At 44.0% G+C, this 1,085,687-nt stretch overlaps 9 protein-coding genes, 2 long non-coding RNA genes and 3 pseudogenes across 22 annotated transcripts; 7 read left to right on the top strand and 7 right to left on the bottom strand.

The window, feature by feature from the left end:
- Positions 1–15,980: 15,980 nt before the first annotated feature.
- Positions 15,981–27,331, bottom strand: LOC132655183 (uncharacterized). The gene is made up of 2 exons (XR_009592858.1): positions 27,025–27,331; positions 15,981–17,504 (listed from the first exon to the last, which is right to left on the bottom strand). It is a non-coding gene; the product is annotated as an uncharacterized LOC132655183 (long non-coding RNA).
- A 936-nt stretch (positions 27,332–28,267) lies between these two features.
- Positions 28,268–39,820, top strand: Chct1 (CHD1 helical C-terminal domain containing 1). Its single transcript, XM_060388407.1, has 6 exons — positions 28,268–28,398; positions 29,721–29,822; positions 30,071–30,246; positions 30,921–31,020; positions 35,262–35,457; positions 39,584–39,820. Exons 1-6 carry the CDS (start codon positions 28,348–28,350, stop codon positions 39,667–39,669), a joined length of 711 nt encoding a protein of 236 aa, XP_060244390.1. The 5' UTR covers positions 28,268–28,347; the 3' UTR covers positions 39,670–39,820.
- A 6,777-nt stretch (positions 39,821–46,597) lies between these two features.
- On the bottom strand, positions 46,598–95,168 carry Appbp2 (amyloid beta precursor protein binding protein 2). The gene is made up of 13 exons (XM_021648371.2): positions 94,735–95,168; positions 78,110–78,198; positions 76,420–76,571; positions 75,617–75,740; positions 67,588–67,756; positions 65,987–66,076; positions 61,229–61,296; positions 61,046–61,151; positions 59,783–59,907; positions 57,186–57,271; positions 55,224–55,414; positions 53,766–53,931; positions 46,598–51,040 (listed from the first exon to the last, which is right to left on the bottom strand). The coding sequence occupies exons 1-13, from the start codon at positions 94,870–94,872 to the stop codon at positions 50,787–50,789; spliced, it is 1,758 nt and encodes a 585-aa protein (XP_021504046.1). The 5' UTR covers positions 94,873–95,168; the 3' UTR covers positions 46,598–50,786.
- A 3,757-nt stretch (positions 95,169–98,925) lies between these two features.
- On the top strand, positions 98,926–101,133 carry LOC110555243 (large ribosomal subunit protein eL8-like; annotated as a pseudogene).
- A 63,786-nt stretch (positions 101,134–164,919) lies between these two features.
- On the top strand, positions 164,920–210,764 carry Ppm1d (protein phosphatase, Mg2+/Mn2+ dependent 1D). 2 transcript variants are annotated; one of them, XM_060387088.1, is made up of 6 exons: positions 164,920–165,569; positions 186,203–186,428; positions 193,151–193,275; positions 199,775–199,965; positions 202,177–202,419; positions 209,337–210,764. In XM_060387088.1, the coding sequence occupies exons 1-6, from the start codon at positions 165,119–165,121 to the stop codon at positions 209,877–209,879; spliced, it is 1,779 nt and encodes a 592-aa protein (XP_060243071.1). In that variant the 5' UTR covers positions 164,920–165,118; the 3' UTR covers positions 209,880–210,764. The 2 variants fall into 2 exon arrangements, with proteins under 2 accessions (XP_060243071.1, XP_021504057.2); XM_021648382.2 differs by having other exon boundaries at positions 186,200–186,428.
- Positions 210,765–216,078: 5,314 nt separating this feature from the next.
- Bcas3 (BCAS3 microtubule associated cell migration factor) lies at positions 216,079–687,311 on the top strand. 8 transcript variants are annotated; one of them, XM_060387076.1, is made up of 27 exons: positions 216,079–216,512; positions 217,902–217,989; positions 221,996–222,050; positions 227,350–227,425; positions 232,404–232,510; positions 254,943–255,024; positions 270,816–270,888; positions 302,539–302,646; positions 310,727–310,803; positions 318,472–318,548; positions 323,308–323,391; positions 331,497–331,667; positions 338,221–338,314; positions 354,533–354,666; positions 368,094–368,358; positions 387,128–387,278; positions 402,712–402,756; positions 409,797–409,921; positions 412,788–412,953; positions 414,474–414,574; positions 435,031–435,131; positions 437,831–438,027; positions 440,569–440,666; positions 662,358–662,525; positions 675,271–675,336; positions 683,362–683,452; positions 686,473–687,311. In XM_060387076.1, the coding sequence occupies exons 2-27, from the start codon at positions 217,907–217,909 to the stop codon at positions 686,507–686,509; spliced, it is 2,832 nt and encodes a 943-aa protein (XP_060243059.1). In that variant the 5' UTR covers positions 216,079–216,512; positions 217,902–217,906; the 3' UTR covers positions 686,510–687,311. The 8 variants fall into 8 exon arrangements, with proteins under 8 accessions (XP_060243059.1, XP_060243066.1, XP_060243061.1 ...); XM_060387078.1 differs by lacking the exon at positions 402,712–402,756 and having other exon boundaries at positions 216,080–216,512; XM_060387080.1 differs by lacking the exon at positions 675,271–675,336 and having other exon boundaries at positions 216,080–216,512.
- LOC110561863 (NHP2-like protein 1) lies at positions 555,380–606,835 on the bottom strand (annotated as a pseudogene).
- Positions 668,279–693,641, bottom strand: LOC132655182 (basic proline-rich protein-like). Of its 2 annotated transcripts, none has more exons than XR_009592857.1 (4): positions 693,024–693,203; positions 674,760–674,947; positions 674,201–674,251; positions 668,279–668,667 (listed from the first exon to the last, which is right to left on the bottom strand). XR_009592857.1 is itself a non-coding variant. In XM_060387086.1 (4 exons), the coding sequence occupies exons 1-4, from the start codon at positions 693,611–693,613 to the stop codon at positions 668,662–668,664; spliced, it is 648 nt and encodes a 215-aa protein (XP_060243069.1). In that variant the 5' UTR covers positions 693,614–693,641; the 3' UTR covers positions 668,279–668,661. The 2 variants fall into 2 exon arrangements, 1 of the variants encoding a protein (XP_060243069.1); XM_060387086.1 differs by lacking the exon at positions 693,024–693,203 and adding an exon at positions 693,211–693,641.
- A 366-nt stretch (positions 693,642–694,007) lies between these two features.
- On the top strand, positions 694,008–702,372 carry Tbx2 (T-box transcription factor 2). The gene is made up of 7 exons (XM_021658420.2): positions 694,008–694,476; positions 695,592–695,859; positions 696,801–696,947; positions 698,072–698,148; positions 698,239–698,402; positions 698,715–699,307; positions 701,272–702,372. Exons 1-7 carry the CDS (start codon positions 694,079–694,081, stop codon positions 701,707–701,709), a joined length of 2,085 nt encoding a protein of 694 aa, XP_021514095.2. The 5' UTR covers positions 694,008–694,078; the 3' UTR covers positions 701,710–702,372.
- A 35,806-nt stretch (positions 702,373–738,178) lies between these two features.
- Positions 738,179–768,089, top strand: Tbx4 (T-box transcription factor 4). 2 transcript variants are annotated; one of them, XM_060387074.1, is made up of 9 exons: positions 738,179–738,359; positions 741,691–741,891; positions 742,466–742,560; positions 750,150–750,269; positions 751,212–751,359; positions 762,884–763,036; positions 763,718–763,806; positions 763,887–764,122; positions 766,043–768,089. In XM_060387074.1, exons 2-9 carry the CDS (start codon positions 741,694–741,696, stop codon positions 766,660–766,662), a joined length of 1,659 nt encoding a protein of 552 aa, XP_060243057.1. In that variant the 5' UTR covers positions 738,179–738,359; positions 741,691–741,693; the 3' UTR covers positions 766,663–768,089. The 2 variants fall into 2 exon arrangements, with proteins under 2 accessions (XP_060243057.1, XP_060243058.1); XM_060387075.1 differs by having other exon boundaries at positions 766,046–768,088.
- A 9,265-nt stretch (positions 768,090–777,354) lies between these two features.
- On the bottom strand, positions 777,355–778,918 carry LOC132655403 (uncharacterized). The gene is made up of 2 exons (XR_009593218.1): positions 778,752–778,918; positions 777,355–777,793 (listed from the first exon to the last, which is right to left on the bottom strand). It is a non-coding gene; the product is annotated as an uncharacterized LOC132655403 (long non-coding RNA).
- Positions 778,919–852,291: 73,373 nt separating this feature from the next.
- LOC110553741 (large ribosomal subunit protein uL18-like) lies at positions 852,292–856,123 on the top strand (annotated as a pseudogene).
- Positions 856,124–906,842: 50,719 nt separating this feature from the next.
- Positions 906,843–1,032,427, bottom strand: Brip1 (BRCA1 interacting helicase 1). The gene is given in 22 exon segments (XM_021645850.2): positions 906,843–910,432; positions 910,435–910,968; positions 912,650–912,976; positions 922,891–922,973; positions 925,983–926,095; positions 946,553–946,674; positions 948,430–948,589; positions 969,818–969,979; positions 976,152–976,292; positions 976,401–976,566; positions 979,310–979,464; positions 982,934–983,066; positions 985,132–985,331; positions 988,222–988,443; positions 993,433–993,723; positions 1,018,331–1,018,447; positions 1,020,299–1,020,426; positions 1,024,476–1,024,643; positions 1,029,251–1,029,362; positions 1,030,217–1,030,339; positions 1,031,263–1,031,762; positions 1,032,350–1,032,427. Coding segments are annotated over 20 exon segments (3,519 nt in total). The 5' UTR covers positions 1,030,310–1,030,339; positions 1,031,263–1,031,762; positions 1,032,350–1,032,427; the 3' UTR covers positions 906,843–910,340.
- Positions 1,032,428–1,034,261: 1,834 nt separating this feature from the next.
- Positions 1,034,262–1,082,379, bottom strand: Ints2 (integrator complex subunit 2). 2 transcript variants are annotated; one of them, XM_021645846.2, is made up of 25 exons: positions 1,082,008–1,082,379; positions 1,080,578–1,080,884; positions 1,079,903–1,080,041; positions 1,076,809–1,076,911; positions 1,075,529–1,075,642; positions 1,073,446–1,073,576; positions 1,073,031–1,073,204; positions 1,068,435–1,068,661; positions 1,067,094–1,067,219; positions 1,063,723–1,063,794; positions 1,063,515–1,063,629; positions 1,061,470–1,061,538; positions 1,059,856–1,059,990; positions 1,058,149–1,058,325; positions 1,056,677–1,056,785; positions 1,054,518–1,054,622; positions 1,052,119–1,052,283; positions 1,050,167–1,050,368; positions 1,047,058–1,047,183; positions 1,040,352–1,040,550; positions 1,038,675–1,038,926; positions 1,038,262–1,038,369; positions 1,038,047–1,038,152; positions 1,036,514–1,036,690; positions 1,034,262–1,036,410 (listed from the first exon to the last, which is right to left on the bottom strand). In XM_021645846.2, the coding sequence occupies exons 2-25, from the start codon at positions 1,080,868–1,080,870 to the stop codon at positions 1,036,241–1,036,243; spliced, it is 3,594 nt and encodes a 1,197-aa protein (XP_021501521.1). In that variant the 5' UTR covers positions 1,080,871–1,080,884; positions 1,082,008–1,082,379; the 3' UTR covers positions 1,034,262–1,036,240. The 2 variants fall into 2 exon arrangements, with proteins under 2 accessions (XP_021501521.1, XP_021501522.1); XM_021645847.2 differs by lacking the exon at positions 1,082,008–1,082,379 and adding an exon at positions 1,081,786–1,081,977.
- Positions 1,082,380–1,085,687: the final 3,308 nt, after the last annotated feature.

Here is a 1,085,687-nt window from a genome sequence, read left to right as displayed (position 1 = left end):
GAAGCCTGACTGTCCAGTAAGTGGATTGATTTTCAGTATTATGGACTTATATAGTTTACACAACTTGAAAATGAAGACATTTGTATTATAATTGTATTTGCAGCACATCACTTTAAGCTATTTTTCACAAATAATACATATCTAAAAAATATTTTCTGCCCAGTATGGTAGCACACACCTTTAACCCCAACACTCAAGAGGCAAAGGCATGAAGAACTCCAAGTTCCAGGCTGGCCTACTGGTGAGACCTTGTCTCCAAAAATTTTTTTTAATTGGTATTCAAGTGTCAACAATGTAAAACTCACTGCTTCAAGTCTTACTCCCTAAAGGTAGGTGTTTTCCATGATTACACACATACCATGTTTTTCATGTATATAATATTGTACTCTTTTACATACATGTTTCATGTTCTATTACCTGCAGGTTTTCATTTCATACATTCCTGTATATCAGACTTTTTCTACAAAATGATCCTAATTACTTTTAGATTGTAATTCTTTTGAACATGCAGAAAGTGCCAATGCATGTATTTTGTTTTTATAATTACCTTTCCTTCCTAGACTCTTTCCTTGCTCAGTAGCTATTTATGCTGTGCAGTATGTGGCCTACACCTGTAAAATCCCAGCATATGGTGGGTCAAGGCAGAAGGAACGGAATTCAAGGTCATCTCTGCTACGTAGACCAGCCTGTGGTGTGTGAGAACCTGTCTCAAAAACAAGAAAAAAAAAAAAAAAAAGCAATTAACTGGATACTTAAGGACATCCTAATAAACAAATTCTGGGACCAGAAAAGACGGCTCTGTGGTTAAAAGTACTTCCTGCTCTTTCAGAGGACTTGAGTTCAGTTTCCACTACTCATATGTTAGCAGCTCACAACTGCCTGTAACTCCAGCTCCAGGGAATTTAATGCCTTTCAGCCTCCGCTAGCACCTACACACACGTGGGAAATGCACAAATATGAGACAAATATGTTCCTACCAACAAAAAGCCAGTAGTTGTACTGTAATTTCCAAACTGCCAGGTAATTCTAGTGGAAGTAGAGACAGGGAAAATTAAGCCTGGTGCAATGGTGCATGCCTTTAATCCCAGCACTTGAGGAGGCAAAAGAAGGTGGATCTCTGTAAATTCAAAGCCAGCCTGGTATACTAATCTAGTCCAGGACAGCCAAAGCTACACAAAGAAACCCTGTCTCAAAAAAAAAAAAAATAAAAATTACTGGAATCTTTAAAGGACTTAGAATTGTTATAGAATAGGTAAAAACTTTGTATTGACAGTATTGATCGATACAATAATTAACATCCTAAAACCAATCAATCCCAATATTTTCTTCTAAACAGATTCTAAAAAGCTAGAATATAAGCCATAAACCAGGTGGTGGTGGTGGTGGTGGTGGTGGTGGTGGTGGTGGTGGTGGGAGTGGCAGCAGAACACGCCTTTAATCTCAGCACTCAGGAGGCAGAGGCAGGAGGATCTCTGTGAGTTCCAGCACAGCCAGGGCTTCACAGAGAAACCCTGTCTTAAAAAAACCAAAAACAAAAAAGTCATTTATGGGATGTTATTGGAAAATGAGAGCGAGCAAATAAAATCTAATTTAACCTGTCCAAAAGATAATAAAGTTTGAAATTTCTCACTATGCATAAACTTTAACCTAGATGTCACTAGAAGACGTTTTTAAAGCCCAAGCTTTTGCATACATTTTAATGGATAACATTAACAACCGAATTCATTCAAAAGAAAACTTAAGGAGGTAGCCTGTAGCTATTATTCCCCCAAAGTCCACAAGGAAACGGTTCAGCTACCCCACCAAAACAAACTGAATCCCGACTAGGAGCTCTGACCATATTCTCCCCTAATGAGTATTCTTTCTGGCTTAAGGGTGCTAAATTATTCCAAATCATCTAGTTTCTGTACATACAGAACATAAAAACATGGACAGGGTTAAATTGTAGTTAACAGGTTGTGTACACTTAGTAACTATATCTAATCTCGTATATAAACACTGATATAAAGACATTCCATTCTAGCATTTGACTCTCAAAAAGGGCATATGCCTTGATAGATGAACAGAATTTTTTCATCCTCAATATTGCAGCATTCGTTTTTATTCCTTTAGATTGTTTGTCTCTATAATACTAACTGGACTCAAACTCATGGCAATCTTTCTGCCTCAGCCTCCCAAATGTTAGGACCACTAACAATGTGAACTAAAACACCAGCTTACTCTTGCCCCCGAAATCAAAATTGGATTCTAATAGAAAAATCTGTGCTTATTTAAACGAGCGTGTCTGTGCTTCTCTGTGGGATTCTGAATTATCATTGCTGCACACACACACATGCAAATGACCTTTAAAACAATGACATTTGCTGTGGCACCCACCTGTGATCCTAGCACTCTGGGAAACCAAGGCAGGCGGATTTCTGTGAGTTCGAGGCCAGCCTTGACTGCAAAGTGAGTCAAGGACAGCCAAGACTACACAGAGAAATCCTATCTTGAAAAACCAAAGGCAAAAAAAAAAACAAACAAAAAAACAATGACATTTATTTTGCTTGTAAATCTGTAGTTAAGCAAGGCTCTGTGGGAATAGCTAACCACTGTTCATGTACTGTTAGCTTCGATGGTTCAAGAACTAGGAACTAGAATCCAGTGAATCAGTCATATACTGATTGATGCTAGTTGTCAGCTGAGATCATAATTTGAGCTATCAGCTAGAATAACTTCCTCACGCCTCACCACTTTGAGGCTGTATTATTAAGGTAAGAGAGAGGGGAATAGGTTTCTTTTAAGACTTAGCTTCAGGTGCTGGAGAGATGGCTCAGAGGTTATGAGCACTGGCTGTTCTTCCAGAGGTCCTGTGTTCAATTCTCAGCAACCATATGGTGGCTCACAACCATCTATAATGAATTCTGGTATACATGCAGGCAGAACACTGTATACATACTGAATAAATAAATATTTTTAAAAAAAACAACTTGGTTTCAGATGTTAACCCAACATCACTTCTGCTGCATTCTAGTCATTAAAGCAGTCAAAAAAAAGTTCTTCTGAGGTTCAAGGGGAGGAGAAATCATCTTCAAAAATAGTTTGTTATTTACAATAACAAACAAAGCAGTTTCAAATCCTCCCCCAAGCAAAATACATTTACCCCTTCTTCCAAAACTCATTAGTGTCATCAGGCTTGGGTTCTCGGAGCTATAAACATTTAGTTTAGATTTAGGTGCCGTGGTGGTGGTCATGGTGGTTTTTGTTTGTTTCTTTGTTTTGGGGTTTTGAGACAGTTTCTCTGTGTTTCTCTGTGTAGCCTTGGCTGTCCTGGACTCGATTTGTAGACCAGGCTAGCTTAGAACTAAGAGCAATCCACCTGCCTCTACATCCCTGAGTGTTAGGATTACAGGCATGTACCACAGTGCCTTCCTGAATGTGTTTGACCAAACACCTGTTATTAGTAAATATATACCGAGTTTACTTAGGGGGAAAAAGATACTATGCAACATACTATAGTTCAGAAAAAGTGTTTTTGAACAGATTTATACATTTCTGTGAAGACAGATTTATAGAGATTATATGTCCATCCCTGGCACATAGATAGAGTTTTGTGACTGCTTTAATCAACAGAAATACTGTGTTAGGGCTTTGATTGGTCATATATGTATTTACATATATTTTTATAGACCTATATATGAACATTTAAATCTGTACCAAGAGAGAACTCATATGGTAAAACAAATTGAGGAAAATGTTAATGGGTATTGAATCTGGACATGTATTCTTTTGATTGTTCTCTTGCATCTTTTCTGTAAGCCAAAGTTCTTTCCAAATAAAAAGTTCTTTTAATGTGATGAACATGGAATAAGTACTGAACATCAATATTTTCATATTTTAAATCAGTATCCAATTCTGAGTTGACTTTCATATTAACATTAGGGATTAAGGGAAGGCACTTTACCCAGATGTATGTAAGCCATGTACAGGAAGACATATCCCATTTTGAAGACAGTCATTTAAGAGGAGAAATTTGGCCAGACTGAAACAGTTGTTCAGTACTTTTTAAATTACTTGAAATAGTAAAGACAACTTGAATCTTTCTTTAGCTTGTAGTGAAATTGTAGAGTTGTAGGAAAAGGAACCTTGTCATCCTTCTTGTAAAGAAAGAGATTGGGATTAGCCCCTCAGGAGAGCCAGCATGGTGCAAGTTCCGAAGACAAGTTCCAAAAATAGCAGCTGCTCAGATACAACCTCATGTTTCAAATTTGAGGAGTCTTAAATAAGTCTCTCTCTCTTTATCTTTATCTTTCTCTCTCTCTCATGGGTGGGGCTCAAAATGGGGTTTCTCTGTGTAACAGCCCTGGCTGTCCTGGGGCTCACTTTGTAAAGAGACTGCCTCAAACTCACAGAGATCCACCTGCCTTTGCCTCTGCCTCTCAAATGCTGGGTTTGAAGGTGTGCACCACCACCACCACTCGGCTTAAATAAATCTTTTAAACTAGTGCCACAATCCCCAAACAGAATAAAAAACTCATTTTATGGACGTTTAGTATCTTTAAAGGGCAACTTCCAAAGATGATTATTTTAAAGTTGGACATGGTAGCCCATTCCTGTAATCCTAGCACTCATGAGGCAAAGACAAGAGTGCCAACAGCTTGAGGCTAACCTGAGCTATCAATTGAACCGAAGACCAATCTAGACTATATAGTGAGACTCACACATAAAAGGGGGAAGGGCTGATTATTCTGACATCTTTATTCTTACTTCAAAACTATTATCCAAAAAAATAAAAAAAGTAGTAAATTTCAGGTAAGATGGAAAATTAGAAGATAGGACAGCTGAAAAGTACTAGGGAGAAAAAAACAGGGGCTACTCAGCAAAAAAGCAAGCAGATAAGGCTCTAGAGTCATAGCTCCCTGTCTAGGAAGAAAGAAAGGCAAGCCCAGCCTCCAGGTGAATAAATGGCAGTCCTACCCACAGGGCAAGGCCACTGCTCTCTCTAGCCACCAATCCAGCCAGAGTTCTTGTGATTGCTATTTTGTCACTCACCATGTCTCAGAAGACTGTGGCTTAGTGCTATTTTGGGAGAGAACCTATGAAACATTAAGCTAACCTTGGGGTATAAAAATAAGTAGTAAACTGGGTGTGGTGGTGCATGCTCCTGTAATCCCAGCACTCCAGGAGGCAGAGGCAGGTGGATCTCTGGGTTCGAAGTTAGCCTGGTCTAAAAAATGAGTCCAGGACAGCCAAGGCTACACAGAAAAACCCTGTCTCAAAAAACTAAAATAAATAAATAAGAATAAGGAGCAAGCATAAGTCAAACAGCCTGAAGTCAACCTGCCACAGCTCAAGGGTAAGAGACAGCCTTGGGAGGCAGTTGTGGGTAGTGAGAGAAATGGGTATTGAACATGCTGAAAAGTTCACAAGGCCAAAGGATTCACTCAAAAAGTGAAGTATACGGGGAGAGGAAGCCTTACCCTGGGGAATAACTGGATAGCCTGAGTTTGAAGCCTCTTGGAGTCACCTATCTTCTACAAAGTTCATTGCTTTAGAGACTGGGAACTCTAAAGCTCCACTGGACTCCTTTATATCCACAGCCTTATTCATCTGGTGGAGTTTTTAAAGCTTAATGGATTTTCAAACTGCAGGGCAGATCTTCCTATACAGAACTCAGTGCTCTATTAGTTTCCTGGTATGTACTCCCAATGTACTCAGTTGTCAGAACCTGGCTAGAATCTAAAGCCATGCAAGGGTGTACAAACTGGCCAGTCTTGGGTGAGTTGGAAAATCCATCCAACCAGCAGACTACAAAGCCTAAGGATGGGCAGGTTTGTCCCTAGTAAATAGAAGTGACAAAAGTGAAGACAACCCCAGCAGAATCTGACACTTGCCATTAGAAGCTCAGCATAAACCTTGACAACAAAAGTCTACAAGTTCAAATCACACACATGAAACCTCCGCCACTTTTCAAGGACCAAGAAAGAAGACACTTTAAAATTTTTGTTGTCCCTTGTGTCCTCCTACCCTTTCTGTTCTGTACTAGTTACGTTTTGACCTTTTTAAAATTTATTTTTATGTATATGTGTTTAAGTTACAGGTGTGCACATGACACAACACACTTGTAGAGGTCACAAAGTAACTTGTAGTACTAGGTTCTCACCTTCCTCCCTGTTGAGTCAAGATCTCTTTTGTTTGTGGTGCTGTGCTATGTATTCCGGGCAATTCTCCTGTCTCTGCCTCACATCTCAATATAGAATTGCTAAAACTACAGGCTCATGATGTTGAATCTGGCTTTTTACTTGGGCTTTAGAAAACAAATTCAAAATGTTTTTCATGTTCTCCATTTTTGTTGTTGTTTTGTTTTATTTTATTTTATTTTTGTGTAATGGGTATTTGCCTACATGTATGTCTGTGTACCAAGCACACATAGTGCCTGAGCTGGCCAGAAGAGAGAGACTAGAATAACAGACTGTTGTGAGCCACCAGGAAGGTTGTGGGAAATAAACCCTCTGGAACAGCAGCCAGTGCTTTTAACCAGAGCCCCTCCCCTCTTTTAAAAAAAATAGTTCATTGAATCCAGTTAGTGCTACTGGAATGCACATGGGTGTGATATCATTGACTGGAGTATGAGCAACATAACAGCCACACTCCTGAAAAAAAGTGAATATTCCTCCCCCAGCAGCCATCAACTATGACTAGCTCCCAGTTAGGGATAGGGCCTTGTGAGCAACCTACCAAATTTTAGTTGTGTCTGGCAGGTTGTTCAGTTTCAGAACTGCTGTTAGAGAAATGTGTTGTCTCCTCTAAATGGTACTTGGGATTGAGTCCTCAAGATCAGGCTCCTCATTGGGATCTTCCAAATAAATCTAGAAGAGAGATCTAAACCAATAAATGGGCAAATCAACACTGAAACATGACAATGTAAGACAAAAGACCGTTCTCCCTCAATTACTAAATTCAAAGATACTGAGCTGGGGAAAATGTTGTATAAAGAATTCAGAATATACTTGGAAAAAGAATTAATTCAAAGAAAATATAAACATGCTCATTAATGAAATAAGTTCAGTTCAGAGCCTGGAAAAGAAAGTCAACAGCATAGATGAGAAAGTTAGTAAGAACTGCGAGTCAGAAATGTTGATACGAAATTCAGTAAGGAACCTGGTCTACAAAAGTGAGTTCCAAGATAGCCAGGGCTACACCCAGAGAAACCCTGTCTCGAACCACCCCCCCTCCCATAAAAAGAAAGAAATTCAGCAAAGAGATGGAGATTTGAAACTAAAAAGTGTTGGAAAGCAAAAACTCAACAAATGAGCTAGGCATTGTGGTAAGTACCTGTAACCCTAACATCCAGGAGGTATAGGTAAAAGAATCAGAAGTTCACGATGATTCTCAGCTACATAGCAAGTTAGAGTGCATAGGCTACATGAGTCCCTTTCACACACACACACACACACACACACACACACACACACAAGGAAAAAAAGAAAAGACTGAAAGCACAAACAATAGACTAGACCAAGCAGGACAAAGAATATCAAGGATGGAAACAAGATCAAGAAAATACCACACGCAGACCTCAATGAACACAATAAAAACAACAACAAAAAGAGCATAACTTCTGGAACTCTGGGCTATGATCAAGAAACCAAACCTAAAGTCAGGCATGATAGTGCACTGTGGAGGCTAAGGAAGGTAGTTTGCCATTTAGGGGTGGGGGGCAGCCTGGGCTACATGGTAACTTCAAGGCCAACCTGGGATACATGTCAAGATCCTGTTTCAAAAACAACAAAACAATAAAATAACATTTAAATAAAAGATAGGAGACAAAAACATCAGAAAACACGGGATAGGAGGAGCTGAGATAAAATCTAAAGGCACAAAAAAATCTATTCTGTGAAATTACATCAGAAAAAAATTCTCAAAAGTAGAGACATAAATGAACATCTAAGCACAAGAGATACTTAGAATTCAAAAGAGACATCAGAAAAAGACCTTTCCACAGCACATTGTAGTATACCAGGGACACCAAGATCACAAATTTTAAAGCTGTGAGGAAAGTGCCAACACACTAAGATAAATACATCAACATAACCTTAAACCCCTCAACAAAAACCCTAAAAGCCAGGAAATCACAGAATGATATAGTTCAAGTAAATAGCTGCTATAGGTTGGTATAGAATACCCTAGAACTAATTGCTATACCAAGCAGTTAGAATTGCATGCCCACACACAGACTCGCATGCGTGCACTTGCATGCCTGCACACACACACTTTTTCTTTAAAATTTGCTGTGTGTAGTGCTTCCATTGGAGCACTCACAAGGCAAAGGCAGACAAATCTCTCTGAGTTATAGGCCAACCTGATCTACATACTGAGTTCCAGTCCAGTCAGGGCTACATAGTATGTCCTCAAAAATAATTTAAAAATTGATAGAGAAATAAAGAAATTTTAAGAAGATCATAAATTAAAGCCACTCCTTAAAACCAAACCAGCAATGCAGAAAATACAAAAGGAATCATAAACAGGAGAAAGAAAGGTAGTCTTAATCATAGAACACACAAAAGTATACACTTCATAAAAAGAATATTTGAACTTATCATATCCGGCACAGTAAACCACCTAACTCCTAATGCCAAAAGGGGAGAAATATAATAATAATCCGACCAACCCGAACTACAACTAAACATTGCAAGAATTAAGAAATTTCTATGTTTTGGTTTGGATGAGAAATTTCCTTCCTAAGGGTCATGTATTTGAACAACTGGTTACTAGCTGGTGACACTATTTTGAGAATGTTATGGAACCTTTTAGAGATGGAGCCATGCTGTAGGAAGTATGTCCTAGAGGGTGGGCTTTGAAGTTTAATAACCTCACCTCACTTCCTGTTCTCTTTCTTTGCTTCCCGTGTGCTGATGAAATGTGATCACTTGCTTCATTACTGCCAGGCAAGCCTCATGCTTCTATTGCTATATCTACTCCACCTTGGTTGACTCTAACCTCTAAAAATATAAACCAGAACAAATTCTTTCTTTCCTCAGTTGCTGTTTGTCAGGGTGGTCTATCACAGCAATGTAAATAACAACCCTAAATGGTCTTAAGTCTTCAATCAAAAGATGCACAGAAGCCAGGTGTGGTGGCGCACACCTATGATCCCAGCAGAGACAGGTGGATCACTGAGTTCAAGGCCAGCCTGATCTACAAAGCAAGTTCAGGACAGCCAAGGCTACAAAGAGAAGCCCTGTCTCAAAAAGATGCATTGACATGGTGGCTCATGCCTTTAACCCAGTACTAAGGGAGGGAGAAGATAGTGGATTTCTTTGAATTTGAAGCCAGCCTAGTCTACATAACAAGTTCCATGACAGCCAGGCCTATCTGGTGAGACACTACCAAAAAACAAACAACAACAACAAAACGACACAGACTAGCTGACTGGATGTTAAAAGTCCATTTATCTGTTGTTCCTAATAAACTCAATTCACTAGCAAAGACAGACTGAGATCAAATTTACTAAGCAAATGGATCTGAAAGCAAGCTGGTATAGTTATTCTAGTATCTAATAACCAAAGTCAAAGCCAAAATTAGAAGACATAAAAAAAGGCCAGTATACTAAAAAAAGGAACCATTCATAAAGAAGATGTTATAGAGCTGGAGAGATGGCTCAGTAGTTAAAGAGTATGTACTCTCTTCCAGAGGACCCCAGGTTCCATTCCCAGCATCCACTTCAGGAAGCCTACAATTGCCGGTAGCTACAGAACCAATGACTCTGGCCTTCATGTACACTTGGATTCATGTGTGCATTCATACGGACACACATACACATCATTTAAAATAAATATTTGGGGGAAATGAAGATATTACAAAGCTGAAATAATAACTCAAGCCATTATCCCAGCAGCTGGAAAAATGAGGACAAGAAGATTGATTGCCACGAGTTCAAGACCAGCCTAAAATACATAGCAAGTTCCAAGTCATCTGGACCTTCTGGGGAAAAGAGAAACAGAGAATATAAATAAAATTTAAAAGATATTGTAAATATATGTGGACTAAACACTGAAGCTTTATCTTCATGAAAATTTAACACCAATGGACATAAAAGAATATATTGGTCCTGTGGGAATAATAAGATAGTAGACAATTTCATCAATTGATAAGCATTGACTAAAACTCAACAAAGGGACTTCAGAGTGAAACTGTTCCATCCATCTACTGGGCTCAATACATATGTACAAAAAAATTCTATTCAACATCTAGAGACTACATGACAGCCCCAGCACATATACTTTTCTCTAAAATAGATCATATTTTAGGTCTAACAAATACACAACTGAAATAAGTTATTATCTCTTATCAGATCACAGTGGAATGAAACTTGGATAATAAACAGTAGACTCTTGAATGAACAATGGGTAATGGAAAAAAACAAGGAGGAAGTTTTAAGATTTCCCGGAATCACTGCTAAAAAGAGATGGCTTAGCTGATAAAAGCACACACCATTCTTGCAAAGGACCCAGATCCCAGCCTCCACATTTGGCCACTTAACAACTGCCTGCAAACCCAGCCCCTAAGGAATCTGATGCCTCTGGTCTCTCTTAAATACACACAGACACAATTAAAATATATTTAAAGAGAAGAATTCCAATAATCAAATGAAAATGGCTGGGCAGTGGTGATACACACCTTTGATCCCAGCATGTGGGAGGTAGAGACAGGAGGATCTCTATGAGTTTGAGGCCAGCCTAGTCTACAGAGTGAGTCAAGTACAGCCAAGGATACACAGAAAAAAAAAAAAAAAAGACACAGTTTATCAGAACCTTTCAGGCACAGCAAAGTTAGTTTAATCTATACATGTTTATATTAAAAAGTTAAGAGCATCATAGTGCATGCCTGTAATCTTAGCACTTTGGAGGTAGAGTCCTGAGGATCAGGAGTTCCAGGCCAACATTGACTAAAGAAGTTGGAGATCAGCCTAGGTTACATGCGAGCCTGTCTCAAGAAAACAAACAAACAAAAAACAAAACAAAACAAAAAATTTAAGAGCTCAAATAAACTAGGCACAGTGGTACATGCCTGTAATCCCAGAACTCAGGGAGACAGAATCAGGCAGATCTCTGTGAGACAAGCCTAGTCTACAAAGCAAGTTCAGGACAGCCAAGGCTACAGAAGAGAAACTCTCTCTCTTTATATGTGGGGTGTGTGTGTGTGTGTGTGTGTAAAACAAAATATTAAAAAAAAAATTTAAAAAGCTCAAATAAATAACTTGGTGATGCATCTCAAGGTCTTAAAAAGTATAGACAAAACCAACCCAAAACAGTAAACAGAAATAATAAAGTTCTGAGCACAGTGTTTCATGCCTCTAATCTCAACATTCAGGAGGCTGAGGCAGGTGGGTTATCATGACTTTGAGGCCAGCCTAGCCTACATAGTTCCAGGTCAACCAGAATTACAGAAACCCTGTCTCAATCAAACAGAAAACAACAACGAAACAGCACCTATACTCTTTAAGACAAAACTATAAAGTACAGACATTCAACAGTGTCACACTCTAGCAGATACTAAAACAAAAACAAAACTATACATTGCAAGAAGCAAGATAACAAAAACTAAACGAAAAGTCAGTCAACAGAAGCAGACACAAATTTGATGGACAATACTGATAAAACTATTATAATTATATTCAAGTATTTAAAATAAGAAAAGGAAGACAGTAAAAAAAAAAAAACAAAACTTTTTTTTAGTTGAAAAAAATACAACAGAAGACTTGCAAAATGACTCAATGGATAAAGGTGCTTGCTTCCAAGCCTGACAGCCTGAGTTTAAGTTCTCACATGGTGGAAGGAGAGAACCTATTCCTTCAAGTTGTCTTCTGACCTACACACACACACACACACACACACACACACACACACACAGAGTAAATAAACATAACAATCTTTAAAAAATAAAAATATAACATATGAAATGAAAATTTTAGTATGACAGTTACCTTCACCCAAATCAAGTGCCCACAGAGAAAAAGAAGATGATAAAATACCTTTTGTGACATTAGGCTATTATATTTTATTATTTGCTTCAGTGTTGAGGATGAAACCCAGAGCCTTGGGCATGCTATTCAAACACTCTACCACTGAGCTACATTCCTATCCAGTGCCTTAGCTGTGTGTTGCATGATAAATTACTACAAATTCAGTGGCTTACCTCCAACAAATTTATTATCTGTAGAAGTCTGGCATGACTATAATGTTAGAAGGAACTTGAATAAATTATATGGACAGATCAAGATAGTGAAGAGCTAAAGCTCCCACCCACCAGCCAGTACTTAATTGCCAGGCATGTGTATAAGTCACATTGGAAATGGATGCCTAGACCCTATCCAGTCTTCAGTGACTACTGGCCCACCCTGGCTATCGTCTTGATTGCAATGTCTAAGCAACACTGAATTCAGTCACAAAGCTAAGCCACTGCTATGAGAAAATCAGTTACTGTTTTAACCTATAGAATTTAAAATGATTTGTCTCCTAGCAGTAGACAGCAAATACAAGATTATCTTCAACAAATAGGTGTAGAACAGCTAGATAACTGTTGTTTTAAAAAAATGAAAATCCCAACCGTTCAATTTTACCAATAAAGATTCAGGAGCCAGATGCTGGGGTGAAAACCTGCTAGCTCAGACAGGCAGAGAAAGCACCCAGCTGACCTTCCTTCTTAGCTCAGGTCCAGATGGAAAAAAACCCAAAAGGCTCACCAGCTCAACTAATAGTCCAGAAGCAAAAGGCCAAAAAAACCAAGGCCAAAGGCTTCTTAGGTCAAAGCCCAAAAGGCCTGGGAGCTGAGGGACTAAAGCCTAAGCTAAAGCCAGAGCTTAAGCTAAAAGCTCTTTCTTCTTCTTCAAGCTGTCCTAAATACCTCTCAACTAAAAGTCCCTCCTACTCTTAAATCCCTGTCAGCTGGTTTCTTGCTCTGCCTCTTGACCTAGGGTTAACTTTATTAAATTCTGTGTACAGAAAGTTCTTGAATTAAAGATGTGTGCTTGGGCTGGGTGAACCACACCGTAATCACCTGTTTACAATAAAACGTTCTTAGATTAAAGGTGTGTGATAGGGATCAACCACACCAAACAAGAAACAGGGTTTTACAGTTCACAATTTTGGGGTTCACAATGGAATCAAATATCCCACAACAGATAACTATATATATGTATGTGCATATGATATAAATATGTATATACATATATGTTTATAAATTAAGCCAAATGTGGTGACTCTTACCAGCCCTCAAGAAGCTAAGGCCAGACTGAGTTGGGCAAAGTGAGCTCCAGGCCAGTGTGGAATACAGATCAAGACTTGTTTCAAAATAGTGATAATGTTAACAATGAAAGAGAGGGGTTTGGGATGTAGCTCAGTTGGTAGAATGCTTGCCTACTATGCATGAGGCCTTGGGTTTCATACCATGCACTGCATAAAACTGGATATTGTGGCATATATTCCTATAGGAAGGTAGAGACAGGAGTATCAGGAGTTTAAGGTCATCCTTGACGACAAAGTTAGAGGCCACTGTGGGCTACAAGAGATCCTAAATTGAAATATAGCAGAGTACAGCTTAAGTGAACATGCAACAGCATGGATGAATCTCAAAAATGTTATTCTTGAGCCAGGCTTAGTGAGTCTTTCTTGTAATCCAAACACATAAAAGGAGGAGACAAGAGGATCAGGAGGTCAAAGTCAGCCTCAGCTATATGGTGAGGTTGAGGCCTGTCTGGGCTATATGAGACCCTGTGTCAAAAAAAACAAAAAAAAAAATTAACAAAAACAAAACAAACATAAAACAAAGCAAAATGAGTCATATAGGGAAAAGTACACTGTATGGTTTATCCAGCTGAAATTTTAGAAAAGATTGATACAGAATAATGAAAAACAAAGTGAAGTTTACACTGTGAGCAGAAAAACAGAGAGAGAAAGAGAATAAGATATGACAAAAGGCTGGACAGTGCAGATCCCAACACTTGTGAGACAGAGGCAGGCAGATCTCTGAGTTTGGGGCCAACCTGGTTTACAGAGTGAGTTCTAGGACAGCCAGAGCTACACAGAAAAACCCTGTCTTGAAAGCCAAAAAAAAAAAAAAAAAAAAAAAAAAGATAAAACTTTTGGGAATAATGAAAATGACGAATAGCCACTTTGACTGTGGCTATTCAAATTATAAATATGTATTTGTTAAAGCTCACTAAGCTCTGTTCTTAAAATACTGGGCCAGGTGTGCCTGTAGCATTAGTAGTCTCAGTTGCTCTAGAAACAGCCTACACAACATTTGAAACCCTATTTTCAAAATATAAATAAATAGGTTCTAGGGATGTAGCTTGAACAATAAAATCCTTGGCTCAGGGTCTTCCAGAGGACTTGGTTTTGGTTCCTCAGTACCCACATAGCAGCTGACAGCAGTCTCTAACTCAGCAAGACCCATTACCCTCTTCTGACCTCCAAGGGCAGTAAACACAGGTGGTACACAGAACATACAGGCAAAATACCCATACACATAAAAATAAATGAATATTTAAAAAAAGAAGAACACTTTGCCTAGCAATCGCGAAGACCTGGGTTTGGTCTACTGGACTCCATAAACTAGGTATAGTGTGATACCTATAATTCCAGCACTGACAAGTTGAGGCAGGAGGGTCAGAATTTCAAGGTCATCCTCGCTTACATGGGTATCTGAGTTCAAGATCAGCCTGGAATATAAAAGACATTTTCCAAAACTCTGTCTCTCTCTCTCTTTCTCTCTGTCTCTGTGTCTCTCTCTCTCTGTCCATGTCCCACTGATCTCTACACTTAATATATTTAAAATATTTTTCAATTTTTATTTTATTTTAAACATAAGATCTTTCTGTTGTGACCAGTCTAGTTCTGAACTCCTGAAGGGACTCAAGTTATCATCCTGCCTCAACCTTCTGAAAAGATTTTCTAAAATATTAAAAGAAACAAACAAATAGCTAATCTTACATGCCAACACTTGACAGGCTGTGGCAGGAAGATTATCTATTCGAGGTTATCCCAGCCTATATAATGAGACCTTATTTTCAAAAATAAAAAATATTGAAAAATATCCTGTCAAATAAATGTAACTATCTAGTATTTGACTTTTACTTTTTAGACATGGCCTTGGACTCTCTATATAGCTGAGGAGGACAACAGATGATCTTAAACCTCTGATCCTCCTGCCTGTGACTGCTGAGTCTTGTTGTTAGGGAGCTGCCATTACAGGAGTACCCACGTCACCTGGTTTAGGTGATATTGGGAACCAAACCCAGAGCTTTGTGCTTGCTAAGCAAATGCTCTACAAACTAAGCTACATCCCTTCTCATAACCACAAATTCCTGAGACTGTCTGTCCACCTGTTTGATGGTTCTCTAAGGATGAAGACTGGGCCTGTGTTGCTAACGGCTACTGAGGTGTGAACAAGTGCCCGTTCATTCTGATGAGATAACCTGTTTCAGGCCAAAGGCATGATTCTACCCGAGCCAATGACTTTATTAGGGTTACTTACAGGCACATGGGCAACTCAGTGGGTCCATCGAGAGAAATCCCCACCAAGGTATATGTCACAATTCACAAAGACTGCAGCCCTGGTCCTTTCTGTCCATCCTGAAGGCAGCTTCTTTCTGTCCATCCTGAAGGGAGCTTCTTGCTGCCCATCCTGAAGGCAGCTTTTCCTAGAGTCTTCTCTCTCCCAGAAGTTGCTTATGTAACAAGGTCTCTTTGTGTAGCCCTTGCTGTCCTGGAACTCACGAGGCTGGCCTTGAACTCAAAGATCTGCCTGTCTCTGCCTTCTGAGTGCTGGGATTAAAGTGATGTACCACCACGCCTGGCTACCTTGTGAGTCTTAAAAGTTTCTTGAGCCTGTAAAGTTTCCTTAGCTTCCTCAATCTTAAGAGCCTTCCTCCTTCCTTCCTTTCTTCCCTTATTTTCTTTCTTCCCTTCCCTTTCTTTCTTTCCTTCCTTCCTTCTTTCTCTTTCTTTCTTTTTCTTTCTTTCTTCTTTTTCTTTCTTTCTTTCTTTCTTTCTTTCTTTCTTTCTTTCTTTCTTTCTTTCTTTCTTTCTTTTTCTTCCCTTATCTTTCACTTCTCTTCCCTTTCATATATCCACCCCTGAGACAAGATCTCATAGAACACAGACTGGTCTCAAGCTCACTATGTAGTTGGCGATGACCTTGAATTCCTGACCTTCTGCTTCTTCCTTTCAGGTGCCAGGGTTGTAGTACTGTGCCCCACACCTGGTTCAGAAGGGAATGTTTCACCTTGCAGGAAATGGCTATACAACAGTCTACCTTTTCTACCAGATCTTTCATTCTTTTTACCACCTCTTCTACTATGCTCTCTGTGCCTGGAGGGGGTGATATAGATGTCTGAGTATTTTCCTTCATTTATGCTCTTGCATGGAGCCCCTAGGTCATAACAACAGTCAATTGTTCACAATAGCTTGCCCGCTTATAAAGTCTCTGTAGCAACCATCAACTACTGGGAAATGTTTCCCTCTACGAACAAACCTGATGGCAGCAGTAATCTATGTGCATAAACATACATATTTAGAAGATAATTTGACAGGCATACTATATCTGTTAAGCAAAACAATAGTAATTTCCCTACCAGAACCTATGACCTTCCCAGTTACAAGTTTTTTGTCCTGGCTTACACAGTACCTGGCTAGTTTAATGTCAACTTGACACAAGCCAGAGTCATTAAAGAAGAGGGAACTTCAATTGAGAAAATTACATCCACCAAATTGGCCTGTGGGCCAGCCGGTAGTGCTTTTTCTTGACTGATGATTGATGAGGTAGGGCCCACAACCCCAGGTCTGGTGGTCCTGGGAGCTATAAGAAAGCATGGAGAGCAAGCCAGGAAGCAGCTCCCCTCCGTGGCCTCTGCATCAGCTCCTGCCTCCAGGTTCCTGCCTTGAGTTCTGTCCCTGACTTCCCTTCATGATGTACTGTGTTTCAGACTTAGAGGTTGAAGTAAACCCTTTCCTACTCGTTGCTTTTGGTCATGGTGTTTTATCACAGCGATAGAAAACCTGTCTAAGACAGTACCAAATAGAATTTTCCTTCTGTGGCATGAATGAACCTTAGCTCCAATCAGAAAACTAGATGGTCACACCCAGAGTAGTTGTGTCACTGAGGAGGTCTGTGGACAGTTATTCCCCAGCAAGTTGCAGAGCACCTTCCAGCCCACAAAAGGCAGCCAACATGGGAGAGAGTGTCCAGCTCAGTCCCAGTTTCTCTTCTTGGTTTCCGATAAACAAATTGAGTCTAACATTCCAGGTCTATTATCCAACATCCAACAGCAGTGGCAAAAGAGTATATTGTTTTGGGCACCTGAAGATTCGTCGACGAACAGCTCACAGGGAGTTCTTCCTTTTTGGATTCTCCTCAGTAATCTATGGCTCCTGGGAGTCTTTTTCCACCCGAAGCACGGTATCTTCTTTAAAAGTCTTTAACTGATATTTAAATGACCAGTTCTTTCAGATGTTTTTCCAAATCTGCAAGACATTCAAGGGTTAGCCTTTAAACCCTTTTACAGAGAGAAATGGCCTACCTTTAAGCTCCAAGTAAAGGGCTCATAAAATGACTCAGCGTATAAAGGTCTGGCCTCCAAGCCTTAAGTCTGATGACTGGAATTCAATTCCCAGAACTCACATGGTGGAGGAAGAGTCAGCTACCACAAGCTGTTTTCTGGCCATAGGGGCACCCTGTGGCACACAAATGCCCACACATATAATGAATGTACACACAATTCATAAATAAGTGGGTTATTTTTAAAGCTCCAAGTAACTGCCAGTTGATCTTGGAATTCATGAGTTTGGGATAGGGGGTTGTTTTAAGTTCACAAGGCCATCCATAAGTCACCATCACTTTACATCAGTCACTCAGTTTCCTCACCCTGGAGCACTGCTATGCAGCTGCAACACAGTTCCCCAGAACAAATGACGTCACCATGGCCTGCTACACTGCTTGACCTGGCCCAGAGCCAAAAGGGGGCAGGGATATGTTTGTGACTACTATGCTTGTTGCTAGAGCCTGCTCCTGGGGTCTAATGGACTCTCTCCTGGGCCTGGATTGCCACCTCTCTACCAGCTACACCTGGCTGCACAAAGGGCACTCAGCTGGGTGAACAATATCTAGTTCTACTATACTTTCTTGCAGGAGAGAAATGTATATAGCATACTCTGAATGCATAACTTTAGGAATAGAATAATGTTTTGTTTGTTTGTTTGTTTGTTTGTTTTTGAGACAGGGTTTCTCTGTGTAGCCTTGGCTGTCCTGGACTTGCTTTGTAGACCAGGCTGGCCCCGAACTCACAGAGATCTGCCTGCCTCTGCCTCCCAGAGTGCTGGGATTAAGGTGTGTGCCACTGCACCCCGCTAAATAGAGTTATTTTAAACATAAATATCCTATGGAAAATATTTATGAAAAAAGTAACTGCTTACTGAAACAGGTATGTGCCACCATGCCTGGCTATAACAGAATAATCTTAAATCTTTTTCTGCACACCTCTGCAATTTACTCCTTTCAGTCATTTGGTGAACTGTTGTTTAGGCTTTAAAGCTTTTCAAAGACCCATAAACACACATTTGGCTTTCCATCAGTTTTTTTACTCTAGAAACTCTAGCTCAGCACAAACTTCACAACATTTGCCTTTGAGTGACCCAGGCATCTTTTTGTCTGTTCAGCCTTTCCACCTGTACCCTCTTGAATGCTTTAGCACCCTATGAACTCTTTTGATTTGTCCATCAAAATCACTGAGATCTGCTAGAGTCTCTGATACCTCATAAAGATCATGTGTCACCATAGGACTCAGCAAAGCCACTGCAGCCTTCCACCAGCCCCAGGGTTCACATTGAGCTAAGTTTTCTTAATTATCCCATGAACACAGTCCTATCACTTTTGGTGAAGAAGGCATCAAACATTTCCACTCATGTGTCCAGTTCTCTCGTTACTGCCTGTCCTTTATCTTCTTCCTGTCACACCTACAGCCATGAAGATTTTAGCTGCTGAAAACACACTGTCCCTAATGACTCATCTGAGCCAGCTCATCAGGTCCTGATTATCCTAATACTACCTCAGATTATGTAACCTTTGTCTCAAGGAGATGCTCAAAATCTCTAGCCTGTGTCCCACAGCCTCACAAATCAGGCAGTGGGGGTTCTTTGACCCCTTTTCACCCAATTTCTCAGCTGTAGAGCACTGCGTGATTACCACAGCTTCCTGTACTGGGTCTTTATTACAGCCCCCAGCTGTGTGCTAAGTCATGCTTTTCCCTTCCCCTGTATTAAAGGTAGACCTGAGGGTTATCTTCTATCTATTTCTGTTTATCTCTTCCTCCTGTCTGATTCTTCCCATGGCTTCTAAGTCTTGGATCTCAGCAAGGACTTTGTAGATCTAATTTGTATTTTCTTTCCCTTACTTTTGCCAGCTATGAGAAATGTCAAGCCAACACCTCCCTTTCAACCTCTCCTTTTCCCACTTTTTCTGCCAAATCAGAAACTAATGCAGACTTTAGCTTCTGTCTTTTTTTCTTTGTGACTCCTCCCTCATACAGAAAAGTGCTTTCTGGAATGACAGCTGGGCCTCAGTTTCATGCCTTATCACCCACAGCAAAGACTGCACAGCTACTGCTACAGCCTGCTAATGTCCTATCCATGCTGCTTTCAGGGACTGCAGTATATCCACTATGCTGTCAGCCATTATGGGGTATTCCCATACTCTCATGGCAGTATAGAGGAAAATGGACACCCTGAGACTCCCCCATGGATGCTCCATTCTCATGTGACTGAGCCTTGACTATCTTAGGCCCAGAATGAGCCTAATTTTCAGAAAGGATGAAGAGAACTCAGGAGACCATATCTCATAGATGTAAAATCGCAAGAGGTTTATTTTAACCATTGCTCAACGGGGTCACTCCTGCTGGTCAGCAAGAAGTGGCACTGGGAGACAAAGGCCTTGGGTTTTTAAAAGACAAGGCGTAGGAATTTTGAAGTTGCAGTCTTGGCAATTCAGGATTGGATGAGGAAGCTATAAAGTAAGATAATTGGTTAGTCTTAGGTGCTCAAGCTTGGCCAGTCCTGCCAAGTGTGGATGCAGCTGCAATTAAAGGTGGGGGTGGTTAGCTCATCCTTGAAGATTGGGGCTGTGGGCTTTTGGCTGGTGGTCAAGGTCTACCCAAAAGAAGGATTGAGGCCATCTGGGTTGGTTGCTAAGAAACACTATCTCGAAGACAAGGGTCTGGTCATTCTTTTTGCTGAGTGAAGGTCATTGTTTGCTTGCTTTTTTATATCTGTCCTCACAGATAGGGTCACATTCCTCTGTTCTATGGAAAGGTACTAAGAGGCTTTAGCTTAACTTGGACCTAAAACTCAAAACTATAGGCTTTAGAAGACATATAGGTTACAAAGTTAGTCTGATCCTTTCAACTACATGTCCCATTTCAGAGAATGTGCAAGTGCCACTCCAAGGATATATAGCACCCCGTACAGGAAGAAAGATGGTTGAGCTGAAACTACCCCCACCAATCGTCTGCCTCAGGCAGATCAGCCTCATCACCATCTCACCATCATAGGAACCATACACACGTTCCCCAACAACCCATTTTCTGTCATTCTCTGTCAGGTGCCAGTTGTGTGTTGCTTCCAAAGATCTGAAAGTCTTTTCACTCAGGGTGAATAGCAATGTCACACTAAAGAAGCAGTTCCTCCAAATGTGTTGATGAGTCAACGCATTTACTAAGGTGACTTATGTGAACGTCAGCAAGTGGTTGTTTTAGCATGTGGGACCCAAAAAATATCTGTCACCAAAAAATATCACCCAAAGTGGATGATAATCTGCATACCTTCATCCTGGAGCTCCCTGTTCAACTTGGCAACTCTTTTCCAGAAGCTTCTATGCTTTGAGACTGCTAGATAAAGTTTCATTACTGACCCATTGAAGGTAGCTTGCTAGACACTTTTGTTTGTTTTGCTTTTTGTTTTTTTTGAGACAGGATTTCTTTATGTGACTGCGGCTGTCTTCATGCTCAACTGTAGACCAGGCTGGCTTTGAATTCACAGAGATCCACCTGCCTATGCCTCCCAAGTGTGCTGGGATTAAAGATATGTACTATCACACCCAGCTTTTTGTTAGACTGTTGTTACTGTTCATAGACTTTACAGCTTGGTCTGACTATTGATTATATATATGTATATATATGTATGGTATATATAAATATATGTATGGTATATATAAATATAGTATATGCAAGTATATTTATATATACCATACATATAACACTTCAAATAAGTTTATTAAGTAATATGCTCCTTTATGGCTTTTCCAAACGTCCCTAGTGTTATCTATTGCTCCTTCCTCTTCTTCTGTATTACCCTCATTTCCTAGTTAAAGCCCCCTTCTGTTTTTCCATTTATCCCTTTATAGCATCTGTGCCCTGCTGTCCCCCTCTTTGGAGCTCCCCCAAACTCCCTCTATGATTACCCCTTTATCTCTTGGATGGAAGTTGATTCAGCCCATTCCAAACCAAACATATATTCAAGGCTTCCCAGCAGAATGGGAATTAACTGAAGATCTGTATGTTGTGAATGCTGTATCTTATACTACACAGCAAACACATACAGCCAGATTAATAACGTGTTCAGCTACCTTGCCCCCAGGAGTGTTTTGTCCAAACTGTAGTCTCTGTCCTAGACCTGTTCCCAGCTTCCTCACAGTTTCTCATCCTATCTGCTTTGAAAGTTCTATCTCTGCACAGTCTATTTAGAGTCCCTTTCTCTTGGCAACCTTCCAGATCAAAATAAAAAGCCCAGCCCCCATTTCCCATTCTCTGCTTGAGATTAGCTCAACTGCCTCTCATTGGCCATAAACTCAAATGTGCCTCAGTAGCTTTTGAAGCTGTTTCTTTTCCTACAAGGAGTTCTGCTATCAGCAGTTAACATTTTCTTCTTTAGTGCAGGAACATTTATCTGTTCAATCATTTAGTCAAATCAACCAATATTTGCTGAGCCCTTAGCTAGAAACTGGGGTTATGGATTGCTGACTTAAACAGGATTCTACCCTCTGTGGTCTCTGTGGAAAGACACAAATGCTAATCAGACACTTGCCATGTGGCAAACATGTAGTGGGTCCTTTTACCCACCTGAGCTGTATTTAATCCCCAGAGAAACTCTGTGAGACAGGTTTTATTATTCTGTTTTTGCAGTTGAGGAACCTGGGGTTCAGAGTCAGTGTCATCCTGGGTAAATGCTTAAGTGTGGTGGAGAGGAGCGGTCACTGCTATGAAGCAGTGTTTGGGGATTCTGTTGTGTAAATACTGCTACCATATCTAGTATCTCGCTGGGGACGGGGCTTAGTTGATAGAGTGCTTACCTATCGTGCACAGAGCCCTAGGTTAATTCTCAGCACTGCAGAAAGCAGAGTGTTTGTGTATGTCTGTAATGCCAGCACTCTGAAGGTAGAGGCAGAAGAATCAGAAGTTTCAGATTAAAGGCCAGCCTGGAATACCTGTTTGCTTGTTGAGACAAGGTCTCATTATGTAGCCCTGGCTGGCCTCGAACTTGCTATGTAGACCAGGCTGGCTTCGAGCTCACAATACTCTGCCTGCCTCTGCCTCCCTGAGTGCTGGGATTGGGATTACAGGCTTGCACCACCAAGCCTGGCTTGGGTATGATTTTAGAAAGAGAAAATTTCATCTATAATTTTTACAACCATTTCTCCCAGGAATTTACTTTTGTCTCCTCTCTTCCAGGGTTCTGGGTTTTGTCTACCTTTCACCAAGCCCAGATTGGTGGTTCTGGGAATGGTGCTAATATCAAAGTCTTCTTCTAGACTGTGAAAAAAAAAATCACCTTGTTTCAGATCTTTAGACTCAGGATCCTTCAAGATAGCATGATAATTTAATAGATGCTTCTTATCATTAGGCAAATTTGGAGAAGGCTTAGTATAGTGGGTTCAAGTCCTCAGTTATTCTTTGTATAGATCCAATTAAGTGAACTTCAGACTCTAGTATGTTTCTAGAATTGGATCACTAGAGCTGATTATTAACTTTTCAGATTATGTGTATAGAAATATACACATATTTCTCTGTGGTAGAAATATTTAATGATGTTTTTCCAGGCATATCTTCCTAACTCTACTTTCATTCATGCCACCTTTGATAGCTGGATGTTGATTTAACATCTTTTTGTATTACATTGGTGTGTGTGTGTGTGTGTATGTGTGTGTGTGTGTGTGAAGTTGGTGGCATGCACCTTTGCTCAATGAGCCATCTTGACAAAAAGGGGTGGGGGCAATTATGGCAGTTCATGCCTTTAATTCTAGCACTCTGAAAGCTAAGGCTACACAGATAAACCCTCTCTGGAAAAACCAGGAAAAAAAAATCATTCTCAGGGTTTGCTTATTGCATTCATTCTGATTCATCTTAACTCAAGAAAGAAAATCTTCCTGTAAAAAGAGAGTAGAAATCCTTAGGCCCAGCATTTGACAGCATCATAGACACTTGCATATTATTAGACTATTTAGAAGCATGCTCCAGAGTTCTGAGGTTGCCATTCTGCAGTGTTATTTTGATACCCTGACAAGATATTTTTAGAGCAATAAACCCAAAATTAAAACATTGTGACAAAAAAGTGAAATTAAGTCAAAGCTTCACTAAATGGAAAACTACAGCAGATAGTCAGTGAAGAGCAGGAAAATAACCACAAATACATTTTGAGAACCATAAGGGGAGTTGCAATAGCAGAGATAAAGAGTTGCTTACTGCCTGTGTGCTCGGAAGCATCTACAGCCAGGGAACCGAGGCCTTAGCCTTGTAGCCTGTGTGGACAGGCCCGCATGCCTTGGATTGGCCCAGGAAGAGCTGATCCCTGTCTACAGCTCAGGGGAAGAAAGCCTGTAGCACTTGAACTTCACTGTGGTCATGAGAGCTCTGGATTTACTTTAATCCCCGGGTACTTGATTTGGGTCTGAAATACAGCTATCCAGACTGCTTATCTTTCTGCCTTCTCCTGCACCTGTCTTTTCAACACTAGCCCTGTGTGGGGCGTTTCTTGGTGCCTCTGTTTGAGGCCTTCCATGATTTAGACTTGAAGACCTTCCTAACCCCCAAAACCACTGTTGAAAAGTGCACACGCCTAGATTATGCCTGTTAGAGCCTGGTCCCTAAAGTCTTTAATGAGTTCTTACATACAGTTTGTTGCAGTTTCAGAGCTTTCTTGATTCCCTCAAGCCCAATCTTAAGTAATGATTCAGACTCTGATGACCTTGGCCCTCATCTGGGAGCCGTAAGCACTGTTTGCTGACACAGTAATAGAACTGTGTTAAGAATTTGAATGTCCTTACTCTTCTAGGGGTCTTAGTATAATTTTAGTTACACAACTGAATAATTTGCCTTAAGATCCAAATACCTTCTTTAGCAATTCTAAGGATGCCCTTGAGTTTCTCATCAAGGAAAGGGATAGAGGCAAGTTCTTCAGGGGAATAAAAAGTTTTTGTGCCACTTGGAGAGAGAGAGGAGAGAAACAGATCCTTAGATATGTGAGGCAATGTTCAAGGAGATACTGAGACCCGTTTTCCATGCTTACTTAATTCAGCATATATAACAAGGAAATTGGAAGCTCCAATCTTGTGAACCTATGGTAGGGAGTAACCCATGATTACTATGAGACCAGTCTGTGCAGGAGAGAATGCCAACCCGCATAAAATAGAGTGTGGACGCACTCACAGGCCTCACCTTTCACACCTGTCTCACAGGTATTTTATAAACAAGGTGAGCAGTGAGCAGCTTTTTAAAAAAACGTGTGTATTTGGGGGGAAGGTGTGTGTGTAAGTGTGTGTGTGTGTGTGTGTGTGTGTGTTTATATGTGCGTGCGTTTGTATATGCACTCATGCCTGCATGCATGCACGATCAGGTATGTGTAGGTCAGAGAACAGTATTTGTTTTGTTTTTCGAGACAGGGTTTTTCTGTGTAGCCCTGGATGTTCTGGAACTTGATTTGTAGACCATGCTAACCTCAAACTCAAATTACCTGCCTCTGCCTCCCAGGTGCTGGAACTAAGTTCATGCGCCACCATTATCCAGCCAGAAGACAATTTTGAGTGTTGATTCTTTCCTTGTACCATGTGGGTCCTAGTGATCCAACTTGGGCTATCAGACTCAGAGGCCAAGCCCTTATCCGCTAAGCCACCTCACCATCTCATGATATATAGCTTTTATAAATATGTGCTGCAAGGAATAACACTATTGAGTGACTTGACTTGCCCTACAGAGTAATTTTATTCTGACCAATTGAATTTTGAAGAATGTTTCCCAAAAGCAATGGAGTTGCATTTGGTTTTAGTTAATGTTGTATTTGAGCCATTTCAATTGTCTTTTCAGGCGACTCCCCATGTTTGATAATAAAGCCATTATGTGAACAGGGCAGCCATCCAGAGCTTAGGACTTGCTGGAGGCGTTTGGAGGGAGGGGGAAGTGTAGAAGAGACCAGAATGGCTAAACCTTTCTAAGCCTTTTGGTTCTAAAACTTTTTGTTTCTCTCTTTTGAAACATAGACTGCGTGTGTGTGTGTGTGTGTGTGTGTGTGTGTGTGTGTAAGAGAGATATAATATTTACATGTACATGCTTATTAAAAAAAATTTTTTTTTTACTGTTTGGTTCATATCCCATATCAGTTCTGGATTGTAATGTATGTGCCTACTTGTGGGTTTTGTTTTGTTTTTGAGACAGAGTATCAGTATAGCCTGGGTGTCTAGCACTCAGACTCTACAGACAAGAGGCCAGGCTGGACTTGAACTAGTAACAGTCCTCCTCCAGAGTGCTGAGATTACAGGCATGTGAGGCTGGTTTCTGTGGTGCTGGGCATGAAACCCAGGACTTTGTGCATGGCAAGCATGCACTCTACCAACTGGGCGACCTCCTGAGTCCTGTGTTTTGTTTTAAATCCTTTAATAATGCTATTTAGCTGTCATGGAGAGCTTTTCTGTTTTTCAGATGTCTAGTTAGGGCACTGTCTCCCACTCTTTGATGACTTCATTTGTATTCCTTCCATAGATGTATACCGCTTTACAGTCGCAGGTTTCCATATGGCCCTCCTGCTAACTGTCCCTTCTCACAGTCCCTCCCTTAACCCTCTCCTCCATCCCCCTTCCCATTTAATCTTCTCCTTCCAGTCCCCACCCCCATCTCTTCATAACAATGTATTTTTAAATTTTGGGTTGTGTTGAGACAGAATTTTGCTATGTAGCCCAGATCGACCTTGAACTTACAACAGCCCGACTGCTTCAGCCTTTCTAAACTATTACAAGATCCCCACCCTGCCTAGCTTTATGAGTACAAAACAAATAAGAGAACGAATTTGAATACTTTGAAGGTTCACCCCAACACCCTTTTCAGTGTATATCTACAAATGGGATTGTGTCACACATGCAGATAGAATAGCACTTGAACACGTATGACAATATGTGACATGACGTATGTGACAATATGTGACATACTGATGACATTTCCAGGATGGTTTCTAGAATGTCACTCTTGTCAAATCTTTTTCTCCTTAGGGCTGTCCCTAAGATGGACAGAGGTAATGCATATTCTGCATTTTCAAACATACTGTTTACCGATTACTACTCTATTTAAAGTGTCTGGGAGGCCTTTTGTTTTAACAATTTATTTAATTTTATTTTATGTGCATTGGTGTGAGGCTGTCAGATACCCTAGAACTGGAGTTACAGACTGTTATGAGCTACCATGTGGGTGCTGGGAATTGAACCTGGGTTTTCTTGAAGAGCAGCTAATGCTCTTAACCACTGAGCCATCTCTCCAACTCCTAGGAGGCCTTTTTTTCCCCCCTTCCGATTACCAATGTAATTGTCCTTAGCTGCAAAATAATCCTCAGAGAACAGGTCTTTCAAAGTGAAAGCAGAGAAGTAGGGACCTTGATTGTCCCCGTCCCTCCCCACAATTTGCTAAACATAATAGTACAGAGAACAGTTTAAGAATTTCTGGACAGAAAAAGAACTCACCAAAACCCCAGGCCTCCGGCGTCCAGCCTTGAAGCTGTCCAGAGCTCCCATGTCCTGTCCTGTGCGGCCAGCTGGACAGAGGGAAGGCCCTATCGGCCGACAGCAGTCCAACCCAGTGACCACTAAAGAAGAGAAAGAACATGATCAAACTGGGGCGCGGGGAGGGGAATTTACCGTCAGTCCCTGAAGACATTCAAGAGGTCTTGGCGATGGAATCTAGCGTTCCAGGGAGGATAGGACTTGAGTAAACTGCAGCTACAACGGTCTCTGCACCGGGCAGCTCAAAGACACGAGGGGGCGCTGGTGCCCTGGTAGGGACCAAGTGGTCCTGCCTAAGCCCGGAACTTCTGCGCGCCCACCCCCTAGGCCCACCCTTGCGGTCCAGACGCTGCTGACAGTGTTTGCTCTAGCCGTCCCGGACCCCCCCGCCCCGAGCACACAGGAGGAGGGAGAAGCCAGAGCTCTCGTCTTGTCTCGTAATCTCGTAAGCCTTGCACCTGTTTCAGTGGCCACTGACCTAAGGCAAGTGATAGGACCTCGGCTACCCAGACTCATTATGAAACAGGGCCGCTCCTCGGCCCCTACCCCCAGGAAGGTTTTGGTGAGGATTATTGGAATACACGCTGGCTGGTACTTCTGTAAATACCCTCAAAGCAAGCCAACCATCCCTCAGCATAATCAGTTTATTAACTTAGTGGCTACGGGGACTAGCAGGAGAGATTTATTATACTCCATTCTCTCTTTCAGCAACCTCTTGGTCCTTTATTCTGGAAAAGTCTATTACAACTCCACTGCCCACCAACACACACACACACACACACACACGCACACGCACGCACACGCACACACACACACACACACACACACACACACTCAAAAGCTTCCGGTGTGACCGCGGAGGCACGAGTGGTATCCATCCACTTCAAATGTACTTCAAACATTTTACCAGGGTTTAAAACCAACAGCGTCTGGTCGGAGGTGTCCAGTTCCGATCGGCTGTGAGCGCTGACGGAAGGGGCGGGGGCTGGAGGGGAGGGGGAAATGTGTGGAGCGGGGCTGGGTACCCAGCACACCTGGCTTACTTACTCAATTACCCAGTCCAGTTCCCAGCTGAAGGAGGTGGACGGCAGCCACCCTGAAGCATGAGCGGACAGGAGAGTGGGGGGCCTGAGCTCTGTGTTGGCAGTTGCCATGGTTTTGCTCCGAGTTCTGGAGCCAACCTGCCCACTACCTGGAGGCACCCAGGTCACAGAAGCAGTAGGTTAGAAGCCTGTGGAGGACCTGAGGAGTGCTATCCTGGAGTCTGCCAGCCCAGCTGTTGAGATGGAAGCCAGAGATGGGCAAGGGGGTGAAGGAGACAAGCCACTAGAGAAGGTGAAGTGAGGCTTGGAAGTGAGGGAGCCAGGGAGGGGCTGGATTTAGAGAGCCGTGAAGGTGAAATTCAAGGAAGGAGACCAGAAGAGAAAGTGGTGGGATGTATGAGCTGGCAGGAGCCCAAAGAACAGGAGGACATAATTCCTCCATCAGTTGGGCTCAGTAGCAGAGAGCTTGCCCTAGTCCTGGGTTCGATCCCCAAGAACCAAAAAGTTGGGGATAAGTAGTAAACATGTTTATCAAAGATGAGTTTCTGGCAAGATGGTGAGAAGTTCCGTTTCATTGCTTACCCATGCCTATGTGAGCGTACATATGTGTTACGGTCTGTGGACAGTTATGTGGCTGTGTTTGCCAGAGTCCCCAGTGTCTGTAGTTGGGAGGAACCGGTCTTGTCCCTTCTTTACCTTTCCCCTAGCTTGCCCTCAGAGTGATCTGAGTGCAGATCTTCCTCTCCTGAACACAAACGGCAAGTAATCCAGTTGTCCACAGGGGCTTTGACGAGGGGAGGTGCCAACCCGACACTGCTGGCACCTTCAATCCCAGCACTCAGGAGGCAGGGTCCACCGGGTCTCTGCGAGTTTGGGGCCAGCGTGGTCTACAGAGCAAGTTCTAGGTCAGCCAGGGCTGCACTGAGAAAGTCTATTTCAAAAAACCAAAAACAATAAAAATTTTAAAAATTCAAAAAGCAAAGACAAGAAGATGTGAGGTTCAAACCCAGTGACAGTGTCATCCTGTGCTCTCTAAGTTTTAGTGATATTTTACAGCCGCTTTGTCATCACTGATTTCCAGTTTTCTTTGTTCCACTTCTGTGTCACAAGAGTCCTGCTATCATCACCACCCTTCTTTACTGGGTACCCTTCAGTTAGTTGCATGACATAATGCTAAAATTTAGATATGCGTAGACATGGGCCTGGGATCTCAGTAAGCACCAGGCCCATGAATAAATGAAAGAAAAAGTGATTGCTGCCCGACAAAGAGTCACAGAATTCTTTCAGTGCCCCAGTGTTCTTGACTATAGGCAGAGGTAATGAGAGGTACCCTCACAGAATTCGTGGAAAAAGAAAATGAGTTAATATTTATTAGGAGCTCTGCAAAGTTTCCCAGGACAGCCAAGAATTATTATGAAAGAAATGGGTAAAATGTTGTAGGTTTTCTAAGCAGGGGTTTTTAGAGATGGGCTTCTTCGCCCAGCCTCACTGACCTAGTGATGTTTTAAGAAAGATGGCAGGGAGAACGGGAGGAGCTTGGCTGTCATTTGCCAACATCTGCCCAGCGCTGATCCTCAGACCTGAGCCCCTGCTGACTGTGCCACCTCCTTCCAGGTGGGGAGCGTTCCCTGCTTAGAGAGGAGCTCCAGCACCGTACCTGCCGGAGACGCTCTGGTCCGTCATGCCAAGGGCCTGAGTCAGGACACCTTCAAAATTGTAAGAGGCCATCCTGAAACCCTGTCCCTCTAGCCTGGGAGGCCTCGGGGGCTTCTCACCCCGAGCCCACCACCTCATCTGTCATGCTCAGGGTGGAAGTGGGGTGGGAAACCCTCCGGAGCCTGTCACCACACAGCCCTCTGTAAGCCACTAAGGACCTCACTCAGGCCAATTTGCCAGACACTTGGGGTGTCCACCTGCCTTTCCTCCCCACCCCTCAGCTCCCACCTTGCCTGTGACCTCCTCAGTGTAAAGAATACCTGAGGCCCCTGAAGAAGTTCCTGCGCAAGTTGAACCTGCCCAAGGACCTTCCGCAGAAGAAGCGGGTAAAGCGCATGAAGCAGAGCCTGGAGGCCCTCGGGGACCACATCAACACCTTTCTGCAGCACTACTGCCGAGCCTGGGAGATGAAGCACTGGAAGAAGTAGGCAGCCTCCTGTCCTAGCCCACCTCCATTCAAGATTACGCTCCAGCCAGGGCCCTCCAGCCCCGCAGAGGGCCAAGACCCTGGGAGACAGCGGGTGTGTAAGGAACAGGGCCCTCTCGTCATCAGGGCCACACTGACCGCACCTTGGCTGTGCACCTAGCAGACAAAAGTCTTTCCCAAGGGCCTCCAGAGGCCTCTGCAGGTAATGCATGTTACCAAGCCCAGCCACCTGAGTTCTGTCCCTCCCACCCATATGGTGGAAGGAGAAATCCAATGTGTTAGTTGTCCTCTGACCTCCTCACGTGCACTGTGGCAAACACACACACGGACAGTTACACACAGACATACACATAGACACAGACACACAGAAACACAGACACACAGAGACAAACAGACAGACACATGTGCACACACAGGCACGTGCACACACACACGTGCACACTCATGTCTTTAAGCCTCTCCTGAGAAGAACTCTCTGGCCTCTAGGTGAACAGCTGCTGTGTACTGGTGCTTGATACCAGCACGTGGCATTTCTGTCCTGGTCCCCACCTCCATCTCCTCACCCTGACACTGAGGAAGCACGGTGTACCTTCTGCTGGGTAGCTCCTGGTCACAGGATGGAGGGGGTAGAAAAGGCTGAGTCAGCCTCTCTGTCTGGTTTCTCTCTGCAGGATGCTCTGGCGATTTGTGTCCCTCTTCTCAGAACTGGAAGCCAAGCAGCTTCGCCGGCTCTACAAGTATACCAAAACCAACCAGACGGCCAAGTTCCTGGTGAGGCTTCTCGGAGAGCTCCTCTGAGGTCCAGCAGGAGTTCTTAGATCATGAGGGGAAGGCTGGGACTGGGACCGGCCTCTGACACCTCCCCACCCAACCTCACCCTTCCAGGGCTCACTGCTGAGGAAGTACCACCTCTCATTATCTTCCCCTACCCTGGGCCCCAAGGGAGCTGACTAAGGCCACCAAGTTCATGACATTTATTCCTCTTCCATATCCACACCATGGTTTTAACATCCCGAGCCATGGGTGAGAACAGCTGAGGCCAGCTTGGGGACATCTCCAGGGCCTGAAAGCAGAACTTGGCCTAGCTCTGTCCTCACACAGTGGTTCAGATACCCTGATCTCTGGACATGTTTACTTCTTGAAAAAGTGAGAACTCCAAAAGACATGCTTATAGCTATTAATATTTACTCTACTAGAGATTATACATAAGGAAATTTTAACTGTATCTTTACTAAAGAATTTAAAAATAGTACTTTTTGTTTTTGTTTTTTGAGACAAGGTTTCTCTGTGTAACCTTGGCTGTCCTGGACTTGCTTTGTAGACCAGGCTGGCCTCAAACTCAGAGATTCACCTGCCTCTGCCTCCCCGAGTGCTGGGATTACAGGTGTGGGCCACTGCATCCCACTACATAGGAGCTATTTTAAACATAAATATTCTATGAAAAAGTAACTGCTTTCTGGAACGACAACAAATTCGGAAGGGCAGCAGTGTTTTCTGTCTTGCAGCTCGCTTTAGCACCCGACTCAAGGGAAGCGGCTGCCGTCTCAGGTCTGCTTCTGTGGTCGGCATGTCATGATACATTTATTGTCTTGGTTGAAACACACGCAAGTCCCAGCCTCATACAAATATGTCTTTAGAAAATAGCAGATATTTTCCTTTGCTGTCACACCAAAAAAAGCAACTAGTAGTTTTTAAAAATTGTGCGGTGTATCTTGAACCATATTAATAAACTTTAAAAAATTGATGGGCTTGCCAGCCTGGCCTACAGAGCAAGTTCCAGAACAGACAAGGCTACCCAGAGAAACCCAGAGAAAACAAAATTAGTGGCTTTATTTACTTGTTTGTAGGACAAAGTCTCACTCGAACTTACTCTATCATAGGCTGGTATCAGGTCCACAGGCTGCCTAACTCCTGAATGCTAGGGTTCAGGGACCGTGCTGCTATGATCAGCTACAAAATAAAATTAGGGGCCGGAGATATGGCTCAGAGGTTAAGAGCTCTGGCTGTTCTTCCAAAGGTCCTCAGTGCAATCCCCAGCAACCACATGGTGGCTCATCACCATCTATAATGTGACTTAGTGCCCTCGTCTGGTGTGCAGGCACACATGCAGGCAGAATACTGTGTAAATAATAAATAAACATTTTTTACAATTAAAAAATAAAATAAAATTAATAGACTTAGCCCATGTTTTTAATCCCAGCTCTGAGAAGCAGAAACCAGCATATCTCTGTGATCTGTGAGATTGAGGATACCCTGGGCTACATAGTGAGGTCCAGGCTAGCCAACACTACATAGACCCTATCTCAAAAAGCAATAAAATAATAATAATGATAACAATGATAAAAATAGCAATAATGGACTTAAAACTGCTTTAAAGGACAGTGAGTGGGAAGCTCAGGTGTGGCTCTCCCCACCCACACTTCCATGCTTTCCAAGCCATAGAGACTTTCTTTAGGCACATTTGTCAAGACTGGTAAAACAACATCAGCAGAGTCTGACCAGAGAAGGCCCATCGTTTGTATTGTATACATCTGATAGTTTCTATTTGATTTCTAAAACCTTTAAAATCAACATCACTTACACAAAGGGGTTTTGTTGTTTTGATCGTATTCACTCTCCACACCTGCCTTTTACACACACACACACACACACACACACACACACACACTTACTGAACTTTTCCCAACTAACTCCTTTCTACTCTCATCTTTGTGTGTATAACCCAACAAATTTAGTCAGGATTGCTTATAGCAACATGGGTAAGGGTGATCTGCAAAACATAGGCAACTTCTCGTTTTGTTTTGTTATGGTTTGGTTTTGAAAGACAGGGTTTCTCTGTGTAGCCCTGGCTGTCCTGGACTCACTTTGTAGACCAGGCTGGCCTTGAACTCACAGAAATCCACCTGCCTCTGCCTCCTGAGTGCTGGGATTACAGACATTTGCCACTACACCCAGCCGAACATGGGCAACTCAGCAGTGACACACCACTGGAGAAAAATGTCCCTCCCTTTCTGGACAACCATTGACAGGCTATAGATCCTCATGGGTATAAGGGCCTTGTGAGCTCCTCCCCTCTTTTTTCTTTTAAACAGGGTCTTGCTGTTAAGTCCTGGTTGCCCTTAAACTTACAATCCCTTGCCTCAACCTCCCAAGTGGTAGGGTTATAGGCATGCGCTACCACATCCGCTAGTGTTAGGGGTTTTGATAAATGTGTGGTAAATGTCCCTACCGCTACTGTGTCCTTCAGCATAGGTACACTACCCCAGTCATCCGTGATCCGCTTATCCTCTCTCTCCTTCCTTCCTGAGAGCCCTCGGCAAGCTGTTCCTTTCTCGCAGCTTTACCTTCCCATATCATCCTGTGTCTGCAGCCATACAATACGCACTTTTTCAGAGATCTGTTGATGAGCTGGTCGTACTCTGCTTCCTTAGAATCCATTGGCCTATTCTTTTTTTTTTTTTATGTTGATCAGATCTTACCTTTCTGAGAATTCAGAGGATATTTTGAGAGTCTCTGGTTCAAAACAAGGATCCTTCCGGGCATGGTGGTGCACACCTTTAATCCCAGCACTCGGGGAGACAGAGGCAGGTGGATCTCTGTGAGTTTGAGGCCAGCCTGGTCTACAAAGTGAGTTTCAGGACAGCCAGAGCCACAGGAAGAATCCCTCAAAAACAAACAAACAAACAAACAACAAAACCCACCCACACAAATAATAATAATCCTAAGTAATAGCAGTGACAGTTGCCTTTGTGTCAAGGACTTTCTGTTCCTTCCTGTGAGCTTCACAAGTAACTGTAACTAGCAATTAGAGTTATAACCCTCCCCCCCCCAAAAAAAAAAAGAGTTATAACCCATGATTTATAACAAAACATCCAAATACAGGGAGATGAGATGGCCGTGCCAGGGACACACAAGTGGGAAGACTGCCAGGCGCAGTCTGCCTGTATGAGCGCCTGCTCTAACCTGCTTTGCCAGCCCCGCCCCCTGCATCTCTGCTGCTGCTCTTGAACACGAATGCTTGGATCATTTTGTTAATCCATTTTTGTTTTTGTTTTTGTTTTTTTCTTTCCTCTTATTTATTTTTATCTTTACCGTGCTGGAATTGAACTCAGGGCCTCACATACAGATTTACCTGCATAGCACCGTCTTTTCTTTAAGGGAAGGGGCAGGGTCCTGCCGTATTACCCAGGTTGACTCTCATTCCTGGGCTTGAGCGATCCTCCTGTCTCAGGCAGCTGCAACTATAGGCGTTTGACTCAGTGTCTGGCTCAAGTAGTTCCTTTTCTAAGTATAAGAAGTTGCCATTTGCCGGGCGGTGGTGGCACAGGCCTTTGATCCCAGCACTTGGGAGGCAGAGACAGGTGAGTCTTTAAGTTCGAGACCAGCCTGGTCTACAGAGTGAGTTCGGGGGTGGCCAGGGCTACACAGAGAAACCCTGTCTCAAAACCCACTACCACCACCACCACACATACACACACAAGTTACCATTATAGTGACTCCTGGATTTCTTGGATTTACTGACCAGAAAATACTTCAAAATATGCCTTCAGGTTATCAATTTATTTTTTTAAGTTAGTATAAAAAAAAAAAAAAAAGGCAAGCACCACTGTCCCATTACAATCAAGCAAATAAGACACCATCACTCTCAAAAGAAATGGAAGGTATAACCTTAAAATAAAAGGAGACCTGGCTGGAGCGTGAGGGCAGCAGGACACTTGCTTGCATGAAGCCCTGGTTCCCATCTGCAGCAGTGCACACCTACAGGTCAGCATCCTGAGGGCTGACACTTGAACTAATTCTTAGCGTGGAGAAACTTACCTAGAACACACAGGTGGCAGCCTGACTCACTCACACCCTCAGTTTTTCTGTGACTTTCACCCCATCCTTTTGGCTAGGCCAATGGGAGATGCCATAGCTTCTTAGCAGCTGGGGGTAGGGCTGGGTGAGGCTGCTACCTAGAATTTAGGCCCATCTCTCCTCCTGTATCTCCTCAACCATGGACCCAATTTCAGGTCACACTCTGCCCGTTGGATGCGCCAGAGAGATCGTTGCTCGCCAGCCAGGAGGACAGTCTTCCCCGGCTCTGCAGTGCCTGGGGGTTGCATGGAAATATCAGCGGCATGAAGGAGAGGCTGTCGAAGATGCAGGCCCCCGGCGAAGCCGTCATCCTGCTGGAGGAACCCCGCTCCTCGCACCACTCCAGAGGAGGTGAGGCCCACTCCCTGGGTGAGGGGCTGTGGACAAGTCTGCGGGTTTCTCTGGGGCAGGTACAGCCTCCTGCCTCCCTCCCTTTCTACCATCTCTTCCTTCTGGCCTTTCCTTCCCTTTCCTTGGTCTCTTTTCTATTTTCAGCTTCTCCCAGATATATTCATTTATAGAATCTTTTAACTCTGTAGCTAAGTGTGGGGACAAACAAACAAACAAAATACCAGTACCCAGAGGCCAGCACTGTTGGCATTTAGTGCGGTTCCTTCAGCGTTCTGTCATCCCCCAGCATGCTGAGGTCTCATCGTGTGTACGTTTTGAATCTTGTATTTTTTTTTAAGTTAACTTTTTTGTAAAGGCCCTTTCTGATATGGCTAGAAACAGGGGGAAGACAGTTTCTGAGTGCTGAGAGTATGGACCCCCACGAGGTGTCTGGGTATCGGTGGCAGGATGACCACTCTGATGGGGTGGGACAAAGAGAAAATGGAGGGGCTCATCCTTCCAGGGAGATCGATGGCATGGGATGACCTTCCCAGCCTCTTTGGCCCCTGTGCTGACCAAAACATTCAATTCTCTGTAGAAGGGCTGTGGAGTTAGGTGGGGGAGCCTTTTCAACCAGAGGAGGCTAAAGGTAGGGACCCGGGAGGGCTCCTGCTGGACACAAGGCACAGAGAGACGCGGCCTGCCTCTACCTCCACACTTCCAGACTTGGCTCTGTGCCACAGTTAGCTGTCCTTTCTCCGCTACTGTCGGGGAAGGCAAAGGCAAGCGTGGTGGCCCGGAGAACACAGAGTGCCGTCCTAACGTGGACTCAGAGGCTCTCTTCTGAAGGTGTGAATGACTGTTGGCACTCATGCAAGTTGGCCTCGGGCATCTCTTTCCCAATCACACTGGACACAGGAGCAGCTGTGAAAACAGATCAGAGGCCGTAGCCTGGGTCAGATAGCTAGTAAGGCATAGACACTGTCTCCGAGGGGCCCGTGTCTGGCCTTGGTGCCTGCAGCTTAAACTGAGGAAACGAAGCAGGCAATGGGGCTTCAAAGAGTATAGGCCAGGCCATTGCTAAGGAGCTCATAGCCAAGCCCTGGAGGAGAGCGTGAGTTCTGTGCTCTGGAAGCCTGTATCTGGGCCAGGTGCTTTGTGTTTTGCTGTTGACATCTGCAGCATCCTGATGAGAGAGCTGGGTGTAATTGTCTCCCTTTAGAGAGGAGCTCTTCAAAGGCAGCAAAGGCCATGTCGATCAGATAAGCTGTGTGCAGGAGGTAGGGCTGGGTCAGGCTTTAAAGAAAGAAATGAGGCAGCTGAAGAAGGCAAAGGAGCGTGGGAAGTATGTGGAGAATGAGCTAGGCCTGGCAGTGAGTGAAGCAAGTGCAGAGTGGAGTGAGGTGTAAGGCAGGGATACCGGGGGAACAGCCTTGGCTGGTGGGCTGAGAAGCTGGAGAGCGAAGCGAGGGTGTCAGGTGTGCTAAATAAGTTCCACATCCTTGAGCCACATCCCCGGCATCTTCAAGCAAGTGTTAAAATAAGTAATGTCACTCGTGGTGGCTTGTGCCTGTAACCCCAGCACTTTGGAGACTGAGTCAGGAGAACTGCTGTGATTTTGAACCATATAGTTTCCGGACCAGCCTGGGCTACAGTGTATGAGACCTCGTCAGAAAACAAATGGGGACTGACACCATGGCTCAGCGGGGGAAGGTGTTGTAAGTAAGCCTGATGGACTGAATCTGGTTCCTGGGGTCCACAGAAGGAGAGAGCTGATTCCCACAAAATCCTATGACATCCACACACCTGTACCATGGGCCATGGGCCCTGCCTATAAATAAGTGTAATTTTAAGAATTTAAAATGATTTTTAAAACTTTATTTTTATTTTATTTATTTGTTTGTTTGTTTGTTTTTGAGGCAGGGTTTCGTGTAGCCCAGGCTGGCCTCAAACTCACTATATAGTTAAGGATGACCTTGAACTCTGAGCCTACTGTTCCCACCTTCCAAGTGTTAGGATTACAGGCCACCTGATTTATGTGGCACTGAGGATCCAAACCAAGCTTCATGCATTCTTGGCATGGGGTCTGGTACTAGAACAAAGCACTGAGGTCTTTAAGGGTTGCTAAGGCTCAGGGCGGATATTTTTGTTTTTGTTTTGAGACAGGGCTTTTCTGTGTAGTCTTGGCTGTCCTGGAACTCACTCTGTAGACCAGGCTGTCCTCGAGCTCACAGAGATCTGCCTGCCTCTGCCTCCTGAGTGCTGGCATTAAAGGCGTGCACCGCCTTCACCCAGCAAGCATGGATATTCTTACATACAACGCTTGTGCCAAAGTCCAGTATAGACAAGTCAGTCTTCACTGGGAATGACGGTTAGAGAGTTTGTGTGGCAGGATGGCTGGCTGAAATATTAAGTTAGTGCCTTTTCTCTTCATGTCAGCCAGCATCACGCTTTGCAATGCTTTGCATAGAGATTTCAAGCAGGCAAAATATCAGACGCAGCCTTTCTTGGTGGAAGTTTTGCCTTTGGTATCTTGAGGCACCAAACTTGAAAACAGCTCAGGTGGCAACTTTTATATTTGTATACTTTATCAAAACAGAATTTGAGTTAAATGCAAAAAAATTAAAAACAGAAAAATAAGAACAGGGAGATATAAACATCACATTGTCATCGCCCACCATTGCACTATCAACAGTTTGTGCGCATGAAATCACATCTATTTGAACAAAGCTGAGACTGTGCTGTCTATGTGATTTGATTTTAACTTGCCTCGTGTTTGGGAAGGGGTACTGCTGTCACACGGGGGGAGCCATTGGTAGACATAGTTCCTCAGTTACTTTTCCAACCTTATTTTTTGGAGAGAAGGGTCTCTCGCTGACTCTGCAGCTCACTGGCTGGCTACCGTGACTGAGTAAGCTCCAGGGATCCAGTTTTCCACCTCCCCATGGTGGAACCACAGATTCCAGTGTCTCAACCAACTTTATGTGGCTGCCGGGGACCCAAACTAAGGCCTTATTCCTGGCTGGCAAGTGCTTTACCGACTGAGCCATCGCCCATCCCTGAACCTGCTTTTTATTTCTTTGCTATTTGTTCATGCTTTTGTATGGGTACCTGCATGAGTTTGTATGCACCACATATGACCTGTGGAAGTCAGAAGAGGGCATCAGATCCCCTGCATAGTTATGGGCAGTTTCGAGCCACCAAGTGGGTGCTGAGAAACACACCCGGGTCATCTGGAAGAGCAGCCAGCACTGTTAAGCACTGAACTGTACTCCAGCCCTCTAAACTTGCTCTCCCCTCCCCCCCTTATGAATGGCATCAGCCTTTCCAGGGCATCATTTCACTCTGTGGAACTGGGTAGCCCATATTCAAGTTTCAGAGGAGACTGCTGCACTGGCCGCTCACAGCCAGTGTTCTAGCTGGTTCCACCTCAGCCTGACAAACTTGTTGCCTTTTCATCTGATCCATCGGCAGAGACCAAGCTGTCGACAGGATTTCCCATTTTTGGCTTTTTTTTAAAAAATGTTTTTATTTTCTGTGCCTTGGTGTTGATATACATGCACATACAGCGTGTCTGTCTGCGTGAGGGCGTCAGATCTGCTGGAGCTGGAGTCACAGACAGTTGTGAGCTGCCATGTGGGTGCTGGGAATTGAGCGCAGGTCCTCTGGAAGAGCTGCCAGAGGACATGCACATAACCCTGGGGGACCCATTGTTTGTGGTCTCCCAGTACAGTCTACCCCCGCAGTGACTGACACGGTGTTTCTCTGGCACTGTGTTCATAAATTATTTATTGATTAAAACTTGGCAGTGTTGTTTGTCAATGGACTTGTGTTTCAAAGCACTTGGAGTTAGTCGTGAGAATGGAGAGGGTTGTAGGGAATTCAAGCAGACGTGGGCTTGGTCCTGACTGTGACTCTGGCTTGCTCTAAAGCTTCAGACATGTCACATGCCTGCTCTCTGCTTGGCCAAGCATCCTCGCTGTGAACTGGGGGCGATGTTATCTCTCTACCTCACAGGTTTCCGAGAAAAGTAAGAGTGAGGGAGGCATCCAGCAGTGACAGATTTTCTTATTACTCTATTCATGTTACTGAGGTTTCTTACTAGTTGTGGTGTCATTGGGACCCTCTCTGACTTCTGTTCTTTCAGATTCTTTGAAGAAATTTCCTCAAACACCAAAACTGAAGAAAAAGAGGATTAAGGAAAGCCCAGAAACTCCCAAGAGCTACCCATGAGAAGCCCCATAGGGATGGATGCGGTTCTCCCTGGTGCCCTGAGCTCTTGCATGTACGCTCTGGGAAGGAGGGGGTTGAAGTGGGTAAAGAAAGTTTACTTTATGAAAGGGATGCTTAATTTTAAATTATAAATAAATGGGTTGGGAAATAATTCTTCAGACCATTCTTCTTCACTTGGCTGAACTTCATTCATTTTTTATTTACTTAAAAATATTTGAAGCTGGGCTTACTGATTTCACCTTTAATCTCAGCACTTGGGAAGCAGAGGCAGTTGGATCTCTGTGTATTTAAGGCCAGCCTGGTCTACATAGGTCCACATACGGAGTTCCAGACCAGCCAACGCTACACAATAAAACCCTGCCTCAAAAGAAAAAAGAAATGTTTGGAACTACTTCCTAAGTGTCAGGTAGCCCAGCTATGCAAAGTAAATAGTTGTGCTTGCATTTATGGAGGTTCATCAGAGACCAATGGGAAAAGAACAAAGGAATTTATGGATGTTAGCCACAGGGAAGTACAGGATGGACAACTGACTGAATGGGGCCAGTCAGTGAGAAGTCTGGCAGCCTCCGAATCACCTAGACTTCATCTTATGGTAAGCTTGGGGCAGGTGGTGGCAAAGGAGAGATACAATGGAATGAACTGATGCCACCTGGATATTGGGGAGATTTCCCGGTGTCTGTGAGCCAAGTATATGGAAGCAGAAGCATTTGGATCTTTGTGAGTTCAAGGCCAGCCTGGTCTACAGAGTGAGTTTCAGGACAGGTCCCAACACACAGAGAAACCTGCCTCGAAAAACCAAAAACCAACCAACCAACCAAACAAACAAAAACCAAAACTTTGTTTTATTTATTTATTCATTTAATTATTGTTTGTGTGCTCCTGCCACAGCATGCTTGTGGGGGTAGAGGACCTAGGGGAGGGGGGACTCAGTTCTTTTCCTCCACAGGGAGTGGGTCCAGGATGGAGCTCAGGCTGTCAAGCACAATGGAGAGCGTTTTTACCTGCTGAGCCATCTTGCCAGTCCTTTTTTATTTTGTAGTGCTGGACATCAAAACCAGGACCTTGTTCATTCCAGGCAGCCTGAACCAGACCCTCAGCAGCCGGCTGATGGCTTTTGGTGAGGATAGTGAGAGGCAAGAAAGGAAAGGAGGAAGCTACAGAAGTTAAAAAAAAGACCCATCCTACCAGCTACAGAAACCAGTTAGGTGGTGACTCCAATAAGGAAAGTAGGCTCAGTGATTGTGTGTGTGTGTGTGTGTGTGTGTGTGTGTGTGGCATGTGGGATCCTCTAGAGCTGGAGTTACCCATGTCTTCCTCTGGAAGAGCAAGAAGCACACGTAACCCTGATAGCCTTCTCTCCAGCCCACAAGACCCAGTGATTTTGTTTTATGAGACAGGGTTTCTCTGTGTAGCCCTCGATGTCTTGAAACTCTCTCTATAGATCAGGTTAGCCTCGAACTCACAGAGACCCTCCTGCACCGCCAGCGCCAGCACCACTACTAGCTCTCTGTCTTTTTTGCAAACACAAGCGACCTTGGGGAACCAGGGTAAATGTGTGAGCCTTTTGTCCCTCACACCCTTCACTTTTTAGCGCCAGGCTAGAGGAGGCACCGAGGGAAGCAGGAAAGGGGACACCTGGTGCGGGCACCCCCCTCTTTTCCTTTTACCCAGCGCTTCCCGGAAGCCCAAGAAGGGGCTGCATGTGTGTGTGTGTGTGTGTGTGTGTGTGTGTGTGTGTGTGTGTGTGTAGTGGAGGGGATACCTGGCCAGTCCACACCGATTTCCACAAAGCAGGACTTGGGAGCGCATGGCGGCAGGCTGGGAAGGGCGTGAGGTGGAGGGGCTCCCAGCGAGCGTGCTGGTCACCGTCTGTGGGGCGGCACCGCCATCTGCACACATCTACATACATCTACATGCAGGGCCGGTGGGGGCACCGCCGCCCTCCAACCAGGCCGGGCGAGGAGGGAGGGGAGCTCTCCCCGGGGGCAAACCGAGAGGCGCCCTCTTCACGCTTTCCGAAAACTCAGCGCGGCCTTCCGGGTCTGGGACGGCTGGGCCTGGAGGCGCATACCCCGCGATGGGGAGGTGAGGCAGGAGGGCCGAGGGTTCCCGGCAGCCTGCGCGACATCGTTACCCTGTCTCCAGGGAGAGACGCTGAATAGTAAACGCGGGGCCCGCGCCACCGGCGGACCCTGTGAGGCCCCGTCCTAGCCTCCGCGCTCTAGGCCTTGCTCTCCGCGAACCTGTCGCGCACGTGCGGCCGTGAACTCACAAACAGGGAGGTTTCCACATCCTTAAATCATGTTTCCAGCACGCGTTTAAGTGTGCGTGGGAGCCAGCAGGCGGAGGCCGGGCATTTGCTTGCTGGCGTAGCCTGAACAATTACCGTAGTGCGCAGCCGTTTAAACTTCCATTGAGTTAACAAATGGAAGAACACGCCCAAGCGGCTTGTTTTCAGTCACTCTTAGAAGAGAAAGCCCCGAGAAGTTGGTGTCGAGGCCCGACTGGCCCCGCACGTGGCGGCCCACGGTGACACTTGACCTCCTGCTCTGGGCCAGCCTTATTTTCACGGCGTGCAAATAACTGGCAGGCTGACGTTTCCTTTGTTTGTTTGTTTGTTTGTTTGTTTGTTTGTTAAGGGTATGAATGTTAACGTAAGCCCAGGTCATGTGTACCCGGCGCCTTCCGAGGCCAGAAGATGGCGCCAAATCCCCGGGAATGGACAGTCTTAGGCCTTGTGGGGGATGTGGGCTCCGAGGTGGAGGACAGGAACTAAATCCGGGTCTTCTTCTGCAAGAGCAGCAAGTGCTCTTCACTGCCAAGCCACTTCTCCGGGCTCCAGCGCGTTATTCCTGGGGTTGTCAGCTAAAGTGCTTCCACCCAAAGTGTGACCTTGGAGGGGTGAGAGGTGGTGCTGCAGACCCCAGCAAGTAGCCAGGGAGACTGCGTGGAGGAGGAGTTAGCTGTTACCATCCTGCGTTGCCCTGAGCTCTAATGGTAAAGCTAATCCTAGGGAAAAACAAAACACAAACGAACGCACAAACAAAAAAGAAAATAGCCCCACCAGTGGCCAGGCAGCAGGCCTCAAGAAGGGATCTTCCAGAGAGGAGGTCTTCTCTCTGAAGACTTTTGGGTGGCTGAGATTTGGTTTACCCGCTCGGCCCAGCCCTTAACCCTCTGGTTCAAGTTGTCCTGCTGCCTTAGCCTTCCAAGTAGACGGAACCGCAGTCATAGGGCCTTCAACAGCTTAAGTTTGAACCTGAGCTTCTGATCCTCCTGCCCCCACCTCCCAAGTTCCGGGTTTTACAGGTGTTGCCATCACGCCTAGTTTACACTAGCGATGGGAATCGTGGCTTCGGGAATGCTAGGCATGCGCTCTGTCTTCCAGCTGAGCCGCATCTCCAGCCCCTCCCTAAGGCTTTGAATGGAAAAGGCCCCTAACCAGAAATGTCCCCGCTCATCACTGCCCAGCCTGCTCTGACCTTAGCCGCCCCTAGGGTTCCTCCACAATCTCCACAGCAACACTGCAGCCAGGGAAGCAGACTTCGGGGCTGGCTCAGCTAAGTCAAGGCTTCCTGACCCCACACACATCTGCATCGCTCTTTCAGCTTTTAGTATCCTCCTCCTCTCTCGCTGTGGATGTAAAATGTCCCCTTTGTTTTAATAGCTAAATTATAAGTCTTCTGTTTTTGTGGATTTTAATGGGGTTGAAAGCATTTCAGCACTTAAAGGTCTCTCACGTTTTCTCCTGGCATCGCAGGGTCAGTGTTCACGCTAAACCTCTGGCCTGCCTAAGCCTGTTTTGGGTCACGTGCAGTAGAAATCCAGTATGTGTGCTTTTCGGTTGGCCGAACACTTGTTCATGGGGGTGTGTGAGTGTATTCACAGTAGCATTCAGGGAATGTTTCCCCACCATGATAGGGTTTCTCTGTGTAGCCGTAGCTGTCCTGAACTGGCTTTGTAGAACAGGCTGACCTTAAACTGACAGAGATCTGCCTCCCTGTATTTGGGCCACCACACTCCGCTTTAAAGCCGTTTTTTTTTTGTTTTTTGTTTTTTTAAGATTTATTATTTATACAACATTTTGCCTGCATGTATGCCTTCCACCAGCAGAGGGCACCAGATCTCACTATAGAGGGTTGTGAGCCACCATGTGGTTGCTGGGAATTGACCTCCAGACCTCTGGAAGAGCAGCCAGGGCTCTTAACCTCTGAGACATCTTTTTTTTTTTTTTAAATGACCATTTTAGATGTAGCCCTTCTATATCAAATTCCTGATTTACTTGGGTCTATGTCCTGAAATTTCTGTTCTATTTTGTGAATTCATTTTGTATGTCAGGTTGAAATTTATTGAGTGAGCAGAAACCATTACAACAAAATTTGATGTAACAGATTTGAAAAGGAACTGGTTTCTGTTGTTGTAGTTGTTTTACATTTATTCATTTTGTGTGTGTAGCTCTGACCTGGCCTGAGAATTACTATGTAGCCCAAATTGGCATAGCCACCCTGCCTCTGTTCCTCACGTATGTGGATTAGAGTGACCCCCCCTGCTCCTGGTCTTCATGGTTGTTCTTGCAAATATATCATATCTGAGTTAAATGCCAGGCAAGTTTTAAGAGAAACTTTTTTTGAAACTTTACATATGTATGTCAGAGGATGATTTGCGGGGGGGGGGGGGTTGGTTCTCTTTGCGGGGGGATTGTACTCACGTCATCAGGCTTGGTGACAAACGTCTATGCCACTAAACCATCTCTGCCAGCCCTGCCTAGGCAGGTTGAAAGCATTTTTTAAAATTCTAAATGTACGGGGGAGCAGCCTTACCAGGCCATAGTAGAGGACAACGCAGCCATTTTTGATGTGAACTGATAGACTAAGATCAGAAAGGAGAGGAGAACCTCCCCTATCAGTGGACTTGGGGAGTGGCATGCATGCAGAGGGAGGAGGGAGGGTGGGATTGGGAGGGGAGGAGGGAGGGGCTTATGGGGGATGCAGAATGAATAAAGTGTAATTGATGAAAAATTTTAAAAAAAGGGAAAAAAATTCTAAATGTACATAAAGTTATCCCGCCTTTCATGTGCTGCATCTGAACCCTTTTTATTGTAATTGTTCACATATTTTGTGCAACCAATCTTCAGAACTTCTTCATTGTGTGAAATGGAAACCATACCCATTAAGCAACCATTTCCCATTTTCCTTTCCCCACAGCTTCTGACAAATCTTCATCCTTTTAGCTTCTGTGAATATTACACTAAAATCATATAGTAATTTTATTTGGCTTTGTTGTTGTTTTGAGCAAGGTTCCATGTAGTTTAGACTGGCTTCCAGACTCAATATTTAGCCAAGGATGATCATGAGCTGGCCCTCATGCTTCTGACTCTCAAGTGCTGGGAATACAAGTGTATAAAACCATGCTCAGCTCTCTGTCTTAGTACATCAAGGTCCATCCACATTATAGTATTGTCATCATTTCCTTTCATGTGCTGAGGTGCATGTTAGTCAGAGGACAACTTGAGGGAGCCATTTCTCCTTGACCAGATGAACTGAAGTTGGAACTTGAGTTGTCTTGGTCACATTTTCCTTTATAAAGACTGGGTTTCATTTTAAGGATGCCACATTTTTACAGTGGCAGGTGTTTGGGGCCTTTCTACCTTTGACTGTTAATATTGCTATAGACATGGATGTCCAGATGGGTTGAAATCCTTCCGGCAGAATTGCTGGATCACATAGCAAATATAGTTAAAGTTTTTTGAGGATCCTCCATATTGTTTCCCATAGAACCTACCATTTCACGTTTCCACGACAGCACACGAGGACCCAATTCCTCCACATCCTCACCACACTTGTTCTGAAACAGTTATCCTAGCAGGTATTAGAGTTCACTTCCGGGAGCACTGCCGGGTATTCAGTTCAGAACCTCACACATTGTACGTTCTACCACTAAGCTACACCCCAGACCATCTTGAATTTTTCTGTAGTAGTCACTGTCTGAAGTATCTGCAGTTCGGTAGTATCTGCCACAAGGTGAGCTGTGCATTATTCGTTAAATAACGCAGACATCAGGAAGATGACAAGCTGGGAGCAGCTTGAATATTGCCAGCATGAGACTGTATGGGAAGTGCTTCAACGAAGTCTGGAGTAACATGCTCCACGCAGAATTATGATAATTCAAACTTTTTGCAGAAAGACAAACTGCAGAGGAAGCAAGCAGTGAAATGCAGGTCAAAGTAGGTTTTTGTCCAGGGAACTTGGCTTTCCTGTATTTCAGAGTGAGGCCTCTGGCCTGGGGAGATGGCTCGGCAGTCAAGTGGGTAAGAGGCTGCTTGTCCGGTCTGGTTCCAGCATCTTCGCCATGAGGCAGCCTACAACCACCTGCGTGGAAATCCAGCTCCAGGGCACCTGACGTGGTCTCCTGGCCCTTGCAGAGAACCACGGGCAGGCAGCATGCACTTACACATTTCAAAATATACGGCCTCATTTCCCGTCACTCTTTTGACTGGCTGTTTCAGGGTAGAGTTCTTTCTAGAGTATCTATCTCCTTTCCATGAGGAAGAGTTTTTTGTTTTTTGTTTTTTTTTTTTCAGTTGCGGGGCAGTTGGAACTGAAACTCAGATTGGGGTTGCAGGGCGACGGAGACTCCACTCTCATCTTTTCAGCTGAGCTCTAAGCCTTCTCTGGCAGGAAGGCTAGTGAGGAGGTACGGCAGCTCTCTGCCACACTAACACTGTCACTTCCAAGGGCCAAAACGAGTGTGGTTACCAACGCTGTCTCCATAGACCTCTGCAGCACCTCTTCATTTCTTGAACCAAAGCACTTTTGTTCTAGCTTCAAGTTTCTCTCAAACGATTCTCCAGTGAGAACAGTCTACACCTTAAAACCCCTGAATTCCAACCCAAAGCAACCACAACTCAATTGGAAACATACACTATGAATGCAGGAACACTCTATTTATTAGATCAATAACTCATTTAGCAATACAAGTACAGAATATATCACAATGCTGGTTACAAACATACTTAGTGTGGCTTAATAGTTACAAATAACGGTGGGTGCTACAAGTGGGTGAGAATGATAGGAAAGGCCGTTCTGACTCAACCGTCTTCAGAATCTATTACTGACCATCGATATTTCTATAGAAATTACTGCGGCACTAGTAGTGGGGATTTTCATGTAAAGAATGCTAGTGATTCATCTGCAATTATTCCATTAAGGGTTTTGTTTATTTTGAACCTATTAAACTAAAACCCCTGTTGCTTAATAAGGTATAAAAATAGTACTGACCTGGTAATATTTAATAAAATGTAGCATTCATTCACATAATAAAGTAAAACTAAATTGAAAAGTTTTAGTCACCATGGCAACATGTCTTCCCATAAAAGGAATATACAGATATGAGTGATGTTATACAAATGGTACCTGCAATTCAGTGATCCAACATTTTGTGCACCACAACCAAGTTTCCTAGATATCTCTATATAGCATATATATTTAATCATAAATTTTACTTTTGAAAAACATGTGCACTTCAACAAACTCATTAAGGCCACTCATGCTAGATACCTAGAACCGCAATTAACAATAGTGTTAAATTCTAAAGCACACTCCTTCAAATCACCATCAGGGAAAAAGCCAGTTTTCTGCCTAAAACATTCCTGAGATCTGGGGACAGAAGAACTACTACTGTTAAATCTGTACACTAACCCAAATGTTCTATTTAAGATAAATCTTTTTTTCCAGGTAATCTGAAGTCCTCTAAAGCCAAGAGGCAAAGTGTTAATCTTTAAAACAAAAATAAAACTCTTAAAAATCAGTAATTATAAATAATTTTTTTTTTCCCAGTAGTAACTTTGCCATCCAGAAAAAGAAGACTGGAAGCTTCAGGGCTAAAAACCCTAGGGGAAAACATAAAAAATAAAAATAAAAAAAAAAAGTGGCAGTTAGTAACACCTGTTGCTTAGCAAACTGTTCTCTGAATTTGCAAAGTTTTGGCCCAAAGCTTGCATCACAGACTCAGCTGTTTGCTCTATAAAGACAAGTCCAATGGCAGCTCAGAACTTCCAAGCTCGAAGCTGCTGCACTTCATTGTATTCTTGAGACAGGGTCTGAGAGGCTGCCCTGGTGATGTGAAGTGATTCTCCTGCCTCTGCCTCCCAGGTAGCTGGGATTAAACCTTGCGCCATCACAGGCAGCTTCCTGTACCTCACGGTCCTCTAGTGGCCAGCACAAAAGGCTGATCCTCACGGCAGGCAGGGTTCCCAGGCAGGGGACTGAGCTGGTGTTTAAAGGACAGCATACAGCCATGGAGAAAGAGTCCAAATCTAGTTCGAGGACCATAAATATTACGTACTAAAAACCCAGTTGGTGCTATTAAACCGCATGCTAGCAACTCAGCTGTGTCACAGGCACGAGCTCCCTCGTGGCCCCGCTCAAGTAGCACCAAGCTTAGGAATAAGAGAATTTAAGGGAGGACGAGATCATAGGCCTTTATTTAAAATTATATGCAAGCTGTGGTAAGTGTGAGGTAAACTTTAGTTTTTCCTTTGAGATTTTTGTTTGTAGCCCAGGCTGTCTGGAACTTAACATCTTCCTGCCTCACTCAGCCTCCGGAATACTGAGGAGATATATATATATATAATATATTACACCCTGCTTTAGCGAAGTTTTAAAAGTAAAATTATGATGGCATTCATCTCACTACATTCTCAGTATCCTTGCTAAAGGGATATTTCCCACACTTGAAATCATTAGGTATTGCTTTCTCACTAGAATCAGAACACATCAAGTCATTTCATTTAAGAAAACAGACTGCTACAGTGTAGGCATTAGAATAACTTTTATGATACAGAAAATCATATTGAAGGAGTAGTAAGACGGAGAAACTGACAACAGCGATGCCGGAGGTTGGGGCTGGTTGTCATCTGACATTATCTGTGATCACAGACTTCTAAAGAATGTCATCACTGAGTATGAGTTAAGTGTGAACTGAGCTGAGGAAGATGAGCCTTAAGTTACCTGACTATGCAAAATGCTGTATGTGCACAACACCAACAACTCAGATTAAATAAAAATAATTCATGGGGAAACTTAAGTTTCAAAATATTTATTGAAAAACAATTTACCATGACATTCCTATACCACAAACATACCACAGGGCTCTAAATAGCCAATAAAAGTATACAAAGCCTATCCTGAAAATGTCTTTGGAGGTATCAAATATATAGGCCTGTGAGGCTCGAGCTGAGTAACTGGGAAACACTCCTCCTTGGTCACACAGACTCCTTGGGTAATAGAGGTGACACCTGGCAAGACTGTAGTTAAGGGGGAGGGGGGCAGATGGATAAACTGCAAGTGAACCAATTGATTCTTTGAAGAATTTAATCAGAAATTCAGACAGAGCAATAAATTCAAGTCACTGAACCCAAAGTTGTGTCAGGGTGTGGGCTAGCCTCACCTGCTGGGATACGCTCCCATTAAGTTCCCTTCTAAGGACCTAAGCGCACTGGCTTAACACTATGATTGCAAATAGCAGTTTCAAACAAAGTTAAAATTGGGACGTTAAAAAAAGTTTAAGATAAATCCTGAAGCCTCTAAATTAAAGTTTCTGTTCTCTACATGATAACTTTGCTTTCCTTTACTCGACGAGCATGCTAAAAGAACAAAATTTGACACATACCCACTCACCTACATACTACTCCAAGCATTCACTGCCAAGAGCAGTGTATCTAATGGCCAAGTCAGGGACCCCTGAAAATAGGGGAGAAACCCGTATTCTTAACTACAGAAGCACGAGATGGGCCACTGTGCTAAGAATTGAGGTAACAGCAAAAGATCTTTTTTGTTACATGTCACACTTAGGAATTATTAGCTCCACATTAAATAACCTGGCTAGCTTTAAAAAATTAAAAAAAAACCAACAAAGCCCCAATCAGTGAAAAAGACATTATAGGAGGATCTTTCCACTTGCCTCCTGGATTTCAGTTAAAATGACTGGTTGTACTAGTATTTATTTTCCACAAAAATGAAGGACTTCCTAAGACTTTTTTTGTGCATTCAAGCTTCTTAATCCCCACAAACCATACAATAAACCTAAAATTCTCATCTGGACATGAGTTATGTCAGGACTCTTAGTCAGTATGCTTGTTAACTACATGGAGTACTAGGGCGGATTAAAATCGCCGCAGCAGACAGTTACAGAATTGCTTATGACACTGCCACCCACGTACCGTGACTAAAGATTTGCCGCTGACATTGTCCACATCCCATAGTTTTGTATCTGCGATACAAGTAAAACTCTTGCATTAGTACTTTGCACTCTATCTAAATCAAATTGTTCTATTGGAAAAGGCAAGTGCAGTGACTAAAATAATAATCTAAAGCCTCTGGTCCAAATAACACCTTCCACAGTTGCCTGGTCCTTTTAGATCCTTCTGGTCCTGTTAGCAAACACTATTAGAGCATCTCACCACTGTACCAAAAACAAAGAGTTCGAACTGCTGGTCTACCTGGTGTTCTGTGACTGACAGATCAACACTGGTCCAGTCAGATGAATCTGACAGTCCTCACTGAACTGTAGTTCTGGAATGGCTGTGTGCACTGATCTGGGAAAGCTAGCCAAAGCTGTGTGAGGGCGCCCCTGCTCCCCTTTATTAGTACCTGTGTTACTTTTCTATACTGCATATAAAGAGTTTTCCATAAAATTTCCTTACAATACAGTATTGAATACCTCCACATGGAAGAATTACATGTTAAAAGTTGTTAAAATCATCCTTACATAATAAGAATGCAACTCTTTTAAACTCTTAAATAGTTTTATTTAGGGGTTCTTTTTTTCTTTCAGGCTTTCTGAAAAATGAATTATTTTTTAAAAAGGAAAAAAAAAGGTATCCTGTTGTTCTACTAGGGTGAGAACGTGGGACTACTTACACACGCGGCACATGCTGATCTAACTCAATATATGCTTATTCTACAGGAACTGCAATACAGGACTACCCGAAATAGGGTCTTCAATGGACTGGACCAGTGTTTCAATGCAAATGCCAGCCCCAAAACAACATGGTTTTGATTTCACAGTATGAATTCCCCAGACTCTGGGAAAAGGTAATTGTTAGCTGAGGCTGTCCCTCAGCAGCTTGGTCCCTCGACATTCTGAGACATCAGGAAGGACTGCACCACTTCCTCAGTGGACTGGGGGCTGCTGCTGACGTCTTCAAGGGCATCGGTCACTGAATACTGTCGATCTCGCAACCGGTTCCAGTTAGACAGAACGTTGTGATACTCAAACACTTTTTCATAATTTCCAATGGAGTTGTAAAGTTTAATGAGGCCTCGGTAATCATATTCTAGTCCACTGTAGCCTTCACCAAACAGTTTCTTCCCTAAAGGAACATAAAAACTTAAATCAAATAATGTACAATATTTTTTGTTTTGATTTTCATACAAGTTTAACTCTTTTTGTTTGTGTATTTATTTTTCAAGACAGGGTTTCTCTATATAGCCCTGGCTGTCCTCAAACTCAGAGATCTACCTACCTCTGTCTCCCTAGTACTGCAAGGCAAGCACCATTACTGCCAGGCACAAGTTAATTCTTTAAATAGGCTGGCTTGGTTTTAGTCCTATGGAAGGAAAACAAAACAAAACAATCCCTTTATCGATGCCTCTTAAATCACTCTCATCCAAAGGAGTCGGCTTTCCTAGGAGGCTAAAGTAAATTTCATGGGGGGAAAAAAGTTTGTAATTAATTCATTTGTATGCTTGTGTGTTCACACACTTATGCTATAGCATGTGTGGAGGCCATAGGATAACTTTTAGGAATCACTTCTATCATGTGAGTTCTCAAGAAAAAATTAAAGTCATCTAAATTGATAAGCCATTTAACCAACCCAAAATTTCTGGTTTAAGGACTAACATTTTTAAGGATATTTTAATCCTTAAATAATATGGAAGATTTACAGAGTCTTTCTCGGTAGCCCTGGCTGTTCTGGAACTCACTATGTAGACCAGGTTGGCCTCAAACTCAAGATCTGACAACCTCTGCCTTTTGAGTGCTAGAATAGAGGCATGTGCCACGATTTCTGACTAGTTTTGGTTTGTTGTTTGTGTTTGAGACAGGGTTTCTCTGTGTAGCCCTGGCTCTCCTGGAGCTCCCTCTGTAGACCAGGCTGGCCTTGAATTCACACAGATGTGCCTGCCTTTGCCTTCGCAGTGCTCAGATAACAGGTATACCACTGCCTAGGAAGTTTTGTTTTGTTTTTAAAGCAAAGTGTGATGGTTTTGTTGTTGTTATTGTTTCAAGTTGATAGAACCCTAGAGTGCACCTAGGAAGAAGAAAGCTCAACTGATTGGCCTGTGGTCAACAGATTGGCCTGTGGTCACTGTCTGTAAGAGAAGATGTCTTAGCTGGGTGCAGTGGTGGGTGCATGCTTGTGATCCAGCATTCAGGAAGGCAGAGGGAGGCAGATCCGAGTTCAGTGCCAGCCTGGTCTACAAATCAGGTCTGAGAAAGCCAAGGCTACACTGAGAAACCCTGTTTTGAAAAATCAAAAACAAAACAAAAATTAAGAGCCTTTTTGATTGATGATTAATGTGAAAGAGCCTGGCTATTGTGAGTGGCACCATCCTCAGGCAGGTAGTATCCTGGGCTGTGTACGAAAGCTTGCTGGGCATGAACGAGCCAGTGAGCTCGCGAGCAAGCAGCTTCCCTATGGCTGCTGCCTTGAGTTACTGCCGTAACTTTCCTCAATGACCTGGAAGTATAAGATGAAATAAACCATTTCCTCCCCAAGTTGCTTTTGGATCATGGTGTTTTTGTTATAGTAACAGAAAAACAAAAACAAAAACAGAACAACAGTATAAAGAGTATCTAAAATATGCTTATTTTGTGTATGAAAGACAATAAATCATGGTGGGGTGAATGCCTTTAATTCCAGCACTTGGGAGGCAGAGGTAGGCAGATCTCTGTGAGTTTGAGGCTAGCCAAATTCCAGGTCTGCCAGGGCTACACAAAGAGAAACCCTGTCTTGAAATATCCACACCACACCCCCAACAAAACCAAAAAATATAAAGGAATATAAGAAAATACTTATTCATCTGCCTTTGTGTAAAATGATACATAGAAAAATAAGCCAGAAAAAAATGAGACCGGTCAACCGAAGCAGGTGTTCTGAGAACTAACTAGGTTAGAAGCAATTAAGGAAATTATCCGTCATAAGGATCTTAAGAACATTAGTATTTCACATACTCAGGAATTGATCAAGTAAGCAATATACATTAGTTAAGACACATATGGATCACCCTTTGTAACAAAGACAGCAAAGGGAAAGGACACTGTTGAAGAAATGGTCCCGGGTCAACTATGTAGATACATAGAAGAAGTGAAATTTGATTCCTTGTAAGATGAACAATTTTAGAATTGAATTGCAGATCTAACCATGAATGGTTACATAAAGTGTCCAGAAGATGATCTTGTAGAAGAGTACTGGTAGGGGGAAAAAAATCCCTCAAAATAAATTTAAAAGGCGCTAATGATAAAAAAAAAAAAAAAAAATAGCACATCAAGGCATCCCATTAAACTAAGGAGGTTCTTAGGCTGGCTGTGGCAGTACATGCCTGTGATTCCAGCATCAGGACGAAGCAGGCTTCAATACCAGCCTGAGCTACATGAGTCCCTGTATCAACAAACACACAACCAAAATGAAATGAAGTGAAAAGAAACAAGAAAACAAACCACAGGATGAGAGGACATCTTGCAGCCCAGGCAACCAACAGGGCTCACAGCTACGGAACATGAAGAATCTTCTGGTCAACAATGCCAGACGATTCAACATGAAAGCGGGGAAGGACAGTAACAGCAGTTTCATACAATGAGCTAAAACCATCAAATGGAAACAATCCAAATGCTCGGTGTTCATTAAATGTAGACTAAGAATGCAGACATTCAGTGATGGCCCACGCCTTTAATCCCAGCATGGGGGAGGCCAGAGGCAGGCCAGCCCGGTCTACAAAGTATTACAGGACAGCCAAAGCTACAAAGAAGAACCCTATCTCAACAAACAGAATATAGCTCTCTGACACCTGAGTAAGTAAGATTTAAAGGTAACCTACCAATTGCTATAGATCGTAAATACAGTTTCTCAGCATTTTCATATTGATTCATGTCATAATTATATAAGGATGCCAGATGTCCCACCGAAAGGGCTACTTCATAATCTTCTTGACCAAGAAGCTGCTCCTTAATCTGAATTGCTTTTATGTGCATTTCTTCAGCTTCCTGAAAAACAGGCCAAATACAACATTAGACTGTACTTTTTCTTAATACAATTCTACTCAATGTGCGAGTTTGTTCTAAGTATCAACCACAGCTTATAAAAGCCATTAGGTAGTAAGATCAAAGACCAGCCTATGCCTTTTCCAAAAGCTGCTAATGAAAAACATTATGGTTTTAGTAAACTGCACACAAGCTGATGACAGTAATGGTCCAAAAGCCTAAAGTGATACAGGTAAAGGTTAAACATTCTAAGCTAGGTGTGGTGCGACATATCTGTATTTCCAACAACAGGCAGGCAGAGGCAGGAATGACTGATAGTTCAAGCCAGCCAGGGCTACAGAGAGAAGATGCTGTCATAAAAAACCCAAAAGCATCAAAAACTTTAAAAAGAGCAGTAAAGAGCCTCCTAAAATGAACATGAAGACAGGCACGACAGCATACAACTTAATTCTTGCAGTGACAGGTAGAAAAGCCAGAACTACATAGCCAGACCCTATCTCAAAAAAAGAAAAAAAATTTCTTTGAGTTACCACATCCCCAAAAATAATTTCAACTTGTTAGAGATGGTACTGCCTTATGCAGACATGTGCATGAGAGCATGTGCATACGCTTGTGTGTATGTATTACACACACATAAAATTTACAAAGAAAGAGAGACAGCCAGTGAGGTCCCCTAAATAGCTCAGGCTGGCACCAAACTAACAATCCCCCTCCCTCAGCCTTCCAAGCATTTAACTTAAGGAATATATTATTATTACTGACTAGCAACAAGAATCCTAACAGAAGACAGGAGTGCAGGCACACATCCCAGCACCCAGGGAGGCAGAGGCAGGCAGACGACTGTGAGTTTGTGGCCAGGCTGCTCCACAAAGAGTCCAGGAGAGGCAAAGCTGGAAACATAGAGAAAGCCTATCTCAAAAAACAAAACAAACAAACAAAACAAAATTCTAAAAGAAAATTAGTGTTAGGTGTTGTGCTAGATTTTGTAGCTCTTCTCTGAATACTTACTACAGGCTAGACATTGTGCTAAGACCTAAACATACTATGCTAGGACTTAAATATACTATGCTAGGAGATATGACTGAAGTCTGACTAAGATACCACCTTGTTAAATCAAAAACCTTTTTTTGTGGTCTTGATTCTGTCATTTCACTTACAATTTGACTACTCATTATTTTCTCAGTTCCCTTGGTGGTAGGTAAGATACTTATATGCTTTATTATTTAAGATTACTGAAGACTTACTATTTTAACTTAACTAATGTTTAGAAATAAAAGAATGCAAACCCCCTTTACCTTAAATTTCCTCATTGACTGATAAAGTCGTCCAAGGTTACCATAGTGTTTTGCAGTCTGTACATTAAATTCTCCAAAAGCTTTCTTAGCTAGCTGGAGAGAGGACAAGTGCAAGTCATGTGCTTCCTGAAGCAACCTCTGTTCCGTCTCTTTGTTGTGACAGTCAATTGCAATCTCCTCTAAAATGAGTGCTGGACAAACAAAGTGATGAATTAGGAAACTTAAAATCCACTTCCCCAAAAGGCTCAACATTTCATTGGCAATTGAAGACTGTAGTATTAACTGAATATTGACTACTCCACTGTATCAACAGACCACACACTGACTGTGGTCTAGAACTGGCCAATATCAAAGTAGTCTACATTTGTGAGATTTTTGTTGTTGTTGTTTTGCTTTGTTTTTGAGCTGGGCTCTTGATTTGTAGCCCAGGATGGCTTTGAATTCATGGCAATCCTCCTGCTTCAACTGCTTTCTAATGCTGGGATTCCATGTGTGCTATTGTGTTCAGCCAAACTATCCTACTTCAACAGCACAATTTTGGGAAAGTCGCTCTATTTATACAGAATATCTACTCAAGTTAAGGGGAAATGGTGTGCCTTAAATTAAGGGGAAATGGTGTGCCTTAAATTAAGGGGAAATGGTGTGCCTTAAATTACGCTGCAGAATCAGCTCCTACTGCCATACTCAGCCCCATTTTATAGGAGGTAAACAGCCACCTGGGAATGGTAGGGAATGCCTCTGTGAACAACAGGGAAGCTGAGGCAGCTGGATTGGGCGTTTAAGGATAGCCTTGGCTACAGGAGAAGTTCAAGGGCAGCCTGGACTATGAGACCTTGTCTCAAAAAAAAACCAAATCAACAAATCAACAAAAAAGTGAAGAGTAATGATAGAAGTCAAAGTTAAAGTTACGCAATTTCAAGAGGTACTTTAAGCACTTCTGACAATTCTGCAACCATCCTTTAAAACATAACCTCAAACCACACATAACTGAAAAACAAACAAACAGCAACAACAACAAAAAACAAGTTTCCTATTTCCTCCAATCAGGCCAATCAGGCCAGAAGACATTTCAGTTTCGAAGTTCCATTCAAAGTTTTCAAATCCCATATAAGACCTAAAGAATACAGATATTACCAGCTATTTTTATTTTACTGGCATTGTACAAAGGTAGTAAATAGAAAGATACCTTACGGCAGCATTTTTTTAAAAAGAAGGTTTAAAACAGTTTTAATACCAGACATAAGATTAAGAAGCTTAGAAGAAGGTACACACCTATGTATATTAAATAAAATGTACATGATATAATAGGTAAAAAAATAACAGATAATAAAGCTGGAAGAGTTACTAACTTTTCTCCCAACATTTATTTATTGTTTGAGTGGCAGGGACTGAACTTACATTGCAGGGCTTGGTAGCCAGTCTATTTACCCCCTTAGCCACCCCACTGGCCCTTTATCATTTAAAGAAAAAAAGGGCTACTGTAATCAACAAAATGGTGATTCAGTATTAGTGGGGCTTTGTGGAACAATTTATTTTTCTTATTATCTAACTTACTTGCTAGGATTAGAGTAAGACTCACTGACATGCACATGACCACCACAAGGCTGACCTAGTCACAGCAGAATCGATGCATTAAGAGAAAGCAATGGTGAGGATTAGCAGAAAAGTTAAAATCAGAAAGTGGTGTTGGGGAACACTTAAAAGCTGAGGCCGAGGAAAGGTGCACTGTAAGCTGGCTCTGCGGAAGCCGTCCTCAGTCCTCGCTGTTATTGTGGGATCATCTGCACTACTCCTCTGTCTTACTCAAAGGAAAGGGAGGAAGTAAAATGAACAATGTTATGTGAAAGACGTGAATCACAGAGAGGAGAAAACTACTTTAGTCATATATCCATACAATCTAACAGCCGTATTTTATGCCATATATCAATTTACAATCATCTGAGACTAGATTACAAAGGGTACCTTTCACCCTCTTTGAAGAAGCCAAAAGAAGATGATCTTCAGGTAGGATGTGGGTAATGATACCAATGGATCTTTCTGCATGAAATCTGTAACACACATAGATAGAGTCTAGTGTTTCTTTTTAGTTAACAGTGACAACATGGATTATAATATTGGCAGAAAGTACTAGTAAAACTAAAAAATGAATCAAAGAGTTTTGGGGCTGGAGAAGTGGCTCACAAACTCATGTAACTCCAGCTCCAGAGGGTGACACCCGTTTCTGGTCTCCATGGGCATTTGCAAGTATGTGGCATGTGCGCGCGTGCACACACACTTACTTATTCTCACACATACTCATAAATCTTTAAAAAAAAAAAAAAGTTTCAAGAGTCAGAGTTTCGTTTCGTTTTGATGAACCAGGAATGACACCCAGGACCTCTCAGGTGCTAGGCAAGCACTCTAAGCTTCAGGCCCAAATTTTCAATCTGTTGTGAATTAAACTTTCAACACCCACTGCATTCTCATCTCCCTCTAAATAAAAGTCCTCACTACAGTCAAGAAGACTCCATTTCTCTGCCACCTCTCTGACGTCATTTCCTGCCATTCTCACATCACCTCTCTGAGCCTCCAGCCACGCATGCCCAGCAATTTCTGGATGAAATCTGTTCTCACTCTAGCATTTGCTCTTCTTTCTCTGGAGTGCTTTCCCCTCCATAGGCACATGGTTCACTTTCACTGAAGAGAGTACATAAAGTCCCCTAAAAATCACTCAGCCCTCTAATTTCCTGTCCACAGTAACATCTGGTTATCTGTTCGCAGCCAGCCCACAAACAAAAGGTAAACTACTTGCCTATTATACTTGCTACTCCCTTACAACTCAAACTTCTTTTAAAATAAGATTTCTTTATCACTTTAAATTGCGTATCTGAGTGTGGGTATGTGCATTTGAGAAGCCCAGAGTCCAGGTGTTACTCTCCTCTTGGGCTGGAGTTGCAGGTGGTTTAAGTTAGCAGATACAGTTTTTGCGAAAGAACAGTATCTCATTCTTAACCACAGAACCATCTCTCTAGCTCCCCAACCAAACTTCTCATCTCCACCTATCTTCAAATTCACTAATTCTCTTTAGTTGCCAACTAAAGTGCTGTTAAACTTGTCTATAGAGTTTTGACATCAAGGACAATACAGGAGCCTTTTCCTCAGCTGTTGCTTGCTTTCTTTGAGACAAGATTTTATTTACTAGACTAGACTGGTAATTCATGGCAATTCTCCTGTCTCACCTTGAATATTAGTGTTAGCCACCACACTTTTCAGTATATTCAGAGTAGTACATTTACCACTGTAATCAATTTTAGGGCATTTTTATCACTTAAAACAAAAGAACAAACCTATATACACCTAACAATCCCCATATCCTTCCAACACCCAGATCTAAGAAATCATTCACTTTCTGTTTCTAGATTTTCCTATCTGAACACAAATAAACAGAACCACATAGAGCGTGATCCTTCGTGACAAATTTCTGAAAGTTAACATTTTTTCAAGGCTCAACCATAATGGAGGATGTATCTTGTTTCATTTAAAATTCTCAGCTCGGAAGCAGGTGGATCATTTCAGCCCAGAGTATAAGAACAGCTGGATAACAGCTAGAACCCCTGAAAAAACTAAAGCCTGCCTTTGAACAAGTTTCTGTTTTGTGTGTGTGGTTTTTGTTTGTTTGTTTTTTAAAGAGAAAGGAGTCTTGCTGTGTAGTCTAAGCTGGCCTGGAACTCACTATACAGTACAGACTGGCCCTGGATTTTTTTTTCCCCATCCTTTTTCAGGCTGTTAGAAGAAAGCTAGTAGGAGCTTCAGTTTTCTCCTCCATCATACGGCTCTCAGGGCTGGAACTCAGGTTGTCATGCTTGGCAGAAGCGCCTTAAATCCTTGATCTTCCAGACCCAGCATGAGTGTGGATTACAGGTATGCCCTATACCTGGCCTGCTTTTTGTTGTCATTTTCCTCCAAAATATTACTAGGTTCTTCTTCTCTATCAGATCTAGAAAATTTTCTTTGTAAGGGACTATACAGTAAATACTTTGTGATGTTGCCAACATATTTTTGTAACTACTTAACTCTTCAATCATGGCACGAAACAGTCATAGGAAATAGAGAAACAATGAGCATATCTGACCGACAAAAATATTTTGCATGTGGGCCACAGTCCATGGCTGAAGATTTACTGCCCATTTTATGTTACTGGGATTTTTCTCACTCTTGCAAGCTTAGTTACACATGAAAAAGAACAGCTATAATTTACATATCCAGTTTTTCTGTTTTTTTCAGCAGTAAGTTTGTAGGTTGTTCTTAGGTTGTCAATTTGCCATTGAGCCAGAGGCTACTAATTACTCAAAAAACAAAAACCAAAACCAAAAACCTGAAATACAGAAAAGCTCATTCCATATAAAAATAGACAAATCTTAATATAAAACCACAAGCCTAAATGGATGTCTTAGAAATTGGGATGACTTCAAAAACATTCTATACCAACAGGAAGACAAGTTTATTCATATAAAACTTAAGGGACTACTACACTGGGGGGAGGGGGGATCATAATTCTCAGAAAAGAAAGTGAAACTTACAGTGCATTGTCAAATTTTCCGGAACTGTACTGGTGAACATAGGAAGAATAAGCCAGGTCTTCATGAGCTGTTGCTACGTGAATATTTTTACCACCAAACACCGACTGCCGAATGTCAAGTGCTGCCTGAAAGAATCAGAGCGACACTTAACAGTACTGTGTGCTACTGAAGTTAAGTGAACCAGCCACACACTGTATGTACCCAACCCCTTACATTTCAAATGGGAGAGTCTTGCCAGATTCAAACAAGAGCAGAATATGCAAGTCACCCCAAGACCTGATTCTGTGAAGACACCTGTCTGGAAAGCCACGTGAGTTGTTTTTCAGCCACAAGACCAAGTGCATATAAGGCAGCTCCACCAGACTCACACCTCAGCCCTAACAGCTTCTTCTACACCCTTCTTAGAGAACTGCAAAAATCAGTGACATCTTGTCTAGTGCCACGGTACAGGACATCATTTACCTGAAGTAACAATTGCACGGTCTAAATCTAATGCTAGACTGACACTTGATAAATCCTCCACAAAATTAAGCCATCAACCAAGGAAATTACAACAGAAAGTACAGTGGAACAGACCCACCACCTGATGATTCTAGTCCTGGATGATTCTCTTCAATCCTTAAAACATTTGACTCTTAAGCCTTTATACTTAGTAAACAATGGTGAGGCCTACAGAAGAAAGGCAGGGTTCAAAGAGTTATCTATCTGTCCATCCAAACATCTATACTTCCATCTATCCATCCACCCATCTATCTGTTTTAAGTTGGTCTGCTATTGCTTTGTAAAATTATTTTATGTGCATTGGTATCTTGCCTGCATGAACATCTATGTGAGGGTATCAGATCCCCAGTAACTGCAGTTACAGATGGTTGTGAGCTGTCATGTGGGTGCTGAGAATTGGACTTGGGTCCTCTAGAAGAGCAGCCAGTGCTCTTAGCTGTGGAGCCATCCCTCTACCCCTCAAAGAGTTATTTTATACATGGATTAGAAATAACAAACAGGGCTGGAGAGATGGCTCAGAGGTTAAGAGCACTGGCTGTTCTACCAAACTCCTGAGTTCAAATCCCAGCAACCACATGGTGGCTCACAACTATCTACAATGAGATCTGGTCCCTCTTCTGGCATGCAGAGGTACATGAAGGCAGAATAATGTATATATAATAGATAAATAAATAAATAAATCTAAAAAAAAGAAATAACAAACAAATATAGGTCAGCAAGTCAACTTAGATTTAAAGGAAAGGGAAATAACCAATAACACACCTGGTAAATCGCAACAGACTGGCAGATATTGTCTACATTGAGTAAGTAGAATCCATAATCCAGCAGTGTATCAGAGTATTTTGGGTGTTTAGATCCAAAATGATCTCTAGAAAAGATACAGAACTATTAGCATATACAACTGAGAAACACGTTAAAACAACTTCTTTAGTACCAATCACCTACCGTGCCAGATACACTGCATGTTTAATCAACTGCTCTGCCTTCTTAAATTCCCGTTTGACTACACAAGCCTAAAAACAGAGAGGAATTATTAAACAACTCTCAAACAGTTCAATAGTGTGCTACAGTAAGTATGGTTCACACTACAATAGCTAATAAACAATATTTCAGAGAGTCTTTCCATTCGTAATTTCTTTCTAAGTCTCTAGTAATTTTCTAAGAAACAGATCTGTAAACAACTTGGGAAAAATCTGACATTTCTAGCATGAATCTTTTATAAAAGATGGGCTGTGGTGGCACAAGCCTCTAATCCCAGCACTCAGAAGGCAGAGGCAGGCTGATCTCTGAGATCAAGGCCAGTCCAACCTGGTTTACAGAGTAAGCTCCGGGGCAGTCAAAGCTACACAAAAAAACCTTGCCTCAAAACAAAAAACAAACAAACAAACAAAAATCCCTGTTGTAACAAAAGCAATCCACAAGCTGGTAAATGTTTACTGTTTTATAATATTAAAATAAAATACTGGAGGGAGGACTCAGCATGGTATTTTTAAATATATATTTCATTTCTGGAATGGGCCAAAATAAACTTTTCTATTACTGAGACCAGGCTGGCCTCAAGGTCACAGAGATCTGCCTGCCTCTGCCTCCCTACCTCCTGAGTGCTGGGATTAAGGCTGTTGACACCTTGCCCAGCACATGTACATATTTTTAAATGTGTAGTTTTTATGTGTGTGGGTATTTTGCCTACACATATCCCAGAAGATGATGTCAGATCTCCTGAAAGTAGAGTTATAGGTGTTTGTGAGCTGCAGTGTGGGCTGATAATCAAACCTGGGCACCCTGGAGGAGCAGCCAGTGCTTAACTGCTGATCCAGCTCTCCAGTCTCATACTTTTAAATTACTTATACATTATTCATTCTGGGCACATGCACACATACACATGAATAGAATCTGTGGAGGTCAGAGGACAGCTTACAGCACTTGGTTCTTCCCTTTTACCACATGAGCCTCCCAGGAGTTAAATTCAGTTGTCATGCTTGGTGGCAGGGGCCTTTATCCACTGAGCCATCTGATTGGACCCTTTGGTTAAATAGCTCCTGCTACTTAGAGGTGATGCTATTTAGGACTTTTCCCCACTAGTTTATGAAAACAAACAAGATCTGGGACATAAGGTTATCAGGATCACATAATTTTTATATGTACAAAATTCAAGTTTCCAATTTTTTAAAAAAAATTGAACCACGGTGATTGCCAGTTTTTGAAATCTAATACCATGTGCATATACAAAATGTACATGTTGTTATTTCACAAAGGTACATATATTTTTTAAAGATTTATTTATTATTTATACAATACTCTACCTGCATGTAGGCCTGCATGACAGAAGAGGGCACCAGATCTCATTATAGATGGTTGTGAGCCACCATGTGGTTGCTGGGAATTGAACTCAGGACCTTTGGAAGAGGAGCTAGTGCTCTTAACCTCTGAGCCATCTCTCCAGACCCACAAATACATATTTATTGTTTAATTTTTTAATTTGTTAAAATTTAACTTAATTTTATTAATTACTTTATTTACTTTGTATCCCCCCATAAGCCCTTCCCTCCTCCCCTCCCGGTTCCACCTTCCCTCCCCCCTTTTCACGCATGCCCCTCCCCAAGCCCGCTGATGGGGAAGTCCTACTCTCCTTCCTTCTGATCTTAGTCTATCAAATCACATCAGGAGTGGCTGCATTGTCTTCTGTGGCCTGGTAAGGCTGCTCTCCACTCAGGGGGAGGTGATCAAAGAGCAGGCCAATCAGATTATGTCAGAGGCAGTCCCTCTTCATTACTATGGAACCCACTTGGACACTAAACTGCCATGGGCTACATCTGTGCAGGGGTTCTAGGTTATCTCCATGCCTGTTACTTGGTTGGAGTATGAGTGTCTGGAAAGACCCCTGCATTCAAATTTTCTGGTTCTGTTGCTCTCCTTGTGGTGTTCCTGTCCTCTCCAGCTCTTACTATTTCCCACTTCTTACATAAGATTCCATGCACTCTGCCCAACAGTTGGCCATAAGTCTCAGTGTTTGCTTTGATAGTCTGCAGGGCAGAGCCTTTCAGAGGCCCTCTCTGGCAGGTTCCTAGCTTGTTTCCTGTTTTCTTCTTCTTCTGATGTCCTTCTTCTTTGCCTTTCAGGATGGGGATTGAGTATTTTAGTCAGGGTCCTCTCTCTTGATTAGTTTCTTTAGATGTACAGATTTTAGTAGGTAATATATAGTAGGATATATATAAAACATATCCTATGTTATATGTCCATATGAGTGAGTATATACTGTGTGTGTCTTTCTGCTTCTGGGACAGCTCACTCTGGATGATCCTTTCCAGGTCCCACCATTTACCTACAAATTTCATGATTTCCTTATTTTTCATTGCAGAGTAATACTCCATTGTGTAGATGTACCACAATTTCTGCATCCACTCTTCAGCTGAGGGGCATCTGGGCTGTTTCCAGCTTCTGGCCATTACAAATAAAGCTGCTACAAACATGGTTGAGCAAATGTCCTTATTGTGTACTTGAGCTTCTTTTGGATATATGCCTAGGACTGGTATGGCTGGATCTTGAAAGCGCCAGACTGTTTTCCAGAGTGGTTGTACAAGTTTACATTCCTACCAGCAGTGGAGGAGGGTTCCCCTTTCTCCATAACCTCTCCAGCATGTGTTGTCACTTGAGTTTTTCATCTTGGCCATTCTGATGGGTGAAAGGTGAAATCTCAGGGTCGTTTTGATTTGCATTTCCCTAATGGCTAATGACGTTGAGCATTTCTTTAAGTGTTTCTCTGCCATTCAATATTCCTCTACAGAGCGTTCTTTGTTTAGCTCTGTTCCCCATTTTTTAATTGGATTACTTGGTTTGCTGCTTTTCAGCTTCTTTAGTTCTTTATATTGGATATTAGCCCTCTGTCAGATAAAGGGTTGATGAAGATTCTTTCCTAATCTGTAAGCTGTCGTTTTGTTTTGATGAGGGTCCTTTGCTTTACAGAAGCTTTTCAGTTTCATGAGGTCCCATTTATTGATTGTTGTTCTTAGAGCCTGTGCTATTGGTGTTCTCTTCAGGAAGTTGTCTCCTGTACCAATGAGTCTTAGGGTTTTCCCCACTTTTTCTTCTAACCGATTTAATGTGTCTGGTTTTATTTTGAGCTTTTTGATCCACTTGGACTTTAGTTTTGTGCAGGGTGTTAAGTATGGATCTATTTGCATTTTTCTACATGTAGACATCCAGTTAGACCAGCACCATTTGTTGAAGATGCTATCTTTTTTCTATTGTATGGTTTTGGCATCTTTGTCAAAGATCAGGTGTCCAGAAGTGTGTGGGTTTATTTCTGGGTCTTCTATTCGGTTCCATTGATCCACCATTCTGTTTCTATGCCAGTACCATGCAGTTTTTCTAGCTGTTGCTCTATAGTACAGCTTAAGATCAGGGAGGGAGATACCTCTAGAAGATCTTTTATTGTAGAGGATTGTTTCAGCAATTCTGAGTTTAAATTAAGCAAGTTAATATCCTTTCCTCGTGTGGATGTTATCTAAATATTTATATTGCTATTAGAATTGCTCTAGAGATCCAGGCACATTGGTACATGCCTGGAACCCAAGGAAAGTTACAATTTGAGAGCAGCCATGACTACACAGCAAGCTTAAGGCTAGCCAGGTTACAGACCAAGATCACAATTCAACCAAAACTTTTTTAGTATTTCACAAAAACAGTGTTTTCTATTTATTTAGCAGTAGTGTTTTTTAATCCAAAGTTTGAACTGACTCAGAATAACCCAACCAAAATGAAATACTCAAGTGAGTAACTTCTAGACAAAGATTGTATGTGAAAGTTCATCCAAGCTTTAAGGCTCCTGTAAGATGAAACAGTAACTTTAAGGTACTAATAAATGGCTTCAGAGAGTTTATATAATTATTTACAGAAAAAGAAACTAGAGAAGCTGGGCATGGTGGTGCATGCCTTTAATCTCAGCACCTGGGAGGCAGAGGCAGGTAGATCTCTGTTAGTTTGAGGCCAGCTGGTAGACAAAGTGAGTCCAGGACAGCCAGGGCTACACAGAGAAACCCTGTGTGTGGGAAGGGGCTAGCGGAAGGGAGGGGAAGACTAAGAGAAACTAGAGGAAAAAAAAATCAAATAAAGACTGTCTCCCAGGTCAAGTGTGACAAGCTGTGTTGCTGTGAAATGAGATCCTAGGAGGAAGGTAAATATACTAGGAGGCCCAGCCCCCAGCCTAGAGAAATGTTACTAGGTCCCACATGATCTCTGAGCAAGAAACTGAAGTTATTGTACAGCTTTAAGGAAAACAAAAAATAGCACCAAACAGTACAGTACTGTGAACTTCAGTGAGCTGGAACAATTATTTCAAGGTTTCTCTGATCAAAGAAAGTTAGATAAAATGGATCAACAGTTTGTTGTTGTTGTTTGTTATTGTTAAGTTTTTTGAGGAAGAATCTCACTATGTAGCTCTGGATGTCCCATAATTCACTGTGTAGACCAGGTTAACCTCAGAGACCCACCTGTCTCTGCCTCCCAAGTGCTAGGACCAAAGCTGTGGGGCACCACACCCAGCCATGGGACAGTTTTGATTAGAAACTAAATTTCTAAGACTAAGCAAAGAAACTTAAAGAATAGATCAAGTTAGTTGTAGGTCAGCTAAGTTATTAAAGACTTGATTAACAATTTAAAGCCAAATAAGTCCTATAAACATTTAACGTTTTACATTACATTCACCTTAGATGCTTGTCTTAAAACATCCACCACAACTTTGACTGGTAGGCCTGACGTAATTTCCTTCATTGCCTCAACGCACCACTTGTATGCCTTTGAAAACATTGAAAAGAGAAAGAAAAGTAACAAACTCAACAAAGTATTTAATGAAATCATTGTGAATTTACCCTATAAGATTTCAACTACTTAAACACAACACAAATTATTATTTTTTTAAGATTTATTTATTATTTATACAGCATTCTGCCTGCATGTGTGCCTGTACACCAGATCTCACTATAGATGGTTGTGAGCCACCATGTGTGTGGGAGGGGGCTAATGGAACCCATGTGGTTGCTGGGAATTGAACTCAGGACCTTTGGAAGAACAGCCAGTGTTCTCAACCTCTGAGCCATCTCTCCAGCCCTGACATACAAATTATTTAAAACTGAAATTTTCTGAGACTATTTTTTGAAAGTATGAGTCGATCACACTATATTTGCTCTTACATCCATGCTTTTTCTGAAGCCAAGTGTGGCGGTGCATGCCTGTAATTCCAGAATCAGGAAGGAGGATTTTCCTGAGTTCAATGTACTAGAGGTGATTTTAGGAGTGCTATCAAACATTACCCCTCAAAAACATGTTTTTCTAAATTAAAATATTACAGATTGTATTTTCCCAGAAACCTTTGTATATAGCATCTCCCACTGCCTTAGGAAGCATTCCCTTTCTTCTAGCCCACTCGTTTACCAAGCTCATCTTTTGGACTTTGGTCCAAGATTAAATTTCCTGTATTATCTTTCCCCTTCTGTTATATTGTATTGTCTCTGTCTCTCTGTCTCTGTCTCTCCTTCCTTCCCTCTCTCCCCCTTTCTTTCATTCACCCTTTCTTTCTGAGATAGGATTCACTATGTAACCTTGGCTTAGCTGGAGCTTGCTATGTAGATCAGGCTGGCCTCAAACTGCCTGTCTCCCAGGTGCTAGGATTAAAGGTGTGTGCTATTATATCTAGCTATTATTTTCTATGTTGTCTGTTTAGTAGGGCCTACTTTATGCTACATATTGTTCTAATAAGCACTTCATTGATGACTTATACAGGTGGGACCATCCCTGGGCTGGTGGACCTGAAGGCTGTAAGAAAGCAAGCTGAGCAGGTCATGGGAAGCAAGCCAGAAAGCTGCACTCCTTCATGTGCTCTGCAGCAACTCCTGCCTCCAGTTTTTTGCCTTGAGTTCTTATCTTGATGTTAAGATGAAATAAACCCTTCCTCCTCTAAGTTGCTTTTGGTTAGCGTGTTTTATCACAGAGGTAAAACCCTAACTAAGATAGCTACTAAGTAAGCTGATTGTTTCAAAGTAATACAATAACATTTTTGAAACTATGGTACCTATAATGCAGTTTAAAGACATTTCAGTGGTAAGGTGCTTGCCAAATTAAATACTTATGTTCAAACTTGGGTTTAAATAGTTAATCCAAAATGACATATAAACAAATATGTCAATTAACAAAGGATTTCCTTTAAAACAAGCTGGGCAGACAAATAACCTGTACAAAAAGCTTAAGAGCCCTAGATTTCACTTCATATATTCAGATCCATCTCACAAATGCTCCTTTTGCCAACTTACCTCATCATAATGGCTCTTTGCAAACAAGAGCGCACACAATTCTCCATAGAGGGCAGCTCTGTTTGCTTGCTGGCCGTGTTTTGACAGCTTATCCATGTACGTCTGAGCTAATTTAAATGTTTCCTCACCTAGATGATATTTGCAATTTCCATTTCGCACATGAAGCAACCTGAAAAAGACAAAAGAGTCCGTTAGTTTTGACACTTCCAGCGCAGTGACTCTGGCACTCTCTTAAAATGACGATGCAGCACCTAAAGGACAAGACAGTGGATGGAAGAAAGAATCATTGTCTAAAGTGTCAGTGATAATGCTGTAAGTTTTTTGTGACTGATCTCTCCCTAAATATTAAAATATGCTGCTTGTGCATATTTTATATAAAATTGCTCAGCATGTGCTAAACAAAGAAACAAAAAATCCTTTTATTCCAAATTCAAATATAATATAGAAAATGTAAAAAATTAAAAAAAATCAATCTGCCACTACTATCTGCCATTACCTTTCTATTTTTTTTCTTTTAATATCTGTGTACCATTTCATCAGTTGGCACTACTCCCATTCATGCTGCTTTGTAAGTACTCATTTCTGCTTACTGTTACATTAAGGTAAATTCAATGATAAAACTATGGTAACTATTTGTCCTACACTCTCTGTGGCAGAAAATCCTATGCTACAGAAAACAATGCATAACCTGCTACCAATCTAATGAGAATGAAAGAGTATCAACACGCTTCAGATCAGACTAAACTCTAGGCAGTGGACTATATACATCTACAGACAATATGGGACAAGAAGAATAGCTGTTAGGACAGACAAATACTTATCTTTTATAGTGCTTATTTTTTAAATGCTATAACCACCTATAAGGGCAATACATTTTTCTGAAAATGCATAGAACCCAGGGCAATAAAAACATAAAAGATACTTCAAAGAAACCAAGTAGGGCATTAATATCAGCACGCTGGAGGCAGAGCTAACTGTCTAAAAATAAATAAAACCAAATAGACAGACAGATGAAAGCACATGAGCAGAAGACATAAACAGGCGGCTGAGCCTTTCCCACAACGTGTGAGGCGCTCTGCTCATTCCCCAGCACCACACAGAAATGAGACGGAAGGATAATTAATCACACTGATCTGGAATGCTGGGTGCAATGACTATTTTTGAGCAAGGAAATCAAGTATGAAGAAGCTGAGCAGCATAAAAGAATAAAAAAACAGCAGTGAGGCTGGTGGCACAAGCCCTGCACACTCATAACCTGCCTGGGCTACAGAATGAGTTCAAGGCCATCTGTGGTGACTTAGCAAGACCCTGCCCACAATAAATAAATGAGTAAATAAATTAAGTGCGTGAGTGAGCGAGTGAATGAATAAATACTAGGGCTGAAGATGTGGTTCACCCGGCAACATGCTTGTTTGGCATACATCAAACCCCAGTCCACACACACTACACATGGTGGAATGAACCTATCATCCAGCACGTGGACTGTAGATTCAGGAGGAGCAGATGTTAAAGGTAATTCCCAGCTACACAGCTGGTTCAAAGTTAGCCTGGGATGCATGAGACCCTGTCTCAAATACTAGTAATAATAAAAAGGAGATTTGGCTTGTGATAGAGCATTTTACTATATAAAAACACTTGGGCTCAATTGCTAGCATTAAAAAGAAAACCTGGAAAAATATTTTTTTCATGCTATACTGAAAATACATCTCAGCAAACCAAAATGAGAAACATTCTAATAATCTAAAAGTCTATCCTTTCTTTTATAGTCAGGGGACACACACAGGAAGAACTGCAGATAGTATCAGGCATATTCAGGGTGATATGGTTTTAGACTGACTGGATCCCCCCCCGTCAAAAAAAAAAAAAAAAGAAAAGGGCAGAAGGATTGCTGGTTAAGAAAACATTCAGTGCTGTGCATGAGCCTTTAATCCTAGCAGAAGAAATTTAGGAACAGCTTGATCTTTTTATAAAAGGTAGTGCATATAATGTTTTAACACCCTCATTGAGGGTCAGTTTTTGTGCCACTAAATTTTCTAGCAATAGGGTATGGTGAAGAATAAGAGAGAAACAAACTGCTTGGTGATGTAATCCTAGCCAGGGCAGCTGGAGCATGACAAATGTGAAGTCAGCTGAGGGTACATAGCAAGACCCTGTCTGAAAAAGACAAGAAGAAAGGCAGAAAAGGGGAAGAACAAGAAGGTGGCAAGTGCGTCTGGAACACGCTGTGTAGAAGACTGTGTACAGGAAGATGAGGAAAGAAAGAAGTCATGTGGGAAGTTTTAGTTCAACAGCAGGAAAGATGATTTCACTTGGCTGGTAGAGCAATGCTATTAAAACAGAATTCCCTCAGTGCTAGAGATGCTCTAAGCTAAGTGTGAGAGCACACACCTGTAACAGCGGCACTGAAGAGGCTGAGGCAAGGAAGCCTTGATTTTGAGACCCTTTGAGGGGGGCAGCCAACCAACAAACCCCCTCAAAAATCCCATTTGTGACAGCAAGGCCACCAGAATGAAGCCCTTATAACAGACCAAGAACTGAATATTCCAAGAGGGATTTTTATTAGAGATGCAGGTGTGAATGAGAGAGGGGTAAGCACAGATGCTACACTTCACCGGGAAGGAAAGCAAGAGCCGCCAATGCTCTTCACCGTGTGCACTCCAGGACGATGATCATCTCTGACCATTACTGAGCGACTGGCATATGATAGGGCAACAGACTATTGGAGGAGGAGCAGATGTTAAAGGTAATTCTCAGCTACACAGCTAGGTCGGAGTTAGCCTGGGATGCCAGAAAGGCACTGCGTGGTGTTTCTCCAGTCCTTGCTGGTGGTCTATTCAAAAAAAAAGGACAATTAAATATAGAGACCCATTAGGTTCTGTGTGTCCGTGTCCATCCGACCTGAGAGTAAGCAGAGTTAAAGATCCAAGAAACTTTTGGTACAGTTGGCAAGTCTGAGCAAAGAGTACAGTGCCAACGTGTGAAAGTAGTTTATTTTTACAATTAACAACGTGAACTCACACCTCCCTGATCAACAGCTACTGCAAAAATCAACTTTTGTTATTGTTTTTTGGTTTTGTTTTGTTTTTTTTTAGCTTTTTGAGTTAGGGCCTCTACAAAGCCCTGGCCATCCTGGAACTCAAGAGATCTTTATGCCTCTGCCTAAGTGCTAGAATTAAAGGCATGTGCTACAATGCCTGGCTGAAAAGCAACTGCTGTGTACCATGACAAACTCTTCAAGCTTTAAATGGAAAATATATAAACACAGAAGTCATCTAGTCTACTGTAAGATTAAAAGGCTGGACTGGCGAGATGACTGAGAGTAAAGGCAGTGGCACATGTACAAACCCAGATTTCAGTGGAAAAAGAAAACGGGATCCCAAAAGTCCAAAAGCTGTGGTCTGGCATAAGCCATGGAATGTGTGCCTATATGTGCATGCATATACACACCTACACCGAGTAAAAACCAAATGAAAGCTGGCTAGAGAGATTTCAAAGGATAAGGAGCTTGCCATGAAAGCATAAGAACCAGAATTTGGATTCCCAGAACCTACCTAAATAGTACGGGGCAGGCCTAGGGACAACCTACAATTCTTGAGGAGAGAGGGGCAGGGGATTTCTGGAAAAAGCTGGATAGCTAGATTCAAGAGACCTTACCTCAATGAAGTGGAAAGCAGTCAAGGAAGAACCAATGTCAACTACATGACTCTACATGCACTCGCGTAAGTACCCACACATGTGAACACACATATGCATGGTACAAACACAAGCATACAATTTATAAAAGAAAGCAAGTTACTAGATCCCTATCAGACAGACCAAAGCAAAATACACGACACCAGGTGGAAAGAGGCTCAGTAAATAAAAGCAGCCCTAACTGTTCTTTCAGGCAGCCAGATGCTGGGGTGAAAGCTTACTAGCTCAGAGGCAGAGAAAGCACCCAGCTGACCTTTCTACTCATGTTGGAAATGGAAGAAGCCAAAAGCCAATCACTTAGTAAGAATAAGAAAAGGTGAGCTTATTAAGGAGCCTCAGAGGCTGAAAACATTCTAGGCTTCGGTTAGACTGTATGGAGGCTAGAAGCTTTCGGGACTAGGCCTGGGTTAGCTGACAACGGCAGTAAGCCTCTGAGACAACTGAAGCAGGTGAATAAAAGATCCTTTTACATGTGACAATCTGTCAATCCCTGAGACCCAGATGAAGGAGACCATGCTCTCCTGGAAGTTGCCCTCTGGCCTCCGGATGTGCACTGTGTCCCATCCCCTTCCCCTACTCCTCCAAAAATAAAAACAAATGGAATTTTTTTTAAAAATCAAGGGACTAAACTGGGCATGGTGGCACACACCTTTAATCCCAGCAATAGAGGATCTCTGAGTTCCAGGTCAGCCTGGTCTACACAGCAAGTTCCAGGACAGCCAGGGCTACACAGAGAAACCTTGCCTCAAACAATCAAACAACCTGAAAAAAGAAATAAAGAAAAAGAAAAGCCTAGAGACAGATCATGAGGATCGTGAACTAATCAATGGATTCATAATGTGATGTCATCACTGGGACACAGTGAAAAGGCGGCTCTTGGGACACAGCATACAAATTGAGTCTCTGCTTTCTTTTTTTATTATTTATGTGTACGTGTGTATGCCTATGTACGAGGTCAGGGAGGTGTCATATCCTGAAGCTGTGAGCTGCCTGATGTGGGTTCTGGGAATCAAATTCATGCCTTATACAAGAATTTAAAATGTAAACCTGGAGGTGGTGGCAGAGCACACCTTTAGTCCCAGCACTTGGGAGACAAAGTCAGGCGGATCTCTGAGTTCAAGGCCACTCTGGTCTACAGAGCAAGTTTCAGGACAGCTGGAGATACATGGAGAAACCTTGTCTCAAAAAATGAAACAAACAAAAAGAAACAAAACAAACAACCCCCCCTCCAATACATGCTCTCCGTCACTGAGCCATGTCTTCAGCCCTTGAGCCTCTGCTTTAAATGCTCTTGAATATGCACCCTGGAATGCAAGTGCTGGGCCATATGGTAATTCTATGTTTAGATTCTGAGAAGCTGCCAAACTGTATATTGCACAGCTGCATCATTTTACACTCGGCAACAGTATATGCAAAGTCTGCAATTTTTCTTGATCCTCACCACCACTAACTTTCTGCTTGTTTTGGCATGAAACATGCTGGGCAAGAGCTCTTGCCACTGAGCTAACACTTTAGCTCATTAAAACAAAATCCTTAGTATCTCATCTGTGTCTGACTTAGAGTTTCCTAACGACTGATACTCCTACTACTATTTTTTTCATATGCTTGTTCCCAATCTACACAGCTTCTTTGGAAAGTGTCTTCTCAAGTCCCTTGCCTATTTAAAAACTTGGGTCATTTGTACTTACTAATATAGTCTAAATACTAGACCATGGCCCAATACATGATTTGTAAATACGTTTTCCCATTCTACAGGTTGTCCTTATTGGAGCCAGGGTCAGTGGGAATGGTAGTGTAGCCCTGTACTCCCAAAACTCAGGAGGCTCAAGTAGGTGGACAAGACAGTGCAGGTACAAGAGAGAAAAGAGGAAAGAGACTGATGAGATTTTGCTATGTACCCTGAGTGTTGAGATTACAGAAGTAAACCACAAGACCCAGCTTGATACTGTCCTCTAGAGCAAATTTTCTAAAGGATTTAATGTTCTTTTATTTCTAAAGTCAAGTTCTCAGCAATGCCAAATACCTCTGCCTCCTGAGTGTTGGAATTACAAATGTGGACCACGACACCTAGTTAACTACATTCTGAGTCATTGAGTGTGGTCTTTTTCCCCTTTCCAATACAGATACTCTTTACTTCTTTTTCTTGCACATTGTGGTTAAAATTTCCAACATATTATTGACTAACTACAGTAGATGTCCCTTACCCTTTTCTTGATCCAGTGAAAGAAAAGCATCCAGGGTAACACCAAGTTACTGTTGTTTTTCTTTCCCCTTTCCCCAACTCTTCCCAATGGTACCATTCTTCTACTTGGTTTGAGACAGTGTTCTGCTATGTAGCTCAAGACAGTATTACAGGCTTACACCACCATGCCCTGTAGTTTGTTACAGCAAAGAGGTTCTCTCCAACTTCTAGCTTCCTGTTAGGTTTTGTTTGTTCTGATTTCCCCAAAAGACAGGGTTTCTTTGTGTGTAGCACTGGCTGTCCTGGAATTCCCTCTGTAGATCAAACTGGCCTTGAACTCACAGAGATATGCCTCCCTCTGCTTCCCAAGTGCTTTGATTAAAGGCATGTACCACCACACAGCAGCTCTGAGCATTTTTATTAAGAAAGGATAGCAGATTGACGAATACTTTTTAACATCCACTAAAATTATCATATTTTTATTCAATCTATTATCATGGCATATTATATTACTTGATTTTCATATCCAAGTACTCTTGCATCCTCGGTTCAAATCTCACTTTAATATTATAATATAAATTGTTTTAGATTTGATTTGTTAGTACTTTGTTAAGGATTTTTGCATCTATAGTTAAGAAGGTACTGGTTTCTAATTGTGTTTTTTTGTTTTGTTTTTTGGTGATGTCTTTCCTGGGCTTTCCTTAATAGAATCATAGTGGCCTCATAAAATGAGTTGGGAAGGGACTCTTCTTCAATATTCTAGAGTCTGGGATAGACCAGTGCAAACTCTTTAAATGCTTGGCACAATTCACCAGCAAAGTCTTCTAGTTCTGAATTTTCTTTGTTACAAGAAAATTTGCAATTCCTATTTGTCAGAAAATTTCAATCTCCACCTGTTATGGGTCTGTTGAAATGCTCAAGTTCTTCCACAATCTTCTGGATAGTTTGTGCATTTCTAGAAATTTGTTTCTTTAATCTAAAATTTCCAACTGATAATGTACAACTTTTCCTAAGACTCCCTTATGTTTGTTTGTTTGTTTTTAATTTCTAGAAAGTCAGCAGTTACGTGTCAATTCTGTCTTCTGACTATGGTTATCTGAATCTTCCCTTTTTTTTTTCCATTTAATTTGACTTAAGCAAACAAGGAGCTGGAGAGATAGTCCAGCAGTTAAGAGCACTGGCTGTTCTTCCAGAGGACCTGGATTCAATTCTCAGCACCCACATGCAGCTCAGAATTGTCTGACTGAAGCTAACAAAGAAACCAATGTGAGACGTAGCAGATAAGTCAGAAGGAGCCATTCTTGCCCCTCTTGCTTAATGACAGAGCCTGAGTGTGCTGAAGCACTGATGATGTTTGCACAGGACTGAGGTGTAAGCTGTGACTAATTTAAAGCAGTATTAGAGTAGGGATGCCATTCCCCTTGCCAGTAACTGACTCAGAGGTTACCAAAGGTTCTGGCTCTGGCTTGTAGACCCACAGAGGTATCTGCTAGTACACATTAGTACACCCGGGGTCTTGGTAGGTTTGAAAATGCTCTTTGCCCTTAAAAAAAAAAAAAAAAAAATTAGTGAGGTATATATACACTATTTTTTTCTCAAACACTGAGATAACATTATTTTGTTTTAGCTTCTCATTTCTATTTATCTTTGGACATCAGGGAATTAAAATACATGAGATACAGGTCCTCTTTTAATCCATGCTCAAACTGTTTCCTACCCAACTCTTAAGAAAGCTTTCACTTCATAAAAATAAACAAACAAACGAATAAATAAAGAACCAGGCTCTGAGTTCAAGGCCAGCTTGGTCTACAAAGTGAGTCCAGGACAGCCAAGGCTACACGGATAAACCCTGTCTTGAAAAACAAAAACAAAATGCTGGGCATGGTGTTGCACCCTTTAAATCCAACAGCTGGGAGGCAGAGGATGAGGCCAGGCTGGACTACACAGAAAGAACCTGTCCCCACACACAACTATAACAGGTTAATGACATTCTGGTAATGGAAGAAGGTTGGACTAAGCAAACCATGACATAATTATCACCTAAGAGATTTACTCGGCTGTTGGGAACATAACCAGAATTCTGAATCCAAACCACCAGCCGTACGCAGCACTTTAACTACGTACCACTTAATCATAGGACCGGCTCCAGCTTACCTCACACAGCACTCCACTGCATGAAACCAGTGGAGCATCTCATCATGTAGAGTACACAACTGAAGGCAAGAGAGAAAAACCTTCTCCGCCTCGCTGTACCAGCCTGCATCGGAAAGAAAGCCACCTGAAGAACAAAAGTAGTAATGTTAAGGGACCCAGTGAACTGCCGGAAGGCTAGTGACACGTTTACAACTAAATACTTGAACAAAAACTCCCTAGTATTAACATCTTATGTTTAACTTATAAAAACGTTGGTCCCCAGCACAAAAAGAGGGAACAATAATTTGAATAAATAATTGCCTGAAACATACTTTGTAAAGTTGTGAAAAGTATTTGTGTTACAAAATTAGCAAACAGTATTTTCAATATGCATAAGCCTTTCCAGAATATTTTAAGTTAATGTATCTGCTATCCTTATAGTATCTCCAGAAAAATTAAAAATAACTAATTTTGGAAATGAGAAACAAAACAAGGCCCTGAAAAGATTTATGTCTCCTGGGACAGCACACAGTAAGCAGTTAAAGAATTTGGTGACAGCATGACGCAGCAGAAAGACCTGCTTTGGGATCCCAGAGACACAGGATTCTAAACATAGCTCACTCAGGGCTATGAGCTGATCCATTCACTCAACTTCTTTAAGTCTACTTCCTCATACGTGAGTGATACTGCTGCCACTGTGCTGGAATGCCACATCTAGGAGGGACAGTTGCTCACAACCTGCCTGTGGGAACTCTGTACAGTTAGAAGGTTTAACTACAAGACCCCTGCAGAATAGAACACCCCTCTATTTTGCCATGACTTACCTAAGACAAAGCCAACCTGGATGGCCTTCTCCTTTACTGCAGCATCTGATTCTGCTATGTAAGAGCACTGTCTACTGAAAGAGTAGGCCAAGACAGAAGCAACTCTAACACCATGATCCATCAAAGCCTGAAAACAATGATGAAGCAAATGTCTGAAAGAGAAGAGAAATATGATTCTAGAGGGGTAACTGATTTTATCCCTTTAGAGCTGGCTGCTTCTTTATGAAATATGTCACCATTGTTTTCCAAAACAGAATAAGGTGAGTGAGGATAAGTCTGTAAAAACATAAAAATAAAATAAATTCAGGAGGCAGAGACAGGCAGATCTTGATGAATTTGAGGCCAGCGGTGATCTCCAGAAGGAGTTCCAGAGAAACCAGGGGGAAAAAAAAATAAATATGCTCCAAAATAAAGAGACAAGTGAGCCAGGTAAATTCCAGCACTCAGGGAGACAGAGGCAGGCAGATCTCTGCAAGTTCGAGGCCAGCCTGGTCTACAAAGCAAGTCCAAGACAGCCAAGGCTACACAAAGAAACTCTATTTTGAAAAACAAAAGACAAGTGGGCTAGGCTCAGCATTTGCTTCCCAAGCCTAACAACCTGACTCTGGACTGCCAGAATACACATAAACACACATATATCCACAGAGTAGCACAAGTGCAACCCTAGGAGGTGATGGGAGGCGTGAACCAGAGACTTACTGGAAGCTCCCAGGTTAGTGAGCATGTGGAGCAGGGAACATAAAGAGAGATACTGTCTCAAGTAAGGTGTAAGGGCAGGGACGGCATCCAAACATGAGACCCTGCTTCAAAACAAAAAAGCCCCTCAGTAAGGGCTTTACATTTATTTTTAAAGCAAACGCATGTTCTTTGACCTTTCCCGTTATGTATAAAGTATGACTATTATTATCATCTTGTTCTTCAAGGGTTTCCATTGAGCTGTAGTCCCATGCCATGGAATTTGCTATCATAGCATTGGGTGGTGGGCTTTTGTCTACTCATAAACTTTTGTTTTTATGGTGAAAAAGTCTATTACTGGTTGATGAACAAGGGTAAGTACACTTAATATTATTGAATATTATACATTTTCAAATAATTTATGTTCATTGGTGTTTTGCCTGCATGTATGTCTGTGATGGTGTCAGAAGCCTTGGAACTAGAGCTAATGACAGGTGTGAGCTGCCATGTGGTGCTGGAAATTCAATCTAGATTCTCTGGAAGAATAGTCAGGGCTCTTAACTGCTGACTATCTCTCCAGCCCTATATAAATTATTTTTCTATCATGTTATGTATATGAGTGTTTTGCCTGTGTGTATGCCTATGTACCATATGAATGCCTGTTGTCCTTGAAGGCCAGAAGAAGGTATTGGATCACCTAAAAGTAGAGTTACAGATAGTTGCTGGCTGTCGTGTAAGTGACAGGAATTGTGTTTGAGTCCTCTGGGAGAGTAGCCAGTGCTCTTAGCCACCGAGCTTACACATTTAAAAATGGTACTGGTGGCAACTTTTATGGTGTATGTTTTAGTAGGTTTTTTTTGGAGACCTCGTCCCTAATCTGTAATCCAAGCACTTATGTAGAGGCAGAAGGACTAGAAGTTTAGCAAGCTCAATGCCATTTTGGGCCACATGAGACAAGGAAGGAAGGAAATTAGCAAACAAGCTAGCCTATAAACACACACACACACAAATTTACCTTTTATCCAAAGCTCTCAAAACTTTAGCAAAAACTTCCAAATCACAGAATTCACTGCCCAGTTGACATAAGCGTCCCTGTTGGTAAAGCTGTAAAAATAAAAAAGAAAAATAATTATTTCAAACTTTTACATTTAACTTTCTACTTTGTGATGAAAAAAAACTGACGTAGAAGAGGATTTATTTATTCATTCATTCATTCGTTCTTTCCTTCCTTCCTTCCTTCATTCATTCAGGCAGGTAGGCAGGTGGTTTTGTAGACTGTGTAGTTTTGGCAGTCCTAAAACTCAGACTATTGGTCTTGAATTCAGAGATCCACCTGCCTCTGCTGGGATTAAATGTGCACCACCATCACCAGTTCCATAAAGAAAAAGTATAATGAATCCATTTTTACAACTTATAAAAACTTTAACAATTGTGCATAATTGTTCAGGATTTCTACTGTGAAGCAGAAGAGCACATGGTAAAAGTGCCAGGAAGTGGTATAGAACTATATATTTACCATATGTATGCCTACTATGAGAAACGTAAATCTGTTTATTTTTTCCTTTAAACAAAGCTAGATAATTTAAGTTATCAAAATGACAGCAAAGACAGTGTCTAGAAAACAGAGCTTGTCGAGATGCTTTTGGGCCCTCAGTCCGTTTCAAATTCTCAACTTAGTTTGGCATATGTTTCACAAGCACTAACCTTATACAGTACATCTATCTCTAGAGATCGTAAAGTCTGACTTGTAACAACTTTTTAAAAAACCACTTAGGGACTACCAAGATGGCTGAGCACGTACAGGAGCTTTGTAGCTAAGCCTGAGACAGGAGCTCAATCCCAGGGGGCCACAGGGTGGAAGGAGAAAACGGACTCCTTCAACTGTCTTCCAAACTCCACAATGTGCAGAAATGTAAAAACAGTTAATTACTAACGTGTTTTTAAAAAAGCAAATATAAAGAAGGGCTGGAAAGATGGCTCAGTTAAGAGATTGGCTCTGCTCTTCTAGGAATACAGTCCTGATTCTTAGCATCTACACAGTAGCTCACAGCTGTCTGTAACTCTAAAGCCAGAGGATAAAACACGTTCTTCTGGCTTCCTAGGGCACCAGGCAAACACATGGTACACAGATACATAGGCAATCAAAACACTCATACATAAAATAAATGATGACATTTTTTAAAAAGAACAAATTCTGTTTTATCATTTTCCCTGACCTCAATTTCAGTAAATGCTTTTGAACGTATGTATGCTATACAGAACCTTTAAAAAATGTTTTCTTAATTCACTTTGTATTACGGTTCTTCAACACATTAGCTTAAAAAAAAAAAAAGAGGAAGGCAATTTATTCTGTACAGGAAAGCAACTACAACCTATACTCTTGAGCCTAAGGTCACGAGTCACACAAAGGCCAGATCAAGTTAGTACATACAACTCAGTGATAGAAAGCTTATAGAATATGTTTATCAAGCCATGTTCCATGTGCAACATAGGAAAGAAAAGTGAAAACAGGTGCACATAATCCTGCAGACAAGTGCTGGGGAGGAGAGGGACCACAAGCTCAGGAAGGAGACCGGAACCATGACCTTCGAAGAATGACAATATTCAAATAACATTAAAATCTGGTTCACAGCCAGTGGTGGTGGTGTACACCTTTAATCCCAGAGCTGGTTTGAGGTGGTGGTATGCACAGACCTTTCTGAACTCAAGGCCAGCCTGGTCTACAATGAGTTCCAGGACAGCCAGGGCTACATAGAGAAACCCTGGCTTAAAAACAAAAACTGGCTCACACAGAGAAAGCTGCTAATCTTGGAAATTACTTTTCTACTACAGAAAAATAAGAGCTTTTGAGAATGTAAACAGAAAAATTCACTTACTGATCTAGTAAATACACTCACTTGACAATTAGCTATTACAGGAATTAGCCATGCAGGAGAAATAAAGTTGAGAATTTATAACCAAATTCCAATGTTGTGAGCAAAATAATGTAAAGCAGGACCAAAAATGTGCTAATCAAGATACTCAGACATCTTCCCCCCCCAAACCACTATGACAAAAATCTTAGCTTCCGAAGGCTCAGTGGGTAAAGCATTTGCCAGGCAAGGATGAGGATAGGAGTTTGAAGCCACAGGATGTAAGCACAACAATCCTACAGGAAAAATAGGAGGTGGAGACAGGAGACTAGCATACACAGCAGAAAAACAGGAGGGAAGTTGAGGACTGACGCCCAAAGCTAGCCTCAGACCACACATACTCTAACAAGTGCTATGGCACATGTGCATACACACATGTGCAACACAGGAAGGGAAAATGGAACGCGCATAACTTTGCACACATGCGCATCCCACCCAAAATGACCGACTTGTCATCAACCTTAAGACTAAATTTCTTTTATAAAAGATAAAATGAGGGCTGGAGAGATGGCTTAGCGGTTAAGAACACTCGATGTTCTTCCAAACATCCTGGGTTCACTACCCAGCAACCACATGGTGGCTCACAACTATCTACAGTGAGATCTGGTGTGCAGGCAGAATGTTGTATAAATAATAAATAAATCTTTAAAAAGAGATAAAATGAAAACAAGCCATACAACCCCTTTGCCTATACTTGCCAGTCAAATAAAAACAAACTCAACTATGTGTTGTGCAGTTCATAGTGTCCCTTCCCTGAAAATGGTCTAAGCTAACTTGGATTTGAAATGGAATTTAAGGAGCTGCTTCTGTAAGACAGTTTGAGAACTGTCCTGTAACAAATAGCTATTCCATATACGGACACATTTAACTTTTCCAGATAAAATGGATTTAAATTATCAGACAAGGGTAATGATTTAATAATTACATTAAAATTATTTCATCAGGAGCTGAAGAGATGGTTCAGAGGTTAAGAGCACTGTCTGCTCTTCCAAAGGACCTGGGTTCAATTCCTAGCATCCACATGGCAGCACACAACTGTCTGTAACACCAATTCCAAGGGATCCAACACCTTCATACTAATGCACATAAAATAAATAAATTTTAAAAAAGAGTATTTCATCAAGTTTATCCCAAAATAAAAATTAATACAGCTGGCAGGCCAAAGGGGTTTTGGAGATTCCAACTTTTGAAAAAAATAGTATCTAACCCCTAAATAGTTTAAAATTTTTATTTTCTTCATAATGACTGTGAGCATATGACTGCAACTGTATGTGTGGGTGATAACTTTCAGGGGGGAACCATTCTGTCCTTCCACTGCAGGCCCTGGAGACTGAATTCCAGGCTTGCACAGAAGGTTCTTTTATCCACCAAGCTAACTCAGCAAACCCGAATTTTTAAATGTTAAAAAATTAAATTAGGCCTGTGCAATTAGCTAAACAATAGAGCGTTAGCCAATGCAAGCATGAGGACCCAGGCTCTAACTTCAGAACCCCTGTGAAAAAGAAAGGCATGATGGAAAGTGCTTGTTGATCCCAGCACTGGGCAAACAGGGACAAAAGGATCCTTTGGGATTCACAAGCTAGCCAAACTATCTCGCCTGCTTAGTGAGCTCCAGGCCAGTGGAGATCCTGTCACAACAAACAAAAATCCAAAATTAAACCAGGTGTGGTGGGGCACACCTTTAATCCCAGCACTCAAGAGAGGCAGTGGCAGTCGGATCTCTGTGAGTTTGAGGCCAGCCTGGTCTAAGAGCCTACACAGAGAAACACTATCTTGAAAAACAAACAAACAAAAAACCCAAAGTTAGAGAGCTTCTTAGCTTTTGACACTAAAGACAGACCTCTGGCCTCTATACTTTCTTTGTGCATATACAAGGAACCTACACATATGAACATACACGAATCAGCATACTAAAAGCAACCTGATTACATTGGCTTTTTAACCATTATATTCCAAGCAAAAACATCCAGGAGATAAATGAGCACATAAAACTCTAAAATGTAACAGGCATGGTGGCTTATCCCTGCACTCTCATTACTCAAAGGGCTGAGGCAGGTCAACTATCATCATTTCAAGGTTAGTCAAAACTATTCAGCAAGTTCTGGGTCAATCTGGGCTACAGTGCAAGACTCTACCTCAAGAAACAAAAAACTAAACAAACCCAAAATGTTCATGAACATAAAACACCACAATCAATCAATCAATCAATCAATCAATAACCTGTAACACTAATGACATACACAAGAGTTAGTTACAAGGTGGTCTAAGAAAAAGATGAACTGAGGAGCTTGACAAATGTAGCGGTCGAAGAAGCAGGAGCCTAGTGTGTGTGTGTGTGTGTGTGTGTGACATTATTTGGGGGACACGGGTAAAGGCACAGAAACCTTAAACATACTAGTTTCCTGACACTCAAAGTGAGGCTAGCTGTGACAATGGGAAGTTGACTCTAGACTCTAGAGCAAAAGCCAGAGTGTTCCCATGAGGCGGCTCAGCTTGGACATCAAAGTGAGTGACATGGCTCATTTGGAATAATGTACCAGGCACAGCTGGCAAGCACAGGGAACTGGTGCCCATCAATTGGTTCTTTGGAACAAGAGGTTCAAGAACCAGGGGGCTAATAATTATGTTCAAAATAAATGCACCAATGCCACAGTGTGAGGCCATGGCACTTTTCTAGTAGGAAGAGGGTAAGACTGTAGGTACCCAGGGGTGTGTGGGCTGCTCCACTCTAATTCCATCTGTTTTCTTGCTTGCCTTTTTAGAGATCCAGTCCTTCTCTCACTATTCTCTAGACACCTCCACAGCCTCTGCCTTCCTTTTCCTTCACATCTTTCCTTTGCTCTCCAAAAAGAAGAACTGTACTTAAATCTGATGCTAGAACACATGGCTGAGACAGTGTCCCTAGTAGCCCACCACTTCACCAAGGCTGAGCTGACCATCTCTATCATCTAGATTAATGTACACGCTCCAGTTCTAGAGTTTGGATACATCAATTCATATGGTACATGTGACCTGTCAGCTCCAGAACCTACTGGTGGATCCCTACACTACCATCTCCCTGTAAAGCTGTTTCCTGCCTTTGTTTTTGGTAGTACTGTTCTCCGGAGTTCATCTTGGGATCAATGATTAAACCCTGTCTATAGACATGTGGTCAGCAGGCTGCATACTGGTGGAACACTGACCACCCTCCACTTGTACAGCTCATCTTCCCTGGGAACAGATGATGATACGAGGAACCCAACCCAAGAATAAATCTGGACAACAAACCCCAACTCTACAGAATTCACGTTCTCCCATATCAAAACTCATGCCTGCACAAAAGCGTCCAAATCTGAAATGGCACCTAAAGCCACCTGGCTCTTCTGGAGCCCACACCTGACTCAAGGCTCTGCTTACTAGAGGTCTGGATCCACAGCCTCTTGAATGAACTACAGTGTGTCAGTATCCAGCTCCTTAGAAAATGCTTCTCCAACCCCTCTTCAACTTCAGTCCTTACTGGCCCACACTCCTGCAACGCAACTCTTATTCTTCCTCACTGGAGGTGCTGCGGGATATGGATGGGATAACACACAACATGACTGCTGGCCATTACCCCATTTTACAAACTCCATCCAGTCCAGACTGGCAGGTGCCTGATGTCATACCTACCCACACTTTTTCTCAGAGCCCTTGACTACCCTCCATGTCCATCTAGGAGCCAGAATTGAAGCTATAGTCCATCAAGCTTCAGCTCAGCTAGACCCCCAAAATGAACAAAAGGCAGAGGTAAATGAATCCTTACCTCCAATTCTAGGTCCTCCCTCACCGGCTTCAACTCTATAATGGACTTTTATTTTGCTTTTCAAGTCAGGGTTTCTTTGTGTAGCCCTGGGCCTCTAACTAACAGAGACCTGGCCTCCTCCCCTCCTCAAGTGCTTGCATCACAGGCATGAGACACCACACCTGGCTCTACAGTGGGCTTTTAAAAGCATCTAACTAGATGTAGAGAGTAAAGAGAAAGAACGGCAGGAGGATAGAAATATAAGAACCTTCTACGTACTCAGCTCCTCCCTTTCTCCCAAGGCCTCCATCTCCTCCAGCCACCCTAAAGCCCTTATAGATTTTTCTTTCCTTAAAGGAAATACAAGTTTGCACTATCCAATCTGCCCTTCACCAGCTGTACCCTGTTTCTGGCCTTTTCTTCCAAGGCTTCCTCCCTCTTTTCATACTCCAGAGGGCCCAGGAGTAGGCAGCATCTCTGGTACTTTAGTTTCCAAAGTAAGGTTTACCTATGTGCAGATATCTATTGGATAAATTACTACCAGAAAAGAAGGCAGGCAGGAAGGGACAGCCTAATTAAGGGATTTTTGTTTTTGTTGCTTTTTGAAACAAGGTTTCATGTAGCCCAGGTTGGCCCTGAACTCACTGTGTAGCAACCTGTGATCCTCCAGTGTCCAAGCCTGTAGCTGGGATTTGGAGTATAAGGATTACAGGTGTGCACCGTCACCGCCAGTTTAATGATCACGCTGTTTAAGAGCAAAGGTTTCCAGGAACAAAAGTAAACATTCTGTAATAAAACTGAAGACAGCTATTACCTTGACAATGCAAACCTACTCTGACCCCAGAAAACTTGGGGAGTTACAGAAAGGAGCAAAAACCTTCCTTACTCCATGTGATTCTAAACTGGCACATCTCCCAAAGTCAATTCAAAATTAATCACAAACTGAAAGTTAACATCATATTAGCATACAAATCAATGTAGTCTAATTTCTAACAAAATACATGGAAATTTCAGTAAAAATATAAAAGAAGTTGAGAGCAAGACTGGGTGCAGTGACATAAACCTTTAATCCCAGCACTCTGGAGGCAGAAGCAGGTGACTCTCTGTGACTGGTATACATAGTTCCAGGACAGTCAGGGTTCTATAGGGAGACCTTATCTCAAAGAGAAGAAAACAAGCAAATGTACAAACAAACAAAAAAATCAAGTTCAAAACTACTGCATAAAAAAAGAAATTAAAAAATCATAGAAATAACTAATTAAAAAAGCTGCATGAGTATGTGCACACACACAGAAACTTATCTATCCTGTTTATATTTGTAACTCATTAAATAGTAAAAATTAAGCCAAAACAAAAAAAAAACTCAGAAACGAGTGGGACTTATTATCAAGGAAAAACTCCATGATACATAGAAATTGTATCATACATCCAAACTGGGAGTACACCATTTTTGTTTGAATGCTGTGTGTCTATATCTACACTGCATATACATACGTAAAATTTCTGGTATCTCCCTACACCCACCCAAGAAGGGGGCTGCTAAAGAAGAGGGTACCATTTCCTTCAAAGGTGGCACACACACTAAGAGGGCTACAACCTAATGGAAGAAGTAGTTGAGGGGTGATGGAATATGATGAGAGTGAATAACCACAATCCAAGTGTGTATAGGATTCTGTGGATAAATAAGTTACTTAATTAATTAAAAGGTTTACATATTTGCAGTAAACAATCTGTAGTTCAAAGTCTCCACTTCTACCGTCAGCTTCTTTTTCTGGTCTCCCCATTACCCTTCTTGTCGCCCTTCAGTTGTCTATGCACTAAGCAGAGCGGCCCCTGGAACAGCAAATGGGGATGGGGCACAGTGAGTTGGGAGACCAGCAAGAGCTACCTAGTAAGACCCTGTCTCAAACAAAAAAAGCAAAACAACAACAAAACCCCAAACCTGTAAACTGGGCAGATATGGTGGCACATTCCTGTAATCCCAGCACCTAAAAGGGCAGATGCAGGAGGTCTGCCGTGAGTTTGAAGCCAGCCTAGTCTACACAGTAAGGTCTAGTCCAGTTGGAGCTATATAATGAGACCCTAACTCAAAAAACAATGACAACAAAACTACCCTAAACATATCATTACCATTTAAAATCTTCCTTTAAATCGCACTCCCTATGCATTTAGAACATAATCCAAAATCGTAAATGTATCAACTCCTGAAAATCATCTGCCCTTACCTTTTCTTTCTTTTGCCCCAGTCCCCTACATCCCCACATTACTAGCTCTTTCAGGTCTTACTTTTGGCTACATAAGCCACTGCCCCACATTTCTTTGGTTAATTTATAACTTAGGTTGTCTTTACTAAGATGTTACTTCCTCAAGGAGCTCTTTTAGACTTCTCAATTCAAATTCCATTCTTAGATTTTTTTCCATGATACAGTGTGCTTTCTTCCAGAAGCAGCCTCAAGACATTAACCTATGAAGGCATCTGTCAGGATAGAAACATATACGACTAGCAAGAAAAAAAAAAAAAAAAGAAAAAAAAACAATTCAATGAAATGATTCCTAATGATATTCTGCTATAGATTGGTACCTAGCCCAATTGTCTTCAGAGGATTGTCATCCAGCAAACTGATGGCAGCAGGTGCAGAGACCCACCCACAGTCAATCACTAAGAAGAGCTAGGAGGATCCCTCAGAACAGGGGGGAGGAAGGATTGTAGGAGTCAGGACACCATGAGAACACAAGCCACTGAATCAACTAAGCAGGGCTCATGGGAGCTCACAGAAACTAAAGCAACAAACAGGGATCCTATATAGTTGTGTAGGTTGGTGTTCTTGTGGGACTCCTAACAGTCTCCCAAAGTGCTAGGATTACAGGCATGCACCACTGTGGCCCAACCACCCCCCTTTGAAGGGTAACAGGAGGAGTTGACTGGGGGAAGAAAGGAGGTGAGGAGGGACTGGGAGGAGAATAAACAAACAAACAAACAAAAAAAACAAAAAAAAATTCAAAGAATGTATTAAAATCTACAATAAATAATCTATGATAGTAGCTTAAGTCACAACTCTTATCTCCAATCCTTAGATGCCTGGCACTAGATATGCCTTTAAATTTTGAGTAAATAATGCAAAATGGTAGTCACTACCTTTGAATGAACTTGGAACTCAAGAAACAAACAAATTCAAGATAGTCTCTGCGCTGTAGTTTATAATTACACAGTATTCAGTACTGTTATTCTATTATTTATTCAAACAGTCTAAAAGTTAGTGACTTTGATATTAAAAAATATAAATATAAATATAAAAGAGTTCAATTTGTTTTACTTATTTATATTCTTTTGATTGCAGGGCCACCAACTGGTGCGAGTGTGGGTTGGTCTCCAAAGGCCAAAAATAAGTCTTCCTCTCCTAGTGGCTATCAGTGGTCAACGGCCCCTTAGCTAGTGGTGGCACTTCATGTCCACCTCTGCCCACCGAGCTGGCTTGAAGCAGGACTTCTGTGTGCACATAGGCAGGCACCCTGCTGTTTCTACTATCTCTGACTCAGTCTTTTAGTTCTCTACTCCACAATGAACCCTGAGCCTTGGAAGCAGGGGGCATGAGCTGAGCATTCTACAATCTTATTCTCTGTGCCTTGACCAGCTGTGGGTCTCTGTGTTAATTGCCATATGTGATCTAAGTAACTTTTTAGAGCAAAATGCTAGTAGAACAACAGCTGGTAGAACAGCAACCTCACTTTTCTACTTATGAGAATATGACAAAAATGGAAAATCTGAGGACAAGTTCTGAACATGGCTGCTTTAATTTATAGATAAAAGTAGGTGTGTTTCCTAATATATATATTTTTTTTATTTTTTATTTTTTTTTCAAGAAAAGGTCTGTGTAGCCCTTAGCTGCCCTGAAACTCACTCTGTAGACCAGGCTGGTCTCCAACTCAGAGATCTGACTGCCTTCCAAGTGCTGGGATTAACGGCGTGCACCACCTACGCCTGGTACCACCTCCAGGCTGGTTTGAAGCTTTCAAAAGCAGTTGAAAATCTACAGTTGACAAAAAAAAAAAAAAAAAAAAATTAAGAAGATTTAAACAAGCTGGTGGTGGTTGTGATGCCCATGGCTTTAATCCCGGCACTTGGGAGACAGAAGCAGATGGATCTCTGAGTTCGAGGCCAGCCTGGTCTCTACACAGTGAGTTCCAAGACAGCCAGGGCTACAAAACAAAAACCTGGCCTAAAAGTGAGTTGTGGTGGTACATGTCTGTAACTACGGTACTCAGGAGGCTGAGGTGGGAAGATTGTGAACTCCAGGCCACTCTGTGTTAATGAGACTGTCTCAAAAAACAAACAAACAATAAAACAGAAGCTAGAGTGGTGGTTCACTCATTAAAATGCTTGCAGAGCACGCTAGCCCTACTTCCCACTGAGAAACACATCAACTGCCCCTTCTTTTACCTTTTTTGAAATAGGTTTCACTATGTAGCACTAGATGGCCTAAAATACACACACAAAGACAGACCATTCTCAAAAAACAAAAGTGGAGCAGGGCACAGTGGCACACACCTTTAAACACACTCCCAGGAGACGGAAGCGGGCATGTCTCTATGTGAGTTCAGGCCAGCCTGATCTACATACTAAGACCCTGTCTGAAACAAACAACAAGACCAAGGTACACAGCTCCTGAGGAATAATCCCAAAGGCTGACCTCTGGCTTCCATATATACACCTACACCACACACACCTACAATCACATTCTCAAACAAAACCAAACAGGTCTGGGATGAACCACTGAAGTCATGAAGTGTTCACAAAGACAAACGCAAAAGCACCTAGGTGGGGGGATAATAACATTTCCTATAGTGACCATCAAAATTCCAGACTACAGAAAATTCTGTTCTCAGAACAACATAACCCATTTCAGCAGTTAAAAGCAGTTCCAACCACACCTAACTTCCAGGTTCAGGAGATGTCATGCTTTCTTCTGGTCTGCAGAGCAAGTTCCAGGCCAGTCCTGGAGACATAATGAAACCTTGTCTAAAAGTCAACACACACACACACAATTTAAAAAGTAAAATAAAGTGTGGCAGGCAATATGGCTCAGCAGGTAAAACTTGACAATCTTGAGTTTGACCTCTGGGGAAATGACCCCAATAAACTGTCCTTCTGGATTCCACACAAATGCCTCGCCACAAGTGCAAATGCACAAGTGTACAAACACACTCACTCTAAAACAAATAGATGTAAAAAAAAAAAAAAAGGAGGCATGGTAGCATGTGTCTATAATCCTACCATTTAGGAGGAAGGACCTAGAACAGTGGCTCTCAACCATCCTAATGCTAACACAGTTTCTCATGGTATGGCGACCCCAACCATAAAATCATTTTTGTTGCTACTTCATACTGTAATTTTGCTACTGTTATGAATCATAATGTTAAGATCTAATATGCAGAATATCTGATATGACCCCAATGGGGTCACAACCCACAGGTTGAGAACTACTTGGCTAGAGGCTTATGGGTTTTAGAGTAGCCTTGGCTAAGTGAGACATTGTCTCAACAACATTAGAGGGCTGGGAAGAGAAAGGAAAACTTGGGGAGCAGAAAGAGGAAGGAAATGGAGGCGGGGGCGCTTGCTTGCTCTGTAAGCACCAGGACGAGCAACCATGTAAAAGGATGGTACTCTGCCATACCTATGACCCCAGCACTTAAAGGTGGAGACAGCAAAGATCCCTGAGATGTTCTGGTCAGCCAGTCTAGCCAATGAGACACTGTCTCAAAAGAGATGGGTGATCTTGAAGATGATACCCAAGGTTATTCTCTAGCCTCCATATACAGGTACACACACACACATGCAGCACACATTAAAAATGGTATGTAGGGGCTGGAGAGATGGCTCAGTGGTTAAGAGCACTGTCCGCTCTTCCAAAGGACCCGGGTTCAATTCCCAGCACCCACATGGCAGCTCACAACTGTCTGTAACTCCAGTTCCAAGGGATTTTACACCTTCACACTGATGTACATAAAATAAAATAAATTATTTTAAAAAATGATACCTCACCAGCCAGGTGGTGGCAGCATACGCCTTTAATCCCAGCACTCAGGAGGCAGAGGCTGGCGGATCTCTGCCATTTCCAGGACAGCTAGGACTACACAGTAAAATCATGTCTCCATGTCTCTCTCTCTCTCAAAAAAAAAAAAAAAAAAGGTCACTGAGTACTCCCACAAACATTGCAGTAGTTTCTATAGGTTAATATTCCTTTTTTTCTATTAGAGTTTTACTGTGGTTATGTATGTGCAGGTGCACATCGGACACACAGAAAGCAATCTTGAGTGCTGTTCCTCAGGAACACTGATCACCTCATTTTTTTGAGGCAGGGTCTTACACTGGCCTGAAGCTCACCAAATGGGTTAGGCTGGCTGGCCAGTGAGTCCTGGGGAAACTGCCTGTCTGTTCTGACAACTGAATGCAAGTCTTCCTGCTTTTCCTCCAGGGTTCTGGTTTCACACTTAGAAAAGTGCTCTCCGTGCCAAGATAGCACTGCAGTGTTGGCAAGAAGAGCAACCTTCACCTTTCGTGTATTTTCATGCGATATTTCTGTAATTTGTAAGTTACCTTTAAAACTACTTTTTTTAAACAATAAATTTCAGCATGATACTAATCCCATCCATAACTTATTCTGCCGATTCTAATAGGTAATATTTAAAAATAGAATTCATGCAGTTCACTTTAGTGCATGATCTGAGATAGTGGTCTAACTTATTTACCGAACAGCCAGTTATCTAAATAAAGCACCCGTTTGAGGTGAAGTACATCACTGTCTCTTCATTATGTAATGAAACTTTAAATTATTTGAGTTTTTTTCCTGAGCTGTCCATTATACTCAGTCTCTCATGCCACTGTAAATGCACCAGTGTAAATGCACTATTAAATTGTGCAGCTTTCCAATATAGCCAACTATCTTAAAGAGCATCTCTCCAAGCCACTGTGCTTCAAATTTTTCTTGGTTCGTTTTCCCCAGATAATTTAATGCCTCCTATATTAAGTAAAATCTTTTTTATCTTTTTTTTTGGGGGGGGTGGTTTTTCTGTGTAGCTTTGGCTGGTCTAGAACTCACAGAGATCCACCTGCTTCTTCCCCCCCGCCCCCAGAGCTGGGATTAAAGTCATAAACCACCATTGCCCAGTTGTAAAACCTTATTTAATTAATTTTGAGAAAGGGCCTAAGTAGCCCAGGCTGGCCTTGAACTCTGCAATGATCTTCCTGCCTCCACTTCCCTAGATCTGGGACTACAGCATGAACCATCAAGTCCAGCTTCAACTTACTTTCTAAGTTTTTGCTTTTTTGTTGAGACAGTCTCCACATGTAGGCTAGGGTGGCCCTGAATTTGTGATCCTCCTGTCTCAGACTCTCAAAAGCTATCGTTACAAGCATGCATTATGACACCCAGCTTGATTATCAACCTGGTACACTGTTTTACAATCTTTTAGTATACTCTATCCATTTCTATGCCACAATGATTACATCCTTGGAGAAAAAATACTCAGAATCAAAGGCATTATTTTGTAAGGATATCCATTTTCCTATATCCGTCTACCTACTACCATCTATATTTAGGCAGCTTTCATCCATAGACTGCAGTTGCTATTTCCACCTTCTGTTTGCCTTTCCTACCAAAATCCCAGACTGCAGCTACTTATCCTGCCTAATTCATGATAAGCATTCCCTGCAAATTTATGCATGAGTGTTTTGCATGTCTGTGTATCACAGTGTTCCAGATGGTTGTGAACCACCGTGTGGGTGCTGGGAAGTAAATCCTGGTCCTCTGTAAGAATAAGTATTCTTTCTTTCCCCTTTTTTTTTTTTCCTTGAGACAGGGTTTCTCTATGTAGCCTTGGCTGTCCCCAAACTCACACCTGCCTCTGCCTCCTAGACTGCTGGATTACAGGCGTGAGCCACCATGCCCGGCTAAGAACAAGTATTTTATTTATTAAGTATTCTTAAAACACTGAGCCACCGTTCTAGCCCCAATACCTCATCTCTCTAATTCTTTCTTTTTTGATCTTAGAGAAAAATATTCTTTTACCAACTGTAACTGAAGATTAACACCTTGATTTATGCATAGTAAGGTCCGCCTAAAAAGGGGCAAGACTCACTACTTTTCTGTTCAAGGTGTCCATTCCATTATTTTGCTGACCCAACTTGCCTATCTCTCACACCTTGATTTCTGCCACTTGTCCAAAGTATACTTTAATGGATCCCATTCTCTCCCAAATCTTTTTATCTTTTATTTTTCAAGATAGTGCTTCTCTGCGTAGCTCAGGCTTTCCTGGAACTCGCCCGGTAGACTAGGTTAGCTTTGAATTAACAGACATCCATCTGTTTCTGCCTCCGGAGTGATGGGATTAAAAGTATAGGCGGTATACCACCACAGCTGGTGCCTACCAAGGGCTTTAAACACTTTACCTTCTTTACAGTCAGAATGAATTCTCTTTAAAAAAGGAACTTAAACGGAGCTTAGTGGTACATACCTGTAATCCTAGCTCTTGGGGAAGCTGAGGCAGAACATAAATTTCAAGGCCTGGCAGGGCTACTGAGCTAATTCAAGGCCATAGCAGGCAACTTAATGAAACACTGTATCAAAATAAAAAGTAGTCAGGTCGGTAGCTTAGACCTTTATTTTTTAGTGACAAGGTCACTCTCTCTCTCTGTAGATCTGACCAGCTTAGAACTCCTTATAGACCAGGCTGGCCTCAACTCACAGAGGCTGCCTGTCACCAGGCCCTGTGCCTCAGGCTTAAATTCCAGCAAGTGGGGAGGCAGAAGCAGGCATGTATCTCTGTGAGTTGGAGGCTAATCTGGTCTATGCAGAGTTCCAAGACAACCAAGCCTACAGGAGTTGAAACCTTGTCTCAAAAGTAAAGAGAAATGGGGGGTGGGGGGAGTAGAATGTTTGCCTAGCATGAGCTAGACCCTGAACCATCAAAGAACAAGCAAATAAGAAAGAGAAGTAAACAAACTTTTAGGCAGGCTATACTCTACCTCACAGTTAAATTTAGTGATAAGGCTTAAGCAAGATAACACAGATGAATGTATTTAACACAGCTTCAAGCACAGGACCAAGGTTTACACCAAGTATCTGACTATAAGAAAAAGTGCACCCCAAAAAAGCAATATGAAAACTCTGAACTACATAAAGACAGGACACATGATGATAAAAGCATTGACTGTTCACACTCACTAATAACAATCTTCCAAGGAAAAGCTTTAGTTTTAGTGGAAGTTACTAAAAGATACTGAAAGTATTTTGACAGAATTCAAACAGTAAAGGTATTTTTACTGGTTAGATTCCTAGTGATTTGCTCTAAAAGGTGCACACGTCTGCATGCGACTTAATAAAACTGACAGAAATAGCACACACTGCAGCAGTTTTCCAGCTTGAGAAAAGCAAATTAATTTGTCCTTGGAACCAATGTAGCTTAAATGAATAGAATGGACGTTTCACACAAGTAATCAATGTATCAAAACCATTTGAAATAGAAGGAAGTCTTCTTCTAAACCCAAAAATTACAATACATGTTGTCAAAATAAATCTTCAAATATTTAGGAGGGAAATGATTTCAAGTGTTAGGAGTTGGTGCAAAGCAGCAGGGTTTTATAGACTGCAGTATGCCAGTTGATAATTCTAAAAAAAAAAAAAGTTTTCAAGTACAAAAAGCATCTAATAAAGCAAACGCTGTAAATCACCAAACATGTAGGACTGTACACAACTGGTCGTGAAGGCACACAACTTTAATCCCAGCACTCGGTCGGACTGCTGTGAGTTCAAGGCCAGCCTGGTCTACACTGCTAGCCCAGGGCAGACAACGCTACACAAAAAACCGTCTAAAAATCAAAACAAACAAAAACATACACATCTGCTAAATACCAAATCACACCGTCGGAGACAACTTACTAATCAAGTAGTAGTTAAGATCTAAAAATAAAATAAAACCTCTACTGGTCATATCTTGCAAAAGTGGCTGCAGGAAACTGGAGTTCTCGCTGACTCAAAGTAAGGATCACTGAATAAATCCAGTGTTCACACTCAACTGTGGAGGAGAGGAAAAGGGAGGCTCCAAGTCCATAAAGTTCTCCTCCCTCTCAGAACACTGCAAAAATTGTCCACGTCTAAGCTCGCTTACCCTTGAAACTCCTTGGAGAGTAACTCAGGACTTTGTGTTCAGATTTTTGAGGAGAGATTGAAGAATACTGCGAAAATTGCACCTTTTCATATACATAGGCATAATTTAGATTTCTACTTCTTTTCTTTCAGGGAATTTCACTGCTTCCTTCCTAAAGGGCCAGACAACATTCTCCCTATTAATAAAATTCCTAATTCAACACCAAGTAAGCCGAAAAACCAAACAAAACCGGAAACCACACACACCAAAAAAAGCTTTCAAGGATATGCAAATGAAGCCCGCAGACCATTTACAACCATCCCGAACTAAATCACTTCGGACTGGGCAGAGAAAGGGAAAAAAAGGACGAAACTCCGACCATGGGAGGAAGGAGGGGGGGAAAGGGAAGAAAGCGGTTACTCGAGTAAAGGGGGCCCGACGAGATGACAAAGTAGGGAGGACTGGGGAAGGAGCAGAGCAAAAGGAGCCCGGCTTATGCTGACAGGAGGGTGGACAGAGTGGAAAATACCCCAGCGACAGGAGGACCGGGTGGGACCGGGCTGGGCCGGGCATTCCCCGCAGGCCTACCGGGGCCGCCGGGGGGGGGGGGGATGGAGGGTAGCGCTCGCACAAGAACCCCCGCGGAGCAGCGCAGCCAGGGAAGCAGACGCGGGGGAGGCGGGGGGCAAGGCCTCGGAAAGCGGCCACCGCAGCCGGTGTGGGAGGCGACTCTGCCTCGAGGGCGGCGGGCCCGGCCGCGGACGTGGAAGGGGGTGCGGCCCGGGGGCGGCGGCGGCGGGGTCCGAGCCAGCCGGTCGGCCGTACCTTGTAGTAAACGTCGAACTGGATATTCTCCGGCAAGGAGCGGATGTCGGGGCGCGAGCGGATGTAGTTGTCCACGACAGCGGAGATGGCGGTGTTGTAGAGCGTCTCGGGGATCCACTCGAGCTCCAAGGCCGCCATCTTCCCTCGCTCCTCCTCCGCCTCCTCCCGCAGGCCCCCGCCTCCCTCCGTAGCGAACCCGTGTGCGGCTCCGGAGGCTTCCGAGGGGCGGCGACCGCGCGCGCGCGCCTCACGGCCCCGGCCGCCCGGCCTCCGCGTGCGCGCGCGAGCTGAGGGCAGGCGGCGGCGGCGGCGGACGTGGGGCGTCGATCGGGAAGCTCGGGGCGAACGCGGGGCACGGCCGAACCGACAGCCTCACATTCCCGGCAGCAGACTGAAACCTGCCCCGTCCCGGCGCCTAGCTCTGCAGGGGCGGGGCTGCGTGTGCGGCGTCATGACGTCAGCGCGCGCCGACGCGCCCGGGAAGGAATGCGGCAGGCGGAAAACTTGCGGGAAGAGAGCAGAGGCCGCCTGAGGGGCTGCAGGGGCGGGTTCCGAAGCCGCGGGGCACTGGCGGGGCCGGGGAGGGTGCCACTGGGCGGGAGTGGAGACGGGATTTTACCCAGCTCTCCGGTCCAGCCTGGTTTCCGTGAGTGTTTAGACGAGAGCGCCCTTGCACTGTCAGGTAAAAATTTAGGATTGATCTTTTCTTCATAAAAGTGCCACAGTAGGGCCCGGGCTGGTAGCGCAAGAGGAAAGCAGCACTTGGGAGGCAGAGGCAAGCGGATCTCCTAAGTTCAAGAAGTGAGATCCTCTTTCAAATAAATCTGCATTCAGGAACGTGGTGGCCCACCATTCTTAGCCCAGCACTCCAGACGCAGAGGCAGGTGAATCTCTGTGAGCTCCAGGCCAGCCTGGTCTACATAGTGAGTTCCAGGCCTGTCAGCGATAGTGAGACCGGGTCCCAAAAAAAGGAAAAGGAGAGAGAAAGGAAAGGAAAGAAAAGAAAAAGCTTAGTAGTCCTAATGTTGAAAAAATTATGTGTTCTAGCCGGGTCATGGTGGTGCACGCCTTTTATCCCAGCGCTTAGAAGGCAGAGGCCAGCCTAGTCTACAGAGTGAGTTCCAGGACAGCCCAAACTGCACACAGAGAAACCCTGTCTCGAAACAAAACAAAGCCAAAAAATTACATATTTAATCCGTTGTCATGCACCATCCCCGATTAAATTTTATTAAGTACCCTGTCCAGTAACTAAGTGTCACTAAAAGGAAGCGTGGATTTCATCGAAAAACTGCTTACATTGTAGTATTTTTATCCAGAAAAGCTTTATCTTGAAAAACTTATCCAGTTTTTCAAGAGGTAAAAATTATAGTAAATCAGTGTATCAGTGTTTGACATGCATACTCAGACTCCTAGAAGAATTTGGTAGAAAAGCCAGCCTAACTGTAAGCTAACTGATTTATTATTATTATTATTATTATTATTGTTATTATTCTAAACAGGGAATTGAGAGATTGCTCAGTGCTTAAGAGTGATTGCAGCTCACACACAGTGGACCCTAGCTCAGGTCCAGCTCCCACATTAGGAGGTTCCAGTTCTAAGTGACCCGATGCCCTCTTTAGCTCTCTTTAGGCACTTGCTCCCATGATGTATACACATAAGTTGTCCACTTGACACAAACTAAGGCCTTCTGGGAAGAGGGAAGCTCAGCTGGGAAAGTGCCTATATCTGGTAGGTAGGCAAGTTAGGGGGCTGCTTTCTTGATTAACAATTGATGTGTGAGGACCCAGCACACTGTGGGCAGTGCCATTCTAAGCAGGTCCTGGGAGGCAGAGGAAGGAAGACTCTGCCTCCTTCTCTTGCCCAGTTACAAGCTGTCCAGCCTCTTTTATTTAACCAGTCGGGGGATATTGGGGAGCAAAGTTTATTCAGCATCACTCAGTATATTTGAGAATGCACTTGTCTGGACTGTAGCCAGATCTTGGGCTCCAGAATTGAGCATTTATATACATAGCACCGGACCAACCCCCAAAACTTCTGTAAGTAATCACATGCAGTGTTGTGAGTTCAACAGTGCAATGGCCATTGCATGCCTGGAAGACAGCGGTCTAATACTCCACCCACTCTTAGATTCTTTCCATCCTCTTTTGTCATGTTCCCTAAACCTTGGAGGAGGTGATACAGCTCTCCCATTTATGACTAAGCATTCAGCAGTCACTTATTCTTAGCACTGTGACCAGTTACCACTGCATACAACAACAACAAAAAACTTCTCTGACCAAAGCTGACATCACCACTAATCTGTGGGGATAAACACATTTAGAAGACAATTTGGCAGGCACATTCTGTACATTTGACAAAACAACAGTAGTAACTTCTTCACAAAGGCCTATGACTTTCCCAGCTACAGGCTTTTGACCAGGTTTAGAGTACCAAACATGAGTTCCTTCCTGTGGAGTAAGCCTCCATAGGAGGCTAGTCAGGGACTAGTTGGTTCCAGGACAGCCAAAGCACTTCCTTCCTTCCTTCCTTTCTTCCTTCCTTCCTTCCTTCCTTCGTTTGGTTTGGGTTTTTCTTTTTTTTTTTTTTTAACGATTTATTTAATGTATGTGAGTACTCTGTTTTCATGCACACCGGAAGAGGGAATCAGACTCCATTAAAGATGGTTGTGACCCACCATATGGTTGCTGAGAATTGAATTCAGGATCTCTGGAAGAGCAACCAGTACTCTCAACTGCTGAGCCATCTCTCCAGCCCTTAAATATATAGCCCAGGCTGTCCTCGAACTCCTGATTTCTGCCTCTGCCTTCTTCAACAAATCCTACCAGTGTGTGCCACTACAACCAACTGTTTTGTTTTTCAAGACAGGGTTTCTTGGACTTGCTTTGTAGATCAGGCTGGCCTAGAACTCACAGAGATCTGCCTGCCTCTGCCTCCTGTGTGGTGATTTTTTTTTTATTCTATAATCCATGAGCCTAGGAAAGCTATAATCAGCCTCAAAGTAAAGTTGATAGATTTATCAAGTTTTAAAAAAATATATATAGGAACCTCTAAGACACCTTTTGATTGATTGGTTTTGAGACAGGTTCTCACTTATGGGCCTGGCTAGCCTGGAACTCACTATGTAGACCATGTTGGTCTTGTACTTGAACTTGCAGTGTTTCTATCTCTCAAGGCAGGAAGTGGGGGTAGAGGTGGAGCAGGTGGATGGTAGTAGTGAATTCAAGTTTTTGTTGGTTGGTTATTTGGGTTTGTTTTTTTTTTATTTTATTATCTATTTTAGAAATAGAACTGGGGTTTTGCTTCATAGTCCAGGCTGACCTGGAACTAACAATCTTGTCTTAGCCTACTAACAGGATTATAGCCCTGTGCAGCCATGCTCTGTTGAACATTTTTAGAATGTAAATGTGAGTTGTGATGTAGTTTTACCTATGTCTTTAGGATCACTAGAGAACATAGCTCCTTGCCTATGATGGTGGCACACGCCTATAATCCCAACACTCTGGAGGTAGAAGCTAATGGATCTCTATGAGTTCGAGGCCAGTCTGGTCTCCAAAGCAAGTCCAGAATACCCAAGGCTTGTTACACAGAGAAACCCTGTCTTGGGGGGAAAAAAAATTCCTTTAGCAAATCCTGTATCAGTTTTCAAGCTCAAAAAAAAAAATTTTTTTTTTAGATAACTATTCATTATGACCCATTAAAACAGGATTTGTTATAATTCCAATTTAAATGAATACCTATATTTTATCCAGCATCAGTACTTAAGAGATGGATGAAAGAATGTATACTTTTAGGATATTCAGTCAGAATCAGAACTGGGACACAGATTCTGTGAGTAAGTGAAGGCATCTGACAAACATATCAATCGTTGTAAGATCTTAGATGCTGATAGTCAGAATCAGATTTAAAAGTAGAGCTGGGGAGCCAGGCATGGTGTCATGTGCCTATGATCCCAGCACTCGGGAGGCAGAGGCAGGTGGATCTCTGTGAGTTTGAGGCAAGCCTGGTCTACAAAGTGAATCCAGGACAGCCAAGGCTACACAGAGAAACCTGTCTGAGAAAAAAAAAAAGAGAGTAGCTCAGTGAAGAAGCATGGGCTGAGCATGCACAAGGCCCTAGATCTGAACTCTACTTTGAGGGAAAGGTCCTCCTGATTCTTTCACTGCTTTGAAACAAAAGTTATTGAAACTTGTGAAATGCCTTTGGAAGCTATTGCAGGACATTTGATCCCATTTCAAACCCCAAATTTGTGAACTGTAAAACGGTTTCTTGTTTGGTTTGGTTGAGCCCTGTCACATACCTTTAATCAAGGAACCATTTATTGTTAACAGGTAATTATAGTGTGGTTCACCCAGCCCTAGCACACATCTTTAATCCAAGAGCTCTCTCTATACCAGAAGTTAACCCAAGGTCAAGAGGCAAGAAATCAGCTGACAGGGAAATTAAAGAGTAGGAGGAACTTTGAGTTAGGGGATGTTTAAGACCCCCTGTGGAGAAGAAGAAAGGGCTATAAGTTCCTCAGCTCCCTGCTTTTTGGGCTTTGAACTAACAAGCCTTTAGCCTTGGGGTTTTTGGCCTTTTCCTTCTGGGCTGTCAGTGCACTAGTGAACCTTTTGGGTTTTATCCATCCAGACCAGAGCTAGCAGATTTTCACCCCAGCATCTGACTCCTGAGTCCTTATTGGCAAAATAGAACGGTTGGGATTGTCATCATTGTTTAAAACAACAGGAAGCCTTTGTCAAGAAAACACAGACTGGGCCTGGTGCCACCTGTCTTTAAATCTCATCACTTGGGAGGCAGAGGCAAGTGGATCTCTGAGCTTGAGGCCAGCCTGGTCTATACAGAGAAACTCTGTCTCAAAAAAAAACAAAACAAAGAACAACAACAAAAGACACAGACTGGCTCTCTTCTCTATCCCAGCAAGATGCCAAAAGGAAAGAAGGCTTAAGGGGAAGAAGGTGGCCCTGGCCCCTGCTGTCCTGAAGAAACAGGAGGCCAAAAAGGTGGTCAATCCTTTGTTTGAGAAAAGGCCCAAGAACTTCAGCGTTGGGCAGGATATCCAGCCCAAAACAGATTTCACAAGCTTCCTCAAATGGCCCCGCTACATTAGGCTGCTGCAGCAAACGGCCATCCTCTATAAGTGGCTCAAAGTTTCTCCTGCCATTAACCAGCTCACCCAGGCCCTGGACCCAAGAACAGCTACCCCACTGCTTAATTAAGCTTGCCCACAGTACAGGCCAGAGACAAAGCAGGAGAAGAAGAAGAGGCTGCTGGTCCGTGCTGAGGAAAAAGCTGCTGGGAAAGGGGACATCACAACTAAGAGAACACCCGTCCTTCGGGCAGGGGTCAATACAGTCACCACCTTGGCAGAGAACAAGAAGATTCAGCTGGTGGTGATTGCCCATGATGTAGACCCCATCGAGCTGGTGGTTTTCCTACCAGCCCTGTGTCGAAAAATGGAGGTCCCCTACTGCATCATCAAGGGAAAGGCCAGGCTGGGGCAGCTGCTCCATAGGAAGACTTGCACCACTGTCGCCTTCACACAGGTTAACTCCGAAGACAAGGGTGCTCTGGCCAAGCTGCTGGGAGCTATCAGGACCAATTACCACAACAGGTACGATGAGATCCACCGCCACTGGGGAGGTGACATCCTGGGTCCTAAACTGTGGCTCGCATTGCCAAGCTGGGAAAGGCAAAGGCTAAAGAACGCGCCACTAAACTGGGTTAAATGTACACTGCTAAGTTTTCTGTACATAAATATAATTACAAAAAAAAAAAAAAAAAAGGACACAGACTGGAGCTAGAGAGATGCCTTAGTGTGTAAGAGCACTGCCTGTTCTTCCAGAGGATCCAGGTTCAATCCCCAGCATCCTCATGGCTCACAGACCATCTAATAAAGGCTAAAGGACCAATGTGGGCTATTAATTCCATAGTTAGAATTCATTTGCAGGTTTGAGTCCCCAAGAACTGACCAAAGAGAGAACTTAATGGAAATTGGGCAATTTTTAGAATAGACTGTTCTCAATTGAGGAAAAGCTTTGTTTCAAAGGAAATGTATAAGGCCCATCAGAACAGGGCTTTGAACTCAGTACTAATACAATGCCAATTTTGATATTTTGAACTGTAGCATAGAATCTGAACTGCTTGATAGTTGGGGCCAGATCATAAAGGGGCCTATATGTGACGATAAAACCCTTGAAATTTATCTTGGAGATGAAAAGGAAGAAAAAGGATAAGATTTATACATCAGAAAGACCACAGCAATCCTCCCAGAGGAGACAGAAGATCCTAGCCAGAAGATTGTAGAGTTCCAGCTCCAGCACAGGGTCCAGAAGAGGCCTGCTAAGCTACCTTTGTGGTCTGGTAGCCCTATATATTTCAACAAACCTTTATATTACAAATTTAAACATGTGGCTCACCAAACTACCTTTAAACCTTGACATCTGATAGCTTCATATTTACAAGGAAATACCATACAGAGATATCATTCATAAGATCTGAGCTTAGCCCCAAAAGATTCCTGACATGAGATTGGAGAATGGTTCAATGGTTAAGAGCACTTACTGTTTTTATACAGAAGCTGGGTTCAGTTTCTAGCATCCATGTGGCAGCTCATGGCCACCTGTAGCTCCAGTTCCAGGGAATCCAGCACCCTCTTCTGCCCCTGCCAGCCCCTACCTGTACACAGTGTACATACACTCATGCAAGCAAACACACACAGCATAAAAAATAAAAACAAACATATATATAATTTTTGAAAACTTAAAAAAGATTCCTGACAATCCTAAGAAGCTAATCCTGTACATTTATAATAGACGTGGTTTGCTTGGTTTTGTTTTGTTTTTGTATTTTGAGACATTTGAGACAGGTTCTCATTATGCAGTCCAGGCTGGCCTAGAAATCAGCCTGCCTGTGCCTCCTGAAAGCTGGGATTAAAACTGTGCACTTCCACACTTAGCCTGTGAGTTTTAAAATTATAGTTTATTATGAGCTCTCATCATGGAGAACGAGAGAGGACCTGAATACTCTGCCTTTAAACTGGGTATGTTAGGGGCTAGAGAGATGGCTCCATGCTTAAGGGCACTGGCTGCTCTTCCAGAGGACCAAGGTTTGAGTCCCAGCACCCACATCTTAGCTCACAGCCATCTGTAACACCAGTTTCAGGGGAATCCAGTGCCCTCTTCTAGACCTTGGAGACACCAAGCATGCACATATTACACAAACATACATGTAAGCAAAACATATATACATAAAATAATAAAAAGAAAAAAAAATAGATGGGCTGGTTCTATGCTCTTCGGTAAAGCAGCAGAGAAGAAGTGAGGCTGCTTGATTTTAGATTTTTTTTTTAAACTCCATATAGACTCTACCTTGTCCTCTGGGGTATTTGCTCAGATTCCTGACACCAGGCGAAAAAGATCAACTCCTGGGGGCTGGAGAGATGGCTCAGTGGTTAAGAGCACTGACTGCTCTTCCAGAGGACCCAGGTTCAATTTCCAGCACCCACCTGGCAGCTCACAGCTGTCTGTAACTCCTGTCTCACGGGATCCAACACCATCACATAGACATACATGCAGTAGAACACCAATGTACATAAAATAAAAATAAATACATTAAGAAAATAAAACGATCAACTATGGTCACCATACACTGAGAGAGCCCCCAGGCCACACGGAAGGCTATATGTATGTGAACCTACTGGCCAATGGCTCTGGAGCCATGCTCGGCAAGACCAGCTGTTTCTGTTGTACTGAGAAAGGTATCCTGCGGTACCCCAGGCCAGTCTCAACCTCACTATGTAGCAGAGGATGACCTTCAACTTTTTTTTGGCTTTTTCTGTGTAGCCCAGGCTGTCCTGGAACTTGTTCAGTAGCCCAAGCTGCCTCTTCCTCTCCAGTGAGTACTGGGATCAAAGGCAGAGGCAGATGGATCTCTATGAGTTTCAGGTCAGCCTGATCTACAAAGTGAGTCCAGGACAGCCAAGGCTACACAGAGAAACCCTGTCTCAAAAAAGGAAATAAAACAATGGAGATGTTTAAAGTCTATCTGCAATTGTGTCTGCTCTATTCTTTCACGTGTATGCCTCCATTAAGCATCTTGAGGACATAACAATAAATGTTATAATTTGAGAACTAAGTCTGGATTGATCTCTGGTCAGCAGGCTTTACCTGCTGAGCCATCATTCACTATTTTTAAATGGGCAAGTCATTAGCATAGATTATGTGGACGTGCTGTGCATACATTATTATGATGTTTCCAGAATTTTATCATCACCTTTATCAAAAATTGTGAACCTCCTAAGTAGTAACTCCCCTTTCTCTGTTCTACTTCCTGTCTCTGACTTTGCCCATTCTCCATACCTAATGTAGCTTGTCATGGTGAGTCATGCCCTTAGTCTCAACACTGAGGATATAAAGCAGGGGGAAGACCAGTTCGAGGTCATCCTCTGCTACACAGCAGGTTCCAGACCAGTCTGAGCATCATGAGTCTCTGTCTCAAACAAACAGAACAAAACAAACTAGTGCAATTACTTACCATTCTGTTTTTGTGTGTGGCTTATTTTTATTTAAGATGTTTTCAAGTTTCAGCCATGTTCTAGCATTCATCAGATTTGCATTCTTGTATATGTGTGTATGCACATTTGTGTGTGTGTGTGCACACGCACGCGCGCGCGCACACACCTGAATGTGTGCACATGTATGTGAAGGCCAGAAAACAACTTCATGTGTCCTTTTCAGGAACACATAAGTCTTATGTGTTCTCACATGTCTCTCCGGCCTGGAGCTTTCCAAGTAATCGAGGCTTGCTGGCTGGTGAGCCTCAGGTATGCCTCCCCAATGCTGGGATTGAAAGCATCTGCTACCACACCTAGTCATTGCTTTTGTTGTTTTAATATGTGTTCTGGGGACTAAACTCAGGTCCTTATGCTTTCAAGGTAAGCATGTAACTGAGCCATGTCTCCAACTCAGATTTGCATTCCTTTTTAGGGCTTACTGATACACTACTGTGCATACATGCACAGTTGTTGGTAAACATTTGGGTTGCTCTACCCTTTGGCAAGTGTGAATACCAGAGCTGTTGATATAAACAATGATGAAGATCCCAACCGTTCTGTTTAGCCAATAAAGACTCAGAAGCCAGATGCTGGGGTGAAAACCTACTAGCTCAGAGAGGCAGAGAAGGTAAGCAGCTGACCTTCCTTCTCAGCTCAGGTCTGGATGGATAAAAGCCAAAAGGCTCACTAGCTCAACTGACAGCCCAGGAGAAAAAGGCCAAGACGGAAGGCTTGTTAGTTCAAAGCCCAAGAAACCAGGAAGAGCTGAAGCCTATGTTAAAGCCAGAGATTGAACTAAAGCTTTTTCTTTTTTTTCAGGATCTGTTAAATACCCCAACTCAAAGTCTTTCCTACTCCTAATCCCTGTCAGATGGTTTCTAGCTCCACCTCTTGACCTAGGGTCAACTTCATCAAATCCTGTGTACAGAAAGCTCTGTGAGCTAGGGCTGGGTGAACCACACCATAATCATTTGTTTACAACAAACAGAAAATTCTTGGATTAAAGGTGTGTGATAGGGCTCAACTAAGCCAAACAATAAACAGGGTTTTACAGTTCACAAATTTTGGGTTCACAATGAGATCAAATACCCTGCAACACACAGCTATGGCATTAAAGGGCAATGATCTGTTTGCACCCCTACTTTCAGGTGTTTGGGAAATATATTCAGAAGTAGAACTGCTGGACCATATAGTAATTCTATGTTTAACCTTTTTTAGGTACTGCCAGTTGTTTTCCATGGCATCTGCACCACTTTCCATCCCCACAGACAGTCCAGAAGCCTTCCAGTCCCTCAACATTTTGGCCAGTGCTTGTTGTTTTCTATTTTTGAAAAAAAAAAAAAAAAAAAAGTACAGTCATCTTAGTGTGTGTGAATGGCTATGCTATGAAGTTTTTTGTTTGTTTTTTTAAGACAGGGTTTCTCTATGTAGCCCTGGCTGTCCTGAAATTCACTCTGTAGACCAGGCTGGCCTTGAACTCAGAGATCCACCTGCCTCTGCCTCCCAAGTTAGGATTAAAGACACATGACACCACCTCAAGGCCGAAAATATTTTTTAATAATTTGTATATTTCTATTTTTCTATTTTGTGTACTATTAGGCCCAGCATGAGCCTAATTTCGTGAAGGGATGAAGAGATCTCAGGAGACAGGTCTCAGTGCAACCCCCAAGAGGTTTATTTTGACCATTGGGCAATGGGGTCACCCCTGCTGGTCAGCAAGAAGTGGCACTGGGAGAAAAAGGCCTTGGGTTTTTAAAAGACAAGGCGTGGGAATTTTGAAGTTGTAGTCTTGGCAATTCAGGATTGGATGAGGAAGCTACAAAGTAAGATAATTGGTTAGTCTTAGGTGCTCAAGCTTGGCCAGTCCTGCCAAGTGTGGATGCAGCTGCAATTAAAGGTGGGGGTGGTTAGCTCATCCTTGAAGATTGGGGTTGTGGGCTTTTGGCTGGTGGTCAAGGTCTACTCAGAAGAAGGATTGAGGCCATCTGGGTTGGTTGCTAAGAAACACTATCTCAAAGACAAGGGTCTGGTCATTCTTTTTGCTGAGTGAAGGTCATTGTTTGCTTGCTTTTTTATATCTGTCCTCATAGATAGGGTCACATTCCACTGTTCTCTGGAAAGGTACTAAGAGGCTTTAGCTTAACCTGGACCCAAAACTCAAAACTATAGGCTTTAGAAGACATATAGGTTACAAAGTTAGTCTGATCCTTTCAGTACATTGGAGTTTTGACTGTATGTATGTCTGAATGAGGGTGTCAGAGCCCCTGGAACAGGAGTTACACAAACAGTTGTGAACTGCCGTGTGGGTGTTGGGAATTAAAGCCTCTAGGAAGAGCAGCCAGTGCTCTTAACCACTGAGCCATCTCTCCAGCCCCAAAAATATATCACAAAAATTTACCATAGAAAAGCTGGACATGGTGGCACACAACTTTAAGTCCAACACTCAAGAGGCAGAGGCAAGCAGATCTCTGAGTTCAGGTCAGCCTGATCTACATAATAAGTTCCAGGCCAGCCAAGGTTATATCCTAAGACACAAGACACTCTCAAAATTAAATAAACAAACAAACAAACAAAGACATAAGTAAATATAAATAAATTTACCACAGAGTAATAAGCTGGCTTATAAGTACAATATACTAAATATAGGCAGGTTAGAAAACACTGAGCCTCAAAATGTGTAAATTCCAACTTGATTTGTACATTTTTTTACATGTTTGTTGTAAGAGGTTATTAATATTTACTATTGTTTTATCTTCTGGTAACGCTGCTGTTAGTCCTAAACAGCTGTATACCCAAATCACCACACAGAGACTGGGTTTTTAGTTAACCTAGAACACAATGCTGGGCAATATTTACTCCCTCCTAAACCTCCGAGCCCCCAGTTTCCCAACATTTAGATTTCCCAGATTATATTTGCTTTTTGTGAAATCTTAGGTCTGGTTCATGTTCCACGTCCTCCAAGATCTCTCCTCAAGCTCTGCTCTCCTAGCTCTTCTCTCGCCCCTTCTCCCACTCATCTCCTGCTTTCTGGCTCCTCCCAGCTCAACATTGTGTCTAGTTGCTTTATTTTGTCCTGTTTACACAAGAGTTGAAACTGGATGCTTAGAATGAGTATCACAATGCAATATCTGGATTGAAACCAGAGAGTTGGGGGTGAGAGGGGGAGAAATTAGCATTTGAATGAACAAGGGTAAGGTGTATACATTAAAAAAAAAAAAAAAAAAACATTATACCAACAGATGTTCAAGTAAATATGCAGATAAGGCCATTTATCCAGCTTATTTCTATGTTGAGATACCAGTTTTGGCTTCAGCTAGGAACAGTCCTTGTTCAGTAGCCCTGCCACACCTACAGAGACAGCAGCTAGTGGGGGTCTTTTTATTTTGTTTATTCAAAGATTTAGTCTATCATTTTAAATTTTTTTCTTTTACGTGTGTGGACGTTTTGCCTGTATATTTGTCTGTGTATCGTATTCATGCTGTGCCCAAGGAGGTCAGAAGAAGGTGTCAGATCCTTTGGGACTGGAGCTACAGGAGGTTGCGAGCCTCTTGGCCTGAGCACTAGGAAGCAAACTCAGGTCCTCTGCAGGAGCTTCAGAGCTTAACCACCAAGCCAGCACCAGCTCATAGCTAGAGTGGTTCTATGGTTCTTTGCTTTTTTTGGGGTTTTTGTTTGTTTGTTTGTTTGTTTTCAAGACAGGGTTTAGCTGTGTAGCCCTGGCTGTCCTGGAACTTGCTGTGTAGACCAGGCTGGCCTCAGACTCAGAGAGCCATCCTCAGATTCATGTAACTACTGCCCGGCTCTGATCCTGTTTTAAGTGAAAGAAACAAGTAGATGTTTCTTTGTTTTCACAGTTCAAAACTCTCTGTTCTGAGGAAATATCAGTATATCAGTCAACGAGTGAGAACAGACAACACAGTAGACCTAGAATAGGCCATAATAGCATTTTTCCCTTTTTTTTTTTTTTTAGATCAGCCAGTTTCCCTGCAGAGGAGACAGGAAAAGGAGGCAAAGCCCAGCATAGAAGATAGGGAAACCTGAATATAGAGGAAGTATGAGCATTCATCCTGTTCCCTTATCACCACTCCTGTCTCTATTCCCCAGGGGCCCCAGTAAAAATGGGGAAGATGTAAATTTGAGAGATAGTGTGGTATGAAATCAGACCACAGCACAGACGTAGTGAGATGGAAGGGCAAAGGGCCTTAAACTCGTCCCCCAACCCACAGCTTTACATAGACTGTTGGAGACTGGCAAGTGTCCACCTCTGTTGAACTTCTGTGACAACGTTTTCAGAACAGAATGATTCCTAAGTCTAAGGACTTCAGATTGTCACTGTCACAAGGGCTGACAATTTTAGAGTGCCAAAGAGGACCCATGAGAGAGCAGGAGGAAATCTCTGTAAGAAAGCAGGCTGACCAAGCCATGAGGAGCAAGCCAGTGAGCAGCACTCTTCTGTGGCTTCTGCGCCCTGCCCTGCCCAAGTTCCTGTCCTGACTTCCTTTGATGAACAATGCTGTGAAAGCATAAAATGAATAAACCCTTTTCTCTCTAGTTGCTTTGTTCAAGGTGTTTCATCACAACAGTAGTAACCCTAAGATAAGCTGGTGCCAGGATAGTGGGATATTGCTGTGACAGATCTAACCATGTTGTTTTGGGGGAGGATGGTGGAAGGACTTTGGAACTTTGGGCTAGAAATGCCATTGAGTGTTGAGAGCTTAATGAGCTGTTCTATAAGAGCTTGGAAGATAAGAATGTTGAGAGCAGTGTAGACAACAGAAGCTTGTGAAGAAGGAAGATTAAAGACTCTATAGGACCATTCATTATTTTAAATTAAGATTCTGTGGTTTTAGCTGGGGCTGAATAATCACCTGTGATTAACAAAATGCTAGAACTACTGAAGAGAAACGTTTGCTTTGCTGGGATACTTGATGCTGGTCAGCTAGAGCTGAGAAATTAGCAGTGATTAAGAAGAGACAGAAGCTGGTCGTGATGGCTCAAGCCTGTAATCCCAGCACTTGGGAGGCAGAGCTGGGTGAATCTCTGTGAGTTCAGGGCCAGCCTGGTCACTGGTGAGCCAGGGATATACAGAGAAACCCTGTCTTGGAAAAAAAAAAGGAAAGAAAAGAAAAGAAAAAGGAAGAGACTAGCATTGAAGGGGCCAGGTAAAGAAGTTGAGGCACCATGAAGAGAGCCTAGGAGAGGCTGTAGGTGAATGTGCAGCCCGGTTGCAGCAGAAGACCTCAGCAAGTACCACAGGGATGGCCACCAAGAACAGTAGCTGTGGAGTGGAGCCAGCCAGAGCCTAGAAGACAAGTCGTGTGTGCTGCAGACGGCAGAGCTGGGGAAGGGACCCAAACCACTTGGAGGAGCCCAGAAGATTCTGAGTGAGTCACAGATGTTGGACATTGAGAGTTATTTACATTGTTATTTACATTGCTTTATTCAGATTGTGACCTTGCCCTGGTTCTTCCCTCTTGAAATAAGAAAGTGCTTAATCATTTGGGCACGCCTTTAGTCCCAGCCCTCAGGAGGCAAAGGCATGCAGATCTCTGTGAGTTTGAGGCCAGCCTGGTCTACAAAGGGAAGTTCAGAAAACAAAAACAAAGGAAAGAAAAAGAAAGTGCTGAATTTATTTTTAATAGGAGACCACAGTTGAGAGACTTTAAATATTTTCTAAAAAGAGATCTTGGAGTTTTACAGAAAATTTGGATTTTAAAAGAGACTAGGTATTTTAGAGACTAAACTTTTAGGTTGTTTGAATTTGTAAAGACTGTAGGACTTTTAAAATTATGCTTTAAAGTTGTGCTTTTAATGTGAGATCTTGGGGATGAATGAGAACAGAAAGGTTGTGGCTTTATGGTGATGTGCCTGTGTGTCAAATTCACAAGGGGTCAATTGAGCTGGATAGTTTTATGTCAACTTCCCACTAGCTAAAGTCCTCTGAGAGGAAGGAACCTCAATAATTAAGAAAATGCTTCCAGCCTGACCCAGTGGCGCACGCCTGTAAATCGCAGCACTCAGGGAGGCAGAGGCAGGCGGATCTCTGTGAGTTCAAGGCCAGCCTGGTCTACAGAGTGAGTTTCAGGACCGCCAGAGCTACCCAGACTATGCCTCAAAAAAAATAAAAATAAATAAAAATAAAAATAAAAAAATCAGGCTGTAGGCAAGGTTGTAGGACATTTTCCTAATTAGTGATTGATAGAAGAGGGCCCAACACTTTGTGGATGGTGCCATCCCTGGGCTGGTGATCCTGGCTTCTATAAGAAAGTAGGCTATCTGGTCATGGCAGTATACCTCTTTAGTCCCAGCACTAGGGTGACAGAGGTAGGTGGATTTTTGTGAGTTTGAGGCCAGCCTGGTCTACAAAGTGAGGGCTCTATTACCCTGAGAGACCCTGTCTTGAGAAACCTAAAAAAGAAAAAAAAAAGGAAGGAAGGAAGGAATCAGGTTGAGCAAGCCTCGGGGAACATGTATGGCCTTCTCATTCACCCCCACTGACAGGCCCCTGCCCTGTGATGATGACCAGCAGTTATGTGGAAGCATAAGCTGAACAAACCCCTTTCTCCCTAAGTTTCCCTGTCGTGGTGTTTGATCACAGCACTGTAACCCTAGGAAAAGTGAGAAAGGGGAAAGTGAGGGCAATTCCTGAGAGCTGGACAGGGGTTTCTGAGAGAGGGGAAGAAGCCTTTGTGATTTGTGACTCTTTAGAGCAATGGCGGACACTTGGCAAAGGCTGAGGTGATTTCTGTCGAGATGGGTTAATTCTCGAGGCTGCTATGGGAGACTCCATCTTTACTTACAGTTTAGTATGTCACAGTTTCCTGAGTTAGAGTCAATAGGACAAGAAAGGTCAGTCGTGCCTTAGACACACTCCTCCAGGGCCTGCCCAGCCTGGTCCCTGCCCCAGCCATGACCCTCTTCCTGTCTACTTATCTCACACCCAGCTCCAAGCAAGCCCTCTTTCTCAGCTTCCTCAGCGTTTCAAACTCTGTCGTTTTAACCCTTAATCTTCCTTTTAGCCCCAGCCTCTGTTCTCATCATAATGTGAGGGCAGTTTTCACTCTGAGCCCGGTTCCACTTACACCACAGAGGACTAACTGCTGTCTCACCGCCTCCATTCTCTCCCCACCACAGCGCTCAGCTCTTCTGTTCTTTCTCCCTGGCGTGTTTCCTCCAGTTACCCTAGCCGTTAGCCTTCTCTTGTTTCTTCATCTTGCTTAAGCGGGACCTTCCAACAAGGCTTCCTCTGATCATCCTAAATCACATTTTAAATGGCTGCCCTGAACCTTCTTTCTCCTTTTTTTTTTTCCTCGTAGCATGTACCACCTCCGAACATTTCAAATAAGCTAGTCGTTATTACCATTGCCGTGCTGGGAAGAACTGAACTTCAAGCCTGGTAGACATGCTCTCCCATTGAGCTGCAACCTCGGCTCTTATGAAGGTCCCACAACAGTAGGGAGTTTTGTCCTTTTGGATTTACTTCTCAGTATCCAGCGAGTAGAACCATCCTCAGTACAGAGCGGCTCTCAGGAAGTGTGTGCTCAGGTATGTCTGACACTAATAAAGGCCACTGGTGCTATTTAAGTTCCTGGCTTCTCTGTACCTGAAAATGTAGACAGTTATCAGCCTTTTGTTTTTCCCATGTAGATATCAATTGAGGAAAAAGTATCAATGCACTGCTTCCAAATGGGAGTATCTCAAACTAAGAAATTGTTTCTCAAAATAAACTAATAAAATAATAATAAGCTAGACATTGTAGGTTCATTTTTTTTAAAAAAAATCTGCTTTATTTTCTTGGGGTTTCTCATTTCTCTACCTCCCTTCTCCACCCCAAGCCTTACAATACCAGGTAGGAGAGAAAGGTTAGTAGGAAGAGGGGACATAGTTCTCTTTAGACTACTTCCTGCTGGTTAGGGTCATTGGGTTTCTTGGGGCAAGTCCAATCTTCAGGAGATCTCCAACTTCTCCCTAAACTGCATCAACAGCAACCAGGAGCAGCAGGGGAAGCATCAGCCACAGCCTTCTTCCTCAGAGCGCCTGTTTCTCTCCTGGCTCTGGCTTTTTTTTTTCTCTTTCCAGACTTCTCATAATTAAAGTATCTGCAGTTGGATCCTCTTAGAGGCCACACGAGAAAAGTTGTCAGCTGCTGTGGACAGTGGAGCAGCCTCATATCCCACACCTGGGATTAAAACAAAACATAACAAAATTAAGTTTTTAAAGACACCAAACTTCCACTGCAAGACGTGGTGGCACACACTTTTAATACAAACATTTGGGAGACAGAGGCAGGTGGATCTCTGTGACTTTGAGGCTAGCCTGGGTTCAACATAGTAAGCTCCAGGAGAGCTAAGACTAGGTAGAGAGACTCTGTCTCTAAATAAATAAATAAATAAATAAATAAATAAATAGGACAAACAGAAAGGAACGGCTTCTCAGTGGGTTCTCTTCTCTAAGCCTTTCATCTGACCCAGCTTCAGGGAAATTGCTTGGACATGAAGCTGTGATATCCCTCTTTGATTTTTTGCTGCAAGAGAAGACTTTGCGAGTCTGAACCATTTCACGGAGAGCTTAGAGAGACAGGAAGTGGAGCCCTGTGATTCTTTCACCACGTTGGCTACCCACTCTCTTGTGCATTGTTCTTTATTTTGTACAAAATAGTATTTAAAATATTCCTGGCTTCTAGTTAAAAAAAAAAAAAGGTAGTTTTAACAGCTGTGTTTTACTGCCAAAAAATGTCCTTCTTTGCCAAACTACACAATAACAGCAGTCAAGGTTTTTGTTTTTTACATAAACTGACAAGATTAATGAAAAAAAGAATGGAAACAACAGTAACAAAACGTCTCCAGTTGGAATGTGGGTGTGTGGGTATTAACATTTATTTGCCTAAGAAATCTTTAAAATTCACTTTGTGTGTTTAAGTGTTTTATCTGCATGTAAACATGTATGTGCTGCCATGTGGGTGCTGGGAATCAAGTGTAGGTCCTCCATGAGAGCAGTATGTGCTCTCTACCACTGAGCCTACTCTCTAGCCCCATTAACTCTTTAACTTACTTATTTAAACGATGTGCGTATTTGTATGCCTGCCGGTCTATAGGCCATAGAGGATGTCAGATGCCCTGGAGCTAGAGCTTGCAGAGGTGACTGTGAGCTGCCCCATGGGGGCACAGGGAACCGACTCTCAGCAATCTGGAAGAGCAGGAAATGCTCTCCACTGCTGGGCCAGCCGTCTCTCCAGCTCCAGTCTCCACTGTCTTCATAGACCTAGAAAAGCACAGATCTGGGCCTGGGGAGATGGCTCAGTTGGTGTAGTGCTTGAAGACCTTGAGCTCAGTTTCCCCACCCGCTTAAAACATTGGGCACAGAAGCAGACACCTGTGATCCCAGGTGGGGAGGTGGAAAGAGGATCAGAGAGCCTAGCTAGCCAGCCTCCTAGCCAAATCGGTGAGCTCAATGTCCAGTGAGAGAACCTGTGTTCATCAGTTGAAGAAGATGCCCAATGTTGATGTCTGGATTCCATACACACTTGGGAGGTCAGACAGACACACACATTTAAGGCAACAATGGAAAAATAGAGTGGACATGATATGTTTTACTAAACACCTAAAGACCTCACTAAGCTCATTTAAAAAAACAACTCAGGGACTGGTGACATTATGTATCTTTGTCACGAGCGATTAATTATGCCGGAGAACTTTAACCGAGACACCACCAAGGGCAGCAAGGTGTTGATAAAAGCCAACGCCAGAATGATTTTTGAATGCTGCTTTAATCACACAAATCACACAGATATCTAAGAATTGCATAGCACATCATACATCTTATGGGGAGCACAACCTGGCCACGGGTACAGGCTAGGACACTTTGTCACCGGCATCAGTGTCTTCTAGGTCCCAGAACTTCGAAGTTCCAGCCGGACCTCAGATGCGTCTTCTGATGACTTGATGGGCCTCGGAGGTTCTCCGCTCCGGCCAGGCCTCAGATGCGAAGGAAGCCGCCTTCCAGGGCCGGTCTGATAAGGTGGTCCTTCCAGGGCCGGTTTGTTAAGGTGGTCTGGGCTTTTCAAGCAGCCGTTCGGGAATTGGCTGGTTAGTGGCAGTCTCTCGGCGTACGCACCAAAGAGTCCTGGCCTGCGGCGCCTGAGTGGGCTCTGGCTCCAGTTTTTATACATTTTTCAGGGCATAGCTTTAATTTATCATTTTTTCACACGCACACACATGCCTCAGCTGCCTTAAGAGCGTTCTTAGTTACTGTCACTATGAATATCTTCTTATCTATCCTCGACAGCTTTGCTGTCTCACAAGCTCTCAATGTCTTAGGGGCGTTGCCCAGTCACTGTCACCAAAAATGTCTCTCAACTTTGCTCCTGACAGCTCTGCTGTCTTACAGGATTGTTACAATCTTGTAACTGGGGAAAGAAGAAGGATGGACAGAAAAAATAGTAGGCAATCTGATGCCACCCACCACCAGTCTCAGAGATACCAGGTTAAGTGACAAGTGATGAGGGCTCTAGAGCTAAGGCAATTATACTCAGCAATGCAAGCTGAGAGAGTCCATTCCCGAAGCCTTCTCCCTGTGTCGGCTCTAAAATGCTGACAAACAGATCTGCATGCTCCAGGAAGCAGACCATCCCATAAGAACTAAAGAAAGTAACATCAAAGCTTCCTACCTCCATCAGCATGTGGGCCCTAGCAGGACCAGGCATCGCATCACATGAGCTGGAGGCATCCGGTACGTAAGGAGCAAACAAACAGCAAAAGCAACGTCAAGAAGTCTATGTACTGAGAGAGAAATCGGCAAGCAAAAATTACTGGTTAGTTTTACCTCAACTCGACACACACAAGCTAAAGTTATGAGAGAGGAAGAAGACTCAGCTGAGACAGCCTAAGATCCAGTGAAGACAAGCCTGGAGGACTCTTTCTTTCTTTCTCTCTTCCTTCCTTCCTTCCTTCCTTCCTTCCTTCCTTCCTTCCTTCCTTCCTTCCTTCCTTCCTCTCTTTCTTCTTCTTCTTTTTTTTTTTTTTTTTTGAGATAGGGTTTTTTTCTGTGTAGCCCAGGCTGTCCTGAAACTCCCAGAGACTGGCCTGCCTCTGTGCACCACCACAGGCAAATGGGCATGGGCACTTTCTTAATTAGTGATTGACGTGGAAGGGCCCAGCCCAGTGTGGGTGGTAGTTCTGGGTTCTATAAGAAAGCAGGTTGGGCAAGCCATGACGAACAAACCAGGAAGCAGCAACATCCGTGACCTCTGTATCAGCCCCAGCCTTCAGGTTCCTGTCTCATTTGAATACCTGTCCTCACTTCCTTCAGTGACGTAAGCCAAATCAACCCTTCCTTCTCCAACTTGCTTTTGATCATGGTGTTTCATCACATCAATAGTGACACAGACTAAGATACTTTCAGAGATATTTCCTCAACGAAATGAGAAGATGGACTTTCATAAGGAAACACTTAAGCCTTAGTGAGTAAAGGAGCTCTTGGAATTTAAAATATGATGACAGGGAACTGGAGCTGTCACTCAGTTGGTTGAATCAGGGTTTGTCCTTGCTAGGCAAGCAATCTACCGACTAAGCTTCCCCACCCAAACAGAAACATTGGAAATAATGTTTACATCAAAGTTATTTGTGGGCTCTATACATTAACAATTCAACTAACAGATTTCCTTCTAAGAAGTGTGATGTCTTTGTGACTAATCCTTTCTTGTTTCTTAGGTTTGTTTATTTTTTGAACAGGGTCTCGGTCTGTAGACATGGATAATGCAGAACTCCCCATCCTTTGAACCTACAGAGATCCTCCAGCTTCTGCCTCTGATGTGCTGAGATTAAAGACATGCTCTACCATGCTGGGCCTTTTTGGAATCATAGTTGAAAAAATGTCACTCCTCCCAGCCTGGTCCTTTATTTGTTTCCACTTGCCTTCACCTTTTTTAGAAAGTATCTTAAACTTTGAAATCTACAAACACTATTGAGGGACTGGGAGTTGCAGCTCACTGGGTAGAGGATATGACTCTCAGGCATGAAACCAGAGGTTCAGTTCCCGTAAGCCAAGTGTGGCGGCCCTGGTAGAAATTCAAGGTCATCTTTAACAGTGCGGTTGTGGCCTGGACACATGAAAAGAAACTAAACTTCTAAACCAAAATGTATCTGTTTTACTTCCCTGTTTAAAGACGCCAGCTGATTCATTGTTGCCCAAATTGCAATGTTTGCATCTTCCAACAGTGGCTTTTACAGTCTTTCACAGTCAAACCAGAACCTTCTTTTCAGCTCCTCAGTGGGCCCGCTCAACCTCCTACCTAATTTCCTTATTTTTCTGTCCAATTCTTTTAAACACACACACCTAGTCACTGCCTAGGTGTGAACAGCACTGCCCTCTACACTTATCAATACTGACGGGTCCTTTGTACCCTGAATTACTCAGGGTGTGTCCTGACTGGGTTACTAGGCAACCCAAGGTCCTGTTTGTTGTCATTCATTCTTGCCTGCTGACTTTTTATCTTTTTCATTTCTTTGGATGCCATCTCCGTCCCTACGTTTAAGAATTTAACCCGGGCATGGTGACAGACATCTGTACACAGCACTTGGGAGGCAGAGGCAGGAGGATTGACGAAAGTTTGAGGCCATCTGGGTTGCACGACAAGTTCCAGGCCACTAAAGGATATATCATAAGGCCTTGTCTCAAAAATATATTTAAAAAAAAATCTTAAAAAATAATTTTATGCTGGGCATGGTAACTCATGTTTTTAATCCTGGCACTCAGGAGGCAGAGGCAGGTGGATCTCTGTGAGTTCAGGCCAGCCTGGTCTACACAGAAAACCTTGTTTTAAAAAACATAAAATAAATAAATAAATAAATAAATGATTTTTATGAAGCCACTATCACCCAGAGAGTTCTATATAGACTGAAACATTGGATGGCACAGGACTATATAGATGAAGGTATCTATTTTTTTTTTCCAGAACAGGAATTGACACTTTAAATGGAATACACATTGTAAAAGTTGTCAAACATATAACCCTACGAAAAAGCTATATTAAATTGCATTTTCACCAGAATAACACAACTACCTGCTTTCTGTAACCTAGACTTAACTGGGTATTGCTGGTTTTTACATTGGCCTCTCTAATAGCATGTATGATTGTGTTTTTAATGTGTGTGAGTGTTTTGCCTGCATGTATGTATGCCGCACATAGATGCTTTGTGCCCAAGGAGGCCAGAAGAGATCGTCAGATCCTTTGCAGCTGGAGTTTCGAGTCCACAGACGGGTGCTGGGAACTGAACCTGAATTCTCTACAAAAGCAGCAAATGCTTTTAACCTGTGAGCCATCACCTCGGCCTCTTCTTGTTGCTTATTTGTTTTGTTTTTCAAGATAGGGTTTCTTCACAGCCCTGGGTGTCCTGGAACATGCTCTGTCGATCAGGCTGGCCTTGAACTCTCAGAGATCCACTTGCCTCTGCCTCCCAAGAGTAATTTAAAGGTGTGCACCCTATGCCTGGCCCTTTTATGACCTTCTTACTAATGTTCTTTCCCCTACTCCCTAGTCCCCCCACCCAACAAATATTAAGAATACTCATCTTTAACTAGGCATGGGCGTGTACACCCGAAGCAGAGGCAAGTGGATCTCTGTGAGTTCAAAGCCAGCCTGGTCTATAGAGGAAGTTCCAGGCCAGCCAGGGCTACAAAGAGACATCCTGCCTCAAAACAAAACCAAAACAAGGATTCTCATCTTTTGTCAAGTGGTCCCATGTATTTTTCCTTTGGAACTGGTCTTCACTGTGTAGATAGTTAGGATCTTAAAAAACATAGTTTTAACTTTACGTTACAGGCTTGTTTTCGGATATCTTTTTAGGCTTGAAGTCAATAGGCAAATTTTTCGGAATTCCTGTTTCAGCTCTTCCAGGAACAGGGTGTACCCAGCGAAGGTCCATGGAGAAGACCAAGGTCCTGTCAGACAAGTTCTTCCCACACTCCTGGAGCTGGCCTTCCTGGCTCTGGCCTGGGATGCTAAGACGAGCACACTAGCTTCTCAAGCCTGTTGTGAATAGCTTTTGACACCAGCCTCCGAAGCTTTGTAGACGATCAAGGAGAACACTCAAGTTTGTTTGACTCATCAGCCTCGTTCTGTGCAGAACGGGAACTTACAGCTCTGGACCCAGCCCCACGCTCACATTTAATTTGTCAGACGCAGTCAGGATAACACAACACTGGTTTTGTGAAGTCTTAATACGTGAAATTCAACAGTGTGCTTCTCCCTTTAGAGAGAAATCTGTTTTTCCCAAATGAGTCCACTCTTTTTTTTTTTTTTTTTCTATTCTCAAGGAAACGTTATAATCCCCATCAGCGTCCGCATTCCCAGTTCTTCTTTTCTGGGGAGTGTAGCTGGAGATGGTTCATTCCTCCTTTCTAGACAGGAATGGCATTGTCTGTCTCCTTTATAGAGATATCTCCTTTATATATGTTTACATAGATGGCTCCTCCATCTTTCCTTGGAATGTTTCATCCCAGTTCTGCACTCCTCTGAATTCGAAAAGGAGTCAGGACAGTGTGCCAGCAAAACCTCCTTGCCCGCAAAGCTTCATTTCCCAAGCAGTCCTGATTTTCTCTAACAAAGTGGGACAATGGAGCCCACAGGCAGGCTGCCAATCATTGTCCAGCAGCGGCAGCCACCGCATTGGGGGAGAAGAGTGAGACAAAGAGAAAAAGAGCCTTTGTTTTAGATTTGCTGGGAGTGGTGTCTGTTTAGCTACTGAGAGCTTGCCACAGAAGAAGTTAAAATTCAACTGAGCCCTGGCGCCCTCCTGATAGCCCAGCAACTTCAGAGGAGGAGTTGAAAATCAGCGGAGGGTACAGTGCTCTCAGCTGCAGAGCTCCGGCCTGGCCAGGGCAAAGGCCTGGATTCAACCACAGCACCACAGAATTAAGGACAAATAAATAAAAACAAGTCCCAGGGAGAAAGCCCACAATCCCATGTGCAGGGCGGGGTTCCTCGTGGTTGAGATGGGAGGTTACATGACGGTAACCTCTGCTTTTTCCAGACAGCAGCCCTCGCAGTTTTCTTTTTCAGTGCCGCCAGTTGGACAGGGGACCTCCTGAGTGTTAGGCAAGCTGTCTACCACTGAGCTACATCCCGAGATAGATTCAACTTCTGTGTCTTTGCAAAAATAAGTTAAGCCAAGAAACACTTTCTTGGAAAAAAGAAAAAGAAAGAAAGAAAGAAAGAAAGAAAGAAAGAAAGAAAGAAAGAAAGAAAGAAAGAAAAGAAAATCGAAAATAGTTATTCTTAAGACCCTGGCCCATGAGCTGTTGTCTGTTTAAGTGACCCACCGTGAGAGCCTTAGAGAGAGGCTGAGTGGGGGAAGGCTCTCACGTTAAACCTGACAACCGGCTGACTCCAATCCCCAGCACCCACTTGGTCCTGAAAGTTGTTCTCTGATCCCCACGTGTGAGTGTGTGTGCTCACGCACTGTGCCACCCGTGCACACGCACAGAAAAAAAAAAAGATACGATTCCAGTTTTTCTTTCACTGCTTGTCACCCAGTCATTTCCACGGCGAGTGTTTAGCACACACTCAGAAGAGCAACCCCACCTCTGACCCCGCCTCGCCCCTTCCCGGCAGCCAGAACTTAAGGAGACCAAACAAAAGGTCCTCCACCGGAGTGCAGCCAAAGTGCTGAGGAGATGGACTGCAGGTCGGAATCCATTCACAAGGGGCGTGAGGGGTAAACACCTCTTGAGGAAAGACAGCTGTGGAATCTGCAAGGGGGGTTCTGCTCCTCCTCAGCACCAGACCTGGGGGACCAGAGGACACCACGACGGAGTGCAGGGGTCCCAGCGAACGGTCAGAAAAGGACCTGCAACCTCTCCTTCCTCGAGTGCCAGAGCCCCAAGAACACTGAGGCTGCAGAGGGGAACTGCCTCCCTCCCGCCCCCCACTCTCGCCACAGCACCACTTGGAACCGGCTACGGCCAGAAGGATCTGAGAATTTAACCTTTCCTCTCAGGGCAGCGGGTCAATCCCTAAGTGTCTGCTTATCTTGTTTTTCCTAAGCTTTAAATTCCAATTTTGTATATACATTTCTGGCTGTTTCCACCCCTTAACCACTCCCTTTTTTTTAGGGCTATTTCTTTTTTCCATACAGCATTCTTTACAGTTCAGCCACATCTCCTATACTCTTCCTCTTAATCTTTTCTTCTTTCTCTCATCCATATCTGTCCTTATTTTCACTCCCACCCCCCTCTGAGACATGGTTTCTCTGTGTAGACTTGGCTGTCCTGGAACTCACTCTGTATAGACCAGGCTAGCCTCTGTCTCATAGAGATCCACCTGCCTCTGCCTCCCCAGCGCTAGGAAGGTGTGTGCTACCACTGCCCAGCTTTCCTTATTTTTCTTTTATGATCTTTCTTTTTTAAATATGCATTGGCTATTTGTCTGAATGTATGTCTGTGTGAGAGTGTCAGTCAGATCTTGGAATTACAGACAGTTGTGAGCTGCCATGTAGGTGAAGAGAATTGAACCCAGGTCCTCTGGAAGAGCAGTCAGTGCTCTTAACTGATGAGCCATCTCTCCAGCCACCCCTTATTTTACTTCTTAAATTAAACCTTTCATAGAGTTAACGATCTCTAAAATCTGTTGAACCTAACACTATCCCAACTTGCCTTACCAACTGCTTTACCCACCTTGATTTTTTTCCTTTTCAAAGCTGACTAATATTTAATCCTTAGCCTTGTCCACCCCCACTTTTTTCCCACTTGTAATCATATTAACTAAAAGCCACCCACGTCAGCCCAGCCCCGTAGTCTCCTTGGTTATTTATCTGCAACAGTTACTACGTCAAAGGGCTGCTGTTGTTACTAGGTTAGCACATTGCGGAGCTGTGATAGCCAGCAGCTGAGGTTACTCTTCCACTTGGTAGCCTGCTCCAGGAATAACATAGAATGAGCCAGGCTGAAGTAAGGAAAGTGATGCATCATATCAAAGAGGAATTCACGCACACACACACACATACACACACACACACCAAACATGAAACGATTCCCTCCATTCTCTCTGGTCACAGGAGAACAAGACTAGAAATCAATAGCAGGAGAAACCTCAGAGCATGCACAAACTCATGGAGATTAAGCAGTGCACTAGTGAGCAATGGACGGATCCTTGAGATAATAAAAAAGGAAGTAAAAACACTCCTTACAACAAGCAGAAAGAAAAACTACATACCAAGCAGAAATATGGACTACAAATGAAGACCGTCCAAAAGAGGTTTAAAGTTCCAAATGCTCACAGTGAGGGGAGCCAGATAGAAAGATCTCAAATGAATAACTTGATGATTCGCCACAGATCTCAGAGAAGGAAGAACACAGTAAACCCCAAATCACAATGCAAAAGCAAGTCACTCACATTAAGGGAGAAGTAGCCAGGCTCAGTGGCACACACCTGTAATGTAATCCCAGCACTCTGGGAGGCAGAGGCAGGAGGATCTCTGTGAGTTCAAGGCCAGCCTGGTTTACAAAACATGCCCAGGACGGGTAAGGTCTACACAGAAAAACCCTGTTTCAAAAAAACCAAAAACCAAGAGATTAGGGGAGAAATTGATGAAATGAAAATTAAAAAAAAAAAAACATTACTAAGAATCAATGAAGTGCAGAGTTGGTTCTTTGAAAATATAAACAAGATACTTAACCCCTTAGCTAAACTAATCAAAGAGAGAAGGAAGATGAAAGCTGGTCATGGTGTCACACACCTTTAATCCCAGCATTCAGGAAGCAGAGGCAGGTGACTCTTTGTGAGTTCAAGGTCATCCTGGTCTACAGAGTGAGTCCAACACAGCCAGGGCTACACAGAGAAATCCTGGCTCAAAAAACTAAAACAAAAAAACAAAAACAACCACAACAAAAAAACTTGAAGGGTCTTGAAATAGGAGGAACATATCTCAACACAGGAGAGTAAAGCAAAGTGGGAGGTGCTAGAAATGTGTGCATATCTGAAAGGCGTCCAGAGAGAGAAAGACATCTTACTACTCAATAGGAAGAATGTATGCAACCTGATCTAAAACTTATTTTATTTTATCTAAAACTTATTTTAATCATGGTTTAGTTATTATGTGTGCCATGTATGCTCTGTGTGTGCGTGTGTGTGTGTGCTCATGCACGTAGGTCAGAGGACAACTTGCAAAGTTGGTTTTCTTCTACTACATGGATTCCAAGACTAGAGCTCAGTTTGTCAGGCCTGTTAGCAAGCTAGCTCCACGGCCAGATTTGTGTTGTTGTTGTTGAGATTTTATTATTTGTTTTAATTTTATGAGTGTGTACCAAATGCTTGTGCAGTACCTGTGGGGGCCAGAAGAGGGTGTCAGATCCCCTGGATGGTCAGATCCCCAGCAGGTGGTTGTTAGGTGCCATGGGGGTGCAGGGAATTGCATTCAAGCCCTCTTATTGCTGGGCCCTCTCTTCAGCCCTGTATTTTTGAGACAGGGTCTTAGCTCATAACTCAAGGTGCCCTGACCTTACTGTGCATCTTAGATTGGCCTTAAATTCATGGTCAGGTGACTCTTTTGCCTCAAACATCCCAAAGCAGAGGTGCAATTTACTGAATGTATATCTCTGTGAGAGTGTCAGAGTAACAGACAGGTGAGCTGCCATGTGGGTGCTGGGGAATTGAACCCCAGTCCTTTGGTAGTGTTCTTAACTGCTGAGCCATGTCTCCAGTTCCCAGAAAACCAGAACTTAAGAGGATCTGTGTGTTTGTGTCTGACCACTTCTTATCCTTATCAGAAATTTGGAGGGCCATGAGGGAGCTCTGGGCTCCAAAGAGCCAGCCCAGCGTCTTTGTTGGCTTTCTTGAGGAGTAGAGGGTTTACTTAAGATTACGACTCTGTTCATAGTCCACCAGTGAGGGAAGTCAGTACAGGAACTCAAGGTGGAAACCTGGAGGCAAGAGCTGACGCAGAGGCTATAAAACAGGGTGCTTCCTGTCTTGTTCCTCGAGGCTTCCTCAGTCTACCTTTTTGTTCAACTCAGGACCACCTGCCCAGCGTTTGTGTGACTTGGGGTGCTGGGCCCTCCCACATCAGTTATCAGTCAAGAAGATGCCCACATCTGGAGGGGACATTTTCTCAGTTGGCATTCCCTTTTCTCAAATGACTCTATCTTGTTTCACGCTGACCAAAAAACCCCCCAAAAACCAGCCATCACAGCCAGCCGGTCTGATGGCCTGAGGTGGCTCCCTGCAACCTATGGTGGAGAGACAGAACAACACTTACCTCCTTCGGAGCTGGGGCGTGTGTGTCCTGTCCCCATCGATACTAACAGTTAAACATCAGCAAGTTGGAAGGTCTTGGAAGTCACGGTGAGGCTTTGCACAGGGCTCTATTTTGCTGAAATATAACAGCAGCGTAGCTCAGGGTACAAGAATACCAAAGGGCAGCCGGCAGCAAAACTGTGTTTCTTTGGCGGGCAGTCTGGGAGACCATTCTCTCCGTAGTCCCTCACTTATGTTGCAATCCTTTGCACCCTGTTTCAGAACGTGACCTCTCTTAGGAACAGAAGCAACTGAGCCAAGATAAGGTCACACTGGATTTGTGTAGGCCCTCCTCTAGTGACTAGCCATTAGGCACAGAGGAAGCCTGACAAGGAGAACACTATGTTCTGACAGGGACTAGAGTTTTCCATCTAGAGCAAGGCAAGCCAAGGACTTCCGCAAACGCTAGGAACTGGAGCGAAGTTTGTCAGGTCCTGGCAAAGCAGCTGCACACCCAGAAGAAAGGCCCCAGCAGACACTGGCCACGGAAGGCGGAAGGAGGGGCCGTACTCAGTTTTCAATATGAATGTGTATTTGCTCTCCCTCACCTGATGCCTTCCTTTGTCTATTGCAGAACCTTCCCCAACCCCAGAATTCTCAATTTCTCATTGTCCTCTCTTTGTTTGGGGAAACTGAGTGAAGATTGAGGCCGTCACTGAGGACTGTCAGGAGTGAATGAATGAACATGAGAACATTTTGGTCCTTCCCTTCAAAAGCTGTTGATACATCACAACTCTTAACACACCGGACCAAAATGGAAGGTGAAGAGTAAGGATTTGATTCCTTCCTCCACCCCAGTGAAAAAGCAGGAAACTAAACACGGTGCATTTTCTTTTCTCTTCTTCTTTTCCTGCCCCCTCCCCTTTAAAACATTTTTGTTACATTTTATCTGCTGTTGTTGTTTTTTAGTAGCGTGTGGTGTGGGTAAGCTTGTGCCGCTGTGCACAGGTCAAGGAGAGAGGACCTCTTTCAGAGTCAGGCCTTTTGTTCCATCTTGTGAGGCCTGGGGATGGAACAGGTCACTAGACTTGGAAGAAAGCGCCCCCCTTGACACCTAGCCGTCCTGCTAGCCCCATCTCCAGACGTAGCTTTCACTAGGCCTCTCTCCTCTCGCTCTTAATTTGGTGCTTGCACTGTGCACCTTGCAACATTTCCTTTGTCTTTCCCTTGGGGACAGCCAGCTCCCTCACAAGCCATTCCAGCTCCTTGACCTACTTTGTCAATCCCTGCCTCTCTGTTTTCTGAGACTATTTTCATGGCTGTTAGATCCAAGCGGTTTCTTCTTAACGCCCCTTTCATTTGTGGGATCACAGCCTTTCTTCCTGATAAGCCGTTCTCTCCTTCATGTTCCGAGAACTCCTAGTCTGTCTGTCCTCTGTCAGTTCTACAGAGAAGTCCGCCATGAATCCAGGCGAAGTCTTAAAGTCTAGCTCTTTAGACTGGCAACAAAAACTTTTCATCTAGACAACAGTACGTGTGCGTGTGTGTGTGTGTGTGTGTACAGCCTCGGGTGTGGCTTCGGAAACACCATCTACTCCTTGGAAACAAGGCCTCTCATTGGCCTGGATGCCAGGTTAGTACCGCCTGGCCAGTAAGCCCCAGGGGACTCTTGTCTCTCTGTCCCCAGCACTAGATTTAGGAGCAGGTGTGCATGACTGTGCATTAGTTACATGTCTTGTTGGAATTAGCTCCCTGGTGCTCTTGGCCGTCCTTGAGCCTTGGCCATAATACTGTGACAGAACACCTGACAAAAGCAGCTTAAGGAAGGTTTGCGTTGGCTCACGGTTTCAGGGAACACAGCCCACCGTCACGGGGAAAGGTCTGGCAGCAGGAGTGTGAGCTGGCTGCTCACGTTTTTTGCTACCGGGAAGCAAGGAGTGATGGATGCATTTCGTCATCTTGCTTTCTTTTGTACATAGTCCAGACGCCGTGGAGTGGTGCCACCTGCATTAGGCTGGGGCTTCCCACCTCAGTTAACCTGCTCTGGAAACACCTTCCCAGACACAGCCGCAGAGCTGCCTCCGTGGTGATTCCAAATCCCTTTGGTTAACAGTGAGGCTTAATGACCAGACCCAGGGTTTTTACATGGGCTTTGGAGAAGGAAGTAAGCACAGTACTGACTGAGCGCTCTCCACTCATAACAAGTGTTCCCTATGAGACCGCCCCCTGCCTAAAACTAGCCGTCAACCGTGTAACTTTGGATCACTCTCCAGAATACAGCTTTCTATGCGATTTCACTTATTGCGCTTTGGAAATGCCCCCTGGTGGACACCTGCAGTGTTGCTTCTAATGTTAATCACCAGCCTAACGTCGGTGAGAGCTCAGGGTGGGTGATGTTAACAGACCGTCCAGCAGGGTCCACTTTGTTAACCAAACCAGCCATAACGATCCGTCCCCATGCCACCATGTCTTTTCCGCTCGCCTGCCTACAAACTGTAATCACGATGCAGTCCCTAGAGGAAAAGAATGCTAATCCCTCCAGTTCTTATTTTGCGTTCCATGTTGTTAGCTACTCCTGGCATGATGTTTTAGGGATTAGCTGGTAGGTGGTGGCAAAAGCCTGTAATCCCAGCACTTGCAGGTGGGAGCGGGAGCATCAGGAAGTCAAAGGTATCCTCAGCTACATAGTAACTGGCTAGCCTGGGCTACAGGAGACCCAGTCTCAAGCAAGCCTGGGAAAGTATACAGAGCAAAGGTACAGACAGGTGCTAAGCAGCAAGGGAAGTCAATGGCCGCTCTCTGCCAGCACAGAATAATTTATCCCCAATGGGGACATTTCTAAACCCACATCCCATAGGTTACACACCAGCCTGACAGACGTGTCCACATACTTGAATGTACGTGTGTACGTAAATCATGACCTTTATTATCAACCCCAAGGGTAAGACCTGCTGACAGGGTTCCTTTCCTCCTAGCAGTCACCTGGGCCACAGGTACAGCCTGTGGCTTGGAGCAATTGCCCTTAGGGACCTCAGAGACAACCTTTCCAGTGGTAGCCTCTGACTCGGTGCCTTTCCTAGTCGAGGCTCCAAACAGGTATGCGGGATGCCTTTGGGGAGGCCCGGGGCACAGTAGCCATGGTTCGCTTCGGCCGTGACATCTGAGCCATGCGCACCGACATGTAGAACAAGGAGCAGGGGCACAGACCCCGCACAGGCCCAGTATCAGGCTCCCCGGCTGTGTGCACGGCTCAGAGGAGGGAGGCTTCCTTTCTGATGGCTGTGGGGTTAAACACTTGCTAAGCCGAGGGCCCCACACCCCAGAAGGTGTCTTAAATATGCTTCTGCCTCCCTCCTCATTCTCCCCAATGAGTTTTACTTTCTCCACAAAGAAAAAAAAAAAAAAGTAGCAGTTAAACAGCAGGACCTGGAGATGGATCAGCAGTTATGAGCGCTCGATGCTCTTGCTGAACTACGATCTCAGGAGAGCTGGCGCCCCCTTCTGGTCTTTGTAGGTACGAGGCAAGCGGGGGATACACAGAAACAAGTAAATATTTACAAAATACCTGCAATCTTTCCGGGCCCGGGTGGCACACACATGTGATCCCAGCACTCAGGGAGGCAGAGGCAGGCTGATCTCTGTGAGTTCCAGGCCAGCCTGGTCTACAAAGCGGGTCCAGGACAGCCAAGGCCACACAGAGGAAACCTTGTCTCAATAAAACAACAACAACAAAAAGCTAAGACAGAGATGAGCGCTTTCAGATGAAAACTGTTTTTAAAGGTTTATTTTTATTTTGGTTTATACGCATGTTTTTGTACCTGAGTGTATGCGTGCCACCTACGAGCAGTGACCCGCCCGAAGAGGGCATCAGATCCCCTGGCACTAGAGTTGCGGGAGTTGGGAGCTGCCACAGGGTCGGTTCTGGGAAGGGGACCTAGGTGTGGACGATCATCTTGCGCTCCTACTCCTGACCTTTCCTTCCATCCCCACAGAAGACATCTTGAGAAACGTGAGGGATCAACTGGGGACCCCGTTTCTGAGTTCAGACAGAAAAGAGTGATCAGATACCGGAAATTCTGTGTTAACTGTGATTGCACCTCTGCTGAGTGGCGGAAGGCATGCCAGCCTTTGCCACGTCTTCCCTTGCTCTCTCCGTGGTGTGGCGAAATGCTGCACCTCCCTTCCTTTCTAGCCACGAGTTGCACACCTGAATTGCAGATTGTGGAAGGAACAGAAAAAGACAGCTATCGGAATTTATGCGGCAGGGCAGTGGTGGAGAGCACGTGCTTACTATTGGTGAGGTCCTAGGTTCAAATCCCAACTGGAAGATGAAGGAGAAGGAGAAAAGGGAAAGGTTATTTCCTAGATAATGGCTTCCAGTGAGGAGGTTGTTTCCATTGTGTTTGCTGGGGATCAAATCCGGCGCCCCGTGCTTCTCAGACAAGTACTGTGCCACCGGGTTGTACACCTGCCCTCTGTGAGGGGGTGCTTTAGTCAGGGCCACCATTGCTGTGATGAAAACACCATGACCAAAGCAAGCTGGGGTTTATTCAGCTTTCCCTTCCACAGTATATCCTGCCACTGAAGGAAGTCAGGACAGAAACTCAAACAGGGCAGGAACCTGGAGGCAGGAGCTGATTCAGAGGCCATGGAGGGGTGCTGCTTTCTGACTTGCTCCTCACGGCTTGCTCAGCTTGCCTTCTTCTTATAGGATCCGGGACCACCAGCCCAGGGACGGCTGCCCACAATGGGCTCCCCAGCCCCACCAGTCAGTAATTAGGAAAATGCCCTACAGGCTCGCCTGCAGCCCAATCTAATGGAGGCGTTTTCTCCACTGAGGTTCCGTCTTTTCTGACGACTCTAGCTTGTGTCGAGTTGACTTGAGGCCAGCCAGCATGGCGGTGGGGTTTGCAGTGTTGGAGATTGAATATAGGGTCCCAAACATGTTAGGCGAGCACCCCAACCACCGAGCCCTTTCTATATTTCATACTTCTATTTATTTATTTAAAATTCATTTTTTTGTTTTGTTTTGTTTTGATTTTTGTTTGTGACGGTGTTTTGTAGCCGAGGCTCACCTGCAACTTATTACCTCATCAATGATGACACTGAACTAATGCTCCTGTTTCCACTTCCCCTGTGCTCCCTCGCCCTGTGTGCATTTTGTCTATTTTGAGAGAGGGTCTTACCAAGTTGCCCAGGCAGGCCTTGAGCCTGTAATCCCCCTGTCCCAGCGTCCTAAATAACTGAGGTGATAGGTTTGCAACACCAGACCCAGCAAAAATGTTTTAACTGTGTTGAGGAAATTTTAAAAGTCCTAAGAGATGAATTGAGTGCGATTCCATGCCAGCCAGAGCTTGGGAGGTAGAAACAGGAAGATTTGGAGTTCAAGGCCATCCTCATCTACCCGAGGGGTTTGAGGCCAGCCTGGACTACAGGGAAAAAATGTTTCACAAATCAATTCCATTAAAGTCAGGTGTGACAGCTCATGCCCATAATTCCAACCTGAGGAGGCTGAGGCAGGAGGATTGCCATAAACTCAAGAGCAGCCCGGACTACGCAGGAAGGCCCTGTTTTAAAGAAAATGTGGGGGTCTGAAAAACCAAAATGACCCAAGCAGCCGCAAGAGTCCAACAAAGCAAGATCTTTGTAGGAGTTAGGCAGCAAGAACAGGCCAGTCAGGGACAGCAGCAGAGGCTGACTGTGTCCCTGAAGGGAAATTGCACAGCATATTTAAAGAGTGAAACTGTAGAGTGAGGGGTGCGGGGGTGATAAACAGGGCTATTCAGTGGTATTTTGACATTAAGGGTTAAGCAAGGGAATATCCGTTGGAGTCCGGGCCGTATCCAGGGCACCTGGCTTCAAGGTCCTTAACTCATTCCCCTAGACGGGCGGTCGGGAGCTCAGAGTGATAAGGGGACAAAGGAGTTGGTTCCTGGGCCTGGGACCGTGACCTCAGTTTGACCCTGCCAGCTGATGGAGAAGTTGCCCCTGAACTGTCCCCTTACGAAAACAAACAAATGAACAAATGATAAGAGGCGCTCACGCTGACTCACTTCCTGGATTATACTCGCTCTGCCATCTTTGCTTTCCGACTCAGGCGGGGTAGACAGTTCTAAGCATGCGCAGAGGCAACCTTCTGCCCAGGGGCCTCGGCAGCGGTGGAGAGCACCGGCAGACGTGGTTCGGTGCCGACCTCATCAAGGAGGTGGGAGCGAGGGAGAATCCAGCCTCCAGTCCTTCGGAGGGACCGTCGTGGATGCCCCTGTTTCTGTGGTTTCTCAGGAGGCCTCTGCTGCTCACAGCAACGGGCTCAGGAAGCTTACAGGACCTTTCCCCATCCCCTAGCTCACCTCTCTCAGCTCATGCTGCGGTCACCGTCCCGGTAAACCTCTTTCTCTTTCAGAGAGGCAAGGGAGCAAGCAGGCGCTGACTGCGGGTATCTTGGTAATTCAAGAACAGATTTATTTCCTCATTCCCCTTTGTTCCAGTAGGTAGGGTGCTATTCCCGGTCTCTTCTTCGTGTCCAGTGTGTTGTGGACACTCAGACCTCGCTGCTTCCCTGACAAACCGGCCGATCCTACTTCCCCAGGGTGCTGCGGTGGCTGGCCGTGGTGACAGCCGCTGTAGCTCTCTTTTAAGTCACACTTCTTTGTCTGCTTATTGTGTGCGCGATGGCACACGTGGGCTCTGCAGGGCGCACGGGCAGAGGGCAGAGGCCACCTGTACTGGAGTCATTTCTCTCATCCCGCCAGGCTTGTTGGCTAGCGCCTTCACGGGCCTAGCCATCTCACTGGCCAGTAGAGAGATTCTTGTCGTTCAGATTTCAATAAAACTTTCATTTCCTCAAGAGGAAGACCTTGACTGTGAAAAAACAAAACAAAAGAAAAAAATAACAACAGAACAGCACACACATACTTTCCTCACAGCAGGTAGGAATTTATCCATCATGTGGGTGCTGGAACTTGAACCCAGGTACTCTAGAAGAGCAGCCAGTTCTCTTAACCACTGAGCCGTCTCTCTAGCTCCCAGTTCACTTATTTGTTGATGATGGATCGGCTTCTTCAGCCAGGACCTAAGCTCCAAGTATAACTAGGTGCTCAATACACATTTGCTGACTGACACATTTTTGGAGGCTTTGAAAAGGGTTGATAATCTTTGTCTTGAACCCATCCTTGAAATCAATATAGGCTTTAATCCAGCCCGAGAGAGTGGAGAGTATCATTTTATTTATTTATTATTATTATTTTTTTATTTTTTGAAACAAGGTCTCACTATGTAGACCAGGCTGGTTTGGAACTTAGGGATCTGCCCGTATGACCTTTTCTCCAGAGTCTTGGGGTGAATGGTGTATAAATGCTGTCTCAAAACTCAAACCATCCCCAAACTGTGTGTGTGTGTGTGTGTGTGTGCATGTGCGTGTGTGGGAACATACGCCTGTGAGTGTGGGTGCCTGAGGAGCATGGAAGGTGCTGAATCCCCAGGGACTGCTCTTTCAGAGGACCCATGTTGAGCAACTTACAACTCCTTTCCAGAGGGATCCAACGCTCTCTCCTGGCCTCCCCTGGTACCCCTCCCACACCTTCACACACAGTTTAAAACTTCTTTAAAGTAACATAATTTGCATGCATGGATGCCTGGGTAGTTCTTCGGGCTTTCAGGTGACAGAGGCAGGGCTATTCCTGGAACACCCAGAAGGAAGAAGGAATTGCCTGGTGTCATGCAAGCCACTTGGGCTGTCATCTGCTCTGTGGGTAAGGCAGTGGAGGCCTGATCCAGGCAGCTCTACCCCGGAGGCCAGGCGGGCCCAGCCTACAAAGGAATCTTTTCACCGTATCAGCCGTCTTTGCTGTACAGGCCAGGGCCATTCTTAGCATTCTCTCCACTAAAAATATTCCACCCTTGACGTCTCAGCTGTGTATCATAGATGTAGGAGTCGGCACTGGGGTCTACAACTCTGTAGGTTGTGTTTTGGTTTTTGAGACAGGGTTTCTCTGTGTAGCCTTGGCTGCCCTGGAACTCACTCTGTAGACCAGGCTGGCCTTGAGCTCACAGAGATCCTTCTGTCTGCCACCTGGCTTTTGTTTGTTTTTCTGTCCTGGGATTCAGTTTGTAGACAAGGCTGGCCTCTGCTTCCCCGGGCTGGAACTAATGGCGCATGCCACCCTATCTGGCTGGACTTCTCAGTTGTGAATTCCACTTCAGGAGACAACTGTTCCTTTTCCTCATGGTTTTTCTTTTTGTTTGAAGAGCTAGTAGAGTCAAATATCACAGCCAAATATCATATCCACCCGGGCACTCTAGGTGATGGGATGACAGCAGGTAATCTGAGGGACCTGAAGGCCAGGTAATCCCACAGGTGTGTCTATTTTTCAGATGAGCTAGCAGAAGGCCTGGAACAGAGTGGTTTCGTCTTTTTGTGTGACTGCCATGATGTGTGTATATGTGGGAGGGGTATGAATGGAACAACAATCATTTAGGGAAGGGTTAAGATTTGTGCCCTTGGGGGCTCATTACTTAAGAATGCACACTGCTCTTCCAGGGAACCTGAGTTCCATTTCCAGCACGCTTGTTGGTTATCTCAGGGCCACCTGTAAACTCTAGCTCCAGGGGACCTACCTCCCAGGGCGCCAGCGCTTATGTGCACAAACACACACCATGAAAAATGAAATAAGCCTCTAAAAGAACTTTGTCCTTCCCAAGATAGGCATGGCAGCAATGCCTTTAAAGCAGGAGGACCCCAGGCTGGAGATTGAGTGTCACACACACACACACACACACACACACTGGGGAGAGGGGTGAAGGAAAACCAAGTCAGGAGGTCAGGAGGGTCATGGAAAAGGGGACACACGCACTGCCCCTTCCAGGGGAGAGCATCTCGTTGTCAGAGAGGTCACTGCGCGAATCATGCTTAAGGTATTTTTAAGACACTTCTTCTTTGTGGTTAGAGATTTTCCCAGGCAATCAGTGGACAGATTACCCCTGTCCTTCACCTGGTGGATAAGGCCACAGGTGCATTCCATGCATTGCTGACAGTGGAGGACAGAGGCCTTGTGGGAGAACAGGTTTGTGGACTCAGGGCTTGAGGACTTGCCAGCTCTGGTTTCGATTTTTTTTTTTTTTTTTTGCTGCTTAGGTTTTGGGGGGCTGGTTTTTTGTCCTGTCCCAGCAAGGTTTGAGCTGAGCCGGCTCATTCAGTCTGAGATTTTTTTTCCCTCAGGTAACCATGCTTTGTTTAGGGTAATTTTCTCTCTCTCTTTCTTTCTATCTTTCTTTCTCTTCTTTTCTGGTTTTTCGAGACAGGGTTTCTCTGTGTACCCTTGGCTGTCCTGGAACTCAGTCTGTAGACCAGGTTGGCCTCCAACTCAGAGATCTGCCTGCCTCTGTCTCCTGAGTGCTAGAATTAAAGTCATTCGATATCAAACACAGTTTAGGCTAATTCTAATAAGCTTTAGACCCAGTTTCTGGACCCAGGAATGTCTTTGAAAGAAAAGGCCGTGGCTGAGATGAGGCCTTGTGACCAACCATTCCATAGCACAAGCCAACAGTGGTTCTGGGAGCAGGATTAAATGGACAATGGACCATAGCTCCACAGCCTCTGCAACACAGCTTCCTCAAAAAGCCATATCTAAATGCTGATTTATTTGTGTGTGTGTGAGAGAGAGAGACAGAGAGAGAGAAACAGAGAGACACACAGAGAGAACAAAACAGGAACAATACACTGTGCAAGTTAATGGGAGACCAAAACAGGGAAAATATACCTTGCATGTTAAGGGTTCTGTTTGCAGTTAAGACAGTTGAAAATAAATTTCTGTTTGCCCTCATTAAGTCCATGCAAGTTAAGGTTTCTATTTGTAATCCAGTAGTTCCTGTTTGTCCTGTTAAAGAGTGAGTCCTTTTTTGCCTTATGTTAAATCCTTGCAAAATAAGGTTTCTATTTGTAATTAAGGAAAAGTTGCCATTTCTTAGGTCTGCTATAAATTGCTTGCAACTGGTTCACACAATGTAATCTTTGCCTTTGTTCCTTCCTTACCTTTCATTGTATCTTTCTAACAATGTGTAACACCAACTCCTTTGCCCCATGAACACTTTATCTCTCCTGTAAAAAGGACTTCTAGAGGCTGTTGGGGCTGCTATCTGAAATCCCGACTGACTTAGGGTGAGGCAGTCGAGGTCCAGACCTGGGTGTACCCCCAAATACAGCCTGCTTTAGTTGAACAATTGTGTCTTTCTCGTGACTCTCAGGTTTATCAATAGACAGGTTTAACAATAGACAGACAGGTGGGGTCGGGGAGTCTGAAGGCGTGCTACCGTGAACACATGAAAGGCCCCAAACTCCATGGAGCCGCTCTCTCCGTCCACCCTTATGAAGTGTGTTCCAGGAACCAAACTCAGATTATCAGCCTTGCACAACAAAGTGTCTTTCCTGTTGAGGCATCTTTCTGGCCCCATATTGAAGTGGTTTTATTTGTAAGTTCAAATGTCCTGGAAAGGACACACAAAACAATTCATTACTGTGGCCTCTGGGGAGAGGAACTGAATAGTTGAGGTCTGAGGACTCAGGGAAACTTTTCATTGTGTGCCTTTGTGCACGGTCAGAGTTTCAAATCCCCATACAGGGGTATTGTGTTCAAACATATTTCATTCATTCATTCATTCATTCATTCATTCATTCATTCATGTGTGCTCTATCTGCATATACACCTGCACGCCAGAAGAGGGCACCAGATATCACTATAGATGGTTGTGAGCCGCCATGTAGGTGCTGGGAATTGAACCCGGGTCCTCTGGAAGAGCAGCCAGTGCTCTTAATGGCTGAGCCATCTCTCCAGCCCTCAAAACATATTTAAAAGAGTGAAACCAGGAACTGTGGCTCATCCCTGTAATCCCGGCACTCAGTGGATTGGCCAGGAGGTCTGTGGGTTCAGGCCAGCCTGGGCTGCATAGAGAGACTTCTGAAGACAACTTCTTGGAATTTAAGCACTTACCATTACCCCCCCCATATCCCCCCCCCTCGTACCGTCCCCTCCACCTCCACCTTTCCTCTTGGCTGCAGGACAGATTTTTCTCAATGGAAGGTAAGCTGGCCGTTTCTTCTGTCAGTTCAAACCTGTTGACCACCTTTAGTGAGTTTTTCATTGCAGTAATTTATATGAGCTCTGGAAGTTCTGTTGTGAGCTGATTTCTTTTCTTCTTTATTAATAAAAAAAATCTACTTTATATGCTGTGTATACGTGTTTGTGTGTGTGTGTGAGTGCGTACATGCTCATTACTTTCATGCAGGAACCCACAGAGAACAGAAGAGAGCATCAGATCCCTTAGACCTGAGCTACAGATGGTTGTGAGCCACTGGGAATGGACCCGGGTCCTCTGCCGGAGCCGCAAGTGCTCTTTACCACTCAACATCTCTCCAGCCCCGGGAGCTGATTTCTACCCTCCTTGGGTCTCTCATGGGATTCTGTTACCTGCTCCTTTAGCTCTTCCACAATGGTGTCTTTGTGGTCTCTACATGTCTTTGGATCAGTTGATGTATACTTTGTAGGACTCAAATCTGGAGCCCTCTTGACATTTTCCATCCTGCTCTTGGCTCCTTGTGTGTGACATACTTTCCAAGATGTTCTTGTTTCTTTGTATTTTTTTTTTTTTTGTTTGTTTGTTTGATGATTTCCTTGAACTAATTCTGGTGAGACTGAGTTCTCATTAGTTATTATTATATTTTTAAAGCATGGATTCACAGGGGTCATCCTGATCAATATAATCTACTGAGCAGCCAATAACCCCTTAGAGGGATTCCTTAATGTCATGTGCTTACATCATCTATCTTTTTGTGAGAGAGCTTGCCTTCAGACCCCAGACAGTTTACAAGACATTCTCAGCTCAATTTAGCAGGGAGGGAGTGGTTGAGATCTCTGTGACCTGATCTTTCCTGGGCATGTGCATAGCTTTCCACGCTCACAAAACCATTTACGTTCTCTGAAATAGGCCGACACTTTTACTTTTTCTTTTAATTCTCAATTACTTTGTGTGTATACAATGTGTTTTGAACAAAAGTCTATGTATCACAGGTATGCAGTGCCAGTGGGAGCCAGAAGAGGGCGGCATATCTCCTTAGGACTGGAGTTATGGACGGTTGCGAGCTGCTTTGTGTAAGCTAGGACTCAAACCCTGGTCCTCTGGAAGAGCAGCCAGTGTTCTTGAGCAATTGTTCCAGCTTCCATGCCAAAGCTTCTGAAAGGCCCTGGTTGTCAGGTTCTGCAGTATGTATGACTGTCATACATAAGTCTGAAGGACTGGCTCAGCCCAGTGTTAAGCAGATTCAAGCAACACTTAGATTTTTATTTTTATTTTTTTAGATAGGGTCTCACTAGATAGCCCTAACTGGCCTGGAACTCACCGTGTGGACCAGGCTGGTCTCGAACTTAGAAATCTGCCCCCAGCTTCTGCCTTTTAAGTGACGGCATTAAAGGCAGATGACGACGCCCCTCCTCCCACTAGATGCGTTTGAGGTTAGAGCAATATTTCTTCAGTTCAGCTGAGTTCTGGTCAGATCAGATAGTCACAGCTCCCTGAGGAATAGACAATTTCCAGGGACTTGCAAGTTTGAACAAAATATTGCCTGTGCTCACAGTGTTTCTTTTAGCTGAGCTCGGGAGCGGTCTGCGCCCTGCACTGGCCCAGCCCTTCTGGCTTTCTGGCTGCTCCTCTTCTGCTGAGGGTGAGGTGCGGGAACAGCACCCCACCCACACGCTAACACTGCACAGACTTCCCCGTGTTTCCAACTGGTCAGTGATTACCTCACACAGTTTTCAGTTTGTTCTCGGGCTTTGATGATTTCCGAAGTTCTGAAGCAGGTCTTAGAGGCTTCGTTGGTATTTTCACTGTTTTTGTGGGAGCGTGAGCTCCCACCGAGGAGTCCACTGAGGACCCCACTTGGCTCTGTGGGAATTAGTCTTCTGGTTTTCCAAGGTTTCCCAGAGCCCCAGAAGAAAGGTCTTATCTAAAGCTTGTCCTGCTTCCGGCTAACTTGACTAACAACCTTTTAAAGGAAGTTTTAGAAAGACAAGCAAAGTAAGGAGGAGATTCCAAAGGGAAGCCTGTGATGAATCTGTTTGTTTTTTGTTTGTTTTTAAATTATTATAGCTGGGCGGTGGTGGCCCATGCCTTGAATCCCAGCACTCGGGAAGGTAGAGCCAGGCAAATCTCTGTGAGTTTGAGGCCAGCCTGGTCTTCAGAGGGAGTCCAGGACAGCCAGTGCTACATAGAAAACCCTGTCCTCAAAAACAAACAAATACAACTGAGTTGTGCGTCTTGTCAAGTTGTCTTCTCTCTCTCAGTAATACTAATAAATAACAAATTTTAAATAATGTCAGTACCATCAAGTTCTCTGTACCACAAGGTCAACTGGAACAAATCACAGTAGATAAAGTTGTTTGGGGGGTTTTGTTTGTTTTTTTGAAAAAGGGCCTATGTAGCCCAGTCTGGCTTCAAGTTCCTGTGAACCTGAGGATGACCTTGAACTTCTGATTGTCCTGACTCTACCTCCCGAGTGGTAGCATACAGGTAGGCATCCCCATGCCTGGGTTTATCTGAGAATCAAGCCCAGGGCTTGACACAGCTGGCAACCATTTCACCAAGAGATTTCTTACCGCTCAATTAAAAATATATGTATTGCTGGGCATGGTGGCACACGTCTTTAATTGCAGCACTCTGGAGGCAGAGGCTGGTGGATCTCTGTGAGTTTGAGCCTGACCTATAAAACAAGTCCAGGACAGCCAGGGCTACACAGAGAAACCCTGACAGGATATATATGTACACATATATGTTTACATATTATATATATATGTGTACATATTATATACACACCTCACTATTGCTAGGCAAATACTCTACCACTAATCTATATTTTCGGCCAACAACCTGACCCTTTTTAAACTTTGAAGCAGAATCTTGCTAAGTTGCACAGGCTAGCCTCAAACTGACTGTGTACTCCAGGTTGGCAATGAACTCAGCATTCCAAGTAGCTGAGAATCACTCCTCCGGTCTGGGTTTATTTGGGTTTTGCTTGCTCATTTGGTTTCAGTGCTAGGGATTGAGCCAAGGGCTTTGCACAACTTAAGCAACCCTCATCCCACTGAGCTACGTCCCAGCCCCGGGCCATATCAGTTCTTAATTCTTCATAGACGCCAGGAAGAAAAACAGCATTGGGGGTTCCTGGGTGATGTGCTACCATATCCTGTTCTCTCCTCTCGTTCTTACCTGTCCTTCATGGAGCCAATCATCCCTGCTCATTCTCTGGATTTCTCCGTCCTTTCCGAGGCTCAGTCCCCAGTGGTCTGATGATTCTACCACTGACACTTGCTTGCACTGTGTCTATTTTCGGTCCAGATGGTAATCTAGGAGGAAATATGCTCCCTTCCCCTTGCAGAGTTATTTGGACAGGTCTTGTAGGTGCTGAGAACCAAATCTAGGTCCTTTGAAAGAGCAACAAGCGTTCTTAACCACTGATCTATCTCCCCAGCCCCTTTCTATAATTCTCAACAAGGTTTGTTATCCTCTGAGAATTGAGTAGCAATAAGGAAAAAGACCCTTTTTCTATGCAATAGATTGAAATGATCAAGGGAAAATTAATATCAACAAAAATAAGCACCAGAGATGAAGTGAGGGGGACATAGATGTACCCCATTCTGAACTTTTGCTTGATAATTGTCACCCGGTACGAAAGGCTAGAGCAAGACCGATGTCCAGTCATGTTAGACAGTGACAGACCGCCGCCCAATGGTGGCTCTGTAAGATTGTGGCTGAGCTGAAAAGTTCCCATTGCGTAAGAAATACACCTGTCCTCGTGTCAAGCCATTCATTTATAGTATGCATTGCTCATACATGTGAGCGGTGCTGATGTGAATGAGCCTGCTGGACTGCCAGTCATTGACAAGCAAAACTCGCAGAGCAGGCGCCGTACACCATACCTAATAATGACAACAAGTGACTCTTGCTAGCCTACGTAGCTGGTACACTTTAAAATCTTTTCCCAGCTGGAGATTAAACCAGAGCCCGACACAGAACAGGCAAGTGTTTACTTTGGCTATTTTCATCATCATCATCATCATCATCATCATCATCATCATCATTTTAGCGTGTACTCCCACATGTAGAAAAATGTTTATCGTAGACTAGTATGCCACGTGAAACCGACAGCGGCCTCTCCTCTCTTGGGTTGCACCTCATCTGTGGATTGCATTGAGAGGCCCAATCACCCAGTGACTGACAGGTACCTTCTAGGTTTGTACAAACACACTCCACCATGTTCATCTCACAGAGCACCACGTGACTCTATACCTGTCTCTAACACCGGAGTGTGTCGCCTGAGAACTGATTGCAGGAGACCCTGGCAGATCTCCCGCCAATAAGCACCAATCAGAGAAGCAAGCTCTCCCAGAAAGAAGCTATTATTTTGGGGGGATGCAGGGTCATCTTATCTGGAATTTCTCTTAAATTAAAACATCTTTTAGATTTGTTTATCGTGTGTGTGTGTGTGTGTGTGTGTGTGTGTGTGTGCACGTTTTGGTTTTGCCTGCATGTAGTTGTGTGTGCACCTCGTACATGCCAGGTGCCCTCAAAAGTCAGAGGAGGGCATCAGAGCCACTGGCACTGGAAGTAGGGTGATTGTGAGGCACCATGTGGTTGCTGGGAATTGAACCTGGGTCCTCTGCAAGAGCAGCCAGTGCTCTTAATTACTGAGCCATCTCTCCAGCTCCTGCAGTCTCTCTTGATGCTACAAGTCAATAGTTCCTGGACTAACTACAGAGTTGAGGACAGACATGGAGGCCACAAAAGCAGAAGTATCTGTGGTGAGGTCCCTCTCTGACTCAACAGCTCACTGCAACACTTCCAGAAGCCTCCTTCTCTTAGGAACAGTGGGCCTCGACTCAGCTTACAAAACAGCAGGACTGAGGCATGGGTGTTCACCATGCCTTGTACCTGAAGCAGAGACCGGAGCAAACAGAAAATCCCGATGAGAAGATGCATACACCGTATCGTAATGGCAATTTGGTCTGGTTTTTAAACCATGTCTGCGTTTGTAGGCGTGTATGCGTGAGTGTTCATGTGTGATCATGTGGCAATCTTTGGATGCCAGAGGCCCTTAGGTGTTGCTGCTTGCCTCTGAGGCTAGCTGGGCCACATGTGTCCAGGGGTTCTCCAGTCTCAGCCGCCCACCTCATCATAAAAAAAACAAAGAGAACAAACCCTGGACTTACAAATGCACGGGACTGGGCTTGGCTGTTTGTGGGCTCTAGAAATTCCAATGCATCCCCTTTACGCACTGAGAGCTTTGACAAAAGCTTTCCTCATTGAGCCACCTCCTCAGCTCAATTTGGTATTTGTTTATTCATTTATTTATTGGGACTGGGTCTCCTCTGTAGCCCAGCTGGTCCTAGAACTATGTGCTCAGGCTGGCATTGAACTCATGCCACTCTTCCGGTTTCCACCTTCTAAGTGCTGCAATTACAGGCAAGTCCCTCCCTTCCCACAAACATGGCAATGATTTGAACAAACAGTAAGAAGAAGTCCACAGAGGCAAGCTTCAGGAGGAGGTGACCCTTGCCTCTGGTGACCCTTGAACTCTGCGTAGGATGCTAAACTGTCGAACTGGTTATTACAGTCCAGGTAATGAGAGACGCCATCAGCAGCCAGTTAAGAGTGAGAGGCCTGCGGAAAATAAATTCAGAGTATTTTTAGCTATCATACCAATCTAATCAGGAAGTGGAAAAGTTTCTTTTTATAAGGAAAAATAGGTGAATAGGTTTTGTGGGCCAACAGGCACAATCAGGGTTATTGTGTCGCTATCCACATGACTTAAAATATAATAAGTTAAAAATATAAAACCTATTCTTAACTTGTAGGCACAAAAACAAGTAAAGAAAGAAAGAAAGAAAACAAAAACCGCAGGTGCTAGGCCAGATTTGGCTTATGGGATACTGTTTGCTGACTCATGCTTTTAGCTCTGTCCTGTCAGACAGACATAAATAATGAGAATAAACTGGGGTCTGTGATTCTGAGACATAAAGGAAAAATACAGGGCTGGCTCAGAGCTGAATTGCCAAGTGCTTGCCTAGCATGTCTAAGACCCCAGGTTCAATCCCCACTCCCAGGGAAGAAGAAGAGGAAGGAGTGCAGGACAATGATAATATAGACATCCATCGCACACACACATAGCTGGCCCTAGTGGCTCATGTGAGTCATCCCAGCACTGGAAAGAAAAGTACTGATTTCAAGGCTGGCCTTGGCTAGGCAGCGAGTTCAAAGACAGTTTGAGACCAGCCTGGGCTACACGCTTTGAATGAAAACAAAACAAGACTGTGAGCCAGACATTGTGGTGTAGGCCTACAGTCTCAGTACTCAGGAGGCTGAGGCAGGGGAATTGTGAGTTGAAGGCCTAGGCTGCACAGCAAACACCTTTATCAAATAACATAGAAAGAGACAGAACTGTGGCTATGGAGGTGAATGTGGTGGCACATTCCTAAAGGCACAGGCTGGGAGGTGAGTTAAAGAAAGACAATTGTTGGAACCCATGGGTTCGAGACCAGGCTGAGCAACACCTCAAGACTCCATCTCTACCGGGAAACGCGGTAGCTCTTGGGTACTCTTACTCTAGACCTAGTGAGCCCGAATCTATGCTCGGTCGGAATCTTGGATGAACTCAGGATTTCCCCAGTGCTTTATAGGGCTCTTCTTGGGGTCCTAGAGTTTCCTTCTCCATTTTTTGCTGTCCTAAATTCTTTGCATAATTTAAAAGATGGTCTCTGGGCTGGAGAGATGGCTCAGGGAGTAAGAGGCCCAAAGTGGGTTTCCTGTAACCACGTCGGGTAGCTAAGAAATGGCTGTAACTCCAGGGTGATGGAATACCCCCTCTGGGCTCCATGTTCATGTACCCACACACGTCCCCATAGCCACACACAAATACACGTAAGTGAAATCAATCTTTGTTCCGCTCGCCCTTTAGCTGCCTTTCTCCTTTTCGCAGACAAGGGTCCCACACAACCTGCCTGTGTTGGAATCAGAGCCTCTCTGTTGTCACTTTCCACAGCCCTCTCGCCCCCATGTATGGTTGGTTCATGCACACTATGCCGCTGGAGCCTCTGGATACATCCGACCGATGACAGTTTTTCATTCTGCAGTGCTGGCAGTTGAACGCAGAGCCTTGACCGAGCCCTCTACCGCTGAGCCCCAGCCCCACACCGGGGGATTTCAGGTGATAAGTTCACTTGCCCTCTTCATCGCTTGACACTGTCGACCATGTGGGCTTCTGAAAATCTCCCGGCTTTTGAGAAGGACATTTTCCCAATATTCTTTTCTGCCTCTCTAACCACTCATGACCAACTCTTTCTGTTCTCACCCTGTGGGAGGCCACAGGGGAGGAGGCCTCCTGTCAAAAGCCATTCTCGACAATCCTCTCTACTGCGGGAGATCGCCTTCAACCGCGGTTAGCAGTGATGCCAACATCTGCCCACTAGGTGGCAGTAGCCCTCCCGCCCAGTTTTGACAGCCAACACCGTCTCTAGATGTTGCTAATTGTCCCTTGGGGGGGGGGGGGAACACTGCCTGTAGTTGAGAACTGTGGGCTTTAAGAAGTGGGTTGAAGCCAGGAGGTGGTACAGGCCTTTACTACTAGGAAGGCAGAGGTAGGTGGACTTTGAGGCTGGCCTGATCTACAGAGTGAGTTCCAAGATAGCCAGGACTACATACACACACACACACACACACACACACACACACAAAACAACACTATTTTGAGAAACAAAACAACAAAAAGTTGTGGATTGATGGTGTAGCTTAGAGGGAGAGCCCTTGCCTAGCATGTGTGGGGATTCTAACCCCAGCCCTGAAGAAAAATAAAGAAAGAAAAAAATCCAGTGTGACTATCTTGCCAAACACTCAGACATGGTAAAGGTTTCTAAGAAAGTTCTTTGCTTCAGAAAGAGCTCTGGGGACCAGGCGGCAGTGGAGAGGCACACAACTCCCCGGCACTGGGAAGGCTGAGGCAGATGGGTCTCTGCGAGTCTGAGACCAGCCTGGTCTACACAGAGAGAGTTCCAGAATAGCCAGGGCTCCACAGAGAAACCCTGTCTTGAACAACCAAAGGAAGAAAGAAAGGGAAAAGGAAGGAAAGAAGAAAAGCTCGAGTTAGGGGAGGCTGTCTCTCTATAAAGAGCTTGTCTCTATGGCTTGGAGAAGCATGTAGTGTCAGGATGACCCAGCTCTCCAGAGCCACCTAGAATCTTACAAACATCTCTGCACCGCTGAGGGGTCCCTGGAGCACAGAAGTAGAGATGTCAGTCTGCTGGGATAGAGCAACCTTTGCTCAGTGGTGCCTGGGGCTGTTGTGGGTCAGGAGCTGAAACAGGAGCTGGAATGGCCCCCAACCTGAAACTCAGCAGCACCTGGCTCTCTCCTGGTGAGGAGCTAGAACTGAGAAGCAGAAGCAGGACAAGTCTTTGGAACTGGGAGGACTGGTAGACTCAAGGGGCCCAGACATGTAATGTTTGCGCACTTGCCTCACTTCCCCATTGCCGGTGCCTGGGAGTGTCCTAGCCCTTGGGAAGGGCTCAGTAAATACTTGCTGAGTGACTGTGGGCTGATGGACAGGCAGAAGCCCGTCCGCTGAGAACAGCATGGTTGAGACTCCTCATGCTCGGAGAAAGACAAAGAGAGTGACTTCCGTGGACCCTGACCGGTCCCCTCGAGGTTCTCCTTGAGACTGGCTGGCTTTCTGAACACCTGCTACCACGAGAAACTCGGGAATCAGAATAGCAAAGACCATTTTGTTTACACTCTTTGAGAGGTTTGGCAGAAGGAACCAGTCTTTTTTATATCAGTTATATAAATTACATATGTAAATTAGATGTGTCCTTGTGACCAAGATCAGGCCAAGTGAATGTAAGCAGAAGTTTTCTGGGTTGGTTCTTCAAGACGTACTCATGTTGGACATCACTCGAACAGCTATGCAGGGCTTAAAGATCAGCCTGGGTAAGATGGCTAGTGTTCATTACCAACGTGGCTGATCTGGGATCCCCAGGGAGCAAAGCCTCCAAACCTACCTGTGACAGGTGAGGGATGACTTAGCCTCTGCTCAAATGAGCAAGAGAGTGTGCTGATTAGGATAACTGACACTCCCATCCCCCTCGCCCCCCAGCAAAGCCTTCAAGCATACCTGTGAGGAATTACGAGTTTTCTTTAGCCTCAGTCTGTGGGAGCGAGAGAGAATACGCAGGTTAGGATGATGCAGGTGAGAAGACAAAAGCTAAAACCGGGTGGTGCTGGTCCTGGGTTTGGATTCTAGACTATGTACAAAGGAGAAAACTAGCTTCTTGGCTTTGGAAGCGCGTGACCCCCTGCCTCCACCACTGTCTCTTTACCACGGTGACGGACTCTCGCCTTGACCTGTGAGATAGCATAAACTCTGCATTCCTGGATTGCTTTGTCAGGGTATTTTACCATAGCACCGGAAAAGTAACTAGGACACCTGGGTATTCCTGGTTTTTGAGGAAGGAAGGAATTGGGAGCCAACATCTCTAGCATGCTCCAGCTGTCCTCTCAAAGACAGCCCTCTCCCTGGTTTGAAAGCTTCTCCCGCAGTGCACATTGTAACTCCTGACCTGGTTGGTGCCAGGCCTATCACTGTCAAAACACTTTTAGTAGTATTTGCTGCCACGTGTGGTTCAATGCTTTCTAACTATTGCTTCCACTTAAACTCCGTCTAAACTGGAGAGGAAGACAGGCAGAAAGGCCCATGCTTATACTCCCGGCACCTGGGAGGCTGAAGCAGGAGGGTCTGGGATCTGAGACTGGGTCCCGAAAGGAAGGAAGGAAGAAAGAAAAAGAGGAAGGGAGGGAGGGAAGATGCCTGGTGTGATGCAGTGCTTGGGGAGCTGGAGCAGGAGGATTGCGGCGAGTCCAAAGCCAGCCGGTTTCAAGACCCTGTCTCAAAAAGAGATTAACAGTAAAGGCCAGGCCTGGAGATTAGCCTGGGCCGCCTAGTGAGACACTATCTCAATTAAGCAAACATAAATAAACAAATGGAAGAGGCGAAACGAGGAGAGGGAGAGAGACAGGGGTAGGTTGTATCCCGGTGGCAGAGTGAAAGAGGCTTGCTTCTCAGCACCCCAAAAAAAAAATGAAGGTATGGGGCGGGGTGGGCAAGCCCGTTCGCGTCGGGGTGGGGGTGGGGGGCTAAGCGGTCCTCTCTGTCTCTGTGTAACTTAACAGAGCAAGAAGCGGTGAAGGCGTCACCAGCACAAAACATCACCCGGGCGTTTGGCTCCCTTTACCCCCACCCATCCCTCTGACGTCCGTGCCAATCCTCACATCAGAAAGCTGCCTGCTCAGTGTTTCACGCTCCTTCCCTGTGTCCCTGCACAGCACAGGGCAGCCTGGGGACAGATTCTCCCCCTGAAGCACTGTTTATCCACTCCCTGGCCCCTGGCCCAGGCTTGCCTCTGCACGGCATCAGCAGCTTGGTGGGCGGTGAGCATCCTTCTGATACCTCTCCTCTAAACTTTCCCGGTAGGCTTTGCCTGGTGCTTCAGGCCTTTTGCAGTTTCTCAAGCCTGCATGTGCGTGACTCTTGAAGACCCTCAGTCTGTGAAGGTCTTATTAATTTGCAATCTTGCTACTTTTCTATACTCTTGGCATCATCGAAATCCTCTTTAGAAACCTTACTCAGAATCTGGGTAAACTATAGATGCCCATACCCCCCCGCCCCGCCCCGCCCCGCGCGCCGCCCCAAAGACTCTCGAGCACAAGAAAGTACAAGGAGAGGACACCGCCTGTAATCCCAAAATGGGAGAGGCTGAGGCAGGAGGATTGCTGTGAGCTTGAGGCTAGCCTGGGCTGCACAGTGAGACTCTGTCTCACAAATTCTGAAAACCAGAAAAAAGGAAAGGCCGTTTGAATACGAGTGACTGACTGCCCAGCCCCCACCCCTGTGTGCTGTCATCAGCAGGAGGAATGCTGCAGTGGGTTTATTGAAGTGCGGACCATCTTATTGCTTGGCCTTTCTCATATATCTTATATATTATATGTATATATGTAATATGCATATTATATACATCTAAAACACATACACGTGTGTTTTCTTTTTCTTTTGAGACAGTCTCACATAGCACAGGCTGGCCTTGAACTCTGTACGTAGCTGAAGCTCTCAACTTTTTTGTTTGTTTTTCAAGACACTTTTGTTTTGTTTTTCAAGGCAGGGTTTCTCTGTGTAGCCTTGGTTGTCCTGGAACTCACTCTGTAGACCAGGCTGGCCCCAGACTCACAGAGATCCACCTGCCTCCACCTCTCCAGTGCTGGAATTGAAGTCATGCGCCACCATGGCCTGCTTGTCCACGAGCTTTTGATTCCCCTGCCTCTGCTTCCTGAGTGCTGACATTGCAGGCAGGCGGCAATAGACCCAGCTGCCTCTGGTTTTCAGACCGTAATTCAGAAATAGGGTTTTATAAGTTCTTCTCTAAATGCATAAAAAAAAAATAAAGGAAACTATTCTTATTTTTTATTACAGGAGGTTAGGGAGACAGATAAGCAGGGCTTTAGAAATGAGGGAGGAGGCCCAGATCCTTAGGGAACACATGCCCAGGCTCTGGTCAGCATCTGAAAGAATAAGAGATTCAGGAAAGAAACCAGAGACTCTGCTGTGCTGCATGATGGGAGCTCTGTAAGTGGAAAAGTACCTTTAAAAAGAAGTTTAAAAGCCTGGACATAGGGCATGTATGAAATCCCAGTTCTTGGGAGGTGCAGGGAGGAAAATCAGAAGTTCAAGGTCCAGTTACATAGAAAGGACAGCCCTGGCTACCTGAGCTGGGGAATGGAGGAGGGAGAAGAGAGCGTTAGGGAGAGAGAGAAAAAAAAAGGAGAGAGACTGTAATAATGGTACACAGCATATAGATTTATCCAATATTCTATCTATCTATCTATCTATCTATCTATCTATCTATCTATCTATCTATGTTTGGCTTTTGGAGGCAAGGTCTTGTAGCCTGGGCTGTTCTGTAACTCCATATGTAGACCAGGCTGGCCTTGAACTCAGAGACATCTTCATACCTCTGCCTCCCTGAGTACTAAAACTAAACGCATGCACCACCATGCCCAGCATAGATTTGCCCAATCTATTTGAGGAAAACGCCCAGGAGAGAATAAAGTCATTGTAAACTATTTAGTACACAAATTCAGATCTACGAGAATTTAAAGTTTACATGTAATACCTCCGCTTTACCAAATAATGAAAAATTAATCTCAAGAAATGGATTGTTCTTTCAGATTGTTAGGTTAGTTCCACACATGCAGTCCACATGTAGGTGGTGACTGGGCCAGATGTTGCATCATCGCTCTGCTCTGGCATCTGCTCAGATCGCCTTTTTCACGTCTTCTCAGGACACGCTATTTTCTGCAGAACCATGACCCTGTTTGTTTGGGTTCATCGTTCAAAATGCAGAGCACCAAGTCCATGTGATACCTTACGACACTGGGGAAATCAGACCAAAGGCCTGGCTGAGTCCAGTCAACTCCCTGGGCCTGTCTTGTAGTCAGGGCCAGGCACAGAGCAGGCTACCCTTGGAAACACAACTTTCTACCTGCTTCCGTTTGTTTTCTATCATCTGCCACATAGCCTACAAACCATTAGGGTTTTTTTTTTTTTAATTCCATTCAGAAGCCATCTTTAAGTGCAGAAAAATATAGAGACGAATGCGATAATGGGTATAGCGGGAGATGCCTGTAATCCCAGCTCTCGGAAGGCTAAGGCAGGAGGATCAAGGGGAGCCCAGCACTGTCACAGCCAGGCTGTCCCTCGCTTTTCCTGGCCTTTTTGTCCCAGCTGTCCACAGGAAAGTTGGCCATGCCAATTCATCTGCCTTTAGAACCTCCTATAAACTTTCACTTTTGAGCCCGGCATGGAGGTGCACGCCTTTCATCCCAGCGCTCGGGAGGCAGAGGCAGGTGAATCTCTGTGAGGTCTGTAAAGTGAGTCCAGGACAGCCAGGGCTCTGCTACACGGAGACACTTGTTTCCGTCTCACAGATCTGCGGGAGTGATATTTTTCTGCACTGTGTAAAGACTGTGATGCAGAGAGCTGGGTACAGACTTCGGTGGTGTTAAGCTTCCCTTTCACCACCATTCTGTAAACACTGTTCTCCGTCACCTTCTGATTGGTTGAATAAAGTGCTGAACAGCCTATAGCAAAGGCAAAAGAGGAGGCAGGACTTCCGGCAGAGATAGGAACTCGGGGGGGGGGGGGGCAGGAATCTCAGGTGAGAGGATTCACCTGTGGGACAAGGAAGACATCAGACTGTGAAACTGAGGAGAGTTAAAGGATCATGTGGCATAGCATAGATTGAACATAGGTGATAAGAGCCGGTTGGGAACAACAGTAAGCTAAGGCCTAAAGCTATTATTTAAAAAACAACAGTCTGTATGGCTACACAGATCGTTATTTTCCAGTGGCCTGTGTGCAGTGGAGTTTAGGAAAGGGGTGGGTAGGTTGTTCCACTCCAGCAGAGAAGGTAGTGAGTGATGGAGAGGTCTTATAAACCTCCTAAAAGATCACCCCTTCCTGCTGCTGTGAAGAGTTGTGACTGTGTCACACTTTTCCATTGATCTCACTATTTTAGAGGCTTTATTTCTATCGTTTGTATGGCGGGGGGGGGGGGTGTCTCCTGGCGCTCAAATTCTCCAGGTGGATGTGAGCCACCTGATGTCAGTGCTGGGAACTGAACTTGGGACCTCTGCAAGAGCAGTATGTGCTCTTACCCACGGAGCCATCTTTCTTCCTGCATGCTAATTTTTGAAGTTTAACGTGTGTGTTTTCCTGTGCGTGCGCGTGCGTGGGCGGAAGGCAGCAGTTGACGTCAGGTGTTCTCAACAAGTTTTCACCTTATTTTTCGACACAGGGATTCTAACTGCACCTGAAACTTGCAGATTCAGCTAGACTGTCTGGCTGGAGGGTCCACGGATCTTCTCTGCCTCCCCAGTGCTGGGATTACATGCCTGGGTTATTTTATTTTATTTTTTTTACATGCGTTCTGAGGGATTGAACTCAGATCCTCACTCTTGCTTGGCAAGCCCTTTACCATCTGAGCGATCTCATGAACTGCCTTTTTTTTTTTTTTTTTTTTACCTGTTTCTTTGTTTTTCAAGATAGGGTTTCTCTGTGTAGCCCTGTGTAGTGAGAATTTTGATTTCTTTAAAGACACAGAAATGTTATGTGAATGCTTTTGCTTTAATCCCAGGTGTGGGATATGGGGCTTCTTCAGATTGTCCACAGCAGAGAACTATGATTTGTCTCATGCTCTGGCAGGGGCGTGATTCTGCCAGCTGCAGATGGTTTCTACAAGTGTGTGATAAGTGCTAGCTGCCTAGAGGGGCCTGTGCTGGCTGCTGCCCCACCCCCACCCCCCACCCCCACCCCCACCCCCACCCCCACCCCCACCCCCGCTGCTCCCTCTGTTGCCGGTTGTCGCTGTTTTCTGGATTGCTGGTTTCTGGCTGGAGATATCCGGACTATGAAGATCAAATCTCCCCCAAGGAACTCGACCGACACCTCTAATCTGCAGTAAGTAGCCTAACAATATTGACGCCTTCTTTCCTCCTCCAACCCCTTCTTTCTCTCCTACCTAGTGTTGAGGGGATGGAAGGGAAAGGAGTGGTGTAGGGAGGTAGGAAAAAGAACCTAATAAAAGTCTGGCTACAGCCCTGGATACTCTGGAACTCACTTTGTAGACCAGACTGTCCTCAAACTCAGATCTGCCTGCCTCCCAAGCGCTTGGGATTAAGTGTGCACCACCACCCAGCTTCACTTTAAATTTTAAAAATTTTACTTATCTTGTGTGTGTGTGTGTTTGTGTGTTTATGTTTGTGTGAGCTTATGTTCCCCACATGCATGCAGGATCCTGTGGAGTCAAAGAGGTCATCAGGTTCCCTGGAAATGGAGTTACAGGCAGTTGTGAGTTCTGGAATTGAACCTGGGTCCTCTGGAAGAGCAGCCAGTGCTCTTAACCCCTGAGTCATCTCTCCAGCTTCATGAATTGCTATTTTTTTATAATAAGAACACATTTTAAAAATTTTATTTAATTTTTATTTTATGTGAATTAGTGTGAAGGCATCAGATCCCTTGGAATTGGGGTTACAGACAGTTGTGAGCTGCCATGTGGGTGCTAGGAATTAAACCCAGGTCCTTTGGAAGAGCAGACAGTGTTCTTAACCATTGAACCATCTCTTCAGCCCCACATTTTAATTTTTATTTATTTTTTGAGTCAGGGTTTCTCTGTGTAGCCTTGGCTGTCCTGGAACTCACTCTGTAGACCAGGCTGGCCTTGAACTCACAGAGATCCACCTGCCTCTGCCTCTGCCTCCAGAGAGCTGGGATTAAAGGTGTGTGCCACCACTGCCCGTCTTAAATTAACTCTTATTAGGTACATAGAATAATGGGTTTATTTAGCACTAATTTTATACATGTATGAATCATAATTTCCTTCTTATCGTCCTCTCCCCCAATCCCATCCCCTTCCCTTCCTTTAGCTCATCTTCCTTCAGCTCATCGTCATTCCCCCCCTTGATCACACCTGTGAGAGAAAACATGCTCATTGTCTGCTTTCTTTAATATTGTATTATCCTGTAATTATACATAATGTTTCACTGTGACATTTTATAATGTACATAATGTGTTTAGACCATATTCACCCCTTTTACCCTCATCTTGTCTCCGTCCCACTGTTAATCGCTTTCCTCTCCTCAGCTACTGTCTCCCCCTTCTACTTTGATGTACCCACACTTTTTTGTGACCCAGCAATTTCACTAGAGGTGTTTATGGGTGCGTGGGTGGGAGTTTGTTTGTGGGAGCATGCACTCCTGACCAGCGCCGACACCACTGAGGAAAGCGTTCTTCCCTTGACAACCATTATCTCCACATACGTCTTCAGGAAGGATGTCCCACGAGCACCTCTCCCTTCCGTGGCATGATATTGACAGGCAAGACCTTGTGTAGCTTTTATGAGTTCCATGCACTGGCTGGAAGGCAGTGTAACCACCGGTAAGGTTCGTATCTTGCTTTTCGGGTTGGTATTGCTGCTGGCAGGGCCCACGGCTGAGTAAGACAAGTTTCTTCTCTGCAGCCTTTATAGACTCCTGCAGCACTTTGAGAGAGAAGGCAAGGAGAAAGCTTTTAGCCCGGTTTCAGCTTGGCTTTTCTATGTCCTGTTCTTAGTCATTGTTCCATTTCTATGAAGAGACAGCATGACCAAGGAAATATAAAAGAAATTGTTTAACTGGATGCTGGCTTACAGGTTTAGAAGCTCAGTCCGTCTTCATCACAGATAGGAGCATGGTGGCAAGCAGATATGATGGTGGAGAAGTAGTTGAGAGCTACATCCTAATCTGCAGGCTGAGGGAGGGGAGAGAGAGGGAGGGAGGGAGGGAGGGAGAGAGAGAGAGAGAGGCAGGGAAGAGAAATGGAGAGGGAGAGAGACAGACTGGGCCTGACATGGGCTTTTGAAACCTCAAAATGTACTCCCAGTGACAAACTTCCTGTAATCAGGCCATACCTCCTAGTACTTCTAATCATTCCAAAGAATTCCACTCCCTAGTGACTCAGCAGTCAACTGTATGAACCTATTGGAGCCACTCTCATTCAAAGCCACTCTTATTCAAACCCCACATCCTGCAAACAAGCTATATGATCTTACTCACTGGTTCTGGTGGGCAACCCAAAGCAATGGCCATTACCTGTATTGTTTTGGAGGCTTCAGGGCCTCCTTGGTAAATCTGTGGCACTGGTAGTTTTGTTTGATAATCTACAGCTTATTGATTGCTTTAAAAAAATGGTAGTAGGGATTGAAACCATTTTCTTGCACATTTGAAGTAAGCTCTCTGCCATGGATCTGTGTCTGTCTGTCTGTCTCTATCTATCTCTCTAGCCCATCTTTCTATGTTTGGCTTGTTTCACTTAATGGGTGAAACAGTTCATTATTTTCCTGTAAATTACAATTACATCCTTCTTTACGGCTAAATACTCTCCCTTGTGTATATACACCCTACTTTCCTAATCTGTTCATCTGAGTATGGGCACCCACTCTGACTTCATTGCTATAGAGAATATTGTTGCAATGAACATGTACTTTTTTTTTTTTGATACAGGGTTTCTTTGTGTATCTTCGGCTGCTTTGGAACTTGCTCTGTAGAGCAGGCTGTCCTCAGACTCCTAGAGATCCATCTGTCTCTGCCTCCCAAGTGCTGGGATTAAAGGTGTGTGCCACCACTGCCTGGCTGTGCATTTTTTTTTTTAATGCTGATTTTCTTTCTTTTGGGTATGCATGTAGGATTGGTATAGCTGGATCATATTGTTTTTTATTAATTTTTTAAAAATTAATCTATGCTGTTTTACTATATTATATTCCCATCAACAGTGTATAAGGGTTTCCCTCTCCCCCACATCCTCTCTAGCAATTATTTGTTTATAATAGCCGTTACGACAGGTGTGAGATAGAATCTCATTGTAATTTTCATTTGCATTTTCCTGGTGGGATAAAGGTGAGATTAAGAGTTTTGAAACAAAAAGCTGAACATTTAACGTGTTTTCCCTCTCACATCATTTTCCTGAGGCCTAAACACAACCAAGACAGGGAAGGGTCACGGAGGTGGTAGACGTGTCAGAGTGCGCAAAACTGGTAGGCACAAGAAAAGAAAGAAAACAGCCAATAACGCGTCAGAGCTTTAAACTGCTGGTGTGTTTGCTCACGGCTGCAATCCTAGAACTGGGAAGGCTGAGTCAGGAGGAATGCCATCAGTTTGAGGTCAGCCTGGATTCCCTGAGATCCAGACCAGTGTATGAGACAGAATGAAACCTTTCTCAGAAACACAAAAACAGCAGTAAGCAGACAGAGAGAACTTTATGCTGAAGTTGTACATAAGGACATCTGGAACAGCAGCAGGACTGCTGCAAGTGTGAGGCCAGCCTGGGCTACAGGGGAGACGACATGGCTTCCTCTTGACCCCGTTTCACCTGTGATAGCAGAACGGTGGCAGGCTTAACAGTTTTACATCGCTGGAACTCAGGGCCCAGGGAAGACTTTTTTGGTCAGGAGCTCTGCTACTAGGAATGAATCTGCTTTCCCCAGGAGCCCCCCAGAGCGTGTTCTATTGCCCCATTGGCTTCTGGTTCTAAGTTCACTGATGAACCCGTCCTGAAAACCACAGAGATGAATGGATGGGCTGGCCTAACACAGTCTGAGCTCTTTTCCAAAGCTGGATCTTTGGCTTCCGAGCAGGACAGTGAATGCTCACTTAGAAGAAAGCTACTGTGTTCTACTAAGGGAGAGATGAGTGGATGTTGGGCAGGAGAAGAAAAGGGTCCATTGGAGTAGCAGAACACACTTTATGGGATTTTTAATTTATACAAGTAGGCGGAGGAAAAAGCATATCCTCATCGTAAATGCTCTGTTGGTCAGTATCCGCGACCCTTCTTATTCATAGTGGGGTTTGATTTTTTTTTGGAGAGCCTGTTTAGAGAGCAGGACGCACAGACACTGGTCTACCCTTCACTAAAGACAGTCCTCCTCCACTCAGGGAAGGTGACACAGCCACCTGCTAGGACGTGAGAGCAGTGAGGGAAGAAGGGGATACCTGCCTGGCCGGCCAGGACAGCTGAATCAGCCCTGGCAACTAATGGAGGTGGCAGCCAGACTGCCCTTATGCTGCTTTTTGGAAAAGGGTCTTAGGTTTCACAGACTGGTTTGGAACCATGTGTGGCTGACTAAAGATGACCTTCAGATCCACTTGATCCAGCTCCTGACTGCCAGGATTACACGTTTAGGCCAACATCTGGCACTTTTTTTGTTTAAAAGAAAAACTGATAATCATATGGTTATTTGATGCGCGTGTGTGCACACAGGCCAGGTGTGGTCTCCCCTTCCACCACGTGGCTTTCGGGAATTGAACTCGGGTTGTCAGACTTGGCCCCAAGTGCCCCCTCGCTGGACCTCTTTGCTTTTTGTTTTCCATCATGGAAGGGGACTTGAGCGGGGCTCCAAGGTCATGACCTGCAGACGACTCCCTGCTCTGACCCTGTTCTTGGGGCTGAGGTTTCGTGTGCCGGCGCTTCTTGTGCGGTTTGACAGCTCGGGAATGCAGCAGGCGCACGCAACATTTGCAACAGGCGGTTTTTGTCCATCTCTCTGCCGGACCTGGGGGAAAAGGTGGCTGAGTGCCGCCTTTACGCAGGCGCGGCGCAGCTGCAGTGTGGACTCAATGGATGAAAATGTAGGACAGAGTGCGCGTGCCCGGCAGCATCTTGCCTTGACTGTCAGCAGCTGCTGGTTGGATGGGATGTCTGCCTTGTCTTGACCCTCAGCCTTGACCTTCTCCGTGTGTAACCCGGCTCTGCCTGGAGGTGACAGTCTCGCTCAGCAAGGTGAAGACAGGCTTCTCGGTGTCCCTTGGGATGCCTCGTTGAAAAAAATATTGTAAAGACACAATGTCTTATATTGTCTGGAATTCTTTGGGTTTTTTTTTTTTTTTTTTTTGGGGGGGGGGAGAGGGACAGGAGGCTTGTGTGGGTTAAGACAGAGTCTCTCTATGTAGCTCTGGCTGTTCCCAGCTGTGTAGACCAGTTTGGCTTAAAACTTTCAATGATCTGCCTGCCTCTGCCTCCTGAGTACCGGGATTAAATGTCTCTGGGCTGGAGAGATGGCTCAGTGGTTCAGAGTACTTGTTGCTCTCAAAGAGGACCTGGGTTTGGTCCCCACATGCTACCTCACAAGCAGCTGTGACTGCAGTTCCAGTCTTCTACCTTCTGACCTCCTTCTGACCTCCCTGGCACCAGGTACTCAGACAAAACACGCATATACATTAAATCTATCTACACACATACATGTATATATATATATATACTTATATGTGTATGTATATATAGAGATAGATAAATGGACAAATGGCATGCTCACCTACACCAGGCTGGTACGGAATTTTTTAAGGCAGCTCAGGCTATCCCTGAACTCCTGCCTCAATCTCCTGAGTATTTGGATTATAGGTCTGAACCACCACACCCAGCTTGAATCTTTTGATCTCTTCACCTCATTAGAATATGAAGGCCATCTGGAAGCAATCCAGTAGCAACTCCTTTAGCTGGACACTACTTTGATGATATACCTGGTCCGTCACTTCTCTCCACTGCCTGGAAAACAACACTGAAACCCAGAACATGCCAAACTCCTGGGAACAGACTCGAGCCTGAGGTATCTCCACATACTATTGTTTCTGTGTGCTGGGTTAGTGCTTGTGCACAAACCGGTTTGTTCTAGTTATTCTTGTTTTAAGTGCATATTTAATTAAATGTTACATAATGTGTACAATATGAATGTAGGAAAATCGTTTCTCTTTATGAAAAATAAATTGAATACTTTGGAGAGACTCTGAAAAGCTAAAGCAATCTTTTGATTAAAAATGTTTTAGATTTATTACTGTATATGCATGGCTTGCCCTTATGCATGGGCATGGCCTTCAAGATCAGAAGAGGGCGTTTGATCCCCTGGAACTGGAGTTAAGGATGGTTGTGAGCCACCATGTAGATGCTGGGAGCTGAACCAGGGCCCTCTCTAACAGAAACAAGTGGGGCTGGAGAGATGGCTCAGAGGTTAAGAGCACTGGCTGCTCTTCCAAAGATCCTGAGTTCAATTCCCAGCAACATGGTGGCTCACGACAAATCAATAATGAAATCTGGTGCCCTCTTCTGATGTGAAGGTAAGCATGCAGGCAGAATACTTTATAGATAATAGATAAATCTTTAAAATAAAAGTAACAAGTGCTCTTAACGGATAAGTCAATTCTTTAAAAATGAAATTGAGAGCCAGGGCTGGTGGTACAAACCCGTACTCCCAACTGTTCAGGAGGCTTAGGCAGGAGAATTGCAAGTTCAAAGCCTGTGTGGGTTACAGAGTGTGAGCCCAAGGCCAATAGAGCAACTTGACGAAACCCTATTTTTCCTTTGGGTCTAGGTTGACCTTGAACTTGTTATGGAACTGAGAATAACTGAATATCTGACCTCATGCCATTCCTTAAAAAAAAAGGCACTGAGCTGATAGCACTAAAGGGTACACAGAGACCCTGTCTCGAAAACCAAAAAAGAAAACAAAAAAATAGTTCAAATTCTCAGACTTGTAAAAAAGCCATGTGTGCACCTGTACAGGCACCTGTCACCCCAGCACTACAGAAGAGGCAGAGACACAGGATTGATGGAGCTGCTGGCCACCACCCTAGTTCCAGGCTCAGTGAGAGACCTCGCCGCAAGGGAACAAGGTGAAGAGTAATCGAGAAGTTCCCTCAGCCTAGCAAGACACTCAGTGCTGTCCTCTGCACCCCATGCCCCTGTGAGTATACTACACACATCTAACACACACCACACACACACACCCCACCCCCACACCCCACACACACCATACACATACATATACACACATACCACACACCACACACACGGTTAAGTTCCTCATGTAAATAAACAGAGAAATCATAAAACCAGATGATTCTGTTGGAAGGACTATGTATGTGTTTTAAAGTTTTTATTCCTATTGAAAGAGATCAAAGCTGAAAGACGTAGGTAACTCTTTTACTGATGTGGTTTAGGGCAGGAAGGGAGTTGCCGAACACCAAACAGGAGCTGCATCGATAGTGAAGGTGTCGGCCTACAGCGGGAGATCGGCAAATAAATGTGTTGGTGCTATTAAAATGAAACGAGAGCCCTGACACTAGGTATGGTGGGAGTTGTCAAATGAAAAGAGAGGGCAAAGAGTAGGAAAACGGGAGCTCGGTTCGATAGTGAGGAGATAAGATCTGGTTATTTCTGAATGTAGATAATGTGGAGATCTTCTCACAAGAGAATTAAAAATAAAGCTCTTGAGAAAATTTAATTTAAAAAGTTAACAGAAAGAAATTATTACAAATGGTAAGTGCTGGGGCTGGAGAGATGGCTCAGTGGCTGCTCTTCTAAAGGACCCGGGGTTTAGTTCCCGGCACCACATGGTGGCTCACAAGTGTTTGTAACTCCAGTCTCAGTGGCTCTGACACAATCTTCTGACCTCTGTAGGCACCAGGCACACTGACAGCCCACAGACATGCAGGCAGGCAAAACACTTATACATATTAAAAAAAAAAAGAGCTGACTCAGCCTATTGCATCTGGTCACTATAGTAGGCTTTTTTGTTTGTAGACAACATCTCCCTCTGTAGGCCCGTGTGGCCTATCTGGACTGACCAGTCTGGCCTCCGGCTCACAAACTTTTGCTTGCCTCTGCTCTCTGAGCACAGGGGTTAAAACATGCAGCACCAGGCTTGGCTCTGTTGTAGGTAGCCTCGCCTACTCTTGGGTCTAGGAGGCAAATACTTGGGTCAGGATAACGAGTTAGAATGTTCACACGGGCGTGGTGGCACACATCTATAGATCTTAGCACTTGGGAGGTGGAGGCCAGCAGATCAGGAGTTTAAGGCTAGCCTGGTTAAGTAGCAAGACCTTGAAGAGAAAGGGAGAGACAGACAGAGATTGATTCTGAAGTTCCTTTTCTGCTTTTTTTCTTTTCTTTTTTTTTTTAGAGATATTATGCACAACACCCAACTTGAAGTTCCTTCTTAAAAAAATAATGTTATTTGTGTGTGCGTGTGTGCGTGCATGTGTGTATGTGTGTACGTGTGTATGTGTGTCTGTGAGTGAAATGTGCATGAGCACTTGTGCCATGGTATCTGTGTAGAGATCAGAGGAGAGCATTTTGGAATTGGTTCTCTCCTTCAACACTTAGGTGAGTTCTGAGTTTCAAACTCAGGTTAGCAGACATGGGTGCATCCTGCCTTTACCTTATACCATCTTACCATCAGGGAAGACCATTCCTAAGTTCGCTCAAGTCTCACAAATTGGATGGAGGCCGCAGATGCAGGGGAAGCCGGCGAGTATTCTAAAATGACCCGCTTCTATGGCAGTTCAGACTGTGTCCACAGCTTAAAGCAAGCGCAGTGTTTGAGGTTTTCTAAAGCTGGGTGTGGTGTTGTGAGGCTGCAGTCGCCTGCGAGAAGGATGCAAGAGGGCCGCTCAGGCACAAGAGCTGGGAGGGGGTAGAGGGCCTTCTCTCAAGGAAGGGATAGAGGGGGTAACACTTACTGGTTTCTATTTTGAACGTGTTCTTTGCTAATTTTGTGTCAAAGTTTGAAGGGCACCTTACTCAGGGCTTGAAGCTTTCTCCAGCAGAAGTTTAATAAATAATAACAGTGCTGAATTAAAATGCTACATAGTAGAGGCTGGAGAGATGGCTCAACAGTTAGGAGCATTTGCTAGCTCTTAAATCATATAATAATAATAATAATAATAATAATAAAACAAGTTATATAATATAGAACATATAGTTAAAATAATGTAAATATATTTTAAAAAAATAAATGTTTTTAATAAATAAAAACAGCTTTGTTTTGTTTTTCGAGACATGGTTTCTCTGTGTAGCTCTGGTTTTCCTGGAACTCATTCCGTAGACCAGGCTGGCCTTCAACTTGGAGATCCACCAGCTTCTGCCTCCTGAGTGCTGGGATTAATGGCGTGTGCCACCACCACCTGGCTAGGCAATCTTGTTTTTTTTTTTTTTTTATTTTTTAAAGAATATAGTAATTATGTCAAGAAACAAAGTTCTTCCTATTTATTTGTTTCTAGGTTTTTCATTTGTTTGTGTTTTTCAAGACAGAATTTCTTTTTTGTTTTTTCTTTTTGAGACAAGGTCTCACATAACCCAAGCAAGCTCAGTATGTAGTCAAGAATGACTTTGAATTCTAGGTGCTTCTGTCTCCATTTCCCCACTGTTTGGATTATAAGCGTGTACCGCCAAACCTTACCTCCAAATTATTTAAATAAGGCTTTCTTTATTCCAGTGCTGGGGACTGAACCCAGCACATGCTAGTCAAGTCTACTACTAGTTACACTGACAGGGTCGCATGTAGTCAGTGCTGACAGAACTCCCCATCTCCCTGTTCTCACCTGCGAAGTGCTGAGATTACAAGCCTGCACCTATACACCTGGCTCTGAGATGGGGGTCCTCGCTGGGTTGCCCGGGGTTGTTTGCAGACCCCTGGGCTCTGTTGATCCTCGTATCTCAGCTGCCCAATTAGAAAATAAATTGTTTTTGTTTAACTTCTTAGGAAAGAAAAAACTTTTCAAAAGGGATAGATAGATAGGCCTTTAATCCTAGCCTTTTGGAAGATGATGTAGGAGGACTGCTCTGAGTTCAAGACCAGCCTGAGCTACAGTTTAGCCTCTACTACACTGAGTCTCTCTCTCAAAAAGCCAAAAAACAAGTAAGGCATAGGAGGACAAGCCTTTAATCCCAGCCTTTGGGAGACAGAGGCAGGACTATCTTTGTGAGTTTAAAGGCACCCTGGTCTAGTCTACATAGCACCAGCCAGGACTACACAGTGAACCCTATCTAAAACAAAACAAAACAAACACAAATTAAAGCTTAGGTTACATCTTTGTTAAAAAACAAAACAAAACAAAACAAAAAGCTAAATCAAGCTCTCTGAAGAATACTCTTTTCCATATTAACGACTCAGCCCAGCTCTCTGTAGAGAACATGACATTGATTTTTCCCTGGCTGATTAGGAGCACACCCAGGGCTGACACCTCTGGGAGTCTGGCAGTAGCGGCTCTAACTTTGCATCTCCCACTTGTTTCTATTCACATGCAAGGAGTGTGACAGCAGCACTTAGAGTAGACTGATTATTTTGTTAAACAGCGAGTTGCAAACACAGTGGGGTGACAGTAAAGGCAGACTTACAGAATTTAGCCCCTTGAGATATAATTAGCTCATTTATCTTGCCCTTGTTAATATACAGGTAGATCTAACAGACGAACTATAGACTAATAGAAAGAAACAATAGCAAGCAGATTAGATTTTTTTTTTTTTTTTGAGACAGGGTCTCTCTGTTATGTAGTCCTGGTTGTACTGAAACTCTCAGGTAAAATAGGCTCACAGAGACCCACCTCTGCTTTCCAAGTGCTGGGATTAAAGGTATGCACCACCATGCCCAACTCTGATTAGATTCTTATACTAAAATTGATTCTTACAGTAAACGTTTAAGAAAAGAAGTGTATGGGGCTGGAAAGATGGCTTAGAGGTTAAGAGCACTGGCTGCTTTCCCAAAGGTCCTGAGTTCAATTCCCAGTAACCACATGGTGGCTCACAACCATCTATAGTGAGATCTGGTGCTCTTTTCTGGCATGCAGGCAAGACACTGTACACATAGTTTAAAAAAGAAGTGTATGATTGCCAAGTATGGACTCTTAATAGTTCAGAACATACTAAGAGGTCATTAAAAGCAAGATGTGACTTCAAAAATCAACCAATCAATAGATAATGTAGTTATCCCTGAAGTAGATCCCAATAGAAGAAATGTCACTGACCGATGGATAAACATAGGTGATTTTACAAAAAGTGTCAGGAAATGTAGCTCCTTGAAAGAAATTCAGTGGGCTGGAGAGATGGCTCAGCAGTTAAGAGCACTGCGTGTTCTTGCAGAGGACCTGGGTTTGGTTTCCAGCACCACATGATCCAGGGGTCTGATGCCCTCTCCTGGCCCCTGGCCCCGTGTCTACTACACCTGAAGCAGATGCACAGACATATGCAGGCAAAACGCTCATACACATTAACTAAAAATAAACTGATCTTAAGGAAGAAAATTCAAGCTACACATAGTGCCACATGCCTATAACCGCAGCACTCAGGAGGAGGGGGCAGGGGCATGAGTTGAAGACCACATTGGTCTATCTAGCAAGATTCTGGGCTGGGAGCATAGGCCAGCCGCGGCTTCATAGCAAGACCCTGTATAAAATTAAAACGAACAAACAAACAGAAACCAACATGCAAAATGAAGCCGGGCAAGTGTGCATGAGACTAAAGTCTTGGCACTTGGGAGGCAGAAGTGAGGGGGTCAGGAGTTCAAACTCATCCTTAGCCACACCTCTCAAAAGAAAAAAAAAAAAACTGGAATGAAACAAGAAGGAGACAGTGCTACATGGTTGCAATACCAGCATTTCATAGGCAAAAGCAAGAGGATTGCCATTTCCAGGCCATCTTTGGGTTAACAGCGAAACTGGGTCTCAACAAACCAAACCAAAGGCTGAGGCTGGAGGACTGTTGTGCACTTGAGGTCAGCCTTGGCTACATAGTGTTTTCCAGGCCATAGACTAGGCCATATAGGAAGATCATGTCTCAAACAAACAAGGGGCCAGAAAGATGACTCAGGGGATACAAGTTGTTGCTATTGAGTCTGACTACTTGAATTCAATCTTTGGACCCCACACGGTGAAAAGAGACATCAATTCTTGAAAGCTGTCTTCTGTTCTCCACACTTACACATACACAAATACACACTTGGGCACACACAGACACAAACAACTAATTAAAAGAAATAAAACAAGGGGCTAGAGAAAGAGAGCACTTGGTGAATAAACATGAGTTCAAATCTAGCACCCATGTAAAAAGTTAGCATTAGTTATGGAATCAGGTAGATCTGGCTGTCACAAAAGCAGCCTTCATGGTTTGATGGGGTGGATGTTTGATTAGAATTAGTTTAGAATCAACTATGTGGTAGTAATTGGAAATGACAATTAGATTCAAGACTTTTTTTTTTTTCTTTTCCTTTTTTCTTTTTAGCTGTAAAAGGGAACAGGAAAATGAAGTGATGCAAGGAGGTAAACCTGGGGTGGTGGTGTAACCTGTAATCTGAGCAGTCGGGCTTGAGGGAGGGTCATGAGTTTAAGGCCAGCCTGGGCTCTACAGAAAGACACTGTCTAACAGGAAAGAGAAATAAGTCAGTGTGGTGGAACAAACCTTTGATCCCAGCAGTCTGGAGGCAGAAGGTGGGTCTCTGTGAGTACGAAGTCAGTTTGGAATATAGAGAGCTCTAGGCCCGCCAGGGCTACAAAGTGAGAGCCTGTTGCAGAGGGAAATTGTTGACCTTTTTGACTCAGGCCTCACTCTGTTGTCCAGGCTGTCCTATCTCAGTGGATAGTCCAGACTTGACCTGAATTTGTGGCAATTCTCTTGCCTCAGTCTCTTAACTGTTAGGTTTGCAGGCTTGAGTCATCATACTGGGCAGAAATCATGCTTGCATACAAATGGAAATGACTCAGTAAAAAAAGCAAGAAATTGTTGGATAGTAAAATTAAAATATAGAAAAAAAAAGTAGTAGAACAAGCCAGTAAGTAGTACTCGGAGGTCTCTGCTTCTGTTCAGCCCTTGGGGTTCATGCCTTCATTTCCTGCCTGGCCATTTCCCCCACAGGCTAGTTAAAGGCAGTGTTTCAGCACAGCAGCAGAGACGCAAACCGGGACAGAGAGTAAATCAGGAATGGAATAAAGAGTCACAGCTCCAGTGATTTACAGAGGAAGTGGAGCGTCTGGAGGAGATAAGAGGTGCAGGAGAAAGGTAAGAATATTGTCAAGGGGAAAAAAAAAACATCCTCATGTACAAGTGTCGGGAAGAGGAAGCTGATTTAAACATTTCCAGAGGAGGCTGAGATAAAGTGGAAATCATCCTTGGTAGTAGACATTGAAACAAACTGTGTGGTGCACGCCTGTAATTTCAGCCCTTGGGGACACAGAGGCAGGAGGATCTCTGTGAGTTCAAGGCCAGCCTGGTCTACAGAGTAAATCCAGGATGGCCAAGGCTACACAGAGACCTGTCTAGAAAAACAACCCTCCTACTCCCCCCCCTCCAAAAAAAAGTTGAAACACTAAGGATGACTGGGGAAGAAGGGGATGTGTAATGAAAGCCACAGAGGTGGGCGTTAGTATAAAGATGATGGATGACCTAGAGGCTGTGAGCGGAGATTGGGAGGAAGAGGATCGAAAGGTGTGATGGAACTGTCCTCTGGAATTCTTTTGGGGAAAAGGTAGGCAAACCAAAGTGGAAAGTCTAAGGGCGGATAACAGGTTCCCTCTGGCAGGGCCTGTGGGATGGAAGTTTCTGGAGTGTCACAGGTAGTATCTCATTTAGGATTTTAAAATTCAGTTATAAGATATGGACTATGCATTCCCACTTTTGTTTTTGATGTTACGATTACCTATTTTTTTTTTTTTTTAATGATTACCTATTAAGACAAGATGAGATTCTTTCTCAGACCCATGAATTTTGTTTGAAACAAGGTCTCACCACTGAGGGGGGGGGGGGGGCTGGCCTACAAGTACATAGACCACACTGACTAGCTTCCAACCCACAGAGATTCACCTGCCTCTCTTCTGAATGCTGGGATGGAAGGTATGGTGCTGCTGTGCCCAGCAGCCATCCATACAGGCATTTTTGTTACCTTGTTGCCTTCTAAGCTAGTGTATTTTCAGGTGTTATCATTGATTGCATTTTACCCTGGTGTATTTTTTGAAATTACATTTTAGACTCTACTGTGTGTGTATGGATGGTGGGTGCCACAGCATAGAAGTGGAGGTCAGGGGAAAATTTTCAGGAGTCAGTTCTCTCCCACCAGTTTGTGAGTGGGTTCCAGGGGCTGAATTTAGCAAGTTGGTGACAAGGGCCTATGTACTGAACCAGGAGAGAGGAAAAAATATTGTAATTATATTTTAAAAACAGAAACAATAAAAGATGTTGGTATATATATATATATATATATATATATATATATATATATATACTGTCCTTTTTCTGGGGAGGGGGTGGTTTTTTGAGGCAGTTTTTTGTGTAGCCCTACCTCTACCTCCCAAGAGCTACGACTGCTGGGCCTACTGTCCTGTTTTTGGTCTTTGAGATGAGCCAACGGTTTTATGGTACTTATTACAGGTGCCTGTGTATGTGTGTAGGCTTGAGAATGCCATGTCCTGAGAATGTGTGTCAGAGGACAACATATGTTATCTTCCCCTTCTACCATGTGGCTTCTGGGGACCATCTCAGGTTGTCAGGCTTGTCACCAAGCACTTTTACTGGCAGAGCCATATTGCTCTTTATCCCTGATTTAAAAAAAAAATTGTTCAAGTATTAGTTAGGTGTGTCACATTCCTTTATTCCTAGCTCTTGGGAAACAGAGACACTATCAGTGTGGACTTTCAGCCTGCCCTTGCTCTGAATAATGACATGGAGACCTGATAAACTTAGTGTTGGCTTATGGCACTAAGATGGCAGATCCTTAGCTATCCTACCCTGACAATACTGGCCTAGCCTACTTCCCAGCTACTTGGCCCATTTCCTGCCATTTTACTCTTGCCCTGGCTGCTCCTCCTCCATCCCTGTCCCAGGGGTGACTCTCTCCCTCTGGTCCCCACCTGAGACCCTCTCCCTATGCTTCAAAGTCCCACCTTAACTCTTCTGCCCAGCTATAGACTGTTCAGCTCTTTATTTGACCAATCAGAAGGTGACAGAGAACAGTGTTTATAACGTACCAAGACAGGAGATAGTTCATAGTAAGGACATTGCCAAAGTCCAGATTGTATCTGGGCACAGAAATGAGCATTCAAATACAGTACATAAAAACATCCTCCAACAAGAGGATTTTGAAACCCGCCAGGACTACATTGTGAGACCCTGTCTCAAAAAAAAAAAAATTAAAAAATTGTCCCAATAGTTGTTAAACAAATTAAGGGTCGGGCTCAACTGTAATAAACAAATAAAAATATGCTAAGGCGATGGGCATGGTGGAACAGGCACGTAGGAGGCAGAGGCAGGTAGATCTCCGTGAGTTCGAGGCCACTGTGGTCTACAAAGACTGTCCAGGACAGCCAGGGCTACACAGAGAAACTTTGTCTTGACAAAACAAACAAAAAAATGTTAGAGCAAAGTGTTGTGGGTTGGTCTGGTGCTGTGTGCTGAAATCTGGGCCCTGAGATCTGGTTGCAGTCTGGATGAGGGCATTTTCACGAGCACTGATCGATGCTGTACATGCTTTGCTCCCCAATTATCTGTTTGGTTAATAAAGAAGCTGGACAGTCAGTTCTGGGGGAGAAGGAGGAAGAGCTGTTTCAGGGTTGTGGAGAGATGGCTCAGTGGTTCAGAGCTCGTACTGCTGTTTGCAGAGGACTGGAGTTTGGTTCAGAGCACCTGCATAGGTGGCTCACCACCAACTGTACCTTCTCTGGCCTCCACATTCACGTAAAGATACCCATACAATGAAAATGAAATAAATCTTAAGTGAAAACAAATCTTAAAAAAAATAATTGTCTTGGTAGGCACAGGGATTGTACCTTGCAACACCGTGTTGCAAGGAAGGCCAGGGTAAAGATTTTCTTTGTGTTTGCATTTCTTGTGCTGCTGTCTAAATTTCTAGCACTCCTTTGTTGCTATTCCATGTGAAATCTCAACGGCTGTTCGGAAAAGATCATAAAGGAACAAGTGAACTTTAAATTGATTCCTTCAAAAGAGTACAGCAGTGAGAAAGTACTAAGTCGAACACCCGGGGAACCTATTTTAAGTCCGAGGAAATCTGCCTAAATGCAAGGGTTTTGTTGCTCTGTGCACTACTGGACTCGTTCTTGTTTGTCGTAGGCTTTTTTTTTTTTTTTTCCTAAAGGATAACTTAGACACTGCAGTAATAGTTGTCTTCAAGACTAGCCCGGAAAAGTATTAACAAGGCTGAAGAGAGGAAAGGTGACCAAAAAAATACTTTTTAAAAAATGCTGTAAAGAACCGCTAAATTCGCCGCTAGCTCTCCGACGTACCCTTACAGTAGAAACCCGGACCGCGCAACTGGCGGTGGAAAATTCCAAGTTTTCTTAACTCAACCGGATAGCCTCCCCTAACTCCCGGCCAGACAGGTCCCACCCGGCTACACCGGCCAGCGCCTGACCAACGACCAACGACTTTTGAAGGGCATTTTCGCGCCTTTTCGCTGGAAGGAGTGGAAGGTCAAGGCTGCCCTTCCTCTCTGCAGATTTTCACAATCCTGGGAGGCCTGCAAAGCTCGCTCTGCGAGCACCAAAGAGGCAGAAGTCTCTCACCCTAGGGATTTAAGGGGAGGAAAAAAGGTGACAGATTAAGGCGTTAGCCGCTTAGTCACTGTGGAAAACCCCCGGGGGCACAGAAGCCCCAGGCTACGGAGGGGGGGAAAACAAACCAGCATGACGCGGGCTCGCACAGGCGGCGGGCAGAGCCGGAGCAGCGGCCGCAAGGAGGCGGGAGGGGTTGAGCGGGTGGGCGGGGGCGAGCTCGCTCCCCTCGACTCCTGATTGGTCCGCGCCAGGGAACCGAGTGACGTCAGCGGAGGGGGGGCGAGAACGCCTGATTCGTGTGGGCGCGGGCGGTGGGGAGCCAGCGCCGTGCGCAGGCGCAGCGCCTCGGCTCCTCTCGTCCGGGACTCGACCGGCCCAGCTCTCGCGGACAAGTCCCGACATCGCGCGCCCCCCTCCCCTCCCCCCCCGCCTCGGGGACCGCCTCCTCCTCCTCCTCCTTTTCCTCCTCCTCCTCCTCCTCGCTCTCGGCGGCGGCGGCGGCGGCGTCGAAGATAAACAATAGTTGGCCGGGGCGAGCGGGCGAGCGTGTCTCCCGCCTCGGGATTCGGCGGGCTGCGTGGGAACGGCGGCAGGATCCCGGGCAGCCGGCCATGGCGGGGCTGTACTCGCTGGGAGTGAGCGTCTTCTCCGACCAGGGCGGGAGGAAGTACATGGAGGACGTAACTCAGATCGTGGTGGAGCCCGAGCCGGCCGCGGAGGACAAGCCGGCGCCGGGTCCGTGGCGGGCGCCCGGGCAGCCGGCGACAGCAGCCCTCACCGGCGGCGGGCCGTCGGGAAAAGGCCCGGCGTTGGCCCGCGACCCTGCCCCGGACTCGGCGGCCTCGCCACCCGCCGGCCGCTGCTGTCGCCGCCGCTCCTCGGTGGCCTTCTTCGCCGTGTGCGACGGCCACGGCGGGCGGGAGGCGGCACAGTTTGCCCGGGAGCACTTGTGGGGTTTCATCAAGAAGCAGAAGGGCTTCACCTCGTCCGAGCCCGCCAAGGTGTGCGCTGCCATCCGCAAGGGCTTCCTCGCCTGTCACCTCGCCATGTGGAAGAAGCTGGGTAAGTTCCCCCGGCTGGTGTGGCGACCGCTTCTTTTTTCTTTTCCTCCCCCCCTTTCCTTCCCTGGGCTTTTTATAGCGTCAACAGCCGCGTGGGCCCCCCGGGTGCCGCGAGCTCAATCCAGGCGACGCTGTCCACTAAGGGATCCGAGAGAAGACTGTCAGGGTTGGAGTTCTGGGCACACCTCGAAAAGCTAGGGTGGTTTGTCTCCCAGCAACGGCTCCTCGCGTTCATCTGCACCCTCCCAGGGCCAGGGGCGACAGTCCCTTCTCCCTTCGCTCTTTCACTTTGGTGTCAGCAACCTCAGAAGTGTTTGAAAGCCGGCGCCAGATTCTAACCAAAAGATAAATTTAAGAAACGTCTCTCTACGTGGGCCAGTTGAACGAAGCCGGAGGTGGCAAGAACTGGAGAGTTCCCTTAGCATCTGTCATAATTTTGTTCTTGATGCGCTTCTCCCTCTTGGTTGCCTCCTACCGGTGGTGTCACTTCTTCAGCTCAACCCGGTTGGAGCCAACCAGTTTAGAGGGGCTGAAATGTAACTTACTTTTTGGAAGCAATTCTTTTGTAACAGTGTTTTAGGGTCACCCCTTTATATTGGTTTTGAAAAAGGTGTACAATGTGTTAAACATTAATTTGGTCCCATGTTAGGGATATCTGTTAACTCCTTGGTGTGTGTGTGTCTGTGAGATGATAGTATTTACCTTAGCTAATTGCTTTCAAACAGTTTCCGAAAAGTTCACAATGAAAAACACTCATGTAAATTACTCATCAAAGCAGCTTTTGGTAACAGGTACCTTAATTTCTAAAAGTTCGTTGTACTTGTAGTTTCATTTACATTTTGAATGTTTGTAAGGCAGACAGTACGTCTGTGTATAACATAAATGACCCACGGTGGTGGTTGCTTATTTATTGCTGGGGCTTTATGGTGCACGTCTTTGTTACAGAAAGGAATTAATGCTCCTGCCACTAAAAACCCTTTGTTTACAGTGGCCTAAGAGAGTCGCTCTATTTTTATTAAAGAGGCAGAGTCATAGAGAAAGCTGTTACAGATTTGTAAAATACACAGTATTTTTAGAAAGGCATTGTCATAGAGCGTAGACTAGTTGGCTTCAAAGTCTGTTTTCCATCTGTTGGGCTTTTTGCCAAGTATTTGATTGACGCAAAGACCAGCCACTAAGCTTTTTGGAGGCAGTTCCCAGCCAATCCCTGGGGCCCCAATCGTGGATTTATTTTGTTTTTGTGTGGGGAAGAGTAGAGCTGAAAGCGCTGTAATTTATTCTAGAAACACATATTATTGGTTTGAGAGGAATTAAAAGTGGATGGCAAGACAAAGAAGTTGAAGATTAGACACAAAGAACTATTACAGAGTCAGTTTATTTTGCAGTACATTTGGGACATCTGAATTTCCCATATGCTTTAATTTTAAGACACAAAAGCCTTTAATATTTGAACTTTAGCCAGGCATGAAAGTACATGCTTTCAATTCTAGTACTTGAGAGGGAGGGGTAGGTGGGTCTCTCTGGGTTTCAGGCCAGCCTGGTCTACTCTTCATAGCGGTTCAGGACAGCCAGGGCTTGTAGAGAAACCCTCTTTTTAAAAAAAAAAAAAAAAAAAAAAGATCGAAACTTCATATTGCAGTGTGGTGGCTGATGCAGTTGCTCCCAGCACTTGGGTGGCCCGCCAAGGAGGATCAGTTTACGGCAGGACAACGAAGTAGACAATCTGAAAGAAAAGAAAGAGGCTTCAGCTCATTCTTTGGTCTTGTTGTATTTTAATATTTTTGTGCTGGTACGGACTTGAACATAGGGTCTCTCACATAAGCACAAAGGTCTACCTCTGTGGTCCCTGCATGTCCATTAATAAAGCAGAGGCCATGCTGTTCATTGTGAATGTATTTTTATTCATGCACATACTTAAAAACATTTTCTATTTTTAAATTATGTGTGTGCGGGGGTATATGTGTGTAAGTGCAGATGCCTGAAAAAAAATCAAGACATCAGATCTTCTGGGAGCTAAGGTTACAGAAGGTTATAAGCTGCTTGCCGGACATGGCTTCTGGTAACTGAACTCAAGAACTTGGGTCCTCTGGAAGAACAGTAAATGCTCTTAACCGGTGTGCCATTTCTCCAGCCCTACAAACACATACTTTTTGAATCACAATTTTATTTTTACCAAATGAAACTTTAAATGAACTCCATCATCAAAACTTAAATTTTAAAAAGAATATTAAAAAGTATTTTGAGTCAATTAGAATCTTGACATCGGAAATACAAGTTAAAAATAATTTCAGTTTTTAGCCAGGCAGTGTTGTAAGCCTTTAATCCATTACACAGAGAAACCCTGCCTTGAAAACAAACAGATGAATAAATAAATAAATAAATTCAGTTTTTAATATTTGTTCAGCTCTTAATTTTCTACCAATTAAAATTTGCATTTTTTCCAGCCCATCTTTAACCTCCCTCTCCACTTGTACTTACTAGCCATGTTTTTGTCATCTTCAACAATTCACTTTTTGCCAGGGCACATTAAACCATTTCATTTTCAGTTAGCATGGTGGCTTATGTCTTTATTTTATTATTATTATTATTATTATTATTATTATTTTGGCTTATGTCTTTAATCCTAGCAGGTGGGAGACAAAGATTCTTGAATCTCTGAGTTGAAGACCAGCCTGGTCTACACCAAGTTCTAGGCCAGACAGGGCAACACAATGAAACCTTGTCTAAAAACAAAACAAAACAAAACAAATGCACACACACACACACACACACACACACACACAAACGCACATGCGCGCACACATACACCACACCACACCACACCCTTTGGGGAGTGGTTAGGCCAACTACAGAGATACTAGCTCAGTGGTTAAAAGCGCTCGTTACTTTTGCAGAGGACCTGGGTTCAATTCCCAACACCCACATGGCAGCTCCCAGCCGTCTAACTCCATCGCCAGGGGATTCAACACCCTCTTTTTATTTTCCTGGGCACCAGGCACACACGTGATGCCCAAATTACATGCAACCAAAACTTGTACACATTAAATAATTATGAAAATTTTCTCTTTTCCTTTTGGCTTATTGGCCCACAAACAAAAATATATTGATCATATAGATTCTAAGTGTTTTCTTAGGTGACACCACAGTTTCTCTTGAAAACTGTTTCTTGTTTCTGTGTTTGTGCTCACTGGGTTAATAGCAGTTCTTGACTATTCTGCCTTTTAGACAGTTGTTTGTGTGTGTGTGCTGGGGATTGAACTCAAAGCCTCACATATTATGTACTGGCTCTACCACTGACGTGTTTGTCACCCCAGGCTCCTGCACTGTTAAATTATTAATGACCCAAGAGCTGTTGTTTATGTGGACTACATCTGTCAATGTTAATACAAATTCTACTGAAAAAGGGTAATAAAGCATGTCTTTAATTCCAGCACTTAGGAACAGAGACAGGTAGATCTTTGTCAGTTTGAGGCAGCCTAGTCTAGCTGATGAGTGCCAGGCCAGGTCACATAGTGAGAACATGTCTCAATAAAGTTATAATAATCAGGCTTGGAGACATAGCAGAGGATGGGAGTTGGATTCCCGGCACCCACGTTTGGGCAGCTCACAAATCCAGGAGAATCCAATACCTCTGACCTTCACATCTATCAGCACTCACATACACATAACTACACACAATCTACACACATAAATGTAGTTAGAAATAATAAAATAAATCTGTTTAAAATTAATTTTTAATTAAATTTTTATTTTTTATGTTAATTACAGTTTATTCACTTTGTATCCGAGCTGTAGCCCCCTCCTTCTTCCCCTCCCAATCCCACCTTTCTTCGCTCATCTCCTCCTGTGCCCCTCAAAATATTTTTAAAAATAAAAAGAAACTAATTATTCATAAGATATATTATTTTCAAAGTAAGAATAATTAAAGAATGACATTGTTTTATATTTTTGGAAATCTCTTTTAATGCCTCTTTTAATAGAGTCATTTCAGCTCTCATTTGTTTCTGCATTTAAAACAAAAGGACTTTTATATACAGATGTCATAGGAAAAGGATTATGTTATTAGTGTTTTCAGATCATTGAATATTCTATGTCAAGTGGTTACATATTAAGTTTAGTTGAGTTGTGATCTAAAACCTTACTACTTGAAAATTTATAGTCTTACATTAAGATCCTTACCCCATGAATTTGAGGGTGTGTGTGCACATGGGAGGGTTTGGAGGAAGGGAGGGGAAATAGGGGAGATGGTGTAATTATACCATAACCTAAAAAAATAAAAACAATTATTGAAAGAATGACTCCTCTTCCCAGGATCTGTTTTGTTTATAGCTCTCAGTATGGAGTGACTCCTGGAGATCATCTGCTCCCTCTATAAAAAATAAAATAAAATAAAACATTTGTTCCCTTCATCAAACTTGGGGTCTTGCATATGTTATGTAAATTTCTACTGGTTTTCCAGCCCCATCCTTCTCTTCAGTTTTATGCCCATGTGTGGGTTTGGACATGGTGTGTCATTCGTTTGGAAAATAATGGCACAGTGAGTTTCTGTCTTCTGAATATTGATACATTTCAGCAAGGGATAAAAAAAGAAATAAGATGGCTGCTCTCATTGATGCCTCCAGAAAAGGTTTTATTGGAAAACTGTAGGCTACTCTGCTGGATATCCATGTTCCCAAACTTAATCTTCCAAACAGCAATTAAAAATTATTTTGCTCTGTTGCAAGATATTTGATCACACTGTGAACCCAGAGATTGTGTGGTTTACTGGAATACCCTGTTTCTAGTTGTGGTGTGGCTCAACCCTAGCACACACCTTTAATCCAAGAGCTTTATGCTTGAATATTGTAAACAGGATTAAATAAAGTTAACCTTAGGTCAAGAGGTGGAACAAGCAACCAGTTGGTAGGAAGTGAACATAGAAAAAAAAAGCCATAGAGAATAAGAGGAAGTCAGGAGGACAGATAAAGAGACAACACAGGAAGTAGAAGGGAGGAGCATTCAGTTTGAGGGGTTTTTGAGATGGGTTGGGGAAGGAGCATTCCTCCTTTTGGGACTTCAGTTGAGCAGGAAGGTTAGCTGGTTGCTTTTTCTGCCTCTCTGAGTTAGCAGGCTTTACCCTACCAGCTGGCTGAGTCTTTTTAAGTAAAATCGCATGTTTGAGATTTTGTTTAAAACATTTGGCTTTCCAATGGGTGGCCATCAGATTTGGTGAGTCACCGGGGAAGTCCTCAAAGAGAGAGTTAAGGAAATACAATAATACAAGGCACTAGGACCTTGTACAGTGCTACTTTAGATAGCTTGAAAATAGAAGAAAATGAAAAGCTAAATGGCTTAACTGAAATTGGCTCAATACCAATATGATTATTATCACTTTGGTATTTCATATTTTATCTTTAATAGCCCCCATGACTTTCTGTACTCTTTCAAGGAAAAAAAAAAGCTTTAGAGATACAGGAAAAAGAAAAATGTAAAAAGTGGATTGATAAGATATAAGCCTTAGAAGAAAAATTGGAGAGACTTTAAGAAAAATACTCAGACACAAATAGGAATTTAGACAAGAACCTACCGTGCCATGGCATGATGAAACTGAAGAGGATGGATGGCCCAAGGTTGTTAGAAAACCAACCTTAGTTTATCCAGGTACTTTACAAGACCTTCCAGGAGAAAATAGACAACCCCAAGGTTATGAAGAAGTTAACAGAATCCTATAGATGTCTATAGATTTGAAGAGATTTAAGGAATTGATCATTTTGTATGGTACTTATTCACCTTATGTGAAGCAGATACTACTAAACTCATGGGCAACTCAGAACAAAATTATCCTCTAAAGACTGGAAAGATTTGGCAAGAGCAATATTGGAAGCTGCTCGTCAGTTACAGTGGTGGAATGAGGTTCTGCATGAGGAAGCCAGGGCTACAGAACAGCATACTGCTAGAGGTGTTAATACTCTCCAGGATCACAGCTAAGTAAGGGTCAATATGCTGAGTTACAAGGGCGGCTTCAAGTTGATAATCACACTTTTGTGCCATGTTTTATAGTGGTTTTACATGCTTGGGACAAGTTTGAAGAATCGGGAAAGAGGTCTGAATCATTTACTAAAATTATGCAAGGCCCAAAAGAAGCCTTCACTGTTTTTTTTGAAAAGGTTGACTTCAACTGTAAAGAGAATTAATATGAGATTCAGAAGTCAGAAAAATACTAATTGAATTTTTGGCTTTTGAAAATGCTAATTCACAATGCAAAAAAGGGCGATTAGACCTTTAAAGGTAGGGTCAGCACCAAAAGATGAGTGGATTAGAAATATGGCCGATACTGGATCTCACGGTTATGATGCTACTCCAATTGGAGAACTAATTTCTAAAAGTTTTAAGAAAAATCATAATGTCAGATGTTTTAATTGTGATAAACCAGGTCATTTAAAAAGAAATTGCAGGCACTGTGTTCCTAGAAATAATGCGTTTTCTAGAGATAATGCAAAAAGAGGGCCCTAGCCTTCTGGAGTATGCAGAAGGTGTGGCAGAGGCCGTCATTGGAATACTGAATTTAGATCAACAAGGGACAGGAAAAGTAACTCTTTGCCATTGGGTAACGCCTAAGGGGGCCCTCCTGCAGGTCCTGACAACAAATTTGATATATTTTTGTTTCCTGTCAGCTTCAGAGAAACTTATCCACAGAGCAATTAAAAGGTTTGATGGCTGTTGTTAAAAACAGCACTGCTTGGGATGTAATCAAGGACAGAACAGCTTTAAGAGATAAAACCAAACATTCAGGAGAGACCAGAAAACAAGTGGGCAAGCTGCTATAAATGATCAGAGACAGAAGTTAAAAATTCAAATAAATGGCATTGAAATTGTAGGTTTAGTAGACACAGGAGCAGATAACAATAATTTGAGCAAAATCTTGGCATCCTGATTGGCCTCTTCAGAGTGTAAATATTAAGCTTCTAGGAACTGGAACTTTATCTCAGGTAAAACAAAGTGCACAATGGGTTGAGTGTATAGGGCTAGAAGGACAAATAGAAAAATTAAAGCCATATGTGGCTATTATAGCCATGAATTTATGGGGACATGATTTGTTGCAGCAGTGGAAAACACAGAATAACATTCCTCTAATCTGAAAAGCCATAAAGTAAAGAATGCTTCTGAGGGGGAAAAAAAAAAAAAGCTATTATCAAGAACAGTCACAGACTGTCCAGGTTGTCCATAATCAGGACACAATAGCTGTTGGTCTTTCAAAGGTACTGACTGCCCTACCTTTAAAATGGCTAACTGACAAACCTGTGTGGATGGAACAATGGTCTATGACAAAAGAAAAATTACAGGTACTCTGGAGCAGTTAAATGCTCAGTACATTGAATAATCTAGCAGTCTGTGGAATTCTCCTGTTTTTGTTATAAAAAAGAAATCAGGAAAATGGAGGATGTTAAGAGATTTAAGAGCCATAAATTACGTGATTCAGCCAATGGGCTCTTTACAGCCTGGAAGCCCATTACCTACTTTATTACCAAATCTTTGATAATAACTGATTTAAAAGATTGCCTTTTCGCAGTTGCTTTGCATGAGTGTGATAGGGAAAGGTTTCTTTTCTCAGTACCTACTTATAATAATAGTTGTCCAATAAAGAGATATCATTGGAAAGTCTTACCATAAGAAATGTTAAGACAGTCCTACCTTCTGCACTATTTTGTACAACAGCCTTTAGAAATAATTTGTAAACAGTTTCCTCAGTCTATAATTTACCATTATTTGGATGATATCTTACTGGCTAATTCAGATGCAGACACCCTACAAAAAATGTTTGATGAAGTAAAGAAAATTTTGTCTTGGTGAGGATTACAGATTGCTCCTGAAAAGATACAAAGAGGAGATTCTATTAATTAATAGCATATAAAGTAGGTTTACAGAAAATTTGGCCCTAGAAAGTACAGATTGGGAGAGATTAATTACAAACTCTTAATGATTTTCAAAAATTGCTGGGAGATATTAACTGGCTGCAGCCCACAACTGAATTAATTACTGAAGTGCTAAGTAGTTTATTTCAAACCTTGCAAGGTGACAAGGACTTAAATAGTTCAAGAAAATTATCAGCTGAGGCTGAGAGAATTGGCTGTGGTAGAAAAGAAATTAGAGGATGCACTGTGGATTGTTTGGATCCAAAGCCTGACTCTGTTTTAGTTATTTTGCTTTCTACTCATTCTCCCATAGGATTTTTTTTTTTTAATTTAAAATTTTAATTTTTTGAGACCGGATTTCTCTGTATAGCTTTTGCTATCCTGGACTCCCTCTGTAGACCAGGCTGGCCTCAAACTCACAGAGATCTACCTGCCTCTGCCTCCCAGAGTGATAGTGATGGGAATACAGGAGTGTGTGTGTGTGTGTGTGTGTGTGTGTGTGTGTGTGTAGGGGTGCACCCAGCTTCCCACAGGAATTCTTATGCAGAGAGAAGATATAGCTTAGAAAATATTTTTTAGCGCCCAAACAGAATATAAAATTAAAGATCTGTATAGAAAAGTTTTTCTGAATTGGTTCTAAAAGGAAAAATGAGACTTCATCTATCAGCAGGAATAGACCCAGCAGAAATTGTGATACCCTTTACTAATGCTGAAATTGCTTCATTATGGGTAGAAAATGAACATTGGCAAAGAGCTTGTAGTAAATTTTTTGGGGAGAAATCAACAAGAAATATCCCCAAAGCAAGAGACTTCAGTTTATAAAAAGAAATAACTGGATTCTCCCTCATTAGTAAAAAGGACACCAGTTTCTGGAGCCCCTGCATTCTGTACTGATGCAAATAAATCAAGAAGGTTCTAAATCAGGAAAAATTAGTAAAGTGACTCAGAGCCCTTATGATTCAAGTTAAAAAATCAGAGCTGTATACTATTCTTTTTGGTTTTTCAGGACAGCTTCTCTGTTTAGCCTTGGCTGTGTTGGACTTGATTTATAGACGAGGCTGGCCTCTGCCTCACCAAGTGGTGGGATTACAAGGGTGCACCACCGCTCCCAGCTCCTGTATGCCATTCTCATGGTATTACTAGATTTTCCTTCATCTCTTAATATAGTTACTCTCAATATGCAGAAAGAGTTGTTTTACATATTGAAACCACCGAACTTTTTCCAGATGATTCAGAATTAACAAAATGGTCACAACATTTGGCTAAAGCATGGTTTACTGATGGCTTATCAACCACTGATGGAACTAAAACTAATAAAAAGTGGCAGCTTACAGGCCTGGGGATTGAATGGCCAATCCTGAGGAAAAAAACCACAAAATCAGTGGCGCACTATTGGCTATACCTCAAACAACTGGGAAAGCAAAAGGAAGATGTTTTCTCTCATTCATGGCGTGTGCACATTGGTATAGGTATGTGATCGTCAAAATGAAAGCTACTAACTGACAGATGAATGGCAAAGATATCTGGTCATGTGAGGTATGAAGAGAAAGGGCAAAACCTAACAAAACTTAGCAAAGATATCAGGTTTTATATAGCTCATACAGGCAAGACAGACAAAATGTGTGAAAGTAATGAAATAATGTACAAATTGGCATCATGTATAAGACTAGATTATTAAAATTTACCAGGGAACAAATTCAGAGTAAATCAACAAGAATGGTAGAGTACACATTCAAAAAACTTGCAGGTTCACTTCTAACACTAAAAAATAAGGGGAAAGGAAGCACCAGATTGAACCAGGACAATCCTATAAAATAACTGTTATAAGGAACCCATAGCTAGGTGGTGGTTCACACCTTCAATCCCAGCACTTTGGAGGCAGAGGTCAGCACAAAAGAATTACAGTAATTTAAATTTAAAAATCACTTGCAGAAGGTAGACTGAAATTCAAAGCGAATGTCCTTTGTGATCTAAAAAGAAATACACTTAAACCTTGAATTCATAGGGGGCTGGAGAGATGGCTCAGTGGTTAAGAGCACTGGCTGCTCTTCCTGAGGACCCAGGATCAATTCCCAGCACCCACGTGGCAGCTCACAACTGTAACTCCTGTTACAGAGGATCTGACACCCTCACAAGGACAAACATGCAGAGAAAACACCAATGGATATTAAAAAAACAAAAAACCTTGGATTTACATATGAAGAGAAAGGGGAATATAGGTATATCTACACATACTAAGGTATATTTAGTTTCAAAATTTCAAAAAAAATTTTTTTAAATTTCAATTGAAAGATAATACTTTTTCTGTTGCCAAAAACCATTTTGCCCTAGGAAAGATAACCTGCCAAAAATGGACCTCTTCATTGCCCCCCCCCCCTTCCCTTGGAGTTAGGGTTGGGACAGGGTTTTCCCTTTATCTTTCCAGGAGAATAAAAGCATCCAACTAAGGAATTTGGAGACCACTGGACAAGTAAAACATCAGAAGAAAAAGGACAAATCATCAAGAAACAATGTCCCAAGACAAAAAGTGAATTGGCCAAGAGGTATCGCCCACCTCCAGCTTGTCTCTGCTGCCCTCTACAGACATAAGTGGCAAATGATCTTTATGTGCTCTCAGTTCAAATAAAAAATAAAGCTGGCTTTAATTTAATGGTTGCAGCATGACTCTCTTCTGCTCTAAATATACCCATGCTTGTTAAAGGGAAATCCAAAATCTCTGTCTCATATTAGAAGAACCACCTGGTATGGGAGAGAGGAAAACAAAAATAAGGGACTATTCTATTGCCACTATAAATATCTCCAGACTTACAAGATTATTATATATGTACTTTCTGTCCTGATACTAGTAGTCTAACAGAATACTAGTTCTAGAAATAAACTTCATTTAACTTCTTGTACATATTTTCAGGTTTGAGCCTGAAGCAGGTCACTAGAAACAAAATTTGTATGTAATGAATAGATTGTGGTCCTCAAACCTTTCTGAGATCTGCTGAATATGGTTTGAGGACCACAATCTACTTAAGATGTTTTAGTTTTTCTGCCATTCATAACATTGAGGTCTCCAATAAAGAACTGAGGTCTGCAATAAGGAATCCACCTGAATTGTGGTACTGCCAACCACTGGGCAAAAGTGCCCCATGCCTGGTCTGTCGCCGGTTGACTGCTGTGCTCTACCTAGCCAGGATTGCCGTTAAGCTGACAACCATGACCCGAGAACAACCATGACCCAAGATCAGCTATGGACTTCAAATTGCTCTGGACATTCGAATTGCTGAGTTCGTAGGAGACTGACACCAACATTTTACAGAACTTTGAACGCAAAATTACTTAATCCTAAGACTGCCAAATACAACCAAGCTGGATACTCTGGAAAGCTTGGCAGAAATAGTTTCATCATTGTAAATATAAACTAAAACTCTTAATTAAAGTCTTTCCTTTTTATTTAGACAAAAAGGGGGAAATGTTGCAGGATATTTGATCACACTGTGAATACTGAGATTTTGTTGTTTACTGGAAAAAAAAACTGTTTCTAGTTGTGGTCTGGCTCAGCCCTAGCACACACCTTTACTCCAAGAGCTTTATGCTTGAATATTGTAAACAGGATTAAATTAAGTTAACCCTAGGTCAAGAGGTGAAACAAGCAACCAATTGGTAGGAAGTGAACATAGGAATAAAAAACAGAGTAGGAGGAAGTCAGGAGGATGGATAAAGAGACACACAGAAAGTAGAAGGGAGGGACATTTCATTTGATGGGTTTTTGACATGGCTTCAGGAAGGAGCATTCCTTCTTGGTACATCAGCTGAGGAGGAAGGTCAGCTGGGTGCTTTTTCTATGTTTCTGAGCTAGCAGGCTTTTACCCCAACATCTGGCTCTCTAGTCTTTATTGGTTAAATAAAAAATCCTGAGATTTTTGTTAAAAACAACTTTTTTTTTTCCCTTAGAGCTGAGGACCAAACCCAGGGCTTGCTATTGTAGCCTGCTTTTCTTGAAAGAAAACTCACTTTTTTTTTTTCTTTTGAAGAAAATATATCAAATGACCAAGCCTTCTGTTTTCTGATAGAATCTTATCTATCACACGTAGATACGACACACATAGCCCATCATATGGCCCAGGGGCCTAGACTTTACACTTTGTTTTTAGAATTTGGGGTGCTGAGATTCCAGTCAGGTCCCACTACCATTGGGTTCTTTCTTTCTCTCTTTTTCTTTCTTCCTCTCTTTTTCTTTCTCTTTCCTTTCTTTTCTTTCTCTTTTTCCCCCCTTTGCCATGGTTTCAGATAGTTCAGGGAGGTCTATTGAATTTGCTGCATGTGTGAATTTCTGATCCTCCCGTCTTCGTTTTCCAAATGTTGGGATTATAGCCCTGTGCGTAAGGCTTTTTCTTTCTTTCTTTCTTTCTTTCTTTCTTTCTTTCTTTCTTTCTTTCTTTCTTTCTCTCTCTCTCCCTCCCTCCCTCCCTCCCTCCCTCCCTCCCTCCCTCCCTCCCTCCCTCCCTCCCTCCCTCTCTCTCTCTCTCTCTTTCTTTCTTTCTTTCTTTCTTTCTTCGTATTTATACTGTATTCTGCCTGCATGTATGCCTACATGCCAGAAGAGGGCACCAGATAAGATCATAGATGGTCGTGAGCCAACATTTGGTTGCAGGGAATTGAACTCAGGACCTTTGATAGAGTAGCCAGTGCTCTTTCTGAGCTGTCTCTCCAAAACCCTCCCCCCTTTTTAAAAAGGAGAAAACGCTATAATATGTAGGCCAGGGTGCCTTTGGAGTTTATGTGCATGTGTGGGCTAGAGGACAACTTTTTTCTTTTGGTTTCAAGACAGGGTTTCTTTGTGTATCCTTGGTTGTCCTGGACTTGCTTTGTAGACCAGGCTGGCCTCAAACTCACAGTGATCTGCCTGCCTGAGTGCTGGGATTAAAGGTGAGTGTCACCATGCCTGACTGTACCTGGCTTTTTATGTGGGTTCAGTTTACCAACTGAACTGGCTTTCCAGCCCTATGGTTGTGAAATTTTAATTCTGTTGCTTCTGCCTCTTGAGTGCTAGGTTTACAGGTATGTCTTCCTAAGCCTTCCCCGACTGAACAATATAGTGACAACCAGCTCACTCAGGCTTCTCTTGTGATCACTGCCAACGCACTGGAAATTTTACCAAGCACTCTTTTTGCATCACCAGTGCATGAGTCAACACAGCCCAAAGGGCAGATGAGCTCTTAGATTTGTGAGGAACTGCTCTACAGAGCATATCGACCACTGAGAGACCAGCATATGAGACATGCACTTCATGTGAGGTGCAAGGTTCTGGTTCTTTTTTAAAGCTCAGTTGTGTCATGTGAATCTTTTTAATTTTGGTTTCAAGTGTGGAACGTGGGAATGTTTTCCCCCTGTTCAAAACAGCCCCCTCGGAAAACAGCTCCTCTAAGAGGGCTTGCTATGTTGGTCAGCTGAAAGCTACCTCATTCGAGGAGCGTTGTTTTTGTAAGCTGAAAAACATCCTCGTGTGGACTTTGAAAAGGGTTAAATAGATGCCCACAGACCATTTGTCTATGCTTTTGCATTGCTACAGTTTGTATCTTTTGCTGGTCTTTGCTTTGGCAGAGTTTCACCGTCTCAGTGGACTTGTGCCATTTGGCTAGAGTCTAGTGTCTACTGAGTGGTTCCGCTTCGGCTGATGTGTGTTGCTGCTGCTGCTTTGCTAGATTGCTGGTATCCTAACAACTGAGTTTGATAGATCCCAAAGAACCCATTATCTGCAGGAAAAGAGGTCTACAGCTCAAAGAGGGTTGGAAGGGAGGAAAAGGAGTTTAAGAACTTTAAATAAAGTAGCTGTTTGAAAAATCATGCCTGCCTGTTAGCTGAATCTTGAGGTTTTTGGCTCTAAAGGCAGTTGCCTTAGTAAGATCCTTAAGGGTTGCCCATATAGCACATGAAGTAAAGTGGCTGCTCAACAGGTAGTTGAAGTTAGTTGAATTCCTGTCCAGTATAATGATGAAATAAATCAGCTTCTTTATATTTTCTAATAAACACACTGATCAACTTGTTCCTTTATTAATAAGTAACAAGTTGTTAATTTGGGGTGTGGGCATAGGTCAGAGAGGAGCGTTTGTAGGAATCGGTTCTTGTTCCGTTGTGTGAGTCCTGAAATAAAAGTTCAGGTTGTCAGGGTTGGCAGAAAGCATGTTCACCTGCGGAACAGGTGCACCCTGCTGGAGAGGAAAGCAGGGGAGTTGTTAGCAGCAGTCCCCTAGGCTGTTAGGGACCAGTCCTGGCCTCCTACCTGTGTACAAGTGTACATGTGTGCCTGTGCACTGCATGTTAGTACCTATGCCACTTCTAGACATACAAATCTAATTCTGCATTGGGCCACACAGTGGATAGAGACACTTGCTGAAAAACCTGATTATCTGAGTTTGATCCCTAGAATCATACTTGGTGGAATGAGAGAGCTAATTTCCTCAAGTTATCTTCAGGTTTCCTGTAAGCTCTGGCTCTTGTCTCTTCTTGCCCACAAAACAAACACACACACAAACAAATAAATGTAAAAAACACATCAGTGAATGCTGTATCAAATAACTAATAAATGGATTGCTTGAAACAGTAGAAACTTAAGCTTTCACGTCTTTGGATGCCAGAAGTTGGAAATGAAGGAGATAAGAGAGTGGATTTCTTACGGAGATTAATCTACACCTGCCTCTGCTGATGGCCAGCGGTCCTTTGCCTTTTCTTGCCTTGAAGACAGTGCATTTCTGTATTTCAGCCTCTTCCTTTTCTGTTTCCTTCTCTGCATTGTCTTCCCTTCTCTCTTCTAAGGACACTGTTTTTTCAATTAGTGCTCACTCTAATCCAGGATGATCTCTTTTTAAGAATCTTAACCTACTTAACATCTGCAAAGACCCCCTTCTAAATAGTGCCATATTCATAGGTTTCAGAGTGATAATAGCTTATAAAAGCTTATTTTCATCACCTCCTATACCTTCCCCCCAAAATACTTACCTCCAAAGGAAAAACATAACAGTTGAAAACCGGACAAACATCTCAAGTTATCAAACAAAGCAGTAGTTTAAAAATTTTAAATGACTTTATGTTTTAGGTAGCTATTGTATGGCTGGGTGTGGTGGTGCATGCCTGTAATCCTAGCATAGTGGTCACTGCAAGTTTGAGCCAACTTGGGGTAAAGAGTAACATGATCTCAAAATGAAATAGAATAATTAGTTACCCAGTCTTAAGTATTTGTTATAGCAACAGAAGCCAGTTAAAGATTAATGGTGAAGAATGAGAGTCTTCCTGTTGTAGGAATTAGGTGCTGTAATTACTTATTGCTTTTATTGTAACCATGCCCCCAAAGACCTATACACGGCCTATGCTTCCATAATAAACTTACTAACGTGGCAAGAGCCAGGAGGGTATTTTTGGCTTGTTTTGAGTCCAAGCTTTTCTTACTTGTACTGAGACCTAGCATAAGACCATTGTGCCAGAGTGTCCTTATATGTAAGGTGGAGCTGTGATAGTACTGTCCATTTCCTGTGAGTTAAATGAATATATTGCCAGCATGTAAATAATATGTGCCCCAAGTATTTATAAAATTTTCTTTATTAACATTTTTCTCCTCCCTTCCCTCTCTTCCTTTTATCCATTTCATGTAGCCTAGTCTCTCCTTGAACCTCTGAATCTCTTGTCACAGGTATATGCCACCACTCCAAGCTCAAATACTATTATTTTAGAAGACTGAGCAAGGTAGCTCAGGAATGTAATTCCAGTACTCCAGAGGCTGAGACAGTAGGATTCCTGTGAGTTCAGGGCCAGTCTGAGTTGCATAGCTAATCAGTGCTCTTGCAGAAGATCCAGGTTTGGTTCCCAGAACCACATGGTAGCTTGCAGCAGCCTGTGACTGAAGTTCCAAGGGATCCAATGCCCTCTTCTGGCCTGCTCAGTCACTCACACATACATATGAAAAAAAATCTTTAGAAGACAAAAAAGAGACTGGAGGTGCTTGCCACCGAAACAAACATTAAAAAATAGGAAGAGAGCCACAGAGTCTTAACCTGGTACAAGGTAAGACTGAAATTCCAGTTTGTTGTAGTGCAGTTGAGGCAAGAGGATTTGATGGTTGCTCCCAGTTTGGGTACTAAACTAAAACAACAGCATCCCCGCCCCCCCCCCCCCCGCCATGGCCTGTTTCTGTGATATATAAACTTAAGGGCAAGGTTCTGTGCAAGTGCACACACTTGATCAGCACAATGTAACATAGTCTTGACTCCAGTGATCCTCCTGTCTTAGCCATCCAGATAGTTTTGAAGCTAGAAATGTATGTTTATTCTGGGTCTGGTAGAGTGGTGCCTAACCCATGATCCTGTTACATTTAGTAGGATGAGTCAGAATGATGGTGGGTTTCCTCTAGCCTGGGAACACAGTGAGACACCCCACCTTTGAAAACAACTCCCCACAAAACACTAAGAAATAAGATTATAGGTTCATTTGGGAGACATGTAAGAGAATGTCACAGAAGAACAAGTGGAGCATCGCTTTAGCTGAGTTATTAAATTCTATAAATAGATTAGTAGTTTAAATTCAGAACTGTATCTGAGACAACCTGCAGCATGGTAAAGGTGGCGTTTCAAGTGAATTTCATTATTTTCAGTCCATTGCAGAATATCTGTTTGTTCATACAATTTGCTTTTGACCAACATACGTACAACATACCGTGTGTGTCTTTCTGCTTCTGGGACAGCTCACTCAGGATGATCTTTTCCAGATCCCACCATTTACCTGCAAATTTCAGGATTTCCTTGTTTTTCCTTTTGGTTTTTTGAGACAGGGTTTCTCTGTGTCGGCTTGGCTGTCCTAGACTTGCTTTGTAGACCAGGCTGGCCTTGAACTCATGAGACATGGTCTCTTTACATAGCTCTGGCTGTCCTGGTACTCACTATGTAGACCAGAGATCCACCTGCCTTTGCCTTCCAGACTAAAGGTATGCACCGTTACACTGGACTTTAAATTTTCTTTTTTGACTTAGAGGGTCATGTGCCCTGGAATTCTGTTTGTAGCTGAGGATAACCTTGAACTCTTGATCTTCCTCCCTTTACCTCCCAAGTGCTGATATTACAGGTAGGCACTATCAAGACAGGTTCAGAAATGTGATTTAAATAATATTGTGGCTTTGAGTGTTCTCTTATTTGCCATCCCTTCCAATATCATTTTATTTTAGGTGAATTTTGTATATGACTCAATTACTTGTAGCCTTTAGTAAATTTTTGCTCTGAATTTGTCTTTTGTTGTTGTTTGCTTGTTTGTTGTTTTTGTTTTAATACACAGTGTCTTACTGTGTACCTCTGGCTAGCTTAGAACATGATAGATATGTAGACCAGGCTGGTCTTGAACACAACTCTTTTGCCTCTACCTCCCTGGTCCTGGGACTACATGTCTGCCATCACAGTTGACTGAGTGTCAGTGGTGAATAAATATAAATACTATCTACATAGAGAAGAGAACATTGCCCATATTATAGATGTATATCCATGCTGGTCTTATTTGTGTGCTCATATGTGTTGCTGGGTATTGAATATAGAAGTTGGTGTATGTCAGGTAAATTTTTATTTTTATTTTCTTGAGATAGTCTTATGAAGTTGCCCAAGCTTGCCTTGTACTATTGATCCTTCTACTTCAGCCTCCCTAGTAGCTGGAGTTACAGTTTTCTGTTACTGTGGCTTCATGTTTCTGTCTACTTCCAAGGAGTAACCGTTACTTCAACCTTAGTCCTGTGCTGCTTGCTTATTTTTCTTAGCAGTTACTTTAGACCTATTGAACACAGTATACTTTGGTAACTCACTATATATCTTCTTTTATCTCATGTATTTATGAGATTCTTATGTGTTATGTGTAGTCCAAGGGACATGAGGATTGATGTTTAGTTTTAGCTCTCATGAATGGTGTTGCTTTGGCTGTTTGTTTCTGTTGTTTGTATTTCTGCAGTAACGTGTATTAATGGGGTTGTTGAAGGTTATGGCTTCACTTCTTGCACAGGATACCCAAATGTTCCTGCAGTGTGCCAGTTTACACTCTGCTCTTATCAGAAGTGGGAGATTAGAATCTGTATTGCTCCAACTTTCTAACCACATTTGCTATGTCATACTTTAAGCATTTGTACTCATGCAGTGTTATCTTGCGGTTTTTAATTACTATTTACCAGATGACTGAAGAAAAATTGAATGCCTTTGCATGTTTTTCTGTTTGAGTTTTTCTTTGTTTCAAGGCCTATTTAGGTATATTGGTTTTTTTTTTCCTTTTGGTGGCCTGTCTGACTGACTTGAGTTGTAGGAACATTGTATATAGCCTCTTCCATCCTGTGAAGTATGTGTTACTCTGTTCCTGGTAGTTTAGTGTGGAATCTTGTGGGTACACAGGGAGCCAGAAGAAGGTGTTGGATTCCTTAGGGCTGGAATTACAGGTATGGGTGCTGGGATCCTCATGATAGAGCAGCAAGTGCTCTCCACTGCTGAGTCATCACTCCAGCCTCGGTTTAACATGCATTATCTTCAGTGTTCACTATTGTTTCTTGAACTCAATTAAGAAGGGGAACCAAATTATTCCTTCCTATTAACTAATCTTGGGTATCAGATGACTGCCTCCTGCACTTATCCTTAGTTTAACTCTGTTTGCTCAAACTTAAAGGAATTCCTCATATTTGCTTGTGACCTTTTCCTTTGCTTCATGTCTGCTATGGCTATTTTTATATTTTGTCCTTTCAGTACAGTTTTGGTGGGCAGAATATGTGAGTGAGTGTGATTCAATCTGTCATGAATACAGTGATAGTTTAGTATTACAGAATTACTGACTGCCACTGAATTTAATTAGACAGTATATGGTTTGGAATTGATCTATTAGATAATATTTTAATTATCTGAAGCAAGCTTCTTAACCATTCAAAGTATTCATTTCTTCATTTGTAAGATGAAATAATAGGAATAATTTTTTGGTTTGTTTTTAAGACAGGGTTTCTCTAGGTAGCCTTGGCTATCCTGGAACTTACTTTGTAGACCAGGCTGGCCTTGTACTCAGATATTTGCCCGCCCCTGCCTTTTGAGTGCTGGGATTACAGGTGTGTGCCATCTCTGCCAGGCTGTGGAATATTTTTATATCTCAGGTTTACTGATAAGTTTTTTTTTTTTTTTTTTTTTTTTTTTTTGAGACAGCGTTTCTCTGTAGCCTTGGCTGTCTGGGAGTCATTTTGTAGACCTGGCTGGCTTTGAACTCATAGAGGTCTGCCTGCCTCTGTCTCCCTGAGTGCTGGAATTACAGGCGTGCACCACCTCGCCTTCCTTGTAAATATTGTTTGAAGTGATAGGTGCAAGCTTCTTTGTATAGAACCTTGTACATGGTGTCAGTAAATGTTACTTGGGTGGAGAAAAGGGTCAGCTGCTAAGAGCACGTACTGCTCTTTCAGAGGACCTGGCTTCAGTTTCCAGCATCTACGTCAGCAGACTAAGAACGACCTGTAACTCCAGCTCCAGGGAATCTGCTGGCCTTTTCTGACCTGTTAGGGTTGTGCACACACGGTGCACATAACAGTCCAGCACATATACATGCTCACATGCAAGCGCACACACACACATAAAAATATGGGAGGCAAAGGCAGGCAGGTTTCTGAGTTTGAGATTAGGCTAGCATGGTCTACAGAGCAAGTTCCAAGCCAGCCAGGGCTACATAGTGATACCCTGTTTCAAATAACTAAATAAATTAAAATTAAAATTTGAATATTTAAAAGTTGTTTAAAAATAAAACTAAGTGGTTATTTCTGGAAAGATATGAGTGCTAAGTTTTTACAAAGTGGTATTTTGTTGTCCTGCAGAGCTGGGGTTGTTGCTTAGTTGGAGATAGAGTACTTGCATGGCATGTAGGGAGCCTTGGGTTTTGTTCCTAGCAAAGAAAACAAAACATATCCTTAGAAGTAGACACTCTGTTCTCTAATTTTTTCTCAGTATTGGTTTACAGTTTTATTATATTATTTATAAATGTATTTATCCATCAGTAATGTGCGAGTTAGTTTATGTCAGCTTGACACAGAATAAACTCATTTTGGAAGAGGGAACTCAGATGAGAAAATACTTGACCAGATTGCTCTGTGGGCAAGTGTGTGGTGAATTTTCTTGATTGATTGATGTAGGAAGACCCAGTTCACTGTAGGCAGTGCCACCCTTGGACCGGTAGTACTGGGTTCTATAAAAAAGGATGAGAAAGCTGTCAGGAGCAAGCCTGTAAGACTTGCCCATGGTCTCTGCATCAGTTCTTACCTCCGGGTTCCTGACTTGAGTTTCTGCCCTGACTTTGATGATAGAATATGATGTGGAAGTGTAAGATGAAATAAACCCTTTTCTTTCCTCCTCATGTTGGTTTTCTTCATGATGTTTTATTACAGCAATAGAAACCCTATCTCAAGACAGGTAGTTTCTAAAATCCTCCCTCCGCCCACCCTCCTCTCTGTCCCTCCTTCTCTCCCTCCCTCTCTCCCTCCCTCCCTCCCTTTTGTTCATTCTGTATAGGAATTGAATCTAGGACCTTGAGAATATTAGGCAGATGTTCTACTCCTGAGCTACATCTCCAGTTCAAGATGTTTTTCTTAAACTTTTTGCAGTACAAACTCAAGTGTTAACATGCTACTTCAAAATATGTTGCTTTTTATATTCTGATAACCATGCTAATGTGTATGCCTGGAGAAGTGAACTATAAAATATTTTCTTTTTTATTACAGCAGAATGGCCAAAGACTATGACAGGTCTTCCCAGCACGTCCGGGACAACTGCCAGTGTGGTTATCATACGGGGCATGAAGATGTATGTAGCTCATGTAGGTGATTCTGGGGTGGTCCTTGGAATTCAGGATGACCCAAAGGATGATTTTGTTAGAGCTGTGGAGGTGACGCAAGACCACAAGCCAGAACTTCCCAAGGAAAGAGAAAGAATTGAAGGACTTGGTGGGAGGTAACCATTTGCTTTGTCTCTCTTATTTTGGTTCTGTTAGCTAGCCGTGTCCACTCTGTCTTTTGTTATGTAGGCCAGCCTGGCATCCAAGTCACTGTGTAGCCCATGCTGGTCCACAACTTGTGATCCTCTGTGCTGGGCTCCCCAGTGCTGGGATTAAACATGCATCCTCCCCCTGCCTCCCTCTCTCTCCCCAGTGCTGGGATTAAACATGCATCCTCCCCCCTGCCTCCCTCTCTCTCTCTCTCTCTTTTGAGACAGAATCTTACAGAGCTGAGCCTGGAACTCCTGATCTTCCTGCATCTTCCTCTCAATGCTTTGCTGGGATTACAGGCATGGGGCAGCCATGCTTGACTTCCCTTCTCCTTTTTAAAGCACTTAACTTCCTAGTATTATGAGTTTTCATTTGCTTGTTACAGAAACTATATTCATATTTACCTTATTTTTAAAAATTGCTTTATTTCTGAAGATGGCTCTAAAGAGAAGTATCTGAGGTAACAATAGGTAGAATTTTATCATAAGCTTCAAATACTGACATATGATCTTCAGAATCTGGGCAGAGTAGAACAGTCTTTGTCATGTGCCTTGAAGATACTATTCTTACTGTTTATCTTTATTATAATCCTTGATTTTTAAAAAGGTGCTCTTGTTTTTAAGTCTTACTGTGTGTAAGTACAGTGAGATAAAACACTGAGTGACAGGAATGGCACTGTTTTTGTTTTTGCAGGTCTCTATAGTGTTAGTAAGTTACAACTAGTCTCACATCTTCTGTCTTTAATCTGTCATGAAATGTTACCTTATTTGCAGTAGCTACACATCCATGCATTTTAATATATTTCTTTTTGAGACACTATGTGGACAAGGTTGGCCTCAAACTCACAGAGAGAAAGTTCTCCTACCTCTGCCAAGTAGTTGGATTAAAGTATGTGCCACCAAGCCCAGGGAAGGGTAACTTTATTATCTGGAAAGTAGTTTTATTATGCATTACCAGCCATGAGGGTGTGTACCTGTAAGTTTGAAGCCATCTTGGGCAGCATATCAAGTTCCAGGCTAGCCTGAGCCATGTAATGGAGATACTTTTTCAAAACAAAAATAAATATCACCAGTGATCTCTGCCTGTTTTGTCTCCATTCCTCTCCCCTTGGTAACCACTGACCTGCTCACTGTCATAGTTTTGCACTTTCTAGACTATTATACTTGTAGAAGCCCCTATACAAGATTTTATAGTACATGAATTCATCATCTGACCACTTATTTCTGGGGTTCTGTAGCACAGCCAGCCATTCCACCACTTACAAACTACCTATAGACACATGACCCTCTCATAATGCTGGCCCTGCACACCTGCTTAGAAAGCTTTGACATTCCCAGAGGAATCACCAGACTGCATTTTGAGAGAGACTTTTTTAATGTGTATATGGCTTCACCTTTTAGATTTTAATCTTAAACTGGAATTTCAAAAAAAATCTCAGCAATGTAGTAGAGACATAGGTTAAGTTTTTCCATAAGGCAGCAGTAACTGCTTGGACAGTTACACACCTGTTCCTGATTAGGAGGCTACCCAGACTTACGTTCTTTATGTTGTGAAAAGATGGCTTTGAGTTTATCTTCCCCAGTACTTTTTCTGGTGAAGGTAAACACATGTCAGCTCTGTTGTAGGATGGCATTGTTTACTGTAAAGTGACCATGGGATGGAGCTTCATCTGGCTAGAGACTTTGCATAGACTCCACATTTCTATTTGCAAACACAGCGATGGCTTCTGACATGTGTGCAGTTTAACTTGTGTACAGACCAGATAGTTATGGCCTTTATTTTTATGTGTATATATGTATGTGTTTGAACATATGCCAGGTATATGCAAGTGACTATGGAGTCTAGAAGAGGCCATTGGGTCCCCTGGACCTGGAGTTAGAGGTGGTTGTGAGTCACCAGTGAGGCTGCTGTGACCGGAACTTGGGTTCTCTGCAAGAGCAGTAAATGCTGGTCAGTGCTGAGCGGACAGTCTAGCCCTGTAGTTACAGTCTTGTTAGATGTTGAATTCCTGAGGCACAGGAAACTTACTGACTGTTGAGTATTGGGGCTTAGGCCTGCTATTTCAGCATTCTGTAGGGTAAAGCAGGGTTGTCATGAGTTGGTAGCCAGCCTAAGTTACATAGTAAGTGTCAGGCAGGCCTGACTTACAGAGTGTGACCCTTCTCAAACAAACCCCATTTATCTGAAGTAGATTTCATGGCCTTGTTTATTGAAAACTTAGCTGTGAATCCAGGTGTGGTGGCATGTGCCTGTAAGCATTTGGGAGCAGAGGCAAGGAGACTGCTGTAGCTTGGAGGCCAACCTTGTCTACAAGGCAAGTTCTCGGCCAGCCAAGGTCACATAGCAATACTCTGTATCAAAAAAAGTTCCTGAGTTGTCATGTTGGTGGCTACAAAGGCACTCTGGGGAATCCTAAGGATTGCTTTTAAGATTTCCTTAGTCGGACTGGAGAGATGGCTCAGAGGTTAAGAGCACTGGCTGCTCTTCCAGAGGCTCTGAGTTCAATTCACAGCCACCACATGGTGGCTCACAACCATCTATAATAAGATCTGGTGCCCTCCTCTGGCCTGCAGGTGTACATGGAGATAGAACAATGTATATATAATAAATATAATATTACAAAAAAAAGATTTCCTTAGTCCTTGAAATTGCTGTTTTAGATAGTTTTATTATTTTTGTTCTATAACCTACAATTTTAAATGAATCTGCTTTCAGGCTATAGTCTATTTAATGCTATGAGAGATAGTTGCATATATACTTGGGTTTTGGTGTTTGTTTATTTGGCCTTTCATTTGCTAGTACTATTTTCTCTCTTTGAATGTGTGTGTGCTTACTGAGTGCTACTTGGGATTGAATTGAGAGTCCACGCCTTCTAAGCAAGCACTCATCTGCTTTTGTTGTTATCCCCAGTTCCCACAATCTCCTATCTATCTATCTATCTATCTATCTATCTATCTATCTATCTATATTTATTGAGACAGAGTCTCACTATGTAGCTCTGTCTGTAGACAAGATTGGCCTTGATCTCGCAGAGATTGTCTGTCTGTCTGTCTGTCTTTGCTTCCTGATTGCTGGGATTAAAGGCATGTGCTACTATATCTGGCCCGCATAATCTTTTAAATTGGGACATTATTTCATCTCTTGACATTTTTGGAGATCAGACCCAGGTCCTTGTACATGCTAAGCAAATCTGCCGTTTAGTAGCGTCTCTAGTTTTTGTTTGTTTTGAGACAGGGTTTCTCTATGTTGCCTTGGCTGTCCTAGAGCTCACTCTGCAGACAGGCTGGCTTCAAATTCACAGAGTTCCACCTGCCTCTGTCTTGCAAATTCGCCACCACTGCCCAGTTGTGTCACTAGTCCTTTGCTATATATTTTTAATATTGGGCCTGATCTGTTTTCATTCTATTTTTAAAGAAAAATATTTCTTCTCAATTATTTTCTTATTTATTTTAAAACTTGAATATTTAAAGTTATATTGCTTTGATTTATTTTTCCTTTTTTATTTTTAATAGCACTTAAAGAGTTTATGGGTTTTTCCTTTTCATTTAAAAATAGCATCTGGTCAGTTGGACACATGCTCTTTGCCATTTGGGAGCAGGTGTCTTTTTTGCAAAAATTGAGCCATTTTTGACAAGTTATTTCCTGTCTTCCCTCCATCCTGACCAAAACAGTTGGCCAGCGTTCTTGTTTTTGCAGCCTTCTGTTGATGCACAGTCAGCTCTCTGCATGTCAGGCTGTTCCTTCCCATTTGCCTTTTAATACAGAACAACAGCAGGGTGTGTAGGAAAAGCAATGTCTTATAACATTGCTTTGGGTTTAGACTTTTTTTCTTAAACAGTACTGTTATTTGTCTTGTTTCTCAGACACACAAAGACCATAATATCCTTGTCAGTGAAGTATCAAGAGAACTCTGAGCACATTTATATTGGAGACAGCTTCTGGAACTGCTTCTATCCAGAGGCTCGCCTTGTCAGGCACAGTCCTTTAGAAAGAATCCTTGGGCTTTGAGAGGGTTTGAAGAATGAATGTTGGCATCCATTCTCAGTGTATTTCTCCTGTTCCATGAACTTGTGAATGGCCAGGTCTCCCCGATTTGAGCTCCAGCTTTGAAGACACATAAGAAAATGACTGCCTTTGGTCTTCTAACTCTTGTTTTTTAGAACTGAAAGTTGAAGTTATTCTCCAAAAGTATGGTGAATTAGGGACTTTTTGGAATTCTGCTCTAAATTGACATTTACAGCTCTAGACTGACTTTTTTTTTTTTTGAGACAGGGCTTCTCTGTATAGCCTTTTGCTTTGTAGACCAGGTTGGCCTACAAAGCCTGCCTACAGAGCTCTGCCTGCCCCTGCCTCCCAAGTGCTGGGATTACAGGTGTGCGCCCCCGTGCCCAACACTTCTGTCTCTATATCAGTGCTGACCACTGGCCACATGGACTTCTGAAGTTTAATAAGACAGTGTTTATCAGCATTGTGCTTACAAACATTTCCCACTGTTGCTTGATCTCCAGGTTTGGCCTTATTGTTGCTTGTCCTCTTTAGGTGAACTCGTCTTCCACTTAACGTTCTTCCTTGAAATCTTGTGTGGGAGTGTGTGGCATGGGAAGTGTGTGGGGTCAGAGGACAGCTAGGGCATTAGTCCCTGCCTTCCACCTTGTTTGAGAAAGGGTTCTTTCGCTGTTTTTCTGCCGAATAACTTCACCATGCTAGGTGACCAGAAAGCTTCCACGATGCTCCCGTGTTTCTCTTCTATCTCCCTGTAAGAGTGCTGGGATTACAGATGTCCCTGCGTTTATATCTTGCTTTTACACAAGTCCTGGAGATCTGAGTTTAAGTTGACAGGCTTGTACAGTCAAGTGCTTCCATGCATTCACTCATCACTACTACTATAGCCTTTCTTCAGGGTTTTGTTCCTTTTTGCCCCTTCTGTAGTACTGGATGTTGAACCATGTATGCTAGCCAAGTGCTCTAGAACTGAGCCGAATCCCTAAACTAGTTTTCTAGGTTGTGAAGCTAATTGACTCTCAGTGCAGATCGGGTTAGTGCTTATTTGGGGATAAAGTCATGCTACTCAAAGTCAATAGAGTAAACTGATAAAGGGGCACACACCAGTATGTCATATTTCTTATTAATAGTGAAACTAGCTGGCAAATCTGTATGTTGGGCTAGAGGCAAATCAGGTGGGTACCTAGCATGCTCAAGGCTCTGTGTTCACTTTTCTGCTATGGGGTGGGGAAAGTCATATTAAATGGTTTGTATATTTTGTCAACTTTTAATTTGTTATTACATTTATTTGTGTGTGTGTGTGTGTGTGTGTGTGTGTGTGTGTGTGTGGACATGCATAGAGGTTAGAGAACACCTTGTAGGAACCAGCTCTTTTCTTTCTAACATGTGGGCCTTGTGGATTGAACTTAGGTCGTCAGGTTTGACGGCAAGCACTTTTACCCCAGAGCCATCTTGCTGGCCCCTTTCCCTTGATTATATGTGGAGATGGGGTTCTCATTATATTGTCCAGGTAACCTCAAATTTCATGCTCTTCATGCCCATGCTCTGCAGTAGGTGGGACTACAGGCACCCACACCACCATCTCTGGTTTGTTCACCTGGCTTTTGAGATGCTCTCTCGCTGTGGCCTGGCCTTGCTGACTCGTATAAGCTGAATGGCCAGCAGTCTCCAGGGATCCTTCTGTCTGCCTCCCCAGCACTGTATTCATTGTAACTGTGCTGCCAGTGGCAGCATGCCGTGCTTTATTTTGTTCCTGAGGATAGAACTCAGGTTCTCCTGTTTTCATAGCTCTCTAGTCCCTTTATTGACATTAAAAAAAAAAATCAGAGAAACTGTGTGTGTGTGTGTGTGTGTGTGTGTGTGTGTCTCAGTGTGTCTCAGAGGACGACACAGAGAAACCATGATTAATTTGAAATAAGAGTTTTCTTTTAAGTAAATCTCTTCAGTCACACCAAGCACAGAATGAGCAACCAACTCTACACTTAAATTTTTTTCCAAAAAATTAACCATACTTAAAAAATTTTAGGTGCTCTGAGGTAACTAACTCCTTTACATACTGATTAAAGATTTGCATTGCTTCTTTGTTAAAGTTGGAGGAGGGTTTCCCCACCCTGTAACTCCCAGATATGTATCTATAAAGCAGTTGTGTTTCCCAGGTCTTGTGTCATACTTAAATTACAGAAACATCTAAATCTATAGAATCTGTGGTTTGAGCAGTGTTGAGCCTCCTGCTACACCCTGTGAAGGGATTGCAGGTCTGACTCACCATGCCTAACTCTTGTTAATCTTCAGATCAGAAATATTGCAGCTGACATTCGTCTGTTTCCCTCATCCTGCAAAGGAACTGGAAAACCCTTTTACTTATGTAAATGCTGTCCATTTATCTAGCCACTTTTTCACCTTGCATTATTTAAGTCCTGTCATCCTGTGCTTTTCTTTGTTCTGTCTCTTCATTTTCATATTATTTGCAGTTGGTTCTGTTTGGCCTACTGTAGTCAAATTCCTTTCATGTAAATCCTTCCCTGTTTTGTCTGTCTTTTTATAGCAAGAACCTTGGCTTATTATAATTTTGTTCTTGAACATATATCATTATTTTGTGATAACATAATTTCATTAATTCCTAACATATCAGGATTAGTTATATTGTAATCATTTAGACTTCTTATGAACTCTGTTCACTTTTTAGTGTGATGAACAAGTCTGGAGTGAATCGTGTGGTTTGGAAAAGACCTCGGCTCACTCACAGTGGACCTGTTCGAAGGAGCACAGTCATTGACCAGATCCCTTTCCTGGCTGTAGCAAGAGCACTTGGTAAGATGGGCTTGTGTTTGGTAAATTCATATGATATTTTGAGTACTATACAGTGGTTGAATAAAAGGAGAGGTGAGGCTGTGCATGGTGAGATTAGAGATGGGGAAACTGAGGGAAGAGTTAAAGTGTATGTTTCAGCACCATTTGTTCTTTGTTTATGATTTATGTTGCTAATTTTCATCTGTACTTAGGAATACTCAGAGATCTGCATGTTTGTCAACACTCACTCAGATACATATATACCTGCATGCCTGACTAGCTTATTATTGTGATTAACCGATTTTTCATTATTTTTTTTCTTGCTTATGTCAGCCCTTAGTATTTTGAGGCTTCAGAGGTTTTTTTTGTTTTGTTTTTTTTTCTTAGTAAAGTAAGTAGTCCATGCCAAAATAAAAAGTTTCTTCCTAGTCTTCTGGTTTTAGAATAAAGACTAGAATTTTTTGTTTTGTTAAGCTTGGTTTTCATTTCATTTCACTTATTTATTTACTTATTTGTTTGTTTATTTATTTTATGTATACGAGTACTCTATCTGTATGTATACCTGCATGCTAGAAGAGGGCCTTAGATCACATTATAGATGGTTGTGAGTCATCATGTGGTTGCTGGGAATTTGACTCAGGACCTCTGGAAGAGCAGACAGTGCTCTTAACCGCTGAGCTATTTCTCCAGCTCCTACTTATTTATTTTTCGACAGAGTGAACATAGATTTATTAAGGAAAATTGAGGGAGAACTCCTGAGAGTAGGAGGGACTCCATGGGAAAAATATCCTTGTGTGGTTTTATTTTTGAGAAGGTCTCATTATAACCAAGGCTGGCCTAATATCATTGTATGACCCTGTGTGGCCTTGTCCTCACAATGATCTTCCTATCTCAGCCTCCCAACTGGCTGGGATTACAGGTATGAGTCAGCATATATAGAGAATTACAGCTAATGAAATACCTGCTTTGGCTATGCTACATAGGGTTAGGTTTTCTAAAGAAGATTCTTGGGGCTGGAGAGATAGCTCAGCAGTTTAGAGCACTAGCTGCTCTTCCAAAGGACCCCATTTCAATTTCTAGCACCCACATGGCAGCTCACAATTGTTTGTAACTCCAGTTCCAGGGGATCTGACACTCTCACACAGACATACGTGTAGGCAAAACAACAATGCACATAAAAGTAAAATTTTAAAAAAGGAAAAAAAATTCTATGAGAAAATACCCATTTGTTTTCACTAAGTAGGTATCGAGGTGCCCTGATGTCAGGTGTTTTGGTAGGTTTCGAATGTGTAATGCAGGTAGACAGACTGTTGTCATGGAATAAAGCCGTGCAGTTGGAGAGTAGTCGGCAACAAAGAAGTAAATGAAATAACTTTAGAGTAGGAAATCCCTTGAAAGAAACAGTGCTGAAAAAAACCAAAACAAACCTTTATATAGTGTGACAGAAATGCCACTTTTAGGGAGCATTATGTTAGCTGCTAGGATGCCTGCCCAACATACACAAAGCCCAGAGTTCTGTCCCAGTACTGAGTGAAGTAGGCGCCTCGGCACACCTGTGCCTAGGACTTCGGGGGTGGGTGGAGGCAAAAGGATCAGAAGTTCAAGGTCATCTTCAGCTACATAATGACTCCGATTCAAGGTCTTGGCTTACAAGACACTGTCTCAAAAATATTCGAAAAGGCTGGAGTTGGTGAGGTAGGCATGAGAGTTGCACTCAAAACGCGGGTATACTAAAAGTATTGTGGTCTTTAGGCTGGAAAATAAAATTAAACTATACGGCATAGTTGAATGTTAAATGCCTCCCAATGTGCATTGTACTGAGAAGGATATCATATCCTTCATGAACTGTTCTGCCTAAGGGTAGATTAAAGGAGGCTAGAGAAATGTTACAGGCTGGGTGAAGTGGCTCATGCTTTTAATTCCAGGAGACATCGGTAGGTTGGGCAGGTCTCTGTTAGTTCAAGGACAGCCTGGTTTACAGAGTTCCATGTTGGCTGGGACTGCTTAGTGAAACCCTACCTCAATAACAATAAACAAACATGTTACAGGTAAGCCCTAATTTGAGCATAATGTTTTGGCTCATGCCTATAATCCCAGCATTCAGAAAGCAGAGGGAGGAGGAGTCTTCAAGTTTGAGACTAGCTGGGTCAGTGAGTTCTTGATTTGCTAGAACTACATAGTGAGATTCTGTCTCCAGAACCCAAAAATATTGGGCTGAGGAAATAGCTCAGTAAAGCTGAGGTTAAAGAGCACCTGATTGCTTGCATGAGCGTGGGTAAGTGCTATGTACTGACTGGAGTGTGGACAACTTCCCAGCAGCTGTATCACTGAAGAAAACATCTCCCATTCCCAGCAACCTCTAACTGCCAATGGAGCCTCAGAGAGGGTGGGCTGTTGTAGCCGCCGCCTTCTAAATTTTTCCAGACAGGAATTTTCTGTGTAGCACTGGCTGTCATGGGACTCACTCTGTAGACCAGTGTGGTCTCAAACTCAGAGCTCTGCCATATCTGCCTCCTGAGTGCTGGGGTTAAAGGTGTGTGCCATCCCCTAGCATTGTGTCCTAGTTTGATATTTGTAATTGTGTTTGTTTTGAGGCAGGGTCTCACTGTGTAGCTTAATCTAGCCTCTACTTGATGATCCTTTAGCTTCTGTTTCTGAATACTAAGATTAGAAGTGTGTACTTCCAAACCCAAACACATCTGCAACTTTCTGTTCATTTTTGAAACAGGGTCTTGCTGTGTAGCCCTAAAACCTTAGCAATGTCTTTAGATCAATAGTTCTCAACCTTCCTAATTCTAGGACCCTTTAATAGAGTCCTTCATGTTGTAGTGACCCCGGTCATAAAATTATTTTTGTTGCTATTTCATAACTAATTTTGCCACTGTTGTGAATTGTAATGTAAATATCTGATATGCAGGATATCTGACATGTGATCCCTTTGAGAGGGTCATGTGACTCCCAGAGGGAGCTCAGCCCACGGCTGAGAGTGGCTGCTATAGAGGCTACTCTGGCCCTGATTTTACAGCCTAGCCTGAATTTACATTGACTTACTATATAGTCTGATCTTGCCTGAAATCCTCTTGCCTCATTCTTTGGCTGTGTACTAACACACCCAACTAATTTTTCCTTTTTTTAGTTGATAAGTCCTGAGCCATAATATAATAAAACTGTTACGTGTGCCTTGACCATAACAGTTTCACAGTCAGGAGGCAGGTGTGATACATACCTCTAATCTCAGCATTTAAGTAGTGCTTTTGAGGCCATCCCAGTGAGACTTGCCTCAAACAATGAAAACCCCCAAATAAGTAACTCGTTTGGGGCTGGGACTATAGCCTAGTTGTAGATTACTTGCCTAGCACATCCTAAGGACCAAGATTTTATCTCTTACACTTTATCCCACCACATAGGAGGTAGATCTGTCATTCATGAATAGTTTTTCTTTTCAGTGCTAGAACTCAGGGCCATACAGCATACCAGACAGGTGCTCTTAACCACTAGACTATACCCATGGCTCTAAACAGATACTTTTTAGTACTGTGTGTCTGAAGTTTGTAAGTACATGATCTTTGTCCTCATGAGCTAAGGAAGGAGAAAGGCATTCCTCAAGTCATCAGTTAACTACTTATATCTCAGCTGTCCTTTTTACTAGAGAAGTGTAGGTAGGAGGCTGTGAATTAAAGACCAGTCTGGGCTACATAATGAAATTTTGTCTTAAAACAAAATAAAACAACCCTAAGGGAAAAGATACACAGTGGTATAACACTTCTCCGGCATTACCTAGGTCTTGGGTTGATTCTAGAGACAGGGGCTCACTGTGTACATTGATTTACATAGTTGTGTAGGCCCCACCATCCCTCTGGGGTTTTATTTTTTTCATCTTTTAAAACTGTGTGTGTGTTTGTTCCTATGTAGTGGATGAGGGGTAAAGAGTAGGCACACACATGCCACAGTGCTCTTGAGGTTAGAGGACATCTCCCAAGACTTTCTTCCACAACCACGTGGGTGCTAGGGATTTAGTTCAGGATGTCAGGCTTGGTGGCAAGTGCTTTTACCCACCAAATCATCTCATTGACTCATTTTCTGTTCTTTTTTTTTTTTTTTTAATATAAAAATAAGCAGGTTTGTTTTAGATAGGGTCTCCTATGGCACAGCTTGTTGAGCTGTTCTTAAACTCCTGATTCTCCTGCCTCTACTTCACAAGGGCTGCTATTATAGTCATTAACTATTTGCCATGACTGCCTTTAAGATTTATGTCTTACGAGGTTATTTTGATTGTAGTTTGAGACTGGATCACTGAAGCAGGTATTGGGAATGTTTGTGGTAGGGCAGCCACAGGGAGAAGGCTGGCAGCCACAGAGTTGATGGCAGTTTGGGGGAAGTTGGCTGGTTTTCTGACAGTTGGTATGTGGACTTTTAGCTGTCAGGTGCTACAGCAGCAAGCAAAGAAGAGCTCTCTGGAACCAGAGGACCGCTCCTGGTGTTCTTTCAGCACCCTCTACTGATGGAAAGGGGAAATGAGTGCCCAGCAGGCAAGCGTCTGCCAGTACCCAAGGCTTTCTATAGAAGACATTCTGTGATGTTGTTAGGGAGCTGCCTATAAGTATGAGTCATGATGAACTTAAAAGTTCAGACTCGAGGGATTTTTACTAATGAATTCAAAGCAAATTGAAACCCATCTGAAATACTTTTTACATAACTCTATTGAGAAGCCTGTCATCTGTGTCTTGGGTATATACTGCCCTTTTTCTAAGTACCTTTTCTGTAGTCTGCTTTAAAATTTTTCTTTTTAAAAATTTTTATGTGTATGGGTATTTTCTTCGCACGTCTGTGTACCATGTGTGCAATGCCCTGAGTGGCCAGAAGAGGGTTTCAGAGAGTGGTGGGGATCTGATCAAAACTGATGGTTGTGAGCTGCCATGTGGATACTGGGAATTGAACTCTGATCCTCTGAAGAGCAGCCAGTACGTTCTCAACTATTGCGCCATCTCTCCAACCCCTCTTCCTGTCTTATTAATGCCCATTTCTTTAAAGAAGAGTATTTATGTATTTGTAAATGTGCATGAATGCCACCGCACACACTGAACGTCAGAGGACAACTTTGAGAGTTAGTTTCTATCCTCCCAGTATGTGGGTCCCAGGGATCAAACTCAGATTGTCAGGTTTGGCAGCGGTCCCCCTTCCGCACTGAGCCATCTCACCGGTCCAGTGTCTATTAAATCTATATTAGCTGTATTAAACTTTTTTAAATTAAGGAATATAAAGACATCTACAAAGTGAGTCCCGGACAGCCAAGGCTACACACACACACACACACACACACAGACAGAGACAGAGAGAGAGAGGCATTCCCTAGGGAGGACATAGGCTGAGAAAAAGATAGCCATTCAAAAGCAGGTGTCAACTGTGCTTTATTTTAAAAATATTTATTATCGGCATGGTGGCTTAGTGCCTTTAATTGCAGTACTTGGGAGGGAGAGGCATGCTGATCTCTCTGAGTTCAAAGCCAGCCTATTTATAATATATATATTATAATAGTATAGAAATATATTGACTTCTCTCGGTTGAGTTAAACTTGTTTGCAAAACTGTTTGTTTATGGTGCTGGGGTTTGAACCCAGGACCTCATATGCCAGCAAGCACTCTACTGCTGAGCTGCACTGTGAGTCCTTTTTAAGTTCATAGTGGGGTCCTGCTGAGTTGCTGTGGCTCGCTCAAACTTGGAATCAATCCTCCTCTCCTCTACTTAGCTTTATTTTAATAATTTATTTGGTTTTCTTTGTACAATGAAATTACCCATAAGTAATTTCTTTCTATTCAATTCATCTGTATTTTTAATCATCCTACTGGGCTGAGAAGGAACTCTAGCATAGTGTTAGAAGTGGTAGTCAAGGCATAGCATTCTTTTGTTGTTGTTTAAAAGATTTAATAAATATAAACTTAATTATTTACCTGCGGTTCTAGGGATCAAGCCTACATCTTTGCATCTATATTTCTACCCCATGGCATAGTTTTGATTTAGAAATTTTTTATTGGTATATAAATTGTACATGGTGCTGGGTTCCAAAGGTCATTTTTATTTAAGTGTGTCTCTACTTTGAGTGTATTGTCCCCATGCTCTCCTGTCTCATTCTTCACACTCCCTCTTTCAGTAGTCCCTGTTTCCCCTAGACAGTTTCATTTCTATGTCTATTCCATAAATACATGATCTTAGGTATCTTCTTAAAATCTCAGAACCACAAATGAGAAAAAAACATGGGATATTCTGAGACTGCTTAGTTCATTTTGCAGTTTTCTTTAGCATTACTTTGAGGTTAAGGCAGCTGTATGCTGTAAATCCCCATGCCAGTTCTTCAACATGTTGATGGAGCTTTCTTGTTTCTAGTGTGTTTGCATAGGTTTTGAATATTGCAGTGCTGTTCTGCACTATGGCAGTGGACCTAGGGATTCTGTTCTTTAGTCTGCTAGTGGGACCCTTCCTCTTGCAAGTAATACTTATTGCATCTTCTACTACCTTCCCCCAGGTGACTTGTGGAGCTATGATTTCTTCAGTGGTAAGTTCGTGGTGTCACCTGAACCAGACACAAGTGTCCATACTCTTGACCCCCAGAAGCACAAGTATATTATCCTGGGAAGTGATGGCCTTTGGAATATGATTCCACCTCAGGATGCCATCTCCATGTGCCAAGACCAGGAGGAGAAGAAATTCTTGATGGTGAGAAGGCACTCAGTTGTTTGATGTTGTCTGGAGTGCTTCGGTCATGTCCACAGTTGTGAGTCCACCTAAGGATGATCTAGCCCCTCTCCTCCTTTTCCCATACATATCTTGCAACCACTGGACTTTTCTGTTTCTATGTACTTGTCTACTTTGGATATTTCCTATAAATATGATCATTAACACATGGTGTTTGTTTTCTGGCACTGAGCATTAAACTCAGAGTTTAACATGCATTAGCTCTGAGCTATCCCTCCTGCCCATTTCCCTTTATTAAGACAGAGTCTCTCCTGAATTGCTTAGGTTGACCTAAAACTTGGGGTTAATCCTCCTGCCTTACCTTCCTGATAGTTGAGGCATGATTGAGTTCCTATAGGCATGCATCATCATGCCTCACGTTCAGTCCTCAACACCTGATTAGAAAAACAAATGGACTGTATAAAAATCAGTCCCATCAAACTTTGAGTTTGTTAAAGCTAGGAGTAGTTCATTTTTATTACCCAGAGACTTAGTGTTTGCAGTTAGTGATTATCAGATAAGAGCAAAGATAAAATAACTTGCTGGGCAGTGGTGGCACACACTTTTAATCCCCCCACCCAGGAAGCAGAGGCAGGCAGATCTCTGAGTCCAGGACAGCCAGAGTTATATAATGAGAACCTGTCTCGAAGAAGAAAGAAAAGAGTTGGAATTGTTTTTCTCCATGGAGCTTTGCTGGGAAGTAAAGCAGATATGCTGACAGAGTGAAAGGCAAAGGAATGCTTCACAGCGCGTCCTCCTGATGGCTAGTGCTGCAGGTGTGACTCATGTGCCCTGAGGAGTTGGGTGGACTCAGTATTTAGCAGTAAACACTGATACTGTCCTCAGTCAGTTTAGATGCATACTTTCCACCTTTTTGTTTGTTTGTTTGGTTTGGGTTTTGTGAGACAGGCTAACATGAAGCCCATCTGGTTTCAAAGTCAGGCGGTTGAGGGTGGCCTTGAACTCCTGATCTTCCTGCCTTTACCTCACAAGTGGTGGGATTACAGGTGTGCACCATCATGCATGACTATCCTTTTAACATCACTGAAGTTAGAATCCTTTTTTCAAACAATGTACCCTAACTTAATTGGCAGTGCTTTTTCTTTTATGGCACATAGAATGTTGTTTCTCTAACTCAGAGCTCATGGTATCCCACATTAAAAACCACCTGATTGTAGTAGTGAACTCCGTGGTCAGGATGTGCGGCCAGAGGACTGCCAGTTCTGGGCCAGCCTGGGCTACCCAGCGAGCTCTAGGATGTTCTGGGCTCTCTGTGTCTGTTGGCAGTGGGTTTCTGTTCTTGGGCCCCAGTGATCTTCCTGTGGCTTCTGAGTAGCTGCCGCTCCTGGAACATGGCGGAAGCAGCTTGTTTAGGTGGAAAGCCCACTCCGTAGTGTTTTTTCCTACCACACCTAATTGTCTTATTTTTTAAATTATATTTGTAATAATGTGCTTCCTCTTAAAGAATACTTCTCTGTAACGTTCCTTAGAGTTAGAGAAGTCAGCCTTGATTAAAGAGATCCAAACACACTCGCCACATCCCAGGCTGCTAGTGATCCTCCCGCTTCAGCAGACCAGTGCTGAGAGTAGAGGTTTATATCATCACACCTGGCACACCAGTGTCAAATTGAACCACAGACAAGACGACCTCTTATTTAATGACTTTTAAAAATTATTTCAATTTTTTTGAGGCAGGGTCTGTATAGACCTGGTAGTCCTGGAACTTACATAGACCAGGCTGGCCTTGAACTCACAGAAAACCTGTTTCTGTCTTCAAGTATTGGATTAAAGGCATGCAGCACCATGTTACCTCTAAAACCGTGTTTTATTTTTTATATCTACAGATGTGCTATTTTTACACGATCATAGAGATTTTGAATAAGGTTGGAGAATTTGAATTTTATTTACGTATTTGTTCACACTCAGCAATGTTTTTAATGAAAATATTGTTTTACATTTTTGTATTTCTGTTTTATTGTATTTTTGTTTTATTGTGTTTCTGTGTGTGTGTTGGTCAGAGAGCGGCTTGAAGGGGAACTGGTTGCTCCTCCCGTGAGGGCATCAGATGTGGCAGCAGACACCTTTACCCTTTGAGCCATCTCACAGATCCACCAGGTTTTTAATTTTATATGTACATGTTGGTAAGTGAATGAGAGTTAATGTTCTTCCTTCTTCTTGTTCTTTTAAATGTAGGGTGAGCATGGACAGTCCTGTGCCAAAATGCTTGTGAATCGAGCCCTTGGCCGCTGGAGGCAGCGCATGCTTCGAGCAGATAACACCAGTGCCATCGTAATTTGCATCTCTCCAGGAGTAGACAATCAGGGGAACTTCACCAATGAAGAGGAGCTCTTTCTGAACCTGACTGATAGCCCTACTTACAACAGCCAAGAGTCCTGTGTGCTGACTCCTTCCCCGAGTTCTACACCGCCAGTCAAGGTGTGTGCTGCTACGGGGATGGGTGTGTGTGTATGTGTGCATTCACAAATGTGTAGGTTAGAGGTCAAACTTGTGTCTTTCCTCAGATGCCATCTAGTTTTCTGAGATGAGGTCTTATTGGGACCTAAAGCTTAACCAAGTAGGTTAGATTGGCTGGTCAGCAGGTTGCAGGCTTTCTCGGCCTTCCCAGCCGAGGCTTGCAACCATGTACCACCATACCTAGCTTTTCACATGGATTCTGGGATCAAACTCAGGTCCAAATGCTTATACAGGAAACACTTTATTGTATTGCCTCAGATTTCCTCAGCGCAGCATTTCTACAGTTTTAAAGTTATGTTAGTGCCACATAAAAAAATCATGCTTAGAGGTTTGTGTTTGCTGTTTACTTTATTTCTGATAAAAACACCATGACCAAAACTAACTTACAAAAGAAAGTGTTGATTTGACTTATGGTTTCAGAAGGTTGGGGTCTATGATGGCAGAGTGAAAGATCAACTGAGAACTCTTTTTTTTTTTTTTTTTTTTTTAATATTAGTTCATTTTTATGTGTGTGACTGTTTTGCTTGAGTGTATCTCTATTCACCATGTGCTGCCTGGTGCCCGCTGAGGTTAGAAGAGAGTATTGGATCCCCTGAAACTGGAGATAGGAACAGTTGTGAGCTGCCATGTGGTATTGGGAATTGAACCTGGGTCCTATGCAAGCACAAGTACTCTAACTGCTGAGCCATTCCATCAACCCTGAGAGCTCACCTCTCGATCTTTAATCAAGAGAGAGAGCACACGCTAGTCTCTCTTGTCTTTTGGAAGCTCAAAGCCTGCCCTCTGTTACACACCTCCCCCGACATATCCCCACCTCCTAATTCTTCTCCAACCTTTCTTCTAGTGAGGGACCAAGAGTTCAAATATTGTGAGCACAGTAGAGGGTGGGCATTCTCATTCACACCAACACTGTTTGTTTGTTTGTTTGTTTGTTTGTTTGTTTGTTGTTGAGATGAGGCCTCCTGTGTAGTCCATGCTGACCTCAGACTGGCTGTGTAGCTGCGGGTGACCTTGAATGGCTGATCTTTCTGTTTTTATCTCCCAAGTGCTAGCATCTTAGGTATATATAATCTTACCTGGTTACTTAAAACAGAGTTTTGGATTTGGATTATGTTCAAGAAAATGATGGATCTTCGCTATATAATTTGTTGCTGGAAAGAACCCCTTTCCCCTCTGCCCAGATCTTTGTGAATGCTGGACACACTGCCACTATACAATAGTCTCAGTTCTTCAGAGAGCCATCTTCACACAGGTCTGATTTGAAGCCAGCCATATGTAGGGCACTTAAAAAAAATTAACATGTGAATTACTGATGCCTTTTATGAATCTATGAACACTTGTAAAACATTTATCAATTTGTGAACCATTTGTATACATAGTTCATTTAAGACAGTAATGCAGAATTATCTTGATTCAGTCCATATATCAATGACGACACTGAGAGATTATATAGTCTGAGCAAAGTCATGTAGAATCAAGATTGAACTGACCTTTAGGATATTGGACCACCTTTTTTTTTAAAATTACCACGGGTAGGAAACAGCATTATCTTTTAGGTTTTTGACACATGATTTCAGGCCTCCAGCCTGATCCTCCTACTTGAGTGCTGGGATTATAGAAAAATGCCGCCATGCTTGACTATTCCTATTTCAAGGTAGCGCTAGAGAGAGATGGCTCATTGGTTAAAGGTACGTGCTGCTCTTTTCTGAGGTCTTGAGTTTGGTTCTCAGCATCCACATCAGGCAGCACAAAACCACATATGACTCTAGCCCCAGTGGATCTGACATCTTCTTCTGGACACACACCATATACACACATAAACAGAAATAAATTAAATCTTTTAATTAAAAAAATATAAGCTTGAGGAGCATACGTAAATGAGTACATTTCTGTTTCCAGGCTTATTTAGAACTCCGTTAACCTGTCTTAGTGAGAGTTTATTTTTTAGGAGACTGACCGTTAAAGTGGAAATAAAGCAGCATCTATTAAAATATCACCTATTAAGAACATTTTAAAAGAGTCAGGGAACTGTTTAGTTTTTAGATAGGCTTTCAAGTAGCCCAGGCTAGCCTTGAACTCCTACTTCTTCTGCCTCCACCTTCCACATGCTAGGATTACAGGCCTGCCCTGGACAAAGGATTTAGAAGCACTCTTAATTTGGGTATTGTGGTCCCAGAAGTCAGTGTCTGCTGTTTATTGTTGCTATTTCACTGCTTCTTACTTCAAGAATATGACAAAAATATACATGTAGTAAGGTGAAGGGTAATCTTTCATCAGTAATTGACAGTGAGATTTTGTTGCTCTTTTTGTTTTGTTTGATTGTTTGTGCACTAGGATACACCTAAGGGTCTAGTGGATGCTATGTAAGGATTCTACTATTAAGTTATATTTCAGTTCATTACTTTTGGCTGGCCTTGAACTTAATGTATAGTTTAGGCTCACCTTGAACTTGTGGTCCTGCCTTAGCCTCTTGAATAGCTGTGGTCACAGGCTTCCTTCATGGTTTGAGCTGACTGACAACTTAAATCAAAGTGAATTTTTTTTCTTATGTTTATCAAACCCAGGCAAGCATTCTCTCATAGTTATACCCTTGACTCCTACTCTGATATTCTTTTAGGAATTTGGGTACAGGATCTCTCTGGCTGTCTGGGAACTCACTCTGTAGACCAGGCTGACCTTGAATTCATAGAGATTTGCCTACCTCCACCTTCAAATGCTGTGATTAAACGTGTGCACCCCATGCCCAGCTTCTTTTTAAATTTATTGCTATGTCAGTGTGGGTATGTATATGCCACAGTGTGCATGTGGCAGTCAGAAGACAACTTTATGGATCTGTTTTTCTCCTCCTGCTCTTATGTGAGTTCTGGGGATTGAACTCAGTTTGTCAGGCTTATCTTGCCAGTGTGTTTACCATACATACTGAACCATCTTGCCAGTCCATAGTACTGAAAAATAAAATTCTTGTTTATTTGATAATAGTTTTTTGAAATTAGGGTCTTCTGAATCACAGGCTGGCTTTAACTGTTCTATGTACCTGGAGCTGGCTATGAAGTCCTTTTGTCTTACCCTCACTCCCGAAGTGCTGGCATTACAGGTATGCACTTGTACACTTGGCTCTCTTAAAAGAAACTTCCTGTTAGAGTTTTCTTTCTGAGCCAGGTATAGTTGTGTGTGCCTCTCAGACAGCTGGAGGAAAAGGATCATGAATTCAAGGCCACCTTGAGCTAATAGCAAGATTAGGAGGATTGCCATGAATTTGAGGTCAGCCTGGGTTACATAGAACATGTAGAGCTAACAGATTAACATGGGAGCTACGTATTAAAGTAATATCTAAAAAAAAAAAAAGGACTTTTCTTTTCATTGAAAAGTTAAGATAATAGAACAAAATGGCAGCTGTTATAGTTTCCTTTATTTAAAGCTTTGGAGATTTGTACCTATTTTTGATTAGTGACTGTATTCATTACTTTCTTAGTCCTTCATTTCCATATGGAATTGCCATTAGGCAGAATAGAGAAGGGATGCCCTAGGGTTAGGAATCTAGGTACATAGTGACTCCTGCTGTAATCCCAGGATCTGGGAGGTTTAGGCAGGAGTATCAGCGTAAGTCAAGTGGGTTACAGAGAGAGATACTGTTATAAAAACCAAAAATTTCTTCCCACTGGAACTGTTGGAGTGTCTTGGGTAATATTAGCAAGACCTTCTCTAGAAAGGGAAAGGAGAGGCTGGAGAGATGTCTCAGTATGTAAAATGTGTGAAGTGCAAGCAGAATGACTTGTGTCTGAACCCCCAGGATTCTTGTGAAAACGGGACAGATAGCAGGAACATTTGTAGTCCTAACACTCCTATAGGGAGATGGAATGTGTACACAAGGAATTCATGGAAGCTTGTGGACAGCTTAGCAGGGCATACACAACAGAGAACAAAAACAAAGTGACCTTATCTCAAACACAGTGGAAGGCTGGGACCAACAACACCCATGACACATAAGCACCTGCATTCATACATATGAATGTACACACACCTGTGGTATACACGCTTATATACATAAAACCTGGCATTGGTGTCAAGCACCCATAATTCTAGTTCTTGGGAAGGGAACATTCTCAAGTTCAAGGGCTTTATGGAGAGTTTGAGATGACTCTAGGCTGCACAGTGAGACCCTGTGTCAAACAAAAAAAATAATTGTTATTCTTAGTAAGGTCCCTTCATCACCTGTTTTCTCAGTTGATGCCTGGTTCATGGGATGTTCACGGGATGGGCAAATTACTAGCTTTCCATTACGACATAATTGTGTTAATATTGTGCTTCACAGTTCCTACATGGATAATAGTCAAAAATTAGAATTTAGGAGGGAGAAAAATTTAAAAGAAAACTCTGCAATTTTTCACTTATAGTGAGATTCCTTCTTCACCAAGTGTTTTTTTTTTTTTTTTTTAAGACAGGATTTCTCTGTGTAACAGCCCTGCCTGTCTTGGAACCTGCTTTGTAGACAGGCTAGTCTTGAACTCTCAGAAATCCAGCTGCCTCTGCCTTCTGGGATTAAAGGCATGTGCCACCATGCCCAGACTTTCATCATGGAGTCCTAAGCTAACTAGTTTTAACTCATTCTTGTCAAGAGGCTGTTCAGAGGACTAGGGGTGTGGTTCAGGTGGTAGAAAGCTTGCCTAGCACGCATGAAGCCCTGGGCCTGATTCCTTGAACTATATAAGCTGAGTGTTGGTCTTTGTCTGTAATCTAGCATTAGGAATTAGGGGCAGGAGAATCAGAAATTTAAGGTCATCCTAAGTTATATATCAAGTTCAAAGACAGCCTGGGTTACATGACACACTTCCCCAATTTTTTTTTTTTTTTTTTTTTTTCTAAAAAGACCGCTTAAGACCCTGGAGATAGCTTGGTTGATGGCAGTGCTTGCTCCCTGAGTTCAGTCCTGGGATCTGCACAGTGGAAGGAGAGAACACATGTAACTTGGCTCCCGACCGCTGCACATGCATACTGTGCTGTGTGCACTCTCGCATACATACAAGCTGTTGAAAAATGTAGTTAACAGAATTGTTACATTACAGTCATTCTGTGTGTACGTGTGTGTTCATACATACATTCCAGGGCAGGACAATTTGTGGGCATTAGTTCTCTCCTTCCATCATGTGGATCCAGGGGAATCGAACTCAGGTTGTTACCCTTGGTGGCAAGTACCTTAACCTGCTGAGCCATCTCACCAGCCCAATAACATGTAATTTTTAAAAAAAGGCTCAGTTAGACTGTGGAGTTACTTGCACATGTAATGTTAAATATTGTATGTATACATTATTAGACTAATATAAGCCTGTAGGTCTGAATGCATTGAATAGGAATTTACTCTTTCACCCTAAGTATGTCATCATTATGTCACATTTCAGTTAAAATTGAAAATGTGTTTATGTAAGTAGGTACTATTTGATTTACCAGAAAGTTAGGATGGTAACTTTTTATGCTCATATGAAAAAAGAAATAAGGCTTTTGTGTAAGATAATTAGAGCTAGTTCATCAGTATGATATTATTACTGCACAGAGTTAATACAGAGTTTGGACTGGCCAGTGGTAGCACATACCTTTAATTTCAGTACTGGGAAATAGAAGCAGGCAGGTCTTTTGAGTTTGAAGCCAGCCTGGTCTTCATGTCAAGCAGCCAGGGCTACAAAGAGAAACCCCTGTCTTATTGTCTTATTAAACAAACAAATAAAGTAAAATACAGAGTTTGGGTAAAGAAATTAAAATATCAAAGGCAATAATTTTGCTCTTTTTTTGTGTCTAAACACAATGAATGGCTTGGTATAGTGTGTGTGGATGTTTTAAGGGGTCTGTGTTGATGATTATTAATATTTAATGTTGATTTATCTTTTAGTTAAACAGCAGTTATTCCTAAACCAGCTGTATACCCAAATCACCACACAGAGACTAGGATTTATTTAATTAACCTTGAGCACAATGCTGGGCAATAATTACTCTATTCTAAACCTCCAAGCCCACATAGCTTCCTTCCATTCAGATTTCCCACATTATACTTGCTTTTAGTCATATCTTCCATCTTCCGTCTGGTTCATTTCTCCTGATGTTTCCCTGTCCTCTCCTCTCCCATCTGTCCTCCCACTTGCTTCTTTCTCCTGCCCTCCGGTCCAGGATGTCCTACCCTATTCTCCATTGCTCAGCATTGGCTGGTTGTTTTTATTGGCAACACAGAGAACAAATGGTGCTATGTTTACATAAACTTGAGACAGGTGATGCTTATTACAAATGCAATGTCCAAATTGAAACCAGATAGTAGGGTAGAGAAATCAGCATTTGAATGAGCAAGGGTAAATTGTATACATTCCACAAGGACATTAAACCAACAGGTCTGTTTTGAAGCCTTAAAGTGTCTTACTTGGTCCCAGCTGCAGTTGGGCAATATCTCTGAGCACATGAGTCTTTCCACTTGGGTAGATGAGTGATAAGGTGTGCTCCTTCTGTGATACCCTTGTGTTGATTGCCTTCTTTGCTTGCCCCAACCCCTAACATAGTGCAATAAATATATTGTGAAGGAGGTGAGTGAATGCCATGGTTTTGTCATCTTTTGTTTGCTTGTTTTGTTTTGTTTTTGAGACAGGGTTTTTCTGGGTAACAGCTCTGGCTGTCCTGGAACTCCCTTTGTAGACCAGGTTGCCCTGGCATTCACAGAGATCCTACCTGCCTCTGCCTCCTGAGTGCTAGGCTGGGATTAAAGGCTTGCCTTACCACCATCTGGCTGGTTTTGTCATCTTAACAACAACATAAGAACTTACCGTTTGTGTCAGTTTATTGAGCTTTAGGATAAATAGGATAAATACTTATTTTTTTTCTTTCTTTTTTTTTTTTTCCTCTAGTCACTGGAAGAAGATCCATGGCCACGGCTGACCTCTAAGGACCATATCCCTGCCCTTGTTCGTAGTAATGCGTTCTCAGAGAAATTTTTAGAGGTCCCAGCTGAGATAGCTCGAGGGAGTATCCAGACTGTAGTGATGACCTCAAAAGATTCAGAGGCCCTTGAAGAAAATTGCCCCAAAGCTCTGACTTTAAGGATTCATGAGTCTTTGAATAATGCCCTGTCAGTTGGCCTCATGCCAACCAATTCAACAAATACCATCATGGACCAAAAAAATTTAAAGATGTCAACTCCAGGTCAAATGAAAGCTCAAGAAGTTGAAAGAACCCCTCCAGCCAATTTTAAAAGAACATTAGAAGAATCCAACTCTGGCCCCCTTATGAAGAAGCACCGTCGAGGGAGTGGGGCCCAGGCTTCCAGCCTCCCTGCAGCATCCCAGCGCCGGCACTCTGTCAAACTGACCCTCCGGCGCAGACTCAGGGGCCAGAAGAAGATTGCAAATCCTCTCCTACACCAGCACCGGAAAACTGTGTGCGTGTGCTGAGATGGCCTGGGAAATGGGAATCTCCCTACTTTGGACATGACTTGAGGGCTTTTAAAACTTGGTGCCGGAGTTGAACTTTTTTTAAGGGGACAAAAAAATAAAGAGTATACAGTTTGACTTTCTGGAATTTCACAGTTTTATCCTGGCCTTGTACTTGCCTGTATTATAAATGTGAATTTTGTAGATGTAGGGAATAAGTTGCTGTAAAATGTGTGTAAATTTGTATCCTTTACACAAGTTCAGTCTCTGACTCTGACAGTAATTGTGACAGCAGGGCTAATGTTGGAGAAGAGTCAGAAAAGTCTCTAAGATTTTAAACATGTGTTTAAACTTTTTAAAATGCTTATTATACACTTGTATACACCACTTGTGAAGAACACGTGACTTTTTAAAGAAAATTACTAAACAAACTGGAAAGGTGATGTATTTTCATAGTGATCTGTGCTCCACCTAATGTTTCCTAGGGACCATTAGTGTCTTTTAAAAATTACATCTTTTTTCCCATTTCATAATCCAGAACTAAACATTTCATAGGAAAAGCATTGAGCCATGCTGATGTAGCTGATTTAGTCTCCCTGCCCCTCTGACCCTATGCAGTATCTAACTTCAGTAGCATTTCTCTAGAACAGTGCATCTCATGTGCTTACTGACATCTCTGGTGCAGAAGGTGTGTTTGCCTGATACACCGTCATTCGTCCCAGACCATTGGCATCAGGAGGAACACTCTCTTCCATTGTTGGCTTAAAATTCGTGAAGTTCTTCTTGCTATTTCAATAACAGATGGTGCTGCTAATTCCCATCATTTCCTAAATTATTTTATATCATACAGTTTTCATTGACTATGTGAGTATGTCCATCTAATAAATCAGTGAACTGTTGCTCTTATGTTGCTGGCATTTTGTTGGTGATTCTTCATGGTAGGTACTAGCAGTTGTGTGATATAACTTTGCTTTCTTGACTTTTGAAATACATATAATACTAATTTTTGCATTCTGAGTTTTTATTTTAATATAGAACACATAGAAGCAAACTAAAAAAATATCTAACAATGATTCAGTTATAGCTTGTAAGTGTTCTGGCCCCATTCCTTGGTAATACAATAAAACCTAAAGGGAAATACTAAAGCATTAAGATTATGTAAATGTGGTGTGTATGTGTAATTGTGCTCTTAAGAAAAATCTTTTTTTAAAAATTTATATGAATGTTCCATCTTCATGTACGCCTGCATGCCAGAGGAGGGCATACACATCTCAATATAGATGGTTATGAGCCACCATGTGGTTGCTGGGAATTGAACTCAGGACCTCTGGAAGAGCAGTCAAGTCCTCTTAACCACTGAGCCATCTCTCCAGCCCAGTCTTAAGAAAAATCTCACACTATTCATTTGGCACAAGAAGCCTCATTGAGAGCTGGGAATGTGGCTGAGTTGGGAGAGTGTTGCCTCACATATATAAAGCCCCGGGTTTAATCTCAGCACTGCATAAAATAGGTATGTTGGCACATAACCTGTAATCCTTGTACTCAGGAGGTAGAGATGAGAGGATCAGAGGTCATCCTCAGCTACAGAGTTTTAGGCCAACCTGAGATGCATGAGACAGAGTCTCAAAACAATAATGGATAAACAACTAGAGAGATAAATGTGGGTCAGGAATTGTGACCAGGAAAGATGAAAGGATTAGGGTCCTAGTGTGATTTTTTGCTTAACAGTTACAAGGCCTTGCATTAAAAAAAAAAAAAAAAATTAGGGGTTGGGGATTTAGCTCAGTGGTAGAGTGCTTGCCTAGCAAGCACAGGCCCTGGGTTCGTCCTCACCTTGGGGTGGGGGCAACAAAAAATGTATTAGTGTTTTATGTGTATGGTTATTTTGCCTGCATGTAAGTATGTGTGCTGTATATATGCTTAGTGCCCTTGGAGGCCAGGAGAGGGTGTCAGATCTGGAACTGGAGTGACAGACAAGTTGTGAGCTACCGAGTGGGTGTTGGGTTTTCTGGAAGATCAGCTATTGCTCTTAACTGCTGAGCCGTCTCTTCAGCCGTAGGCCCTCAATTCCATCCCTAACTCCAGCAAAGCCAAGACTGGCTTGGATACGCTGTGCTGCCTACTACATTTGGATACTGTCTCTGGGATGGCACTGTTGAAATACTGAAGCTTAGGTGGGACCCACTGGGATGACTTTGGGAATGCTTTAACGAAAGTTGTAGGACCCTCTTGGTAATTATTAATATGCCAGTTGTATAAATTAGTTGGTTTCAAAGACATGTTTATTCATGCATGTACCCTTAACTTTTCTACCTTTCAGCTGTCTTTCCTTCTCATGTCTGTCACTATCCAGACCTGAAGTCCCTGAGTTAATTTCTTTTTATTGTCTGAACTTGGATCTGTAGGGTTGTATTCTTTACCAAATTTTGAAATCTTTTAGCTATTATCGACATTTTCTAGCACCACATTTCCTTTTTTTTTAAATTTTATTTTATTAATTACACTTTATTCACTTTGCAACCCCCCCATAACCCCTCCCTCCTGTCCTCCCAGTCCCACCCTCCCTCCCCCTTCTTAACGCATGCCCCTCCCCAAGTCCACTGATACCCTTATTATAAGGTCCTCCTCTCCTTCCTTCTGATCTTAGTCTATCAGATCTCACCAGGAGTGGCTGCATTGTCATCTTCTGTGGCCTGGTAAGGTTGCTCCCCCTCAGGGGGAGGTGATCAAAGAGCAGGCCAATCAGTGCATGTCAGAGACAGTCCCTGTTCCCATTACTATGTAACCCCCTTGGACACTAAACTGCCATGGGCTATATCTGTGCAGAGGTTCTAGGTTATTTCCATGCCTGGTACTTGGTTGGAGTATGAGTCTCTGGGAAGACCACTGTGTTCAGATTTTCTGGTTCTATTGTTCTCTTTGTCTTTTTTTTTTTTTTTTTAATGCAGGTTTTCTTTGTGTAGCCCTGGCTGGCCTTGAACTCACTGCCTCTATCTCCCCCATGCACATTCTTATGTTTTAATTTGCCCTCACTTTTCTCTGATATATCTTTATGCTCTTTTAGTTTAAAATTTTTCATTCATTTTCTCATTTTGTTCTTTGAGACAGTCTTGGTATGTAGGACTGATCTTGAACTTGCTGCCAACTTGCTTCAGCCTCACAGGCATGCACTACCACAGCAGGTGGGAATTTTAGGGTTTTGGTCTGTAGTCATTTCAAAGGTAATCAATCTAACACGCTAATAAACCTTACATATGATCATCTAGTAATTTGTTAAAATAATACTTGGTAACAATCTGAACAAAGAGCTGTAACTCTTCCACTGAAAATGAACACCACAGTCATGGTTAAGAAGGAAATCTGGGGGCTGGAGAGATGGCTAAGAGGTTAAGAGCACTGGCTGCTCTTCCAGAGGTCTCTGAGTTCAATTCCAGCAACCACATGGTGGCTCGCAACCATCTATAATGAGATCTGATGCCCTCTTCTGGCTTTTAGGCATACATGTATAAATAATAAATAAATAATTAAAAAAGGGGGAAATCTTGATGTGGCATAATGCTTGCCTGTAGTCTCAGCACGGAGGGGGCGGGAGACAGGGTCAGCAGTTCAATGAGGTCACCATTCTCACTGGGTCTAAGCAAAGTCAGGTGCTATGTATCACAGAACAATGCTACTAAGAGTGTACTGCTTATCAATGTTATCAAACTGATGATGAAAGCAAATTCCAAAAGTAAGTGAAGCAGGAGTGTCTATTCTGGGTTTTCCTTTTATTATTTATTTATTTCGGTGGCAGTGTCTCACAGATAGCACAGGCTGGCTTTAAATTCACTGTGTAGCCTAATGGGATTCACTCATGTCGCAGCCTCCTGGGCACAGGTGTGAGCCACCAAGGCTAATCTGGGATGCTTATTTAATGAGAGGAGTCTCATGTGGTTCAGGCTCGCTTCCAACCTGCACAACCCAGGGCTTAACCCCAAGCCTCTGCACGACCAGCCTTCTACCGTGTAACTAACTCCGTTCCCAGCTCTGGCTGTTGACCTTCTTCTCCAGTCCTCCACTCTGCAACCACCCTCTCCCCTACCCACGTCCACACCCATTCTCACATCCCCTTAAGAATTGTGTACAGAAAGACCTGGGAATGACTAAGAAATGGCAGCTTTCATTTGGAAAAGAATCTCTATTGCAGGGTGGCCATTGGGGACCTTGGCAACATCAGGTTCATGTCACATTTCTCATGTCTGCTGGGAGGACATGGTTACCTATTTCATTTGTGTGTGTGTGTGTGTGTTAAAGGCTTCTGTAGCTGAGGCTGCCTCGAATCACCCATGTAAGGAAGAATGATGGCCTTGAACATCTGATTCTCTTGCTTTTGTCTTCCAAGTATAATGAGAAAGAGGAGGTTTAAAAAATTTCTTTTAAATCGCTGTGGGTGTGGTGAGGGTGCGTATGAGTGCTAGCTATCATGCTATGTTACATGTTACATGGTCAGAGGACAACTCTTTCATGTGAGTCCTGGGGATTAAACTGAGGTTATCAGGCTTGGCAGCAAGGACCTTTACCTTCAGAACTATCTCTCAGGCCTTGAGAGGAGGAGGTCTTGAGACCCTGAAAGGTTAAACTAGAAGATTAACTGAACCAGTTCATTACATGGCTACAGCAACTGCCCATTCCCTGCCTATCTCAGGAAACACTAGAACCACATCCAGAAACAACTTGCTTAGTCCAAGAGAACCACAACAGGAAAAAAAAAAAAAATCCTTTTTACTACCGTTGTGGGCAACTAAGCCATTTAATGCAGGAGTGCTCATAGCCACTGGGCTTTATGCCTCTCCTGGGCCCATGTCCAATTTCAAGTTGGAGGCAGACAGAAGCAGTGTTCTTTTTCATAAACATTCTCATTCATTGCCCTTTCGTTTGTTTCTACACTACTGAAGAGCCCAGTAAGGAAAGAAGTTCCTTATTTGGGGTAATGATTCATTTGAGGGGAGGGGACCTCAGTTGGGAAAATGTCTCCACAAGAAAAGAGTGGTTTATTAGGAGAGCCTGTAGAGCATTTTTCTAGTTAGATATTGATTGGGTGGGGTGGGTGGCGCCATTGTGGGCTGGTGGCCCTGGGTTCTATAAAGAGCAGGCTGAGTGGGCCATGAGGAGTAAGCCTGTAAGGAGCACTCCTTCATGGCCCCTGCACCAGGTCCTGTCTCAAGGTTTCTGTATGCTTTGAGTTCCTGCCTTGGTTTCCCTCGGTGGACTTGGGGTATGTAAGTAAAAACAAAAACAAAACCTTTCCTTCCGGTGCTGCTTTCTGTCCTGGTGTTTCATCAAAGCAATAGTAACCCTAAGACATATGGCCATGGAAATGCCTCTTTTGGCCTTGACCATGATTCCCCCCTCCCCACTTCTGACATTGATGACATACCTAACCCGTCTACTTTATGAGTCCTTTAACGTATATGATAGACAAATGTCTTTCTACTCATTCCTTGTTGGGAATACCTAGCTGTCTATTCCACTTCCAGGCAGGGACATGTCCAAATTCCAGGCCCGTTTATAACTTTTTTTAAAAAAAGAATTAGACTTTATTAGAAAGATTTTTTTTTTTGAGGGGGGAACAGGGTTTCAAACTTGCTGGCACTGGACTGGCTTGGAGCTTGTTATGTAGACCAGGCAGGTAGGTATCTGCTTCCTCAAGTGCTGGGATTACAGGCATGTGCTACCCCAATCCCAGAAAAAGGTTTACGCACAGTGTTAAATGGTGCTCAGGGGAAAGGGAAGGCAGATCTAGGAGTATGAGGGTGAGTTTCTCAAGTGGGACTTCCCAGTGAGACTCTTGGGGACCCTTAAAATTTTTCCAACGCCTCTCTTGCAAAACCCCATTATTTCCTCTTAGAATCTCTATGGATCCCTGTATTGCCCAACAAGTTCCTTCCAAAGACTGGGGCCTCTGCATTTCCGCATGTTCACTAACATCCACTCCTATGACGGTAACCGTTAAAGACCTCAACAAAAATTTTCACAGCCCCTTGCTCAGACCAACAAGCAGTCAGTGGCTGGGCTGAGCACGGACTCCCGGAAGGTAAACACAGCGCCGAGGGCGGGGCGGAGGGCGGGCTAGCGCGGCCTGATTGGCAACTAAAAGTGATTGGCAGCTGCCACGTCCACGTGCTTTTCGCTTCGAATCAGCTGTCGCGAGAGTTCGATGTAAACACACCAGCGTCCCTGGCCTCGGGCTCCTCGCCGGACACTCCCGGCTGAGGTCTGCAGGGGCTTGGCGCATTTTGCGTCTTCTCTTGAGAGAGAAACGCCACCACGGTTCCCCTCCCAGGCCCTCAGGCGCGCCTGCCTCGTCTCTCCCGCCTCCTGCATTCGCAACCGAACCTGACTCCCCCGCTCCACCCGAACTCCCATACTGTTGTGTTTTCCCTCCAGCCCCCGCGGATTGGATGGGTTCCGAAGGCGGGTCCGCCTCTCTCCTACTTGTTGGTTGGCGAAGCTGACCTCCAAGGGCGGTGCCGCGCCGGGGCCAGTTTGCTCCTGGGATTGGCTGGCGCGGTGGTTCCGCCGAGGCGGGGTAGGAAGTGGTAGCCGTCAATCACGAGGGGGACTCCAAACAGTGAGCCTGGAGCTGGAGAGCAGCGTTTACCGGCGGAGCGGCCGGTGAGAGGGCTGCTGGGTCCGGGGCTTGGGGGAGGCTCGCAGGGGGAGAGGGACAGGCAGCACGAGGGGACAGGCCTTGGCCAGCCCTGGTTGGCGGGGAAAGGTGTCGGGACTGGAGGAGAGCCGGGCAAGAGGCCAGAGGGCGGTCGGGGGCAGTGGTGGCAGGGATTTGGAGGTGAAGTGGGAGTGCTGTACCTGGGGCTTTGGGGAGAGAGGGGCCTGGGGGGCTTGCGAGGAGCTGCCCTCAGGTGACAGGCCCTGAAAGGACAGAGGTGGGGAGACTCGTTCGTGTGAGCAAGGGTGGAATGGAGATGAGAGTACTGAGGGGGTCGGGTGAAGGGTACTGCCTGAGAAAGGGGCAGCTGAACTAGTTGGGACAAGGGTTGTTTGGGTTGTATAGGAGCACGGGGACCAACAGTTAGGGACTTTTCATATGAGGTGGTACAGTGCACCTTACTTAAAAGTGATGCTTTTAGCCTCTTTGCAGATTACTGCCAGGATGTGTGCTTTCCTGAGCCTTATAAGAAATCTCTTTAGTTCTGTTGCCAGTCCACTTTTCACTTTAATGGGGTAGACTCTATAGACCCTTGAAACCACCTCAGTGATTCAGAAGCTCATTAGATAGTCAAGGACCAGGACTTATTTAGACACTGGGAGAAGCCATCCTTACATCATATGGTTTATATTATGTATTTGTTTACACTCTGGCGATTATGTTATAGTTGGAGGTTAAAAATACTATTTAAGTTTGGGTACACAGTTTTACCCATTGGTGCTCAACAGTTTTATGTGAAGGTACAATGGTATCATGTCACTTGTATTTGTTCTTTGTCTCACATGGCCATCTGGCCTTCAGTTACATCATTGGCTGTGTAGTTAAGGTTGACTTTGAACTCCTTCCTGATTCTCTTGCCTCCACATCTCGGGCAAGCATCACCATCTCTGGCAAGTTTCACTAGGTACCGCAGGCTTTCTTTGCCTTTGAACCCTTGGCAGTTTCTTTTCCTCAGCCTCCTGGATACTGGGATTACTTCTGCATTTTGCCAAATTGGGTGTTTTTCCAAGTGACCCTGTGTCTTAGTTACCCTTTAGTTTTTAGTCTTGTATCTGGGGGGAGGGGGTAACCCAGCAAGAGTGATATCAGATATCAGGCAGGTCAAGGCCAGCCTTATCTAAAACAAGAACCTATCTTTAAAAAAGGAATCTTCTTGGGTGTGGTGGTGCACATTTTAATCCTCTTAGAGTTCTAGGCCAGCTGGAGTTAAATCATGAGTTTCTGGGAAAATTCACAAGTTTGTCACAGTTTGGAAAAGGGATCTGTAGGGAATAATCATAAAAGGTCCCCTCCCAGCACTAATGATGCGCTTTTCCCGTTTATTCTGGAAACAGGTCTTATGAACGAAACGATGGCTACAGATTCCCCTAGAAGGCCCAGTCGGTGTACTGGTGGGGTTGTGGTTCGACCTCAGGCTGTCACGTAAGCATGTTTTAGTGAAGAAAACAGTGTTCTTAAAACAATCAGAATATCTGTTTGATCTGAGTGGTGGTGCACGCCCTTAATCCCAGCATTTGGGAGGCGGAGGCTGATCTTTTGAGTTCAAGGCCAGCCTGCTCTGCATAGGCTGTTTGGATAGTTCCCTACCTCCCTAGACAGGGCAAGCCCTGTTTAGCATTGGCAGTCCTGGACTTACTTTGTAGATCAAGCTGTCCTTGCTGTGTAGAACTGTCTTTGAACTCCTGAGCCAACCTCTGTCTCAGCTCAGATTCCAAGTTTGTGGTGCCAATTCCCCCCCCCCCTTTTTTTTTTGAGACGGGTTTTCTGTGTAGTCCTGGCTGGCCTGATCTCACTGTATTGATCAAGCTGGCCTTAAAGACATGTACCACCATGCCTAGACCTTGTTTTATTTATTTATTTATTTATTTTTTATTTTTTAAAAGGAATTTTTCTATATAGTCCTGGCTGGCTCGGCACTAACTCTGAGCCCAGGCTGTCCTCGAACTAGAAGCATTCCTGTCCCAGCTTCCCAGGTGCTGGGATTACAGGCATCTGTTTTGACACCTGACTTTTTGTTGTTCATTTTGTGTTGTGTTTTTCAAGACAGGGTCTGACTGTGTAGCTCTGACTGTCCTGGAAATCGTTATGTAGACCAAGCTGGCAGAGATCCACCTGCCTCTGCCTCCTGAATGCTGGGGTTAAAAGTGTGTGCCTCTGGCTTTTTACTTTTTACTTGTTTTAGTTTGTAGTCCATATTCTCTTCAAACTCACACTGGTCATCTTTCTTCTATACTTAGTGCTGTGATTACAAATGCAGGCCATATCTTATGTGTCTTAAAATTTTAGCAAGCATGATACCGTGGCTCAGGCCTGTAAATACTAGTACTTGGAAAGCCGAGCAAGTATAGTCTGAGAGCTTGGACCATCTAGAGTGTCCCAGGCCAGTCCAGTCTGAACCTTGTAGCAAGATGCTGCCTTAGTAAAAATTGCCTGGAGGGAATAATATTTTAGATTGTTTCCTTTGGGTAATTTAGTATATTACAAAAGACAGTCTTCTCAGACTAAAAAAGAGTATGTACGCAGTAATATCACAGCACTGCCTTTTCCCCTTCTGTATTCTCTAGAGCCGAATTTCTTGTGATATTTGCTGTGGCATCAAGTTAAACATGTTATTAGCGTTAGGCTGCTATTTTCGTCTTCCTTTATAGGTGAGGAAAACAAAGCAGAGAGGAATTAACTTGTCATTGGGAATAGCCTGGATGGGAAACCGGGGTGGAGCCCAGATAGTGGGCATCTTGTGTTCTCATTTAGTAATCTGTTACCCCACCATGTGGTGTTTACACCATAGTAATGATTTCTGTTATACAGGTGTTTTTAGGGTTAGGAAAAGTAACCTAGGGTACAGCCTCCCGTGTTGTTTTGACAAATAATGCTTGAGCACCCGGCTTCTCGCTTGTGCCGGTTAGCAGGTTCTGGATGTAAAAGGTAAATATGAGAGATGGGTAACATCCTTTAAGGGAGCTTATATTGTAGTTGGGACAACAGATGGGGGATGTTTTCTGAGCCTTGGTAGAGGGTGGAAGAGAGTGTTTTGAGGAAGCCACCAGAAGCTGGGATTGTGGGTGGGAAGAAGGAATATTAGAAGACATTGAGCAGAACAAAGGATTCTTTAAGATCCTGATTCAGGGCTGAGAGTGGTGTGTTCTAGGGATCAAGCCACTTGTGGCCAAAGAGGAGTAAGACAGTGATGATGAAATGAATCTAATATAGTTGGCTCAATGATCTTTTTGATTTTTTTTTTTTTTGGCTTACTTTGTAGGTCACTAGGCATTTTATTTTGTTTTTGACGTTTAGGTAAATTCTTATTCTTCTGAGGTAGGGTTTCATGTCCCGGGCTGGCCTTCCTGACCTTCTGAAGCCACTGCTTCTACCTCAGTGCTGAGGTAGCAAGTGTCACCATCATGCCTGGTGTGTGCAGTTCTGGGGACAGAACCGAGGATGTCGTGCATTCCAGTTGAGCACTAATAACTGAGCTACATACCTGCATGTATGTCACTGTGAGGGTGTTGGATCGCCTAGAGCTGAGTTACAGAGAGCAGTGAACTGCTGTGTGTTGCTGGGAATTGAACCTCGGTCCTCTAGAAGAGGAGCCAGTGCTCTTAACCTCTGAGCTATCTCTCCAGCCCCATTTTTCTTTTTTTTTTAAAACTTGGCTCTTTGAAACAGGACTCAGTGTGTAGTTGTAGTATGGCAAGCCACTTTCAGTGCTGGAATTGCAGGTGTAAGCCATTACAGTCAGCCCTGTTTTCTCCCTCTCTCCGAGTTTTTCCAGACAAGGTTTCTCTCTAGCCTTGGCCGTCCTGGGACTCCCTCTGTAGACCAGGCTGCCCTCAAACTCAGAGCTCCTCCTGCCTCTGCCTCCCGAGTGCTGAGACTAAAGGCGTGCCCCACCACTGCCCGGTTGCCTTGTTTCCTTCAGTGAAAGTTTACATCTTTCAGAAATTTATATTTTGAAGAAATCATCTTTCTCCACCTACTTTACATTTATATACTTACTATTTCCAGTATCTTCAGGACTGGGGCTATCATTCAGTGATAGGCCATTTTCCTAGCTGTGTAATGCCTTGGTTTCATTCCCAGGCCTACAAAAACAGAGACAGAATATTATCGTTTATGCCCTTTGCAGTATTATTATTATTTTTTGTCATTCTGGACATTGAACCTAAGGTCTTAGACATGCTAGGGAAGGGCCCTACCAATGAGCTATTTCCCTAGCCCTTTTTTCTCACTTTTATAACTTACCTTAGGTTTTTTTTTTTTTTTTTGAGACAAGGTCTTTTCTGTGTAGCCCTGAACTCACTGTGTAGGCTAAGCTCATCTTGAACTCACAGAAATCTGAATGCCTCTGCCTCCCCAGTGCTGGGATTAAAGGAGTGTGCTACTATGCCCAACTTTTGTTTTAGTTTTTTGATACAAGGTTCAATTGCATAGGCTAGGCTAGCCTGGAGCTCATGATCCTCTCATGCACCACCTTGTCCAGGTGCGTGCATATAACCCCAGACTATATGGGATTTCTTTTTAATGTGATTTCTGGGGAGTGAACAGGTTGCACAGCAAGCCATCTCCCCCAGCTGCTGTAACATTGCTGGTTCTTCTGCCTAGAGGCTGCCTCCCAGCAGCCTGCAAAGCCTGGAGTGTGCCTGGAATGGCTGGTGAGAACGGGAGACCTACCAGGACCACACACCCCAGAACAGCTGATGGCTAGTTCAACTTTAATTTCAGAGAACAAAGGTTATACACCCCTAGGGGATTGGTTGGGGGCCTCCAAGAGTAGGTGTACATAATTGGTTGAAACTGGAACGTCAAGGACACTTGATTTGCATTATACCGTGTGCTCCTATCATAAGAATAGACTCAACGTAATTAACGTACACTCGGGGAGGGGAGAGCTAGCTGGGAGCTGTGTCAGAGGCCATCTATCAAGTGTAGTTAGGGGAATCTGTATCTAAAGACAGTGTCCAGATGAAGTCAGGCAGAGAGCAGGGGCCCTCCCCTAGGGCAACCTGGGTACCTCCAACGTAATATGAGGACTTGAATACATGTTCTAAGGTCTGCATCGTTAGTAAGATGCATTCACTTTGTCATACCGAGGTAAGGGACGAGGTACATAACCAGTTTAAAGAGATGGTCGGGGAATTCTGAGTCCCAGCAAGTTTACTGTGTAAACTTGGGCATTATCATCCAGCCCTACCTTAGCTGCGTCCGCTCTTACTAGTCCTTCAGGAGAAGGTGCTCTATGCAGAAGAGAGTGACAATTCTATAGACTCATGAAATGAGACTATGGCTAAGTAGATGAGGCTTCGCCTGTTTTCTTTTTCCTTCTCTGTCATTTTACTGTGGTAGTGAGTTTATTAGGTCTTGTAGGTCGTGCTGCTTTCTGTTCTGTCTTAAGCTGTCTAACAGTTTTTATCCATCTGTCCTTTACCAGGGAGCAATCCTACATGGAAAGCGTCGTGACTTTTCTGCAGGATGTCGTGCCACAGGTAAGTGTGTGTGTGCACAGAGATGGTCAGGAGGTACGGGAATCTCTTTTCCTGAGCTTGACCTAGAGGGTAGTTTCGGAACGTCTTGGCATGCTGAGGGTCAGGGCCTAGTGCTGCTTGTGGCTCACTTTTGTAATGGTAGTGGGTTGTTAACTCCCTTCTGACTGTTCTTTCCTGAGAGGAATCCAGGAGGGATTTGGACTCCCCCGCTGGGCTTCTGGCAGTGCTAGGAATCAAAGCCAGAGCTTTGTAAATGCTGGTCAAATGCTTTACCACCCCAACCCTTTCCAGCTGGGTTCCATTTCCTAAATATTTTTCTTGTCTCATGATAGGTCATTTTTCAGTTGCATGAGGTTTGATCCCCATATTCATATGCCCATATAGTGCTCCTGCAGGGATGCCTGAGTGAAATGGTAAAGGTACTACGTACTATGTGTTTAGTTAACTAGATAGCAGTTGAGTATTTATTTGTGTGTATGTTGCTATATAGCACAAGTCATCATTTCTTTCCTTTTGAGAAGTGTTTTTCTTTTGCATAGCAGGTGTGTTCCTTTTGTCCTGCTTTGCTAGAGATGATGGTCTTTACTGCTTCTTTGGATGTGATGCTCTTTTAAAGAGAGCAAGCAGTCTTGCAGGAGTCATCTAGTGTATTTATTTAGTTCAGTGTCATTTGTCTTGCTTGTTAAACATAATAGTAATTTCCAGGCCTGTCTCTCAGAGAGTGGGTCTGTGAGAGTCCTGCACCCCTATCTGTAGGGATGTGGATGGGCGAGTGCCCTTTTGGTGGGCCTGCTCAGGGACAGTCTTGCTCCTTGTCTCCATGTGGATGATAGTCATCCCTACTTGCCATGGTGCCTGTGCCTGAGCTGCCTGGACAGGACTTTTCATGGAGCCATTTGCCAGTTTACCAGGAATATCCCAGAAAGGTTCAAGATCTAGAGTTTTAGTTGTGTTTGCAAAAGGTATTCTTTGAGAAATGTTGGCACTGCTTTATTGTGTCTAGTTAATTTGAATGAAAACAGGCCACAGCATTGAGGTCTGTGGTGCATGTGATGAAAAATGCTTCCCTTCCCCAGGCACTTGCTTAACAAGTCAAATTGCTTGAAACAAGCAGAGATTATTAATAGCAACAAATCAGCACTGTTGCTGTGGCGCGCACACAGAATATTTGGTTGGTGAGGGGATGCAAGGGGAAGGGAGGGACTGTGGAAGCATGTTAGAAGCATTGCTAGTGGAAATGAAGGGCTCAGGGCAGCTGGTCAGGATGGCAGCAAGGCTGTGGTGGCCAGGCTGAGGGGGCAGTGGCCACCTGAGAGCCAATTTGTTCTTCCTTTAAGCTGGAACCCTGGCATGAGGCTGCAGTTTGATGGAAAAGGGATTAAAAAAAATTCCTTTTACATTTTGTTTGCTGCTTCCACAGCATTTGTCAAGTGTTATACAGGCATCTTTTGTGAAGTGGAATCCTGTGTAACAGGGAGGTGGATTTATTAATTTTTGGCTGGAGGAGAAGGGCTGCAGTCAGAAACTTTGAGGACTCTTCCCTTATGTGAGGAGTTGGAGTGGGACAGGAACAGGGAAAATAGGGAGGTAAACTGATGTAGAAAACAACAGAAATTCTAATTTTCCTGAATATAATATGTTAGGAAGGAGATAACAGGTCCTGATCCATGAAACTGTCTGGGAAAATTTGGCTCAGGGAAGTTTTGAGACATTGATCTAAGGATTAGAATATTTAGTGAGGAACTCAATGCTGTTTGTTCTCTGTCCATGTTGAGGGTGAAACTTGACTGTCTTGCATTTACCAGGGTTCCCTGCATGAGTTAGGCCCTGAACTGAGTTGAAGGGATTCTCAGTCTGTGCTTTAGGGCTCTGTGGTCTGCTGTGGAGCATGGCAAACCTTTTCTGTAAAGTTACGTTTTTCTTTCCAGCTACTCAGCAGTCTATGTAAAGGAACCAGGTTGGTTGTTTCATAAACCTTCATTCATCAACATGGATCTCTGTGTAATTAATACGCAGCTAAAATAATGGCCAAATATAAGCACCATAGTAAAAGTATCAAGTACCCTGCTATACAGTTGTAACATAGAAGGAAGAGAAACAGTTTACCTGAGGCTGGAGGCTGGGTGTGGTGTGGTTCACATGCTGTTAGTTCAGGGAGGTTGATGCTGATGATTTCCAGGCTAACCTGGGCTGTATAGTGAGAAACAAGCAGGCAGACAGACAGATGAACAGAAGGTTTAATGAATCAAATGCCATTTGAACTGAGGAACAAGGGAGATAAGATGCAGCCTTGGTGATTTTGGGTAGGAAATAGGGATGGTGGGTTGTATAGCGATGAGAGTGTCTTATTTAAGAGTACAGCCTTGATAGTAGATGTGGCTATTTCAGGTGGACATGTTACTAGCTCTAGGTAAGTTATTACATCATTCTTTAAATGTCAGTGTCCTTCTCTGTAAAAAAGCTCATTGTATTCACTGTGGGTTTATGTCAAGGTATAAAGGAAGCTATGTATATAGAGCATAAAATAAAGCAAAACATATATTAGGTCGTTTCTCTTGGATGGAGCCTCGGGAGACTGAGGATCCAAAGCCAGAGATGTAGATTTATGGTTTTTATTTAAGTGGCTGCAGCAATCAGATGAGCCAAAAGTATTATAGTTTCCCCCTCTTTTCTCTCTCCCAGCTCTTTCCTTTTCTCCTCCCTCTCCCCTTTCTGCTTCATTTCCCACACCCTCTCTTTTCTTCTCTCTTTCCTCACTCCCTTTTCTCTCCCTCATCTCTTTCTGACATAGAGTCTTTGTATTCCAGGCTGGCTTCAAATTTTCAGCCCTTCCCCCTCCTAAAGGCTTGATTACAGGATCTGAACATCACTTTTTTTTAAACATGCATTTACTGTGTGCATATGTTTGCGCGTGTGGGGGTGCTTTTCTTCTTTCACCAGTGTGTCCCATGGATCCTGGTGAACAATTTTACTGTCTCTTGAACACTATTTAATTCTTCTTTAAAAAAATTTAAAATTTATTTATTTTGAGAGAGCATATCACTATGTAGACCAGGCTGGCATCAAATTTAGAGATCTGCCTGCCTCTGCCTCCCAAGTGCTGGGATTAAAGGTAGAGTCTAGAAAGTGTTCTGTGCATCTACAAATGCCCCTGGATAGAGGGAGGATGTTGTTGCCTGCACAGTAGCTCTGTTATTATCACTCACACTGTGTGGAGCTGATAGCCTTGCTTTCTAGGAGGAGCCCTTAGCTGTGCCCTTTGATCTACCCAGTTCAGTTAGGAAAACTTGTTTTAAATGCAATTCAGAGAAGTGCTAAACTTTTATTGCTGTTGTGTAGAAAATTTTTCACCCCCAGATATCTCTTAGTGAGCAATAGCTTTAACTCAAGCTGTCAAGCTTTTGTGCAGGTTCATTTATTTGCTGACCCATATCCTCTTTACTTTTTTAAAAACTTTATTTGGAGGTAGTTGTCCATGCTGGCAGTGAATTCACTCTGTAGCTCAGGGAGGCCTTACGCTTGGAATCTATTTGCCTCAGCCTTGGAAGTAGCTGGGTTTACAGGCCTATACCATTAGGCCTGGATTTCTCCGAGAGTAGCCCCAAACTCTCCTCTTTTCTCTGCCTACAGGGTCTTTAAGCAACAGACAGGAGCCACTACGCCTTAGCTCTAAGTTGTTTTAATGCTTTCGTGCTAGAGGCTAAACTAGGCCTTACACATAGTACTCGGTTTCTGTCTGAGCCACAACCCCCTCTCCAGCTGAAAGCTGGTGCTCTGGTTTGTGCTCTGGTTTGCTCTCTGTTGCTGTGGGAAGACACTGACCAAAAGCAACTTGGGGAGAAAAGGGTTTATCCAACTTACGGTTGAAGTTTATCATTGAAGGAAGCTAAGGCAGGAAACTGGAGTCAGAGACTGACGCAGGAGCTGTTGGGCAAGGCTGCTTACTGGTTTGCCTCCAGACTTAGCTTCAGCTACCCTTTGATATTCAGTCCACCTGCTCACTGTAGGCTGGACCCTCACATCCATCAGCAATCAAGAAAATGCCTTACAGATATGCTCACAGGGCAGTCTAATGGGGCAATTGCCCAACTGAAGCTCCCAATTCCCAGGTGTGTCAAGTTGATAACTGCAGCTGGGTAGCTGGTGCCTGGAATCCCATCACTGGGAGACTGAGGCAGGACATTCTCAAGTTTGAGCTAGCCTGAGCTACATAGGGAGTGCCTGTCTCCAAAACAGATTAAACTCACTGAAGTTAGGGATGTGTAAGGTAACATATGTGACTCTGGGTTATAAGCTAAGGCCTGGGGAGATGGCTCACTTGGTAAAGTGCTTGTCGGGGGGCAAGCATGTGGAGCTGAGTGTGATCCCCAGGGTGGGCATGATGGCAGGTGGCTATAATTCCAGCTTGGGAAAATGAGGACTGGAGGAGCTCGAGGGTTTGAGGGCCCAACCTTCCCCTGTTAGTGAGAGACCCTGTCTCTAAAAACAAGCAAGGTGGCTTCTGAGAAAGACATGGTTTTCCTCTGGATTCCAAGAACGTGTACCCACACAAATTCCCTCTCAGCCTCATTTGTAGTTTTGGATTTAGTAGTTGGACCACCACCACTCTATGACCTTAAAACAATTTTTTTTTTGGTGTGTTTTGAGACAGAGTTTTTATGCAGCCCAGAATGACCTTGAACTTCTCATCCTCCTGTCAAAACTTGCAACTCTTGTTTTATGCAGCACCAGGAATCAAGCCCAGGGCTTCACAGGCACTCCATCAACTATGTCACCAGCCTCCTGAAATTTTAAATGAAAATGTGTTTTCCTTGGAGAGATGAGTTCTCTTGTACACTGATGGGTTCTGACAAATTTCTTTAGCCATGAATGCGTATCTCCCTGATTATCTCCCTGATTCTTGCAGGCTTGAACGAATTAGCTGATACTTTGGGTCTGGAGGCCAGGTATCCAACTAAAAAAGTAACATTCTTCAAGTGTAGTGTTCTGTGGAGCTCTGTTACTTCATAGGCTTTATTGATGAATAAAGGTGGTGATGGAGGGCCTTTGAGGATCACGGTATTTTATGAGCACTGTATTTAGATTTCTATGATTCTGGTTAGGCTGGCTGATATCAGATTCCTTGACAGATGTTCTTTGGGAGTAATGCTGTTCCTGAATGTGCTGGTCATCTGCAGGAAGGGCTGGAGAAGCTGAAGAGGATTGGAATTGGTTGCGTTGGAGTCACCTTTTGCTTTGAAGGTCTGTGGCATTAGAGCTGTACAGTATTTTAATGAAAATGTTTCTGTTTATTATGCAGGCTTACAGCGGGACTCCCCTAACAGAAGAAAAGGAGAAAATAGTCTGGGTCAGATTTGAGAATGCGGATCTGAACGGTATGACTGATTTTTCTGGGATGTGTCTATCAAATGCTTCTTTGGGGGATGACCTCATTTTAGAAAGAGGACCCCAATTTCAGTCAGGCTATTTTTGCTTATATTAAATAAATTTATCTTTGGCTGGAAGTGGTTATAATCCCAGTGCCTATGAGGCTGAGGCAGAAGGATCCCAGGTTGGAGGTGAAACCGAGGCACATAGCAAGACCTGTCTGGACACCAAACACCCTACAGTGCACAACCATTATGATCTTTGATCATCAGTCTATATACCATTTTCACCTTGGAAAATAAGCTGTATTCATTAGAGTATGTTCCATATCCTCATCCCCAGTCCTTCTAACCACCGTCTTATTTTCTTCTTATGTATGGGTGTTTTGCCTCCCTGTATGTCTGTGCACCATGGAGGCTAGAAGAGGGAGTCTGATCCCGTGGAGTAAAGGGACAGTACTGGGTTTTGAACTCAGGGTCTCAGACAAGCTAAGTAAATGCTCTGCCACTGAGCTGCAGCCCTAATCCTGGGCGTTTGAAAGGATATTGTGTTTTTAATTTCTCTCTTATGACTGTCAGCATTCAAGTGGATGTTGGGAATAAAATACTGGTTTTCTGAAAGTGCAGCCACTCCTATTAAACTCTGAGCCATCTCTCCAGCCCCTTTATGGCTCTTGACTGATGTAGACATTTTACAAAAATGAATTCCTGTTCAGGATGCATCTGTGTTGGAGCATTGTCAGAAGGTTGACGAATACCTCAACATATGTATGCGACCATCCATTTTATTTTAGTGTAAACTGGAGTTGCTCAGGATAACCTTGCATTCTGGGCCTCAAACAAACAATTCTTTTTCCCAGTCTCCTTAGCAACCTGAGTTACATACACGAGTAACGCCATTTTTAAAAATGTTGGCCACTGAAGCAAAAGTAGCACACATGCTGTGTAGCGCACTACACCCAGCTTTCTCTTCTCTTATTTTCTTGAGCCAGGATCTCATGTGGTACAGGCTAGCCTTGAACTCCTGATCCTCATGGCCCTACTTCCCAAGTACTGACTTTTGTGGGTGACCTGGAACTCAGTATGTAGACCAGGCTGGCCAGTACCGCAGAGTTTCAACTGCCTCTGCTTTCTAGTACTGGGATTAAATGTGCGTTCCAAGTGGACAGACTATTTTTGAGAGAGGTGTGGTCCAGGCTACCTTAAACTGGATAAAAATAGTTGAAGATGATCTTGAACTTTTGATTCTCCTACCACCATGGTTCTGGGGTGCGAGAGATGGCACATTAGACCGTTTGTGTGCCAGCCAGATATTCTACCAACTGAGCTACATCCTCAGCCCTGGAGTGACTTTTCATTTTGAGGAAGGGACTCACTAAATTGTCCTTTGGCCCTGAAGTCACACTGTCCTCCAGGCTGGTTGTTAACTTGCTGCAGTCATCCTTCCTCACCATCCTGAGTAGCTAGGAGTATGGGCTTGTCTCACAAGGTTCCCTCCTGCTTTTAATTATGTGAACAGCCATTGCTGTGTCCATTGCTGTCTACCTATCTGAAGACTGCTTCTGCTGGATTCCATATGGGATTCCAGTCTTAGTTTCTGATGAACCACTGACTCTTTGCCGCAGTGCCTGTACCATTACAGGTTTTCAATGGCAGTTCCCAAGGGTGTTTTCTTGGTGTGTGATTACACTCCTAGGGCATTAGGCAGTATGCCGGTTATCTACCCCATACCTCCAGCCCCTCAGTTTTCAGTACATTCAGCATGCATTATTTTATGTTGTAGCCATCTTACTGGGTTTAAGTTGTAGTTTTGATTCCTTTCCCTTGTGAAAAAAGCAGTATATTTTCATAGGGATATTGGTCACTTGCATGCAGTGGTCCTTCCTTTATCAACGACAGTGTGCTCTGAGGCTTCACTTACCTTAAGTCTGCCAAGGTCTAAAAATATTTGATAGAATATTCCTGAAACAAAAAGTGTAGTCATTTAAGATTGTGTGCTGTTGTGGGTAGAATCTTGTGCTGCCCTGCCCCAGCCTGCTCTCTTCTCTCTGAAATGTGAGTCATCCCTTTGTCCCCATATCCATGCTGCTCTTCTTGTTAGTCACGCAGTGGCCTGAATGGTGAGCTGACCCCTGTGGAGGACTGCAGTGCTGCAGAGAAGTAACCCTTGGTCTGTCAGAGGAGGAGTGCGGCTGCTGGCTGTTCCTATCTGGCAAGCAGTGGTCCGTGCCCTCTCCTCTCAGTGGAATCCCGACTCACTTAGAAAACAACCTGCTGAGCTTAAGAATGAATCTATGCATGAAATTCCCTTTTTAAAAAAAGATTTTATTTATTTATGTATATGACTGCTCTATCTGCATATATACCTGCAGGCCAGAAGAGGACATCAGATCCCAGTATAGATGGTTGTGAGCCACCATGTGGTGGTTAGGAATTGAACTCATGACCTCGGGAAGAGCAGCCAGTGCTCTAACCACTGAACCATCACTTCAGTCCCTACACATGATATTCTACACAAGGAAATAGTTCTAATTAGGTCAAGCTCAAGTAGTGACAGGGGGACAAGTGCTGTGTTGACATTCAGCCACAGGTTTTGGTACTAAGCTTTTTGGCGTTAAAAGGTTATCTAATGGATCATTTTTAGAGAAATGTCTGTGCATGTTTTTTGCTAGGATTTTGGACTGGCCTCTTTGACTTTTTTTTTGTTTTATGTGCTTGCCTGAATCTCTGTGTGTGCAGCACTAGTGTGCTGTGTCAGGTAGAGGCCAGAAGAGGGCATCGGATCCCCTGGGACAGGAGTTACAGAAGGTTGTGAGCTGTTATGTGGGTGCTGGGAAATCAACCCCGGGTCATCTGGAAGAGCTGTCATTGCTCCTAACCACCGAGTCAGCCTTCTGTCTTCTGCCCGTTTTTTTTTTTTTTTTTTTTTTTAATTAAAAACAATAGTTACCGTGACCGAAACTGACATGAATTTGATCCCGGGGACCCACATGGTAGGAGTGAATTGTCATCAAGTTGTCCACTGATCTCCACATACTGTACCTTTCTCCCCCCAAAATAAGAAAAACAGTCCTGGCTCCAGGCCAGTATCTTATTATAAACATTTCTGCTTTATTTTATTTGCATTTTTTTCAGTACTGGGTTTTGAACTCAGGATCTCAAACAAGCTAGGTAAATGCTCTGCCACTGAGCTGCAGCCCTAATCCTGGGCGTTTGAAAAGATGCTGTGTTTTTAATTTCTCTGCTATGACTGTATACTGGATTCTTTCCTAGTATTTTGTCCTGTTTTCATTTTACTAATATTGATAAGAGATAAAATTGTAGCCTCTTAAAGGTTTTAGATGGTTTTATTTCTCCTGGGAACTGAATACAGAGCCCGAGGTGGCTTTGCATTTCCTTAGCCTCCAGAGTGCTGGGACTGCGGGATTGCCCCACCACTGCTACTTAGCCTGCGTGTCTTTTGTCTAGTAAGGAGTCACTGGGAGGGAAGATTTGGCTAGTGTCTCCTGACTCCTGAGTGACTTCACCTTGGCTTTTAGTTTGATTGCTAACAGTTAGAGCAAAGCATTCACTGTTACCCAGCACAGTGGACATGGTATTAATTGCTAACTTGACAGTGGAGAACCCCTGTAAATGGGCCTCCGGCCATGCCTTTTAGGGATTATCCTGATTAGTTAATTGGGCAGGTCATTCTCTGGGCAGTGGTGCCAGGGCTGTGTTAGATGGACAGGGGAGTTGAGCAGCAGGCATACTTTCTCTCTGCTTCCTGATGGTGGATCAGGAGGAGTGATGCGAGCAGCTGCTTGATCTACCTGAACTGTGAACTAAACCCCTTTCTTCTCTCAGAGTCTGTCACAGCAACAGGAAAGTAGCATGAGACAAAGGATTTCTTTCAGCTACATAGCAAGCTTGAGGGTAGCCTGAGTTGTTCTTGACCCTGTCTTAAAACAATAGGAAAACAACAACAAAAATAAGTGTTTTTTAAAATTACAGTATTGGTGCACGCCTTTAATCCCAGCACTCAGGAGAGGCCGGAGGATCTCTGAGTTTGTGGCTAGCCTGGTCTAAATAGGGAGTTCTAGGACACTCAGGGCTACAAAGAGTGTAGCCATGTCTCAAAAAAAAAAAAAAATTGCTAGTGAATCTGGATTTATGTTCAGAAGTCTTTCATTACTATTGTTTTTTTTTGCCTGGCTTCTTTGCTTAGTGTGTCTGTGAGAGTCCTTTATACTCTGGTGTGTAGTAACTAATTCTTTTCTTTAATGATGGCATTCCATCCTATCAGACCAGTACCATGATCTGACTATTATCCCATCCTTGATTGTTTGTATTGTTTCCATCTTTTGGATGTCAACAAATAATGTTACTATGAAGCATTCTATGACCCGGTACCCATCTTTCTCAACCCATAAAGTAAAAAGCAGGCTGGAGATGTAGCTCAGCTTTAACACACTTGACTAGCATATGTGAGGGTTCAGTCTCCAGTACTACAAAAAAACAAAACAAAACTTTTTTTTTTTCTTTTGGAAACAAGGTGTCGCTGTGTAGCTATTCTGCCTTAGAACTATGTAGCCCAAGTTGGCTTAGAATTTACTGAGTAGTCCAGGTTGGCTTTAGTGATCCTCTTTCCTACCTGCTGGGGTTGCAGGCTAGAGATACCACATTGGCCTCTGACATTTTCTTTAAAAAATAAAAAAAAAAATTGTTTTTATAATTTGTGTATAGGTAGGTCCGTGTATGGGTATGTGCAGATGCCTCCAGACCTCAGAGGCTCTGAACACTCCGGAGGTGGACTCACCGGTGTCAGCCAGGTGATGTGGATGCTGGGAACCCAGCTCTGGCAGAGCAGCACATGCTTTAATTACTGAGCCATCCTTCCAGTGCCCTGCTTTACTGTCCTAACCCAGTCTTCACATTAATGGGGCTAAAGTAGTTTTCTTGGTTCATACTGTCTTTTTATTTTGCTTCTTTGTTAACCCTAATGCAGATACGTCGCGGAATCTAGAATTTCATGAACTGCATAGCACTGGAAATGAGCCCCCTCTGCTGGTTATGATCGGCTACAGTGACGGAATGCAGGTCTGGGGCATCCCTGTAAGTATGCAGAAGGTGTAATCTGACTGCCCTCGTGGCTCTGGGGATCTGTTTACATCATCATCATCATCATCATTATTAGTATTTGGGTTTTTGAGACAAGGTTTCTCGTTGTAGCCCTGGCTGTCCTGGCACTCACTTTGTAGACCAGGCTGACTTCAGACTCACAGAGATCTACCTGCCTCTGCCTCCTGAGTGCTGTGGTTAATACTGTTTGCACATTATTAAGGCCTCATGGAGAATCAGTGGGAATGAGAGGCAAATGGCAAGTAGGTCCTCCAAAGGATGAGTGGAGCAGGAGTTGTCATGAAGTTTGCTATTTTATTTCTATTGTCATCATTTAGGAGCTCTTTTGTGGATTTGAATATTATTATTATTCTGATTTTTAAAAAATGACCTTTGGTGTGTGTGTGTGTGTGTGTGTGTGTGTGTTTTCAAGACAGGGTTTGTCTGTGTATCCTTGGCTATCCTGGACTTGCTTTGAGACTTAGAACTGAAAGAGATCCACCTGCTTCTGCCTCCACAAATGATGGGACTACAGGCATGCACCACCGCACCTGGCAACAAGTGCTTTCTAATAATACAAATACATTAAATGTCTATAATTTTGATAATAAAGTGTTGTAACATGGGGCTAGAGGTTACAGCTTGTAATTCCAGTTATTTATCTGGCGGAGGCAGGAAGGTAGCAAGTTCAGGGCCTGCCTAGGCAACTTAGTGAAATGCTGTCTGTGTCAAAAAAAAAATGTTATAATGAAGTTGAACATAGGTATACATACATACATACATACATCCGTCTATCTGTCTGTCTCCCTGTCTATGGCTTTGGTATTTTGAGATGGCCTTTGCTGTATATGCCTGATCATCTTGGCAATCTCCTTGAGGCTCACTTGGCCTCAGGCTTGTGGGTTCTCCTTTTGTCTTTGCTTTGAGTTCTGGGATCATTAATGTTGGCCACTGAGCCTGGCTCCAAAACTGTGTTTTATTCCTGAGTATTTACGTAGAGACACTCCTCTCTCCCTTCTGAAAAAGTATTTTACCGTGTACCTTAGGTTGGCTTTCAGGTCGCAGCAGTCCTGCTCAGCTGCCTGGGTCTTCTGGTCATAGCTATGCAACCCTTTGACTTGCTTTGCTCCATTAAATTCCATATAGTGGAGCTGCTGCCCCAGAGATGCCGAGTGCATTTATGGTTTTAGACATTGTTTTTTGCTTATGTGTATGGGTGCCTGCCATGTATGGGTCAGTATCGTGGGAAGCCAGAAGAGGGCCTTGGATCCATGGGAGCTAGAGTTCTGGATGGCTGAAAGCTGCCCAGATGGATGCTGGGCCCTGGAGGAGCAGCCAGCAGCAAGTGCTCCTAACCTCTGAGCGGTCCCTCCAGCCCTGTCAGTAGGAGGTTTTTATATTTTGTTGGTAGCCTTTCTCGGTGCTGAGGGTTGCACCTACGACGTGTGGCAGGCAACAACTCTACCACCCAGCTGTCCTCTCCAGCCCCCAACCCTGTTCCTGTCACACACCTGAGACCTTCGGGGGTAGCCACACACCTGAGACCTTCGGGGGGTAGCGATAGCTGCCTCTGGTGTAGGTGGGAAAATGACATATAAAGGAAGAGGAGACATGGCTCAGTTCCTCAGAGCAAGGTCTGGTCTACCTTCAAGGGCTTTGGAGTTTGGAAGAGTGCTGGCATCAAAGGCATGTATGTGCCTTGGGCCCTGGCGATTGTCCATTTCTGTTATTGTTCCCTTAGGTAACATGACCCTTCATGAAACATTCATTAGCAATATCTTACTCCAGATTTCATGGAAGTTGGGATGCTCCAGAGCAGCAGTCCTCAACCTGTAGGTCACAACACTTCCACAGGCATCATGTATCAAATCTCCTGCATATCAGATCTTTACATTATGATTCATAACAGTAGCATAATGATAGTGATGCAGTAGCAATGAAAATAATTTCATGGTTGGGGTCACCACAACATGAGGAACTGTATTAAAGGGTCATAGCAGTATTAGGAAGGTTGAGAACCACTCACTGATCCAGAGAATAGAATTTTTTCTAAATGACATAAACAGACACATTACACTCATATTTCTTTAACATTTTGACCTGAAACATTTGTTTATGGGCCAGCAAGATGGCTCATCAGGGAAAAGTACTTACTGTCATGCCTAACTCCCTGCTTTCAGTGCCCGTGACCCTCATGGTGGAAGGAGGGAACCAACTCCCACAAGTTGCCTTTGATTTCCACACAAATGGCCAACGCAGTAAATCATAAATGTAAAAAAGTTTCACAAATTGTTTCACAAATTGTTTCTGCACTGTGGTGCACCATTCTGGTCATAGGACTATCATACTACACACTTAAGGTTGAAGACTCATTTTGCCAGGGCAGGAGAATGCTGCCGGCTGCTAGGAACAAAAAGTTTTTTCTTTTGCTCTGCCCTCCCTGCCTAACCCCTCCCACTTATTCCCCCTCTCCAGCCCCAGTAATGTGGACAAATCCTAGGGCCGTTGTCACGTGGGGCAGGTATCGTGGGTGTAGCAGGTATCGTGGGTGTAGCAACAGCTCCACTCCTGGCTTTAGTTCATGTTTTCAAGGCTTTGCCTTGTTCTTTAACCTATTAAGAGGAAACACTGGTTGATTAGAGGGAGTGGTTTCATTAGTGGCTGCATTGTGTTCCACACTTTTGTTCACAGGCGGATGGACAGTAAAGGGTTACTTTAACAAGATGGTTGAGTCGTCTTAGGGGTGTTGTCTGGATGGAGCACATTCTTTTGATGGGACTCAGGTGGCTCTGACGCCTACTTGTTTTGGTTGTAATTACAGGTATTGCTTTGAATAGCTTGTATCATCGCTGAATATCTTAAAAGTCTTTAATCCCCTTCTTCCCTGATTGTCTTTGGGGAGGCCGAGTATGTTCTTTTGGTGAACTTGCATGCTGGTGAGAAGCGAGCTCACTTGTTCATTGGTAGTGTTTCCTGAGATGTTGGGGTTGTTCTAGGACATTATCCCACGTAATGTTTTCTGTGAGGTCACAGTTACTCATTCAGGGGAGAAGGTTGCTCTGTGAGTGTGGTGCCATATTTTCAATCTAGTTTATTTAGCCTGATGTCAGATTCACAGGCCATTCCAACAGCTGTACCTTATTACTTCCCAAGTAGGACAGCAGAAAACAGACCCTGACAGTAATTTAGCTCTTGTTTTTATTTGACAGTACTTGAGGTTGATGAGGGCCTCCTGTCTGTTAGGCATGCCTCTACTGCTGAGCTAGTACCATCTCTGAAGGGCTGGGCTAGACTTGCACAGAATCCCCTTAGTTATTATACAGTCTCAGCATGTAGCCAGAACTCATTTGTTCAGCAGGGTCAGCTTTCGCAGTAGGCAGCTTTTGTTGGTCAGCAAGTTGGCTTGCACAGATATTAGTTGATGGCAGGTCACAATGTTTTGCAAACCATATCCAGACTGTGGGCCGATGCTCCTTCTGTGTGCACAGCACCACCATTTGTTGATTTCAGTCAGTTATTTTATGACTCTCAGGGCCTCATGAATGCTAGGCAGGGACCCATCTCCTGCTCTGACTCCCCTGGCCTCTGTTTGCTGATTTTGTTATTATTCTAAATATGAGCCTCCAAAAGAGGATAACTAGGCCGGTGGATATGGATTGGTGATAGGGATTCCACTTGGCAGGCACAGGGTCCAACCTGACCCCACCAAAATCAGGTCAGACATCATATTTTAACATTTGTTTGATGTCTGTTGGTGTTTTGCTTACATGTGTGATTGTGCAACATGCAAGAAGAAATGGCTGAGCATGGTGGCCCACATCTGTAATCTGGCATTAGATTACATTAGATTAGTTAGAGGCAGGAGGATCAGGAAGGAAGTCAAGGCCAACCGTGGCTATATTACTAGTTTGAGTACTGCCTGAGATATTTTTGTAAACAAAAGAAGCATAGAAAAAAAAAAGAACTTTTGTGTGTGTGTGTGTGTGTGTGTGTGTGTATGTTTGTAATGTTAGTGTTTGTGTTCTCTCTTCCTGTTTCCTCCCTGTTCTGGATTGAGATGGCCTACAATTGCGGGCAATGCTTCCTCTGGGATATGCAACTATTCTTTGTTGCACACATGCTTTTATGTTTGTTTTGGTTTTGAGAAAGGGTTGTGTTCCTGTGGCTGTCCTGGAACTCAGTCTAGACCTAGCTGGCCTTGCTCTGTAGACCAGGGTGGCCTAGCACTGAGAGATCCACCTGCCTCTGCCTCCAGAGTGCTGGGATTAGAGGGGAGCACCACAACTGCCAGTTTCTATCTGCTTTTTTGGTATTTTCCTCCTAGTTTTAGACATTGGTTGGTTGTCCCTGTGAGCTGTGAGGATGTAAGTGGTATTACTTCATGCAGCACATGTTTGGGATACATAGCGACGGAGACAATAGACATCAGTAAACACAAAATGACACACAACTTAGAATACAAAGAAAAACCGGAGATTTTGACTAGAAAGTAGCACAAATTCAGAAACAGGATTTCGTTAGTTAAGCTGTATATGATGGTTCAGTCCTGTATTTCCCAATGTTTCAGGAGGCTGGGGCAGGAGGTTCATGACATTAGTATGATCTGGGCAACATGAGGAGACCCATTATCTAAATTAAATGTTATGTAAAGCCTGGGGGCACAGATCCATTGTTAAGCACTTGATTAGCAACCCCTCTGAAAGTGTTTTGTGCCAGTAATCTTAACACTTGGGAGATAGAGATGTAGTATCAGGAGTTTAAAGTCATCCTTGCTTACTTGAGTTCTATGAGACAGCTTATTTAAAAATCCAGACACCCAAAAACTTAGACTTAGTGGGACATGCCTGTGATTGCAACACAGGAGGCAGGATGAAAAGGAGCTCAAGGTCATTCTCAGCTACCTAGCAAGTTTGAGGCCAACCTGGGCTGTAACAGGCCCCATCTCCAGAAAAAGCCTTTTCTTTATAATGAAACATTGATTTAGATTTCTAATTTTGTTATTTTAATTTCAGGAATATTGAGATAAATATCTCTATGGTTATGTAATTTTTGGAGATCAATATAACTAAGGCCCTTGCTAGTTTTGCCAAATTGCATTCTTGTAAAGCCAAACCATTTATATTTCCCTACTCATTCATTAACTCATTTACTTAGCCAAGATTTATTGATTGTCCATTACATGCCAGACTGCCTTGAAGGTGCTGGGAAAACCAGATGGGCAAAACAAAGTCTTTCTGTTTTTGGAATTTCTATTCTTGGTAGTTCATGACTTTGCAGATGAGTGTCCTGTGTTAGAGGCTGAGCAGTGACGCTCAGTCGTCAGCGGTACAGGTGCTGCCAGCCAGGCTCTCAGGACTCAGTCAGGGGAGCAGTGATGCCCTACCTGTGAGTGTCCACATGTGCTAGAGCGTGTGTGTGTAGGTCAGAGGATAGCTTTCAGGAGTCAGTATCTTCCGTTATGTGGGTCCTAGAGATGAAACTCAAGTTGTCAGGATTGGTGGCAAGTATCTTCACCCGCTGAACCATTTGCCAGTCTTTCTAGCTTAGATTATTAATTTTTTTTTGTACGTATGATTGTTTTGTCTGTATGTGTGTCTGTCTGCCAGGTTGTGCTGGTGCTGGAGGAGGCGAGAAGAGAGTATCAGATTCCCTGGGACTGGACTCACAGATGGTTGTGTGCTGCCATGCTGGTGCTGGTAATCTTTGAAAGAGCAGCCAGCTCTTCTTCACCACTGAGTCACTTCTCCAGCTGTAGCTGATACTTATCTTCCTCAGTGTCTTTCACAGTAAATACAAACACCAGCTTGCTTAATACCAACATAATTGGTATTGTATGTATTTATCAGTATTTAGTACGTAGTTTATGTTTCTTAAGGAAAATTTACACACAATTAAATAAATGAATCACTCCCCACTCCCCAGACCTTGTTTCTCTTTGTAGCCTTGACTGTGTTGACCAGACTGGCCCGGAACTCACAGAGATCTGCCTGCATCTGTACCACCAGTTGAATTATTTTTTTTTTTAAGACTGTTTTTTTTTTTTTTAGACTCAAAAGACTAGGTTCAAACTTACTCTCTTGCCTAAACCTCCCACATGTTGGGGTTACAGGTATGTGGACTCATACCTGGTCCTTTCCACAAATCAAGTGCAAGTTTTTTCATTTCTGACAGGTTCTTGCACCTAGGACATTCAAGATGTGGACTAAATGGGGTGATGGTGCTCAACTGTAGTCCAATACTTGGGAGGCAGAAAGATCCCTGTAAGGTTGAGCATAGCCTGGGCTACAGAAGGAAAGGGAAGAAAGAGATGTTGAACATGACATTACCCAATGAAGTTCCCTGTCTCCAGTTTAGGTTCCACTCTACCTAATCATTATTAGTGTTCTCATGGATACCTCACTGTAGATTACTTTTGCACCCTTATGGATTATTTCCTCTGTGGCATTTTTTTTTTTCTGCACAGTGTTTGTGAGCATCAACCTGTTCTTTCATTAAAGTTTCTCATTCTGTGTTGGGGTTGAACCATTTACCCGCTAAGCGTATGCTCCACCACTGAGCCATACTCCAGCCACACCCAGTTTTCAGCTTGTTGTGAATATATGAAGACCCTCTCTCAGTGAACTGCCTGTGTGTGCATTTGCTGATTCATGTGCTTGGAATGTGGTTAATTTAACAAACTCACAAAGCCTTTCTCAAGGTGACTACATGTTACATTTCTTATAACAGTATATGAATTGTTCTGCATCCTTGCCAATGTTTGATGTCATCTGTCTTCAGAATATTAGTATTCTGGTGGATGGTAACTTGAGAATTTAATTAGCTTTACTGTTTCCCTGATGACTGATAATATTGAGCACTTTTTTTGTGTCTTTCCTCATGTATCTTTTAGTAATGTTCTGCACAATTTTTTTTCCTACCAAAGAATGTGTTTTTCAGGGGCTGGAGAGTTGGCTCAGAAGTTAAGAGCACTGGCTGCTCTTCCATAGGACCCAGGTTCAATTTTCAGCACCCTCATGGCCGCTCACATCTGTCTGTAACTCCAGGTCTAGGGCCTCTGACACTTTCACACAGATATACATGCAGGCAAAACACCAATGAACATAAAATAAATTATTACAAAATATGTTCTTCCTCTACCACTGACCTAGGGGGCCCATTCACACTGAGTCTTAGAGGACATTGCAGGATTTTGAATGGAGGTAGACACTGATAATTCTAAAAGCGAGAAAGCTGTGGGCAGAGTAGATTTCAGTGGCTGGACAGTGAGCCTGATTTAAATGTGTGGACCATGGACTGGTGAGTGACCTGTTTGGAACTGGTAGCAACAAGGTCAAGTGAAGAAAATCTGAACTATCTGTCAACCCGTGTCTGTTTGCCACTGCACAGCATCCGGTCATGGTTTTGGTTTTAGAGGTGACTGTGCTAGATAGGAAGGAAAGCACTCTCCTATCTGAGCTGTCCCGAGAGGCGCATGGAAGGCATAGCGAATATGTCGAGGGCGCCTTGCAACATTTACAGTGATATTTGTTCTTGCTGAGCGTATACTTGGCCGTTTTAAGATTCTGTTTCTTTTTTGTAATTAGGAACTTTTGGGTAGACAGGACCTCAGGTAGCTCAGGCTGGTTTTTCTTCTGTGGATGACCTTGAACTCCTGCCCCTGTGTCCCCAGTGCTGAGACTGCAGGCCTGACTACTATGCAGTGTTGGGAATGCCATTCAGGGCTTTGTGCATGTTAGGCCAGCTTTCCGCCAACTGATAGTTCAGTCGCCATTGTGTTTTTGGGTTTGAACCTCGGATCTCACATGCCTCACATACCCTGCACTGAGCAGCATCCCTAACTCCTGTATCATTTTGTCTGACACAAAGAGCTCCCATATGCCTATTGAAACATTTTTGGTTAAATGTTAATTGTGGGCATGGGAATTTTCATGGTGGAAATGTGATTCCTGGAAATACATGCTTATTAATAATCCTTTAGTAACAAATTCTCATAGCTGTTGTGGTTAAAAAGAAAATGGCCTCCATAAGCCTTCATATTTGAATACTTGATCCCAGTTGGTGGAATATTTGGGAAGTGTGCGGAGGGTGGCCTTGTTAGAGGAGGTGTGGCACTGGGGGTGGGCTTTGAGGTCTCAAAAGCTCACTCCATTCCCAATTAGCCCTGATGTTCATGGATCAAGATGTAAGCGCTCAGTATTACTCTAGAAGACTGACTGTCTGCCTGCCTGTTGACATGATCTCTGCCATGACTCAGCGTCTGAACTGTTGTAAGGTGCCTTGGTCATGGTGTCTTGCCACAGAATAGAAAAGTGACTCAGATACTGTTGTTAGTAGAGTCAGATCTTACAGTATCAAGGATAAAACAGTAACAGACAATTTAAATCGTTATGCCAGCAGAGCTACATGGCTCAGGCCTATCTTCCCGGCATTTAGGAGGGAGGAAGGAGGATTGCTGCCAGTTCAAGGCCAGTTTAGATTACAGATGAGACTATGCCTGAACACAGCAGAACACACTAAACAAGACAACACCCACCCCAACTCAGTGCATTGAGTAAGCCCTCAGCAGTCCTCACTGTCCGAGCATTAGATGGAGAGGTTTGATGTGAGAAAATATGTAAATATGTGATAAGAGATTTGGAAGAGGGCCTGGTGGGTTGGCTCACACCTTTAATCCTAGCACTTGGGAGGCAGAGGCAGGTTGATCTCTACAAAGTGAGTCCAGGACAGCCAGGGCTGTTACACAGAGAAACCCTGTCTTGAAAAACAAACAAACAAAAAGTTAGAAGTTCTCTCCAATATATTGGCTAACATTTGTGCTGTGTAATATGAGATGTCACCATCATAATAATGTGTACATGTGTGTACTGTGTGTATGTACTTACTGTGTTATGTGTGTTGAGCGTGCATGTTCATGTGTTGCATGTGTGTGAGCTTGTGTACAGGTGCTCATACTCGTCTGTGCATTCAGAAGGCAGGGCAGGGCTTTGGGTGTCTGTCAGGATCTGCGGTAATTGGAACCTTTCATTTTGGGGTAGGCGTGCTGGCCAGCGAGCTCTCAGATCCTTTTTCTGCACTATAATACAGTCACACAGCATGCCTGGTTTTTTATGTGAGTACTGGGGATTGGAACTCAGGCCCTCCTTCTTGCAGAGTAAGTGCTCCTATCTACTCCAGGTCATCTCCCTAGTCCCTGGCATGTCATTGCATTGGAAGAAATAAAATTTGAGTCTATTTACACTCATATGTTAAAAATTAAGGAGAAATTTTATATGGTATATTTTAACTTGATTCTAAAGGGTTCCCATGTAAAAGTTGACATATATTAACTGGGTATGATAGCATGTGCCTGTCACCCCAGCTACCTAGGAAGCCAGAGCTAAAAGGTTCAGAGTTTGAGAGGCCTCCCAAGTGGGGCTGGGTATGTGGTATATTCCTGTATCCCCAACATGTGCTGTGGAAGAGGATTGTGAGTTAGAGACCAGCCCCAGATGGCTGGTGAGAGCCTCTTTCTTTCCTTTTTTCTTTTCCCCCCTTTTTGGTTTTTTCGAGACAGGGTTTCTCTGTGTAGCCTTGGCTGTCCTGGACTCATTTTGTAGACCAGGCTGGCCTTGAACTGACAGAGATCCTCCTGCCTCTACCTCCCTGAGTTCTGGGAGCGTCACCATGCTTGGATTTCCTTAGGTTTCTTAACATATTTACAAAAATCTGCTATTTTAATGAAATCAGGAGATAGGATTATTTCTAGTACTTGGAAGGTGCTGGTTGTGTGAGAGTTATTTGCAGTGCTCCCTGGAGCTTACTGTGTCCTTCAGATGTTGAACACTAGGTGTCGCTGGCACATCAGTTTATGAACAGCAGAAACTGCCCTAAAGCTTGAAGTGTAGCTTTTACATACCAGAAACTTCAGAGCAAACACGTGAGGGCATATTTGAGGTAAAAACCAATTAGTCCATTATTTATTAGAAGCTGTATGCCAGAAGACCTTGCCACGTTGAGATTGTTAGCCAGGAAACGTTTTTATAGGTTTCATTTGAGAATGATATTAAGTCGGTGACTTGAGCGCATTGGTGAGCAGGGTTGGTGCCCACTCAGGATGCCTGCCGATGCCATCACTGAGCACAGGGCGTATTTTGTTTGCTCTGTTCTTTTCTTACTGGAAGCAGTGGTGGACAGGTCTTCATTGGGTGTCACATGTAATAAAAGCAGAAACGAAGGGGTGTGTTGAGAGAATGTGTTGGATCCACCCACATTACCCAGCTGTTTTTTTAATATTGTCTTCTTCTTTCTTTTTTTGAGCCAGAGTTTCCCGGTAACCCAGACTAGTCTCAAACTTTTGGCAGTCGTCCTGTGTATGCTTCCTAGGAACTTGAGGTTATAGGCGTATGCCACTCTAATATATTTAAATTTTTTATTAGTTTAATTATTTTATTGGCATTGAGGCTAGCATACAAAGTGATGGGTTTCATTTATGGCATCTTTATTCATGTGTCCTTGTTGTCATTCACCCCTTCCCCTGTAGTGTGTTTCTTCAGGCAGTCTTTGAGACGGGTCGATCTGAAATTTAACTTTTCTGTGTGTTCTAATAGCGTTATGTAAACTTGACTAATTTTATGTAGGCTCTTCCACACTCCATAATTGAAGTTCATCCTAAATTGGAATCTTTCTTGAATTGCTTTCTAAAAGTATGTATATATAATTAATTTTTATTTATGTATTTGTATGTGGATACGTGGTGCATGTTCTTGAATGTACAAGTGTGTGTTTGTTTTCCTGGGAGACATGTGGAAGCCTGAGGTGGACATGGGCTGTCTTCCTCAGTTTCTCTTATTGCCTTGAGATGGGGTCTCTCTTTAAAGCCAAAGCTGCTGTTCCAGCCCACTGTCTGGCCAGGGAGGTCTCCAGAGCTGCCTGTGTCTGCCTTTCAGTGTTGGGAGTAACAGGCATGCATAGTCGTGGCTGACTGTATCCTTTTTGAGAAGGTAAATTGAATAGAAGTGTGGAGTTGCTATATGCCCCAAGTATACGTGCCCACCGACACTACAGCGCAGCGATGCGGTTGCTGTCTACCCTGAGTTTGCTTCTGGAGCTGTGCTTTGGCCTTTGATGAATGTGTGGTGACAGGTGTCACTTCTGTATCATTAAGCAGCATAGTATCACTGCTCTAGAACCCACTCATGCTCCCACACCTTGAATAGAGAGGCCATCATTTGACACTGCCTTTGGCAAATTTTCATATACTTGGAGGAGCCATTTCAGATAGGTCTTTGTTCTCTTGTACTATGCCTGTAAGCTTCCTCCATGTCTTTCTTCAGGGATTGATAGTTTATAGATTTTGCTGTTCGGAGCATCATGGCTTGTTTATGACACATGCCATTGTAAATATAGTTTATATAGGATACACACCAGAAGATACACAAAGCCCACATTCATAGTTTGGCTTTTTCTTACGGGTGTGACTGTACACGTGTGCACACACACAAGTAAGCGAAACTTCACTGGAAGAACTTTTAAGGACCATTTTCTTCCTCACAACGGCCCTGGTGAGCACCCTGCCTCCCCGCGCGTAAGACAATCCTGACCACAGATTCTCTTGGCAGTTTTTAAACATCATTCATATTGATGCCGTGTGGAATCTCCCTTGCGTTGTCATCTTCTTCTCAGTGTATGATTTAGATCCATCCAGTTCGAGCTGCAGTAAAAGAGTGAATCAGAGGCAATTGAGTTTGTGCGCCTGAGTGACTGTGAGGTGTTATGACAGCTGCGAGGCCGACACTCTCCGTAATGGTGCTACATTGACTTCTGAGCACCTTCCAGTCTGCCTCCCGGCGCAAGGGTCGGGCTGTCTGAGTGCTTTTGCATTAACATTCACCCCAAGGAAGATCTGTTGACTACAGAAGTGTTAGTTGCAAATGGAAGATAGCATTAGAGCAGCTTCAAAGGACCGAGTGAGCCTTAGATTGGTGGGCGCTGAAGTCACGGCTGGGGTTTTGAAGTGCAGTGTCTGGATCAGCTGTGCACAGCCGCGGGCCTCACTGTGCCACTCTCCTTTCATCTGCCTTTGGAAAATCAGGCCGCAGCGAAGAGGTTAAGCTTGCCTCAGTGCTTCTTCAATGTGTGTGAAAATTTGGAAGTATGAAAATATGATTACAAGTTCCATTCATTATTTATGTTCTGTGGTTTTCATACTGTTCCCAAGACTCACTTCCTTCTTGCTTCAAGTTTGTGTTTTGTATTTAGTGTCAAGACCAAAATACAGACTGGCTTGCTGTCTCCTTCATGTGGTCAGCAAATATCTGTTCTTTAAGTTGTAAGTTCTCACAAATACACATTTTAGGTGGTTTTTGTGGTTTGTGTTTTCTTCCTTGCTGGCACACAGAGCCAGCTATGGAGACACTGACACTCTGGCATCAGCTGAATCATTTGTGGCTGGGCAGCAAAAATAAAACAGAAAACTTATTCCTCCCTTGCTCCTCTTTGTAGGAGCTTGCAGGACTGGTCCTGACTCTCAGGAATGCATTCCTCACACTGTGCTGTCTAAGGTTACGAAACCAACCAGGCAGAGCTGTGACAGAGCAAAAAGCCTCTCAAGTGAAAGACAGTAGCTTGATTTGCAAGGTGGCTTCTCACTTCCGTGCCCGGGCACCTTAAATTCCCCAGCTATGGTGCTCCTCCTGGTTCTTTGCTCAGTATTACAGGTATGTGCCACTGTGCCTGCCTGAGAACTGTAGGAGATGCCCATGGCTTTTGAGGTCAACACTTTTGGGCAATCTTTCTCTTGTTTTTCTTAATTTTTAAAATGAAAATACAATTCTACACTCTATGGAAGGGTTAGTCCCAATACCACGCCCCTCCCGATATATACAAAATGTGTAGATACTTTTATCTCCTTTATAAAACTGTGTAGTTTTTTTTTTTTTTAGACAAGATTTCTCTGTGTAGTTCTGGCTATTCTAGAACTACTCAGACCAGGCTGACCTGCATCTGTCCCAGGACTGCTGGGATTAAAGGCTTGCAAATGCCTAGTATTTGCATATAACACAGCCACTTGTAGGTCCTAATACCTAGTACCTTTTCAATTCTGTATTAATAGTTGTTAGATGTAGTGTTACAGTAATGACAGAAAAGTGAGAAAGCATCTGTGGTCAGTACAGAAGTGCCCACACCTGCTTTAAGATGCTGTTGGAGTGCAGATGGCACTGTGGACACAGGGGACTGACCGTACAGCAGCAAGGTGGCTTCAGGGCATTCTGAGCAGAATCAGTGGGCTCCTGCCATTTGCTTTGTGGTTGCTCTGGCTACTAATAGCTAATTAAAATCTCCTTGCTTCTGTCAGCTCAAATGCCTGGTCATCCTGCCTCAGACTCCCTAGACTTGGCATTATAGGTATGTACCAGCTCCTGCCTGGCCATTTTGGCTTCTTTACTGAGTAATGAAGCTAAGATTATGCCTGACATTGCCTTATCCCATAGTGATATATATATCCGTTTCTCCCTATTGAAAACGATTTTTTTTTTGTAACAGTTCTCCTTTTAAGTAGAAGGTTCACTTAATGTATATTTAATTGCTACCAGTTTATAAATTGATAATGACTCAGTGTATATTTATATGGAGTATATGGGTCTTTTTGTTGCTTTAGGAATTGAATTGAAATATTTTTATATTCATTTTAATTTTTTAAAGATTTATTTATTCATTATGTATACAATGTTGTGTCTGCATCTACACCTGCACACAGGAAGGGGGCACCAGATCTCATTATAGGTGGTTATGAGCCACCATGTGGTTGCTGGGAATTGAACTCAGGGTCTTTGGAAGAGCAGTCAGTGCTCTTAACCCCTGAGCCATTTCTCCAGCCCTATTCATTGTATGTTTATGGATGTTTTTCCTGCATGTTTGTGTGTACACCGTGTGCATGCTTGGTGCCCTTGGAGTTGAGAAGAGGGCATCCTGTCCTTTGGAACCAGAGTGAGTCACCATGCGGTGCCAAGGAGCTGACCCTGTGTCCTCTGGAAGAGCCAATGCTTCTAATCTCTGCAGTCCTAGAATTGAAGTTCTTAGATACAAAATTCTTCTTTCATTCCTTCCTTTCATCTCCATGTTTTTTCCTTTTCATGTCTTCTATTCCCCTCTTTTTCCCTATTAGGCGAGACATTAATTTTGGGGAATATGATGCTTTTCCATGCATTGTGTATCCATTGAAAGTGTGTATTTTTTCAGGTACTTTTAGGTTTGCACAGTAATTAAGCTGAAAGTGGAGTTTCTGTACAACCCACCCCCCTGTCCCCGGGACTGACAGGGGTGGCGCCGTGCCTGCCCGGGTGGGTGAGCCAGCGCTTACCTAGGGTACTCAGTGTATGGCTGCTTTGCCTGTTTGCTCACCTGTGCTCTACTGAGCGCCTGGTGCCCTCCGAGGCCAGACAAGGTTCTAAGGGTTAACAAAATGTATGAGCTGAGGTGTGGTGCTGGGAGTTGAACCTGGTCCTGGAAGAGCAGCCAGTGCTGTAAACACTGAGCCACCTCTGGCAGCCGTCTTCTCTGGTCCTTCAAGACAAGGCCTCATTGTGTAGCCCTGACTGGCTGACCAGGCACTCACAGACCTCAGCCTCTCCTCTGTGCTGATTAGAGGCGTGCACCACCCCACCTGTCTCTAATATATATATATGTGTGTGTGTGTATATATATATATATTGGTCTTTTTTCTTTTTTAAAACCAGGGCTATACAGCAGAGGTAACAACATTCCCATAGGTCCATGAATTACGTTGTTCCGCAGCGTGTTCTTTTATATATTATAGATATTAAATATTCATAACAGGATTTATGAATTGTGGGTTAAAGTTATAACCTGCTAAACACTATGATAGATAGGTGCAGTCATTTACCATTTATTCCCTTAACAACAACAACAAAATCCTTGGTTTAACTCTCATTTAATATTAATTATGTACTACATGGTTTTTTTGAGACAGGTTTCTCTGTGTAGCCTTGGCTGTCCTGGGCTCACTTTGCAGACCAGGCTGCCTCTGTGTTTTTAAACACACAATCTTATAGTAGCCACATTGCTATATCTACCCTGATGTAACAAATGTGTATATCTAGTAAACACAACAGTAAGCTGTCAGGGTGCTGGCCTTGGATATGCATTGTAGATGCTCTGCGCTGTTAGTTGTCACAGGCTGTGATTTGGGCAGTGAGTAAAACTTTAAGGAACACTGATGTTAGCTGTTCTGCTGTCCGACTTCCCTAGGAGGAGTTAGAGCTAGTCACCTTTTGATTTAGAGGCAAAATGTACTTGAGATAAACCTGAGAAATTCTTCTTGTTTTCCAAGTCTCATGGATCACTTTAAAAATTCAGATTGGATGCTGAGTAAATAGCTCAGTGTTTTCCTTGCAAGCACAAGGACCCGAGCTAAATCCCAGACACCTATGTAAAAAACACTGGGTGTACACATGTAGTTCCTATGCAGAGAAAGGCAGATCCTGGTGCTCAGGCTCCATGGCCTGCCTAGCAATGCAACCCCACCTCTGCACCCACCAGAGGGTAGGTCTGGGGAGCTAGCTCAGTTTATCTAAATCCTTGCTTTTTTTTGTTTGTTTCTGAGTTTTGAGACAGAAGCTAGGTCCAGTTCTGTGTACTCCAGTCTAGTTTTAAAGCTGTGTCAGTTTTCGTATCTCAGCTTCCAGAGTGCTGCGATTAAAGCCATACGCCAGCGTACCACAAGACCATGGGTTTTTGACGCTGGTTCACATTCTGTATCCCAAATGGCCCTGAACTGCATCTTCGGTCACATGCCCCTCAAGTGCTAGGATTCTAGGTGTGTGACACGCCTGTCCCTTTCTTAGACCGGCTAGAGCTGTAATGATTTTTATTGATCTTTTTTTCAGAACGAGCATTTGGTTTCATTGATTGCTTTTTCCTCCCATTGATTTTTTTCCAATTTTATTGATTTCACTTCCAATTGATGTTTATTTGTGCCTGCTTGCTTTGATTTGGTTCTTCTCTCATTTCGTAGGTAGTTTTAGATTTCGCAGTTGGAGCCTCTTTTTTCAGCTCTGTGCACTTAGTGGTGTGGATTTCACTCTCTGGCTGCATCCCACAGTTTCAATTGGGTTTTTATTTGCATTTAGCTAAAATTGCTTTAAAAAGTTCAGCTTCGTGACACATGCTTGTAATCCCAGCGCCTGAGAGGGTCAGGAGTTTGAGGACAGTGTGGGCTACATTAGATCAAATAAAAACAGAAAAAACAAATCATGAACAAAATATTTTAAAAAAAATTTGAAACGTTCTTCTTTGAACTTTGTGTTGTTTACAATTGGTTGCTTAATCTCACTAGTGTGTTGTTATTTTCCAGATGTCTTGCTGTTACTAATTTCTGATAGTTCCATTGTGGTGAGGGTAGTCTGTGGTTTCTGTTCTTTCAAGTTTGTTAAGGTGTATTTATCATCTACAAGGTGAATACCTCAAGTTTCACAGTTTTTAATTAGGCATAGCATCCCTAAACCAATTCTTGTCTGGAAGGGTGGGAGAAGGTTGGTTCTTAACTGTATTTGGAATTCAGTTTATCTTCTTCAGAGGTGCTGATATGAGCATTTGCTTATTGTTCGTATTTTGCACTCTGCACGTGAGCACCCAGGATAGCAGTTGAGTATTCCGGCATCACAGAAGCTCACTGTAGTAAATACTTTAGTTCATATGCTTACTTTGCGATTGATGGCATACCCAGAGGCTGACTTTATGCTTTCCATTCATGAACTACATCAGTGTGTGTTTTTGGTACTCTTTTACAATGGCTGACATTAATGGCTGGCTAGACTGTGAAGCAACAAGAACCCTCATATGTTTCTATTAAAAGTGTGGGTTGATATGAGGACAGTTTTGTTAATCTTTGAAATCTGTATCAATGCCTATGTCTAATTACGTTTTAAAAACCCAATTTTTTTGTTTGTATGTTCTGTCTGCATGTATGTGTATGTACCACTTGCACAACTGGAGATCATTGAGGGCATTGGATACCGTAGAACTGAGGTTACAGACAGTTGTGAGAAACCACGTAGGTGTAGGGACTCAAACCTGTGTCCTCTGTAAAAGAGCAGCTGTGATCTTAGCTGGAGACTTGTCTCCTGCCCTGTTCTTTATTTGAATGTTCTGCATTGAGACAGGGCTTCACCCTGTAGTGCTGGCTGGCCTGGAACTCAGAGATCCACCTGCCTCTGTTTCCTGAGTGCTGAGATTGTGCTGAGGTGTGTGCCATTCCACCCAGCACAGTTTTAATTTTTATTTAAGTGCCTCTGTATTTGTATGTGTGCGCTAATGCCCACAAAAGCCCGAAAAAGGCATCAGATGCTCTATTACAAGAGCAATTCTGGATACTCTGGTCCTCTGGAGCAGCAACAGTGTTCCTAAGACCTGAGTGATCTCTCCAGCTCCTTAATTATCTTGAAAACAGAAGCAACTATACTAATAGGCCTCTGCAGAGAGCTACATACTTGCATTCACTGAAGCCACCTGCAGTAATAGTCATGCAATCAGTGGTACTAGACACAACTGTAAATGGACAGGTGGCCTAGCTCTCACTTAATGTTAGTTCAGGGACAGTGTGACGAAGAGCTGGAGGCAGTTAGGGAGCCTGCCACGCACAATGCCAAGCTTATTAATCTTCTCTCCGCAGTCACTGAAAGGCAACACTGCTGCCCACTGCCTGCCCAGCAGGGTTACTGACTCTGCTTTCCTACCTGGGGTCGGCCTCCGGCACCCTTCCTTCCCTTCACAGGCTCAAAGGACACTGAAAATGCTTACTAGGCTTTACTTTTTGTACACGTTCTTCCTGGCTGGTCAAATGGCTTCCAGCCTGTAGGTAAGCAGTTCTGCTTCAGCCTCTCAATTGCTGGGACAATAGGTATAGGCTCTGTGCCTGCCTTGAATCAGCTTTCTACAGAATAAGTTCAGTTGTCAAGAAAACCAAAGTTCATTTGCTTGTCTGTTCAGTAGGAACAGTTGTAGAAGTTCAGACTTGGTTCATGGTAGAGTCCTTCCTGGTGTGTACAAGGCTCTGGGTTCAATTTCTACAAGCCAAAAAAAAAAATCATTACTGTAAGGTTTTGATACTTCAGAGTATTGTAAAATAGCCCAAAAAAGTGGTGCACACTGCTGTGAAATGAGATGGCTGCATGGTGGCCTCTTGAACATCCGGTAGACAGTCTATTGGATAATTAGTGAATTATTATATGATTTTTCATGACTTTATATTTCTGTAATATGTATTGCTTGGAATTAGATGTTGAACCGAGAGCCTCACTCATGTTACGTAAGAATTCCCACACTGAGCTATATCCTAGCACCCACTGTTTATTCTTTGAAAATTGTTTTTTGAGATAGGCTCTCACTAATTTGTCTTGCTGGTGTTGAACTCACTCTATACAGCCCAGCAGGCAGAGCTTGAGCCTGTGATCAAGAAATATAAGATCCGATCCTTGGTCTCCAGAGTCGTATCATAGGAATGCTCACCAGCCTGTCTGTATTTTGGTTGGTTTTTTTTAAATCTATGTATCTATTCATTTGTTTTTTAATTTTTTATTTTTGGAGACAGTATTTTGCTGCACAGCCCAGGCTGGCCTTGAAATTGTCATTTTGAAGGTTTGAACATTTGGAGTGATGGGTTATAGCTGTGTACCACCATGCCCTGTTTTTTCTTGTGTTACCACAGAGGCCATGTAGCTGTAATTCTGATGGGTCCAAACTAGAAACGCATTAGAGGCCTGTCAGTAGTGGGATATGTAAAATTATAGCTTTTCCTCCAATGGGAGTCTTGAAGCACTAGAGAAAGAAAAACTTTGTAATGACATGCATCAACATGAATTAAGTCATAACCATAGTCATGGGGAAGAGATTCCACAAGAGCATACTATATGACTCCAGCTACATTGGCTGGTAATTAAAATCCATGTCCGGTCAAAGAAGCTAAGATTGTGGTTATGATTGGGGAGGAATGTGGCAAGCCTTCTGAATTTTCACAACTTTCTGTTGTTTACTTGTTGATTTTTGTGGAGACAGAGTGTCACATGTTAGCCCGAGCTGTTGTGGATTCTTAGGTGTCGGCCAAGTTGGTCTTCACGTTGTGGAGAAGATCCTCATGCCTCTGCCTTCTGAGCATTTGCTACCAGCCTAACCCTCATTTTCTTGAGATGTGTGTCAGTGGCACAGATGCTTTTTGCAGTATTCATTAATCTGTACATGTAATTAATGATATGTACATTTAAAATATATTGCTGCCTGTCAGGAAAGTTTGCCAAAACAGTCATTTGGCAGCCGCAGTTCCTGTTCCTGCATGGCAAGGCAGCGTAAGTGTGTCCGGCAGCCTCACACACTCATTGTGGAGGCTGGAGGCTATCTTCACTTATCTGTGGTGTTGGACTGAGCTTTTCACACCAGGATTTCAGAGTAGGCTGAATTCTGAGGGCTGGGTGACCTTCGTTTGATTTTAGAATTCTCCAAAAATTTTCTCAGTGCTCTCCCAGATCTTTCTGTATGTCTATTGTTGTCTTGGGCGCTGTAATTTCCTTTTCTGTAGATTGAGTTGTGAGATTCTAAACTTGTATTCCCCTACCCCCTTCCAGTTTGGTATGTAATTTGCATATTTTCACCATGCGAAAGCTATTTTCTATGGTTGGAAAAGATTTTTTTCTCTACAGTGTGAACAAATCATTCTTTGTTCTCCTTATTGTGCCTTCAAACTGGTACGTCCGGTTTATGCCCCAAACAACAAAAGTCTGTCATCAGAAATTAAAATGCCAGCAAGAACAAAGGCAGAGACAGGAGGAGCTCCGGGAGAGGTCTCCTCCTGAGCCTTCTTCTCCCTTTATCATCACCACCATTACAGAAGTGGCTGGAAGCTGGAGTTCTGGCTCCACGCCCTGCTGCTTCTTTGCTTTCTTGGGTTGTCAGTTTAAAAGTGAACTTGCAGATCCTCTTCTGGCTACAGGGTCCTCATCCTTATGACTCTTTGACATCTTTTTTCTAGGAGACACAAATGTAGTTTTAACTGATTTAACATTGTTTTGATATTTCTTTGAAAGCAGAGTTACCCATGAACACACTGGATGAAAGGATTAGAGGCAGCTGGGAACCGTCCCTGTGTTTCTCCATCCCTTCCGTGTGGAAGGCTGTCTCTGGATATGCCTTGGTAGTGCTCTCAGCTCTCAGTGTTGTTCTCATGTAGGAGTCTCGTGGATCATTTGGAGGATTCGTTCCGGGGAGGCTGATATTTGTGACTTACATTCCACGGTTAGAATTACGCCTCTGACTTCAGCAGCGTGCAGTGAGGGCGCTCATAGCTCACCGTGTGGCACAGTGCCTCCTCCCTTCCCTCTTCCAGTGCTAGAGCCAGGACGCACAGTGAATGTGGTGCTGCATTTTCTATTTCTCCTGGGTTTGTTCTCACCTGTTGCTGTACATGTAAAGACACGTTCAGGTTAGAAAGGGAGTTTGATTCATTTTGAAAGTTGTTTTGCTATCAAGCTCCATGTGTTTGGATTTTGAAATGCTTTTCTATGTTTTCTGCTCTAGTGTATTAAATTCAGTGATATCAAACATATTGTAATTATGGCAAGACAGATTTTAAAACAATATTTAGTATAAAGTACAGAGACTCAGGGAAATAAGGTTATACTTTTTAACATTAGAGTTTTGTTTGATAGAGCCAAAAACTAAATGCCAGTTCTGGCACATGGAAATAATGGTACTGAATTGGAGATTTTGTGTTCACATTGTAATTTGTTATGGGTGTAAATTTCACGAGTGGGATTTTTCATTCCTCTGTTTTACATTATTTTAAAATTTAAAAAATTGTATAAAAGAGTAGACTTACTTATCTTTTGTCCAGTGGATATTGCATTTTTTTTTCAAAGTGTAATGGCTTGGTCAGCGTTCTGTGCGTTGTCTTGTTGTCTTTTTCTGTTTGTTCTCAAGAGGTGGGGACTGGGACCTAGCAAAACATCTTTACTAGAAGTCCACACTCACTGCTTCCCCCTGTGAGAGTCTATGTGTTCAGACACTGAAGACGTGGTGCGTTTCAGATTTCAGAAAAATGTCTGCTTGCTGCATTGGGAAGTGTCACGAAGTAATCTTTCAGGTTTTCCCCCTGAACAGCTGTTTTCTTCCTGGGAAATGCAGTGTCTGTTGCAGTGGGTTTCATTATTGAAGTGAAAGCCGCGAAGGCTTGTGGAGCCCAGGAGCCGCCTGCTCCGCTGACTTCTTAGAGCCTGGGGTAGGTGGTGCTGTTGTTGTGCTGTCCGCTGGGGCTCCTCGTGGGGTGTGCTGCTGCGGCCACACAGAGTCTCAGTTACCGCAGGCACAGCGCTTATTTACAGGGAAGAAAGACCCTGTAGCTTGCAGCTCTAAAAGGTACAGAGGAGGGAGGCCGAAGATGTGAGTTGTCATGTACCAGGCACTCAGTGTGCACAGAGTTGACATCTGGAAGATTTGACAACCTTTTATGATGGATATATTCTTGGTACTTTAAACCACTTGTTGGGCAAAGCCTATTAGAAATTTGATAGTATATGTCTTCTATGAGTTTTTATCTTTGTTATGTCCGTTAGGAGTTCTTGAGTCTTTAGGACCAGTTTTACAATGTGTACTGTTTTTTTCTCTGATACTGTATGTTCTAGCAAACACTTGGTAGTTACTGCAGTGTGCTGGGGACCATATTAGTGTCACCCCCCCACAGTCAGTCTAGAAAGCTGCTATTTGCTAATTCTATTTTAATATGCATTTTTTTAAACTTAATGTATACTGGCATATGCCTTTTGCCTTTTGGAGAAAGAGAATACTGAAGTCTTTATGTCCAAGCACTGAATCTGACTTTACTCAAGGGATTAGACATTACCCCAGTGTTTGATCTTCCTTTATATTAAAAGTGATGACTTCCACAGTTGCTCCCTTGCAACTGTGTCATTCACGGAATATTGCAGATAGAGGCGTCTTGGAGGTTTCTTCTAGCATCATTGTTCTGTAAGTGCAGAAGAAAGTGGCTGATAGGTCTGAATGATGTCCTCCAGTTCTGGAAAGATGACTTACTGTAGTGACTGAGCTTGACTAGTGCAGAACAGTCTCCTAGCTGCCTGACCCTAACATGGGACTGCACAGACTTCTCAAGGCTTAACGGACACAAATTACAGACTTCCAGAACAGACTTTTTCTCAAGTTCATACCAAGAATGTTATTCTGAAAGAGCTTATGATAATTTAAGATAGGCATGTATTTGATGTGCATGACCAGCCTAAAATCCTAATGGAATGTGTGGGTGTGTATATATGTATGTGTGTGTGTGTATTTCTGGCAAACCACGACAAAATTAAGATGTTGCTTTCATCTATAGCATTGTGAGCCACGTGTTAACATACTGAGGTGTTTTCTGCCTTCTCTGCAGATCAGCGGGGAGGCCCAGGAGCTCTTCTCTGTACGAAATGGCCCAGTCCGTGCAGCTAGAATCTTGCCTGCTCCACAGTTGGGTGAGTATAGCCCTTAAGAAAAGGCAAATCACACAGACAACAAAAGTGATAACTTAGGTCTGTTTTACTGCAAAGGTCCATTCTGCCTCCCTCCCCTCCCAAGCAAGACAAACCCACAGTGCTCTCAGTTGCAATGGAAATGGGTAATCTTAACCATTTCAATATGGCTATTCACTTTCTGCTGTGGTTTTGATTTATCTCCATCCTCTTTGATCTCGATTTGGCCTCTGCCTTTGCTAGCTCTTTCTCCAAGCTGTCTTCTTTCTTGGCTTCCTGGGCATCCTTCTGGGCCGCTTTTGTTCTGCTGCTGGCGCATTGGGTATTCCTTTGCCTTCTCAGTTAGACGTGCTGGTTTTCAGTATTGTCTCTGCTGTAGGTGACTCTGCTGCCAGGGGCTTTGGCTATGGCAGGAGAGTGTTGTGGGCTTTTAACCTTAACTCTTTATGCCAACTGCTTTTTGTATATTCTTGTATACAGTGTTCTTTGAACCTGTTTGTCCTTCATATTTCATGGAAATACTTCTTAATGTTACATTTAAATTGTGTATGTGTTATATTTATGCATAAAGCTCCAAATATATGATCATTTAAAATTTCTGACTCCTTTATATTATGAGATCAAAAAAAGTATTTTTTCCTTGTTCCTATGCTCATTAAAATACATTTGTATGTCTAGCCATGGTGGCACATGCCTGTAATCCCAGCCTTCATGGAGGCAGAGGGAGGAGGACCTTTCAAGTTTGAGGCCAGCCTGGTCTACAGAGTGAGTTATGGGACATCCAAGGTGACACAAAGAACCCCCCCAAAACAAACAAACAAACCAAAAAAGCCCAAAACAACAAAACATTTTTGCAATTGCTGCAAACAATTTATATTAATCAAATGGACACTTTAAAGTTACTTTAAAATAAGGACATAAAATATTTTAATTCTATTACTATTTGAAAGATTATCCTGAAATGAAACATCACATTAAAACTTAATGTAGCTGTTAATTCTCTAAATTGGTGAGAATGATGCTTACTAAAAACTTAACTTGATTGTGCATAAGTAATTTTAGGGATTAATGTGATTAGATTTTCTCTATGAAATGGGAAGGATAACTGGGCAACAATGCCCTGCAATCACATGGTTTCCCCTTGTAGTTCAGCAGTGTGGCCTTTATAGCCTCTTTCTGTGCTGCCCCTCCCTTGCCCTTCCTCTCCCCCTGCTCACCCCTCTCTCCTTGGCTCCCCCAGGGTTGTGTGTTCCCTTGCTTGATCTGAAGTTTGTTTTTTTTTTTTTTTGTTGCATTTATATTTCATGAATTGTTTTGACAAAGAAGGTTCTAATAGACTGTCCTTCCCTGTTTTGGCACGTTCAGGGTTGTCTACAAGGACTTTAACATTAGCAGACAGAGTCTGTTCTTTCTTTCGTGTTTAGTTAACAGAAGCATATTTTGGCCTTTTTCATTTTCCTTATAAAGTTCTTCTTGTTTATTCAGTTACTAATCGACATTTCTCAACTTCTCCCTGACTTAAGTAGCTTTGTTAGTCAAGAAACTATTTCTTCCACTATTATACTCTTTTAGATTTAAAGTTCAGTTTTACAGGATAAATGTTCTCACTGAAAAATCCTTTATATGTCATCTAAATGTATTTGGTTAAGTTTTAATATTAGTTTTCATTAAATGGAATACATGGGACAGGACTCATAAACTTTGTATTAGGGACTAGCGGTCACCCCTGGGGCTGTCCCCATCACACTCGACTCCTAATGGTGGTGGTGGTCCTTCTCTAGCTTCCCGAGCTGTGTGTGGGAGAGCTCATCTCATCTTGTGGAATGTCTTTATTCTCCGCAAGTCCTGTCTGTCCAGCAACTGCTTGCTTATAATCACATTATTTCAGAGTTTTGTGGGCATTAGTTTTGAGTTAAGTGGAAGAGTCTGAAGCCATTTTGACATTTTTTTCCCTTTATATCTCCTGTTACTCTTGTCAGGACTGTTGGCTTTGTTCCCTGTGTTAGTAAACTCTGCAGTGTTGGGGGCTCATCTACCAGGGCACCTCCAGTGTGGAGATGTGTGGCCTAAGTTGTGGGGACGGCCCTCTGGTGGTCTGCATTTTTTGTTACCTAAGTCTTATTTGTTCTCTGATTTTATATCATATGTCCATAGAGGGGTCAAATCCTGGGCCTTGGGCACTTGGCTGCTAAGCTGTATTTCCAGTTGTCCCATCTCATTTGTAGTTTGAAACAGGAGCCCACCAAATTGCCCATGTTGGACTTTTGCCAAGCCTTGTTTGCTTTCTGTTTCTGTAATTTATATTCTTTTTTAATTTTCTTTTTTGTTATATATATGTATAGATTCATTTTTTTATAACTTATTTACTTTATATCCCAATTGTAGCACTCTCCCTCATCTCCTCTCATAGGTGATTCCAGATTTTGTTAGTTTCACAATCAATATTTACCTTTGTGGAGCCTCTATAGTGGCTGTATGGTGAAAATGAGACATCCTTGGGCTACCTGAGACCCTGTCTCAGAAAACAATAATCAGGAGATCAGTAATTGACAGCATCTATTACTTTTACAGAGGGTCTAAATTCCCAGTACTTCCTCTGGGCAGCTTATAATTGATAGCGGAAGGAAGGAAGGAAGGAAGGAAGGAAGGAAGGAAAGAAAGAAAGAAAGAAAGAAAGAAAGAAAGAAAGAAAGAAAGAAAGAAAGAAAGAAAGTGATAGTGCTGGAGAGATGGTTCAGGGGTTAAGAGCTTGTGCTGTTCTTACAGAGGTTCTAATATTCCAGAGTAAATCACAGATGCCTGTAGTTCCAGCTGTAGGAATCCAGTGCCCTCTTCTGGGCTCCACAGGAACTCTTACGCAAGTACACACACACACACACACACACACACACACACACACACACACACAGAACAAAACAAAAACAAAACAAAATAACCATCTGCATCAATAACAGTGACAATCACTTCTGAGGAACAGAATAAGAGGAGATAGGTGTTCAGAGGAGATCATGTGTAAATTCCTCAGTGTCATGTCATACTAACAACTAAAGGTCATGACAATTTGACTGCTGGAATATAGAAATTGAAGGTTCATGCAATTCTGTGCTTTAGGGAAAATTTTATTCTCCTTTTCCTCTCTTTCCTTCTTGCTTTTCACATTCCTCAGATCCTACACTCATGTACTTAACAGCTTAGGGTCTGGATTGCTGGATTTCCCCCTTAAATATTTATGCATATGTAAAACTAACTTCTGCACTTAATCCATAGACCTGCTTTGAGTTCTTTATATATGGTGGTTGGTGTGTTGTGTGTGTTTGTTGATTTTTCAGAACACTGTTTTGAATTCTGTTCTCTTTAAAAACTTAGTAGTTTTTCATTGTTTCTAAAAACTTTGTTACATTTCATCTTTCATACGTCATTGTTTTTAACTTTTTTCTTACTGTAGCTTTCTGAGCTCACAAACTTCCATATACAGCAGTATTAGTTATGAGTTAAATCTGGTTTTTGTCATGTTCAAAGGAGACTCATTTGATTTGTTCAGCTGTGTGAAGTCAGAATTTATGACTAAATTCTCTAGAAATGTTGGTGTGATATTTCTGATGTAACATTTTGATGGCTGTGGTTAAACAAATGAACTCTTTAACACACGAATGCGCGCGCGTGCACACACACACACACACACACACACACACACACACACCCTCACCCTCCAAAAGTAGGTCAGCTGACATTTGCTCACAGATATCAGCAGTATGTTGCAAGGAAAAGGGAACAGGCTTATTGACATTTTAGATGGCTAAACTCTGAGATTTGGGGTTTCTCTCATGTTTTCTGCTCTGATTGCTTCTCAGCATCCACTATTACTGTGTTCTTTCCTAATGCCTCATCTCTAGCATGGAGGCCATGCTGCCTGGGGTCATTTAGGACGATTTATTTTCCAAGCCTCTGCTTTAGGTGTTTAATCCCTCTCCTGTTCAGAGGACAGCATTCCTGTCAGTTCTGTTCCTGGTGGGTGTGGCATGGGCTTTGACAGGTGTAACCCACCTAAACCATGTGTAAATGCCCTGTCCTAGGAGTGATCTAGAAGAGGATTCTAAGCTAGTAATGCATGTGCGCTCTAATGGTGGCTGCTGCTTCTCTGATGGCATTCAAGGCTGCATGTGCACATTCCCATTTGAACCTTCACCCTTGCTTTGCCTCAGTCCCAGCACCCACAGTGATTACTTCGTTTCTCTTGCTGGGAAATAGCTTTACCAAATCCAGGTGTTTCTCAGTTCTCTGTACTGCATGCTTAACCTGATGATGTGGCTTGACTTTGAGGCTAGATGTGTAGCACCTTTCATCTCAGCACTAGGGAGGCAGAGGCTCCTGCATCTTTGAATTCCAGTCCAAGTTACAGACCAGCTGGGGCTACGTGTAGAACGCTGTCCTTTAAAAGAAGAGCTTAGTCTGTATTTATTTTTTATTATGAGGATGCAAAATACCCTTAGTGCCTCTGTTATATTTGGAGAGGAGTGACCATAGTAAGCATGGGACAGATACCCATGGAAGCCATTGTCCTCCATTATTCATTTAAATTTTAAGTTTTATCATAAATGTCAAAAATACAGCAGTGAAATTTTGTTTACTTAAGAGAAATGCTGACTGCTGTTTTCATGACTTGAAATAAACTCCCAGTAGTACATTGGATAGCTCAGTCCAGGTTTAGGAGAACAGGTGTAATGAGCAGCTGCTAAATTACTGTGGGCTTAATGTTAGTGACCCAAATAAGCAGATGACTGCCACGGGTTAAATGCTTTTACTGGAGATTGGGTCTTGGTGAATGGACAAACCTTAAAATCTGTGTTTGTTTTACTGTGACACAATCCTAGGCATGGAACCCAGAACTCACCATTTGCTAAGTAATAGTGATATAAAGTGAGTGAAATTTACTTTTATTGAAAATATTTATTTACCTTAAAATTAATGAATTTTAGCAGTATTGTTTGGTGCGCAGATTCTGTCACTATTGCTACATTCAGTACACAGGGCCTGTCCATGACTGCATAGAGCCCCGCTGTCAACTCTGAGTGCCCTAGGACAGTTACAATATACAGCAGAATAAAACAAATATGGGAAGGATGTGGGAAAGTTGGAACCTTCAATCATGGTCCTTGGGAATGTATCATTAGTGTAGTTATGTTGAAAACTAGTTTGAAGTTTCTTAAAATATTATATATAGAGTTACCACATGAACCCATCAATTGTGTTCCTAGGTATACAACCAAGAAATGAAATATAATGTCCCTATAAGAACGAAAATATGTGTCTGTTTAAGTATGTGTATTCAAGCTTCATGGCAGTATTATAGGGATATGGGAATAATCCAAATATTTACCAGCTGGTAGCCTGTGGTATATCCATGAAGTGGAGTATTACTTGGCCGTTGCAGGAGTGGGTTTCTGCTTGTTTGTTTTCACGGTGCTGGGTGTTGGTGCAGGATCTACTTCACTCTACCCGAGCCTCGTGAAGGAACAGAGTTCTGATGCACGTTCCTACCTGATGGGTCAGTTCTCCTTTCTTCTTCTTTTCCTTCTGCTCCCTTCTTCCCCAGCTCTGCTTCCTTCATCCTCTCCTGTCTCCTTTCCTTTCTCCTGTTTCTCTTTGTTCTTCCAGCCTCAGTTTTTCAAGTTACAGAATTACAGGCATACATTATGATGCTTGGCTAAATTTCGTATCATGCTTTTTACTTGTGTTGTACCATCTAAAAACTTTAATTTTAATATGTGTGTGTGGGTGCTTGCACTCTGGTATGCTGGTGTGGGCATCTGTGTGTATGCATGTGGCCAGAGAAGGTCACTGGAGTCTTTTTCTGTCATGCTCCAAGTTACTCCTTTAAGACAGGGTTCAGTGAAGAACCCTGTCTTAGAAGCAGATGGGTTTTCAAGCCAACTGGTTAGTGAGTGAGTTCCCAGGATTCACTTGTTTGGTGTTCTTCCCCACCCTGCAAATGCTGGTATTATCTGCAGACATAGCCATGACTTATCTTTTATGTGGGGATTTGAACTCTGGTCCTCCTGCTTGTATAAGCAGGTGCTCTTACTGTCTGAACCATCTCCCTAACTCTGGGTTAGTTTTTAATTCCCTTTTCATTCCTGAGTAGTATTCCACTGTTTGGATATGCTGTTTTTGCAAGGGTATTTTGGTTATTTCCAGTTTTGTGGTTATGTTTAAACTGTTCCTATTGCTGTTAGAGACATGTATTGACTTCTCATGGCTCCTTATTTAGAAGTGGGATTGCTGGGACATATTTAATTTTATTAGGTATTCCAAACTATATTACAAACATTGTCAATTCTATCAGCAATGTTTCTTTTCAATGATGTTGTTTTTGGCGATGTTAATCTAAGTAAATGCTATATCTTTGAGCTTTATGCCTAGACTTGTTCCTTTTTTGGGGGGGGGGCTTTGAAGCAGAGTCTGCAAGAGTTGCTTAGCAAGGAGTTGAGATGGTTCTGTAGTCCAGAAAGCCTTGAACTTGTGAATCTCCTGTCCCAGCCTTGAAAGCAGTTGGGATCACAGGAGATGCACAGAACCCCCATTGTGGAAAATCTTTTCCCACACACACGTAAGGTACATTTGCACCAGTAAACACACACACTTAAATAAATCACTAAAACATTCTAAGTACTTGACTAATATATATATATATTTTACTGTGTTCCTAGTTTCATAGTCTTGCCTTTTTCTGACTGTCACATGGTATAGCTCATTCTGTACACAGGATTTTCACCCTGGTTCCTTTCATTGAGTGATTCAAAGTTAACTTTGCTCGAGGTGTTCATCATTTGACTGGTTGTTCCTGGGAGGTTTCTCCATTTACTACAGCACAACATGCTGGTTCCAGCCATGTTTACCTCAGTCTAGCCATGTAAAGAAAACACCTAAAGGCATTCACTTTGTGGACATGTCTTCATATCATTTAGGTAATGTCCTGTAAGTTGAGGTCATTGTATAGTGACAGCATGTTCAGTTTTTAAGGTCTTCCATAGTGGGGACACCAATTTTTTGTACCATTAAGGAATGAGAGTTCTGTTGCATGTCACCCCCACCTTCTGGTGTCAAGGTGTAGCAGCTGGCCACTGCAGTAGCTGTGCTGAGGCACCTTACTATTCTAATTGGCAATTCCACAATGATCCATGACATGAAACAGCTCTTACTATGTAGCCTCAACTTCACTCTTCCCTCTGTTTCCTAAGTGTTAGGGTCAAAGGTCTGAACTTTCCAGATCTCTTGCCCTTTTAAAAATAGCTTGTTTTTTTGTTGTTGGTTTAAAGTGCTGATTCTCGGGGCTCAGCCCTGTGGTAGAAGGTGTGGTTAGTATGTGTAAGACTCTGTGTACTTCTAAAACCCAGAAAAACAGAACAAAACAAAAACAAACACCAAACCATCCAACAGGAATTAACCCCCAGACCCCAGTTCCTGTCTGTTTTGAACAGTGGTTCTGTATCAAGCTCTGTTTTCTGTACCTACTTTCTCACAGTGTGGTGCTTTTAATAGTGTGCTTTATAGAGCATGCTAGCTTACATGTTTTTTCCTGCCCCTACATGAACTTTGCTCATGTTTTGTGACTTGCTGATGCTCTGTCCACTTCATAATCTGCCTGTGCTTCTGATCCTCTTGCCAGGGCTTCAGGCTTCTTCGACCTTGTTCTGGTACGTCTGCAGTTCCCTGTCTGCTCACCTCTGTGTTAGTACCCCAGTCACCTGCTGTTATGTCCCAGTTTTTAGCCCTGACTACTGATGCTATTTCTTACTTGCTTACTGTAATTCTTAGAACGCAAATGCAAAGCTTTGTGTGTGATATGTTCAAGCTTATTTTAAGGGCGGGAACATGAGCTGTTTCTATTTCAGTGGGCTTCCAAGTGCTAGGACTGTTGTGTGAGCCACTCTGCCTGGCTTTAGTCTGCGTTATGACAGATGTGCACCTTTGTATTCCTTCTCTGGAAGAGTTCCCTCATTCTCCTTTGTGTGCTGTTTCCCGCTCACTCAACAACAGTGTTTTCCTTGTTTTTTTGTTTTCTTTCCCATCAGACAAAACTATTTTCTCTACTTTCGTTGGCCTTAAACCCTAAACATCATTCCTTTTTATTGTCAAGTAGTATTCCATATTACCCTTCCCCCTTGGAATGGGCTTGAGCATGTTTTTTGGGTGTAAATATAGCTATTATGACGACCGTTGACATATAGGTCTTAGTGTCAGGGAGTTAAGGAATGGGTATGCTGAACAGATAAGTAGATCAACAGTGTAATGTGTGCAGTTTGAGGGACAGAGAGGTGCCATGAAGAAATAAATCTGTGTAAGGAGATAGAATGTGAACAGAGAATGATGGATAGAGAGGCCTTTCTGATTTGGGAATGTTTTGGCCAAGATGTAGAAGCCGTAAGTGGAGTATTCAGCAGAGACTAGAAAGTGCTGTGTTGTGAAGCAGGAGAGTGAGGGAAAGTCAGTGTGGGGCAGAGTGAGTGTTGCGGATAGTCGTCAAAGGCATCGTGGCACTGTGGTCAGAGCAGGAGTGAGCAGATGAGAATGCACCCTCTGTCAGTGCACCCTTTGCCATTTGCAGCTGTCCCCTTTCAGCAGTCTTAGCAACCTGCTGTGACATGGGTGCTCACCCCTTTCTGTAATCGTAGTAAAGATTTAACTGATTTGCCTTTGACAGTAACTTTCCTTATAGTTCCCGCAGAGTTGTTGTCTCCTCGTTTTCCTCAGTGAGTCGGGGTTAAGAGTTGTGCTGCTTTCAGAGTCAGATGTGTCACTAGAAACTGCTGAATCTTCTCTCATGGTCAGTTAAGTTCTCTGAAAAACAGTGGAATTTTTTGGTGGCTTTGAACATCTGTGAAAGAAGGCCTGGTTGTCTGTGAAATACCTGCTGGTTGTTTAAGAAGATGATGTTTTGGGGTAGAGCGATGCTCTGGGACTGTGGAGGGCACATGAGCCCTTCACATTAGCCCCCAGAAGAAAGCTGTGTGCTTGAGTACAGTGCTTTACTTCACTGGAAGCCTAAAATGCATGCATGTGTTGTAAAGATGGAGGGCAAATGAATGCCAAGGCGTGCTTTGTGATCATAGTTAGGTGGGATAGTTTAAGGCAGTGTGCTTGGTCCAGATCCATGAAGCCCCTGGGTCCATCTTCCTCCATGTTTATTCCCACTTGTCTGTTTAAAATGAAGTTTCTCATTCACATTTTCCTGTTTAGATAAGAAAAAGACATAAGAGGATTATCCAATTTATAATAGAGATTATTTATGGAAAATCTGGTAAGAAAACAGAAATTGTACATGAAAAATCCTGACAGCCTACAAACTGACACAAAAATGTCTTGACAGTTGAGCCATCTGAGACTGCACATCCTGCTATATGTTAAGTGCTCACATTGAGGGTATCTGTAAGTAAAACACCTCAAGGATAACTTGGTGACGTCTGTTATAAAGAAAATAATTTTAGTTAGAGGAAAAAAAAAAAGTAACCTCAGCACGTGGGCGATGAGCGCAAGAGGCTCCATTTTCCAGCATCATTGTCAGTTAGCTGTGGACTGAGGTTGAAGACAGCCAGGCAACATGAGACCCTGCTCCAAGAAAAGAGGCAGGGGTTTGAGGATAGTCTAACTGGATGGTTTAAATGAATTTAGTTGTTCAAAGAAATCCTTCTGGAAAAGGTTTTCACAGTAAAAATTTATTAGGGAGGACATACTGTTGTGTAAAGTCTTTATATGTAGGGCATCATCTTCAACATCAAAAGGGAGAGGCGTAATATTTCATCACCAGTTGGGGTTTTATTTGCCTCTGGGTCTGCTTTTGGACTAAGGTAGAAGCTGTTTCTAGTTGATGTCTTGAAATCTCAAGGCTGATTTATGAGCTTAAGCTCTTTGGTTTAAATGAGTTTACAATGGTGTTCGTGATGGGGGATATTAGTTAACATTCTCTGACAAGCAAACTGTTCTGAATTTTGTTGAGTGGTGGAGGAGTTGGTGACTTGGTGTGCAGGCCCATTTTCATTACTTTAATTGTGTGATTTATTAGGATTTTAAGCTTTTTGTAAATGTTTTAGTGTTATAGGACAGAATTAAAAGGATTTAGAATAAAAGGAGTTTAACAAAAGGACTTTGCAACAGGATTGCAGTAGTTTTTGTATTTGATGGATTTGGTGAGCTGCATTTCATTTCAATCATTGTGGTGCATTCTGTCAAGTGCTGTGGAGCAGGTGTGTGGAACGTCATTCTCTCCATTGTACATGCAAATACACACACAATTTATATATAAAAAGTTAATCCGCTCCAATTTGGAGGATTACATTACTGGAGGGCGATGACTCCATTAGGCCTCAGGAAGAGTACAGGCTGCTATTTATACCCATTTAAACAGCAAACCAAACCAAGTGAATCCTGTAGGGCTTAGAGCGTGTAGAATTTATTCTTAAACTTGCAGTTTAAGAATTGTATTCCTTTCGACCGTCCAGAAAATAGTTAAACGAGAATTCAAACTCTGGAATTGCAGTTCTTTGCCCAAGTTTTTAAAGGGGTTTGCCTCAGATACAATTAGAGATTTTGGGGATCCTTGCTTCTTGCGGGCCAGTCATTTTATCCCACACTGACTTCTGTAGTGGGCACCTGGCAGGCAGTGTCGTGTCCCACGTTAGGCTTCTGTCTTGTCTTGGAGAGCATGCACCTTAGGCCGAGTGTTGTGGGCAAGCCTGCTACACTGAGAGTCCAGGAGGCCAGTGGGAACCAGAGAGTTCTTCAGCTGCATCTTGGGAAGAGTGGAATGGTCAAGCCAGAATTGCACTTTTACAACTTGATGCTGCAGCCGCTGAAATAAATCTGGTCTGTACAGAGCAGATGCGAACTTGAGAGGCCAGGAAGTAGTTGAAGTGTGTTGAAGGAGTGAAGGGTTGGCTCTGTGTAGAGGGGTTCAATGTAATTAATTTTGTACAGAAATAGTGTAGGCTTTGGATCAGTTAAATTTTAACTCATGCTTGGATTTAAAAGTCAGATTATTAATTGTTAAATCGGATTTGTAGCAGAAGCAGAAATAATCCCTTGTAAATTATTTGAACAGACATGTTTTATTTTATCTAGATTTTTATGTAATAACAAAACGTATTTTGGAATACTGTGTAATGTCTTGATCTTGAACAAACACCCTTTTTCATTTGTTCCTATTTTATTTTGGAGTAAGAGTCAGGCCTTTAATTTGCTCTATTCCTCCTGCCTCAGTCTCCCAGTGCTGAGGTAAAGAGTGTGCTTGGAACGCCTGGCTTAAGGCTTTTCTTTTTGGTGCCTCTTGCTCATTAGTCATTGAAAAAAAACTCAATATTTTATAGTGTTTTGGGATTCTTTTTCATTTTATCTCTGTTGTGTTTTTCAGGTTTTAAAATATTATCTACCATTTGAAATTTCTCAGGTTTCTTTTTCCCCTGCTCTCACTTCCTCCCTTCACTCTTTTTCTGTTTTCATTATAGAGCTGGGGATGACCTTGAACTTCTGATCCTATCTTCTTGCCAACACTTCCTGAGTGCTGGGACTATAGCCGTGAGCACCAAGCCTGGTTGTCACAGTACTAGGAATGGAACCATGGCCTTGATTATTCTTTGGGCAAGCACTCTGCTCCTTGAGCTTCATCCCACGTTCCCAGAGCTCCCCAGAGCGTCAGCATCCATTTCACATTGTGTTCGTCACATTTCCTAGAAATTAGTAACAGAAATACTATAATTCTTGATGTTTTCACCCTGTGAGACACCTTTCTAAACAGCTCCAGCTCCTTGGCTGTCTAGATGCAGCTGTTCGTGTCAAACTCTCAAGCTGACTGCCAGCTTTGAGGGTTTACCTTCACCACTGGGCTTTCCTTGTGCTTGTTTGCCTGATTCTTCTGATGGACAGTGCTTTTCAGTCCTTTCTCCTGGGGCTGTTCTGTTCCCCAGAGGAGACGTGGATGATAAGGATCTGACACTAGTGTTTGGGAAACTCAGAGGGAGAAGTCCTGGGCATGGGAAAGGCGGCTTCAATATTAAGCATTAATGCTGTCATTTAATCCTCACTTCACCTGGAGCGCTGTCTCATGCTCTCTAGAGAGCTGCCTTTCAATGGGTCAGGAGTTGGGAGGGTGAGTTAAGTTGTCTGGAAGTAAAGTTTTGCCATCTGAGAGTTTCTCAAGCAGCCAGTAACAAGCCAGTCCCCTTTGTTTTAGACTGGTTCTTTCACATCCAGTCCCAAGTGTACCTGGTATAATCACTTACTATACCCTTTATAATACTGTGTATAAAGGCCCTTTAATCTCTGGGTGTTTTTCCACCACTGGAGCCTCCAGCCTTCACTTAGGACTGCTTAATTCATCAGTACTCATCTCTTTGTCAAATTCGTTGGGGTTATTACATATTTTAAAACTTTACTTAAGAATTGCTTTCATAGAATTTTTAGGGAGGATAACATTAAACACATGTTTGCATCCTCCTAGCTTGTATTCAAATTTAAAGCAAGCACTAGCTTGTCTCTTGGCACATGGCTTCTTGTTTAAAGTGAACACAGACATTTTGCAGGAAATTTTTGTATCACATGGGTTGAAAACCGGAAGGCAGAAACTGTTGAAAAGCATTGAAAAGTTTCTTTCCACGTCACCTGTCTTGTAATTTCCCTTGCCTCTCCTGTGAACAGTGATTATGCCGACTGCGTACATCAGAGTAGATGCTGTGTGGGTCTCTATCTTCCTGCTGTTGTGGACTCCCCTCCCCCTCACACTGTGGTCTCCTCAGTGTTTACACTCAGCAAGTCCTGTTTGCAGCTGTGGGGAATGGATGTTTCCTTTCACACTTGGCTCTTTCTTCCTCCACTATTTTAAACAGTGCTGGAGGAAGTAATCATGTATGTAAGTTGTCTCTCATCCCTGATAAAATTTCAGCTGTGGTATTTGTGGATTCAGTGGTATTTGAATTTATAATTTTGGTTTTATCAAAACTTGAATCTTGTATTTGATAAATGTCAATTTATATGACTATAATTTAAATTGTAGTGGAAAGTTTTTAAGAGATTTATTTTATAGTGTTTGCTTGAGTGTGTGTTTGAGTGTGTGTGTGAGAATATGTATTTGTGTATGACAGAGAGAGGAAGAAGAGAGCAAGAGAGAGAGTGTGTGTGAGCTAGAGATAGCGCGAGAGCACATAGATGTCTTATATAGGGCAGTCAGAGGACACTTTGCCAGAATTTGTTCTCTTTTTCTGTGGGTCCTGGAGACCTAACTCAGGTTGTCAGGCTTGCCTCTCAAGCAAGCTTTTATCCAGAGTAATAATAATAATATGTAAGGCACTACTCATAATTTGATGATCCATCTGTTTTAATTACTCTGTTCCTCTCCTACGAGACCATTCTAGATGATCTAGGAGACAGAAGCAGGGGGATCTTTTTGATTTCAAGGCCAGCCAGGTTAGTCTGCAAAGCAAATTTTAGGCCAGCCAGGGCTATGCGCTGAGAGACCTTGTGTCAGAAAACAAAAACAACTGTGTAGTGGGGGAGTATAAGTTTCTCCTCTAACCTTATGACTTCCCATTGCTGGTGACTGATCCCGAGGATTAGGGTAGCATCAGAGGAGCTTGAACATGCATGCGTGTTGGCGTCTCCACAGGAAAGCAGAGATGGAAAGAAATGGCTGGAATGACAGTCATGAGTGAGGCTGGCCTGTGTGGACCAACCACAGTGTGTTCACGTAGGTTTTCCCATCTTCCAGTTCATCTCCCGCTTCCAGTGGTTTCCTTCCTTCTGGTACAGGAAGGAAGCCGCTGTGTGTGTGTGTCCTCAGCCCTTTCAGGAAGTATGAAGAGGTCAGACTGTCCTCACAATGTACTGTTTACGTTAAAAGCAGCAGCAGGACACACTCCCCTAGTACCATGAGTACTGTGTACAGGAATTTCTTAGTTGTGGTTGGACATCTTCTCATGTCATTTGGACCTGTAGTGTATTGATATTATTTTAATTACATTTTTAAAAAGTCTGCTTTATTGTGTGTATGTGAATCACACGCATGCCTGGTGCCTGCGAAGGATAGATGGGGAAGTCACCTCCTTTGGAACTGGAGGTGCAGGAGGTGTGAGCTGCCTTGTGGGTGCTAGGAACCAAAGCCAGGTTTTCCGCAAGAACAGCATGAGCTAACCCATGAGCCATCAGTCCAGTCCCATATGCTACTGTTTTTAACGTGTTCTGGGGCTCACAGTTCTGTGTATGTATTCAAGGCAGGCATTTACTTACTGAGAAACTCTGCAATCCTACACTTGTTTTTGTATTAAAGATTATTGATAAGTTCATTATTGTTATTATGTTGACTAGGATTTTGGCATAGATTTGAATGGCGACAGTGATGTTGAGTATTCTTGTGTAATTACTAATTTGAGTGAAAATATTCTGAACTATTAACTGTTATTTTAATCTCAGTTTTCTAAAAATAGTCATTATTGCACTAAGAAACCCATTAATTAATTAATTAATTAATTAATTAATTCATTTAATTTATGAAAGGATTTCTCTGTGTAGCCCTGGCTGTCCTGGACTCACTTTGTAGGCCATGCTGGCCTCAAAATCACAGTGATCTGCCTGCCTCTGTCTCCCTGAGTGATGGGATTACAGGCATGGTCCACTGTACCCAGCTTAATTTTGAACACACAAGGGAGGTAGAGGCAGGAGGATCCAATGTTTAAGGGCAGCCTTAGCTACATGGTAAGTTAAAGGTCAGCCTTGGCTATGTTAAGACTTTTTCAAAGGGAAAAGGAAAAATGAAAGTAAGTTGGGGCTGGAAATTGGATCAGTGATTGAAGAGTATGGGCTGCTTTTTTTAGACGACTGAGGCAAATGTCCCAAAATCCACATGGGGGCTTATAGTTAACCATCTGTAACTCCATTCCAGGGGAGTTGATACCCTGTTTTGTTCTCTGAATATTACAGGCAGATAGTGCACAGACATACAGGCAGGCAACAGACCCATATACATAAAAAAAATTGGAAGCTAGATGTAGTTCATGCTGAAGCTGTAGGATCTTGAGCTCAAGGGCAGCTTAGGTCACAAAGTAAGGTGCTGTCTTCAAGGTAATACAAAACAAAATCTGCCATGATAGGTTAAATGGTTATTTTGAGGATGCTCATTTGGCAGAATTTGTAATGTGAAGCTATAAGGAATTAGTCTGATTTCTTTAGCATTCATACACCACAACAACCACCAAGGGTTGATCTAAATTCTTAGGTCATTTTACATAGAGTTAACTTGGTGGACATAAGTTTTAGTTTTCAGTTTCTTTTTCTTTCTCTTTCTCTCTCTCTCTCTCTCTTTTTCTTCCTCTCTCTCTCTTTTTCTTGAGAGACAGTTTCTTTGGTCATCTTTGTAGCTCTTGGTGTCCTGGAACTTGTTCTGTAGACCAGGCTGGCCTCAAACTCCTAGATCTGCCTGCCTCTGCTGGGACTAAAGGTGTGTGCCATCACATACTAGTCTTAAGTAGCTTGTCAATGTAGGATGTAGTTTTTGATCTCATAGAGAATGTTGTTAAGATTGAAACAACAAAAAGTCTTTAATAAAATGTCTGGCAGTATCTTTAATTTCTGTTGTATACATATACCTACACCTGTATAAACAAACATGTATAGATACACACATGCACATTGTTCTTTCTGTACAGGGCAGACCGGTGACTTGCTGCTCATCCACCCTCATTCTATTGTAAATATTTTGAAATAATGGGAAATATACAAGAGTTTCTCAAAACGTTGTTTTATGTTTTTAACAGGTGCTCAAAAGTGTGATAACTTTGCTGAGAAAAGACCCCTTCTTGGTATTTGTAAGAGCATTGGATCTTCGGGGTAAGGACATTAAAATTGTTGCCTTAAAACATCAGAATTTGTTGTGATGTATTTATCAACTTCGTTACTCTTTCCTCATATGCAGTGATTTGAGTCAAATGAAGGCAGTGATAATAGATCACAGTGCAGTCTGGAAATAAAGGATTGCCAGTACTCAGAAAAGTGTGCTCGTGCATTTGTACATATTAATTATGTACAATTAATACTCTACTGCAAAAGCCACCATCAGGTGGTAATAATAATGATGTAACTCTCATCATATATTAGTTTTTGGTAGTGCATTGAAGCTGTGGTGAGTCGCCTCAGGCCACTCTAAAGCTATTGCTTGGTTTTCTCTCTTAATCCTTAGGATCCTGTGAAAAAGTACCATTCTCCCCACTCTACACATTCAAAGAGCAGATTTGCTGATCTCACACATTTGGAGGGGATTCAGATGCTGTCATGCTCATGATGGCTACTGTGAATGAGGGGGCTCTTTTCCAGTGCTTTTTCTGCACCCTCTGTGTATTGAAGGGTAACCCTACTCTTCTAGGTGACTTTAAATTAATTAGTTATCTACTGTGTTCCCTATAATTTAGCCTTGTGCATAATTCCACTTAGGAATGTTCTGCAAAGTTGCAGTGCTATACCCAGTCATGGCGAAGTCTCTAGATAGACAGCTCAGTGCTAGTTCCATCTTCCCATGAAGCTCTAGTGACCTACGTCCTTTCTAGCTTTGACATTCTTTAAAGTGATCTCAAGTGGCCACTGTGTTCATTTGAACTCTCAGTTGCAAGCAGCTGAGCAGTGATTGTTGGTAGGAAGATGATCTGATGGATAGTAGATAGGTGGCTTGTAGTTGCTCCTGTGTGCTTCCAACTCATGGTGTACACTTTGTGGACCTTTGAAAAAGTTGTATCTTTTAATGATATACCATTTAGATAATGTAATTATGTCCAGATAAAATTAAATAATTATTAATTAAATATTTTGTGTGTGGTGTTTTGCTTACATGTATGTTTGTGTACCACTTTTGTTCCTGGTGTCTGAGGATGCCAGAAGGAGGTGTCAGATCTCTTGGAATTGGAGCTACAGTTCGTTGCGAGCCTCTTGATGGATGCTGGGTACTTGAACCTGTGTCCTTTGGAAGAGCAGCTATCTCTCCAGTCCCACTCCATTTTAAGACATCTTTTACTTTGTACTTTAGGCTGGCTATTAACTGACTCTATAGGCTGTTATAGGCTTCCTGCCCTAACCTCCTGGGTTGGGATTACACACTTGAGCTATCATACTCAGCCAAATCATGTAGCCTTGATTATTACTACTTATAAGTGTAGCTGACTTCATGAAATGTGCATTAGTCAGGGTTACCTAGAGGAAGCATGCTGATAATAATAAGTAAGTGTATATTGAAAGACAGCTGTTAGACTGGCTTGCACAATATGAACTGGGCAGTATAGCTGTCTCATCTGGGAAGACTGGGAACCCGGTAGTTGGGTGCATGAGCAGTCCCAGTCAGGTGCTGAGGGCCTAGAGGATTCCTAGAGAGCATTGGCACTGAGTCCAGGCTGGAAGACTAAAGAAGCCAGGGTCTTGTATGACCTAATGATAGCAGCGACAATAGTAGCAGCAGGACAGATGCACTCGTCAGGGAGAGCAAAGGCAAGCAAGGAAAACAAAGCTTCAGTCCTTCTTTACCATCCTTTTACCTGGGCTTCCTCTGGAAGGTGCTGTGCCCAGTTTTTAGAGTGGGGCTTCTGATTCCAAATAACCTGATTGAGAAAATTCTTGACAGGTGTGCTCTGTGGCCTGCCTCTTAGTTGATTCCAGATCCAGTCAAGTTGAGAACTAAGATCAACCGTTACAAGTCCAACCCTTGTCAGCTTGACACACAATCACCTTTCCTTATGTCATGATTAATTTCCAAGTGACAGCAATAAAAAAAATGATTCTTTCTAACATGCTATAACTATCCTAGGTACAGCTGCAAATGCATTATTTTCTCCAGAATAGACAAGGCACTTTGAAGAATTCGTAGTCTTTTAGTGTCTGAAAGCTAAATATGTTGGTATAGATTTCAAATTCTTTACCTCTGACACCATCTTAATCAATGTTACATTACATGATAAAGAGATAGAGGACATCAAACACATCTGTTTAACATATTCTTAACAAAACAAGACAGAGTCCTTGTTGGAAATTACAGACCTCATTTCTTTATCTGTTCACATGTCCTTAGCTGGTGTTTATAACTGACACCCTCTACTACCCAGTCTGTATTTACCTCCGCATCTGGCAAGCACATCACAGGTCTCGGTTCTTTACCTGGAGGGGTAAGCCGTACCTTCATTCCTGGTATGTGTAGATGCCCACTGACATACACCACAGGCTCCAGTAACACCAAGAAATGTTCTAAAAGATCCCCTAGGCTCTAGATAACTTCTTCCTTATCTTCCCTGGGGAGAAATAGCCCAGTCTACCCCTGGTAGTCTGAATTAGTCACCCTCCAAACATTTCTTTCTTCTTCCGTTGACTGAAGGGCATCAGGGACCCAAAGTGGCTAGAGAAAAAATCTTAGCTTTCTGTTGAGTGGAATGTTCGCTGTCTCCTGGCAGGAATACTCCTCTCTACAACGAAAACTTCTGTTTTATTACCACAGCATAAAGTGGAGGGAACAGGAAGAAAAATTTTTATTAGTGGGCCTCTTGAGGCGATGGTGAGTGATACAATGTCCATTTTTATTCGTTGATTTCTAGATCTGTGAATCCTTGCTAACAGTGCCATGAACTAGAGACATCTGGAGATACCTACATTGGGTCTTCAGACTATTGATCTCTAAATTTTAAAAAAATTTTAAATAATTTATTTTTATTTTATTTGCTTTTGTGTTTTGCCTCTATGTCTGTGTAAAAGTGTAGGGTACCCAGGAACTCCTGTTACAGTCAGCCAGCATGTGGATGCTGGGAATTGAACCCCGGGTCCTCTGAAAGAGTAGCTGTTTTCTTAACGGCTGAGCCATCTCTCCAGCCCTTTTAATTTATTTTATTTTTAAATTTTTATTTATTTATTTTTCAGCCCTTTATTTTTTATATACATTTTAAAAGTACTGAGACTTTTTGTGTAGTTCTCACTGGCCTGGAAGTTTATATGTAGACCAAGCTGAGCTCACCCTGATCTGCCTGCCTCTGCCACTGGAAGGCTGGAATTAAAGGCATGTGCTATCATACCCAGGTCCTAACTGGTCTCTGGTAACTGTGTCTTCAAAAGGCCATTCTATGGTTCAGGCTAGGTATTTTAGGGTTGTAGGGAATATGGCAAAACTGATATATTCAATGATTGAGGGCCCAATCACACTGCTTTGCCCATAAAGTAGTGCTAGGTGGAATTCTGTAAGTCCATAGGAGACAATTTTGGAGAAAGCATTATGTATATAAAAAAGTGTCTTTTTCCTTCGATGATCCTAATCACAAACTGAGGTATAATTCCGCTACAGTTCATCCCTGGGACTTTTCCTTATGAAGCTTTCCTTACAGAGCCAGGTCTTACTGGGCTGTAGCCGTTCCTCCTCCAAAGGGCCACACGTTGAAAGCCTTTGTCTGCAGGGACGAGGGCTTCCTCCGTAGACCCATAGATGAAGCCCCAGTCTTTCAAGCCCTCTATTCCGGCTCCTCCCCCAACAGGGTGCACTGTTGTCAGTTGGTAGGAAGCAGCTGGTTACTCCTGTGAGAATCTCATGTCCTCCTCTTCGCCTCTATTCAGGGGATGTAAACTGTAAACCAGCCCAGCTGGGGTGATCTTTTTGCAAGCAGGAATAGATGAACTCCCCAAGATGGAGGCTGCTTCCCTTGGAGCACAGCACCTCACAACAGCTGGTATAAGGGTCTGTTCCAGTTGGGAGAGTGCTGACTTTTCTGCTCACTCAGGAATGGTGCTGTTTTGGGCTCACCTGCACACCCATAGTGCACTTTGTTCCTAGGCCTGTTAACTGTGGCAAGGATGACTGGGGAGAGAGCCCAACTGCCTGCAGAAGGGCTTGTCCTGTCTACCTGATTGTTGAACTGCCCCTCTGCTAACTTCTTTTCTGACGTACACTTACACGGAACACAAATACCCTTACATCTTTTGCTCAATCATAGATATCTGTCCACACACCTCTTCCACAAACATTGTTATCAGTTTCTGTGGATGGGTCTTCCATGTCCCGATCCTCCAGCCAAACCAAGCAAAATGTTCTACCATGTGTCCTGTGCAGAGTTCTTCCTGTGAAGATGCCCTCTCACCAGCGGGTGCTCTTCAGGGTTGTCCCAGAAAGTGGCTGTAGATGCTTCAGCTGTCCACTTCTGGGTGTTGCCTGAATAGCATTAAGGGTGGTCTTCTTTATCCTCAGTCACCCATTCTTAGGGCATACCCCGTGAGGGCATAGGTGTGTGCAGGAAACAGACTACAGCAGCAGCAGGGTTAGGCCTGGGAGAGCAGTGGCAAGCTGGCAGCAAAAGCTGATCTTCCTTTTATTTGAGCTGCCACTGGAAGGTGCCATCCACATCTTTCTTGGGTGGATCTTCCCACTTCAAATAACCTGATTAAGAGAATCTCTCACAGGTGTGCCCAGCAGCCTGCTGTTTGGTTGACTCCAGATCCAGGCAAGTGGAAAACCATTCCATTTCTTGAAGTGTAAACTTCTTTTTATTGTTGTCATTAAAAAATTACAGGCTTTGGGCATTTACTTGGTATGTCAGGCCTGGAACAAGGATTCGAAAGCACGAAAGGATGTTACATGTAATGTAAAATTCAAAGCACAGTGTGTGCAAATAACTGGGATTTTGACACGGGGAATTAGCTAAGAGAACATGGAGGTGGGTGAAGGTGGGTCAATGGCAGAGGCCTCGGGAAAGGAACATTGAAGCCAGACTTCTTAATGAAGAGTCTGGGCAGAAGGTCATGGCATTGCAGACACAAACTGAAGTAAGTGGACTGAGAGTGAGTAGAGTGTGGGAGAGCACAGCCATCTGCAGAGCATGTGAGAACAACTGTTGCTGTGGAAGTCAACAAAGACCCCAAACAGTCCAAGCTGTGTTTAGGTTTGAGCAGCTGCCAAACTTTGTACAATAACACAGGATTGTGAGGGCCTGCGGCTTCTAGCCCAGGGTCAGGCGTGCCCCCTTGGTTTGTAAAGAAGTTTCTCCAGGTACCTTCTCCTGTGCTCTGAAGACACTCAGTTTGAAGTGTCACGTATTGCCCCAGCCCTGAAACATTACTGAAACATCCAAAGCCCATGGCTTGTTCAGCCGAAGGCTACCATTAGTGGAAGCTTCATGAATGTGTAAAAGAGACGCGAGGGTCTAGGGCTAAGAACAATCTAGGAGAACAGAAAAAGCTGAATGTGCATCTGCTTTGGCGAAGGCACAGACTTGACCAATGCATGAGTTTGAGCAAGCCTTCTGTTGACGCTTGGGCTGATCAACAAATTACTTACAGCAATTCACTGAAAGCCAGGCCTTAATATAAAGCAAGGCTAGCACTGCAGAATGTTTCAAGGTATTAAATATTACAACGATTTCAGAAAAAAATTCTAAAAATTTAAAGGAAAACAGGAATTTAACAAATCTCAAAAAGGAGTTATAAAAACAAACAAACAAACTCATGAGAGTAACTCAGCATCATATTTAAAGTAGCACAGAAAAGCTTACTGGGAGCCGAGGGTGACTGTGAACGCAGTGGGGCAGGGCAGGCGCTGCATGCGCCCAGGTGTATTACTCAGCTCCCAAAAGACTGTCTTCCTTTCCAGTTTAAAAAGTGCTTTCCTTTCCTGGTGAACCCTGCCAATGCTGTGGTCAAAGGATTTGTTTTTACAAAATTCATTAATGCAAGTATCACCTTGTCAGAAGATAGTGCCCTAGGGGAAGAGCAGTGGGTTATGTTCCGTGATGAGATAATTTACTGAGGAATGAATTTGATGATAAAGGGCTTTTTGATAAGGGCCTTTTTTCGTCAGAGAAATAGAATGAGGACTGTAAACTTCTCATTTGAGAAGTCTTGCATATTAAACTTGGGTGCTGTTATCTTTAAAGCCAGGAGGGCGTAAGCCTTCAGGCTGTGTTGCTGAGTGGATCAGTATATGGTGTGATGGTTGTGTACAACTTTATTTTAAAATTAGCATTATTACTATTATTTTAAAATTTATGTGCGTGCTTCTGTCTGTAGGTGCCCTCGAAGGGCAGGAGAGCTGTTGGCGTCCCTGTAATTAGTGTAAGGAGTAGTTGGGAGCTGTCTTGTATCCATGCAGGTCCTCTGGAAGAGCACTAAGTGCTTTAAAGTCTGAGCCATCTCTCCATCCCCAAGTTAGCATTGTTCTGACCCGAGATCTGTAGCTAGGCTGGCCTCGAGTTCACAGTGATCCTCCTGTTTTAGCTTCCTGAGCTCCATTACAGTGTTTTACAAAGGGTATGCTCATTAGAGGTTGGAGAAGATCCTTGGGTAATAGGGATGTGACTTTTCTTTTGCCATGCAATGCCCTTTACAAATAATTTCTGCCACTTTTAACTCTTTTTGGATTGTGTTTGTGAGTCTGATGGAACCACAGATTAGGTAGTATTACTCAGCAGGCAAGAACACAAGACAATTCTGCTACTTTTTGCTGTTGATGGATAAGAGCTGTTCTGCTGGCTTCCACTTGCCTTTTTCTCAGGAATCATTGAGGCCTCTAGTAGGTACTCTAACTTTTCTTCTTTTCTTTGCCCATGGTGTTTTGTCTCTTTATCCATCAAAGAATGAGTTTATGTATTTCTGGTGTAGCATATGCCAATTTCCAGCCTGGAGTTTAGGGATAGGACTAGCCAGCGTATTGACACAGATTCTAGCACAGACAGGGCTGAGGAATTAGAGATTTAGATCAGTGGTAGCTAGTTTTCTCACATGTAAGGCTCTGAGTCCTGCCCTTAATCTTGATAGGGAGGCATGGTAAGAGGTAGGAGAAGAGGTCACAAAATGACAGAACAAGATTATTCTAAAAAATAAACCCCAAGGAAACTAGATTTTAGTGTAAAAGTACCAATATGGTTCTTGGAATTTTGGGATTTTGTTTTGTGCTCATAGTTATGCTGTAGAATTTTTGTCTAGTATGTGCAAAGGCCTAGATTTGATCCCCAGCACTATAAACAACAACAAACAAGGTACTGCTACATTAGAATTTAATGAATAATTAAATTAATATCAGATTTTAGATTAGAGATAATGAAACGGTAAAATCTATGCCAGTATTAAGCAGTTTCATGAATATGGAGTATGAAAAACTTCCAGGGCGGTGTAGACCTTTACCCTCAGGTCATCCGGCCCAGGATGTGATTCCTGTGCATTTATCTATGGGTGTCAGGGGATCTTGAGAAAGTAAGGTGGCATTGCTATTCCTTTTTCTCGTGTGGTTTTGGATTGTCTTTATATATCTTGAAAAGTTTAGTTATATTAAGAAAGAAGAGACATTAAATTGATATAGACAACATTTATTATGCCAGAGTTCCCTTACTCAGTTAAGAAAAGTTTCTAGTTTTTATGCGAGGGTAAGGCCGAGAGCCAGGACATTCTACACTTGAGTTATGCATACTGTAGCTCTAACGTGCCCAGTGGACCCATCTGAGTCTGAGGTCAGAGTGGTATGTCACTGTAAACTGATAATGTACTGTTTCATGACACTGCTGGTATAAGAAATGGTAATGTATTTATTTGTTTAAAATTAAAAATTTAGGGGTTGGAATGATGGCTCAGGGGATAAGAGCACTGAATCCTTTTCCAGAGGATCCGGGTTCAATTCTCAGCACCCACATGGCAGCTCATAACTATCTAACTCCAGGATCCAACACCTCCACACAGACATACATAAACAAAACACCAATGTACGTAAAAGTAAAAAGAAATTAAAATTAAAATCTAAATTACAAGCACACTTTAGTAGTTTGCTTAATTGCCCTAGCAGACTCTTTGCTGATGATCATACAGGAGGAATATTTGCTTTGTTATTTATTTTTTAAAAATTTAAGATTTTTATTTCAGTATGTGAGACTTTGCCTGTGTTTATATGTGCATCCCATATATCTCGGGTAACTGGAGGTCAAAAGAGGCATTGCATGCCCTGGAATTGGAGTTATGGATGAATGTGAGTCTCTGTGTGGTACCCCGATCCTCTAGAACAGCTGCTAGTGTATCTCCCCAGCCTTGGCTTCCTTCCTTCCTTCCTTCCTTCCTTCCTTCCTTCCTTCCTTCCTTCCTTCCTTCCTTCCCTCCCTCCCTCCCTCCCTCCCTCCCTCCCTTCCTTCCTTCCTTCCTTCCTTCCTTTTATTATGTATACACTGTTCTGTTTGCATGTTCACCTGCACAGCCAGAAGAAGGGACAGATCTCATTTTCGGTGGTTGTGAGCTACTGTGTGGTTGCTGGGAATTGAACTCAGGACCTTTGGAAGAGGAGCCGGTGCTCTTAACCTCTGAGATCTCTCTAGCCCTTGGCTTTCTTTTTAAAGGTCTGTTTCACTTGCTATAATATGATCAGACACATTCCTGAGAGTTGGTGCTTTCTGTGATTTGGCTGGATCAGGTAAAACCCTCACAGTGGTCAGTGCTGAAGTCTTGTTTCTTAGTGAAGGAGAATCATAACCAGAATGTGCTGGGAGCAGAGTGCCCTATGGCCTCCGGGACTAAGCATACCTGTAGTTACCCAACGGCAAGGCAGTGTGGGTGTTCCACACCTTCCCTTTCCTCTGCCAGTCGCATGCCCAGCCTGTACTGTGAAGTGGAAATAGCAGCGACGAAGTCAGCATCACTCAGGAGCAAGATGCATAAGTAAATGCAAAGTTGTAAGACCCTGCCCAAAAACAGAATGCAGAACTAGAGGTCTCCAGGGAGAAGGAAAGAAAATTCATTGTAGGGCTTCACACCTCTGCAAAATTTTGTCAGTGAAACTGACATAGGTTTAATGAAAGTGTACATAATACTATTTTTAGAACAATAATTTTGAGAGAGAGAGAGAGAGAGAGAGAGAGAGAGAGAGAGAGTGAGTGCATGAAGCTCAGAGGACACTGTCCTGTCAGTCATTCTGTGTGGTGCACCTTGTTTGAGTCCTGGGGTCTCTTGTTTGCTGTTGTGTATGCTAGCCTAGCTGAGCTGCAGGCTTTCAGGGGTTGTCCTGTCTGTGCCTCCCAGCTTGGCATATTCCAAATACACGTGCCACACCCATGGTTTCTGTGAGTCAGTCTCAGTTTCACATGCTGTGTAGCAGGTACTTATTGATCCACCTCCCCAAACCCATTAATGGCATTTTAATAAATATAGTTTCTCCTTAGAGAGTATCATAGGATGTGCTCTGCTTCATTCACCTGCAGGCAGTCCCTGTCCGCTGCCTTAGAGCTGGCTAGGAAGATCTGCTTGACAAATTTTAGCAAACACACCACAAGTGGGTGATGGATTTATGGTCCCATCTTGTGTGTGTGTGGTGGGTGCGTGTCAGTGTGTGAGTGTGTGAGGGCACAGGGTTCATTCCTGTGGCCTGAATCTGGAGCACATTGATTGGGTCAGCCAGCCTAGAAAATGAGCTCCCAACATCTGCCTGTTTCCACATGCCATTGCCAGGGTTATAGGTCCTCCCCCCAACTTCCAATTTATTTTTAATTTTAAATTGTGTATGCACATGCATCTGTGAGTGCAGGTACTCAGGGAGTCCAGTAGAGGGTATTAGATCCCCTTCAGCTGGAGATCTAGGCAGTTGCGAACTGTAACATGGGTACTGGGAAGCAAACACTGCTCTTCACAGCCAAATCCCTCTTCATGGGCTTATATTTGAACTCAGGTCTTCACAGTTTCATAGCAAGCCCTTTACTTAGTGAGCTTTGACCAATGTTCTTAAACTGGAGCTTGACCACCTCTGTCGTGGTCATCTGACAGTGAGCGGTAACTTAGACCTGGAGTGTGGATGTTTGAATGTGTTCAGAAGGGGTGCTCATAAGAACTTTCCATTCTCTTCATCAAACAGGAGAAGTGAATGGGTGTTGTTCTAAGCCTTTGTGTTCTAAGCCTGGCTTTTCATTCAGTAACTACAAACACGAGCTCTGCTTCTGTCTGGCCAGAAAGGGCTGATGTGGCACCATGACAGCTCTTGCAGTCACTGATCACACGTGTTTCTGAGTACTCTTGATTTTAGCTTTAATTTTGTCCAAGCTGTTATGTAGTTTGCTGGCAAGGGGGTCATGAGTTCCAGCAAGAATGGTGCAGATGAAAAGAGAGGAAGGAAAGAGGGCTTGAGCAAAAGTGACTTTTATGCAGGGATGAAAGTGCACCTAGAACAGGAAGGAAATTAATGGTAGAGTTGACTGACTTTACAGAGCTGTTTATGGGATCTTGAAAATTGTCTTGAGATACTTAATGGCGTTTGAGAAACACAAAATATTACACTAAATGGACAATGAAACCAGTAGCACATTGGCATCATCGACTGAGAGGCTTTTTGTCTTTTATATTGTGCAGCTTTCATGGGGAAATCCTTTGTTCATGGTTATGCTATGTGTGTGCATTTGTGCATTGGTGTGCATGTATATATGTGTGTGTACATGTGTGATAATTTTGGAATCAGAGGACAATCAAAAATTTATGGGCAGTGGTGGCACACACTTTTAACCCCAGCACTTGAGATGCAGAGGCAGGTGGATCTCTAAGGTTGAGGCCAGCCCGGTCTATAGAGTGAGTTCCAGGACAGCCAGGGATACACACAGAAACCCTATCTCTGTGTCACAGACCCTCACACACAGGCCCAGGGCAACCCAGTAGGAGGAAAATGGTCTGAAGAGCAGGTAAGAGTCAGAGACACTCCCACTGTCAGGAGTCCCACAAAAGCTCCGAGCCAATAACCAGAACATCTGCAGAGGGCCTAGCGATTGCCACTTCAGTCTCTGCACGCCCATACAAGGCCCGACTAGTTGATTTTGTGTGGGCTGTGTTCTTCTGATGTCTTCTGCCTCTTACAATTCTAACTCCCCTTCTTCATGAGATTTCATTTAACAGCAAACATGTTGAGCATTATAAGTAGGACTTCCTTGCGTCAGTCTCTTCCTTCCTTCCTTCCTTCCTTCCTTCCTTCCTTCCTTCCTTCCTTCCTTCCTTCCTTCCTTCCTTCCTTCCCTCCATCCCTCCCTCCCTCCCTCCCTCCCTGCCTCCCTTCCTTCCTCCTTTTCTCCCTTCCTCCCCCTTTCTCTTTTTTCTTTTCACAGCGTTCTCAGTGTGAATCCCTGGCTATCATGGATTCTCTCTCTGACCAGGCTGGCCTCAAACTCAGAGACCTCCCTGCCTCTGTCTCCTGAGTACTTAGATTGACTAAATAGAGCCAAGTTTCATTGTCATTTTTGTTTTGAGGCGTGACCCTGACGTGTTGTTCTCGCAAGCCTACAATTTGTTTTGTAGCCCAGGGTGGCTTTAAACTCCTTGACGATTGTCTTAGTTTCCTTAGTTATCTGGGATTACAGGTGTGTGCCACCATGCACACATCTTTTTGATTTATATTTAGCATACAAACTCGTTTTTGGCACGCAGCTAATATATTTTATCTGAGAAAATATGAGTTGGAATACAATTAAGATTTTCATGGAAAGTGATTTGTATTTCTATTTACTGTGTCTTCATGAGAGACACTCAAAGGAGAGGATTCTTACCGCTGTAGATCTACATGATTGTGTTGTTGCTGTTGAGTGTTTTGTGGCATTTAAGGGGAACCTCCCCCTTCTTCTGTTTCTTCTCTTTAAAGACAGGTTCTCACATGTAGTCCTGGCTGGCCTGGATCTTGCTATGTAGATCAGACTGTCCTTTTATTTAGAAAATCTCCTGCCTCTGCCTCCTGAGTGCTGGGGTTAGGGCGTGCGCCTTTAACTAACTGACTCACTGACTGACTGACTGACTGGTAGTGTATGTGTGTGCTTGCACACTTAGTTGCATGCCACAGTGCGCGTGTAGAGATCAAATGACACCTGTGGGGATTTGTTGTCACATAACTCTTTTTTGAGATAGGGTCTTGTTGTTTCTGCCTTGTTGTGTTCTGTGTGGTACTGGCTAGTTCTGTGTCTGCCTTCTACCTTACTTTATTTTATATTTTTTGAAGTTAAGTTCTAGGAACTAGATTTGGATAAAGATGTCTTTCAAGGGAACCTGTACGTAATGACAGAACACAAGTTGATACTCCGTAGGAAATGGAAATCCTGTTTTCATTTCTGCTTGTTTTTGGTTCACAGTTTTCTTCACCTAAGTTTAACCTAAAGTTGTTGCTTTATAGTCCCCATGCTCTGGACATCTGTGGCTGAATGTATAGGAATAATAGAAACAATGGTGGCTTTAGAGAAAAGATGTAGATGAAAAACTGGATTATATCACAGTCCTTGGTCTCAGAATCCTTAATTGTGATCCTGGGCTGTCCTGCAGATTTCCTGTGAGGATTAAGTGAGGCAGTGTGTTCATGTTCTCAGAAAGCCTGGTATGTGTTAGATGAGGCACATGCTAACTTTCTTGAATTGGGAGATAGGAAGCGTAGACAGGAATTCTCTTCCTGTGTGTTGATGTACTTACATCATTTGTGGTTAGGATAAAAGCTTGTGCTTTTTGGAGGGTTGGGGAGTACAGCTTGCTTACCTCTGCTGTTTCTGCTCCAGCCTTGGCGGTCCTAGTGGACTAACCTAGGGCTGCGTTTAGGGGGTCTTTACTTCTTCTGAAAAATTGTAATTTGTTTATATTCCCTACAGAAGCTCATGTGTATAATGTCGTACATATATCTTTATTGAGGCATAATTGAAACATGATTAAGTGCACGTACTTAATGTGTGCAGTTTGATACATTTTGACATCTGTATATACCCATGAAACCATCACTCCAATCAAGATAATGAGCATAGCCATCCCCCACAATAGTTTTCTCATGCTCAGCTGTAATGAATCCTTGTGGCTCCCTCCCCTTGCTAGAAGAAGCTTGCTTCAAGGTAGTAAGGCTCCGAATAGCACTGGAATCTTGATTTAGTAATAAACTTTTTAAAAAAGATACTTTGCTGTTGTCTAGTTTAAGGTAACTTCAATGGGTAGTTAAAAGTATAAAAGTAAGCATCTTGTGTTCCACGTTTCCTTTCCGCTGCATAACCTAAAGGCCTTTTAAAAGCATAGCTTTCCTTTTAGAAGCAGTTCATAAAACTACTAAAGAGCTTGCAGTTCCACTGTGTAATCATTTCAAAACAACAGTTTTTTCAGCCACCAAAAAGGATGCAGTCTTGACATTTAAATAGAAAACAGATTGAGCTTTTGGCTGATATTGCTATGCTGGTTAAAATGTTGGTTCAGTCAACTTCAGGCTTAGATTACAAGATTTGCAAATTAAAGGAAACCAAAAGGGAAGGAACATCTGCATAGATTCTGACTTTGTGGAATTTCACCCAGGCACGCTTACTCTCCTGGCAGGACAGAGCATGTGTGCAGTGAACAACCCTGTAAAGAGAACACTGCTGTGCTGAGAGACTGAATTATCATGAGAGCACCACCGGGGGAGGAGGGGGTTCACTTGGCTTAGTTTTTAAGCCATATTCTAGGAAGATCTGGTGTGTGTGTTTTGTTGTTGAGATGAAGGCTGGTCCTGGCTGGTTTCGAACTCCCAGGCTTCAGTGGTTCTCTTGCCTCAGCCTCTTGAATATCTGGAATGACAGGAGTGCCCACAGCATCACTCATAGCAAGATTTTGTGTTGATATAGTATATGGTATTTAACCAGAATAAAAGCTTTCCAAATGTCACTAATTGTGTTACTTGATGATTTTATTGTATTAGAGAACTGGGGTTTCAAGGAAGGTAATTTGCTTTAACTAAGGTTGAAATCTGTTATAATCAAAGACTATATGGATGTAATTTACTGAGTAAATTATAACACAGACACAGTAAAATGTAAGAGATCTTTGTTTGCTACTGGGCTAATCATACATTGTGTATATGATTTTAAGATGTTTGTTATAGGTCACCTAGCATGCCATTTAGACAGCAGTCTCAAAGAACTGCCTGATTCAAATGCTTTCCCCCTTTTATTCTAAAAAAAGATTTTTAAAAATGTTGTTTCATGGCACACTGGGCACTCTATCATCTACTCTGCCATTAGTAAGGCAAGACATTCTTTCCAAATTGGAAGAAGAAGATTCTGTCTCCACAGGTCTCTTGGCAAGTTCTGGTGACAGTTGTGTGCCAGGGCAGGAGGAAGCATGTGGTGTGTTTGCTTGACTTTATCCATAGATAAACATTCTATAAAGAGCGGTTTTGATAGTAGAGAATTACATGTGCTAGGTTATCAGGGTTAGAGTCGAGACAACCTCATCTTTGTAGGCAACAAGCTGTGAAGACATAGCTAATAACTAATAGGGATTAGAACTAATAAACAATAGTATTGCCATGAGCCTGTCTTCCTGGCTCTCAAGTACTTTCTGTTTCTTCCAGTGGCTCTGGGTACCACATGCTAAGCAAGTGCAAATCCCAGTTCTCTGTTGCATGCATGCATGAACACATATATACCTGCACACACTCACATTTTCTTGGAAATGAGACTAGGAGCGGAATTGTGGTGATGACTCTTTAGATATGTGCAAGTAGTTTTATGTACTCCAGGAACCTGTGTTGATCAGTATGAGATTCTGATAATCAAGGCATGTAGTGACACGCCTGTCCTTTCCTCTGTTCTAGGAAGTTGACCATGAGACTGGGTATTGAAATCATGGAGTGCCATGCTCCCATTTGCAGTCACTTGGACTCAACATACCTTGCTGCCCCTCTCCTGATTCAAGCTACTGAATGCTGTCAATTAGTGTCTCTTTCTGTTTGAGAAATGTCAGTTCAACTGTAATAGCATAAAACATGATTTTATGGCACAAGTCTGGTCTAACAGACCTTAGAGGGTGGCACAAACCCTCAGTGTCATCTAGGTCACGAGTGGGAAAAGGTCAGACAGGAAGCTCTCGGTTGTCACTTTGTGGAAAGGTCGTGTGGTGTGGAGTGGAGGACAGACTGCAGTGCCCCTGGAGCTGTGCTCTTCCTTGAGTGTGCAGGGAGCCGGGCTTTGCTTTTATGACTACACAGCCGTCATCATACCTCAGGGTGCTGTGCACCAAGCAGCTTGGCTTTTTTGGCTTGTTTTCTTGGAAAACAGTAACAACAACATAATCCTTTTCAAAACATTGCTTTGTGTTTATAACAAGTGGGTACTATTTAAAGATATATTTTTGGATTCAGGCTCATCACTGCTTCTCTATCATTTCAGGCAAATTTTAGATTTTTTTTTTTAAGTTCATTGTTTAAAAAGGAATTCAATTGATTCCTGTCACTGATTTTTATATTGTCACAAAATTATGGCGGCGAGGGCGTATGGCTTAGAGTTTATTAGCGTCTTGTTTTCCAAACACCAAGTACAATAAGTGTTAAACGGAGCAATAAGTGTTAAACGGAGCGCTAACTGTCCTGTTAGCTAGCACGTCCTTATGTGGGCGTGGAGGAGGCATTTATAGGGACTGAACTGCTAAAGGGGCTTTGATTGCCCTGTAGTTTTTAAAATTATTGACACTCAGATCTTTAGTATATAACTTCATATATCTCTCTGAAAAATAAGAAACACTGTAAAAAAATTGATGGTTTGAAACACCCTTTCTGATTTGACTGTAAACTCAAGTAATTCATTTTTCATGAGAATTGGATGGATATCTTCTGAATTGGTTTGGCAACTTTGTTTCTTTCTCTAACAAGGATATGGTAAAGCTTTGGTTTGTGAGGACCAGAGAGGGTGAGGAACAGCTGCAGTGCAGGTCTGTGAGTCACTCATCAACCAGCAGTGTTGGAAAAATGATAACACACCCATCCACCATGAAAGAAAACTGCTGCGATTGCAGCCATTTTAAATTATTAAATACTGTAAATGCCATAAAGTTAATTAGAAGAGGAACAAACTCTACAAAGATAAATGTGTTTTCAATATGATCTGTAGGGAGGGGTACAGTGGATGGAGAGGAAATTTATTTCTGGCAGGGCTCTAGCCATGGAACTGTGGCTGAACTTTTTACCCTAATTACCTCCTGCTAATGCCTGCAGCGGTCTGGAATCAAAGTGGCGCTTCAGGCCCTGGAAATTCTCTGATGTGGCAAACGTTTGTTGTGTGAGGAGGGTTTCTTAAGAAAAAGCAGAATATTGTGACAGAATTAAAAAATTTTTTTTCTCAGTTACCACCCACCTCACTTGTTGCCTACAAAAATAGAGTAATTGTTTGCATCTGTGTCTTCCTTTCCCCTAAGAAATAACTGTCATAAATCAATGTGACAGAGAGCCAGTGAGCTGAGGCTTGCTAGAGGTGGGTTTTTATTTTTAATTTTTTTTTTTCTTTTTCAAAGTCTCTACTTTAAGATTTAGGTTCAAAAAATATAAAGAAGCTTTGTGTTTGCATGTTTGTGCGCGCACGCCTGTGCTTTTTAAGAAGTGTTCTGCCCTTTTTAAAAGGCGAATTTGGGCCTTAAAGTGTGCTTTACCAGATGAATTCTGATGACACAAATTTTAGTGTCAGGCTGAAAAGAGTTCACTTGCTTAATCATAGAAGCAGACCCCATTGTTAGTCCTTTGGAGACTGAGAAGGAGCTGAGGGGAAGCTTTCAGGGCCTCTCCGGAGTTCCAGAGCATTCTTTAATCTTGCAGAGGATTTCTGGCCTCCTGCATCCATGTGTGGAATAAATGGATTGGTTTCTTTGTTTTTCATCCTCTGCTGAGAGTCTTTATGTGCCACACGTATAGGCCTCTAATCTTAGGTTTTTTGAGGCATGAAGATTGCATATCGTCTACCCTGGTGCTGGGGTTCTCTGTGGAGTTGGATCCAGTTCCAGCCCTCACCAGTCTTTTTGAAGAACTTTTTAGGTAATTTGTAAGGAAGACCGAAGGCATTGTGGCTTCTTAATGCCAGTAAAATCATCATTTCAGGTAAAACATTACTTTGGCAAACTCTTTTATTTAGCCAGCCCAGAAGGATAGCTATAATTTTTATAGTTAATATGCTGTGATTTTTTTTTTGATACTAGGAAGTCAAATGAATTTTATTTCTTATAACAGAACATTCAAGGCTGGGCTGAGATCCACTTCCTTCTGTGATTAGGTGCAATAATTGCTCCAGTGCAACAGTGCTACTTTGCCTTTGTGTACTCAAACATTTGTTTAGCACCTGATCATGCATCTGCATCACTGAATTTGTGAATGAGGGCTGTTTCTTTGAACTGCCAAGTTCAAATCAGTTTACAAATTACTGTTTTGTTCTGTACCTATGCTAATAAAAACTTCAGTTCCAAGACAGTGTTATGTGTTCACTTCTAACGAATTAGTTCAGATTTAAATTGCTCATGTTAAAGGAAATATGCAAGTACTGATGTGACTTGATGTGCCTGGATGGTTTTGTTGGGGCGAGGCTCCCCTTCTCTGAGGAGTAGGGGAGCTGGGATAGGGGAAACAGGGAGGGTGGTTTGACCTGGAGGAAAGGAGGAGGGGCTACAACCAGCATGTGAAATGAAAATAAATAAAAATGAAAATAAGGGGGAGGAGGAAGGGGCTTATGGTCGGGATACAAAATGAATAAAGCGTAATTAATAAAAAATTTTAAAAAAATGAAAATAAGGTGAATTAGCAGCTCAGGTTTCCCTTTGTTACTTTGTCTTCCCTTGTTTTGCTCAATTCCACCTGTGTTTGCGAGAGATAATGATTCAAATTTTTTATGCCTGTTTGATAAGAAAAGTAACAATACTCTCAAAAACATTACAACTGCTTTTGGTTACTTCTACATTTATTTCTAAATTTAAAAAAATTAGTTATAAAATGTTTCTTTTGACACAAAGTTACTACATAGCCCTGGCTAACCTGGATCTTATTATTTAGACCAGGCTGGCTCCCAGAGACCTGCCAGCCTCAGCCTCAGCGCTGGGATTAGGGGTCTGTAGCACTATGCCAGAATAATTTCACCTTCATAGAGAACTGGAAGATATGAAGAGTTCCTGTTTGTCCTTCAACTGCGTCCCCTAGTTTCAACATTATGTAACTGGGACTTCAACAGCCAACTGCTAACATTTGTTTATCCAGTACTATTTAGTAAGCAATACAGTTTATGTTCCAGAAACATTTAAAAGTATTATTCTGGGATTGTGGCATAGATGCTAAGAGTAGCCTCAGCACTGAGAAAGATTAGGCAGGAGAATTCAGGGATTCAAGCTCAATATGAGACTGGGAAAAAGAAGAGTGAGTTAGCCACCCAGCCTGGTGTATTGTGGCATAGACAGTGAGAGGTTTGGAATCATGTCCAAACAGAAACAAGGCATCAGTGTGAGAGGCACAACCAGGTCCTCCTAACCCATTATTTGTGTAAACAATTAAAATTTATTTTACTTTTTTATTTGTATGGGTATTTTGCCTGTATGTATGTCTGTGCACCGTTTGTATGCCCAGTGTCTGGTGGAGGCCAGAAGAAGGTGTTGGATCCGCTGGCCTGTTGGATCTGGAGTACAGATGCCCACGAGCTGCTGTGTGGGTGCTGGGTATAGAAACTGGGTCCTCTGCAAGTAGCATATGCTAATTTCATTTATATATAAATGTCCTGCACACTAATAGATTCTGGATTTTGTAGTAACAGTGGAGTAAGACCAGTAAGTAGATCATTCCATAGTAGGGCATTTCTGTGGTCGCTAAGCTTGCTCTGCAGAAGTTGGTGTCATTAATTGCTTTTGTTAGTTGAGTCAGACATGAATATTCTCATTTCTGCCTTATCATGTATTTCATTTAACTATGGAAATATAAGATTAATTATGAGCAAAATTATTTCTGATTTTTATTTATAATATTAGAGAAGCAGTTATAAATTATTGCTTTTAGGGAATATGAACAAAACTCTGTGTATATATGTATGAGATTTTTTTTCTTTCACAATGACCAATTTTTCTGATTATATTCTTTTACTTTTCACTTTTTTTTTTAAAATAATACCACAACTCCAAATGAGTATACTAGTATCCGAGCTAGGTATAGTGGTACACACGTATGAAGGAAGCTATGCAGGGAGCTCCTCAAAGTCCCTATACTGTGAGGCAGTCATGTCTCTTGCATGTTAGTCAAGGGCTTTCTAGTGGCTTACGTACTTGGCTCTATAATGTATTTCTTAGTTAAGACTCGTGAAGGTGGGTTCTCACATTCCACCTGTAGATTCTGGGGATCAAACCTAGGCAGTCAGGCTATATAGCAAATACCTTCACAGACTGAGACATCTTACTAGCCCTTACAGGGTCCCAGTAGGGAGCCATGGTTTTTCTACTTCCAGCCTCCCAAGTGTTGGGATTCTATGTCCAGATTGTTTTATTTTACTTTTTCGTGTGTTTGAATATTTTTCCTGCATGTATGTCTGTGACCATATGCATGTCTTATGCCTCACTGAGAAGGCCTGAAGAGAGGATATCAGATCTATGGAACTGGAGTTACAGATGATTGTATGCCTCCTGGTGGGTGCTGGGAACTGAACTCTAGTCCTCTGAAAGAGCAGCCCATGCGTGCTCTTAAAAGCTGAGGCATATCCAGTTTTTTTTTTCTTTTTCCTGTATCTGCTGGTTTTCCACATTTTGTTGTCTATCAGAATTAATGAATAAAATGAAAAATGGAATAGAACTTTTATGTTTTTATACCTTTTTAAACTTTATTTTATTAATTACAGTTTATTTATTTTGTATCCCCGCTGTAGCCCACTCCCCCCTCCATATCCTACCCTCGTTTCCTCTTCTCCTATGCCCCTCGACCAGTCAAATATAGGGGAGGTTCTCCTCCCCTTCCATCTGACCATAGTCTATCAGGTATCATCAGGACTTGGCTTCTTTGTCTTCCTCTGTGGCCTGGCAAGGCTGCTCTCCCCTCAGGTGGAGGCGATCCAAGAGCCAGCCCATGAGTTCATGTCAGAGATGGTCCCTGTTCCTGTTATTGGGGAACTGTTTTGGATACTGAGCTGCATTGGGCTTCTTCTGTGTAGGGTTTCTAAGTTATCTCCATGCATACTCTTTTTTGGAGTATCAGTCTCAGAAAAGGCCCCTGTGCCCCAGATATTTTGGTTCTGTTGCTTTCCTTGTGGAGCTCCTGATCCCTCCAGGTCTTTCTATCTCCCCCTTCTTTCATAAAATTCCCTGCACTCTGCCCACAGTTTGGCTATGCATCTCAGCATATGTTTTGATACCCTGCTGGGTGAAGTCTTTCAGAGGCTGTCTGTGATAGGCCCCTGTCCTGTTCCTTTTGTAGCTTTTTTTTTTATAACCGTGATATTTGATACAGAGTATTATAAATCCTAGTCCTCTATGATGAAGAATGAATCAGATATTTAAAGAGAATCTTTCTTCTATAACATTTTACCACTTGTAGGATGATGGATTAAATGAGATAATACATGTAAATGCTTTACAGTGATAAGTGGGGCCAGTCATGAGCACAGTTTTCATGATTAACTCAAAGGGGTATAGAATATCAGAACAATATGAGCCAAGTTAGGATTGCCAACGGTTGGATTTGATACATCAGGATTTCAGAAATGGAAGTCTGTGGAGTAGCTATCTTGGCTTCATTTGTCCATCATTTCTTTCTAAGGTTGACTTCAGACTAGATCATTAAACAGTGTGTTGTCTTTGGGGTTGTTTTGAGAGGTCATCTTGTTAAGTAGCTCAGGATGGCCTTTCCTTAGGACTGCCCAGCCCTAGCTTAACTGCTGCGATTTCAGGCAGGTACCACAACGCCCAGCAACAGACAATTTCAAATATCAGAAAAAGTGAATTGAAGGTTGTGCTGGCTATTTTTTTTTTTCAACCTGACGTAAACTTGGATCATCTGGGAAGAGGAAATGTGAACTGAGAAAATGACTCCATCAGACTGGTTCGTATGTAGGCAAGTCTGTGGGGGCGTTTTCTTGATTAATGATTGATGTGGTAGGCTCTATCTCCCCAGCCTCCACTGACGTCTTTTTACCCAGGGTAATTCTGTAATTCACACCAGGGCACCCTGCTGCTGGGGTAGTGTACACTCTGTGAGTTAGAATCAGAGTGTAGCGGTGTGGCATGGCCAGAAATGTGTCAGACAGAGTAGCTTAATTCTTCTTCAACTACTTAACATCAATCCTTTTAACTCACATAAAATATTCTTCATTCTTTCAGTGAGCAGTACTGTGTCCAACAAAGAATACTGAACCTCTGCCCTCTGCAAGCCTGCAATTTAGTGTAAGGCCTATAAATCTGAGAAACATACAGTTGCTACTAACTGGATTTGTTTAATCTTTTGGCTTACATTCTGTCTCTAAGAATGTTTTAATAACTTCTGCGTATGATAAAAACATGTCCACTTTGGCATTTGGGGGAACAGCTTGACTTCTCATTGCTCCTCAGAATGTTGGGATTTTCATCATTCGGCATCCTCAGCACTGTTTACAAGTGTCTCCCTTGTCTGCCGAGCTGTGACTTACGTAATGCATGGACCTATGGATTTGGTATTACAATAGCACCATTATAATTACTACTATTTGTGCCTTCCTGATATATAAGTATTTTACTTGTGCTTCGTTGGTCTGAAATTAGTTGAAAGGTTTTTTTTTTTTCTAATGTGTTATATTTTTTATTGATTTATTAATTTTATTACATGTACACCTCATACAGATAATTGAAGTACAGTTTTATACTCTTAATTCTTTTTATTATTCATTCATATATGTATGTATGTGTGTGCATTTGAGTGTAGTACTTCAGGAGGCCTGATGAGAGTGTTAACCCCCCTGCAGTTGGAGTTACAGGTGCTTGTGAGCTATCGTGTGCTTGCTGGTAACTGAATTTAGGTCCTTTGGAAGTGGAACAAGCTCTTTTAACCAATGAGCCTCTAATTTTATACTTTTAAGATAATTATATATTTGATGGTAACTTGTGCTGTGGAATCTTCCATCTATGGTACCAAGCTGATTCCAGAAAACTATCAGTATCCAGGTTTGGTGGCACAGGCCTTTAATCTGAGCACTGGGAGGCAGAGGCTGCCTGCATAACAAAGAATGGATATCTTCATTTCAGCCTCACTTCTAATCCCCTCCCGCCTCCCCTTTGTATGTGGAGATGATGTTGCTCACTCCTTGACCTCCTTGTGCCTGCATCCTTGTTAGCATGTTTTCCAGTCATGAGGCCTTACTCAGAATAAAGAGTTAGTAAGTAGGTTAAGTAAGTGTTAGCTTATAATATGTCTAGGTTTCCATTTTCTTTTTTTAAAGTACTAGTTAATAAAGACTGAGACCAACAGGCTTTTGTTCTTTAAGCTCTGAATAAGAATACAATACTAAAATGCTATCAAAATTTTCCTGTTACATTTAAAGGATTAGATTTAGTAACACATGTTGAAGATTGTGCAGCTTTTTCCTATTTAAAATAAGTGTTTCCATGTTTCCTACAATTCTTGGTAGATTTTAAATGTCTTTGCTAGTTTGTATTTTTTTAAACATTGCACATTCTTGGAAAATGTCACTTTCTCAGATACTTTGTTGCACTTTTCTTAACTTTGTTTCAATCTGTTAAATATCATGAATGGAAATAATAATGGTCTTTGTAAAGGAAATGTTATTAATGTTTAGAAGTTTGAAATCATAAAACCCATATTTCACTTGACATTAACACGAGAGTCGTTGTGTTCCTTTTTTTCTAAAGCTGTGTTTAAAACACATTCCAGGTTACAACATGACTAACTCTTCATGATACCTGAATGCAAAATAAAGTCACGGTGTTCCAATTAAAAAGTAAACTCGATAAATTTTAATGATTTTATTGAGTTTAGTAATTAAATTTAATATCCAATGAATTGACATTCCTATTTCCCATCATGCTGTATTTACTTTTATGTCTGTCTGTTGTATGTGCACATGCGTTGGTGCACATGTAGGGGCATATGTGCCTTAGAACACAAGTTGGGGCAGAAGACAGAAGACAGCTTTTGGGGTTGCTTTTCCCCTTCTATCATTTGGGTCCCAGGATTGACATGAGTGTCTCTGGCTTGGTGGAAAATGTCTTTGCTTACTGAACTGTCTGGCCTGTTTCCTCTCAGGCATTAAATGTCTGTTATATTTGTCTACTGCCCCCTCTTTGGGTGGCATTTAAAATTTGATGATACAGTTTTAGTTACCATGGATCGCCTCATGTATTACAATAAGAAATGCTGAGGTCCTCAGAACTATACATAATGTTTGCAGAGTCATAGTGATCTCTTGTGTTGTGGATTCTTGAAGCTTAGTTTATGACCTAGAGAATCGATTTTCAAGCCTTAGGAAGAAAATTATTACACAAGAATGCTTAAGTATGTAGTGTGCTTAACTAAAACTTTATTTAATTCCTGGCTTTTGATCTTTTCCCGTTTTGGCTTCTTTGACTTAGTTCTCACCACAGTCTTTTTAAACTGGAACACTTAGTACTTAATGGTTTGTATCACTTACTTAAATATTATTTCATATACATTTGATAAAATCATTGAACTGATTAACTTCAAGACATTAATAATAGATTACTGGGAAGACTTTCAAAAAGTTCACTGTGTGTTATAAGTTTGATCAGTGGTAGAGCTCTAGTCTCCAGTTCTAATTCCAGGCACCCCAGGATAAATAACAAATAAGGTGAAAGTGCTTAGCAGCGTACTTCTTTCTTTTGGAAATTGTTCTTCATTGTCACAGTAAATGTGAGCACTGGGAAAGTAGTTAATGCTTCTTAAAACAACATGAAGGATATGAGTCTGCTGAGGTACATTTGAGAATAAATTTTGTTTCTAAATTAATGTTTATAGTTTTTGAGTTATTAAGTAATAGCATGGGGTAAAATTAAATTCTAACCTTAGTTGTCTACTGAGATTGAGTCTCCTCATCAAATATGGTCATGTGAACAAGCATCCCTCTATCCTTGTGAAGTGGCTTAGTAACAAGGATCTAAATGTTGCTGAATATCACTGAAGGCCTCTGTCCTCCCTAGAGATGGAAATGAACCTAAAGAATTGGGAACATTGCATGGTTACCTAGTGTTGGCTAGCATATTACTGCAGATTTAACGTCTCATTACTCTGTATGAGGAGCTCATGGTGGCTTATGGGTTCTTAAGAGCTTCGTATGCTGAGGTCAGCATGTCCAAGGCACATGTGGTGAGGAACTTGTAATTAGGTTATTATGGAGGACTTGGTTGTCCTGTGATCTAGAGGCCAAGTGTAGAGGCTAGGAATGGTGTCTACGTTGCCTTCATATGGAACTTTCCCACGTACTTTTTTTTCCCAAGACAGGGTATCTCTGTGTAACCTTGGCTGTCCCGGACTCTCTTTGTAGACCAGGCTGACCTTGAACTCACAGAGATCCACCTGTCTCAGCCTCCCAGAATGCTGATATTACATGCATGTGCCACCACACCCAGCTCCCATATATATTGTTAGGCATCCCCAAAATGAGTTTCTGGTGAGAGCCTTTTGGGGTATGAGAACTTGTGTTAGGAAGGTGGGGTCATGCCGATGCAGATGTGTTTTCGTCTGTGTGTAGTTCATGTTCACTTCATGAAGATTCTCCCAGGTGTACACCAGTGCCTGTTGGGTTTTCCATTCAGGCATGGATGCTAGGAACTGAACTCAAATCTTCTAAAGAATAGGACATGCTCTTAATCATTGAATATTTTGAGTGTGATATAATTCAACAGTTGATGACCAAGATGTTTCTATAATTGGTATTCTTAATTACAGCCACTGTTATGGCACCCATATTATTTTTATTCAGGAGTACTTTTCTTTCTCCCCCAAACATTTATTAACAGCCTACTGCATTCTAGATACATTTCTGAAGTACACAAAACAAATGATCACTGGTTTAACTGTTACTGCTGTTGGTTTAAACATATGTATTTAGTTTGATGTCATAGCAAAGCAAGACACCTAGCACCTCTAGGGCCATGGAATTTTGACCAGATTTACAGTACCAAGCATTAATTAATTAATCCCAGCTTTCAAATCCAATCAGAAAGTGGTTGGTTACTATCTTAATAGTCATATCACCATTGTGCCAGTGGGCATATCTTTTCTGGTGGGTTTTTTTTTTCCCTCAGCAGGCCATAGTCTGACATAATGAAAGCTAGCCAGCAAGAGGGAAGTTTCCTGGTTGTTTGAAATTGATTTTTTTATGTCCAGCAGACAAAGTATGTGTATCATTGGCAATAGATTGACTTATCGCCTATTTATGATGGGTAACTGAGTAATGGTTTTCCTTTCTGACCAGTAAAGTTTAGTGAGGTTTCTGTGACTGCTCCTGTGATATTCATTATCATGTCTTCTGGAAGCAACAGTGTCCACTCATGATAGGGTTCACTTCTGGATTTCTCTTCTTCTTTTATCCCTCTGGCCCATCTTTTCTTAAATCTGTAACTAGTGTTTTACCCTGCCCCCTTTCATTCCACCTGTACTTGTTTACTTATATTTATATAGGTTTTTAAAAGACAGATTTCACAAGGTAGCTCTTGTCCTTACTCAAACTCATAGAGGTCTGTGTGCCTGTCTCCTGAGTGCTCCTGTGTCCCACCCTCAGATTTAGGTTTTAATTGGGTTGTGAGTCTAGGTTTCCATATGGGCTTTCATGAATTCTGCCTTTTATTTCCTCCATCTGTGCCTGTCTTTTCTGTCCCTTTTTGACTGGCATGCTGAGCGCTAGTATAGTAATACCATTCTTACTCTCTAGCTTTTGCCTCACATGTCTTAGAGCTCTGTTGTTTGGTCCAGGTACATTTAGTCGTCTGTGTCTTCTCTGGGATTGAGCCACTTGCCGTTACGTCTCGGGCCCAGTCCCTGCTGTTTTCATTACTGCTGTGAATTACTTATTTTTGTATTACTTTGTCAGGCATGCATGCTGCCTGTTTTCTCTTGCTAAAATTGAAGTGAATTCATAAAATACAACACAATCCTGCCAAACTGTAGTTCATTGGAAATGTTGCAGAAACAGTTACCTGTTATCTGATTTGCCCATTTTCCTCACACTGAAGGAAACACCCATTCAGCAGTCACTCTCCATTTCTTGATTCCTGCAGCCAGGCACCCACCAGTCTGTTTTTGTCTCTGTGGATTTTCCTGTTCAGGATGTCTGAGACAAATAGATTTCTATATGATGAGACCATTTGAGTCTCTGCTTCTTTCAGTTAGCATAACGTTTTTTGAGGCTCATCCACATGGCAGATCATGTAAGTACTCTTTTCCCATGCTTATCCCATATGTGTTACTGGCATATGTGTGCTCTCACTTTGGTTATTATGAATAATAGTGTTGTGGACATTGATACATTGGCTTTTGCACAGACATATGTTTTCACTTCGATGGGGTGTATATGCCTAGGCATACAGTCATCAGATTCTGGATGATAGATACAGTTTTACTTCTGAGGATCTGCCAACCTGTTTTCCACAGGCAGCACCTCCCTCCCACCTTTGCACTTCTGTTAGAATCCGAGTCCTCTGGCTGGGCGTGCATCTGCCTAGGCATACAGTCATCAGATTCTGGATGATAGATACAGTTTTACTTCTGAGGATCTGCCAACCTGTTTTCCACAGGCAGCACCTCCCTCCCACCTTTGCACTTCTGTTAGAATCCGAGTCCTCTGGCTGGGCGTGCATCGTGCAGGGGCGGGATCTGTGGTGGCATCTGTGGATGTCAGTGATGGGAGCACGTGGATGGTGGCAGCTGACCTCCAGGGAGCCGAGACCTCAGGCCAGACGATAGTGACTGTGTTCCTCACAGTTCTCAAATAGTACCACAGGCTTGTGGGGATTGCTCAGTAGGTAAAGTGCTTGCTATGTAAACACGAAGAGCTGAGTTTGGAGCCAAAGCACCCATTTAAAAGGTGGGTGAAGAGCTGGGGTGGGGGGAGGAGCAGAGGCAGGCCTAGCTGTGGTGCTCACTGCTACACAGGTTAGGCAAATAGGTGAGTAGTCGGCTCACTGAAAGACCTGTCACCCAGAAATAATGGGAGGATGATTGAAGTAGACATCTAACATTGACCTTTGGTTTCCCCACACAAGTGTATACACTTACACACACACCCACACACACACTGATGGTACATATACATGAGCATGTGTCTATTGCCACAAGATAGGAACTGGGCACTCTGAACAGAATCACATGGAGGCCTTTTCTGATTCAAACCACGTCACCACCAGCTTTGGCCAGCCTTCCGCTTCTCTTCCGCCTTCCTTTGTTAGGACTTTTAAAATTATGTCCAGTCAGTCGGGCTTGGTGGCACAGGCCTTTAATCCCAGCATTCAGGAGGCAGAGGCAGTCTACAGAGTGAGTCCAGGACAGCCAAGGTTACACAGAGAACCCTTTATCAAAAGCAAAACAAAACATTTCCAATCTAGTGAGAGTGACATTGTGCCTGTTTTGTTGTTTTGAGACAGGATGTTTGGCTAGTTATTAAATTTATTTATAAATTTTTTTCATTACTTACTTTTGTTGGTGTACTTCTAAGGCGAGATCTCCCTTAAGCCCAAGCTGATGTGGTGCTCACTCTGTTGCCCAGGCTGAGGCTGAGTTCCAGGTCATCCCAAGTGCTGGGAATACAGATGTCCCTCCATGTTGTACAATCCTTTTTGAGGAGATCACCTTTTATAACAAATGCTCTGAGAGTAACAGCGTCTTTGAGCATTTCTGTTGCTGTGCTGAAAACAGCACAATTGACAACATGAGACTTTTTTAAAATTCATTCCCAAGATCTCAGATTAATAAATATCACAAATATCCAACTCAAAAATCCCATGGTTTTTACCAATTCAAACAAACTTGTAAGTTTGGTCTTTGTAAAAAATCCAAAGTCTCTTTTAAAATCCAAAATCTGTTTTAAAAATCCAAAGTTTCTCAGTGGGATCCTTTAAAATAAATATAATTTATTAAGAGGCAGGAACCTGGGCACAGCCACAATATGAACAAGGCAAAACCAAACTCCAGCTCTGGAAATCACTCAGTGTCCATTATAGGAAAGTTACCATCTTCTGGGCTCCTTCAAAGGGCTTCAGTAACTTCTGGCTCTGCTGTCTGCCACACACACAGCTTGTCTTCTAGGCTCAGATAGGTTCCACTCTGTTGCTGTTCTTGGTGGTCATTCATGGTACCGGCATCTCCAAAATGCTGGGTTCTCTTACTGTGACAGCACTGTACTCTAACCAATTACCATTTCTGGGTTTTCTTTAGGAACTCCTAACCCTCCCACAGGGTGCTAAGCCTCAGCTGCTCTCCCCTCAACGTGTGCTAACTCTGAGGATGCTGATTTCTCCTTCCACCCTCCCTCTCTCTCCTCTTCTCTTTCTCCACACCCCTCTCTCTCTCTCTCTCTCTCTGTGTGTGTGTGTGTGTGTGTGTGTGTGTGTGTGAGCATATATGTAATAGAACCCTGGTTTTCCTGGACTGACTTGGTAGAGCAGGCTGGCCTTGAATTCACGGAGGTCTACCTGCCTCTGCCTCCCCAGTGCTGGGATTAAAGGCAAGCGCTACTAGCTCCACCTGATCTGCTTTAATTGTCCCAGTAATCCTAATACTGCAACCTAATGTTGTGACCCCCAACCATAAAATTATTTGGCTTATTTTTCCATACCGTGGTTCCTCATCGAAAAGTCAGGACAGGAACTCAAACAGTACAGGAACTTGGAGGCAGGAGCTGATGCAGAGGACATGGAGGGTGCTGCTTACTGGCTTGCTCCTCATGGCCTGCTCAGCTTGCTTTCTTATAGAACACTGGACCACTAGCCGAAGGATGAATTCCACCTCCCCTCCCCCATTAATCACTAATTAAGAAAATGCCTACAGCCCAATCTTTGGAGTGTTTTTCTCAATTTTTATTCCCCAAATTGACATAAAATTAGTCAGAACATTGAAGTCATATTGGAAATGCCTAATTACTATGGAGGACATGAAAGAAGGTCTATAGGAAAGAGCTGATAGGTTTTGTAATTAGTTCTGGATTTAAGAATTTAGGCCTAGGTTTATTATATGGAATTACTCAGACTTTACAAAATTTAGGTAAGTGCAGTTATTTTTGCTTGACTAGGGTAATTTTAACTATAGATTCATTTGGACGATAATGGTGCTGGTTTCTTATTGATGCTTACCTTCTGTATTAATTATATTTCAATGTTTCCTCATCACAGATCTATGTCATTCTGTGGTTTACAATCACTTTTAAAGAAAGCTTTTTCATTAGAAGGGGGGAAAAGCCTTGATCTTTAAATAGATATAATCAACCCTTCTCACTGAAATGATTATATAAATTCCATTCCTTTGGCTATTGTAATATATGTATGTTAGGACTTTCCTCATAAAATATTAATAACTTCCTTTATGGATGTGAGTCAGATGTACAACAACTAACAGATTGTTTAGATAAGAGTTTTCAACACATTTGCTATATAACTTAATATAAAACACCTCACTTATATTAGGAGTAGGTCAATTGATCCAAATTACATCCACCTCTGTATTTTCACAATAGTTACAAACTACATTCATTGTTATTTGGGTAACATGTGTGTTAAAAAGATAGTTAAAAGCAACTGCTCTGGTCTGATTTAGAGGATTTTATATACCCATTTGCTAATTCAGATGAATCCTATGTTTTTCATATAGCCTTCACTCACAGTGAACCTAGCTACATTCTTGGGCTTCTAAACCTCTTTAGGAAATTTCTGTGTGTTACAGAATCAGTGTCATCTTGATGTGAGGGTTATAGCTGTCTTTCAGTGATAAACACGTGTCCCCAGGCATGCCAGCCAACCGGAGCGTTGTAGAACCCAGACGACTGTGTAACTCTATTATGGCATTATGTTCTGTGATGCACCTGTGGAGGGCACAAGGAGAGCTTGTCTCGTAGCATGGCAAGTTGTGAGACACTTAGACCCAGAGGCTTATGGGAAGCTTTGTCTTCAGCTGCCTTTCAAAAGAGAGAACACTGAACAAAAGCACATGTCAGGCAAGCACACAGTCACATCTTGGACAGGAAGATGTGGGTGCCTCTTGAGCATGAATTAATGTGCGCTCTACTGCTTTTTACTGTTGGTTAAATGTTTCCCCAATATGTACATTGTTTATAGTGCTGTCCTGTTAGTTCAGTCAGCATTGAAGTGCTTTTTCCACCTATATGGGGATTTTGGAAAAGAATCCCTTGCATGGGGCAGCAAAGGGTTTGGAATTAGTATCTAGTGCTGTCACTGTCAGGAGCACCTCACTGGAAATGAAGTGGAGGTGGAGGTCAGAGACAGCTTGGCAGCTTTTTCTCTCCTTCCACTGTCTGCATCCTGGGCATGGATCTCAGGCAGGTTGGGGTGGGGAAGAGGGAGGGTGGGATTGGGAGGAGGGAGGGAGGTACAGGGGGGATACAAAGTGAATAAACTGCAATTAATAAAAATAATTAAAAAAATAAAATACCTGCTCATAAACTCTGGGGGAAAAAACAGGTTTAGCTTTTTATTGGACATGTTAACAAAAGAGGTTAGTCAAAAAGACAAAAGCCCATGCTAAAATGTATTTTCTGAAATGTATTTTCACAGTGCTTCCTACTTCAGAAATGCGGCAGACGCTGGAGACAGCATATAGCTCACTATTAGATTCTTAGACCTGGGCATTTTCCCAGTTAATTTGAAAGTACAGTAAAGACTATTGAAATTTAATGGTGTTATAGTTTTAATAAAAATTAACTCGCCAGAAAAGTGTATTATCTCCTTAACTATTTGTGTATATTAAAGGGAACATGACCTGTTTCTTTAATTTTTGACATGGCTTCCTTAGAACCCCTCGACCTCACGATCCTTCTTCCTCTCTGAGGTCACAAGTGTGAACTGCCACACCTCCCTTCTGCTATGCAGAGGGTTGAATTTAACTGTTCCTCATTATGAATTCTCAAAGACTGATGTGTATATTATTTTAAAATATTACTTTTTAATTTTCCTTTATGAAAGCTCTGGTGATAAATTTATGTATACGTTGTGTCTAGTAACCTTGCTAAATCCATGTCACTCACAGCAGTTGTCTCCAATGTCCAGGTACACTATATGTGTCTTTCTCTTCATACTGCTGAGCTTTATACACACACAAATCAGGTTTTCAGTTTTCTTTTCTTTGAACTGTGCTTTCAGTTATGCATGGAACTGACCTGCTGTGCTGAACTGAAGTTAGGTAATGAGCCTGTTCTCCCAAATTTTAGCATCACAGCCTTTAGCATTGTACATTTATATGTGCTGTCTACTAATTTTATTTATTCATTTTAAAGTCATTCATTTTAATCTTTAATAAGAACAAGGAAACATTTCATAACATGAATTTGTTAACAATCTGTTTACAAAATCATAATGTTCTTCTTTATAGCATTAATTCTACATCCTTCCCTGGCCTGGAACTTGCTCTGTAGACCATGCTGGCTCAGAACTCATAGAGATCCACCTGCCTCTGTCTCCTTAGTTCTGGGATTAAAGGCTAGTGTCACTCTCCTGGGTCTGCCTGGCTGTATTAAGTTTACTTTTTGTGGTCAACTTTGAGTGAATTTCTTCATATTATGTACTAAGAAAACGTTTGCGTTGTTGCCTGTTCTTTGTTTTTAGTACGACACCACCATACTGCTGTGTGGATCTGTATTCACTTCGTACTGGGGAAATGGTCAAGTCCATCCAGTTTAAAACACCCATTTACGATCTTCACTGCAATAAGCGGTAAGCATTTTTCATATATTGATTTTCAAACTGTAATGTGCCTCCTTGACATGCAAGACACCAGTCTTGTGATTTCAAGTCATTGAAAAAAAGTGTTTGAAACTGTTAAGTTTTCATACTGAATACTTTCCAGCCTCCTGAGCTAACTATGAGTATGATTCAGTGTAGTGAAAAATGAGTGGAATTTACACAACAAAATGGAGGAGCATTATAGGAGAGTCAAGGATTGGAATGTTTGTCTCCTCATTTTCACTGCTGAGGTCAAACCTGGCTTGTTGCATACGCTAGGCAAGTACTCAGCTGCTAAACTTCATTCTTAGCCCTGAAGCATTAGTTGGAGAATGATGTTTGAGGACTGGGATTCTCCCATCCCCTGATTTTACATCATTTTGTTACCCCCAGGTTACCCAGACTGGCCTTGATCTGTTATCCTCTTGGCTCAGCCTCCTCAGTGGTGGGATTTTAGGCATGTACCACTGTACTTGGCCTAATGTTTTTGTATTTTTTTTTATTCCTTTGCATTGTACAACAGAAGTTAAAACAAAGATTAGGTCAATCTTTTTTCTTTAAAATTGTGAGAAAATAGTCAAATGTCGATTAAGCTGTGTGAATTCTAGTGATGATCTATTAAACACAGGCTGTTAAAGGAAGAAGGATCTTAGGAATTTAGGCTGTGCAGCATTTTGCTTTCACATGAGAGAAGGCTGACCTGGTAAGATGATCACTACCTTCATCAGAGTCTGAGGTACCAAGAGCAAACACTGAGGCTGGCTAGTAGCTCTGTGAGCAAAAGCTCCTGCCTGCTCTGTAAGCATCAGGAGCCTTGGAAGAACTAGAAGTGTCTGTCAGCCCAGTACCCTTAGGGCAAGGTTCAGGGCAGGACCGGAAGAACGCCTGGCCCCCTAGCTCCTGTAAATGGTAGCTCTAGTGAGTCCAAACACGGGGCAGTACATCTGAGGTTGTCCTCTGACCTCCATATGTTAGGACATGCACATGCCAACTAATAGTTGCACAAATGAATATGAGTGAATATATTATTATATACAAAAAAAAACAAACAAACTAATTTTAAAGGGGAAAGGCTCGAGACATAAGAAAGTATCCTTTTGTGTGTGGTGGCCCTACATTGAGTTCTCAGGACTGTAAAGTAGTGTAAACAAAAGGGCAAAGTATTTGTGGACTTGATACCAGTGGGTGTACTCAAATTCAAGGACTAAACCCTGTGAAATGTGAGAAGCAGAAGAAACACTCAAGGAACCAGCACCAGCAAATATGCTCACCCCTACCTGATATGAACTGTGTGGAACGGTTTGCATCCAGTATATAATATAGTTTACCCTGGAAACTTTCTATGCTTTCCCAAATAGGCTTATTAAAAAGCAACATTAGCACATTCTAAATAGAAGACTTTCAGATTACACTTTTAGCATATTATAAATCCATGAATATGACACAAAGCAGCAAGAGAACTCTGCCTTTTTTGTTGTTGTTGTTGTTGTTTAAAATTGTTTGCTGAGCTTACATTAGGAAATCAAGCGAGATATAGTTGCTGTTTAAAAATACCAAAGTGTGTGTATAGGCACGCTTAAGGGCTTCATAAAAATGCTTCTAATTACCCCAAGTTGTACATGATCACCTTCAGAAAGCACACAGATCTGTAAAAGCAGCACAAAAATCACACAGCTGTATTTTGAAATGATTCAGGACAATTGCTTCGACAGCACCTGGCGAATTTTTTATTAGCTACAAATGTTCAAGAGCCTTTCTAAGAGGTGACCAGCAGGTATATAGCAGGCAGGAATGGACATGGTCTGAGACTTGATTGGCATGGGTAGATTTGAGTAACCCGAGTTTACCCACAGAGGATTCACAGAGTGTAGGCAATGGCATGAAGGAATCCTCAGAGGCCGTGGATATGTGCACAACCTGAGTCTATGCAAACTCCTTTTATTAGCATAGCAGAGGGTTTTCTGGGACATTGGCAAGTGTACAGAGGGTGGGTGAGGGCGAAGTCCCACTGGAACAGGATGGCAGCACTGACTTAGGGGATCCTGCTACTTCCCCGAGGGCACTGTGTCCAAAGTCCTTGGTTTCCTGGCCAGTTCCACCAAGGGCTCTTGACCTCTTGAGGGTAGCTCAGGCTACAAGCTTCCCGTAGGGAGTTCTGAGAATGTCCTGTCATCTCTACCTGATTTTGATGAAAGATCCCAGTCTGGTGCATCCCAGTCTGGTGCATGGGAGAAGATGTGAAGATACTGTTTTTCTAGGAAGGTATTGGATAATTTAAATAAAGTTTATTTAAATTTGAAAAATAAATTTCAGTAATTGGATAATTTAAATAAAGCAACTGTTGTGACTTTAAAACAGTCTTGATGCTTTTATATATTTTCCTTGATTGTAACGCTAATCACATGGATCAGGTGACTAGAATAGTGAGAGAGTAGTAGCAGTTCACAGAGCAGGTCTGTTGTTTGCTGCTGCCTTACTTGGGTTAAGGTTATGTAATGACAGAGGCTGTCAAGATCTGATGCTGGGGGCGTGGCAGACAAAGCCACAGCTGTAGCTTCAGACAGACAGGGTAGGAGATGCAGCAAGCATCAGTGGGAAGCTGGGGAAGAACCACTCTTCTACCTTAAAATGTCCCACATTGTGAAAGGGAGCAGAGACCAGGCATGTCCGTTCTGTTTGTGGATATAAGGAATCCCAAACCACCTACAGTTCAAGGGTTACCCTCGGTGTTGAAAGCTGCTCACAGTGGAACATGCCAAACACATCTAAATGGGTGTGCCATGTTAAGCCTCAGCAGAGGAGCAAGCTTTTAATATGTGCAGTAGAAATTACGCATGGACGAGGTGACATATCCATGTAATTCCAGAACCCCTAAGTAGCCTGCTTGAGGCTAGTCTGTGACACAGTCTCATAAAACCAAAAGAGGGCAAGAAGAAATAATGCAGCCTGAAAAAGTTACTGGAGCCAGTGGACACATGAATGTATATTAGAAAATTTAACAGGAAGCCAGACATATCTGTACGTTTCATGAAGAGCACAAATTTATGTATACAGAGCCCAAGAAAAGGTCAAAACTCAGGTCAGCGAGGAAAACTGATTGAGGGCATGCACTGACAGAGCACGTTCTAGAGCAGCTGGCTGCGCGCTGGAGCCGTGTGCCGCCCTGCACCCCGCTGGCTGCCTAGTCTCACATGTTAGTTATTCTTTCCCTTTAAAGATGTTTTTTTCACTTGCTTTCCCAAAGCTTGAACTCATGCAAGATTTCCAGGCTTTAGCCACCATGGTTGGCTTCCCGTCTCTGAATGAACTGCTTTCCTCTTTGTACCTGCACTTGTGCATGTATGTGTGACAGATTCCTTGTCTTTCATAAAACTTTCATCATCATTATCACCATCATCCCTCTTATGATTCATTTTTAATGCTTGGGATCAAACCTGTGGCCCCAGAGATGCTAGGCATTAGTGTCCTGGCCAGACCTTAATTTCCCCAGTTTGGCCCTGAGCTCAGTGTGTATCATTGAACACCCCGTTCTCTTGTGTCTATCTTCTGAGCACTAGGGATTATAAGTCTGCACCATGGGCCTAGCTGACATCCATTTCTTATCATCCTGTTCAAATATCTTTTTCCAGGTATCACCTCAAATTCTGAAAATAGGAGCTCTCATTTGTCCTCTGTTGAACATTGTTCCCTGTTCTAGGCAGCATTAGTTCTTGTGGGTCAGGTGTTTTTTGTGGTTTTTTTGAGGCAGGGTTTCTCTGTGTAGTCCTGGCTGTCCAGGGACCAGGCTGGCCTCAAACTCACAGAGCTCCACCTGCCTCTTCCTCCCAAGTGCTGGGATTAAAAGGATGTGCACACCCTATTCCTCCCCCTCACCTAGAGTTTCCTCCTTGCCACCTGGGTACTGTCTTTTGTAGATGTAAAACTTTTCTGCCCCCAGATTTAGTTTATGATTACTTGCTTTTCTCAGTTTGCAGGAAGAAAAATGATTTTCACTGATTTGTGATCACCAAGACTCATGTAGAAAACCAGTCATTTGTGGCAGTATAGCCACAGTCCTTCTCCCTCTGACTTTGGTGAGGGTGGAGGGCTTACGCTTCACATTGTTAATTCAGTGGTTTTTAAACTTGAAGTCAGTAGTGTTGACATATGTACATATTAGAAAGTACAATGAAAAAGATTTCACCATATGCTAGCCTCTATCAGAATCTATCAAATGTTAGGAAACATGTGGGATCCATGTCACACGGTGCAGCGCGTGGAGCCTGAGGCTTGGGGCCACAGCTCAAAGCCAGCCTAGGCTACAGGTAGAGGAAGCACTCCTTTCCCATCTTGGGTTTGAGGGTGCATAAAAATAAAGCTTCCTACTAGGGTGTGAAGTTCATGATTTTAGTGTTAATATTTAGTCATGATTTGATAAGAATTGACTGTTTTGGTGCAATATTTTCTAATATTTGATGGGAGAAAAAAGACAAGTAGATCTATGTAACAGCCAGTTCTGGGACCAGATACCCAGGCTGTTTAGGATTCAAATTCTTTCTGGTTGGTACTTTGAAAAAAACAAACAAACAAACAAACCAAAAAACAAAAAAAACAAAACAAAATTATTAGAGGCAGAGGCAGGTGGATCTCTGTGAGTTTGAGGGTAGCCTGATTTACGAAGGCTCCCCAGAGAAGCCCTGTCTTGAAAGACCTCCTTCTCCAAAAAATTCATGCTGTGTTAGTGGATATGGGTGTTGATACCCTGCTTTTGTTGGCACTTGCCATTAGGCTGTTTTATTTGTTGAGGTGCTGTTTGTAGCATCTGCATTTAGTCCTTGGGATGACTGTAGCGTGTCTAGTGAAGGACAAGGTGGGAATTCTTGCTTCTTTTCTGTCATCATTCTATACATTTTTATTTTTAATTATAGATTCCGTTTATTGTAGTTGGTGGAATGCCAGACACAAGTTGTTTGTTTCATTTCTGTTTTTAGACAGGGCCTTATTGTGTAGAGGCTGTATTTCTTTTTTTTTTTTTTTAAATTTATTTATTTATTATGTACACAATGTTCTGCCTGCGTGTACACCTGCATGACAGAAGAGGGCGCCAGATCTCACTATGGATGGTTGTGAACCACCATGTGGTTGCTGGGAATTGAACTCAGGACCTTTGGAAGAGCAGTCAGTGCTCTTAACCTCTGAGCCATCTCTCCAGCCCCGAGGCTGTATTTCAAACTCCACCGATACCCTCCCAACTGTTGGGATTACAGGCCCCACTTTCCCACCTTCTGTTTTTCATATGTGTATGGTATGTGTGTGTTTTCAGGTGTCCTTGAAAATATGTACTAAAGGGAGTAGAGGCCAGGAATCATCAGGAATCATCCCCTGACGTTTTTGTACTTTATTAATTGAGGCAGGGTTAACCTAGCACTCTCAGCTCTGGCTAGTTTCAGTAGCCTCCTTTCTCTGGGCTTATCTCCTTTCTTATGAAGCTGGAATTACAGAAAGGCTTCAATTGCTGTGTGAGTTTTGGGATCCTAGTCCAGGTCCTTATGCTTCTGCAGTGAGTGTTGTAAGTGCCGAGCTTAAAACCTCCTACCCTGCCTCCTGCCCCCCCCCTTTGTATTTTAGTGTTATTTGCTTATTTTGAGTTATGGGTCTCATGTAATTGTATGGTTATGTTTTCTTTACATATGGCTATTTAATGCACGGTCTTAGTGGCATTTACCATAGTGACTAGGGATGCTCTTTGTATTAGCTATCTTTCTTGAACTATTTGTGTTCTACATAGTTTCACTTAAAGTTTTAAGGTATGTGGAATTATTTGTGTTTATATATGTTGATTTACATATAATTTAACTACAAAGTTAGGTTATATGTAAATCACTTTATAGTTTCACAATCTCTTGATTTTAAAAAGTTATGAAAGGCCATGAATTGGTGGGAAAGATCTGCTTTTTTAAAATTTAATTTTATTTATATATTTATTTATTACAGTTTATTCACTTTTTATCCCTGCTGCAGTCCCCCCCCATCTCCTCACAGCCCCACCCACCCTCCTTTTTCTCCCCTATGCCCCTTCCCTAGTCCCCAGATAGGGGAGAACCGCCTCCCCTTCTATTTGACTCTAGCTTCTCAGGTTTCATCAAGGCTGGCTGCATCATCTTCCTCTGTGGCCTGGCAAGGTTGCACCTTCCAGGGGTTGGTGATCAAAGAGTCAGCCACTGAGTTCATGTCAGAGGCAGCCCCTGTACCCCTTACTAGGGAACCCACTTGGAAACTGAGCAGCCAATATGCTTTCTTTGAACAGGTGCTCTAGGTCTTCTTCATGCATGGTCCTTAGTTGGAGTATCGGTCCCACATGGCCCATATATTTTGGCTCAGTTGTTCTCCTTGTGGAGTTCCTGTCTCCTCCAGGTCTTGCTATTTTCCTCTTCTTCCATAAGGATTTCAGCATTCTGCCAAAGGTTTGGCTATGAGTCTCAGTATCTGCTTTGATACCCTGTTGGGTAGAGGTTCCTGTCTTGTTCCTTGTCTTCTCCTATTTCTGATGTCTATCCTATTTGTCCTTCTGAATGAAGATTAAGCATCCTCCTTAGGGTTCTCCTTGTCATTTAGTTTCCTTAGGACTATAGATGTTAGCATGTTTATCCTATATTATATGGCTAATATCAACTTATAAGTGAGTACATATCATGTGTTTCTATCTGCTTCAGGATAATCTTTTCTAGATCCCACCATTTGCCTGCAAATTTTATAAATTCTGTTTTTAATTAGCATAGAAGTTTTAAAAGAAATACAGAGAAGGAAAGAGAGCACCCAAGTCCTGTAGCTCCCCACCCCTACAGGATTCAGAACTGTTTCTGGTAGTCATGTATGTGGTCTGTCTGTCTGTGTTTGTGTGTATGTCGTTGCTCATTTTCTTCAGATAGGATCTTACTATATGTAGTTTGTGATGGTCTCAAACTATTGACCATCCTGCCTCAGCCTTCCGAGTTCCTGGGTGGATTATAGGCTCACTATAACCGGGGAAGAGTCTATTGACTCTCAGCAATGGGCCAGAGTTTCTTTTCATGTGCTCCATTATTTGGTTTTTTAAATGATAGATATTTTTTGTAGGGCTATAAAATGGGTATTGATCTTTCCTCTGTAAGAGTGCTAGGAGTGTGAGGAATTGATGAGGGTTTGAGATGGTTTGCGGTTTGTGGATTCTTTGCTCACAGGACACAAATGAAGTTTTGTATTAAGTCCTTTAAGGCGCTACTTTCTCTGCCGCTCATAGAGCTTTCAACAGATTATTAACTTAGAAACAATAAAATGTCTAGCAAATGGTACAGACTTTGAACAGACAGAGCTGAATAATAATATCAAAAGCATAACAAATAATAGTATTTAGAAAATTTACCTGTTAAGATTTAAAAAGTAGTTAATGTGGATTATCTAGTAACAAGGATGAGTTTTTTTTTGAAATAATTATTAACTGTGGGATTTTGTATTCTACAAGAAACAGTAAACTGTAATTTAATATTTCGAATGCATATTAGGAATATCACATTAGAACTTTAAAAATATAGCTTAATTATACATTCCTTATTTTCCAAATTATCGCCCTCATTATTTGTAAATTTTGTTCTCTGAATTTACTGTTTTTCTGGATTGCTACTAAATTTTAATATATTGATTCTTTTAGAAATGGCTTACTTCTGCTGAGTCACGAGTGTCTCAGATTTTATTGGTGTACTGAGAAATTCTGTAATCTTTTAAAGCGATAGGGTACATAAAGTCATTTTATATTTAATTTCTGACTTAAAAATATCAGTGAACACTTACTTGTAGTAAGTAGCCAACTGGTTAACATTATTTATTCTCGGTGTTGGCTGTTTAATTTGAGAACACGAAAATGAAACTGTTTATAGATCTCTTTTTAGCTATACAATTTCTGTCACTTTCTTTATTTATATTAAAGATTTCATTGTTTTTCTGCCCTATGTATTAGAAATGTTTTATTTTAAAAGTATGATTTAATTATGATTCAATTTATAGAATTCATATTCACTTATATTTCCATTCTGGTTTTTTTCCCCTCTAATTTTAGGATCCTCGTCGTAGTCTTGCAGGAGAAAATCGCTGCCTTTGATAGCTGTACTTTCACAAAAAAATTTTTTGTCACAAGTATGTACCAAATCATTTTACTTCCTGTTGTGTGCATTTGTGTTTCTGTTGCTGACTTGATGCTGTCAGCAGTGGGTTTTGGCCACAGTCTCCTGTGATTCTCATGGGAGCCCTTTCTCAGTAGCTTCTAATTTTAGGATGGAATTTTATCATGCCAAAGCTCTTTCCTTGTATTTCTGTATATAGTGTAAGGTTTTCCTTACACATTCAAACTGAGTGGTTCCTGGAGCCATTTTATGGAGCTGTTGTGAAATCACAATGTGTAATGTGTACTTAAAGCAGTGATGGGGTTTTCTAGGATGAAGGGTTTTAACTTGGTAGGAGTATTTTACCCTCTCCCTCTGCCTTTCCCCATGACTTTCATGGCTGTCAGGAGTTCAGAAAGTAGGATAGAGTCTAGTTCCAAACTGTTTCAAACACAAATTCAGTGCTAGGTTTTATAGAGCAACAGAGGATTGGAATAGGAGGGGAAAGTGAGGGGTGAGTTGAATTTTAAGGAACTGGAGTGTGTAGTCCTGGGGTGCTGAGTCGTGCATGACAGATACAACCTGGAACTGCCAACAGGGGTCAGTTAGGTGTCCAAAATGCCAGTGAGGCTGGGATACAGAAGTTTTTTAATTTTTATTTTTCCTGTAGTTCACTATTTGTTCTCTTTCTTTTTTTTCAAAGAGTCTGTTCTGTCTATCTTACAGAAATAGCCTAACAGGTCTCAATTTTGAAATGAACTTGGACTGACACAGATGTTTACTGAGCAGTTACCATGTATCAAACCTCAGTTAGTAGGATTGTAGGCATTATTCCTTTCCTATATGGATGTTTTCTTTGTTATAACTGCATTATTTAATTATCTATTATAGATAATTAAATACTTTCTTACTACATACCATCATATATAATAATTTGACATAGTGCATGTTTCAGATTTTGTGGATCATGAGGAATTGTAAGAAGGTTCTATCCCTCATGCCTTTAATCGTTTTCTCTGTGTTGCACACCCATTATACTTAATACATCACTTCATTCGTTCCTTTTGTAAGATCAGTAGGACAGTAGAGGCATGTGTAGTTCTGTGGGGTGCCAACGGATTAGTTAGTACAGGGGGATATTGCAGTTACTTCTGGGTAGTCAGCTTTCCCTACACATTTAAGCAGTAGTTTTTGTTTGCTTGTTTGTTTTTGTTTGTTGGTTTTTGCTGTTTGAAATGTGTGTGAAGCCTTCTGAAGTGTTTTTTAAAGTTTATAAATATTTTTAACATTTTGCTATTTTTAAAGGCTTCTTCAGTGTTAAGGATCTCTGTTGTGACCCATTTAACTAGACTTAAGTTTGTATTTCATGGTTGTTACATCTTTATCAATTCAAGGTCTTAGAACATGAAAACAGGTGGTGGAGACATCATTGGGTTTGTAGTTGCACTTTTGTGTAAGGAAAGGACATTGGTGCCTGGAGCTGGAGTGACAGGCGCTTGCCAGCAATGACTAAAAGATTTTTTAGAGCGTTTGTATAATATTTTTATTGATTCTTTAAGATCTTTATATTGTGTACTTTGAGCATATTCACACCTTCCATTTCCTCATAAGTCCACCCTAACTTCTGTATCTTCCTTCTTGTTCTTTTTTATGTTTAGAATTTTTGCTGCCCATATCCTCATATATGTGACAGAGTCAGGCTTGTATTGAACTCACCTATCTCCAGCTGCCCTCCTGCCTTAACTTACTCAGTTACTATATACTTTTTATAGTGGATATTTAGCTAAAATTTCAGTAGTTTATTTAATACGCACTTTAAAATATACCCTCCTTATGGATAAACAATTCAGCCAGGTGGGCTCATGATATGTTTTATTGGTAGAGTTTTACTTTGCAAAATGATGCAGCCATAGGCATGAGCTCTAGCAACACATACAAAAATAAATGAATCAAAATAAATGAATAAAAAAATAAATGAATATATATATCTATATATAAAAGTATATATTGGCCTTAATGTTTGATTTAAAAAACATAGAGGCTTGTAATTATTTTGTGAATTAAAGTAAAAAACTCACAATTTTAATTATTTATTAGAAATATAAATTATAAGTAAACTTAATAATATTTTCATGTACCGATGAAGCTAGATTTGGTGATTTATTCTCTACACTTCAATGAAATTTCTTCATATTAATATTAGTATTGTTAGCATCTCTCCCCCCTCCAACTGTTCCCTTCCTGCCTCTTCCTTTCCTTTCCTCTCCTGTCCTGTCACTCCCCTTTTAGCAGGGTCTTTCTTACTTTGTAGCTCATGAAGATATTATGTTCGCTGTCTATGCATCAGCCTCTGAGTGCTAGGGTAGTAGGCATTCCTTCCTGGAGCTCTCTTTGTTGCTGTCTCCCCTGGCCTGTGTCTGTCTGTCTGTCTGTCTGAGTGGGACATTTTCATATTCCTAAATATTTAACCATGGGTTTCTGGACCCACTGGGTATCTAGAGCAAATTGTACTTAGGTCTTAGTTCTCTTGTACTATGTAAAGTGTTCATGACAAGAAGAGATGAGTAAGTGTCTGCAGTCTTTCTGGTCCTGTGTAACTGGCATACAGCCGATAGTTAAATCATCATTGTCTTGTATTCTGTCACCAGGGGATTCCCACATACTTTCTGGGTATGCCTTAAAGCCTGTCTTAATAGAGATTGTAGAAAACCCCAAATTCGTATTCAATAACTACTCTTAAGGATGAGGCAGGAGGATTGCAAGTTCAAGTCCTTTCTGGGAAACTTAGTGAGAAACTTTTAGGATAAAAAATTTAAAAAAGCTGGCAATATATGTATTTATTAGTTTTTTTCTGTAGGTTGTGTGAGGCTTTGGGCTCAATACTGAGTACTGAAGAAGAAACAAACAACAACAACAACAACAACAAAAACCCAAACCAAAGGAAAACAAACAAAACCCAAAGAAATCATTAAGTGTTTAGAAACCACCAACAACAAATCTTTGCAACTTATCACATTGGTCCTCCTGATGGCATTTATAGTCTTTCTCCACTGTGCTGGGAAACTTTCTAATGAATGATTCTTTGTCCCCGTGACAGGTCTCATTTCATACTTACTATAATTGTCATTCTGAGTATTGCTTATTTAACCTGTAAACTGTAGGGATTGAGTTTATGCAGGCAATTTGAAGTTGTGAATTAACAGCTTTACTCAAGTGATTTAAGGAATGATTTTAGGCATGGTGGTGGCTTACACCTGAAGTTCTAGCACTTTGGAAGCTGAAACAAGATTATTGCTGTGAATTTGAAGCTTGGGCTGCATAGTGTGTTTCAGAACAACCTTAGCTATTGGGAGAATCCCTATCTCAAACAAAGCAAACCATACAAGCCGTAACACACCACTACCACTAATAAAAATCATTTCAAACCAAATTCAGTGATTTAATTTTTATGCAAGTGGCAAATACTGCTAAAACAGAATGCTAATGAAGCTTATTTTTCTCTAATTTCTGCCCCACCAGCAGCCCTTTTTCTGTATTTAAGTTTACAGACCTCACGTGTTTTTCTGTGCTGGGAGATTGATATGGAGGAGTCTGCAGATGCTGCTTTCCATGGCTGTTGAGGCAGCTCTTGCATGTGTCTTTGTCTGTTCACACTTGGTGTGGTTGTTTGTGTGTTAAACAGAGTTTCACGTAGCTCAGGATGACCTTGAATTCCTTACCGACATGCCTCCATCTCTGGAGGCCTGCCATGCCTGGTTTCTGCAGTGCTGAAGATTGGCATGGGGCAGGCAAGCTCTGTACCAACTCAGTTGCATCCCCAGCCTGGTATTGAAAGAAGTAAGATCACGCCCTGTGCAGAATCACAAGATCTCCGCTTAATGAGGATGTCGTTTGATCACACAGACATTTAGTTGCTAAAGCAGGATAGGAAGCTCTTGCATAATGCATTCTTAGCTGAAGGCCTCAGCCATGCCTGAGTACAATGAAAGTATTGTAAAATGAGCAGAGTCTGCTGTGCCCATCAGGGCAGGTATCATGGAGATTTGTGCCAAAGAGTGGATGGAGCAGGTAAAGGGAGCTGATAGAGAACTGGTAACAGAACGTATCCAATAGGACGAGAAAGCAGACACCTTTGTGTTTGGATGTACAGAAAAGTTGGTCTTGAGCAGCTGTCCAATGTGGAAATTCAAAACCCAGGTATGATTAGGAAAACAAAAGACAAAGACTGATAGATGTCATTAGTAGTCATTTTAAGAATCCTTTGAAGTTGAAAGGCAGATACTGAGTCTCCTGAGAGACCAGGGTGTCTGATAAACAGTCTCCTTGCATCTGCCCGTGTTTTCAGTTTGAGAAGGAAAGTTATTTTGTGCAGTCCTAATGTTATTAGTGTTAGAATGTCTGTTCTTTGTTTATGTTAATGATGAGCAACACATGGAACACATGGAAATGAGTTTGAAGTAGCTTTAAAATGCAAAGTTAAAATTTTGGGTAAGAGCAGCTTTGCTCTCTTGCTTTATATATTTTTCATTTGGGGAAGGAGTGCCTTGGTATTTATCCAGGCTGGCTTGGAACTACCATACCCCATATGTTTGTAATATACACCAGAAAGGATTGGTAATCCTGTCATCTAGGTCAGTTTGTATGTTAAATTTACCTCCAACTTTGGTTTTTTCAGAAGGTAAAGAGGACTACTCTGTTTTCTGGTCCTGTGAAGAAAATTCTGTAAATATGAACATGTACCATGAACTAAACTGTGAGATGTTTCTGTTACCTGCACATGAGTCCCACCTATTGAATTTTTGGAAGGCATGCTGCAATTCATGTTTCAAATACATGCAAAATGATCAGAAAACACTGTACAAAGTTTCTCAAAGCTCATAAAATCTTAAAATGCCATTAATCAGCTGCATAATGTTTCAGCAAACCCTCAAGTTGCTATTTAAAGTATGTTTGCCTTTTACTGGGTTGTGTTCAGATTTTCTTAATCTCATCTAATGTGTGATATTTATGACTGGTGTCTAACAGAACTTAGAGATAGCCTTCAGCCCTGTTTGCAGCCCTCATTATCCTTTCCGCCTCCATCCACTGCCTGCCTACTTTCCTTCCTCTTTTTCTTTTCTTTTTTCTTTTTTGGACTGGGTGTTACATAGCCCAGGCTGACGTTGTAGTACTTACCCTCCTGCCTCTTCCAAGAATGGATTATAGACATGCATCACCACACCCGGTATTCAGATATTACTTCTTCCACGGATAATAATCCTAAATTTCCTGGCAGTTACATGTGTCTGTTAACTGATTAACAGAAACTGCTTTGTAATCCTCCTGGAACATTACAGGTTTGTTTGTATGACACTGAGCACACACTCCTGTTTTTATGTGTATGTGTTTTCAGCTCTCGGGTATGAACATTTGGTTCCAAGTTTTTATATTTATATATATTTTCTTGATGGTCAGGGATTACTTTTCATATATTTGATGATGTGTATTTTAGTTCATATTTCAATTGAAAATAATTTCTCAGTATTGAGTTGTCAGATTTATTCTTACTTTCTAAAATAAGTAATTTGTCACTTAATGAATTACAAGTATAGTCCTCCATTCTGCTGGTTGTCTTTTCACTTTATTTTTATTATGGCAATAGTGTTTTGCCTGCATGTATGTCTTTGTATCACATGTGTACCTCCTGCACACAGATGGCAGAGCCGGACATTGATCTTTGGAACTGGAGTTTATAGCTGTTTATGATCCCTGTGGGCACTGGTATTGAACCCTGAGCAGCAAATGCTCTCAACTACAATACGTCTCTCTAGCTCTTCTTTTTCACCTTTATGGTGTCATTTAAAAAAAAAAAAAGCTCTTAGGGAGCATCTTTGACCATTGCCTTGCCTGGGTACGTCTGTTAACGTTCCTTGCCTGAGATGCTGTAGAGGTGTTGCTTGCCTTTAGCTCCTGTCTTGATATACGGAAGGAAGACGCAGATGTCAGAGTTTGAGGCCAGTTTGATCTTCATGGTTAACAGGCTTGAAGTATTGAACTTTTGTGTTTCTAAAAGTGTTCAAGTTTTGCCCCTGTTAGGAACAACTTTCTGGCCTGATATCAGGTAAAACTGCATCACTTGCTTGTACTTTTAAGATTCTTTACTATGGAAGAAGTTTGGCCAGTTTGGTCTTAAACTCTTAGCAGCCATTCTTTCTCAGCCTCCTGGAGGCTCAGGTTAACCATGTGATCCAATTCCTGTGCCGTGGGAGAGGAGCTGAGTGGGGATTCTATCTATCTTCTTTTAAATTTGATAGCCAAGGTTCTGCTAATGGCCAGTTGTCTCTGCTTACTGTGTTAAATGGCATTGTAAACATCTTTGAATTTACTCTTGTAGAGATTCTACCCCCTACCCCCTTCACTTGTGGGATAGGGTAGGATAGTGGTGTGTGGCTGTAGCCAGCTGTAAAATACTGTTTCAGTGAGTAGAAAACAATCTGCTTTCACTCCACCCGCTGGAATTCCAGAACCTGGATCCAGTACATATGTTTCTTCATTAGGTTGCAGTCACACACGTAAAGGAGATATGTGATCACATCTACCATTGGGAGAGTAGTTATGAGAACTGATATAGACAGTAGTCTTGGCTGGTCTCAGCTCACTCTTCAGTATTAGCATGGCCTGGGAGTCCTGAGAAGCCTAAAGCTTGCTCTGGCTTCTAAAGCTGATGCTGGAGATTAGCTTCTTTTAATGTGATGTTAGCATTCCAGTGTGTCATTATAATAGAAACAATGCTAAGTTCAAATCTGTAAGTGCTGCATACTGCCTTGTGGGGAATTTGTGGTGCGGTGTGTCTTTGTACAGGGTGTCTGTGTTTCCTGTTGCCAGCAAAATATGTCAGCACTGACAGCACCACCACCATTTCCTAGACACCTATAGGCAGTAGAGAGTCAATAGTAAAGAGAAGAACAAATTCTTAACCCTGTGTACCCTTAGTCAAGAGTAGAGAAAGTACTAAACAGCAAATTCATCATAGAACCATTTATTAGTATCAGTAACCGTCACTCTAACCAAGAAGAATGTAACAGAGTGCTAGCAGAAATACATAGCATTATCTAGTTTTCCAGATTGTACTACAGAGCCATCTTTTGGAGTTTATTAATGCTCATTGCTCATTCTTTTTTCCACCATCATTTTCCTTCTGATATGTTTGTATGTGATTATAATCTCTTGCACCTATTTTATGCTTTCTATTTTCTTCAGAAGTTCTTTTTAAATCTAAAAGCTTTATACTTAAGAACTTTAAGTTATTTCCTTGTAACTTCTACTCTTTCTTCAGGAATTACAGTATAAATGCTTAATAGAATGTTATTTCCAGGTCTTCCTGCTTCAGTGGCAGGAAGATAAAAAAGTATAGACCATTTAAGTATTAAAATAATGAATACTGGGTTGGGCATGGTGGTGCATGTGTTTGATCCCAGTATTTGGGAGGCAGAAACTGCCAGATCGCTGTAAGTTCAAGGCCATTCTGCTCTACATTGTGAGGTCTAGGATAGCCAGGAGTGCATAGAGAGACCTCATCTCAAAAAAAGCATTTATTTGAATTTTATGAGGTTTTGAAAAAAATAGCTTATGATTTTTATGTTTTTTTTTTTTAATCAAGAAATGATGCATTCATAGAAAAGTTACTGTGACATTTCTTAATACTGTTTTTTTGAACTTGCAGGTTGTTATCCTTGTCCTGGGCCAAATATGAATCCCATTGCCCTTGGGAGCCGCTGGCTTGCTTATGCAGAAAATAAGGTAAGTTGTGGCCCAGGTGTGTGTTAGTTGTAATGGTGTGGCTGTGGAAGGGCTTTCTGTACTCCGAATTGATACTTGCTGGTGAATACTAGCAGCAAATGTTTTATTTTATTTGTGCAGTTGCTAATCTGACCCTTAGGGATTCATTCATAGCTCGGTCTGGTTCCACATACCTGTATATCGAGCACTTGGGGGGGTCACAGACAGGAGAGTTACCTCAAGATCAAGGCTATCCTGGGCTTCCTAGGTCTGCCTTATATGGTGAGCTTTTACCTCAAACAGAAAAATCTCATTTTTCTTTTGTTTTTGTGTCAGGGTCTCTTAGTCTCCGGCTGGACATGCTGTGGACTAGCAGCGTGTGTCACTACATGATAGCTGTCCTTAAATAAAGGCTTTCTAGAGCCTTGATGTTCTAGCCTGGCTTGTGCATAGAACTGTTCTCCCAAAGATTCTTTCTCTTTCCTTCTTTCTTTCTTTCTTTCTTTCTTTCCTTCCTTCCTTCCTTCCTTCCTTCCTTCCTTCCTTCCCTCCCTCCCTCCCTCCCTCTCTCCCTCCCTCCCTTCCTTCCTTTTCCCTTCTCCTCCTTCCCCTTCTTCCCGAATCCCCTTCTTGCTCTTCTTCTTCCCCTTCTCCTTCCCATTCCCTTTCTTCCTCTTTCCCCTTCCCTTTTTCTCTTCCCCTCTGCACCCCTCCCCTACCCTTCCCTCGCCTCTCCTCTTTCTCTTTTCTCTCTCTTTTTTTTTTCTTGTCTTGGCTGTCCTTGACTCACATTGTAGACTCAAATTGTAGAACTCACTGTGATCCATCTGCCTCTGCTTTCCTGAGTGCTGGCATTAAAGGTATGCGTCACCAAGCTCAGCTTCCTAGAGATTATTTAATAATAATTAAAAGTTAAGCATTGAGATTCATTGTCACAGCAATGCTAACTTAATGATAGCAATGTCCAGGACTAAAGGCTAGACTGTGATCACGGGGCTTGGAACAATTGTATTGGCCTTATATGGTCAACAACTAGATCCTACTGTCCAGCTATTTGTTATAATAATTAAAGCACATACAGGCGTTGATATATCAGGATTTTCATAGTATGTAAAGGTTGCTATATATGATAGTATATCTCAAAAGCATAGATTGATTTTTTTTTTATGCAAGACGATATAAATTCTTATGTCACTTAGGACTCATCTGTAAATTATTCTATATTATTTATAAAGTCTAAAAAATACTGTTGGCTTTCAGGATTAGCATTCTTGTTTCATTTTCCTTGGTTACATGGTTATTGTGTCTTGAGAATATTATGAAATAATACGAAATAGTTCTTGACAAAAGCAGGATGTGGTACGTAGCATAAGCACTTGGTAAAGCCACAGAACTCGTAAATCAACTGGCCTCTGGAATGCTCAGAATCAAGAACGGGCTGATGAAAATAAGTTTTCAAGATAAAGTCTTTAATTCTTTTTCCAAAAGCCTGTCTGCAAAAATTAAGATATTTTGCATGTTACTGAGTGCTCTATTTATGTTCCTTGTGTCTGGTCTCTTCATTTTCCCGTAAAATAGCTCTTCACATGATTCTTTTCAAACAGTTCAAGAGCTTTACAGTTAAATAGGGTGACATAATAGTGTCTCCTAATGTTTATATCTGTAATGCATTTCCTTTGAGTGTTGGAGACATCCACAAAGAATGTGCGTAAACCGTCCCTTGGCACTTGTGAGTAGATTCCCACATAGGGAAAGCTGCACATTAAAGTTGGAGGTGCAGTTAGTTATATACTGTTTGAGGTGAAGGAAGTCCCTTGATAGTTGCATGGCCTTTGCAGATACACATGTGAATAATGTTTCCTGTCAAGGTATATGTTCCGTCATGCACAGAAAGAGTGTAAATAACAGTACTAAGACATGAGTAGTGATATTTTCAGTTTTGGATAGTTTTGTTTATGAGGCCTAGTTTGCCATTGCAGAGTTGAACCGAATTTTAGAAGAATGTTTTCAGTTACTGTGATTTCCTGTATGTGTGTTTATTTATGTGTGTGTTTTTATGTACTTGTGCATGTATGTTCATGTGTATGTGTGTTGTGTGTGGGGTGTGGATGATGTCAGCTGTCACCTTCTATTGCTTTTTGTCTCATTTTTTGAGATGAGGTTTCCCTCTGGACGTGGAGCGAGGCTCGTGTCAGCATGCCTCAGTGATCCTCCTGTCTTAACTTCTCACAGCACGTTTTCACAGAGGCATGGGTGGTTTTCTTAATTCAGGTTTTCATAGTTGTATGGCAAATGCTCGTACCCACAGAGCCCTCTTGCCAGTTCTTCTTTCTCCTCCTGTTTATTAAAGACTTTATTTCATTATTTTCATTTGTCTTTGGTGTCTGTGTCCATGTGTGGGTATGTACACATGAGTGCAGGTACTCGAGGGGGAGCTGTTGAATTTTTCTGGCCTGGAATTTCAGGAGGTTGTGGATCATAATGGAGTTTCTGGGAGCAGCTCTTTCGCAAGAGCAGTCTGCACCGTCTCTCCAGTCTCCCTCTGGCTCTTTTGTACTCCAGTGTGTTTCTTTTTGGAAACATCTAGTAGACACATACATGTCACTTCCATACTGAAACCAAGAAAGCATACATATTTGTACATGTACATCCTCCGATGTAAAAATAAGGTGTTTACATTGAGACTAGTACCACGTTCTCCCCTGTCCCCATTTCATGATCATACGTCTCTTCCTTTGCGTGGTAGACTGATATTGCAGCACTGTTTATTTGTTCAGTTCCTACAATTCAAAAGAAGTCACAGAATTCTCACCTGTTCCAGCTCAACAGGCAACCAGAGGCCGGGTACAGTTCATCGGTCTTCATGGAGGGATTTCCTAAGTTCCTTTTTTATTTTGCAATTTTTTAAAAAGATTTATTTATTTATTATGTATACAGTGTTCTGTCTGCATGTACACTTGCACCCAGAAGAGGGCACCAGATCTCATTCTAGATGGCTGTGAGCCACCATGTGGTTGCCGGGAATTGAACTCAGAACCTCTGGAAGAACAGCCAGTGCTCTTAACCTGAGCCATCTCTCCAGCCCTATTTTGCAATTTTTATTGGTGTGCATATGTGTGTCTTTGTATGTATGTGCATTAGCATATATGGGGCAGACCACAATTTAGAGGAGTTATCTGTCTTCCTTTACCATATGGTTTCTGGAAATTGACCTCAGGATTGGTGGCAAATGCCTTCATCTGCTGAACCAGTTCTCCAGCTCATCATATTTATTTTAATTTGTTGTTCCTCTTTCCCCCTTGTTCTTCCTTCATTTTTATTATACTTCTATTTAGTGTTTAATTGTATGTATTTTTATATATTCATTTTTTATGTGCCAATATATAATATATATGTGCAGCTGTTTATGTTTGCCTAATACAGACAGTAACATATTTGCTCTTTAATGATCATTTTCCTTAAGGTTTTTTTTTTCTAGAAATTTATCCATTTTTTTTTCAAAAATGATCAAAATGTTCTTTTTGTATGTTATATTTTTGACTATAATGGTTATTATTCCATTTGTCTTTAAATAATTTTAGTTTAATTTTAACATGGAAACCTTTATATGTCTATATAATTTGCTCTTGTGCTGATGGTGAGATGGCCTTCTGGTTAAGGATGCTGGCTGTCCAGGAGTATTTTGGTTACTTGTCATAGGGAACAGGTTTCAGCCTTTGCACAATACTGCCTTTCCCTGCTTAAGCAGCAGGAGGCAGCAGAGGAATAATTTTCATAATTCTCTGAATGTGGATTTGTGGTTGAATGGACAAGCTATTATTTCTAATTGCTAAAATAGTCACTTTGGTTTGTTCTTTGACAAACACGTTTACTGACCAGGCACCTTGAAATCTCTCCATGACATACCAGATGTAAGGTGCCCCAGCCTGTTATATTCCTACTACTGTGAGGGAGTTACACGCATGTGAGTCAGGAATGAAAGGATTGTATGCTAATCTGTGCCGTAGAATCCGGTGCAGCTCATCCTTTATTAATTTCACAGGCTTTGAAAATGCCCGTTGTTCTAATACTCTGCTTTTGCCGTCCTACTTTAAAAGGTTGCATGTGAAGCTTAATGATAATTATTTTTGGTAAATACAAGTGTGTTATGGCCAATGAGGAGTTTTATCCCGAGGTTCATCTGAACTAGTGAGAATCAAAATTGCGATTCACATGGACAATGGCAGTTTAGTCTGTCCCAAGTGGCAAGTGCAGTGGGCCCTCTGAAGCAGCCGGTTAGTGAATGTACACACTTGCTTTCTGCACACTCTGTCCACCTTCTCACAGACACAATTGGATATGCAAATATCCTAGAATGTTTTGCTTGTTGTTTTAGGTTTTCTTTTATAATCCTTGTAGAGGAATTAGGAGGAGAAAACATCCGATTTGCTAGTATGTCAAATATTTAATGTTGGGAAGTTATGTGTAAGTCCTTTGATTATGTTTTTAAAATTTATTTGTGGAAAGGCTGCCAGACCCCGAATCGCACCATTTCAGAGTTTACGAATTCGTCAAGCCTGTTCCTTGTGCAATTAGAACCATAGTTGAACATGAAACTGCCTGAGTGGCACCAGAAGATTTTTAAAAGGGGTCACATGTCTCAGCAGGGCTTTTCGCTGTTTTGTCTGCAATGTACTCAGGCAAACACTCTCCACCGTCATTATCATGTATGGAAAATAGCCACTGTTTAATCGCTTACTAGAAAATGACTCTGCTCTTCTCTCCCCAACCCCTTCCCTAGTTGATCCGATGTCACCAGTCTCGTGGCGGAGCCTGTGGGGACAACATTCAGTCTTACACGGCCACAGTCATTAGTGCTGCTAAAGTGAGTACCTCAGAAGTTTGTGGAAGTCATAATGAGATGGTCCATTTTATTTTCATTCACAAACGTAGAATAAATGTAAGAAGTCAATGTTTTGCCACTGTGAGAATTTGTGATTTGTAAGTTAATCCTTTGAGGTTAATAGTACTTTTATTGTGAAGAGTGAGTGTATGATTTGTTCTTACTCCATTAAAAACCCAGGTCTATTTCAACTGGAATCAAGTCTGGTAACTAATTAATAGCATATTGCAAGGAACTGTACATGTTTTAAGTGGCAGCTTGCGCCCCCCCCCCCTTTTTTTTTGTGATTAGCATCATCCTGCGTACACTGACAGGCTTGTGTGCACCCCTGTGCAACTTTGAACATTTTTGAGTCTTCTTGACTTCAAAAATTCCTGATGAAAACTGGAGTTGGTCCCCTGGCACATTCAAAGGTTCTTTCATATCTATTGTCTGGCCCCTTGATGTTTGCCAAGTGAGTTCTTCTCTGTTTTTGAGGGTTAATTTTGATGGTGCCTGTTAAACCTTGTGCTGATTATAAGGTACTCTTAGAACCACCATTCTTTTGAATTGTGAAGTCTACAACAGAGACTTCTAATAATAGGGATGACAGAGGGAATCTGAATGACAGCATGTAATAGAAAGCACAACTGTTCAGAGGACAACAGTCTAAAGCCAGCCACTGAAAGGGAATCAAAGGTCACACTGTTTCATGTTAAATACAAAAATACTTCAAGATTGTCACAAATGCTTGCATGATGTGCATAGAATGTGTCCCTGGGCTCAGCCTTACACACTTTCCACTCAGAAGCAGAGGAAGGAAAAGCCTTTACACTTTCAGCACTGTATGTTCATATTTCTCCATTTTCTTGTATAAAAACGACAGTAATTAGGCAAACGCTTGAGTGTTCTTTGTGTTTATCCATAGCAATTTAACAAATAGATGCTGCTTTGAATGTTGGACTCTTGAACTAAGCTGTCTCACACATGTGGATCTGGCCGCCTCTCACGTCGAGTGACCCATTGCAGCTGCAGTTTTGCTTTTGTTTGTTGTTGCAGATTTTTTTTTTTTTTTTTCTGAACCCTCTACATTCCGTCACCTCCCTGTGGGATGAGAGGTTTATATTCAGCTCTTCCACATTTAGGCTCTAAGAAAGTATGTTTAAGAAGCTGTTGTACCTACAACAGCTACAATTGTAATCCTAATGCTTGGGAGGCTGAGTCAGGAGAGTCAGTGAAAGTTCAGACCAGTCGAGGGAGTATATTCCGTGTAGTCTCGGGACCAGCTTCAGCCTGATCCACAGAGCGGGACACTGAGGACACTGCTGGTCGGCTCCCCAGAGAAACTAAGCTGAAAACATTTTTTTCCCATAGGGCATTTATTACTAATTTGGAGATTAGAATTCATGTGTGATAGTTATGTATTCTATTCCTGTATTGTATCCACAGCTCTACAAGTTAAATTTTTAGGTATGCTTTTAAATTGGTTCTATGTTAAATCCTGAATTTGTAAGTTACATTCATAACCAGCTAAGATGTCTGTCATTAAATAGTTTTGAAAACAGAACAGCAGAAAAAAATCCATGTAGCATTCATATGATTATTTTAATTCTTATCTGAAAGCATGAATATTTTAAAGTTCTCTTAAAAATTGTCAAATCATTTAGAAATTCATTTTATGATATTTTTGTTTTTGAGATGAGTTTTCGTGTAGTCTCTGCTATCTTCGAACTCACTATGGCTGAAGATGACCCTGAAATTCTGATTCTCCTGTCTCCATCTCCCAAACGCAGTGTGATGTTTAATTTAGATCCATTTTGTGAATTTTTTTTTTTTTTTTACATAGAAAGTACTGGAATGTTGTGGTAATTTCCACCACTACTGATAATTTTTACCTTATATATTTTTGCCTGGATATTATTTGTTAAATTGACCTTCCAAGGAATGCAATAGTTATAATTTTGCATGGTAAGTAAGAGAATTAGTATAATCCAGAATACTTCCTCTGACCTATTGCTGTTATGTTATTGGTATAGGGACTACACTTTTTTTTGGGGGGGACTGCACTTTTTTTTTTTTTTAAAGTCAGAATTTATTAAGTTTACTTGGGCGGGGGGGAAGGAAGATTTGACCGAGGAGATGGCTCCTGTGTAAGCCCGAGGACCTCTACCCTCCCACCCCCTTAAATATAGAGTTGGCCTTGTATGTAACTCCAATGCTGGGGAAGTTGAAACAGGAGGATCTTGGCATTTAAGCAAGCTGTAGATTCTGTGCGAGATCCCATTTCAATCGAAAACTTAGGTAGAGAGCAGTAGAGGTAGATATCAAAGCAGTTTCTGGCGTTCACATAACCAGAGGCTTCCTAGCAATGCACTCTGCACTGTTCTGTATACACACAGAAAGATGTAACTTCCAAACACAGTTTCAGTGTTCTCTCTATAATTTAAGAATAAACAATTATGAAATATGTGCTGGTCTATACCGTTTGTCTCAGCTTTTTGGTAGGCTGAACTGGGAGGTCCATGTGATTCCACATTTGTCTCTGTCTCTGACTTGCACAGGCACAAATCCAAAAGTAAAGATAGAATAATAGTGCAATATTAAGAAGACTAAGAGCTGCAAGATTATGCCTACTTTTTAAAATGATGGCATGTTATCTTGATAAACAAATATTGACAAGATTATGAGAAAAAAATCAAACCTGAGTTAGATTTGGCAACTAAATCTAAGTAAGTAAGTAAGTAAGGATAGTAGAAAACACAACTAATATATAGAAGCTAGGCCACACCACTCCTGTGGAGCATTTCCAAAGTTTGGCCATGTTGGTCATTCCACAACAGTGAGCTTTGCCATACTTAACAAAGATAAGGCTGAACTGTTTTTGTGAATTAAGGTTGGTAGTCCCGATTCAGGCTCTATGTTGATTACCTCTTCTGGTTCTCACTTATGATGCTTACATCCATATTTATTTAGTTAAGATTTGTCTATTGCATACAAGAGAAGGTTAACTCTTCTATTGTAAACCCACCCCCACCACGAACCAAGAGGCAGGACCATAACCACATAGGCTCACAGTTTGTAGGGTATCCTGAAATCTACCAACCTAACCCTGAACTCACAGGTGTCTCCCAAGTGCTAGGATTACAGGCATGTGCCAGCATACACAGCTATGTTGTACAGCCTTTTATGTTTCAATCCGAAGAATGGAAGGAGTCTAATCGGTCTCTGGCAAGGCTGATTACAATACCTACAACACTTTACTGCCTTGATTAATATTCAAGATTGCAGCAAATTTCACAAAAACATTAGGAGTTTTTATTGATAGGTTTATTAACTAGTTCATTAAGGTGGGAAATAGAGTAAAACGTCTCTTATTTAGTTTGTGGTGGTTATGTGAACCTGGGTACAGGTGCCTGGGGATGCCAGAAGAGGGCAGATCATTTACCAGAGCTGCAGGTATGGGCAATTGTCAGCTGCTTCACACAGGGCCTGGGAACTGAATTATATTCTTGCAAGAACAGTGCCCTTACCTACCTAGTCATCCCTCTCTCCAGCCTGATAGGTTAAGTATAATTTATATATAATAATATTATATATTTATATAAAATATATTATATAATCTAATTATAGTTGTTATATATTATATATAAAATTATATATAACAAGATTGTTATGTGTATATGCAATAAAAATGTGATTATATGTTATATACATGTTATATAACAATCTTGTTTATATGAAGGTTAGTGCCCATGGAGGCCAGAAGAGGGCACCATATCTCCTGAAACTGGAGTTAAATACAGTTGTGAATGTCCATGTGGGTACTGGGAATTGAACTTGGGTCCTGAGGAACAGCAGCTGGTACTCCCAACCACCGAGCCATCTCTACAGCCCATATTTATTGCTTTTAGTATATATGTGTGTCTTTGCATGCCCATGTTTCATGGTATGTGTGAGGAAGTCAGAGGAATATCTTCACAAATTTGTTCTCTGCTTCTACTGGGACTCCTAGGGATCAAATCAGCCAAGTCATCTCACCAGCTCTAAGTTTTAATGACAGTTTGCTTATGAAAACCTAAATATTATCTCGTCAGCAATTTACATGAGAATTAAAAAACAAAAGGGAAAAATCTGGTAATTGGTTAGAGGCAACCCCTGTTCCCCTTACTAAGGAATCTACTTAGAAATTGAGTAGCCTGTGTGCTTCCTCTGAACAGTCTAGGTCCTCTCCATGCATGGTCCTTGTTTGGAGTATCAGTCTTTGCAGGCCCGCCTGACCCTAGGCTTATTTATTTATTTATTTATTTATTTTGCTTTGTTTTGTTTTTTGGCTATGTTGCTCTCCTTGTGGAGTTCCTGTCCTCTCCAGGTGTTTCTGTCCCCCTCTTCTTCCATAAGGAACTCAGTGGCAATTTCTTTGATCACCTCCCTGTGGCGGGGTTGGGGGTGCAGGCTTGCCAGGTCACAGAGGAATATGATGTAGCTAGCCCCGATGAGACCTGATAGGCTAGGGTCAGGCCCTATCAGTGGACTAGGGAAGGACCATAGAGAGAGAAGAGGGAGGATGGGTGAGACTGGGAGGAGACAAGGGCGGGGGCTACATTGGGATACAAAGTGAATAAATTGCAGATGGTAAAAAACAAAAACCAAAACAACAACAATAACAACAACAACAACAACAAAATACTAGCAATTGGGCTGAGGAGATGGGTCAGTGGGTAGGATGCTTGCTGCAGAAATGGGATCAGACCTGAGTCTAGATCCTCAGAAGCTCATAGAAGCCAAGGGACAGTGACAGCATGCTTATGAAAGGCCAGTGTTCCAGGGCCACTGGGTTAGTTCTGCGTTCAGTGAGAGACCCTGCCTGGCAAATATTTGGAGAGCAAATAAAGAAGGCACCTGAGTATATTTCTGTACTCTGAATATACGGGAGTTGTGCATGGTAACATGGCCCAAATCCCATAACATAAATTACGCCCCTGCTTTCTCAGTTTTCCAGAAGAGAAAGCTGAACCTAGGCAATCTAAATACAACACCTGTGTAAACAGTTAACCAATGAGAAAACCAAACGTTAAATTCATCTCTCTTCAGAGCCCAATCTTTAACTACTGTCATATTCTACTTTGCTTGAGATCCGTGCCTATTGCTCCTTCTGATCTTACAGATCACGAATTCAAAACACATATCTCATAAGGTGAGGATATGGCAAAAAATAAGAACCCAGGCGGAGCATATTGCACAGGTCTGTGATCCTGGTACAGGAGGTAGAAAGGAGGCAGAGAGGTAAAAGGACTGTTCCAAGTTGGAGCCAGCGTGGTCTTCACATTCGGATCCAGCTCATCCACAGCTGAAGAGGAGCAAGAGCTTTCTACCTTAAATACTAACACATTCTTAAATAAGATGACCAGCAAAGTTCTGTCTGCTGAATTCAAGCACAAAGATACAAGTTACAAAACCAAGGGGGGCAGAACTCACAAATCAATTGCAACTGTTTTGTTTTGTGCTAAAATCTCAAACTACAGTGCTTATAAAACACATTAGTGTTCTCAATTAGGAGCCAAATGTTTTTTTCAATAATTCACAAGAAATGTCTTACACCGGGTCTGTTAGTGTTGTTGAGTATGCCTCTGAAGGACCAAGGGAAGCGGGCGCCACAGAGTATTCATGAGAGAACTGAGCAGGAAGCCCGATTAACCTCTGAGGTGCCTCAGCTGCTGTGCTCACGCCCTCAGTGCTAATGGAGCTGTTCCCACACAGACACAACCACGTCTTTATCAAGCAAGACCTCTCAGTGTGAAAGTGTCTCTGGATGAATATCCTCTGCCTTTGCCCCTGAGCATATCAGCTCATGCTTTCATGTCAGTGAATAGCAATAGAACTGGGGCGTATTAAAAGTGCAAAGAAAGGCAGGGAAGCGAGCCACAAGGTAGAGGCAAAGCACGAGGAAAACAAAGGGAAAGCAGGATATTTTGGTCATGTTCGCCAAAGAATTGACACATGAAGAACTGATGTGTTGTCTTCGGAAAGAACAAGGAATATTGATAAAACTGTCTTTAAAAAATAGCCCTAAAACTTTGTTACTACCAAATCTGCCTTGAAGCCAGATGCAGATGAATGCTTTCTGCATCAATGAAGACTTTGCTTTAGAATGAATGTAGGTAAAAACTTACCAGTCATTCTTAATGCCTATAGCCTATCAGAATGAAGTACATCTGAAAGCTCTTGTTCCCGTGAGTAGCAGATTGGATCCCGTAGTGCTTCCACACGGGTGATTTGTCTTCCCTCTTTATCTAAGTAGGTACGGGTGCAAATTGGGAATAGAGAAACCATCCATGGATGGGGGTGGCAAACTGGACTGAGTCTTTGCGCAATCTGAGTGTATTTAACAATTTTAGTGTTCCTTCAATCCCTGATTACTCTCACGGAGCAGTACTGTAGCAGTAAGGCAGCTGACCATGTCACTATGACAAAGCGTGAGTAAAATCCATTATAGCCTTTAATCCTGTAGACGTGGTGTGTTTTCTCTTCCACTCCAGGCAAGTCTGCCGCAGGGTCCCCTGTCATTTTGAACCTCTCTCTGCCCTATCAGTTGTCCCCCATCCATTAGTGCTAATGGCGCTGTCCTCTGAAAACAGTTGTCGTTAAGTTCTCAGATAACAAGAAAAAAACACATTAATACAGGACTGTCAGGAGAGAACTAGTAAACATGAATCAAGATTTTATAACCATAATCAAATAATCTTACTTGAACACTTTATTCCTTAGCACCAGCAAAGAAACTTAACTTTGCAGTATAAATAAGGAAATTCAGATGGAATGCTATGAAAAGCAGTGGGAAAAATCTAGAAGTATAAAGATTAATTTCAAGTGCTACTCTGAAATCAAGAAAATGTAAAAAAAAAATGTTTCCTTTCAAAAGCTCCAAGTATTTATGCAAATAATAGGTTTACTTTTATAGTGATGTTGTAAGACAAAACTGAAATCAAAGAAAAATAAATGACATAGAAGTAGACCTAAGAAGTATGTGACTAAGAAGAGTGCATCAAGGGCTGGTTCTCTCCCATGGGACTGGTCTCAGGTAGGGCCAGTCTTTGGCCATTCCCTCAGTCTTTGCTTCATCTTTGTCCTGTACATCTTGCAGGCAGGAGGCATTTCATCAGCATCACAGTTAGAAGAAAGGCTCTAGGCTGCCTGCTCCGGCAGGCAGAATTATCCTCTTCAATGAGAATTATCTGCTTCAAAAGTTGGTTATTTTTATGTTGTTCTATTTTCAGAAGGAAAAAGCTTTAAGAATATTTTTGTTAACAGTTTTTCTTTTTAAGTATAGAGTGAAACTAGGGCCTCAGGAAAGTGTATCACACTTTTATAGTGTGATGCAACTCCTGCCCTATTAAGATTTTTGAATAAGAAAAAAAAAACATGCATTTCGATCTACTTACTTGCTGTGATTGGAATAGTGTAGCTGAAACACAGCATGGGATTGCTTTCTCTCACCAGCCAGGAAGGAAACCAATCAGCGACTTGTTCTTTTGGATGCCATGTGAAAGGAGTTCTCATCTTTGCTCTTAGTGTGTGGTCTTTTGTAACATTAGAGGTATATTTTAGAGTTAACAACCTTTTCTCACTTAGATGTTGTCTTATAATATTGTAAGTCAACACTGTAAAAAATTCAATATTTTTGAATATGTCAGTATTGTAAGAAAACATTGTCACATGGCCAGCCCCCTTTTTACTAAGTCATGTATTCTAGAATACGTACATTAATGGGATGCAGTAAAAGAAAGGTTTTGGTAAATATGTTTGTACTCCTATCGAATGAAACAGTTCTGTACTTGTAATTATTATCACTTAATTATGGCATTATTGCCAGCACAGTTAGGTTGGCGCTTGTATTGATGACATTTGCTTAAACTCATGTTGATTTTTTTTTTCTAAGTAAGTTTTAGGGTCATGTTGAACTGAAGACTGAACATCTGTGCTATTTGTTGCTGTACAAAGTGTTTTAAGAGAATGAAGACTTGAGGCTGGGAAGTAGATTCAAATGCGTATCTCTATTCAGACTTCACATTTTCTTCTAACTCATAGACTTTGTCTCTTTTGTTGTGTAGACATTGAAAAGTGGCCTGACGATGGTTGGAAAAGTGGTGACTCAGCTGACAGGCACGCTTCCCTCAGGGGGGACAGAAGATGATGTTGCCATACACAGCAACTCAAGACGTAGCCCCTTGGTACCAGGCATTATCACAGTCATAGACACTGAAACAGTTGGAGAGGGCCAGGTAAGAGCTCTGGATGAATGGCATTTGTATTACCTGCAGAGCTTAAGCTCAAGGTAGAGGCAATCCAAAGGTACTTGGCCCAAAGATATGAATAACTTATTATTTTGCATATTAGATATGTAATATAGGATAAACATACTAAAATCTGTATACCTAAAGAAGCTAAGCAAGAAAGAAGACCCTGGGTAAGATGAGCAATCCTCATTCAGAAAAGCAAACAGGATAGACATTGGAAGAGGGTAAAAACAAGGAACAAGACTGGAGTCTACCACAGAGGGCCTCTGAAAGACTCCACCCAACAGCATATTAATGTAGATGCTGAGACTCATAGCCAAACTTTGGGCAGAGTGCAGGGAATCTTATGAAAGAAGGGAGAGATAGAAAGACCTGGAGGGACAGGAGCTCCACAAGGAGAGCAACAGAACCAAAAAGTCTGGGCCCAGGGGTCTTTTCTGAAACTGACCCTCCAACCAAGGACCATGCATGGAGATAATCTAGAACCTCTGCACAGCCCATGGCAGCTCAGTCTCTCAGTGGGTTCCCTAGTAATGGGAACAGGGATTGTCTCTGACATGAACTCAGTGGCTGGCTCTGTGATCAACTTTCCCTGAGTGGGGAGCAGTCTTGCCAGGCCACAGGCCACAGAGGAAGACAATGCAGCCAGTCCTGATGAGACCTGATAGGCAAGGGTCAGATGGAAGGGGAGGAGGACCTCCCCTATCAGTGTACTAGGGGAGGGGGCATGGGAGGAGAAGAGGGAAGGAGAGTGGGATTGGGAGGGGATGAGAGAGGGGACCACAGCTGGGATACAAAATGAATAAATTGTAATTTATAAAAAAATTAAGTAATTAAAAAATTATTTCAGATTATATTTTTTTTTACCCATTCTTGGAAAGCAAGGGATATTTTCAATTTGTTGGTTCAGTCATCAGGAATGAGTGAAAGCAGATGGGAAAACTGAAGAATTCTCTGTCTTCTCTCACAGAGCATGGGTTTTATAGATACTTTTATAGTTACTTGTAGTATGTTTACACTGCTTTTTGGTATAATGTCATGTTATAATCTATCCTCATGATTAATACATTTCTAAGGACATGAAAAGGTAGGAAAACAGTGTGAGGAACTTGGATATGTGGGGGGAAACAAGGAAGGAAGCGATGTGGCTGTGTGTACTGTATGAGACTCAACTCTCTCCTTCGGCTTTTGGAGTACAAGGAGTCACTGTCACCCAGGCTGCGGCCCGCGTGTTCTGAGAACTGGGGCTATAGGCAAGAGCCACCACGCCCAGCAAACACATTTGCTTTTAAATAGTAAGAAGCAAACAGGAAAATACGAAATCAAAAGCTATAAAATCTACAGGACAGTATCCTGGTATAAAATACCATATTCAGTCAGTCTAGTTTAGAATCATTTAGAATGGCTGGCTAGAAAAGAGAGGAGAATCTGTCTTTGTGACTTTAGGTTGTTTAGAAGAACGTCTGCCACATCTCCCCTCTTCAGTCAGTTATGTTCTACATTTACCAAATATATTTCTGAAAGGACATAATATCCGAATCCTGTTGCTCATTTTGTTAAAACAAATATAATCGAAAATGTTTCTAGAATGAAAAATAGTAGGTTTATTAAACACACTGATTGATTTTATATTCAGAAAAAGTGCTGAGAAAACATCTGAGTTTTTAAAGTATTGACTTTTAATATTGCCTATTTTGTTAAAGTCTACTTCCACTGTATGTGTGTCAGCATCTTTATGAAAAATTACGTTTGTCAGCTATCTGTGTGATATTTCCTGTGGAAGGATCAAATGGCACTTTGAAAAACAGTAATCTTTGCTGCAATTAAAAAAAAAAATTGAAATTCTGTGTTGTTAAGTTAGTGTATAATAGTAAATTTTTTAATGTGTATAATAGTAAATTTCTGCTTCTTCCTTCTTACCTTTGAGGTTAAGCAAATACATTATAGGATTGTATTGATTTAAAAATTTTTTTTCTTCACAATTTATTCATTATATATTCCAATTGAGAGACAGAGAGAAGCAAACACAGAGATAGAACAAACATGAGCTGACAGGGATGGGCACACACGCACACACAAACACACATATGTGTATTTAAACATAAACATATGAGTACATATTTTTGCGCACACACACACATAGTTGCGTATATTCTCTACCAGTATATTAATCACATCTCTTACTTGGATGTGATTAATTGTAGTCACAACAGCTCAGGATTTGAGCCCTGGGTTTTAGGAGCCAATCTGGGAAACAGTCAAGGAATGTGGGAGTTAGGGAAGAAGGGAGGGAATTTTGGTTTTATAATATGAAAATAACTGCATTATGAATTCTAGAGTTCCAAGAGTTTCCTTCTTATGGTGAACAAATAGATAGCTATTGAATCAAAGATGCTTATCAAGAAATACCACAGAAAAGGTTTTTTTCCACTGAAGTTTGGGAAACCACAAATTTGCCATCTATGTATGTATGTATGTGTGTGTGTGTGTGTGTGTATTTGTGTATGTATGTATGTACTTGTGTATTTATATGTCTATGTATATATCATCTAAATTATAAGATAGGAAAGAGATAGGTTTTAGGAAATTAACTTAGAAATATATTTTTCTTTCTTAAATTTTTTTATTATCATTTATTACCAGAGTCAGACAGTACAGTACTGCCTTTTTCATTTACATGAATCATTTTTCAGGAAGATAGTTCTGTCTCATAGTTTGAGAGCGAGGCTTTTTTATGTCATCCTGCAGAGCATTATAGGGAATGCAGCCCAGGGACTCACCAGTTCTAGCCCGTCCTACTGCTGGCTAGCCATCTCCATCATGTTCTTCCCTCCCATGTACATCTGTGATTTAAATCCACTGAGACTTTAATACAGAGTCTCACTCACTCTGGCAGCATATAAAATCTGCTTCACTATCTTTCTGTTGTTGTATTGATTAATTTGATTTTATAGTGATGGGATCATTGCATGGTAACTGCATTAAGGAGGAATGGATTTAATTGACTTTGTGTCCATTTTCATCATTGTCACTTTCATGTTTTATTTAAAAGTATTTCTTGAGAGGTTAAGTGGTATGATCTGCCTTTTACACATTTATGTAATCGAAGTTAGCAATGTGGCAAAACCAATAAGTGAACTAAAATCCTTGAGAATGACAGTCTAAATCTAGCTTGTTTTTTTACCTCAGACCAGGTATCTTCATTATACCTTGTATTAATTAAAGTGTGCTTTGCTGTTTAATGTAGTTTTTGATACGAATTATGGCTTCGCACTGCTTAGATAAGTGGTCAGCTCCAATCTTAGGGAAATTATCCTGGGCTAATGGTTTTGGTGATGCTTTAGACACAGTGAGGATTCAATGCAGAGAACCTTTCTAAGTGTGTATTGTTTAAGTATGCATTCTGTAAGGAGAGCAGCCATGGTAGTTTATATCACAGCTTTGGCTCTGCTCTACGTCAAAATTACGGTGGCCTTTTGCTGTTAGGCTTCTGCCTGTCGTTTTGTATGTTGAGGACACAGTACTAACTGCCTCACAAGAACATTTTTATGGCCTGGAGTTTAAATGTGTTAGAATACTGGATTTTCTAATCACATTCAACATAGAAATGGATAAATGACAGAAATATTTTACAGAAAAGACTACTTAAATGAAATCTGCCCAACTCACTTCACTAGATACCGAGAAACTCAAAGTTTGTGAATATATTCTATATTTGCGTTTATTAATTCTGAAATAATTCCTATCTCTCAAACCCTAACTACATCTCATTCTCTTTCATTTGTATTTGGAGGGAACGTGGTATTTATTTTATTTCATTTTATTTTTTAGATAGAGTCTAGCTTTGTAGCCTTGGTTGGTCTAGAACTTTCTATATAGAAGTCTGTCCATGAACTCAGAGACTATCTGGCTCTTCCTCCCATGTCCATCTGATTGTCGCCTCCTCTTCACAATCTTGTTGCTGTGATTTTGAAAACGTCATGCAAACGGAGTAAAATATTGTTGGTATTCAGCATTTCTAGAGTCATCATTTAGTCCAGATGCTTCTCAAATATTTCTGTCTTGAGTATAGAATCAGGAAAGTCTCTGCCAGAGAGACTCTTACTTGAGTTGCCCCAATGACACTCACCCCAAATATCCCTGTATATTCTGTGAAGAAGTCAAAATTGGCAGGTAAAGCAGTAGGTAAATATTATCCCGTATGGGCATTCTGAGGTGCAGTTCATCTTCTGACACATGCAGGCATAGAAACCTGTTACAAGTAAGTTCCAAAGCCTCTGGAATGTTGCTAAGGATATTGGTATTTGCATTTGAAGTCTCGAAAACAGGGAAGAGGGCAGACACCCCATAACAGCCAGTTATAGTGCATAGTCCTTAGTGCCAGGAGTGACAGGTGGAGGCAGGATGATTAAGTTCAAGGTTATTTTAGTTCCCAGCAGATAATAATTGGAGGACTTAAAAAAGCAACATAGTGGTCAGTGTTTGAGTGGGTGTTAAACTTGAATTGGTATATCTGGAGGAAATACACCCTTTAACAAGGGCCCACATTTCACTAGAAATATACATATCATAGTCTACTCAGGACAGTTAAGAACTTCCTAGAAATAATAACACCAGAAAAGTGCATTTGTGTGTGTGTGTGTGTGCAGGCGACCTTGGATAGCCTAAACTTGCCTCAAACTTCTTTCCGCGTTAGCCTGCCAAGCCCAGGGATTGTAGTATGTATTAGGATTCTTAGCTAAAGCTACTTTTTAACAACAACAACAACAACAACAAAAGAACATTGGAGTAACTATTAATATTATTATTATTTTGGGTTTTTGAGACAGGGTTTCTCTTTGAAGCCTTAGTTGTTCTGGACTCACTCTGTAGACCAGGCCGGCCTCAAGCTCACAGTGATCCACCTACCTGCCTATGCCTTCCGAGTGCAACACCGCCGCCCAGCAAACAATCAGTATCTTTTTTTAAGGATACATTTTAAAAATGTTTATTAATTTATTTTATGTATATGAGCGCTCTGCTTGGACCCCAAAAGAGGGTATTAGATCTCATTATAGTTGGTTATGAACCAGCATGTGGTTGCTGAGAGGTGAAGGGCAGCCAGTGATTTGAAGCACCGAGTCATCTTTCCAGCCCTGAACAACTAGATTTTATACGTTAGAACACATGGCATATTTAAGTCCAACACCATCAATGATCTCTGTGTTATTACTATAAATAAAATCAAATTCAAAGGTGTCCAGGTTAAGATTGAAAGCCAAAGTACAAACACCATAAGAATAACAATAGTATTATAATATTTAGATACTTGGCCATTATATGGAGAGTGCACTTGCGTGCACAAATATGCATACTTGCCTTTCATACATGTGTGTCAGAAGACAACTTGTCGTGTCAGTTCTTTTCCTCTGTTCTCGTTCCACGGATGGATCTGAAATATTCAGGTTTGTGGAACAGGGATTTGAGAAGACTACTGAGTCTTCTCAATGGCCCTTACATGTTTTCTCCACACAGTCAAACTCTCTGGATTGTTAAATCATAGACCCATCAAAGATGCTATCACTGCTTATTAGGAGAAGGAAGTAATTTCCTCAGAATCCTCAAAGAGGGGAAAAGTGTAATCTTTAAAAATGAAGCAGAAATGTTATGAACATAAATCAGAAAAAAAGAATAAAAATCACAGAAAATAATATATTTGTAGGCTGTGTTAGAGGTCCAGGAAAAACAATATGAGAAGAAATTTAATGGTAACAGTTGAGGATGTTTGATGTAACAGATTATTTATTATTAACAGCTTATCATTAGTTTAGTATTATATAAAATCACTAAAGTTGGAATCAGTGATGTTTACAGCAAGTGACACACTTGCCATGCACTAAATCCTGCCTTCCTAAATAGTTCATTCCTTTTTGTGCCTGTTGGGAAAAGAATTGACTTTGGATCTTTCAGGGCAGGGGTTACTTTTGGCAGAAAGGACATTACCAGCTTTCTCTCAAGGCTCACCAGAAATCGTCTTGCCTCATCTTCCTGTGTTTCTGTAACATGGTAGAGCAGTATTTTCAAAGTGTCTCTTTGTCTATAAACTTAATGATAGATCACACTTCAAAGTCTTAAGATGCCTTAGTTGGTAACGGTCTCTGCTCCCAAGCCTGATGACCTGGGTCTGATCCCTGAGATCTTCTTGATGTGAGAGAGCTTACTCCTGCATGTTGACCTACACATGAATGCACACACAAGTATATAATAAAGATGTAAAAGTTATCAAACATAAAATGAATTGTTATATATTATTACTCCATAATAATTTGGTTTATTGGTTATCTTTTTTCACTCTCTGCCCTCTTTATAATAATAGGGGAAGTAGTGTATTTTTTTTTTTCTAGCAAAGTATCTACAGTCATGTCAAGTGACTGTTTTTGGAATTTATACTCCCTCTGAGGGGCATGATTGGATTGCTGAAGTAGAGTTCACGTGTGTGAGGGATTGAGGAGTGGGTGGTGTGAGTGACTGCAGTTAACCATTGTTACTCTGTCTGCAGGTGCTTCTGAGTGAGGACTCAGACAGTGATGGCGTTGTTGCTCACTTCCCTGCCCATGAGAAGCCAGTGTGCTGTATGGCTTTCAACACTAGCGGTAAGGCTTTTGTAAAACCATTTATCTCATTATCTAGAGTTTTCTCACTCTATTGAAAATATGTAATGGGGTTGGGGGTTGCAGAGATAGCCCAGCAGTTAAAGTCCTTGCTGTGCTTGCAAAGGGCTCACACACACACACACACACACACACACACATATACACACTCACCAACTGCCTGTACCTTGAGCTTCAGGGCATCTAACCCCCTCTTCTGGCTTCTGTGGGCACGTCATGCATACATGTACACAAACCCACGGGAGTAAACCGTGGTGCCTGTGTATGACAGATAATAATGGGAATGGGACCCCTAAGTGGTGTTTGAAAGACTCAGCTTACAATTCATCTCACCGTACCCACCCAAAACTCTAGTTTAATTATTTGAAAAGTGCTGTTTGAAGTGCTGCAGTTGGGAAACGGTGCTCCTGAGGCCTCCTTAATTTTTGCTTCAAAGTCATGCCCCAAATACCAATATCACAAACTCAAATCTTAATGTATTAGAGACACATGTTATTTGTAATAAGGTTTTTTTCCACATGACATTGTTGAAACTTTTAGTTTTCTCTCTCTGGTTTTGCTTAAGGCATGAGATGATGACTAATATTAATAAAAATGTGCAATGCCCTATTATCCTCTTTTGCTCTAGAGTTTTTTTTAATTAAGAAAACAATTGACCTCTGACCTAGAACAGTAATTTTCTAGTCTTTCACTGTTAGAAACAGTTCTATTAATGAAGAATGGGCCAGTTCTTACTGTAATGATGAACAGAATAAATGTCAGCTCAGTAATGCTGACACTGGGGGAAAATGAGTGAAGTCTAACATACTTGGTTTCTAAAGAAAAGATGAAACTGCTGTTTGTTTCATAGCTGATCCTTTTTTTGTAAATTTATAAGCTTCAGGTCCTGCTCATTGGGTGATGTATCTGAGAGTCTTAGCATTTTTATCTTATTTTTCAGAAATGATATGTAACTTTAAATGATGGGAAAGATCTGCTTTTTTAAAAATTTAATTTTATTTATATATTTATTTATTACAGTTTATTCACTTTGTATCCCTGCTGTAGCCCCCTCCCTCATCTTTCCCTATGCCCCTTCTTTAATCACCTGATGTCAGAAGCCGTCTCTGTTCTCCCCTTACTAGGGAACCCACTTAGAGCTGCCATGGGCTACATCTGTGCAGGGGTTCTAGGTTATCTCCATGCCTGGTTCTTTGTTGTAGATGGTTATTGATATTTACTATTGTTTTAACTTCTTGTAATGCTTGCTGCTCTTCCTCAGTAGTTGTATGACCAAATCACCATACACAGAGACTGGGTTTTTAGTTAACCTAGAACACAATGCTGGGCAATATTTACTCCCTCCTAAACCTCCAAGCCCTCAGTTTCCTAACATTTAGATTTCCCACATTATACTTACTTTTTGTGAAATCTTAGTTCTGGTTCATGCTCCACATCCTCCAAGATCTCCCCTCCAGCTCTGCTCTCCTCGTGCTCCTCTCCTCGAGCTCCTCCTCCTTCTCCTGAAACCAGAGAGTTGGGGGTGGGGAAATCAGCATTTGAATTAACAAGGGTAAGGCGTATACATTTTAAAAGAACATTATACCAGCAGTTCTCGGTTGGAGTGTCAGTTTCAGAAAAGACCCCTGGGCCCAGATTTTTTGGTTCTGTTGCTCTCCTTGTGTTGCTCCTGTCCCCTCTAGGTCTTTCTATCTCAACCTTCATTTGTAAGATTCCCTGCACTCTGCCCAAAGGTTGGCATTTCCTTTGATACCCTGGTAGTTAGAGGTCCTCTGTGGAAGGCACCTACTTCTGATGTCTATCCTGTTTGCTCTTCTGAATGAGGGAGGATTAAGCATCTTCGCTAGGGACCTCTTTGTTGTTTAGTTTCTTTAGGAATATAGATTTTAGTATGTACTACACTTTCTGTATCCATTCCTCCGGGGAGGAACATCTGGGTTGTTTCCAGATTCTGGCTATTGCGAATAAAGCTGCTATGAACATAGTTGAGCAAATGCCCTTATTGAATGGTGGGGCATTTTTTGGATATATGCTTAGGAGTGGTATAACTGGGTCTTGAGGTAGCACTCTTCCTAATTGTCTGAGAAAGCACCAGATCGATTTCCAAAGTGGTTGTACAAGTTTACATTCCTACCAGCAGTGGAGGAGGGTTCCCCTTTCTCCACAACCTCTCCAGCATGCATCATCCCTTGAGTTTTTGATCTTAGCCGTTCTGATGGGTGTGAGGTTACGATCTGCTCTGTGCGCGCCCCCCCCCCCCCACTTTTAAATAAAGAATGAACAAGAAAGTCATAGTGGACACTTTCGGTTAATCAGCCTCCCAATATCCTAATGAGTCATTTTTGATGATGGGAGATTTTTATTCTAGTGGTTGATGATTAGTAAGATTCATTTAATTAGCACAGACAGTATCTGTTGTGATTCTCTGAATGTTGGGGGAAGTGTGTTAATATTGGAGACATGCTTTGAAAGTTTGTTTACTTGTGTCAGTCTCCTTTGGGTGACCCGCATGACTCATTTTGAATTCTCTGTTGTTTCTACTTTCCTTTGGATTCTCACATACTTCACATCACCCCCAGTGCTTCTGACCAGGTAGCTGCCGTTTCTTCTGTCTGTAAAGATGCACTGTACACACTCCAAGGCATAAACATAGCCAGTTTCCTTCATCCCCGCCAACAATGAGTTTTCTCTGATTTCATTTTGAAGTCTGCATCTCACCATTCTGCGTGACCTGTCATATGCGATAAAATTAAAATGGCAAGACTTATATTTACTTTTCTATGTTCCCAGAGCATTGTTTGTAAGCATGATATCATTTATTTTGAGATGTTCACTTGTTTAGCTGTTTCTTTCCTTTGTGAGCTTGTAATTTCCTTTCAGCTAGGGATCTGTTGTCATCCATCTTTATTTAGTGCAGGCAAGTATCTTAGTGCATTCGCAATGTTACGGAATACATTACTTTCTTAACAGTCTCAGGTATCGATTAATGACCATTGTTTTTATCCTCTGCTTTGGAAATAAAAGGGATCGGTCTGAACAATACTTAGGTTTCTTTTTGAGGTTCTGGAGGTTGAACAGGTACATGCTTGGCAAATACTGTCACTGAGCTATATACCAAGCCAGTATTTTTTGTTGTTGTTGTTTCTTTCCTCATTTATTTAAATTGATATTTTAACCTAAGCACCTTTGGGCTGTATGGAATTTATTCACTTCAATATGGTTCATGTATCAAGTGCTTCCATATAGTGGTTGCATATAATTTCATAATAGCCATCTCTGAGGCGTCTTAGTGTCAGCAGAAATACTTCACAGAGAAAGCCACTGACTCCAGTCAGTGCTCCACTGAAGTAATTGTTACACGTGTGATCTTGTGCACAGCAATTGATGTGTATTTTCTTATAATTTTGCTTTCATTATACAGTTACCTGAATATGGAATATTGTTGAAAGTTGCTATATGGTATATACACACACACACACACACACATGCACACAGCACATGACATGACACCACACCATGTCGCATGCTCAATACCTATTTGTTAGTTCTCACGTTTGTGCTGCTGGGTACTATAAACAGGACCTCCCAAGTAGCTGTCCACTTAAAAAATTTCACAAGTGGTTATTTTGGCTTCTCAATAAATATTATTCTAATGAATTGGTTCTTGGGCTTTGCCATATTTTGAGAAGGGCTTTCGGTGTTAAACTTTTTAAAGCTGTCTTTCAGATAATTCTGATTATACTGGCTTCATCTGAACATTCTCTTTGGCTAATTCCTCCTTACATTGATTTGGCGATTCAGTTGACGTGGTGGTTTCTTTAAGTCCAATATCCAGTTAAGTGAGGTGGTGAGAAGGACAGGATGCTGGTTGAAAATACGTCAGGCTCATCATTTTGGTAGGGTTTGAGAAGTGTTCTCTATATGTATAATATTTGATTTCGGTGGTGGTGTTATAATGAAGTATTGCTCAGATAAGTTTGCAGCAATGCTGTGTTGTAGCTTGTCGGCAGAGATGCAAGAGGAATGTATTTGTATTTGCCTGCATGTATGTCATGTGCGTGCAACCCACGGTTGCCAGGAGAAGGCACCAGATCCTTTGGAGTTGGAGTTGCAGGTAGTTGTGGGTTGCTGTGTGGGTGCGGGGATCATTTCTGCAGCCCCTGAGAGAGGCCGCGCAGTTGCTTACCTTCCTCCTGAGAGCATTACTGTTCCGCTCCGGATACTTCTCCTCGGGTGAATGCTGAAAAAACATTCAGTTGATGAAGATGTGGAAAGGACTCCATTTTTAATTCTTTGGAAATCTTGAATTAATTTTTTAAATTTTAAATCAAGTAGTAATTAGGAGCTGCTCGGTTTCTTATAAAGTCACCGGGTTAGCCCTGGTTTCCTTTAGTCAGCCCCCCCTCAGGGCCTTTTTGCTCAAGTATGTAGCCCAGGCTGGTCTTCTTTGCAGCCTGCAATGTTGGAACACCATCCCCAGATTTCCTTAGGACTCTGGCTTCTCTTTGTTCTCTGTGCCTTCTTGGATTTACGTGCGCATGTTCCTACATGATGTATTCCTGTCAGTTAAGTTCATACGTGTCTAAATAGATGTGTGAATTCCTCTTTTCTGTTTATTTAAAATGTTCAGGGAAGCTGAAGTATTAGCTTATTACTTTCCATTTGAATTCTTTCTTAGGACACACTACTAAGTTTGGTAATAAATGTGAAATAAAATGAGATTTTTAAAAAATGTGGAATAATCATATTGTTAGATTCTGAGTTGTATAATTTGAGTGGATCTTATTGCAATAGGTACTTTTGTATTTATATTGAGTTATTTGGTGTATTAAATTTCTTTCTAATTGTGGGTTTTTGTTTGAATTGTAACTTCCAGATACTTTACTAAACGGTACAGTCTTCCTTTACACAAGATTTTTTCTAAATTTATTTATATAGAAATTTTAACTGTATCAGCCCTCTAATCATTCCTTGCCATTTATTTATTTCCTTATATTTTAGTTTATTTACTTTACATCTCAAGGGTGCCTTCTTCCTGCCTTGCTATTTAAAAATGACATTTTCATCTAATAGAGTACAAATAACAATAGTGCTTGTTGGAATATTTCTTGCAATTAAAAAAAAAAAGTGGGTAGCATTTTGTTTTTAAAGCTGGGCCTTGGCTCTTCTCATGCCAGCTTACTTGGGTGAATCATATTATATACTCAAGGATGTGCTGTATGTAAATTTGTTTTAGTGTTTCTTTTTTTAAAGAGACATAGTCTTATATGACAGTTCTGAATATGTTCTGGGCAACAGAAGCAAAAGCAAAGCAGACGTTTGGCCATCTCCTGGGCAATGTTAACTATCCTGTAAACTGTGCCTCGTGGATTTGTGAGGAAAGTAGACCCATTGGCGGGTGACTGGTGGCTCTGTGTCCTGTGGGACCTTTCAGAAATGGAATTAAGGGTTGCCAGTAAACAGACTTGTGAAAGTTCTTGTTGAGCAGCTGTGTTCAGTTTGTTTTTTAATTTTGCATTCCCACACTTGTTTATTAGCTGTGACTCTGAGTCCAGAATCAAAACAAATATTTTAATGGTCGTATTTATGATTTGTTTAGAAATGCCTTGCTGAGACCTTTGTAAATTCAGTATGGGTGGTAGATGTCTGTTGCTTTCAATTATTTAGGTACAAAATGGGTAACATTTTCTTGAGAACTTTTGTGTTAAAGCACTACTTTTCAGGGCAGCTTGAGGTTTTTCGCACTCTTGAGCCCGAAGCAGAGTCCTCACAGTGCCATTCTCTCCATAAGTGCACACTTTCCCTGTCATTTTGTATCACGTGAAGCACTCACAGGACAGAGCTTGGTCCTTCTTCACGTCATTACCCGCCCTCCAATTTAGATTTTAGTCCACATATTTTTTTAAATCACATTTTAAGCTTTTAAGTCATTGCTTAAAAAAAAATAAGATGCGTTATCTTTTATTTTATGTATGTGGGTGTTTTGTCTACATGTCTACATGTGTGTGTACGGTGTGTGCCCGCTGCTGCTAGAGGCCAGAACAGGGCGTTTGGTCCCCTAGAACTGCAGTTACAGACAGGTGTAGGCCACAGGGCAGGTGCTGGAAACTTAACTCTGGTCCTCTGAAAGAGCTGTTGTGTTTGCTCTGTCTGAGCCCTGCCTGCCGAGAGTGTGTCCAACCCTGTGCAGTGCTCACAGGTGTCGGTGGGCCGCCTGCTGCTGCTCCTCCCTGAAATGCGTTTTCACTGCCAGTCTTTTCAGTCTTCTGGAGACTTGCTTCATTTCTGTTTTTCTCTTTGTTGAAACAACCTCCGTCCCTCCCTCCCTCCCTCCCTCCCTTCTTCCCTCCCTCCCTCCCTTCTTCCCTCTGTCTCTCTGTCTCTCTTTTTCCTGTAATGTACTCTCTGCCTGGTGAAATGTGTTCTCCTTGTTGGACATATTTTCTTTACATCCAGTCAGCAAGAACTTTTATTTTCTGGCGTCTCAATGGTTTTTATTATAGGGAAAAAATGAAATTTTTATTAAATCCAGTCTCCCCCACACCTCTCTGTAAGTCTTTGCTGGGATGTGCAATCCTCCTGCCTCAATCTAATAACTCCAGGTTAAATGAGAAACCCTGTCTTAAAAAATAAAGTGGAGAGGAACAACCAACTTCCATCTCCATACTTAAAACACACACACAGAGAGAGAGAGAGAGAGAGAGAGAGAGAGAGAGAGTACAATTACATATTTGTTGTCAAATCAGCCCTTTCAAACTCTTAAATATGTGGTACCATTTGTTCTCTGTCTGTGTGCCTCATTTCAGGTGTCATTTTAGAAGAATTCTCTGAACCTCATAAAATATTATTCCTCCATATTACCTCATTTTTCAGCTTACCTGAGAAGTTGCTCTATCTTCTTGTCCCTGCATAAATTCTTCCTCCTTTTAAAGATCAGAATAACAAGGGATAAAATTGTGATCTAAAGTACTATCTTAACACATAGTTGAGTTCTTATCAAACACTCACTGTTCTTCTTTTTACTATTCCTGACCTCCTTCACTCTTGTATTTTAATAGATTATCAATGATCAGGATCTCTCCTTATGTGTTTTTATTAGAAGTAAACATTAATGTTAGCTCAGTTCTAGATGAATTTACATTGAACAGTTAATTTTATTAATTCTATTAGTTTTTTTCATAATTATAAAAACTCTAGCAGTGCCAAGATAGAATATTTTTCTACTCACATGTAGAATAAAGTCTGCTCATTTCTAAATTATTCCTTGAAAAGCAATTATTTCCCATGCTGGCATGTACCTATTATGAAGATAATTAAAGTTTATTATAGTTATGAATTAGAAATATCCTATAGAAACTATATTTTATTTGAGAAATAAAAACCAGCAAGTATGTTCCATGCCATCTTGCCTTAGATATCAAAGGATATGTTTTCTTCCTTACATTGGGAGTTGAAAGAAAGAATTCCTCAACTGGGTGCAGTAGCCCAGACACTTGTGGAATAAATGTCATGTTTGTAAATAATTGATTTTCTCTGTAGAGGTGTCACTCCCGCCAGCAGAGCTGCTGGGTGCTGTGAAGTGCAGCACATCTGCATTTTAAGTAATTACCTTTGCATGGCAGAGAAATTGCTTTTCCAGCCATCAGTAAGAGGAAAATGAATGTTGAGGCTCCAGTAAAGCAGATTAAACGTGTAGCCTTTGGATGCTAGCTGTATCTATAATGGAATGGAATTCTCTTGGTTAATCAAATGGTGCATCCTATGAAGGAGGTGGTTGCTTGGGGTTAATCGTTAAAGAGATTTAAATTGGATATTTTTCCACGGAAGCTATTCCCATTGATCATTGCAAAGTGTCAGGAAACACCCTGCCTTTATTTTTATTTATATTTGTAAACACTCATAGTTTTTTTTTGCTTGTCTCATATTTTTTAAGACAGTTTTGCATTCTGTAGCCCAGACTATTGTGAAGATTATTCTGTTTCTTGGGATGACTTCAAACTCATGTTTCAAAAGATTACCTTTTAAATTATTTATTCTTTGATGGTTTCATAAATGCATATATTATGTCTTCTTGCCTACTCTCTCAAGGGTTACGGTCACAAGCCATCAGGCTGGATGTGTCCAGGTTTTACAGAATAGTGAGGTAAGAGAATTTTCCTCTGACAGTATGAGCACACCACCACTCAGCAGTTTTGTTACGTAGCAAAGACAGCCTGAAGCATCTTTACCGACCCTGCCACTACACCCTATGTGGGGTCTTTACTCTATTGCACACTTGTGTTTACTCTCTGGTCTCACATCTTGTTATGGTTAGGGTTACACACTAAATGTTTTTGTTCCCTTTCTTCTGTCACACTGTAATCATGTGAGAAGTGGCATTAACTGATAAGATAAAACATAGTCGTTTAACATAATTTCAAATATCTGCTAATAAGAGAGGAAGTTTCAAAAAGGAGAGCCATGATGTTGGCTCTATGCAGGGTCTATCCTGGATTTCCAGTAGTCAGTGAAGCATCAGCCCATTCTCACTGGCCTGAGCATGTTCGCGCAGTGAGCACTGGATCAGTACGATACGGTACGCAGTGGACTGTGAGGCACACACTGGTGGCTCAGTTGGTGGAAGGTTGCCACACAAATATGAAGATTTGAGCTCAGAACCCCAACACCCTTGTGGATAAAGTGTGGCTATATGCATCACTAATACACCCATGGGTGAGACAGACTCGAGATGGTCCCTGGGCAGTCATCTGGGTTCAATTGGTGAACTCCAGATTCAGTGAGAGACGCTGCCTCAAAAAATAGAGAAAGGAACTGATTGAGACAACCAGTGTCAACCTCGGTAAGTATACACATAGGAACAATATGTAAATATCTAGTTTTGTTATAACTAGGTGCCAACAGCATATATTATTGAACTTGAAAAGGGGGTGTGATAGGCTCCCAAAGATAACATTTAAAAAAAAAAAACCCAAAAAAACAATGGTTTGCTTGTGAGTACAGTGTTGGTAGTTAAAGTACCGGGGCCCTGAGTATATATCTGGTCCTTAGCCTTCCTTCTGTTCTTCAGCCTGGGCCTTGCCTCATTCAGACTGCTCTATTTTTTTTGTCATACATTAAGTATTTGCTGAGATGTTAATTGAGCTGTAGCTATCTATGGATAATTTCCAGCTCCGCCCACCAATCGCTCTGGAGGACCTGGCTCATGTTCTGTATTAATAGTCTCCTTTGCACCTGTTTCCTAATGTCTGGGTTTCCATGCTTATGCGTGTTGATGGATGTTAGCTTGTTGTTCCTCAGGCTTTTCACACTTTGAGAAATTGTTGCACTCATTTTTTAATAAGTTTTTGATTTATATCCATCTTCTACACTCTGTTACCTCCCCAACTTTCCCTTATCAAAGTAATTAAATATTTTTGCGCTCTCATCATTCTTTCATTTTCCTATGGACATTTTTATAAATTTTATTCCTTCATATGCTACTGGTATTTTTCTGTCATTACTTTATGTTAATAGTTAAATGTTTTGAGAGCAAATATTTATGTTAATGTTATCAAACAAAGCTGACTCTAATTTTAAGGTTCCCTCTTTCAAGGGTCTCAGTTTTTCTTTCCTGTCTCCCTCTGTGTCTCCCAACTTCCCTTTTGTCTCTCCTTCTCTCTTTCCTGTCTCTGACACGGTCTCACCTTGCACATGTGGCTAGCCTGGAACTTATAATTTAGGCTGAGATAGCCTTGTCCCTCTGCCTGTCAGGTCCTGGGATTGCAGGCATGTGGCATAATGTCTGGCTGATACTAAACTTATATAGAGTTTTTAAAAATATAAAGTTAGTCAAATAAATCATATAAAAGATGAATAAAGGTATAAGCTATTTAAATTTACTATAGAGAAGAAAGGACTGTATGGTTAAACACAGACATACTGGGATAGAATTGAATGGAATAGTACTATTGAGTTTTTTGAAAAATAGGAATTAACTTATCCTGGCAAGTATGATGTTCTCAGCGAATGTGTCTGGAAAAACAGGATATTCCTTTAATCAAAAACACACACAATAGACTTTAAAGTCTTAGACTGTGAAACTTTAAAAAAGAAAGTGTGGATTGTGCCCGTTGTCTCTGAGATAGGATAAAATGTCCCTCACTGTTATAAAGTGAGACTTCATCAGAAATCAAAGCTCTGAGACACTGAAAGGAGTCCCTGCCACTGGGAAGAAACTGCTGTGCTCCCAGCGCCCAGGTCCTGCTGTGCAGTGCTTCCAAATGCCACCTGTGGCCCCGTAGGGTCGGGTGTCGCTGATGGGCGCCAGACACCTGCACCAACTGGGGAGGAGGGGCTGTAATTAAAACTAAGATAATTAAATGAAATTAATTAACAAGGAAAGTAATTAAAATTAAAAAAGCAAAGTCTTGTTGAAATTTGTGAAAGTCATGATGTAAATATCCAATAATGATCAACATGCTAATTAAATCCAGGAGACATCGCAGATTAAAATGGCTGGGCTCAGTGGCACTCTCCTGTAATCCCAGTACTCCCAGCTGAGGCACGTGGATCTGTGTGAGACCAAGGCCAGCCTGGTCTACAAAGTGAGTCTAGGACATCCAAGGCTACACAGAAAAGCTTTGTCTCAGAGTTAGGGGAGGGGGGAAAAAGTATACGATTATTGTCATTAAATAAAATCAATTTGGTGTTGTCTCATAGTGTCAAGCATTTAATATCTGATTGCATCGTCTTGCTTTTACATAATCACCTCAGAGAAATGAAGTATGACCACATAGAAAGTAGCAGCAGAGTGTGAGAGTTCATAAAGTGAGAATCTCTGACGAATGGCAACGGAAATGGCAGCATTTTATTGTGCACTATAAGCAAGTGAACAAATTGTTGTTGCTTCCAGTGAGTAGGCCGAGAAAACCCTGTGTTAGTTTTTACAGGTCTTACATACCATGTCAGTTCTTAAGTATGCTGTATGAAGTCGTTGCAGGAATGAAATCTGTAGTCAGAGCTGGGTGATTGGGAGTAGACAGATAGTTGTACACATAGGGATATATTTCTGATGTCTCTATCTTATTTTTAATAATAACTAAGTTAATGTATGATGCATTCATTATAAGTAATTATTTATTATATCTTAATAAAGCTCAAGAAATTACGAATATATTCTGATATGTAATAAGAATACTTAAACATTTGGAAAAACAAGACCATGTATAAACATGTACTGAAATATGATATAGCTATATTGAAGTTCCTAAGTGGTAGCAGAAGTGTATTGAAGATGGTAGCATTATAGGAGTTATTGTTGGCATTTTGAGACAGGCTCTTGCTTTGCAGTCCAGGCTGCTCCGGATCTTGTGATGCTGCTGCCTTAGCCCGAGTGCAGGCATGCACAGGTAAAATACTCAACGTTAAGACCCGAAGGAGGAAGCCAGAGGCACTTCCATAATCCTAAAAATTCAAGATCAGGGAACAAGCAAATGAAGTAAAAACTGTCACAACATGTTATTCTCTAGCTGCTAAACATGCAGGCATCTGGGTGTACGTCAGAGCCGAATCAGACTTTTCCATGTGAACTGTACGTGTGTAGTATCTTCTATTTAGTTTGAACCTATATTGGCACAGAAAAAGACAAGTCGAGGATGGCATCAGATCATCATCTCCATTGTTTTACTTAGCTCTGTTTACTTTATTGTTTCTCTCAGGAAGTTTTGTAGTGTGTTTATAAAGATTTATATTCTGGACTCCTAAATCGGAAGACTACATTGAAGAGTTTGATTATCAGTGTCTTTAAAAAGTAACATGCTTCTGTAACTGTTGACTAGATTGATGCTCTGGGACTTCAGATTCAGGCCAGAGACAGAAAGTGCACATCATATGTGGCTCCATCCACATCATGGCACCCAAATCCAAAAATAAAAATAACAACAATAAAAACAAATCCCAAAGCCTCCAAGCAAAAATAAATACAACTGGGGGTTGGGGGAAGAGAATAGAAGAGTTGAGTGTGCATTGTGTGCTAATGAAGAAATGGATGCTGTGTACATGTGGACTTTGAGCTTTGAGTGCGCTGTTGGGATGTACTAGATTTCAATTAGTTAAGTGAATGTTATTAATTTTTTATTAATAGTTATTTTTAATATTAATATAATATATAATAATGCTGTAGTTTTTTGGAGCCTGAACCTGAAATCTTATTTCTCTGCTTTTGTTCTTTTTTACAAATTTGCCTTTATACCATTGCAACTTACAGTGGTGTGCAGCTATCCAAGTAGAACCAATACCTTGCAAGAATTACTGGTAAAGTACGAACTTGCTTTAGGAGCACTACAGTGTGATTTCCAACAGAGACTTCTTTCCCACCCCACTTCAGTGCTTAGGAATCTTTTTTGGAAGAGAGTGTGACTTAACTGGCACTTTGTGTTTGGATTCTAATGTGTGTACATGATAAAGAAGCACATGATTAGATAGGTGTTATAAATAGGATTTTGGAATCATGTTGCCAAGATTTCATAGCCTGTGCTCATTGCTGTTTGCTAGTCTTTAATTTCACTCTTTGGTCTAACCAGCTGATGCCCAGTTGAAAAGTCTTGAAGCCACAACAGCCTTAACATTCTGTCTGCAGCGAGCTCAGATGCTAGACAACAGCAGCTTCCGTGCCCACCCTCCAGTGCTGAAGCTCATTTATCAAACGGAGTGAGGGAGAGGAAGCTTCCCGAGAAACACACAGCAGCGCCTAAACAGCTAATCACTCTAGGCTTCCGCTTCCAGGCCCTATAATTAGAAGCCCTTCTTTTCCTTGTATTCCCAGATGACGCAAATGCTTTTTGTGGCTTGGCACCTCGTTTGGGGCGTGGGTTTAGTTTCTGGCCTGGCCAGCGTCTGGTTTAGTCTCCTGATGCTGCACAAATAGTTTTCTAGCCACAGTCTGCTCCATATGCCTTTTTCCTTTTATGTGTATGTGCTTTAAAACTGTTTTCTAGAATACTGTTTCCTTTGCAGAATGTATGCAAAAGGGGAAATTGTAAATTAAAAAGCGCTTGATTCTGTAGAACTGCACTAGCTGCCTCTTTCCTTTCTGCCTTTTTAAGTTTCTATTTTCTAAAAGTTTTGTGATTCATATGAACTCACTGTGGGTTCTGTTTGGGTATATGGAAGAGAATAGCATCTGAGGCAGGCTACACACATGATCCAGCGGTTCCCACGTGAAGGGCTGTTGTCCTAAGGGTTTGGAGGGGTTTACATAGGAACAACTAGGCAGATCAATGCTGAGACGTGCGCATGTGTGAATGCCATTCACATGGTTTGGTCAGCCTTCCATTTAAATGCTCATAGAAGCAGAGTGCTGATCGTGAAAGAAGGATATTGCTGTCCATCTGTAGTGTGTGAGTATGTATGGATTATAAGTACATACACACCTTTTTCTCTCATTAAAATGATGTGCCTGTTGTGTGTCAAATGCCCCACACTGATTTTTGTAGAAAGGTAGAATCAGAAGAGAGTAGTTGAGTTGTGGCCACTCAAACTTACTGTAACTGAGCAAAAAGCAAGAGAGGAAAATGCATGCCCTAAATGGTGTGACCAAGGTAGGCGTCAATAATGCCTCACGAAATGGAAGGAATGTGAAGTGGGTATGGGTCTTGGTGGGAGGGAAGCTAATTATTAACAGATTATTGCCTATTATTAAGTTACTTAGAATAATACTTTTCATCATCTAAAATGTATATAGGCAGGGAAAATGTTATGTGATGATTACTGCATTACCTAGACCTACATTTTGCCAGGGAAATTGGACACTCAGATAGACTATAAGTGAAGATCTTACCTCTTGTGATGTTCATTCATGCCCTTTGTTACTACATGACAGTAAAACACTCTACACAAAAATACAATGAGACCATCTCTCTAAGCCAGATGTGTGCAAAGCAAGCTCTGGAACAGTCCTCAAAGCCATAGCTTAAAGCAAAAATATTAAAAAGAAAGATTTCTTACTTCCCTGGTAGGGAGGTACCATGATCGAGAAGGTAGTTTTCATCTCTCTCCCATGGGTCTGCCAGCCCTATGCTTTCCTCAGTTATGGAGAACTCCACTGCATAATTTGTGGTAGCTGCGAACTGTGCTCTTGGTCTTCCCTAGACTCCTTACAAACAATTCCAAAGAGCCAGGCTGTGGTGGTACACATCTTTAATCCCAGCACTCTTATGCCGTTATTTTATAGAAGTATGTGCTTTGTGGAGGCAGAGGCAAGATGGATCTGTGAGTTTGAGGCCAGCCTGGTCTTTAGAGCCAGTTCCAGGATAGCCAGGGCTACACAGAGAAACCCTGCCTCGAAAACATAAAAACAACAATAGCAGCAGTAGCAGTAGCAATCCAAACTAGAAAAATATAAGTCTATATGAGGAATAAACATTGTTCTACATAAAACCATGCAAAGAAAAAGGATACAAGCAGATAAATTAAACAACACAAACTTAAATTCCACCTCACTAATAAATGTACTATGTGAGAATGTAGTAAGTGCAATCATTAAAGTCATACTGGATTATAGAGAGATGCCAGTGGTCTGTAATCTGAAAAAGAAGCATGGGGTAGCTTTCCTGTACTCCCAGGTAGGAGGCTCAAGTTTCCGAATTCAGGTGTCAATTAATAGAGGGGCCCCTGTACCTGATGGAATAATATTCAGAAAAAAATAAACAAAAACAAAAAAGCCAGTGACATCTTAAGGTTTGATGTAGCCTGGCAGAGAAGCACAATCGCCAAGCAGTGTCTCACATACGTGGAATCTACAGTGTTACTGGCTTTGCTGTGGATAGTAGTGTAAGGTGTGCAGGTGTGCAGTGTCGAGGTTACAGAACCACACTACATGTTCAGAAAGCACGTGTGAGTCTTCAATGTGGACGTACGCTCTAAGGCCAAGAGCTGAACCTGAGGTAGTTATATACATGTGTCTAACCACACAATTTCTATGTTTTCAGGTATCACTTAAAATAAGTTTAATTTTAAAAAGGCACTCACCTACCTGGGGACAACAGCTTTGCTTATTAATGCGTTTTTCATGCTGGAGACTTAACCCAGAGCCTTCTATGTACAAAGCAGGGGCTCTGCAGATATAGCTTAAATACCCAAACACATAGACACACGCACACAAATCCTGTTTACTAAACAATAGCCCTTTGTAACTTGTTCCTTTTGCTGTGGAAATTGGATAAATTTTTTTTTTTTAATTCACTGGCTTAAAACCAAAAACGTGAGACCTCAGATTCGCCAAAGACCATGACATCTTTACAAAGTCAAGAATATTCTTTCTTTATTAATTATTTATAGCAGTATTCTGTAGTGCATGCATGCATGCCTGTATGTCAGAAGAGGGCACCAGATCCCATTGTAGATGGTTGTGAGCCACCATGTAGTTGCTGGGAACTGAACTCAGGGCCTTTAGAAGAGCAGACAGTGTTCTTAACCTCCAAGCCATCCCTCCAGCCCCAAGAATATTCTTCATAGAAGGTACAATTGGCAGTTTCAGTAAATACCTTGCTGGGGTATTTTATTAAAATTTAAATTTACATGTTTGCATGTGGTGTGTCTGGGTGTTTTTGCAGGTTTGTGGATGTCAGACAACAACAAGTAAATTACGCGAGCATCTTAGTTTGATCTGTGTGTAGACTGGAACTTCAAAGGATGGGTTTAAGCCCTGTTGGGGCATCATCTTCACAGTCGTCATTTTCTGTTTCTTTTGTATACACTTTCGGAATCAGAGGCTCCTCTCCTCAGGGATTCTATCCACTTTTTTTGAGACAGGGTCTCTCGTTGGCCCAGAGCTCACCACTGCGAATTTAGGGGTCTTCTTCCTTATATGTCTTCAGTGCAGCACCACCAGGCTGGGCATTTTCACAGGAGTCCCTTGAGTGAACTCAGGTCTGCATCCGGGCGGAACCACAGCTCCAGTCCAGCTTGGTTCCCAATCCCTATGCACGTTCTGGCAATTGCTGTAAACTTTGTAATTTCTCCCTGCTACTCACACAAGGATGTCCTATGCCCTTTGTTGATACTGGTGTGATGTTCATAGAAAGAATGTGGTTTATTTTAATTCTTTTATTGCATACCTTGATGCTTTCCCCTGGAATAACATTTAAAAGTATCACTCGTTCTGAAAGTATCTCATCCAAATAATCATTTTTATTTTTATCCTTTGCTTTTTTTATCTTCCAGGAATGCTTTTAGTCACAACAGACACTCTTGGCCATGACTTCCATGTCTTCCAAATTCTGACTCATCCTTGGTCATCATCACAAAGTGCTGTCCATCATCTGTACACTCTTCATAGGGGAGAAACCGAAGCCAAAGTAAGTTGTGTGCTCTTCCCCACCTGCCTTCTCCGTGCAGTATGTCCTTGGAGATAATTGGAGATTAGTATTTATGAGAAAACCATATTATCTGTGGTACAGTGAATTCTAGTACATTTTGACCTAATTAATACATAAAACAAACAGACTCCCTGATTGTTAAAAATGCTGGTGAGGACTGGACAAATGGCTTAGCACTTGAACTGACCCAAGTTCAGATCTTAGAATTCATATCAGGCAACCCACAGGCTCCTGAAGCTACAGGAGAAGATCCATGAGAGCCAGTGTTCTCTTTAACTTTCTGTGGGTATGTGCACACATATACACTCACACACATACACCAATAGCTAAGTAAGTTATCTTTTTTAATATGTTGACAGTTGAATAGATCAGCAGATGTCTTTATTCTTGCATCGTAACTCCTGCCCTGCCTTTTTTTTTTTCTTTCAACAAATGAAAAATGGCTGTCAGTTGCTATGCATTTTTTTTTAATTTATGGATTTGTATGTAAATTATTTGGCCAGTAATGTAATATGTACTTTTTGAGAGCTAGTTTTCTGTTGTCTTTATATATTTTTGGACAGGGTCTCATGTGGCCCAGGTTGGCTTTGAACTCGCGGTGTAGCTAAGGATAGTCTGATCCTTTTGTCTTCACCTCCCCAGTGCTTGAATCACAGCTGTGAGCCACCATAGTAGGCAGGGGTTAGTTTTTAAACATTTATGCATTCAACCATACATTTCCATAATACTTTCGTATAAAGAATTTACTAATTATTTTATTAGGTACTTGACTAGGGACTTTATATTTATGCAGTAATAACAGCACGGTGCAGATAGTCTGTTTTCTTCCTGTAGCCTGAAATCTAAGATGGTGATATGTTCTCACAGAGCTGATGGCTCTGTGCATCCCAGCACACCACCACCTACTGCTGCATTTTAGAATGAGTCACTGATATGCTGGGACTTGTGGCCGTATCTGCCTTCTCACCGCTGGGAGGTTACAGAATGAGTTTAGAGAGCAGCTTGTTTGGTTCTGCTTGTGGGAGGGGCCGTGGGGCTGAGGAGGCACTACTAGGCATTTATTTTGTAATATAGCAAACTATCAAGATTCAATAGCAATATATCAATAAATATCAAGATTTTATTTTCATTGATTTTGTGTATTTTAGGCTCTTCATAAAGCCAGACATATTTATTTTTTATTTTTATCTTTTTGCTGGTGCAGCGCTCAAACTCAGGACCTCTTACATGCTTGGCAAGCGTTCTCGCCCTGAGCTGTAGCCCAGTCCTGCCGTGACTGGTCAGCATGGCCCTGCAGCCCACAGTAACCAGGAATGTACTGCAAATGAGAACACTTTTTTTACACAGCCATAAGAAGCCTGAAGTACTAAGTAAAAATACTTGTGCCCTGTTGACTGTGTATCCAGTTAAATGTCATTAGTAGTTGTTTTAACAACTAGCGTCTGCTCTAGCCCAGGAAAGTGAGGGGTCGGATTTTTAGTTTATTTCCTTCAGAAATAGTTCATCATTTCCTGGCTGTTTATGCACATTAAATATTACAGTCCATTTCTTCTCTAGAGTCTTCCACAGTTGTCAACAGAGGCGTTGATAATTCTAATTTTATTCTGTGATTGAGTGTGCTAGGTTCTTACTATGTTCTCTAGTCTTCCTGGAAGCCCCCTTCCCCGGAAAATTGCAAATTAGTTGCTCAGGATATCAGTATATCATTTTGTGTGTTTTCCTTTTTTTATATTTACTTTTTATAAGGGAATGGTTTTTTATTTTTTTCAAGCATTCAGAGTGGTCCAGATTTTGCATGGCCTCTGCTGTATCTCATACATGTCTTGAGATATCTCTGTCATGTCTTCAGCATTCTTTGATGTGGAACTGACTTCTTTATGTGCACCTTAGTTGTTTTTGAATCTTATTTTGTGCAGTACTATTATTGTAGACGAACCTTTTATGTGTAGATTTCATATCTCTAGACACAGTTCATTTTCTTATTCTCTTTTATAAAACCTGTTTTCCGAATAGGCATCCCTAGGCTTATCACAGCCATTGAGAATGTGAATACTTTAGCATCTGATCTTTCTTTTTGATGCTTAGTTTTTATTAGTATTATTTAACTTAAAACTTAATAGTTCAATAAAGAACAACAGTCATGCTTAAGGTTCCTGATGCCTGCAAGTATTAAAACAGTGCCCACTTTTTAAATTTGGTATTGCCAACCATATGCCCATTTTTTTTTTAGGTTGGCAAATGAAATAGAAATTATTAACAATGATTTTGCTTCAGGGTCTACCTTGTAATTTGGAATTTCTAAAAGCTAAACATAAAGATATAAAGACCTCAGTTGGTAACCATAAAATTAATCGTTATAAGGTCCTACTGAAAATTATTTTGAACTGATAAAATTTAATACTGATCATGAAATCTGTCTGGCACATGATTTATCTGGCCATCTTTGAGTACTTGAAAAATTATATTATTCTGAATTCTTGCAAGAACTCCAAGGGCACTTTAATCAGGCAGGGGAAAAATAAAGTATATGGATCTAATTATGTTGAGTTAAGTTGTTCTGTGGTCTTGACTGGGGATACCCTGTGCATCTGACAGTAATTTTCCTCCTAATGCTCATATGCTGGGAAGAGAAGGCCCTCGTTCCCGCGGCAACATGAATCTCACCGATACCTTGTTTGAGGACTCCAGCGTGTCTTGCTGGAGCCCTCTCTGTACAGATGCCCGTTCATAGCCAGTGTCATGTCTTACACCCACTGCAGTCACTGTTGTAGTTCATTTGATAAATAGCAATTTCATTTTTTAAACATGTGAATGTTAATGATTCCCCATTAAACAGTCTTGCAGAGTAGTGTGATTTTTGGTTCTGATACCGAAATGAAACCAATTATTTATATTACTAGTTGTGCTATCTGTCATTTGAGATAAAAATTAATTTGCAGTGTCTGTATCTTCCAAGCACTGTACTTACAGCCTCAACTGACACAGAAATATCATTTTGTCCCGTGATTTTGGAATACAGGGTAAGTCTGTGCATGGCTGGTTATGTCATTTCTTCCAAAAGTCCCTCACACCTCAATTTAATGAAGATCTAGTTCACAAACTATTGAAATTTGGCGTTCCTAGGCATCTTAGTATATTCTCAGGGGTCTAGACCATTCCCTGTGCTTGCTCTCTCTTCCTTTCTCCTTATAGCCATCTATCTGAATTTCTGCTTTCCTATATGTTTCCTTGAGATAAGCCAATTACTTTCTTTGAACTTGCAGTTAAAGTTCAAAGAAGTTATCTAGAAAAGTGGGAGTCTTTACATGTTTCCTAGGGCTTACTGAGGAGGACTGGGAAGGGAAACTTTTTTTGAGTTTGCTCTCCGCCTGTGTTAATGAGATGGTTTTAGCTCTAGATCAAGGTCGTAGATTCTGAGGACAGAGAACTGGAAAGAAGGAAAATGCCAGCGAACTGCCAGGGAGATCTGAGGTTGTGAAAGAAATGTCTTTCAGCAGGAAATGAAAGAGTAAAGCTATATTCAAAGACATGTCCATTTTTCAGAAAATATAAATTACTCTTCTAAAAAAAAGGACTTAATAAGTTGTTTTAACAACATTAAAAGGTAAACGTTAGTATATAAAAACTTAAGTGTGCTGCATTGACTTAGGTGTGCAGAACTGAAGGATAGTGAGTTCAAGGCCAGCCTTGGGAAATGCAGGGTAGCAGTTACCGTGTTTGCCTGGCATGTCTAGGACCCTGTAGACTTCCCCCTCTTCTGGATTCCCAAATCCTAACAGTTAGTTGATAATTTTAATATATCTTAATGTCCAAAATACTAGTTTATATCCGCACTCTGAGGGCTGGACAGCATTGCTGAGAATAAATAAAGACCTGACTATGGAAAATTTAACTGTTTTTGGAGTACACAACAGCTTTATGTCTGTTTCCTCTGAGTCTGTTTAATTGTTATCAAATCAGAGACCTCCTGAATTTACATGAGTCAAATGCAGATTGAGGCATGCCCGGAATGCCAGGAGTCTGGGGGGAGTAACTGCGAGGTAGAGGCCAGCATAGTCTTCCTTGTGAGTTCTAGGCCCACCAGGGTTACATAGAGAGACCCTGTATTAGGACAAAACCAAACCCGCCCAAGCAAATATGTGGATTAATTAGGAGGCATCTCTGAGCATTGTGACATGTATACACACTTGATTGTCAACTAAGTAAACAAACTCAGAGGAATGATGCACATGTGTGAAGCCAAGAACCATCAAGTTTTTATAAGTCATAATGTCCCTTAGGTTTGGCACAGATTTCTAAAACTGTGACACTAATAGCAAAATCCATTAAAATGTGCAATTTATAAACCATAGCTCATTAAAGTGAAACACTTTCGCTCTTTGAAAGAAGCCATGAAGGTGAAAGAGACACAAGCTGTGTGTGTCCGTGATTCTGTTTAAGAACACCCAGCTAGTTCATTGGCAGAGCGCTTGCTCAATATATTGCTTTCTTGTAGCTGGGACAAGATACCAACAAAAGGAACTTGAGGAAGGGACACTTCATTTTGGTTTATAGATCTGGGGGGTAAACAGTCAATCAGTTGTTGGTCTCCCAGGATGGAGGCAGACGGTACTGTGTCCGCAGACAGAAAGCAGTGAGTCATGAATTCCGGTGCTCAGCACACATTCTCCACTAAAACGTCTCTCTCTGTGTAGGTGTGTATAGGTGCTCATTTTGTCACATCTGCTTTTCTTCGTCAGGGTTGGCGGAAAGTGCCTTGATGTGGAACCACCTCTCCCACCCCAGCTGGCTCCTTTTATTCAGTCCTTGACCTCAGAGTTTGGAACCATGCTTTGTATGTGTGGATGGCTGTATGCTCCTGACCGTCACCTCTGGTGTGCTGGGATCTGAGATACATCATACCTTGATTATACCTTGCAAATTTCCTTTCACAGAAGTCCAAATGTGAGCTGTGACCAAGATGGCATGGTGTACATTTTTGGAGAGCTTCCGGTGCCTGCCAGCACCCCCTGACTTACACGTACATCTGCAATACCATTTATAGGGCTACTGTGGGTCTTAGCTGTTTTGTTTCCCTTCTTAGTTTCGTGCATACATTCATTTTATCAGAAATAGTTTGTTCATCGTTGGTCATATCCCTGCCCTTGGAGTCACACATCCAGTTTGTTAATAAAAAGCATTTGTAGACAATACACGAAGAAACTGGGCATACTTGGCCCAATTTCACTGTTTGTCTATCTGTGATTCAAATAGGTCAGATGAATTTTCATTATTTATTTCTCCAGTGCTGCTTATTTAACTAAGAGATTTAACAGCTGTCCTGCGCTAGGGAACACCATCATGATCATCTTAGCCAAGCCATCAGTGAGCATGAGAAAGGAGCTCTGTGGGGCAAGGGCCAGGACTTCATGTAGCAGAGACGATAATGTAGGAATCCTGGACCTTGAGATCACCACTCCCCTTTGAACCTTTGATCCCTTTCTAAACCCCTTTCACCTACCTGTTTACCCATCCCAAAGTAGAGCTGTACTGCTGTGCAGTGCTTCCGTGTTGGTTAGAACTTTGCAGCTCCTTAAGTAGCTAACCTCATAAAAAGCAAGTGTACTTGCCCTCTCTGTCAGGCAGGTGGCGATGTTGCACCAAGATAATGCTTTTCAGTGGCCTTGCTCTCACCCACAGAGTTCCTTACGGAGCTCTCTTTGGGCTTTGATGGACATCGCAGGAAAGAACTGGCAGCCTAGTAGGTGGTCAGCTGTGAACCTGTCCTCAGTGTGGGTGGCGATTTCTGAAACAAGCACTTAACCAGTTGTCCTGATTGACATGGACCACGTGCTCTCTCCCTCTACACATGCCTGCTTGTATCCCTTATGGAAACATAGTATAGCGTCTCTATTGTGAGCCTTAGCCTTTGTACCAGTGACAGCTGGGATGAGGTGATGAGGTTGAGTGTTTGGCCTCAGATCCACAGCTCCAGGATGCTGTGATGGGGTCCAGGGCTCATCCATTCACAGGGGGATGCGCCTACATTCTGTATGTCAGGTCTCCTCTCCTGGCACAGTCATGCTTCTCCCTCGATCTTTGGCATTTCTGTGTGTACTCCCCTTCCACCTTCACCTCCATCAAAGATGGATAGTTGGCCACAGAAGGGTGGTTTATGGCAACACTTTGTTTTTTAAATCGAAATGATTCTACTTTTACTTGCATTTGTACAGAAAGTACTAGAAGATCCCATAAACACTTTCTCGGTCTGACCTGATAATGTTGCCAGTTTCAGAGAAAAAGGTTATACAATATGGTTCTATATTTGATTGACTCCACCAGTCTCTTTTAGATGAACCAAATTTGTCAATATGTACAGTTCGAATTTTTTTGTGTGGGTTGTGTTTATTCCATCAATTTCAAAAATTCTTAACTGTCCCTTCCCTCTTTATTGCATGTTTATTTCTAGCTGGTGGGAGTGCTCACCCCTTAAAGGTGATTTGGGGTCTTTTGTAGAATTTGTTGTTGTGTTTGAGACAGGGTCTTCAGTAACCCGGGCTAGCTTTGAACTCTCAGTTGTTTTGTGTCAACCCCCCAAATGCTGAGAGTATATGTTTTGTGTCACCTGTTTTAATTTGTTTTAGACAGCATCTCACTGTGTAGTTCTGGCTGGCCTCTTCTGGGAAACCGTGGGCCCAGATACTCAGCTCTTGTTATAACATTTTAAATTCTGGTTATTGTTACATTTAGTGTGGGCATACGTAATTTTGTGTGTATGTGTGTGTATGAGAGAGAGAGAGAGAGAGAGAGAGAGAGAACACATGTGCATGGCTGATTCATCTTCTTAGTCCTTGTGTTTGCTTTTGATGAGAACAGACTCACCAGCTTTTTACCCAGCAGTCTCAGCTGAGATGTTGTGGAAGGCAAATGGCTTATGTTTCCCACCAGTAACCTATCTCTTATCTCTTACTGATGTTAACTCACAGGGCAAAACTTAGGTGGATGTATCATAGGTTGTGAGCGGATCATTCTCACGGTTTAGAGAAGAATGGTTATTTGACCTTAGACCTGAAGAGTTCTCTTGTTCTTTTAAGCCATCAGGGCATAGTTGTGTCAGGGGAAAAAAACAAAACAAAAAAACAAAACAATAAACCACTGGGGTTCGCTCAGCTGGTCTTTGTCTCAAGTAAAAGGTTATAAGTTCTCAGATCAGTTTTTGAAATTTGAAGAACTGCTGTGTTTTTCTAAATTTATAAATTTACTTAAATACAGATGTTTAAGTTATTGCTACTTTTTCTGCACAGTGCCTGCTGGGCCTCTGGTATTGCTCTTGACACTATGACGTCCTTCTCTTGCCCGTTCGGCTGGTAGGAGTTTCCTCAGTTCTTTTGCAGTTTTGAATAGTTACTGTTTAATTTGCCTAACAGTTTTGTGTTGTTTTCCCATATCATTAGTTTTCCCCCTTGTTGTCACTCTGCTGCTGTCGTTTCTTTTTTTTTTTTTTCTCTGATGTCCTTGTGTGTAAGGACTTGTTGGCCTGAGTCTTCCCAGGTGAGTGGCTGTTGCTGTGACTCCGCCATGCCCACTAGGTCATCGTGCCATCTATTCTGATTTGTCTTCATTTGCCTCCACGTGTCTGTCAATCTTTTAGGCTTTTCCTTTGATCTGTGGGTTACTTCATACTGCGTTTTTCAATGACCTTGCTTAGTCCCACAGTTCCTTCATATTTCTGTTAGTTTGCGGTTAGATTATTATCAGAAAACATGGAGGATTTCATGTCCTTAATGAGGGAGATTTTAGTAGTAGTACTGAAGAAAATTTAAAATCACTTGAAGCCTGCCCTATACTGCTTTTTTATAGTGGATGCAAATAACCTAATGTCAAATATTTAACATCCTTGGAGGCTAAGCTCATATTTCCAATATAGAAATGTGAGAGCATTGAGACACTGGTCTTCAATTTGGGAAGACTGTGTTTGTGTTTAGTGTTTTCTTTTTCCCTTTTTTCCTATTGCTCACTTGATATTCCTCCCCTAGTCCTCCCATGATTGCTTTTCATCTTTCTCATGAGATATAGACAGAAAAAATAGCCCAGGAAGTATATTCCTTATTTTAAACTCTGCTAAATGTCTTCAAGGCAAAACAGAATTAACATATCCTTTCATTTATTCCTAGGGAGCGTTTTTTAACTTTGTGGTAGCAAATGTTACCAACATTGCCATCACACTGACATGATACTAGCTAACAGCTATGTCACCCCATTAGCTCCATGACTCTGCCAGCATTGGCATCTTAGAGTTGTGCAGTAATTTTATCAGACATCAATATTCTTGGTTGAAAATCTTGTTCTTCCTCATGGTTGTGAAGGACAGGAGAGAAATGTGAGGTCTAAATGCCCATTACCCTTTCTGCTTCAGGCCCTTTTCTACTTCAATATCAAATTTTTACATGAAAAAAAGAATGTTTAAAACCCACAATGGTCTTTCTGTCCTGTATTGAGCAAATAAAGGAGGGAACAATATTAAAAACTACTGAATGCTGCATATGAATATTAAAAAAAGGTTTGTGTAGATCACCCCTTTCACCAATATTCCAAATACTGTCCCTTCCAACATGTTTATTTTATTCTGGTTATTATTTTTGCAGATATGGCCTTTTTGGAAAAAGGATATTTTTCTTGATAATAAATGATAAAACAAAATGCTTAGGTATGCAATTGGGCCTATGATGAATTTTGATTTCAGTTCTCACACTAATAACTACCACTCTCTACTTCCATATGTTTTCATTAAACAAAAGTTCATGTGATGATTTAGACCCAGCATGGCTCTTGTTTTTTTCAGGTCTTTGTGTGTGTGTGTGTGTGTGTGTGTGTGTGTGTGTGTATGTATGTATGTATGTATAGCCCTGGCTGTTCTGGAACTTGCTCTGGAGACCAGGATGACCACAAACTAAGGTCCACCTGCCTCTCCAGTCCTAGTGCTGGGATTAAAGTCCTTTTCAATGACATCTAATACTTTAATATTGTTGATCTTTACACTTCTTATGCTAGCATTCTCTTCTTTCTGGTTTCCTTCTTCCATTCTTCTGCCTTCTCTCTTCTCCTACATGTTTGCAAACATGGAGTTTTCAGTCCAATCATTAGCTATACTTGACTTTGGGCAGTAGAAAAAGTTAGGGATCAGGGAGCAGACATAACAGATTTTTTTTTTAAAAAGCTGGGTTGCTCTCATTAGAGTGTAAGGAGTCTACTGCTGTACCTTCTCTACATACCTGTTCCTTGGGGGTGGCTTATGAGGGCTGTTCAGGCAGGGCGTTGCTTTGTGGCCCCATCTCCTGACTTGGCCTCTCGTGTACTGACATGATGTGAACGTGCTGTCCATCCAGCCTGTCAGGCGTTATTGTCCCTCACCTCATTGCTTTTTTATCGCTGTTTACTTGGCCATTATTTTAGAGTTCAAAGTGTTAGTATCCTTACTATTATTATTTTTTTTTAATCAGGAAACTTGATACTTTCCCAGAATTCTGCAGCCCAGGCTGATGTTGTCTCATAGGTCATACTAGACACTCGTGTAAGAGGGATGCACAGCAGGCATTTACCAAGTGTCTGCCTTGGTAGGTGAGACGGTAAAGGCTCGAGATGGCACAGACAGGCCACTCACTTGTTCTGTCTGTGAAGTCACTACCACAGTGAAAGCACAGAGAGGTTGTGATGTGATTTTGATGTCATATAACAGAAGTATGTAAGTGTATAGAGGCATCATGGGATAACTACTAACATGCACATTTTTACTTATCAGAAAGTAAATATTCTTAATAGAATGCTTTCTCTAACTCAGGCCCCTTTCTTTTTTTGGTGGGGGGTTGTAAGTTAGTGTTTTTATTTTGTTTTGGTTGTGGTCATTTTGAGGTAGAATATCACTATACAGCTACGGGATGAAATGGAACTAGCTAAGTAGACAAGACTGGATTAGGATTAATGATATGCACCACCATATCCAACATAATTTTATTTATTTAGAAATATTTTTAATATTTTAAAAAATATTTTACTATTTTAAATATTTTTAAATAGTAAAGTTTTGAATAGAATTGGAGGGTGTACTATTTTAAAATAGATGTGCTATTTTAATTTCTGACTGCATTACTGACTGTAGATCAATAGTAAGGTCATTATCTGAGTATTACAAAAATAAAGATATTTTTGTTTTTCTTGTATCTGTCGCCTCCTCCTGCACTACTTGAGTTGTGACTCTTACAAATAACTTAGATTATGCTTAATATACTAAAATTAGAACTGTCTTATTCAGATTTTTTGTTTTAAAATAACTTTAAAATTTGAGATGGAAGTGTTTGAGATTTTATTATTACATTTTTAATTCATTTATTATTTATTATAATTTATTCACTTTGTATTCCAGCTGTAGCCCCCTCCTTCATCTCCTCCCAGTCCCTCCCTTCCTCACTCTTTTCCCCTTGTGCTCCCTCCTAGTATCTGATACTAGCCTTTCAGGTCTCATCAGGACTGGCTGCATGCTCTTCCTCTTGTGTCCTGGCCAGGCTTCCCCACCCCTCCAGGGGGAGGTGATCAGAGAGCTGGCAAATGAGTCCATGTCCTCTTTTCTACATTTTAAATGCCGGGATGTAATAGCAGGGCATCTGTTCTCTTGTTTTATATGTTCTTCTAATTGACATTTTTTTTTGTGTGAGTTAAATGCAATTTTAACGTTTGTATCAAATGTTGGATAGTCCTTTATTAACACTTTGCATATTTTGTGTTCCATACAGATATTTTTGGCTGCATGGAATGTGGATTGGCCAAAGTTAGACTCTTAAATCAGTGTACTATGTAAAATAAATTACTCATTTCCCAGAAGTGTATGCATCAATTAAAATTAACTGTAATAATACTGTTGTTTGATAGTCCACATTCATGTTGTTACAGTGTGAGAAATGGTAGCTCAAAGGAAAACTGAGCACATAGACCCAAAGGCTTTTTCTGCCTAGGTCATAACTGTTTCAATTTTCTTTTCTTTTCCTGTTTTGAGATACGGCCTCACTGTGTAGCTTTGGCTGGCCTGGAACTGTCAGTGTAGACTAGGCTGCTATCTTACCTGCCTGGCCATTCGTGTGTTGGAATATTATGATTGGATGGAATATCCAGTCAAACTTAATTCTAGTTGTGATCTGAGGTGAAAAGGAGCCTGGGTGCACCCAGCATTTACCTTTCTTTAAGCCAAGTCATGTCTAAAAATTAAAGAAAAGTTTATTTTATTATTTTTAGAGTCATATGTTTTTATGTGGTACGTATTTATATGTCATGCAGTAAGAAATGCTCAGATCATAGTCATCCCCGGATATTGGATTTGTAAGTGTCTCTGGGTTGTTTTTCTCATTGTTGTGATGAAATACGACAAGAAGCAACTCAGCAAGTGTTTGTTTTGGTTGACAGTTGCGGGTAGGCAGAGTCCTTGGTGGGAAAGGCAAGTCAGCAGGAGTGTGATGTGGCTGGTCATACTGTGACCTCAGAGGTGGCAGAGACGTCCTGCTTCACTCCTCTTCTGCTGTTCATGCAGTCTGCACCTCAGAACGGTGCTGCCCACACGCCCACACCTCCCTGCCTCTCTCAAACCTCCCTGGGGACGCCATCCCAGCCCCAGTCTGAGATATGTCCCGTCATATTAGAGCGAGGACGTGCCATCACACCCTTGAGTGCAGCACGTCTATTTGCTGTGGACTTTTCAGAGGAACTTTCATGTCCCTGGCCTCTTGATCTGCCTCATTGCAGATCTTCCTGTAAAAGCTTGCAGTGAAGTGTGTGCACACGTGCATGGCACACGTACGCAGTAGAGAATCTTCTAAACCACAGCAACACAAGCTCATGACCGGAGCGACTTACCTCTTCAATGTAGAGTTCTGAGAAGTCTTCTGCTTCCATTTCCTCAGCGATCACTGTGACGGCAGGTTAACCATCCTTTTATCAGCCATATCTTCCTGTTTTCCCTGTGTTATTGTAAGCGCTTACAGATGCCCTCTTATTGTCGTCCTCTATAGAGCCCTGTTACAGTTGGCTAAAGCCAAGCGTGCTGGCTGTGCTCACGGGCATGTCCATTCCCTGTTGCATTTTCATAGCATTTGCTGGGGGGCTTGTTTTGTTGTTTTGAGATGGGGTCTCAGTGTGTAGAGGAGATCCCACATTCTGCAGCTCTTCCCAGTGCTGGAGTCACAGGCATGGACCACCATGCTTAATTCTTAATATCATTTAGAAATGTGGTCCAGAGCACATACCATTTGTCTCCTGTTAGTCTCTGAGTTTCATATAACAGTGCATAGTGACTTTTTTTTTTTTCAGTTATAGAAATGTTGTTTTCTAAATTTCCACTGACTCATGATCTGTTTTCAGAGATGGAACCAGAGTTGTTACTGTAAAAACAGGCATCTCTAAGGAATACTTTACCTTTTAAACTCATGTGTTGGATTTAAAAAGTTTTAAATCTTGATTTATAGCTCTGGGTGGCCTTGGAAGTGCAGCAATCCTTCTGCCTCAATTTCTGAGCACCACCCACACCTAACTGTGTTGATGTATCTTATTTTGAATCATAAGACATCCCAGCCCTGCCCTTTGTTTTGTTTTATTTGATGAGACAAGGACTGATGTCTCCTGAAAGCCATATCCACTATCCACGTTCCTTTCTCTCTTCATTCCTCGTATGCAGTGTGAGTGGCCCTGAGCATTAAGTAAGTGATTGAATTAGTCAATATGAGTGCAATTTCTAACATACAGGGTAGTGAGGTTTTTTTTTTTTACAGTTTTGTACTTAATAGAAGAATGAACCATATGCGTCTGTATATTCTCCCTGTGTCTGTTTGTGTGTGTGTGTGTGTGTGTGTGTGTACGTGCGCGCACGTGCGCGCACATGCACACATGCGTGTTCATTTGTGAGTGTCTGCAGGCCAGAAGTAGATGTCAGCGATGTTCACTTCCCTTGAGACTAAGGGGCTCCCTGGGTTGGAGCAGCTTAGAAACCTGTGGGACCCCACCCTCTTCCCCACTGAACACAGCCATCCACCACCGTGTCTGACTTTTTATTTTAGTATTTCTGGGGTCTAAACTCAGGCTCTCATGTTTTGTGGCAAGTCCTCACTAGTTTTGTTTCCGGCCTCTGGAGCCTTTGTTTCTCGAAGCTTTATAGGTCAGTTGCAGGCGACCGTGGAGAGTCCCCTTCTCTCACAGGAGGGAGTTGAACCCCCACTCCAGGTTTTGTCAGATTCCACATGGAGACCTGTAAAATATTTTATAAATTTCTCATCCACTTTTACACAGCTTTGTTAATGAGGCAACCAGTTGTGTTTGTATTTCCATGTTATTCCTTTCCTTAGGTACACTTTAGTGACTTCAGCTGTGTTTGTCTCTTTCCTCCTTCCTAGGTTCAGGACATCTGCTTCAGCCATGATTGTCGCTGGGTGGTGGTCAGTACCCTCCGGGGTACTTCCCACGTTTTCCCCATCAACCCGTATGGTGGCCAGCCTTGTGTCCGCACACACATGTCACCACGGGTAGTGAATCGCATGAGCCGTTTCCAGAAAAGTGCTGGGCTGGAAGAGATCGAACAGGAGCTGACATCTAAGCAAGGCGGCCGTTGTAGTCCTGTCCCAGGCCTGTCCAGCAGCCCTTCTGGCTCCCCACTGCACGGTAAACACACTTTCCTCCCTCTCTGCTCCCTCCTGCTCTAGGACATGAACTTCATTGACTTAGGATCAGATGCAGACTTTTATATTCTGTTTGTGCTATCGTTAAGTCCTAAGCACATTTAAGAAATGCATGTTTATTAAATCAGTTAATAAGTATGAACCAAAATGAAAATGGTGCTCCTGTTCATGGTATTTTAACTGCTTCATTTTTCCAGAATGTAAAGGTTATTTGCTTTGAGATTGAGTCTGTTCTCATAACATTTGGAGTATGTGTTCCAGAACATTCTTTGTGTACTGGGCTGATGCTGCAATTCAGTAAAAATTGTCATGATCTAGTGTCCTTATACTTTATTTTTAAGTAAATTCTCTGGGACTCATCCCAATACGTTACAGCAGAAGAAATAATCATATCCCAATGCCATCATCCTGATCAATAAATGGAACATCACCAAAAAATCCTTCCCTGTCCTTTTCTGTAATATTAAACCACAGTTTTGGCTTTTATTCTATTCACTCTATTTTAAAAATACTTTTGCTCCAGTGAAGTCCCATTTGACATAAACAGATTTGTGTCTATATAGTTGCTGTGTTTCATTTCTGTAACACCATTTTATAAGATCTGTTCCATGTTGTAGGATGGGTTTTATTCAAACTGTAGCCCAGGCTCCCTTTGAATTTCGGCTTTGAATTTAGACTGTTTGTGCTGAGATTACAGCCTGTGCCCTGCCTCATTCCTGTCCTGAAAGTTATGTTCTGTGGCTGACAGTTTATTCAGTCAGCTTGAAGTGTTTGAGGCTAGCCCTTTTTCAAAGGTTGTGCTTCACCCTTTCATTCATTCCTTTGAGCAGGCATGCAGATATTTGGTTATTGTGCCTAATGATACTGAAGTCTGCTCCTATGGTTTCTGATGTTTTAATTCTCATTGAGGCAGTTAAGTTTTCTTTAATGTTTCTTCTTAAAATGTATATTTATTTTTGAGTAGAAGTTTAAGTCATTCATATGCGAATGCTTTATGTTTTTTTTTAAAATTTTTTTCTTTTTCTGTTGTACCTTTGTTTCAGATGAGATTTCATAAGTAAAGCCCACAGTAGCTTGGACTTCATAATTAATCCTCCTGCTTTAGTCTCTGGAGAGCTGTATTTTAGCTGTAGTCCACCATACCCAGCCGATGGGACTTTCACTTTGTCACAAGCCAGAGTGCTTGAGTCATTTCACTTCTTCAGAACCTTAACTTGCTTAATGTACTTAGTGTACACTCTCCATAATAGTGACCATTTTATATTTTAACACCCTGCTGTTTTATATGGCGAGATTAACTCCTTAATTTTCATTATCTGAAGTTCATGTAAAAGAAAAATACAATTTAAATGTGAACACATACACAGTCCTGTCACACAGTATTGTCTGCCACTAAAACGTTTCCTTCCCTGCAGCAGGGACTCACTTAGGCTCCCTCTTTCTCCTTCCCTACACGCTCAGCCCTGCTGCACTCTTCTTCAGTGTCTCACGCCTGGCCCCAGGTGCCTCCGCATGCAGCCTTTTCTCTGCAGCACTGCACAGTCTCCTTAGCAGCTCACCTGCACTTCCTGGGTGTCTCATTTTGGAGGCATAGACCTCAGAGCAGTGGTTGTTTCTCTTCATGTTCTCTTTGTGTCTTCTATGTCAAAACAAAATGGGCATTGTTGTTGGTTAGTTCTAAAAATGATGTATTTACAGTTTGTGTGGATAAACAGTCTGATGCTGGTTAAAAACAATGTAAACCTTGGAGCAGGGAGGGAGTCATCTTGAAAATGAATCATGTCTTGGCTGCATTACGTTGTTTTTCTGCGCTCCTTTTAGCAAAGTAAAGGAAACTGTTAAATAACAATTGATATAGGGGTATTTCCTTTTAGCTTTTTGGAGCCAATCCAGTTTAGGTTAGGATTACTTTATCTTTTTTTTTTTTAAGTTTTCCAAAGGATGTTTATTTATTTGAAGCATATTCTTTGTAAATATCTTTTTCATTTCCTGTCACAATGCCTGTACGTTAGAGTAGATGAGCCATTCTTATGTTGGGATTCGTAAGGAGGCATAGGAATCTTCATGCTTTAACCAAAAAATGAATATTAGCTTTTAATATAAAGATGGAGTTGCTGATGCCAAGTCCAGATAGCTCCTTTTCATAGTATATCTGAAATAATATCTTGAAGCATCTTCATATATTGTCTGTGATTACTACTGCTTTGAAATTACACTGGACTGCGATTCTGCTTTAATATGATTTCATGTATCACTGTGCTACTGCAGTGTTATTTTCTTCCTTAATAATTATACTTACTATATTCATTTTTAACTGATAAATATTATTCTCACCTTTTTAGATTAGCAAATGGTCGTGTGGAAATTGTGATGAATCTTTGTTGATTCTTTTATCCATCATCCATTTCAATTACCTCTAGCCTTATTTGAAAAAAACATAATGAAACCTTTTTTCTTTCATTAAGCATATTATGATTCCCTAACTTCCTGGTGAAAATAGTGCGTATCACCAGGTTAGGGTGGAGAACACCCCTTCTGACTTCTGTCTCTTCCTGTCAAGATTTCTTCCCTCCCCACTTACATGCACTTTTACGAAACTCCATCTGACTTTGTGTTTCTTTACCGGGAGTTGTCATTGTAGCTTCACTGCTTATTAAGCCAGTGCCTGAAACTTCATTTCTTAAGTGTTGACTTACTGTTGTGTCACGGGTAGGCCTCAGTTTTGCTCTTGAATATAGGAGTTATTGATTGACATGTTGGTATCTCTTACTGACATCGGAGATGGCAGAACCTTTTTTTTTTCATCTTGGCCCCTTGCATACCAGTTGGTAAAAGAAGTTATTCCCAGAGAAACAGTGTATTTTGTTATTTTTCTAAATTAGTGTTTATGTTGACATAAACAGTTGCACTATATATAAAAAGCAATTTATATAAATCATAACATGTCAGAACAAAGATTTTTATTCATAGCAACATTGCTTTTCAATTTCATGCATATAAGATTCATCAGCCACTGTGAATTAATTTTTTTTTAAAGTATGTGTGTTTAGACATTTCTGAGAGCCATTAAAATATTGGGGAGCAAATCAGAATAAGTCTGTTTTTTTTTACAGTCTTGACAAATTAAAAGAAGGGGCTGGAATATGGCTATGGTGTTCACACCTTCAGCCCTAATACTCTGGACTGATGCGGGATTGGAGCTCCTGGTATATTTAGAAAGCCACCAGCAAGAGGCACAAAATGGAAAACCATATGTAAGAAGTGGCCAGGAGGACAATAGTGATAGTGTGAAGTTCCAGTGACTGGGAAGTGAAGGTGGGATTCAGTTTAGTGACGAAGACTGGTAAGAACAGTTTGGGTGGGGTGTGTGGGCATCTTTGTAAGAGAAAATTGGCACTATCAAGTATTAAATTTTTTCCTGTAATATAATATAAAAAGGAGCAGAATAGTGAAGACAGCGGGAGCAAGTTAGGAGCCACAGGAGGCTGCATTTGTTTCTCATAGATGTAGGCGCCAAGGATGGGTGGAGGTCATTGAAGCTGAATGTAAAAGACCAAGGAGGTAGGGTTACCTCCTTCAGGCCTCACGGTCCATCTCCCTGTCCTGTCTGTCTGGTGCACCAGGAGTTGCACCGTCCTGTTACACAATCCTGACCTTCCACCTCAGCTCACCAGGCCATCCTTTGCTTTCTCCTAAGAAAAACTGCTTTTTCTTTCCTGTTTTTCAGCTGCATTGAGTTCTCACCACTTCCTTGAGTTTATTCATTTATTTGTGATGCTGAGATCAAACGCGGGGCCTTGCACCCCACTGCTGGTGGTTTTCACGGTCCTTGGGGTCCAGCTTCCTCATGGTGGACTCTTCCTCATGACACCTTGGGTGTAATCCTAGACCAGTTGCTCCTCTGTCCACTGAGACCCAGTTTTCTGCCAGTAAAACAGGGATAGCGATATGCCCGCCTTGCTGGGTTCTCGTTAAGATCGCAGCACTTTGAAGGGTGCCTTCTCCGTATGAAACACTCAGTAGGCGCCAGCTGCTGCTGGTTGGCAGTGTGCACGATTGACTCATTTCCCTTGCTTTTTCAAAGCAGTGTAAGTGAACATCAATGAATATTATTAAATGAAATAAAAATTTGAACCTACTTTGTTTAGGCTTTTGGTTCTTTTCAATATGGACTTATCAATATGGACTGTTTCTGAAACTGCACAGTTGAAAGTGGTCCTACTCATGGCTCCGCACATGAGTTTACATAATTTGGCAGATGAATACAGCTTCTGATTTTTATATTTTTTAAGGGTTGTGGTGTGTTAGTGTGCAAGTGTTCCTGATAAATTTTGGGAGTTGGCCCTTTCCCTCACCAAGTGGGTCCTAGGGATTAAAATTCAATTGTGGAGTCAGATTTACATGCCAGATCTTTGCCTGTGTATTCCCGACCCTAATTATTCTTGCCATCTCTTTATTTTGCAAAATAGGTTTTCCTTCTACCCTGTCATGTGATGTTTAAGGACCAACCTTGCTTCCTCCGTCTTTTCCTCCCTCTCTCCTCCTTCTCTCTCTTCCACTTCCTCCCTCTTCTCCTCCTCCCCTTTCCTGGGGTCTCATCACATATAACCCAGGTTGGCCTCTCTGTAGCTGTGTTAAACTATGTGACTCACTATGTAGCCTTTATCATTGATCTCCCTTCCTGCCTCCACCTCCCAAGTTCCGAGACGGCGATACGTCCCCCTAACCCAGCTTCTTTCTCTTTAGTTCAGCTGTGGTTAGGCTCCAGCTTTTGGCAGCTGAATTCCAGATTCTGCTCCCTCCCAACCCAAGATTTGAAGGAGGCCTCTCATTTCTTGGACCCAGAGCCGCTGTTTTTCAGCAGAAGGCTTACAAGTCCAGCAGTGTTTCTTTCTTTTTAGCATCTGTGTACGACATTCATGTCTTTCCACTTGGAGACTGTTTATAGCCTTCATTTGATGGTTTATTGTAATTATTTACTTTGGTTGATAGGGAGTTTTCTTGATACAGACCGCATCACATTGTAAATACAAGGCAGCCACACATCTTCGCCCTGCATAGCTTTCCCTCGTTGGGAGAGTCAGCCCCAGTGTGCTGTGTCTTGACTGCTCTTTCCACATCACTGTTTACTTGTAGACTGAAGTTTCCATGAGTGTTTTAATTTTTGCCAAGAAAAATCAATCATGTGCACTGTAGTTCTGCTTTAAATTTCATGCCTCATCTGACACAGAGTATATAAATGGTACAGACAACGTTATATGGGAGAGTCTTTGGGGTCGCTTAGCACCTGGGGTTTTGCTCATTCCATGTAGTCTGTTGCCTGAGGTCGATGCAGCATTGTTTCTAATCTGTTGTTTTAAAAACCTAATGTTTTCCTGGCTCCTGAGTATCCTCTGAAAACGTTGGTATAACATTATGCTCATTTTGACATTTACTGTACACCATCATCATCCACATTTTAAATATTTTCATGTCATTTTCTGTCGTTGTGCAGAGATAGCAGACAGCTTCTTTATGCAAATGTTTGGACAAGGGCAGCCTCACGGCCCTTTCCTGACAACAAGATGTCTAATTTGAACCACATAGGAAGCCAGGATGTGGAGACCCAAGCCTATGATCAAGTACTGTGGAGGCTGAGGCAGGAGGATTGCCATAAATTTGGGACCAGCTATGCTGTACTGTTAGACCTCATCTCAAAAAAATTTTTAAATAATCACCAATTGAAAAAAAAAGATTAAAGAAAAATAGCAGCAGTAGTAGCTCCTATTCTTTATAGCGGTTTGAGGTTCACGGAAGCATTAAGAGGAACATATAGTGCCAGGGAAATGGCTCATTGTATAGTTTTTGCTACATAAATGCAAGGGTGTGAGTTTATACCCAAGCACCCACCTGTAGTTCCAGTCCTTGAGAGGTATAGTCAAGAGGTTCCCTGGAGGAAGCTGCCTGACCAGCCAGTCTTGAGTCTGCAAAGCTGGAGATTCAGTGAGAGACCCTGCATCAAAATAATGAGGGGGAGAGCAGTGGACACATGGCATGCTGCTATGCTTCCAGGTCCTACAGGGGTGAACAGACTGGTGTGCATGCAGAAACACACTCATGCAAACACTCATGCACATGGGCACACTAGAAAAACAGAAGGCATGTGTGAGGAGCCCTCACAAGCTATAGATGGTACACAGCTGTTAATTGTCTAGTGTTGTACCCACTAAAATGTTTTTTCAAATAAAATTAAACTCAATTTAAATACTGTAATCTTTTGTGTTTTTTAGATAAGCTTTTTAAAAATAAATGCCACAAGAAAACATAAAATTATAAATACCGAGTTAATGTAATTAGCACTTGAGGCAAATGTAACTTTTTGTTTTGCTTGTGAATACAATTTTGGATTAGCAATTTACAGTGAGACGCGCCTCTAGAGGGCAGTATTTTCACAGCTTTTCAGTGGCTGTAATCAAGGCTTGAACCTGGGTACTCTGAGAGCAGATGAATCCATCTTCGTTTTATTGCTGTTTTTTCCCCCTTGTGGTTTATTCCCCAAATTCTTCATAGGGATTGGACATAGGAAACTTGTCGCTATCGACTCTCAGCTGCTTCGAGTACTTATGTGGATGTTCATTTCCTATGTGTGAATTCCCAGTTACATAGACAGCTATTTTAGTTGTTATTTTCAGTAGTGGTACCAGTGTGTTCCCAGCCCTGGAGCATGTGCACCCTGCTTTTTGATGGCTTTTTAAACCAACATTGGCATATCCCGTGATTCAGAACCTGTCGAGCTGTTAATTCATCTTTCCCCCTCACACTGATTGGTTCTGCCCTTCCCTCGCTGTACATGGCGGTCCCCAGTGGCCTCCTCTTTCAGCGCCTCATAATTTTTTCTCTTTATGTTATTTTCCTCTATGCCCTTTTCTACAAATCCTGTGAGATGAGTCTTGGATCTCCTACCCTGGACGCTGGAGCTCTTGTCTGTTCTTCATCCTTTTTCTCTTTTGGGATTTGTAAGGGATTCCCGATGCCATCTTCCAGTGTCCTGTTTCCTTCTTGCTCCCACAGTGTGTTTCTAAGAGACTTGTCTTTGAACATTTCTTATATTATCACATCTTTTTCTTATTTTATGTATGTTCTATTTTTTTATCTTGTAGAGATAATTAATATTTTAGGTTTTTTTTTTTAAGTGGTGTTTTCTCCATTATTTCATTTTGAAGTATGGAACATAGATAAACCTCATTACTGTTATTAAACCAAAATTCTAACCTGAGTGTCCTGGAATCCGCGAGCAATCACTGCATGGTAATTATCATTTCAGTCTTTACTTTGATTACTTACTAAATTGCTTTTATTTCGTTATTTAATTTTCTTGTCCAATGAGCCTTCTCTTTAGTCCTCGAACTCAGTGCCTAAGAGCGCTCTCTGATCTTCCAGAGTACCTGGGTTCAATCCCTAATACCTACACGTTGGCTCACAAGTCTCTCACAAGTCTCTAACTCCAGTTCCACGGAATCTGATGCTCAAGTGCCCGCAGGTGGTGCACACAGACACACAGGCAGACACCCACACATATAAAATCCTTTACATACACACACAGGCGGACACCCACACATATAAGACCTGGTACACACACACACAGGCGGATACCCACACATATAAAATCCACTGCATGCACCATTCCCTGGGAATGGTCTTACATTCAGGGTACACTGAAGGAGTGAAGACTACAGACTTCAAAGTTGGCTTTGGAGGAGGTAAAATGTTTCAATCAAGTGGTTTGAATAATAGTTGCAGGAGGTGAAATATTTCAATCAAGTGGTTCGAATAATAAGAAGATCTGGAGAAACTATTTCAGTGTTATTATTTCCTTTTCAGAAGTGGATGGGTAAGTAAAAATTCTGTTCTAGGTCTGTTCTAGGGATATTTCTGGGAATCACAGAGATGAAAGTTTTAGATTTTTGTGTGAAAATAGATGTGAAAATGTTATATCAGTAATTCATCTTAGAGGAAGCTAGAGTGTTTGTTTCTTTCTGTACTTATGAGAAGGAGGCTTGGAAATTTTCTTTTCAGTATTTGGTCTTGATGAAAGTAGAGAGGGCAATCAGAGTCCAGAATGATGGACTTAGTGCAATTCTAAGACCCTGAGTGAACAGATTTCAAAGTCAGACTTGAGTGTGGTGCAGGAATTGTTTTGATTATCTGATCAGGAATAAGAAATCTGTCATTGGTAATTTTAGTTCATAAAACGCTTAAAAAAAGGAAAGACAAGAAAAAAAGAGGAGCAGGGTCACCACTGTGTCAGGGTTATGTATACTGAGAAATGGAAACTAGGCTGGTTCCCTGCATTCTGGGTTGGGTGGCGTGTGAACTGGAAGTGGGCCGAGGGAAGGAAAGGGAGTTGAGGTTCACTGAAAGAGCCACTCACTTTGGCTCAAGTGTTTGTGCAGGTGAGAATGTTCAAGCCACAATGAGGCACCAGAGAGAAGTATTTCAGAGTGGACAGAAGAATTGTGTGGGCATGGCTGTTCTTGGTGACTGCAGAGGAGACGCGCCCTTCATGTTTAGTGCCAAGATCTTTCGTGGCTAGCAAATGATGTACAAATGTTTGCTCGAGCGTAGACATGGCATGGACCTAAAAACCAAGATCAGGTGTCCGTACCCATAAATTAATACGGTGTTCCTGCAGTGACCCAGGACTGGACAGTTGAAGATCCCAGGGAGAGAAGGGATTGCTCCCTTCCAGGTGTTCAAGGCTATTTATGGAATCATCCCTCAAGGATTCTATGTAAAGGGTTTTGATGTACAGAGGTAAATTCATGAATGTACTTTTGTAAAACTGGAGGTAGGTATCCAGATCTTGAAGTACTTTCAGTATTTTCAAAATGTGCTACATTTTAATTATTTTTTTGTTAACATTTTGGCTCCAGGAATTGTTGGTTATTTAGAGAGCATAAATACAGTTTTATTTTTTTATTTTTATTTTCTTAACTGGAGTATGTTAAGCTGGATGTAAAACTGTATGTGAGTATAAACATATAGCTTATAGTGTAAGCGGGTTTATCTTCCTTTTGTCAGAAAGTGCTGATGCGGCCCTTTCACACCACACTCCAGTCTTTGTATGCTGTTGAGATCTGGTGTTCTTTCCCATCTGAAGGAAATGCATCTTTGACACTTCTCATGACCTGAGTCATGATGCTGAAATAGAGCCAGAAAATATTCTTAACAGTCATGGGTAATAAGGAAGGCTTCCGTTAGCAGTGGAGGAGGGTGAAGGGCCAGAGAATAGGGGGTTCTGGGGCCTGTGAGAAGAGAGTCTGCTATTTTAGTTAGTTTGTTTTTAATTAGGAAAGTTGCTTACATCTTGTAGCTATCTTTATTATTCAACATAACATACTCTAAGTTTAGTAATTATTTACTCTTTTTTTTCCCTTTTTTAAGAAAGAGTGATACAAGCCTTTAATCCTAGCACACAGGGAGGCAGAATCCAGGATAGCCAAGGCTACACAGAGAAACCCTGTCTCAACCCCCCTAAACTAACAAACAAACACACACAAGAACAGCAAAACAGTCAGAGGCGACCACTGAATATTTTACTCAAGTTACCACATCACTGTTGTTAGAGTGTAGTAGTAGGGGGCCGGGCATGGGGGCACACGCCTTTAATCCCTCAAACAGACTCCATTCAGTTCAGCTCCAGCAGTCCCCCTGCTCCACATAGTCATGAATTTTCTGCCACATGCTAACAGATCTGTTAAGAAATTGGATATGAGCCAGGCAAAGTGGTGTGTGCCTTTGATCCCAGGCCTCGGCGAGGCTGAGGTAGGCAAATCTCTGTAACTTTGAGGCCAACTGGTCTACAACAGGACTTCCAAGGCTACCCAAAGAAACGGTGGTTTGAAAAATATACAGAAGAAAAAAAGATAGAAAGATAGATAGAAAGAAAGAGTCTTATAGCCCAGGCTGGCCTTGACCTCTCTGTTTACCTAAGGGTGACCTTGATTTCTTGATCTTCTTGCCTTTGCCTCTGGAGTGCTAGGACCATGCTAAACTTTTGATTTTTACTATTTGATTGTTCCTCAAAAGAAATGGTTAAAAAGTTCCACATGTAATTGTCATCTTTTAGTCTTTTTCCATGTATTAGTTAATATCCCGTTTTAAAGGTTATATGATGTCACATCCCTACAATCTCAGAACGTGGGTAATTGAGAAAGGATTTCCATGAGTTCAGGGTCATCCTGGGAAAATGTTCAAACAAATTAGCTAACTACATAAAGAAAAAGAAGGTATACATTATTGATTGCAGTTAATTCCATATTTCCTCCTATTGTGGCATGGCATTTTTGTTTCTGAATGAACTCTTGATACTTTTATATGTGTTCTGGTGTAAATAATGAGATTTTTAATAAATCTGCTTGTGTTGTTGTTATGGCACAAACTAATTGTGCTATAAATATGAGGAGTAGGTGCACAGGATGGTTGGGAAATATTTTACTCAGGTGTTATTTTGAGGGTGCTCATCTTACTCCAAGCTTGGTCTCATGGGTGTTTTGATTCTGCAGTTTTTCAGGGTATCAGATGGGCCCTGAGTACTTTGTTTTAGGACTAATCTGAGCTTGCTTCAGATGCTCCAAGTTGCATAGTGCTTTCAGTAGATGTGGCTTGAATGGATTAGGGTTCTGTAGCCCTAGCTGGCCTGGTGTTGGCTGTGTAGTCATTATTTGCCTCAGTTTCTAGGCAGTCCTGCCTATGTCTCTAAAGTGCCAGGTTATGTTTAGATGTTTGAACTACTACTTGCTTGGGGCAGGGATTTGAATTTTAGGGAAAAAGGTTCATTGTTTTCCATTTATGTGAAGAATTTGCATAGTGTGAAGTCCATCTATTGTCTTTCTCAATTTTTGCATGTATAACCATATAAATATAGGTCATTTTCTGGGTTTTCAACCTCTGTTGGATGAGTGTTATCCTCTAATCTTAATGTTAAAATCAGCTAGAATTAGCAAAACTTCTCCAGAACTAAAAACACCAGATCTTTGCTCTTAAAATATTGAAAATAATAATAAACTGAAGTAATAAACATCCCACAATTATTATTCATATGGCTTGTAAATAGTTTTGATTGTGTGATCATGAATTAATCATTTACCTTTAATGTTTTTCAGTAATGTTAAAATGTTTGTCAGTTTTGTACTGTTTTCCTCCCTTGGACCTGTAACCATTCCAGCTCTTGATCACTTGTCCTTTATAACCTTATTTTTACCTACTTTTTTTTTTTTCACTCCTCATTTTCGTCCACATCTTGCCCTTTTGGAATAATCTTGCAATCTTTATAATAGTGACTATTTCTTTTTTAATCTTACTGTTATATGTTGGGCTTCTAAATCCACCAGATTCATTTAGCTTTAAGGAAGCCCTTGCATTTATACATCAAAGTTGCATACAGTACTTTAAAAAATAAGGAACTGGTGAGAGTATTCAGAGAATAAGGAAGGACTACCTGGAGAATTACTTTTTGAATTATTGACACAAATGCAAATGTGTTATATAAAAATACATGTTAAAAACAATCACAGAATGATATAATTCCAGTTCTCTTAAAGGTATACTTTTAATTTTTCTTTATGTTGGAGAGTTCTGGGCCATTCTGTATGCAGTAGCACAATGTCATTAATAACCTCTGTCTCCACCTGGAATCTGGAGTCATAACTCTGGTACCACAGAGTTTCCTTAGAAAAAGCAATAATTGTTTCTGCTTGATTTTATAAAATTTGGCAATGTTTGTCATCTGTTGCCTTCACAAGAAATAGTAGCAATAACAAACGCTGTTGGGTTGGTCCTTGGATATTCTGTGCCTGCTTAAGTCTACTCAGTTGTTTGGTCCTGTGTGTCCAGTCTCCATGTCCAGCACTCATTTTCTTTCCACCTTCCTCTCACTTCCGTGGCCTGTGCAGCCTGGTATGTGGGTCAGAAGGCACTGTTTCTCACCAGGGCGCTGCTGTTTCCTTTTCCTACTGAGTAGATTGCAGATTATACTGGAACATGCCTGAGAAAAGGTCAGAAAGGAGGGTGAGAGTCCAGGAACTGCAGCTGGGAAGCTTGTCATTCTCATCTAGGAAAGGGTAGGAGTGCGGCTTAGGGGGAGAGGGGGAGGGACAGATTCTCCCGTTCCGACCGAAAGCAACCCGTGTGCTAGAAATCCCTGTGCACTGGATACTTGAAAAAAAATCTATATCTTTAAAGGATTTTATTTGGTTTTGATTAAATAATGGTTGAGAGTTAGCTGAGGAGGCTTTAATCTTAGACGGCAAGCTAGACTGAGCAGGGTTTCTGGCTTTGTGGAGCCAGAACGCCCAGTGATTGTTTTAGAACAAGCTACCATTGACCTCTTGACACCGTCAAGAAGTCCACTTTTCAACTCCAGAATTAACTTAAAACTCCTTGGTAAATTTTGCTGTTTTAAACCCATCAAGTTCGTGGTAGGATATTAAAAGTAGACCGACAGTTTTGATTTTCTGTGGAATGAAAATTACATGTGCACAAAGGTTGCCCAGAACCCCTTACCCTGCGTTCCTTTGGAAATGGGTAGACAGGAGGACATCTCTGTGATGTCTCAGAGTACGGAAAGTGCTGGAAGGAGGATGGAGAACATGGAAATATGTGGGACAGGGCATTTCTATCTTTTGTGGGATGCCAGGAATCCACATTGATGTTTGGCTGGCGAGTGCCCTCCTTATTTTAATTTCCAAATGCAATTGCACATTACTAGCTGACTTGGGATCTTGAGGGGGTGAGAGGCAGAGCCCCTCAATTCCTAGAGTGTGTGGTGAATAGACAGACGGAACTGAGGGTAGTCTGTTCACAGAGACATGGATGGTGTCTGTAGTAATCTTGTTTCAGTGGTGTCCCTGATGCCTGATGTGCGTTCGGGCTGTGTGTCTGCAGAGCACAAGAAAACCCAGATAACTGTCGTCCTCCTAACTGTGCTATCCCACGGGCACACTAATTTGCTACATTTCTGTGCTTGTTTGTCCTCAGATCCCTAGTGACAACCCAAGAATCTCCTCCGGACACCCGATTGTTGGTTGTCTGTTTTCTTTCTCACAGTTTTCATGGATCCCACTCATGACCACCCGTACCTTATGCTTTTGTTAACCTGTAACAAAATGTTTTTTTTTTTTTCTGTTTCCCACTGTGATGTTCCCTTACACGTGATTTCTGAGCTGTAACTGTTGAACATTATTTTTGCGGTTTTGGTTTCTTGTGGTTTTCGTTTCCTCAAGCAGTGTGACAGAGCAGTAAAGAGAATTGGGAGGAGGAATGTTCATTCATTCGTTCATTTCCTCTCCGGCGCACAGACGAAGTTCACGCACACAGTGTGCTGACAGTAGCTCCAGCGTTCGGCAGAATGTGAAGTGCTCAGCAGTTTCGGGGTCTTGCTTCCCTTAGAAAGTCTCGTGCTTGGCAGTTTGCCACGTTCGCATGTTCTCACATCCTTGCATCCAGAAGCCGGGAATCTAGCACTGGCAGCTTCTGCACGGAGGGTAAAGATAAACCAGAAAGGAGTCGGGCTTCCTCCCACGTTACCTGGGAGTGCTGCTGATGGCTTTTCCACAAATGTCCTAGTTTGTCAAAGCCCAGTAAATCTTGGAAAGTTTATTTTCCTTGTAGCATCTGTGTTTTATAATGGGTCTTTTAATTTGTTTTTACTTTGTCTGCAGGGATTTCTTTTGTCCGGAGTTTTCAGACTCTTGGCTTTTTTTTTTTCTTTCCTGTGGAAGTGAGTCGGTTAATGATGACTGGTTGGGGAATATGACTCTCTGCAAACCTGACCTGGCATGCTGCTCCTCCAGAGCAGCCACAAAGCCCACTCTTTCTTTCTCTGTCCATTCTCGTCCTCAACCTAATCCATTTGTCTCTGAGTTTTTGAACTATAAAATGTTTGGGGAAATACTGCTGGGGACAGTGATGAGCAAGCTCACATTTTGGAGAATGGATGGTGCCTAGCCCACCTACCTGTGCCTGTCGGACCCTGTGTTGGCATGAAGAGTAAGCCAGCTCTCAGAAACTCCAGCTCTTTATGCGCAGGTGGTGGAAGCCAAGAAAGACCATGTGAGGCCCTTCCCTTTGATCGCATAGAAAATCAATAGGTCGAATCCTGAAGCCAGCTCTTATAATTCAGTTTACACTGTAACAGTAAGATCAATAACAGAAAACACAACTGAAAACAGATCAATCCAAAGAATCAGAGCTTTTAGCATGAAGAAATTTTTTTATACAATTCAGATTTTTGAGTCTTACTCTGTTCTGACATAGAATTTCTTCTTTAATTTGTTGAAAAATCAGCTTACTGGCATTTGGAATTTTTCCCCCCATGAGATGCCCATCTATCATTGAGACTGGTTTCCCTTTAAGAGATCAAAGCTCTGATGGATTTGGATAAAGACCCAAAAGCCTGAAGGCTTATGCAAGTTTATCTATATAGACTAAGCCTGAAAAACTGTCTTAGAAGAGCTCATTTTCTCATGAGATTTTTGGGACTTCCTCTGTCTGGTTGTGCCAGAAATACTGTGAGAATATCCATTCTCATGGCATCTTTCACTTGCAGGTCAGTGTCACTTGGAATTTGAAAGTATAATCGTGTGTGAAATGTTTTATAGATACTATGGTTGCAGGAAGGCTCTCGCTAAAGCTGCAGTTAGACAGTGTCTGTTCCATCCTATGCTCTTGATAATGAACAGCAAAGTTTAGAAAGGACCCTGGCTGATGTGACACATTCATGCTGTGGCAATCTTCTTGAATTGCTCAAATTTTCCATTTTTCTCAACTATTTCCGACAGTTGGCACACAAAAAAAGGCTAGGGTAGACGGAATCCAAATCCATGGACACTTCACAGAGAACATCTTTGTGCTCAGTCTCACACGCGGCACAGGAAGCTGCCTCAGTTAACTGCAGAGGAGCTTCGAGTTATGTTCCTAAAGGCATGGAGGTGAGGCTGGGCGTCCAGATCAGCGGGAGTCCGAGCAGGGCAGAGATCTGTGGACTCTATCTCTGGCGCCTTTTTCCTCTCCACTTTTGAGTCAAGGTCTCATTACCTACCCCATGTTAGCTTTGAACCTCTGCTTTTCAACTGTTGGGATTTTGCCTTGTTGCTACCGTGTTTGACCTTTTCTGAAGTATTTTGAGATCTCTCCAAAATACTTTTGTTCCCTACTATTTGGGGCTGGGCTCCCCCTACCTGGAAAATAGATTTAATTCATTTGGTAAGTGGTTTTTGAGCTGTTGATTATTGTGTCTGCTACTGAGATTTCATGTCTGTGTTATCCCTCATTTTACTAACCTGATATCATTCATGCTTCTTTTTTATCCTGTATGTGCAAAATTTATGCGATTCTCGCACTTTTTAAGTTGTCCTTTAAAACAATAACTAACTCCTTGTTGTCTCTGAGCTGTTTTTCAGATGTCATTTCTAACATGTTTTTCCCATCATCTCTTCCTTTTCTCCTCCCCTCGTTCTGTCCTTCCCTCCCTCTCGCCATCACTGTGGTATGAACACATGAAAGTCTCTAGGACTTGCTGATGAGGACTACACAGGGCACCAGACTGTGCAGTTATGCAGGGAAACCAAGAGACACAGTGTCTCCCTCTTAGTGCCTTCTCTGCGGCTGCACTCCTTTAATCTCATTTCCACACCACTTACCAGTCTCATTTCCTGTCTGGGGTTCTTCTTACCTAACATTTGGCTTCTCCACCTGTGCAGTGGGACTTTGCTATCAAAGGAGTCAACACCTTACATCATTGTCGATTCATTTTTCTTAGATTAAATTTTATACATTTGTATTTCTATGCACATATAGTAGGGTAAGTGGAAGGAGCCCAATGGTCCATCTGCAGGAACACAGTGTCTCTCATTGTCCTAGAACCTGCCAGTCAGTTTAGAAGGACCACTGTGCTCCAGGACTTTTGACTGTCTCGGCGTCCCTGTGCGTTACAGTCACCGTTTTTTGTTTTGTTTTTCCCATGGTTCCTGGGGATTGAATTGAGGTCTTCATACTTTCAAGGCTAGCACTTTCTGCACAGAGGTACCTCCTAAGTACCAATGGCACTCCACACCCAGCCTTTAGATGTTTTTTAACAACTATTATAAATAGGATTTCTAGTTAATGTACTGATATCTAGTTTAGGCAGCCTACTTGGTTATTATAAAACAGATTACTGAGGTTTCATAGAATACATTTTTTTTTAAGCTATGCTTGGCTGGAATATATCTCTGTGGGAGAGTGCTTGCCTAACTTATATATGTGTCATGCCCAGGACTACCCCCAACCCCCCCAAAAAAAAGACTAGGAAAAAAAAAAAAGACTAAAGGGGCTCTATGCTTATAAATTTCTTGCTGAGTCTAGTTCTGTGTGAGACTGACTGCTGTGCCTGTAATCTCTACAGACTTTGCTTTACACAACCCTGCAAACTATGGTGCAGATGGAGGCCGCATCTTCAACACCGTAGAGAAGGACACTACAGATGTTCTGTTCTTGCTAATGCAGGAGCATGCTGAGGAGTCTCTAGTTAGTACCTTCTGCGCTGTCCTGTAGCCTAGGTAGAAAGCGAAGCTGCTTACTCACTGCTGTGGAACATCTCAGTGAATCACGTTTGTTTTTCACTCACTATTTGTCTCTGTTTTTATTTCCTGTTCTAGAGTTCTGTGCTTGGCAAGTGCTCTACCACTAAGGCTCATGCCAAGCTCAAAATATCTTATCAGTAGTGTTCAGTGCGCTCAGTGTTTGCTTGCTGAAGAATTTGCATTGGTGTGTACTGTTCCCCCTAAGCCAGGCACCATCCAATACATTTGTGACTACAGTGCCAGGAGGCTGGAGCAGGAGAACCTTGAGCTGGCGCCTGCCTAGGATTCAGTGTTAGGAAGGAAAGGATGAAGGGGGAGAGAGAGAAAGGGAGGGAAGGAAGGAAGGATCGAACGAATGAAGGTAATTCCAAGAGGGAAATAAATTTAACCCCTCACTGCTTTGTGTTACATCTCATCAGGGGTGTTTAGAGACTACTCCTGCTCTGGTTATGGCATCCCTGTACACCTCTCTCTCTCTTTTTCTTTTTTTTTTTTTTTGTTATTTCTCAGGCCTTAAATTTCCCTGCTCCTCCACTCTTTATCTAGCCAGGTTACCTCCCACGTGGCCTGTGAGTCCATTTCCAAATAATTGTTCCCACATGTACTTATCTTCACTTCTAGACAGTTAGCACTGAATCATTCTCTGTGCTGTAAGATTTGTGATAACAGGGAGAGGAGCCCCCACAGTGTGTTACCTGAGGCTGAGACACTCATCAGATCCATGCTTAGTAGCTGACAAATGTATATGACATAAATATATCCTGAATTTTATTAGCTTGCTGCATATTGATGCTGAATCTTCATTTCAATGTAAACTTAGTCATCTGATAATGAATTGTCAACTATTGTCTGCATTGACCTTGAGATAAGTTACTCTGGGTCAAGTATTAAAAGTTTTCCTCCTTTATTGTGTTCGAGATATGCATTCATCTTTTCTCTAAGGTTCTCTGATGCATATGTGTGCTATTGTCTGATTGTGTGTATGCTAACTGCTCTCTCTTGTATCTCAGCAATACCTGTGATTCCTTCTACTAGCTTAATGACATTGGAATTTGTATAGGGCGTCAGAGTTTCTTATTAGGACCATCGTAGCTTAACCTGTTAATTTCAGGGCTATGATGTGAACAGGCAGGCCCTTCTCCTTGAGCAGCAGCCTTTTGTTGGCAGCCCAGTGTCCAAGTGGGTTTCGCAGTAAGGGGAATAGGGATTGTTTCTAACATGAACTCAGTGGCTGGCTCACTGATCACCTCCCCCTGAAGGGGGAGCAGCCTTACCAGGCCACAGGGGAAGACAGTGTAGCCAGTCCTGATGAGACCTGATAGGCTAGCGTCAGAAGGAAGGTGAGGAGGACTTCCCCTATCAGTGGACTGGGGAAGGGGCATGGGAGGAGATGAGGGAGAGAGGGTGGGATTTAGGAGGGGATGAGGGAAGGGGCGACAGCTGGGATACAAAGTGAATAAATTGTAAGGATAAAAAAAAATTCCCCAGTCAGGTGAAATAATGAAGTTTTGTTAGAACAGTGGCCCTGCTTATGATGAGCAGAATACCACACTGCTTTTGTAAGAATTGGATGGTTGTTGGGGAGTCTATGGGAACTGGCAGGTAGCTAATATCCAAGTGTAAAAACCTGAGTCTAGATTTCTAGCATTTGTGTAAAAAGCCATGCCAGCAGCACAAATAGATATTCCCAGTGTTGAAGACTGAAACAGATCCCAAGAGCTTGCAGGCCCACGTAAGTAAGACACCTGGCATTGACCTTCACATGTATTTATGCTACATGTACCTGTGTGCACATGTACACATTTGCAATCTCTAAGACTTGTCACTGTGGTCACTTCTGTGATCTGACAATGTTAGTGTCTCCCAATCCCTATGACCTTTAATTATACTTGCATCAATTTCCTGTAAATGTTATCTCAGTTATTTGTCTCCTTGTTCATTTGCATGTGTGTAGAGATCAGGTGACAACTTGTAGGAACTTGGTTTGCTTCAGCATATAGGTTTGCAGACTGCTGAGGCCGTGGGGCTTCAGTGCAAGTGCCTTTTCCCACTGACCCATCCTGCCAACTCTTCATTTCTTCCTTAAATGAATGCCTTTTCCGGGGGAGGGGTGTTCCCATCAGTGATGCTCTGGTTTGTTTCTCTTTGTAGGGAAGCTGAACAGCCAAGACTCTTACAATAACTTTACCAACAACAACCCTGGCAACCCCCGGCTTTCTCCCCTCCCCAATTTGTTGGTAGTGACGCCTCTTGCACAAATCAAACAGCCAATGACATTGGGGACCATCACGAAACGAACCGGGTAAGGCCTCAAGCTTGATGTTGTTTCCAGAGTCGCTGTAGAGGATGAGATGGATGGAAATTGAACATGATTTTTTTTTTCATTGTGTGTTTTTGATTATGTCCTTCATTTTCAGCCCAGTGGCAGCTGAGTTACTACAAAGATCGTAACACTCACAAGCATGCTCACCCATAGCCGTGTACACACATCCACAGTGAGAAATAAAGCAGTGACAAGTTGTGAAAACTAGCACTGGCTAATGAAAAACAGATCCCACCACTCCACCTCACATTCTGCTTCATGCCGGTGTCTGATTGTACAGTTGGCTCTTACCAACATGATTGGCATTCAAACAGCATGCTCACAACACAATGTATTTTGACTGATGCAAATATTAAGAAACATTTCCTAGCTGACAACTGGAATTTAGTAAGTTTATGAAAATCCAGCTAATCATTTACATTACTAATCTATTATTAGTAATGTTCTATTACATATAGCTCAAAAACAGTACAAGATTGGTCCCTAACATTCTTAAAGACTCTCCATAACATTCTTGAATTATTTTCAGTGATCACTTTAGCTGTTAAAAATTCTCTACGTGTTTGAAATATAAAGTAATGGATTTTTGAGACTGTGAAGGAACTACTATTTTTCTTTTATTATTAGATATTCAGTTTTATGATGATACTGTCCATCTTGCACTATTAAATTTGTACTTCTGTAGTCATTTTTCTAGACATACTCTTTATTTTCTTCAAAGTACAACCCCAGTACTTAATTGTATTCTAAGTAGAATACTATATATTAAAATTCTGTATTAAAATAGTCTTTAAAAGCCCTGTCTTAGTCTCAAGTAGTTCTTGGGTTCTCCCCCATGGAAAACTGTGTATTAAAATTCTCTATTAAAATAGTCTGGAAAAAGCCATATGTTGGCCTCAAGTAGTCCTTAGGTTCTCTCCCATGGGGGGAAAAACATTAAATTGTTTGGCCACTCTGTCAATACTGTGCTAATGTGAAAGTGCTTATAGAAGTCACTTTCAGATGCTGAGCTTGGTGGCGCACACCTGTAATCCCACTAAGGGAGGCAGAGGCAGGCGGCTTGCTATGAGTTCGAGGCCATCCTGGTCCACAAAGTACAGGACAGCCAGTGCTACACAGAGAAACCCTCTCGCAAAGCCAAAGAACAAAAACAAAACAGAAGTCACTTTCCTGGGCTGGAGAGATGGCTCAGAGGTTAAGATCCCTGTCAGCTCTTCCAGAGGTCCTGAGTTCACTTACCAGTAACCACATGGTGGCTAATACCCATCTATAATGTGGTCTGATGCCTTTTTCTGGTGTGCAGCTGAGTTTTTAATATATTAAGGGAAACCTGCCTCCCAAATCACAGTTTATAATCCCTTTTCTGACATGTGTATCATGTAATTTATCTATTTGTTTTTAGTGGAAGTTAGATTTTAAGTGGTGTGTTTCTTTTTTATTTTTTGTTAGTGTGTTGACCCTGATGGTTTGAGTGTTGAAATGTGTGTATCTTTGACTTAGTGCTATTTGATTTTTCCCGTCCACTTTGTACCAGTATATTTTCTGCTTGTAATAGCAGGTAAAAATGTTTCTTAGTCTTGAACCCAGATTTGCCTGAATGTAATTGTATGTTATTCACTCCAGCACTGTATAATTCTATAAGTACTTAAAATTGTATTCTTTCCTGAATCTAAGTGAAAGCATATTTAAAATGTTCTTCTAATTTGACTGTATAATCAGAGTGAGGGGAATATCTGGCTTCCTGGGGACATGAGAACATATTCTGGTGTTTGTTTCTGGAGACTTAACTTCTTCTTGTTAGCACAATGCATATTGTGTCCAGGACAAAGACTTTTAAACAGCTCTGATCTGTACAGATGTGTTAGACATACAAGGACAGGATATTAGCATTTAATTAAAAGTATTTATGCATAGTGTTAGAATGTACATTCTTTTTTCTCCACATTTGAAAATTCCTTTATAAGACACTTGCTCTTCCACCCTCTGCCAGCACAATGCTGGGCATAGAACATATCTCCTGTGAACCTAAATTCTCCCTTTCCTCTTCTTTTAAAACCTTGTGTAGCTGGAAAGGTGTCTCAGAGGTTAAGAGCATTGACTGCTTTTCCAGAGGACCTGCGGTCAGGCCTCAGTATCCCCATCCCCAGATCCTCAAATAGATTTGTACTCCTTTGCTTCTGGTCTCGGTGATGGTCTGAGTGCCATCACGTGGTACTCAGACATGCACACAGGCAAAACACCCATACATATAAGATGAAATAAAAAATTAAAGATCTGTCTGTCATAGCACGCTCCTTTAATTACAGCACTGAAAGTTGGAGGCAGAGGATCTCTGTGAGTTCTGAGACATCCAGGGCTCTGTAGATAGACACTGTTGGAAAAACAAAACAAAATAACAACAACAAAAATTAAGTCTTGTATTTTAGTGAGTATGGCTGTATAATGTTTATTATTCGTCCTAAGATTACCAGGGTGATATTATCTAACTCACTATCACAAATAATAAGACACAGACACCTTTCAGATTTTATAATTGCCTCATTTACCTTGGGCCAGACAGATACTCCTACCTTCGCTGTCTGAATCACCTCACCATCCATCTCCCAGCCCCTATCCAATGCCATCCTCCTTAATCTGCCTATCCACGATTTTGTAAATACTTGGTTTTCTTCTTCATCTGGGCCTTTTCACGCCATTATTGGAGTCCTTCCTCCTGTGGCCCACATGTTTTCTTCTTCACCTAACCCATCCTGGTGCCCTCCCACCTCCTTTCTTCTCGTCCATTTGTCTCCCATAATTCTTGTAATTCTTCCATCCTCCAAAACCTGGGAACCTTAGCCTTCCAAACCCATCTGCCTTGCTCATGTATAGGCCATTTAATGAACCAATCAGGTATAATGTTTACGTAAACAAGAACGGGTGTATCCAGATCTTGAGTGCCGATAATTAGCATTAGATCAACCTCCAACAATGAACAAAAAGCTTCTTAAAATTCTCAGATTTATAGGACATACCTGTTAAGTCTCCCATGATTGTTTTTATTATTGCCAGTGCAGTGGCAGACTGGACACAGGGCTTCATGCAAGTGTGCCAAGCACTCTGCAACTCAGCTGCAGCCCAGCCCTGCATGAGAAATACTTATTGATGACTGTGTGGGAATTTGAGTAATTTTATATACCTTGAAACCAACACTAGTAAATGTCTCAGTCAGTGTTCTACTGCTGTGAAGTGAAAACCTTGACTAAGGCAGCTCTTATAAAAGAAAACATTTAATTGGGGCTTGCTTACAGTTTCAGAGGGTTAGTTCCCGATCAGTCATGGCCAGGAGGGAGGTGACAGAACTGAGAGCCTTACATCCTCATCTGCAGGGTGAGAGACACATAGGGTCTGGCTAGGGCTTTTGAAACCTCAAAGCACACCTCCAGCAAAAGACACACTTACTTATTCCAACAAGGACACATATCCTAATCCTTCCAAAGTAATTCAGCAGCTGGGGAGCAAGCATGCAGACATACGCGGCAGGATAAGGGCCATCATAATCATTCAGATCACCACAAGTGTATGATGCTTGGATTTTCCAGTAGGCTCAGAACTTCACTAGTTTCTTTTAAATATGTATGCTATCTTCAGGTGTAAGTAATAATTTACACTTGTCTCACAGAGATCCTTTGGTTCTAATATTTTTGGCATAGTCTGAATTTAAACAAAATGGTGAAGTTTGATAACAAGAATTCTTCTATGCCCAAATCTCCCATTGTTAAAAATGCTAACGTTATTATTGACATTCTTTCATGCATTGGAACATGACACTTTCGTGATCATGTCTGAATAGATTTCAGATTAATGACCCTTTCCCCCCTTGTCTTCCATCCTAAGCCTGGAGGACGCATTCTGCCGCATAGCCACACTCCTCCTTTCTCCCAGGCTTTCCCTCTCACCTTCCCTCCCTGCTTTCTCTTTAGAAAAGGGGATGCCTCCCATGGATTAGCCCACCTTAGCATACCAAGTTTCCGGAGGATTAGGTGCATCTTCTTCTATTGAAAGTAGACAAGACAGCCCAGTTAGCGAAAAGTGATCCAAAGGCAGGCAACATTCAGAGACCATTCCTGAAGAGCACACCACACAACAGTCCCAGAGGGCCTCAATCTGTCCCATGCATGTTCAGTGCCTGGTGGTTCAGTCTCTGTGAGCCTCTGTGTGTCCAGGCTCATTGATTTTTGTAGTGGTGTTTTTTTTGTTTGTTTGTTTGTTTTGTTTTTTGTTTTTCTTGTGGTGTCCTTGACCTCTCTGGCTCCTTTAATTCTTCATTCCGTAAAGTCTTTGGGTATCTTTGTCAGTTTCCATCAGTTTCTGGGAGATGCTCTCAGATGACAGTTATATTAGGCTCCTGTCTTCTCCAAATAAAGCAAAATATCATTAATAGTGTAAGGGGTAGGCTCTCTCTCTCAGGCTGGGCCAGTCATTGGTTGGCCACTCCCTCAATTTCTGCTCCATCGTTACCGGGGCATATCTTGTGGGTAGGACAAGCAGTGATTTGAAGGTTTTGTGGCTGGGTTTGTGTCCCAGTCTCTTCCTTGGAAGTCTTTTTTTGTTACTGGAGATGGTCACTTCCGGTTCTATATCCCCATTACCAGGAGCCTTATCTAGAGTCACCCTCTTAGATTGCTGAGAGTTTCCTGTGTGGTACGTTTCTAGCTTGGTCCTAGAGTTCCTCCCCGCCCCCCTTCCAGTCTCTCTCCCAATATACTCTTTGCACAGTATTCTCTCCACCTTATCTATCCTGTTCTCCTTTCTACCCCCTTCCCCACCCTCCATCAAACCCTTATGCCTGTTTTGTTTTCCCTTCGCAGTGAGATTTCAGCATTCCCTTTTGGTCCTTCCTTGTTACTTAGCTTCTTTGGGTCTGTGGATTGTAAAATGGTTATTCTGTACTTTGTGGCTAATATGCACTTATAAGTAAGTACAAACATACCAAGTTTGTCTTTCTAGGTCTGGGTTACCTCACTCAAGATCTTTTTTCTAGTTCCATTCATTTGCCTGCAAGTTCTATGATGTCATTGTTTTTTAAGAGCTGGGTATTGTGTAAATGTACCTCATTTTCTTTTTTCACTTTTTTTTTTTTTGATACAGGGTTTCTCTGTGTAGCTTTGGCTATTCTGGAACTCACTCTGTAGACCAGGGTAGCATCAAACTCACAGACACCCACCTGCCTCTGCTTCCCTAGAATGCTGAGATTCCAGGCATGCACCACTGTGCCTGGAATACCACATTTTCTTTATCCATTCTTCACACGAGGGATATCTAGGTTGTTTCCAGTTCCTGGTTATTACTTGTAAAGTTACAATTAACATAGTTGAACAAGTGTCCTTGCATTCAGATGGAGCATCTTTTGGGTACATGCCAAGGAGTGCTATAGCTGGGTCTTGATGTAGAATTATTCCAGTTTTTCTGAGAAACTGCCAAATTGATATCCAAAGTGATTGTACAAGTTTGCACTCACACCAGCAATGGAGGAGTGTTCCCCTTGCTCCACATCCTCACCAGCATGAACTGTCACTTGAGGTTGGATCCTAGCCATCCTTATTTATGGGTTTCAGATGGAATCTCAGAGGCATTTTGATTTGCATTTCTCTGATGTCTATGGATTTTAGCTCTGTTCCCCAATTTTAAATTGGGTTATTTGATTTGTTTGTATCTAATATATTTTGGATATTAGCCCTCTGTTGGATGTGTGATTGGTGAAGATCTTTTCCCATTTTGTAGGCTGCCATTTTTTCCTATTGACTGTTCTCTTTGCCTTGCAGACATTTGTCAGTTTCATGAGGTCCAATTTATTAATTGTTGATATTAGGGCCTGAGCTGTTGTTATTCTGATCAGGAAGTTGTCTCCAATGACATTGAGGTCAATACTATTCTCCATTCTTTCTTCTGTCAGATTTAGAAGAAGGATCTCTTCATTGTGTTTAGGGATGGGTCTTGTGTCCCAGATCTCTACAAGAATTTTATCATGAAGGGGTGTTGGAGTTTTGTCAAAGGCCTTTTCACATTTAATCATAAGGTCGTGTGGGTTTTTTCCTTTGGTTTGGGTTGGATTGATGGATTTTTGTATATTTCAGCATCTCTGGGATGAAGCCTACTTGATCATAATGGATGATATTTTTGATGTGTTCTTGGATTTGATTAGCGATTATTTTATTGGGTATTTTGTATCATGGTATTTTGGCCATGGAAAGTTTTTGGTTGAAAGACTTTTAATGACTGCTTCTATTTCCTTAGAGGATATAGGTCTATTCAGTTGTTTATCTGATCTTGATTTAACTTTGTTAAGTGGTATCTATTAAGAAAATTATTCATTTCATTTAAAATTTTCAACTTTGTGGAGTACTTGAGGTATTTGAAGTAAGACCTAATATTTCTTGGATTCTTTGCTAGTATGAGATCTTGGTAATTTCTTTATGAAAGCACTAAGTGGTAAGAACTTTCCTCTTAGCACTGCTTTCATTGTGTTTCAATGAAAATGTTTCTTCATTGTGTGCATTCATTTTCATTGAATTCTAGAAAGTCTGTAATTTCTCCCTTAAGCCAGTCATCATTAAGTAGAGAGTTGTTCAGTTTCCATGGCTTTGTAGGCATTCTGTTGTTTCTGCTGTTGTAGAAATCCTGCTTTAGTCCATGGTGGTCTGATAAGATACCAGGGCTGGGTCGGGGGTGTTTAATTTCCTTGTATCTGTTGAGCATTGCTTTGTGACCAACTGACTCTATGGTCAGTTTTGGAGAAGGTTCCATGAGGTGTTGAGAAGAAGGTATATTCTTTTGTTTGGGTGAAATGTTTTGTGGACATCTGTCCATAACATGTGCTACGTCATTATTTCTCTGTTTACTTTCTGTTTGCATGACTTGTCCTTAGTTATTGGGGTATTGCAGTCTCCCATTATTAATGTATAGGGTCATTGTGTAATATAAGCTTTAGTAATGTTTTGTTTATGAATTTGGGTGCCCTTGCGTTTATGGCATAGATATTCACAATTGAATGTCATCTTGATGGATTTTTCCTTTGATGGATATAAGTTGTCTATCTTCATCTCTTTTAATTAATTTTGGTCGAAAGTCCATTTTATTAGATATTAGAATAGGTACTCCAGCTTGCATCTTGGGTCTATTTGCTTGGGTCTATGTACTCTGAGGTAATGTCTGTCTTTGATGCTGAGGTGTGTTTCTCTCTCTCTCTCTTTTGATTTACTTATTTTTATTTTGTGTGCACTAATGTTTTGCCTGCATGTATGTCTGAAGGTGCCAGAGCTGCCATTTGGGTGCTGGTAATTGAACCCATGTGCTCTAGAAGAGCAGCCAGTGCTTTCAAGTGCTGAGCCCCAAGGTGTGCTTTTTGTATGCAGCAGAATGAAAGATCCTGTTTTGGCATCCATATCGTTAGCTTATGTGTTTTTATTGGGGAATTGAGTTTATCAGTGTTGAGATTAATGACCAATGATTGTTAATTCTCGTTATTTGTTTATGTTGGTGGTGGTTGTGTGTTTGTATTTGTACTTCGCTTTTTTGGATTTGCTGGTGTGGAATTATTTATTTCCTGTCTTGGGTGTGGTGAATATCCTTGGGTTGAACTTTTCTCCTAACTAGTATCTTCTGTGGGTCTTGATTTGTGGATAAATATTGTTCAAATTTGGTTTTGTCATGCAATATCTTATTTTCTCCTTTTATGTGACTGAAAGTTTTGCTGAATATAGTAGTCTGGGCTGACATCTGTGGTCTACAAGTCAGCTGCCCAGATCTTTCTGTCTTTTAAGGTCTCTGTGTAATTCTGATATGTATGCCTTTATATGTTAATCGGCCTTTTCCCCTTCTCATTTTTAATATTCTTTTGTTTCTGTATGTTTAATGTTTTGATTATTTGTGGCAGGATGATTTTCTTTTCTGATTCAGTATTTTTGGTGTTCTGTAAGCTCTTTCTTTAGACTGCTAAACAAGTATTCTATGATTTGTCGATTTCTGTCTTCTACAGCTGAGATTCTGTTACAACTCTTGTACTCTGTTGATGCTAATGTCTGCTCTTGTTCTCTTCCATTGTTTTTCCTTCTCTATAATTTCCTCAGTTTGTGTTTTCTTTATTGTTTCTATTTTCTTTTTCAGTTATTGAATAAAATATTCACGTTTTTATTTTATTTTTCCTGTTTTTCTCCTTAAAGGCCTCTATCATCTATATAAGATTGGAGTAAGGTCATTTTCTTGTGCTTCATCTGTGTTAGGATAGCCGGCTGGGCTCTGGTGGTGCCATATTGCCCTGGTTCTTGTTAATTGTGTTTTTAAGCTGGCCTTTGGCAGTTATGTGTTTTGTGGTTATTATAGGTTCAGGTGCTGATTTCTGAGTTCATCTTTGTTAGGTGGATGTTTTTTGAATTTTTTTTTTTTTTTTTCATTTGGATTCTGTTTTCCTTTTTGTCTTCTGATGAGAGTGGCCTGAGGTTCTAATGACCTCAGGTCCAGTAAGGTATCTTCACTGGGGGTTTTGTGGCCTGCATGACCTGTTGGATTTTTAGGTGCTAAAGTTTTCCCTGGGGTCTGCATTACCATTGTGGCCTGTCATCCCTGGTGCCTGTGTGCCCTCTGTGAAAGCAGGCAGAGTACTAGCGAGGGAAATGGCGCACAGGGCATGCGTGCAGTTTACTCTCTTTGGGTGTGCTTTCTGAGGAGTTCTTATTCATTATTTTTAATAATTACAAATAATTGTAATGAGTTCTCCACTTCTCTGATTGAGGTCTGGGGTAATGCATGTTGTCTTTTATTCTTTCACCTGCTAGGCTTTTCTCAATAGTGACACCTGACATACTGACTGAGAGACATCTTGATTATAGTTTATATCTGACCATTTGTGGACTGCAAGTTAGCTCATTGAAGACACTTTTACTGTTTCTTATTCTTATTATTTCTTTCCTTTCTCCTATGTATCTTCTATCCATCCATCCATCTACTTTTTTAGTTGACAGTTTCTTGTTAGTCGTCCTAGGCTATCCTTGAACTTGGGATACTGCCTCAAAAGTATTGTGTTCTGATATTACGATTAGCCACCATCATCACAACTACTATTTTAAAAAATCATGTGTATCTGCATGTGGATAGGTGGACATGAGTGTGTGTGGTGCCAGTGGAGTCAGATCCCTGGAGTTACAGGTGGTTGTGGGCTCCCAGCATGGGTCCCAAGAACCTAACTTATAGTCACATGCTTTCCTAACTGCTGAGCCATCTCTCCCGCCTACATCACAATTACTTTATATGACAATTTTGAAATGTTTGTTGATTATCCTCAGAAATTGCAATTGTCAGTTTTCTGATCCCCTCACTGCATGTAAGCCACATAAATTGTGCATTTTGTCTTGTCGAAAATAATAGATGATTTGTAAGAATATAGTTTCTGGCCGAGCTTGAGGGTGCAGACTTGTAATCTTAACCCCAGCAGGAGGATCTCAAGTTCAAAGCTAGCCAAGGCAAGTTGGTCAGACTGGGTGTCCAAAGTAAGATCAGATAAGAGGACAGCCTGGATGTATGAGGGCCTCAGTCCAGTCCCAGCTCTACCAACAAATAGAAAAGCTTGAGGATACATTTGCTCAGTTTGTCACAGGCTGTTCTGAAATAAATGCCAGCTATAGTTTCATCCCTTAGATTTTATGCAGTTGGCATTCATGCTCAGGTGACCTTTATTCATTCTACTGAAACATTTTCAAAACTGTGACTAATCCTGCAGCTAGCTATTTACCTTTAATTATTTCTACCCCATTTTGCTTTATTTCCTGGAAATTTGATTTTTCTCATGAAGGTAACTAAGCAGAGTTTTCCTTTTCCTGGCTTCTTCATTCCTAAAATGCTGAGTTACCCAAGATTTTCCAAGTGCTTTTAAAATATAATTAATTGGAGTGATTCCCATGATTATTTAGAAATCAGACATTGAACTCACCCACTGCAGATAGGTAAATGCTGTTTCTGTTCGGATATACCTGGTAATATATCTGTTTGCTCCTTAGAGCAGCTGCCATTTGTCTGAAGTCGGTATTCTGTGTAAAGACATAAAATAGCCACAAAATGTTAGAATTCTGTTGCAGAATTATGAAGATCAGACATCCAAGATGGACATACAAACCTCAGCTTAAGTCTTCGGGGTATAAAATTTGTCTTCACCATGCTTAACATCTGCTCTCTCATTTTTACCAATATATGTCCCTGAAAGCCTGTGCAGTGTGGGGACCATCTGTCTCACTCCCCTGCGCACATGAGGCTAGTACAACTACAAATGGCAGAAGACAGCTGTATTTACACCTTTCTGTTGAATACCTCGAAGCATCTCTTGGAGGAAATACGGCCTCTGATGGCAACAGCTGCTGCTTAGCTCTGATGCTGAGCTCAGAAAAGGCAAAGGAAGACCTAGGAATTATTTGATTTTAGAGTTCAGTCATGTAAACGGGGTCTGGTACTGGAGGACTGGAAAGCCCCTTACCCATCATTGTGTTTGAGCTCTTTTCCTCACAGGTATGAGGCTCTGGGTTCAGGTCTTCGCTTCATGAGGGAGGGAGATAGGGAAAGAAGGAAAGCAATATTAGGGATTGTTTTTAGGAGATTAGGTTTTTGTGCTGGAATTATGAACATTTCAGTTGGTTCAATTGAATCAAATGAGAATACTTTTCATTGCTGAGTTATAACACATTTTTCAGTGTGTTCACTCTTTTTAAATCTGAGATAATATATGTAAATTTTGTGCCGTAAATGCTAGAAAGAGGTTGGACTTGTTCTGTTGTTGTTTTTGTTTGGTGAGAGTTGTGGGCAAAGACTATAAACATTGAGAATAAAGTCACTTCATTGCTTTTACCTGGTTGAACCCTGTTGGAAGTGAAACATGACTTATTCTTTCATGGCAATCTAATCCCCTTTTCCCCACCTTCACATATCTTCATTTCTTTGTGAGTATCTTGAAACTGTGGGCTATCTTCTTTTAAAAAAGAATGTCTATCATATGTAGCCATAGCTTCTCTTGTAGATACTTGCACTAGTTATCATTGTCAACCATACGTTTCCTCCTGTGAAAAGAAACCACCTTTGTGGGGGTATGCAAGGCCAGCAATTCTTTGATCTCATCACCTCATTGAAGTCTGACCCACTTAATCAATAGGTAGACATTTCTCACAGGCCTGGAGGCACTTAATAGCTTTTACTTGAACATCTCCAGCTCATGTTTGTAAAACCAGTTTCTCATCAGCTCTTGTCCGAGTAAATGACATTTTCATATATTTAATGTAAAATCCATTCCTTATTTTAATTCCGTTCAATTCAGTTCACCTTGGCTTTTTTGGACCAGTCTATCTGAGCCCCGAACCTTACAGGCTAAGTTTGGTTCCAGATATAAAATAATAGAGTGTATTTTCATTTGAGTGTGTGTGCTTTTGTCTACATGTGTAATATATTTACCATAGTTTGAGTTTCTAGTTTTTGCGCCAAATAAGTAGAGTACTTAAGCCATACCACAGTTTATTACATTTTGCTGTAAATCTGTTTTTTTTTTTTTATTTGAAAGAAGTCAACTATATACCATATTGAAAGTCAGCAGGCATAGAAGTCGACAGAAGTTTGACATTATTTATGCTATGCTAGTCTCTCTTCTGTTGCATATGGAAGAACTTCAGCATTATCTGTGTTTTTCTAATGTAAATCTTTTACATCTTGAGTTTGTAATTTAAATTGGCATGCCAAATATGTCTCAAATTAGTCAGCTGTCTGTTTCAGCTTCAGTTTGTCCTACAGATCTGCAGATTGAAAACCACCAGTGCCATAAGACCTGTCTGGTAGGGAGCAGTTAAAATTCAATTAATGAACAAATTAAAAGCTGGAAATTACACGAGGGCTAATTTGCAGCAATGGGGGAGGAAATAAAGAGTTCACATCATTTGCTTAAGAGAAAGAGGTGCACACCGCAGCAGGAGAGGCTTCAACCTCATGTAAGTGCTATGCATGTTATGTGCTGTAGCTTTTTCTCCCCTGTACAGTTTCCATCTCCATGAGCTCATTCTGATCCTTCCTTTTTTGGTTGATCACAGAACTTGATCTGCTGAAGAACAGTATGAGAGTTTTATGTGTATATATGTATATCTCCCAAATTCCAGTTCCAGAGAAGGACAAACAGGAGTGAGCAGGCTGGTACAGTGTCCTCCAGCACTGAGGACACTGAGGCAAGATCACAAACTTGAAAGCAGCATAGACAGTTTAGAAAGCCACTCATTCAAGGACTCATCCTGGGTCTACTGATTATTGATGAAATCTTTTACCACTGGAATCAGGTTATAGAAGTTTGAGTATATTCAAATCAGATACCTTGGAACTGAAATACAGGCAGCTGTGAGCCACCTGTGTGTGCTTGTAACCAAACCCAGGTCCCTGGGAAAAACAGTAAGTGCTCTAACCACTGAAAAACCTCTTCAGCCCCCTTTTAAAGTACTATTACCATTTTGTGAGATTCTCTGAGAATTCCTTTGAGAATTAATGGCCAGGTGATTTATATTAGTCTGTAAAGAATTCTCTAATAATCATTGCTGGATTTTTAGTTCATTGAATAGTTGATTTTTCTTTGTTTTTCAATTGGAATCCAGATCAACAAGAACATATGTATGACATGGAGCAGGTTTTATGTGGTGGTGTTGTAACCCTGCTAAAACTAACAGGGTCTTGCATATTCTTCGTACCCATGTCTAGTAATCTGAGTTTAGTCTTCATGTTACCCATTACGCCCACTCACATGCTCTCTCTGTTCTCACTACCTTCACCGCAGTCCAGGAGGAAGCTGCAGCTGTGGGCTTTCAGAGGCGGCTGTATGAGGAGAGTCTTAGGTGAAGACAGCTGGATCACGGGTCCCGACTTTGTGACTTCATGTTTTCTTTCTTTTGCTCCCGAAGAAAGATTAAGCAAAAATATTTCAAAAGAAGAGCAGCTGACACCACCCTCAGTCAATAGTGGTGTGAGTCTCTGCACTTCTTTGGCTCTTTCACATGTATGTGGCAGAGGTCCAATTTGCTCGACTAGGCAAGAAGTGGGCAAATATGAGTTGGATGCATGCCAAGCCTACATACCAAAGTACGTTCTCACTCTGTCTCCAGCCCTCCTCCTCTGGAGGAGCTGTTGGCTGGTAGTTCATTTCTGGATGGCAGTAGATCCTGATATCTATAGAGACGACCACGCCACTGCTCAGAGATTACTCACTCTGTGACTGTGGGTGTGTGTATGTGGGGGAGCCTACGGTAACACCCTGTAGCTTCCTGGGAAGAAATAAAGGTTTTATTTTGTACGTTTTCTTAAAGTATGTTTCTATTCTATAAATTAAGAAACTTGAAACCCAGAAGAAGATTTTTTTTTTTCTGTATTTGTGGTGAATGTCAAGTTCTTACTTTAGTTAGTTGTTGTTGTTTGTTTTTTATACTAGAGACAGATTGTGCTCCATTTTTGTTTGTTTAGGTTTTTTTATGTTAACGGAGAAGTCTTTTTGCAGAATGAGTAGACAGTTTCAAAACAAACTTTCAAGTTCTTTATCCTGCAAATATGTGTGTATCTGTGAATATTCAGGTATTCAGTGTGCCTGTCAATATTCAGCTCTCAGCCGTGTGCTGTATCTTGCCCAGTTCGAGGGCTCTGGGTAGGTGTGTATACACAAGGGCAACATGAGGCTGTTTCAGATGTCAGCATTTCTACAAAATCATTCAGAGTGTTGGAGTGTTTGGGGTGTTCTACTTAAAGTAATTGAAATAGAAGGTGAGTACTGTCTGCCAACAAAAGTCCCTTCATTTCTAAAGTATTTCTGGCATTTAGAAAAGGCTCTGCCCTCTTTTTTTCTGCTCATTGGTGCATAGGGTCCTTATGCTATAGAGACTTAAGACAGTTCATGTAAGCTCTTGTGACATACCTGTGCTGTTTTAATTAGTAAGTCTTGAAACCAAGTAGATATGACCAGAATTTTTCTTCCATGTCATATAATGGAGTAAGTAGTTGGGCTACATTGGCCTGACTCAGTAACATTTTGGAAGTTCAACAACATAGACTCCCTAGCCTCATCTCTGATAGTAAGAAATGCATTTACCCTGCACTGCTATGTTCATGAAATGTTGAGAAAATAGTAAATTGTCTTTTAAAAGGAAATAAATGAAAGCAAACACTGCGTTTATTTCCTTGTTCTTTCAATCTTGTTTTTATGACTTGTTTCCCTGCAACTTAATGATAATGTTTTGTGGGTCTCAGAGAAAAATGATGGAAGTCACTGCAGATTTCCCTGGTTCTGTCCTTACCTGTAACTAAACCTTTAAAGGTTACAAGAGTTCTGGTAGGCCTGAGCCTCCCTGTCTTCCTTTCTCTTTTCTCCCTCCCTCCTCACTTCCCTTCTGTCACATGTGTCATTCCTCTGTCTCTCTTCTCCCCAGTTACTGCCCATGTCTCTCAGTCTGTCTTTGGTATCTATTGCATTTTGAAACCCAGAATCATGCTTACTGTTGTGAGAGCATTTTGCTTAACCTTTAATTTTTCTGGAATGTACTCTGTTTGGAAATTAATGCTAATTAGCAGGATTATCTTTCGCCTTAATGTTCCAGTCTCCAATTTTCAAAAAGGAAATAACCATGGCTTACTAATGTGTGTTCCCTTCAATTTCTTATGTCTTCCAAATGTCAGATGCCATAGTAAAGAAAAATCTTTTTGAATATAATTAAATCACAGAGCCCTATTTGTGCATAAAATACTGGGAACTGAATTTGAAGCATAAAAAAAATTATTCTCGATTTCTGACTCTACATGCCCAGCGGTATTTCGAATGTGCAGCCACCTACAGGTAGGTTGAGGAGGCAATATTCTTGCACTAGTTTTCTGGAATGTGACAAGAAGTAGATAGCATTCCATCGTTTTTCCTGATGACCCACAGAACAGCATGACATTCAGCTTCCTGCAGTTTAGCGGCTTGGAAACTGTGGTTGAGAGACAGCAACTGGGAGCATGTTGTCGCGTTGTGGTCCTGGTGTCCTTAGCTGATACTATTTTGGTCACATGTAGTAATTGTTCTTCTCCATCTGATTATCCTGTTTAATTTGTAGTTTGTGTTTAAGGGCTTCAGCCATGTGTTTTATTTTAAATTGGAGTTGTTGCAGGGGAGTTCCAGAAAAGGGGGAGAAATAGAAAAAAATTAAATCTACATCTCTATGAAAACTAAGGATCTTGTTTCTATACTTCATTTATTTATTGGTTCATCACAGCACATATGACATTATTGAAATGATGATTAATTTGACTTTTATAACACTCTAACAGTACGATATACATGTATTTGCTAATGTTGAATGAGTTTTTTTCTAATTTTTTTGTGCATTTTTCCCCCTTTTCCACCAAGGCCTTATCTCTTTGGAGCGGGGTGTTTTTCCATAAAAGCTCCATGGTGAGTTCCCGTTCAGTCCCGCATGCCTAATTCATTTGCTGTACTCTCAAAAAGTAATTGTTTTATGATTTGTTTTCAGTTGCATGGCCTGATCACAGATAGATACACTGAGTCACTGGACAAGTAGACATGAATGTTGATATTTAAGCTTTTAAAAAGCAGTTTCTTTGGTCTTACTTAATCCTTCAAAATGTTTTTTTCCTACAAATATCAGATTTGTTTTTTGTTTTTATGTTTGCCTTTCTTTTAAAGAAGGTAGAATTCTTTTGCCACACTGGTGAATAATGCGACATGTCTAGCCCCAATTTGAGAGCTTTGAATATAAATTTCCTTATTTATAGTGCGTAATACTAGAGAGTGAAGTTTCTTTTTAAATGTAATATAGTGAAGGAAAGTTGCAGTTATTTTATTTGTTCCCAAAAGGACTGTGTTGAGCTCTGCTTAGAATAGATTAGGTATTTAAGGAGCTGCAAGATAAAGGAATGTGACATTCTGTTGAGCCTTATTAGACAGGTTTGTCAGCTAAAGGCATGGAACCCACAGAGAAGAGTGTACGACGTAGTTTCATTATCAGTTTGAGTATGTTAAGGATCTGACATAAAATGCTTTAGTAGTTAGGAGCAGGGTTTTAGAGTAAAGCTGCCTTGCCCTTACATATTAGCTTGTACATTTACAAGCACTGTGATCTCAAATACCCTGGAACTCTTTGTTGCCTGCTTTTCCTATGTATGCAGTGAAATGAGCAGTAGCCACTGTTCTGTGGGTTTACTGTGAGGATTAAATCCACTGCAGTGCCTGGAGACAGTGGCAGGTAGTAGCAACTCGTTTCAAAGTAACTACTCTGAGGACCGACTCTTCCTGGTTGGACAGCCTGTCTGAAAAGATAATGTGCTTTGCCTCTAGCCAGGGTCCTAGCGTAGAACTCCTATGTAGACCAGGCTTGTCTCCAGCTTGCAGAGTCCACATGCCTCCGCTCCCTAGAGCTGTGACTACAGGCATGTGCCAGAATCTTTTATTTTTAAGGACATATGAGGCAAAAGGAATTTTTGAAAAAAAATGAACGGTATATGAACTTTTCACATCTGCCTGCTCCTCGTGACTGCTAAGACTTGTTCACTGTGCTCTGTTGTGTTTTGAACAGTTTTTTAACTGGACCTGTGCTACATACATGGAATTGTAGCATCCAGGAGGCTGAGGCAGTAGGACAGGCAGTTTAAGTCCAGTTTGGGACATGTCCTGAGAGTCTGTCCCCAAAACCATCCAGTTTTGCAGGTGACTGTCATTTCATGAAACATATTCAGTGCTGCTGCTCCCTGGGAGCAGTACTTTTCATTATCATATAGGGCTAGTTGATAGAAAATGATCTCCATCACATACTCACCTTTATAATTCAGCATCGTAACTGAGACAGCATCAACAATACTGTTCTTAACAAATTTAGAATATACAGAGAGAAACCCTCTGAAAGTTCATCTTTCTTTTTATAAACCAGATTTGTGCTCAAAACTATTAAGATACATGGATTTTGCTGGCTTAGAGTGAATAGGGCATTATAAATGCCACATCCAAAATATGATTAAATGTCTTTGTGTACTAAATGTGGAATTTAATTCCATTCGAGGATGAATTCCTCATTCTGAGTACAAAGCAAAGAGTTTCAGCATGTTAATAAAGATTGAAGTTTTGACTTGCAACTAAAGATGGAGTAACAAATGTATGCTAAATAAGAAAAGTCCATTCCCCCAACAGCTTATGTGTTCCTCACATTTAAGCAAAAGCACTTGTCAACCAGAAATGATTTGAGGTTGAAACAAGATTAAAAGAGCCAGATTAAAGAAAGGGATCTATGAAATACGGTCTACTTTAAATCACTGCCTGTCTTTCAGAGGACTGCTTTGTGGTTTGTTTGATGCCATCGTTAGCTCACAAGAAACTCGTTTTTAGTCACTTACACTAGCCTGAAAGGTCCTCCTTTCAAATATGTTACATTACCAGGGTGCATGTTTTTTCCATTAAGATCTTAATGAAACCTCAAATTAAGGCAGCAAAATGAATATAGATTTGACAACTTCTTCCATGTTGTTTATGAGGGCTGCTTTGTTTCCGCAGCCTTTGCTGCTTTTCCACGATACCTAACGTTCAACTTGAGAATGTTTTTATTTACTGCTCTAAAATAAAACATTATGCTAAATAAGTATGTTTATAGTACATCCAGTTGTAAGGCAATACATCTATGTTGGATGAACATGAAATCTTTACAACTTCTTTTAAAATGTAAATTTCTTACAATTTTCATAAATTAGTTTTGTGTTACAACATTTGTACCTAGTTAGGGTTTTTGCTTTTGATACGTCACAGTTTGCACTAATTTCTTATTCTTCAGTAAAGGATTTTTCTTATGAGTCTCTTTTAACACAGCATTTTTCCCTTTGAAAAATCACAGCAGGCTTGAAATTAAATGATACAGAACACCGTAGGTAGCCAAGGAGTTTCCAATGGTTTCTGTATTTATGTAGACTATTGGCTTTTGAATGACCATTGACATTTTTGTTGTTGAGACCAAATCCCTGTAGCCTATGCTGGTCTAAAAATGACTGTGTAGCCCAGGCTTCCCTCAAAGTTTTTAAAGTTCTCCTGCCTCAGCCTGTTGGGACACTTAGAGTGGAATTTTAATTTCTGTGTTAACAATATTGTGTTAGTGTGCATGTAGTGCTGGGTCTTATTATGTTGTTTCTAAAGTGCTTTCCAGAAGTTGTGTGTGTGCACAGCAGATAGTCATGGTTATGTCGCAGAAAAGCCCTTTGTATTATTTCCATTCGACTTTTAAAGAAGTTTAATTTATAGATGGAGTTGTAGTCATTGTAGTCAGTTTTGTTTTTAAATAAGTGTTCTCCGAGAATTCTTGGCCGAACCATAACCTTGTTCTTTGCCAGTATTGGAAATTTTCACAGCTTTATTCTTTCTTGTGTTTTCGTCTCTCTTAAACCTTTAAGAATAACTTTTGCTGTCTTAGCATAAGCAAATTAAGGTGGATTGTTAATGTTTTTAATTATTCAAAATAAAATAGTTCTGGTTGCCTCTCAAGTCTAATGTTAGAAAAAAAATTCGAGAAAATATCTGAATTTTTTTAGAAAGCTTTATCACATAGAAACTAATAAAGCTCGTAAAGAAAACTAATTTTTTCATCCATTGAAATTCTTAATGTTTGCTTCCACTCAAACTCAAATACTGACAGTTCACTTACATCCTTGAAAATAAAAGAAAGGATGCTCTGTCTGAGCTCTTGCCACTATATTCCTCTCTCAGCCCCTTGGGCTTTAGGTCTGCTGAGTGGGCCTCCTACTGCTGAAGCCTTAGGTCCCTGTATGTGGCGGTGCGTGGCACAGCTATCCGAGTGGAAACACGGTCCTTTGTTTAGAAAGCAGGTGTCTCTAGAGTTAAGGGTTTTGCCGTTGCTGTTTGTTTGTTTCTGTTTTTTCTCATTTGCATTCAGTTGTAAAGCAGGCAAGAGAAATTCAGTTTAATCTAGATAGTGAGGAGAGCTTTATTCCAATATTTGGGAAATGGTGGGATATTGGTGAGCTGGCATTGAGAAAATAGTTTCCATTCTTAAGCCTTTTCTCAGAGGAAGTGACAGAATTAAACTCCCATTTTTTGTTTACCACTGTGTTTATTTTGCTTTGTGCTTGTGTGTTCTGCTTTTCTCTTGGGTCCTTAGCAAGGGCTTAATGCATGTGGTATCTTATAATTGTTATTGTGTTGTGACTGGCAAATGTGTTCATTTCATTTTTCTTTATGTTTTTGCTGAAGAGGTAGTCCAGGTGTTCAATGTAGTGGAGAGGCCAGAGGTATCAATAGGAACTTGTATGAAGGACTGCCTGCGTGCTTCCATATGTCTCGGCATAAACTGTCGGTGTGCATGCTGTGTTCTGCAGTAGTACTTCTCTCTAAGCTCATCAATGAATCTGTATATCACTCCAGTTCAACTTCTGTGCAACAATTAAAATGGAAGTACTATTTGATATCATCTTAAATTGACCAGTGTTCTCTTGACTGGAACTTGTTGAGAACCAGTTTTTGAGAAGAAGGATGTTGAGAGCACGCAGGAAAGAGGTTAATGTTACAAACTTTCCTGTGTAGGTCAGGTCAGGAGTCTGAAAGTCTGCACGATTTATAGGGCTGCCCCTTTTCTGTTCCATTACTTATGTAAGTGCTTTCCTTCTTTCATTTTTCTGTCAACAGAAGGTTATTTTGTGATAGAAATACTCTGGGTCATTGTGGAAAGGGTCATGTGCTGCCTGCTGCAGACACACATGGGCAGACTTTTGCTCTTACTATGCGTTCGTCCACGTAGTTTTTTAAATTAAGATTAGGGGCAAGCAGAGCCGGGGTTACAATTTCTGACTTTGAGTAGATCACATCAAAAATGTTTTCCAAGTAGCAATCTTTTTTTATTATATTATCTTTTTATTTTTCTAGAACATTTCTACATGCATTCACATAGTTTGTGATTCTGTTTTGCTTAAATGACAAAATCATGCCAGATGTTGACTGATGGAAATAACTTGATGCGAACTAGCTCCCTTAAGTATGTTTCCTCCCATGTTCAGCACCACAGCCTGTGATGAGCGTGGAAAAGAATGATCTTTATTCAGCTTGACTTTGAAATCATGAGATCAGTTGATCTCTATCACCAGATAAAGGCTGAATGATGAAATATAGGACCAAAACAATAAATTTTTTCATGAATTCTACATAATTTTACCACACAATACTGTTTCTCATCACACATGTGAGTTTGTATACAAACTCAGCACTGCGTTGGTGCTGGCTTTCAGAATGTAATTATGTGAAGCCTATAGAAGTATAATAAAATTTGGCTGTTGCCAGGCTTGGTAGAGAGTAAGATGATAAATGTATAGAATGTTCTCCAAGCATACATTGATGCCCTATAATTTTTCCACTTCTCCTGGTCTTTTGTCTCACTACTTTTTTTGAGTGTGCTTAAATACTTTAAAGGAACCATAGTATTTTCTCTCAAGAAAAGGCAGAGCCACTTCTTATTATTATAGGGTTAAATAACTCCAACCACTGCAAAAGTCCCATCCAGTAATTTGCAAATTTGAGCTGTAGTATCGGTGGTTCCTGTTGGTCTAGTCCCACAACTTCAAATACTTCCTAGAGAGACTCTTTATTGGAGGCTGAGGAGATAAAATGAATTAAAAATTCTGAGTGGCCTCTTCCCCTTAGCTGTCGAAGCCCCTAAGGGCTAAAACATTTTTGATGTCGAAGCCCCTAAGATTTGTGTTTGGTACAGGGGCCAGGGGGACGTCACCACTGGCATCACAGGAGCTTGTTAGCTCAGTGTTAGGAGCTCAGTGATGGAGTGAGAAGTGTTGGAGGGCAACACACAGTCTAAGGTAGCACATGCGGAGAAGCCAGCCAGAAGTTTGGCAACCCTGATAGCAGGAGAGCAGCGCGTACCTGTGCTAGAATATCAGAGGAAGGACAGTCCATTTCAAAGGACACTGTCTTACTGTGTTGCCTAGGCTAGCAATAGAACTGGGACACAAAAAAAGCATGCCGCCTGCCTCGTGCTCTCAAGTAGCTGGGACCACAGGCTAGTGCCACTAGTCCCAAGTCTGTTAACCAGACTCTTTAACATTGATACTGTTTAAATTTCACCCATGATATTGTCTATCGCTGGTGGGCAAATGTGTCATTGCACATATGCAGAGGAGAAGTGTGGGACCACACCCATGATATCATTCTTCAAAGACTGATTCTGTGAGGCTGACCGCAATTGGTTTTTATGGTGTGTGTATGTGTGTGTGTGTGTGTGTGATTTTGTGGGAATGATGTGTTCAGTGAGTATTAATGAGTGGTTGAAAGCAGTAGCCTTTTTATACACTACCAAGTGCACTATCATGGATTTGGTTCAAAATGGAAGGCAGGCACAGACACACACGCACACACACAGGGCAACAGAAGTGGCAGTCATGCTGGTTCACAGTAGGACCCACTGAAGAGCTGAGCTTCAGCCCTGTCTTCATGTGTCCATCCAGGCCCACCCTCTTGCCAGTGAGGTCATTTTCTGGGCTCTGAATTAAAGGAAAATCTATGAAAAGTGGGTGAAAAATTCCTTGTACACTTTGAGACATTTGATAATTGACAAGAGAACAGAAATTCAAGATTTGAAAGAAGATGAATGCTCAAAGTAGAACATAGTTATGAAAATGTGTCAAGCAGCGTAGGAAAACAAATTCTTAGTACCTGTGGTTAGTGTGAGCTCCCTCAGTCACAGCAAAATGGGAACAGATTTGTGTTTGGTAAACTTTCAGCATTTAGCTCTATCTTGATCTTTTCCCAGATCAAAACAGTTCAATCATGAATCCAGGAAGAAAAGAAAGGAATTTAAATGACAGCTCTGAAGGTGGCTGGCTCTAATTGCAGTGGGTCATTGCATTAGATCTTCTAGAGTGTTGATTCTGCAGAGCAGCAAGGCTTCAAGCACTGCCAAGTCTTTTTTTGAATCATCACCATTTCCGTACATGTCTCTAGATGGGTAGACTCTTCTCTTGATGTCAGAATGAACTGTTAATGTTGGAGATACGGCCACCCCTTCTTTACTCCATTTTATAGTTTCCAATGGAATGTTTACCACCTGAAAGGATTGGCTGTAATTCCAAAACCAACACCCATTTCAAAGGACACTGTCTTACTGTGTTGCCTAGGCTAGCAATAGAACTGGGACACAAAAAAAGCATGCCGCCTGCCTCGTGCTCTCAAGTAGCTGGGACCACAGGCTAGTGCCACTAGTCCCAAGTCTGTTAACCAGACTCTTTAACATTGATACTGTTTAAATTTCACCCATGATATTGTCTAATACCACTGGCCAGTCATTCTTTGAGGGAAAATGCATGACTGTGCTGTAACATCTGAATAATTAGTGGCAGGGCTAAATTTGGGGGAAATATTTCATGATCTGGAATCTTGTGGTTTCGTCATGGTAATTTTTAAATGTTGTTTTGCTTTTTAAGCAAAGTCAAGCCACCTCCACAAATCTCACCGAGCAAGTCGATGGGTGGCGAGTTTTGCGTGGCAGCAACGTTTGGGACCTCTAGGTCGTGGTTTGCAAACAACGCGGGTCTGAAACGGGAAAAAGGTACGTGATTCATTGATGTTCTGGTTTACCTTTCAGCATTTCACCTTTTAGAACACAGAGCCAGCAGCTCCCCTAGAATGGTTTTATAACCAATAGCTTACTACTTTTTATTAAATAAAAATTACTAAAATAAAAAATTCTTTTTATCTAGCATGTCTATCCTAACTAGTCATGTCTCTCAAAGGATTAAAACTAGTTTCTCTCACAAATGGGAAGTGAATTTACCATCCACTGATATTTTTATTTATTTTTGAAACAAAGTCACTCTTTGTACCCCTGGCTGTTTTTAAATCCAATTTGTAGATGAGGCTATCTTCAAACTCACTGAGATCCACCATCCTCTACCTGTCTAGTGCTAGCCTTTAAATTTATACAGCCTCACACCTGGACCCATTGGCGGATTTTTGCCTTCGTTTTCTTCAATGGTGTGCACATTTTGTCTCAGGGCTGTCAGTGCTGTGCCCGCTCTATTACTTTCACATTTGCACATGCTAATTTCACAGTATTGTCTCTGAAGTAGGAAGGGGAAAATCTTTGTTAGCTCTATTTTACTGATGGGAGACTTGGAATCAACCAGTCTTGCTAATGTTAGCTACTGAATAGGTGTGTGTATGAACGCATTTGCCTGCAGGTGATGCCCCGTGGTGGAAGTTACAGGCATTCTTGGGCAGCTTGATGTTATGCCAGGGACTGAATTCACCCTTCTCAAAGTGTAGCAATTGCCCCCAAGCTGCTGCCACCTTAAAACAAACCAAACACAGAGGCCAGTCTGTTAGATGGCAGGTTCTGTGGCTATTGCTTCTTCGAGTTGGCAGTATTACTGTTCTTATATTTTGTTTTTAATTTAAAATTATTTTTAATGAATTTAAGTGCATGAATGTTTTGGCCTCATGTAAGTATAGACACCAAGTACATGATGGTTTGGAGCCCCTGTAACTGGAGTTACCAGCACTAGTGAGCCACTGTGTAGGTGCTGGGAATTGAACTTGGGTCTTCTGCAAGAAGAATGAATGCACTTAACCAGTGAGCCATTTTTTCAGCCCCAACTGCTAAGTTTTTAATCTCTGCCTTGATCACCAGAATCAATAACTGGAATGTTTGTATAAGTATTGTAATTATGTGATTCTTTATCATCTATATATATAGAGAGAGCTTGGATTTAGGGTCTTTCTGTGGTCTTTGTATAGAAGAAAATGTCTACATTCAAACACCAAGTATGTGGTTTTGAATGTTATGATTTCTCCCTGATTATTGTCGTTCAACTAGGTCACACACTGGCTTTTCCCTGGAGTTGGTTTTGTTTTTGGCAAAAATGGCTCTGCTCCCTGCTCACTGTTGGCAGTCAGACATCAGCCATTTCCCTGGCTATCACCTTTCACTGACCACTCCCTTGTAATTGGATCTTAGCACAACGTGTCTCTTCCCAATTGGGAAGGGTTCTGTGGAGTAGGCAAGCCTCCCATTTTCTTATCCCATCTTTATTTTTTTGTTACTGTCTTTGGTTTAATGATGCTATCGGAAGGACTTTTTTGTTATTCATTAAAACCTGCAAAGCTCGATTTCAGATGCTTCTCCCTTCTGTCCTAATTACCCCTTTAGCTTACTACTCTTTTATGTACCACTGGCTGGTCATTGGCTATTTTTTTCAAATCAGCTGTAATTGATTCGTCTGACACAGAGATAAGATGACCCACACAATGTCCATAAGAGATCTTAAGTTCTCCTCAGTTTACTGTAAAACATGAGCCTGAGCACGGAGGCTGCTGGGGCACTGAGCACGTGTGTGAGCCTTACAAAGTCACTGCGTTACAGCTGAACCCACCGCTGATATCTCTAAGGACGACTGGCCCTCCATTACTACAGCAGCCAGTAATATCATTGAGGAATAGATTAAGGACTAGTTTAAGGAGGGATTGTTCCCAGTTTACTGGCAAATTGAGAGAAAGCAACAAAATTTCTTTGCTTCGTTGCCCACTTGTTTTAAACTCTGTCACGAGAGTGCTGTATTTATTTCAACTGAGGACCTGCCACAGACAAGTAATGTGGTTTTGTTTGTTTGTTTTGATCCAAATGTTAATAATTGTTTTTTGTGTGTAAGCACGTGTGTGTGTGTGTGTGTGTGTGTGTGTGTAGGTGTGTGCATGTATATGTCCGTGCCAGAGTGTTCTGCTGTATGATTCTCTGCCTTCTTCCATTGAGGCAGAGCCTTCCTGAGCCTGGAGCTCATTTGACGGCCATTTTGAGCCTGGAGATCCTCCCTCTCTTCCTCTCTTCTGTGCTGGATTACAGGCATGCATTTGACTATGCCTTCTGGAGGGCTTTTTGGAGGGTTTTGTTTGTTGCTGGGATTTGTGGATTCATATTCATGCTCTAGCATTTGTACAGCACACACTCATATCTGGTGAGCCTCCTCTCTCTTGGCTAAACTTAATCTCCCAAGAAAATATAGTTGAACTGTTCAAATTACTTAGTAGCACACATAGCTACATGTGACTTGCAGGTCAGTTGTTCAAGCCAGAGTAATTAAGTTTTATTGGAGAGATCATTTGTTCTCAGGTGGTCCTTCCATGTCCTACTCCATGTCACTTATTTTTCGTAATGGGAAAGTCCATAGTATAACATAGTGCTTATCTATACTACAATTATTAGCATAATGGCATCATTGTTGATCTCTGACAGTGTTGCAGCATTTTCGCCGGCATCTGCTTATGCAAAGCACCTTCAGAGGCTGTGCAGACGCCATGGGACAAAGCTCTTTCCAGTTTCTTTCAGCAGCCCCACTGCACACAGTAGGGTCAATAATGTCCAAAGCCCCCTGTGACCTTTCTGTGCCATCATGTGTCTTGTTCTGATTCTCTTTTTGCAGATCAGTCCAAACAAGTTGTAGTTGAATCTCTTTACATCATCAGTTGCTACGGGACCTTAGTGGAGCACATGATTGAGCCCCGGCCAATCAGTACTGCTCCCAAGATAAGCGACGACACACCACTGGAGATGATGACGTCACCCCGCGCCAGCTGGACACTTGTTAGGTAGTTCTCCCCCCTCCCCCCGGCCTCCTCATAGGAATATGTGTTGTCATATCTCAGCATGCATACCTGGCTGTGGATCATTCACCGGGATACATTTACTTGTATATATGATTTTCTTCCTTGACCTTGTCACTAGAATCTGGAACAGTGAGATTAAACACTGTTGCCTGGCTTCTTTTGCCTGGGCAGACTTAAGTCCATTTCTTTTTCACTGGCCAGGGCCTACATGCAGTGAAATGTAAGCACTGCAAGTCATGTATGTTCCTCTCTGCAGTCACTTTTTCCTAATCAGATAGTGAAATCCTGCACCGGAACTTTCCAGTTCTCGTTCAGCTCTAGATTTCTATTGCCCACCTTTGCAGGCTCTGGTCACTGGATGCTGGAATCATGTAATATATTATCTTTTGTGTGATTTCTTTCAGTTAGCATATTTTATGGGTGCATATTAATGCCATCTCTTATAGGCATAGCACATTTTGCTTACCGTCCATTAGCTGGAGGACACTGCCACTCTGTTCCTGTAAGCATTCCCGCGCAGATTTGTGCGTGGTGATATTTTGCAGTGCTCCAGGGATGTAATCAAAAAGCATCTCTGTTCCAGCTTTGTATATTCCTGACATGAGCCTAGCCTTTAGTGGCTGAGACGTCCCTACAGCTGTTTGAACATGTGTCCTCTGCTTCTTGATCTCTTCTTATAGTCTCACATGCTCCTCAGAAATAATGCCATTAAGGGAACCAGGAACTATTACAAAGAGATCCTACGGTCTCCTTAAAGTGATCATCCAGGATACAATGGCCAGGCACTCTGGAAAGATTTAAAATTATCTCAATGCATCCAATGCATAGAATTTTTATAAGCTAGCACAAAGAGGAAGAAATGATACTTGGAATAAAACCCACTTAATATAGTGAATTGTGCAAGGGAGGAAAGAAAACCAGTCCCCCGGCATGTATGAAAGGAAACAGATGAAAATGGATATGAAGATGACCCTTCTCCTTTTGACATTTTAAAGTAGTGTATTGATTTTCTTGAGGCTCCAGTATTCTTTACTAGTATTCACTGTGGGGGGTTGATCTGGTCAGTATCTGATTTATCAAGCTTATTTAAAATCAGGCAGATCTAATTAAACTTTTGCAGTCTCTCTGTTGAAATAGCTGATTAGATCCAAAGTAAGTTGTCTATTTAGACAGTTCCTTTATTTTCATCACTTTTAATTACTTTGTTTCTTGTTGCACATGTCTAACACTGGTCAAAAATGAGATAGAATGGCATCTCTGTAGTTGCGTTTAAATACTGCCCTTCCTCTCCTCTCTAGTTCTGATAAGGCGACGTTGGCTTCACGTTATCTGTGGCACATTGCACCTTTTTAGTTTTAAAGTTCCTGGCCTTGTGTATCTAGTTAAAGAGCTCTGCTTTTATTGATTACACATTGATTTGTCTGAGTCTCTATCGGCCTCTGCCGGTGATTTACATCCCATCTCTGAAGCTTGAATATTAATATTCTCTGCTGTTTCCTTAGAACGGCTCAGTGGAATGAGCTGCAGCCTCCATTCAACGCGAATCACCCTCTTCTCCTGGCCGCAGAAGCAGTGCAGTATTACCAGCTCCTGCTGGCTGGCTGTGAGTATGCCTCTTAAGTTTACGTTTTGTGTTTTCTTCCAGATCATCTTCTCAGAACTTTCTGGCTTACAAAGCATATTTGTATATTATTAGTCCAGGGCCCATAATTCTTTGTTTTTATTTTTTTGAGACAGGGCTTCTTTCTCTGCTTTTATAACTCCTGGAACTCACTCAGGAACCCAGTCACCAGGCTTGCTTTGAAGTCAGAGATAGCCACCTGCTTCTGCCTCCCAAGGGCTGGGATAAAGGTGTGTGCCACCAATGTCCGGCTAGGGCCATAGTTGTTAAACACCTCTATGAGTATGTATCTTCAGCTGGCATTTTTTTCTTCCCATGAACTATAACTCTGAAGAGGTATGGAAAAGACCCAAACAAACAACAAAACAAAACTACCTACAACGTGTGACATAACAGGATGTGCAACAGGTTCACTGCACCTGGGACTTGTTCCTTAGAATAAAAACAAGCAGGTGTTATCCCAGAACACCATGGCAGCAGCTTCTGCCTGTTGGGCAGCTTTGTTTGGACTCCTTGACGGTCCCAGCTTCATCGATTGGGTTTGATGCTGACTGTGGACCAGCGTCTAGCACGTGCTTCTCGTCTCAGTTGGGTTCTTGTGTTTCTTTTGCTGTAATATTTACAGTCTACTTTGTCTTCATAGATTTTAAAATGCTTTACAATTATGATTCATTTGTGTGGAATATACTGAATCACAATTGAACCTGATGGCTTGAGTACTGCATGCTTTTAAAATTTTCTAAAAATCAACAACAACATGTTTTTAAAGGTGGTTCTTGTGCTCCATGCAGTATCTTGCTAGTAATTACTAAGCTTGAGTTAAAATATTTGTACAGGTGTTTTATTTTGTTTTATAATGTGTTACATATTATACTGTAATCAGGAAAAATTTATAGGCTTTACTCTACATTTATGAAATGCCACAAGTAATAAATAGTTGGCAGTCTTACTCTCATGTATTTGAACTCTGCTTTTTCTAGCTCATATTTGTCAAGTGCCTACTCTGTGTCAGACACACTACAAAGAACAGTCACCTAGTGTGTTAAGCTTTATGCTGTAGTATTCAACTGGAGAGAAAAAGGAAAGTCAGAAACAGTGGGATAAGTGTCTCATGCTGTGAGGAGTGTGCTCTGAAGTACGAGTAATCGCATAACTGGTGAGCTGCAGCATGGTGGGGGTGGATGAGGATTTCAGGTTTGCTCAAGGAGCAGAATACAGGCTGGAGAAATGATGGCTTAGGGGTTAAGAGCACTGCTGTTCTTCCAGAGGACCTGGGTTCAATTCCCAGCACCCACATGGCAGCTAAAACCTCTCTGTAACTCCAGTTCCAAGGGAATCTGACACCCACAGAAAACACATACAAGCAAAACACTAATGTAAATAAATAAATAAACAAATTATATATATTTTTTAAAAAAGTAGAGTATATTAGAAGTGTTTTCTAGTTTTTTTTTTTGTTTTCTAGTTTTTAAATCATATTATCAGGTGATATCAAACAAATGTGGCACATGATTGTAAAGAAAATTTGTTAGTATTTTTGAATTAAGTTTTTGGTTTTTGGAGACAAGGCGTAATCCTGACTCTTGGTACTCACTCTGCAGACTAAGATGCATTCAAACTCAAAGATCTGCCTGCTCCTGCCTCTAGAGTGCTGGGATTAAAGGTGTGCGCCACCAGGGCCCAACTTTATTGCTTTTTTATAAAAAGCAAAATGTCTAATTATTGAATTATGTGTGGTTGACTCAGTTAAACTGGTTTTGCTTTGTTGCTCTGATACCCATTAGTTCTAATTAGCTGGCAGACAGTGATAAGTTGGAAGTGTTTAAGAAGATAAAGGAAACTTAAAAGCTACAACTACATCTCTTTATTTTTCATACCAGAGAGAAAGCTTATCGATACTCTTTGACTGTGGCTGCCCCTAACACTTTCCTCCAGTTTAACAAAGCCCACAGCTACGAGAACTAGCCATCAGGTGCTTTCCTGCTAAGCAGTGACATGTTCAGAAGCCGTGTGTGCATTGGAGGTTGAACCGAAGGCCATGCACATAGTAGGCAAACACTGCCCCACTCAGTCCTTGCACATGGTCGATAAGCTCTGTCACTAGTGCCTTGCACACAGTAGGTAGGCGCTCCACTACCAAGTCTCCTTTCTGAACACTGAGTGCCATTTCAGAAGTCCACTCTGCTGTCTCCAGACCCTTCTACTGCCGTACACCGACTGTGTAAGCCTGTCAGGTGCTGAAGGCAGGCTTGGCAGCAAGCACCTTTACCAGAAGAACCCTCTGTCAGGCTTCCGTCACCTCTGCAGTGATAGAAGATGAGTTTGGATTTTCAAGTTTTACAAGCACACTCAAGGTGTTTGCCTAAGAGTTTTAGACTTGCCCCTGTGCTACATAACTCTGGGAAGATACTCCACCAACCACAACACACTTTTAACATTTCTGGTGGTGTTGGTGTCTTTGGTTTTAGTTACTCAAATTTAAAATCACCTTGGTGATGTGTTGTAGAGCCCTTGTCTTCGGTGTGCTGCGTTCTGTGATTGGTCCCTGGCAATGAAGGTTGTGGGGGTTTACCATTCATACAATTCAGAGATATTTTGAGAACTAATCTTTTAAAACTATTTTTAATTGAACTCTAGCATTCAAATGTAAACTTCATAAATGTTGCAGGGTTATTTTGGGTTTTTTGTTCTTGTTGTGTTTGGTTTTTGTCATTGGATCTATAGAAATGTGTAGCAAACTCCGGAAATGATATACTAATTGGCAAGGGTGATGTAAATAGAAATAGGAAAGAGCCTTTCTCAGGGAGAAGAGAACATGCTGCAGGAAGTTAGCAAGGACTCCCCACGTCATATCAGATACACTCTTCTCATAAACAGTTTGTTCCACACTGAAGCAGAGATGCAGCTGAGGGCAGAGAGTAGAGACCTGCCTCCACAGACTTCTTACCCTCCGTTAAGATGAAGCAAGCAAACCCTCCAACTTCTGTGTGCCTCACCATTGTAGTATTCAGGAGAAGACCAGAGTGGAGGAGTCCTATCGGACTTCGTGGGGGACAGGGTCATGTTCAAATGGCTCACTCAGATGTCGTGGTGAGGCTGAGATAACATTCGAGTTGTTTGTGGAACGATTAAAGATTGTTATTTTCAATAATTTAAGAAAGCATAATAGATCGTGAGTTTGTGTGCAGATCTTGGTGTTTAAGTTAGTAGAAGTAAAAGTGAAGAATATATACATTTTTGGACATAATTCTTGGTGAAATGTTTATTGATACTGTTGCAGAGCTGGAACAGTGACTCTTCGGTTAGAAGCACTTACTGCTCTTCCAGAGGACCTGAGTTCAATTCCCATTACCACATCAGCTAGTTAATAATGGCCTGTAACTCCAGCTCTGGGAGTGTGACATCCTCCTCTGGCTCCCGAAAGTATCACACTCCCAAAAGTATACACAGAAATATATTTATAAAAAATAGAATAAAATTATTGTAGATATTAGGGATTTAGTCTTGATACTATGTTTTTCTTTAAAAATAAGCTGTTTTCATTGCCAAAACTGAAACTAGACCAGCAACCATTAATCAGCTCTGAGTACCACCACAGAGGACTCAGTAACTTTTTCTGTAGTCTGCTTTCTACCTTCAAAATTGTAATTTTAACTTAGGGCCTAAGGATTATATTTTTGAAAGCTTATTTAGAGGTCCAGTAGTATATGAAGAAGTCACTAAGCTGCAGCATTGTTTTCAGTTGCATTAGAGGGTCCAATCCCGCCGGGGAGAAAGTATCAGACTTCGGACACTTCCTAAATAATGTACTGTCATATGATCCCATGTGAACACATACTCCAATGAAAAAAATCACAAAGATTCTACAGTATATTGAACCAAGGGAAATTGAAACCAGAGCACATACCTGTACGTTAGAATTTTGTTTCTCCTTTAAACAAAGCCTTAATTGCTAGTTTATGACACAGTTTGATAACTTTCAAGGAAATTATGCCAAAAAAAAAAGGCAACCTCAAAATTTTGCATGGTTTAGAGTTCCATGGGGCTTTGTGAAGGAAAAGAAGGCTGTATCTCTGGAAGCTTGTGCAAGCTAACTCTTCATTTTGATGGAACAATTTTCTGTCTTTAAAGAAAAGTGTGTGTGTGTGTGTGTGTGTGTGTGCGTGTGCGTGTGTGTGTACGTGTGTGCGCGTGTGGCACATGCATGTGCACAGATATACCTGAAGAGGCCAGAAGATGTTGAGTCACTGATGTTGCAGGTAGTGGGACTCACCAGATGTGGGTATGAGGAACCAAACTCAGTACTGCTAAAAGGAACTGCAAGTGCTCTTAAGCACAGAGCCGTTTTTCCAGTCCCCAAATAGGATACCAAATTGAAAAGACCCTTTGTACAAGTTGAATGTGTGTTTCTGAACCTAAAAGGAACAGTTTTCTATCTTCTCAAAGATGACAGCCCACCCTGGAGGGAAACCAAAGCAGCAAACACTGCTTACTAGCTGCTCGGCTATCCTTTTTTATGCAGCCCAGGCTCGTGTGCTTTAGGATGGTGTTGCCCACAGTGGTTAGGGCCCCTTATCAACTAGCAGGCTTCCGATGTCTATCCTTTTAGGGCAATACAGTTTTAAAAGTTGTTCCAGTGTCCTTAAGAATTTTAATGCTTTATAGGTTGAATTCTCATTAAAATATCTAAATTGTCTTATGGGCTCCTTTAAAATAAAAAAAAAAGTAATATTGCTTCTTATTTAAAAAGTGAAGAATAGGGACACAATTACAGTCAGATCAAAGCAAAACCAAAAGCCAATAGTGTAAAAAGCACATGTCAAATACATGGGTCTCCCTCATGATCTTCCATGCCTCAGAGCTCCTGGGTGCACGCAAACACACACACACAACTTGTCTTGTATGCCCAGGTCAGCTATACTCCATACTTGCCACTATCCTAATTGTGGACATTCCATGGTCTTGACAGTGCCAGTATCCTGGGATCTCTATTGCATCTCTGGTATTACACCACTTTATGGGTGTGTGTGTGTGTGTGTGTGTGTGTGTAAGTATGACGGTTAAGGTAACATACATGGGACAGGCAGCCTGTATTGAGAGGTTGCCTCCAAACGATAGGCCCTGCTGTGCTTGGCTCCTGTTTTTTTTTTCTCCACACTGGTACTAGCACTTACCTTGGGGCTGTATTCCCTGAAACCTCATGTCTTCTCAGCCACTGATTTGCTTGCTTGACAAAAAAAAAGGGGAGGGGGGGGAGTTTACTTTAGATCTAGTATTGGGCTTCATTTTATTTTACATATAGTTCATTGATAAGTTTATAAGTCATTCATCAATTTTCAAAACAAAAGTGGTATTTACCAAGTCAGTGGTATCTTGGTCTTGTGACAGGGGTAGAAGATACAGGATGAAGAATGTACATGTAGGATGTCTGAAATCAGGAATCATTAGTCTAAGCATCTTTATTCCCAAGTACATTGTATTCTGATAGTCTGACACATAGCATCCTCCGAGTATAAAGAGTCACTGTTTTTGCAGTTGAGTAGAGATATCCTTTGACTCATGTCTTTGATTGACATTGTCAGTGCCAGGAAAAAACAGCTATATATGCAGCACTTTTCTTCTGAGCTGCTCTCTCTCAATGTCATATTCTATTAGTCTGACATCCTGGATTGCATTGCTGTTGTGCTATGTACCAAGTATGGTGGAGGCACTCAACAATATTTCCTTGCATTGTCCATTATAAATATTTGCCCAGTACTGGGGAGAGGTGGAAAAGGAAGAGTAAAATGTTTTTCTCTTGTAGAGGAAACTTGTGATGTAGGGCTTATTTAAAGACTATTTATAGTCCATTGTTGGCCGCTGGGTGTGTCATTCGGCCCTGTATAGTTTGACTCTTAATAGTGATTTACATTTGAATGTTTTCAGTTGCCATATGCCATTCCACAGAGAGATTTTTTTTTTCATGAAATGGTGTTTATTTCCTGTAAGATTTTAAAGGTTGGAATCTATAGGGCCTCATGTGGACCATGTACATTCTATAGCTTGGATTAACCTTATGAAATTATTAATTCCTATTGTGAAAATAGTATTATATGGTCACCTGTAACCTATTTAAATATGAAAGTTTGGATTATATCAACCCCTGGACTTGGCATAACAAGATTCCATTTGTTTTCATGTCTTTACATAGATCATCAGAATAAATTTTGTACATGCAAATCACATTCTTGTCATTATAAAAAAAAACTGAATGAAACAAAATGTATTTTCTATCCTATAAGCATCTGCCAGTGTTGCAGCATTCTACGTAAACTCTCACAGGATCTCACTGTCCTGTCAGACTGTTTTCCAACCTGCCGTTTTCCAAGAGTGGTTCAGAGCAGGCCTTCTTCCATTGATTGTACTAATATTTATTACAGAGAATTGGCAGATTTCACTGATATCAGTCATTGATTGTGATAATTAAAAATATTGGCCAGAAATCTGTAGTCCCTTAAGGTCTGTGTTTCTTGTGTCATTTACACTGTTCTAGTGGATAGATCCTGCTGCCATGGATTTTGCTTTGTCACGTTGGACAGGAGGATAGAAGATAGAGGGTATCAGCAATATATGTTTGCCATTTTTCTCAAAACAACATGGTGCTGGAATATGATGGCAGGGCTGGGCTTGCCTGCAGTAACGTACTGGGTTGATATTGGCAGGAGCTCATGGTTTGATGCGCCATCACTTCCATCACTGAGGTTAATTGCTAATAAATGACTAGATGGGAATTTAGGGGGATGCTACAGCTGTCTGCACTGTACCAAGAGCTCTGGCGCCATTTCAGGATTACTATTTGTATGTGTCTGTCAGGGCAAGAAGACAGTCGTTCCTCTCAGTTTCAGCCTTCTCTATAGAATTTCTGTCAATTGTTTGACTCCATTAAGTGTGCAGAGGAAATAAAAGCCTGAACAACCAATCCACCAGGGGCTGTGGATAGACCCTTTCTTTGTCCATCCTCAGAGCACTGCATTAGGTCTCATTATCCATTTATAATAAGTGACCTCTGCCCTCTGGGTCATAGAAAAATATTCAGTGTGCTTTTCTGTCACATGGGGCACCTTTCTCAGCAGACATAAAACAATGGGATGGCTGATGGTCTGGAGGACTAGTTTACATTGCAAGTTTTAAAATAAATACACAGCCCTGTACCAAGTCAGTCTGGCCAGTTGTCCCCTTTGCTCTTCTCTGATTCCGATGGGGCCAGTGAGGGCCTAATATATAGAACATTGGGAATCCACTGAACTGGCATCCACCCTGGACTCAGTGGTGGTAGCCATAATCTGAATACGGTGTATAGAAATGTGTTTCACATAATAAATGCAGGGAGTACAAGTTTTCTCTTTCTGCAAACGCAGATGGTCTCTGGAAAATATTATTCTTAGTTAAAAACTATAATAGGGCACAAAACACAATCTCTCATTTGTATGAAAAGCCCCAATATAACTATGTGGGATAGAAAGTTGATTTCAAAGTAGGGATGAGGGGTGAGGTGGTAAAAAGATAAGGGCTAAAGGATACAGGATTCAGGATTCCTAATGAAATCTCCTAAATGTTGTAAACTTGCCTGTGTTTTTGAACAGTGACATCTGTAAATGTTGCGTTCATACTTTAAACAAGTAAATAATAAATTTTATTTCAACAAAACATATTAAAATGACAGTCTTAAAAAAAAACCATTTCAGTCTTGTGCTCCAGTTGCTATTGAACTACTCTCCCTCTGAATACTGTGGAAAACTTGAGGTTTCTTTTGTGCTGTGAAATTTGGAGCAGATTGCAGGAAGCACTGCATAGTCACAGCTTTGTTTTCAGTTCTCAGTTCATAGACAGATGGGGGTCAAGAAGGAGATAGAAGAGTGAGTTTGGCTTAAGCATGATCATGAGTTCAGGCACAGATTTTTCTCTCCAAACCAGTTACAGAAAACCTAATAGTTGTTAGCATTTTCTCCATGACAAGAATTAATATATTAACTGGATTATAGCAGCATTTGACAAACTGCTTACTAAATACATCAAAATTGATTGTGCATTCTTTTTTTGAATTGACAAATGGCTGCATTAAGAGGGGGAGGGAAATCCATTAATTATAGCTGCTCTCAGCTATGGGAAACATAATCACATAAATATGGATCTTGCTACAGCAAAGATCTACCCTCCCAGTGGTTTTTTTTTTTTTTACACGTATATCCACACCTCCTTGCCGTTAACAGAACCGCTTTTCTTAGCTGCTGTCCTGTAAATGACTTAACACTTTTCTGTTGTGTAAAAACTATCTGATACGCTTCTGACTGACATCATAGTAAGTTTTTTTTCCCCTGTTACTCCAGGAAATGCAAAGAGAACCATGTAGCTCAGCTCTTGGGCTCTATTCTTAGTTGTGCTCACTTTAAATTTGTGTCTATTTTTGCTTACCTTTGCACAGAGGGGAGGGCCTTCAGTTGGGGAATGGGAAGTTTGGAAAGAGGTGCTTCTGTTTTGCTTAAGTAGTTACACTGAGTTGGAGGCTCTCTGTGCCTCATTTTATAATTATGCAATGAAAACTCCTTAACAACAACCCTAAGAATTTGGATGTCCTCTGCCCAAGATTCTTGTAACTTGTTCTGAAACTCAGAAAAATTTGAAACCCGGGAGGCTGGAGTGCAGGCTCAGCAGTTAAGAGCATTTGCTGTTGTTGTCAAGGACCTGGGTTCAGTTCCTGGCAGCTCACGTGGCAGCTCACGACCATCTGCACACACTCACGGCGCATATTCAGGCAGAACGCCATAGTCGTGAAGTAAAGTAAATAAACCTTTGAGCAGTTCAGAAGCAAGCTTAGTAAAAAGAGAAGGACATAGCATCCTAGGCAGTGGGAGAAGCCCCATCAGCCTCCGTTCATGTTCTAACAGAAGTCTGTTATTTTACTAATGATTTCTTATTGTAAAACAGTGGACTCAAAGGTGACTGCTATGAATTTCAAACAATTTTCATACTTTTCTTTATTTCTAGGAATACTAGTGTTAGTCCCTTCTTTTTCAGATGAAAACAGAATATGTATGTCAGTGTATATATGTCAGCAGTAGACAAGCACTTTCTTAACAGAACTGAAAACATGGGTACCATGCCCAAGTAATAATAACAGTAATATTAATAATTAAAAATTGCCGTATTTCTGCCTTCTTTTTAAAACAGAAGTTCATAACCCCTCTGTTTTGGTTTGTCAGTTTAAACGAGACTGCTCATTTAAAACACTTCATCTCATAGCTTGCAAAGGACAAAAGGTGCCGTGGTAGCTATTATAAATGTGTATCCCTGCTTTCTGTTGATGCCCTTGGCTCTGAAGGTTCCCTGGACTTTGTCGCAGCCAACAGTGTTCTGTGGTAAAGCAGCAGCCGTGTAAAAAACACATCTGTGTCTGATCTCATCTTTTCAGATCTGAATAGACCACTTGGCAAGTGTCTATCTGTACAAAGAATTAAACAAAAATAATTTTATTTGTCATATCTAAAATGCAAATTAAGTTTTTCTTTTTGGTCCTTAATAATTTGAAAGGAGTTTTGTTGTTTGAAAGACAAATTTCTAGACTGTTCTATTGATATTTACCTCAAAACATGGAAATTTTCTCCTAAAATGAGTGTCAGAAGAACATTTCTGAGATTATTTGTGGAAATCACTATTTCATTGAATGAAGGAGGGTTGAAGTTAACAATGGAAAAATTCATATTATTGTAATAACTTATTTTTCAGAGAAAATTAAAGTGTGGTGAAGGAAAAAACAAATGGAGGAAAAACAGAAAACATGAAATTAAGAACAGTAAAAGTGGGATAGAGGAGGAAAGAGAATGAAGGTTGTTAGAGGAAAGAAACCAAATGTCAGACAGCAGGCACAGGCAGCAGTGAGGACTGCACAAAAAGAAATGTTTTAGGAAGGCATTGTTCTGATTTACTTCAGCTGTGGCTCCCTGAATAATCTAGCCCTTCTGTAACCAAGAAAATCGTCAAGACAATGGTCAATCTTCACCAGAGAAGTGATTGATCATGTTCTTTTTAAATGTCAGGAATGGGGATACATCTCAGTTTCTGGTTTCCACAAATGCATGTGTTCAGCCCTCAGCATTATATAAATATAGGAAAATTAATTATAGAAATGGTCAGATAGGCACAAAATACAGATTGTTTTGTGAATCTACCCATTACCTGTCCTTGTTTCTGTTTCCTGAAAAGATTTGTGCATTTCTGTTTCCTGAAAAAGAATTATACAGTGTAAGAGGAAAGTGTTTTTCAGTGCCTTTTTCTGTGAATATTTCACTATGCTTCTTCTGTTAATAAACTTTAAAACTACAGATGAGGTCAACACAGGTTTGGAGAGGTGGCTGGCATTATGTGACAGAAGACCAACCTGTGAGAATGTTCTCTTAGTTTTGGAGAGAGTCCTTAGGTGATTGTTAGTTAGCCCAATCCTCTTGCTTTTGTTTTTATATTATATATATACTTTTTTATTAATTACTTTTTATTCTTTTTGTATCCCAGTTGTAGCCCCACTCTCATCCCCTCTCAATCTCATCCTTCCTCCCTACCTCATCTTCTCCCATGCCCCTTCTCCAGTCCACTGATAGTGGAGGACCTCCTCTTCTTCCATCTGACCCTTCCCTATCAGGTCTCATCAGGACTATTTTTCATAATCTTTCTCTATGCTCTGGTCAGCCTGCTCCCTCCTCAGGGGGAGGTGATCAAAGAGCCAGCTACTGAGTTCATGTCTGAGACAGCCCCTGCTCCCCTTATTAGGGAGCCCATTTGGAGACTGAGCTGCTACAGGTACCTCTGTGCAGGGAATCCAGGTTATCTCCGTGAATGGTCGTTGGTTGGAGTATCAGACTCAGGAAAGACCCCTAGGTCTTTTGGTCTGTTGGTCTTCTGTTGGTCTTCTTGTAAAGCTCCAGACCCTTCGGAATCTTTCTATCTCTCCCTTCTTTCATAAGATTCCCTGCACTCTACCCAAAGTTAGGCTGTGGGTCTCAGCATCTGCTTTAATACCCTGCTGGGTAGAGACTTTCAGAGGCCCTCTGTGGTTTGTCTTGTTCCTTATTTTCACCTTGTTCCTATATCTATCCCATTTATTTGCCTTTCTGAATGAAGATTGAGCATCTTACCCAGGGTCTTCCTTCTTGTTTAGCTTCTTAGATTTTAGTGTTTATCCTATATTGTATGTTTAATATCCAGTTATAAGTGAGTACATACCATGTGTGTCTTTATGCTTCTGGGATACTTCACTCAGGATTATCTTTTCTATTTCCCACCTCTTGTGATCTGCTTAGACTTAAAGGAACACATTGTGATCCTTAATGATTAGGAGAATTCTGAAGTACGTTCTACATATGGGTTAAAAATGTTGTTGTCTTCCAGGGTCTAAAAGCTTTTCTCTCTTCATGCCAAGATCACTTTTTCTCTTTTGCTTAGGCAAGAGAAAATGTCTATTTAGTTCTTCCTGTTGTATAATGATCTATACTTTCCTAGAATAGTATTAGGCAATAAACAAGTAAAGCAAGGAAGAAGCTACATTAACTGTGTGCAAAATGATTTTTGCTTTTAGAAATGCTTCCCATACAAATTTGTAAACTAGTTGTCCCCCTGCTCTGGTTTGATTTTGTTTGGTTTTATAGGTATCTTTTGTTGTGCTGGTGATCAGGGTCAGGCTACTGAGTGTCCAGGTAAGGGCTCCATCACCACAGAGTTGTTTGTTTGTTGTAGCAAAATTTTAAATAATAATTTTAAATAATAATTATGATGTCTGATTATTAAAGAGCCAAATGAGTGTGGTTCTTTACTGTTAAATCAATTCAAAGTATACCCCTTTCCTATGATATTCTTTTATAATGTACAGCAAATTTATAGTCTTTGTAGAATGAAGATTTGATTCTTGCTGAAAGAAGTGCATCTAAAATGCAAGTTAAACTAATTGGTTTTGAGTCTATCGTCACTGTTAAAGGATAACTACTCACAGATCAGTCTCTCTCTCTCCCTACCTACCTACCTGCCAACCTATCAACCTACCAACCTCTTCCTCCTCCCTTTGCATCTGTCCACTTCTCTCCTGTTGAATTCAGATCTTTGCAAATGCTAAGCCAAAGCCTTACTGAACATGCAAAGCACCACCGTGGGTAGTGGGGAGGAGATTGAGAGATGAGTAGTGCTGAAAAGGGGCATAGGGATGTGGCTCAGCAGGAAAGCTCCTGGAAGTCAGAGGAGGACTTGATAGTTTTTCTTTCTCTCCACCATGAGTCTCTGGGATGGGACTTACACTGTCAGTGTTGGCAGTAAGCTCCTTCACCCACCATCAACTTGCCTTCCCCACCTTTTTTTTTTTTTTTAACTTTTAATAAAATTGAAAGTTTCATCATTTTACCTATGCCACTCACTCTGTAGATCATAATGACTTTGGACTTACAATTCTCCTGCCTCAGTCTCCCATCTAGTTGAGATTCCATGTCAGTGACACCAGGCCAAGTGTAGCTCTTCATAGAATTTAGACCTGGGTGCTTTTACCTCCAGTAGGTAACCATTCCTCTCAATGGAAACTCTTCACTGCCAGACATTTGCACAGTGAGTTATTTATTAATAAGTACTGAGAAAAACCTATTTCACCTGTTATGATGGGTGAGACACTTGGTTTCCTACCCAGCCTCAGTAATCCCTCACTCTGCATTTGGTTCTTTCCTGGATTTGCTCAACCGACCCTAGTCATTGTAGTTCTTAGTCCATAGCTGTGTATTAAATACTGGTTTTTATATAGATACATGGTCCAGATGAACTCAAATGTATCAAAGTATGTTTAATGTAAAAGTCTTCCCTGCCCCCTAACCATCCTCACCACTCTCCAGGAGGTAAATGATGTATCACTGATTTTATGTTGCTCTGAATGTGAGCATGAGAACTCAGCCTTGCGTTGCTGTGTGGATTGCATAACTGTAGTGGGATACTGTTAGTTCACATGCTCTAGGTAGGATTTACAGTTTCTGTTGTAAGGGTGGACTTACTTTCTAGCTGTCTTGCATGTGTTGAAGTTTGCTGTTGAGTACATGGCAGACATACCCAGTAGGTTGGGATTGTGAACATCCTGTCAGTTTGGAATCTCTACCTTGATCTTAGTTCTGAGTCTCAAAGACATTGCCGTAGTCTGTTTTTTCAGTTCCAGGGGGCACATTGTGATGGTTTGGAAAAGTTGCCCAGCAGAGTTGCTTGTCTGCACAAGAACACCGGTCCATTAGGCTCTATTGTTTTCTTCACTTTATGAGATCCTTGCAGTCATGCTGAGTAGTAAAACGAAATTGTGAGCCCTGCCAGGCTGCCTGTAGATATCACTTGCCAGACACACAATGCAAAATGACCTCTAGAGCAGCAAGAATAACAAATGAAAGGTCCTTTAGTCATGCGGTGGAATGAAGCTTTAGGAATCTGGAAAAGGAAACTGTGGGGAGAGAGGGATAAGATGTACCCGGAGTTGAAGGCTATTCAGGGAAATGTATTCTCTCATAGACAATAAGGATATGTCATTTTTCTAATTATATATTGCTGGTGACTGTTCTTCTGGGAATGTGGGAGAAAAGGAAAGTGAAACCAGAGATGCGCAATGACTGAATGTTAGAAAACTTTAATAATTAATTAGTGAACATCTATGGTACCCCAGGGCCAGGGTGCAGGGAAGATCATTGATCCATTTAATATAAAGGCGGGAGAAGCTTGTTCCTGTATGTATTGTCACACTGCTTTCGCTGGGCTGTTGTAAAGCATGCCTGCTATTGAGCACTGAGCTCCACAGTTAGCTCCTGCAGCCACACTTAAGGTGTCTGTAACAGTGCATTTCCCCACTAACCATTTCCTTTGATACTCATTGAAAACTGACAAATTTTTGTCACCTTCATAGGTACAAAATGTATGGATGCCTGATGAGTGCTTTTGACAGATTGGTGGGTGCGTGTTTTTTTCTCCTTGGATGGTTGGCTCATTGGAAACTGCTTTGTTCATTGGCCATTGTTTTCTTGTTCTGGAGACTGTTTTTAAAGGCAGATTTTCATTTCTACTGTAAGAATATACATTTGTCTACCAGTTCTCTCTAGGGTCTCCGGACTTTCTCCTCAGAAAGATATTCCTTTAGAGAGTTGTTATATTGTATACTCGCTACATAAATGCTGCTTTTAATAAGAACCAAATATTTGTGAAAGTTTGTCCTTGAATGGGAGTTTGTCACCTTTGGCCTTTGGGTGAACCCTAAGCGGGAGCTGTTTCATTCAGGGCAGCATGATGTCATTGAATTCACAAAGTTCTCTGTAACTAGAAAAAGACACATTGTTCCCTGAAATAACCCTAAGGACTAGAATTATTGTCTTCTTCAGTCCTCACTTTAGACTTCAGCATGGGAGGGCTTTTCATCATTTTCTGTGGCATGGGGACTTGATAGGTTATGGAAAATGAGCACCCTGAGCCCTAATCTGGGAGGTCTTCCTTCCGTGGTCAGCTGCCAGCCTGGCCTTGCCAGTGCTGCCGCTACAGATAGAGTGGGCATTTCGAATTTCTCACTGTTTTCCGACTTGGATTTGCACTTCATTTCGTTTTTGAGCATTGCTTTAAAGCCGTGGGAGAGTGAGGCCTGCAGGCCAGCTCTTGGTTGTGCTTGATGAGCACCCCTCCATGACTGGACATGGAAAGGCCTTTCAAAACCTGCGGACATTGGGAAGCTGGACTTTGCCATCTGTCATCAATGTCGTAGGCCAGCTATGTTTTTTGAAGGTTCTGGAACCACAGTTGAGATGTTTTCCTATTGTCACCACCAAAACTACCAGCAAATACCAGTTTCCTTTCACTGGTTTCACAACCAAGAGCTACTCATGGCATTGACTATTATGCTTTGTCTTATTTTCAGACAAGGGGCTGGGAACCCATGTGTTCTTGGTCTTTACTTTTCTATACATTTATTTGTAGTAGTGCCAAATACAACCATCCATTTTTTTTTCATTCTATCTAGTGCCTGTGTCCCCTTGATTTTCTCCTGAATAGTTGCAAAATCATACCTAACACATCAGTCCACCTCTCGCTCTCATATAAAGAACATATGTTACAGTGATGATAAAATTCGCCTGCACCTTACATGGTACCAAATAGGTTTATTGATAAAGAAGTTAAGTTATTGGGATTTAGCTGTTTCGGGGGGGGGGTGTTAAGAAAACATTTGATTCTATGATATGGAAGGATTATTATCTTTTTGGGGTATGTGTGGCAGGAATAGTTTTAATTTAATAGTTTAATAGTAATGAGTCGCTTTTAGAACCTGGTTCAAGCTCACACGTCCTCACTTGGGAAGTAGGTGTAAGCATGTTTTCATCTTCTTTAGATAATTAAACTTCTGTGCTCACTGGTCTTCATAGTCTGCTAGAGAAGATACCTCAAAAGTCAAAACCAAGATACTTCCAAGCATTACAGAATTCAGAACATATTCCTGAAATTTTTATGTGGGTTTTGGAATTAGGGGCCTGGTTATTAAATAATTTTATTTTCCTGTTCTTAATGTCTCTTACTTTATCTTAACAATGTGGAAGTGGTTTGGGCTGAGAATTAAATTAAGGACTATTTTGCAGAGATCAGCATTTGAGCAAAATTTGTTTTAAATTTGCCATGTGAAATATAAATGTATACATACAAACATATATATGTACAGTTATATATCACTGTCTGACAGCAAAATACACGAGGTGCCTTTTTTCTTAATGTTGTTTATTGCTCTATACATGTCTGATTCCCTGAGAACACATGCTGTAAACAGTCTGGTTCACAGTAACCATATAAGGATCTGTTCATCCTGTTCCTGCCTGGTGATCGCTGCTTATCGAGTGTCTGTGTGTGGAGACAATATTTTTAAACTGGTATTATAAAGAAAATTGTCAGCATTTCTTTTGCATTCATCTTGATAAGGTGCACTGTTAATCCCTGTAGAAAAAGTAGGGGTGAAAACGGTGAGCTTGAAGTTCCTTGTTCTTGACTTAGGATTAAGAAGAGCACTTGTACCTCTTGTAGAGATCCCAGCATTTCGTGGTGGCTCATCATTGTGACTGTAATTCTAGGGGATCTGACTCTCTTTTGACCTCTGTGGGCACTAAGCCCACGGGGTACACATACATATGTGCAGGCAAAGCCTTCATACACGTGAAGTAAATAAATCTAAAAAGATGAAAAGGCTGATAAATGTAAAAGAGTTAATGATTCGTCAGGTAGCTGGCCTGTATCTTGATGCTTCCAACTTGGTTTTGCAAGATAGCTGTTCTCATTTTTTGGGCTTTAGAGGTGTCTTGGTGGTTAAGAATGCTTATTGCCCTTGCAGATGCCACATGGCATCTCATATTTTCCATAGCCCTAGTCTCAAGGGATCTATAATCCTCTTCTACTCCTGCATGTATGAGGGTCACATACATACACTCAAGTACATACACATATAAAAAGTAAAAGAAAATACTCATTTAAAATTAAAATAGTTCTTTTTATGCCACATTATTAGAAATGTGAAAAAAAAAAAGAATTATTGAAATCCTTTCTAATGGTGCATCTAAATCTTGTGTTAAAAGTTGTAACATAAGATTTGGGGGACATTTTATCCTCTTTGCTACCACTCACATGGCCCAGTTTTCAGTGGGTTTATTGGTCACTGATGGATACTGGCCACCCAGCAGGCGTTCTCTTCTGTGCTGTGGTCCTTGGCACCTGTTACTGTTGCCCATGTAGGAAACTCTCTGTCCGCCTAAGGGAGCATTTCACATGGTTAGGCCAGATGCTTCCCTTTCTTTCCTGGGCATTTTTTAACAGAGTAGTTGAGATTCTGTCATCTCTGAACCACATTTCTTTTCTGACACTAAGGATGGACTTGGTTTCATTTCTAATCCCAAGGAGTGGTTAGAAAGTTTGTAGACCTATTAAATTCAAAGTTTGCAGTTATTTTCTCTGTGGTATGTCACTCCCTCCAAGGCAGTAAATGTAGAACTCCTTCCCTACTAGGATCAGAGAAAGTTTAAAATGTCAATAAGCAGAGGAAAGAACAAAGGATATTCAATTATTTTTAATAATTTTAATATTTAATAATATTTAATAATTTAATGATTTTTATGCACATTGATGTTTTGCCTGCATGTATGTCTCTCATATCTCATAGGGTGTTAGAGCCCCTGGAAATGGGTTACAGACAGTTGTGAGCTGCCATGTGGGTGCTGGGAATTGAACCCTGGTCCTCTGGAAGACCAGGCAGTGTGCTTAACCTCTGAGCCATTTCTCTAGCCCATATATTCATTTAATATGGAAGATATTTCTTCTGCACTTTATTTCAGTGTTTCTATATTCTGGTACTACCAGAGCATCTGAATTAGAAAACCAGTGAGCAAAAGGCCTTCCTAAAATTTCTGTGTAGGCGTTCATGATTCAAATTTCCTTTTGTTTTCCTTCTAGCAGTTTAAAGGAGACTTGTTTATTGTCAGTATTTCACATATACAGAGAATTAATTTCTGAGTTATATATTTGGAATATTTACTACTTCCTTTGTAAAGCAGATGAGGACAGGGAGGCTCCTGCTCCACCCCACTTCCTCATCCTCCTCGCCTCCACCCCGTGGGAAATTCCAAGCATGCCCACAACCAGATAACAATAGCTTAGTAGACCAATAAACTGCCAACTCAAGACCAGCTTTGTTCCAGCTATAGTCCCACTCCATTCTTGCCCTAGTCATCCTTGCCACCATCATGTCTACCTTTTCATGTAGTCCTAGTAAGTGTCAAACCATCTGTTGCCCTCACTTACTCCAGAACACGAAGCTTCAGCCTTATTTTAAGTCCTACTGCTTTTGGTCCAAGGCATGTAGTATGCCACACAGTTTCTTTAAGAACCCATTTTAGGTTGTATTTAATAATAAAAAGGTGGTTTATCACTCTCCTGCTTAAAGCTTTGTTATCATTCCATCTCTTGACCTACTACCAAAGTCATTGCACTTAATTTACTCCATTTTGCTTTGGTTATTGTTTGCCCTTGGATATCTGCATAACTTCACGATACTTCATTGATAACTTTTCCACTCTCATCTGCTCCACACAGCATGTAGCACCTAGTTATTTATTTATGTCTCCCTTTTGTTATGATTTTTTTTGTTTTTTTAAGACAGGGTTTTTTTGTGTAGCTTTGGCTTTGTAGACCAGGCTCACAGTGATACACCTGCCTCTGCCTTCCTGAGTGCTGAGATTAAAGGTGTATACCATAACACCTGGCTTTGTTTTTATGGCATGTTCTAATTTTTATTGGAATAGTATTTTAGTCCTAGATTGTCATTGAACAAGAAATCCTTTTGCCTCTGCCTTCCATGCACTGAGATTATAGGCATGAGATTGTAGGCATCAGATTTCCATATTCACCTTTTTTGACCAATTTAAGGGAGGACAAGGCATTGAAATTCCTTTTGGTTTTGTTCGGTGGCAAAAATTTAACATTAGACGAAAGTGATGAATGATTTGGGAACAGCTACGTCTTGAAAATATTAGTTACAAAAGGATGTTGGAATAATAATGGAAAATTGTCATGTTGCCCTTTTATTTGTCATCATAAAGATGTAGTTGCATGGCTCTGTGGTCATTTGGGTTTTGTGCTAAACATCAACACACCTGTGCTAGAGAACCATGATTTCAAAGACCTTGTAGTTAATGGTTTGTATTATTGCAACTGTAACATTTTGACGCTATATCTGTCAATGTTTGTCTATACCCATGAAATTAGAGCTCATTTCTTTTCTTGAAACAAGTTCAGATACATTTTTTGGTGAGCATTTGTCTTTTAAAATCATGCCTCAGGTCATTTTTCCTCTCTCTCTTTCTCTCTGTATATTTCTCCGTGATCATTCTTTTCTCCAAACTATATTTTGGCATCATCAAATACAATTGGCATTGCCCTACTGTTCATGGAAGTATATAATAAAAATTTCATAGAATCTGTATTCAGAATATTTAAAGTTCCCAACTTTTCTTTTTTAGCAGTCTAGCCTAAGGAGATTTTTAGTGTCAATGTAGAAACAAATATCTGTGGTAGGGGAAACAAGATTGTTTCCCGTTTTATCTGTGGCCTTTTATCGTTCCTCTCCTGCTCTCCTCTTCACCCATGTGTTTTCTTCTGTTTTGTTCCTGGTTAATGCCATTGCTTGGTGTCTCTAGGCAGTTGTGCGTTCAGTCCAGTTCTATTGTAACCCTAAAACTGCTTTTAAGAAATGAAGTCTTTTCAAAAGTAGGCATGAAGAGAGATGCATACACACCAGGAATGACTGTACCTTTAAAGAAAACACTGAGTTTGTAGAGGATAACGTTTAGTAATTGTAGGAACTCAGTGAACGTTAGAAACCTTTTTTTGTTTTGGTTGATGGGGTGCTTGCCCAGCATCTCGAAACCCTGAGTGGATTCCTAGCATGAGTGCAGATGCTGTCATCCTTGCAGGATGGAGTCAGGATAAGTTTAAAGTCAATTTTGGACATGACAGTGAATACCTTGTAGCCCTCAGGAGGCATTGACAGGAGGATCTCTGTGAGTTCCAAGCTAGCCAAGGGTACATAGTGAGACCCTGTCTCAAAAATGTTCTACGTTAACCTTATCCTCAAAGTGACTTTGAGGCCAGCCTAAGCTGCATAAAACCCTGTTTCCAACAATCACACAACAATAAAAGAAAAAAAAAACTTTTATTGCTTTCACTAACTAAAGGTTCTCTTTGTAGAAGAATACAGACTAATTTTAACTATATCATAGTACTGAAGAATTATGGAAATTACTTGAAATATCTGAGAAAGAAAATATTTGAATAAATGAGTTTTTTCTTTGATTGAAAGTGTTTTCAAATGTCATGCATTTTTATGCCTTCACTGGAGATAAAAATAATGAACTGGGCCTGGGTTCTTGGAATCCATCACAGGTTGCCCTCTGGAAAGTAGGTGTGTCACCTGCTCAGTGACCTGAGGGTGTTCCGAGGGTGTTCCGACAGAGCCAGTTATTCCTTTCTTAGTGAGCTCTCCATTAAATTTCTACTGCTGTTTTTTTATTTTTTGTTTGCTTGGTTAGGTTTTTTGTTCTTTGTTTGTTTGTTTGTTTGTTTTTTAATGAAGCCTCTTCCTGTAGCCCAGGCTGACCTTACAAGGTCCCCTCCAGCTGAGTTGCTGGGAGCTGCATTCACCAACATGCCTGTACAGAGTTTACTGTTACTTGAAGATATTTCCCAACTCATGCTTGATCAGTAGTTCTCTGAATTGCCTGTGTTATTTGCATGTTATAGCATCTATTTGAGCAGAGTATGCTCTTATCTCTTTCTCCAATGCACAGTTTGGAAAGGTTTAATCCTTTTTTTTTTTTTTTTCCCTCTCATTCCTGTAGCACTTCCTCCTGGAAGTCCCGGCCCCATTACTCGACACGGGTCCTATGACAGTTTAGCGTCTGACCACAGTGGACAGGAAGATGAAGAATGGCTTTCCCAGGTAAAACTCTGATAGATCATGATTCCTGCTGTAAGGGAGAGCAGAGCCTATGTTTATTCTTTCCTGGCAGGAAAATGGAGAGAATTGGTAACTTTGTGAGCCGCCAACAATTACAAAGAATGTTTTAGAAATACTGCTGTAGATATCCACACATACATTTTACATACATGTATTTCACTGACATTTTTCTAGCTGATGTAAATGTTTTCTTTGATGCTTAGCATACAAACTGTCCAAACGCTTTCATAAGGGTTGTTCAGCATTGTTTTCTGCATAGTTCCTGCTGGGATTCCTTTCTTATTTTGACCCAGGCCTCACTGCTATTAGTGTCCTCAGAAGCATTCCAGAAACAGCTTCCGCCAGCCACTCCTCACTTCACAGGGTGACTGTGTCTTCAAGTGAAGCACTTTGAAATAAAAGAGACTTGGGCAGATTTCACAGTGGCGCGATTCCAGTGACTTCATTACAGATACTGTTGTGTCTGCCTCCAGTCTGACATCATTTGCGGAGGTTAATGACCTGTCTCACATTACCAGTGTGGCAGCTTTTATCGGACAGGTGCCTCGGAGAAGTGGGACCCTTTGCGGTGCTCTCAGGGAGGATAGCCTGAAAAGCCAACCTGGCTCTAGAAGGTTGAGGAACTAACCATTTGCGTGATGTGTATTTATTCCATCACTGTGCTCGAAGATGCTTTCTAACCAAGTACTGAGGCTCCCCAAATACTGAGGCCCTTCCTCCTGGTCTCTCAAGATCAAACAAACCCATTGTCCAGGAGTGCTGGCAAAGAAACCATTGTCCTTCTCTCCAGCCTTCCCTTTAGAAGAAGGGCTAATGTGTGCTGTCAGTGTGAAAGTGTAAACAGTATGTTTGTCCTACACACAGCAGGAGCGTGAATACTGGAACATCTGGCTATCGCCTCAGTAAAATTGCACAGGCATCTGTTTACCTCTCGGCTCTGTGACACTGATGGTTTTGAGCTTAAAATATACACAGTTTTTTTTTTTTTTTTTATCTGTGCCCTAATTTACATTGCTGAATGCAACTCTCAGAATCAGAAATCACTGTCCTTGATCTTCATGTTTCTCCCTGTCATTAGCGGGTATGTGAATATTGCTCCAAGACCAGGATTTGCCTGTGCCCTCTTGAACTTGCACAAGCAGTCATACTCTGTGAACCTTGTCAGTTGTGGTTTTTTTTTTTAGACTTAATCATCACAATCTGAGAAACATATTTAAATATAAAAAAAAAAATCAGGACAAGGACTCAAGGCCTATGGGAAGCCACTTCATAAAGAGGTGAATACAGCATCTGGGAGACATATAGTTGCATTTGCTGAAGATTTGCATAAGCTATTATGAAAAGGATTGTTTGCAGAGTCATTTTCAGGTTCCCCCTGTCTTCTATTTGCTTTTTTCTCAAACTATTAACCCTGGCAATGCTCCTTTTCCTTCCATACAGCGTGATGCTTATAAAACCTCTGAATTGCTGTTTTACTGTGTGTAAAGCCCTGTGTCAATGTTTATGACAGTTGAGAAAACATTTTGATCAGTGTCAGTTACATGAGAGAAAACACAAGAGCTCCTTTATTTAAAAATAGATGTGAGGGCTGGAGGGACAGCTCAGTGGTTAAGAGTCCTGACTTTCTTCCAGAGGAGTTGAGTCTTCAGCTCCCTCATCAGGTGGCTCACAGCTGCCTGTAACTGGGCTTCCTTTGCCCTTCCTAGGCACCTGCACACATGTGTCCAGATATGTACACAGAAAGAAAAGTAGATATTAAAAAAATTTAAAAATTAGATGTGAGAGAATTTGATTGCAACATAGATATAATACTGTATTAAAGAAGAAAACCAGCTTTTTTTTCGGTGAAGCTATTTGAGAACATCTCTTAGCTTAGGAGAGCCAAGAACACCTCCACATTTTTCAGGAGCTTGAAAGAATTGCTCTTCGTTGCTTTCATTGCATGCCCACATTGTGGTAAATATTGACTTTGTTGACTCTACAAAGCCAGCCAGCCCATAAGGACCTAATGTTCCTTACACAAGGTAGACAGCCCATGTTTTTAACTCTACAACTAGTTCATAACCATCCCTTAGCCTTGGATGCTGAAATATGTCAGAGGTATATTCAGTGAAACTGAGCTCCAACTCTGCATTTAGGTTGCAGTTTTCTCTGATAGTTTCCATCTATTGCAAAGAGAAGTCTCCTTGATGAGGGTTGAGAACTACCTTACCTGTGGATATAATGATGAATGTTGAGAATAGTTAGGAATTAGAAAGAGTGGATAGAAGTTTCCTAGGATCTTAGATTCTAAGAGCCAGGGGCACAGAAGTTTGCTCTGAGATTATGTCTCCTAAAAAGTCAGAGAAGGTACACCCATAAAGCCTCACCAACGTGGCTATTTTAGTATGAGCTAAACAAAGATGACACCAGTAGACATGCTTATATGGAAGGGGGAGTACTCACAAAGCCTCACTCCCAACACCCCCCCAAGAAACACCACAGGGAGCCTAGGAATGCTGACAAGAGAAACAGTCTCCCAAGAATGGGGACACAAAATGGTTATCCAATACCAAACACCCCAGAAAACATATAAGTAATACTGTACAGATGGAAAGTGGGTGTTAAAAGAAGGGATGTGGAGACTGTGAAATTGTCTTCTGGAATAATACACTGAAACTCTGACTCCGTCTCTTCCTCAGGTTGAAATTGTGACACACACTGGACCCCACAGACGCCTGTGGATGGGGCCACAGTTCCAGTTCAAAACCATCCATCCCTCAGGCCAGACCACAGTCATATCATCTAGCTCTTCTGTGTTGCAGTCTCATGGACCGAGCGACACGCCACAGCCACTTTTGGATTTTGACACAGATGATCTAGATCTCAACAGTCTCAGGTAGGAATGGGGAGCCAGGCCAGACAGGATTCAAGCCTTCCTTTGAAACGAGTGCCCTAGGCAATATTCGTATTTCTCCTTTTTAAGACCGTATCCTGTTGTTGACTCCATATGTTACCTGTCATTGCTCTAAGATCTGACCACAGGCAACGAGTGTTTTAGTTCTGAAACAGAGCATTGTAAAAAGCCACCTCAGTTTAGGCTTTTTGTACATGTGTGTGAATGTACCTTTCTGAAGTGGACATTGCTGTCCAGTTCTTCGCCTGTGTCTTTATCATGCATTGTGCAAAATTAGGTGTTAGTACTATAATTCATTTGTAATGTGTACTCTCTGTTCCTTAGTTGTCTCAGTCATATATGTCTTAAAGTATGCTATTCATTTCTATTTATTTTATGATATAATTAACTACTATATCATAATAAAGCTAACTATTTCAAATTTTGGAGGCTAGCATTTGCACACCATTCAATTTGTCTCTTAAAGAGATACCAGTAGATACTAAGGGCTCGTTTTAATGTAATAGAACCTCAGTTTTACTTCCAGGACTGGGATATGCTGTGGGTTCCTCCTGTGGGTCCAATCTGTACCTCCATCAGAAGAGGAGTAGTTAATGCACATGCCGGGCACTCAGTTTGGAGCTGGGGGCTGTTCCTAGAGGGGCCAGGACATCAATGATGCCACTTGCCCTCCTGACTTTTCTTGTGATGATCTCCAAAGTGTTGACCACTTAACTGTCTGAACAGGAAACTTTCTCTTATCCCCAGTCCTGTTTTTTCCCTTTCACAGACTGCTCAGATCTGCTTCTGAAGCCAGCATCCAGGGTTTCTTTTGTTTGTTAATTTTTAAGTTTTTGTTTGTTTCTTGGTTGGTTGGTTGGTTTAGAGACTGGATCTGATTTTGTAGCCTAGGTTGCCCTGGAATTCACTGTATAGTCAGGATGGCTTTGTACTTATGTTCTCCTGCACCAACCAGCCTCCTGCTGTATGTTGGGGGTTCATTCAGTTATGCAGTTTCTATCCCCAAGTATATCTGAGACTTTGAGACTCTCTTCCCTTATGTTCACCATGAAAACCATGTATGCTTTCAGTCCTTTTGGCCTAGCTGGTGGCGGGGCATTGACCTTACTTTTCCTTCAAAATTATGAAGTACTTTTTTTCCGTAATCTCAATTCATCCTTTCTGTTCATTACACTGCCCATAAGCTATTATAAAGATTGGTTTCCCAGTCACCTCTAATTCTAAAAGTCTGCACAGTTGAGCAGATTCAGATTCTGCCTCGCCCCCAAGAGAAGCCCAACTGATGAGCGCCGTAGTGTCTTGCCATATGAGAAATCACCATGTCTGGACTCGGTGTGAACATTCTATCCCAACCTGCACACACTCTGGTAGCCATGTTACTGTGCAGAGCGTTCTTACTGACCACTGCCACACACGCACTCTGTCATTGGCTCTGTCATCTCCCTTTGTCACGTTCTCACTTTTATTACTGATGACATCTCATTTTGAATTTTATTTTTTAAGTAGCAGTTCTTGAGTAATTGTATCTGCAAATACACCTCAGATTTTACATTTAATTTGTTCTCTCTAAAATAACACTATGCATACTGTTAATTTTCAATAAAATCCCACTGTGAATTACCAAGAGTGCCTTTATTGCTCATCTACATTGCCTACGGCTTAGACTTTTCACTTGCAGTTACGAGTATTCGATCTAAAGTACCTGGAAAGTCAGCATTTATACACTGTCCTTCTTGAGCCCCTTGATATTGTATGTAATAAACTAGTTTGCTGAGGTCCATCGTGATTATTATATGTTAATTGATAATCTTACAGAAAATACTTCCTAGCTCCCCTGGGTGGCTCTGCAGCAGGCACAGCCTTGTTATTCTGTCTTATCCTAGTAAATAAAGTAACAGTCAGTACTGATGGCATGAGAGTGTCTTATGTCTTCAAAATTACGGCTGAATGTAGTTTCAGAAATCTTTAATTCCAATACTCGGTGGGCAGAGTCATGAAAATATCAATGAATTTGAGGCTATCCTGTTCTACATAGAGTTCCATGACAGACAGGGCTATATAAAGAGACCACACACACACTACTTACTCATGCACACATTACTGAATTACCGCTGTCTTCTTCTACTGAACTCAGCTCTGATGCTGTTCATGAAATTGGAGAGTGTCAGAGCTGTTCATATGTTTGCTTTGGGAAAACCAACGTTTTCACTCTAAGTGTTTTGCTTCTTTTCCAATTCTCTTCATTTTTTTCACTTCAGTTTTAATTTTTCAACTCCACCCTGAATCCACCAAACAGCACAAGTTAACTAGAAGAGGTTAGAGTGAGTCTGGCAAGGCGAGAATGTCATGCTTTTACAGCTTTAGTTTTGTGGAGGAGTTAGGGACTCCTTTTGTGTCTGGTTTTAGCATATATGGTTCTTTAATGGATTGAGCCATTCCTGCATTCCTGATTTAAGGTCTGTTGTAGGAAGTGACAGTTTCCATGCCAGTAACATATGTGAACTAAATTAAATTGTGTTGCAGGATCCAGCCGGTCCGATCTGACCCAGTCAGCATGCCAGGGTCATCCCGTCCAGTGCCTGATCGAAGGGGAGTTTCCACAGTGATTGATGCTGCCTCAGGTAGGATGCTGGTGGAGCACTTCTCTGCTTTTATATATTAAAGAGGATGATACTCATTTTCCTCTCTCTTCAGTTTTGTTGTTTGTGGTTTTCTGTGTCTTTATACTGCACTGTGCCTCCATTTGCTACTGAAAGCTGCCGGGCATTCGGACATTCTTAGTGTTTGTGAAGGGGAGGTTGAACTGGTCCTTGATTAAATGTAATGAACATGCTATTGAAGGCTAAGGGGTTGATGACTGTTTGCCTTTGATCACTTGAAATGTCAAGCAGCAACCTTGACTGAGAGTGTAAATACAATGTATGGATTCAATTTACTCAACGTGGAGTATCAAAGTGCCTGATCTGTGGCAACAGAGACAGTCCAAATTTTGTATCTTAGATGGTTTCACTGTAGAAAGTATGAAGCCTAGAGATTCATCAGCTTAACCCTGGTATTTCCAGTACAGTTCCTAATTTCCTAACATTCTAATCATCCTTTGAAGGTGCCACATTTCTGGAACATGAATCATTAGTGACTTTTTGGCAGTGGTTGCTTTGTTTGTGTTATAGACGTTCTCAGCGAAGCTTGGGTTTGTGATAATGTGCTTTCTTCTGTGTAACATGCACGAAGAAAGGGAGACTGTTGCTGTGCACAGTGCTGCTGCATGTTGGGGAGGTCTCGGGGTTAGGCTTAGGTCTCACAGGAGGGTGTACTCCGACTCTCGCAAGTGAATTCATGAAGAACTCCACAGCAGTCCAACAGTTGGATTAGAATAGATTTCAAACTATGGCAGTGTCAAAGTCCCCACAAATGGCTGCTTTGATTCAGTCGTAAGCTTTGAAAGAGAACAGAAACCATTAAAACCTCTTGCCTGCCTCCATCTCTTCATGCATAGGCTTGGTCTGTTTTCTGAGGTCAATTGATTGTACTTTCGATCTTATCAAGCTGTCTGTATCCAGATCTACACCTTAACTTTTATGTAGGGTCTTTGGTTAGAAAGCTTTGAAATCTGACTTGCATGGGTCACCTTTAAAGACACTTTCAAAATTACAGTATAATTTATGTGTAGCTACAGTGCACATATGCCAATCATACAAGCCAATGAATCCTACTAACAGTAGAATATTTCCACTAACAAAGGAGTTGCCCATGACCCACTCAGCCAGTCTGGACTCTAATATACAGGTAACCTCCGTCCATACCGACTCAGTCAGCAAAATAAAACAGTCAACATAGTTAGCTTTCACTTTCCAGAGCCTTATGTAATTGGAATCATTTCACACATATACCTCAAGCGTCTTAATTTGGGATTCTTGTAGTTTGGGCTTGAGATATGGCTTAGCGTTTAAGAGGTGCTTGTAAGTGTTCTGTGAACTCACTAAAGGAGTACATGGATAAAATGCAGCCACAGTGCTCTGACTTGGCAAGTGCTTGTTTTGTTTTTTTGTAATGTATACAGTGTTTCTTTCATTTAGAGCTTTCCTCTGAGAATTAGAGCTTTTCATCTGAGATCCCTACCTCATGTTCTCCCCACAGGACCCCAATTCTTAAGGCAATTTCTGATTAGATGGGTGTGATTGTATTAATGAGTAATTTCTCATATCATATAATAAAGGACATTAGTGGTCAGGAAAGAACACTATGCAAATGACCAAATTCATGCTGTTCTAGAGTATTCTGGCTTTTATGTATTTGTTCCTGGTGCAAAATGGGACAAAAAGAGTTTATGCCATAAATTAGGAAAGGTAATTTTAGCTCCTGTGCTGAAGCTGAGGTTGTCAGCATCAGATCAACAGAGAATCTTCCAGCTTTCAGGATGGTGTTGGGGCTCTGTCCTTCCCACCACAGACGTGAGTGCAGCCACTCTTCCTAACGTTCGCTTTAATTCGTAAGGTTTTAGCCAGCTGTGGTGGCATGTGTCTGTAGTCCATAGTTCTAGCTGAGGCTGGAGGGATGGGAGTTCAGTGTCATCCCAGGCTACATAAAATTGAATCAAAGAGTTTTATAAGGATTTTATCAGCCTTAAGATTTGAAATTATGTCATGATTTTAAATGCTGACTGGTGTAAGGGACATAAATGAAGCTTCTCAGGGTTATGGATCACCCCAAAGGGATTCTGACAAAAACTGACAATCACCACTATATACGTGCTCACACATTCAACCGTCAGCTTGAGGCTCAGATGACATTTGATTGATGTTTCACTGGGTCTCTACCTTAAGTTTTAGAGAGCTGCCATCTTCAAGATATTGAATGTAGCCAGGCATGCTATAGTAACAGCAACTTGGAAGGCCGAGACAGGACTCTGGAGCATGACTTCTATGCAGAACTGTACTGACATATCATTGATAAAATTTGTTTATCAAATTTGTTAACGTATTGGCATATTTTATTTTTCAGTCTTCATTAACTTGTATCCAAAGATCTAAATTTCTAAAAATCCCATTAGAATTTCTGTAGTTTTTACTTCCAAAGTTGATGTTATTTCTCCCCATTATTTTTATTTGTCCTTGTCACACTTGCTTAGATGTCCATGACACTGTTGAACAGAAATAGTGATAATGAGCATGTTTGCTTTAGTCCTAGTGTTAAGTATAATCATGGTTAGAGGATATTTGTGTGATATTTATAATAAAATTTTCTGTTTGAAGAAAATGGGCAGATTTTGAACTAAAGTGACATTCTGTGAGTCAAAAGTATATATTGCCAGAGATATTTGAGCCGGGCATGGTGGCACATGCCTATGACTTGGAAGGCTGATGTGGATTGATCAGGAGTTCCATGCCAGTCTTGTCTACACAAGACCCTGTGTGGTGGTTTGACTGAGTCTCCCCCCATAGCCTTATATGTTTGAATACTTGGCCCTAATTGGCAGAACTATTTTAGGAAAAATTAGGAGGTGTGTCCTTGTTGGAAGAGATATGTCACTAGGGGAGGGCTTTGTCTTTCAAAGGCCAGGCCAGGCCCAGTCTTAATGTTCTCTGCCTCCAACTTGTGAATAAGATGTAAGATTTTAGCCACTGCTCCAGTACCATACTTGCCCATCTGCTGCAATGCTTCCCACCACGAAGGCCGTGGACTCAACCCCTGACACTGTAATGAATCCCCCAATTAAGTGCTTTGTTTTATAAGTTGCCTTGGTCACGGTGTCTCCTCACAGAAATAGAACAGTAACTGAGACACACTGTCTCAGAAAGCAAGAAAAACAATTGTTGAAGGCAGCAGACCCAGCACTTTGAAAGAACTAAGCCTTTCAAAAAGAGTGAAACAAACAGAGCAGCCACATCAAGGGGTTGGTGGTTGCCAATAGCTGTCTATGCCATCTACACCTTACAAATTCAGGAGCAAAGAATTTTTACAAGGGAAAAAGAAATATCTAGAGAATTGCAAAAAAGTCATGAACCCACAGTTCCAGGAGCTGTTGCCAGAAAGAAGCAGTCTGAATGCACCAACTATTTTTTTTCCGGTGATGCTCTTCAGTTTTGATAAAATTAGACATTGGAAAGAGAAGGTGGGTTTTCAAGTTTCCCTGTCTGCATGAGAGTCTTGTCTCACAGTAGGTCAGGATCTGTGAGACGTTTATGGGATCTTTGCCAATAGACAGAAGCAATCACTATCAGGAAGCAGTATTCATTTATAAGCAGCAAGATACTAATCACTGTGCTAAGTGTGTTCACGTGTCTTATCTCATTTAATCTTCCTTAATTAGGATCACAGGTCCATTTTCCAAGTATCCCAAGAATAAATTCTAAGACACCTTGCTCCTGATACTTGGAATTACTTAAAGTGCATTATGGTGACACCTCAGATAAGTCCAAATCTCTTTCTGCCCTACCTGATCAAATATTCATTTCAAAACGGTGTGTGCTGAAATGAGCCATGTGGGAGTCAAGAGAATCAGCTATTCAGGTGGTGAAAATGTGTGAACGCAGCTGGCAGATGACATTCCAGAACGATGACTCCCCGTCTTGTCCTTGTTGCTTCGGGCAACAACTGACAGGCTTGACTGGTCATTGGCTTTCTAGTCCTGGCACTTATAGGAATGAAATTCTTAGTGTCACAGATACTTAAAAGCCATTTCTGTTAGGCTGGATACAAACGATGCTGGAGGGTCCTTTCTCCATGGAGATGTAATCAATATGGTCTGGAGTTCTCAACCTGAACCTATAATTATTAGGGCATCATAAATGTGGCTTCTGTTGGGGACAAGCTCAAGTTCATAGTACTGGAGCGTACTTGTGCATGGACACACACACGCATGAACACGTGTACACACACACACACACACACAGTCTCTGTGTTCACCTTATTTAAGAGGCTTTTGGATGGTGTGTAAGATCAGAACATTGTATCTTTGGGACTTTGTGTGCAGAAAGAAGTTTATGTATCAGCTCTGAAACCATCCTAAGTACCTGTAGAAGCGTGACTGTAATGAGCAGCTTGTCCTTGGGAATTTTTAAAATTTCATTGCCCCAAATACCTAGATTTAAATGGAGGTTTTAAGTACAGTCAGGTGTCACACTGAAAAAGTGAATAGAGTATGAAGAATATGAAAAAGTGAATAGAGTATGGTGTGAAATAAGGGCAGCCACAAGGACAAGGATGGGGTTTGTTGTTCTGTGGACCAGTGTCTGTAGGATTAGGGTCACTGAGCCTCATGAAATAGTAAAGTGTAGGCAAGAAGATGGGGAAGAGAAGATGGAGGCGTGGGCTCTGACTGATCATCCTGGGTGTTGTGTCATTGTTTTTCTTATGATCTGGCCTTGGAAAGGAGGAGTAGGAGTAGGTTCAGTGGGTAAAGGCCCGAGTTTGAGACCCAGAACCCACATGATAGATGGAGACAGTCATCTCCCTCCCTGTGAATACCCCCACAACACCTGCATAAATATAGGTAATTTCTTTAAGAAGTAAAAGGGTCTTTGAGAATAAGGATTATCACTTCACACATGTTTTACATGCTCAGAGCAAAGGTGGTTTGAGCTGAATCAATGATTTGCAAGCACACAAAAGGCTTTGTATCATCAAGTTAGTTCATAAACTGGGCCTCCAGCTCTGTTACACCCCTTAAGCCTGGAAAGCTTTCTTGGCCTATATGCCTTTTTGTCTTGTTTTTTTAAGACAGGGTTTCTCTGTGTAGCCTTAGCTGTCCTGGACTTGCTTTGTAGACCAGGCTGAAATTCTCAGAGATCTGCCTGCCTCTGCCTCCTGAGTGCTGGGATCACAGGTGGCCTATATGCCTTTACAGTATAGCTGTTGTTCCTTTGTGAACAACAGAAATATTCTGCACAATGTTTCGAGTCATTCTTTTAAAACTGCTTGTGCTGGGACTGGAAAGATGGCTTGGCTGTTAAATTCTCTTGTTCCTATTGAGCTTCAGTTTACACACAGCACCATGCCGTGGCTCACAGCCATCCATAATTCTAGTTCCACAGGATTTGATACCTTCTTCCCTCTACAAGGTCATGAGGCATACTCACGGTACACCTACCTGCATGCAGGCAAAACACTCGTGAAAATAAAATTTTAAAAATTAGAAAAACTGCATTGTATTTACATAAAATGTTTTAGTATATTGGGTTTTTCTTTGTACCTCGTTGACGCTGACACACTTCTGCTTTCTAGGATCTGTGGTTAGGGCTGGCAAACATCCAGTGAAGTAATACGTGCGTCTTTTCTTCTGGCCATGCTAGCTTGCGTTTCTGCTTTCCTTGAGGGGTTCTGAGAGCTATCACTCAGCTAACCCATCATAGCATAGTACATTGACATTATGGGAGTTTGATCCAAGCTCTGTTCATCCAAAATGTTTTTTTTAGAGAATTTGTCAGAATTAGTAAATTATTACAATATTATACTTATCGGCTTTTGGTTTTGTTCTAGACAACATGAAGCAAGATAGGGCACAGTTGGTTTTTGTCACGTTAAATGGAATCTTGTGTGCTAAACCTTGGTTTATTTGCAAAGTACCCATTACCTCATCTTTGCTCAGTATTAATATTGTCCAAGAAAAACATGAGGGTGCCTCCGTGGCTGCAGGTACTCTGGAGGCTGAGAGAAGAGAGTTTCTGTGATTTCAGATGGACAAAAGGGCACACTGCCTCAAAAAGAAATATACACATGGTCGCATGACCCTCAGTGTTAAGCTCGGAATGGCAGCCGGGCTACCCAGTTTATATACTCTCTAAACCCCATTCAGATGAAGACTGTGCACGCCAAGGAAAAGACTGCTTTTAAGGTCTTCTTGGCCGCCAGGGGTCTCGGGACACATTCTCTCCATCGCCCCTGTGTCAAAATGTCTGCTTTTAAAACAAGAAGGGCGTGCTTCTGAGAGGCCTAGCAGCTTTGTCCGAAGCTATCTGCTTGCTTCAGCCCTGTGCTCAATCTCACCTTTTACCCTATTCCACTCCCTTGGTTGTTACTTCCTCCTCTTCTCTTTAACATCCACTCTCGCATTTATCACCCATTAGTAAAGTGACTTGGGTATCATTTTCTATTTTAGGCCAAGCTCATCTTGGTTACGTTCTGTTGACACGTAAACAGTTCCCACATAAGAGGGTCACAGCAAGGGTTAAGGAATTCAGCATTTGAGGCTGGAACATTTGAACCAAAATTTTACATTAAAATTATATAGTAGTTACTTCTTGAAGTAGAACTTGGAGACCACTCCTCCCCTGGAGTCTTCTAGATGACATACATTATTGCTTGTGTAAAACTAATTTTAAGTGCTTACAGGTTTTTTTTTTTTTATTATTATTATTCATTACAAAAAAGCAGCTCAGGTCAAGATGTATGAAATGACTGTTGCTTGATGTTATGTAGTGATTGGTTATTCACTAGTGTGCAGCTCGGACTTCTTTGCATCTTCTAGGATCAATCAAGACTCCTGAAATAACCAGGGTGTGTGTGAGAGAGAGCCAGAGAGAGACCTAGGAATTATCTGTAACACACATTTAATGTTACTTTTATTCTTATTTCATGTGTATGGATGTTTTCCTTGAATGTATGTCTATGCCTAAGATGCCAGAAGAGGACATCGGAAGCCCTGGAACTGGAGTATTGTCTGCTACCATGTATGTGCTGGGAATGGAACCTGGGTCCTCAGGAAAGGCAGCCAGTCACCATCTTTACAACCCTACACACCTTTTTGTTACCCAGCCCTCCTGACCGTAGCCACCCAGTATATTTATTTCACTGTTATATACTGCACACCAGTTCCCCTCTCAGCCAGCCGTGGGCAAACCTCTGTGCTGGAGTTCGGTGATGTGAGGTTCCTGTCCTAGGGACTCACCCGGTTCACATTGCAGGTCACAGGGAGACCGTCCTACCAAGCTGTCACCAGCTGGGTCCAGGTAGTAAGGCACTACTGCAGGTAAGGGCTCTTTACCTGGAAAAGACTTCACAATAAAAGAGTGGTCACTCAAGGTCATATCTTTTTTTTTTTTTTTTTTGTCACCCAGTGGAAGAATGCAAACTAAAGAAATAGCACTGTTTGAAGCTCACAGTTCCTTCTTCATACCAAGGGCTGAGGGCCAAGTAGGCAGAGTTGTTCTACCTCCGTGAGAAGTATTAATTGCTTTTTTCAAAATAATGTGTTAAAGCTTTTGAAAAAGCCAAACACACGCTGATCCTAAGCGGAGCTGACACCTTGCTCCTCAATTGTGGAAGAACATAGAGTGAGGAGCCCCAGAGGACTGCCATGCCCTACAATATTTATTACCGTAAAGACCTCAGAGCTCTTAGCCACTCGGAAATGTGCGAAGGTTCTTCAGATCCCATCCTCTTGACTTATGTTTTCACATGTTAAAATTATGGTTGCTTTTTGTCCTGTTGTAGTGCCTATTCAGACCTGTTCTTTTACCTCAGCCTCAGAATATGTGATAATACTTGGCTTTTCAGTAAACTTGGGAAAGAATCCGGATATGAAAGTGTACCTGAGTTGTGTGCATGAGTTTAATCTCAACATAAGGAGCAGAGGTAGAACATAACTCTCTGGATTCAATGCCAGCCTGGTCTGTCCAGCACCATAGGCTATACAGCAATACCATCTCAAAGCGAACCACAACAGCAAGCCAAAAATACACCCAAGGCATAAATACATTCATTGTTCATTTCCTGGCCATTGAAGTTTTGCAACTCCTGGCCAGTTTTTACCTCTCAATTTTATTTTATTTTATTTTTTTTTACATTTGCAAAAAGGGAAACTGCCTAGGTGAGATGTTCAAAATACTAATAAGCCAAAGGGCTCTGTTCTAGTATCTTCACTAGCTATTGATACTGCTTGTGGGAAATCACTAATATATATTAACATACAGTTTCAATAATTGTGCTCAAAAATCTCCTGAGGCCTCAGATACAGCTGGGTTTGGAGAGTGGTTTCCTAGTGTGCAAAAAAACCATGGGCTTTATTCTCAGAACCAAAAAAAGTCATGCACATTGAATGTAGAAGGTTCAGAAGTTCACGGTCATTCTTTTTCATTCCAGGCCAGAGTAGGATGCAGTGGAACCTACCTTAAAAACAAAACAAAAACAAAAACCTTATGTGTTCCCTTATTTCTGAAAAATGACTTGTGCTGGCTTATTCAATAAGATATTAGTACCTTGCTTATAAGTCTTGAGTTCTGTGTTACATATTAAATTATGCATGATAATTATGCAAATGGCACATAATAGCAAACACTATTAGCATGATTGCCTGACAGCAGTGTTTGCTGAGCATCTCACCACATTATTTCCCTCATTCTTTGTAAAATCCCATGAGATAATAGCATCGTCATCAATTCTGATTTTCAAGGGAAGCAGTGATTCAGAAACATTCAGTGCATCTTACTACCTCCTTTAAAAGTACAATTCAAAGAAAGTAACACCTTATTTCCCATGAGTATATTTGATACAGCTCTTCCTTGAAAATATTGTTAACAAATGGCCTTTAGAATGAGCAGATCTGTACTGTGAGTATGTGATTTCTGTAATTAGGTGTAGGTTTGACTTGCATCTGCATAGCTGATGAAGTTCAGGGACCTGAGTGTCTCACATCACAAGAAGACTGCAAAACTGCAGCAGTTCACAACTGCTTGCAGCTCCAGTTTCAGAGGATCGGACCTCTTCTTGTGTCTCAGGGCCACCAGCTGTGCACATGGAAAATAAACTCATGCATTCACATGTAAAATAACGAAATTTAAAAAATACTAAGTGTCTCTCTCCTGTGTTGTGAGGATTATTAGAATATATGACATTTAAATGCTTTTGGTCATGAATCAGGCACGAAAGGGGCTTGTTAAATGTTGGTTTTTCTCTTTTTTACATTTCTACAATAGTGATAGACTACTAAAATCTTTAATTTATTTTGCACGCTATCTGCATTGAATGTGTATAATACAGACTACGCTGTGGTCCTGGCTAACCTTGAATAAACAGATATGGCAGCTCTTTTTGGATGGTCCCTGCGCAGGTCCCAGAGCCTTTAGTAATCCCTGTGATTTAAAGGCGTGTTCTAGTAGAATAAGCCTGAATCTCTGTTTTTAAGCATAAACAGTTTTCTCATCCTACAAGTAAATCTGTGACGAGGGCAGTGGCCACTCTCCTGTTGCACAGTGCTTGCATTTCCATGTTGTCTTTGTTCCTGACATGTTTACCCTTTTCTCCAATTCCCAGTGCCTATTCTTCCTATTTTGCTATTCTTGTTTCATGTCTATAAAGAGGAAGTCTCTTGAGAATTATGGGTTTTTATTATGGTCTCTAAATGGACAGATTTTCCCTGGACTGTAAAGCTCGTTCCTGGCATGTATTTGACATATGGTTTTTGCCTGGGTGGGACATTTCAGTGGGATCCCAGTGGTGCTGAGGCGTCAGTGCCCTTTGTTCTTACTTTGTGAGAGTATGGCATTAGTGGTTTCAGTTCTTGTTGACCCTGCTCTAAGCCAAAGCTTTATGGCCTTTAAAGCACAGTGTGGAGTTTTCTTATGATACATTGGAATGAAAGGAAAAAAAAAAAACTTCTCTAAAGTTACAAATGGTTTCATTTACCAAAATATCCATTTCACTTGGAAAGTTTTGTCTTTTCTGTAGAAATTCCAGGAGTTGGGTGGGATTGGTGTCCTCTCTCACACTCCTTCCTCCACCCACACATCCATGTTAGGAGATGCTAAGAACTTTATTCCAGGTTTGGGAGAGGCAAAACCTTAAGCAAGGAATGATCAAGTCATACATTTCTTCTTTTATCTAAAGAAGCATTTTTAAAAACACAAATCTCTAGAACTTTTCCAGTTCTATAAATAAATGAAATTTATTTATTCAATTGCAACGAGAGTGAGAAAGTAGCCTTGGGATTGCTGTAGAGGGGTGGCATCATGAGTGGCCTTTTCAGGAAACCTCGTTGCTGCTGAGGTAGGTGTCTCCCTCATCTGCACTTAATCTCATACCTGAGTTATTGGAATAACTTATGGTCCTGATAACTTAGCGTTTGTGTTACACCATGACCTTCGAGTTAGATATAGCGTTTGTGTTACACCATGACCTTCGAGTTAGATATTGTTGAAGAGTCTTTAAAGTGCTCCAAAATATTCTTCCGATGCATCTAAGCCTCGGTTCATTAAAAAGCAAACAAGAACCCAAAACAAAACCAAACCCTACTTTAAATTTTTATCTAGGTCTAGGGAGATGGTTCCGCAGTTCAGAGGCCTTGCTACTCTTCCATAAGTCCCAAGTTTGATTCTGAGCATCCCTGTTGGGTGGCTCACAACCACCTGTAACTACAGTTCCCTCCTCTGCTGGATGGGCAGCTTCATTCCCACGCACGCAGCCCATACCTGCCTACACATAAATAAAAATAATAATAAACCCCTTGCCCCAAGCTTCTGAAAGGTCCACATTTTTTCCTAGCATAAGTCTTGTTCAGGTGTGTCATAAGAGAGGAGTAGCTGACCTAACGTTTGTCTTACCTACAAGAAATGTAGGAGTAAAGGACGGAGCAGAGACGAGGGCATGACAAACAAATGGCTAGCCCAAATTGAGACCCACTCATGGGAGAGAGACAACCCCTGTCACTATTAATGGTACTCTGCTATGCTTGAAGACAGATACTGTAACTATCTTTTGAGAGGTTTCCTCAAGCTGCTGATGGAAACAGATACAGAGACCCATAGCCAAAGAATTCCCACAGGCTGAGTTCTGTGGAAAAGTGGGAGGAAGGATAGAGGGAGTTGGAGGTTTCAAGGACACCATAAAAAGACCTACAGAGTCAATTAACCTGGGCCCATGGTGTCTCACAGACACTCAAACAACCAGCAAAGAGCATGCAGGTACTGGGTCTACACCCCCTACATATATGTAGCAGATATGCAGTGTGGTCAACAGGTGGATCCCCTCAATGGGAATAGGGGCCATCTCGAACTCTGTTGCCTGACACTGGGTCCCTTTTCCCTTGCTGGGCTGCCAGGCCCCAGTGGGAGAGGATGCACCTGCTGCCACTTTAGGTGCCAGGGTGGGTGTTACCCCTTGGAGGCCTCCCCTTCTCTGAGAAGAGGGGAAGAGGGGAATGTCATGAAGGTGGGACTGGGGAGAGAGGAGAGAGGTCCTCTTACCAGGCTGTAAAGTGATTAAATAAAATTGTAATAATAAAAATTTTAAAAAGATGGGAGTAGCTGAGCAGTGGAAGCTCTGCGAAGATTTTCATCAGCCTGCATTCTGCACACCTAGTGCTGGAGACTCTGTGAGCTCACTCCCTTTGTCGGCTCAGCTGAGAGTGTTACTGGGGCCATTTCCGTCCTCCATCTCATTCTTGCCACCCTTCTGTGTGAGTAAAGCCATGAGTTGGGTGCTGTGTAAGTATTCTCTAGTGATATTTCTTGAAAGCTGCCGTGCTGCAGAGCACAGCTTTCTGGAACACTGCCTTGATTCTGCCCGCTTTTCCAACCAGGTGTTTAACCCAGACCCAAACTTGGCTTTCTTTAGGCCTGTAATTCTTTTAAACTAAAATGATCACAGCAGAACTTGGGAGGAAGCTAGTTTCTTCATGTGTGAGGTTTTCAATAAAACCTAAGTGGGGTGTGGGTAGAAAACCAAAGCCATGAAAAGCGGTGACTGTGCTGACACCAGAGGAAAAATCTAGGCCTATTACAGCTCCTGGGTTCAGAGCTGGGGCAAAATGGAACAGAGGAAGTGCTTTGATACTGGTACCCATGGAGAGAGAAGGCAAGCTAGGCTACTGTGGCCGAGCTCATTTGTTTTATACTTTTAACAGAATGTAGTTTTATTCATTAATGGAATGTGTGTGTGTGTGTGTGTGTGCAGGCAAGCTATGTCGAGCATGTTGACATTGGAGACCAACTTTTGGATATTGGTTCTCTCCTTTCACTGTGGGTTATGCGGATCATGCTCAGGTTTTCAAGCTTGGCAAGTGATTTTACTTACTGAACCATCTTGCCAGCTGTTTTTCATTGTTTGTTTGTTTGTTTTGTTTTGTTTTTCAAGACAGGGGTTTTCTGTGCAGTCTTGGCTGTTATTGACTTGCTTTGTTGAACACTCTGGCCTTGAACTCCCTGCCTTTGCCTATCAAAATGCTAGGATCACAGGCGTGCGCCACTGAACCCTGTATTTTGTATTTTGTTTACAAAAGAAATCATCCTGACTGTGTATCGTGTGTGTGTGTGTGTGTGTGTGTGTGTGTGTGTGTGTGTGCGTGCATTCGTTTTGGGAAATACAGAAGAGGATAAATTATAAAATTTGGAGGTAGGGCTGCAGCCCTGAGTTCAATCCCCAGCACTGCCTATCTGATGGTGCAGGATGTGGAGGTTGGGGTATCAGGAGTTCAAGGCCACCCTTGCATAGATAGTGCTAATATAGCATGGGTTACATGATACCCTATCTTTAAAAAAGAAAAATGTTTAGCATTATATGTTTGTTTGTTTCTACTGTGTTAACATCACAATTTTTAAAAAATGGTTATACTAGTTACCTTGGTGTGTGGTGGACTCATTTTAATTTAGATATGTATTTGATTTCCATTGAAGTTGAATATTGGAATATATTCCATTTCACTGGGTGTGGTTACACACACATTTAATCCTTTAATCCCAGCACTCAGGTTGATCTGTTGAGTTGAGGGCCAGGTGACAGGTGACAGGACAGCCAGGGCTTCATAGAGAAACCCTATCTTGAAATATCAAAATAATAAATAAAGAACAGAAATACATACCAGTTTACTGTTGGCCATCATATCATGTCTTGCTGTTTTCCCTGCTGATTTAAAATGTACACGAGGTGTATTACACAGTACACTTAGATATATTGCTGTTGCGGATGAATCATGGTTGTTCTCATAATGGTATGTGTAATACATAGAAAAGACACAAGGAAGAGGGTATTGGAACTGAATACGTCAAAGGCAGGAAATTCAATCCCTAAAGATGAATCTTCCTTTGTATTATTCCAAATACATCACAAAGCTCCTTTCACTCCATTAATGACTGTGCTGTTGTACATTCTAAAAATGATGTGCCCTGCCTCCATCTTAATTAACCTATCTTATATAAAGTTTCAAGGTAGACATTGGTGCTGTGAAAGTCATTAAGCACATCCCAGGGGAGCGAGGCCCAGCCCAAGTTGACAGGGTAAGGTACGATCCACGTGGGTGCAGGGAGCTGACATTGGGAGATGATCCCAGCTCGCCACCTCTGCAGGGTGTCACATTTAGAGGCAGAGCTGGGATCCAGAGGATGCAGCTTTTCAACACCAGCTGCAGTCTCTTTCTAGGACACTACATAGCCTTCTACACCTAAAACCTGACGTTTGTAGATGTAAAAAAGTAATTGTTCTTTTGTGGAACCCTGGTGTCTGAGTTAGGTGGGCAGGGGTCCTCTAGAACCTAGCAGAATGCAAAGCGCACCCTCCCAGCAGAACCACTGCTGCCCTTGGTTGAGTGAGTGAGCCCAGCACTGGTCTAAAGAGCACACCATGACGACGTCATTTCAACACATGTAGTTCGTGTGATTAATTAAAACGTCACTTGGGATATCTTCCTATGCCCCCTTAATATACCACTATGGTCTCTTCCCCTCACCACTTCTGATCCCCAGCAACCACTTACCTAGTCTCTATCTCCATAATTTTATCAATTTGAGTGTGTTAAATAAAGTAAGTCATACCACTTGTGACTCTCGATACTTCCTCCCCTTGTTTTCTTCCAGCAGAGCATGATGCCCTTGAGGTAAGTCTAAGTTATTCTATATATTAATAACTTCCTTTTTGCTAGGGAGGAGGGAGGCATGTGGTGAGCATGTGTGAGGCCATAGGTTTAATCCTCAGAACATATAGCCCAGCTTTCCTTTTCATTGTTGGCTAGTATTCTGTACCATTGATGTACCCCAGTTGTTTCAGCCGTTGTAGGACATACTTCTTTTCAGTTTATGGCAAGTTAAATTTACACTTCCCTGACCAACCACCTAAAGGTTTTGGTTTGCCTGATATCACATTGTAAGTGTGTTTAATTTGCTTATAGTGATCTTTTTCTGCTCGCACCAGCATTATGAGAGCTCCAGGTGTTGAGCGAGGCTTACTAAAATGATGTCTCTAGAACAACTGTGAGCATGCCTCTTTGTTCTTTTAGCCCTGGGTACATTTATCCTTGATTTTGCAGCTTGGTTATTTAGTGCATACAGTATTTAACTCACCTATAATGTATTTATCCAGTGGGTTTTTTATTTTTGCATTTTAATATAGCTCTCCCATAGTTATGAGGATTATTTTAAGAATACCTATATTTTTCACAGTCTACCATTCATTATTCAATATTTTAAGTAATATATTTCCCTTTATGGCTTTTTCTTCCATTATTTCTACTGTAGTTATCTTTAAAATCACCTTATATAAACTTGGAATGGCATCAGCAAGTGATGTCACATATAATTTAGAAATTGAAGCATAAGAGGAAAGCCTGTTTTTATTAACCTTGGTCTCGCTGCCTTCTTCCCTCCCCAGACTCTCTCTTCCTCTGTTTCCCTCATTCCAGAACTTTGTAGTTTTTCACCTAGAGCAAATCCTCTGGGAGCAAATTCACCTAATTTTTCTTTCTCCGAGAAGCCCCTAATGTGCCACTCTTTCCTGAAGGATGTTCCATCAGGGTGTGAGGTCAAAGTCCACAGTTCTTTCCTTTCAGCACTCAGAAATTTTAGTCATATCAAAACATCACACTGTACCCCATAAATATGTGCAAGTATGTGTGGATAAAAAAGGAAAGCACTGAAATATATATTCTGTCACTTCCTTTTATTCTGCCCTTTCTGATGAGAAATCTGGTAGCATTCAAGGAGTGCCCCATCCCTTATCAGTGTCCTCTGTGCCCTCCATATTCTTTTCTTCTTCCTGCTCTTGGGAAGTTCAGTGCTGGGCTGACCCTGATTCTCAGTGGTGAGCTCTTGCCTAAAGAGTGTGGGTTCAACCCCCAGTACAGCCAGAAACTAAAAGTAGTAAGCCTATGGGATTACAGAGATGCTCAGCAGTTAAGAGCACTGGGTTCAGGTCCCAGCATCTCTCACAGCTCACAGGAGACCAGGCTTCTCTGCAGACACCTGCACTAGCATGCACGGATCCACACTCAGATATGTCTAATTCAAAAGGAAACTAATGAGACTAGTTCCTCAGTATCTGCCAAAGGTCTTCTTGTTGAGGGTCTGTAGATTTGTTCTATTTTGAAGTTTGGGTAATTGTCCATCACTATTTTTCTGTTACCTTTTCACCCTACACTCTTCCTCAACTCATGCCATGCCTGTGTGACTATATTCTCTCTGTTGTTCCTATTGTTTTGTGTTTCTATTTGGCAATTCTTTCCTCAGTCATTCTCTTCTGCTGGCCTGTGATTCCTGTGCTAAACTATTCCCCTCAGCTTTCCAAATAGTTGCTACTAAAGATACATGCGTTAGCTTTTCATTGTAAAGTGTCAATCTGAGGATGTATGTCTCTACCTCAGACTCCCAGGAAAAACAGCTGCAGCTGGCCTGGAATTTCCTATCTCTCTGCTTCAGCTTTGTGAGTGCTGAGATTACAGCATGTGCCATCACACATGGCTAGGTGAATTTCTGTTGATGGCAGCAAAGCCATAGGCAATGTGAGGTCTAGAATGTCATCCATTCTGGAGACCCACTTCTTGGGCCTCTGGTGCCTACTTTGAGATAGATCTTGTTTTACCTGCTCTGTTTTACCTGCTTCAGTGTTAGCCTACTTAAGTTCAGCATGGTTTTGTAATTATCTCCTCGAGTGTTGGCAGTCTGTCAGTTACTTCAGTATTCTCTGCTCTTAAAGGATGCTTGGCTGGGAGTCTCCAGACGCAGCCCTTCATACTAAATAAGACCGACAGTGAAGTGAGGCGGAAGCCATTATCTCACCTTTGTGCACACAGCCTGTGGCCTTTTCCTGTTTCATAATAAACAGCATCAGCACTGAGGAACTTTTCAACACCTATCGACAACAGTGTTTCCCTAATTCACTCTAAGCAAGGCTTTTAAAAACATACTGTATGTGAGCAGTCACAGCATAAAAAAAGAGAACTATGCACCAGTCTCACAGGAGTCTCTATTTAGAAACCTCAAACACAGTACTAACCAAATTTAACATTGTAATAAGTCTTATCTCCCATGATCAAATATGAGTTCTTCATATTTCCTGTTACTGTACCATATCACTGTTAGTTGATACAATAAGAAAAATGTATTCTCAATGCTAAAAGGTCATTTGATAAGATTAGCACTTCTTCCTGTAAGTTTACTCTTAGATAACTAGGAATAGAATCATGCATTCCTAATGAAGACTTTTTGTATGAAACCACAAACCAACATCAAATTCAATGGGGGCGCTGCTTGGAATTCTTCTTAAAATTATAAGAAAGCCAATCGTATGATGAGCATCATTATATAATTTTTGTGGATGTTTCAGAGAGTGCATTAATATATATAACATAGAGGGTGCTGGAGAGGTGGCAAGGTAGTTAGAAGCATTCACTGTGGCAAGGTAGTTAGAAGCACTCACTGTTCCTGGGGAGGACCTGGGTTATGTTCCCAGTGCCCACATGGAATCCACAACGACCTGTAACCCCAGTTCTGGTGATCTTGTGCCCTATGGTCTCTGGAAATCTGAACATACATAACTAAGTGTATAACTAAGTACACAGACCATCAACTTTGAAAACTTACTGTCATGTCCATACTATCACTATTTCCACATAAGACTAAATACTCTAATTGTTATTATCTCTCAGGATAGAGCAAGAAGACCGTCATTCTTAGGAACGATCCTGAGAATGAAAACAGAGAACAGAAAACCTTATATAGGTTATATTATATGCTTGTCTGTTTTAGCACTTGAGAAACTGAAATAGGGACATCATGAATTGATGGTCAGCCTGGACCACAGGGTGACTTAGCATACAACCCGCACAACCTCATCTACGTCTTACAGAGTTACACTAGCTGTGATGAAGCTCTGTGACCCAAAGCAACATGGGCAGGGTACATATCCCAAATCACAGTCCGCTGATGGAAGCCAATTTAGGAATTCAAGCCCCCTGAGAACTTGGAGGTGGAAGGAAGAGGCCATGGTGAAACGCTGCTTACTGGCTTGTTCCTCAAGGCCTGCTCAACCTACTTTCATTGCAGAACCCCGGACCACCTGCCCAGGGGCGGCACCCAGTGGGCTGTGCCCTTCCGCATCACTCACTGATCACTCACAGGCTTGCCACCTTTTGGAGGATTTTTTTTTTTTTCAGTTGAGGCTCCTCCTCTCAGATGACTTTAGCTTGTGTGAAGTTGATATAAAACTATTGAGCATCATACAGAACACCCTCTGTCAACTAAATAAATATAAATAAATACTAACAAATCCCCATCTCCACAATAGATATGTACATAGTATTTTTTTTTAAATATCTAGGCTGCCAATATTTTTAAATGCAGATATTTCTAAATTTAGAACTTTAATGCAGTCCCTATGAAAATACCAGATTTAGAATTCTGATAGTTCTCAGTGCATCTAAAGATATAAATAGACATAAACAGGAAACAATTGATAGCATGACAGCGAGGAGATCATTTACTTCCCAATATTTTATGTCAAATAATTTCATTTACAAAAACAAACAAAAAAACCCAATGTATAGTACAGTCCATAAGCTCATCATTATTGGTGTGACCCCTCAGGACTGTGCACCTCCACTCCCAGCACAGCCCATGTGGAAGGCTGAAAGATCACAGGTGTCTGATTGGCTTGAGTTGTCTAACAAGTAAAACTTCTCACTATGGTTTTGTTTGTTTCTCTATATTTTTCTACATGATATACACTTAATATTATTTGATGTGGATACTCATAGCTTTAAAAAAAAACAAATTAACAGAACAGGGCTGGGGCTGTGGTGAGCAGCTTTATGGATGTGTGTGCTGGAAACCGCTAAGCCATCTCCCCAGCTCCCCTTTGTAGGGTTTCTAGGTGTCCTCCACATTTAATGTGGTCATGATTGTAAATAGCTAAAAATCCTGTATGTGACTCATTGAGAGCAGACACATTTCGGGGCCTTTGAAATGGCTCTGTGAGTGAGGAGAGGGTCAGCGGAGTGTGGGGCGGCTTGAGAGTCGCAGCAGAGTAGACGAACTCCTCTTGGCTTTGAGCCAGGTAACAAAACCTTCCTTTGATTGCTGTGTCCAGACGCTAGCTTATGGGAGTGCAGCGGACTTGGAAGCGTCCTCTGGCTGTTGGCTGGAATATCCTTGTGAGGCGCGTCCTCAGATGTGAGGCCATGAGGGAGTTCTCCCAGTACATGCATTTTCACACATCTGCACCCGGCCAGGCCCCAGTGTGAGCATTAGTACTCAGGAACGCGGTGCGGCCCGGGGTCTTGGCGGGTCAGGACAAACATTATCTTGCTCCCATATGTTTTTTAGGGTCTTAAAAGGGAAAGCATACCGATTTCCTTGAACTGACATGCTGAGTTTTCCCACATACTTCAGGAAACACTCTCGGTGAGAATAGATTTCAGAGTATATATGGAAGACACGCATGCACAGCATCTGTCGTCAGCACTGCAGTGCAGGCTGGGGGCTGTGAGCCATCACAGGCCGTTTGCATTTATGCTTAAATGGCTTGTCTTTGAAAACCCGGCCTGACAGACGAAGACCACGAAAGATGGCACATTAAAGCTGCTCCTCTGCTTCTTCTCCTGTGCTCCTGCTCAAGTGCAGTGTACATGCCGTTTCCCCGCTGATGGTGTCCCGCAGGTGAGCACACCTGAGCGCTTCTATTGTACGGGATATGGATCCTGTGGTGTGAAAACTGCCAGGATGCCCCTCGTGGCTGCAAAGCCCTAGTGTCATACGTGACGATGACGTACCATGCATGCATGAAGAGCATGCCTGCTTTTTGTCACTCTTGAGCAAACCCTATCCTTCTCACAGGGACCTTGACATACAGGAGGCACTAAATGTCCCTTCTCAGGCCTCTCCTTCTCTGGTTCCTGGTCCCTCTAGAGAATGATGCATAACCTGCACAGCGCTTAACAGTTTTTCCTCTGCTTGTTTATTATGAGAGGCTAAATAAAGAAACAACACCTGGTCAGCAACTCAAGGGGCCATGTGTCAGGGGCAGCATCCTCTTGGTTGGTTGTCATGGACATACAGGTCGAGAGAGCTGCTATTACTTCATTCTACTCCAAGCCCTGGCCCTCCTGAAGAACTGAGTCCAGGTTTAATTGAAGATTTTATGGTGGCATCACTTGTGTGTAAACCTGTGCGAGTATTTTTTCAGTCTGTCAGGGTTAGGTTATTGAAAACTTCTATCTGAGAATGTATCCCCTCCCTCCCACATTCACACACTTAATCTGGAACAAGGTCAAATATCTTTGACCTCATTTCTCTCACATTGTTTTGTGTTTGCTTACTTAACACCAGTGGCTTCCTGTTGGATTATTTAGATAGCAAAATCATTTCTCAGGCCTGGAATTTTGTTCCACAAGTTGAAACAAGGTGTGATCTTATCATTAATTTAATAATTCAACTAGCGTTGGTCTTGGGTTCTTTTTCCTGCCATATTTAACTACGAAGGTCATGTTGCTTTCCTTGGTCTGAGTTTATCAGTCTAGAAAAGGACAATTATAATCTTAACAACATACATTCTTGGTTAGTTAATGTCATATATTTACAATGTTACTGTCAAGTACTTGACCATCCATGGAAGTGTTTGCTTCTGCATCTCAGTTCTTTGCACTGTACAGTGTGTTGATGTTGGGACATCGGCCCTTACATGCCCTGGTTTATTGGGGGGGGGGTGGTAGGAATGGAACGCAATGGGAAATTATCTTGATTTTATTCCGTTTTTTTTTTCCTAGTTTTCCTTAGTGTGAACATACATGAAAATTTTCTTCATTTTTCAAACATGGGCGATTTTTAATCCTTTGAACATGTTGATAGTCTGTTTTCTCTATTTAGCTTAGCATCACTGATCTACCTGCCAAGCGACCTTCAGGTGTGGGGTTGCAGCGGGTAATTTCCTCAGCAGTAACGTACAGATGCTTTTCTGTGTTAGGAGATGCTATCGGCTCACCTGGCCTCTGAGTGACAGAGAAATCCTTTGTTTATTCATTTAGTAGGTAGATTAACCCTAATGAATATTGGCTTCCTGGGAATAGATACAGGTGACAATAGCAGATCCAGGGCTGGAAAAAAGGAAGACAAATTCCCTTTTCTTTCTTCACTTATAAATAATGCTGGCTTTCATGGGAGAGTATCTTAAATGAGAAAGAAATGTAAAATATTTGAACAAAAACTTAGATTTGAATAATCGGCCTTCAGGTTTTAGTTTGAAATTCTTCCTATGTAGATGTATATTTTCTCTCAGAGTTGAAGACTTTCTGATTTTGAACAACAATTTGAAAGTTTTTATATTTTCATTACTTTTTATTCCATAAAAACTACTTGATGTTATTTGCTCAGGCTGGCCACAAATGTTTTACGTTTAAATTAAAATACTCACGTCAACACTTCGTGCAGGCTTCACAAAGTTGTTCTGTCTAGGAGGAAAGTGCATCCCTAAGTGTTCTTGTCCTCAGTTTGGAGACTGTAGTGTTGCAGCTGCTCTGCAAAGGAAGGAAAACTGCTGATGCTGTGCTGCTCTGTGTGCATTCCTCTCCCGCCAGCATGCTGCCTGGAGTCCGCTGCTCAGTGTTCCAGAAACCAGGAAGAAGCTAATGTAGACACCAGATCATTCATGGAGGGGCACCAGAAGTCCCCCAATGTTTCCTCAGCTCTTTGAACTCTCTGCTTTGTTGTAGCTCTTGGAGATTTTTGCTGAATTCATTTTTATCATACAGTTTCATGGATATTTGATACAATTCTCAGTAACATTAGATGAAACACCATGTTTGCAAATGCAGCTCTTAAGTTTTGCTGGTGAAGGATGGGGAGTTATAGCATTTTTCCAAGAATGGCTTGGGAGATCCATTATTCCCAAGGTAGGAATGTATGGACACAGATGTAAAACTCTCTTTACGCCCAATGAAACTTTTCCAGATCTTACAGTTATGATTTATTCTGAGCTCTCTAAAGACTTCCAGAATATCTTCTATTGCATAATGTTATCCATTCGAGGAAAAGTTAAAAATCTCGCCCGCCCCATGCTCAATGCTGGGGATGTGCTTTTCCTTGTGCCTTCCGTAGCTGCCTGTAAACTCTCTAGAATTTCAAGGAAGAAGTACAAAAAGAGAGTTCACCTTTAGCAAGAGTTTAAAATTTATGATTTCTCATAGTTACAGGGTTTGAGATTCTGCTTGTCTGGTGCTGTGGAGGATTCTGTATGTCGTGAGGTATGTGGAGAGTGGAGCAGTAATAAATTCTGAATGAATCTTTTGGTTTTTGCTTAAGATTACTTTATCCTTAAAACTAATGTTTCTGTAACCTCTGACCAAGTACAGAAGATCCGACACACTTCCAAGGGCGAAGTCGTCCTTCGCCTGTTGCGAGCCGCCTTAACTCTTTCCAGTTGTGGAGGTGACTGCCTTGCGTGCGGCTTCACAGACTCTGGACTATCACCAGGCCAAAGTACAGTTCGTTAGTGAGTTGTCAGTATTATTTACCTTCTGAGGTGGGGCCGGAGGGAGAAGAAAGTAAAATAACTGTCCCGTGCAAACCACCCTCATATTAAGTGTCTCCCCACCCTCCTCCTCTTAGTGAAAAACCAAAGGACAACAGTCATTATACGATTTTGTATTTTAAGTATTTTCATAATCCAACATAAATTGGCCCACCCAAGGATTATGTCTGTCTTATAAGATGTGTTTACATAGTCATTGGGTGAAAGATTGCAGAAGTTGAACCACTGGTTTTGAAAGTTGAGCCAGACCAGGGAAAATCAGGATACAATTTGGCACTTACGGAGACGAAATGATTTCCTTTTTAGCTGTTGATTTCTACTGGGAAATGTATCCTTGGACTGAAAATTGCATCCGGAAAAATGTTTATGTAGCGTTTTTCAAGTGACTGATTATTCTTCTGACCTTTAACATGAACTGTGTCTAATTTTGGTCTGTCTTAACTCTTTCAGGGCTAGGGCCTTTTCCTTTGTGGGAAGATTTGTGAGTTCATTTTACCACTGTGGACGTAGAAGTATGTTACTTATGTGGCACCAAGATTACCAGATGTGTTAAGATTTCTTTCTGGGCTGATCGGCAGTGCAGACAGGCAAACACCCTGTGCCACACTCCCTTATCACAGGCACTGAAGTTGTACATTATGGCAGACCTTTGGAGAATAGGTCAGTCTGCTTGAACAGCCACATCTCCTCCTATTCGTCCTATCTAACCATCACACATGAAGTAGACGCGCTTTGACATTTTCATGGGTGATATTTGACCCACATTGTCTTCACAAAGTTCAGTACTTGCTACAGTTTCTCTCTTGCACCCTTAGTGACCTCTCTGACTAAGCTTTTGCTAAATATTGTCTATTTGCAGTTGTAGCTCTGTGCAAGGGCTTGGGTTGATAGAAGATTTAGCATTGGATTATCTCCAGAAACCATGACAGGGCAGCCTCAGTGATCATCTCTGTCCAGAGCTCCTGCTCCAGGGGTGCTATACAATGAATGGTTTCACTTTCTACTTGTAGTTACAGCTTTAGTTTCACCTGTTATCCTCTCATGTTGTTATGTGTGCAACACAGCATACGAGAAGCGCTCTGGGATCTAGTGGGACTAGAGCTTCATGGGGATATCGAGACCCAGTTGTCTGACCCAGTTGTTCCTTCCTGGAGATGGAAATGAACAAGTGTTACCACATTGTGGAGTAGGGTGGCCCCTAATCGGAAGTCTACCAGTGCACTGCTCAAAACATGGGGATATTGGAGTAGTGGGGGCTTTGATCAATTAAGCTTACATACACATTCCAGCCTGGAAGGTACTTCTGAGCTCAGTCATTTCAGATGAGCACTGTATAAGCTGCCCTGTCCATCGTGGTTTGAATCTAATGCTTAGTCCTTGCTTAAGTGTCCCTGTCTCCCTTACGTCCTTATTTTGCTTTATTGTTAAAGAAAAGAGACTAAAAATAAATAGTTCGATTGAATATTACACATTCACACACAACCTCTTTCTGTCAGGAAATGATGGGTTAAGAGAACACTCCTGAAAACCTGACTATGTAGGGGAACCTCTTGTCAGGTAGCCCTTTGAAGGGAAAACGTGCACCGCACTTGTGTGGCATCGGAGAAGACCTTCCACAAAGAAACACAACGATTCCCACTTGGCTCAGGAAATGTGATTAAAGAATTTGAATGTGGTAAAAAAAAAAAAAAGAATTCGAATGTAATTACCCTAAGTTTGGCTTTTCTTTTACAGAACTCATTCATCTAGGAGATTCCTTCCTTGATAGTGTAAATCTGACAACCAAATCCGGTTTTCTTTTGGAAGCCCTCCTCCAGCAGAAGTGTGAGCGAGGATGAGTACATAGAAGTGGGTCGTACAGGAGTACAGCCTGAGCGCTGTCTGCCTTGACTTCCCTCAAATTTTATCCATGGCTTAGAAGCAGGAGGTAGGGTAGCAGACATGCAGAGAGTCTGAGGATATCAGAAAACATTCAGGCCAATCCTCCTGTATTCATTGCGCATATAGCTGTGCAGTTGGAAAGGTATCTGTATCTCAGAGATAGAACTTGGTAAGTGATGGACAGACTTCTTCTCTGTCCTGAGTCACTTGACAGCCGTGGAAAGTCCCCAGCGCTTGAAGAAAGAACGTAGAAAAATAGCAAGCCTGCAGAGTCTGCAGCAGACCCTCTGGGCTCCGTTTGGTTGCCTGTGTACTGTCATGTCAACATCTGGAAAGCAGCGTGTCTGCGGCCTCCTCCCAGCATGATTGTGCTTCTACATCATTGTACTAGCTGGGACATTTCTTTTCTTCTCTCTCCCCTCCCCCCCAGGGAGAGTGGGAAAAGCAACTTTTGGTCTGTCACAAGGTCAAGTGATGATTAGTGATTCTGTCTCCCCTAAGCACATGGTTTGCCCAGGAAAGCTAGGTCAGTTTCCAAAAATTTGGTAACCATTAGAGTGCTTCCTAAGTCACTTCCGGATGTCAAGCCCAAGGTAGAGAGGGGGACAGGGCTATATTGAGCACTTGCCAGTTCTCTACCGAAGGGATTCAGTTTGGCAGCTGATTGAACCAAGGAAACACAGGAGTTCAGAACTAGACGGGAAGTACTTTTGAAAATGCTGTTTTGATAGAGGATCATGAGATCACGCAAATAGCTGTGAATTTTCTGTGTTGCCTAGGCCATGTAGCACTATGCCTTGGACCTGAGGGTAGAGAGGAAGAAAGGAAATGAACAGAGCTAGAAGGCCTAGGAAATTTTCTGGGGAGTGTTAAGAATTATGAATTTCTTTGAAGTAGAGGACAGCCCTCTGTGGTCACCGTTCACCTTTGCATTCTTAGCACGGTTGTTAGCCTAGAAAACTAGAGCAAACCTCATCCATCCTCACCACCTTTTTATGCCTCACAGAAGAGCACTCCTCCAAGGAAAACATCGCATGAGTAAAGGTTGTACTTTTGGAAGATGGACGTTTTATAATGATCAATTTTGACAGCTTGGCCTGGCTGCCATGTGTCTCCCAGTCCTGTTGGTGGGTGGGTATTTGTGAAGAATGAGAATATGTCTGAGTCAGGCTGCTTTATAGCAGCCAGATTGGATCTTTAACTTCCCGGGCTTTCGGCATCTCTGAAGGCCTCTGGAAGTGTAGAAGGGCGGTGCTGGTCATGGGGACCCTGCTGGAGAAGAGGTGCCTGCCCACCTTTTATTCACTCACCCATGAACCGCTTTTAAAATGTCTTCCCTTGTTTGTGTTTTAGAAACGAGTATTTGATTTATCTCAATCTCTCGGAGGTCTACAGGAGCCAAACTTACTCAGTTGAATAAGGTTCAATAACACTTGAAACACACAGAAAATCCCCTTCTACACAGCCTTGCTCTAAATGAGCAGTGCCTCTTGCTTTGTTGGTTTTGTTCATAGAGGTGATGCTGTATTCCACAGCCTTCTCACCCAAAGTGTGTTGCTGTCACCCAGACAGCTGACCTTTCCCAGATGGCACATATGAGGTGCTGTCCCATGGCATCTGCCCAGTTGTAGCCACATACTTGGGAGACATCTGAAAGACTGCTTCCACCTCAACCCAGTTTCTGCGACCAGCTTTTAATTGACTGTAACACTTCTATGTAGAGCTCATTCAGCGCTTATCAGTTCTTAATCTTCATCACACAAGTATTTGAATTTGGACTCCCAGGGTTCCTGAAAAAGCCAGGAAACAAATAGCTTCCCAGTTAACTATGAGAAACTATTCCCTACAATTTCCTTGTCATCTTTAACTCTCTTGCATCTAAAAGAATAATCAATACAACCCTTAGACCCCATTCATCAGGATAGCCACACAACTGATTGTTAATTACTTCTTGCCTGGAGCATTGCATAAGTATCCAGACTGCTCCCACAGCCATTAGTCTCTGTAACCCTGCCACTTTCCCCAGTTTATCATGTATTACCAAAAGAAACTTGCAGCCACCGTGTCTCTCCTGCCCTCAAGGACCTTTAGTTGCTCACTCTTTTAAAACCTGTCCTGTTTGGTGCTTGCTTTATGCTTCTCCCTGTCATCTTAAGATTTAAGAATTTTTCATCCCAGAATCGCAACAGACGTGACTTCAAGTTCCAATAATTAAAGCAGAGGCTGGCTGTTGGATATAGATTTGCAGGAGCCGTTGCTTTCATGTTTCTGTGCCCTTAGCTGTATGCTGTGTGTTGAATGGCACACGCACGCGTGCCTCTGAACTACACTTGACTGCGGTGGAATGGTGTATTGGACAAGGTCCAAGCCTTGTGGAAAGTGGCATCACCATGAAACTTTACAGACACAAGGGGGCGAGGTGCAGTGACTCTTGGCTTTTGGGCAGGTATGATGACATATAAACTTGTAGGTGTTTGACTAAGGGCTACCTGCAATGTCTTTCAAAAGCCCAACCCATGTGTACAAGAATGTTTCACATTAGGAAAGTTGGCATCTAGTTTGGAAGTCATGGACTCCATGGACTTCTGGCTTGTTTATTTGCACGATAGCCATCTTGGATGAATCCACAGCAGAACTTGTACCCTGTCTTCCTAGGACTTGCCACAGTACTAGTCTATTTTCCTTTTAGAAATAAAGGAAGTTGGTTTTCTGTAGTTACATAAATATTTTTAGCAGTCCAGTCCATTAAGACACTTAGAAAAAAATGTTCATCATTTTTAAATTCCTTGCATTTATGGGAATCTTAGCAACTCAATAGCATGCATAAGAAATACATGAAGTGTATTTTAAAGATAAAGAAATGAGGCCTCAGAGGATCCTGGCAGGTTTTGGCATGGCCCAGCATGTGGGAGGCAGAGGTAGGAGAATTGTGAGGGTGAGTTCCAGCCTGGGCTACATAGTGAACCAGTCTCAGGAAATCAGGTTAATACCTCATATTCTACTTTCGGTCTGCTCCTGCTCAGTAATTGGTATTCTTTCAACTTTTGACTCATTCATAAGAACCCAGGTTGTATGTGTTGGAGTATAGATTCTAGGTTCTACAGCAGGTTATAATATTTTCATTACAATTCATAACAGTTACAAAATTACAGGTACAAAGTAGCAATGAAAATAAATTATGGTTGGGGGTGGGGGAGATGGCCACAGCATGAGGAACTAGATTAAAGGTTCGCAGCAATAGGACGGTTGGGAACCACTGTTGTAAGGATGTTCTGCAGTAGCCAGCTCAGTTGACTTGACTAAAGAGATAATAGTATTTAACCAGTTACTTAACTTAGGTTTTTTCTGAGATCCTTTTCAATGAGGAAAATACGATGTCTTCATAACTTGACGGTGCTGATTCCACGTGTGTACATACCAGAAGGTTAACCCAGAGCGGTTCGTTTCTCAATGACGTCACTGAATACAGAGTAAGTTTTGATGCTATTAATCTAGTTTATCTGTGGTCCCTCTTTCTTGGGGGTACCAAGTTTTGATTTAGGTGTGAAATTATTGAGGCTACAAATTACAGTTCATTAAATAAATTCATGATCATTTTGTAGTTGAAATGAAATGATATTCCAAACTCCTGTAATTAAGTCTGACCAAATTCTGTTTGCCATTTCAAAATAAATTCTCTGCCTTGACATCCCGTTGCCCTCACACTGCCTTTTTTTCTGCACAGAGTCCTTTTTTTTTCCTTGAGGCCTGTGGGCCTGTGGGCCTGCAGGTCGTCTTAGCCCGTGGTGGTGGGCACTTGTCTGTTTTTCTTTCCCTGCGAGTGCTGAGTAGTGACTTGCGGTGTGGATGCTGATTTATCGCAGGGCAGAGCTGCCCCTCAGGGGCTGAGCAGCAACGCTCATGAAGGAACCCTGATTAAAAAGAGTGGTAATGAAGACAAATGCTTCAGAGTGACTTGAGAGAAAGCCAGTCCTTGGCATTCCCTGCAGCCCCTCCGAGCTTTTGAGAAGGAGCTGGTGGTAGCCAAAGGAAATATTTCTTCTTTGTTGTTTATTTCTCATGGCGTTGGAAACGGTTTTCCTTTCCTCCTGGGTGTTCTAATTCTCACTTGTTAACTGCTTTTCATGCAGGGTTGCAATTAACCCCTGGCAGTGCCTTGCTATGTTCCCCTCGAAGCTACTCCATCCCCAAAGAAGTTTTTAATGCTTTGGCCTATAACCATTTTAAAATTCGTTAGACTTGACACTTTGGCCTACTTTCTCCGATCATTAAATCACACTTCTGCTTTTTTTTTTTTTTCCCCGGCGATTTTTACTAAATCTGATGTTAAATGCCCATAATCACCTTCCCTTCTTAGTGTTTCTACAAGAGAGATTGCTGACAGAAGAAAAGAAAGAAAGAAATTAATCCTGGTTCACTTGGAAAATTTCATCATCATTAGGTCAGAGTTTGACAGGTAACAGCATGTCCATAGCTAATGTCACCGTCGCACGATTACTTAAGAACGCCAGCAAGAACTTTCTTAAACTTAGTCTGGCCGCCTCCTAAGCCAGTACTTTCACATCTATGAAGGGGTGACCCCACCTGTTCGCCAACTGTACCCCGAATAGTCTCTAACACTACAGATGACAAGGCTCACACTAATATAGATCAATTGTGCCGAATTTACACAGCGACTCTGAAGATTTCATGGTCAAAATGTCACTCACAACTACACTTGGGGAGGAATGGGTGTGCCCTGGAGCCTGGCAGTACTCTACGGAGGAAGATGGCAGCACCTGTCTGTGCTGTCACATACTCTGTCAAAAACCCCCGTTAAGGACATAGTGGAAACATAGAAAGGGAAGATAGAAGAAATAGGTTATCGCCGTTCCCCCCCCCTCCACTTCCCATCACCTGTGAAGAGATGCTGTCTACCACATAAACAAAAAAGCCGAGCTCTTGTCTGTGACCCAACATTCTAAAGGATTTTAGTTCCAGAGCATGCAGCGGTTCTGATCTTAGTTCTTTTTCTGATTGTGGGTTCTGTTTCATAGAGAAAGTTTTCCTGAGCTTGGAGAACTCTTGTCAGATGTCCAAAGCTCAGATAAACTCTAATCTAATTCAGTCAGAAGAGCACACAAAGGCCCAACAGTGTGAAAGACGCTTTTAAAGTAGGCCTGTGGCTTTCTAGAATTTCTACCTCTGTCTCAAGCAAAACAAGACACAGAAATGCCCAGAACAACAGTAAATAAGCCTGTCATATCCCCATTCTCAAAACTAGCTGAGATTAGAAGCTACAGAGGACACACTGAGAGAGGGTCAGGAGAGACCTTTCAGGTTCATGTGAGTTCCTACTGTGGTCAGGCCTGTCTTTGGGATTAAAGCCTCCCCAACTGCAAAGGCACGGTCAGCTAGAGTGAGTGTAGCCTAAATGATGTCAATTGTGAGGTTTGGAGGTAAAGTCAAAACTCTGGCTGTCTGTCATCAGCAGATGAAGACTCAGACTGCTGGACAAACGGCCACATTTCCAGAATTAACTCAATGAGTATCCTTCTCAGGGTGGCAGAATTCCATGCAAATGTGAGCTTGCTTTCGTAGTTCCTGCTGTAAGGCAGAAAGACTAAACTGCATTTCCCCTCAAGTACTTCCACTCTGAAATCCTAGTGTACCGTTGTTTGTTTTTCCTGGCATCAGACAGGCATAGTAAGATTTCAGGGACATCCAAATCTGCCTTTGAGTGTCTGGAAACCCATTAGAAACTCAGCTATGAAGGAAGGAAAAGGAAATAGTTTGTTTCCCAGCCTTTTGAGCAAAGGGATTGGAAGAGTGCCATCTGTAATCTCCCTTGCTCAGAAAATAGCTTGGCACCCTCTTCTAGCTTTCAAGGGCAATAGTGCACATATACGTAAATTTAAAAAAAAGAAAATGAATCTTTAAAATGAGAATATCTGACTAGACAAAGCTCTAAATTTTTTGGTTTTAGAATTATAGAGGAATATTACACAGTTGGGAAAACTGCCCTGGGTGGCACATCTTAGGAAGAGGAAGAAACTGAAATAGTGTGATGAGATTACAAGTTGATAGGTAATATTAGTTGGGCATATATTTATTATGTATAATTAACTATAATTCAATTTATAAACAGCTAATCCAATTTTTTATATCTTGTGTCATTAGAAAGGTCATATTGCTAAGATTATGAGACTCATGACAAACCCAAAGACTTTTGTTGTTGTTGTTGTTGTAGCCATTTCAAATGGCTTTTGTGATAGTAGGTTTTGAAAGAGTCATTGTACAGGTGAGCCTTCTGCTTTTCTCTGGAACAGCGTTTCTGATAAAACTTTAAACAGTTAGAGAAATCGGGCCAGGTAGGGTGCCTCACACCTGCTGTCTAAGCACTCATGAGGCTGAAGCAGGAGCACTGTGAGTTCAAGGCTGGCCTGTGCTGCATTGCCCAAGCCTGTCTCAGAAATAAACATTAGTAAAAGAACTACATTTTCTTCGTATTTTGAATTCGCATTGTTAGACTCCTGTCCTGAGCATCTTGACACTTTCTGACTGTGATTGAGGTGCAGCCCGGGCTCTGTGTTGAGAGCAGTGGATTGGCAGATGATGGGCCAGGGGCCCCGCTGTGCTGTGAGTCGCCTATCCACTCTGAGAGGTTGTTAGAGTGCTCGTGAGTATAGCAGGTGACTCTGAATGGTTTCTCATTAGCTGGTGCTTTTTGTCACTTCCCCTAATTCTCTTAATTCAAGGACATACTATGTTAGTTCTAGGGAGCTAGTTTAAGGCTGACTTTGCTCCACTAATCTGATCACATCAATGTCAAGTACCCACTAATTAACACAAAATTTGTGTCTGCATTAGGTAAATGTCATTTCACCACAGTGGCCTGAAAAAAGCTTTTTCATTCCCTTGAGTAGCATGTCGTCTCATTGTAAGTATTACAAAGAAGATAGTGACAGGTCATATGTCATGTTCAGTTGTTCTTCGGCACAAAACGGCTTGGAGATACCTACTGCATCCAGGGTTCTGAGGGTTGATGCACTGCTGTGTTTATTTTCCGACCAGTGAAGTTGTCACCTTGAAATCGCGTGTGTACACTATAGCAGGGCTTGGCAAGCTGCTGCTACCACCGGTTCATATACAGCCCATGGGCTAGGAAAGTTTATTAACTTTATAGGGTAGGAAAAAAAATCAACTGAAGAGTTTCATAAAACCTGACAGTTCAGTGAGGTCAGATGTTAGTGCTCACGAGTGAAGGTGAGGGCACTCACATGGCTGGCATCCATGTGCTGCCTATGGCTGCTGTCACCCTCACCCGCTGAGCTTGTCTTACTATTGGGCTCTTTACATGAAGGGCTTGCCAAGCCTAAAGTCAGCTCCAAACTTGTGTAGAAAGCCTCTTTCTTTCCCTCTCTGCCCATGCCATCCCAATATGCTTGGCATAAGCGTCACTTCCTCTCTGCATCCAAAACTAGGATCCTGGCTATAGCTTGCGGATGAAGAGTGCATTTTGTCTATCTTTTTCTCTTTAGAACAGGGTTTCTAGAACAGGGTTTAGCATCCCTTAGCTTCTGATGTTTGGACTAGAGTACCAGATCTATGTCTTCAAACATTGGTAAATCTCTCCTGATGTGCAAAATTTCTCCCTTTTGAAAACTGGGACAAACTGAACTACAAATCTTCAGTGTGGCACATGTGAGTGTTTAGTAATTAAATTACTTTGATACTCAATTCTTAGGAAATTGTGTACTTCAAATTTGTCAGTCATGAATTATACCTCAATAAGACTGTTTTGAAACACGTGGTTTACTGGCATTGTTTTGGCTGGTTTTGTTTTTCTTGTATGTCTGATTGTGACACCTACTACCCACCTGTCAGCTTTGCAGCATCTTATTTAGTATTTCAGATGCAGGAAATTGACCAAATTATTGCTTCTTATTTTGGGGAAGCGCACAATCCATTAGATTGCCCCAATGGCACATAGCCAGCAAGTACCCCTGGCTCACAGGGCTCCATGCTTGTTTCCAGAGCCTGTGTCTCCTTGACCCCATTACATATTATTGGCCAGATGTTTGCCATGCAGTAAACTTTTTTAGGTAAGAATGCATGTACCTGTCAGAACCCAGCATATGTGCACAGCTGATCTGGTAGCCCCAACTATAGTTCTGTTTATGTTCAAACTGTGAACTACCGTTTTCTTACGAGGATAACCCTCCACGCACTATGTGCACAGCTCTGTCACTCAGAGTACCCAAGGAAATCAACTTCTAAAAAGAAAGGTTTACTGTGGCTTGTTGTTGGAAGACTCAGGTCCTTTTGCTTTACGCCTATGGCAAAGTTGGACTTGTAGGCAGGAGCGTTTTTCCGGACAGAGCCATCCACATCATCTGCTAGGGAGCATAGAGGAAGAGTCCAGAGTTTCAGAGTTTCTTCAAGCACTTGTCTACAGGGATGCCCCATAACCTATGTCTCCATCTTCTGAAGGGGCTACTACTCCCAGGCACCTCCAGGTGCTCCTTTTAGCACATGGTCTGTGGAGATGTCAGCACCCAAAACAAAACAATGGAGATGGGCTCTCTGCAGTGGCATCGTGTCTTTTAGTGGTTTGCTTTGAGACCTCAGGGCTGATTTTCTCTTGCATGTCTTCCTCTGCTTAGCTGGTAGAGAATGAAGAGTCTGTTCTACGTCCAGACGAAGTATTGATCTGCTTAGGGGCCAAATTTGGATCATATGGTAGGTGGGATTGTTTGAGACATTGAAATTTAAAATGTTCCTTGAGCATTTGGGATTTTTGGCAGGTGTGGTGATTGTGTTTATTTTCTCAATGGGGAACTAAGAATTTTTCTTACAGGTACTGTTTTACCCTGAAGAATTTTAGAGGAGCTAATGAATATTAGAATATTTTTTTATGCCCATATTATTTTTCCTACAAAAGTGAATGGAAAGTTACCATAGTTGATATGATTTTGTCAGTACTATTGGCTTAAAAGAGAAAAAGCTTTTATACCAGGCATTGTCCTAATTTCACTATAAACTTTGATAAGATTAATTTTGATTTTTTTTTTTAAGTACGGTCTAATTGTGTGTCGCACACTGGCCTTGAACACGGTGAGTGACTCCCTTGACTCTTCCTGAGTGCTGGGATTCTATGTGAGTATCACTTTACCCAGCTGGCAAATTCATTTCATGTTTTTGTTTTCAAACGTTCATTAAACTCTTACGCCTTAGGAAAAAAAAAATGGAACTAAACAATAATGGAAACATGTTAGATTTTGAGTCTGAGATTCTCACGAATACTCTTTTAATTTGTATTTTCTGCCAGGCTGACTTCATATAAGTTGCTTGTGCTTTGAGTTCTGGATTTTGGATATATATTTAAACCTAAAGAGTTTAGTGGGTTTTTTTCTTAAAGTATAGATTTTTTTTTGCTCCGAATTAAGAAAGATCTATGTATAAGACAGGTGTGGCAGCTCATGGGATTACAGAATTCCAGTACTTCGAAGGCTGGGTCAGGGGGGATTGCTGTGAATTTGAGGTCAGTCAGCACTACGTAACAAGACCCTGTTTCAGAAACAGAGAAGATAGAAAGCATAAAGATGGTTTTCACTTCACCATTTCCTGATTCCTCCCTTCTTTGAGATAATGTTGGAAGGTTAGAAGCATCTGCAGTTTGGCTGAGAGTTTCCAAATACCATCTTCTTGTTTGTGCGTTTTGTGTTTTTGATCACACAAGTGCTGTTCTGCTTCAGTTTCTCCCTTTTCTCAAGAGAGGTTTGGCTGTATTCTAATGAGAGAAGGTAAGGTGTGGCCTTGGGTGAGTGGGTGGCAGCTTAGAGTAGTTGTGTGAGGGGAACTGTAATCAAAATATATTGTGGGAAAAATGGGGGGATTGGCTGCCCCTTTCCATTCTGGACTCTTATCTCCTGAACTGAGTGCAAGCCTTGTCTGTAACCCAAACCATAATGGCCACTTGTTGGTAAAGCTGCTGTTAAAGGAGTCCCTGTGTGGACTCAGCATGAGCAGAGGTGTTAATAGTTCTGCTGATGAGCTTTTCCAGTGTCCATAGGAGTCATGGAGCATTGTTCAGTGAGTCACAGAGCCATGCTCCATACTCTGGGCAGCAACAAAAAGTGAAGACAGGGTGGATGGTGCCCCAGTCCTGGTGAGTACAGAGCCAGCTGACAGAGTTCTCTCAGCAAGGGAGGGAAAAGTTGATTTCAGCACATGATCAGAGAGTTTCCTCAGGAGGAAAAGGAGGTCACTGAGAGCTAGAATGTCAGCGATAGGGCCATGCTGACAGGTGAAAATGAAGATTGAGGAAAAGAACTGGCAAGAGTTGAACATACTGGACTAATTTGGAGGAAGAACAGGGGCCTGCTCTGAAAACATAGAAGAGAACATGGAGCGTGGGGATCCAGCTGTCAATGGAGGTTAGGGCCAGACAGAGTGAAAGAAAAGTGTTAGAAGAAGAGTTAGAACAAGGGACTAGAGGGGCGGGTTTTGAGGTGAAGAGTATTCTAGCAACAGGATGGAATAAATGTGGGAAAGATGAAAGAACTTTCTCATTCTACAGTCAGGTATCCAGGTAGACAATTCTTAGACAGACTTACATCCATTCTGCTCGTGTGAAACATCTGTGTGACATCGGGCACACCACAGGTTGCACCAAAGGGCTTGTTAGGTGTTCATGGTGTTGCGGCAATAAAAACCCAAACTAAGGCAGTAACAACGTCATGTTGTGATGTCAAAAGGTTGGGCATCTTTGAAAAAGAAGTGAGCATTTATTCTCTGTATCTTGAGCACTTCTGTGGTCCTTCTCTTAGGGTACCTTAATATCTTAACGGCTGTGAAGGAATTGGGTCATTCATGTTCCAGACGCTCGCGTCTTTCCTTCAACAGTGATGTAGATGTACTTATTGAACAAGCTTAGTCAGGACTGATTCCTACTAAAGTGAAGTATTTCTACCTTCATTTTCACTCTCATTTGCTTCTTTCTTCCATATGCACATACTTTATTGATACATAAGACTGGCTCGTGTAGTTGAAAAATACATGGATTGCCATGGTTCTTGGCTACATACTTTGTTTACATTATCTCCTTTAATCCTCTTGAGTATTTTTCAGGGTAGAGGATTAGGTCCATTGTAGAAAAAAGGCAAAGACTCTGGAGTGACATACAGTTTGTGTAGGGAAACAGAGATGGTCATTGGTAGGGCCAAATGTAATCTCAGATCTGAATGGCCGAAGCTGATGGCTTGCCTGGTGTCTGTCTTTACTTGGCATTAGATGACAGAGCCCTGGTTTGGGAGGAGCGAAGTGGATATTTGTGCCAGAGAATTTTTGTAGTAGAAGGAACATGGACATTATCAGCCCTTGTATAATACAAGAGTTTGACATATCAGTTAGGTGGCCTCTATTTTACTAGGTTGTGTTCCCAGGAATACAGATCGGTACCAGCCAAAGACTCTTGAGTTGAGGGCTAGGAGGTTGTCATCATGGGAAAGGAAAAGGATTTTGGCGTGCAAGTGAAGGCAGGTGGGGGCAGTTCTTGGACGATCTATGGTTTTTCATGTAGTGTAACAGACAAAAGATGGACTTAATGACATGTGGGATTTGGAGGCTGGAATTCGGGGTGTGGATGGCCCAGTGTGATGGGTCCTGTGATGGAGTGTGAGCCTTGTCTTGTTTCGTTTCTAATGGTGTATTGGTGGGCACTGCTTCGACACTGTCAGGGCATGTGCACTGTGCTGATACTTACAGATTCTTGGGGGTTACCGTCAGAAGCATTCTCTCTAGCATTGGCTCTTTGCTGGCGGGAGCTCAGCTTTGTCAGTGGTGTGTCCAGTCTGCCTTGTTAGGAAGTTCTCTTTGACTTTATTTTTGACTCAAGGCCTTGCTTGCATTGTTCTCCTCAGGGAGAGCATGGCTGAGATGTGCTTAGTAATTGGAGGCAGCTGCACTTAAGAGCGCTCAGCCAGACTGTTATTCCAGCCTGCACTAGTCGGGTTCTTAACACCAGTTTGACCTTACTTTGAAACATTCTCAAAATACCATACTTTAATATCAATTTATATACTTTCATATCAAGACAGTTCAGGGTCCCAGAGGGGGTGGGGAGACTTCCCACTAATGCAGAGTAAAGAGATCCTCAGATTTTTGTTTTTTAAAGGTATTTAGAGGAAAGGATGTTGACTAAAGTTATCTCTGGTCTGGGCATGGTGCTTGCAAATGCATGCTAAAGTATAGGTCACAAAAAAATATAAAATGTCCCCAAATTGCTGGGGTAGAGACAGGTTCCTCATTGTGGAACATCAGGTTGGGGCTCCATGGAGTTTTTCTGTAAGTCCCCTAATTATACCAATTCCATTTTAGGCAATTAACAATCAAATCTTTTTGGATGAAAACATGAAAATTTATTCTACTGTTGGTGTGGGTTTTTTTTGTTTGTTTTTTTTTTTTTTTTAAACATTATTCTGTAGGGGTTTCCGAGCTCCTTCTCTTTGCATTTTTGCATTTCCCTCCCCTGACCGTGTTTTGTTACTTGGCCACTGGCCATTTCAAGTCCATTGGAATGTAAGAGGCAGAGTGAGTTTAGGACTTTGGGTACTCTTGTTTCCGTAGATGAGGGTCCTGACGGTGTTCTCGGGACCTCACTTCTCTCTCTGCAGATGTAACAGCCAGCCAGTCATGTAAGGCAGAGACTCCCACAGTCTGGGAACTTCCATGGCCATTCTGTGAAGACTTGGGGCATTCAGACAGTAACTTTTTTTTTTTTTTTAATTCTGTATATAGAAACAAAGAATTTTAAAACAGGACATCCCTCCAGGAAGTCTAACATTCTTGGGGATTGTGGAATTGTCAATCACCCATTAAACGTGTTTTTAATCTGTTATTTTTCTGAGGTGTTTGGGTTGATTCTTTTATGAAAAATAAAATGAAATGAAATTGGATGATTGTCATCAGTAACTTACAAAGCTCATTTAACAATACAGTATCTTCTGCCAGATTGTTAATCTAGCACTTTTGGCTATTTTTTTCTCGACACTTTCATGCCAGGTTGGAAGTGTTTTTACTGGTGGTTGAGGCAGCCAAAGGTTAAAGATATTTTTCTTAGTAAGTTGATTTACATCAAAGAATTGCTTCGTATGGATTAGCTGAAATCCTGGCATTGGTGAGACGCCCGCCTGGGGCCATTACAGCCTTGACAGTAGCCCCTGGTGACAAAGTGATCTGAACCTGTTTGGCTGAACACTGTACGTTTCAAAACATAAAAATATGAAAGTGTTTAAATTTTTCCTTCTCTGCCCTTATCAGAAATATTCATTTAGACCATAACAACTGTTAGAACAAGATAACAACTCCAGCCAGCTGTCAAGTGTTTACCATTATCAAAACTCTCCCTGGAGGAAGATGCAACTTTGGCTCGCCTCACCGGCAGTAATTTAATTTTTCCTTCATTCTGACTCGGAAATGGCAGCATTTTTCAAAGCTTCCTCCCACTGATGGCTGAAATTTTCCTTGTGAAATGATTTCCACCAGTCTTGCATCTTTCTTGTTTCTGCCGTCCTCACCTTTGCTGATGGTTCTGCAACTCATCACCAGCTATGCAAACTGACAGTTCACATCCTGGGGCAGCAGCAGGGTCTGGCCTGCAGAAGGGAGCAGCCTGAGCAAATTTACGCTCACGAGATCTCTTAATTCACAAAAGCATTTGCTCTAGTTCCTGCTCTCTGCTGCAGGGGCTCTGGAGAGAGGTGGGGGCTGGGGAGGACTGTGGGGAGAGCATTGGGAGGGGAAGAGAGGCTCTCTTCACACTCTGCTGAGTACACAGACTTTGGAGATGAAAAACAGACGGAGAGAGGCATCTCCAGCCATCTCGCTGATCTGTGCAGGAGTTCACTGAACTGTGCAGTGGAGCACCAGGCCCTTGTGTCATTTAGTGTTGCTTTTGAAAATGGTGCTTAAATGTTCAGCACAAGTATCCCTCCCCTTTGACTGATGGTTGACCAAGACTATGAAAATTAAAAGGAAATCATTCTGCTCCATGTTACAAGGAGACTAGCCAGAAATTGTGTTCTCTAGAGAGTTCTGTTGATTTTTGAAAATTTTTTTAACAAGAGTGGACAGAAGAAGTTTTAGGTTTGATTGAAATTCGTGTATATGATGCATTATTTTTTTTTCTCACCTCACTTACTTGAACATAGGCCACTAGTTTGAACAGACCACCAACTCCCCTCTCTTCTCTCAGGCTACTCCTCCAAACCCAGACTGCCTTTTATCGTCTCCTTGGGTTTTAGATGGTGTTTGTTTTGTTTTTGAGACAGGGTTCCTATAGGTAGCCCTGGTTGTCCTAGAATTCCCTATGTAGATCAGAGACTGGCTTCAAACTCATAGAGATCCACCTGCCTCTGCCTCCTAAGTGCCCAGAACCTTTTATCCTCCTAAGGAAGCTGACTTGCCCTGTGTGATCAACACAGCACCCACACAGCATGGCACGAGGCTCGCTTACTTGTACCATTTGGGTTCATGAGAAGTCGATCTCCAGGGTAACAGTTCACTGAATTGTACAGGGTAGCATAAGTGCTCCCAACATTTTCAGATGCCCCCTTAGGAATGTTGCCCTCTGCTCCTGGGGTGTCTGAGGTGTGCTTGTGGGGCTGTGTCTTGACTTCCGTATGGAGCCAAAGTTAATGAAAAAGTGAAAGAAGCCTAGCAACACTGCGCTTACACTGGTGTTTTACTTTCTGCATTCTCAAATAAAAAAAAAAAAATTCAACTGTCAGTAAGGGACAGCTGAACCCCGAATTTGGAACCCTCATATTCAGAATGTGTGAGCTATGACTGAGAAAGAGTGTGTGTTTTCTTTCTTTTGGGGTTTTGTTTGTTTGTTTGTTGAGCGATACAGGGTTTCTTTGTGTAGCCTTGAACTTAATCTGTAAACCTGGAACTTAATCTGTAAACCAGGCTGGCCTTGAACAGAGTGATCCACCTGCCTCTGCCTCCTGGTGCTGGGGTTAAAGGCATGTGCCACCACACCATTGAGAAAGACTGCTTGTGAGGGAAACCCATTAAAGGAAATTAAAAAAGCTTCACAGTTGTACTCCTATGACAGGCATGTGTGTTTGTATGGTGTATGTGTGTGTATGTGTGTATTATGAAGTACTGTCCCAAGAGCAGCTTTGGGCTACTGAATAATGGACCCTGGGAACCAAACTTGAGTTCTCTAGGAGAGCAGCAACTCCTGAGCCATCTGGCCAGCCCTGACAGGTAGAGCTAATGGGCACCTACTTCTCAGTATTTGGTCCTCTGTGTCACTCACCTACTTCCTCGTACTGGACTGATTCCCCATTGTCTGAAAAGGGACATTTTTACATTCCCAGAACACTTGAGGGCTTTGCTTATTGGCTTAGAATGCTTATCCCATTACAAATACAGTTATTACTAAGCACCACAAGAAACATTATAAAAATCTTATTACTGAGGGAGTTTTAGACAGAGACACATTGAGTATAGAATTGGGCATGGTAGCTCCTGTGTTCCCACCCAGACTCTGGAAGCTGAGGCAGGTTGTTTAAGACCAACTTGAGCCACAGAGTGAGCCCCTGGCCTAGTTAGGGGTACTGTTGATGCATAAAATACCATGACCCAAATCAAACTGGGAAGGAAAGGGTTCCTTTTTTGTTTGTTTGTTTCTTGTTTTGTTTTATTTTTTAGCCCACACTTCTGTGTTGTAGTCCATCGTTGAAGGATGTCTGGACAGGAACTCAAGCAAGGCAGGAACCTGGAGGCAGGAGCTGATGCAGAGACCATGGAGGGTGCTGCTTTTAGGTTGGCTTCTTGTGGCTTGCTCAGCCCTATTTCTTATAGAACCCAGGACCACCAACCCAAGGATGGCCCCACCCACATTGGGCTGGCTCTCCCCCATCAGTCAGCAATTAAGAAAATGCCTTACAGGCTTGCCTACAGCCCAGTCTTATGGAGTCATTTTCTCAAGGGAGGCACCCTCCTCTCTGATGTCTCTAGCTTGTGTCAAATTGACATATACAGCATAGATCCTGTTTAAAAAAAAATCATATAAAATAAAATGAAAATTTAATGTGCATCACACACATTCTGCTGTGTCCAGAACTTGGTACATTCTCTGCTTCATACATATCCTAAACATCTCTATGCTTTCCTCAAAAATGGATTTGGGATTGTAGGTCTTGAAGCCCCTATTATTGAGTACTTACTATGTACTGAATGGTATGTGAGACAGTGCCTCAAACATGTGTACCAGTGTTCGTGCAGGCGTAAGTGGCTGGAGCTCCAGCATGCTGCCTGTCCATCCCACAATGCTGTTGTGGATTTGTAGGCCCATTTTTGCCAGACCCACTATTTAGTCAAGGAACACAGGGAATCGTATTTTATAGATATTTCCTGATTTTTAAAACAGTTCGGTGGTTTTTATGCAACTCCATTCTTTTCTCCCAGCCCTGCCACAGGGCTGTTATACTGTTATACTCTCAGAACAGCGAATGAAGGGGTTGGGGTTGGGGGACTACGGCGTTGTCCAGACTACTGTGCCTCCATCTCTCTCCTTTGCAATTTGATCCAAGTGAAGCCCTTAACCAAACTGCCATATCATATGGTATTGGACCATAGAGTGCATCTTTCCAGAAGCAGTTAGGTATAGCTTTGGTGGAACTAACTTATAAGCATTTACATATTAGTGACTGTAAATATATATATATATATGCTCTGTCACCTTTGCTCCAGATTAATTCCTTCAACCCCATGATCCTTGTATAGGTCTTGACACAAATACTCTACTTCATTAGCAGGGTTTTTCAGATTTCATAAGGAGTGGCAACTTTCCAGGGCTTCACATTGCCAGGGAGAGAGGAGGCTTTCGTAGTTCTTGGGATCTCCTAAATATTTAATCGTTTTTATTAAAATTCTAAATGAACTTTGTGGCCTGAAGAAGTTAACACACTTCCTAAGCCTGCCTTCAGGTACTAAGATAGGTCGTGGCTGCTGTTTTCCACAGCTGTACAGGGCTGGTTACACAGCATAAATTGCATAGAGGAACTCATTCTGCAAGATTACTTGAGAAGAATTGTATTGCTTGCCCAGTCATATATTTTGATCTTTATTGCAAGTAGTTTATTCTCATGAGAACTGGGGGATTAGCCCTGCTTTTAAGGTAAAAAGTCTATCTGCAAGGGTAAAAATATAAAATGAAAAAATAGATTTTTAATGGCAACTTTGGATCTTAGCATTCATTTCACATACATTTTTCATCCTGAACTTTTAAACAGTTTTGAAAAACATATGAGAGATTTGTGAACAAGGGCAAGAGAGGGTCAAATGTATCAAATCCTTAGATTCCAGCAAGTGTAGGATTTGTGGAAGAGCAGAGAGAGGTGCACACATGCTTTGGGAATGTAAATTAAAATAAGCCCCATTCTTTGGTGGTGAGGAGAATCGGGTGAATCTCGCTATGGCCCAACATCTTGGCATTTGTCTTCTTAATAAATTAAGCAAATATTAAAATAAACATTAAATTTATCAGTCTGCATTTTTCCTCTGTGGATGAAAGTGTCTCAGAAAAAAAAAAATCATAAAAGAATCTATGGTAGCTCAGCGAGGTCAAACTCAACAGTTGTTTTCTTTGAAGTCTCTGGCCATGAGGTTAATTGCCAGAACTGCTTGTGGAAAAGGTGGTAACAATTTAACAAGACTGTACAACTGCAGGGACTTAGATGAATATCAGGTGTTTGCAGATGTTTTCTCCTAACAGGAAAGGGGGTGGGGAGGAGAGGCGGAACAGAATGAGAAGCAGGGGAAGAGCAGGGCCTGAATAAAGTCTCAACTAAACAGCCAATAATTCTTTGTTTGCTTAGGCAATCATCCTGTAATTGGCCAGGAGGTTAATAGGAGTCTATTGATTGGCCGGGAGGCTTGCTTACTGTGGCTATTTTTACAGTATGCTCCCAGACAGGAGGCTGCAGTTACTGGAGCACTCATTGCCACTCTTTGGGGCCATTGCTGCTCTGATTTATGAAACCTGATCAGGTTACTGTTGGCAGTTTATGTTTTAAGTGTTGCCTTCTGGGTCTTTGCTGCTTATGGGCCAGTGTGCTACTTCGCATCATTTATTGTGGTCATTTGAATAGGTAAGCTTATTTATGACTTACTGCAGTAGGAATACATTAAAAATAATAACCACCACCCAAGTGGACTGGAAAGTGGGCACAGTCGTAGATGTGTGACCGACTCCTACCCGCTCCAGGTCTAGCAAAGCCGCCACCGGTGCCATCTCAGAGATGGAGAAAGTCTGTAGTCTGCCTTGTATCTTCTCCCCCTTCTAGTGGATTATTAGACTGTGATTCCCCTTTATGTAATTAATAATCAATAGGTTTGGTGGCAGGTGTGTTTAGAGTTAAGGATACTGAGGCCAAGTTCAAAAGTGACTGAGGAGGCTGTCTCAGATCCCATGACAGGTCTCTTCTGTCTTAACCCCTCTTGACCTGGTCGTGACCTTAGCATTGCTAATATAGTTCTTTCCTCATTATTTAATTTTTTACTCATTGACCATGAGTGTAAATCCTTTCCATGAGGCCCCCGGTTTTGGTTGAGTTCCCTGGGAGCCTGGTGGAAGGAGAATAATTCTCAGATGTGGCCCTTGAACAAGGGCTTTCTATACTTTCAGCCCTAGACCATCAGCTTTCACTGGTACTTCTAAAATGTCACTGAAAATTATAGGACTGTTGATACTGATTTCTTCTCCTATCTAAATCTTACACATCCACTTTTTTTTTTTTTTTAGTTAAAATCTTGTGCACATCTTCTGCAGACCCACTGTTCAGCACCTGTGGGTACAGCTCATGGGCTAGACCACAGATTTCCATGCTTTTTTCCTTCCTTGCAAGGCAAGGAACTCTTCTTTATACAGTGTTGCAAGTCCCAGCCTCACAAGTGACATAGTACAAGGTGAAGATCCTATGTGACATGAAAGGTGCAGTTATGACAGAAGGTGGAGTATAGAGCAGTGGTTCTCCGCCTGTGGGCCATGACCTCTTTGAGGGGTTGCATATCAGATATCCCACCTATCAGATGTTTAACATAATGATTCCGAACAGTACAGCAATGAAATAATTTCAGGGTTGTGGATCACCACACATGAGGAACTGTATTAAAGGGTCATAGCACTAGGAAGGTTGAGAACCACTGGTATAGAGGGTTCTAAAACCAAAAAAGAGATGGGGCTGCTCTCTGAATGTGAAAGTAGCTCTTATTTACCTGGTTAAATTGTTGTCTCAAAGCCTTCCTTCCTCCTTCTGCTAACCTAGGCCTAGTCCTAGAATGTTCTCATCCTCTGTAGTAAGCTTCCCCTTTCTTATTCTTACTGAACTCTGGGCCGGCTGGTTCAATTCAGCTGTTCCAGTGCAAACTCCTCTCCCAGCGGACTTACTCAATCTGGCTTCTTTCTCGGTCTCTGAATTGCTCTGCTTGGTCCCAAACTACCTCCAGCAATCTGCTCTAGCAATCTCCTGGCTCCTTCTCTGGCTCATTCAGTCTTCATCTCAGTTCTTTCTTTGCAACCCATCTCTCTGTTACCATCCCAGCAAAACTCTATCTCATTGCCCCTTAAGTATCTCTCTTCTCATGAGAGTTGGGTGTATCCAATTCTGTCAAGTCTTTCCTGTCACCTTTTCTGCCACTCAGTTAGACATCACTTTCAAACATGAGTGCTACCTTCTACAAACTAACATTACTTACAAAAAGGGGTGTGCCACCACACCTAAGCTTTTCTTTCCCTGATACTTGCTCTATACCAGGCTGGCCTTGAACTCAGAGATCTGCTTGCCTCTGACTCCTGGATTAAAGGTGTGTTTGTATCCCAGCTGAATGATGCAGACCTAGAAGGCCTTTGGATGTCCTTTCTTGCCAGAGCAGTCATGTTCTGAATTAACATTCCTCTCCATCTGGATGTCTACAGGATGCTGCCTATGACATCATATGAACATTGGATGACAAGGACAAGAGAATGGCAGATGACCCTAAGGATCACACCCTGAGGGGGCATTGTAGTGGCTTGCCACATTCCCAGCATCCCCTGTGTTGTTTTTTTTTAAAATTTGTTTGTTTGTTTTAAACTCTAGAAGGCAATAAAATTATGAAGTGACCTTTCAGAAAGAAGTCAGGAAAACACAGCTTCTGCAGCACAGCAGGTCCTTCCATAGCAGCCTGTCTCACTACAAACTAGTTAGTTGAGTGACAGCCCAACAGAGGCAAAGAAAAACCAGCCTCCTTGCAGAGATGAATAGATACCTTCATTCAAAGGGAACAATTTGTTGCTGAACCGGTTTTGTTGTTTGTTTATTTTTAATACTTCAAGGGCTTCACATCTTTTGTAATTCATTTTTAAGAACACTTTCTGGTCAGATGTGGTGGACACTCCAAAATCCCAGCATTTTGGAGGATGAAGCAGGAGGATTACAAACAAGTCCCATGCTAGTCTAGTCTGCATGGCATAAAACACCTTCACTCCATCTGCAATTAGGCATAGTTTTCTTGAGCTTCTGGTCTTCCAAGCTTGGAAAGAACTGTCCGTATGTTCTCAGTCCTTCAAGTGCATAGCACCCTTTCCTTCCACAAACAAGAGGCCTTTCCATCCTGACACCATTGCCTCCCCCCTCTAGAAGCCCCTTTCTGGTCAAGGGAAGTGTGGCTTCTCTTCTAAGGAAACCCATCTCCAGCCCCACCTCTCTGGGAGACCATCACTGCTACCTTTCATCCTGATTCATAAGCAACGCTGCTTCTTCTCTCTGTTTTCTTAGTTTTTCCTTGCAGGTTGTGGTGGAGCACAACTTTAATCCCAGCACCCAGGAGGCAGACTGAGTTCAAAGCCAGCCTGGTCTACAGGGTGAGTTCCAGGACAGCTACACAGTGAAACCCTGTCTTAAAAACCAAAACAAATTAAATTTTTTACATTTGTTTATTTGTTGGTGGGAGGAGGGTGCACACTTGGGTTGAGGCACCGGTGGAGAGGTCAGCAGACAGCTTGCAGCAATTGTTTCTCTGCAGCCTGTGGGTTCTGGGAATTGAGCTCAGGTTATCAGGTTGACAGTCTTGGCAGCAAGCACCTTTACCTGCTAAGGCATCTTGCCTGCCCTTCATGCTATTTTAATCACTGTTTTTATGCTGAGCCTCAGAGGGGAGGAGGTGGCTAGCTGCTTAAAAGATGCTACCGCCAAATCATTCCCAGATTCTCCGAACCCTGTGTTAACAGCGATTCCTAATAGCTATGTAGCCTCTGTGTCCTGGACACCCAGCAGTGTCAGTGTTGTGCCTGGCTAGCCTCAAGCTCTGCAGCCTCCGCCCTTCCAGCTTAGCTTCCCCAGTGCTGGGAGTACTGGCATCTTGTGCCTTTCCAATCTTTGTTCTGCTTTTCTTTCTCCCTTTTTGTTCTTTCTTAAGTCATTTTCCTAAATGATAGTCAACTGTATATCAGTTTACTATCAGCTTTGATAGTAAATTGTTATTGATGTGATAATGTCAACTGTTCTTTTCCCATTTCGGAGCAGAATTTGCTACTATTTTCCAGGGAAATGAGCAACCAACAACAGAACTAGACAATCTGTTCTCAAAACAGCCACTTTTTACGCCTCATTGTTAGTCTGCTTTCAGCTGCTGATAACAGCAGCCCTTTCATCCACTTGGGGAAGCTAAAGGGCTGCTCCTCTCTGGACCACCGTGGTCTCCTAACATACTGGTCACACTGCCTGCCTGCAGTCTTTTTTGTTTTGTTTTGTTTTGAGACAACTTGACCTTAGCTGGAAAGAGGAAGGAAGCTAAGAAGGAAGGGAGTGTGGGAGGAAAAAAAAGAGAGAGAGAAAAAAATTTAATGTTGCAAACATTATGAGCTGAGATTGGAACGAACTTAATATTTGGAAACCTAACTGATTTTAAAACTTGGTGTGCTGGCTAAAGTGTAACACATTCATCTTTGGGAGCCTCCTAGGAAATCAAAACAAAAACACACACACACACAAACCAATGTCTGTGATTTAATTTATATACTTCTGGGATATAACTGCCACCACAGGCTTTCACTTTTTTTTTCCCCTCTTCTTTTTTTCATTTCTTTATTTAAAAAATAAGTTGTCACTATGTAGCTTGGGTTGGCTTTGAACTCTTGGCAAGTGCCAGGATTATAGACCTGAGACAAGATGCCCGCCTGGCTTTCTTTGGTGGGGTTGCACTCGGGGGCAGTGTAGCTCTAGCTGTCCTGGAACCCACTCGGTAGACCAGGCTGGCCTTGAACTCAGAGATCCACCTGCATCTGCCTCCCTTGTGATAGGATTATAGTGTATGCCACCACTGCTCAGCTTCTTATTGAACTATTCCTTATTTAACATGTTCAAGATTTTTAAAAAGCAAATTGTGTCATAAATGCAGCACTGGTACTAAATACTTTTATCCCTGAAGTGTTTCCCTGAAATGTTAATGGTGAGACAGCATTTTGACCTGGTGCCCTTGTTCCTTTTATTTGCTTTATGGTTTGGCTTGCATAAGACAAAATATTTCTTTTCAGAAGCATGCTTTTAGAATTGTCTTTCCAGCCTCAAAAAGTGATCTACAAACAATCAGGGTTTTTAATAAAATTTAAAAACACACAAATCATTTGTAAGGTGGCTTCAACAAATCCATGTTACTGTATGATGAAGGTAATGGAGGCGTGTGTATGTGTGTGTATGAGAGAGAGATAAATCTGTGTCCATGGCATACATGAGCAAAATGAAAAAAAAAATAACTTCCTTTCAACATAAAGTTTAGCAAAGGTTCTTATGCTGATTCTCTTGGAAAACTTGGCCTGGAATAATAAATTTCCCTAGTGCTTTGGTGCCACTGGGAAGTACTCGTGTTTTCTTGTTTTTGCTTTATTGTTTGATCAAGAAAGAGAGAATTTGTATTTAGAAATGGATAATTCACACTTAAATCTTGTTTTCCTCATTTAACCAAGCTTAAGCCACAGGTTAAAGCAACAAGGTGGAAGGGAGCTACTGAGAAAGGGTAATGTTTAGTTTGAATTTCAACATAGATTTGCCACCCAAGGCTGGATTTTCACATATGCCCCAAAGCAAGCCTCTCTGGTATTTGTCAATAAGCAGGAGGAAGATATTGGCTCTCGGGTAACAGGCATTTGGTGAACTGGCGACAGTCGTGCAAGCGAGAATGTTCAAATGACTTCAGCTCTTTCCAGCTTCATTATGTCAGGCTGGCAGATCACATACGGCATTATGGAAATCAGCAAATGAAAACCATATTGATCTGCATTGAGGACAAATGTAAAAAAGGTGGTCTCGGGGAGGAGCAGGGAGGAGGAATGCTTTCCTGGTCAACCTGATAGGCCCTCGTTAGGGCCTTTTAATCATTTATTAACGTAACCCTCCTCCCTCTCCACTCAGATTACCTCAGCCACAGAGCATCCTGCACCATTTATCTTTTAATGTTTCCTTTATTTAATTTATTTTTAAGCTCCAACTTATACTCTTATTTCAGAATCGAGTTTTACTTTTCATGGGATCGTTTTAAGTGACTTAAATGACTTTTCCCAACATGCTCACCAGGCATTCAAAGGAGGAAAAGCATTTGCTGAGCCTCACCTATCAGCAAATCATTTACTTGGTGTGCACCACAGCCAAAAGCAGAGACAGCGACAGCCAGACGCATAAAAGAAAGAAAGAAAAAGAAAAAAGAAAAAAAGAAATGAAAAGAACAGAAAACTAGAGTTGTTACTAAGTCTAATTCTTGATTAAGGGTTGGGTCAGTGTTATTAATTTTAAAGTCTTCTATCCAGGGATTGGAATTTAACCTGGTTAAATTATTTCCAGCTGAAACCTGGAACGACAGTTGCCTGTTTCCCCCCCCCCCCTTTTTTTTTTTCAATACTGTGGCTTTAGGGAAAGAATGGCATCTCTTCTGTCTTGTTTCTTAGAGAATTGTCTGGTCTGTAGACACAGGAATAGAAATGGAAGCAGTGGCCTGTGGAGGGCTCCTTCCTGGATGCCTACCTGTGGTGGCATCTCTGTGGCTGGCTCCTTTCCCGAGCCATCTCTGCCTGTGTCCGCAGTCTCTCAGCTCCCCCCTACCCTTTTATTTTTTATGTCCAGGTTCCAAATTTGGGAAGAAATTACAGAGCTGTTCATTCTTTGCAACTTCGTCTTTTGTGGTTGATGAGTGATCGGGGCTGTGAAACCTTGGGGTACTGGTTGGCAGATAGTGGGTTATTTCTTTCCTTCACTGGGGCATATAGAACTCTTATATATGCCGTGAGGACTGTGTGGATGTAGGTTAATGTCAGGAACTGGTGCCATGCAGACAAATAGGCAATAGGTCACTTCGCAGAGGATTTAGCTGATTATTTGTGGGGTTGACACACACACACACACACACACACACACACACACACACACACTTAGAAACACTTTAAGAAATAGTTTCTGCATTATCTAATCTGCTGTAACATCACCCACAAACTTAGCCTTGAGCTCTGAAGCAGATATTCATGACGAGACAACCAAAACGTCCATCTCTGCCTGCTGTGATGATCACATTGTTGACCGTTGTCGCTGCTCTGCACTCTCTGTCTGGGGCCATTTGGAACTGATTATTTTTCACTCTGCTTTCCTCTTTCTTTCCTTTTCTTGTGCATCTTGTGGGGAGGGGACCATCTATCTCTGATTGATTTGGATATGAAAAGATGCCCAATGTGGAGGTCTGATTTATCTAAATAGAATTCAGGATTTTATTTCATTTTGGCTGTCCCTGGAGACTCCAAAGATCTATTCAATAATATATTTGAAAAAAATCCATATATGAAATCTGCTCTCCCCTCTTGTTCTCGCGCACTCATCGGCTTCTAAGTGCTTTCCCTCTAGACTCGCATTACTATCCCATGTTCCTTTCTGGCCGCCACATCAAACGGTGTATGAATTACAAGAGTGCCGTGTGGAGGACCTGCTCTCCTTGTTTGTTGCTGAAGAGCAGGACATGAAACAGTGAGTGGACTGTGCAAAAAACAAGCTTTCTCTCCCTCCCTCTTTTTTTTTCACTTGTCCCTCTCTTTCTCTTCCTCTCTCCTTCTCTCCCTCCCTCCCTCCCCCATTCCCAATGGGAGTGTTGTTTATAGAGCATTATAATTTATAACTGAAGAGAGTGGATTTAATTTCAGTGGAGAGGCTCGCCAGCAGGGCGCCAGCCTGCAATCATATGAATCAGCAAGCTGCAAACTCTATTGAATGGAAAGTATTATCGCTGGCCACAAACGGACACTGTTTCTCCTAAACAACTCCCTTGGTGCAGGAAGACCTTGTCTTCATTCATCTATTTTACATATCTACTTCTGTTTTAATTTTGCCATTTCCTAAAAGTGTTTTCTCTTTAGATTGTAACTTTTCTCTAACTACCTTATTTCCTGACCCAGCATTAGAAACTGCTCTTGTACATTTCTGACTGATTTGATGTCTCTCCTGTCCCAACTCCTTACCCTGTGTGACTTGACTTTTCCATTTACTCGTCCTTCCTGCATACAGCTCCCTTTTTCTTTTTTTAATGGGAGCTGTTAAACATGCAAATGAGCCTATGACATTCCATTAGCATTAGCATTGTAAAATGGTAGTCAGTTTCAATTGCCTAAAATTTTATTTAATCATGGATATTTTGTTTATATGCTTGATTTATTTATTTTTTAACATCTATGAGAAGATTTGTCTCCTTGTCTCACAGACATCTGGGAGATGATTTCTCATCCTTTGCAGAACCCATCAAATGTCTCATTGCATTAGTGTGTTTACCTTTGTGCCATGCTTCGCCCAAGGGTTTCAGTTAGGTCTCAAAGAGAGTGATAGAGTGTGTGCATGACTTTCTGTGGTTGATATTTGTTTTTTTATTTTACCCACCATCAACCACTATAATGTAGTTAAACTAAAATCTCTGAGTCATTTTTAAAATCACATTAGACTTTGCTGGGCTGCCACCCTCTCCAAAGTGTTTTACTGAATTTGTGGAGCTGATATAGTTGTTGGGAATTTAGGAAGTGAATCTTTGAAATTAGGCAGATCACATTAATATTATGTCAAGTATCAGGTTATCTGCAAACAGGCTTCTAAATAATTTCAACACTCGGGTCTTCACAAGAAAGTTCAAGTCACACAAAGAGCTGCTTAACTGACATTGGTATTTGTTTGAAGAGGGAAAACTGCATGAAAAGGCAAGGACTGTTTTTAAAAAGGAATCCTGTGTAAATGGCAGAAGCCAGCCTATACTGTTCAAAGTGAGAGTCTTTTAAATAATGCTAACTAAAATACAAAAGCCAGGAAAGGACAAGATTCTAAGCTCATATTTAATAGGAAGTTCTCATCTTATTGTTAGAAATGCATCCTGCTCTTTCTGTATAGAGAGGAAAGTCATAATCAGCTTGTGTATTTTTCTCAACACAATTTTACAAATAAAAATCCATTGCCATAACTTTTTCCATTTCAAGCACAAACCTATGATTTAACATATATTCATAATTTTTACCCTTTAAATCTGAATACTTACATTCCTCACTCTCACAACTAGGAGTAGTTTTTTTTTTCTTTAGACTTTGATTACTCAATAAGAAATACACATAGGAACAGAAAATCAATATGTTTACCTCTGCTCATTTTCAAAATTAAATGTTGCTGTGGTCTGATATCAGAGAGGCTATACCCGCTGTCAGCTTTTAGAGGTCGTGTTTGGTTTATTTTTAAATTCCTTGTACAGGTGGGAGTTATTTTGAAGACAAATTAATCATCAACAAAAGTAAAATTTACACACACATAAGTAATGCATAAAATGAGAGGTCAGTTTCTGAGGTGATCTCAAGGGAACATCTTTCTAAATTTTTTTTATTCTGACTTTCCAAGCAGTTGTGAGTAAACCACACATTATATGTCGGTGTTCAGTGAATTGTTACAATTACAGAAACTGCAGGCACATCAGATAAGTGAATAATCACCTGGGGAGTAGAGAGAAGCCTTGTTCCTTGTTACATCGCTGGAGAAGGGTTGAGTGAGTATGGGCTCTCTGATGCGGGCAAGTGCTCAGACACCAGCACCCCAGTACTAGTGCGCAGGCCTTCAGCTTCGTCCTGCTGCTTTTCAAAGGCCCTTTGTTTTCACTTGTGTCATGTGTTCCTTGTTTTATGTTTTGCTATTTTATTTTGCCCCAAAACATGCCCCCTTCTACCTGAAAAGCATCATCATACTGTTGTACTGTTGAACACCAACATGGTTCATTCATGCCTCATTCTGAATTATTCCCATTTTCAAAAGAAAAGCTGCCATAAGAACTGTCAAAACCCAACCCTGGAATTGATTAGTTCTGTGGACTTGTATGTTGGTCTCTGTAGATGAGTGCCCAAGACTCCAATTAGCCCAATTGAGAAGTTCTATGCAACAGGAGTAAAAAGAAGTAATCTGGTTGTTATCTTGCAGTAAAAAAAAAAAAAAAAAAATAATAATAATAATAATAATACAATGAAATTCCTATAAATACTAAATCTATTACTAGAATCAGATATTCCAATCAAGTGTAGGAAAATTACTATTCACTGAGTATTTGCTTTTTATCATCTAAAGCTGATTTTTGTTTTGTTTGTGCAGAAATAGCTGCATGTTTCAGTGATCTGACTTCCTAGCATATTTTTTCTTCCTTGATCAGAAAAATATTGTAAGAAATATTCTGAGGAGATTGTTACAAAGAATTTTTAGGTGATGCTGTAAAAGCCCTAAGATAGTCACAAAATGACTTTTCCCATTTAGGCTCCTGCCATGGGCAGTGGGCTCAAGTTTATGATGTGGGGTCTACGAGCACTGCTTTGGGAAAAGCTTGCTGGAGCATCATGACAGACTCTTGTGTCTCCCTTTTTGCTGCTGTGCGCCTGCCACGAACGCCTGGCTTACTTAGCTAACCTTAGACACCAGCTTCTGTGTGATCCAACCCCGCAGTACAGCATTTGCTTTCATTTCTAAATATCACAGAAGTTTTATTGGCCATTCACTCCATTTTTTTTTTTTAAATTGCCTTGGGCTGAGGGTTTACCAGTGTTTCAGACATCTAAGCTTCCAAAATATAGACATTCAAAATGGACCTTAGTGCTGACTCGCACAGATAACACTGAGATCACTCTGCTCAAAACTGTGACCTTGAAGGGGGCTTCTGGTGGGAACGGCCTTTCTGGTGTCTGCTTTTCTCACTTTTTGGAGCTTTGATGTTTTCCTGCCGCTGATATAAATGAAGGGTGGGGGTGTCTGGGAGAGGTGGCTGACTGGCGGCCACAGATTAAAATGCTTGTGACCCACAAAAGCAACCAAGTGCCCATATTTCTTCATTTAGCATAATTAATACCTTGTATTTCCACTGACTTTGATAAAGTGGCCTTCCTCTGCCCACCCATCCCCCACCCCTCTGTCAACTCTGGAAAGGGTGAAAGAGCTGCTGTTGGAACACGGCAGCTGCTGCCCTTAGAAGAGTTAACATCAAGGTCTCAATCAGGCTGCTGCCTAGCAGGAAGCTCAGACCACATTCAAATGGATGTTATTTCACATTTGGAATCTGTGCCTCAGCAGACAGGCTGCAGCCTCAGCCATATGAAACACTGGGCTTTGGCTGCCATGTCAATCCTCAGTCTGTTATAAATGTATAATTACAGGAAATACATGAAAAGTGTTAAACATTTCTTATCAAATATTGTTTCAAGAGAGGATATAGTTGCATTTTGAGTTTAAAAAAAAGTCCTGGGGTGGATTTTGATCACGTTACAAGGTCCACTTGTTGCATTTAATTTAAAACAGTTCTTTCATTACCACAAACCATAGTATTTTCCAGTTTATTCTTGAAGAGACAGAGGCGGCAGCACAGGCGTGCCTACGAGTTTAAACAACCGTTGCTTGATCCTTGATAGGAGTGTTTTCTTTTGCTTCTATTTTGCTCCGATGTGCACAGTTCTGGATGGAAAATTAGATGATGTCCCCAGTGCAGACACTGCAGTAATAGTGCAGAGGGCCATCTCAGAAGGCGGTGTCAGCAGAGGGCAGGGTGTGGCAGGCCTGCGGCCAGCCACCCACCACCCCTCCTGCAAATCCAGTTTCACGGTGCCTGAGTCGCTCTCTGGCTGGTTGAACTTATCCTCCCCAGCTGATATTTAACTAGTCGTCTGTGCTGGGAACCATCAGTTCTGCCTTCCCTGGCTAGACGAAGATGAGCAGTGTGCTCCGCTGTGCCGGGAACAATTCAATCACATTGCTCTCCCAGAAGGGGAAATGCACACAGTTGATGCCATAACTAAATTTATCCTCACTACTAAGAAACCCTAAATTTATGTTCAGTAGCCAGCTTAGTGCAGCGCTGATTTAAATTTACAGACTGACTGTAGGTTTGAGAGAGTATAAAGTTGGATCTTTATGTTGACAGTTTACCATCCTAAGTGAAACTCACATCCTGGTTCTGTACCATTTTTTATTCCTGCTTAAGTACAAGTTGAAGCTCTTGTTAGAAACTCTCCTGGTCATGTGACTGAAAGGCATGCAGAGCCGCGCCTGGTGCAAAAGATGTGCACTACTTTTGGGGTGGGAAGCCCTGCCGAGACGGCACAGCAGGTGGAGAGCCATTCTAGAGGAGCCGCTCAGAACGAGCACACCAGCGTTCCTGCCAGGGTAGTTTCTTTTTATCCCCAACAAATGACTGTCTGAGACGTTTTCACTATCACAGAAGCCAGCAAAGCCAAACTGGCACTATGTATCTTTTTGGAGATGTCCTGACAGACTGTTCTGAATTTTTCCCATGCCTCAGGTGACCGGGGTCATCCCAGTAATAGACCTTATTGCTACAGTTCACTGGGTTTTTTTGGACTCTGCATTTATTTTAGCAGACTTCTGATAGCATTTTGCAGCTTTCAGCTTTTTGTGTTGGAAAGACAAATAATAAGTAAACCAGTCCAGGCCTCCATTTCCTTGTCCTACTGCCCTACCGGGGGAGGGTGGGAGAGCAGGGAACGTGCCCCTGGGGGACACCAGAGAAGGGGATGGTGTTCACCTCCTCAGTGTGCCTCCCGTTCTTGCTATGTAGGACATCAGGAGAGCCAAGGAGTGTTAGGATTGTTCTTTAAAACACTGTAGATCTTCAAGTATCTAGAACCCGTCTCTGAGGTTAGTTACATCCATCACACCATTCCACTTATGTTGGTTAAACCAGTTCCTCTTGAGCGTCTAGAGACACAGTAGTGCCCACCCTCAGGGTCTCCCTCATTGTGAGAGTGAGTTACTACTGCATACTTGGTAAATGTCAACAAAAGTTTTTTCTGCACCAAAATTTAGTAAGGACTCCTGAGCTATTGGGAAAGGAGTAACTTCTATTCTCTTAACATTTGAATGGCCTCAACACTTTAAGTTTGAATGGGTAACTGCAGATTATTTCCAGTGTGGAACTTTACTGAGTCCTCAATTAAGATCATTTCATTCCAAACTTTTTAAGAGGGGAGCTTAAAAAGCTGAGTAAACAGAGAAGAAATTTTAAAAATTTAATGATTGTGTCCATATTATCTGGTAGTGGACAACAACACAATGGTGACTTAGACGAAAGCATCAGTATTGATGAATTTATAGAACTTAAACAAGGCCATAGAAGTACCATGAAATTACACCAGGATGCTAAAGTGTCATCTAAATCACTAAAGTGATGGCAAATGATACTCAGTGTGGTTTCTGCATTAAGGATGGCTCATAATTTCCTGGCTCTTTGTAAATTATTATCCACATACAAGAGGGAAGATTTGCAGTAAGAATGTCTGTTAGGTCCAGTGTAATGATACAGTGTTTTGTTTGTTTGGTTTCGTTTTGGTTTTTTTGAGACAGGGCTTCCCTGTGTAGCTGACTAAGCACTTGATCTGTAGACCAGGCTACCTTCAAACTCACAAGAGATCCACCTGCCCTTGCCTCCCTAGTGTTGGGATTAAAAATGTCTGCCGCCACCACTGACAGTGGAACACTTGTAAGGCAAAGTCAGGAGGGTCTTTGTAGGTTAGGTACAGCCTGGTCTGCATGGAATTCTAGACTAGCCAGTGCTAGAAAGAGAGAGAAAGAAAAAGTCATGGCTAGGTGGTGGTGGTGGCTCAAGCCTTTAATCCCAGTGCTTGGGAGGCAGAGCCAGCCTGGTCTGTAGTGAGTTCCAGGACATCTGGGGCTACACAGAGAAACCCTGTCTCAAACACCAACAAACAAACAAACAAACAAATCTAAACAGCAACAAACAGAAACCAGAAGAAAAAGTCATGGTTATAGTAGTTTCGTGGTCCATTGTGAGTTTGTGACACATAAAGTACCCACCCTGGGTATTTGGGTCAAAAGTCACATAGGCCCTAACCGTTTCTCTGTGGTGGTGTCTGAACGGAGCTGCCTGGATAGGCATGCCGTGGTGGTCTCCACCCTTGGGGTCTTACTCCTCTGGGAGTTGGTTCCTTTGTTTACCTGATACGTTTCAAAATTAGGCCTGTTAGAACAAAAGTGCTTAGGTTAGGATCTTCTTTCCCAGAAAAAAAGGAAGCCTTGGGGATCCAAAGGAATCAGACGAATTCACCTAACAAGCCAAGATCCTCTCCACAGAATGACTTATTGGCAGTACTTTGAGCTTGCCACTCAACATTTGCCTGACTTTAAAGGAACTCCCTATTCCCATTACCTCTAGAATAGTAGTTGAACGAACTCAAAGAGGCAGAAAAGGCATTTGATAGGTGAGTAAACCAGGGTGTAACGGTGTTAATGAACTCTAGTGCAGGTGCTGAAAGCAGGCTGGGAGTCCAGCTGAGGTTTTGTGGAAACCTTCACCTCATAGTTCTGAGGATGGTTCCTGGGATTGTTTTTATGGCTTCCTGATAAGTTTTCCCCATTGTGCCTGCCTCCGTCTTTGCAAAAAAAGAAATGCCTTTTCCCCAGCTCCTCCTGGCACAGTGTCCACAGCGAAGACCTAATGTTCCCTGTCACATTTTTACACGGTAAAGGAGCTTGTGTAACTGACCCGTCCCACCTCCTAGGTAATAGGGTGCCCCAACCGGAGCCTGGTCTGCTAGATTGCAGCCCCGTGCGCATGCATCTGTGAATCAGGCAAATAGTAGTCGAATGCTTTTTGTGCTCTTGTACCTCTGTCAATTTAAGGAGTCAGTGGGCAAAGGTGGGACATACAGGCATTTGCATTACCTAGGTGTTGAAGGAGTAGCCCCACATAGTGCACAGCTAATGGTCTACTAAATAATTTGCATTCAGCCCGGGGGTGGGGGGGGCTCATGCCCTTAGAACTGTTACCCTGCACACACACCCTTCAAGGAAAGGGTGAAGGTAGCCCCATGCACACACAAGAGGAAAGCTACGTGGCGAGGTGATGCAAGGTCTGGAATTGGAATTCGGGTGTTTCTCACTCTCGGGCCCTCAGCTGAACTGAATGAGGACGCTTCCATTCTTGACACCTGACTGTCACTGTGAGTAGTGTTACACTTCCGATATGATCCACTAGCTAGCTGGGGATCCTCCTGCATGCCCTGGGTGTCAGTGACCAGGCCCTGTAAGAAGATCCCCCAGTGTAAATATCTCATATCTTAATAGGCTGCTGGGCAGGGATAAATAAAAGGCGAACATAACTAAGTTTCAAAGAGGAGCACATGTTAGGGGTGCCGTCAGAGCTGGGGACAGCCCTGAGCCCCGGCGCCGGGCAGGAGGACCACCTGTCAGCCGCTGTCCTCGTTCGCGTTCACGCTTCCTCCCTCTCTCTCCTCCTGGTGTGCGCGTGTCTCTGTCTTAGGCATTCACTTGCGCACCTTGCTGCCCAGACCTGCTTTTGAATACTTGCCTTAACCGCTGGTTAGTTGCAGTCCCTCTTCTTCGGTATGATAGGATGCTGCCTGCCTTTTTAGGAAAGAGTGAATTTCACTTCTTAAGGGAAAAAAATAAAATAAAATTAATGCCCATACACAAACTCACTGTCAGCTTATTTCATTTGCTGGGCTTGACCTCTCATACTTTCCATGTGGCCCGCACCCCCTTCCCAGGTTATCTGTTTTTCATTTCCCTAACTGAGGTCTTTCTTCTGCCCTTCCATAGTTTCTTATCTGCAAGTCTCCCACACTGAAAGGTCCATTTGACGACTCTGTCACTAGTTCTGCCTCTGTATCTGCCCTGCACAGCAGATTTGTTCCTGCCCTGCTCTGTCTCTCCCTTCCCACACATTTTTGCCTTCGGCCTGTAACCTCCATGCTTCCAGATGAGCCTGCATCATTTTCTATTAGAAAGCAATCAAATGGAAGTTAATTTCTCCTTAACAGCAGCTTTGAACGTACGGAGATTAGATCTTAATATTCTCACTCCTTCAAATATTTATGTTAAGTTTTTCCTCCTGCCAAAGCCTAAAATTCCAGAGTGTTTTTTTCCTCAGTAATTTAATTAGGCCACAAGTTTGAGGCCTAATGGTAGATCAAAAAATGCCTGCTACGCTTGAGAGATCAAGACAGCAAATTGATTACTGTTGTAGCAAAGGTTGGCAAATGCGGCGAGGGAGCAAGTACTGCCCTGTGCTGTAGGATCTGAGTCAGTGATCAAGGTCAGTCTCAGTTCATTAACTTCTAAAGGCTTATGATCATTGTAAATATAACCACTCATACCTTATATTGCAATTATAATATAATATGCTTATGGAATGACTTAAGTTCACTTCACTTAATGTCTTGAAATGTGTCAGATGCTCAACAACCTAGAATAACGTTAGCTGATTTCCGACCATTTTACCCAGTTTCTTACTGTTCACAACAGAATTAAAAAAAAAAAAAAAAAAGTCTCACCTCTGAGGCTGTATGTGTGGGAAAATACTCTCTCTCATACTAAAATTAGGTAGGGTCCAGAGCTAGTCCAGTATTTCAAATTCATCGGTTGTAAAAAGGAATATGCAGAGGTCCCTATTGTTCTTTCAGGTAACATACCACTTAGCCTGGAATATATTTCATGGTAAATGTAAACGCCAGACCACTGAAAGTATATTTTCTCAACAATCCTAATACTACTTTTGTTCTTCTGTCCAAATAGTATTGTCAACGATTTTGATATCATTTGCTTAAAAGTCTACTTTTTGTTTTGGATTTTTTTCGAGACAGGGCTTCTCTGTGCAGCCCTGGCTGTCCTGGATTCGCTTTGTGGTCCACCTGCCTCTGCCTCCCAGAGTGTTGAGATAACAGGGGTTTGCCACCGTGCCCGACTTTAATAAAGACCTTTGAAATATTTCACTTGAAGGAATGTGACATAATTTTAATCTTAATATCTTTTTTAAATCTAGAATGACAATAATCAATATATTTGTGCTCAGTTCTATACAGCGGCACAGCTTTTTGTTGAGATTTTTGTGCATAGATAAGCTGTGATATGTGATTGTATTTCTTTGCTTAAGCATCCTTCATTGTAGGAGACCCTCCATGCCAACCTTCATAAGTAAATCCAGAATCTGAAAAATCAATTTATTTTTTCATTTGTTAAAGACATTGAGTAACAGGTAATAGTGTTGTTGCTAATGTAATTTATTTATGTTATGTTTGTGCCAAGAACTCTTTTGTATGTTGGACCATTTTCTTTGTCTCACTTCTAGTGGATTTTGCTCCTTCCAATTTATACATTTGTTTTTCTAATAACTACAGTGAAAATATTACTATTCATTTTCTAAGAATATCTTGCTCCTTACACAAAACTGTGTAGATGTTCGATAACGCAGGTGTGGGGTTTGCCTTTCCACCTGGCTAAAAAGCTGGACAGTCTTATGATATAATGATTTTCCCAATATTGGGTGTCAAGCAATTAATGACCCTCGGAAGATGGGATTCAGTTGAAGTGAACCCTAAATGGACAGAGGGGAGCTAGTGGTCCAGGGAGACTGGAGTTCATGGGCAGAGTCGCTGAGAGAAAACTGGGAGGAGCATAATTGAGACCAGACACTCGTGCATGCTCTAGAGCAGTGATTCGCAGCCTGTGGGTTGTGACCCCTTGGGTGGAGTCACAGGGCCCTTTCACGTGGGTAACTAAGACCATCAGAATTCACATATTCATAACAGAAGCAAAATTACAGTTATGAAGCAGCAATAAAATAATGTTATGGTTGGGGGTCACCACAACATGAGGAACTATATTGAAGGTCACAGCATTAGGAACGTTGAGAACCACTGCTCTGTAGAGTCACTGACAGGATCCTCATAGCCTTCAGGTGAGCACTGAATTCATGGATCAGCATGTGAGAAATGACGCAAGGCCTAGGAGGGGCTTATTATTATAAAACACTGGAGCTCAGACGGGACTCTGCCATCTCTGTCACACCATTCAGAATAGAAAAATCTATGGTTTATGGGTAAACAGATAGAAGGTTTATATCACAAAATGGGCCCAATTTAATTTAGTTTTCCCTAGTACCACTTAGAAGGAAGATACCAATTAAATTGCTTTGAAGTAATGGTGAAGGGGGAAATGTAAGAATCTCATACTCCCTACAGAAGACTTTGGTAAGTTACATATGTATTCTGTAAGTTTGAGAAAGACTATTAGTACACATACAGCTCCTAAGCCAATACATACATTAAAAGGGACTCCTAGATGCATCCACACGAAAACCTACATGTATTCACACAAGTAGTCAAAAGTTTGTGAAAAGGTACAAAGAAAGGAAAGGGGAGCACAGTGCTATGTAGAAAGAGAAAACAGCAAGATGGCAGATGTAAACCCAACTGCACCAAAACCCATGCTTCACATAGGTGATCTAAGTGCCCAGCTCAAAGACAAGTGTCAAGCCAGGAAAGTGTTCAACTGCGTGCTTCCTGCAAAATATCCACTAAAATTAGAGGAAAAGGATAAAGAGAGGCTGGAATGCTGTGGTGTGCTATCAATTTTAAGAACGCAAGACTAGTGATTTTAAAAGACAATTTAGAAAAAAATTGCCAGAGGTAGAGGCAAGTGGATCTGTGGTCTACGAAGTGAGTCCAGGACAGCCAGGACTACACAGAGAATACCTGTCTCAAAAAGCAAGCAAACAAGTAAATACGTATATGCAGTTAGTCTTCAGAACCAAGATTAATATAAAAAACCAAGGAGGCACTTCACTATGACAAAAAGGGGTCACCCATGAAAGAGCATGTCTGTACTAATGTGTATGCCCTGCTTACAGAACAGTGAAACATGTGAGAGAAAACTGATAGAGCTGTACATAAAATCAGGTAAATGTTTAGTTATCCTCAGAGAGTTCCGTATCCTTAGTAACTGATAAAACAAAATATTAAGCAGGACAAAATATGTTTCAGTAACTCAAATAAGCAGCCAAGTGAATTAACATTTATTAAAAAAAACACACAACCCACTGCCATCAATAAGCTGAGCAACTTCTGAGGGACACACAGTCATTTCCACGGTAACCCCTGTTCTCAGATCACAGTGAAGTGAAAATAAAATTCAGGAGCAAAAAAGGTTTTTTTCCCCCTTCATGTAAATAAAAACAAAATGTAAAATTTGCCAGATAGAGGAAGACAACTTGGAGGAAAGGCATGCACAAAGCAGTGCTGTGAGACAAGAAAACAAGGGTGGCCTCCGCCCTCCCCTGAAGCGGCTGTGCCGGGGCGGTGGTCAGCTGGCTGGAACTGTGTGCTCGATCTGTGCAGGACCCTGGCTTCTGTATCTGGGACCACATTTTAAAAATCCAGGATGAGGATATATAGCATTTTTCACACCGTGTGTGTGTGTGTGAAATCACATTTCATCAATTTTCAAAACGTCACCATGCCACCTGAAACTTTGTCCTCCGTGTTCCTTGCCTCTGTGACCTTTGGATTCTGTGTGTAAGAGTACAGGTGGTATTTATCTTTCTGTGCCTGGCTTATTTCACTCAGCGTAATGTCTTCTCAGCGCATCCGTGCTGTCGCAAATGACAGGACCTTTGCTTTATCCTTCCGTGCGGTGATGGGCACTTAGCTCAGTTTCCTAGCCTGGCTGTGGGAGCTAGCACCGCTCTAAATATGGGAGTACACCATATTCTTCAACACTAATTCCATTTTCTCTGTATATGTATGCAGTTGTGGTATTGCTTTTGTATGTTTAAAATAAGATGATCAAAGTAAGACATTATGAGCATTCAGCTTATTGCCATAAAAATAGATTTTTTTTTTTCTGTGTTCAGGGGGCGGGAGAATAATGAGAACAAATCTTATGAGGAGCCAGTTGATAGATGAGGCACCTTAAGCTCATACAGTAAATCCTAATTTTACTTAGCTTCCAATTTTTAAAGTCAGGTTGCTCAGTTAGGATCCTAGAGGGCCTCAGTGGACATAAAGGCTTTGGCAAAGATGGTTTGATAAACACCTTGTAGTCAAACATGCCAGATGCTGGTTCAGAAGGTGGCTGAAAGCATCGCAGAGTGGCCCTCTGCAGTGGGAGCTCTCAGGGAGTTGTGTTGGAATCTTGGTTTTATACTTGTTTTGGAAGCCAGCAAATTGCATAAGTGGTCTGTTTTGCAGAATTCTTGAGGAGAAGAACATCGACTCTAACCTCACTGTCTCCCACCCCCACCCCCACCCCCACCCCAGTCACTCATACACACCCGTGTTCGTATCACAGCAAAGCCCATGCCAGGTGACAAAGTATGTGTTTGGAATTGTTTCGTAAGTGAAGTAATTCTTCTGTACTGGTTTCCCTGTGAGAGTGTTAGCATACATCTCCACCCACAGTGTTTCTGAGTGCCCTGGGAGAAGCTACTAACACAAGGCATACAATGAGGCAAAACATTTTCAAACCACATATTTGATATTAAATTACTTAATCCAGAGACTGTTGCTTTTCTCACTGCAGTGACTGAATGCCTTAAATCACCTAGCTGAGGAATTATTTATTTTAGCTCATAGCTTTGGGGGTTCAGTCCATCATATGGTGGCAGAAGGGTCAGGTCACCTCATGGTGAAAATAAAACAGGGGTGATGAGCTAGGTGAGAGGTGAGGGATGGGGAGCTGCGGAGACTGGGTGTAATTTTCAGAGGATGGGATGCCCCCAGGTGACCTCTGTCTTTCAGTGAGAACCACAGCTCCCAAAAGTTTCAACCGCCTCCCAAAATTATGGCCCACCTGGGCACCAAGCATTGGCCATTGAGGAGCATTTTACATCTAGACCGTATGGCAGAATAGATGCACATGCAAAAGCTCCACCATAGGAAACCTCTGCCCACTGCGATTACAACAGAAGCAAACCCGGCAGCTCTGCGATGAGAGCCTGCTGTGCTGATCTTTTACGGACAAGATAATAACGACAGCAAACGTGTGCACATTACTTCCTCCCTTGTTTGGTTTTTACATAGTGACAGCTTTTACTTTTATTTTCTGGTAGCAAAAGTGTACAAGCAAAAAAACTAAAAGAGAAAGAAAACCAAGTAGCTACGTCTGCTTTTTTTCCGTGCGACAATTTATTTATTTATTTTTTTTCTGATTGACTTTAGTGATAAGCTTGGTAGCATTTCAGTTTTTAACCTTGTTATTTTTTATCTACATGTTTATTCATTCATTTGTTTATTCATTTGTGTTCAGTATCTCATTCATATAAGAAACATGTCCTTCTCCATATGCTACTCGGCCAGCCCTATATGTGTGTTAAAACACTGGACATGGACCTGATATGGCACCTCGCCATTACACTCCCAAGTCTACTAAGAATAATGTGGGGCTATGAAAGGGCAACACGTGGTCCATCTGTAGCAGCCAAGACCTGGAGCAACTCAGATCTTCATCAGCAGGCAAATGGGCAGAGAAATTGGCATTTATCTGTAAAATAGAGTCCTACTCAGCAATGAAAAATCGCTGGGAGACTATTTTTGAGATGGTCTCATGCTGGGGGTCAACATGTGATGAACACAACAACATAGATGGATCTCAAATAATTAAGGAGCCTGCATGTGTACTACATGGTCATAATTTTTATGAAGTACTAGAAGATGATAACTAGTCTCTATAATGGAAACAGATGAATGGCTCCTGGATAGAGGTCAGGGGATAGGTTACTGTGGGCACAAGGAAACCTTTTGGCTTTGGCATACTCATCTTTATAGTGCTGATGGCTTTGTGGTGTATGCTTCTAAACTGTACACTTTAAATAGATACATTATATCTGCACTTGGATCATCTGACTCACATCCTCTTGTGACTCCTCTTCCAAGACGTCTGACACCTTCCGGCATCAGAGGACACCTGCACTTAAATGCACTCACACACACAGAGAGGTGAAAACAATATAAGTAATTAAGTATGACAGCATGCGTACAAATCCTTTCGCTCAGAGATGCTGAGGCTTTATTTGGAGCCTTCCCGGGATGGATAGCATGTTTCTAAAAATAAGAATTAAAAAAAAAAGAAGACAAACACAAAATAATCTCCACATATTACTGTTGGTATATGGGTAACCTTTTGCCCTCTGTCAATAAATTCTGAGGTAAGATAGACATTGGACACTCTATCTTTGAAGGTTTGATTTTGTTTTGCTCTTTGACTCTTCACATGCAGGTATACAGCCCTGTAATTTTTTTCAGTTACTCCCCCAAATGCACAGACTGCCCTGTGAGCCGCCCTACCCATTCTGCTGGTGTATGCGTGGATTCTGCCCAGACATTGTGTTTTGAAATCTGTAATTGCAAGGTCTTTTATCCTTTTATTGGTTTAGTACTTTAAGCCTGAGACATAAAAAAGAAGACTATCAGTGAAAATCAATTGAAATGTAGTTAGATGAAGATCTGAGGTCCAAGGCAGGAGGCTTAGTTGCCTCACAGCGTAATCAATTAGGGCCCTGCAGCTGCATTCCGACTTCTACCCATCCAATCACTTTTCACACATTTCCTCCATTAGCTTGACTTGAGTTCTCCTTTTTTTAATGTGAATTATGATGAATGAGATTGTTGTTATGAATGTAGAGATGGGTCATTATCCTACAGAAGCCAGACTGTGCCAGCATTAGGCTATTAGAGCTCCTTGTGCCTGCTACCAGTACAGCGCAGATTTATCTGTCTCAAGCTATGGCTGGGAAGCTGTAGTCATTGCTCACTAATTCACTTAACAATGTTACAAGACGAATTTGTTACAATACAAGGTTACCATACAGAATTGTTTTGTCCATCTGGGTAATTTACATGAATTTTAAGTTAGTTGTAAAATGAAAGGATATAATTTATCAAAGAAATGGTGAGATGATTTTTTTAATGGCTTATGGACAGCTATCCCCCAGAATTTAGTATCCCCAAATATGTTGACCTCAGTACAGCTTTTTAAAAAAAAGCTTTACTTTTTTACGTGAAAAAGTAAAAACAAGTGACATTTAAATCCCCTATAGGAAGAGGCTGAACTTCAAATAGGGATAACTGCAGCTTATTACGGGCCCCACAATTGGTACTTGATTTGCATAATAATGTTTTTCTAGACTTGGGGAATTCAAGAGCTGGGAACAAATTACTCAGTTTGGTTTAATGTACTACATGGCTAAGATGTCACCACTGGAAATATTGTGCTAGTCAGCCAAACATTAGCATCCTTTATTTTAAAAAACATACATGTATATTTTATGTATGTCTAAGTCATCCTCTAATTGCCCAGGAGGGTAGCAAAGTAAAAAAAAAAAAAAAGTCTCAGCTGTTGAATGTTAATTAAACTTGATTTTCTTTGCCCTTTAATTTTATTTTATTGTTCCCATTCCACATTCTATTGGCACAGAAAAAAATATCATCTTGTTTTGTTCTTTAATCTGGTATATGTTATCTGTACTACCCCACACTCACAGCCATCAGCTCGTGGGTAGAGCTTGTATTGTCTTCACAAGTGTTTAATGTCGGAAGAAAAGCAGGAGCTTCTGGAATGTTCTGGATTCCAGGGGGAGGTTGGTGGAGATGCCCTCATTGGAAATTCTGCCCTCAGAAGCTGAAAGTTAAAGTGGGCTAGGCTTTGAGACCCACTGACAGAATGACCTCTTTGCTTGCAGAGTTTGGGGGAGGTGCTCAGGAACAGAAGCGTTACTAAACTAGTTCATCTTGTAGCTTTACTGAGGCTTAATCTGTAAGCTTGATTGCCCCTCACCCCTCTGCTGCCTCCCCTCCCAGCGCCACAGGGGCGTTATGGCAGTATTAGTGGCATCTTGCCTATCACTGGCTTTAGAGAAATCATCCTGCATGAGAGAAAAGCAGAAAGACTGCTTTTTGTGGTCATTACCCCAAGAATATTCTCATGGCTTCCACAGGGCAGGCGGGTGTCTGCTCTCAGTAGAAAACTATGGCTCAAATGTCACTGACTATTTTTCTCTCACCCTACCTTGTTCCTGCCCTGGTTGGCATCATCATGAGGAGTGATGCACTTTAGACACTTGGAAGAAAATAGCCACTCACATATCTTGGGGAGCCCTTTGTATAGTCTGTGTCATATTTTAGGAAAGTGCATCTGCAAGCTGTGGCTGGTGGAATTCCTTGTGAAACATGAACACAGGTTTTTCTGTGTAATTACAATTCTGTGTAAGTAATTCTCTGTATTGAGATTGGGTCAGAGACCAGATTGAGTGTTCTCCATTTTGCCAAACATCGTTAAGTCATTAGTATAAGGACTTGTTGTGAAAGAGCGATTAAGAGCTCAGAGAAGCCCTGTACATTTTCATATTAATCCCACGAGCTTTCCAATATTCTCTTTTCTCTTTCTAATGAGGAGCCTGAGAAGATGATTTCGTATTTCATTTTTTAAAATCCTGGAAGACAAACACACAAAATGATTAAGGCTAAGGATGAGATTAAATTGTTCAGCCAACAAGATGCCATAAATAAAAAAACACAGAGCCAATTTACATTAAAGTTGGAGCCAATCGGTAGAGACAGTGCAGCTTACATTTGGGCGCTGTAGTCAGAGGGGACAGAAACAGCCAGCCTGGGAGACCCCGAGGTTGAGTGTCAGGTCAGCTGGAGAACAGGTGTCTGGTAGCAAGTGAGGACCGTGGGTAGGGGTGGCAGGTGATGCTCCCTTCCCCAGGATGCTCTACTTCCGGGCTGCCTGACTGCAGGCCCACACCACCATGGTGCAGGGCCTTGTCCGCGGCGGGGCTCTGCTTCCAGGCAGAGTATGGTGAGCATACCCAGGCCGCACTGGAGACAAGTGAGCTCCGTGAGGCCGGAACCTCACCTTCCGCCCTAATATTGACAATGGTGATCGTCCCAGTCAATAATGATGTTCAAGTTGTCAGTTTTAGTGTGTGTGAAGGTGGGAGTAATTATGTTGAGGCACTTTCTTTTATTTTGTTTCTCTTCCTTTTTTCTTTCCTTTTTTTTTTTTTTTTTTTTTTTTTTTTTTTAGTGGAGTTCGGTTTCTTTCTTTTTTGTTGTTGAGACAGGGTCTCACTATGGAGCCCTGACTGGCCTGGAACTCATAGAGATCCACCTGTGTCTCTGCTGGGATTAAAGGTATGTGTCACCATGCCCAACATCAAGGCATTTTTATGGAAGTCAGAGTAACTTTCATTTCTTGCTCTCCATCATGTGGGTTCCAAGGATCAGACTGTCTCCCTCTCCAGTTGTTCTGAATTTTGAGAGCATCTCAGAATTCCTCAGCATCATCTTAAGTTTCTAGTGAGTATTTTTACCTTGTTTGAGTATTAGGGCAGAGAGTTCAGACTATAGATTTGTGATGCTATTTTTTTTTCTCTTTTGTCTAACTTTTGCTTTGAAGCTGAAAAGGAGAGCAGGATCCAGGAGGGTGGTGGCTCAAACCTGTAAACCCAATGACTTTGGAGGCCCTACTGTGCATCCTAAGCCAGCCATGGGTATATAGAAAGTTCTCGGTGGCCCGGAATACAGAGTGAGACATTTGTTCAAGGGGGAGGATTTTTCATTCAATAATAAACTTTTCATTCCTTCTCAACAATTCTCAGTATATTTTGAAGCTTAATTTATCCTTGTCGCCCTGACCCTTTACCTCATTGATTATTTTTTTTTAATTTTACTCAATTTTAATTTTACCTCATTTTTAGTATTTATTTTAATAATCTTTTGCAGGTACATGCTATAAGCACTCAAAGTGTTCATTTTTATGTATGCATAAGCTTACAGCATGGTGTAACCACACCACAGAGTTGGAGAACATTCCATTCTCGCCATTCCCCTATTCCCTTCACTGCTGAGCCCTCCTCCTGCCCTCCCTGGGCAGACACTGAGGGGCTTTCTGGCTCTGGTTGACACTCCGATCATCCCCAGAACTTTTATGTCTGTGGATCCATGCCTTTTCGTCTCTGCGTCTTTTTTCCCCACGCTCTAGAGTGCATAGTGCTGTATAGTGTTTTGGTACTGCGTACTTCCCCTGTGGACCCATGATCATGGATTTCTCTGCCTTTACTTTTGACTTGAATTTGTAGGCTGTGTTCTGAATATCTTCCTCTTTACTTTCAGTATCACTTTAGGGGGAAAGGAGGTTACTATTTTCATGGCCTGCCATTTCCCGAGAGCTCACACTTAGATTATTCAAGGAAACCTCTCCCTTGACTTAGGTCATTGTTGTGGCCAAATATCTGAAGGAAGCATCTTGAGGGAGACTGTTTTACTGGGGCTTACACTTGAGGATAGAGACCATCAAGTTAGGGGAGGTGTGGCAATTTCATAGCCTAGGATCCTCTACCTGGGAAGACCTAGGAGCAAAAACAAAGACTGCTGGTTACTGGCTAGCTTTCCCAGAACCTTTCCCCTTGTGTTCAGTCTGGGACCCTGTCCCATAAATCGTGCTACCTACATTTAGAACAAGACTTCCCTCCATCGTTCAACCTATGAGGAAATGTCCTCACAAACACCCTGTGACTGTCTTCTTGGTCATTCTCGATCCAGGCAAGTTGACAGTGAAGGTAAACCATCAGAGTTTAATGCCAATTAAAAAAAAAAATTCTATCTAAAATCCCCAGGATAACCAAAAGAAATTTTCTTTCATTTACAAATGTGTAATTTCTATTAGATGAGGTGAGAATAGTTAAATTGCTAGCTGGGAAGGGAGAAATGGACGAACTAGAACTAAGGTTTCTTCAGATCATTTTTAGATTTTTAACACTTTCATTATTTCTTCCTTGCAGTAAGATTATCTCTAGTGAGAAGGAGCCATAGTGGTTCAAGTAAGAGTGTTGAATTCCCATCGAGCTTCGTTAGAAATCTGTCGTGGTATGGTTCCACTACTGCTTTTCAAAACATGACATTTATAACATCCTGCCATTTAATTTTTCCAAGTTTTTCTTGGTCCGTATTATCTTAAGATGTTTTCATTTGATCTTTATGTAATAATACTAATCTTTAATGTGGACATCTAAAACTCAATTCAAAAGTGTATCAAGCACCAATTGCTATGAGCAACTTTAAAAGTCTGCACAACACTGTCTTTAATTTATGTTTAAAATATCTGAAATGCCTAACCATTATAATTTTTTAAATGTATAATATCTTGCTTTTGGAAAAGAAAATGATAAAATTTTCTTTTCCATGTGTCAGTTGTCATGTTATCCAACTTCCTTATCAAGAGTTTATTCTGGCTTGGCACAGTGGCATGTGCTTGCAAGCTTGCACTTAGGAGCGTGGAGGGAGGAGGATCATGAATTGAGGCTAGCCTGATTCAGACCAATACATAAAAGACCATACGTATTAGAACCATAGACTAAACATAGACTCATTAGAACATTCAGATAACTTTGCCTTTGTGTCCATGTTGTCTCAAATCAGTAAGAAGTTTCCTCCTACTTCTATAATTCAAAAATGGATGTATCTTTTAATATCAGTTTTATGTAGAAAAGACTCTTAGTGCTATTGGCTGTGAGTTATGTAGTGGTGAGTCAACGGTATCTATAAAGGGACCTCTGCCAGTGTGCAGGCGGGACTGCTTGGGGAAATGTTAGGGTAGCATGTATAGAACTCGATGAAGCTGCATGAGGTAACAGCTGATTCCAGAAATGCATAATGGACGTCATTGTTGAGAGGCTGGGAGCCAAGTCATTACCAGTCACATTGCCCCAGCTCAGGACAACACTTCATCCTTCCCAGCCAAGGGTGACTGGCTCCAAGGCTCCATATGAAACACAGTGAGAAATGCCAACGTCATAAGCAAGGCTCCTTCCGCAAGTGTCATTGTGTTACCCAAGAAGGGATTTAATGGAAGAAATGGTCTTTATTTACTGCTGTTGGTGCTGGTTGTGTTCACTGCTGATCAGACATCGGCAGATGAAGCAGCTTGATGTAAACAGTCGTCAAAGTGTCTGGCTGGAGTCTTGAAGGAAGCAACCCCAGTCTTTCCTATGGAAAACCTGAGAATTCACATGAACTTTCACTAATTATTATATGACACACTGCCTCAGATAACAAGAATTGACCATAATTCATGTGCAGCTTGTAAAAGGAGCTTGTATTAGTTACTAATGACATAATAATTGCTACCAAAGATTTTTAAAATAATTTCATCTCATGGGAGTTGTCGTTTTGCCTGCATGTATGTCTGTATGAGGATGTCAGATCTTGGCGTTAGAGACAGTTGTGAGCCATCGAGTGGGTGCTGGGGATTGAACCTGGGTCCTCTGGAAGACAGTCAGCGCTCTTAACCGCTGAGCCACCTCTCCAGTCTGCCACAGAAGATTGTAAGATCAAAAAGAAAAGTGATGCTGTTAGGAAAAATGACAGCAGCTGCCACTTGAACGGCTAAAAGCAAAGAAACTGAAATGGGTACAGCGGGGAGGATCTTTGGAGTTTTGGATGGCGTCTCTTCATTTAAAAATAGTTTTGTGTTTCCTTATGTGGTAAGAATCTACATTTAGATGAGTTTGTGCATGAGTGTCTCTGCTAGGTTCAGTCACAATAGCCCCAAACTGAAAAAATGTCAACGTTTGTTGAAGGGATGAGATCCGTGCCTAGCTGGATCTGCATGGAAGCTCTCCTCCGTAGCTCCTTCCTGGCTGACACCTTGCTGACATTCTGATGCATCCTCACATTTATGAAAACTGCCTTGCTTATAGTCCTGGTATTTCTCACCATGTTTGCTATGAAACTGTGGAATCAGTCACCCCTGGCTGAGAAGGATGTCGTGTTGCCCTGAGCCTGGGTCCTGTGACTGGAGAGACCCAAGCATGCATAGCTACAAAGGGGAGAGATACTAATGTGCACGTAAATGCGGACATGTCGCAAACACTGTGATAAAGTGGAAGAAAAAACAGGTGAAGGACTGTAATGTGTGTGATTTCGTGCCTATGAAATTCTAGAAAAGGCAGTGCTACAGAGGCAAAAGTTATACGCAAAAGTCCGCTGAAGGAGGAAGGAGTTGACTTCAAAGGGTGTTGCTGCTGTCAGGGTTGAGTTTCTCTGTGTAGGGCAGCAATCACCAGCTAAAGCTTTCCCTCCTCAAATAGCTAATGGCCTAATGGTTGGCGCACAGATCCACATTCTACCATGTTCTTCTCTTCCTGACCAAGCTGTGACCCTGCAAAACAAAAGTTAGAGAACGGAAGTAACTAACTGACAATTACAGTGCTTGATACACTCCAGTTTAAATAGAAGTGTCCTCGGTTAAAATATGGTTCATTCATCGGTCAAACTGTCCTTATTTCCCTTAATTGAATTAAGATGGACAAATGAGAGATGTATGCAAGGCAAAGAAAAAAGTCTTTTCACAAATCACTGTTCTCCTCCTCCTGAGTGTAAAACGAATCAATTAGTGGCATGTCATATCATCTTTGACTCTGGAGAAGTCTTCGCACAGAAACATTTGCAAAACAAATAAACCTAGAGTGAAAAATTAGATACCTTTTACAGTTAAATGTAATTTGATATCATCCGTGTTTCCATTTGCTTACAAATAGTAGTCTCATGCCAAAGAAATTCCCTCCATTTTTCATCTCATCTTCAAGTTGGAAATCTCAGAGAATAAACAAATAGCCCACTTCACAGTTGTCTGTGCACAGTTTGGCTTTATAGCGTCATTCCTTGAGAGATGTGGCAGGGAGGAGGAAGAGGAGAATCCATCCTTATTCCCAGGTAATTTAAGGTAGTCCTTTTCTTTCTGGTATGTAACGAAATGTAGACACCTTCTATAGCTGAGTTTTAAGGCTTGTGGTATTTGGAAAAGCTGCCCCTCGCATTGTTTCCCTGCATATGCACACAGATTTACCCCGCTTTGCCCAGAGCCAGCTTCCTGTTTATAATTCATACCTTTTTCTACTCAACTGTGGTTTTTTCCTGCTCTCTAAATTTGGTCATAGATATGCTCATAATTCGTTCTATTTGTTCATCTGAATTTTTTCCAGAAGTGTATTATATGGTATACATTTGGTTGGGGTCAGGGTGAGTGAAACAAGCCTTACTTTTTCCAATTTTTGAAAATTCAAAATGTTTTTGCTTTCTCCATGTGGATTTTTTGCAGACTGAACTTGATAACCAATTCTTAAGATTTTACATATTATTAGGGACCTCAGGATAGGGCCTTCATTAAGATATGTTAGAATGTCAGGCTGAGAGCCTCCTCTGTGTGGACCCCGGGCGCCTCTTTTGTGCACTCATTCTCAGATAGGTTTCTGGACTATCTGTGGCAATCTCTTCTCCTACACCCAGGCCTATAAGAAGGGGAACCTGGGTATGAATTACTGCGAAGCTCTGCTTGCCAGCATGGCCACCCTTGGTATGTGTCCTCACTTTCATGTTTGTAAATTTTTCTTCTTTCAGTTCCTGGAGCCAGCAGAAATGTGTTTCCCCCTTTCACAATAATAAGTAAATAGAGTTTTAGAGGCAGGACAGGAAACGATATCATGGGCTGACATATCCAGGGATATTTATTGATGACTTTGCTGTTGGCAGGACAGAGTGTGTGTCACTTGTCGTTAGCAGTAACAATTTCAGCACGTTCTATTCTTTTTATTTACTCCGGCGGCAGCATGTTTCTGAACAGGGCCACTGGCTGTGGGTCAAGAGGTCAGACTTTGAGGTTAAGAGCTGATGGGTCACTTGCTGTTAACTTGAGGTTAGCAGTTTGTGGGGGTTTCTTCACAGATTTCTTTCTATTTTTGTGAAGTGCCAAATTAATCTTGCCCAGTTTTTGACTACTATCCTTTCTGACCTGAGTTTTTAATCCTTCTATCATCAAGGTATTTTTCTTTCCCATCCAAGTCTTTTTCCAGCCCTTGTCCTAGGCTGCGAAGCAATGCTTGCACTAAGATATAAAAACTTTCTTCTGTTTGGCAACCAGATGCCCCCATTCAAATGCAAGTCATTGTTCTGGACTGTTGAGTGTCAATGGATTTTCTCTGTACTTCCACACCAAGTAGCCAGAGCAGATCAGAAGTCTAGGATTCTAGTCATGTGTTTTCATCCAAGACAGTTCATCTCTCTATTCCCACTGTTTAAATAGTCTCCGAGTCTTACACTGGCAGCTTTTGTTGCTGTTTGACGTTGATGATCTGTTTGTTTGGAGCCTGAGGTTGGGAAGCTCTTCTAACTGCATTCTGCAGAGAAAGGCGTCATCTCTTAAAGTACATTTGTCACTGAAAGCTGTCTGTACAAAGGGGCTTCTCGTATTGTGTATGTTCTCTGCCTTTTCCTCAGGAGAGCTTGCAGCAGGGCCTCTTGGAAGTGTGTACAGGCCACCTGCTAAGAACTAAATGGGCTGTAGGTCTTTTACACGGCATTCTTTATCAAAGAGCTCAACTTATTCCATTACTTGAATTTTTATATCTCTTTAAAAAATTGTTACTGGTGATTTCATTTTTCTTTATAATCTTAGTGGAAAGCCCATCTTTACATGAGAGCACAATGAGAGCAAAATGGATACCAGCAAAATACGATGTTTAATGCACATGTGTCAGAGTGCAATCCTAAGTATAACGTGTTCAAAGAAGGAGTGTGCAAGTGTGTGTTTGTGTGTATGAGACATACATACAGATTAAACCTAGGGTTTTGTAAGTCCTAGGAACCTAGTCCTTACTGATAAACTCACTTTCAGATCATAGCATACTGTGAAAAATGAACCCAGCAGGATGGCTCACCAGGAAATGCTTCCTGCCATGCCTAACTATCTAGGTTTGATCCCTGGGAATCACATAATCAAAGGAGGACACCATCATCCCTGGGTTGTCCTCTGACCTCTGAACATGCCTGCACACACTTATATTCACATTCGTATACCACACTCACATTAATGCACACACTGGCACATACAATGAATGAATGAATGACAATAAAGCAAGCTTTTTTTATTTACGAAAACAAACAGGAAAGTCTTCTAGTACCAGTGGTACTGTGAGTCCGTTCTTTGTGGACGCGCTTTCCACCCCCACCCCGCTGTCCCCTGGTGGCAGCTGCTGGGGAGGGGTCCCATGCTCCAGTGGATGACCCATACACAACCGTGTAGCTGTGCTGGGACTTAGTGGGCTCTCGGGAAAAGAGGCGTGGAGTTTCAAGGGGTGGAAAGACCACATCTCATTAAATGCGTGTATGAAATTTTAAATGACAAAGAAAAGTTGTTTAAAAAATAATTCAGTCTCTATGGCAGCCTCCTCAAATGGATAATAATGACTAAGGTATTGGAAAAGAAACAAAGAAAATTAAGACAGCATAGAAAAACTCAAAGATCAAAAATAATTATCTTCATTAACAAAATATGGCAAGGAGGTGGGGCGGACAGGGACCATAGGATTTAGACCTTAAGACATTCAAGTGTCTGCACAAGGAGGAAGGCTAGGGTTCTCCCATATGAAATCAGTAATATCTTAAAGATGACCATAAAGATAGGTATTTGTGGGACCAGCAAGATGGCTTAGTGCACTGTGGCACCCCACTGGCTCCCACAAAATAAGTAAATATTAAGTTTTAAAGAGAAATCAGTTGCTGGTCACTATCAAAAGCCGTGGGCTGCATGAAACTACATACCTATAGGGGCAAAGGTAGGGTGTCCCTCCACTGTATCTTCTGATTGACTTTTCCAGAATTAAAGAGGAATCAATGCCTTAACTGCCTAATAGAAACTGGGCTCCAGACTATAGGTCAGCGCTTCCATGCCAGCCTCTGTTAGCTGCAAGGTAGAATGGAGTCTCCACATAGGAAGTAGAGCTCCTTTAGATGAGCTGCCAATCAAATACCAAGAAAGCAGACTTTAAAGTGAGCAGACAGGAAGATGGAATCATTCTGATAAAAGGAAAACGATAAAGCAGTCTGGGAGTGGGGACACCTTTATATTTAATATCTTCAAAAGGTCAAAGAATAGTATTATTAAAACAAAAAATTATAAAACAAAAGTTGACTGAAATGAAACTTGAAAGATAAGTGTAAAGTATAGAATATAAAGAAGAGCCAGATATTAGTAGTACAAAAATATGGACATTGCAATATCTAACTATTTTAGGCTATGTTTGTACTGTATCTTACAAAGATAAAAGCATAATGTATAAGATATGAATAGTTAAACACAGAGTTTAGAAATGCTAATGTTTATCTTAAAATAATTGTACAATTAATTAATTATATAGGTAAAAGCAGTAATGTTTGTAAAATAAGTAAAATTTTTCTAAAATTAAAGAGGTTTAATCCCCCAAAAGGAAACAGCTTGAGTGGGTAATTGGAAGAAATATATTTATATCATTGCCTGTTATAGTAGATAAAAAATAATTGATTCTTTTTAGCTGGCAGTGAGTTAAAGACATTTAACCTATGTAGGTGTGAAATGTTGGCTTATGCTAGACTTTTCTTTTTTTTTTTTTTTTTTTTGAGATTGAGCCTGGTTGTAACCCTGGGCTATACTTCAGCCCAGACAAACTTAACACCTTCTTCAGACTCCTGAGTTACTAGGACTGCAGCCATGCACATCCAACTAATGTCACCCTGCTCACCGATAAAACTAGGTGTCAAAATGATGGATGATACATCAAAATCATAAATGAAAAGAATTTTTATTGTAGTACTATACCCAGCTAAAATAATCATTTGGTTCTTTCGTACTGTGGCAAGAGCTGACCACTGTGGCACTCTTTCTCAAAAAGCCATTTGTTTGTTTGGAGACTGTGTAATTGTTGCCCAGAGCAGTCTGCAACTCTGAGATCAAGTGGCCCTCTTGCTTCACGTAGCTAGGACTTCAGGCGCCACTCCAGTACCACCTTTTAAAGGTACACTTCACTATGAAAATGCAAGTGTGAAAAGAAAGGATGGTAAGCAGATTTCAGAATGACATTGATGATTAGCTTTAAATGTCATGATAACGACAGTAATGACTTCAGTGTCATAGTTTGTTCAACAAGACATTAATGATGAGTAAAGTTGGCGGGGATGCTCGGTGGCAGTTGAAGCATGCCCAAACAGGAGTAATGTGGGAAACCCTGGGGAAGTGATATTTAAAGGTCTTGTAAGCACACGGAGAAAAGATTGTTAGAGGCAACTAGTAGAGTGAAAAGCAGGAAATACCATAAGATCAAATGATAGACATCGACTTCAATTTATTAATAACCAAGGACCCATAACTTTAAAGTTCTAAATTCTGACTATAGCAATGCTTTTTGCTTATACCTGTGGTCGGAAATGTTGAGGCATGTTCCTCTGTTAGCAGCAAGTAAATTTATTTTCTTTTCTTCACTATTATGAACATATTCAGTTAGATTAAGAAAACACGGTCTTGGAGTATCACCAGCTTCATCATTAGCTAATCAAAGTTCATAGAGGCTTCAAAGATCCCATCAGCGAACTCCCTCTGCAGATGAAATTTCCATCTTGTGTGAGAACAGCCTAGACTTCCGAGCTGCCTTTCAAGCACTTCCAGACCTCAAACTTCCGAGGGTTTAACGCTATACCGAGTGTGTGCCTCTTAACTCATAGCTAAATTTCCTTTTGGATTGCTTTCAAAGACTGAAAATGCCTGTGTCAGGAAATACCTTCACTTTCCATCCAGCAGCCCCCACCCTGCCCTGTTTCTCAGCTGTTCTCCCCTCCAAGATGGGTTCACGTTTAAGTACAGTTGCGGATGATAGTCTCCCTTAGCCATGGCCAGTCAGCCAGCCTTCAACTCTTTCCTCCTCATTTCCCAGCCTTCTGTCACTGCTTTTTCTGTTCAGTTAGACTCTCAGAGTAGGTGCCAGTGACTGAATGGTCCCGAGAATGATCAAATACCGTAAGCCTTTGATGTCCATAGATCTCACTGTAAGCACTAACAAATTTTAATTACATTTCTTTCTTCTTCATGAATACTATTTGCACTTTGGGCCAAACGGACAATATATGAAAGTTATGACAGTTTGCTATTTATTCTCTCATTCCCATTTAACATAGATAAAACATAAGCCATCCAGGATAATTCATCCCTAATGGAATATTTATTATACCCTTTCTTCCCATCCCTGGGGCGCTGTTTCCCCCAACTATACTCTCTCTCAAGCTGTTGCACAGGATTCTGGTTCACAGTGACTACAGCTCTCTGCAGCTTGAACGGAGACTGCCCTCACTGCTCTGAGAAGGAATGATCTGACTGCCTCTCCGCAGCAAGGAATGTTTACAGTCTGCAGTAATGATCAAAAGCCTAGACTGATTTTTATCTTTGTGTCCTGCTAAGGAATGAGTATCTAACTATTTTCTTGCTGGACAGTGATACCAGAAGCATGGTTTCAACTCCTTTCTCCTTCTCCAGAGCCTAGAAAAACGTTGCAAACTGCAAGTCTGTCTTAAAGAACATCTCAGCTTCATACATGGACAAGTATCATTTGATGCTGCTGATCCAGAGCCCTTCCTGTGATCCTCCCTGAAATCAGTGGAGCCTGAAGAGAAGCTATTCCATTGCAGAGTGAATCTCAGAATTTATTTTTTCAGCTGATACTTGCAGTCCTGGATCCAGGGACATTTGCCCAAAGGGACACACCGGTCCCGCGGACCGCACTGTGCAGCCATTGTCTGAACTGTCGCAGGGATAGCGCGTAAAGCTGTCTGCATAGCGTGCTAACCCTATCAGGGTCAGTTCCAGCCTGTGGCCGCTAAAAATGAAAACCAGGCCCCAACCGGGACAAGAGCAGGGTCAACAGCTGGCAAAGGATATGGCAATCATTTATATAAATATGCTTTCTCAAGCCCACAAAAACAAAAAACCCCAACCCAACAGCTGGGAAGGGTTGGAAGTAGCCCCGAGGCTGGTTAGTCCCCTTCCAGATGGGGAGGTTAGACTGGGGCTAGCCAGGCTGCTCCACATAGACTTCCGATTCGCATTAGAAATGAAAAGAGGAGAGGAAAGGGAAAAGGAAGAAAGGCTGCAAGCATGACTGCTCTGTTTTTCACCTAACTTAATCAAATAAGCGGAGACTTTCCGAGACGGAAGGCTTGCATTTATCGGTATTCACGCTCTGTTTTTTCTGTTTATCATAGCGTCTGATACACTCCTTAACTGCTTAAACAGAAAGCATATATGCTGTAAAGTATAGTTTATATATAATGTCATGGTTATTTGTAGACAGATTGAAGAACCAATCTCAGATTTATGTCCTGTTTACATCTTCCAAACACTTATGTAGAACATTCAATGCTAGAGAAGATAATAATTGCGGTGCTGGCTCACTCCCAGAATTTTATCCAAGGGATAGGGTTTGTTTTTGTAATTTGATTTGCTTTATAATGCATCGTTATATTCCATCTAATATATCCAGCAAAATAACGAGGGCCACTTTCCTGGGTTCACCTTAAGGTTGTACAACATGAGGCGAAGTATTTTCTTTGTAACCTGTTGATGCTCGGAAAGGCAAAGGTGGGAAGCCTCGGGCTCTCTGGTGCTTCCAGAGTGACACAGTGAAATAAAAAGCAGCACCATGATGCTGACAAATTGTTGTCATAGTTGAAAAACAGACAGTCTCTCCTCATGGTGGAGAGCTCCACAGAAGTCAGATGGAGCAGCAAGGAGCACTTTCTTCCTTCTCGGCCTTATATTTGCTTGAGGGAAAGATGACGTAATGATAGCATTTGTAGGTGTGGGATGAGCTCACCATGTCACAATCCTTACAGAGATATTAAACGGGGTCTTACACCACAATTGAGGCCCGGTCTTAGAGACTGCTAGTCTGATACAGGAGTCAAATATTGCGTTTTCCTTCTCCATAAACAATCATTGCAGCTTTACTCACAGACTGTCATGACCTAGGAGCTATGATGACTCTGTCAGAGAGCCCGCAACATGCATGCCTCCATTCAGAGTAGTGGACATCAGGAGAGATATGAGTGGAGGAGGAATGGACTCTTAAATCAGGTGTGCCTCTGCCCACTGTGATGCTGAGAGAGAATGTACAGAGCCAGTCATCCAAAGCCTGCTTCCTGGCTGACCAGCTTTACTGCATGGTAGTATGTACATGTCGTGTCACTTTGTTCTGTGTCCCTTTAGTATCAAAGCTATCATTGCTTAAGCACCAGTGTTTTAGTAGAAGGTCTGATGGCTTCTAGATAATGGTTTCGTCCTGTAAGTTCCAGATTAGTATACTAGATGTTGGTCAGAGAGTTCTTATGATTGGTCTGGTCCTAGATGTCAACTTTCCGTAAAACAACATAGATAAGGATTACTGATGTTTGTAGCTGCTGGCTGGGGCAAGTGAGCGTGCTCAGGAATCCTTGGTGTGATTCAAGCACAGGGCTTTTTAATCAGTTGCTCATCTAAATAAAGTCTTGTATTGCTGTGTCGTTGTATACTAATACCAGGATAGCCCCTCTCCCCACAGACACCTTTTACCTCAGGTCACGCAGTGGGTCTGTCATTTTGCAGGAGTGTGAGAGTGGACGTGGATAGCATTCCTTCTGCCTTCTCCTGTCACTTGGCCATTTCTTTGAGATCTTAGGACTTTACTTCTGTCACCTATTTGGCTTTAAAACATTGTTCAGTTGGCCTCAAGTACTTTGGCATGTATCTACATACTTTGAGTGTGAAAATAAGACAGGTTCAGGAACATGCTCAGAACTTGAGAACTGTTTAATTCGCTGGCCCTGTGCCCACACACGTGACCCCACATCCACTCACTGCGCCCACACGATTCTGGTCAGAGTGCTGCTGTCTAGTTTACCATCATGAGGCATTTGATAGGCATGTGCTCCTGAAGCTGTTTAGTTGGTGAAGCTTAAAGCTTACTGATGCTCTCCTTTGACTGGTGCCTCTCATCCATACCTACACACTAAGCAACCTTCAACGTATCTCACCCTGATTATCAGAAATAGCACAACTGAGGCAAGCATGTTCACTGTTTTGGATTACATGAAGGACAAAATCTTCAAACCAGCCTTTCCTTCCTCAACTTAAAGTCGGACTTACCTTATTTACTTTTCTAACCTCTCCCTTCCTAAGATACGTGAGTGTGGGGATAGTCCGAGAACATACTCCCTTTCCTCCTCCTTCTCGTAGATTCCCATGTACCATATACAGACACAAAACACAGACATTGGGGTCTGTTCTGTTGTATGTGCTGAACATGCAGCCCACTTCCCATGGGCTTTCCTCCCCGCACTGCCCCAGATCGAGCTACATCCCTAGCACGTGATACAACTTCATTCTCACTGTAGCTTCCCTCCTTTAGATCAATGGTCACTCTTAGCTGTCTCAGCCAAAGCAAAGCTGTGATTGACACTATACCCTTAAGTGTATGGATTCATTGCAGTTACCTACTCACATTTTTTAACCTTATAATTTATGGCTTGACTGCACCTTGTAAAAGGTTTAGGTCTGGGATAATAACTACAATGCCCAAGTCAAAGGGAATTCTTTTGGTGTGGACAGATGTGAATATTCACAGTGAACTCTGGGGCAGTGGCTTCCTCAGATGATCATCTCTCTCCAGCAGCAGTCGCAGCTCAGTTTCCCCAGGACCCTGTGATCTTTGTAAGTGTGTTCATGCCATTCATGTCCTCAGCATTAGATCCTATCTCCTTTCAAAAGCCCTGGAAAGCTGGTTTGCTAAAAACTACCTGAGAATGTCTTCTCAGACATCCACTGTACTGCAGGGCACAGGGGCCATGACCTCCTAACCTTACAGGTTAGAGGTCTCTTGCCTTTTGATCTTTCTTGGTTCCTTAGTTCTTACCTACTTCCTCCTCAACATTCAAGCCTTGTTATATAAGGAAATTGGAAACACCATTTTGGATGAGATAAGTTGACTTTCCTCCCCGAATAATGCAAAAAGATGACTTAAATGGAAACACACTTGGTCAAAAACTGAGCAAAACTAACTTTGACTTCCTGTGTGAGCCAGGAAGCTCTTCATGTTCATGTCTTATCTTCTCTTTTAAAAAGAAGCGGGCAAGCAAATACACAGAAAACCTGAGCTCGAGCTGTTGGCTTTAGTGATAACAGTTTTTATAGGTTTCAGTGCGACCTGCTCAGGACCTGCTCAGGAAGTCAGAGCCCAAGAAAATGAGAGGTAGACTCAGAAACTGAACAGCTTAGTTTGTGTCCTTAGTAGCCAAAATAATATTCTGTTCATGATAGTAATGACTAAGGTCACTTGATGTTCACTGTAGTTAAAACGTCTTCAAATTCATGATCTTGTAGACACAGTAATGCAGTAAGAGATTGTTGTCTTCATTCATAACCCTGGAACTGAGTTTCACACTCTGGACATGCCAAAAACCATGCATTCAGTAGCAGAGCTAGTGTGGAACACTGGCCTCCTAGATCCCAATCCTTGTTGGAGAGGCTTAGACTAGAGCAGATTTCTTTTGATTTTGTATGTATGTATGTATGTATGTATGTATGTATGTATATGTACACTCACATATATGTGCACACATGTGTGTGTCTGTGTGTGTCAAGGTTAGAGGACAACCTCAGATGTCATTCTTCAGCAGCTGTCCACTCTGTATTTTGAGATAGAGTCTCTGATTGGCCTACAACGGGCCAGCTAGACTGACCCAGCGATGAGACTCTGTCTCCTCAGTGCTGGGATTACAAGCGTGTACCTCTGTGCCTTTTTTTTTTTTTTTTTTTTTTTTTAACATGGATTCTGGGGATAGAACTTAGGTCTTCATGCTTGCCATGCAGGCACTTTACCAAATGATCTATTCCCTCCTTTTCCTCTGATTCTTAACCATTGTGGTTTTATCTTCCATTTAGCTGGCTGATCTTTGTTGCATTTCTACTATCCTGATAGGGACCACATCCAGCACCTCAGGCCTGGAGACAAGTGCTCTGAGCTACGCCACTCCCCCGTGCTTGTTACATATAGCGCATCACTCTAGCTTAATAATGAAGTATAGATATTTCAAATAGAAGTGGAAACTGCAGGCAGGCATAGCGGTACATACCTGCAACCATAGCACTTTCTTCAGAGGAACAAGTAAAATACTTTTGAGCCCAATGCTAGTATGGGCTAGGAAGAAACTCTCTAGGAAGAAAAGGAAAAAAAAGAAAACCCACAATGCTGGGGGGTAGGGGGGTAGATGGGTAGGTTAGTTATTTTGTGCTTTTCTACATGTGTAAGGCCTTGGATTTAATCTCCAGAACCATATGAAACTAGGGGTGAGCCAGGCAGGGTGGGACCTGGGCCTTTATTCCCAGCACTAGGAAGGCAGAGGCAGCCGCTCAGATCTCAGTTAGTTCAAGGGCAGCCAGGGCTACATAGAGAGACCTTGTCTTAAAAAATAAAGAAAAGAAAAAGAGAAGAAAGAAAAACAAACAAAAAAAAATCTAGGTGTGGTTGACTCATTGTAATCCCACCAAAAAGGAAGTAGAGGCCAGATGATTGTGCATTCTAGGTCATCCTTCACAACACAGCAACCTGGGTGACATGGGGCCCTATTTCAAAAACATAGAACCCTCATATTGGATTATGGAGATTATATCATGAACTCTGAGTCATTTTTAGCAGAACAGATACTTAGAATTCTTAGTTAGAACTCTTTACCCATCTAGCAGGCTGAACAAAAGAGGACAACTACCTTGTTAAATAATAGCTCATTATTCAGTTGTCATTTAGTTCCAGTAAAATTATAGGCTCTTTTTTTTTTAAATAAATTAAATACATTTAAACGTGTGTCAGAAATCAATGGCAGCAATGTTTCCTCTTCATTTCAATTGCCTACCAGTGACAAAGTTGGACTAGGGAAAGTCATTGTCTACCCAGTATTAATCACCCGCTTTCTGACTTCCAAGCCCACTGAAGTCTGTGTGTGTGTGTGTGTGTGTGTGTGCGCGCGTGTGTGTGCGAGCGCGCGCGCGCGCGCGCTGAACTGCCAGCTGAACAAGGGGTTGATCGGTATAATGTGAAAACCATCGTTTGCTCCTGCAAAGAGGGTCCAAGAGGGATTCCTGAGGCTGGGAACATGAGCGGTGAGCAGCGTTTTTATATGGCTAAACAGCCAAACCTGGAGCTGTGTCTATTCCCTCCTCCTGCTTGGATGCAGTTCATAGTGCAGGGCAGGCAAAGTCCTTCCTCCGCAGAAAAGAGCCTTTCCGCCCTTCAGTGAGGGGAAGGGCTAGGGCAATGCGAAGGTGCTTCATGTGCAAGGATTCTCATATTAGAGCTCCCAGCAGTTCCTAAGCTGCTTGTTTTACCCCATTTTCAAGAGCTTATAATATCTGAAATGACTAGCCTGTCCTAATGCAAACAATAAGGTTGGGTCAAGATTTAATTCCAGATCTGTCACCATACCCCAAACCCTTCCTTGCCTCCCCTGAAGCATTTATTAAATCTCAGAAATACTTTTCTTCCCTCATTTTTTTTTCTTCCTAGTTAAAAAGTTGGCTTCACTTCTGAATTTCCTTGTTTTTCTCTGACTGAATCTGCCTGGATTAGGATATGATTCAATTGGCTCAAAATTCTTATTTGCTCTATGGATAGAGCAGGTCAACTTGGAGAAGCTGGCCTAGAATGCTGCTGTTAAGAAAGAGCAGCTGCGATGGGGCCAGCCCTAGGCTAAGGAGATCCCAAGGCAACATCCCGTATCGCCCTGGTTGTCTGCGACCTTTGGGAGCAATAGAACCCTCCACCAGGACTAGCAGTGACCAGTGGCTTTTCAGTGGAAGAATGGCTTCTGTCTGTCATCTCGCAGCTTGGGATCTGCATGGCTGGACTGGTGGTGTGATCCTGGTAGTAAATTAGGTGATTATGGAGAGTTAGCAATGCCTGTGCTGTCAGCTACGCTCTCCAGAAACAAAGCTCACTTCTGGGCAGCCCCAAGGAAAAAATGCTTTTCTTCACAATTGCAAGATGACTCCCTCCCTTTCCTCTGTCTCTTCCTTCCTTTCCCCCTCTCTTCTTTCCCTGCCTACCCTCTGTGCCCTTCCCTCCCTTCTTTATTTTTTGTAAGTTACTCCACACTTATCTCTGTCCCACATTCCTTCCATCTTAAATTTTAAATCCGCATCTGATCTGTGTGATCCCTCTCCTTTGAAGCCTGCTTATTGTACTGCATTCAGAGCCTAGCTTTTGTACACGGTGGCAGCCAGTACATGGGCAGACTGCTTTTCCTGAAAGAGCAGCTATGCAGTTTTAAGAAGGTATTCTGGAGTGTAAAGATTAAGGAAGAGAACTGCCTGTCGGACCCATGAGAACATTCTGCAGCAAGACTTCAAAGTGCATTCCCTCCGCATTTCTTCATGGGGGACGAAAACTTACGGTTCCACATTCCTAGAAAATCTGGAAAAGACCCAAGGGGAGCTTCATGGGCTCTGTGGGGGAAGCAGTGTGAAGGTAGTTTGCAGTTCACAGAGACTCCAGCTCCAGCTCTGCCTGCTGCACATCTTCCCCCGTGTGAGTCGCACTTCCCAGCTGGAACCCGCAACCTTGTCCCCAGCACCAAGGGCTCGGTCAGTGTCCCTGTGGAGACATCCCATCTTAGCTTTCCACAGGGGATAGCAGTGATGAGCCCTGGCCCGAGGGCTCTCACAAGGCAGAGGGGAAAGGGCAGGGAATAGAACCGGTAGACCGTTTGGTTCAGACTGTGCAGCCATGCCTGGCCCCCTTCCTTCACTGCTGGGCTTTGGCAGTCTGTCCCCAGCTGTTCAGCATGGTGACCCAAGCAGCCTGTGATTTACTAACTGTTTTACAAACATTTCCTCACCCTGGGAGGTTTGATGTGCTCCTAGCCCTCCTCAGCTCAGCCGAGCCACAGAGCCAAACCTGCCTTTGTTTACAACCGTAACGGAAATTTTCACAGAGGGGGAAGAAGCCTGCCCTGCTCTCCCAGAGTTTTATTTTTAAGTCAACACTTGCCTCGTTTATTTGCATAAACCAAGTTCTCCTACAAGGTATCCCTCCATGTTCAAATGGGAATTGCTGCCGCCCTATAAATAGAAGGAAGGTCATGTGAACAGTCCAGAAGACTCTAGCTATCCCAGCTCACGGGACCTTTACATTTAGTGCAGTATTTTTAAAAAATAATATTCCATGTTTGGATTTGTCTTTTTTTTTCCCACACGTATCAGACCAAACGTTATGTGAAAAACTTGAATTTGGGAAACATGAAGTGGAATCTTTCAAAACCAAAATACCCACGTTAAAAATAACAAGATTCGTAGCTATGCCTTTCTTAAAAGCAGGATTTATAGCCCTTGCATTAAATATTTCTAGACTATAATTGCCTTTGAAAACACAGGGGCCTCTTTCCTCCCTTCAGGTCTAATTCCCAAACTCTCGCTTAGCCTTTTCATCAGCTGTGAATGAAAACTGCATTGGAAACCACCAAATCATCAGACACATTTGAAAAACTGTCAGTGTGCTGGAAGAGAATATTAGTCCATTTGAAGTCAAGGCCCATGCTGAGAAGGAGGGAACAGACTCTGTGACACGGACGCGGTCACCTCTGCCTCCTCTCTCAGGCCACTGCTGAAAAGCCAGATATCCCTGGCTTTCTCCTCAACGTGCATGTCTGGGAAACACAAAAAAGGAGTGTGATTTTTCTCCTTTCTACCTTAAAAGGGGGAAGGACAAGCAAGAAAACAAACAAGAACAAAAAACAGGCGTCTTTTCTGCCTTCCATTCCAGGCCAGAGTAGATTTTATCACCTAAGGGATAAGCCAGAGGGCAGCTTCCTGATTTAAAAAAAAAAAAAAAAATGTGTTTTAGGAGGGAAATTTTGTTTTATTTCAACAAATCCAGCTGGTCTTCCTGGTTGGCCCCCCACATAGTGAGCAGCTATAGAACTGTCTGTTGGCCAACGGAAGACCACCAGAGAGAGAAAGAATATGTTGTGGAGGGGCCGGCCTGAGGGAAATGGCAGACAAGCACCGTAGGTGATCCTGGGAGATCCTCAGGAACTGCTGCAGACTTGCAGTGGCCACAGCAGTCTCCCCAGCCGGAATGTCACTGACCTTGACACACAAGGAACAAATTGCTCTTGGTGATTGCTCCCACATGCTTTGGGCCTGCCCTGCCTGCCTTTGGGCCCCAGTGAGCGCCGGGGGATGTGTACCTGGTTCCCGTGCGTAAGCCTTTTCTGAGCGGGCACATCCTACTCTGCCCAGCACCGAAACAGGGAATGGAGGCTTGCGAGTGCCCTGAGCTGAGAGGCTGCTTGGTCCTTGTGCCCTCAGCATGTGCTGGCGTTTTATTTCCCCAAAGCTCCTAGCAGTCTAGCCAGCAGACCAGTAGAATCTGAACTTCGCCCCCCCCACCAGAGTCAGTTGACACAACAAACATACAGTCCTAACTTCTAGCTGTCTTTAACTGCTGTAGGATTTTTACGTTTTTCCTGGCAAGCATTTGAATAATTCACTTTTTCTAGCATTTCTAATTTTAGGCACTTATTAAAATGTGCATTGAATGACTGAGTGACTGAGTAAGTGAATCATGTGTGGATCAAGAAGCCATCTCAGCCAAACCCCAAATAATTATTAGAAAATCACTGCTTCTAAAACAGGACCCCAAACTGATTTTTAGCCTAAAACCAATATATTAACTTAGTTGAACTATGACACATAAGCTTGGGTTCTAGAAGACTTGTGAACAGCGTGTGTGTGTGTGTGTGTGTGTGTGTGTGTGTGTGTGTATTACAAGAGTTTCTTTGTGGTATGAAAAAATAGCTATATTGTTATCTAAAAGTATATCTTTGGAACAGAAGACTATAGAGAAACGAGCCCCCATATGAAAGTATGGGTTAGTTCATGACTGAATAATCGTCATCGGTCCAGAAGAACTCTTTTGGAAAGAGCAAGTGCATGCTACAGGAGTAGGTCTCAAGTACTGCCTTACTTGAAGACGCAATATTAATTAATGTGTGTTGCACAGAACCCCTTGCAGTGTGCCCCTGGGAGGGAGATGATCCTCCGGCATGTCGGCTTTCTTTGTCTGCCCTCACCCTGCCATATCAGTGTTCCTCTCACCCTCCTTCCTGCTTCCCTAGTGTCAGTGCCAGCACCCCTTCCCATCAGCATCGCTGGGCAGCGCTCAGGGCACAGGGCGCATCCGTCCCTTGACTGCTCACTGCACTAAGATGTAGCCACTGTTACTGTTCTGCTCTGACAGATGGGGAAAACAGTCCAAACTGAAATATGAATGTGTCTGAGGTTTCAAAGCCAGCAAATGCTAAGCTGCCCTGGCCCCCGATCCTGTTCCTGATTGATAACCCAGGAATAGGATTTTGTTTTGCTTCATAAACAAAACTGCAGTGAACATCCCCAGGACTGTTTTCTTGTGTGCTACTTTTTTCTTCTGGCTGGTTAATGTCTTAAAAGTATAGATATTGGTGGGTGGGTGACTGAGTGGTTAAGAGCACTGGCTGCTCTTCCAAAGGATCCGGGTTCAATTCCCAGCAACTACATGGCAACTTATAACCCTTTTTAACTCCAGTTCCAAAGAATCTAGTACCCTCTTCTGGCCTCCGCTGACACATGGCTTACATGTGGTACACAGATACATATGCAGGTAAAACACCCATGCACATAACACATGCCTGTGATCCCAGCACTCGGGGAGGCAGAGGCAAGTAAATCTTTGTGAGTTCAAGGCCAGCCTGGTCTACAAAGTGAATCCAGGATAGCCAGGTCTACACAGAGAAATCCTGTCTGGGGAAAAAAAAATCCAACAAACTAGTTTTATGAAATATTATTGACTTGAGCCAGGCAGTGGTGTTGCCTTTAATCCCAGCACTCAGGAGGCAAAGACAGGTGGATCTCTGTGAATTTTATGCAGTTTCATGTACAAAGCTTCATGACAGATAGGGTTACATAGAGAAACTGCCTCAAAACAAAACAAACAAAGACTGTGTGTGTGTACATACACATACATACATATACAATACATATACATATTTAAAGTACAGATTTAGTGCAGGAGGTTTTGTGGGTTTTTTTTTCTGGGGCTAGTGGGTTCTGCTCTACATTCCCATATCTGTTTTATGTAGACTTTTTTCTGTATTCGTGTTATTTAAAGCTGGACTTTTCCAAGGACAAGAGAATTTCCTTCTGGTGTTCTGCTCGGCCCTTGCAGAGTCTCTGACTCACCCTGCTGTTGAATCTAGACTTTTACTTTCTAGTATTGTGAGTGAATAATAGTGAATCACTAAATAAATGATGATAAACGTCATTAGAGAGCCAAGGGTTTTTCTTCTGTTACGGACTCTTCCCTGGCTTAGCTTGACTTTGTCTTAATCTCATCAGTTCAGCAACATTTGAGGAAGAAGAGATAAGCACAGGGCCAGCATGTATGTTATAGTCGGATGTTTTGTTTTTGCTTTTTAATGCTGCGTATGCCTGTGTGCCCACAGGCTTATATGTTCAGGCACACTCATGGAACTTGAAGGAGTCAGGGTCTTCCCCTCCACTGTGGGGTTCAGGGATTGAGCTCAGGTGTGCACAGCGAGCACTTCAGCCCGAGTCTTAATAAACTTGTTGATCCCATGCTTCTTTGGAGAAGACAGGTCCCCATGTTGTTGGTTTTCCCTAGTACAGGCTTCAGACACATTCTGTTCCCAAAGAGACTGTGTAGAAAAATGTATGTAGCTATCTTTTCCTCTTTGAAATGCAGCTGTCCCTGAATCAGCGACCATATCAGCGCACCAGTGTCCTCTGCAAACTTGTGACCCGATTCTGAAGGAAGTGATCCAAGAGTGGTTTTGATGCCAAGGACGAAGTGCTAAGAGGAAACAGAAAGGAAGAAATGGCAGAGAAAACACACACAGCATGTCTTGTATACCCCAGATCCTTTGGATGTTTACCGTGCAGTTTCGACAAGGGACACCCCGAGTGATACCTCGCCTTCAGGACTGCCGAGGTGTTAAACATGTGGGCTCATGTTCCATCCCTGCAAAACCAGCAGCTGTTCTCAGCTTGACAACCCCAAGTAAACATTGCCTGTGCGGAGAGTGAGTCTCGAGTGGTTGAATAAAAACCTAAAAGCTGTTTTGGGAAAAGCATTAAAAAAAAGAAAAAAAATCAACAACCAAAGGCCACCCGGAAACAACAGCTAGTAAAGAAAAAGAAAATCCCACTCTGATAAGCAGAATGCCTTATCCTGTGGAGTACAAACGGCACTAGAGCCACTTTAGTTTTAAAAGGTTTGGATATGACCTTGTCTTGTTGCTGAAAACCATGTGATTGTCTCGGTTATGGTGATTTTTTAATAAAATGTAATTATCTGAATAATTAATTTATTTGAGTACTCATCTGTATCCTCCAATCACAGAGGCCAGAATGTCAAAGATCAAGTAGACTGGGAAAATAGGAAAATTCTCATTATCAAGGCAAAGGGTGGAGGGAAAGGACGAAATATTTGGAATTTCAATGCAGTGGTTTCTATTTATCTGAAATGTCAAGGGCAGTGTAAAATGTATTTTTAAAATGTGTTGCTGTATGGTTTGTGCCCATTCTTGGCATGGCTATGGCTCTACAGAGGCCATTGTTCTTTGAGGAGTATGAGGGGGTGTCTTTGTCCAAAGTGACAAAAAGAGGACTTAGAAGACTGGGCTCCCTTTGTTCCTGTGCGGTGCTGTAAAATTTGGTTTGAAATTAGGACCTCAGGGAAGGACCCTCAATAGAGAGCTTTCATTTCCTGCCAGCATTTTAATCACTGTGGGGTTTAAAGTGGATGGCCAGCCAGCATAATGGCCCTATGTTTAATAGAACAGCTTGTATTTTGAAGGCCAGTGAAGGGGTCTGTCATCCGCCCAATATTCATCTTCTGTTTCCTGTCCATTTACAAAGACCGCCCACCCTTTTAGGTGGCTCCAGTGCACCATTTTGTGGTGGAACTCCTGCTATAACTTCCTTAGAGACTGACCGGGGGTGAAAGTGGTACAGCCGTCAGCGGATTGCAGGGCAGGTGGGCTAAGGAGACCCAGGATTGGGAGCTGCCCCCATCAGTTTCAAGAAGAAAGGGTCAGCTTTTGAAGAAACATGGACAACTAGAAAGGCTAAAGTTCATCCCTACCCGATCAGAACTATCAGCACCTATTGACTCGGTAGCCATGTCACATGACTGCCATGGTGGAAGGTAATGCCATCCTGTTGTACAGAGAAGGAGGTGCCCCTGTCAGGTGAACGGCCCTGTTGGTAACGGGCATGTGCAGTTTCTCTCTTATGGTGGCTCATTGACTCTGAAGGCTCCTTCAGGGAGTTATTTAAAAATTTACCTTCACAGTTAAGTTATATTCAAAACTCCTAAATGCCAGGGACACACTTTGAAAGAAAGAGCCAACTTGAAAAGGTAATCCTTATAAATATGTGTAGTAGCATGGACTTAAAACCAAGTTACTGGAGAGGGGAAGGTTCAAAGTCAGCCTAGACTGCTTAAAACCTTCTCTCAAGAGAAGAAAAAAAAAAAAAAAAGCCAGCCAGTGATAGCGCATGACTTTATTTCCCAAACTCAAGAGGCAGAGGCAGGTGAATCTTCAAGTTCAAGGCCAGAGAAACCCTGTTTGAGAAAGAGAGATGAGAGGGAGAGAGGGTTTAGTAGCCACCAATCCTGGTGACCTCAGTTTGATTTCTGGGACTCCTGCAAGTTGTAATCTGACCTTCCCTGGGACACTGCCACGATATGCCTGCATTGATACACACACACACACACACAGTGGAAAAGAATATGAATTTCTTCCTACTTCATGGCCAAGAGTCAGACAGTGTCAGCAAAAGCCTCAGTGCCACTAAATCAGCATGTTGAGCACCAGTCACTGAACCTTTTCTGTGCCCCGCAGCTGCTGTTAAAGAGGATCACAAGGTGTTTCTCGAGCTGAGTAATTGCACACTGAATGCCTGGAGCCAGAGGGCCTTCTCCCTGCTCTGTCCCTCAGCCAGGAGTGCTGAGGAAAACAGAGGCTCCACTGCCAGAAAAGGATAGGTTCATCAGGAGATGGTGAAAGGCTATATAGCCCTCATTCCTCAAAACCAAAAGGATTTTTCACAGTCTGTCATGGGTCTCATCTCCCTGGCGAGGAGGCCTTCTCATGTCCTCAGAGGGCAGGAAATGACTCTCATACTCCCTTGGCTCCCTTTGCCAAAAGGCACTCTACGGCTTGGCCAGGAAATGATGATACAGTTGCTCACCAAGGGGTCATCTTCCCCACTTCTTGAAGGTATTAAAATCTAGTTTTAGGGTGCAATGAGATGGCTGCACAAACTGTAGGGAATAAGACAAAGCAATCAGTGAAGTCTCCCAACGTCTTCCTCTGCCCTTATGTGTGCCATGTAAATGTGTGCATCCTCATACACATATGTTTACATATGTATACTGCAAACACATACATATACACACATCATAAATCTATTTGTTAGATACATTTGTGTGTGTGTGTTTAAGGTGGTACAGAGATCGTCCAATCCGATGGTAAGGTACTTGCCTTATAATCATGTGGACTATATCCCATGGTTTGAAAAGCAGAGCATTGTGGTAATCCCAGTGGAGGAGGAACAGATCTCTGGGGCTCGCCAGCCAGCCAGCTTAGCCTACTCAGTGAGTTCCAGGCCAATGAGAGACCCTGTCTCAAACACAAAACAGCTGGACTGCTCAACCCCTGAGGAAATGTGTCATCTGCCCTCATGTGTACACACATGCAAATCACTCTATTTTAAAAATTAAGCACACCCCGCTGATGTTGGTGTGTACCTTTAATCCCAGCAAAGGAAGGCAATCTCTGTAAGCTCAAGTCCAGCCTGGTCTACAGAGCTCATTCTAGAATAGCCAGGGCTGCACAAAGCAACCTTGTCTCAAAAAAACAAACAGATACACAAATAAGAAATACATGTATAGTTGTCAGTATTGGGAGCCTCTTCTCCTGTGACAACTGCTCTCCCTTTGACTTCATTCCTTGAGTCTCTGGCTGCGGGTGTCCTGGTGTCCAATTTGACCCTCTTTGTGTTGGCCTCCCTCGGATGAGCAGCTTCTAGAAAGCTAATGTGAAGTGAGTGTTGCTCCCAGTAAGAGCGACCAGCTGAATAGAGTGCTGTGCAGGAGCAGAGGTGGCTGAGGGGGCATACAGGCTCTCCTGAGGTTGGTTCTGCATAAGTGCCTTGGTCTAGTAGGAGTCTGCAGTGTTAGATTAAGGATTTCCTCGCTGAGTGCGGGCTGTTTCTCCCCCAAAACTGCCCCTGACATTACAGCCAAGGAACTATCATTGTACTCACATCAGGCTGCTCCTCCACAGAGAAAGAACACTGTGGCACAGCTACTCAGCAGTTCCTGTATGGTTCAGAGTATGTTTACTGGGTTAAATGTTCGGGCCTAGGTTTAAAGAGAAAGCTGCCCACCAGAGCAGGGCCTTAGCAGAAAGAGTGTTGCCAAAGACCTGACTATAATCCATTTCATTCACTGTTGCAGTTTGCTGTGTGGGTGTTTCCACAATGTGGGAAACTGGCTTCATTGAAGAGTCGGAATATTTTGTAAGGATGTGAATACTCTCTGAGGTTATGAGGAGGAACAAAGCAACTAATGTTAGAAAACTGAAATGCTGTTGTTTTCCACCATTGTAGAACTCAATAGGAATATTCTAGACTTGACAGATCTATATCCTCAGCTTGCTCCGTAATGATTGCATACATGGCAACCTATGCCGAGATCTGCTCTGTTACAAATGCAGTCTCTGTTGACACAGTAGTTCTAAAATAAGGCAATGTATTAATGAAACCAACACTATCTACAGAAAAGAAAGCTCTTTGTCTTGAAAGAGCTACCTGGAGTTGGCTATATTAGCAAGAGCAAGGCTGTGGAGTAGGAGGATGGGCACCCTTTGAGGCAGCTGGGACTTACACTTTCCTACAGTGAAGAAGTGAGACCGCGCCAACCTTGACTGCAGTTCTTCAGTCTCAGCGCTTCTTGTAAGCCACAGTGGGAAATGCTTGGGCTTTGTGGATGCTCCCTTCTTAGCCAGTAGCATTTTGGCTAGCTTTGTTCCTGTGGGCAGCCTCCACGAAGTTTGTTCTTCACACCCTTCTTTTCACCATCCTTTCCCGATGGGTAATGCCTGCTTTATAGTATGCATGTAAGTGTCCTTACATTTCAGAACTGAATCACAGTGCAAAAGAAATTTCTTTGAGGTAGGACCCAGGTCATAGAAACTATGACACAGAAACTAGCTCACTGTCTAGCACATAAACATTAATTTCAATTCCTTAGTAGACTGTTCTCCATGTAGTAAAGTGAGGCATGAAGAGAAGTTTATCATTTGTCTAACTCACAGGAACTTTAAAGCAGACTATACCACAACCATTCTACCTCATGTCTCTGAAGGGGCTGTTTTTGGTGTTGTTGCTGTTGTTTTTCTTTATTTGAAATAGCTTTCACTTTCTTAGCACCAAACTGGCCTCTAACTCATTATGTGGCCCAAGGTGCTCTGAAACTCATGGCCCAGCCTCTCTAGTATTTCACAGTTGTTTATTGTTTGCTTGTTTATTTGTTTGTTTGTGTTTGTTTTTTGTTTTTTCGAGACAAGAGTTTTCTGTGTAGCCTTGGCTGTCCTGGACTCGCTTTGTAGGTCAGGCTGGCCTAGAACTCAAAGAGATCCACAGGCCTCTAACTACCTTACTGCTGGGATTACAGGCATGCTGTTTGTTTCTTTGAAGTAATGAACGTTGGAAAATCATCGCTGTACACAGAGAGACAGACAGGTATTTGTGGAAGAGATGCTATTAAAATTCACACGTGTACAGGTGTCAGGAGTCAAGTTTTGACTCCCAGTATACTGGCAGGCAGGACACAGCCAGGAAAGAATTGAATGAGATACTCAAGTCTGCCTCTGTCCTTGTGTAACTGCCCCAGGGTTCCAGAGGAAGATCTGTTGTAAGGCTTGTCAAAGCCTAGACCAATGAGGTACAAAGCAAGGATCAGGAAGGGCTGCCAGTGCTTACCTGAACTCACGTGGGGCTTGGAGAAGCTCTCCTGGCTTCTTTTAAGGCTGGTTCCAAAGCTCATTCCAACTATAGGAACATTTTAATAGAGTCTGTCCTTAGAATTAACACAACTGAGCCGGGTGCAGTGGCACATGCCTGTAATCCCAGCCCTCAGGAAGGCAGAGGCAGGTGGGTCTCCGTAGGCCAGCCTGGTCTACAAAGTGAGACCAAGACAGCCAGGGCTACACAAAGAAACCCTGTCTCAAAAACCAACCAACCAACCAACCAAAAAAAAAAGACAAACACAAAAAAACCCTAACAGAACTTAAATTAGTGACTCTTCCGAAAGGTAACTGCTAAGAAGAATGTGCCCCGTTAACTCACTCTTGAGTGTAAGGAGCCTCTAGCAGTAGCCCTGTTTGTTGGCGTCATCTCTACTTTCCAGTTGCACAGACTACCCTCAAGAAACACAGCCTGCACCACAGGAAGCACCTTCACCAGTAACAGATGGAAATTAACGGACTAATCGGGCTCTCTGGGGAACTGGAGCAGATAAGCAGAAAATATAAGTAACCAGGATTAATTTCACATATTATATATTATTCTTGTCCCCTTAATCAGTCCTTGAGTTGATCTCATTCTTTTCAGATTAGGGAGTTGGCTGAGCTCCCTGAGAATCGAGGACAGGGATCCATTTCACCCACACCCCGTGCCTTAACTCCTGTGAGAAAAGCTGGCCTCTTTTGGAGCCCACTGATGGGAGTGGCTGTCAGGAGTCCCCAGCACCACGGGGCCCAGCACAATAACTGGCTTGTTGGCTCCAGCTCTGAATGGGGAGCCCAGATATCTGGCTTTCCTGTCTGCCACCCACTACCTCTGTCCATTTGAGACTGCACGTCTCTGTTCTCTTGATCTTCTGTTTTCTTTGCCTTTCCGCTTATTTTATTTTATTCTTGCTATGTTGCCCAAGTTGGCCTTGAACTCCCTGGCTCAGGTGATCCTCTCACCTCCGCCTCTGTAGCACACGAGACTGCATTGAGACTAGCTTTCCTCTCTGTTTCTAGTCTCATGTTTTGTGAAACATCTAAACTAGACACCTATTCCCCTTCCAGGTCTGTAGCATTGATATTGATGCTTCGATTGGGAAATGTAAGCTGTATCAGACAGCTGCACTGAGTGGGAACCAGCATCCATTGTGCTGGTGAGGCTGAGATGCAGAGGGACATCTCTTTGTGTGGGTTTAGGGTACTTGAGTGCAAACTAAAATTGCTAGATTTAACGTAAACACAGAAGTTTAACTTCTGCTCTCATTTCTTCTTATTGATGCTTTTTTATTTTCCTAACCCCTCAGTTTTTTCTACTCGGGCTTCATTCATTACAAAAGCCATCTCTAAAAACAGTAATTTTCATCCTGGACTCCACACAGAAATTCCTTAAAGACCCTAAGAAGCCCTCATTCCTAGTCTACGCCCAGGACGATTTGTTTATTTAGTGTTTAGTGTTTTGCCTGCAAGTGTGGATGTGCACCATGTGTGTGTAGGGTGGAAAGTTACCATTAGCTTTTAACAATGTCCTCCGCTTTGATGATAGGGAAACTTCTAGATTCCTAAAAAGAATAGATTGTTTTTCCACCTGGACAGCGTCCAGCCTCTATAATGGTTTGGAAGCATTTGGTAGGAATATTGTGGCCCTGAAGTCACTGTGGCGTAGTCAGCTTGGCTTGCCCCCACAATGTAAGTTATAGGAAACCCTTCTTGAAAAATATAAACAGGAAGTAAGAGCAGAAATACTATTCACCCCATCATGGTTATTTGACTCACTAAAAGAATAGGCAAGTAAATGCATATTCCCAGGACCTGGACACAGTCCAGAATTCCAGATTTTTATTCCATTAGCTTGTTTAGTTTTGTTTCAGACGTGGTGTCATTAACCAGATTCCTCAGACTCGGCAACTTGCTTGAGAAAGGTTTTCCTTTACTCTGTACCATTCCGGGCTGCTTTGCCTGTACTCACCTAAGCCTTCCTTCCCTCAATGTGGTTATTAAAAAAATCCCAGCTATAAGTCCCAAATGTTAGAGTTTCAAGTTTTGAGTGAGTAGTATCATCAGAAGTCCTTGATAATTTAGATAGACTTTGCAGAATATCTGCCTTGTCCAAGTAGCTCCCCCGTTAATATTGTGGTTTTAGTCCATTTATGGTATCACTGTGTCGACCCACCCAGGACAAGGAGACCCCGGGCAATGAAAGGGTCCAGTGTGGATCCCTCACTGGTTCATCAAGCTTACTCAGTTTCAGTTCCCTCCTGTTTCCCTCTGGCTGGCCATGGTGAGTCTATTACTACAGTGGCTTCGATTAGCAACTTTCAGAAAATCAGGCAGTGTGCTGACGGAGACTTGAGACAAGATTCTCCTCAGATTGTTGGGATTTAGTTCTGCTTGTAACAAAGCGGAAAATACTCCAGGCTCTATCTCTCTGTTAGAGCCAGAGAAAAGGGCCTTTTGCAATGCTGGGTGTCAAACTCAAGAGTCCCTCACATGCTGTTTGAGTGTTCTATGGATGAGCTGCTCCCCCAGCCCAAGAGGAAAAGAGTCAGACCTTCATATGCTTGACGTCTGATATAGTTTATAGAAATATGAGGTGTACATAAACTGCAATGAGAACTCGCATTGCATTTTTATTATTTTGCTACTGGGTCACTTCTCACTAAAGAGGGTCAGCATTGGATCTACACGGTGTTCAGGTAGCCTGGTATATTATTATTATTACTATTATTATTTTGCTAGGCAAGAAAGATGTCCAGCTGGTAAGCTTTCACTCAGTTCTCCGGCTACTTGTTGGGTTTTGGAGCAGTGGCTTCACAGTGAAGAGCACACATGATTCTTACAGAGTCCCCAAGTTTGGTTTCCTGTTCCCATATCAGGTGGTTCACAACTGTCTGCACAACTCCCACTCCCCAACATGCAGAAGTACACATAATTTTTTAAGATCCTTCTTTAAAATTCAACACTTAGGTTGTCTGATAATATGTCAGGTCTCTGTGTGCTGTAAGGACAGATGCTCAGCTAGGACCGCCGAAGGCTCCAGTGTACCTGTACCCCAGTTTCATTTGTGCCAAGGTGGACATGTCCATCCTGCTACTTCCCATCCGATGTTAGGCACAGGGGACTTAAAAAAGAGTTACTACTGTGCGTTAGCAGTGATTAAATACTCTGCACAAACCAACTTGGGGAAGAGGGTTTATTTTGCCTCACCATTCCAGAGGGTTCATGTACATAGGGGCAAGGAAGGCACAGAAGTAGGAGCAGGAAATGACCGGCCACAGGATGCAGAGAACAGGTAGTGGAGCAAGGCTCTAAAACATCAAAGCCTGCCCTCAGCGACGTACTTCCTCCAGCCTCTACCTCCCAAACACACCCCATACCTTTCCCCAAACAGTCCACCAACTGGGGAGCGGGAGTTCAAATACACAGGCTGTGGGGGTCATTACAAATGATGCCAGGCTCCTTGCTTCTATCATAGACCTCCTGTTGTTCAGTGTCACCTGAATACAGTACAGGGCATCTTCCTCATTCTCCAAAATTACACTGCTGAGCTCTGTAACTGAAATTTTGACAGGTAATATGAAACATTTAAAGTATCAACGTCTTTCAATGATATTGAACTTTCCTCATGCGTAGTAAATGGTGGATAGGTGATACTCACACAGCTTGTTTTTTAGATACGTTATTTCTGGTAAAAACTCTATTCTGAAATACCATGCTTCAAGTGGTGCCGACAGTGTCCTGAATAGGAACATTCCTGTAATTCTTCACCAGGTGTATTTCACCAGATGTTTTGGGAGTCACCCAGGGTGTAGGTTGAAGACTTGGGGGGCAGCTCTTGACCCAGATCTTTCTCTCCCGAAGGGGCCCCCTGCCTTGGTCTCTGTATACCCACATCAGCAGTGCTGCCAGCTCGGGGAGTCTATGAAATTTTGATGTAGAAATTAGGTTGTTGCTTATCTTGTACCTTCCTGCTCATAGTATTGACAGTACCACTGAATTGCTGGAGGCAGATAGCATCTCGGCGATGGCTGGGCTACTTCAGCTTTCTGCTGCTGACAACATCAGAAGTGTTTTAACAGGGTTTTAATGGGCAGCCCCTGTAGATCCTTGGAGGGTTGCAAATAGCTGCCGTGAGAAACCCTCTCTGCTGCTCCGGGCTGACGTGCCCTCTTTTCTCATCCATCCAGCTGCGGCTTATTTAGATGGTCGCCTTCCTGGTGACAAGCACTTCTTATTTGGGCTGTGGAGGGCTAGCGCTTGAATTCCAGAGATGAGATTGTGTAATATATAAAAAAAGGAAAGGTCTTCCAAGGACGATTTCTTCCCATTCTGATGGGGGCAGGGAAAAAAGAGGGGTCACGTGGGGTACACACAGGGCAAGAAAGAGGGTTTAGTTAGAAATACATCTGTCCTTCCCAGAACCTTCAGAGGAAAATCCTAGTGTTATCACAGCTGAAGTCTCTGTATGTGTTGGAGTTACAGGAACCCATAGACTATCATTCTTAAAGCCCATTTTGTAGCTTACCAAGTTTCAGCATTTATTTAATGGCTGGGGGTCGCACAAAAGAAGAAAGCTATCTTTCCACACCTTAAGGTTTTTCTTTAACTTCATTTTATGGGCCTGTGGGATTTTTCTCTGATCTTAGGTACAACCCTGAGAGTTAAAGCACGGTGAATCCATACAGCTGTGCCTGCTTGGATTCTGTTATCTGGGTGACCGAGTCCCAGCCATATCAGATCATGGGATGAAAAGGGATAGATGGGCTCTGTCCCTAGAATCCTCCTTACTAAGACAGTGATGCAGTGAAACGAGGCGAAAGAAGAATGGCCATAGGCTGATTCCCAGCCAGCCGCGCCACGGTTCTCACACCTGCAGCCAGGAACAGCAGAGTAGCCACAACGAAACCACGGTGAAAACGGGAGAAAATGGAGGTAGGAACAGCAGAATCAGGGGTATAATAATATCTGGTCTAATCAGGTGGGGTCTCCTGAAGAAAAGGAGTGTGTGCTGTCTCAGAGGTGTGTGCACTCTGTGGAATCCAGGGTCTGGAGGTGCCTGTTAAGCAGTGCTCCCCCCCCCCCCCGCAGCCACCACTGTTTTTCTGCATTGCTCTCCTCCTGAGAGGCAGGCTGGCTGTTTTTCAAGGAGAGCTAAGAATACTCCCTTCTAGGGTCAGAAACAGACCCTTCACTTCCAGCTCTGCCTACTTAGAATTGGTTTATCATTATCACCCTCCGAAGCCTTTGCAAGCTGCCTGAGAAAAGTCTCCTATCAGGCACTTAGGCCATTTCACAGCCTCCTCTTTCCAAAGCATGCTGATAGTCTTGGGTTATCGTCTGCCCTGCAGAGATTTAAGATTCTTAACTGTTGTCACCAGCAGAGGCACGACTTTAGCTATTAAGAGATAAATCTGATTGTAGAGGTTGGAAGGAAAAGGAAGCCATCCTCCTCTGGGACGTGTTCTCAGCTTCTTGGGAAGCCTGCACCTGTCTGCACTTCGCTTTCTTAGATGCCCCTCCTGTGGCTGCCGGTACTGGGCACTTCTCTAACTGCTATTTCAGCTTTGATCATGGAAAAGATCCAGTGGGATGTGCCCAAGTGTGCCAGTCCTTTACAAGGTCTATGTAAAGAAAACGAGCCAGGTGCAGTGGTGCACACACTTTCCTTCCTTCCTTCCTTTTTTTTTTTTTTTTTTTTTTTAGATAGGGCTTCTCTGTGTAGCCCTGGCTATCCTGTTTGTAGAACAGACTGGAATTGAACTCAGAGATCCAGCTGCCTCCTCCTCCCAAGTGCTGGGATTAAAGGCGCGTGCCATCACACCCAGCTTGTGGTCCACACTTTTAATCTCCGAAGTTAGGAGGAAGGGGCAGGCAGATCTCTAAATTCAAGGCTAGCTTGAATTTCAATGAGTTTTAGGCCAGCCGGGGCTACATAGGGGGACCCTAATTTGGGATGCTGAGGCCACTGTGTGCATACAACGGATATTCATTAAATGTGAATTTTAGGGAAATTGCTAGCAGTTAGGCTGTTTCTGGCTCTCCTTTTCCAGCCTACCCACCAGAGTGATCAGCATCACTGAAGGAACTAAACTCCATCTCAGTGCATTTCCCTACTAAACTGGGGGGAGGGAGTTGTTAGAACAAGAACTACTTTATTAAAATTAAAATATGAACCTTTAAACCTACCTACCCACCGAAGTACGAGATCTTTACAAGTGTATAAATGACTTCCTCCTGGCTCATCCCTCTAGCTCATCCTGAACCTCAAAGGGCTTATCAGGTAGCCAAGGCTGCAGTGCCGTAATGACCTCAGTGGTCATGCGTGTTCAAAGGGCAGTGCTGCATAGCTCTCCCCTCCCCCTTCAGCTCTACCAATCTTCCCGTCCCCTTTCTGCCGTGTTCTCTAGTACTTGCAGGGGGTTCAAGCATTGCAATGTTGCTAATGGGATGACTGTTGAATTAATAAATGAGTGGGGTAGTGGTAACAGACGCATCAAGTAAAAAAGAAGTCGGCGGTACCCTGACTCCAGTACAGCAGACAAGAGACCTAGAGTGGGGATCCAGGGTGAAATGATGAAAACTAAGGACCTGGTGTGAACCTTTGAGAAAGAGAAAGACAGATGGGGGGAAGGAAGGAAGGAAAGAACGAACGAACGAACTGAAATTTCAGCCTCCTGCCTCATGTAAGGGTAATTTTGCATTTTTATTCCATGATCCAGTGTTCTTGAATGGGGAAAGCTGGGCACTCCGAGACTCCAGGCAGGATCCTCTGCCTGACGAACATTTGGTTTTGTTTGGCATTCTTTGTTTTGGTTTTGATCTTGGTGCCAGCCTTGAATTTTCACTGATCTCTTGTCTCTACCTCCCAGTTGCTGGGGTTACAGGTGTGGGCCTGGCTGAGTTTGGTTTTAAGGGTTACTTTAATCATGGCACTCCCCACCCCAGTAGATTTCCACCTGTCCGCTCCCTTTCCAAGGAGAGAGATTGCTGGTCACAGGGTTCTCTAGCTTTCCCTCAGTGGTGGTAACCCACCACCCAGCTGTTGCCAGGGTCCACCACCCTTCTTTTTACAACTGCATTTGGCAGCTGTGGAACACACTTCCTGCTAAGAATAAATTTCCTTAATATAGGACAGTGTGCAGAGCTTTTTAAAAATATAAATACTTAAACCTTGCATAGTTAGAAGCAATCTTTCATCAAGTTCTGAGAGTTTGCTGTCCAACCTCGTCACTCTCCAGTGTTCCCTGGGGTGCTCTGTGCCACCTCATGCCAGGCATTCTCCCATTTTATTCACCACTTGCGGGTGTCCAGGTAAAAGATGTCTTTCACCTTTCTGTGGGAATGTTCAGCCCTTCTTTCTGAAGCAACTGACAGGCAGACTGAGATAGGAAGGAAGAGTTCGAGGTTGGCATTGCCTGTTCTGCAGGGTAGGACCAGAGACAGAGGTAGGTGTGAAAAGTCAGAGTAGTGACTATACAGCTCTGAGGACTTTGAAGTGTTTGTTTTTATATATCTATGGGATCAGTCATGTTTGTTTGTTTATGAGACAGGGTCTCATTGTATAGCTCTGGCTGTCCTGAAACTCACTGTATAGACCATGCTGGTTTGGAACTCACAGAACGCTTGGCCTCTGCCTCCTGAGTGCTGGTATTAAAGTCCTGTGCCACCTGGCCAGGCTAAAGAATTTTAATCTTTTCTGCCCCTCCTTTGACCTTGGGCTTGTTGCTGGTCATCTGTGTGCTTCAGTTTATACTTTGTACTTCTGTATAAACCTAACACGTGAAATTGACTTTTAGGGTTTGGATTGAGGGAGTTTTGGGTGGTGGCATGGGGGTGAAGCAGGGTCATTCTGTGTTGTTCCTACATCCTGGGTCTTAGACAGAGCCGTTTCAAAAGCGTAGTAGCCACGTGTTTTTAGTGGCCACCAGAATTGATTAGTATAGACCCCATGTTCTATTCTCCTGCCTTTACTTTGATGAACACAAAGGGAAACACAGGGCTTGAACCTGAAGTCAATCCTAGCTTTGCTGGTAGCTGTAGTGACCATTTATAGATGTTTCTGACGTGGAAGAAGTTCACTGAAATAAAATTTGTTTGCTATCATTCACAAGAGATTTGTGGGCACTTCTGCAGTGAGAAACGCAGTGCTTATAGCACGTGTCTCCTTGCGGATATGCTGGCTCTGCTCAGCTTTTCTCTTTTTCATGGAGAATAAGACTCTCCTTTCTCCCTTTCCTGGCCGTGCTTGCCTTTGGATTTCCTTCTAATGACCTTGGAAGAACACAGATTACATGCTGAATATGTTACCTCTTTTCATTTAGCAAGTGACCTTCCGAATTGCCAGCACTGATCTCATTCCAGTCACTTCTAAAGTTTACCTTTTACACTTGTGTTGGTTTTAGCCAGTGGCTATTGTGTCAAAGGTCATGAACTGGTACACTTCCTCACAGAGATTCTCAGTATGGTGTCCAGGGTGCCACGATCTGTCTGTGTCTGCTTGTTTGATTCTGCGGGCGCTGATCTGTTCATAAAATCAAACGGGCCTTTATATTTAAAATAACAGCAAAGGGGGACAAAGGAGAAGTGAGAGGAACAGACCACGTCAGCTTCCTTGGCGTCTTGATTATTTTTAAGTCTTTCTGTAACTTGTGTCTTCATGGATGACATTTTACCAGCTTAGAGCATTTTACCAGCTTAGAGCATCTAATTGAAAACAGATTCCTAAATCCCTTTGGATCAAGAAGCCGCAGCAAGCTCAGGGCATCCTAGCCGTGTCATTCAGAAATGCTCAGGGGTCCTTGTGTTTGATGCACATGTCATTAGTTTACTCTCTCTTGGCGTCTTTTTTTTTTTTTTTACCTAAATTTTGCCTAAATTTGGTGCTGAAGAGAGTAATTATTTTTATTTTAGTAGAGGGAAAACAGGACTGAGAAGAAAGGACTTAGTTTTTAGCAACAGCTCAAAGAATTTATTACCCTTATTATTTTTTAAGATGACCTCACTATATAGCTGTTGCTAGCCTGGGATTTGCTTTATAGAGGAAACTGGCCTTGAACTCACAGAGGTCTGCCTGGCTCTGCCTCCCCAACTCTGGGATTAAAGGTGCATGCTACTCAACATTTTCCTTATATGTGAAATTATTCACACACACACACAAACAAGACAACCCATCTTGTTCTTAGCTTCAAGTGTGTTAGGTGACACAGGAAACAGGATCACTTTTTCTCTCTCACATGCCCCTCCTACTTTGATCCTCTGTGTTTAGGTGTAATGAGCAGCCCTAATTTGACTGCTTACCTCGGGTGTGTCTGTAGGTAAATCTAGAGAATTTAGGAAATACTAGTTCTTTGTTACCTGCTTTTCAAGTAAATCTAGCCAGTTCTACCACCAAAAGGAGCAATATTAGAAGAATTTAAACTATGCCAATAGTTTAGGGGTTTTATTTTCTTAGTTGGAGGAGAAATGTTCACATAATTTTAAAAAATATTTTAACCTGGAACAGGAGAAGTAGGTCACTAGTTAAGAAGACTTGTTGCTCTTGCGGAGGGCTGGGATTTAGTTACCAGCACCCAAATGACGGTTCAAAACCATCTGCAACTCCAGTTCCAGGGGGTCTGACTCCTTCACCCCTCTGAGGCATCAGGCTCGTGGTACATATACATGCATGCTGGTGAAATCCCAAGTTAAAAAGTATATTTTAAGCCTTTGTGCAGAGATCTCTCTCCTGTTCGCGCTTAGCTTCTCCCCTCCTTTCCCCTTCCTTTTCCGCCCTCCTTCTTCCTCCACCCCCCAGTCTGTATCTCTCTGTATCTCTCTCTCTGTCTCTGTCTGTCTTTCCTCCCCACCCCCGCCCCAGACCTTGACTCCTATTAGGAGGACCTGTGCTTTAACTGAACTGCTTTGGTGATAGGGGAATCTGTTTTGCTTTGAGATTCTCTTAAGCTCAGCCATACTGAAAAAGCCATGGAGACTGTAGGCATGCTGAAATCTCTAATAGACACTTCCTGTCCAGGAAGCCATGATTTATCATGTTTTGAGGCAGCTCCAGTCCAGATTAGTGGATCACTTTCTTACGCTTCTGAATTCTTCATTTAAGTAGCTCAAACAGTAGTGGGGAGGCCCTTACTGTGCCCCTTTTGGCCAGCCCCTGGCTCTGGAAACACAGCCTGCTATCAGTGTTCTAAAAATTAATGTTGATACTAACTTATCCTCACATATACACACATACAGGATTAAATTTTTATTGCCTTTGTTGTTGCTGCCCCATTTCACGGAGCAAAACCAGGTTTATAATGTTTTTAAGAATTGCCTCAGGTGGCAAAGCCGTTTTAACCCGGTCCCTCCTTCAGGTCCAGATCTGCAATGCAGACCCATACTAGGCATTTAAGAGGTGAGGAGGCCTTCATGGCTGGGGTTGTCTGTGCAGCGCGCTGTGGTTTCCATAGAGCCTAGGGGCTCTTTGCTCTCTGTAACTGTAGGGACTGAAGGCAGCATTTTAGAATTAGACACACTTCAACAAAAGGGTAATTTCCCTCAAAATTATTATCTGACAGAGCGGGGGATTATTTTACTTTTAGTTCTGCCACTCCTTGGATATTACATCGTTCCTAGCCCCTGGTACATGCTCCTAACTTCTGACAACCCAGGGCCAGTGTTCTTCTAAGCAGAGAAAGGCCTGAGGGTGCCTAGCATATGGGAAGCCTGGGGTTCCGTCCCCAACACGACATAAACCAGGCCCATGATGGCACAGACCTCTAACTTCAGAATTTGGAAGCAAGATGGAGAGTTTGACTGTAGAGCAAATTTGAGGCCAACCTGGGTGACATGAGACTCTGTCCCCAGAAAAGGGTCTGGGGACCAGAATGACAGGAGGTTCCTTCCAGTCCCGCTTCAGTCAGGGCTGGGTACTCACCTTCCTGCTTTATGCACATTTTGAACCCCAATGGTTCCCTCCTTCAGAAATGATGGCTATTATCATTATTATAGTACCTTCCTTATCGTTATTTGAGAATCAGGTATCTGCTTAACATATCACTACTGTAAGATGTGAGCCAGGAAAATTACTTTGCCTGCCTCAATTGGGAATTTTGTGGAATTTGCTTCAGTCTGACTGTGTTTCCAGATGGAGCCATGTGCCTCTGTTTGTTTCAGGCGTTAGGGAAGTCACTGCTTTGCAGTGGTCTGCAGCCCAGCCACCCTCCCTGGGGACTGAAGGGATCACTAACTGAGTAAGGGTGTGATAAACTTTGTCCCTACTTAAGAAGGCTCTAAAAATACCGTTTTCCCTACCCATCCATACTATCTGGCAGTGCTCCTGGGGGCCAGTGCATGGGGGTAGTGAAGAGTGGAGCTGATGGGATTGGTTCTGAATGCCTGAGTCTCTTTTTTGGGAGCCTCACACCTTTGAGCACCAGGGAAGAGTTCTGACCCCAAGCTTTCACAGGTTTCCTAGTAAAGTCTGAGTTTCCCAGATCCTTGTGTGGCTAATGGCTTTTGCAGAAATGAGTTTATAGCTGAGGCCACTACCAGCCCACCTCCTCTTAGGCCAGCATCCAGTTCTAAAACTGGACTTTAGTGTGGCCTCACATACTAGATAAATATCCCTACAGAGTGTGTCTGTGTCAACTTTATCTTCCCTGTCCAAACTGAATAAAGAGAGGCCCAAAGTGAGGGGCAGGCCCACCTGGTGCAGATCTGCAGCCTAAGTGCAGACTGAAGAAGGTTTCCTTAACCCTTTCCCCGTTCACGGAGGGACTCTGGCCAAGCCACAGCCATTGACTCCAGGGTTTTTTGTTTTGGCTTGGTTGTGTAACTTTAAAATGAAACGGTCGTGAAAGTGCTTTCATTTTTTTTTTTTAAAACCTGCATCCTCATCTTTTCTATAAAATAGAAAAAGCCGTGTTCTAATAAAATTGTATGCAGGAACCCCAGTATCTAAAACAGACACGAGGGGATGCTTTGGTTGATGGCGGCTGCTGGGAGAATCCCTTCTGGCTCTGCTGCTGGCTCTGGGTGCTTTCTTGCTCCAGTTTAGAAGAGCTTTCTTCCAGCGGTGGCATTCCACAATTCCAATTACTGTGCATCGAGGCTTAGTACTTTTGCTTTTTGTTCTCTGCCTCCTATCAGGGAGAGTGTGAACAAGTCTTGGAATTGTGCTGCAACTTAAGGTTGTAGTGGCTGTGAATCATCAAAGGACTAGCATGGGCCTAAGCATGTGGAAATCATGGAATTTTGCAGCAGAAACCCTCTCCACCATGTATAAAAGAGGAGATGGGTGCCCCAGAACTTGCTCAGCTGAGTTTTCAGCTCAGCTCCCTCCTTTGTTCTCTCAAGTCACAGCAGTGTGGAACCCTTTGGAATTTGGACCTAGAAGAAATTTTCCTGGTTCCCTGTGTCTCCCTCTCTGACTGGGAGCAGGGCTGACGTGTTCTGATTCCTCTCAGAAAAGGCCTCTCAGACTCTCATAAACTGCTATATAATACTACAATCTGAGCCTTCCAGGGAAGACTTCCAACGTGCTCTGTTTCTGTTGTCAGCTGAAACAGCAGCCAGCAGTTTTCCTTCCTAAGGAGGAAACGGCTTTCCTCCTCTGGGGAGCCCCGTGGCTGCCATGCAGGAGCTGCAGGGAGTGGGCCAATACCTCCATGTCCAGACCAGCCTTGCGCTCTCACTCACAGTTTCCTGCTTGAGTCATTTGTATCAACCGTGTTCCTGTGGCTGATGATTCTGGCTCATCCTGAGCTGTGTTGCTGGCCAGCCAACAGCTTTTGCATTGATTGTGAGAACCTCATATCTGACTCAAAACTTACCCGCAAAAGAGTGATATCGCAAGCTGTGTTTTCTAAGTCAGCCATGCTCTGTCTTGGGCACTTCTGACTTGTTGACTCTTCTAGGCTTTGTGAATGGCCGGGTGGAGGCTGGAGGACAGGAAGGTGCAGGGTTTCCTCAATCGCTCTCGGGTATTTATAGCCAATAGCTTGCAGACAGGCAGGCTGGCTGATCCCAAGTGAGTGTCTTTTGTCTGAAGTGTACAATTTTGAGAATTTGGCATTTTTGACAAATGAGTTAGCCACTTGAGCTGCTCGTGCTCGGATGTGATGGTTTGGCAGGTGGAGTTATTCTATTATGTTAAAATTTATTAACAAGGGCTTAATTTCATTCCAAACAGATTGTGTCAAGGCGCCCGCGCACAGCGGACTACAGTGAAATATGAGAGTCTTGAGCTTTTAGTGGCTGTGGAGTGTGAGACCCTGGCTCAGCCTACCTCTCTCTAAGCAGCCACAGCCACGAAACTTTCTTGACCTTTTCACCCTTCAACTTTGTTTGAACTTGGAAGACTTTTGAAGACAGAGAGAGAAAAATAGAAGGAGAGGGAGAGAAAGAGAGAGAGAGAGAGAGGTGGAGGGATTGGTCATTTGGGGAGGGCTGCAGAAGAGATCTGCAGACTGGGGTGGGTGCTGATTATACGTTAGCTAACAGCAATACCAGGAAAATAATCCTCCTCCGTGTGTGAGTCTCTGCTACTGGGAGCTGGGGTAATCAGCTCACATGACATCCTCAGAGGCTAATGCTAGCCTGTGCTGTTTGTGAGCATATTCAAACAAAGGCTGATTATCCAAACAAGAATTTGGACTGCAGCAGTCGGACCCGTTAAATTATGGTTAGTAAAACTTGGCGCCTTGTGAGCTTGGAATGTTCCAATTGCAGCTGGATCTTCGTTTGTCATTCGGCCTCACTAAACAATAAAACCAGAGATTTTTATCTCCCCAGGACTCCGTTTAACTCCTTGGAGCAGTGTGCCCACTATCGTAGTTTGGACTTCGGGCAGCTCCTGCATCGTACAGTGCCTGAGGTAGTGACCAGCAGCCTTTCACTGCTGCTCTGTGAGAAGGTGGGAGGGTGAGAGCTGGTGGTTCTTTTTCTTAGATCTTGTCTTGGAGGGAGAACAGTTGTTATTCATATAGTCCATTAACTGCTCTCATTAAGTGCTATCATAGAGAAGGCTTCATACTGGTTACTGTATTTTATGTAAGTGGTCACAATAGATGACATAAAAAAAAAAGAACAACTGTAAAAAAGCTTACAAAAACTGGGCAGTGGTGGTGCACATCTTTAATCTTTGCCCTTAAAAGACAAAGGCAGGCAGATATCTGTGTTCAAAGCCAGCCTAGTCTACATAGCAAGTTCTAGACCAGTGAGGGTGACATAGTGAGAGCTTCTCTTCAACAACAACAAAATGTCTAAAAAATAGTAAGAGTCATTTAGTGATGTGGTGATGAAGATAAGCATTTTGGGGAGCAGGGTTTGAGCCCATGTAGACTGAAGGTAAGACCAGCCTTCAAAGGTAGGACCAGAGGAGTTTTATGCAGAGAGAGCAAAGGAACTGAGTCAGGAAATACAAACAATGATGAGGGTGAGTAGTGAGAAGAGACTGAAAAGTGTAGTGAGAGTATGTATAGGGTTAGGGTGTCAGAAGAGAGCTGCCCTTGGTAAAGGAGGAAGTGAGCATTGAAAGTTACCTTTCTTTTTTTGACATCGCTGTCTTTAATAAATTAACGTATGTTGGAAACGTACCCTATGCCAGAACATTAATTCTCAAAATAATTCTCTGAGAGACTCAAAGAAACTTAGCGACTTTCCCAAGTCCTTCAGCGCATGAGTGGTATTTTAAACCGAGATTAACTTCAGATCCTGACTTTTCAGCACCAGCCTCTACCCCTTTAATCCTGCTGACTTTATGATCAAAGTGCAGAGTGGACTAGGTGTGCTTCCGTGCAGAGGCCTCTACGCAGAAGGGTGAGTGTGAGAGAATTTCCACGTGTGGATGATTGCCACGCTGGAGAAGACCTTGGCGTGATGATTGCTGCCCTGTACTGGGTTAGACGTGTGGGCTGCAGTGAGATTCTGGGGAAAGTGCTTCCACTTGGCTGACTCTCACAAGAAGGCAGTCTGTATCGTTACTTCTCACAGAGACTTTAAAGCAGTAAGAGCTGACTTGGGCAGGTTATCAGCCTTTATGGCATGGCCTTTTCTGGGAAATACATCTGGGGTCGTTAGTATATGGCTCTCTGCTTCCCAGTTTCCATAGCGTACCGTCACCATATTCTTGTCCTCTGTTGACCTTGCCACTGTCTTGTTTTCTTTCCTGTCCTCTTTGATATACTCTGTTATTGTAAGCCAGGCTGTGGCTTCTGGGAGGGGTGATTGGCAGGGTCAGTGAGAATTAAGCACTGAAACGTGTGTCCCAGAGGTGGAAGCCAGATTTCCTCTCAGAGCCCTGAGGCCAACCTCCTGTGATGGTTTTATGGGATAGAAATAGCAAAAATCAAATGGATATTGCAGGGTACAGAAAAGCAAGTAAAACATCCAGAAGCTTGGAAACCTAAGGTTTTACATTTTTATCGATAGATTTTTTTTTTCACAATTGAAGCAATCTAGCATACCTTCAAGCCAGTTTCTCCTCTGGGAAATAGACGTGGTAGGGGTACAGTTCTTTAAAGCTGGTTTTTGGTTTTGAAAAGTTGATAGTGCAAGCCACCAGAGAACTGATAGGCGTGGTTAACAGACACCACTATCTTTGATTTTCCGAGAGGACAGCTCCCTGCACGTGGAGTTTGGAGCTCAAGTCTTAGTTTCAATGGCAGGCCCATCAAAGACAAGCCAAGGAAGGCTTGGCTTTGAGCTGACTGTAGCTCTACAGATTTGGGTTTTTGGCTGGATTCAGTCCAAAAAGCTTTTTAATCGATGCTTCCTAGACCCTTGGAAAAGCTCCTCTTTAAAAGTGTAGGGAGCAGCTCTGGTGTCCTGCAGGGCTGATGGAATGCGGTGGTGTAAGGATGAGTTACCTTCATTACCTTCTCTGTGTTATCGGCGGCTCCAGGATTAACCTAAAGGACTTCATTACCTCTGGTGATCATGTTTCAGCGCGTCACTCAGGAGTAGCAGAGGATAACATGCAACTGTTAAGATCTAGATCATGCTAAAAGTATTAAACTTGGCTTTCAGAGATTAGCTTTTTCCTACTTAAAATTAAGAACTCAAAGATTTTAATCAAGATAATCCTAAATGTCTTAAGGTGCAACTTACTCTAGGGGTGATACACTTGGAACAGTAAAGACCAAAGGAGAAATTGTAGGTTAATGTTTACTCTTTTATTACTATTTTAATCAAATGGTTTTACAACTTGACCTTTTAAATGTGAATATGTTTCTTTAAGAGAACACTCAGGTGTGTGACACCATCACTGTTGTGTTGAAAATTCACAGCCCTAAATTTCGGGTTGCATCTTAAATATGTTTGGAAAATATGTTTTATTTGCGCGCAGTGTGAAGATCACATTCTCCTGGCATTTTGGGGTAGGTACCAATACCTTCTGGGTGTCTGGAAACTCTGACCGTACCAACAAAGCAATGTACATAGCAGGGAACACAGACATACAGACTGACAGACAGACAGACACACACACACACACACACACACGGCCCCTTTTGTGTGTAGTTTCTTATTTTTGCAATAATCCTGCTTGGTAGAATAATATTTTTGTTTCATGGATGATAAGGCTGAGCTATAAGAGGATACATAGTAGGGACAGACTTTGAAGCTGGAGTCTAGAGATTCGAATCCACAGGCTTTTCACTGCAGAAGGCGTTGAAAGGACCACACTTGAGCTGCTGTTCACTTAAGCTTATAGTGCTGTTGCCTCAGCACTCGGGAGCCTAAGGCAGGAGGGTCAGAGCTTGAGGCCAGCCTGAGCCTCGTGAACATCCTGCCTATAAGAAGGAAGAAAAAGTGAGGAGGAGGAGGAAGGTGTTTGGACTTGGGTTGGACAGGGTAGTTTGAGCTACTTAGGAGGTTGAGGCAAGAGGTCAGGAGCCTAGGACCAGCCTTGGTCTCAAAGTATGAAAGATAGATTTATTGGTTCTTATTATACATAACCTAAGAAGTTAAGTGTCATCTTATTTGCTACAATGTATTTACCTGTCATGGAGTCATTTATGTAAAGGGCCCGTTTCTTTAAAATTGGTTTTTAAATACACCAAAGTAGATTTTAACAAAACCTTCATCCTAAGAAAAGGAGCATTCTTAGAAAGTACCAGGGTCTGGTTCTGTTAAAATGATTTTGATGAAGTCAAAGGCAAAAATGGTTTAGGCGTTTGATTAGATTAGCATGCTGCTCCTAATGGGACTTTTCCGTTGTTGCGGCATGAAAAGATTATTACCATGAGATAGCAACTCCTTCCACTTCAGCTCACTCCCCAGGCCCGCTTCAAAAAGGTAGCCAGCAATTACAGTTCAGTTACAACAGCTCAGTCAGTGAACGGGCGAGCTCAGTGTTGGCTGCGACTAGCTATGACTACAGAAGTCAGTAAGGAGTTCTTTTGTTTTTTGTTTTCCATTCATGTGTAAGTTTTATGTGTTAGCTTAGCAGGTGTTAGGACCAGTGTATGACCCTGTGTGGTCACTAGGCATCCCCGTCTGTCTTTGGCTCTGTGGCCATCTACTTCTTGTTTCCTGCTACAATTTAAATTGCAGCATCAATAACAGCCAACTGTATTAATGAAGGAAGAAATGTAAGAGTCAATAACGCTTGCCAACCAGTGGAGGCACACGCCTCTAATCTCAGTACGGAAGCAGCAGAATCTCTGTGATTTTCAGGACAGCCAGGGCTACACAGACAAATTCTTTCTTGAAAAAAAAAAAAAAAAAGACAAACAAACAAGCCTAGTAATAGCTAGAGGTAAAACCAGTTTAAGATCTTTGCTTACTGGGATGGAGAGGTGGTTCAGAGGATAGGAGCACTGGCTGCTCTTCCTAAAGGTTCTGAGTTCAGTTCCCAGCAACCACATGTTGGCTCACAACCATCTATAATGAGATCCGGGGCCCTCTTCTGGCAAGCAGGCACACATGCAGGCTGAATACTGTATAAATAATAAATAAATAAAATATTTTAAAAAATTCTGTGCTTACACTTTTTTCCTGCAGGGAGTCTTGCTTCATCCACTATCTTCAATTAGCCTGGGTTTCTCCTCCAGTGGTTTGAATGAGACTGTCTCCCACTGCCTAGGCATTTGAGGCCTAGCTGGAGGAAATGTGTCATTGTGGGTGGACTTTGAGAGTTGAAAGCCCTGTCCCCTTTGGTATGCCTCATGCTTGTGGTTAAGCTTGTGATCTCTCAGCTTTCTTCTCCTGCCATCACGTCTGCCCTTGCTGCCATGCCTCCCCATCATGATGAGCTCCTTCGACTCGAACCATTATCCAAAATAAACTCTAGTTCTTAGCCTGCTTTTGGACATAGAACTTTATCACAGTAACAGAAAAGTAACTAATACACCTTCAAACCAAACATTTTTTTAAAATCCACTGATTTATTGAGACATTATTATCTTCATTTCTTTTTTCTTTTCTTTTTTTTCCCCCCTTCAAGGGCTGGGGTGGGGGCAGTTCTTTTTAGACAGGAACGTCATGCTCCACCATACCTGGTGAGTTGTACATTTTAATATATATGGGATTTTTTGAGTTTATCAATAATTGAACACCCAGTGATTCTTTGGTGTGCATAGAATTTATAATTTATTACAGATGAAAGCAGCCTGGGGTGGGGGAGTAGCCCAGTTGGTAGAATGTTTGCCTTGTGTGCATAGCCCTGGGTTTGGTTGGCAGCACCACGTAAAACCTGGTGCACACCTGTAAGTCTGGGTTTATGAATACAGGAGGTTCAGAAGTTCAAGGTCATTTTCGGCTACATAGTTTGAGGCCAGCCTGGAATATAGGAGACTCTGTCTATAATATTTTAAAATCAAATTTCCATATGAATCAGATCGATGTACTTTTTAATTTTTATAAAATAATTAAACCTTGGCTGAGGATGTGATACTAAAGGATGTCAACTAAAGGCAATATTTTTCAGAGTTCATCCATGTGTTGACTTTATAATAATCAATGCTGAGAATGCTATTTCATACAGAATGGCAGAATTATATTTAGGGCCTGTGATGGCTGTTCTTTGTTGTCAACTAGATTACATCTGGAATTAACTAAAGTTCAAATGGCTGGACACCACACCTGTGAGGGAAGTTTTTTTTAATGTATAATTTATTTTTATTTTATGGTAATTCATGTTTTGCCTGCATGTGTGTCTGTGTGAGGGTGTCAGAAGCCCTGGAACCGTTATTGACAGTGAGAGCTGCCATGTGGGTGCTGGGAATTGACTCCAGGTCCTCTGAGAACAGCTGCCTGTGATCTCAACTGCTGAGCCATAGCTCCAGTTCCTGGGATCTTTTCTTCTTATTAAATATTAGAATTGGGAAGACCCACTTCTAATCGCAATCTTTGAGGAGGAAGACACATTTACTGTGGACCGCACCTGCTGCCGGCTGCCTATATGAACGACATGGAAGCCGGAAGCCGGCTTTCTCCTTACCTGCTTGCTCTCATTCTTGCTAGCAGATCCATTCCTTCACTAGCATGAGGACCAGCTGAGACACCCAGCCTCGTGGCCTGAACAAATACTGGATTGTTGGATCTTCTGTTGATAAGATAGCCATAGTTGGGCTAGCTGGACCACAGCCTGTAAGCTATTCTCATAAATCTCATATATATATCACATACATTACATACATACATGTATACACACACATGGGGGGGAGATTCATTCTATAAGTTCTATTCCTCTAGAGAACCTCAAGAGTGTTTTTTAAAGATTAGCAGAAATTTTTTCCTAATCCGAAAACAAAAATTTTTTTAATAATTTTTTAAAATTCAACTCAGTTCAGTGACTTAAATTTTAAAATGAAACGTTCTAACATAAAACAATCCAAAGACAGATTAATTCATACTTGTATGTGAAAGAATAATAGTGGGAAAATACTACATTTTGTTTTCTGCAGTTAAACACTTATGTTCCCCCAAGAGTAGAACACTTCAGATATACAGTAAAATTGATGCATACCGTAACATGGTAGGCCGAAGTCTGAGCTGAGGGTTCCAGGCAGTGTTCCCTGGTGTCATGTTCACTGTTCAGAGGCAAACTCACATGAAATCTCACCACGTAACCCAGGTGAGTGCTGACAGGAAACAGCACTCAGATTTGTTATCTGGTTGATGTTGAATTAAACTTCAGTTCTTACACATTCAGGAGGCTTTTACTGTTGCCAAATATTTTACAATCCATATATTCGTTTACACGATCCCGCAGCTGTGAACCACAGTTCAAGAAGCAAGCTCTATACCATAAATCTGTCATAAGTTACTTTCTACTGTGTGTGTGTGAAAACATTTGCCGAAATAGTATTCTGTCCCAAGAGTTTTAAGTATTAATGTAACACTATTTAAGTATTTAAATATTAATGTAACACAATGTTACATTATTACTGTGCATGTGTGTGTGTGTTTTCAGTACTGAGAATTGAATCCAGGGCCTATGCTTACTAGCCAAGTATTCTACCACTGAGCTACATCCCCAGTCCTTACTCATCCTTTATAACCAAAATTTTGTGCCCTGGGATGTGGCTAATGCCTCTTAACCTTCCCTTTACTAGGGCCACAGTAATCACCATTCTTTCTTTCTGTAAGTGTTTATAGATTTTAGATTCAGTGTTCCATTAGATAAATGGAACCAGATAGAAGTTATCCATTTGTAACTAGCTTATTTCATTCTGTGAAACTTACATCAAGTTTGTACTAGCAACATTTCTTTCCTTTTTAGAGATGGATGTTTTTTATATACTGTATTTTCATTATCCATTTGTTTATAAATAGACATCCATTGTTTTTTATATACTGTATTTTCATTATCCATTTGTTTATAAATAGACATCCATTTTGTGTCTGTGTTCTGATGATTGTGACAAATGCAAAGGTAAAGACAGGAAGAGGGGTCTTTCGTCAAGAACCAGATTTTTATTTTTATTTTTTGATGGGTACCCTAAAGTGTAGCTGCTAGATTTTTAATTTATTTAAAAAAAGGTAAGATACCCCTATGCTGTTTTCAAAGTGACTGTACCAGTTTACATCCCCACTAGCAGTCTACAGTGAGTCTCTTTTCTATGCATACTTATCAACCTGGGAGATGGGGAGGGGACTAAAAATGAAGCAGGCTAAAGCCTCATGCAGGGCTGGAGTGATGGCTTACAGGTTAAGAACACTCACTGTTCTCCCAAAGGTCCTGAGTTCAATTCCCAGCAACCACATGGTGGCTTATAACCATCTATAGTAAGATCTGGTGTGCAGGCAGAATGTTGTATAAATAATAAATAAATCTTTAAAAAAAAAAGCCTCATGCAATTGCCAACTTTATTCAGAGCGTCAGATAATTTGTATCCTGTTAAAAAGGTCACACTGTATGCAATCACCAGGATATGAGTACCAACAACTGCAATAAACTCCTCTTCACTACACCTGGGAGGAGCAGGAATTATGTTACTTGAAGAAATTGAGCTCACAAGACTCTTGTTATCTTGGAGTTTTCTCATAAGCACTGAGAGTTCCCCTCCCATGAATCCATTCTTGGACTGTGTTCCCATTTTTTTCCTTATTTGGGTTTGGGGGGTTGTTTGTTTTTTGAGACACGGTTTCTCCATGTAGCCCTGGCTGTCCCTCTCTAGACCAGGCCCGTCTCAAACTCACAGAAATCTGCCCGCTTCTTCTGTCTCCCAAGTGCCGAGATTAGAGGCATGTGCCACCACTGATGGCTCCATTTTTTTTTTTTTTTTTTTTGGAAACTAAGTCCAGGGTGCCCTTGAACTCAGCATCTTCCTGCTTCAGTCTCCAGAGAAGTAGAATTACAGAATCCAACCAGTTGGAATGTGGTAGCACACACCTATAATCCCAGCACCTGTAAATGTAGTAAGAGCATGTCTTAAACAGCTGCAATCCAAAAGCTTTCAGGTCCTGTTTCACTCCCTTTGTTGTTGCTGCTGCTTTGTTATCCATGCTTTTGGAATCACATACGGCACCTCATTGCCAAGGTCAGTGCCCACAGCAGCTTCCCATTTTCTTTTAGAACTTTCGCCTTTCAGGCCCTGTGTAAAGTCTTATACTTTGAGGTGATTTTTTGTGCGTGGTACATACAAGTCTAAAGTTTTTTCATATTTGGCTGGAAACTCACTATGTAGACCAGGCAGGCCTCAGTCTCACAGACATTTGCTTACCACTGACTCCCAAGTGCTAGCAATAAAAGCATGTTCTACCAAATCTGGTGCAATTTCATTCTAACTGAGAAATTAATTTATAATCTTAACATCTTTTATCCCAAGTTATTTGTAGCAGATTCTCCCTAAACTTCACATTAGATAAGAAATTATTTTCCATGAAAATCTTCTGGGAGTAGAGGCCCAGACCCCAATTCAGAGTCTTGAATTCTAATTTCAGTTCAATTTGTTGCACAGACTTGGACTTCTACACAGTTGTATCTCAAGAAAATGCAGACTCGGCTCAGGGTGTAGCTCAGGGGTACAGTGTGTGCTTAACATGAGTAAGGTGCTAGGTTCAGTTTCCAGTACCACGAGCAAAATCCAGTATCTTAGGGATACTGTTGCTGTGACCAAGAGCAGCTTGAGGAAAGGGCTCACATTCCCATTGTAGTCTATTACTAAGGAAGAGAGAGCAGGAACCTGGAGGCAGGAGCTGATGCAGAGGCCAAGGAGAAGTGCTGCTTCCTGGCTTGCTCAGGGCTTGCTCAGCCTGCTTTCTTATAGAACCCAGGCCACTGCCCCACCCACAAAGGACTGGGCCTTCCCCCAGTGATCACTAATACAGGAGACGTCCTGCAGGCTTGATGTATTTTCTCAATTGAGGTTCTCTCTTGTAAAGTGACTGTAGCTAGTGTCAAGTTGACATAAAACTCCAGCACACACAACAACAAAATAGACATTCTTTCTGAAGATGGAAAAGCAAGTGCTCTAGAGTGAGTACCGTTGACATGACCTTCAGGGTTTTGCTTTACCTGAACGGATTCATCCACTGCCTGAAACTTCAAAAGTGAAAGGAGTAACTGCTCTCTGCTGTGTAGAGCTGGGAGATGATGTTTCCCATGCTTCCCCCAGAAAAGTGTGTTAAGGTAGGCAGGCAGGAAGGCAGATGGATGGATAGATAGATAGATAGATAGATAGATAGATGAAAATAAGACAAAAGGCCGGGGTCGGGGGACATCAATTAAATTATAATTAGGCTACATTTTTCCCCAACTAACATTTATTGTAAGAAAAATATAGAGGCAAATAGAAGGAAGCTGAAGCTATTTATGATCCCTTTGGCAATATTGTATTGTATGTAATTATTAACAAGATTTACTTTGCCACTCTTTTAAACAGTACTAACTAAAAGACAAAGAAATTGGTTTTCAATAGGTTAAGATAAAAAATAATACAGAAATCCATTCAGTCTAAGTAAATGACTGAATTTGGAAACAGAATGAATAAAGAGTAAATGAATTAGTTTGGAAGTAGAATGGCTAGAAATTATTAAAAATTAACAAAAAAATCAGAGAATTGCCCTATTTTGGTGTTAAAATTGCTTCATTCTCATATCCTTCATTTAGTTCTACCTTTTTTGAAAATTTACTTCATACCTGAGTGTGTGAGTGTACATCCTCATACGGATGCAGTGCCCAAAGAGGCCAGGAGAGGGTGTCAGATCCCCAGGACTGGAGTTACGGATAGTTGTGAGCCACCGTTAGGGTGCTGGGAACTGAACTCTGCTTCTCTGAAATAGCAACAAGTACTCTTAAGCGCTTTTTTTTACTTTGTAGCACAGTACTGACAATAGAAACTGGTTGAAAACACTATGTGCTAACAGACAATATGCTACACAAATAGGGTAAGAGTAGACAGGCAAGGGCAGAGGCCACTGGCCTAACCAGGAGTCTTTCAGTAGACTCCTGAGGGACTGGATCTGCTGCTTAAGCTGAGAACCTTCTGTGATGGTAACCGAACAGGCAGTGACAGGCCTGGAAACCCGTCCTAAACATGCTTGGAGTGCATAAATACATAGGGGACGTTCTTGTCTTCGCTCAGAGGTGGGAGGTGCAGGATGATCTCCAAGGCCTCAGCGTCTACTTCCATCACGTGAACTCTGTGGAATAGTTTGGTGGTCGCCTTTGCTCCTTTCTGAAGCTGCTTGGAGTTGCTCAACGGTTGAACAAGGTCCAGCAGCTTCTTGGTGAGGTGGGCCTCAGCGAGGGGATAAGCCTTCAGATTCACCTCAGCCACTGTCACTGTGCAAGCCTCGCTGTGACTTGAGAACAGCCCACCAGCCCTCCAGCCCTCCAGCCCCTAGTCTGCATTTAGAAGACAAAGGTATTACGGTAGCCTTGGTGGCAAATGCTTGTAAATTCCAACACTTGGATGTAAGAACTCTGGGGTAGCCTGGAGTTTTGAGACTCCATCCTGAAGAACAGGCCAGAGGATGTACACAGAAGCAGCAGGGTGTTAGAGCTCCCTCCCATTTGCTGTTGTTTCTGATTTGCTGTTTGTCTTTTTCAGGGGAGCATGACAGACTGCAATTTTAGGAAGTATTTAATCAAATATTATTGATCTATATAATATTGCTTATTTTTAAAAAGTTGTCCCCAGAGCATCTGGTGTCAATCAGTTTTTCTCTCTAGTACAGAATTTTATGTACCCAAACCAAAGTCAGAGGGTTCTTGTGTGCCTGCATTCAGCGGTTGCAGATGAAGGGCTTTAACCTAGCAACTGTGAGGTGCCGAGCTTGTAAAACATCAGCTCCTGAGGGAGCCCTAAAGTTGCTTCTTCTGTTTCCTGGTCTCAAGGTGTGGTTGAAAACAAAAGCAAGAGGGCCCTGTGCCTGCCTTTCCTGCAAGGTCATGTGGGCTGGTGGGTGGCTCTTTAGGGTCTGGGGAAATGTGTTGCGGGGACTCAAGTCCAAGGCGAAACCTTGGCATGTGAAAGAAAAGGAAGCAGGGGCGAGGATCAAGTAAGCTGTCTGAGGTGCCACTGTGCCCAGAAGTCTGGGCCTGAGCATCTTTCCCGTCCAGGTGGGTGCGCCCTGCAGCTACGGAGGCCCCGAAGCTGCTCTGTGTCCGTGCTGGGGTTCCCCAGGTGGAGTCGGAGCCGGTTGAAAATGTTCTCTTGACCCCTTCTGCTGCTTCCAAGACTATTCACATGTGTTCTAGGGGTGTTCCGGGGTGAACTAGGGAAAGACCCTAGAACATCCTGGATATGGCTCACGTGGCATGGCCTCATGGGACCCCATGTGGCTCCATCAGACTACTTGCTGTAGGTTAGGGCTCCCTCTGAATGAGAATTTCTGAGCTCAGTAGTTTGTTCAGTAGACCCAGCTACTGGGCAGAAGGCTGAGGCAGGAGACTCATTTGAGTCTAGGAAATGAGCCAACTCAGTCTGGGAAACACAGCAGGACCCTTTGTCTAGGAGGGCAGGGAGTAAAATCTCTCTTTCTCTCTTTGTAAACTGCAAGTCCTGTCTCACTTTGATATAACATCCACCATTCGGCTCTGGCATGATTTAAAATGAAGGACTGTGTGTGTGTAATAACCTAATTGACAAGCGATCGTGCCCATTCCCCTGCCCGGTGTTATCCTAGCATTCAGAGACCCATTTTGCTTAATTTCATTTTTCATATAGTTTCTGGTGGGAAAATGCATTGCTTCTGATACCCAAATTAACTTGATTGAAATGTCTTAGACTTTGTCATTTTCCAGTGGCTTAAAAGGTTATTTCTCAAGTGTTTAATTTTTTAAGTACAGTATATATTAATTTAACTGCTACTGTCTGACAGTTGTCAGTCCATGAAAAACTATGACAACTTGTTACATTAAGCAGACATTTATTTACACTTTCCACCACAGGGCAAATCATTTAACTTCGAAAATAAATAAACTTTAAGTTGGGGTTTTCAAAAACCCTGAACCATTTCTTGATTTGCTAAATATAATTTTCGTATTTTTTTACAATATTTTAAAACATATCAAAAAGGAAAAACTTAAAAAAAACTGATGCAGTCTATAGGAGCTCTCTAGTCAGAAATGATGGGGGTAAAGGATGTCATTTATCAGGCACGTACCATTTAAAGAATTTTAGTCATTTAACATGAAAAGTTCCACCATGAAGAATGTGGACTGCGTTGGGCTTCTGATATCTGTGTAACATGTTACCATTTTCTTGTTTGGGGGCTAAAGATAGAAAGTAAAATAAAAATATTCTCTGTCTATTTAGTTATCCTTGTCTCCATGAAATTCTCCAAAGTAATTACTAGTGACCACAATACCATCTACCAGCAGTGGCGGCGTTGGCCCTGGACCAGCTGCCTTATTGCTGACCACAGCTGCTCCTGAGCAGAGCAGATGTTTCTCCTTTCGCCTTGGCAGTAAAATTTTATTGAGCAGTTTTGCACACAGGGCAGCATATTCTACCTGAGGATGGCTGGAGAGCGCAGCCACTTCTTGCGGGCTGGCTCTGTCTGGCCCCGTCTCTAGTCACGTGCATCTCACTTGGCAGGCTTCAGACTTGTCTTGGTTTTGCTCCCCTACCCACCCCTGTGCTGGAAAGGGAGCCACACTTGCGGTTGGGACCGGCTGCTTTAAAAGGCTGTCACGTTGGCACGTCGCTCTCCCTTTGAGGGTTGACGAAGGGAGCGGGGGCGTTTGTTGGGTTGTTTCCTTAGTGTGCTTTCCTGAGTTCCACATCTTCTGGTTTGGAGGCAGGCTTGGAAATCTCTTTTGAATTAGCTGCTTTTGAACTCTCAGCCTCTCTGGGCACTTAAACCTTGCTTCTTGGTGACCTGAAGGAAACTGACACAGCCTAAGAGAGCCTCTTTGTAGGCGGGACCTCTGAGGGTGCTTCTGAACACCGGCTGCTGTTCTGACCTGCTTATTCTCTGGATAAGGGGTGGATTTGTGAACTGTGGCTGGCACTTTACAACAGTAGGAGGAAGACAGAGGGTCTAGCATATCCCAGCTCCCAAGGGGACCTGGAGTTTGATGTTCTAGGTCAACCTAGGGTATGTAGCAAGTTCCAGGACAGTGGGAGCTCCTTAGTAAGACCTAGAGGAAGAGGAGGAAGAGGAAGAAAACCTGTGATAATTACAGGCTGTTTCCCAGGACCTTTCAAGAAGAGAAAAATACAGAGATAGCAGTCAAGGATATAAAAGTGTGGCATGAATTCCCACGGAACCTCAGGCCTGGGAGGAAGGGTTAGATATAGGATCAGGGGCAGAGGCCATGTGGTGAGAATGTGCCTGGTCTGTGCTCCCTCCGCAGACAGGAAGGGGCACTGACACTCAGTTCCAAGAGCGTGTCACTGTGGGAATTGATCTAGCCAGCTTTGTGGCAGGCAGATGACCAGTCCTGATAGCCTGGTAATCAGCTTTCTAACCACACTGGACACCAGAACCTCATTGAATATTCTATGTGTCCTGTCTGAGGTCCATCGGATATGGTGAGGGGCTACTTAGGATGCATAGATCAGGGAGTTTGAAGTACAACATTCCCTTTTCCAAGCATTCTTGGGAGGGCAGGAGATGCAGCTCAGCAAGCATCCCTGAGTCCTCTATGTTTAGTATTCTAATTAACCTCCTCAAAAAAATGTGTGCTTATGAGCACTGGGAACATAAAGCTTCCTTCTTCAATGACCTTTCTTAGATTAATATTTTCCTTTTTTTTTTTCTCTACTACTTCTGTAAAATTTTATTAAAAATGCAGACCTTAAAGCAGTGTCTGCATTTCACTGCTGCACTGGTGTATGCCTCTGGCCTGCCCTCTCCACTTTATTTTTTCCCAGAACAGAGCTCTCCTTAAACTGGGATGAGAAAAGTTAATTTTAATCCTCCAAGGGCTTATTTGCTAGAACAAAAGGTCATGAAACACACCAAAAAAACGGTATTGCTAAAATCCTAAGCAGAGATGCTAGTAGTGTCCCAACAGAACTGTGACTGGGTGAGTCTGTCTCAGAAGCCCCCTTTAATCCGAACGTTATGAAATGGAAGCATTCTCTCTTTACTGGTGTAGGGGGAAGCCCCCCACCCAAACCCCTGTATTATTTCAGGAATTTCAGAAAGTAATTCTTTACAAGACTTTATAAAATGGTGGAATGTTATGGCCATGAGTGTTGAGGTGGCTGTGCTCTGCCTGTTGTTTTGGTTTGGGGAGTTTTGAGATACAGTCTCACCATGTAGCCCAGGCTGGCCTTGAACTCATGGCAGTCCTCTCACCCAGGCCTCCCTTCCCCGGGATCCACCATACGCAGCTCGCAGTGGCGTAACTAACCTGTTGTCTGTCCAGAAGGAACGGCTTCTATTTCTAGCTGAGAGTCTAGAACTGGATAGTGCCAACCATACTTGAAGCTCTTGAAACTTCCTATGGGGATGACCCTAGGCATTAATAAATCACCCACAACAAAGATTCTCGACCGAAATTACATGAAGAAAGTTGAGAAGGGTCACCTCCCCCGCCACACACTCACATCAAAGTGACTAAATAGGAGTAGCAGCAGCCATTGTAGAAGGAAAGAAGGTTATGAAATGGTCTAACATTCTCTTTGGGTTGTTGGGAGGAGCTTTAAGGAGAGTTCATAGCCTGGGCCCTGTAGAGAGATGCTCCCTTGTGGCTGAATGTGTTTCTAGTTCGTTTGTCTTCCTCAGCACATATATAAAGTACCAGGTAATTAAAAGAAGGGCAGGGAAGGAAATCTAATTTAACGCACGAATTCTGTGGTGGTGGTGCAGGCCTGAACTCTCAGCATGAGGGAAGATCATTTTAGAGCCAGCCTTGGGCATAGGTTAAGCTGGATGCAAGCTTGAGATGCATGAGGCCCTGCCTGCAAACAACAGTAAAAGCTAAACACACCTTCTAGTAATTTCAAACCAAAGATTAACAAACAAGCGCTCCTTCATACACCATGAGTAATTCTGCTTCGGAGAACTAGGCCATCACTGAGCACTTCTGCTGTATCGAGTCTAATTAAGGCCCAGTGCATCAGAAAGCATTAGGGAGTGCTGGAGACCTCAGAACAAGAAAGGTGATTATATCCATCAAGAGAGAGAAAGAAAGCAGCCTCCCATTTTTAAGACCATCTTGGGGCACTTCTGGCAGAGAGTTCCCATGAATACCTGGATTTGGTGAAGAGCTGGTAGGGAGAGCTGGAAGCCAGGCTCCTGAGCTAAGGCAGATCTGGATCATAAGAAACACTCAGAGCTCTGTGAGAGTTCCTGCCCTTCTCAGATTCTGCATCCCAACCCAGGAGTGAGTGATAGGCCAGACAATCTCTAGTGATGTTCTGGTTCAGGGAGTCTGTGAATCTGGCCCCTGAACATGATTCCCATATTGGATGATCTCAGAAAGTGTTTATGACTGATGGCTACCTAGAGATGTTCAGGGCATTGGGCAAGCCTCATACTAGGGATGACTCAGGAGCCCAACATACAGATCCACTACTGCTTCCAAGCCTTGGCCCTACCCCAGCAAACCCTTCCTCCAGAACAGCCCTGTCATTTCCTATAAGCCAGGCTCAGATCACTAGTACAGGATCTAGGTATTGTAAGCCCAACTGGAAGGCAAAACAACAGAACTCTCGGCTCCCGCAGATACCGGCATGTGACCTGGCTTTCTAGGGTCTGTCAGCCTTGTGGCTGGCTGGTGGAGATTTTGTGAATGCTAGGCCCAGTTCTAATGAATTTGGGATTCACTGCTGGAAAATGACTGGATCCCAGTGCATCCAAGACTCTGCTTGTGAAGCCTCCCGGGTTGCTGACTGATGTGTTAGTCTCCCGGGACAGAGCTGCACAGTTGAGAAAAGTAGCAGGAGCATCAGATCTCAGCAGGTCATCTGGCCCCCATAAAAAAGCCATTGCAACTGGGGAAAAGGCTAGACTGCTGGGTTCCCAACAAGGCTGGGTCATTGTACAAAACCACCCAGTCCATCTTTGTTTGTGGAACTCATTTTCAGGCACACGTGTTTTACAGTGAGGTGGAGGCTGTAAAGAAGCTATTTATAATGAAGACCCCAAATACGTAAGCTTCATATCAAGCTTGATCTAAAGGAACTTCCCATGGGTGGCAGTTTAGGAGAAAAAGGGAGAAAAGGATGAGAAAATGGGGAGGGGGGGCTAATAAAAATAGCTGAGATCACTCAACAGTTATCAAGAAACAGATACTACAGTTTTATAACATGAAGTACTAAAAGTATATGCACTCTTAAAAGGCAATTAAAACGTATGCTCCAAAACTATAAAACATTTTCTTTTCATCTGCAACATAGAGGGCAGATTACAACACATTAATAACGTTTTGTTTAGAGTTCAGTTTCTGATGGTTTCCAAATGTAGTCTGTGTAGATTAACCAGAAGGACTCCAGTTCCCTTTTTTAAGAGCGCTTGTAAAGGAAAGCAATGTGGTAAGATTGTTATGAAAAGAGAGTGTATTTAGGAAATAGCACTTAGCAGGGTCTCTCTGAATGGCTGCCAGGTCAGGAAGCTGAAGTGCAAGGCTTGGCCCTTGTTCAGCCCCCCCAGTTCCAGCTCCTTGACCACACAGTACGTCAGGAGCATGTCACAAGCCAGCCAGGAAGGCTCAGCCCCGCCCCTGGACCAGCTTGGCACAGCAGCTTTCACATAACCCAGGGCTCCAAAGGGGCCAGAGGCAGGCATTCCAGGGCCACGGGAACATGCAATTTTTTTTAAAATAGAAATGAAGAACATTTTTTTTAAGCCTGGGAATTAAACAGTTCCTGGATCCTTATGGAACAGGGCCCCTTGTGTTAGAGGTTCAGGGGTGAAGAGGGCCCTCAAGGTTATCTCATCCTCTGTCCTCATCTTCTAGGCAGGAACATTGGGACAGTCCCGGAGCCCCTATCTCTGAGTTCTCTGGCTCCTAGAAGCTTCTAGTCACTGCGTTAAAAGCCTGCTGTCCTAACAGCTCTGTACTGCCCTCGGTATGAAGCCTGCTTTCTCTCTGGTCCTCTCCCTCCGTGGCTTGGCTTTCATCGCCACTCTGCCACTGCCTGACAGCAATGCTCTAATAAAGCCATCATTTACCTTTGAAAAAAAAAAGAAAAGAATGAACTACAAGTTCATGTGACTTCAGTGAGAACATCCCTGTTCTATCATCCCTGTGTAACTGCTCTGTCTCAGCCGCAGCTTCTTCATCTACAAAACACATCATGGCAGCATCTGCTCCACTGAGTTGTCAGCTGGCTCAGTAAACAAACACGTGTGAGCGTTCCAGCACCTGGCATGAAGTCAGAGCTCTGTGTGTGTCAGTTAGTAGTGATAACATCCCCATTGTGCTATTGTTTGTGGGTTTTTTCACTACTGCTATTTTTGCAGTTGCAGTATTCAGAGCCACCTTTAGGAATGTGGCCTTGGGTACATGGCATGACTAGTGAGTAGACAGACAGAATTGGGGTTGCCTAGGGCAGAGTTAAGGGGTAGTAAGTCACCAGAAGTCAGTCCCGTGACCAGATGCCATCTGAGGAGCCCAGATTCCCAGGGCTCCTCCCTGTTACGGTCCTGTTTGGTTCCCTTGCTAACTTCCTTTAATATTTGTAGTTGAAGGAGACCTCGGACAGATGGTGTGTCTTCTGTAAGTCATTCTCCCTGACTTTCTTAGGAAAACTGAGGCTCAGACAGTGACTGGCCTTACCTCTGCCAGCCTAGCTTGGTCATTGAATGGAGTCCTGCCTAATTTGCATATAAAAGGAACTCTGCTGGATAAAGAGCCTTCAGCTAATGCCCCTAAGACCTAAATCCTTTAGGCTTTCTTCTCTGTTGGCAGTTGTGCCCTTGTTCCTTCACACAGAGACAAGCCTGCTGGAAAACTCAAGAGAGCCAGCCGCCTTCCTTGTGTGTTATTAGGGAACAATCCCCTATAAAAGTTAAGTGGATGTTTTTTTTTATTTAAAACCTTGAAGAGGCTTAGCCCTGCTGGGCTGCTGCCGGCCTCCCTCAGCAGGACCCTGGAGGCCTGTGCTAATACTCCACTCTGAAGATGACTTGCTTTCTAGCTGCCTACACAGCTACGGGCAGCATATTTCTTCTTTAAGACAAGAAAAGTTTAGAAAGTAGAATAGTTCCCTCCATAGATGCCTCTGTGATCTTCCCTTTGGATTCTTTTCCCTCCTCTACCACTCCCTGACAACAATGCCACCATTTACCTAAAAAAAAAGAAAAAAATCAACTACAAGTCCATATGACTTCAGTGAGAACGTGTTTGTTTTTTCATCTTAAATCATTCCATTCCTATATTGCCTGGTGACAGTGAAATGACCCTATTTTGTCACCTCACTTCTTTTCCTGATCCCTTCCTCTGTGGGCCTCTTGTTCCATTAATCTCAGGTTGTTCTGAAGGCCCTAGTGGGCATTTATTTTTCAAAGAGCTGTGATTGTCTTAGGAGCACAATGACTTATTGAAGTTTCGTGTGTTGCCTGCTCTCTTGGGAACTACCAGAGATCAGCAAAGCTCCTTCACCTTCTCCTCCACCCCAGAAGTGGATGAAAATATCAGCGGTTTCCCTTTTCTATCACTTGTCAAAAATACTTCCCCAAGCCAATCTCACTCAGGGTTTGCCAAGGAACCGAATCAAAGCACAGGGGTCACCACGCAACTCAGGGTTACCCTTGGATGAGGTAAGAAGAGACCTTGAGGCTGGATGTGCTGGTGTGGGTATGTAATCCCGCAGCTGGGAGATGGAAGCCGCCGGTGGGTCAGGCCTTAAAGCCCATCCCAGGTGTGTTCTGAGACACTGTCTCAACGAGCCTCTCAGGGGAACAGGGGTGGGGGTGGGGTGGGGGTGGAGAGGTGCGGGGGAGAAGGACAGTTGGATGAGCATACCCAAACTTCTTTGACCAGCTAAGCTCTATTTAGTTTTTACATTCTGCTCTCCTATGTCTCTTCTCCATATCACTGTCTCCAAAGCATCACTTGCAGCTCTGGAGACTTCTGTCTCCTTACTTCTGGGCCCACAGTGGGCAAATCCTCATGGATGAGGAGTCAGCGTCCCTAAAAATCTGAGAGACTTGGCTTTGGCGCCTCTGCCTGTGTGGGTGGCTCTGAGACTGTGTTTGTAGAGAGTGGAATTTGTCCAGAGGAATGGTCTTTCTTTGGAATTCTTTTATAGACTGTCTTAGCCATACTGTGTGCAGGGCTTGGAGACTTGGGAATTTCTGCTGTAGCTGCTTACGAGGGAAACTCACCACACCATTCTTTTCCCTGAGCTGTTTGTGGTAACGTCCTAGCAATTTGTTTAGATGTTCAGTGAACGATACCTTATTATTTTATTAAGTGATGGGGTTTGACTTGAAGGAAACTTGAGTTCTTGATGGTTTTCTTGGCAAGCTACTGTATACATATTTCCTCCTAGAGCTTAAGGACCAGGAAGGCTATACCACCCTTTTGCCTTAAAAAAGGATCCTAGTTAAACATTTTGAACCTCCAAATCACAACTGCATCCTACAGATTTTATTTTCTGGCTTTTTTTTTTTTTTTTGTAAACCCAGCATAGTGAGTGGATGTTACCCAGCATGCCCTCAGCCTCTGCTGGTAGGATGACTTTATGTAGCCAAGGCTCTTTTTGATAGAAAAGTCTGAGATTTACAAGGGGCCCTGACCTAGACCATCCTACAGAGATCATTAGGTCTCCTGCCTTCAAACCGGAAGCAGTTTCTTTTCTAGTTGACTTTCTCTGGATGTCTTCAGCTATGGAGTTCAGGGTGTTAGAGGTCCATGCCTGCCTCTTGTCTTTGAAGACAGTGAGTCAGGAGGGCACAGAGGAGTGAAATCATGATGGCCACTGGAGATAGAGCCACACAAAACAATCATTTCAAAAGGAACTTCGGCGGGCGGGCGGGGGGGGGGGGGGCTATTTCTGTCACATAGCCCAAGAACCACAAGCAGCCCAAGAACCTCACCCCACAGGAAGGCAAGAACTCAGTACTATACTTAAGCATGGTTTCGTGAAAGTCCTCAGGTTGTCTCAAAAAACTCAAGATTTTTGGCATAAGGCTTATTTTTAAAGCACTAAAAATGATATTGCTGATAAAGAAAAGCATTCTGGCTTTTGACTCATGTCTTCAATCATTTCTTTACAAATACACTCAATCATTTCTTCACAAATATACTCCTCTTCCCCTAAGTAGAACACTTCAGCAGACATGTGAGAATCTTACCAAAATATAACTGAAGTTTTCCTTGTGCCAAAGCATTTTTTTTTCTCCTTAAGAACCTTAGTGAAGCCAGACAGTGGCACACACCCATAAGCCTAGAGCTCTGGAAGCAGAGGTGGAGGATCTTGAGCTTCATACTCTGTGTCTTTAAAAGCCAAGGGTTTTGGGATATAATTCAGCAGTGAAGGGTTTATGTACCTCACATGTGCAAGACACTGGGCTCCATCCTAGAGTTGAAAACAGAATAGAAGTACACCTCACTAACGTGTCGCTACCTTTTCACATAATGTCTTGGTTAAAATATGGTGGAAGAACTGGCTCTGGGACCAATCAAACAATCCAAGATACGACAGCCTTGCAACAAATGTGTGGCCTTCACTTAGCCTGTGGCTTAATCTTTTCAAACGTGAACAACAAACTGCTCAGAGGGGCCTCGTGACTAGTAAGTGAAACGCACAGGCAAACAGACACGCAGTGTGCACGCTCTGTAGAGATCCAGGAGACAGAAGTTTCCCAAACTCTGTTTTCCCATTGGTCCTGATACTTTCTGTCTTGCCTCCCACATCTTGCTTAGATGAACCCTTTGCATGTGACAGATGCAATCACTTTCCATCCCTCTAGCGTGCCCTTTACCTTCTCACCTCCTCACAGTCCCTTTCCTCTGAGCCCCCTTCCAGCACTTTCTTCCCCTATATTCCTGTGATCACAGTACAATATGGATCAAGTATTTTATTAGAACGATGCTCGTTTTTTTATGCCGTGGTTTTCTAACAAGGGGAATTCGTGATAACAAATGTTATCAGACTCGCCTAATGTGACAGGACTGGGCTGCATCCTCTGTCCTGTGTTTAGAAAGCCCAGTCTTACAGGGAAGGAAGTAGAGTCCCTAAGCCAAATATTGACCACTGACTGCCCCGTCCTATTGCAGCATATGGATTCGTATTTGCGATTCCTCCGAGATCAGATTTTCCCATCCCTTGCAATTTTATTAATCCACCCTAAACGGACAGATGTTGCAGGGAGCCTTGAGCTCTTGGGGATTCTTGATTCATTTCTGATTAAACGATCAGTTTCTTTCTTAAACCCAAGGGTCTACGCGTGCACTTCTTTCCTAAACAGCTTGTTTGAGTGCCAGAAGCAACCTTGTTATTCTCTGCTGGGTACCAGATGGCGCTTTTCTACATCTGAGCCCTTGCTAAATGTTTCCTTCTTGCACACAGGTAGTGTGGGAGCACTCACACCCGGGACACTATCAGCGCTTCAGTAATAGCACTTGGTTTTACTTTACTTTTGTGGGGGGGAGGGGTTTGTTCTGGTTTTTGTTTTGTTTTATCTGAGACAGGGTTTCCTTGTGTAGCCACAGCTTCCCCGGACTTGCTTTGTAGACTAGGCCGGCCTGGAACTCACAGAGATCCCCCTGCCTCTGCCTCCCGAGTGCTGGGATTACAAGTGTCACCCCCATGCCAGGTTTTACTTGTGTTTTTATTTGAAGAGCTTGAGGAGAATAAGCAGTGCCCAGAGGACTAACCTGTGTGAGACTCCATTCTTCACACAGAATTGGAGAACACTGAATTCCAGCCAGATAATGACCCAGAGGTCTGCAAAATGTTCCAGGGTGGTTGGTACTTTGTTTTCCCTTATTAGACTCCAGCTCAGCCTTTCACAGCACAGTAATTGCTGCAAGGGTTGAGCCCAGGTGATCTGTCCCACGCTCAAAGGCAAGGTTGTCTGTTACCACCCTCTTACAGGTCTCTGGCAGCAATGTGAGGTGCTCCCCAAGAAAGCAGGTTGGTTAGCTTCCGGATCTTAATGAGCCTGTTGAACTTTTCCAGCCATTTTGTTTTTTCCTTTCCATCAACCTACTTCTAAGAAGAGGCTCATGTTCTCTTCCAGGGCACCAGACTTCAAATGGGCACTGGTCCATTCCTGGCCTAGGACAATCATGTTGGAGATCTCCCATAGACACCAGACACTCGCTATCACTCCCACTCTCCCGTTGGCTGATCCCCTTAGCGCTTTTAGGGGCACCTGAGGTCATCTTTTGTCCAGAGGAGTGCCACTGGGTGGCATCTCGCCTAACAGGACTTTGAACAGACCTGACAATAACTGTCTGTCTTCGTGTTACGCACTGTGCAGGTCCCTCAAAGCAGGTTGTCATTAATCCTCACAACAGCCCCTGCGGGTGAGTGTACTATACCCATTTCACAGGTAGTATAGGAGAAAGGAAGTAACTTGCTAAAGGATTAAACAGTTTCTATCTGCCCAGATTGAAAGAACCGCAAATCTCGTTCTCTCCGTGTTTACAGAAAGCCCCAGAAATCCCTGTGGAGCCTCTTTTCCATCAGGGCTCTCAGAGATTCCCAGGTTGTTAATTCAGTGATCTGAGCCAAATGTGTACAAGAATTAGTCAGTATGGAAACAGATTGCCACAGCTTTACAGGGCAGCCAGAGAAACCAAAGTACATTCAACAAACTGGAAGCGAAAAGCTGAAGTAAAAATATTCAGTTTAAGATTCTGCGTTGGTACTGACATGAGGTCTATGGAAAATGAGGGAGCCGGCATCAAGTTTCTGGAATATGCAATTTTACAATGGGAACGTGTTATAAAACGCTCAGCCACTGTTGTTTGCCTTGGAATTTAGGGTGAGAGACATGAAGGCTGACAACTCTCTTCCTGTTGAAGGTCAGGGCTTCAAGGAACTCTGTAATCTTCCCACCAGCTTTACTCTCTCCTGGAACTCACGGGTAAAATTAGACACTGGCTGGACTTCAGTAGTTGAGTTTGAAGGCTTTCAGAGGCCACGTCAGACCACTGCAGTGGGCTGCTTTCTCACAGTCCCACGTCGGGAGACACTCTGCACAGACTAACACAGTTTGGTAAACTGATGAGTGTCATAACTGTTGCTCCATAAAAAAACGCTGCTCGTAACAAGGCCCGTAGGAGTAGAAGGAAGTTATCTTCCTGTGAGCAACAGGGTCAGGCTTCATACTCACAGGCTGCAATTCCATCTCCGTGCTGCTCCCCAAATGTGACCTGTCTGGTGAGGTTAGAGGCAGGCACGGTGAAAGGGTGTGGGAAGAAACCGTTTAAAGAGTGAGTGTGTTCTCAACCCAGCATCGCACACATTTATCTAATTTGACACATTTTGCCTGGAAGTCACAGAAATAGACCAAGGCCCTCACCCCCACCCCTCCCGTCAGAATATAAAGAGCCAGAGACTAAAACCAGACTAAAAAGGGCTAACCCATTAGGGAAGTACCTCCCTGGGGAGCGGGTGGGCAGGGGAAGGAGGTTAGATGGCAGTTATTAAACACTGAATCAAGAATCCGCTGTGAGAAGCCGCTGCCTGGGAAGCCCTTTCTTCCCAGACTGCGGGCCTGGGCAGGAGCAGGAGCTCTGCTTATTCTCCGCTGCGGGATGCCACCCCCTGACCCTTTATAAGGCAGCCTTGCTTGATTACTCCTTTTAATTCCAGGCTCAAAACAGCTTGTAAAGTTGTGTTGTTTTTCTTTTTATCATTCCTCCCCAGATTGTGTGGGCCACACTGTAGCAAGATTTCCCCTCTTGTCCACATCTGTTTTCCAACCTCATTACTCTTCTGTTATTACATTCATTTAAAAAAAAAAAAAAAGCTGTTTATTTCTTCTCTGCATGTTTTCCCCCTTAGTTTCAAAACCTAAAATGGCAACTGGTGCTCTGTTTGAGGTGACCATCTTCATGATCTCTGGTCTACGTGCGGATCTTTGCCTACACACACAGGACCTGACTGAACCTTAGCCTTTAAGTTAGTTATGCCCAAGGCAGGGCTCACAGCTCACTGGTGCTGGAGATTGACAAGGCTTCTCACTCTAAGAGCTGGGCGCAGAGGCTCATGCTTACAACCCCAGCACGTGGAAGGCTGAGGCAGGAGGATCCGAAGTTTAAGACCTAAGGCTAGCCTGGACTACATGACAGTTTACCTCGAAACAAAACAAGCAACCTCTCGTGGTGTGTTCCAGTGTGGTCGTTCTCCCTGGGGCATCTGGAGGTAATGTGGCGACTAGTGTGTGGTTAGCTTGACTCCTTAGCACTTTAGTTTACGTATAATGGTTTAAGGATAGAAGGAAACAGGCAGAGCCTTAGTGTTTAGGGTGGGCTGTTTGATTTTGTTTTTTTGAAGCCTGAGGTGTTTTTTGGATTGTTTGGTTGGTTGGTTTTATGTTGTTGTTGCTTTTTTCAAAAAATGGTTTCTCTCTGTGGCCCTGGCCATCCTGGAACTCACTCTGTAAACCAGTCTGTTCCCAAACTCAAAGATCCACCTGCCTCTACCCCCCAAGCGCTGGGACTAAAGGTGCGTCCTGCCACCACCTGGCATATGAGGTTTCTTTTATGAAAAGAAATGAAATGAGGATCTATTCACACCATTTCTATGCAGGGAATACAGTACATTGAGAATAAGAGATAAATGAAAAGCGATGGGGCCAGGCATGGTGGCTTTAATCCCAGCACTTAGCAAACAGACAGGCAGACAGATCTCTATGGCTTCAAGGCCAGCCCCATGTATTTGTGAGTTCTAGGCCAGTTATGGGAACAAAGTGAGACCCAATTTCAAAAACAAAACAAAAAACAAACAGAAGAAATTGAAAGGGTAAGGCTGAGCTCTCAGTCTTTCTACCTTTGCCTTTCAAGAGCTGGGACTACAGGTGGGCACCACCACACCAGGCAGCAGCTGGCCTGAGAAGTCGGCTGCTCCTTGGAAAATTCAGGAGAACACAGACAGGTGCAAAGCTCAGCAGTCCACACTTGCTGAACACATGTGAGTCCTGGGTTAGGTCTGTTTCTAACACAGCAGTGATAATACATAAATGGAGAAACCTCGGGGAATGATTCAAGAGAGTTGCTGTGTTTCCTATGTAACAAATGAAAATCCCAAAGTAAAAGGATGAGACTAGATCCAGTTTGCAGTAGTAATCAAAAGCCACAAGAGAATCCAGGTGTGTCGGTACAATGCTGTAATCCCAGCACTCAGGGAGGCAGAAGGAGGAGGAGCTCTGTAAGTTTGAGGCCAGCCTGGTCTACAAGGTAAGTCCAGGATAGCCAAAGCTACACAAAGAAACCCTGTCCCCCCAAAAAACAAAAGCAAAAACAAACAACAACAACACACACACATACACACACACACACACACAAAAAAAGAAAAACAGAAGAGTATTTTAGTTACTGATTGGTTTGTAGTGCTGGGCTGAACCTGGAGCCTCAGGCATGCTAGACAAAGGCCATAATAAGGCTTTGAGTTACAGTCCTGGCCAGGAATCAGTAGCAAACACAAAACTATATTGAAGAGGTGTTGCTAGACCTTAAAGAAACCAGGAAGTGGCCTAGGTAAGCAAAAGCAGGAATCCCCAGTACCCCTGGGACTGAGCTGCTGGGAGCAGTTATCAGAACTCAGCACCCTGAGAGCCACAGAGAGCTGCCAACCTGGACACAGTGGTGAGGAGCCAGGAAGAGATCCTTTGGCCTGTTTCTCCCCTTGTCCTTCCTCAGCCACTGCCTCGCCCAGCAAGGAGAGAAAAGCAGGTGGGCCTGGAAGAGCAGCAGGAGCTCCATGCAAGCTCTCCCATAAACCTTCTTACAAAGCTGCAGAATGGTGTCGCTATAAAGAAGTTATAGAGAAATGACAGCAACATATGTACAGAAGCTTGATACAGGAGAGGTTCACAAACCATGCTGAAAGATAATCCATCCAGCACATTGTGCTGGAACAGGGGGTTATCTCCCTACTAGGACAACAAATACTTAAAGCTGACCCCAGGAGTTTGCAAGGATGTGGGAAGCACACTCCATTGGTACAAAGATGAACAGGTGCCATCGCTTCCGAGAATGACTTACAATGTCTGCTAAAGTTGAGTGGATGTGAACCACATAATACTCCATCCATAAAATGGAGATAAGGGCAGAGTCTGCATAAGGTTATTAGGAATGTTAAATGAGTTAAGGTGCATGAAGAGCTTAGAACAATAGTTGCCATTCTACCCCACATATATAATCCAAAGAAAATACTGGCTTGTGCATCTTAAAAAAGACCTATGCAAAATATTCATTGCAGATGGACAAAGAGGTATATTAAAAATCATGGTGTATTTATTGAATAGCAGGAAAAAATAAACTGTGGGATGGGGGTGCATCTCAGTTGGGAGAGTACTTGTCTAGCAAACACAAGGCCAGGAGTAGATCCCCATCATCACATCACACCTGGCATGGTGGCACATGCCTGTAATCCCAACACTCCAGAAGTAGAAGAAATAGGATCAGAAGTTCAAGGTCATCATCAGCTACATGGGGAGTTGTAGGCCGTGACGGCAAAAATAAGAAAGAAGGAAGGAAAAAAGAGAAAAACTAGACTATATATAGTAGAATAAGCAAATCTTAAGACACATTGAGAATATGAAACGTTAAGAATATTCTGACAGGAAGGAAGAAGGGATGCACAGTTTTCTCCTGTATCTGCAAAACTTCATTACACTTGAATTTTAACACTTTGTTTTTTAAAATATGAGCCACAGATAGAGGAAGCCAGGCAGTTATGGTCAGGCTTTTAAAATATGAGAGCTTTTAATATTCTTTTATTGTCTGTTTATTGCATGTGTGTCTGTGTTCCATGTGTGTGCAGTGCCCATGGAGGCCAAGAGGGGGTATCAGATCCCCTGGGACTGTAATTTCAGAGGACTGTGACCTGTGATGTGGGTGCTGGGAACTGAACCTGCTTCCTGGTGAATACGACCAGTGCTCTTAACCACTGATCCATCTCTTAAGCCCTTAAGAGATTAGAAGTGATAGAAACCGCCATGTAGAAGAATATGGTCTTTGAAGGTGTAGACAGCCTTCGATTGAATTCCACTGTTTATTGGTATTATTATATTTGCTATATAGACTTACAAGGTTTCTATACTTTTCAATAATAAATGTATTTTTTGTGTGTGTGCATATATGGGTCTGCATATGTGCATGGCATAGCATGTGTAGCGGTCAGAGAACATCTTTTAGGAGTTGATTCTCCCTTCCATCATGTGGGTTCTGACAACTCAGGTCATAAGCCTTGGCAGTAAGCGCCTCTACGCACTGAGCCATCTCGCCGGTCCACTTCTGTGCTTCTTAACATCAGGAACCTCACTGGGACATTTTGAAGATTAGCAGTGTATGTCACTAGAAGTATTTGTAAAACATACTCAGCAATTGTTTCATTTCTTTTCTTCTTGAATGTGGGAGTTTGACCAATCAACATTTCCTTAATGCTATAAAGTGAGTTTCTGCCTCTGTGAGCCTGGTTTCTCCAATCTCATCTTGGCTGTGATTCATGTTGACTATAAGGGAGGATTGCTGGTACATGCCTAACTTTAGTTTAAGTTCACGTGATAAAGAAATGAACTTCAAAGGCCTGAAGTGGTGGCCCAGTGAATAAAAGTGCTTGCGTGCAGGCATGAGGACTTGAGCTCAATTCCCAGCATCCATGTAGGCAGCCAGATGTAGCCATTTGTGTGTGACGCCAATGAGACAAAAGGCTATCTGGGGCTTGCTGACCACTATCTTAGTTCAGCTCCAGTGAGAGACCCTGTCTCAAAGGCGTAAAGTGGTGAGTGCCTGAACACGGCATCCAGTGTCCTTCTCTGTACAGACAGACAGACAGACAGACACACACACACACACACACACACACACACACACGCACGCACAGCCACAAACAAACAAAAAAGGAATGAACTTCAAGATCACACTATATGAACCCATTATTCCCTAGGAAGCTGTACATTTCCCAGTGTTTGGTGTACAGCGTTGCTAGGGTCTCTGTGTAAAAAAAGTTTAAGTACCTATGGTCTGTACCTTCCTCCTCAAAATCTTCAGAATAAGCGGTTGTGGGAGTCCACCCCCACTTGCTAGCTGAGCGCATGTTCTCTGTGAAGCAAGCCTGCGTCTTGGGAAAGCCCACTTGCTTTCATGGAGCCTCCCTAAAACAGTTCCCTTCATCATCTCTAGTAAGACTTGGTATTTGGTTGTCATCTGCCCATTAGTGAACAAATCAATGGCCAGTGAGTGTCTCACAGGCTTCTCCCGAGCACTTTCATTTGTGAAAAAGGGTTGGAGAATTAGTTTCCAGAGGAAAGTGTGAGAAGCACCCTGGGCCTGAATGATTTAGCATCCAGCTAGGACGGGTATCCGAGAAGCAGTATCTAAGAGTGGAGAGATGAAACAGGAGGCTTAGGAAAGTTTTCCTGTCTGTGTCCCCTGGGTTTACCCAGACGACCTCACATGCAGATACAGTTCTCTGAAACAGGCATGTTTGGGACTCCCTCAAAAGCCTGAGCTGCCGCAGAGAGGCTGACTCAGTGCCCTTTGCACCTTCTGTTGTGCAGCCCATCCGTGTCGTGTTAGAAATTTTCGGTCATCTAAGCCTATTTAGTCTGTTTTCTCCCACTCTGTAAACACCCTTTTTCCATAGTTGCAAATGTCTCCACTACTATTTGTTTCAATTTGTAAATTGCGAGAAGGGCCAGAATAAACAGTGTCCTCACACACGCACACTCCTGCGCTGCCAGAGACGAACTGTCAGAGATCACCCTCTGAGCCTTCTTTGTGGAGGCAGAATTAACAAAAGCAGGGTTCTTGTCTTCTTGTGCCCTTTCACCTAAGGCAGGAAGGCTGACTTTTCCATTGCCACAGTGGTCAGTGATGCCAAGGCTTTCATTTCTTTGGAAATAAGCAGTGGTTGTCTGGGCACAGACATGTCCCGACGCCACCAGCAGCTGCAGTGACCAAGTTTCACTTATCCTTCAATTTCCAGCTGTTGACTACACTTGATGGGGGAACGAGTGACTGACTGAGGAAATGCCGGGTTGCTGAAAGGTGTGATCGTTGGCAGGAAGGCTTACCGTTGAATTCAGAACTCAAGAGAAAGTGACAAGGAAGTGATAGGTGGAATTTTCCAGAACGAAGTCGGGAAGCGTCGGGAAAGAGACACTTGACCTGAAACCTGACCACGGGCTGAAAGACTGTGCTCCCTCCAGTTGTCCTCCTCTGTGTGGGAGACCCTGTCCTACATAGGTGTGCCCGTGCTTAAAGCTAGCTGGACGTCCACACCCCACCCCCACCAAAACCGAAATCTAGGCCATGGAGCTCTTGAATTCTTAATGCCATGTCCTACATTTTGTGCCTCATAGATGTCACTCAGGCCTCGGATATGTTGTCATTGACTACAGATCCAGTGTCTTCAGTCATATTTAACCTCGGTCCTTTTCGTTACACTTCTCCTTCCACTGTTGGCTGTTTTGTATCCATTCATTTGTCCTTTATTGTCTTATAAGCTGAGCTATTCATATTTGGTCTTGGAAATGACAAGATCCTTCACTTTGAACAATGACAGCTTCTGTCCGTCTGTCCCTCTCTGCATCACTGCCTCCTCACCTCCATCATAAGCACAGGTTTTACTCTTCTTTTCCTTTTCCTGTACCAGATTCAGAGTAATGCTGCTGTGTTCTTAAAAGCCTAGCATGAAATGTACTCTTAACCAGGTTAAACTGAGCTGCAGTAGGGCATATGCATGTTGCTGGCAATGGATCTCTACAACATTTTCATCCAGAAATCTGGAAACTGTAGGGCTGGGGTGTGATACGTATCCTGCTCCCCGAGCATGAGGACTTGAGTTCAGATCCCTAGCATGCGGGCAAGACACCCAATGTCGCGCACACCTGTGACCCCAGTGCTGGGGGTCCCAGCATGTGCTGGCCAATCAGTGGGGGAGTGTGACAGAAGACACTCATCATATATACCACACACCAAAACTCTGTACCTACTGACAACTCTCCATTTTCCTTTTCCCCTCCCTTAGTCCCCCAAGTTCACATTCTAGTTTTGAGTTCTGTGGATGCATCTAAAGGTTCCACGTGCTTATTTTACTTTGCATAATGTCCTCGGGGTCCGCTCATCCGTGCTGTAGTTCATGGCAGGGTCTCCCTGTTACAGGCTGAATAATATTGCACAGTGTGCCCGTGGCACTTGGGCGGTAGTGGTTTCTGTATCTTGGCTACAGAGTGATGCTGCAGTGTGTGAGTTAGTTCTTTAAAATTTCGTTTCAGTTCTTTCGGCTGCCTGCCTGCTGGTAGGCTTGCTGGATTATATGGTAGTTCTATGGTTTTTTTATACTGTTTTCCATAGGACCTGTGCTGAAACTATTTTACATTTTTACATTCTCTTTCTTTCTTTCTCTCTCTCTCTCTCTCTCTCGGGGGCGGGGGAGAGAGTTCAAGACAGGATTTCTTTGTGTAGCCTTGGTGCTCCTGCTTTGTAGACCAGTCTGGCCTCGAACTCAAAGAAATCTGCCTGTTTCTGCCTCCCAGAGTGCTGGGATTGCAGGCACGCACCAGCAAGCCTAGCTAGTATTTTACATTCTTAACAACAGTGCATAAAGGTTTCACTTTCTTTAATCTGCATGGGTGCCTTCTGTTTCCTGGGTTTTTGCTTGTTTATTTTTTGATATTGGTGGGAAATGATATATCTTTGTGGCTTTGATTTTTATTTCCCTAATTATTAGTGTTAAGTGTCTTCATATTCCTGTTGGCCTTTTGTTTATATTCTTTGTGACTAAATAAAGAATATTTATATTTATATTCTTTATTTAGTCTTTGAGACAGAGTCTCATGGACTCCAGGCTAGCCTCAGACTTGCTGTGTAGTGGGGCTTCTAGCCTTAGGTTTTAGGTCCTCCTGCCTCCACTTCCCCAGAGCTGGGATTGTAGCTTTGTACTGCACACTCAGCTCCACTGGAATCCTTTGCTTGCTTTTTAACAGTTATCTGGGAGTGGGCTGTGCTGTTAAAGGTACATCTTTATAGCTTCTGTGTCCTTAGCTCCCTGTCAGCTACAGGGCTTCACGTGTGTTGCTCACGTCCCGCAGGTTGGGTCTCACTCTTCCCTTGCTACGTGGCTTTTGAATGTTATGTGATCCCTTTTGTCTCTTTGGCTTTTGTCACCCATCCTTTTGATGTCGTATTTCAAAAAACATCAGAAATCCAGTGATAGAAAGCTTCTCTTCAGGGAAGTTTTGTAGTCACTTCATTGTTTGATATTTACTGTAGACCTTTCATGATTTTTTAAGATGGTTTTTGTCCGTGGTGTAGGGAAAGCATTGAACTTGGAAGGTTTATGTGCGATAGCCAGTTTTGCCATCACTGTTGGTGGAAGAGATCCTCTTCAGGTTATTATTTTAAAGGAAACTAGACTATCTTTGTTTTCTGTAGGAAATTCCTGGTGTATTCAGAAACAGTTGATGATGTGGCCAAGAATACAGGAAAACAAAATTAGTAGAGTCTCTTGGAGAGTAGGCTATTGTTCTCCTTGCATTTGCCACTCCAACAGCGCTGTACTTCCAGCATGTAGGAAGCTCCTGTTAAGTGTGAAACTGTGTGTGATATGATGGATTCTGGCAGAACCTCAACTGTATAACATTCCCTCTGTTGTCTGTGGCTTCTCTTACCTGTTATTAGCATTCTGCTGATGTGCCGTGACGTTGTTTTGTTTATGCATACCCCCTTTTGCAACTTGTTGGACTTCAGCTTTTGTGTTTATAATTCTCATCAAGTTTTAGAGTATTATGATTGGTTTTTTTTTTTTTTTTTTTTTCAAATATTTTCATACCTAACACTTTTCCGAGGAGTCCACTTTCATGCTTTGGCAACTGGGACCATCTCCAGGCCTTTTGTTCCTCTTGTTTGTATTTATTTGTAAGCTGGTTTTATGTCTCTGTGGTCTTGTTTGCATATGTCTGTTCTGTGTCCTCCTGACTGTAGTGTTTAATCACTTGTTGACTCTATATAGTGAACTTTTCACTTCTCTAAGGTTATGTATCTCCTGTGTATCCTCATTGTGTTCTTTCAAAATCTCCAAACAAGTATTAAAACTATTGGGACCCTATCCTCTGAAAATCCTATAGTAGACCCTATATCTAATGGAGAAAATTCGAATGTTTTCTCTATGATCAGAAAAGATGCAAGAATGTCTATTATCACCACTTTCTTTTTTTTTAATGTTTAATTTTTTTTTAAATTTATTATGAGTGTCTGGCATTTGCTACTTTGTGGTTCTTCTTCTACCCTTTCAACTCCCAGCACTAGATAGCAGGGAAAAGGATAGCAAGGAAGGAGATGAGACTGCTTCCTGCTGATTATGAATGCTGAGTTACCTAGGGCAAGTCTGATCTTCACTGTCAGGTTATCTAATTTCTTCTTGTTGTTGTCCTCCTCCTCTTCTTCCTCCTCCTCCACACATGACTACTTAACAACCACAACCAACAACAATCCATTCATCAGGGCTCTAGCATTTATCCTCTGAAAGGTCTCCAGAATTCCAAACGACACACAATCACAGAAACTCTCTGCAGCTGGCAAAACCACACCTCTGCTAGAGCACGAGGTAAATCATAGTCAGCTGCTGCAAAGCAGCCCCACACCCCTCACCTGGGATTAAAACAAAAACATTTTCCTGTAACATTTTTGTGTCTTTTCAAAGAAACCAAAACCCCAGCATCTGCACCACATCTGTGGGTATAAGTGTTTCACCCTCATGTACCGCATGTAAGTGCCTGGTGCCCACAGAGGCTAGAAGAGGGCATCAGATCCCCTGGAAATAGAGTTACAGACCATTCTGAGCTGCCTGTGGGTGCTAGAACTTGAACCCTGGTCCTCTAGAAGCCAGTGCTCTTAACCACTAAGCCACCTCTAGTCCCCATTCTCACCACTTTAAATCAGTCATATGCTGGAGGTTCTAACCAGTGCAGTAAGAGGAGAAAAAGACATTACAATTCACAGCGAGAAAGTGTGATAATATTTTACCTACATGGGAGATCTTACTATATATATATTTAAAAGTTATTATAGCAAGTAGAACTTAGCAAAGAGGTCTGTATGGTATCAGCCATCTGAAGTAGAAATTTAAAAGCAGTTCAGTTAGTAGTAGCATATACTAACTACTATATAGTATATAGAATTAAAAGTTCATCACATGTATTACACCTGTGCAATATATACATGCAAGCAAAATACTCAATATACATAAAATAAAAATAAATCTTTAAAAAGAACAATCTGTGAAGTTCTCAAAAAAATGAATTACAAGTTACTCAACATCATTAGCCATTGGTGCTGTTCAGCTCAAGACTCCCTTGGTGCCATAGCTTGGTACCCCAGTGCCTGTGAGCAAAAGATGGACAGCTGGTGGCAGATGTTGTTAAGGATGATGAGAAGTTGTGGCCCTCATGGTTTACTGGCAGAAATGGGAAGTGCGGTGCCCTTGAGCCAAACTCTCTGGCAATTCCTAAAATGGGTAAGGAGAGTTAACAAATTATACAACAGTCTAAAGCATGCCACATACCCACACAGAAATTGTGTATGAATTTTCCAGGTAGTATCAACCATAATACCTCAAAAGAACTAACACATGCCCATAGGCTGACAACTGGATATACCCAAAGCAATTGAAAGTAGACACAGAAAGCAGGCATGTGTGTGTGCGTGCGTGTGTGTGTGTGTGTGTGTGTGTGTGTGTGTGTGTACAGGAATGTTTGCTACAGTATGGTGTGAAGTAGCCAAATGATAGAAACAACCCAAATATCCTTCAGTTGATAAAACAAAAATGTGCTCTGTCTCTACAGTGAAACATTATTATATGAAAAGGAATGAAGCTCAGTTTTTAAAGTTTTGGTTCATGTGAGTGTGATGTTTGGGGGGGGAGGGTTGGCCTCAGTTCCTTGTGCATACAAGGCAAGCACCTACCGCTCAGGTGTGTTCCCACTCCTAGTTTTATTTTGAACCAAAGTCTCAGTAGGCTGTCTGCACTGGCCTCAAACCCAAGATCCTCTCTGGCCTCAGCTTCCTGAGCGACTGGGATTACAGCGTGCGCCATCACACTCTGCGAAGAATGGAGTTCTCACACAATCACCGCATAGACGAGTGCTCTCAACATCCATAAGGAGACGTCGGAAACAAAGGGCGCCGTGTCACAGGTTCCAGCTTCATGAAGCGCAGCGAACATTACATCTACAGAAATAGAAAGGGCGAGCGATTGATTGATGCCTACGGTTGGAGTATCGGGAGTCGAGGTGCCAGCTAAGGAGTGCAGCATTCCTTAGGGTGCTCTGAGTGTTCAGAGCTAGACTGCGGTAATGTCTGCTCAGCTCACAGCTTCTAAATTAGTGGCTCCCAACCTTCCGAATGCTGCAGCCCTCTGATACAGTACCTCGTGTGGTGACCCTGACCATAAGATTATTTTTGTTGCTGCTTCACAACTGTAATTTTGCTACTGTTAAGATTCATAATGTAAATATCTGATAGGCTGTTTTAAGTGGATAAAGTGTGTGGTAAGTTCTATCCCAGAGAGTCTGGGGTTTTTAAGGTGGCACACCGAGCAGGATAAAAGCTCTTACTTATTTCATCCCTGGCCCTCAGTCAGCTTTGCCCTTTATGTGCCTGGACACGAGTGGGTGAGGGGTTGTGACCCCTTTCAGCTGGCGTCTTTTTGAAGGTGCTTCAGCAGAGCCTATAGCAACAAAGACACCCACAGCTTCATGTTTCTGCAGAGTCCTCCCCAGAGCGTTGGCAGAGGTTATTCTTAGGAAAAGCTGTGGTTCTAATTTTGATGTGGCCTGTGTCTGTTTATTAGTGCCCATTGCTGCCATTAGGATAAGCATACATTACATTCCGTCCTAATCCTGAAGCACGCAGAGCTGTTCAGTCCGTCCCGGTACAGACCACAAACCATGTTTAAAGTAGTGAGCCCACATCAGGCCTCCGTGGTGAGGTGGCACTGCTCCTTCTACTTGAGTTTTGAAGATAAAGAAGAGGAAGAAAAAAAGAAAAAAGAAAAGAAAGAAACCAGGCAGGTCACCACAAGCCAAGCTGGGCTTGGTTGTTCCAGCTTCCTGGCTGGCTGTGGCAGGGCAGACCACTAAGCCTCCTTTGGCTCACATCCTTCCCCTGTCTCCCTCCCCTCATTAACTCTTTATTTAGCTTGGCTCCAGAGCTGAGTACGTCCCTTTAGTGAAATGTTCATCTCTCTGTTGATTCCCTCTCTACTGTCAGCAGAACTCAAGAAACACTCTGGCTTAACAAAGAGTAAGTTGTGAGGGACCTCAGAACCCTTTCGGTCCGCCTCACCCCAGCAAGTTAAGGTAAAGCTGAGATTGGTGCTGTGAAATCTGGCCTCTGCTCCGCATCCCTCCGGCACAGCGCTTTATTTTAACAGACCCCTGAGAATCAGACCCGGCTCTTGCACATGCTAAACATACACCCAACACTTGAGCTGTACCACCAGCCCCTCTTTACACCTCTAAACCATAAATAAATAAATAAATAAATAAATAAATAAATAAATAGAGTGGGCTCTGTCTTGAGAAGCGGAATTTGGGCTGGGGATGTGTTGAGTGCTTGTTTAGTTCACATAAAGCGCTAAATTGAATGCCCATCACCACACAAAAGCAAGTGTGGTAGCACAAGCCTGGAATGCTAGCACCTGGGAGCTGGAGACAAGAGGGTCAGAAGTTGGAGGTTGTCTGTAGCTACATGGTGAGTTCAAGGCTGGCCTGGACTACATGAGGCCTTGTCTTAAAGTGTGTGTGTGGTGGTGGTGGTGGAGGGGATATGAGCATGCTGAAGCCACTTGCAAGTCACCCTGAAGATAAGGATAAGCGGTAGCATCCCTTAAAGACAGTTGTGTTCCTTACACAGAGGGCTGTTGGGTACCGCGGGCCAGCTACCAGGGAGTTACCAGACTTGTCTCTGGAAGGGAATGTGAGGTTGTTAGCCTGGTCTTGTCTATGCTGGACTCACAGCTCTACCACTTAGACACTTTATATCTTGAGTGAGGAACGTTCCAGATCTTTGTGACAAAAGGAACTGCTGGTGCTGGTTTATAGACTTGATGAAATGACGGGTGCAAAAGCTTCTTGTTACCTGAAATGAAAGGCATTTCACAGGGAGACTGTTGTGTATGTATGTGGCCAGCAAGGGGGCCCTTGACGTGCAGACGAGCTCTTAAACGGGTAGCGCCAGAGAGAAGGGATCTGCCAGACTCACTCACATGGCATCAGAGGCGGAGCTGGAGGTTTATTGGGGCACTCCCCACTCATTTGCTCCTTGACTCCTATGCTCTCTCTGCTTTTTAAAGAAGGAGGAAGACCAAGTAGCCAAAAGAAAGAAGAAGAAAATTGGACATATAACAGTATAGGATGAAAAAAACATCAACCGACCTCCCCGTACCCAGCCCGTATTGAATCACTGTTAGCTTTTCGCATTAAAAGGACATCCTAGCTTGTTCACCCTTTCCTTCTTTGTGGTCTCTTCTGTTGTTTGTTTGTTTGGTTTGAGGCAGTCTCACACTAGCTCAGGCTGATGTGGCATCACTCTGTAGCCGAGGATAGCCTCAAAACTCTTACCTTCAGTGCCACAGGCATGAAACACCACACCTGTGAATACCCCTTCATTTGTGTGTATATCTTGGAAATTTCTCCTTTTCTTAGTATTTATAAGATTTTCTTTTTATTTTCAGAAATAGTATGGACATACAGAGTACTCAGTCCTTTTTTTTTTTTCTTTTTTTTAATGAGTGGTACTACCTGAGTGTCATTTTACCTATTTTTTTTTTTATCAAATACATCATTATTCAGGTCTGAGTATTTGTATTATTTTATAACAAACTTGTATACATCTAGACAACTCTACAGTTAGTTCTTAGTAGCAGAATTCACAAGTCAGAAGATATGTGGCCACACAATAGTTTTGTAATTTTCCCTCAGATACTCTGTTAGCTGCGCTCGTGTATACTCCCCTGAGCAGTAAGTAGTATGTGGTGCTCTGACCCACTGAGCCATCCTTCCAACCTTTACCCATTGTTCTGTGGGCTTATTGGTCTTATGTTGATTGAAGGAGTTTTCTTTAACTGAGCAAATTGTCTTAATTTGCTCTACACAATTAACTTCATTCAAGTTGGTCACTGTCCAAGATCATATTTCTAAGATTTTTGCCAAACAACATTTTAAAATATTGCCCTTAAAATTTTCAGTAACTTTAATGATTTCTAGAGTTTGTATCATATTTGGTTTTTGTTTTGTTTTGTTTGTTTGATTGTTTGTTTTCTCGGTGTAGCCCTGGCTGTCTTGGTCTCACTTTGTAGACCAGGCTGGCCTATGGAGACCCACCTGCCTCTGCCTTCCTGAGGGCTGGGATTACAGGCGTGTGCCACTGCACCCGGCTCAGTTGTGTTAATTCTAAGGACAGACTCTATTAAAATGTTCCTATAGTTGGAATGAGCTTTGGAACCAGCCTTAAAAGAAGCCAGGAGAGCTTCTCCAAGCCCCACGTGAGTCCAGGTAAGCACTGGCAGCCCTTCCTGATCCTTGCTTTGTACCTCATTGGTCTAGGCTTTGACAAGCCTTACAATAGATCTTCCTCTGGAACCCTGGGGCAGTTACACAAGGACAGAGGCAGACTTGAGTATCTCATTCAATTCTTTCCTGGCTGTGTCCTGCCTGCCTACTGGGAGTCAAAACTTGACTCCTGACACCTGTACACGTGTGAATTTTAATAGCATCTCTTCCACAAATACCTGTCTGTCTCTCTGTGTACAGCGATGATTTTCCAACGTTCATTACTTCAAAGAAACAAACAAAGAAACAAACAGCATGCCTGTAATCCCAGCAGTAAGGTAGTTAGAGGCCTGTGGATCTCTTTGAGTTCTAGGCCAGCCTGACCTACAAAGCGAGTCCAGGACAGCCAAGGCTACACAGAGAAACCCTTGTCTCGAAAAACAAAAAAACAAACACACAATAAACAGCTGTGAAATACTACAGTACACATGTAGCACATATGCAAAAACAGCCATTTCAACTCAGGCTGTTCTTGTAGGGAAAGAAACATTAGATGTGAATTCTGAAAACCGTACTGATGGCCACACACACACACACACACACACACACACACACACACACACACACAGGCTTTTGCTCTTCATTTTCTGTACATAGCTCATAAAATCTCACAAGTCAGTGTATGAGAAAGTGCTTTTACCATCTGATGCATTACTTGGGGCCATTCTTTAGTGAACACAATCACACATGATTTTGTTATTTTTGCCATAATTGGTCTCAGGTTTGAAGTAAAATGTGTCTCTAGAAAAAAGTAACTCTCACAAATGTTAAATCTCTTTTATTATTTTCATAGGACTACCTTACCACTCAGAGGGTTTTCTTGGGCTTTGGGTGGAAGCTGAAAAATGAGGAGCAATTGAGCCGTTAGAGGCTTCTCCTGAGAGCTGGGCCTTCTTCAGTGTTGGATGAGGTCAGGAGAAGTGGGTGGGACGTTTGGGAACTATTCAGGATCAGAGAGCTGGGTTTGTTTTTATTTTGCTGGAAGAGTTCAAAGGCAGAATCTTGGGAAGTTGGTCACTCTGAGATGGGACTTCCTGTGTCAACGAGGGAACATTCTCCAGCTTGACCTGTGGAGATTTTCAAAGATGGCTTGAACACCCAAGCTAAAGATTGTGTTTGGATTGATCCTTGTAAATAAATAGCATAAAGGAAGGATGAATGTGGTGGGATATGACCAGGATTCCAGCACTCTTGAGGCTGAGGCAGAAAGATCACAAGCCAGCCTGATTTACATAGGAAGACCCTGTTTCAAGAAACAAAAATATGAAATAATTAACTAGAGAAGGAGGCGTTCAACACAGGCTATCATGGACCAGGCCCTTTTTACAAGTCTCTCAGATCTCACTTTGGGAGCATTACTCATATCTATCACAAATCAATGATTTATTCAAGTTACATCCTATCTTTATCCACCAGAAGTGTCCATTGTAGGCATTGTATCTGAGTTAAAATTTTTGTATAACTAACTTTATAATTGTGAACTCTAACAAGCTGTAATGTGTTTAATTTTTGCCTTCCACACTCCCCTCCTCAGAGTCTAACCCCAATTAGCCTCAAACTCACTCTGCAGCTGAGAACAATCTTGAACTTGTAATCCAGCTGCCTTGAAAGTACTGGTATTAGAGACCAGTTTTACCATGCCCAGTTGGGTGTGGCAGGGATGATTGTACCCAGAGCCTAGTGCATGCTGGCTAGGCACACTGCCAAACAAGCTGCGTCCGAGCGTCTTGCCATTCTAATAAAAGTTTTAAAAGAAAGCCAGTTGGGGCTGGAGAGATGGCAGCAGTCAAGAGCACTTGCTGCTCTTCCAAAGGATCTGGGTTCAATTCCCAGCACCCCCATGGCAGCTTACAGCTATCAGTAACTCAAGTTCAGGGGACTCTGACACCCTCACAAGTGGGCAGAATACCAATGTACATAAAATAAGAAAAATAAATAAACCATTAAAAAAGGAAAAAAAACCCTGTTGTACACTGTATCGAAACAGTACTCTAGTGTGCAGAATCAGGGTGATTTTGCTGCACTCTGCTCCCCTGAGTATTAGAACCCTCTGGGCAGCCAAGACATTGGCTAGTACTGCCCATTTCTTTCCTTCGCTTACATTTTAACACAGCTGAGTTCATTTGTACTACCGAATCCAAAGTCTTAGTTTCCGCTGGTTCATCCACCAAACATTTCACCCACCCTCTGCTAGACACTTTTTAATGCTCTATTTTCACACTCAACTGTTCCTCTTCAGGAGGAGGTGGTTGACAAAGGGGTGGCCAAATGAAATTAGAGCACACCAGTGTTCAGATGTTGGCCGCAGAAGTAAGAAGTCAATGCAAGCCTCTGGCAGCCTTAATTGTTCCGAGTGGTACAAAGCTCTGGAGACCTGAAGCAGTGCTGCCACTCGGTCGAGGGCTCCGCAATTAGCAGTGCAGACCACGGGTGTACCCCTTCCTCTCACTGTGAGGCTTCACTCCCGCAGGCCTTTCAGCCAGCCTCCCGCGTTCACTTGCTCCCAAGGCCATGTTTATTGTTGCAGAGACTCACAAGTCTAGGGAGCGCATCTGTCTGGGGCTCAGTCACTGGCCTCACAAGGACCCAGAGCCTCCTCTGAGGGGCAGCAGGAGCTTTCCCAGCGCCTAGCTAATGTCTGTTTGCTAAGCGGACGAGTGAGAGGGGCTTTGAAGCCCTTGTCACCAAAGTACTCTCCAGTCTCTGAGGCTTTGCATTCCCAAAGCTCTGTTGTCCTGAATTTCTGTCCTCTCCACTGTTGTGCCGTGGCCCCGAGGGCTACCAGCTGGCACTGGCCTCAGGGCGTGGTCTGCCACCTAGTGATCCAGATCAGCTGCCCTGGATGGATGAGCGAAACGGACTGGAGCACCGGAAAGAACCAGTGGAGTTCTTTGATTTGCCTACCTTCCTGGCAAATACAGAAATGGAACCAAATACTACTAGTGCAAGCCAGAGGTGCACAGGACTGCCAAAGCGGTACCTTCCCAGGCCAGACCTTCTCTTTGTTTTCTGCAGGTGTTTTCAACAGGTATCCATTCAACTTCCTTGGTCTGGTTTACCCTCTAGAGCAGTCCTCTAGAGCAGACTGAGGGATCGACTCAGTGAAAATGTTTACTTCCCTAATTAAGCAGAATTAAGGTCTGAGCTCAGGACTGTCTTGGGCTGTGCTAGGCATAATTGAGATGCATGGGCTTTGTGTAAATAATGTACCTCTAATTGGCTTTGATTAAGTGCAAATTAGGATCACACTTCACTCCCGTGTGATTTACATTCCTAAGCCCTTTTACAAACTGAAGTACCCTGGGTGGCCGATAAGGTTTGTTTATCCAGGAGTTTGGCGAGAGCTGGGATCTGCAGTTTCCCAAAGGTAAAGAATCTGCAGCTGACACTCTTGACATCTCCCTTCCTACTTCTGCTCTCACCTCTGGCTGAGCTCAGTTGGTGGAATGCCTGCCCTGGTGGACCGCCCAAAGCCCTGGGTTCCATCCTCAGCACCACATAAATTAAAACCCAGCGTAGTGGTGCATGCCTGTAAGGCAGGAGGAGCAGGAAGTGCACAGTCATCCTCAGCTACGCAGTCAGGCCAAGGCCAGCCTGTGGTACTTGAGCCCTAAAATTAATTAAGTAAGTAAATAAATAATTGTAGCAGTGGTGCATTGGTGTCTGCCTTGTGAGACCTTGGTGACTAAACCAGCGCCGGGCACTGGCTGTCAGAATATCATGACACCTTTTTGTCAGGAAGAACCAGAAACATTTCATAAGAGGAAACAACTGTTGGGAAGATCTTCCCCAGAGAAGTTCCCAGCGGGTGGTGTGAGTCAGCGGGCTGCTGCAGGACAGCTTCATCCAGGATTGCTTTGCACAAAGGGTGGCTCTTTGCCTCTGTGTGTGTCTTTGCCTAAAATACAGTGCATTTCTTCTCATTTGGTCTCTGAATCTGCATTTGTGGCCAGCTGAAGCAGCAATAGCTCCGTGTTTACTGGTGCAGGCTCCTTCTGTTCTGGGGGAGACTGGTCCCAGGAAAGGCCTGGGAAGAGGGCAGCAGGGCTGGAAAGTGACTTGGTGTTTATGACCCTGGAGGCCGTTTACAGTTAGCTCTAGGTGGGGTTTCTCCAGATCTCTCTTGCACATTAGCATGTTACTGCTTACTGTGGGCCCAAAAACCCAGCATGGCTAGGGATTTTCACACCATGCCAGAGTGCTAACAGTTGCCAGCATGGGTGGGAATGCTGTTAGCAGGGCGAGTTAACTACTCACTTTACACCCTGTGAAAGTGTCTCCCAGAGCAGCCAGAGGGTTCCTTGAGTGTGTCACCTTCAGAGGAGGTTGAGCCATAAATACGTTTGGTCTCTAAACTCTGCCCTGGGCTTTGAGTGAGAAGGCAGGGTTACACAGCGGAGATCCTGGCCAGAGCTGGCAAAGACAGGGAGTGTTTTCTAGGCCCACCAAACTCCATCCGCTACTTTCTCACTCAGTGGCTGCTTATGGGCCACCTACTGAGCCAGTGCCTAGAGATACAGCTAGGAATGCGCTCTGGTTTGTAGCCCTAGAGACTCATCTCCTAGAAGCAGATAGACTTTGGCAGAGAAAATAACAGCTCAATGTGGGGTGCGCTCTGTGGCAGAAGTTAGGAGCTTGTGGTAGCGAGCTGCTGTCTGCCACGCTGCACGGCTTCAAAGCAGGTGAGAGTCGGCTCAGGACCATGTGCTATTCCAGAAGAGTGTGCTTGCTAGTCCTTGACTGGGCTCATCTTGTCATAAAACACCATCCTAACATCTGTTCAAAGCAGGTGAGAGTCGGCTCAGGACCATGTGCTATTCCAGAAGAGTGTGCTTGCTAGTCCTTGACTGGGCCCATCTTGTCATAAAACACCATCCTAACATCTGTGTGCAGATGTGTCAGCTAATGTTCTTTGCACTTTCTTTCATTCTCCCTCATGACTTCAGAGCAGTAGACAGTGTAATTATTATTCCTGTTTTAAGGGGTCCGGTGACGTCAGAACGGATGAGTAACTCCCCAGTGTTCCCACAGACGTGGAGGAGCTGGGGCTTGAACTCAGTTCTTACAGTTCTGCCTGGTATTGACTGTTCTTCCTTGAGCAGTGATGGGCTGACGTTCTCACAATTTGTCCATGGCCTCTTGAGCAAGTCACTCCCGGTCTCTGCAGCGGTTCCGTCTTCAGATGAGACATTGCCTAGACTGTGAAGGCCTTTCACTGCTTGCCCTTGCTGCCGCATCTGTGAGTTTTGTGACCTCAGCCTGCCTTCTGCCTGGCATAAACTATGCGATATTGCTCTTTGTTAGTCTTCTTGACCCGTGCGCTAGATTCCAGAAAGCCTCTTAAAGGGGCTCAGGCCAGCATGCGCCTCCACCTCCAGGTGCCAGGTCTTCCCGCAGAAGTGGCACTCTCCTCTTTCAAGAGGTGCAGTTGGGTCCCAGACCTTGCTTCTTTCCTGGTGGTTTAGGAGGGGTGTTCCTTTATCTAACAGTAGAGACAGCCCATGCACATCTGCAATTCCTGTACCAGTGAGGCTAGGGAAGGAGGTCAAGGCTAGCCTATGTTATATGCAGCAAGACACTATGTGAGAGGGAGGGAGGGAGGGGAGACAAGATGCCAAGTGCACAGCAGTCACTCCTATGAGCAACCCAACCTTCAAGATGCTTCTCTGATGGTTTTAATGCAGAGCTCTCAGAGGGGCCTATGAGGGGCAACCCTCACAGCAGGCTCCGTGTGCGCTGAGTCACCAGATCCTGGTGAGGCACTGGTGGTTTAGAGGGCCCTTGGTATTAAAGGCCCTGGCCCAGAAGATTAGGGTTTGAAGGATATGGGCAGTGTGGAGAAGTAAAGGAGTGCATGGTGTTCACTGTCAGCCAAGAAAACGTTTAAAATCCCCAGTGTCTGCTTCCTAGCATCTCTCTGTGTGCTAGAAGGACCACACAGGACATCCCCGCCGCCTCAGCTTTGCACATTCCCTCCTGGGCAAGGCTCGGGGCAAGCCTGCCTTCTTTCCCACCCCTTCGTCCATTTGGTAGAACAACTTGTTTCTGACTGTTTGTGTTCTCTGGCCCTTCTAATGTCGTTCTGGAACTTTAGCTTTGGCTTTGCGTTATATTTCTAAATGTTATGGAGGAGAGAATGTGCCTCCACGCCTCTGCTGGCTCCCTTGAGATGGTGGCTGTGGGGTGGGCACGCAGAGCGGGTCTCATTCCGGCTGCGGTCTACTGACCGTCTCCAGCCCCCATTCGATTCTGAGCTTCCCTTCTGCTCTGTATGTGTAACTTCTCAACCTCCAGCGTGGATGTTTACCTCCCCATGCATTACTGCAACACGAAACCACTCTGTCTTTTGAAAGCAAATAAACCGGCTTTAATGGGTGCTCAGCTGTAGTGGCAGCTCCAGGGTTAAAAGTTTTAGCAGGCAGACTGGCCAGCAGGAGTTAGTGGTGTGGAGTACGAGGGACGCCAGGCTGTCTCTAAACTTTTTGGCCCTCCCCAAGTGCAGAGATGAAGGAAGAGCCTCTATAAATCACTGGAGATTAGAGGCCCAGTTCTTGCCGACTCCGCAGGGTTGCGCTGCTTAATGTCAAAGCCTCACGTAGTACTTTAACAGCACTCCTTTCTTTATTAAATCCACTTTGAAATATATATATATATAAAAGATGATCTTTCCAGTAAGGGGGAGAAGGCTAAAAGGATTTAGAAAGTATCTGTTATGTTACATTACGGAGACTAATAACTGTTTAGGGAGTAAGTAACATTTTTGCACCATCTTAAGCCATAAGAGAGAGAGAGAGACATAAAGGTCCATTCCTTAGAATCAACTTGTTTGAGAGTTTATGTCACCCTGGGTCCTTGCCTTAAAAGAGTGTTCTGGGGTACTGGAAAAATGGCGTGAACGTTAATGAGACCAAAATAGTGTGTCTGGGAGCATACTTGTGGCTAAATGTTTTAGAAAGTAGGAAGGGCGCAGAGAGGAGAGGAAGGGAGAAAGGAAAAAAGAGAGGGGACTTGAGGTGGGGGAGTACAGTCAGGGAAAGAGTTCTACTTTTGTACTTAAAAGAAAAAATGCAGACTGTGTTGGTTTGAGGCTAGGCTTATCTCCTTCATCTGACTTTAATGAAGACATATTTCAAGCAGCTGCAACCATGTCAAATGTCATATTTTGGCTCAAAACTTCTACCTTCCAAGTGGGAGGTTTCTTGAGACCTAGAAGTCCATAGTAATTATAAACTAATTGGCTAGCAGCAATGTCATTGTCCCAAAGCTGAAGCCGGAACTAGTTTCCATAGGTGAAATCAGAGTGCCGAGAGCTGCTAATTTGTAAAGCTAATGATGAGTGCATGGCCCTCATTATGCCATTCCCTCTGCTTAGGGATATTTTAAAATGTCATAATAGAAAAATAAATCAGTTTGAATAAAATGCTTAGCACTAAATGCAAAATAAACTTAGCATGAGCTAACATCTTAAATCACCAATTATAGCATTTTAATTTATACTTTCAGAGGAGTCTTAGGACGAACAAAAGCCACACAAAGAATTTGGTTGCCTCTAATTTTCTAACTACTTGCTAGAGTCTAAAGGTTCTTTGTGTTTTTTTCCTTTTCAGTCAAATGGCAATTACTTAAGCAGAATTATTTCAAGAGGGCAGGATTCCTTATTAAAGCCTTCAGAGTCTGAGGACAAAGGCGTGATCAGGGGACTTTGTTGGCTTGCCTGTTGTAGCCGAGTACCCATAAGCTAAGTCCATTTTGTTTTTAAAAGAGTTTCATTTGTTTATTCAACAAACTTTTGACCAACAACCACTAGTCCACCAGACACTTCGCCAGCTGCGGGTGATGAGACAGCCTGCTTCCGGCTCTTGACAGGCTGAGGCAGGAGGATTATCACAAGTTCAAGACCAGCCTGGGCTACAAGCAAGATGCTGTTTCAAAGGAGAGAAAAATCCAGCGTAGATTAAATGTGAAGTCACAGTGAAGCTTTAAAAATAAGTGTCAGTTTTCCATACCTGTGCTCCATTCAGGGAGACAGACTTCTGACTCTGTGTAGATCCCAGATGATAGCTGGGGAAAGAGCTGAGACTTCAGAGGGGCTAGGGATTTTTATTCTTCAATTTTTATTTAGTCTTTGGTAATTTCATGCGTGAATAATGGTATTTAGATCTAGTGAACTCTTTTGAGCTGATTCTTGCACTGTTATGGTATGGCTATAATTTCCATCTGCATTTTCAAGTGTGGAAAGAGTTCACACCTTGCAAATGTGGTTCATATTTGCCAGGGGGAGGGGGAATGGTTTGTTTTGCAGCTTTTCCCATCCGCCCGCTGACAGGTCGGAGCTCTTTCTTCTAACAGACAGCCTGGAGGTGCCATTTCTGCAGATTCCTGACAGTGAATTGTGATTCTTTGCTCATGGTGGGATGGGCTTCATGTACGCTTTCATGGGTCTAGGATGGCTGCCCAGTTTTAAAGTAGCAGCTCTTAAAATAGCTGGAAATGGATGTGGAGTTCAGGTTTAGTTAAAGGGATTTGGAGGCGCTTGCATGAACATTTGTGTGCTCGCTTGCATGCTTGTGTGAGTGCCCATGTGACTGTGAGTGTGATAGGACCACTTACACAGGGACCATTGTGAGAGCAAATACCGGGTGTGGAGGGTGAGGAGGAAGAGGGAGGGAGGCTTGCATCTAAGCATCCTGGAACAGTTGCTGGAGCAGCATTTAGTGTTTTATTAGGAGAGAACAAGTCTATAAAAGGAACAAGAGGTTCAATCATTACAGAGTGGGGCGACAGGAGGCAGCTGCCAGCAGGACTTGAAACCCTTTGAGATCCTAAAAGAGTTGCCACAAGTAACACACTGCAGCTGCTGGGATCATTCAGTGGAGATGTAGAACTTGGCCCTCACTCCCCCTGCAGGGATGAGACTCCAGGGTCACCCAGTGTTTTCCTTAGATAAGTTCCTACCCCACTCTCACTGCAGTTCTTGTATTCTCCTTTGTTTTCAGGTAGGTTTGAGAGAATTAAGAGTGTCCAGCCCCCTAGTTTGATTTAAAGAGAAGAGAAAGATCATGTGTGTTTGGGGGCTGGGCAGGTAAGAGTAGGTTAGGAGAAGTCAGGCCCCGCCCCTACTATTGCCCGCAGTGCCTACACTTAATGAACACGTTGCCAAAGTTTGCAGGGCATCTTTTGCATGACGTCATGAAAGTAACAAAGCGTGCGAGTTTCGTTTTTGTGAAGTCTACCTGGGATGTCTGTTTTTCATCAGCACATGGAGAGGACTTGCAAAGTTGAACCCCTCAACTTTAAGTTTTTCCAGCTAAATCCTATAAGGTCAAGGGATGGCCATTGTTCACCTAAGCCAGAGAAAGACTGTCTATGACGGGTTATTCTTGACAAATGCATTATTGGGGGTGTGTGTAAAAATTTTTGATAGCGCTTTCTCAAAGAACGAATGCCAAAGAATGAAGGTTGTTGGCTGGGAGAATTTCTGTGAACTGAGAGTCTGTGCGCAAGCAGCAGCATGTCGGAGTGACTGCTGATGGAGCCCTGAAGGGATGTGGCCCCAGCCTTGTGGGCAGAGGGCAAGTGGGAGGGGGGGTGTGGCAGTATCACAGTGTATATTTAGAAGGGGCTTGTCTCACAGTCTAAGAAACCCTTTCTGTTCTTCCAACCCAGGAGAGTCTGGTCACTTCTCTCCTTCCTTTCCTCATAGCCTCCAGTCTAAACACCATCCCCACGCGACTCCTGAGAGCCGCACACTCCTCAGACATGGGAAGATGGAGACACAAAGAAATCAACCACTGCCACTTGACATTCTCCCCCTGCCACCCACCACCACATAGCAGTCATGTATAATTTATTCACATTTACCCCGTAACTCTCTCTCATCACCCCCTCTCTCACTGAAGCCCTTTTCCCCACCACTTTCAAGTCTGTGTATGTGTGACCCACTGAGTTTGATGACTGCTGCTTACATGAACATGAGTCGAAGGTTATTTCCTGAAGCACAGGCAGATTATCAGTGGCCACTTTCTTCGATTTGTTTGTTTGTGGCAGGGTCTCATGTAAACTAGTCTGACTTTGAACTTCTTATATAAGCAAGGACGACCTTGAATTCCTTTTGTTTGTGCTGGGTGTGTTACAGTGTATGCCCACGTTAATATGCAGGTGTGTACATCCATGCATGTGCAGTCAGAGGCCACAGGAGGATGTCTGGGGGCTTTCTCTATTGCTCCTCCCCCCCACCCCATTTTTTGAATCAGACTCTGTCGCTGAAGCCTGAAGCTCAGTATTGTCTGCCTGACCTACGAACTCCCAAGTTCTGCCTGTCTTGTCTGCCACCTACCACTAGGGCTACAGGTGTGTACTGGCTGTTACATGGGTTCTAGAGATTTGAACTAAGGTCTTCTTGCTTTCACAGCAAGTGCTCTTACCCATCCAGCCACGCCCTACCTTGACTTTGAACCTCTGGTACTCTTGCCTCTACCCATGCAGAAGACGAGAGCAAGGTCTCTTTATTCTGTCACTTGGCACCAGGCCTTCTCAGATCTTAACTCACATGCCCTCAGGACAGGGATCAACAATAGTCAAGTCCACCAGAGAGAAGAATGGTTTGGGGAGACAGTGTGCAGAAGTGCACATGGCCATGATTCTGTTCCTTCATCTGCAATAGGATTCAGGAGGTCAACTGAAAATTGCACTTTGGTAGGTCACAGTGTCTGTGATCAAGACAGCGTGGTGGTGCACTGCAGAATTCTAATCACCACATTAAGGCCTGTATGAAAAAAGGAGTAAACAAAACATGGAGGTGCATGCTTTTAATCCCAGCTACTTGAGAGGTTTTGCCAGGAGGATTGTGCATGGTAGGTCAGCCTAAGCTACATAAAATTAAATAGAGACAGGAGAGATGGCTCAGAGGTTAAGAGCACTTGCTATTGTTATAGAGGACCTGGGTTCAGTTCTCAGCACCCACATGGTGGCTCACAACTGTCAGTAACTCCAATTCCAGGGAATCCAACACTCTTTTTCTGGCCTCCACAGTCACATAAATAAAAAGCAGGTAAACACTCATACACATAAAACAAGTCTTCTTTAGATAAATTCTTGTTTTTGTTTTTTAATTAAATAAATGAAGACGAAAACTTCATTTCTAAAATAGAACGCCGTGTGTTTTTATTCTTTCCCCCAGGTGTGCCGTAGGACTGGTGTCTCTGCCCTCAGAGGTCTTGTACCTGTTTGAAGGACAGAGAGCATCCTCCCAGCCTGGAAAGGCTCACCTATCCCAAGTCCCTTTAAACATCAGACTGAGCCCAATGAGGAACAAGCAGAGTTATGCTAGCCACAGCATGGTATTCAGAATTCCTTTTGTTATTAAAAAATTCCACACTGGTCGTTTGGGTTCAGGAAGCCTGAGCAGGGATAAGAAGTAGAGCTTTTGTCTGGTGCTGTTTTAATGAACTGCTTCAGGTGTTGGTGGGCAAGCTGGCTTTGAAAGGCCCTGAGAAGCACAGATGGATCTCAAACCCAGGCTGAGGGGCAGCGGCGGCTGGTCCCCTCGGGTACTCCTGTGGTTCGTCTCTCCTGCCCCACAGTGTGTCAGAATTCTTGAATAAGAATAACAGAATAGAATCGGGGGCATCCAGTCCCACCCATTTCGATTCAGCTTGCGTTTGATGTAGTTTAAATGAAGTGAGACTTAACCAAGCTAGAAAGATATTTCTCTGAAACAGGTTCTTTCAGTTTGAGTCCTTTGCCCAATGCTGGTCCACTCTGCACCACTGGAGTCTACAGAATGGCAAAGCAGGTAATCATTCAGCCACCCTGGTGATGTAGAAAGTCAAGAGCACTTCCTCCCATGTAGCCAAAGCCATGGATTGTCATGGCTGCAGAGGATGGCCACCGTTTTAGGAAGGAGACAAGCTGAGAATCCCACCATTTAAATGGTGCCTGTGCTGTTACAAAGCCTTGTTTGGGATGTGGTTCTAACCTTCAGAGGGTATGCATCATGGCAAGCTGCTGGGGGTGGGCAGTCTGGACAAGGAAGACCCTTGACATGAGCCACAGCAGCTGGAGTGATGGTGCAGTCTAGTTAGCATCCCATCCTCTCCAAACCTAATTCTCAAGGGAAGGGCTGTCCAAGGAGCAGGTGATCTCAGCCAGAGGTGACAGGAACTTCTGTCAGCAAGCAGTCTGCCTCCTGTGGGGAGAACCAGGCTAGAGAGTTCTGTCTCTGAGACTACCATTGCCTATCACGGCCCTCAAGGTGAAGGGCAGGGTGAGAGTTCTGTTGGAGAACTAACTGTGTCTCTCTGGGGGAAGCTACTGTGTCAGTTCTTGGCCACTCTAGAGCCTGGGCAGCACCTTCCAGATGGAAGTTCCGAGGTCTGATTCCTCACCTTTGTGTGTGGTTAGGGGTGTGGCACATGTGGAGGCCAGAGGTCGACATTAGTGACTTTCTCTGTTACTCCTCCTCTTATGTTCTGAGACAAAATCTCTCACTAGGCCTGGAGTGCACGGGTTCTGTCCAGGGAGCCTCCGGGACACATGCCTATCTCTGCTGCAGGGCTACAGCATGGCCCACCCACCCAACTCGTTACCTGCCACGCATATGCTGGGGAGCTAAGCTCAAGTCCCCAAGTTAATACAGCAGGCACATCTCCTAACCCTCCAGTTCTTCACCCTTTTACTGTAGAACCCATTTCTGCTGCCATTCGAATCAAAAGACTAATCTCGTTGAAGTGTCTAACATTGTCTGAAATTTCTATTCCAAACTTCAGGTCTTTTCTGGAGAGACCTTCCTACTTTAGGGTTCTTTCTGCCTTTTAAGGGGAAAGAAAAGAAAGATTGTGGCCTAGGTGCATGCTCCTGCCTCGTGTCTGTCTGCTCTCTCCCCCCTCTGCAGCTGCCCTGTCTCTGTAGGAAGGAAATATATTTACTAGAATGTGTCTTCCTTTTCATTTGGTTCATACATTTATTGAGCAGCAATTGGTTAAGCACCAGTCGTGGACCTCGAGGGGCTTCCTTGAGAAACTGAGGCTTGAAACAAGTCCTGAAGAACAAGCTAGGATGAGCCAGACAGCAGTTAAATAGGCCCAGCAGGGTATACACAGTGTCTGTGGGTTGACCCCAGTTTGCAGGGTGTGCATCCTTGTAGTGGGAGGAGTTAGGGGAGGAGCAATAAGACAATAACAAGCTGGTCATAAGGTGCTCAGATATCATGTAGTGAGGCTTTAGGAGGCCTTATGGGATTTTAAGATGATGACATTATGTATGTGTTTCACAGAACCTGCTTTGACTAGGGTTTGGGAAAATGCATTAAAGAAGGTGAGACTGGATCCAGAAAATCTGCCCGGTACTTGGTGGAGAGTAATCGCTGCCTGAAGTTAAGAGGTGGTTGTAGGAATGGAGAGGAGGTAGGTGCCAAATGTGCCAAAACATGGACGGATCCACAAAAGCCTGTGCCATGGCAGGCCCTGTAGATAAGAGTCCAGGAAAGTGACGTGCTGGCTCAACCGCCCAGTAGACAGCAGAGGTGTGCATAGAGGAGAGTGGAGGGAAGACATTTTTGGAACACAGTGGATCTGAAGAGCTTAAAGCAGAACTAAGAGGGCTAGGGTGCAGGCCTGTGGCAGAGCACTCAGTGTGTGTGAGATTCCTGGGGCTGTGGGTCCCTTACTCAGCCCCATAACAGACGAGAAGGAAAGCCCTGCAACCACCAGCAGCACTACTAAAAGAAATAGAAGCCAAAGTCACGCACCTTTTTTGACTTTTCTTTATTGATGTAGACTGTCTATGCTGTGTTGGGGGTGGGGCATAGAGAAGGGCATGTGGGAACTCTCAGCATCTAAGAGAAGTTAGCATAAACCCTCTTCTTGAGATTACTTTCCAAAATTTGGCCAGATGTTTAAGCCAATTAGCAAATGATTAAAGCAGCAGCCAGCTTAGACCCAGACCCCTGTGGGAGCTGAAAGCCTTACCCAGGTGTTCTCACTAGTAGAGAGGTTGGCCTGCTGTGGTTCCCTGAAGGCAGATGGGCAGAGCCAGATCCAGGCAAGCCGAATCAGAAAGGGAGAGCTGAAGAGGGAGTGAGTGTACAAGCAGGTGCGGGTGTGTTCATTCAGAGCCCTCTGTGCATCGCCAGTAAACCATTGTAGGGGACTTTAAAGGGGCACTTAAAAAGACAGTGTTAGAGCGAGGGGGACGGTTCAGTGGGGGAAGTGTTTGCCACAGAAGTGAGAAGACCTACGTTCAGAACCCTAGAAACCCACATAAAACTGGGTGCAGTAGTGGGCGTTTGTAATGCCAGCATTCCTGCCTGGAGATGAGGCAGAGGCCAGAGACTCTGCAAAGGCTGCCTGGCATACAAGTTGGCAAGCCACAAGAGAAACAAGCTGAAAAGCAACGAAACAGCCAGCATCCTATGACCCCTATACAAATACACATGCCACATACACAAGGAATGAAAAATAAATTATTTTCTAAAGTGTTCAAGCTACATGTGGCTAGATGTGTGTGGCGTGGGCCTAACTTTTCAGAGAACAAACACTAGGATCAAATGTTTAAGACAGCCTGTACTCAAAGGTGAGACCCTGCTAACCCTCCAAAAAAGATGGTCTCCGAGTGCTCAGACAAACTATTGATGACATTTCCGCAAAGCAGAATGGACTCCTAACTCCAGGCAGGGCCTTGGGCAAGTCAGTTATCCTCTGAAGATTTCACTTTGTTCCTCAAAAAGTCAATCACCCATCCCAGCAGACATCTAGAGTCACATTCAATGCTTTCATTCCTATCTGTCATATCTGCTTTGGAAAGTCCATGAGTCTCACTAGGAACAGCAGATTCTCCTTTCTCAGCAGAGATGCAGGCCTGGACATCAGCAGACCACCTCACTAACAGTGCATATGCTGTGCAGGGGTACGCACTGGGGCTGGGAAGCCTCCACAGAGAGCACAGTTCTGAACCCACCATGGTTCATTTAGGATGCTAGGGTTAAAATCAACTGTACTCCCCTTAAAAAAAAAAAAAAATTCTAGTCAGATTTCTAACCAGTTCTATGTAGGGACTGTGTTCCATTATAATATTAAAGTTTAAATAAAAACAAATGAACAGAATTTAGCAACCAGTATAGGGGAAGGATCTCCAGAGGAGATTCAGAACCCAGCCCTCCCCAGAGAGAGACTCCCATGCCCTCTCAGTTTCTACATCTAAGGGTGCCTCTTCCCTATTTCTTCTTATCACTCCTCTGCTTCCGTGGCAACAGGCAGTTCATTGTCCTCAAATGCAGGTCATCTGCCAGTTAAAAGTCATGTAATATAAGACTTAACATTGCAAACAGGACATAGTGGTAGATGCTTATAGTCTTAGTCCTCAAGCAGAGATGGGAGTACCAGAAGTCATCTTTAACTACATGGTAAATTGAGGACAGCCTGGGATCTGTGAGACCCTGTCTACAAAAAGAAAAGGGGGCAGGGAGAGAAACAAACAGACAAAACATACATTTCAAAAGATGGGATTCCGAGTAGAGTTAGAAGAATGTTTGAATTCACTCATGTAACAGGGCATCTCCATCTTTAGAAGGCCTGGGATTCTTTCCCAAAGAAGCCATTAATGGTCACTTTCTGGTAGCAGCTGCCCTGTATCAAATGTTTGTTTCTCTCACATGTATCAAAGGTCCAGAGAGGTGTCGTTACATGCCTGTGGTCACACAGAAAGCATCATCAGGATCCAGGTAGTAGTGATCCTGAAATAGTTGGGCTCTGACGGCATCTCTCAGGAAAGGCATGTCATTCCTCAGAAGTGGAGTACAGTGTAGTTTTCAAGTCCCCTGCTCTCCCAGGAGAACTGTATTTTCTACTTTGCTGAATTCTATTATGACAGGTTTGTTTGAAAAAAAATATGTAAAATTTATGTGTATGTACGTGCATGAAAATATGTGGCCACTCACAGATACATATATAGAAGATGAAAGAGAAAAATGGACAACTTATAATTACAGATATTTTCGTTCATCTGGTATCCAGATGATCTCCCTTGATTCTGACAGTTTTGACAAATCAGTTTATTAAAATTGTAAATGTAATCCAGAGCTGTTTAGTACAGCTCCAGGCAGAAGGTGCTTTTCTCCTCCCATTTATATTTTGCCGTCGAGTTATTAAAAGTAAATACAGCTATGCTAAAGACAAAAGAGCCGGGCTTCAGGGAGAAAGGTGGGACTTGCTGGCCCCACATGGTTTTACTGTCCTAAACCCTAAGGATATGCTCATATGGCTCTCCCCTCGATCAGGCAGAGGCAGTATCTGGTCCCCATGCCTGCCCTCCACCCCTGCAGCTCCTTCCTGACCCCTTCAGAGAGTAAGCTCGCTCCCTTAGCTCCCACAGCCTACTGGAGACATTAGTCAGGTGACTCTGGAGGCAAGAAGTCTTCGGCATGGTGGGTTTTGATTTGGGATCTCTAGGACGTGGTACCTAACGGCACGGACAAACCTGCTGGGAGAGTGCATGGCCTTCTCAGGGCAGAGGAAGAAGAAATGTACAAGAGGTGGGACTTGGTGCAGCTGCTGAAAGGAGGGAAAGAATTCCTGCTCTGTCTCTCTCTCTGTCTCTCTCTTAATTTCATAGAAATTCTGGAGAAGTTTTTCTTTCCAGTCTAATTAGCTTCAGCTGCTTGCCTCGCACCACTCTGGTTTGGTTGTGGTGTCTTTGCTTGTCACTTCTCTGCCTGCAGTCATTTGTAAGTAAGCCCTTCTGTGATAAGGCAGGGCATCTTCATCCTAGAGTCGTGAGCTGCTGGCAGGCTGGTAAAAACTAGGGAACTCTTTTTGGAATAGTATATATTTATTCATTTATGTATTTACTTATTTAGAGGCAGGATCTCACTAGGCGGGTCTCAACTTCACAGAGAACCACCTGGTTCTGCCTCTCATGTCCTGGGATTAAAGGCGTGTACCACCATGCCCTGCAATAATTTTTTTTTTTTTAATTTTTAAATTATGTGTATGTCGGGGAGGAGTCTGAGTGCACTCGTGGTCCCCAGGGGGGCAGAGGTGTCGGATCTCTAGAGCTGGAGTTGCAAGTGGTTTTGAGCCACCTGGGGTGAGTAGCAGGGGCTCTGGTCCTCTGGAACAGCGTGAGCTTTGAACTGCTGAGCCACTTCTCTAGCCACTAACTTGTTACTGACCTTTTGAGGCAGTATCTCACCTCTCTCAGGCTATCCTCAAACTAGTTTTTTATCCAAGGGTGACATTGAACTTCTTCTTGCTTCTACCTCTCAAGTCCTCCAGTGATAGGCTATACCTGATGTTCTGTAATGGTAGAGATCAAACCTGGGGCTCTTGCCTGCTAGGCAGGAGCTCCTCCAGCTGAGCTGTAGGCCTTGCCTTTCAGAATATTTTTAAATGAATAAAACAAAATTTGTAGCAACATGTTTACGAAAATAGTTAAACAACGTGTTCATGCCGTAGTAATATATGCACTTGTTTTTTTTAATATCATACGTGAGTAGAATTAATTACAGACATACTTTCAAAGTTGTAATTTGTGAATACCAAGAATGAGCAAACGATAATCCACAAACTGCTTTTATAAATAAAGTTGTATTGGAATGTAGCCATGTACACATCTATGTGTGTTATTAGATCTGCTTTCATTCTACAAGAGCAGAGTTCAGTATAGTCCTCAAACCCTAAAATATTTGCCACCTGGACCCTTATAGAAAAAAACAAAAAACAAAAAAATAACTTCCCGATCCTTGGTTTAAATTGCAGCAATAATAGTGTGCAATAAACATACCAATTTCTATTGCTGACAGTCTCAGGGCCTGCGAGCTACTGGGTTTCCCCACATTCATCAGTGATATTAATGCTCAGCTTTGTTGAGAGGTGTGATTTGTTTTCCATCTGAGACCACCTCACAGCTCCTTGAAAGCCGTTAGGGATCCTGGGTTAGGGGCTTCTAAGTGGAATTACAGTTCAGTGGATGTTTTAGCAGAAGGACGTCACTCATCCCTTTGCCATGTAAAACATCTGCACCTTTCCACTCCTCTCCCAGGTTTGGCATATTTTCATATAAAGGAGTTTTAGGTAGTAAGTAAAAAAGAAGCCAAGTCTTCCTTAGGATTGGATGAGCAGCACCCCTTTGGATGTGAGCTCTATCCAAAGATGCTATTGTCCTTGAGGATGAGTTCTATCAGTCAGTGCACAGAAAATTTGAGTTCGGGGCCTGGGGAACAGGCTCAATCAGTATGGTGTTGGCCACACAGTCATGAGAACCTGAGCTTGCTCCTATAATCCCAGCACTATGGAAGCAAAACCAAGCATTCCCAGAGCCCACTAGCCAGTCAGCCCAGCAGAGAGGTCCAATCTCAACAAATAAGATTGAGAAAGATATCCAACGTGACCCCTGGCTTCTGCACCCGAAGGTCCATACACCAACACACACATGCACACACAGGAACACACACAAAGAAAAGCCTTGAGATTCTCCACACATATAATTATTAACGACGCCCACCCTGTTCCTCCCCTGCCAGAAGAGAAGGTCAGAATTTTCCCAGGCTGCTACTGTCCTCTCTGATATAGAACTTGATATTTCTCATCATGTTTTTTTGTTTGTTTGTTTGTTTGTTTTTCAGAACAGGGTTTCTCTGTGTAGCCTTGGCTGTCCTGGACTTGCTTTGTAGACCAGGCTGGCCTCGAACTCAGTGATCCACCTGCCTCTGCCTTCCTAGTGCTGGGATTACAGGCGTGTGCCACTGTGCCCAGCTCGTCTGTTTTTTTTTTTTTTTTTTTTTTTTTTAATGTCACATCGAGATGGACCACAGAACCTGGCTTTGCCATTTATGTGGCTATGATGTCTTTTTCCTTCAGGGACTCTTCTAGTAATAACTCACATCCACCTAATGTGAAAATTGGTACCATCTAATAGAACTTTCAGCATGCCAACTGTACCATTCCACTAATGAAATACAAATTTGTCTGCTTTCATAATATGGTTATTTTAGACTTTTTAAAAATTATTTGACAATTTTATACATATATATATAATGTATCTTGATCACATCTACCCCCAAGTCTCCCTCTCACTCCACCTGACCTCTTCTACTTTTGTGTCCTCTTTTCTGTCTGTCTGTCTGTCTGTCTGTCTGTCTCTCTCATCTACTGGGTCCAGTCAGTGCTACCTTCACGAGAATGGGTACCTTACCTGTGGCCACAACCATAAAGAAAATGATTCTCCCCTCCCCCAGCAGCCACCAATTTTCAATTATGTCTTGGCTAGATTTGGAGCCTCATGAGCTCCTCCAAAATTCCTGCTTGAGTTTTTGGCTGGCTTGATGGGGTGTGCATCTTGTAGTGAGTTCATAAATGAAAGGGCCATGTCGTGATGTCGTGGCTGGAAGATAACATGTCATAGCACTCCTCCTATCTTCTGGATCTTTTTTTTTTAAATAGATCATTCATTCATTTATTCATTCTGCTTACCTGTGTGTCAGCAGGCCAGAAGAGGGCACCATATCTCATTATAGATGGTTTTGAGCCACCATGTGGTTGCTGGGAATTGAACTCAGAACCTTTGGAAGAATAACCATCTGAGCCGTCTCTCCAGCCCCTATCTTCTGGCTCTTACATTCTTTCTGCTCCCTCTTTCATGATGTTCCCTGAGCCTTGTAGGGGTTGATACAGATGTACCATTTAGGGATGAGTATTCAACTCTTTCTTATTCTCAGCGCTTTGACAAGTTACACGTCTCTTCGTTAACTGTTGCCCACCACATAAAGAAGCTGCTCTAATGAAGGTTGAAAACTGTACAAATCTGTGAGTTATAGGCATAAATTATTTAGAAGACCATTTGACAGCTTGTCCACCTATCAAAACAACCATAATGGATTCCTCTCCCAGGGCATGTGTTCTCCCCGGTGAGGTTTACAGTACCAGGCATGAATTCCCTCCTGTGTGGCGGGCCTCAGATTCAGACAGAAAGCCGTTGGTTACCCCATAGCAGCCATGCCAGTATTGCACCATGTGCATGGTTTGCCTAGCCCACTTTAGACTCTTGGGTATAGGAACACCCTCATTTACGTGACCTCAGAGCCAGGAGTTGATTCGGAATATTCTTACGCTAATTTTACTTTATTTTGCTCTTTTAAAAAGATGTATTTTATTTTACACACTTGAGCGCAGGTACCCATGGAGGCCAGAAGAGGGCGTCAGATCCCCTGGACCTGTGTCCTCTCAACTCCTGAGCCATCACCCCAGCCCTATGTTTTGTTTTGTTTTTTAGATAAGTTATTGTGTTGTACACTAGCCTGGCCTGACCCAAAGTCTTTCCTCCTGTCTTAGCTTCTGTAGAGGGTTTCTCTGTGTAGCCTTGGCTACCTTGGCTACCTTCCTTAGTAGACCAGGCTGGCCTCGAAACTCACATTGGTCCTGCCTCTGCTTCCCTAGTGCTGGAATTACAGGTGTGTGCCATCACCCAGCCTCCTTCCTTCCTTTTCTACAAATTGAAGACTTGTAGAGTGAAAAACATCCATAAAGTCCCTCCCAGGGCCATGTAATCAGCTGTGGTTCTTAGAGATTTGAAACAGTCCAACTTGTACCAATGTGCCCACCTTTCACACTGCCCAGGGAAAGCAAACACTTGCCAGAGAGTGGGCCTCTGAGACAGGTCAGTAGTGGCCAGCCTCCCAGGCCCTGAGCGGTCCTGCTGATGCGGCAGAGCTCAGAGAGTATTGATTTTCCAGATGGTATTTGAATGTCATCTTACTGGGATAAAATGAAGAGGACTGATGGGAAGCTAGCGCTGCAGGCTGCTGTAGTAGCCCTGCTCTGTCGGCATCTTGTATGCTGCCTAAACACAAGTGGGGAGAAGATTCCTCATGTGTAAGATGGGGAAAGAATGGGAGCCTGTGCCTGTGCGTGGGGAGCAGCCATAGCCTGAAACTTCTGAACTGCCCTGGAAACGTACAGGAGCCCACAAACATCTCCAGGCCATTAGTGTCACCGATGCCCTTGTGTCTGAGACCCATCTTGCTGGAGCTCCAGCCCTGCCTGGCTTCAGGATGCTGATTTCAACTGACAGCCTCACCACCTGTTGTTCATTGGAGGCTGGTGTTTTCTCCTCCTGCTGTCGTTTCTCATTACCGCCCGACTTCCTTTTAGGGGAGTGGGATAGCGGAACCTGGCCAACCGGAGACAGAGGGCACAGGTACACGTTGCCGGTTTCTGGCTGCACACAGCCTGACGCGGCAGTAGTGTTTCCCGTCCGTTTTGGTTCTCCTTGTGTTGGCTGCATAGTGCCGTGTGCTATGGTTTTCTGTGAATGTCTCTGACCTGCTGCATCCTAAGTTCCTAGAAAGCTGAGGCTAAACAGCACCATTTTCAGCGGATGGATGAAGGGTAGGTGTAATGTCTAATTATTACCCAGCCCTCCGTGCCCTGAATCCCAGTCCCAGCTGATAGCAATGAAGCCCATCCTGTCAGCAGAACTGGAAAGACGGTGCCATCCTTATCACTCTCTCCTCCTTCGCCTCTCCATACAACAAACCCCCAACTCCTCCTACCTTTTCTTTCCTTTTCAACATGCCCAACCTTCAGCCTCTATGTTTTGCGCACCCAGAGAAACTATGAATACAACCCAACACAATTATGCACTTAATTAAAACATTGTCAGGGTTGTTTCATTGGGGTAGTTTTGGTTTTTTTGCCCCCTGGTTTTTTGAGACAGGATTTTTGTGTCCTGTACTCACTTTGTAGACCAGGCTGGCCTCAGACTCACAGAAATCTACCTATCCCTGTCTCCCTGAGTGCTGGCATTACAGGTGTGAGCTACCAGCCTGGGCTGTTTTTGTAGTTTTGTGTGTGTGACTTATGCAGTTCTTTGTGGCTAGCAATAGTGTCATGATGTCGAAAGGTTAGATACACTTCAGATACTTGTTACATTAGCCCTTTCGCCTTTCCTCCCCACTCCCAGATCTCTTTTGTAAAAATTATCTTTAATTTTTTATTATTTTATTTATTTGTTATTTATTAATTTATTATTGTGGGGGTTTTGCCAGTGAATGCGTGTGCATTGTGTGCATGCAGTGCCCTCTGGGACCAGCAGAGGGCATCAGATCCCCTGGGACTAGAGTTAGGGGCCTTCTTGTGGGTGCCTGGGATTGAACCCAGGTTCTCTGAAAGAGCAGCCAGTGCTCTTACCTGCTGAGCTGCCCAGCCAGCCCACTCGCAGATCTCTCCGACCTTCACTTTGGCTTCCATTTACCTGTCCTGTGGCACTGACTCTAAAAGGCTAACAGACCTGGGTTCAAACTGTATTTTCTCAATTTAAATGTAGACCTGAGGTTAGCTCCTTAAGCCATCTCCCGGTGTGTTAATGTGCATGCTATCTAACATACTGAACTGCCAGCCAGAGTAAATGTGGTGGCTGCATTTGCTGCAACTTTCCCTGTATTGATATTCTAACAAGAAGTCACTGTACAGTGAATGAAATAAGAATATTCTTTGGGTCTGTGGGCGCCTCTGAAGGCTGATCCCCTCAAGTCTTCCCTGAGGACACTTTACTTCAAATTGGAGTGCCTTGGCACGGTTGTGGTCCTTTGGCTGCAGCTCTGTTAGTCAGAGAACAGTCTGTTGGAGAATTGCAGACTCTTTGGCTTTTGTTCACTTCTTTTTTATTTTGTCTATGTGTATGTCTACGCACAGTGTGCATGCATGGTGCCCACAGAGGCTGGAAGAGGGAGTCATCTAGAGTTATAGACAGCTTTGAGCCCCTGTGTGGGTGCTGGGAATCAAACCCAGGTCCTCTGAAAGAGGAGAGAACTAAAAACCATTGAACCAGCACCCAGCCCCCTTGTTTGGTTTCTAAAGGAAAACAAAAATTTGGCTTCTGCATTACCACATGCAACATTAAAATGCAATCCGAGAAGTCTGCTCGCTAAGTTACTGCTTTGCAGGTAAGCTTTGCCTACTGCTAACTGCTATTTAATGGAACTCTGGGTTTTTCTTCAGGCTTAAATCAAATGATTATTTCAACTCTGTTATTTTTCTGGCCTCAGATTGTTCTAGGAACAGCTCTAGACTTGAGAGTCTGGGGCCAGTTTCAGCAGCTTTTGTGATTCTCTCAAAGACCTGATGGCTTGGTCAGAGAGAGCAGGTCCCAGCAGGGCCCTCTCAGAACCTGTCTTTCTGTGTGCCATCCCACTAAGGGCTAAGGAAGGGCTAAGTCCAGGGCCTAGCTTGAGCTGGCATCTGCTCCCTGTGCCTCCCAGCTTCCACTGCCCTTTGCCTCAATCCTGGGTGCAGCTCTGAGGGAATGTTTCTGACTGTTTTCAGGTTTCTTTTTGAAGAACAAAGAAGCCTTCCCATTTTCTTGCTTCTCTAATGAGAGACAGTAGGATTTGCCTGAGTGCTTGGGGGTGTAGTGTGGCGAAGAGTCTAGCCTTTGCTTCCCAGGGGGTTCACAACAGCTGAGAGTCTAATCAGAGCGGCCTTGCCTCTGTCTAGCCTCCAGCTAAGATGCAAGCAGTCCCTTTGAACTGCATCTTTTTGTGTTTGATGTCTGTCTACTTGTGTAAGTGAAATAATCCTGTTCTTCCTCAGTGGGAGTGTGCCAAAATACATTAGTGAAGTATTCAGAAATAAAAGAAACTGTAATTCTGAGAAAGCATGGAGGGGCCTCTGGCTAATTTCATGTCTATGTGTTCTACATTTTCCCCAAACATTCCTGGATAAGGACTTAATAGCTAATTCGGGAAATAACTAGATAAAGTATTTAATTCAAACTTTTGATTTTATATTACCCTCTATTAGAAATTTTTAAGACTTTATCTATCCGTCCGTCCGTCCGTCCGTCCGTCCGTCCGTCCGTCCATCCATCCATCCATCCATCCATCTATCTATCTATCTATCTATCTATCGGTTTTCGAAGCAGGGTTCCTCTGCGTAGCTCTGGCTGTCCTGGAACTTGCTCTGTAGACCAGGCTGGCCTGAAACTCACAGAGATCTGCCCGCCTCTTCCTCCTAAAGTGCTGGGCTTACAGTCATGAGCCACCCCCAGCCAGGTTACTTTTTATTCCTAATTGTATGTGTATGTGTGTCTATATGCATGAATTTGTGCACAGGAATACAGTGTGGGTGGGCATTGTATCCTCTGGAGAGGGAGTTACAGGCAATTGGAGGTCACCTGACATGAACTGAATTCGGGCCCTCGGCAGAAGCAGTATGTACTCTTTTGGTTTTTTGAGACAGGGTTTCTCTGTGCAGCCTTGGCTGTCCTGGATTCACTTTGTAGACCAGGCTGGCCTCGAACTCTGAGATCTGTCTGCCGCTGGACAGACTGCGGGGATTACAGACTTGCACCAGTGTGCCAGGCTGTAGGATGTATTCTTAACTGCTGGGCCATTCATCTCTTTGGCACTCAGTGTCTTTTTTTTTTAATATCTTTTTTCTTTATTTATTAATTTGTTTATTCTTTTAGACAAGTTCTCTTGTAACTAAGGCTGGGCTCTAACCAGATCTTTTCTCCTTTACCTCACAAGTGCTGGGACTCTGGGCATGAGCCACCAAACCTGATTGTTAATACCTAGTGTTAGACCGACCAATGGTTCTCAACCTGTGGGTGTCGACCCCACTGGGGACATGTATCAGATATCCATTAGGAAGGTTGAGGACCACTGTATTAGCTGCTTCCATTAAATAATGCACTTTTAGACCATTCAGCTTCCAGCTTCCAGGCAGGGATGACATTGAGCAAGTAAGTAAGATGCTTCCTCTCGTTGCTTTTTGTTTTACCTATTTAGCAAACACTTGGAAGAGAGTGGTGTGGGCCTACTAAATAGGAGGGACCAGAGAATTTGGGTCAGACACTGGCCAGGGGACGGAATTTATGCATCCCAGTGCCATAAACAGTAGTGGGCACAACAGGCCAAGTGTGGCCGAGTGTGTGGGGACTCCTGTGGTGTTGCTTATGCCATTTGGCAAATATTTCTACTCAGGCCTTGGGTTGGTTTACAGCATTTCATTTTGCAGCCCTTCATAATGATAGTAGCCAACCCCAGCAAACATCAACAAGCCGTTGGAAACCATGGTGTCGGAAGATGAATGTGACCCCAGAGGCCCCCATCCCATCCCCTCATCCGATCACACTCCCTCAAGCATCCAGTGAAGTTCTCTAGCCAAAGTGGTTGCCATGGGTCTTGGGTCAAAGGAGGCTATTTGGAGGGACTTTTCTAAACACATACTATTAAGTGTTGAGAAATCACACTCTGAAAACCAGGAGGCATGCACAGACCCCCGGCCCCTCTCAGTGAGTAAGACAAAAGGCAGCAGAATCTATAAATACAGTAGAGTGCTTTAGAAGGATGCTGCCACAGATGGCAGGGGGAGGGGAAAGCAGGAGGGAGCACTGTGACACCGAGTGTGCTTTCTCCCTTCAAGCACAGCCTCCCAAGACAGTTTCCATTTCTGAACAAGGAAACAACAATTACATTTTAAGTTGCGTTGGTTAAGAACAGAGAAGTATAACTTGGCATGAATTCCCCGTGCTAGCCTTCTAGAACAGATTGGTCTGTAACACCACACTGAGTCTGTTTTCTATCAGAGATTCCAAGCCAGCTTATTAAATAGATTTATACAATGAAAGAATCTAATAACAGAAACATTCACCTCCTTTATTACTTGGCATTATTTATGGTTTGAGTTTTTTTAGCTACTTTTTTATGCACTAGAATCTGCCAACATTATACTTATAAAGTTTATGTACCAAAGTGTAAGTAGGCCGGGGAAGTACTATGCGTGACTCCCCTCTGTAGCCTCGTGGCTTCAGGCAGATTCTGGGGACTTTTTCTGTCCCATCATCTGAGCGTTTTCAGCATGGAATCATATTGCCTCTGGATTTGTGACTCAAACAGGGTTAAGCCACCCACCCCCACCTTCCCCCCACCCTAAGTAAGGATGCGTTTGTCAGCCTTGCCGTGGGTGTGAGGGGGAAAGAGCCTTAGCTGGTATGGGAATGTGCAGAAGGGGCTTGGCTGATTCTCCACTGGCTCATAAGCATCTCAGAATTTTCAAGATAAAAAGAAATCTAGCCTCTCATATACACTCAGTATATGATGATGAGAGATGCTGGATGGGTAGAAGAAATGTTTAGAGAAAGTGTGGGGGGATTCAACATTTGAATGCTAACCACTCCCGGTTGGCCTTTCTCGAAGAGGTACCAGGAGCCATCCAAAGGGTCAAGCCTATGAGTCACACATGGATGCCAGGAAGGATGTGGTATGGAACTGACTCCTGCTTGCCAGCTTCATCGCAGCATAAAATACTATAATTCCTTTTTTTTCCCCCATGAGTAACCAGCCAGGTGCTGTCGCCTTTCCTGGAGTCCACCCACCTTCCCATGTATCTTTGAGAAGGGCTTATGACCCCCAGGTGCTTAACAATTATGACAAAAACACTGTCAAGAAAGTGTTGACCTGTTTATAGGATTATGGCTCGAGCTGGAAGGTCAGAAGAAGAGGGAGACCAGGAACCTCCCATTTGTCGACTTAACAACTCCGGGAGAAGAATCCATGATCAAGTGGCCATGTGCTTAGGGAAATTGTGTGTGTGTCAAAGGACATCCGAATGGTTAAAGACGAGTATAAGGTTAAGGACAAGGGCTTGGTTAAGGCATTTAGGGACCACCTTGTGTTTCCTTGGTAAGCACCATGTACATTCAGTGGTGTGTAGGATTTCACCATTGCCTTTACAAGGTAAATAGGTATAAGAATGTAGTTCGCTGAGCCAGTGAGAATGGCCAGGGCTTGCCAGGGGATGGACAAGGTGACATTTCTTTCTCCCATCTTTCATCCTCCCAGTCTTTTCTGTTAGGCCGCCACACATAAACATTTCCATCCAATTGGCCCATTAACCAGCCCCACTCTGCAGAATCCTTTGAATGATCTGGGATGAGGCCATCTCAGATCTCTGTCTAGCCTACATGTGAATCATCTCTTAGGAATTAATATTTCCCCATGAGCTCAGTTATTGAGCCAGGGGATGAACCAACAATTTGAGGTGTGAGTGACTTAGAAGGTGACCAAGCCTGACAACCCTCTCAGTCTAGTTGCAGACACTGGCATCTGGACAGAGTAGGGTGGTGGTACAGCCTCTACTAGAGGACGGGCTATCAAGGCTATTGACCCGTGTGTCCAGAGCAGCTCAGCCGGGAGGAAGATGTGTCCAAGAGAGAAGGCTAGGATCCAAGTGACCTGTGAGGACCTTCTAGCTCCTTAGTAGACAACACCTGGACCCTGGAGCAGTCCCCTTGGACTTCAGTTCCCAGCTCTGCCTTTTTCTTTTTAATGACACATATTATTTAGACATATGCATGATAATTTGTGGTAATTAGATGCATGTGCATAATTCTGAGGAATTAGCATTTGTGTCTCCTCAAACATTTATCATTTCTCCATGTTGGGAAAGTAAGTAGACTTTAGTTACCCTGCATTGTTACAGAATGTTAAACTAGTTCCTTCTGTCTGACAATGTTTTGGAATCTATTGCAATCCCCTTTATAGCCTATCCTTTCTCACCCCTCTCCTTCCTAAACTCTAGTGACCTTTATTCTACTCTTTTCTGAGATCGTTTTTTAAAGCATATACAGCATTTGATTTCTTTACCTGGCTTATTTCACTTAACATGTTCTTCAGTTTCACCCACGTTAGCACGAATGAAAGTACTTTGTTCTTTTCACGGCTGAATAATATGTTATTGTCTATATAAAAACATACTTACCCTATCAGTGGACACCCCAGCTGAGACTCTGTTTTGGCTACAATAAAGATGAGACTGTAGGTATCTCTTTGATGTGCTAATTTCATTTCCTTTGGCTACAAATCCAGTAGTAGAAGCACCAAATCATATGGCATTTCTTGTTTTTTGGGTTTGTTTTTGAGCCTTCATATTATTTTCATAGCGGCTGTACTAAATTATCTTCCCACAGTGTGTAGGAGCTCCCCTTTCTCTTTACCTTCACCAGCATTTTTCTGTTGTCTTTTTGACAGTAGCCATTCACACTAGGGTGAGGTAATGAAACCATCATGGTTTTGCTTGCATTTTCTTGATGGCTAGAGAAATTGGGCATCATTTTTGGGTTTGTGTGCCATTGCTCCTTTGTATGCTTTCTTTAAAAAAATGTCAGATTCAGGTCATTTGCCCATCTTTAAAATTTTATCGTTTGTTCTTTCCCTTTAAGTTTCTTGGACTCCGTATGTATTTGGACATTCCCAGCTAGTCCTACTAGTTATTTATCTTAGACAAGTTGCTTTACCTAGTTTTGCTTCCATGTTTGCATCCATAACATAGCATACCTTCATTCCAGCATTGTTACCAGGATTCCTAAGCACAGAACACTTAAAATATTGCCTGTTCCCACCCATAAAAATCTTCATTTGCAGGGCTGGAGAGATGGCTCAGCTGTGAAGAACATTTGTTTCTCCTGAAGAAGTCCCAGGCTCAGTTCCTAGCACTCACATGGCAGCTCACCACCATGTGTAACTCCAGTCTCAGGTCTGACTTCCTCTTCTGACCGTGAGACCACTGGGTATGCACAGGTGCATATATAGACGTGAAGGTGAAACACTCGTACACGTAAAAGTAAATCTAAATTTTTAAAAATTTCACTCAGTAAATAGTGTTAAATATTTTAATTTAACAACTAACTCCAGCAGAGGAGAGAGATTCTAGACAATAGCACATCTCAAAGATTAGATCTTGCTGTGGTTGCTGGATATATACCCTTCGCTGTCTAAATTTAGGATTTCTTTTGAAACCGACTGGCTTGTGAAAATATGACATGTTTGTTTTTGAAGTCCATATTAGGACATTTTGTTCACTGGAGAAATTTAGTGTACAACAATTTCTCTGTTGCTTAAAGAACTTGCAGGGGTCAGAGGAAGCTACTCTCAAACCTCCCTAAAATGAGGCTGAGGACATGGCTCAGTCCGCAAAGCACTTGCCTTGCAAACACAAGGGCCTGAGTCTGATCTCCAAATCCCACATTAGAAAGGCCAGACATAGTGACAAATGCATTTGTAATCCCAGCACCAGGGAGGCGGAGGCAAGCAGATCCCTAGAGCTTCCTGGCCACAGTTTCCAGTCAAGTATTAGGCAGATAGGTCATTTTGCATCTCATCTGCGAATGGCTATGGCTTGGGGTGTGCTGCTCAAAATTAAACAGGGAGAGAATCTTTGCTCTCTTGCTCCTGAAACTTACACCCTCACTACACTGTCGCTCAGCATCACTGTGGGCCTTTGGTCTTTCTGAAAGCCCACTGTTCTCTGACACTCTGCCCCTCAGTAACAGTGGATCCAGTGCAATAAAACAAGTCCAAGATGTGCATGTTGCAGAGATGTTCACTGGACAGGTATGTCCAGGAACAAAGAGAATGGTGGTATCCACACAGACAGGCTAGCAAAGCTAGTGGACAGCAGCTCTCCCAGCAGGCAGGTCCCCTGTGAGGTTGACATCTGTGCTGCAGTGGCTGGAATGGTTGGCACACTGCAGATTGACACTGACCCTGGCCATGCTTTGGGGGCTAACTGGACTTTCAGGATGAGCTCTCGGAACAATCTGCCTCTGTAATTGGCACAAACAGGCTTTTCTTTAGCAGCAGACATTCAGGCCTTCTTGCTCCAACTTTTTTTCCTTGAACAAACATATGTATTGTAGCCAATGCAAGGAAAATCCCACTCACCATTTTGATGTGAGTTGCTGCTGTCCAGGAACAATGGTCTAGTATATCAGCAGCCTTCAAGAATCTGGGTTCTGTGCCCCAGTCTAGTTGTGTGAGTCTCTTTGGAAGACCCTAAGGCCAGGAAGCTACTGGCCTTAATGAAGGCCCTCCTGCCACCCTCAGTGGCTTTGTACCTGATTCTCTTTTTCCAGTGCCAGCATAGGCTCCAGTAATAGCTTCAGAGTCAGCACTGACGTTGGCAAATAATACTGCCAAGTCAGAAGGTATTCTGAAGCTGGATTTAACAGTATAGACTTGTAATCCCAGATACCCAGGAAGCTGAGGCAGGAGGGTTGCAAGTTCAAATTGTAGCCTGGGCCAACTGATGAATTTTGTAAGATCTTGGCTCAAAATAAAACAGTAAAATAGGGGTGGGATATGTGCTCAGTGGCAGAGACCTTGTTTAACCTGTGGGGCCCTGGGCTCTTCTCCATACCACAGGGAAGGAAGGAGAGAAAGAGAGCAGAGAGAACTTTAACTGTATCTTTTCTCCCTTGAGGTAGCCCTTCTGTAGCTTCCACGGTCACAAAGAAGGGCTTGTTCTTCGCTGAGCACCCCACCACCTGGGTGAAGAGATGGGTCCCTCGGTACATCTCCAGCGCCTGCGTGATGCTAGGCGCTTTGGCGTCTCAGTAGCTAAGAAACCTATCGGTGTTACACTGCACGGTATTAAACGGTCCTTGGGCTCGCAGTGGTCACTGCCAGGTGGAAAAGAAAATGCTGTTGTTTTAGTAGTAGAAACAAGGGTTGGAAGACCCCACACCACCTTTTGAAGGGGAAGCAGCTGGCAAAGGGTGGAGCAGCTCAAAGGCAGGCCGCGAAGACCGTCTTTCCCCACCCGTGCCAGACCGTCTTCCTATAGGAAGCTTAATCTGTGGTTCCACTTAAAATCTGAGGAAACATCTGGAATATTAGTTTTCAACCACATTTCAGACACAGAAAGTGGAGCCTAAGGAATAGCCCAGTTGGCTCCTCTCTGGGAGTGGGTAAAGTAGAAAAGAATTGCTGATCTCAAGCATTTTCTTACCAGAATAACCCCCCAGGAGAGGCCTGGCTGAACTGGGATTTGTGTGGGCCAGACAGTGTGGGGGATTTATTTCCGAGGCTGGAGGACAGTTCTTGGATTCCAGTGCCTCTCACTCAGCATCCTCCCTAGAGGCCTGCTTGCTGGAGAGGCCCAGCTTCGGGCGATAACTTCCTGTGAAGCACCCCAGAGCTGAGGCGGTTAACGAGAAAACAGGCAGTGGCCTCTGCCTACAAACCTCAGGGTTTGCGTTCTGGGGCCCAGGATAAAAATACACAACTAGGAAGGCAAGCTCCCAATTAAGCGGAAAGCTCAGGCAAGAGAGGTTCCAAGGCAGAGTAGCCTGCGACCACACTCGGCCCTCTGTCTCCTTGCCCAGCCCCACTCTCCCTGCCTCAGGCCAGCTCCAGAATCTTGTGGGGGGAAGTCAGCTGGCAGCACAAAGCCTGTCCCCCTTTCCATTCAAAGAAAAGCCTGCTTGCCTTCAGCCTGCTGATTTATCTCTCTTGGCATCTCAGAACAGGAGAATGTCAGAACTTAAAGGCCTCTTCAGAGTCATCTGTGCTGGTCCAGCTCCTCACCCTTGGATGCTGTGGAAACTGAGGTCCACTCAGGCCTAGCAGCTAAAACAGCATAGCCTTGTCCAACCAATAGTGGCAGAGAGGGCATCAAAGTTCCATCACCCTCTACCTTCTCCCCTTTCGTGCTAAGCCTGCACTAGTTGGCATCCCAACAATCACCCCTTTTTCCTCTGGCACCCCCAACCCAGGCAAGAAGAGTTCTCCTTAGCCCTCTTCTGAAAGAAAAGATACTAAGGCTGAGAGGGGAGGCAGGGCCCAAAGAATTGCCTCAGAGAGCACATGCCAGGCAGGCAGCCACAGAATCCCCATGAGCATGCTGGGCCCCTACCATCCGACCACACTCCCTTCTAAGAACATGTGGGAGGACCGAGTTTGGCCTCCTCTGAGTCCTGGGCCTGCAGCAGCCATCCTAATAGCTCTTTGGCTCCTGGCTCCCTCCTGCCCTTCTACCACTGCCTAGGACACTCACGCAGCTACAGTGGCTTCGAGCCCTGCCAAGAGAAGCCCAATAGTTACTTTCAGACTCCAGTTCTTGCCAAGCCTGAAATAGTAATTGCCTGAAGGGTTCCAAAAAGCTGGGCTTTATCTGCAGCAGAGACTTAGCAAATCAAAACACAGGTCTTATCTCTCTAGTCTCTCTCTCCTCTGTTGTGTGGTCTTCTAAATGAAAAATGTTACCTAATTGCCTGAAACAGCTGGCCTGATGTTTAATTGCTTCAGCTTGCTAACCTGATATTCGGGACCAATAAATTGTAGACAGGGAGGAGATAATCCTCTTCACACACCATCCTCATCCAGGTTTCCTTCAGGAGGCATTACTGATTTGAGCCACTGAGGGGGGATTCCTGATGCAGACTCTGTCAGGAGCCACCCATCTGTCTGCTGTTGTCAGGAGCTCCACTTCCTTCTGCTAGGACATGCCTCTAATCCTCTCCCAAGCACCCCAGGGCTGCCCTCCTGCACATCTGCCCCAGCTGTGCAGTCTCTGCTCTCACCTCAATCAGTGGGCTTCCCACAGAGCAAAGAAGCCCACTGGAAAGGCAGCCCCGTGCTACACACTAATGGAAAAGCAGAATTCCAGGCCCCTGACTCCTGGGATCCTGTGCAGCCTCTGCCCTAACCATGAGGACATCGCAGCTTCCGTCCTCAGCCCTCCCCAACAAGGAGCCTACACTCTCCCGCAGTCCTGCTTGGTACCCCTACCTTTGCTCATACCAGTTTCCAGAACTTCCCCTCCCGTGTCCTGGACCTCACCTTCTTTTCCATTGCCAGACACCACCTGCTTCTCCTTCGTGTGTCACCCTAAGTGACATCACTTCTTGAGAGTCTTGGAGGGTCCCACAGAGCGTCTCGCCTACCCCCACAGTTTACCCTGCTGTGTCTCTTCTTCTCTGGTCTCTTCTTCCTTCAGGGCTCAGCTTTCCCCTTTAATTTGCCATTGTCTGCTGCCTACAATAATGTCTTATCCAGAGCTGCAGGGCTAACTGCCCTGGTGGGAGGTGCACTCTGAAGAAAGGTTTCGGCTGTCGTTCCAAGGGCAGCAGAAGGCATGGTCATAAGGCTGCTCTTGAGAGCTGGATGTCATTTGTTTCTGAGAAGAAAGCAGAGGGGAAGGAGGAGAAAATAAACAGGAGTGTTTCTCCAGCAACAGCTGGGTGCTGCGGTGCCCTCCTCTCCTCAGGCACCCATCTGCTCAGACTGGCGTGCAAGGCTGCGCGCTGGGCTAGGCTCCTCTGGTGATGGTCAACGGTTCTGCCATTTAAGATTATTACATTAACAGTTTCAACTTAAATTATGTTTTGCCATTTTCCCCTGTAAGGAATTTCTCATGTGTTCAATCGATTTGTACAAGAAGCTAACTCCAGCCACTGCTGGCCTTTTTAGGAAACTACTATCACATGATCCAAAATTCCTTTTCTGCACAAAATTCTGGTAATACTGGTACAGTTTGAAGCTCTTCTCGAGCCCCGAGGTGGATATAGGATGTAGAAAACTTATTCCCACTGCTTTGTGTTCTCGAAACTTCTGAGTTCTGTTTTCTTTGTTTGAGATGAAGACTTGCCATGCAGTTGGCAGTTCCTCTGCTCGAATCTCCCAGAGTTTTAGAATTACAGGAGAATCATAAGTATCTAAAGACTGCTGTCTTACCTCTGAATCTAATTTATTTAAAAAAAAAAAAAAAGGCTAGTTCATGCCTGTAATCCAGCACTAAGGAAACTGAGATTAGAGGACTGTCTGAGTTCAAGGCCAGCCTGGGATCCAGTATAAGACCCTGTCTCAAAAGCAAACAACCTGTTGTTCTACATAGGGAGTTCCAGGACAGCCAGAGTACATAAAGCAATAGATGGATGGATGGATGGATGGATGGATGGATGGATGGATGGATGGGTGGATGGGTGGGTGGGTGGATGGATAGATGGATGAATGGATATGCGTACAGACAAATTAAGGGAAAGTGCATCTACATAGAAATATAAAGACTTTCTAGTAATTATTCCCTAAATGATATAATTTAACAACTGTTTACATATAATTCATGTTAATTGGTGCCTTTCACTGCCAGGCTCTGACCCTACCATCCTTGGCCTTTCCAGAAGCCCACCTAGGCAGCACCATCTCCCTCTCCCATTGTCCTTTGCAGCCACACTCTCCCCTAGGTGGCAAATGTAGACATTCGTCAGTGTTCTGTAGATTAATAAGGGGTGCACAGCTTAAGTACACATTGAACCACAAACAGACTGCAGGCCAGTTTCCAACCTCTGGCCCCTTGAGAAGGGCCAGCTTGGGCTTCTGAGGAGTACTGCTCTGAGGACACATGCTATTTCCAGCCAGGGCCGTCCACCTGCAGCTTTCTGCTATCTCAGCATTCTCATCCCTGTTATTAGAGTCCAGCTGGAGTGCCTTTGAAGTTGCTTCCATGATGTTAAATGTTAACCATCATTCCTCTCGGCCTGCTCTGGAGAGTGCATTTTTTGCTGTTGGCATGATAATCGCCGCAGCAATATTGGCTGTGTTCTAGCTGACCACCTCAGCACAGAAAGAGCTTTGTACCATGAGTCCTGAAACCTGGGTTCTGACCTGCTTGTACCAAGAAGCCACGTGACCTTGTGCATCTCCTTCCTCTCCTCTGGTCCTCGTTGCCCTGCACTGTGAAGGGCCATGTAAGCATTCAGAGAGCTCTGAAGCTGTGAGCTCGAGATTTAGAGACTATACACTTACTCTCAACTCTCACGTCTCCCCGAGTAGCCCCACAGGATCTGGGCATGCATTGAGAATCGGCCCCTGGGCTGAGGGTGTGACTCAGCTGGTAGGATGAACGCTCATATTCAGGAAAAATGCATCTATATAGAAAAATAAAGACTTTATTTTTAGTAATTATTCCCTAAGTGAAATAATTTAACAACTGTTAACACAGTATTCATGTTGTATGAGAGATGTATGCCTAGTCTAGTTTAGCATGAACAGAGCTGGGGCATGGGCCCTAGCATGTATAAACCGTGCAGTCGCTTGGGTGGCAGAGGGAGAAAGGTCAGAACTATTGGGTTATCCTGCTGCTTAGCCAGCTCAAGGTCATCTGGGCTACAGGAGACTTTGGGGAGACAGAGGTGGGAATAAGGACCTTCTCAACATTTGAATGTGAAATCCCCGGCTTCTGGTTCTTCTTAGTGGGCACGGCACTGGTGCTTTGGTGCTCTGCATCAAATTCTTACTATATTATGGTGACCTTGGGGCTCACATCTACAATCTGGCTTATAACCTACAATCTGGTGGATAGGAGAATAATTTTATCTATTCATTCTACTGTCAGGATGTTGATGCTAGGTTTTCATACTGTCTCTGTCACTAAAGATTGTAATTAAATAATATGTCAAATATATTGATCATATCCTTATAAATTGGCTCGATATGCTGCAGTGGCCTTTTGTTGTTACTCTGTATCACAAAATTAAAATCAGAAGTTTGCCAAACCGTCTACGTTTATTTAAGAGATTTTTCTTTCTGAATAAACCACATTTTTGATGGTTTGTCATTTTGACATTGACTAAAGTAATTTCTTTTCCTCCCTAGTACAATACTGTATTTAGCCTTTGCTGAGACTAAGTAGCGTAATGTCATTAGAAGGGGACGTGGGATGACTGTCTGAAGACAGATTTGTAAATTCCTTTTCTATGTAAAACCTCACAATTTTTCAGAGAGCAGTCAGGGGTTCTTTTTCTGTGCATTTATTATACAAATTTTCTGGTAGGTTTTGAACATGGATCTTTCACTGCAGAGCCCATCTTTCTTCTTCTTCAGATAGACTATTCCTAGAAAGCTATGTTATGACCGAGAAAGAGTCAGGTTCCTCCACTTATCCCCTCGGTGCCTAGCAGGGAATGCTGGTGAAAGAAAATGTTTAATGAGAAATTTTTCCAGACCGTTTTTCTTCAGTTTTAAGTCACAAAACATTTACTGACTTTAATGACAAGACCCAGAGGGTACAATTAGCTTTTTTGAGTATTTGTTTTGGATGTTTCTTATGTTTTCTTAATTGGCAAAGAGGGTTTTTCTCAACTTCCTGAAACATGTTATCAGCTCCTCAGCCATAATAAACATATATCACAAGTTTAAATGTTTCAGCCTTCACACGGGGCTCAGATGATCCTTAACATACACTGGGTTGTGGTTATTTTTTCATTTTATAGATTTTATTTAAAAAAGTTCAGAGAACTTAAGGTTTTTTTTATATCATACAATTAGTAAATAGTAAAGCTGGAGTTAGAACCTGGTTCTCTTTATTCTTCCGCTCCCCCACTCCCATGATTCTCACAAGTATAAGGAAAGACGTATCCCCGACTTCCCTTTTCTCCTCTGTTTGTTATTGTTGTTTTGTTTTGTTTTGTCTGTTTTTAAACAGTTTCTCTGTGTAGCCCTGGCTTCTCCTGGAACTCACTCTGTAGACCAGGCTGGCCTCGAACTCCTGCCTGGAGATTCACCTGCCTCCAGAGTGCTGAGATTAAAGGTGTGTGCCACCCCACCCTTCTGTTTTTAAAAATAAGGTCCTCAGGCTTTTTCCTCATTGAAAAAAAATTAAATGATGCATATATGTCATGGTGCTGTTTGTGTCCCACCTCAGCTGTCTTTATCTGCCCCCCACCCCATCCTCTGGCTTTCTGGGGGGGAAGCTCCTGACCTCTGACTTGAGAGCTTGCTTGTGGATCTGGACCAGGAGGAAATGCATGAGCAAAAGCAGGGCTGGTGAGTGGCTGAGTGAAGTCAGGGGCTGTGACCAGGAAATGCTTTCCTTCTCAAGGCTGTCTGGAGAGCCCTTCCAGCCAAGGGGCTCTTTGTGTCCTTATTCCTTTGCCTTCAGGGAGCCTGGCTCTGTTGACTGTCACTTAGGTTGATATTTGGTCCCTGTCATCAGGAATTCTTCACACTGGAACAAGCCCTCAGTTTGTGACAAATGCCGTGGCTGCCCTAGACTCCGAGATTAGAGCCTCTCTGCACTGGCCCTTACTTTAGCTGTGAGACAAGAGAGAAAAGCTTTCGCAAAAACCCTGGAGGCCTGGAGTTTAGTGCTTTAGACTGTGCGACCTTGGGCAGAGTCTTGAACTAGCTTCAGCTTACTTCCATCCACAATGAAGTGCTGATAGCAATACCAGTCACCACTAATTTCTTCGGGTTGTTATTTTAAAGCCAGGATGAGCTCTTGTGTGGAAGCATTTTGCTGGCTGCTGAAGTTTACACACCCACACCGTACAGCTGCGAGGCTCTAGGACCCCCTCTCCGGGTTCCCGTATGGGGATCTAACCCTGGACTTCATGCACTCTAGGCTAGGACTCCACTGTTGGGCTACTCCCCTAGCCTGAGGCTGTTTCAGACAGGCTGCCAAACTGAGCAGTTCTTAAGATCAGAAAGAATTCCTTTGTCTCCTCACTCCTGTGAGTGTTGCTGACTGTGGTTCCCACCCATCCGGCCAAGCCTTCCACCATCTCCTTAGGAGTGAGATTGTTCCTTGGCCACTGTTCGGCTGTGACAGTTCTTCAGAACTGAAGCACAGCCAAGAACAGGGGCGCACTCTCCCTCCCACTCTTCGTTCCCCTTCCTCCTGTCTCCACTTCATTTCAAACAAATGAGTTGTGTTTGTGGGTTTTTTAATGAGGTTTTTCCAGCCTCTTGGTTTTTTTTTGTCCTTGACCATGAAGAACACCCAGTTACTTAAAGCTGGAAATAAATTTGGCCAGAAGTAAGCATTGGTGCTGATATTTTTAAAACCTTTTTTTTTTTTTCAAGGCAGGGAGTGGACGGAATAAAGTGAGGGCCTTCACAGAATGAATATTTGTTTACTGATCCCAGGGTGACGACTTCGAATCTTTTCATGAAAACAAGGCGCCTGCCTTCTTTTTAAGGAGAATTGTGGCTATTTTGATGCTATTGAAAGTGCCACATTTAATTTGATTGAGCTGCTAAGCACTTGGCTTTGAGAGAGAGAGAGAGAGAGAGAGAGAGAGAGAGAGAGAGAGAGGATAATGGTCACATGGACTTAGCATCACAGGGGAAGATTCACTGTGACCCAACAGCCTTTCAGACAGCTGATGACCACAGGCCAGATTGTTCATTTCACAAAGGGGAGTCTTTTAAAGATGAGAAGACTTTTGTCTAGAGCCCAAACTTCCCCAGGGGGAAGGACTCATTTACAACCCATTCTGATGATTCTTTTCCTCCTAAATCTCACCAGTTCACTATCCAGTCTTGGGCTACACCATAGAAATGTATGGAGCCACGAGAAATTGGCGTGAGGGACCTAGCCCTGAGACCGGACATTACCCAGAAAACTGCCCCTCCCCAGAGTGAGTCTGACTTTACTCCTCCCTCCACCCCCACAGCTGAGGCAGGGGAAGATTGGTTTCCCCCGAAATGGCCACAGGCTGAGTACTCCATAATGCCGAGAACAGAAGCCCACAACTGACATGCGAACTGACCAGAGAAACTTAGGACAGAGAATTAGCTCTCGATTCCAGATTATTCCCCCTGTAGTGTGTCTCCTGCTTTGAAACATCAAAGCGAGGGGCAGGGGACAATAGTTAACAGTAATTCTCAGCATCCTCCTGTGGCGGTTCCTCAGAGTCCATAATTGCAGTTCCAGGGATCTGATGCCCTCTTCTGGCCCCCACATGGTGCACATACATAGGGACAGGAAAACACTCATACACATAAAGTAAATAAATAGTTTTTAAAAATAAAAGTGAGAAAGGCAGAGTGGTTTGTGTCTGTAATGACAGTGCTGGGGAGCCTGAGACAGGAGAATTGCCACAAGTTCAGAGCCAGCCTGGGCTACAGAGAAAAACTGTTTCAAAAAATAATTGATCAATTAACACGGAAATGGAGTATGTCCCAAAGGACGGCAGCCTTTAAACAGTAAAGCAAGAACTAGGCTTGGAGTCCAGCCCTACTACTGACTAGCTATGGGGCCTTCATTAAATCATAACCTCTTCTTCATTTGCCTCATTTATGAAATTGAGGTGTCAAAGGCATGTTCTCTAAATTTTCCTGTGTTCAAAAGTCCAATGTTCTAAGAATTTCAAAGTTAAGCTTCTTGAAGAGAAATAGAACATTTAAAAAAGAGAGTGAGAAAGCTGGGCGCAATGGCTCACGTCTGCAATCCTCAGGGAGGCAGAGGCATGTGGATCTCTGTGAGTTTGAGACCAGCCTGGTCTGTAGATGAGTCCAGGACAGCCAAGGGTACACAGAGAAACCCTGTCTTACAGAGAGAGAGAGATAGAGAGTGCAGAAGCATGAAGCCCTGGGTTTGATCTTTAGCACACCGTAAACAGGATCTGGAGCCGCATACTCGTAACCTTAGCACTCAGGAAGTGGACACAGGAGACTGAGAAGTTCAAGGTCCTTTTTCACTATATAGTAAGTTCTCCATAAACTTAAGTACCTGATAGCACATGATACACACACGAAGAGAGTTATTGCAAAGAATAGTTTTTGTTAGAGCTGTTAATTTCTTATCTTAACATAGCCAGGCTTGGTGGTACACACCTGTAATCTTTAACCCTTAGGGAAATAAGACAGGAGAATCACTACAGTAGCAAGTTCATGACCAGCCTGAGAGAATGGGCAAAGCCTTGTGTAAACTAATGCACCTCTAGAATAGCCAAACAGTTTGCCTATGTCACAGAGAAGCTCCTCCTTCTCCTTGGCTGCCAGCTGAGTTTCTGTTGGTCACTTTTGACCTCTTGACTGTCTCTAATCCACAGCACCAGCCACTAGCATATCACTATCACATTTAAAGAGGGTCTCTGTGGTCCAGAGAGACCATTACCAATCCATGTCTCCCATTCAAGCAGCACATGACCCGCCCATATCTGTGGAGGCGGTGCCATGTTCCAGTCCATCCCCCACATGTGTGGGGCAGCCTCTCTGTGACATATCCTGAACGGCTATCAAACCTCAGAGAACACTGCCCAGCGGCTATGATCCATCCCCACAGACCTGTGCTAGCTCTCCCTGAGGGCTTTCCACACCAATTCATTCTTGGTCAGCGGCAGGCACATTTCACACTGAATTCTACCCCACGGGGCTGTGTCTAATTGGACAAATTTGAACAGCAGGCAGCACAGCCATGACAGCAGGGAGCATTGATAGATGGCCTCAGCAAGGGACTCAGATCTTAAAGTGACCAGGGTTTCTTTCTCAGAGAATGACTGGCTAAATTCCAGCAGTTCCAGCTGGGCCATGACAATGGGCTGGCTCCACAAAGAGGGTCTCCCACAGAGGTATCTTGGAAGAGTTGTCTCTGTCTCTTCTCTGACAGGATAAACAAAATAGGGTGGGCCCTAGAGACTTTCATTTGGACCCAGTTACCACGAATACCTCTTTCACCAAAAGTTCACAGTGTCTGGAATATCGTATGAATCCACGCCATCCATAAGTTCAGCATCCACCTAGACTCTGGTAGGTACCGCTGTGTAATGCAGTTCTGCTCAGAACGCCGAGTGAGTGGTTAAGGGAGGAAATTGTGTGAAATATTGTAAAGAAAAATGTCTCTGCATTCTGAAAGGAATGCTCAGGGAATTTCCCTGAGGAGGGAACATGGAAGCCGAGGGAACAGGGTGAGGAGGTAACAGAAATTAGATGGTCCAGAAGTGTCTGTGTGTTTGGAGCTGGACACCCAAGGGACAGTGGCAGGGGCTTGGCAGTGGGGGTGGGGCTCTCTCTCTGCTTACCTAGATCTTCCTGTTTTGTTGTGTTGTGTTTGATAGAGTCTCACAGGGTTACTCAGTCTAGCCTTGAACTCACTATATAACCCAAGCTGGCCTCAAACGTTCAACTGTCCCTCTGCCTTGGCCTCCCAAATGTGTAAGCCACTGGCTCTTAGTCTTTAAGAACAAGGAGAAGCACCCTCCCATCTCAAGATGATACCGATGGTCCTAAAAAGATCACTCTAGTGACAGCATGGGAGAGGACCACAGCAAAAGTCCAGGAGAGAAGATGGTGGAGAGGATTAGACTGGGGTCCCCAGCTGATAGAAATGGGTATACATGAAGAGTCTGGGGAGGAGATGGCTAGGTGGGAAGGGAGGACTTATTAAGGGTGGTCCTCTTCATTTACTGGCAGTGACCAGCCGTATGGAAAAGGGAGCTTGGACACATGGGCTTACAGTGAAGATGAGATGGTGAAGCTATAGTTGGATCTAAGGGTCTTCAGCACAGCAGAGGTATTTGGGCTAGGTGCTTCCTTGGGAGGGGCATAAAAAGCTGGTTGTTCTAGTGTTCAGGAGGACTGGGTGACTGAGGGAGACCCTGTCAGGGGGGAAAAAAAAAAGCAAAACCATTGGAAAAGATAATGAAACTACAGAGTCAAGGAGACATTTATCAGTTGCAAGCCTGTGTTATTTTGCAAGGGTGGTGAGGCTGTGCTGCAGGGGAAGGTCTCATGGAGGAGGCCCCATAGGGTCTGTGGCCAATTGGCTAAGCTGGTAATGAAGCCAAGATCAGCATTCCTTCCCCACAGCCTTCACAGCCCCACCCTGAAGAGGCCCCCAGCCTTCCTGTTACCCCAGTAACACAGGCCGAGGAGCACACAGGAAGAAGCCCAAATGCTAATACCAGCATTATTCCTCTGCTCATAGCCTGACCTGGAAAAAAAACATATTCATATAGCCTCTCTCCGCCACACACACACTTTGCTGCCTGCTTCTGGATGGTGATGTTTGTTCTCTGCCAGCTTTGATACATACAATCATAGAGATGATACTGCCAATTCCCATTGGCCCCTCTTGGTGAAAAGTGCACGCTGAGTCCTGGGAGTGGGCAGAGCCTAGCACCTAGCTGGGCATATAGCAGACAGAAACCGCCTATTGGTTCTTGAGTCCTTGCTATGAACTTATTGCATGTGCTGACTGTCATGGCAGGACAAATCTTGGGAAGATGGGAGGAAAACTCATAAAATGGTAGCTGTCTTAGAACAACAAAGGGTTTGGCTGCAAAGATGGGGGTAAGGAATAAGAGATGATCTTTTGGGGATGTTTGTTTTCTGTTCTTTTTGTTTTTTAAGACGAGGTTTCTCTGTGTAGCCCTGGCTGTCCTGGAGCTCACTCTGTAGACCAGGCTGGCCTCAGAGATCCTTCTGCCTCTGCCTCCCAGGTGCTGGGACTAAAGATGTGTGCCACCATTGCCTGGCTTTTGGGGAGATTTGAAAAGGTGCCTGCTGACCCTGGGAGATGTATTTTCTTGAGGTGTGTGGCCAGTCCTGTCACCTGTTTCATCCAAGAGGCCCCATTCTCAGTTACAGCATCTGTAAGGTGTGAATGCTGGTGCTTGAAATGCCCTTGGAAGGGTGGAGAAGATTGGAAAGTAGCTGGAAGACCCCCCATCCCTCTATTCCAGAGAACCCTAGGTGCCCACCTGGCAGAGAGGGTCTCTTGGGATAAGCCTACACTTTCTTAAGACAACTGTTACCTCAAGGGAAAAGCCAAAGGCCGGAGCCCATATTAAATCCTGCTCTAAGGATGAGGGCAAGAGAAAAGAATTCATGTGAAGAAAGCTAATGATCAAAGAGAGTGTTTTTAGTCATTTTAGCCTGCTGTGGGCCTCCCACTCTGGACGCATGGCCATGTGGCAGGTGTGCAACTTGTACTTGTTCGCTCAGAGTGCCCACCCTTCCACACCCTCCGCCCTTCACGAGGGCCGACAGAAGCACTGTCTGCCTGTAATTGAGCACATGGGTTTGGGTGGTGTGGTTTTTCAGTCTGTTCCAAACCAACCTTTTCCATGTTTCATCCTGTGCTTGTCTGCCTGGTTGTATGTTTAGACTAATCTTTTCCATATGTATGTCCTGCTTGGCATGTGGGTTCTGACCTCCCGTGATCAGGGCGAGGCTGCCTCAGACAAGTGTGGACTCAGAGTAGCCACCCATCATCCCACAGACCACTCTCTGAAGAAATCTGCCTCTTTCCCTTCTCTGTTGCCAAACGGCTCTCTGGAGGAATAGGTGGCCTCTCCTTGGGCCTTTGTAGGCATGAGAAGGTGTTGTTTGAACAGAACCTGCCTGGAAAGCCACCTCTAGGACAGTGTGACTACAGTCTACCCAGCTCCCAGGTAACGTGACCCTTCGACCGGGAACTTCTGCACAGACCACAAGTATCTCACTCTTCTCCTGGGAATCCCTGCTCACCCTGTCTGTGAGGTCACTGGCAGCTTCTGTGACAACAGATTGAAAGGAGTTCTAGCAGAGGGCTTTGTGCTCATGGCTGATCTCCACCTGCAATCTTTGTTTGTTTGTTTGTTTGTTTGTTTGTTTGGTGGGGTCTAGCTCTGTATCCCAGGCTGCCCTGGAATTCACTGTGTAGTCTAAGTTATCCTCAAACATATGGCAGTCCTCCTGCCTCAGCTTTCCAGGAACTAGTAGTGTATCCAACTATAATCTTAGCAGGGCAGACCATCTGTCACGAGAATGAAATTGTCCATGACCTCAAGCCAGACTGAGAACAAAGTGGAGACATTTTTAAGGCAGATGGGTCCACCCATCATCACCTGTAGATGTACCGCCTCCCACCCACACTCTCCCACACTGCGCTCTTTAACCATCCTGTGACTATCACACAGTGTTCTCCACTCTTGTTGCCTTCCTGACCCTAAGAGCCCAGGTTTTGACGGCTCTACCAACTGTAAAGTTTTAGTAAGTCCCGCAGCCTTTCTGGTCCTTTGTTTCCTGCTGAAGAGATGAGCCTGCATGCATGTATTCATCAGATCTTTCATTCATTCACATTTCTTCAGCATATCATTTGGCAACACCCCCCCCCCCCCATAGAGGCCTCAGAGATTCAGAAAGGTAATCAGACATAATCTCCAGATGTCTGTGGTCTAGCAAGGAATACAGATGTGTAAACAGAGGCTCAGGATAGGATCATCAAGAGCGAGCTTCCCTGCACAACTCAACTCTGTCTCCCTGTAAAGCCGTTGATAGAAAGAGGATGTGGGGATCAATATTTTGTCCTTCAGACTTGAAATCATGCAGGGACAGTGTTGAACTGGACAACATAGGTCGAGTTATAGAACTTCTGGGAACCTCAGTTTCTGTATCTGTAAACAGGATGATATAAGCCTTGCATAGTTAAAATGTAAGGGCAACAGCGATTCAGTCATTGCACGTGACATGTCAGAAGAAGGCAAAAGAGCTCCAAAAATACCGTGTGTGTGTGTGTGTGTGTGTGTTAAAAATTAAAAACTAACAAATGCTACAGAAACAGCTAATTATAACAGCAATTAGTATTAGTTAGTGCCCAGCAGATGCCTGACTCAGTCACAGCCTGTGGTTCAAGGCCCTAAGGCTGGGGCTTTCTCTGCACACAGGCTTCCTAAACAGAGTCAGTCTCTAAGCAGAGAGAACCTGAGGCCACATTCATCCCAGAACCTCAGATACAGTCATGACCCCGGGGTGCCCAGAGCAAGGCAGAGAGTTCCTCTTTCATCAGCTCCGCATCATTTTCCACTATTCCCTTCCTTGCACTGACACAGGCAAAATACCCTTTACAGAGTGTGCCTCATTAAAGCCCCTAAGGCCTTGTGTTTGTGATACAAAGTCAAAGCAAGTGTTTCTTTCCGGGTCATGGAGGGGATGTTCCCTTTTGGCCTAACATGCGGAGTCCGTACTCTTCCAGCTCCCACCAGCCTTTTACCAAGGCACTGATACTCTCAGAACGACCTCTTCTCCCTGTCTCATCTCAAAACGCTGGGGTTTGACCAAAGGGTCTTGTACCTTCTTCAAGTTTTAAGACTCTCACTCACAGTGACCCTACCATGCCCTTTAGCCATCACTCCTGGAAAGCCCTCAGAAGCAGCCAGTTTGTCCATCCCTAGGCATTTGTATTTGCTGGGGCGCAGCCATCATTCGGGCTGTGCCTTCTCCTTTGGACACTCACTACTCAGAAAAATACCTTCCTGGCCAGTAGATTTAATTACCTGTCATAAAGCCTGGCATCAAGCGGGGAAGACAGCATCTTTGGGTTGTGCTCTCTTCTCCAAAGACCACAGACTGCAAAGCCAAACCCCCGCCTCTAGGCTGGGTGGAGAGTGCCCACCTCACCTGGCAGCTTCGGTTATCTGCTGGGTTGACACCTATGCAGACCCTCCCCAGGCTCTCTGCCTCAGGAAGCTCGGTTGCAGGGCTCTTTGGCCTTCTTTCAGGCCTGGAGCTCCAGGGGCCCTGCCCCAGTGGTGCAGCTGTGGATCAGGGCCCTGCTCAACTCCCAGCTCCCCGGTTTGCAAAGCAAACTTCAGCCTTTTACTATTTACCTTGGCAAGTCCAGGGCCGGATTGATGATCTGTAAAGTGGATTTGTTATTTGGCTGTTTGCTTTGGCAGCTCTTGAAAGCGCTTCGCTGATTACAGCCCCAGATGTCATTGCATACATTACCCTGCTCTGTAACGGGGCTTTGAACGCTTTCATTTCAACTACAAATACTATTAAGCCTTTCGCGCCTCTTCTGCCTTTAGTTCCCGCACGTTAACTATTGGAACAGACAGCCCGCATGCTCTCAGGCTTCTCTCATGGAGCACTTCAGGCTGTTCTCCATCCCTCTTCCCGGAAGCTTCCCCCCTGTCTCCAGCCCCAGCTCAGCTCTCCTGGTATTGGCCATGGCGATATGTACCTAACAGGTAGCCTTACTTCAGTTTGGAAAGTGTGTATCACCCCAGCCCTATGTGCTTTGTGTTTTATCCGTGTCGTCCATCCACAAGGGTTCTCTGCACTTACTGTGGAGTTTAGCATTCCTGACCAGTCTCTGCAAGCAGGTTCTACCACATCATGCTTTATACCCGCCACACTCAAAGCTGGCTCCGGTGCCATTCTTTTGCCTCATTGAAATCCCTCACCTGAGTGAGGAGGAGGAGGGAGCCATGGTTAGTCTTTAAGTGAGGCCATTACTGGTTCATATATCTTGGGGGTTATCGGTAGAGAGTGCTGGTGTCCTGGCTAATGGTGGGGCATATGACTCAGTGTTCTCCAAGGTAATTGCTTCTTCCTGTTGTAAATAAACCATTAGCCGGGGTCCTCGCCTCAGGAAGCAATTTAAGGCCCAAGGGAGGTGGCCAGAGAAGTCAGCTTGCAGCCTCCAGGATGGGAGGCTCACCTCTGCCCACAGCAGCCACTGCCATAGGACTTTCCCCAGAGCAACTCCCGGCCATGTCTCTGACAGTTCCAACAGGCTCGCCCTGCCTTTTGGTTCGCTAGGCTCCACGTGAACTGCTTCCTCTCAGAAGAAAGCCACCGTTACCTCTAGGGAGACTAAACTGAAGACCACTGGGATGTGGGGAGTGGGGGAGATGTGGTCTTTTTCTTTCTCTCTTTTTGTTTTCTTTTTTTCTCATTTCTTAAAAGCTCTTTCTTATCCAGTCTCTCCCCTTTGACTTTAAAATGTCTGCAGTGTTCTTGGATGAAGCTCACTGCATGGGCCATACGGCTTTAAAGACAAAAAAAGAAAAAGAAATTAAAATTAGCAGCAGAACTCTCGCTGGTGTCACAGCTGACAGAATGCTTTCTAGCTGGGGACTCTGGGATGGGGTGGAGCACTTTTCCTCACACCCGTGGCCACTTCAGGACTGAGAGTTAGCCTGGCCTGCCTGGCTGTGTGGGCAGCCTCTCCCGCCCGCCCGCACTCAAGCTCTGCTTGTATGTTTGGTCTGAGTCTTGACCTGGGAACCGCAGTGTCTTCCCCGTGTCTAAGCCCCTCAAAGTGAGGCTGAGAGTTCCCCTTGATGTGGTATGGCAGCAGCTAGCCCTGGATCCCGCTTGTTACAGGGGCCAGGAAGAGGATGCTGGGTGAGTACCCGTCAGTCCACTCAAGTGGTTCCAGTTTTAAAGGACTCTGTCCTTCCCAGGGCAGTCTCTGTCAGGGGCAGGCTGGGGAGGGGGGCATGAACACTTTTAACTTTGAGATATTTCAGACGAACAAGTTAAATCACTTTGTAAATTTACTTTAGGAATAGAGGTTTTTGCAGCGTTTTTGGCCCCCACTCTCATTCTTTTAAACCTTGGCTATAATAGGCAAATTGGGCAGATTAAGGACATACTTAACTGCCAAATGGTGTTCTGAACTGTGTAAAATTACCCAGAGCTTTGTTTTTTCTTCTTATATAAAAGTTCGTGTGGGTTCTAAGGACTCCTCGGCTTTTTTTAGCTCTTCCTGTTTTATTGTGTTTGAAGTATCTTGTGGTGACCTGTTGGGATTGGAGTCTTCCATATGGAAGTGTTTCTTTAACTTTTTAATCATTTCTTTGGGGAAGGAGAAGGTTAGGGGTAGCAGATGTTTCTCTAGCATTGTTGGCTGAGTGGAGGTAGGGCTTACAGAGCTGAGTCGGGCTCCACCCAAGCTGAAGGAGAAGGCATTGCCCAGATGAGGAGGCTACCATCACCATAGACCTGGCAGAGGGTTCCAGTGTGGGAGCCTCACCCACCAGTCACACCCTGACTAATGACTTTTTTCTTTTCCCCAGGAAGGGGACATTTTTCCTCTGTGACACTGACAAGTTACTTGCCATTACCAGTCTTCAAAATGGGAAGGCAGACTGGGGCCCTTAGCAAAAAGCCTTGTCTGTCTCCTCCAGGACACTCATATTCTTCTTCACACCACGTCTCACAGCCAAAGTCTAACATCTTGATCTCAAAACAGAAGACTGCAAACACTGGTCTGATTCTCCCATTTCCTCATGTTCTTTTGGACTCTGCCATAAAGTAGTCATCCATAGTATATGGCTGAGCCCACAGCTCCCATGGGGGGCGGCAGTTACCCCTTTGCCTTTGGTCTGGCTTACTGCCACACTCCTGGTGTCCTCCTGTCCTCCATCTCTAGGGGACCCTGGAAAGCCAGTGAAGGAAGGGCTCAGTCACGAAGAACCAGGCACTGGCTCACGTAACTTGCAGAAGTGAAGGTATGATGGGAGAGATGACCCTAAAGGACCTCGGAGTCCTTGGCATTCTCCCCCTTTCTCTTTTGTATAATATTTTTAGTTATTCCAAAATTTTTGGTTTCTTTATGCTCTCATGTGTGCCTGAATATCATTGTACTCTGCTCTTGTAGCTCAAACACCTTTAGCTTTCTAATACTCTCCCAACCAGACTAAAGCTTGGCATGGATATTTGGGGATCTCAACACTTGGATATTGCCATCTTTAACCAGACCCTCTGTGAATATACCCAGAACGGCTGATCTTAAAAGCATTCAAATGAAAGGCCACGGACAATACCAGGTGCCACAGGTGTAGGCAGGATAGGTGATAGGTTATGATAGGTTATAAAGGGGTGTGGATTGGAGGAACTGGAAGAGGTTGAGAAGTTCTAACCAGGAAGAGGAAGAGGGGATGAATGGCAGGTAAAAGTGGTATCCTGGAAGCCTAGAAAGGAGTTCACTTTTAGATGATCCCTTGACCTGCTAATAGACCCAGTCAGGTGAGAAACTGGGGAATTGAAAAAACATAACAGTTGCTGGACAGTGGTGGCATTCATTTTTAATCACAGCGCTTAGGAAGCAGAGGCAGGTGGATCTCTGTGGGTTCGAAGCCAGCTGGGTCTATAAAGTGAGTCCAGGACAGCCAGGGCTCTTGTTACACAGAGGAACCTATCTTGAAAAACCAAAAAACATAACAATCATTAAATTTGGAAGAGCAGTTTCAAGAGAAGTGGAGGCAAGAACCTCATTAGAGTGGATTCAAAGAGAGAAAGGAAGGAAAAAAATCGAAGAGAGCAAGGCAAGACTTCTCTTTCAATAAGTTTTCATTGAAGGCAAAGGAGACATGAGACGGTAGCTAGAGGAAATGAGGGTCAGGGGAGTCTCTTTTTCTTTCTTTTTATTAATGGAAAAGTACCAGCATAATGGTGGCCTAGTGCATAGTGGATGAGACACAGTGCATCATTGGAGAGGTCAGCGAGGTGGGAGAAAGGGCACAGTGCTCAGTTTCAGACTCCAGACACCCCTCTCCCCATCACTTCCTTTTCTTGGTGAGGTCTTGATCTAGGCCCTCATCTGAAAGTGAAAGTGAAAGAGAGGTACTGGGACTTGAGGACAGAGGAGACCACAGGAAGTGAATGCTTGGGAGAATCTAGTGAGCGGGCAGCCTGAAGGTCACTGAGTTGGTGATCCTCAGTCGAAGCCCAGCGAGCCCGGTGTGCTTTCTCCGAGCTTTGTGCAGGGACAGGTGAGTAGGTGGAGAGTTGATGGGCAAGCTGAACTTTCACTAGGCAAATACAGATGTTCGGGGCTGAGAGCATTACGAGGGACTGCTTGAAACAACTGGATGTGCTGGCAAGAGAGGGCATTGAGTGGGGACAAGGAAAAGCAGGTGGGGTCCACGGGTTGTACACTGTAGTGAGACTACGGTCTGGTTAGGATTAGGGTCCTAAGGGCAGAGATCCAGAAAGGCAGGAGTGGTGGCCAGCGGCCGCTGTTTGAGACTGAGAACTGGCAGTGTTTGCAGCTGCTGCTAATTGCACCAGAGGCATGATGTGGCAGCAAGTGGAGAGGTGAAGGAGGACCCAGGAGTGAGGAGTTTGGGAGCTAAGAGATGGGGCTGCATGGCTGACAGAATTAGCTAGCGTTATAGCACTCTTAAGAGGGCCAGGGAGCCAAGGGGTCACGGCCTTAAGGGACATAGAGAGTGAACCACAAGCCCAAGAACTGGAGCCTAACAAGCGGTGGTGGTAGATGATGTGATCTGACAATGCAAGGTCAGAGTTGGGGGCTTATGACATAAAGAAGAAAAATCCTCACCATGAGGACTCAGGACTTTGAACCACACTGTAGGGCCTGAAGGATAAAGGGGCAAAATCAACCACCTTGTGAGAGACTGGCAGGCAGGTGGCATTCTCTGAGGATTTGCATTGAGTGAGTCCACATGCACTTTTTGTCTGACCTGACCCTTAGCAACTCTTGGAGTGGGAGACAAAGGTCACTTCTCCACTGGATCCTGGGCACTGAGGCCTGGGTTGCTCAGTCACACAGTAACACTCAGCTACTTGGTGGTCTTCTCACTCCAAATCCAGTGTTTTGGGAACAGCCTGGTAATTGCCTTCCCTTATGAGGTGGTTCTTCTAAAAAGCGCACCCATCCGATGTAACAATTTAAAACACTGTTGGTGACCAGGACCATAGCTTAATGGTAAAGCGTGCATGAGGCCTAAGTCCCAGCGCTGGGAACACAGAGGGGCCACTCTCAGGACTGGGGGATAGTTCAGTTAGTAGAGTGTTTGCTTCGCATGCACAAAAACCTGGGTTTCATCATCCAGCGGAGCATAAACCAGATAGGAGGTATGATGGTGCTTTTGTACTTGGGAGGTAGAGACGGGATCAGAAGTTCAAGGTCATCCTTAGCCACGCAGGCAGGCTAGTCTGGGATTTCTTCTTCTTCATCTTGAGCCTCCAAGACAAGACTCAAAGAAATGATGCTCATCTGGCCTATTCTCTGTCCTCTCCAAACCACCTGGATATTCAAGGCTATTCCTAAGGTTCCTAAAATTAATCTTAAGTGCTGCACCCAGCAAAATCCATAAATGGATACTCACTTTCAAAGATGATCAGATAACCATTTTTAATGGCTGTTTATTTAATGGTGGGGGTGTTCTTGTGTTTGTTTTGAGACAGGGTCTCTCTATGAAAGCCCTGGCTACAGCTTTCACATGGTATGGTGGCAAACGCCTTTACTCACAGCACTGAGTTGGCAGAGGCAGGCAGATTTCTATGAGTTCAAGACCAATCTTGTCTATAGCGTGAGAAACACTGGGGAGGGGGGAAGAAGGAAGGAAGAGCAAGCTGTTCAGACTCACTGTGTAGACCAGGATGGCCTCTCTGACCCTTCCTTGACACATGGCCATGGTGGCCTCTGATGACTTTCACAGGATTGCCCCTGTTCTCTATGTACTAATGAACCAAAACAGTGATACTGAACTTGCCAGGAATGAGATCTAGGCATGGTTTCAGGTGACAGAGAGAAGCACCTGCTGAGCCTTTTACAGACTCCCGTACCAGAGTCCCATCTTAAACCTAATTCTGATTATGGTCCAGGCCATATATTTGAAAGGCTTCCTAGATATGAAATTCACACCTGCAATCCAAACTCTTAAAAGGGTGAGACAGAAGGCTCACAAGTTTGGGACAAACCTGTACTACCTAGCAATACCATCTAAAAACACAAAACAAGACAAAAAATTAGAAGAGCTCACTAGTTGATGGATAGACAAACAAACACCCCAGCAATAAGTACAGGTTAAAGGTTAAAAGCTTTCTGATGTATCTCAGTGGCAGAACACTGGACAAGGTCCTGTCTCAGTCCATACTACTTATATACTAATTTATAATAGTAATAATTAATAATAGTAATTATTGCATGCAAGAAGTACTGGTTAAAGGCAATTATGATAGCTCGTGCCTACAATTCTAGCACTTTAGAGCTAGGGCAGGAGGATCACCAGGGAGTTAAGGCTAGCTTGTGCTACAAAATAAAAGCAAAAACAAAGTAGAGAGTACTGGCTATGTGAGTTCATACAGAGGTTGTACCTAACTAAAGGATGCAAGCACACTTAACATTCCACTTCCGGTCCCCTCCCAGCCCTAGTGTGATCAGATGTCTCTCCTGACAGATTCCCTTCTCAGCATTATCCTCCAGGAACTTGTGATTATCCTCTGTCTAAGTCAAAAGCTGCTTAATTCCTCTAAAAACAGTGCCAGTTGGGCTTTCTGCCTAGAAAGAAGTGAATCTGTGTCAGTGTGTGTGTTCAGCTCAGCCTCCGTGGATGCCTGTCCAGACCACCCCACCCCCACCCTTCTCCTTCCACAGGGTCTGAGGCTCTGGGGTACCTGGTTGCTGAAGTCAGCTCATTCTACCCTGACTGGTCGCAGGCTCAGATGCAGTTGGCCAGTTGAAATGTGCGTGGGGAGAAGATCCTGGCTGGGCTAAGACAGGCAAGAGTCAGTCACAACCCGGTAATGTGACTTGAGCTGGAAGCCGGGGAGGAGGGGTGGAGGAACTGAGGACTAGCACAGAGCTCCTATCCAAACAAACTCTTTAGAGAAGCCTAGAGAGCCCTCGCAAGGAGTCCCTCTACTAAGGGAGGCTAGTGGTACTAGAGGCAGACGCAGCAAGCCGCCTCAGCTTGGAGGAGCCTGTGCTTACCTCCTGATCCCCCTCTGATGCTCCCCAAAGTCGTATCAGTTGCTTCTTCCTTCAAGTCCCTGTGCTGAGAGCTGCAGCCACGCATGCCACGCCTTTAGAGGGTCACTCTGGGACCCTCTCAGGCCCAGTTGTATCCTCGCTGAGAATTTCTTCCCTCTGTACATGGGTATGTCTGTCATTGACATGTGGAAGCTGTAATTCTCTGAGGCCAATACCCAGACATTAAAGGCAGTGGCTGCTGAGTTTTGGGGATACCACAAAGAACAAGGCAGGACTGGCAGAATGGGTATGTACTGACAGGCACACCTGACCTAACCCAAGGGAGGCCAGAGATGGCCTCCCAGAAGAAGGCATTACATGTGATCAAAAGAAGAACTAGGAGATGTAAGGTTCCAAAATGGAAGGAGGCAGTGTGTTAGGGGCTCGCCAAAAGGGAAGGAGTAAGAAAGATAAGCCTGGTGGAGTTTCAAGGACATGTTACCAAGGAAGTCAGTGGCCGTGGCAAAGATGGCCTGTCACTGCACTCCTGTGTTTGCCACCCAGGATGGGTGTTTTCCAATTATTAACTGAACGTGTATACACACACACACACACACACACACACACACACACACACACCCTTACACCCCTAACAGAAGCCTGTCTGCTCTGTTGCTTCTCCTTTGGAGAAGATGCAGTATAAACTGGATTATAAGCCTTCTGCCTGGGGCAGGGGCTTGCCTGCTGTCATTATTGTCACCATCTTAGGGCACCACTTGGCCTCACGCAGCACCAGCTATTTGATGTGAAACAGAAGTGACAAGGGCAGAATCTAAACCTCTGCAGAACGTGTTGAGTGGGAAGAAGAGGCGGGCAGAGAAGCCCTCTGGTGCCCAGCCTCTTCCCCCCACCTCCTTTTTCTCATCAGAGGTGACTCTGCCGTGCCTAGTTGGTTGCTGGGAGATTCTTCAGGGGCCGTGTTCTGGGTTTGTCACTCCTACACTAAGCCACTTTTAAGATGCACAGACTTCTGAATCTTTAAAAGAAAGAACTAGAAAAGAAATCCCAAAGGCAGTTAGTTGGTAGGTCATCTGCCAAGAATGAGGAGAGAGTAGTGACAGGGTTAGGGGCCTTGGAATGAGGGGGGAAATACAGGAGGGAACTGGCCAGAAACAAATGGAAAGACTAGATAAAGGTTGGGAGCAACCAGGGTCCAGCTGATAAATTTCTCATGGTGCCAGTTGAGCCAAGTGTGTGCTGTTCTTCCTCACAGCCACACAGGCCTGGAGCAAAGCAGTGGGATTCTGTAGTTGGATGGAATGTCCTAGGCACGGCAGACACACCAGGAGGAGGGAAAGGATGCAGATGGTGTGGCTCCAGCTTTACCAGATGGTCTGTGAGGCCTGAACTCTGGGACAGACAGTGTCTTAGTTAGGATTATACTATTGCTAAGTTGGAAACACCATGACCAAAGCAAGCTGGGAAGGAGAGGGTTCATTAGGCTTACACTTCTGTATCACCGTTCATCATCAAAAGAAGTCAGGACAGAACTCTGATGAGGCAGGAACCTGGAGGCAGGAGCTGATGCAGAGGCCATGGAAGGGTGTTGCTTAATGGCTTGCTCCCCATGGCATACTCAGTCTGTTTTCTTACAGAACCCTGGACCACCTGCTCTGGGGTGGCCCCAGTCACAATGGGCACAATGGGCCAGGCCTTCCCACATCAGTCATTAATTAAGAAGTTGCCCTATAAGCTTGCCTCCAATCCTATGGAGGAATTTTCTCAGTTAAGACTCCTTCTACAGTGGCTCTAGCTTGTGTCAAGTTGATATAAAACTAGTCAGCATAGAGTGAAAAACTGTCAAAAGGGGGAAGCCAGTGGATTAAGCGGAGGAGCTCTAGGAGATGGCAGGGTCAGTGTGGTCAGACAGTATTAGTAAGAATAAGGAAGTGATAGAGATGGGCCAATAAAAAGTTCCATGATGAGAATGTGGCGTTTCTAAGCTTAAAACAACTAAGTGTGTCAATTGCACTGTCATGATCCAGGTAAATGACTTGCTGGGGTGAAGAAGGTGAAGGTCAGTGGTGAGTTTTAAGGGAACGGTTATTTAATTTTTACTACGTTTTATTTATTGTGGGGGGTGAGTGGATGTGCCTGCATCCAAGCACATGTGCCACGGCACATTGTGCGGAGAGGTCGGAGGACAACTTGTAGGAGTCAGTTCTCTCTTATACCAGGAAAGCCTAGGGATCAAACTGGGGTCATCAGGCTTGGTGGCACTGAGCATCGCACCAGTCAAGGCCAAGTTTGTCCTTGCACCCCAGCCAGTTATCATGGCCGGTTGAGGAGGTAGCAATAGCCAAGGTTCCATGGTCCTCAATGAAGTCAGAGACTTACTTGAAGGTCTGTAAAGGCCAGTGGCAAGGATGAGAAGTGCTGGTCCCTTACAGATGTGAACACCAAGCTTCTCTCCTGATTGGCAGATCATCCCTCAGGAAGAGGTAATGGAATTCACAGGCATTTGTATTCCTTTGGAGAAGCAAGTACTTTGATGGATGGATCACTTTAGTGTAATTGAAAACCCAGGGAGAAAAGTTCTGTTTAATGCCTGTGGAGAATACTATCTGAAATGCCTAAAGGCTTGGCCTCTGAGTCCAGCTCTGTAGCCTAATCCAGTCTCTGCAGGCCTGAAATGGAGGAGTGTCGAAGGTCACCGTGGGGACCCGTGACCTGTGGGGAGGGAGCTCAATGGAGTGTTTACTGGCTTCCAGATACTCTTCTGAGCCCATGCGTTTAAGCTCTAGCACACTTTACTATTCCCATTTATAGATGATGAAAGCGAGCCCAGAAAGGTCAGGAACTCGTCCAGGTTGTACGATTCGTCAGTGGCAGAACAAGGAACCTTGAAGCCAAGCCATCACCATTTCCTGGAATGCTTCTGACAGGCTCTGCAGAACTCAGGACAAGTAGATCACTTCCCTAAACCCTACTTGTGCCACATAGAGGGCAGTGGGTAGGCAAGTGGCAGTGGGTGGCCCCGGAGGAGCTGGCTCAGGGAATGCGTCGTGAAGCTGCAGGAGGTGACTTGTCTGATCACCTGGCAGTACCTCTCATGCTGATCTGACATACACCTGCTCATAGGCTCCTTGCCGAGTGCCGCCTCAGGCCACAAAAAAAAAAAAAAAAAAAATGTTTTTCAAATGCTAACTGTTTGGATCCTGGCATCACAATGATCTTGCCCTCTTCTTCAGGGTAGCAACCTTGATTTCCTTCTTGCCTTCCTTGTGCCAGCTGCCAGGAACCAAGGCTGCATGGGAGACACAGTCCTAAAAACAGAAAGAACGAACAGCTGTTGCCCTTCGGGGGCTCATAATCTCCTGGGAAGGATGGAGCAGCAACTATTTCATGGCTCTCGCTCCTATTCCTAATCTGACTCTTAATCAGAATCCTCACCAGTGTCCCAGGAGGCAACCTGTGATGTTTGCATTGGTTCAACTACGGGACAAAGTGGAAGGTGAGGCTGCCTTACAAGGGGGCTGTGGGAAAGCCTCTGTCTGCCGAGAAGTGGGGGGAGTGGTTAAATAGGCACCTCAGTTCACCCCGGCTATCAAGAATGGATTGGACCCCGTCAGGGGAGAACATTCCAGTTGCAGAGACAAGGAGAGGGTGGAGTCTGGTGAGCTGGTGGGGCCAGGTGGGGGCTGTTCTAGGAAGCCATCATCCTCAGGACAGGGGAGCAAAGTGTTCAGATTTGCATCTTTAAAAGGTCACTGCAGGGGCTGGAGAGATGGCTCAGAGCATGGCTGTTCTTCCAGAGTTCAATTCCCAGCAACCACATGGTAGCTCACAACCATCTATGATGACATCTGGTGTCCTCTTCTGGTGTGCCAGCATACATGCAGACAGAACATTGTATACATAATAAATCTTAAAAAAAAAAAAAAAAAGTAAAAAGGTCACTGCTGGAGGAAGAGATTAAAGGAAGCCGTGTTATCTTAACAGCAGGCTAGTTTAAAGATTGTTGGAATGATCCCAGTGAGGATCAGCATCTAAGGCCAGAGCTATGAAGAGCAAGAGAGCCTAAAGAGGAAGGCCAAAGCCTTACTGCCCACACAGATGGCAGAAAGGGACAAGGCCAGTGGGGACAGTGAGGAGAACACTGCCAGTCATCTGCTGGGGCATAACTTAGTGAAATTGCCCTGGGGCTTCTGAGTCAGACGTGCCTGTGGGCATTCATGTGAAGGAAGGCACTTACTCTTCCAGCGACACATTTGGAGCCTGGGAGAGAGGCCCAGGAGAGACAGTTTGGGCGGTGTCTTGCACGTAGGTGGTTGATATCGTAAAATTGGTGCTGGGGAGCTCATCCAGGAAAAGAGTGCATAGAAAAAGAATGAGAAAGAGAGAGAGATCTGTATTAATTGCTTTTCTTACTGCTGTGACAAAATGCCTGGCAGAATCAGCCTGAGGAAAGAAAGGTTTATTTCCACTCGCAGTTCCAGTGTTGGTCATAGTAGGAAATCCTAGAGGCGGAAGCAGGGAGGAACCGGTCATATGTGTTCCAGCCAGGCAGCTGAGGGGTGAAGGCTGAGCTGCTCATCCCTTTAGTAGTTGTGCCATTTGGGCCCATGGGAACTGCCACCCCAGGGTCTTTGCAGCCTGGCAAGCAAGCCCAGAACTAAGTTTCTCCTTGGGGGATTCCAGATATTCGCTCATTTCCTCGTCGACACTATTGACCACACAAGCGTAGGGCTTGAGAAGCACAAAAGTGAGGCCTTAGGTGAGGTTCAAGGGCAGTGAGAGAAGAGAGGGTGGGGTAGGCCACCACTCGCCAAAGAAGCCCGCTGTTCTTTATTGTATGCAGCTCTCCAAGGAGCCCCATTGTGCCGCCTAAGCTGCCGTGGCTGTGGAAGGACACCGACGGGCTTCTGTAAGCTCAGAGACTTTCTTTTCAATCTTGTTTTGCGTTTCTGTTGTACAAAGTCCCGTTCAGCCTGGGATGGCCTCCAGTCCACTGTGTAGCTGAGAACCATCATGTACTTCTGATCCTCCTGCCCCTGCCTCCTGAGTGCTGTGATTGCAAGCGGACACCACCTTGCCCGGACTGGCTTTCCTCTTTAGGGGGTCTAGGAAAGGTGCCTCAGACTAGAGGCCATTTTACAGTAACCTGGAGGTTCCTGCACATCACCAAGGTCACTCCGGCTCTCCACCCTTCACACAGACACCACCTGACCTTCCCCATGTTGGGTCCCTTCTAAGTTCTGGAGAATCCTCATGGCCGGTACCCGCTGTACCCGATGGAACTGGTGTTGTGAGTCCCTCAGACACCTGAGGTAGACACACCAAGCTGCTGATCTGCAGGAGAGTTTCGGAGTGATGAGAGGTCCTGCCCATTATGACTGGCCAGCTCTACTCGCATTAAAGTATTCAGGCTGGTAACTCTTAATAGGTTTTCTCTGCTGACAAAATGAGCCACTCCAAGTCAGATTAAAGCATAAAGGCAGGTTTATTGGTTGCAGCTCTTGGGTGGGTTCACTGGTCCCAAGGAACGAGACCAGGGAAGTCACTGTAGGGAGGGAGGGAGAGAGGAGGGGCAAGAGAAAGAAAGAAAAAGAACATTCACATGCAGGGAGAGAGAACGGGAACCAAAATGTCTGGATTGTATAAGGAAGCAGAGCCCTTGGGCTGGAAGGTTCAAGGCAGAGGGCAAGGTATGCCAGGCATGCCCTGTAACAGGGAGGGACTGGGAGATGCTGGGAGAACCTGGAGGCCGGGTCCACTTTGGTTAAATAGGCACCTCAGCCACTTGTCCCCCTGAAACCCAACACCCTTCACTGCCCTCTGGTGTAGACAGTCTGCTTGCCCACTCTATCTTTTGAGTAATCCAGTGTTTCAAAAACAAGGCACCATATGTTTAAAAGCTAACCATTAGAGAAGTGCAAAAGTACCATATGTAGACAAAGGATGGTTTAGGGTTGTTGCCATGGAAAGCCCAGGCTCAGTTTGCTTCATGTTTGAGGCCTAATGTGCTCAGTGTCCCCAGCAGTGAAGTTCATGAAGAATGTCTGATGCATGCACTCTCCCAGCAGTGAGGTTCATGAAGAATGCCTGATGCATGCACTCTCCCAGCAGTGAAGTTCATGAAGAATGCCTGATGCATGCACTCTCCCAGCAGTGAAGTTCATGAAGAATGCCTGATGCATGCACTCTCAGGACTAGTGTGTAAATAAAGCCCTTTTCTTTACCAGGCATAGAAGTGGTTCAGAAGGACAGCTCATATCTGTAATCTTAGCACTCCAGAAACAAAGACAGGAAGAGCTTCCTAGCCTGGGGCTACAAAGTGGGTTCCAGACGAGCCTGCTTTATGGAGCAAGATGCCACCTCAAAAACAGATAAAATAGGTAAACAAACAGTTTGAAAGACCTATTCCTCAAGTGTGAAACTACAATTTGTGAGGTTCATATACGGCCATATATTTTTAATAGTTGAACTAAATAATCCTTTCCAAACAATTCCCATTGGCATCTTGTCCTTCCAAGACACATGGAGGCTTAAGTTTTACTTATTCTAATTTATCAGGAGATTCTAATATATCTAGAGATGCTGAATAGAAAACTCAGGAGCCAGACATACTGTTCATGCCTTTAATTCCTGCACCTGAGGCTGAGGCAGGAGGATTGTGAATTGGAGGACAGCCCGGATTAGTGAGACCCTCTCAAAAACAAAGAAACAGAAAGAGCCTAAGGAGCAGCTGAGTGTGTTCCTTGTGTGTCAAAGGATCTGGAGTAGAGGGACAGAAGTATGAACCTAAGGCCACCCAGCCTCTGGGAGTAAAACCAGCCTGTTATGACAAGATAGTCTCAAAGCTTCTTCAGCTGTACACTTGTATTGGAACCTCAGCGTGATTCAGACTCTGGAATAACCAGCAGTATTGTTCTCCTTACACAGTGGAGAAATCAAAAGGCCCCAGAGGTTTGTCTGCAGGAGGTCCCACAGTAGGACAGCAGGGACAGTAGGATAGTGGAATCAGCACTCAGCTTTTCACTCCTGGCCTGACTGAGGTGCTACACCACAGTAAGCCTGTGACCTCATTACCACCCTGTCTCCCCAGAGAGTCCACCTCCACCCCAGTGGCTTCAGAGGCAAGGACTAAGTAAGTGCCCAGTGAAGACAAGTGGCTCCAGACAGATTCAGAGGGTCCAAGCAGCTCCCACAAACTCCAAAGGCTGGGCTGGGTAGACTGGGCATGTTCCCACATTCTGCATCCTGAGAACAGAGAGCCACCTCCTACATCAGAGGAGTCTAGCTCCTGTGCCAGGCCTCCTAAAGGGCTGCCTGGAGGGAATTAATGGCTGGCTGAGGAAGGTTGGGGTGGGTTTGCAAGTTTGTTGAGCCGGTGGTTGGGTATTTCTACTTCAGACAGTACTTAGACGTATTTTTCCCCCAGCAGGCTGAAGGAAGCTATTTTAGTAGCTTTTCAACCCTAAAGACTCAAATGAAATACAGGGAGAAGATAATTCCTTCGTCCAGCTGTTCCCCCTAACTCAAGGTTAGACGGCGGGTCTGTGTCTAACAAGGTAGCATGAGGGCGCCAGGACCCTCCTAGGATGCCGTGGTGCCCCACTCCTTACGGAAAAATCTGTTCTTCCACTAAACCACGGGTACATCGCATCCAAAGATAAAAAGATAGCTAGGGAGCTACATGCACCAGCAGTCATTCTGAGCTGACTATAAATCTGATCTTTGCCTAGATGGAGCAGAAACAAAGTATGTTTCTTCCTCCTCATGGGAGGAACTGGCTTGCTTTTTTTCTTTTTTTTAAACAAGGCAGGTGCTCTTCTGGCCTTTTGAACTGGCCTTTTAGAGAGGAAAATGAATAACATCCTTCTCCTCTTGGAATTAGCCTCCTCCATGGAATAGAAGCTGGAGGGCTAGGGGTGGGCCAGGCTCTGGCCTAGGAATCTCTTTACCCACAGACGTCACACTTGGCACACAGGGAGGCCTATAGGCCGAGGGGAAATCATAACCAGGTTCACACTGTGGTTTGGGCATTTTTCACACTTACTAATGAAGTGAGATTTTTAAGAGGCGCTCAACAGACTTGTGTTAAAGCTGGGGTTACCAAGGTCTCCCCTCTCAGTAAGAAGGCCTGGGAGGGAAGGAAGAGAGACGGCAGGAGCCTTGCTTAGCCCTGTGCCTGTGCACAGACAGCCCAGGAGCCCTATACACCTATCCGAGGCCTGTACAGGACCATAGGCTGGAGGTTCCCTCGTTTGCCTAAAGAGAGTGTTAATTCAGGTCCCCAACACTTGGGTTAACACTCAACACTGAGGCTGGGTGCAAGGAAGGAGACAGGCTCAGGGCATGCCACTGTAGGGAGCCTGCTGTCGAGCTTGGAGCCTGGAGGAAAGGAGGAAAGGAAGGGAGACCATTGTATGTCCATTGGGTAAGTAAGCTGGTGTGATGGCCCCATTCTGTTCCCAAGATAAACGTGCCTGTCCTGCTTCTGCCAAGAACAGTGTCCCATCCCCAGCCTGGGCCTTGCTTTTAAGAGTTCTGGGAACCAGACAGACCCTAAGAGACCAACGCTGGTAATTACTTTAGGGAAAGGTAGGCTATGGAAGGATGAGCAGTGACTCTTCAGCTTTCATATGTGCTGGGTGCCCTGGCAGCATTTTTATTTTTATTTTTGTTTTTGAAGACAAGGATTTAAAAAAAAAAAAAAAAAAAGACAAGGATGACCTTGGACTTCTGATCCTCCTTCCTCCACCTCCCAAGGGCTGGGATTACAGGCTTGTGCCACCACACCCAGTCTGTGTGGTGCTGGGGATTCAACCCAGGGTAGGACTTCACACACGCCAGGCTACATGCCACGAAGTTACAGCCCTAGCCTCTGTCCCAGAGACCCTAAGAGATGCAGGTTCATGTGCAGCAAGCATGGGTAGAATCTGAGCTGCTTCTCCCCTCCCCACCCCCAAGTGTTCTTAGCAGGCGATCTCACCTTGTAGCCCAGGCTGGCCTCAAACACATGATTCTCCCCACCCCCATTTCTACCTCCTAACGGCTAGAATTCCTAACTGCCACCATGCCTGGCTTGAAACTTGTCTAACCAGCCTCCGAGTACCACAGCTCCCTGTGCAGTGGGTAGATCACACTGAATAGCAAAGGTGGGCAGCACAGAATTGGGTTTCTCTGCCCTGCCCCACCCTGAGCTCCCCCAGGCGGAGGTGGGAACTGGGGGCAGCTTCCTTGTCTCTCTCCCCAGGGTGTTGTGAGGATTAAGGGCACACAGGCCTGGGAAAGTACTCTGTGCAGGGCTCGGCCTTGAGGGTGCAGCGGGGTATGGTTGTCATTGTTGCACCTTCATTGTTAGAGTTTCTATGCCCTGATGCTCACCCTGTGTGTTCCTGAGGCTTCTAGACTTTTCCCTACACCCTCCCTGGCTTCCATGCCTGGGTAGCTGAGTCAGCGTGACCAGCCAGAAAACTTTTGACATGTCAAGACAGGAAATGACAGTTCCCAGGTACTGGCTGTTTCAGGCATGGAAGAGCCTGGAACACACAGCTTTTGTGATCAGTTGGAGAAATCCCAGGCTGAGCCCCGCCTGTATGTGACAAGGTCAAGAGGTGAGGCTGTCAGAGAGGTTCCTGTAAGACAAGGACCCAAGGAAGCACCTGTCAGTCAGCAGTCGCCTACCTCAGGTGGCGGCTCCAGAAGGGCCTTGCTGGGTGACAGACTGGCCAGAACCTCAGACTCCTAATCTGTAAAATGGAGCTGGCAGCAGGGTCAGCCTGCAGAGGTTGTTTCAGTGATTCTGTAGTCCAGGGAGGCCATTATGTGAAAGTGTGTGAGATGTTGTGAGCAGCCTTGGCTCCAGGGGCCTCTCACCACTCTGCCCCCACTTTCACCCCTCCACTGCCTGCGGTTCTGCACAGGCCTTGGCACTACCCCTTTGCAGTCTCAGAAGCACGGAGCTGCCCTCCTCTATTGCACTTAGCACATGAATGTGGACAAGGCCAGACCTCCTTCCAAAGCCCTCTCTCTGCCACTCAGAATCTGCTTCCCTTGTCGTTGTTGTTTGTTGTTGCTTGTCTCCTTTCTTTCTTGCTTGTTTTGAAACAGGAGCTTTGGCTAAGTCTAGCCTCAAACTCGAAAATTCCACTTGTAGTCAAGAGTGCCTCGAATGCCTGAGCCTCCCGCTCTGCATCCCAGGTGCTAGGCTTACAGGCTTGTGTCACTAAAGCCCTTTTATGTGGGGCAGGGCTTCTTGCTAAGCAAGCACGTTGCTAACTAAACCTCACCCCTAGCCCCAGGTTTGCTTCAGTTTTGTCCCTCAGAGTAAGAGCATTGATGGGTTCAGGTGGCAGACAGTGGAGAAAAGCTGACCACACTACAGACAAAAATAATGTTGGTTTGTAGCTCTAAATACTTGAGGGGGTGAGGCAGGAGGATCCCTTGAGCCTAGCAGATCCAAAGCCAGCCTGAGCAACACACCAAAGCACTGTCAAAAGAGAAAAGGTGAAGAGGGGAAAGAAGAAATGCTGGGAACACCATGGGGAGGGAGGAGGGTTATTTTGTTGTTTTGTTGAGACAGAGTCTCTCTACATAATGCTGGCTGGCCTGGAACTCACTGTGTAGACCATGCTGGCCTCAGGCTCCTAGAGATCTGTCTGCTGGGATAAAAGGCATGTGTCCCAACACCTGGCTGACTGAGAACACCACTTTAAAAGTCTATTTTATAGTCAGGTAACTATTCAGACTAGTGTAAATAAAAAATGGCGGGACCTCAAACTAGTCAGCTTTAGTACCGTCAGCAAAAGGATCTGCTCCTTCCTAAAGGACAGGTCCCTCCCCTCCTTGTAACAAGCATTGCTGCAGTCTTAGAGGAACAAATGACCTCCACTCCATTTCAGCAGCCAATGAAAACCATCCAGGTCAGGCAGCTTCTGAGGAAACAGGAGCCTCACCTGAGGAATTGAGGGTTCTCAGAGAAGAGTCAAGGGTCTACTATACTCTAAAGGACAAACCAATTGTGACTGTATATATTGGTTTCACACCAAAGTCAAGTCATCAATATCGATGTATTTTTGCTTTGTTTTGTTTTTACATTTCTCGGGGGTCAGGGAGAGTGCCATAGCACACTCCAGTAGAGGTCAGAGACCAACTACTGGAAGTCAGCTCTCTCCTTCTATCACGTGAGCCCCAGACATTGAACTCAGTTGATCAGGCTTGACAGCAGGCGCCTTCACCTGCTGGGCCATCTTGCTGGCCAATACTGATGGTTTTTGAAACGTCTTCCTTGCGTGATGGGAAACAAGGCTTCCCCAGGTTTGACCTCAGAGTTCCCAGCTGAGCACCTCAAATCTGCTCTACTGTGGAGGACAGAAATCAAATTCCTATCACCCAACTGAAAGAGCCACTTTCAAACTCTGGAACAGAGGGTGAGGGGTGTGGTTCAGTGGGAGGCCTTGCTGCCAAAAAGGAAGTAAACCAACCCCCTGGCTGGCACTGCAGCTCTATGTCAAAAGCAAATTTGTGTTTTCAGTGGGAATGCTCTGGTCTCACCTAACCTGGATCCAATCACTAGCCTTAGTGGGGAAAAGTACAGGCTGTGGAGTCAGAATCCTGGTCATACCCTCACACTGTCACCTTTTACCTCTCTCGGCCTCCGTTCTTTGGTCTGTAAACTGGATGTCATGGCCTCAGTTGCAGGCGACCTTTGAACGAGATACAGTCTACAGAGAGCAGTGACCTACATCTGCCCCACAGCGGGCTGGGCAGTGCTCCTCCTTTCCCTTTCCTGATAGCCCTGTGGTCCCAGACCTCACTCTTCGCTGTGAGAACTGTCCTAGGAAAGCCCGCTGGGGTGCTTACTGTCCTGGGAATAAGTTCCAGGGAGTCGCTAGGTTCAGAGCTCTGAGCCTTGCTGTAGGAGCCTGCGGCGTGCCAGCCGCTCATCTCAGCAGCAGCCGGGAGCATACAGGGCAAATGGTGCCTTTGCAGCCCAGCCACAGTGATCATTGCTTCCAACTTGGGGGTGAGGAAAGGTGGGGGTAGAGCCGGCACCTGCCTATTCTGGGGAGCTCTCCTGTTCTCTGAAGCCAGGGACTGTCTGAGTGTAAAGCCAGCGGGAACTGTCTATGTTGGGGCTAGAGTGACTGGTCTCAGACACACAGGCAGACAACAGGGGCTTTGCTGAGTGACCCAGCGATTCAAGGGCTCAGACATTCCTGTCCAAGTGTTTTCTTGGTAGTTGAGTCGTGCCTTGTTTATGCAGAGGATTGGAGGGTAGGGAACCCAAGCAAAGGGCTTTTCAAATCGACTCCTTCCAGAGTTGTCCCTTTGGCCCTTCCTAATCTGGCATACGAAGTTTGTGCAGAGGTAGAACAGTTTCTGACATTTTTCCGTGCAAGTTGGTTCACATACTTTAAAGAGCAATAATGGGCGTACACAGGGGTGAGTCAACATTGCGTGCAGCCAGCCGTGGCCACTGGGGGAAGAGTCAGCCGTGGCTGTGAGCTCACCTGCCTCCCACCGAGTCAAGCCCTGTGCAGGAACTGCCAGGGAGGCAGCTGAGCAGGTCCAGGCTCTCCCTCACATGCTTCAGCAGCTTCCTGGCCCGGCCTGTGAGCTGTTCTCTAGCCATTTTCCCCTTCGACCATTTTCCCCTGATTACAAAACCTATAGAAAACACATAGCAAACCAGTAACAAACTGATGTCCTGTAACCGAACTTACCCAGAGGCAATCGTGGTTAACATTTTGTATTGAGTTTTTGTTTGTTTGTTTGTTCGAGCTCTTTTTCTTTGTTAATTTATTTGTTCATTTTATATCCCAATCGAAACCCCACCCCCTCCTCTCCTCCCAGTCCCTCCCTCTCACCTACTTCGCCATGCCCCGCCTCCCCCAGGTATCAACCAATCCTGACACATCAAGTCGCATTATGATTAAGTGCCTCTTCTTTCACTGACACAAGACAGGGAACCGGGACCCAAAGGGAGGCAACAGAGTCCAAGTCAGAGACAGCCCCCGTTCCAGGTGTCAGGGGACCCACTTAAGGACCAAGCAGCCCATCAGCTTCTGGTTGGCGGTTCAGTCTTCAGGAGGCCATGTAGGCTGTGTAGGTCTTCTTGTGGTGTCCTTGACCCCTCCAGCTCCCTCAATCCTTCCCCTAACTCTTCCACAAGGCTCCCTGAGTTACGCCTAATATTTGGCTGTGGGTCTCTGCATCTGTTTCCATCAGCTGCTGGGTGGAGCCTCTCAGAGGACAGAGATGCTAGGCTCCTGGCTGCAAGGATAGCAGAGTGTCATTAACACTGTGAGGGGTTGGCTCTCTCCCATGAGGTGGCTCTCAGTTGGGCCGGCCATTGGTTGGCCAGTCCGTCGATCTCTGCTTCATCTTTTATCCCTGCGCATCTTGCAGGCAGGACAAACTTTGGGTCTAGGTTTTGTGGGTGGTTGGTGTCCCCCTCCCTCCACTGGAAGTCCTGCCTGCGATGTGTCCCCGTCAGTCTTGTTATCCCCTGCTGCCGGGAGTCTCACAAGGGTCACCCCCATATCTTCCCAGGAGCCTCGCCCACCTCAGTCCCCAGCTTGTCCCGGAGATGGCCCAACACCAGTTTCCCTGCTCTCTTCTAGCCCTCTACCCATCCCTGATCTCTCCCCACACCTGACCCCCTTGTGTTAAGTTTTTTTTTTAATAATTTATTTTATTTATTTTACGTTCATTAGTATAAAGGTGTCAGATCTCTTGGAATCGGAGTTACAGACAGTTGTGAGCTGCCATGTGGGAATTGAACTCAGGACTTCTAGAAGAGCAGACAGTGTTCTTAACCACTGAACCATCTATCCAGTCCGAGTTTTTATTATTTGTTAATTTATTTGGATTTTTAGTATGAGAGAGACTGAATGAATGAATGAATGAACGAATAAACACATGTGAGTGCTCCAAGATGCTCTCAGAAAGCAGAAGAGGGCATCGGATCCCTGAAACTGGAGTTGTACCATGTAGGTACTGGGAATTGAACATATGTCCTCTAGGAGAAGCCAGTGTTCATAACCCCTGAGCCACCTTCCCAGCCCCAGTCCCAAGTTCTTTGGCGTTTTTTCAGCAACTGTGTACTTTTGTCTTGATTTTTGCTTACCAGTATATAAAGAATTCCCAGGGCTCAGGGCGCGCATAGACCAGTGGTAGAGTACATGGACAAGGCACTGTGTTCGAGTCCCCAGCGCCACAAAGCAGTCTTCATTTTTCAGGTCATTTCTTCGCAAGTGTCTAACCACCCACTGTAAGAATGGTAACATATTACGCACTTAACACACATACCTTCTTGAAAGGCTGTGTTAGGATGGCAGTGAGAATCTTACTCATGAAGGATTTTTGGCTTCCTGATCAGTTCCCTGAGTACACTCCTAGAAGGGGCACTCTTAGCTCAGCGGGTGGGCATAGCTTTAGTCTTAATAAATGTGGCCAGATTACCCTTTAGGCAATATTACCAGTGATAGTCTTCTCAGCTGTGGTCTGCCTTGGTCCATGCGCTGTGATCCTTACGTACTTGCTTGTTTATTTACTTAAAAGTTTAGGGAACTATTTTAGGGGTGTGTGGTGCAAACTTTTAATCCCAGCACTCAGGAGGCAGGTGAGTTTGAGGCCATTGTGGCCCGCACAGTGAGCCCCAGGCTAGTCACAGATGTATAGTGGGATCCTGTCTCAGAGGGGGGAGGGGAGCTGAAGGTTCCTGTTCCCATCCTCAGGTGTGGGGGACCACGTAAGAGACCTTCATTAGAGCCTCTTCAGCCCCAGGCAGGCATTCTCAGTGAAGAGACTGCGCCCTGACTCCCCATCCAAGGCTCTTGCTGTGCACCTCACACATCAGCAGTCATCCTCAACCCTCTTCTCACCCCAGGGTTCTCCCATACTCCCACATCCTGAGCTCCACAGAAATCCCCACACACACACACACACAGCTGCTCACAGAGCTATGAAGTCATTTTCTGTGTGGGCCCTACACCCATTTTACAAGGTCCTTCTCCAAACACAGTCTCATGACAAATTTAGTTACAAGTGCAATTGATTTTTGTTTGCAGTTTATGACTGGGGCATCTCTTTCTCCAGATGAGAGCAAAAGCTCCCAGGTGGTGTCAGAACCAAGGGTTTTGTGAGGCTGGTGGGTGACCATCAGCTTTCTAAAGGTTCCTTTATTTTCTTTTAAGGATTAAAAGATTGTTATTTTTTTAAGGTTGTATGTATGGATTATTGCACTGACTCAAGTAGACTAGGGTCTCCTGTTTTCAGGAAAATCTCGTCTGTTTTAAGGTCTGTCTCCTTCCTTACAGTCGGCTTAATCATGTGCCATTTATCATGAGTGACTTCATTTGATTTGATCAGGTCTTTGAGGGCCTAGTGTAAGATCTCAGTCTAAAACAATGGCCTCCCAACATTTTTGCCTTATTCATTTTTATGTTTTGCTTTGATTTTTGTAAAAGGATTTCTCTGTGTAGCCCTGGCTGTCCTGGAACTCACTCTGTAGACCAGGCTGGCCCCAAACTGACAGAGAGATCTGCCTGCCTCTGTCTCCCGAATGTTGGGATTAAAGGCATGTGCCACCATGTCCAATGCTTTATGCATTCTTATACTGTCCGATCTGTTATTCACATCAACCTTTAATTCCAGAAAAAGGTAGGTATTTGAATTCATGAGCAGCCTGCTTTACATAGTAAGTTCCAGACCAACCAGGGCTGAATAGTGAAACCCTGTCTCAAAAACAAAACAAAACATACCATGAGAGAAATGTATACTCTTCTGTTTCTAGAAGCCAGCAGCTTAAAATCAATGTATTAATGGGGTCATGTTCCCTCCAGAGTCCTCAGAGGAGAGCCTTGCCTTCTTTCAGCTTCTGGTGGCTGCTGATGTCCCTCTGTCTCTGTCTCCCTAAGGCCACCTCCCCCCTCTATCTGTGATCTCCCTCTTTCTCTTACAAGGGCTACAGCCTTAAGTCCAGAGTTTGAAACCCTTACTTATATCTATTTCTTGTTAATCTGTGTGTCAGAAGTACATGTGTGTGCATGTATGCAGTCTGTGTGCATTTGTGTGCATGTGTCTGTATGCGTGTATCAGTATGTCGATGTGTCTCTGTGTGCCTGTGTATGTGTGTAAGTGTAAGCACTGACATGCACAACACACTTGTAGCAGTCAGAGGACAACCTCAGGGACCATTCCTCATGCCTTCCATCATCTTTGAGGCTGGCCCTTTCGTTGTTTGCTACTGCCAGACTGCCTGGCCCTCGGGCTTTCCTAGCTGTCCCCTCTCTCTTACTGTAGGAGCATGGGTTGCAAATGCATGCAGTTTCATACATGGGTTCATACACTGGCCATTTGTGTGGCCAGTGTTTGACCCACTGAGCCGCCTCCCCAGCACAAAGATGCTATTTCTAAATAAGCTCACATTTGGAGTCTGCAACTGGGCATGTGTTTGTGGAGGCAAAGGTGGGGCACTGTAGTAGGCGAAGCTACCAAGATCACCTGCCATTGGGGAAATGACCGTCCCCAGGTCACCAAGTGAGAAAGTAACGAGAATTGGCATCTGAACCCAGTTTGCTTATCATGTGCCTTTAATTTGTTAGAAACAGGACCGCTGTCCCGTTGTGCTTGGTTGTGTTATCTGCTTCGTAGGAAATGAGATTTGGTAGCTATTACCCTAAGGTAGCTCAGACATCATCTCACCGTTGCTCAGCTAGTATATTATTGACAGTGACAGTGAAGCCATTAGAGCCGATGGGAACAGCTTAGGTGGGAGTCACTCCCTCACATCCAGTATGGTGAAACCCACAGGGGATGGGTGACGTACCTAGAGTAACCAGAATTCTGGTTATAAGGTTCTGATTCACAATCTGTTTTGTCGTTTAACATGTGCATTGTCATCAGTATTGCAAATTATAGACATAACCTCACTGTCATAGTGACTTTGTGTTAATTCACCAGGAAATGCTTAGGGCCTCTGTCCCTGTCTAACAGTTCCCCTGTTAACCTCCAGCTGTTTAATGCAGCACCCCCAACCCCACCCCATACACTAGCCACACATGGCAGGATAGTCCATGAACCTTTGACTGGCAGCTTGTCATTTCTCACAGGGACTCCAAGGGCCTGTGGGAAACAGGAAGTTGTGCCACCAGCACTCCTGGCATTCACTGGTAGCTCAGCTGTTTCTTTACCATGCTGGTATCTTTTTTTTTTCCTTTCTCTTCTCTCAGTTCACTTCATTTCAAAATAGCCTAATAGCTAGAGCCCAAACCCCACAGCCAAGTGATTGCATATGGGACTAACATGGTTTACTCATTGTCATAAGTCACTAAATAATCTGATTAACAATATATGTCCTATGTACATTCGCACAAGTTATACCATAGCTGGAGTCCAGGCTCTTTGCTGTTTAGCACATCTGTGTGTGGGTGTGGATCATACAGTCATTTGTCATGTAATGAACAGAGGTAGGTTTTGAGAAATGTTTATCATCTGCTGATTTTTGTTGCATGAACATCATCCCAAGCCTACTTGTACAAATCAAAATAGCACATACAAGTCACTCACTTGATGTTGTCTTACCCCATGGGCTCCTTTTTTGGTTCATTTACTTGCTTGCTGTAGGAAAGGTTTTTGCCATGTGGTGCAAACAGGCCAGGAACTCACAGTGATCCTCTTGCTTCAGCCTCTCAAGTCCTGGAATTACAGGCATGAGCTCTGATGTCTCCTGGAACTAAGGAATACAGTAAGCACAGCCTATGGGAGGCTGCTACCTGCAGAACCCAGCAAGCTGTCTTATACTCATAAAATAAAAGGACCATGCTCTCTACAGTAGCAGTGAAGTATAAAGTAGTACCCGCTGCTCACTAGCACTCCCAAGTATTAAAACTGTCAGTACTGTTCTTAACAGGTTCCCCGTGGTGTGTCCTCACTAGACATGGTATCAGATTACATAAGAGCATCTTAATACATGTACATAATATATTTTGACCGTGTCCCACCTACTCCCGTTTTTGCTCTTTTGAGACAGAGTTTATCTTATAGCCTAGGCTAGCCATGAAGTCATGGCAATCCTCTTGCTTCAGGCTCCTGAGCGCTGGAACTACAGGCGTGAGCCACCGTGCTCCTGTGTAACATAAAGCATGATGTGTTGGTTTTTACTGACATCTTCACAGACCTGTACATGATGAATTGCACTGTGATGATGGCTGTGTGTCACTTGGTGATGAGCTGCCCAGGTCCACTAATTCATGGACCACCATCTTCAACGTAGACCAAAACATTGTTGAACAGCATGTGCATGGAGTTATTTTGAGAGACAGCCTAAAAGATCAAGAGGAAAAGATGAACTCTTCATATCCTCTCATTCTACCTACCCTTCTAACATGAGCCAATCTGTTAGAAATAACATGCTACTGACATGTTAGAAATGTGCTTGGGGACACAACACAGCTAGTAACCAAGTATATTAGTCAAGGTTCTCTGGAGGAAGAGAACAATTGGGAGTTTATATAGGCAGGCAGACAAACAGATTTCTTATGGGCATTCATTTGTGATTGTGGAAGCTGGGGAGTCCCGTTGACGCCTGGGAAAGTCTGCAAGTCCAGAGGCCTAAGGACCAGGAGCCACAAGTTCTAAGGCCAAGAGAATACATGATCCCATCTCAGAGAAAACAAATGTACTCTTCTTCCACTTTGTATTAAATCCAGGTCCTTGGTGGGACAGCGCACGCGCACACACTGGTGAGGGAGGGTCATCGTGCAGTGAGAACTGCCTTCCTGGGCGTCCTTTAGCCTGGTCAGGTTAACACAGAACTGACCGGTGTGTCAAGTGATGTGCTCAGCTGTGCATGGGGCTTCAGCTCAGCTCAGTCACATCTGTCTGGTGAAGGAGACTTGGAGGCTCCCAGCGTTACGTGCATCGAACAGGGGCCTTAGCTGTCGTGGCCATCTTTATTACAGTGAACTCACCTGGAAGGGCTCATGTCTTGAGAAGCATTGTTTAGTCCAGATTCTGCATCAGATGTGTGGCCTTTCTCCCTGATGGCTACAAATCTTTTCAAAGCAGGTTTTCCAAAACTTCAAATTGACACAGATGATAAGAGTGTGATTCAGTATGATCGGCAAAGAAGAGCATCTCACCCACCCATTCACTCTACCTGGGGCCTCTCTGCCCCTTTGACAGTAGTACAAAGGCAGAACATATGCTCTCCACACGCTCCCCGAGATGCCAGCACCCCAGCTGCCACTGCACGCTTTCAATGGCTTTGTGAAACCTGAGAACCCAAGAACCTCAGGAGAGTGACTGGCACAGGATGCCAGGCTAGGAATCTGGATTCGGGAAGCCCACTCCCTGAGACGCCCCAAGTCCCGTGTGCACGATGCTGTCTGAATCTCAGAATCTTCAGCTTTAAGTACACAGAAAGGAGTGGAGGGACACTGTGCTATCTGCTTCCCCCACATCTCACTCTTTCCTCCTGTTTTTTAATCTTAGTTCTATTTTCTGCCTGTCTTGGCCCTATGTGATCAGGCTCTGGCACTTGGTCCAGTGGCTGTTGACTCAAGTGACTGTCAACCTTTCTCAGGTACATGATCACTCAGTTCACAGATCTCTTGGAGTGAGCGTGCCCAATAGAGTACTTGGACTTGTTGGACTCTAGAGGAATCCAAGCCCTCAGGAACTTCTAAACTATCTAGAAGGGCAGAGCATGTGAACAGCTTGGGGATATGGATGACAATGAACTGGTCCCCAGAGTAACCTGAGTCCACACATGAGCTTCAAGCTATCCCTAAACACCCTGAAATTACTTGTATAATTTTTATGTGCAAACATACTATTTTTTCCCCAGTGCTAGAGACCAAACCCCAGGGCCTCATGTAGCTACTATTTGTTAGACAGGTATTCTACCACCAAGCCACATCCCAGCTCTATAGAACCCCCTTGGTGTGTGTGTGTGTGTGTGTGTGTGTGTGTGTGTGTGTGTGTGTGTGTGTTGGGAATTGGATATAGAGCTTCAAGTAAGATGGGAAGGCATCCTGCCACGGAGCTCTACCCTCAGACCCAATCACACATTTTTATTGGTAAAGGCACAGCTTTCACCAACTCCACTTCGAAAGATAAAGTCACCTTTTGCACTAACGGAGTCCGCCTTTATGTTTGTTGCCCCTCGGGTGGTTGCCCAGGGTTTCCCTGAGCAGTTTAGACTTGAACTCAACTTTAGAAAAATGAGATTTAGAGAATAGGATAGGAGGCTACCGTAAAGGGAATACTTCCCAAATGGAGACCAGTTAAAACCAGTTACCCTTGGTCTCCCTGGCTCAGGAGATGTTAGTAGCTGCTGCTTCCCAGAGTTTTGTGAACTCAGCTCCTTTTCCCCCTGTCATGCTGGTTCCTGGGAGTTCCTCAGAAGGAGGGTTGACTCATATCAGAGTGGAAGCTAATCAATGTTTGATGACTGTGAGTCAGATGGAGCAGCCGCCGTGAGAGGGCCTTGGAAACAGCTACAGCAGCAGGGCCTGGTTGCTAAGCACACATTCCCTGGGCTCTGCAAATGGCCTGCTCTCGGTGAGCATTTTCTGGACCCCTGAAACAGTCTGTCTCCATAATGGGACACAAACTGCCCCTGTCCAAGGGAGTGTCTCCGGGCCAGTCAAATGAAGGATAGCTGTTCAAGCAACACTGACAAGAGAGGCAGCTTCCTAAGTGCCAGAAGTGACCTCATCCTCCAAGGGCTTGGCCTCTTCAGCCAGCGCCTGCTGATCCCTGCATGCCTGCAGCCCTGCTCTCACTCCAGTGTGGGAGGCTCTCCAGGCCAAGGCTGCCCCAGGAAAGGGTATCGGAGCCTCCTCAGGGCTTCCACCTAGCAGCCTGAAGGAAGCTGTCACTGCCCACAGCATCTCAGGACAACAGAGAGGACTGAGGACCCCTTCACTGAGCACTCTTGGGTTCTCCCACACCCTGCCCACAGCTTCTAAGCTGTGCCCATCCTAAGAGACTAGATCCATTGGTCTGTGTTCTCCTGAGTGCCATTGGGTAGACAGGGTGACTCGTCACCACGACTACAAATCTTCAAGGAACATGGGTTGTTGTCGGGGGTGTGTGGGGGTTTGGCTTTTGAAAGGCATTGGTTGAGGCGACGGGCGTTCTCAACACACATTAGGGAAGGTGGAGGTGATTTTTACACGTAACTGTTGTCCACAGCAGGTGCCACTAAAGGCAGCGCCATGGGAGCTAACAGGGTGAACGTGTTCCAGATCTGTCATTTACAGACTCCAAACGTGTCACTTAGGCTCTCCATGCTCCAACGCCCCTGTAAATTGAGGCGATACCTACACTACCATTCACAATCCCTGTGGTGAGCAGAATGTAAGTGCAGCTTCCATTGGCAGAAAGGCGTGTTTTACCTGGCATTGTTGTCATCATCAAGGTAGCTATTATCATTATTACTGCTCGCAGTGCTGGGGTTCAAACTCAGGGCTTCCCACATGCTATGCAGAGACTCTGCCACTGAGCCATACCCCATGGTGTTAACCTGTTCACAAACACACCTCACATGCTTTCTTTTTGTCTCAGTCAGTCCCTGAGGTGGCTCTGAGGTGGGCTGAGGGGTCTGAGGCCCCTGCCTGGAGTTAGGCAGCTAGCACAGCACAGAGTGTGTATTTTAGCCAAAATCGGTTTCCACTTCCCACTTTCTTTGCTTCCCCCATCCCCAAGACAGGGTCTCTCTGCGTAGCCTTGGCTGCCCTGGACTCACTTTGTAGACCAGGCTGGTCTCTAACTCATAGAGATCCTCTTGCCTCTGCCTTCTGAGTGCTGGGATTACAGACGTGCCTGGCCCCATGAACTCTTAGACCAGCTCATGATTCTTTTCTGCTATTGCTTTGTCCCTTCGTATATTATGCACTAGCTGGGCATGGTGACACATAACTATAATCTCAGCCCAGGATGCTGAGGCAGGAAAGCCCATAGTGCAAGACTAGTGCAGGAAGCACAGAGAAAGCCTGTCTCAAAAACAAGACCAAAAAAGGACAGAGCCTTCTGTGGACTGGGCCTTCTCTCCCAAACCCTTCTTTTGTTGTTTGTTTCATTTCCTACCCAAACCCCTCTTGCTACAACTTTTTTTCTGATTTTTTTTTTCTATCTCTCTGCTTGACTTCAGTCCTCCTGTCCCTCTTCTAGCTCCCTGCCCTGACCTCTAAACACAATATATATTGATACCCTTTTAGACACAGGCACCTGCTCTTGTGACGTGAAAGGCTTCTAGGCTCTGAAAGGAAGCTAAGGAAACGGAGAAAAAGCAGCCACCTTTTCTTCTGATGTCACTAAGCGTCATGCCCCAGGCTGACTCTTTGAAACAATAGTGAGGACTTGGCTCTTGATCTTCTCAGACCTCAGCTTCCTGAGGTCTCCCATTCAGTGTCTTCGTGCCTTGAGGCGGGAGCAGAGACTAGCTCTCTCACTTCCAGAGGGTCAAGGCTGTCACCTCTGACCTGGACATGGAAGCAGCTAGAGGCATCACTGAATAGGAATAGATCTGCAAGCTTAGCCTCCACCCTTAGGCCAGTGTCCTTGAGGACACACTCCTGGGAGCTGTTGCTAACACTGGAGTGTCAGCTGTGGCCTTGGCTCCTGCTAGTGCCAAAAGAGCTAAATTTCAGCTCAGGCCCTTTAAGGATCCAGTAACACTCCTTTCCCCCTTCCCCCCAACTCCCAAGCCTGGCTCCTCAGACCCTCATCCTGCCCAATGGAGGGCGCCCCCCCCCATGTCAAGGTCCCACCTGATAAGCTGATGGCAAGTACCACCCTCACCAGGCAGGCTCCTTCCTGGGGAGGTGTATCTGCAGATGCTATGCACTCTCCCTGTACCAGGGATCTACCTCACAATTAGGTGAGAAATAAATCAAAGCCAAAGTTGCCTGATGAAATTCAGGAGCCGGCAGTGACCCTTGCCACACATATAAATCCCAGCGGGCTGGCCAGGGGCCTTTGTCTGGTCAGAGGGTTGGGGATTATCGGGCCCACTTTGCTGATGTATGGAGGCACCGGCTGTCGGAGTGTTTACTAACGGTTATCACCTCCGTGCTGTGGGCCTTATCACAGGCAGGGCCGCCCGCCGGGGCCAGGGCTCGCACCCTCTCTATTACCACCTGTCAGTGGCAGCGAGTGTGCCCTGACACTGCCCAGTCCTGCCCGCCGAGGAAAGATAGTTTCTGACGGCTGATCAAAGAGGAGAAACAAGACCTGATAAAGAGTGTGCGTTTCATGTACTTTTTAACTTTGGGGAAACATTGGCATTTGCATTCCCCCTCCCCCCCCCCCCGTCCCCGTCGTCCTGGTGCTGGCAGGAACCAAGCCCAATAAATGTAGTGGATTCCGTTACCTAATCGCCAGGGAAATGGTATGTGCTTAAAGCAACAGACCATGACCATAATCTCTTTCCAAGAGAGACTGGATGAAGTAAGCTTTCTCAGTGAACTTGCCGCAGAATAAAGCCGAGTCACTTCTACCCGGACTTTGAAGTGATCTTGCACATAACGTCTAATCTTGGCATCCAGCGGAACGCCGTGTGCTTTCTGGAGCTCGGGAACAGGTTTGGATTAAGGAAGGATCCTTGTTGAAGATGCTATCACCCAGCCGTATCGCTCACATCCCTGAAACGGTACCCCAGACATGCCCATGTCCCTGATGTCTGGGAGCCGATCTGCGGTGAGGTAGAACGAGTTCCAGACCCAGGCCTCAGCACATCTGAGTCCTTGGCACCAAGTCTCTCACAGCCTACCGTTTATTCTAAGCCCCTGACTTCTCTAAGCCTCGCCTGTTATAAGTTATCTTATAGAAGACAGCTTGGGAAGTTCTTTGTTTTTAAGTTTAGGCTCTGCAACCCCCCTTTTATTAGTCTCAGTGGTAGTGGTGATGGTGTGTGTATATGTGTGTACTTACATGTATATACGGAGGTCAGAGGATGATCTTGAGTGTTGCTCTTCACCCTCCATCCTGCTTGGTACAGGGTCTCTCTGTTGTTCACCACTGTGTACATCACCAGGCTAGCTGGCCCATGAGCTTCTAGGAATTCTCCTGTCTCTGCCTCTCATGTCACCATGGGAACATGGGGATCACGGGGATCACAGATGCTTGTGCTGCTGCGCACAGCTTTACCTGAGTTCTGGAGATCCAAACTCGGGTCTTCATGCCTGTGTCCATCTCCCCGGCCCTTCTTTTATTTTAGACAGTGTCTCATAGGCTGGCTCAAACTCACCGTGTAGTGGAGGATGACCTTGGACTTCTGATCATCTGGCCTCTGCGTCTGTGCTGGGGCTCCAGGGGTGCCTGTTTTCTGTATCTGTATTCAGTGCCAGAGACTGTACTGTTTCATGCATGCTGGAGAAGGAGTCCATCACCTGTAACCACTCCTGAGGTTGTAGGTGGAGAGGATTGTGTCTGGGAAAAAGCAGGTCATTTGTGTTGAACCTAGGAAGGGTTCCTTCCCCCTGCCCTAGCTCTCAAAAGTCTCCAAAGACCAGAGGGACCCCTTACCCCTCAGGGACTGTTTTTTAACTTCACACGCCTCAGCAACGTAGCAGTCATTGGTGGATGTGTACTCTCTGACCCAGTGGCATGGCCTACTGTCCTCCGCCTCACGCATTCCCATCCCTGGGTAACCCACCCCTCATTCTTCTAGTTGAAAGACTGAAGGGGCCCTGGCATGGCAGGCCACGGGTGGTGGGTGGACAGAAAACAGTCTGCTCTCTGAAGGCATGGACTCAACATCATGTGTTCCACATGTGTCACAGGTACCTTTGACCGGAGCGTGACCCTGCTGGAGGTGTGTGGGAGTTGGCCTGAGGGCTTCGGGCTGCGGCATATGTCCTCCATGGAGCACACAGAGGAGGGCCTCCGCGAACGGCTTGCTGATGCCATGGCCGAGTCTCCAAGCCGAGACGTTGTAGGATCTGGAACAGGTAAAGGTGTCAACAGACTTCTAGCCTGGCTCGGTTGTGACTGGAAGCTGCTTGTGTTGAGCGAGCTGGAAAGGAGAGGGCATCTGTGTGTTTTTAACCTTCTGTTTCTGCAGCCTAGCACTCTGAGTGCTACCCACTGCAGAAGCCTCTGCTATTGGGAAATCCTGCGTGAAGGAGGCTTCCCAGCAGAACCGCCTCTCCTACCTGGAGCAACATACAGATACCTTGAGAAACACAATTGTAGGCCTGGGGCTATAGCGCCACACTGGAGTCCTTGCCTGGCATGCATGATCCCTGGCACTATAAGAGAGAGACAGAAGGCAGACAGACAATTGTACTTGTTAATCACCCCCCAAAAAGAAACACTTCCAGGGGAAGGAAGATATAAGCAGTGGCATACCTTCCCTTCACGCTCCAGTCTCTGAAGACCGGGACCTGCCAGCAAGCAGGCAGAGCTAGCTCAAGCACACCCACACAGCTTTTCTTTCATGTGCCTTTCACCCCAGACTAGTATCTTGAGAGGCCAGAATGGCTTCCTGCATCAATATGTCAATCATAAGATATCTTTGACTTGAAGTGAGCCCTGCTCCACCTAAATGCATGTGCACATAAACAAACACACACGCACGCACGCACACACGCACACACGCACACACACACACATACATACACACACATACACACACACCCATAGTCATCCCATCACCATTTCAACTATAATCCAGGCTTTCTCTGTCTCTCCTGTCTCTAAAACACTTGCTTCTCCCCCCCCCCCCCCCCGCCGCCTCGCTGTTACTAATGCCCCAGCCCCAGATTCACAACCACGCAACACCCTGTCCCAGTTTGCTGAGGCCAGTGGGTTAAAAGGACCCTGGTTCCCGGATGTCAGGCCTTCCTTCTCTTCCTCTTGTGAGTCCTGAGAGCATCCTCTCCACAGTGACCTGTTCCATCTACGGTAGAAGAGGATCCCAGGAAGGGGACACTTAGCTTCCCTGAGTGGCTGGGTGTGCCATGCCTGACACTGGCAATCCATCCTGCTGTTTTGTGGGTCCTGGAGGCCTTTAGGTATTGGGTTCAACAGTGGGGTTTCCCTTTCCCCCATCTCTGGGCTACTTCTTCCGTTCCTCTACTAAGAGGGCAGAGTGTAGCACCTCTGCAGCTTAGTGGCTCCAGCACAGTGCATTGGGTGGGTGGGAGGAGTTGAACTAGAGATAGGGAACACTTGTCAGACCCTAGATGGCATCTACCTGGCCTACTCTAAATCTCATCTTCCCTGGCAGGAAAGGAGATGTGGACCTCCAAAGCTACAGCAAACTGTACCCTTCATCAGGCACACAGATGCACAGACCACCTGTATCCTCATACTCCAAATGTATAGCAAATTCATCCTAAGGCCTCTACTCTCCCTCTACATCAGAGATAGGAGCTCCTCCCCTTCCCTGGTGCCAATGCAGGCTCCCAGTGACAGCAGCACAGCCTTGTCCTGTCCGTCAGGACCCCTGGCCAACCATGGTTTCCATGAACCCATGTCCCTGAGTTCACCCCAGGAGCCTCCCTCTTCTGGGGCCTGCAAGCTCTTAGAATGGCCCCATCTGCCACCACTGTCTTCCAAGTCTTGTGGATACCTCAGCATCATCTGTAGGCCATTCAGCAGGTTTATTTAGTCACAGGAGCGTCAGGAGAACCTGAATGAAGCTGGCAGGGATTCATCTGCCAGACAGCTAAGGGACTGGGGAGTCTGTGATCTTAATGAGAAGGCGTGTGAGGTTAAAAGGAATTTAAAGGGATGGGACTGGGAGGAGACAAGTGAGGGGGCTGCAGCAGGGCTACAAAGTGAATAAATTGTAATAAATAAAATAAAATTAAAAAAAAGAATTTAAAGAAAAAAGAAAGAGGGAATGGAGAGATGGCTCAGAGGTTGAGAACACTGGCTGTTCTTCCAAAGGTCCTGAGTTCAATTCTCAACAACCACATGGTGGCTCATAACCATCTGTAGAGAGATCTGGCGTACAGGTACACACACATGCAGGCAGAATGCTGTATAAATAAATTTTTAAAAAAGAAAGAGAACACTAAAAGGGCAGAGTCCACAAGTCAAAAAAAAAAAAAAAAAAGGAAAGACACCTCCCACCCCTTATTTTTTCCAGCAGTGGTATCCCATTTTCTTCCTCAAATGGTCACCAAAAGGGATTCCATTGGTTTTCCTTACTAGATAAGTGATTTCTTTTTTGTTTTAATCTGCCTCCAGTTTTTAGGTCAGTAAGCAAGTCAGATAAAAAATAACTACTCTCCTTCTTTGTGGCTGACGTGCATTATCCACTTTTTTTTTTTTGCTAACGTGTCTGCCTGGTAGTCTAGCAAAGGCAGGAAGGTACAGTGCCTAGAGATGAGAGTTTCCAGCAAGTCACTCTGCCCATCACACCTCTGTTCTTCCCTTTCCGGTCCAGCTGTCCTCTCTCAGTGACTCACAGGCGCACAGATAGGGCAGTACTGAGTGCTTGCCCCCACTGGGCACTCTGGCGTACTAGATAAGTCGGGCCTTCAGTGTCTCCCCAGTCACCTTCATGTTGATGCCTCCTTATCAACCTGTGGCTGAGACCATCTCAGACTTCGCTGTCCAGACTCCTTTACTGTGGCCCTTTACTGTGTTAACACTGTTAATGGTGGGTATATAAACTGTTTAACAACCAGCCAACCAGCCCTCCAAAGGGAAGCAGAATAACAGCCCTCCCCCACACAAACAGTACCCTCACCGTAGATACCAGTAGTGTGACTCCTGTTCTCATTGTCTATTACAAGCTATCAGCATGTCAGACAGACCATTGGGTGCCTGAAGGCAGAACAGTCTCCAGTCCCTCACCAAAAGGCATAGGACAAATGAGCTCTCACAGAAGGAAAGGAAAGCCCTACTGTCCAGAGCAAGGGGGTGAGAGCTGTTGGTCAAGGATGCAAAATTCTGGTTAAATAGGGCAAGTACATTTGAGATCCCTTGTGCCATATATTGGCCATAGTAAATAATAACAAATTGTGTTCTTGAAAACAGCTAGGCAGGTATATGTTAAATGTCCTCACCACCAAAAAACAAGGTAAGTATATGGCGGAATGTGCATTAATTAGCTCTGTTTAGCCTTCTGCAGTGTCTGTGTGTTACAAAACATCTTTGTGTACATAATGGGGATATACTTTTAAAAATTAAAATCAGTTTAAAGGGTGCTCTGCAGGCCAGCAGCACCATTCTTTCCCAGGAGCTGATAAGATGTTATGCAAAGTTGGTTGAGGATGTAGCCTATCCAAGTCCTTGGGTTTGCTCCTCAGAGCCAGAGAAGGAAAAAGGGAAATGCAGAGTCCAGCCCTGGCCTGTCAGCATTTCCAGTGCTGAGGTTTGAACCCAGAGCCTCGCACATGCTAGGCAGGCACTGTGCCCCTAAGCTGTACCTCCAGCCCAGCGTGTGCATCTTGACATGCGTATGTTAAGGTCTGAAAGGTCTGTCTAAATGTGGCGAGCAGTCGATGCAAATAGCAGCTCAGCCCTCCGTGGTGGCTGCTGGCCAGTGGATCTGATTAGCTTCCACATGTGATTTTCACCTTCATCTGTGACATAACTGGTGGCCAAATCGCTTTCTTGCTGACCGCCCAGCACCCTTCTCACCCGTTACCTCTGCATCATCCCTCTCTATAACGTTCCAGCTTGTGGTCCATCTAGCCCTGCTCGTGTGTTGCTGAAGAAAACCACATGCCGTCCAGCCGGACACCCACAGATATGTAGTCCGCCATCACAGGACTGTGCTGTGCCGCTCCCAGCATCCTCGCTTCCATTCTCAGTTGGCACCTGTCTCTGCAGCAGACACCCATGCCTAGAGTGCAGCGTGTAGCAGATCCGCAGTCCACTGACTGAGGCGTGCGCCAGCCCGTGTGCCCACTGTTTCCTACGTCCACCTGGGTACTGTGTACTTAGTGAGGCCCCCACATCCACCTGCGTGCTAATGAGGGTCTGCGGCCACCTGTGTGCCAACTGTTTTCTCAGGTCTAGATCTTCCTAAGTGCCTACTGTTTACTAAGGTCTGCATCCACCCAGGTGCCACTTGTGGGCTGGCTGAGGTCGCACCCACGTGGGTGCCAGTTGCTCGCTGATGAGCATCTCCACCCACCTCAGTTCCTGCAGCTCCGCACAGCCCCTGCTTGTTGATGGGGTTTCTGGTCTTCGCTTCTTGCGGACTCCCAGCTCTCTGATCCTATTGCCACTGTTTATTTAGTTCAGGTGCTCAGCATCCGCCGTGACATCAGCTGCTTTCCTTCTGCAGCAATACAGTTTCAACCCAGCCCAGCCCCCACCGCCCCATCACCTCAAGTCTCCCACCATCCCTGTCAGAGAACGGTTATCACTTGAGAATCCTGTCAGCTTCCTACCACCCAGATCCTAAACATGCCTCTTGTCAAAGAAGAGCATCTCCTGTCGCAGCCCACCACTGTCCCCCTGGAGTCATTACTGGACACCTGGGGGCCTCCATCCAGGCCTGTGAGCCCTCCCAGGGCTGGCTCCTTCTCTCTTCAGCTCCTCTGCTCCCTGTGGCTGTCCTTTGGTCCCTTTTCTGGCTTTCCCCTCTCATCTTTCAGTATGCTTCTAAAAGTCCTTCCCTTCTCCCTCAGCCTGTACCAATCTCGGCTTCCATCCTTATGGGTAAACTGATGACTTCCAAGCCAGCCTCTCTCCTGATTTCCAGTCACCTGCTGATAAATCCCCACTTCTTCTTTTGTTTATTTATTTTTGTTTTGGAGGCAGGGTTTCTCTGTGTAGCCTTGGCTGTCCTGGACTCAATTTGTAGATCAGGCTGGCCTTTGAACTCACAGAGATCAGCCTGCCTCTGCCTCCCTGAGTGCTGGAATTACAGGCGTGCTCCATCAGGCCCGGCTCTAAATCCCCACTTCTAAGAGGCCTTTGCAGTTCCTTCTAGGCACACCCCACTCTGTATACAAAGCCATCCTGACTAGGCCGCCTTCTCTTCAGACCCATCCCTCCTGCCTTTGAGCTAGTCAGGCTGGGGCTCTGGGGCCCTGTAAGCCTCTCTGCTTATCCTTTTTTTTCTGTCTGGAATGCGGTCTCCCTGAGCCGCCTCCCCTCGCAACCATTTCCCCCAAAATAACTAATTTCTACTCAGCAAACATTCCTTTCAATATTGCCTTTCCTTCAAAAAAGGAGCATCTTTCCAGTAAACAGACTATCCCAATTGTTTTGTGTCTAGGTAAATATATAATTTAATCCCCCCCCAAAAGGGATTTCAGTAAACACCTGGGTGCACGCGGAGCCCGTCTGAGCTTCAACTCTTCCGGTCACTAGGTTCAAACTTGTTCTTTCTTGCTGTCTCCAACACCTCACATCAAAAGCCCAAGCCTCATGCATAGACTGCAGTTCAAGTATTGCGGACCCACAAGCAGCTCCTGACACCAAGAAGGACTGTCTTTGCCTGGTGACATTCTGTTCTCCTTTCCAGTCCTTACTAAATTGTCAGTCAGGGAGAGGCTGCCTCGTTCTATCCACCATTGCCCTAACTCTCTTCAGAAATGCTTAGTCTTTCTTGCTTCCTGCCCCTTGCTTTCTGCTGTAAACACATATTACAGCCTGACTCAGTTTGCCAAATACTCAAGTTCACACAGTACAGTGCCCCAGATGTGCATGCTAGCTCTCTAGGCACGCTGCTTTGATTTCTTAATACTTCAGTGAATTGTGATTTGCAACTTGAAAACCAAGGCTTGGAGACTGTGTTCGGTTAACTTTTATTTACTGGAAGGACTGTGCCTCCCTTCTTAACTTGAGACGCATATTTTGAACATCACATAGTCTTTAGATGGTTACAGGAAGTTTCAGTCAGTTCATTAACAAATGTCTGTGATTTCCTGTTCTCTGGAAAAGGTGACTTTAATAAGCTCGGTGTGCACGTGGGAACGCATGCGTCGCTGGTGACCTTCGTTGTAGGGCTTCAGAAAGTCTCAGGGATGGCATCTGAGGCTGGAGAAACGGCCCGGTGGTTCAGAGTGCTGGATGCTCTTCCAGACGACCCAGGTCCAATTCCCAGTGCTTTTATGTAGCTCACGTATCTGTGTCTGTGACTCCAATGCCAGAGGATCTGATGCCTTCCTCTCATCTCTGCAGGCAACACACACACACATGGTACACAGACAGGTACACATGTAGGTAAAACCATAACCCCCCCAAAAAACAAACAAACAAACAAACAGTAATTTTAGGGGGATGGAAAGATGACTCCACAGTTAAGAGCACTCACTCTTTTTTTTGCTCTTCCAAAAGTCCTGAGTTCAATTCCCAGCACCCACATGGCAGCTCATGCCTATCTGATGCTGTCTTCTGGTGTGTAGATGTCCAGGCAGACAAAGTACCAATATACATAAAAATGCATAATAAATAAATCTTAAAAGTAACTTTTTAAACTAGTAAATAGGCATAACCAGGAGCTCTTGTGAGGAGTGGTTTACTGCACACACTAATTGTAGCGCCCGGTGGTTCGGAGCCCAGTCCTGCCATGAAGATTGGCCATTCCAGTAGGTCCTGGACCTTCTGCTTACCCACTGCTGATGGCTACAGACAAGGTACCACACAGGCCATAGCAAGTGCAAGTACCCAGTCATCGGCCAAGCCTTCAGATGCCCCTACTTGTTGCCCTACCCCATACTCAAAGCAGATAATTTAATCATCAGTGTGCTTCAGAAAACGTAGCTACTCACATTGGACTTGTGTGGAGTTTCTAGCAAAATGTTGACGCGTATGTCTACATCCCAGAACTCAAAAGGTACAGGCAGGAAGATCAGAAGTTCAAGGTTATCCTCTGCTACATAGTGAGTTCAAGGCCTACCTACCTGGGATACATAAGATCTTGTCTCCAAAGAAAAAAAAAAAAAAAAAAAAAAGGAAAGGAGTAGAGGGAGGGCTCAGCAGGTAACAACACTGTTTTTATAGGACCAAGGTTCAGGTCCCAGCACCCACAGGGTGACTCACAACCATGTGTAAATCCCAGTGCCTGGGGATCCAACACCTTCTTCGGCGTCTGTGCACCAGGCATGTGTGTGGTGCACATACATACATATAGGCAAAACCCACACACAGAAGATAATATGGAGTTGTTAGAAATCCCCACACACAGCTGGCTGCAGCGGCACTCTCCTGTAACCCCAGCACTTAGGGAGGCAGAGGCAGGCAGATCTCTGTGAGTGCCAGGCCAGCCTGGTCTACAGAGTGAGTCTAGGACACTCAAGCTGACACAGAGAAACCCTGTCTCCAAAAAAAAAAAAAAAAGAAAGAAATCCCCCACACCTCAGATGAAGAAGTTACAACCCAGAAGAACTCTGCTTGGCAGCCATGGAGCTAGCAGTGTGTTGTATGGGTCCCTCGTGTTCCTTTTCTAGTGCTGTGGCTCTCTCTCTCTCTCTCTCTCTCTCTCTCTCTCTCTCTCTCTCCTTTCTTTTTCCTCTTTAAAGGAAGAAACAGATGTTGGACTCACTGTTCAGCAGTCTCAGTGTGTGACCTCATGGCTCTGTTGTTTCTGGCCCATGGTGAAGCGGAGCACCATGGCAGGAAATAAGGACGCTCACCTTGAGGTAGACAGAGGCAGGGACAGCCCGTGGCAGGGCGTTTGTCATGGAAACATGAAGACTAAACTGCAGATCTCCAGAAATGGCGTAAATGCTGGACGGGCATGGTGCTTTAACCTTAAGTCCCACACTGGGCCAGAGCATCAACAAGGAACCCTGCGGCAAGCTGCTAGCTAGACTAGCCATATTGAGAGACCTTGCCTCAAAGAATAAATAGACAGTGATCTGGGGAAGACCCCTGGTATCAGTCCTGGGCCTCCGTGAGCATGTGCCCACACACATACGAACGTGCACACGTGCATACCACACGTGTAAGAAAAGAGACAGCACTGAGATGTTAGTGAAGGTTGGACCCTTCTCTAGTCCTAGGTTAGCCAACCTATTCTTATCCGAGCAGGCTCAAGATACTTACTACCTGTATCTACAAGGCCATTGCCCCACAGGTCCCAAGTACTACCTGCCAGGCACAACCACCAAGCTGCTTTGATCATCTCATATAACCTGCCTGTTGCATGAGACCGTCCCGTCCCCTCCTGCTCAGTCCCTCTGAGTTTCAATGGTGTCGACTCCACATACCCTAGGAAAGGTTTCCACCTACAGCCTCTTTGTCAAAAATAAAATTTTGAGTTACTTTAATGATTTTTTACTTATGAGTGGGGTGGGGTGCATGCAGAGGTCGCTGGACAACTTGCAGAAGTCAGTTCTCTCTTTCTATCATGTGGGTCCTGGGAATTGAACTCAGGTCATCAGACTTGTCGCCAGGTCCCTTCACCCAATGGGCCATCTCTCCAGTCCTCTTTTTGGTCTCTTGAGAATGAGATTCTCTCTCCTCCCCATTGATACCTAGTGTAGTAATGCATGTGGCCCAGTCTCCAGTCTTACTTTCTCTTAATTCTCCTGGCCTCCCTTCTCCAGATGGAAGAGAGTGGTCCATCTAACCCAACAAGCTCTAGCTGGGTCTCCTCTCTTAACAAGGACTCTGAGCTTCTCTGGTACTAACCCATCATTGCCTGTTTCCCCTCTGTAACAGGTTCCTTGAGAAATGCTGTTTATCATCCAGGTGACTTAACCAGGAATCTGCGCCTTCTCCTCTGCTTTATCTGTATGGACCCTGGGCTTTTCCTTCTATGGCATTTACAAAAACAAAACCAAAAACAAACAGGAGGAATGCTTTCAGTGTGTTCTCTCAGTGACCACCAACGAGGCCCTCTCTGTGGTTGCAGCAGGCAGGCTGCCTCTCTGGGCAGCTGTTGCATCCCTCACCAGACTAAGTGAGAATAGGTGAGCCACAATTCCTTTCTTGGAAAGTTCAGAAGCCCAGGGGGAGGTGATGGCGCTGAGCCGTGGTCTGTCCCTCTCTGGCTCCTACCAGGGCCTGATAGTAAACTGAAGCGAGCTAGCTAGGGCTCCTCTCCCTAGCCACAGCTTACTAGAAAGCTGTATCTGTTAGTCACTGCTCTCACTGCTGTGACAGAATCCTGACAGAAGCAGCTAAAGACAAGGAAGATTTATTGGGGCTCATGGCTTAAGAAGGAACCCCATCCGTCATGGTGTGGGTGTGGTGACGGGAGCATTAGGCAGCTGGTCATGTTACATCCAGTCAGGAAGTGCAAGAGAGGTGAATGCTGACCTTGCTTGCTTTCTCCTTCTCATTCATCCTGGAACTCCAGACCATGGGAAGAGCCCCTCCGCAGCTAGACCTACCTAGAAACGCCCTGACAGACATGCCCAGAGGGACCTGGGAGACTTTGAAATTCATAAACTTAGTCCTCACACTGCATTGGTTTTCTGACTGCTGTGAGAGATCCTGGAGAACAAGTTAGAGACAGAGATCCATTTGGACTCATGGTTTCAGAGGGGTCAGCCGGTGGTTGCTTGGGCAGAGCATCTTAGCAGTCATTGTGTACGGTAGAGAAGCTCTTTCACCCCCTGGAGGATGGAAAAGCAGAAAGAACTGCTTCCCGTAGCTGGGTACCTCTCAAAATAGCACCACGTGGGGGGGATCGAGGGGGACCAAGTGTCCAAAACGGGAGTTGCTGCGGGACACAGGTCTCCAGCCACAGATGCCCTGATTGCTAAGGGTGGGAGAAGAGGGTAGCTCCCAGAGGCCAGGGCTGCCATGCAGAGAGAGCCCTTTCCCACCAGCAGGTCATAAGCAGCCTCTAGTGTGGGGGAGCACAACTGTGGGATTGTGGGGCGGCTGTGGCCCCAAGGGTGGCACTGTGTTGCCATCTGTGTCCCAGCAGTGTCCCAGCACCACGTCCTAGCTATTTTCCACCGGGAGCAAAGGCCAAGTCCTGAGAGACCCTTCAGTTCCCAGCGCCAACTGCTGCGCTGGGAAAAAATCAGTGTCTCTTGTGGTGAGATCTGCATTCAAGAAATGGAGGGAAGCGCGTGGCCGGTCCCTTCCTCTCAGGGTTTAATTTTTCATCTCTTAGTAGGAGTTAAACAGGAAATACAGGGAGCACTGACTCCCCATCCTCGTGACATGCACACACTGGACACTGCAGTCAGCAGTCTGTGCCGCCCCATCACTCTAGACAGCCGAGAGGCCCCCTGTGCTGCAGACTCCCGCTGTGCCACAGGCCTCTCATCCAAATTCTCTAAGATGTCCCTCTCCTCAGCTCCGGAGGCGAGAGATGAAATTCTTGAAATAACTTTTAAAAAGGAATTAAAACAAGGCACTAAAGTGGCCAAGGACATAACTCATTGTTGGTGCTGGTCTGCAGTGCACAGGGTTCTGAGTTTGAGTTCAGTCTCCAGCATCACCAAAGAAAATATTATTTCTCAAATAAAAGTGTCCATTCTGACCATCATGCCAGTCTCACCTGCTCAGAATGTGACCCGTGTTTTAATTCAAAATAGGGACCCCCATAGAGGAAGGGGTTCCCATCCTCAGGGAGGTTAAGGTCACTTCCCTGCTTTGAAAATGCAAGCTGTCTTCATAGCTCAACTGAGATCTTGCCATGTTTTGTTTTTTTTAAAATGTCTGTTAGGCCTTTCCTGCCTTCTTGCCTGACCCACCTTCCTCATCCCACTTGGGATTCCCCCCACCTCCTTCTGCAAGCGTGTGATTCTAGCTCTCCAGCTCTGCCAGCAAGTTGGTCCACCGGAAGTAGACAGCCCCGAAACACGGTCGTTTCTTTCAGCCAAACTCAGAGTCTCCTCCTCTGACTCTCCTTCCTTGGCCACATGTGTCTCCTTGAACCTCTCTGTAGCAGCTGCATTCGGGATGCTTGGCCTCGGGCAAGGACGGTTTATGGACTCTCCTGTTAAGGAGCCAAGGCTGACAGCTTTCTACATGCCACTTAGGAGAGGACCAGCTCCGTGGGTCCTTTCTGCTCCTCCCTTATCCATAGTGCCATTATCCATAGTGCCATGAGTGCATCCTGACCCAATTCTTGTTCCTTGGACCCAATCTGATTCATCTTTGTTACCTTTAGCTACCAGTTCTCCTTGCCCAGTCCTGGGACGAATGCCAAGCTGAGCCTCAGTTAATGTTTGTTGAATGACTGATTGGGTTTTTGTGGCCTCTGAGAGGTAAATGAAAGGCAGCCAAAGCCATGGGAACAGTTATCGTGCTTAAAAGACACACTTCTTAGTTCCAGGCCAAGTCTTAGTCTTAGATCTGACTCCAGCTAGCTTGCTTTCCCTGCCCCTGTCCTCTGCCCCTTCTGGAGCTGCCCCCATGGAGGGGCCACGGTGGACGCCCAGGGCTGGTTGGCTTCTCTACACATGGCCTACTTGCCCATGGCATGGCATGCTGTTTCTTGTCAACAAAGAGGAAATGCCAGTGTGGCCTCTCAGGTGACTCTTCAGCGTTCTCTTTCTACGTGTTGCACCAAGGAAAGTGGCTGTGGAACGTGTGCCAGCTTGGGCAAAGGGTGGAGGGCTGCAGGACAGTTGCCAGGGGCCTCCTCGGGATCATCACAATGGGTAAATGGTTAACCCAAGGGAGGATTCTTCTTGGTACCTCCTCTGCCACCGCCGCCAGATTTCACCTTTAATCACTGGCCCTTTCATAAGGTGTGAGGTCTCCCAGCAAGGTAGAGCACCGCCAACAGGGTACTCACCTTCTCTTCTTCCCCAGCTTCTCCGATGGCAAGGCTAGGAAACAGGACCATCTGTAGAAAAGGAAGGTTAGAGATGACCCTTGATTGCATTAAATGTGAGACATTTTGGATTGCCCAAAGCAAGGGCATTAGGCAGGTGTCTAGCTTTGGGTGATTTTTCTGCTGCCTGCTCTTCCTGCATGACTCCTGGCCCCAGGAGCCTGCAAGCCCCACTGCCCGGGACAGCTTTAAGTCTGCGGTGGGATCCTACAGCCTTCATAGCTGTCCCCTTCCTCATCCCCCATATATGTCTTGTTCTTGTAACTTAGTAGCTTACAGTTCACCTCTCTGCATTTAATCAAGTTTGGGGAGACTCACTTCCAGTCACCTCATTTATTCAGGATGACTTTTTCCATTCTACGCCCTCCCCTCCCCCATGCCCATTATATTGGCACATTCCCTGTTTCTCCAGCCCCCAGCTGGCCACAACTGACATGACATCTCCGCTCTGTGAATGACTGTGTGGTGCTGGCCTAGGGTGGCTGGGGGAGGAGGGTGAACCAAGCCTCTGGGCCCGCACCTCCGTGAAGCTTGGACTAGTCCTTGGAAGACTTAGAGCTTCTTTGGTTTCATTCTTCATCCATCCCCGAGCCATCAAGAGCTGACGATGAGGATATAGGACTAGCTCTGAGCGTGTTTCCACAAGCCTTCCCAGAAGAGCCCAGCACACTGTCAGGCAGCTTTGGACATCAGGCCTGGTGTCGAAATCTATAGAACCATGAAAGAAAATTGGAGGCACTTCCCAAAAGCTTAGTCCTCATCCTTCCCTCCCCAACCCCCCAGCAGCAGGCAGGAATAGGGGAATTCAGTCCGTGGAGACTTGGGGAGAAGGAAGGGGTAGAGATTGCTAGCTTCGGCTAATGAAAAATCTAGATGTGCCAGACCTTGGAAAAGACCCCAGAACTCTCCCTGCAAAGCTATCAGGGGTCAGCCAGATCTGGTATCTGCTCATTTTGACCTCAGTTCTTGTTAGACTCTTAGAAGGTCCACTGTATGATCCTCTTTAAAGAACTATTTTATTTCCAATGCAGACACAGCCCTTGACGTAGCAGTAAAAAACAGCATCCCCGAGAGGCACATGGCTGTGAAGTGTTTGGGTATGTAACCTCCTGTCTTTGCCTACACAGAAGGCTTGGTCCCACTGCTCCAATGTCCCTCACATGGGTGTCTCTCCTCCCCCAGAGCTCAGGCTTCGGGGAGCACTGGAGGCCAGCTAGGACAGGAGGTCTCTTCTGCAGGGGACTGACTGGTTTGGGATGAGGAGTGGTGGCCATCTTTCATCCAACAAGAGTTTCTTTGAGAGCGCCACTCCCTGCCCCCCACTCTGAAGATGGAAGTCAAATTTTGGGACTCTGCTGTGCAGAGCAGAGAGGTCACTGGGCTCTAATGCATTTACCATTGACTGCCCCTCTTGTAGTGCGTCTATTAGTGAGTAATTTGATTTGTACCTATTCATTTTCAGTCCCTGCAGGAGCCTGGAGCTGGCCCCTGGTATAATTGGTGCTGTCTCTATTTTTACATCATTAGATTAGCCCCGACTCCTGGCCACTTGTTGTCTGCGCTTGTCTGTCCATTTATACAACCTAATGTAACACAAAATTCATTACTGATCACATTACTTTCAACTCTGAAGCCAGCCTTGTGATAAACATTTGGTTAACCCCTTCCTCCCCACAGGAGGGCTGGCAGAACAAATGCACTTCTGCTCAGCAGGCAAATCGATATCTTAATACACCAAAGTGGAATTGCATTTCTAGATTTGTTATCCCTCCTGGAGGAGCAAATGGAAAGGCTCCTCCGAGCCAGCTGAATTGAATAATGAATAGGGCCCGGCACCAGCAGCCTGTCTATGAGACCAGCACAAAGAGGGAGAGAGCCACATCAGCCCAGCTTGGGCTGCAGTGAGGGAAGGGTGGCCCCACCCGCTGCTAAGGGAGACTCTGCCCCCGCCCCTGCCATGGCGCAGGCGCACAGGCTCAACAGCGCAGCTTGAGACCCTAACGGGCCACAGAGGCCTTATCCTGATGTATTTCTTTTGTCAGACTTAGCATAGGACCCCTGGACGGGGAATCGAGTCAGTTTCCTTAAAACTTGATTCATCAATAAAAAGGCTACTAAACACATAAGCCTAACCTAAATGCCACCAAAAAGTGAAGTTGACTCCCATAGAAAGACTGGGATTGGCAAACACCCGGGTATTTGTGTGCATACCCATCCTCCAGGTGGGCGCTGTCCAGTCCACAAACGCCACCTGTGCCTGAGCGTGGCTCTAGTTGCTCCTGAGTGGTTAGTGAGGCTTCGGTATGGTAGTTAACCAAGGGTTTCAAAGGGACCTCAGTACAGCTTTGTTTTTAAATCGAGATTCTGCACAGCCCCTACCGTTGTCATCCCCTCCCACACACACAGCAAGTCAGTAACTCACAGGACAGTCTGCTTCAAAGGGGAAAAAGAATACCTTCACTTACTAAGAAACGCTCATAAAGCCCGCACCATAATGATTAGAAATATCGGCACAGAGGAAATAGAATGGAACCCATTACCACGAAAGTCATAAATCCCTAGTAAAAAGATGTTATAAACCGAAGATGTTCGGGTGGGAAGGGAGGCCGGTGAAATAGCCATCCCAAGATCTTGTGTTTGCTGCGGAGAGGTCCTGAGTGGGAGCCTGGGAAGGAAGATACCTGAGGGTGTGGAAGTGAATGGGGAGGCTCCTCGGACTCTGCTGTCCCTGCTGTTCCACACTCTCAGATAAAGGCCCTGCGCGTTCCTTTAATTGCTCAGACCTCACTCTTGCTTTCTTCTGGTAGGCTCCTTCTGGATGCCTCCTTCCTGTATGAGGGCAGGGAGAGTTGGGGAAGGGCAACCCCCACGCGACAGTCCTGGGGTCGCATAGTGAAGGGTGGTGAGTCTGGGAAGCACCTTACTCCCCCTGCCCTGGGCTCTAGAGCCAGGACAGCGTTGGAGGGTGTCCTGCCCCTGCACTTTGAGAATCATCACTCTCGATCACTTCCTATCATGAGGGTATCCAACAAAGAAGGGATTCCCTCCGCACACTATTAGAGGTCCTCCCCTATCTCCCGGGAGAAGGAGCTCGGCATCACTGAAGTAAACCAGGCACAGTGTCTGTCTCCTCGGGGCTGGGGAAGAGCCTCACGGGGGAATGGTGACGCCAGCCTCCCCCAGCCCATCAGCCCCAGTGGAGACTTGCTGAGTCACAGGTCCTCTCAGGTGGGCAGACGGCATGGGGGTGGGGCAGGAGGCTCTCCTGAGTATCACATAACTAATGATAGCCCCGGCCTGTGCATTCTAGAGAAGAGATGGGGGAGCCAGGCATGATGGGACATACCTGTAGTTCAGGCTGCTCCAGAGGCTGAGGTGGAAGGATCCCTTAAACCCAGGAATTCAAGACCAGCCTCCTTAGCACATCGAGAGCTTGTGCCAAAGGGAGGAAAAGAGGAAGAGAAGGAAGGAAGGAAGCAGACAGGGAAAGAAGGAAGAATAGAGACAAACGAGTGATGGAACAGGCCTCTGCCCTCTCAGACTAGGGCAGGCACTCGGCAGGAACGAGAGCGAGGCTGCTGGTGGAATAAAAAAACTGTGACTTCTTAGCCCTCGTGGAAAAGGGGTAAGCCACATCTTAGCAAACTCTTCCGCTGCATCGTAGCAAATTTAATTACACTCGAACATTTAAATGAGAACCAGATGTGGCTCCAGCCCCCACCGGTCAGCAGCGTTCAAAGTGTAGCATCTCTCCTGTAGTCTGTAGGCTCTGTACTATCTCACAGGACGGGAGGCTAGCTCAGGAAGTACCCTGTCTGGGGGCTTAGGATGGAGCTTCCATCCCTATGTCCTCTCTAGGACCGTGTGGAATGGGACACATATGCCCACCTCACAGGGCTCCTCCTAGCCCCTCTAATGGACCCACACCAAGAAGTCAGGCCATAGCACTGGGCTGGGCACCCTCTATCCCCAAAGATACATACATCTGTCATGCTGCTCAACTCTGAATCAGCCTTAAATGGCATCAAGGCCTCCTTGGGTGACATGTCTGCTCCAGTTCCTTCAGCCTGCCTCCGAGAGATAACCCTCTGAAGCATATTGCACTTCTTGGGGACCCTGGCCCCTGTCTCCTGACAGCCTTACACGCCTCATGACGTCTCCAGAGCACACCCTCCCCTCGTGGTTTGCAGATGCCAGTGACCTGCCCAAATGATTGAGCCCTCTGTGACAGCACTAGGGCCAGAACGATGTCCTCTCCCATAACCCCCTTTCTCCTCGTGACTCTCAGTTGGGGCTAACTAAAGCTTGGCTTTAGCCAGCCATCAAACACCTCAGAGGGGAAGTGTGAGCCAGGTCAGCGCACCTTTTCTGTCTGTCCCCTCACGGTCTCCTGGGACTGGGTGGATCTGGCCTTGGTCAGGATGTAGAGTTAGTTTACTCTGGTGAGTGCTGAGAGGGTCACTGAGTGTTGAGTGCGATGTGGCATGGGTTGCTGGTCCTTCTGTCTTATCCTTGGAAGCTAAGACTTAGGGAGGTTCAGATGGTGTGGGTTTGCTGGGAATGAGGTAATGCAAGTCCCCATACTTGACGGTTCAAGACCGTCCCTGCCTGGGTGGGTAGACTCCAGCCCCCAAACAGACAAGCAGTGCTCGTGACCAGACCCTACCCACCGACCTGACGCTGCTCTTCAGCACTTCAAAGGCTGTGCAGGAGATGTGGGGCCATGCTGTAATCCTTTCCGCCTGGGATTCCAGTGCCCCACCCCCGCCCTGCACACACGTGCGTGCGCACACTCGCTCACACACACATGCATACACGTGTGCATGCATAGACACAGCTAGTCAGCTCCAGCCAAGAAGCTAGACACCGAGTGGCTATGGGATGGGGTGCTGCAGGAGGCCTCCCCTGAGAGAGCTTCCCCTCCCTAGTTTCTCTCCCTCCTCTTCACACGCCTGCTTTTATTGTCCTTCCTCTGGTTTCCAATGCACCTATCTCCTGGCTCCATGCACCCCTCTCCCTCGGCCCACCAGGGAGGGCTTCAGCCCTCTGGCCAGCCTCACGCCCAATGCAGTGGTGCTGTACCACACTGGCCTGCTGTTGAGAACCAAGTTCCCAGGCTCTTTGCCAGGTTTCTGGTTGGAAGCTAAAGCAGAGCCATGCTAGTCCATCTGTCTCCCTGCGTATCACTCCTTCCTAGTTTTGCCCACCACTCTCAAGGCCTAAAGCCCATGAATAAGCAGGAGCATCTGCGTTCTCCTAGGCCTCGGGTCTCTCCTCAGTGATAGCTGAGGCTCTTAGTCACCATGCATGGCCCTGTGGCCATGGCCCCCTGGGCTGAAAACACCTGAGATCTACCTTCGCCACTGGCAGCCCAGGCCGTGGCATCTTAGCCTCATTCCCTCAGGGTGGTCTGTGTATCTGAGTCAGGACAGAAGCTGAGCAGAGCAATAGGCAGGTGTCTTCACGGGAGTCCTGAGGACTGACCTGGCCAGGAAGGAGACTTCTGTTGCCCCAGGCGGCTGCACTCCTAAAACACTCAGGGCGCCAGGCTGTGTGTGTAGTAAGACACCAGAAGACTGGCGTCAGCCAGCCAGAGATCTGGGTTCAGGCATAGGTGTTAAGCCCCAGAGATAAGAGCAGGCCAGAGCTAGCCCTGCTTCTCGTCTCCAAACCAGGATTCCTGTGACCTGAATGGGTGGAGCCTTTTCAGCCTCAGCCTTGTAGCTTCTAGAAGGCAAGCCTGGCAAGGTCCCAGAGACCCTGCTGGAGGAGAAAGGTGACTCCTCTCAGGCTCCACTAGCCTGGGTTCCAGGCCTTTCCAGACCTCCCCAGGAGAGGAAGCCCTTTAACTACTGGCATGTTTGCCAGCTTAGAAGCCTGAGGGGAAGGAAGGCTGGAGAGGGCACAGAGGAGCCAGGCACCTAACCTCAGAACTGTGTGCTAAGTGCAAGGGAAAGCTGGCTCCTCTCTGCTGCTTCCTTTAGCTGCTGTACTTTTAACCTCCTCGGAAAGGGCCCTGGGGGCTGAGGCTGGCTCCAGCCCAGAGTGTGTGGTCTCTGATGGTACTGTCCCAGTCTCAGCGACTTCAGCCAACTCCATCATTGTCTCCACTGCCTCTCCCTCCTCAGTCACACTCTGAGGGAACAGCAGTGTACAGGCTCTGAGCTGGATAAGACAAGCAACCGCTCACTATGTCTGCCAGGTCCAGCCACCTCCCAATTGACATCAGGGCTAGCTGCCCAGGTCTCAGCCCTAGGAAGCATTCAAGCCTCCCATCTACCCCTGTATCTGTCTGTCTGTCTGTCTGTCTGTCTTTGCCTCTCTGTCTATTTCTCTGTCTCTTGTCTGTCTGCATCTCTGTCCCCTCTCTCTTTCCCTCTCCCTCTTTCCTCCCTCCTACCTTCCCCCCTCCCTTTCTGTACTGTTTTGCCTCGTTAGTTCTAGCCCTGTGTGCAAGCCTCTTGCTAACAAAATGGCTTGCAAGGGACCAACCCCATCTGAACCAGTTTTGATTAACTTGTAACTGCCCTGCAGTCATCTGGTCTCCTCACTGTTTATCCCTTCAAGGGAAAATGCTGGTCAGTCTGGCTTCTTAATGAGAGGACTCCCACCCCCCACCCAGCATACCCAAGAACCCTCAAGCAGAAAAAGAACTGAAAGATTAGTTTTGTTTTCTACAGATCTTTCCTACGCCAGGCACCGGGCAAGACTGGGCATTTGGCTGGCTTCTCTATGTTCATTCACTGCGCTGAGCTCTCACCAAACACACCCCAAGCAGGGGGTCTTAACCACAGCCCCCACTAATGTGGGAAAACTCAGAGGTAGATGCAGGAGGGAAGAAAAATCAATGCATGTCAACAGGGTTGGGAATTTATTCTCCATCTTGGGAGAGTGTGTTTGGAAAGAAGAAAGGAAGGAAATGAAAAGCTGTAAACACATATCTGCCATCTTCCTCCCTGAACCATTTCTTGATTAAAAAGAAAGAATCTTTGCCGAGGCTCCAGCAGAGGCAGAGCTGGTAGGGGCCTAGGTGACAGGGCCATCTGGGGGGGGGTGTGTGCTGGAGAAGGTCCCTGAAGTCCTGGGGATAATCACAGTGACTAATTCAATTGCAACAATAATAGTAACTCACATTTGCTGACTGGAAGCTTTAAGCACTTTGTGACGCGCTCTCCATGCATTATTTAATTTCATTCCTGCAGCCAGGCTATGAAACAGACATTGCCATCTTGATGCTCAGGAACCCTAGGCTCCCACCCAGAGTCACCCAGGACACAGGTGGCCAGAGCCTCAGCAGGCCAGACTCCTCCTCCCACCAGGCCTGAGCCCACTCCTATTGGGCAGCTTGGGTGGTTAGTTTAGGAGTAGGTCGTGCTGCTACAGCCAGGACCTAATAAAAGTACTCTGCTAATCTGTTTAATGAGCAGCATCTTGGCACTCATGCACACACCATGGCTGGCTGGGACAGACAGTAGATGCTGATCCTTTTGTGGTGGAAATCCCTGGGCTGCCCCAAGGCTGAGCCTGGGCCCCAGGTACCCTCTTCCAAACACACACAGCACTGCCTTTGCAGGTCCCTGAGGATCCTTCTGGGCCCTGGAGACTTGTGATCTACCCCCAACCAATGTGGTGCCACCCAGGAGCCCTCTGAGGGTCTCAGGCTAGACAGACCTGAATAGCCAGCCCAAAGCAGAATCCACCTTGGCCTTCTGCTGAAGCCTTCCTCCCACTGAGGCTCCGCTGTTCCAAGTCTCACTGAGGCCTGGTGTGCTCAGAGTCTCCCTCCTGAGGTCTGGGGAGCCAGACCTCATGATACAATAGTTGATGCGTGAAAAGTCATGCTGTCATCACCCCTAACACCCCTTCACTCATCGTAGAGCTCCTAGGAGCCAGGCATGGACAAACTCATGCTTGGCCAAGGGGCTCTGCCTGTCTCCACAGAGATTGACTATGGCTCCTCTCTGTGTTCCTCTGCTGATGTGCAGGTAACCAGAGTCCTTCGGAGAGGTCAGCCACATCTCTTTGCTCTTCAGATACCTTAGGAGTTTGACAGGCACAGTGTGGAATGGGGGGGGGGACAACCTGCAGACAAGGCCTCCTCTACTTTAGCTTATTTATTTCATGAAATCAGAGGCCTCCTCCTCCTCACTGCTGCCCCTGCTGTTCCCTCCTGTCCCCTGTGGCCTGCCCATCCCAGCCTTTGCCACTAGGGATCAGCTATGGTGACAAGCCTGTTTCCTAGTGAGAACAGTAGGGATTTGGGGACATAGGCACTAGTGGGCATTGGGGTCCAGCATTCAGCCTGCCTCAGTACCAGTTCTCCCTCTAGGGTGAACCCAGATCCCGTGGCTTCCTCTTTGTCTTTGATGTTGCTGTCTGTAACACGGGGCTGTCACTCCTACCTTCCAGGGTCACCTAGTATCTGGAGAATACGAGGGTACAGTTTGAGTCCAGGCACTTTCTGGGGCACTTCCTTATGCTCTGGCCTGTTGGGGGAAAGTTGGGGGGTCATGGAAGAACAGGCTTTCTTAAAGCCAGCTGCCCCTGGGCCAGACTCCATGCTGCTGGGAGAACCTCCCTAGTTGCCTGCCCTGGTTGATTTCTGCTAGGCTTCACCTGGAGTCTACTTATACTGCAGGAAGACTGCTGAGAGTTGGACAGTGTGGGACTGGGGTTGGGGGTTAAGGGGCCACTATGTCAAAATGCACAAGGGTCCCCCAGGAACCTCTTCAGCCTGCCTCCCTCCCTTTCCTAGCAGCCTGCCTGCATGGGGCCCCATCTGTCACTGCATGGGCCACAGGTCCCTGTGTGTCCCCTTCTAGAAGCCGTTGTGTTATGCTTACTGTGTGATTCCTCTTCCCCCCACCCCTTACGGAAAGATTCACACTTCTGCCTCTGGGCCTGCCCCCCCATGACCGGTCCGTCTCCCGCCGCCTCACGTGCATGTCAGTGTCCCGGACCGCAGAGTTCCGATGCAAGACCGCCCTTTTCCCGAGTGTCACCCCTGCGCCTCCCTCCACCCTCTCCTCCTGCTTGTGGAGATCAGTGTCCTTCTGGATCATTGTCCATATCTCTCAAAGACAAAAAAGAAAAAGACTCCTCAATGCTTTTCTTTTCAAAAGGGAAAAAAAAAGGAAAAAAAAAACAATGCCAACAGCCCAGCGTCCGTGAACAACCCAACAGTAACAAAGCATGCGTTCGGGATGGAGGAAGGTAAGGCCACACGTTTCCACTCTGCGATTGCTTCTAGGGCTGGTGGGAGGGGTGACGCGAATCAGGGAGGCAGTGTGCACCACGCGCCCCTCCTCCGTGCTCACGTCCCACACACTCACTCTCGCATCTTTGGAGGAACAGAGAGAGAGCGGGTCCGATAGAGGACACCTAAGAAAGAACCCCAAAGACCAGCCCAGGACCAGCCAATTGGTTCTGTCACTAATTGGTTCATGCTGAAGAAAGGCCCCGTGACTCCCTACCACATCATTCATTCATTCCAGAAGTTACTTCTTAGGCCTGAGGATTGCGACTGGGGAAGCAGAGATGAGGCACACACTCCCTCCCAGGGCCTGTCCTCCTGTGGGGATAATACACTTGGAAACCTTCCAGAGCCCTAGCTAGGGGTCAAGATGTGGGATTGATTCAGTAGGCCTAGGGGCTCTGCAGTCGACATCAGGATTCACAGAAGAGTGGGCACCCATGGAAAGCTTAGGAAGATGAGCAGGCATTTTGGGGCCCAGCAGCCTAATTCAAACAGGAAGCACCAGTGAGGCCAGACAGAGGCAGCAGCTGTAAACAGCCATTTGGTAGTGCCGGGGAGTTTATGCATGGGGACCCTAAGGAGTGAGTGACAGTCCTTAGAGGAATAACAAGAGGAGGTTTGTGCTGTACAGTGTCCTGGCTTTGAATGGATAAGTGTGGAGATCATGGGACCCAGTGGCCAGTTCAAATGAGCCAGGGCAAAGTTGAAAGGAAACAGTCAGCAAAATCTTAGGTACCTCGGGATGTGGGGGCACGGAGGAAGCCTGCCCAGCCCCATCTCTCCCAGGCCTAAGCAACAAAGAGAAAGCATGGGCCAGGCAGCTCAGCCATGCCTGGACTCCAAGAGAGCAAATCCATCTTATAACCCCTTGGCAACTGTCCCTGCACTGTCACTTGATGGATGGGGTGCGTCCACTTAGACTCACGTGGTGGGGTCAGCAATGGCTTGGGGGTGATGCCGAGGGTGTTGCTGGGGGAGGGACAGTGGGGTGCCAAGCTTCGGCCTGGGCTGTGGAATCCTCAGCTTCTTTGGCAGTGTGGACATGTTGCATTTTGTATCAGGACTCTTGGGGCTCTGTCCCTCTGCTTGGCAAAGGAGCCACTCTCCCCTTACTGATGGCCTCTCCTGCTCCTTCACCTGGGGCGCTCTTCCTTGGGTCTGTATCCTGAGGAGGCCCCAGGTTTTCTTGCTCCTGCCTGCTCCTCTCCTGCCCTTCCTGGCCCTGCTGTCAGCGCCCCCTAGTGCTAGGATGGTTGCGCAGGAGTGCATGGGCCTCTGAAAGCCACTCAGGTCCTTGGGTCTCTCTGCGAAACTCCTGGGCTTGCTTGTGGGGAAAGAAGGGGGGAGGAGGGACTCTACTGGAGTCTGCTGCTTGCACACTAATGCCTAGGGCCTCCCCTTTGCTCACTAGCCTTCCCCTCTAGTGCCACAATCACCCTATCCCAAGGTGAAGGTAAACCTGAAAACCAAGCTGGAGGAAAGGACCTGAGCAGCCTTCTGCCCAGAGAGTTATCTCATGGCCTTCCCAGGACCAAGGCCCCCACAGGAAGCCAGCGTCTCTGGGGGATCAGGCACCACAGCCAGTGCCTCAGCCGATGTCCACAGCCCCCTCCTATTACTCACAATACTCACAACCTGCTGGAATCTGTACTGTCCTGGTGTGCTCGGCTAGGCTGGGCTCTGGCCCAGACGTGACTGGCATAGTTACATTTCCCTGCCCTTCCTGCTACTGCCGCCACCTCTGCCGCCGCCACCACCCAACTTGTGCTATCGTGTGACCTTCAGAGTTCCGGAGCACCTGGCCGGTGGTGGCCAGTCCAGTGGAGGCCATGGCCCCCCACTCCCTAACCAAAGCTGGCTGTGCTGCATGTGTGTGGCAGGGGCCTGAGTGGGCACAGGCGGAGACTGAGCTCTGCCGCCACACCAGATGACGCATTGCTCAGTGCATCAAGTAACTGCTGTGAGGTCCTGCACTCCTGAGGTAGACAGGCAAAACTCTGTAACCACAAGCAGGCAGCCCGCAGAGGAAGAGGCTCGGCTGCCATCTGAGCTTGGAGAAGACTCCAGAAACTGTCCGTCATGTGCATGTCCACATCTCAGGGCCAACAGCAAAGAGCAAAGAAGGGGCAGGGACTGCCCAACCTTAGAAACCAGGAAATGAGCCCAGCAAGCAGGGAATCCTGCTCCCAGCCCTCTGCCTGCACAGTGACTGTTGTGGATGAAGACTGGGCGAGGCAGTTAAGGTTACCATAGCTAAATAAGATAGGTCTGTCTGCCATGTCCACAATAGCAGTGTGGAGGTGCAGGGACCAGGGCAGTGGGCCTTGCTACTCCACAGATCAACTCAGCATATCCATTCTGTGGAGAGCTGGCGGGAGCCAAGCAGGGGACCTCTTCAGTGGAATAGGCTCCCCCAAGCACAGGACCCCATTGTACAGAGCTCAGGCCTGGTTAGCAGGTGGCTTATGTGGGTGTGAGTAAGGGAACAATGGAGGCTAAGCTGGGACAGAGCTCCAGGGACAGGTCAGCCAGGAGAAGAGCAGTAGGGACAGATCACCTCTGCCGATTGTGTCTCTTCGCTGTCCTGGCCTCTGGCCACCTGCTGATCCTGGACAGTGCACACTAAGGAATTGAGGGGGAATGCTGGCCGAGCGTGAGTGTGTGTGCGGGGGCTAGCCCATACCCCATGGGCAGCAGTGCCAGCTACAAAGGCCGTTACACTTCTGGCCTGAAATGAAAGAAACACCCAAGTCAAAAACTGGAGTCTGCTAGCCACGGGGGCTTCTCCTCCCCTCACCAAGCCCCTGTGGGGCCTGAGCTGCCACCTGGCCCCAGGGAGAGCAGGTGGGAACAAGCCTCTCCCTGCAAAAAAATACGAATGGACCTGCAATGGGGCTTTGTGGTGAGCAGCCAGGCCCAGGGTGTGCCCGCATCTCCAGCCAACTCTGACCAAGCCTGGCCCTCTCCTGTTTTGCAGAACTTCAGCGAGAGGGAAGCATCGAGACTCTGAGTAACAGCTCAGGCTCCACCAGCGGCAGCATCCCGAGAAACTTCGATGGCTACCGGTCTCCGCTCCCTACCAACGAGGGCCAGCCCCTCAGCCTCTTCCCCACCGGCTTCCCATAGGCACCAGATGCCTGCTGCTGACTGGCCGGCCTGCTTACCCTCTAGAAAGGCTGGGAGAAGCACGCCCCTGCCCCTCCTCCCCCAGCACGCCTCTGGTCCTACCCTTCTCAGTCTCAGCTCCTCTCTCACCAATCCCACCTTCCCTAAGCTTAGTGACAACAGCTACTCATCCTGACTGGAAGAGAAGAGACCTCCAGAACACCTCGGCACTCTCTGCCACTCCTGTCAGTGGGGGCTGTGGCCAAAAGAGACTGCGGAAACTCAGCCCCTTCTCTCTGCACATGATGCCCTGCATCGGATCCGCTTTTGTATTTTCTAACGGTACCCACAGGGGGACTGGAACAGTGGCCAGATCTTAGGGCCCTGGGTGGAGAGTTGAGTGGTCCAACCAGGCATTGTGGTGGATGCCAGCCCTAACCCACTTCAGGCTGTGAGGCACACTGCTGCCAGATGTCCTTGCTCAGTTCCCTCCAAGACGGGAGTGAGCCGAGGCCCAGAGTGATGCGGAAGGAAGAAGGAAAAGAGGCCTCCCCTTGCCCCTTGCTTCCCTGTTGGCTCATGGGGAGAATTTGTCTGTCTTATCTTTAAGCCCTTGTACCCTGGTCCTGTACTGCTCAGTGAAGGAAACCGTGGTTACTGAGGCCATGTCAAAAAGTGCACGTCTTGTCCAATAAATCACGCTGCAATTGGTGTCCCTTCCTGAGTTGCTGGGGTCAGGGTCCTCTCCAAACACCGAGCAAAGTCCTCGGGTCTCCCAACACCCACACCGCACTCTGTGCAAGAGACGGGGGAGCCCATGTTGGGAAGAAAAGGAGAGAAAAATCTTCCCACTGGAATTTAGGTAGAGCTTCACTGAAGTCTAATCTCCAAGGTTCGTGCCTATTACCAGAGGCTCCGAGTTCTAGAGGTGCCCAGCCCCTACCCTGTGGTGGGTTGTTCCGGGAAGAGAGCTCACCCTTGCCTGTGGCCTTACCTTAGGGCACTTGGGAATCCTCCCTCTTTCAGGATGGAAAGATGGAGATCCTGTCCACCAGAGTTGGGTATCTTGTGAAAGTTGGAAAGCCTCTGGTAGCTAGTTCTGGGGGTTTGTTTTGTTTTGTTTTATTTCTGAGACCAGGTTTCGGGTAACTCAGGGTGATCTCTGTCTCACTCTGTAGCCAAGGCTAACCGTGAACTCCTTAATCTTCCTGCCTCCACCTCTCAAGTGCTGGGATTGCAGGCGCCTGCCACCATACCAAGCCTGAATTCTCATTTCCTCCCTCCTCCTTTTGAGGACTAAATGGTGAGATGGAGAGGGCTGACAACATGGGAAACGGGAAAGAATCGAATACAGTTCCTCTTTCTCCACCTACACCTCCCAGAGACCCCTGAGAAGGCCTTGAAGGACTGAAGGAAGGCCACTGAGCCAGGTGTGCTTTGTGGTGGAATTTTTAATAGAAGGGTTGAATTCACAGGCAAGCAGCCTTCCCACCCAGCCATCTGGTCAGAGCCGGGGCAGCTCCTGGCCCCCTGCCCTCTCCATAGCCCCCACCCAACACCCAGTGCCTGAAGAGAAATTTAATATTCAGACGCCTTCACCAGAACAAGTGAACATCCGGGGAGAAGACCTGAATCTCACGGTCCCTCCCTCCTGCCAAGGCTCCTGGGGGCTGAGAAGGAGGCTGGGGGTGGGGGCTCAGGCCTGGAACTCCCCGGGAGAGCAGCTCTTTGCAGTTTGGGCATCATTCGTGTCGATGTGCCTAGCACAGCCCCATCCCCAGCTGGAGCAGTATTTTAGTCAACAGTACAGGAGTGCGCCATGGCTGCTTTGTGCACACAGCTGGTGGCGTGGCTGCCTGGGGGGGGGAACGGAAGCTCTGGAAAGCACGACTTCTGCACCCCGCCTTGGGTGCATGAGCGGGACGGAGACACTGCTGCCAGCAGCTCTCTCAGCCATGGAGGGGACCTGCCGACCCCGGCCCAGCCCTTTCCAGCGGGGAGAAAACAGATGTGGCCTCCTCCAGTCAGGGAAAGTGGTGGGTGTAGTTACCGGCCTGGCCGGCTGAGCTTGCAGGACAATCTGGTTATTCATCTGCTTGCAGTCAGGGCAACTCTAAGTAAGTGGGGGGAAGGGTGAGGATCAGAGAGCTTAGATAAGCCGGCCCCATAGCGGCTGCCATTGGAGTTCAGGTTATCTGGAAGGCCCAGGGCCTGGCCCCCAGCTAATTGGGAAGGTTAGGGACCCAGCCATGGCCTGTAATCAGCTGGAGGTGAGAGCTGGACAGGGGACCTTACTGCCACTAGCCCTAGAGCGGCCAGCCTCTTATCCTCTACAGATAACATCCAACATAACCTCCGCCTCCCCAAGGCAACCCCCCGCCCCCAGACCTCATGATAGCATCACTCAGAAGGTCATCAGAACATGGATCTAATTGTGACTGGGCCAGGTGACCTTGAGGACCACAAGTGACCTCCTAATTCTCACAGTACTTCCTACCCATTGGGCTCCCTCTCAATCTGATGGATGAAAATACCTTGGTGATCTGCAAAACGGTGCCTGCCTGCCGGGAACTGGCAACTCAAAAGGCATGGCAATGTCTGGGAGTGATCCAGTAACTGGCCCAGTGGTCCAAGGGCAAAATCACACACAAGCACAGACATCAGGGCGGGCTCTGCCAGGGGCATGCAGGAGCCAGGCCAGACAGCCACGAGGCTGTAACCGGGAAGAATTTCTCAATGCTCTTAGTTTTTTACAAATCAGAGACTAAGCCCAAAGCTGTTGAACGCCCATTCCACCCTCCTTTGGCTGATGACAAGCCTGAGCCCCAAGAAGGGCAGGGCCTTTCCCAAGGTCGTGGGGTCACACAGCTAGTCAGCTGACCCCTTTCTGCACCTTGCTGCTCCCTGTGCCCTGGCCAGCTTCTGTAGAGCCACCTGAATCCCAGCTGACCTCTCTGCCCAGGGCCCCTCAGACAATTCCAGACTCACTCAATCCTAGGTCTTCAGGTTTTCAGCCAGACCTCCTGGCTGATTTTGAAGCAGCTCCCTGAATGACCTCCTTCCTTCTGTAGGTACACACACACACACACACACACACACACACACCCCTCCTGCAGGCAGATCTGGTCCTTAAAGCCAGAGCCCAGTGGAGGCCCTTTGGGATGCAATGCGGCCACCACCTTTCTAAGGAGCAGATTTGGGATTCCGGTCTAGCTTTTCCACCCGGAGCCACCTAGGCTAATGACCTGCCGCTCTAGGCTTCACGCTTCTGCAGGGAGAGGAACTGTGCAGCGCGGGTAGCATGGCCGAGGAAAGGGGGATGCGGAGGTCGGAAGGCAAAAGGGGGTTCAAAGGCAGCTAACTGGTGGGCGTGGGACTGCGCTGTCCTGCAGGTAACCCAGGGAACCAGCCTGCGGCGCCCGCCGGCCAGCCCTGCCCCGCTGATGCAGGTGGTCCAGGCCTGGGGACCATCTCAAGCCGCTTCACTCGCCCTGAGATCCCAAACACCCACTCATGGACAGGCTCAAGTTTAAGACTTTTGCTGACCTTTGGGTTGCAAGGGCAGTAGCTGCACTTCGTGACACCAAGGCTCGGGGTAGATGAGTGGGTAGCAGGGTTCCTAAAACTCTAGGGGAGAGTCTCCCAAAATTGATAGGGACACAACCTGGGTTCCTAACCACGTGATCTGTCAAAATACAGAGAGATGCCCGCCCAGCCCTTCACCCCCATCCCCACTCCGGGGAGCAAGTGTGTCCTGGACAGAGACAGATTAGTTGGGCCTGGCCTTGGCATCGACCTGGAAGACAGGCACTGGGCCACACAGGAGCTAACTGTTCCAGTGCCTCCCAGAGCCCAGGTTGCCCCGCGGCTGGTCCTGGCACCAGACTAGGGCCACACCGCGACCAGGAAGAGAGGGTCGGGCAGCCCACTCTTCCCGTGTCCCGCCTGCCGCACCCCAAGCCTGTTGGCCAGACCCTGCGCTGGGTAATTGGGACGAGAGGCGACCGGCGAGCAGCGGCTCCAGGGAGACTGCGCGCCTGTCAGCCGCAATTTGTTTAAGTGGACGGGACAGGCCGGGCCGCCGCGGGCTGGGGTCACCGAGGCCGCGGCCCCCAGCCTGGCCAGACCCGGGACCGCGGGGGAGCCCAGTCCCTACTGCTTAGCTGGGCTAGCTGGCGCCAAGGCTCCGGGAGGCGCGGGTCCGGTGGAGAAGCCGAGGACAGCGAATTCGCCTGGTGTCTCCCCGGCCGCTTTCCCCGACTACAGGGCCACACAGCCCTGGGCCCGTCCATGCGTCAGGCACGCTCAGTGCCCCATTACCGGTGCCCAGCGCCCCTCGCCCGACTCTGCCACAGGAGCACACATCCCCCAGCCTTCGCGCCTCCGCCCCACGCGGGCGCAGGCACCCGCGGGGATGCGATTGGAAGGATCAGCTCGGGAGAGAGTTGTCTCAGTGTAACCCGGCCGCTCTGCGGGGCTCGGCTCGGGACCGCAGCCCTGGGCCGCCCAGGATGCGGGGCTCGGTGCGGGCACGTGAAAGGGCCCCGGGACCACGAAGCCGGCGGCCGCCCGACGCCCCCCGCCCGGGACCGCCTGCGAGAGGGAGGGGCGGCCGGGCGCGCGTCCCCCGCCCGTCTGCGGGTCCCGACCGATGCGAAGTGACAGGGGCCGGAGCTTTGTTGTAGAGCCTCGGCCGCCTGGCGCCAGGCGCCCTCGCCCGTGCCCTCCCCCTCCAGCCCCGGGCGGCCCGCGAGGCGCCCCCCGGGGCCTCTTAAAGAGACACGCACACTCTGCCCGGGGGGGACTTCCCCCGGGGCGCCTGTTCCTAGGAAGGGGAGAGGGGGGCGGCCCGGGCGGGGGTGGGGCGGAGCAGGAGCCGCGGGCGAGCCGCGAGGCGCCGCCGGAGAGGCTGCCCCGGCCGCCTCAGCGCCAGTTTTCGATGGCCCGAGCACGTTCTAAAGCAGAAGTTTGACTGCGGACGAGGAGTCGATAAAGAATCTCAAGAGCGGCCGAGGCAGGTCCTCCGACCCCAACCTGCCAGGAAAAAGTCTCTGTGAGCAGCCGCAGGGCAGCTCCTTGCCTCCACGGTCAGGGTTCAGATCCCCCCTCCCACCCGGCTGCAGACGCTGCGCGGTAGCCGCCGGCTTCCCGGACCACTGACTCAGACTTTTGTGTTTCCAATCTCGGGCCTAGGCGCCCAGATCAGCTACGGCGAAATGTCCAAAACACTCACTCCGGCACCCACACGTTCTTCCCAGGTGCTTGTAAGGAACGAACGAACAGTTTAGTGCTTGTAAGTAAACAGCGTAGCAAGCGTGGTGCTAATTCGGGAAGCTGGCCTGGCGATTGTTTGTTTGTTTGTTTGTTTGTTCGTTCGTTCGTTCGCCTCGCAACTGCGCAAGTGCAGTCCAGGCGCTTCTCTCCTGGGGGGCCGCATCCTGTCTGAACTGGAGCTTTTGCAAAGCTGCCGTGGACACCCACCCCACCCCACCCCCAGCTGCGGAGACGGCAGAAGCCGGAGCTGGAGGTGCGCAGGGGGCAGAGGAAGAGAGTGAGAAAGGGAACCCAGGCGGGAGGGAGGTCTGAAGAAAAAGCCCCGCGCGGCGGGCGCGCACCCGGCCGGGGAGAATTACAAGTGCCTGGTGCTGGCTGGGAACCGAGGGGAAAAGGTCGTGGAGGCCAAACGACTCCTGCTGGTCTCAACCCCGTACTGCCGGGGCGACCGGCTTTTAAACGCCTTTTGGGCGGTCAGCTACCAAACGCCAGAGCCCTGGTGTGTGCGGCGGAGGGGGGCTGGGGGGGGGGGGGCGAGCCGCCCTGGCCATTGATGGACGTAGGTAAAACCGCCAAGGGGACGCGGACGCGGCGCCGGTGCGGCAGAAGGCATTTGTAGTGACGGGTTCGGGTGCAAGTGTCCACGGTGGCTCCCCCAAGCCCAGCAAGCACGGGGGTCCGCGCCCCAACCCTATTCCAGACAAGTGTGTGATTTTCTTCCTCTCGACACACCTGATTATGGCTCCTCGGTGTGTGCCAAGGGCACCACGCCGGGGCGCGAAATCTCACACACACACACACATACACACACCCCTCGGGGAGGCAGTGGGGCTGTCGCCAGAGAGAAAAACGAAGACTGATGGCAGACGGGGGTGTCCATGGTCGCGCACAGACACCCCCATTCCCACCCGCGTTACTCAGCATTCCTGAACCGGGCAGCCTTGAGCTTGAAAAAAAAAAAAAAAAAAAAAAAAAAAAAACATAAAAAGACAGAAGCAAACTCTAGAGGAGTAAAGGGTGCCGGCGTGGAGGGGGTGATGGGCTCGCATCTCCAGTACCGGATGCGGCGAAAATTCGTTCCGGCGCGTGCGGAGCACCCGAGGCCGAGCAGCCGCGGGCGCGGGCTCCGCAGAAGGTGCGCTCGCCTACCTGGCCGCGGGGTTCCGGGTCCCGCTTTGGGGGTTGGGGACCTGACACTTGGGGCTCAAAGCTGGGTCCGGCTGGAAGCCCGGGTCCCCGAGTCCTCGAGGGGCGGCGCGGACGGGAGGGGGGTCCCCGGGTCTCGCCCGCTTGGGGCCGCGCGTCCCGCCCCCGCCCGCGCCGGCTCCCCACTCACCGGCTCCGGCCACCTGAGTTGGGCTCCGGGCCCTCGGCCGCCCGAGCCTCCCGACTCGGCCGCCCTCTGGCCTCGCCTCCCGGGGCCCGCAGCCTCCGTCCGGGGCGCCTGGAGCCGGGGCGGGGACCGGGAGCGGGGTGGGAGGCCAGGCTGGGGCGCGGGGGGGGAGGGAGGGGAAGGGCGCCCCCTCTTTCCCCCCCCGGGACGTGTCGATGCTTTGCACTTGGGGGGGAGGGGGCCCTCCCCGAGGCCCCGGGCCCCGGGCGCCCCCTGCCTCGGGCCCCGTCGGCTGGTCGGGGAGGCCCCGCGCGCGCCTCCCAGCCCTCGGCCGGGCCGCGGGCCGCGCGGGCGCCGGGGCGGGGGCCGGGCCGGGGGAGGGGTCTCGGGCCCGGCGCGCCGCCATTGGTGAATATTTTATTCTGTTGACATGTTTTCTTCCCGCGGCGGCTTCCGACACCTTCTCCCGGGCCCCCCCCTCCCGCCCGGAGCTGTCAAAACCCCGCCCCCGGAGACCCACAATTGGTCCAAAAAGCGTAAAATCAGCAATCAAGGGGGGCCTGGCTCGTTAGCGCAGGGGGACCCGAGCGGGGCCGGACCTGTGAGGGAGTCACAGTTTTCCAGAGATCGGGGCGAGATCTGCGCGGCCGCGCGTGCTCCCCGGCGCCCGAGCCGGCCAGCCCAGCCCCGCCGGGCCCCTCCGCCCCCGCGCCGAGCCCCGCGCCCCTCGGCCGAGCGCGGCACGGGCCGCCGGGAGGAGCCGCCGCCCGGGCCGTTCGCCCTCCGCGCGCGCCGCCGCCCGGGCCGGGGGTCCGAGCCGCGCGCCCCCGGCCCCGGCCCCGGCCCCCGGGCGCCCGGGCCGGATGCCCCGATGAGAGAGCCGGCGCTGGCGGCCGGCGCCATGGCTTACCACCCGTTCCCCGCGCCGCGGCCCGCCGACTTCCCCATGTCCGCCTTCCTGGCGGCGGCGCAGCCCTCCTTCTTCCCGGCGCTGGCGCTGCCGCCCGGCGCGCTGGCCAAGCCGCTGCCCGACCCGGGCCTGGCGGCGGCGGCGGCGGCGGCGGCGGCGGCCGAGGCGGGGCTGCACGTCTCGGCGCTCGGCCCGCACCCGCCCGCCGCCGCCGCCGCCGCCGCGCATCTGCGCTCGCTCAAGAGCCTGGAGCCCGACGACGAGGTGGAGGACGACCCCAAGGTGACGCTGGAGGCCAAGGAGCTGTGGGACCAGTTCCACAAGCTGGGCACCGAGATGGTCATCACCAAGTCCGGGAGGTAGGGCGGCCGGGAGGCCGGGGGCCCCGGGCGGGCGGGGGGACCGGACGGCAGCCGCCGTCCCCGGCTGGTGCTCTCAGCCAGCCCCGCTCCGGCCCCAGCGCCGCGCTCCCCTCCACAGACAAGCAAGCTGGCTTTTTTATATTTTTATATTTTTTACTTTTTTATTTTTCGTTTGGCACCGGAGCGGATGAAAAGGAAAAAAAAAGCAAACATCTCTCGATTGAAATCAAACGAAAACACGCTCCTAAAGAATTGTCCCAGCCTGGTCCCGAGTCCCACAGCCCCAGTGGCTGGGCTCCGGCCGGTCTTGTCTGCCCCTGGCCGTCTTGCTTTGCTGTCTCCGGGTCGGTCTAGGAGTCCCTAAGAGAAGGAGCCTTCCCCGGTTCCCCGGATGGTGCGCTCCGAGCCCCGGAGCCTCTAGTGGAACTCGCATCCCGCCTCCGGCCAGCTCCAGACCGGCCGCTTGGTTCCGGCAGGGCAGCGAGCTCTTGAGCCCGCAGCTAGGCCCCGGAGAAGGTCTCGCTTGTCCTTGGAGCTTGGAGCTCAGGAGCAGCCACCTCCTGGGACCTTAGAGACAGAAGGAAAGCACAATCCCCCATCCGCCCAACATTTGAGCCTCTGACATTGCAGGCCTCGGGTTCCCCGTTCACCCTGATCACCCGAAACGCCGGGCCCAGGAGCCCTGATCAAGGCTCCGAATCCTTTCCCCAGACAAAGACCTTGCTGGTCTGTTTCTACGACCCCTGTCCCGAGCCGTTTATTTCTGACCGAACTTGAGAGTAATTCAGAAAAACTCAGCGTGTTTCTAAAAGGCCTAGTTTTCCTTTCCTGGGCATCTCAGCTCAGAGTGGAGGAAAGGTCCCCAGACAGGAGTGCATAAGCCACCCAAGGCTTTGCAAAGCAGGGCCTGGCCAGCAGAAAGGAGATGGATGTCTTGGGAGTCAGCATAGGGCTTCCCTTCCCCGGCGGGAGCCACGAGCACGGCCATTGTAGAGGGCATTGTGACAAACACGGATGGGGAAACTTCAGGCAGGACTGTCCAGCCACCAGGAAGGGAAGGGGGCGAAGCAGAGCCGGGTCCCAATGGCATGTCCCCCTTCCCTCCCTCCGAGGCGGATGTTCCCCCCCTTCAAGGTGCGAGTCAGTGGCCTGGACAAGAAGGCCAAGTACATCCTGCTGATGGACATCGTGGCTGCAGACGACTGTCGCTACAAGTTTCACAACTCACGGTGGATGGTGGCAGGCAAGGCTGACCCAGAGATGCCCAAGCGCATGTACATCCACCCGGACAGTCCGGCCACGGGCGAGCAGTGGATGGCCAAGCCCGTGGCCTTCCACAAGCTGAAGCTGACCAACAACATTTCCGACAAGCACGGCTTTGTGAGTGTGGGCAGAGCAGGAAGGGGTTGAGGGCCTGGGTGCAGTCGGTCTCAGTGGCCTGGGCAGAGGGAGGCTAGAGGATTTCTAGAGGGGGGCATCAGTGGGACCCCTGGAAAGCTCCTGTCTGGGTCACTGCCCTGTAGGCCAGGTAAGCTGGGCCTGGGCTTCCAGAGCCCAGTTCTGCAGGCCTGGGGAAGAGCGTGTGTCCACAGTTTATGGGAAGCTCCAGGGTGCCCTCAACCTCAGTTCCTTTCCATCAGGGTTCTGAGAGCCCCTCCTAGAGTCAAGACTGAGGCAGGTGCTATAGAGAATGGGCCAAGCAGCCCAGGTTCTGTGGAGGTCACCCTGCTATGGGCTTGTAGAAGTCGAGCTTGGCAAACCTGCCATGACTCACTCCGGCAGCTAGCCCTTTCCTAAGGCCGGAGAGTCCACAATTAAATCTGCTCTCCTCCTCGGGCCTTCTGGAGATCTTTCCCTCCGTTAAGGCAGAGGTCCAGGCAAGGGAAAGCGTAAGGAACTCTCCATTTCTGCCTGAGCCAAGGTCCCAGCAAATGACGGAGGGTTCAGGGTTCGCTGAGCAAGTGAAGCCTCACATTGATACACACACACACACACACACACACACATACACACAAACACACACCTCTTTCTGGAGTATTTCAGGAGCTCATTAATGCCAGGGAAAAGGGAAGTAAAAGAATGAAATTGGGTTTTATTTGTTTCCGTTTTGTTTCATTTCTTTTTCCAACTTGGGGGGGTGTAATTGAAAGACAGGAGCTGTAGAGCTGTGAAAAAGAAAAAAAAAAGAGCGTGAGAAAAAATAGAAAATGAAGTGCAGGTGAAAATAATAGAGAGAGAGAGAGAAAAACCTGTCAGTCCCCGGTAGCAGGAAGGTTTGGGACTAGCAGGGAACTGCTGGCTGAGCCCTGGGCTCTTCGCAGACGATCCTGAACTCCATGCACAAGTACCAGCCTCGTTTCCACATCGTCCGAGCCAACGACATCCTCAAGCTACCCTACAGCACCTTCCGCACCTACGTCTTCCCCGAGACCGACTTCATCGCCGTCACTGCCTACCAGAACGACAAGGTGTGCTGGGCAGGAAGCGGATTTGGCCCCTGCATCCATCTACACCTCCCCACCCCCCACCCCGACATTTACGGGCGCCTACCCCTCCAATTGAAACCCACCAGACAGCAGCAGCCCTGTGGAGCGCTTGACGAGCTCGCCACCCACTCAGATTCGCATGAGCAGCACCCACAGAAATCCCCCGGGCTCCCTCTCATACCCACACAGACACACACACTCCCCTGAGGCACTGGAACAGCTGGGCCATAGCTGGAGTGGAGATGTTTACTTAGCAATTAGTAGAGACTCAGGCTCCCGCTGACATTTTTACATTTTATTCGTTCATTTCTTGGCTCAGGACTGGGAATCTAAATGAAAAGAGGGCGCCTGAGGCAGTCTGCCCAAGCTCTACAGATGCTAGGAACTCAGGGTCCAATTTTTACTCTCCAAGGGAGCCAGAGAGCGGGACAGGTGGCCCAGCCCTGCTGAGCTCCTCTAAGCCACTGTCCGGGGCCAGCCAGGCCGCAGGCCCTTTGGGAGAGGCTGAGCGCGTTCTCCCTCAGGTGAAAGGGCTTTTCCCGCCTGCCTGTGCCCTCGTAGGTCACCCTCCACTAAAGGAGAGGGTTCTTAGAGTCTCTGGTTGTGTCTTTGTAAACGAGGGGTCTGTCTGGCAAAACCCATTACACGGCGCGTCTTAGCTGTGTGTGGAAGCAGGAGAATTCGTTGGGTTTCTTAGGCATTTGTTTGCTTGTTTGTTTGTTTGTTTGTAAACTTGCCCTTCCGGGCCTGCCTGGACCTGCGGGCTTGGGTGTGCGGGCTTGAGTATTTGTCTGTGCTGGGGAAGAGTTTAACCTGAGTGACTGCAGGAGCCTGTTTGTTTGCCTGGGCCTGTGCGCGCGTGCTGAGGGATTCTCCTTTGAATAAGGCTTTTTGGAGGCCCCGTCGCTCTCCTAGATGTCCGCCCGCCCACCCGCCGGGCTCCCTGCAACTACCCCAGCCATTGGCACTACCCCACCCCCGACCCCGGCCGGCTCTCCATTCCGTAGCCCGTAGCCGCTGACCGCGGGGCGCCCCGGCCCCCCACCCCACCCCCAAGGTTGGGAGAGCCGGGTCTTGACTTTAGCACCGCTCCCCCGGCCCCGCAGATCACGCAGCTGAAGATCGACAACAACCCGTTCGCCAAGGGCTTCCGGGACACCGGGAACGGCCGTCGGGAGAAGAGGTGAGGGCCGGGCCGGGGGGGGGCACCCCGGGGCGCGGGGAGGCGGCGACCGCCAGCGACGGCGCTGAGCGCTCCCCCGCTCGCCCCCAGGAAGCAGCTCACGCTGCCCACCCTGCGCCTGTACGAGGAGCACTGCAAGCCGGAGCGGGACGGCGCTGACTCCGACGCCTCGTCCTGCGAGCCCCCGGCCGCGCGCGAGCCGCCGCCCTCCCCCGGCGCCGCGCCCAGCCCCCTGCGCCTGCCCCGGGCGCGAGGTGAGCGGGGCCTTCCGAGTATGGGGGGGGGCTGAGGCCAGCGCTCGGCTCAGCTTCCAGGCCTAAAGGAACGTCCCCGGGACGAGGCGGGACCCCCCGCTGTGGCCCCCCGCGGGAGGACCGTCCCCCGCGGCCAGGCCGGCTGGGAGGACGCGGAGCCGGGGCCTGCCGCGGCCTGGGCGGCTGGGGACGAGCCTCCCCGCCGGGCCCGTCCTCCTCCGGGGTGGGAGCGGGCTCCGGGCTCCCCGGGGGGGGGCTGGGCGCCGCGTGGGTCCCCCCCCCCCGCTAACCCCGCTCCCGGTCCCCCCACAGCCGAGGAGAAGCCTTGCGCGGCCGACAGCGACGCCGAGCCCGAGCGCCCCGGCGAGGAGCGCACCGCCGCCGCCCCGGGCCGCAGCCCCCCGCGGGACCCCAGCCCCGCCCGCCCCGCCGAGCCCCGAGAGCGGCGCAGCCCGGAGCGGGGCGCCGGGGAGCCGGCCGACGGCCCGCGGGGCGCGGAGAGGGAGCGCGCCGAGGCCCGGCGCAGGGACGAGGGGCGCAGGGACGCGGGCGAGGCCAAGGAGGCCGGCCCGGCGCCGCTGGTGGTGCAGACGGACGGCGCGTCCCCGCTGGGCGCCGGCCACCTGCCCGGCCTGGCCTTCTCCAGCCACCTGCCGGGGCAGCAGTTCTTCGGGCCGCTGGGCGCCGGCCAGCCGCTCTTCCTGCACCCCGGACAGTTCGCCGTGGGCCCCGGGGCCTTCTCCGCCATGGGCATGGGCCACCTGCTGGCCTCGGTGGCCGGCGGCGGCGCGGGGCCCGGGGGCGCGGCCGGGCTGGACGCGGGCGGCCTGGGCCCCGCAGCCAGCGCCGCCGGCACCGCGGCGCCCTTCCCCTTCCACCTCTCCCAGCACATGCTGGCGTCTCAGGTAAGGCCCGGGGCCCGGGGGGGGGGGGCGGGGGCAGGGCAGCTCGGCGGGGCGAGGCGGGCAGAGGGCCGCGGGCCTGGTCCTCGGGTCCTCCAGGAGAGGCCGACCCCGTCCGCAGGAGAGCCACCTCGGTCCCCGGGGGTCAGGACCGACAGGGTAACCCGGGCGCCGCTCCTGACCCCTGGGCGACCTTAGGACTCCCTGGGCCTCGCTGGGCCCGGTTCCTCCTCCGCAACCCCGGCGAGGCGGCGGAGGGGCCCCTTAAGACTTCCGAACGAGGGGCGCCCCGGGGCTGCAAGGGGTCGCTTTTTTTCCGACCCACCTCCCGGCGGCCCTGAAGGGCCTTGCGGCCGGAAGGACGGAGCAGGGGATTGTGCCCTCTTTTCCGCACAGCTGGCCACCAAAATGACTCACCCCCAGACACCCCGGCCCCCGGAGGGCCTCCAGGAGGGTGCCAGTCCTGACGAGGAGCAGGACCGGCCTCCGCCCTGCTCTGAGCCCCCTCGCTCTCGCTCACACCCGGGGAAGGGGCTAGCCTCTCCCCGCGGGCTCCCCCCAGACCCCGGGCCCCGGGGGAGAGCTTATGGCACCTCGGCCGGCGGCGGCGTTCTAAGGAGATGGAGGCGCAGAGCAGCCTCTTCAGTTACTTGGGCGGAATATTCCCTGCGGGAAGATTTGGAATCTCTTCACTCAGTTTCTTCCCTCTGAGGTTTCTGGCAAATTGAACCCTCGAGATCTTATCTCCAGGGAAGGCAAACAGGAGTTTGGATTTTCGAGAAAATGGCTTTGGTTCAGAAGCAAATATGTGTAAAATGGGGGCGCGGGGGGGGGGGAGAGACCACTCAGAAAATGAGTTTTGAACAGAGCTTGTCATCGGGGTGTGCGCAGAGTTTGAGGTGCCAGCATCCCCCTGACTCTGAACCCCTGGCTTTCTGTGAATGTCTCTTCTCCAACCGACTCTGGTCATGGAGGACAGGCGGAAGGCTTTTGGGCACAGCCAGGAAGTAGGTGCGGGTCCAGGGAGAGGGTAGCCCAGAGTTGATGATAAACCAGTCGGCAGAGCAGCTACAGGGTGAGCTACAGCTGTGTGTCAGGCAAAGCCAAGATTTGGGAACTTCGACGTTTTCTCCCCTTTTGCCAACCTTGAGGTACCACCCAGGTCCGAGGCGCACGGGGTTGGGGGGAGCTTGTCCTTCTGTTCATTCCCAGGGGGCCAAGCTGCTTCTTGGTCTCCCCCTGTCTGAAGCAGGACGCGGGCCTTCTCCATCTCTAGGAATGCCCGCCCTGGTCACCCGCCCCGCAGGCACACACGCTGGCACCTAAGGCATCATCTCAGCGGCCAGATAATCCCAAATCGGGGGAACCGAGTGCCCGGTGCCCGGACTTTCCTGGCTGCCCTGCCATCTGCCAGCTAAGACTGCGTCCCGCCCTCAGCTGCCACAGAAGTGCCGCCAGTCAGACACGCCGGCCAGTTCGTGACCTGGTCGGCACCTGGGTCCTGGCCTCGCTGGCACAGGAGACCCCTCGGGCGGGCAAGCAGGCAGGAGGCTTGAACTCGCAGCCTTCCAGGCCTGTGGTCCCGTAGCAGCCTGGAACGCGCAGACAGGAGGAATGGGAGAGCGGCTGCTCCGCACGAGCAGGACCTGGGCTGCCGGCCCCAGCCGCCGCCACCTGGCCCAGCGCCTGTCCATTCTTCCCTCGAGGCCTTTGCCCGCGCTAGTGCGGCCAGTTCATATTTATTCTCTTACCCCACAAGACACCAGCGCCGAGCAGGAGATGCCTTTGCATCTCGCCCGCGGGGCTCGGCCCTGGCAGGCTGGCCCACCTCCACCTGAGAGCCTGCGGTTGCCCAGCGGACTCTGCTCTTACAGCCCCAAGGAATGAGCGAGGAGCGCGGGGCTGCAGCATTCCGGCAGCCCCCTGCACGACAGACGTCTAACCCCCCTCCCCTCTGCTTCTTCCAGGGAATCCCAATGCCCACCTTCGGGGGCCTCTTCCCCTACCCCTACACCTACATGGCAGCCGCGGCCGCCGCCGCCTCCGCTCTGCCCGCCAGCAGCGCCGCCGCCGCCGCCGCCTCCCTGTCGCGGAGTCCGTTCCTGGGCAGCGCCCGGCCCCGCCTGCGCTTCAGCCCCTACCAGATCCCGGTCAGCATCCCGCCTAGCGCCAGCCTCCTTACCACCGGGCTGGCCGCAGACGGCTCCAAGGCCGCGGGGAACAGCCGCGAACCTAGCCCGCTGCCCGAGATGGCTCTCCGGAAAGCGGGGGGCCCGTCCCGAGGGGCTCTGTCGCCCGGCGGCTCAGCCAAAGAGGCGGCCAGCGAACTGCAGAGCATCCAGAGACTGGTGAGTGGGCTGGAGAGCCAGCGAGCCCTCTCCCCAGGCCGGGAGTCCCCCAAGTGAGGGGCCGCCCGGCTGCCGCGCTGCCACACGAGCCCCCCACCCCGGGCTGGGCTGTCCGCCTCGGCCGCTTGGGACGCGTACAGCACAGAGGGTATTTATTTAACTAAAGGAGCAAAAGCAGGCTTCCGCGGCCAGAACAGAGCCTCGAGCGGCAGGCCGGGGGTCTGGGCCGCCCCCCTGGGGGTCTCAAGGAGGAATCCGTCTACCCGGATCGCAGCCACTATGGAGCCCCTGGATTTGATCCAGACCCGCTGGAGAGCCGAGAAGGGGGCGCCTCCTCTCAACACGATGGGGATGGTCTCTCTCCAAGCCCCGCGGCCCCCTTGGAAGCCAGAACGCGCATTGGCTTCGAAAAGCATCCCGACGATCTCCGGCCTTGGGCCTGGATGTCGTCAGAAACTGGGGTGAAGGACGCTGGAGCCAGAGAGGCCCTTCTGAAGCCGGTGTAGACCTGAGCTGGGAGGATTCCTGTCCATTTGCTCTTCCCACCTGTACCCCACCAGAGACGGCGCCACTCCTCCTCCTCCTCCTCCTCCTGGGTCAGCGGGGAAAGGTGCACTTCAGCTTTGAGTCCCCAGGGGGCAAAAGATATTTATGAAATAAATGGTAATTTGTGTAAATAAGCTCTAAGGTTCCCAGAAGATACAAATTCGTATTAATTTATTCCAAGTGTACAGTGCTGTGTACATATGTTTAGAGATGAACTCATAGCGTTTAATTTTTTTTTTCATTTTACATGAGCATCTATATTGTACAGGGCCCCCAGAGTCCTTGGCTGCTGGGGGAGGGGGAGGGGGAGGCCCACCCCGCGGGGCCCCTCCGCCTCCGCGCCCCGGTTTTACCCACCCGGCCCAAGGGCCCCACCTCAGGTTTTCACTTTTTGCTCCGGAGGGAGAACGAGGCGAGTCAATAATAAAACGCTACGATGCGAAGTGAACCGCGCCGTGCGCTCTGTGGGCCGCGCGGGGCTGGGGCTCGGTGGGCGCAGGAGAGGGGGGCCGGGGCGGACACAGGCGAGGCGCCCCTACCTGGCCGCGGCTGCAGCGCGGCGAGGGCGGCGGCACGGCTGGGCGGGTGCAGGGCCGAGGCCCGGCGCAGGCTGGGCCGCAGGACTCGGGCCCTCGGCCCGGGCTCCCCCTGCTGGCCACTCGCTGCGCGTCCGCGGCTCCTGCCGCTCCCGGTACCCGGCCGCGCGGGTCAGGCTAAGCCCAGCAAAGTGGCCTGGACTCCCGACTTAGGTTTCTAGGACCCCGTGGAAACCCCTTTTCACCACCCCTTTCCAAGCTCTCTGGGAACATGATCTGGGGAAAGGGGTGCTTCCCTTTTCACTCTCTCTGAGAGGTAGAAAGAGACAGAGAGAGAGATGGAGACACACGGAGAGACAGAGAGAGCTGGGGAGGGGCTGGTGACCACGTGCCTTCCACACCAGGGTCTCCGGGATTCTCACCCATCGCTCTGCCTTCTGGAATCACTCGGTGTTTGGGCAGCTGAGGAGAGAGCGCGGTAAAGCCTGACCTAAAAGTTCCTCCTTAGGCCTCCCGAGGTGTGAGTGTCAGTGAAGTGTCCCCTCCCCTGCCTCAGCTGGCTGGCGACTTCCAAGGGGGCCCCATGTGGCCCAGTTCCGTTGGGCTGGTGCTTGCCCAGGAACACCTCGGTCGAGGAGAGCTGGCTCCTCCGTTTGACTCCGAAGAGCCACGGTCGGTCGGCTGGCAGGGGGTCGACTCCAGCCTGCCCCCGGGTCATGAGCGCCCCACCTGTAAGTCTGTGGGGCTTTGACGTCCAGTCCAAGGAGGAGGCTGCCGTTCTTGGCACTCTGTACCCCTCGGGGCTGTATGGCTGCCAACCGGTCCAGCAACGTCGGGCAAATACTTGTGTGAACGGGGGTGGCGTGGGGGAGGGAAGACGTGGGCTCGAAAGTTGACGGAAGGGAAAAAACAAACAATAAAAACAACCAAAACGGTCCAGCTCCACCGGGAAGAGGGCTGCCTCGGGCTTCCGTGGCTGAGGCGAGGAGAGCGTCGGGAGTGGGCTGTGCAAAGAGCTAACCCCAGCTCTAGGTGGGCTGCGGCCCCCTGCTTGGGTCTACTCGGGCCGACCAAGCCATGCGGTCCACGAACCAAGCAGGAGTAGGGAGGCTCCCTCGCCCGGTCCCCCAGCACCTCTCCCGACCTCTGCGTTTATTCGAGGTGGCTCCGGGTTGAGCCGCCTGTAAAATTCACAGAGCGAGACTGGCTTCTTGCGGGGGGGGGGGGGGTCACTTTCCATCAGGAAGGAACGAACGCTGGGAGTTGGCTGTGGGTCCCCCTCGGCCTGCGGACGCCAGGGGGCAGCACAGGAGTCGCCGTGCCGTGCCGCCGAGCAACAGACGACAACCCGGGCGAGGTGCTGCTTCGGATCCCGGAGCGCGGTCTGAGCGTTCTCTCTGCCCCTTGCCTTCTGCCGGACACGCACCCCTCCCGGAGCTGTGGCCCCCGGTGCTCTGCCGAGCCCCAGCTGCAAGGCCGAGGGCGGCTTGGGGATCCCGAGGCCTAGACAAAGGCTTGGCCGCTCCCAGGCCCAATTAAGCCACCGGCCTTCCCAGCCTTCCAGCCTCCATTGTCTCTGGGGTCGCCAATTAGCTCAGGCGCCCGCGTACCCGCCGCCCCAGTGCTCCGCGGCCTTAACCCTTCAGGACCAGCTGGATGGCGACCCCGTCGGCAGAGGGGCGTGCGCGAGCGACGGGTACCGAGGGGTCGCGGTGGCCCGCCGGTGGGTGCCCTAGCGTGTCGCCAAGGGTCCCTCTGGGAAGTGTGGGGTTTCGCACAGTCGTGCGCGCTGGTTTAGGACCGAGTGGGATACTCCGGAGAACTCAGTTTCAGAATTTGGGGGTTCGGTGAGACCCCTAGCGGCTCAACTGCGTGGACCCCGGGACCCAGTTCACTGCGGTTAATCCGGGGCCCCGAACCCCGGAGTCCTCCCTTCCCCCCTAATTTGCCGAGGGCACCTGAGCCTCGGCAGCAGGTCCTGCCCCCCGGGGGGCGTGGAAGGGCTCCGCCTCCCCAGCAAGCCGCGGCCTCGCGCCTGGGGGAGGAGCGCGGCGCACCCGGAACCCCCAGGGCTCAGGCTCCGACCCCTGCTTCTTTAGGAGGAGGCCACCGGGGAGGGACCCGTCCAGGAGAGATCGGAGGTGCGCCTCTGAGCGCTCCTTCCCACGTCGGGAACCACCCTAAATCCAATTTCGCTTCCTCCTCCCGCCCCCACCTCGCCCTTGGCCCCGAGGTTTGGAGCGCTCCCCCGGTAGGCAGAGTCCAGCCAAGGGTCCAGAGTCCCGGGCTCTAAGGACTGGCGGCAGCAGGGAGCACCGCGCGGAGGGCTGCCGGGAGCTGGGCGCCCCGGCTGGTCTCCCGGCTTTGCGCCGCGCCCTCGGGAGCGCAGGCTGGTGGCCCCGCAGGGAGCGTGTTGGTGCCAGGAGGACTGTTCTTCCCTCGGAGTTTCTCTAGGGGCGCGTATCTGTCCGTCGGGTTTGTTGGGGCCGAGGACCCGGAACTCACTTCGTTTTCACTAGGCTGTTCCGGACCCGGGAACCTTCCCAGTTCCCAGGCCGCAGGAACTCCCCAGGTGCCCACAAGATGGCGCTCCAGGCCAGGGGCCGGTCCGAAGCCGACCCGCACTCCTTGCCAGAGCCTGAGGTGGGCACCGAGACAGAGCCTCCGACCCACTGTAGGTCCAGGCCCTGAGACTTCCGAGGGGCTACAGAAGGCGGCTGTGGGCACCGACTGGAGAGCTCAAAGCTTTCCCTTGGAATGCCCTGCAGTGCCAGCTTCCACAAGCAGTGCCTGGCTGGGCGTGAATCCCTCTTGGGACGGGGAAGGTTCCTGCCTATAATAGCCTCCCTGGCCTCTCTGGAGCGCAGTCAGGGCCGGGATCCATGAGCACTAGAAAACATGCCTCTGGCGCTTTTGGGGTGTGAGGCTCCACTGGACCATGCAAGCTTGGGTGTAAGGTTGGCCAAGGCATTCCTCAGCTCCTACCTTCACGTCCTCAGCCCTACCCAGCTCTTCAAGGTCACTCGGAGACTGCTGGGTATATATTCTGGGCAGTACACCCTTGAGGACCAAGGGTCACATCTTCCAAGACTACCCAAGGCCCAGGAGAGGCTTTGGGTCTTCAGTTTTTCCAGCCGGAGGAGGTGCTGAATATGAAGGGCAACCAGAGGTTGTGTTAGGTTTGAGTTACACGTGGGTACTGAGGAGAGGCCAGGTAGCTAAGAAATGGCACATTCAGAGTGGGGGTGACCCTTGGAAGCTAAGAACCAAAGATTCCAGCCGCTCACCACCCCGGCAGAATAACGCACTTTTTAAGAACACACAGAGACCTGCCTAGTTGCCACCAGTCTTTCGTCACTTTCCACACCCAGCAACCTTTTGCCACACCCCCGCTGGGCTCTTGGCATCTTTCCCCTTCAAGGTATACCAGAGGACAGGAGCAAACCTTCGGTGATTCAGCTGTCATTGAATGCCCATCTATCGAAGAGCAGATGCTCAGTAGGAAACAAGTGCAAGGACAAAATTTGCCTCCAGCTGTGAGACTTTGAACAATATGACTCCTCCCCTCCTCCCCCCCCCAGAGTCCTTGTTGGCAAAAGTAAACGGTGTGGACCCAAACCAAAGTGATAAGTTTGTTAAAGAGACAAGTTAAAGTGTCCCCACCAACCGCTCCTGAAGAGGACCTAAGCCTGAGGAAGCTGGGCCCGAGAGACAGGCATAGCCACTCACAGGCCTTGGGGACTTGGGCTGTTGCTAAGATTCTTGGGGTGGGGGCAGGATCGGTGGCCTGGATGAATTCCCAATTAGGAAACTGCATTCCAGGTTCTGAAGCCCTCGGGGAACCAGCTGGCTCCAGCTGCCTCCAGTCCCCGTGGGATGTGGCTGTCACCGGTCAGTCTTCCCACCGAGCAGAGTTGGGAGGGGCATGCCCTATGGGTGGGTGGTGAGGTGACTCCAGCTTCCGAGGGCTGGACAGACGACATGTGGCTTCTCCCCCAAAAGAGAAGGCGACGCCAGCCGAGGGCCTGGGTCTCCTCTTAAAGGGCATCCCCTGGGGCTGGGTTATCTGTTTCTTCCCTGAACTTAAGGCTTGGTGGTATTCAAAGAACTTTCATATGAGGGCTCTCAGGGAAGGTCAAGAGAGGGGCAGTAGAGTGAACCATAGAGGATGACATTGGGGTTCAGAGAAATGAAGGGCTTCGGGATATCCAGGAAATAAAGGATAAGCCTCTTTCACAATCCGGTGGGCAGGGCCCTTGGCAGCGGTAGCTAATGAGGTGATGATGGGTACGAGTCAGCCTCTCTGCTGGGAAAGGACAAAAGGGCTTGGGTGCATGACCTCTGCTGCCGGATGCAGAGTCCTGATGGCCTGGCCAGAGTCTGCGTCTGTGGGAGAAGTACTTGAACAGACCAAGATGGCTGCTGGCTTCACACCAGCCTAGCAGGGGAGCATAGGCACAGTCTGTCTTCACTCTTGTTTTTATTTCTTGAAGAGAACAGGGTGTCCCCTGGGTCCATGGCAACTGCTCCTCAGCTTGACGGGAGGACCACCCCGCTACATGCCAGACACATTTTCTTCTTATTCTTGGAATGGGAACTTCCGTTTCAGAGAGAAAATTCAAGGCTTAGACCTGTCCAGGATCAAGGGCACTAAGAAACAGATCACAGAGTCTTCCCAACCCACTGCTCTTTCCCAGAGCCCTGAGGTCTCTACAGTCTCTGGACATCACAGTTCCCAGGTCATGATGGGATATCATAGGGGTAATCTTTCCGGAGTCCTGGAGTGCACGCTTAGTCGTTTCTTCTTGTCCCAGCTTGGGACAGCACTCCCTTCTCAGATCCGCTGTCTCTGCCATTAGGTTTTCCTAGTTTGCCCATAAGATTCCTGTTCTCAGCACTGGCTTCCAGCACAATAGAAACCTCTCAGGTCTGCAGGCAAGTCATCCCTCACTCCCCTCACCTCCACAGTCACCGTGCATACGGGCGCTCGGAAAATACATGCACACAAACAGACCCTTGTACAGGAGCACCCCCAGACTTGACCACAGGCAAACACAGCCTGTAAACGCAGAGGCTTGTTCACGTACGAGTACACTTAGGTACGGAGGAAGCTGAGGCTGGAGGATGGAGAGTTTGAGGTTAGTTGGGTGTGATGGCTCCTGCCTGTGATCCCAGGATTTAGGGGGCTGAGACAGGAGTATTGCCAAGAGATGCAGGCAGGCCTGGACCACACACTGAGATCCCAACAAATGCCCTCTTCCAACAAAAAGAAAGGACACTGAACCACCCTGTGCAAGATGGTGAGATCCTGTCTGTCTTTTTTTTTTTTTTTTTTTTTTTAATGTATACAGTGTTCTGTCTGCATATACACCTGCAGGCCAGAAGAGGGCACCAGATCTCATCCTAGGTGGTTATAAGCCACCATTTGGTGGCTGGGAATTGAACTCAGGTCCTCTGCAAGAGCAGTCAGTGCTTTTAATGTCTAAGACATCTCTCTAGTTCAAGATCCTGTCTTAAAGACAAACAGGCAAGCAGGGCGTAGTGGCATACACCTGTGATCCCGGCACTCGGGGAGGCAGAGGCAGGTGGATCACTGTGAGTTCGAGGCCAGCCTGCTCTACAAAGTAAGTCCAAGACAGCCAAGGCTGCACAGAGAAACCCTGTCTTGAAAAGAAAAGAAAAGACAAGACAGACAGGTCCCCTGCCCCTGTTTTCTGGGGCTCAGCCTTTTCCTACCAGACCCCATGCACTGCCATGTCTCCTCTGGGGAGAATATACATTTCATCAAATCTCAGTGTCCTGCAAGATCACTGGCTCCCCTCAAGGTGGACTTAGCGTCTCCTTTACTCATTGCTGGTACCCCAGACCTAAAACTGCTCAACTAAGAGGGGTACGGAAGCATTCGAACAAGGAACGAATGGGTAAAGGAACCAATGAATGACTTTCACCCTCTGGAAGCAGGGCCTACCGTGAGTCCCCCAGGACAGCCCGGCTCAAACCCTAGACCAAAGGTTTTCCTGCAAGCTGCTTGGAGTCTGTTGTAGGGAACGCCGCCGGAGGGCTTCAGCTCTGTCCTAGCCAGCCAAGGCTTCCACAGAGCCAAGGCCTCCCCAGAACCAAGGCCCAGGCCGAAGCACATGTGCGCGTTCGTGCGTGCGTGCGTGCGTGTCTTCACAGAGGCCGTCCCTTTTCTGTAGAAGGTTCCAGGACATCTACTTGCACTCCTAGGCCTCCACCCATGCTCTCCAGCAGGGCTGATAATTCTCCGTCCCCCGGGATTTGGGTACCGGCTGGGTTTTGGGGCAGAAGCCTGGCTCCTCCCACTGCCGGGCGTGGCCCCCTACCTGTGACCTGTAGAAAGCCTCTCCGCACCTCTGCAGGTAAGCAGTCCCTGCGCACCCTGACCGAAGCCCCTCCAAGGCTGCGGAACTCCTGGGGTGGCCCAGGCTCGTTAGCCTGGCAGGGTGGGTCCTGCCCACTCCCAGGACCCCTGCTCTAGGACTCCTGGGGACGGTGCCCCAGAGCCACCTTCTGCCGTATGCCACGCTGCCTTCCTCGTAAAGGGCCCCAGCGGCTCCTCCGCCGCTCTGGCTGCCGCTGTGCTGAGCTGGGCACCTAGCGCAGTGGTTTCTGTAGTTAGCAAACTGGCTGGGCCATGTTTCCCTCGGCAATTGCTTCAGCGGAGATCCCAGTTCCTAACTGGAGGGGTCGTCGGAGGATTGGGCGATTCTGTGTGTAGGGCACGCACTGCCTCTCCCGAAGGGCAAGCCTGAGCGGAGACCTCGGGGACAGGATGTAGGAACGGGTAAATTCCTTGCCGCCTCCCGGAGGAGGGCAGCGAAGGTTGGTGCGTGTGCCCTGGCGGGTGGGACTCTGCCTTCTCCCTCGGAACTTAGGCTCGGGCCGGAGTGTTCCTTGCCTGCGGGTGAAATGACTAGATCGGACCGGGGTCGCCAGCCGTTGACAGTGGCTCCTGCCGGCCACTAGGTGGGGATCTAGGGTCGTCCAGACACGGCTAGTCGCTACCCCCACTCCCCGACCCCGCCGCGGACTCTCCGAAACCTTGCCTACTGGGCTGCCGTCTCCCGGAAGAGGTTCTGGCCCGCTCTCGGTGCCTCGGCTCCAAATGCTGCTCAGCGCTGCTGCCAGGAGCAAACGCTGCAGGATGTGACTACAGGGCGTGGAACTCGTGCAGCCAGGGAGGCCCCGGTTCAAATCCCAGAATCCCAGCTACTCAGCTAGATCCGTGGTTTACCGACTCTCTCTCTCTCTCTCTCTCTCTCTCTCTCTTTCTATAGGGTCTCATCATGTAACGGTGCTTGCCCTGGAACTGTAGATCAGGCTGACCTCAAACTCACAGCGATCCTCCTCCCTCTGCCTCCTAAACGCTGGGATTAACACCACGCCAGGCTTGTGGCTTAACTGTCTTGAGCCTCCCCGGGAGGTTCCTCTCTCGGGGTGCAGAGATGGCAAAGCAGCTGCTTAACTTCATCAGGAGGCTGTGCTAGCATCTCTGTACCTCTGCCCTTGCTGTGTCCTGCCCAGTGTCCTACAGTGTACCCAGTCCTCCACTGTCGCCTTCACAGTGCAGCTGTCTTTCTGCTGGCCTGTGGCCTCTGACCTTTCCCCTGCCCTACGCTCCCCAAGGACTCTTTGGAACCCTCCTACCCTTTCCTTCGCTAGGGAACACTGACCTGCTCGGCAATCCCGTTCTCCAGGTCTTGCTGAGAAAGGGGTCCCTTTCCTGATTCATCCTCCAGGTGCCAGGCTCTGGCTTCCATCCGTGCCCATGGAGATCAGACTTTGGTCTGGGTTCCTGACAACATCCCAGAAACTCAAAAGGCCCTCTCCCGCTGCCAGGGTAACGGCCCTCAGCTTCTCTCCTACCCTGAGCGAGCGATGGGGTTTTTCCTTCTCCACATTCCAGCCAGGGAAAACCCTGAACCAAGGGCAGGTTCTACACAACCCACTCAGGGAAAGGGCCGCACAGGGAAGGGGAATTGTGGCTGGGATCGTGCCTTCATGTCAGGAGTCCTTGATTCAGACGCAGGCTCACCCACACCCACGAGGAAGGATTCAGGTACCTGCCTCACCCAGAGGGAGCCAGCCCTTCTTCATGGTTTCCCTTGGTGACAGGGGCTGGCCATGTAGTACCATATTCACCGTGTGCATTGAGCGTGGCTACACCAACAGTAGCCTCTCAGAGGCTCTGTTTTCCCATGGTTCCCTTTTGCTTGTGAAAAGACTTTTGTTTTGTTTTTATTGCGTATGTGCATGCACTTTCATGAGTTAGTCTGTATGTGCCGCAGACATGCAGGAGCCTGAGGAGGCCAGAAGAGGGCGTGGGACCCCCTGGAAATGGAGCTACAGGTGGTTCTAAGTGACCAGAGTGCTGGGAACAGAACCCTGGGTCCTCCACAAGAGCGGTAGGCGCTTCTTGACCCTTAGCCATCTCTCTATTGCTGTCTTTTTTATTATTATTATTAAAAAACAAAACAAAACAAAAAACGAGATGTAAGGCTGGGGAAATGGCCCAGTGGGTAAAGGATTATTTAGCTACCAAAATATTCACTTTTAAAAAACATTTATTTGTGAATACGCTTGCGTGTGTGTGTGTGTGCGCGCGCGCCGTTTCGGAAATCAGTTCTCTCCACTCACCACGTGGGTCTTGGGGACAGAATTCAGGTCACTGTGTTTTGCAGAAAGTGCTGTTGCCATCTCGCTGGCGATGAAACGGACACCTTTAAAGCATACTTCAGTGAGGTTGTGTTTTGGGGGGGGTTGGCTTTGGGAGGGGTGACAGTGTCCCGCTATGTGGCCGTGGGTGGCCTTAACCTCCTGTGCTGAGGTACTTCTCCTGCCTCAGCTTCCTGCGCAGCGGGGCTACGGGTGTCCGGCACACGCGGCGGGGTTCTTTGGCAGTTGTGACATATACAGCTCCTCCGCTGAGCCATACCCCAACCTGTAACTGAATTCTTCTTTAAAAAAAAAAAAAATTTATTTGTATCTGACGTGTATGGCTGGTTTACCTGCAGGCATGGTGTGTGTTTAGAGCCTGTGGTGGCCCTTCCCTCTAGTTCAGTTGTTCATTGACGCATGCTCTCTCTACTTGTCTGTCTGTGGCCCTCCTACCACAGTGCTAGCTTTACCTTGTTCGTTACTGCATGGTGGCTCCTGAGACAGAGCGCGGTTCACAGTGAGGGCTCAATAAATACGCAATGCACAACTAACAAAACTTAGGCTGCTATGTGGGGCACAGAGGGTAGGACACAGGACGGAGCCACAGGGAGGTGACCTGGGTGTCATTTAGGCCCCATTGTAGAGTGTTTTTCTACCTCTTAAATGGGCTAGAAGGAGCCAGAGCTGTGGCTCCTTGCTTGCCTGCCACGGGTGAGGGTGTTGGTTTGGGCAGAGGAGTTTAAGGTGGCAGAGAAGGGGAGCCACGTGCCCTTTGGCTTTACCGGTTTCTGTCTAAGACTTGGTGTCCTTCAGATACCTGGTAGCAAGAGCTATGGAAGGGACGCTGGCCTTTTCCAGGCTGTGTGCAAGGACAGAGTGCCCCAGCTATCCAGATGACGCAGTGCATCGTGGATACCCAGGGACATCAGAGCGTCCCAGCCACAAGAACGAAGGACAACGGACTTCCATGGCCTTGCACAGTGCCTGGAAGGAATAGCTGTGGACGCTGACCTGCAGAGGGCTGGGGCTCAGCTACGGGTGTCCTGGGCGCTGGCATTCATGCCTTGGTCTTCATTCTTTCCTCTGTGTTGGTATCACTCTGACCACAGATGAGCTTCTCCGGACAGGGAGTGTGGCTGCAGGCAGCTGGGGCTGTGGAACTCAGCTGAGGGGCGGAGAGGAAGGAGATGGCTCCGCAGCCCACCCTTGACAATCCCTGGGCGATGGCAATGGCCCCTGTGTGGTCACGTGCCTACACTCCCCGTGCATCGCCTTGCTTGCTTTTACTTCTATTCACGTATTATATTTTAATGTAAGGAATTATTTAAATTTAAATAACTTTAAAATGTTATGTTTTAAGGACAGAGGGTTGGTTTGGGCCCACATTTTAAGAAGGAACCCTGGCTTATGGTGGGGAAGGCGTGGCAGCGGGAACGTGAGGCGCCCGGGTGCCCCTCTCTGCAGGGAGGAAGCAGAGGGTGGACAGGAAATAGCCGGGCATGGTAATTCCAGCACTCGTGGAAGCAGAGGAAGGCAGATTGCTGTGAGTTTGAGGCCAGCCCAGTCTACAAATTGAGTCCAGGACAGCCGAGGCTACACAGAGAAACCCTGTCTCGAAAAACCGAAACAACAACAAAACATGAAGGCAGGGGCTCCCTCTGAGCTGCTTCTTCCAGCAAGGCCGAGCCTCCTAAAGGCTCCACAGCCCTAAACCGGCACCTTGTGGGCTCCAGGTGTTCAAACAAATGAGCCTCTGGGGGACGCTTCCCAGCCAAGCCACCTTATTCTGTCCCCAGCCACAGAGGGGATGGTTGGAAGGAGGGTGGCCTCACTCACGGTCCTCAGTCAGTTCCTCTCTGTGCCTGGGAGGGTCCTTTAGGCTACTGACTCCACTGTCCCACTGTCTGCCTTGAAGTCATCATCTACACAATGCTTGGTGCGTGTGTGTGTGTGTGTGTGTGTGTGGCCCCCAGAACATCAGGTGTCCCCCTCTGTCACTCTCTGCCTAATTCACCTGAGACAGAGTTCCTCATTGAACTTGGAGCCAGGCCAGCAGCCAACTCTCTCCAGCCATCCTCCTGTCTCTACCCCACAGAGTGCCAGGGTTCTAAGCACACAAGTCCACACTCAGCTCTTCACAGGGGAGCCTGAGCTCTCAAGAGCTGGGGTTACAATATTTGATCTTTTACAATTTTTAGAGATTTCAACTTTTTAAATTTAAATTTGTTTGTTTTCTTGTGCATGAGTGTTTTGCCTGCACATATGTATCCTTGCCACATGTGTGCCTGGTGCCTGTGGAGGCCAGAAGAGGACCCTGGATCCCTCAGAGCTCGAGTTACGCATGGTTGGGAGCCATTGTGTGAGTGCTGGGAACTGAACCCAGGTCCTCTGCAAGCGCAGTAAATGCTCTTTACTACTGAGCCATCTTTCCAGCTGCATAATTTTAAATTTTTATTTTTATTATGTGTGTGTGTGTGTGTGTGTGTGTGTGTGTGAATGTGTGTACCATGTGTGTACAGGTCCTCACAGAGGCATCAGACCCCCTGGGATTAGAGTTACAGGTGGATGTGAGTTGCCTGGGATGGGTGCTGGGACCCAAACTCCGTCCTGTGGAAGAGCAGTAAGTGCTCTTAACAGCTGAGCCTTCTGTCTAGCCCTGGGGTTTGGGTCTCGTCAGTAGTGACTAGAATATTTCAAGGGAGGAAGGACAGACACCCTTTTCAACGAAGGGGAAACTGGATATGCAAAAGAATGAAATTGGACCCTCACCTTACACATCAAAAGTATAGGTCTGTATTAGTCAGGGAAATGGGGCCCGTGGAATTACACACATTAGACTGGCTTGCATGATGCTGTCTGAGGAGTCCAACAGGAGCTGGGGCTCCCCAGCAGAGGTGTGGGGCTGAGACCCCAGGAGCCTTTTATCCTCGAGTCTGGATACCTTAGCACTGCCGACTGGGCCCCGAAGGCCTGCGGATTCCTGGAGAGACCCTGGTCTTCAGTCAAGGTTGGAAGGCCAGCCTTCCTGTGAGTGCTGGGATTGTAGTGTGCACCTTTGGGCCTGGCTTGTGAGGTGCTGGGGACTGAGCCTGGCCTTCATGGATGTTAGGTGAGTACTCTGCCAACTGAGCCACTCCCACCGGTCACTTACGTGACTTATCTGTCTTTTGTTGTTGTTGTTCTGTTTTGACTCTAGATTTTGAAAACAGGGTCTTGCTCTATCACCCTGGAGGCCTGGTGCAGCCTCAGAGTCTAAGCAGCCCTCCCGATTTAGTCTCCAGGGCACAAGGATCGTACAGACATGTGCTACCATACCTGGACTTTCACATTTGTTTTTATTTTATGTGTAAGGGTATTCTTGTGTCCCTGGTATGCTGGAGGTGAGGCATCACCTCTGCCTCTGGAACTGGAGGTACAGCCAGTTCTGAGTTGCCGTGTGGGTGCTGGGGTTCTTCACGTTTCCGGGAAGAGCAGCCAGTGCTCTTAACCATGGAGCCATCTCTTTAGCCCTGTTTGTTTGTTTGTTTCTTTGTTTTTAGACATGATCTTGCTATGTAGCCTGGGATGCCCTTGGACTTTTGATCCTTTCGTCTTGGACTCCTGCGTGCTGGGATTCCTGGCGGGTGCCCAGTAAAGAAGCCGAAATCTTGGTTCTTCCATGAGCAAGCCTCCTAACGAGCTTGTCCCAGCTGCTCTTCTAAGTAGTTCACACACCACCGAGGAGTAACATCTACATCTACATGTTGATAAAGGGAGCGTTACTGGCCTGAGCTTCTCTTGGATCATCTATGCAATGAGTGTGTTTCAGAATTGCTCATCTGAAAGACGCGGATTGATTGACGGAGGCTGAGATGGGAGAAGTGAGGAAATCTGTCAGAGGGGAGGCGGGAACAGTAAGCGCTGGGAGAGGACCCCGTGCCACTGCCCCTCCTGGACACTCCCTGTTTAGTCAGTGTGGTGGTTTCTATAGCCCATCTCTGGCAGGGCACACCTTTGCCCTAAATGAACGGAGAGGTGGGGGAGGCCACCAGAGCAGCTCACCGGCGCCACCTTCAGGCTGGCTTGTCCCTGAGTCCCCTCACTCCTCAGTTCTTCAGAGGTCAGGCTCTCAGCGCTGCTTTTACCATCCATTTTCAAAACTGAAATGTTGCCTCAGCATCTTGTCTGGTGTCTCAGAACTTCTGCCTCAGTGGATAGCTTCAGACCTGAGCTCCCCAAGATCCTAAGGAGGACGAGGTCCAAAGCTTCCCAGGACTTCAGGGGAAATGCTTGCACCAGAATACGCCTCTTTCTGTGCCCTACTCAGTGAGATAATGGGTGGCTGTCAGATGAGCCTGCCTATTTTCTTGGCTGTTGGCTTAGTCAGGTTTTCATCGCTGTAATGAAACACCCAGGCAGGCTAAATTTATAAAGAAAAGAGGTTTATTGCGTTCATAGATTTGGAAGTTCGAGGGAGGGCATGGCATTGATACTGGCTCACCTCTCACAAGGGCCTCCTGTCCAACAGCAGCGTGACATCAGGAACAAGAGGAGGAACCGCTCGTAGGAAGTGAGAGAGAGTCTGAGTAGGGGCCAGATTCATGGCTTTGAGACAACCCACTGGGGAGCTGTGACTGGTATCCCAGGAGAAATGCCTTAGTCCCTCCTGACCCAAGGCTCACCCTCCAGGCTCTATGGTTCCCACATCATGTCTCCATGTCACCTCTGTGAGGAGCAAGCTTCCAACACAGAGAAGCTGAGGGGGCAGTGAGAAACTAATTCTAAGCCAGAGCAGCTGGGCCACACGGGACACTGAACAGACCTAAGGGACTGACACTTCCTTGTCTAATGGACTCAGTCCTTCCTTTGAACTGCTGAGAGGAAACTCTGTCTGTCTGTCTGTCTCGTGTGTGTGTGTGTGTGTATGTGTGTGTGTGCATGCACTCACATCTGGCTGGGGATTGGATGTACAGCCTCATATATACTCTCCCATTGATCTATCCATTCATCCTCAATATCAGCTTTTTGTTGTTGTTTTCGTTTGTTTGTTTCTATGAGACAGGGTTTCTCTGTGTAGGCCTTACTGCTGTGGACTCACTTTGTAGACCAGGCTGGCCTCAAACTCACAGAGATTCATTTTCCTCTGCCTCCTGAGTGCTGGGGTTAAAGGGGTGCACCACAAATGCCTGGCTTGATATTGACGTATTGACATCAACATCTGGCCTAGAATCTTTTCCACAATCATATTAATTCTCCTGTTGAAGTCAACTGAATTGTGTCCTCTCAAAAAAAGATATATCTATGTCCCAAATCCTGGGACCTGTGAAAATGACCTACTTTGTAGATATGGTCATGACTAATTAAAAGCCTCAAGATGACACTGTCTTGGAATAAAAGTAGGCCTCAGAGTAATGACTACATCCTTTGGAGTCCACAAAGATAGACCCCCACAGAGGAGGGCACTCGGGAAACACAAGCAGGGCAAGAAGTGACGGTTTTCCTAGCCAACGCTCTGCTGGGGCTGCCAACAGCTGCATGGGGGTGGAAGGATTCTCCCAGGGTCTTTAAAGGAGCATGGGTCAGCTGGGTCTCACTCCACTTCAGAACCGTGAGAATAAACCTCTGCTGTGTGACGCCATCCTATTCTGATGTGTGTTCTGGATGCCTGAGGGAAGGGCCCAGACTCGGTCTCTAGTCAAAGCCTCGCCATTAGGCCCACATAGCTCCCTTCCTCACAATGGGAACTCCCATGTGCAAAGAGAGGCTCACCTTGGAGTTAAGAGGAGGGAAGCGATAATTTAGGTAAAAACCTCTTCTTTGGAGCCATTAAAACCTTTCCCTCAGACCTGCATTCAGAATGTGGCAGCGGTGGGGAATAAGGTGAAGATCTTTCACTCCCTGGTTAGTCTCCCGGGCTAGGCAGGCTCCACCACAGGGGGCAGCTCTGCAGCCAGGCTCACCACACAGCCGGCCATGACGAGAGCCGGCCTTGTTCTGGCTTTCTCAGCCTGTACGGCAAGCCTCACGCAGAGTAGTCCCAAAGAACATTTATTGACATGATAGATGGCAGAGGGTTGTTGTCGGTTTTATTATTTTCCTGATGAGCCAGTCCTGACCCCTCTACCCTAGGTCCAGAAAATTCTGTGAAGATGGAAAACGTGGGTCCATGCACAGACTCGGACTCAGATGTTTATAGAAGGCCATCAACAGGTGAATGAACCCATAGGCAGTTTGTCTGCACAGTGGAATACTACACGCCAGCAGGAAGGACTGGCCGCCCAGCAGCAGGAACAAAAGCTGGAGACGATGCGGAAGTGGACAGGAGCTAGACACAAAGGAATGCAAACCGAGTGGGGCCGTCTGCCTGACGTTCTCCGACGTGCAAATTAGGCTACAACCAGGAAGATCAGAGGCTGTCCAGGGATTTGGGGGTGGGGATTGACTGCGAAGGGACATACATGAGGGGACTCTTGGGCTGATGGAGATTGTCTTTCATCCCTTTAGATGTGGTTCAGCCATAAGCAAGAGTCCTCAGAAGGACTAACGCTGCATCAGAATTTGCCCCGTTCTCAGAGTCGGGGGAGCGGAGGAGAAAAGAGCATGCCGAGGCCAAAGGATATGAGCTCGCCTCTTCCATGGTTCCAACCTTGCCCAAGGTGCTCGTTAAAAGTCTTAAAAACACTTGGACCCACTAGGTGCCCAGCTGGGTCTCCAGCTCAGGTGGAGATCAGAGTCACTGTCCAACGCCCAAGGGAGGGAGACCTTTGAACCAGAAAGGAGAGTGAAAGGTCACCTAGCCACCCTCCTCCCGCCAACAGGAATCCAGCATCTCTTGTCTACACCATCACAGCCTCATCCCTGGGCTGCCGGGAGCTGCCTAGCTACTTATGTTTCCTCCAGGGAAAGCCCCCTTGAATCTGTGCTCAATGGAGCTCTCCCTCTCCATCCCACCATTTCTTCAGAGGACAGAGGCTGAGGAAGCAGCTCTGTAGAATCAACTCCCGTGTGAATCCTTTGAGCGGACCAAGCTTCCGCTCCCGTGGCCTGAGGCCTCCAGGCTCATCTACAAAGCCCACGGGCTGAGAACAGTAAGTAGAGGGGTGGGCAGGGAAACCAGCTTTTGTTTACTAGAGACAGAGGGGGATCTGGCACCCCTGACACCGCAGGCAGCCAGTTCATAAAGCCCGTCCACAAAGGACACGTGCTGGCAGTGGAGAGAAGGGAAAGAGTGTGTTCTCATCAGAAGTCATGCCACACTGCAGAGCCAGCCTCTAGATGCTCTGTGATACCGGAAGAGGCCACCCCAGATGACAGACTCCGGCAGAGGGACAAGTATTCAGATTTTGCACTAACTACCCCCACACTTGAGCAGGGGGTTGAATTTGGCACCTTGTACAAGCCAAGCGTTCTACCAGAGCGCTGCCCTTCACCCACCGCTCCATGTCTTTGGTGTTCTTCTCTGCCTCGGACTGTGCATATGTCATGAGATCACAAGTTGGAACATAGACCCAGCGAAGAATTCCTGAATCGACGTGAAGTCTTTTAAAGTCTGTGTGGCCCTCTCAGTGACGGTGTCAACCAATGGAGAATGAGAAACGTTTAGGGGAAAACGAGTCTGCACTGAACACATTCAGACTTTTCCCCCTCTTACCCCCTTCAGGATGAGAAAGCTGGGCATGGTGGTACATGTTTGCAGTACCAGGGCTTAGGAGGCTGAGGCAGGAGGACGATGAATTTAGGGTCAGTCTGGGCTGTGTGGTAAAACCCTATGTGAAAAAGCAAAATGAAAACAAACCGAGGGGCTGGAGAGATGACGGTTAAGAGAGCTTACTGCTCTGCCAGAGCACAGGAGACCCCAGCATCCACGTGAGGCAGTTCACAGATGCCAGTTCTGGATCCAGAGGATCTGATGGCTACCTCTGGGCTCTGTAGTCACCTACAAATACACACACACACACACACACACACACACACAAAATAAAGTAAATCTTAAAAAAACCCAAAATACCCAAGTGTTAAAGTAACTTATTCTCCTGTTACAGTTGCCGTCTCTGGGCTTACTGCCTCTGTCTGCCAATCTAGGCCTAGTCACAGATGCGATGCTTCGAGCCTCCATACAATCTGATCTAGGCCGAGAATGTTTTCAGCCTCTGAGACTCACTGCTGAATAAGTTTATCCTTTCTAGCTCTTTCTGGCTGGCTGGTTCAACTCAGCTGCTCTGGCTCAAACCCCTCTCCAAGCTGACTGATTCAATCTGGCTTCTCTCAATTTTTCACTAAATAGCTCTGCTTGGCCTCAAAGTTACCCTAGCAGTCTGTTCCAATCACATGGCGCTTCCTCATTCTCTGGCTTGTTCTGTCTTCACCTGTGGTTCAGTTTGTTCTCCCTTCAACCTCTCAGTAAAACTCTTCCAGTAAAAACTGCCTCTGGATTCCACAAACTCAACTCCACCGCACTCTCTCTCCACTCACTGACTCAACCAAACTGCCTGAACAGCACTGACTAGAACTCAGAAATCCACATGCCTCTGTCTCCTGAGCGCTGGGATTAAAGGTGTGTACCACCAGGTCTGGATCTAAGGGTTTGGTTTTGTTTCCCCTGTAACTTGCTCTATTCTAGGCTGGCCTTGAATTCAGAGATCTGCTTGCCTCTGTCTCCTGGGGTTAGAGGCATGTCTGTATCCCAGCTGGATCACACAGATCTAAAAGGTCTTTAGACATGGTGTCTTAACCAGAATAGCCATGTTCTGAATTAAAATTCTTCTACACCCAAGACCTCACACTATAACAACTATTTACATAGCACCCACACCGTCATAGGTAGTCTAACATCACAGGAATGACTAGAGCAACGCAGGAGACTATGTGTAGGGTCTTTGCAGACGTGGCCCCATTTTATATAAGGCACGGGACACATGCAGATCTGGGTGTCATTGAGACCCTGGGCTAAGTCCCTATTGTAGACTGCAGCTTTCCCAGGAAAGCAGCCATTGTCTGTGCCAGCTTGCAGGTGCCCATCGTGATTAGGCTTCTTGACTCTTGACATTCTCTAGAGAAGCAGAGTGAGTCATCGGATCCACACGGGAGAATCCAGCTATTTGTAAGCCGTTCTGCCACAATTGCACTGGCCCGGGGGTCAGGGGGCAGGTGGGTGTCTCAGGAGGTGTTCAAGAACAGAGGCCAGGGAAAGGAGGCCCCGTCTATGAAGCTATGTGGAAGCCATCATCCGCATGGGGTGAAGACTTTCCAGTGTGGCTGCTTTGGGGATCTCTCCCCTCACCCACACTCTGTAAGGAATCACAGTGAACTCACTGGCTCCTTAAAATGAACTCCAGTGGAATTATGCTTTGGTTTGTCACTGGAACCCTAGTGGAGGAGGAGGGGGTAGATAATTGTTTCTGCCTCCGTCCCAGGCAAGGGGTGTCCTCCACAGTTCCCTGCAGATGAAAAGGGATAGAGCTGTGTGTAAGTGAGCTCACAGTGTATGTTAATGAAGTTACATTCCTGGCAGAGAATGCAAGTCAGATAGATACCACAACAGACGATCTAGAGTGATGGTTCTAATTGGCGAATGATTTGGTCCCCTGAGGGACATTTGACAGTGTTTGGAGACACATGTGGTTTTCACACCCTGGGGCAGGGGCTGCTTCTGCCATCTGGAGGGTAGAAGGATCTTGGTGAACACCCCACAACACACAGGACACCCCCACCGCATAGGATCAGCGCCCCAAACTCCTAACGGTGTCAAGCTTGACAGCGCTGAGCCTGAGAAACCTTGGCTCCTGGGTGCTGCACGGGGTTCTGGGTGTCAGTCCTGGCTTTGGTTGTTTTCCCTCACATCTGCAGTGATCTTGGCCTTGATGTGACCATTAGTGGGAAGGAGATTTGGTCTCCTCAGCTATTTGTTTCTTCCTCCTCCCCCCTTTCCCTCCTACCCCACCCCAACCCTCTAGCTGCATACCCAAGCCTGCAGCTTCCTTCTTTATAGGCAGATGCAAAGAGACAGCTTCTCCAGAAAAAGTTCTCAGCTCAGGCCTGGAAAGAGGTGTTGAGGGTCACATTCTACAGAAGAGAGTGGACACAGCCTGGTATACTGGGAGTAAGCCCCTTCAGAGGAAAAGGCTGGCTGCTTCTAGCTGGTCACTGAATCTCTCTCTCAGTTGCATCTTTGTTTTGACCCTACAGGCTCCCTGCCTGCCTCATAGGCTTGTGACTCTGAGGGGTGATGAGGGTTGTGATGGTGAGTGAGGCAGGAAAGGGCAAAGACTGGGAAACAACAGCTTCCAAGCCTAGGTGGGCACGCTGGCAGAGGCTTCCCCGGTGGGCTGGCAGGTTGGAAGTTCACTCTGAACCAAGAGAACAGACACTCTCATCTATTCTGCGCTCATTCTGTAGTTACGGAGACCTCCCGACAGCCCAGTATGAGCAGGGCAGAGGACTGGCAGGCTGGCCCCTCCTGGGAAGCTGGTGGCACCTTCTTCTTGGGGGATGCTGCATTGCTCACTAGCCCAGGACGCAGGGAGCTGAGGTGCAGGGTCAGGATGCCGGCCCTGCAGAGATGAGAGTTGCAGGGAGGGACCGGAGCAGTCAGGGCCTGCATTCATGGCCTCATGCTGACCTGAGTAACAGCGCAGACCTGGGAAGCCGGGGAGGTAGTTTTTCAGCTGTGGTTTCAGTTTCCAGTGAAATGGTTCCAGAACCTTCATGTGCCTTTAAACACTTCTTTTTACCCTTTCAAGGTATTGAACACATATAGTAATGTTTCAAAATAGTATTTTTATTTATGTATGTGCATGTCTGTGTGAGTGTATGCTGCATGTGTGCAAGTTCCAGCAGAGGCCAGAAGAGGGCGTCGGATGTCCCAGACAGGAGCCACAGGCAATTTTGAGTTGCCTGAGATGGATCCTAGGAACCAAACTTGGGTCCCCTGGAAGAGCAGGAAATGAGCTGAGCCACTTCTCCCACGCAGCCTCCTCCCTCTCTAGCTTGTTGTTACTGTTGGTGGTTGTTGTTTTTAGTCAGGGTCTCGCTATGCAGCCTTGCACTAATTCTGTTTTGTTGTATAACTAAAAAGATATTTTGCCAGGTCTGGTGGCACGCACATTAATCCCAGCACTTGGGAGGCAGCGGCAGGTGGATCTCTGTAAGTCTGAGGCCACCCTGGTCCACAGAGGGAGTTCCAGGACAGCCAAGGCTAAAAAGAGAAACCCTGCCTCAAAATATAAACAAACAAACACATAAGAAACATAATCTGTAAAGATCTTTTTAAAATATGCTTTTGTGTGTGTGTGTATTTCTCTGTGTAGCCTTGGCTGTCCTGGACTTGCTTTGTAGACCAGGCTGTCATCAAACTCCCAGCCATCCGCCTGCCTCTGCCTCCCTGGGTGCTGGGATTACAGGCCAGCGCCACCACGCCCGGCAAATGTTTTGTTCCTGTGTGTATGTGTATGCCCCCTGCAGCCAGAGGGCTCTTGCTGGACTTGGTTCTCGCCTTCCACCCTGTGGGTCTTGATCAGTCATCAGGCTTGGTGGCAAGTGCTTTTACCTGCAGCGTTCTGTCCAGGGTATGAACACCCCTGATGATGAGAATGGCAGAGGAGACAGTGGAGTTGCTGCAGGCTTTAGTCTATTTGTGCTTCTACAGCAAAATACTTGAGATTGAGTGACAAAGAACAGAAAAACAAAACAAAACAAAAACCAACAAACTTTCCCCCCCACAGTTCTGGAGGCTGGGTGTCCAAGAGAAGGTGCCACCAGATTCACGGTAAGGCCCAGTAATGGTGTAAAGAACAGAAGATGGGGGCGGGGAGAAACCACCGTGAGCCTCACCTGGGGAAAGAACAGAAGAGGGCCAGCCCTTTGATAGGAGCCGCCTGTGAGGGCCGAACCCTTGTGCTTCAATCACCTCCCCTACTTCCTCGCTCCTTTTTCTCCTGCCTTGGCCGCCAGAGGGCTGGTTGTCAGGTGTGGTCCCCCATGTGGAGACCCACTTCTAAACACTGCCACAGCGGTTTCCGGGGGAGACCATAGCAGCAGGATTCCCTGTGCTATCTGATTTCAGCCAGGTGGTGAACGCACAAGACTTTAATGCCAGCACCCCAGGAGGCCCAGGCAGGTGGATCTCTGAGCCTAAGGCCAGCCTGGTCTACAATGAGTTCCAGGACAGCCAGGGCTGCACAGAGAACCCAAGTCTTGAAAAATAAATAAGTAAGTAAGTAAATAAATAAATAAATAAATAAATAAACAAAAGATCTGATTTCAACCTCACTAGGCTCCCAGCTTCTTTATTTTATTTTATTTAGGGTTTTGTTTGTTTGTTTGTTTGTTTGTTTGTTTTGAGAAAGGATTTCTTTGTGTTTTTGTTTTCTGAGAAAGGATTTCTCTGTGTAGCGTTGGCTGTTCTAGACTTACATTGTGGACCAGGCTGGCCTTGAACTTACAGAGATCGCCTGCCTCTACCTCCTCCAGTGCTGGGGTTACAGGCGTGTGCCACTGCACCTGGCTGTTTATCTTCTTTTTCAAAAAGATTACATGTATGTGTAGAGGCCTGGGGACACTGTGGTGTTAAAAGGAGTTCTTCTTCTTTTCCCTTGTTTCTGAGGAAGGGTCTGTTCGCCTGCTGCCAGCTTGAGCCTCTGGATGGTTCTCTCTCATCTGGCCAGGGTTACAGATGTGAGCCACCTCATTTGAACTATTATATGGGTTCCAGTGATCAAAGGGACGCATGGGGCAAGCGCTTTTACCCGCTGGGCCATCCTGCTGGTCCCCTGCATAGCTTCTTTGTAAATCTGTCTACACAGATAAACCCTGTCTTAAAAAAACTGAAAACAGACAAATAAACCAACAACAACAACAACCCTCCCACAACAACTAAGTGAAACAAAGCAAAACAAAAAACCAAGCCAACCAACCAACCAAAAATGTCTCTTCAGGTCTTTTGCCTTGTTTAAGGCTTTGCAATTTGCAAATATTTTCTCCCCTTCTTTAGGCTGCCCTTTTTGTTTTTATTTTTTGTGTAGAAGACTTTCATTATGCAGCATTCTGCCTGTGTGCCTGTGCACCAGAAGAGGGCACCAGATCTCACTATAGTTGGTTCTGAGCCACCATGTGGTTGCTGGGAACTGAACTCAGGACCTTTGGAAGAGCAGCCAGTGTTCCTAACCTCTGAGCCAGATCTCCAGCCCTTGTGTAGAAGACTTTCAATTTGCTAGAGTTCCAGTTGCTTCTTTTAGTGGTGGTTGCCTCTGTATTACGTGGTGTCTCCAAAGAAACTGTTGCCAGGATTGAGAATTTCTCGGGATTAACTTCCAGGCTATCTTTGGTTTTATATCTTACACTTATGAATTTAAGCCATTTTTCGTTTTTTAAAGTTATTTTTTATTACATTTAGTGTGTGTGTGTGTGTGTGTGTGTGTGTGTGTGTGTGGAGGTCAGAGGATAACTTTTGGGAGTCAGTACTCTCCCTCTAACTGTGTGGGTCCCAGGGTTGACTCAGGTCATCAGTCATGGTGGCAAGTGCTTTTTCCTGTTGAGCCACCAGCCCCTTGAATTAGTTATTATACACTGGAGCATGATGGTCCGGTTTCTTTCTTTCATATGGGCGTCCAGTTATCCCAGTAGCTTTATCTTAGCTACTTTATTGGGTCCTAGGATCATGATAGGACCCTTCTGGGACAGCTGAGGACTCCAGAGATCTGCCGCTAAGTCAGAGGGGTGAGCCACACCCACGGGGGGGCAGGGGGAAGTGTCACAGTGACAGAGCGATAGTGCTTTCCAGAAATCGGAGGAAATGGAGGGTTCCAGCCGGTCTGAGGATGGCGGACCCTGATGTTTGGTGGCATTTGAGCCAGCAGTATGGGAAGGAGATTAGCCATCATTACCCTTCTGCTCCTAGTGGCCATTAACAGTGCCCTCCCCTAAGGATGCACTGCTTTCCTTGACATTGGCCTCCCCTTTACAGGGTTGACTCCCTCACCCTGCGGGGCTGCATTCTTTTCTGGCCCATCTTAACTTTTCTTCTGGTTCACCACCCCCTGTCTCCAAAGGATCTATTCTTGGCGTCCTTTTCCTCTTCCTGGCCCCTTCGTGGCCCCTCCGTGACCATTATAAACCCCTACCATGTACTTAAGTGTCCTAACTCAGGCTCCACAGCCCCGAGAGTTCTAACTTTAGTGCCACGGTGACCAGCGTGAAACTTATCCCTGCCCACACACACTGTCTCTTTTCTCACTTAATATCATCAGGGCCCGGTAGGGTTCTGTTGTCAAAGCTCTGCAAATGTCGCTGGTGGACCTTCCCGGGGAGGGGAGGGACTTGCTGGGAAGATGAGGATTCAGGCCTAGAAAGGGAGAGCTGAGCAGGGGTGTACAGACACAGAGGAGAATCTTACGGACCACACAGTCTTGTGCCAGGTCTGAACTACAGAGTATGGGTTTAGCTGAAGGAGGATGGCTCCGTTTCTGTTCTTTACTCTTGCTGTCATGGTGAACAAGATCAGACTTCTAGGAAGAGCGCATATGAGTCACGTGTCTCGGCTGGGCCGGGCATGCCTCCTGGGCCGGGCACACCTGCACTGATGGTCTCACCAAATTGCACTCAATGGGAACAACCTCTACCAAGTGGCTTAGTTTAGTTATTTTTCTACTGCTGTGACAAACCGTCATGACTAAGGCAACTTATTCTTTTTTTTTAATGGTTTATGTGTTTGTATGTGCATCGGCGTTTTGCTTGCACATATGTCTGTGTGGAGGTGTCAGATATCCTGGAACTGGAGTTACAGACAGGTGTGAGTTGCCGTGTGGGTGCTGGGAATTGAACTTGGGTCGTCTGGAAGAGCAGCCAACGTTCTTCACTGCTGAGCCACCTCTAATGCCCCTGACCAACGCAGCTTATAAAGGAAAGCATTTAATTGGGCTTCTGCTTTTAGACGTTTATGGACTGTGGTGATTAAGCAAAGGCGAGGTGGCAGGAACAGCTGAGGACTCACAGCTTGATCTGCAGGTAGGAGGAGGCAGAGAGGAATCTAGGAATCACAGGAGTCTTTTAAAATCTCAAAGCCCACCAACCGGTGACACACCTTCTCCAACAAGGCCACCCCTCACAATCCTTTCCAAAGAGTTCCATCCACTAGAGATCAAGGATTTACACATATGAGCCTATGGGGGTATCCTAGTTAGGATTACTGTTACCATACATTATAACCCAAAGCAGCTTGGGTGGGAAAGGGTGTATTTGGCTGACACTTCCACATTAAGGTCCATCACTGATGGAAGTCAGGACAGGAAATCAAACAGGCCAGGAGCCTGGAGGCAGGAGCTGATGCAGAGGCCATGGAGGGGTACAGCTTACTGGCTTGCTCCCCACAGCTTGCTCAGCCTCAGAGAGCCCAGGACCACCAGCCCAGGGATGGCCTCCCCCACAAAGGGCGGGGCCCTCCCCCATGCGTCACTACTTAAGAAAATGCCATTATAGGCTTGCCTGCAGCCTCCTTGAGGGGCATTTGCTTAATTGAGGGTCCCTCCTCTCAGATCACTCTAGCTTGGTGTCAGGTCGACATCAGACTAGCCAGCCCATGGGCACATTCTCATTCCAATCACCACACCAGTGTTCTGAACCCAAAGAAGGAGAATAGATCCTGAACACGCACAATCTGGTATACACTTTCCAGAGACGTCCTTGATTCCTGCCCACTGTAAACATCTTTCTGAGAATCCCCCTGCTCTGGCAACTCCTCAAAGCCGGTTCCCAAGGGCACGCAGACCCGCCTCACCAACAGCCGTCTCCTAAAATACAAATCTAATCTTCTCAAGATTTTGCCTGTCCTTCCAGACTCTTTCCTGCTCCCTAAACAAGCCTCTCCCTGCCTTTGTATACTCTCTTTCTCCTGAAGTCCTCCATTGTGCTCTGCCTCACAGGATCCCTTCCACGTGGTCGGAAACCTTCCTCAACCTAGGATGGGCTAGTTAACCCTTTTGTGCTCTCATCGGTGTGGATTTGATTTTAGCCTTGATCAGTGTAAGCTTACCAGCCTGTCTCCCGGAGCCTGAGCGCTCCCCTAACAGCAGCCTGCCTGTTCTCTTGCTTTACCCAGCTTCTAGTGTTCAGCAAGTAGGTTTTGGTGGCCCTCCAATGAGCTGTCCGGGCAAGGAGACTGAAGCCCTGAGAGGTCCGCTCACACTCTTGGGGACCAGCAACTTCTCAGGTGGAAATGGGTTCTGGGGAGGTAGTGATAAGTCAGAACGTGCTGTGTGGTGATAACCTGGGCAGTCGGTGGAGACCGGAGGTCTGAAGGGTGGTCACCGGCCACCTTCTTAGTGGGAAAATAAGGTTCAGCGGACTCAGACTCGGGCGGGAGGAGGGATTTCAGTTCAATAGGAGCAGAACTTCCTGTTCCTGGGTCGCGTAGACAGAAGTCACCTGACTCAGAATGCTGGACCCACCTGGCCTCCAGGGGCCTTAAAACCCGAGATGGCGTGTTATTAGCGAGACTTCCAAGTTCTATCAGGTAGGCAAGGGACCGAGCCAAACTGGGGAGACACTGCCCTTTGAGGGATGCCATCAGAAACAGGGGAACCCGGCCGAAGACTCCAGGCCTCTGGCCACGTTCCCATGGAGCTCCACGCTGCTTGGGGGAGGAGGTCCAAGCGAGGGACCCCGGCTAATTAAGCCTATACCCACCAGCGAATGTGAGGCTAATGAAGGCGGCCCCATTGCAGGGTCCCTCCACACCAAGCCAGCCAGGCTGCCTGTTTATTGCCCGTATGGAGATCATTAATGCCTCCTGACACTGGGGTCACTCTCAGGGTCAATCCTAGAGCCTGTGCTGCAAGACAAGGGGAAATGAACTTCCCAGCACATGTGGCCCAGGCGTGACGGAGAGGGGGGGTCTCTGGTCACCCCCACTCTAGTAGAGATCTGCACACCCACACCCACACACACCCCAGTCAGTGAGACCCTCCCCCTCAAAGCAGCCCCCCACCCCCAACACTGGTCTGAGAGTGCAGTCTAAGGAAGGGCGAAATGGCGACCCTTGTCTGGCCGGGACAACCCCCACTGAGGCTGTCCCCACCAACAGACGGGTACTAATCCCCTGGCGACGGACTGGGGTGGCGTCTGGGAGCTGCAGCTGCAGCCGACAGTGGCCAGACTACCAGCCGCAGGTGGCGGGAAGGCCCGGGCCAGAGGCCACGTGGTGGCGCACGCCTGGGCCGAGGCCCCGCCCTTTGCCTTTTTTTTTTTTTTTCAGCGATTGGGTCGCCAGCTCTTCCGTGCTGTGATTGGTGAATCTCTGTACTTTTGAACTGAAGGACAGGCTCGGCAGCCACTCAGCTCACTCCTGGTGGTGGCGGTGGTGGTGATGGTGATGGAGGGTGGCGGCGGTGGCCACAAGCTCACCTACCTTCCCTTTGACTTAAGCAAATGAGGCGGCTTCACCAATCCTCCTTCTGAGGGCTGGGAAGGGCAAAAGATAGTCCTTTGGACAGACGCCTTCCTTAACCTGGAGCGTCTTCAGAGGTAATGATCAGAACTGGGCTTCAATCTCTCACCAGGCCAGGGAGAAGCTGGGAAAACCTCCAGCTCTCTTGGAGGAAATCAATAGGATTATGAGGTTAATGCCAGAGCAGGCCGAGCGACAGTTACCAGATAAATGATCCCAGAAGGACATGGCTGAGGTTAAATGAAGCCCAATAAATAAAGGGATGTGTTCAAAGAAAGAGCTTCAGAAAACGCAAAGAGGCAGGGTCCAGCCTAGGGCTTGCTGACTCTGTTGGCGAAGTCACGGGTCCAGCTTGCAACCCAGGATCTGAATCCTTCCCTGTGCCAGCATTGACTTAGCTTGGAGGCATGGCATTCCTGGGACAGCTCCATCCCCCCAGCTTCGGGATCGAATGAGGGAATGGAAACTCTTACTGTGGAAGTCTAACCAGTTAACAGAACTCCAGCTTGCCTTTCGATTCCTTAGAGAAAAGAGCGACTGCAGAGAGAGGCTTTGGAGCTGGATGTGAGAAGGACTTTCCCAAACATTGGATGGAGGACACTTACAGATCTTGGAGGCAAGGACCATTTTCTCTTAGGCTTCTGGTTCAGCATCTTCTCATCATGAAATATGCTAGAGAAAGGTGTCCTTCACCGAACAGTGAGGAAGAGCCCCTTTCCAAACTCTTCCAAGTCTTCCCATCAGTGTCCCCGTAGGGCATTCTCCGAGTTCCCTTTTCTAAGAATGAGGCTCACGCAGTTTCTGTAGGCGAATGGGTATGGTGTCTTTGTGGCCAGTCAGAGGAGGGAGAGGAAGATCAGAGCTCTGAGCCCTGTGCAAACCTTCTGAGTCCCTCTAAGTCCTCTGGGGCAGTGGGTCTGGGCCCAAGGACATAGGGTGTGGCCCTCAGTGGCCTGTGAAGAAGGCTTCAGCCCCATGCAAACACACCTTCCCTTGTTTGTGGTTAGTACAATAAAAGTTTCACTTTCTGGGTCAAGGCTGACATCCCACCTAGAAAGGGTCCCTCCACATCATCTCTCCACCTGAAAGCTCATTGTAAGCATGTGTGTGTTAAGCTCTCCTTTGGTAAACAGCAGGGCCTGTGAAAGGACAGCCCATTGTCCTGAGCAGCTGGCTTGGTGGCTTGGAGGCACTTGAGACCATGAAGGATTGATCTCTCTCTCTCTCTCTCTCTCTCTCTCTCTCTCTCTCTCTCTCTCTCTTCTTCCTCCCTCTCTCCCTCCCTTTTATTTATTTATTTATTTATTTATTTATTTATTTTTTAGTGCTCATGTGCATGTCAGAGGGTAACTTTGTGAACATGGTTCTTTCCTTCCACATTTACCTGGGCATTGGGGATGGAGCTTCATGCCATTAGGCTTGTGTAGCAAGCACCTACGCCCGCTGACCCACCTTACGAGCCCCAAGAAACGGTTCTCTTTGGGGAGTCTGAAAGAAGAAATTAAATTTTTGGTATATTTTCTTTTATTAGAGAAGAATTTATCATATCCAGGTGTGAGGCTCTTACCTGTAATAATAGTACATGAGAGGCTGAAGTAGAAAATTACAAAGTGCCTGAAGATAGCCTGGGCTACATAGGAAATTCCAGGCCAGCCTGGGTTGTAAAGTGAGGCCTTGCCTCAAACTTCAAAAGGGAAAGGAAAAAAAGAGAATTTAGTATCTACAAAAGCCTTGGTTTGATCTCCAATACTTCAAACAAAATGAAACATGAAATTGTTTAGTGGTGTAAGCTGTTGCCTCTTGGGTTCTGTGACTCTCTATGGTGGCCTCCTCCCATGAGACATGGACAGATCCAACTCGGTATGATCCTAATGTCAGAGTGTTCCTGTGTATCAGGCACAATTACTTTCTTTTCTTTTGAAGAGGTAAAGCCCCGGGCTTGGGGATTTGGCTCCGTGGAAGAGTGCTTGCCTAGCATGCCCAAAGCCCTGGGTTCGGTCCTCAGCTCTGGGGTCAAGGTTGTAAGAGGTGACTTCTCCCTGTGCTGTCCAAATAGGCTCTGAACTTCAGGGTTCGAGTGATTCTCCTGTCTCGGCCTCCTGAGCAAATAGGACTCTAGTACAGGCTACTGTGCCTGTTTCTCTGACAGCAGCAGTGTGAGGAAAGTGCTGTTGTCTTCTGTGCATAAGCAAAAGTGCTGTGTTAAGTGACTATGTTAGTGTTTTGCTGCTATGACAACTTATTTATTTTGGCTCATAGTCTGAGAGACTTAAGACTGTGGTCACTGGTGCCATTGTTTGTAGGCCTGTGGTGAGAAAGGACATTATGGCAGACAGAGTTTAATGGAGAAAAGCTGGTCATCTGATAGCAGCCAGGAAGCAGAAAAGACAGGAGACAGAGAGGTTGCCCGGGACAAGATATAGACCCAAGGACAAGCCCTAGTGGTCTCCTGGGCTTCCTCTGCTTCACCACCTGCCCCGTCACTTCCCAGTGATGCCATTAAATTATGAATTCATCAGCGATCCATCTGTTTTTTTTTAGGTCAGAATCGTCCTGATCCAGTCACCTTGTAATGATAATCTCACCAGCTGGGGGGAAAGCCTTCAGTGTGTGGGCCATCCTGGGGGACACTTCCAATGCAAATCGTAAAAGTGGACACGGAGCAATATATCTAAAAGCGTGGTGCTAAAGATTCAGGCTAATTGACTTCCAGTCCTGAATTCATTTCCTGGCTGTCTGACCTTCGGCAAATTATCTGACCTCAGTTTCTTTATCTGTAAAATCGGGTTAATGATGGTGCCCACCCGATGGGCCATGGGGGTGAACTGAGACGCTACACCCTGAATTCTGCCTTCCATGCTGTGGGTGCCTGAGTGTCCGGGACTTGTGGACCATCTGATGAACCCTCAAAACCCCTGTGTCTGCGGGTGTCACTGCACCCCTTCTGCCAATCTGGGACATTATTATCATCAAATTCATCCAGTAGATGAGGAATGGCCTCAAAGCTGTTCTGACTCCCAGCCTTGATGTAAACAGCTTATGGAGGGCATAAAGTCAGGCTGGTTTTCTTTGTTTTGAGGTTGCCCAGGTTGGCCTTGAACTCCTCCTCAGCTGAAATTACCTCCCTGCCTCAGTCTTCCCTAGACTAGGGCTAAAGGCATGTCACCATGCCCAGCCCTGAAGTCTGTCTTTTAACCTACGATTTGTATAGTCATTGCACTGTTTGGAATCGAACAGCTCAGGGCTTTTTACTTATTGGGCAAAGGCTCTACTATTGAACCATTCCCCTCAGCTCTGCATTTAGGTTTTTACATTTCTGAGCCCATTTTGGGGGTTGTTCATGCTTAAGAAAAATGAAAGGAGCTGCGTGTGGTGGCACACGCCTTTAATCCCAGCACTCTGGGAGGCTGAGGTAGGAGGATCGCTTCGAGTTCCAGGCGAGGCCAGCCTGGTTTACAAAGCGAATCCAGGACAGCCAAGGCTACACAGACAAACCCTGTCTTGGGTATAAAAAATGGAAGTCAGAAAGGGGAGGAATAAAAAGGACCTATGGAGCTGCTGGCCTTAGTGGCTGATGCCTGTAATCCCAGCATTTGGGAGGCAGAAACAGGTGGATCTCTGTGAGTTGGGGGCCAGTCTGGTCTACATAGTGAGACCCTGTCTTGGAAAAAAAAAAAACAAAACTAATTAATTAATTTCTCTAACTCAGATGTTTTTGTTTTTTTTTTTAACTCACCAAACCTAGTGCCCAAGCTTTCCTCAGACAGTGAAAGAGAAAGACTCATGTGTTTCAGAGAATTTTTTTTTGGCACAAACAGAACGAAATGGCTCTTTAAGAGAGTGTGGTGACAGGGACAGGGAAGGCTGAGATCCACATGAGCCCAGGCTGCCTCCGCCTCTGCTGTGTCTGTGGAAGATACCAGTGTTTCTGGGGAACCGCCTCACTCCCCAAGAGGACTGCCTAGCCGGACATAGCCAGCTCAGCAGTTCAGGCCTCCGTTTCTTCTAACTGGAAGTTTCCCAATTCCGCCTACTAGGAGAAGGCCCTAGGGAGACTGGGGTCAGAGGTCAGGTGAGCAGCCCTCATCTGTGGAGCGAGGGGAAGCACCTGCAGCACCAGCTGCTGCCACCCCCAGCCCCCACTCCCTAGAGTGGGCTCAAGTCCCTGCCCCCACACAGCTGCAGGAGTTTGCTAATCCCATAGGGATGTGGGCTGAGGAACCTGGAACTGAGAGCCTGGGCTACTGGGAGATAATAAAGCCCCAGGGGACAGGTAAAGTGGCCTCACCCATCCTTCCCCTCTGGGAGACTTAATAAGGATCCCAGGCCTGAGATCACAGCTGGGAGGGGATGGGAGGGCCTTGGGTCCCTGCATCTGGGCGGGAAGGCATGTTGTACATGCAAAGGCCACTCAGACCTGCAGATGGGTCTTTCCCTGTGTGGTGCCTCCTGGACTGGCACCCAGTGATAGGTCTTACAAGTCTCTGGCCAAAACGTACAGATCCAGATGAACATGATGGAAAGAAGTGGGGCTTAGCTCTCTCTCATCACATGTGGTGGGAAGATCTGCCACCATGGCACCTGACATCATTGGCACAATAGTGTTCACCCTTCTTTCTTAGTCTTTGGGGTATGGAAACCCTAAGAATCTCACCCATGAGAAATGGGGCAGAGGGTGTCGACGGTTGAGGGACCACAGACTGACTTCACTGTGTTCCCTTCGGGAAAGAAAGCAAAATGTTTCCCATGATATTCTTTCCTGTGGTCTTCTGCTTAGGTGTCTTTGGTGGGGACGGGGTCATGTGTCATTTCCAGCTGCAGGAAGACTAGGAGAGAGGAGGTCAGAGCTTCCGTTCCAGGCTTAGAGAGACAGCTCCCTACATGGGCTTTTCTCACAGAACTGTGGCTCTGTGGCTTCCAGGCATTTATTAAATGTTTCCCCAAACTTCTGCCCTTTTTGAGATGGGGTCTTGTGTAGCTCAGGTTACCCTTAAATTTCTTGTGTGTGCGGCTGGCCAAATTCCTTGTGTCTAAGAGGATGACCTTGAACTTGTGATCATCCTGTCTTCACATACAGATTACAGAACCCAGGTCGACCTACGTGCTACCCAAGCACTCTAGTAACTAGTTACAACCCCAGCCCAGACCTCTTCCTTGTTTGTTTTTGTTTGTTTGTTTGTTTTTGAGACAGGGTTTCTCTGTGTAGCCTTGTCTGTCCTGGACTCACTTTGATTGATTGATTGATCATAGTGGCTGACTATGTGCAGTGGAACATATTAGAACCCCAGCACTTGGGAGGTGGAGGCAGGAGGATTATCAAGACCAGCCATGGCGACATAGAAGCCTGTTTCAAAAAAAAAAAAAAAAAAAAAGGCAAAATAAGGGACTAGAGAGATGGCTCAGTGGTTAACAGCAGCAAATGCTTTTCCAGAGGATCAGGGTTAGAGTCCCAACATACACAGGGTGGTTCACCATCTCCAGTTCTAGGGGCTCCAATGCCCTCCTCTGGGTTCCTCGGGCACATGCATGGTTCACAGACACGCATGCAGGCAAAACCCCCAGTCATGTAACAGAAACAGGACGGAAACTTGCAATTTCATCTTCCTACACTACACTGCCAGCTCAAGCAGCCTCCCTTGGACACATCTGCCTTAGGCTTCCGGCAGGCTGCTGCCTAGAGTGCTGGCTGGGGCTCCCCTGCCTATCCTGGAACTCTGCACTCCCCAGGAGTCATGGGATCGGTGAACTTACAGGTTGTTTATGGTTTGCAGGTAATTTGCTGGTTAACTAATAGGACCACAGCTTGGCCTTTTCTCTTATTTATGGATCCGGTAAACACTGGGTAAATATTTCTTCGGATGAGTAAATGAGTAGAATAAAGGTAAAAATGGAGCTCTGCAGCAGCATCAGACAAGAGTGAAGCCACCAGCCACTTTTTAACCAAACTCTGTGCAAATAAAAGAATAAACATTTACACGGGAAACAACTACTTCCAAAATCTAGGGCTGGGAGGTTTGCTCCTACCTTGTTGTTTCTGGGCTGGGGAGAGAGCTCTGTCAGTGAAGTGTTTGCCTCGCAAGCCCGAGGAACTGAATTTCAGCCCCAGAAACCATGTGAAAAAGCCTGGTGTACTGCCAGATATGTAAATTCCAGAGCTGGAGACAGGTGGATCCCTGGAGCTCAGAGGCTGACCACCCCAGACTGTGTGAAGGCCAGTGAGAGATCCTGTCTACAAACAAACAAACAAACAAACAAACAAACAAAAGCAGAGTATTTTTAAAAAGCACCCAAGGTTACCCCCCTCCCCCCGTATGTATGAATTTTGCATTCACACACAGACAAAATAAAAACTCAAAATGAAAAAGAAGTGTTGCTTGTTCGTTTCTGAAGTGGAGTAATGCCCTTCTTCCCTTATCGTCTCTGATTCTGGGAAGCCGGATTTCAGTTACAGCGAGAGCATACACACCTCCTCCTTTGCTGTGGTCCCGATTTGTCTTCCTATTAGTATTTTTACTAGCTTGTGTTTGTTATAAAACACGTTGGGCTTTGAGGAAGAAAGGAAGAAAGTCGTATTTAGGATTACCTGGAGCTTTCTTAGGAACCTATCACACATCAGGCATTTACATGCACCGACTCAGCCGAACCTTGCCATGGCTGGCAGGTCACCCCATTTGATGTGGGTGTTAAGAGACTCGCCTAAGGTCACACAGCTGCTAATTGGTGATTCAAGAGTCAGAGCCTGGCTCACAACCAAGCCCAGCCTAACACCAAACCTGAGGACTTTCCTCTAAGCCAGCCCAAACCAGCCTGCTAATGCTTGTTGTATACTGTGATATTGTTTAGCTAGTTGAGGTGTGTGTGTGTGTGTGTGTGTGTGTGTGTGTATGCGTGTATGCGCGTCCGTGTGCATGCATTCATTCACACACGTGTATTTGGAATTTCTGATAGCTGTTTTAGGGGGAAAAAGAAGGAAAAGATATTTCTTGTACATTCATTGATTCATCTAGTATAAGCTACTGCATCTGTGTTCCAATACTGTTCACCAATGCACAGTACAACATTGACTATAAGGTAGATCCCAGTTTCAGAGAACTATAAAAAAAGTATGTGTTGGAATTATTCCACTCTTGTGATGGTGTGCGTGTGTGTGTGAGAGAGAGAGAGAGAGGGAGGGAGGCTCTTTTTCTCTCTCTCACTCACTTGCTGGCTGGTTTGCTGCTTTATTTTCCCTGCCAAACCCTTGTCTGTCTCTTCCATATCTCATGTCTCCACATCATCGGGAACCAGTTGATACTGATTTAGACCATTTCCCATGAGTCTCCAGAAAGACGTGCGCTTAGAGGAAGACCACAGCCCGATTTTTTAAGAGCCGGGTGTCATTCTGAACTTCCTCCGGTGACTGTCAACAAATTCTTTCCAGGGTCTGGCCTAACTCTGGTTTTCGTGTAGTACCTGCTAATTCACTACCGGCTCTGCCCGTTCCGCACGGTTGCTTGGTCAGCCTGCCTACTATGTGGGAAAGATTTCCCTACAGGCTGTTGAAGAAGACAAGGGAGGGGCCTGGGGGCAGGAGCTGAGGCCTGTCATCCAGTTGTCTCTAGCACAGGAAACATGGCTCCCCAGACATACTCTGAATCACCAGGGCCTTCCCTTTCTTCACTCGGGAAGGAGAAAAAGGCAGGGTGGGGAGAGCCAAGCCTTGAACCCATTAGAGCTTGCTTCCTCTTCCCAGTTTGGAAGTCTATGGGAGGAATCTTTTGTTGTTTTTTTTCTTTTCTTCTTTTTTTTTTCTTTTCTTTTCCTCTCTCTCTCTCTCTCTCTCTCTCTCTCTTTCTTTTGGTTTTTCAAGGCAAGGTTTCTCTGTGTAGCCTTAGCTGTCCTGGAACTCAGTTTGTAGACCAGGCTGGCCTTGAACTCCTCTATGTCTGCCTGCCCCTGCCTTCAAAGCCATGGGATTGAAGGCGTGGCACTCTGGTCTGGTGGATGGGAGGAAGGGTCTGGGCGGTAGACCACTGCTACGCTGGACCACCGGCTCCGGACAGCAGCAGGTTTTTTGTCTGTTTGTTTTTCCTAAGACCCTTGTTTTCTTTCTTTCTTGGAGCACCTGAGCCAAGGAGGTACTGGTGTTGGCCCTCAACTTTGAAAGGGGACAGATTCCTTCGGGAATGGATCTTGATTTGTGCCTTCAGTCTCACTCTGAGGAGGAATCCTGAAGAGAAGCCCTGGCTGAATGGGTAGGTGATGGCCCCAGTGGAGCAGGGAGACAGAGCATGCTGAGAACTGAGAGCTAAGGCCAGGATCCCCGCTAACGGAGGACCTCTGGAGATGGGTGGGCAGGCATATCCTTGACCAAGTTTCCCGGGCGTATGGCAGGCTGTCAAACCCAGAAACGCGTGGGGTGAAGGCCACAGGAGTCTGTGTACCCCAGAGGTTGTGGGAAGTGAGAGCAGATGTAAAGAGAAAGAAAGGTAAGGGGACCGAGAGGAAGGCACGCAGCCTAGGCGGCTAAGCAGGCCTCACTTCCTCAGGCTCAGACAGAAGGCGCTGCGCTTGGCTCAAGTGTGCCCTGAGTTGGATATCGGGGACCTCCTGGCCCAAGCCTGCCTCTCTGCTGCAGTTTCCTCAAACTTCTGGTACCCCAAGTCTAGCTGAGGCTGGGTCAGGGCCCAAGCTCCGACTGAGGCTAGTTCAGCATCTCCCAGTAGCTACAGGCCCAGCCGGGCCAGGCCCAGCCACCCAGCCTCCTCCCTGCACTCCTTGGTGCCCCGCTCCCCACTCCTAGGCTCCTCAGGCTGGTCGGGGCACCCACGGTCCTCAGGCCAGATCCCGGGCACAGGGCTGCAGGTGTGAACATGGGTGTTCAGGAGTCATACTCGTCGTATGTGCCTTCAGCCGCAGGCTCCCAAGTCCACTGCGTGCTGGCAGGGCTGTGGGAGAGCCAGTGCAGGGAGCTGATCGGCCAGGGACCAGGCCCAGCCCTGGACGCTTGGAAGACGGCCTGGCGGTCCAGCCTCAGTGGGAACAGGGCACCGCGACCCAGCCGCCCGTCCCCCTTTGCCTCCTCTCTCTCTAATCTAAACCATGCGGGACTCCAGGCCCCTGTCCAGCCCGAGGACCCCGGGGAGGACACCCGGTTGCTTGCCGAAAAGCCTGCAGCGCGATCGAGGCTTGGGGTCCGGGACGACGGAGGAGTCCCAGGAAACCTAGAATCTCCCCTCTCCGGGGGGCGGGCGGGGGGGGGGACGGCGGGCGAGACCTGATTGACAGCTGCGACGTCAGCACGGAGGGGGAGCGGCGGCCCTGGAGGGAGGGAGGACCAGGAGGAGGGAGCAGAGGCCCCAAAGCGCAGCCTAGGAGATCAAGGGCCCGCTCCGCACCGGGGATGCGCCGCCCGGCCTCGAGGGCGCAGCGGGCAGCGGGTCGGTGACCCAGAAGCCCGGGCAGAGCCTCTACCGTTCTGCTCCTAGAGGGCCCGAGCTGGGTGCGGACCTGGGGCCGCAGGAGCCTCCGCATGCTGCGGCACATTTAGGGTGAGTGTGGGCACCAGTTGGGTGCGGGTGAGCAGGGCGCGGGGCTGGGGTCGCCCATCTCGGGGCTTAAGCAGCAGAATCCAGGGGGATGAGCTGAAGGGGGGGGGCGACTCGGGTACGGGCCTGGTCAAAGCCGTAGGGGGATCTCGACTGAGCCCCAGTAGTCAGGTCTCTGTCCCGGGCAACACCCAGCGGCAGGGCACAGCAAGCCCTTGTCTATAGTGAGGAGACTAAATGGGTTAGGGATCTAAGAGTAAGGGACCTTAAGAAGCAGCTTCGCAGGGATGAGAGCGGTGGCCTTGAAATTTGAATTTTCAGAATAAGAAAGGCCAAAGAAGAGGGCTTAGGGCTGGTGGTGAAAACTGAAAAACCACGCAGAAAATGTGGGCCACCAGGACCTTGGGCTGTCTGATGCTGCAGACTCCAGAGATTTAAATCAGTGCCCATCACATAAGTAACAGCAGCTCAAAACTACCAGAAGCTGAGCCATTACCGAAGAAACAGAGCGAACCGCTTAACTAATGCCGCACTTAGGGTTTTCGTCAGCACAACAGTCTTTTTCAGGATCGAATGAAAAGAGTACCAACAATTTGAAAAGGGCTGAAGTCAAAGTAACTTCAAAAGCAGAGACAAAGTCACTATCCGTAGTATTTAAGGAATAATGCTATTGTAGCAAATAACTAAAACCGAAGTACCGTAGGAAACGAACCAGGGGAGAAAAAAAAACAACGAACAACACATATATTATGGGAAATTCTCCAGTATCGTTGTGAGACCATCGCACGCTGCATTGTTGATATCATGTCAATATCAAATATTAACCAGAATCTTAACAAGTAATCTTAAAACACATAGTGATGAGGATTGCTGGAGTAATGACAATTTATGAGCAAGTATTGATAGTCCTAACGTTATAAATAATGTCCAAGTAGTAAGTATTGTACCATCGTGCTGAAAAATAATCAGAGTATTAAGGGCTACGGCAACATTACAGATGATGTCAAAGTAACAAGAAGCCATGAAGTGATGAAAAATAACAGGCAAATTAAGATCCATATGCCGTTGCAAATAGCGACAGAGTGACGAGTAAGGAGGAGATATTATTATAATACGGAGGTGATGAGTATCACGAGCAATCCCAACAAAACAAATCACGGTAGGCTCAGAAATATTGTAACGATGTAAAGAAAATTAACCTGAACATCGGGGCAATGATATGACAGCTATGCTGAATATCAACCCATGAGAATTTACGTAGAGCAAAGAGCTGGAAGTGGGAACACGAATGGGATGCCCAGCACGACTAAAATAATGCTAGAGTCCCAGGGCCAGATGAACACTGTATCTAATTACTAACATGCTGGGGAGCCCTGAAGGACGAAACAGGAACGCGAAAGCAGACTCCGGAGTGATACTCAAACTCCGCTTTATCCTTACAGTGTTAGAATCACAACTGACCCCGGAGCTGGGGATTAAACACTTCACGTTACCGAACTGACCAGCGTTTTACTTCGGCAACAACAATTAAATCACTAAAAGAAAAACAAAATAGTAAAAAAATATAAATGTTTAAAAATCCCCTTAGTGTAAGGGTAAAGTTCGCTGGTAAAAATAGGAAAATGAAAACCCGCTACCCTCCTTTTTATTTTTTCCTGCCCAGAAAATTGAGGTAGCACAGAGGTAGCGGCGTCCGCGGGCTGCCCCCGCAGCGGGTAGACGGGGATGGCCCTGGCGCCGGGCTCGGGTGAAGGTGGGACCCCAAATGCCAGCCTCGGAGCACGCAGGGACCGAGAGGGTGGCCCGCAGCGGCGAGGAAGACGATGGCTTAGGGACTGAGGGAAGCGCTCGCTCCGCGACCCAGCGGAAGGGAGGGAGAGCGCGGAGCAGTTCTGCCGCGGGTGTAGGAGGGCAGGGCGGGCCCGGCCAGCAGCGGCAAGGCCGCCGCTGGGCTCCGGGTGACAAGCGACCTCCCGCTCCTGGACCCCGAGCCTCCGCACCCGGCCACCCCGGCCGGGACCCGGCAGCGGTCCCCACCTCCGCCCCCGTTTGCGGGAATCCCCGATTTTCGAAGCTCAGCCTGGGAACCAGCATGTGGCTCAAGCCGGGTGCAGGGGCAGGCCGGGTCCAGCGACCCCTGCTTGTCCCAGGCTGGCGGTGGCCGAGACCGGCTGGGCTGTCAGCCTTATCTTTATGGGCTTTTCCCAGCCCAGGCCGGCCCCGGCCCCCTTTTTATCTGCTCGGTTGCACTTGGCTTGTTTACTTTGGAGGCCCGGAGTCTCAGCCAGGGTGCAGAGGCTGAGAGCCGGCTGGGCGAGGGGCCTGGGGATGGTCGGAGCGACCTGGAGTAGAGCAGAAGGGGTGTGGGAGGGGAAAGGGGAGACATGTCGCCAAGACACACAGGAAGCCTGCTAAAACTTGGCTAGCCCCCCGAGGAAGAGCAGGGTGGCTGGCGGGAAGGAGGGCGCAGAGAAGGGCATCACCCCAGCACTCCCGAGGGACGCAGGCCAGGCTGGTCCTTGCAAGCGAGACCTCTGGTGTCCCCAAGACCAGACCGCGCTGGTGGGCAGGCAGGTGAATAGGCCCGGATGCTTAGGCGAAGTTTAGCAAGGCCAGGCTCTGGACACTGGACCGCCTTACTGGCCTAATGTTTAGCTAACAAGGTTTTGGGTCCTTTTGGCCCAAAGCAGATTCCTTTTTGGAACTAAAGAGCGAGCCTGTAAGCCAGCCTGTGTGAGTGTGAGGACAGGTTGAGGAGGCCCCTGGCAGAGTTCAGGGTCTGAATCTGAGAGAGAGAGAGAGAGAGAGATATTCTTGGGTGAGGAGAGTGCGGGTTGGGGTGTCTTCACCGAGACAGCCTGGGCTGGGGCGCCGGCCTGAGGCACCCCAGCTCTGAGCCCTCCACAGGTGTGGGGCTGCAGGCCTAGCTCTCCCCTCCAGCAAGACCCTGGGCCAGAGAGTGAGACCCTCGTTATCTAGAAATGGACCAGAAGACCCAGGCCTTGGGCTCCAGTCGAGGGAGGGAGGGACAGCGGCTGAGACCATGCCGAGAAGGCGGTCCTTCCTCAGAGACCTGCTCATCAAATGGTCCCAAGTCTCGGGGGCCGGCAAGACCTTAAACTGCACGTAGACCCTCCCAGGTCCAGAACCTGAAGGGAGGAGGCTGGGGTCCTGCCCTCCCGCATGCTCCCTCCCCCAGCTCAGAAGGGGGCGGGGTCCACGTGTGCCTGGGCACCCACTCGAAGCCTGGGGGGGGCCTCCGCTCCACAGGGCCGCGGGGCCTCCGGACGGTGTGGATCGGGGCCGAGTGACTCGGGGTGTGCTGTGCCCGCAGGAGATGCTGCAGGAGAAGGGCCTGTCAGAGAGCGAGGAGGCCTTCCGGGCCCCGGGCCCAGGGCTCGGCGAGGCCAGCACCGCCACCGCCGCCGCCGGCCCCGAACCCGCGCTGGCGACCCCGGGCCTCAGCGGAGCAGCGCTCAGCAGCCCCCCGGGCCAGGGCGCCGACGTCGCCGCCGCCGCCGCCTCGGCCGAGCAGGTAGGGGCAGCGCGCTCGCGCGGGGCCTCCCGCGGATCCGGGGTGGGCCTCCCGCGGTCAGGGGCGGTCAGCCCCGGCCGGGCCCTCCGCTTTCGAGGGGAGCCCTTCTCCACCTCCAACTCCCGGGGCCGACTCCACGGCAGCCCCGGAAAGCAGGGGCTGAGCCCGAACCGACGTCCAGCCCCCAGGATCCCGGAGGGCGAGGGCCAAGGAGCGGGGCAGACAGGGGGCCACGGAGCCGCACGGAGAAGGCTTTCTCGCCACCGCTCCTGCTCATCACCGCAACCCATATCCCCTTCTCGGGCCCTTGCCTCTCCGGGCCCTTGCTTCGGTCCAGCTGTGGCGTCCTCTCTGGAGGCCTGTCCCCTCAAAGGAGGGAGTCTGAACACCTGATCCAAAGTCGCCAAGTCGCCGATGGTTCGAAATTTTGTGTGTGTGTGTGTGTGAAACGAACCATTTCGAGGAGCGTGGGTCCAGGGCTGGCGCGCTCTGCGCCCCCGGCTGGCCTGCGCCCCGCGTGGAGCCCAGCTGCGGGCCAGCCAGGCCCACCAGCTCCCCTCCCTCCCGTCCCCAGGCCATCGAGAACATCAAGGTGGGACTGCATGAGAAGGAGCTGTGGAAGAAGTTCCACGAGGCGGGCACCGAGATGATCATCACCAAGGCGGGCAGGTCAGCCTGGGGGGGAGGGGAGAGGCGCGGGGAGGGCGGCAGGCAGGTGGGCCGCGCAGCAGCCGGGGAGAGAGTGCCCTGGACGTGGGAGAGCTGCCGCCGGGGAGCCAGGAGGATGTGTGGGGGCTGGGGGTCCCCCAGCGAGAGTGCTCGGCCGTCCTCTGGGTTCCAGGTCAGGGGCCAGTGGGAAATTTATCAGCCACTGGGGTCCCAAGCTCTGCGTCCCGCAGCGGCCTGCCAGGCCCGCAGCATTTACGTTTTTCAGAGGACCCGAGCCGGCCTGAAGGCTCCAGCAGGAGTACCAAAGAAGTACTTCTGTATGCTGATGACCTCCAAACCAGGGCGGAGGCCTGGAGGCCCCTTGCAGAGGTGCTTTGCCCTCCCGGGAATTTCTCCGGCCTCATCTGCCTAGGGACCTAGTGGTGGCAGAAGGGCTGAGGTTTCTCAGTCACCCTAACTTCTTAGGAGCGGCGCCGCCGAACTACAAGTTACTTATCCCAAGGCAACACCCTCAGCCTAAAGGAAGGTTCGGCCGTTGGTTCTATGTTGTTTCCGAGCCTCCCTAGCTCTTAGTGGCTGCCAGAGAAGGGTGATTTATAAAGTGGAAACATCTTTAAAATGCGCTGGTGTGTCTGTGGGAGAGGAGCCGGAGAGAGGGGGAGAGAAGAGGAAGGCAGATCTGTGTGTGTGTGTGTGTGTGTGTGTGTGTGTGTGTGTGTGTGGTCACATGCCTGTGAGTGTGTGCAGAGCGGATATTGGCTGTGGTGGGGTGCCTGGCCTGGCACAGGGCAGCAGCGGCCGGACAGAGCAGTTGTCAGGTGAAGGTGAAGGTCCGGGAAGCTGCTGCGGATCCTCTGCCCCTTCTGCATCTACAGACTCTTGGTTTTGGTCTCTGGTGACAAGTTAGGTGAGAGACCATGTCTTTGGTGATGGGCCCCGGGGAAATTACTGTTTGGAGAAAGAAGATGGTAAGCCATCAAGGGGCAGGGCTGTGGAGCCAAGGAGGACAGTGTGGGAGGAGTGTTTTCTTTCCATCCGCACAGCCCTCAGCCGAGGGCCAAACCCAATGTGTACCTGCTTCCGTTTCGCCCACGGAGAAAATGCCCTGCGTCATTCAGCCGCCCATAAAGCACATGACAAAGATCTGTTTCAAAAGAAACTGAGGCCAGTGGGGTGCTGGGTGCAGCGGTTGGGTCCTGGGCTGTTGGCTCCCAGGAGGCATTATGATTTTTATGAAGGTTTTGTTTTGTTTTTATTATGTTGGAGATGGAAATATATGGCATGGCTGGAAGGGGAGGGAGAAGGCTGGTTTTAGGGCACAAGTTTGCTGCCCTAAAGGGGGGAACGGAAAAAGGACGCTCTAGTATTCTTGGCGGAGGGTGACCTTGTAGCGAGGTCCTGGGGAATAGAGGAAGGGGCAGGTGTCAAAAGGTCTGCCCCTTTCCAACTGCGCGCACTTGGCCGAGTAACTACTACTGTCTTGTTGCTCTGTGGTACCCAAGTGTTTGAAAATGGTGACTGTGTGCGTGCCTGCTGTCTTTTCTAACGGTGGGACTCAAAACAGGGGCTCCTCGGAATGGCACGGGTAAAACGTCAGTCAGGTGCATTTCAAGTGTGAGGAAAGGGAGATTGTTCTCTCAGCTTGCTGACATGGAGGGAAGGGGGGAGAGGGAGGAAAGATCACTCCAGAATTCACATCTGTAGATTTTAGCCTCTTGGAAATACATGGCGGGCATGTTCTCTGGGCATAGGAGTTTGTGGTTTTCGGTGGGTCCTACCTACTCCCAACAGGAGCCCTCGAATCCACACTGCGGAGGCTACTGCCCTCTCAGTGAGAAACCTGCACCCTGTCCTGGTGACCTCAGGGATGGCGCTGATAGTTTAAAAATGGCTGTGAGGATGCCAGGCAGTTACATGGTTCTCACGTCCTCTCATTTCTCTGGAAAGCAGTATGCCAAGTGTAATCGGAAAAGCTCACCAGCTTCATCCACTTCCACCTCCTGCAAACCTTCCTGCAAACCTTCCTGCTGTCTTCTGGGCGGGAGGTGGCTGCTAGGATCCACGCCGTCTTGCACACACTAAGCATGCTGCTATGGCTTAGCATGTAGCATGTGAGCTCCACCGCCAGACCCCCGCTGCCTTCCTGGACCTGCTCACTGTGCCCGGCGGTCTCTGGGTGCAGCCTGCTCTGTGGGCTCACCTTCGAACTCCACCTAGTCAGTGCTTCCAAACTCTGCAAGTCTACCAGTACCAGAAGACAGCCTGGCACTTTTTCCTGTACCCTGTACCATAGATTCCTAGATGTAAGAACTGGAAAAACAAAACAAAACAGAAAACCCCAAAACCAGAAAGTACAAACCAAACCCCAGAGAAGGGAATTGCCAGGGCTGTGCAAGCCAAGCAGCCTGCACACCTCACCCCCAGAACAAGACCTTAACTTTGAGAAATCTCCACAGCATTTTTTTTTCTTTAATGGTAGCCCTGTGCAGTGTCCTAGAGACTCTGGCTCCGTGGGGGCAGGATAACTCTTGTCTGCCCCGGGAAGGATGGGGCCCTGGAGAAAGGAACCAGCATGTTCTCAAGCCCTTTAGAGTTCATGGTTTCACAAGCTCATGGTTTCACACGTCTCCTGACTATTGGGGGTCCTTAAAAATCTGAAGGCAGACGGAAAAAGAGAGTCAACCTCATTGGATAGCAGCTTTGACTAAAATGCTGAAGACCTCCCCCCCCATGCCAGGTGTCACATGAGAGCTACCCCACCCCCACCCCACCCCCAGTCAGCCTCAATTTCTCTCAGGCTCTTGTAGCCAGAGTGCTTGTGTTGGTCATGGCAGGCAGGGAACAGATTTCTCTCTTGGCTTCATATCTCTTCCAAGCTTGATACATGTGAGAAACTGCATTTTTCTCCCAAATGCAGATAAAAGTGAACTACACACACACACAAAAAATCAAATATAAACTTTCCAAAAATGAACATTTCCTACCCATCTGACTGCCCTAATCCTAGGTCATGTCTTTTTTTTTTTTTTTTTTTGCCACCAGATAAATCTCCACTATCAGCCTTCATAGCCTGTTGAGTTCAATGTTGCTTGTGTTAGTGACAGTGAATTTGCGTTTGAAAAATGAACTACCGATGAGAACTCCTGTTGAACCTGTATTGTTTGTTATTCTGAGGCAAGGATTTGGCCCGGCTTAATCCCGGGCTTCAAAGCCAATTGCCCTTGCTCTGTATACAGAGCGTCAGAGCCCAGTGGCGTGGATGATAAGAGGAGTAAGGGCTGAAGACACTGGGAAAGTGGGTTGGGGAGAGAGTGCTTTGATCTCTTCTTAAGTATTTTCTGAAAGCAAAAGTCTATCAGAAGGAAGTGCCTTAAAAAAAAAAAATCCAAGCAAAGCAGCTGACCTTCCCAAACAGCACCCATTCCACACACCCTCCCCTCATCCCTTTCCTCAGGGAAAATATGTCTTTAAAAAGTGCTTTGGGTATGTGAGAAAGGCGTAATCTCTCTCTCTCTCTGGGAATCAACAGGAGACAGTAGTGCTTTCAGAAAATGCTTGGCTCCAAAAGGTCTGGCCTGAACCTAGGCAGCACCCCCACCCTTTCCCAGCAAGACCCCAGGATTTGAAGGCTAGAATGATGGGCCTCAACTCACTTTGCATTTTGTTTTCCTTCAAGGTTCTAAGATAGGAACTGCGTGTGTGTGTGTGTGTGTGTGTGTGTGTAAAAGCACACGTCATTTAAATGTAGATTTCGTCTTTGAAGTGGAATATTTCTGCAAGGGAATACTGGTGCATCTGAAGTTTACAGCTCTATAGAATTAAAAAAAAAAAAAAAAAAAAAAAAGAACCCAGGGTGTAACCAAGAAAGGAAGACCCTCCCTCGTCCGCTAGCATTCCTCCAGGTCACCACCGCTCTGTGAAAACCACTTTCCACACCTCTCGCCTTCTGTGGCGGCGGTTTTAATGCCTGGATTTAAGGAAAGGCACGTGCAGCCGCCTCGGGCCTCCATCCTCAGGGAAGCCGAGGCTGCGGTGGGTGGGGTTTGGGGGTTCAGCTAGGTAAGGAGCGTCTGGCGGATTCCGGGATCTTGATTTCCACTCTGTCCTCGGGATGGGGGATGGAGGTGAGGGTGTGCACTAATCCAGCGCTTTGAATTGACAACCATGAGACCCGGGGAGCCCAGCCATCCCCGATGGACGTGTCCCACATTTACAGATCTGTGGCCCAAATCACACCGACCCCCTCCCCCTCCAAGCCTGCACCATGGGAGAGGCCTATTCTAGCAGCTCATTCTAAAGCCATTTCCGAAGTATGAAGCAGATAAAGGCTTCGGCCTCCTCGTACCCCTTCAGGGCCGGCTGCTGATGAGAGGGGAGGTCCGGGCTTTCATCTGCTCCCGGCGGGCGGCCAGGCGGCCGGCGTGTTTATTCCCCCGGCGGAGCCGCTTCCGCGCGTGCTTGCCGCCGTCTGGGGACTGCGCGGGTGCGGGCACCCGGGGCGGCAGGGAGGGAGAAACGGGAAGGGTGCGTGGAGCAGAAGGGGAGGGAGCGGGCCACCTTGGGCGCGGAGCGAGCGGGGGCCAGAGGCAGCTTCCCCTCCTGCTCCCACCCCCCCCCCCCCCAACGAAGGTGGTTGGTTTTCAGGTATGTTCAATGTCCTTAAGTCAGAAATAACCTAGCGCACGCGATCGGGCACTCCGTGCGTGCGTTTTATCAGGGAAGTACCTTTACTTTGCCAGTAGGGAAACAAACAAGGAAGTCACAGCCCCCAAACTCCAGGCTGGCCTCTGCGTGGAGGCCTGCTCTCCTGAGCAGCTAGTGGCAAGCTAGACCTTTTGGGTTCCATCACTAGCCCTTTCCCAAATCAAAGGCAGATGCCTGTGCGGTTGGGAGCGGTACACATCACCGTTCTCATGCAGCAGCCCTTCCACCCTGCACCGACAGCTGGGTGGTGGAGGTGGCGTGGGTGGCAACGCTTAGGTCCCCCACAGTGTGTTCCACAGGCCCCGGAAGCTGCTGCCCTCAGAAAAGGCAGAGAGAGGGCAAGGGGTACTCTTCCTTTCCTACAGCAGGGCCTCAAAACCTCCCCAAAGTGGCTTGTCCATGGTCAGCCCCTGGAAGCAGACAGACCCCGGCCCCGAGCCTTGGGAGGCAGAGCACAGGGGGCTTCTCAGGAGCACAGTGTCCGCTTGTTCCTCTGAGCTGCTGAGGCCTAGAGGCACGCAGAAAGGAGTGGGAAGGCGGAAGCCCTTTAGCCCCCTTTCCATCCGGGCTGTCCGCACTGTTGTGGTGGCAGCCAGGCATTTCTTCCTGGCTAGCCTCTGCTGCTGCCACCTGCAGCAACTGACTCCCCGGGCCTAGCGACCCCAACACAGCCAGGGCTGCCCCATTTTGTTGCTGTCTCTTGCGGCAGCTGTGAAATGGTGGCCTGGAGGGGACAGGGTTCCTGGTCTAACCCAGGGAGGGCGAGGCCATGCAGCTGCTGCCCTCCCCCTTTTAGGAGTGAGGCAGGGCCAGGAAACAGGGTGGTGCCCACTCCAGCTGTGCCCCTATGCTGGGCAGGGGACTGGTTCGAAGGAGGAGCCTGGACTGGGTTCCTGAGTCCTCTGGCTTTCCCCCATCTTTGGAGAGGGGGTGGGGTGGATATTTGAAAATGCTTTCAATTGACATCTGAGACAAATTCTTCCACACGGTTTATAAGTCCCCAGACTTGCAGCTAGAACTGCGCGCACACACACCCCTGCCCTCCAGGCACGCATACAGGCACACATGCGCAGTTGCCGCGCATGCTCATGCACATGCGCCTGGCACTTGGGCCAGCCTGGCTGCCCCTTCTCTCTGCTGTGTGTGTACCAGTCTCTCCTGTAGCAGGAGAGAGGGCTGGGCTGGGCTGGGCAGGTCCTGGAGGGGAACCAACCCTCCCGGAACTCTCCTGCTCTGGGTCCCAGCTTGCTGTGGGGTCTGCCAGCTTGTGGGGACCTTTATTCTTGCAGGAAGTCCTGCCCCATCCAGGTAAGCTAGTTCTGTTGACAAAATGGGGGCCAAGGGGCGGCGTCCAGCCTGTTTGAGGTGTGCGGGGCGGCTTCTTGTGAGGTTCTCCAGCTGACTTTGGCTGAGTGAGCAGCTTCCTGGTGTTGGCTTGATTTGCAGGAGCACAGTGGAGGTTGTCTCCATGTTTGGACCCTGCTTCTCTTCTGGAGAACCTTTTAGTAATTTTTTTCCTCTTTCGAGACCGGGTTTCTCTGTGTAGCTCTAGCTGTCCTGGAACTCACTCTGTAGACCAGGCTGGCTTTGAACTCAGAGATCTGCCTGCCTCTGCCTCTCAAGTGCTGGGGCTAAAGGTGTGCACCACCAACGCCCTGATGATTTTTCTGTTTGTTTAAGACAAGATTTTGGTGTGTAGTCCAGATCGGACTCTAATCTACTGTCCTCCTGGCTCAACCTCCCCGAGCATTGGAATGATAAGCCACTTATGGCCACGCTGAGCATAAATGGAGTATGTGACTTGTATAATTCATGATCCAACCCAGCACATTCTAGGCAAGTGGTCTACACCTGAGCTTTCATCTCCAGCCCTCATTTGTGTAGTCAGCTGGGGAGGGGTCGGAGGCACCTGTCAGGGGAGGGGTTCATGGCTGTTCTCTCTGGCCTGCTCTGGTTAATGAGGAGCAGAGGGTCCTTTGCTCTTGCAGGTTTATATGAATATGCTGAGGGCCTAGGGAAGTTGCCTTTTTTTTTTTTCTCCCCTAGAATGTTCCCCGAGCCTTAGCAGGGCCCTGGAGGGGGCTTCATCATGGGCTGTAGGAAGTGGGTCCATGTTCACAGAAATAGGCCATACCACTGGCTTGTGGAAGGTGGAACAAAGCAGGGGCCGGAGGCAATAGTAATATATTATCTTCACTTGAGAGGTAGGGAAACCCTACCTCTAAGGCGCAGGAGACCCACAGGCAGGTGGCCTGAGGTCTTAGCTGATGGTGGCGCCTGGCTGTGAACTGTGGCAGGCTGGGCTGATTTCACCTGCGAGGCGTTTCCGCTGACTTCCTGGATTCCCAGGCAAGGTGTTATGGCCTCGGTGAGGCATGTGCCACGAGAAATGCCCCTGCAGCACACACAGGAAGAACTCAGGCCTAGCAGGGTTTTCACGGAGCTCTCCTCCCTGTGAGAGAGGCTGATTGCTTACGGGGGGGGGGGGGCAGCTCACGGGGGGGGGTTTCAAGGTCAGCTGTGCTACCCCCTATGTTGGAACGTCAGAATTTTAGCTGTATTGTAAGCTGGCAAGGGCCCAGGGACAAGTTACGGCAACCAGATTTGCTACTGAAATCCCCCTTCATGATCCTGAGCAGGGTCTCAGCTGCTGTGGCTCATGGCTACTGGAACTTACGGGGGGGGGGGGGTGTTCCAGGGCGGGAAGGTGGTAAATGGTATAAACTGTCTTTCTGGATGTAGATCGACAGCTGGTGGTGTAGTTTAGACAACTCTAGCCTGTGGCACAGTGAGAGGACGGGAGAGAAGTGCGTCAGGACCTCTGGCTAAAAGGGCTCTTGCATTTACTCTGTCCTTTCTGCCGCCTCCGCCCCTGACTCCCTCAGGAGGATGTTCCCCAGCTACAAGGTAAAGGTCACAGGCATGAACCCCAAGACCAAGTACATCCTGCTCATTGACATCGTCCCTGCCGACGACCATCGCTACAAGTTCTGTGACAACAAATGGTAAGAGGCCCGGGGGCGGGGGGGGGCTGTCTTCCCTCAGCTGCTCTTTGGCTTTGCTAGTTCTGCCGCCCGCGCCTGGGCAGGGGCGGAGGCGAGCCCAAATGCTGTGTGTCTTTTCAGCACCAGCACTACCTGTGCTGTGCTGCAGGCGGGCCGGCTTGCTGGGCCTCGAGGCACCATATCCCCCACCCCGCAAGGTCATGGACAGCCTGGTGCTGTCTGGTGGCAGGAAAAGTAACACCTGGTGGCTTCAGGCACTGGCGGTGCCTCACCGGGGTGGAGAAGGGGGGGGCATTTTGCTTGACATTACTTGGTCTGAGGCGCTCCTGTTTCTTGGCCTGGCTTCAGACTGACGCTGTCAGACTGAGGGGCCTGCCGGTGGGGCCCTTGCTAAGGGCCCTGGGGGAGTGAATGGCAAATTGGAGGGGCAAGTGAGTACCGTATCTTAGAACCATTGCTTGTCCCTAGAACACCTGGCTGGGCCCCTGGGCTCCGAGGTGGAGGCCGCAGAAGCAGGCGTTCCATTAGAACCCACAACAAGCTCTGGATTTGAGCAAGTTGTTTGGGTCCTTTGAGAAGTTCCAGCTGACACATTCATAACATTTAAAACGTAAAATACATATAAGGGTGGGATGGGGTGGGAAGGTAGCTCAGGGGTTAAAAGCACTGCCGATAAATGAATAAAACACACAGAAGTGCCTGGACTCTCCCTGAAGTGTTTTTATAAACAGCCTCAGGCTGTGAAGTACCTGCTCCTGCATCCTCCTCTTCCTGAAGCAGTGAAGAAGGTGGGAAGTTCTGACTCCTCCTCCTCTCTCCTCCCCCCCCCCATCCCCCCCATCAGCGCTGTGGGCCTTCCTTTGCTCTCCCAGGGAACCTGGAAGTCAGACAGCACCAGGTCACAGTGGCCTCAACCGCTCCTGCTGTCTGCTTTGTCCGCAGGATGGTTGCAGGAAAGGCTGAGCCAGCCATGCCGGGGAGACTGTATGTCCATCCGGACTCTCCCGCCACCGGGGCCCACTGGATGCGACAGTTGGTCTCTTTCCAGAAGCTGAAGCTGACAAACAACCACCTGGACCCCTTTGGCCATGTAAGAACAGGGATGGTCTGGTCTTGGGAGAGCAGCGGTGGGGGCGGGGCGGCCCTCATGGGTTCCAGGCACGGTGCTCTTTTTGTCAGGCCTCTGATCCCACAGATCAGCTGAATGTACATGGCTCCTCCTCGAGAGCTGGTGATTCTGGGCAAATACCTTAGTTTCCTAGCCTGGAGAGTAGAGTTGGCTGCAGTAGTACCTTTTGTGGCAGTGTGGCCTAGAGGGGAGAAGGTACAGGGAGAGAAGAACTAAGTTGGTGTGGCAAGTATGACGGTGCAGGTGACCGGGGATGGGGAGTGATGACGGTGACAATGATGGTAGCGATGACACGGACGGAAAGTGATGTCGGTGACAACTGCGATGGTGATTGATGGCACTGATGGTGCCAACGGTGATGAAGATAGGGGAAGTGAGGATGGTGATCCCACTGGTGATGGTAACAGTGGTGGAGGTGGTGGTGATGAGGAGGATGGGTTTGGTTTTCCAAAACCTACTCCTGCTAGACTCTACAGACAGGAATTCTGAAATCCCTCTTTGCATGTTTCACCCTTCTGACCTCTGGAAGGGGAGCACTGTCTGTGGCTCCTGGCTCGGCCTCCGCCTGGCTTGCCGGGGTCTGGTTCATAGGTCAGGACAGTGGTAGTAGGAGCGGTCATGGTAGCCGCTGCAAACATCCTAATTCCAGCTTCCCAGGCTCATTCTTTTCCCATCTGGCCCTGGCAGGCCCACAAAAAGGAGCTTTTTATGTGGAAATCTTTAGCTCAAATGTGTTGCAAACAGAAGCGTAGCAGCTGGTATCGTCTTTCAGGCCTTCAGACCCTGCCTTGGTGGACTCCTGGGAGTCTCTGGTAGTGTAGGGCCAGGGTGTGGTGGAGCCCATGGGAGTAGAGGCTGCTGGGTGCTGGCTCTGCTGCGTACCGGAGGATGGAGATGGGGGACAAGGGCACAGGTGTGGCTCTCCCGCACAGCTCGGTCTCCAGAGAGCTGTTATAAGTCAGGATTTTGAGAAGAAGAGTTCCTGGCCAGAAGCGCTTCATCCTGATGGATCTGGAAGCAGCTCCTGGTTTCAGTTTCTGAATCTTCTTGGTCATTGGTGATGTAAATTTGTACCTAGAGTGCTGGCTTTACCAAACTTCCTCTTCTCTGTTTTACAAGTCTCCACACTGGCCTCCCTCTCCCATACCCCCTTCCCTCGGGGCATGAAGATCCTGGTGCAGAGGGTCAGCCAAGTTCCAACTCCTAGAGCCAACCCTGGCCAGGTCTCTGCCCACGCTTAAGTCCTGCTGGACCTCGTCTGCCCGGCTGCACTGTGATATCAGGTTTACAAGATTAGGGCGGGCCTCTGATGCCAGTGAGGAATGCAGAGAAAGGCAGCCTCTAACTACACCTGCAGGCTCATGTAGTACCAGTAGGATGGGTAGAGTCCAGAGCTTAGCAGGTGTGGCCTCTTTGGGCAGCTGAAGTACCTTGAGGTTAAGGGTTCTGATGGGGCCTTGGGTGCACTTGCTTGTTACCATGGCTTCTAGGCACAAGAATGCTCTCTAAGCCACTTCTACTTCCCTTGGCCCTGCAGAAGGTTGGAGGAGAGGGTAGCCAGAGCTGGAAAGCTGGGCCTTCTCTAGCAGCAGGAGAAAATACAGTGTTTCCTCAGCCCATCTTCCATCTTTGGTGGCTCTTCATGTTAGACAACCCTGCATGCTTTCTTAAGTTAGAGTCGGTGGGAGGCTGCTTTGCAGGCTTGGAAGGCAGTGGGTACCACAGGATCCACTGCCTACAGGGGTTATTTCTTGGAGAGTTGAAATTTCACCTTTCTAGCCTCAGCTTTCATCCCTGAGGGATGGGTGAAGTACATCTGTCTACTTTCCCTCTGTCTTGTACCCAGCATGCATCGGCCACCTTACGATGTTAGAGCCAAGGGGACGAGTGTGTCAGGAGCTGAGAGTAGAGAGGGCAGATGCCTGGACCCAAACCTCCTGCTTCCTCCTCTTGGAGTCTCTCAACCTGTCTGGACCCACGGCTCTGGACCCCGCCTTCTCTTAGGTATTGGTAGTATGGCTGTAGAGGGGGCAGCCTGTAACCATGGAGACAAGGGCTGTGGTACCCAAGCTCGCTTCCTGGCCTTATCAGGGCAGAGAAGCCCTTTGGACAATAGCTTTCTGCTTATTGTGTTAGAGGGAAGTCGTGAGCTTGCAGGAAAAGTTACCTTTCTTGCCTTCTCAATTCAAGAGCCTGGGAAAGAGTCATCTTATGCTATGAATTTGTCTTAAACAAGACCTCCCTACTGCATAAGTCACCCACACAAACTTAAAGGCTTCCAGACATGAAGGAACTGTCCCCAGCCCAATGGCCTTGGGCCTTATCCCTTGGATTCTCAGAGCATCTGAGGAACTCTAGCAGCTGCAGCCTATTTTTTGCCACCATGTCATCTAAATGGTTGGAACCTCTCCCTTGGGAAGGACCAGCTGAGGCATGAGATGGGACCACTACATCTCAAGAAGGCCATACCTAATGTCAGTGGTGTGAATTACCCTGGGGTCCTCCATGTTGGCTCAGGGAGCCTTCAGGCCAACCCACCCCATCTCCTCACTTCAGAAGTGGCCACGTATCTGCCATTGCGTAAAAGCAAGAAGAGAGTCATGAAGTGGACACCATCCATCTTGGGCTATCTATTTTATTCAGATTCTTTATCTCCAGGGCTTCCTCCCTCCATGAATGCTCGTTTTGGTGTTTTCTTCTTTCCCTCTTCCTCCTCCTCTTCTCTTTCCCTTCCTCCATCTTCCCTCCTCTTTCCTCACCTTCCCATCCTCTTCCCCCTTTTCAGAAGGGATGCAGGGCCTTACACATGGTGGGCAAACATTCTACCCCTGCCCACAGCCTGATTTTTTTAATTTTTTATTTTTCGAGAGCCAGGAAAGGGGGCTAGGTATAAGGGTTGGGAGTTGGTAGTCAGAATTCTACGGAAGATGGAACCTCTCTTAGACTACATGGCTAAATGCCCCCAAAGTCAGGCTTGAAATCTGACTTGAAGACCTGTGGGTTTTTTTAAAGTTGTTGTTTTTTTTAAATATAATGTCTGTGGATGTTTTATGTGCATGCTTGGTGCCAGACGAGGTCAGAAAAAGGCATTAGATCTCCTGGATCTACTGAAGTTACGAATTGTTGTAAGCTGCCATGTGGGTGCTGGGAATTGAACCCAGGTCTTCTAGAAGGGCAGCCAGTGCTCTATTCATTGCTGGCTCATCCCTCCAGCCTCAGCTTGTGGGGCTTTGCAGCAAAACCCCACAAGGAAATTTCTAGTAAGAACAGTGGAGGAGGAGAGCAGGGCAGGCGCAGGGTATGAGCTGGATTTTGCTAGAGAAGGGGCAGGCCACAGGAGCAGAAAGGATCATGGGAGTGAAGGAAGACAGCCACTGCCTCAGCCTGGCACACCTTCAGCCTCACTCCAGTCATTCTGAAGGCTGCAAAGCTGCCATCTTCTCTTGCTGCTTTGCACCTGCTCCCACCCCAACCCTTCCAGGACGCCCCTGTGTTTGGGGACCATTTGACAGAAAGAGGACACTTCCCCCCTCTTTCTCTTAGTCTACTAAGAGTCTAGCAATACCTCGCTTTCAAGAGGTCAAGTAGGGCTGAACTGGGTCCATGGGGGCTGGCAGGCACATCTGGAGAGCTACCCATCTGGAGGTGGAAGGAGCTGTCGGTATAGGCTGTGTATAGTTATGAGCACAGGGAGATGGCTGCCCTCATCTTAAGGAGGCCTAGGATATACTGGGGGTGGGGGTTGGGCGGCATTCATAAGGTCTTCCTATTCCCACCATCCCAATGACATACCGAGGTACGAGGCCATCACAGTTCGCTCCAAGAGCAAGCGAGCGTATGGGTTTACTTACAGAGCGTAAATATGGGGGTTACTGACAGAAGTGTGGGTACTCCCCCCCCAAGATGCCTGGAAAATCTTTAACCAGGTTGGATGATGGCTTCTCTCCATAGCTTCATAGATGGAGTCTCTTCTCTTGGCCTCCCTCAGAGCCCATGTGCAATTAGGGCAGAATTGCATACAACTTGCTGTGGGGAGTGGCTGCGCGCTCTGGCGAGGGTGCCATGACCCAACAGTCTACAAACCTAGCTGGGATCTTTTGACTCAGATACAGCTGAGCCCATGAAGATGGTGGCAGTTTGGCTCAGAGGGCAGACCTGTACGGCACTGGGCCTGCCTAACATCCTGCCATCCTGTCTTAGTTAGGGTTTCCCTTGCTTTGAAGAGACACCATGACCACGGCCACTGTTATAAAGGAAAACATTTAATTGGGTCTGGTTTACAGTTTCAGAGGTTTAGTCCACTGTCATCATGTTGGGAAGCATGGCAGTGTGCAGGCAGACATGGTGCTGGAGGAGCTGAGAGTTCTACATCTTGATCCACAGGCAGAAGGAGACTGTGTGTCACACAGGGCATAGCTTGAGCATATGTAAGAACTGAAAGCTGGCCTCCAGTGACACTTCCAATAAAGCCACACCTAATAGTGCTATTCCTTATGGGCCAGGCATTCAAACACATGAGTCCATGGGGGCCATATCTTTTCAAGCCATCACATATCCCCCCCCCGCCCCCGCCCTGGGGCCTGGGTGACTTTCCCATCCCTTCCACCTGACTCATTCCTCATCCTTGGTTCTGAGTTCCAATACATTTCCTCTGGGGAGAAAGCACAGGCTCTCTACGTGCTCAGAGATACACGCCTTTTTATCCTTGCACTTGTAAAGTTTTACCTGAGTATTTGTTTGTACTTGACAGTTGATTTTTTTTTTTAATCAGAAACACAGTCACATGGCTTAAAAATAAGTTACCAAGGAGCCTGGGGAGCTAGCCCAGTTGGTCCCCGTAAGCCTGAGGACCTGAGATAGATCCACAGCACTCTTGTCAAGAAGCCCCTCACAGTGGCTTGTGTCTGTCAGCCCTGGTGCTGTAGGTGTGGAGATAGGTGGACCCCTGGAACTCACTGGCTGGTTGCCAGAATTAATGAGCTCTGGGTTCAGTGAGAGAGCCCATCTCAAAAGGGAGGTGGAGAGCAGCCGAGGAAGACACTGGATGTTGACCTCTGACCTCCATATATGCACGTGTACACAAGCACACTCACACAGCACACAAAAACTGGTCGCTGAATTTAAAGAAGTGTCTTTGCTGTGATGTGGTTGAGCACCGTTTTGCTGTCAGCATTGCTGGCACATGTAGGCAGAACAGGCTGCTGTATCAACACCTTTTGCACTTGAGGCTGTGAGCAAGGTATCCTGGTGATCCTTCTGCTCAGACAGAGCTTCCTATTTCCCGGGTTCAGCGAGCTCCACTTTTCAGGGTTTCTATGGATCACTTTGTTGGTCTTTACTGAAAGAATTGGGTGATCTGCTATCAGGTGTTTCAGTCCTTGTTTTTTGAGGTTTGGTAGCCCAGGCTGGTCTTGAACTTGAGATCCCTCTGCCTTAGTCTCCTGGGTACAAGGATTACAGGCGCTGATACTATCTCAGGCTCTTTTTCGAATTTTGTTTTCTGAGGCAGGGTCTCACTGTGTAGCCCTGGCTAGCCTGGGGCTTGCTGTGTAGATCAGGCTGGCCTCAGACGCAAAGAGGTCTACTTGCCTCTGCCTCTGGAATATGCAATTAAAGGCATACACCACCACACATTCTTTTGGTCATGTAATGCCAGGTTCACGGGACCCTCAGAGACCACTAGGAGACGACTCGATGCAATTACAAGAGGGCTTTATTACGAGAACGATCAAACTCGGGACCCAAGTCTCACTGACACAGCAGAAGAGAAGTGGGACCCTGAGCTCTGAGTGAACAGGATTTTTAAAGGGAAAGTCTGTGAGCAGGGGGTTTCCATGGCAGCAAGCAGGGGGGCACAAGCCTTGGCGTTACAGGATTGGGTAAAAGTTAGAGGGGTGAGGTGATCTTCTCTGAGGCACATAATCACAATGGCTAAGGCATATGATCACAATGGCTGTTTTTCTAAGCCACATCTCAAACATTGGGGAGAATTTTCCCACCCGATTCTCAACCAATTCCCATTGATTATTGCCAGGGAGATTGTCTCTATTTTCTATGAAGCATTTATTCTGTATTATTTCCTGGAGGCTGTTGCTAGGAGAGTTAACTTTGTTTTCACATTCTGTGATATTTTCCTGGTACCTGAATTCAGTTCCCAGTCAAGATCTTTATTTCAAAATGGAGTTATATTCAGGCTAACTTAAACTCTTCAGTCAAGCTTGGATGGGTGTGGTTTTGTACTGTACCAAACGTGTGTGTGTGTGTGTGTAGCGCATGCAGTAAATGACCTGTTCACAATTTGATTGGGAAGTTTGAAAACAGTCACCCCCCTCTTCTCATGTGCCCATCCTGGCCTCTCCTGGCAGGGTGGAAGGTCAGACTTTTTGGATTTTGTTTTGTTTTTGTGCATGTGTTTGTCCATGTTCATGTGAATGTGATATATTTGTGTCTGTGTGCACACGCATGTGGAGGTCAGAGGTCAGCCTTGGGTGGTGTTCCTCGGAGCTCCAGCTGGCTTCTCTTTTGAGACCTGGAGCTCCAGCGAACTGGCCACACCTGGTTAAGCTGGGCAGGCAACCCAGTCATCCTCCCATCTCCAATGGCTGGCCTCAGCTAGAAGATTACAGGCATTGGCCAGGCCTGGCTTTTGACATGTATGTTGGGGATCACATTTGGGTCCTCGAGGTTGCACACGGAGCCCCTCCCCAGCCGAAGCTTGGTAGGTTCCTGACAGTTTGATAGGTGAAATACAGGTACCGATTTTAGTTTTAGCTCACATCTCCTTCCCAGTGAGCGAGGGCATCCTTCACACACATCTCTTTTCTGTGAACTGTAGTGATTCTTTATTTTCCCCCCAGATTCCTGAGCTCATCAATTTTAGGAGCTTTTATAAACTTGGAAGATTTAGGTCCTGTCTAATGCATTTGCCAGCTTGTCACTTGATCTGGTCCGCAGTGGCCATGGTTTCCCCTGGCAGAAGTTTTTGATTGAATTTATCCTTTCTTCCTTTATAGATTCTGGAAAGGCCTCAGTCATTTCTTCTTTATGAGGGAACTTTTTTTCAGTACTTTTTAGAAGCTCTTTGTGTAGCCCAGGTTGGCCTCAAACTCACAACCCTTCTGCCTCAGCTTCCCGAGTGCTTTGGAGTCTGTTCTATCCATTATGTGGGCTCCAGTGATCAAATTCAGATGGTCAGGCGTGGCAGCGATGCCTTTAACCACCGAGCCATCTTGCCAGCCCTAGGTTTATTTTATTTACAAAATAGAAATCCTTTGAGAACTATGCTGGCCTTGGGTGAGGGGCGTCAACCCTGTTCTTCTGATTTTGAGAGAGCTTATGTGGCTGTTCCAACATCAGTCAGGGGAGGGTCTCTGTCCCTGGGTTAGGATGCCTTCTGTCCCCATGCGAAGTTGTCTCTTCCTGTGCCAACTGCTTTAACTGCTGAGACTTGATGCATTCAATGCTTGGCAGGGCTTGGCCCCTTGGCTCTGCTCTTTTCATTTTTCTTGGCGAGTTGTATGTGTGGTTTTTTTTTTTATTATTATTCATATGAACTGTAGGATCAGCATGTGTAGCTGAAGAGAGAGACTTGTGTTTCTACTGTAATTCCTTCACATTGTAAGCTGGCTTTGGGAAGACTGCGAGGAATGCCCCTTTCTTTGCTGGAGTCCTCTCTTTGTCCTCCAGGGTGCGTTCAGGTGCCCTCCCTAAGGCGCTGCACATTCTTGCGAGGCCACTTTTCCTGCCGCATTTTCTCGCCGCTCATTTTCACTCGCTTCTTGGTGATGGTCCGGCTCACGTTACATCTGGATACCTGGGAAGCTAGTGAGGGCTGGTGGACAGCACGTGAATTACAAACACACACAAAGGTGGTGTGTAGACCGGTGGCCTTTCCTGCCCCCCTCCCCCGGCTGTGTCTTTCCCTCTTTGCCACCCCCATTTCCTGACTGACAGTGTGCCAAGCCCCACCAGTGCCTGGGAACAACAGAGGCCTCACCATGCCCTGATCAGCCAGGTGAAGGGAGTTAGTACTGATTTTGCCTCCGTCTCAGACTACAGCCAGATGTCCAAATGTCTTCTGATGGTCAATCCATGGTATGTTAAAATGAGGATTGTATTAACTTTTTTCTCTCTATCTTGTCTTTTGAGACAGGGTTTCTCTGTGTAGCCTTGGCTGTCCTGGAACTCGCTCTGTAGACCAGGCTGGTGAGGGTTGCATTGATGTTGACTTTGTAGACATTATCAAGATTAATTATGATATATGTGAAAATACCTAGCCCAAGGGACAGGCACAAAGGCTCTGTTTTCCTGACCTTTGGCTGTCATTGCTGTTACTCTGAGAGAAAAGCACGAGGTTCCTGGCCATGTGGGAGAGCCCCAGGTTGCTGTCCTGGGAATGAGGCCCAAGGCTTATCCGGCCAGGGATTTGTGAATGGGCGGAAGATCTGCCTGACTCCATTCAGTTTTCTCTCTTCTACCCTCCCATTTCTCTTCCCTTTCTTTCTTGATAGTATTTCATTTCACAGCCTAGGCTGGCCTTGATCTCTTGGGGTCCGTCTTCCCTCAGCCTCCCAAATCCTGGGGTTTCAGATACGAGCCATCCCCCCATCTGCTCTGCTGAAGAGCCTGTCTCTGTCCTAATCTAATCTTACTGAGGACGTAGCCTTAGTAAGAGCTGGATGCGGGTGAATCTGGTTTTGCTATATGACAGAATGTACGTTAGCCCGCTGCTGTTGTGTGGCTAGTATTCAGACAAATGCACTGGGGTCCACATCCCTTGCAGCGTCCAGTGGACACCTTATAAGTTCATGAAGTTCATCGAGAGCAGGATGTGCTCTTTCCAGGGCCATCTGGAATCTGCTGGGCTGCCTGTCTTCTTCCAGCTGCATATCCTTGGGCGAGGCTCATTCCCACTCCGGGCCTTCTGTTCCTCATTGCCAGTCTAGAGGCTGGGTGAGCGTACTCTCTGCCTCTCCAGGCTCTTGAGTTCTTGGATTCTAACTGGGGTAAATCTGGACCTTGGTGGCAAAGCATACCTGGGCAAGCTCTCGAGGAGACAGACGCTTGGTGCTATTGGCACTGTTAGAACAGGCTTCTGAACTGGGGCCAGAACATAGAACGAGTCCCATTTTTATAGAACAGTGATGATAATGGGACGAGCTGCATCTCAGGATGGTTGACATGGCTAGCCTGTTTGGCCCGGTATCACTCTACAACAGATAGAAACGTGAGACTCCGGCAGATGGGCTGAACATGGAGTCTGAGGAGCTTGTGACCGAAGCCAAGTGTTGCTATCATATCCTCCCAGGCTGGTAGGACTGGGGTCCAAGTGTACATGGGCATTGGCTTGGTGGGCAGGGTTCCTTCTAGTCAGGCGCCAGACTGTCAAGACGAGCTTGAAGGGCGTTTGTGGGACCACTTGGCTGAGGGCTGTCCTTTAACAGATGGGCCCCCCAGTGTCTGGAGAGCAGCTTGAGCATCACTCAGTGCTGGTGGAGAGATGATTTGGAGGCTTCTTGGCACCTTTGGACTCCTCTGTGGCCAAGGTTGTAGGTTGTACACTCTGGTGCAGTGGTTCTCAACCTTCCCAGTGCTGGGACCCTTTAATAGAGTTCCTCTTGTTGTGGTGACCCGCAGCTGTAATGTTATTTTTGCTACTGTTATGAATTATAATGTAAACAATACAGGTGGCTCCTACCTGCCTCTGCAGGCCCAGCGGGTGTGTTTGGCAGGAACACTGTCTCATAGGCTGAAGTAGTGGCATTCCGAACATAAGACCTTAATGGAGCCCGAGTGGCTGGTGGGAGTGGCCATGGAAGGAGGGAAAAGGAAGAGCTTGTACTCCCGTAAAATTCACAGAGAAGAGGCATGTAGGCCTGGCCTGGGTCTGCACTCGCTTGGCCAAGAAGCCTGAGGTGCAAAAGAACAAAAGATAGGGCCCTTTCTTTGGGGGAAGTTTATTTTAGTGGTATTGGGAACTGAGCCCCTATATCCAGCCTTGGGTGAGTTTGTAGTTGGAAGAGTCAAGAAGAAATAGGAAGCCACATGGTGGGTAAGGCAGCGTGAGAAGCTTAAGAACTGAGGGGTCCCGCACAGTCCCGGGGAGGATTGAGGAGCTGGGTCCCTGCAGAGGGGAGAGGAGACTGGGAGTGTGGCAGGAGCTGCTGCTGAGCTGGGAACCCGGTGCCCCTGCCAATACCGAGGCTGCTTCCCTGGAAGCCGCTTGCTGGGCTCAGGGAACAGAGGTCCTCAGTGAGTAACTGTGCCTTGGCGACTTGTACAGGGTGACAGTCAGTGACAGAACTGTGAGGTGCTTCACAAGGCCCCACTCTACTGTCTCAGGGCACGCCTGGCTCCCAGGAAAGGCTGTGTGTTCTTCAGCCACACTGGGCGTTGGTCCACCTTCTCCCAAGTGAGGAAGGGCTGGTGCACAGGACAGGCTGGCCCAAAGCCACCCAGGTGAACTTCAGAGCCCAGGACAGAGCAAAGCCCACAGCTAGCCCATGGCCTGCAGCAGGCACAGGATGAGTGTGGGACCTTCTGGGATTCAGAATGCAGCAAGGCTTTCCAGGAAAAGAGCCTAACTCTTGTGCCTTTTCTCTTGGCACTGTGGCCACCTAAGGGTTAAATGTTTCATTCCATACAGGCAGCCGGCAGACCAAGCCTGGAAAGGGGCACCCCAGGGCAGAAGAAAGCATTTGGGGAAGAGAGGCTGAGGGCCAGCAGCTTTCGACAGAAAGCAAAGGGTTAATGAATGTAGCCGCGCTGATAAAATGCCCCAAATTCCTGGCCCCGCCTCCAAGGGGAGGACATCTGGCAAATGTCAACGATAAAAAATACGTTTTAATGGCACGTGATGTAGCCGCTACCGCAGGGGCACAGCCACACGAGGCAGGTTTGGGGCAGTAACTACTGTGCGTTTCTGCATCTTGTGCTCTTCCTGGAGCTTCTGCTGGGCCCTCCTGCCTTCTCCTAGCCCCATGCTCCTGGGCGTTCAGGGCCTGCTCAGAGCCCCGAGGCTCAGAAACTGTGCTGCTTGTCATAGTGATGAGTACCCTTCAGGCTGGGAACTGCCTTGGGCAGCTTGAAGGGTCACAAGCAGCTGGTCTTCCATCATGCTTCACCAAGCTAAAGTAGGACATTTCCCTCAGCTTCTCTGCCTTCTCCTGTCCTGTGAGCCCTGACCATAGTTGCTGGCAGCTTGAGAGGCAGCGGCTGAGCACTTCCAGCAGGCAGTCTGAGGAAGGGCAGGGTACCTGTGGGTTGAAGGGAGAGGGTAGAGCTAGGATCTCACAGCCCAGAGAAGGTGAGGGACTGGTCACAGTGAAACTATCACAAGCCAGAAGACGCTGGAGTGAAGTGTCTCTGGAACAAGAGGCTGGGGAGGGTGTGGGGATGGAGTTGGGAATCCCAGTCCCTTCACTTGGGAGCTTTGAGACATTTCTGGGTTCGGGCCTGGAGCTCAGACTGAGACCTTCTCCCACAGATCATCCTCAACTCCATGCATAAGTACCAGCCGAGGCTGCACATTGTTAAGGCCGACGAGAACAATGCCTTTGGCTCCAAAAACACAGCCTTCTGCACCCACGTGTTCCCAGAGACCTCCTTCATCTCTGTGACCTCCTACCAGAACCACAAGGTATGACTACAACCCCCACGGTACCACCATCCTAACCTGCCTGTTGACCCTCGTCACAGGATCAGCAGAAAGGCAGAGGGGACAGACAGACAGTGAGATTGCCATACTGGGAGACAGAGGCAGGGAGTTAAGCTGAGGAGCAGCTTAACCGAGAAGGGCAGAGCCCACAGCCAGCAACTGATAACTAGAGTCTGCATGGAGTCTGCCTTGGGGTTGGGCTCTTCTAGAATCTTCCAGTAGGTCCAGTTCTGGGCTAGCAGGGCAAGGAACCTAGGTGGCTGGAACTTGCCGATCACCTCCCCTTCCCTGTCACTTTTCTGCCAGTTTGCCTCTTACCCGTGGTCGTAAGCAGAGGTGGGTTTTAGAAGAGCGATCACATCAGGTTTTCAGTCACTTAGAATCTGTAAAGGAGTTGACACGCGTAGGAGGCCTCAGGAGCTGGAAGAAAGCACTAGAAGGACTGAAGCAAGTAGAACAGAGAGCCAGGGATAAGCTCCCACTGCGCAGCCAGGTCAAGGAAGATGAAGTTGGTCCTGGATTCCAATCTGGCTTAAGCGGGAGTGGGGGCGGGGTGGCGGCACAGCTTCTTCAGGCTGCACCTAGGCCTGGGTTGAGGGAAGAGGGCCACCAGTCAGCCTGTCCCCTCTCCTCCCAGCGACTGCGTGTATCCTTTTCTGACAGATCACACAACTGAAAATCGAGAACAACCCCTTTGCCAAGGGATTCCGGGGCAGCGACGACAGCGACCTTCGCGTGGCCCGCTTGCAGAGGTGGGGCAGCTCTGGCCAGGGGCGGGATGGGAAGACCCAGGAACCCTCAAAGCATCTTCCCTCTCTCCCTGCTCCTCCAGCAAGGAGTATCCGGTGATCTCCAAAAGCATCATGCGGCAGCGGCTCGTCTCCAGCCAGCTCTCGGCCAAGCCTGACGTCAGCCCCCTGCACAGCGCGCACCAGGCGCTGCAGCACTACCAGTACGAGAACGGGGCCCACGTACAGTTCGCCACCGCGGAGCCCCAGGAACTGGCCCTCAACACCTTCCCGGCCCAGAGGGACTCCAGCCTCTTCTACCACTGCCTGAAGCGCAGAGGTAGGGTTCTAGGAGGAGGGAGGGAGGGAGTGGGTGTGTTTGTCTGTCTGTCTGACAGGCTAGCGTGTGCTGTTCCCAGAACGCTGGCCAGCCCCAGGTGCTGATGTGGGAGCCTTCATGGGGTTCCTCCTGCCCGCCCCTGCCTAGGAGGGAGAGGGAGGCTGGACTGCTGATAGTCCCAGCCCCCAGAGCAGGGGGTTGCCTGGTGTTGTATCTGATGTTCGCCACCCACCCCTTACGGGCACACAGGCTTCCTGGGAGGTGAAATGAGTGACTTGGGCAGATTTCAGGTGGCAGCACTCTTGGCGCTTGGATTCTTTGCAACACTGACCTGGGCAGGTCCAGGCTCTACTGCCAACCTTGTTTGTGTGTGTTTGGTATTATTATTTTTTTCTTTTTTAAAAAATGTATTTATGAAATATTCTGCCTGCATGTGTGTATGAGCACCAGAAAAGGACACCAGACTGCATTATAAATGGTTGTGAGCCACCGTGTCGTTGCTGGGAATTGAACTCAGGACCTTTGGAAGAACAGCCAATCCTCTTAACCTCTGTGGCATCTCTCCAGCCCCCAGTCCTGTGTTTTCCACAGACAGATTTGGGCTTGACTACTGTTACCTTGCCAAAGGACCCATGATTTCTCTTGGGAGACTGGGTACTTTTGCTTATAATCCAGAATGTTCTCTCAGCCCACTTCTAGAGATAAGATTGGCCGTTGGACCTAGTTAGGCCTGATGTCTCTCTATTTCAAAAAGGTGGGCTTCTCATGTTATGATATAAAATTCAAACTTTAGCATCCATTGTTATTTGGCCTACAGCTTTTTTTTTTTTTTTTTTTCTTCATAATCCAGCAACAAGAGTGAGTAATTGTGGGGCAAATTGGATGGCCTTAAAGCCTATACCACTTGCCTGGCCCTTTGCTCCTTCCTGACCCAGGGTGATGGGTCACCTGCCAATCACAGGACTCTAGTGCAGGGGAAAATGTGGGAGAAAGGAGTAAGTTTCCAGGGGCAGCCAGGAATCCGTCTGCTCTGCCCTCCTCCAGGCTGCCCAGGCTCTGTGTACATGGCTCCCAGAACAGATCCCTGGAGAAAGCAGAGGAGGGAGGCCAGGATAAGCCGCAGGGAAGTGTTCTTAAATATGTTGAGAGGGCTGCTGCCCCAGCCCTCAAGCCTCAGTTATCCCCGGGTCCCAGGAGGCGACATGTCACTCCAGAGGGCTGAACCAACATCGTTGGGGGAAGGGGGCTGGAAGACGCAGAGACGTGGTTTGTGGTGGCCCGTGGCATCTTTCCAGAGAGTCTCGAAGAGGCCGACACGTATCTTTTTCACTTGTTATGTTGGGATTGGCGTGACGGTAGCGGATGTGTCTTCTTTGAACACAGTAGGGTTAAACGCATCTCTCAAAGCAGCCAAAACTCGCCTACAAGCTCCTTGGCCCACCGCCTCCTTCCTGAGGCTTCCCGCAAGCACTGAGGGTTGAGGCAGTAACATCGTGGCCTTAATTTGCTGGCTAGTTCTGACAGATGTGGTCTCCGGGCCTGGCAGGTTGCCTCTGCTTTCCTGGGCCAAGGCTGGGCTGGCCCCGGAATGCCAATGTGCACAAGGGCCTCTTAGCCTCCCGAGAGTCAGGCGGGCAAAGAATCAGAGCTGTGTGCTGCTGATGTAGCGCATCCCTCAGGGCCCAGGGATGTGGGGTCCCCCATGGCCTTTGACGAAGGTCTGTAATCTGGCCACTCCTTGGCCACTGCCACCTTTTTAAAAGCTGCAGATGATTCAGATGGCTCTGGGAGTGCCAGGCGACATAGGGCCAGGCGGATGCCGAGTGAAAAGGGCAGGCTATCCTGGCGCATGGAGGCGGGGGTGTGCCAGGCCCTGGGCTGCTGGGAAGGCCACCTCCTGAGTACTTCTTTGTCTTCCAGCAGACAGTGCCCGCCACCTGGACTTACCCTGCAAGCGATCCTATCTGGAGACCCCCTCTTCGGTGGGGGACGATCACTATTTCCGGTCTCCCCCTCCCTACGACCAGCAGATGCTGAGCCCTTCCTATTGCAGTGAGGTGACCCCCAGAGAGGCCTGTATGTACTCCGGCTCAGGGCCCGAGATCTCCGGGGTGTCTGCCGTGGACGACTTGCCCCCACCCCCGCTGAGCTGTAACATGTGGACTTCCGTCTCGCCCTACACCAGCTACAGCGTTCAGACCATGGAGACTGTGCCCTACCAGCCCTTCCCCGCACACTTCACCGCCACCACGGTGATGCCTCGGCTGCCCGCCATCCCCGCCCAGAGCGCCCAGCCGCCAGGGAACGCCCACTTCAGTATGTACAATCCGCTGTCCCAGTCTCAGGTCCGAGAGCGGGGACCCTCCGCCTCCTTCCCGAGAGAGCGCGGCCTCCCCGCCGTGTGCGAGCGGAAGCCGCCCTCGCCGCACCTGAACGCTGCCAATGAGTTCCTCTACTCGCAGAGCTTCTCCTTGACCCGGGAGTCGTCCTTACAGTATCATTCAGGAATGGGGACTGTGGAGAACTGGACTGATGGATGACCCGACCACCTGTATCCTTGACAGCCCCAGGACCATGTCAGTCCAGTGTTGACCTCTGTGGGTGGCTGGCACTGTCAAGAAATATGGAAAGGAATTTCAGAAGGGGTGAGTGTGTGTGTGTGTGTGTGTGTTCGTGTGTGAGCATGCTTGAGCTTCTACACGCATGTATGTGGTTGAAGGGCATCTGTCTTCTAGCATGTAGCTAAGGCCAAGATGAGAAAACAGACAAACATGCAATTATCTAAGTAATTTTGGCCACTGGAGCCGAGTACACTGTTACCTGGCCTCTCCTGACATGCCCTGGGTGGGAGAGAAGTGCAGGGCTCATGAATTACCTAGAGCTTTCTGAAATATGTGCTGATTTTACTCAGGGGCCAGGCGAGGTCTCTGGCACAGGGAGGTAGGTATCCATGCTTACCTTAGAGTCCCTGGCCTTCCACCTGCAAGGAGAGCCGCCACTCTTGGGAACAGGAGCACCCCTTCCCTCAGCTTCTGGAGATTGTGGGACACTACCTGAGCCGTACAGAGCTTTGAGAGTGGAGTTGGTCACACATTTGCCTGGACTTGGGATTCCTGAAGCTCCAGGCAGCTGAGGCATGACTTTTAGAACGAGTCATGCACTAAATGTCACCTCACGGTGCTCGTTTTTCCTTTGAGGGGAAGGAAGATGACACCAGTCGCATCCCTGTAGTCGGTCTAGTCTTAAAGTCCCTCCCCCGAAGTCCCAGCCTGCAGCCTCTCAGCCTGTCAGGCACCACCAGTATGCTATGATGGGCAGTCAAACCCAACTTACCTGGCAACATCCCCTGGCGATCTCACCCGGACTGATGTTACACGTTCTGCTCCCAGAAAATCTCCATCCTTGAAGCAAGGAAGCTGGCAGAAGAAAATGGACAACTGAGAAAAGGTGCTTCAGTGTTCAAGCCCAGAGGGGCTTTGGGTCTTTTCAGAATGGGGAGGAGAGCGCATACTCCTTGGTCCCTTAGCATCAGAATGGCAGGGTGGCCGGTATGAACTCTAAATCGGAATTTGGAAATCACTAAACTCTTTGCATGCCGAATAGCTATTTATATATTATATAAATGAATATATAAATAAATATATCTATATCTCACAGATGCGGGCCACATGTCAAATTCAGCTTTGCTTTTTACAAACAAACTTACCGAGAAATGAATGCTGACGGGAGTATTTGGGGAAAACATCTATTTAAATTTTTATTTACATTTGATGTTAACTAAGAATGGTTTAGATAAACATATATATATATTATAAATGCACACACTGCAGATAAAGCTTTATTAGAAAACACGTTAGCTGACAGGTGGTATGAAATTCCAAGTGTTTCTGGTATATAGCATGGACGTTTTCTTTTACATATTGGAACATAAAGCCATCTTACAACTGTGAAGCGCGTGTTTGTCATTTGTTAGCGCCTTGCCTTGCTCGGCGACGGCGTCTTTCCTTTCACACCTTTTTTCCTTCCTTCAGGTGCCTGGTGGGGCCCCCAGTGCCCCTTTAAGCATTTGTGCCATGGGCCCTCAGAGTGACCTAAGTTCAAAAGTCCCTTCAATCTCATGTTACTCCCTGGGTTGTGGGGCTAGTTTCCAGGGCTCACAAAGACCCCAGAAGGGTTGGTTGGTTGGGCAGGCGGGCGGGCAGCAGCAAAGATCTCATCTTTTTTAGCATCAACCCTACAATTCGGAGAAGATAGTCTCCTAAGTAGAGAATCCTTGGTGGCGTTTGTGCAGTTGCTTCAGAAGAGTGACTTCCTGGAGTGGCCGTGTGAGTCTGTCAGCCGCCTTTACTCTCGTGGGTCTGAAGTGAGGCCCTGGCTTCAAGGTGGAGGGATTGGGAGAGATGAAATCCAGCTTGGGCGTGATGAAGAAAAGTGGTTATAGGAAGGTGCTGCCGAGAGTGGACCAGTCCCTGCACAGCTCTCACCCTCACGGCTGGTCCATCCCCCATGGTCTCCACCTAAGATGGTCTTGAAACCCAGGACAAAAGAGGCAACAGTGGGGTTTCATTTCAAGCCTCTTGCCCTGGCCCTTCCCTTTGGCTCTACAGGCCCTCTGGCTGGGCAGCTTCCTACTTCTCTCTTATCCATTGGTGCCTGCCAGGGGCTTAGTCACAGAGAAAACTCTGACTTAGCTTGGAGATAGGAAAGATGGCCCTTGGCTCACAGGCACCCTGCCAGTGATGGTAACCCTGTCCAGTTCCTCCTCACCTGGGACGGAGGGCTAGGCGTACCTGGGTTCTCTCCAAGTACCTGCTTGGCTCAGCATGAGAGTTGCTCCCAAAGCGGTATTCGGCTTTGAGACAGCCCACGGAGTCCTCCTGGCTTCCTGGGAAGGGTGAGTTTCCCTGGCTGCCCCACCTGGGCATGGCAAGAGCCGGGGCTGCAGTGGGATTTGTGGAACTTTCCTGCCCCTCTGAATCAACAACTCAATAAAAAGGGGCACATGGGATCCTGTGGAACAAAGGGCACCATTCAGTAGAGCCAGCAGGTCATACATCATTGGCCCAGAAGCCTGCCATATGACAGTGGCTGCTTCTGCTGTGCCCTGCTTGAGGAGGAAAGAGGGCCGGTTACTGCTCAGCTCTGTGGCCCCCAGGGTTCCTCTCCAGCCAAGGGCTGGAGGCCTCAGCCCAGAGGATCGGCCTCAAGCCACAGAAGGTCCTGGAATCACAAAAGAGAAGTTGAGTCAGACTGACAAATTGTTAAAAAACCAAAGCGATTTCTAGCCTCGGCAGGGCCTCAGGGGGTCAAGAGGCCTCTGCCGGCCCCTCTAATGGAGCCTGCTAGAGGAGCAGCCGCCTGGCCTTGCAGTGTCTTATCTTACAACATAAAATTAAAACCCACTTAAAAGGCCGGAGGGCATGTTAACATTCCGCCCGCTGTCTAATTGAAGTAGTTCCCAGCGCAAAGCATTTTACTTGAAAGACGTCTGCCTCCGAACCAGGCTCTCCTGCCTGCTAGGGCAGGGGTGGTAGGGAGGGAGAGATTGTCATTCCAGTGACCTGCATGAGCTCAGGCCAGAAAAGCTCGTGGCCCCCAATGGTGGAGGTATGGGGGGTTGAGGGGGGCAGGTGGTGACAGGCAAGGTTAGAACAGGCTAAGTTTTCTAGTTTTGCAAAATTTACAAATTCGTTAGCAGTTATGTCGGCAAAGGCCAGGCTCATTCAGGTAATGATTCAAATATGGGGAGCCGCCCCCCCCCCCCCGCAGCCAAAAACCTGGCCCAGAGGTTTCTGTTCCACCCTCCCCACCCCTCCTACCCCCAGCAACCCCTATGCAAATCTCTCACAGGTCTCCAAGGCATACGGAATCAATCAGGGACATCCTGTAAAGGGTGGTGAACTTGTACTGGCCATCCCGAGTAATGGGAACCAGCCAGCCAGCCCCAAAGCCGGCTGGGACTGAAAGCCAAGGTGACAGCCATTAAGCAATCGCGCGCAGAACAAAATGGCAGAGGGGCCAGGCAATCAATTCCATTTCAGCGGGCAGCCGTGCAGCGCACAGCGTCTGTCGCGGCCGATTAGGGAGGGCCGGCCCGGAGCCTTCAAGGAGAGCCCATCGCAGATCAGAAACAGGCCCGGGGATGAAAAGGGAGCGCGCGTCTCCAGAGGAGCGGGCGATGAAGGACTCTGTTTTATGTGACCATGCTCTTCCTCCCCTCCTGGAAGAAAGAGAAGGGGCGGGGTGGGGTGGGGGGCAGAAAAAAGCCAGCAGTTTGGAGATTAGATAGTTCTCTTTTCAGCCATTCATCATTATGAAGGGAAGTAGACAGGGCGAGAGCAGAAAGAGCTCCAGCGGGATTTCTGCGGAGTCTCAGCGCGGAGGACCGGCTTTGCGCGGCGGCCCACCAGCCTCCGCCTATTACCGAGGTCTGAAGGGGGCCTGCAGAGCATCCAGGGTCCCTCTCCTCCAACTAACAGGCCCCGGGGCTCGGAGGACCACAGGCCTTCTCCTGCAGGAACTCCGAACCTCCAAATGGTACCATTTGTGTCAATTAAAGCAGGAAACCGGAAGAGGAAAGACAGGAGAGGGTTGTGTGATGCTCAGCAGGTAGGGCGCAGAAGGCGCCCGCTCCCGCCCGTCCTGGACCCAGGTCAGAGCATCAAGGCTCCTCCTGTGGCATCTGCTGCCTGTCAACACTAATCCTAGCCTGATGTTGCAACCCGCAACAAAATTCTAGGCTCAGATCTGTTTGCTGTTCTCTGCTCTGGGGGGGCTCAGGACACAGAAGGAGGAATGCCCCTAGGGCATAGAAGCCAGGAAGAGATCAGACAGTACAGGGCTATAGAGACCTAGTGAGCAAAGACATGGTATGCAGACACAGGAGGGAAGGACCCGTTCTGGAGGATGGGGCAGGAGGGCTCAGGACTGGGCTGGGGTCGAGGGAGAAAGGACTGATTTAGAGAAACCAGAGTGTGTGGGGGGGGTGCGTGTGCTCAGACGGCCCTTACGACAAGGATTGCAAAGATGACTAAGCCAGCCTCACAGTGATGTACAATGCAAGGGGAGTGGCAGCCTGCCTCTCCTGCCTGACGATTAGTAAGGCAAGAAAAGAGAGCCCTTCATGGGTATTGCTGGTGGAACAGACTGCTAGCTTTCCTGGAAAGGAAGCAATCTGGTAGCCTGGGCAATGGCTCTGGAGGTATTCACATCCTCGAGGGAGTAGCCAGAGATGAAGATGTGGCTGGGTGCCGTGTAACGCTCATCGTATTGTAAGTTTTTAAAGCCCCCACCAGCAGAAAGAGAATTGACAGATGATGATTTCCTCACGTTCTGGGGTATGAGGCAGCCAACAGAACTGTAACCACAAAGGGCCTTTAATGGCATGGGAACTGGTTGAAGATTAAGTGAAAAAGGAGAGGCGTGATAGAACACAGTCTCAAGAACATTTGGATTAAAAAAAAAAAACCTGGAGTAGCCAAACTATGTATCAAGTAGTAATTAACAAGTAAATAAAATACATATCTATTTTTTCATTTATTTAATTTATTACAATTTATTCACTTTTTATCCTTATTACCAATGACTTATGTGAAAAAAAGCAACAATGTAGCCTCCCATTCTTATACAATACAAAATCCAAATCAACCCTGTGTGTGTGTGTGTGTGTGTTTTACTTATGTGGCATCCACACAAACGTGACCGTGTTCGGGGTAGATGGTTAGGAAGGACCTGTTGGAGAGTTCTCACCCATGTCTCTGTGTTGTTTGGTTTCTTACAATAAACATGCAATCACTTCTACAATTAAAAGATATAACTGAAAACAAGAGAAATGTAAGATTAATTCTAGAGCTCCTTGAAGATCGAAAGCAAACTTCCCACATACTCCGAGGGGCTGAAGCCACCGCTGGAGACTCCGCTGGACAGACTGCCAGTTTCCTTCTGACTCCCCCGCGCCTTCGGTGCTGTTGATGGGTGTTGCCTAGGGTTGCAGCCTTCTAGCTCACGGGGTATTTGCTCTGACACCATCTATGTGTGTGACTTCTGCCAGCAAACCTGCCCACACACCTTGTCCAGCCTCACTCTCTCCTCCTGACACCGCCTCCTGGATTATTTCTACTAAAGATCCACAGGGCATCCCACTGCACCTGTGCGGACCCAGGCCTAGGTGCCGTCTGCACCTTCCTCACGCTGTTGGGGGCTTTAGTGCTCACTCCTTATGCTCACTTACCGGCTCCCTTCAAGCCCGTGTCAAATGAGGCCAGTTCCGCCTCCCAGAGCTCTTCCGTCTCAGCCGGTCGCTCATCCATCTGGCCTGGCAGTGCCGCCAGCATCCAGGCAGATTCTTTGGTCTGGGCTACTGCCTCCCTCCAGTCAGGGCTTTGGGATTATTGTGAGTGGTGCTTACCTGTCTGTCACCCATGTGTGATGGCCACCGACACCCGGGCAGCCAGGAAATGGTGCTGGCAATAGCGGGAGTGCTGCCCTCATGGACATCCCCACCCGCAGACATGGGTAGCACCCCACAGGTGTGGCATGGAAGCAAGGCAGCTCAGCTCTGAGGTCACCCCTAGGGTTATGGGTGATTTGAACACCCTCCTGCCCAACAGTTCTTCCACTATCTTTTCTTCCTTGTTTCCTAGAGGCAGGTAGGCCCAGGGGGACTGGATGGAGGATATTGCCTGTGTCCATCCTGTCTGCCTCGACACCCATCATCCCTGAGACATTTCAGATTGTCTGCTCTCCTAGGGGAGGCAATTCCAAGGGAACCACCCTCAGTCCACACCAGCCAAAGACAAGACACAGCCAAACATGGCTTCCCACATAAGGGAACCTAGTACATGCTTCCTGGTAGAGAGAGCATGCCCAGGACAAGCTGGCGACTCCGTGTATTTCCCCCAGCCCAGGATGCTCCAGTCTAGACCTTTTGGGTTTAAAGACTTGGGAGACTTCTCTGACAAAATTTCACCAGTACTTCATGACACTGAGCGCCGCTGCCATTTGGAAAGCAGAAAGCAGAGAGCATGGTTCTGATTTTTGACTGGATAAACACCTGCTGAAGAACTATGGCTAGGACTGCCTGAGGTCTGGGGATCCAGGCAGGTTGTTCCAAGCAAGGCTGCGTCTAGGTGCAGCTCACGGGAATTGGGCTGATCAGGAGTTCCGAGACCAATAGCCAAAGCCTCTTGTTTTGTTTTGTTGACATGGGGGTCTCAGTGGCTCCTACTATGTAGGTGGCTCCTAAGTACTGTGCTTACAGGCGTGAGCCTGTACTAGAGGGTCATCATTGCCTTGGTTGGTCAACCTGTGCAAGGTCCTCTCCAGAATCCAGTTTGTGGGCCACTGAGCCACGTGTCCCTTGAGCCTTTCTGCCCTACCAGGTGAGAGCTCTTTTCCCCCCTCCCCCCGTGTTTCTATCCTAAAGATACCACAACTTTCTAAATACTGCCACCCCAAGACAATCCCTGGTTTAAGATGTAGCGCTGTCACCTTCTGGCTTGTTTTTAACCAACAAGGTCATTTCTTTGTTTATGACTTGGAGACAATGTCTAAGCGCTTGCCTGGTTCTTAGGATTGTGGAGGGGTTCTTCCCTTCCTCCCCTCTTTTCTCTCCCTTCTTCTTCTTAAGAGTTTCACCATGTAGCTCAGATCAGCCTTGAACTCACAATCCTCCCTCTGGGCTGAGTGCTGCAATTACAGGTGTTCCACCGGTTCCTGCTTGACTGTGTGTGAAAGGGCCTCGCTGCTGCACAGCCTCTGACCCTGAAGTTCATGGAGTAAGAGGCCAAACACTAGTCTCCCACTTCACTGCTTCTCCTAAGGGGAGGACAATCCTTTCCCTTTGCAGAGTCTGACAATGAAGACAGAGTCTGAACTCTGAGGATTTTATCCTTTTCATCTGTCTCATGAGAGAAGAAAACTGAAAATTCCACTTAGTTTGTTAATCATCAGCCCTCAGGCACTGGGCTTGGTACCCCATGTAGCCACCTCCCAGGAGAGCAGCCAGAGGTCAGGGAGATGAAGAAATGTCTGCAGGTCATGGTCTAAGTCCACAACTGGCTTCAAACCCAGGTTGCTCTCGATCAGCGGTTCTCAGCCTGTGGGTTGAGACTTATTTTTTTTGGGGGGGGGTGTTTTGCATATCAGATATACATTATGTACATTATGATTCATCACAGTAGCAAAAGTAAAGTTATGAAATAACAAGAAAAATCATTTTATGGCTGGGGGTCCCTGCAACATAAGGAACTGTGTTAAAGGGTCGCAGCATTAGGACGGTCGGGAAACACTGTTGAATGTGGAAGATTTTGCTTTTCTCTAAACTATCGCTTTTGTCACCTTGACTGTCACCGCTCCACTCTGCCCTCTTTCCTCTGAGGCTGCCGGATCCAAGAGATGTGCATACTTTCATGGCGTTTGCATTAACTAACAGGGAAATAAAGATGCCTAACTAATTTCAAGGCTTGGAGTGTACAAAATGGTGGAGACTGACCCTTTTAGGGGCTCATAGCTCACAGCTGCCTCTACCAACCCCAGCCGCCAGCCCTACCTGGGCTGTGGGGCTGCCAGTTCCCGCAGACTCCAGTTATCGCCTACAGGTAGCTGGGTTCTGTTCTACCCTCTCCACAGAGATGACAGTGGGTATTCTTGGGGAAAGTCTTCAAAGCCATGCGGCTAAGGTAACAGAGCTAGGACAGCCTTCTCTTGCCTTTCCAATGCCGGGGCACACTGTACTTCCTCAGAATGACCTGGAAGAGACTTGTTTGGAAATTGCTTCTCTTAAATACCCATAATTCCTAGCCGGATGCCTGAAGCAAGGGCCGGGTCTGTAAAATGACATGGCTCCATTAGGGATGGTGGAAACTATGCGGGCTGCTTTTAATAGCATTAAATGCAGCCTGGCACAGGCTTCCTTCTCTCTAGGCTCCACGTGCTCGGCTGTTTGGACTGCGAGTTTCGGCGTCTCCTCAGGGCAGTGGCTGGATCTCAATCTACTCCAGACTCGGCATGGCCATCTTGGGCAGTAAGCTCCAGCCAGGTACACTGGAGACTCCAAAGTATTTTCTGGCCCAAGAAAATGAACTTTTGGCATCCTTTTTATATCATCAGTATAAGGCAGTAAAAAGAGTTTGGGACTGGGTGTGAGGCTGCGTGGGCCCAGTCCTGGGATTATCATGTGCTGGCTGTGGGACTTGTCCTTTTCCCCAGCTGTCTTTCCTTCTTCCATGCCACCGCTCACATCCCTTGTAGCAGCTCAGGATTCAGTGAAGAGTATCTTCAGATGGTGTATTTCTTCATCACAACAGGGTTCCGTCTGTATCCACAGCAGGGCTTTTTTCTTACTTTTTGAATTTTACTTCATTCTTTCCAAATAGCCAATGTTTGTTGGGATGGTTATATATCTTATAAACTTTGTCTCTCTATGTTGCCCAGGCTGCCCTGAAACGCTTGTTCCTTTTACCTCCAGAGTTCTGGGACTCACAGGTGGTCACTAGCCACATCTAGACTGTAAATGAATTGATAAGCAGTGTATTGGTAGAAGGTGCTTTTCCTTCCTTCAGGGAGCCGAGATCAAAAGTGGAGGCTCCAGAGAGACCGGCAAGTAAAGTTGGGTCTCTGCGCAAAGGCTGGGCTCGCTGCCACTCCTGCGATGCTCTGGGCTCTATGCCATCCTCTCAGGGTTGCTTTACCAGAGCTTTGGGTGGAGAGGCCCGGCCAGGCAGGGGGCAGAGGATGGGCTCATTAGACACGTGCCTAATCTCTGCGAACCAGTTGCCAGGCATGTTAATTAGGGGTAATAAAATACAGCCCATATCTTGGGCTTATAGTGGAATAATACAGATAAAACATGTGTACAAATCCAAGTTGCTGCCCTTCCCCCAGCCTAGGATGCCATTCTGCATGTTTCATGTTAGATGCTTAAAAGATGTGGGACTTTTCTTCTTCTTCTTCTTCTTCTTCTTCTTCTTCTTCTTCTTCTTCTTCTTCTTCAGGGAAATTCTATTTATTGCCTTTTGGGGGCTTTATTGCCTCTACTGTCACACAGTTAAGCCTCCTCTGCCAGATGCCAAAGCCTGGACCCACGTGTAGTTAGGTGTACAATGCCAACTGCAGGCAGCAGGCAGACGAGGGCCTGGGGAGACTCACACCTGGTCTTTTCAGGACCCTGAGCCCTTCTCACTACCCAGGGCCTCGGGGCTCAGTGTCACGGGAGGGACTACTTCTAGCCAATCATCTTCCCCGTCCACGGAAAACCCAGTGACCCTGGGGATAAGTCAGGTCCTGAAAGAAGGCCTGGGGGCATGCAATTGTAATCCTAGCACTCTGGAGGGAGAGGGGAAAAGATCAAGGCTGGTCTTGACCACATACCAAGTTAGAGAGCAGCCTGGGCTATGAGGGATCCTGTATCAGAATACATCCTCCTCACCCCACCCCTGCCAAATTCCCTTTACAGCTTTGCCACGGGGTGTGCTCAGAAACCTTGGTAAAGTCTTTCTCCTACTCGGTTTCTCCCAGAAGCCAACCTTCTAGAACTCGATTTAAGGACCAAACAAGACGCTTTTAAATGAAACACTATTAAGCAAAAGAGCTGTAACCATGGCCCTTCCTGGTCTGTTAGTGTCAGTACGGTCCATGCTCATTTCTGCATTTCCATGGGAGAAAAACCAAACCGAAACCCAAAATGTGGCTTTTTATAAGCTTAAGGCAGGGCTCGATTACCAAAGTGTGGGCCAATCTCATTGGCTCTAAGAGGCGGATGATTTAGCGTCATCACCTGCCTTATCGTTATCCTTGAGCCGCCTGCATCTTTGGCTTCTGAGGAGGTCAATTTCCGGCGCGCACAGGAAAGCCCATGGCTGTGGCAGGGAACAATCGGCCACAGTGCTCCCGGCCTGCTGTTGATCCTTTCATTTCCTCCAGCGGGCTCCTGCCGGGGCACTGGGTTCTGAGTTCTCTGCTCCTCTCTCTCTTTTAGACCAATCATTCACCACAGCCGGGAGCACCCCGGTTTGCTGTCCAGCTACTGCTGCGTAAGGCAAGATGGCTAATTGGGACTGGGCTCAGCCGAATGGCGAGAAGGATTTCAAGGAGCCCGTTCAGTGGACCTTAAATATCCTGACCACAAATTTACAGCCCAGGCCGCCACGGAGGAAGCGTGAGTCAGAGGCGCGGCTGCTGCTGAGGCAAGGTCTCTGCAATGACATTTTTCACGCTTTTAATAAACCACCGTATTATTAGAACTCACTAAAGCTGAATTTAATGAAAATCTTGGGCCCGAAGGCCTGAATTTTTCTTTTGTATTACAAAATGAAACCAACTGGTCCAATTCAAATTAACCCCAGGAAAAAAAAATAGAGTTTTAAATTTTCTTTCTTTCGTTTTCTCTTTCTCCCCTTTTCCATCCATGTTCTCATTTTCAAATTTCACTGCATTTCAGTCTCTCTCAGAAGAGGAAGAACGGTACAAGATGAAGTAAAACACAGGCACACCCTCTCATCACCACACTGTCAGAGAATTTTAAAGAGAGAACGAGAAGGCAGCGACGACAAAACTGCAAGGCTCTCTCCAGTTGCATCTGAGCCTCAAATCTGATTTAAAAAAATCCAAATTTAGGAGTGCTCGTTTCGATCAGTCCCGTCCACCGTCCACGCCTCCACAACACCGGTGATCCTAAACAGAAATAACGAGGACAAATTCTCAATTTTTCAAACTTCCGGAGTTGAGTTTTTGGAAACTACCCTGGGGGAGGGGATGGGGGCTGCCAGGCACCTGGCTTCCAAGGGCTCCGCGGCCTGCCCGGAAACCGGAAATGGCTCCATTGCGGCTTCCGTACCTGTAGGAGCTCGTGAAAAGACACCTTTTCCTCCCTTGCAGCTAGGTTCGTAAGCAAACGAATGCGCGCTTTTCAACCATCCACCGAGTTTGGCACTTATTTGCCCAATGAGAGCAGGTTATCCCCGTGGAGCAGAAAGGAGCAGTGCCTTCTCCTGACTTTGCCCCGCTGTCCTGGAATTGCCACCTGAGTTCCTGGGCTTCTCGGCTACCAAAGGTGGGCGAGAGAGGTGGTCTCAAACTCAGCCTGGAGCACAGAGGGAGGCAGAGAGGGGCCTTGGGAAGGGCCCTGCCCGAGCCGCTTTTGTCTTGGCCCATTCCTCCTTTTGGGACCGGGCTGGGCTCTAATTCCTGCAGGGAAGTCCCTGCTTGGCATCGAGGCTGGCCTCAGGCATAAGATCCTAATTATTTGAATGGTATTTGTTTTCATAGCGCTCTCTCTCTCTCTCTCTCTTTTTAATGTGTCCAGGTCGATGGCATTTTAATGCCTTATTAAACAGGGGTTTTACAGCAGTCTGTCTGTGCAGTCTCTGGGCCCATGCCTGTACTTTGTGTGCAGGGATTTTTATCTTTCCTGCTGGCCAAAAATATTTTCCGAATTCCCCATAAAAGTTTTCGAGATTTCCTAAGACAAATAGAGCCCCACCAGCTCCGAAATGACCCCGATGCCGTTGGAATTACAGACGCGGGCCCTCTCTCGTGTTTACACTAAAGAACTGAACTGACTTATGTTCATTAAATGCCCTTCTCAGTGCAACGAGTTTGCACCACCAACGTACACAAAAACATAGCCTACCTGGGATGGCCCCCCAGAACCACGTCTTTTGCTGGTTTCTTCCAGCCCCTCGGATGGTCGCCTTGGCTTTGAAGAGTAGAGTGGCGTCCTCATTGTGGGGTTTACAGAAGGGCCGTGTGGAGCCAACAACTGGGCCTGCCATAGGAAGACCGACCTTCACAAGGGAAATCAGCTGGGCCCTTAGGTTTACGTGACAATTTTTAAGGGCGAATGAGAATGCACTGTTGTTTTGCACATAGAAGCTTAATTTAGACAGGACAGGAAGCCACAGGTCAGGCTTCTGTGTAAAAGAGAACATGTAACGTGCGCACAGGTGTGCTCTTGCAGGCACGTGCGCCCACACATGCGTGCAAACCTCAAGACAGGCAATGGCAACAAAAGCCAATGCCAGTTTCTTCACTCAAAGCTGAAAAGTATTTCAGGTTTGGGGGTGCAGCTCAGTTGGTACAGGACTGGCCTAGGGAGCATAAAGCTTGGGTTTGACTCCCCAGCGTCACATGGACTGGCTGTGATAGCATGTGCCTAGAATGCCGGTACTCAGCACAGGCAGGGGTCATCCTCCGCTACATGAGGAATTCCCGGACAGCCTGAGGTATGTGAAACCCCGTCTCAGTAAACCAATATTTATGAAGAGGATTTCAGTGGGGCAAATATGAGCAGAATAAAGTGATTATAGGTAGATGAAAATGTTTACATGAAAGCCTTTATTTTGTATAGTTAAAAATAAAATAAGGCCAGGTGGTGGTGGTGGTGCACGCCTGTAATCCCAGCACTCAGGAGGCAGAGGCAGAGGCAGAGGCAGGTGGATCTCTGTGAGTTCAAGGCCAGCCTGGTCTTCAACGTGACAGCCCAGGCTACCCAGAGAAGCCCCTGTCTTAAAAAACCCAGAATAAACAAACAAATAAATACCCCGAAGAAAGATTACATGTGAATACATCGCAGGGTTGTTACTGAGATCTTAGGGGCGTGTTTGATGTGTGTAAACATCTGGTGCAGAGGCACTTGCCTACCGTGAGCAGGGCTCTGGGTTTCATCTCCTGACTGAAAAACGAAACAGCCAACCAACCAAGCACAAAGACTCAATGACTGGCACCAGTGTTTGTACATCACAAGGTCAGAAGGTAGGTCAGGTCTCCCAGGGGTGGAAGGATAAGCCATCACGTGAGATGTGCTAAGATCTCAGCACTGAATCAGGGTTTGAGCCATGCACAGCTGTAAGCTACAGAACAAGAATGTGGATTTAGATCTGAACCTAGGCAGACTCTGCTGTCTGTATCGGGGACATGCTGAAATGAACCCAGCTTCTGCAGTGCAGCTTCATGATGGCCTGACCGTATGCACTCATTCTACTTAGGAGGCGTCACCAGCCCTTTCCATGCTGGCTGGAAAAGCTCCCTTTCACTTTTGACTCTACTGGATCATTTTTGAGCATTGCCATCTTGGTGGCGCTTCATTAAAAATACCACTTTTACCATTCAGGACATTATCCTGGGGAAAGACTGACTGAGATGTATGGCCCATGAGGACACTCCCGCTTCTTCCATGTCTGCTGGCACTGGGCGGGCCACAGCCAAAGATGGAAGCTGCTTGAAGCCCGCAGTAGGAAAGGATCACTAATGAGGGCTTATGTTCATGCTTCTATGGCTAAAGCCAGCCATTTAGTTAACTAAGACTTTCCAATTTCTTGGAATCAATGGCTACTTTCATTTCAAGAAATATTGTTTCACCCCCTGAAACTCAGTTTGATTCCTTTTAAAGTCAGCTCAGCTTTTTAAAAAATATTACTTTTTCTGATGTTCACAATCTCATCTTTTTTTTTACATTTACTTATTCTTAAACATACTTTAAAATAATCTGTAGATGATGATTATTATGTGAGGTTTGTCTGCCGTTTACTGCGTCAAGTGACACTACGCAACAGAATATTTCCTTCTATTGCTTTATAATTTTGTAGGAACTCATCCCAAGCCAGATTTTACCCACAGCTAGTTTCCTGTAGAACAATTTCATTTGCATTAGGAAACTAACAGTTGTTAGTCACATATGGCGACACCTGCCTGTAATCATGGCCCTGGGAGACAGAGAAAAGACAAGTGAAGTTTGTGCCCAGCCTGGGTTACACTAGCGAGACTGCTTACAATAATAACAACAACAATGGTAATAATAATGGTAGCTATAATAAAAGCTAGACAAAAAATCTTTTCTGTTGATTTTCATCTTGTGGAGTATTAGACTGCTCAAGCAGTATAAAGCCTCAGTAAGGACTGAGGGCATTTCTTTGTCCTGAGATGACAACATGGCTGAGAAGGTAAAGACACTTGTGTCCAGGCCTGCCGGCCTGGGCTCTGTCTCCAGAGCACACGGCGGTTGGAGAGAACTGAGTCATGCACGCTACGCTCGGCCAGCCCCTGACATGCGCGCAAGTACACAAAGCTAGTACAATTTCAAGAAATTCCTTTTCTTGCTCTGGGTGGGAGTTTTGTCTTTGTGTTAGCCATTGATGACGGCCTCAGTATCCACCTTTCTTCTACGCTTCCCTGTCGGTTAAAGCTCAAGCTTCTGGCAACCTTGAGGAATGAAGGACGGAGGACTTGCACAAACTCATCACAGACCCGCAGTGACAGGCGGCATGGTACTGTTGCCAAGTGACGGATGGAGCGGACTGCAGACACGGAGCCACACGGTGATGGCTGGATGACAGGGGGACAGTCCCACGGCGGGAAAGGACGTGCTCAGCCCATTGACATTCACAGGAAACAAAGTGTGATGCCTGACCCACCCCGTATGCGTTCACTTCCAACTGGTGTGGTCCAACTATGAAATACGAAACAGCAGCATGTTTAAAGACTTGCATGATGCCTCCATGACCTGGAGCCTGGACACACAGAATCCACTAACTACAACAGAAGATTGACATAGGGTCAACTAAAACCCTATGTGTCTTGAAATATGCCATTAGCACAAGAAGGAGCTCAATGCAGAACAGAAGACGATTAAGATTTCATACGTATATACATATGTTCATTCATATACACACATGTTTACTCATATACACGTACTTATTCATATAACACATGTCTGTTCATATACACATATACATATATGCTTATTCTTATATACATGTATGTTTATACACACACACACACACACACATATATATATATTTAAAGTCAAATAAATACAAATATCCCTATGGAAGGATGGGAAAAGACTTGCTGACAACAGAGGGTAGACTTTGGGATGTCCTCTTCAATTGCTTCTCTACTTTATTATCGTGTGTGTGTGTGTGTGTGTCTGTGTGTGTCTGTGTGTGTGTGTGTAACCATGAGGATACAGACACACCATGACATGTTTGTGGAGGTGAGAGGAAAGTCTTGGTGTCAGTCCTTCCCGCTGCTATGTTTGAGGCCGAGTCTCTCTTGGTGTTTGCAAGTGTGTACTCCAGGCTAGCCCTTGAGCATCAGGTGAGTCCTCCCCCTCCTAGGGTTACAAACAGGTTTCAGCAGGCTCAGCTTTCACCCGCCACGCCGTCTCCCACCCTGCCATATTTGTTTTGAGACGGGGCCGTTCTTCTCTGAACCTGGAACCCACCGTTTGGGATTCAAACTTGGGTCCTTAGGCTTACACAGCAAGTGTTTTCCCCACTGCACCATCTCCCCGGTCCCTTTGGTTAGATGCATTTAAACTCTCTCCGGTAGGGGCATTTTCCTGCATGTGTGCATATGTGTAACACACGCATGCCTGATGCCATGGATTTCCTGGACCTGGAGTTACAGTCAGTTGTGAGCTGTCATGTGGGTGCTGGGAATTGAACTCAGGTCCTCTGGAAGAGCAGCCAGTGCTCTTAACCGCTGAGCCATCTCTACAGCTCAAGTCAGATTGGCTTTCTCCTCGCCATCCTTGAGCTTTGCGTACAGTGCTTTGGTGCCGGCTGGATCTGTTCCCGAGCTGCCAGCAACCGTTGGTTGCTTCCTGCCAATTCAAATACACACTCAGTTTCCAAGCACCAAGGTTCAACCCGGCGCTTGCAGCTCTCGCTTGAAATCTGAATACGTCAGCTTCCTCAAAGTCGTTTTGGGACTACCCGTGTATCTTCAAACATTTGAACACGTTTTAAGCAGCCATCTCTCAGTGTCTGGACTGGACGAGAGGGTATTTCCGGTCTCTTCATGTCTCTGGTTAATAACAATTCACACACACCTTTTACGCCTGTCACTCCATCCCTAAGGAAATCCGGAGGAGCGTCACCTCTTGGGAACACTGCCTGCTTGCCCCCTCCTCTCAGTTCTCTGTATCGTGCGGTGTGCCAGTGGGCAGGTCCCTCCTTTTCCGTGTGTCCTTCCCAGTGTCCCCACCAGACCTATTCCCGTAACTATGTGACCAGATACCACACATGTCCCCTTCGAATGAAGAGCTGACATTGTCTTCATCAAGCCCTGGGTCAAGCTACAGTCGCCACGCTCCACAAGCTCAGCCAATCATGATGTCTACTCTTTAGGCCACAAGTGGCCACCCCCCCTCCCAGGTGCCGCTGAGGTCCTTAGGAATGTGGACATTATCAGCATTGATTTGCAAATTCTCTCCACACCCCAGAGATTACTGACGGTTCTGTAGTTCTTAGATATTTTCATCTTCAGATTTCACCGCAATAAATATTTTCTCCATCTGCCTTATTCTGAGTTGAGGGGGTCCTGCCGTGATTCACACATCTCTAAGTACTTCAGTGGAAAGAGCATGGTTTACCATGGTAAAGTTTCCCACGGGTGGGCTGAATTCTGAAAAAAAAAAAAAAAAAAAAGACTGGTTACCTTTTTCATTGCTGTGGCAAAATACTAGACTTTTGCAACTTAAGAAAGGAGGGGGGTTATTTGGGTTCACTGCTTGAGGGTGCAGTCCACTGTGGCAGGAGAGGCGCGGCAGCAGGAGCTTGGGGGGGCTGATCCCATGGAGTCTGGTGGGAAGCTGAGACACTCCGAGTGCTGGTAATGCAGCTTGATTTCTCATTGTTATAGAGTCTGTGGAATGGCAGCTCACACTTGGGGTAGCTCTTCACACCTCAACTAACCCTGATCTACAATATGCCCTCAAAGGCAGAGGCGCGCAGAACTCTGTGAGTTCAAGAACAGCCTGGTCTACAAATTGCATCCCAGACAAAAAAAAAAAAAAAAGTTTAGCGACACCTTCACAGACATTCCCAGAGGCTCTGTCTATGGTGATTCTAGGTCCCATCAAACTGACGGCCAAGATCAGCCATCATCAACGCCACCTTGTATACACAGTAAACAAAATATTTCTGCATTTTTGAGGACAACATATGCAAACGATTCAAATGCAATTTGACCAACTTATCCTGACGTCCACATCAAAGCCCCAGTGGTTGCTGGGATAGAGCATGGACCACAAGAGGAGACTCCATGGGCAGATATGTTTGGAAGCGGGAACTTTAAAGTACCTGCAAAAGCGTAAACTCCACAGCCATTTCTGAAAAAGTTTCTTCTTTCTTTGTAAAAGTCATATGTGCTTAGGTGAAGCATCTTCTCATTCTGCAGAGTGACGTCTCCCTGCTGTTCAGTCTCTAAGGTTTCAGTGACGCTGAGAGAGAAAGGCACAAACCAGGCCAGACGTGGCAGTCACAGCTTCTTCCTCCAGGCTCTGAGAAGCAGAGTGGGGCACAGATCTGTAGTCTAGGAGCTTTGTCACGTGTGCCACCGAAGCAAAAACCTTGCGGACAATTACCTCCCTTGGTGTAGGCCACGAGCAAGGAGTTTCTGTCAGCTTCTTCCCTCGTGTCTCCAAACTTACTGCTTTCCTTTCTTGTGCTTACGCTGTGCTAGGCACTTATTTGAATACTTTCCCCTTATGGTTTTTTTAAGTGGGTGTTTCTGAGTTGGAGCGGGACCATACTTTCTAGTGCAGCATGGCTGCTTATTCATCTTCAGGTCCAGTAGTTTCCATTTGGTGGTTTGGGTTTTCTATCTTCTTTCTTCTTGAGATGGGGGTCTCACTGTGCAGCCCTGGCTGGCATTGAAGTTGCACACCCAACTGCCTCGGCCTTCCTAGTTTTGGGATTAAAGACGTGTGTCGCCACACCTGGCTTGTTTTTTGTTTTTGTTTGTTTGTTTTGTTTTTTAACTTTTCTAGTTAGACAATAAGATATTGGTAATGTTCCAACCTATCTTCTTTCCCTTCTCTGTTCTCTCCCTTCATTTTTCCACCTAATTTTTGTTGTTAGAAAAAAAAAAAAGAGACTTTGCCCACAGTGATAACTAAACATAATAACAGATCGTGTATCCTGACTCTTTCTATTAAAAGTTTTCATGGCGCACAGGCACTTTGACTGCAGGTGTGCACATATACCATGTGTGTGACCGGTATCCATGGAGACCAGAAGAGAGGATCAGATCTCTTGGAACTAGAAGTACAGATAGTTGTGAGCTGCCGTGTGGGTGCTGGGAATTGAACCTGGGCTCTCTGGAAGAGCAGCCAGTGCTCGTAACCACTGAGTAATCCAGTTCCTTGTCCTGGCTTCAAAATTGAAATCCTTCTAGTACTTTCTAGTGCTTTGTTTTTTGTGCATATGTCTGGTAGGTATGTATGTGCTCGTGCTGGTATTCATGCACATAACGTGAAGGCGAAAGGCCAACATTTCACACCTTCTTGATCATGCTCCACCTTATTTTTTGAGGCAGGGTCTCCCACTGAACTCAGATGTGCACTGATTCAGCCAGGTTGTATGGCCGCTAAGATCAAGGGGTACCCCTGTCTCCCTGCACCCAGCATTGGGGTGACAGATGAACGCCATCATTCCTGGCTTTTCTATGGCGCTAAAGATCTGAACTCAGGCCTCACCTCTCAAGGCCACCTTCCCCCGGGGCTTTATTCTTCTGCCTTCATTTGATTTGTATTTGATTATTACATCTGTTTCCATTTGCTCTGTTGTCTATCGTTTAGCTCCTTTCATTACCTTTTCTTTTTCTTGCCGTTCTGAATGATTTCTTTTATGACTAACTCAATACTCTGTTCTTGTATGAAGTCCATATCCAGTAAAGAGATCCCTTCTCTCCTGGGTGCAGACACTTGCATTCCTGTTACCGTCTGCGTGTTGTTAGCTGAGATCCTGTAGCTACCTCACATTTGAAGCCTTCAAAGCTGAACACAAAGAACCCACCCCACCCCCACCCCATGGGTTCTAGGCAGACTCTGATGAGGCACTAACCCTGCTCAATCTGAGTCAGAAACCTGTTCAGCCTTGTGTCTTTACCTCTTCCCTCTCCTCACGTAGTACTGACAAACAAATGCTTTTACACAAGGCCAAAGCCTGAGAAGGGCAGAACCTGAATTCTCACGTGCAAGTCGCTATGAATGGTGTGAGTGTGGCATAGTCCCAGCATGTGTAGTAGTGGAAAGAAAAATATAGTTCAAGCCAGGCATGTTGGCCCATGCCTTCAGCACTCAGGAAGCAGAGGCAGGTGGATTGCTCTGAGTTCAAGGCCAGCCTGGTTTACAAATTCAGTCCTAGGACACCCACGGAGAAACCCTCCCTTGAAAAAACAAGCCAAGAGGTGGGGAAGGGGAGGAAGAGAGACAGAGACAGACAGATACACAGATACACACACGCATACACACACACAGAGAGAGAGAGAGAGAGAGAGAGAGGGAGAGAGAGAGAGAGAGAATACAGTCCAAATTTGAAACTAGGGCTGCAGATGCAGCTTGTTGATAGGGCACCTCCTTAGCATGCCTGAGACCCTAGGTTTGAGCCCCAGTACCCCATAAATTGGAAAAGGTCATGCAAACTTGTAATCCTAGCACTGAGGGTTTAGAGACAAGGGAAGTAGAAACTTAAGGTCATCTAAACCACAAAATGAGTTCAAAGTCAGCCTGGCTTATGTGAGACTTTGTCTCAAAAACAAAACAAACAACCCCAAACAAAAACAAAAAACAACAACAACAAACAAGCTTAAACAAAAATAAAAACAACAAAACTAACTACAGACATTTTGCTACAAGGAAGCTGCCCAGCTGGCCTCAGAGTGGACAGTGGCCTGCTTACTAAAACCCTCTGGCAGAACCTTCCTCCCTCGGTGAGGCCTCAGAGTGGACAGTGGCCCTGCTTACTAAAACCCTCTGGCAGAACCTTCCTCCCACGGCGAAAGCTTTGAGAAGGCTGAATTTCCCTCTGATAAAGTCGGAGGGCCTGAGCTTCAGCCGAGAAGGAGCGGGAATGAAGGTCGGGGTGACCTGGATTGTGGATCTGTCACGGGAAGAGACGAGGGAGACAAGGCAGAAGGGAAGAGAGAGAGGAGACAAGAAACTAGAGAGAGACAAGGCCAGAAGGCTAGGAAACCAGACCGAGAGAGAGAAAGCCCCTTTCTCCCTGGGAAACAGCCTCTGCAGCGGGGACATTAGGACAGTGACACCCCACACTCACTTCCTCCTCTGCTGCTGCCGGAGCAGTGTAGGTCGCTGTGGCTCCCCTGGGACCCTCATAAAAGTATACTACGCATAACTGCCTGGTGTGAGTGGTGCTGAAGGAAACTGAGGGTGAAGGCAATAAAATGAAGTGTGGCCTCCTCACATCACCTCCCTGGAGGCTGCAGGTCTGGCAGCGACCCAGGGCCCAAGAAAGACAGCTCAGGACTGTGTCCTTTCCTCAAGGAAGTGGGGCATGAGTGAGTGTGTGTGTGTGTGTGTGTGTGTGTGTGTGTGTGGGAGCAGCCAGAGGTTCGGGGAGGCTAGAGAGGGGCCTAACACAAGAAAACTATAACTGTACTACAAATCACCATGGGATGGGGGTGGATTACGCAGAGGACGGTAGACTGACCACGAAGTCAGTGTGTCGGGAACAAGTATTGATCGAGATGAAGATAAAATAAGATTGAGGTATACGAGAACCCCCACATGTGATGAGAGCGGCGCGCGTACCACCTACAGCACCAACACGGGAAGATGTGAATGAGCTAAGATTATGCCAGTTGTATGTTATATAAGATTATAACATAGTTATAGGACTATGCTGTCGTTAGGCCAGCAGCCTAATTCTTCCTTCTTCTTCTTGTTCTTCTTCTTGTTCTTCTTCTTCTTGTTCTTCTTCTTGTTCTTCTTCTTGTTCTTCTTCTTGTTCTTCTTCTTGTTCTTCTTCTTGTTCTTCTTCTTGTTCTTCTTCTTGTTCTTCTTCTTGTTCTTCTTCTTGTTCTTCTTCTTGTTCTTCTTGTTGTTCTTCTTGTTGTTGTTGTTGTTGTTGTTGTTCTTCTTCTTCTTCTTCTTCTTCTTCTTCTTCTTCTTCTTCTTCTTCTTCTTCTTCTTCTTCTTCCTGCATGTGTCTGTGTGTCTGTTGGTGTGGCATGCATGTATAGATGTATGTATGTGTATGGGTATGTCAGGAAGAGATGCACACACGTTTGTGTGCGTGCTTATAGAAGCCAGAGGCGGACAGGAATCTCTGCTCTTTTACCTTGTTCATTGAGGTGGAGTCTCAGTTGAATAGAACTTGCTCAGTCTGGTAGCTAAGGAAGTTAGCTTGCTCTGGGCAGTCCCTCTCCATCTTCTGAATGTGGGCTCCGGGGCAGGCCTACCTGACATTGATGTGTGTGCTGAGGACACAAACTCACGTCCTCACGTCAGCTCGGCAAGCACTTCAGGGAGCCATCTCCCTCGCCCCAGAGCCCTGCATTTTACAAAGAAGCCTTGGCCAGTTGCACAGGTGCCCATCTGTCATCCTAGCACTCTCATGGCAGAAGGACCAAGACTGCGAGGTCTGTCTAGACTGAGCAGCAAGACTGTCTCAGAACAAAAGATAGACTTAAGCTCGGTGTTTTCTGACTAACGAATGAAAAATTTGTTAAAGTAACTCAGAATAGAAAACTGATAAATGAACAGATGTCACAGACCAAGTCAGGGAGAGTGGAGTAAAGGGACGAATGGCTTGAGTGAGTACTTGAGACCTAAAATTGATATTTTTTTACTAGAATTTTTTTTTTCCTGAATAATGAACATAAAAAAACAAACCTAGGTGGATCTAATTGTTGTGTTAAGACCAAGAATCTGTCTGGGCACGATGGCGCACACTTGTCATCCCAACACTCCAGGAGGCAGAGGCAGGGGGAGCTCTGGGAGTGGGAGTCCAGCCTGTTCTACACAGGGAGTCCAGGACAGGAAAGGCTACACAGAGAAACCCCATTTCAAAGAGAGAGAGAGAGAGGGAGAGAGAGAGAGAGAAAGAACCTGGAAGATGTAGCAGTGTCCAATCCCAGCACTTGGAAAGCTGAGGCAGGAAGATCATGAATCTGGACACAGAACACAAACAGCAAAATCAGCAATTGTGGTACCAATTCTGCTGCGGTGAGCTGAGAATTGGCTTGCAATAAAGCGCAGGGGAGATGGAGCTGGGGGCTTCGAACTAAGAGCTCTGAAAAGATTCTCCACCACACTTCAGAGCAGACTGTGGTACCTAACATCCACGAGAGGGTCTGTGTATCTCTATTTGGTAGTACGTTATGCATGACAGGGAGAGAGTGTCCACGCGGTATCTGTGAGTGAAATTTGTGAATCAGAATGCCCTATTGTACTTTGTCCTGAGAGATCTTCCCCAAGGTTTAACTGGGGGGGGGGGAGAAAGACTTTTCACAGGACAAGCACATGACTTGTGGGGTGCCGAGTTAGAACAGCTTCCAACAGTGTTAAAATGCATGAGCACTTAAAGAAAAGACCCGTAAGCTGTGGCTCCAACGCTCTCCTGCTACATGACAGCCTTCACAGAGCCGAGTGTGCGGGGCAGGTCTGGGATCCCGGGGGAGGGGAGGCCTGTGGCAGGGCGTGGGCGGGCTGAGCGCTGACTGGAGCTCAGGGCTCACCTCTCCTAGGGATCAGAACAGGCTTGTGGAGAGCTGCGTTCCAGGTAGGCGCTAGATCACTTTCTGCATCATCCCCATGGATTTCACAAGGGAGGAAGACAGGCCCCAGGCCCCGAGCCCCATCGAAGGCCTACGAGCTTGAGGATGTTACAACCAAGGCGTGGTTTACACACTGGGGTTATGGTCCAGGGGAGATGGCTCAGTGGGTAAGGGCTTTTTTCTGCTGACCAAGCACGATGTTCAGGTCCCCAGCACCTACCTCAAAGGCCAGGCATGGCTGCTTGTGCTTGTGACCCCAGCACTGTTGGGGAGGGGTGTAGAGACAGGAGGATGGCTGGGGTTTGCTAGTCAGCTGGCCTCCCCTTCATCAGCAAGCTCAAGGTTCAAGGAGAGACTGCCTCAAAGTGATAGGGCAGAGGGTGATACAGGAGGACCCCCCCCATCCTCCTGACTTCTGCACGCACATGCATGGACCATACACTCACAGACGGACAAACAGCGATAGACCCAGCTTTGTACAACGCTGGCTTTCACACTCCCATCACCCTAAGGAGAGCCAGGCATTCCTCTTTACAATTTCCTACTGAAATTTCTGTTCTTAGGAACAACAACAAAAATTGGGGGGCTCTGATGGTTGCTTGAGACTAAGCAGAATTTCCGTTAGAGCAGGTGAAAGTTATCAACCAAAGCCTGCACTCTCTGGGGGCCCTCTAGAGACAGACTCCAGCTTTGGGGTGGGTGTGTGTGTGGGGGGGTGTAAAATAAACACAATCAACTCCAGATTTCTCCCAGTCAACAGAGGGAGCAGGGGAACCACTTACTCAGGGTGAACGAACCCCCCAGCCTCTTCTTGCTCCTTGAGAAGCAGGTGTTTGAGAAATGGAAACTCTTGCTCTGAGGAAGTCAGCACAAATAAGTAAGAAGCAGGTCAGCCCTGTAAGGCCAAGCACCGGCTAAGGCGTAGACTACTTGAAGAAGTCTGCAGATCAGCAAATAGAATCACACTGGAAGAAAAGCCCACGAGACCGGAAGCCACGCTCTGAAGAGAGCATAGGCCTGGCTGGGAAGTGTGAGAGATGGGCCACCTAACTGAGAATCACTCAGAACTCACTCGGAGCCAGCCACCATTTCATACCCCTTAGGTCGCCGGGGCCTGGAACGTCGGGTAAAACCCAGACTCACGGGAGCTGCGGCTCGAGTAAATGCTTTCACCTCATAGCCACTCTGTAGGTCCTTGGTTGTTAACTTAGAGATCGGGTCTCATCTCTCACAGCTCTGGCTGTTCCGAGACTCACGATCCTCCTGCCTCAGCCGCTCAGCTGTTAGGATGGTTTGCATTTTTCTGGTGAATTAGCCAACAAGGAATCTGAGGTTAGAGTGTCTTCTGTGAGGTCCGAAGTCCTGGAGTTGGACTGTCTTCTCTGCTGTCCGCAGCCCTCGGACTGAGGGTGTTGTTGCTGCTGAGAATCTCTCCACTGGCTGGAATGTTCTCCCCAGAGACAGATGACGCTGGTGGCCTGGGGGTAGGCTGAGTGTGGATGGTGTGTGGCCGGCTGTCACCTTTCCCGGGATCCAGCACTACTGGTGGCTGGGACGCACGCCTCCTGGTCCTGGTTCTTTTTCTTAATGTGACAACCCCACCCTTGAGGAGACCACACTCTTCCAGCTGCCCTAGCTGAGGTGGGTGAGTGTAAGGCCCAGGTCATCTGAGTGGGCATTCTCTGAGCAGACACTTCTCCCCTACCCCAGCTCTCACACCCGGGATGCCCCTGCCAGAGCTCCTTGTTACGCTGGGGTTTACAAAGTCACTTGGGGGATATGGGATTCAGCTGCTTGCTAGAGCATTTGCCCAGCATATCCAGGATCCTGTGTCCGGCTCTCAGGGCAAAGGGAAGAAGGAAAGACTTCTTTCAAGCTACACCTGTAATCCCAGCACCTCCAGGGAGGCAGGGGCAGGCATATCTCTGAGTTTGAGTCTAGCCTGGTCTACAAAGCAAGTCCAGGACAGCCAAGGCTACATAGAGAAACTCTGTCTCAACAAAAAGCAAATAAACAAGCAGGCAAGCAAGCAAACAAACAAATGAAATCAAGACAGCAGTAGCATGAGTTCAAGGTCAACCAGGACTACATACTGAATTCCAGGATAGTCTGAGGCACATAGAGATAAACTAAACTGAAACAAATAAGCAATTTGTTACCAAGTAAGCAAGTACTTTGAAAGTCTTTATAGGCAGTTGTGACCTGCTATGTGGGTGATGGGAACTGAACTCATGCTCTCTGGAAGAGCAAGCCAGTGCTTTTAACCGCTGAGCCATCTCTCCAGCCCTCTGCAGTGGAAATCTTAACTGAAGTGTTTGTCATCTTTTTCTGAATGTCCACTGCAGAAATGTCTTCATTTTTCTCTGGTGCCTGTTTTTAAAAAACAGGGTCTCATATGGTAGTGGCACACACCTTTAAACCCCTTCACCTCACTGAAGCATAATATATATGTATAAAATTTAACTCATATCTCTCTACTATTTGTAGAGACTAATAAAATAGAGATGTAAAAGCAAACGTGTTTTATGGCATAACAAATACCCACTGTTATTTTTATGATAAAAATAAATTGACAACTAGTAAATAGATATTTTCTGAAATGTAACTACGTTCTTTCTTGACCTTAGGTTTGTCATGGGGATTAGAGACCTTTGAGGTAGACCCATGCCTTCTGTTCGGCGTCGGATGTGTATGCGAGGACATTGTTGAGACTTCTTACCATTAGGAGAAAGCTAATTTCTCCTGGTCAAAACAGTGAAATCTGTATTCCACCCTCAGCTCTGGGCAGAGACAGGACGTTCTGGTTGGCTCAGAAGATTAGAACACTAACATCAAGAATTAATTCATCGGGGCCTGTCATTTAGCTAGACTGCAGGCTGGGAGATAATAAATCTGACTTACTTGAAGACATGAAGGAGATGAGAGAAACAATTACCACTCTGGAATCACATGTTCTCTTGAAAGTAACACCTGTGCTTGAAAAGAAATTCAATAACCACATTGGCTCATCAAAAACAAACAAACAAACAAACAAACACAAAAAACAAAACAACAAAAACAAACAAACAAACAAACAAAACAGGGTTTTGAATGGTAGTGGTGGCACATAAGTTTAATCCCAGTACTCGGGAGGCAGAGACAGGAGGATTCCTGAGTTTGAGGCCAGCCTGGTCTACAGAGAGAGTTTCAAGACAGCCAAGACTACACAGAAAAACCCTCAAAAAACCAAAGCCAACCCCCTCAAAACAAAACAAAACAAAACAAAAAATCCAAACACACAGAGAGACAGGGTCTCACTGTGTATGTATGTATGTATGTATGTATGTATATGTGTGTGTATGTATGTATATATGTGTGTGTGTGTATGTATATATGTATAGCTCTGCCCAGCTGCCTAGCTTGGGGCTTGTTATGGTATGTACACCAGGCTGGCCTCAAACTCACAGAGATCTGCAGTAGAAATCTTTTATATATATATAATTTTTATTTTATGTGCATTAGTGTTTTACCTACACGTGCATCTGTTGAATCCCTTGGGACTGGAGTTACAGGCAGTTGTGACCTGCTTGGTGGGTGCTGGGAACTGACCTCGGGCCCTCTGGAAGAGCAAGCCGGTGCTTTTAACCGCTGAGCCCTCTCTCCAGCCCCTGCAGTGGGAATCCTAACTGAAGGGTTTCGTCGTCGTTTCTTGACTATTGACTACAGAGACGTCTTCATTTTTTCCTGATGCCTATACTTTGGCACCCAAAATGGCCAGTCTAGCACGTGCTGGGTGTGTAAGTGAAGAGGCTTTTTGCTATGTATAATTAAACTTTTACGAAAAGATAACGGTCCCTACTTCATAAGAAAAGGAGATGGAGGTTCGAGTGTGTACTGGTCCAGGCTATGTAGCCTGTGACACTTGTTGCTGGGGGCCCAAGGTTGATATTCTGTGCCTGTCATCCAGTTCCCTAGAGGCTGAAGCCAGGAGGGCCACGAAGTTGAGCCCAGCCAGGGATACACAGTGAGACTCTGTCTCAAAGATAACCAGATGAAGATAAAAACAATAAAAACCCGGAATCAGCTGCCCATTCCAGCTCGCTGTCAGGGTGCCTGAAGTTGGAAATCCAGATGTGGCTGAAGGCCTGGGCAGCTGGAGGTCCTGGAGGTGGTACAGGCGAGTCGCATAGTGCCCTGCTCTACAATTACACCGACCCTAGCTGTCTGTGCCGCCCTGGCTCTGTGTGGCTGGGATCCAGCTATCTGGCGAGCCGATAAAACTACGCTCTCAAGGCACTGGATGAGACATCTCTGCGGCAGGTCCTCGTTACATCCCCCACCAATGATTCAGAAACCCATTTTGACCCAACAAAGCTTTGGGAATGTTTATAGAGAACCTCCCCCCCCCCAAAAAAAAATGTCTGACTCTAAAAATGTATCTATTTTTGAGCACCCAGCTTAGAAACAGCGAGGAGACTAGGTGCCAAACTTCAGCCCAGAGTGAGTTTTTACGACCCAGGCTGTAAACCTATGAAATTAGGGGTTTAAAATGGAAATGCTGACACAATCTGCACTTCGTAGAATGTCAGGGGCTGGTGGCGGGGCGGCGATCTCTGCTTGTTGCTGCAGGGAATTTGGGTAGGGGGAGATTCCTCGCAGCTTGGGGAAACTTCCTGTCCAGTTTTGGGGCCCCTGGTTCTCTTCCCTAGACCGCCCCAGCCCCACTGTGGCCTGGCTGGGAAAGGCAGCTCAGCTCCAGGCCCATCTGGAGATGTTCAGTGCGAGGCCCAGCCAGGCTGCAGAGCCCAGCCTACAGGGGCCTCTCCGGTTTCAGGCTCCCTGGTGCTGCCCTGGCTGGCTGGGCCCCAGACCCTTTCAACCTGGAGCCTTCCAAGACACGTTGTGGGCCTATGTTCCTTCACTGCCTTCCTCCGAGGCCCTTCTGTGACTGAGCAGGGAGCCATTTCTAAAGCGTCCAGGGCTCACTAATGGTTCCTGGCTGGAACTGAGTTAGTGCCCTTCTAGAAGGCCAGTGTGTGTATTAAAAGCTTTCCCTCTTATGGCAACAAAGCGATCTGTAATGACTGCTGTCTGAATGTTATTCAGAATTAGCCAGGCTTTGAGCATGGAGACTGAGTCATATTGCCCAGATTCAAAACCTCACTACCTAACCAAATGGAACCACTGTTGAGTTTAGGCAAACTGCTTAGTATTCCCTAGGTGAGCAAGGCCCTTTTCTCTTTGAAAGCAGAGGCAGGATGGGACAGGTGCCAAAGGGATGGGAGGTGAGAGGACAGAAGCTAAGGGGTCAGGTTCTGAGGACCTGCCCATGAAGGAGGTCAAGAGAGGGAGTGAAGAGGGGACTGGATACTGGTGACTGCAGATGACATTTTTGTGTGCTTTATGGTTTACAGTTGTAGCTGAAGAATCCCAGCATCCCTGGGAGGTGGGCTTAATCTCTAAAGACCCTGGCTCTGAGGAGCAAAGCAGCCTGGCTGAGGACATGAGGGGAGGAAATGGAAAGCCCAGGCTTGAGCCGAGCATCCTGGCCCTGAGTTTGACACTCTTCATGGGTTCGCGGATTCCCACAGAGTACCCAGGCAGTGGCTGATGGGGCTGCCAGAGCTCTATTATCTGGTGGTCTCTTAGTCCAAAGACTCATTTTAAAAATGCGTGTGTTAATTACAGACAGGGTTTTATGCAGCCTTGATTGGTCTGGAACTTGCTGTGTAGCGAGGAGGAATGACCTTGAGTGGTTACTCTTCCGCCTTTACCTCTCAAGTGCTGGACGCATAGATGTGCCGCGCCGCCCACCGCCATGCTCCTGTGTTTATACAATCCCGAGATTCAAACGGCGGTCTCTGTGCGTGTGAGGCAAGCACTCTACGAAAGGACCCACAGCCTAAGCCCCCTAAAACTGATTTTTATACCTTTGAAAAATGGCTCACTATCTAAAGAAAGTATACCATATTTCCTTCATCTCTGAGAATTCAGAAACCAGCTTGGTATGGATGCAGCAAGACTCAAATGAGACCCTCTCAACCTTTTTTCTTTCCTTTTCTTTTCTTTTTTTTCCTGTTCTAGGGATCAAATTCAGGGCTTTCTAGTACACCACTGAGCTATCCACCAGATCAATGTATTAGTTTGAGAACAGAATCATGTTCAGTCTGTCTAACAAGCCTTTTTTTTTAATGCTTTCTTAAATGTTAGTTTTGGTGGTTTTCCCTCTGAGGTTATCTTAGAAACCTTTAAGCCATGGTCAGAATGTAGCTGGACAACAACAGTGTTAGTCTGGAATCTCGAAGGAAGGCATGCGGTCACACAGAGGTCCTCGAGTCTTCTTGTGCCCTGGAGACGAGACGTTTGCACGTTGTTCCAACTCGGAAATTGTTGTTTTCTCATGCACAGTCATCCTCACCCCCCTTCCTCCCTCCCTCCCTCCCTCCCTCCATCTCCCCACCTCCACTGACACTGTGAACCAGACTGGCTTCAATTTGAGATCCTCCTCCACTGTCGCAGTGCTGGGGTTATGGGTACATAGCACCATGCCCAATAATGTTCGTTCTCTCTCTCTCTCTCTACCCCTGAGACAGGGTTTTTCTCTGTGTGGCTTTGCCTGTCCTGGACTTGCTCTGTAGACCAGGCTGGCCTTGAACTCACAGAGCTCCACCTGCCTGGGCCTCCCTGAGTGCTGGGATCACAGGTGGGTGCCACCACATCCAGCTGAACGTTCCTATCTTAAAACATCCACAAAACTGAGACAAACCAAGAGCCAGAAAACCAGAACATTAAAAACAGACAATCAATGCCACTCAAGGCAAAGAGTCAGGGGCACACCACACATTTTGCAGGGTACATGGCAGAGAACTTGGTCTAGTCTACATCTAGGAGGTCTGCCCGGGAGCAGAGGGGCATAGCATCGCTGGTGTGCGGAAAGACAGCTCAAGAGGACCGTGATGAAATAGTAACTTTGAGCAATGGTTCACAGAGAAGCTAATTGGCTGCCGACACTGAAACACACTCGGGCACAGTGGGCTAGTGGGGGGTGTAAGGGGCAGGAGACGCAAGAGCTCAGCAGGGTCCAGCCACGCCATGCATGAAGGGGCCCTGCAAGGACACGGAGCCTGGGAGCGAAGGGACTCCAGGAGCGTGCTGGTAAAGAGCTGTGTCGTGATAGTCATGCTTACAGATTCGCTTAGATTAGCTGCATGGGAAAAGGCAGCTTGTTTTGTGACCTACGCTCAGGCCACCTCCAGTCCGCCCGTGAAAAGGATCAGTCAGAATGTTTAAGAGTCTGTATGGGTTCAACCAGACAAGCTGCTCTAGTGACAGCACCGAGCTGACAGTGACAGGCAAGACTCTGATGTCAAAAGTCAGGAGGTGATAGAAACAGCCCGGGTGAACGCAGTGGCAACATCTGTAATATCTCCAGCACCTGGAGGCTGGGGCAGGAGGATTGCTGAGGCAGGAGGATTGCTGAGGCGGGCTGGAAGGGTCTCCACGGTGAGTCCCAGGCCGGCCGAGGCTACATAATGAGACCCTGTCTCGAGGTCACTGCTCTAGGGTCAGCGCTACCCCTTTCTTGATATAGTCCACAATCTAGCCCACGTGCCTATGTATCTCACCAGAGCTGGCGAGTGTCCTACTCTATCCAGAAACAGACTCAGAAACGGGAGGAAAGAAAAGCATGAAGGCCGGCTGAAGAGAGGGTGAAGGAGGCTCCCATCAGTGTCTGGGGGTCTCGGACTGAGGCCTACGCTTCGTGTTTATCGCTTCCTTGCACTTATTCGCTCACTTAACCGCTGTGGTTTTGTGATACCGATCTCATTTTTTTTTTTTAATCTGTTTTACAGATTACAAGTTTGTGGACCTGGGCAGTTGGAGGCCTAGTTCTCACGAGTGCAGGAGTGAAGATTCAGACTCTGCTTTGACTGCAAAACTCAGGCTCACACCACCAGGGTGAGGTCTCTGAACGACTGAGATCCGAGTTACAAGCTCGATTCAAAGTGACGGGACGGTGTGTGGAACCCTTCCTACATATACGATGGGGCTGTTGTGGGTTAAAAAGATCTAGGTCAGAAGTGCATGGACTACGCCAGGCTATCGCCTAGCTCATTCCAGCAGGCTGCTGAGAACGGGGCCGAGAACACTTGGGCAAATTCGCCTACTGACACCGGTGAGCAAGAAGGCATTGGCTATGTCTGGTCATTTTACGGAGTATCTGTTCAATAAGTGCTGGCTAGATGGTCTAGAATTTCGTATTCCCTTGCAGCTAGGTGACAGGGTCATGAGATCATGCCGAACTGCACTCCTCTACCCCGGGAGAAGACCAAAATCCCAAACCCGAAGTTTCTAACGCGTGCAGAGGGCTTTCACATCATCAGGAAGCTGGGGAGCGGCTGGATTGGGCGCCGTCTGACTGGTCTTCACCAGCTGAGTGGAACACGGCCGCTCTTACTTTACACTTAATTCCGAGTTGTGGCTGCCTGTTCCTGAGAAGCGGCACATTAAAAGATGGGCTTGGCTGGAAATGTGGTTTAGCGGAGGAACACTTGCCTTGCCCAATCAAGGCCCTTGTTCAATCCTAGGAACTGCCAAGGGGGCAGGGGGCGGGGGGAATAAGCCCCAAGGGGGGGGGGCGGGAGGGACGAGGGGAAAAAAGAATAACAAAAACCCAAAGATGGGAGAAGCATTTTGTGGAGTATGTATACTGATTAGAGAGAAGACGGAGGCGAGCTTGGAAGTGTGACTGAGAAGCACATTAAAAAGCAGATGTCAGACTGCAGTCGCAGGATAAATAAAAGGCGTCACAAAGTAAAGCTAAAGTCAGAGGCAGCTATCATTTAAATCCCATCTATTGTGTTCAGCTGCCTGAAACAGAAAAGCCCAGGGGTTCCACTTGTTCCCAGGAGGCTTTGCAGATTTCATTGATCAGGAAGTTTGGGAGGAAAAGCCCTCTAAAAAAAAAACCAACAGGATTATAAATGGCATCATCCTGGAGCCAGCTCAGTGGAGTGTCATCTACCATTCCCATTTTATAGATGAGACACTGGAGCGTTAAGCTGTTTGCCCGAGATCACACAGCCCTTAACAGTGGGAGCCAGGACCCAGGGACAGGCTTGCTGTCTCCAGAGCCAGCACGTTCCCACGAGGGCTGTGGAGTCCCCACATCTACAGAGACGGCTCTGGGTCATTAAAGGAAGATAACCGAGGACTGCATGAGGAACCAGGGCAATTGCTGTGGCCGAGCTGAAGGGAAATGGGCTTCAGTGGCAAGCTCCCAGAGACATCTTGGCTGCCCACAACAACCAGATGCTCAACGGGAGGGGGCTGGTCAATAAACGAGAAAGTCCTGACACCTTCTCCTTCCCATTGGCATAATTACGTACTTTTCATGTGTCTTTCTTACCGATACCCTTACATGTCATCTCGGGAGGACAGTGGAAGAAAATCTAATTTAAGAAGGGTCTCACAGTAACCGAAAAACACTCGTGTGTGCCGCCTGCCTTGGTGGCCAGGACTGCTTTAGGTCTGCACAAATGCATGAGCTTCGCTCCTAACACCATCCTTGTTAGGAGCAGGAAGCTATGGGTTGCAAAAGTAGTTCGCTGGCTGGAGACCTTTCTAATGATGCTGTGGAGACAGGGGTGGGAAGAGCTAGTTATAAATCGTCCCCCAAACCCCTTAAAGGTTGAAAGGTAAGCAGTAACTTGTCATCTTCAGAACTCATCAGATTTACAAGTTTATCCTTGAGCAGGCTCAGGGCGGAGAGTGGACCTCATTAAACTTAATCATATCAATCTGAGGCCCCCATAAAATTGGGTCAGCCGTGGCTGCTATCAGAGCCAGGACATGTCTCAGACAAGAGTGCAGCCTCCTGGTAGACATGCATGCTGGGGCCAGATAACAGCCAGGGATTTAGGAGACAACCACTGGAGACACTAGTCATCTTAGTAATGACAATAGCTACAGAGGAGATCCCAGAACTAAACACACAGCTAATAAAACTACCGAGATTCAGAGGGCAGCCCAGAGCAGCCAGCAGGGCACCACGGGCCCTGTTAACAAGAGGGAAAAGCAGCGGCAGACGTCCTGAGTGTGACAAGTCACCCATTTCAGGTTCCCAGCGGTTGCCCGTGGCTGGGCAAGGTGAAGGAAAGGATTAGGGCCAGGGAAAGAGAATCTACATGGTGGATTTTTGCTTCTTCTTTTTATTTATTTATTTTTTTTAGTCTAAACTGAAAGTTTAGATTGTCCCAAGCTAGGAGGTGAAGATGCCACACACTGAGTTTTCCCTCCTAAACTTTGGGAAACACAAAAGTGTGCCAGGGAATATCACAGTGGACATTTTTCTCTCCAGCCCAGACGCCACTTCCCTGACAGTATTAAATATACCTCACAGTCTGTACGTCCCTTCTGAGCAAAACTGTTAGGTCACTCACCTTTCGTTTCACTACAAAATCTAGCACAAAACCATACAGGAGTTCCTCAGCAGGCTTTAGCGGGTTCCCCACACCACAGAAGCCTTCTCCCTCTTCTCTCTGGGGATCTCCATGCTGCCCCACTCCCAGCACCAGGGTCTTGGGTATAAAAGCCGACTTGGAGATGAACACAGTTGCTGGAGACCTGAACATAGACCTTCATGCGTGGGCAGCACGGAGCCACCTTCATCACTCTGTCCCGTACATTTTAATGAAGTTATTGAGCCACAGTTCACTCACAGTTGACTGTTTTTTGCCGAAGAGCTCAATGAGCATGGTACGAGCCTGCAAGGCCAGCACTAGGGAAGTGGAGGCAGGCAGACCGGTACAAGTTTGAGGCCATCTGAGACCCCATACAAGTGAACGGGAGGCTAGCCTTGGCTACATCATGAAATTCTGTTTAAACACACAACAACAGCAAAAGGAAGTTGAGAGTAAAAATAAGGCAGATGGCTCAGTGAGTGCTCACCCTTATTTCTGTATGTTTGTCTCTGATGGCCGCTCTATAAATATTGTATAACATGGGCTCTCTTGCTTGTGTTTCTCTCTCTCTCTCTCTCTCTCTCTCTCTCTCTCTCTCTCTCTCTCTCTCTCTCACCGAGAACCTTACTCATGGTTTTCCACAATGTACCACGTAGCGGTCCGTTCTCCTTTTTACAACCAAATAAACTTCCACCACACTCATCTATCACGTTTGTTAACCATCACCCATTAGTGGGTGTTGGTATCGTTTTCATGTTTCATCTCTCACGAATGATATGGTTTTAGATATTCAAGAACAAGTTCTTCAACGCTGTTCTGTGCTTGCGTGCCTCTGCACACGTGTGTGCTGGGACTCAAACCCAGGGGCCTTGCACATGTCAGGCATGTGCTCCGCTCCTGGGCCTCTTTCTCAGCCAAGCACAGGCTTTTGTGTGGACATGTTTTTGTTGCTGTTGGGTGTATATCTAAGAGTGGAATTGCCCGGCCGTGTGTTAGCTATGGCAGCTGCCCGAGGAGCTTCCAGAACATCGGCCAAAAGCGGCTGCATGTTTTCCATTCCCCCAGCAGCACATGGCAGAATTGATTTGCTACAACCTCTGCAACCCCTGACTAGCTAGTATCTGACTGTTTTGATTCTAGGCTCCTGGGGTGTGTGTGTGTGTGTGTGTGTGTGTGTGTGTGTGTGTGTGGTTTTGATTTACAGGGAAGGATGCTGAGCATCTCAGTCACTCTCAGCCTTGTCTATTTTCCTTTTAAAAATCTCTGGGTCATTTGCCCACTTAAAGACTGGGCTATTTCTTGCCTTATTTTGGAAATATTAGAATTCTTCACATGTTCTAAGTACAAATCCTATATCAGAAATACGATTACAAGTAGGTTGTCTTTGACAGTGGCCTTTGAAGCACACGGGTTTTATTTTATCTTGCAGAGACAGGGTCTCACCATGTACCGAGGCTGGCCTCAGACTTGCAGCCATCCTGCATTGCTTCCGAGTGCTGAGAATACAGGCCCGTGCCGCCGCCCCCCTCCCCCAGGGCGAAGATCAAACTCAGGGTGGTGGGCACTCGGGAGCGATCAGCCCTGCATCTCCGTTGTTGAAAAGTCACCTCTTTCTCTCTGGAATGAACTTGGGGCTCCTGCTGAAAATTAGCAGCCGGGAGTGGCAGTGCATTCCTGTACCTAGCACTCAGGGAGGAAGAGGCAGGTAGACCTCTGTGAGTTCGAGGCCAGCCTGGTCTACAACCCAAGTCAAGCTACACAGAAAAATCCTGTCTCTGGGGGATGGGGGGAATAAATAAAACAGAAGAGAATTAGCTGATACAGGTTTATGCCTGGGCTTCTTTTTCAACACTGTGTCACTGACTTTAAGGTCTGTCAAAATTCTCTATGAAATTTAGGATCGGTTTGTGGATTTCCACCAAGAATCCAGGTGAGAGTCTGGCCGGGATTGCCGTGAACCAATAGATCAATTCAGGGAACGCTACCAACGTGGTGCTGTGACTTCTGAGACACTTTGCATTGTTTCTGAACTGTTGAGGTTTTACATTTTTATGTTTGTATTTTATTTTTATGTCTTTGGTGGTGGTGGTGCACAGAGATCAAACCTGGGCCCTGCAATCCAAACATAGCAATACTTGCCTGAAATCCCAGCTGCTTGAGAAACAGGGACACTTTAAGCGCAGCCTGGGCAACATAGGAAGATCCTGTTATAGATGTTAATCCACTTCTCTTATACTTTAGGTTTTTGAGATTACAATCACATAAAGCCCTTACTTCCTTTTTCTCCCTCCATTCCCACCCGTGTTCCTCCCCTTGCAGCCTCTCAGATTCATTGACTTTTTTTCCTACGTATACGACCAGAGCTTTTCTCTGATCATCTTAGCATGTCTCTTAGCGTCAGCCTTGTGCAGGCCTTGTTTAGGCAGCCATGTTGGTGAGACTTCTCTGGGGTTAGCTTCTGACAGTTCTAAGAGACACAGTCTCACGAGAAGCTCCCTCTTCCCTCTCCTCTGTAAAGATCTCTGAGCCGCAGGTTCAGGAGCTGTGTCTGTCAGGGAACAGGCTCCACCACTCTGCATTTGAATCGATGTTGACGCTCTGAGCAACTTGAACTTTCAACTTATCTGTCACTTCTAGTACTATCCTAAAGGAATTCCTTAGAATTTTCTATACAGACAATAGCAAATGCAGATCTGTTCCTTCTTTCTTTAGTCTTTTTAGAAGTGCTGGCAAAGATTTTGTGTTAGTGCTGTAGATCTTTGGTGGGATTCTTCAAGAAAGAAAAGTGGTTCTGGTAATTTGTGGGTGGTTTTAAAAGGTATTAATTCTGTATTTGTCATAGGTCTCCCCTCCCCCTCAGGTTGTTGATTTCATCGTGACTCAATGTTGATAATCTAGTGCCTTTTGGGATGCTTCCCTCTTTGGGGGGTTATCTAATTTCATGGTCTAAAATTATTAATAGAATCCCTTTATAACCCCCTTTTTTCATTTCCAATTCTGCCAGTTTGAGCCTTTTTTTTTTTTTTTTTGCCTTAGCTGATCAAGCTGAAGGTTAGCTTTTTTATTTTAGAAATCTTTTAAAAACTTTATTAATTTGTGCACACATGTGTGAGAACGCAATGAGGAATGGAGGACTTGGCTTTCTTCTGTCATCTAGTCTCTTTAGATAGAGTGTTTATGGCTTTGCTGGCTTTTAAAAACACAGGCTAAAACTTCCCCTCAAGGGCATTTCTTTATTTCTCCACAAGGTTCAGTAGGCTGTGCCTCCATTTTCATTCATTGCAAAGTGTCTTCTAATCTCTCTTTGTCCCGTCGATTTTTAAACAACACATCAGTGTCTTCTTAATGTCTTTCCTAGTTTCTAATTTCATTTCATTACAGTAGAATATACAGTTTAATCTTTATCCTTTGGCATGTATTGTTTTATGGTCCGGCGAAAGGTCTATCCTGGTCATATTTTTCTTAGGCTACAGATTGTGAAGAGCCTATAATGACAGATGACTCGTCACCCAGTCACCACTCTACTCCCACCCACGCTGTGACCTGGGAAAGTCCATTTCACTTCCCTGAGATTCACTGTCCCTATCTGTAGAAAAGACTGGTTTAGATTAGCAAACTTTTAAACCCACAGGGCTCCACTTTCCCCACTAGCTAGAAGAATCCCTTAATCTCTCTGAAGCGAAGTGTATATTTAAAACAGGAATGCACATACTGTAATTTGCAGAATTAAAAGTGGAATGGCCTCGGAGTCTGGGGAGATTACTCACTCATTAAGAGCCATATCTGTTCTTCTGGAGGACCCAGGTTCAATTCCCAGCACCCTCAGGAAGGCTAACAAACCATCTATAACTCCAGTTCTAGAGGATCCAATATTCTTTTCTTTTCTTTTTAAGATTTATTTATTTATTATGTACACAATGTTCTGTCTGCATGTACACCTGCACGCCAGAAGAGGGCACCAGATCTCACTATAGGTGGTTGTGAGCCAACATGTGGTTGCTGGGAATTGAACTCAGGACCTCTGGAAGAGCAGCCAGAGCTCTTAAGCTCTGAGCCATCTCTCCAGCCCCCCAGTATTCTTTTCTAGTCTTCTCGGGCACTAGGCTCACCTCACATACTGCATATATACACACAGGCAAAATAGCCGTACATATAAAAACATTTAAATCTCCAAAAAAAAAAAAAAAAAGAAAGAAAGAAAATAGAACATATGCTAATTACTGTTGGATAGAGTCTCTCAAGAAATGGGCTCCTTTCCCATGTTTTTAGATGAAGATGGCTGCCAGTTGTAACTATGGTATGATGGAGAGAGTGGCAGGTTCGCCCTGAGAGCAGAGGTAAGTTTTCTCAAGCTGCTTAAACACATGGTGTCCAAGTAATTGAGGACCGACAGTAAGCCGGGAGGCCAAGTACTCGAAACACAGGTTTCTCCTGTCTGACTTTCACCTCCTAGGCCCGCAGCTGATCTTAGAATCCAAAGGTAAGAAACATGACAGGTGTCCAGGGGAGGGGGCATCTTGAGGTAGCCGCAGTCTGAGCCTTAAGGGGACTTTTGTTGTTTTGCTCTTTTAAAGATAGGGTCTCAAGTAATCCACCTTGCACTCCCTGGACAGTTGAGGGTGACTTCGAACTCCCACCCTTCCAGTCTCTGCTGGAACCATCACCACCACGTCACCCATCACTCCAGGAGTTCTAGCCAAGTGGTTCTCCCCATTTCGTACTAATTGGCTTTCTTCCTTGGGGTCCCATTCTTCACAGTACAAGTCCCAGGTAGCTAGAATTTCTTCTCCCATGGCGTATGACAGTCCTCCCAAAATGTGGACAAGCAGCCAAGGAAACCCGACACTAAAGGCTCTATTGGTGCATTAGGCCCCTAAGCCTCCCAACCTTGGGATGGCACCAACTGCACATGGGTGTGTACTTGTTGTGTGTACTACCGCAGAGGGCCTATGAAAGACTCTACCCAGCAGGGTATCAAAGCAGATGCTAAAGCTGAACAAGAGGAAAGAGAGATGGGCTGTGCAATCCCCCTGCCTCAGCTTCATGAGTGCTAAGATGTTGAGTATCCCCCACTACAAAGGACTGAAACCCAGGAGGAGGAAGAAATGACTAATCAGATGATGCTATGTATCCGTGAACGTCATTAGAAAGCTTGCGGAACAACTGTGTAGGTATATGAGGGGCTGAGTGCCTCAGCAGGGAAGGAAGGTGACTGAGCTCAGGTCTAGAGCACTGGCCTGGCAGGCCTGAGATCCTGGGTTCGACTCCCCTGCACCACAGAACATAGAACTTACACAGAGCATAAGTTCCAGGAGGCTTCTGACGATGGTGAGGCGGGGGTGTGTATGTGTAAGAGAGGGCATATTCTTGTGAGAAAAAATATCACCTGATGGTTGCTAAGGCTATCCAGACACCAGAAGAATCCTTTCAGGCCTAATAGGGGTGACAGGTTATGCTTTCTAGTAAAGCACCCCAAAACTATGAGATACCATAGCAGAGAAAAAATAGGGGAAGGGCAGGCCTGACTCCAGGCATTCAAACGATGTTTCTCTAAAGAAGCTTGATTGTCAGATGTACCACAGCATCTGAGCCCAATCTTAACTGGGGTGCTAAAGAATGAGGAGGGGAAAGCTGGGCCTAACCTCAATCCTCTCTCTCTTGCCCAAGATGATGGTAGATTTACTATCTGAATAGCCTACGCTTTGGCTGCTGGGGGCCGGGAGGCAGGGATCAAGCATCATTTATTCCTGGTCAAGAATCAACCAGGAGCATCCTCGGCCACATCCCAGGCACACTCACTAGAGGAGCCACAGTGATTCCAAACCTCTGCTCTGGACCAGGGCTCCAAACGCACAGCGGCCACCTTGCTTTCCTTGGACCAGCTTTCAAGCTTTTTATTAGCTTTTTGCTGTTTTTCTAGGTTAAACCCATTGGAAATTGGAGTCTCTTTAAAAAGAAGTCTATTTTCGTTGCGAATACAGCATTTGTAGGGTAATCTGTGGGGTTTTGGACCAAAGATTTTCTGTTGGTGGGGTGTCACGTGGCCCATTTAATCTTGGTAATAGGCTAGCCTGAGAAACTATTTGAAAAAAAAAAAAAAAAGACAGTTACACCATTTGGAAGAACAGAAATGGTGTCTGACTTAGCTCTTCAGCGAACCTTGAAGATTCTGGCTTTGTCCTCCTCAACTGCTGTGAGCTGACAGGTGTTTCCAGAAAGAGGACTCATGTTTATTTAAAGTCAGCGTTGGAAGCCAGCGAACAGGCTGGGACTCTCTGGCTCTAAGCTGCAGTGTAATTTTGGATTTTTCTCTCTACAACATTAACCACACATTCCTGAAAGAGTACTTAGCGTGCTGGGAAGGATGTAAAATGTCAACACTGAACTCAGATCACAAAATTCCTGGAACTCGAGCAAACATGTTGTTAAGGATCAAAACTAAAGATGTGCAAATCAAAAACAATACTTTAACCATCCCCTCTGCCTTTAGGCTCTTCCCAGAGCCCCAAGTATTCCTGAAAGGTTTGGGCAGCGGCACCTCCCTGGGCTTCAGGTCCTTCTCTGAAGAGCTCGGCCCTGGTGTCCAGACGTGACTTCACTCGCTCTCCAGTAACTGAGCCAGAGAGAAGAGCAGGGCTTGCGCTCTGGAGGGAGCGTGTCCAGAGGAGAAATTCTGTTAGCCTCACACAAGGACGGCAGGTCAAAGAGCCTGTGCATCTTGTGTCCTCGGCTCTGCAGAGGCTGTGGCATGTGGAAACCGGGAGACACCACCTGGAGCCTCCCTTTCCTGTCTCTGACTTCATTTGCAAGTCAAATTTCCAAACAATTTTAAGAACTATATAAATGTCACCCGGAGACGGGCATTAGGAAAAACACTGCCATCTCACAAAAGAAGAGGTTATTTTAATGCCGGAGGTAGGGGAAAATGACAGCACGATAGATGCTTGTCTACAAGGAACCAGATGCAGCTTGATAGTAAAGGCATCTGCGCAAACATACCGTGTTTTCCCAATTTTTCTCTTTTTGGCAGTCTCTGGGCCGGGAGCAGAACACGGGTAAACATATAGGAATTTGCCCATGCCTTTGCTGTGAGAGGAGTTAGACCTGCAAAAGGAAATGGGGCTGCCAGAGAAAACAAAGGACACCGGTGAAAGCCGAAACCCGGGCAGCATCTGAGACACACCAATACTTCCTTGTTTATCTGAAATTCTGATTTAATGGGTGTCCTACCCTTTTATTTGCGGAACCTGGTAACTCTGGAAGGAAGCACCTTCCAGGTCCTTGGGCTGAAGCAGCTCTTGCTGAACCATAGAATGAGGAGCCATCAGCTCTGAGGCCAGCAGCATCCTTACGGCAGGCTCCACCTCCTAAGCGCATCACCGCCCTCCTCAGATCCACACAGTCCTTCGCCCACCTCTATCCATCCGGCTCTAACGCTGACTCCATCATTCTTCATTTTATTACTTTCTTTTTTAGATCTCACAGGTCCCCCGACCCCTGAAATGGTGATATCAACCCTTTTCATCTCAGGACCCCTTACTAAGTCTTAAAAATGAAGAGGTGGCATTTTTGTTTGTTTTTCAAACTTCAGTGTGTGTGTGTGTGTGTGTGTGTGTGTGTGTGTGTGTGTGTGTTGCTAAGGATTGGGCCCAGAGCCCTCCACTGAACCAGACAGGAATTCTATTGCTGAATGACATCCTTAGCCCTCCCAAAAGATTCTTTTCTATGGACTTAGAGCTACTGGCATTATTTTTCTAATACTGGAAACTACAACTGAAGAAACATAATTAAAGATTAGGATAGCCACTTCTGCATTTTTATGTTTTGAAATGTGGTTTCGGCTGAAGTGTTTTCAAGGCAGCTGTGGGAGAAAACCATGGTTTTTCTTTGCTGAAAACCTGTCAAGCACTGTCTAAAAGGTTGCACTGTAGACTCTAAAGCCTTATTAAAGGACTCCTTGTACTGTTTGACCCTGAAACTGGTCTCTCAAGCACTTTGAGTTTTTTACTCAGGAATGATTTTGCAGCATCATTCATTAGTAATTTGGAAAATACTGGTTTGCTAGGGATGCAGCAATCATCAGAGGGAGATTTTGTTGGCCTAACAGACATGAGATTCCAGGTTCGATTCCCAGCACTGGAGAGAAAAAAAGTCATCGAAAACTTCCGGTTCAACATGTGACGTGCGGTAGAAAGGAACATGTTTAAAGTTTATTTTATGATTGATCATCAGTGTGGACAACCTGTGTGCTATCCCTCTCTCGTGTATGTCCCGAGGACTGAACTCGGGGTGTTAGGCTTGGGTTATAGCAAATGCGTCTACCTCCTGAGCCATCTCACCAGCCCAGAAGGGGGGTGGGGAGTGGAGGCAGGGATATGGAGATGGGAGCAGGCTCAGCCCAAACAAGACAGAAAATGTTTGTTACTCAGAATGCCGATGACAGAACTGAAACTGAGTATTTCTATAAACCAAAACACTGGCTCGTGGAGGGAAACAGCCCAGCACACTTCATGTCACGTCAAAAACTCAAATTTGTAAATATGGCCACTGATATGATTTAAAAAGAGAAAAGTTTCTCAAAATCCTATCGTGCATGGAAGCAGGACTTTGGTCACCAGCACCAAATACAACCTTAGCGGCCGGAGTGATGGGCTCCCATCCCTGAGGAACTCTGGGTCAAAACTGAGTAACCACCACCCGCGTGCCAATCGTTTGTCAAGTTAAAGTGATGGTTTTTAAATGCGGACAGGCGTTCTGCCTGCGTGTGTATAGATGTACCGTGGAGGCTATGAGAAGGATCCAGTCCCCTGGAACAGAGTCATGTGTGGTTGTGAGCTGCTGGGAACCGAATCTGGGTCCTGGGTAAAAGCAGTCAGAGCCCCTCACCTTAGAGCCGTCTCTCCACTCTCACTCTGCCACGCCTCCCACACCCCCTTTATTTAATGAAGAAAGCTGTGACCAGCTGACAAGTCAAGAAACCGCACAGACATCTTCCTGGAGATGGCCAGGCGCTTTGATAAGTGGCTGAAGACGCAGGCATGCACTTCCCTTTCTGTCACACTGACAATTACAATGCCCTGTCCCTGCAGGCTGTGGCTCCAATAGGGCGCTTGCTTAGCGTTGCCTGAAGGCCTGGGGCCAGCCCTAGAGGAAGAAAATCTTGCACCAAGAGTTGAGACTTAATAAATTGTGACTTCTTTGTCACAGATACTCTGCAATGAAATAGGCTACATTCCGTTTGCTCCTTTGTTGTTTTTCCAGGGTGTGTGTATGTGGGGGGGGATGCAGTGACAGCTGCTGTAATTTGGTGGCCATAGTAGTCACATCTGTGTTTGTTTGTCTATCATTATCAATGTGAAGAACAAATATTTCCATCTACTTATTATTGTATTTATTTATTTAATCTCTTTACAGCCTTATCTCAGCTCCCCTCCTCCTCTCCTGCCATTCCCACCCACACCCCTCCTCACATTCCCCCATCTCTTTCTGTTCAGAGAAGAGGGGGCCCCCAAGGGCACCAACCTACTTTGGCAATTCAAGTCAAAACAGGACTAAGCACATTCTCTCTTACTGTGTGGCCTGACGAGGCAGCTTTTGTTTTTCAACCAGGAATGCAAAGGTCAAAAGGCTGAGAAGGGCCAAAGATGCCTTAGTATGACTAAGAAAAGAGTGCTGTCCTTGGGGAACCCCAAGTGGGTCTTGGGGAACCCAGGGATCAGAGGACTACTGCCTTAGGCCACTTTTGCCCTTGACAGGAAATCCAAGGCCAAGGGTTGTTAAGAAGAATAGCCCCCAGTTGGGCTTAGTCACCCGTACGTGTATTCCCAGCTCTGAGGAGGCTGAGGCAGGGGGATCCAAAGTCCCAGGCCGCTCTAGAACACCTAGTGAGACCCTGTTGTAAAACAAAAGAAGACAGACAGATACCAGCAAACACCTGTTCCTTGCCCGCCCATCTCCCTCCCTTCATCACCCTTAATGGCTATGTGATCTTGGAGTCTCAGCCAAGGCCTTGCCTCCTCTGGGAAGCTGTCCCCAATCCTCAAAGATGGCACTCACTGCCCTATTGTTGGCGTTATGCCAGCTATTTATCATATAACCCTCATAAAAACCTCAAGAGCCGATATTACAGGTGGGGGATGTTTGGAGACAGCCGGCGAGAGCTGCCTGTGTCTAAAGCGCACTCTGGGCTGGCCGGGCCGGGTCGGTAGAGTATGCGCCTATTGCTCAAGGCTCTAGGTGTGATTCCTAGGCCTGAAAAACAACAAAGAGTTTACGATCTTTGGGCTTTTTTCACTGACCGCTTATTTAGCAAATTATATAGAGGGTCACTTTTTTGCCCTCAAAAAAGTCAGACAGTCAGAAATGGCGAGAGGGGCTGAAATAAATGTGGCAGGAGGGGAAGGGTCACGGGGGAGACAGCTGCTACAGTCTGGACTCCAGAAAGGTCTCCAGGCTGCCTATGGGAATGATCAGATGTCCAGAAACTGATATTTAGAGCAAAGGCATCCGGCTAGAAAAGCCAGGAATGAGAATCAGAAGGAAGTGCAAAACTGAAGGGCATCATTTTGAAGAAAACAGGGGAAGCCCCTCTGCCCCACCTAAAGAAAAGACATATTGTAAAGCTACAGTAATTAAGACACAAATGCGTACATATAAAAGAATAAAAGATTACTGGACTACTTCAAAAGGCTTTCGTTTATCAATGACACACCATGGAAAGGAGGAAAAGACACCTATGAAAAGATATTTGAAACACAGAGACCCAGCGTAGGACAAGGGCTCAGGTTTTACAGAGACGTGGCTGAAAAAGCCAGTGCCGCCAAGACCCAAGAGATACAAACGTAAACTCCACAAAAGATGAAACAGCAGCGGTCAATAAAGACACAGACACCAAACCTCGCTGAGTAAACAGGGAGACGAGTTGCCCACATTAGCTAGCATAAAAAGGCCTCGTAACCAGAGCGTTGGTAAGATAATGAAACAGGACCTGGGGATGGACAGTGACTCTGTTACCCCATTTTGGAGCCTAAGCTGATAATGGAAACAGTGAACAGTCGGTCCGGAAGGATAGGCCCAGAGAAGTGCTTGCGCGAGGGTCTGACAGTCAGGCACAGGGATTTTCACAGTAGCGAGGGGCAGTGGGGGGCCTCGTCGACAGGAAATTCCTACGCTGGCTTTAATAGGGTGGTACAACCTAATGGTACAACCTAATGTACCGTCCCACAGTGGAAGTGAGTCCTCTCTGCATGGACTAGAACACTGAGGAAAACAAAGCCAGTTTCGGGGGAATGTGCCTAATGCGGTCTCATTCGTGTAAGAAGCGGATATTTAAAGTCCCTCCTGGTGAAATATGCGTACATACACAGTACAGGACACAGAGGCACCTAGAAATGGAAGCTGCTGGGCTCGCTCTTCTAGGCAGTGCTTGAGGCCTTCGTTCCCTTACTTCCCACACGTCTTTCTGCACGTCGTGATAGAGTGTCTTTTCGACCTCAAGGGCAAAGGTTTAGAGAAGAAAACCTTCGCTGTTTAGGTGTATCAGAAATGTGTTGCGGGGGTGGGGGAGGGCAGCTGAGAGGCCCCTCCCCGTGGCCCCGTGTTTACAGTTTTGCATTTGAGCAGATGGATGACTCTCCGGCATAGTTTTAAGAGAAGAATAACACCGAAGCTCGTTCTCACCAGCCGAGTGGCCCATGACGTGCCTTCTGGGTTAAAAACCCGTGCAACCCAGAGCCCAGCCCATGCCACACGTGAGGTCAGGGGAGGGAAAACAAGGCCGGTGCCTGCAGAGCAGGCTGGGGAAACAGACCCCGTGCTAGCACCGTTTGTTTGTTCAGGCCCTGTCGCGGGAGGGAGGGAGGGAGGGAACCGCGAAAATACCTGGGTTATAAATTGCCACGTAAAAGACAAAGAGAAACCCTGGAATATTAAGAAACTATAAATCCCGACTGTCGAAAGGCTAGAATTTGCAGGACCCCCTCATCACCGAGCTCCCGCCTCCCCGCTTGTGACAGAATGACTTCTGTTCTTTGGAGAAACGCACGTGAAATAAATGGAAAACCTGAGAGGGGAATCGGTGCTGTGGACGCCACCTGCCCCATAAAGCGAGGAGAGTCTTTGGCCGTGTGGATCTGTGTGTGTTTTAACCTGGCACGCCACCCTGATGCCGCATCCATCGCTTCATTTCAAACGTGCAGCGCGGAGGGGAGAGAGAGGATCTCGGGGTGTCGGGGGGGGGGGGGTTCTGCTCTCGAAGCGGACGTGGCCCGGCAGAATGCCTGTTTGCAAGCGAGGATGCGATCCGTGCCCGGGCTGGTGGGACCCGGGGCGTTTATGAACAGCTAATGGGCCGCTGCGGCAGCGGCCAGGCACTGGGCAGCTGGGCCGTGCTGCCGGGTTTACAGGGCTGCCCAGACAGACGCTAACTCCCTCCAGAGACTGCCAGCAGTTTAGATATCGAGCTAATGGCCGCAGGTACCAAACAACAACTCCCCCAGAATAAACAGAGCGACTCCTTTCAAGCTCTTTCGCCCAACCCCAGAGGGCGGAGGGGCCACATGAGCTACCTGCAAAACCTTTTCTTTGAAGAAATACACAAATGAGTCACTCTCCCGGTAAGGGATTTGCTAAAAACAAAGATGCAGGAAGCCACGTAAAAATGATTTGTGGGGCTGCTTGACGCCTGACAGCTTTTTTTTTTTTTAAACCCTTTCTATGCCCATTTGAGAAAAAAAAAATGCATCTGCAGGCAGCTTCGTTGCTAGTCAGGGCTAAAAAGGCTGGTGTCGGATGTGTGAGGGCCATCGCCTAGATGTGGAGTTTACTAAAGCCTTGAGGACCCCCCCCCCCCAAAAAAAAAAAGAGTACGCTAGGAAACCACTGACAGAGAACTAGCTGGAGGCCTGGGCCAGCTAGCTGCTCCCGTCTCCTCCATACCTCTTACACGCCACAGCCCTGGCTGCAGGAGACCAGCTACCCCATGGTGGCTGTGGGAGCTTCACTCGCAGGCGATGTGCTGTGTCTTAGAGGTGGCACATGGGGATAGGAAGGTAGGGAGCAGAGATCCCATCTGAGGGCGAGTTAGCACCCAGTTCTGTTCGTTCTTGTCAATAGGGGCAGAGAAATTTAGTTCCCAGGGGGCCATCTCATACCAGGGAAAGAACTGTGGATTAGAACCTCTTTTTCAAAATTTGTATTTCTTTGTGTATTTGTGTATTTGTGTGTGTGTATATGAGAGAGTGAGTGAGAGAGAGCGAGAGTGAGAATGAGAGCGAGAGAGAGAGAGAGAGAAAAAAAAAACATGTGTGGGACCCAGAAATTGAACTCAGGTTATCAGGGTTGGCAGAGGGCATCCCTATCTACTGAACCACACAACCAGCTCAGGACCTCTTTATATGTGTGTGTATATATATATATATCCCAATATTATGATTGTCGGGAAGAAAAATGATGAGAAACTACACTCAGTAAGCCTTTGCCAGGATCGTACAGTATCTCCAAGGGTTTGCCAAACGGATGCTCCTTTGGCCTTTGCAGACTTTGAGTCACCTCCTCTTACTGTTCCTGTAGGTTTGAACACAGCCCCTGCTTTCTAACTAAACAAGGGGACCAAGTCTCCAGAGACTTAGTGACCTGCTCCAGGTCCACACATGCCCAAAGCAGAGTGGGGATTAGAATCGACATCTGGCCACACATTAAAAGCCCTTTTTACTACACTGTAATATTTCATCAGAGCAGCTTGCTATGTGAACATTTAAGATACCGGGAGGGCAGGGCACTCGGTATCGTAAGGCAAGTTCTCTTTCCCCACGTAATCACTGTGGTGGCAGGAATCAGAAAGCCTGGTCTGCAGGGAGAGAAGGAGGGAAGGGGCCATGCAGCCTGATACCGCGGTAAGGAGGATCTGTGGGCCTGCCCTGACCTGGTGATCCTGCGGCTGTAACAAAGTTATAAAATAGCCTGTATACGCCTCTTGTTCTGCCCCTGTGTTTGATCTGACAGCTACAGTTTACAAAACTGCCTTTGTTCCCAAATCGTGTTAAATAATAGGAGGAGGGGGAAAACGACACTCTCCCCCCTCCCCAAAGTCACACACACACACACACACACACACACACACACACACACACACGAGTTGGCTCAAGGTGTATATAAGAGGTCTGAGCTCTCTTTGGAATTAACCTGTTGAAAAGAGCCATCACAGTATCCATATCCCTTCCTATCGACTCTCCCATCTGGAATTTATTTTTTAAGACGCTCGTTGCTTCTCACAGGTTCAATGTTACCCATTTCACACCAGTTAACTATTGAAAGCACTTCAAATTCCCGGCCGGGGAAGCCAGGCCGCGTATTTCCCCTGATGCAGCTAATGTGTCAGGCTTGTAAAATAGCTCTTAGTGGCGGTCTCCGTTTAGAGAGGGACGGAAACTCGCTTTAAATACTTAAAGCTTTAATATCTAGTCCATTATGCTAAAGCAGGGTCTTGTAAAGAGTCAATTATGGGATACTTCTGATTCGATCCACATGCAAGGGAAATCCGTCTCTCTGCCTTTAAACCCCTGTTGTAAGTGTCTTGTTTAAATGATTACTGACACTTTTTCTTTGATCAGATTGATTCATATTGTTATTCTTCTATGCTAATTTAAAACTTAATCCACAGAAAATGCTAAAGCAGGTTTTAATTTCTCATAAAGAAAGCCCCCTCTCTCTCTCAAAAAAAATGGGGTTTTCAAAAAATTTCAAAATTTAAGGTATCGATATTGAAAATAAATCAGTTTTCTTGAAGGAAAATATGAGAGCGACTATTTCTTCATTATCAGAAGTGTTTCTCTCTCTCTTCCTCTCTCTCTCTTTGGTGTACACAATGATGTGTCTCATGCAAACACAAAGCACGTAATGCGTGCTTAGTAGCACGTCTACACAACTAGTCCCATGCAGAAGACCCTCAAAAACAATCAAATACAATCTCAATTTACCGTTTGGGACACAAAATTTATTTGTATTCGTAACATGCTGTCCAAGGGTCAGTATCTCTCATTTAAACTTCCTCCATGATCCGAGAATTAATAATAATTAAAATTTCAGAGTTTAGTTTTCAAATTCAAGTTTTTGTTTTTTTTTTTTTTTAAAAAATGTTGGTTAGAGGGATGGAGAGCCAGTGCTCTAACTGACCAATGGCAGCTGCTAAGAAGTTATTCATTTTATTTTTTCTTGAGATCATTTCATATTACGTTAGCCCTGGCTGGCCTGGAACTTTGTAGATCAGGTTTGCTCAGACTCACAGATCTATCTGCCTTTGTCTCCTGAATGCTGGGATGAAACGTATGTGCCACCATGCCCGGTGGCAATGACTGTATTTTATTTACATGAGGATTTTGTCTGCTAGTATGTGCATGTATGCCTGGTGCTCTCGGAGGTCAAAAGAGGGCATTGGATCCCCTGGAACTGGAGCTGACGATGGTTGTGAGCTGCGTGTGGGAGGTAGGAACTGAACTCACGGCCTCTGCAGGAGCAGCAAGCACTCAGGACTGCTGGGCTGCCCCTCTAGCCCGAGGAGTAATTTCTAAAAGTACTTCTGGACACAAAATATCAAATATTTAGGTCAAAGGCTTAGAGAATACACATCATTTTGGATCCAGAAAGAGCGACGCCAGCAACACAGAGATGTCATCTCAGGAAATGACCATGGCTAGCGTTCAGTTACATGGACACTTCCACACTGAGTCTAGAGTCTGATGGGGAAATAGTGAGAAAAACTAAGAGAGACAACAACAGGCGATTGGTTAAACACATTAAGCTTCCACTCACAACAGAATCCCCAGTACTGACTGAGCAAATGAATGAATGCTTCGTCTGTGGATTTGTCAGGGCGGGACCAAGCGCCTTGAGCATACGAGGTAAAGCATTCTACTATGAAGCCATGTCCCCAGCTCGTCTACGTATGTGTGTGTGTTTAATATGTGCTGGTGTGTTCAAGTGCACCTTTGGGGTGGGCCACGTATGTGCGTGCCTGTGGAGATCACAGGGCAGCCCTGAGTGGCATCTACTTACTCTGAGGAAGGTTCTCCTATGGGCCTGGAGCTCCTCACTCATGCTAGCCTGGCTGGGCCAGGGAGTCCCAGCGATCCTGTGCTTTCTGCTTTACCAGTGCTTAGGATAATGAATCACAGCACAGCCAACCTTTCACATGGGCTCTGAGATCAAAGCAGGTTCCTCTGTCACAAGGCACATGCTTTAGTGACTGAGCCACGGTTTTCTATAGGTACTTTTTGTTTTGTTGTTGTTTTGGAGACAGGATCTTACTCTTGCCCGGGCAGGTCTCTTGATCCTCCTGCTTCAGCCTCCGGAGTGTTGGGATTACAGGTGAGTACTAATATGGGTCGTTTCTGAAAGGGTTACACATATTTTTTTTGTTTTTTTTTTTTAAGGATAGGAAAGATGATTACAATATAAAATATGCACATTTTTATTAAAATGCATACAGGTAAAAAGTTTGGGTAGCTTATATATACTTCAAGCTGTTAACAACGGCTATTTCTGGGTCATAGGCCATTTTATTTTTTGAGGCAGGGTTTTGCTGTCCAGCCCAGGTCTACCTGGAACCCAGTCCTCCCTCAGCCTCTGAAGCTCTGGCACTGAAGGTGTCAGCCACCACCCTGTTTTAATAGGCTGTTTGCTTCCACGTTTTCTTCTCTCAATTTCCTAAGAAAAATATGTATTGCCTTCCAAATACAGAGATTTTAAACATGTACATTTTAGATGATTTATGCAGAAATATATCCAAAGTAGACAGTAAAAATATCCGAAGTTTTCCCTTCCCGCCCTCCTCCCAATTTTACTCCCTTTCCAATATGTAACTAATAATAGTTTAGTATGTCCTCCCCTTTTCCTGCTGATTAAAATCATCTACGTGCGCATGAAGATGTACATGCTTTGCCCGTAAGCACATCTTGAGTCTGTGAAGCCACAGGCTCTTACTCTGCTTTTGTGGGTATTTGCTATTTCACTTCCCGTTTTTGTTAGGAACAGCCCGCACCAAACAGCCTCACCTACAGGCTGCCGTGTCCAATGGGTACTATCTACTTACTCTGAAGATTCCCTCAAGGAAGAGAGGCGCTAGATTCGTGAGAATATGAATGTAAGGTCTTTTAGCAATTGAAATCCCCAGACTCTCACCGGGAGAGGAAGTCATCTGCTGTCCCCTGCCAGCAGAGTGCCACCGTCGTCGCCCTTGGAGAGCCCGCACTGGCGCGCCACCGGACGCTAGGACGAGTTTACCGTGACATCTCCCTCCCCCAGGAGCACCGCAGGGTTGCACCGCCCCAGAAATCCCATACGGGGATCCCCCTCTTTCTATTTCCTCTCAAAACCCTCGGCAGGCTCTATCTTCTGTCTCCTCAGTTCTTTCAGTCCTCAGGTTGCGTAGCTGGACTCCCACAGTGAGCAGCTTCTCAGACCAGTTTCTTTCACTTGGCGAGAGGCATGCCTACCCTAGCCTTAAACTTAGAGCAATCCTGCCTCAGCCTCCCGAGCACTGTGACTGCATGCATGCTTTTCGTGTCTTCCCATGGCTCGATAGCTCACTTTTTTTCCCCTTAGCACCAAATCATTTCATTTCATTGTACAGATACACCGTTTACTTAGTAACTGCTCCCAAGAATGGGTAATCTGGAAAAGGCTGCTATAAATACCTATTACAGATGGGCATTAGTTTGGACCTAAGTTTTTGATGCGTTAGGATGATTATCAAGAAGTGATTGCTGGACGCCTTGGTAAGGATTTGCTTAGCTTTGTAATACACTGCTCAAGTGTTTTCTGAAGTGGGGAACAGAATTCCCACCCACGGTAAAGGTCAACCTTTATTGCTCTACAGCCTTGCCAACATTTGATACTAAGCATTCTAGACGTTAGCATTCTAACAAATACGTGATTTTTCTCATTGTTTTAATTTTTATCTCCTTGAAACCAGGCGTGCGTTGGCTTTTTAGAGACAGGTTATTTCATACGTAGTCCCAGCTAACTTGGAACTTGATTTGTGGACCAGGATGGCCTCAAACTCTTAGCGATCCCCGTGCTTCTGCCTCCTTAGCGCTGAGACAATGGGCCTGTGCCACACACCTGGTCCTTGATTATGCATTCTGAACATTTTTTATACATGAAACCAGCACCTATATATCCATCCTTTTCGTTTGTTTTCTGAGACAGGGTTTCTCTGTGGAGCCCTGGCTGTCCTGTACTTGTTTTGTAGATCAGCCTGGCCTCGAACTCACAGAGATCTGCCTGCCTCTGCCTCCCTGAGTGCTGGGATGGTAGCACCATGCCCAGCTCAGCCTGGGTGTTTTCTAACTGCTGAGTTTTAGGACTTCTTTATGTGCTTTGAACAATAGTCTTTTATTGGATGTCTTTGGTTAACCTTTTCTCTGTAATTTGCCTCTTTTCTTTCTTGACAGCGCCTTTCACACAGCAGGCAAATTTAATTTTAATTCCTTTCAATCTACTAGTTCTTTCAATGATGGTGTATTTGTCACATTTAAGAATTAGTGTCAATTCCAAATTGCAGATTTCCTCTTACCATCTAGGAAGTATAGCCTGGTATTTTAGAGCTAGTTTGCTGGAGCTGGTGGGGTTTCCATACAGATCTCACTGCGTGTGCAGTCCATTTGTTGAAAGCCTTTTCTTCATTGCTTTTTTCCCTTCATCGAGGTCGGTTGGTTAGATTTCTGCGACTATTTACTAGCCAATTTCCTATCTTTTGCCAGCATCACACTGTTGTTGCAGCCTGGCGTTATGATGTACTTGGAGCTTGAGAACCATCAGGCCTCCAACTTTGCCGTCCTTCACCATTTTGTTGAGTGTTCTGGGTCTTTGCCTCTCTGTATAAACTTTATAACCAGTCTGCATCATCACTGGATTAGTTACTTTTCTACGGCTGTGATGAAACACCATGACGAAGGTAACTTGTCTGGGCTTACGGCTCCAGAGGGGTAAGAAGAGTCCGTTACAGCCGGGAGACACTACAGCCGCCGGGCATGGTGGCAGGGGCAGAGAGCGGAGGGTTCACACCTTGAACCACAAACACAGAGCCGAGAGAGCAACTGGAAAAGGCATTTGGCTTTGAGGCCTCAAAGCCCACTCTCCAGGGACGATTCCCCCCAACAAGGCCACACCTCCTAAGCTGTCCCAAATAGCACTACCCACTTGGGACCAAGCACTCAAATGTCCTAGACTATGGGGGACCTCTTACTCAGACCACCACGCCCACAGACTAACTCGCTGGAATTCGTGTGTGAGTTTGTGTGTGGAGGCCAGAGGGTGTACTTTCTCAGTTGCTCCCTATTATTATTGTTGTTGTTGTTGTTGTTATTAGCGCATGATCGCTCACTGAACGTGGGACTCACCAACCAGCTGGATTTAGCTGGGGGATTCCAGGGGCTCACCGGGCTCTCCATTGGTGGGGTGACAAACGCTACCACACCTGGCTTTTATGTGGGCATTGGGGAATCTTGACTCAGCTTCCCACGCCCGCACATCAAGCACTTTTCTGACTTGCCCGCCTCCCTAGTCCCAACAGGCTGGGATTATGATTTGGATCGTGACGACGCTGGAACTCGTGTGAGAACTGCCCCCCTCACAACTTTGATCTTCCTGTCTACCTGTCTATGAACATGGATCTCCCTTCTCCATTTACTTAGGTTTTTTGTTTGATTTTATTTCGTTACAGTTAGGTAAACTGGCACATACTTTGTTAGATTTATACCAAAGAACCCTACTTTGCTAATGCAAATGGCGCTGTGTGTTAAAAGCTAAGTTTCACTCGCTTGTTGCTGGTACACGAGAAATCGATTTGCTTTTGCATTTGACCTTGTGTCCCGTGACCACGCTATAATCCTCACCGGCACTAGGAATTGTTCTGGTCAATTCTTCCTTGCTTTGCTCCTACCCCTAACGGTAGCAAATCGATGGTGATCGTCAGAGGTGTCGTCAGAGGGAGGGAATGGCGCTCCACCCCTCTTCCTTTCCTCTGGCTTGCCCTCCCACCAGCCGCTCCACAGGCAGAGAAACCAGCCAACCAACCATGGAATGAAGCCTTCAAAGCCGTGAGCCAAAAGAAACGTCCAGCAGGTTTATGGCAGACATTTGTTAAAGTAATGGAAAGCTCTCTCACACAGTAATGGCTGGAATTCCCTGGGATCCCGTTTAGGTATGTTGGTTTCTGTTTGGAATGCTGTTCATTATTGATTCAGTTTCGTTCTCCCTCCCTTCCTCTTTCTGGTCAGGGTCTCACCGTGTAGCTCTGGTTGGCCTGGAACCTGCTATATGTAGACCACACTGGCTTTGAACCCACAGATGTCCACCTGCCTCTGCCCTGCCGGTGCTGGGATTAAAGGCCTGTGCCGGCACACCCAGTCTCAATTTCTTAATTTACTCAGATTGTCTCTCTCTTCTTCTTGGATAAGTTTTCCACGTGGAGCTTTTTAAGGAATTGACTTAAGACCACCAAATGTTAGCCTAGAAAATGTCACAGCACTGCCTTATTACCAAGATGGCGTAACAGGGGCTACAGTGCTTTCTCCTCTTCCGTTTCTGATTTACCGACTTAGGCGCTTTCTCCTTTTCTTGGCTAGTCTGGCCAGAGACATTAATTTTATTGATCTTTCAACAAACCTAGCTGTTTATTTTATTGTTTTTTCTTCATTGATTTTGGTTTTTAAGTTCATTGAATTCTGCTGTTTTTTTTTTCCTGCTCTTATTTTTATTATTTATTTTCTTCTGCTTACTTAGTATTTAATTTACCCTCTCTTTCACTTTCCTAAGATGGACATGCAATGAAATAGTCTTCAGATCTCCCCCTCCCAAGCTCCATTTAGACTATCACACAGCCCAAGCTGACCCGGATCCAGCAATCTTCTACCTCATTCCTACACTGGCTGGTGAAGCAAAGGCAACTTCCTTTCCACTTCCTTCACTGTCTAGTTCTTACTGTCTCACTAAGGTTAGTTTGTTTCAACCGCCATTGGCTTGTCAATTTTCTGAAAACACCAGGGTTCTGAAACTGCATCAAGCATCTAACTTGAGAATCGACATCTTTACAATGGTGGGAGTTCCGGTCTGACATACTTGTCTCCCTTGATTTTTCCTTCATGAGTTCCACAGGTGTCCTGTGGCTGACTTTGCAAAGGTAGCACACACTTACTGCTAGGTTTTCTCCAAAAGAACTACCAAGGAACTATTTTCCTCTGTCTAATTCCATCTCTCTTTGACTTCCTGCCCTTTCCTAGTTCCTAGACAAATGTCTTATCAACTCATTTGTAATATTTTTTAAACTCTAACTTTCCAATCATACCCTAAGGTTTCCTTCAAGTGTTACTTTGCCTGTATCTACTGTACCTTGATACAGTGTTTCTGGTGTCCACGTCCATGTAGTTTTTAAAATTCACATAATCAAATCAAGAGTTTTTAATAATTTTCCTTATAGATTTGTGGGGATGTTTAGCTATTATGACTAATAGTATAGTTAGAGATTCAGGGAAATTAACCATTATTTATTGCTAGTATTATAGAGATTCATGTAAATTTAGGTAAGTTTTTCTTTGTATTTTAACACATGGTTAAGTTTTGAGACTCTTCTATGGCTATTTGGAGTGAATTCTTTGTTGTATTTTTGCTTAGAAAAGCTATTTATTTATTAATTTAGTGGAGGGCGGGGCTCGCACTCATCACAGAATGCACGCAGAGGCCGAGGACGACCTACGGGAGACAGTTTTCGAGTGTGAGTCCCACAGGTTGAAGGCAGGTGCCCAGGCGTGGGGGGCGTGTTCTGCTGCAGCGCCATCTTGCCAGCCTTCGCGCTTGCTTGACTCATTCGAGTCCTCTGAATCTTTGTGTGAGCGTGTGATTTAAAAGATAAAATAAAAAATAAAAAGTCTTCTAATTATGGATTTGTCAACTACTTGCATCGACTTAGTAAACGCTGAACATTTTAAAGCCACATTCTAGTTTCCCAAAGCCTTGTTTCCTTTTGTTGATCTGTGGCTTTTCTCAAAATGGAAAATGTTTCTGTTGTTAAGAACATTTTAGAATGAAACTAACACTTTGTTAAGACTTTTGTCTACTTTGTATTTTTAGTATTTTCATGGAATCTATTTTCCCATATTTTTTTATTACCCCTTTATGTTACAAATATCTTTTGTGAACAGCACATGACAAAAACTTTGGGAACTATGTTTCCTACCCTTCAATTGAAGTACTTAACCTATGTACATTTATTGTAATTATTGGCATTTTAGACTTAATGGTGCCACTTGGTTTTTATTTATTACAATTTGTTTCTTTTTTAACGAATTCAGTTTCCTTTTCTACCTTTATTAATTGTACTGAAAATGGTGTGTTCTAGCCAGGTATAGCGGCATATTCCTTTAATCCCAGCACTCAGGAAGCAGAGGCAGGAGAATCTCTGTGAGATCAAGGCCAACTGGTCTACAGAGTGGGCTTTAGGCCAGCTAGGGCTATATGGAAATGCCCTTCCTCAAACAAACAAGAAAATGATGTACTTGTTTTGCTCATGGTTACTTTTAATCCCCACCACCACCACCACCACCACCACCACCACCACCCAGTGCTGGATATTCAACCCAGGGCTTCCAACAAGCCACAAATATTCTATACCTCTGCCCCACTGCTGTTTAAGTTTTTAGTCTTTATTCTATCACATGTCCCATAATCCATTTGCATATTCATCACTCTCTTCCCCAACTCAGGCAGTGTGTCAGGCCTCCCTCCCTCTTTCTGTCCCCATCATTCCCTCTGTACCCTCTCCTGAATCTGGTGTTTCAGTAGCAGGTGGTGACTCTTGAGGACACAAGGCCTTATTAAACGTTCTGTTTCTTTGCTTCTTATCTCTTGGACTCTGACTTTTGGAGGAGGAAGGTTTTAGGGATTCTCTACATTCAAGGCTTGTGTGTGACAAGCTTCAAAACCTTGCTGTGTCTGAGGGCGTCTTAATCTTACCTCACTACTTGAATGTTAATCTCCCCATGAGTAAGGTTACAGTTTTAAAATATTTCATTATATTGAGATGTTATTTCATCTCAATATAATGTTGGTATCTAGTCTTAGTAAGGAGACATTGACTACCAATGCAACAGTAATTTCATTCTTCATTTCCTCTTTCCGTGTTCTGAAGTATGCTCATGCTGTTGGTCCTTGCGCTCTGAAGTTTCCTATCTTCCTTTACTTCCTGGAAGTTTTCTTCTATGGTTTCTTTGGTTATTTCTTCCATCCTAGCCTCTGTTCTTTTTCAGGAGTGATTCAAATACATAATTCTATCAACCTTTTCTGGTTGAACTGTCATACTTTTATGAAATTTTTATGAATCTGGGGATGAGGATTAGCCATATAATCAGATGGTAATTCTGATTCAATCTCTCCCTCTAGTGTTAAGGAAATCTAAAAATAATAAACATCAAATTACACCTTAGAATGTGATTGAATCTGGCCTCTGTTTTGCTTTTTCCTCCAAGAGGATCTTATTTTTCTAACCTTGATGGCTTCCATTCATGGAATCTTATGGAAAAATTTTCACTCCGTGAGTATTCATCTATTGTCAAATTACTTTTTGACATCATGGCCTAATTCCCCAGGGGCCAACTTCGTTGATCAGTAACGAGTTTAAAATGTTCAGCGGTTTCTCAGGGGGAGCACTGCCGGCGTTTTTGTCTAGATACTTCCTGGTCACAGAGGTTGTGGTGGGAGTTGTGTGTCTCTGCACTCAGAAGATAACTCAGTGGGTAAAGATGCTTGCCACTAAGCCTGATGATCCGAGTTCGGGTCCGCAAACCCACATGGTAGAAGGAGAGGACCAACTCCCACAAATCATCTTCTCATCTCCGCGTGCACATGTGTGTTCCTCCTTCTAGTGAATCCTATACAATGCTAGCTGTATGCACCGATTGGGGTAATGGAAAATGCTCCCCCCACCCCCACCAAATGTCTCTGCATGGGCACGATGTGCTCCCCTCCTCCCCTTACTCTGTCACTGAGAGCCACCGGTCTGTCTGGATAAATTGCATACTGCATGCTATGAATGGCTGCAGGGGTGTGTGTGTGTGTGTGTGTGTGTGTGTGTGTGTGTGTGTGTGTTGTGCACTTACACAGAGGAAGCAAGGATTGCCCTTTGCCCAAGGCTTGCATTTTATAAAGCTGAAGCTATTTGGCCTGTCTCTTAGGGAACAGATACGGTATTCATCAGACGGGCAAAGACAGAGACAAGAAAGGGCAACGGCATGAGAGAAAAACAGCTTGCTAGGGCAGAAAAGCCAAGAGGGACACATTTGGAGGATTCAGCAGTGTGGTCAGAGCAGACAGGAAGGCTGTGATAAAGGCAGAGGGAAACCGTGAGGCCACAGGGCCGTTAGGGATGATGCCACAAAGGACTCTGTGGGCCATGCTAAGAAATGCAGGCTTCCGCTGGCATGGTGGCGACCGCCTTTAATCCCTTAAGCACTCAGGAGGCAGGGCAGACAACGCCGAGTTCAAGGTCGGTCTGGTCTACAGTGAACCAGAACATCTAGATTCTATGCAGAGAAACCCTGCCTCCAAAAACCTAAACGAGTAAGTAAAAATGCGTGTTTCGTGCAGTAGCAATGGTGATCCTCGGGAAGCACTGAGCAGGGCAGTGGTGCTTTACAAAAGGCCATTCGGCAAAGACATGATGGATGGTATAGAGACCATATTATATACTTCAATGTAAAGGCTTAAAGCCAGCCAGAAATGTGGGGACTGAGCACACAGCACGTAGGAGGCCCCACTAAGGAAAGTCAGGGGCGCAAGAAATGTGGGCACGTTAAGGACAATCTCGTATTTTGGTTGAAGGGGGGAGGGGGAGGAACGTGGATGGTATTAGTGAACTGTGTTTTGGGGCAGATACTTAAATAAAAATACCAGAAACAAAAGCAAGAAATAAAACAAAGCTGGAGGAGAAAAAGCCTCATCTGTATCTCATAGCTCTGTAGTTGAAACAATAGACAATAAGTAAATTGTCAGTTTCCAGAAAACCAGAACTGACCAGCTCTCCCGGCTATTGTTCTCATCCCAAGAAACTTTTAAACCTTCTCTGCACGTTCTCTCATGGGCTTTTCATTCTAAATTTTAAGAGAATGGCTTACATATTTTTTTTCTCAAATATTCCTCTGTTGAGTCAACTCATTTTTGACACGTTATTTCAGATGTTATGAAAGACTGTGAAATTTTAGGTCAAGATCAGACAATGAGGACTAACAGATTTTTTACATTTCTTAATGACAGAAAACAGACAACTGTACCCATAAAACGACTTAAGTTCCTTAAAGCAGCCTAAATGGCCAATACCTCAAGGGCAGAATTGTTCAGTCTCCCTGAAGAACTGTGGCTCCGGGGCCCCCTACTGTGGAGAAGGAGAACAACTTCGCAGAGACACGTTTAAAAGCTCGGGCCATGAACCAGCTGCTCCCGGCCTGCATCTTACCAGAGCCTGTGAGATGCTAAGAACTCAGAGTTCAGCCTCCACTCCCCTTGGGCTGTTCACTGAGGTGCCCAGTTTCCACCGTTCTCTTAGTCTATACTTGGTCTGCTGTCTTGAAGCGTTTCTGGGGCTCTTTTGTGGCACAATGGAATTTGGGGCACAGAACTGAAATTGGTCAGTGAGAGCTGGAGGCGGTGATGGTGACTAGTGCCCTTCATTTACACTCAGGGACCTTCAGGAAGGAAGTGTTCGGGGCCAGGGCTGTGCTCAGTTGGTACAGTGCTCACCTACCATGCTCAGAATCAAACCCTGAGTACCGCGTAAGCCAGGTGTGATGGCATGTCTGTAAGTCCAGCCCTGGGGAAGTGGAGGCAGGGGGATTACAAGTCTAAGGTCATAGTGGGCTATGCAAACAGCTGGAGGCCAGCCTCGGCTACCCGAGATGGCCTCAAAAAGAATGAAAGCAAGCAAGCAAAAGGGCCAGTGGGATGGGCAGTAAGGGAAGGCGCTTGCCACCAAGCCTGATGATAGGAGTTTGATCCCCGGATCCACATGGTGGAAGGAGAGATTTGACTCTTCCAAGCTGTCCACTGACTCCAAACAAGTGCTGTGGCGCCTGCATGCCTTCCCCTCACACAACATATAAATAAATGTAAGATGTTTTATTTGGGGGGAGGGCTTGAGACAATGTTTCTCCATGTAGCTTTGGCTGTCCTTCAACTCACTCTGTAGACCCAGTTGGCCTTGAACTCAGAGATCTGCCTCCCTCCAGTACATATGTAGATCCATATATACATATGTGTATGTGTTGTGTATGTATATATGTGTATATATATATGGATATGTGTGTGCTTCATTCATCTGCCTGCTCATGACTTCAACAGAGAACAGCTCAGTTTGTGATGATTAGTGTCCAGAACTGGCCAATAGGAATACTCCCATTTTCAGTTTTTTGTTTTTGTTTTGTTTTTTAATTTCTTATTTTGTGCAGGAGTGTTCTATCTGCATGTACACCTGCATGCCAGAAGAGGGCAGTAGAGGGTATAGATGGTTGTGCGCCACCATGTGGTTGCTGGGAATTGAACTCAGGCCCTCTGGAAGAGCAGACAGTGTTCTTGACCACTGAACCATCTCTCCAGGCCCAGGTGTTTTGTTTTGTTTAATTACTACATAGATTCTAAAATGATAACGAGATGCCCTAGATTCTCCTACAGCTTCTTTCCCCATGGAGTCTGAATCCAAGCCTTTAAGCTAAGAACAGACATTTTTCTTTGTGTGCCTCCTCCGAGTCAGCTCAGATGTTATAGTACAGTGTGTCTAAAGCGGGAGGGGGGGGTCCTTTGGGAGAAGCTTGCCTCAAATGCCACAGGCCACAGCGTTGGGAGTATTTATTTTGTGCTTGTGTTTAGTAGCTTCACAGGCATGGCTCTCTATTCAGTGAGCATGTGCCTTAGAGGAAGCGAATGGCTCGTGTTTCCCACAATGCTCATTAGTAGCAATTAGGTTGACCCCTGAACCTCTCCAGCTCGAGTCTGGCTAATAATTGCCAGAGACACCGGGCTCAGATTTGGGCTCTGCCATTCCTCAGCTGACTGTTAAAGACTGTGTTGTTACTCAAGTTTTTCCAACTCTCATCACCCTCTCTGTTCAAATCAGGGAAAATAATATTTATCTTGATGGGTTTACGGAATAAAGGGAGTCATGAAAACACAAAGACGGGACGGCATCAGATTAACACTCAATGTGTTCAAGTTTTTCTTCTCTTCCTCTTCTCTTAATAACGAACATATGAAATAATGCATTCAGAGAGAGAGAGAGATCTGCACTTAAAACTCTGCTTAGGCCAGGTGTGGTGATGCATGCCTGTAATCCTGGCACTTGAGAGGTGGAGGCAGAGAGGATCGGGAGTGCAGGACCAGCCAGAGCTCCATGAGGCCAGAATAAAATGAAGTAACAACACACATACACTCAAGCCAGATGTGAGGCAAACCAAATTCTTGTCTTTTTTTTGTTAGAGACGCAGCGACTTTTGTACCAAAGTCTGGTCAACTAGACAATCATAGGTGAACCCTGGGTGTGGTACAGGGCACGATGAAGAAAAAAAGCCTGAGAGTTTTTTTAAAAAATGAAAGAAACTGAAGGTTCAAACCCCAGCGAGCCTGCCTCTCGCCCTAGCACTAGTCAGCTGCATTCGCAGGGTGAAACTCATGGACACTCTAACCAAAATCGTCCACAGCTCTGGAGCCCCGCTTTGAGGACTCTCAGGCTAGCCCGTTACAGCTTCCTGCTATTTAACAGGAAATACGTCAAACCATACGTAGGGACCCACCGTGAATTCGAGTTAGCGCATAAGCATTTATTTCCATCACTGGGCGGTAGTGTGGAGGAAGAGCAGCAGTCAGGCCAGCGACTGAAACGTCACTTCCGACCAGCCTCAGTTTCCCCAGCCAGATGTTCTAAATAACAAGTCAGGCTTGTGTCCCAAGGAGGCGACACGGAGCTCAAAGCTGCACTCTCCCCTAGGCTGGTGTGCTGCAAACCTTAGCCACTGCTTCGGCAGGATGGCGGCGGCAGGGGGCTGACATCCCAGGAGGCAGCTGCTGAGAGCTCAAACCCCTTTGGCATGTCACAGAAGCAGAGGAGTCCGGGAGATGCCGCCAGCGCAGGCTGATCGTGTATACCTCAGGCATTCTCCGTGGATGTTTTCTTTCATGACTAACCGGCTCTGGAGTCTAATCATGCAGCTATGAGAAGAGGGCCTGGGCCCACTGTGCTCTCCTCGAGCTCTGTGCCTTGGACACACTGTGGTGATGGGATCGTGAGGTCAAGCTGCGTGGGAGTGAAGATGTCGTCACGGACCAGGGGAACTCTGTGCACCCTGGAGGCAACACCACAAGTGTGAACTGAGCCGGCCCTCCGAGACGTCTCCCCCCCCCCCCAAGGCTGAGGCGGCCAAGATACAGCCTAACACTGTGGAAGGGCTCGCTCACGGACAGAGCTCAGGAGCCAAAGGTGACCGCGATCCAGACAGCCATGTTTGCGATTTCATCTACCTAATCTCACAGATCTCAACATACGTGAGCATCTGTGTGGCAGGAAATCAAACCCCGACACACGTAACACCAAAAAGCTCACGAATGAGTTGAGGGACATTTCACAGAAGTGAGCAGACCCTACCTGGAGTGGGGGAATGGAGGGGGTGGGGTTGATTTCCTCCCAGTGGCCTCCCTACCTGAACATACTTCAGGGCTCATCTACATCTTGTCTAATGTTCCTAACTGTTAATGTTCCAGGCTTAAAAGGCAGCCGAGCTCCTAACAGGCTTGGCCACTGATTAATGGATAACGCATTCACTATTCCAGAAGGAAGCTGATTTGGAGACTTCCTCTGAGTAGAATAAAAGGCAGGAGTGACTTAGGGTCACGGGCAGACGCTCTCCGATTCTCATCAGGGCTTTCTCCTCAGACTGTACACCACACTGAGCCCTATGTGGTAGTCTCCAAAACCTCTGACAGGGGTAGGCACTGCCTCATCCAAGCAGAAGACATCAGTATCAAGACTGTTAAAAATTTTTTGACTACACATAACCCCGGTCTTTGTGGTATCATTTGACAACTATTTATCCCTTATATTCCTTTTTTTTTTAATTTTAAACCACAAATTAAAGAAAAATGCCAACTAGTTAAAATTTCAGAAAATACTAGCAGAAGAATAGAAAATACTGACTTAAGAGGAGGGGAAACAACATAAAAAAAGATTGTTTATTTTAAATGGAAAACTTGGAATCCCTAACTTTAGGTAGATCCGGCTTCTTTCATCATGACCTACCGGCAGTGAAATGCAAAAGACAGACACATCAGGGCCACAGCCTGGGCAGGTGACCTGACCCTGGAGGGGTTTTATGGCTACTTGAGGGAGGGGGGTTCGGGGTACAACAAGTGTCTTTTCAGAACAGAGCAGAGGTCCAATTCAGGATCTCAAGTACAAAGCGGGCGCTCCGACAAGGGCTGAGCTGGTCTTTTTAGCTAATGAAAAGCCTGCATTTACAGGGAACTTCAGAGCCTCGCTGGTTCGGCGAGGCCTTGCCAAAATAATCAGGCAGACCAAAGCAAAACAAACAGCCGGGCAACAAGCGCTTCTGAGTTACTGTTACCGTCGGGGCATCTCCTGTAAAAGGAGCGCTCCTCGCCTGAGGCTTACTCCGCCTCCTTCTAACCCGGGCCCTGGAAGCTTCCAGCCTCCCTGAGTCTAACCCAGGCCCAGGACGTTTTCAGCCTCTGGGACTCGCCGCTCAGGCAGCTCACCCTGTCTTGTTCTCACTGAGCTGCTCTTACCGGCCTGCAGGTTTGGTCTCTTCGGCCAGGGCCAGGGCCAGGGCCAGGGGCCTGCGTGGACGGAGGGGACGAGGGGACACCGAGCTGCAAAGTTCCCCTTCCTGTAGCAGCACTGGGCAAGAGGAGGTGGCGGGCGCCCAGTCCCCACGGTGTGGGAGTCGCCGCCAGGCCAAGTTTTGGTGAGACCATGACAGTGTCCACGTGGAGTTCTTCCAAGGATAGAGAGGAGGAGGGCAAAAACGGTCAGCTGGTGGAGAGATGCAGGGTTCCAGGAAGATGACGCCCACGACGACGAATCAGCCTGGATGCGTAACACCAACCACGGGAAAATCCGCGCCCTGCTTCTTCCGCTGCCTCGGTCTGCACAAACGGTGGACGGACACCTTTGACTTGACCGTTAATGTTCTGCCTGGTCAGGATTGTCACTAAGCCGACAATCACCACCCAAAGATCAGCTTCGGACTCCAAGACCGCTGGGGACATTCCAATTGCTGAGTTCATAGGAGACTAACGTGAACATTTTACAGAACTTTGAACTCAAAAATACTTAACTGTAAGACTGCCAAATACAGGCAAGCTGGACACTGTAGAAAGCCTGGCCAAAAATTGCTTCATTTTTGTGAATAGTTTTACTGTATTAGGGAGTTAAAAATATTTCCTTCTAATTCAGACAAAAAAGGAGAGACATAGAAATAATACAGAAACAATAGCGAAAAGGGTAGATTTTGGAATCTACTCTTATAAGACTTTGTATATTGATACAAAATCAAGGTCATATTTCGGTTATGGCAAAATCAATCAATCAATCAATCAATCAATGACATTAATAAGGAATCGATCCGAATAAGAGAAGCTTCCAAATGAAAGGTACAACTCAAGGCAGAGATGCAGAAAGGCAGCAGTGCAGATCCCCCACCTGGAGACCGCTTGGCTGACCGCCTGAAGAGGGACAGGCTGGCAGGCTGGAAAAGCTTGCAGCTGAAATGGGCTGTCGCTGAAGGGCTGCGATTATGGAGGATCATTGCCTCAATGGCTGGGTGGATCTTCCTAAGGACATTCGGACTGCTAAGACTGTGGGCTTGTTAATTGCTTCTATGGTGAAATTTAAACGGCGCACCATCTTTTGCTTAAACAGAAAAGGAGACGTTGCGGAGGAATGTCAATTCAGAACATGGCTGTTCTGGCAAGAGATCACATCCAAAGATCTTCTAGGTCTGTGTGATCCGGCCGGAATATAAACATGCCTTTAATTCAGGAGACAGAGGCGAGCAGATCTGAGCTCAAGGCCAGCCTGGTATAGAGCAAGTTTCAGGTCCAGAAAAGCTTAGGTTCAGGTGTGGTGGTACATGCCTTTAATCCTAAACGATGAAGGTAAAGTTAGTTTGTAGAAGGAAGCACCCATGTTTGAAAATGATGTCTAATTGAGTGGCAGAAACAGTGACGAATCAGAGAAAGACTTGACGGAATATGATACACCCAGCTTTCACAAGAAGAGAGAGGAAAGGGAAGCTATTTAAGGGACTATGCAGAGAGAGAGAGAGAGAAAGAGAGAAAGAGAAAAAGAGAAGAAGCCGTTTTTACTGGAACAGAAGTAGAGAGACAGGTTGCAGAGAGAAATCAGGTGAAGACTGAATGAGCCAGAGAATGAGAAGGATCTAGGAGATTAGAGCAAATTGCTGGAGTCAGTTTGAGGCCAAGCAGAGTAATTTGGAGGCTGAGAGAAAAGCCAGATTGATTAAGTTAGGTGGGAGAGGAGTTTGAGCTAGAACTGCTGAATTGGACCAGCCAGCTCAGAGCTCAGTAAGAACTAGAAAGGGTGAGCTTATTCAGCAGTAAGTCTCAGAGGCTGAAAACGTTCTAGGCCTAGGGTTAGATTGTATGAAGGTTAGAAGCTTCCAGGACTAGGCCAAGGTTAGCAGATGGAGGCAGTAAGCCTCAGAGACAAGAACTGGAACAGGCGAATAGAATCCTTTTACCATCCAGATGCCCAATGACGGTATCTAATTTTACGTCATTCCTGCCAGCCTCTGTCCCACCTGAACACTATCGGGCTCTTGGTTCTTATCCATTAGGGCAAACCATAAGGCGATGTGTGGAGGGGCTGTTCCCAGTCAGGAAGGTGACTAAAAAAAAGAGTTAGGCCTTCAGTCTGTCTTTAAATCTTCCCAGGGAAAGATGATTTACAGTCAGGCTCTGAAAATGTGAACACTCCCAAGCCTGGAAAGTTTCAGTCTGAAGGTAGGTATCTTAAATCAAGGCAAAAGACCAGGCCCCACAGAACCCAGTTTTAGAAAACTCAGGCTGTGGGTGGGGTCTTGTTAATAAATTACAAAGCGTTCCCAGGGCATGTGTGAGTTCAGCTGGTGTTGTTTGGGGCACCACCAGGTTCCCCACAGCGAACCAAGAAGAGAGGGAAAAGGCCATTTAAACACAGAACGGCAGACAGTGCCAGAAAATTGTCACATAAAGATCATTTTCCTTACGGGGAAAAAATATTTCTGAATAATATGATAAGTTGGAGCAGGATCGAAGGGTTGTTGGGGCCTTCGAAAGACTTATCCAGGTTTTGTTGCAAATTAAGGCCAGTTTTTATGGCCAGAATTCTCTAACTATAAATTTGACCAGTTGGGACAATAAAGTTTGGGCCCCTGATAGCCATTACAGTCTTTGGTTTCTTTCTCTGCAGTTAGCAAAATGCTTGCTGTTCAGTGTGGGCCCGTTTTGTTTGGGTTTTAGTTCGATTCAGCTTTCAACAAGCATCTTTTGCCTTTTTAAACTATTATCACTTAATGCGTACGGGTGCTTTCCCTGCTTGTCCACCATGTATGTACCATGTGGCCCTGCAGGCCAGAAGAGGGCCTGGAATTGGAATTATAGGTGGCTGTGAGCTGCCAGTGTGGGCGCTGGGACTCAAACCAGGGTCCTCTGAAAGAGCAGCCAGCGCTCTAAGCCACTGAGCCATCCCCAGCCCCACGTTCAGAGATCTAATTCCCACACCACAGGGAGCACGATACAGGAGAAAAGCCACAGTGCAAATCCTGGGTTTGAGCTTGTGCTGCGCAGCATCGGGCAAGAATCTTCTCACTGAGTTCATTTTCCTCGTCTGTAAAACAATCATCTCATTTCAGTTGCAAATCCTGAGTTCCTGTAACGGAGGGTCCGTGGGCCTCACCCAGGCCAATCATCGAACCTCTAATAAATGCATCCAATGGTGATGGATGCATGAACCCATTTCAGAAATCAAAGGCAGACGAGTGAAAACAGAGCAGCAGGACAAGGTGCCACGTGCCTGCAATCCCAACCCCTCAAGAGGCTGAGGGAGAAGATCCCAAGTTCAAAGCCAGCCTGGGCTACATGGTGAAACAAACTGTCTCAAACAGACGAGAGAGAAAGAGAGAGAGAGAGAGAGAGAGAGAGAGAGAGAGAAAGAGAGAGAGGAAGAGAGAGAGAAAGAGAGAAGGAGGAGGGGAGGGAGGGAGAATGAATCCAAATACACAAATCACAAGGGAGACTGGCAAAACCAGGGCTCTGCTAACCTATTGGACTCTTCTAACGTGTGAACAGAATTTCTCAAAAACAAAACAACAACAACAAAAGAGAGAGTATTATATTTAATCCGTGCCCAGAGGTAGGCCAGGGGGCAGCGAGAACACAGGAGAACTCAGGAGACGAAGGCCGCCTCAGTCTCTGCTGTCCACGGAGAACGCTTGGCACGGAAGCCATCCGTGTCTGTCCACCCTCTTTGACGACAGTGGAGTTGCTCTGTGGTGGGAAGCGGTGGGTCAAGGCGATCTCACATTCCTGAGAGATCTGAGAGAACTCAACCTTATTCAGGGACCCTAGTTGGGACTCAGAAGTGAACTCGTAGCACTGGCCTATGGATGAGAGCTAAGTCCAACAGGTAGAAATGGAAGCGGGTGATCGAGCAATGGCTAACCCCTTAACTGAGCCAGCTAAAGGGAGCTACCACCTTCGCCAGCTCAGGGTTAGGAGGTGGGCAAAGTGGCGTCTATCACTGTTGCTGCCCACGTGTCGGCTCAGGCGTGGAGATCGTGCTGCAAGCCTTCCAAAGAAAACTACAAGTGTAGAGGATCGGTCCTTTCAGGGCTTAAGTTTAGACTATGTAGGCTGGGGACATCAGTCAGCGCAAAAAAACGCGTTTTCTGTCGTTGTGTCCTAAAGAGGACGGCATAGCATGTAGCGAATTGCCCTGTCGACGTTGCAGCTAAAAAAAAAAAAAAAAAGCATTTCGGATCAGGTGTGCTGGTACACGCCTGCAATCCCAGCGCTCGGGAAGGAGGCTGAGGCAGGAGGATCACAAGCCCCAGGCTAGCAGGCTAATTAATTACCAGCGGTGGCCATCGTCACTGTGTTTTTTTCCATTTCTGTGTGGCGTCTGCCTGTGTTTGTACGCGTGTGAGTGTGAACACGAGTGTGTGGCCAAGTTTGATTTGGGGAACCATCCTTGATCGCTGTGTTTCCTTGCTCACTGAATCAAGGGCTCTCCATCAAACCCAGAGGTAGCTGATACTGCTATTTCCCTGGCCACACTGCTCTGGCGATCTCCAGACTCTGTCTTCAGAGGACAGAATGAGAGGCAGGCTCACGCATTCATTCCATATTTACATGGGTTCCGGGAAGGCCAAGGTAGGAGGATTGTCACAAGTTCGAGAGTAACCTGGGTTACAGAGCGAGTTGTGGGTCCCTAATGTGTGAGATTCCCTCAAAACAAGCAAAAACAAGGGAGGTGGATTGTTAACAGGTAGAGGGATGTGCCGAGTTCAGCCCAAGGACCCTAGATTGATTCCCGGAACCCACGTAACAAGACGGATACAGCTGTGGAGCTCTGTAATGCCAACACTCCTCCCGAGAGATGGAAGCGGAACAGGAGGATCAGCCACGAGGCCTGGAGGATGTGGAAACAGTCACAGAGAGATCCTGTCTCAAAGCAGGTGGAAGGAAAGAAACTACTCCACAGAGGCCGCCCTCTGGCCGCCATGCCCATGCCAGGGCATGTGCTCACATGTATATAAGTTTTAAAAGAACTTAAAAAAAAAAAAAAAAGCATCCCTCTCTATCAACAGCGGGAAGCACAGCGAGGCTGGCTTTTCCTCCTCTTTCCTTGTCTCCGCCTTCATCCAGCACGTTCTTCGGGCTCGCAGGGTATTTTGCCCCCTTTGCTGTCCCGCCCCACCGCTTCTAATTAGACTGGCTGAGAAGCCTTCCCCAGCCCATCGCCACCCGAGCAGCCACTGAGCACTGGGCACGGCTGGCATCGGGCACTCAAACCTTGCCGCAGTCCCCGGGTCTTGCTGGCGCAGATCCAGACTTGGAGACTGGACACCCCATCAGAGCCACGCTTTCCGATGGAGTTTGACCTTATATTATTATTATTGTTTTTTTTAACACACACAGTCCAACAGCGAGTTATTAGGGAGAGCTGCCCCCGTGTGTCAGGCATGCAGCTAAGAACCACGTCGTTCGGCCAGGGCGGGAGACGGCCTGAGTGCCTGAAGGCAGCCCACGAACTCCGAGTTCGTGATCTGCTCCGAGAGTTTCCCTGGAGAGAGCGATATTACGGAAGGATGGGAGGGACATCTGGATGCCCAACTTCTCCAGCCGTTTCGTGTTCCTGAGCTCCACAGAGGCCAAACTACTTCTTATCAAAGGGAATTAAATGGTAAAACCAGCACCGAGACACAGCCGGCTACTCTGGTCTCGTCGCCTGAGCTGCCCACTGTCAGGATGTTTGGAGCTCATATCGATCCACTGAGCTTGGATCCCAGTTTAAGACTTTGTAAAGGTCAGCTGCTCCACATGCTGTAATTCAGAAGAACGGGCAATTCTGTTACTTCTTTTTTCCTCTCTGTTTCTGCCTGTCTCTGTCTGTCTCTGTCTCTGCCTCTGCCTCTCCCTCTCTACCTCTGTTCTCTGGTTTTTTGAAACAGGCCTTTTGTGTGTAGCCCTGGCTGGCCTGGAACTCACTCTGAAGACCAGGCTGGCCTCGAACTCAGAGATCCGCCTGCCTCTGCCTCCCAAGTGCTGAGATTAAAGACCTGTGTCCCCATTGCTGGCTTGTTATCTCTTGTTTAAGGAGTTACGACCTAGCCGTGGCTCCTACACTACAGAGCTCCACCTTGGCTTCTTGCCTGGAAACGGACGTGCCCTGCAGGCAGCACACTCTCCTGTGAACTGGGGAAGCCCGTGGTTTAGTCATACATCTCAAGGCCCATGGTCCCTATCCGTGTGTCGCGTGAATTTGTTTCCAATGAGATCCACCCACTTCTGTCAAAGCGGGTGTAGTGTTGGTCCCAGCCTTATCTGGATGACACCCTGGGGTTCACCGGGTCCTGAGCAGCATCTCCATCCTGAGGTTTAGGATAGCCCAACTGACGAAGAGAAGGCTCCGAGGCCAAGCTAAGCAGCTACCTTTTCTTTTCTCATCTATCAGTTTCTTAGTTATAGGATGCAGGCGGGAATAGTCTCTACCTATCTCAGGACGTTGTTTTGTGAGCAGGAAAAGTACCCAGAACAGTCTTTAACCTAGAATGTGTCTGAAAAAGCATTAACTCTCATTGCTTTCATACCTCCCTCATAATTACCTTTTCAGGTGATTCTAAGGATTAAAGAAAATGGTTGTGTAAACATAGGACCTGAATTTAGACGCCGGCAGTGAACAAAGGCTGGGCATAGTGGTGCATACATGAAACCCCAACACTAGGAGGTGACACAGAATATCCCAAGGAGCTTTTCGGTCAGCCCACCTAGCTAGCCAGAAAGCTCCAGGCTTGGTGAGACTGTCTCGAAAGAAAAGGCACAGGGTGACAGACGTCCAGTGTTGACCTGTGACCCCCACATGGCCACAGCATGAACGCTCATGTCCACATACATCCACAAAGATGCAACACGTGTTTTAACGAGGCAAGTAATTGGCCCAAGAGCACAGGGCCAAAAAAAAAAAAAAAAGTTGTTTCCTAAACTTACAAACGTTCACTTTCTAAGGCTTCGAAATGAAGGCATGCTCTCTAAATATACATCAGTAGCTTCAGTATAATATGCTGGAGAGAGGTTCGCAGAGATCGCTATGGGATCACAGAAAAGGGGACTTCAAAGTTCACCCTTTAACCCGAGGAAGCAGCGATACCTAAGTTGGATGCTAGAGCGATGAGTGGCAAGCCAGGCAGAGGTTGGGAAGGGAAGGCATGGAAGAGCGAACACAACAAGCAAGAAGTTACTGGCAGGTACAGGCCCGGCGAGAGGCTCGCAGGTAAGGGTGCTTGCTGCCAAGCCGAATGACTTGAGTTTGAGCTCTGGGACTCACACGGTGGAAGGAGAGAACCGACTCTTGTAAATTGTCTTCTGACCTCTGCACATGTACACACGCTTGTGTGCGCACACACGCAATAAAGAAAGTGGCCAGCAAGGACCAGAGATTTGACTTGAAAGAGCTTTGGATTTTAATCTGTAGCCAATGTGGTTTTTTGTTTGTTTGTTTTGTATTTTGTTTGTTTGGTTCTGTTTTAGTTTTGTCTGTGTGTGTGTATTGGGGGAGGGAGTACGGTATTTGGTTACAGGTTCGCCTGGTGCTCTCAGGGGCCAGAAGAGGGCATCAGATCTGCTGGAACTAGAGTACAGGTGATTGGGAGCTGCCATGTGGGTGCTGGGTATGGAGGCCTGGTCCTGCTGGAGGAGGAGTCAGTGTTCCCAACAGCTGAGACATCCCTACAGCCCCCTCTAAAGAGTTGTAAGATGGTTTAGGCAGGTTGTTCTGAATATGACACAGAGGCACGGGAGGTGGCAGGCTAAAAGGGAAGCAGGAGTCTGGCCATTCGCACGAGAAGCTGGGAAGCAGGTTCTCGGTGGAGATGGGGAGAGCTCTGTCCTCAGGCTTTGCCCACGGGATACTCACAAAACCTCTGAAACAGCCACAAATGTTTAGTGAGGCATGGCAGGTGTGATGAAGCGTGCCTGTGGACTCAGCACGCTGGAGGCTGACGAAGGAACATGGCAAGTCTGAGGCTATCTCAGGCTATGTGGCAAAGTCTCTCTTTTAAAACCTCAGCCGCAGGCCTTGCCTAGCACACGCAAGGGCCTGCTTTCTACCCTCAGTACCAAACCAGAGGAAGACAAACGTTCTGCAGCGGAAACACCTTCAAAGCAGGCTAATACGCTGTCAGCTTGCCAAGTCAGTCAAAAAAGCCTTTCGAGTTGTTGACGACTCTCTGGTCTACCACACTGGAGATTATATATGTAACATATATTATATATATATATAATATTATATTATATATTATATATTATCATATTTATGTACATATATATGCATATATATGATCCTGTGGCTTTATGAGACACTTGGAGGCAGCACTTTCTCTTATATTTATGTAACACTACACAGCCCAGTCTTGGAGCTTAGCTTAGACTGTGATCTTATGATTCTGACTGTAACTTTGCTTATGACCAGGACTCCTAGCAGACGTAGCAAACAGACGACGTTTGAAAAGCAAATATCCTCACCATGGCCAGCGGTTACTTCCCAAATCACTTTCATGGACGTTTCGCTTTTGAAGACAAAAAGCAGTAAGGATGCCAAGAAATTTCCGGAAAAGGAGACTGTGCCTTTAAGGAAAGTCATCGCACCGTACCTGGGAAGGAAAGCCCTTTTGGAGGCTCATCAAAGGATCGCTGGGCTGGTAAGAAGCAGCACACACCTGCTGAACTGTTTGTCTTGGGCTGTTCACAGGGCGCAGGGCGCTAGACTCCAGTGCTCTTCTTACGCTCTTCAGCGTAACAAAAGGTCATTTCTTTGTGCCTTTTGAAAACACCCGGGGGATGAATCTTCCCCGCTCCTTTTGTCCTCACACACAGTACACACGGTTGCATTCACCTAGTGACTCACGCTGATGTGTGTGAGCTGTGACTGAATGAAGATGCTTCAGAAAACATTACAGCTTTTGTGTTGGCGGGCGTGACCCGGGAGAGGAGCTTCTCTCTCACGGGCTGTGACTCCACCACATTAAAACCAGGTAAGTAAATGCTAAGCACACTTGAAAGTGTAAGGCATTGTCAGGCCGAGTCCTTGATCTTGTACCTACGACGGTAACATCAGCCAAACAGAAGCACAGACAACAAGGGTGTACCCGGGGAACAGGAACACGTGCACTCTTTGCAACCGTCAATTGTTTAAGTCCGTTTAAACCCACGTTCAAAGGTCTTTTCACTGGGAACAATTATTTCTGGGGACTATTATCCGCAGGAAAATGCGCGGTGAGATGGGAAGTACAAGCTCAAGTCCTCCTCAACAAACACTTATGTCCCATGGAGCCGGGAGACCGGGACCTTTAAAGCACTTCAGAGCTGAAAGTGTTTCAGACACCCTAGATCAACGCTGAGACTGAGTTCTCCAGCCAGTTTTGACTGTCCTGTTGACTTTCCACGAAAATGTGTAAGAAGTGACACAGATTTCGTTGCTTTAAAGTCTAAGGAGACAGGCCGAGGCCTATGAGAAAACTGGTTTTGCTTCTGCTTTAGGCAGGGTCTCATGGATCCCAGGCTGGCATCACACTATTTAGCCGAGGATATGCTTTACTTTCTGATCCTCTTTCCTGGGATTATAGAAATGCACTACCGAGCCGTGTTTATGCAGCATGGAGATCAGACTCAGGACCAGCTGCATGCTATCCAGGCGCCCGACCAACTGAGGCACGCCCCTCGCCTTCGTTCTAAGGTACACACTTTAGTTGCTCAGAGGCAAACCTCTCTTTCTGCTGTCTTGAGTTGCTGATGGGAAGCACTCCTAACTACCCCCATCCTATCTCTAAAACTTAAAAAAAAAAAATCCATGGTTAATGCACGAAAAGGAACCAGAAAAAAAACCCAAACATTGAAATGTGCAGGAGGGCTTCCCATCCCTCATCAACTACTGGTAGATTCAAGGAGAGAGGAAGAGAGAGGAGGAGAGGAGAGGAGGAGGAGGAAGAGAGAGAATATCAGCCAGTCACTGTCTTCAGTTGCGTTCCCACTGGAGAGCCCCATCAAGCTGCAAATTCAGGTCACACAGACAGCGAAACTCAATGGGCCACAAAGCAAGCCGGAACATATTAACGTAGGAGGGGGATTTGTAGGGAGGAGGGGAGATTAACAGGGGCGGGAGGGGGGCAAGGAAAGGTAGGAGGCGAGAGAATCCCAGTGCATGTATACATGCCGAGGAAGAACATACTTAATTAACAACAGCAATGTGCCAGTCATTACTCCAAGCATCAAGACTACAATGTTTCAACAGATCTAGATAAACTTCACTTCTCTCCTCTGTTCCCCGAACCAGCCACACCTATGTTGACACAGTGATTCAAAGAAAAATAAGAACCCACATTTAAGCATAAAGGTATCGACAACAATAACAAAATACCACCCAGAAAATAGTGCTGCTGAGCGAGATCCTGAGGAAGACTGGGCCGGAAAGACGGACGAGCGACATGCCAACCTAATGGTTCAGGTGCCAGAGGACAGGGATTTCTGCCACACCTCTAGTCTGCCTCTGAGTCCTTAATGCTGACGGTGAGAAGGAAGAACCAGGGAGCCACATCCCATCCCATGCCAGACAGAGGCCGGGCTGTTCTTTGCCATGTTCACAGGTTATGAGAAGTAGCCATAGATCACCTGAATTGCAGTTTTTGACTGCTGACATGGCTCTGAGTAGCGATGCCCTGTAGCTATCAGAGCACTACAGGCAGGAGATTAAATCAGAAGGTGTTTGCAAGCATGTGTGTGTGTGTGTGTGTGTGTGTGTGTGTGTGTGTGTGTGTGTACACACACAAATGTGTATGGCCAGAGGTCAACATCAGTTGCCTTCTGCAATTGGTATTCTACCTTGTTTTTGAAAGAGTGTCTCTCACTGTATCTAGAACTCAGCAGCTCAGCTAGTCCAGCTGCTGGTAAGGCTGCAGGGATCCTTCTGCCTCTGCCTCCCAAGTGCTGGAGCTTTGGCACCCGCCACTATGCCCAATGTTTTACAAGAATGCTGGACATCCGAACGAGCACTTTACTGACTGAGCACTCTTTTCCGCCCTTTTGAGTCTTTTATTATTTTAAGTCTGCATAATGAAATTTAAAACATACTTAAAATATTGAGCAGAAAAAGGTGAAGTGCAGTGGGATAGCAGCAATAAATAAATAAAACGACACTAAACTATACGACATAATATTTATGGATTTAGAGTTACAAATCAAGAAAAATAAATGAGACAGACTCATACAGACCAAGTTGAGGACACTGGCTGCCCCAGGAGCCAGGGAAATAGAAAGAGGCAGCAGAGATACAGAATGGACTTTATCTGTAATGTTTTATTTTTTGAGAAGGAAAACTGAAGTCCATCTTAGCCAAGTATTAACATTGCTAAATCCATTCATTCGGGTTGTTTTCACTTTGGGAATATTTGAAATAATGTTGCTGTAAATGAGAATCTTGAGTCCCAGAAACTCTAGCCTTTCAACTGGATATGAAATGGTACCCAATGATCAGAGATGGATATGAAACGGTACCAAAGGACCACAGATGGATAGGAAATGGTACCCAATGATGTTGACCATCATCTATTCAAGTCATCAGCCTGAATTAAAATTTTTTTTGTTGAGTTGATGATTTAGTTTTCTTTATATATTAAACCCTTATCAGATATAAGACTTGTAGAGATTCCCACTCTTTCTTAGGTCCAGGTCCTAAATTTAGTTTCTTCATCGTGTCCTTCCATGCACAAACTTTTCACCTTTCACTCAGGCCTCATGCATCCATTTCCCCTTCTGTAGCATGACTCTACATCAGAGTCCATCACCAAATTCAAGATCATAAAATTTGGCATCTCAGAGTCTCGTGCATTTAACCCACATTTAGGTTTTTGAGCCTTTAAATATTTTCCGAAGATGGTATAGTTTCATTCTTTTGCATTAGATGCCCAGCTGTGTGCTCTTTTTTTGCACTGGATAGTCTTGGCAAACGTCATCTGGACTGTTAAGTCTCTGCATCGGCCAATACATTTGTATCAATACATTATGTATCACTGTACATAAAGATCAACAGGCTGTCGTGGAAGAATTCTAATCCAGCAATATGGCTGCTCTGGCAAGAGATCACATCCAAAGACCCTAGGCCTGTGTGATCTGGCTGGAATGCAGACACCCCACACACCTTTAATCTCTCTGACTGGAATGAAGATGCACCCTTAGTACACACGTTTAATCCCAAACAATATTTGTTAAGGTTAGTTTGTAGAAGGAAGCAACCGTGTTTGAAAGTGACGTCTAATTGAGGGGCAGACAAAGTGAAGGTTTGACAGAATGAGTCAGAGATAGGATATGCCCAATTCTTTCAAGAACAGACAGGAAAGAGAAGCTACTTAAGAGCAGTATAGCAGAGTTGAGACAGGAGAGGAAGGTACAGTAGAGAGTTCAGCAGAACAAAAAAACAGTAGACTTGAGTTTAGAACAGTACAGTACAGGCAGTTTAGTTCAGTTCAGTTCATGGACTTCAGAAGCAGAGCAATTTAGAGAGAAGCTGAGTCAAGAAGCCAGTTTCAGTCAGTCAGCTGGGAGACGAGTTTGAGCCAGAACAGCTGAGTTGAACCAGCCAGCCAGAGTCCAGAAAGAGCTAGAAAGGGCGAGTAATGAGTCTAAGAGGCTGAAAACATTCTAGGCATAGATAGATTGTACAGAAGTTAGATGTTGCCAGGACCAGGCCTGGATTAGCAGTCGGAGGCAGTGAGCCTCTGAGGTGACAATTACATCTGGCGAATAAAAGTTACTTTTACAGGCTGTATAGAACAAATTATAAATTCGCTCATCATGACGTAGGGTGGTTGCTGCTACCAAAGTGATTGTGTGGTAACAGGGCCACTTCATAACCCACGACAACAGACAGGAGGCTTGGCTTTCTTATGAGTAACTCAAGATGGAACTTTAAATTAATTATGTTTTACATGTTTTGTTTTGTTTTGGTTTTCTGTGTAGCCCCCGGCTGTCCTGGAACTTACTCCGTAGAGCAGGCTGGCCTCAAACTCAGAGATCTGCCTGCCTCTGCCTCTTGAGTGCTGGAATTAAAGGCATATGTCACCATCACCCAACATTTACATGGCTTTTCTAGCTTTCTTTTATTTGGAGCTGTTTCCTCCCCCTATCCTCCCACCCCCATTCAGTATGTTTATCACAACTTAAAATGAATTTGTCCCCTTCCTTTTTGGGTCGGGGTCTTACTACATAGTCCAGATTGGATGTGAACTCAGGATCTTCCTGCCTCCACTTTGGGAGTGCCAGGATTACAGGCATGCTTCATCGAACCCAGCTCTAACGCACTGTCTTTGACACCAGTGACTTCTGTGTCAATGGCCCTGAATGTCATTCCTCTAACGTAAGTGCCTGTCTGACTTTGTCCTTTTATTTAAATAAAGTTTTTATATTGGTTTACAAAAATGACAAGCACACAGAAAACAGGGATACCATCGTGGGAGTATAAAGACAAGGTATGAATTTAACCGAAGGGGACAGGGGACAGTTTTGCCAAGGATGATAACTGAACAAGGCCTTGACAGATCAGTTGGGATTTTATCAGATCTTGCCAGCTAGAGGGTGGTGGGAGGAACAGGAGAGCAAACAGACTGCATTCAGGGGATAGAGCCAATGTGAAACAAGAAACATTCTACTTTTTTTTTTTTTTTAAGTAAGTGTATGTGTGTGTCGGGGGTGGGGTGGTGGATACACAGAAGCATAGCTGCCTACAGACACCAGAGCCGTTAGGTTCTCTGGAACTGCAGTTACAGGTATTTGTGAGCCAGCAGCTAGGGGTTCTGGGAGCTGAATCCAGGTCCTCCACAGGAGCAGTGTGCACTCTTGACTTCAGAGCTGTCTCTCTGGACCCCAAGAGAAGATTTTTAAAAGCACCCGCCTCCCACTCTGTCCTATTTTAGCCTTGAAGCTCACCTGTTGCATTTACTGTCTTTTTCCTCAGGGAAGAAACACTGAATGACTCGGAGGACACTGCTCCGATGATTTACAAACGCTGCAGGCCAGGCCTCGGGGTGTGGCTCAGCCTGTAGCGTGCTTCGAGCCTTGGCTTATAGTCCCCCAGCACCATATGATTCAGGCATGGTGGCGCACACATACAACCCCACCGCGTGGGAGGTGGGGCCAGGAGACGTAAAGTTCAAGGTCATTCCCCACTACATAGTGAGTTGAGGCCAGACTAGTCTACACTGGACCAGTCTGTATCTTGTAATCCATCTGACTCTTCCACTGTGAACTACGAGATCACGAGCAAGTGTGTGTCACACACACACACACACACACACACACACACACACACGTGCACATTGGATATCTTTCCCTACTGTGCCTCACATTATATCACCATCAGTTATTATCATAGTGTGTAAGCCTTTGAATCTCTCTGCTCTTGCTTCTTCAGCTACAAAGTAAGAGTGACGGTGACGCTGTAGTGAGGGTTAAAGGAAGTAGTAAACCCATCTATTCTGCACACGCTGAGTTTTCATTTCCTAGTTACCCATTTTCTCGTTATAAAATTCCACTGGACTATGGCTGGAAATGAAGGAGGACTTCCCATGAACATTTGGGACCCAACCTGCACTTAGTTCAGATTATTCTTGTCATTTGAGAGCTTCCACTTTTTTTTTTTTTTTAGGCTCCACTCACCATTAGCACCAGCTCTAGAATGAATCCGTTAGCAAAAACAAATAAAGTGACCCGCTGCCGCCTCAAAGCCGGTGCTGGCCATAAATAACCCAGGAGTTATTTAAACGGAGATAGACTGCCTCCATAACGGGGTGCTGTCTATAAATCAGGGAGCAAAACAAACAAATAAAAAGCCCATTACTGTGAGGGGCTGACAAAGTTGTGCTCCCGAGGGCCTGGGGTGGGCGTTTCCGGGAGCGCTGGTGAAATGAGAGGTGCAAGGGAGGAGGATGGCTGCGGCTTTGGGGGCGTCTGGTCGAGGTGGGTTTAGAGGTGCTGGCCCGTGGCCTACCGGGCCAAGAGGTTTCACTCTGGACGAAGACGAGCTGGCTGTTCTCTGCTGAATGAGCAGCGTCCCCAGGCACCCAAGAGCTTTTTAGCCTCCTTCTCACAGAGGTGCCAGGGGCAGGGAGGGGCGGGGCTTGAGAAAAGATGCCTCAGTGCGAGGCTGCCATCTACAGCCTTGAGAAAATAACAACAAAAGCGAGCATCAGCGCCCCCTGGCCAGTCAGTGTCAGGCTTGATCTCTCGAGGGCTTTCTTTGGGAAGGGAGGTGCTCACTAGTCATCACCAAGGATTCTCTTGTGGTAGCTGTTTTTGCTTGAATCCCCTAGGGCTGTCCGTAAGGGAAACCGCGCGAAGATGCTGCCGCCCCGCGTGGTTTTCCTGAAGTTCTGTGGCGCACGAGGCAGCGTGACTACAGAGACCTTTGCTAAAGCCTGTGCAACGGGGTGATGGGGGTGAGCGAGCGCCGCAAGAGCCACACGCGGGTCCAGGCGACGCGCCCGCGGGCCGGAAGTTATCCCCGACTCCCTGCACTCTGCTTTACCTGTCCTGTTCTCACGCTGGCCTCAAACAGAGGGAATGAAAAACACCTCCAGAAATAACACGCCTGCTGTTGACAGCCGCTGGCTTGGTCCCTCTGCTTCCCGTCCACGCTCCTCCCCTCAGGCTCCTGCGCGTTTTATCTTATTGTTACTAATTGTTTTTGTTATAAATTTAATTACCATGCTCAAGTTTCCTATCCCACACTCCCAGTTTCTCCTACAACTCACTGTGGGTCATCTCATTCTCCTCATGCTAAGCCTGTGTACATCTCTTTGCTCACTGAAGAACATCAAAGATCAGTGTTTCTGATCCCAGAGCTTCTACGAGATGGGAGGCAGAGGAACCCCAGGAGCTTCCGGGCCAGCTAGCCTGGTGTACACAGCAGGGGATAACAAATAGACCCAGTCACCGACAAGATAACGCCCAAAATTGTCCTCTAAACTGCGCGCGCGTGCGCGCGCACACACACACACACACACTCTCTGAAGGGCAGAGTCCCCACCACTCTCACCCGAACTCAGTCCCTATCAAGGTTATCAGACCCGTCCCCTCTACCTGTCTAATGAGAGATGTTACAAAGTCGCTCATGATTTCTCAATTTGAGTGTGCGAACAACTTACAAGCGAGCAGGCCTTAAGACATGAAATATGCTGAACAGTTTATTCAGTGTTAAGGGGAAAGGGTCATCTTGTCTAACTTTAAAAATAAAATTCATATTTTAAAATAAAAACTACATGTTACTAGGCTGACCTTCAGCGCACAAATTATTTGTTTATGTAAGTAAAGCGCCAAGAAAATGTTTGACAGCAACTTTGCTGCAAAGGAGAAGAATCCAGCTAATTCTTTCATTAATATCTTATAAAATACTGAGGATAAAAACTTACATTTTGAATCATATTTATACTTTTCAAGACATAAGGATTTTTTGTTTTTACTTTTCAAGGCTTCAAGAGAGAATGTAATCACCATTCTTCCTACCCAGATGCTCTTCTGTAGGTGTGATTTAACTTGACTATGGTTTATTTGGATGTGATTTTCTTCTCCTGTCCTGGGGATAGAACTCAGTGCCTCAAGGATCCTAGACAAGAGCTCTAGGCTGTGCTACCTCTCGACCCTGGACATAGCATTTTAAACTATCCATTGAAGTGAGAAAACCCAAAAAATTCCAAATAACTATTTCAAATTAATTCATTTAAATTGTATTTAAAGTGTGTCCAAAACTACATGCACTCTCCTTCACATTTCACTCATCTTTATGTCATAAAACCATCAAATACACGTTAAACTTTTAAAGCATCCATGTAAATGCGAGGGATTTCCAGGTAAGATTTGGTAGGTGGTAGATTTTCAGTTAAAACTGAAAATGTACCTGTATGAAGATCCAATGTCTTATTAGCCCTGACTGGTTTACAACCAAATAAGGCCTTAAATGGAAAACAACCCACGAATGAGGCTAAGTCCAGCAAAACAAAGCAGGCGCTTGGGGCATCGTCTAGACTTTTCATTTTGTGTTTTAAAAATATATCTTTGGTGGCATGAAGAGGCCAAAGGCCATGGAATTATACTCTTCCGAAGGGGAATTTTTTGACTGGTGAACTATGTCTCAATATGGCTATTTTTAAAAACATATCTAACTAAAATCCTGTTAGGAAAAAAAAAGCATATAATCTTTTCCCTTGCTAACGCTGTATTTAAGAGTATTTCAAAAGGGAAATGAGCAAGTGTTAGCTGCAGCCCAGAGGAGATGACACTGTGTGTTTACTAAGCGAGCCCTCGGACCTGTAATTACAAAACTCCAATCGGAATCTCAAATATTTGTGTGAAGATTCCCGCTGAAACCAGAGAGTCATTCACTGCAAAGGTTAGGGTGTCATTTGGCCAAACCCGCCTTATATTTACATTTTTAAAGGATTTCTTATTATAACATTCGTCTGTTTTTTTTGTTTAACTGACAAAAGGACCGGGTGAAGGCTATGGTCTCATCATGATTTTTTTTTTAAAGTAATTGCAGATAGAAACGGGAGTCACCCAGAGGCACAGGTGACACAATGACAGCTCCTGGAAGATCAGGCCGTATCTGCTTGGGGTTTGAGAGGAGCGTGTAGAAGAATCATTCTGTTCTGGAAAAATGGTTCTGATAGGATCAGGAAATTAGAGTCAGGGATGATCTTGTTAAATCCAGGGTCCTTCTTGATAAAGAAAGAGAGTCCAAGGAGGTGAAACAGTTTGCCCAAGGTCACACGTTAAGAAAGAATTAGACGGGAAAGCCTTTTGTTTCCCAAGCGCTTCTTAGTCTTTCACTCTCTGGAGCGGTGGTCTTCAGCCTTCCTGATGCCGCAACCCTTTAAACGGTTCCTCATGTCGTGGTGACCCCCAACCATAAAATTATTTTTGCTGCTACTTCTATAATTTTGCTGCTGTTGTGAATAGTAATGTAAACACGTGTGTTTTCCAGTGGTCTCAGGTGACCCCTGGGAAAGAGTCGCTCAGACCTCAGGCTGAGAACCACTACCCTAGACTCCCCTGTGCTGAAATAAAAGCGTCAGACATCCTCGACTTAACAAACTGCACTTAGCCTCACTTCCTGTCCAGCGGGGGCTTGTAATTTAAAATATTGTAAATTATTTTTCATAAAATTGTTTTTTCTCAGACAGCAGTTTCATGAGCTTATTTTGTAATTAGTGTCACAACAGAACACAGCTGGGCTTGAGGAGATTAGGAGGGTTCAGGGAAAGGGTCAGACAGTGGCTGCATTTGCTTCCAGAGCTTACGGCACCCCCATGAAATCCAGAGTCTCAAAACTCGGCCATGGGCAAGATGTGAAAAGAACACGACTACAGTATGATACAGAGTGGGAAAGGAAAGGAAAACAAACAAACAAAGAACAGCTCTCACCTGCTATCTAAAGCCACTGAAAACATGGTTATGGTTAAACCCCCAAATTCTGCCGGGGAGCCCAACTAAGATTCATAAATAGAATTCTGCAAAGAAACGTTCACGACAGTGTTTGCTTTGATAAGGTTGGTAAACGACAACAGGGGAGCAGCTAAGAACACTGCAGGAGATCCACCATTGCAGCCGATAAGACTTTGCTACAAAACACGCACTATCGTGCAATATTCAAGTAACACACAAGTTCTATTTTTTTAGATGTAAAAAACATACATAGAAAAACATAGTAGTTATTTTTGGACATCAAAATGGGAGCGGGTTTTGTTATAGCCCAGCTATTGATGGGAAATATAGTTTTGATAGAAACATTTCTTTTTTATTTAAATTTTTATTTTTTTTGTATTAATTACAGTTTGTTCACTTTGTATCCCAACCGTAGCCCCTCCTTCATTCCCTCCCAACCCCACCCTCCCTCCCTCAAAACATTTCTAATGTATGTCATTATTGAAGCAAACACAAAATGAGCTAAGCCATAAAAGCGCAGACCCACACGGGCTTTAGGGCTGTGCGCGTCACCCTGGATGCCGTCATTTCTCGTGGTGCTGCCAAGGGCTGTTCTTTATAGAATCATGCACGGTTGGGCTATGGTACGTAGGTCTCTGAGAGCCGACAGGCCACCGATCACTCTAGTGCTCGCTTATAAAGACAGCATTCCCTTGATTTGCTTCATCGACTAATTAAAATTAAACTGCACACGCCCCCCCACCCCACCCCCCAGACTCAGTTCGGGTAGAGGGGCCGCCCTGGCTGGCTTCCTGGGGCTTTCCACGTTTTCTCTGTGCGCTGTGGCAGCATTTAAACTCACACAGCAGCAGGAAGGGCCACGGCTCATCCTCCCACAAAACCCTGGGAGGTGCTCAAGCACCTTGGATGGTCTGAAAGGGCAAGCAAGACAAGGCTCTCCAAAGCAGTCTCCGTGGACTTGAAGGATTTTCGAGGGGAGCTTGGGAACCTCTCGCCTTTGGAGAAGGCTCTACTGTCCACCCTTGGCAACCAAAAGGCCTGGGAGAGGAGCTCGCTGCTGCTGTCAGCTCCAGCATCCTCTCCTGGCCAGATCCAGACGAGGGCGAACTGACAGGCCCGCGGTTCTGCTGTCAGGGATCTGCACGTCAATCAGCGAGACCCCAGATGGCAGCTGTTCTCAGTGATCACGTCGCTTACCATCAGCGTCACGTCAAATCCGGGCAGGAAGGACGGGACTGCCCCCACAGTGGTGAGCGAGCAGGCGAGCGAGCTCTGCTTTCATCCCCAGGCCTCCCTTGCCCGGACCCAGGCGCAGGCAGCAGCGTCTCCTGCTGCTTAGTTGCACGGTTGACACGCGCGCGGGAGGGATGACAGGCTCCGGAGGGCTGCGTCCTCCGCGGGGCCGGTGCTGGGATGTGTCCTTACCGTCTCTCGGTCCGTGGGAGCTCGGGGAGAGAGCCACGGCAACCGCAGGAATACGGGCCTCCGGCTCTGTGTGATTTCAGACCCTCCACGGAAGAGAGAAGCGCGAGCCCGGGGGAAATCACGCCCAAGCGTCTCTCTCCATCTGATGCAACCTCGAGGACCCAGAGCGATAGAAAGTTCTTCTGGCTCCGACGTCGCAGAGTAATTTCTGAGGGACTGTTTGCAGCAACCCGTTTCCTTTCCCCAGAAATAAATCCAGCATGTTTATGCTCCATGCCATATGTCAAAAAAAAAAAGTATTAGCAATTGCGTGAGCGAGCTAAATTTGTTTACAAAAAAGAAAAACTGGGGGAAGGAAGAAACTCATACAGAAAATTATACCTTTGCCTCAATGCTCCTCTTTCCCTTTTCCAAAAAAAAAAAAATCTGGTCATTATTTTTTCCTAATCTTTTAAGAACTGCTCCTGGAGGATGGCTGGATTTTACCATCTTGCCTTTGAGAAAATCCAAGCAGGGCACACCCATCTCAGTTGCCAAAGTAGCTGCTTGCTGAGTACAAAGAATAATTTGTACAGTTACAGATGGCAGAGGAAAGTGAGCGTCTCCCTGTGTTAGCCAAGGGATCAGCAGAGTCGTTGGGGTATAGGAGCAAAAGCAGCCCACTGACACCTTCCATTCCCTGAGAAGCCAAGCAGTCCTGGGGTGAGCTCAGGGAGTCTGCTGCTTGCTTAGCAGTTATGGGGCCTGGGTTCAATCCTGGCATAGAAGAAGCCAGGAGTGATGGCATGGGCCAGCAGTCCCAGCATGAGGAAGGCACAGACAGAAAGGCCGTCCCTGGATTCATAGCAAGTTCAAGTTCAAGGGCAACCTGGGCCACGTGAGATCCTGTCACACTGCCCCCAACCCACAAAAAGAGAAACAAAATAGCGGCAAGATGGAGCTTGGAATCTGGCCACTTTCTTGGATCCCCATCTTGGATTATCCCTTGATTGTTCCAGAGTACACGTTTCTCCTCTACAGCAGGGCTAGCTAGCATATGAGTCAGCCCTCCTGACCTTGCTGCGAGCTAACTCTCCAAAGTGATCAGCAGATTTCCGTCCTTAAACCCTCAGCAGCTGCCACACACATTCGAGAGTGTTAGAAGTCATTTCGCTCATTGTTTCTTCACTAAGCGTGACAGTAGATCACAACTGAGTAAGACAATTCAACTGTTTCAAACTCGAAGCTGTGAAGTCTGGACATGTTCTCCTGAATACCATATTCTTTCTTCCTTTTATTGGCTTAAGCCTAATAAGTTCCGATGACTCAATTTGAGTGAAAGACATTTTTTTAGTTTGAATAAGATTTATTCTTCCATTTAGCAGATTCCTCTCCTACAAAGAATGGCTGTTTTTCTCCTAACGTGCCGTCTTTCATGTGCTGGGAAGAAAGGCCCTGGGCTAATCTCCAGGTTGGGGAGGGATCTGATCACTGATTTCAACAGAAACTCGAACATCAGCTCCTCTTGGAGCGGGCGGGAAATGCTCATGTCTGTTAGAGACACGGCTAAGCCCTCCATTACCATGCCGTGTTTGTCAGTGTGTTTGCTTCTGCAGTTTGATCTCTGAGCTCATACCTCCTACAATCCTCTAAATAAACAGCGTTCAGGCTCCGTTCCCCAAAGGCCCATGGGTGAGACCATTCCCCTCCATTCTCCTAATACCCTTAAGCCTAGACGGAGAATATAAAATGCCTTTAAAGCAGAGATTAGAATGGAGCAACAATGAAACCCATAACCTGTTTAAAATGTACCTTCTGAGGTTCTTCTGCCCCTGGAAGGATGGAACCTTTAAGACATAAGGAGCTTAAGCTATAGTGGACACAAGGAAGTAAAAAGGAAACAAAGGACAACATGGCTCAGTGACAGAGCTAGAGGATTACTCCTGGGAGAAGAAGGTATCCACGTCCATTTCCCCTGCGGAGCATCAGGCTTAATCGTCAGTACTGACGACTGTGATGCCCCCCGTGCAGGCAGCCCTTCACAGAAGGAAGGGGTCGGAATGTCTGACGAACGAGATCCAGGAGGGACAGACAACTGTGTTGTGAGAAGGGAAGGGCAGGTCCTTAGGTGTCTGAGAGAGGGCTCACTGGGTAAGGGCCTTGCTAAGAAAGTGTGAGGACCTGGGCTGAATGCCCAGCTCCCACCCAACGTTGGATGGACGCAGTGGTGCTCACCTGCAACCACAGTGCTCCTCAGAGAGACGGCAGGTGGACAAGGAGAATTCCCCCAAAGCCCACAGGCCAGCCAGCCTGGTACAAACAGCAACGGGAGGCCCTGTCTCAACAAAGCAGAAGGTGGGGCCAACATCCCACAACACAGACAGACATACAAACACCACACATGCACATGCATGCGCGCACATACGCGCACACACACACACACACAGGATGAGTATAAGTTTGTAGTTGATTTTGTGTGTGCATGAGAGCATGCGTGTGGTGCCCGCAGAGGTGAGAAGAGGGTGCTGGGTTACCTGGACCTGGAGTTACAGGTGGTCGTGAGCCACCCGTGATGAGAACCAACCCTGGTCCTGTGCAAGAGCAACGCCTGATCTTAACCACTGAGCCATCTTTCCAGCCCCCTTAGATAGATCCTTAGAGTCTATACACTTTATTCCAGTGGATCTTAAACTTTCGTTTCAAATAGCTTGTTCAGTCCATGCAATTTCTAGCTACGGGCAAAAGAGCATATTATTAGCATATTATTTCTACATGTGTATGAGCTTTTTTTTTTTTTTTAACCTTAACCACATATGGAAAGCCACAAAGGAAGCCGATCTGCTGAGCAGGGACACATTTGTAGTTCTCATGGGGACCTCGGTCTAGGACATGCCCGGTGTGTGTTTACTGAGAACAACACAGAAGATCTTGGCATATGCTCTCCCTTCGTGAGCGAGTACACCAGTCTGTGTTGGTATCAGACAGTTTGTTGGACCCCGAGGCCTGATTGTAAGTGATGTACGAACAAGGCAACAAGAAGGGAACCATTTAAAAAGCACACCATTAGAGTCAGCAGGGGAACACCATGCCGGCTAGCGTCCACGTGAAACACACCGCCTCGTGGAGTGACAGATAACGGCTTTCCTATGCTCTGCCTCTGGCGAATGATGTCATCGCCGTGATTCTGTGAAGAAGAAACGCCTTAGCTCCAGATGGCAACCATCCCCTCCCGCTGGAAGTGCTGGATTCATAAGCGAGCATAATTTTTGTTCAATTCGATTGTGTAAAAAACACAGTGCTGTTTGCCACGGGGGGTGGTGGTGGTGGTGGTGGATGAGAACGCTGCTCTCTCCCATGACTCTCTTCAGTCTTTGCTAACCTATTTTCCTGTGTGACTTATTCTTTCAGAGCAGCCATCATACCCCAAACCAGAACAGACTGCTGGGAGCTTAGAGGTTTAAGAACAACGCTGAGAACGTTCTCGCGCACGGATGCTGTTCTCTGCCCCTAACCCTCGACCCCGGATCTCTGGATCACTCCGGAGAGTGCGGAGAACTCTGTATGGTGACGTTCACATTCCAGATCGCTGTCTCAGAGCTGGCTATTCCCAAGATCGTTTGAATTGAAAAGCCAGAAGCTTCAATGTCTTCACTCTTATAATTAGGAGCCCAAGACCTAGAAAGGTTAAACAAGTTACCCGAGGTTGCACTGCGCAGCCGAGTCCAAGCTGCTGGCCTTCTCCGCCTCCCTGTGTGCTCCTGATACATGACAGAACATTCTTGAGAGGTAGAGTGGATTTTAAATGGGCTTCACAGACAGGCAAGGTCACTAATCTCTCAGAAGCTGCCTATCTCTTGTCATTTTTATATTTCATGCTTTAAAATTGACGCTAGAGTTCACTCAGTTGAAAACAAAGCCATTTTATCCCTAAATGTGATTTAAAAAAAAAAAAAAAAGAAACAGGAAAGAAAATAACATGCATTTGACTTTGCTTTTCGGTCTGATGTGAGCGTATTTTTAAGACCAAGATGATGGAAATACTTCTGACTTTTCCATTTGCTATAAAAGCAATGTATCTGCTCAAGATGAGAAAACAATCTACGTGTGTAATCTGTTGCACATATGAATTCTGCCAGACCCTTGGCAGGGCTGCAGTATCGAGGTCTGATGACAGCTATCTTGCCATTTCTAATGAGAGAGCTTTAAATAATGGTGCAAAAGCTGTGTTCAGTGTGTACTGTGATGAGGAAGACTCGATAGTGGGCAGGGATCTTTCAGTGAGGCTGTTAATAAGACCCAAATCCTAGTTAGTAACGCAGCCAGCTGCAGCCCACATGTGTACGCATGCGAGCTCATGCAAAAGGGTGACATGAATTTGATACAAGTGGTTTATTTGAGAAGGCAGAGTCTGCTGTTAAAATCCACACGGGCTGATAGTTCAACAACAACAATAAACACATCTTTGGTACCATTCCACTGAGGGACAAACAGCCCATGCAAGAACTCTCTGCGATGTTAGAGGGCATGCCGCTCCCTCCTTTTGAGAGAGCTTAAAGAAGCAATTAGAATACCATTTGCACCATTTCCTTTGTTTAAAAACGGGCATAAAATGAAGAAAAGATGTTTGATTCGTAAATGGTAAACAAAATGTCCTCAATACTTGGTTGAGTCTAATAATAAAATATTAGTCAAAGGACACGAATTTTCTTTAAAAGAAAATGTACGCATTTGGATCATGTTAAGTATCTTTTATTAAAGTTGGCTTGGTCCAGCCTGTGTTGTCATTAACATATCTTCACGTGGCTCTGTTGGAAGAGTGCTTGCCTAGCATGTACCAAGGCCCAGGTTTGAGCCCCAGCATGTATAAACTGGGTGAAGTTCAGGGTCACTGTCTGAGATCCCGTCTCGAAAACAAAACAAGCAAAAGACGGTTGGATTTAAACCAGATTTTTTAAAACTGTAATGTGTCACCCATTTTTTTGTATCCTAATCAGGATTTTAAGGAGTGAACTAGACTATGTATCTAAGGCCCACCGTACATTGTCTTGAGGAACTACTGTGTAAAGCAAAATCTACTTCAAAGTGTAAAGGAAAAAAAAAATCTAACACAGGGTCTCATGTGTCTTAGGCTGGTCTTGAACTTGCCATGTAGTCAAAGATGACACTGAACTCCTGATCCTCCTGCCTTTACTTCCCCCACTGCTGGAACCACGGATGTGTGTCAGCGCATTTGCCAAAGCATATTTCTCACTATCAACCAAGCCTGAAAGATGATGATATGAAGATGAGGACGACTGCAAAGAGTATTTCTAACTTCAACATCTGTTTGTATTTTTCTTTTTGGTTCATTTCTTGGCAATTCTTAGCTACTTAAGACTCTCCTCTTGAGGTCTGCGAGGAGCCGCGGCCGCGGGCGTCTGTTCTGCAGGACGGGGATCGTGAAAGTTGTCAAGAACAGGCCTACCTTAAAGAGATACCCAGTGAGGTCTAGGAGGCGGGAAGAGGGTAAAACTGACCACTGTGCTCGGGCACGACTGGCGATCCAGGACAGAAGTACAACACACCCAAGTAGAGGAGGATAGTCCACGTGACTAACACAGCCCTCGTTTGCCAGATTGCGCGTGCCCGTGAAGAAGGGGACGCGAGAGTCTGCGCAGCACACCCACACGAACTGCTCAAGTACGGTGTGAAGCTCGGCCTGACCAATTATGCCGCCGCCTACTGTACTGGCCTGCCGCTGGCCCGCCAGTAGGGTCGGCGTGGACAAGAGCTACGAAGGCCAATCGGAGGTGACGGAGGATGAATACAACGTGGAGAGCATTGACAGGCAGCCCGGCGCCTTCACTTGCTCTTTGGATGCAGGTCTCGCCCGAGCCACAGCCGGCGATAAAGTCCTGGGGGCCCCGAAGGGAGCTGTGGATGGAGGCTTGTCCATCCCGCATTGTGCCAAACGAGCCCCTGGTTAGGACTCTGAAAGCAAGGAGGTCAGGCCGAAGCGCATCAGAAGTCAGAATGTTGCAGACTGCGGGCGGTACCCAAGGGGCGGGGGGGGGGGGAGGGCAGAGGGAGGGAGATGAGGATGCCGCTAAAACAGTTCTCTTGGCACATAAAGAACAGCATCACTCCAGACCTGACGGGGGAGATGTGCAAGAAAGCTCCTGCCGCTCTCTGCGAGAACCCAGCCTATGAGAAGATGCCCAAGAGAGTAGTGAAGAGGGAGAGATGGAACCATCCCAAAACATCCCTTGCCCAGAAGAAAGATGGGGTTGCTCAGAAGAAGGCACGCTTCCTCAGAGCTCGGGGACAGGCTGCTGAGAGCTAAAGCCATTTTCTGTGAAGATTTTTTTCATAAAGACAATAAACTTATTGGTAAAACAAAACAAACAAACAAAAAAAGACTCTGCTCTAACGGAGTTTATTTTCCACACTTACAAGTTTTGCAGAAGGAAACAATGTTCCCACCGGCAGATAACAGAGGAACATGTGAGCCGCTGCCTCTCTAGACATCAACTTTAAGACGCCTCACTACCACTGCGAAAAGCCCCTTGTGGTTTACTCGCCTTGTACACTCGAGGAGAACAGTAACTCTTGCTGCCGAGCTGCTCTCTGAGACGCCGGGGAAATTAATATTAGCAGGTTAATGGCATTGTTTAGTCTGCTCTGAGCGAGAGGCTGGCTAAGTGCGTGGACGGATGGAGAGGCCTTCCGGGACAGAAGTTTAAGACCCGAATGATTTCTCCTCACGACGTGTCCTCCCTCTAATGGTTTCTTATACCCTGACAGCGTCTCTCTCACCTGAGTTTGGTTCTGAGTGTGCTTTGTCTCCTCAGAGCAGTGTGGGCTGCTCCTATGGAATCCAGAGCGTAGCTTAGAACTCTCCCCCACCCCCCAAGAAAGCCCCGAGAACAAAGGCAACCAGAGAGATACTTAAAGTGATGTGTGGTAACGGATAGATGAAGAGTTCAAATTTAGCATGAGCTGGAAACAGACTCCACTGACCTTAAGGTGTCATGAAATCCACCAGGAATAAGCGCAGGATTCACCAGAGACGGGGTTGGGGTGCACTGGCTTGTAAATTGGTGGAAAGAGACAGGTGTGTGGCTCTGCATCTCTTCAGATGCGTTGCTTGAGCCTTTCCTCACAGAGACATCTTGCTGGCCCTAAAGGGTTGTGTTTTTTTTGTTTTGTTTTGTTTTGTTTTTGTTTTTTGTTTTGTTTTTTGTTGCGGAGTTCGGTTGGTAGAGCGCTCACCTGAACGCCTCAAGCCCTGGGTTCTATCCCCAGCACTACATAGCTGGGTATGGATGGGCAAAACCCCCAGAATCCCAGCACTTTGGAGGTGGAGAAAGGAGGGTGAGGTGATCCCCAGCTCCACAGCAAGGTCAGGGGGACTCTGCCTCAAAAAAAAAAAAAAAAAAAAAAAAAAACATATTGCTGATTTGTGTGGAACAAATCACCGATTCCCTTCTCGTTTTCTTTGCAGCAGTGGTCCTCAGCCTATGGGTCACGATCCCCCCGTGGGGACTGAATGGCCCTTTCACGGGGGTTGTATATCATAGGCCCTGCATATCAGATGGTTACATTGTTTTATAACAGCAAAATTAGAGTTATGAAGTAGTAACAAGAATAATTGTCAAAAAAACAAAAAATAAAATAAAAAAAGAATAATCATATGGTTGGGGTGGGGGCATCACCACAGCATGAGGGGGTCACAGCATAGGGAAGGCTGAGGACCACGAATCTACATGGGCATTTCCTGATATTGGCTACAAAGGGTTCTTGCACTCTAGCCTTTTTTAAAATTTATTTTTCTAATCAAGCAAGGCTCACACATCAGTCTATCTGTACAGATACTCAGCAGGGACAGAAGGCCAAAACAAACAGCAGTGTAATTTGGTCCCATACTCATAGTGACACGATTAAGCTGGAGTGTGGCATAAATGTGACCACTGATATGTCCCCTGGAGACTAACCGCATCTTCCAGCAAAATCCAGGCCCTAATTGGAACCTGGACTTGAACAAAATATAGGTATCAGAGTTAGTAAATGGACGAGTTCTATCAATGTCTGCTTTTCCTTTCCCATGTCAGACTCAATTATCAAGCAGCAAACAAACAAACAAACTTTCCCGACAGTGCTGCCATGGTTCGAGAAGCAAGCCACGGCACGTTGACGCTCAGAGGGTAGGTCAGATTGCAAAGATGGACAGAGCTTAGTCCCCCAGACAACTTTTTGGACCACGAAGAACGAACTGGGAAATACTCGGTTTTGTCCCGCTGTGTTCACTTCTGCCGATGCTTGGCTCTGCCTCATCACGCGCTTTGAGCGAAGCGGGAAGAGCTCGGGTCTGAAACGCGCACGAGCACCCAGTCTGGCCCTCCCGCCTGCTGGCTGCGCGGTAATGGCGGGGGTGGGGTGGGGGGTGTCTATCAACCTCTACTAGCTTTGGCTTCACACTGTAAAAGCGACAACCGTGTGCGAAGTGATCAAGTGGTAGCACACTTTCTGGCCTGTAGCAGGGGGTGGAAATGACGTCTGTCCTGGTTGCCCTCGTGACCCATCACACCTATTTTGACACAGCTGAGGGCATCATGTGCTGTGAATCTCGGGCTCGCGTTAATTTCAGTGACCTGACGCCTGGGGGAGTGTGTGCTTGGCAGGGGATCAGGCTCTGTCCCACACTTTTGTCTAGGGAGGTGGTTTTGGGAGGCCAGACTAGAGGAACTTTGCTTTGTGGTGCTATTTGGTGAAATCACAGTGATGATGAATTTGCATTTCACAAGTTTCCACTGATTTCCGGGCTCTGCCTACTGGGCTACGCTATTTCCAAAGCTCTGAGTAAGAGCTCACAGGTACACAGAGAGAGCGGGCAAAGGAAAGGGATTTTCAGCTGGTCCAGCTAAATGGGCCTCCATGAAGAAGGCTGCTCATTCCACGGGGCTGAGTGACCGCTAACTACTTGGCGATTTGTTCTTGTAGGCAGCCTTGCCAACAAGTCTTCGTCCAGCGTCTTCCTACTCGGAGGGCAATGGCTGGGGACTCACACTCTCGTGGGACCTCACTCAGGTTAGGAGGTCGAACAGTAAACGAGCAGATGAGGGAGGACCATCCATGGCCTGATGCGCCAAATTAAAGAATTCACCTGTATTCTCTCTCTCCCCCCCCCCAACATATGGGCATGGTGGATGGAGAACGCCTGTAATCCCAGAGAGGCAAAGGCAGATCGCTGTGAGCTCGAGGCCAGCCTGGGATACAAAGGAATCCAGGGCAGCCAAGGCTACACAGAGGAATAAGGTGGGGAGCGATAGAGGATGACTCCTCTGGTCTTCACACACGTGTGTGCACACCTACAGGCCCACATGTACACAAAACACCCGAAGCTTGATAAGGCTACATAATGTGCCCAGCGTCACTTGCTTAGTGACAAACTCTGGATGAGATGCTTGTGTCTGGGATGTCTGTTCCCTCTCCTTCCTGCAAGCTAGGTTTGGTTCCCCAGGCTACAGTGCGCAGACACGGAAATCCCCAGTCCTTGGAGCGGTCCTAGGCGCCACCATCCTTTTCGAAGCTAAACTTGAGTCACGGACTCTGCATTCAAACTGAAAATACACGGACTGGAGAATACATTCTGATTTACACAGAACGACAGCAAATTGGCTCATGGTTGGGAATATAGTAATTCTGGATAAACATAAATTTTCTGCTTTACAAAGAAACAAAGTTTTCTTATTGCAAAGAACATGAATCTGTAATTAGTCTTAACTGCCAAATCGACAGCTGTGCCAGGAGTTTCAGGAAAGGGGTTGGGGTAGGCAACTGAACGCTGTTCAGCAAGACCGCCGGGGACAGAGAACCCTGAGATGCTCTGGGCGCCCCAGGAAGGGCCGTCCCCCCGGAAAAGCTGCATTCTCGAAGTGAGTTCCTCCAGTCCTTAAATCTCCTTCAGACCTTTTTGTGCTGTTGAGAATTCCCTCAGACTAAAAAATCCCTCACTGGTTATGCTTTACCAAAACTGGTCATGCTCCAAAATGACTACCTTATCTGACTGATGCAAGTCTGCAGTTTACCTCTGGTATCACACTTTTCCTCTTACTGTGACAGGTGAGAGGAATATAAGGTGTGTGTGTGTGTGTGTGTGTGTGTGTTTGTGGTGTGTGGTGTGTGGTGGAGGGCAGAGGCAGCTAGAACCACAGAACATGTATCCTCCGTTGCTCCTGTCTTGATCTCTGGCTAAGAGTAGCCAGAGTGTTGTCCTGGTCTCATGTTGGGTGCCTAAGTGTATGCGGGTTGGGACTCACCCCAGCCACAGCACGATAATCCTGAAGTTCAGATTTCCCCAGGAAACTGCTTTTCTCAATTGCTCTTTTTTGGGGGACATTCTGTGGGCATCAGTTTCTCAGAATGAGCAACAGGAAAGCAAACGGAAACACATCACCCTGTGTCCCTCCCAATTCCTGTCACTGTTTTCCTGAACTAGCTTTTCAGCTGTTTTAAGGATGAGTTAACTCCATTGTCTTCCTTTACTAACCTACTTAGGGCTGAACGCTTAAGGATGGGAAAGAAAGCCATCAAAGAAAAGTATCTTTCCACGCAATAAAAGCTTGCGGTTGGGTGTCAAAGTATCCCAAAGATTGTAGCATCTTATTAGAATTGGTGACTTTTTTTTGCCCCCACAAAGCTTCCTGTCTCTTTATTATTCTCACTTGGCTTGAAAGACTTTACTTTCTGTCCAGCCAAGAAAACACAAGATTCAAACACTAAGCATTCAAGTATTGAATATATTGCAGTATGTGACGCTGGCTTTGCCAGCCCATTGGCTTAAACACAAGAATCCAAAATGGAAACTGTACCGAATAAAGGCTTAAACATAAATTAAATCTAAAGACATTTCCCAGAACTTATTTTTTAAAATTTAACCCCATTAGTCATCTCATGTAAGTGGTCCCAAAGAGATATCCATCCATCCCTGGTTTTAATGTATATGCCACTTGAAGCACTGTAAACGGAGAGGCTGTCACTGATTTTCAAAGGACAGTTTGTTTAGTTATGGGTCACTTGAAATTAAGCATAATTAAAAGAGCCATGCACTCTACCTCCTGCAAGCTTAGCTACCTGCAAGGTTATTCCAAATACTGTGTTGGCTAAGCCACCTCAAGCTCACTGGCCAATGCTACTGCCTTATGGATATTACGTAAGATGGCCATGTGCCATGCCTTTCCCACACGCCTGCATGGAGAGATCATGCTGCTCCTGAATCCTGCGGTAAAGCGCTCAGTCCTTGCTTTGTCACTACCCGAGGGCTTAGGGTTTCCCCTGTTCTCATGACTTGGAAAGCGTCTCTTCCCTTCCCCTGCATCTGTAGATGAGTCACATACATCAAGATAGCTATCTTCTTTGAATGGGAAAAGCCGTTTATTATCTGTTGGCGTGCTTATAGAAGAAGTAGAGGCTGAGAACTGAGGCAGGCAAACTCACCGCAGTTAGTCGAATCTTGATCCTTTTCTGGCCGATGTGAGAATGAAATAGTATTCGCTCAACCCTTCCTTTTTACAGATAAGAATTTATGAGTGAGGCTTTGTGTGACTTACAATTGCCCCTCTGTTATAGATTAAGATGTTATTAATCCTTTTCCCCCTTTAGGCTTTGCTTTTTGGGGGTAGGGGGTGAGGCAAAGTCTCAATATATACATATCCTAAGCCGGCTTTGAACTTGTGGTCCTTCTGTCTTAGCCCCCCAAGTGCTGGGATTACAGGTATTTGTGGCCATTTTAGCCGAAGTCCTATTAGCATCTTTAGATATGAGTCAGTCTCCGTAAGCTCTCGGAGCGGCACCTCAGACCCAGCACTGTGAATGCCGGAGGTCGCTCAGGCTTTAATCTCTTATAATGCTTGCCCTATCCTCACGGCACCTTTTAGGCATTGCATCCTTAAACAACCTTGCTTGATTATAGTGTCGACACTTCCCCACCCCACACCACTCAGGGGAAGTTGTCAGTATTGGCCTCCCTCAACCTGCTTATAAATTCTGAGACACCAAATTAATTCATTATACTATAGAGAAATGTAGGTGAAAGAAAGATCCTATGAGCATACTGTTCAAATAGAGCAGAAAAGGGAAATCACAGAATAATATTTTTTAAAATGCACAAACAATAGTATTAATAGTGAATTTAATTAGTTATTTAAAATTTTAATTTTATCATCATCATCATCATCAGTGCATGGGAGTAGAGCTGTGCGTGTGCCGTGGCATGTAGAGGGCAGAGGACAACTTTCAGGAGTCAGTTCTCCTCCTGCATTGTCAGATCTGTGTAGGAAGCCCTTTCACCCACTGAGCCATCTCACTAGCCCAGTGGGGTTAAGAGCTGAGCTCACTGAAGTAGCATGGAAACGGAGGAGGCACAGCTGGAGAGGATGATCAGTATCAAGGGAGTGAGTGGAGAAAGCGGAAGCCTCATTCTGATTCCACCTATAGACAGAAAACATCAGCTTCTGGCTCAAAAGAGCATTTGCAAGAGCTCCCACACATGCCACAGCCACAGGGGATTTGGGGGTAGAAAATCGAGAATACTGTCATCTCTTAATTTAGATGGATAAATATTTCCAAAGGAGTTATGTCCCCAAAGTCTCCATGGAAAGAACTTGGTGTAGGGGCTGGAGAGGCAGCTCAGTGGTCATCATCAGTGGATGCTCTCCCAGAGCACCCTGGTTAGTTCCTAGCGCAGACATGGAGGCTCACAATTATTCATAACTCCAATTCCGGGAGCTCCAATGTCCTCTTCTGACCCCCAGGGGCACCAGGCATGCACGCAATACATAGACATACATACAGGTAAAATGCTCATACACCTGAAAATGTTTTAAATATATCTGGCTTTCTATCAGGGTGGCCCCCATTTGCAAATATTCTTCCTCCGGAGCTGTGTTTAGAAAATTCTGCTATTTCTTCAAAGAGAATAAAAAACAGACTCCTCTTAGTGACAGATTCAAATTTTTTAAAGTCTATATCCTCATGCTAGGTGGAGTATCAAATGCACAGTTTTCCAGCTGCGGATGGCAGGCGACCGAGTCCCCAAGGTTCCTCTTTCATTGGGCTACTCCCAAGAAATACTAAAATGGTGCAGGCCTCAAACCCCACAGCATTGCTTACTTGGAGTCAGAGGGGGACGGAGGAAAGAAAAGGGAGAAAGGGGCGGCATGGAAGGAAAAAGGTTTACTGTTGCTTTGATGGGGCACAGATTAGAAAACTCCCAAGAGGTCACCATGAAGCCAATGCATAGACTTGGTAAAAGGACTAAAGAGAATTCTTTCCAGCCCTTAAGGTTAAGGAAGACTGTGCATGAGCTGTGCATAGAGCCCTGACTCCAAGGGCGGGGCTATAGCACATACCTGAACTGTGTGAGGTTCCCAGGAAAGTACCATGATTTAAAAAGAAAAAAATACAAACTTTAATCTCAGACCACAAGTATATCCGAACTGAAGCTTACTCCTTCCCACCCTCACCCCCCACCATTTGTAAAAGTGTGCTGTGCCCATGACAATTTAGCTTCTTTTAAGCCAGGAGTCTACAAAGAACTCAAATCCTTGGATGAGAAGAATTTAAAATTTTTGTCATTTAGACTGTTTCATGCTTCTCTCTCTCTCTCTCTCTCTCTCTCTCTCTCTCTCTCTCTCTCTTTCTGTGTGTGTGTGTGTGTGTGTGTGTTCAGGTAAGCTCACCAGAGCACCAGGTGTTGAGTTAGGATGTCTTCCTCGACTGCATCTCTCTCTTATTTGAGACACTCTCTCAACCTGGTGCTCATGGTTTTGCCTGGCTGCCTGGCTAATAATCTCCACCCTGTCCCCAGCACTGGGGTTACTGATATATGCCTCCATACCCTAGTTTTACACGGGTGCTGGGGATCTGAATTTAGTTCTTCATACCTACACGGCAAGCACTTTACTGACGGTCATCTCTCTGGAAGCTCGGGGTTCGTGTAACTCTTGAAGGAGGTTGACCAGATGGCTGTATTCTTCACGCCTAATTCTGCAAGTGTCTGAGTAATTTAGCCTTCCTTGGCTGCCCACTCTCTGGCTGGTGTATGTATTTATGTATGTACATACGTATGTGTGTATGTATTTCCAAATGTCCTTACATTGTTTTAACTTTACTTTTAAGGGTTGACTTTTTTTTTTTTCCACCAAATCTAGTGCAGTCTTGAGAATTGAGTTAAGATACTTATTCTCCCCTTATGCAAGACAATGATTCTGGTTGTGGTTTGGTGTCCCTTCTGTAAACTCTACCATTATTATGCAACTATGTGGCTCAAGTTTGCATAGCTGGAATGCTTTCTCTATGATTCTTTAATTTTTTTATACTATCAAAACATTTCTATTCATTAGCAATTTAGCTATTTTTGTTTATGGAATGCAATTCTTTTGTATAAATATTTTATGGCTTTCCAATTTTTTCCTGTTGACTCCTCGGCCCTTATCTCCGTAGACCCCTTTTTGGGCTTGAGAATTTCCTTCATGAATATGATGTGGTTTGATAGAATCCCTGTCCCTTCTTTTCCCTCCTAACTCATAGGTTTTGTTTTGTTTTAAACCTTTTAAGTCCACTTAGTGCTGCCTGTTTGTGAATGGGCAGCCTCTCAGGGGGCCACAGCCCTGCAGAAAAATGACTCTCCCTCTCCCAAGCAGTCATCAATTGCCGAGAGCTCCTCAGAGAGGGGTGGGACACCATGAGCCCCTCCCCCATCCATGCTGCGGTATCAGCTGGCTTGCTCTTATACAGGTCTTGTACATGCAGTCACTGCCTTTAATTTCATGAGTGCAATGGCCCTGCATGTGCAGCAAACACTGGTTCCTTGTACACATTCACTGCCTCTGGCTCTTATAATCTTTCTACTTCCTCTTCTATGACGATCTTTGAGTCTTGGTATGAGGGAGTATGAGAAAGATCATCAAAACTTGAACTTCAGAGCTGGGTGCAGAGGTACATTCCTATAATCCCAGCATTCAGGAAGGCAGAAGCAGGCAGATCTCGGAGTTTGAGGCCAGCCTGGTCTACAAAGTGAGTTTAGGATAACCAAGACTGCACAGAGAAACCCAGTCTCAACCCCCCCCAAAAAAACAAAAGGCAAAACAGCAGCAACAACAACAACAACAACAAAAACCCTTGAACTTCAGCCAAGCGTGGTGAGGCAGAAGCAGGCAGATCTCTGAGTTTGAGGCAAGCCCGGTCTACATAGCAAGATCTAGGCCAGTCAGGGCTACATAGCGAGATCCTTTTTCAAAACAAAATGATTAATTTCAACCTCCTAGTGACTATTAAGTTCATAGAGTGCTCTGCCCCCCAAAGTCATGATTTAACTTTTTTTCCTCCTATACTATAACCTCCCACCTTCCTTCCCATCTGAATCCTAAGTAGACTGAGACAGGGGAATTAGCTGGACTTCTTCCATTCCCATGGGGATGGCCTGAGGCAACTGTTAGCTAGCTCCTGCTGACCTGCTACCCATCGCATCTCCAGCCACACACCTCAAACATTTTCAGCTAGTTTTTGAATTGTCCAATTTCCATATAGAGAAAACTACTAATTTGTTCGTGTGAGTCAAGTTGGTTTTGCGTCTTGCAAATGACGAATAAGTAATTTCAACAGCCATTTCTCAATCATTTTCTCTGTTACTGGGTCCAGTTCACTCTACTTCCGAAATACATCTGGACTATTTCCAAACACCTACTCTGATGTGACCTCTAATCCAGACTCCATTTCTGCAGTGCTGCGGATCAAATGCTATCAGCCTTATACACGCCAGGCCAACACTCGGCCACCCCTCTCTACTTAGCTGCACCCTCAGTCCCCAAAGCTTATTACCCATGCCCAGCCCCTTTCAACAACTGTAATCCATTACTGGTCATTAAATCAATTTACTGAGTTATGATTAATATGAATTTGTAAACCGATATGGAAAGTGTCAGGCTTTATAACATACGTTAAGGGTAATTTTAGGTATGCGGAGCTCTGTGGTTTTATTTGTGTGTGGGTGTGTGTGTGCACATGAGTGTGTAGATGTGTACGAAGTCAGAGGACAGTGGGGGACTTCCCCCATCACTGTCTGCCTGATTATTTTGAGACAGGGCCCTGTCACTACACTGGAAGCCCACTGTTTGGCCAGGCTTGCTGTCTGGCAAAATCTTGGAATCTGCCCGTCCTCAGCCAGAAGCACAGGGCTCACAGGCACGTGCAGCCCTGCCAGGATTGTTACCCTCAGCACTTGCTCTCACTGAGCGTCTCCCAACCTGTTTATGTCGAGGCTGAGTCTCACTCTGGAGCACAAGCTGGCCTTGTACTCACAGCAATCCTCCTGTGCCTCGGCTACACGAGTGTCGAAATTTTAGGGGTGAGCCATCGTGCCCATCCTCAAGTTTTTAAATAGACACCACACAAAATATTTAAAATACATAAATGCATATACTTCTAGGGTCTCCGTGTCTCTGTGTACAATGTTTCATGTAAGATTGTAGCAAAAAAAAATTTATTTAAAATTTTCGTATTTTAAATTTTAAAATGTTAAATTAAAAGTATACAGAACATAAGAATGCTGCAAAAGTAGGGTTGGAGAGACAGCCCGGTGGTTCCTGCTGATGCATAAGCTCTATTTGCTCAGAGACAAGCTCTCAGGAAGCAACGGATGATCCTGAGATCCCTGTCCTTCGGCCCACATCTGCCAAGTGCTGGAACCAGATTTGTGCGCCATCCCACCTGCGCTATGTAAAGAAGCAGAGCTTTGTGGGTACTAAGCAAGTACTGTATCAACCTCAGCTTCATGTCCAGCCTCATAAAAATGAGGCTTAAACTTAAATCAACACGTAAAACAAGGAATTTAAACTTTTTAGAAACATCCCTTAAAGGAAATTAATAAATAAACACAAGTGTTTTATCTGGTCATATATTTTGTTTTTAGACAGCATCTTACTGTATGGTCTTGGCTGACCTGAAACTCACTATGTAGATCAGGCTGGCCTTGAACTCACAAGAGACCTGCCTGCCTCTGCCTCATGAGCGTTGCCACCATACCCAGACAAAAGCAAGTTTTTTAAGAGCTCAAAGAAAAAAGAAGAGAGAGAGAGAGAGAGAGGAAGGAAGGAAGGAAGAAAGAAAGAAAGAAAGAAAGAAAGAAAGAAAGAAAGAAAGAAAGAAAGCCTATCAATTTATTAAACTAATTCTGGTTATTTATATGTGACTTAATTATGACTGAAGTACCATGTCATCATTAAAAATTGCTGAAACCCAGGCTAGGGGTTTAGCTCAGTGGTGGGGCTCTTGTCTAACATGTACAAGTCCTGGGTTCAACCCCCAGCATGGGAAAGAAGAGAGAAACAAAGAAAATGGAAATATATCCCTTAAGTGCTAAGTGGGAGTTAAAGAGCACTGTGAGGGAGCTGGAGAGATGGCTCAGTGTTTAAGAGCTCTGGCTGGTCTCCCAGAGAACACAGTGCAATTTCCAGCACCTGATGGCTCAGAGCAATCCCAGGGGATCCAGTGCCCTCTTCTGACCTCTGCAGGCACCAGGCACACACATGGTGTACAGGCATACATGCAGGCAAAACACCCACACACATAAAATAAAACAAGCTTTTAAAATACACAAAATGTACTACTGGCCAGGCATCATGGCTCCTGCCACTTGGGAGGCAAACGGAGGAGCATCTCTGTGAGCTCAAGGCCACCCTGGTTTACTAGTGAGTCCCAGGACAGCTGGGAATATAGATAGATAGGTAGATAGATAGGTAGGTAGATAGGCAGGCAGGCAGGCAGGCAGGCAGGCAGGCAGGCAGGCAGGCAGACAGACAGATACCATCACAAAAAGAAGTACAGTGCGTGCGGATAATTAAATTTGAAAACCATTTAGTGAAGAGTTTAAAAATTCCATCCAGGATGTACAGCAAAGGGTTAACCATGGTGAGATTGCATATAGAATTTCCACTTTTGAAGTTTCTGTAACACATGAGTTTTATGCAAAAAAAAAATTGTATCATTTTTAAGTGTGAAAGTTCGTAGATGAATTTTACTTTTGGAGGAAAAAAAAAAATCTGGCCTAACATACCCAATATGAATTTTTCAGTAAAATTCATTTCTGCGGAGGCTTTTAAATGGCCTCTGTTGTTCACTGAAAGCTTTTAGACGAGAGTTTCTTCTACTGAAAGATCACGAGTAATGCTCTTGAATGGCAGTTTTTGGGCTTTCTAGGCAATTCTTCTTAAGCAAACAATTCCGAGCATAAGAAGTACAAGATGTGGGACTAATATAAGCGCCCCGAGTCAAACACATCTATCATCGTGTGGCGAGATGACGTCCCGCTAAACAAACACCTGGGCTGGGAAAATTAATGGATAAACCAATATTGCAAGCCCAGGCCACGTTCATATATATTGCATTAGTTTACATCCTCATCACGATTCCTGTTGAAAAGCGGTTCGCTTAGTTGGGAATTCACTTTTCACAATATTGTCACAGAACGAAAGTGCCTTTCATGGGCGTAGCCCAAAGCTTAAAGACCCCATCATCGTGTTTGAAAAGATAGAAACCAAACGGAGGGCACACTGAGGCCTGCAAGCAGGGCAGCCTGGGGATGACCGCTCAGTAACACCACTGAAAGAGACTCATCTCCCAGCCTGCAAGGTTCCCCCTGGGAAACGCCGGCATGTGCGAGGAGTAATTAAAGACAGTAAGTTATATATCAGACGTGAATTGCCTCATTTCTCTGCACCAAATTTTACCACTGCTGCCTATGACAATTTCAACACAAAACCCCCAAACACGTTATAAATCACCCACTCCGTCCACACTCTCTTAAGCCAAACACCTACCGAGTGCACAATCAAATTAAAGCTGTAGGAGAGATTTATTAGCGGGGAGATGTTCCTAATTACTTGAAAAACTTGTCTCAGCTCCGCTCCCGACCTCATTCAAGGGCACGCTTCAGCCTCAGGGAAGGGAATCCAATCAGCCCGGAGCGGTCAAAGGGAAGGCTGCATCAACGTTCCCAGGCAAAAGGAAGCCTTTGGCAGGTAGTGCCAGCTTTGTTCCGAAGCGGGCATGCCCACCCCTTATCACTAGCTAAAAGGCTTGCTGGGTTGAGAAGACAGAAAAATCCAGAAAGGATGCTGGAGGAGGGGCGCGCACAGGGAAAGGGGAGATTTATTGCCTTCAATTATTTTTGTTAAAAACTTTCCTCGGGGTCCGGGCACGTAATATATTGTACGTGCCATTACTTAGTGCAAATGTAAAACATATCTACAAACCACATTTCATCCTCATAGCATATTAAAACAACAAGTAGGATGTCATGACGCTAATGTGACAGATGGACTGTCATTTAGCAACATTGTACAACATTAGTTAACAGTAAATTAATATCAACATACCTAATTTTTTTTAATATATAGAACCATCCGACTGGGGCAAGATTCCTGGAAAGGAATATTATATTTGTTCGCTAAGCAAACGGAGCGAGTGTCAGCTAGACGTATGCAAATGTAATCTTCATATAATCTTAGCAGACTTAAAAATGGTAGGATAATCTAAAAGCCCTGACCTTAAGAACTTTCTGCCACCCAGCTCACCCTCACTAGAACACTGATTTTTTTTGGCAGCCTCACATATGTATTGTGAATTGGCTCATAAACATTTTCAGCATATTGTACCGGGTTTATGGAACCATCCTTACTATATATTAAGAGCGGTGTCTTTTCATCAACACCAGCTGTTAAGCAAACTCAGGCAACATACAAGATTCATGGTTAGTTCGTGGGGGGAGGAAAAAGGAGCGGGGCATAAATTTAACTTCATTACACTTTGGCATCTAGACCCACATTTCATACATCGCTGACCACAGATGACTTCCCTATTGTAAGGCAGTCTTGGTCTCTACTGTTGTAGGAGCAAGGCCATTCGTCAGGAGGTTAGTTCCAGTCTCCATATAAAAGTTGGGTGTTCATAGTACTGCGGTAACTCGAGGAGAATTTCCCTGCGAATTTATCTTCATGGATAAGGTCCTCTCTGTTGATATTTTTTTTCTTTGTGACGTATCACACTCATTAAGCAAAAGAGTTCAGGTTGTCTAACGGGAGCAGAAAGCAGCAAGTGAGCGGAACGGCTGCACGCAAATCACACGGCCTTTGAAAGGCGGCTCACGGCACGCCAGCGCCGCGGGACTCTGGCTGCTCAGTTGTTTATTTGGTCAAATCTACTCCTCCTTCATTCTCCGAAAGTGAGGCTCAGGCCCTGCGCTTCCTTCAGTCCTTGCCCTAGCGTCACGCCAGGCACAGAGCGTGCCTTCTATGACAGAGGACTGTGACGCTGGCACTCTTCATCCGCTTGGTGTCTGCTCACCTCACACTCCAGCTGCACGCTTGTGCCTGTTTTCTTATATCAGAGTCTTTCCCCTCATTCTTTTTCTCTTCCCACTACAAAGATACTGTCACACACACACACATGCACACACACAAACACACAATATCAAATAGAACATACTTACAAAATTAGTTAAGATATAACCAACATAGTTGATTACCTTTATATATAAACACTATTTTTTTTTGGTGTTTCTGTGTTTTCAAGCAAATTACATTTTTGCTACTTTAAAAGAAATTTAGGGCACTAAACAAATTACTTCCAGGTTATCTTAACTTTTACTCCTAAAATAGAAAGGCCATTCACCTATCCCAAAGTGTAACAATGATTCTGTGAATACCATGTTCTAATAATGCTAGTTCTTTGTAAAGTACATGTCGCTGTATTTGCCAATTCCATTGAAGAAAAACAGTTGTTACTTTTCTCTTTGTTTTGAGGCAAAGGCTCACTTTTGAGCCCAGGCTAGCCTCAGCTCATGGAAATCCTCCTGCCGTAGCCTCTTGAGTGCTGGAATTACAGAGGTAAGCCATCAAGTTCAACTACAATTATTTTTAATTAAAGGACAATTTTTAATAAAAGGTCTTTATTTCGTCTTCTTAATGGTGGCACTAGCAATCTTATGTCCGCCCACCCCTCACGGAGCACAGGACTTGAGAATCCTGATTATTTGGAAGCTATAGCTAGTGTAAAAATTGACAGAGACCTAGGACTTGAGGAACGTGGACTCGGCCTGTGCTCTTACAAATTAACTGCAGGATGGCGGGGCTGGTCAGATAGTGGATAAAGCCACCTGCTGTCAGGCTTGAGAACATGTGTTCAATCTCCAGACGGCACTTCCCTTCTGCGGGTGGAAGACAAGCTGGTGGTTGGAATGAGACTGGTTCCCATGGGCTCATATGTCTTGAAACCTCATATGCCTCAAGCCTTTAACATACAGGCCGTGGGGGGGGGGGGCATTCAACATTCAAACTATGGCCCTGGCACCAACAGCGTGTGGCTGGAGAAGCATGGGACCTTATGTTAGCAAGCTGCAGTGAGATGATGCCAAGGCCACTTACAGGAGAGAGCAACCTGGTAAGAGTGTGGGCTTTGGAAAGATGACCCCAGTGACACACTCTTCCAACAAGGCCACACCTCCAAACCCTTCCCAAACTGTTTCACCAAGAAGGCAGCTGTTTCCCGCTGCTGCTCCCAATGGCTGTTGCAGTTTGATGTGAAGAAGAAGTTGGAGATATCCTGACTACGAAGATTGGACTTGCCCCAAGGAACCCGACAACCCTAACCAGCAGGAGGTAGTCTACTGAGAACTGTCCCCACACTACCCACTAATTTTCTCTCCTACCTAGTGTTGGGTGTTGGAAGGGATTGAGATGAAGGAAGTAGAGGTATAAGAACCCCAATAAAATAGATTCAAAACCACGTGCTAACAGGTATAGAAGTGAGAGGGCCTGCAGAGCCCGCCTCCCTCCCTGTGGCTGCTGTTGCTGGTTGCTGACATCCTGACGACAAAAATCAAACTTGCCCCAAGGACCTCAGTTCCCTTAATTAGCAGGAAATAGTTTAAGGAAATCAATGCCTCCTCTTCCCTCAATTTTTTTTCTTTCCTACCTAGTGCTGGGGGGTTGGAAGGGTTAGAGTGGTGTGGGGAGGTAGGAAAAAGAACTCAGTAAAGTAGCCAAAAGTCTGGCTACAGCAACTATTTGTTTGGGGTCTTTAGACCTACTTTTTTTTTTTTTTAGACCTACTTTTAATGTAGAAAATATTGCAACTCTCACTAGAGGCTTGTCCAGTGCAAGTGCCATTTGATGATAACCACTGCATATAAAATACATTGTATTATGCAAGTAGCACCTCTATTTTTTTTTTCAAAGTAAGAAGTATTTTTAACTGTAACCATTGTTAAGACAAACTTTGGTTTTAAAATGTGTGTGTGTGTGTGTGTGTATGTGTGTGTGTGCGCGCACTGTGTCTTTTTCCCCCATTTTCTAGTTCTGACACTCCCCCCAGGGGGGGGGGCTTGTCTTTTAATAGACTGGTGTGATTGCTGGGCAACCTCAGGAGGTGGGGTGGCCATCAGCGAGACTGACCGCTTGGCTCAAAATAGGCCTATGCTGGGGCAGAGCCTGTGATCCTAACAGGAGACAGAAACATCCTACAGGAGGCCAACCCCTGAGGTACAGGCTGAGACGCTGTCTCCAAAGAAGAAGTTGAAGCTTTGAGCCAGTCCAAGCTCAGGGGGCTTGTGGAGGGGGGCTGGAGAGTTCAAGCAAATGGCCAACAGGTTCAGTAACGGCCTTGTAATGATTCAGTCCTGAAAGGTGCGAGTCTCCTAGCCTGTGAATTCTCAGAGGTACCAGTGACGCACCCTGGCTCCGCCGGAACAGAAGCCCCTGTGCTCAGGACCCTTCCCAGCAGCCTCTGTTCCAAGCATCTCTTTCACCTGCTGCTCATTTGTACTCATTACAACAAAACACTGCTTTCATGGGCAAGAGCTGACTGAGTTCTGAGAGTCACTAGCAAACTATAGAACTCAAGAGTGTTAGGAGGAGCCCCAAATTTCAAGTGACTGGTAACATCCCCACATTTGTGATTGGTAATTACGAGGAGGGCAGCGAGGGCTTGGTCTGCTCCTTCTGAGGGAGTGGCCATAGCTCCACTGGGCAGTCCTGTAGCAGGGCTGTGAGAATCCGCTCATCTGTGCCACCCAGCACCTCGAGTCAAGTCAGGACTCTTCTGAGGCTGATCCAACGCTTATTGTTAGTCCATCAAAAGAGCTGGCAGGTTTAAAGAGCCAAGCGGTCAGTCTCGCTGATGGCCACCCCGCCTCCTGAGGCTGCTCAGCAATCACACTATGAACACGACAAACACATCTATCTTTAACCACTGGAAGGTAGGAGGAGGACGACGAGATGAAGATGACAAAGGCGAAGGTGACGATGAAGGCGGCGAGGACCAAAGGCTTAGTTCCAGGGCCCTTGGGATGGCTCAGCTGGCGTAGACACTCACTGCTAAGCCTGACCACCTGAGCTGATTACCTCCGGAGCCCACATATATGCTCGATGCAGGAAACTGACTCCTGCAAGCTGGCCGCCTCTCTCCACGCTCGCAGACTCACACGTGATCAACAAATGTAAAACATTTTCTAAAGCCTGGTTTTCAAAGACCCATCACTTACTTGGGATTCCTTAGAGACAGCATGACGAGAAGTCCCGTGGCACGGGCTGAGCCCATTCGCAGTCCAGCAGCTTCTTCAAAGGAGGCCTCGGCAGCCCCAGGCGCAGCACCATCACAGGGCACACGGATCTCCATTTTGGCTTAATGGCCGGAGCCCCATCAGAACACCTGCGGGGAAAAGACTGTGAGCCTGGCAGTGGCCTGGATGTGTGAGCAGTTTTTCAACAGCTGAATCATTAGCTCCTCCGGGGCCCTTGCACTGGGGAGAAGAGGGGGATTGAGCTCCCTGAACTAGCTGACCTGCCAGACCAGACAGTCAGGCCTGACCCGAGCCTGGAGCGGCTGCTGTTCCCACCTCCGGCTCACTGAAGGAGGCCCACGAAGCAACGTGTGGCCGACGCCTCACAGCTGAGACCCCTCGTCAATCTCAAAGCGTGCTGCTGAAACCGTGTGGCCTGGTGTTAACTCTCAGAACTTACCACTGTCACCCAAAAGTGTTGGTTGGCTCTGTTGGATGGTCCTGCCCTGACCATTTAAAAACCTGTGTGCACTGTTTGGAGGAGGTCCTATCTGCCAACCTCCAAAAGCTGGCATTCAGTGCTTTTGGATAACCCGGAGGTGACCTTAAAAGACCCATGCAATGCTAAATCCTAGCCCTGTCAGGCTCCACACGTGGACTATGGGGATCGGAAGTTATAGGGCAAATCTATTTGTACAGACCTTATCTTTTAAACCGCCCACTGATCCGCACAGGATGCCCAAATCACGGATGGGTGTAGCTATGCTTTGAAGAACAAAGATGGCCAAGTATGTGGCTCAGCAATGGAGGAAGTGGCTGAAGCCAGGGCCTGCCCATGGAGACCTCGAGACTAAAGGTTTAACCGATTGCTCTTCTATGTGCTGTGCTACATAGGATAAAGAGGAAACAGGGCTGTACAGAAGTGGCGATGTCAGACAAGTCAAACATCTCCCGCTTGCTCTAACGTGTTTAGAGTTGGTGAAGCTCTCTTGAAAACGGCTGACTGTGTGCTGCAAAAGGCTCCGATGGGGAGACTGATAAGAAATAAGTACACTCTGAAAAAGACAGGGGAACTATCCAGGGACTTGCAAAGAACAGCCAATGCTCAGAACGGTTCGAAGACCACCACGCATGATGGGTTTAAGTAAAAGCCACCCAGGTGACCAAGGCAGCCCAGAACACTTGGTATGGAAAAGAGGCACCAATGCCCAAGTCACACATCCGTGACCCACCCAAAATAGTACAATGGGCCTCAGAGAGCGCCCCTTCATGTCAAACCAATTACCAGCCCCAACTCTTCCCAAGCATCAACCCTGTCCAGATAAGGGGTGCTTACCCAGGAGAAGACTGTCAAGTCGGCTTTGAACTTCTGTGCCCTGTGCCCCTAGAAACCCAGGGGGACCGCCTGGTACTTCTGCGAGCCTCTTTCCAGATAGCGAGTCCCGACCCGCACGGAAAGTGCTATCCAGGCAGCCTGGGAGCCATTAAGAGGGCCTCTGGCTTCCCGCATTGCGCCCTGAGACCATCTGTAGGTGGAGAGGACAGCAGGTGGTCCACGTGAGGCCCTCAGTGCCGTATCCGAGGCTTGCTTACAGAGAAAAGGTGTTTCACCTGTGAGCCCACCTCAGGTCTCAGTGTTGGAAAACCCCCACACTTGGAACGCAGACAAGGAGTCTGTGTTTACCTCCATGCCCACCCAACAGCCGGACAGATCTCATCTGAGTTCTAGGAATTACCCTTCTGTTGGCTTCCTCGGATGTGTTTAAGCTCCTTCAGGCTCATGTGACACCTGGGACTTCCATCTTTCACTGTTTGTTTCTTTGTTTTGTTTTGCTTTCTCTCTCAGGGTCGGGGATACAGCTCAATGGTAGAACATTTACCCGGATAGCCTTTTAGGCTATGTGCTGATTGTCTGGGCGATAGTCCGGGCCATTGGCCAGCTCTTGGCTACCTAAACAAACAGCTGGAGCTACAGCCTGGGAACACACATACCTATGGTTAGCCAGGGAGAGGTTTTGGTCAGTGAACTGGGAAAGGATGGCACCTACAAGCGGCAGCAGATAGGCCGTCGCTTCTCTTCCCAGTGTACACCCCGCCCCAAGAATGAGGCGCAAAGAGAGGAGGAGTTTGTTGCCAGCTGAGCTTACTAATCATCAGTTGTTCTACAGGCCGTTTGCTTGCTCATAGGAAGCTGTGGCGGTGCAGTGAAAACCCAGCACACATTTCCAAATGCCAAGGGAGCTTGGGCTCCGGCCGGCTCAAGCTTGTCTGGACCTCCTGCTTGCACCCCAGATGAACTGGGGCTCGTTATAATGCTGAAACCCACATCCACCAGTGCCACTGCAGATCTGAGCATGTTCACACTGAGGAAGGGGGGGAGCGTATTCTGATTCCTCCCTTCCCCGTAAGAAGCTGGGACGGCAGTGTCCACATAGCCTGACAGCGAAGCCACAGGAAAAACCCAAACCCAAACCCAAATCCTCAGGGAGAAGGTGCTTTCACAGCGTGAGCTCACCTCTCCGCTCACTGAGCCTTTAATAAAATTTCCTGCCTGTTGCTGGAGCTGATGGATTATTTGTCAACACCGCCGAGCAGGAAAGGAACCTGCAAGTTCCTGAAGGGCAGCAGATTGAACGGACCTGCAGAGTTCCCTGGATGACCCGTCGGAGCGATGGAACGCAGCAGCAATGCTGCTACCTGAAGAACTGTGAGTGTTCAGATTGACGTCCGAACACTCCGAAACCTCAGCATGTGATTAAACATTGCCCTGGTTTTTAAATAAGTCAGTTCGACGTGACAGTCCATATTCCATTTTTAAAATATCGTTCTCATTTTAATATCAAAATATCAACAACAAAGTCCAATTAGCTACCAAGACATGTATGTTACATAGGACACCACACACACACACACACCCCACACACATACTCACACACACACACAGAGCCATAGGATAATAATAGTTAAGATAATTTTTATGGTGATCAGACATTGAGCCCAACAGAACAGACTATGATTTAGTGAGAAGGCAAGAGCTACAATGCCCCAAAGGGAGACATTTTAGATTATGAACTTCTTGCTTCATTAATGTCATTATAAAAGTCTTTGTGACAGATGCAATGCTATAAAATTTATGTTAAAACATGGATAGAAAAGTATGCCCCTAATTTATGTTTTTCCTACGTAAGATACACAGCCATGATAAAGATTGAATCGTAAGTGAAGACAAGACTACAGTGAGAATTAAAAACTTCATAAACATTCTGGATTCCATGCGTCTTAAAGAATTAGCAATTTTAGAGGCTGATAAGAAACAGATGAGGTACACAGTGAAGTCGCCACAAGGGCTAAATAAAAGTCCCGGCCACTATTTTTACAAACATTTCACAGTCAGCAGCCTTAAAGCATTCGATAAAAATGCAAATATCACAAGTTGCAGCCACGTGACAGTTCCTTACGATGAGAAACAACAAAACAAAACAAAAAACCCGCTGAAGACTCGAGGAGGTGGGACCGTCAGCCTCTAATTGATATGAAGCATTTTCACAACTGAAAGTCCTCATCTGGCGGTAGGATTTGAAAACTACATTTCCCAGCACACCTTATCCACTTAACCGCGGTAGAGGAAAATAAGTGGATTTCAATTTGGCGATTTAACCTGTAGCTTTAAATCCTTGATAACCGAGCTCTAATAACAAAAAGGCCACAACTGAAATGATGTCAGGCCTGAGCACGGACCTCTTAGCAACACGACGAAAGCGCCACTCGTGGCTCTGCGCTCCTGCGCAGCAGCTGCAGCTCCGCTTTAATAAAGGGAGAAAGGGCGCCAGCGCACCGGCACAGCCCAGGACACGCGGGAGCGGGAGCGTTGATTGCTTTTCCAGAGCGCTGGGGCGAGCGCTCCTTCCACTGTCCCCTCCGCCTCCATAAAATGAGTGTAATAAGATAGTGTATCCCGCACGCCAGGAACTCCTACGAGCGGATTCAGCTGAACAGAGCCAAACATCCTTACGTCGATCAATGAAAGCAAGCTTCGACGCGGCGGACAGTTCAGGATCACACTTTACCGCAGAGATAAGGGTGGCTATGAAGGCGTAGAAGTCTATTTCCTCATGGTCGGAAGGAGCTGCCCATCTACCCTTCCCCCTAATATTTTCTTGTTTATGAGGTGATGAAAAATAAACATATATTAGGGTTTTGAAAAAACCCTAATTTATTTATATGTATTTATATGTATGTGTATGCATACATACAGACACACATACACACACACGTATAAACATTCGAATTACCACTCAAATGGCCGACGAATGATTTCCTGTTTGGGGGATTATTTGATTATCCCTTACACGGCATGAGAAGGCGCATTCGGGTTGAAATATGATTTCATAGGTTCACCTTATCGTGAAGTGAACGTGGAGCAAAGAGTTATTTCTAAATGTAGGAGTAACACAAAAGAGGCTGACAAAGGCTGCCCTCCAAACAGAAAAAAGAACTCTTTTCTTCTGGTTTCTGGGTCTGGAGCCCATCCACTAAATCACTTGGATGTCAACCTAAAATGTCCCTCCTCGTGGTGATATATGGGATAATCAAATGATCACTCCAAGATCCATCAATCACTGTGCGAAACTATTAAAAAGCCTAAAACCTGTAGACGAGATTCCTTTCACAAGCACAAGAGCCCCGAGGCTCACACTGAATGTCTGGCCTTCTGAGTGTGGCGCAGTTATCACACTAGAAATGAGAGATTTTGCCTGGAGAGGTTTTTTTGTTTTGTTTTGTTTTGTTTTTTTTTCAATTAAAAAATGGCCCTTCATCTTTAGATAAAGCAGGCATATTATTACTGGCTGGAAATCTAAGCCAACGTCTTTATGAAAATGATGCAAACTGAAGTTTAGCGAGAAAGCAAAATAAAATGATAATATCAAGCCACACATTTTAAACCCTGCATCCCTCCTGAATCTGTGCGCGTGCTACTGCAAACAGGTTTAAAAAGACAATCTCCATTTTTCACTCTGAAATTTTTCATGATGGCTTGAGAAACAATAACATTATAGAATAATATCATTTCCAGGTAAAGTCACAAGGGGCTTAACTCCTAAATGCTAAGAGCCTAGCATTCCCTAAATTCTTAATGAGATTATTAATTTTTTTTATTTTTATTTTTTTTGGTGACAGCCTTTCCCTACCCTAAGAACAGCACACAATGGTAGGCATCCTTCACTGTGCTGTCTCTGATGGTTTCCAAATGTTCCTCAGCCGTGCAGCACAGCATATGATTTCTGGTCCAGACGCTTAAAAAAGCTATTCTAACAAAGAAACTTAATCCGAGCTGAACTTGGCACAGATTCCAAAAACCTATAGGATGATGTTTTGGAAGCTGCTCAAACAAAGGCTGAGACAGAAATCCACATCCATGACCGTAGCTGCCTGGCTGTTGGCAATAAATGGAGGCTACAGACTTTTTCCGTCAGTGTGGGTGAGTAGAGGCTAATGCTTGTAAAATACAGTTTAAGTATGAAAACAGCATTTGGGATTGATGGGTCTTTTCTTCCTAAAGCAGAAGCATGCATTCAATTCACAAGAAGGTAAAAATCAAATAAAGACATTGTACCCTGATTCCTGGAAAGCTAGTCAGAACCTTCTGGGTCCATCCTTAAGTAAGGGATTGTTTTTTCTGTGATATACGAGACAGCTTTGGTATAATGGTCTACAACATTAATATGGAGAGGCAGAGGACCTTTGTGATAGGTTGTTCTAGCGAGCATGGCGTGAGTGCAAAATTCTGAGACTCACATTGAAATTCCAGAAATAGAGAAGAATATAGTTGGGCCAGAAGCAGTATGTTAAGAGAGAAAGCCTAAAAGTTCCCTGAAAGTGAACAAAGATATCAGGGCACACCTTTAGGCAGAGTTATATTTCCCAGGAGCAATAAACACGAATAAATGACAGTAGTAACTTTGAGGTAAAAGGACTGGAAACCAAAAGCAAAGAGAAAAGACCTTAAGAGTAGCTAGAAGAAAGGACGAAGGACATTTCAATGAAAGCAGTGGAAGCTGGAGAACGATGGGGCCTATTCCAAGTCAAGCGAGCTGGAGGTGCAGCTGCAAGGCAGAGAGCTTGTCTAGCGAGCTCAGGGCTCTGGGTTTGTTCCTTTCTCAGCCCTGAAAGATGAATGATGTTGCTGACAACTCAAATCTAGACTTCCTATTAGCTTTTTAATTTCAAAGGTTTGCTTTATTTTATGAGTGTTTTGTATGTATGTGCGTATATACGTATGTTTATACACGTGTGTCTGGTGCCTATGGAGGTCAGAAAAGGACATTAGGTCCCCTGAAACTAGACTTCTGGACAGTTGTGAGCCACGCTATGGATCCGGGAATTGAACCCAGGTCCTCTGCTAAAACAAGAAGTACTCAACCTCTGAGCCATTTCTTCTGCTCCCCTCCACATTCCCCTAGACTTTTATACTAAGTGAAAATAGTCTTTTTTTTTTAATGAACATGATAAAACCTTTTAAAATACAATTAAACACCAAAATAATTAATGACCAGCAAATTAATACCAAAGTATTGGTATGAAACACAATTGACTTTTGGACTTGGATCTTGGATCCTAGAATCTTTGAAAAGACACTTGCTAGTTCTAATAGATTTTTGTTTTGTTTTGTTTTGTTTCTTTTGTTTTTTGTAGCTCCTTTGTGATTTCCTACATAGATGACTATATTGTCTGTAAATAGAAGTTTTACTTATAAGCCTTTCCTTACTGTTTTTCCCTTTGTTGTACTGGCTAGGACATCCTATGTAACTACGGAAAGTGCTCTTATTCTTTCCGCTATGGGGAAGCATTTACTCTTCCACCACAATTAAATATGCTCTTAGCTGTGGGTTTTCACAGATTCCTTTTTCCTAACTTGTTGAAAATAAGTGGATGGCTCATTTTCCAAATGACTTGCCTTAATCTATAGAGATACTATATATTTTCTTAATTAAACTTTTAAAAACTTGACAAACCAGAAAGGTTCGTGGAAGTTGCTAAATTAATATACAGTGGTCCTGGTCCTGGGCATATAACTGCCGCCCACCATTGCTACATTTGGACCTGGCCTTCCGCCGCTGTGTGGTAAAGGCTTCGTCTCTAACTTGGGGGGTGTGGCAGAGCCACTGGGGGATGAGAGTCTGGCGGAAGGACTTCAGGTCACCACAGGCATGTCCTCAGAAGGGATTGTGGATCCCTGCCTGCTTCTCTCTCTTTTCTTTCTTGACCATCGAGTAGTCAGTTTTGCTTTCCCCACGGGCGTCTGCAGCAGGGATGGGCCGCCCTGTCTAAGGCAGCAGGTTCAGATGCTGCACTGGGGTCTCGGAAACTGTGAGCCAAAAGAACCTTTTTCTTTTATAAGGAAATAGCCGGTTATCTCAAGTATCTGTTACAGCGACAGAAAACTAACTAAACAGTATCAAAACCAAGAAACCGAGAATTGCCTTAAAGTGTGTCTACGAGAGGTTTCCATAAATCTATGCAACCGTTACTATTACAATGAAGATACAGAACGATTCTACAGAGGGCTCCCTAATGTTCCCAGTTTCTATGTCATACCAGGGCCTTCCTTGTCATCAACTCTACCTTCCAAAGACCTTTAGTTGTCTAAAAATTTCGTGTTTCTGTCATTCCTGGGGCATCATGGAAGTAGATTTACATAGGGTGTGTTTTACTTAGGGCTCTCCAGGGAGACAGAACCAAGAGCATACATGCCCAATTGGCTATTTATATATAATAAACACATCATTGGAGAAGTACATATGTGTACATACATGTGTACACACATGCATGTGTGTGCATGTCTACAGAAATGGATACAGAAAGAGAGGGATTAAGAACGTGTCTCACATGGCCCTGACAGTTGAGAAGTCCCACAGGATACATCTGGAGACAAGAGCTGGCAGGGTGGCTCAGCTGGAGCCCTCTAATTCTCAGTCTGCACCCAGAGGCTCGAGAGCTTGTGAGGCCATGGTTGTTCCTAGAGTCCGGAGGGCAGGGAGCTGGGGGGTCTGACGTCCAGGTGCAAAGGAGGAGGGCATCTGAGCTACACAAGAGGTTAACCGTTCATTCCCCACCATCTCACCCCATCCGGCTGGCCCTCAGGACGGTCCTGGCTTCCCGGGAGGGCAGGTCTGTCCCTGCTCAGTTCCTGGAGTCACATCCCAGTCTGCTTTGGAGATCCCTCACCTGGAGCACCCCGAGGGCTGTCGCTAGCAGCAAATCTGCATTTCCTTTCCATGGGGAAGGGAGGGAGTCGAAGCCTGCTGAAACTCTGGAAACCGACCGACCCCTCTGAATATGCCTAACGGGCAGCTGGCAGTCCCGTCAACCATCTCCACTCCGCCTCTTGCCACTGTCACCCTGATGCTGCTGCTGCCGCCGCCGCCTCCTCTTCAAATAGCTGTCTCTGTTTCCACCGTTCATTATTATTATACTAAACCCAAAGAAAATTCTCATCCTCTAGTCCTCGCACAAAACCAAACCACAAAACCAAACAGTTGACGCCAAGACAGGTGAGGAAGACAGAGAATGGGTGAATCCTGCACGAGGTGGGGGTTTGGAGGCACCTGATGGAAACCTCACCCTGACAAGGTCCTTGTGGGGTAAGGAACGAGCTAACTCCCAAACACAGTGTGTGTGTGTGTGTGTGTGTGTGTGTGTGATGTGAATGTTGACCCGGTGCATAGGCTCACGCTGGTGAAAGGCTGGCTTCACCGAAGTCTCCAGCCTGGCTGTGGGCGAGGGTGGACCACCAGCCCCACTTCACAAACGGAAGGCAGCGCACCACCTCAGCAGTCCCGCGCGCAGTGTGTTCGGCCCCTGCCACAGTGAGCACCGGAGACCAACAGTCCCCCAGGTACCCTCACCAGGTGGGAACGGGGGAGCAGCGCATCCTCTGCGGAGAAGGGGAAATGGGCCTTGGAAAACCCCTACGGGCCCGGAGGTCCTGCAGAGACTGGTGCAGCAGCCAAGGACCACGCGCGAAGAGGACCTAGACCCCTGCTCAGACGTGGCCGATTGGCAGCCCAGCCCCCACGTGGGTTCTCGAGTAAGGGGAGCGGGGGCTGCCTCCGTCATGAACTCAGCTGCCCGCTCTTTGATCACTTGCCCCTGGCCATGCGGCCTTGCCAGGCCGCGGAGGAAGAGGATCCAGGCAGTCCTGCTGGGACCGGATAAGCTAGGGGCAGATGGCAGAGGAGGAGAACTCCCCCTTTCGGTGGACTAGGGGAAGGGCGTGGGGGGAAGAGGGAGGGAAAGTGGGACTGGGGGAGTTGAGGGAGGGGGCTACAAAAGAGATGTAAAATGAATTAATTGTAAAACAATTAAGCTCCCTAAGGGGCCAGGACGGACTGCCGTCCTCAGGGGGCTGTGGGTAGAGGTGGATTGTTCCTAGGGCGACGGTGGGCGTGGTCACAGATGGGAGTGAGCATGGCTGCTTTTCTAGCCGTGGTCCTTTGCTAGGAATGTCAACAGACGGGGCCATCTGACTTGGTGAAATGCCCAAGCTACGGCTACAAGCGACTGGTAGGCCCGTGAGGCGCCTCGCTGGGTGGAGGCGACCACCTGGGCAGGCCTGGCAACCTGAATTCGATCCGGGATCCCACCAGGTGGCAGAAGGGAACCGATTCCTGAGAGTTGTCCCATGACCTCCGTACAGACGCTGAGACGCGTGGGTGCCTGCACACACACACACACACACACACACACACACTGTTCTATGTGAGAGTTCCTCGCTGCTCTCTAACCAGGACCTCCCAGGGTCAGAAGAGTCACCGGCTGAAGGAAGGCCTGCCCATATTAACAGCTCCGTAAGAACACGCAGCAGCTCAGCGTTTAATGTACATTTTTTTTAATGTTGCTTAATTTCCCCCTTCTAACGAGGTCTCACTGTGTAAGCCAGGCTGGCCTCGATTTTGTTATCGCTATTTGCTTTACTTTAATTTTTTTTGGGGGGGAATTTCATACATGTATCCAATGAAGTGTGATCATATCCAGTCAGATTCCTTAGTGCTGGGATTATAGGCATTTGACAATGTTTACTAGGTTGTTTAATTTTTAATTTTACCAGGTGTTTTATAATCTTTAAATATCTCCTGATTTTTAAATTTAATTTAATTTTAATTATATATATATATATATTTGATTGTTTGTTTAGGGCTACACAATCCTACATCTCAGTGTAGGAAGGCAGAGATGGGTTAATACTGTAATAACAATATGCCAAAAATTTTTAGTACTCTGTTGCAAGACGCTTGTGACCTTTTAAATTCTATATGATGAAATTTGACATGAAATGAGCTTTCTCTTTGGATCCAATGAAACTGGATCAAATCACAACTTAAGATATTATGAGGCAAAATTCATCAGCTTCATTTTTCAAACAGTTGATAAAAAATGTTATTTATAAATGAGTTTATACTGGCTGAAGCCAAATGGTGGCCCCAAGTACAACTGTGTATATATTAGCTAAAAACAAAACAAAAAACATAAAAGTTTCAGTCAAAATAAAATGATCAAAGAAAATTATATGCATATTCATGTTACAAAAGTTGTTTAATATTCATCGAGCAACCCCAAACAAATTGATATGTAGTCATAACTGACCTAGGCTTACAGGCCCTTGCTATTTAGAACGTTGGTCAAAACTGTTGATGTCTGAGATGCGTACTATATACTTAGACGGTAATGATTATTTTGTGCATCAATAAATTATTTTAGTCCTCGTATTTTCAGTTGTCAGCACCTGTACAGTGAGAGACACGTGCTACTAAATTTGCTTTAAGTTTCTTAAAGGACAACAACAAAAAATAACATCGAAATCTCCATGAATTTGCGTAGTCTTTCAAAACTAGAGTTCTTAAGTGCACAAATGTACTTAGAACATCCCAAAACTTTGCTTTAAACGGTTATAAAATATTACACTTTTCTGATTTAGTATTTTGACAATGCTTGGCCTCTCAATAATTCTCAGTAACGTGGCATTGTTAAGACAGATGATCTGGAATAGGGAGCTTGCCAATTCTGGAGCACAGGCTAGAGCTGACTTTCCTGGCAGTTCCATGCAGGACTTTGTTTTATTTCTTTTTCATAAAAGCAGTGTACGGAGGGAGGGAGAGATAGGTTAGACATTAAAAGCACTTACTGCTTTCACGGGGAACCCAGATTCGGTTCCCAGCACCCACAGGGTAGCTCACAATCATACGTAACTCTCCAGTTCCAGGAGATCCCACACCCTCCCTTGACCTCCAGGCACAAGGCATGCTTGTGGCATGCAGGCATACATGTAGGCAAATAAACACCCACATAGAAAATTTTAAAAATATATTTAAAAAAACCTAAGTGTATAGAAAATACAACTAAAATGTACCTGGTGCGCACACTCACATGTAGGCAAAGCACCCATACACACAATAATAAAGATAATTTTTGTAAAAAAAATCAGACATTATTCACTAGTTGTCTGCCCACTAAGTGTGCACAAGATTACCCTCCTGAATGTTAGGGCCATTTAGACGTGAACCAATGCATTGTATGCATAGTATACACAGGTTTCTGTCTACTCCAATTGACATTCACACTTGCCGATATTATTTTAAACAGTAAAACATGGGTTCAGTGCCACAGGCCCATTATTGTTATAGAGGAAGAAAATCTCATTCATTCTATTTTACCAGTGAAGACTCAGGAGCCAGATGTGGAGGTGAAAACCTGCTAGTGCAGAGAGGCAGAGAAAGCACCCAGCTGACCTTCCTCTTCAGCTGATGTCCCAGAAAGAAAAAGCCCTTTCTCCTTCTCTATGCTGCCTTAAATACCCTTCACCTCAACATCCTTCCTTTTTATTTCCTGTGCATCTCTCTATCCATCCTCTGAACTTCTCACTCTCTGATTTTTCCCCCCATGTTCACTTCCTGACAATCTGGTTGCTTGCCCCGCCTCTTGACCTAGGGTTAACTTTACTTAATCCTGTTTACAGAAAGCTCCTGGATCAAAGGTGTGTGAAAGGCTGAGCCACACCACAAGTACTTGTTTACAGTAAACAGAAAGCTCTACAATCAAAGATTGAGCCACACCACAATTAGAAACAGGTTTTTACAGTTCACAATCTCATGGTTCACAATCCGATCAAATATCCTGCAACAACCCATAGTCTTAGCTACTGAGGAGGCTGAAGCAGGAGGATTGCTCTATCCCCAAGCTTGAGGTCAAGATGGGCAACTAAATAAAAACAAGAACAAGAACGAAGGAGCGGTTTGAAGTATGGCTAACTTAGAGATAAGGAGGAGATGTCATGGGGTATGAAGCTTACCTTGATACCTGCTGAGTATTATCGAGCTATCATATATCTACCTACCACCTACTTATCCACCCACTCACTCATCCATCTACCCACCCTTCCATCTACTCATCCATCCATCCTAAAGTAGTTGTGTCTGAACCTTGTGTCTCAAGGGGAGTAGAAAGCCTTTACCGTTTAAACAGCAAATCTAAGGCCGCACACGTTAAACGTGCAGAAATCACAAAGGAGATGGGTCCTCATAGGAAAGATGAGAGTCCAGATGGAAGGAAAGGTATATCCCAGAGACAAACATGCAAAAGCGAGCACACGCCCAAAAACGTGTAAAATGAAACAAGCTAACTTTATTGCGTGGCATTTTGTTTAGACTGTATCGACTAACTAACACTGCTTTACTGTGATCCTCTTAGTATTTCATCAGTTTTGTGTACCATTTGCTAACCTACGCTGAGTTGTTTCAGCACTTTAGCAACTTGTGTCGCTTGGAATAGCAAACTCAGCATCTACACATCAGTCCTGTAACACAACCGCAGACATGGATGGCCTAGATAACAAAACAACAACAGACCAGACCAACGAGAGAAGGAGTAGTCTTACTTAAATGGATACTGTAGCAGTCATTTTACATCCTGCACTCAAACTCTATAAGATTCTTGACAAATCTTATCTATGGTACACTTGAGAGGATTTGGCTCCTTGATAGAGTAGAAAATCATAAATACCTTTCCGTGAGACCTACTGGTCAGGAAATAAGGATAAACATCTAAATCTGTCTACTCAGGATTTTTAAGCCAGATTATAAAGCTAAATCCACCTGAACCCTTCCTGGGCAAGGATTTCATTGCGAAGGCTGCAATAACTTCATCTGTAGCCAAGTCTCAGCTCGGGGCAGACAGACTGCGGAGACATTCTGGAGGTCAAGCCAATTATGCCGGAATCGTTAGATCACAGGTGACAGCCAATTTCACGTATTACATTTCCACCAGACACACATAATTGCAGCAAATGAAATAAATCAAGAAAAGTGTCATTACTGGTCAACTTCGTGGGGAAACTCAAACCTTAAGTGGGCATTTAGCAATGAATATTTAGCTTTCAGGTTCATATGTGAAGAAGCTCAGTAAATGAGCCCTTACTGAAACATGCTTAGGGAAACTGAGGATTTAATTAAGTGCATTGCTTAAAGTTATTCTTCCATGACTACCCTCTGTTAACCTTGTTGATTCATTTTATGAGAAAACCACCAAGTAATATATTTAGACTTCCTTCTTTGAACCATGCTATGAATAAAAGTAGATAAATATCAATAAAAGAATGAAATAGGAAAGCAATGCCCGGCTTACATATTTCTCCCATTTGTACACTTTTAGCTTCAACCCTCTGATAGTGCTCTATAATACATAGAATAATTGGGATGGTTTAATAATAAACAGTTATAATTTCATCAATCCTTAGGCATAAAAGCTTTCCTGCAGACAATTATCCATAGTGTGTTTGCATAATAACGAGGCCTAATCTGTTGAAAAACCAAGCAAAAGACAAATTGATGTGGTCATCATTTTGGTCTAATGATGCTTAAAGCAGTTTTAGCAATCTGCTCAAGACAAAGCAGGGTGCCCCAGACAGAGCCAATTACGCATTCGTGCGGCGGATGAAATCTTTAATGATGAATCTGATTAACATTCAATAATAAACATTCGGGCGGAGAAAAAGGACGGAGCCGGCCTCCTGCACACACCATCAACTAAGGCTTTGTTCAGATTGGGGTCAGGCTGGAATTCCAGAAAGGCGCATTAAAGGTCATCCAACGCGTTAGCGCGGATCCCCGCAGGAACAGCACAATCAAGTGTTGCACCAGAGGCTACCTTCAAAAGCTTGCCCGCCCGCTCAGACGTGAGCTGAACAGCCAAAATGTTTGCTACAGGTTGCATGCTTTAAAATAACGTGGCTTGCCCTCCGGACACAGAGAGCGTGGTAAGGCTGTGCCACGGGCTGGGCGGTCGCGTTGCCCCAGACTGTCCATCAGTGACACTCCGGGAGCAACTTGAAGGGACTGCCTTATTTATACGCCTAGGGCGCTCTGGCTCTAATGGGATTCGGAACAGTTTCTTAGGTAAATAAACACTGCTTGGTAAGGCACAGAGCCAGCTAGGCAAGACTCTGACCTGTACTTCAGTCACTTTTTACAGAAAGCAGATAGATGGTGCAGCGGTCAAGGGCCCTTACTGCTCTTGCAGAGGATGTGGGCTCGGCTCCCAGCACCTTCGCTGTCGCTCATAATCAACTAAAACTCCAGTCCCTGAGGGTCTTAAGCTCTCCTCCGGCCTCTGCAGGTACATGATGCACTAACGTACATGCAGACAAAACACACATACACACACATAAAATAAAAATCAATATATTTCAAAGTGTACACATAATTTTAAGAGTTCAATAGATATTTTTGTGTGAGCATAATATCCCTTAATGCATAACCAGATAAAATAAAGTAGCACTTTAAATACTAGACATTATTTTTCTATTTTAAAATTTCTGTCACTCTTTTCTCAACATTATGTTTGTGATATTCATACATGTTTTTGAATGTAAGTATAGTTCATTTATTCTCTTTGTGTGAACATACCATAATTCATGCATATCACTAATAGTAGATTTATTATTATTATTATTATTATTATTTAACTTGTCTATTATTGTTTCTTCTCTTTTGTTACTATGAATTGTGCTGCTAAAATTGTACATCTCCTGGGGGCTGTGTGTGTGTTTCTATTAGGTATGTGCATGAATATTGGGGGAGCATAGATTTACATGTGTTTAATTGTAGTGAGTAATTTGAAGCAGTTTTCTAAAATAATTATACGAATGCACGTTATTACTAACAGAGTATTAAGAATTCCATTTTTCTACATTCTCATGAATGTCTTAGTATAGTCTGTTTTTAGTTTAGTTATTTTGGTGGGTGTTGTATCGTGACTTTAATTTCCATTTTGCTGATGACCGAGGTTAAGCATTTGTTCATTTGTTTATTGGCCATCTGAATACCTTTAAAAAAAATGAAATGCCATTCATGTTTTTGATTTCCATTTTGTGCTCAAAGACAAGCCGTAATAATTCCTAAATGTGGCTATATTAACCAGGAAATAAGTAAAATTTGAGTTTTTGTTTTATTTTAGGTTAAAGCCTTCTTCCACTTGTTTGCTTTATTTCACAGATGTGGGCGCTTTGCCTGAATGTCGGTCTGTGCACAGTCTGGGTGCCTACTTTCCGCAGACGTCAGCAGAGGGCATTGGATCCCCTGGAAGTGGAGTTCCAGTGGCCTTTCTTTTTCTCAATGGTCCCAGAGAGCAAGAGTAGTGATGCTACAATGTACAGATGCTAAGAAGAAACATCCCTGGAGTCCCTTATGTGAGAAGACAAAAGTTACCCACAGTAGGGGAAGGAACTTGCGTTAGAGATCCAACTTCCCCATCACTTTGTCCTCAGTAACTAACTGCCTCTCAGAACGAAATCCTAACTCTTCCGGGGGGAGGGGGTGTGCAGACAGCAGAACAGTCTCTATAGTTTTTTACCCAAATTTTCATTCTAAAATAAAATGATGGCTGCAGAGTTGGCTCAGTGGTTAAGAGCACTTGCTGTTGCAAAGGACCTGGGTTCGAGTCCCAACACCCAACACACCACCTCCTCAAGCAGCAGCTCGTGTGGTACACAGGCATACAGGAAGGCAAAATGTCATACACATAAAATGATAAGAATAAAACTTTAAAAAAAAACATGAAAATGAGCTTCAAAGGGAAAAGAGATCCACAGGCAATCAAATATCAGAATTACCAGACAAAGGCATTAATTAACACCTATAAATGAGTTAAAGATTTTACAGGAAAGGATGGGTGTGATGAGTGAACTAATGGGGGACTGTTAGGAAGTGCTGATTCCTGAAGAAACTGTCCACCCCACAGGGATGAATGACATCTGAAGTGAGCATTGTATTGGGTGATCTTTGATAGCAGGGCAAAACCAGCAATCAGTGAGTCAGAAGACAAAGCAATGGGAATTCAAAGGGAAAACACACTGAGGAAAATGAGTGAACCTCTGTGAACTGCAGGGCGGCAGCAACTGGCCCAACACATACAAAACTAGAGTTTCGAAGAGTGAGGAGAAACTAAACGAGGAGGAAAGAAAGAAAAGAAACGTTCGCTATAACAGCTCCCAATTTCACTTAAAATCTCTACCCTGTGGGTCCAGTCAATCCCACAGGAGGCTGCACTGAAAAACTGTGCCTAGAAACATCATAGCCAAACTGATGAAAACGAGAGATGAAGAGAAATCTCCCAGGTAGGAAAGGCAACAACAGGGCATAAAAACCAACAACAGAGCATAAAGATATGCCTCGTTGTTTTTTTTTTTTTTTTTTATCTTAACGTTCTTTTGTATAAATTAGCAAAACCCTAGACTGACCAAGAATAAAGAATTTGTTGGAGTCATGCGTAGTGGCCCACGCCTCTAATCCCAGCACTTGGGAGGCAGAGTCAGGCAGATGTCTGTAAGTTCAAGGTCAGCTTGGTCTACAAAGCAAGTCCAGGACAGCCAAGGCTATACAGAGAAACCCTGTCTCAACAAAACAAAACAAACAAATGAATGTAGACCTTTCATGAAAACAAGGACAAGTTAGATGGTGATAGCTCACGCCTTTAATCCTATCACTTGAGAGGTAGAGGCAGGAGGATCTCTGTGAGTTCCAGGACAGCCAGGGCTACACATAGAAAACTCCATCTCAAAAAACCAAAAAAAGAAAAACAAAACAACGACCACAGCTGGTGAGATGGTTCAGCAGATAAAGGCTCTTGCTGCGAAGCCTGACAACCCGAATTCTAGCCTACATCTCACATGGCGGAAGGAGAGAACTGTCTCCTGCAAGTTGTTTTCTGACTTCCACATCCACACCATCACACACCATCACACACACACACACACACACACACACACACACACACACACACACCAGAGAGCAAGACAGAGAGAGCAAGAAAAATAAATAAATGTAATAATAAACCTTTATAAAAGGACCTTAAGATATCTTTCCATCTAAGTGCTAAGGGGAAAAGGTCCTGTCAATCTAGAATTGTACAGCCTATGAAAACGTCCTTCAAAAACGAAGGTGAGATCATACGTGCTAGCCCATGCCTGTAATCCCAGCACACTAGAAGCACAGGAGGATTGCAAATTCGAGATCAGCTTACACAGTAAGTTGGAGTTTCTCAGCTTTTTAAAATCAGGACAAACGCCTCTTGCTTTCAAGTGGTGGAGGGGAAAGATGTCATTATTGATACAGGCTGAGGGTGTCTGTTCTTACCAGGGCTGACCTTTCTGAGAAAGGGCTTCCTCAGAGTTTGTGACGGTTGGCTGGTTGTCGTCCTACAAGTGAAACACCCCTCTGTGTGCTGACCTGTGGGACGGTAATGCGGGTCAGGAAGACACACCCTGAATATGAACCCCACCTGCCCGCAGGCTGGCTGGCGGCCTGGGGCCTGCGTGGAGAGAAGTTTGGGGGAAGGCAGTGAATCCCTGAACCAGCAAGCTCTCTACTGACAGACGCTGTATGCCGCTGTTTCTGTGGTCTGAAGACGTCAGACGACCACTTCCTCGACCTTTCAGCATAGACTCGACGCTAGGCAGTCCAGGGAGCCTCCAGGCCTTCAGGGCTAAGTTGGGATTGCTGAGACGCTCAGCTTCTTAGAGCAGACAGCTGCCTAGTTCTTTGTCCGGTGCGCAGGCGGTCATTGCAGGGTTACCTAGGGTGCGAGCCAATGCAGGAAGCCTCTTTTATATTGCATGCACCGATTCTGTTTCTATAGAGGACCCAGCTTAATGCACAAAGCCTGGGAGGTTTTATTGGAGCCTAACTGATCTGTGGGGAGGGAAATAATGGACTATAAATCGCTCTAGCCTTCCTGGCTAACCTAATGGGTAAAACAAAACAAAGTCAAACGGAGAAGCGCTTGTAAAGGTTCCATCTCAGGAGGGCAGGCTTACTAAAAGATGAAGCTCCGTAAAACCAGAGTTATTTCCCTCCCACAAACCCCTACCATGTTTGCAGGGTCCTGTTTAACAACAGGGAATTAGGAATTAAATCACGTATCAGGCCTTATGTTTAAGAAGTCTGAAGCCAGGCATAGTGACACACACTCAGAATAACAGCTACTCAGAAGGCTGAGGCAGGAAGATCCCAAGTTGGAGGACTGTCTGGGCTCTACAGCAATTTCAAGTCTCGCCTACAACTTAGTGAGACTCCGTGTCAAAAATTTAAAACCCTAAGGAGAGAAGGATGAAATCCCATGGTGTAGCACTTGCCCAGGATCCACAAGACACTGAGTTCAATCCTTAGGACCCAGAGTGTAAAGGGGAGTCTGCTGAGAGATGACAGGGGAGACAAAATAAGGGAACTAAAGGCAAGCTGACCCTCTTGAAACCTGCAGGACAGCCATCAGAAGAACACAGCCTGACTCTAGCTAGGCAAGCACGAATGCTCACAATAAAGCTATTTGTTCAGTCCTCTTTACCCAATATACCAAAAGCCTCACAGAGAATATTAAATGATAAGAAATGATAAATAACTTAAAAATGATAAAAAAGAAGGCACCCACAAAGGACTAAGATATGTGGCCGAGATGTTGGAATCATCAGAGCAGGAATAAAAACAAAAAAAGATAATTAAGGGGCAGAAAGTGGCTCAGTGGTTAAGGGCGCTGGTTCTTCTTCAAGAGGATCCAGGTTCAATTCCCAGCATTTACGGAGTGGCTCACAGCTATCTGTAATACCATTTCCAGAGGATTAATGCCCCCTTCTGCTCTCCCTGGACACCAGGTACTCCCATGGTGCAAGTACACACACAAGTGAAACATCCATGTGCATAAAATAAGAAAATACAACAACAGGAGCATAATTAATGTATACTAATGGCTGCAGCGTGAAGAGTGAAATGTGCAGGGACAGGGCTTCTGCTGACGGATGGACGGATGGACGGATGGATGGACGTTCTAAAGAAAAGAGAGAAATAGCTGATGCCAAGTACACTCTGAGTGAAAAGTGCTTTTGATGAACTCACCAATATATGGGACCCAGAGCTGAGGAAGTAGTGAGTTTCAGGAAGTGGTCATCTCAAGCCTCTGAACCTGAAATACAAAGAGAAGAATGAATCGGGGATTCGATTTAGCTAAGGGGCAAGGTGAGCTCTCTACCACTGGGCAACAGCCTGGGTTCAGTCCTGAGCACCGGAAATGCAAATAGTTAAAAATAAATGAATACATGAAACAGGAAAGAAACCTCTGAGACAACCACAAAAAGACATAAAATAGGTGTGCTGGGAACACGAGAAAGCAAAGAGAAGAAGAAACAGAAGCGATGTCTGATGCAATGATGACTGAGGCCATCCCAGTGACAGGTGCAGGAAGCCAGGAGCACAGGGGCCAGAGCGACAGCGCAAGTTCTACATCTGGGACTGACGGTAGCGAAACTGTACACCGGGTGACCAGGGTGCCGTGGATCCCAACTGTTCTCTCTGGGCACGAAGACATAATGTATCCAAACCGCAGAGAATCAAAACAGTGGGAAAATCCTGGGGAAAAAAAAACTGGGGAGAAGGAGTACATTGGCTAAAGGCAATGGGAATTTCTCCTCAGAAAGCAGGCAAGTAAGAAGACCCATGGAAAATGCTCAGAGAAAAACTCTATATCCAGCTAAATTCTATATCCAGCTAAATTATCTTCAAGTAAAGGAAAAATAAATACTTCTTCAGATAAATAAAAAACTGAAGGAATTTGTCACTAGGACATTGACCTGGCAAGAAAGTCTTTGAAAAAAACAAAAATGATATAAATTAATGTTGAATTGTGCTCACAAAATCCCCATGTGGATTTTGTATACATCTTTAATGTACAATGCCCCAGAATGTGACGATAATCAGACACAGGATCTTTGAATTAATTAAGCTAAAATGGGGTCATTGGTCTAATTTGATGGACAGAGTCGCCAGACACATGCACACTCTCATCAAGGTGTGGCCACAGGAGAAAGGGAGCTTCCAAAGAAGGAAAGAGCCAGGCGAGGGGACTCAGGGACTCAGAGGCAAGAGGATCGCTGTAAATTCAAGGCCAGCTGGGTCTACAAAGCGAGTCCAGGACAGCCTAGGCAACACAGGGAAACGCTGTCTCAAAAACAAACAAACAAAAAACAAAACAAAGAAGAAGGAAGGAAGGAAAGGGAAGGAAGGAAGGAAGGAAGACAAAGGAAGGAAGGAAAGAAGAAAGGAAGGAAGGAAAGAAGGAAGGAAGAAGAAAGGAAGGAAGGAAGGAAGGAAGAAGGGAAGGAAGGAAGGAAGGAAGGAAGGAAGGAAGGAAGGAAGGAAGGAAAGGGAAGGAAGGAAAGAAGGAAGGAAGGAAGGGAAGAAAGGAAGGAAAGGAAAGAAGGAAGGAAGGGAAGGAAGGAAAGGGAAGGAAGGAAAGAAGGAAGTAAAGGGAAGGAAGGAAGGAAGGAAGGAAGGAAGGAAGGAAGGAAGGAAGGAAGGAAGGAAGGAAGGAGGGAGGGAGGGAGGGAGGGAAGGAAGGAGGCCGCTGAAGAAGCCAAGCCCACCAAAATGTTACCACAGACCTTGTGAAGAGGAACGCCCACTGCAAAGGAGATCCAGTCTGTGCTAATCCGCTCTACAAACCACAGCAAACCAGGAGATGGTGCGTTTAAAGCAGAATAAGAGAACGCCACAGTTGGAAAGTAATTCCCACCAGTCTTCACTTAAAAAAGGTTATGTTAACCCTCTTATTCAATTTTGTGCCAGGCAAGACAATGGAACAAAACCTTATGGAATCTTTATTACATTTCCAATTGGGAAGGGTGAATTTCAGAAAATAAAACACGCAGCCCTATGGGAACCTTTAAACACCCCACACTGCCAATTTCCCCTTCCTGGGAAGAAAGACGAGCTCTATTTTTTTTTTCCCACAGAGAAGTATTAATTGTAATGTATAATTCATCAGCCCACAAAGGAATGGCACTTAATTACGCCCTCCCTGTGAGGTTCCGTTAACTGTCTGCTGATAAAGCAGCATTTCCTCCAACCCTCAAACTGTACCGAAACTCACCTTATAAAAAGCCCCAGAAGTGGAGCCTTTCTTGTTTCTCGGGGACTATGATGGTCATTCGTGATGTTTTAATAGGAGAATTATACTTTGAATTGTTCGGACGTCTTGCTATCCGAAGATGATTTAAGCATCGAAACAATAACATGTTCTAAACTTTAATTAGAGGAGTTAAGGCCGAGATGAGCAATTCTGCACATTCTTGGCACTGAAAGGCTGAGTTTAGGGCAGCGTCAGTAGTGAAAATAACGTCACTAGAGTCACCCTTGCTAATAGCTACAGGGCAACGGCTGCACAGCAGCACTGCCCTAAGTAGTTTGCATGAACTCTTGAGGTCCTCATACCGTTTCTGCTTAGGCATTATTGCCATCATTTGCACAAAAGTAAAGCAAAAAGCGGCCTCCCCCAGTCTTACAGCTTACAGGAGGGCAAAGGTGGGTGTTTATACCCAGGCTACTAGGTATAAACCAGTAAGTTTATACCCAGGCTTACTGTGCCATTTACATTTTAAGTTGTAACACCCCACTAACCGCGCGTGCGCGAGCACACACACGCACGCGCGCACACACACACAATTTAAATCTTAGCAGGGAATGATGGTGTTAACTGTCTTGACTGGTGGCTGGAGAGATGGCTCAGAGGTTAAGAGAACTGGTTGCCCTTCCAAGGAGATGCAAGTTTGAATCCCAGCACTTACACGGCAGCTCACAGCTAGCTCTTACCATAGTTTCAGAGGGCCTGGCTCCTTCTTCTGGCCTCCTTCGGCACCAGGCACACGGATGATGCATAAAATGCATGCAGGCAAAGTAACCATACACATCCTTGTTTTTACTTTTAAAAAACTCAAGTGATTTGCTCAACCATGTTCTTAGCACCTCTGTTCATAACAGCCAGAATCTGGAAACAACCCAGATGTCCCTCCATGGAGGAATGGATACAGAAAGTGTGGTACATTTACACAATGGAATACTACTCAGCAATTAAAAACAAGGAAATCATGAAATTTGCAGGCAAATGGTGGGAACTAGAAAAGAGCATCCTGAGTGAGGTATTCCAGAAGCAGAAAGACACACAGTATATACTCACTAAAAGTGGATATTACACATAAAATATAGGATAAACATACTAAAATCTGTACACCTAAAGAAGCTAAGCAAGAAGGAGGACCCTGGGTAAGATGCTCAATCCTCATTCAGAAAGGCAAATGGGACAGACATCAGAAGAGGGAGAAAACAGGGAACAGGATAGGAGCCTACCACAGAGGGCCTCTGAAAGACTCTACCCAGCAGGTAGTCTATCGAAGCAGATGCTGAGACACATACCCAAACTTTGGGCAGAGTGCAGGGAATCTTATGAAAAAAAGGGGAGATAGAAAGACCAGGAGGAGACAGGAGCGCCACAAGGAGAGCAACAGAACCAAAAAATCTGGGCCTCAAGGTCTTTCTAAGACTGATACTCTACCCAAGGACCATAAATGGAATTAACCTAGAACCCCTGCACAGATGTAGCCCATGACAGTTCAGTGTCCAAGTGGGTTCCATAGTAATGGGAGTTCAGTCCTCGGGACATACACGAGAGAGGGACAGCGCACAGGTTGTCCACACTGATGATCATAAAATAAACTTTAAACATGTTCCTTTCCACTGTATGTCACATGTTGAACCGGAAGTTTTCGATGACTTTTTTTCTCTCCAGTGCTGGGAATCGAACCTGGAATCTCATGTCTGTTAGGCCAACAAAATCTCCCTCTGATGATTGCTGCATCCCTAGCAAACCAGTATTTTCCAAATTACTAATGAATGATGCTGCAAAATCATTCCTGAGTAAAAAACTCAAAGTGCTTGAGAGACCAGTTTCAGGGTCAAAGAGTACAAGGAGTCCTTTAATAAGGCTTTAGAGTCTACAGTGCAACCTTTTAGACAGTGCTTGACAGGTTTTCAGCAAAGGAAAACCATGGTTTTCTCCCGCAGCTGCCTTGAAAACACTTCAGCCGAAACCACATTTCAAAACATAAAAATGCAGAAGTGGCTATCCTAATCTTTAATTATGTTTCTTCAGTTGTAGTTTCCAGTATTAGAAAAATAATGCCAGTAGCTCTAAGTCCATAGAAAAGAATCTTTTGGGAGGGCTAAGGATGTCATTCAGCAATAGAATTCCTGTCTGGTTCAGTGGAGGGCTCTGGGCCCAATCCTTAGCAACACACACACACACACACACACACACACACACACACACACACACTGAAGTTTGAAAAACAAACAAAAATGCCACCTCTTCATTTTTAAGACTTAGTAAGGGGTCCTGAGATGAAAAGGGTTGATATCACCATTTCAGGGGTCGGGGGACCTGTGAGATCTAAAAAAGAAAGTAATAAAATGAAGAATGATGGAGTCAGCGTTAGAGCCGGATGGATAGAGGTGGGCGAAGGACTGTGTGGATCTGAGGAGGGCGGTGATGCGCTTAGGAGGTGGAGCCTGCCGTAAGGATGCTGCTGGCCTCAGAGCTGATGGCTCCTCATTCTATGGTTCAGCAAGAGCTGCTTCAGCCCAAGGACCTGGAAGGTGCTTCCTTCCAGAGTTACCAGGTTCCGCAAATAAAAGGGTAGGACACCCATTAAATCAGAATTTCAGATAAACAAGGAAGTATTGGTGTGTCTCAGATGCTGCCCGGGTTTCGGCTTTCACCGGTGTCCTTTGTTTTCTCTGGCAGCCCCATTTCCTTTTGCAGGTCTAACTCCTCTCACAGCAAAGGCATGGGCAAATTCCTATATGTTTACCCGTGTTCTGCCCGTGGCAGCTCAGTCTCTAAATGGGATACAGGGGCTGTTTCTGACATGAACTCAGTGGCAGGCTCTCTGATCACCTCCCCCTAATGGGGGAGCAGCCTTACCAGGCCACAGAGGAAGACAATGCAGCCACTCCCGATGAGACCTGATAGGCTAGGATTAGATGGAAGGGGAGGAGGACCTCCCCTATCCGTGGACTTGGAGAGGGGCATGGGAGGAGAAGAGGGAGGAAGGGTGATATTAGGAGGGAATGAGGGAGGGGGCTACAGCGGGGATACAAAGTAAATAATTGTAATAAATTAAAAAGCTCAAGTGAATTTAGTGATGTTATTTACGGTGTTCTAAGAATAGGCCCATTCTTATCTGCAGAAAATATTGACTGGTGGACATGTACTTACAACCAAATAGTTTACAATACTATTATAACTTTGCATCTGAATACACACTGAGTTGGAAATCTGATTCAGTAGTGTCTAGGGTCAGTTATTTCAGCCCCAGTGAAAAGATACAGGATACAGGAATACAAGCTGGCTGATGTCATTTCTATATTGTAAGTGGCTGGCTATTTCAGATGTCATTTAAAAATAAACCCGTCTCCACACCTACAAAATGTTTCAAAACTTTTCATGCTAGATTCGGCATTTTACTCTCACTTGTGAATGTCTAGTGGAAAGTGGATTGGATCTTAAGACTATAAAGTGGTTTTTAGAAAAGCAGTAGCTTAATATATTATGGAGAAAAGCTACAAGAGTCTGTAGTTTAACATTGCACAGAAGAATATAGACAGGTTCCTTAAAATGCATATTGTATAAATTATATCCTCACAGTTACTCAATGGTCTCATTTTATGGATGAGAAAACTGCTTCATGACACAAACGCTACAGTTATAAACTATTAGCCTGGGTATAAAATGTGCAAAACTGAAGTTTATGCTCAGGTGCCTTTGGCTTAGGAATCAGTTCTGTTTTGTTATGTTTTTCTAAGAGGAAAAAAAAATCTGTTTTCAAATAAAACTATCCTAAAATTGCTACATTCTAAAATAAGGAAATTTGTGTATATATGAAACGGAACCTTTCAGTGCTTTATTTTAGAGGCTGGAAAGATGGCTTGCTGTGCGAGTGTGAGGAGGTGAGCCTGGGTCCTAGATGCTACATAAAGCTGGACATGGCAGCGCACATCTGTAATTCCGGTGCTTCTACAGGGAGACAGGAGGCAGAGGTAGGAGGGTTCCCCAAAGCTCCTGGGCCAGCTGGCCTGGTTTGTGCAAACGACAAAAAGAGCCTGTTAAACCAGGTAAAAGGTGGTGATTGACACCTGAGGTCCTCCGACATCTACACCCAACACGGCACGCGCAACCAGCGCTCAGACACGGGAATGTGCACACACACACAAAGACGAAGGAAAAATTAGTATCAGTTTTTAAACAGAACTTTATCATATTAAAATGAGAAGGTAATCTTTCCTGCGATAGTCTGTAATAGAAATAACAGATCCTGAAAATACATCATCTAGGAAAAAGTTATTTTAAAAGAAACTTTAAAAACACAACTATTTCCTCAGAATTTGCAAGTAGCTAAGCAATTTTGCCGCTGTGTCCGCCTGGCTACCCATCTATGGGAGTATCAGTTCCTCCACAGAACATTCCCAGCAGTTACAAGGATCAGTGTTGGGACTTTGAGACGAGAAGTTTCTGCCTATCCTTCAACTGAACAATCAACCGAATGACTCAGGTTTCGCATTCACAAAAACCATCTTAAGCGTGTGTGCAGGTATGCGTTTACATATGTGAGTTGGTACGGGTGTGGAAGCCAGAGGTCAGCTCTGGGAGCTCCACAAATGCCAGCTGCCTTGTTCTCCTGAGGCAGGCTCTGTCACACTCCTGAGCTTGCCGAGTAGGGTAGACCAGCTGGCTCAGCGATCTGTCTTCCTCTGCTTCCACAGTACCGCATTACAACAAGCGTTCGGCCACACCTGGCATATCTACCTGGGTTCTGGGGATCCGATGCAGGTCCTCACACTTGCCAGATAGTAAGCTTTTATCCCTGGAGCCATCCATCGGCTGTCTCCCTAACCCCTCAGAGACACCTTTGTGGGTGAATGTGTGTGATTATGATTTCTGTTGTTTTTTGAGACAGAGAACTGCTTTGTAACCCAGAGTCTTCAATCCTTCCTACCTTAATCGGAAGAGTGCTAGGGGTTAAAAAAAGAAGCCAGGCAGTGGTGGTGCACGCCTTTAATCCCAGCACTTGGGAGGCAGAGGCAGGAAGATCTCTACATATTCTAGGCCAGCCTAGTTTACAGAGTTTCAGGATGGCCAAGCCTACACAGAGCGACCCCATCTCGAAAAACAAAGCAAAACAAAGGTATTTGTTATGCTTGTGTCTGGGAGAAGTATATGTATGTAGTAAGTGCACATGCCGGAAGAGTCCAGAAGGTTTTGAATTCTGCTAGAGGTAGTGTTGTGGGTTTTGTTTGTTTGTTTGTTGAGACAGGTCTCGCTATGCAGTGCTGGGTGTTTCAAGAATTCACTAGGCAGACCAGGCTGGCCTTGAACTCACAGAGCTCTACCTGCCTTTGCATGTGCCTGGCTTTCCTGGAGGTAGATTTATGGGCATTTTTGAACCACCTCGCTCATAGCTCTGGGAACCAAATTTAGGTTCCCTGGACGAGCATCGAGTCCTTTTAACCTGAGTCATCCCTCTAGGCCCAATTACAAGTTTTTATGGAGGCTGCGGGAGCTGCAGAGGCTGAGTGACTCAGATTTGGACTTTTCCGCAGTAGTCGACGGAATGCAGAACAATAGTGCTCATGGCTCGGAAGAGGCAACAGACCAAGAGGAAACCTCTCTTGCTTGCTCCCACCGCTGCCATTTTACCTAGGGTGGAAATGACCTTTCTGCTTGGAAGCCACCGGGCACTGACGAAAAAGAGAAGAGGAGGCTCAGAGCTGAGAAGACACCAGGTGAGAAAACTCAAGAGAAAGTAACAGCACAGTCGCTTACCTCAAGCTCAAAAGTACTCAGCAGAACACGGGATGGACTGGTGCAAAAACCTCACCATGCAACTGTGTAAAGCTGTAGTTCTCAGAAAAACCTCTTACAATCTTCCATATTGCAATAAGCCAAAAATTCCTCACAACCACATATTCATTTTTTGATAAATGAGTACATTACCACAAGAAAGAATTCCCAACTCCAGAAAAAATATTGAAATTGGGCAAAGCTGCAGAGTACTAAAGGGAAAATTATTAGAACCATATGATCTGACCATATGTTTCTGCAGCATTTGTAACCAAGGTAAACATTGAAATTTGTCGTGAATGGGTCACTTTTGAGAGGGAGGCAGCAGGGGAAACTTCGTGTTTTCAGCCGAGTCCTCTGGAGAAAGTGTCGAATGGTGGATATTACCGTAGAACTTGCTGTGTTTGTTTTAAACAGGCAGAAAGAGTTTAAATGGATCCACTGAGTTTTGAAAACAGGGACATAATAGCCACTAGAAATGTGTGGAATGTAGCATTGTATTTCAGGGTACCCGCAGAGTCTGAGGCAAAATCACAATACACATCTTAGCGACTGGTAGCCGGCATTAGGGACAGATATCAGCAGGCTAGAAAGGAACAAGAGGAGCATTCAGGGAATCAGCTGGGAAACTGCAAAAGGCAGTAAGCAATGCGAGACGTCCACACAAAGAGGGTGAGGTCATTTGTATTTAAGCACCGGCCTGTTGCTGTCTCAGAACAGCTGCTAAGATCCCCTGCCTCTGATCCTGGGAGCCGCCTTCATGAGTTACTGCTCATCCTCCCCCAGGTTGAGTCTGCTAACCCAGGAGTGGATCTGCATGCCTTTGGAGCAGCTTTCTTTGCACTCATTATCAGAAACAGATGGATCGAGTCCTCATCTGTCCCAACATGATGTACATTTTTTTGTTTTGTTTTGTTTTGTATAAACTGAGTTTGAGATTCTGTCTTAGTTTTTAATTCGAAATTCTTAAGATGGTGAAACCTTTTTTTAAAAGATTTATTTTTACTTGTATAGGTGTTCGGCCTGCATGTATCTGTGTACCGTGTGTGTGCTTTGAACCCACGGAGGCCAGAAGAGGGTGTTCCCTTGGCATGTGGTTGTGAGCCGCCATGTGGGTGCTGGGAATTGAATCCAGGTCCTCTGGAAGAGCAGCCAGTGCTCGAAACCCAGCTCTCCAGACCAGTGGGACTTAAAGGCTTCAGAAAAGCACAAGTGATTTAGCAAGGAATTCAGCTTCACTCTTCAGGAAAGCCCAACAAGCCGCCAAAGATCAGTGGACTAGGAGAAGGGGATGGGGGTGGGATGGAGGAAGGGTGGGGCTGGGAGGAGTTGAGAGAGGGGCTACAATCGGATACACAATAAGTAAATTATAAAAATAATAAATAAAAAGAAATACATCATTAAAAAAAGAGTTTGAACAGCACTATTGAAGAGAACACACATTTTCTTCTGCTCTGTACCTACTCACTTAAGCTATGACAAAGGGATTTTGTTAGCATTCAGGAACAGAATTTTTATCAGCCCAGTAGTCTCAGACAACATTTTAAAACTATTTCTGAGAACAAGTTAAATATGATTTAGAAAATGTGTATTACTTGTATGTTTTTGCTTCTGGGTTACCTCACTCAGGATGATCTTCTCTAGTTCCCACCATTTGCCTGCAAATTTCATGATTTCCTTGTTTTTAATTGCTGTGTTGTATTCCATTGTGTAAATATACCACCCTTTCTGTATCCATTCCTCCTGCTAAGGGACATTTAGGTTGTTTCCAGATTCTGGTTTCTATGAATAGAGCTACTACGATCATGGTTGAGCAAATGTCCTTATTGAATGGTGGGGCATTTTTTAGGTATATGCCTAGGAGTGGTATAGCTAGATCTTGAGGTAGTATTATTCCTAATTTTCTGAGGAAATGCCAGATTGATTTCCAAAGTCATTGTACAAGGTTACATTCCCACCAGCAATGGAGGAGGGTCCCCCTTTCTCCATATCCTCTCCAGCATGTATTGTCACTTGAGTTTTTGATCTTAGCCATTCTGATGGGTATGAGGTGAAATCTCAGGGTCGTTTTGATTTGCATTTCCCTGATGACTAAGGATGTTGTGCATTTCTTTAAGTGTTTCTCTGCCATTCAATATTCCTCTGTTGAGAATTCTCTGTTTAGCTCTGTACCCCATTTTTAAATTGGATTACTTGGTTTGTTGGTGTTTAATTTCTTCAGTTCCTTATATATTCTGAATATTAGCTCTCTGTCAGATATGGGGTTAGTTAAGATCCTTTCCCAATCTGTAGGCTGTCGTTTTGTTCTAATGACAGTGTCCTTTGCTTTACAGAAGCTTTTCGGTTTTGTGAGGTCCCATTTGTTGATTGTTGATCTTAGAGCCTGTGCTGTTGGTGTTCTGTCCAGGAAGCTGTCTCCTGTGTCAATGAGGTCAAAGTTCTTCCCCTCTTTTTCTTCTAACAGATTTAGTGTGTCTGATTTTATGTTGAGGTCTTTGCCCCACTTGGACTTTAACTTTGTGCAGGGTGATAAATATGGATCTATATTCATTTTTCTATATGTAGACATCCAGTTGGACCAGCACCATTTGTTGAAGACCAATACTACAACTAAGGACCATGCATGGAGAGGACCTAGACCCCCTGTCCAAAGGAAGCCCATTGGCTACTCAGTTTCCAAGTGGGTTCCCTAGTAAGGGGTACAAGGGCTGTCTATGACATGAACTCAGTGGCCAGGTCTTTGATCACATCCCCCTGGGGGGGGGTACAGCCTTGCCAGGCCACAGAGGAAGATAATGCAGCCAGCCTTGATGAGACCTGATAAGCTAGGGCCAGATAGAAGGGGAGGAGGACCTCCCCTATCAGGGGACTAGGGAAAGGGCACAGGGAGAGAAGAGGGAGAATGAGTAGGACTGGGAGGAGACAAGGGAGGGGGGATGCAGCAGGGATACAAAGTGAATAAATTATAATAAATAAATATGTAAATAAAATTAAATTAAAAATAAATTTAAAGGTGTCTTCGGAACCCTTCAGCGTCTTCTCAGTGAAGAAAAAGTAACAGACCCGAGCTTCATAAATCTAAAGACTGGGCTCCCCATCAAAAAATAAAAAATAAAAAAATAAAAAATAAAAAATAAATAAATTTAAAAAGGTATATCACAGAAACAGTCATACTAAGTTCTATAAAAGTACTGCTGCTTCCACGTAAGTTTCTTGTGAGATAGGTTGGCCTTGAACTCCAGGGTTTAAGTGTTTTGTTTTTTTTTTTTTCCCCTCAGGCTCCTAAGTAGTTAGTAATACAAGCAGGTACCTTTGTACCCCATACATAGGGTGTGTTTGTAGATGTATGCTAATTAATCAGTAGATAACTATAGAGTGGCAACAGTAAAACAAGCAGACGCAATATCATTAAATTCGTTGCTAACAACATGTAATGCCTGTCACAATAAATCATGGCTGTATGCCACCACAAAGACACAAGGACTGTGTCTCTGTAATTAGCCTATCAACTCATTCCCTTTTCGGTCATCTGCAATTGTACTTTTCCCTAATAGTGCCTTGAGAAAGTCAACAGGAGGTGAAGTGCATTAAAAACGATGTGGTGTGTTGCTATGGATCGGACTGTGGTCTAAGCATTAAACCCCCCTGGACCTTGGTTACCTCGCGGTTACTATAATAAAATATCACGGCAGGCTGCTGAGATAACCAAGGCTGTGGAAGCTCCGTGTGGCCTATCAGCAGCTGGACGGGGCTTTAGATCTTCCACTGTCCCACTTTCCCGGTGCATAAGTTACACTGTAAACTCCATGCGGAGGGGCTGTCTGTCATGGAATCAGGAAAAACGGTATCTTGTACTGGGTTCACAAAGATACTGCGACAGTAAGTACTATATTCAATTGAAAATTAACAGGAAATATAGTAAGGGCTGGTGCGATGGCTCAGTAGCTGAAGGCGCTCGCCATCAGGTCTGACCACCCTAGTTTAATCCCCGAGACCCACATGGTGGAAGGCTACAGCTGATTCCCGCAAGTTGTCCTTGAACCTCTGCACTCTGCACATGATACCCACATTCATAAAATAAACACGCAGCAAAGTAATAAAACATGTTAAGATGTTTCCTATGCTAAAAAACTTGATTACAGATCCAGAATGATCTTATTACATACATACAGATAACATGCCCACACTAAAAAAATAGTGTTGTGTTCCCATCACAGCTTTCTTTATGTCTACTTCTCTCTGAACTACAATGTAAATTCCTGGCGGAGATGATTCTTTTTTTTTTTTTTTTTTAACTTATCTTTGGTATCCTGTGTATAGCACAACTCTAAATGCAAAACAGATTCTCAATGTCAGATGGATGAATGGATAGGTAAATGGCAGTCATATAGAAAGCTGTCCCGACCCCCCTGAGACAGGGTTTCTCTGTGTAGCCCTGGATGTCCTAGAACTCAATCTGTAGACCAGGCTGGCTTTGAACTCAGACATGCACCTGTCTCTGCCTCCCAAGTGCTGGGATTAAAGCTGTGTGCCACCACTGCCCAGCCTAAAGCTCATTTTAAGTCACAATGTATAGGACAATTAATTGTATATCAAAAAATTAAATAATGAATTACACATCCTATATTTTCAATGTATAAAATATGATATACTATAAACATTTTCTTTGGATGTAAACAAGGAAAATCAATTTTGCGGCAGTTTTGTAATAGGAATCTAAGGCTTTTACAAAAACATAGCTAATCAATTAGTTGAAATACAACTCATATTTCAGAGTTCGACTATATCAGACTAATGCTGCTTATCTCAAACAATGTTGCAGAGACCCAAATTCTCTTGTAGATGAAGTTGGTAAAGGTACATCCTTGACTGTAAAGAAAATCCTGGCCCTCACCGAAGAGATAAAGGTTTAGTGATACAATTGGAGAAAGAGTTAGGATATGACTTTGGAAAAAAGAAAAGTTAAGAGTCTAGCAGTTGTCCATTGAAATAAGCACAAGTGAGAGCCAAGAAATGCATAATTACTAGACTTTCCACGCAATTCGGGTGTGGCAGCACATGCCTATCACCCCTGCGCTTGGTACAAGAAGGAAGCCCAGGAGTTCAAGATCCGTCCTAGCTACATATCAAATTTAAGGTCAGCCTGAGCTGCGTGAGGCGTGTCTAAAACTACAGAAACAACAAAACAGCAGAAGAAAAAGCTCCTTTCAATTCATTTAGTCAGCAAATATAACATTAGGGAAAACAAACACATTTGACTTCCACAGGATCTGAGTTCCAGTTCCAGCACCCATATATGGCATGTATGTATGCATGTGTGTGTATGTATGTAGTATATGTATAACTTTTACTATGTATGACTGCTAGGGACCGAACCTAGGGTCTCACACATACTCAGCATGAGCTCTACCACTGAGCTACACACATAGCTCCGGAAATGGTGGTACATGCCTGTGATCTCAGGGCTTGGGAGGCTGAGGGAGGAAGATTCTGTGTTTGACAATTTAGTGATTATCTTGTCTCAATAAATAAAAGTATTAGTTGTTTAAAAATGTTCCTTTAGTCAGTATGTCGGTTCGATTTTCAATCCTTCATTTCTGAAAAAAGCAAATTTCGTGTAACTCTAATGGAATGAGACTTGTTTATTAGAGTGGCGTTTGTTGTAACATGGGTAATTTTGGATCTAGTCCAAGAGTACTGAGTTACTAGAAAGGTGGCCATGCCAATGAGCTGATCCAATAGCTCAGATCCCACTGACATTATAACAAAGCCACAAAGTGAGACACAGGAAGCCAGGCTACTAATGGTCCCATCAAATAAAACCTTACTAAACAACTCTTTAGGAAAAGACATGAAAATCATTTAGGCCCAGTGGATCGTAGCATTGGTCACTTTTGTTCTAAATACCCCTTTCTATGATTTCTTGTTTCATAGTATGGATACTGCACAAGAAGCCTTTAGCTTCCGCCTGATATGGACTTACATTTTTTTTTTTAAATTAAGAAACATTCCATTATAAACACTTCTTTACAAAAGATACCAGTGCCTTTCCCTATGCAGAGAGACAAGACTACCAAAATTCATTAAAAATTATATTTCTGTGTAGCTCACTGATTAAAGAGAGTGAGAACTGTGAGGCAGTCCAATATAAAAACAATACCATTAGCTTTGGATGCCTACAAGGCCTTCTGATGGCCAGTCCTTCAAGTGATGTTACAACAGGCACTTTGCATGGAGACGTGCATAAACACTTCTGAAAGATTACTTTGTGTTTTCTTATAAGCAGAAAACATGGCAAAGCCCTACTTTAGAAAAATGTGGGAATGGCTCCTTTTTTAAATAATTATTGTATTGAATAGAAAGATCAAAAGAGGAGAAATAAACACACAGAAACAGTGCCCACTTTCAAGACCATGTAATAATAAAATGCACAGTAGGAACATAGTTAAGAGGCCCCATTAATTTCCTACACAATTTGAGAAAGCTTTAAGTGGTTCTTCAGCTACTGAGTCACGAAAAGAATCTACTCTTTAAATCGAACCTTTCTTTCACAAACAAAGGCCATTCTCCAACTAGTAGAGCTCACGGTACAAAACCTAAGTGCTGCATATACTTTCAGTCCTTGGAGAAATGCAATGTTAAATCATCCCTTCACATGTATTAAACACTCAAGACAAATTACTTGATAATTTCTACTACATATTTCAGAAGTTTGAAAAATAAACCAGCCAAAGAATGTTTCCTTTGATCACTAACAGTTCTTTGTTGTCAGTTGATCTGCCCATAGTTAGGGAAAGCCTCACAGAAGCCAGGGAGCACTGCAGAGGCTTGGCTGACCTCACTGGCTGTGACTTGCCATGTGCTAGGTACTCTTTTACAGGACTTCCCATGCTTCAATTTTAGCTTGAAAAACATCTTTTGTTATCACTAGTGAAAACAGTATATCTCCTACTCTCAAAAGGCCTGTAGTTTATTTGCTTTTTGGACGATCATCTTGCTAGAATGATGATCTGAGCAGACTCCTTGATCTAAAAAAAGTTAAACAATTTTGAAATACTGAGAGCTTGTGGAACATCTCTGCAAACTCCTCAGTAATATGCAGAGACTATTAGCTTTTGGAAAAAGTAATGCAGGGGAAGATAAAAGTGTGGTGGTTTGAATAGGTTCAGTCCCCATAAATGCATGTGCTTGAATGCTTGGCCCACAGGAGTGGCACTATTAGGAGGTGTGGCCTTGGAGGAAGTGCGTCACTGTGGGGGAGGGCTTTGAGGTCTCCTGTGCTCAAGCTATACCCAGTGTGGTACACGGTCTCCTTCTACTGCCTGTGGATCAAGATGTAGAACTCTCAGCTCCTCCAGCACTGTGTCTATCTGTGTGCTGCCATGATCATGGACTAAACCTCTGATACTGTAAGCCAGCCCCAATTAAATGTTGTCCTTTCTAAGAGTTGCTATGGTCATGATGTCTCTTCAGAGCAATGAAACCCAAACTAAGATGAATGATATCTGTGATTAAGTTGGGTACCTGGCTGTAAAATGATGTCTTTGACATTTTTCATGCAGTTTAATGATTCTTCTGAAGGTAATTTTAAGCTCGGTGTGATTCAGCACACTGTAAACCCAGCACATGGAAGGTGGAGACAGGAGGATTGGGAATTCAAGGCCAGAATGTAATACATGAAATCCCATCTTAAAACAAAAACAAAATACCCAACCAAACAACAACAAAAATAGAGCGAGGGGGGAAACAACTCCAAAGATACCAAAAATGTTTAAATTGTATCAGTTAAAATAAATATCCAGCTTTCTAAGTTACTGCACACATATTTATGTTCCCAGAATGTAGATAAGTAAGTCATCTGACCTTTTCTACACAGTGGTATGCTTTATTGTACGCATTTTGGAACAAAGCCGGACACAGAAAGAAAATACCAAGATATTCCTTTAAATTGCTTAAAGGGATTTGCAAGCCTTTATAGTATTTAAGTCCATATTTTATAAATGAAACTAATCCCATGAAAGGCGTGGTGCTGCCATATAAGCAGCAAGCCTGAGGCCCAGCGGGAACATTCTACCAGGAATTCTTTCCAGGACCAGCCTACTACAATAGAAGACATGGTTTCTCCTTTTCAAAAGAATGTAGAAATCACCTTCTAAATCTACAGATAGCTTACTTGGTAAGCAGTCAATTTTTATGTGTCAATTTTCAAATTTCATGTGTCAAATCTAAGTGCTATCAAAGCGAAGGCAAATACATAATACATGCATATGTGATAATTCACTTACCCAGATGAACGTAAAAATACAGTTACTGGGAGTTTTGACTTGATAATAAAGCACGCTTATAAAATTTCAATGTGGGCTGGAGACAGCCCAATGCTAGAACGCCTGCTTGGCATGCAAGGCCCTGGGGCTTGATTTCCAGCTACACATATAGACACCACACTCCCACTTCAAATCACCATAAACAGTCTTGAATAATCCAAATATTTTCTTTGGGGGGGAAAAAAATCAGTGGATGTAGTTTTGAAATGTCAGAGATGACCATCTTTTATAAAAATTTTTGATCAGATATAGTTCCAGCCTCTAAAACTTACACACACTCAAAATTCACAGTAGATTCTCGTTCTTTAAGAGACCATATTTCAGGGACTGTTTTTTATTTGTGTGTATATAAATGTGTATGTATGTAACATCTGTGTATTTATTAAATTTATATACTAGGGTTTCTATCTTAATAGTTACAGAATTAAAACTTTATTCTTGAATGTATCATGTCTTTGGTACTGCTAGGATCTGTGTATTATTTTCATGTGTGTGTATCTGTGTATGTGTAATGTGTCTCTGCACACATGTGTGTCATGGTCTGTGGGTATGTGTGAGGAGGACAGAGGTTAAAGCACACCATTTTCTGTGATGACAGTGAAGCAAAATAATTAGAATTGATATCTGGATTATTTCAAATGGCATTCTAGAACTGCATATAATTTTGTTTCTTATATTTTAGTTTTAGCAAACAACAAAAAAACCCCAGTTTCAATTAAATATGTATGCTCTTTCCTTTAATTTGTCTAATAAACTAGTTCTAAACAATTTTTTTTTCTTTTGACTTTGAAAGAGGGTTTCATTCCACAGCCCTGGCTGGCTCTGAGCCTATATTCCACAGGCTGGGAGAGTGGCTGTATGCTCCATTCCCAATCTAAGGCAGGCTAATGAAACGGCAAACTTTTGGAGATAAACTATGATTTCTAAAAACATCTTTTATGAATTTGAATTAAGATATACAGTAACATGGCTGAAGTGTGGCGAGATTTAACTGAGATTAATCTTTGTATATTAGCATGAAAACACATTAAGTGAACTATAAATTATGAGTCATTGTGTGCAATTGGAAGTGCCCCAGGAAACTAAATAAAAGAGGAAAGTACTCTGTATAGACTAATTAAAACTCTGTAATAAAGCTTGTTATTTTTGAACATAAAGTAAGTTTAAAATCTGATGAATTAAAATGAAAACTATATCTGAAAAATTAAAATGATAACATCTACCCAACGTACAAATTACTATTTACACAACAAGGCTTAACAAAAGCCTGACAGCATTACCTAATACTGGGGCCTCCCCTACTGCTTATAGGTCCCCATGTCTATTCATGAGCTGTCCCCAGCTCTAACTCACTTCTACAAGTTGTCAGCTTTGTTCTCTTCCACTGCTGTGACTCCATTCAACTTTGTGTCTGTGAGACTTTCGACTTTCACTTTTGTCCGAATTCAGCTACAGTTTCAACTAGTTCAATGTTTTCTTCGTCTGTATCGACGGGATCAAAAAGTTCAGGTGTGAAACATTCAGAGTCCTCTTCTTCAACAGCGTCTTCTGAACTGGAGCACTCGGCTTCTGGAGACGATTCGCCATCCGGCTGGAGGTCTTTCTCAGAGCGCAACAGCTGTTTGCCATGGCTCTTAGCAGGAGTAACGTCAGCCTTCACTGATGAAATCATGATTTCTGGCTGGGGGCAAGGTGCGAATGGTGTGTCTGCTGCTTCATTTGAGGGTACACATTTACCTGTGAGTGGCAAAGCAGTTTTATTTTCTGTTTTGGAGGTGGACAAACCAGAGGCATGGTTCTCTGATGCCTTGAGAACAGGTGTGCAGTCCTTTACTTTACTAGTGAAATGCTGTCTCAGAGAATTAAAGATAGGCCAGCTGACCGGCTCTATTTGTTTTCCGAAAGTTGGGCTTGAGGATCTGGAAATCATATTTTTTTCTGTTTTCACTGTCTGAACAGACTCTTCTCTTAGTAGTGGATCACCTAAGAATGCAAACATTTAATTGTCAACTCTGTGTCGCTAGGTCACCCAGTGAGTTAAAGCGTTTTTTTATTAGAAATACTTTAACAGCAGTATAAAACGCACGGCTCAGCACCCACCACCACTTTCATCTCAGAAGTTCAAGGAGAGAATGTTAACCCTGGAGAGAACAGCAGATCTCCAGCACTTCCTGGCCTGAGTTATAATGTGGTTTGCAAATGGTCATATAAGTGCAATGAAGAGCACAACGCTGGCTGAGAAGAGGAAGGATGAAAAAGGAGGAGGAGGATGACCCAGGGAAGGGAGGAGAGGGGCACTGCCTGGGACAGCCCTACTGTGTGGAGCAACGCCCTAGTATGCGCGAGACTCCAGCACTGAACGGGGAAAAAGAAATGGAGAAATCTGGCTCAAAAATCCACTAATCAGTGACTAAGAAAAACTGCCCAGGACTAACCCTCTTTTTTTAAAAAAAAGGACACCGAGGATTGCAAGGCTATGTGTGCTGTTTCTCAAATTATAAAGTTGGTCAGCATATAAGATCAGAAATGGATCCTGAGCTTCCTGATAATCACTCTAGCAGCCCTGATGATACTCTGATGCTTACTTAAAAGCACAGCACAAAAGATTTGAATAGGTATGTTAAGCTGCACTGATACACAAATTAAAATTATATCCGGTCACCAGAATACGGCAGGGTTTTTTTTGTTGTTGTTGTTACAGGGAAGATAGCAAATATTTTAGGTTTTGTGGTCTATATTATGTCTTCCTCAACTATTCAAGTATGATATTCTAGGATGAGAATATAATTACTCAACTTTTTTGTTTTTTTGTATTGTGTAAAAGCAAATGAATATGACCTAGCTGCATTACACTTCAAACATAAAACAAGCCAACAGGATGGGCTAGGGTTCACCAGTCCCTGATATAGACAAAGATTTCTAACATTTTAAAACATTATTTTTTATTATTTAGAACAAATGACTCATATCTCAGGTTCAAAGAAGGGGCGGTTCTAAATGGGAGTTTTAGTTTACGGAGGCTGGCCTTTTCTCAATTTAATGCTTCCATGTTACTATTCCTTCCATCTAAAGCTTCACATTTATTTATCACGCGTGCGGTGTCGGGGGCACACAGCATGGCACCTAAGTGGAGCTCACAGGACACCTTGCAGAAGTAGGCTCATTCTTTCTGGATTCCAGGGGTCAAATGTGAGCACCTTTTCCTGCTGAGCCATCCTGCCAGTGCTGGCCTGGGATTCCTAGTTCTCTTACCTCAGCCCCCAGTCTGTTGAGATTATTGAGATAACCAGTTTATAAAGCCTTTAAAACTATGCCTACCATCTGCATAGCGTTTTACAATGCTATGATATTTATTATCTTCTTTGAGTTTTACAATCAAGCTGAGAGGGTCAGGTAGGGAGGTTATTCACTTTTCTACCATAACCTTAGTGGCTTTATTCACAATCATACTAGAAAGCGGCAAAGCCAATGGGAACCATAAAATGCACTTTGGTATCCTAACAAAGGTCTATCCTCATTCAAACATACTGTATTACTTTATGAACACTTCATGTGATAAACCAGTATATTTCAGGAAATTAATCTGTACCTAAATCAGTATCCTTTCACTTTCATATAATGAAAGATTTTTCTGTCTACTGTAAACGGGCAGAATTCAACGTACTTTTCTCCCTTCTGGACACACCGTGACGTGGCGCTGGTGGGTTTTTAGCAGCCGCCTGGGGATCCCGAGGCTCCTGGACATGCTCTTTTGCTTCTTCTTTTCTCAATTTTTCTGGCGATGGATGGCTTGCTTCTGCCACACGTGTAAGAGTGCTATCCTCCAAACAGGACACTTCCAGAGAGGACCCATTGTCTTTTATACAGTTGTTATATTTTTTGGGTCTATTAGTAACTTTCTGGTGTCTTTCAGAAAACTCAGTCAGGGACTCCAGGGCGCTGGCAAAGGTCGAGTGGTGCTGAATCTGCTGCCGCACCCACTTAGAAAGTCCTAAGAAACAGTGCATCCAAGGGAGAGACCGGTTACCTAGTTACCAAAATATTTACATGCTAAGATGAACTTTACGTTTTCTAGTGAAGCAACATAATTTGCATTTCGACATATGGAATAGTTTTCAATCTTTGAATACTGTATATATATTTTCATGTACATGAGTTATGAAGGATTATGGCTTGAAAAATGAATCATCAGTTTCACAATCCTGAAAGCTGGGAATGTAGGAAGGATGCCCAACCCACCCAGTCAAGAGTGCAGCCTCACAGTGCATTGCGGAGCACCAGCCGTTTGCTGCTGTGCTCGGGGAACCCACCGGGAACGGGAGCCAGCTGCTGGTGCCGGCGTCTCAGGACACACCGGGCGCCAGCCAGGAGAAGGGCAAACCACACTAAGGTGCATTGTCAGCAGCCCGGGCGCTGCTTTCACAGTACTGTGAGGCTGAAGCACTGGATGCTGGGGAATGTCTATATTTCTCAGCTCAGAGTAACTCCAGAATATGACAAATTGAGTGCTATCAAAATTCCTCAAAACTGGGCCAGCAATGTGACTCCATGGGTGTATGTCCTGTGCAAGCCCGATGGCCTGAGTTCAACCCCTGGAACCCATGTGAACGTGGAAGGAGAGAAGAGACTCTGCCAAGTGGTCCCCGACACCTACACATGCACCATTGCACCATGCCACCCTTACCCTACATCAGATGCTCCTATACAGTAATAATAAATAAAGTAAAAGCTACCCCCCCCCAGCTGACTCTCACTAACACGCAGGGTTAGAAACACAACTTCCCATGCATTCCCATGCAAATTGAAATTTGGCTCCTTTTCTAAGAATAAATTCAGGATTCTAGTCTCAAAGGTTATTTTGTCCTTTTCCCACTAATTCCTTAAACTCCTTTGGAAGTGGAAGAAGCGACACGTTCCCATGGAAAGTCGTATCTATCCAAATTGTTATTTGTTTATACAACAATGAACAGACAAGAGATATTACTTCATCAGGGACACATTAAAATGGTATATGAAACTGTGTAAAACGAACCATACTAAGAGTGTAAGGTGTTTTGTAGTATGGTTTGTTTTACATCAAAATAAAAAAAAATCTGGATTTAAAAAATATCTGGACTGTGCTATGCCCAGTGGTGCATGCCTGTAATCCCAGCACTCGGGAGACAGAGGCAGGTGGATTTCTGAGTTCAAGGCCAGCCTGGTCTATAAAGCAAGTCCAGGACAGCCAGGGCTACCCAGAGAAATACCTTCTTAAAAAACAAACAACAAGTCTTTGACTTCCTTGGTTAGGGTTACTCCGAGGTACCTTATGTCATTTGTGGCTATTGTGAAGGGTGTTGTTTCCCTAATTTCTTTCTCAGCCCTTTTGTCTTTTGTATACAGGAGGGCTACTGATTTTTTTGAGTTAATTTTGTATCTGGCCACTTTGCTGAAGGTGTTTATCAGCTGTAGGAGTTCCCTGGTAGAGTTTTTGGGGTCACTCACGTATACTATCATATCATCTGCAAATAGTGATAATTTGACTTCTTCCTTTCCAATTTGTATCCCCTTGATCTCCTTCAACTGTCTTATTGCTCTAGCAAGGACTTCCAGCACTATGTTGAAGAGATATGGAGAGAGTGGGCAGCCTTGTCTTGTCCCTGATTTCAGTGGGATTGCTTTAAGTTTCTCTCCGTTCAGTTTGATGTTGGCTATAGGCTTGCTGTATATCGCCTTTAGTATGTTTAGATATGTGCCTTGCATCCCTGATCTCTCCAATACTTTAAACATGAATGGATGTTGGATTTTGTCAAATGCTTTTTCAGCATCTAGGGAGATTATCATGTGGTTTTTTTCTTTCAGTTTGTTAATATGGTGGATCACATTGATGGATTTCCGTATATTGAACCACCCCTGCATACTTGGGATGAAGCCTACTCTTTGATCACCTCCCCCTGGGGGGGAGCAGCCTTACCAGGCCATAGTAGAGGACAATGCAGCCACTTTTGATGTGAACTGATTGACTAAGATCAGAAAGGAGAGGAGAACCTCCCCTATCAGTGGACTTGGGGAGTGGCATGCATGCAGAGGGAGGAGGGAGGGAGAATTGGGAGGGGAGGAGGAAGGGGCTTATGGGGGGGATGCAGAATGAATAAAGTGTAATTGATGAAAAAAAGTTAATAAAACATGTAACTTAGTTACAAAAAAACAAAAACAAAAACAAAACAAACAACAACAGCAGAATACCTAGATTATCATGAAATAAATATTCCCTGGATAATGCTGCAAAAAAGTGGCATTGTCTTTTGAAACGATTTATTCATTTGGGCACAAGCCTGTGTGCATGTGTTATACGGCCAGTGTGCTCTTGAGGGTTGGAGGCCGATATTGGGTGTCTTCCTGTGTAAAGGTTATTCAACACCTTATTTTTTGAGACAAAGTCTCTTCTCACTGAACTTAGAGCTCACAGTTTTGGCTACACTGATTGGCCAAAGCAAGTTTCCAAGATGGGCTAGTCTCCTTCCCTGCATTGTTACCACAAATGAATGCGCAGAAGCTGGCTTTCACAAGTGTGCTGAGAATCTGCACTCAGGTCCTCATGCTTGAACAGCATTTATCCACTGAGCCATCTTCCTGGCCCAAAAGTCACCATGATGCTACAAACTTAAAGAAGGTAGGACAGGGCTTCATGTAACCGAAATTACTATGTTGTAATCTCAAGTATATCTCTTTCTTTTAAAAAATATTTATTAACTTATGTATATGCGTGTTGTCTTCCTGTACATCTGCATGACAGAACAGGACATCAGCTCTCACTATAGAAGGTTCTGAGATAGCATGTAGTTGCTGGGAATTGAACTCAGAACCTCTGAAAGAGCAACCAGTGCTCTTAACCACTGAGCCATCTCTCCAGCTCTCAAGTTGATTTCTTTAGTGTTCTTAAAATAGAATTTTTCTGAGTTATCTATTTAGGAAAATGAAATTTAAATAAAAATTGCTATTAAAATAAATTTATGCATCATGTTCATATTACCAAAATACGGAAGCACTTTGAAATAAAATATTTGAGTTTTTATTTTTTTAAGGAAAAGCACTAACATTAACTTTATTTTGAAAAAAAAAAAGATATCAAATGAAAATGTGAAATTCTCTGAAACGGAAAAATCTTAGTACTAGAGTTTCTTAATTTTGATCTTTTTGACTAATCAGAGGTCTTTTTGGCAGCCGTGGCTGCTGGCCCCTGAACACGTACATGGCAGGGCCTGAGCTCCACCTGCTGACTGAACACCAGTACTTAGTGTTTCTTTCACTTGCTGCTGGGTCTGAGGCCCTGCTTTGCTCAGACACAAAGAAGTGCAGAAAAAAACTAAAAGCAACATTTTCTGCTTTAAATCTTTACAGCTCCCTGAAAGCAAGCCTGATTCTGGTTAGTGGGAATTCCTCATGTTTGATCTCATGATTCAAATTCTCATTTTAATTATTCATCTTTAAAAATGAAGCTATACAGCTCTGGAGATATGGCTTAGTTAATACAGTGCTTCTTGACAAATATGGAGACCTGAATGGAGCCCTTAGAACTCATATAAAAAGCTGGGAGTGACGGCACATGTAATCCCGGTGCTGAGGAAGTGGAAACATGAAGAACCCTGGGACTTGCTGCCTGGCCAGTCCAGCCTAATGAGCGAGCCCCACGCCAGTGAAACCCTCTTTCAAAAAACAAGCTGACAGCTTCTGATGAACCACACCCGAGGTTGACATCCACACACACGTACACACATGCATTTGCATTCCCACACATACACACAGGCACACACAGAGACATACATACACAAATAAGTAATAAAAAGAGAAGGTATAAAATACAAAAGATTTATGACTACAGAATAGGAAACCCCAGATCTCAGGTTCCTCCTATAGAAACATGGATTCAATAATTCATGGACCAAATCCCTTTATGAGAAATCCAGACACGAGTTAAAGTGTTCTGGAACCCAGGCTAGCACAAAACCAGTTGCATCAAAGCAAGCAGGGAAATGTGTGGAACCTTCTCACTATAGTCCCTGTCGTGGAGATTGGGAGTGATATCCCTGGAGAGAAGACCAGAGAGTAGGCCCACAATTCTGAAGCATTTGCTTCTGTCCTGTCTGTCTTGAAGTGCTGATATGAACAGGCAGACTCATGCCTGGAGACTACCGAGCACAAAAGAGCTGCACAAGGCTACTGCTCCAGAATGATAGTACAGGAGACAGAGGCTGGTACAGCCCAGCTGCACTTGAGGAAAGAGACTAGTGTGTGATAGATGCTGGCTTTCCACTGAACTGCCTAGGACTAGATTCCCTTAGTCATTAGGGAGTACAGAATTATGTGGCACAGAGGCCACTGGGAACAAGAGCTGGATGCGGAACATGCCGCTGCTTTAGAGGCCTCACAATATAAGAGACAGACACACGTGTACAAGAGATCCTGATATCCAGGGAGAGGAAGAGGGCAAAGAGAGAAACCAGCCTTCTCATCAGGTATCCAGAAGTCCAGAGACTGTAGATCTGAACAAAAGATCTGAGGGGCTACCAGATGCCTAGCAAGGCTGATGAGCAAAGGGCTTCTGTGTGATGCTGGTTTAGTAAGAACACTGAGAGGCAACTGTCTTATCACATGTATGGAGGCCAACGCAACTTTACAAAGACATATGGGACGTAGTGCCGCCATAGAACAAGCGAGCTGCGAAAAGCATGAGAGCAGGAGAAAGGGGAGAGGGAGTAAGAGCGCGTATGAGAATTAATCATCAAAGAGATAAAGAATGAAAAAACAAAAGAACCAAATTCTGGAGTAGAAATGCCTGGTGGGCTCAACCATGGATTTGATCAGGTGGAGGAACAGACTTTAACAAACTCTAAGATCGTCTAAACATACAGTCAGAGGAACAAATACGGGGGAAAAAAAAAGTGAAGCAAGCCTAAGGGAGTTATGGGACAACCATTAAGCAGAACAGTGTTATTTTGAGTCCTGGAAGAAGTACAACAGTTAGGAAGCTCATTTATAGAAAGGGGAAAGGAGGGTTAGCAATTTGAATCTGACCTTGGCTACAGAACAAATTTAAAGCCAGTCTAAGCTGCTTGAAGCTCACAAAACAAAACAAATACAGGCACACACCTTTAATTAGAGCACTCTGGATGTAGAGGCAAGTAGATTTCTGAATTTGAGGCTAGCCTGGTCTACATAGTAAGTTCTAGGCCAGCCAGGGCTGCAGAGTAAGAGCTTGTCTCAAAACAGCAAAAACAAACAAAAAGTTGAGTATTGCAAAATGGCTTCATGCTTGTAATACCAGTATTTGGAAAGCCAAGTAGACAAATTGTTATAAGTCCAGGGCCACCCTGGGGTACACAGTGAGTTCTAGGCCAGTTTAGTACACAGAGTAAGTCTCTTTTTTAAAAAAAAAGCAATAAAAAAAAAATAAAGATTCTAATCGAATTGTCTAAGGAAGCCGGAGAAAATTTAAAAACAGCAAGAGAAAAGCAATCTATCATATGCAAGTAGGCTTCCAAAGACTGTCAATGATACCGGAGGAGAAATCTCACAAGCTACAAGGGAATGAGATGATATATTCAAAATGCTGAAAAGAAAAGTCCCAAACTACTAACAGGAATGCTATATCTGGCAAAACTGTCCATCTAAATGCAGGCGAGATAAAGACTTTCCCAGATTGTAAAGGCCAAGGAGCTCATGACCACTAGAACGTCTTCGTAACTAGTAAGGGAACACAGTAGCACATGAAAGTGCAGCCTGCTGGAGAAGGTAAATGTATAGACGGTTACCAAGTACTCAAGTACAGTAATGACACTTCCTCCCCCATTTCCCATGCTGAGGACTAACCCAAGACCCATGTATGCCAGGCAAGTACTTGACCACTGAGCTACATCCAAGTATCACAAACCACTTTCAATTTTGGGACAGAATCTAAAGGTATAAAAATAATAATCAGTATAAAAAAATAAGTAGATAGATACATAATTTTAGAAGGGTTAATTTGTGACTTTAACATAAATGTTGGTGATAAAATAAATGTTCGGAGTAGGGAGAGGCCTCAGTGGGTAAAAGCACTTACCATATAACAGTAAGGAACTGAGTTTTAATTCCCAGAACCCATGTAAAAGCCAGATGAGCAATCCCTGCCCTCCTACAGGGATGACGGGAGGCAGATGAATCTCCAGAAGCCTTGGTCCAGCTAAACTGTACACAGTGAGGAACAACAGGGACCTTGCTTCAAACAAGGTAGAAGGTGAGGACAGATATCCTAGGATGTCCTCTAACCCCTACACATGCACGGCATGTTTATGCCCAGGCTCACACATGAACGCATCATCCCCCCACACTGTATACTCCCCCCCACGCACACACACAGTAAATGTTTAGCAAAGCATAAGGGGTTGTACAGCTTATTAGGGGAAGCTCATTAAGACGTAGGATGTTCTAAACAAGAGGCTCTCAACCTTCCTATCGCTGTAACCTTTTAATGCAGTTCCTCATGTTGTGGCGTGTGGTGAGAATTTTGTTTTGTTTCAAAGTTATGTGAATGCGTTTTTGTTTTAATCTTAGGTGAGGGGTACGGGGCTGCTTCAGACTGTGCACAGCAGCTAACTATTATTTGTCTCATGCTCTGGCAGGGGCTTGCTTTTGCGAGCTGAAGCTAGTTTACATATGGAATTCTGGGGACTCTCCCTGCTGCTGCTTTTGCTGGTTGCTGATCGCTGTTCACTGGCTGGCTGGAGATATCCTGACAATGAACACTGGATTTGTCCCAAGAAATGCAACACTACTAATCGGCAGCAAGTAATCTAAAGAGATCTACAGCCTCTTTCCCCTCTACCCTTCTTTCTCTCCTACCAGGTGTTAGGGGGTTGGAAGGGATTGGGGTGGTGAAGGATGGTAGGTAAAAAGAACCCAATAAAGTAGCCAAACTCCCTCTACAGTGGTGACCTCCCAACCATAAAATTATTTTCCTTGCTACTTCATAACTGTAATTTTGCTGTTGTTATGATTGTAAGGTAAATAAATATCTGATATGCGATTTTACCTTGTAAAATGGTCTTTGGACACCGCCCTCCCCCCCCCAAAGTGGTTGCAACCCACAGGTTGAGAAGCACTGTTCTAAAGGGAGGTAAAGCATTTCTGTCAGCACCAGAAGCAAACACCTCAAAGGCCTCTGAAGTTCCTGAAACTGACCAGACGCAGCAGCTGCCTCCTCCTCTAGGTATAGAAGCAGTAAGAAGCGCTGAAAAATACTCTCAGACTAGCCAAGCTGCCTGGAAGAGGCAGGGACCAGCTGAGCTCCCAAAGAGGCAGGTTCCAGCCAATCTGCTTGGAAGAGGTTCAGACCTACTGAGCTACCTGGAAAAGACTCTCCATTCTGGCGAGCTGCCTCGGGCTGAGCAGTGAGCTCCTGGTTTCCAGCTTTTGAGAGCTGTCACCCGAGCCTGAGGTAGGCTTTTAGCGATGCAGCTGTCTGAGCGACTCCCATTCCTGTTTTGGCTCACTAAGCTGGATTTTGGTAGTACCCTTACTTTGGTCTACTGTTGGTTCTCTATTCATGTCTTCCCAGGAATAGTGTCACACAATAGCAGGATACACAATTGACATACAACAACCTGTAGCTTTCCCTTATACGAGAAACAAACATGCTTATAAGCCCTGAGTACCAGGGACAGAGGCAGAAAGACAATGAATTTCAGGCCAGCTTAAATTATATATAGTAAATTCTAGGCCAGTCTGGATTGCACAGCAAGATCTTATCTCAAACAACAAACTAAAAATAAAGATTCTCAGGCCAGAAACAATGGTGCACACCTATAATCCCAGCATTCAGGAGGTTCAGGTAAGAGAAACTCAAGTTTAGGCCAGGCTGGGCTATATAGAAAATTTCAGATCAGCTTTAGCTTCCTAGCAAAGTACCGTTTCAACAAACCAAAGAGAAATAAGGGAAAAGATTCTGGGAAAACAGGACATGCATATACAAACAGTTGAAATTAGATCTTTAATTCTTTTTTTTTTTTCCTCGAGATGGTGTTTCTTATGTAGCCCTGGCTGTCCTAGAACTGCCTTTGTAGACCAGGCTGGCCTTGAACTCACAGAGGTCTGCTTGTCTATGCCTTCCCAGGGCTGGGATTACAGGTGTGTGCCATCAGTAGATCTTTATTCTTAACCGAACACAAAAAATTTACTGAAAATCTACTCTGAATTAAGCCTAAGCCCGACACTATAAAAATCATAGGAGAAAAAAAAAAAAAAGAGGAAATCTTCAATTTATTGCTCTTCATAGGTATCTGTTGATCTAGAATTTACGTATGATCCAGTGACCTCATTCTTCAATATGCTAAAGAAGTGTCCACTCACCATGTTCCATGTAGTCCCCAGTACCCAACAGGTGGAACCCACCTAAATGCCCACTTAGAGATAAAGAGAGAATTATGCATCCTCCCTTGGATCCTCTATGTTCTTATCTTCTTTGGTGCATAAATCTCACTCAGAAAGGGTGAGAGACTAGACAGAGGTAGTAGCTGAAGAGAGGGAACAAGGTAGGAGAGGTGGCAAAGAGAGATATGAGGGTAGATATCGGACCTGGGAAGAATGAGGGTGAAAGGACAGAAGGTCTGTAGAGAAAAGAAAAACTGAGGGTTGGGGTATCTCCGAAACAAGCTGGAGACCTAAGTCAGGGTAGGCTCCTGGGAGGATATGAAGGGGACTCAAGCAGGGACTCCTAGAAGCAGAGGCCATAAAGACTGAAGAGGACACCCACTAACTACACTAGTCTCCTAGCAGAGGGAGGGAAACACCCACCCACCCACAGAAACTTGCCTTCAAGATGTGCAGGGATAAGGATGGAGCAGATAGAGCAGAAATTGAGGGAATGCCCAACCAGTGCCTGAGTCAACCAAAGACCCATCCTATCAGAGAGTGCCAACCCAATACTGTGAACAATACTCTGCTAAACTTGCAGACAGGAGCCTGACAGAGTTGTCTTACCCAGCAGCACCTCAAAATAGATGCTGAGACTAACAGCCAAGCACTGGGCGATGCATAGGGAAATTGGGAGGAAAGAGAAAAGGACCTGGAGGTGACAGGAGCTCCACAAGAAGACCAACAAAGCCAACCAAACAGGGCCCAGAGGGGCTTGCTGAGACTGAAGCATCAACCAAGGACCATGCACGGACTGGACGTAGGCCTCCTACAAAGGTGTAGTAGATGAGCAGCTTAGGTCTCATGTGGGTCCTCTAGTAAGGAAAATGTGGACTTCATCAAACTCACTTGCTGGCTTTTTGATCACTTTCCCCTGGTGGAACTGTCTTACCAGGCCACAGGAAAAGAGGACATGCTCAGTCCTGATGCAACTTGATGAGCTGGGGTGGATGGGAAAGGGAACTCTACTTTTCTAAGGAAAAGGGGAGAAGGCTAGGAAAGGGATGAGAGGAAGAATGGGACTTGGAGGGGAGGAGGGATGTAAAGAGAAAAAAAAATGAGGAAAAAAAAGAGAGATGGATGGAGAAATGCACCCTGCACACACTGTATTACCCAGCCATAGACAATAAGAAAGTTTTTTGGATACTTCAAGATGGAGGAACCTTGAGGATAGTATACTAAGTGAAACATGGCAGTCACAGAAGACAAATAGCTCATGATTCAACTTTACACGAGCTGTTGAAGTTGCCGAACTCAAAGGAGAAATGGCGGTTGTTCCTGTATGGGGGAGAACAAAATGGGGCACTGATGGCCAATAAGTGTAGAGTCTCAGGTATTAAGACTACAAGTTCTATAGATCTAATGTACAGTTGTTTATAGTTAGTATTACACAAAGAAGCAGATCTCGTGGCTTTTCTTAAAAACCAGTAAGGGAAAACAAAGCCCATTAGTAATTTTTACCTTAGAGAGTCTTACCCGATGTATAACGGTTTGGATTGTTATTGAAGCGATCATCCACTAGGATAAGAGCTCCCCAATCATTTTTGTGTCGAATACACCTACGAAAAAGGGGACAATAAAACATTGAAAATAAAGCCAGATTTCCCAAGGGATAATTAAGAAAATGGTGTGTCATCTATTTATTACTGTAACCAGTTCGGTCTGTTTAAGTCATTTAGTCGCTCAACTGATTTTCAGAATGAGAAATGTAACGATCTCTGTCTGCCACTGTCTCTCTTCTCCCTCTTTCTCACTCTGAAGTTTGACATTTTTACTCCTTCACTGAGATGGGAATTTGGGAGAATGAAGATAAATAAATGTTTAACTTTTACAGTTTAACATTTTAAAATTTCATATGACATTCTTCTTTGACATTATTTTAAAGTAAGCTAAAGTTTCCAGGACAACAGATCATATAATGTAAGGCAGAACAGGAAGAAGTTAAATACTGTCAATACTATAGAAGAGTGTTGAAAATCAATAGGAAGCCAGGGAAATCTATTTCGGGTTCACTTTATGTCTAAAGTGGCTTTTGGTAGAGGTATTTAAATTAATAAAACATTTAGGAGAAAAGAGGTTTCATCTTTTCTTTTTCCATTGTTTTCATACTGCCTTGCTCAAATGAATCATGCTCACTTGAGAAATAATATTATACTTTAAGTAAAGTATACTAGTGAGAAGACTCTTACTTGTGACTGGGTTGTAAACCACCTGGTATGTTTCAGAAGACTATTAGGATATTTTACAGACTTCATTACTCCAGATTATAAGGTCCATGTAACGTTTAAAAAGCGACAATGAGAGGTTGGGGAGATAACTCAGTTGGTGAAATGCTTATGGGGCACGTCCGAGGACCTGAAGCCCGGATCCCCAGCACCTACATAAAAGCCAGGATGGTAGCACCTCCTGGAACCCCAGCGCGAGGGGCAGAGCCAGGGACATCCTGGGGTTCTCTGGCTGTTCTGTCTGGCTAGCTGTAAGCTCCACAGACAAGGAGAGACCCCATTGAAAAGACACAGTGGAGAGCGACAGAGGGCGACGCCCAGCACCACCCTTGGGCCTCCACATGTGCCCCACGCCCCTCTCGCATGTGCAGCATCAAGACAGTTGATCGGTTTCTGTCTACTTCACTTCTTCTACATGTGTCTCCCCTAAGGGTGCTTCAAATTACAGACGCCTTTGTACCAGTGAGTGCACACGAGCTTTTATCAAATGATGTAAAATTCACCCGATTGTTATTTCTTCATTAAAAACGTTTTGTTATTAAAAGTGCATGTTCTTTGTGACAAATTGCCATTTGCTGATGGTATCCCTAAAAAAATCAATAAAATGACAATACAATTACTAAAAATACCAAAGCCATACTCTTGTATATTTCAAGTGCATGACTTCTGTGGTACTTTGAAACAAAACAAAACAAAACAAAACAAAACAAAACAAAACAAAACAAAACACAGTTTGAAGGTCCAGAAGCTGGCCAGCAATGAAGAACAGTAGTGAAGCAGCAGACCTTATGTTTCCCACCATTCGCCAAGCAAGTCTGAAGCATCCATGTCAAGCTGAGACATAGGAGGTGAGAATGGAAATATATATATATATATATATGTGAGGGGAAAGGACACATATACTTAAACAAGCTATTACCTGATGGTAACATATATTCTACAGTATCTACAGTAGAGATAATGTGCACAGTCTCATGTGTGTGCTAGGGTATAAATAACCCCAGATGAAGAAACAGAAGGCACTCATATAGGACATGACTTCAGGTTGTAATTGTTACTCTGCCGTATGAATATCACAGAGGCTTCTATGTCAAGACGGAAGAAAGTCACTCCAGAATATGACAGAGTTAACAGCTTATGTTTAATCGTAAAAATGTTAGTGGATCGAGGTAGGAAGTATGGATGAAAAAGCAAGTCTGTGGTTTTAAAAGTGCAGGTGAAGGGTCATTTAATAACTATGTGACCTAATTTAGTTTCAGATTAAAGTTTGAAAATAAAACAAGAAAATTAAATGATGATGTTCCCACTTGCATTCTTAGGTGTTATTAACTGAAGAACCAAATGGGATAACATGTAACAAAGAGTTTATAAATCATAAAGAATGCAAGTGGAACTCATACTTCACAAGTTTTCTTAAAGTTCAAGGTGCTTTTTATATTAAAGTAAAAAAAATCATCAATGGAAATAAGAACACTTATTTTTATAAAAATAAGTATAACAAATAAAAGTCAAGAATTTTAAAGTATATGTTCAAGCTTTCCTAGGAACTATTACTGAATATTGCAATCCAAACAAAAATAGGCATTCATCAGGACGAGGAAACACGCAGTGCAAGTAGGTGCCAAGGAACACGGGCTGTCCAGACAGGAAGGGCAGCAAGACAGCAGCTTCACAACGTCATGGGTTTGAAGAGAACACACAAAATCTGAAACTATGAGGAACGTGAGTGATGTGTTCCAGGAATGAATCTACCCAATGTCCTATGTCACTGGCTTCATGTAAATGAGTGCAGACGCAATCTTGTCACTTTGGGGCAATGTGAGTACACTTGACACCTGAGAAAAATCTTTTCCAGATCTGTTTGGGTCAGATACCTCTTAGTTACAGATCTCCTAACCGAGCTCTAAATATGTCAAATTTTCCTCCTGTCACAACCTTATCCTTACCCCGCTTCTGTTATTTGAATTACCTGAACATCTTATAGCTTCACTGGAAAACAAAAGTTTGCACTGATAACTATGTCACATAATAATCTTTAAACCAGTTTGCACAAAATCTGTTTTGTGTTTATAATCTGAAAGTTTATGTCCTGCAATAATTTTTTTGAGATGTTAATTTAAAGTTATCCCACAGGCTGGAAAGAATAACGATGGCTCAGTTGGTAAAGAGCTGGCCACAGTTCTCAGCTCCCACTTCTGACATCTGCGAAAAGCATACTTTCCTAGAGTTCAAGACAAATAAAATTTCACGCTGATTTTTAAAAGTAGCAAATGTTACTTCCTCTTCTTGGGCACAGACAAACATCACAGACAGTAACACTGTACTCCATTTTACTTCACTCACCTGCCTAGCGCCTGATTTAAGGCTCTGTATGCTTGAATTTCATACCATTGACGGCCAGGCAAAAGACCTCTCAGTTTTGAGTGGTGGTCATTGTATTGCCGTTTCAGTTCAACCTAATAATTTAAACATTAAAAAAAAAATGTAGCAGATAAGTAAAGCTTATTTTAAACATCCTAAAAAAAAAAAAAAACAACAAACTGATGTTTTAAATTTCATTTTGTTTTTTACTTGAGTTTTTCAGTTCATTCATGTCTGATTCATCCTTACATTTCCTCAATTCTTCATGTATATGATTATCTGTGAGAGCATTTCACACAGTAAAATCCACACATTCTCAGTGTGTAACATAAATCCTAGCAAATGTATAGTCTGAAGCCAGCCAGGTCATTATAATACAGCTCCTTCCCAACACTGTTATCTTTTCAGGTGATCGCCTTATACTTCTGGCCGTGGCAGCCACACTGGCTTGGTTTTGCCTTTTCCGAAATTCCAAATAAATGTTATTAGACTGCATGTGTTTGTTTGTGCCTATACTGACTACTTAGCATATTACTTTGGGAATCCATACATATTAAAATACATAAATGAAGCATGCACATATTCCATTTATTTATATGGATAATAACTACAGTGGTGGTTTGAATGAGAATAGCCCCGACAGGCTCATATGTTTGACTGCTTCCATACCAGGGAGCAGAACTGTTTGACGAATTTAGGAGGATTAGGAGGCTGGCCTTGTTGAAATAGTGTGGCCTTGTTAGAGGAATTATATCACAGGCGTGAGAAGGAGGGGAGGGAGGGTGCACTTTGAGGTCTCAAAAGCCCACGCCAGACCCAATTTCTCTGCTTGTGGACCAGGATGTCGCTCTCAGCTACTTCTCCAGCACCGTGGCTGCCTGCTGTCATATTCCCTACTATGATGACAATGGACCAAGCCTCTAAAACCATAAGCAAGCCCCTGTTTAAATGTTTTCTTTCATAAGAGTTTCATTGGTCATAGTCTCTTCACAGAAAATGAACATTCACACACACACACACACACACACACACACACACACACACACACACACACGTCACTTATGCGTTTTTTGTTTTCTTTCCCCCGGTCTCTTGGTCCTTGCTTTTATTTTTTCTAACTTTTAAAAAATTGATTCTTTGTTTTCTCCCTCTTCTGATGTCTGTCCCATTTGCCTTTCCGAATGAGTATTGAACATCTTACCCAGGGTCCTCCTTCTTGCTTAGCTTCTTTAGGTGTACAGATTTTAGTATGTTTATCCTGTATTATATGTCTAATATCCACTTATAAGTGACTTTATACCATGTGTCTTTTTACTTCTAGGATACCTCACTCAGGATGCTCTTTTCTAGTTCCCACCATTTGCCTGCAATTTCATGATTTCCTTGTTTTTAATTGCTGTGTAATATACCATTGTGTAGATGTACCACAGTTTCTGTAGCCATTCCTCAGCTGAGGGACATCTGGGTTGTCTCCAGCTTCTGGATATTATGAATAAAGCTGCTACGAACATGGTTGAGCAAATGTCCTTGTTGTGTACTTGAGCATATTTTGGATATATGGCTAGGAGTGGTATAGCTGGATCTTGAAGTAGCACTATTCCTAATTTTCTGAGGAAGTACCAGATTGGTTTCCAAAATGGTTGTACAAGGTTACATTCCCACCAGCAATGGAGGAGGGTTCCCCTTTCTCCACATCCTCTCCAGCATGTATTATCATTTGAGTTTTTTATCTTAGCCATTCCGATGGGTGTAAGGTGAAATCTCGGGGTCATTTTGATTTGCATCTCCCTGATGACTAAGGATGTTGAGATTTGAGCATTTCTTTAAGTGTCATTCGATATTCCTCTATTGAGAATCCTCTGTTAGCTCTGTATCCCATTTTTTAATTTGATTGCTTGGTTTGTTGCTGTTGAATTTCACATCATGCCCCCCAATCCCACTCATTTTCCCATCCCTCCATATCTGACCTCTACCCTTGCAACCTCACCCCCTAAGTAAAACAAAACAATTCACCCTGCTTTGGAAGCGGGTGTGCCACACAGTGTACCCCTTTGTCCAAACAGCTTCACTGGCAGATGTTCACTGCAGTAGGTCATTGGTCTGGTGTAAGGCCTCGGCCTCTGCCACACTTTCTATACTGGATCTTTACAGGGACTCCTCTCAGGCATTATATTGTTGCCCGGCGTCAGGGATATCCCGAAGCTTTCATTCTGCACGACTGGCCGTTCCTAGTCGGAAATGTCGGGGTGGGCCAACTCAAGGTCCTGGATGTGGAACTGGGTGGCAGTAAGCTGGTCTGCAGCCAGCTCTCCTACACTTCCCAGGTGAGGGGTGTGGCCGTTCACCCAGCACCCCACCAGTGAGGGCAGGGCCAGCTCTCCACTCATGCCTTAGGGTGGCTCACCTACGCCTCTCTATCGGCCAGGTCCCAGCAGACATGTTGAGTCAGCTGTGGGTCTCTACTCTGCCGGTCCTGCTCCTCCTGGAGAGGATGCAGCTCTGGGAAGCACAGAGACTCACACAGAGGTCAGTTTTCTCACAGGAAGAAGGCAGAGGCCCACTGGCAATTGTATTTGTTACCGCTCTGCTGATGGACATTTCCTAAGGCTCTACTGATTGGCCATTTCCTCAGGAGCAACCACCTTTGCCTTTCCAGTTCCACCTCTATTCATAGCACACAACCTGGCTGGCTTCTCTTCCATCTCTCCACCACCTATCTGCTCACTGCTTTTTCTCCCATCACTCCTCCACTTGCTCTATTCCCAGTACAGCCCATAGTGACTATGACATCCATGGATATTTGCTCCTGTCACATTAATTCCAGTAGGGCTGTGCTTTCTTAGGTTCAGATAGGTTACTTGGAACCAGCTGATTCTTTTGCGCTTGTTTTCCAATGCAGTGAGAGCAGCTCCAGAGCAACCTGTGATCCAGGGCTAATTTATCTACAGAAAAAAAAGTGCAGCTCATCTATGTCCAATGTCCCACATATTACGAGCTGCCCTCCACCCCTGGCTAATGAGAGCACATACTAGTCCTGGCTCTTTATAAGGCTAAAAAGACTATGCATTCCCTGGTCTCAGGTGTTTCCACTCATGTCTGGGCCCATCACTATTCATGCAATGCTTCAAGATGGTCCCTTTGCAGATATGTGGCTCCTTCCCCCTACACAGTTGCATCCTCTCTGGTACTCTGCCCTGCAAATTCTCACTGCCATGAAGTCTTTCTCTGTACCTCAGTGAGTTATTAAGCTCTCGCTTCATCTTTCCTGTACTGTGTGGTGTGACCTGGTACTGTGGGGCTCATTTTACTTTTTATTTATTGGACCTAGCGCTGAATATCTAAAAACAGCGTTTCCTCACAGCGTTCCCTTTTCTGGTTCTTTTAAGCAGGTTATTCCCTTGAGATTAAACTTTACATTAAAAAATTTAAAGAAAACTTTGCCCCCACACAGAGTTGTTCAATATACCCCTGCTATTGCTCTGCAAACTGCAGCAGCACCTTGCTCACTATGTCACCTTGTGCATACTTTTACAGTAAACTGCACAGGGTGACTGATAACTTTGTCACTTGAACCCTTTTCACCTACAAACGAAGATACTCTGGTTAGAAAAGTTATTAAACATTTAAGTAACTCTTCCTGGGATAGAAATTCAGACCCTAGTTTGCATGTCATTAGGCGTGAAAGACAGATTTCTGCAGTTTCTGAAAGCTTTGCACTAAGAAAGTTCATAGCTTTTACCCCATTGCACAACATCACCAACAATAAATTTATTTCTAAGTTAAATTGTTAGGAAGGTTTTATTGGATGGGATAAAACAACCCCAAAGTTAATTATAAAGAAATCTATGCAGTAACTACTGACTGATGTGTTCAGTTATATTAAACAAACACTTATTTAAGCAGTGTAGTACAGGATCCGATAACTCAAACACCAGAATATAGAACAGGATCTGAAAACAGACCACTGTTTACTTGGCATAAGGAAGGGGTAATTTTAAATCAGTGAGAAAAGAATAAACTATTAAATGTTGTTAGGAACAACTTTTGGAAAAGTAAAGAAACGCTCAATAAAGTATAGCTTCTTGTATCATTTATACAGATACATTTAAGACAATTTGAAAAACCTAAAATATTCTCAAGAAAACACAATGAACTATTTATAATCCCAATGTGGGAAAGACCACCCTAACCAAGCAAGCCTACCAAACAAAGGCCACGGGGAAAAGCCTTAACCAGCCGAGCAATCTTGTCAGCCCCAGTTGAAGGCTTGACTGTGTAGGGTGACTCACTCATGGTTTACCAGACAGCACCTAATTTAGGTTAAGAATAAATAAGACACATGAATGGCCAAAGAATGCTTAGGGATGTTGTAAATGAAAGACTGGTGATAGCTATAATTACTTGTCTAACCCCTGACAGCCATTTGGGGCATCAAAAAGGCCAAGTATCTTGTTAGCAATAAAGGCAACTCAAAGTAATGCCCATTCTAAATCAATCCCAACAAAGACTTACACCAAACTCCGACAAGACTCACAGGAGACAGTTTGAAAATTGAGTGTTTTCCTGAGATCTCAATAACAAACCATCAAGCCACACCTACACAAGTTCAAGGTGACCAGATGCTAACAGAACTGCTCATAAAAAAAAAATCAATATTCCACAGAAGAGAATAGGACTTTAAAACCTCTATAATGTATCATCTGTAATGTCTAGTATAACAATTAAAAATTATTAAAAACAAAAAACAAAAACCCATGACACTCATTAGGAGAACATAGACAGCAGCAACAGTTTGGGAAGTGTGAGAGCAGCTTTGAGAATGACAAAGACTTAAAGCAGGCATCAAAAACATATTTAAGTATAGGCATGGGGACGTAAGTTTGAATTTCATGTATGCATGTGTGCTCACACACACACACACAGAGGAAATAAATCTTAAGAAAAAAGGCTCACAGTTTAATGACTAAACTCTAGATGGTCTTGACAGAGAAGTTAATTTTTTAATTTAATTTTATTTTAAAATGTATGTGTGTGTGCACGTATGTATGGTATATGTGTTGCAAGCATCTGAGTATATATATGTGTGTATGTTTGCTCACAGACACATGTACAGGTCATAGCAAGACTTCAAGAGTTTTCCACTATTTCTCTATGCATTATTGCCTTGTGACAGGTCTCTTACTGAACTGAAGCTTGCCATTTAGGCTAGAGTGGCTGGCCACATGGCTCTTGGGATCTGCCTGTTTCTACCCCAACAACGCTGAGCTTACAGGTGTACATGTCCATGTCCAGCCTTTTAGATGGACCAGGAAATTCAAACTTAGGTTCTCATGCTTGCAAAACAAGCACTCTTACCCAATGACCCATCTCCTGGAAGTGGAAAATTCAAAAGGAATGGTATTCAAAAGGGAATGGTACAACTGAAAAATACAGTGACAGAAAGGATTTCGCTGAATGGGTTTAGGGGCTGATAGTGGAACGCAGAAGCATTAGTAAGAGATCAAAAGAGGCAATTATCAGCAAGCACATCAGTGAGAACAAAATAAATACCCGTATATTGAAAAGACACTTGTGTAAAAGAATCGAACAGTCTAAACAAACCACAGTTAAAACAGTATCACTGCATTTAATATAATATGCCATGGGCTGGCAGAGGGCAGCTCAGTGTGGAGTGCCTACCTGGCACGTGTGAGGCTGCTGGGAATTCCCAGGACTATTAACCCCCACCCTGCCACGTGCCTCTTAACTCTGTTGTTTAATCTTTGTATCATTCTAAGAACGAATTGCTTTTCTACACCACAAAGAAAGTTCTCCTAAAAACAATTCAGGTTTAAAATATTCTAGTGGACAGCTGTCCCTCTATACTGATAAGTTCTAAAATAACTGGAGTCAACCAACCACTGATGGAAAATATCCAGAGTAAAACAAAACCACTCTGGGCTCTCCTGAACACGAATAACTTTTTGTTATGTTCCCTAAGTCAAGCAGTAAAACAGCTATATGGCAGTTACACTATGCTAGGTATTGTGGGTATTGTGAATAATTTAGAGATGATTTAAAGTACTGTGGAGAACAGGCATAGATTAGCTGCAACACTACGCTATTTTACAAAGGAACTTGAGCATCGGAGTATGTTCTTTTCTCCATGTTTTCTGGAGTCAATCTACCACAGATGCTGACAGGTGACCGACTGTATTCAGTTTCAGAATTTTTATACTAATTGAGTGCAAAAAAGGGGGTGGGGAGAGCTAGTTTGCAGCAGCTCTTAAGGATGCTGCGGAAATGTTTAAAAAAAAAAAAAACACTGAAAGTATGGAAATTGAAACAGTGCTGGAAAACTGTGGAAGCTGAAACCCTGATTTCAGTTCAACGTATGCAATTTGCTTGGATGTAAGCTGTTTGTTCTAGACAATAGGATTGCAAAGGTAAGGTTAAAAACATTTTCTGCCTGACAATAATTTAGAGAAGACTGTAAGTTCAAAAGGCTATCAAATAAGCATATTAAGATACAAATGCTGACCACAATATATGGAAGTAAAGACGGTTGATAAATGAAGATAGTCCATGAGTGTGGCATAAGAAGAGTGCCTGGTTTGGAGAAGTAAAGGAAAAGAAAATTGGTTCAATTTGTAACAGCGTCAACCTATTGGACTTGGGTCACCAAGTAGAAGTGAAGGAAAATGCCCAGATGCTCTCTAACTTTCCAGCTAAAGAGGAGTCCAGTAGGTATCAGAGAAGATAAGTATGTTTAAGGAAAAAGATAAAATTGACTTAGCCTAGGTTAAATTTCTAAACAAAGAGTAAAAGTTGACAATAAGCCAAGCATAATGGTACATACCTGAGATCCAAGCCTGGGGATAACAGCTGCGGGATAACTAGGTCTAGGCAGCTCAGCCAGGCAACATACCAATACCTTGTCTCAAACCAACAAAATTACAAGGAAAAAAAAATTGAAATAAAAATTGACATTAAGAATTAGCTAAACACTCAAAATTGGAAAACCAGGGAGTCAAAGTTTTTAGTGTAGAGTACTGGAATCCACCGAGTTTCTCGACAGGCCCATGCACAGTGTGGTGACTGAGTGACTAACAGCACTAGCACACATTCACCTGGCAATTTTACAAGGAAGATGTCACCTCATGTTGCAGATAAGAAAATGAGGAATGAAAAGACAAAAGTCACACCAGGGCTTAGATCAAGTCTGAGTTCAGAGCTCGTTCTCTGAAAGAGTGAGAGCCACAGAGCTGGACACTTAAAGAGCTCCTCTGAATGAGCCTACCTAATGTAGTTAGATAAGACTGTTGTGCCTTACTTTTCCTATTTAAAAACAGGAGTAAAGTACACGAAATTAAATGAAAAATGGTTCTAGAATTTCATTGTATGTATAATGATCATCAACCATGAAAACCAATGCCCAATTTAAAATGACACACAGCATATGTGAAAAAGCCAGTTTCTCCTGCCAGCAAATAGCCTAAATGCTAAGTAAAGCAAAGGCCGGAAGGGATTAGCTGAAATGTCAAAAGACAACCTTTTACTTTTACCTGCTCATCCTTATAAACATTCTGATTCCCCAGGCGTGCTTCCCGAACAAACAGTTTCAATATGAAGCAGCAGAGGGCCCCAGGCAAGCTCTGCCATCTAGTAACTGTCAAAGAGATTAGTGTTTCATCTATTTGGGAGGTCATGCCCACATCCACATCAGCTACACAGTAGAATAACATTATACCTGTTGACCAATGCTTCTTTAATGCCTAACAAGACAGACATTTCACATTATGGATGTTAACTCGGAATTTCCTCCTAAGTTTTGACAGCAAGTAAATACCATAAACGGAGCTCAAGTGTGTTTTGGAAACTACCATAACTTTTCGAATACATTTTACAAGCCTTCCCCTAAATAGAAAACTGCAATCATCCATGCTATCTGGAAGAAGTGTAAACCACTCACTCCCCATCCGCAATAAATTAGCGTCTGGGTAATTCTGGAGAAGGGTGTAAACAGAAGTGAGAAGGCATTTAAATAACCTGTTTATTACAGTTGAGAAAGTGCGCAATACACCAGAATAAGATACTGCGTGGATTTATTAAAACATTATTTCTTATTGTTCCCAGATGTCAAAGTTCACTCAAAATGAAAGTCATCCTTATTTTGGTAGTTTCTACAGGAATTAAAAAAATATATCTAAAAGATGTGTGCATGTTCTCAAAATTTAACTAATATAAGCTAGAGAATAGCAAGGAAACCACTGTAGATTTGTTGAAATGTGAAGGTAATGACAATCAAGGCTGGGATGGTAGCTATTGAACCATGTAAAAAGTACCAACAGACAGCATTCAAACATAAATTATACCATTTTATACTTTCTTTCTTTATTTTTTGTTTCTTGAGACAGGGTTTTTCTGTGGAGCCCTGTCGTCCAGGAACTGACTCTGTAGACCAGGCTGACCTCGAACTCGAAGATCCACCTACCTCTGCCTCCTTAGTGCTGGGATTAAAGGTATGTGCCTCTGCAGGGCTTTTTTTTTTTCTTTTCCATTTATGATTTTGTATTTTGATTTACATCATAATATACTTAAGATCAAACAATAAGTTCTTTAATTGTCCATGTCTCAATTTTACTAGAAGTAGAAAAGATTCAGGATAAAAATGCACTTAAATCTAGGCATGGTGGTCACACCTTTAATCCCAGCATGTGGAGGCAAAGGTTAGTCTTAAGTAAATAGCCCCTATGTAACAGTAATCTTTTACAAGATTTTAGAGTTATTTCTAAATTTTCATTTGTGAGTGTGTGTGTGTCTGCAGAGGCCAGAAGAGGGCACTGGAGCTCTAGGTGGTAGTGAAGAGGGCATCAGAATTGCAGGTAGTTGGCAGCACCCAATGTGGGTGCTGGGAACTGAACTCTGGTCCTCTGGAAGAACAGGAAGGGCTGTGAAATGGAGTCATCTCTCTAGTTCCCTTTTATTAGCTTTGTAAGTAGTTTCTGAAGAAATAAATGGTTTGACAAAAATGAATTAGAACTCTAAATGCATCTCATCACTTTCCCTCTATCCCACATGAAAAACAGATTTTACTCAAATTCATAAGTATGTTGTATATTATGGTTTCAGAAATATATGCCCTCTTAAAAACAATCAGTTCAAGCAGATTTTTTTTTCTTGTATGAAAGCTTGAAGAGTAATGTTCAAGTGTCCAATCAAGGTGTGGTGGTGTACACTTGTAATCATAGTACTCCAGATGCCAAGGCCGACTTGAAGACCAGCCTTGGCTACATGGTGAGATGAGCCTGGACTACATGAGACTCCATCTCAAAACAAAACAAAAGAGCTCAAAAACCAACAACACCTTAGAAAATTAAAATTCTCTGTACAGCAAAGAAAACAATCAAATAAAAAAAGTCTAAATAGTAGGAGCCAAATCTTTACTAGCCATCTATCCAACAAAGGATTAATATGTTGAATACATAAAGAACTAAAAAATTAAAGAACAAATTAAAAACCCAGCCAATTAGTGGACTAAGGAAATGAACAAGCAGTTCTAAAGATGAAATGTAAGTGGCCAGTGAACATATGAAAAAAAAACAAAACATCTTTCTAGCCATCAGATAAATGCAAATCAAAACTACACTGAGAGTCTATTTTACCTGAGTCAAAATACCAGTCATCAAGAATGCAGATAACAAAAAATTCTGGCAAGAAGATGGTTAAAATGCTAACTAGCTCAGTAACTATCAAAATCGGTGTAGAAATTTCTCAAGAAACTAACAACACATCTAGCCTACAACCCAGCGATATAATATAGTCCTGGGCATTTACCAGAGGGCTCTGGGTCAGTACAGTAGAGACACTTAATCTATCAGTGCTAACTACTGCATAGCCCGCAACGGCGAAGTTATGAAATCATGTAAGTGTCCACAGAAAGAAAATGTGGTACATATACACAAGCCAATGCTTTCAGTTATAAGGAAGAATGAAGCGAGGTTATTTGCAGGAAATGGGTATTAATCGAATTAAGCCCATCTCAGAAAGACAAGTATTGTATGTTTTCTCTCACTTGTGGTTTCTAGATTTTTATACAGTTATTTAAAGTCATAAATGGATATGTAAAGAGTGAAGCTGTGTAGGGGAACAAAGGAGACAAACAGGTAGAGGCAGGATGGGAGGCATGGGGAAATATGTTCAACATGCAATATTTACCTGTATGAAGAAAATTCAGATTCAAGTTTTAAATATTTGAAGTTCGTACCTCCAAATTAAAAAAACAAACAATCATCTAAAGCCACTAATTAATACTAAGAAAGCATCCTTTAGGAGGATGAACATATTTCTCAGGAAGAATGGTTTTAACTCTAGCCAAGGTAGAGCTTTAAGCCCTAGCATTTAGAGCAAACCCAAGCTGGAGACAAAGACAGTGCCGGAGAGACATTTACTACTCAGAGTTACACTGCAGGGTAAATATTTTTTATCATTGTATCACAATATAAATTCCAACAGTTCTAGTTCTCAGCTGAGCCTAAGACCTTGTAATGTGGAGTAATTTGGCTAAATAAAAGGAGTGTAACTGGTTTTATTTCATTTGGCATATTTTCAACATTTCTGAAACACCAAAGTTAACCAAATATAGAACATTTTTTTAAATGAGGGAAAAAAGTTTCTGCCAAGAGTTAAAGAACCAGGCCCCCCTTTAAATAATAATAATATAAAAAAGCACACTAGAAACAGTCTTCAATTATTACTTTCTGTTATATTAGGACTTAACCGTAATAATCTACCAGGAAACAAAAACTAGGACATAGTAATAGCAATATAACTCACTTCATACATGCTTCAGGACTGCTTCTGGATAAGATACATTTTTAGAGAAATCTATTAAACTTTGTGTCATAAATTGTAGCTGTTGAAAAAAACACCTGAACATTTGAAATCTGAGCAACAGCTGGGCTGAGGCTCAGGGGTAGGTGCCTATCCAGCACACAAAGGTTCCAGGTTCAATGCTCAGGAAAGAGACAGGGGAAAAGTTGGGCACCTCCTCTTTTCTCCCTAGTCCCACCTCTACTTAAAGCAACTTAGCTGTGGCTGCTCCTCAGAGTATTTGACTGGGTGGCATTTATATACTCCCAAGTAAATCCTTGGACAATAATGACACAAAAGCATCTCAGTCAGAATGGGAGTGAGATTTTAAATTTTTCATTATCCAAACAGTTTCTCAAGATAAGAACACAGGGCAAAAGAAGAAATTACTATTTTTCTATTAAAAGAAAAAAATTAATTCTTTAAGACATGAAGGAAATTATAATATGCCTATCCTGGCAAGGATATGATTTAAAACTTTAATAGAGTCACAGGCATTATGGCAATTTAGTTAGGCTAACCATGCTAAGCTATTGCTTAGATAAACATGCAAATGCTTCGGTTATCCACTTTGAAAAATGCCACCACTCCAGCTATCATCTATTCTGAGGAGGGAAGCATAGCTGCAAAGGCACACGGCTTGCAGACTGTGAATAACCACAGTTCTCCCCAAAAGCTTCTTTTCTGAGGTTTCTCTCCTGTAAAAAAGAGGAAAATTATTTCTGCCAACCTTACCTCATACACTGACTGAATAAAAAGACAATGAACATGAAACAGGAAAGCATTATATATTGAGTGAGCTGGCAAAGGCCCCTGTGGTGCAAGCCAATAGTAATCCCTGTTTGCTATTCAGGCAGCTAAGGCAGGAAGAGTTCAAGTTCAAGGCCAGCCTAGGTAAGTTTGCAAGATCTGCTGTAACACAAGAAAAAGTAAGGGAGGAAGGAAGGAGGCTGGGGTTCTATTTTAGGATTATAGCTCTTGCCTAAAGTGTGTGAGGCCCTAGGCTCCATATCCAGCAATGAAGGGAGAGGGGAAAGCAGGTGGGTTCAAGTCTTTACTCTTCTCATATTTTCTAAGACCCAATATAGATTTTCGTGGACTTTACATTCAGCTGTAACACACTGTTGCATGAACATAAAAAATGTCATAGGATTATGTAGGTTATACAGTCATTGCCTTGGGCTCTTCATGCCAAATCAGTGAAGTATGTTTCAAACTATACTACTGAATATATAGAGATTATTTCAGGTGACTTATAAATTATTTTAGTTTATGGAATGACTGCACTTTCACTTAAAAAATCAATGAAAATAGGTACATTGGCACACTATGTAGAGAACATTGTTCGGTTCTAAAACATCTTTTTCTCAATAACTTCTGCACTTGTTCAACAAATGTTCTGAAAAATTCTGGCTTACATAAACGCTCTTTAATATGTTTTCTAGTGCTTATTGATCATTTTGCAATCTCTTTGTTTCTGAGAGTAGTAATATAAAACACAGGCATGGAGAGACATATGAGAATGTGTATAGGATTGTTCCTGTATTAATTTAAACATTGTTTCGTTTAAATATTTTACCCTCCAGTGTTTCTCTTGTAAAAGTCTCACAACTACTGGAGAAAATCTAGCAATCATAGGTGTGTAAAATGAAATACTATCCTCTGTGAGAGGAGAAGCTCCACGTGGAACATATGCTTAGCTGAGGTGCGTCCACTCTCCAGCCCCTGCGTCCCTCAGATACACAGTAATTCTGTAGTTACAGCTTCTGCAGGAAGGCAGTGTGACTTGAACAGAACCATGGGTTCTTAGAAGAATGAACCAGATTAAGAGGCTAAGGGGAGTCAACAGTATTTCATTTAGCATGTTTCAGAGACCTACATTTGCTTATGTTCACATGTATTAACTCTTTGGAGGAAAACAGGAATTCTTATGGAGAAGGCTTGTGAAAGCCATATAATACAGTAATGAGTATATTGACCCTGGGGGATTCTGGTGATGATAGACTCAAAACTCAGAGTCACAGTCTGCAAGATCAAATGTGTAAGAAGACAACAAGAAAAGATATAAATGTAAGAAAAAAATTAAATGAACACTGGAAAACACTGAAGAAACCCAGCATGGGAGTTCATGCCTATAATCCCATCAGTCTAGACTCTAGAGGCTATGCAGGAGGATTCTGAGTACAAGGTATGCATTAGGGCATTGTACTCTCCTGTTCCCCATGAAACACACACACGTACACACACACTATATGTTAAAACTCAAGTTATTAACTCTATAGTCCAGGTGTTAATGAAGCAGAACATTAATGTTATCTAGACCCTTATTATATCCAAATTATCTCCTAAAAGAAGAAGCTGGAGATACAGCTCAGCAGGTAAAATCATTTGCCATAAACGCCTGACAATCCAACCTCGAGCCCTGGAACACATAAAAGGCTGGGTTCGGTGGCTTGCACCTGTAATCCCAGCTCTCACAGTGAGATGGGAGGTGGAGCCACCTGAGGCTAGTGGGCTGGCTGACGTACATGGCACAGCAGTAGAAACAAGAGACCCTGTTTCAACAAAATGGTAGGTGACAACTTTCAAAAGTTGTCCTCTGACCTCCACACACATGCCATGGTGCACACAAACATGTACAAACATGCACATCATATGTAAAAATAAATAAAGCTTTTCCAAAGACCAAAACCCAGGAAAAAAAGGGCCTTTAAAAGCAACTGAAAGTTTGATTTTGAAATGCTATTATCTTTCTATTATTGTCAGGAGGGTATGACTCGACGCTTCTAACATGTGAGCATGTGAATATGGAATAAGGCACACAGAATTATAGCACTTTGAAAGTCAATGCTTTATAATAAAAGTAATGGAAACTTTTGGTTTTTAAAATCTTAAAAAAAAAACCCTCTTTTCCCTTGTTCTTCAAAAACTCTCCCAAATTAACATGAATAAGAGAGACAGTGTTCAAGCTTGGTTATGCTAAAATAGATCTCACCTCAAACCCCACATAAAAAGTGCAGATGAGGGCTGGAGAGATGGCTCAGAGGCTAAGAGCACTGGCTCCTCTGGAGTTCAATTCCCAGCAACCACATAGTGGCTCACAACCATCTATAATGAGGTCTGGTGCCCTCTTCTGGCCTGCAGGTGTAGATGCAGACAGAACAGTGTATAAATAATAAATAAGTAAATCTTTGAAAAAAAATAGAAAATGCAGATGAGCAACTGTTAAATGGTTACACAGAAAAGAGGAAATTTAAACTGATGCACCCTCAGAGCCTCTTCCAAAAAATAAGCCAGTTTGGCTTATAACAGCACAGAAGTAGTCAGTGGAACAGGTTAAGGAACTAACAGAGAAAACTGCAAGAAAGTGTTTACTACAAAGATGAGAGAGAAGGTTGGGTACAGTGCCAAACTTACAGTTCTGTCTGCTTGGAAGGCTGAGACAGGAACAGCACGACAGTCTTGGCAACAACAACACACACACTAAAATTGTAGATTGCTCATTTTAATTCATGATATACATGTACATGACCTATATGTAAAGAATCAGTATTCAGCTAAATTTTGCCTACAAGAAGCTATATGCAGCATGGATGTACTTTCGTGTTGTCACATCTGGAAGGTAAAGGCAGGAGATGGGAGATGGGTTACTGGTCAGGGCAGAAATTTGACTAAACATTCTACATTGCAGTAGCCAAAAGGTCAATAGTGCCAAGTCTGACACACTCTGATATCAAGGAAGGAAAAAACACTGAGTTACTGTACCACTGTACTCTCCTGAATACTGATTTAATGTCCTATAGTTAGAAAGCATTACACCATTCATTTCCAAGACCGTACTATGGGAACCTGATCCAGGAACAGAGCCTACGGTCAGAGTGGAGTAGAGTTCTGGTTACAATGCAGCATCCGATGCAGAAACTATCATGTATTTATTTAGGGAAGGTCTCCTTATGTAGCTCAGGCTGTCCTTGAACCTGAAATCCTCCTGCTTCAGCCCCCAAATTCTGGGATTACAGGAATGTACCACACCTGTTTTTATCAAACTTTTACGCTATTAAATTTCATCAAAACCAGGAAGACTAATATTGTAAATAGTGATACATAGTACAACCTATAGTAACTGATACTTTAAAATTTTTGTAACTGGAAAACCTGAGTGACGTACTGAAAGCCCATTTTCATTTCTGTAACCTACGGTTTAAGAAGAGATCTGAGAGAATGAATGAACTAACTCTCAGTCTTTTGGCTAAGATGGTGCGGCTGAAATCCACAACTCAAAATTCTCCTCTGAGGTACAGAATTACATTTATTTTTAGAGAAGTAAAAAACCAGTTCATACTTCCCCTTGAGGAAGTGCTGCTAATTCTGTTGTGTCAACAAATCAGTCTGAACACAAGTCTCAATCAATCTTACACATCCCCCATGCTGACAAGTAATCTAAGGACTCTGAGCTAGTTTGAGAGCAAAATCAATATACAAAGTTCCTGTGTTTGCAAAAACATCAGACGAATGAAAAAAGGAAAAAAAAAAAACAAAATAAGAATATGTCAAACTATCAAAGCTTATTTGTCTTTATTCCTTTAGAGAACACAGACAACGATCCTGAGGATGAGGCTCTGCAGAAGAGTGCTTGCCTAGCGCGTGCAAAGCCCTGGCTTCAAGTTCCAGCGGGGAGCGGGGAGGGAAGAGAATGCATCTGTCTACTTTATGGATCGTTTGCTTCCTTTATTCATTTGTCTTTCTCGGGGGACTGTTTTCTCACTTTTACTGCCCATGGCAAATATACAAGTGGTCAACTTAGGTTGCTTATTTCAACTATTTTTTAAATTTAAGATGTATTTATAAACTGCTTTTCAATTTTCTTTGGTCAAATTATCCTTTTTTTTTTTTAAAGCTGGAAAAGGGATGTTCTGAGTAAAAGTAAGGTGTAAATAAATTTGGCTGAACTCATTTGGCCTAAGTATTTCCAACTATCACAACTATAAGCTGAAACTGCCGGCCTCCTAAGCGTTACTGAGTTTAGTGTTACAGTGCTTTAAGTTTATGTACACGGCCATCCCCTCGGGGAAGCGTATGTTGTTACTGGGGCTAGGTCCAGGCGGGTTTCTCCATCGGATGCTGCACTCTAACCAGAACTCTACTCCACTCTGACCGTAGGCTCTGTTCCTGGATCAGGTTTCCCATAGTACAGAATAAAATCCCAAATCCTGGAGCTGGCATGCAGAGCCTTAGGTGATTTGGCTTCTAAATATCTCTCCCAGCCTGAGTTCACAGGCCACTGTGCTTCTTGCAGTTCCTGGAAACTGCTGTCCTACCCTCCTTCACCTATGAGGGCCGTAGTGTCTGCTGCTGTGCTGGGAGCTGAGAGCACTGCTGCCTGTTCCGTTCACCTGCACCATTCTTACCCTCTTTCCTGTGTCAGATGGAGTAACACTTCCTCAGGAAGCCTTTCCTGACCCACAGAGATCTGCTGGAACGTTCTCATGGTTCCTGCACTTTCTCTCACAGCCTTCATCACCACGGTGACTGTTTATTACTTTCACGTCAGTATTCCTTGCTAGACTGTAATCTGAACAAGACAAGGAGCTATAGACAGTGTGTATCGTGTTCCCAGAACCCAATACTGTAGTTTGTGCTTCCAGCTAGATTTTTAAAAAAAATAAAAAAAAGGGTGGAGGGAGGGTTGTTTCATTATTCTGACTAGCTTGATAATCTGAATAGTTTTGTTGTAATCTGCCATGTCTGTCTACATATCAATTTGAGATGTGGCAAATTATAGTTATAATTTGCTAATGGATTTGTTTCAGATATACATTTAAAAGGCAGCTTTGCTGTATGTGACTTAATTGCATTAAAAGAAAACAATGACTGTTTTTTAGTTACGCTTTCCTTCCAACCTCTACTCAGAAAAGCCTGCGTTCCTTCTCCCGTCCTTCAAGTGCTTCAGTCTAGTGTGTAGAAAGTTCTCTTTTAAACTATTATATGATTGAGCATGTTCTTACAGAATGATCAGAAGCATCTGGGAAAGGTGGAAGTAAAAAAAAAAAAAAATCCTCACCAGAAAAGTCAGCTTAATGCTGGCCCTTCAGAGTGGCCCATTATCAACATTTCACAGTGGGTTTCTTTATTTCCAGGTCCCTAAAGAATGAGTAATAAATTATGACCTGAACTAAACAAGTCACACTTGGCTCCAAAATGAAATTTTCCTACTTCTACTTTCTAGTCCCCAAGGTGGGAAGAGGAAATCCTGGTCACAGCCAAAGAAGTCATAGTTTTGGCTCTAACATACATTTTCCTGTCTCTCTAAAAGCCAGGCTCTGCTAGCGAGACAGTAAAGTCTTAGGTCAGTATTTTAATCTGTATTTAAAATTTTACTTCCATAATCTTCCTTAAACTTAAGAAAAATTAGTATCATAAAATTAATGTCATTGACTTCTTTTCTTTACTCAAATCATTTTTTTTTACTCAGACATGGACCTGAACTTTTAAAAAATGTGAATTGAAATGAAAGACAGAAAACAATGCAGAGGTTAATCTGATCCGTTTCTATTTAAATACTAAAACTGTTTTCACCTAGAGCTTCCATTCATTTCTGTGTGACAGACAGTATTACAAAACTATAAAGTTCTAGTTTAAAGTCTAGCCAATCTGAAGTAGTTTTGGATGATGTGCTTATGAAAGGTCACATCTATATATTCTTTTGAATGACAGCAGACAGGCATAGAACAAGGAGTCTGGGTTATGGGACAACCACTCTCTTGACACTGTGTGGCAAAAGAAGGGAAGTTAATCCCGAGATTGAAAAGATCCTGTCTGAGGTAACTGGTTCAAGAAAGCATCCTATTAGACCTTCTGTGAGAGAACCTCCAAGATGGCTATACAGAAGCAGCTCTGAATAGTTTCTAGGAAACTAAAGTGGCTCCTGAATTCTAAAGAATCTCCGTTCTCTAACCACAAGACACTGAATTCTGCCAATTAACCTGCATGAGCTCAGAAGCAAATCCCAAACAGCTGAGAATACAGCTTATGGAACCCCAGGAAGACTCAGCTAAGCAACAAGCAATGGGCCTAAAAAATGTGAACAGAAACCTCCCAAACTGTAAGGTAAAACAAGATTTTTATCCTTAGAAGTTGTTTATCATAATGACAGAAAGCTGATTAACAGAGAAAGAAAGCATTAACAACTCAAGTGTTGTGTAAGAGCAAGGCCCAGAATTACATCTGTTGGAGTGAGGGTAGAAATAAATTAAGAGAAATAAAAGATTTTTTCTTAAATGTTTTTTTAACTTTAAGAATTTTTTAAAAACTAGCAAAGAATAATAAAACAAATACTTCCATGGTTACTATTTTTTGAAACTTTTTTTTTTTTTACTGAAAATTATGGAAAGCATAAGGAACCTTTTGATAATTTCTTTTGCTTAAATGTAATGAGTAATGTATATCTGACATGATTTGGGACCTCTCTATTTTGTAAGTACAATACTCAGTATACTTAGTTTATAAGCCATAAAGTTTGTCATCTTTTCCATTTCTGAAAAAAAAAAAAGTGTGATGTTCCAAGACTTAGAGAATGAGCAAAAATAGAATCTGCTGAAGAGGAAATATATTTAAGATGCTGGAAGAATATGTCATGTACAAGATGGAAGAGGCCGTCCACACGTAACAAACTCCATTCACACACAGCACTGCAGGCCAGAGTAAAATGACAGGACATCCTCGGAAGGAGGCAAACATAGCATGGGCCAACAGCAGAGCGGGACTTCCGTAGAATTCAGCCTGAAAGCTGTTGATGGTGACCCCAGGGTGGTCCAGACCACCACCGCCACAGCAGCTGGCTGGGCAGAACCAGCCATTTCAGAAGAGCAGACACAGCCTGGCATGCTAGCAGCAGTGACACTGGTAGCTGCAGACAGTAGGCAGAAGCTGTCGTGGCCAGCAAACTCTAGAAAGAGTAGACTGTGAGTCACTGGATGACTTACCCTCCTGAGGGAGCAGAAATTCTGAAGAAGTTCAGAGGGTTTTGGAAGACTAGGAGCTGATGAAAGAACTAATTTTTATTTATTGTTAATGTTACCCAAAGACTGGTCTACACTAGAGAAGTAAAAGAAGCATATATGGTTTTTAGAGCTTACTAACATTAGCAATAATTAAGATGACTATGCTGTTGAAAGGACTCCTATTTGGCATGATATCTTAGTTGCCTGTACCCTGGGAATAGGATGTAGATCATACTCATCGGGCCAGCTCAGTGGCCAGGAAATGCCAAGTCTTGTTCTCACATTGCTAGCTCCTTCACACGCCTGTGAAAACAAAAGAACACTCTCCTTCATAGATGCTAATGCCCACTGTGGTGCTGACTTGGCTAATTTGAGGGATGCCTAGGAAACAGGTCAAGCATTACTTCTGGGTGTTGTAATGTATTTCTAGGTATTGGTTGTGGTCAGCAAGTGCAGTGAGGAAGTTTAGCAAGTTCAGCTGTGGGCCACAAAGGAGAAGGCAGAAGAGAGATACCACTCTGCTGTCCCTCTGCAGCTGGCACATTTCTCTATTTCTGTTGCCTTTGGACATCAGACTGCAAGTCCTTTGGCCTCTGGACCCCAGAACTTGCAGGGACCATCCTAGGGTGGGGGATGGTTGGCCTTTGACCTCAGATAGGGCTATATCCTCGACACCTGTAATTGTAAGGCTTCAGCTGCACGAACTGAGCCATGCAGTCAGCTTGCATTTATCCTCCGTGGAAGTTTTCTGCAGCCAGGCGGCTGAATAGGCACAGATGCATGCAAGTATGTATGTGCGTACAAACATTAAGACTCACACGAACATTCTTTCATCAATTGCTTCCACTTCTCTGGAGATGCTTAATACATCCCCTTAGTACTTACTACTAAAAACAAACTTAGAATAAAGCTTAGAAAACAGTGACAATGAAACAAAACTTTAATCTTCCTAATGCTATGACCCTTTAATACAGTTCCTCATGTTGTGGGGACCCCCAACCATAAAATTACTTTCACTGCTCCTTCATAACTGTAATCTTGCTACTGCAATGATGGGAATGACTCTTCTATTTAGACCAACAATGAAATTTGAGTAAAATAGAGCGAACATTTCTCAGGGCGTAGATGCCAAACAATACAAGCCTCACTCAGGAGATCGGGGAATTCATTAGGTGGAGCTCACTAGTCCCAGCTCCCTGTCTGAGCAGTTCTCTGCCTATAGCACACATGCTCTGAGGTACAAACCCAGTGCAGTGGTCCCAGTGAGCTCAAGTAGAAGATGCTGGAAGGGATTTGAAGCAGCTGAAACCAGGAGATCTACAGGGCAGGGCAATAGAGAGCCAGAGAAAGAAAAGACCCTGGAATCCCTAGGGGAGCCCGTGAATGTCTTGCTAAGAGCTTGATGATACACAAATCATGGGCCTCTCTCCAGCACTGTTTTTGACTCAGAAAATTCTGAAAGAGATGGGAGTTGGGGGGTGGCTGTGTTTTCAAGTTCACAAGTGATACTGATGCTCCTGATCAGGGGCACACCTTCATAATCACCTTTGTTGTGCAAAACAGTGTGCTAAAAGTAAACGTTTCCTACTAAAACACCCATTCAGATTCTCCAGGGATGTAAATATCTGAGGATATAAGAAAAACATATGATTAACTACACAGAGCATACAGACAGAGCATCTCAAGGCTTTGATGACTTACCTGAAGATCCTTCACATTTGGAAAAGGAATTCCTACTGTTATGACAGCTCGGGCGTTATCATCAGAGAAATCCAGACCCTCGCTCACTTTGCCACGACACACTGCTATGAGAAGGGCTCCATCTTAAGCAACAGAAATCAAACATTTTAGAAAGTGCACTCCAAATTCTTTCCAAGTACCTACTGTTGTCACAAGCCTTTTTAGTCCATTTAAAGCAACCATGAATTGCTTAATAAGACACAGTTTTTAAATCTCATTATCTTTCAATAAGAAAATAAAATTAGATGAAAATGGTAGCAAATCAATTTACAACCTGTGCATTTTTAAAGTTACTTATAGCCAGGTGTATAATCTTTAATCCTTTAATCCCAGTACTTGGGAAGCAGAGGCAGGCAGATCTCTGTGAGTTCGTGGCTAGCTAGGTCTGCAAACTACAAAGCAAGTTCCAGACAGCCAGGGTTGTTACACAGAGAAGCCCTGGTTAGAAAACTCAAAATAAAATAAAATAATTATTTATACACAGCATAGAAGCAGCATCAAATTAACCGAACAAATGTTAACTAAAAATCTGAAATCATATCATAATTTTTACCAGCAAAAATACTGCCTCCTCTTTGCAGCAATCCTCCTGCCTCAGTCTCTGAAGTACTGGGATTACAGGCATGTGGCAACACTGTGCCTGGAGTTTTTGTTTCTGGTTTGTTTTAAGACAGGATGTCAGTATGTAAACCATACTGGCCTTGAACTCTAATCCTCCTATCCCTTTGTTCCTCCAAAACTGAGGTTATAGGCTCCCATACTTGGCTATAATCTTGTCATTAAAAATGTATTTATACTTGCTGCCTTGCAGAGAACTCAGGTTCAGTTTCTAGCAGTTACAGGTAACCCAATTCCTTTTCCAGAGGATTCGATGCCCTTTTCTGACCTCCTTGGGCACTTGTACACCTGTGGTGTACACACATAAACTCAGGCCCACATACATAAAATCATAAAATATATCTTTAAAAACTTATTAACAGCAGCAAGACATAGTGGCGCACACCTTTAATCCCAGCATTTGGGAGGCAGAGGCAGGAGGATCTCTGAGTTTGAGGGCAGCCTGGTTACAGAGTAAGTTCCAGGGCAGCCAGGGTTTCCAGAGAAACCCTGTCTCAAAACCCAAACAACGCCCCCCACAAACAACAACAAAACTTATTAACAATTATGTTACATTGTTGCATTGTTCCTAATTACTGCTACTAGCTTTCACATCAAACTCTTCAATGTGCAAATTTTGTCCTCAGCTACTTTTTGTTGTTTGAGACAGGATCTGCAGCCAGCTTGGCCTCAGTGTGCCAGCCTCCTTCCTCCATCTTTTGGGTGCAGAGATTACAGTCAAACACCACCTAGCTAAAGTTCTAAACTAAGTCTAAAGTTTAACTAGGGAGGCAGAGTTAGGTGGCTCTCTATGAGTTTGAGGCCAGCCTGGTCTACATAGTGAGACCCTGTCTCAAACAACAACACAAACTAAACAAAGTTAAAACCCAAAACAACAAAACCTCCTCAGTTTTCCTTGTTTGGTATTCTATTTGCACAAACTACATTACCTGTGTAAAGGCTACAGAGCTTACTTGGTCAGTGAAGAAACCTACCCTGTCTTCCTTCTTACACAAAATGATTCAGGTAATATAAGGTAAAATATGGCTTAGTTAGTATCTGAATGTATATGTTCTTTTTTTTTAAACCTACTTTCTTTTTGCCTAAGATTATAAAATATAATTTTTCCCAAGTACAATTCAGTTTTAAAGATAACATAAATGACATTTTAATGGCACCAACTTCTCCTGGCTTTAAAATGAAAATAGCCCTTTCCCTGCCATGAAAATATTTCCAGTTACCCTTTTCTCCTTTGAACTTGATGGCATCATAGTACACCTGCAACAATTCGTCAAAATCAGTTTTTTCTCCTCCTTGGGGTTCTGCAATAACTGTCTTCACTGACTCCAAACTATGCCATAAGCCAGTAAAAACCCAACGGTCTCTTAATTTCTCTAATAGCTAAAAAGAGATGGAGAAAATTAATTCTGCAGTCTAGCTGAACAAAGACCTTTATTTGTAAATTATAACTGCTAGAACACAAAAAAAACAAACTCAACCTGTATCATAATCAACACACATCCTAATAATGAATTGTTAGATTAAAAATAAGTAAGAGTCAATGAAAAGCCCAACCATAAAATAATATTAAAAACGGGTGAGAGAGAAATACAATAAAATGTATGCAGTCTTTAAATATGAATGATAAGAACATCTACAACTTAATGTGTGCTACAAAGCAAGAGTAATACTTGGAAATACATCAATAGCTTGAGTATATTGTTATTCTTAAAAATGGAATATTTCAAGTTAGGCATTATTTTCAATATGGTAGAAAATGAAATACCGCAAAAGCAAACAAGTACAATGAATAAAGAGCCAAGTAGATGGAAAAGAGCAAAAGCCAGTTGTAGAGACAATAATTTAAGTGAATTGTTTTACCTGCTTAAGTATCACGAATTCTACTGCACTTTGAAGTGTGACTAAAATGTAACTACATACCATACATACCAAGAAACCAACCGTAATTCTCTAATGAACAAAACCTCATCAATTTTCATGAGATAATTTATTGTTATTATAAATAAAATTTAAAAGAATATAAACCAAATTCTTTATCAATGTTATTTACTCAATGATCAGGGTTGATCAATAACTTAAAATCCCCATTACATTATGTTATGTTAAAAACTATAGGATTGTCATCTAAAAGTATTTTCTATTTGAAATGTCTTATAAATTAGCTGCTAAAATTTGATTTTTGAATATGTACTATTTTGAAATGAAAGTCTTGTGTTCAGAATTAGGAAGTATAAAAAACCCTGTTGACAAATCCAGAGAAACAGTGTATATGGGAAGGTCAAAATGGGTCTTTAATTGGATATAAAAAGATTGATATTAAGGAAAAATCAATGAAATACAGTACAGCACTAACTTACTTAAGTATCTCTGCTTAGTAACTAGTATAGAACTGGATAAAAGTATCATCTCTCGCGTAAATGTAACCAGATGAAATGACTGACAAGTTTCTATAACTACTAACATTTACTGGAATTTAATACAATAATATACCATTTTCTTTCAATCTGAAAACAAAAATAATATCTCATCGTTGTTTTCTTGACTCAGCAATAACAATACTAAACTTTAGGTCATACAAGTTCTAAGATCCTGACCAAACTTACTGCACTTGAGCAAGATATTTCTACATGATGCACAGTTAGATTAGAAGAGACATACTTAAAAAGCAAAGTTTAAGAAATAACAAAAAAGCAGCCAATGCATGATTTCCACTGAAGATTTTTCACAGTATAAACAAACAATTCACTCGGGTCTGGTAGAGGCTGAGGCAAGAAGGTGGTGAGTCAAACAAGGCACTTAGTGAGACCCTGTCTCAAAATAAAAACTGAGAAAGCACTGGGGAAGCCTCAGAGGTAGAGTTTACCTGCCATGTTCCAAGACCCAACATCAACCTCTCATACCACAAGACAAAATAAGGGAGTGCTGTTAAAAACTTGTCTGAAAAATCAGCTGCGGAGCTCACTGATATACTGGAGTTTATTATTTCACTTGACTTTTAAACAAAATTGTCAGTGTATTCTAATCACATGTAATTCAGACTAGTGAGAGAGGAGAAAAAAAAACACTAAACAGATCTCATCTCTCCAGTTTGCATTAAAGCGTTAAAACTTCATTGTTAGTGAAAATTTTATAACTTGAACATACTGTTTACCTTCTACAAAAATTAATCTTGAGCTGGTGAGGTGGCTAAGAGGGTAAAGGTGCTTCTTGTGCAAGCCTGACAGCCTCAGCTCAACCCCCAGAAGCCAGGATGGAACGAGAGAGCTGACTCCCACAGTTGTCTCCAGTTTCCATACACTCACACACAAATGTGTGCCAGCACACATCACACACAAATATCGCATTAAACACACACATGCACATATCACACGTGGAATAAAATATACATGCAGCACATCACACGCATCTCACACAGCATATCATATACGCACCACACACAAAATACATATTATATTACACACAAACACTTCATAAAATCTTAAAAAGGAAATAGCACTCAAATTTGTTTTAATTAACAGGAAGACCTTTTTTTTTTTTTTTTTAAACTCTCTAAACACAAACACAAATAAGAAGTTATTATATTATCTTTTGTTTTCTAGGTTGGGGGAAAAAAGAAGAGAGAAACAAACAAAAGACTGTAGAAAGACAGAAAATGAGAAAATAGTATTAGCATTCTACCTTAGCAGTTCTTTGGACTTAAGGTTATAAACAGGATCAAATTGACAGACTGGAAAAAGATCCTCTTAAGAAGTGGTAAGCATTTACACAATCCATACCAAACTAAACAGACAAAACTATCACAAAGACAAAATAAAAAATTCTGTAGTGATAATAGGCCAATTGGCCAGGAAAATGCAATGTACACATTTATATAAGCCAAGTATTTCAGGAGAATATTGACAGAATGTATAACAACATGGTAACAGTAGGAGACTGAAATACCCAAGCTTCAACAAATCAATAAGATATCCAGACAGAGGATCAATAAGGAAGTAGAAAACCTTAACCCACTGTCTGAAATCATAATATATATATAATATTATATATTAGCATATGTATATATGTTAATTCTTGTGAAATGTATACAACCATTATGTGTTAGGTCACAAAACAAATTTTAATCAATTTAACTAGAGTCAGCAAGGTGGCTCAGCAGATAAACACACTTGCCTCTGAGCCCAGTGACTTGGATTCCATTGCACAGCAGAAAGAACTGGTTCCTCAAAGTTGTTTTGTCTCTGTCTCTCTCTCTCCCACACACATGCAAATTACAAGTCTGAAATGACATCACATGTCTTTTCCAACCACAACAGAATGAGACTGGAATTCAACAGCAAACTAAGGATTTAGAAAGATGTCAAAATAAAACAATATACTTCTGAGCAGTGAGCATGAGTCAAAAGAAGAAATTAAAAAGAAACTTACGAGATTATATTGAAATCAACAAAAATGAAACACAACACACCAAGGTAAGGAGCACAACAGAAGGCTACGAAGGAAGAGGTGCACAAGAGACCCAAATGCCTGCATTAACGAGAAATATGAGCCTTCTCGGCTGTGCACCCTGCAGTCTCGGCTGCTTGGGTGGCTGAGGCAGGAGGATGGCGAGTTCAACGTCTGCCTGGGCTACACAGTGAGACTGTCTCAAGATAACAAGCTTAAGACGTACTCTACTCAGAGGCAGGGCGCTTACCCAGCATACCCAGAGCCCTGTGTCTGCTACTGCTACTACTGCACTACAGAATAACACTGTTAGCAATGCAAAGAAAGTAAAAGATTAGAACAGAAATAAAAGAGGAGAGGCAAATGTTGAGTAAATGAACAAAAATGAGAGCTGGCTTATAAAAAAATCACCAATGCTGGCTAACTGAATAAGGAAAAAAGATATAAGAAACACTTAAAAACCACATAAGCATTTATGAATCCAAAAGGGTGAATTATAAAACTAAACGTGTCGAGTAAAAAAATAAATAATCTGATCTCACTTAAGGATGTAAAAGAAGTCCTATTTAAGAAAAACCATCAGATTTTACATTTGTGTGAGTGCACATATGCACAGCATGCAGGTGCCATGGTACACAGGTAGAAGTAGGACAACCTGCATGAGTTGGTCCCTTCCTTACACCACGTGTGCTCCAAGTGTTCAACTTAGGTTGTCAGGCTTGGTGACAAGTCCTTCTGTCTGCTGAACCATTTCGCTGGCCACTATATATTCATTTTAAGAGACAAAACTGGGGTTGGAATGAGGATGACTTGGAGATTAAGAGCACTGGCTGCTCTTCTGGAAGATTCAGGTTCAATTCCATATGGCAACTCACAGCCATCTGTAACTTCTGTTCCAAATCTTGTTCCTGACTCACTTCTCTGGTCTTTTAGGGCACTAGGCATGGACACAAATACACACACATACAAAATAGCCAAACACATAAAAACATGTAACTCTTAGAAACGAAAAAGAAAAGTCCCAATAAGAAAACCTACCTTTAATCACTGTCCATTAAGCTACTAGCAAACCCTGCCAGACCCTTCAAATGATACCTAGACTTTAAACATTCCTCATTAGCTTTGTTGCTACCATGTCCCCTAAGTCACCAATCATCTGTCCCCCTAGTTCACTAAATTTTGCTACATTGTTGCCTTGTTTCTTCCTACGTCTTCTGATATTCCCCCACCCCTCCCCCTATCCAGTATAATTCTTTAAAAACGAGGCGTAAGCTGGGCATGTAGCTCAGACGGTAGGGTGCTTATCTAGCATGCACAAAGCTGTGGGTTCTATCCCCAGTAAAGCATAAACCAAAAATAGTGGGGCACACCTGTAATCCAAATACCCAGGAGGTGGAGGCACAGGAAGATCTGAAGTTCAAGGTCATCCTTAGCTATAAAACAGTTCAAAGCCAGCTATGACACAGGAGACTGCTTCAAATGGAATAATATCAAAACCTAAGTCGAAGCCTCCAAAGGGTTCCATGGCACTTAGATCAAACCCAAACCCTGCTGCACCATGGTTGTACCCTGGCTCCTTCTCGGACCTCTAGCCCTCTGTTCATCTCACACACTGCCACAGGCCTTTCCACCTGAATCCCCCCAGCAATCAAAACTGTTTCCTTCCTTCCCTCCTTCAGACCTTTGCTCAGCGTCAACTTCTCAAACAAACTCCCAAATCATCCTATCAGAACCATAAACCACCTTTTTATAGCCATAGACTTTTTCCCCTTCTCATATGGTTTTCTTCAAAAATATATCAGATCCCTTGAGCTGCTATCACAAAACGTCACAGACTAAGTGACTGAACAACAGAAATGTAGTTTTCATAGTCCTAGAGGGTGGGAAATACAAAATCAAGATGTTGGCCAACTTGATTTCTGGAAAGGGAGGGTTATCTCCCTGCCATGCTGATGGCCTGCTTTTCCCCACATCCTCACATGGCCCTGTGCCTGTTCAGAGGAGAACAATGAGCTCTCTGGTGCCTAACATTATGAGACCAGGGTCCCTGCTCAGGTCTTCATATGACCTTAGGGACATCCTTAGAGGCCTGCCCATCTTCAAACGTGACCATGCTAGGGTTAGGGCTGCCACATAAGAAGTTTGCTAGCACATACATTCAGGCCATAACAGTATCTAACGTACCAGTACGCTTTTGTTGTTTCCATTTTCTTGGTTTTTAAGATAGGGTTACTCTGTGTAGCCTTGGCCATTCTGGAACTCACTCTATAGACCAGGTTGGCCTCAAACTCAGAGATCCCCCATCTCTGCTTCCCGAGTGCTGGGATTAGTGGTGTGTGCCACCGCAGCCTAGCTTTACCAATATTCTTTATATATACCTGGTTTACTTTCAACCTCTCATCCCTAAAAATGTAAGGAAGGCAATAAACTTTTCTTCTATTTAGTTCACTAACAATTGTTCAGTAACTAGAACACCTCACACATAGCAAAAATGCTCAGTTAATATGTTAGATGATCTTAATAAATCAACAAAGTTCAAACCAATGGCCGATCAGGAAGGAGACGACAGAAAAACAAAACAAACAACAACAAAATATACCCAAAGGACAAAACCAGAGGCCAAAGTCTACAACCAAAGAATATTATGGTGATTAGCAAGATGACAGCAGAGGTGGAGGGAAGAAGTGATACATTAAAGGACACAACTCAGGCTCAAGGATTTTGTTAGCCTTTCTCCTTCCTTCTCTTTACTCCCTCCCTTTTTTCCTACCTTCTCTCCCAAGCCTTCCCTCCTCTTCAACTTCCCTTAACAAATGCTTAGGTCTAAAGCTGTTCTGCTCTCACTGCAGGTGGCACGGAGAGGGCGCACGTATGCAGCTTGACCGTTTCCCTCCTGCCAGAGGAGGCTCCGAAGCGATTGATACACAGTGCAGTTCCTTATTCTCTTAGATATCTAAACTATACCTAACAATCAGACAGCCTAAAGGAAAGTGCTTGGGCATAGGCCTATCTCTCAGTTTTTCAGCCTTACTACATTAGAAACACACACACACACACACACACAAGGTATTTCTAAGTTATTTTTATAGCTTATAAAAAGTAAACCCTAGTCACATACATAGACTAGCTGACACACGATCAAGACGATTTAGTTTACCAATCGGTGTTCACATTGCTTGGATTCATTAGCCTCAGAGGCAGGTTTCTGAAAAAAGTCACATCTCACAAATTAAAAGAATACTTTGGAATGCCTGTGTCTTATCTGGACATTGTCATTTCACTTTTTCAAGCTTCTTAAAACCAGTGTGTCACTAGGGAGGCATTAAGTTAGAATCCTGCATTTGTTCAGCGTCCATGGCTTTTACTCAGCACCAGATGTTCAGGACATTAATAATGCACTAACTCAGAGTCTCTTTTTGAAACTTTAGAAAGTGCAAATTGCATTAAGACCTCTTTGCCCTCATTACTGGTATTGTTACAATCCTAGCCCTTTGGAAAATGTTTTTTGGCATGTGTTTCTCTTCATAATATTGCCATTTACTCACTTTAATAGCCAGTACTCAAGTCCTAATGCATTTAATAGTCCTGCCTAAATAGACTATCTCATATAATCCTATTCATATAATTTGTTTCATAGGTAAAATGTAATCATATTTTCCCATCTGAAGATGATTGATTCTTTGCTACTCGTTTCATGAGCTATTGATATTTGAGAAATATTTACTTTCTCTTATTCAGGTAGTATATATCTATGGGTGGTATGTTAGAAATAGAGATGAGTACTTTAAATACTAATAAAAATGAAAAATTAGTAGTGTTTCTAAATAACATTTTTAGGTACCATAAAATGAGTATACCCTTAATTTTTCAGTATTCAAATGTAAAATATAAAAAGACCCCAAACAGTATTTTTTTTTTTTTTATTTAAGCACTTCCTCATGGGTTAACATTTGACTCAGTACTTTTACTTCAACATTTCAGGACTCAATTTTGATGAATGCTCATGCAGCCAGTAGCACACCTGGAGAAAGAATGGGCAAATACTACCCTGAAGTAAATACGAGTCTCTGTAGTTTCATCAATCTAAACAGAAACAAAAGATCCTGAAATTAAGTATTCTTCTTGTTAATGGGTTAAAAGACCAAGAAATCTGAAGATGTTAGAGTTGTATTATTGAGAATAACTGATTTTATACTCTCTCACAGATATAAGTGAAACCATAATATTTACAATGTGAACTAGAAAAAAACCAAGCAGTATTTAAGAAATAACTCACTTATATATTTCTTGGAACAATCTATTTAATTGAAATTTCTTGAACAGAAACTAGGAACCTATAGCTATTCATACATGCAAGAAATTTTTAACTCTTTGAAAAATAAATTCTGAATTTTTATTGATTCATCAACATTGATGAACAGTAAATTCATCAATGCTTAGAGTAAACATATAGTTAAAATGTAATATTTGGACACTTTTTGTTATTTTAGGAAGTAATGGCTTAGCAAATGTTGGATGAAATCTAGATGAATATATTGATTTTATTCACACAAAAATCAATTGTATGTTTGATTCTGTAAGGAGATTAAGTACAGGCTAAAAAACCAACTATATTTCCATATTCCTGTAAAAAGATAAGAATGGATGTTAATTAGAATGAGACGGTACAATTATGATGATGAATAAGAAGCAACTATTGCAATGTTTCCTAAGTCACTGTCAGATACTGTTAGGCTGGATCTGCTGCAAACCTGATACTATGCAACCTGAAGGGACAATAAGGAAAAGCATCATTTCACAATCTAGAAGATGATAACAAAAATTACCAAAAATATCATGTGATAAAAAGACAGCTGAGGAAGCATTCAAAGCACCATACAAATAAAAAAAAAAAAAACAAAACCACAAACTATAAAAGACATCAGCAACAGAAGAGACAAAGTTTCTGCAAAATAACCAGAATGAATCAGAAAATGACAGAAGCAGGTTCTAACTTACTGGAACTTACTGACCCAGAGGCTCAGGTGTCGAAGGCTCTATTGGCAGCATGAAAGGCGGTAAGGCCTAGCTGAAGGAAGTGGGTCACTAGGTCAGTCCTGATATGACCTAGTACACCCTGGGCCCCTGAGCCCTTCTTTTCCTTGTCTTTGCTTCCTAGACACCATGAGGTGAGCAGCTTTCTATCAAGTGCTTCTGCCATGAGGCCTTGCCACAGGCCAAAGAGGAATCTGGCAAAATGACCATAGACTAAAACCTCTCCAAGCATGAGCTTTTCCTCCTTTTAAAATAATTTTTTCTCAGCTCTTTCATCACAATGATAGAAAGCTAACACAAGTACCAATAATTATCTTGAATACAAATGAATTCACTGAATAGTAAAAAGCCACAGAGAATGGGTGCATAAAAAGTATGACCCAGGGCTCAGAATGGTAGTGCTGGGTCTGTAAATCCCAGCATTCAGGAGGTAGAGGCAGGCAGCTTTCTGTGAGTTCAAAGCTCTGTTTAAAAGAAAAAAGAAGGAAAAAAAAAAAAAATCCCTAATCTAAAAGAGACTTACCTTGCCTTAAAGGACATATAAAAACAAGGAAGGCATGTAAGAAGATTACCTCCTTCCACGGCTCAGGGATCGTTTCGGAAGAGCAGAAGGACGGGAAGCTCCGATGCAGTGAATGAACACAACAGGGCAGCTACACCTTTGAACTCACAGTGGTTGTGACAGCACAAACTGCACGCGAGCTCAACCCAGACCAAACTCCAGCACAGAGAGGAGCCACAGAGAGGCCCACCCTCAGCTGAAGACCTACTAGCACCTGATAGAGGGAGAGTCAGCTTTCTCTGAGTGTTCTTTGAGTGCCTCTGGGTAAGCTGACTGTTTCCTAAGGAAAGACCACAATACCCAAAAATATATGAGCAAAAAACAAACAAAACACTGGACTTTATGGGTTAAAAAAAGAAGATACAAATTTAGGTGGGTTGGAAAGATGGGATGCGTGGGAGGAATTGGGTGGGAGACAAATATTAAAACACGTTGTATGAAATTCTGATGTATATATATAGTATTTGGGTAAGTATAGTTTTCATCAAGGAAAAGTCTTTTTATAACAGACAGAGACCATTATAGAAAACCACAACCAATCAAAATGCAGAGCTGTGGAGCATTCTCAATGTATACATCTAAAAAACAGCTCCTGTACGTAAGGCTTAGGGAACATAACTGAAGAGGGAGTGAAAATATGGTAAGAGCCAGATGATCAGGGAGCATGCCATGAGATTTTTGTCTCCTAGAAATGTCAGAAACTAAACCCATAAAGTCTCACCAACATGACTGCTTCAACATGAGCTAACAATGACAACAGACATGCCAAAGTGGACAGGAAGATCATGTGACCTCAACCCTGCACAAGGAACTACAAGAACTAAAGACTGCTGAGAGTGAGAGAAATAGTCTTTCTCAAGAAAGAGCACTAACTGGTTATCCAATACCAAATGATCAGCTCTGAAAACACACGTACAATTAATATACAGACTGAGCAGGTCAATATAGAAACACACACACACACACACACACACACACACACAAGTGAAAGAGAACAAGTGGGAAAGTGTAAGAAGGTCTGAAGGGAGGACAGTTAAGGGGAAAATAATGTAATTATAATATAATCTCAAGAATAAATTAAAAAACACTATAAAAAGAGGCAGATTAACATGTTTCTCCCCTTCCTTCTGTCTCTCTCTCTCTCTCTCTCTCTCTCTCTCTCTCTCTCTCTCTCTGTGTGTGTGTGTGTGTGTGTGTCCAAATTAGATACATAAAAATGTAAAAGTAAGGATCTGGATATGCTGCTCATTTGAGAGTGTTTGCTTACCATGTGCAAAGCTCTGGGTTCAATCACCAGAGATGGATAAATTAGGCAAGATGGTACATGCCTGTAATCCTAATACCTGGATGATAGAGGCAGGAGGACCATAAGTACACTGCTATTATTGGTGACATTGTAATTTATTGCAAGGTGGAAAACAGCATACATGGGACACAGTCTCAAAAATAAATACATGTGTGTGTGTGTGTGTGTGTGTAATGAAGATCTAAAGGAGAGACATTTTTAATACACTTTTAGCAGGGGACTTAAACACTCCCACAATGTGCAGAACATTCAGAGAGAAAAAAATTAATAAACACTAGGTTGGAACAACACTTTAGACCCAACAGAACAACAGATAAATAATCTTCTGTCTAGAAACAGCAAAACACACACTATTCTCAAACTCCCATGGAACAGTCCCTAGGACGAATTATATCAGGATAATAAATAAATATTAGGCAATTTTAGAAGAATGGAATCAAATCAAGAAGGCTCTCTTCCAGCCATAGTGATATGAAACTGGGAATCAATAACAGGGCAAGTTTTGGAAAATTCACAAATACCAGAATATTAAGATTGCTGCTGAGCAACTAACAGCTCAACGAAACGATTAAGAGAAAAACTTAAAAATAACGAGGTAACTGTAATTAATTAAAATAAAAATAATTTAAAAAATAACGAGGCAAATGAGAATGAAAACATAGCAAACTAAAACTTACAGGACACAGAAAAAAAAATTCTAAGTACCTATACAAAAAGGAAAGCAAATAAAAGGTTGAAAGTGGAGCGTGGGAGACAGTTTAATCCATTAAGTACTTGCCATGCAAAGGTAAGGCCTGGAGTTTGATCTCCAGAATCCACATAAAAGCCACGCAAGGTGACTTATGCTTGTGGTCCTGATGTTGGAGAGGCAAACCCCGCAAACCCCTGGGATTTGCTGGCCAGCCGCCCTAACTTAAACTGTGAACTTCAGGTCCACTGAGAGACCCTATCTTAAAAAGCAAGAAGTATGGCATGTACGGAGGAGTGACAACTGAAGTTGTCCTCTGGCTTCAATTTATACATACGTACACAAGTGCACAGAGACATAGGCAGGACTGTCGCTCACGTGGAAGAGTACCTGCCTTGCGTTCAGGGCTCCAGCACAGCACTGCTGAGAAAGGAAGGGAAGAAAGGAAGTGGGGAAGAGAGATAACCAAACACTGCTTTTTAGGTGTGTGTGTGTGTGTGTGTGTGTGTGTGTGTGTATGCCACACATATATATCACATACACATATGTATATAATTATGTACAAGATTAGCTAAAAGAAATAATAGGATCGGATCAGGACAGAAACGGTTTTGGAATATTCCTCATTAGATTATACGTGAACTGAAACTGTTATGATAAATTACAGTAAATGGTTCTTACAAAAAAAAACCCCACAAATTAAATACTAGAAACTATAAAAAATAAATCAATAGAACAAGAACTGATATGTTGAAAAGACAAACAAAATAAATAAAACGTTAGATTGGTTAATTTAGAACGAGAGAAGACTCAAAAGCAGAAGAAAAGTTATGGCGCCAGCCTGAGAACGCAGAAATCGAAGGGCTATAAGAGGTCGCTATCTACAGAGTCCATGACTAGAAGGAAAGGGCACACCCTAGACACATTCAGTACACCAACCCTGAGCTATGAAGATGCGGGAAACTCGGGACAGACAGATTTACAGCTAAAAAGAAGACTGACTAGGTTAATAAAGGTCCCAGCCAAAGGAAGCCCAGGACGCTCGTTGGCATCACTACATTAAATATTTAAAAGTGAACTCATGTTAATCCTTTAAAAAAGAGTTAGGGAGCACTTCTAAACTCTCAGCAAAACAGCACTACCTCGATATCAAAGCCAAATCCATTACAAGAAAAGCACAGGTGAGTTTCACTAAGAAGCACTGAAGCGAAACCCAACAAAAAATATTGCAGTCCAAGTTCACGATTACAGTCACCACAATCACAGAAGTACCTGGGCTGTAGGGGAGGCTCAACATACACACATTCACAGATAGGATACATCATTTTAATAGACCGAAGGATAAACAGAATCGTATGACTTTCTTATTAGATAAGGAAAAAACACTTGATAAAATTCAACACCCTTTCAAGATACAAGTTCTTGTCAAAACAGACATGGAAGTAATTTACTGCAACACAGTAAAGCACATATATGGTAAAACCACAGCTCATATTATATATGACAGGAAACTGAAGCCTGGTGCCATCCTGAAGAGCATGAGGTTAGCATTCTTGTCACATTTATTCAGCACTGTACTGGAAGAACTTACAGGGCATTTAGTCAGGAGAAAGAAACAAAAGACATTCAAAGACATATTCTTCAAAGACAGAATTGAAGCTGTTATTATTTGCTAAGAATACAAACTTATACATAGAAAACTCTAACACTACCAACAAAACAAAACCCTAAAAAGTAATTTAAAAAAAAATCAAAAGTTGCAGAAATCACCAAATACAAATACAAATCACCTTGCAGAAATCCATAGTATAGGGCTGCAAGGGGGGCACAGGCAGAGAGTTTGGCTGCCTAATGTGCCAAAATCCCCTACACACAATGAAAGGAAAATATCTGTGGTGTGTCCATATGCTAACAGTGATCTATAAAAACGGAAGGAAGGAAACAATAAAGAAACGACCTACCGACTGAAGAGACAACTTACAGATGGAATCAAAAAGCTACATCCTCTAAGGGCTTAATATATAACCAACAGCAACAACAGCAATAAAACTACAGAGTAAAGTAAGTAAGTAAAGTAAACGAAGAGTAAAGATGGAGAGAAGAGGAAGGAAAGAAAACGAGAGGAAATTTTTTAAAGACAAGAGGAAAGAAAAAAGAATTTGAGAAAGAGAAAGGGAAAAGAAATCAAGCAAACATGGAGGTCATCAATAGAGACCCAGAAGGAACAGAAAAGCCTCAGAGAAGGAAGCTGGGGAGATGGGAGATGAGGGTCATAGGATGAAGGTGAGTGACCTAGGGCCTGGCTCCTGCTTCAAAGCATTAATGGAAAGTTTGGGTATAGAGCAGGGTCAGAACTCAGGCGGGGGCAGACCATATAGCTGGAGCTTCAGTAGGTAGGGTATGAGGCCTTGCGTGTCACAAAGTTTCAGCGAGGTTTGCAGCAGCCTGGGTAAGAAGTGCCAGGAACAAAGGGTCAACCTTAGAAGCCCTGGGGCCACCCTTTAACCAAGTGATTTGAATCAGCTACCAAAATGTGGTATGTGCTCACCAACTATTCTTCAGTGACCACAGGAAAGAAGTGTGCAAATGCCCATGGTTAGATAGCAGGTAAGTTCAACAACTACATATGCCTCACCTCTAACTGTACAGCCACCATACCACACCCTAAGGGCCCAACACCATAAAGTCTTCTTCTACTTTACACAGAAGAACTGTGTTCTACCTACAGAAATTTCAAGCATCTAAATAAAAATAATAAAAATTGGATGTAGTGATTTAGTTTTCCTTTAGATTAGCTTAAAAAATAGCAAATGTATAATGAGTAGCATTGCAAATTTCTCAATATAAAAACTTAATGCTAAATAATACTTATAAAACTCTTTTTAAAAATATTTTTAAATCTATTTATTATGTATGCAATGTTCTGTCTGCATGTACACCTACACACCAGAAGAGGGCACCAGATCTCACTATAGATGATTGTGAGCCACCATGTGCTTGCTGGGAATTGAACTCAGGATCTCTTGAAGAACAGCCAGTGCTCTTAACCTCTGAGCCATCTCTCCAGCCCTAATAGAGACTGAACAGAAAAACTGTGTTTTATTCTTTGTCTAACATTCACGGTGAATGAAACATGTTCCTCAAGAAAAAATGGGTCATGGAACTGAGTCATAAAAATGTAGAGGAACATCAAAGTCTGTAACAGACAGAAAAGGATCCAAGCTTCTTTTGGCACCAGAGAATTTCTTTTCAAAATTATTCAATGGAATCTTTCCATCTATAAAAAGTTTAAAGTTTTCAACCCACTCAACCCATAAAAATGATCTCTCAGTGAGCTGTAAGGCAATGGTGCTACCAAGTTAAACAATAGAGTCAAATCAAATTTATCTTGGGGGAAGAAAGGCATTCTTCACAAAACCTGCAATTTCTAGTAACTTCAGGAGGCTCTAAAAGCACTCTGCAGGGGAGGGGCTTAGAATAACACGTTTACCCTAACCCTTACACAACTAGTCCAATTTAGAACACAGGGGGGACATTTACCTTTGAAACGTCTGCTTCAAAAGCTTTAGACAGCTTTCTATGTTTCTTTTATAGAAACCTTTCGGTACTCCCATCTTCCTTTCACACAAGCTAAGTAAACGACAAGTATAATTCTTTTTTTTCTGTGTGTCTGGCATTGGTGGCACACACCTATAATCCCAGTACTCTGAAGCAGAGCCAGGCAGATCTCTGAGTTCCAGGCCAGCCTGGCATACAGAGTGAGTTCCAGAACAGCCAGTGTGGTTATACAGAGAAACCCTGTCTTAAAAAACAAACAAACAAACAAACAAACAAACAAACAAATTCTGTGGACTGGAGAGATGGTTGAGCAAGTAAAGACCCTTGTCACACAAGCCTGATAACCTGAGTCTGATCTCCAGGACTCATGTAGGGGTGGAAGAAGAGAAGATTCCAAAGTTCTCCTTTGACCTCCATATGTACGCTGTGGCATATGGACCCATACATACGTATCATGCATACGTGTGTGGGCACAAACACACAAATAATAAATAATGTTTTAAATTAAAGGTATTTCCGGTGACTTTGCAGATGCTGGCTCAGTCTAGAATGCTTCCCTACTCCCCAGGATGCCTGCAAGATGCTCAGAGTAGAAGAGCATACCTTTGGGCAAGCCTGAGGGTATCTACAGAGTCATGGCTACGGGGAGGGGGGGGGAAGGCCCACCCTAATGTGGATCATACAGTCTAATAGGCTTGGTGCCTAGATGGGTATCCAGAAGGAAGACGTCACCCATGGCAATCCTGACATTGCCTCTTTGCTTCCTGGATGCCACAAGGTAAACAGGTTTTCTCTCCAAGACCTTTTCTGTTTCTATACTGCCAGTGCCCCCCCCAAAAAAAAACAATACAGAGGGCCAACTATGGACTGAACCTTCTGAATTCACGAGCACAAATCAACCTTACCTCCTTTTGGATAGTTTCTCTTAAGTATTGGTCATGATGATGAAACAGTGAATGACCTGTCCCCACACCCACAAATGGAAATCCTCCGATTCTTCCTTACTGTGCAGGTGCTGGATAGATGTAGGCAACTATTTCACAGTGCAACAACCCAGAAATCTTAGAGATAGTAACCGGTTCATATTTGAATCCTTGTTCTGTTTTTCAAGACAAGGTTTCTCTACATAGTCCTGGCTGCCCTGGGGCTTGGGATGCAGACCCACGCTGGGCTCGAACTCAGAACCACCTGCTTCTGTCTCCTCAGTGCTGGGATTAAAGGCGTGCACCATGCACAGCAATACATGTTTGAGTCTTTAACAGGGCTTAGAAAAATGCCTTTGCTTTACAAAGTATGCAGCTAATAATTATTTCCTAAGAAAACTGAAAATAAAGACAAAAAATTAAATTGTTCAGAAAGTGCTATAAATGTAGTATAAACACAGTTCTCTATGTAAATAGTTTGGTATTTCAAAGAAACCCAACTGAGATACTAAAAGTTCTTTCTTAGAACAGAATGAACATTAGCACGTGGAATTAAGACATAGTGATCAATGATATGGACTGCAGGAAATTTTGAGTTTGCTGTTGTAAACTATGTCTGATTTCAAATGTTGTAAAAAAGACTTGGGCCTGCCGTGGTGGCGTAAGCCTGAAATCTCAACACTACTATAGCAGGATAATCAAGCAACCATCCTGCATGGTGAGTGTGAAGTACTGTGGGCCACGAATCAAGATTCTGTCAAACAAAACAAGACAACGAGAGGCTTGGAATAAAGACGGGGATCTGCCTGCTCGTGTGCTGATTTCAATAAGCATTTATGGAGAACTATTGTTCCACTCACCTTTGTTATCCAACACCTCAAAAGTGCATTTCACTTTTATCACTCTCATTACCATAGCAATGTAGCCTTATGCCAAGTCTTTTCTAAATTGAGGGATTAAGTCTTCTGATAGGAAGAAGTGTCAGGTAAAACAGCCCCTAAGATCCCTACCACCCCTGAAGTAGGCTACCACAGTTCTCAAACCACAAGAAAAAATTGCCAAAATACTGAGGCCTCTTGAAAGTGATTCTTTTCCGGATCAAACCTCTAATGAGACGCTAGCCCCAGGTGACCTCTGATCCATAGACTTTTGAGACACTAAGCAGAAAACAGCCATGCCAGGCCCAGACTCCTGGCCCAGAGGTACATTGTTTGAAAGTACTAAGCTAGTGGTAGCTTGCTATGAAATAACAGAAAGTCAGTATAATTCCTCCTTTATATTTCAGTCCTAGTCCATAATATTGCTCTGAAGGCAATCCTAATACAGACTTTGTTGCATGTTCGGTGTTAAACTCCACTGAAAGGACAGTACAGTCGATAAATTTAGTCATTGAGCTGTGTGCCTGAGGAAGTGTATTTGTCTGATCTTTCAAGTAAACTATATTAACATTATGAAACTCAGCTAAAAAAAAAAAATGTATGTTCCCCAAAGATAAAATTAGGATTTACGAGTTCAGCTCCAATACATAAAAAGCTTGGAAGTCACCAGCCTGCCTTACAACAAGGAAAAAGCAAAACAAATTAAAAATCAACAATTTTTGTGTAACTCAACTGAGAACTAAGGTCACAGTGCTAACTGCCACCCTGAAACTAACCAAAAGGCACGAACAGAGAATTACAGCGGAGCTTTGTTTAGTAGGAGCAATAAACTGAAACCATAGGCTGGCAGGAACAACTGAAAGATGATTTTGAGAGACTGTTAGAGACAATGTAGACTGAAAGCAAGAGACTTGAGGGGCTGTAATCTGGGAAGGCTCTCACATTTCTGAAGCCATTAATCCCGGAACCCCACAGCTCTGACAATAAAGAGCCAAGAAAAACCTTCCCGTTCCTGGCAAGAAAAGGGGAAAGTAACCATTCTGAAAAAGGCTCAAAGCACCCCCCATAACTAAGGACAGTTACTGCTAAGAAATACTTTGTAAGAGCTTCATCCAGCGTGAGGGAGGGAGAATTACCTAAAACCCAGCTCCAGACGACCTGTCTCATCTACTAAGATCAGTGAAGAGCTGTGAAACACATGGAAGGTCACAGCCCAGGATCTGATGATGCTCCTCTTCCCTCACCCTACCTGCCTGCCGCTGCAACAGGGCTCCAGTGTAACAGCTATGAGTTACAGCCACGACACTGACTCGAAGAATAAGCAGCTCCCTGGGAGCGTACAGCACACGTGAGACCCTGGATCAAGAACCTTTACAGACTAACTCAAGCCCACATCGAGAATTAAAAAGCAGCCAGGCATGGCGGTGCACACCTTCAATCCTAACACTCAGGAGGCAGAGGCAGGTGGAGCTCTCAGAATTTGAGGCCAGCCTGGTCTACGTCACAAACTCCAGGCCTGCCAGGGCTGCATAATAAAATCTGTCTTAAAAAAAAAAAAAGAATTGGGCTGGTGAGATGGCTCAGTGGTTAAGAGCACTGACTGCTCTTCTGGAGGTCCTGAGTTCAACTCCCAGCAACCACATATAAGGAATCTGATTCCCTCTTCTGGTATGCATGAAAACAGACCATTCATATACATAAAGAAATAAATAAATCATTAAAAAAAGAAAAAGAAAAGAAAACGTAGTTTAAAGATATGGTATACTTCTGAAGGAATAAAATTCAGAAATAAGAAAGAGTGACTAAAATAAACTTTAAAAAAAAATTAAAAATACTGGCACAGATAAGTACTTAAGTAAACTTAAAAAGTAGTGTAAGTTTAGTTTAGTGTCTGCAACTCTTCTCTGGATTTCTATAGCAGTAATATAAAGTAAATGGGACAGAACACAGCAAGTAGGATCAAAGCCTTTGCATATTGCTAAAAATAAATCAGTATTAATATAAAATGTATCATTAAATTTAAGAGGAGGGAGACAGACACAGACAGACAGACACACACACACACACACACACACACACACACACACACACTAATAAAAACAGAACAAAACCATGGGTTTAGCCAGACAGTGATGGTGCGCATGCCTTTAATCCCAGTACTCGGGAGGCAGAGGCAGGTGGATCTCTGAGTTTGAGGCCAACCTGGTCTACAGAGTGAGTTCCAGGACAGCCAGGGATACACAGAGAAACCCTGTCTTAAAACAAGCAAGCAAACAAAATGAAACAAAAAAGAAAGTAAGAAAAGTTTACCTGGCACACTAAAGAAAAAAAAAAGCAGTAACGGAAGAACAGAAGGGAAAAAGAAACATTAGACACAAAGAAAACAAGTAGGAAATGGTATTACCAATACACACTTAGTAATCACAGTGTGTGCAAACTGAATAAATGCTCCTGTAAAGCAGAGATTAGGAGAATGAGATTTTTAAAAATTCCAATTATATGTAATGTACAGTAGATACATTTTAAATACAAATACACTGAAACTAGGCAAGTGCTCACTACTGTGCTATAGCTACAATCTTTTAAGAAGGTGAAAGTACAAGCACTGTTCAGTCATTAAAAACACACTGACATTCTACCACAAAGAACTCCACAAACATGCTAAGAATCCAAACATATAAGGCCACATGCAGGCAAGAGGAGAGCATCATCTTCTCCTGATCTAGGTGCTGGGGACAGAACCCAGGTCATTTAAAAAAGCAGCACGCTCTTAACCACTAAGCTATCTCTCTAGCTATACTTTAAATGAGTGAATTATATGGCTGGGACTTAGACTGTCAAAAAATGTTTTAAAAGAAGATTCTGCTAGTTATCCTGTACAGCTGTGATCAAAACGGCTGAGAGGACAGTTAAAAAAGAAAAGGAAAGGAAGAAAGAAGGAAGGAAGGAAGGAAGAAGGAAGGAAGGAAAGAAGGAAGGAAGGAAGGAAAGAGAAAGAAAGAAAGGAAAGAAAGAAAGAAAGAAAGAAAGAAAGAAAGAAAGAAAGAAAGAAAGAAAGAAAGAAAGAAAGAGAAAGAAGAAGGAAAGGATTACTTTGGGTTTAGTTTATATATAGTTTCAGAGGGTTTAATCCATGCCTGCTTGATCTCATGCACTTGGGCAGAACATCAGGGTACTAGGAATGTGTGGCATGAAAGCTGAAAGGAAACAGAGACAGGGACAGAGGAACCTAGTAGGCCCCACTTCCTAATATTTCAAAACCGACAACTGCATCTCCAACTGGAGTCCAAGTGTTCAGGACACGCGCCTTTAGGGGAATTTCACTTTAGGATCATAACATTCCACTCCTATTCCTCAAAGGCTCATGGCCATGTCCTAATGCAAATGCAATTAGTTCATCCCCAAGGGACTGCCGAGTCTTAACAGTTCCAACATTGTTCAAAAATTCAAATTTAGTTTCCCTGAGAGTCAAGGCAAACTCTTAGTTACAAGTGCCTATACAAATTTTAAAAGCTAAGTTCCATACCATCAACACACATAACATTGAGTTAAAATTCGCTACATATAGAAGGAATTTGGACATAGGAAGGAAGGATGTGACTCAAACAGGACTGTGAAACCTAGCAAGGCAAACATTAAAATCTGTAGTTCCGTGTCCTGTACCTGGGGACACATGGTGTCATGTCAGCTCTGAAGGCTTTAGGCAACTCCAGCCCCCACAACCTAGGTATCTACAGATAATATGGTGTCTCGCCAGAGCTGGTTACACCCACATGACTGGCTATCTTTGGCAAATATTTTTGTTCTTTGAATATCCTAACATCCTGAGGATTCCACTGCAGCTTTGATTTCATGCTCTTATCTGCACATATCTCCTTCTCTAGACTGCTTAAGAGAGTCCAGTCTATTTACATTTGCCTTATTTTCTAGGACTTGTTTTAAAAGATAGGAAGAGAGAAGAGGCCAGATGTGGTGGCTTCATGCAGGTAATCCTAGCATCTGGGAGGCAAAGACAAGAGGATCAAACGTTGAAGGCCAACTTGTGCAAAAACCTGTCTCAAAGGATTGTGGGGCCTCAGTGGACACCTGCCTGCCACAAGTCCCTGGGATCAATTACTAGCACCACAAGAAGCCCAAAAACAAATACAGAGGCCTTCATGACTGAAGGGACTCTAGCTGGCCTGAGCAGGGCAAACACAGATCTGGCAGGCCTTGCCCTTCTCCCCCATTCCCTCCGCCTTGCTAAAAACATAATATTCCTAAAAATGGCCACCAAATTATTTCGCTACTTCCCCCTCCTGGGGCTGACTACCAAGGTCCTGATATCAAAGTATTGAAGACCAAAAATCAAAAGCTCCCTTTGGCTCACCTAATTAACATGCTCAATTAAAATTACATACCTCATTCTAATCCAAGCACTAGAGAGCCAGGGACAGGGGCAGGGGCAGAGGCAGAGACAGAGAGATCTCTGTGAGTATGAGGCCAGCCTGGTCTACAGAGCTCAGTATAGCCAGGGCTACACAGTGAGACCCTTAATCAAAAATTAAGCAAACAAACAAACAAACAAAAAAGCAGAGCTCCTTTCTCAATAGTAAATGCTTTAGATATGAACACAGTAAACTTTTTAACCAAAATACAGACACTGAAAAAACATGGGGAAAACAAACAAACAAACAATGGATATTAAACTGCCATGATGCAACTGTATGGTGATGACAAAAGACTCATGCTAGATCAAAAGGCCTACAACCAGAAAGCCTGGGGTACAGCTCAATGAAAGGGACTGACCCCCCAGCAGAGTGAAGAAGTGGGCAGGGAGAGAAAGGACTACAATTACTTCTGGCCACATGCATGAAGCAAAGAAATGGGGAGAAGGCTGCTTAGATTCACTACTAAAGTGAAGAGAACATTCCTCTCTTTCACCTATGAAAATAACAAGTTGCTTATAAGAATAAAAACCACATTTTAAACAGTCCTCCTTTATAACTAACGTTTTAACAGCAAAACAAAAAGGGTCTTATCTTTCTTAAGTTATGTTAGAATCTTAAGTGAAGCAGTAATAAACCAACCAGGCAACCATCACTATAAATAGCACGATACTGGAAGAATTATAATTACCTTGTTGTTTCTCACTCTACAGAGTTTATCATGGTAATCCTATATCTCTTCTAGAGGCAAAAGAAAAAAAAAACAAAAAACAATAAACAATTCCTTACCTTGTATGATGGCAAAAAGCACAAAATTCCTTGGCTCACAGTTTGGCACACAGATAACAAAAGCATTCCCACTTCATCCTGGAACTCAAACGTTTCAGTATGCTGGAAGGTAGCACAGAGATTCCGACCCTTAGGGCCTGAGCCAACTGTACCAACCCAAACCTAAAAATGAATATTTTAGTATTAGAGTTATGTCTAAATAAAGAAGGGAAATTAATATTTAATTGGGAATGACTTATAGAAAAGGACAATCAAAGTTAGCACAACTTATTTCAAAACTAGAAATTTTCTTTAATACTTTTAGTTAATTGAATATAACCAGGTTGGTACTGATCCAAAATTAAATTATTATAACTTTTGAATAATAGTGTTGTCCTCACTGTAACTACAAGGATATAACCACCAGCAACTGCAGTTCCAGGGGGATCCCCTGCCCTCTTTTGGCCTCTGCAGGCATGTGGGATCCTTACACATGCAGGCAAAACACGCACACATACAAAATTTAAGAAACTGTATAGATGATGGTTAATCTTGCTTATCTACTTGACTAGATCTGGAATTAACTAAACCACAAGCTGCTGGGCACTCCTGTAAATAACTTACTTGGTCAGCTTATTTGAAGCAGGAAGACCCATCAGAAATGTGAATCGCCACCAAGCCCAGATTTAAAAAAAAAAGGGGGTTTTGCCTGTTTGTCTTAACTCTTGTCAGCAAGTTCATCTATCCTGCTGCTGTGGCATTCCTTCCCTGATATTAAAACCAGGTTCCCTGGGCTTCTAAGGTAGGCCTAAAACCAGCAGCTCTCCAAGAACCCCTGAGCCCTTCAGCTCCAGATTGGCACTAGTAAGAGATCCAGCCATGCGGATCCTCCGCCTCTCAGTCTAACACAGTTATTGTCAGACTACCCAGTACCCTGACCACATCTGTAAGCCAATCTGCAAACCTCCTTTTAAAAACATGTTCACTTATATCAATTCTGTTCCTTTAGAAAACCGTGACTAACACAGATTGTAGTACTAAAAGTAGTTCTGGAGAAACAGAATTTTAAAGATTAATTTCTCTGGTGGGTTTGTGGTATCTGAAGCTGGCTAACCAACTCAAATGAAACCTACAGTTACTAAAGACTGTTGGTTGCATGGAAAGCACGAAAAGTTCACGGTATGTACTAAGGTAAACATGTTTGATGCTCCGGACTCACCTCCTGTGAAGAACAAGGAATTTAGTAACTCCACACATAAAACTTTTGACAATTTGTTAAAAAAAAAAAAAAAGAAAAGAAAAGAAAACAGTGATGCTGGCTGGTTGCTTCTAGCGTCTCTGGATAATGTGACAAAGTAAAATAATATGTTTGGTTAAAAAAAAAATCAACTGGTTCCAGATGCACAGAAACAACTGAAAGGTTTCTAAGTGTGTCTGGAGGGGAGTCTTTCCTCCCTCAGCCATAGGGCTCCGGCTGTCAGAACCCAGCCCACGTCCTCATTACAGGGTTGGTAGGTGTAAGGAAACACATATATAACCATCCTAGAAGGATATTGGCAGTTAAAGTGAGGGCGTTAGTTGCAAAAAAGCAAGCTCCTACTTGGGATAGAGATGTGTGGAGGGGTCCTACCAATTCTGAGGACACTGAACCCTCACATTCTGATGAACTTAGTTTGCCTGAGGTAATTGCTCCCCCCTTAACATAGGCTGCACCTCACCTCCTACCCTCTCTGTGGCCAATATATATTTTCTCTCTCCACTGACATCTATACGCACACATAAAGGGAAGGAGAAGCAAACATTGAATGTTAACAATTGATAAATAAAAAAATAATAATGCTTTTTTTTAATTTACAATTTTAAAACCATTTATTTTTACTACTTTAAATTTTGTATGTATTTGTGTGCAGGTTCCATGAAAGCCAAGGGATGAGATCAATTTGTAGCTGTAGTTACAGGAACCTGTGATCCACCCAATGTCAATGCTGGGAACTAAACCTGGGTCCTCTACAAAAGCAGAGAGAACTTTTAACTACTGAGCTCTCTCTCCAGACTTTAAATTTATAATTTTTCCAAAGAAAAAGTTAAGGAAGTTGCTAGACAGATAATTAAACAAATTTTGGTAGAGTCATACAGTGATATACTATGCATTAAAAAATTTGATACATGTTACACAGATGAACATTGAGGACATCATCTATAGTACTAATGGCCCTCAAAATAGTATGCTAAGTTAAAAAAAAAAAAAGCCAATCACAAAGACAAGAATCTTAGGATTCCACTTAAAAATAAAAATGTTCTTGAGACTGCATGTGCAAGAAGTGGATATATATTATGTTAAGCTGTGCCCTTGAAAACGTTAAGATGGTTGCTCTATTCTATGTGGATATTCAAATCACTATTGAGATTGAAGAGTAAGTTTTAAGCTGATATTGAAACACTATTCAGCTACACTGTAACCATTATTATTATGATTCAGTGATAGTCCAGGTTAAATGGACCTTGTATTCAGGGTGAAAACATAACTAATTAGAGCACAAACTACCAACCTTATGAAAAAAACACAGTACTGGATTTGCTAACCTGCATTAATGTGCTTCCACGCAAGGCAGCGTGAACTGTGGAGCCTGCGCTCTCCTTCACTAGCACTAACAGCGCTCCTCAACAGGCACATGCTGGCGCACCAGACAGCAAATCCTCAGTGACACAGACACGGGGACTTACGGGTCTCAATCACTAAGTGTCAATACTGTTTTCAAGCAACTAAAAATGTTCCCACAAGCTGGGCGTGGTGGCGCATCCCTTTAATCCCAGCACTTAGGAGGCAGAGGCAGGCGGATCTGTGAGTTTGAGGCCAGCCTGGTCTACAGAATAACTCCAGGACAACCAAGGCTACATAGAGATATAGAGAGACTCTCTCTTTAAAAAAAAATCCTCACAAGTAAACCTGTACATATACTTTTTTTTTAAGATTTAAAGATTTATTCATTTATTTTACATGAGTGCCCTATCTGCATGTACACCTGCATGACAGAAGAGGGCATCAGATCTCACTATAGATGGCTGTGAGCCACCAAGTGGTTGCTGGGAATTGAACTCAGGTCCTCTGGAAGAGGAGACAGTGCTCTTAACCACTGAGCCATCTCTCCAGCCCCTGTACTTTTACAAACAGCCAGCATTTTACAATGTTAGGTACATAGGCATGATGTTAAGTAGGTAGCTAACCACTTTAAATTACTTCATAAAAACAAACAGAGCTAGACATGCTGGCTCATACCTACAAGCTCAGCCTTTGAGAGATGGGGCAGGATCACAAGTTCAAAGTCAACCTTCCTAATTGTCTTAGAAAGCGCCAGATAGCTTTCCAGAGTGGTTGTACCAGTTTACATTCCCACCAGCAGTGAAGGAGGGTTCTCCTTTCTCCACAACCTCTCCAGCATGTGTTGTCGCTTGAGTTTTTCATCTTGGCCATTCTGATGGGTGTAAGGTGAATAGTGCTTCCTCAAGACCCAGCTATACCACTCCTAGGTATATACCCAAAGTTCGTTCAAGTACACAAAAGGGATACTTGCTCAACCATGTTTATAGCAGCTTTATTTGTAATAGCCAGAACCTGGAAACAACCCAGATGTCCATCAACGGAGGAATGGGTACAGAAATTGTGGTATTTTCATTGTTACTACCATCTCATTGACGGCTGTTGGAGCTACCACCAGGGCATTAGCCATGAGTCATACTGGGCAGACTGCTCAGACCCTGAATAATCATTTAGCCAATGTAGCTCATGCCTTAGTTGTACATAAAGGAATTAATGCTCAACTAAAAGGAAGCTTGATGGTGTTCAATCAGAGGATTGACCTCTTGCAGGAGCAAATTGATACCCTATGGCAAATGGCTCAACCTGGCTGTCAATGAAAGTATGCTGGACTTTGTGTCACTAGCATACAACATGAGAATTTTTCCTGCGCTGCAAATCTGTCTAAACAATTGTCGAGCTATATTTTAGGTAATTGGGACTGGAGAATTCGATACTACGATGGAGCAGCTGAGAGTGGCCATTGTCACAGTAAATTCTACCGGAGTGGACGCAGGACTAGCCACAGGATTATCAACATGGATTGCTGCAGCCATGAATCATCTGAAGGAATGGGCGGGCATGGGAGCGTTAGCAGGCCTTCTGGTGTTGGTCTCCTTGGTTTGCCTGTGGTATATATGCAAGATTAGAGTCTCACAACAGTGTGATGCAGCCATGATCATTCAGGCCTTTACAGCCATTGAAGCAGGACATTCTCCCCAAGCATGGTTGGATACCATAAAAAGCTAAAATGATACGCTCAGGATGCGAGGCTAAGCACTGCACTCAGGGTCAGCCGCTTTGGACCCAGAGAAGAGCATGTCTGATTGCATGCGGGTTGATGCCCCAGGTCCCGCCTCTGAGAAAAAGGTATCGGACGGTCTGATGCTCTTTGGGTGGATGACACCTAAATGAACATCTGTACAAAGTCCCAATTTATTTCTAATATCAGAGATCAGACCTCTACTCTTGCCTGATGCGTCTAAAACAAAAAGGGGGAACTGTAGAGAGCTGCGGAATGCTATGCCTTAAAGATGGAGCTGGTTTCCGCCTTCCACCTTCCCGATGGTGAGTGCTCTCTGTCACGAACAACTCCACATTTGGCTAAGGCCGAGGATCTGGCTTGCTTCCATGTATGTGGACCTATCTGCATTGCCCCCGTGGCACGCCTGGGTTGGCTACCCAGAGGCTATTTAAGCTGTGGGCTGGCTTTCCCCGGGGTCCGAGGATTGTTCAATGTTCCTGAATAAACTGCATTGAAAAAAAAAAAAAAGAAATTGTGGTATTTTTATACAATGGAATACTACTCAGCAATCAAAAAGGAGGAAATCATGAAATTTGCAGGCAAATGGTGGGATCTAGAAAAGATCATTCTGAGTGAAATATCCCAGAAGGAGAAAGACAAACATGGGATATACTCACTTATATAGACCTATAAGATATGATAAACATAATGAAATCTATACACCTAAAAAAAATAATCAATTTAGTGGACATGGGGCAAGATGATCAATCCTCGTTTATAAAGACAGATGGGATGTGCATTGAACGTATGACAGGAGTCTATTGAGCGCATCTGAAAGACTCTAACTAGCAGTGTTTTCAAAGCAAAGACTCGTGACCAAACCTTTGGCAGAGTACAGGGAATCATAAGAAAGAAGGGGAGTTAGTCTGATGGGGAAAGGATAGGAGCTCCACAAGGACCAGATATATCTGGGCACAGGGTCTTTTCTGAGACTGACATTCAACCAAGGACCATGTATGGATATAACCTAGAACCTCCACTCAGATGTAGCCTGTGGTAGCTCAGTAACCAATTGGTTTCCCAAAGTGAGGGGAACAAGGACTATTTCTAACAGGAACTCAATGACTGGCTCTTTGGCCTCCCCACCCCCGAAGGGAGGAGCAGTCCTGTTAGGCCACAGAGGAGGGCTTTGCAGCCAGTCCTGAAGATACCTGATAAAACAGGATCAGATGAATGGGGAGGAGGTCCCCCCTATCAGTGGACTTGGAAAGGGGCACGGTGGAGATCAGGGAGGGAGGGAGGGAGGGACTGGGAGGGAATGAGGGATCGGGGCATGGCTGGGATACAGAGTTAATAAAATGTAACTGATAAAAAAAAATTAAAAAAAAAAAAACAAAGTCAATCTTCCCTACAGAGCAACTCTGATTTTAACCTGGGCCATAAAAGACAGCGGCTAAACAAAACAAAACAAAAGGGTGGAGAGGTGACCATGTGCTGCTCTTACAGAGGACCTGAGCGTGGTTCTCAGCCCACATCGTCTGGCTCACAACTGCTTGGACCTCCAGCTCTGAGGACTCCTCTTCTAACCCATGCAGGCATCTGCATGAACACAGCACACAGAAACTCACCAAGGTACACCCACAACATGTATTTTTAAAAATGAATAAAGAAATAAGGATATACCACAGTCTAATAAAAAAAAGAGAAACAGATAGTTACAAATAGGAACTGTAGCAGAAATACAAATATTTTGTTTTTAGATTCCATAGGAAAACTAAAACATAATCAAATAAGGAATCTTTAGCAGTCACTGAATCCAAAGCAATAAAGCTGTTAGGGCAGCATCAGCATTTCCTTTCACGGACCCTGTCATGCTGTTAAGCAGCTGACAGGATTTTTTTTTTTAATTGTAAAACTAAAATGTGAATTTCCTATCAGTTTATTTATTAGAATTTATGGCATTTCATTTATTTATTTGGAATTACACTCAGGTAAAAAGATTGAGAGAATCAACAAGGTACAGCAGAGCAGCTCACCTGTGAGTTACTGATGACATGGTTAGCCTCTAGTTGGATGTTAAATTTAACACCAAGCTCAGATGAAAAGGATTTCAGGGGCGACAGCGTTCCTGATGTTAGAACAATAGTACGTACTTTGTCATTAATATCTGAAAAGGCCTACAAGGAAACACCGGACAGATATGATCATCTTCTTAAAAAGCCAAACAGTCACTTAATTGTTGGTTCTGGTCAAGATAAGTTGCACTTAGGACAGAGTGAGCTTACCACAGCTGGATTTAAGCACCAAAAGTTTAGCACATGAACTCCAATTTTCTGTCGTGAATGTTTCTTATTTTTTGGTAGAGCCAAGACCCCATTTTTATCAAGAACAGCAATCTGATTTGTCCAGGAGTAAGACTGTTGAATAGCAATTTTATAATCACCTGCAAATCTAAATGCAAAGACAATGTTAACTGAATGACAAAACATTATAAAACATACTGATCGTGCTTCATACACATCAAACCTCATAACCATAAAACTCAACAGTGCCATGCCTTCCCACACAAAGAAAATGCTGTACTCATTACTAGTTAACTCAGTAATTGTGATGTAAATTAAGCCATGAAATCACAAAATTTAACACAAAATTTAAAATTTTACAAGAAATATTAAAAATTATCTAATCAGCTAGCCTTTTAGCCTCTTTACAATTTCATTTTAAACACGGTATAAACCATGGAAGAACCAGAACTCAGCTGACTTCCAGTGCCAGGTCTTGGAACCCTCCACTGCTTAACTGTTACAGTTACTAGGTAAAACAGAAATTATGGCTAAAGAATGTCAAGGACAAGTTATGGTTTTTTTTTTTTACTGTGTGAGAAAATAGGTAGTTTTAGTGAATGTTTAAAAAGTATTAGCAAGTAACTATAAAACTTAAAAACTGTGGGGGCATGCCCGTTCCAGGTTGCACAAATGCCAAGGCACTCACACAGAGGTCTGAGGACACCTTACAAGAGCCACAGTTCTACCTGTGGATCAAACCTGGCTCTTCAGTCTTGATGACAAGCACCTTTACTTGATAAGCCATCATCCTCAGTCTTCATCTTGAGTTTCTTTTCATAAGGTTACGGAACCAGAGTGTATATGATCCCATTCCAATTTGTCCCTAAGAATCTATTAAATGCCTAGGCTTACTCAGAACAAAATGTGTTATTTTCAATTATGTTCTCACTGTATTTCACCCCTAATTTCATCTCCAGAGAAACCAGACCTCTCAGTTCAAGTCAGGTACTCAGTAATTGTGAAAAGAATTTTATAAAATGCTCAAATCCCAAAATTATAAAACTCTAAGATACATTTAAAATGAGAAAGATAAGTAAATTAGATTTCATAACTAGAAAAGCTGTGCTCAGTTGGGTGGTTCTCACATATACAATCTCACATATACAATGTGTTAGCTCAGGAGGCTAACACAGGACAGTGGAAAGTGTTAGGAAAGCCTCGGCAACACAGTAACACCAAATCCTCCACAAACAAGAAGACACAATCAAGATCTAAAAAAGATGACTCACAACACAATGAGAGTGAACTGTATCTGACAGAGGATTAATATCCCAATTGTATGGATAACTACACAAATCTACAATTAAAAGAAACAAGTCTTTTAAAAATGGACAATAGACAGACTGTGAGTAGATTATTTTTACAAAGAAGCCATACAATTGGCCAACAGGTACACAAAGAGTTACAGGATCATTAGACAATGGGAAATACACATTAAAACCATGAGAAAGACTCCCTTGATAGCCACTAGGATCATTATTAATTTTTTTAAATGCCCAGAACAAAAGAATGGATGAGCAAGGATATGGAGAAGTCAGAACCTCAGACACTGGAAAGGTCAAATGGCACAGCTGCTGTGCAAAACACCATGGCAGTCCTCACAAAGTTAAGCAGGACTGTCACATGGATCTCAGTCCCACTGCCAGGTAAAACACACCTGTCCAGAGGAAATGAAAGCAGACTCTAACAGGTATCTGCACACAAATCTTCGTAGCAGCACTACAAATAGTAGGAAAAAGGCAGAAACACCCAAATGCCCAATGATTAAAAAAAGATTAACAAAATTGTGGCATATTTGTGTAAAGTATTATTCAGCCATAAAAAGGAATAAAGTTTGATGTATGCTGCACACAGAGGAGCCCTGAAATCACGCTAAATGAAGTAAGTCAGCCACAAAGAGAGGAAACATTGTTCACATGCTCTTGTCTGAAATCATTACAAAGAACAAGCATGAAAGGAGAAATTACTAGGAACAGTAACAATGGGAATGCTTTACATGCGTAAAATCCTTGTTTGGGATGACAGAACTTCCTGGAAATGAACGGAGGTGATGAATGCACACTGCAGGGTGCCAATGGCACTGCTTTAGACGGTAGTTTCATGTGTATTTGACAGGATAACATAACTTTTAAAACACTCAAAAATCCTGGAAGCTGGCAGAACTCTAAGCTTCAAGAGAGAAGCTGGGCACAGTGACACAGGCCTGTAATTCCAGCACTGGGGAGGTGAAGGCAGGAGAACCAGGAGTTCAAGATCATCCACCATCTGCTGCATAATGACTTTGAGGCCAGCCTGGGATACATACATCCTACCTTAAATAAAAATAAGCCAAACATACGAGAAAAGGACTTTGGAATAACGATAGACACAGAACAGATCCAAATTATAGTACTTAAAAGAAAATGATAATGTTTAAACTAGGCACTGGAGTTAAAGCCAAAGAAAGGTTAAGAATAACTACACTTACTGATTTCAATTAATTTCATTAATGAGAAAAAAGATTCATTTCAACTGACCCAAATCTGTGTCAGTAAGAACAATCTATATATACAGCTACGCAACTATAACATTTAATATTTCCCTGCTAAGGCAGAAACAGCATACATTAGGCTGATTTTTTTTAATTTCACTTATTATTGAGTGTGCATACATACTACAGCATGCACGTGCGGTCAGAAGACAGCCTTGTAGAACTGGTTCTCTCCTTCTAGCTCTATGTGGCTCTGCGGATGGAACTCTGGTTGCCAGGCTTGTATAAAAAGCACCTTTACCTGCTGAGCCATTTTGCTGAGCTGTTGGCTAAAAACAAAACCAGAACAAATCCCAACAAAACAGCCATCTTCACTCACCTGCTATTTTCTCTAAAGAGATAGTCAAGGACCATAAAGAGTCCTTTCAGCATTATTTGAGTTGAAGCACTAATAATAGGCAGCTGTATTGCCTCCTCTGAACCATGGATTGATGTGACTTTCTCTTCTTTTTGAAGAACAGCTGAAAGATGTCTCTGTAAGAAATCACTACGTTATTCATATATTCATAAAGGGGGTAATAGAGTGACAGAAGGAAAAGTCTTTGCAAAGCATAAATACAAGCCAAAACGAAGCAGGTACACATGAATGGAAAAACCCAAGTCACTTTGCATTTCTATTCTTGCCTATCACAGTAGTCAGGATGAAACCCCTGGGCCTCATGCACTCTGGGCATGCTGTAACTGACCTATAACCCAAACCCAGCAAAGGAGCTTGGATTTCCATGTTAGCAAATGCTCCTGTGGCCGAGACATTTAAGAGGATAACCTCTTCAGGCAACTGGTGTGCTATGTAGTACCTTTCAGAAGCAATGAACTAAAGTTAAAAAGCACCAATTGATTTTTTATAAAGTTTGCTTTCCCTAATGCCTGAATTACATATAGGAAATAACTCTGGTAATGAGGCTACCATATGATAAACGAAATTAATTAACATCCACTTTGGTTGCTGTTGTTTTGGTAGATGAATCCAGGTCTACAAGAACATTAGATAGGGCCAGGTATGGTGGCGCACGCCTTTAATCCCAGCACCCAGGAGGCAGAGGCAGATGGATCTCTGTGAGTTCGAGGCCAGCCTGTTCTACAGAGCAAATTCTGGGGCAGCCAGGGCTGTTAAACAGAGGAACCCTGTCTCAAACAAACAAAACTAAACAAGGATACTAGGTAGGGATTCTACTGAGCCATACCCCAGGACTGATAAGTAAAATTTAAATAATTTAAGGAAACAATAAAAGAAGAAAATAAGCATCTAAGAACAGATGTATTGAAGAATAAGCACAGGTTGCTATCAACCATTTTACTCTTGACCTAAGAATCTTGGCCTACCAATCTTTCCACGAGGAAAAGAATATGGTTAGTGATGAATGGACTGAAGAAACACAAAATAAAACACATACAAACTGGATGCTGTAGTGCATGCTTGCTTTCCTAGCACCTGGAAGATAAAGGCAGAACGGAAAAGAGTTCATGGTAATCAATGGGCATCCAGCAAGTTCAAGGCCGAACTATACTACATGAATAAAACCACATTTTCCAAAATGAAAAACAAAATATACACAACATATACATATATATGTTATTTAGTCTTAAAAAGAATCAAGGCTGGAGGGATGGCTCAGTGGTTAAGAACACGGGCTGCTCTTCTTGAAGACCTAGGTTCAGTTCCTAGCACCCACAGGGCAGCTCACAATTGTCTGTAATTTCAGTTCCAGGGGATCCATGCCCTCTTCTCACCTCCACGGGCAACAGGCATGCACACAGTACACACATATACACACGCAGGTAAATACTCATACACAAAATAAAAATAAATAAATCTTAAATAACAAAAAAGAACCCTTCCTGACATCCCTCTCCTGGGTTTAACCATTAAATGTAGAGCTCACCCAGCTTTAAGAAAGCATCTCTTTCATTCAGAGACCATCACAGAAAACCACAACCAGTCAAAACGCAGTTGTGCAGCCCAGTCCCAAGGGCTACATCTACAATACAACTCCTGCACCCAAGGCTCAGGGACCACTGCAGAAGAGGGGTGGAAAGAATGTAAAAGCAGGAGGAACAGGAATTCGCTGTGAGATTTTGTGTTCCAGGCTAAACCCATAAGGCCTCACCTATGTGACAGCCTAAACAAGAGCTAAAGAAGGACAATGGACATGCTAATATGGATGGAGACAGCAGAAGCCGCAGCCTTACACAAAGAACTGTGGGCAAGATGCACAGAACAGTTTTCCCTGGCGGAGGACACCTAATTATCCAATACCAAATGCAATTAAGAAAAAGTAATGCCATAATTTTTTTTTTTTTTTTGAATGGCCAAGATGAAAAACTCAAGTGACAACACATGTTGGAGAGGCTGTGGAGAAAGGGGAACCCTTCTCCACTGCTGGTAGGAATGTAAACTTGTACAACCACACTGGAACTCAATCTGGCGCTTTCTCAGACAACTAGGAATAGCGCTTCCCCAAGATCCAGCCACACCACTCCTAGGCATATATCCAAAAGAGGCTCAAGTACACAATAAGAACATTTGCTCAACCATGTTTGTAGCAGCTTTATTTGTAATAGCCAGAAGCTGAAAACAACCCAGATGCCTCTCAACTGAAGAACGGATACAGAAATTGTGGTACATCTACACAGTGGAATATTACTCAGCAATGAAAAATAAGGAAATCATGAAATTTGCAGGTAAATGGTGGGAACTGGAAAGGATCATCCTGAATAAGCTATTCCAGAAGCAGAAAGACACACACGGTACATACTCACTCATATAGACATATAATATAGGATAAACCTACTAAAATCTGTACATCTAAAGAAACTAATCAAGAGGGAGGGCTCTGACTAAAATGCTCAATCCCCATCCTGAAAGGCAAAGAGGATGGACATCAGAAGAAGAAGAAAACAGGAAACAAGTTAGGAACCTGCCACAGAGGGCCATAAGTTTTTAAGAGAGCAAGGAGATTTCTGGAGCAAAAAAAGGAAAGGCAGAAATGATGTAATTATAGTCTCAAAAAATAAAATAACTAAAAAATCAAAAATTAAAGGAGTCCTTCCATTTTGTAACAAAATATATGAAACTGGAAGATATTATGCTAAGTGAAATAACTTTAAACCAAAGGAGAACTACTATATACCAATTCCATGTGTTATAAATGACATCTGGGATGCATTTTCTTGAGTAACGACTCAATGTGGGTGTGCCCAGCTCACTACCAGGTGGTACCCCCTAGGCAGGTGGTCCCAGGAGGTGTAAGAAAGCCAACTGAGTAAGCCATAAAAATTCCCAGCATTTCTCCATGGCCTCTGCCTCAGCTCTGCCTCCAGGTCCCTGCCTTGGCTTCCCTCAATGAACTCTGCATGACCTAGAAAATGTAAGCCAAAGAAGTCATTGCTCCTCAACTTGCTTTTGGTCAGATCGGGTTTTCTGTTTGTTTTGGTTGGTTTTTCTTCTCTCTTTTAAAAAATAGTACCATAAATTTCTTTAATGCTTTCGAACATTCATTTCTTTTTTCTTTTTTTTTTCCTTTTTAAAAAATTAATTTACTTATCCACTTTACCTCCCAAGTGTATCCTTTTCCGTCCTTTCCTCCCAGCCCCACCCTTCCTCCCTCTTCCCCCTCTCCCTTACCCCTCAGAAAAGGAGAGCACTCCCCACCAACCCACCCCAGGACATCAAGTCACATCAGGACTCAGCACATCTTCTTCCTCGGAGACCTAGCAAGGCAGACCTGCCAGGCGGAAGTGATCAAAGAGCATGTGTCATCACCTAAAGACACTCAGATGTAGACAAGAAAATTTTAAAACAATTTTTAAAGTGTTTTGTTTTGTGTTTTTTTTTTTTTTTTTTTTAAATTCTGGACTTTTTACTGGATGTTATGGTTTTCCTCACTCCTAAATGACATCTAGCTGACTACATGAATGTCATGGGTAGGGAAAAAGATCTTACCTGCAGAATGGGAAAAGTAGCAGTGGTGATGCCCATTTTGTGTAAGTTTAGGAGCATTTCATTTCCACTCCATATTTTACAAGATGATTCATAGCTCCTTTCTACAAGATGTTCAGAATTTGTTTCTAACCAACTGAAACAAAATAAAACAATTTTATCAACCAATGTCACCCTCAGATGTATTACTTCAACAGAACTGGAGAATCGTTAGGACACAAGAATGGATTAACACACCCCCAAACAATGTGCATTTCACACTGCAAAATAAGCATTTACATAAACATAAAAAATTTTATTAAGAAGGAAACAAGTGTGGGTTTTTTGTTGTTGTTGTTGTTGTGGATTTACACTGCTTTACTTACATCTAACAACCAGGCATGAAATGTTCAGATAAAGTCACATAAAAATAAATGCAAAACAAATATTTAGCAACAAAAGAATTACTTAAAAATATATAAGTGTATATATATACACACACACACACTCACTTAATAAATGCTTAAATGCCAATTATATACCAAAGATCCAAGTGGAAGTTATTACAGTACACAAAGCAAGTAAAATCCTTATTCTTATGGAAATTCAGGTCTACTAAAGGGAATCAGAAATAAACACATAAACAAATACGTAAGAAAGGAAGCATCAGGGCCAAAGCTCAGGGGTAGAATGCTCGCTTGGCTTTCCTGAGGCACCACAGAGGAAAGTAGTGACACATGAGCTAATCACACCTTGGTGGCTACGTTGATCTGAATGTCTGTGATACTCTCCCAGAAGTGATCGCCCAACAACTGAATGCAGAAAAATGGCTAGTCCCAGGCAGGAAGAAAAAAAAAAAAAGTTTCAGAACAGAAGGAATAGCTGGTGCAAAGTTAACAAGCTTTGCTCCTTTGAGGGCCTGAAAGAAAACCAGTAGGTTACCACAATGGGCAATACTAGATAAGGGAACAGATAACATTACAGGGAGAAACTGGAATCACACTGTTTATAGAGCAAGGATAAAAAATTTGGTTTTTACCCAAAGTTTGAAATAAAGTTTGAAATAAGGAGGTGAGTATTTTAAGTGTTTAAGGATGATTTCACCTTCAAAGGCAGAAAGGATTACAGAAGAAAGAAAAGGATGAAAATAGTCATATTAGGAAGCTGTCACAATATTCTAGATCGCTGGTCACACTACAACCATTGACAGAAAAACACAGGTGGATTTGGGACACACTCAATGCCTAACTGGATGATGAGCTGAAGCAGTGACCACAGACAATAATTAGTGTTTGTTTTAAGGAGCTGGTAGCTGTTTCCTTTGATGAGAAAGACTGAATATGGAGGGTGAGGAAACAGTAGACAGAGGAAACAGGAATTTTATCCTGGGTTTAAATTTGAAATATATTGGACATCATACTCCACAGTAAGGTCAGGACCAGAGACCCATATTTAGACCTCAGCAGTACTACTGATAATACTCAACCTTGCAACTCTCAGAATGAGCTGCAACCCCATATGGAGGTCAACAAACTAATTATGGAAGTTGTCAAAACTTTGGTAACATGTGAAGGACCTTACAACAGCCAGAAACTAATCCAAAATCAAACATAAAGAATACAAGGAATGGGCTGGAGAGATGGCTCAGCGGTTAAGAGCACTGGCTGCCCTTCCACAGGTCCTGAGTTCAATTCCCAGCAACCACATGGTGGCTCACAACCACATGTAATAGATTGTGATTCCCTTTTCTGGTGTGAGTGAAAACAGAGCACTCACATAAATAAATGGATGAATAAATAAATCTTTAAGAAAAAAACAGAATTCAAGGAATAAGATGGTGGGAGGGATGGCTTAGTTGCTCTAGTGTGGGTTTGCACAAGTATGAGGCCCTCTTGGCCACCGAGTGGCTCTTAAGCCACTCACCCAGTCCTCTCTTAAGCCCCTTGAGTTTACTAACTTTAAAATATCCTGACATACCAGGCACAGGGGCACATACCTTTAATCCCAGCAGTCAGGAGGCAGAGGCAGAGGCAGAGGCAGGAGGATCTCTGTGAGCTGGAGGCCAGCCTGGTCTACAAAGAGTGTTCAGGAAAGCCAGGGCTACACAGAAAAACCCTATCTCCAAAAACCACCACCACCAACAACAATGACAAAAAACCCTGACATAATAAAACATGTCTTTAATACAAAAAGGTAACACACGGAGAGACAAAAATCCTTACTTAATGAGGTTATAGCACACATCTCGTAGCGGCTCATGGTTTTTCTTCCTTATGTTGCTGCTGACCAGACTATCTAGCTCATCCCGAGCAAACCTAAGTTGGACTTCTGTCACGCTGTAGCTTGCTGATTCCCGGGCACACTCTTCAATGTTATGAGCTTCATCTAAAATGACAACTTGCTCTCTCAGCTTTATATCCATCTGAAAGATTAAAAAAAAATAATAATTCTATTAAAACATTTAACAAAATGGATTTAATAGCAGCAGGCAAGATTTCGTTTGAAAAGTCACAACAGAGGCCAATATTGTTTGTGCACTTTCCGTTAGGGAACTGACACCCAAGCCTTAAAACCTTCTAAAGAACTAAATTCCAGCAGACATAGTTCTGGAGCACAGAGCCCACCACTTCTCCCTCTAAAGGCACTTGGCAACCAAGCTCTCGATGAAAATGTGCCATTCAATTGAGCACGGTCAAGGCACCACTGGCTACACAGAGAATAGCCCAATTTCAACACTGATTATCAAACACTTTTTTTATGTCGTCCTGTGGCTACGCACAGAGCTTCATGCTTGCTATGCAAGCACTTTAAGAAATCAGGTGCATCCCTGTCCCTGAATAGAAAACCTTTAGAAAAGAAACAAGAATGCAGATTCAATGAGTCCAAAAAAATTTAACATAATGTAATGCAGTACACATCAGTCTCATTTTTACCTGACCTTCAACCCTTTTTGTTTGTTTGAGACAGGTTTTTCTCTGTGTAACAAGAGCCCTGGCTGTCCTGGACTCACTTTGCAGACCAGGCTGGCCTTGAACCTACAGAGACCTGCCTACTTCTGCCTCAAGGCGTGTACCACTATGCCTGGAGACCCTTCATTTTAAACATTCTTCTTCTCCAGCATGACACTGGTTAAGACTACTAATCTGCAACTCAAGTGACATCACGTCTCTCACCTTAAGGGTAAAATAAAGTAAAGCTCAGAACCAGGTTCAACAGTTAAAGTATTCCAATCCTCTGTGGTCAGAGACTGGATCCAACACAGGAGTGGATTTATCATCCAAGCTGGGCCAAGCAGAGCAACCGGAGGGGATTAATGCAAGTGCATGTTCTTTCCTGCGGATTAGCTAATTGCTTGTGGTTGTCCCTGGTCCCACAAGAAAAGGACTTCCTAAGAACAAAGCCATCATCATGAAGAGAAAGCCAACTATTTCTTTTAAGCTTTTTTCAAGTTAGGCGTGTATAACTTGCAATTGAAAATCCTGAGTAATGAAACAAGAAAATTTTATTAACGTAACTGCCAATAAATTACTCCGAGAAAGTGATAACATACACAGGTCTGGTAGTGACTGAAAAAGAACTATGGAAGGACAGAAACAGACCACACTTCAAGGGCGAGGGCGCCACATAGAACAGGAGCAAAGCACAGCACTTTCGAGGGTGTAATCCAAAGCAGAAACACAGGGATCTCTGGGGAACTGTAAGGCATACTCAGATTGAGAGGTTTAGTAAAAGCTGAAAAGGCAGTTCTATGCCAGACTATTGAGTATCTTGAAAAAGAAGCCTAAATATGGACTGTATCCCAGAGCAAACAGAGAAATACATTTTCAAGTAAGGGAATGATAGAATAAAAGTAACATGAAGACTACCCTCACTAACATCATTATATCTGATATGCCTAATTAAGAGTTAACCAATGAAAGGTATAGCACCAGAGGATAGTGGTATGGCAGTAAATAAAATGACTTATTGAGGCTGGAGAGACAGCTCTGTGAATAAAAGCAGCCCTTCCGGAAGATCTGTGTTAATTCCCAACACTCACACGACGGCTCAGAACTGTCTGTAACTTCAGTTCGTGGGGATCCAACACCCTCTTTTGGCCTGTGGACACCTCACACATGTGTTGCATAGGCATACACTCAGGCAAACTAATGCACATAAAATAAAGGATGAAGTAAACTATCAAAAATTTAAATGCCTATTAATTCCGAACTTGAGAAGCTGGAGCTGGAGCCAAGATTCAGCTGGTAGAGTCCTAGCACCACAAGAGCTGGGTGTGGTGGCCACCACCCGCAAGCCCAGCACCTGGGCAGAAGAGGCAGGATGATCAGGATGATCAGCTACATAGCAAGTTCAAGGCTAATATGGGTTACATGAAACTATGTCTCAAAGTGAAAACAAAACAAAACAAAACCTTGATTCAGAAAAAAAAAAATCTAATGTAAACTGCACAGTCACAGCTAAACAACCTAAAAAAAAGCAGTAACTGACTACACCAGATTGCTTACTCTTCGTCTTAGGCTATTGCAATCATGATCTCTGTAAGAACCAGGCAAATAAATAAAATTTAAAGTTCATTACTTAAAAAATTCACAAAGCATGACTTTTACAGAACATATTCTCTTAACATAACTTCTTCAAGACAGTTATTCTCCCCCCACCCCCAGAGAAATGTTTTTCAAATAATTCTTAACTCTGCCATGTGGTTAGGAGCGCATGCCTTTAACCTCAGCACTTGGGAGGCAGAGGCAGGTGGATCTCTGATTTTGGGTCCAGCCTGTTCTACAGAGTTCCAGGACAGCCAGGGCTACCCAAAGAAACCCTGTCTCAAAACACAAAGAAAACTTCTTAATTTCATCAATGGAGAGAACAATGGCTATAGAATGGTCTTAAATGGGGACAATTTAGTTCCACAGGGGACAGTTGGACATTTGGCAGTGTCTACAGATATCTCTGATGGTAGGAACTGTGAGGATCATATTGGCATCTCAGCTATTAAACCAGAGATGCCGCTAACCATCACAAAGCTCAGACAGCCCAGCACATCAAGACTGCTCCAGCCCTGGGTGACTTTGTGAAGCCTGAGGAACACAGTACCGTTGGGTTCCAGTCAGAACCATAACTGTTTGCTACTTCGGAAATTAAAATAACTGGGTTTAAAAGTCACCTCTTAATTTGCCTTTGAACATGTTTTTTTGGTACTCTGTTTACACAAACACAAAACAAAGAAAAAACGACATAAAACATCCAAAAGCTTTTATAGCCATCACTTTTGTCTCAGTGAGTAGTAAGTTCCAATTTTTATATATACTTACACTTTCCCTTATTTGTGCATCTAACAGGTAGTTGTAGGGACAAAATATTATGTCAGCGTCATCTATCAGTTCTCGAGCTGTGTAGTAGGGACAAGCCTTCAGCCTCCTCCCGAGGCTGACGAGTTCTTCTATGTCCCAGGCTCTGGACATCCCATGGAGGAATTGCAGTGTCTGTTGATTACCGATTTTATGAACACCATGATAAAAATAGCAGGATTTTTCCTGGAAACAGGCATAATTAAAGGAATAAAATAAGATGATTTCAAAAACACAATACTAAAACCAAAGCTAATAGTTTGTAGAGAAAACCAGTACTTTCATAGTTATAATCACAACCATATCTCCCTGCCAAAGCGCAGGGATCTCACTATGTTACACATATTGACCTTGAACTCCTGGGCACAAGTGATTCTCCTGCCTCAAGTAGCTGGAATTAGATGCCATATTCAACACCGTTTAAAGAAATTATAATTGACTCAGAAGGAGAAAGAATTCTAAATACAAAATAAACTTGAGAAAAACATTCTTAAATTGGTTGATGTAGCTGCACATTCGCTGTAAAGCATTTCTGGAACAAAGCATTGGCATCTCTGGTTGCTTTTAGAGCAGAATTAGAATGCTGGGCAGTGGTAGTGCACGCCTCTAAATCCCAGCACTCTGGAGGCAAGAGGGGCAGGCGGCTCTCTGATTTCAATGCCACACTGGTCTACAAATCAAGTTCTGGGACAGTCAGGGCTACACAGAGAAACCATGTCTGGAAAAACAAACCTAAAAACAAAACCAAACAGAACCAGGTGAAGGGCATAGTGAGAAAATTACTGCTGACGCTTTTGTCCCTTTTCAAATTTAAGCCATGTGACAATAACGGAAGTAAGGAAACAAGGAAGGGAGAGGAGAAGAAAAAGGAAGAAAGGGCTACCTTGAGGGAAAACATAAAGAAGGATAACTACAAAAAAATTCATAAAATATGAGTACCCCCAAAATTCCTAATTATATTATTCAAAACATATACTATTAACATCTTCTATACATATGTATAGAAAGTTACATCTCTATAAAATGACACAGTATTAAGATAAAAACCAAACTTTATCACAAGTATTAATAAAGAAAGAAAACTTTATTTTTATCCCTGCACATCTTGTAGGCATGGTAAATTTTGGGTTGAAGTTTTTGTGGGTGGGTTAGTGATACCTTCCCTCCACTAGGAATCCTGTCTAGTGATTGAGTTAATGCGCAACCAATGCCTGGCCCAACCTGAGACCCACCCCATGAGAGAAAGCCACCCCTTGACACTATTAGTGATACTCTGCTATGCCTGCAGACAGGAGCCTAGCCTAGCTGTCTCCCGAGAAGCTTCACCCAGCAGCAGATTGACACAGATGCTGAGACTTGTAGCCAAACATTGGGCGGAGCGCAGGGAGTCTTGTGGAAGAATGGTGGGAAGAATAGAAGGGAGACAGGAGCGCCACAAGAAGACTAACAGTGCCAACTAACCAGGGCCCAGCGGAGGCTTTGAAGCACCACCTGAGGACCAAGCATGAACTGGACCTAGGCTTCCTACACAGATGTAGCCCATGGGCATCTTGGGCTTCATGTGGGTCCCCAAGTAAAGGGAAAGGGACTGTCTCTGACATGGATTCTGTGGCCCCCCTGGTGGGGCTGCCTCACCAGGCCACAGGAGAAGAGGATGTGCTCAGTCCTGATGTGACATGATGTGCTAGAGTGGGTTGGTGAGGGGTGTCCCCCTTTCTGGGGAGTAGGGGAGGGGGATAGGAGAAAGATGGAGGGAGTATGGGACTGGGAGCTGGGAGGAGAGGATGGAGGGAGCTACGATTGGAATGTAAAGTGAATGAATGAATGAATCTCTAACAATTCACTCCAACTATGACCATGTCATATGTTAATATAAACTCTATAAAACTGGGGGCAAGAGAGATGCCTCAGTGGTTAAGACCATTTACTGCTCTTGCAGAAGACCTGGGTGTGGCTCACAGCACACACATGGCAACTCACAATCATTCTAGCTCCAGTTTCAGGGCATCCGATGCCCTCTTCTGGCCTCTACTGACTCTACATACATGTAGTGTGTGTGCAGGCTCATCACATACACAGAAATTTAAAAGAGAAATTGAAAATGTATAAAATTAGCCTAGCATGGTGGCAGGAACTTGTAATCCAAGCACTTGGGAGCCTGAGGCAGTAGGATAGTTTAAGTTTAAGATCTACCTAAGCTCCACAGCAATATTTCCCAACTAAAATAAATAAGTTCATTAATTAGATGAATAAATAAATAAAATGTATAAAATAGTCACATTACCAAAAAAACATTTAACAAAAGTTTAAACTTTGAGTAATAAATGATTTGAATAATGAGCAATTTGCCAAATGTGCAAAATTCTAATTTTTATCATCAATGTGACTAGACAGGGCACAATTTAATAGCACACACACACACTCACTCACACAACTGAAACAAAACTCAATTCCTCTGACCAACAACAGACATGTAAGCAAGTTTATACAAAAGATATATATACCCTTTTAAGGCCAGGTATGGTGAGTACGCACCTTTAATCTAGGCACTCAGGAGGCAGAGGCAGGCAGATCTCTTTAAGTGGGCCAGCTGGTCTACAGATTTGCGTTCCAGGACAGCCAAAGCTACATAGTGAGGTCCTGTCTCAAAACCAACAACCCAAATGATATACCCTCTTAAGTATGTGGGCTATTTGTTAGGTTCTCTGAAATGGTGAGAAAAATAGGCATTGAATGTGTAAAGAATGATTAAGTTTGGGTAAAACATTCTTGCTTATAAATAATATTTTTTGAAATGTTCTGGCAAAACACACATACAGCTCTACAGTGGTTTTCCTGAAGGGCAGAGGGCAGAGGAAGCCGAAGACAGGGCTTTTCATCTTGGGCTGGCTTTGACTCTTATCCATGTACTTCATTTCTTTTCTTTTGGGGGTAAAGGAAAAGCAGTATCTTCTTATGTAGCCCTCGCTAGCATTAAATTTGCAGTCTTCTAGCATAAACCTCCGGGGGCCTGGGATTTAGAGACGTGTTTGTTTTTATTTTACACGCATGTGTGTGCTGCCTGCATGTGTGTATGTGCGCCACATGCATGTCTCGTGCCCACAGAGGATATTAGATTCCGCAAAGCTGGAGTTACAAACAGTTGGAAGCTGCCACGTGGATGTTGGAAGCTGAGCCCTGATTCTCTGAAAGAACAAGTGCTCTTAACCTCTGAGCCATATCTCCAACTGCTTCAGTTGAACTTTTTAAAAAGACAAGACAGTCTACACTTAAAACATTTTTAAAGAATTGGCATTTCTGGCTCAACTTAATTTTCTTTTCTTAATTGAAACAACAACAATAATAATTTTAACAGACAGGTGCCTATCTTTCCAGTATGGAGGCACTTTAAAAGAAACTGTGAACAAAAACACATGCGGCTCAGATCAAGCCAAATAATCAGTTTACACTGTAAGGGCTCCCAGAAAGACAGCTCTGTGCAGGTCGATAGTGACGCCAGGCGCTCATCCCTTTCAGCCATGTAACAGAACCCAGAAGGGAGTCTGTCGGCTGGGGTGTTATCACACTTTACGCTCTCTTCACTCAATGTCAGCTATCTATTTATCATCCCACTTTGGTAAATCAGCCAGAGTAAACACTGACACCTATGGTGACTTTGTAATTGGCCCTCATTACAATACCAAATTACTCTGAGGGCTTGGGAACAAGAAAGAGAATGCTCTTGTATACCCAGGAGGTAAGCAGTCTGACAAGCAGCTAGGATCTAGCAAGCCACAATTATCTTTGCTTACCTATACCACTAATACTCAAAAACAAAATACTTCTTCATTTCAGGCCAATGAAAAATTCTGAGCGTTGAAGCCTACCAAATTATTTTTACGTAATTCAAACTTATGAGAATAAAGATCAAATGCAAGCAGTATTGCAGGATTCTAGAATATTATACAAAAGACTATTTGCCTTAAATTTTTTAATTGATTTCACCAATAAATTTAACTTACATCCATCCTACAAATGTATAATAATTTGTCAAGAACAAGTGAAAAAAAAAACTTTAAAAATATATGACAATGGCAGCCAACACTTGAGTTTAGCAGAGCCATCTACAACTCAGGAGAAAAGATTTACTTAATCATGGTATTTGTAGCTTCATCACAAAAACCTTTTCTTGAGTACCTTGGAAACATAAACAGTGAAGAGATCCCACACAATTCTCCAGCTTATGACGAAGAACTTACATGGCAACAAATACGACAAATCAACAGTGATTTTGACTGAATAATTCTATATTCTCTCCCTTACTCTGAACAAGGCTCTCAAGCTTGCTCACTGAACCTCGTATACTGTATAGTCTCCTCTTCTATACGAAGCTGAGTAGCTATTAGAAAACATCTTCAACAGGCCAAAAAAAAAAAAAAAGAGTAAACTCTTACCTGTTCAAATAAAACACCGAGAGAAAAAACAATAAAGCATAATTTATTCATATTATATAGTAGGAGGTGATCCATCAATGAAACAAAATTCGTGGAACTCTTACTCATAGTCTTTTGTGTAGAGTCAACTCTGAGGCAAAAAATTTTCAAAATATACTACCATTGCCCATTTTACATACTGGTTCACTTAATATCTGAGTATAATCCCATACTTAAAACTTCAATTTTCAAGCAAATTAGCTACGTCAAATATTGACTCCCAAAATGATATTGCCCAGTATTAAAGTGAAACTTACAAAAGCATGTCTTATCTCGTTCTACCTATCCTAAATGCAATGCACTCCAATCTTCCTAGAAAAATTTAAGACCATGTATGACATTTTTTGAAATTTAATAATCTTATATAACTTTTTGAAAAAAAGATTTGTACTAATTAGAATTATAAATTAGAATAATCACGTAGTTCAATGTTAAAAATTTCAAATTTGCTTAAACAATCTTTGAATTTTTCAAATATACAAAATATGATGATTAACTCTAGTTTGGTAATATTCTTAAAACATTTTTATCCCCTCATCTGATATCACCCATGTTCAATTTTTTTTGGGAATAAATGAATTTAAAAGAAAAAGATTACATCTGAATAGAACAGAAATTAATATCTATAAGCTTTAAAACCAAAATCTATCACTTTAAATGTGAACTGAGATTTTCTCATGGCAAAGTAAGTAATTTTACTCACGTTTTTGCCATCCAGCAATTCCATGCACTTCTCGTTTCTGTTGAAGTTTCCCACCACTTCAGGATGAATACAGGTGTGATCCCTGCTGGAAAGAATACTCATGGGGACCCCCGAGTAAGCTGTTTTACGGAGCTCTCTGGTAATCTGAGCAATCTGCTTGTGTGTGCGTGTCCCAAAGTAAATTTTGGGTCTCTTGGATTGTACCCCGTGATCTTTCTTAACAGTATTTGCAGACTCTTCATTGTTTCCTTGTTTAGCAGAACAAGAACACCTGGAACAGAGGCCATCAGGCTGAAACAAGGAAGGAAAACAGAAACTGACTGGGCCGCCACAGCAAAGGTTGTAACATCCCTAAGAATGAATCGCAAAGGTCCAAGAAGCTTCAGATACTACAGTCTCTAAATTCATCATTGACGAAACTGTGCCCATACACAAGGCAGTCCCCTGTCTTCTCAGGGTTATAAACAATGTTTCCACAGTTACATTCTCTCTGACATATCACAATCATGCTTCAATTCCAAATGTTTAAAATATATTTTAACTCTTCTCTTTTAAAAATTATATATTTTTTAAATGTTATGACAGATTGGATGATCATCTCATCTGTCTTGGTTCTCCTTTGAGCTTGTGATATTATAGAACTGATAATTTTTCTCACAGCACAGCTCAAATATTCTACACGTTTTTAAAAAAGCATTTGAAATGTGGTCAACAAAAGAATAGACATAACACGTTGAGTATTAAGCACCACTACAAAATAAGTAAAGAAAATTATCCTCTAGCAAAGGCATGAAAATGAATGCAAAAATATCGACATTTAACAGTAGGTGAAACCAGGTTGCTTGCATGGAGCAAGTATGTCTGAAGTCCAGTTACATGTATGAAATGAAAACCCACCAGAAAAACTGTTACCAAAATAGCTCATCCTGGACAAGCTCACTAGTAATTCAGTATCATAAATTAAATAATGTAAAAGTCTTTTTAAATACAGTCTAAGTTTTACCTGATTTTAATTCTTGCTTCCAAATTCTGTCCCCCCCTCCAATATTTTTGCAAGTTTAATACTATAAAAACTCACAGATTCTTAACTAACGCTCCCTTCAAAGCTCCCATTCCTCCACCAAATGAGACAGAATGAAGCCTCATATAAGAGAAATGCTGTGAAACAGGCACTGATAGGGAAAAAGGCAAGCAGCACAATCATTTAAAAGAGTTTACATTGGAAAGATTCGGTTTTGTAGAACAAATACTCTACTTACTGCATTAAAAAATTGTAATCAGTAAGATTAGCCTTCATAAACAAATGATAAGTCATAGTATGTTACACCACAGTGCTGGAGATCAAGCTGTCTTTTAGCCTCAGTTCAGTGGAAAAGCAAGTTCAAATTACTCCTACTCTCACTCAACCTTGTCCACCATTAAATATTACAATACATGATAGAATGGATGTAAATGTGACCCTTCTGGAGCTGTCACTCACTGGGATAAAAGGTTCACTGATGTGCCAAATAAACATTCAGTCAAAGCAGATAAAGTTACAGTCATGCTGGAATTGTTACATTCCCCTCTCGGGTTGCCAGTAACAGCAGATTTCATTACAGAGTGCTGCCACATTAAATAGCCAGTTCCAAATATCCTGCCTTCTATATTGAATAATTACTTATTCACTGAAAGGATAAAAGAAGAGTTATGAATGGGGCCCTTGTCAACAGTGAGGCAGGAAACAGCTGACGTGTGGCTTATGTTACATATGTTGCAATATCTAACAACTTATACTCGCAGAGAAAATGGAATGCAAATTATATCATGATATTTACACTGAATTGTTTTTTGGTTTCTACAGTGATCACGTTAATTAACATACTAAGAAATTAATGTAATTGCAGGTACAGAATTAGTTTACTTTTTCATACCTTCAGACTTTTTACTCAAATATACTATTTCTTTTCCTATAATGCTGTTAAATTTACCTGACTATTAGACTGTTAGGACCCATTAAATCATTTTGTCCTATATGGGTACATTCTATAGATCCCTAAAAGTAATCCATTAAAATGGCTCTCAAGGCTCAGAAAGCTACTTTTTGGGGGGAATACTTTTCAACATTAATTTCACTTAATATTTACTACTGACTTCTTTTAAGTTCACCTTTTTCCTGACTTCCTTTAAAAAAACAAAGTGCAGAAATATGTAAAATAAATCAACTACTACAAATAGTTATTTGTATTTAGTATTTAGCTTACAGACCTTCACATACATACAAACATCTTTCATGAAAAAGAAACACTACCATCTACTTTTACAACTTGCTATTTTGTATTCAAAATTTTAAATTTTAACATGGGTGAATTTGGTATTAATTAGTTCTCATCTTAAAATGTTATGTAGTAGCGCTTCTAACAAAAATTCATAATTAAAAATTTTAACTAGACTAGATTTAGATACTGCCAATTTTTACAGCATTAATTCAGAAAAGCAGGAGCTATATTTTCATATGAAATGTGTTTTATTGTGATCTGAAACAATTCTGCATCTATGAATTCAAGGTAGATGCCGTAAGACAGTTCTCAATGGATAGTTAGGCAAAGAAAAAATAAGACTAAAATTAAGACAATCGTGTCTTGTTCTTATGTAGTACTACTAAAGAATAATGATTTCTTCAAAAGCGCTCTTCTACTGAGGTTACTACTTAAAGGATTTGAGAAAATAATATCTGAAGAGGGAAAAGTGGCATGACAGCAGCATAGAAAAGAAGCTGCTTGAATCAAAATCATTAACTTTCAACATTGAAAGAAAACACAAGACAGAATCTGGATCACAGCAATGACAGGAGATCAGAACACCCTTTGGTCCATGAATAGGCTGCTACCTTATGGCCTTGCTCTGAAACCTTTGAACTTAGGAGTACTGAAACAATCAGATGAATACAATTAAGTAACTCTGAACTTTCATTAGCTGTTATTTCTCCTGCTAACAAATAGATTTACTTTTAATAGAATGGTTGTTTTTGCCTATGTTCTTTAAATTTATAGAATTCTCATCAAGACACTATAAAATAAACTTAAAACTATTAACTTTTATCCAATATATTGAAGGTCAACAGGTAAACACCCCTGTTCTCCAAAACTTGTCAACCTTATGACCTGTAAATGTCAATGGGTCATGACCAAGCTCTGTAAAAATGGCTTCCCTTTCACATCTAAAAGCTATCTTTATTTCAACAGAAGGCAAGAAAACCCAAGATCCACAGTAGCAAAAGAACAGTATCATTTAAAGAAAAACATAGGGGACACATGTAGATGACACAGGATTCACCTGCTCAAAAGTTTTCTTCACTTGTACAATGGCCAACACTGTTCTTGGAGAATTAGCAAGCAAGAATTTTTCGAAATTTTTTTTCATGTGTTTAGTAATTCTAGCTCCTCTCTTGTCCTATTGTATAAAGTTATACCTAAACTCTTTGAAAGGGTGAAAGGCTTTGATTTTAAGAGAAAGGCCAGCTTTCCGCTATTCTTTACACAAAGCTGTGGTGAACAATTCCAAGCGTAACACACTAATACACCCCAGCTCTCCGCAAACTTTCCCCACACCCCCTTCAAAACAGTGTGCCAAAATACTTGAGAAATAAAATGGGCAAGCCTATGAATTAATTTTAGAAAAGAAAAATTAGGAAACAGAAATTAACTTCACTGTCAACAGTGAGTCAGGAAACAAATGGCATTAGTTGGTGTTACATACACTGAAATATCTAACAGCAGGATCAAGAGAATGGGAAGCAAACTGTATCATGATATTTTAACTGAATTCATCAAGTTACTCAGCTCCTGTGTGTAATGCCGAACTTCTAAAAGGAGCCCATGGACTGAATCCCCAAAGCAGACCAAAAGGAGCATATTTGCTATGAACAAAATAAATATTTAGGAGAGGTGTGCTGGCTTACACCTGCAATTCAGCACTTGGGGAGTGAAGGCAGGACTATCAAAAGGCGTTGAGGGGAATCCTCAGCTACACAGCAAGTTTGAAAACAGTCTGGATTGAGATTCAGTCTGAAAACGCATGTGCATGCTTTCATGTTCTCTCTCTCAGGAAAGGAAAAGCAAACTATGTAAAAAGGAGACTAAATTAAAAAAATAGTAATTCACATTTTTCCTAACCTTCCAGATGTAGAGCTATTTTTTTCAGCCCACTACAAATTCCTTAAGTACAGCAACTCACATTTCTTTGCATGACTCATTCATTGAGTGTGTGTGAATAACTTAAACTGTTTCCCTCGGAGGACTGACTCACCGTCCCAAAACAAACTGCCGTAGCCAAATATCACATTTTTTAAGTCTGACAGATACTGAAGGCTTAAACATAATAAAGATACTTCAAAAATCAAGCGATTGGCCTTTAAAAGTAAAAGCACAGATAATTTACTACTTTGAGGTTAAAAACGTATCATCTGATGCTAATATTTGAGCCACTTGAGCTGTGAGTAACAAACACACATCCTAAGAGGTTCAATATTAATAACTACTACTTATTAAAGCTGTCCCTGGACAAGGCACTTCACATGTGGTGTCCCATTTCATTCTTCCATTCAGTCAAGAAACATTAGAATCCCTGGCTCCACCAAGCCAAGTAGAAGACAACGACAAGGGCCACCCAACCTCATCTACAAAGAGGGCTGCTTTCTTTAGTTGACCTACAAGGGACAGTTTGGAAAGTTCATCAATACCAGTTTCATAAATTACAGAATTGTTTCCAATTTGTTCTGATGCAATTACAAAAATATTCCTAAGGATAAATCATAAAGTACATAGCTCATGTACTTGTTAAATAAATTAAATATTGCCTATCCAGGTCCATGTTGAGTACAACAAAGGAGTGAGAAGGGAGGACCTTTCAATTAAGACAGTCTTTGCAGAGAATAAGAAAACTTTTTACCCCCAAGCAAACGCTTTTCAAAGGTCAGAGAATGAATATTTCAGCTTTTGAAGGTTATAAGGTTATTGCTCCAATATAAAAGGAAGTTCACGTGATTCAAATGTGAGAAAGATTTTTTTTTTTTTTGAGACAGGGGTCTCACTTTTTAGTCCAGGCTAATGCTGAGTTCTCTCTATGTAACCCAAAATGATCCCAAGCTTGATCCTTTCGTTTCAGCCTTCAGAACATTTAGAAGCCACACTTACATCCACCCAGCTTGAATGTACTTATTTATTTGTTTGTTCATTACTTCATTCGTATCAGTGTTTTGCCTCATGTATGTAACATGCATTACATGTATGATGCCTAGTTCCAGGGAGGTTGGATGAAGTCATCTGATCTCCTGGACCCAGAGTTATGTATGGCTGGCAGCTGACATGTGGTGCTGAGAATTGAACCTGAATCCTCTGCAACAAGAGCTCTTAACTGCTGAGCCATCTCTTCATCACCAGGATTTCTTAAAACAATAAACCAGTAGCAAAAATAATTGAAAATGTAACTTCCTTAATATGTAAGGCTTCCATTTCAAAAGACATCTTCCTTAGGCCCCTGGATGACTACGACCTCTCAATCCCACTTACCCCTGCAGCTGAGGCTGGAGAACTGCAAACCACTTCAAGGCTGGCTTAGCAACTTAGCAAGACCTGATCACTAAGCGAAGCTTGAAAAGGTGTAGGTGCTGTAGTTCAACGGTAGAGTACTTCCAGGTTCAACAGTCAACACCCGGAATTAAAAACAACAACAACAACAAACAGCAGCAGCAGCAGCAAGAGGATACCTTTCTAGGCAAATGAATAAGGTAAAAAGAAAGCAGATTCTCAGAAAAGATATTTGCAATGAATAAAAATAAATAAAGGTGGCTGGGCAGTGATGGGGAAAGCCTGACATCCCAGCCCTTGGGAGGCAGAAGCACACAGATCTCTGTAAATTCAAGGCCAGCCTGGTCTAGAGTGAGTTCTAGGACAAGCAGGGCTACACAGAGAAGCCCTGTCTTGGGGGAAAAAAAAAAACAGTAAAAATAAGTGAAGGTATCTAAAACACAAGAGTTTTGATAAATACACTTTAAAGTGTAAACCTAGTGAATAGGTAGGAATAGGGAAATCACACTAGTCAAAACTGGAAAGGCCAATGAATACTTGAAAAGATTAACAACCTAATGCTTGGCCCATCTCAGTAATTAGGAAAATGCTAATTAAAACCACAATTTCCCAGCACTTGGGAGGCAGAGGCAGGTGGGTCTCTGAGTTCGGGGCCAGCATGGTTTGTTTGAGACATGGTCTCACTGTGTGGCCTTGACTGGCCTGGAAGTCACTATTGTAGACCAGGTTGGCTTCAAACTCAGGTCCTCTTGCCTCTGCCCTACAAGTGGTAGGATTAAAGGCATGCACCGCCAACGCTGAGCCCCAGGAAGTCAGTTTTAGAACAGTGATTCCATAACTGTTATCAGGTGTTCAAAAATGACTACCACTAATTTGGGTTAAGGGCTTTATTGCACAATTTGTTTTTTGAAATTTTTTCATTTGTTTCATTTTACAGTGGAAATGAAATAGCAACAGCACTTCCTCAACAACCAACTTGGCCATACACATTTACTCTAGATAGGGGTAAACAAAGTTATAGTCAAGAGAGGGTAATTTCATAAAGGCTTGACCTCTGCTTTTAAACTCATCTCAGTTTTAATATCCATCTAATATAACACAAAGCTAAAACAAACCTTAAAGTGTTTCTAATTCTATTTTATTTTCCATTTTCTATTGTCAAAAGATAATCAAAAGGAATTATTCAAGTCACTGCAAAATCTGCAATAAATATTCAGAGGTCAAATTCAAAATCTTAAATCCTACCTTCCCACCAAGTGAAAATACAGAAACTTTTTTTCTTTTTAAGATTTATTTTTTTATGTTTGTGTTTATATGTCATGCATGCGTGTGCACCTGATGAGCCACAAAAGAATGAACTTGGAGACTGTTGGGACCTGCCTGATGCTGGTATTCGGAACTGAGCTCTCAGAGACGGGGAAGCGCTCTTACACTGCGCCATCTCTCCCGCCCCGCATCCTTTCTCTATTTCTGTTTTTATTAAGTGTATTCTTCGACAGTTTCACTCATGTACAGAATACATCTGATTATCTTTGCTCCCACTTTCTCCTACCTTGCTTTCCCTGACAGACCCCTCCTCCCTACAAACCTTCCTCACACCCAGGGCTGTGTTTTGTAATCTACTCAGTTTAAGCAGCGCGCCCGCCCGTGTGATACTGGGTTTACTTTAAAAAGCGACGCATACAAAGAGCCAGTAGTAAAAGGCCAATTAACATAGAATTATAATACAAGCTGTGAGGCATAAAAGAGGGATTGCTGCTAACATTTATCAACCATTTGCTGCTTTCTAAGCCATCTAAACAGATACGAACGCCTGTTGTACAAAACCCCACATAAGCACACACTTTGGTAAGATAGCAAGTGTGACGTAACTGTACCTTTTCAATCATTCTTTAAAAAAAAAATTAAACAGTAGTACTCTACTGCCAGCTTCATGATTAAACTGCACAAAGCAGCTGTTTATCCACTCGCAGCAACCAGCAGGTGAACCTGATTCAATATTTATCACAGGCTTTCACAGATCACTGCTAACCAAGCAAACGTTTTAATTAAGTTGGAACTTGCTTCAAAGAGCTCATTCAAGATGTCAATCAGCAGGTATGGGATCAGATACAGTGTCAGGTGAGAGTGTGTAATACAAATCCACAACTTTCTTCATCCCATCTCTGTAAATTAGCCTGCTCTAAGGTTCAGACTCTGATTGTAACAGACTGCCAGTCTCCTGGAATGTGTAACTGAAGTCACTCAAATTCTATTGTGAAGGTTGTAAGCAATATGTTAAGCTGCAGTGGGCTAGCACATTAAGACAGATCCTTTTCACGGTTGTTTTTTGATACGGTAAGTGTTTGTTACCCTACTCTCCGCTGACTGTTTACTTTCTTGCCTGGTGTAAATGGAAATTCCTCAACACAGTTGCCCTAGTTTCTCAAAAGTCTTGTTTCAGTAGAATTAATCAAGAAGATCCAAAGTAAGATAATTTTTATCTAAGTTTACAAAAGAAAAATTCATGCAATAAAAAGTCTCAGCTTAACATACCATAAAGACCAACCTGTTATAATGCAAAACGTATAATAGCACTATATGCACATACAGTGATGGCAATAAGTCCTGAAATAGTGATGAGCCCCACTGACCGACTTATTAATTTTTTTTTTTAAAAAGCTGGTATGAATGGTGGCATAAGCCTATAGTGTCAGCATTCGGGAGACTACGGTGGAAAGAGTCCAGATTCAAGGCCATGTTGGAATATACAACTAGACCTGATCTCAAAAAGCACTGTGACACACACACCTATAATCCCAGCATTGAGGAATGAAAAGCAAGATGATCAGGAATTCAAAGCCAGGCTGAATACGTTAGATCTTATCTCAAGAGAAAATGAAAAAGGAGGGGAATGAAATTCTTTACAGATGACTGCTAAAAATTTTAAGTGGAGTACGGTTCTCAACTCAGCATTCTGCAGCTCTCACAACTGATTAACTGACTCAGGCAAGCTACCTAGTTAGATGTTAGAATCATATCTGGAGAGATGGCTCAGTGGTTAAGAGTACTGGCCTCTTTTCCAGATGATTGGGGTTCAATTCCCAGCACCCACATAGTGACTCACAACTGTCTGTTACCTCCAGTTCCAGGGGATCCAACACCCTCACACAGACATACAACAAGCAAAACCCCAGCTCAAATAAATAATTTAAAAATCAATGTGTGAGCTGGGTACCCCACACCTTTAATCCCACATGAGTTTCAGGCCAGTCTGGACTGCCTAGTGAGTTCCAGGACAGCCAAACTCTGTCTCAAAACACCATCACCACCACCACCACCAATAACAATGAAAATGCTGAGTGAAAAGCTGGTGGGGAACAAAATAATCACATAGTCTCAAAGATCACTCATGGGGCTGGAGAGATGGATCAGCAGCTAACTGCACTTGCTGCTCTTGCAGAGGACCCAAGTTTCGTTCCCAGAACCACACGGGTGGTTTATGACCACTTACAACTCTGGTTCCACGGTATCCAAGCACATACATGTTGGTGAGGGTTGGCCTGGTGCTCTGTGTATTTAAATGCTGGATTCTGGGCTGTAGTCTTACATTGTCACATACATTGATTAATGCTGTATAAACTTTGCTCTCCAATTATCTCTGATTGGTTAATTTAAAAAGCTGGACAGCCACTCTGGCTAAGATGCTCAATCCCCATTCAGAAAGGCAAAGAGGATGGACATCAAAAGAGGGAGAAAACAGGGAACAGAACAGGAGCCTACCACAGAGGGTCTCTGAAAGGCTCTACCCTGCAGGCTATCAGAGAGATGCTGACACTTATAACCAAACTTTGGGCGGAATGCAGCGAACCTTAAGAAAGAAGGGGGAAATAGTAAGACCTGGAGAGGACAGGAGCATCACAAGAAGAGCAACAGAACCAAAAATTTTGGGCACCAGGGATTTTTCTGAGACTGATACTCCAACCAAGGACCATGCATGGAGATAATCCAGAACCCCTGCACAGATGTAGCCCAAGGCACTTCAGTGTCCAAGTGGGTTGCATAGTAATGGAAATAGGGTCTGTCTCTGACATTAACTGATTGGCCTCCTCTTTGATCACCTCCACCTGAGTGGGGAGCAGCCTTACCAGGCCACAGTGGAAGACAATGCAGCCATTCCTGATGAGACCTGATAGACTAGGATCAGAAGGAAGGAGAGGAGGATCTCCCCTATCAATGGACTTGGGGAGGGAAATGGGTGGAGAAGGGGGAAGGAGGGTGGGGTCGGGAGGGGAGGAGGGAGGGAGCTGCAGGAAGGATACATAGTGAATAAACTAATTAATAAAAATGAAAAAATTAAAAAAAAAAGCTGGACAGGCTATAGCTAGGAGGAAGAAGAGGTAGACAGAGCTTCCATTCCCAGCCTTGGGGTGTCAGGAAGGGACCATGAGGCAGAGAGAGAAGGAAGAGGTAGAGAAAGGATGTGGCAATTAAGAACTGACCTGCTGGAGCAAACACAGCCCAGACAGAACCAATATGGCAAGTAACTGGGGACACATGGCTGGAAGATAGCAAGACTAGCATAGAGGATTAATATAAATGGCTATCTGCCCAGTTATTGAACTTAGAGCTTATTAATAAATCTTATTACGTCTCTGTCTCATTTATTTGGGAGCTAGAGTGGATGATTAGAAAAAGGCTCTCCAAAATATAAAATATCTTTACATACATGCGCATCAAATAAATAAATATCACATGCCTTAAATCCCAGCATACTGAGGCAGAGGTAGACAGATGACTGTGAGATTTTTGAGGCCAGTCTAGTCTGTAAAGCAAGTTCTAATCCAGCCAGACATACATAGTAAGGCCTTGTTTTTGTGTTTTTTTGGTTTTTGTTTTTGTTTTTCCAGATAAGGTTTCTCTGTGCAGCCTTGACTGTCCTGAACTTGTTCTGTAGAGCAGGCTGGCCTTGAACTCACAGAGATCTGACTACCTCTGCATCCCTGAGTGCTGGGATTACAGGCACGCATCACTGCGCACAGCTTATAAGGCCTTGTTTTAAAATAAACATTTTTTAAAAGTCACACACGGATTAGTCAGCAATTACAAAAGCTTTGACCAAGTAGTTCAATTCAGCATCAACAGTGTTGAAACAAACCAAGTGTTTACGCTTATACACCAAACACTTAGGAAAGCTAAGACAGGATGATCAAGTTTGAAGCCAGCCTGGGCCACACAGTAGTTCTAGGCAAGCCTAGATAGATACTGAGACCCGACCTCAAAACAAGAGTAAGACAAACTGGTTGCATCCTGGTACATGCAAGAAGTGTGATCCTGAGTCCACCTTGATTGTAAAGTCAACATTCAAGGCTGGGATATAGGTCAGCGCTTGCTTAGCAAGCTTGTTCAATACTTACCAAAGTTCAGGAAAATTCACACAGGGCATGAGAAAGAACGTGGAAACAGAGAAATAATGATAAAAAGACATTCGTGTATTTAGTTGTACAAACTGTACACTTATGATCTGTATACCTGTGCATTACAAAAATACTACTCATCAAGACTGGAAGTGATTTTCATTTCCTATTTTATGATAGTATTTTCTGTGTACGAGTGTTTTGCCTGCATGTATGTATGTATACCATGTGCATGCAGGACCCTGCAGAGAACAGGAGTCATCGGATCTCTTGGCACTGAAGTTACGGGCAGCTGTGAGTCTCCATGTTGCTGATAGTGGAACCTGGTCCTCTTCAAGAATAACAAGCGCTCTTAGCTGCTGAGCCATCACTCAAAACCCCATTTTGGTATTTTTCAGACTTCTTCAACGCATCATTTTAAATTAAATAAGAGAACAATCAAGTCATCTTGCACACATTGACCGAAATGCTATCGACAGAACTTACACAAAGTGATCTTGTGGGCTGAGGAGGCGACAGAACTTACACAAAGTGATCTTGTGGGCTGAGGAGGTGGCTCAGCTAATTTTCGGGCATGAGGACCTGAGTCTGACCACTAGAACCCCACAAAATAAAGCTGAAGTGCACATATAGTCCTAGTCCTGGGCTGAGGAAAACAGAATCCCTAGGGGTCACTAGCCAGCCAGCCTGCTTAGTCTGAGCACTCCAAGATAATGAAGACTCGATAATCAAGGTGGGTTACATTACACAAATGATACACACATGCACACATATCTACAGGTGAACACGTGAATACACACAACACACAAAATTGTTTTGCTTCTATTATGGACATTGAAATTTGTCATCACCACACACCAACCGCTAACAAACACAGAGCCCTCCCCAACAGCATTTTTTTTTTTTATGTTGGATGGTTCACTATCTGACTATTCAATGTACTTGCCATTAGCCAGATAAGAACACTGAGCACTTGAAAAGTAATTAGTGTAACTAAGGGAATTTTAATTACCTGAAACAGACACAGTTGTTATCCAAGCCAGCTTTCCTATGCCAAGCACAAAGCACCAGAATAAAATGTTGCACCAGAATAAAATGTTTGTGAAAGTGATTGAGAAAGGTCTCCTGGGTGACCTGTGTCTTTCTGCTGTCATGGCAGACTGGGGAGAAAGTCCCTTCTCTAACTAGCCTGGACACACGCTACCGCCTGCCACAGCAAGCATGTCAGCATGTTCCAGCACAGTTGTCACGGTACTCTTGGGCCCGGTAAAGGCTCTATCATCAGCCGTAAGTTGACATATATTTTATCAGCATTTATAGACTTGCTCTGGTGTCAAACTTTAATCAGCAAACACTACGCTCATACATTTATCACACAAAACTTGGGACTTTTAAGATCTCGTTTTTTTCTTAAGTCAGCCTACTGAATGATACTTCTTTAAATACTGGAGTTTGTGAGGATATCTTTGTGCACCAGTGAGTGCTGTGTCCACTCTAACAGAGACAGGTAACTTTAGTACCTGATCAAGATCTGCATGTTAGCCTTATGGAGTGCTTTTCTAGATCTGACCTCAACAGTTTATCGTCTTTTTCTTCACTTCACAGGTGGTAGTCACTCTAACACCACACTCAACTGCCTACTCTCTAACAGCTTCAACCCCTGGGCAAGAACTATAAATGCTTCCTCGTTTTCTTGTCACTGTGACTCACAGGGATATCTGTAGGCTCTTTCGGACATTTCCCAAAACAAATATTTATGTCATGTAAGTGAAGAGAACGAAGTTGCAATAGGCTCTCCGTCCCGTGCAGAATCTCACGAGGAATCTGCCATTTGTGTGCCACCCTCCCACCTGCCAGTTTATGATCCTTTGTGGGCGTGCTTGTTTGGGGTAATAAGGGTATACATGGAAAAGATGTACCAAAGCTGAAGGGGTACACGAGGAGGTGTGCTGTGCTCCCTCCCCAAACTCTGACCTGCCCACTTGGAAACACTGAACCCATCTGTGGTGTGGTTTGGTTTTCTTGTCAGTTCACGGCCTTGGTTCACTCGTACATATTCACCCTCTGGTTCACTGAAGCACTAAGTCAGACAAGACTGGCTCCATAATGTCTGTCAAAGTCCCTGGACGTAAAGAAGGACACACCCAACCAAGGTGACTAACACTGTCGTTTTCATGTAAGTATAGTACTTTAGGACAGCTGACTTAAAGAGTCTCTGTCATAAGCTCATTCTCAATGAAAGTGGTGTGTGACTATAAAGTCTCAACACAAAATGGCACGAAGAGCCCTTTTAAATGCTGCAGTCAAAGTACACTAATTCTCCATGGAAGATCAGCCTCTGCTGATAAAGAGAAATTTCTTCCTTATCCTAGATCTTTGCCTTTGGTCTTCCCCTAAGTTTTTTTGCAAAACTTTGCATCTTGGGGCTAAAGAGATGGCTCAACCATTAACACTGTTTCCTGCTCTTCCAGAGGACACAAGTTCAATCCCTAACACCCATAATGGGTTGTTCACAACTGTCTGTAACCCTAGCTACAGGGGCTCTGATTCCCTCTTCTGGGCTCCACAGGCACAGGCCTACACATGGCACACATGCACACAAACATAAAAATAAACTAAAATAAAAACTAAATCTTAAAAAAAGATATTTACCTTAACATGATCAGGAGGCAGAGTCAGGCAGATCTCTGAATGCGAAGCCGGTAACTTCTGGCTTCAATTACTAAGACTGAAATAGACTGGGAACAAAGAGTTGGCAAAGAATGAATACTTTAGGTTTTATGGGCTATTCTCTAAAGGGCAAAGAATGAATAGGTTTTATGGGCTATAGAGGGTACTCGACTCCTTTCATTCTACTTGCTTTGTTTGACACAGTCTCACTACGTGCCATGTTGGCCTAGAACTCCCAAGTGTAGTATTAAGTGTAGCACCATATCTGGCCCCCAACTCTGCTAATGAAGAACAAAGTATAACAGATAATGTCTAAATGGATATAAACTATTCCAAAACACACACACAGTTTAACAAAAAGAAAAAAAACTAACCTTTATAACAGGCATCAGGCTATAATTAGCCCAATAAGTTATTATGTCACAGACATTAGCCCATACAAAAAGATTACATCAAAATGATGTGTCAAAGCAGGCCAGTAAAATATATCAAATAAAGAACCAAAAGCTGTGAGCTATAAATTTCATGAAAAAAGTATATGTATAATATATACTAAAATATAAAAATGACCACAAATTCCTGGTCCTTTCTCAATATTACTCAACTCTTCTCACAAAGACAATAAACTCTACTTCTTATGTGTGTTCTCATGACTTGCATTTGGCAACTGTAAATTGGAAAACCCAACACGGAGACTCAAAAAATATTTGTATCATGTGGTTTCTTCTCTTGCTTCTGTTGAAACCCGTGGCCACTAAGTAGATAGAGCCTTCTAGATAATGACAGCTAGAGACTTAGCCAACCAACAATGAACTCTTTGAACCAAGGCTGGTTTCCTGAGTTACCTGCTGATGACAGCACAGAACATCAAAGCACAGAACAAACAAAAAAATATTAGCAGAAAATATACACAGCTAAGGAAAGCCAAAAAGGAGTCCCCAAAAGTAAGCTAAACTATATGTTTCATTTGTGTCACAGCAATGGACAATTATGTATATGCTCATACACATGTATATGAGTACACACATAAAAGCAGAGAGCAAAAGATCAGGGGTTGACAGAGAAATAGTTGAATTAAGGATTAATGTTCATAACTTATTCATATGGTTTTGGAAGTTTCCAAATTTTCTTTAATAAATAAATACTGCTTTTGTATTCAGAAAAAAAAGTCATTAAAAATAAAAAATGTGGGCTAGAGAGATGGTACAGAGGTTACGAGCATGACTGCTCTTCCGGAAGACCTGGGTTCAACTCCCTCCACAGGCACCAGGCATGCATATGGTACATAAACATAGAGACAAAATTACATAAAATACTGTAATAAAATATATTTTAAAAAAATACAAAACTCTGGGCCAGCAAAATGGCTCACTGGGTAAAGATGTCTAAAACAAAGCCCAGCACACACACACACACAAACATAAATAACTAGATGTAACCATTTTTTTTTAAAGATACAAAATTCAGGAGCTGTGGAAATAATTCAACAGTTAAAAACATGTACTGCTCTTGCAGAGGACCTAAGTTTGTTTCCTAGCACCCATATCAGGGGGTTTATAACTGCCTGTAACTCCAGCTCTGGAAAACCCAACACTCTGACTCCTGGGGCATTAACACTTACATGCACATTCTCAAACACACAGGTATATATATACATGAGCGTGTGTGTGTGTGTGTGTGTATACATACACACATATATATACATACATATACATACATACATATACACACATGTATATATATGCATATGTATGTATATATAAAAATATGTATATATATATATATATACATATACACATACACACACATATGTATAATTAAAAAAAACTTTTTAAAAATACAAAAATTAGTTCTGGTGGGGTAGTGGTGCACAATTCTAGTCACAGTACTTAGCAGAGGCAGAAGGATCGCTGTGATGAGGCCAGCCTGGTCTATATAGCAAATTCCAGGTCAGTCAAGGCCCAGTGAGACTGTCTCAAAAAAAAAAAAAAGTTCAATTTCAAAAAGTGTTTTTCATTATGTACACTAAATATTGAAAGTCAATATTCTTGACTTAAATACTTGAATAAATTTACAGATTTTAAGTTCTAACAGATAGTTTGGGAATGATTACAAGTATTCAGAAAACTAGGAAAATGACAACAAACCAGAAAAAAAATCATGGTTTGAGGAGATGCTAATCAAACTTCAGCGATATTAGAATCATAATGAAGCACCAAAGGCTCAAGAGAGAAGTAATAAGTGGAAAGGACAACATGAAGGCAACAAAATACATGAAGAAAAAAAACAAAATAAGCATATTTCAATAAAGATAACTATCAGAACAGACAAGTAAAATGGTTGGAAATCATTGGCTTAGAAGTAAAAATGAGCAAAGAAGTAGGCTGCAGTAGAAAATACCTGTAACGCCAGCACTCAGGGAGGCAGAGGAAGGCGGATCTCTGTGAGTTCGAAGCCAGCCTGGTCTACAAAACGAGTCCAAGTCAGCCAGGGCTACACACAGACACCCTCTCTTGCAAAAACAAAAAACAAACAAACAACAACAACAACAACAATGAGCAAAGAACTCAACCAGAGTTTTTGTTTGAGGCTGTATTAGACTCTTTGGGTTTTAGTATATACACATACACTGGGCCAAAAACCAATACAAATATATATAACAACTTAAAATATGATTAATAGCAAAAAATCTAAAGCAAAGGAGATTATTTTTTTAAGCCATCCTAGGACAACCGGACTTCTACTTAAAAAAAACATAGAGTTAGAGCCTGACCTTACACACTAAACTAAACACTAAAAGAGCTGTTGGCCTTCTGCAGGCACCACGGAGCAGTACACACGAGTACATGCAGACAAAGCACCCGCGCACACAAAACAACATAATAATAAAAGAGTTATTCTCTAACTGCTGCACACGTATCCTGCGGCTCTAATTCACAGCCTGAGACCAGTTGGTTCTAACGTGATGTCTTCCTGCCTCCGCTTCCAGATCATAGGTCTGAACTACCACAGCTAATGGCCAGGCAGTGGTGGTGGTGCACACCTTTAACCCCAGCGCTGTGGAGGCAGAGGCAATTGGATCTCTGTGAGTTCAAGGTCAGCCTAGTCTACAGGGTGAGCTCCAGAACAGCCAGGGCTACAAAGAGAAAACTTGTCTCGAAAAACAACCCAACCCAACATAAACAGCCATATATATGTTATATATGTTATATATATGTATATAAATTACTTATATATAGATATAATTTAATGTCAGGCATATTAATAATAAAATCTATTTTCTCTCACAAATGTTTTTATCATCAGCTAGCAACAAAAGTTACAAATAATGGAGAATCATGCTTTTTTTTAACCTAGGCCTTTTTTTCCCCATTCACTTATTTAACAATTATGTGAGTACTAAGTACAGGCTCTGTGCTAGATGCTGGGCATAAAAATGTAAAAAGCAGATATTGTACTTATTCTTCTGAACAACCTGCCAACGAGGCAGACAAGACAATTTAACACGCACATGATGGTAAGTGTTCGAAACATCATAAAGAAAACAGACAGGATACTGGAAATACATGAGAAACGAGAAACTACCTGAAAGCAATACTTACAAAGTTCTGCACACACTGGATGATCTGTGACAGCACAAAAAATGAACTCTTTTATGCCAACTCTGGAGGAATTTAACCACTGTAACCCAGCTTCTCTACTCAATAGCCTTGCGAGAAAAACCATTTACTTAAATCTGTACCTCAATTTTCTCTTGTAGAACTAGGCGAAACAATGCTTTCCCCATAAATCAAATGCTTTTGTTTTATTTTGAAACTAAACACAAAGAAAAATTAATAGAATTTGACAATAAAAATGTACCCACATGAATCTGTATTTTCTAAGTGAGTTAATATTCCTAAACCACCTAGAAAAGTGTCCTAGCACGCAGCATCACCGTCTATGCACTGCTACAATACAGCTAACTAAACGTTTTAGATAAAAGTAAATTAAAATTGACAGAATGACTTATAAAATACTTTCAGAGAAAACTGGTCATTTTTCTCCTAAGACTCTATGATACCTTTAAGCAGAAAGAGAAAGACAAGGACACAGGGGGAAAGGGAGAAAAAGGAGGGGCAAGGGTATGTGAGAAACAAATGGGAAAGAAGTCCTAGGGCTCCTTGGCATCCGCTTTGGCAAAGGTCAACAGCGCACTCTGCTGGACCTGTGTCTTTCCTACATGCTCAGCAAAGAGCGGGTACTGCTTGCCTCACTCAACTGGAATCAGTTATTAATGTGCTTAATGCTAACATTTGTTTAGTAAAAACAATGAAATACACATAAAACATGTCTGTAACAATACCTTCCTCATTACAAAGATTTACTTAAAATTATAAATCAATTCCTAAGAAAACGATTATAAATGCTGAAACAAAGCAGTATTAGATTAACATTCCCCAAAACACAATGTTTCTGTTGACAGTGTTCTGATCGTGTGAAGACCGCTGCCTCACTTGATTGCTATGAATTACCGTTAGAAAATGACCTAAAGCTAAGTGGTGGGACACACCTGCGATACCAGCAACCAGAGGTTAGAGGAAACTGAAGTGCGCGGTCATTGTTAAGTTACATCAGGAACCGAAGGCCAGTCTGAGACACGGCTCAACAAACAAAAAAGGACAATTAAAAAGAAAAGAATGGGGGCTGAAGAGATGGCTCAGCAGTTAGTTAAAAGCACTGGCTGCTCTTCCAGAGAATTCGGTTAGATTCCCAGCACCCCCCTGGCAGCTCAGAGCTGACTGTAACTAGTTTAAGGGGACCAGATGGCACTCTCTTCTCACCCACACGGGCACTGCACACATGTGGTACACATATATACACACAGCCAAAACACTCACATGCACAAAATAAGTAAAAACAACAACAACAAAAAGAATTTGGAGCCCCTCCCACTCTCAGGAGTCCTTTCTCACTTTTAATAAATCTACATTTAGGCCTGGAGGGAGATGGCTCAGGTTTAGAACCTGACTTCAGTTCCCAGCACCCACGTGGGACAGCTCACAACCTCTTGTAACTCTACTCTAGAGGATCTCACACCCTCTTCTGGATTCCACAGGCACCAGCAAACATGTACACATACACAGAGACACATATACATAAATAAATAGTAAAGCTTTAAAAATAAATCTATGGGGGTTGGGGATTTAGCTCAGTGGTAGAGCGCTTGCCTAGCAAGGGCAAGGCCCTGGGTTCGGTCCTCAGCTCTGGAAGAAAAAAATAATGTGTGTGTGTGTGTGTGTGTGTGTGTGTGTGTGTGTGTGTGTTTGCTCTGCTTTGTGAAAAGAAAAGTTTACTCTACAATGTTCAGAAAGTGAACCAGATGTAAGAAAAAGGTATTGACTATTTTGTTTTCTCTCCTTTTGCAAACTTTAATGATAAATTTGTATGAAAATATCTCTTGACCCCTAACAGACCTCACAGCAATGTTAATTTCCCTTCGAATCATTTAATACTCTGTGCTTACCCTGTTGTCCTACTGTGTACTTAGCCTGTTTAAGTTTAACCTGCCTTTAAGAAAGCTGTAGATCCAATCTAACTATGCCTTGAATTTCCACGCAATGAGCGTTTACAAGCTAAACTAACGCATAGCTTTATTTATTATGTGTTCTTCCATACCCCTGATCCAGAATAATGTATGTACATGTATGGTGTGTTTAATCATTTACTGAAAGTTGCCAAGAGGTTGAAAAAAAATCTTGTGCAACAAATATCCACCATAAGTGTTGGAAGCAACCTACGAATACAGACTGATAACATATGTTTGCAGTACTGAGTATTTCTGGGTCAGTTGGGGTCAGTAAAATGAACTCTTTCCTTGTGAACCTCTGTTGAAGATTTCTCTAAGAATCCCTCGTTCCTTTCCCATATCATTTTTTCTGTGCTGTTCAATAAGCACAGCCCTGGGCTTAACCCCAGCACCACATAAACTAGGCTTATTGGCACATGCCTGTAATTCTAGCATTTCCCAGGAAGGATCATCAAAGTTCAAGGTCCTTCTTAGCTACATAGGAGTGAGAGGCCTAGCTATAGCTCAGTAATAGAATGTCTGGCACTGACTCAAACAGTAAAGTACTGAATATGATCTCAAGCACATAAAAAAAGTTTAGGTGGTATAAATTAAAATATGCAAGATGAGAGCTGGAGAGATGGCTTTGTGGCTAAGCATGTTTGCTGCTCTTACAGAGGACCTGAGTTCAGTTCCCAGAATTCATACTGGTTGGCTCAAAGTTGCTGATATTCATTGAGCACTCGTCTGGCGTCTGTAGGAACCTGAACACATTTGGCATGCATATACATATACATAAATAAAAATCAATCAAACAAAAAAAGACAGATGAGGGCTGGCAACGGGGCTCATGCAGTAACAGACCCGACAACCTGAGATTGAGCTCCAGGATCCACATGAAAGCGGAGGGAGTGGACTCCGTCCATAAACCTATCCTCTGATGTCTACACGTGCTCCAGATCATGTGCACGGCCCAACATCATACATGCATACAATAGCAATAAATGCAACTTAAAATATGACGGGTGAAATATAAGGAATAGGATCTTTTAACATGAAAAGTTTCAAGCAGGACTTGATTTTTCTACTTTACTTTAAACATGTAATGATAAATCAACTACACAAGGCTGGAGCGGTGGCCCAGTAAAGTGCACTTGCTGCTCTGGCAGAGGACCCGGGTTAGGTTCTGAGCACCCACATGGCAGCTGACAACTGTCTGTGGCTCCAGTTCCAAAGAATCTGATGCCTGTTCTAAACTCTGCGGACGGCAGAAACACACATGGTACACAGACATGCATGCAGGCAAAACACTCGTACACATAAAATAAAATAAATATTTTTTAAAACCTGTTATGTAATAAATATTAAAACACAAAATAAATATTCATGAAATGTATTTTTGTTCTAATTCTGTATAAAATCACTTATTCCAAAGTCTGTAGAAACTATTTTCATATTTGTATTTGTAAAGACTGAAGTATGTTACATCAGCAGTAAAAGTAAGGTCCTAAAAGGAAAAACACTCCTTACCCAGCATTTCATTCTTCCAAGAATATAATCTATTTTCCTTTCTTTCTTTCTTTCTTTCTTTCTTTCTTTCTTTCTTTCTTTCTTTCTGTCTTTCTTTTATTGAGATAGGGTTTCTCTGTGTAGCCTTGGCTGTCCTAGACTTACTTTGTAGACCAGGCTCGCCTCGAACTCACAGATTTTCCCCTGCCTCTGCCTCCCCAAGTGGAGATTACTAATCTTAATTCTCTGAAAAACTAGACACACTAATTAATGCCAAATATGAGGAGGTATTCACTAACACTCAAATTTTTCTGAAGTTTAAATAAGGAAAACATACACATTCACTGTACATTTTATGATTATTGTTTTCTCTGTAATCATTTATTCTATTGTTTGTTAAGAAGTTAAAAAAAACAGATTATTCTAACTTAAGAATGTGTAGCTATCAGCCCTCTGTCAGATTTGGGTTGGTGAAGATCTTGGTATTGAAGTAGATATTGAGATTCATGGCCAAACTTTGGGCAGAGTGCTGGAATCCTTACAGAAGAAGAAGGAGATAGAAACACCAGGAGGTGACAGGAACTCCACAAGGAGAGCAACAGAGCCAAAATACCTGAGCCCAGGGGTTCTGCAGAGACTGATACTCCAACTAAGAACCATGCACAGAGAGGACCTAGACCCCCTGTTCAAAGGAAGCCAATTGGCTACTCAGTTTCCAAGTGGGTTCCCTAGTAAGGGGTACAGGGGCTGTCTCTGACATTAACTCAGTGGCTGGCTCTTTGATCACCTCCCTCTGGGGGATGCAGCCTTACCAGGCCACAGAGGAAGATGATGCAGCCAGCCTTGATGAGACCTGATAAGCTAGGGTCAGATAGAAGGGGAAGAGGTCCTCCCTATCAGGGGACTAGGGAAAAGGCATAGGGGGAGAAGAGGAAGGATGGGTGGGACTGGGAGGAGACGAGGGAGGGAGCTACAGAGAGAATACAAAGTGAATAAATTGTAATAAATAAATATATAAATTAAATTAAATTAAATTAAATTAAATTAAATTAAAAAAAAAGAATGTGTGGCACTGGGCTGCAGAGATGGCTCAGCACTAAAACTGCAGCTGGTCTTCCAGGGGCACTTGGGCTCCCAGCACCCACACAGTAACTATAGTCCAGAGGATCTGATGCACTCTTATGGCTGCCATGGGCACCAGGCACACATGTGGTGCACAGACATACATGTAGGCGATGCGTTCATATACATAAAATTAAAAGGAAATTTTTAAATGTGGCATATTTTGCCTCACTATAGAAAATACATAAAGCTACTTTATGTATTCATGCTTTTTATTACAAACTTAGAGCAATGTAAGAACAAATATCAGAATACAAGTATATGTTCTTAGCATTTTTATGAACACTGACACAGCACTAAAAGTGGTAAACCCCACACCAGTCCTTATGTGGTATGTCACTGTGAAAACAAAGACAACTGAAAATATAGAAATTTACCCGTGGGTTACGTCTGTAGACCGTGTATCTGAAACAATTTTCATGATTAGACTTGGGACTCATTACTAAGACAACTGAGCATATAAAGTCTCTGTGAATATTTCAAAACCTGGAAAACTAAAAAATGTGAAGCATCTACAGTGCTAAGCATCTCAAATATAAAAAGACTATTACATATGTATATAATATATATGTATATACATATACATTATTGCTACTATTTCTTCTACTATGTATTGCTTAAGCCTTAAAATATACTAACATCTGTGTAATGATTTAATCCTCATAACCTGCCTTGTGAGACAGACACTTGTATCTACATTTAGCAAGTGGGAAAATTAGGTAATATACCAAGAGTTAAAAAAAAATTACCAAGGACATACACACAGATAAGAGTTGTTCTAACTCAGGCTCTTCAAAGCAAGACAGAGAGCTGATGTTGTACATAGGTCAGTGTTAGGGCACCTGCCTGACATTTAAGAAGTTCTAGAGCATTCTGAACTCCAGTCCAAAGAAAGAAAGAAACAAATTTATTGATCAACACTTTAATAAATAAAGATACCTGTCATACAAACACACATACACAAAGGGACACTATTTAGCCTTTAAAAGGGAGATCCTGCCACTTACAATAAGGATGATCCTGGAGGATGTCAAAGTGAAATAAATCACAAACAGAGAAAAAGACTATGTAACTTTACCTACATGAAAAAACCTAAAAAAGTCAAATATAGGGAAGCAAAGAAGAGAATCCCTAGAAGATAACCAGGGATGAAGACTCAGAGCTCATGTGATGGCACTGGTCAGAGGACACAAAGATTCAGTCAGCTAGGATGAATCGAGTCTACAAATACAGCCAACACCACAACGACTGTAGCTTATACTCTACTGCATATCAGAAATTCATTAAGACTAGATTTCAAGTGTTCTTAAACATACACAAAGACACGTAAACCATGTGAGATGAATATGGTAATTAGACTACCTTCATTAATAATTTCAGCATAGATAAGGGTACCAAAACACCATCTATCTATCTATCTATCTATCTATCTATCTATCTATCTATCAAACATACAGTTTTATATAAAAAATCAGTCATGTGGGCAGTCTGATTACAGTATCCATTCCTTTTGTGTGTGCACGTTATGTGTTGTATATTTTGTGTGTGGTGTATGCACATGAATGTGCAGGTGTGTGTAGTGAGTTTGTGGATTCCAGAACTGAATGTAGGGAGGTATTTTCCTCTATGGCTTATTGCCTTGAGACAGTGTCTCTCACTGCACTGGAAACTTGCCACTTTGGCTGGGCTGGCTGGCCAGTTAGCTCTCAGAATCCTCCTGTCTCCACCTCTCAATGCTGGAATTACAGACACAACCAGCCATAACCAGCTTTTTTTTATCTAGTTCCTCATGTTTGCAGAGCAAATGCTTGGACCCATTTCTCCAGATCACCAGAGTCCATTCTTTGTACAAATAGAAAACCAAACCTCTAGCCAGGCATAGTGGTACACACCTGTATTCCCAATCCTTAAGAAGCTGAGGTAGGACTTCAGGAACCCATGAGTTCAAGGCCATCCTGAGCAACAAGAACAATCCTCTCAAATACTTTTTGAAGTCCAACCTCTTACTTATCTCATGATCTTCCTGCATCAGCCTCCCAAGAGTTTGTACAATAGCCAAGAAGCCATGTTGTGTTTTAAGTATAAGATAAGGAGCTAGAGAGACAGCTCAGCCATTAACAATGTGTGCTACTCTTGAAGAAGCACTAAGCTCAGGTCTCAGCACCTACAATAAGCAGCTAACAACTGCCTATAATTCCAGTCCTAAGGGATCACATACTGAGATCTACTTTCCCCTGACCATTCCCAACTCCAATACAAACAAATCTTAAAAATATAAAATAAAATAAAATAAAATAAAATAAAATAAAATAAGAAAAGAAAAAAAAGTAAAAGATAAGACAGACAGCTTAAGTCTTGTAGTGTGTGCCTGGGAGGATGAGGCAAAAGAACCTGTGTTAGGGACAAGCCTGAGCTATATACTACATTTAAGCGAGCCTGGGTTAGCAAAAAATATAAATAATAAAAACAAAAATATAAAAACATAAGAATAAAGCTGGAGAGAAGGCTCAGTGATTAAGAGCACTGGCTGCTCTTCCAGAGGCCTCGGGTTCAGTTCCCAGCACGTCATGGCTCACAACCGTCTGCAACTCCAGTTCCAGGGGCTCTGATGCCCTCTTCCTGAGTTTGATCTTGGGAACCCACACAACAGAATGAGAGAATCTCCACGTGCTTGAAGCAGCGGATGTGTGCACTCACGCAATAAGCAGACAGGTAGATACAGATAACGTCTTTAAGTAGGAGCAATGGAAGAAGACACCTGGCATTGACCTCTAGCAACCACATGAGCACACGTGTACACACACAGAGAGAGAAAAAATTTAAAAAAAGTTTTGGAAAACAACAAACATCAAAACAAAAAACAGAAAAAAAAAAGATGTATTTCACTCACTTTACACACAGGAAACTGAGACACAGAGAGGAAAGGGTTCACCATCACACACATTAGTGAGCACAAATGCGGTGGCACTGTTTAGGGCTTTGAGCTCTTCTACTACTCAAAACATGCTGTTCTTTCTCTACTTTCAAAAATAGACTTAGAAAACCCCCTATTTGTCTTTAACCTAAGCGACGGCAGAAATACGTACATTTCGGAAAGAGGAACTTGTCTTTCCTACCGGAGACTCGGGCTTTACTCTCTTTTCCGAAGTAACTTGTGCATCCACATGGTGAACGTCCTTTTCCAAACAATGACGTTTTCTCATCTATAAATGCAGAACCAGAGGAAGAACAGCTTGACTGTGGGTTCTTTCACATTCCCTCCTCTGACTCTGAAAACCTATTTCTACTCAGTAATAATAAAATCTTAAAAACCAAAGAAGAGAGAGACCTCATAACACCATTTATGGCAAAGAGAAGATATAGTAAAAACTCTTGGGTTCTAAACTTGTATTAATGTATAAAAATTACAGTGTGACAATATCTCCCTGTAAAATAAATCATATCATGTAGACTTTACATACAGCATTATAGCAAAGCCCAAGCAGATGCCTAATTAGAAAATACATTAATAATTAAACCACATTATAGATTTCAGCTTAATTTATAACTGGTACTCTTACAAAAATAAGCTAGTTTATATTTCTAAAAACAAGATTTAATTCTAGAAATTGTTGGTATATATTTAAACTCTAGAACGAGAACACACAATTTATATATGTCCACCTGAAAGTATCCAGTTGTTTATACACCAATGACATATTAATTAATAACCCCTCCTTTTTATTTATAACTAAATGTTAGGAAGGATAAATAAATAAATACAAACCAGGGAGAAAAAAGTACATTTCATATGAAGAATCTGGTAATTCCCACCTTTAAATAAATTTTAGAAATACACATGTGTTATCCTATGTTGATCTTAAAAACTCAGTAAGAGCCAGGCATGTGGGCGCTGCATGCTTGAAACCTCAGCTATACAGAAAGCCAAGGAAGGATCATAAGTCTACAACCAGTCCGGGCAACTCCGCAAGATCCTGTCTCAAAATAAATTTAAAAAGTGGCGGCAGTGTAAGCTCCCTGGGAGGAGATGCTCAGCATGCTGGAGGACCTGGGTTTAATTCCTAAACATGCGCATGCACAGATAACAAAAACACCACTGAGCAACATGAACTCAAAAAGTCAGAGGAAACTTTATCATTATACTGAAACTATCAATACCAAAAAATATATAATGTGAAAATTCCTATCAGAGGTATCTGAACCAAAAGAAAATGTCTTTATTAGGTAAAAAGTAACGAAGGGTTTAAGAAGTACAATAACAGGGCTGGAGAAACGGCTTAGCAGTTAAGAGCACTGGGTCTTGCAGAGGACACTATTTCAGTTCCCAGCACCCACATGGTGGTTCACAAAACTCCAGTTCCAGGGGATCTGGTGACCCCTTCTGATCTCTGCTGGCACCAGGCACACATGTGGTGTGCACATACACACATGCACGCAAAACATTCACACATGTAAAATAAAATGCGAATGTAGGCACAATACTCTTCAACAGCACAGATACTCAAACTGTAACAGTATACAATAACATGGCGCCTCTACAAGGATGGCACAAAGACTCACGAGGCATTCCGCATCTTTAACACTCTCTGACGTGTAAGATCTGGCTCAGCAACAAGAACAACGAAAACCAGACGTGAGAGAAGAAATAGCTGTTATGGAAAGGACGACCAGCAGGGTGGGGAGAATGGAAGTGTCGCCATGCTCAGAACACAAAAGCGCCATCATGAAAACGACCATCTTCTATAATGAATCATATTAGTAATTTTGAAAATTTAGAATTCTGAAAAACTGTAAGGTTGCTATGTGTTTAGGGTACGCCTCAAGTAAACACTTTACTCTCAGACTCTTTGTACAGAACACCAGGCAGTTGCTCTGATTACGTTAGCATGGACACGCGGCTACACTAACTTCCTTTGTGGCAGGAGACGATAAAATGGAAATGGCCGGTTACTTTATAGCCATATACACAGTTAACTATTCCGTACCACCAAATTCATATTCAGCTGTATCTAACCGTGGAACTAGATTATTTCAAACGCCGATAAACTGCTCACCTGCTGCGCAGTCTCTAAGGGTCGGATTCTTTTCTTCTCTACCTGAAAATCATCATCTTCATCTCTGTGTGTGGATGCCTGTTTCTTGGCAGATAACTTTGCAGCCAGAGTAGTTTTCGCAGTAGAGTCTTACATAAAAGTTAATTTTACAATAAATATGGTAAATTTATAATAAAATACCACTAAAAACTTATTCTATGTAATTTTTAGGAAAAAAAAAGATTTAAGACATTTCTATAAATTTGATAACAGAGTTTAACACCTATGATTACCTCCCCCCCACACACACACTGGCTGATTGATTGAGACAGGGTCTCACTATCTAGTACTGGCTGCCTAGAAATCCCTCTGTAGACCAGGCTAACCTCAAACTCAAAGAAACCCACCTGCTTCTGCCTACGAAATTGAAGATATGTGCCAAGACATCCAGCAAGGTATTAAAAAAAAAAAAACGTTTTAATAATCAATTTGTTTTTACCATAAGTACAACAAGCATTTTGAGAAACATACATTCAACAAGAAGCAAGAAGCACTCACTTAATTTTCCCCACAGACCCATGTGTTGTAGATTACACTCTATCCCATGGCTTAAGGGCTGGAAGTGGAGCTCAGTCGCTAGAGCAGTTACCTGACATGTGGGAAGCTTTGGGTTCAATCCCTAATGCAACAGACGCTGACAAAATATGCAGACCAAGTCTCTTAAGACTCAATAAATGTTATTTCATTTCTATGGAAACCTCAGTGCTTCGTTCTTACTGAGTTTCACCATGTTCTTTAGGATAAAATCACTGTTTAGAGAGTAAAACCCATGTACTGTCTTGATCTCACAACCCTGAAAGCTTATTTCTCAAACCATCAAAAACCTCTTAACTCCTAAATTATAAAAATTATTCCCATTTCACCAAAGTTAATGGGAATGTTACAAAGTTAATAATTTGCAGAGCTGAAGTTTAACAGAATTGCCATTTCACTTCAAAATTCTTAAGTATGATTTCAATACTGACAAACACAATTTGTTTTCTGGAACAATGGCAAACGCATTTCCTCCGTGTCCACAACACTATTCTTCCACGATCCTAAACTTTAGCTCCTCCCATTCCCTATGTGCCTTTTCTTACTTCAAAGTGCCTCCTTCCTCTGTTCCTCCACACATTCTCTGCACTTCTGTGCCTTGAATCCCTTTGCCAGAGCCCACACAACGATCGGGTCAGGAAAACCAACAAAAGTGAAGCAGTGCCTCGACTGAAAAGAGTTACAGGCTACTCACATGGCAAAAAGATCTACAGAAGAAGGTCCAAGTTTGAGCCTACAGATACAGAATGGAATCGATACCCCATGCCAAGTCTTTTCAAGTGGTTTTGTTGTGTTTAGTGGAAGAATACATGTGTGTGTTCATGCATTCGGAAACTCACATGTGCACATGCACATATGCGCGTATTCATGGAAGCCAGAGGTCAACTTTAGGCAGCCTCCTCAATCCCAGCTCCTTTTTTTTTTTTTTTTTTTTTTTTTTTGGAAGTGTCGCTCACTGAGGGTGTAGTTCACTGTTTGGCTAAACTGACTAACAAGCAAGTTCCAGGGATCCTGTCTTCGTTTCTTCAATGCTGGAGTTAGACGGACACCATTAAACTTGGATTTTCTTTTTTAGACTTGTTTTATTATTTTTAATTGTGTATATTCACATGAGTGTAGGTCCCATAAAAGACAGGAATGCCAGAAACTGAACTCTGGTCCCCTGGAATAGCAGGACTTGCTTTTAACCTCTGAGCCATCTCTCAGCCCTCACATGCAGAGTTTAAAGTGGTTACAGGGGAGTCAAATTCAGGTCCACATGCTTACACAACAAACATTTTAACGTTCTTTCTGGACCCAGAACTGAAAGTTTTTTTCTTAATATAATGATTAATAGTTCAACAATTGGGATCAAAGACCTTTATCTTCCATGACTCAGAAGCCTTTCCCCATAAAAGCCATTCTAAAATAAACAAACAACAACAAAAAACTCTTTTATTTATATGCCATGTTTTTTGTTGTCCTGTATTAAGGTTATATTCTTTCTTGGAACATGGTAGGTTAATTTTCTAAACTATATTGCTGTTTTAGGTACAGTCCCTATCTTTTTTTTTAAGGTTTTATTTATTTAAACTTTATGTGCATGAGTGTTTCGCAGCACCTGTTGTGGCCAGACAAAGGTGTGATATTCCCTTGGACTGGAGTTACAGATGGTTAAGAACCATTGATGGTGCTGGGATTGAGAACCCAGGTTCTCAAATGCCATCTCTCCACCCTGATCTTCTATTCTCCACAGATCAGAAATTTGCAAGGAGCTCATCAAAGAGGTTAAATTATTACGGCACACAACTTAAAAAGAAGTGAGAAATCTCTAAAATATATGAAGAAGGAAAAAAGGAAGGGTGGGGGAAATCAGAGGGACAACTCCCAGAAATCAGTACAAAAGAAAAACTATTTTAACTGGCAATTCACTAACTAATTATGATACTCCTAAGAACCAATAAACATGTAAAATGTTCATTAAACATGACATACTATCAACTAAAACTCCAGGCTGGGGTTGGGGTTGGCCTTAGGTTCAGTCTATAGCACTGTAAAGAAGATAATATAAAACCTCAGTGAGAACACAAAACATGACCAAAATGGTTCAGATTTAAGAAAACTGGAAGCATCAAGAGATAAAAGTATTGAATATGGCAACAAAGTGAGTCAGATAAACTTTGTTTCCCTTTGCATAAAAAGTTTTATCTAATACTGTGCTGTACTATTAACTATGCAATATTAATATCTGAAAAAAATTAAGAGGTAACTTAGTTTTAAAATGCTTTATCTTAAAAAAAACTTAAAAAAAAATCTAACAATCACCTGGGCTTTTAGAAAACAACGGCATCAACAAATGTGTTCGGTTAATAGCTACCACGGACTTTTGATTTGAAAAGAATAAAGTATGCTCACAAAGTGCATTATTGAGGGGCTAGAGAAAAAGGCACAAAAATTGGGAAGCTGCTGACATTAGCCACCATAGTTAATACAATGTACATGCTATAATCATTCCATTCCTAAGTATGTGTACAACAGAAAACATCAGTTTACACTCATACAAACAAGTATCTTATTAAACAAGAGTGGAAACAACTCAGTTATCTGACAACTGTAAAATTAAGAATATACCCTGGTATATGAATACAAGGAAATAACATACAGAAGAAAGTGAAAGAACAAAAGCAATATATTCTTACCAATACTATATCAAATAAAAGACAGACCTGAGACCACATATATAAAGAAGAGAAGCTCATCAATGGTGTGAAAAGACAACACAGAGAAAAGACTACGGGGAAAGAGGTGTAACCCAGAAAAATAGCTCAGTAATTAAGAGTGAGAACAACAAAAAGTTCAAGGGTTTTTGAGCAATCAATGTTAGGAAAAAAAATATTCATTAGGACACACTGCTGAGTTTAAAACACATTCTCTGACATGCAGAAAGCTTGAAGTTCCATCACCAGCAGTAAAAATAAATTTAATTTGAAGGGTTTCAGAGAGGCTCAGCGAGTAAGAGTCAATGCACTTGCAGACAAGACCAACGACCTGAGTTCAATCTCTGGATCCCACAGAGTGGAAGGAGAGGCTGACGCCAACAAGCTGTCCCCTGGCGCAGGGGTGCTGCAGCACGCGCACACGGACGCAGACACACAGTAAATAATAAAATAATAGTAATAATAAAATAAATGTAATTCAAAAAGATTTTCAGAGGGACCGAGACTCCAGTCCCAGGGCCTTTGAGGCCATCAGTCAAACATGGCACATAGGCATACATTGCAGACAAAATACTCATTCATACAAAATAAATACATATTTTTTTATTTCAGCGGGGGTTGGTGGCACACACCTTTAATCCTAGCACTCGGGAGGCAGAGACAGGCAGATCTCTGAGTTTGAGGCCAGCCTGGACTACAGAGTGAGTCCAGGACAGCCAGGGTTATACAGAGAAACCCTGTCTCAAAAAAAACCATAAATAAACTAAAAATTAAAAAAGAATTTTAAAGGAATCGGGTAGAAATACATAATCATACTAGCTAAATTTATCCTAAGTAAGCTTCACAGTAGTAATGACTAAGGATCCAATTACAGATCCCAGCAGATACACAGAGAAAATATAATTTACCTCTACAGGGTGATGAGATTCCATTTCTTTCAGAAGACGGTTTGCTTGGACTACTGAAATGAGGTGAAGTGTCCAGGTTTGTATCACTGTACGTAAAATTTTTTGAATGGCATGCACAACAACATGGCACCTCAGGTTTTTTATTCACGCTCTCATCCACCGGCTTTCCTAAAAACAAAACAAAACAAAAACTCCTCTTTTTCACAGTAGATGTTTTTTTTTTCGTTCCTGCTCTAGCTCCCAGAATAATGAGACTCATGAGACTCAAAATAATTTTACAAAATAATTTTACCTAGGCCACATAGCTAGGCTCTTCTCTGACTTGCTCATAACTTAATCCATTTATATTAATCTATATTCTGCCACGTGGCTAGTTATTTGTAATCAGGTATGATGCATCTGCCCTCCTCACATCTTGCCAGCTGAAACCTCCCCTCTGGCCTCCCCAGGCACCAGGTTCACATGCCTGCAGGCAAAACATCCATACACACAAAACACCCGTACACATAATATAAATGTAAATAATTTTGTAAAGTTTGTCATTGTCCTCAAATATCCACTGCTATTTCCTGGAGGAGAGAATCTGTATATCAGTGACATTTTAAAAGTATGAAGGAAAGCAGTGAGCGAGCACATAATACCACTTTGCTTTGTAATAGCGCTGGACCTTTAAGATGGCTGTAAGAGCCAGGCATGGTGATGCTCAGCGCTCTGGAGGCAGAGGCAGCCTACAACCAAAACTACACAAAGAAGCCCTAGCTTGAAAAAAATAATGGCTGACTGTAATATGTATAGGTGTATTATCCCACCTACTCTAGCCCTCTGCATGACACAGAAGAAATTCAGGCCAGATAGTGGTGTCAGAACTCAAGAGGCAGAGGCAGCCTGGTCTACAGAGCTAGTTCTAGGACAGCAGGGTTACACAGAGAAACTTTGTCTCAACAAACAAACAAGTAACAATAACAAAAATCAACTAGAAACGTTCTATCACCTACAGATTCTGATATAATCATCAAAATACATTTTAACACATATAGAATATTTGATCCCATTGTGAACCCAAAGATTGTGAACTGGAAAAACCTGTTTCTAGTAATGGAGTGAGTGGCTCAGCCCTAGAACCCACCTTTACTCCAAGAACTTTCTGTTTGTTGTAAACAAGTACATGGTATGGCTCAGCCCTAGCACACACCTTTAACACAAGCGCTTTCTATACACAGGATTAAATAAGGTTAACCCTAGGTCAAGAAGAGCTGACAGGGATTAAAAAGAAAGAAGGGACTTTGAGTTGAAGGCTATTTCAGACAGTGGAGAAGAAGGTGCTTTTGACTTCTGGCTTTTTCCTTCTGGGGTGTAAGCTGAATAGGAAAGGCCTTTGGCTTTTTTCTTCTGGAACGCGAGCTGCGTAGGAAGGTCAGCTGGGTGTTTTCTCTGCCTAATAGGCTTTCACCCCAGCATCTGGCTCCTGAGCCTTCATTTGTAAAATCGAACTACTGGGATTTTCTTTCTTTATACCAACATTCCAACCCAATAAAAAGGTAGTTAAGATACCTAAATATAACTTTTAAAATTACAATATGGGGCTGGAGGGATGGCTTAGAGGTTGAGAGCATTTGCCACTCTCCCAGGGGTTCCCAATTCAGTTCCCAGCACCCACATCGCTGCTGACAACTATAACTGCACATAACTCACACACATAACTCCAGTTTTAGATGGTCTCAGGCTTTCATCTAGTCTGCCCAGGCACCAGGCATGCCAGTGGTGCATATGCATGCAAGAAAATACACTCACACACATAAAATAAAACCTTTTACAGAAGATGACAGTGTGTACATTGTGAGTCCACATGACAGACAGAGACACAATCACATAGTTTTAAAAAAGGTCATTATAAACAAGTATGGTCATTCTTATTTGTAAGCCCTGCATTCAGGAGGGTTAGGAAGGAGAAGCTTGAGCTGAAAGCCAGCCCAGACTACATAGTAAAACCCTGCCTCATAAAAAAAAAAAAAAGGCAACACGAAGACATATTGTATACATGGATAAAAATATCATAATGAAAACCATCATGTATAACTAACATATGCTGATAAAAACAGAAAAAAACAAATTAAATGGTTTTTGAATATACTAACTACATTGTTTACTCATTTGCAACACAAAAACATTTCTCAAATAACTGTCATTAAATTTTTTAAATTATTAACTAGAAGTGTCGGTTTCTCCCAAAGAATGACACCAATAATAATCAAAATGGACAGTCAAAAAGATCTTAAAATGGTTACTTTTTGTTAAGTCTTTGTTTACATTTGTCTGTTTTAACGTGGGAAAACCGGAACACACGTGTGTCGAGAACAGAGGACAATCTGCAGGAGTCAGCTTTCTCCCTCTACCACATGGCTCCAGGGATAGAACTCGGGTCATCAGGACACGTAATAAGCACCTTTACCGCGGAGCATCTTGCCCACCCCTGGTTACCATGCACTCTCAGTAACACATTTCCTTTTCATTCTGTTTATTTATGTGCGTCCATGCCACAATGCGCGTGTGGAGGTCAGAGGACAACTTGCAGAAGTCAGTTCTCTCTTTCCACCAGGCGGGCTCTAAAGACTGAAATCAAGTCACCAGGCTTAGAGGTCAGGCGTTCACACTGAGCCATCGTGTCCGCCCAAACACGTCCTTTAACAATGCATCTGTACATACATGCACACCTATGACTAGCTTTACATTCTTCTAATGCTTTAGGTAAGACATACCTATTTGTGTCCCTGAAAAATACTCAATACTGTATTTCAGATTCATTATTAAGGTTACAAAGTCTTGGGACTGGAAAGGAGGCTCAGAAGAGCACTGCCTGCCCTTCCCGAGGACCCAAGCTCAGTTCTGAGCACAAGCATTGGGAGGCTCACACCACCCTGTCACTCTAGCTCCAGGTCATCTAGCACCCTCTTCTGCCCTCTTACATAAAGCGCCCTCTTCCGAAGCTTACATAAAGCCACACATACATAATTAAAAATAAAATAACTCTTTAAGAAAAATTAAGGTTTTTCATTAAGTAAATATTAATAGCAATTTTAGCCAGATGTCATACTTTAATTAAAAAAAAAAAAAACAACAATCATACAGTAGCTCTTATCAGCAAATATATGGAACAATTAAAAGCACATTTTATCTCAAAACTCTGGTTTTTACAAACAGAAACGTCAATCCTGTTTATGACTGTAGGACCGACTGAGGGGAAAAGGTGCGGCAGGAGCCAGTACCCCAGTATCTTTGTTATACAGAGGTACATGTTCATTTACTTTCTGGCAGTTCTGAGTATGGAACCCTGGACCTTGCACATCTAGTTAAGGGTTACATCACTGAGCTACCCAGCCAGGGTTAGAGTTTGGTTTTTAAAGACAGATTCCTGCTGTATCCCAGGCTTCCTTAAAATCCTGACTCTCGGGCCTCAGCTTCCTGGGTGCTAGAGATGCAAGGGGGCACATGCTGAATCCTACCTAGGTGTGTTTTTTTGAAGCAAGGCCTCACTGTGTAACTCTGGTGACAATTAACGTAATGGGACATAACAGAAATTCATACAGGCACTATTACATTAAGCTTCTATTTATCTGGTATTCAAACAAGTAGAACAACTAGAATCTTTTATTTATTTATTTAATCTTTTATTTATTTGCTTATTTATTTAGACCTAGGGTCTTGCTATTTAGCCCAGGCTGGCTTCTAACTCAATGTCCTCCTTTTTAACCTCCCAAGTACTAGGCTTACTAGCATGTACCATTATGCCAGTTTTGCACATCTTCTCTTTCGGTTTTTTGAGACAGCGTTTCTGCGTAGCCTTGGCCGTCCTGGAACTCTCTCTGTAGACCAGGCTGGCCTCAAACGAACAGTGATCCCCCTACCTCCACCTCCTGAGTGCTGGGATTAAAGGTGTGGGCCACACCGCCCAGGTTTGCATGTTTTCTTCTTCCTATAGTTCACATTTTAATGTAATGAGAGTCAGGTAAGAAAATATATTCAAGGATATAGTCAAGCAATTAGTATGTGTATCAGCACCATGAGAGCTCCATCTCCTATTAGACACAAATCATCATCTAATTACTTTCAAAAGGACTCTAATTATCTATAAGGTTCATATTATCTTGACCTGTATGATCAAGTAAAAGGACTAAACTGTTAATATTATTTAAGAATTCATTCTGATGCATTCAACTTCTTTTGGAGGACTTACAATGCTTTTTTTTTTGTGCATGTTCACATGCCTGTGTGCGTGCGTGTGTGTTTGTGTCGTTTGGGGAGCAGTGGCTATAGAACCTTGGCTGTCCTGAAACTTGCCATGTAGACCAGGTTGGCCTTGAACTTGCAGCAATCCTCTTGCCTTTGGCTCCTGAGTACTGGAGTTACACACGTGCACCACCATGCCTGGCACAGGATTTCTTCACAACTTGGAGAAATGTTTTAACAGAGGTTATTTAAATAAGTTGGAACAACGTTTGACGCAGTCTAGATGAGGCGTACTTCATTCTCTTTTCCTCAGGCTCTATCTAGCAGCCTGAAGAGATCCAGAGCTCCTTATGTAGGGCAGGCCGGACTGCTCAGTAGGACTACTCACTTGTCACTGAGCCTGATGACCAGAGTGCAACAACAGACCAGACCCACATGATAGAAGGAGAGAAGTGATTCCAGCAACTTGTCCTCTGAGCTCATGAGCTCCATCCCACAGCACATGTGCCCACACAAAACAAAAACAATAATGTTTTTAAAGAATTACCTACCACTAAAAGATTGTTGCCATGCTAACGCCGAACAAAGCAGGGCTAGGCTTTTTCCGCTTCCCGTGGGACTCTCCAACAAGCAATGCTGGCTACTGTTTAGTCCTCTGACAATCTGTGGACCAAAAAGGCCAGTTTTCAAAAAGAAGAGCACAGCAGATGGTTAGTTCACGAGAGCTCTCCCCATACAACAGAAACACAAACAGAACAGTGCAAAAGAGTCAAAACACACTCCAGGAAACACAGCAACAGCACGAGGAAGACTGCAGAATTTTGTTAAATCTAGACTATCCCTGTACACTTCTGAACAGTCTGCTGGTTTTACAAGCACATCAAGCACAGGAAATTTAAAAAGGAACATATTTAATTAAGTACGAATTGTTCCTATAGAGCTGTAGTATGTGCTACGAGGTAGCATAGCATTAGGAACAGTTGTAGCTCTTGCAGAAGACCCAGGTTCGGCTCTTTGCACCATGTGGCTGCTTACAACCACCTGCAACTCCAGTTCCAGGAGAGCCCACACCCTCGGGCACGCATGTGGTGAACAGACACACCTGCAGGCAAAACACTCCTACACACAAAAATAATCCAAAAGCACAAACAAGCAAACAGAGAACTTCAGTGTTCCATCACTATGGATATCCAAAAAACTTAGTAACAGACAGCACTAGTAGGACTCACTGTGATAATAACTTGGAATAGAAATTTAAAGTGTGGTAAAAATGAAGGATGAAAATCCAAGTTCCAAAGGAGCCAAAAATGTTTTTCACGTGTTCTTCCTTACATCCTAACCAAACGTACACAGCTTAGGAATTAGCAGTATCACTTTCCTAGAGGTTCAATGCTCTTCCAAATGAACCCAACAAACACTAGCCATCACTTTGTAGGTGAGAATAGTTACAAATTCACTGACTTGGAACCATGAGCTACAGCATCGTGATGAAGACTCGACTGCTGTAACATACTTACGGAATTCATCATAGCAAGCTGTGCAGGATAAGCTTTACAGGGAAAGCTAATCTTCACCCCACCAATGGTGTATTCAGATGACACTGAGGACATTCTGCTTTCCTCTTCGCTTTAGGTACTTCACTACAACAGAAACAATAAACTCAATATCCAGGGGCTGGAGAGGTGGATTCCCGCACCCACATCAGACACCTCACACATGCCTGTGACGCCAGCTCCAACAAATCTCACACCTTTATCTGGCTTCTGCAATAACCCAAATTCACCTGGCACACACCCACACACACCCACTAAAAGTATTATAGTTTAAGTATTGAAATAATGTCATTTAAAAAAAGACACCTTGCAATACAACAGAACTCTAATAATAAAAATTGGAATTAATAAGCATATAAAGAAAAGTAATGGAAATAAAAAAATTATTAGTCTTATCAATAAATCTCAGGGTCAAGAGCATGTACTGGAGTCTAACCAATCTGGACTCACTCCTACACCATGATGTATTAAGTATGCGACTTTTAGCAAAATCATTTAACTTTTCTAAACCTCCATGTGCTCAGGTACTACGTAAGAAACCTTTTAGGCCTGCTGTAAGAGTTAAATAATGTAACAACAAACAGTGCATGGCAGATACAGCACAGTTCCTGTAACATTTTAGATTACACAGAATCACCCTTCAGAAACAATAGATTTCTGAAGCAGCTCTGTTACCCCATAGCCTCACTCTTTTCCCTCTTATGCTGGACATTCCTGTTTCCCCTTTTCACATTTCTTTTAGAAGAAAGGAGCAGATGAGCAGGCAAGAAGCATAGGTCGTATCTATGACTTATCATTTTACTTCTATAGTCTAAAATCCTTATCTGCAATAATGTCTAATTTAAAAATTATTGTAAGGGGAAAAGTATCTTTCCATCATGATTCTTTAATTTTTTTTTTTTTTTTAATCATCTTGTAATTTACTGGGGGAGGGGGACCCGCATGGCATGGTACGTGTGTGGAAGCCAGAAGACAATGTTCCGGAGTCAGAATAGGGTCTCTCCTCTCACCAAGTGGGTCTCAGGTCTTCAGGCTGGGGTGTGTCTTTATCTGCTGAGCCAACACAGGAATTCTGAAGTCAGGAGATTACAGTGGAAAGAAAATGGATCTGAATTCCATTGTTTGCAACACCTAACCTCCCAGACACTTTTACCAACTGAAGAATTTTTGCAAATATGAAAAAAATATGGTAAATTCAGTCTAGGAATGGAGATGGTTAAGACAGAATGCTCAGCAGATCATGAAGTCAATGAGAACTTTAACCATGGCTCCTGTGCTCCAAAGGAATCACTACTCTTAGAGTATTTTCCAGTTCTAAATATTGTTCTGTGAGACAAGCCCTGCACAAAATCGGGCCAGCAAGAGCAGTCAACATTCCAGCAGGCAGTAGTAATTAGATTCAGTGCGTGGGAGAGGACATGACGAAGGTAGGAGGAGCGTTCGAAGGGGTCCAGGGAGGTTGAAGGGTGTCCTGGGAGAGAGATGATCAAGATGCACGTGCGGCCTGAAACTGTCAAAAAATAAATAAATAAATAAAAAACAGTTTCAGAAAGAGTATCCGACCCAACGCTGATTCTATCTGTAACCCTCTGAGGTTTAGTGTGACCTAACTAACCTCCTAATCTGCAACTCAATACCGTCTCACTGAAATCAGCCGAGGTAGCAATCTGTGCCTACCTCTGAGGCAACACTCCTCTCAAAACGTGGAAGCTTCCCTTGCAGAACGCGTCAGAGAGAAACAAACTTCCGGACGTGGTGATGTACGCTTTCGCCCCCCCCCCCCCCCAACAATCGGGAGGCAGAAGATCGAGAGCAGCCTGGTCTACCTGGCGAGGTCCGGGCGAGCCGGGGCTGCAGGGTGAGACCCCGTCTCTCTTGCTAGCTCCTCAGCCTTCCTTCCCCCAGCTGCCTGGGTCCCCCACAGCCCCGGGCGCCCCGGGCAGACAGGTCCGGTCACACCGCGGGGCCCGAGCGGCGGCGAGCGGCGGGGCGCAGGAGCCCGCTCCCCGGCCCCCGCCCTCCTCCCCACGCGCCTGCTGCCGGCTCCCGGAGGAAGGGAAAGGGCTGGCGTTTGGGAAGGAGCCGCGCGGAGCCTACCTACGAGGAGAGCTCACGAGCACCGAGGTCTCCCCGGCTGCCGCGGCGCTGCCGAGCCACCGCCACTCCTCCCTCCCGGCCGGGCAGCGATGCAGCGCCACACAGACGAATTCGCGCCTCCCGCCCCTCGGCTCCCACTCAGCCAATCACACATCCAGACCGGAAAAGGAACTGGCCAATCAGCGTGCGAGGCCCACGCTGTTACGCCCAATGGGAGCCTGCGAAGTAAGGAAGGCTGCGAGGTACTTGGCGGCACCGGAAGGCGAGCGCCCGCGGCGAGAAGGGCTGGAACGGGTGGTGCAGGTTTGCAGGAGGGAAAAGAGGAGCCTTGGACCAGCCAGTTCCCTGGTGGCTGGAAGACTAATTTGCGACTAAAAGGAAACATTATTTTCCTCCGTTGTCTTATCACGCGAGTAAAACTTCCCAAGGTTACAGCACCCAAAGACGGGGAAGCAGACTGCGACAGAATCGCCACTACAGAGCCAGAGTAAGTCAGGAGGTCACATGGCAGTTTGTACAGTACTCCGTGATACTCAAGGCCTTCTCGGATATTAGGATCTGCGGTGGATAATCTCTCCAAGATCACATCGACCTAACACTAAAGACACGGGGGTTAACCATGACCTTGACAAGCTAATTTTTTTGTCCATTAGATGTTTTATTATTGTTATCCTTGTCAGTGGTAGCCTAAATTTGACTCAACGAATAGAGACCCCAAAAGGCAAAAGCGTGAGGTAGTTTTCTTCAGATAATCAGTTTGGAGCGCAAGACTGGTTATTTGCCCTGCTTTTCAGTTATGTTTCTTCCTATAATGATGGCATCTGTAAATCATAAGAAATAAATTACCTTTGACCTAGTAAGCTCAGTGCCCGAAACTTATCCCAAAAGCATAATCTAAAAGTGATAATCCCTTAGTTAACCAGTGTCTCTTAGTAACACTGAAAAGTTATTAGGTCCTTAGTGTAGTAATGGGTAGAGAGTATACTGATTTATCAATTCCATAGATTAGATAAACTGCTTCCAAGAAAACTATATGCCCTGTGAAACTGGGTTTAAAAAAGCAGAGCCAGAGCTGAAGACGCGATCAGTGGTTGAAAGCACTTGCTGCTCTTGTGTAGGACCTCCCTGTACCAGCTGTAACCACACTTCCAAAGTAAAAAAAAAAAAAAAAAAAAAAAAAAAAAAAACACAAAAAACAAAAAAAACACCTCAATAAATAAAACAAAGTAAATTAAGTAACAAAAAGCAGACTCTAAACTGTGTTAGGAATTCAATAGTAGGATAATATGTCAATAGTATAATATGTCAAAGATGGGCTGAAGAATCATTTTTGAAACCCTTCAAATACCTTCAGATTGTTACTTTCCTCTTGTTTTGTGTTGGCCCTGCTGAGCATCAAACACTGAACAGGGCTTTTTTTTCTTTTTTTGATACACGCTCCTCTCTATGTAGCCCTGGCTGTCCTGGATCTCCCTACATAGACCAGGCTGGCATGTAACTCACAGAAATCCTCTTTCCTGTGCCTTCTAAATGCTGGGATTGAAGGCACTTGGGACACACAGGGCTAAAAAGAGTTTCTTGTCTTCTTTTTGAAGACTGTTTCTAGCTGCCCTGATCTGTGTAGACCTGCCCTCAGAAGTGCTGGGACGAGAGGTTGCACCACTTAGCTCGGCACCCTCCCAATTTATATACACATATATATCCATCTCCAGTAGTTAAAGTAACTACTCTCATTTTCCTCATGTAAATTTCTAAGGCTTTCAGCTGGCTCCCATCACTTACTGTCCTTTGGTGTGTGTGGCCTTGCAGAAAAGGATACATTGAAGCCCTGGAACTAGGCAGTACTAGGTTTTAAATCTCTCCTGGTACCCTTTTACATTAACATTTGTGGAATAAAACACAAAAACCACAGTTCATTGATAAAGAATGAATGTTTATAAATCAATATTCAAAATAGTTGCACACATCTGTTTTGACTTGAATAAAAAAATCACATTGTGACAAAGTTTATAACCTTAACTTAAGATACATGAATATAAACATTTACTACTATTTACACATTTTATTTACAGCATCAACAAATCAGATGGAAAACAGCCTATATTATTACTTCAACACAGTATGTTATCTATCACCAGTCTTTGAAAATGGATCCACGAAATGTGTACTGCATTTCATTACAAAACATACTTTAAACAATTTCTGAATTGTGTTCTACTATTCACACAAAATATTCCAGAAAGGCCTCATTTAAAAACAAAACAGGAGCAGTCGTATTTAATGTTAAGAGACTACAAAACTGTCTCATTTAAAAATATGAAAATTCTTATGGTAAATCTTTAAAGCATATCTTTTACTCTTCACATCAAAATTACTTAATTGAACGTTAAGCATGTAATAAAAAGGTATATCTATTCCATCATGCATGATACTGTGCACTTCATGATTGGAAACAGCTATAAACTTGTGATAGAACACCATCATGAGGTAGGGTCAGGAGTAACAAAGGAGGAACATGAGACGCGGCTATGTGGTGGTGGAAAGGATGACGCTAAAGTCCCTTTTATGAAAGAAAAGGAACTTTCCTTTTAGTTTTCTACCTTCTTCACCGAGGTCTGCTTTGAGTGGGGTGGCAAATGACTGAGGTATTTCTCAGAGAGCAAAGAAGTACCTTCCACACTGGCTACTTGATTTTAAAAATGATTATGGTCATCTGAATGCATCTGCCTAACTGTGCAGTTCCTAACAGAAGACTACAAACTTCAGCAACACAGTATTTCCCACATTACAATTTTTCCTGAGGTTCAAACACTGTATTTTCTTACTCAAAGATCTTCTCAAAGTAAAATGTGAATTATAATCCTGATGATGAACCAAAAGCTCTATTGGGGTTTATTGCTCTAAAATTCATTTAATTTGATCTATCTTTGCTCCTCTGAGAATTAGATAATACAGCATTATAAAAATAAATTTAAAAAAGAATAAATGAAATTTACTTTCAGGTTCTTTGCACAAAGATGTTTCTGTAAGTACTTTACAATCAGTATCTTAAAATTTCAAATTATTCAAGTATCTCTTTAAACATATGGCTTCATATATTAGGAAAAATCGAAGCAGATATGTGAAATTTTATATCTTCATCTGTAATTCCAAGGCAGTCATTTACTAGCTTTGTTTCCCCCCCCACCCCCAACAGGATCTCATTATGTAGCCCTGGCTGTCCTGAAACGCACTATATAGACCAGGCTAGACTCAAACACACAGAGATCTGCCTGCCTCTGCCTTTCTCCCTAGGGCTGGAATCACAGGTGTGTGTCACCACACCTAATTTACCTGCCTTTAAAACAAAACAAAACAAAAAGCCTTCTTAGTACTGTTTATCACCAACTAGAATTCCAATCTGTAATACTGTTCCTTGTATTACAAGTCGGAGATTTCTGTGTACTAACTGGCAATTGTTCCTGAATTTTTCCTTCCCTACATTCCTCTTTCTCCTTCCTCCTATTCCCTCTTTGCTGAAAACTGTTAAAAGCACAAATATGAAGGATATCCACAGGCTCATTTTTATAAGAAATTAAATTAAAGGCCTGGCAATCTTTCTTCCCTTCAAGAGCTAAGTGCATGGCCCAATCCCTTTTTAGCGACAAGTTTCTTAAAGTTTTCCCAATGGAAAAGAAGTTCAGCTGCTACAATATAAACATACCATCAAAGCAGATCCAAAGATATGCCAATCAAACGTAAGGAAGTATAATTCTCAGAGTTCTAAATTATACTCATGTTGAACTGAATCATTTCAGCAGTTCCAAGATCTCACTGTTCCCATCAGTAAGAGTTGTCATAAAATCCAGATTCCTGCTGGGTATGCACCAAACAGCTGCATTTAATTTTTTTTCAAATTCCACTAACACTCATGTTTATTATTTCAATTATTGTACTTTCAATACAATGACAGAGCTGGACATCAGGATCCATGCTTCCAGTGTCCCTGGACCCATTTTTGTAAGAAGGATCTTTACAGATTTGAGACCATCCGCTTGGTTTCTCCTTTATTTGCTGAAGACCTACAAAATAAGGGGAGGGAATAATTAAGGCAAGATGTTCTGAAATGAATATAGACTTATTTGAAACATTAGAAAAGCCTCTTGAAAGTGAGGTACCACTTACGTGTAATGATTGGATCAATGTCTCTTGTCTGAGTGGCAACATCAGAGGCACACACTTGCCCTATTTGAATTAGCAAAGACATAATGTCCTCATACAGCGGAGGGAATGCTCGACAAAAGGAGACCAAACTTGGAAGAGTTGGCATGAAAAAAGCATACCGCTTAGCCTGTGTTAGGACTGGTGGGAAGACATGAAGCAGAACTGTTTGTCTTACAGAAATAATTGAACACAGACAACCTACACAACAGACCGACACGATGTTTTGTACTGGGAAGGCTGTTTTGATTAGATGGTGCCCACACTAACTTTAACAGCCCCTACACTTCTCTTCGCTCATCATCCAAGGACCCATGCTTTTATTCTGACCCTGCACTGTGATAAGGACATGCTTGCATTACTTCACTTAGTTCTCACAAGTGTATCGCACCAGCTATGCATATGAAAAAACATTTTAGGTAAACTTTAGAGAAAGTATAAGAGTCGTTCTAAGGTCCAGTGTGGTGGTGAGTGTGGTGGTGTACACTTTTAAAAGATCCCAGCCCTCAAGGGCAGAGACAGGCAAATCTCTGAGTTGGGGGATAGCCCTGTCCACACAGTATGACCCTACCCATAAACAAACAAACAAACAAATAAATAAATGAGGTTGTTCCAAAGCTGACGGAGGTAGCTCACTACAGAGTTCTGGCCTAGCAAGTGCAAAGCCCTATGTTCAATCTCAAGTCCTGGGGGAAAAAAATAATGCTTGTTCCAAGTCACACAACAGTGAGTTTGACGACAGCCTGGTTTACAAAGCAAGTTCTGGCCTAGCACATGCTACACTGAGAAACCCTACCTCGAAAAACCAAAAAAAAAAAAAGAAAAAAGAAAAAGGAGAAGAATAGTAATTAATTTATTACTTTTTTTTGAGACAAGGTTTCTTTGCGTAGTCCTGGCTGTCCTGGACACCCTCTGTAGACCAGGCTGGCCTCAAATTCACAGAGACCCTCCTGCCTTTGCTTCCTGAGTCCTGGGATTACAGGCATGTGCCACCACCACCCAGCTATTTATGACATTTTCAATTTTCTTTCCTCTGGAACTGAGCACACTTAGTAATTTCTAATTTGTGTTCTAATTCTACAGATTTTATTTTCATTCATGAAAGAGTATTATAGCTAAAATAAATTATATGCGCACATTCAGAAAGCAAAGGTGTCTGTCTATGCTTCTGTACTATAAATCACATTTGTAAATATAAAATTTTAAAAGAATAGTAATTCAAAGGATGGCACAAGTTAAAACAACGGCAACATATACCATGTTATACGGGCTCATTAAAACAGCAAAAAGCTCAGCATAGTGGCACCCAACACTGCAGCACTCAGGAGGCAGAGACAGGTGGGTCCGTGAGAACCTGGTCTACCTAGTAAATTCCAGGACAGCCAGGACTACACAGAGAAACCCTGTCTTCCACATGCGCTGTTGAGTCTTAAAGTTCAGAAAATACATGTAATAAATGCTTTTAGACACTTTTGTTGCTGTTGATCGGCTACACACCTGTTAGCAAAGTTCCCATTACATTGACAGCTAAGCGAGCCACACTCAGTGACTTTGGTAATGCATACTGGATACACAAGTGAGAAAGCAGCTGTATAGCAAATATCTGCAATACAAAAACCAAAGGTCACATATCTCCTTAAGTGCTAAAGATTATAAAATGTCTTCTCTGCTGTCCACACTGGAAAGTGACCAAGTTTTAAAATGCTTGTTACCTGTTTCTCGAGTTCTGGCTGGGCAATAAGCTCGGGTATAAAATCCAGACAGATGTGCATAGATGGGATCCCTGCCACTGTGAGAGGCAGGAGTTCACACGGATAGCCCTGTCTCAGGAGGAAAGAGAGAGGTCAAAGACAGGCAAGGACGGAAGTGAAGCCTCACTTCCGTAGGATCTGCTCTAAGCACCAAGCGTATGACGGTCTATCTGGAACTGCATTTGCCCGATACATTACAACAGAGAACAGAGATAAAGTATCTGGATATTGTACCAGTATTCAGAATTTGAATTTTTCTAAATATTGCAAAGAATCATCATCCTTTCTCATTTTCAAATGACTTGCATTAATTTAAAATATAAAGCCCTCAAAAATAAGATTAAAAAATTCAGCATTATTCTGTGGACACACACCTGAAAATGAACAAGCTTAGCAATATTGGGATCTGCAATGTACATTTGGTGCAACAGGCAACAGATAAGGCACTGAACTTCTCGAAGGTTACAGAGCAGATTGTCTTCTCCTCCCTCCATTTCTTTCCTTGGAGTGCTGGTGGTGATGACACTCTGAGAATTCCTGAGGGAGATGTCTGGACTGGCACCTTTTGCCTTCTCCTCTTCAGTGGGCAAACAAATCTCCAAGAGAATCTGCACAGCTGCACTATCCTACAAGCAGATAAAAAAGTGGATGCAAGAAGTCTCTGAGAAGTGGATCTGAAAATGAAATCTCTATTTTCATTTGAACAGGAATGGCACAAAAGTTCTTTGGAAACCCACAAACTCCAAAAAAGTGGTAATTCTTAGAGCAGAGCTGAGCAATTTACAATGCAGAGGGTCTCACATTTTTAAAGCTAAAAACCCCTAAAGAATCTTAAAGAAAAAAACACACTTTCTCCATAAAAATAAACATATGCAGGAGGCTAGAGATGGCTTGGTGGTTAAGAACACTGTTCTTCTAGAAGACTGGGGTTCAATTCCTAGCACCCTTATGATAGCTCAAACTGTAACTCCAGTCCCAGGAGTTACACCGCCCTCTTCTGACTTTCACGGCCAACGCATGCACAGAGTATACAGACATAAAAGTCAATCACCCACACACATAAAATAAAAATAAGCAAGTAATCCAGGCACAGTGGCACACACACCTTTAATCCCAGCACTCAGGAGGCAGAGGTAGGTAGGAGTTCAAGGACAGCCTGCTCTACAGAGTGAATTCCAGACCAGCCAGGACAACACAAAGAAACTGTCTTGAAAACAAAACAAACAAACAAACAAAACACATTTTTTAAAAAGCATGTAAATTAGCACCTGCCATACTTCGGAAGACTCATATAAAACTAGGCAGATGCACACACTTCAGTTCACAAATGTCTACTGGACGGGTAATCTGAGCCAATGGCCTCCACAGCAGGCCTGAACCTAATTTTCTTACTTCCTCTCACTCTCCTTCTTTCCCCAAGATCCTAACAGGTGTTTCTCTATTTTCCTCTATTTCACGTCTCACAGCAGTACTTGAGAGGTGGTCTGTTTGAGGTTCCTATATGGAAAAGACAGACTGATATTTCATAATATTCTGTTTATAGACTACCTCCAACATCCATCACTAAAAACAAGTAATCAAGCTGGTGGCACACGCCTGTAATCCCAGCCCCAGTGGACCTCTGTGAGTTTGAGGCTAGGGAGCCCAGGGCAGCCAAGACTCACAGAGAAACCCTGTCTCAAAAAAAAAAAAAAAAAAAAAAGATAGATAGATAGATAATTTTAAAAATAATAGGTTATACCTGCTTTACCACCATGCCCCTAGTCCTTGAATTACTATTTGACACACAAGTGTCCAATAAATATGTGCTGATCAAGTGAAGATATCACTTAAGACTAGTTAAAGGCTTATAATTTGATAAATATAAGTCTTATTAAAATATATATTAAGTTTGTATAGATAATAAGAGTCGACCTGATTCTCAGAAGCAAAGATAGCATTGTTTTCGGCTCTAAATAAAAGGAGCACATGGGGCCAATGTGCCACCTATGTATTTAGTTGAAAACAAACAACCATGCCACTTGACTAAATTTTATTTTAGCAAATTTTACCTGAGCAGCAAGTAATGCATTTTTCAGTTCTTCTCTGGTAACTTCTGGGGCATCCGTTTGTCCAACCAAACCTACTGTGCTGTTCTGGGAAGGTCTCTCCTGCTCTGCTGTTTCCTTCAGATGGGCACTAAGGTAAGCTTTAGATGCGAGCAGATACCCATTCAGCATGTGCAGAGTAATATCCATTAGTGGGGGGCACCTAGACAAAGAAGAAAGGATGTATCAGGAAGAAGAGGAATTTAAAAACTAGTCAGAACAGAATCAATTCAGTGTACGTCGTTTGAAAAACACAGTTTAGCAACTTTTCCCAACAAAATATTCATTCTTCCAGGTGTAAACTGGGTGTGCTAGTGCCTGCTTATAATCCTAACACAGGGGAAGCTGAGCCATGAGGATGAAGACCACAAGGTAGCCTGGGCCACAGGGCAGGACCACACCCCCTCCAAAACAATAGATAAATAACTTCTATTTCTATTCTCTGCATTTCAATATTAGATAAACATCGTTCTTTATCTTATCAGCTAAAACAAAATCAATTAAGTTGTAGATCAAAATACTAGCATTTTGTAGAAAATGATAGAGATACTATTACTGACTAAGACAGAAACTAAAACGGATTATTCTTTCTGCTCCCATTTCTTCTTCGGTGCAAGAAAGGAAGACACTTCTGTATTCTAAAAGTAAATGAATATCCATTTAATCTGGAGAAATTATTTACTGAGCCTCAGTTTCCTCATCTATAAATTGCATACACATCAAGAATGGTGGAGCAAGCTTGAGGCAAGAAAGCCACAAATTCAAGATTTGTGCAAATTCTAGCAACTGGGCAAGAGTCTTTCTGAAAATGAAGAATATATAGCACAGTGACAAAGCCCTTGCCTAGGATGCACAAGGCCTTGGGTTAATCCCAGCACTAAAACAAACAAACACACCTGGAAACAATAAGAATGGCCCTCTACCTCTGTATGGTTAAATAATCTGTAACAATTTTTCCAAAAATAAAAGACAAAAATGACTTGAAATATTTTTTAAACTCTGAAATGTCAAATTAGACATTGTGAATCAGAGCTTCTGGAAAACCATCCTGCTAATCCACATGGAGCTGCACAATAGTCAAAGGAAATGAAGCAGAACTATTAACCGCTCACAGGAACAAGACTCAAAGAGTTCTTAGGAACATAATTATCTCTGTGGCACTCCTGAACGCCTTTCCACTCATGATCTTCCACCTCGGCATCTAAGTTCACATTTTCTTTTTTTTAGTCCCCTCCGTGTGTGTGCCTCTGTGTGTATGTGTGTGTATGTCTATGTGTATACACATGGCGCTTGGGGCTGCACGCAGGAACATTCTGAGCAAGTGCTTGGGTACTGAGTTCCATCCCCAGGCAGCACTCGCAGTTTTTTAGAAACATTTACAAGAACTTTAAATGTATAGAGCACAATGAAGAATGAGGCTATACTGACACACTGACGGCTCCTCTGGAGACAACTGGAATTGGTCAAAAGAAGCCAACAAGAAATGTGGCTTGACCAATGACAGCTGTGAGAGTGATACTGTCTACCTTTATTTCTGTATATTAGTACATATAACATGTTTCAGAAATGAACAAAGAAAATGGATGTTAGTAAAGAATCTCAAATACCCCGTCACACAGCTCCCCGTTATGTTCACAAGGCTAGCTTATTTGAGATCTAAGTCCACCTTCCTTCGTACCACCACCACTATAGAAATCCTCATTATCTTTTATGTATGCTGCACAATTTCTTTTAAACCCATCAGACTGATCACTTGGCAAAAATAAACTTAAACTGTACAAAGATTTTTTTTTTAAGGCAAAACAAAGCAATAGGGCTGCCAGCCTCCCTAGGGCACATTAGCTTGGTCAAAGCCCCAATCTCTAGCACCCAAAAAATTTAAAACTACATTATGTAGTAAGAACAGATATCATTTTTTCCTACAGTCTCCATAATAAAATACATTGGGTTATATGTTAACTTCAAATATCAATCCAAAGAACTAGGGATTTAAAAAAAAAAAAAAAAAAAAAAAAAAAAAAGCCATAGCCCAGGCTGGCCTAAAACTCATTAGGTAGCCAACACTGGTTTCACATTCATGATTGTTCAGCCTCTGCCTCTCAAGTGCTGGGATTACAGGCATGTGCCACCACACCCAGCCTTTGATAGTCCTTATAGAATACATTATAGATGAAGAACTCTCTAAATCAATGAAGAAAACAAACAAACCAACAAACAGTTAGAAAAGCTTTTGTGAGAATCACTGGGCATGTTGATGCACATTTTTAATGCCCAAACAAAGGCAGACACAGGCGGATCACTGTGAGCTCGAGGCCAGCCTGGTCTACAAAGCATGTCAAGAGCAGCCAACACAACACAGAAAAACCTGTCTTGGAGTAAGGGAAGGGGAAGAAAAGCTTTTCTGAAAGATAAATAAGAAATAACAATAGCCAATAAATGTATCAAAATGTTCAATAGAACAAAAAATATAAAATAAGAAATCTATTTTTCACTTTCCTATAAAATATAACATAGAAACATACAAGAAGGTATACAACATAATCCACTGGAGTGGAATGTAAACTCGTTGAGCCCTTCTGGATAGCAGGATAAAAAACATGAATCAAATTCTTAAAAATGACTGTGTTTGTGTCAAATTCTATTTTTAGCAATCTGATCTAAGAAACTAGTATGCTAAGACGCGCACAGTATGGTAGACACATATAATATAGTATAGTATATACAGGACCACTGACTCCAGCACCTGTAGATAAGACACTCAGCCACAAGGATCAGGGTGAGCACAGCACAGCTTTAAGATGAATACCATGGAGCCAATTACTGTAAGCATGCACACCTTTTAACACAAGTAAAGGTTCTCAAGGTTCAGGCTACAAAAACACCACATACATTCTGATAGCACACCTCAACAGCTTTCCTGGAAAAGTAAACTGAGGGAATTCAGGCCAAGACATCTACCACTTCAGGAGACTTTTAATACAGATCATTTGTTATACAAATGCGATCAGTGAGACGGCTCAGCAGGTAGACGCACTTGCCTTGAAAGCCCTGTGACCTGAAACCCACATAAATGTAGCATGAGAGAAACAACTTCATGAAGCTGTCATCTGCTGTTCACATGCATGTCATGGTGTGCCTACCACGCCACCCCACATGCGAAAATGAATAAAGTTTAACAGTTAATGCCCGTTTTCTACACCACACTGCCGTTTATATATATTAGCTGCTATGTTGTTTATTCTGCTGATTCTTATGTCCTATGAAATCTTGATCTCAGCAAACTGTAGTTAGATAAATTTTTAAAGTTTTATCACTCTGAGAATGCCACCAACTGGAAGATTTAAAATAAGTATATATGCAACGTAGGTCCCTTTTTCAGGATTTACTGTGTGTATGATATGTATATAGGTACGGACACCTATACTAACCTATACATGTGCTCCTGAGGGCACATGTGCAGGTGTGTGCTCATACATGTGCAGGCCAAAGGTTAACGTTAAGTGTCTTTCCTCAATTGCTCTCCACCTTGATTTTTTTAGGCAGTGTCTCACTTAGCCTTCAGCTCACCAATCTGGCCAAGTTGGTTGGCCAATGACAGTCAGGGCTCCACCTTTCCCCCACCCTCATCTTCTTCCATACCTGGCTTTCACATGGGTTCTGCAATCTAAACTCTGACACTAACAGTCAAGGCCTCCTATTGTCTAACCTCAACTAATGTTTCCAATCAAAAAGCACACACGTCTCAAAAATTAACCTTCTGCTCCAAATATTCTTCTCAAAATACTTCCACAAGAATAGGGCAGGAAACAGGACAGGAGCCTACCACAGAGAGCCTCTGAAAGACTCTACCCAGCAGTGTATTAAAGCAGATGCTTTGGTTTGCCCAAACCAAACTTTGGGCAGAGTGCAGGGACTCATATGAAAGAAGGGGCAGATAGTGGGACATAGAGGGGACAGGAGATCCACAAGGAAAGCAACAGAACCAAAACATCTGGGCACAGGGGTCTTTTCTGAGACTGACACTCCAACCAAGGACCATTCATAGATACAACCTAGAACCCCTGCTCAGATGTAGCCCATGGCAGCTCAGTATCCAAGTGGGTTCCCTAGTAAGGGAAACAGGGACTGTCTCTGACATGAACTCAGTGGCTGGCTCTTCGACCACCCACCCCTGATGAGGGAGCAGCCTTCCCAGGCCACAGAGGACAATGCAGCCAGTCCTGATGAGACCTGATAAGCTAGCGTCAGACGGCAGGGGAGGAGGACCTCCCCTATTAGTGGACTTGGAGTGGGGAATGGGAGGAGATGAGAGAATGAGGATGGGATTGGGAGGGAATGAGGGAGGTGGCTACAGCTGGGATATAAAGTGAACAAACTGTAATTAATATAAAAAAATAAATATTTAATTTAAAAAAAAGGCATACAGGTGCTCATCTGTAATCCGAGCCCTCCGAAGGCACAGGAAGAGTCATGAATTCAGGACCACCCTGGACTACACAAGCTCTAGACCAGCCTAGACTAGATAGTGAGAGAGTCTCAAAAAAGCCAAGACCCATCACAGAAAACTTTTCTTGATTTTCTAATCCCCATCACTATGCTGGTGGGGTTCTTTTGGCTGGTGGGGTTGTTCTTGTTCACATTGTTTATTTATTCACTTGTTGTATGCACATGTGTATCTGCGTACATGTTTGCATACATGGGTGCCATTCCTACCATGTATGTGGCAAGGTTCAAACTGAGGTCCTCAGTCTCGGCAGCAGGCACCTTTACCTGCTCAGCCATGTCGCTAGCCCATTTTTATTTTTTTACAGATAGAGTCTCGTTCTAGCCCAGACTGTCCTCAAACTTACATAGTTGGTGACAGTAACTTCAACTCCTGATCTACCTGCTAGACCTACAAAGCACTGGAATTACAGGCACATGCCATTACACAACACTCAGGTCCCATCTCCTCCAGATCTTTCCTAACTTTACTTGTTTTGGGTTTTTTTTGGTTTTTGAGATAGGGTTTCTCTGTGTAGCCTGGGCTGTCCTGTACTCTGGACTCACTTTGTAGACCAGGCTGGCCTATTACACAAAGAGATCCTTCTGCCTCTGCCCAGCCCCACCCCCAGTGCTGGGATCACAGGCGTGCACCAATGTGCCTGACTACTTCCTAACTTTTTAAAAAAGATTTTATTTGATTTTTATTTATGTGTTTGAGTGTTTTGCCTGCATGTGTTTCTGTTTACCATGTATGTAACTGGTATTCAAGGAAAGTTAGAAGTCAGAGCCTCCGGGACTGTAGCTACAAAGAGTTGTGAGCCACCATGTGGGTGCTGGGAACCAAACCTGGATCCTCTAAATGAGCAACAAGTGGTCTTTAACCTCTGAGCCATCTCTCAAAATGCTCCCCTACCACATTTTTTTTTTTAAGACAGGGTTTCTCAGTATAACCTTAACTGTCCTGGAACTCACTCTGTAGACCAGGCTGACCTCAAACTCAGACATCAGCCTGCCTCTGCCTCCCAAATGCTTAAATTAAAGGTATGCACATCACCATCACCAGCTTTTTTTTTTATTTCTTATAATGGGTGTTTTCTCTGTATGTATGTCTGTGTACCACATGTATGCCATGCTGCCACAGAGGCAACTGTCCACAGAGGCATACTGGAGTTATAGATGGTTGTGAACCACTGGGTGCTGGGAACTGAACCTGAGTCTTTTGGAAGACCAGCCAGTGTTCCTAACCACTGAGCCATTTCTCAGCCCATCTGGTACATGTTTTTAATCTCAGCTGTCAGGAGATAGAAGCAGGTGGATTTCTGTGAGTTTGGGGCCAGCCTGGTCTACATAGTGAGTTCCAGGACAGCCACAGCTATATAGATAGTGAGATCCCATCTCAGAGAAACAAAATCAAAACAACAACAGAAATTCACTTAGCACATCATTCATCTGCGTATGACCATATTATTTAAAACTTCACACATCTACCTTCTTTCCACATGTAGATGATGACCATTGAACATAGGCTCCTTGACTTATTTACTCTTAATGTTATTTATCATGACAACTTGAAATTCAAATATTACTATCTGGGTTAATTAAATTATTTTTAACTAAAAAAAAGTTAAAGCCATTTCAAAATAATTAGGAATTAGAGACACATGTGTAATCAGTGAAGCTAACATCACAACACCAAAAAGGTCATAGTTTAAAGTATGCAATGACTTACAATGTATCAGTGTTTCAAAATCATTTTTCAAGCTGTATGTGGTGACACACACCTGTAATCCCAACACTAAGAGCTATAGCAGGAAACTCAGGAGTTCAAGGTCACCCTCAGCTCTACAGTGATACCTTGTTTCAAAATAAAAGACAACAAAGCAAAACCTTTTTTAATGAGCTAACAGAAAAGGTCATATTTGTCACTGGTCTTGATTTCAAGAGACAGAGGGTTACTACTGATGACTACCAAAGACAAGAACACCTTTCTTTAAGTTCAGATTTCACTGTCCATGTACTAAATATTACAGACTATAATTTACGAATATATGCAGCTAGAAAACTGCATAAATATATTACATATATATTTCTAACAGCAATTGGATAATTAAAAGATTTTCTTCAATTTCTTTTGATTCTCCAAAGTACAGCTTTATTTAAAAAAAAATTAAATTAAATAACTTACCTGTGAACCCTCCGGTCACACCTCAAGACAATGAGAGGATCTATCATCAAATCATTCTGAGTGTATTTCTGTTGTCGTATAAACTTTATGGAAGGTTGGAGTGCATTAACTGTCATTACCCACAGCCTGGTGAGAAAACCATAACATACTCTTAATAGCTATGCTATAACTGACATCTACAGTCATTTGGTACTTTGTATCTTAAAAAAAAAAAAAAGCTACTTTCAAGCTAGAAGAAAAACAAACAAAAAAAACTTTGGAGTGCCAGGCACAATGGCACATGCCTGTAATCTCAGCACTTGGGAGAGGCAGGATCTCTGTGAGTTCCGGCCAGCCTGGTCTATAAAACAAGTCCAGGACAGACAAACACAGAGAAACCCTGTTTCAAAAAACCAAAAACAAACAAAAAAACAAAAACCTTTGGATTCTTTGTTATTTTTGTTTCTGAGAAAGGCTTTCTTGTTGTTCAGGCTGGCCTCAAGCTCACTATACAGCTGAGGATAACAGAAATGGTGGCTGAGCTGACTACACAACAGAATTGCTGAAGAAAGTACACACATGGAAGGTGCCTAATCTCACTGAAGTCCAGAAATATACCAATTCTACCTTACACAGACACTGCCACTTACATATGAATAGGCATCCAAGGAGCAGACATTTGTAAGAAGCTTTTACTTAGAAGAAGAAGAAAAAAACCTCCAAAGCAATGAAAAATATAGGAACTATATGAGGGTAAAGAAAAAAAAAATGAGTTAAGGTCTCCCTATGTATGCTGGGATAGCCTGGAACTCATGATCTTCATACCTCACCTCCTGAGTGCTCAGTTATAAGCATGCCCCACCACATCCAGAGAGATGGCTCAGAAGAGCAGTTGTTGCTCTTCCAGAGGACCGGATTTCAGTTCCTAGAACCCAAGTCAGGCGGCTTACAACCACCTGTAACTCTAGCTCCCAAGGATCCAATACCTCTCTTTGGCTCTTCAGACACCTGTACTCACAAGCATATACCAACACAATAACACACATAATTCAATTTATTCAGGAAAGAAAGAGTTCTGAAAATTAAAACACTGCTCACCAGAGTAAAAATACCAATCAAGTGCCCAATTATATATATGAAGGAGAAAAAGATCCACATCAAAACACATCATTATTAAATTCCACAACCCAAAGGGGAAAAGCCTTTATGAGTGAAAAAAAACAATGGTCCTATACAAAGCTCTAGAAAGTGGTAAAACAGCAGATTACTAAAGCCCGTGGAAACTTCAAGTCAGGAAAATGGTACACTCAAATTTATGAACTACAGGCAGAACAGCAACCACATGTGAGAAGAACAAAACCTCCAAAGTCACAAAAGTAACAGCCCCTGCCCCCTTCGGCCTTTCTCAGGAAGCACTGCAGTATGTGTTCTATATGGACAGAAGCCAAGAAAGAAAACAGGGATCCAGCAAAGCAGAGAGACAACAGCAATTCTAGAACAACTGTACTATCCCAGGGGAAAATTAACATGGAAAGATCTGAAAAAGATGTCCCCATGAAATGCATGTTGCTGATAGATTAGTCTGTGTGGTAACTATCATAAAGTAAGCCTCATCTTATTAAATAGTTTGGGATGAACTATTTATTAGTTATTGATGGCATAACAAATGGAAACGAGGCCAAGTATTATGGCAGTTCCAAGTATGGGAAATGGCACTCTTATATAAGAAAGAAGCCATTATGAAGTGTAGTTCAGGGACAGCATACTTAACTAGCATGCTCACAGCCTGGGTGTGTGTCCCCAGAACCAAAAAAAAAAAAAAAAAAAAAAAGTATTTAAAAAATATTGTAGTATTCTACACAGTACAACTGTTAATAATCATAAAATGAACACTAAATACTGCTTTAGCTAAAAGAAAGAGCTGTGTTAGAAAACAAAGGGAAAGAGGATTCACAGGAAGGAAGCAAGTCAGACTGCTAAGCTTCACAAATCATGTCTAAATTGGAAAATCAAAAAGGCATACTTGCTATAAGCCTATTAATGAGCTATAATGAAGAGATGTAAATGCTAGAATTTTTTTAAGCTGAAAATGGTTTTCTCTGGGTACCCAGGGTCTAAAATAGAAAAGTATGAAGTAGATCTTATATTATGTGTATTTATAAATTTAATGTAAAGTAAAATTTAGATTTAGGCCAGGTAGTGGTTGTGCATACCTTTAATCCCTACACTCAGGAGACAGAGGCAAGTGGATCTCTGAGTTCAAGGTTAGCCTGGTCTACAGAGTGAGTTCCAGAATAGCCAGAGCTACAGAGAGAAACCCTGTCTTGAAAAACAAATAAATAAACAAACAAAAAAACTCTACAACAACGAAAAGCTTGAATTTGGAAAGAATAACTAAGCCCAGTTCCCAGAACTACTAAACCAAGCCCTCAGGTAAGGCAGACCACTGTTACAGTTTTCCCAACTGGCCAGGTAGTACTGATGCAATCTATGAACCAGCACCAACCAACTGATGAACACAAGGACGCACACCCCCGCTCTCCAAACTCTACTGCACCTGAGGGATATGATTTTAAAACATACTGATACCTCGCTCCTCCTGCAGAAACTCAGGATTGCAGCCTGGGAATCAGGGATTTTAAAGCCAGCCCACATGACTCAGGGTGCAACAGAATTAGGAACCACAGCAATGATGTAAGACACAAGGGCCTGACTCACAGTTAGCCAAAAATAACTACTCAGAGGAAACCACCTTAAAAAAACTTTCTCAGACTGTTAATAGGTTTTATTTCTTAAAGTACATTCTTTTCTTTAAGATAGAACAAATTCTTTTTTCTTTTCTTTTTTTTTTTTTCTGAGACAAGCTTTCACCATGTAAACCAGGCTGTCCTCAAACTTAGAGATCCGCCTGTTCTTCCTCCCAAATGCACGCTGAGATTAAAGATAAACACCACTGCACCTGATTAATATAATATCTTTAATTAGTCATGTTCAGAAAGGAATTTTATTGCTACATACTCAAAAACATTGGTGAGAGTGGTCTTGTGAAATTTTTTCCAACAACTAAGTTTCCTCTGTCTTATCAAAACTATACGCTTTTCTAGTGCACAGAGCAGTAGACAGAATTTACCTTCTTGGCATCACAGTGTTCAAAACCATCCATAACTTATTGATAGTTTGAAGAATTCGCCGTGGAACCCCCGAATTCAGCAGCTGGTTCATATTGGATGTTAATACTTCTGCATATGGTATAAGCTCACTTGCAGAAAGTAGAGTCAAGTGTTCCATAATCTGCATCACTTGTGTGTGACTTACTGGGACAGCTGAAAATGCTAGAAAGAAAACTTTGCAGTTATTACTTAAATTCAATATGTTTTACCAAGCAGAAACAAATACTGCTTTCTTACAGTAGGGTCCAAACAAATCAAGAAAGCAATAGTGTTAAAGTAAAACTTTTGTTCACAATTACATTTTCAAGTGAAACTAATATAAAGGCCATTAGAAAACTTCATGAATGGCTCAGAGGGTTAGGGCAAATGAGGCCTCCTGACACCCAGAATTCCATGCCTGCACCCATTTGAAGGATATAATTAGCTCCCACAAGTTGTCCTTTGACTTCCATGTGCAGTGTGGCATGTGCAAGGCCCCACACAAACATATACCAAACAAGTAAATTAAAATGTAATAACAATGAACAAAAATCTGTAATAGTATAGAAATTATTTCATAAAGTTTATTTTAAAAATCATAGTGACACAAAGGTTAACCTCATTTTCTTGGGTAATTCAAGCTGTTCTTAAAAAATAGCACTGAACTAGAAAAGTGGCTCTGAGTATTGCTTCTATAGTTTACTAATTTGAGAGTTTCAAATCCCCTGGTACTTTCCTCTTGGTGTCCCATTATAGGAGATAAGCATCCAGCAAATGGTTTTTAAATATCTAGAATTACCTCTCCTCTAGAGTGGTCACTAATTAAATCTGGCTAGCCAGCACAAAATAAATACCAAGTGGGAAAATTGAATTAATACTTTTCATTTTGATCACATAAGTACATTGGAACTATGTGATTAAATAAAAATATTTCTTAAATTGTTTTGGTTAGGCAGGTGGGGTGACCGCACACGCCTGTAATCCCAGCATTTTGGGAGGCAGAAGCAGTCAGATATCTGTGAGTTTGAGGTCAGCCTGGTCTACAAAGTGAGTCCAGGACAGGCAAGGCTACACAGAGAAACTCTGTCTCAAAAAAACAAAAACAAAACAAAAAATTATTCGGTTGCCATCACAAACTATACTGTAACTATCTATACCTAGACATTCATGACCAACTGACTACCCTTGAAGATGGTTGCATGTCCTTCACTCTGGAAAACCAATATGACCTAAAAGAAATGTGTTAAAAAACTAGCTGAAGCTGATAAGAACAGCACATGTCACTTTCTAACTGGCTTCAAAATCCACATGTCAATTGGCTTTGGATAATTCACAAATCCTTTAGTTGTATAGTGAGAACAAAAAGACAATGACCTCAAGAGCTGGAGTAGAGCTGAGGAGCAGAGCACTGGCCCCACACGCACAAAAGGCCCAGAGTTCAGTCTGCAGCTCCAAAGGGAAAAGAGAAAAAGACTTAGAAATAACAGCAAAAAGAATTCAAGAGCAACAACAGCAAAAATTTGGGGTGGATTTGGGTGGGATGCCAAGGTCAATGTTGTCACTGCAAGAGGATTAAAGACTGTGCCAATCTTTACACTGATTGTGCAATTGTCTTCAGAAGGCTTATAAGCTAAAGCAGTGTTAATGTGTGGCTCGCACTATTTGTATTTTGGGATACTAATCTGGAACATTACAGTCCACTGCCTTGTTCCACTATATTTCTAACCAGTTTGGGGATTTTCTAAATCTTTTTAGTGATACAACACAGACTATGAAAATGATATAAACATGTCAACTAAATTTCCAGCATAGCAAAGAAATGGTTAAAAATCCCTAACCCACAGACAGTCACTTACAGTACAGAATTTCAATTAGCCTAGCACTCCACTACTACTACGGTAGTACTAAGAGGTAACATGAGCAGTTCCTGTACCTTCTTGAAGCTGTTTTGGAGAGTGATTTTTGGCATTACTAGTCAGGAGCATTCGCCTTAACAGCGCATCAGTCCCTGTGATTTCTTCTTCACAGATCCAGTCATCCACAATACACAAGTGTGGGTAATTAGTTGCTAGAAGGCGTAGTAAGGCTGAATGCAGCCCTAAAAATAAAAGGAAAGGAACGGTAAGGGAATTGGATTCTCAGTTCTCAGAGCACAATCCTCTCCACTCCTTACTGTCGGAAGCCCACAGCCACAAGAAACAGAGGTGTGCGCTAACGGTTTCTCACTGCACTGTTCCAGCCCTCTTAGCAACAGGAGCTAACGAAACTTGCTACACATACAGACTGAAGATGCCATGCCCCAAGTAGGGCAGAAACTGTGGCCCAGAGCTCTATGCATGTGCACTTCTGTAAATGCATACCACGTCCTAAGAAGTTCTAGCCAGGCCTGGGGCTGGAATCCAAGCTTTGCAGACATTGAGGCTGTAAGATCCTAAGTTCAAGGTCTTGTGGCAGCTAACACTCAGGGCCAGCCCGGACAACTTAGTGAGACATTCCCTCAAAACAAAGACTGGGCTGTAGATCAATGACAGAGAAGTTGCCCCAAGTGTGTGAGGGCCTCAGGCCAACGCCAGTAGCCAAAAAAGAATTTTTTTTAATTAAAAAAAAAAAAAAAATCTGTGTAGCATTTTGAAAAAAGACCCTAATAAAGCTAATTCACAGTCAGATAAGAATGACCCCTGGCACTAAATCTTCCCCAATTTTCTTCTACTTTATTCCACTGTTTGACTCTCATCATGAAAGCTGTTTAACATAGCAATATTTCAGTTCAGGAAAGAAAAACTAAAAAGCTTCTCAAGTGCTAAGATTATCATGTACCACCATACCTGACTCTCAAGTCTACTTAAAATTGGTTTTTCTAACATTCAAAAGGGCATTGTAACAATTAAAAGTGCTATTGAACTTTAAATCTCTAAACATATGCACAACTAAAACTACTCCCAACAGACCAGAAGTGCAAACCAATCTACATATTATACTCTTTTCAGTAAAACATGTTAATTGGCCAGTGCTGCCAAATACTGTACCATTTTTTTAGAAACAGACTATGTAAAACTATAATAAATGTAGCCATCTGGCCATGTTCAATGAAGGCTCATGTTCCTCTTCCAAACCAACCACAGCAATGAAAGAGAAGAAAAATTATAACTTCAAAGACAGAGGAAAAACCACACTAAAACATGAAAGGTAGTTATTAAGAAACATCAAGTTTCTAAAAATACTACACTATTTAATGATATTTACAATTCAACTATTATGTCCATATTAATGGATCATAGAATATTATGGAACACTTTCAAACAATAAAATAGATCTACATGAACTGATATAAATACTCTCAGAAGAAGCAGAGGGCTGAAGACATAGCTTGGTGGTGCAGTGCTGGCTTATCCATGTAAGGCCCTGGGTGCAAATTTCAAGTAATGAAAAAAGGAGGCAGCATATAATATCATCCATATTTTAAAATATTATTATGTAAACATTAGTATCAACCATCTGAAATTGTTGTTCTCTAGGTCAAAGACAGTGTGCAGCTTTGGACAGCTGGACTGATGAGCTCTTGGCTTTACGGTGTCCTGGAGTGAACACATGACAGAGACTGCGCTTGGAAGTGGTCACAAGGCCAGCAACATGCGGCAGACTCTCCCGTGAGCCAGGCAGCGGCAAGGGGGGGTCCCAGTGAGCCACACAATCACGAGGGAAGCAGGTGTCGCTGTGGTGCACTACGCTGCTGAGCTCCAGTATGCTGTAGCTTAGAGGGAGCAAATAATTTCGGTTTTTGTTTTGTTCTGTTCTGCTTTAGAGACAGGGTCTTACTATGTAGCTCTGCCTGTCCTGGGACTCACTATGAACAACCAGGCTGACCACAGAGATCCCACTGCCTCAGCCTTCCAAGTGCTGTGTGATAAAGGTTGAGCAACCATATCTGGCCACAAATGCATTTTGAACTTGGCCTACTTGCAGCTTACAACAGGGTTATTCCAAATAACCTCAGTGTAAGATGAAGGAAATTAGAAGTATATACTGGTGGGTATCAATGCATCAGGTGTGTGGTGCTGTGAATGAACCCAGGGCATCATGCCAGGCAGGTACTCTATCACCACACTGCACCGCAACACCCAAATATCAGCATGTCAAACTAAAAGCAGGGTTTTCTAGGGGATGGTGATCTGTAGGGAATGAAGTGATGGATTTAGTCAGAGAAACAAAAAGCATTTTCATTCTTGACTTGTTTACATTTTTAACATTGAATACTTACTACAACTTATAGCATAAGCAATAACATATTTTTTTAAATAAAATTTAACAGAGAAAAATGAATAGAACAAATACCTCCCAACTCCTGCTGCAGCCCTTGAGCCTGCCGAATAAGAAACTTGATAGGAATCTGGTCCATTAAAGAAGAAGAATATGATTTGGGTTTCCTTTGCATGGAAGCTGTCAGTAAAAGACAAAAGGTGTGAAATGAAAGAATATCAGAAACAAATCTTAACTTTCAAAAAAAAATGGGAATAAAGACAATGTGAAAGTATTTTTAATTCATTTACTAGATATAGATATAAAAGATAAAGAAAAGCTACTAAAGTAGTGACAATAAAGCAAAACAAATCATGGTAGGTTTCTGTGCAGAAGGGCACTACACTGAAAGAACTCCGTCAACCCTTCCCACAGCCATTTAGGAAAGCCTCAAGTAGTCATGAACACAGACTCAGAGCCTGGCGATTCCAGTGCAAATTATAAAACAGGAGACAGGTGAGGAAAAAGGGCTTGAGAAATGGTTCAGCTGTTCAGTGCACTGGCTGCTCTCCAGAGGACTGGGGTTCAATTCCCAGCACCCACATGGTAGCTCACAAATGTCTATAACTCTAGTTCCAGGGGATCTGACACCCTCACACATACATGCAGGCAAAACACCAATGTATTTAAAATAAAAATAAATCACTAAAAATTTGTAAAAATAAATAAATTGAACAAAACACCAGGCATGGTGGCACACCCTGTCATCCTAGCCACTTCAAATGCCAGATGGGCATTTGATGTACCAAGTCCCAGACAAGGAAAGAATTAATGTTCTTCTGTTGGTGACCAAGAAGGAAATTTTACAAACAACAAAGGGCAGAGTAGAAAAGATGAAAATTTCTTTTTAGGTGACATGAAGCTGAAGGGTGAGTTAAGCAAGTCACACTTTTAGCTACTGAGAGTGAGGCTGTGGCCAGGCATGGTGGCTCACACCTGTATTTCAGGCACTCACTTGAGAGGTAGAGGCAAAAGGATCAAGAGTTCAGGCAAACTTCAGGTGAACAGAGTCTATAAGAGACCCTGTCTCAATAACAAAAGATAAAAACTGTATGTCTGATATTTTTCACAGCAGGTAAAGCAGTTTGTTTTGAGGTAATTTTGAAATATGCAGCACCTATGACCAGCTTATAGCACAGTATTTTAAGGACAAACACAAAACAAGAGTTTTTTCTTTCTTCTTTTTTTATTTTTATTTTTTTCTGAGACAGGGTTTCTCTGTGTAGCCCTGACTGCCCTGAACTCACTCTATAGACCAGACTGTCCTTGAACTCATGAGATCTGCCTGCCTTTGCCTTCCAAGTGCACCACCACCACCCCACTCACAAAATAGTATTTTAAGTACAAAACACAAAACAGTGTCTTAAGCACAAGGTATATTCACATTTTAACTAAACAGTATGCACACAGGAATTCTTTATTACTATACATCTTTTGGATGGATACTTAAATCAATGGTATCCTTATAAATATATACAATTTTTATCTTTTTAAAAAAATTTTTAAATACATATATGTGAATGCTCTATCTGCAGGTATAGCTGCACACCAGAAGAGGGCATCATATATTATTATAGATGGTTGGGAGCCACCATGTGGTTACTGGGAATTGAACTCAGGACCTTTGGAAGAGCAGACAGTGTTCTTAACTGCTGAGCCACCTCTCCAGCCCCAATTTTTATCTCTTGTCTAAAAGATTCTTAAATGAATATTTAACTAGAATCAATATACACATCTCTGCACACTAAGATACACGTGTGTATGTTTTTAAACAAACACATGCATGTATCTCCTGGATACCCTACCACTACAGTTAAACTGGCCTCCACCACGCTTTGTGCAGCCATCAGCTGAGCCCCAGTTCTCACCTTCCTTCCTCATTCAGGATCATCGAGCGGAGCTCAGACAGCAGGCATCACTACCTCCTGCTTGAAACCTCTCCTCTGACATCTAGGAACCTGTGCCTCCTGGATTTCCTCTACACTCCACTGCTGGAAACCTATCTAATGTCTAATCTAAGTTGACCTTACTCTCTCTCAAATTTGATTCACTAAAATAATCGCTAAAGGATATGATAGCAATCATCTGAAATCTAGCCTAAAAAACTTGTAGCATGCCACTGCTACCTATTTATTCATTTTCCAAGGACTATCAGAATCCAGTCATACTACCAACCACTCAGCTCTACGACTTACCTAAAGTCTTTGTGTTTGCCAGAAGAGCTTCCTCATAAGACAGGATATAATAGAGCACCAAAAGCTGCGCTGTGATACTGAAGCGCTGATTAAGGCGGATGCCGTCACCCTGAGATGACACAAAAACGTTAAAATATCCAACAGCAAGAGCTGCTTTCTTTCTAAATAGCAAAAAGCTGCTGTGGCAAACGCAGCTAGAATGGGAAGAGGACTGCTGGGTTCATGACAGACTGAGACAATTTCATGTTTCACTGAAACTTGAAGGTCATGACAAATGAAAGGAAACGTTCTTTCCTAAAGTTTAAGCTGAGGGGAGGAACGGAGACATGGCTCAGTGGAGAAGAGCACTTCCAGAGGCCTTGGTTCAATTCCCAGCACCCACATGGCAGCTCACCACTGTCTGTAACTCAAGTTTCAGGGGATCCAACACCCTTACACAGACATGTATGCCAACAAAACACCAATGCATGTGATATCTATATCTATATCTCTATATATATATGTATGTATGTATGTATACACATATATATTTTTTTCTCTTTTTTTCAAGACAGGGTTTCTCTGTGTAGCCTTCACTGTCCTGACCAGGCTGGCTTCAAACTCACAGAGATCCACCTGCCTCTGCTTCCCTGAGTACTGGGATTAAAGACATGTACCACCATGCCCAGCCAAAAATAAATTATTAAAAAAAAAAAAAAACAAGTGGAAGATGCGAGGAAACTGTCACAAGACTGCAATACTACTTCTCAACAACACTCCCACCAGGCTGCTTCTGAAAGACTCACAGGAATCACAGTTCTATATGAAATTACTATGACGGAAACAATTTTTAAGAAAGATCCTGTACATTTAACTGTTTCTACACAAATTGCAACTTTTTCCTAACAAAAAGGATAAAAATTTTCCTCAAACTTTCTGTAGTTGAGTCCAGGTGTATCTTCAGGTCTCAGGAAGCTAAACACCACCACCTTGGGTGTGCTGAAACATCCTACAGTCCCTTAGCAAATACATAACCTTCAGGGTACCCGCTACACTTTAACAGAAAGTTTCAAAGCAGCTCCTTGAGCAGTATATGGTGGGGCAAACCTGTTATTCCAGTATTCAGGGTGCTGAGGCAGGAAGGTGATAGGTTTGAGAGCACTCTGGCTACAAAATGAGACACTAGCTCATTTCCCTTAGGAAAATACACACAAAAGATAAAATTTTATATATATGTATGCATATATATATGTATATCTGTATATATATATATATGTATATGAACTTTTCAAAAAACCGCTGTTTGACAAACTGCCTGGAACTAATACTACGATATAATTTTTATTAGTGAGCTTACACAGTCTTACTTGTGTGCACAAGTGTACATGCCTATGCATTAATCATATTTTGAAATCAGAACTACATAAAAGACCTTGAAGAACACAAACAAATGGACTAGGCCAGAGATGTAACAGAACCATTATTTTATTTACCCCAATGACCTCCTGGAAAATGTTGAGTATCTCCTGTTCTGTCACTGGCTGATTTGTGGCTTCAGGGTTAGATTTAGATGCAGGAGTAAGTATAGAATTTATGTACACATCAATCAGAGGAAGTAGCTGAGGGTGGAGGGGAATAGAGGTTTCACACAGCTGCCTGTAAATCCAGTCCTAGAAGGAAAAGGCATTGAAACAAGGCAATTAAAAAACAAAAACAAACACAAAAACAGCAAAACTATAGAAGCGAGCAGAGTTTTCCATGGCTTTCAAATCCACGTACTCACCGTTAGTTTTGGAAGCTAAAATAAACTACCTCTTTTCACAATTACCTTTGGCTTAAAAGTCTTTATATAACTTAACCAAAAAGACTCTCCAGTGAATAGTATGCCTAAGACGGTGAGAAGCCTAGCTTCAGGTTTAATGAGTTTTGAACAGTCCCTACTCTGTATTTAGAGCTCCGTAGGTCATGGGAGACTCCCCGGCACAGGGGGACTGGAAGAGGGAGCTATTTCCTCAGAGAAACATTCTGATTAAGAAAGTGGATTAGATAAGAACTAATATCAGACTACCGCCTAACTATTGATAAGTACAAAACATGCAGAAATTTGAGGTATGTATCTGGACTCTTAATCTATAGCTGCTTTACTTGATAAAAATATAAAAGGAAGCAAAATATGCAATCTAGCTGAAAATGAATAATGCCTCTAAATGGTCAAAGAAAGGGCACCTGACAGGATATGCTACATATAAACTGTTCACTGCTCTTTTTAAATAAAGAAACTTTTTTTTTTCAGGACAGGGTTTCTCTGTGTAGCCTTGGGTGTCCTGGACTCACTTTGTACACCAGGCTGGCCTCACAGCAATCCATCTGCCTCAGCACTCTCCCTGAGTGCACCACCACAGCTAGTTTAAGTAAAGAAACTTTTATAAATGGTTCAAAACATTCATTTACCTCTTGGGTTTCAGACTTCTCTTTTAATTCTTTGATATAAACAAATATGAAAATCTGAAAACATTTATGAGTTAGGCACTGGTTATATTTGCAAACAACAACAACAGAATTGGTGAACAACAGTAAAATTCAGAACATGGGCCGGGGACTTCAGTGTACACTTATTTAGCAAGGGAATGCAAGATGACCATGGCAAGGCCAGCCTCAGCTACAAATCAAGTTCAAGGCCAGCTTGGGCTACATGAGGTATACATATTTTGTAAAAACTGGAAATATTTTACTAAGTGTTCAATGAATGAAGGAACTAAGTGCTACTATTGAGAATGTAAGTGGAAGAGTAATATTACACATTTTGTAAAGAAGTTCTAATACTGTGAAGGGAAGATCCCAGCACTTGGGAGGCAGAGGCAGGTGGATCTCTGCGCTCAAGGCCAGGCTGGTCTGCAGAGTGAGCCCAAGACAGCCAGGGCTACACAGAGAAACCCTGTCTTGGAAAACAAAAAACAAAGACAGTGAAAAAAACAACAACAAAAAAAGGTTATAATGTTTTTTAAAGTTTTGTGTTCTTAATAATAATAATTAACTATATAAATAACTCGTAACTAGATTTTTATAGCAGGATTTTAACTTACTACCTAGTAATTTAGCTTACTACCAAACTTTCTATGTACAAACCACAGGAAAGAACTATACTAAGAACTAGTGAGAAAGAACTGAGTTAAAGTTTAAATCTAAATGTAAAGTCATACTTTTATTGACACTTTGTGCTTGGTAAACGATCGACTCCTGAGAAGTTGGTAAATACAGTGAATGGGCAAAAACCCAGTAATGTTGGCACTCAGGTTGCTGGTGACAGGGACTCGAACCGCATGAGCTGTGACAACCTAGAAAGGAAAACCAGCATTAGGACACAGAATATACAAATGCAAACTTAGTTTGAAAAAAGCCATAGTATGTAGACTACCAACATAAGCAAACAGTTAAATGTAGTCCAGGAGGACGAACAATGAGAATCCACTGCTACAAGTTCTAATTTTTTTGTTTTGCATTAAGACAAGGTCTCATGTAGAACAGGCTGGCCTCGAACTCTCTATATTCCTAAGGATGACATCCTCCTACTTCTTTGTCCTAAGGATTGCAGACATGTGCCTGAACATTTTCATGATTTCTAAGTGACAAAGAAGTAAATCAGGTGTGGTAGCACTCATCTGTAGTCTCAGCTACAAGAAAGGCTGCAACATGAGGTTCAAAGTTCAAAGCTATCTTAAACAACTTAGGGAGACTTTGTCTCACTATGGCTGAGAATACAGCTCAGGGTTAGGATGCTTGTCTAGCATGTGTAAATCCTGAGTTCAATTCCCAGTATAGGAGGAAAAAAAGCAGTATACACTTAGCGACAAATTAGATCTCTAATTTTCTATTTATTTTTACACATACAGACATAAAGGGCTTAAGGAAACTGGTAAAGATCTCTAATTTCTATTTATTTTTATACATATAGATGTAAAGGGGCTCGAGGTGTAGCTCAGTGGTAGAGCAGGACTATAGCATACAAAGACCTATGGTTCCGTGTCCACCACCACCAAAAAAACTATAAAAATAAACACGCAAACGAATACATATGTGAAATGGTAAAAATTATAGCATTTCTTATTTGGGCTAATTGGCTCTAAGTAAGTCTTAATACCTATCAAATCGATTTTTACATGCATGAAATAAAAGATTACCATCTTACTTGTCTTGAAAGAGTCACTGTGAGGGCTAAGTTTTTCCTAGCAGTGATAAGAACTGAGCCTGGTAGCCCATCCTAAATCTCAGCACCCTGGAGGCTGAGACAAGACTGCAGAGTTCAGAGAGTTTACAGCGAGCTTAGCCTAAACGTTCCAGTCCAGCCAGAGATAGAGAGTGAGACCCTGTCTCAGAGGGAAATATATATATTTGAATTGGCAAATGAATTTGAGAATTAATTTTTACTTTTAGGAGCACTTTACTGAAAAGAAAATTATTCTTGGATTTACCCACACATAAGGATACTAACACCAAATAAATATAAACAAAAGTATAGGAAGCAGAGGCTAGTTTGTTATATAACCGCAAATACTTTACAACCTAAAGAATTAGCTAGGGCTCTGGTTTCTCAGAACAGTCTAAATGATTGGCCAAAGGGTGCACTACTGATATCTACAACCAGGTTCTTAAGTACCCACTGGAAGTTTTGAAGAATATATCAACTCAACATCCACTGGTTTTTAATGAGTTAAGTGAATTATTCACAGTTTAATTATCATTAGAAATTGAAATTGATGAAAAAGGAGCACTTTATGTTTTTAAGTAGTTCAGTGAGTAGGTAAGGAAGGAAATACCTGCTCAGTAAAGATTTCCTGTGTGAAGATGGTCTTCATCCTACTCAAGGAGCTTGGCTTAATCACAATCTAAAATAGTAAAAAGCGGCAGTATGTAAAACTGTATGAAATACATTCACTCTCAAGAATTTATTACCCGACAGCTTTTCCTTTACAAGTGGCTTCTCAAGTCTGATATTAAAAAACACAGCAAAACCAATAAAAATTGTTGGGGCTGGAGAGATGGCTCAGTGGTTAAGAGCACTGTCTACTCTTCCAAAGAACCCAGGTTCAATTCCCAGCACCCACATGGCAGCTCACAACTGTCTCCATTTCCAAGGGATCTGACACCTTCACGCTGATGTACATCAAAAAAGAAAAAAAATCATACTTAGTAAAAGCAGTGTACACACGTGCCTGCCTCAGGCACGTGGGATGCTAAGGCAGGAGGGTCACTAAAACCCAGGAGATCTGGAGCAACCTGGGCAAAAGAGTGAGAACTCTTGTCAAAAATTAATAGTAGTTCTAACTATTCATATTTTAAGTTAGTGAGTAGAAAAGGTTTAGCCAATAAATGGAAAGAAAAAATACATATTTCATATACATATACACTTTGTTATACACACGATCCTACACACCAAAATGTGTTTCAAATAGACTAATACTCAGAGTCAATGCAGAACTGAAGTATAGCTCAGCGGAACAGTGTTTGCCTAGTATAAGTGAAGCCCTGTGTTTGTTCGTTAATGCAGAGAAAAAAAGTTTATTTTTTTCTTAAGATTTATTTATTATGTGTACAGTGTTCTCTCTGTATCTTCACTTGCACAGCCAGAAGAGGGCACCAGATCTCAGTTTAGATGGTGGTGAGCCACCATGAGGTTCCTGGAAATTAAAATCAGAACCTTTGGAAGAGCAGCCAGTGCTGAGCCATCCCTCCAGCCCAAGGGAAAAATATAAAATAAATGCAAAGCATAAAACAACAACTAAAAAAAAAAAAATTGGTAAGGTGAGTGTGATAACTCACACTTATAATCCAGCACTCCTATGAAAAGACAGGGGAATCACAGCAAAGTTTGAGCATATCTGGACTACAAAGCAAGACCTTGTCTCAGAAAAACAAAAAGAACAAAAGAATTAGTTTTACTAATAGTCAACAAAACATAAAAAAGAGGGATCACTCTTTACCAATCAAATTTGCAGGCCAGACATGGTAGTAAAGACCTTTAATCCCAGCACTCAGGAGGCAGAGGAAGACAGATCTCTATAGGTTTGAGGTCAGCCTGGTCTACAAACCAAGTTATAGACAGTCAAGTTATATAAGGAGACCTTGTCTCAATAAATAAATATATAAATAAATTTAAAAGCAAAGGTTACAAAGAATGGGGCTGTCTAGGCATGGGAAGACGTTAGGAAGCCAATGACTCTGGTGTACTACCATGAACAGTGAAACTGGAAAACTCTCTATGAAAAATAATCTGATAGTATTCAGAAAACACTTAGCAGACTCACACTTACTTAATAAATGCTTGTCAGTTTCATCTTAAATAGACTGAGACGTATACGAGGATACAGATATATGACCACCTGTGTGTATGCTTATATAAATGAGTTTACTCATTTAAGCTTCACAATAAATTGAAAAATCTACATGGGAAATTAAAAACACCCATTGAAACCAGCATGAGTTCCTGGCCAGCCTATCTCGAAAAACAACAAAAAAGAAGGCTGGAAAAATGGCTCAGCAGTGGACTGCTCTTACAAAGGACACAAATTTGTTTCCTAACATCCATGTCAGGTAGCTCACAACAGCTGGTAACTCCAGTACCTGAGGCTCCCATTCCCTCTTCTGGCTTCTATGGGTCAACTGCACACATGTTCACATTCCCACACAGACACGCAGACATACACAAAATCTGAGTAAATGTAATTCCCATTTTTCTAGGAATTCCTTAATAAAATTGAGTTGCAAACAACTAAACCAATTTAAAGAACAAAGTATGTTATACTATGACAGAATGGCTAGCTTAGACATTCTTTCTTTCAGAAAAGAGATAATTAAAAATTACCTTCATCCCCAAAGTGGAGCAGACTAAGTCAATGATAGCACTAAGCTGGTTGCTATGGAAATACATGGCCACCAATAACAACATCTCCCCAAAAGATGCAGAGACACCTGATGTACTGTTGAAACAGAAGAAAAACTATGAATTTCAAGGATGGAATAAATAAGAAAAGCATACTCAACTAAGGGAAGCAAATGGCTGCGTGCCTTACCTCTCAAAGTAAGCTTCTTCTTTGATCATCCAGCTGAGCCATACCACCATCAGCTGCTCCTGCTCCGGTGTGCTGCAGGAAATGCCACAGTGTCACCGCAGAAGCCACAAGGCAAGGAAGAAAAGAATCTGAAGCATTTGTTCCTCGTTTTTAAAGATTTAATTATCTTCTTTTATATGTATAGGCATTTTTTTCCTACCTGTGTACATTTGTACCATGTGCATGCCTAGTGTCCTCTGATGCCATAGAAACTAGAGTTACAGGTGGTTCTGAGCCACGGTGTTGGTGCTAGGAACTGAACCCAGGTCCTCGGCAAGAGCAGGAAGGCCTGAAGTTACTTTTCTTAGGAGTTATTTTTTTCCTCTATTTTGAAACACCAACTGAAATTAATGGCTTGCTGTACTGGACCATTAATTATAAATAAAACATGAACAGTTTTAGAACTCAAAGATGAAGACTTTGGCTTCATGAATCTGAACTGTCAAAACCTCCTGTTCCTATTATTGGGGAACCCTCTTGGACACTGAGCTGCCATGGGCTACTTCTGTGCAGGGATTCTAGGTTATATCCATGAATGGTCCTTGGTTGGAGTATCAGTCTCAGAAGAGACCCCTGGGCCCAGATTTTTTGGTTCTGTTGTTCTCCTTGTGGAACCCCTGTTCCTTCCAGGTCTCTTTATCTCCCCCTTCTTTCATAAGATTCCCTGCACTCTGCAAAAAATTTGGCTATGAATCTCATCATATGTTTTGATACCCTGCTGAGTAGTCTTTCAGAGGCCGTCTGTGAGGCGAGGGGGGAGCAGCCTTACCAGTCCACAGAGGAAGACTAAGAAGCCAGTCCTGATGAGACCTGATAGACTAGGGTCAGATGAAAGGGGAGGAGGACCTCCCCTATCATTGGACTAAGGGAGGGGCACAGGAAAAAAAGAGGGAAGGAAGGTGGGATTGGGAGAGGATGGGGGAGGGGGCTACAGCCAGGTTACAAAGTGAATAAACTGTAATTAATTTAAAAAAAAAACAAACTCAAGTCTTAGTAACTATATATTTGCAAATTGAAGAGAGTGGTATTCTCTATTATTGCTTGAAAAAACAAAGGTCTCTGGAATTAAAGTATTAAAAGAACTACACTAAAAACCAATCACTTCATAAAGAATTTTTTTAAAAGTCTTGTATTAAAAGATAAGTATCAGATGGGCCAGGTTTGGTGATTCAACCTTTAATCGCAGCTCTTGGGAGATAGAGGAAGGCAGGTCTCTGTGAGTTAAAGACTAGCCTGGTCTACATAGTCAGACTCTGTCTCAAAAAAAATAAATAAATAAAATAAAATCTTTAATCATCAGGAAGCCAGAAACTAAGTTCCAAAAACTAACAAATTTATGCATCTTTTATAGAAATATTTTGGATAGAATTTTAACTTTTAGACAGAAGTGATTACTAATCATGAAAACTAAAAAGAATATGGGATCACAATACTTAAAATGGCTGTTAAAAAATGTAACAAAGTTGAGCACAGTGGTGCATGCCTGGAATCCCAACACTCAGGAAGGCAGAGGCAGGCAGATCTCTGTGAGTCCAAGGCCAGCCTGGTGAACAAAGCAAGTCCAGGACAGCCAGGGCTACAAAGAGAAACCCTGTCTCAAAAAAACAAAAAATAAAATAAAATTTAAGAACTCAACCAAAGGTTATACCTGCTTTACCACCATGCCCCTAGTCCTTGAGTTACTATTTGACACACAAGTGTCCAAAAAATGTGTTGATCAAGTGAAGATATCACTCAAGATGGTTAAAGGCTTATAATGTGATAAATATAAATCTTACTAAAATACATAGTAAGTTTGTATACATAATGAGAGTGGACCTGATTCTTAGAAGCAAAGTTAACAGTGAAAGAAGAGGCCACACAAAGGGACTAGGAATTGAAATGATTAGACATTAACAACAGCGCATGAAGTTAGATGTCAGTGGGACACACACTTTCTGTTGTTTTGTTTTTTGTTTTCTTTGAGACAGGGTTTCTCTGTGTAGCCCTGGCTGTCCTGGACAACTCTGTAGACCAGGCAGACCTGGGATTAAAGGCATGGGCTACCTAGCCCAACTGAATACACTTTCAAAATCCTCAAAAGAAATTATCGCCTGCTTAGAATTCCACATGCCATCAAACCATTAGCCAAATGTCAGAATGAAAGCATTTTCAAAATGTACCCCTGCCCTGAAGAATTTCCTCCCGCATGGCTGCTTTCTAAAGATGGAAATGAAGAGCTGTCCCTGCGAGTGGCGGTAGGACACCGGGCACAGATGGACCCAGCCAAGGCTGGAGCGGGACAGCACTGCTCTAGGCAAGATTTCTGAAAAAGATTAAACCAATAGCCCGTCTAATGAGTCAGAACAGGTCCGGAGGAGATTCAGCTGCACTTTGTTTTTGTTTTGGGGTTTCATGTGTCTGTGGTTATCTTGTTTTGTTTTGGTGTTGGCTTTTTGAGGCAGGGCCTTACTAGCCCAAGCCTCAAGCACGGGGCAATCCTCCTGCCTTGGTCTCCCATGGGCTGGGATTAGAAACATGAACTACCACAACCAGGAGGATTTAGTTCTGCAGTTTGGGGTTGAATTATTATTACAAAGAACACCAAAAAACTTACAACAAAACTGCCGCCAAACCTGATGACCAGAGTTCAAGTCTTGAAGCCCACACGGTAGAAAGAAGGAAATGAGACCTGCAAGCTGTCCTTTGACCTCCACACATGCACCACAGCACTTGTGCACACATGCTCATGCTTATGCACATGCACATGCACACACACACACACACACACACACAGGAACTAAACAAGTAATAATAAACAAGTAAAACCCAAAACAATCCAAGAAGTTAAAGATATTCCCTCCAAGGAGGGCAAAGCAGGTAAGGAACGTTGTTAGACTTCAAACAATGTTCAGAAGAAATCTTGATGAAGAGTAATGAAATAGCTAACATTCAATAGACCCTAATAGGGCTGGAGAGATGGCTCAGAGGTTAAGAGCACTGGCTGCTCTTCCAGAGGTCCTGAGTTCAGTTCCCAGCAACCACATGGTGGCTCACAACCATCTATAATGAGATCTGGTGCCCTCTCTTGGTGTTCAGGTGTACATGCAGGCAGAACATCGTATACATAAAAAACTAAATAATTCTAAAAAAATAAAAATTGATGCTAATACCCATTCATTAGCCAATTTCTGTGGTAAACTTTTAGTCACATGCTATCACCCTGTTTGGTAGCAGTGGGCATGCTAGGTGAACATGCTACCTACACTACACACTCATCCCCTCTACCGACATTTTGATAAGTAACTAAAAGCACATCTTGAGAAAGCGGAGCGATTTCTATAGCAGGGTACCTGACAAGTGTAGAGAAGGCCAGGAGCATACAGAAGGAAAGGGAAACAAATCGAACCCCAGCTGGCGTGGCAGGAGGACGGCTGGTCATCAACTGCAGCAACTGTTCAGCTTCTTCCTCAGTCGGTCTAAAGTGGAACACGGCTAGGCTTTACATTTATTTATTTGTTTGTTTTTAGTTCAGAAAGGAAGCAAGTTAATTTCTCAGCATTTTAACTCTTCAAGTACAAACTTTTTAACCTCACTTAAAAACCTACATTCAATTACTTATTTTGTACGGCATGTGTATAAGTGAATGCACTGTGCTGTGTGTGTTGTATGTAGGTAGTGTATGAGAGTGCACAGGATTATGTGGGTGTTCATGTCTGTACATCATGTAGGGGCAGAGGAGGCCCCCAAACCTGTTGACCAGCAAGCTCTTGGGACATCCATCTCCCTCCCTCACTTACACAAAAAGTGATGCTAGAGGCATATACAATCAAGCTCAGCTTTTTGGTGAGTGCTGGAAATTCAACCTGAAGTTATGGTTGCAGAGTGAGCATCCTTAACCCTGAGCCTTTACCACATTCCTACACCCTCATCTTTATTGGCCAACTCTCTCTTTTCAATTGTCCCCTTTTTAAATGGAATATGGTTTTATCACTGAGAATGGGAAACAGAATTACTCTGTTGTCTGTGCAAGAACCAAACAATCAGGGTTCAGTGACCAACAGACTTTCAAGGAAGTAATAGCAGAGGTCATAGACATGACAAGCACATGTTATTTATGTGTCCTGAAAGCTCACAGCAGCTTGTACTTTATACAATTATAGGGTTAATGGATTGTAATGACTTAAATTTGAAGCAAACTGATGGGCAAGCATTTGCTTACCTAAACTGTAGGAATAAAAGGCACATGAGCTGGAGACACACATAGGAATGTTCAGATACCAGCTGAGGGCATTAGTCAAAAGGATTTGGTACAGTAACCAAGAAACCTTGTACTCAAGACACACATCCTATCAATTCTAGAGGATTTACTTCAACTGGGGCTCGTTGTGACAGTGGCTCTCTCACGGCTCCCTCAGAGGGATCTTCTCAAGCTGTGATAAGATCACAGGATCCTTTACTGTGATTCAAAACGGAGACACTACTCTTGTCCCTCCAATGTTTGCATAATTCTATTTGTGGTCAGACCAAACTAGTTCAAAATATTCCTTAAGGAGAGTTGGTCTTAATACCTTCAATCTTGATATAAGATAGTAAAACTAAGAACCTGAACCCTCTTAAGAAAGGCTTTTGGCTCACATCTTTGAGATGAGAACAAGAAGAGAAAGATAAAAGGTAAATGTCAGATTGAGTACTTGAGTCCAGCAATCCCCATCAAGGCACAGTACAGACGCAGGAGTGCGCTGGCTTTCACAACGTGCTCTTCTTTCAGTCCCGAGTACACAGACACAGTGGGCTCCATCTCCACATCAGCTTCTTCTACAATACGGGTACTCCTTACTGTAGGAAGAATGCCCATCAGCTCCAGAAGAAGCTGCCTTCTCATCTGCCAAAGGACAGAACTGCTGGTCTCCCTTTTTCTCTGTAAGAAGTGTGAACAGGCAAAGAGAGCATGCAGCATTTACTACACCAAAAGGAAGCTGACCAGATCTCATCACATGAGCACTTACAGTTGGCCTAACATAAAGAGCCTCTCATAACTGCCGCTCCATTTTAACAGGTCAGAAAAACTCAAAATCTATTCATCTACTCACCCCAGTTTGCACTTATTGCAAAGGAAAACCTAAATTAAGGCAAACTGGGTTGTGAATGGTACTTCTAGCTGAGTGTGGCAGTCCACTCCTGTAAATCTCATCACTCTGAAGGCAGAGGAAGGAGAGCTGCTAGAGGCCAGGCCAATCTACATGGCAAGTTCCAGTACAGCCAGGGACAGCTACAGAACATGTTTAAAAACTCAAAATGGGGCTGAGAGATGACTCAGAGATTAAGAGCACTTGCTGATCATGCAGATGACCTAGGTTCAGTTCCCAGCACCCACACTGGTACTTCCAACACATAAGGCAGGATAGCAGCAAGCACTTGGTGCCTGGAGAACCTGAAAACCTCAGGCTTCAGCTCTAGCTCCACCACTAGCCATGTGCTTCATGGTATTTTAGCTAATCTCTCTGAACCCAAATTCCCTTTTGACAAAGAAATAAATAGTAGTATCATGTGCCTTTAAAGATAAGTTAAGAGCATATAAATCTATAGCTACCACCCCGCCCCAACACTCAAGGCAGGGATGCTTTAGTCATCACTCACTCTTCAAGTCTAACACGGACTTGACAAGTAGCAACCATTCAATGCTTATTAACAAGTGAGTGAACAAAGGAAGACCATACAATGAAAGCAATTCCAAACTATAAAAGGAGAGGCATCTCCTTAGCCGGCTATGATGGCATATACCTTCAGTCAGTGCTAATTATCCTGAAGACTGCTGTCATGTAAAGTATAATAAACCTGCCTGAACAGTAATGCTAACTTCCAAGAAGAAAAGCATCTTGTGCACAAAGGACTAAGAGGAACAAGAAGAGCACACTGAGTGCTCAGCACAGAGCTATACACAAGTCACACAATAGATGTGCACTGCCTTTACTTTTAAAAAGCAAAGCTGAAGAGCAATTTTTTTGTTTGTCTGTTTATTGATTATTTGTTTCAAGACAGGGTCTCTCTGTGTAGCCTTGGCTGTCCTGGACTCACTTTGTAGACCAGGCTGGCCTTGAACTCACAGAGATCTACCTGCCTCTGCCTCCCTGAGTGCTGGAATTGCAGGTGTGCACCACCATGCCCACCTTTTAAGAGCAATTTTCAAATGGACTATAAAGAAAGTAAGTCTTGGAGCTAGGGAGATGGCTCAGTGGTTAAGAGCACAGGCTGCACTTTCAGAGGACCCAGGTTCAATTCCTAGCACCCACATGGCAGCTTACAACTGTCTCTAACTCCAGCTCTAGGGGATCTGACACCCTCACATAGATATAAATATACAAGCAAAACACCAATGCATATAAAATAAAAATAAAGTTTAAAGAAAAAGGAAGTAAGTCTTAGGTGTAGAATAATGTGATTCCAAGGCATAAAACTAGTTTCTAAGCCATCCACACGCTGCTCACCAGACTAAAAAAAGTTAAAAGTTAAAAAAGTGTTCTGCAAAAAACTAAATTATTGTGCATATTAAAAACTGTTGAGGGAGCTGGGTGGTGGTGTACACCTTTAATCCCAGCACTTGGGAGACAGGCAGGTGGATCTGTGAGTTTGAGGCCAGCCTGGTCTACAAAGTGAGTCCAGGACAGCCAGGGCTCTCAGACATACCCTGTCTCAAAACAAAATAAAAACAAAAGCAAAAATTAAAAAAAAAAAAAAAATGTTGAGGGGGGAAAAAAGAACATTGGACATGGATGTCATGCCTGTAATTAATCCCAACACTCAAGAGGATTACTCAGGCTGAGCAACTGAGCTCCCCAATAGCTTAGGTAACAAAGGAAGAGCCTAAATCACACACACACACACACACACACACACACACACACACACTGAATAAATCTGCTGCAAGATACAACTCACAGGCCAGGCATGTTAACACATTTATAACCTCAGTTGCTCAAGGCAGAGGCAGAAAAAGCCAAGTTCAAGGCCAGTCACAAAGAAAATTAAAAGAGGGAATGTTAGCTCAATGGGAGAGTGCTTATCTGGTATATAAGAGGCTCTTGGTTCAATCCCAGGTCAATGTACAATGGATATATATATATATATATATCCATCAAAAGGTAACAGAAAAACAAACAAATATACACACACAATGGACTATTATTCAACCTTAGGAAGGAAATTCCTTTGGGGGATGTGTTTTGTACATGGCAGGGAGGAGGTGTCTCATTATATAGCCTAGTTGGCAGTAAATGTGCCAATCCTGCCTCTAGCCACTGAGTGTGAGTATTAAAGGTATGTATCACAATACCTGGCAAAGGAAATTCTGACACATGCTAACAGGAGGAACCCTGAAACCGTTCTGTTAAGGAACTAACATACACAAAATGACAAGTATCCTGGGATTTGACCCATATGAGGTACCTAGAAAGGTACCCAGAATTCACAGACAACAAAGTAGAGCCACAATTACCAGTGTACAGGAAAGAGGAGGACTAGGTAGTTTAATGGGTTCAGAATCTCTAACTCACAGGGATAGAACTCAGAGATAGACTGCTTACCTTACAAAGGTAAAGCCTGGATCACAAAAACAAACAAAAGAATCCTAAAGATAATGGTTATGTATGTATAACATTGCCAATGTTCTTTTTCTTTCCCTTTGTTTGTATATGTGTACAAGCACACAAGCTGTATATATGTACAGCTAAGAGATAAATGCTTGTCTTCTTCCAACTCCGCCTTCTTTATTTGTAAATATTTATTTATCTTTATTTATGTGTCTCTGCGTACGTATGTACACACAGGAAAGAAAGACTGCAGAGGATACCAGATCCTCTGAAAGCGGAGTTACAGATGTCTATGAGCTGCCCACTGTGAGTACTGAGAGTAGAAGCTGGGTCCTCCAGATGCGCAGGAAGTGCTCCTAACTGCTGGACTAATCGCTGGGCCATCTTTTCAGTTGCCACACCTTATGTTTTCAGACTGAACATGGAACGCAACATTTCAGCTACACTGGCTGACTGGAAAGCCTCTAAGACTCTTATGTGTCTGCTCCCCCAATACTGCAGCTATGGACAAATGCTGCCATCCTCTGCTTTTATGTGGTTACTAGGGTTCTAATCTCCAGTCCTTACGTTTGTATAGCAAGCATTTGACCCCTGAGTCTCCAGCCCCACACTGTCAGGGTTTTGAATTGTATCTTTAAAATTAAATGAAAAGTTTGTTATAAATATTTTACCAAAACACACATACATGAATATATAATAAATATTAAATCACAGAAAAAAACTTACTTTTATGATCTAATGTAACAGTCTACAAAAGCCTTATATAGGAACCTAGAGGATCCCCAGATTCTTTCAGGGGGCCTAAAAGTACAAATAGCCCTTCACAATATTATCCCTCCCATTCTCACTGTTGTACAGTGTGTTCTCCAAAGGCTTCAACTAAAGTAGACTTTAAAGAGATTTGAAAAACTGTAAAACAGTACTACTATTCTCACTATTTTTCTTAAAATACTTATATCTTTAAAAATGTAAAAGTGTAATGGGGCATTCCTGTGATCTTTGTTATCAGAAGGCTTGGGCACAAGCCTAAGAAGGAATTCAAGGCCAGTCTTGACTAAATATCAGGCGTGAACTCAAAATAAAAAAAAAGAATACAAACACACACATACACATACACACACACACACACTTTTGTTTACATTTAATTGAGGTTATTTTTTATTTTTAATAAACTCTGTTTTTATTTTTTAATGTATTAATTTTTAATTTCTAACATGGGATATATCAAAAGAAAGGCCATATAAACAAAAGCTTTAATATCCTTGATGGCTATTTTTAATGTAAAGAGGTTCCTAAAACTAAGTCTGATAACCACTGATCTAAAGATACCTTTTCTTTCTTTTTTTTCTTTTATTTGCCCCCCACCCCCGTGGCTATTTGTTTGTTTGTTTGTCTGAGACACAGTCTCTCTAAGTAGCCTTGGCTCTCCTGGAACTAGATAAGTAGACCAGGCTGGCCTCAGATTCATAGAGGTCCACCTGCCTCTGCCTCCTGGGTGCTGAGTTATAGGTATGTGCCACCATGAAGGGCTCCCATGGCGTTTAGCCTTGAAATCATAGCAATTCTCCTGCCTCAGTTTTCCAAGTACAGGGATTATAGGTATGAGCCACCAGGCCTAGCTAACGACATCCTTCTAAAGGAGTTTCTTCACTGAATAACTCCCTAAGCAAAGACCTGCCTACCCACATACTTGAGTCTCACCTGTTGTCCATTTCGAATAAAGGTTCCAAACCAAGTCCTGACTTTTGCATTTGTTCCAAGAAGCAAGCCACTAACAAAGCAAACCAAGTCACTCACTCCATCTTCACAAGCTTCAGTTTTAGTATGATCCAATGTCAAAGCTACTCCAAGGCCTGGCAAGTGACATTCTTCCACCTAGCACAGCAGAGAAAACAAATGAAGCTCAATACAATAAGGAAAAGAGCCAAGACATTTCAAATGCACTTCAGGTTGTGAGGCAGGGATGTCACAAAACCTAAGACCCAGAAAGGAGAGCAGCACAGTCAGCTCCCACACAGTAAAACTCCCAATTTCTAAAAAATCCTCAAATAATCCTGAGGAAAAAAAAATCCTACTGTAGAAAGAAATATTACACAGAGACAACAGGAGCTCTTACCACCATGCCCCGGACCTTCAGGGCCTGAGAAGGATTCATTCTGCATAAGAAGCGTAAGGCATCTGTCCTGCGCCTCCCTCCGAGACTTTCTTCATCCTGTCGTTCTCCATTTTTGATCAGGCCCCTACAAACTAGCATTTAAGAGCCTCTATTACTTTCAGCGTTGTTAAGCTTTTTTAAGTAAGGTGTTATAAACCATTTCTTCATCCTTGAAAATCAATCATTTATGCAGTTTAAACAGTAAAGAAGAAAAACACTGGGGAACTTGATACTATAGCAACAGAAACCAAGTCAAAAGGAACAAAGGAATGAAGAAGACCTAAGCAAACAACAACAAGGAGGACAACACCTAGTCACACCAACTGTAAACCCAGAACGACAAAGGTGTCAAACAACTGAATATATTTGAGCTGGCCATGGGTTTACACCTGTAATCACAGCACCAGGGAGATGGAGAGAATCTCCAATTGGAGGCCAGCCTGGGCTACACAGCAAGATCCAGGCCAGCTGGGGCTAAATACTGATTCAGTGTCACAATTTAAAAAAAAAAAAAAAAACTAGGGCTAAACTCAGCAGAAGAGCACCTGACTAGCACTGAAGAGGCTCTACATTCAATTCCCAGAAAACAAAAACGACAGCAACTGGTCCAGCCTAATAGCACAGGCCTATAATTTGAACAATTGGCAGTCTGAGGCAGAAGGATCACAAGTTCAAAGCTTACTGAGCAACAAAGTGAGCTCAAGTCCAGCCTGGACATCTTAGTGGGATCAATGTTTCAAAATGAAAAATCAGAAGAAAGCTGGATGTACAGCAGTGGCAGAGCGCCTGCCAGGCCAGTGCAGGGCACTGCGGCCAATCCCCAGTCCTGAGAAGAAAAGAAAAGCAATTTTTTTTCCTGACAAAAACCTGGAGAAAATTCTTGCCAAGAAAATCTACCCTCCAGGGGCTGAAGAGATATACAGTGATTAAGAGCACTGGCTGCTCTTCCCGAGGTCCTGAGTAAAATTCCCAGCAACCACATGGTGGCTCCCAACCATCTGTAATGGAATCTGATGCCCTCTTGTGCCGTGTGTGAAAAACAGAGCACTCATGTATACAAAATACATGAATAAATAAAGGTAGGGGTCACCATACCTGGCCTTGATTCTTAAACAAAAATAAAGAAATCTACCCTCCAAAGCTCAAGGTAAAGCTCACTGGCAGAGCAAGTAGCTCTGCGTTCAATCCCAAACACACACAAATAAAAACAAAATAAAAAAGAAATTGAAATAATCTACACTACAAGAAATGAAGGTAATTCAACGAAGAACACTGAAAATAATAACTATGTAAACAAAGCCTTTTCTGCATGGTTTAAAAAGGACTCTAAAATCAGCTGGGCAAGGCAACACACATGTAATACCAGCACTAGGAATGAAGAGGCAGGAAGATTACCTAAAGTTCAAGGCCACCCAGGCTACACAGTGAGACTCAGAAACCGGTGCTGAAGTGGTTTAACAAATTAGGTGCTTAGCACCAAGCCTTACCACTGGGACCTATGTTGTAAGAGAGAGCACTATGCGTGGAAGCTGCCTTCTGACCTCCATATATACACCCACACACAAACACAGTAAAGAAGTAAATCAGAGGACTAAAGAATTAACTGCTTAAAATAAAAGCAGTAAAAGCATTATTTGGGATTTGAATTAAATGAATGATTAAAAAATGATACAAAGGAAAGAAGAAATTAAAAGCAACATGGCACACCTAACCACCACACTAATTACATTCAGTGGCTAACATAAATGACCTAAACACGCCAACTAAAAGACAGACTGTCTGGAGTGCAGCTCAGAGGCAGACTGCTAGTCGAGCATGTTGAGCACTGGGTTCACCCCAGCACAGAGGGGAGGGGAAAAGCAGTACTAAGGATTGTGCCATGTACCTGGAACACCAGCCCCACTCAGAAGGCGGGGGCAAAACAATCACAGGTTCAAGGACAGCCCGAATGCAGAGTAAGACCGTACAAAAAAAAAAAAAAAAAAAAGGCCCTACACATGCCAAACCAATGTTCTCCAATACTTCTTTTTTAAATTATACTTACCTTCGTTGAAACTATCAGGAACATTGGCTACCAAGAGACACAAGAACCAGGCACCATTTCTAACATGCAGCAAGGCTTCGGCTACATCGACTATAGGGAGCAAGGAAGGGAGCTCTGGAAGAAAAAAGCCACTGTCACTATTGATAGCTGACCCCTGCAGTGTTCTCTGTTCAATAGCCAGACATTTCAAAGATGTCACCCAAACGCCACTCACTTAAAGTACTACTCAGCCACTGCAGCTATACTTGAGTTAACCCACTGCCAGTGAGGCAAGGGGACGGGCTGCTGACGGGACCGCACAGGAAGAACACCGCCAGTTTCCCTGGAGAGCACTGGTCTAAGAGGTTAAATCTTTACATCTCTAGATTTTCTTCCTTTTTTTATTATATATACCTACTAAAATGAACCTGAAATATCAAGAAATGAAACAAAGGAAAATTTTTTGCTCTAAAATGTTAGCTCTAATCCTGTATTATGTATTTAAAATATTTAATATCTAATTTTAATCCCCTCAGTAGTTTTAACATTAAATAAAACTGAGATTATATTTACTTTTCTGCCCTTTGCTTCTTGATCTAACTTGCTTTTTGATCATAACAAAAATATTATGAACATTTATAAAATCATTAAAGTTATAAATTAAATCAAATATATACTACTAACACGTAGATAATACGGCACACCTATACAAATAGTGTAGTGTAGCCATTTTTAATTTAAACTCTTTGAAGAAGTTATGTGCATGTGGGTGGTCTATGCAAGGCTGTTAGATCCCAAGGAGCTGGAGATGCAGGCAGCTGGGAGTCAGGTGAACCAAACTGAGGTTCTCTGGCAGAGCCATAAGTGTTCTTAACTGCTGAGCCATTTCGCCAACCCTGTAACTTAATTTCAATTTTAAGACATATTTTTGGTAAATAACTTTCACATTTTAAAGGTCTTTTTGTTGGGGAGGGTGTTATTTGAGACATGACTTTACTCCGTAGCCCAAGACGATATGGATTTTGACACAATACTTCTGTCTCAGGCTCCCCAATCCAGGATCACAACTCGTTTTGATAATCTTTAAGAAACCAAGTTTGGGGCTAGAGAGATAATACTGCCCTTGAGAAAAACCTGAACCCCAGAATCTACATTAGACAGCAACACTGCCTGTTTCTCCAGTGTCAGGACACCCAGTGCACACCCAGATACACACAACCCTGCAGGCTCTGGAGGGGCACAGCAACACTTCACTAGACGCTGCATCTGAGAAGCCTCTCAGCAACACGCCAGTAAAGTACCTGCTTGTAAGATACAGAGAACATCTGCAGCTTCCTCCAGGTACACTGGACTCTCAAAGAGCTCAGAAGACTTGAAGAAGAACTCTCCATTGCACTCTGACACCTTAGAGAAAAGAGGAAAAATAGAAGAAAGAACAATTAATTTCAAGTGATTTTTAATTTGTTTGTTTGTTTTGAGCTCACAAATCATGAGTTTACACTGTAGTTGATTGAGGCAGAGTCATACAATGTAGTCACGCTTGGTCTGAACTCAGTTCATAGACCAGGCTACCCTTATAATCTATTGACCTAGAATGGCATAAAACTCCTGATCTTGCCTCATCTCTTGTCTCTACTCCTGATCTTGTCTCTTGTCTCTTGTCTGAAGCAAGGTATGTGGACCACATCAATTTTAACCTGTTTAAACATGATTATTACTCAGACATGGCGGTTAGCCTCAGAACTGCATAGTGGCGACTGCTTATCATCCCAGCATTTGAGAGGCTGAGGTAGAAAAATCTCAAGTTACAAGGACAGCCTGGCACCCAGTAAGACTCTGTACCCCCACACACAATAAAAGAAGGGAGGGACAGAGACAAAGGGCTGGAGGACCTAATTCCAATCTACATTTTTAGAGATACTTGAAATTAAAGGATAAGGCAAGCTAAAAAACAATGGAGGAATGCTGTTGATTAGAAAACCCCAAATTGAGCCGGGCATGGTGGCACATGTCTGTATCCCAGTACTCGGGGAGGCAGAGACAGGCAGATCTCTGTGAGTTCAAGGCCAGCTTGATCTACTAAGTGAGTCCAGGACAGCCATGGCTACACAAAGAAACCCTGTCTTGAAAAACCAAAAACAAAACAAAATTGGGCTGCAAGAGGGCTCAGCAGGTAAAAGCATGTTGCTACATAAGCCTGATGGCCCGAGTATGATTCCCAGAAGTCACAATGGAAGCAGAGAAAGAACTCCTGAAAATTAGCTGTGACTTCTACACGTGCCAATAAATACATCACACCTTCCCAGGTAATAGTAACAATGTGACTATTTCTTACTGTCTTTAACTGTTAAAGCAGTATAGCAAATACAAATTCATTTCATTCTAATGACCAATAGAGAAAAGGTAAAAAAAAAAAAACAAAAAAAAAAAAACAGGAATGACAACTGAGCCTAGAACAATGGTCCATCCCAGCAATCCTAGTAATAGAAAGCTGAGACAGGAATGATCAGAAATATGAAGTCATCCTAAGCAAACGGGGAGATTTGTCTCAAAAAAAGGGGATGGGGGGACAGTACTTGGAGGAGGAAACAACAACAACAAAAATCAAGGAAATATTTACTACTTTCCTTAAATTTCCTATGGCAATATGGCACCGTATTTCTCACATGCTAACAATGCCATGCTCAATATTAAAACCCCACCGAAGAAGTGTCTTACCACAGCCACCTAATGTGTTTACGAGAGATGCAGGAATACTAAGAGTGTAGAAAAGCTTCAATTCGCCATACTCAGCCAGCCAGGCCTGGTACCGCCCACCTCTAATCCCAGCACTTGGGAGGCAGAGGCCAGCCTGGTCTGCAGAGTGAGTCCAGGACAGCCAGGGCTACACAGGGGTACCCTGTCTCAAAAAGAAACAACCAACCAAATAAACAAACGTAGTTAGCCAAAGGGCCATGACTTAAAGTAACTTATATTTTTTTCCTGTGTGTATGCTTGTGTGTGGTACGTGTTGTCAGTGTGTATGTGTATTCGTGTGAGTGGAGATTAGAGGACAATATTCAGTATAGGTTCTCAACTTTCACCTTGCTTGAGACAAAGCCTCTCTCTGTCTCTCCCTCAGTGTTTTACCTGTATATGTCTGCGTACCACCTGTTTGAGTTACGCATGGCTGTGAGCTGCCATGTGAGGGCTGGGAACCTGGATCCCCTGTAGGCACAGTCAGTGCTGGTAACTGAATAAAGGCCTGTTTTGTTGTTTGGTGTGCACCAGGCTACTGGGCCTTGGACTCCCAGGAGTCTCCTGTCTCCATCTCATGATGGTCCACTGGGATTCCAGAAGTGTATACATCTGTATACACATGTTGTGTATAGGTTCTAGAGATTTCAAGTCAAGACCTCACATTTGTTCAGCAAGGGTCTTGCCAACTTGTGTTGTCTCCCTGCCCAGAAGGAACTCTGAATAAACTTCATCACGGACAATTAGGCAGTCTACAGGCTGAGGCAAGCTAAGAATCATCCTGTATCCAGTTCAGCTTTAACACTCCGTCCTCCATGTCACAGGAGGTTCTGAATACTGGTGTCTAGATGAGTCCAACACATTTTTAAGTTATACTTTATTATATTTTATGGGAGCTATTACAACCTATAGAGGATTAACAAAAAACAAAACTAACAAAAAGGTACTACCAACTTAGTAATTTATACAAGTTAAATTTTTTTCTAAAAAATGTTAAGGCCGCTGGAGAGATGAAATGACTCAGTAGTTAATTAAGAGCACGCCTCACTCTGGCAGAAGATCCAGGTTTGGTTCCTAGCACCCACATAATAGCTCACAATCAAGGACTCCAAGAAATCCTGTGCTCTCTTCAGAACTCTGAAGACACTGTGCATATTGTATATATGTACATACTGTATGAACATATTGTATGTGTGTGTTAGTATGTGCATTCTGTATACACATAGACATACATACAAGCAAAACATTTATGTGCATAAAATAAAAAATTTAAATTAGAGATATTAAAAACCCATTATATAGATTCCATTCACATACACACACACAAAAAAAAAACAAAAACTGATAATAAATATAGAATAGATGAATGTGCATTAGATGCCTTTAACTCCAGCACTGGAGTACAGAGGTAGGTGGATCCCTGTGAGTTCAAGGCCAGCCTGATCTATAAAAGTGATTCCAGGACAGCGAATGCTATACAGCGAAACCCTGTCTAAAAAAAAAACATTTCAGTCTTTGAAAGAACACACACAGATCAAACAGGAATACTAGCAGAACACACAACCTGCTTGCTTGCCTTCTTGCTTAGATTTTTGACTATTTTCTAAATATAGATATCAACTCATGAATACTTTGGGCAGAGAATTTTTTCTAAAGCACCTTGTTCATAATTGCCAACAGTTCACTTAGCACAAGCCGCAATCGACGAGGTGAATCACTGTGTTCAAATTCTAAGGTCAGTCCATGCTGCAGCTGCGATACCAGGACGCTCTCTCCACTGCCTCCTCCAAGTTTATGCCTAGTGAAGCCCACACATAAAAAACAGGTCACAACGCTGGCATGTCAGTTACTCCAATAGTCCACTCACTGTAAATGTTTTCCATTTCCTCTGAAATAGTTTGTCAATGTATCCCAAGAGCTCACAAACTGCAAACTAACAATTGTCACTGACTTCGGTAAAAACAATGGATTACTTACAGATACAAAATGGGCAGGACAGCATAAAACACCAGCCTGGAGTCTTAAGGAATCAATGTAACCTTAATCACTAAAGCTCAGTGATCCCAATAAATCATTCCACCCTAGGTGTTATCCTGCTCAGTCACTAAGAGAAACTGACTTAATATGTAGCTAATCTTCTCTAGGCAACATTTTATAACACAGAAAGAAGCTCTTGGGATTTTCACTGTAAACAGAAAAGACCTCTGTAAAATGTTTTCCGGGAAAAAGTTTTCACTCTCTCTTTTCTGGAGGAGCTCTGACTGCCAGCTCTGAACACGAACTCCTTCCTTTGGAATATCAAGTAAATCCCAAGTCACACAGAGTAAACTTTACCTAAGCTGCTGTTCTTTGCTGGCATCTTGTTCTAGAGCATGAAAGTCCACAGACAATAGTGCAACAATGGAGTTGACAGCTTCCACTCCAGACAGAAGACGAAGTATAAGTTTCTTATCCTGAGCCCAGCTTTGGCTCTGGTCAGCAGGAGCACAAAGCGCCATTCTCACCAAGCAGGGCAAGAGAAGTCTTAATTCGGGATCACTTAAAGATGCCAGGCGGGCAACATCCACCTTCTGCATGGCTTCAAAAGCAAAAGGGCTGACAAACTGAAGGCTTGTGCACTCAGTCATCCTCACTCTGGATCCTAATGGGTTAAAAACAACAAAATGAAAGCAGGCATAGTCCCCACATGTATGAAAACCCCTTTTAAAAACCTGAAAAAGTGGCAGGCGGTGGTGACGCAAGCCTTTACTCCCAGTGCTCAGGAGGTAGAGAAGGTAAATCTCTGAGTTGGAGGTCAGCCTGGTCTTCAGAGTGAGTTCCAGGACAGCCAAGGCTGCACAAAGAAACCCTGCCCCCGCCCCCCCCCCCAAAAAAAAAAGACAAAAAAAAAAGATACAAAATACAAAAAATTCTGAAAAAGTGTGCTGGGTATTAAGTAGGTCCCTGTGTTGACAATGCTGTTGGCACAATTAAAGACCAGGTTTCTGTCTCTTTAAGTTTCTACTGACATCTGGAAGATAAGAAGGAAAACTGCAGATTAATGTCTTTTTCAGACTTAGGGATCATTTACTCTAATACTTGTTTTACAAACATAGGATGCGCTCCAGAGAATGAAGTAACAGTAACACTACTTCTTGGTGGAAAAATTACAGGCTGAACCCTTCTGTGCTAAACAGTACAAGACTTCCCTGACAGTTAGATGAGCTCCATAAAATATGGAGAGAAAATAAATGGCCGCAGCCAGATCTTGTTGGTTTCATTATACCAGATACATAGAAAAATCAGATGAGCTTCTTCTCTTCCACCTCCTAACTAGATGGAAACACTGGTAAAGCCAAAAGTAATGTCAGGCTCAAGGTTCTGAGAACCACAACATTACTCTGTACTGTACCCCCTATGTTATAGGGTAGATGTGTAGGCACAATCAGCTGAGGGAGGAAAAGAGAGTCTCACTTGGGCACTTTTGGTCTTGAATAAGTTTTGAAAAGGCAGCAGAAAAGATGACAGATACCAGAGCCCACCCAGTCTTAAGACCTACTCACTAGCAGAGCTGTGGGCAAAGGAGTCGTGGGCAGGAATGTTGCTGTTTTCAATGGTAAGCGCTTGTCTTTGAACAGTAGCGTGAGCTCGAGCAGAAGGGACAAGACCTGTGTGCTCAGGGGTCTCTACCCAGTAGCAAAGAGAACAGAGTGTCCCGGGCTGAGAAGAGCCGGGCGCACTTCAGACAAAGCCGCGCCTGGGCCCGGGAAGCCGACGCTTCGTACCTTAAGATCTACCCTCCAGCCTCAAAGAACCCACTCGGATGCCGCGTCCGAGCGCCGGACGAGGCAGAAGTCGAGAGCGCGGTCCGAAGTTGGGCCTAGGCGATTATCCGGATCCCCAAACCCCGGCTGTGCCCTGAGTCGACTCGGGTACAGAGAACTCAGACGCTGGGACCAACCAGGTCGTCGACACAGCGGGGATCAGAATGGGGACACTGCAAAAATTAAAAAAAAAAGAAAAGAAAAGAAAGAAAGGAGGCGGAAGCAGCCGGGAGAGAGGGCCACGCAGAGAAGACTTATTTCAACCTGCACCCTGCACCTCCATTCATCCCCCGCGTGTGGCCCGCGCCGGCCGCCGTACAGCTCTGAGGGGACGTCGGCGGCGAGAGAAAAGGCAGCTTGAGGCGCCCGGGCGCGGTGCGCGTGCGCGGGCCCGCCCCTTCCTCCGCCGCCGCCCTCCGCGCTTCCGAAAGTGTGGAGCGTTACTTTTCCTTGTTTGTTCTCCCAGAGCTTCCCTCTCGGGGCCTGTCAGCTGGGGTCGCGAAACCGCCTCGGAGGTAAATCCCTCCCGGGGATTATCGCGGCAGTTAAATGACAGTCATGTGTGTAAACGGAGTGGCCACGCTGTCCCTTCAGCCTCTCCGCCGGGACCCGCCTCGTCGCTTCCCTTAAACCCCTGCCGGTGCCGCGTCAGCACCAAAGTTCTAGAATCCCAGGACCTGTGTGCAGGGCAATGTTTAAAGTAATCCCAAACCTACACTCCAACGGCCCAAGTGTGACGGCTTGCTTCGGGGCTTTTCACGATTTAATTTTGGGATGTGTACCCCAAGTTAGAAGCGCGTGCCGCCGCTTCCGGCTTGCATTCGAGGCCTGTTTTGTTTTGACTTTGTCTTTCAGACGTCGTCTATGTGGGCATGGTTGGCTTGAATACGCAAGGCTGACCTGGAACTTGGTACAATCTCCATCTCCCAAGTACTGGCGTTAGAGCCACCATGACCGGCTGCTTTCTCGGTTCTTGAGTCCTTTCAGGATTTTGAGTTTTAGGAATAAATTCCGTAGAAACGTCTCAAAAATTGTATCAGGCGCTTAGTGAAAGAAAGTCACAAACTTTCAACAACTTCTAAAAAGTCTCGCCGTCTTGAAAATCGCAAATCTGTGTTTCTCATAATAAATGTTTCTGGGAGACAGCACCTCACTGTGCAGCCCAGGCTGCTCAGGAATTCCTGCATCATCAGCCTTCCAAATTCTAGGATTACAAGATTGTGTCACCTTGACCAGCTCAGGTTTCTTGTTCGTAGTTCAGCCAAGGTGTATATTCCATTCTGTTTCGAGTATTGTGCTAGGAATAAGAAACAAAATGTGTGTGCGTGTGTTTGCATGTGAAGGTCAGAGATAACTTACAGAAGTTGGTTTTCTCCTTCTCCTGTGTGCGCCCTGGGACTTAATTCAGGCCCTCCTGCTCAGCAACCAGCACTTGACACACGGTGCCACTTCTCATGGCCCTAAAGTATTTTATAAGAAATGCTGCTCTTAGGTAGGTGCTGTGGCCCACGTTTGTAATCCCAACCTCTGGGAGGCAGAGGCAGAGGCAGGCAGATTACCCTTGAGTTTGAGGCCAGCCTAGTCTACAAAGCAAGTCCAGGTCAGCCAAGCCTACACAGAGAAACCCTGTTTCGAAATAACACATTAACAATGTTGTTTTAAGTATTTCTGGAGTCAGAGAGATGGCTAAAGGGTTAAGAGCACTGGAAGGTCTTCTGGAGGAACTGGGTTTGGTTCCAGAGCCCATAAGGCAGCGGACAAGTCTGCTAACCCCATTTCCAGAAGATCCAGTGCCCCTTTCTGGCCTCTATGGGCATTGAAAACATGTAGTGTATGGGAACACAGAACCTGCAAACAAAACACCTCTACTAATATAATCTTAAAAAGTAGGACTTTTGTTGTTTTGTTTTTCAAGACAGAGTTCCTCTGTGTAACCCTGACTGTCCTGAAACTCACTCTGTAGACCAGGCTGGCCTTGATCCCACAAATATCCACCTGCCTCTGCCTAAGGTGTGCACAACTCCTAGCTGATTCTTTTGGTTTTTGTTTTGATTTGTTCTCTGTGTAGTCCTGGCTCTTCTTGAACTCAGAAATGTGCCAGCCTCTGCTTCCTGAGTGCTGGGGTTAAAAGGCCTGCACTGAAAATCAGCAATGGAATAAAAAAAATTAAGATGTGATCGTGTTTCTCAAAATTTCCCATTTGATTCAGAATGTCTTCAGTACTGTAAACCAAAACATGCAATCATATACACTTATATGCCAAGAAACCCAACATGCCCACATTTATATGATAACAAATGTCTTATCAAATACACGTACTTGCTACATTTCTTAGTATTGGGAAGAGGGATAGTGGGACAGGGTCTTGTTATACATGAAGCCTAAGCACTCAGGATGATCATACCTCAGTTCTTGGAACTACAGATGTGCACCATCAGGCCCAGTTCTATATACCTTTTAAATTTTTGGCTAATCACGATATAATTGAAATGGATTTCACAAGTGTTAATGGGTTATGAAGAATACAATTATTGGCTGGGCTTGGTGACGTGCCTTTAATCCCAACACTGGAGAGGCAGAAGCAGGAAGAGGAGAAAGAAACACTTCTTATCTGTAATCTCAGCACAGACAGGTCAGCCTGCACTACATAGTGACTGTCTTATTAAAAAAAAAAAAAAAAAGGATGGGGGTTTGGGGGACCCAAGACTGAGAGGCTAAGTAATTTAACCTCCCTTGGTAGTCATTTCACAGGAAAGGGCGAACAGGGTTCAAGGATTGGTTTGAGGACTAATGAGAGAAGGTTGGCCAGGAACCAGGTGATACTTAAGATCCAACTCTGTGTCCCCATGGACACAAACAGAGGAGTGGCCTGCAGATGCGGATCTCCACCTCAGCCACAGAGCAGTAAACTAACCCAGCCTGAATGACACACAAGTGAGTGCCAAAACCGAGCTTTCTCAGTATCGCCCTTGCTTCATTTTTCCTTCATTGTGAGCACAGCTTGAAATCTTGAGCCAGAAATATGGAAGCACTGGTAGAATACACTCTCTCATCAACTCGGTAAAAGTCTTTCAAATCATTAAAACATGATGCTTGCCAATCAAACTATTTGGATAATTATATAGAATTTGGCCACCCTACTGAAAGAACACATAGCCACGAACTTTGGAGTTTCCTGTCTCCTCACAGTTTAACTCCTTAAACAAACTGAAATCAGCTCTTAAAAATACCTTGTAGTTTAGTTGTTTAATTAGATTATCTTCACAAAGAGTAAATAATCCTCAAAGTAGCACTAAGTCTACTTGCCTATAAATTACACTTTTGACTATCACAGGCCAATCTCACAAGTTTGAAGAAAAAAAAAATCTTTTAATGGCTACTGAAATATAAAGCCCATTACCATGTCCAATCACAAAGATAATTTTATAAATTCTATAATGGCATTTTTTTTTTCAAAATTTAACATCTCTGAATTGGACTCATTGTCATCAGTAGTGTTGTTAAATTTCATAATGTTTTTCCATAGTGGAACATGAGTTGTAATTATCGATGGCTTGGATTAGATGAAACATTGTTAGTTCCGACATTTTAAGACTTTCCTAGATTAAGTGAGCATCCTTTTGACTGGCTGACTCTGTCTC

The sequence above is a fragment of the Meriones unguiculatus genome, chromosome 7 (assembly GCF_030254825.1).
Source record: "Meriones unguiculatus strain TT.TT164.6M chromosome 7, Bangor_MerUng_6.1, whole genome shotgun sequence".
Lineage (NCBI taxonomy): Eukaryota > Metazoa > Chordata > Mammalia > Rodentia > Muridae > Meriones > Meriones unguiculatus.
The sequence above is the reverse complement of the archived record's forward strand: the minus strand, read 5'-3'. Positions and strand labels throughout refer to the sequence as shown.

Excerpts from the sequence above, each read along its gene's own strand:
- Chct1 (XM_060388407.1), top strand. The coding sequence starts at position 28,348 with ATGGAAGCCAGAGATGGGCAAGGGGGTGAAGGAGACAAGCCACTAGAG. Across the intron at positions 28,399-29,720 it reads GAGACAAGCCACTAGAGAAG|GTGGGGAGCGTTCCCTGCTT; the intron begins GTGAAGTGAGGC and ends ACCTCCTTCCAG. Across the intron at positions 30,247-30,920 it reads GAGATGAAGCACTGGAAGAA|GATGCTCTGGCGATTTGTGT; the intron begins GTAGGCAGCCTC and ends TTCTCTCTGCAG.
- Appbp2 (XM_021648371.2), bottom strand. The coding sequence starts at position 94,872 with ATGGCGGCCTTGGAGCTCGAGTGGATCCCCGAGACGCTCTACAACACC. Across the intron at positions 67,757-75,616 it reads GCAGTGGAGTGCTGTGTGAG|GTTGCTTCATGTGCGAAATG; the intron begins GTAAGCTGGAGC and ends TGTCTTTTTCAG. Across the intron at positions 61,297-65,986 it reads TTTTAAGACAAGCATCTAAG|GCTTGTGTAGTCAAACGGGA; the intron begins GTGAATGTAATG and ends CTCTGTTTTTAG.
- Ppm1d (XM_021648382.2), top strand. The coding sequence starts at position 165,119 with ATGGCGGGGCTGTACTCGCTGGGAGTGAGCGTCTTCTCCGACCAGGGC. Across the intron at positions 186,429-193,150 it reads ATTGAAGGACTTGGTGGGAG|TGTGATGAACAAGTCTGGAG; the intron begins GTAACCATTTGC and ends TTCACTTTTTAG. Across the intron at positions 193,276-199,774 it reads GGCTGTAGCAAGAGCACTTG|GTGACTTGTGGAGCTATGAT; the intron begins GTAAGATGGGCT and ends ACCTTCCCCCAG.
- Bcas3 (XM_060387084.1), top strand. The coding sequence starts at position 217,907 with ATGAACGAAACGATGGCTACAGATTCCCCTAGAAGGCCCAGTCGGTGT. Across the intron at positions 435,132-437,830 it reads ATGAAGAATGGCTTTCCCAG|GTTGAAATTGTGACACACAC; the intron begins GTAAAACTCTGA and ends TCTCTTCCTCAG. Across the intron at positions 662,526-675,270 it reads CGTTGTAGGATCTGGAACAG|ACACAGCCCTTGACGTAGCA; the intron begins GTAAAGGTGTCA and ends TTTCCAATGCAG.
- LOC132655182 (XM_060387086.1), bottom strand. The coding sequence starts at position 693,613 with ATGGCGGCGCGCCGGGCCCGAGACCCCTCCCCCGGCCCGGCCCCCGCC. Across the intron at positions 674,948-693,210 it reads AACTCAGGTGGCCGGAGCCG|ATTTCGACACCAGGCCTGAT; the intron begins GTGAGTGGGGAG and ends ATGGTTCTATAG. Across the intron at positions 674,252-674,759 it reads CTAGTCCAAGCTTCACGGAG|ATGGTCCTGTTTCCTAGCCT; the intron begins GTGCGGGCCCAG and ends CCTTTTCTACAG.
- Tbx2 (XM_021658420.2), top strand. The coding sequence starts at position 694,079 with ATGAGAGAGCCGGCGCTGGCGGCCGGCGCCATGGCTTACCACCCGTTC. Across the intron at positions 695,860-696,800 it reads TTTCCGACAAGCACGGCTTT|ACGATCCTGAACTCCATGCA; the intron begins GTGAGTGTGGGC and ends GGCTCTTCGCAG. Across the intron at positions 696,948-698,071 it reads CTGCCTACCAGAACGACAAG|ATCACGCAGCTGAAGATCGA; the intron begins GTGTGCTGGGCA and ends CCGGCCCCGCAG.
- Tbx4 (XM_060387074.1), top strand. The coding sequence starts at position 741,694 with ATGCTGCAGGAGAAGGGCCTGTCAGAGAGCGAGGAGGCCTTCCGGGCC. Across the intron at positions 750,270-751,211 it reads AAGTTCTGTGACAACAAATG|GATGGTTGCAGGAAAGGCTG; the intron begins GTAAGAGGCCCG and ends CTTTGTCCGCAG. Across the intron at positions 763,037-763,717 it reads CCTCCTACCAGAACCACAAG|ATCACACAACTGAAAATCGA; the intron begins GTATGACTACAA and ends CTTTTCTGACAG.
- Ints2 (XM_021645846.2), bottom strand. The coding sequence starts at position 1,080,870 with ATGACTGAGTGCACAAGCCTTCAGTTTGTCAGCCCTTTTGCTTTTGAA. Across the intron at positions 1,056,786-1,058,148 it reads TTTTCCAGGAGGTCATTGGG|GGTGACGGCATCCGCCTTAA; the intron begins GTAAATAAAATA and ends GTGTCATCTCAG. Across the intron at positions 1,047,184-1,050,166 it reads AACACTGTGATGCCAAGAAG|GCTGTGGGTAATGACAGTTA; the intron begins GTAAATTCTGTC and ends TTTTCTCACCAG.